Genomic DNA, 1153433 nt, shown 5'->3' with positions numbered 1-1153433 from the left:
TTGATTGGAACCTAGAGTTGAACACATGTAATCTTGGCCAGCTTATTGAACATCTGTTGGCCTTGATCTAGGAACTAGTATCATAAAGATGAATAAGATCTTACCCCTGACCATAAAGAATGTATAGTTTAGGGAGAGAAATGGGCATGTGAGCAGTAGGTCCCCTACAATATGAAGCTTCATCTGGAAGAGAAACTCTCAGAGGGGCAGTGATACTTCAGAGGAAAGAGCAATTAACTCTGCCCACAGACAGAGGCGGGAGCAGCTCCAGGCTTTAATATATCACATTTGAATTGGGTCTTGAAGGATGCATGGGAATTCAGCAGGGAGAATAAGAGGGTGGAAAGGTAGGTAATGTACTACAGAAGAAGGAATAATGTGTTCCCAGACCTGAAGCTGTTTGGAAAGAGGTAGGGGGGAGAGACGGAATTGGGAGGGAGAGGAGATGAAGTTGGGTCAGAGCCAGATGGAGAAGGGCCTCGTAGGCACTGCAAAGAAATTTGGACCCCATTTGCAAGCACTGGAGGTGTGTGTGGGGCGGGGGGAGTGTCAGGTTTTAAGGAAAACATGGCCACCTTCTTGTTTCACTCTGGCAATGACTGGAGCAGGAGAGGAAGGTAAGACAAGTAGGTATATATAGTTACCACATGCTCAGTTGTGTCTAATTCTTTGTGACCCTTTGGACTGTAGCCAGCCAGGCTCCTCTGTCCATGGGATTCTCCACAAGAATACTGGAGTGGGTTGCCATTTCCTCCTCCAGGGGACTGACCCAGGGATTGAACCCATGTCTCCTTTGACTCCTGCATTGCAGGTGGATTCTTTACCACTGAGCCATTGGGGAAGTAAAGTAGGTACGCTGTGTAAAAAGACCCAGTCCCAGCACACCTGAAGGGCGTATGTAGAGAAGCACAGAACTTTTTAAAGGCATGTTTGGAAGCCAATCAAATGTAAACTCTGTGTCTCTTGTAACTAAGAATCCTCTTTGGACAGGTAGAGTTAAGGGAAGTGTTTGCAGGAGGAAGAGAGAGAAGGGTGGGTTGAAGCCTTCATTCCACAGCCTTTCTTGGGTCAGAAGCACCATTACCACTTGTGATTTCCAAGCACCCTGCAAGCAGGTGATGATTAACCCAATCCAAGTTCAAAGACACCCACCACAACAGCAGTAAGACAAACTCTTGGGTTTCCTTTCTCAATTTCAGGCTTTCTGCTACTGGGCGCGAATCTTTTTTTACTATCCCTGTTAAGACCATTTTTTTTGTTGTTAAGACCATTTCTTATGAGTTGATGGGTGAGCTGAGGTCTGGGAAGCCATGGCGGCAGGGTGGGGGAGCTCTGGGGCAGAAAGGAAAGCCACGAGAAGGCAGGTCTGCTGGGCTTCCACAAAGTCAGAAGAAGCATGGGGCGGCATGTTTGTTGGTAGAAGGTGGTCTCAGCCGGGTTCTGTTCCCTCTGCTTGGGTTCATGAGGAACCCTGCAAAAGGGACCTGCAGTTAGCATCAAGTGACTCTGGTTGGTGAACACAATCAAATTCCAGAGGAAGGGGTGACATCCCTCGGGTCCCTGCCCGGGCGCAGAGTTTGACTGGATTTCTACCATAAGAAGGGCTCCCAGGTGCTGCCTAGAGGAACTTGGACATGCTCACTCCCTTTCTCCTTTATTCTTCAAATACACTATAGGAAACACCACATGAATTTTTTAGGGAAAAAAAAACAAAACATGAACCATACTTTACTTTTGTGATGAGCTCTTTATAAAGTCAGATACTAGCAGCTCTTGTTGCCCTGGTAATCTAATTTCAAGAGACCCAGAGAACCTTAGGACTTTTTTTTTTTTTTTCCCTTTTCCATGCATCCATACACCAGTTATCCATCTAAGACCTACCAGGTCACTTTGTAATTTCTGAGTTGCAGACAGCCTTTTCAAATTGGAAACAGCGTACAACCAGCAAAATGGACCCCACATTCAGCTTTGGACCCCTCCCCGAGGTCCCACGTCGGTACCACACACACACATCTGCGTCCCCATATTACAGCTGCATCAACAGAGGCTCGCGGTTAAGGGATGGCCCAGGATCGCCCAGTGAGGCCCCGTCTGAGCCAAGAATAAGATCTGGGCCTCATGACTCTCGCTCTATTCCCTTAATGCTCTCTGCCCTTATAAGGTGATTAAATGGTTCTTTTTTCTCCTGAAAAAGCGAGTGGTGGGGGGGGAGTGGTGGGAAGTGGGGAGGGGGAGAGTAAAAGGGGCAAAATTAATTTGAATGCAACTATTTTGCCCAAGTCTCAGAACACTGTAGTTCTTTTATTCGTTTGGAAGAAGTGGGTATACAGAACAGCTTTGTTTTTCAATTCATTAACTTCCACAGAAAAAGGCCATCCTCTCTGTTTATACTAAAGGAACTGGATGTCGGAGCCATCGCCATGTGTGTGGTGTAAATAAGAAAGGCCACCAATGGAGATCCGCCCCTTTCATGATGAGAAAATAAAAGTTAGTTACTTGGGTTCCAGGGGAAGTTTCTTACTTACCAGATGTCAGCCTTTATTTTTTGTTTTCAAGAAGTAGGTAAAATAACTGTGGTTTTACAATTCATTCCCTTTAATTTTTTTAGAGCCCCGGTGACTTCTAAAGCACTTCTATAGACATAAATGCTTTAATGGAACAGGAAGGCATCCAGAAAATGCACTGTAGATGAGAGACGTCCAGGGAACAAAGTACTCCGGGTGATCATGGGATAATTACATTCTGCAGCCTTGAGCGCGGAGCTGGGTGTCAGTAATTCCTCTATCAAGATAACCAGGCCCCCAAGGAGTTCTGCTAATTCTGTTGCAACATTTCGATGATAAAGGAATGTGGTATTTTTGTATGTCTATTGCAAGAAGATAAATCTAGTTGTACACATTGACCAGGGGTGACAAGAGGATATTGATAACAAATCTGGACTCTTCACATGTTCCATCTGTACCATTTGCTTCAGTTTACGTTCTTTAGCACTTTTGCCCCAAACTGCAATTCTTGACAAGGCTCACAGTGAATGTGGTGGGGTTGCTCATTTCATAGGTCCAGACTCTCTAAAAACAAAACTCTCAACTACACTGTGTTTATTATTCATCTCCAGTTATACTTGCATGATTAAAATATAAAGCAAAGAAAACATTTTAGTAATGTCAGTGCTGACCTTTGAACTTGTGCTTTGCTCCATCATGTGTTGTTTGATTTACAAGGAAGTGACAGTTTGTTTCTGTCTTAAGCTTATAATTTTAACCCAAGTCCAGGAATGACCTCGAGACACAGGCCAACTTCTGGCAATGAGTGGTGGGTCAGGGACTCAGAGAAACAGCTTCATTTCCAAACAGTAACACAGGCAGCTTTGATGGACCTAACCTTACAGGCTGGAAGTTCAGAGACTGCCACGGTTGATTATAGTTTGGAATAAATCCATTAGTCACCTGAGCACCAAGATAGCACACCACCTAGATGAGTGTGAACCTAAGGAATGAATCTCCTCCCTTCTTGTCGTAACAATTCCATTCCCTACACTCTGTCATTTCCAGTCTTGCCCTGGTGGCTCTGAGCCAACTAGATGCTGATCAAGTGACGTGGACCCTTGTTAAGGTGTGTGTGTATGTGTGTTTGTTAGTCACTCAGTCATGTCTGACTCTTTGTGACCCCACGAACTGTAGCCTGCCAGGTTCCTCCGTTCATGGAATTCTCCAGGCAAGAATACTGGAGTGGATTGCCATTCCCTTCGCCAGAGGATCTTCCTGACCCAGGGATCGAACCCTGGTCTCCTGCATCACAGGCAGATTCTTTATCATTTGAGCTATAGGAAAGACTTTTCAAGGTGGTTAAGGGACAAATGCTAGAAAAACCTGGCTGGGGAAGCCCATCTTATTGTTTTGTGATTCTTCACTTTGATCCCAGACAGGAAGGTTGAAGCCTCATTAGCAGCCAGCACCCTTAGGACTGAGGCTTTGACAGTTAATAATGCCCCCAAGAACAGAGTCTCTTGGCCAATGGTGCTCAGCATTAACCATTGTACCCAGAAAGCATCCCTGTGCCTATCCCCCACAGCCAGTCCTCACCAAGACCCCTCTGTTCTACCTCTAATGTCTGTCCCCATCCACCGTCTGCCCCCTGCACTGGGAACCTCCTCTCCCTCCCACCCTACAGCCAGCCAACCCCATGCAGCAGGCAACCAGAAGGACCCTTCTAAAACATAAATCAGATGGAGCCAGCCCTCCAATTAGAATCTTTGAATGACTTCCTATTGTACCTAAAACAAAATTTTCAACATGACTTCTAAAGCGCCTGATATTCTGAGTCCTCCCCAGTTTCCCAGCTCAGCCACAGGCCTCTCTCCCTTGACTACACGCCAGGTCTACAATGCTGACCTGTATTCAGCTGCTGGACCATGGCAGAGCCCGGCTCTCCAGGATGCCTGGATTTGCATACACTGTGCTCTCTGCTCGGAAGCCTCTTCCTACGATTTCTATGCTTGGATGACACCTACCCGTCAATCAAGTTCCAGCTGAGAGTCCCTTTTCAAGAGCAGCATTTTTTAAACACTCCCTGCTCTCTCAAACAGATTTTTATCGACTCCAGTAGTTCTTTATCCCTTTCGTAATACTTCTCACAGTGAATCACTTATACTTTTGAATCATTATTAGATTAATACCTGTCTCTCCCTATGGGTCCCCTGGAGAAGGAAATGGCACCCCACTCCAGTATTCTTGCCTCGAAAATCCCATGGACAAAGGAGCCTGGTGGGCTACAGTCCATGGGGTTATAAAGAGTCAGACACAACTGAGCAACTGAGCACATCCCCTATGGGTAGATGCTTCTCAATATCTATCATCCTCTAATTAAAAAAAAAAAGAACCCTAACTTTTATCTGGGCACTATGTTATTGTTATTGTTGTTGTCTAGTCACTAAGTTGTGTCTGAGTTCTTTTGTGAGCTCATGGACTGTAGCCCACCAGGCTCCTCTATCTACATTGTTACCCACATATATAGTCTACATTTCCCACACTCCGATGTAGCTAGATGTGGGCAGGTAACTAAATTCTGGCCAGTGACATGTACCCTTCCCCTTCTATCTTCCTTTTAGCTGATCAAAATGCAGATGTGATGGCTAAAGCTTGGGTGGCAACCTTGGACCATGACCAGGCTTAGAAAGTTGCAACAGAAAAAAAAAAGCCTAGGTCCCTGAGGATACCAAAATGACTTCCATACCAGCCTGGACTTGTCAAATTTCAATCTCCTTCAATTTGATAGAAATAAACTTCCATTTTGTTTAAGCTATTTTTCTTGTTATTGATCTGTATTGAATGAATACTTACAGAAAAAATGAATGCAGCTTACTTTAAAGAAGAGGAGAGTGAGTCCATCTCATATCTTCTCTGGGGAAAGGAGGGGTAGTACAGGCAAGGTGCAGGTTTTCAGTTTTGTGTCTTTCACGTGGCATGAATTTTGAATCTGTTTATCATCTTTTCATAGTTTCACATATCTTTGGCAATGGTTTCTCTTCTTTGATTTTCTCTTCAATCTTTTCAAAGATTGAAGGCAGGAGGAGAAGGAGAGGACAGAGGATGAGATGGTTGGATGGCATCACCGACTCAATGGACTTGAATTTGAGTACACTCCAGGAGTTGGTGATGGACAGGGAGGCCTGGTGTGCTGCAGGCCATGGGGTCGCAAAGAGTCAGACACAACTGAGCAACTGAACTGAACTGAACCCTGCTTGCAAATTAGGTCACAAAATTTAAAGAGCCAGCTTTTCAAAATTCACATGAATTAAGATTCTGACATCTATGTTATATGTGAGTATGCTTCAAATATAGCTTCACCACATGAAGGAGTGAATTTGCAAACAGAACACCTCATGTGTGATGTGCCCTGTAGATTAGATCACGCATCTCAATAAGATCCTCACAACCCAATGAGGAAACTGGAGTCCATACGCTCATGTTGGCTCAGAAACAAATGCTTAAGGTAAATCTGAAGTCAGTATAACAGACTGCCACACACAGGCTTCTTAAATTAATTTCTGAAACCAATAAAAAAAAAAGATCCTATGTTCTAGATGTTTACATACATTACCAGTTAGCAAACTGTGACCTGTATGACCTGTGGACCAAACCCAGGCAGCTCTCTATATGTGTAAAGAAATTTTTTTGGAACACAGTCACTCACACCCACTTGCTCATGTATTATCTGTGGCTTCTTTTAGACTTTAATACAAAGAACTGCAGCAGAGACCACATGGCCCACAAAGCCAAAAATATTGCTACCTGGCCCGTCACGGGAAAACTTTACTGATCTCTAGTTTATGTGATAGGGACACATCTTTCTCAGCCACTTTTTTCTCTCTTTTAATTGCTCTAATTGTGAAAAACTCTAATGTTCTCTAGGAAGTCCACCTCATTTTCCCAAATGAGCTTCTGAGGTCCTACCAGTCTGTCTTTGGCACTTTTGGATTTTTAGAGCTCTGCTCTGTGGGGGCCTCCACTTCTGCTGTATGTGGTGCCTCTCTAGCGCCTCTGTGCGAAGACATAGGCAAGTTGGTTTCTGAGGCTGGGTGCTCACCATCCACACTCCACAGTGAGGGGCTTCTCCCCATGTCTCCTTAGGACCACGTCACTCCTTCCCACCAGCTCCCCGTGAAGGTGGAAGCTCTTTGCTGAGACGTGGTCGCTCAGATGGTAAAGAATCTGCCCGAAATGCAGGAGTGCCGAGTTCAAGTCCTGGGTCGGGAAGATCCCCTGGAGAAGGAAATGGCAACCCACTCGGGGATTCCTGCCTGGAGAATCCCAAGGACAGGGTAGCCTGGTGGGCTACAGTCCAAGGCGTCGCAAAGAGTCGGACACGACTGACTGACACTTTCACTTTCAAGTTGCGTCAACCCCCTGAAGGTGCCCTCAGGGATAGAGTCCCTCTCCAGTCACAAAGCTCCTCCCTTCCCTGTGGTGACCACGAGTGCCAGCACCCCAGACGAGGGGAGGTTCCTGTGGACCCTCTTCTTTCCCATGGTCTTCCGTCTCATTCTCAACACACACTTCCTGTGACCTCTGCCCGCAGCTGGCGTCCCCCTTCCTGTTCCCTCTTCAGGGAAGCGGGGTGAGTTCTGGACCCAGTGCCTGAGGCTGGGGTGTGGGGTGGGGAGAGTTCCAGTGCAGCCGGCAGCTATTCATCTCCTAAAGTGTCTGAATCAGACACACCTCATCACCATCAAGTTTTATTTCCTTCTAAACGTGTCCACCCCGCACACCATTACAAATTAGTGTTAATAAGATACTTGTATTTCTCTCTTCAGCGCATCTTTCAAGTAGCACCTTGGTATCCTAAGGAAATATTTTCTCCTTCCTGTCCTGAGATACACCCCTAAGTGTCCCCACAGTAACAGGAAACCAGAGGAAGCTTTACGTCTCCCAGGTCCCTCCTGCCACAGGGACCTACCCTCTTCCTTAAGGTAGCTTGAGTTTGTCCTTCCGCAGAAACTCCTCTTTGTCTTTTGTTAGATGAAGAGGCTGCTTTATGAAGTAAAAAGGTAGCACTGGTACCCCTGAAAGTTTCCATTTGGCACATTTCTTTTGAGCCTTCATTTCTGGGAAAGGTTTGCAGTGAGCCTTCCCAGGTTTCAGGGGAGAACAGCCTTATTATACCTCCCTCTTCTGAAGTCCACCCTTCACAGGTTTTTTTTCCGCAGTCATTAGCCAGTCTCCTTGACCTCAACAGATGCCCCTGGCAGAAATGCAGAAGCCAAATTTATAGACCAGTTGGCATTTAAAGACTCTGGGATTACTACTGAGCATGAAGGAAAATAACAACAACAGTAATAAAGCAGATGACATTTGTTAATTGTTTACCATGTCCAACTTTATGTATATTCCATCACTTGGCCTGCAAAACAACTTCATGGTGTAGGAGCTAGTATCATCTCTACTTTACAGAAGCATTGAGATTAGACAGTCTTCCAAGATTGGCTCAAATATGAGCAATCTGACTGTAGATTTCATGTGTAACCCCTTGCACTGTTCTTGCCTTCAGAGTCTGCTAACCACCTCCTGCTGCCAGCAAATAGTAGAGCATCTTTCCCAAATAGTTCTTTAGTAGCACACTTCAAAAGCTTTTGACCAGGAAGTTCTATCCCTTGGAACTTTTCCAAACCAAATAATGAAATGTAAGGGCAAATATGTCTGTATAGCAATGTTTGTAAACATTTTTATTAGTCTGAAAAATTAGGAACAATCTGGATATCCAACAATAGAGACTTAACTAAATAAATTGTGGAATATTTATGATAGATTACAGCAAAACCATTAGCAATCTTAGAGTAAAAATAGTTATGGAAAAGGGATAATATTTACATCATAAAGTGAAAGCATCAGATTATAAAACAGTATTCCATAATCATAGGAGAATGTGCATGTAAATATTTTTAAAATCCCTGGAATATCTCCAAAAATTGTTAATAGTGATTATCCCTGAGTGATGGTATTTTAGTACTATTTTTTAAATAAAGTTCTGTGTTTTCCAAGTTTTCTGAATTATAATTGGAAAAAAAATCTACAACTTTTTTTTATCTTTGTCTACATAAAGATCCACTTACAAATTTCTCACACCAAAAGAGATTTGTTGTGTCACTCACTTTTACTCCCTTTGAGTTACTGAATTGAGTGGAAGATGAGACTCTGGATTCTATATAGGCAATTGTCTTTTTTTCTCAGCTCTGAAAAAAAACAAAATAGGTTTCTTATTGGTTAAAATAACTTTATAGTTGGGACTGAAGAATATATTGGGGCTTCCCAGAAGGTGCTAGTGGTAAAGAACCTGCCTGCCAATGCAGGAGACACAGGAGACGTGGGTTCGATTGCTGGGTAGGGAAGATCCCTTGAAGAAGGGCATGGCAACTCACTCCAGTATTCTTGCCTAGAGAATCCCATGGACAGAGGAGCCTGGCAGGCTACAGTCCACAGAGTTTCAAAGAGTTGGGCATGACTATAAAGAGACTTAGCACGCATGCACTGAAGAATAAAATCAAATAGCCTTCAACACCAAAGTCATATGATGTACCTATCTATTCTGGTCTAGCTGAACCAGAATCAGACTAGTTTAACTCATTTATATAAAATGTAGCATACACAAAAGAGAAAATTTTCAGAAGAAATAAGCATTCAACTGTTTGCTGTGCTTCTGTTTCTTTAATGAGTATTTCATAAATAGATATTAATGCCACCAAGATAGATTTCATTAAGAAAAGCTATAACAATATTTGGGAAGGTGTCCTTCAAGATGATTGAGGTCAAACTTTAGCTGGCAGAAAAGGGAAGAGGAGGTGGAAGGAATCAGGTGGGTAAGGAGGAGGGGGAAGGAGGAAGAAGAGACAGGAGAAGGAGGAGGAGGAGAGGATGAGAAGAAATATGGACCCAGCCTGGATGAGACATAATCTCCATTTCCTTTAAGAGAGCTGGATTGAGGTGATGTTCCATCTTGAGTGTGAGCTTTTCCCAACAGCCTGTACTCTAGCCCCAATAGCATGGACATCACCTGGGAAATGACAGCAATAGAGAAATCTCAGCCCACCCCCACCCCCGCCCCAACACAGATAAAAATCTGCACAAAATCCCCAGGTTATTCACATGCAAATTAAAGTTAGAGAAGCACTCACTGGCATCTTGTCCAAAGCCCATGGCTGTTTCGGAATACTTAGAAAAGATTGACTATCTCCCATCTCTCTTTAGTGACCCCTAGTGGTAAACCCAAAAGATCTACATAACAGGATGACTGAACTTTTAATTTCCACTTTGGACCAATAGCTGTCCAACCCTCCACCAATAGATCTATCTCAAGTACTTGGAAGATTAGAACTCTAGCTGGCCATCCTGATTTAGAAGATCTGATGTTGTCCAATACAATCTGGGAGGGTAATATTTTTCTGCATATCACTGCTGTTGGAATTCAAAAACAACATTCTTGAATGAGATTATTCTCTGTGAGTGTTTGAAAAACACTGACAACTCACTGTTGGTCTCTTGACTGAAGACACATTCAGAAAATCCATTTTTCACTTTACATCTTTTAAAAATGTAATTGTACTTATTTATTTTTGGCTGTGTGAGGTGTTCATTGCTGCACAGGCTTTCCTCTAGTTGTGCAAGCGGAGGAGGGGGACTATTATCTACTGCGGTGCACAGCCTTCTCATTGCAGTGGCTTCTCTTGTTACGGAGCACAGGCTTTAAGGGGCTTCAGTAGTTGCGGCTCCTGGGCTCTAGAGCATGGACTCAATAGTTGTGGCACATGGGTCTAGTTGCTCCGAGGCTTGTGGGATCCTCCTGGATTAGGGATCAAACCTTTACCTCCTGCGTTGGCAGGCAGATTCTTTACCACTGAGCCACCAGGGAAGCCCTGACAATTACATCTTATCTATTGCCATTTGAACTAGCCTTCAGTGAGATCTTTACTAAAAAAAAAAGTGTCCCTTTCCAGGCAGATCAATGTTCAATTAGTAACTCAGATTTATATAGTGGTTTGAGTTTTAAAAGAAAAATGGAAAAGTTCAGGGTTTCGTAGAGGTGAAAGAACTACCCTAGACATCATCTAGAATTTTCCCAATGTGTATTTCATCTGCAGAATATTAATAGAAATTATGGGGGGAAAAAAGGGTTCCAGAATGAAATTAGTGTGGGAAACGCTGGATTGAGCAAAGGTTCTTAGAGTTCTTTACTGTAGGAGTTCTCTGAGTTTTTATTAAATTAAAATGCCTTGTAGATATCTAAAGCAAATTTCTAGCAGAAAACATGTACTTTTTCTTTTAATCTTGGGGAAATCTACTCTGTGGGGCCTCAGAGTTGTTAAGAATTTCATCCTTAGTCACCATGCTTACAGAAGTGCCCATGCTTCCTGATTCTCAATCCATTTCTCTTTCCCATTTTTATCAATTCTGATCTTATCCATCAACGCATCTACCATTTTGTGCTCTATAAATAAATGCAGACCTGTGAAGGATAAAAAAAAGCAAGAATAAAAGAAAAGGAAAAAAAAGGAGAGGAAAAAGAGTAGACAGTGAAATGAAAACTTTGTATCAAATTGGAAGTAGGAACTTAGAAGTAAATTAACCAAATGGAGATCAGCATTTCTTAGATGCTTTCCTTCTCAAGGAAGGAGTCACTGTGAATTGGTCATGATGAGGGTTCACATCAGACCACTAGTGCACGGTTCAAGTAGTCCAAATTCTTCCCCCAGACTGATGAACACAAAACATCCATCTCCTCTCTTTTCGAGGAGGCTATAGACACAGCCATACATGTCACTGCTTGGTCCTTCTGTACTTTTGGCCTGTCTTTAGTGGTGGGGTCTGCATTCTTCAGAGGAGGTCTGTCTACCATAAGTACTCTCCGAGAGAATCTTAGAGATTAAAAGTGTCATGTTGTCTGGCGTTTTATGCCTTTTATTTGAATTCATTACCCCAAGATGATTTCAGACTTGCCCACTGTATGCTGGCCTATTTTCTTGTCAGCTGCATGTCCCTGAATCCCCTTCCTTATATGATCAAGTTAGAGTTGATTGAAGATGACATTCAACAAGACTTGGGGAAGTTAGAAGTGAAAGGTCCTGAAGTTCATCGTAGAGTGTGGGGGTGAGAAGTGCCTCCCCACTTTGTATTCATCTGTCCTTCCCAACAGCCAGCCCTTCTGCTCAGTGGCCACACTGGGCCCGCCACTAAATTCACTGCTGTGGGAGGTAAAAATAAATAAATAAATAAATGCACTGCTGTGGAGACACAGAAGTGGAAGCCTGGACGAGCCAATGACCCTCCCTCTGTCTCCCGCCCAATGCTAGAGCTGGGTGAGTGTCCCTTCAAGATTCTTGCGAACTCTGACTCACACACCAAAACCAGGGCTTTTCGCCAAATCTTCAGCTCCCGTTTTCAGATCCTTCCTTCCCCATCTCTGCCCGCAATCTCTGTATGAAATTCTTCATTCTATAATATTGATCATGGTTCAGCTTCTCTGAGCCCTGACTGATACACTTCTGAACTCTGGTTCTTTTGTTCTGCTAGATTTTGATGTTTCCTATTGGGATGTCCTAATGTCAGATTCTGGTTGCACCTTATTCTGTTTTTCTTTCATGGACCAGATGGTGTTTCTGCTCATCCTTCACTTTTGCATTGGACATCCTATTCTGGAAGTGGCATCTTTGGATACTGCTTTCTACCACAAAATTTATTCCGTTTATCACCTTCATACAGTGTTTGACAAAGGTCTCTAGTCAAAAAGAAAGCTGGTAATTGAATATTATATTCATGTTACTAAAGAATTGAAAGGCATTTTAAAGGTTTTGCTTTCTGTGACTGAGAGCTTAAAGTCAGGGGTTTGTACTAGACAGAAATAGAGATGTAAAATGTGGTTCAAAGAGCAGTGATCTTTCTAGCTAGGACTATGAGAATAATTAATTATAGGTTGCAGTTTAGCTTGCTTCAGGTGCTAATTTTTAGCTCTTAATAATATGTGATGTTATGAGCACTTCTTTCAATCTTGGTGCAATAACAGGATACTAGTTTCTAAACATCATTTTGGGGATGATAATGTGGTCATAAAATCCTTGGAAATAACTGAATGCTCTGAGTTCATCACAGTTAATGGCCTGTAATACAATGTTTTTAAAAGTAGAGGGGATTACAGGATGTTCTATCAGTGCAGTACTTCTGGGCAGGTCTTGTTGATTTTCTATTGACTAAACTATTTATAGCTCTGCGGGGATAAGGTTAGCTTGTAGAAAACTGATCACAATGAGAAATGATTCTAATTTGAAAATAAAACAAACTATTCCTACTCATTTCAACACAATTTTATCCAACAGAGATGAATTTGGTTCCCATCTGATGGAAAAGATAACCCCAAACACCCCCAGACATAGCAGCTTATTACTTTGTAGAATATTAAACAGTTTTGCGTCTACTAGCAAGTTATTTCAGCATCCCTTTGATTGTCTGACTATATAAATTGGTTCTTTAAAATCTCCATTGAACCAGTCTTAACATTTTACTGGTCCCTTCATCAGTTAATGAGTTATACACTTTTTCTTGTGTATGTAATTTATGTTTATATGAGTCATGTTTTAAGCTTTTTTTAAAAGTATAGTTTATCAACAGCCAAAGAGATAGTCATTTACTCATTTGTATTTCCTTTATGGCATGTATATCATATTACTATAAACCAAGTTTGAGGTTCCAACTCATTTAAAAATAATTTCAAAGGGCAGCTACTTAGTTTTAACCTCCCTTTTGCATTCATTCTAAAACACAGAAATGTCTTACTACCTAGTCTGTCTCAATATCCCAAACACTGTAACACATACCTGGAGAGATAAGACACCCATCTGAGGCAGACTGTGCCATCAGTCTTGGCTCAGCTCTCCCCACACTGATGAGAATGTGTAGAAACTCCTGGAGTTTGAAATTTTTATATCTCTTGGCCCTTCCTTTGGGATAAAATGGTAAGAAAAGGACTCATGTCTCCCACATCACAGGGAAGATTCTTTACCAGCTGAGCCACAAGGGAAGCCCAAGAATATTGGAGTGGGTAGCCTATCCCTTCTTCAGTGGATCATCTCCACTCAGGAATCAGATGACATGATCCTCTACATAGAAAACCCTAAAGACTCTTCCAGAAAATTACTAGAGCTAATCAATGAATATAGTAAAGTTGCAGGATATAAAATTAACACACAGAAATCCCTTGCATTCCTATACACTAACAATGAAAAAACAGAAAGAGAAATTAAGGAAACAATACCATTCACCATTGCAACAAAAAGAATAAAATACTTAGGAGTATATCTACCTAAAGAAACAAAAGACCTATACATAGAAAACTATAAAACACTGATGAAAGAAATCAAAGAGGACACAAACAGATGGAGAAATATACCACGTTCATGGACTGGAAGAATCAATATTGTCAAAATGGCTATTCTACCCAAAGCAATCTATAGATTCAATGCAATCCCTATCAAGCTACCAACGGTATTTTTCACAGAACTAGAACAAATAATTTCACAATTTGTATGAAAATACAAAAAACCTCGAATAGCCAAAGTAATCTTGAGAAAGAAGAATGGAACTGGAGGAATCAACCTGCCTGACTTCAGACTCTACTACAAAGCCACAGTCATCAAGACAGTATGGTACTGGCACAAAGACAGAAATATAGATCAATGGAACAGAATAGAAAGCCCAGAGATAAATCCACGAACCTATGGACACCTCATCTTTGACAAAAGAGGCAAGGATATACAATGGAAAAAAGACAATCTTTTTAACAAATGGTGCTGGAAAAACTGGTCAACCACTTATAAAAGAATGAAACTAGAAAACTTCCTAACACCATACACAAAAATAAACTCAAAATGGATTAAAGTTCTAAATGTAAGACCAGAAACTATAAAACTCCTAGAGGAGAACATAGGCAAAACACTCTCCGACATAAATCACAGCAAGATCTTCTATGACCCACCTCCCAGAATATTGGAAATAAAAGCAAAAATAAACAAATGGGACCTAATGAAAATTAAAAGCTTTTGCACAACAAAGGAAACTATAAGTAAGGTGAAAAGACAGCCCTCAGATTGGGAGAAAATAATAACAAATGAGGAAACAGACAAAGGATTAATCTCAAAAATATACAAGCAACTCCTGAAGCTCAATTCCAGAAAAATAAACGACCCAATCAAAAAATGGGCCAAAGAACTAAACAGACATTTCTCCAAAGAAGACATACAGATGGCTAACAAACACATGAAAAGATGCTCAACATCACTCATCATCAGAGAAATGCAAATCAAAACCACAATGAGGTACCATTACACGCCAGTCAGGATGGCTGCTATCCAAAAGTCTACAAGCAATAAATGCTGGAGAGGGTGTGGAGAAAAGGGAACCCTCTTACACTGTTGGTGGGAATGCAAACTAGTACAGCCATTATGGAAAACAGTGTGGAGATTTCTTAAAAAACTGGAAATAGAACTGCCATATGACCCAGCAATCCCACTCCTGGGCATACACACTGAGGAATCCAGATCTGAAAGAGACACGTGCACCCCAATGTTCATCGCAGCACTGTTTATAATAGCCAGGACATGGAAGCAACCTAGATGCCCATCAGCAGATGAATGGATAAGGAAGCTGTGGTACATATACACCATGGAATATTACTCAGCTGTTAAAAAGAATTCATTTGAATCAGTTCTAATGAGATGGATGAAACTGGAGCCCACTATACAGAGTGAAGTAAGCCAGAAAGATAAAGAACATTACAGTGTACTAACACATATATAAGGAATTTAGATAGATGGTAGCGATAACCCTATATGCAAAGTAGAAAAAGAGACACAGAAGTACAGAACAGACTTTTGAACTCTGGGGGAGAACGTGAGGGTGGGATGTTTTGAAAGAACAGCATGTATATTATCTATGGTGAAACAGACCACCAGCCCAGGTGGGATGCATGAGTCAAGTGCTCGGGCCTGGTGCTCTGGGAGGACCCTGAGGAGTCGGGTGGAGAGGGAGGTGGGAGGGGGGATCGGGATGGGGAATACGTGTAACTATATGGCTGATTCATGTCAATGTATGACAAAACCCACTGAAATCTTGTGAAGTGATTGGCCTCCAACTAATAAAATAATATTTAAAAATAAAAAAATAAAAAATAAAATAAAAAAATAAAAAAAAAGAAACACACACACACACACACACACACACACACAAAAGGAATCATACCAGGGTCTCCTGCGTTGCAAGCAGATTCTTTACCAACCGAGCTATGAGAGAAGCCAAAGTAGACTGAAGCCTTAAAGAGTATTACAGTATTTATTTTGTCAAAACCAAATAAACTAAATAAGCAAATCAAGCCCACAAGCTGCCAATGGAACTGAAACCCTGAGGATTCACTCATCAGTTCCTCTTGTACTTCACTCCTGTGATGGCCTGTATCACCCCGTTCTCTACCAGACTCACCCGTGGTTGGCACGTTTCACTCCTCCCCAGAGGCTGAGGACCTTGTCCCATCATGCCCTCCATGCTGGATTCCTCATGCTCTCTGCCCCTCCCTCCCTCCACATTCTGTCCTCCTTGTGGATCTTTGAAGAAGGTGACATGCTTTTTCTCTACTATCTGGAAAAATTATGAGTGTGCCTGTGTACACACACATACACACCATACCCTCCATGATTTCCTGTTCATCCTCTGGTTCAGACAGCATTTCTCAAGAAAGCTTTTGTAGCCGCTCCAGACCAGAACAGACTGTCCTGTTTTACACTCTCACAGACTCTGTGCTTTTCCTTCCAAGCGCTTGTATGTGATTATGTCTGTCTCTCTCTCATTGTCAATAAAATCCGGGATCATTGTATCACCAGCCCTGGCAAAATGCCTGGTACATAGAAGGTGTTCTTGAATGAATTAATAAGAGCTCAATGCCTATTTGTTACATGGATGAATAGATGGCTGTTTGGTCTGTTATAGTCCCTAAAAGCAAAAGAAGCTGTTAAAATAGTGTGACTCTGACTTACTGTTAATGTCTGAATAAAAGAGGCCATTCAGATTTTGGACTGAGTTTGACAACATACTGTGTTGAGTGGTGGGGAGTCATTCCTCTACATTTCCAGAGGGAACTGGTAAAACTCTTTGGAGGACAATTTGGCAAAAGCTTTAAAGATTATAAAATTCACATACCTTTTGACCCCATAATTCAACTCTCAGAGATATATTATTCTCTCTATATGTCTGCACATTCATGAAATATCTATGTTCAGTGTTACTTACTATACCATCTTACATAATAAAGAACTCCTGAAACAACGTAAATGTCCAATGATAAGAAACTAATTAATAATGCAATGAATATTGCAAGCCATGGAATACACTGCAGTCATTAAAAAGATTGAGGTGGGTTTGTATATATTGATAACGAATGATCTCAAAGATTATCATATCATTAAGTGAAAAAATTTCTACTATGTCTGTGTATATTCATTTATGCCTAGGTTGTTTCTGAGAGTAGTGGTTGCTTTGGGAGGGGGAGATGTGTGTCTGAAGGGCAGAAGTAGGAAGGAGACTTATGCTTCATTATATATACATTTTTAAGCTTTTAACTTTTTGCCATTATCATGCATTAGCTATTCCAGAAATAAAGAAATGCAAATCTAAAAGGTGTTTAAAAAGTTAGTGGAGTTTTTTGTGTGGTAAATGAAAACAAGTTAATAGGAGTTAAATCTGGACTAAGTTTTGTTGATATTTCTTTGATTCTTTAAGCATAAATGTTCACACATGTATGATCAGTGTATTGCTCACTTAATTCATTTCTTCTTTCCTAGTTCCCCCAAACCTATCAGTCTTTCAAATGTCCCCAAAGCCTTATCTAGTTTGGAAACAGGGGATCCCTTATTTGGGAGGCCCCCAAAGAGGACCTCATCTGGATGAATGTTGAGGCTCTTGACATAAAATCTCACCACCCTCGTGAAACCCGCCCAGCACATCTCAGCCTACTGTATTGACTTTGGCAATACTTGTTGGCCTTGTCATGCCAATAACATTATTGAGACTAAATTGAACAAGCATGTGGCTATGTCCTCCAAATGTTTTCTGATACAGTTAAATGGAAAACTGTAGATTACATTTATTTATTTTGTGATAAACCCTTTGTTTATGTTGCTGGTGATCCAGAAAAAGTGGTCTCTTGCAACACGCCATGACCTAAACAACGGCAAGTTGAATTACTATTTCATTTACTGTAGGAGACATTCCACCATGTGTTTCACAGAAATGATTTTTGACACAACGTAAGAAATGATAAATTACACCCAAAAAAAACAAAAGAGAAACTTGGAGTTTCACAGCAGATGATTTTAAAGAAAACATTTATTTGCATGTCTGTCTCCCACATTTTCAAAAAACAATGTACTTGAAACAAAAAAAGACCCACAAATAGTAAAAACACTTCATTTTCCTATTATAATTGGAAACATTTGGAGAAAGCACTTTGTCTTCTCAAACTGCATATTTATGGCTTAATTTTACATGGGGAATGTTGCTATACCTTTTCCTCTCATTTCAGTGTTATTTCAGTTTTAACAAATGACTAATATCATAATATTGAAACAAATGAAGCAAGTACAATAGCATTTCTAGATATGCACACACCAGTGCATTCCAAGGCATTCTATTGAAGTATTAACTTAGTCTGCAAGTTCATGTAAAAGAAGAAAGCAGGGTTGAAAATGCTTTCCACACCCCAATCAGTGATAATAGCCACTGTGTGGCCAAATTGCACAAGGATGACATGAACTTCTGGTCCCTGAAGCTCACACAAAATCATCATAAAAAGCAGGATCAGTATGAAAATACTCATAGGACTTCAGGACATCAAATAACTCTCTCTAATTGGTTTTAAACAGGCTTATGATGTCTACATCCTCCCTTTCTTTTGAATTATTTTTCAGTTGTTTAAAGCTGCTTTGAGAGAAACTACATGCATGTCACCTAGCAATGAGACAGATACTATTATTGTTAAAAAGCAGCACTGATTTCTGCTTTTCAGAAATTATGATTTTAGAATTATATTAACTTTTTGGAAGCTAAAACCATTATTTTTAGTAGTTTCCAGGATTAAATCTATTTATATTGACTAACTTCAAGCTGCAGATGAATTAATTCAACAATCCAGGGACATAATTTCCAGCTCAATTATCGCAGAAGGCTCACAGAGAAGCAGTGTTGTTTTTTTCTTTTTCAAATCAGTTGATCCAGGATAGCTATAATGAGAGTTTATATGGTTCTAATGGGTGACTATTTATTTCTGTTTTTAAATTTTTAAAAACTACCTTTGCCATATTTTAGGGCATCATACATTGAGAACTCAGCTAAGCAGTTATTCCCATGCTGTATTTGGCCCAAAGTTATTTCTTGAGCAAAATTCTGACTCTGTGTAGGTCTCACCCTTGTTTGCGTATGAAGTGGTATCCCTGATTTAATTCTTTATTTTCATATGCTGTACTAATTTCATCAACTGCTTTTCTATTTTTTAAAGTACACAGATGATCTCTTCCCAAAGTAAAAGGTTTCAACGCCAAGAACTAGAAAACTTCACCATATTTAGTATTTATTATTCATAAATTATTGCTATTATGTTATTATTTACTTAAGAATCTGTAGGTAGACTCTCTCAAGTTTGGACTCAGAGTTCAGTGTCAGCTAAGACCCAGGCACTCTCTTTTCTCAAAACTGTCCTCAACCAGTTGGCTTTTCAGTGTCACACTTTTGGCCTCATAGTAGCTGCCACTGCACCAGACATCACATCTATGTTCAAAACAGGAACAAGGGGGGAGAGGATTTTAGAGAAAGAGACAGGCAAGAGAAGTGAAGTTGGGAATAGGCATTGCATTAGCCAAACAGTGAGTGACTACCTCAACAAGTAAGCCAATTGCCAGAATGTCCTGGCCTCATCTGAGGACTGCCTCAGGGTGTCTGTTCCTAATATCCCATATAGTTTCGAAGAGAGCCAAAGAGTCTCTCTAGTCTTCTAGAAATTCTGAGATCTATCCTTGACACTTGCTGCATCACTGGAAGCATTTTTGCCATTTGCAGAATCACTGTCACTTAGTTGAACATTAGTGCTGCAACTTAAACATTTATGGAATCGTTTACACAGCAGGACCCAAGCCCAAGAAACCCATTATTGGGCTTTGCTGTAAAAATGTTCTTAAAAACAGTTTACATGCATTGCTCCCTACTCTCAAAAGTAACCCCTAAAATTTTTTATTTGTTGTTTTTAGATTTCCATGCTGGGACTGACTCACTTGCTCTAGGAAAATAGGGATGCTGTCTTCTTCCGGTAACAGAAATAATGTAAAGCATGCTCCCTTCCACTTAGGTTTGGGTACCAGGAAGCACTGATCCAACTTTGATGCATGGCTGTCATGGGGCGTGGTCCCAGAGATACCTATTTGTCATCTTGTTCTTTCTAATCTGCTTTCCATTTTGTTATTGTTTTGTTGACTGTGTTCTGTTGTAACCCACCTCAAATTTTCCGTGGAAAAGAAACAATTGGTAAATGTGGAAGAGAAAAGTAATGTGTTTCTATTTCAACACATTTAATCAAAGCCAAGTCCAAGGCTAACATCATTCCAATGGTGCATCAAAGAGGCCATGGTGGAGAATGGTTTGTCTGAAACACAGTACATTTTTTTCTTACCACAAAGGACATTCCCAGGTTAAAAGGATCCTAAACAACCAGGGACTGAGTTCTGAAGTTCCTATTTTTATATTTTCTATACTGTTTATATCTGTTTTTACTTTTATGTATGTCGTCAGTTCCCCAATTTTTCTCTTCACAAACTTAGTGCTTGAAAATCACCCAAACATCAATACATTCACCTTCACTTTTACAGAGTCTGTGTCTGTGGCAGGACTGGCTAGCTGCCCATCAAATGTGCATCCTCCTCTGCCATATGAACAGAATCTTGACTTTGTTGGGGGTACCAAAATGCTCATCTAAAAAATGTATATTTCCCAATCTCCTTTTCAGCTTAGAATGAGCATGTGACCCACCGCTGACCAACGGGATTAGATGGAGTTTGTTAAAAGGGGTCCCTTAGGAAAGCCCCTTAAATGAGGACAGAGTCAAATGATTCGAAAAGAAGATCTTGAGACAGGACTTGGAGGCAGGAGATTTTTCTCTGGAAGTGATCACAGGAAACAGAAATGGAGGGGAGAGTGAGATGAGGAAGGATGAAAAGGATAAGAGGAGGCAGTAACAAGCCCGTTACAGTGGAGTCCTCAGTGCAACTGGGGACCCTCTAAAGAGCTGTGTAGAACCTGCCTCATGATGGCCTCACTGGAGAACAAGCAGGTTGGGCCTTCTGTTCCCTATTGGTTGGAATCATCCTGGGGCTGTTAATGCCTGTATGCTGACTCATTGTTCCTGTGTATAGTTGATGGTCTTCTGTGACTCCAGCAAAGCAAAGAGATGCTACATGTGCGATGCTCTTAATTGTGCCTAGAACTGTGTGTGAGGCTGGTTGAAATGAAGGGTCTGAGGGATCGTGGCTGGAGCATCCTAGCATCTACCAGAGCCAGCTCTTGCCCATGTTCACTCCACTTTTCCTCCTTCCTTCTGCCCAGTGCGCAAACAGCTGGAACTCTGGTGGCCATGCGCATGAAGGAGGACCACATCCTAAGAAGGCCTGAATGGAGAGCTAGAAGTCATATGTTTTTAGCTCCATGTCACCATGGAGCTAATAAAGCCTTGGATCGTATAACTTCCTAGCCTGTTACATAAGAGAATAACCCCTCACACTGTTTAAGCCTCAGTCATTAGGTTTCTCTTTAGAGTTGAACTCAACCCTAACTGATCCATATCTCTAACACAAGCTGCACGCACCAAAATCTGCAACGAAGTGAAGTGAAAGTCGCTCAATTGTGTCTGACACTTTGAAACCCCATGGACGGTAGCCCACCAGGCTCCTCTGTTCATGGAATTCTCCAGAATACTGGAAGTGGGTAGCCATTCCCTTCTCCCGGGGATCCTCCCAACCCAGGTATTGAAGCCAGGTCTCCCACAGTGCAGGTTGATTCTTTACCGTCTGAGCCGCCACGGAAGCAGAATCAACTATATGGGTATTGTTAATAAGCCATTGTTTCATTGTGACCATGAAATGTTCCCAACAAAGCTTCCCAGCTGTGACCAGGGTCTGGAGAGTCCTGCTCCCATGGTCTTCAGAAGTCTGTCCCATGTCCCTCGACCAGGCTCCTCTGTCCATGGAATTCTCCTGGCAAGAATACTGGAGTGGGTAGACATTCCCTTCTCCAGGGGATCTTCCCAACCCAGGAATCGAACCCAGGCAGGTCTCCTGCATTGCAGGCAGATTCTTTATCACCTGAGCCACCAGGGAAGCTGGTAGACAGATTGTCTACTCCCTTGTTTTTTAAAGTTTATACCTGAATTTTTTCATAAGTGTTAAGAGTTGTGAAAGAATGTAATTTCTGGCATAATAAAAATGTCAGTATTTGTGATGGTGGCAATGAGTCACCACCAAGACCCTCCTCTGAGGAAAGACTTGTTGCCTCTCAGCTGCCTGCTGCTGGAATGCTGCCAGCCCCTGGCTGTAGCCCTCTCAGATCTGTCTCAGTTGCAGATCTGCTTCGCCCTAGGTCACATCTTTCCTCAGGCAGCCCACATCCCACAGGGCAGGAGCAGGTGATTCTGATAGACCCTTCTACTGGCAGAGCTCCCATAGGGTTGCCAAATCCTCCATGGGCTGCATCAGTCTCCCCTCCTCTTTCCACAGGAGTCCTTCCAGAGGCACCCGCAATGAACATTCTGCACCCAAGGCCTCATGTCACAGTCCCCTTCCCAGAGACCCAACCTATAATGGCATTTCAAAGTAAAACGATTTTCCTATTCCTCTGTGGCAAAGATATAAATCTAAATTTATTTTAAATATTACATGGTACCATAAGGTTTCAAGCAATTAAAAATGTATTCTGGATTGAGGTGTCATTTCATTGTTATTAGAACTGGTTAAAAGTATTAGTCATACTGATTTTGATCATTTTTAAAAAGAAAAAGGTCATTTTAATGGAAATAAATCTCTTACTGTGATTAAAGGGGCTATTTTATGATCCCTAGAATGAAGGATCAACATCAGAGGATACTAATCCCTGGTGTCTCAGTTGTCAAGAATCCGTCTGCCAATGCAGGAGATGCGGGTTCCATCCCTGGGTCAGGAAGGTCCCCTGGAGAAGGAAATTTTTCATATCTTGAAGCAGTTCACTCGAGAATATTCAGGAAGGGTAAGGGTATTTGTGAAGTGAGAGAAGGCCAATTTTATCAGTAAAAGTAAAGATGAGAAAGGTCACCATCATAACACCTCTTGATCAATTTTAGAAAGAGTACCATTGCAAGTTGGTTCTTTGAAAATGTCCAGGTCTGTATCACAAGTCACAGAGCTAGGATGCCCTTCAGAAAATAATGTGTACCCAATTTGAAACCTGCTGTCCACTGCACAAAGTTCTACTGTTATTTGTTCTTTGTTCATTTCCATTCTTGACACATGGATCATACCAGTCAATTGCAAACCACTTTCCAGGAGACACAGCAACAGTCAATATGTAGATAAGCCAACAATCGACAGCCTTACACGGAAGGATGAACTGAGCCCATCAGAGGCCCTCTTTGGGGCAGATTTGAATTGGTGACATAAAGAAAGCCATGCTTAGAGAGAGCAAGACGTGAGGTCACCCAGAAAGAGAGGAGCCAGAGTGCAGAATCTCAGCCATATGGGGCCCCAGCCACATAGGAGCCACAGGAGACAGCAGCAGAGAAACTGGGGAGAAGCCTCCTGCTTCTGAGGCTGTGAGTGCCTGGCTTCTCGGAGCTCCTAAATCTTTCCCTGTCCATAGTCAAAATGACCATTTTGACTCTCTACTGCTGTGTAACAAATCACCCCAAAACATCATACAGCAAGTCATTGATTTTGCTTATAAATCTGCGATTTGGGCAGAGTTTGGCAGGAACCATTCATCTTTGCTCTATGACACCTGAGGTCCTCCCGGGGATGACTGCGGGTCCAGATCACAGAGCTAGCACCCCAAATTCAGATCATCCGTTCTGACTGAGCTACTCCTCCAATACCCCAGGATGCTTATTGGAGGAAAGGTGGACATCACCGGTCTGAGCAAGTTGCTGGAGTCACATCACTCCCTGTTTTTCCCAGAGTCATGTTTACCTCACACTTTCTTTCCAAAGATGAACATGGAGCTCTCCAAAGTCTGAAGGATGTAAAGTAAGAGCTGCAGTTAAGGTCCACTTGTTTTGCAATTTGACCTGATTGTGCTGATTCAGGGCACAGATGGCGATCAAGTGCCATGGTGGCCCAAGGTAGAACCTGGCCCAAAGAATTCCTGCTTCATCTTGGAAGAATTACTAATGGAGATGCTTAGGGCCCCAGGAAGCAATACAGAAAGATCACAGTGTTCTCTAAAGATGTCTCAATCATCCTTTCAACCAGAGGCCTCAGACTAGTGGTCTGCAGAGGAAAATCCCGCCCACAGATATATTTATCTTGTTTGTTTCACACTGTGCTTCCACTCCAGTACTTTTGCCTGGAAAATCCCTTGGATGGAGGAGCCTGGTAGGCTGCAGTCCACGGGGTCACTAAGAGTGGGACACGACTGAGCGACTTCACTTTCACTTTTCACTTTCATGCATTGGAGAAGGCAATGGCAACCCACTCCAGTGTTCTTGCCTGGAGAATCCCAGGGACGGGGGAGCCTGGTGGGCTGCCGTCTATGGGGTCGCACAGAGTCGGACACAACTGAAGTGACTTAGCAGCAGCAACAGTACTTCCAAAAAAAAAGTAATTGCCCACTTTAAAAACCTGCGAGACATTACATTTAAGATGGCTTTCCTCCTCCTCTTGAGGAGACTGAAAAGACAGGGAAACATGGGCCCTCTTGCTCACATGGCGCATGTCAACAGGTGCTCAGTGGCTGCAAATCCCTAGCCCTCCTCGCCTGGAGCTCCTACCTGCCTCCCTCAGCCTTCTGAGCTTGAGGTCCTCCTGGCTCTTCCGCCATGTGAGTGATGGTCACTGCTGGAAAGAAGGTGTGTGGTAACATTTAACTTTTGCATTTCACACAATGTCTTCCCAGCACCCACCCAGCAATTTTGAGAAGCTTTGTTTTGAGGACTTAAGCTGGCACAATGACAGGGTTGATGCATAAACAGCAAGATGGGGGTTGGCCTGAGAGTCATAAAAATTCACCGACTCCTCTGTGCCATGAGGTTCGAGCTTTCCCTTTTAAAAGATGCCTGATGAATATGAAGCCTGGTGGGTTAGTTATGACAAGTAGGTCCACGTGAGTCATAGTTTAGCCTAAAGATTTTGTCCACAGGTTGCGTGTGAGGATTCTGCAAGTATGAAAGAGGCCCACTTACTATGTGGTATTAGTCTCTCCCAGCCACATATTTTTATTAATACTGTTCAACTGCATTCCTCATGATAGTTTTACTACCTATTAAATGCAAATTCCCAGGGCCTAATCTCTCACCCTCTGATGGCATTGTTAACACAGCATGAGTTTAGATCAGACCTACTGCCTGCTGTGGGGGGGAGTCCTTTGTCAAGGACACCAGGGGCTGCAAATCTTGCCCACACTTTGAGCCCCAGCAAAGCTAGGCGGCCTCAGAATTAAAGCTTAAAGCAGATGGTTCTCACTGGCTTGGCCTTGTTTTCCAGGACACAACAGCCTGGGGGTAAAAGTAACATCACAGTATTACTCTGACCCTCCTCCCACCAGAGGAACTCGGGACCCCAGTTTGCCAGGGACTTCCTGGAAGGAATCCCTTACAAGTGGCCTTTCAGGTGCCACCTGACTGACATTCGCAGTCTTTCTTCTCTGATGCTCTACTTCTCCCTGGTGGGACCTGAAGCTTAGGCCACCCAAGTTCCCCAGAGACTGTCTTGCCCGTGCCATGACTCCCCAGACATGCTGGTCACATGTGGCTGTAACAGGGACCCTGGGAAAAGGTCTGTCATCACCCCTGCCCTACAGTCACCACCCCCCAACACACATATGCAGTGGTGCCTGGCTCTGAGCTTAGGGGGACCACCAGAGCCTCTCCTCCCAGGGCCCAGCAATAGTCCCTGAGGCTGGGATGAGTTGAGTGGTCGACATGGTGATGCATGCTCAGAGCCACCCTCCTTTCTACTGGCCCACTGTCCCTGAGCCACACCTGGGCCCTCAACTCTTTCTTGTCATGAGAGTTTCCTTAGGTGTCCCTAGTCCCTCAAAATCGTCTGGATCCTAGGTCTAATCGACCGCACCAACTGTTTTCCTGGCCACTCCAGATAAAACAGTGTTTCCTGATCCCTCTCAGTCCCCATTGGGTCCCTTTCCTCTGATTACGATTTTCTTCTCGCTGCTTCCTGTTGTTACTGAACCAAACTTGAGTCCACTCACCTAAATGCAGTAAAGCCAATCTGCCGACCCTGGGTTGTGGTGAAGGAAAATGCAGTGTTTATTGTAAGGGGCCAGACGAGGAGTCTGGGGCAGCTAGTGCTCAGAAAATGCAAACTCTCCAATGGGTTTCAGGGAGGCATTTTTATTTTTTAATTTTTTTAAAATTTTATTTATTTATTTTTGGCTGCACTGGGTCTTTGTTGCTGCTGGCTTTTCTCTAGTTGCAGTGAGCTGGGCCTACTTCCTAGTTGTGAGGCGCAGGCTTCTCATTGTGGTGGCTTCTCTTGTTGTGGAACAAAGGCTCTAGGTATACAGGTTTCAATAGTTGTAGTGCATGGACTTAGTTGCCCCACAGCACGTGGAATCTTCCCAGCCCAGGGATCAAACCCATGTTCCCTGTACTGGCAGGCAGATTCTTAGCCAGTGGACCACCAAGAAGGCCCTCAGAGAGGCAATTTTAAGGGCCAGGTGAGGGAGGGGAGTCACAGGGTTTGTGATCAGTTTGCAAAAAATTTTCTGATTGGTTGATGGTGAGGTAAGAGGGTAGTGTCACATTGTCAATCATAATGTGGTTCTAATAAAGTCTAATATGGATCTTCCCTGGTGGCTCAGACGGTAAAGCATCTATCTGCAATGCAGGAGACCTGGGTTTGATCCCTGGTTTGGGAAGATCCCCTGGAGAAGGCAATGGCAACCCACTCCAGTATTCTTGCCTGGAAAATTCCTTGGACGGAGGAGCCGGTAGGCTACAGTCCATGGGGTTGCAAAGAGTCGGACATGACTAAGTGACTTCACTTTCACTTTAATAGGGATCTAATTAGGATCTAATAGGTCTGGGGCTACATACTCATGGTTATCAAGTAGTTAACATCTTCCCTTTGGTGGGGAGTTTTAGCATCTGCAAAGCAACTCAGGAAATGTGCATCAGATACTATCATCTAAGCACTTCAGAGAGGAAGTAAAGCAGAGGATATGGGGGGAGGGTCTGTCCCTACAGGGTCGTGCTCAGACCCTATGCTGTCATATCTTAATTTTTTGTTTGTGATCTGTCTCCTGTCAACTGGAATGTAAGCATCATGAGCAGAAGTCCTGATTTGCTGAATGCTGTATTCCTAGTACCTAGAACAGTGCTTGGCATACAGTAGGCACATAATAAATATGCTGAGTGAAAAGTAGAGACAAATTTATTTTCCAGCCCATAAACATAATTTCTTTCCTTTATTAGCCACAGCTGAGAAGACATGGAGAGCAGAAGATAGGATAGGACAGACTTACAGGGCTTTGCCTGCTTTTTGCTGTCTGCATTGGCAATATAAATGGCCAACAAGGAGAGGTATGATATTAAGATTCTTTCTAAAATGGTACAGAGTTGATCCTTTTGAATGACGATGGCATGCCTCTGGGGTGAGCAAAGGTTTAGCTTCATAGCTTAAGTGTAGTAGGTTATGCCTTCTCTGAGCATAGAGATATCCATCTTCCCATTTGTTATTGTATCAGGTACAATCTCAATCACTATCTACAGTAGAATGATAATGTGTCTGGCACTCTGTGAGGCCCTGAGTGCAGAGTGGCAGATGACATTTAGGAGTGAGACAATAAACAAGTGGTCAAACAAATACACAGGGTAATTTCAGGCAGACAGTGACCAATCTTTGAAGATGTGATAGGCTGTGATTCCTAGTGGGTATTGTTACCTATTTGTGGCAGCCCAACTTTTAATTTGCAGATTGAGCTAACTTAGCCTATGGAAGTAAGCACTTTAAATTGCCTTTTGAAATATTTAATCCAACCAGGAAACCAAAAAAGTTTGATCTAGAAGCCTTCATAGCACTTAAAAATTCACTGAAAGTTCACTGGTATTTATATCTTTTGGCTAAAGATGATTTATAATTCTAATCTGGGTTCATGATTCTATCCCACTTAGCTTACTCATTTCTGATTTTTAACAGGCTTCGTTCTAAAAAATACTTATTAAGAATTTACTATGTATCAGGATTGGCTTCCCAGGTGGCCCTAGTGGTGAAGAGCCCGCCTGCAAAAGCATGAGACATAAGAGAAATGGGTTCAATCCCCAGATCGGGAGGATCCCCCTGGAGGAGGGCACAGCAACCCACTCCAGTATTCTTGCCTGGAGAATCCCAGGGACAGAGGAGCCTTGCGGGCTACAGTCCACAAGGTCTCAAAGAGTCGGACAAGACTGAAGTGATTGAGCATACATGCATGTATCAGGTTTAGGAGAAGAGATATGGGAAGGAACATAACAAAGATGAGAGTCTTCAATGTGTAGGAGACAAGCAGGGCCTTTGGAATCGGGCAGATCTGGGTTAGAATCCTGGTTCCTCCTCTTCCTTGCTCAATCGCTCAGTCATGTCTGACTCTTTGCGACCCCATAGACTGTAGCCCAACAGGCTCCTCTGCCCATGGGATTCTCCAGGCAAGAATACTGGAGTGGGTTGCCATGCCCTCCTCTAGGGGATCTTTCTGGCCCAATCACTGAACCTTGTGTCTCTTACATTTCCTGCATTGGCAGGAGGGTTCTTTATCACTGGTGCCATCTGGGAAGCCCTCCTCCTCTTCTTTACTAGCTACTAAAATTTACCTCTTTGAGCTACTTCTTTCTTTTGCAAAATGATCATAACCAGTTTACAGAACTTTTAGGGTGTTTAAACGATATAAAGTACCACCCCCTGTGGCATCACATAAAAGATGTTCCATAAAAGGAAGCAGTTTCCTCCTTGAGACCCTCTGCTTCCTAGGAGCTGACAGAAGCCTGGAGTCATTAAATGGCAGATGATCTTGAAGGAACTGGTACAGATGGAGGCTTCAAATGTCACCCAGTTGCCTGGGTGTGGTGGAGTACAGGAAACCATGGTGGTGACTGGTGGTGGCACTTTCTCTGTGCTTGGGGCATGGACAGCTCAACTGGAGGCAGTCAGCTTCTTTGGGGCTATGGCTCCCTTTGGGCACAATGATCATACTTCATGACAATATGAAATATCTAATAATAGTTCTTTTCCTCCCAAGGAGCAGGGGGCTGCTTTGCATATTTTGCATCCTTTGTAGAATCTTAAATCATTTTGTAATGTGAAACATGTCTATGGGAGGCTTTGTGTTGTTCATCCTTATGGTTTCATGCAAAGATTGAGCAAGAAGAATATGTTATAAGCAGCTTGCAATTATCTAGTGGAAAAATATAAAAATAAAGTTGGGTGGGCATCAATCAGACTTCTGGACAAATCCAAGCTCCTCAACAAGAATGATCAAGTGCAATCTGAGCACAGACCTATATTCACCCTGACTTCAGACTGAGGACCGTCTGCTTTTAGAGCCTGAGGTCTGCACACGAGTGCCTTGGAACCATGGATGAGTGAAAACACAACCCCAGAGCCCACCCACTGGGACACATTTACCCACATGGAAGGTCAACTTCAGAAAGATTTGGAAGAGTAATTGTCAGCTTTAGGAGACCAGAGGTAGGGAAATGAAGAAATTCTGGAAAAGGGATTGTGTAGGACTTTCCATCTATCTTTTCCTTTGCAATTTCTGGTTCAAATTTTCATGTTTATGAGTTGCAAACTCAATGTGGCTTATGGAAAGTCATCTGTTTCTTTTGTCATTTACTTCATCACCAGGAATTTACTGATGGAAAAAGACAAGCAGTTTGTATGTTTGTGTGTGTGTGTGCGCGCATATGATGGAGAGAGTCATGATTCCATGACTGTGATATTCCTTGAGAGTAACTGCAGTAGCAGCAAAAGCTTTGATTTGTGTGCTTAGTAAGCCATTGCGACAGAAGAATCACTCAGGGAGTTGATCTTTTGAGATGCTGATCAGACTGCCAAATGCAATGACACTAATTGTGTCCATACCATTTTTGATAAATAGACTCTAGTCTTTGCTCTACCCTGAAGTATTACTACAATTTGCATATCCTGTTTCCATGGTTCTGCAGATTTGTTAGATACAATCTCTAGCTTTATAAACTTTATAAAATATTTTATAAATAACTGTAAAAACTAAGGGGAGCTCTATATTACTTTTCTGGTTTCTTCTGGGAACGGTTTATGAATGTTTGCTGTCTCCATGTTACATGCTCAAGAGGAATAGCACATTCTGCTGTAGATGAAGTTTAACCATTTTCTTTCCACAAAGGGAACCTGAGAGGAGTTATTTCCCCTACATTCTTTCTCAAATGGAGCCACTAATGCAGACAATCTAAATGACATAATTTATGTATGCTGTGCATATATGTATATTTTGCCCAACCATGGGAATACTGTTCTAGTATTCCTTAGATTAATTACTTCTACCCCAAGATTTTGCCATCAGCTCCGGGCTCTTCTAAGAGGTTTAGTGAGAAAAGCAAGGCAGTGATGTACTCTGTGGAGAGACCATGCGTGTTATGTTCGCTGATATATTTTGGGTTTGCCACTGTAAAATGACAATGGGAAGATAAATGAAACACAGTCTCCCCTTCCCTGACATAGACATTGGCTTTGGAAAATGCGTCTTCTGAAATTCTACCTCCCCCACCTGCCATTGAAATGAGGGCTCTTTCCAAGAAAAACACCAGTGGCTCCAGTTCTGCCTCCATTATCTTGCACACAAAGTCTCTGTTTTAATAGAGGTACTGTTGGGCGTGTTTCAGTGTTTCCAAGAGTGGAATAAAACAGTGTGCTGGCTATCAGCCTGATTAGTAGTTGATGACAGGTATTTGCAATCCACAGAGAAATATGTAGAGACAGAGGAGACCAGGGCAGGTTTCTGTGATGTTTATATAACATCCCACCCTCCAACACCAGTTGCACGCAGGCTTAGTTAATTGCCTCCTTCTCTGCTCCCAGAGTTCTTTATGCATCCTACAACTCTGCAACTTGTGTTCTAACGTGGCTGCCTGTGCCTCAGCTCCTTAAGCTTTAAGATGTGACGTGCCAAATTTGGATCCTCAGCGCTCAGGACGACGTCCTGAGGCACATAAGGCAGGTGCCTGCTGATGGAGTGGTTGAATAGATTTCAACTGCTTTATCGTTTTCCAGGACTTCACACACACCAGTGTATCTGAAGATACCAGCAGTTCTGACCCTTCCAGTCCCACCCCCTCCCTTTCCCCGGTTTTGGTTGCAACAGCCCTTCAGTTCAGCCACACAATGTCTGGAACCAGTAGTTCAACATGTGTCCTCAGTTGCTCAGTTGTGTCTGACTCTTTGTGACCCCTGGACTGCAACCCACCAGACTCCTCTGTCCATGGGACTTCCCAGGCAAGAATACTGGATTGGGTTGCCATGTCCTTCTCCAGAGGATCTTCCCAGCCCAGAGGTCGAACCAGAGTCTCCTGTGTCTCCTGCATTAGCAGGCAGATTCTTTGCCACTGGTGGTAAATTTGGTGGAAGACACCAAACTGGTTAACCAAATTTCCCACTATTTAGCCAGTTAACCTGATCCTATATTTAAATTTTAAAATCAATAATTTATCAGCATGGGTAATTCCCAGGTGATGGTGAAGGTGATGCTACTGGTCTGAAGGCCACACTTTGAGAACCAGTGACCTAGATGGCAAATTCAACCTGACAGTGATCTTAATGGTTCAGAATTGAGTTTATCAGTTGTGTGATATGATGTAATCAGGTTGGTGTCTTGCCATTAGATAGACAAAGCCTTCATTTCTGTCTTATTCCTTTTCCTTGTTAAGAAAAAGAGTGTGTTGATATGATGGAGACCAGATGGAGATTAGATTAGTAGGACGGTAGGAGTGCAGTAGTGAACAGCCGACTCTCAACAACAGCAAAGACCCTGACCTGAAGCACTTCCTCCCAAGATGTTATATCCCCTCTCTGGTCAACATCAGACTTTTCTCCAATTGTAATTCAGAAAACTTGGAAAACACAGAACTTCATTTAAAAAGAAAATAGCACCAAAAAACCACCACTCAGAGATTACCACTGCTAACAATCTTTGGAGATCTAGAGCTTTTTTGTATTTACATTCATATTGTCCTATGATTATGGCCAACATCACGCTACTATCATGAACTCCTTGGCCTGGGGTTGGGAAGAGAGGGCTTTATTGGGAGCAGCAAGAGCTTTGGATTGGTTAAGGCCCAGCCGTGTTACCTACTAGGCACTTAGCTTCTGGGTGTGTTGTTTAACCTCTTTAAGCCTCAGTGTTCTTATATGCAAACTATCGTAAAATCTTGTGGAGCTGCGGGAGGAATACTGAAGCCTGCTGCAACACACTGGACACATCGGCATGGCAGGGGCAGTAGCGGTGGTGAGATCAGGTCTAGAGGCCTGACCAGCTCTTGGGTAGCTATGCTTGCGCTGTTTTGAATGCCATCTTCTGTAAGGGTGCTAATGGGAGCTGTTCCCTTGGTCTGTGCTTACTTCATGTGACTGCTTAATTTGCGTTAAGAGTCTGTTCAGCAACCAGTCTGAGCTCTGCTGGCACCGCATTAATTGCACTAAAGAGTTTGCACTGAATGTCCTATTTCTGCTTCTCATTTCTATCTGCCTCACTGACTTGGTTCTTTGTTCTATCACCTAGAAGATTTCATCTTCTGGGTCAACCGCTATGAGGATGATTAGGGTCTCTTTTGGCCATTTATTCTCTGCCTTTTTTGGGTAAATTCTTAATCTAAACATTGATCTGGTGCTTGGATTACAAATTATCCTGCATTCCTTCCACACAACAGCATGCTACAGAGTTGGCAACCTGTAAGCAGTTAAAAGTAGGCATGGGATTTATAATTGTGAAAAAAATCTGGAAACAACTCAAAGGGCCAACAATAGGGGGTTGCTTAAATAAACTCTGTATAGCCACAGGATGCCTGCTATGCAGCAATTAAAAATGACATTTGTGAAGTGTTTCTAAGGATATAAGAAAATGCTATGACTTGTTCTGTGACAAAATAGTATACACACACACAGAGACCCACACTGTGATCTCAATTATATACAAACAACACTTCCCTGGTAGCTCAGCTGGCAAAGAGTCCGCCTGCCATGCAGGAGATCCCAGTTTGGTTCGTGGGTCAGAAAGATCCCCTGGATAAGGGACCCACTCCAGTATTCATGGGCTTCCCTGGTGGTTCAAATGATAAAGAATCCACCTGCAATGTGGGAGACCTGGGTTCAATCCCTGAGTTGGGAAGACCCCCTGGAGGAAGGCATGGCAACCCACTCCAGTATTCTTGCCTGGAGAATCCCCATGGACAGAGGAACCTGGCAGGCTATAGTCCATGGGGTTGCAAAGAGTTGGATACGACTGAGCGACAAAGCATAACAAAAATGCACAGAGAAAGATCTAAAAAGAAACTACACTACAACTTTAAAATTGATTATGACTAGATGGAAGGATTAAGCACAATCTTTGCTCCTTCATCTTTCAATGATTTCCAGATTTTATGTTGTAATAGCTCCTGTTTATTGAGTATGGGTATGCCAGGCACAAAGGAAGACTCTTTGTGTTTATTATCCCTCATTTCCAAGACAGATGGCAAGTTAAGTTTTGTTCCTACTTCACAGGTTAAAAAAAAAAAAAAAGTGGTACAGAGAGATTAGCTAATTTGTCCAAGACGACAAACTAGTAAATGAGAGAACCGAGGTCTGGAGTAACACCTGTTCATCTCCAAAAACCTATGCTCTTTCTACCACCCTACACTTTGAAGATTTATGCATTGCTTTCATGATGTTAAAGTCATGTAACAGACAATGTTTTTAAAAAGCATAGTATGCAATTTTTAAAAAAAATAGTGATGAAAGCCAAGGCTATCGTTACCATCTTTTTATTTTTTTTCATTATCATCTTTTAAAATTCCACATATATGCGTTAGTATGCTGTATTGGTCTTTATCTTTCTGGCTTACTTCACTCTGTATAATGGGCTCCAGTTTCATCCATCTCATTAGAACTGATTCAAGTGAATTCTTTTTAGTGGCTGAGTAATATTCCATAGTGTATATGTACCATAGCTTCCTTATCCATTCATCTGCTGATGGGCATCTAGGTTGCTTCCATGTCCTGGCTATTATAAGCAGTGCTGCGATGAACACTGGGGTGCACGTGTCTCTTTCAGATCTAGTTTCCTCAGTGTGTATGCCCAGAAGTGGGATTGCTGGGTCATATGGCAGTTCTAATTCTAGTTTTTTAAGAACTCTCCACACTGTTCTCCATAGTGGCTGCACTAGTTTGCATTCCCACCAACAGTGTAAGAGGGTTCCCTTTTCTCCACACCCTCTCCAGCATTTATTGCTTGTAGACTTTTGGATAGCAGTCATTCTGACTGGCATGTAATGGTATTTTAAAAAGATGGTAACAATAACCCCATATGTAAAACAGAAAGAGACACAGATGTACAGAACAGACTTTTGGACTCTGTGGAAGAAGGCAAGGGTGGGATGTTCTGAGAGAATAGCATTGAAACAAGTATACTGTCAAGGGTGAAACAGATCACCAGCCCAGGTTGGATGCATGAGACAAGTGCTCAGGGCTGGTGCACTGGGAAGACCCAGAGGGATGGGATGGAGAGGGAGGTGGCAGGTGGGGGGTTCAGGATGGGGAACACACGTAAATACATGGCTGATTCATGTCAATGTATGGCAAAAACCACTACAATATTGTAAAGTAATTAGCCTCCAACTAATAAAAATAAATGAAAAAATATTTTTTTAAAAAGAGAAACAAACAAACAAAAAAGCCAAGGCTAGAAATTATTTAAAGGCAGAAATGTGTAAGTAGAGAAGGTTGTACTCAAGGCCACTGCTTAACAATGTTTCTATATAATTTAGAAAACAATCTTTCTTTCCTGCCAGCAGAGTCAGCCCCATACCAAGGCATATGGCTCAAAAAACTGAATGCAGTCTCAGTTCAGCCTCACTTCCCTTTAGGCAGAGTGCACTGATGCAGTCAACAACCTGTGCCACTGCACATGGCCACCTTCTGGGCATCAGCTGCAGCACCCCTCTAAGAGATGGATGTAGCATCTCTTTCATTTGTGTTTTTACTCTCCTCTCCCATCTTCCTTTTCTCCACATTCTTTATCACTTGGGTTTCTTCTTGGTTATCCTATTTTGAGGACTTGTGCTCTGAGAGGAGTGTGTATCTGCTGTATATCCTACCCTCCCATGGAAGGTTGCATCTTTTCCTTATGTTTTGGACACTAGGTTTATGGCCAGAACTTGCAGTGTTCAAGATTATAGTTACTTACCCTGAAGATAGATGACTCAATAGTATCTTGGTTAAACCAATGAGCTTTGAACCTAAGCATAAGCCCTCTCCATTTATCATGTAGCCTTTCAGTACTTCTCTCAGCGTCTTCTATGATCCCATAATTCTTTGTCCATCTCTATTACTGTACACATTGTACTTTCTTGTATGATCTGATTACTTATCTGTTTAGATTAGCAACTCTTTGAAAACAGGACCGTGTCTTTCTTTCTATATTCTTGGCACATGGATTTGGTCAGAAAGGATATGAATGACCACATCTCAAAAAACTGAGAAGCCACACATGATTTTGGGCGATCACACAGTGTGTTCCACACAAGTGTTACCAACCATTTGGGACAACAGCATTCTTAAAGTTTCTCATGAGTTTAATCTCTCAAAGAGCAGGGAATTTTTTCTTGTGTTCCACCAAATCCTCTCAGGCTTTAATTTCAATTTTCTCCCTTTTTTCCAGTCCTGAAGACTACAAGTAATATTGATTAACATTTGCTTCATAAAATCTCTCACATATCTGCTGTGCTAAGTCACTTCAGTCATCTCCAACTCTTTGCGACCCCATGGACTATAGCCCACCAGGCTCCTCTGTGCATGGGATTCTCTAGGCAAGAATACTGGAGTGGATTGCCATGCCCTTCTCCAAGGGATCTTCCCAACCCAGGGATCGAACCTGCATCTCTTACGTCTCCTGCATTGGCAGGCGGGTTCTTTGCCACTAGCACTACCTGGGAAGCCCCTCTCACATGTGTATGTATGTGTTTATACTTGCCTTGTTCCAAAAAGGATTTAAATTATCATATAAGAACATAAAACCTCCAACATAACGGCATGAAAATAGGAACAAAAGAGAAACAAAAGAGAGAAAAAGGGTGGGGACATAATCATTCACATTCTGGGAGGCAGAAGTCAAGTTCTTATGAGTAGGGTTGGCAAATTCTTAGCCCCAGAAACCATTATGCAGGTCAAACTTGACCTAGCTACCTTAAACTGAGTGCCCCTACCTGTAGTTAACCACATCTCATCCCAAAAACACTCAGGCATGGTGTTCCCATGGTGCAAACTGAGGTTCACCCCCATGACTAATTCCCACCAAAACCTGCCCAGATGAGGGGGCAGCCAGATTTCTCTCAGTCCTGCTGCTGATTGGTTTGAAGCCCAATCTGAGTCACCATAAGCCTTGCACAGGCCAGTGAGTATGGTAGCAGGACGAGAGCACTGACCTCAATCTCAGTCCTCTGTCAAGTTCACCTTAGAAAAGAATGAATAGCTGTGTTTGGCAAGAATTTTCTAAAAATTCATAAGAGGTAAAAATTTCTTAATTATCTGATGAGCAGACAGATGGTGGTTAAACACTCAGTCGTGTCCGACTCTTTGTGATCACATGGGCTGTAGCCCACCAGGCTCCTCTGTCCATGGGGATTCTCCAGGCAAGAATACTGGAGTGAGTTGCCATGCCCTTCTCCAGAGCAGACAGATACTGAGAGGTAAACACAGTGTAGGCAGCATTATCCTAGGAACTATGGATGTTTCTAAACTTGTATATGTTATTTTTAAAGTTCTCAAACCTAAAAAAGAGCTGTTTATTAGAGAAGGATGGTACTTCCCTGGTGGCTCAGCAGTAAAGAATCTGCTCGCCAAAGCAGGAGACTCAGGAGATGCGAGTTTGATTCCTGGGGTGAGAAGATTCCCTGGGGAAGAAAACGGCAACCGGCTCCAGTGTTATTGCCAAAGAACTCTCATTGACAGAGGAGTTGACAGGTTATAGTCCATGGGGTCGTGAAAGGTCAGACATGACTTAGCAACTAAAAGGAAAAACAACAAATTGGAGAAGGGGAGCCTGGTATCCCAAATCCTTGGACACCAGACATGTACACATTATAAATATATGAATATAGAGGAGTCATGAATTTGAGAGACTTTCCTCCCCTTTAAGAGATGAGTGTTTTAGGTAACGTCAAATTATATGGGCAAGAAAGGGAGGGAGGGAGAGGAGAACTGATCTACTCACCAGGACTGAGACCCTTTTCACAATGATTACACTCCCTTTTACACTCACTCCCTGTGGGAATCAAAATTTTATTTCAAAACCAGGAAATTCTTAGACACTCCTGATCATATATCCAGATAAAATAAGTTGGTGGTGGGATGGGGAGGACAAAGGGGACACTACATTGATTGGGGCTTTTGGTTTAAGCCACAGGAATCAAGATAGCTCAGGAAAAATGGGGGAATTTGTCTCATAGACTCTATAGGAGAATTGAATTACTCACCCATAGACAGGACAGAGAAGCAGCTGGAGCTCAAAAATCTAGAACCCTGGCAAGATTTTTGCTCTATTTCTCTCTTTTCTGTTTCTTTCTATATTTCAACTTTAGAAAGGTCGGGTTTCTCTAATCTCTCAGTGTCACCATCACAGAGAAATTAAATCTTTTACTCCAGTTACACTTGAAAAAAAAAAAAATCCCAGGGAAACACTCTGATTGGCCAGGATCAGGTCAGGTGCTCACCCCTGAACCAATCAGCCATGGCCAGATGTGCGTGGGAGGGGTGCTATGATTGCTTCCATGCTAGTCTGGGGACTTTCTCAGTTGGTGGACTCTAGGGCAAGGGGGGTTGAATAAAAACCTGGTGGTCCTCACTTGAACTATAAGACTGGAGAGGTGAAAGCCGCTCTTCTATGAAGAAAGGGAAAACGAGTTGAATAAACAAGATACTAGATGTCTGTCATAGCTACCAACCCACAGGGATCACACAGACATTAAACACTCTGAAGTTGACAGGCCTGGCAAATGGAGTATTACAAAGAAATTTGCTTGCTAATAGGATACTTCTTCATCCACCCCTAGCAGGAGAAAGAGAAGCTCCCTGGGCTAAGGAAGAAATAGGGGTTGAGAATCCTGTAGCCTAAGTGAAAGTCACTCAGTTGTGTCCAACTCTTTGTGATCCCATGGACTGTAATCCATGGAATTCTCCAGGCCAGTATACTGGATTGGGTAGCCTTTCCCTTTTCCAGGGGATCTTCCCAACCCAGGGATTGAACCCAGATCTCCCACACTACAGGCAGATTATATACCAGCTAAGCCACAAGGAAAGCCCAAAGCCCACCCTATATTCATTCCCATGTAAAGTTCAGGGTAGGGACTAGGAAGAGCATAGGCAGTTCTTCCTCAATATTTTTTAGGAAATAAATAATGAACATAAGATCAAAATAAGAAAATAAATGAATGTCCATGTCGTTTTCTCTATGTTACAGAAATGCTTTAAATGTACATGCACCAACCAATAAAGAAATAGTAAAGAAATCATTTTAAAGACTCCACTGAGTAAAAACATTTTGCATATTTAACAACATATTTAGTAATCTTTAATTGTTCCCAGTCCATGGTTTTGTGGTTTCACTGTGACCTCCTGAATCTCTGCCAGGTTTCACAAGATCTTGCTGCTAAAAGAATACTGGTTTCAGTGATTCATTTGACAACAGTATAATGTGTCCATATTCTGGGCCAGGCATTGTGCTAACTGGGATGGATATAGCGCTGAGCAAGGCAAGAACTGTCTTTGTTGTCACAGAGTTTGCATTCTAATGGGGAGTGCACCCATGAAAAAGTGTTACAGATGTGATCTTGAGAAAAAGTGCAGAAATCAAGAGTATTTCACATGGGGAAACCTATTGATACAGATAAAAAGGATTACAGAAGCAACCCCAAGCCTGCCCTCGTCCAGACTACCCGTTATAACTTGTCCTCTTTGGAATTAACTTAAGAAACCTCAGCTAAAATTGGAGCTGGTACAGGCAGGTAGGGGAACCTCTCATGCTCCGCTTTGTATCATCAGCTACTCCAAATAGGAAGAGACACACGCTTGCATCTCTGACAGGAAGATGTCCCTACTCTGCAATCCAGCAGAAGGAAGAAAACCTCTCGTTGCCTCAGGACAGCCCAGCCAATCAAAGACTCTTGCAGCCCCAGCAATAAAAGCCTCTATCCTAGCAGCTCAGGTGGGAAAGAATCAGCCTGCAATGCAGGAGACCCAGGTTCGATTCCTAGGCTGGGAATATCCCCTGGAGAAGGGAATGGCAACCCACTTCAGTATTCTTGCCTGGAAAATTTCATGGGCAGAGGAACCTGGCCGGCTACAGTCCTTGGGATTGCAAAGAGTCGGACAAGACTGAGCGACTAACACTTACACTTTGGGTTGCATTTTCCTGCAACGGTCTTTTTGATTATTATAGCTCCTTCCAACTCCCTTCTTTCCCTTTAAAAGCAAGTTCTCCTTCCTTGTTCTCTGGTTTGCCTATGGTCCACCATAGTTTGAATATCTTAAATAGCAACTCCTCTGACTATTCCTGAATAAATTTGCGTTTGCTGGTAAAAAAAAATAACTGGCTATTGTATTATTAAAGTTGATATGTTGTCAAAGGAGAAGAAACCTCCAGGAACACACAGACCGATTAAAATAGCAATTGGAAGAGGTGGATGAGGACTTGTTCTCTGTGGCTCTCTGTATCTCTGAAGTTCTCCAAACTGCAGGTTAAATATAGATCAAATAGTTCTTATTTACTTGCAACAAAAATGCCTTTAAGGGGTAGCTGTGTTCAATTCATTGACATACAGCAGGAGAAATGGAAGAAAACTCTTCTCGCTTGGATTAGGTGAGTAAGCTGTTTGTTGCCCTTTGAATTTAAGATTTTCTTTTTTTTTTTTTTAAAAGCTATGTTCATTATAAACAAACTGAATTATCTAGAAGATACTAAGAAAAAATGTGGACTGTATGGAAGTTTGAGATGGTTTCATGAATATAGGCATATACCTCATTTTATTGTACTTCACAGATACTGGGGTTTGTTTTTGTTCTTTTTATTACAAATTGAAGATTTGTGACCACCCTGCATTGAGCAAGTCTATTGACACATTTTCCCCAACAATTTACTACTATGACTCAATGAAGGTTCAGATGATGATTAGCAATATTTTGCAATAAAATATTTTTAAATTAAGGTATGTATATATTTTTTAAGACAGTGCTGATGCACACTTAATAAGTCACAGTATAGTGTACACATAACTTCTATATGCATTAGGAAACTAAAAAATCTGTGACTTGTTCTATTGCAATGTCTGCTTTATTGTGGTAGATTTGATCTGGAAACAAACCTACAATATCTTTAGGGTCTGCCTGTAGAAGATTAGAACCTTAAAGAAGATGTGTGCTTTAAAAAGATAGCTGTGGGTAGGAAAAGGGGGATGATGGTGAACCATGCATTGGTTCTTAAAACTGCTGTCTGGAAATGACATATGTCACTTATGCTTGCATTTTTCTGGCCAAAGCAAGTCCCATGGCTACATCTAATTTAAATGAAACAAGACAATGTGATATTATCCCCATGACTGACTTCATAAAAAATGATAATCATTCAAAATTATATTTTTAAGAATTAGAAATCTAATTCAGTTACATTTAATTTTGTATATGTTTTAATTTCTATAAGATATTTTCCAAGGCTTTAATCATCGTAACTAGGCACTTGATTATTGCACAGAGGAGTGGACTCTAATTATCTTCCCTTTGAATCTTAAGCTGGTTTTAGTAAACTGCTTGACCAAACAGAATATGGCAGAAGTTGTGTTCTGGGGCTTCTGAGGTTAAGTCTTGTAGTTCCCTGCGATGGGCAGGGCCCTTGCCAATTTGGGATGCACGTGAAGCCTAAGGCTTTTGCTCTTGGAGCCCTGAACTGCCATGTAACCAGTCGAGTCACCCTGAAGTCACCATGCTGGGCAGACCACATGGAGAGACCACATAGAGAGGCCTGGAGACCAGCGAGGGAAGTTAAACTTCTAGCCGGTTGTTTCTTTGGTTTGAATCTTCAGATAAATGTATTTCTGCCTTCCAAGTGTTGTGTGAGGCTGGGATAATACATCTAATTGACTTCTTCAGACTCTAATTTCTGAGTGCAAATTAGTAGGTCAGAATATTTTTTTTTCTTAATTTTGGGAAGAATAAGGAGCCTTGGTTCTCCAAGGGCAGGGAGAAGTGAGAAATAGTTTTGAGGCCTGAGTTATTGCCTGAGGCAGGGTGTTCTTGGGTGGTAGGAGCCAGCAATCAGCATAAAAATGAAGCACGCCCAAGAGTAAGGACCTCCCACCTTCACCACCCCCCTGTGTTAGGACCACCCTGAACTGGCAGCAGGGTGGTCTCTGAGCAGATTCAAGATGGATCATAGATTCAGTCCTGTCTACTGAAAGTCCCTGACGACCCTATGGAGGCTGTCTGGGGTCTTTTGAGGCAAAATGGTAAACAGCCATCTTCCCTAGCCAAGCCATAAATAAACTGAGGAAAAAAAACATCGCCTCAATGTGTGAGAACTGGGACCTGAAACTTCACATTTATTCTGATAAAGTTGATGATGGAGGATACAACATTTTGTTTTGTAGCCTCATGGGGTTACTCTCTGAATCTCAGAATTAGGCAGAATTTATTACCTGGTCACCTCAGGTATTACATGATGGTGGGACTCACAGTGTGGAGAAAACCTACAATGTGGAGAAGCATATGAAAATACATGCTTCCTGTGGACATCTAAAATGATGAGCAAGCCCAGCATATTTCTCCCAAATGCATCCAAAAGCTAAGTACCACTATATCCCTGAATGGAATAAACAAAAAGGCAGAGAGAGACCAGGAGTATATACAACTGAGCTCCCTCTACATGGAAGAAAACAGTAAGAACTGAGAAGGAGAAGCTTCCCAGTTGGTGAAATTGATGACTGCCCTGCAAGATGGGTACAGGACTTTGCCCCTAGCAACTCAGAGCTGCAGCAACCCTGTTGGTCTTAAGACCTAAAATACAGATCCATCAGATCTTGCGCTTGTTTCTCATTTCATGTCAGCAACATTTATTAGATGTCTGCCATCAACATGACTCTGTGATTACGTGATCCTAACTTGAAGAACCTGCAGTAATGAGGATATAGGATAAGCTGCTATAACCCAAAGCACTCAATATGCAGTCTCTATGCCAGGCACTTTAACCAGCTTCTGGAATAAGGAGATGAAGAGGACAATGTCCTACCATTAAGGAGCTGTATATTGTCTGCAAGTGAGACAGAACAATGTAAAACCATAGTATATACTGGGGGTATGACCACAGCATCACAGGAGTAAAAAGGCAATCAGCTTTGCCCAAGAGGTTATAGAAAGAGCACAGGGGCAGTAATGGCTGAGCCCAGACTTTAAAGACAAGTGCAAATTTTCCAAATTGGGGAACAGTTGTAGGAAGGCATAGATGCAGGAGAGAGCTAGTCCATATGCTCAGACTGTTGCAGTTTCCCTCATTCAACAGGTATTCATTAAGCACTAAACTGCCATCAGTATTAGGGACTCTGTGTTGACTGGGAGAGGCACAATCCCTGCCCTTGGGAAATTTATTGTCCCATCCTCTAAGAGAGGGTTTCCCTGATTGCTCGGTTAGTAAGGAATCCACCTGCAATGCAGGAGACCCCATTTCAATTCCTGCTTTGGGAACATCCCCTGGAGAAGGGATAGGCTACCCACTCCAGTATTCTTGGGCTTCTCTTGTGGCTCAGCTGGTAAAGAACCTGCCTGCAATGCGGGAGTTCTGTGTTTGATTCCTGGGTTGGGAAAGTCCCCTAGAGAAGGGAAAGGCTACCCACTCCAGTATTCTGGCCTGGGGAATTCCATGGACTGTATAGTCCATGGGGTCACAAAGAGTCAGACACTACTGAGTGACTTTCACTTTCATTCTATAAAAGAGACAGTAGTGGGAAGCAAGACTGGAAAGGTGGGTAGAAGCCAGATCATGGAAGGTCCTATGTATCATGCCATGGAAGTTGGTGTTTACCCAGAGCCTATTCCCCGTTCATTATTGCCACATCATGCTATGGAACAGGCCTGTGACAGAAATGCATCACATCCCCCTCAGGCTCCAAAGTGGCCCATGCTCATGGTGACAGAAAATAGGATGTACAACAAAGCAACAGCGTTTCCTGTTCTAGAAATCCCAGAAGTATGAGAAATAGTTTCATGTTTTTTTCCCCAAACCAAGCCATAAGAACAATGAATTAATACTAGTAAAAATAAGCCAAAATTAAAATAAGCATTTGCACCATCATTACAGTTAACATTGAAATGCAATAAGCAAAAATTTTAGCGAGTCTTTTAAAAGTCCCATAAGGATTAAGTAAAGTCTCAAAAGTCTCAGAATGTTTTCCTGGCCAATAGAGAAAGAATGAAGGATGAAATTTATAATTAATTCCAAAGATCTGACCAAATTTCTCTCAGGATTCTGCAAAACTTTTCCTTCTCTTAAACTCGAAATATTACAGAGTTTAAGGTCACTCTGCTTACTGTATGATAGGCCAGTGAATATGAAAGACGAGGTGTTGAGGCAATGAACATGACTTTATTCAGAAAGCCAGCTGACAGAGAAGATGGCAGACTAATAGCTCAAAATAACCATCTTGTTGGGATCTGGACACTCTTTTATGGTTCAGACATGGGAGGAAGTGAGGAAACAAAATAAAAAGACTGTTTAATCTTGGAAGTAACTCCTAGAATGGCAAGCCTCAGGCAGGGGGGATGTATTAATTTATTCCTTCCTGCCATCTACAGGTGGACAGGATTCCAAACAAAGGCACTTTAGCTTGACTTAGGCAGAGAGGCAGGATTCTCAGAGGCAGACAGTTATGTGTGATTACAATAACAAAAGCACCAAAGAAACAAATCTAGCATGGAAGAGTCAAAATTGACTCCTCCCTGTTACAAGAAGATATTTAGATTGCTCTGGAAGATAGCTTATTGGAGAAATTTAAAGAGGGAAACACTAATCCAACAACAAATTTTATTGAACCCCTGTATACTTAAGACTTGGTGCCACAGCATGTGAGCAAAGTGAATTGTCTCTTTAGTTAATACTTAATGTTTAAAATTTAATGGATAAAACTTTATTACACTCATTGTAAATATGTTCTGAAAAGTAAAGTTCCAGTTCATTTAATGTGTTATAAGAGGAAAGGAACATTCTTCAATGAACAAATTAATCTGAAACAATTGTGGGAGATGTATTGCTTAAGTGTGTTATGAATAAATGTAGCCCTTGTGCAAATTTCAAGATTTTTCAAGGGTTAGAATCATTCTTTAGAAGAAATAAAGCTATTCCCTTCTGATTCAGGACACACAATGGGTATTCACATTGTTGGCATGAAAATGTATTCTCTGGTATAACTGTCTCTCTGTTCTGGATTTCTTCAAGCTTTGGGGAGAAGGGAAGTATGGGTCTTTGAGGTTTTCATCCCAGTTGTTAAGTAAAAAGAGATGTGACTGCATTCATTCACAAATACTTCCTGGGTACTGCAGTAGTCTTTAGGATTCTCCACAAATCTCCTTGTTCGCCTCTCCTTCTGGGAGCACTGCAAGTTTGAAGCCTCTGCGGTAATATGTGGCCATGTGACTTGCTTTGGCCAATGAAATGTAAGATTCAGAGAGCTGGTGTGGTACCCACTGTGTTCCCTTCCCCACCCATCCATAGCCACACCATGCAGGCCAGCAGCGAGATGGCACCTCCATAACTGGATTCATTCCAGGAGGAGATCTTCTCAGTAAGAAATAAACTTGTTGCATTAGGTCACAAGATCTGGGAGTTGTTTGTTATTCTAGTGTAAAGGGCGTCTGCCTACGGACAGCTGTCCACGATGTAAGCAGCATCATGCTAGGCAAGACAGTGGTTGGAAAGTATGCCCTCTTGCCAGAAACTCCTACCCCAGGGGAGAGAGAGAGCCGGGAAAACAATTATGAGGTAGCAGATAGCCACAGTAAAATGGTAAACCCAACCTCAGGGGAACTCAAAAACAAAGAAAAGTGGTAAGAGATGCTTCTTTCCTGTAAAACATGAAGGGGAAAGATGAGAAAAACCTCTCTTACATGTTTCCTTACAGTCTGATCTGATCTATACTTAACTATGGTCTTCGCTATTTATAGTGATGGAGTTGTTCACATGCTAGTGGAAAACTTGATAGTCTACTTGATATACTTAAGTATTTCTGTAAAAATTCTACTGGGTAGCAAAGGGGAGGCATCCTTTTTTAAAACATTTTAAGAACAATTTTTATTTTTGGCTGTGCTAGGTCTTCCTTGCTGCTCGCAGGCTGTCTCTATTTGCTGTGAGCAGGGGCTTCTCTGTAGTTGTGGTATCTGGGTTTCTCCCTGTGGTGGCATCTCTTGTGACAGAGCATGGGCTCTAGGACATATAGGCTCAGTAGTTGTGGTTCCTCAGTTCTAGAGTACTGGTTCAATAGTTGTGGTGTATGGACTTAGTTGCTCTGCAGCATGTGGGATCCTCCCAGACCAGAGATCAAACCCATGTCTTGCGCATTAGCAGGTGGATTCTGTACCACTGAGCCACCAGGGAAGCCCCCAGGATCCACCTTTTGAATCAACTCTAATAGATAAGTAGTGGCTGCTCGGCATTTTATTTGAGAAAGATTATGATACCACATCCCAACTTGGGAACGGAATGATGTGATCAGTTAATAGTATCTATCTTGTGTTTAGGAAAGAGGAATTCTTAAAAAAAAAAAAAAAAGTTTTCATTTGCTAACCTATTCCTAGCTAAAACAGAAAAGCTATTTACCAGCTTATTTTTTCCCATCCCCAAAATAATGGAATGGCCTAGAAAACTCACATATATAAACCACGGCATATGCTCCTAGGAGATAGCAAGAAATATGTTATGCAATTTCAGTGTCTACCCCCTAAATAGAAATATAGCTATGTTAATAAGGTAACACATGTGAAGAAGAAAACATATACATCATCTCGGTTGTGATGTCTTAACTCTATGACTTGTGATAGAGAATAAGTTAAGATCTCAAATATAGTAGCATTATTATCTCTCTTTTATGAAACAGCCCAAGAACAGCTCTGCCATCCTTGTTGTGAAGCGTGGTCATGGACAAGGTGGCTGCTCCAGTCATCCTAGTCTGCGTGGCTGAGGATAGCTCCCTATCCTCAGGGAAAGTCTAGGAAGAAACTTTGTCTCTAATGAGCAGAGGTCATCTCCACTAATACTCCATTGGCCCCAACTTGGTCTATTATTTCAGAGTCAAGGGAATCTGTCATTTTTAGCTGGCAGTCATGAACTCAGCTTCACCCTGAGGTGTTCCATTACTAAAAAGAAGACAAGGAGAATGTATACTGAGAAGAATCAGCAGGCTCCATCACTGCTATAGGAGAAGGGAGAGACCAACTTATACTTAAGAATTCAGGGAACCTCTTCCTGAAAGAATAAAGGGTAATAGCAGTAAAGGACCTAAATCAATAGAGGAGAAAGAATAGAGACTAGAATATAAGATTTCCTAAAATCTCCCTTTTGTTAAGACATGTCAGAAAGCTACACATCCTGATATGATGCACTGATAAGGCACCCTATCACCTTGTATTCATGCCAGAAATCCATAACATCACTCTAATCATGAGAAAAATAATACATAAACCCAAATAGAAAGACATTTAACAAAATAGTTGGCCAATGGCCCTCAAAACTGTCTAGATCATGAAAGAATAGGAAAGACTGAGGAACTGGCCCAGACTGGAGGAGCTAAGGAGACACAACAACTAAATGCAAGGTGGGGTCCTTCTGTGGCTAGGAAAAAAGATATTAATAGGAGAAAACAAAGTCAGATGAGGTATGTAGGTTAGTTACTGATGTTTTATCAGCATTAATTTCCTGGTGTTGGCAGCTGTGCTATGCATCTGAAGATGTTTAAGAAAAACTAGGTAGATACATAGGGAAACATGCTACTAGTTGCATAACTTTCCTGTATGTCTAAATTATTTCAAAATGAGAAGTTTAAAGTCCCTGACATGTTTTAAGAACACACGTCACCTGCAAATCTTATAAAGGTCATGAAGTGAGAAACCCAGGCCCCATGAATGACATCTATCTCATCTCCCTTCTGGTCTATTCTTAAAGTCATTTCCCTCATCTCCATGTCTCTATTCACTCCCCAACTCTGCAGCCTGAATGGTCCATTTGTAATACAGATCTGATTATCCCATTGCCCAAATTTGGAGCCCTGCATCAGCTTCCCTGATGGATTTCCTGGTGGATTAAATCTTCATCCTTTGTTAACAGCCTACTGGCCCTTAATAATCTAGCTCAAACCTGCTTCTGCATTCACAAATCCTGCCACTTCCAAACATTCATTCTCCTCTCCCACCCCACAGAACTTCTGACACATTTTCAAAGCATTCCATTTCTGTCACCATCTCCTGGAATTCACACTTACTGTTCAGACTACCTGGAATGCCTCCCTTGCTTTCTGGTGAATTCCTAGGTTTCCTCAAAGACTCAGCTTGAACATTACTTCCCTTCCAATACCCTCTATAATTCATTCAGCATTTGTTTTCTACCGACACTTGGTTTCTCATCTCTTACAGCTCTTGTTATTGATGTTGTGATTCATCTGCTTTCTTGGTCAGGTATTGTGTTTGGTTCTTGGATAACAAAGAGAAAAGATGAAACTTCTGCTTCTAAGGGCTTCCTTCTGGGGTGGGTGGGGCCAGTGGGTGAGTTAGCAGTGTGATTAACTTATGATACAAGTCAACACAGAGTAGTTCCTTTCAGTGAGAGAAAGTCAGGAAGCATCTCAGGGGAGACTAGTCATGAGTTGAGTCTTAAGAATGAGTGAAGGCTCCCAGCTTTCCCATTGAAAGGTCAGTTCTTCTCATATGTAACTGCTCTCCTTCTCCTATGCATCTACTCAAGTTCTATATGAACTAGTTCCATTACCGGTTCAACACAATTCAGTATTTTATAAAAGCATGAACATTAATGACAAAAGTTGACCCACTTAAACATGTGTGGTGTCCTTAAAAGTATAGCAGACAGATGATTACTTGTCTTGACCTTAGTTACTACAGGTTGGAAATCCTTTCCAAGCAAGTATTACAGAAGACCAAAGCATTAGACTTCAAAGAAAATAATGATAAAACATATTTTAAAGTTCTAAAAATAGCTATGCAAACATGACAAAAATTGTTACTGTTAATGATGAATCATGGGTATTTATTAATATTACTTACTCCCATGGTTCTCAAACTGTGTGTCAAGGCACCCAGGGGTGCTACAGTGAACACTTCAATCATTATAGGGTATTTTAGATTTTTGAGGGCAATGCCAAGCTACTTGACAACTGTCAGACACAGAACGAACTGCTAGCTTAAAGGAGCTCACAGTTTCAACATCAAATTGTTCTATATTCTTCTTGATGATGCCATATATTTGCAAGTTTGGGTTTTCAGTGGTTTCCATGAAACCAGTATTGCACAAAAACTAATGTGGGGGAGGGAATGAGCAAGTGGTGGCCAATCTGATTCCAGGATCTGAGAAGTTATGCAGTGCCACCAGGAACACATATCCCAGTAGTGATTTTGACTAGTAAAGAATGAAACAAAATATTTTTTTTCTTTCTATATATTTGTTATATTTTTTTCAGGTAACAGAAGCAGAAGATATTAAGAAAAGGTGGCAAGAATACACAGAAGAACTATACAAAAAATATCTTCACAGCCTAGATAATCACGATGGTGTGATCACTCACACTCACCTAGAGCCAGACATCCTGGAGTGTGAAGTCAAGAGGGCCTTAGGAAGCATCACTACGAACAAAGTTAGTAGAGGTGGTGGAATTCCGGTTGAGCTATTTCAAATCCTAAAAGATGATGCTGTGAAAGTGCTGCACTCAATATGCCAGCAAATTTGGAAAGCTCAGCAATGGCCACAGGACTGGAAAAGGCTAGTTTTCATTCCAGTCCCAAAGAAAGGCAACGCCAAAAATGCTCAAACTATCACACAATTGCACTCATCTCACACGCTAGTAAAGTAATGCTCAAAATTCTTCAAGCCAGGCTTCAGCAATATGTGAACTGTGAACTTCCAGATGTTCAAGCTGGTTTTAGAAAAGGCAGAGGAACCAGAGATCAAACTGCCAACATCCACTGGATCATCGAAAAAGCAAGAGAGTTCCTGAAAAACGTTTATTTCTGCTTTATTGACTATACCAAAGCCTTTGACTATGTGGATCACAGCAAACTGTGGAAAATTCTTCAAGAGATGGGAATACCAGACCGCCTGACCTGCCTCTTGAGAAACCTGTATGCAGGTCAGGAAGTAACAATTAGAACTGGACATGGAACAACAGACTGGTTCCAAATCAGGAAAGGTGTATGTCAAGGCTGTATATTGTCACCCTGCTTATTTAACTTATATGCAGAGTACATCATGAGAAATGCTGGGCTGGAAGAAGCACAAGCAGGAATCAAGACTGCCAGAAGAAATATCAATAACCTCAGATATGCAGATGACACCACCCTTATGGCAGAAAGTGAAGAAGAACTAAAAAGCCTTTTGATGAAAGGGGAAGAGGAGAGTGAAAAAGTTGGCTTAAAGCTTAACATTCAGAAAGCTAAGATCATGGCATCTGGTCCCATCACCTCATGGCAAATAGATGGGGAAACAGTGTCAGACTTTATTTTCTGGGCTCCAAAATCACTGCAGATGGTGATTGCAGCCATGAAATTAAAAGACGCTTACTCCTTGGAAGGAAAGTTATAACCAACATAGACAGCATATTAAAAAGCAAAGACATTACTTTGCCAACAAAGATCCGTCTAGTCAAGGCTATGGTTTTTCCAGTGGTCATGTATAGATATGAGAATTGGACTATAAAGAAAGTTGAGCGCCGAAGAATTGATGCTTTTCAACTGTGGTGTTGGAGAAGATTTTTGAGAGTCCCTTGGACTGCAAGGAGATCTAACAAGTCCATCCTAAAGAAGATTACTCCTGGGTGTTCATTGGAAGGACTGATGTTGAAGCTGAAACTCCAATACTTGGCCACCTGTTGCAAAGAGTTGACTCATTTGAAAAGACCCTGATGCTGGGAAAGATTGAGGGCAGGAGGAGAAGGGGACGACAGAGGATGAGATGGTTGGATGGCATCACCAACTCAATGGACATGAGTTTGAGCAAGCTCCAGGAGATAGTGAAGGACAGGGAAGCCTGGTGTGCTGCAGTCCATAGGGTCACAAAGAGTTGGACACAACTGAGTGACTGAGCAACAACAAGAGCACAGACTGTTTAGTGTTCTGAGAACTTTGTGGATCTTCGAGTGTAAAGATAGAAACAAAAAAAGCCTAACAGTAGAAACTCCTTGTGTAACTAAAAGACATTTAATTAAAAGACGTGTTTCATTAGTTCAGGCTTCCCTGGTGGGTTCTTGCAACATAAAATGTGCCCATTCTACAGATTCAGATGCCATTCATGAGCTTTATTAGGAAGACATAACAATGGAATAGATTATCTTGCTCTATCTTGCTCTCAATTTGGAACCAACTGAACAAACTTGCCAGTTTAACAGCCGGGTTTGAGGTTGCCTTTGCCTTTTGTGACTGATTTACAATACATTGAATTTTTTCCTTAGTTTTCTTTACATGAAACTACTTGCCTCCTTCAGGTTTAAACTTACTACCCTGACCTCACTGGCACTGTGATCACTGTGATTACTGTGATTTCAACCAGATAAAGCCGCCAACTTTTCTTTAAAGTTACCTCTGCTGTGCAATTAAACTGGCTGATTGAGTCATGAGTGAGCATTGTTAGCTGCAGGAGAGAGTCCAGATTGAGGCTGGGGGAGAAAAAGGAGATGCTACATCCGTTTATTTCAGCAACAGGCAGTTAAGAACAGTATCTTTTTTCCCATAAAAATGAAAATAGGCAAAATTGTAACTTCAATAAAATAGTTGACTGATAAAAGTACTTAACGCATTCAAGAATCTTTTTAACCAATACACAAATAAAATTTTCAATTGAAGAAAGAATCTGTATTCTAGTAACTTTTAAAGCTGAAGCAAATATTTAATATTTCAGAACCCACATGTATGTAGGCTGGCTGATATAAATATATTATTTTGCATCTTGGATGCCCCACTATATGGTACAATCACTTATTCAGTAGGACCATTGTCAGTCATCCATTCAAACTATTTATCGCAAACCTACCGTATTCCATAGGCATTGCTCAAGGCCACACTTCATGCTGGCAAATCTAGGATTTGGGAAAAGGCATTACTCCAAAGGGATTAGCTTCATCTTTCTTGCCCAATAATAAGAATATAGGGAATTACAATGTGGTTACTTACACAGTATCCTGTGTAGATCAAAGAAGGGCGTTTTCCCCATGAGGCTGAATAACACATGGATTGGGCAATGGCAGAAAGTCTATTTTCTTCCTTGGCTTAGAAGGATCTGTTCAAATATCATAACAGTGCTTGTCATGAGTGTCCACCAGTGTTGAACTGTAAGATTGTCCAAATGTTCTTTCTTGCTTGGAACCACATCCTGTTTCTGAAGACTGAGGCAGCAAATTAAATGGAGAATTCATAATTTAAGATTCTCCAGGCTCTTCTTCATTTGTGTACAAGTTAGGAGAAATAGATATTCATGAATAAATGATATTATCTAAGAATTACCTTTAGCCTCTTCTGGAGTGAATAAAGTGGACTATATCATACTAGGTTATGGAGATCTAAAAGTGATTTTCTTAAACTAGCTGCAGGGTTAATATAATACTTTTTATGACATCAGGAAGAAAGTACTTTAGAAACTCCCAGTTATATCAGTGAAATTTGTTCGAGTTTTAGTGATAGAAAATCCAGCCCTGATTAACTTAGATAAAAAATATATTGGCTCACACAGCTGAAAAATCAATGGGGAGAGCAGGTTTCAGGCAAGACAACAAGAGAGAAAAAATGCCATAGGAGCCACTTGTGTTCCCCATCCCTCAGTTTCATTTCTTCTGGGCTGCTGTACCTCTCATCATCTATGCCCTGCAAGATGGTAGTAGTAACTCCAGATATTATATCTCTATAGTTCAGTTCCAGTACAAAAAGCAGAAAGCCTCAGCAAAATTCTCTCATACTTCATCAGTGCCAAATGGATCATGTGCCCATGCCTAAACCAATTACTCTGGCCAGAGGAAGGCAATGTTCTGGTGGGCCATGGCCTAAGGAACATGCTCTGACTCTGAGCAAGGATTGGCTCTGCCCAAAGCCCTGGGCTGTTGCTGAACAATAAATTACACACAAACAGAAGATGGAAGATGGGGTATAATTATCCAAAGGAAGGATAAATGGTGGCAGGAAGCCAAATATCCACTTTAGAAGAAAACAGTTTTTCTAAGGAAGGGCATGTCAAAGAAGATGTTTGCATGGATTATACAGTCCATTAAGTATGTGTCTTAAGACATAGTCCTGCCTCAATTGATCAAATAGTAAGAGAATAGTGGTAGGATGCAGAGTGCCAGCAAGTGTTTGGCAGCCACCTCTCTGGGTAGATGATATGTAGCATCTACTGATTTCCATGGTGTAAATACTCCCATCATGGCCAATTTCAAGCTACCAACATGGTGTCATTGACCATGGGTTTAGGATGAGATGCACAAGGTCAGTCCTCAGTATGAACAGTACCAACATACACAAGCTGGCTCCAGCACTGCACTGGTAATAATTGATATGCATAAAGGTTTTTGCAAAGTTAATGTTTTACTTACGCCACCAAGTGAAGTCGCTCAGTCATGTCCGACTCTTTGCGACCCCATGGACTATAGCCCACCAGGCTTCTCTGTCCATGGGATTTTCCAGGCAAGAATACTGGAGTGGGTTGACATTTCCTTCTCCAGGAGATCTTCCTGACCCAGGGATCGAACCTGGGTCTCCCGCAGTGTAGGCAGATGCTTCATATGAGCCACCAGGGGAGTGCTTTAAAAATTAACTAGAAAAAATTATGCCTCCAAAGTAACTAGAAAAATCCCCCAAAACTTAACAAATTAAGGTAGACATGAAGCTTGGGTTGGGGAGTGAGGCAGTTATAAGAGATAGCTTTATTACTTGGTCAAAAACATAGATATTTTTAGCTACTTTTGATGGAAACCATGCAGATTCATCATGTGGTTGGTCATATAGCCACATTAAAATAGCCTTTCTCACTGTAAATAAAATGTTGGAGAAAAACAGCAATTATGTAGCCACAACCCCCCTCTGTGTCCCCATGAACTGCTGCAGTCAAGCATTTCTGCACACTTGTCCCCGGAGATGTCACTTACTCCTCAGGGTGGTCTCCTAGGCTCAACATTTTCTGGCCACAGAAGAAACATCTGTTTGTTGATATTTTTCTAGACTGCTAATTACATGAACCCTATGATTTTCCACTCTGGTGAACGAACAAAAACAAGGTTCACAGTTGATGCTAAAACTCAGAACACTGGTGACTTGTTATGAACGAGGAAATAACTACAATGGCTTAGACTAAGGTAAAACTCACTAAGGAAAAAACATCTTAAAGGTTTAGGTTTGCTCTTTGCAGTCAGCTACTCAGCACACCAAAGGGTATGACATGTCTTCAGGTCTAATTTTGGAATAAGAATAAATTCCTCATTTGAGTTTCTCTGGAACACCAACTTTTCAAGGCATAATCCAGATCTTGTATACTGGACTCAGGGGTAGGGCTGACCTCTGGAAAAAAGCAAGCTCCCTCAGATTGCTTCCACTTCTCCTGTTGGGACCTGCTGTGGAGAGGTCACCATCATAAATACAAGTTAGCCAAGACTGACTGGCAAAAAGGATGCATAGTTGGGGAAAACAGCTTTCAAGACTTTCCCCCTTCTTTCAGCAAAGATGCATACAGTTTATTGTCCAAACAGACAGTTCCAAATATGTGCCTTTGCATTTCAAATCCTAGAGCATCAAAATGCTAAAAAATCACCTAGTTCTTCGCCAAAATATCTAAGGAGTCACACAAATCTGCAGTAGCTAAACTACAGATTTACTTAAAAAAAGAAGAAGAAGAAGAAATATTTAGTGTATATCAAAATGCCATCTGGAGGAAGTGCTTGAATTGAAATCCTTTTTTACTTACCAAAGGTAGGATATCAGTAAGCTTCTCAGTAAGTCAAGCTATCTAATACACCCATCTTAGGTCTCCCAAAGAAGTCAATCTTCAAAAGTATTAGTAGTAATAGGAGTAATAATAACTAACATGTTATTTCAGGCTTCCTTGTGACAAGGATCAAGCCATGCTTTTTACAAGTGTATTTTAAAGAATGGTCAAAATAGCTTCACATTCACAGCAGCCCCAGGAGGTAAATTCTATTGTCCCCATTTCACAGATAAAAAAACTGAGACTTAAAACTTTGTGAAGAAAGTTCACAAAGTTAATATATGGCAGAAACAAAGACTGAAATAAGTTCTTAATCATGCTGAATTTCAGCTAGACAAAATCTACATAAAAGAGAAAGAATGTAGAAAAGATTTTGAAGGCAGCACAACTATAAATGTGCAGAGAAATTCAACCTATGGATATAGAAAAATCATAATTAGCATTTGTATAGCATGTTAGAATTTGTAAAATATTTTCACATACATTTGACCTTTGCAGCAATTCTGGAAAGCAGAAAAATAAACTGATTCTCATCTGTAGACGTGATTTTCAATATACAGATGTGAAAGCTCAGAAAGTGATTTCTAAAAACAGATCATTGTTCTGTTCTCCCAGGCCTGTAGAAAGGATGAAGAGCTTCTCAGTTCAATTTCAAATCTAAGACAGTCTTAACACCAAAATCCAATAAAGGCAAACGAATACTATTGACTAATTTCACTTATGAAAATAAATTCTGAATAGAATATTGTTGAATTAGTATAAATGCAGCGATTCTAAGTAAAATATTAGCAAATAGAATCGAGCAGTATATAAAATCATTGCATACCATTACTCCTTAGGGTATATTTGAAGAATTCAAGAATGGTTCAATGAAAGAAACTCTCTCAACTTAATATATTAAACAAGGAAATTAGAGGAGGAAAAGCATATTATAACGTCAGCCTCCTAAACAGGCATTTGATAAAACTCAGTAGCCATTTCTCATAAGTTGGGGAGAAAAATCATGATGCAGCTATTCAGTGTCTATGATAGCAAGTCCTCAAGTATTTGTTAAATCAAATATTCATGCTGTAAAATAAGAGAAGAAAATGAAATGTGTTAGGCCCACATTTAACCAAATATGATGGGGGCAAATATTTGCTGACATCTGTACACAATGTATCTGCATGGAAAGCCTGCAAACAGAGCAGTAAAATCACAGGCAGCAATCACGCTCAGCCCTTCCCATCACAACCACCTGTCTGTAGAAGGTTCAGGGGTACATCCAGCTCTATCACTAAGCAAACTTGATGGCAAGCCACAGTTGGGTCAGGCCAAAGTCAAACAGTCATGACCCGTGGGTGGTCCCTCCCATTTCACAGGTTGATGAAGCCTTAATCAGCCCACAGGGAGATGACTTGGGACATCTCATTGGAGGGTACACCAGCAGCCTCCAAAGTCATTGATTCCTGAAATTGCGGGCTGTAGAGAGAATGGCAGTGATGACCCTTCTTTCCAAATGGAGTGGCGACAGCCCCTACTATCTAGCTTCACCGAGATCATGCCTCACTCAGTCATGAAACAAGGGCAAGTGCCCCATTGCCACCACAGCAGCTGTCACAAGCCACTGGCCGGTCCTCAAGGGTGAGTGCATGGAGCCAGTTCTGAGGACACAGGTGCCCGTCCACACATGGACATGGCTGCAGGGGTGGAAAGAGTTAGAGAGTGTGGTCTTGTGCACAGATGATTTACACTAGCATATATTCATAGTATGCATATGAAGTTATAGACAGAACACATCACTGTGTCATCTTTCCTAGGACTGCAGGAAATGAACAGGGTGAGTGCTCCTGAAGGGTCTTGAGCCAAAGTCCAAGCTTCCTTTTGGAATGTCACCAGATCTTCAGAATGTTGAATAAATGGGAAGAGCAATAATATTAAGAGAGATTTTCTCATCTCTTTTTCCTCCTTCCCTAAGTCACAGAGGGAATATATCACCCAGAAAGCTCACACAATTTTTATTTCAAAAAGCTGAACGAAAAAACTGTTCATTTTTTCTGAGACCCACAGAAAGGTGGGTAACTACCTAATTGTTGTGCTAATAATCAAAATTCTACAAAAATAAAATTTTTTTTTACAGAGTGGACTTCTCAAAGATTAAAACTAAACAAAGCTCTACCCTCAAAGTTCAAGAATACTGTTTTTGGGCTCCAGCTGAAATACAAGATTTACTTCACCTAATGCTTTATTTGTTTATAATCTTTTTATATGTAAAAATGAGGGTTCTTTAGTGAGTTTTGAGCACTATATAGAATTTTGTACCTAACCCATGTGGCAGCATGCCTGGGCCAGCTGGCATGTTTTATTTCACTAACTCTTGTGTATCCTCAGATATATGGTTAGCTGGGTCAAAATTGCAGAGGCCATTTTAAACTGCATGACCCAAGTGTTTTTGCTTAGCAATATTATAAATCTTAAAAGGCAATAGCACTGCCAATCAGACTGTAATGAATGTATAAAAATGAATCCTTAAACTCCTATGTGCTTTTATTTAGCCAATTTAATTAAAATATACTCAGATGTTTAAAATGTCCCCAGAAGCAATTTTTTTTAATTTTGAGAATTGGATATTATAAAATAAAGTAAATATTTTAAGAACTACTCATCAGTTCATTATAGACTAATATGGAATGATATTATATCATTCTCCTTCTTCAGTTAGAAAACCAATTAATTTACCTTAAATGGTTCCATGTGCTAATTTGCTCCCTAGAAGATTTAATGAGTCTGAAATATACTCTTGTATTTATTAAAAAAGTATCTGAAAGACACAGGGTTTCAATAAAATTCTATTCAGAAGAGGCCATTGTAAGGGGACAGAGTTTTCTAACCTGGAGGGGAAGCAGCATCTTTGTCATGGACTTTGAGGTCCCATAATGTAAATGTAAAATGATTATTTTATGTAATGATAATGTACATTATGTAATTATGTAATGATAATGTAAAAGATTAATACTGATTATTGGAGTCTGTTCTTGGCTTGTCTTTTTCAAACCATAAGAGTTCTGACTATACATACTCTATCCACAGACACATTTAGACTTTACTGTACATATAACTGAGGTTAAAAATCAAGAGAAGTGCAGAGAAAGAGTGGAAAGGCCACAAGGACATAACCAAACAAAATGAACCCAACTTTAAGTGTTCCCATCAACTCTCATGAATTCAAGAGCAGAATGGTCCAGTCTTGAGTGCATCCAGGCTGGAAAATAAACCCAAGTTTCGTGAACAACAACAACAAAAATATAAGAGCCCACATGTTAAAAGTTTGAAAAAAACTAGTGAGAGGAAGTTATAAGTTATCTGAGGAAAAAAATGGATTAAGATCACCACACACATGATGGTCTTTTATTCATATAATCTGCTTTCCCCTTGAACATCCCATGTTGTTCAACACGACAAACATGTCGTTACATGACAAATAAGTACTGAATAGAGTTTAGAACTCATACTTTTAACAAACATTTGGGCACTGAGTATTACACACACTCTGGCAGGTTCTAAGTGGATAGAGGGCATAGAGGGATAAATAGGTAGTCTTTGATAAGGGATGCATGGGCAGATGAACTAATAATCAACACACAACATGATAATATACTTTACCATGAGCAAAGAAAGAAGGAAAGAGAAGACAGCTCACTCCGGGAAGAAGAGATGGCGTCATAGGAGAAATGAACTGAGTTGGACAAGGATGAGGATGCATTAAAGAGGGAAATAAAAAATTATCACCGTGGGGTCATCCCTTGAGTAAAAAGCAGAGGGATCTTAATGGCCACAGGAAATGAGGAACTCTGTCTTTATGTTCTAGTCAAGAGCAAATGCAGTGCTGAGAAACGGTGGTGACAAATAGATTTATAGGCATGAGAGAAGAGCGATGGCTGGGGATTTGGATGACAGGGTTATGGACTGTGGGGTCAGGCAATACAAGTCCAGACAGAGTTGAGGATGACAGTCTTCTTTTGCTTTCAGTAAAGCACACGACTGTAGAGACACATTGACTGCGATTTTAGCTTTCTCAGAATACAGAGAACTTCCTCAGCCCGTACTCACTTTGCCCTCAGATCTTTGGCATCTGTAAAATATTTGGGATAAATATTGCACATGTAGATCATTGTAACAATTATATTAGCTATTAAAAAAGAAGAAATGTGAGAGAGTCTTCACACAATGTCCAGAAGGATAGTGAAATCACTTTTAAGGTTGTAAAATCGGGATGGGGAATACATGTAAATCCATGGCTGATTCATGTCAATGTACGACAAAAACCACTACAATATTGTAAAGTAATTAGCCTCCAACTAATAAAAATAAATGAAAAAAAAAATCTCCATAAAATTGGTTTTGAAATTTTGCTTTCAACTTTCAAGCTTCTGTCAAATTATAAAACACTATAATATGATTCAGTAACTGCATTTCTACTTGGGTGTTCTGTGTTTATGGAAACATTATTTATGATACTAATATATTCAAAACAATCAATATATAGGACAAAAAAGAAATGCTTAAATAAATTGTGGCTAGCCATTTGATCATTTAAAACTTATTTTACGTTTAAATATATGAGAATCTATCCATAATGTGAAGAGAATAGAAGTTTACAAACTGAACACATCCTTTGGTCCCACTTTTGTAATAACAAAAGAAAAACAGCTAGAAAACAATAGCCCCATGGCCAACGGTGATTCTGTCTAATCAATGCAATTATGGATAAATTCTATTTTCTTCTTTATGCTTTCCATCATTTAACTTTTCTGCAATTAACACTTATTCACTTTATAATCAAAGAAATGCTTTAATTTTTTAATTAACTGAATAATGATAACTAATTGGTTATAATTAATAAAAATACACATGTTCAAAATTCTACCTGCAATAGGAGCCCTAGAATTCCAGAAACAAAAGTTCATTTCCTATACTTTTGCAGCTTTCATACTAAGTTTTGACAATAGCATCTATTAAGAGCATGGTCCATTCTATCGAGAAAGATCCTCTTGTTCTTCGCACACATTGAGGAAACTCAGCATATTTGTGATTGACATTGTGATTGACAATGAGGATGATGAAGACGTGATGGATGACTGCCCCCTTAGAGTTCCTATAGTCATGGGGGAACCATTACAGTCAGACAGTGGCGTGAGTTATACATACAAGTTGGACTTAAACTTTTAAAAATGGTCCAATTTAATGGACTAAAAACTCAGGAGGTGGCCTCTGACCACCTCTAGGTGCCTAATTGCAGGGACAAAACTGCTTCAGAAGCTTTTGGAGAAGGCCAAGTACATGCTAAGACTAATTTTAAAAAGAAAGTCTTAACTTTGGAGCTAAGGACTAATGAAGTACCACAGAGGGAATTATTTCTAAGTTGGGAATTGCTCAGGAAAGGAAATTAGACATAGGAGGGTATATACTAAAAGGAGGAAGATGAGGATTTAAGAAGCAGAAAAGGAGAAAAGATTATTTATTATCCAAAATAGCAATTATTTTGCAAGGTAAAAAAAAAAAAAAAAAAAAAACACTAAAGAGTTGGACCCAGAAATCAAAATGACAGAAATAGATACCAACAGCCAGGGGACCAGGGAATCTAGATCATTAAATGTAAGTTTGAGAAAGAGTGGAATGTATTTTCAGAAATCTACAAAAAAAGAAAAAGAAGAAGAAGAAAATTCTATGCATTCAGTTTCATTCCTTAACCTTTAAAATGCTCTGTCCAAAATAAAATTTACAGCACTTGCCAACTTTTAATGGTGTTCCTTAAGCCAAGCATGATCAAAGTTGGCTTTCTCTTGGTAGCTGGAAGCCAAAAGCAGGTTTTAAGAATGACACACAGCGCTGCAAGCCTCCAGGCAGAAGAGGTGATCCCCAGCTCTCTCCCAGAGAGGAGGTCAGACATCTGGCAGCCACGCTGGCCCCGAGGTAGGCCACGGAGAAGGCAGAGCCATGTGCAGATGGTTACCACGAACCTCCCAAGGAGAAGGGCAGTGGGACGGAGCAGAGATGAGAATCTGGACAGACTGGTTTACAACTCTGCAGAGTTCTGAGTAGCTGCAGCACTCACAAAAAAGAAAAGGGCCATGGCCTTCAAATGGAAATGAGCTCTAGTCTAAGGAATCTCCTTTAAGACCTAAAATCTAACTAAACTGGTGGTCTTGTTTTAAGCAAAACATGTAGTCATTGTCTTCCTCTATACACTTTTTAAATGACTCTTTTCCCAATACCTCGTAGGGACAATAAAAAGCATTAGAATCTATTTTGTAAGCATTTTAATCATTTTTCAAAGCACAATTTTGGTGAGTTTACTGTCACCATAAATGACACTTCCTACTCCACCACCTCTCCTCCAGTGCTGATGCCCTTGCCAGCTTCCTTGCTCTCAGGCCCAATGCACCCTTTATGCCCAGCCCTGAAACTCCCGTACAATCTCTGTTTCTGGTGCTCTGCTTTCTGGAAGATTCAGTGGTAGCTGCCATACTCCTATTCCTCTAGAACTCCGTGAAGACCTACCATCATTGATCAGCCTTCACCGTGTCCTTTACTCCTGACCGTCTTTAGAGCCTAACTCTGGACTTGTCACTGTAACCTCTCCCTGAGCCCCTCCTCACCCTCTTGCCACTACTTCATCTGTCCTCATCTGGGGCAAGGGGAGCTGTGATGTGCCACCCTCCAGAACGAAGACTCGTACCCCAGCTGCCAGAAGCATTGCTGGTTGAAGACTCACAGCTCAGTTTCTCTCTGAGAATGGCCTTGGGCAAAAAGAAGTTGTCCCATCCAAAGTTCTACCTTGCCTCCAAGGGCAGCCTGCATCCCTGATGCGGGTACAAAAGCCCGGCCCCCTCACCTACATTCTACACAACTCTAAACAGCCCTCCCAGCTCTAGAGTCTGGTCAGATTAGTTGATGCCTTTTCTGTAACTGCGTCAAAAGAGCTTTTTCCTCTGCCTCATTCTGCTTCCCTCACTTGCTTATTAGAGTACTCCCCAAAACACCTCCTATTTGCAAATATTCCAGAGAACCTGACCTAACAGCTAACAAAACCCCAACTCTGCCTTATTAGACAGGGTCCCAGAAACAGAAAGCACCCTCAAAGGGGTCACCCAAGAGATTTCAATACAGCTGACAAAGTTATGAGCAGATTGAATGGAAGAACAAAGGTTGCTGACGTGTAGAGGGAACAGTAATGTGGTTGGCATAGAAGAAAGAAAGAATATTCTTAATTTTTTAGCTATTGATTCTAAGTCAATCAGATAAAAAAAAAAAAGAGCACTCATGATAGCAGAGCTTTACCTCGTTTCCCCTTCCAGTCAAATAAAAGAATTCAATTAAATCCAAGAATTATTTACTGAGCATCTACTATGTAAAAGATAATATGTGAGGCACAGCACAACCCCAAAATAACCAACTAATAATAGAATAATCCAACTCTTCATCAAATTATTCTGGTGACAAAATGCTGATTGAATTGAAAATTAAATTACCTGAATCAACGCATTCTTCTGGAATCTGATAAACAAAGCCATAAAAAATGTGATTGGCACACCATTCTTCATACAAGATTTAAATTTAATCACAAGGATAAAAGTGTCTAGCAGGCATTTCCTTTAATCCACCAACAAGTGTAAATATACCAGACATCCCGTAGACTAGAAAGCTACCTCTCCACTCCCTTCCACCTCCCATCAAATCTGCCCTTTTTTATACTTTATACTGATCAATGGTTTGCTTCTTAATTTATTAGTAAAGCCTCTCACTAGGTTCATGTTAAAATTTGGGACTTGATTTTAGAGTCAAATGACTGTATTTCTTATTAAGGATTTTATATTTTCACAGAAGTTGTATATTCATTATTTGAGTGACTTGGCAACCTCCAATATATTGATTTCATTTAAAATATCAATGCTATACCTGAAAGGGGATGTTTATTTTTATAAATGTGTTTTCTCAATGCCACCATTTCTGATTTCACTACTGCTCCTTCTCTGTTCATCATTCAATTAAGTAGAATTTCTTAAGTTTTTTCTGCATTCAAGGCTGTGGGACTGTGGGAATGTCAAAGAACTGGAAACCATGATGAGAGAATGACACAGACATTTAAGTATGGAGTGGGAGTGACAGATCCTACACTTCAACTTATGCTGAAACCCATCAGTGTCTCTTGCCTCTCAAAGGCACTGAAACCACAGACAGAGATGACCACTTTTTTCTTGTATTCATCACTTGATTCCAGGGGAAAATATTTTAAAACCATGTCCTGAAGTAAACATTTTAGAAGAGGCCTGTCAACTTTGGTAATTGCAATATAAACAGATCTTTCCAACAGAGATAGGCCCTGCATTGTTCACATTCGTTCCTATTCTGAGTACGCATATTCACTCTAGCTTTCATGCTAGCTTTAAACAGGAGAAAGAATTTTGAAGTGAAATTTGAAAAGCTTCAATACACATATGGCATATGTCCACTCCTATGGTTTGTCTGGGAAAAAAGTTGATTCAGGAAAATTAAAAACCATTAATACTTATTCCATTAAGAAGTAGCAAAAGGTAATATTTATGCTTGCAATGAACAGTTTGGTTTCATATGTCTAGTCAAATGGAGTAGTCACAGAAAAAGACATAAACTGTATTTTAAATTGGAACACACATACATACACATAACATGTGGAAATTTGCCAAAAATATTGCTAAGTTTTTATTTGAAGAGATAAGATCCATGGTAGCATTAAAAAATGGAAGACTATTATTTCATTTCTGTATTTCATCATTGCATCTATATAATCGAGTTATTTGAAATCCTTTGCAACTAGAGTTTAGACACTTCCCTCTCCACCCTCGTTATAGTTTTCATGCTGCATGATTTTTTTAGTATGAAACTCTTGCATAACTAAAACAACTTCCAAGCCTCCATTAATGCAATGTTAGTCATAATATGTATTATATATATAATGTATATTATATGTATACATATATATAAAAATATATGTATAGCTTTGAAAACCAAGAATGTTTTAAGCTCCTTAGAATTCAGCATAATGGGACACTGCCTACACTGCTCCCTGGGAACTGGAGATAGTGGTACACCCCAGGACTTTCCAAAAATCCAGTAAGTGGTAATCATTCAGTAACATGAGCGATTTTCATTACAGTTACTGGAGGGTGCCCTAGAAGGTCAGAGCCTCCTGGATTGTGGGCCGAAAGATTAAGAGAATGAGGGATGGTGATGCCAAGAAGGTCAGCTGTGGTGCTATTGAACTGTGGAGGGACGGGACCCTCCAGAGCCTTGGGGATCACTGTACTTCTTTCTCTTGGTGTCTCTAAGGTGCAGATAACACACACAGTGCACACGCGAGAAGGCAGCAGAAAGAGCAAACACTCAGGGCCTGCAGGAATTCTGCAACAAGTCTCAAGGCAAAGGTGGACTTGATATGGACTAGCAACTCCAAACAGAGGACTGGGAAGTGATAAGCTGAAAGTTTTGTCACATTACCAGGGTGCATGCCCTAGGAGAAACAACACGTTTATTTAAAGCTATGCACAATAAACTCCCCTTTACACTTATTCCTCCAATCAACAGATATTTATTGACAATCTACATATGCCAGCTCCTGCACCAGACATGGAGATAATTAGGACAAGCTTGCATGGAATTTACATTCTCATGGTGGAGGCAGTTAGCAAAAGAGAAAACAGATTAAAGGGATAATTTCAGAGCATAATGTTGCTACAAGGGACATAAAACAGGGTGATGTGATGGGGTGGGATTCACACAGTGTGTGCAGCATGGGGCTATTTTAGATACGGGACCCAAACTGACCCCTGAGGCAGTGCCTCAAAGGGAGACCCACGATCAAAGATTAATGCTCTAGAGTCGCTGTATCAAAATTCTTAATTGTTTTACCTTGACTGTGTGTTTTGCAAGAGTTGGGTGAAGGGATAATGGAGCTTGCACCCAGGACAGTTGGGCTGGGACACCAACTCAGGAAAGCTCAGGGCTGAGTATGATCCTCAGGAACCTGTGATAGTTTGTGCTATAAGTATCTTCACACCCAAGGGAGCATGATGTTAAATAACAACAACAAAAAAACCATGACAGTCAAGAGAGAGACTGCAGAAGGAAGAGGAAGCTCCTTTCCTGCCTTTAAAACCAGGAAACTCATATGCTCCCCCCACCAAATAAAATAAAATTTAAGAAAATAAATAGGAAACTCATATTTTCCTTTGGCACAGAGCCTTAAGCAAACTTACATCTGTGGTCCTGCCCTGAGAAGGAGCATTTGGAGTAGAGGTGCGAGCCTTGCAGGCAGGGGAAATTGCATGTGCAAAGGCCCTGAGTTGACACAAGCTCAGTGTATTCACAGAAAAGAAAGCCCACAGTGGCAACAACCTCCCAAGCAGGGTGCAGATCAGAGCAAGCTCAAAAAGGCTCAGCAGACCCAGGGACTGAGGGATGAGGCTCCTTGGGAAGCCCAGGACTCAGCTGCAGCACAATGTGATCTGGGTGTTGGTGACTGTAGAAAGCAGAGAACAAGACCTGGAACAAGGCAGAAATGGCAGGGAGAGTGAGGAGAACGCAGATGCTGAAGTTGCTGCCATTTCGCTTCTTAGTTTTGCCTGCAAAGTCCTACAGGTCCCCAACCTCTGCGATCCAACAGCTTCCAGTCCAGCTGTGGTCCCAGGGGATTCCATATTCTACTCCCAGGTCCCTTGAGCTCCGTCTGTCACATTGTCACTCCATAACACACACTGAAGTATGTGACAGAATCTGTGATAGGCATTCAGCTCAGCCCAGATCCTCCTTCCAGGCTCCTAGCTCTTCTTTTCCTTCTCAAACCAGCCACCTTATTCTGGGCTTGCCTCTCCCTCATGACTTCCCTCTGCCACACCTGCTGAATGTTACTTCCCTCCCAAGATTCTACATCAATGTCCCTTCAGAGGTATTGTGCAAACCCCAGATAGTTTAGGTCTTTCTCCATTTTTAGGTCACTTCTTCTGTATCAGTTGTTTGGTGTGATTATTTGATTACTCCCTGTCTCTCCAAGTGGATTGTGAAGTCCCTGAGGACATACAACAGGTCTCTTCTGCCTACAGAGGTGTCTTTAGCACCCTCCATAGGGAGGTGCAGTGCAGGCTAAGTCATGAAGGGCCACGGCAGCACAGGAGAGAGGAGGGTGAGCTGGGCCTTCGGAATTGCAAGGGATGGTATGAGTAAAGAAGAGGCCTGCCTAAGGATAGAATTACCCAAGTATGAAAGCAGAGAGAAGGGGAGCAATGAACAGATTTTTCTCTATCACATGCCAGACCTACAGTGTGAAGCTACTGATAGAGTGGCAGCTGGAGGCAGTTGCGCATGCCTCCCTTCTTGTCTGCATCCCCTGCCCCAGTCCTTTCAGATCTCCTCAATGAGCTTTCTGGTTCTGTTCCAATCACCCTATAAAAATTAGTAAGCTAAATCTCTACTCTGAACATGTGAGCTAAAATACAGTGCCCTGGGCTGGTCAGAAAAATTGGAAAATAGGAACAATGCCTTTAAATATCATATCACTCTGATGAGATCAGAAACTGAGAAGAAAATAACACCTGTGTGGTCGGCACCCTCTAAGATAGACTTCAGAACACCTCTGTGCATCACACCCTCATGCACCCCCTCCCCTGAGTGTAGGCTGTACTTACTGACTTGCTTCTCTAAGTTAGAATATGACAGAAGTGATCAAGTGACCAGTCTGATATTCGGTAATTCAAAGACTATGACTCCAGCCTTAGGCACCGTCTTTCCTCTTCTCTTGGCTTGCTCACCCTGGGGGCAGCCAGCTGCTGTGCCATGAGGCAGCAGCACCATGGCGGGGAGTGAGGCCCACCAGCAACCTTAGGGGTGAGCTTAGGTGCAGATGGCCTCTACTGAGCCTTCAGATGGGACCTCAGCCTCAGTCAACAACTTGATAGCAACCTCACAGGAGATTTGAACCAGAGGTGCCTAGCTAAATCAAGCCCAGATTCCTGACCCACAGAAACTATGAGACAAGAAATACTTGTGTTAAACCATTAAATTTGGGAGTACTTGATTATACAACACTAGATAATATACACAGTGCACCATTTCTCAATCCTACACCTGTGCAGGGATTTGATGCCTCAGCACCAACAATATGCTAGACATCTTGGCACATGGTACAGTGTTAGCTGGAATTCCTGCCCAGTGGGGTTTAATAAATACAAAAGCAAAAAGAAATGTCTTGCTGAGAAGTTTTTATACCACTGGTTATTTGAGCAACATTTAGAAATTCATAATCATTACCAATATTCCTTCCTTAAAAAGGAACTAATGAAAGAAAGGAATTTGGGAGTTTTGATTCCTTTTTCAAGAATATATTGAAGTATGTGTACAATATGTAATGCAAGTAGACTCAGCCAATTCTTTCTCATCTCATATTCACAAGTTGTGAATAATCCATCGCATACATGGGCTTTGAAGGGCTGGTCTACTTGCTCTCTCTCTCTTTCTTACCCTCTCTCTTTTTCTCCTTTCCTTCACCCTTCCTTCCTTCCTTCATCCCTTCCTCCTTTGCTTCTCTTCTTTCCCCTCCTCCTTTCCTTAGTCTTGTAGGTGAAACATTAGTACCCCTTTGTCCATTGAATAAAGCATCCCTAAATCACTACAGTGATTATCCTACCTTTTAAACTTGGGCAACATTCCTAACCCATACATATAGAACATATTTAAGACAAGCAAGAAAACTTATCCCAAAGCATATGTTTAACTTAATATTAACTCAGCTCTGTAATATACTGAGTTCCTTAGAAACAGTGATTCTCAAATTTTATTTATACAAATCACTTGAGGATTCTTTTTAAAAGTGTTAGTTGCTCAGTCAGGTCTAACTCTTTGCAACCCCATGAACTGTAGCTTGCCAGGCTCCTCTGTCCATGGAATTCTCTAGGCAAGAATACTGGAGTGGGTAGCCATTCCCTTCTCCAGAGAATCTTCCTGACTTTGGGATTGAACCCAGGTCTCCCACATTGCAGGCAGATTCTTAACCATCTGAGTCACCAGGCAAGCCCACTTGTTAACTAGGTGTGGGAAGATCTGATATTTTGTATTTCTAACAAGCTTCCAGTTGAGGCTATATTGCTGGTCCCTGAACCATACTTCAAGGAGCAAGGCCTCTGATAGGGTTACTGTTTGTTACTAGACCTAAGTATCTGTAACCGTAAAGCAAATTGATTGACTTCTTAAATTCAATGAATTGTGATGCCTCACCTCTCTTTCTTCCTTCTCCCTGGGCTCCCCACTGCGTATTTGGCACCACCACTCGCCCCTATTTTCCTATAAAATTTGCATGCTGTCCTTTCTCAGCCTCTCCCTTGCAGCATCCCCACATCCCCCTGCAAGTTTTGTCAGTCCTACATCTTTACATCTCCACGCACCTCTTTTCACCTCTACTTCCAGTCTTCACTCCATCCAAGTCCATATGACCTCCTACCCAAGCCAATGTCACCAACCTCCAGGGTATTTTGACAAGGCAAATCTAAATGCATTGTTCCTCTGCTTAAAGCCTTGAACAGTTCCTTAGGGTGACCTGTGTGCAGTTCTTAAAAATTCAAGGTCTGAAAACACTGTTCCCCAACTTTGCCACCCTGTGAATATGGCTTGTCTTAGGAAAGTCTTACTCTGCTCTCAGAGTGGGTTAGCTATCTTTATTACGCAGGTTTTTTTTTTAAGCAGGCTGTATTTTTCCTTCAAAGAATTTTTGTAATTAATTAGCTAAATTTCGTGTGAGTGCCCAGTTTATGACTGGGCTGACATCCATGTTCACTCTGAGTCATCAGTCTATCCTCAGTGTCCTGCGTAGGAATGTCACATTTGGGCACACAATAAAGGTTCTTTGAATAAATATTTCCCACCTACATTCAGTCCAGGATTCCTGTCTGGAGAATCCCATGGACAGGGAAGCCTGGTAGGCTAGCGTCCATGGGGTCACAAAGAGTTGGACATGACTGAAACGACTTAGCACACACTCACACACCTACATTCAGAATTCCTACTAGATATTTTTCTACTGCTTCTGTTAGTTTCTAATGCAAACTGTGGTCTTAGGTATAGATTTGATATTGGCCTCTCAAAAGTGCCTAACACTCTCATGTTGTCTTATTGTAAGTTTCCTTGTCAGGAAGGCCAAGCATGATAATTTCTGTAGTCAAGCATGATAATCATTAGTGGATAGATGCAAACAAGGGGTGTATGGCTCAAATATTGGAATTCCAAATAATTGACATTGGAATTCTAAATATTGACACAAACAACACCCAGAAAACACGTGGCTTCCAGGCCTCCTCAGAACTTTAGTTTGCTTCTGTGCTTTCTTTTAAACAAAGAAATAAATTCCTTGTGTACCAAAATCAGGACCAGCCCTGGACAGAATTCATGGCCAAGAGGTACCTATCTAGGTGGTATGAGTGGAAGACTGGGGTGTACCATATTAATAATGCATTCCCAGTCACCTGAATTCCACCATAAGAAATGTAATTCTTTAGAATTTGGAGAGTTCTGTAAATGACCTTGGATGGTGGAGTCATCCAAAATTAGAGAAACATTTTGTCCTCAAATAAAAGTTATTTATAACCACAGACAAAATGGGTGCATTTTCCCAGAACATCTTTTTTCTACACTAACTTTAACATAATTCATCTTTTAAGCCAAGTATAGAAATATTACAGAGTAATTTCAAAATTTGTATGAATCTTCAAATGAAAGGAAAGACTGAACAAAATGTTACAAGAAGCTAATTCAGTCCTAGGTTGTAAAGAACTCATCTTTGGAATACTTAAAAAGCACAGAAAAAAAATCTTCTTTAACCAAACCAGTCAGCCTGTGGCCTGCATGTACTTGCAGGAACAGTGTGTGGCAGGGACTGCTGTTCTGTACTGGCCTTCTTTCAGGTCATAAATCCTTCATTTTAACTTGTTACATCATTAGCCATGACCAAATCTGAGTTTCCCAGCCTCCCTTGCAGCTAATGTGACCCTATGACTTAATTCTGGCCATGGTGATGTAAGCAGAAAGGTGAGGAAATGATTTCTGTAAAATTTCTTAAAAGACAACTGGCGTGTGTCCCTTTAGTGCCCATCCTTTTTTTCCCTCTTCCTTCCTTCCTGATAACTGCAATTTCCTGAGACAGCTGAAGTTGGAGCAGCTGGGTATAGCAATGTGGATTGCATCCACACTGGATGAATAAGACAGAAGGAGCAGAACTGGACAGGCGACACCAGACTTTCACAGAAAGAGGAACAGAAATTGACCTTGCTGATCTTCTGGTTCAAGATGACAGAGTAGCAGGACATGCACTCATCTGCTCCTGCAAAGAGCACCAAAATTGCAGTTATCTGTTGAACAGCCACGACAGCTGGTACCAACCAAAAAAAGATACCTTATGTCCAAAGTCAAAGAAAAGCCTCAATGAAATGGTAGGAGGGGTGCAACATGATAAAATCAACTCCCATACCCGCTTGGTGGGCAACCCACAAACTAGGGAACAATAATACCAAAGAAGTTCTCCCACTTGTTGTGAAGGTTCTGAGACTCAAGTCATGCTTCCCAGCCTGGGGATATGGCAAAGGAATTGGGAATCCCCAGGGAATCTGACTTTGAAGACCAGTGGGATTTGATTACAGGACATCCACAGGGCTGGGGGAAATAGAGATTCCACTCTTGGAGGGCACAAACGAAATCTTGTGTGTGCCAAGATCCAGAGGGAAGGAGTGGTGACCTCACAGGAGATTGAACCAGACCTACCTGCTAGTGTGGAGGGTCTCCTGTGGAGGTGTGATTTGGCAGTGGTTCACCATGGAGGTGGGAGCACTAGTAGCTGCCCCCTGGAAAGTGTCCCTTGGTGTAAGTCTTCTTGGAGTTCTCCATTAACCCTCCCCTAGAGCTCATAGACCTCAGAACTGGGTCACCTCGGACCAAACAACTAACAGGGAGGAAGTGCAACCCCATCCATCAGTGGATACTTGGATTAAAGCTTTACAGAGTACAGCCCTGTCCATCAGAGCAAGATCTAGTTTCTCCCACCACCAGTCCCTCCTATCAGGAAGCTTATACCTTCATCCAGCAGAGGGCAGACAGAAGAAGCAAGAACCACAATCCCATTATGGCTAGAACCCAAACCACATCACAGAAAGTTAATCAGGATGAAAAAGCAGAGTTTTGTCCTAAATGAAGGGAAAAGATAAGACCCTAGAAAAACAACCAAATTAAGTGGAGATAAGCAACCTTCTAGAAAAAGAATTCAGAATAACAATAGTGAAGATGGTCCAGGATCTCAAAAAAATAATGGAGGCAAAAATTGAGAAGATGCAAGAAATGTTTACCAAAGACCTGGATGAACTAAAGAACAAACAAACAGAGATAAACAAAACACTAGAAGGAACCAATAGCAGAATACCTAAGGCAGAAGAATGGATAAGTGACGTGAAGGACAGGATGGTGAAAATCACTGCCACAGAACAGAGTATAGAAAAAAGAATGAAAAAAAAAAAAAAGAAGATATCCCAAGAGACCTCTGGGACAACATTAAATGCACCAACATTCACATTATAGGGGTCCGAGAAGGAGAAGAGAAAGAGAAATGATCTGAGAAAATATTTGAAGAAATAATAGCTGAAAACTTCCCTAACAAGGGGGAAAAAATAGTCAACCAAGTTCAGGAAGCACAGAGAATCCCAGACAGGATAAACCCAAGGGGGAACACCCCAAGATCCATAGTGATCAAACTGGCAAAAATTAAAGATAGAGATAAAATAGTAAAAGTGACAAGGGAGAAATGACAATTAATGTACATGGGAACTGCCATAAGGTTATCAGCTTATTTCTCAACAGAAACTCTACAAACCAGAAGGGAAAGGCATGGTATATTTAAAATGATGAAAGGTAAGAACTGAGAATATTCTACCCAGCAAGACTCTCCTTCAGATTTGATGGAGAAATCAAAAGCTTTCCAGACAAGCAAAAGTTAAGAGAATTCAGCACCACCAAACCAGTTTTACAACAAATATTAAAGGAATTTCTCTAGGCAGGAAACCCAAGAGAAGGAAAAGACTTACATAAAATAAAACCAAAACAATTAAGAAAATGGTAATAGGATCATACATATCAATAATTACCTTAAATGTAAATGGATTAAATACACCAACCAAAAGACATAAACTGGCTGGGTGGATGAGAACATGTGTATATGTGCACTTTCACATACCACATCACTCTTCTTAACCTCCCAAATTGTATGTAATTATTTTATATTGTTAGGTTAGTCGTGTTTCCATTATGGCTTGCAATTGTAATTATCTTTTTTTTTTTTTTTGGTCTGGCTATTGATTGCAAAAAATAATAAACATCTTCTACTATTGTGATTATGTAACTAATATTCACTTAATACCATTGTATTGTGACTAGTCAACAGAAAATAATAGAGCCCTATATCACTATAACCATCATTTAATAGAAAAATTTATAATCACTTTTTAAAGTCCAGATGCATAACAGAATTATCTTGGAAATTTTTGAAAAGTACAAATGCCCAGGTATCGCTGTTCTTCTACAAAGCTATAGATGTGTTTCAAATGAGCAAACTTGTTTAAAAACAACTTGACTGTATGATAATCTTTTGCTTTTATCTAGTTTGTTTCACTTTTTCAATTTCGTATTCAGTGCTCCCATTTCATCTACTTTATGCTTTCCAATTTCTCCATCACTTTGTTGTTGTTCTTTCTCAAGCCTTCATTAAGAGTAGTAGAAAACCTTCTGTATATGTATGTATAGAGTATGTATAATATAATATATACTTTAGAAAATTTTGCCTAGCTAAAAAAAAATGACATTTTTATTCCACTTGCTTGACTTAGTGTGAACAGAATGCTAGATTTCTCATTTACATTCACTCAAAACTTTGATACAATTCCATGTATTTGGGGATCTAGTATTGTTGCTAAAAGTCTAGTAAATTTATTATTTTAGTGATTTTTTAAAAATTTGAATGAGGCTTGAAACTTCTAATTCAGTTCTGAGAAAATTAAGAAACATTATGTTGTAAAAAAAAAAAACAAAACAAACCAGGAAATTAGCAATGATACAGTGTTATTAACCAAAGCACAGATTCTGTTCAAATTTAACAAAATTTTGTTCTAGAGTCCATTATTTGTTTTGATACCTTATTTAAGACTCTGCTTTGCATTTAACTGTGTTAAGCAGCTTCAGCTGCATGCAACAAATTCTGGTAACTTCTCTTTTCATTTTTATTCTATTATGAGTATTTTCTTATTTTCCTTGTTATTCCTTCTTAGATATGCCTGTCATTTAAAAGTGGATATTCAACTTCCAAATACATGGGATTTTATATAGAGTATCTTAATATTAACTTCCCATTTTGATACTAACTTCTCATTTAAATGCTTTCTTTTCTGTAAATAAAAGAAATCGACTTTGCTCAAGCTGCTGCTGTTGGGGTTTTCTGTTACTTGTAAATTTAAACCTAACTAATACAAAAGGAGAAATATCATTAACCTCAGACATGCAGATGACACCACCCTTGTGGCAGAAAGTGAAGAGGAACTAAAAAGCCTCTTAATGAAAGAGGAGAGTGAAAATGTTGGCTTAAACCTCAACATTCAGAAAACTAAGATCATGGCATCTGGTCCCATCACTTCTTGGCAAATAGATGGGGAAACAGTGGAAACAGTGTCAGACTTTATTTTTTCGGGCTCCAAAATCACTTGAGATGGTGATTGCAGCCATGAAATTAAAAGACGCTACTCCTTGGAAGGAAAGTTATGACCAACCCAGATAGCATATTAAAAAGCAGAGACATTACTTTGCCAACAAAGGTCCATCTAGTCAAGGCTATGGTTTTTCCAGTGGTCATGGATGGATGTGAGAGTTGGACTGTGAAGAAAGCTGAGTGCCGAAAAACTGATGCTTTTGAACTGTGGTGTTGAAGAAGACTCTTGAGAGTCCCTTGGACTGCAAGGAGATTCAACCAGTCCATCCCAAAGGAGATCAGTCCTGGGTGTTCATTGGAAGGACTGATGCTGAAGCTGAAACTCCAATGTGAAGAGTTGACTCATTGGAAAAGACCCTGATGCTGGGAGGGATTGGGGGCAGGAGGAGAAGGGAACGACAGAGGATGAGATGGTTGGATGGCATCACTGACTCGAAGGGCATGGGTTTGGGTGGACTCCGGGAGTTGGTGATAGACAGGGAGGCCTGGCATGCTACGATTCATGGGGTTGCAAAGAGTTGGACACGACTGAGTGACTGAACTGAACTGAACTGAATACAAAAGGTAAAGATATTTGAGAAACAATTTACCTATCACCCTACCTGGGGTACTTTGGGAGAGAAATGGGGCATTAAAAATAATGAAACTTTTATCTTTTTAAGCTATTTTTTATATATTAGCAAACTGGTTTTGTTATTTTGGTAGATCTATAAACTAATAAAATAATATTAAAAAAAATAAATTTAAAAAAAATAGTTCAATTCAAATACTTTTCAAAAATAAACTTTCTTAAGCTACAATTGACATGTACCTGTATAGTGTAAATCAAAATGGAGAACTGTATATTATTTATCTGAATGCTAAAAATTAATGTAAGTAGAATTATTCTTGGTACACATTCACTTGCTTTGAGCAGCTTTTTAGCTATCTCTGTCTTGAAAGTCATGGCACTAATATTGTTTCCTGAAAAATACACTTTCTTCGATTTGTTCTTATCATTATCCTTTTATCTTTTTATAAAATTGCCTGCAATCTTCTTCAAAGTCACTTTTTATAGTTAGTAAATTTTAAGGTATTGAAATCTTTAAGTCATCTCAATAGGCTGTAATATTTTTAGTTGAGAAAAAAATTTCCCTATAGATGAAGAGGTATAGTAATTCTCTACTGGTAGAGAATATATTTTCTTTTATTTATTTATTTTTTTTAAATTTTTTAAAATTTTTTTATTTTTCAGTGGGTTTTGTCATACATTGATATGAATCAGCCATACAGTTACACGTATTCCCCATCCCGGTCCCCCATCCCACCTCTGAGAATATTTTCAGTTTTAATTATTCTAATTTATATCGGTAAATACTTACACTCAAACTTTTGTAATTTCTGTCTTTTTAAACTCCACTCAAAATATTTTTTATAAGGCCAACTTGTCAAACTGGCCAAAAGTAGATGTAGCAAAATACAAGATTTTAAAATGTCATTTCATGAGGGTTCAGAATAAAAATTTAATTAAATATAGAAATGCCTTCAAGAGTCCTCCCACAATGCAATTAATGAATTCTAAATTAAATCTTATTCCTCATTTGAGCCTTCATTGGCTAATTTATTCAGTTCCTTGCTTTTGTAGACATGTATTGTAGATTCTTCCCATTTTCAACTTTGTTTTAAATGTCAATAACTTGTAGTACTTGTAATTTCAATATATGTAATAGTTAAAATTTTTATTTTCTGCTCTTTAAATACTTTAATTGCAAAATTTAAACTAATTTTAGGTAAACTGCAACCAAATTTAAGGGCTCACAATATGTCAGTGATCATTCTAAGACACAAGTTTGTTTGCAAGGCTTCCCCAATGGTATGAAGAATTTGCCTGCAAAGCAGGAGATGCAGATTCAATCCCTGGGCCAGGAAGATCCCCTGGAGTAGGAAATGGCAACAAAACCATGAACTTCCTGATGTTCAAGCTGGTTTTAGAAAAGGCAGAGGAACCAGAGATCAAATGACCAACATCCGCTGGCTCATCGAAGAAGCAAGAGAGTTTCAGAAAACATCTATTTCTGCTTTATTGACTATGCCAAAGCCTTTGAGTGTGTGGATCACAACAAACTGTGGAAAATTCTTAAAGAGATGGGAATACCAGACCACCTGACTTGCCTCCTGAGAAATCTGTGTGCAGGTCAAGAAGCTCAGTTAGAACAGGACATGGAGCAACAGACTGATTCCAAATCGGGAAAGTATTACATCAAGGCTGTATATTGTCACCCTGCTTATTTAACTTATATGCAGAGTATCATGAGCAATGCTGGAGGGATGAAGCCCAAGCTGGAATCAAGATTTCCAGGAGAAATATCAATAACCTCATATATGCAGATGACGCCACCCTTATGGCAGAACATGAAGAAGAATTAAAGAACTTCTTGATGAAAGTGAAAGAGGAAAGTGAAAAAGTTGGCTTAAAGCTCAACATTCAGAAAACTAAGATCATGGCATCCAGTCCCATCACTTCATGGCAAATAGATGAGGAAACAGTGGAAACGGTGTCAGACTTTATTTTTTTGGACTCCAAAATTATTGCAGGTGGTGACTGCAGCCATAAAATTAAAAGATGCTTGCTCCTTGGAAGAAAAGTTATGACTAACCTAGACAGCAAATCAAAAAGCAGAGACATTACTTTATCAGCAAAGTTCTGTCTAGTCAAAGCTATGGTTTTTCCAGTAGTCATGTATGGATGTAAGAATTGGACTATAAAGAAAGTTGAGTACTGAAGAATTGATGCTTTTGAACTGTGCGGTTTAAGAAGACTCTTGAGAGTCCCTTGGACAGCAAGGAGATCCAACCAGTCCATCCTAAAGGAAATCAGTCCTGAATATTCATTGGAAGGACTGATGTTGAAGCTGAGACTCCAATACTTTGGCCAACTGATGCAAAGAACTAACTCATTTGACAAGACCCTGATGCTGGGAAAGATTTGAAGGCAGGAGGAGAAGAGGATGAAAGAGGATGAGATGATTGGATGGCATCACTGACTCAATGGACAGGAGTTTGAGTAAACTCCAGGATTTGGTGATGGACAGGGAAGCCTGGCGTGCTGCAGTCCATGGGACTGCAAAGAGTTGGACACGACTGAGCGACTGAACTGACTGATATAATATATATAAATCTAAATAAATCCTACATATGTTTTTACATGTGTTCACCTACATGACCAACACCCAGGAAAAAAACAGAATATTTTCATTATTTCAGAGAGTTCCTTCTACACACACAGACACACAGCAAGACAATATTGTGTGGAACTTCTATCACCATAGATTAGTCTTTAGTTTTGTCTGTCCTTGAACTTCATCTAAACATAATCATACACAGTGTGCTCTTTCACGGCTAGTTTCTTCAGCTTAAGATAGTGGACTTACACATTCATTCCTGTTATTGCCTGTTCTCTCAGTCTCTCAATGGTCTTCATGAAAATGAAAGTCACTCAGTCATGTCTGACTCTTTGCATCCCCATGGACTATATAGTCCATGGAATTCCCCTCACCAGAATACTTGAGTGGGCAGCCTTTTGCTTCTCTAAGGGATCTTCCCAACCCAGGGATCAAACCCAGGTCTCCTGCATTGCAGGTGGATTCTTTACCAGCTGAGCCACAAGTTCAGTTCAACTCAGTCGTGTTCGACTCTTTGCGAATCCATGGAATGCAGCATGCCAGGCTTCCTTGTCCATCACCAACTCCAAGAGCTTGCTCAAACTCAAGTCCATTTGAGTCGGTGATGCCATCCAATCATCTCATCCTCTTTCATCCTCTTCTCCTCCTGCCCCCAATCCCTCCCAGCATCAGGGTTTTTTCAAATGAGTCAGTTCTTTGCATCAGCTGGCCAAAGTATTGGAGTCTCAGCTTCAACATCAGTCCTTCCAATGAATATTCAGGACTGATCTCCTTTAGGATGGACTCGTTGCATCTCCTTGCAGTCCAAGGGACTCTCAAGAGTCTTCTCCAACACCACAACTCAAAAGCAGCAATTCTTCAGCACTCAGCTTTCTTTATAATCCAACTCTCACATTTATACATGACTACTGGAAAAACCATAACTTTGACTAGACAGACCTTTGCTGACAAAGTAATGTCTCTGCTTTTTGATTTGCTGTCTAGGTTAGTCATAACTTTTCTTCCAAGGAGCAAGTGTCTTTTAATTTCATGGCTGCAGTCACCACCTGCAGTAATTTTGGAGCCCAAGAAAATAAAGTCTGTCACTATTTCCATTGTTTCCCCATTTTTTGCCATGAAGTGATAGGACTGGATGCCATGATCTTAGTTTTTTGAATGTTGAGTTTCAAGCCAACTTTTTCACTCTCCTCTTTCAATTTCATCAGGAGACCTTTCAGTTCTTCTTCACTTTTTGCCATAGGGTATTATCATCTGCACATTTGAGGTTATTGATATTTCTCCTGGCAGGTAAATGTTAACAAACATTTTTGGAAGTCGCATATTCATTATTAACTTTCTTGAGAAATGGAAAGTCACTCAGTTGTGTCCAACTCTTTGCGACCCCAGGTACTACACCATCCATGGAATTGTCCAGGCTGGAATGCTGGGTAGTCTTTCACTTCTCCAGGGGATCTTCCCAACCCAGGGATCGAACCCAGGTCCCCCACATTGCTGGCAGATTCTTTACCAGCTGAGCCACAAGAGAATTCATACTTAATGTTTCATTAAGCATAAACTTTTTTTTAGTACAAAACTGCTGAAGAAGTTGATTATAAATAAAAGTTTTAAATGTTACCAAAGAAGAAAATAAACAGTTATAGATTTTTACCATATGATAAATGACAATAAATATAGCAACTGCTTTCAGGTTCGCCAGAACTGCTCCATCTTTATTTCCTGTGTATGCATAGTATACTGCTGATGGTTTTCCTCGTTTCCCATGGACCCTAACACTAGAAGCCCAGTGGCTTCGTGTACCTTGTCGCTGAGCCATGACACAACGGGATGGCACTTGAGCAGCTGACCATGCAGCAGCAGCAGCGAATGCCTCTCTGCTTGCTCTTGAAATCAGAAGGAATCAGCCCCTGGCTCCTGAGCACCTTAAGCATTATCAATCAGCGTCCTGATGCTTTCCCTGAAAGGAAGGAAGGTGTTGATTTTTTATGGTCTGGAAAGGATTGGAAAAACAGAGACTTCTTGTTATCTTTCAGACATAACTACATATTAAAGTAGGACCTCTATTTACTGTCCATGTTTCTCACACATTGCTAAATAAGACCTTGGCAGAAGCCAGAAATATGAGGTAGAGGCCTACCAAACTCAGTTTATTTTAGTGCAAACATTAATAACATTTCCTCATTAAACAATGAACATCTGGGACCAGTGTTAATCCATATAGGACCCCAGGATGACAGGCTTAAATTGGGACTTCCAAGACTGGAAGGAATTGTGTCCACCCTGCGTAAGGCGAAAGGTAGAACAAAGAAACACATCCTCTCCCATTTTACTTAGAAATGGGAAGATAAGCAAAATTGTCCCTTTCTATGGATCTCTTGGCATAACATCACTCCCTTTGTTATATTCAAATTTTAATTCCAGGAAATTCTGCATTCTTTCAAGGATTTTGGTATTTTGTAAAACAGATCCCAATAATTAACTACAAATACTGTGACTTGAACTCTCATTTTCGTCTTCTATTTCTGTCTTCCCAAAATTTGAGCCAATAATACTACAAAAAGCAATTCATGTTATAATGGCCATAATACCAAGAAAGAGACAATCCTGTCCCCAAAGATAATAGGTATAGATCTAATTTAGAATCCAGGATAAACTGAAATGTGACGTTCTTCCTAAAAGCTAATCAGCATATATTTTTACTTACACTGTAGAAAAAGGGACAATAGCAAGTGGAGAGCTAGTGGAATGAATTTCACTGTAGCACAAGAGAACATAAAATTTTTTTTTCTGGAAAGGCATCTTAATTTGTAACTCCTTCTTTGAAAATATGGCCCACTTAAGGTTGTCAGGCTGCTTAGTTGATGAATTTTCATGGATAGTACCAGGTTGACCTATCCGACTTCTTATTTTTGCATCCAAGGGACTGATGTTGAAGCTGAAACTCCGATAATTTGGCCACCTGATGCGAAGAGCTGACTCATTGGAAAAGACTCTGGTGCTGGGAAAGATTGAGGGCGGGAGGAGAAGGGGACGACAGAGGATGAGATGGTTGGATGGCATCACCGATTCAATGGACGTGAGTTTGGGTAAGCTCTGGGAATTGGTGATGGACAGGGAGGCCTGGCGTGCTGTGGTTCATGGGGTCACAAAGAGTCATACACGACTGAGCGATTGAACTGAACTGAAAGACTATCTGTGTTTTTTGCCTTGAATGACACACATGCAGATAATTCTTAACTACAGACTGACCCACATCACACCTGTGCTTTTCAGTAGCTCTGCATTGGTTACAGAAAAAAAAAAGTTGAACCTCCTAGGCTGGCTCTTCAGAAGGAAGCCCCTCCCAGCTTTACAAACTCCTGAGCTCCCTGAGTGCTTTACACATACTCTCCCTGCCCTGACCTGCCCATCCTTACTTGTGTCCACAAGGCTAACTCCTTCCTGACCTTTAAGATTCAGGCCATGCCTTATTCCATCTTAAGACACAGCTTCCAGTGCCCCTTGTCCATCCCCATCTCCTCTGCAGGCCCTCCCTGCACGCCCACCCGCTTGCTGTGCACCCCCATTCACAGTTTTCTGCACACAGACTTCTATTAGGTGACTTCTTGCCTGTCACCCTGGGGTGGGGAGCCTCTTGAGGGCTGGCCACCATGACTGTATCCTTGGAACCAAACATGAACCCGGCTCAAAGTGGAAACACTCAGGAAACATTTGGTGGATGAAAGAATTTTAATCATGGCTCTTGACTGGCTTTGGTTGTTTTAAAGCTCAAAGAACTGAATTTATTTGATTGCAAGAATCACCTCTTATTTAACTGTCTGGGTCAGATTTTATTCAAGGCCTGAAGCTGTATCAGATAACATATTTCCAGGCTGATACTGTGGTTTTATAGTGTCCAGGCCTCTCATCAATCACTATTGTCCAGCAACTAGGGGACCACCACCTCCAGACACCTTCTATTCTTGTGCCTTCAAATGTGCCTAAACAGAGCTTCTCAGGGAGCAGGGACAAGGGAAATTTTCCTCCTTTTTCAGCAGACCTTTCGGAGCTTCTGTATATTATTGTAACAAGAGACTCTGAGAGATGAGACCACAAACCAGAAGTTACACCCTTTTGGTCTGAAAGGTTTGGACAGACACTAGTGTTTCTGGAAGACAAAGAGAATCCGCAAACATGAGAATGTGGGAATGGACGTTTGCTCGCAAAAGAAGGCACGTTCTGAAAGCACATTTGCAGACCATGGTGTAAAGTCATTTCAAACTTACCAATAAAAATATACATCAGACCCAGGGCTCTGGCTGCAGTAAGGGACTCGGAAGAAGGTTAGAAGATTCATACTTCCATGGATAAGCAGAAAAAAAACATAGAAACAAAACTTTAATCATCAGTTTCCCTATATATCATATTCTGGTAAAATTCCCACCTCTTAAGAGGAAACCTCTGTGACCACATAAGAAAAAAAGTTTTTAATTTCATTCCAGTTTTTAAACGAGTCTAAACTAAAACAAAGATTTTATGACTCTCTCAGTCTGCCATGCGGATTTCCGCCTCTGACAAATGCCAGGAATCCTTGTGGCTACTTTAGATGTTCAAACCATTTATTAAGAAGAATGAGAGAGCGCTATGTCGGAACCCAGGCTCCAGAAACGTAGGTGAGGCCGCCACTCTGGCCAGTAGCCAAAGGAAGACTTCTTGGCAACAAAGTGGGCAGCTTCAAGAAGTTCATAATTGTTTAAACTCTCCTGTGCAGTTGAAGAAAAGGGTTTTGGATGGCAAGAAGGTGCCATAGAGCTACAAATACAGATGGAAGTATTTTCTCCAGATAGCTGTATTATGCTGAAAATGAAAACTAAAACCCAATAAAATGGTGCCATTATCCACCAGAGGCTTAGAAAGGAGCCAATCCTGTTCTGACGATTACCAGGCCATTGGATAAGGGGAAGGGGAAGAATGAGCTAAACCAAACATTTTGGAGAAAACAAAATTATTAATGTCTAATTGGACAGTATCAGACTTGTGGTGGAAGAAAAAAGTGTTTACTCTGCATCAGGTACAACTGTCTCTAAACCAAGTAGTGATTGGGTCCTGAGAAACTTATATCCTCTGGACATTGGTGAGTCAAAGTTTGAATAAGCTAGATTGCACTTGGATGAAGATATAAAAGGGGAGGAAAAGAAGTAAGACCACGTGATTATCTGCCAGCTAACTGGAGGAAATGCTTGTTAGTAACAGAGGACATTCACAGACACAGTTACAAGTCTGTTCCCAGAGTTTAGTACAGCACCTGAAACACACACACACAATAAACATTTCATCTGGTTAAAAGTAAGTCAGAGTTTTTAAATGTACGTACAATCTGGGGGAAGCCAAATAAGGGGTATACCTGGGTTAATACTATTGTATTAATGTCTTCTCTCTTGGTTTTGACAATGTGCTAAGGTTATGTAGGATATTATCACTAGAGGAAGTGCAGGAACTCTCTGTTATATTTTTTGCAACTTCTTGTGAGTTTTGGGTGAATTCAAAATAAACATTTACAATCTGAAAAAAAGAGGAAAGTGTAAGATACATTCTTACATTGCCACATGTTGAGGATGACTGAGGCTCCATCAGCCAGTGCCCAGAATACCCAAGTGAGGAAGGACTAGCCCACTGATTAGCTGACCAGCCCAGGACCATCATGCGAGCAATTGTCGCCACTGCATGTTTGGGTACGTTTGTTGCCACTGTGTAATCTCCCCGAACAAATACAGTCCCTCGCTTTCTTCTCCTAGGAGTCCATGATGGAGTACCATTAAGTAGTTTGAAAACCACCCTGATTAAACTATCAGAGACCTAAAAGATTAGATGGAAAAAGGCCAACCTTCCAAATGAGTTAAGCTTGTAAAAAACACTGAAGGCAATTTAAACATCTATCTTTATACACGAAACACAATGTTCACAGCAGCAGTATTTCAGTAGGTAACATGTGGAAACAACCTAAATGCTCATCAATAGATGAATGGATAAAGACAATGTGAAACATATGTATTAATATATATATATATAAAATTTGCTTTACACCAAGTCATGTCCAACTCTTTCTGACCCAATGGGCTGCAACATGCCAGGCTTCCCTGTCCCAGTATACTTCCCATGAGAACCCTATGAATTGTATAAAAATATACATATGATACATATATATAATACACGTGTGCATGTGTGTGTGTATATGTGTTAGCTGCTCAGCTGTGTCTGATTCTTTGTGACCCCATGGACTATAGCCCACCAGGCTCCTCTGTCTGTGGAATTCTCCAGGAAAGAGTATTGGAGTGGGTAGCCATTCCTTTCTCCAGGGGATCTTCCTGATCCAGGGATTGAATTCAGACCTCCTGCACTGCAGGTGGATTGTTAACCATCTGAGCCACCAGAAAAGCCCCATATATATACATACATATGTGTAATACTACCCAGTAATAAAAAGAATGAAATAATGGCATTTGCAGCAATACGGATGGACCTAGAGATTATTAACATCATACTAAGTGAAGTAAGTTGAACAGAGAAAGACAAATATGATAACACTTGTATGTGGAATCTTTGGGATTGGAATGAAAACTGACTTTTCCAGTTCTGTGGCCACTTCAGAGTTTTCTAAATTTGCTGGCATATTGAGTGCAGCACTTTGACAGCATCATCTTTTAGAATTTGAATTAGCTCAACTGAAATTCCATCACCTCCACTAGCTTTGTTGTAGGGATACTTCCTAAGACCCTCTTGACTTCACATTCCAGGATGTCTGGTTCTAGGTGAGTGATCACACATGGTGATTATCTGGGTCATGAAGATCTTTTTTGTATAGTTCTTCTGTGTATTCTTGCCACTTCTTCTTAATCTATTCCAGTTCTGTTAGGTCCATTCCATTTGTCCTTTATTGTATAAAATGTTTGCATGAAATGTTCCCTTGGTATCTCTAATTTTCCTGAAGAGATGTCTAGTCTTTCCCATTCTATGTCTTCCTCTATTTCTTTGCACTGATCACTGAGGAAGGCTTTCTTATCTCTCCTTGCTATTCTTTGGAACTCTGCATTCAAATGGGTATATCTTTCTTTCTCTCCTTTGCCTTTAGCTTCGCCTTTTCTTTTTAGTATCAGCAGTGGCCACAGGACTGGAAAAGGTCAGTTTTCACTCCAATCCCAAAAAAAGACAATGCCAAAGAATGCTCAAACTACTGCACAGTTGCACTCATCTCACAAGCTAGCGAAATAATGCTCAAAATTCTCCAAGCCAGGCTTCAACAATACATGGATCATGAACTTCCAGATGTTCAAGCTGGTTTTAGAAAAGGCAGAGGAACCAGAGATCAAATTGCCAACATCCATTGGATCATTGAAAAAGCAAGAGAGTTCCAGAAAAATATCTACTTCTGCTTTACTGACTATGCCAAAGCCTTTGACTGTGTGGATCACAACAAACTGTGGAAAATTCTTAAAGAAATGGGAATACCAGACCGACCACCTGACCTGCCTCTTGAGAAATCTGTATGCAAGTCAAGAAGCATCAGTTAGAACCAGACATGGAACAACAGACTGGTTCCAAATCGGGAAAGGAGTACGTCAAGGTTATATTTTTATCTCCCTGCTTATTTAACTTATATGCAGAGTACATCATGCGAAATGCCAGGCTAGATGAAGCACAAGCTGGAATCAAAATTGCCGGGAGAAATATCAATAACCTCAGATATGCAGATAACAGTGAAGGACTTTATTTTCTTGGGCTTCAAAATCACTGTGGACAGTGACTGAAGCCATGAAATTAAAAGATGCTTGCTCCTTGAAAGAAAAGCTATGACAAACAGCGTACTAAAAAGCAGAGACATTACTTTGCTAACAAAGGTCCGTCTAGTCAAATCCATGGTTCTTCCCAGTAGTTATGTATGGATGTGAGAGTTGGGCCATAAAGAAGGCTGAGTCCCAAAGATTTGATACTTTTGAATTGTGGTGCTGGAGAACACTCTTGAGAGTCCCTTGAACAGCAGGCAGATCAAATCAGTCAATCCTAAAGGAAATCAATCCTGAATATTCATTGGAAGGACTGATGCTGAAGCTGAAGCTCCAATACTCTGGCCACCTGATAGGAAGAACTGACTCATTGGAAAAGACCCTGATGCTGGGAGAGATAGAAGGCAGGATGAGAAGGGAAAAACAGGATGAGATGGTTGAATGGCATCACCGACTCAATGGACATGAGTTCAAGAACGTTCAGGGAGATGGTGAAGGACAGGGAAGCCTGGGGTGCTGCATCCCATGGGTTCACAAAGAGTCAGACATGACTGTGTGGCTGAACAACAGCAAAGGGTTGCCCTCCATCACAAAGGCACTAGATTAGCAAAAGCACCAGCATGGCATTGCAGAAGGGTAATAAAACGATGCAGCAACCAATGAAGCTAGTGGGTGAGTCTGATTATCCCAGTGTTTATACCCAACAAGAATAGCACCCTTGAACTGTCTAAGACCCTAAGAACCCTGGAAAATGGCACAGGTGGTACAAGGGAGGGGGCATGAGAGTTGGACAAATATTTCAAAGGAATAGGATGCCTTGCTAATTTAATACTCATTTGACTCTTAAAATAGCCACGACTATTTTCTTCTTCTTCTTCTTTTTTTTTTTTTTTTTTGCCATTCAAAGCTATAGAATGGATCATACCAACTTTACTTGGAAAACACATAAGAGATAGACCTGCCATTGACATCTGTAGTGTGATGTTGAAGTATGACATAAAACAAACACAGAACTTATATCTTCCTTCAAAGATACTGTTGTTTAGGCTAAATAAAGGCAGAATGAACATTTGTCCGAGGGAATTGGACCCTGATATAGATGGAGTGTAAGAAAACAACGAGTAATCTAAAACGAATTTTAATCTCCGACTTAGACAAATCATACCTGAAACTAATGGTAGAACCAACCCCTATCAGCAAGCTTAGAAGATAACAGAGACCAGGAGGAAGGTCAAAAGACAAGAAATAGGCTAATGTTATTTCGATTTCCAGACAGAAGAAGCAGGCAGACTCTGAAAACCATATGATTTCAATCTCAGGCAAGTTACATGAATAGATTATTTAAAGGCCAGAGTGATTGCTATGAGCTTTGATAGGCTCACTGAGAACAAGCCATTTCAGATTAACCTCATTTCCTTTTTTGAAATGGTTGTTAGACTGAAGCTCAGGGAAATATGATTGATGTTGAAAATGTTGATATCAGAAAAACATTTGACAAAATTGTGATTAAAATAGGGGTAAGATTGTGATTAGGGACAGAGATGGGGTGGATTGACATAAAGTTGAATTCATATATTCATTCAGTTCAGTAGTGATGTGTCACCGGACTCAGACCTAGGCATTGTCTCCTTCAACATTTTAAAATGACATGAATAGAAACATAAATCACATATTTATTAAAATTGTGGAAGCTGGGCAGCTTATCAGAATCCAAGTTGTCTCAAGTTGAACCAAAGGACCAACTAAGAAGATGAAGATGAAAAACATTAATTTCCCTTAACAGTCAGGTTTTGATAACTATTCTTAGTGTCAAGTGTTTTGGGGTTTTTTTTTTCCCACTAAAAACAGTCAGAGTCAAGGCTAGAAATTTAAAGCTCTTCAGTCAATTTAGTAAGTCACTTCCAAATTATCCAGATAGGAATGCATTGCTCACTGTACAACTGTATATAATAAGAAACAACATTTTTTGAGAAGAATAACTTATCCCTAAATCTCTTCTAATTCCATGCATTTCAATTTTCAGTAATTCGTAGAAGTTAAAAGAAACCTATATTTTCTTTTTCTTAATCCTTGCAGAAGAGATCATTTAAATAAAACTGTTCCCCAAACGGATAATTCATAGGACATTATCCCATGGGGTTTAACAGGATGCATAAAGAAAGAGTGCCACAGGCCAATAGATTGGGAAACACTGGGTCAGGCTCAACTGATAGATTTCATTTCCACAGGACTGCTCAAAACCTTCAAGTGTGGTTAGATATGCTCATGTAAGAAGGGAAGCTTCATGAGAAGCTACAGCAGGGGTCCAGTCTATGATTCCCAGGCCAAATCTGGTTCAGTGCCGGCCTTTTGGGGAATACAATCCCACCCATGTGTTTACAAGTTGTCCTTGGCTATAAGAGTAGAGTTGAGCAGAGCAACAGAGACCATACTAACTCTTAAAGCCAAGATACTTACTTTCGTCTGACCTTCAGAAAAGGTTTGCATACCCCTGGTCTAGAGTATGTACTGTTCTTCAAATTTGCCTGAACACAAAACAACTTTTGGGAGCACAGCTATCAACAACTCTTAGAATCCTGGGACAAATGGAAAACGAGTGTTTAAATGTAAGAAAGCAGTCTTTGGAAGAAAAATCACTCAAGGGAGATTTCACATGGTTCATACAGATCTCTGTGTTTTACATTTATCTTCTTACATTTAATTTTTACTTTATTTGGGGGGGCTTCAAAATCACTGCAGATGGTGATTACAGCCATGAAATTAAAAGACGCTTATTCCTTGGAAGGAAAGTTATGACCAACCTAGACAACATATTAAAAAGCAGAGACATTACTTTGCCAACAAAGGTCTGCCTAGTCAAGGCTATGGTTTTTCCAGTAGTCATGGATGGATGTGAGAGTTGGACTATAAAGAAAGCTGAGCACCAAAGAATTGATGCTTTTGAACTGTGGTGTTGGAGAAGACTCTTGAGAGTCCCTTGGACTGCAAGGAGATCCAACCTGTCTATTCTAAAGGAGATCAGTCCTGGGTGTTCATTGGAAAGACTGATGTTGGAGCTGAAACTCCAATACTTGTGAAGAGACCTGGAGATTCAATGCCATCTTGAGGGCAGATAAAACAGCAGGTGAAGGCGAATCCATGGTATAAACAAACAAACAAACAAACAAAAAAACAGTCTGTTATTGCATATCTAATGTCACTTCAGGAGTTCAGGGATCCATTCCCCCAAACAGTTTTCCTATTTACTCAGTAACATCTGAAATTTCTTATAAGAGGGATCACTCCATAAGAAGATTTAAAATTCACTGAAATGCACATGTTACATGGTGAAGGTGGGTCTGGCTGGAGCACCTGGTAAATAGGGCATGAACCCTGGTGGTCTTATGGAGAGGAGAGCTCATCCAGCAGGTGCCTCCTAACTGTCCTGCATCTGCTCCCCTCTTCTCTTGCTCCTTCCTCTCTCAGCAGAGGGGGTGGTTCGGGAAGGAGTGACCCAGAGCTAGACTAATCTTCACACATATCTCTGGTGATGTCCTCTGGGAAACTCAGGCAACTCCATACTTGATTCTTCAAGGTCATGGCCTAGCCTTGGACCTGAGTGACAGGTTCCAGCACAGGTATTAGCAAAGGGGCTGAACTTTCAGATCACAGGGCTCAACTGCCAATCCCTGATGTTCACTCAGGTCCCTCATTTTGGTGCCATGACTGTACTGAGGAAGAGGAGAGATTCACTTATAAACTGTCTCACAGATATTTGGAGAGGCTGAACAAGAATAAAGGGCTGTGATGTCACTAGCCATGATGGTACAACGTCATCAACAGGGAATACTATGCCCTGCCTTGAGACTAGTCCTGTAGGAGTAGTCTATACTTTTCCAGTCTCACCTCCCTCCCCAAGTGTGCCCCCTGGAATTCTCAGTCAAGTTCCCTTCTATGCGCATACCCATGCTTGTAATTTGAAAGTAGTCAGCTTCCCAGACTCCCTTGCAGCCTGGATGCCATGTGACCCATAAGATATACATGAAGGTTCCCAAACTGGGCTTCCCTTCTCTTCCTAAAGAAAATGTCAGGAGGAGACAGACGGCTTTTGCTCATCTGTCAGCCTCATCTTGTTCCTGCCCAGTGGTGCAACAAGCCTATGACCATGAGAATAAAAATTATACATCAAAGGCAGTGAAGCAGCAGACAGAAGGAAGCAAGCCCTTGGAACAACATTTGATCACATTTAGCATCAGCCCATGGGCTACCTACGTACAGACTTCTGGTTAAAAAAGGAAAATGAATCCTTTGATAGTCACAGTTGTACATATTTCTAACTGACATATCTTGACTTTTACAAACATGCACTTTAATAGCATCATCATGTATTTTGCTGCCATTGGGAGATGCCCTTAGAAACTCTCCTATGACAGCTGTTATTGTCTTTATCACACAATATATGGGCTTCCCTGATGCCTAAGTTGGTAAAGAATCTGCCTGCAATGCAGGAGACCCTGGTTCGATTCCTGGGTCAGGAAGATCTGCTGGAGAAAGGATAGGCTACCCACTCCAGTATTCTTGGGCTTCCCTTGTGGCTCATCTGGTAAAGAATCCACCTGTAATGCAGGAGACCTGGGTGTGATCCCTGGGTTGGGAAGACCCCCTGGAGAAGGGAAAGACTACCCACTCCAGTATTCCGGCCTGGAGAATTCCAAGGACTGTATAGTCACAAAGAGTCAGACACAACTGAGCAACTTTCATTTTCACTTTCTTTTCACACAATATAACTGGTCTCTCTGTGTCCAGTCTTTTCCCCTCCAATCCATTCTCTACTCTGCAGTCTGAATGATCTTTTAAAAATTCTAAGTTAATCATATCATGATCCTGCTTACAACTCTCCAGGGGCTTCCTGTGGCAGAAACAGTTCACTAGCTTCTAAAATTCACAGTCCACATCCAGAGTGGAGGTACTGCTGCCAAGTGGCTGCCCAGTCTGGGACTACCTTTTCAACAACCCTAGCATCTAGATGGGGCTCTGTGACTCAGACCAAAGCAATTAAGACATACCCATGCTCTCTCTACCTGCTCTTCCTCCTCCACTATCAGCAGGAGATGGACATAGAGATGGAGGAGACACAATAGAATTGCTACCTCAGGTAAAGCTGCTCATCAAGAAGGAACATGGCATCAGACCAATATGAGGGTCAGAAGTAAGCAACAGTGTATGCTAAGTCACTGAAACCATGGGAGTTGTTTGTTATAGCAGCTAAGATTACTCTAATACACTTTACATTGACTATGGGAGAAAGCGCGTGTGTGCTAAGTCTCTTTAATCATGTCTGACTCTTTGCAAGCCTATGGACTAAAGCCTGCCAGGCTCCTCTATCTATGGGATTCTCCAGACAAGAATACTGAGTTGCCATACCCTCCTCCAGGGTGTCTTCCTGACCCAGGGATTGAACCCGAGTCTCCTGCAGTTCCTGCATTGCAGGAGGATTCTTTATCGCTGAACCACCAAGGAAGCCTGATGGGAGAAAGTGCAGAATCCTAATGTGGCTCTTCACACTCTAGCTCTAGCCTATGCTCCATTCTCTCCTCCCACCAATGATACTGGACAATCCTGGAAACTATGTCAATCAATTTCCTCCAGGTTTTCAAACAGGCCATTTTCTTCTTGCCCAGAAACTTCCTTCCCTACTCTTTGCCTGGCTAATTATTATTATCCCATAGACACCTGGGATGTCACTTGTCCTGAGAGGTCTTCCCTGACTAGTCTGTAGATAAAGCCTCCTTAAGGTAGGCCCCTATATCTCTGTTCCTCCCCTTTCAGGTTATTCACTGCATTGTCAAAATGTGCATGCTCTCCAGACCATGAGATTCAATAGAATGGAGTCATTTCCGTCTGGTTCATGATTATCTAGTTCCCTATTGACTAGTTCAGCACCAAATAGGTATTAGCCACTAATGAATATCTGTTGAATGTGGAATGGATGAAATGATAATGTTAGAACAGTTTTAGTGTCTCCATTTGGGTAAACTCATGGGAAATATCACTCATGTTACAGAGACTTCTAGCAAATAAAAAAATATTTTAACAATGTTATTTTTATATAATCCTTTTTCTCTTTGCTTTTGCCATCAGGAAACTCACTGACAGAATTATATTCACTCTTCAGTTCAGTTCAGTTCAGTTGCTCAGTCATGTCCGACTCTTTGCGACCCCATGAACCGCAGCACACTAGGCCTCGCTGTCCATCACCAACACCCGGAGTTTACTCACACTCATGTCCATTGAGTTGGTGATGCCATCCAGCCATCTCATCCTCTGTCGTCCCCTTCTCCTCCTGCCCCCAATCCCTCCCAGCATCAGGGTCTTTTCCAATGAGTCAGATTTTTGCATCAGGTGGCCAAAGTACTGGAGTTTCAACTTCAGTATCAGTCCTTCCAATGAACACTCAGGACTGATCTCCTTGAGGATGGACTGGTTGGATCTCCTTACAGTCCAAGGGACTCTCAAGAGTCTTCTCCAACACCACGGTTCAAAAGCATCAATTCTTTTGCACTCAGCTTTCTTCACAATCCAACTCTCACATCCATACATGACCACTGGAAAAACCATAGCCTTGACTAGACGGACCTTTGTTGGCAAAGTAATGTCTCTGCTTTTTAATATGCTATCTAGGTTGGTCATAAGTTTCCTTCTAAGGAGTAAGCATCTTTTAATTTCATGGCTGCAAACACCATCTGTAGTGATTCTGGAGCCCCCCAAAATAAAGTCTGACACTGTTTCCACTGTTTCCCCATCTATTTGTCATGAAGTGATGGGACCAGATGCCATGATCTTAGTTTTCTGAATGTTGAGCTTTAAGCCAACTTTTTCACTCTCCTCTTTCACTTTCATCAAGAGACTTTTTAGTTCCTCTTCACTTTCTGCCATAAGGGTGGTGTCATCTGCATATCTGACGTTATTGATATTTCTTCTGGCAATCTTGATTCCAGCTTGTGCTTCTTCCAGCCCAGCGTTTCTCATGATGTACTCTGCATATAAGTTAAATAAGCAGGGTGACAATATACAGCCTTGATGTACTCCTTTTCCTATTTGGAACCAGTCTGTTGCTCCATGTCCAGTTCTAACCGTTGCTTCCTGACCTGCATATAGGTTTCTCAAGAGGCAGGTCAGGTGGTCTGGTATTCCCATCTCTTGAAGAATTTTCCACACTTTATTGTGATCCACACAGTCAAAGTCTTTGGCATAGTCAATAAAGCAGAAAAAGATATTTTTTTGGAACTCTCTTGCTTTTTCAATGATGCAGCAGATGTTGGCAATTTGATCTCTGGTTCCTCTACTTTTTCTAATACCAGCTTGAACATCTGGAAGTTCACGATTCACGTATTGCTGAAGCCTGGCTTGGAGAATTTTGAGCATTGTCTTACTAGCATGGGAGATGAATGCAATTGTGCAGTAGTTTGAGCATTCTTTGGGATTGCCTTTCTTTGGGATTGGAATGAAAACTGACTTTTTCCAGTCCTGTGGCCACTGCTGAGTTTTCCAAATTTGCTGGCATATTGAGTGCAGCACTTTCACAGCATCATCTTTCAGGATTTGGATTAGCTCAACTGGAATTCCGTCACCTCCACTAACTTTGTTCATAGTGATGCTTTCTAAGGCCCACTTGACTTCGCATTCCAGGATGTCTGACTCTAGGTGAGTGATCACACCATCATGATTATCTGGGTCATGAAGATCTTTTTTGTACAGTTCTTCTGTGTATTCTTGCCACCTCTTCTTAATATCTTCTGCTTCTGTTAGGTCCATACCATTTCTGTCCTTTATTAAACCCATCTTTGCATGAAATGTTCCCTTGGTATTTCTAATTTTCTTGACGAGATCTCTAGTCTTTCCCATTCTGTTGTTTTCCTCTATTTCTTTGCACTGATCACTGAGGAAGGCTTTCTTATCTCTCCTTGCAATTCTTTGGAACTCTGCATTCAAATGGGACTATCTTTCCCTTTCTCCTTTCCTTTTCGCATCTCTTCTTTTCATAGCTATTTGTAAGGCCTCCTCAGACAGCCATTTTGCCTTTTTGCATTTCTCTTCATCTAGTTGCATATAATAATTCAACCCTCGCTCTCTCATCATCCTGAGTTTATTATCCTTTATCTGTGAGTTCTGAAAGTACTTTTGTGGACTCCTCAAATGCTCTTCTGTACAGAGCGGCATTTAAAATTTTTAAAGTTTCCTTCTTAATGAGACGGTTGGCCTATAATTCCTCCATGCTTATGCTAACTTGGGAATAGTTAAAATTTATCTCTTCCTTTATTTTGCTTATAAATATTGAATTGTCCCTGATACAGCTTCACACAAAACTGCTTAGACTGGATTTACTTTATTTATGATAAAGGTCACTATGACAGAAGGCAGATGTTAAAAATACTCTTCATCAAAATCATAAAATTTAAAGATGACAGAGCTGAAGGTTTCAGGATCACATAGTCTCGTTTGCTCATATCATAAGTGAGAAAAGCTAAAAGCCAGAGAGGCAAAATGACCCTCCAAAAGCCATTCATTACATACAGTTACTGCTGGAGCTGGGACCCCCCAACTCAGGTGAGTTTGTTCCTAGGTCAATGTTCTATATTTAGCAGTACCCAATCTTTTTGTTATTTTAAGTCAATATACCCACATTATAAGCCTCCAAATCTGTAAATGCACTTCATATGGCTAAAGGGACTTTGCAGGTATAATTGAGTTAAAGACCTTGAGATAAGATTATCATCAATTATTCAAGTGGGCACTAAATGCAATCACAGTGTCCTTAAAAGACATACCTCTGAGGGATGTTTGACTACAGAAGAAAGAAAGGCAATATGATGACAGAAGCCGAGATGGGAGTGATGTGACCACAAGCTGTGACTTATAGCCTTAGAATCCAGAAGAGAGGAGGAAGGAATTCTCTCTGGAAGCTTAGAGAGCGAGTTCAATCATGCCAGTACCTTGATTTTAGCTCAGGAATGGTGATTTCAGACTTCTGTTCTCCTGTATCATTAAAGAATGAATTTGTGCTGTTATGAGCCCCAGATTTGTGGTGATTACAGTTGTGGTAAAAGACTAACTCACAAGTGTGAGCAAACTCTGGCCTGTGGACCACATCTAGTCCAGTGCTTGTTTTTGTAAATAAAACTTTATTAGAACAGAACCTATCCATCCCTTAATGCAACATCTACATGACTTTTTCTTGCTACCCTAGTAGAGTTGGACAGTGTAACAGAGGCCACATGGCCTGCAAAGCCAAAGCTATTTATAAACTGGCACTTAACAGAAAATGCCTGCTAACTCTGCTTTAACCTATGAATTAATTCTAGATTTTCTCATATTTGCATTGTTCTTTTGGACTAGAAATAATACATGTTCATTACTCAAAGTTAAAGCATTACAAAACTACCTTATCTAGCAAGTAAATGTTCCTTGACCACTGTCATCAAGAGTTTGGGACATGTTCCCTATTTGTTCTTTTCATCCAGAAATATGCTAATCTTTTGTATTACAGTTGCTGTGATCAGTGTTTAAGGCTTTAGATATTCATAAATTAAAAAGGACTAAATACTTCATGAAAATGATATAATTGTGACATTCATGAATACATGAGCCAAGGGCAGAGAGAATTGTATGAAACTGACAGGCTTCAAAGGTCTGTTTGAAGAATCTACATGTAGGGTCTACTGGGAGCAAGTGGGGTCAGTGGTTATGGCCTATACCTTAGCATCCACGGGGCCTAATCCCTATCCCCTTTCCTCCTGCCTGGCTGTGCCTTAGCCTCTCTGTCCATCAATTTCCTCAGCTATAAAAAGGAGATATTAAGACGCATGGAGCAGTCTTAAGTAACAACTACAAAGATAATCATATGAAGCACTCCACAGTCAGACCAAACACAAATGGTTGCTGTAATTTTTAATAAATATTGCAGTGTCTTGGCATAAAAGGTTAGAGTAAAATGATCTTTTAAAAATAACTGAACACTTGTGTGTCCACTTACCTGTCTGTCCACTTTGTTTCTGAAGGTATATTCTTGTTTAAATAAATCCTCACTTAACTTTCTTTGAAAAAAAAAATTTTTTTAAGTAAAAATAATTGAACATGAATTTTAAAGCTTAACTTCTTTATTATAAAATGCTTAATATAGGTTATTTGAATAAAACTGAAGTTGCAAAAAATAAAAATAACCTCAATCTCACCACTTTCAAATAATTACCATGTTTACTATCTTGTCATATTTCCTTCTGTGTTCACATATCTGTGACCATTTGTAACAAAAGATGAATCTTATTATATGCAAAGTTTATGCCTTCCTTTTTTCATTAAAATCATTTTTTGTCATATCATTAACTATTTTTGGTAACAGTCTTAATACCTTCTCATGTGTTTTCCAGAGCTGTATTTCAAACATTTCAGTTCTATAAATATGTCCCCACTTATTATACATCTGACTGATGTTGAAAGGGTGAGAAAGGAATTAGGTATCTTCCCTACCCTCAAAGAGCTTATAATTTTGTACCAAAAAATAAAAGGCAAGTACATTTTGTAATTCATGGTACAAGGTGAACTCACATAAGTATGATTTTAATAAAGAGTAATACAATGGTCTCAGGGAGGAGTAAAAAGGGGAGTTTTTCTCACCCTTCTTTGAAATTTCTGTTACTTATTTTCTCAATCACATTTGCAAAAAATTTATCATCATTTGAGGGGTAACAAAACTAGCAAGAACACTTTTTGCCAAGAAAGGAGAAAGTTCCCCACAGTAAGCACTCTCTGGGAGGTATTTTGGAAAATGCAGCAAGTCCTTTTAAAGAGAAAGGAAATGAGGAGATTGTCATGTCTGTCTCACCTTAGATAATAAAAGCTGGGTTGGCATCAGAAATTGGAAGCAAATTCTAGGAAACCTCTCTGAAGTTTCCACAAGGTGATCCAATTAAGATATGACTGGCAGCCATGAAAAGCCTTGGTACTGCCAAACCACAGAGAAATTTTAGATGTAGAAACACAAGAAATATCTTGCTGGATAACCAAATATTTTTTAAAAGAGGCATATAGTATAGCCTTAAATTTCCAAGACATCACTGACTATTTTTCTTGCCCTCCAGCCAAAGATAATCTAAGACAAGGGAAAACACTGGCTATCCCACGAAAGCCAGACAAGTAAATAGAAATTTGCAATGAATCTTTCTTAGCCTTAGCAAAGTCCAGGCCTAAAATCCATCTTCAGCACATTAGAATGGAATCTCTTAGGTCAACTAACAACCCCCCACCCCCACCCCTTGCAGAGGTGCTGACATGGATCCACTCTGGAATCCCCTGTTCACTGCGTCTCCTCTGCCGTCATAAAACACCATGTAAACTGGGCCCCAGATATCCTGGGCATCTCTGAAAGCTCCCACTCCTCCTAACTACAGAGAAGGACCAGACCCTACTCAAATAACATCTGTCCTCATGGTGAAACCATCATGGAGGGTTCCTTCAAGTTCTCCCATCCTGTGTGTGTGTATTAGTCCCTCAGTCATGTCCAACTTTTTGTGGCCCCGTGGAATATAGCCCACCAGGCTCCTCTGTCCATGGAATTCTTCAGGCGCCAATACTGGAGTGGGTTGCCACACATTTCCATTAACACTAATGGAAACCAAGAAAAGGAGGCCACAAGCCCACTCCACAAATCTTCTTTTAAGCAAGAACATTAACCATAAATGAGAGCCCTTAAAAGTCAGTCTTCTACTGACTCCTTCCTATTTTTGAATGGTCACATTGCAAACTAAAATAGATGAGATAATCTAGAAACCTAGGAAAATCCTCCCTCCAGGCTACTCAAATTGGTTATAAAGTAAAATCTATTCTTTCTTCTTGAAATATATTATTTTATATATGTGATGATCATCCCATCAGTTAGAAAATTCTGAAATCATGAAACATTTGTTGATTGTCTTCTGAGCAGAATTAATTCCTTTCTGGATTGAGATTGGGGTATCAATCAATCAATACTATGAAAGACCTATTATGCACATACCTTTATACTATTAACCATATTTATATGGAAGGGGAAAATAATCTCTATTGTCAAGATTAAGTTTGTGGGGAAAATAGAACAAATGCAAAGGATACTGTAGCAGAAACTGTTAATTGTCAACCCATCATCCATCAATATATCCATTTCCAACCTCCTAGCACTGATTGTGGCCAAGTAGAAACTCTCCAGTATGTGCCCATGACTTCAAGGAGAGTTGCCCAAGTATCATCTTTAGGGAAAGGATCTGACAGGTCTAATGAAATAATGGCCGTCCCATTTCCCTCTACACGTTTGACCAATAAGGTAGCCATGTGAGGTCTGTTGAGTGGCTTCTAAGAAAGATTCCCTTGTTTAAAAAAAAAAAAAAAAAACCACAGGAAGAAATGGATCTTCACCTTATAGAGGGTTTGTGTGTGTGTGTGTGTGTGATGTGATATCTGGATCAGCAGCAGCCTTCTGGCAACCATGAGGTACAATCATAAACATGAAAACTTACTACCTGAGGACAAAGCCAATGTGCTGAGAATGGCACAAAAGAAAGATGAAAGAATCTGAGACCTTAAGGAAGCCATCAAGCTGCTAATGTAACCCTCTCCGGAACTGTCTTACCTCCAGACTTCCAGTAACAGGATACTATAAACTTTTCTTAAAGAAAAAGCCATTTTAATAAAGCTACCATATGACCCTGCAGTCCCACTCCTGGCCATCTAGCCAAAGAAAAACATGATCTGAAAGGATACATGCACCCCAAAGTTCATTGTAGTACTGTTTACAGTAGCCAAGACATGGAGGAACCTAAATGTTTATTGACAGAGGAATGGATAAAGATGATGTGGTACATACGCACAGTGGAATATTACTCAACCATTAAAAAGAATGAAATAATGCTATTTGCAACAACATGCATGGACCTAGAGAGTGTCATCTTGAGTGAAATAAGTCAGATAGAGAATGAGGTACACCTTATATGTAGAATCTAAAAAGAAATGATACAAATGAACTTACTTACAAAGCAGAAAGAGATTCACAGACTTAGAAAATGAACTTATGGTTGCTGAGGGGAAGAGATAGTGAGGGACTTTGGGAAGGTCAGGTACACACTGCTATATTTAAAATGAATAACCAACAGAGATCTGTTCTACAGTACATGGAATTCTGCTCAATGTTATGTGCCAGCCTGAGTGGAGGGGCGTTTGGGGGAGAATGGATACATGTATATGTATGGCTGAGTCCTCCCCTGTTCATCTGAAACTACTATATTGTTAATTGGCTATACCCCAATACAAAATAAAAAGTTCAAAAGAAAAAAAAGAATAAGCCATTTCAAGTTGAATTTTCTATTATATATAGCTGAAAGCCTCCTGAGTCCTACAGATACACAAATGAAAATGTATCTTTTAAGAACTGGCGAAGTGTACTCTCAGCTGATGCAATGGATATGAGTTTTGGAAAGAACATTTTAGCCATAAAAGGGAGCAAAGGCAAAGGTGTGCAACTCAGCTCTCTCAACATTCCAAGTTGTCTTCTGGGACATCATAAGGCATTCTTTTTCGTGTTTTTATTTCCAGGTCATTGAACCAGTTAGGTTAGGCATCTTCCCTCGAAAGATACATCTTTGGAGAAATATATTTCATAAAATGTAAACTGAGAAACATTTCAACTTAACATCAGTTAGAAGAAGGTATAAATTAGGGAAGTAGATGAAGTACAATGAGGAACTTCCTAAGGTTCATCTGATAAAGGGGATCCCAGTGAATACATTTTAAGCAGCATTTTGTTTTAATTATTTAAAAATTTTAAAGTATAATTTACACACTGTAAATTTCAGATCTTATTTGTTCCATTCAATCAGACTTGAAAAATGTTTATCAACACACAGAACACCCCAAATGTGTCCTCATTCTCTTTTCCAGTCCCTCTTCACATCACATGAAGCAACTAATGATCTTATTTCTGTTATCAATGTTTAAATTTGTGTATCCTAGCTTTTATGTATACAGAATTACGTGGTATATTCTTTTTGTGTGTGAGACTTCATCCTCTCACCCTACTATTTTTGAGATTCATGCATGCTGTTGCTTGTAACTACATTTGGGTTCTTTGGGAATATTCCATCGTATGGCTATGTCACCACTTATTTACTTACTTCCTTGTCGAAGACTAGCTATGTGGTTTCTAGCTGTAACTATCATGAAAAAACTACTATGAACTGTATTGTACAAGGTTTTTTTGTGAATGTGTGTTTTTATTTCTCTTGAAATAATAACTAAGAGTTCAGTTCAGTTCAGTCGCTCAGTCGTGTCCAACTATTTGCGACCCCATGGACTGCAGCACAAGAGGCCTTCCTGTCTATCACCAACACCCACAGTTTACTCAAACTCATGTCCATTGAGTCGGTGATGCCATCCAACCATCTCATCCTCTGTCATCCCCTTCTCCTCCCACCTTCAATCTTTCCCGTCTATTCAAATGAGTCAGTTCTTCACATTAGGTGACCAAAGTATTGGAGTTTCAGCTCCATACGCAAGAACTGCTGAAACCTCAATTGACTATGCCAAAGCCTTTGACTGTGTGGATCACAGTAAACTGTGAAAATTCTGAAAGAGATGGGAATACCAGACCACCTGACCTGCCTCTTGAGAAACCTATATGCAGGTCAGGAAGCAACGGTTAGAACTGGACATGGAGCAACAGACTGGTTCCAAATAGGAAAAGGAGTACATCAAGGCTGTATATTGTCACCCTGCTTATTTAACTTATATGCAGAGTACATCATGAGAAACACTGGGCTGGAAGAAGCACAAGCTGGAATCAAGATTGCCAGAAGAAATATCAATAACGTCAGATATGCAGATGACACCACCCTTATGGCAGAAAGTGAAGAGGAATTAAAAAGCCTCTTGATGAAAGTGAAAGAGGAGAGTGAAAAAGTTGGCTTAAAGCTCAACATTCAGAAAACTAAGATCATGGCATCTGGTCCCATCACTTCATGACAAATAGATGGGGAAACAGTGGAAACAGTGTCAGACTTTATTTTTGGGGGCTCCAAAATCACTGCAGATGGTGATTGCAACCAAGAAATTAAAAGACGCTTACTCCTTAGAAGGAAACTTATGACCAAACTAGATAGCATATTAAAAAGCAGAGACATTACTTTGCCAACAAAGGTCCGTCTAGTCAAGGCTATGGTTTTTCCAGTGGTCATGTATGGATGTGAGAGTTGGACTCTGAAGAAAGCTGAGTGCTGAAGAACTGATGCTTTGAACCATGGTGCTGGAGAAGACTCTTGAGAGTCCCTTAGACTACAAGGAGATCCAACCAGTCCATCCTAAAGAAGATCAGTCCTGGGTGTTAACTGGAAGGACTGATCTGAAGCTGAAACTCCAGTACTTTGGCCACCTGATGTGAAGAGTTGACTCATTGGAAAAGACCCTGTTGCTGGGAGGGATTGGGGGCAGGAGGAGAAGGGGACGACAGAAGATGAGATGGCTGGATGGCATCACCGACTTGATGGACATAAGTTTGAGTAAGCTCCAGGAGTTGGTGATGGACAGGGAGGCCTGGTATGCTGCGATTCATGGGGTCACAAAGAGTCGGACATGACTGAGCGACTGAACTGAACTGAACTGAAAGTAGGTATATGTTTCAGTTCTTAAGAAACTGACAAGTTAATTATAACATTGTACACTCCCATCAGCAACATGTGAGGGTTCCAGTTGCTCCACCTTCTCTCTGATAGTTGGTGTTGTTGATCTGTTTCATTTCAGTCATTCTAGTGGGCATTTAATAGTTTCTTGTTATGGTTTTATTTTGCATTTTGTTATTGATAAAAGATATTGAGCACATTTTATGCAATTATTGGCCATTTGCACATCTTCTGCTGATGTGCTTGTTTATATCTCTTGTCTACTTTTTAAATTTTGGGGTTGTTTGTCTTTTTATTATTGACTTGCAGGAGTTATTTACATATTCTTGATATAAATCCCTTGTCAGATATATGCATTGTGACTATTTTTCCCAGTCTGACTTGTCCATTTATTTTTCTTGAATTGTTTTTCTAGAAGAAGGAATTTTAAATTTTTATAAAGTCCAACTTACTTTTTTTATGATTTATGATTTCTGTGTCCCCTCCAATACATTTTTGCCTACCCTGAGGTCATGAGTATATCACTCTAGGTTTTCTTCTATATATTTACTTATTTATTTAAGAAAATGGAGGGATTTGTTTGGGCCATACCGCATAGCTTGTAAGATCTTAGTTTCCCCATCAGGGATTGAATTCAGGCCCCAAAGTAAAAGCACAGAGTCCTAAGCTTTGGACCACCAAGGAATACCCTATATCTTTGTTGTTTTGTATATTACATTTAACTATCACATCTATCTCAAGTTGATTTTTCTGTATGGTATGAATTAGAGGTTGAGGATTTTCATACATATATGTAAGTATATATATGTGTGTGTGTGTGTATGTATGAATATCTCATTGTTCTAGTGCCATTTACTGAAGACATTTTCCTTTCCTTATTAAATTGCCTTTTGTGTGCATCGTCACTCAGTCGTGTACGACTCTTTGTGACATCATGGACTGTAGCCTGCCAGGCTCTTCTGTCCATGAGGATTCTCCAGGCAAGAATGCTGGAGTGGGTTGCCATGCCCTCCAGGGGAATCTTCCTAAACCAGGGATCAAACCCAGGTCTCCCGCACTGCAGGCGGATTCTTTACTGGCTGAGCCACCAGGGAAGCCCATTGCCTTAGCACTCATCAAAAATTGTTCAGCCATACAATCATGAGTTTATCTTTGGACATTGTTTTGCCCCATCAGTCCACATCTAGCCTTTCATCAATACCTCACTAATCTGATTCAGTTCAGTTCATTTCAGTTGCTCAGTCGTGTCCAACTCTATGTGATGCCATGGACTGCAGCACACCAGGCTTCCCTGTTCATCACCAACTCCCAGAGCCTACTCAAACGCATGTCCATCACATCAGTGATGCCATCCAACCATCTCATCCTGTTGTCCCCTTCTCCTGCCTTCAATCTTTCCCAGCATCAAGGATTTTCAAATGAGTCAGTTATTCGCATCAGGTGGCCAAAGTATTGGAGTTTCAGCTTCAGAATCAGTCCTTCCAATAAACATTCAGGACTGATTTCCTTTAGGATGGACTGGTTGGATCTCCTTGCAATCCAAGGGACTCTCAAGAGTCTTCTCCAACACCACAATTCAAAAGCACCGATTCTTCGGCTCTCAGCTTTCTTTATGGTGCAACTCTCACATCAATACGTGACTACTGGAAAAACCATAAATCACACTAATCTTGAAGTCAAGTAATAGCAGTTCACCAACTTTGTTCTTTTTCAAGATTGTTTAGGCTCTTTTTGGTCCTTTGGTTTTCCAAATAAAATTTTAAATGTCCTATCAATTTCTGTAATAAATATATTAAAGGTAAACAAATCTTTGCTATGAAAAGGATGAAGGAAACTTTGAAGAATATCCTAGTGACAAGCACTTGGGCAGGGGTGGGAGGAACAAGTGACATCTGTGTGAAATTTGGAGATGGGGCCTTTGGGAGATAATTAGGTTTACCTAATTATCAGGTTTACCTGATAATATTAGGTTTAAATAAACCTGTAAATATTAGGTTTACCTAATTATGAGGTCAGGGTAGGGATTAGAACCCTTAAAAGAAGAGACACCAGAGAGTTTGCTTCCTCTCTTTCTCTGTCATATGAGGACAGTGAGAAGGCAGCCCTCTAAATGCCAGGAAGAGAATCAGGGAAGCATATCGGCCAGCTCCTATCTTGGATTTCCCAGCCTCCAGAACTGTAAGAAATAAATTCCTGCTGTTTAAATCACCCAATCTCTGGGATTTTGTTATGGCAGCCTGAGCTGACCAGCCCAGAGACTTTAGGCATAAATGAGAAATTCCGTAAGCCTTAAAGCTAATGATTTATTTTGATTCAAGGGGCCATTAGAATTTACAAATGACAAATTGATTGTGTGCATTTATCACCATCCCCTTTCAAAGCCCTACTAAAATGAGAGTAAAGGAAAATATTAAACCCATAAATCCTAAGATAATAGAAGAGGAGGAATGTCAATCAACTTTGTGAAGCAAATGGCAAATGAGTGGGCGGAGGGTGGGGGGGGCAGTGATAACTGACCTACACAGAGCAAGTTGAAACCAAGAACTTGCAGAAGACAGGAGGGAGAAGCAAGCAATCTGTCATCCCAGGAAGGATCAGGGATCATAGGCAATGGCTTCCACAGACATGAGGGGCTAAAACAGGAGCAGTGCAACTATGCATCCCCTTCCCTAAAACCACAGAAGAGCAACATTGTCAAACAGGATATAATGCAAGTCATGGGTGTGGTTTCAAATTTTCCGATAGCTACAATAAGAGAGGTAAGTTAATTTTAACAGTATAGTTTACTTAATTCAATATATCCAACATATTATCATTTCAACACATAATCAATTGTTTTCATTAGTAGTGAAATATTTTATCTTTTTTTTTTATAGTATCTTCAAATTTTACTATGTATTTTATACTTACAGCACACTACAAGTGCTCAATGGCCACAAGTGACGAGGTGTTATGGTATTGGGCCACGTGGGTCTAGAGCCACGAAACGGAAGAGGCCCTGAACACAAAGACACAGGCACAGGGAAGAGTCAGGGGTTTGGAGATGAGTTGAAAACAAGAGTTTGAGATAAACGTCTGCCTTTTGAACAGTATAACCTCTAGCTTCCTCTCATTCAAAGACCAGAATACAAGCATTTGATCTCAGGAGACTGGGTTCTTCTCAGGACCTTGGAAGAAAAAAAAGCAAGACAGCGGGCAAAATAAAAGCTTGAGAAATAACAAGTTTCAGAGAACTAATAGAATATATTCCATCCATACAGTAATACCAGAACACTAAAAATGAAAAAGAAAGACATTTTGAAAATCAGAAAATATGAAAACTAGTTTAAAAGGTCAATAGAAGGCTAGATGATAAAGACAAAGTAATCCCCCTGATAAGGTAAAGATAAAGAGATGAACAATAGGAGAGAAAAGATAAAGGATCAGAGGATCAATCAGAAGATTCAACATGCAAAGGAATTCAAGAACAAGGGAACAGAAGAGAAACTGACAAGAAATTCACAAGGAAATCCTATGAGAAAAATTTCCCAGGAAGAATTACTCTTTTTGTTATAAGCTTTAAACATACTATTTCATTTTCAAAAGTATATGTGTATATTACTTTGATAAAAATGAAAAATCTTTAAAAATAAAAACTCTATTAAAAGAAGAGGCAATTACATTTTGCTTATGGGGGCGGGGCAGGGGCAGAATTATGAACTGTTCTTGATGAACACACGTCTGTTTCTAGTACCCGGTAAACCCTAAATGATCGGAAACAACAGAGCCATCAGACAGGCTGCCTCCTTCCCCCTTCCACACCTGGTTTTATGGAGCTGCTTTGATTCGCAATAACAGCAACAAAAATCTCTGAGCTTTAAGCTGCAGAAAATAATGTTTGTGCTTCAAGGCATACTTGTTTAAATTCAGAGCCTAGACATTTCTTTGGCACTCTCATCATTGTCCCAGAGAAATGTAACTCAAATGGAAAGGAAGAGTGGGAGATGCTCTGGAAGACCCTCCTGGGGAAACCTCTATAGATCGTGTTCACATGTGGACAGGCAGGCCGTCCCCAGGGCTGACTGTGCCACGGCCGCCAAGAGCAGGAAGGGTGAAGTGTCTGCAAAGTCCCCAGGTGCCCAGGTGCTTCATGACGGCAGGAGTCAAGGGAAGGGGGAAGGGAGAGTCCACATGTACCCTTGATGAATCCCTATCTTCAAGAACAATCCACATTAGAATTTGAGGAGCAGGCTATCTAGCTCCTGGGGTGTCCCTGGTGGCCCAGTGGCTAAAAATCAGCACTCCCAATGCAGAGGGCCCATGTTCGATCCCTGGCCAAGGAACAAGATCCCACATGCCACAACTAAAGATCCCACATGATGCAATGAAGACCCGGCACAGCTGAATTAATAAATTAATTTTTTTTTAAGTGCCAGCTCCCAGGCCCCACCCTGGATATGTTGGATTGATATCTCTGGAGGTGAGGCCCAAAAACCTACATTTTAAAAAGAACCCCTTCCAGCCTCCTCCTCCCCCCGCCCCATGTACACCAGCCAAAGTTAAAAACATTGGGACCCATGTGAGTGCTTCTTAATTAGAATCACTGTGAAACGTTTTTCAAATACAGATGTTGGGATCCATCCCTAAATGTGTTGAATCAATATCAACACTGTACAGACCAGAGACATCTTCTTCTGTCTCCACGTTTTATAAGGATTTTCAATGTGATTCTGATGTTCTCCTCTAGTTAAGAACTTTTGAATAGATGGTTCTCAAATTTACATGTAGTTTGAAATCTCCTGGGATGCACTGTAAAAATGATACTTCCACAGCTCTATGACTTCTGATTTGTGAGGTTGGGAATGAGGCTCAGGAATCTGCCTTTTAACTGACTCCCCAGTGATCTGGGTGCAGGTAGTCTTGAAAATTCACCAAAGAAAGCTAAGTGTTATGTTCTGAAAGTGATAATCACTCAGTCGAGTCCAACTCTTTGTGACCCCATGGACTGTAGCCTGCCAGGTTCCTCTGCCCATGAAATTCTCCAGGCAAGAATTCTGGTGTGGGTAGCCATTCCCTTTTCCAGGGAATCTTCTCAACCCAGGGATCGAACCTGGGTCTCCTGCATTGCAGGCAGATTCTTTACCATCTAAGCCACCAGGGAATCTCTGTCAATACTAGCTTAGTTAGTGGGCAGGAACAACTTCACGTGGGAATCTAGGCCCAAATACTTAGATACTTCCCAAGCAAACACTCATTGATTGCTTCTACACTCAGACCTTTGAAACAACAGAAAGAGACAGGTGAGGAATAGTGTTTGCCTTGGACTTTACTGTCAGCTCAAGAACTTGTATCCCATTTACTTCTTGTTGAGTGTCCTTGAGCATATACTGCTGGGGAAGAAAATGTAGTTATTTTATCCATTCATTTAAACCATCTCTGCTGAAAAAATAGACTCATCACAAGCTTGGGGCCATCATGTTATGACAGTGGGTGGTACGGCCACACGTGTCCTGTTATGCAAATGCCTATCACACACAGCACTCAGGACTTGGAGCTGAACCAAGGGCAGATATTAATGAGACATTTGATTAAGATCAAGCCCTGCCCACTCATTTGAAGTGTGTGTTAACAAAGCATCAAGGAAAGGGGTCTGAGTGCCAGTTCTCCAAGAACATGTGGGGGGCAGGCCCAGTCTGTGTGTGTGCTGGCCGGAAGCAAATATCCACATTTCCAGCTGCTGGGAAGCAGATGAGAGAGTGGCCTGTGTCACACCACTGCTGGGGTGGTGGAAGGGGCCTCTAGAAGAAAACATTGCAGATAAGATCTACAGGCCAGAGCAATGCTCCAAGGAAGTTCAAAGGCTTCAGAGAGAATGCGGTTCTTTCCAAAGGCAAGTGTCAGCCTTTGCTTCCCTGGGGCACTCTCATTGAGGCTGGCAGCTCTGTGTGGTGACCCAAGACTGAGAGGAATTATAAAAATGACCAAAATGAGGCTGTCCTTGAGTCTCCAAACAAGACAAAGCTGCCTGTGTCTAGAATCTCTGACTGCCCTCTTGCCTCGAGGAAGCAGGATGCACCACAGGCTCTCAAACTTGGGTCCTTAATTAATCCTCTTGTGTCCACAAGGCTTTGAGTGTGAATAGCAGGTAAGGGTGCACAAAGGAAAGCTTATACTTACAACATGTTTTTGTTGTTGAGTCATTAAGTCATGTCCTATTCTTTTGCCAACCCCATGGACTGTAGCCTGTCAAGCTCCCCTGTCCACAGGATTTCCCAGGCAAGAATACTGGAGTGCATTGCTATTTCCTTCTCCAGGGAACTTCCCAACCCAAGAATCAAACCCCCGTCTCCTAAATTGGCAGGTGAATTCTTTATCACTGAGCCACCAGGGAAGCCCATACTTAGGTGGACTCAAATGATACTCAAGAATGCCTTAGGCACTAAATATTATCTATCCAAAGCCATCTTTGGCATGGGTTGTTCGTGAGCTCTCATGATCTATCTGCTGGGAAAGGTCTGTGTGGAAAAGCTGGGTCAGATGATACGAGAGAAAGCTTTGAGATTAAAATGATCTGGCCTTTAAAGGGAGGGGCCGGGTAAAAAAATTAAAAATAGAAAGGTTATGTAGTAATACCAATAACTCAGTGAGTCAAACAAGAAACCTTCAGGATTTACAATTGCAGCCTGGCTGCAACTACAATTTTACACCAAGCACATTATCAATGCATCAAGATGATAGTGATAACAATGTAGACACAACCACCGTTTTCTGAGCAATTACTGTGAGCCATCTGCTAAGTACCTTATATATATTTAGTTCAATTGTCCTTACAATAATCCCAGTGTCAACTCTATTTTTGTTTTGATGAGGAATCTAAGGCCCAGAGAGAGGTTAGGTTACTTGTCCAAGACCACGCAACTTAGAATTAGAAACTGAATTGGCCTCATACCAGTTTCTAAGGTATTCACCACCATTCTATCCACATGATAGTCTATTGTTTTTCAGTTTTTCTCTGTCTTGGAATAAAGATTAAAAATGAAAGGGCTAGGATGATTTTGAGGGACATTTGGGCAGAGTTTAAAGCCTAAAGAAAACCCAGTGAAAGAACTCTTGAATAATTCTAAGAAGCAACAATGATGGAGAAATCTTACAAGTGTTGTGCTCCTGGTAAAGAAGAATAGTGAGTCAGATCACTCCAGGGCCTAAACCTCACTCTCGGAAATAAACTAAACCCTTTTGAAGTACTCAGATTAGCCAGCAAAACAACTTTTCCCTGTGGGCCTAAATGTCTGAGGCATCACAAGAGGCTCCAGGAGAAGTTTTCATGCAGAAGACTCAGCAGGATAAACACAATGGACTGAACCCCTCCTACCCAAATGTGAGTGGGCACCTTACCACCCAACTAGACATCATTGAAGAGTGTGCATGATACTTTCCCCAGTGTTGTATGAAATACTGACCAACTGTTTCACAGTTCTGATTCTCCCCTCTCTCTCTCTCATTTTTTTTTTAAACAAGACATCTATTTATATATTATAGGAGTTTTTTATGGACTATGCTAGAGGAAAGCACTCTCTAGCTGTTGCTACTAACAATATGAGACAGACTTTTCCTTCAGGGATCTCACACTCCCATTTCTGAGACAAGATTAACTCACGTCACACAACTAGAGAACAAAATAAGGCCAGTCCCTTCTAACCAGTAAGGTCCTTTGTGCAAATTGAAAAATTAAAGAAAAAAGGACACCCCTCACTTCAGGAGGATTTAACCCCTCACCAGGGCACAGTGCTTGTGAGCAGAGAGTGTAGGCTGGATTTTTGTCTCCTTTCATCCCATTGGCCAGTGCCTTTATGCAGTGAACAACTTATACAATCTTAAATGAAAATAAGACACCCAAAATTAAATTTAATCAAATTTTAGTAAGCTTATTATCAATAGTTGAAAAAGTGAAAACTGGGGCTAAGATTACTAAAGAACATTCGCCCACCTAAACATCTAAATCTACCAGCCTCAGTGCACCTGTTCTTTATGTTCTGCCTCCTTCTTTCTTGTTTAAACATGTGGATCATCCACCCTTCTCTTTCATGGCCCAATCCCATTCCCACTCACAGGCTTGAAGACTTCACACCTTCACACCTGCAGTTGGCCCCCTTTTTACAGCATCATCAATCTCCTCCTTCTATTGAAACATCCCAATCAGTGAACAAATGCTGAGTTATCTCTCACTTAAAAAACAAACTTTGGTCTCACTCTTTCCAACTATTGCCCCATTTCTCTCTGCTTCCCTTCTCAGCAAAACTCTCTACTCACCATCTCCAACGCCCCTCCCCTCATCTGATCATCTGCCCCTTTGTGAGTCTGGCACAGACTTGGCCCCACCCCTCATGTATAACTTGGGTGGTGCCTGGCACTTACTGTATCATCTATCCTTGGGCCTTTGGCCTTCGATCACAAAAGAGGCAGAAAGAGTCCATTTTGTCATCCTGATACGTTGCTATGAAAAAGCACTAATTCTGGGAAGCAATTGGATGCCCTGAGCTGCTTCTCGTTGCCTTCAAGGTCCTTATTCTCCTTTTCTTCCACTGTATTTAAATTTCAGTCACCGCCTCATTGTCTTAAATGCCTTTCAACATAGAGGTCCTTTAGGTCATGTCTTAAAACTGAAATGCCTGCAGTACTCAGGTAGTTACTGTGAGTGAAGGAGACTCTAGCAAGAAGAGGGCTGAAGATAAAGAGGCACTTGGGCTTAGAGTTCAGGGTACAGTGGGGAGCGGGGGACCACTGTCAAGTGAAATTAGACAGCCACTCTCCTGTCTGAAGGGGGCAGCCACTGATTAGTTCAGTCCAGCTATTGACAGTGCTGCCCCAAATTCCAGAGAAGACACGAATCTGCATTTTATGTGAAATCTTCAAGTATTTAAATATTAGCTACTAATTCAGATTTTCTATCTGATGCCGCATGGACTAGCAAGCCAATCAAAATATATATAAGGACTGGAGCTGGGCTCTGGGGTTTCTATTTGCAACCTAGTCCTAATGGTTTCATCCTGATTTCAACCCCCCTTTGATTATGTCTCCCAAGTTTCCCATGATTTTATTATTTCCTCCTTTTTTCTCTCAAGCTCTTTTCTTGGTTCTTGGAAATTAGAACCAGGAGATGGATGGACAGAAAGCAATGCTTTTTCCCACACACTGAACTTAGAGCTTCATTACTGATTCACATTATAATTGTGAGTCAAGAAGATTTTTTTCCCCTTCTTCTTTCTTTAGCTTGTTTCTGTTCTAAATCAGAGCACAAAGAATAAAGTTCCAGGGTGACCCACCAGATGACAGAACCACCCAATGGAAATCACTCCTATTGTTTGTGAACTGGAAAGCCCCAAGCATAAGTCTGACCAGAAAATTAAAAGGCAAATGAGACAAGCACTGGGCCAAAAGGAACTAAAGGCTAACAGTTCTTTCCTCATTTAACATGAGTATCACAAGTGGAAATTCCTTCCACATTTATTTCTTCTAAGAGTGACGGCTATTGCAAGGGGGACTATGTGCAATGCTGAGCCATCAGTAAGTCCATCCTTATATACATTTACCTAAGTTTCAGGGCCTGAAAATCAGGAAAACTTCAATGTCACACAGCTGAAGCCAGCCAAAGACCTCTCTGTTATCCTCCTTTAGGTTAAGAAGTTTCAGTTCAGTTCAGTCCCTCATTGGTGTCCGACTCTTTGCAACCCCATGGACTGCAGCACACCAAGCTTCCCTGTCCATCACCAACTCCTGGAACTTGCTTAAACTCATATCCGTCGAGTCAGTTATGCCATCTAACCATTTCATCCTCTGTCGTCCTCTTCTCCTCCTGCCTTCAATCTTTCCCAGCATCAGGGTCTTTTCCAAAGAGTCAGTTCTTTGCACCAGGTGGCAAAGTATTGGAGTTTCAGCTTCAGCATCAGTCCTTCCAATGAACATTCAGGACTGATTTCCTTTAGGATGGACTGGTTGGAGCTCCTTGCAGTCCAAGGGACTCTCAAGAGTCTCCTCCACCACCACAGTTCAAAAGCATCAATTCTTCAGCACTCAGCTTTCTTTATAGTTCAACTCTCACATCCATACATGACCACTGGAAAAACCATAGCTTTGACTAGACAGACCTTTGTTAGCAAAGTAATGTTTTTGCTTTTTAATATGCTGTCTAGATTGGTCATAACTTTTCTTTCAAGGAGCAAGCATCTTTTAATTTCATGGCTGCAATCACCATCTGCAGTGATTTTGGAGCCAAAAAAAAAGTGTCTCACTGTTTCCATTGTTTCCCCATCTATTTGCCATGAAGTGATGGGACAAGATGCCATGATCTTAGTTTTCTGAATGTTGAGCTTTAAGCCAACTGTTTCACTTTCCTCTTTCACTTTTATCAAGAGGCTCTTTAGTTCTTCTTCACTTTCTGCCATAAGGGTGGTGTCATCTGCATATCTGAGGTTGTTGATATTTCTCCCTGTAATCTTGATTCCAGCTTGTGCTTCCTCCAGCCCAGCATTTCTCATGATGTACTCTGCATATAAGTTAAATAAGCAGGGTGACAATATACAGCCTTGACATTCCTGATTCGGAACCAGTCTGTTGTTCCATGTCCAGTTCTAACTGTTGCTTCCTGACCTGCAAACAGGTTTCTCAAGAGGCAGGTAAGGTGGTCTGGTGTTTCCATCTCTTGAAGAATTTTCCAAAGTTTGTTGTGATCCACATAGTCAAAGTCTTTGGCATAGTCAATAAAGCAGAAGCAGATGTTTTTTTGGAACTCTCTTGCTTTTTCAATGATCCAATTTGATCTCTGGTTCCTCTGCCTTTTCTAAATCTAGCTTGAATATCTGGAAGTTCACAGTTCATGTACTATTGAAGCCTGGCTTGGAGAATTTTGAGCATTACTTTGCTAATGTGTGAGATGAGTGCAGTTGTGCAGTAGTTTGAACATTCTTTTGCATTGCCTTTCTTTGGGATTGGAATGAAAACTGACCTTTTCCAGTCCTGTGGCCACTGCTGAGTTTTCCAAATTTGCTGGCGTATTGAGTGCAGCACTTTCACAGCATCATTTTTCAGAATTTGGATTAGTTCAACTGGAATTCCATAACCTCCACTAGCTTTGTTCATAGTGATGCTTCTTAAAGCCCACTTGACTTCACATTCGAGGATATCTGGCTCTAAACACCATCGTGGTTATCTGAGTCATGAAGATCTTTTTTGTATAGTTCTGTGTATTCTTGCCACCTCTTCTTAATTTCTTCTCCTTCTGTTAGGTCCATACCATTTATCCTTTATTGTGCCCATCTTTGCATGAAAAGTTCCCTTAGTGTCTCTAATTTTCTTGAAGAGATCTCTTGTCTTTCCCATTCTATTGTTTTCCTTTTTTTTTTTTTGCATTGATCACTGAGGAAGACTTTCTTATCTCTCCTTGCTATTCTTTGGAACTCTGCATTCAAATGGCTATATCTTTCCTTTTCTCCTTTGCCTTTAGCTTCTCTTCTTTTCTCAGCTTTTTGTGAGGCCTCCTCAGACAACCATTTGGCCTTTTTGCACTTCTTTTTCTTGGGGGTGGTCTTGATCCCTGCCTCCTGTACAATGTCAGGAACCTCTGTCCATAGTTCTTTAGGCACTCTGTCTATCAGATCTAATCCCTTGAATCTATATCTCATTCCCACTGTTTAAGAAGTTTAGCCTGCTTTAAATACCACATTCCTGAGGAAGAAGACAAGTCACTCATTTACTTGGTATCAAGAGAGTTTCAGTCTATTTCTAAAATACACTTCTGCAGGGGAGAAGTTTCACCAGGGCTTGAGACCCTAAGACATTGCAGAGTACGCTAGTGGTCACCAATATCCAGGTGTGTCTCCACACTCCCCAGAACCCTCTTGCAGCTAAGTGGACCCTATGACTAGTTCTGACCAATGGAATAGCAATTTTGATTGAAGTGATTAAGTATCTGGTGCTCCTTTTACCCTCTCTCTTCTGTCCACATGACTTGAAGCATTTGGCTTGGGTGGTAAAGCCACACACAGTCATCCTTGAGTCACTCTGAGCTCTCAGAGGAGAGCTGTCATGGGAGCCACCCAACTCTCAGTGGCCTTGGCATAAATGAGAAATAAACTCATATATTTTTCCAATTTTATTGAGTTATAATTGACATATGAATATGATTGTATTTCAGTGAAATTTGGGGGACACTTGTTATAGTAATTACTATGACTAATACAAAAGAGAACTTGGAAACACTAGTAAAAATTTACCCAGAGACCCTTCAGAAGCCACTAGGCTGAGATCCAGGAAAGGCAAGGTACAGCTATCTGTCCTCACAGGGGAAAGACCGACTATAACTGTCATTCCCGGGTCCTGAGATAATGTCCACCCTTTCTCTCAGGTTGTGTGGCCCAGACTTCCAGGTGCTTGGGGTCCACATGGAATGTGGCCCCTTCTACTGAAGAACTCATGTGGTTACCATGGTTTCTTTTCAGTGCTAGCACTTTAACACGTAAGCCCTGGGTCATTTCGTTGAGGAACGTGCAGGTCACATCAAGCTTCAGCAGTGAAAGGTTGTCTTGAAAGAAAAAGTGTGTCCCCAAAGACTCAGGAGAACAGAGGAAGATTCATGCCTGACTGCAAGAAAACCATACTGTCTCTGCCACAGGTGACAGAAGAAAGAGACAGGAACATTGGTCCTACAGCTTTTGTTAAGCTGGTTTGACACAGTTCCAGCAATAGCTTTGGAGACGCTGTGGCTCAGGAGGAGCTCCAGAAGGACCAATCTGGTTTGCAGATCTTAACTGTGGAAGCTGAAACTTTGCTCACCCAGATATAAAGAGAAACCCTTAACATGGTTAAATAGATGCAGTAAGAGGTAGAGATTGAACTGGCTTCATTTCTTTTAGTGATTTTTGCCCACCAAAAGAAACACACACACACACACACAAATGGAGGGAAAGGAAGGAGAAGAGCAAAAAGAGGAGGTGCCTTCCTTATTTGACATAAATGCCGAAAGACATGTATGTTTGGTGATGTTGGAATCCGGGGTTCCATTATTTGCTAAGAGTTCACACTCTCCATCCTTATTTGGGGATTGACTCATTATCCTCAGCATGATGTTAGACACTCCAAGGTTTGCTCTCCAGTTCACCAATTCAGGTTGGAAAGAAGCAGAATTCTATTTCCTGCTAATTTAGCACCAGGCTGGTAGGAAACATTAAGCTCAGGCTTGCTTGGGCCACTACTTTTCTAGACCAGAATGAATAGGAACTGGGGACTGTCCTGGGGTCCTCGAGGCAAGAGCCACAGCTGTTGTGTTATGGAGCACACCACCATGTTCGTGTCAGCTCCAGCCCCTATCCTCACTTGCGACTGCTGCTCCAGATCCCATGCCTTAAACGGGCAATCCAGTCGGCCCCGCGTGGATAACAAGCCCACCACCTGGCTGCGGAGAGTGGGGGCGCCTTGACTGACAGTCTACCAGCATGAGTGAGTTAATTCCCTGGAATGCACAGAATGAGGATGAGGTAATTTCCTGGAAAGGAAATGGGGTGCTATTAGCATGAATGGGGACCAGAAAAAACAACAAATGTCCACTTCACCTCCTCCCTACGCTAATATATTTGATTTTAACCCAAGGCTTCTGAAAACTGATTGACTTCCATGGAAAGGCAGGAAAGGGTCCTTTGCCCTGATCATAAAGAAGAGAGCACCATCTCATAAAACATCCCAACACTGGAAAGTTACAAGGTGCCTGTATGTACATTTCCTCCTGGGAAATTATTACTCTCTTGTTTCACAAATGAGGAAAGGCAGGCAGGGAAGAAAGAAATGCTGCCGGAGATCATCAGCTAAGCAGGAATACTGCCGCGTGCCGAGGAACTTTTTCCAGATTCCATCTCCTGACCCCCGGTGTCTCTCTCAATGACCTTCCCCTGTTGACAGGAGAATTCATGGGTGCCTCTGGGGAGCTCCTCACTACCCCTGGCACATTTTCTCAAAGCACACAGCCCCCTGGGGTGTGTAGCTATAGAACAGGCCTTTTAGGAGGACTATTCTGGGGACAGGGTTCAGTAGGAAATGGGGGAGGGGACGGGACTCCTGGTGAAAATTTTCAAAGGTGAAAATATTTTCCTGAAAATACAGCGTCTGTGTGCAGGCGGTGTCGATATAACTGACCTTCTGTCTTGAGTTGGAGCTGGGAATGGATTTTTTACAGGAAAAAGGAAATGCATGGGTGTGGAGCTGCCAGCAGCAAAGGAAGTTTCCAGGCGACTTGTCATGGCGCAGTTTATAGACACAAGTCTCAGAAGGGCTGGAGCGGGGCTGTGGAGAGGGTGTGATTTGTTGGTTGTGGAGCCTGGCACCTGGCACCCAGCCATGCTGACTTAACCCAGCGTGCACGTGCGACACCCCTGCACACAGTCATATCTGGGAGGTTGAAGTGAAAGGAGCAGAAAGAAGAGGCACTCATCCAGGGGGGCAATAAAAACAGAACCCGAAAAGGAGCAAAAATAGTGACTGAAGAAAGACGGGGGAAATGGCTGGAGGGCAAGGTGCGCCCCTTGCCCTGTTCAAGCCCTAACTTACAGCAGCTCATCAAACTTGATCTTCCCTCCCGAAGGACATACAGGTCAGATGCTGTGAAATCTTCCGAAGAGAGGGCAAGTCCCTCTTGGCTGTTAGGTTAGGGCCACTGGGGAATGACCAAATGGACTTTAAAGGACAGAACCAAATAACTCGACACCCATAGCCATCCCCAAGGCCTCCCCCCAGGACAACAGAGACCAGAAAGAAGCAGCCTTGAAGCTCCTCGGCGAGAGCCAATCAGGCAGTAAGGCATGACAGTCCACACGTGTCCTGGGGGAGAGGCCACGCAGTGTTTACAGAGCCCGGCAGCGGTGCCAGAGCCAACAACCCACACGCACAGCCCATCTGGGCAAGCTTGAAAAAGCAAACTCGCTTCCTCTGGGTCTCGATGGCTGCGGCTCAAAACGTTCTGCACAGCACATTTGCTTCCCTGCTCTCAGATCCCTTACTGCAAACCCACACATCTGTATACACACTTTAAAATAAATACGCATAAAAGCAGAATCCAAGCCGAGGGCGGGAGGGGGGAGGGGCCTCTCTGGGTGGACCCCCACCCCAAAGCCGCTCTCCTCACCCAAGAGAGCTGCCCAGCACAGGCTCCAGTTGTAGCATTTTCGAGAAGTGTGAGAACTCGTTAGAATCTCATACCTGCTTTGTGGCTCCCCATTCAACACAAACACGATTTTGAGGTCTGCAGCACAAATTTTCTTCCCCCAAAGACATCTACAAACTTCTGAACTCAGCTGAGAGAGTGAAAATGCCTGCATTTCATTTCGAGTTAATTGGAAACCCTCCAGCCCAGGACCTGTCCCCACCCCCCAACTTTACTAAAGACTTTCCTTCCCACTAAGACAGCAAAAGTCAAAGATTGTTACTGCTCTTTGTGAGCTTATTCTTGTCCTATTTCCAAATCTGGTCTCATTGTACTGACCCCCTGGATCACAGGGATGCAAGATGCCAGCCTGAGGGTGAGGGGATTGTCTTCCTGGCAAGCTGTGGGCTCTGAGACTGCACTTGGGGGCAAGGAAAGGGAGTGGGGTGTTGAAGCCAATCTAACACAGGATGTGGCTGAACAACGACAAAGGCATTACAGTTTGGCCAATGGGAAGATACGGCAGAGAGTAATGGCTCCTCTGCCAAGGAGTCAGTAAAAAGCCTGGTCACCTTGAGGCTGAATTACTGACCCATCACTTAGCTTCTTCTCTCACTCAAGTCTCAATAAAATGGCCAAGGTTTTAGTTGCCACAGTCATGAGGCTCAAGGTTATGGTAATGGGCATACTAGTGAGAGTGCCAGGAGCTGGCAGTGTGCCCCTAAAACATCAGCCTCCCCAGGCTGGCAGCTGCCAAGGGCCCTCCTCCGCCTGGCAGGCACCTTTCTCCATCTGTCAAGGTCCAGCTCACACATCACCTCCTCCATAAAACTCCACCTATCTGAGCAGATTTTGCTATCCCCTCTCTAGCCCCCAAGAACAGTGGCCTCCTAAGTTTTTGGTTTGTGTGTTCCCTAAAAGTGGTTTGAAAATTCATATACCCTCTCACACAGTTTTTAGATGACATTAAAAAAAAAAAACAAAAACTTTTACTCTAAGTTTAAATAGTTGCAGAGGATGTCATTTCCTTAGTATTATAAATATTAGCATTTTAAAATAAAACTATTACATCACTCTTTTAAACGTTGTCAATGGAATCCAAGGATTTGGAGCAACTCTATACTCACCAGTATCAATTTTTAAAATATATGACAAGTCTTCTCCACCAATATATTGTTTCAGTTTCTCCTTGAACTTTTATTTCCATCCTATAGCCTCTTGGTACTTTTTAGTAATTGTCACAGATTTTTAAGCTTGAAAAGTGTTTTTCTGTAAATGAGTACTGTAATATTCTTTTCTGCAACCAAAAAAAAAAGAAAACCTCACAAATGTGTTGAAAATTTAATTTTGTTTTCACTGCTAAGTTTTAAGCAGTTTTTTCTAGAATAAGTTACAGCTTCAATAACCATCAGAATGCAACCAATCTAGACAATATATTATGAAATTTTATGTATCATTATTAAATTTAAGGATAAATTTTATTAAAAATTCACTTCTTAAAGAATTGAAAGGACATTTATTTCAGTTAGCTGATATATCCATGGATGGAAATTATCTGTTACTAGAATGAGATAGGGTTCAGAACTCTCCTCTTCCTACTTCATATTTTTAGAGAGAAAACTCTGAGGAACCTTCTTGTCCTCAAAATAAGATAAGAATGAAAAGAGTTTCTTGAGGTCAGAAATGACATAAGAATCTCTTATCGAAAGTTAGTAGTGCCCAATCACTATGGTCCTCATTCAACTTCGTTGAAAGAAAGTTTGAAACCCAGAGATCTGAAAATGTATTTGTTACCCAGTCATTAGTCATACACTTTCCTAATTCTGGGAAATATACCAAAAAGGCTGTACCAAAACTTCTCAGATAACTGCTAATTATACCTGCTACTCATTTACTTAGAGTCCCTTGTTTAAACTGAAAAGGTTGGGAAAATTAAAATACTTGTTATTTTAATACAAGTCTGCCAATATAATATTTTTGCTTTTAATATTGAAATATAATTACCATATCATGAAACTCACCCCTTTAAAGTGTACAATTTAGTAGGTTTTAATATCTTCACAGAGTCATGCAGCCATCATCGCTAACTCCAGAACATTCTCATCACTCCAACTGAGAAATCCCACACCATCAGCCAAAGCCAGTTGATATCATTTTTTAATGCAATTCTTTTATCTCATAACATGAGATATATGTTTGTTCACAAAAAGCTTACTTAGATTTTTAGATTTAGTTCATTTGGTTCATAAAAATGTCTTCCATACAACCTGTTTTGGCAAAGCAGTTTGAACTGTGAAGCTTAGTGACCAAACCAGATTTAGTTTCAGTTAGGAAAAGAACAACTTCAGTTTCAAATGAATGCATTAATATGCATCCCTATCCAGTCATCCTACCTTTGAATTATAATTCTGAGGTGAGAGATAAATAAATAGAAATATCTGGTAAACCAGCTGTTCATCTAAGAAGTTGAGCAAGCCCTGCACCACACCATGAATTAATTGTTTCCTTGAATTAGGCCTTTGCTATTGCTTAATTGGTGCCCTCTTTGCTTCATGTCTGGAAATCTTCATTTAAGAGGCATGAGTTCTTTGGCATTCTTGAGGGAATGGAAGTGGAGAGTTTGTGGACTAGAAATCCTCATCCCTCCCGCCTCACAGTACAGAATATCTGAATTCAGAACACTCAAAACAGCCCAAAATACTTTCTTTTGAAGAACTACATTTTATCCTTAACAGAACTACATGCAACACAGGGAAAGTGTGATGGACATGGAGATGCCTCGTAAAGACCCCCTTCCAGAAGCCTGTCCACTCAGCTCTGGGGACTGAGGCCAGCAGATGGCCTCCAACCATCAGCTCCTTCAGGGCCACCTCAGCATCAGGGAGGCCAGCCTGGTCTGCCTCTCCTGCCCAGCGGGGGCCACTCCCGTGTGCAGTGCTGGCCCCAGAGTGCTCTAAGTGTTTGCCTGCATCTCGATTTGACTTCTTTTGCCCAATCCTACTTCTCGTACGTTCCCCTGACACTCAAACTCTGTCTCGGCTTCTGCTTCTGGAGCACTCAGCCTTTAACAGAAAGACACTAGGTTCTCTGCAGGTCAGCGGTGTCCAGATACAAAAAGTTTGCCAACACCAATATGCTGAATCATTTCTTTATTGCCCCAAAGACTTTTGCACTCCTGGACAGGACCCCATGGTGAGACAGAATGAGTGAGAGGTTCACGCCTTTCTTTGGTGAAGTAAATGGGGAGCTGAGGAAGGTGACCAGCAGACCCATCACAGCCGTTTTCCACTCAGTGTGGACTTCGAGCTGAAGCTGATTCCTTTAAACCCCGCCCAGTCCATGTTACCCCCTGGGAAGTCTTTGGAGTCACACTCCAGTTCAAAACTCCTGTCTATAGCATGTGGTCTCTCCTAACAATCACATGCTGTATTTTGATTGATCTATGTGAACACCTGCCTTCTCCATCCCATGGGAAGCTTCTGAAGGAAAGGACTGATCTTCATTCATTTATTCATTTCCTCAGTGAATTAGTCACCAGCAACTTTTTTTTTTAACAAATATGTCCTGAGTACTCACTATATGCTGAGAGTACACAGGTGAGCCACACCTGGTCCCTGCTTTCAAGAAGCTCTCAGGTTTTGTAACAGAAGCAGGGAAAAGTGAAAGGAGTGCAAAGAAGCAAATAATCCCAGAGAGGGTGAGGACCAAGACAGACTTAGCCTCAATCACACTGTAAAAGGAAAATGTCAATTTTTTCCATTTTAACTCTTGAAATTTCAAGGTTCTTTTACACAAAGTAACAGTTGTCAGCTGATTAGCAAGTGAAATTTTATTTAACTAAAGTAAAAAATGGAGAAATATTGGAGCATCTAGAATTCCCCCCATTAATCTGAGTATTTTCAAGTGCAGATTTTAGTAAATAGGTTATTCACATGAACATTCAAAAGCTTGGGGTTTTATTTTAAGAGTTAGTAAAATATGATGTATATGTATGGATGAGTCCCTTTGCTATTCACTTGAAACTTCCAGAATATTGTTAACAGCTATACCCCAATACAAAATGCTTTTGGTGTTAAAAAAAAAAAAATTTAAATTTTTTTAAAAGAGTTCAAAGTATGTCCTAATTTAAATTTAACTTTATCTCAGACACTTGGTACTTAATGATTCTTTTCTTTTTTTCTGTAGTTTCTGCCCTGTAACTTGAAGTATCATAAAGAAAGAAAGTATTAAATAGTAACAATATCTAACATTTATTCAGAGCTTACTATGTTCAGACATCAGCTGAGTGCTTTTAAGTTATGTTACTATTGACTCTGTGAAATAGACCTATGACTCAGATACTGTCATTATCTTGTCTTTGTAGATGAGGAACTTAAGCTTGGAGAGTTCCAGAAGTTGCCCGAGTGAGGAAGGAGCAGAGTCCAAGCCCCACCTGGCTCACGTCTCGCCTGCTGGTGCTCACAACGCTTTGCACAGGGCTCAGATGTCCAGTCTTCTCAGGCTCTAAAGTGCCACATCCCCTGCTGCCCCAGGAGAGTGAAGGGGCATAGGCCAGGGCCACCTGCAGAGGCCCAGGCTGAAAGCAACCTCATCCCCAGGGGTTATTAGAAGTAAAGCTTTCAGTAGACACTTAAATGGTAGCTCTTTCTCTCTAGACAAACCCGTTCCCAACCCTTCCTTGAGCTGTATTCATAGATTTTGCAGCTTGATCTGGGAGCCAGATCAAGGCATGCCAAGTTTCAGAATCTCACTACTACTAACACCTTAACATACATGCCTGCTCAGCTGTTTCCAACTCTTTGTGACCCCATGAAGTGTAGCCTGCCAGGCTCCTCTGTCCACTCTAAAAATGCTGGAGTGAGTCATCATTTCCTACTCCAGGGGATCTTCCAGAACCAGGGATTAAACCCTAGTCTCCTGCATCTCCTGGCTTGACAAGCAGATTCTTTACCTGGGAGGCATCTGAGCTACCTGGGAAGCCCCACGCCTTAACACTACTGCTCAAACCCTTAATGGCTCCCCATTTCAGTGAGAGGAAAAGTCAGGGCCCTCACAGTGAATTATTGGGCCCTGGCATTGCTGCTCTGCTCCCCGCCTCAGCCCTCACCCTGCCAACCCAGCCACGTGACCCCCTTGCAGCTCCTCTGCCTGGAATGTCCTTCTGCAGGTACCTGTCAGGCTCACCTCTCCCTGACTTTTCAACTTTACCACAGGCACTCTCTCGGGAACACCCTCTCAGCCACTTTGTTCAGAACTGCAGCTCCTGCTTTTCCCCGACCTTCCTCCTCGTCCCTCTTCCTTGCTGTTTTCCTCCACAGCACTTACCACCATGGAGCAGGCTACACACTCATGTAACAGTCCTGGGTCCTCTGCCACTCACGTGGAAGCACAGAGGATGCAGTTTTTTCTGTTCCGGGCACTGCCTGGCACACAGTGGGGCTGCGTGAAGACATAGTCACATTACAGGAGAGCTCAGTGGGACTGCCTGACCCAGTGAGAAATGTGTTCCCCATTTGGGGAGGTTTGGAGATTGTTCCCTTAAAGCAGCATACCTTCACTTTTTGTTCGTTGAGTTTACCTTCTTTGAGAGGCGGGGAAGTCAGCTCCTCACCTTCAGGAAGGACCCCGTGGAATCACAGCTATTACTCCAGAGGCGACACCACATTCAAGTAGTCCCAGTTTCCTGGAAACAATGGAAACAGTGACAGACTTTATTTTCTTGGGCTCCAAAATCACTGCAGATGGTGACTGCAGCCATGAAATTAAACGATGCCTACTTCTTGGAAGAAAAGCTATGGCAAACCTAGACAGCATATTAAAAAGCAGAGACATCACTTTGCCAACAAAGTTCTGTGTAGTCAAAGCTATGGTTTTCCCAGTAGTCATGTACGGATGGGAGAGTTGGACCATAAAGAAGGCTGAGCACCGATGAATTGATTCTTTCGAACTGTAGTGTTGGAGAAGACTCTTGAGAGTCCCTTGGTCTGCAAGGAGATCAAACTAGTCCATCCTAAAGGAAATCAGTCCTGAATATTCATTGTAAGGACTGGTGCTGAAGCTGAAACTCCAATACTTTGGCCACCTGATGTGAAGAACTGACTCGTTAGAAAAGATCCTGATCCTGGGAAAGATTTAAGACAGGAGGAGAAGGGGGCGACAGAGGATGAGATGGTTGGATGGTATCACCGACTCGATGAATATGAGTTTAAGCAAACCCTGGGAGATGGTGAAGCACAGGGAAGCCTGGCGTGCTGCCGTCCATGGGGTTGCAAAGAGTTGGACATGACTGGGTGACTGAACAACAACAACAATTTCCTGGAAAAGTCATTTCATGGTTTCATAAGCTGCAGGGGAGGTGAGAACGGGTTTCTGCCCAAGGACAGGCAGACCATTAGGTAGAGACCCAAACTCTGCTCCTCAGTCTCCCCATCAATGGGGAGAGAACACCTGTTTTGCCCATCCTGGGAGGTATTGTGGGATCAAGTGGAATAAAGTCTATGAAGATGCAGAGAACTGTGCTCCTCACCACTGATGCAGTGATAACCAAGCTCTTCTCCTTTGGACTACAGTATGTGCTTCCTCCGACTCTGCCTCCAGAATACAACTCCCCCAGGCTCTCACCTCGGCTTCACTGACCCACCCAACTCTTCACAACCCCAGAGTGTATCCCTGGGAGTGAAGTGGGGAAAGCCATCACAGTTTGTTCACAAGCTCAAGAGGAGTCTCCCTTTCTCTCTCTCTCACAGAAAGCCAAGTGAAACTGGCATGCCGTATTTTTTATTTCCCTCCTGATAGTCTATCCTTCTAACAACTGCTGCAGAAATTTTCTAGTGGATCAAAGTGAACATCTCCCAGGGAAGCCTGGCCAGTCTGCAATGACTTCCCCGCCTTGGGAGTTGCTGAGCACCCTTCCCCACACAGCCCAGCCCACTCACCCGCTCCCAAACTCTGCCAACAGAGGGAATAAAGAGCAGCCAGGCAGGCTATTGATTTCAGACTCCCCACTTGGCTAGACCCCTCCAGTCACGCGCTTCCTCTTTTCCTTCCACGGTCTTCCCAGCGGGGCTGTGGGTGCAGGTATTTCCCTCTTCCTGGCCATAATCCTCTCACCCTGGCACCTTATTGTGGCTACAGCTTTGGGGGTCCCACACCCACTGAGCGCATTGCTTTCACTTTTTTCTCTTTTTAAACATATCCAAGTATCAGGAGGTCTCTAATCCTTCTCATTGAGGTTGGTGGCTTTCACGGGTAGACTGTTTGGAGTTTCTATATGAAAGGTATTTAGATTGGCACAGTCACAAATGGCACGCCAACAATTTTGATTCTGAAACCAGTTCTCCCCTTTTGGGGGGCAATGGGGTCCATGAATTCAGACCTTGCACCAGTTGCCAGAAGCCTCCATGCTCTGCTCCCATTAAATCTAGATGGGGAGCAATAAACACTTCCCCTTTCACATGGGTGTCTCCCCCTTCAGTAAACACTAACTGGCTGAGCAGAGAGGGATGTGCCTCTCAGAGCCAAGGCCTGGCCAAAACGGAGGGGAGAGGTGAGGCTTGGCAATGGCCGACGTCGGAACGCAATCCCCAGGGAAGAAGCAGAGCAGTCTGGATGACCCATTGCCCTGGTGGGGATTTCTCTCTTTCCTCTTCTGAAGTCCATCTTTGACATCATTGTAGAGACATGAATCAAGCTCAATGCCTTTGAAAGATGAAGCTGAATGCAGGAAAGTAGCCCTGTTCTATGAATAAGCTTATTTCCAGAATAGAGTCTCTTTTCAGACATGGAGAGGTGGCCACCAAGGGAGGAAAAGTAACCTGACCAAGGCCAGGGGTGGCGGAAATGGAAACCCAGCAAGCTGTCCAGACACCCGGCCCAGCTCAGACCTTCAGAATAGCCTGCTCTCTGGGTGATCATTCAGTCAAATTATAACACAGAACAGGAGCCAAGTAAAAAAAAATTTTTTTTAATTTGTTTTTGATTTTTAAAAGGCTTCCCATGGCATAAATTAATGAGCCATGATAAAAACATATGGGGTGAAGGAAGCAATCTAAGTGACTGCTGAAAACTCTTGCCTGCATGATTCTGAGAGCTACCTCTCAGGTAGGGCCTTGTTGGATACCTGATACCCATCAGCTTGGAAAAGGGGGCAGTCTAGTCTTTTCTGCCTTTGCCAATGAAGTCTTCCCTGATAGCTCATTTGGTAAAGAATCTGCCTGCAATGCAGGAGACCCCGGTTCGAGTCCTGGGTTGGAAAGATCTGCTGGAGAAGGGATAGACTACTCACTCCAGTATTCTTGGGCTTCCCTTGTGACTTAGCAGGTAAAGAATCTACCCGCAATGTGGGAGACCTGGGTTAGATCCCTGGGTTGAGAAGATCCCTTGGAGAAGGGAAAGGCTACCCACTCCAGCATTCTGGCCTGGAGAATTCCATGGACTCTGTAGTCCATGGGGTCTCAGAGTTGGACACAACAGTGAAATTTCTTAATGAAGTCTAATCAACTTATATATAGTATTAAGATGTTAGCAGTAGTGAGATTATGAAACCTGCAATGCCTCTGATCTAACTCCCAGATCAAGCTGGAAATCCTATGACTACAGCTCAAGGATGGGTTGGGAAGCAGGAAGACCACAGTCTTGGGGGAAGTGGGGCATGAGAGAGAGATGCATTCATTCCAAGGCAGGTCACATCACTGAACCACAACCCCAAATCCAAAGCAGGCAGTCATAGAGACTCCGTCTACTGATTGGGAGACTTTGTTCTCAGATCCATTAAAAAAAATGCTTGTGAGAGCATTTTGCGAGCTCAAAAACACTCTTTGAAATCCAGTTTTTCTTATTTTCGACTGTGAAAGGAGAGTTTCTCTGGAGGCTTGAACCCTTCTACTGTAAGTACCACACAATAAGTATTTGATTGCCAAAGCATCCATTCAAAGACATTCATCTCAAGTAAACATGTACCAGCTGTGGGACACAGTTACCAGCTAAACAACTAAATAAGAAGACAGGCTTCCCCCAACCCATGAAGTTTGCCTTTTAGAAAGCCTTGGGTGACCTAGCTAACTGACCAGTTGAATGACCCCACTTTTCCTTTCCCTCACTCTAGTTCCTGTTGGTACGTTTTAAAGATGCCAATAAAAATTGAACATTTGAGGCCCTAGCCCCCCCACCCAATAAAGGCAGAACTCATATCTCTCTGCCTCCCTCTGTGCCTCTTTGGGCATGCTGCATACCCTCCAGTACTGTGAGTAATAAGCTTTTTTCTGAAAGTTCCCTGATGGTTGTTGCTGAAATGTGTCTTGCAATCTGAATAAGAAGCACAAGGGTTGGTCTAACAGCAGCATTGGCTCAGGTAGGGAAATGTCAGGGGGAAAGGGGCACTTGCCACAAGTAGTATGGGTCCAGGTCAATATCCCCAGGGGTTCCCAGCTTCTAGCATCACTAATGACACTCTGAGCATTACACAAGCAATCCTTTAAGACATCTGTTTAGGTTCATTCTGCCAAGAAGATCTTCTACCAACAAGATCACACCTTTCAAAGTCCATTTCAACTTGCTCTCCTCATGAAGGGGTTTTATGCCCCCCCCAAACATTCATTATCCTTTTCTGAATCCCCCCCACCAAGCCATTTATACTTTTCAATAACTTTCACATTCTTATCTTCTATCAGTTATTTGTGCACTTATGCACTTTGGGTTAGGATTTGTGTCTATCCTCTACATCAACAAAGTATGCTGCTCTGTCATTGTTGAATCAGAATAATTCAAACCCAGTATTCTGTATGCAGGTCAAGAAGCAAGAGTTAGAACCTTATGTGGAACAATTGATTGACTCAAAATTGGGAAAGGCTATATATTGTCACCCTGCTTGTTTAACTTCCATGCAGAGTATATCACATGAAATCACAACTGGAATCAAGACTGTTGGGAGAAATATCAACAACCTCACATTTGCAGATGACACCACTCTAATGGCAGAAAGCAAAGAGAATCTAAAGAGCCTCTTGATGAGGGTGAAAAAGGAGAGTGAAAAAGCTTGCTTAAAGCTCAACATTCGAAAAACTAAAAACACTTGATGGCAAATAGAAGGGGAAATAGTAGAAGCAGTGACAGACTTTATTTTCTTGGGCTTCAAAATGTCTGCAGACAGTGACAGCAGCCACGAAATTAAAAGATTTTGCTCCTTGGGAGGAAAGCTATGAAAAACCTAAACAAGGTACTAAAGAGCAAAGACATCACTTTGCCAACAAAGATCTATCTAGTCAAAGCTGTGGTTTTTCCAGTAGTCATGTGTGGATGTGAGAGTTGGACCAAGAAGAAGGTTGAGCGCCGAAGAAGTAATGCTTTCGAATTGTGGTGCTGAAGACACTTGAGAGATTCTTGAGAGTCACTTGGACTGCAGGGAGATCAAACCAGTCAATCTCAAAGGAAATCAGGCTGAATATTCATTGGAAGGACTGGTGCTGATGCTCCAATATTTTGGCCACCTGTTGCGAAGAGTCAACTCATTGGATAAGACCCTGATACTGGGGAAGGTTAAAGGCAAAAGAAGAGGCACCAGAGGATGAGATGGTTAGATAGCATCACCAACTCAATGGACATGAACTTGAGCAAATTCTAGGATATAATGGAGGACAGGGAAGGTTGGTGTGCTACAGTCCATGGGGTCGCAAAGAGTCAGACATGACTTAGCAACTGAACAACAACAACAATTCTCGATGGCAAGAGAATCTTTTAGCATTTTAGGAAATTTTTCTTCCAAAGGTGTCCAAATAATACAATAGGAATAATAGTCTGCAGGGTCTAGGTGTCTACTAAGTTCCCTCCATTATGATGGTAAGATCTACAAAGCATTTTCTAGGAGCTCATTCAAATTACTTTCAAAACCCCAGTGTGATTGCTCCATGAGAATTTAGAACAAAGGACTTCTTCAAATTATATTTCTGTATTTGAATATATTAAAAAATACATGCTAATTCACTCACTCATTTTCATTTCTGGAGAAAGTATAGAACTGGAAAACTTACACACAGCTAAGGAAATTAATGGCAACTCCCTGTAGAACAGGAGTCTTCCAAGGTTGTCAATCTCACAATTAGAAAATTCACTGAAAACATGCCCTTGATGTGGGGGTCTTTTGTTTGTGCCTGCCCAGTGCCTATTATCCTTTCTTCTAATAATGGCACCCATCCCAGTTTTCCTTAGGATTATCCCCTCAACCCTCCTTCTGGTTCATACAGGGTTTATCCCACAAGGTCAAGTACATGACCAAGGCATGACCAACATATTCCAATCTTCCAGACTCAACAATTGGCTTATGGGTGGGAAGATGACTACTTAATAATCTGGGACTTTTGCTTAAACAAATGCAAAGCATGTACTTTTTATCCTAGGGCTGCTGAATAGGTAGAATATAACTGTAGATCTGCTGGTGACCATTTTTGCCATCTCCTGAATAAAGCCAGCTCAGAGGGAAGCAGCCTAAGGGGTAGAGAAAGAAAAAATGATTTCTCTAAATCAGCGTGAGAACTTAGATTAAGTCATGCCTAAATTCTAGACTTTTCAGTTAGATAAGCTAATAAATTCCGTTTTTGCTTATGTCCTATTGTGATTAGGTTTATGTCACTCATGACAGATAATAATATGATAATGGTAGCTACCATGTACTGAGCACTTAGTATATGCCAGGCAGATTAAATACAGTTTATCTGTAAGCTTCTCAACCATGGAAGATGGCCATTGTAAAGACTGCTTTTCCTGTGAAGAAGTTAAGACTAAGCGAATGGTTTGTACAAGTTCACACCATTAGTAAGGGCAGAAGTGGGAATCAAATTCAGGTCTTCTTGCTTCCAGAAGCCACATTCTCATCCCTACACCAGGCAGCCTTGTCAAGTGGAGGAACTGTGCCACAGATCGGCAGCAGAAAATATTCTTCCCAGGCATGACTGGGTTCATGCCTGGGAAGAATATTTGTAAATAAAATGTAATTTTAAAAATAAAATAAAATGAATTTTTTATATTAAACTATTTCCTTGGCCTTTCAAATCCTCTTCAAACTCAACCAGTCAGGTCCTTTCATTACCAAATCCTTTGCTACATTGTAAGCCTTCATTACTCAACATGGAAGTCTGACCACTCTTGACATTCTAGTGGGAAATAAGGAAGAAAAGGCTCCAACACCCTTTGTTAGGCTGTGTGGTCTGAAGTATGAGGGCTGACGGACGTTCTCTATCGTGGTCAAAAAGGAGGTGAGAATTGTTCTCAGACACCAGGTTGACTCACCAACTCCAGGATCTGTCCAGACACTGGAGTTGGAACTAGAGGGAGAGAGTTTGTGCTTTCGGAGGCACCTGGCCACCCAAGCCTGGGGGATGGATGTAGGAGTCAACCCCATTGAGGACTTGGTCTCCTCCAGTGGGAAGATTATCTAGGATTACCAGAGATTAGGTGAAGAGGGGAAAGCAGTGTCTGTTTAATCCTGTGGCTAATGAGTTGAGAAGGAATTCCTTGTTAGAAAGAATCTGCCTGCTTTGCAGACCGCACGTCTCCTGCTTCCCCGTGGCCTGAGGCACAGCTAGACATGCAGGCGGGCGGTGACAGGCGTCACTCCTGGTTGCCGGTGTTCCAGGCCACGCACATCCTCCCTCAGAATGCCCTCTCTTCATCTACTAGTAAAGCTCAGGTATGTCCAGAGAGAAAGACCGTCTAAGTCTTCGCCACCTACAAAGTGGATGTGGCAAAAGCAATGCATCAAAGACATTTAAAAGAGAAGGAATAAAAGAAGTGAAAGGCTGAAGAGAAAATGAGGGACTCCCACCCTTGGTGGAAGGACTTCCCCACTCAACCAAGGCTGCTGCCTGCCCCTGAGCTGAAGGGCAGTGAGAACCTAAGTCTTCACTCAAACTGAGATGACAGGATTGCAGGGAGAAGCCTCCCAGCCTCAGGCATTCAGGGAATGGTCAATGAAGAGCTGTCGAAAAGGCACCCTTTAGGTGGTGGCCTTAGCAAATGTGCTTTCTCTTTTTTAAATATCATTTTAAATTTACTGTCTAATTGCAAAAATAATACTCAAATGTATTCTGCTTTTAAAAAGTAAAACCTTGGGATAAGGCTGAAGTCTTTCTTGATCACCACGCCAATCTTACCTCTGAGGCAGCCAAAGTTAGAAGTTACTCCTTCTAGGAATATATGCATGCAAGTGCGTGCACATGTGTCCCCAGAAACTATACAGGCACACTTTACTTCATCGCCCTTCCCTTTGTTTTTTTGAATTTACAAATTGAAGGTTTGTGGGAACCCTGCATCAAACAAGTCTATCAGTGTCTCTTTTTCCAACAGAATTTGTTCATTTTGTGTCTTTGTGTCACCTATTGGTAATTCTCCCAATATTTCAAACTTTTTGTTAGTATTATATTTGTTATGGTGATCTGTGATCAGTGATCTTTGATGCTACTGTTGCACAAGGATTATGAATCACTAAAGTCTCACATGATGCTTAGCATTTCTGAGCCATAAAGTATTTTAAAATTAAGGTATGTACATTTTTTTAGGCAGAATGCTATTGCCCACCTAATAGACTATACTATAATATGAACATAACTTTTATACGTACTGGAAAATTTTTAAAAAAACTGTGTGACTCGCTTTGTTGCAATATTTGCTTTCTTGCTGTGGTCTGGAACTGAACCTGCAGTATCTCCAAGGTCTGCCTGCAGTGCAGGTCTGCCTGCAGTGTTTTTGCGTGAATATGTGTGTTTATATAAGTGGTATGCTCTCCGTCTATGATTTGTCATTTTCACTCAGGAAGGAATCTTGGGGATCCATCCACACTGAGAGCCACTTACACCTTCCACCTGGACTTTTTGAGGCAGAGCCAAGTACCAGTGAGACTAAGCTGCATTAACTCATGCACTCACCTTGTTCCTGCCCCCTTTTCTCTCTCAGGCTGGGTCTACATTCCTTCATCAGCGATGCTGAGCCTCAGCAAAGTGGAGGTGGAAGTAAGGGACTTGCCCGAGGCCAGTGAACATCCTCCAGCCCCCTCCCACACCCGGGAATACCTCCAGGCTCTCTGCCAGGTGGTCTGGGCTGAAGGTGGGCTCGAGGAGAACACAGCCACTCCATAGGGCCCTCTCTCCCGTCCGCCCGATCCTAAGACAGAAGATTCCCAGGAATGGGCCTTCCTGTGAAAGGCAGCGCAGAGCAGTGACGGACGTGTAGTTCAGAGCTGGTGGACTAGTTTGGATGCCTCACCCAGACCACTTCCTTACTAGCTCTATGTTCCCGGCACCTTCCTGAACCTCTTTAAGCTTTGGTTTCCGCGTCTAGTTAATTCTAGCCAGCTTGCAGTGTGTGCCCTTACACTGAAAGCTAACTGCTCTTATGATGATGTCAGGGCTGATGCATCGGCAGGGAGGCTCAAGTTACTCAGTTTAGGGGTCACCCCAGGAAGTTTTGAGAGCCAGAGGGAATTTTGCAGGCAGGGCTGCAGACGCTCCAAGGTTACAGCAGGCTGGAGATTTCACCTAATTGGCACTTGGGGGGCGGGGAGCCCAAGAATCCCAGACTACCACCAAGGCAGCCCAGGCCTGTGGGCTATGCAGCGCACACCACCCTCAGCCGCCCAACCAGCTACCCCGTGGTTTCTGGCCCCGGGGGCCACAGGGTTGATGACTTTTTTGAAGCATCAGTGGCTCAGGCTCTTTGTCTTGTGCCTTTTTCTGCCTCAAGGATCCCTTTGCCCCTCATTCTCTCTTTCCTCTTAGTCTTTGAATATTTCACAACTACTGGGTGTTGGGGGGGCGGGAAACTCAAGAGGAAATGAGATGTGCACTGGGACTGGCCAGTTTAGAAAACAGCTCAAGCTTGGAGGAGGGAGAAGTCTCTCTTCCCAAATTTTTATTTTTTTAATTTAGCTGTAGCTTTGAGGCTTTGATTGAGGGGCATGGTGATTTATCAGAGTGGTTAATAAGGTGGCTTTGGAGGCAGAGCCACCTGAGCCTGCAAGCTTGGGCAGGATACCCCCCACTCCTAGCCTCAGTTTCCTTATACCTCACAGCTCCTCATGCCATGGCCCTAACTGGCACAAAGTAAGCATTTGATAAATAGCATTATTATTATGTTTCTCTTGTGATCCCTGATTCTTCAGTAACATTAGCTTACTCAAGAATTGGCTGAATAACCAGATTCTTACATACCCCTTTTCAAATAGTTTGAGTCAAATGAAGAAAAGAAACAAAATGACCTATAGCTATAGGTTTCCATGTTCCAAAATGAGGACTGCCTTGGAACCAAGACTTAATTCCATCAAAAATGATGTTCTGCAAATTGTATAAGCATTTCAGAGCTAACCAAAAATCTCAAGAATGTGTCTTTGCCTATGAAGCATCTAGAAGCAACATGAGTAGTAGACCTGCTGTCCCAGGACTTCTAGTATCTTCTCTTCTTCACTGGGAATACTAATTACAGTTCACTCTAGGACAAGCCCACTGCACACACACATTTAACACTCTGCACAAACTATAGGGTAGTTAACCCCATTTAATAAATGGAGAATTGGGCGCTGGCTCAATCTCTCAGCCTCTATTGAAGGATTCCTTTCTTTACCTAGGTTCCTGACTTCCTCAGAGAGAATGCATTCTATTCCTCACAGCACTGAGACATCTCCAAGACAGGAAACAGAGGTGGCAGCTATGGTGGAGAGAACAGATTTCACTATTTAGCTTCTAAACTACCTTTTGACCATGCATAAGTCATCATCTCAGGCTCCATTTCCTAATTTGTAAAAGAGACAAAGCCATACCCACTGAGCCAAATAACATACTGCATATGAACTGTAAGCCACTCCACAAATGTAAAATAATGCATATAAATTCTAAACAGTCCACAAATGTAAGATTTGCCAACTTCTTGGCAAGAAGTGAGATGAAAATTGGGTTTTATGAAGTGTCTTTTCAAACATTTACTGAATCCATGTGAAGTCTCAGGCTAGATGCTGCAGTGCTCACAAACTTCAGAGTAGGAGCCAGTCTAAAATACTGAGAGAAAATACTGCTCCAAGAGAGGCCCAGGGGGGTCAGCAGTGTCTTCTGGGTGTTTGTTAGAAATAAAAATTCCTGGGCCTCCCTTCAGAACTGCTAAATCACAGTCTCTGAGTGTGAGGCTCAAGAACCTCAAGACCCACAAGTGATTCTCACACATCTTCAAGTTTGAGCAGCACGAGTTCATGGTGTCACAGCCTAGAAGACTTTAGTCACAAGCACACCTCATACAGATGCAAAAAACCTTTAGGTTTAAAGACTCTGGGTGACCGGGGGGCCTGTGATTGGGGCAGTTAAGGGTCACTCATCTCGAGAAGCTGAGCTCTGAGTTCAGCTTGAAAGAACAACAGTGAAGAGAAAGTGAAGGGACTGGTGGTGGGGAGGTGGTGGGTTGGACCAAAGGAGAGACATCACTGGGGGCTCTCAAGTGCTAGGGCAGCTGTGACTGCCCCCCGCCCCCAGCTGATTATACATGGCTAAGTGCTGATGCAAGAATCAAGCAAGGTATTACATGTAAAGCAAGCGGCAAGAGCTTGGTCATCTACTGTCATCTTCACCATGATTCTCACCATGGTTTCCACACCTCCAGCCTGGGCTATGTCTGTGCAGGTCTCTATGAATCAACGTCTTCTTTTTCGTGTGTACCCACGTTGAGAAAGAGGTCAGGAAGGTGCATTTGCATGTTCTAAAACAGGCCCTTTGATCATTTGTTTAAACGCCTGTAGTCAATAGGAACCACAGAGGGAAATTGGGGTCCTGTTTTGTGCCCTTCAGGCCTCTACTGACATTGACCTCATCATCAAAGGGATCATGGTAAACCAACTACAAACCAAACCTGAAACTGGTTTCTCAGATGAGAAGTGATTCATAGTATATAGCAGCTCATTAAAAAAAAAAAAAAAAAAAGACATTTGCTAATGAGTGTGGAAAATGCTAGTAAGTGACTGAGACCCACTCCATTATGACGGACCCAGAGTTGCTCAAACCTAATTTTACAGCAGCAAGGAGAGAATAAAAACATCTAGAGCCTGTTGTCCTCTGCTCAGAGACAGGATAATCTTGGAGAAACATTTTACGGTGCATCACTTGAAGAAAAGTGCATTAGTCTTTCTTGAAAAAACATTTGGTTGACTTTGAAAATAAAAGCATTCATGAGAAGTATGAGCAGAAGTTTTCATTATTCCTTAAGCCCTCGCTTCAGAGAGACAAAAATTCCCCCTCCATTGCAGCGCCACAATGCCAAGTTGCCAAGCAACAGATCTTTTATGGTGGATCGCCACGGAGACTGATGTAAACAAAATCATAAATCCCATTACCCTGCTAAATACTGGGTCTGGGTTAGAAAAGGAGCAAAAGAGCTGCTTTTCAGGTTAAAAGAGATCATGCAAACGGTGAGTGGCAAGATTTTAGTCAGAGTAAATTGTCATGGGTGAGACTGTAATTAATGTCGCTCTTTTTTTTCTTTCAATGGACAACAGCCCCTGATTTTTTTGTATCAAGGAAAGCAGTCATAGTTGGAAGAGTCATTTCCAACGGAAAGATTAACTCCGTCAACCCTGGGGCCCAAGTCCAGCCCCTGAAGAGCCACAGTTAGTTGTGGTTCTTCCCAGCTGGCCTCCAAGTCGAGCTTCACCAGCAACCACTCAGAGCAGCAGTCAGTGGCCTTTCATGAAACAACTCCTTGCAGAAGGCTCTGGAAACTGCCTTGTATACCTGTGTCCCTTTCAGACAAAAGGAAAGACAAGTGGCATTTACGGAGGACGACTCCAAAGCAGACACTGTGGCAAATGACCAGTTTTGATACCTCATTTCCTGCACACAACTCTCCTGAGAGGTAAAGAGCACTCTTCCTGTGCGTTTGATGGCAAGAAGAGGCTCAGAGGGTGAGGGCACCATCCAAGGTCACACTGCTAGAGCAGCACAGAAATTCCAACTCTAAAATTTAATTGAAGAGTCAATATGGCACCCACCACTTTCTCCATTTGCAGAGACATCTGCCCCAGAGTAGGCAACAGATCCCATATCAGGTTATTAATCCCTGCTAAAGACACAGCTCATGTTGCAGTTCCCATTTTAACAGTGTGCTGAGAAATGTCTAACAAGAGGTTCTCTGGAAGGAGGGGGTGAGCTCTGTCACCATGGTGTTAATATTCTCACTGTAGTCGATTTCAACAAGAAATAGAGGCCATGGGCTCTCCTGAGCTGGACAAAACTGCTCTGGCCCACACCAGAACTCTTAAAAATACAAAGATCCTTGGCCAACCCCAGACCAGTCAATAAGAATTCCCAAGGATGGGTCCAAGTCCTGGTATTTCTAACAAGTAAGACCAGGGGCTGAGAATAACTGGATTGGAAAGCTTCATATTCGGGGTCTTGTTGGTCTTTTTGGCTTTGTCTTCTGAAGAAAGTACTCGGCCCCTGAAACAAGCATGGTCCATCAGTCACCGGATAGCAAGCCCAGGGCTTGGCACCAGCACTCTTCATATCCTATCCATCACCATTCCCTCCAGGTGAGTTAGCACAGGGCCATTTGCCTTGGCCCCAGTTCTAGGGTCTTAGTACTAGTGATGTTAGAACAGGACCACAGGCCCAGATGTCTGCAGGATCCCAGTAAGCTGAGGAAACACATCAAGCCAGGTGGGTAGAGGCAGTGGAGACTTGGAATGCACATGCGTTGTCTGAAGGGGGTGGCGGCTGTTCAGTTAGGGCCATCATTAGCGTGAGGAGGGGGTGTTGGCCAGCAACATCTCCCAGTTCTTCCAGACAAGACACAAATGTAGATTTCATGTGAATTCTTCTGATTTTGACAACTAGTTCAAGTTTGAAAGCTTGCAGGCCAAACCAAGTCATCTCACAGGCCAAAACAAATTCAAGGGTCCTTTTCTGCAACCGCTTCATGTGACCCTTGGGCTGAGCCTCCTGCCCCTTGGCCTCGGGAGGAGGGGTCTCTCCTTCAGTGTTCCCAGCAGTGACACCATGACCCACAGGACTGCACCAGTCCTCACGAGCTCTCTTCCACCCTGAGGACAGTATCCAGACATTTAGCCCAGAGCAGCAGTGAGCAAGGGTGCTCCTCTTCCCACCCTGCATGCGAGCCCCTAGCCCTGGGTGTTACCCCACCATCAGCCACCCTACGACTCTCCGACATGGGATTGGGAAAGGGTGCCCCTGCCTCAGTGGGACCAGCACAGTACAAGCTCCAGAGTCCCCTGGGGGGTCAGACTGAGACCCCCAACTTCAGAGCTCCTTCATACCCCCTCCTGCTTCCCTCACACCCCTTCTGAGAGCGAAGGCCCATCAGATCCCTTGCACAGGAATCTCTGGCTTGAGCCCCTTCTCTAATCACCCAACCTGGGTAGGGAGTTATTTGCTTTAATCCTTGCACGGACTCTACTGAAGCATTACTCTCAGGTTTTACAGCCTCGGGTCTTTCGGACAATTTATTTGCGCTATGAGGCAACTGTTTTAACTTTCAAATTCCCATGCTTACTTCTTGAAATAAAAGATTACTTTATTTCAGGAATGGCAAAGTCCAGCCCTCCTGAGACAAGGCAGCAAACGGTAGGGTCTGAGGCCCGCCTGGCAGGTCTGAGGTTAGCTGCGGAGCTGTGTCCTCACGGAGGGGAGCACGGCCGCCAGCTGCCGTGTTGGGTGTGGGTGCAGACTGGAGCTCCTGGGCCTTCTGAATTGGTAGGATACTCTAAAATTTCAGATATTTACGTGATTTTTAAATCTCCCGATTCTTAAATGTTGGCTCAGGGTTTTGTAAAAAGCTTGTATTGGCCAAGCAAAACATGCTGTGACTGAATTTGGCCTGCGGGCTATCATTTCAAGTCCTTTGTTTTCTTGAACAAGTTGGGAAGAAGAAAAAACCCCCTCCACCACATATCCCCACATGCATGTTGAGAAAGGGCACATTTCTTTCCCACTGTCGCCTGTTCTTACCCCAAACCTAACTAGAAACTCCTAACAAGGATCCTCATGAGACTCAGGTCCATGTAAGAGGAATTCAAAACACAAACTCCACCTGAGGTTCTGAGGCTCACTCTGGGAGATCTCCTGGTTTTCAGAATCCTTGCTGGGAGACAGTAAGTGTCTCCCCAGCTACACTAGATGCTTCTAGATTTTTCTTAGAGAAGAGAAACTTTTCTATTTCTTGATTACAAACTCAGGAAATGCTAAAAAAGTTCCCACACAATCTCCTTAAAATGCATTTTCAAATCAAACTTCCCAACCCTGATCTAAAACTGAGGTTCTTTCAAGAAAAAGGCTCAGCAGCCTTCTAGGGACTTTGTAGGGATGAAGGAAGTCATACAGGCGGGCAAGGCAGCCCCCACCCCCTCCACCGTGCGTCTGGTGGGCGCTTCGCCCAAAGTAGCCCAGCATGACTTCAGGGAGGGGTTTTACCACTTCCTGAGGACCCATATAATCAGTTTCCCTGTGAAAGCATTTTCCTTTGCTCAATTTCACCCCATTACATGTAGTTACATCCCTCAAAGTTCAGAGACCACCCACGACCCTCCAGTTGTTTGGGCTAATTTTATTCTGCTCCAACTCTGACCAAACATTTTTGCTGTAAAAAAATATAAACATATTCATTTCTTTAAGTTGTTTCACTTTCTGGTATCCCTTCCCAAGTCAGGCAGCCTCTGGGAGGCATCACCAGGTGGTCCTTCACTGATTCGCTCAGCACAGAGGGACCAGCGTCCTTATAGACATTTAGTGTCATCTTCCAGCCCTGGGCCCATCTTCCCCAATTGTCCTGGGACTTCAAATTGCCCAGGAGCCTTGGAGGGTCAGATTAGCAGGACAACCCTAAGTCCCTCTGAGTTGGGGCCAGAGTACGGGGGAAACACTCTCCAAGCCTAGATGAATTCAGAAAGTTGCCTCAGAAGGGTGTACAACCTGGCCCATGGTCAGTGGAGTGTCAACATCATACGTGATGCTGAGGAAGGTGGTGTGTGCTGGCTGGATTCATGCCTGGGATAGAGAGTGACAAGCAAGGGCATCATCAAACAGAATATCATTTCCCTGAGCAACCCAACTCATTCATTTGTTTGTGAAGTGTTTATTGAGTACTTCCTCACTGTATGATTACTTTTTAAATTTATTATGAAGGTATAGTCAACTTATAATAATATATGTTTCAGGTATACAACAGAGTAATCCACAATTTTTAAAGGTTATTCTCCATTTATGGGCCACCCTGGTGGCTCAGATGGTAAAGATTCTGCCTGTAATGTGGGAGACCCACACACGCATGCACTCCATTTATAGTTATTATAAAATATTGGCTGTATTTCAAATATATCCTTGTAGCATTTATACACAGTAGTTTGTATGTCTTACTCCTCCACTCCTACCTTGCCCCCATCCTTAATTCACTCTTGTCACTAGTAACCACCAGTTTGTTCTATCTGTAAGTCTGTTTTTTCTTTGTTACATTCAATAGTTTGTTTTATGTTTTAGATTTCAGACATAAGTGATATCATACAGTATTTGTCTTTCTATGTCTGACATTTCACTAAGCATAAGATCCTCCAGATCTATCCATGTTGTTGCAAATGGCAAAATTAAATTCTTTCTGACAGCTAAGTAGTATTCCATTGACAATACCTTCTTTACCCATTCATCTGTTATTAGGCACAGATTGCTTCTATATATTGGTTATTATAAATAATGGTGCTATGAACATTGGGGTGCACGTATCTTTCCGAATTAGTACTTTTGTTTTCTTTTTATGTATGCTCAGAAGTGGAATTGCTGGGTCATACACTAATTCTATTTTTTAGGCTTTTGAGGAAACTCCATACTGTTTTCCACAGTGGCTATACCAATTTACCTTTCCACCAAAAGTGAGTGAGTGCTCCCTTTTCTCCACATCCTCATCAAAATTTGTTGTTTGTGTTCTTTTTAACAATGGCCCTTCTGGTAGATGTGAGGTGATACCTCATGGAGGTTTAGATTTGCACTTCTCTGATAAGCAGCCATGTTGAGCATCTTTTCTTGTGCCCTTTGGCCATCTGCATGTCTTCTTCAGGAAAATGTCTATTCAGATCTTCTGCTCACTTTTTAATCAAGAATAGGATTTTTGAGTAAAGACTTGAAAAATATAAGGAAACCAAGTTGAGTCTTGAGGAAAGAAAGAGTGGTCCAGACAGCAGGAACAGCAAGTGTGAAGACACTCAGACAGGAACAAGCTTGACATACTCAAGGAAAAATGAGGAACTCAGCAGAGAAAGTGACATGAAGAAGGAGCAAAGCAGAAGAGCAGAAGGCAGAGGGGACATGGACTCCCTCTATTCTCAGAGCAGGGACTTTGCTTTTTACTGTGAGTGAAATGGGAAGCAAAGGCATAACCTACTTTTTGTTCAGTTGCTCAGTTGTGTCTGACTCTTTGTGACTCCGGAGACCACAGCACATCAGGCTTCCCTGTCATTCACTGTCTCCCAGAGCTTGCTCAGACTCATGTCCATTGAGTTGATGATGCCATCCAACCATCTCATCCTTTGTTGACCCTTCTCATCCTGCCCTTGAGAACCCCATGAACATATTTGACTTACATCCAAATGGAATCATTCTGGCCACCATATTGAAAACAAACTAAAAAGGTCCAGGGCTTAAGAGGACGAGATCAGTTTGGAGTCTACTGAAAAATACAAGGGAGAGGTGGTGGCCTGGGGCAGTTAAGTGGCCTCGGTGGCAGGGGAAGCAGTTACATTCTGGACACATATTAACCAGAGGCCACATGATTTGCTAACAGGGAATGAAAAACTGGGGGATGTCAAAATGACTCCTTGGTTTTAGCATGCCAGGCCTTGCTGTCCATCACCAACTCCCAGAGCTTGCTCAAACTCATGTCTGTTGAGTTGGTGATGCCATCCAACCATCTCATCTTCTGTCATCCCCTTCTTCTCCTGCCTTCAGTCTCTCCCGGCATCAGGGTCTTTTCTAATGAGTCAGTTCTTTGCATCAGGTGACCAAAGTATTGGAGCTTCAGCTTCAGCATCAGTCCTTCCAATAAATATTTCAGGCTGATTTCCTTTAGGATGGACTGGTTTGATCTCCTTGGTTTTGACTTGAGCAGTTAGAAAGATGGAATTTCTATTCACTAAAATTGCAGCCATGAAATTAAAAGACGCTTACTCCTTGGAAGGAAAGTTATGACCAACCTCAATAGCATATTAAAAAGCAGAGACATTACTTTGCCAACAAAGGCCCGTCTAGTCAAGACTATGGTCTTTCCAGTGGTCATGTATGGATGTGAAAGTTGGACTGTGAAGAAAGCTGAGTGCTGAAAAATTGATGCTTTTGAACTGTGGTGTTGGAGAAGACTCTTGAGAGTCCCTTGGACTGCAAGGAGATCCAACCAGTCCATCCTAAAAGAGATCAGTTCTGGGTGTTCATTAGAAGGACTGAAGCTGAAGCTGAAACTCCAATACTTTGGCCACCTGATGCAAAAAACTGAATCATTGGAAAAGACCCTGATGCTGGGAGGGATTGGGGGCAGGAGGAGAAGGGGACGACAGAGGATGAGATGGCTGGATGGCATCACCGACCTGATGGACATGAGTTTGGGTAAACTCCGGGAGTTGGTGATGGACAGGGAGGCCTGGCATGCTGCGATTCATGGGGTCGCAAAAAGTTGGACACGACTGAGCGACTGAACTGAACTGAACTGAAGACGGAAGGATGGGCAGAGATTATTTAAGGGGTGAATATCAGTTTAATGTGGGACATGTTTTGGCTGATAACTATGGTCAATGAAGCCCTCCAGTTGACAGATGTGTAGAAGAGATTGGAGTTCAAGGGGGAACACTGGCTGGAGATAGATATATTGTTAATTCATCAGGATCAAGATGGGATCTACAGCCATGGGACTGAATGGGATCACCCAGAGAAAGAATGCAGAAAGAGAAAATAGAGGCCCAGGCACAGAGGCCAAATGTATTGTCAGCTCCAAGGAGGTGTCAGCTTCAGGAGGTCATTCAAATACCAGTTTACAAAAGGAGGGATCCTGTCTAATAAATCCTTAGCAAGAGAGGAAAAGAATCAAGAAAAACAGCCTGGCATACACACACACTCAAACCATTCACTTACCTCCTTGAAGAAATGTAGTCCTGGAGAATATACTTACAATGTTCCTTTTCTCTCTCAGTATTTATTTCATGATTTTACCTCAGCCATAAACTTCACAGCCCTGTTCACGACCGCTACATTTCACTCCCTCCTCTCCCTGCCAGGCCAACTTTCTTAGATGGTCATTGTTCAGCCTTAAAAGTTTTCTTTAAATTATATAGTATCAGATCTCATCATTTGAGTTTCTGCAAGAAGAACCCCACTGTAGGTCTACTTGGTTGACTAGAGACTTCTCAAAGCCACATAATGGAGTTGTGGTGTGGGCATCCATGCTTTCCTGAGTTGTGTTAACAGAATAAAGGATATGAATTTTACTAGCTTCTAATGGACTGTGTGATGGTTAATTTTATGTGTCAACTTGACTGGGTTAAGGAATACCCAGATAGTTGGTAATAACCTGATTTCTGTGTGTGTCTGTGAGGGTGTTTCCAGAAGAGATGAGTACTTGAATCAGTAGAGTGAGAAAAGAACACTGCCCTCACCAGTTTGGGTGGGCATCACTCAGTCCATTGGCCCACACAGAGCAAAAAGGCAGAGGAAGGATGAAATTTCTCTCTGCCTGAGCTAGGACATCCTTCTTCTCCTGCCTTCAGACATGGGTCTCCTGATTCTCAGACACTTGGATTCAGACCCCTTTCCTGGGCCTTTCGCTTGCAGACAGCAGATCATGGTAGCAGATCTCGGTCCCTGTGATCACCTGAATCAATCCTTCATAACAAATCTCCTAGGTATCTCTCTGTGTATATATCCCATTAGTTCTGTTTTCTCTCAAGAACCCTGACTAATATGAACTGTTAGTTTGCAATAATATTGTTGCCAAAGTACTCCAAACCAGTGGCTTGACCAGTAAGCATTCATATTCCTCTGGCTCACACATCTGCCGGTAGGCTCTGTGCTGAACCTGACTCCAGGCTACAGGTTTGGTGTGGATCTGCTCCTTACATCTCCTTTGCTTTGTGGATGAACAGGAAGTAGGACACATTCTCATGGTGACAATCGAAGTACAAGAGGACAGACTTAATCATACAAATACATTTCAATTTTTTGTTGAAAAAAAAATCACATCACATTCAAAAAAATCCCACTGCCCAATCAAATCACATGGCCAAACACAACATCATTGGAGGCAGGAAAATATTCTCCACATCTAGTCAGAAGAAAGAGGACATAAATTCAGGGAGGGGTAAACAAACAATGGAAACAATTCTTCAATCTACCAAGGAGACTTTTCTTTGACTCTTCTCTTTATGTGCTGTGCTGTGCTAAGTAAACTGCAGTTGTGTCCAACTCTTTGCAACTCCATAGACTGTAGCCCGCCAGGCTCTTCTGTCCATGGGATTCTCCAGGCAAGAATACTGGAGTGGACTGCCATGCCCATCTCCATGGATCTTTCCAACCCAAGGATCGAACCCATTTCTCTTGCGTCTCCTGCATTGCCAGGAGGGTTCTTTACCACTAGCATCCCCTGGGAAGCCCAGTAATGCCATATGGTATCCAACAATTCCCAGTCTTGCAGCCATAGACTTTCTAAGTAAAAACAAAATAGAATATGGCCTGGGAACTTTGTTCTTTGGAGGCAGAGCTTCTGCAGAATATTTGTGAGACTTAATAAAGAATAATGTTTCCAGACGAGAAAGCTGGGTCAGAAAGGTAGATGACTTTCTTACGAGGGAGCTGAATTTCTGCAGTGTGCTCTAGAGTAGGCTGGGAGACGTGAAACTGGAAAAGCACTGAAGGTATCCTTTTCTGGTTATTAATACAATTTTCCTCACCCAGGTTTTACAAATCGGGGCCATAATGAAATTGGCCCTGGACACTTCACACCCAAGTGTTTGCTGATTTGACCTTCTAACCACAGGATTAGCAAGACCCATTTACTCTGGCTTAGTTCTGCAAATTCTTCCGGTTTCATAATTCAATCAAAGATAATAGTAAGGGAATGAGAGGCCACTCATGGGAAAGCCAAATGCAGAGGGGAAACAAAAATATGGGGAATCAAAGACTTAAATTTTATGTATGTCTTGAATTGGTTTGGCAGGGAACCAAACAGAAAAAATTCCTTCCCCTCTTTAGCTGGCATATTTCCACATCACGGAAGCATTGTGCAGTCTGGTTCAACTCTGCAGCTTCTTCTCATGAAAGGCCCAGCCTAAGGGAAGGTCTGCATGCAAGTTTCAGATAGAGTGTGCAGGAGAACTAGTCGGTGGCTGGCTTCCTGAATCCAGAGATATCCGGGTACCCAAATGAAGAGGTTCTAGGAACTTATCACTCATAACTAGAGGGAAAACAACTGTTGATCATATCAAAGTCTCCTCAAGTATAACATTGAAGAGCATGTGCTTTGGAAGTATCTGACTCTTTGCGACTTCATGGACTGCAGCCCTCCAGGCTCCTCTGTCTATGGGATTCTCCAGACAAGAACACTGGAGTGAGTTGCCATTTCCTTCTTCAGAGGAGTTTCCTGACCCAGGGATTGAACCCCAGTTTCCCATATTACAGGCAGACTCTTTATCATTTGAGCCACCAGGGAAACCACTAGAGTTCAAATCCTGAAATTGCTACTCACTAGCTATGCGATCTTGGGCACATTGCTTAACCTCTCTGAGCCCTCCTTTTCTCATACATTGAGGAAAATAATGGCAACTGCCTCTTAAGGTTATGGTCAGGATTAAAGGATATGGCCCATGGACAGCACTGAGACAGTCTTGGGGAAAAGGCAGTTATCATTACAAGGAGGCTCTGAAAAAAAGCTTTGGACAATCACAGGTACTATTGTCTGTCCTAGAGTCCCTGTAATTCCTAATTTCCCCAATGAATGGAACTAAAAATAACAAACTATGTATCTATGTATCATCTTCATAGATGCTGAGGACATACAGTGTTATATTCAGCCTACCTGTGGAAATCTATCCAAATCCATCCAAAAAGAGAGCCCCTAGTTTTCAGAAGTAGCACACTGGCAGCCAGGTGGGTCCAACACCAACCCCAGGTGGGTCTTGGACCTGGGCAAGAAAGGCCTCTGTCCTTGGCCTCCAGCACGCTTCAGAGAACCCATAAGGCCCTTCTCTGGTCACTGGCCTTCTGTCCCCGCCCCCATGCAGTGAGAAGACCACCCTCTCTGTACCTGGGACCCCGGTTTCCCTACCCAAGGGACCCCAGTCCTGCTTGCAAGCCTCATGGAGCCTCTTCCGCTGACCCAACCTCCCACGAAGGCCTGTGCTCTGGAGTTTATACTTTAGGACCAAGAACTGACAAAGTGGTGGCTGTTTGCAGGGTGTGCGGATGGAACATGGATGTTCTGGCTGGGGTGTCTGCCCTCATACATTCAAAGCCCTGGGAGCGTGGTACAGAGCTGGGGTGTGAAGCGGGCAGACTTGGGTGGAGGCTGACGACTGGCCCTTCCTACCCAAGAACTACCAGGAACCCAAGAAATTATAATTCAAGTCTTGTCGTAAAGGGTATTTACCAAGATGGCAGGGTTGCTTTTGCTGTTCAGTCTCCCAGCTGTGTCCAACTCTGTGACCCCATGGGCTGCAGCATGCCAGGCCTCCTTGTCCCTCACCATCTCCCAGAGTTTGCCCAAGTTTATGCTCATTGAATTGGCGATGCCATCCAGCCATCTCATCCTCTGACGCCCTCTTCTCCTTCTGCCCTCAATCTTTCCCAGCATCAGGGACTTTTATAATGAGTCCTCTGTTCACATCAGATGACCGAAAGACAGGAGCTTCAGCTTCAGCATCAGTCCTTCCAGTGAATATTGATCTCCCTTAAGATTGACTAGTTTGATCTCCTTGCTGTCCAAGGGACTTTCAGGAGTCTTCTCCAGCACCACAATTCAAAGGCATCAATTCTTTGGCATTCTGCCTTTTTACGGTCTAGCTCATACAACCATTTGTGACCACTTGGAAGATCATAGCCTTGACTATACGAACCTTTGTTGGAGGAGTAATGTCTCTGCTTTTCAATACACTGTCTAGCTTTGTCTATTTAATTAAATACCATAGGTAATAAGTGTTTAATTAAACAATGTATGTATTTATAAACTGTAAATATTTAAATACGGTAGGTAGGTCTCCAAGTGTATATCTGGCTTTGCTAACGTCTGGGCTACTCTTCTCGACCCCATGGACTGTACCATGCCACACTCCTCTGTCCTCCACTCTCTCCCAGAGTTTGCTCAAATTCATGTGCACTGACTCAGTGCTGCTATCTAACTATCTCATCCTCTGCCACCCCCTTCTCCTTTTGCCTTCAATCTTCCCAAGCATCAGAGTCTTTTCCAGTGAGCCAGCTCTTCCCGTCAGGTGGCCAAAGTGTTGGAGAGTCAGCTTCAGCATCAGTCCTTCCAATGAATATTCAGAGTCAATCTCCTTTAGGACTGACTGACTTGATCTCCTTGCAGTCCAAGGGACTCTCAAGAGTCTTCTCTAAAACCACGATTCAAACGTACCAATTTTTCAGTGCTCAGCCTTCTTTATGTTCCAACTCTCACAAGCATAGTTTTAGAAAAACTGGAAAAACCATAGTTTTGACTATACAGACCTTTGTCCACAGTGATGTCTTTGCTTTTTAGTATACTGTCTAGGTTTGTCATAGCTTTCCTTCCAAGGAGCAAACGTCTTTTAACTTCATGGCTCCAGTCACCGTCCACAGTGATTTTGAAACTCAAGAAAATAAACTCTGTCACTGCTTCTAATTTTTCCCCTTCTATTTGCCATGAAGTGATGGGACTGGATGCCGTGATCTTCGTTTTTTGAATGTTGAGTTTTAAGCAAGCTTTTTCACTCTCCTCTTTCACCCTCATCAAGAGGCTCTTTAGTTCTTATTCACTTTCTGCCATTAGAGTGGTGCCATCTGCAAATCTGAGGTTGTTGATATTTCTCCTGGCAATCTTGATTCCAGCTTGAGCTTCATCCAGTTTGGCATTTCACATGATGTTCTCTGCATAGAAGTTAAATAAGCAGGTCGACAACACACAGCTTTGCCGTACCCCTTTCCCAATTTGGAACCAGTCCATTGTTCCATGTCTGGTTCTAACTGTTGCTTCTTGGCCTGCATACAGGCTTCTCAGGAGACAGGTAAGGTGGTCTGGTACTCCCATCTAAGAATTTTTCACAGTTTGTTGTGAGCCACACAGTCAAGGGCTTTAGCATAGTCAATGAAGCAGATATTTTTCTGGAACTCCCTTGCTTTCTCCATGATCCAGTGAATGTTGGGAATTTGATCTCTGGTTTCTCTGCCCCTTTGAAAGCCAACTTGAACATGTGGAAGTTCTCAGTTCCTGTACCTCTGAACCCTAGCTTGAAGGATTTTGAGCATAACCTTGCTAGCATGTGAAATGAGTGCAATTGTACAGTGGTTTGAACATTCTTTGGCATTATCCTTCTTTGGAATTGTAATAAACCTGACCTTTTCCAGTCCTGTGGCCACTGTTGAGTTTACCAAACTTGCTGACATATTGAGTGCAGCACTTTAACAGCATCATCTTTTAGGATTTGAAATAACTCAACTGGACTTCCATTACCTCCACTAGCTTTATTCATTGTAATGCTTCCTAAGGCCCACTGGACTTCACACTCCAGGATGTCTGGCTCTAGGTGAGTGACAGCACCATCACAGTTATCTAGGTCATTAAGACCTTTTTTGTATAGTTCTTCTGTGATTCTCGCCACCTCTTCTTAATCTTAATCTTCTCCTTATGTTAGGTCCTTACTGTTTCTGTCCTTTATCATGCCCATCCTTGTATGAAATGTCCCCTTGATATCTCCAGTTTTCTTGAAGAGATCTCTAGTCTTTCCCATTCTATTGTTTTCCCCTATTTCTTTGCATCATTCATTTAAAGCCTTCTTATCTCTGCTTGCTATTCTCTGTAACTCTGCATTCAGTTGGGTATATCTTTTCCATTTCTTCCTTTGCTTTTGCTTCTCTTCTTTCCTCAGCTATTTATAAAGCCTCCTCAGACAACCACTTTGCCTTCTTGCATTTCTTTTTCTTTGGGATGGTTTTGGTCACTGCCTCCTGTACCATTTTAGGAACCTCCATTCATAGTTTGTCCATAGTTGACAAATAGATTCAAGGGATTAGATCTGATACTCTGTCTTCCAGCTCTGCAAATGTTAGGGGCAGGCCTATCACCTAGTAAACCTCAGAAAGTTGATGAATATTGACTAGAATTTGACATTTCTTTTATTCAATTCACTTCACAGTCTCTGGGGACAGAACACACAGCTGGCTCACCCAAACCCCAAACCCCACCACACCACCCAGGAACACAGGGAGCAACCACAAACAGTGAGTGGTCCCATTTTGGCTCACTACTTCCAGTGACTAATGATGCCAAAAGCCCCACAAGAACCCCAGAGTTTCCAGCTTCTCTAGGCTTGCATCCCACCGCATAGCCCAGGGCCTGATTAGGAGACTGCAGCAGACTGCACTTTCGGAAAGTAGCAGCAACTCTAATTCCCCTCCTATGTGCTCTTCTAGGATCTCCCTCTCTATCAGCAAGAGATGGTGTCCACATCCCTTCCCCTTGAGTCTGGCAGGCCTGTGTGACTACTACCACTGGCAGAGCAGGTGAAAATGATTTCCCATGACTCCCAAGGCCAGATCTAAAAGGGTGACAGAGCTTCTGCCAGCCTCTCTTCTTCTGAGGACACATGCTGTATAAGAATTCCCACTCCTCTGAAATTGACATGCTTGAGAGGCCAGGTAGAGATGTGGAGAGGTGCTCAAGGGAAAGAACCAGCCTTACAGAACTGCCATGTAACCTAAGAGAGGGCTGCAGATGTAGAGACTGGAGGTCAGACTTTCTGTATTTGCAGATACTCAGTTAAAACACTGGCTCTGAAACAACTTTTCTGACATGGTTCCTTCATGGTAGCCGGCTCTGCGTGCATGGGGGTGGGGGTGGGTAGTGACTATGAAAACGATCCGTTCTCATTGCTTTCCACGGCAACCGATTATTGTGATGCCCAATTGGTTACTAATAGGCACTGCTCTCCACAAATCTGGTACAAGGACCCCTGCTTGGCTTGAGCTCTGCACAGAGTGGGCCCCAAGTCACGCAGCGTCAGCAGCTTTCTCCAACAGAAGAGCACCACCAAGCCTTGGCCTGGGGCCAGGCCTGGACCAGAGGCTACACACAAGGGCTGGCCTGCTGAGTCCTCCAGCATCTCAGACTTGGTCATGCGAGTCCGAGGGCCGGTCATGCGCGAAGAGGCCCCCGATCAAAGCCCCGGCCCCTCCTAGATCTGGAGGACTGGTGAAGCAGGAGCTGCATATATGAAACTACTGGCAGCAGCTTTCAGCACTCTCACCACAAGTCAAGTATGTGCAGGTCATTGCTCTTTGGGGGAAAATAGGGGGAAAAAAAATCCGTCTATACCTTATTTTTCTTTATGCCACTTTTCACAGGGCATACCAGCTCAGCCATCACTAGTTACGCTTTGAGCCAGGAGCTGTGCAAGATTCACAAATGATAGTGCCCCCTAGGGCCACGTAGGAGCTGAGAGTGAGCACGGCAGCCTGGAAGGGGCCGTGATGGTTAGAACTCTGGATCCGGCTATGGGGTGTGTGTCCAGCTAGAAGTTGCCAAGTAGGAATGTCAGCGCACTTTTGCCAGATCTTCACATTTTTTCCCCCAGACTCCAGAAATTCGCTTTTTTTTTTTTTTTAAAAAAAAAAGCTTGCTGCTTTTAAAATGTTGGCAATCAAAAAGAAACAATGGGTACCATGCCCAAATCCTGGGCCTTTATCACTTCTGTGTGTGCAGGCTGACTTCCAGCTGCCAGGAGCTGCTTCTCTGAAGCACTGGAAGGCCTTATGCCCACGTGCAGAAACCGGAACTGTCAGAGAATTAACAGCCTCCAGAGCAGCTGCAACCTCTAGGACTGGGTATACCAAGGTCCCGGCTTCCTCAACCCAGGCTGGGATAACTATGAAGCCCACATCCCCCAGTGCTTCCCAGACTTTTCCCAGGAGTAAGCACCACCCCTAACTAGCTTGGTCACTGACTCTTAATTATCTCCTATCCCTTCCCTTTCCCATGTCCCTACTTCACTGGTGTTTCCTGGGATCAACTCTCATATAAGCTGTGTGCACTTGGATATTAAAACCAATACAAGATATTTTTTAATGCACAGGGCCACTGTATAAGATTGGACATCTTATCCACTTTTCAAAGACAATCATGAGTGGGTACAAGGAGGCCAATACCCAGCCAAGCTTCTCCCACCAAGTACTATACCTTAGTATCAGGCTGAACGAAAGTGGCATAGCTGGAGGGCAGGGCACTTTTCTAGAATTCACATGCAGATGTCGAAAGTACTTCCAGGAGACTTGAAAACACATCTGAGGTCAGATTTGGCTCCTAGGCCACCAGTCTGTATCTCCTGATATAAGATGGCAGAGGCTGCTGTTCCCTTAGAACCCGGCCAGCTCTCATCATCACGCTGCATCCTGGTTCCTGTTCGTTGAAGCCAGGCTTCCTCCAGTTCTTTGATTTGCTCCACTATCTCTGATCCAATTTCCATATAAGGAAGGTAGCAAATTAATTCCATTACAGTTTATAATGTATTGCCCAATGCAAGGGTACTTACATTTTTTAGAAATCAGAAAGTCAATAGAAAACATTCCTACATTCATTCATACAGTAAACACTTATTGAGCACCAGTCCCTTTTCTAATTGTTCAGTAATACATAAGCGAGCAAAATAGACAAGGACCTCTGCTCTCATTTTATTTATATTCCAGGTGGGAGAGACAGTCAATAAACAACAAGCATAACTTACTTTTAACAGTTTTATTAAGATATAACTCATACCAGAAAGTTTGTCCTTTTAAAGTGTACAATTCCATGGTTTTTAAGACATTTGAAGTTGTACAAGCATCATTTTATCACCCCAAAAGAAACCACATGTACATCAGCTGTCACTCCCCAATCCATTTCCCCAACCCCCACCTCGGCCTCTGGCAACCACTAATCTACTTTGCCTCTACAGATTTGCCTATTCTGGACATTTCATATAAATGAAATCATACAACATGTGACTGGCTTCTTTCACTTAGCATAATATTTTCAAAGTTCATCCACATTATGGTATGAATTAATTTCTTCAATTGCAAAATAACATTCATTTGTATGGGTATACCACATTTTATTTATTAATTCATCAGTTGATTGATCTTTTGATTGCCACAAAGGGTGCTACTATGAAAATCCCAGTACAAGCATTTCTTTGAGTTTATTTTTAGTCATTTTGTGTATATACTAAGGTATGAAGTTGGTAATTCTATGTTTAACTTTGTGAGAAACCACCAAACTGTTTTCCAATGACAGCACTATTTTACATTTCCACCAGCAATGTATAAAGGTTTCTATTTCTCCACATCCTCACCAATATTCTAATTTTCCTTTTTTTATTATAGCCATCTTAGTCAGTATGAAGTAGTCTCTCAACTGGATTTTAATTCGTGTTTCTTTGATGACTGCTGACATTGAGCATCTTCCAGTGCTTGTTGGCCATTTGTGTATCTTCTTTAGAGAAACAGCTATTCAAACCCTTTGCCTATTTTGTTAATTGGGTTGTTTATCTTTTTGTTGTTGAGTTGTAAGTGTTCTTTATATGTGTAAATACTGAACCCTTATTAAACAGAGGACTTGCAAATATTTCCTCCCAGTCTGTGAATTGTCTTTTCAATTTCTGGATGGTACCATTTGCAGCACAGAAGTTTTTCGATTTTGATAAAGTTTAATTCATCTGTATTTTCTTTTGGTGTTTATGCTTTTGTTGTCATATATAAAAAACTTTGCCTAATGCATGGTCATAAAGATTAACTGCTATGTTTTCTTCTAAAGGTTTTGTGTGTGTGTGTGTTAGTCACTCAGCCGAGTCTGACTCTTTGTGACCCCACGAACTATAGCCCACCAGGCTTCTCTGTCCATGGAATTCATCAGGCAAGAATGCTGGAGTGGATTGCCAATCCCTGCTTGAGAGGATCTTCCTGACCCAGGGATTGAACCCTGATCTCCTGCATCGTAGGCAGATTCTTTACCACTTGAGCTACAGGGAAGTCCTAAAGGTTTTGTAGTTGCAACATTTACATGTAGGTCTATGAAGCATTTTGAGTTCATTTGTATCTCACATAAGGTAAGGGTCCAACTTCATTCCTTCATATGCGGATATCCAGTTGCCCCAGCATAACTTGCTAAAAACATTTTTCTTGCATTATTGAATTGCTTTGGTATTCTTGTTGAAAATCAACTGAACATAAATGTAAGAGTTTATTTATATATTCTCAATTCTATTTCTTCTTTTTAAAAATTATTTTGGTTATTCTTTGTACCTTGAATTTTCATATGAATTTTAGAACCAGCTGGTCAATTTCTGCTTGGAAACAAAAAATGCTGCTGAGATTCTGATAGAGTTTATGTTGAGCCTGTAGATAAATTTGGGGAGTACTGCCATCTTAACAACGTTAAATATTCTAACACAGAAAAACAGATGCCTTTGTCTTTAATTCCTTTCAGTGATCTATTCTAGTTTCAATGTAGAAGTCTTGCACTTTGTTAATCATTCCTAAGTATTTCGTTCTTTTTGATGTGTTCTTGTGTATAGAATTGTTTTCTTAGTTTAATGTTTGTATTATTCAACAATTTTTTTTTAATTCAACAATTTTTATTTATTAATCTTGGATCATGTAACCTCACTGAACTCATTTATTAGTTTTAAGCTTTTAAGTGGTTTTCTTAAGATTTTTTTGTATACCTATGTCATCTGTAAATAAAGTTTTACTTCTTCCTTTCCTATCTTGATGTCTTTTATTTCTTTTCCTTGCCTAATTGTCCAACAAGCATAGGTTTTTTTTTAAAAAGTGAATAAAAGAGTGTGTTGAAAGGTGATAAATGCAGCAGAGAAAAGAAATAGTATTTTCAGGTAACAGAGATTGGGATTACTAGGGGTTGCAGTTGTCATTTTTAGTTCCTTCTCAGGAGAAAGCAACATTTGAAAAAAGAATGAAAGGAGGTGAAGGGGTTGAACATCCAGACAGTAGGAACAGTCAGGGCAACGCACCAAGGCAAGACCACACCAGGGAGTTTCTCCAAGAGTAGCCAAAGTTAGTGGCTTGAGAGCACAACATTTATCATCTCACAGTTTCTAAAAGTCACAAATCCAGGCCTGGCTCAGCCTCAGGATCTCGGCAGTCTCCACTCAAAGTGTCAGCAAGAGCTGCAGTCTTATCTCAAGACTCGCCTGGTGAAGGATCGGCTGCCAAGGTGACTCAGGGGGTCGTTGGCAGGACTTAGCTTCCCACTGGCTATTGGTCAAGGGGGTCCTCAGCTCCTTGCCACATAAGCCTCTCCATAAGACAGCTCCAAATCCAGCAGCTGGCTTCTTCAGAGTGAGCAAATAAAGGGCCAGAGATGATCCCAGGAAAACACAGAAAGCCAGCAAGATAAGGGTCAGCTCTTTGTTATAAAATCATGAATATGGCATGCCAGCCCCATTGCCATATTCATAAGAAGCAAACCACTGGGTTTGGGCCACACTCGGGCAGGATTACACAGGGCCAAGAGGACCAAGAAGCAGGCATCATTAGGGACCTTAACAGAAGCTTCCCCCCAAGCAGGCCCAGGGCTATAAAATGTGTGAAGAAAAGCGCAAACCCCACATTGACTGGCATTTTGCCACTGAATGATAACAATGAAAAGCAAGCAAAATGATTCTACTCAGGAAATGAACTTATTTATGAAAAGTATAAGTCACTCAGTCATGTCTGACTCTTTGAGAATATGTGGACTATGTACCCCACCAGGCTCCTCAGTTCATGGGATTTCCCAGGCAAGAATACTGGAGTGGGTTGCCATTTTCTTCTCCAGGAAATCTTCCTGACCCAGGGATCGAACCTGGGTCTCCAGCATTGCAGGCAGATTCTTTACCATCTGAGCCACCAGGGAATCTCTGTCAATACTTTTTCTGTAAAACCAGGTCTTGATACCAAAATACCAGAAGAGACTCCCTATCCTATTGTTTCTTTACCTTCTAGAGCTATTAGCTGTGAGCACCATGACTGTATTGAAAACTCTCAGAGCCCAAGGACTCGATCTTCTTACTACACTCATCATGAGCATATTGTTTGGCATACACTTGGCATATGTGAACAACACATTTGCAGTGCGATAATTCTCAAAAAAAAGAGGGGCTGATAATAGAAGAGTTGAGTTTGCCATCCCTGTGACTCATGTCTGATTTGAACTTGGGCTCTGCTGTGTGATTTGAGGCAAGTCACCCAACTTCTCCATGCCTCAGATGCTGCGTATATAAAATGCAGGCATTAATACTTACTCCCCCAGACTGCTATGTTGGTAAAATGCAAAAATGTATGTAAAGATATGGAGCATAGTATTTGGGTTTCTGGTCCATCATACGTGCTCAGTCAAAAGAGGTTATTTTAAAAAAGGAGGTTATCATTATTACTGCTATCTTTATAAACATCAGTTATAACAACTGAAGGAATTTGTGTTGAATGAGATGACTGAATGCATGAAAGGTCCTATACATGTGTACATTTGTATATCTGGTTTCTAGCAAGTGTCCAATAAGTGGATATTATCATGACTATTAATTGTATGATACAGATCATAATTACTGAAGGAATTTGAGTGTGTGCATTCTCCTTCACCAAGTTAAATCATATGCACTCTTCAGAACAGTCCTCAGCACACTTTCTGGTATCCTTCTGGACTGGCCATATTTAGTTTCAGTGCCTTAAATAAAGCTTTACCTGTTATTTACCTGGGTAAGGAGAATCTGTCAAGCAGTGTGCCAGTGTGTCCCAGACTCCCCAATTCTATTCTGGGGCTTTTTGTGGCCTGCCCTATGTCTCCCATTTGGTTGTGGCACCTCAAGAGCTGGGCTGTGGGTTTTTCTCCTTTCACACCCCCCAACCCCAGGACCCAGGAGTGTGTTCTGTTCCCCGTCCTGCTCCACCCAATCCTTGGGCCCTACGGCCGACCCCACAACTCTGGAGCACCGCTTCTAACATAGCTGGGAAATAACTCCAGCTGGCTGGCCAGAGGCCTGCAGGGGAGGACAAAGGGTGGAAGAAGAAACAAAAAAATTGCTGCTGGAAGGGCAAGGGCAGGCTGATGGTCGCCTTCAACCTTTCAGAAAGTGGTGGGAGCCACCGGTAATAGCTGCTCCCACACCAAGGCCACCCACAGGGCCATGCAGCTGAACAATGGAGCTCTGAGCCCAGCTCTGCCCCAGTCAGACCACTCCAGGAGTGGTGGCCCCTCCATGGTGAGGGCAGCGTTTGTGAATCAATTTGGTCCAAAGGATAGAGAAGGGTCTGGAGTCAGCTGGCACAGCTCCGTCAGGAGCTAGGCGGCTTCAGGCAGTTAACTCCTCCAAGTTTCTCAGTTGTCTAAACAGCTAATACTTACTGAGCACCTTCTATGTATGAAGATTTTTCTTAGCATATATTATTTAATATCACAATAACCCATATGGCAGATACTATTATTGTATCTATTTTACTGATGAGGAAGCTGAAGCCAGTGGCCCTGAGAAACCTACTCAGATTCAAATCACTCAAATGTGGTGCAGGTAGAACTTGAGTCCATAACACATACCTCCCAGGGTCCTAACCTCATACATAAGTCAAGGTTCTCCAGAGAAACATAACCAGTAGGATATGTAATACAAGATTTCCTATGAGAAGTTGGCTTCTGCAGTTATGGCGGCTGACAAGCCCCAAGATCTGCAGCGTAAGCCAGCAGCTGGAAGCCAAGGAGAGCTGATGGTGTGGCTCCAGGCTGAAGGCCAGCAGGCAGGAGACCCAGGAAGAGCCAGTGTTTCAGTTAGAGTCTGAAGACAGGAAAAAGCTGATGTCCCTGTTTGAAGGTCATCCAGGAGAAAGAGTACTTTCTTACTCAAAGGAGGTTCAGTCTTTTTGTTCTATTCAGGTTTTCAACTGACTGGATGAGGCCCACACACATTAGGAAGGTGATCTGTGTTACTCAGTCTGCAATAGCAATGTTCATCTCATCCAGAAACATCTTCATGGATATGCCCAGAATAATGTTTGTCTATATATGTAAGCACCCATGACCTAGTCAAATTGACACATAAAATTAATCACTGTGCTTCACAAGTGTTACTTGAGAATTAAATGAGACACTATATGTAAAAGTTTTGTTGTCACTGTTCAGTGGCTAAGTCACCTCCCACTCTTCACGACCCCATGGACATGCCAGGCTTCCTTGTTCTTTACTATCTCCTAGAGTTTGCTCAGATTCATGTTCATTAGATAGAGTCAGTGATGCTATCTAACTATATGTAAAAGTTTAAACAGCAACAAGATCTGGCAAACAGTGATGACGGTAGCTAAGAAGGAAAGGAGGAACAGTAAGAAAAGGTGATTCAGCTTCAGTTGCTAATAAGTGGGTTGGGGGTTAAAATTTTGGCATGGCTTTTAATAGAAACTCACTTGACTGTCTTGACTCAGTCTGGGGAGCTGCAGAGAAGTCCCTGCAGGGGACACTAGGCTTCCAGTGCTTAATGCTGAAGGCTGAGAGAGACAGGGCATCCGTTTACTCTAACCAGTTCAACTAGCATTTATTAACCCCTCACTGTCCACCGGGCCACAGGCTGGAATCATCTGTCCATCACCTATGATCCTCACAGGGCCCCAGGCACAACTCACCATCAATCCCAAGTGGCAGATGGAAAAGTCGGGGTGCAGAGAGCTGGCATGGCTTACTCAGGACCTCTCAGCTGACAATTGATAGCGTAAATGTCAGGTTTCAGAACTGCTTGCCTCAAAACAGGTGCCCTCACTACTGCGCCACAGACATCCACCTTGTTTCCAAGGATTTGGCGAAGGCACCCCAAAACACAGAGAAGTCGTCTTGTCCTGAGAGACCATTCACCAACTCACTTTGATCAAGACAAAATAAATATGCTTTGCTCAAGTTTTGGAAATTGCCACTTTGGAAAGTGCTTACTGAGGCAAAGAGGAAAACATTGGTTATTTCAGTAAAAACCATTTTTCTCCTTCTAGTCTCGTCCATCAGTGTAGCCTCTAGTTATGGGGAAAGGAACATTCTCAGGGAAGTTCCATTCCCTTCCTGGGTACCTGCTCTACTCCAGGGTCAAATGAATATGCTGGAGTTTATTGTCACGACAGCTATTGTGGTAACAATGCTGCTTTGTCCTATGGAAGAGAAAATCTCTTAGCCTCGCTGGGAGGCTGCACTTGGCAGGAGACAGGATGCTGCCCAGGAGAGGCAGACTCCCATGGGTAGGGAGGTGGAAATAGCCTGTTCCAGGGCTGATGGTGGACACCAGGGATCTTTTGGAGGGAGTCTTAAAACCACCAGGCTTTATAAAGTGATGGCTCTTCCAAACGAAGGGAGTGCAGATGGCCTGACCTGTGAGAGAGGCCTGCCAGCGATGCCTGTGCTGTAACAGCGTCTTGGGGAAGGGTGGGAGTCTGTGTAACCCTTAGGAGCCAAACAGCCACAGTAAAGTCTAAACTTTAGGAAAATAGGAATTGGAGGAAAACAACCAATGCTGTTCTCTTCCTCTGGGGTCAGTTCTATGTGCAGAGCTCTCCTGGGCCTAGTGAATGACCTCTAACTGCCTCCAGAGAGGCCGAGATGAGCATGGCAGGTGGTCTGGCAAAGGCCGTGGACCGTCTCTAGAAGACCCCGGCCATCTCTTGTCACTTTCACACAGCACACAGGGTTAATACTGCTCTCCTGGAGGGAGCGTTCTCTAAGGATAATGAACACAATATGAAGCAACTCCCTCCAGCCGTGCTCGGGCGGGACAGCAGCAGGCAGGGCACTCACGTTCCAGGCTTCTCTGAGGAGGGCAGCAGTCCCAGAAGTTTTATTTCTTTTACTCAGCTTGGAGACATTTCCCCCCAAATCATTCTGTTCAGCCCATCTTCAGCCACAAACTAGCAAAACCTACAACACTGGTTCTCATGAGCTTTAGGAATTCAGCTTCCTAATTTTTTCCAATTCCAAATATAAAACAAACCTTAAAAAGCATTAAAATAATTTGGACTTCAAAGACACTAATTCCTAGTGGCCACAATAAAATTAAATAAGAATCAGTCTCCCTCTCTGTGTCTCTCTCCCTCCCTCTCTCTCCCTCTCTCTGTCTCTCTCATTTTTCTCCCTTTTTAAGGAGAGGAAAAGAAAAGCAAAAAGGACATGGAGCCCATGAACTCCAGGAAATGCTTGCATGAATCTTCTTTAGCTTCTAACTAACATTTGTAACCAAGGATTAGCAGAGCAGCCTCTGGTAATTACCGCCGTTGCCCCATTTGCGGCTATCTCCGTGAGGCCAGTAAATCTTGAAATTACAGGCTGACCACCCCGGAGAACTGAAACAGAGTCAGCCACATCTCTCAAAGGCACTGCCCTGGGCGATTCCCGCCCCCTGAGATGACTTGCTCGCCAGGGAGAAGGCCCCGCCTGGGAGCGACTCCCAGACCTCACTGTGGCTTGGAAGTAAATAAAGCCAGAGTGGGTGGCCCAGGAACCAGCACCCCTTGTGAGTAGGACAAGAGGCAGCTGGTTCACTGTCCTTATCACACTTTCTGTCACCCCTGCCCAGCTGGGGCTCCTGGTTAGTGCCTCAGAGATCAGCAAGGAGAAGAGGGAGCCCGGGAACTGAGAAGGGGAAGGTAGAAATGCCTTTAGGAGGAGATATTATGGTTTGCCTCTAGAAATACTGTTCCTGTCTGTTTAGGAGCACAACATCTGGAGAGGTCAGCTAGCTTAACACAACAGGCCATCCTATGTGAATGGAGCTCAAGATTTGGCATGAGTTTTAACCATGATCTGCTGACCTACCCTGCAGATCTTGGGGCTTGTCAGCCTCCATAACTGTACGAGTAGTTTCTCACAGGAAACCCTGTATTACATATCCTACTGGTTCTGTTTCTCTGGAGAACCCTGACTCAAGTAGGAGGTTAGGACCATGGTGGGTGTATGTTATGGACTCAAACCCTGCCCGCACCACATTCAAACTCTTTGAACCTGGGTAGGTTTCTCAATGCCCTGCGCCTCAGGTTCCTTTATCAGTAAAACAGATACAACCATGGTACCTGCCATATGAGTTATTGTGACGTTAAATAATATTTGTTAAGAGGGATGCTTAGTGCACAGGAGGTGCTCAGTACGTATTATCTGCTTCGACAGCTGAGAAGCTCAGATGAGTCAACTGCCTGAAGTTAACATTGCTGTGCTGGCTGACTCCAGACCTCTCACTGCCCTTTGAACCAGCTTGATTCACAAATGCGGCCCAGTGCCAAGAGTCTAGGATAATAAAGTGCAGTCCTAATGTGTTGTACATCACATGTGGCTATCATGATCTTGCCCTTACATAATACATTTCATTCGGCTTTTTAAGTTTGGCTATAGATAAATTCGCCTGCCAATGCAGGAGACGCAAGAGACAAGGGTTCGATCCCTGGGTTGGGAAGATCCCCTGGAGTAGGAAATGACAACAGGCTCCAGAATTCCTGCCTGGCAAATTCCAGGAGCCTGGAGGAGCCTGGCAGGCTATAGTCCGTGGGGTTGCAAAGAGTCGGCTGTGACTGAACACACAGCACACACACATACACCTATACAATCTGTTTTACTACTGCCTTCATCAGTTCTTCTCTTTACAAAAGCCCATCAGCATACGATTTAGCAGTTAATTACTATGAATATCAATAGACATGAGTTTGAGCAAACTCCAGGAGATAGGGAAGAACAGGGAAGCCTGGCATGCTGCAGTCCATGGGGTTGCAAAGCATTGGACATGACTGAGCAACTGAATAACAACAACAAGTATAAATAACACATCTGGGTCAAACCTTAAAATAATACCTCCCAAGCCATTTAACGCCTATCAATGGCCTGCTGTCTAGATATTCTGTCTTATCTGCTCTTTGGTGGGGTCCATCAGCCCCTCCACTGAGCATCCAAATTTCCCACATATGTCCCTTTCAGCATCTCCAGAAAAGGTGGCTCTGGGTGGCTGTGTGTGTGTGTTGGGGGGGGGGGGGGGTGGCCTCAGTAGGACATGGGTTTTTGCCTCCTGCTGAAGACAATAACCCAGAGTTCAGATGACTTGTTTCAGAGTTCAGAAACAAACAGAGAAGGAAAGATCCACCAGCCAAACTGGTTGCCTCAGTACATGTTTCCATACACATCCAAGAGGAAGCTCTGAATCAAGATGCCTACACAAAGTAGGAAACCAAATATGCAACAAATAGAAGAGAATGAGAGAAAAGAAAAAAGAAGCAGGAAGGGAAAGAGATAGGGAGGGACAGAGAGAGGAAGAAAGGGGAAGTCATGGAAAGTCAGTTTTGCAAAGAAGGTTTTAGCTGCTCCAGGAGCTGTTGGGAGGGGAAGGGTGGAAGGTGAAGAATTCACTCACCAGCGGTGGTCAGTTTGGAATTGTTTACAGCATGAAGGCCCCGAGGGGGCTTTGCTTACACAGAGCAGACTTCAAAGAGCTAGTCAGACATTAACAGACTGACCCTCCACCATTCCCACCCCCAGCCTCTGGGAGCCTGGGGTTAGGACAGCAGCCTTCAACCGGGAAATTGAGGATGACAAAAGGAGTCAGTGAAGAAGCTAGGAACGTGCCCCAAGACCCTGCCACTGATACCCACTGCTAAAACTGCCATCCAAGGTACTGCTTGGGAGTCAGCTGGCTTGCAGAGATTAAAGGATCCGGTTCCCTTTGGAGCCAAAGATGCAGGAAGTCCCAGGTGAGTTATAAAAGACAGCAGTTTTCAGGTCTCTCCCACTTGGCCAGCAGTCTCAGTGGCCCACATTGATAGCGGCCCTCACTAAATTCCTAAGGACTGGCAGCGTCCCGCAGCCCCCCAGATTCCTGCATCCATTCAGTGCTTGGATTCCCACTCTGTCTCCTATGGAGAAAAGGCTGCTGGAAACCCAGACACCCCGTGGAGGGGACTGGTGCCAAGTCGTCTGGGGCCCCTCCCTGGGGAAGCAAGAAGCACAGCCAGCCTTGTCACCATGCCCTCAAGTAGGATGGATGGCCCCGGTAAACCGATCCTTGCTAATGTAACCATAGGTGCTATTTCATATAAATATATCGGCCCAGACATTTCCCATCAGTACAGTGCCTTTCCCTGAGGCGAGCTCTCTGCCTGCCTATGCTCCTTCCAAAACCTCAAACCACCCGGGTTAATGACATGCTCAGGGTGGAGACCAGTGTGTTAAGTGTCTTTGCAATGGCAAATGAGGGGCCCCCCAAAGTCTTCCCTTTCTTCATTTATCATTTTCTATAATGTACCTATCACATCCCCTGCTCCTCTCGCCTTTGCCAAACTAAACAGCCTTAGTTCTGCTAATCTCTCTTCAGATGGAGACCGGGCCATAAATCTAATCACCGCACCGTGGAAAGAAGGCCTTCCCTGACCATGCCTTGGGCGCTCAGCGCAGCACATATTATAAAACGCACAGCAGATAATGGCAGAACTGCTGTCACAGAGCGCATTATAAAATGCAGATGTTGTTAAGAAGAATGAGCCTGTTGTGAAGTTTCAACTGTAAATTAGCCAGCTTGCAAAAGGCATAAAGGCCATTTAATTTGCTCATCAACCCCACCTTCTCTCCATGTTAGCCTTTGTGTCTCCATAGCACATTATTTTTGAATAAAATTTTGGGTGCAAATTGGAAAAAAGAGGACTCTGACATTGGCTTTACCAGATAACATGAAATCAAATCCCACAATCCTTGTTCTCTATGTCTGTGAGTCTGTTTCTGTTTTGCAGGTAAGCTTATTTGTCATATTTTGAAACATAATGGAAAAGAATGTCAAAAAGAATCTATATATAAGATTATATAAGACAGAAGCTATATATGATATATAAGATTATATAATATATAAAAGACTATATAACTGAATCACTTTGCTGTACAGTAGAAATTAAGACAATATTGTAAGTCAACTAGACTTCAATAAAATAATTTTTAAAAATCTCATTAGCTTCTTGAATCAATTTTAAAAAGTAAAAGTTAAACATGTTGTCTGCATGCATTTTTAAATAGGATACATTCTTGGGCCCCCAGAGCTGATTTAGCCCCCACCTCATGACTCTTCGCCATGACATATTGAGGTGGGCTGCCCACTTCCTTCTAACCGCTTCCGTCCAGCCACCCAGGCATCGACAAGAGGTCATGAACTTATTAATATCTTTTTCAACAAATACTAAATTTTCATGGCATTCTGCTTTCAGAAAGTGAAAGCAAAGGAGTTTTTTTTCATCTTTAAAGAAGAGCAGCAGTGGGTTAAATCTCTCATAGCACATGGCAGGGATGTTAATAAGGTCTTTAGGGAAGGCAGATGTGCTGAGAGCATCCTTTGGATCACCAAGGAAACCAAATTCTTCCTTTTGTCCCTCCCCTCTCCCAGTCATCTTCCAAAAAGAAGAGTGGTTCCAAGAGACAGGAGATACTAGAAAGAGGAAATGCTAAGACCTTTGTTACTTCTTATGCTTTAAAAGTCTGTCTTGGAGAAAAGAACTGAGTGTGAGACTTGGGAGCAGTCAGTTATGTCCACACATCAGCACCTAAGAAGCAAATCGCTTGGCTCAGCTCTCTCCAGGTAGGGCTAGACTGGAACTAAGAAACCCCACTGTTCCTTGGATTGGCTCCCGCCTGGCCCTCCTCTGGGGTAGTAAATAGCCTAGGAAAGACCAAAGTCCCAAGTCACCCTGTGATCCAGGCTTCTCCAAAATGTCAAAGTAAGAACCTGGAGAACTACCAGAAAATCAATTCCAAGAATAAGCATGGACCATCTTATTGAGCTATCAATTCTATCTGATCATAAGCAATTAAAAATATTAATGTGTACATTAAGACAACTATATTTTTAAAGCACATTTATTTGTGTTAAATGCAGAATTCACATTAAGGGGAGAGGGAACATGATGAGTTTTTGTGCTATGATTAGCCCCTTCCAAAGTCTCACAGCCCTCAGTGGTCTATTCCCTCCTCTGCAAGTCAGGTTGAAAAGCATCTTAGTGAACCATATCCCATCTCCTAAGAACACGGAGCTGGGAAGGAGGTCTCAAAGAATGCTATTAATGCCAAGACTGCAGAGGTCTCAGTGGGAAACAGAACAGGGCGCTGTTGGAGGACCACAGGGCCCAGGGTTGGAGTCCAGGTGCTCTAAAGACTGTCCCTATGAAGTTCAGGAACCAGGACAGGAAAAATATCAGAAGCTGGGACCATTCTTGTCATAGACTAGGGAACCTTCCTCTCTCTCTCTTAGTTTGAATTCTCCCAGAAGCAGACCGTTAGACAAGAATTTGTGTGTAAGTAGTTCATTCCATATAGGATGTTAGGAAACACCTGTGGGAGTGGGGAAGTGAGATGGGGTAGGAAAAGCCTCTAATTACAGATGCATCATCCAGCAAGCTACCACTGTAGACAACTGGAGCTTGATCCCTTGGAGGAATTCTGCAAATTACCATGGAATTTCCTCGAGTCCATCATCATATTCTAGGAAATGATATAGGCACACCTGTATCTCTGAAGCATTCCACCCAATGGGCAAGGGTACTTATACACCAACTTCCTACAGCATTGGTTGGGTGTTGCTGGGGGAGGGGAGAAGTTATGAATTCCCTGCATGTCTGCCTTGAGTAGATCTTACCCAAGGACACAAAGAAAGCCCTTCAGTAAAGAGATTCAGGGGCTTCCCTGGTAGCTCAGCAGTAAAGAATCTACCTGCCAATGCAGGAGACATGGGTTCAGTCTGAGTCTGGAAGATCCCTTGGAGAAGGAAATGGCAACCCACTCCAGTATTCTTGCCTGGGAAATCCCATGGACAGAGGAGCCTGGTGGGCTACAGTCCATAGAGTTGCAAAGAGTCAGAACCAACTTAATGATTAAACAACAACAAAGAGATGCAGGGGCTAGCTGCTAGAAATCACTGTGCATTAAAAGGGCAAGGGTGGGGGTTACTGACCAGAGGCATGCAGTAACTGCTGCACCAAAGGTCTTTGTCCTTTTCAATGGGGGTTAAGCATCAGACATGGTAGCTGACCTCAACCTTTAGATAAAAATGATGAAATGATGTGATACTACCACTAAAACTCATATATCATCAGGCAGTGTGCTAGATGCTTCTTATTTGTTCCTCCCAAAAAGCCTCTAAGTAGATATTGTGATCACAGAGAAGATAATTGGCCATCACAGTTTGAGCAGCTTCTGTAGAGTCTTGCCAGTGTAAGGCTAGAACTTCAACCTAGAGTCCATTATCATAAACTCTGCCTATGTGGTCAGTATGGAATTCTTGCCCAGGCACATCCCCTTCTGCAGGTAATGGCTCCTCCCATGCCCCCTTCCCCAGGAGGCACAGTGAGGTTTTTGTAACATGATTAAGCCCTCCCATCTTGCTATAGCTTTGGGGACCAGAGGATGGGAAGTTGACCACTTGACAATCCAGGCCCCTATGTAGCCAGACTTGAAAAAAACTAAGTGGATCAGATTCCTGTCCTGGGATTTAGAATTGATAACTGGATAACTAGGAGATAGCAAAGTGAACTGGGAGGTGAGTGCAGCAGAGTTACATGTGAAGTGAACAGTCCTTGTTTTGACCTCCCAGTGGTCATTCCCCTTTATTCCGGTCCCCTCACATCACTTCCTTTTTCATTTTTTTTCCCTTTTTTAATTTTTAAGAACTACCTTCTCTATTAGGCAGTTATGGTGTCTTACTGTCAGTCAAGATGTCAAGACACCTGTTACCTCTGGCTCAAGATGCCACTGACCCATGCTAGGATAACGGGACTCCTTCCCTCTTGGGAACTTGACTCGAGTGGAGGGACTCTAGCAAAAAAGCAACAGAGATCAGTGCTCTGAAGTGATTTTCCACTCTTCCCTGTCACCTGATCAATGGAGTGTCCTTTCTGAGGCCTAGACATTAGCTTTTTCTTTCACTCCATGTGCTTCCCTGCAGCCTACTGTTGGTATCCTGTCATATTCCTGGCACTCACTTCTCCCTTACTCACTGTTCCAGTTATCTGGTGCTGCCTAACGAACCACTCCAAAACTTAGCACAGTAAAACAATAATTTATTATTACTGCTCATGGCTGTGGAGGTTGATAGGATCAGCTGGGTGGTTCTCACTTGAGGTCTCTGGTATTGTGTAGCCAGTCTAAAGCCAAGGCCAAGTTCATCTGAAGGCTTCTTTATGCAGCTCTGTGGTGTCTGGTCTGGGATGTCTGGAGTGGCTTGGGGCTGGCATGGCATCTCTCCATATGGCTAGATTGGGCTTCCTCACAGCATGGTGGCCTTGAAGTAGCTGGACTTCCACAGGTGCTGGCTTCTCCCAGAGCTAGAATTTCAAGAGACTTGGGTATAAGTGGCAAGGCATAATTTTCACAGTATTCTATTTCTTAAAAATCACCAGCTCACCCATATTCAAGGGGACAGAGGAATAGACTCCATCTCTCAATAGGGAGATAGGTTCTACATACATGGAAGGAAGAAATTGATGAATGCTAGCCATCTTGGGGGCTTCCCCGGTGGCTCAGTGGTAAAGAATCCACCTGCAGTGCAGGAGACAAAGGAGATGTGGGTTCAGTCCCTGGGTTGGGAAGATCCCCTGGAGGAGGGTATGGCAACTCACTCCAGTATTCTTGTCTGAAGCATCACGTGGACAGAGAAGCCTGGCAGGCTACAGTCCATAGGGCCGCAGAGTTGGACATGACTGAAGCAACTTAGCAGGCAAAGAACAGTAAGTGACAGAATGTAGAAGATGGCCAGAGAAGGGGTGTAGGAGCCATGATGTCCAAGCACCAGCCCAGGTCACATCCCTCCAGGATAGTAAAGTCGCAGAGAAGGATGCCCTGTGGAGGAGAAGGATGGAGCAAGTCCACAAGGAGAGAAAAACGCACCAGGGGGGTCATGCGGCAACTCTCTTCAGTCCTTTCTGTGATTCCCACTCTCCATGGAATTTCTTGCTGTGACTGAACCCTTTCCACAGAAGCAAGCAGTCCACAGGTGAGAAGGGCCAAGTCAAGTCATGGAGACAACTCCTCTCAGCAGTCAGGGGTTTCCACAGGAATCTTTTCCCCTTCCTCTGCCTCTTTCCTCATACCGCACCCCACAGGGGACTGGCCTTACCTGTGAGCTCTGTGATTCAGACAGCGTATGAAATGTCCTCCTGCCCCAAACACCTCCATTAACAAGGCTTAGGAGGATTACTGGAAGTGAGGGCATTCAGTTGCTTTCTTAAAACACATCTGAGGGCAAAAAAATTGAGAAAATTTGAACTTTGTAGTAAGTTGATTTAGTAGTAAATTTGAACTTTGTAGTAAGTTGATTTAGAAGTAAATTTGAACTTTGTAGTAAGTTGATTTAGTAGGGGATGTAGTGAGAGATTTAGTGAGAGACTGGCAGGAACCCAGACAACAATCTGAGGGCACTGTATGCATAGGGACAAGAAGAGACAATACCTGAGGGGAGGAAAGGGACAGAGGGAGGGAGCAGCAAAGGTGCCCAAGACCATCCCTGCTTGAGGGAACTGAGAAAGCCATACTTTGGAGCAAGATACAGTTTGTAGGATTTCTTTTTAGAACTAAGGGATAAAGAATTGCATGGATATCTAACCAATGCTTTCATTCTATATTGGGTACTTATACCTGAGGGCCTGGAAACTCTAGAAACAGACGTTCCTCTACCATATAAGAAAACAGTGATTTGAAAAACATAGGAAGCTCCTGATGTGAAAAGACTCAAGGATTTATTCAAATATTATAAAACCAGCAAAATTTGACCCTTTTAGACTGGGTTCACAGTAGAATATCTAGATAACTTACCATCTAACAGGAACACCTCTGAGAGTGAAATTGTTGTTGTTCAGTTGTTAAGTCGTGTCCAACTCTTTGCAACACATGGACTGCAGCACACCAGGCTTCCCTGTCCTTCACTATCTCCCAGAGTTTGCTCCAACTCATGTCCATTGAGTCAGTGAGATGTCCATCCTCTGTCACCGTCTTCTCCTCCCTGCCCTCAGTCTTTCCCAACAGAAATATAGCATTGTTCATAATTAAACCAGCTTTTTCACTCTCCTCTTTCATGTTCATCAAGAGGCACTTTAGTTCTTCTTCACTTTCTGCTATAAGGGTGGTGTCATCTGCATATCTGAGGTTATTGATATTTCTCCCAGCAATCTTGATTCCAGCTTGCCCTTCATTCAGCCCAGCATTTTGCATGATGTATTCTGCATATAAGTTAAATAAACAGGGTGACAATATACAGCCTTGACTTACTCCTTTCCCAATTTGGAACCAGTCTGTTGTTTCATCACTTCTTGGCAAATAGATGGGGAAACAATGGAAACAGTGAGAGCTGTTATATTTTGGGGCTCCAAAATCATTGCATATGGTGACTGCAGCCATGAAATTAAAAGACACTTCCTCCTTGAAAGAAAAGCTATGACCAATCTAGACAGCATATTAAAAGGCAGAGACATTACTTTACAAACAAAGGTCCATCTAGTCAAAGCTATGGTTTTTCCAGTAGTCACGTGTGGATGTGAGAGTTGAACTACAAACAAAGCCGAGTGCTGAAGAACAGATGCTTTTGAACTGTGGTGTTGGAGAAGACTCTTGAGAGTCTCTTGGACTGCAAGGTGATCCAACAAGTCAATCCTAAAGGAGATCAGTCCTGAATATTCATTGGAAGAACTGATGCTGAAGCTGAAACTCCAATACTTTGACCACCTGATGGCAAAGAACTGACTCATTGGAAAAGACCCTGATACTGAGAAAGATTGAGGCAGGAGAAGAAGGGGATGACAGAGGATGAGATGGCTTGATGGCATCACTGACTCAATGCGCATGAATTTGAGTAAACTCTGGGAGTTGGTGATGGACAGGGAAGCCTGGCTTGCTGCAGTCCATGGGGTCAGACACAACTGAACGACTGAATAATTAAACCAGGACAAGTATCACCCAGGATTTTCAAGCAAACCATGACAAAGGTTCAGAAGCCCCAAGACATATTCTGCTTTCCCCCAGTGGAAAGCATCTTTGGCTAGTGGGTGAAAGTCTACCATAGATACCTAAATAAAACACCTAAATAAAACATATTCCTCCTTGGTGGGATGGACTAGTGAAAAATGCCCTAGTCGTAGAACTAAAAGACTTGCAATCAAGTCTGGCTCTACCCCTTCCTAACTGAGAGAACTTCAGGTCTCTGAACCTCAATCAGCCCAATTTCCTCTTCTGGAAAATGAGGAGCATTCCATCCCATTCACAGGTTGTTGTGAAGATTAAATTAATATATGAAAGAGCACTTTGTAGGCTCTTGTTCAACAAATGTGTGGTGTTATTTGCCCATTCAGTGGTAAATCTGCACAACCTCAATGCATAAAAAAGCTTAAGCCTGGTACATGATTTCTTAAAAAGCTATGAAAAGAATTGTCCCCTGTTTCCATTCTGGCTTCACTATGAATAAATTCTGAGGCTTGTCCTATTTCAGCCCAGCAGGCCCCTCCTTTCATTTCAACTTGAATGCAGCTTTTGACCCTTGAACTTTTAGCACCTTTCTCATTGGGGAGAAAGAACAGTTCCACATGTAAGTGAAAACGCATGTATGTTCCTTGACTCTCTGCCTGACGCCACTCAGTTTCACCAAGAACAGGCAACAGAAGTAACTTGTATTCAGCCCTTAGACGTCTTCATGGCCAGATTGGGAGGTAACGTGGAAAAACTTATAGGGGCATGAGAAGAGTAATATGGGGGTTTTCAACTATAAAAGAAGACCACACACATGGTCCCATGTGGATTGCACCCTGGACCATCTTCAAAAACTTAGAAGTTGCATTCTCTGCAGCCATGCGTAGCCCTGGTTTAATTAAATGTAGGCCACAAATGGGCTGCCAAACACAGTACCGAAACACTGTTGATTTCTGTGGTAGAAATTTCCCACTGCTCTGTGTTCCTGATAAGATAGTACATGTGGAGAGTACAACCTGAACATTTGGCAGATGGTCCCATCTGTTTTTCCATCATTTTTAATTTAACAGGAAAACCTCAAGATGTGTTTTGACACAAGCATGCTTTTTTCCTTTCTGCGTTTTGAAATGGCTGTGTTTGGAGGCTAATTAAATCCATATGCTTCTGATTCATTTACACTTAACTCATCAAAATGTTGTTTTGTAATAGCCATTTGAAGTCCAAGGCGCCTCTCTTGAGCCTTCTTTCTGAAAACCAGGAAGCTATGGTGTGCCAGCCAACCAGCAGGGTTCTCATACCAAAAGGTTCAAATATGGTTCAAGACAAGATTTTACATCCAGGAGATTCTAGTGGTTAGGAATTGTCCTAAAGCATCACTGTCAAGTTTAGGGTGTGGCTTTGAATCTTCTCTTACTATCCGAAGATACTCAGTGCTCAAAATAGTAGAAAACAATTTATAAGAGAAAAAAATTATGCCAGAATCACTGGACCCAACAGGAATTTTTAGTTTAAATGGCAGTTGGGTGGTTTTCCCAATCTTTTTTTTTCTTTTTTTAAATTTTTTAAAAAGGGTTTTTATTGGACATAACTGGGATTTATAACCGAAGACTTCATTCCAACCCTTATCCAGAATAAGTAACCTCTCTATATATATCTATTCTCATTTTCAGATCCTATGTGGGCTTTGAAAAATTATCCATAACTTGAACTTAAAGCGAAAGTATTATTCCTCTTCTTTCAGTGTCATACTATGGCCTTGTCTAAAAAGCCCTCCAGAGGCTAGTTTTTTGACTTTTGTTTGATTCACTATTTTTGACTGTTTTGGGCCAAGACTTTGTAAAGTAAGATATTAAATTGTAGAGTTAAAATACTACTTTTGTCCACTGAAAAAAGCAGTGTTTCTATCTAGGAGAAAAGATAATTCCAAAAATTACAGTTTTGCTGTGCTCTAGGACATTAACCAATTTTGCATCTGGATGTAATGGAATTCCAGTTGAGCTATTTCAAATCCTGAAAGATGATGCTGTGAAAGTGTTGCACTCAATATGCCAGCAAATTTGGAAAACTCAGCACTGGCCACAGGACTGGAAAAGGTCAGTTTTCATTCCAATCCCTAAGAAAGGCAATCCCGATGAATGCTCAAACTACTGCACAATTGCACTCATCTCCCACACTAGTAAAGTAATGCTCAAAATTCTCCAAGCCAGGCTTCAGCAATATGTGAACCGTGAACTTGCAGATGTTCAAGCTGGTTTTAGAAAAGGCAGAGGAACCAGAGATCAAATTGCCAATATCTGCTGGATCATCAAAAAAGCAAGAGAGTTTCAGAAAAACATCTATTTCTGCTTTATTGACTATGCCAAAGCCTTCAACTGTGTGGATCACAATAAACTGTGGGAAATTCTGAAAGAGATGGGAGTACCTGACTTGCCTCTTGAGAAACCTGTATGCAGGTTAAGAAGCAACAGTTAGAACTGGACATGGAACAACAGATTGCTTTCAAATAGGAAAAGGAGTACGTCAAGGCTGTATATTGTCACCCTGCTTATTTAACTTATATGCAGAGTATATCATGAGAAACGCTGGGCTGGAAGAAGCACAAGCTGGAATCAAGATTGCGGGGAAAAATATCAATAACCTCAGATATGCAGATGACACCACCCTTATGGCAGAAAATGAAGAGGAGCTAAAAAGCCTCTTGATGAAAGTGAAAGAGGAGAGTGAAAAAGTTGGCTTAAAGCTTAACATTCAGAAAGCTAAGATCACGGCATCTGGTCCCATCACCTCATAGGAAATAAATGGGGAAACAGTGGAAACAGTGTCAGCCTTTATTTTTTTGGGCTCCAAAATCACTGCAGATGGTGATTGCAGCCATGAAATTGAAAGATGCTTACTCCTTGGAAGGAAAGTTATAATCAACCTAGATAGCATATTAAAAAGCAGAGACATTACTTTGCCAGCAAAGACCCGTCTAGTCAAGGCTATGGTTTTTCCAGTGGTCATGCATGGATGTGAAAGTTGGACTGTGAAGAAACCTGAGCACCAAAAAATTGATGCTTTTGAACTGTGGTGTTGGAGAAGACTCTTGAGAGTCCCTTGGACTGCAAGGAGATCCAAGCAGTCCATCCTAAAGGAGATCAGTCCTGGGTGTTCATTGGAAGGACTGATGCTGAGGCTGAAACTCCAATATTTTGGCCACCTCACGCAAAGAGTTGACTCATTGGAAAAGACCCTGACGCTGGGAGGGATTGGGGACAGGAGGAGAAAGGGATGACAGAGGATGAGATGGCTGGATGGCATCACCAACTCGATGGGCATGGGGTTGGGTAGACTCCGAGAGTTGGTGATGGACAGGGAGGCCTGGCACGCTATGGTTCACGGGGTCACAAAGAGTCGGACACGACTGAGCAACTGAACTGAACTGAACTGAACTAGCAATATTACTTCAGCATTTTTTCTTCCATTGTCTACATATACCAGTTTTCTCAATCCTCACTCAAACCTACTTTACTATCCATTGGTTCTCTCATTAACACATTAAATATATCTTTGATACACAATCACTAAATATGTGTTTGAAAGTCATTTAACTTTGAAAATTATATTTTGAAGTTGAACAAGCCCTAAGCCTGGCTTACTTGATCTATCTTTTCTCCTACTGGTGCTAATTTGAGTTTTATAACCATGTAAAGCAAATGGGCATTCAAAGAGTCGAAAACTGAATAGATACAACATCAAAAAAGGCCCCAAACTCAGCTAAGCACAGAGAAAGGGGAGCTGTTTTGTACACGAAATAAGTTTACATTCATCATCTGCTCTCATCCACATAACAACTCTGGAAGGGGGGGGGAGAGGTGCATCACCCCACTCTCCAGGTGAGAAAAGTGAGGCTAAAATGGTTGAGTGCCTTGAGCAGAATCATACAGCTTGGACGTGGCAGCACCCAGACTTGAACAGGGACCTGTCAATTCCAAACCCAGTGTTCTTTTCCCTACACCTCCAGCTCCACTGCACAGTTAAAGGCACAGAGAAAAGGGTGAGGGAGCAGAAACCCATCGAAGTGGAGAGAAGGAGCAGAGCCAGCAGGGCCAGGAAGAGAGCAAGGCAGGCAGGGCTTTCTCCACAGAAAGCTAAGTCAACTCATGTTCATGCTGACATGAAATCCACTAAAATCTCCCTGTAATAGGTCAGTGACTCACAATAAATGCTTTGAAAAGGTCGTACAAACCCAAATGCCAACCTAAATTACTTTTATTGCATTACATAAATAAGTATGAGCATAAAACCAGGGGCTGATGTTGGGGGGGCGGGGGGGGGGGACATTTATTCCCCTCTTCCCACGATTCCACACACAGGAACATTTATCAGCCTAACACTTGTAGCCCTGGCTGCTGGACCCTCCCTGGGGAGGCGAAGAGCCTGTCTGATTGGTGAGTTAGGAAAGAGCAACTGGGCATGCTCAATGCGGCCCCTCCCTGTGCTGGGACCGCCCTGCACAGGGGTCTGGATGTTGCTCTGCTGTGAAGCTGTCAAGCTCAGTCTAAGGCCTGGTGACCATGTTTCATTCTGGAGTGCCATGCGACACACCTAAGCCATGACCTTCAGTCTCCCTTGTATCAGTCATTCTGATCATCTGACTCTTGCTTCTCTGATTCCACACTTAGCCAAAGAAAAGAGGTGTATTCAACACCATTAAAACCCAAATATAGGTAAACTTGATGCTATAGAAATCCTAAAAAAAAATTATGTTTTAAATCTGCAAAAATAATAGAATTCAAGGTAGCAACACTAATCAATGTGAGGTGATAGATGGATTCTGTTATTTCCTACATATTGAGCCGTTGGTTCTCTCATGAGAGTGGCTCCCCAGTCACTCATATGGCTGCTCATTTCCACCCACCCCCTTTCTCCTCTTTCATACTTATTTGCAGCCTGCCTTTAAAGGAGCACCTTGGTGTCATTTCATCTTCATTGAGTACAAATTCCTATTACATATGAAGCCTGCCTCAATTTTCCCCCATTGCTGGTGCTGCTGCCGCTGCTAAGCGACTTCAGTCGTGTCCAACTCTTTGTGACCTCATAGACGGCAGCCCATGAGGCTACTCCATCCCTCCGTCTCCAGGCAAGAATACTGGAGTGGGCTGCCACCTCCTTCTCCAATGCATGCATGCATGCTAAGTCACTTCAGTCGTATCTGACTTTTTGCGACCCTATGGACAGCAGCCCACCAGGCTCCTCCGTCCACAGGATTCTCTAGGCAAGAATACTGGAGTGGGTTGCCATTTCCTTCTCCATCTTCCCCCATTAACTCAAGATCATTAAAATATTTCTACTTAGCACTAACAGAATCCTAAAAGAGAATGTAGACACAGGCCTGCACATATCTAATAGTTCTTGGATTACAAGTTACTCATTTAGATCAGTGTTTCTATTTTCATTATTATCCACTTGACAAGGTTTTTAAGACTTTTATTTACAAATCCCCGATGTCGTGAAATTTTAATACCATAGGCATACTATATATCTGTTTATATGCTATATGTATATGTGTTCTCTAATATGTTAAAGATTACAATTTTTTGCCACATTTCCCCCAAGAACCAATTTTTACCCCACAAAGTACAATATCATCCCCTTTAGAATGCACAATCTAGACTAGTAGAGTCCAATAGAAATGTGACATAAGCCACATATATGATTTAAAATTTTCTAGTAGCCACAATAAAAAAGTCAAAAGAGACAGGGAAAATCAATTTTAATATCACATTTTATTTAACTCAGACTACCCAAAATGTTATCATTTCAGCAGGTAATAAGTATAAGAACTTCCTGAGATATTTCATATTCTTTTTTTCTTACCAAGATTTCAAAATCCAGTGTATGTATTAAGCTTAAAGCATAATTCAATTTTGACTAGTCATGTCTCAATGCTCAATGGCCACAAGTGGCCAGGAGTTCCCGTTCTGGACAGTGTAGTTGTTCTAAATGATTCAGAATGTGACTGTGTTAATTCTTTTGGCCTACCTAAGAGCCAGATTTATTCTCAAGACTGCTTGCAAACAGCAGAGACGATGTCTGTGGACCTCTGGAGATCTATAGGTTGAAGTTGGAGATGCACTGAGTTAGGCATTTCCCACACAATCAGATTGCTTAGTCTAACAGGAGTTTACTGTGAGGATGAACAGAGAGTTGGGGAAAAAGAACCTATCTCATCAAACCTCATTGAGAAATGAAATGCTATTTCTTGCCAGTCGGCGTTTACAGTAGCTCTCGTGGTCAGGGGGGCCTCTCAAAGCTACTTGTCACCTTACTAAGCCCCAGACTCCCTACTTCTTTCTAGTTTCTGCCCCCTATCTCTGCACCACATAACTTCTGCTGCCGCGTGGCTTCTCATTCTTCTTTCCAGGTGCATATCTGCCTCTGCAACTCTCCACCAACAGCTTTCTCTGATCCTAGCCACCTGGAGCTGTATTCCTCCCATCCCAGTCACCCAGGTGGTGAGTTCAGAGCAGTGGCTCGGTATATGGCACCTCTTTGAGATGGAGCCTTCTACCCAGCAGCTTGGTGCAAGTCCCCTCATCAGAACCAGCTCCAGGCAGGAAGAAGATCTGAGGGAAGAGCCTGTCTATACAATGCCTCCCTTCCTTGCAGCCCTATCCCAGCTCCTCCTGACTTGCCAAGCTGAAGTTTTCTCCAGAGTCCTACCGCACCAGCCACACTGAGAGAAAAGAAAGAAGGAGGAAGAAAGAGAACAGAGAAACAGCCTTTTCAATCTTTCTAAAGTTGAAGCTCAAAAAACTCTACTCCCTCCACAGCAGTCCTGTTTTGCATGGGACTCTAATTTGTCACCTGCTTTTAGAATGCTTCTTACTTGAACACGGAGTTGGCGGGAAGGAGAGAAGAGAAGGGAGGCTGAGCTTACCCTAGAAGTAAGAGAACTTCCAAACATCGGGTATTGGATTGCACTATATAGCTCTTTGCCGCTGCTCCGTGTGTGTATATACACATGTATACCACCAATCTCTGTCTTTAAAGTGACATTAAAAGCATGTTGCAGTCATTTAGGACAGAGGTTCTCAACCAGGAGGGATTTTGCTCCCCCTTCCCAAGGGGATATTTGCAATGTCAGAAGGCATTTTCAGTTGTCAAGCTGAGGCTGAGGTTGCTTGCTGGCATCCGGTATGTAGAGGCCTGGCTTTCTGCTAAGTATCCTTCAAGGCACTGAACAACCCCCATAACAAAGAATTATCTGATCCAAAATGTCAGTAGTGCCAACATTAAAAAACTCTGAACTTTAGGGAAATAATTTTTTCTACTGGCAACAGAACAAGGGAGACTGAGGCAGAAGAGACTGGTGTGAAAGGTAAAGTAAACTAGAAGCATGTTGGACAATTGAGGAGTCTGTAACTGAACACATAACCTCCACTTGGGTGATTGAGAGACCTTTTTATTGTGTTATTACAACAAGGTAAAGACATGAATCATCAGGATGACTTGGGAGAGACAGTAAAATCTCTGCCTCTGATTGTCTGGGTGCCAAATCCAGCCAGAATCCATGACTTCTTGAAAGATGAGAACTTGTCTACACCTCTGATGTTCCATAGAAGACACATAAAATATTGCGGTGAAGAGGTGGCCAGAGCATAAAAGACAGATTTTGTTAAACCTCTTATCCAGTCCCAGGAAACAGGGGGTTCTCCTTCTCCTCCCAGGGGGTGTTTGCACAAAATGTGTGCAGAGTCCTGGAGAGCCAGGAATTCACTAATCCCTGGTCATTTCCTCATTCATTCTTCTATGAGCAGGATTTCTAAGATCATGTCAGTTCCCGATGGGGAAGGCCCTTCTGTCATCCTTGTTTTACAGACAGGAAATCTGAAGCACAGAGAGTCTGAGTAAGTCGCCAACAGCTTTACAGCTGGTGATGTGCAGAGGCAGGGTGCAAACCAGATCTGTCTGACTTGACCTAACTTGACACTTGACCTCCAGGCCATGCTGCTGAGCATCACTGGGACCTTGGTTGCTGCAGGCTGACACCTTTGGATGGTTAAAGTGGGCACATGCAAATGTTTCCATCTGCCCAGCATCTCCTCTAAACCATAGCACAGAGCCTTTGCTTGACTGGAGCGAGTACAAGAAGAGACCATGTTCTCATGGGCTGCTGTTCTTCCTCTCTTCCTTCCCTGTCCCCACGGCCCTCTGAACTAGAAAGCCCAGGCACCGCTCGGGAAGCAACAAATGGAAAGCTACAAGGAGGCAAGCTTGTTCCTGAGGACTCTCAGTTGTTGTAAGGAGTAACTGAAACTCATAGTTGACCCCAGCCCCGCAGAGCTGGCACCAGGAGGAACACTAGCATTTTTTAAACGCTCTTCCAGGAGGGGAGGTGAGCTCACTTCCTGAGGGAATTACCGCAGGGGGTGTCTGCGGGGGCCAGCCAGGCCTGGCTTTCAAACATCTGAAACAGCCCACGGTGTAATCAGGCATGAATATTGATTCAAATAAATTATGCATGTTTATACACTCGTTTATTATTTTATTCACACGCTCGCTTCATGAAGTTAGTCTGGGCAACTGCCATGGGGCTAGTCAGCTCTTGGATGCTGTAAAAACCAGTTGCTTTGAAATATTTGGTGGCCAAAGGGAAATCCAAGTCATTAGTGAAAATTATAACCAAAACGACAGCAAGTTTTCTGTCATCTGGTACGGCCTTGGTGAGTGCAAGTCATCAGGGTCAGATGTTGCCCCGTTCTTCAGGCTTTCATGAGAAGTAGAGGAGCAAATATGGATGCCTTCAGAGCATTCTAGCAATTATCATTTTAACAAATAGGGCTCTTTTCTAATATTCACATTCCTTTCGCATGGCCTCATGAAAACACAAACATTCACTCCATCCTCAAAAAATGCAGGCACTCTGGGAGGAAAGAGCTACTCTCTCAGCCCCATAGCCAGGCTGGAGGAAGCAGAGATTAATATCAGATCCTGGATTATAAAGTTGATTGTTTCTGACTCAGCTGATAAACGCGGTCATACCTCTGGGGGCTTGTAGTGCCCTGCTCCTGGGGCCTTTCGGGGAAGGCACATCTCTTCTGGAAGAGACCCTTGGAGGCACCCATCCACAAGACCTGACCTGCATGATAGGTGACAGCAGGGGACAGGCAGCAGACCCGCCTGTCTACTCCCAGATGGGAAGTAAACTGGCGAGAGCCCAGCTCTGGGAGCTCTCTGTGTCTTGATGCGGCAGTCTAGCAGCAGGCGGAGACTCTCCATGCAGGAGGCTAGGTTACAGTGGTCCAGACTTGCCCTGAAGATGGGGCTTCCTCCCTCAAGAGCCACATTTTAGAGAGAACAGAGAGGTAATCCTAAACCCTATATTTTGAAGACTAAAGCTAATATTGTCCTTTCACTTTCAGCTGATTTCTGGTAGCTATTGACACTTGGTCACCAATCCCAAAGGGAAAGAGAATAAAGAATTTGGATTTCCTCAGTGCATGATCAAAGAACCTTATGTACTTTGAAATTAATCTCAGTGCCCTATTTTTATCTTGATAGTTGTTAAAGAATTGCATTAAGAGTTATGAATGTTTAAATTAATACATGAATTTACCTCAGTATTTTATGGGTTATTTTCAGATTTCATTGTTGGAGAGAAATAAAAGTAGATTAAGACCCAAGAGCAACAAACTCAAGGTGTTAATAATGAAAGATAAAATTGTAACTATGAACCAAACTGAGAAAAAAAATCAACATTGAGTTGTTAACACGAATAGAGTAGATCCTTCTAATCACAGAAAACAGAGCAGCCAGAGGACTTTGAAGCCAAATGCCCCAGTAATAGATTCAAGTAAAATGAATCACCACGATTCACTCATAAATTATGTATTGAGCAGCGTTTCCTCTAAGGATAACTCCTAGCAAGCCATTTCCCCAAGGTTTCCCCACAAGGAGATTCTGTCTTTGCAGATTCAACAGATGATGTTCATTGTCCTTGCAGAATGCTCTACACGGAAGGGGAAATACGGGTTCATTAGGTTCTGCGTGCATTCTGAGCCTGGAAATAATTGGTACAAGAGCAATGGAACAGAGTGAGTCAAGGAGCACTGTCCCCTTACTGCTCCATTCAGGTAAGCCTTCTTCTCTATCACATGAATGAGTGTGCAGAGCAGTGGGCTGGTGTCTGCATACATATACACATGCACACATTACACGCACACATACAACACACTCTCTGCACAAACACCATGCAGACATACATATAAACGCACATGGGCCACACGCACGACACGCAATGCACGCTAACCCAACACATACCACACAAACACTACACATACACACACATCACATACTCTCTACACAAGCACCATCCAAACACACACACCACACTCCACATAGCCATATACAACACACAGAATGCACACATAAACACCCTACACACACAGACACAATATACATACCACACTACACACACAACACGGTGCACACACAAACACCCTACTCGTACTGCAGAAACACCACACATACACAAACACACACGATACACAACCCTCACACACACTACACACACCCCACACTTACCACACAAACACCACACGCACACAATGCAACACAGATACACACACCACACATCACATAGGCACACCACATAGACCATTCATATACATTCATGCCACCCACGCAACACATACACACAGGCCACACATCTATACACACATCTGTAAGCCTTGACGGCACAGGTAGCATTCCCATTGTGCCAATCTATGGTCAGTATCTGAAGAGCAAACAAGGGCTTAACTAGCACGCGGCCTAATTTCGGACACCATTGTACAACTGGGTAGCCAAGTGTGACAACATCCTGTGCCCCTTCCAGGCACACAATAGACTGGGCCTCTCTCAGCTGGGAGAGGAGCCATTGTGAGTCACTAATTTTACCAAAACAAAATGGACTGCTTTCCCCATTCTAGAAAGTGTGAGTGGCACTGATTGTATGGGTTTGTGAAAAGGAGCAGTAAACCTCAACACGAAACGAGCACTCTTCTTGAGCTTTTTTAAGAGCAAAATAAATAAACATTTTTAAAAAGTTGAAGCAAGCTGTGATTTGCAGTTTTCTGGGTACTCCCCATATTTCCATCAGTAAGGGAAGAGTTAAAGGCTAGTAAATACTATAAAGTGGTAGTCACTCAGTCATGTCTGGCTCTTTGTGACCCCATGGCCTACAGCCCACCAGGCTCCTCTGCCCATAAAATTCTCTAGGCAAGAATACTGGAGTGGATAACCATTCCTTTCTCTAGGTTATTTTCCTGACCCAGGGATCAAGCTCAGGTCTCCTGCATTGCAGGCCAGATTCTTTAGCATCTGAGCCACCAGGGAAGCCCCAGTAAATACTATAAAGCCCTTAAATAGAACGAGGCTGGTCTCCAAGATGTAGTATCCAGCAGGAAAAATATTAAGGGACCAAACGATGCACAGAGTATGATGCCACTCACATAGAAAAAGAACTTTATTCCTTAGTCACATACACAGAAGAAGGACTTGAAGGATCTACTCCAAACTCAACAATTGTTACCTCTCAGATAGAAAATGAAATTGCCCAGGAAGGAGAAGCAAGTGGTGAAGAGGCCTTTCACATCGTACTCTGTGTGTTCCTAATTCATCTGAACCACTGAGAAAGAAGAATGTACTTTGGTATTACTTGTATAATTTAAAAAAGCAACACCAAAAGAAACATAACAGAAGAACAGGAAAAAAAATTAGATTACATTCATAAGAATTGCCATAAATGCCTTGCCTCTGTTGGCAGGACATCCTGGATTTGGGGCATATTTTTAAACTGAAGACACTTTCAAAATTGCTAGTTGGAAGCACAGTTTAAGACACCAAGAGGAGCATTTTAAGTCTCTTGCCAGCTTATAATGCCTGTGTTGAGCAGAGGAGCTCCAAGGGCTTGATGGCATCAGGTGTCACCTCAGGTAGGAAGCCTGGGGTCAGATCATCCAGGTTGCAATTCTGTCATGCCCACTTTATTGCTGGATGGCAAACGCCATTCCCTTTGCCTCTCTAAGTCTCAGTTTCCTAGTCTGTAGAACAGAGTTTAAAGTAGTATCTACCTTTGTTTTCAGTCCCTCAGTCCTGTCTGACTCTTTGCAACCCTGCAGAATGCAACCCCATTCCAGGCTTCCCTGTCCTTCGCCATCTCCCAGAGCTTGCTCAAACTCATGTCCATTGAGTCAGTGATGCCATCCAACCATCTCATCCTCTGTCATCCCCTTCTCCTCCCACCGTCAATCTTTCCCAGCATCAGGGTCTTTTCCAGTAAGTTGGCTCTTCACATCAGGTAGCTTCAGCTTTAGCATCAGTCCTTCCAATGAATATCCAGGGTTGGTTTCCTTTAGGATTTGCTGGTTTGATCTCCTTGCAGTCCAAGGGACTGTCAAGAGTCTTCTCCAGCACCATATTTCGAAGACATCAGTTCTTCAGTGCTCAGCCTTTTTTATTGTTCAGCTTCACATCTGCACATGACTACTGGAAAAACCATACCTTTGACTATATGGACCTTTGAAGGCAGAGTAATGTCTCTGCTTTTTAATATGTATCTGCCTTGCTGGTTGAAAAGAATGACAGAGACAAAATCCTGTGATAAACTTACTCACTTCATGAGATGCTTATATGTGATAATTGTTCTAGAAATATTAGCTATTGATTGAAGCATTGCTATGAATTCTCACCAGAATGCATGATATCATCCTAAATCCAGAATGAATGAGAAGATTCCATCAGCCAAGTCAAGTTTCAAGCCACACATTCAACACTAGACAAGAAGTTGTTGAGCATTTTCTATGCACCAAACAATGAGGGCACTGTACTCCAAGGGTCTCCACTCAAACAAATTAGCAGTGATTACAACAAAGAAGACGAACAGTAGCTGCCATGGGAGCATGTGGGTGTGGGTGTCACAGAACCCAGTCCCATCCCAGGGAGAGGAAGTCAAGTCAGTCTTCTCAGAGGAAGCAACATCTCAGACTGAAAAGGTTAAGTAGAATGAGAACGTTTCCCAGACAGAACTCAGGAACAAAAGCTCATCAGTGAGAGGTAATAGGGTAGGCACCCAGTAACACAGGGAATTCAGGTGGAGCTGAAGGTGACAAGTTGGGGGAGAGCTAGTGAGTTAAGCAGAAATCAAAGACCACTCATTCCTAATTTTCCCTGTCATATCACACAGCCCATAATAGGTTCCCCCAGCTGTGCTGATAGCTTCCCCCGGCTGCTGAACACTGCAGCCTGGCTCACTGCACCCTCAGTGGAGAAACTGTGTCAGGCTGGGGGTCCTTTATAGCGCCAAAAGGGCAGGCCAGGGCTGGGGGAGAGAAAGGGGAAGTTAATGCCCACAGACAAGGTAAAACACCAACAAGTGTTCATGAACCTCACTGAGCAAGCCCCAGACAGGCCAGGGTAACTAAAATGCCCACTACACTCTCCCTTCATAGACATGTATGGATCAAGATTTCCCAAGCCTGGATCTCAGGGATTTTTTAATGCACTGTCTTCAGCGAGGTCAACACAGCAGCAAAGTGCCAAGGTGACATGTAGCAGGGAAAGATTTTCAGTTCCTTTTAATGGTGGACTTGTCCTGTTCCTCAATGGGCAAAAAAATAGAGTCACGCTTAGAGCTTGGCCAGGTGGACATGGAGGTGGTGAATTCCTGGTACTTGAATGAAGCTCATTGAAGCGAAGAGATAGGTCAACAATAGATCTTATCTTAAATTCTCTAGAATAGGGAATAAGGCAATTAATATTCATACTTATTATTTGTTTCCTTTTCTGATTAAGTTGGAAAATCATTGCTTTGAGTCTAGTTTTCCTTTCTGTCTCAAAGAATGTCCATGAATTGTTGGGGATTCAGCTCAGAAGAAATAATAGATTGAGGAATCCCAGGGCTTAATGCTTCTACTGTCTTCAAAGAGCCAGGCAGTTATGCTTTATCACAGGACCCCAGCCCACCTAATTGGTTAGTCCAGGTGTAGCCGCTCCATGGACAAACCAAGAGGGAGTGAGCTGGGCCAGTGGGGTTCTCATGCTTAGGAACCCGACTTGAGAAAGGAGAGAATTGGGCTATGGGAACCCAAGCTGAAGGAATGCAGAAGAGGAGATATGTGAAGTTCAGTAGAAGTCACAAGAGGCCATACGCAAGCTAAAGTTTTCAGAAAACCACATTATGAGCAAGAAGATGATGCACCAAGATGAAAAGGAGCCAGAAGATACAGACCAAAAAAGGTGAGGCTGAGAGAGAGTCCTAGCCAAGGTGGAGGTGGGATGCTGGAGAGAAGATGCGGGTGCTTTTGGGAGCAGGGAACACATCAGGGAAGAAGCCCAAGGTGTCCCAGCCCTGATCTTTCACCCCCAGGAGGCTGACTCTTTTCCTAAATGGTGGGAGCCAGCCTGAAAATGCTTCTCTTCCTGGGATCCCAAAGAACCTGGAAATGCAAATGAGACACCTGGATGAAAAACATACATCCTAGGGACATCTTCCACTCAATGGACATGAGTTTGAGCAAACTGCAGGAGATGGTGAAGGACAGGGAAGCCTGGAGTGCTGCAGTCCATGGGGTCGCAAAGAGTCAGACACGACTGAGTGACTAAACAACAGGGATTGGAAGAAAGTGGGTATCTTTTTTTGTTTGTTTTTACCAAAGCTCTGCTACTGGTTTCTGAAGAACTGTGAATCACAGGCATGGTGCAAAAAAAAAGATGGATGTGGGAAACTTGTGTCTGAGTTTTATAAGAGCAAGTAGGTGGTGGATTCCACCACATCATGAACTTTTAACTCCATGTGGTACAGGTTTCTAGGATAGAAAAATCAGACCAAAGGAGGCAGTTACCAGGACCAGGAATGGCTTATGAAGAATCATTTGTGACAGAATATGCACGTTTGCTTTTCTAAAAGGGGTGTGGAGATTCAAAGAGCTCCTGGCACAATATGTTTTTGTCAGTTGACTTTCTTCACCTTTGCCACAATGTGAGAGACACTCTTTAAAATAAACTTCAGGACTTCCCAGGTGGCACAGTGGATAAGAATCCACTTGTCAATGCTGGGGGCACGGGTTCAATCCCGGGTCCAGGAAGATTCCACATGCCCAGGAGCAACTAAGTCTGTGTGTCACAACCACTGGTCCTGTGCTCTGGGGTCCACGAGCCATAACTACTGAGCCTGTGCTGCAACTACTGAAGCCCAGGCACCTAGAGCCTGTGGCTCTAGGTATGCAGGCTTCAGTAGTTGCAGAGTAGTCCCCACTCACCACAACTAGAGAAAGCCCACACAAAGCCATAGAGATCCAGTTCAGACAAAAAAGAAAAAAAAAAAAAAAACCCTTCGAAATCAAACATATCATCAAAGGTGGTGAATTAAGCACTTTGAAATAAACCTTCTCCTCAATCCGTGATAGCTCAGTTGATAAAGAATCCGCCTGCAGTGCAGGAGACCCCAGTTCACTTCCTGGATTGGAGAGATCCACTGGAGAAGGGATAGGCTACCCACTTCAGTATTCTTGGGTTTCTCTCGCGGCTCAGCTAGTAAAGAAGGTAAAGAATCCACCTGCAATACAGGAGACCTGGGTTCAGTCCCTGGGTTGGGAAGATCCCCTGGAGAGGGGAAACGCTACCCACTCCAGTATTCTGGCCTGGAGAATTCCATGGGCTACAGCCCATGGGGTCACAAAGACTCAGACACGACTGAGAGACTTTCACTTTCTTTTCAGTCCTTAAGCATTGTTTCCTTTGAATTTGACTTTCTCCAGCAATAATAATATGTCATTTGTCTGCTTTCCCAAATTTGTCCTACACAGTCACCACACTTTTTTATTAGTAGGACAAGCCAAATAGCTCTCCCAGTTAGCCATAATTATACTAGCAGGTTTCTAAGGGCATCTGCTTCATTCTCTGCTTCCTCATCTTCCTCCTCTTTCTCCTTTTTAGTAGAAAGCAGCTTTTATCAATAGTCTATTTCCAGAAGTCAAAAAGCCTATATAAAAACTTTCAGCTATACCATATCCCCAGGATGCCCATTCCCCCAAGCAGAGTGACGCTTCAAATTGTCTTACTGTTTCTGAGTTCCACTCTTGTCTCCCTCTTCCACACATCCCTTCTCAGAAACCCAGTAGCAATTCTCATTTTTCCGTCAACACCTGCTGTAGCTCTTTAGTGAAACTGGTTTAACGTTGGAGGAGGTGTGTCAGAGCTCAGGTTTTATTAGAAGCTGAATGATGAGGAAGACATAGGAAGACAGAGACCTGGACTAGCAAAAATCTGTTTTCTGTCTCAATAGCTTGGATCTTCACTGGTTTCATGTTCTTTATGCTTCTAAATCAGATCCAGGCTTTCTGCTGCCAGCCATGGACCCAGCCCTGGAGTCATAAACTTTGAGCAGATTACTGGTTCAAAAGCTTGAAGTGCTCAATTAGACATTTGAGATGGACCCATCTATCTCAGGGAATGGAATTTCTGGTGCAATGTTGGGATGTTTGGTGAGATTGTCATACTAGATATCAGAGTCATCCTTGAGGACATAATGGAGGTATTAATATTTTCTACCATCAAGATCTTTCTTGGTTGTACTCCAGTTGAAACCATTATTATCCATGTAATATTGTTTGTCCTCTTCACTTAAAATGAAGAAATGCAAGGTCTCCTTGAACCACTGCAGCCAGCTACAGGCAACCTTTGGGTCTCTGCAATAAGGGACTGTTAACCTCAGCCACCACCTTGGATCCAAGAATTATTAATATTTTTATCTCTTTTGACAGTGGTTTTGATCTCTAGCATTTCTCTTTGGTTCTTAGGATTTCTGTCTCTTTGCTTTCATTGTCCATCTGTTTTTGCATGCTGTCTATTTATCCTTTAGAGCCCTCAGCATATTAATCATAATTGTTTTAAATCCCAGGCTGCTAATTCCACATCCCTGCTATGTCTGGTTCTGAAGCTTGCTCTGTCTCTTTAAATTCTGTGGGATTTTGTTGTTTTCTTTTCTCTTTGGTTTGCCTTGTAATTTTTTCTTGAGAGCTAGATATGGGGTAATGAGTAAAAGGAACTGCCGTAAAGAGACCTTTAGTAAGGGGGCAGTGAAGCGAGGAAGCATTTACAGTCTTATGATGAGGTCTCAGCATTTAGTGAGCCTGTGCCTCTAGACTGTGAATTTCACAAGTGTTTCTCATTTTTTTTCTCCCCCATCCACCATTAGGTGGGACTTCAGTTCAGTTCTGTCACCCAGTCGTGTCTGACTCTTTGCGACCCCATGAATCACAACACGCCAGGCCTCCCTGTCCATCACCAACTCCCGGAGTTTACTCAAACTCATGCCCAGCGAGTCGGTGATGCCATCCAGCCATCTCATCCTCTGTCATCCCCTTCTCCTCCTGCCCCCATCCCTCCCAGCATCAGGGTCTTTTCCAATGAGTCAACTCTTAGCATGAGGTGGATCTCCACTCCTTTAAGCCATGACATGCTGGGTTCACCTGTCTTCAACATTGAAGGCAGCAGCTCTCCCTATGTCTTCTTTCACATATCCTAGAAGAGTTATTGAATTTTCAGTCTGTTCAACTTTTTATTTATTGTTAGGGCAAAGTGATGACTGCTATGTTCCTTACATGTGGAACTAGAAACAGAAAAGTGAAAGTGAAGTCGCTCAATTGTATCCAACTCTTTGTGACCCCATGAACTGTAGTCTACCAGGCTTCCTCCATCCATGGAATTTTCCAGACAAGAGTACTGGAGTAGGTTGCCATTTCCTTCTCCAGGGGATCTTTCTGATCCAGGGATTGAACTCAGGTCTCCTGCATTGCAGACAGATACTTTACCCTCTGAGCCACCAGAGAAGCACCCAGAAAGTCTTCTACAATTTTTTCAAACCACTTTTGTCCCCACCACTATGCCATGAACAAAAGAAACGGAACACTGTCATCAATGTTCACATTTTATGTTTCTGGTAGTACACTCTTAAAAACAAGAATTGCTCTCTAATCCATCATTTGACTTGAATCCAAAAAATCTAACAGAAATCAGGGGAAAGCAAGGCCACTGATCTGAAAGTGACTGCTTGAGTCTTTGGTGTTCAAGGGCCTTCCATGGGAAAGGAGGGTCCTCAAGTCTACCAATTTTAGATGGATGCTTAAGAGGGGTGCTCTGCTTATAGCAATGCTGAACTAGTTCTGAAAGAGGAAGTGTCTGAAATGACAATGTTTGGGACATGTAGGAAATACTCAGGTAATTGTTTCTTCTGAATGGAATTAGTGCTGGCAAGAGGAGACCAGTGATTTGGGAAGATAATTTCTTTTGGTGATTTTGTTAATTATCTGTGATAAGATACCATAAAATATTTCAACATCATCTCCAACATTGTCTAGAAGGTGTCCCTGCTATATAGAGGCTAAAAAAGGGAAACAACACCCTTTCTAGACTCCTCTAGAGCCTAGTCACTCAGTCATGTCTGACTCTTTGAGAGCCCATGGATTGTAGCCTTTCAGGCTCCTCTGTTTATGAGAATTTTTCTTTCTCAGACACGAATACTGGAGTGGGTTGCCATTTCTTCTCCCAGAAGATCTTTCCAACCGGGAGATCAAATCCATATCTCCTGTGCCTCCTGCACTGCAGGCAGATTCTTCACCTGATGAGCCATCGAGTACATCCAAGCTAGCTCCCTGGTATTCATGGAAATTCTGTACTAACTCTGCTTCCCTAGCTGGACTCTCTTATTTACGATGGAGAAGACCTGGCTTTTCATTGTTTCTAGGCAAGGGGGCAGCAGGTGGATAGCTGGACATTCAGTTCACATCCTTCTCTCTTCTCCAGTGCTCTCAACTGATCAGATTCCAGGGCATGAAAAGGGGATTCTGAAGAACCAGCTAAGAGATCAAAACCTAATTTTTAAAATATACTAGATGAACAAATTTGAAAAGTTAGTAATTTCCTCACAAACTCAAAACTAAAAGCACTTCTATGTTTACATTCAAAGGAACAGACCTCAAAGAAATTGATTATATCTTGTATATTATGCAGGAAGCCCACTTTGGCCTTAATATTGTTAAAATTCTTATAAGAAAAATTAACTTGAGGGCTTTCCCAGTAGCCCAGTGTGTAAAGAATCCACCTGCCAATTCAGGAGACACAGATTTGATCCCTGATTCGGGAAGATTCCACATGCCTCGGAGCAGCTAGGCACATGTGCCACCACTACTGAACCTATGCTCTAGAGCCCAGGAGCCACCACTACTGAGCCCATGTGCCAAGGTTACTGATGCCCGTGTGCCCTAGAGCCCATGTTCTGCTACAGGAGAAGCTGCCACAGGGAGAAGCCCACACACTGCAGCTAAAGTAGGCCCTGCTCCCTGCAACTAGAGAAAGGCCCATGAAGCAACAAAGATCTAGCACAGCCAAAATAAACTAAACAAAATTATTAAGAAAAAAAAGTTGAAAAATGTTGTTAGTCCAGTTCATTAGTGAAAATTTTGAAGTAAGTTTCTTTTTCTGTCACTTCTTTTACATTTCTGAATTCAGAACTTTTGGGGGTTTTAACATCATATCTCAATGTTTCATAACTGTACTCCTCAAAAGATAATTTTAAAGCAATCTCACTTGCTCTGAGAATCATATCTAGATCTGCTATTTTTCCTTATCAGGGCAGCCTACCCACAGTAAAATCTGGAGGCTGACCTGGGTTTATACATTCATATAATAAAATGAACTCATTCACTAATTCATACCTTAGAGCTATGGCCCAGAAACTTTGGACACTGTAAGCATACAAATAAACCCTTAATAAATAATAATGATGGGAGAGGGTAGAAGAAAGACTGTAAGTCTCTTCTAATATGTGACAGTCTCTGAAAATAGTCTGCTATTCATTCGACTCAGAAAACTCCACAAAATCCTATAAATCAAGAGGTTCAAATTGTTAGGTTCACTTTAAGAACACTAAAAAAATGACCCAGGCCATCAATGTTATGTGTATCTGAAAAGATGTCATTTTACAGAATCAAATGTGTGTCATTCCATCCTTACAATGGCAGAGTTGGTGACTGTATCAGGCCCAGCCCCAGAGCTGGATGCAGGGTCAGTGGCCCAAAAAGAGTGTTGGATTTTTGCTGCACATGCTTAAAAATGCAGAGTATTGATGACCTTAAGGGTCTAGATGTAGATTCTCTGCTCATTGAGGACATCCAGGTGAACAAAGGCCCCAGGATGCACTGCTGAACTTACAGATCTACATGAGCTCCTTCTGCCAAATAGAGATGATTCTTACTTTAAAAATGCAGATCGTTCCTAAACCAGAGGAGGAAGCTGCACAGAAGAAAGAGGTAATCTCAAAAGAAATTTTTAATATTAATTTATTTATTTTAATTGGAGGCTAATTATTTTACAATACTGTACTGGTTTTTGCCATACATTGACATGAATCAGCCATAGGTGTACATGTGTTCCCCATCCTGGACTCCCCTCCCACCTCCCTCCCCATCCCATCCCTCAGGGTCATCCCAGTGCACCAGCCCTGAGCACCCTGTCTCATGCATCAAACCTAGACTGGCGATCTATTTCACGTATGATAATATACATGTTTCAATGCTATTCTCTCAAATCATTCCCCACTTGCCTTCTCCCACAGAGTCTAAAAGACTGTTCTATACATCTGTGTCTCTTTTGCTGTCTCATATATAGGGTCATCATTACCATCTTTCTAAATTCCATATATATGTGTTAGTATACTGTATTGGTGTTTTTCTTTCTGACTTACTTCTTTCTGTATAATAGGCTCCAGTTTCATCCACCTCATTAGAACTGATTCAAATGCATTCTTTTTAATGGCTGAGTAATATTCCATTGTGTATATGTACCACAGCTTTCTTATCCATTCATCTGCTGATGTACATCTAGATTGTTTCCACATCCTAGCTACTGTAAACATCAGTGCTGTGATGAACACTGGGGTACATGTGTCTCTTTCAATTTCAGTTTCCTCGGTGTGTATGCCCAGCAGTGGGTTTGCTGAATCATATGGTAGTTCTATTTCCAGTATTTTAAGGAATCTCCACACTGTTCTCCATAGTGGCTGTACTAGTTTGCATTCCCACCAACAGTGTAAGAGGGTTCCCTTTTCTCCATACCCTCTCCAGCATTTATTGCTTGTAGACTTTTTGATAGCAGCCATTCTGACCGGCATGAGATGGTACCTCATTGTGGTTTTGATTTGCATTTCTCTGATAATGAATGATGTTGAGCACCTTTTCATGTGTTTGTTAGCCATCTCTATGTCTTCTTTGGAGAAATGTCTGTTTAGTTCTTTGGCCCATTTTTTGATTGGGTCGCTTATTTTTCTGGACTTGAGCTGCAGGAGCTACTTGTATATTTTTGAGATTAATTCTTCATCAGTTGCTTCATTTGCTATTATTTTCTCCCATTCTGAAGGCTGTCTTTTCACCTTGCTTAGAGTTTCCTTCATTGTGTAAAAGCTTTTAAGTTTGATTAGGTCCCATTTCTTTATTTTTGCTTTTATTTCCATTATTCTAGGAGGTGTGTCATAGAGGATCCTGCTGTGATTTATGTCGGAGAGTGTTTTGCCTATGTTCTCCTCTAGGAGTTTTATAGCTTCTGGTCTTACATTTAGATTTTTAATCCATTTTGAGTTTATTTTTGTGTATGGTGTTAGAAAGTGTTCTAGATTCATTCTTTTGCAAGTGGTTGACCAGCTTTCCCAGCACCACTTGTTAAAGAGATTGTCTTTTCTCCATTGTATATTCTTGCCTCCTTTGTCAAAGATAAGGTGTCCATAGGTGTGTGTATTTATCTCTGGGCTTTCTATTTTGTCCTATTGATCTATATTTTTGTTCTTGTGTCAGTGTCATACTGTCTTGATGACTGTAGCTTTGTAGTATAGTCTGAAGTCAGGCAGGTTGATTCCTCCAGTTCTGTTCTTCTTTCTCAAGATTGCTTTGGCTATTCGAGGTTTTTTGTATTTCCACACAAATTGTGAAATTATTTGTTCTAGTTCTGTGAAAAATACCGTTGGTAGCTTGCTAGGGATTGCATTGAATCTGTAGATTGCTTTGAGTATTATACTCATTTTCACTATATTGATTCTTCCAATCCATGAACATGGTATATTTCTCCATCTATTTGTGTCCTCTTTGATTTCTTTCATCAGTGTTTTGTAGTTTTCTGTATATATGTCTTTTGTTTCTTTAGGTAGATATACTCCTAAGTATTTTATTCTTTTCATTGCAATGGTGAATAGAATTGTTTCCTTAATTTCTCTTCCTGTTTTCTCATTGATAGTGTATAGGAATACAAGGGATTTCTGTATGTTAATTTTATATCCTGCAATTTTACCATATTCATTGATTAGCTCTAGTAATTTTCTGGTGAAGTCTTTAGGGTTTTTTATGTAGAAGATCACTTTGCCAACAAAGGTCCGTCTGGTCAAGGCTATGGTTTTTACAGTGGTCATGTACAGATGTGAGAGTTGGACTGTGAAGAAAGCTGAGCGCTGAAAAATTGATGCTTTTGAACTATGGTGTTGGAGAAGACTCTTGAGAGTCCCTTGGACTGCAAGGGCATCCAACCAGTCCATCCTGAAGGAGATCAGTTCTAGGTGTTCATTGGAAGGACTGATGCTGAGGCTGAAACTCCAATACTTTGACCATCTCATGCGAAGTGGTGACTCGTTGGAAAAGACCTTGATGCTGGGAGGGATTGGGGGCAGGAGAAGGGGACGACAGAGGATGAGATGGCTGGATGGCATCACCGACTCGAGGGGAATGAATTTGAGTAAACTCCAGGAGTTTGTGATGGACAGGTAGGCCTGGCATGCTGCGATTCATGGGGCCTCAAAGAGTCGGACACAACTGAGCAACTGAACTGAACTGACTGATGTAGAGGATAATGTCATCTGCAAACAGTGAGAGTTTCACTTCTTCTTTTCCAATCTGGATTCCTTTTATTTTTCTGCTCTGATTGCTGTGGCCAAAACCTCCACAACTATGTTGAATAGTAGTGGTGAGAGTGGGCATCCTTGTCTTGTTCCTGACTTTAGGGGAAATGCTTTCAATTTTTCACCATTGAGGATAATGTTTGCTGTGGGTTTATTATACATGGCTTTTATTATGTTGAGGTATGTTCCTTCTATGCCTGCTTTCTGGAGGGTTTTTATCATAAATGGATGTTGAATTTTGTCAAAAGCTTTCTCTGCATCTATTGAGATAATCATATGGTTTTTATCTTTCAATTTGTTAATATCATGTATCACATTGATTGATTTGTGGATATTAAAGAATCCTTGCATCCCTGGGATAAAGCCCACTTGGTCATGATGTATGATCTTTTTAATATGTTATTGGATTCTGTTTGCTAGAATTTTGTTAAGGATTTTTCCATTTATGTTCATCAGTGATATTGGCCTGCAGTTTTCTTTTTTTGTGGCATCTTTGTCTGGTTTTGGTGTTAGGGTGATGGTGGCCTCATAAAATGAGTTTGTAAGTTTACCTTCCTATGCAATTTTCTGGAAGAGTTTGAGTTGGATAGGGGTTAGCTTGTCTCTAAATTTTTGGTAGTATTCAGCTGTGAAGCCGTCTGGTCCTGGGGTTTTGTTTGCTGGAAGATTTCTGATTACAGTTTCTGTGCTTGTGATGTGTCTGTTAAGATTTTCTATTTCTTCCTGGTTCAGTTTTGGAAAGTTATACTTTTCTTAGAATTTGTCCATTTCTTCCAAGTTGTCCATTTTATTGGCATATAGTTGCTGAGAGTAGTCTCTTATGATCCTTTGCATTTCTGTGTTGTCTGTTGTGATTTCCCCATTTTCATTTCTAATTTTGTTGATTTGATTCTTCTCCCTTATTTTCTTGATGAGTCTGGCCAATGGTTTGTCTATTTTATTTATCTTCTCACAGAACCAGCTTTTAGCTTTGTTGATTTTTTCTATGATCTCCTTTGTTTATTTTTCATTTATTTCTGCCCTAATTTTTATGATTTTTTTCCTTCTACTAACCCTGGGGTTCTTCATTTCTTCCTTTTCTAGTTGCTTTAGGTGTAGAGTTAGGTTACTTATTTAATTTTTCTCTTGAAGAAACAAAATTTAAGGCCAGAATAAATTCAGCATAAAATAAATATAAATAAAAGGGTGTTGTTGTTGTTGTTGTTGTTTTTAGTTTGTTAACAAAAACTAGGAGATTTCTTTCATTTTGGCATTGAATGTAGAAAGACTTTGAAACTACAGGAGGACGTGGGTAGGTCTGAGTACTATAAAAAGAATTTGATGTACATAGGAGAGATTTCCTCATCTTGGTAAACTCTCCACCCGTCACACAGGCCAGACCTGGGAGTCATTATTCTTGCACACCAGACTTCTCAGTTCCAGTTCTAGCATGCTTCTTGAATTCATGCACATCTTCCAAGTCTTCTGGCAGCATCCTAGTCCAGCTAAACATCATCTCTGGCTTGGATGACTGCAGTAGCCACCTAACTGGCCTTCCTGCTCCTTTGCCTGGCCTCCTACAACCCATTCTCCTCACAGTAACCAAAGACACCCTTTCGCACCACTCAGCAGACCACATCCACATCTCCACACCCATGCCTGGGTCCTGCCTGCCTCACCAGGCTCATTCTGCTTGCCCTACCCCACCATAATCCATCATAATCCTTCCAGGTCTTCAATGCACCAAGCTCCTCTCTCCCTAAGAGACCACACAAGAGCAGGGCTTATCTGCCTGGAAAATCTTCCACTGACTCTTCACAGATTCATTCAGGTCTGAGCTCTCACTTTTCAAGCCAGGCTCTCTCTCCCTCCCTCCCTGATCCTTCATATCTAGGAGGTGCACCTCCCCATGGCCCCCCTTTCTCTCTCCCAGCACCCTGTTCTTTTTCTGTGGAACACCTCACAATTTATATATTTACATGTCTTTTCTCATTTCTCTCTCTCCTGCACTAGACTTTAAGCTTCCCCGAAGCCAAAGTCTTCCCCGTCCTGTTCACCATTGTGCTCCTAGAGCCCAGCACTGTGCATGGCACATAGCAGGTCTTTATGAATATGTATCTTCATTTCCAGGCAGATCAAGTAATCACTTCAGGTATAAATTCAGGAGGATCTAGCAGTAATCAATGAAGGAGGAATGCAACATATCAATACCACTCTAGCTGAAAACAAATCTAGCCATTAGCTCCATAAATTAGGGGGAGGATATGACAATTAATCATACATAAGGTTCACTCTGTGGTTGTTTCCACCTACTAGTAGGCTCCTAACTGACGTCCCCGCTCCCTCACTTGGCCTCCTACAACCCATTCTCCTCACAGTAGCCAGAGCCACCCTTTCACACCACTCAGCAGACCACATCCACATCTCCACACCTATGACTGGGTCCTGCCTGCAAAATATAGATAACAGCTCTTAAATTTCGACTTGCAGTAACCAGTTTGTAAAATAGCTTGCATTACCTACCAGCATTAGAGATAAGATACTCAGAAATTTCACTCTTACTGTATAACCCACAGAAATATGCACAGGAATGTTCAGAGCAGTATTATTCATAACAGTCCCAAACTGGAAACCCCCTAGTGTCCACCAACAGTAGACTAGATAAATAAATCATAGTTTAGTCATACAATATAACACAACTACAACCACAGGATTTATTTCATAAACATAATGGTAAGAAGGCAAAAAAAAAAAAAAAGGCAGATGCCAAAGCTATATCCTGTATGATTTCACTTATATAGAATTTGAAAAAACAGACAAAACCAACATAATGTATTCTTAAATGTAGATGCAAAGAGACAGCAAAAAAGTGATTGACATAAAATCTGGATAGCAGTTACCTTCGGGGAAAGGACGAGACATAAGTTGGGGGGGGTGTCTCTATATTGCTGGTAAAGTTCTTTCTTGATCAGGGTGATAGCTACAAAAGTGTCTACTTTTAAGCAAACTAAATATGCATAAGAATTAGGTATTAAAAATACAGGTTCTTGGTCCCACATCCAAGATAGTTTGATGCAATGAGTGTGTCTCAGGCCCAGGAAGCTACACACTGTAAATAAAGAACTTGAGAGATTGTGACATACCCGGCCCTCAGGCCTGGCTTGGGCAAATGAAGATTAGCAACCTCATAGCTCTCAGTTCAGTTCAGTTGAATCACGCAGTCATGTCCGATTCTTTGCGACCCCATGGACTGCAGCACTCCAGGCTTCCCTGCCCATCACCAACTCCTGGAATTTACTCAAATTCATGTCCATTGAGTCAGTGATGCCATCCAACCATCTCATCCTCTGTTGTCCCCTTGTCCTCCCACCTTCAATCTTTCCCAGCATCAGGGTCTTTTCAAATGAGTCAGTTTTTCGCATTAGGTGGCCAAAATACTGGAGTTTCAGCTTCAGCATCAGTGCTTCCAATGAATAGTCAGGACTGATTTCCTTTAGGATGGACTGGTTGGATCTCCTTGCTATCCAAGAGACTCTCAACAGTCTTTTCCAACAGCACAGTTCAAAAGCATCAATTCTTCAGTGTTCAGCTTTCTTTATAGTCCAACTCTCACCTCCATACATGACTTCTGGAAAAACTATAGCTTTGACTAGACAGACCTTTGTTGGCAAAGTAATGTCTCTCCTTTTTAATATGCTATCTAGGTTGGTCTTAACTTTTCTTCCAAGGAGCAAGCATCTTTTAATTTCATGACTGCAGTCACCATCTGCAGTGATTTTGGAGCACATGAAAATTAAGTCTGCCACTGTTTCTACTGTTTCCCCATCTATTTGCCATGAGGTGATGGGACCAGATGCCATGATCTTAGTTTTCTGAATGTTGAGCTTTAAGCCAAAATTTTCACTCTCCTCTTTCACTTTCATCAAAAGGCTCTTTAGTTCTTCACTTTCTGCTATAAGGATGGTGTCATCTACATATCTGAGGTCGTTGATGTTTCTCCCAGCAATCTTGATTCCAGCCTGTGCTTCATCCAGTCCAGCATTTCTCATGATGTACACTGCATGTAAGTTAAATAAGCAGGATGACAATATACAGCCTTGATGTACTCCTTTCCTAATTTGAAACCAGTCTGTTGTTCCATGTCCAGTTTTAACTATTGCTTCCTGACCTGCATACAGATTTCTCAGGAGGCAGGTCAGGTGGTCTGGTATTCCCATCTCTTGAAGAATTTTCCACAGTTTACTGTGATTCACACAGTCAAAGGCTTTGGCATAGTCAATAAAGCAGAAGTAGATGTTTTTCTGGAATTCTCTCACTTTTTCAATGATTCAGTGGATGTTGGCAATTTGATCTCTGCTTCCTCTGCCTTTTCTAAATCCAGCTTGAACAACTGGAAGTTCACGGTTCACATACTATTGAAGCCTGGCTTGGAGAATTTTGAGCATTATTTTGCTAGCATGTGAGATGAGTGCAATTTTGCAGTCATTTGAGCATTCTTTGTCATTGCCTTTCTTTGGGATTGGAATGAAAATTGACCTTTTCCAGTCCTGCGGCCACTGCTGCGTTGTCCAAATTTGCTGGCATATTGAGTGCAGCACTTTCACAACATCATCTTTTAGGACTTGAAATAGCTCAACTGGAATTCCATCGCCTCCACTAGCTTTGTTTGTAGTGATGCTTCCTAAGGTCCACTTGACTTTGCATTCCAAGATGTTTGGCTCTAGGTGAGTGATCATACCATCATGATTATCTGGGTTGTGAAGATCTTTTTTGTACAGTTCTTCCTCATAGCTGGTGAGAATGTTAAGGGGTAGTCAGAAAGCTTACTCTGATTCCCAATTTAGTGCTCTAACTTTATCAGCTGGTTTATTCCTTCAGGTCTTCTTTTGATTAGGCCTGGTACCAATTGTAGGGAACATAGATACAAAGACAGTTCAAAAAACCAGCAACAGTTTACATAACCTTCAAAACAAACTGAGAGTGAAGCTCAGAATTGCATTTCAGTGTCTGTAAGGTCACAGCTGTGTCTCATGAGAAGACTGACCATTATAAAGCTTCTTAACTACCTTTGATCACTTTTCTTAGCTTTTAAAAGAGTAGCTGTAGAGTCATTGTTGGGATCATTGTTGCTTATTTGTCATCATAGGGGCCATCACTTTGTAATGTGCAATACAGAAAATGTTGTGCTGCTGTGGACCTTAAATCTGTAGAAGCTCCTGTCCAATACAGCTAGACCCTGAAAGCGCTCTGGTCTTCTAAGGAGACACACCCAAGCCATGCAAAAGGATGGAATGCGCAGGCCCAACATTTCCTGGGCTTTTTGATAATAAACTTTGCTGAGCTTTCTCTCCAGGTAGCAGTAGCTCCCAGGCCCTAAAGTTCTCCCAGGGGCCTCCCCACCCCCACGCACCCCCAGGGCTCTGTGCTTGACTGGCTGGTTTAAAAAAAAAGCCCTCTGTGCCACCTGGAAGCCGCAGCTCAGCTTTGCAGGGCTCTAGGCTGAAGTCACCATTGAAAACCACTTAGCCGGAACTAGCCAAACATACCCATTCGTCAGAACAATTTTCCTCACAAAGTTAGGTCCTAATCCTCGGTGCCACTCACCAGAGAAGCCTGTGCTGTGTTTTGTTGTGTTCCAACTCCCTGTAGACTAGTGATTCTGCAGGCAGCAGGGGCTTCCCGTTCTCTTTGTAACCTGCTCTTCCCCTCAGATTCTGTACATTTTTGAGCACCTCGGCTGAGGATTGCTCCTGCACTGATGGAAACCAGCCATGTTTGGGGCACCACTGGAAACCCTGTCTTTCTTTTCCTGGACCCAGCAGGCCGCTCTCCCTGCATACCCTACTCGGCTGATCTCACCTGGTCACCTGGAATCCACTTAAGTGGCCCACATTGAGCCCCAAGTCACCCAAGCCCTGCTGTTTCCACTGTTGTTGCCCACGAGCACCCCCTGAGATTTAACCTTCACCCTCCATCCACAGCCCACAGGAACAAGTGTGCTTCTGAGCCCAAGCACTAAAATCAGGGTGGGCTTTGAGGAAAAGCATCAGGGGGCACGTCCCTTCCATTACTTTATTGAATTTGGAAAGTCCACGGAGGAAAAGGAATTATATGTATGCAGGCATAACCTCTTAACACGGGTTCCAAGGAACTCGAATGAAAATTTCTTAATACACAAAATGGGAAGAACTGCAACTTTGTGGGTGGTATCATGGAAAAAGCTTTGGGCCAGGAGGAGAGAGAAAAGAACTCTCCTCTCATCTCTGCCAATAAATAGTTTTGGACTTTAAGTAAATTGCTTGGTCTTCGGTTTCCTCAGTTTTACAAGAAAATATTTGGATTTACCAACAGTTCCTCTCAGCTCAAAAATTCTGTAAACTTACGGATACATATTATTCATTTTATAAGTCACAACTTGGTGAGCAAAAACTTGACCTCAGGACTTGACTGTGCTCCTTGTTTCCACCTGTCTTTTTCCTTCCATCCCAGGCAGTATTAAGTTTCCAGAAGGGCCTGCCGGGCCACAGTCCCACCCTCTCATCCCCAAGGTGCAGTCAATCCAGGAGTCTTGTCTTCTCTGCACCGGTAGATTCATCTGTGCCCTCAATAATCAGCTCATTTCTCTCCCACCTCATCCCTGGATCACACAAAGGAACAAACTATAGCATAGAACAGAGCAAAGCAGGAACAAACAATCGGGGTGGGGAAATGTAAGTAAGTCTGGAAAATCCCAACCAGAAAGGACATTCAAGTGTCATGAAGTTGTTATAGTTCAGTTTCAAAGCTGGCCCCAAACTTCCTGGAAGCCAAAGAGAAAAAGGCAACCCTGCAGATGCTAATTAGCACCTTGGAATAGAAAGTTCACAAAGACACAAGCCAGTGCTCTCAGGGATGCCCAGTTTCCAAAAGGCATGTCTGTGGGGCTCTTCATACAGGAACAAACACCAACACAGTGGCTCTGGCACTCAGCAGGCATCCCACGGTGAAGGCAGTGGGAGAAAGCACCTGGCTTGTTTTTGTACCATTTCTCACAAAACCCGTGGTAGTCCATCTGTGACCACAGAGCCAGGTGACAATCAGAGGAAAAGGAAGTCGCGCAAGGCGAATAGTGAGTGGTGGAGTTGACTGGGGGCAATGTGATTGCAACACAGTTAGGGAAGTCATTTCTGGTTGGGTAACTTCTGAGAAGAGATCTGGAGGGACTGAGCGAGTGAAACTCCTGGATCCCTGGAGGAAGAGCATCACAGGCAGAGAGGACAGCAAGTTTGCAAAGGTCCTGAGATAGACCACACTTGGAGTGTTTGAGGAAAAGGAAGGAGGGCCATGTGACGGGTAGGGGAACTGCAGGGAATGCTGATGGAGAGATGGATGAGAGAGGAAGAGTCTCCAGAGCAGGGTCGGGGGTGGGAGGGGGACAGACTGTGTGTGGCCGGGAAGGATGCTTTGACTTTCACTGTAAGTAAAATGGGAAGACACTGGAGGGTTTAAAGTCAGACTTTAACTGACTTACTGATGTACATACCAGAAATAATGGCTGCAACTCCTTCCTCCTTCAGAAAGACCCAGAAGCCACAAGACAGCCAGGACTCTCCTTCTGCCATCGATTGGGATCTTCATCAACTAACCAGAAGCTTTCTGAAGGTGTGCACCACCCTGAGAGCAAGTACCTCCTTAAATGTCCCATGCTTCCCTTGCCCTGGTCTCCACCTTGTCCCCCAAAGCCAGACCTCCAGAGGGCTGAGATAGTGGCTTTCAATGTGTCTTTGTTCCTTGCAGCCTGTGTTCAGAGAGATTCTTGGAGAAATAGTCCATGGGCTCTAAGCAACCCATCCCTGCCTGCTTCAACAAGTGCAGTGCTATTTCCAACAGTGTCATAGTTTATACTTGCCATCTGAACCATTTATCGCTTTTAAATATCCGCCTGGAAAGACGGATGGTGGGATATTCACCAGAGTGTTCTTTTTTTTTTTTTTTTTTCAGAGTGTTCTTGATTAGCAGTGGTTACTGTAGGTGTGTGGGGGGGTGATTCCCAGGTGGTGCTAGTGGTAAAGAACCTGCCTGCCAGTGCAGAAGACATAAGAGACACCGTTCAGTCCCTGGGTTAGGAATGAATATTCTCTGGAGAAGGCAACTCACTCCAGTATTCTTACCTGGAGAATCCCACAGACAGAGGAACGTGGCAGGCTACTATCCATAGAGTTGCATGGAGTCGTTCACGACTGAAATGACTTAGCACACATACACACGGTAGGTGTATATGGGAAGTTGGATGGCAGGAAGTAACAGGTGAAGGCAAAACTTATTCTTCTAAATTGTTTCAGTTGTGTACAATAACCAGGCTAAATTTTGTTCATTTTAAAAGAAGCATGATATGAAAAAATGAAAATCTATAAAATTATTAGAAGGTGCAAAGATGTGGCTGCTATGAGATGGGTTTTGATGGGTGCTGTTTAGTCTGGATAGAGAGGAAAAGGCTGGAAGGGAGAGAGGAAGAAGGTGCATTGCCCCTGTAGATACCCCCAAAACTTTCTAGATGTAATAATGGAACGTACTCAGCCACTTCAGCCATGTTCCAACTCTTCGAGACCCCAAGAACCATAGCCCGCCAGACTCCTCAGTCCATGGGATTTTCTAGGCAAGCATACTGGAGTGGGTTGCCATTTCCTTCTCCAGGGTATCTTTCTGACCCAGGGATTGAATCTGTATCTCCTGCATTGCAGGCAGATTCTTTACCATTTAGCCACCAGGGAAACCCATGTGTAATGATAAGATAAGGCAAAACTTGATGAGTTCAGTAAAACAAGTCCAGAGGAAGCATGTTGAACTGGATGGTTGTCTGCTACCATAAAACGAAGCAAAAAGCAGGGCACTGAGATCATATCTCTGTTAGTTTCCTCAAGCTGCCATGGCAAATTGCCACAAACTATTGATTAAGGGCTTCCCTGGTAGCTCAGTTGGTAAAGAATCTGCCTGCAATGCAGGAGACCCTGGTTCGATTCCTGGGTCAGGAAGATCCCCTGGAGAAGGGATTGGCTACCAGCTCCAGTATTCTTGGGTTTCCCTAGTGGCCCAGTTGGTAAAGAATCTGCCAACAATGCAGGAAACTCAGGGATGGATTAAAACAAAAAAGATACTCTGTCACAGTTCTGGAGGCTCAAAGTCCGAAATCAAGGAGTCAGTAGGGTATCTCCAAACGCTAATGGGAAGAATCCTCCCATGCCTCTTCCAGCTTCTGGTAGCTCTGGATATCTGTTGGTTATATCTGGATACCAGTCTCTGCCTCTGTCCTCATGGGGCCTTTTCCTTCTCCCTGCATATCTCTCATAACGATCACCTGTTGATGGATTTAGGGCCTAGAGTAATAACTTTTGGAGAACATCCACTTAATTACATCTGCAAAGACTGTCTTTACAAATAAGGTCACATTCCAGGACATGATATATCTTTTGGGGAGCCACCATTCAAATCACGCAAGGAGCACTTTCGGAGACAATAAGGGCCCACAATAAGTGGTGGGTGTTTCGGCCTCTGAACACTTCTCTGGGGAGAAGCAGGGATGCAGTCATTCAGAAACACAAGTGGCAGCAAGCCAGAGAGCAAGTAGCTAGATGGAGACTGGTGAAGTGAAGGGAGCAGGTGTGACATGACTAGCAGATCAAAAATCTTATTGGAAGAAGAGAGGCAACACCTCAGTATAGCACAGAAGTTTGGAACCTTGGCTGCACATTTGAACCACCTGAGAACTTGAAAGAAAAAAAAAAATTATCACCCAAGCCCCTACCTCAGAGATTTTGATCTAATGAGTTTGAGTTGGCGCCAGAGCATCTGCATTTTTTTAAAGATCCCCAGGGGATTCTAATACACAGCAGAGGTGGAGAAACACTGGCCCTGAAAGAGCACTGAGTGGGAGAGCCAGAGACTTGGGTTCTCCTCCAGGCTCAGATGTTCACACCAGACCAGGAAACTCACATCTCCTGTGGAGGTGTGGGTGTGGGCTCAGAGATAATAGCCAAGGTGTCCTTTTATCGTGCTAGTTAGTTAATCCTTCACATGATTATCTTAGCTTTGCTACTGCTGCCAGGCCACTGTGGAGACCCTCTGTGAATACACACTATTCTGACTTTGCTTTCTATCTGCTTCTGCACAACTTGAGTGAACAGGTTATACTCAGTACTCAGGCATGACTGATTGCTCAGTGTATTACAAGGTCTGATACAGAGGGCCAACAGGCACTTGAAAAGATGTTCAACATTGCAAATTATTAGAGAAATGCAAATCAAAACTGCAGTGAGGTATTACTTCACACTAGTTAGAATAACCAGCATCAAAAAATCTACAAATAAATGCTGGAGAGGGTATGGAGAAAAGGAAACCCTCCTATCCTGTGGGTGGGAATGTAAATTGGTACAGCCACAGTGGAGAACAGTATGGAGCATGGCTTTGCCCCCTTTGAGAAGAAGGCACAATGGGCAACATCCAGTGTCCTCTGTTTCAAGGTGACCCACTGAGTGTGGCCAAGGAGGTTGTCTATTGGAAAGCGGCCCTGACATTCTAAACACCCAGCCTTAAATGAAAAACTGAGTTCCTTTGGGAATGGGATACAAAAGCTCTTAGGGACTGAGAATCAACTGAAGACTGAAAATGAAGAATAAATGAAAATGAAATGAAAACTTCTTGGGATAGACAAGTGGTAGAAGTAGGGGTTTTCCAGAACTGGTATTGGCATAACATTTGGAAGATATTTTTTTAGCTTTTTTATTATGGAAAATTTCAAACATACACAAAAAGTGAAAGGAGTAGTGTAAAAAATCCCCATGCATCTATCAATTAGCTTCAAAAATTATCAACACGTGACCATCTCATCTATATCATTCTCTTGAGAGTGACATTTTAAAAATGTTCTGAGACTCACAGTGAAATCTCCAGATTTAAATATAATGCTAAACCCTACTGAAAATGCAAGCAAGATGACAGAAAACAAACAAATCACTTAAGGTCCTGTGATGTGATAGAAAAGCACTGAGCCTGGAATTGAGATGGCCAGCATCCAGTGCTGATTTCACATTAACTAGTTATGCAACATTGGGTAAGATACGTAGACCCAACTTTTTTCACCTATAAATGAGGAAGATGAATTATTAGAGTGTTACTCGAGTGGATGTCTACATAAACTATAAATCCACGGGAGTGAGCTAAAAATTAGAAAGGAATTAATACTTATTTTTAGATACTAAAGGCGAGATGTTGAGCTCCACATTCAGTGAAATGTGTTATCTCAATAGATTTTACAGGATAGGATAAATTTTACATAGGTAGTTTCTCCATTCTCTCTTTACCTTCTACAGCTGAGAAAACTGAAGTTCCTTGGCTTAAATATTTTTCCAAAGTCACATAACTAGGAGGGAGTAAAGTTGGGACTGCCCATCTGGCTTTATTTAACTCCACAATTCATTAAAACATGATTCCTTCTGTAGCTGCAATTTTATTTTTGAATTTTCATCGTAAGTTGGAACCTAGCCATGAAAAACAATGGGTACTCAGTACATGGTTTTGGATGGTTGAATGTTGAATCTAAAATTCATTATCAAACTGGTTCACCACAAATCCACAGCACCTAGAACAGTACCTGGCACATAGTATGGCGCTCAATAAACATTTGCTGTAGTAGACTCCTCTCTGAACACATTAGTCCAGTATGCCGATACAGCTAAGATCAATCAGTTCAAATGCTTTATCTAGAAGGATACTGGAAACCAAAGCAAAGACAGCATATTCTTAACATACCAACAGGTTGTGTGCTGTTCACCATGGTATGCAGCTGTCCCCACAAGAATTTATCTGCTTCTGCTCTATGAACCTACATAGAGAAGTGAAAGAGCTGGAGAAAATTCAAAGTGTAAAGTGTTATTGTGAGTGAACAACCTTAAAACTGACAATACTTCCTTCTCTGTCTTTTCAGTTCTCAACTTCTCAGCCAATTAACAGGGTTGCCTACTGTCTCAATCCATGATCTCCCAGTCAGAAAGCTACCAGACTGTTCCCAAGGCAATATTCGTGGTCAAACATTCCAAAACTCTAAGATGAAAAAAGCAATTGTACTTGATGTGGTGCTTAAACTGATTCAAAGGTAAACTGAATTATATCACCACATCTAATCTTAGAGTATTTTATGTCCCCAAAAGAAATCCTGTACACCCTCACAGTCTTCCTGGTTTGCTTATCCATCCCCTAATCCAGACACAAAGTTATTTAGATGATAAATAAATAGAGGATGTTTATTACATACATATAATGTGTATGAGATATATATATACAGACGAACAGTTGACCCTTGAACAATACAGATTTGAATTGTGTAGTTCAGTTCAGTCACTCAGTTGTGTCTGACTCTTCGTGACCCCATGAACTGCAGCATGCCAGGCTTCCCTGTCCAACACCAACTCCTGGAACTTACTCAAACTCATGTTCATTGAGTCAGTGATGCCATCCAACCATCTCATCCTCTGTCGTCCCCTTCTCCTCCTGCCCAGCATCAGGGTCTTTTCCAATGAGTCAGTTCTTCACATCAGGTGGCCAAAGTATTGGAGTCTCAGCTTCAGCATCAGTCCTCCCAGTGAATATTCAGAATTGATTTCCTTTAGGATGGACTCATTGGATCTCCTTGCAGTCCAAGAGACTCTCAAGAGTCATCTCCAACACCACAGTTTAAAGGCATCAATTCTTCGGAACTCAGCTTTTTTGTGTAGTACAACTCACATCCGTACATGACTACTGGAAAAACCATAGATTTAACTAGACAGACCTTTGTTGGCAAAGTAATGTCTCTGCTTTTTAATATGCTGTCTAGGTTGGTCATAACTTCTCTTCCAAGGAGCAATTGTCTTCTAATTTTATGGCTGCAATCACCATCTGCAGTGATTTTGGAGCCCAAGAAAATTAAGTATCTCACTATTTTCACTGTTTCACCATCTATTTTCCATGAATTGATGGGACCAGATGCCATGATCTTAGTTTTCTGAATGTTGAGCTTTAAGCCAAATTTTTCACTCTCCACTTTCACTTTCAAGAGGCTCTTTAGCTCTTCTTCACTTTCTGCCATAAAGATGGTGTCATCTGCATATCTGAGGTTATTGATATTTCTCCCAGGCAATGTTGATTCCAGCTTGTGCTTCATCCAGCCTAGCATTTCACATGATCTACTCTGCATATAAGTTAAATAAGCACAGTGACAACACACAGCCTTGACATACTCCTTTTCCTATTTGGAACCAGTCTGTCGTCCCATGTCCAGTTCTAACTGTTGCTTCTTGACCTGCATACAGATTTGTCAGGAGGCAGGTCAGGTGGTCTGGTATTCCCATCTCTTGAAGAATTTTCCACAGTTTGTTATGATCCACACAGCAAAAGTTTTTGGCATAGTCAATAAAGCAGAAGTAGATGTTTTTCTGGAACTCTCTCACTTTTTCAATGATCCAATGGAAGTTGGCAATTTGATCTCTGCTTCCTCTGCCTTTTCTGAATCCAACTTGAACATTTGGAAGTTCATGGTTCACATACTGTTGAAGCCTGGCTTGGAGAATTTTGAGCATTACTTTGCTAGCATGAGTGCAATTGTGCGGTAGTTAGAACGTTCTTTGGCATTGACTATTTTTGGGGTGGGAATAAAAACTGACCTTTTCCAGTCATGTGGCCACAGCTGAGTTTTCTACATTTGCTGGCATATTGAGTGCAGCACTTTAACAGCATCATCGTTTAGGATTTGAATTAGCTCAACTGGAATTCCATCACCTCCATTAGCTTTGTTTGTAGTGATGCTTTCTAAGGCCCACCTGACTTCACATTCCAGGATGTCTGGCTCTAGGTGAGTGATCACATCATCATGATTATCTGGGTCACAAAGATCTTTTTTGTATAGTTCTTCTGTGTATTCTTCCCACTTCTTCTTAATCTCATCTGCTTCTGTTAGGTCCATACCATTTCTGTCCTTTATTTGTGCCTATCTTTGCATGAAATGTTCCCTTGGTATCTCTAATTTTCTTGAAGAGATCTCTAATCTTTCCCATTCTATTGTTTTCCTCTGTTTCTTTGCATTGATCACCGAGGAAGTCTTTCTTATCTCTCCTAGCTCTTCTTTGGAACTCTGCATTCAAATGAGTATCTTTCCTTTTCTCCTTTGCCTTTCACTTCTCTTTTTTCACATCTATTTGAAAGGCCTCCTCAGACAACCATGTTGCCTTTTTGCATTTCTTTTCCTTGGGGATGATCTTGATCTCTGTCTCCTGTACACTGTCAGGAACCTCTGTCCATAGTTCTTCAGGTACTCTATCAGATTTATGAATCTATTGTCACTTCCATTATATAATCGTAAGGGATTTGATTTAGGTCATACCTGAATGGTCTAGTTGTTTTCCCTACTTTCTTCAATTTAAGTCTGAATTTGGCAATAAGGAGTTCATGATCTGAGCCATAGTCAGCTCCCGGTCTTGGTTTGCTAACTGTATGGAACTTCTCCATCTTTGGCTGCAAAGAATATAATCAGTCTGATTTCAGCATTGACCATCTGGTGATGTCCACGTGTAGAGTCTTCTCTTGTGTTGTTGGAAGAGGGTGTTGCTATGACATTCTCTTGGCAAAATCTGTTAGCCTTTTCCCTGCTTCATTCTGTACTCCAAGGCCAAATTTGCCTGTTACTCCAGGTATTTCTTGATGTCCTACTTTTGCATTCCAGTACCTTATAATGAAAAGGACATCTTTTTTGGGTGTTAGTTCCAGATGGTCTTATAGGTCTTCATAGAACCGTTCAACTTCAACTTCTTCAGCATTATTGGTCGGGGCATACTTGGATTACTGTGATATTGAATGATTTGCCTTGGAAATGAACAAAGATCATTCTGTTGTTTCTGAGATGTCATTCAAGTACTGCATTTTGGACTCTTTTGTTGAGTATGATGGCTACTCCATTTCTTCTAAGGGATTCTTGCCCACAGTAGTAGATTTAATGTGCAAGCCCACTTAATACTTAGATTTTCTTTCAGTATATATATTTTAAAAGTTCTTTTGAGATTTGCAACAATTTGAAAATACTTACAGGTGAACCATACAGCCTGGAAATATCCCCCCAAATTAAGAGAAAGTTAAATATGTCATGAATGCATAAAATATATGTAGATATACATTTAACATATAAAAATGTATTAATTTACTGTATGTTTTTGGTAAGGCTTCTAGTCAGTGGTAGGCTATTAGTAGGTAAGTTTCAGTTCAGTTCATTTCAGTCGCTCAGTCATGTCCAACTCTTTGTGACCCCATGAACCGCAGCACACCAGGCCTCCCTGTCCATCACCAACTCCCAGAGTCCACCCAAACCCATGTCCATTGAGTCAGCGATGCCATCCAACCATCTCATCCTCTGTCATCCCCTTCTCCTCCTGCTCTCAATCTTTCCCAGCATCACAGTCTTTTCAAATGAGTCAGCTCTTTGCATCAGGTGGCCAAACTATTGGAGTCTCAGCTTCAACATCAGTCCTACCAATGAACACTCAGGACTGATCTCCTTTAGGATGGACTGGTTGGATCTCCTTGCAGTCCAAGGGACTCTCAAGAGTCTTCTCCAACACCACAGTTCAAAGCATCAGTTCTTCAGTGCTCAGTTTTCTTCACAGTCCAACTCTCACATTCATACATGACCACTGGAAAAACCATAGCCTTGACTAGACGGACCTTTGTTGGCAAAGTAATGTCTCTGCTTTTTAATATGGTATCTAGGTTGGTCATAACTTTCCTTCCAAGGAGTAAGTGTTTTTAATTTCATGGCTGCAATCAACATCTGCAGTGATTTTGGAGCCCAGAAAAATAAAGTCAGCCACTGTTTCCACTGCATCCCAATCTATTTGCCATGAAGTGATGGGACCAGATGCCATGATCTTAGTTTTCTGAATGTTGGTAAGTTTGGGAGGAGTCAAAAATCATACAGGAATTTTTGACTGCTTAGGTGTAGGCAGCCCTAACTTCCATGTTATTCATGTGTCAGTATATGCATATATATACATATACGTATACATATATATATATATATATATGCAAAATATGTGTGTGTTCAGTTGGTCAATAGTATCTGCTTCTTTGTGGACCTATGGACTATAGCCTGCCAGGCTCCTCTGTCCACGAAATATTCCAGGAAAGAATACTTACTTCATATATATATTACATATACATTATATTATATATAATATGATATATATTATATGATCTACATTAGGATATATTATATGATATATATTAACATATTTATCTCCTGACAGTTCTGTTTTCTGAAGAACTCTAATACACCAATCATTTTCCTGAATTGATACTGTTGAATATCTTAGTTAGGTTGGATTTCCTGAGAAAGATTTCTAGGAGTCTAACACATGTGGGCAAGAGGGTTGTGCAGTAGTGCTCATAGGAGTAACACTCAAGTGAGTGAGGCAGAGTGAGAAATTGGACTGTGGGGAGTGCACGAGCTGACATGGCCCTTAAAAATTATTCCAAATTCAGGCTAGCAGGCCAAGATTTTATAAATTGCTCCCTCTTGCAGTAGAGCAAAAAGGCATCATGCCTTGTGCCATGTAGCTTTCTTGGACTGAAGTCAGTTCCCAAAGAGCAACTTAGCTGTGAGTTGCTATCAACCAACGTTCCTGGCAGCACAGAGAATACGTGTCCCTGTCTTGAAGAGGGAATCTAAGCAGTACACCACAGCATCTACTACACATTGAATGTTTCCACCTTCACCAAATCAATTCGTAATTGGATTGTTTTTGTTTGTTTACAAAATCAACCAAGAGACAAAAATCATTCTTTTTAATCTGTGGAGATGTCTTCTTTAGCAGTTTAAAAGCTTTAGTAAGCAAAGCTGAATAAGAAACAAAAAAGAAAATTTGCCCTTGCTGAGTGATGAAAGAATTCTACAGCAATTGGCAAGAAAAATGAGGGGCTAGTATTTAGATACTAAAACAAAACCTTTAAGGTACTTACACAAAACACTGGCATTCAAAATGGAGAGTCTCACTCACACAGACAGGCAGGCTGACAGACTGACAGAAAAACCAATAGTTCTCCAGGCAAACATCTTAAGTTACAGCAGCTCTTGGCTTATTTATTTTCCCCATTAGGTACTGCTTTCAAAGGGCCTTCATGTGGTACACTAAAGATCAAAGTACATTTTTTCAAAGAACCAAAAAAAAAAAAAAAGAAAAAGAAAAAGCAGAAAGACCCAGCTATTCCAAATATACATATGTTCTCAGTTGTGAATATTTTTCCATCCTTTGTTATAGGAAAATAAGTTGAAGACAGGAAAGAACTAGGTGATAGAATCAATTGTGTACATATCATTGTCAAGAGAGGATGCCAAATTCAACACAATGTTAGCCTGTCTGTAAGATGAAGGTTTTGGAATTTAAAATAATCTGTGACTCCCATGTTTAGTATATCTTTTGCTATTATTACCCTTGAGACACTTTCAGAAGATAATTTTCTTTTAGAGAAAAACTACAGTATAATGAGAATCATAGGTACCAAAGCATTTCATGGTGAGTCTCACTTTTTTTTGCTGAAGAAAACAGCTTTTCTCTGCAGAAAGTCATATTTCTCCTTCTATTTCAGTTCAGTTCAGTTCAGTCACTCAGTCGTAACCAACTCATTGCAACCCCATGAATCACAGCATGCCAGCCCTCCCTTTCCATCACCAACTCCCGGAGTTTACTCAAACTCATGCCCATCGAGTCGGTGATGCCATCCAGCCATCTCATCCTCTGTCGTCCCCTTCTCCTGCCCCTAACCCCTCCTAGCATCAGGGTCTTTTCCAATGAGTCAAGTCTTCACATGAGGTGACCAAAGTACTGGAGTTTCAGCTTCAGCATCAGTAACTACACTTTATATTAAAGGACTCCTACAACATTATCCTGGCACCTCTAAGAAATGAAAAATCACACACCATATTCTTGAATTTCCCCAATACAGAAGTACCCTAAATAGGACATACTCAGCAACACAGCTCAACACATATTGATTGTTGGCCTTCTTTGTGCCAGATATTCTTGCAGGCACTGAGGTTATACCCATAACTAAGACACAGTTCGTGCTTTCAAAAAGTGAGGAAGATAGGCAATTTCAACATTAGGCAGGAAATTTGTAAAGGAACTATCACACAATGCCCTGGAAACCATCTAGTCCTGGGGAGGGAGTTAGAGGATAAGCAATGATTTCATGGAAGAAATGTTGCATGAGCCTAGACTTAGAAGATGAACAGGAGTGGATGGGGGTAGAGTACTGGGAAGGGCCTTTCATGTTTGGGGAATGGGAATTACAGGTGACTTAATGTTGTTGTATATGAAAGAAAGAAGAAGATGGAAGGAGATGAACTGGGGAGGCGAGCAGAGGACAATCACAGAAGGCTTTCAATGACATGCTAAGTGGTTTCAGTCATTAAAAAAGAACATGGCCAGATTTGCTTTTAGACCAGCCATTCCAGCATCTGCTTCAGTCAGTTCTGTATCTCAGTCATGTACGACTCTGCAACCCCATGGACTGCACCATGCAAGGCTTCCCTGTCCATAACCAACTCCCAGAGCTTGCTCAAACTCATGTTCCATCGAGTCAGTGATGCCATCCAACCATCTCATCCTCTGTCGTCCCCTTTTCCTCCTGCCTTCAATCTTTTCCCAGCATCAGGGTCTTTTCCAATGAGTCAGTTCTTTGCATCAGGTGGCCAAAGTATTGGAGTCTCAGCTTCAGCATCAGTCCATCCATTGAATATTCAGAATTGATTTCCTTTAGGATGGACTGGTTTGATTTCCTTGCAGTCCAAGGAACTCTCAAGAGTCTTCTCCAACACCACAGTTCAAAGGCATCGATTCTTCCATGCTCAGCTTTCTTTGTAGTCTAACTCTCACATCCATACATGACTACTGGAAAAACCATGACTTTGACTAGACAGACCTTTGTTGGCAAGGTAATGTCTCTGCTTTTTAATATGATATCTAGGTTCGTCATAGCTTTTCTTCCAAGGAGCAAGTGTCTTCTAATTTTATGACTGCAGTCACCATCTGCAGTGATTTTGGAGCCCAAGAAAATAAAATCTGTCACTGTTTTCACTGTTTCACCATCTACTTTTCATGAATTGATGGGACCAGATACCATGATCTTAGTTTTCTTAATGTTGAGCTTTAAGCCAGCTTTTTCACTCTCCCCTTTCACTTTCATCAAGAGGCTCTTTGGTCCCTCTTCACTTTCTGCCATAAGGGTGGTGTCATCTGCATATCTGAGGTTATTGATATTTCTCCTGGCAATCTTGATTGAAGAAAGTAGGGTAAACCACTAGACCATTCAGCTATGACCTAAATCAAATCCCTTACGATTATACAGTGGAAGTGACAATAGATTCAAGGGATTAGATCTGATAGACAGAGTGCCTGAAGAACTATGGACAGAGGTTCCTGACATTGTATAGGAGGCAGGAATCAAGACCATCCCCACAGAGAAGAAATGCAAAAAGGCAACATGGTTGTTTAAGGAGGCCTTACAAATAGCTGAGAAGAGAATCTAAAGGCAAGGAAGAAAAGGAAAGATAAATCCATTTGAATGCAGAGTTCCAAAGAATAGCTAGGAAAGATAAGAAAGACTTCCTCAGTGATCAATGCAAAGAAATAGAGGAAAACAACAGAATGGGAAAGACTAGAGATCTCTTCAAGAAAATTAGAGGGAACATTTCATGCAAAGATGGACACAAATAAAGGACAGAAATGGTATGGACCTAACAGAAGCAGATGAGATTAAGAAGGGTGACAAGAATACACAAAACTATACAAAAAAGATCTTCATGATCCAGATAACTATGATGGCGTGATCCCTCATCTAGAGCCAGACATCCTGGAATGGGAAGTCAAGTGGGCCTTAGGAAGCATCACTAAGAACAAAGCTAGTAGAGGTGATGGAATTCCAGTTGAGCTATTTCAAATCCTAAAAGATGATGCTGTTAAAGTGCTGCACTCAATATGCCAGCAAATTTGGAAAATTCAGCAGTAGCCACAGGACTAGAAAAGGTCAGTTTTTATTCTCATCCCAAAGAAAGGCAATGACAAAGAACGTTCAAACTACCACACAATTGCACTCATCTCACATGCTAGCAAAGTAATGCTCAAAATACTCCAAGCCAGGCTTCAACAGTACGTGAACCATGAACTTTCAAAATGTTCAAGCTGGATTTAGAAAAGGCAGAGGAAGCAGAGATCAAATTGCCAACATCCGTTGGATCATAGATAAAGCAAGAGAATTCCAGAGAAACATCTACTTCTGCTTTAATGACTATGCCAAAGCCTTTGACTGTGTGGCTCACAACAAACTGTGGAAAAATCTTTAAGAGGCAGGAATATCAAACCACCTTACCTGCCTCCTGAGAAATCTGTATGCAGATCAAGAAGCAACCGTTAGAACTGGACATGGAACAACAGACTGGTTCCAAATAGGAAAAGGAGTATGTCAAGGCTGTGTGTTGTCACTGTGCTTATTTAACTTATATGCAGAGTAGATCATGTGAAATGCTAGGCTGGATGAAGCACAAGCTGGAATCAAGATTGCCAGCATCTGACTAGAGGAGAGATTTAAAGGAAACAATATAGGATTGGGGAGACTAGGAAGGTGATTCCTACAGTACTCTAGGCAAGAGATGGTGAGAGCCAATCTCATTAGGCAGGGGCAGTTGGGAACTAATGAGGGGAATGCTTTGAGAACTACTTTAGATGCAATAGGAAGATAGGTTATTGATAGAATTTAGAAGTAAGGGAGAAGGAGAAATTAAGGATGATTCCTAGTTCTTTGGATTGGGAAATTGGATGGGTGGATGGATGCACAACAGTCTGACAAACAGGGATTTCAGAAGAGCAGGTATAGAACAAAAGCATAGGAATTTGGTTTTAGATATCTCAAGTGTAAGGGACCCATGGAATACTTAAATATAGGTGTGTCTAAATCACTGAAAAGAGGACTGAGCTAAACATGAACTTGTGAATCATTAGCATATTCAAACATTATAAGGGTATGAATTTTTTGTTGTTGTTTTTATGTGTTTTATTCATCGCTGTATATCCAATGTATAGAACAGTACATACCATAAACATCTGTTAGATGAAGAGTAGTTTAACTCATGGGAGTGAAAGAATTGTCCAGGTAGAAATGCAGAATAAGGAGAAGTGGTCGGAGGATACTCAATCACATAAAAGGAGATAACTTGTTGGGCATCTCCACTGCTCACACTGCCAGCACCAAACACCAATTCTGTATATTTCCAGTTTAATAGAAATTACAGAATTTCCAGATAAGGTTACACATAATAGGTTAAGTACATACTTTCTTGCAATTATCCCCAAATTAATACAGGATAAGAAAAGTACTTTCTCAATCTCCTATGGGGGGGGGGAGTTCATTTTATGTATTTTCAATAAATTTTTATGAACTAAACTGAATATTGTAAATGGATGAGAAACACACACATCCACTTGCAAATACAGATCCTGCATATTTCATCTAATTTTTAAAATCTTGGAAAGAACAAGCTATATAATAATAAAAAAGAACATCTTGGTGTCCAGATCTGTATACTCATGCCAACTCAATTTCTCCATTTAGAAGACTCAAAGGCACTTCAAAATTATGTTGGAAAGAAAACTCACTTTCTTCTCTCAACTTATTTTCTTCTCTCAACAACAGTTGAGAGCTGTGAGTTCATAACTCTCCATGCAGAGTCACAAGTCAGAAAACTAAGAATCATTTCTGACACCTCCTTCTCTCTTGCTTTCCACAGCTACACCATCCCCAAGTCCTGTCAACTTTGTATATACCATATATCTCTAGAATCTAGTCACTTTCTCTTCCCATCAACCCACTAAGTTACTGCCATCTCTCCACTTGACTTCTGCTAACAGCCTACTAATTATCCATCTGTTCCCTTACTCTCTCCAACCCTGCCACCAATGGTTTTGATGCCAATCTGAGTATTTTTATTTTTTCTAAACACAAACCTGATTACATTTCCCTTCCATATAAACCCCTTCATTGTCTGCCTGTGGCTCACAGGATGAAGACATCTCCTTTGATGATCTAGAAAGCCTTTACAACAAGACCTCAACCTTGCTTTCCGGTCTCATCTGGCTCTCTGTCCCCTGAGCTCTCTGTGCTCAAACCTTCCTTTAGATTCTCATATAGGTTGCCTCCCTCCCACCCGAAACATTCTTATCATCAGGGTCTTTGCACTTGCTGGTCCGTCCTCCTGAAACATTATCATCAGCTCCCCACTGTCCAAGCCAATCCATTTAGCCTAGGTAACTCCACCTTACCTGCCTCCTGAGAAATCTGTATGCAGGTCAAGAAGCAACAGTTAGAACTGGACATGGAACAACAGACTGGTTCCAAATTGGGAAAGGAGTACGTCAAGGCTGTATATTGTCACTCTGCTTATTTAACTTATATGCAGAGTACATCATGAGAAACACTGGGCTGGATGAAGCACAAGCTGGAATCAAGACTGCCAGGAGAAATATCAATAACCTCAGATATGCAGATGACACCACCCTTATGGCAGAAAGTGAAGAGGAACTAAAGAGCCTCTTGATGAAAGTGAAAGAGGAGAGTGAAAAAGCTGGCTTAAAGCTCAACTTTCAGAAAACTAAGATCATGGCATCTGGTCCCATCACTTCATGGCAAATAGATGGGGAAACAATGGAAACAGTGACAGACTTTATTTCTTGGGCTCCAAAATCACTGCAGATGGTTCTTGCAGCCATGAAATTAGAAGACAATTGCTCCTTGGAAGAAAAGCTATCACAAACCTAGATATCATATTAAAAAGCAGAGACATTACTTTGCTGACAAAAGTCTGTCTATTCAAAGCCATGGTTTTTCCAGTAGTCATGTATGGATGTGAGAGTTGGACTATAAAGAAAGCCCAGAACCAAAGAATTGATGCTTTTGAACTGTGGTGTTGGAGAAGACTCTTGAGAGTTCCTTGGACTGCAAGGAAATCAAACCAGTCCATCCTAGAGTAAATCAGTCCTGAATATTCATTGGAAGGACTGATGCTGAAGCTGAGACTCCAATACTTTGGCCACCTGATGCGAAGAACTGACTCATTTGAAAAGACCCTGGTGCTGGGAAAGATTGAAGGTGGGAGGAGGAGGAGACGACAGAGGGTGAGATGGTTGGATGGCATCACTGACTCGATGGAACATGAGTTTGAGCAAGCTCCAGGAGTTGGTGACGGACACAGAAGTCTGGCGTGCTGCAGTCCATGGGGTTGTAGAGTCAGACACTACTGAGCAACTGAACTGAACACCACTTATCTTTCATAACATAGCAGAAACATTGCTTCCTCAGCTTAGATCAGATTCCACTATTAGGTGATTTCATAGAACTCCACTGCTATCCCTCAGAGCACAATTTCACTTTATAGTTGTATGCATTCTTCACTGTATAATTATACATTCATTTATATATTAGATAAATAATACACATTCTTTATGTATATTAATCAATTGTGTTATTTAATTAATATAATCAATAATTAATACAATTGATTAATTATATTACTGCTTTTAGCAAATTATATTTATATATTATATACTACATATGTTATTATAGTATGCATTTTTATATATTTTATATATTATATATAATATATATTATATACATAATGTTCATAAAATATAAATAATATATTTTGTCTTATATTCTTATAATAGCATATATACATTAAATTATATAATATATATTATTTTCATATATTTTATATAGCAAATAATATATCAAATATATTACATATTAATAGTAGTGTTAAATATCATAACTATTTATATAATTATCTATATTAAACTTCTGATTATATTAAATAACTATGTAATTAAATAAATAGTATATGTTCTTCATTGTATAATTATACATTCATTTAGATAATTAAATAAATAATATCTGCTTGGTGGTCATATATCTGTATTTTGATCACTGTTATATCCCTAGCTCCTAGATCTGTACCAGGACACATAGTAGGTACTCAGTAAATATCTACTGAAGTAATGGAGGAATGAATATGTGTGTGCATTTTTTTATAAAATACCTATTTTGGATATTTGGAAGGCTTTGGAATTATTAATCAAAAAGTATCTCCCAAAGCATGAGTACTATATGTTTCTGCTTTCCTCTTTGTTATTACACAAGATTAAACAACATACATTTATACATGTGTGTATATGTTAGTTGCTCAGTCATATCCAGCTCCCTGCGACTCCATGGACTGTGGCCTGCAAGCTCCTCTGTCCATGGGATTTTCTAAGCAAGAATACTAGAGTGGGTTGCCATTTCCTTCTCCAGTGTGTATGCATAGTCCTTGACAAAGTGTTTATTTGTTGCTGATTCATGTTGAAGGTGATTGGCTTAGTGTATGTTTCCCCAGAAGTGACCTGGGGAAGTATCTGAGTGCAAGTGGTTTATTTGGGAGTGGCAAGTGGGGATGTACAGTAGGAAGAAAGGGATGGGAAGGCAGCCAGTTAAAGGTCCATCATTATGAAAGTCATTGCTGTGGATAAATGAGATTCAATCCCAGTGGGAATTCTAAGGTCAAAGTTATTTCAAACCCAGTGGCAGGAGAGTTGGGGTATTTATACATCAGTCAATCCTTGCTTGAAGGCTATTTCCAGAGGTACTCACTCTTCAGCTCCTCCAGCCTGCTTGTATGAGGACAGCAGAACCAGTCTGGTGACCAGAGAAAGCCCTCTGGCAAAATTTAAAAAAATAATAATGCAGATACTGAAACTGGGGCCAATATAGGCTGCAGTGGTGGGCACAAGGGAATAAATATAGCAGGGGCACCAAAAGTATCTGCCACGGTGATAAACTGTACAGAAATAATTCTCATTTACTGAGTGCTTGCTCTGGTCAGAACCCTTTACACTTAGGATTTTATTTTCCAATTCATAGTAGCACTGGGTGGTAAGTACTATTATTAAAATTTTACAGTTGAAGAGGGAGGATATTTAACTTCTTCAAGGTCGTGCACTAATGAACTGCACAATCTATCTGGCTCCAAAGTCTAAGTTCTGAATCACTATCCTATACTAGAAGGCTGTTCCCTGCACCCCAATAAATACACACATACGAACAACTTCACACGGAGTGGAATTTTCGCAGGACCAGTGTATCCTTCCTAACTGTCGGGCACTGCACTCTGCCTTTACTGGTTCTTTCACATTGGCATTAAGAGCTGTGCCAATTATTCAACAGTCAGTTGACCAAATACAGGACAACTTTGTGCAGAGGAGCGGGGCTCTATGGGCCTTTGACTGAAACGTCCAAATGAACATTCCGTGTGGCCAAGTGCTCAGTGAAAAAGAAGGTCTAATGAATCTCCATGGTGTATGACTAAAAGCAGCGCCCGAAACACCCGAGCTTGAATATAATTATGAGGGGGTTGCCCCAGTACTCGGGGCACAAAGTAACTGTTATCTGAAGTTGGAAAGGAATTTCCTGAAGGAGCTGGGAATTGTACAATGAAGCACACCATAAAAGCGACTGCTCCCCAGTCCCTGATTATGAGGACAAAACTTGACCTGCTGAATTACTGAGCTAGACCATGAAATTATTTTCAGAGACTTTCCCTCCAACTGAGAAAAATCTCCCTACCTAAAATAATCATCTTTTAGTAAACTGTTGCAGTAATCCAGGGGTTCATTTGATGAGCATTGCTGTGTACACTGAAAGTGAATTTGAACCAACCAAATTCCCATTCTTCTGAGAAACTCTAGTAGTGACTTCTTCCATATTCCTACATTAAAGTCACAGCATTTTAATTTAGTCTTGATAAAGCCTTGAATTCTTTAAAAGTTACATTTGTAACTTCTCAGAGCTCTCATTATTTTATAACTCTTCAAAGAATATTCCTAAGTTCTTTGTTTCTATGGAAAGCCCACTTTTAAGAAAAAAATCATTTGTCCCTAATCTATTTTAAAACTGCAAAGCTATTCAAAGATACTTGAGAAAGAGTTATACCAAATACATGATCAGATGTTTAGGAGGAAAAGTGAGGTACTCAGGTGGCACAAACCTTCCAGGTTTTGCTAGTTATCTCTATCATGCAAAGTTATCTACTACAGCTTGCACAACTCTGGATGAAAAAAAAAAAAATTGTGAGCAGGCTCCCCTGTCTGAAACAATTAATTTTAAAAGAGTTTTGCTGCAGAAAGGCACCTGAAACAACGTGAAAATCAAATTAGAGCACAAAACATTAGCATCTTCCGTATTCCAGCCGATAAGGAATCCCCTAACAACTCTTCTAGAGGGTTTTTGTTCCCTTAACATAGACATTGTGAAAGAGTCAAAGTATAGTAGATGAAAGAATATTAAAAGTACCCCTCAGAGGGAACCACCAAAATGTGACCATAGGAATGATGGCTTTGTTACCCTGGTCATTGGCACCTCTAAGGTTTCTGTAGTGTCCTCCCACATTTAAACGACCACCATCATCTCCTATTCTTCAGGTCACAGTGGGCTTCCTTTAGAGACATGCTCTTCTGAAGTCAAACTCAAAGGCACTGTGGTTTGTGTTCATTTTTAAAGGATACTCTTCACTACTAAAGCATTCTCATCTATATAACAAAGCATTCTCATCCATACAGCAAATAGCTACAATTGTGAGATGAACCAACATTAAATAGTAAGACTCATGAAGACTCAGTCAGAATAAATGAAAGTGAGTAAAGACTTTGTGCTGTGAGGGAAAACCCATGGTATGGCCATCCCCATCATCAATGTTATCATTTTGATTATGCATTATGCCTACCAAATTACCTCACCTGCTCAGATCAGCACAGATTTGGTGAAAACCCACTAAGCTGTGCTAAAAAGACTCTAAGAAATAGACAACTCTGTGGGGTTTTTTGTTGAAAAGGGGGTGGGGGTGAGGGTTAAGTTGTGGTTTTAAGTAGAAGATAGAGCAGTTTTTGATGTGCTACCTCTATATAGGCTTGATATGCTAGTCTACTAGATATAGACTTAATTACATGTAAAATAATCCTGAGATAAACAAAATTGCAAAAGTATGACTGTCTCTGGAGAAAATAGGATTTGAAATCAAGAGCAGAACTAGGGCACTTACTCTTCGTTCCATACATTTTGTGGGGCGTGGCTTTTTATTATGGACATGTATTTTTTCCAAGTACTGAATATTTGAAAATGTATGGCCTGCTTAGAAAGCAGGAGCAGAGAAATAGAAAATCCAAATGTGTAGTCATGGGTAATGAGGAGAGGGTGATCCTGCAGGGAAACTCTGGACACAGCACAAGTCTCAGAATTATCCAACCCAAGACTGAGGAAGCTGGGGTATTGACGCACCAGTTCTGTGAGTGTACATTTTGCAACAACCCTTTCCCACTGTGAGCTGCTGGGGGCAGGGTGGTTGTTGATTCCCAGGCCATAAAGGGTAGTGTGGATTTGGCTACTGGATGGGGGACAAGAATCCTCAGGCACAGTTCTACGATCTGTTTCTACTCACAACACTTCTGACACCAAATGTATGAATTTTTCACACCAAGCAGTTCTCCAATTCTCGTGGACACCAGTTGGGTGTCCTATAATTTAGTTCAATTCTGATACTAACTTCCCAGAGTTAGCACAGACCCCACAGGTTAAATGCTCAGACCACCCCTCCACCTCAGGAACCTGTTACAAATAGTGGATGCTCACGTTAGTCACACATCTGTCCCCACAACCCCTTCCTCAGGTGTGATAATTTGTTATAATGGCTAGCGGAAACTGCTTTACTTACTATGTCCAGTTCTATTGTAAAGGAATCAAATGAATAGCCAGAGAAAGAGGTACACGGGGAGAGGACCAAAAGGGCCCCAAGTGCAGGAGCTTCTTCTATCCCCATTGAGTTGGAGGGCACCCCTGGCATATGAATGAGTTCACCAACCCAGACACTCCCCAAACTCTGGCATTTAGGGATTTTGTACAGGTGTCATTGTGTAGCCAAAGGTTTATTGAATCATTGACCATTGGTTATTGAGCTCAATCCCCAGCTCCCCTCCCCTTCCTGGAGATCAGGACAAGGGCTGGCAGAGGGGAGTGGTTTCTGGAAATTGCAACGATCTAATCACATGTTTGGTTCCTCTGGCAACCAGCCCCCATCCTACAGGTCTGCAGAGGACTCACGGAGAGTCACCTCATCAGCACAAACTTAGGTATGAATGAAAGAGGCTTATTATAACACATTCCTCTCACCTCTATCACTCAGGAAATTCCAAGGGTTTTAGACGCTCTTGTGGAAGGAACTGGGGACAAAGACCAAATACATACTTCTTATTATATCATCATGCCACACACAGAGACGCAGATTCTAGCAGCTGGAAACCTGAAGAGCACTCCCTGCTCTCAAGTGAGTCTGGGAGGTAGGGAGAGGCACTCTCAACACCCACTGTAAGCCTCATCTTTTGAGGTCCGTCTAGTGGCCTGCCAACCATCACTGAGTATCTCTACCAGTTGGAACAGGTGGAATAGTTCCCCACATTCCTAGGGTTTGATCTGACCAGGTAGAGCTTTGCTTACAAGGCATTACAGGGGGGCCTGTGGAAAACAACAAAGGAAATGAAAGGATTGGAATACCAAGGGCAGAATAGGAGCAGAAAGCACAGGTCCTACATGCTACCTCCCCGACCACAGCAGACACCACGAGTCAGCCATGTCCCTTTCCTTTGACCCGCGCTGGCTCAGAATTCTCTTCAACATCAGATGATTGGCAGCCACTTTCAGGCTATCAAGATTGGCTCTCAAATTTTCAACTATTTGTCATGTCTTTACTAGAGGGTACAAATGGTTCAGCCAGACTATTCAGTATATTCAGCCAGGAAATATAAATAACATTTTAAAAAATGTTTTCTTTCTGAGTTCTTGTGTGTGGTCTCAGGGAACAGTGGGAAAATGAGGAAGAAAAAGATGAAATCTCGTATGAGATTCCTGTTGCTGCTGTAACAAGCTACCACAAACTGAGAGGCTTAAAACAACACAGATGTGTTATCTTACTGTTGTGTAGGTTAGAAGTCTGATGTGGGTCTCACTGGGCTAAAATGAAGGTGTCATCATGGCTTCGTTCCTTTCTGCAGACTCAGGAAAATCTGTCCTTTACGGCTGGCCACGATCTTTGGCTTGTGGCTCCTTCCTCCATTAAAGCCAGCAATGATAGAGGGAGTTCTTCTTACATGGCATTCAGCCTCTCTTCCTGCCCCCTGTCTTACTTTTAAGAACTCTAGTTTGGATCTACCCACCTAAATAATTTAGGGTAAATAACTCATCTTTCAAGATCCTTAACTCCATTACCTCGGCAAAGTCTCTTTTTCCAGGTAATGTAAAATATTCACAGGTTCTTGGAATTAAGAGATGGACATTTCTTGTTGTTATCGTTTAGTCTCTCAGTCTTGTCTGATTCTTTGTGAGACCATGGATCGCAGCCCACCAGGCTCCTCTGTCCATGGGCTTCTCCAGGCAAGAATATTAGAGTGGGTCACCATTTCCTTCTCCAGGGGATCTTACAAACCCAGGTATCAAACCTGTGTCTCCTGCATTGCAGGTGGCTTCTTTGCCACTGTGGTCTCTGTGGGACCATTATTCTGCCTACCAGAGGCTCCTAAAAATAGTGTTTTATCAATGCCTTAATTTTTTCTAAAATGAATCCTGATTCCATGCCATCTCACTTATTCTTTTTAATCTGTGTAATTTTTGGAACTCTAACGTCCACCACATAGCATAAAATTCCTGCCAAAGCTATTTCCGGGTAAGTAGGCAGAAGTATATTCTAAAGGTTTGATTAACTATGTATTGTGAAGACTAACTCCAACTGTAAAGTCATCCAGGTGTTCAAAGTAAATATAACGTCCTTGAATATGCAGTTTCAGTCAGAATCTATCTTTTAAAACTGGATTTATTATGGAGGAGCTAACACCAGCAAACAGTGGCCTAACTCCTCCCCCCCAAAAATAGACGAACACATAAAGTATCTTTGGGTCTAAAAGAGATATTTGCACGTTTACATTTATAGAGGTGTTACAATAGCCAAAAGGTCAAAGCAACCTGTGGCTATCAATAGATGAACAGGTAAACAAAATGTGGGATAGTCATACAATAGAATACTATTTAACCTTTAAAAGGAAGGAACTTATCACACATGTTAAAACATAGATGAATCTTGAAGATATTATGTCAAGTGAAATCAGCCAGTCACAAAAGAAAAAATAATGTACTTATGGCCAGGGCCCCTGTGAGAATGAGGAGCATGAAAGAATATAAGAGAAATTACAGTGGGAGAAGATATTGTATGAAGAAGCAGTGGTGACTTGTGAATTAGCATAGGGAGTGATCTGGGCAAAATAAGAAAATAAAAAATATACATTTACATAAAGTTGATCTGTGTGTGCATGTGTGTGTGAGTGTGAGTGGAGAGAGAGAGTAAGAAGGAGAGGAATAATATTTTGGTGAGACAATAATTTTTATTTCAACATTTTAAGGTTAGGACACCAGTAGACAACTCAGGTAGAACTATAAAATTTCTGGAGAATTTTTTAGAAGAACCTCTGGCTGCACTGTGTCCACACCCCCTCCTGGCAACAATGCGTCTGCTGGAGCTAAGTAGTTGCTGGCTATTCTGGATAGGACTCTCCAGTTTGTTCTATTGTCCATCACTTCCTAGTGTTTCCCCTATATGAAACTTGTATTTTTCTGGTTAAGTACTTTTTATATATATATATTTTCACCATTCAGATATGTTTAGTTTGTTTTTGTTTAAAATATTTTTTTCTCTTATAGACTATGAACTTCCTACCTCTGTTAAAGATCAAACTGCCAACATCCATTGGATCAGAGAAAAGGCAAGAGAATTATAGAAAAACATCTACTTCTGTTTCATTGACTGCACTAAAGACTTTGGCTGTGCAGATCACAACAAACTGTGGAAAATTCTTAATGAGATGGGAATACCAGACCACCTTATCTGCCTCCTGAGAAACCTCCATGCAGGTCAGGAAGCAACAGTTAGAACTGGACATGGAATGACAGACTGGTTCCAAATAGGAAAAGGAGTACGTCAAGACTGTATATTGTCACCCTGCTTATTTAACTTATATGCAGAGCACATCATGAGAAATGCTGGGCTGGAAGAAGCACAAGCTGGAATCAAGATTGCCAGGAGAAATATCAATAACCTCAGATATGCAGATGACACCACCCTTATGGCAGAAAGTGAAGAGAAACTAAAAAGCCTCCTGGTGAAGCTGAATGAGGAGAATGAAAAAGTTGGTTTAAAACTCAGCATTCACAAAACTAAGATTATGGTATCTGGTCCCATCACTTCATGGCAAATAGATGGGGGAAACAATGGAAACAGTGACAGACTTTATTTTCTTGGAATCCAAAGTCACTGCAGATAGTGACTGCAGTCATGAAATCAGAAGACGCTTGCTCCTTGAAAGAAAAGCTATGGCAAACCTAGACAGAGTATTAAAAAGCAGAGACATTACTTCACCTACAAAGGTCCATATAGTCAAAGCTATGGTTTTTCCAAAAGTCATGTATAGATGTGAGAGCTGGACAATTAAAAAGGCTGAGTGCTAACGCATATATATGGAATTTAGAAAGATGGCAATGATAACCCTATATGCAAGACAGAAAAAGAGACGCAGATGTATAGAACAGACATTTGGACTCTATGGGAGAAGGCGAGGGTGGGATGATCTGAGAGAACAGCATTGAAACATGTATATTATCAAGTGTGAAACAGATCGCCAGTTCAGGTTGGATGCATGAGACAAGTGCTCAGGGCTGGTGCACTGGGATGACCCAGAGGGATGGGATTGGGAGGGAGGTAGGAGGGGGCTTCAGGATGGGGAACACATGTAAATCCATGGCTGATTCATGTCAATGTATGGCAAAAACCACTACAATATTGTAAAGTAATTAGCCTCCAACTAATAAAAATAAATGGGGAAAAAAAAAAAAGGCTGAGTGCTGATGAATTGGTGCCTTCAAACTGTGGTGCTGGAGAAGACTTGAGAATCCCTTGGACTGCAAGGAGATCCAGCCAGTTAAGCCTAAAGGAAATCATCCCTGAATATTCATTGGAAGGACTGATACTAAAGCTGAAACTCTAATACTTTGGCCACCCGATGTGAAGAATGGACTCACTGGAAAAGACTCTGATGCTGGGAAAGATTGAGGGCAGGAGGAGAAGGAGTTGAAAGAGGATGAGATGGTTGGATGGCATCACCAACTCGTTGGACATGAGTTTGAGCAAACTCTGGGAGATAGCAAAAGACAGGGAAGCCTTGTATGCTGCAGTTCATGGGGTTGCAGAGTCAGACACAACTGAGTGACTGAACAACAGCCTCTGTTAAAAAAGTTTTCTCCAACCTGAGGTCATGCTAAATTATATGATTTTTATTATTTTACTTTTTATATGTAAACATTCCATCTTTGCAAATTTTCTTCCAGGAGATATTTATTTAGGTCAGCACCATCAAAGTTCCCATGAAATCTTTTTCAAGCTAAATCTTCTTTGCTAGATATTAAATTCCTATATTCACTGGGATCTATTCCTATGCTCTCTATTCCAGTTTACTCTTTTCCTTTCCTTATGACTAGGAGAAGAAAGACAAAGTTCTGAAAGCAAGTTCAGTTCAGTCTCTCAGTCATGTCCAACTCTTTGCGACCCCATGAACTGCAGCACACCATGCCTCCCTGTCCATCACCAGTTCCCGGAGTCCACCCAAACCCATGGCCATTGAGTCAGTGATGCCATCCAACCATCTTATCCTCTGTCATCCCCTTCTCCTCCTGCCCTCAATCTTTCCCAGCATCAGGGTCTTTTCAAATGAGTCAGCTCTTCACATCAGGTGGCCAAACTACTGGAGTTTCAACTTCAACATCAGTCCTTCCAATGAACACCCAGGACTGATCTTCTTTAGGATGGACTGACCAGATGGACCTTTGTTGACAAAGTAATGTCTCTGCTTTTTAATATGCTATCTAGGTTGGTCATAACTTTCCTTCCAAGGAGTAAGTGTCTTTTAATTTCATGGCTGCAATCACCATCTGCAGTGATTTTGGAGCCCAGAAAAATAAAGTCAGCCACTGTTTCCACTGTTTCCCCATCTATTTGCCATGAAGTGATGGGACCAGATGCCATGATCTTAGTTTTCTGAATGTTGAGTTTTAAGCCAAAATTTTCACTCTCCTCTTTCACTTTCATCAAGAGGCTCTTTAGTTCTTCTTCACTTTCTGTCATAAGGGTGGTGTCATCTGCATATCTGAGGTTATTGATATTTCTCCTGGCAATCTTGATTCCAGAGTGTGCTTCCTCCAGCCCAGCATTTCTCATGATGTACTCTGCATGTAAGTTAAATAAGCAGGGTGACAATATACAGCCTTGACGTACTCCTTTTCCTATTTGGAACCAGTCTGCCATTCCATGTCCAGTTCTAACTGTTGCTTCCTAACCTGCATACAGGTTTCTCAAGAGGCATGTCAGGTGGCCTGGTGTTCTCATCTCTTTCAGAATTTTCCACAGTTTATTGTGATCCACACAGTCAAAGGCTTTGGCATAGTCAATAAAGCAGAAATAAATGTTTTTCTGGAACTCTCTTGCTTTTTCACAAGTTGGAGGATATAAATGAACCCAGGTTCTATCTACAGAATCTGTCTTGAGGTCCTTTTCAGGAAGAAAAGATGAATAAAAAGATGACAGATACAGGTGAATAGTTTGGAGGTTGGAAAATGCAGGCAGCTTGGGTGACATTGAGTTTTGTATTCTTGGGAAGCAGCCATATGGTACTGGCTAGTTTGCCTTTGAATGAGAAATCAGGAAAGGCAAATGAAGCTGATAATTTGAAACAACGAAAGCCCTAGCTGTGAAACAAAAAGGAGATGAAGATTGTGGGCCATAAATACCAAGACTATGATGCTGAGACAAATTTCCATTCCATTCAGGGAGGACTTTCTCGTATTTCTGCTGGGAAGAAACCAACCTGAATATGTGTAAGTCTGTTAGATGAGTGACTGTACCTGGAGAGAGAGGAGAGACTTGACCAAGGGAAGCCCCATCTGTCTGCCTACAGAAGCCAAATTTACAAGGCAATTGTATCTTCACTTTCCCTTTTGGCCAGTCTAGACTAATGGAGCTCACATTTTAGCTGGTATAAGAATTACCACGAAGACTTGCTAGAGCACAGAGTTCCTGGGCCCCCATCCCAGAGCTTCTGATTTAGTAAGTCTGGAGTGAAGCAAAGAATTCATGTTTCTAACAATCTCCCAGATAATGCTGATGCTTCTGATTGAGGGACCCCACTTTGAGAACCATTTGTCTAGACTGAGGGCAGAAGGAGAAAGGGACAACAGAGGATGAGATGGTTGGATGGCATCATTGACTCAATGGACATGAGTCAGTGCATACTCCAGCAGACTGTGAAGGACAGGGAAGCCTGGTGTGCTGCAGTCCATGGAGTCGCAGAGTCGGACATGACTGAATGACTGAACAGCAATGCCAAAATAACTATTTATTATACTAATTAATAAACTTTGACATCAAAATGACTAATAATATTTGAGAGACTTAAATTTTATAAGAGAAAACCTTATTTGTGAAGATTTCTCTGACCCTCTCCTGCAGAGTTGGTGCCATCTCTGTGTGTAATGATGAAGTGCCATTTGACTGCATCTTAAAGGATGTATGTAAAGGTAGGAGGTATAGGAAGTAGGGGCTTCCCATGTGGTGTAGCGGTCAAGAATCCCCCTGCCAATGCAGGAGATACAGGGATTGAATGCTGATTCAATCCCTGGGTTAGGTAGATCTCCTGAAGTAGGAAATGGTAACCCACTCCAGTCTTCTTGCCTGGAAAATTCCATGGACAAAGGAGCCTGGCGGGCTACAGTCCATGGGGTCACAAATCATTGGACACGACTGAGAGATTGAGCACAAAGGAAGTAGGTGGATGAGTTCCACTGGCCTCAGAAAGGCAGCATCAAAGGTGCAGCTTAATTTCTTTATTTAATAAAAATATTTATTTATTTGTTTGGCTGCATTGGGTCTCAGCTGTGGCACACGGGATCCTCATTGCGTCATGTGGAATCTTCTGTTGCTGCGTGTGGACTCTCTCTCTAGTTGTGGCATGTGGGCTCAGAAATTGCAGTTTATAGGCTTAGCTGCTCTGCAGTGTGTGGGATCTTAATTCCCCAACCAGGGATCAAACGTGCATTCCCCTGTATTGCAAGGCAGATTCTTATCCACTGGACCACCAGGGAAGTCCCACAGCTTAATTTCTGACTGGTCAATGTATTAACAAAAGAGCCACTGAATGAAAAGAATAGGTTTGGGGATGAGGAGGGGACAAGCAATGCATCCTTGTCCTGGAGGTGGGCAGGAATATGTTGTTTTAGGCACCAGTGAAGCATCTATGGCCAGGAGGCAGTTGGATATAATATAGAGTCTAAAGCTCAGGAAGGAGATTTGGGTGCCAGTGGGCTCATTCTCCAACCTACAAGAGTAAGAGGAACCAAGGTCAGTGATGGGCTCTAGGGAGCATCAACCTTTCAGGAGCAAGTGGAAGAATGTGTGCATGCGTGCTAAGTCATTTCAGTCATGTCTAACTCTTTGGGATCCCATGGACTATAGCCCACCAGACTCCTCTGTCCATGGGATTCTCCAGGCAAGAATGCTGAAGTGGGTGGCCACACCCCCCTCTAGGGGATCTTCCTGACCAGGGATCGAACCCATGTCTCTTAAGGTTCCTGCTTTACAGGCAGATTCTTTACCACTGAGCCACTAGAGAAGCTCAAGTGGAAGAATACTGCTGCTGCTTTAGTTGCTTCAGTCACGTCCAACTCTGAGCCACCCTATGGACTGTAGCCCCCCAGGCTCCTCTGTCCACGGGATTCTCTAGGCAAGAATACTGGAGTGGGTGGCCATGCTCTCCTCAAGTGGAAGACTAGGAGCCATCAAAGGAAGCTGGGGAGGAACGGTGAGAGATGTAGAAGCAGAACGGAGGCCAAGGCAGGAGAACGGAGCTTGACCATCAGGGGCTCCAGTTCATTCCCCTGCACGGCACAAAGATGAGTCAGGAGTGCCTCAAGGGTGTACATCCGTCACCCGGAGAACAGCCCTGGTGATCAGGGAGGCTGGAGCCACACGGCAGCCTCTCCAGCCTCAAAGCAGCCCTCGCTGGAACTCCTGGAGCAGAGGGGAATGGGGTCCATATCTGAGGTCCCTGCCGGCTTGCAGAACTTGTTGCTATGTGGTGACAGTGTGATGGAGCGTCAGAGGTGCCGGCCGTCGGTGACTGGCCGCAGTGCAGATGGTGGTAAGGCGCTGGGAGTCAGTTGGGGATGGTCATGTTTCAGATGCTAGAAGTGGAGCTGGTTGGCATTGAGGGTGGGAGGCAGAAAACAGTCTCCAGAAATCCCAAATCTCTGTTTACACATATATTGAATCTGTCTCTCCTTTTTGCAACTGGTACACTATTTTAACGGTGTCAGAGTTGGGTCACGGTGACTGTTCTAATCATGTGTGCCTACTCTGCAAGTTGGAGCTTCACTGTTAATTTGAAATGCTTGTTTTGAAAAAGTTCCATGATGCTATGGGTTGAATTCTGCCCCCCTCCCCACCAAAGATATATTGAGGTTTTAACCCCTAGTACCTCAGAATGTGACCTTATTTAGAGTAGGGTTGTTGCAGATGTAATTAGTTAAGATGCAGTTGTGCTAGTCCAATATGACTAGTATCCTTAGAAGAAAAAGAGACACAGAAGCAGAGACACAGGGAAAACATCATGGGGAGACGGAGCGAAACTGGAGAGACATCTTCAAGCCAAGGAATGCCAAGAATTGCCAGCCATCACCAGAAGCTAAGAGAGAGGCCGGAAACCAACTCTCCCTCAGGGCTCTCGGAAGGAACCAACACTGCCAACACCTTGACTTCTGATTTCTAGCTTCCAGAATGCTGAGAGAATACATTTCTGTTATTTTAAGAATGTTTTGTGTGATACTGTGTTATAACAACCTTAGGAAACAAACACATGGAAAACTAGAAACCCACTTATATTATCATAAGACATATCAGTATGAAATTTGTCAAAGCAAGAAACATTTGCCTAACAAAGAATTTGTTAGATTCTTTGACTGTAATTTCAACAGGTGTAAATCTGGGGGTTTTCATCTTTACTAAGTGACAAGTAAAATAGTAAGATATGTAAAGTGTACAACATGATGTTTTGATATACATACACCTTGTATATATACATATATATACACATACCACATACATTGTGAAGATACTGAGTTAATTACCACATCCATCATCTCACATATTTATTTTATTTTATTTTATTTTTTTTGGTGAGAATGTTTAAGTTCTACTCTCTTAGCAAATGTCAATTATATAACACAGTTTTATCAACTATAGTCACCATGCTATACCCTAGATCCTCAGGCCTTGTTTATCATTGAAAGTTTATACCCTATTACCAGCCCCTTCTTGTTTCTCCCACCCCCACCCCTGGACAACAACTTTCCTATTCTCTGGTTCTTTAGGTTTGACTTTTTTAAACAATATATGTATCTATTTCTTCCTTGCTGCAAGGGCTTTCTCTAGTTGCAGTGAGTGGGGGCTACTCTCTAGTTGCAATGCTTGGGCTTCTCACTGCAGTGGCTTCTCTGGCTGCAGAGCTCTGGCTCTAGGGTAAGCAGACTTCAGTAGTTGGGGTACATGGGTTCAGTTACCCTGTGGTACGTGGAATCTTCCCGGGCCAAGGATTGAACCTGTGTCCCCTGCTTTGGCAGGTGGATTCTTAACCACTGGACCACCAAGAAAGTCCCTAAGTTTGACTTTGAAAAAAATTGCTCTATACAAGTAATACTAAACAGTATTTGTCTTTTTCTGTCTGACTTATCTCATTTAGCATAATGATCTCCAGTTTCATCCATGTTGTCACAGATGGCAGTATTTCCTTCTTTTTTAAAGCTGGATGATATTCCATTGTAATACTTCATTTATTTATCTCATAATTTTATAATATAAGAAGATATAAGATTTCCGCTAATTCCCCCCCACAGACAGATGTCTTCAAATCTCCTCCAGTTTATTCCATTGTGTTGTAGTACCAACATTATCATTTCTATGTGTACCATGACATAAAACGTTGGAAAGAACTAAAAACACTTAAATAGAGGGTATAAAGAAGCACTTTGTGGAACCAAATGGAATTAATTGCATGTCTGCAGAAGTGGGGGCATGGAAAAGGGCAGGTCACTCAAGGGAAGGGTGGTCTGGGAGCCTGTTTCAAACCAGAAAGTTTAAAGAGAAGTGTTCATCTGTAAAAGTAAATCAGGAGCTGCAATTTGTAAGCTGCCTTCGTGTTCACTTCCTCCAGGCCAACGCTTGTTTGTAACTGAATATTTCTTAAGCAGTCCGACTGTCAGTTTATCCATAGTTGAATGACACTTTCATAAAACATCCCATCAAAAGGCAAATTCTCTGTTTTATGGATTTTTACTATTGTTCCCATTTATAACTCTTCATAGTGTTTATAGTAAACAAATATTACCACCTTATACACAAAGAACCACTGAAATGTCACTATATGATGATCCCATGGAAGAATTACATAATACAGGTTTTTTTAAACCCAACTTTGGGCCCATAAAGTAACAGTTCATTTGCACATTTTCTGACTTGACTTTAAGCTTATATATCTTCATTTCCTAGGAAAAGACCACATGGGGTTCTAGTCCTTACCGAGGGCATTGCCATGATATAGAGAAAGCATGAAGGCTGTCCCTCACAGGGTGGACAGGATCAGGTCCAGAAGCAGGGTCTCGGTTCTAAGAACAGGATTTGCTCTCAACTGCTTCAGGACTCCCTGCCGCCCCATCTTGCTGTCCCTTCCCAAGGGGTGCCCTTTCTCTCTCCTTTTGATCTGGTCAACTGTCTCTTCCTTTCTCAGCATCCCCTCCCTGCTTCTGCGTGCGCTCAGGAGATGGAACTCAGGCACACTCTCCATGTACTCTGCGGCTTCTGCACCTGTCATATTATTTGTTCTTCTTCACACCCCACCAGGCCACCTGTTTGTCTAGGGCTAGGAAGTGTGTGCGTGCTCAGTCATGTCCAGCTGTTCGCAACCCCATGGACTTTAGCCCGCCAGGCTCCTCTGTCTATGGAATTTTCCAGGCAAGAATACTGGAGTGGGTAGCCATTTCCTTCACCAGGGGATCTTCCCTACCCAGGGATAGAACTTGCATCTCTTGAGTCTTTTGCATTGGCAGGTGGATTCCTTATCAAGTGGCTCAGCTGGTAAAGAATCCACCTGCAATGCAGAAGACCTGGGTTTGATCCCTGGGTTGCGAAGATCCCCTGAAGAAGGAAATGGCTACCCATTCCAGTATTCTCGCCTGGAGAATCCCCATGGACAGAGGAGCCTGGCAGGCTACAGTCCATAGGATTGCGAAGAGCTGGACACAACTGAGCGACTAAGCACAGCACAGTGCACAGTACCACCTGGGAAACTGGGGCTAGGTTAGTGTCTTTTTAAAAAATCTTTCTATTATGAAATTGATCATACATTTAAAAGTGTACTTATCACTTGTATGTACCTTTTAAAGAACAGTAATGAATTGTTTTTGAAACTCCCCAATTCCTTCACCTATACCTCTGGAAGTAACTGTCCTTGAATTGGTTAGTGACAAGTCATGGGTTGTTCATAAGTACTGATTTTGAACTTTATAAAATTGAAATTTATATGTGCATTCCCATGAAGCTTGTTTCTGACCTAGGTATTTCACCCAAGATAATGTTTGTAAGATTCATCCCTATTACTATAAGGTAGCTATAGCTCATTTATTTTTGCCTCTTAGTCAAATTCCATTGTGCGAATTCTCCAGTGTATCTTTCCTACTTTGACTGACATTTCAGTCATGTCCAGAGTTATGCCATCACAAGCAATACTGATGTGAACATTCATGAATGCACATCCTGGACCTTGTTTTTTTTCTTAGAGATATATCTAGGAATGGAATTCAACCTGTCTAGATAATGCCAAATTATTTTCCAAAAGCAATGAACTCAATCTACACTCCAACCATCAGTGCCCCAAAGTTTTCATTGTTTCAGTCTTGCTCACCCTGGCTATGGTTAGACTTTTAATCTTTGCCAGTTTGATGAATATTTCATGGTGTTTTTAAGGAAGACTTCTTTCTCATTCCCCAGTTCCTAGCACCTAATAGAGGATTATGCAAGTGAGTAGAAGCTCACAAATCTTTCATTTGGTGGGTAAACAGCAATCATGTAATGTGACAAGTACCATGATAGAAAAGAATGTTAAGAATACATGTGTAATTTAAGCATGTGTCCCTTTGGTCTTCCAATCTAGCTGCACAACAGAATCACCTGGGTATCCTTTTCCTTTATCATTGGCATTTCACTGTGAAAAAACTTCAAACATACAATAAATTGGGGAGAATTTTACAGGGAATGCATGCACCTAGATCCTACCATTCTCATTTTACTCATATGCTTGCTCTAGGGGGATCCTTTTGAAAAATGTCATTCTCCAAGACTGGGATTCTGAATCTGTAGCTCTGAAATGGAAGAAAAGAACCTATTTTTGTTTCTTTGTTTTTGTTTTTAAACTCCCCAGATGATTTTGATGGGCAGCCAGTCTTGGAAACCACAGGCTGAAGAAACTCACTGCAATAAATAAAGACATATTTAGCATTAGCCAGCAGTGTTCATTCTTTGTGAGTGCGTTGGGGCTGGGGGGAGCCCTGCTGGGCGTCTAAAGTCATTTTCTCAGCCCACCAGCATTCCTAGGAAATGTGTCAACCAGCATTATTTTTGCAAGGGTGTGGACAGGTTCTTGGGAGGTGGAAGACCAGGTCCTCTCAGTACTAAAAGCCAAGAAGGGTCTGGCTCCAGCCCCTCTTGATTCCTCCCTGTGAACATCATAGGCAGAGAGAGGAACTCACCCTTCAGATGCAAGCCGGCTCCTGTCAACATTTGGGTGTTGTTATGGGCTGAACAAAATTTCCCCCCAAATTCATATGTTGAAGCCTCAGTGTCTCAAGAATATGACTGTCTTGGAGATAAGGTCTTTCAAGAGATAACTAAGTTAAAATGAGGTCATATGATGGATTTTGACCCAATAAGACGGGTGTCCTTACAAGAAGAGGATACAAACGTAGCACGGTCCACATGAAGACCTAGAAGGTGGCCAACCATAGCCAAAGAGAGAGGCCCCAATAGAAACCAACCCTGACAACTTGGACTTCTTGGACTTCTAGCCTCCAGGACTGTCAGAAAGTTAACTTCTGCTCTTTAAGACACCCTGTTTGTGGAATTTTGTTATGGACACCCTGGAAAACTAATACAGGTACGGAGCGGAGGGCACCAAGCCTGGAATCAGACAACAGGACAGGCAGACCCAGGCTCCTGCCTCCCCAACTCCCTGCTGAAGAGGCCTCCATCCACAACGGGTCAGAGCTGCCAGAGAAGGCACCAGTGCACCGTGGCCTGCCCGTGGAGGCTGCAAGGCGACAGAGGGACACATCTCTCCAGCCACTTGTTCGTCAGAGGGTCCACTCCACAAGCCCAAGGAGTGCAGCTGTCTATATACCTGAGGGGTCCTCAGAGACACAGGCAGGCCCACCCGCGGCCAAGTGGGCTCGGAACAGGGGCAATGACAGGGCTCAGGGAGGCCTTAGCCCCTCCTGTCACGCCTCAAACCGTCCCCCCATCTCCACCAAGCCTCGCCTTCACACAGCTTCTTTCACTCATAGAGTAGAAATGAAATGTGGCTCACTGCTTCAAATCTTGAACCATGTAGCTCAAAGAAATGAAGTTTGGTTCTACACCTTTGCTCACCAGTTTTAAGACACATGATGAATTCTGAGAAGCAACAATGTTAATTATATAAAACAGCAGCTTTTGTCATACCGAGGGTATTTTTTTCAGACAGCAAATTTTAATATCTTCATACTTAAATAAAAATATAAATTATACAAGTATATATGAAAACAAATATTTTCCAAGGACATAGCTTTGCTTTGTAACCCTGTAGCAATAGTGCCATTACTATTAAATGCAAAATCAGAACTGTAAGTGTTGCTGTTTTTTAAAATTGAAGTATAGTTGATTTACAATATTGTCTTAGTTTCAGGTCTACAGCATAGTGATTCAATTATTTTTTTCAGATTATGTTCCATTATAGGTTATTATAAAATATTGAATATACTGCCTGTGCTGTATAGTAAATCCTTGCTGCTCATCTGTTTTGTGTAAAGTAGTTTATATCTTTTAATCCCATACTCCTAACTTCTGCCACCCTCTCCCCTTTGGCAACCATAAATTTATTTTCTTTGTCTGTGAGTCTGTTTCTGTTATGTATATAGAATTCATTTGCATTACTTTTTAGAGTCTTCATATATGTGATATATGGTATTTGTCTGACTTACTTGACTAACCACAACATTCTCTAGGTCCATCCATGTTGCTGCAAATGGCACATTTCATTCTCTTTTATGGCTGAGTTTTATACACAAACACACACATATATCAATCACATCTTCTTAAGCCAATTGTCTGTTGATGAGCACTAGAGTTGTTTCCATGTCTTGGCTATTGTAAATAATGCTGCTGTGAACATTAGGGTGGGTGCATGTATCTTTTTGAATTAGAGCTTTTATCTTTTCTGGATAAATACCCAAGAGTGGAATTGTTGGGTCATATGATGTTTCAATTTTTAGTTTTTTAAGGAACCTCCACACTGTTCTTCATAATGGCTACACAAATTTACATTCCCATCAATAGTGTAAGAGGGTTCCCTTTCCTTCATACCTTCTCTAGCATTTATTTGTAGACTTTCTTATGATGGTCATTCCGAGTGGTGTGAGGTGATACTTCATTGAGTTTCTATGTTCATTTCTCTAATAATAAATGGTGCTGAGTATCTTGTCATGTGCCTATTGGCCATCTGCATGTTGTGTTTGGAAAATATCTATTTAGATCTTCTCTCATTTTTTATTGCATTGTTTTTTTTTTTGTTACTGAATTGCTTGAGCTGTTTGTGTAATTTGGATATCAACCCCTGTAGGCTGCATCATTTGCAAATATTTTCTCCCTTTTTGTACATTGTCTTTTCATTTCATTGATGGTTTACTTTGCTGTGCAAAAGGCTTTTAAGTTTCATAATGCTCCATTTTGTTTATTTTTGCTTTTATTTCATTTGCCTCAGAGACTGATACTACTTTGATTTATATCAAATAATGTCTATCTGTGTTCTCTTCTAGGAGTTTTAGGATGTCATGTCTTATATTTAGATCTTTAAACCATTTTGAGTTTATTTTTATATATGATATGAGATAGTCAATCTAATTTCACTGATTCGCATGTAGCTGTCCAGCTTTCCCAACACCACTTGCTGAACAGATTCTTTCCTCCATTGTGGATTCTTGCCTCCTTTGTCATAGATTAATTGATCTTAGGTGCGTGGGTTTATATCTGGGCTTCCTATTCTGTTACATTGATCTATATGTTTTGTGCCAATACCATGTTGCTTTGATTATTGTAGTTTTATAGTATGGTCTGAAGGATTATAGCTCCAGTTTTGTTCTTTTTCCAGACAGAGGGTATTTTTTATATTTACTACATTTAATATCTTTTTCAGTCCTTTTAGATACAACTGGAACCTTTTGATAATTCTTCTGACCTGCTTGATTGCAATAAGTTGTTTCCCGTGGCTCTGATCTGCTACCATCACCATCACCACCAGCCAGCCCGGGCACAGCTGCCTCCCATAGTTTAAAAATCTTCTTTGGCATTTCATTTCTTACCACATTCTACATTGGCAAAGCTGCCCCTGAAGTTCTCCATTGAGGGAATCCTCTGATTAGAGAAAGTTCTATGTGTATATCCATTGCAAGAGTAAACAACTTGGGTCAGTTTCATTTTTTGAGGTAGGAGTTTCCCCAGGTATCTCTTTTCCCTGCTTCTTTTCCTCCTGAGGTTATTGTCTTACATTGAATACTACAACTTCTCCATATGTCTCCGTATTTGGTAATGGCGGCCCTTAAAAGTCTTTGGTTTATGACTCCTACAGATCACACTCAAACAAAGCTCGTTTATGACACTCCAGGTCTCATTCCACCCCTTTTGTTTCCAAGCTGTTTGTGTAGGTTTTTCTGCTCTGCAATCCTGTTTTACTTCTCATTATTGTTTAAAAAATTCTTCTTTTTCTGTTTCAGCATTGCAATTACCACTATAATTCAATTGTTCATTCAGTCTCCTAATTCCAACCAACCACATTAAATACTTCTTACCCTTCAGTCTTCAAAGCCCCAATTCTGTAAGTTGGTTTGTCTTGGGGTAGGTATCCTCCTGACAGGAAGAGAGGGTAGTCATTTTAGGATGGAAATCTCTACACTGGGCAAAATTACTTTTTATGAAAGCTTGGTCTGTTTGATCCAGTATTAAAGAATGACCACACCAAGGGTGACTGAGAGAGTATGAGAGTGGCATTCATCCTGAGATGGAGACGTTCTCAAATGTGGACAAATGTTTCTCCTGAACCCTCAGTTATTTATTTGAAACCCTCAAGTTGCCGGAGGTTGCAGTCAGGGAGGGGATGAGTAAAAGTGCTGAGGCGCCCACATTTAGTGGAACCAGAAAGAGGGGAGCACAGAAAGAAGAATGTATGTGCATGCATGTGCCTGTGTGTGTGTTTATGTGTGGCAAGGGTAACAACTGTATCTCAAGTAGCAGCAGATATTCAGAGACAAACAGAGCCAGGAATGACCTTGCCCATCAACAAATTTGATCATGCCCAAGTGGTCTGTTTTCAGATCTGTTTCAAAAGGTCCCTCCATTATTCCGTCCTCAGATGCCCCACATGTCTCCAACTGGTCCTGCCTTAACGCCCTGAAATTTCCAACTTGGCAACTTATTCCTTTGGGCATGCTCTAAAAGTCCAAGTTAACTTATAAATGTATTGTCTAGTGGCCTCATCAGCCACTAACATCTTGATGCCAATTGGCTTATCAGATCGGGCAGGCTACAACTGGGCTCTGCTGTCTGGAAGCCTTGACAGTCATTGACACCTCCATGCCAAGAGGGTTATCAGACGAGGCAGCACTGGAGCTGGCTTTGCAGGAAGGGATGAGACACAAGCAACTTTAGAATGGTGGATAAGCTGCTTGATAAGAAAGAGCCCACCTACCCTGGCAGAGAGTCTCAGAGAAATGCCAGAAGATACCAGTGCATGGGGCTCTGGATCCCGGAGAACACATGTCTCAGAATTGATGATTTAATGTTTCTAACATCTAGGAGTGAAGGGAAGAGAGGGCATAGTACTGAGATAATTTTCAAAACCTGATTTCAGAAGAAGGATAGGAAGGGCAAGCTGCTATTAAGAGAGGGCATTGCCAGTGTGCCCTCCTCTCCTTTCGGACCTTTCAAGACACTAAAGGGTCTATCTCCCTGATTCACTAAACCACTACTGCCCAACGTCAACAGTTCACATTCAAACCAAGCTCATCTTTGCTCCCAACTATAAAGCATTTGACTGAACTATGACATTAAGACTTTCAGTCTTAACTAATGATGGCAAGACCACAAAATCTGGGCAGCTCTGTAACCTCCCCGTTCTGTACTATAAAGGGGTAACTTGACCAGAGGCTCATGCAGCTTCAGGGCCCCTCCTTCCACAGTTCCCCTTCCACAGCCCTGTACTTGATTTTGTTTGTAATTGGACTTCCTGAAGAAGCTGTCTCCCCTTACCAAACTGCATATGCCTGAGACCCCACCAAACCTGGGTCCACCCCTGATTATCAACCTTGGCCATACTCACGGAGCAGGTAGCCAAATGTGCTTGTGTGAGGGTCTTCCTTTGAACTGGGAAAGGCAAACTTCACAATTCTGCTGGAATTTCCCTGCAAAACTAGCTTACCTAACAACTTTATATTATGGGCCATTTAAAAGTTGTTCACTAAACTGTTTCCTCTTTCTCTTGTCACCTTTCCTCTTTCATATTTTAGATCACTCTATCTGTAAATGTACTTATATCTTCTTCCTAGTCCCCACCCACTCTCCCCAACCCAGGTTTATAATAGGGTATGAACAGAATCCTTTGATATGACACCAAAAGGTAGTCTTTCAGAGGGAAATGTTGGTGGGTTTGTTTTCCCAATCATTATGACACAGAATCCATACTCATCTAATATCCATTCGAGACCATTTTATACTAAAGTCAACTGGTATGAAATGATAACCCCTTTTTGGACCAGCTTAATTCATAGGGTTTGTCCAGTATTCCAATGTTTAATTACTTAATGTGTTTCAAACACAAACACCCTGTAAACTCAAATGACCCTGTTAAAGAATGGTATATCATCTTTGGGGTAAGGAGTTGACTTGTGACCCTTGTGGGGGTGGGGAGAGGCCACCACACGTGGTCAGTCCTATCTGACTCCTTGTAACCCCACAGACTGCAGCCCACCAGGCTCCTCTGTCCATGGAATTTTTCAGGCAAGAATACTGGAGTGGGTTGCCATTTCCTACTCCAGGGGATCTTCCCCAACCAGGGACTGAATCCCTGTCTCTTGCGCCTCATGCATTGACAGTTGGGTTCTTTACTACTAGTGCCACTGAGAAGCCCCATTGTGACTTTCATGTATTGTTTTATTTTGTTTTAATAACAACATGTACACACACACACACACCCCTAATCACACTGTCAGCCCAGAATGAGGTGAGAAAAGGCAGGCTTTTCTTGAAGACCAGCCAGGTAACCCCCAACAGTTTCAGGAACTTTCCTTACCCCTTCCCCCTGTATCTGTAATTCATCTTTATTCAAAACGGGGTTCATTTAAAATAGCACCTTTCAGCGGTCTGAATGTGAAACAGTTTACCCTGCAGGTTTGAGTAGATTAAACATTGCAGCCGAGTCTCTCCTGAATAGGACTTTCCATTTAGGGTAAGAGGCTGAGAGCCACAGCACTTCCGTCTAGCCCAATCACCCAAGCTGGCCTCGTTTGGGAAGGCAGCGTGGGTGGGAGAGTTTGGGTGGCATACCCCAAAAACCACAGTAATTGGAAGGGAAAAGAGCAAATATCAATTAGTGATTCCTCAGCCAGCTACCAATCTTGGTTTCCAAGGGATTCCACTTTAGTCTTAACTTCAGAAGTAACAGCTTCCCAGGGACCTCCGACAGAAGCTGCACGAATCCGCATACATCTTAGTACACTGAACATTTCCCCGGGGAGACTCTTGTTATCTGCCCGGCTTCCCTGGCTCTCTGCCTCCCTGTCAGCCTGTGGGCCTGTCAACCAGAATGCTCCCAGCTTCTCGGGGCTTCCGTGGGAATGTGAGCGGGAAAGGGCTTTGAGAACTGAAGACAGGAAAGTGGTGTTCCTCTGCAGCGCTCTCTCTGGGCACCCCTCATTTCCCGGAGCGCCGGGGATGCTAAAATGAGCTTCCCTGCTCCCCCCCAGCACCGCCCACTCGGGGGTTTGGGCAAGTGGCTATTTGTTAGCAAATAACGTGTGTGGGGTTGGGGAGCAGTAGGTGCGGAAGGCGAGATGTTGAGCGGAGACCCCCCGCCCGGCGGCCCCCCGCAGACAAGAGCCGCAGGGGGCGGGGAGGGGCGGCAGGGGCTCGGAGGAGCTCGCTCGGCGGGGCGCCTCCCAGGAAGGCGGGGAGGGGAGCGCCTGTTTACCCAGGAGGGCTGTGCTGATAGCACGTTCCTCGAGTTTACTTTGCTTTCCTTGAGTTTATTGTAAAGGGGTAAAGTTTTCGGATCTGTCACGTGACCCTGACAGGTCCTGCCTATGGCGCGGCAGACCACCCACGCCGAGGGCCATGGAACGGCTTAATAGAAACAGGCTTGTAATTGTGAGTCCGCGCCGCACTCCGCCGAAAGCCTCCGGCGGCCCAGCGCGCCGGGGTTTTTACACTTTCCGTTCCTTTTGTAAAGACGGAGGAGGAGGAGGAGAAGACGAAGACGAAGAAAAAGACGACGACAGGGAAGACAAAGAGATCCGCGGCGACAAGACCAGGGGGAGACGAGGGAAGACGGGAAGAAGACGGAGGAGCAGAAGACCAGGAAAGGGGGGCACGGGGGGGGAAAGGAATTGATGTGAAATCCAAGCGCAGCGTCCGCGCCATCGGCACCCGCGCTCCGGGCAGGGCTTGACGGCCGGCTATGGTGAGTGCAGCCGGCTCGGCCGCCGCCGCCACCTCGCCCTCGCGCGGCGTGCGCCCCGGGAACGCGGGATTGCGGGGACGGGCGGGCGGCGCGCCGGGGCCGCGGGGCTGGGTGGGCTGCGCCGGCGGGGCTCAGGGGCGCCGGCCCGCGCCTCCGGGCTGGCTCGCTCGCTCGCACGCTCCGGGCCCCCGCCCCCCGAGGCCGGCCCCGCGGGGCGGGGAGGGGGTTGTCTGCGGCGGGCCCGGCCGGGGAACGGCTCCGAGGGGAATTCTCACGGAGGGGGTCGCCTGGGATCCCATTTTCACGCTTGAAAGGGTCGCCACCTTGGCTTCCGCTCATCAGCCTGGTGGTGGCTACTGACTGCCAGCGGAGGCTGAGCGCTGGGGATGGAGGGCTGGTCCGAAGAGTGACAGCGCCGGGGGGAGGGTGCGGGCCGGGAGCGCGCGCACCCGGGCGAGTTCTCTAGTCTCCCGGGAGCTCGGGGAGGTCTGCCCGAGGGGCTGGGCGTACGCTCCCGCACCCCTACCGTGTTCTCGGCACCTGGGCCGGGCCTCTGAGTGGGACACCCAGGGCTAGGAGAGAAGTACCTTATCAAAACCCGGAGCGCAAACATCCTTCTCCCGTTCGCCGTTGGTGGGAATAAGGGCCAAAGGGGCTTTCCTGGGTTCAGGAAGGGGCCACGGGTAGGAGAGGTATGTGTTGACTCTTGCACCCACGGAATTGGACATTCTGGTGCCTGCCAACCATTAAAGAGGTGGGCGGCTAGCCCGGTGCTGAGATGGCTAAGTAGGGCCTGAGGGGGATCCCTGAGGTGGGCCAGACTGATCCAAAGCCATGTAGACCTGGTGCCAACCATGGGACCACAAGACCTCCAGAGACTGTACCTCGGGGGTGACATATACTGTGTCTTCAGGTATATAAGTTCCTGCTAAACATGACTCCTACTTGATGGATGAGCAATAAACTCCAAATTTTCAGATCTCGATTTCCATCACCTAAGAAGAACCATATGGATTGTTGTCTATGGAAGACACCTAGAGACCTCTGTTTTCATAGACATGGGAGAGAAGACCATCTTCTTCCCTTTCTAGCCTTCCTTCCTCTAAGGAGGAACCATATGAAAGAACAGGAGCTCATAATAAAAACCCACTATGGGTGGTTCTAAGTTTTTAATACTTTGATACTGAGGTTTTGAACTCCTACAATAGTCCTTTTTTCAGCGTTTTGTGTGTTCGATTTTTTTTTTTTTTTTGGCTCCAGTAGTTCAACATGCAATTAATTGCCTCTACAAAGAAAGACAATGCCTTTTGGTGTCACCCTTTGTTACTGTAACTTATTATTTCTGGGTGGTATAAATTGTTGCCTCAGGTGCATTGTGTACCCATGTTATAAAACAAGGGCTTTCAATTGTGAGTTTGTGTGTGTTCCAGTTGTCACCCAGCTTCCTCCCACAAGACTGTGTTTCACAGCCTTCCCCCTTTGAGTCTAAGACCTTTTTCTTTTAAAATGTTGAATCAAGGTAGACACCCATAGGCTCATTCTCAATTTGGGGTATGAGCTTCATTTCAAACTCACTGAGAAGTGTAGCTAATTTCTGGTTATAACCTAGTCATAATGTAACAAGCTATTTGAATAGGAATTAGCACCATTTGGAATTATTTTGTGAAAAAATGACTTTTTAAAAAATTATCTTCAACTTTCTACAGATAGAAAAACTAATGAGGCAAATCAATATAGATTGAATGGATTAAAATATCGGTCTTCCCTATTTTGTCTTTTCTCTCTCTCTCTCTCTCTCTCACACACACACCTTTTATTTTCTCCCGCCTCTGCCACAGTGTATAAAGCCCTATTGAGACATGTAGGCGTGATGTGTAAACCGGATTAGCAGTATGAAAGAAAGACACACAATAAGCTGGAATTGTTTTACTTCCCTTTCATTTCTCATGCCTATATCTCTAATAAATTTGTTGCTCCAGCAGTGGGTCAAAGGGATCATGTTGCTCAGCTTCTTTTTCATGCAAGACCCGATGGCAGAGATCACCGAAATGAATGGTGTGCCTTCTGCCAAATGCAGAGTTTGATATGGATATATTAGATGGGGAGATAGAGACAAGGAGAGAGATGGAGAATGTTTGAAGTTTGGGTCTTTCCAGAATACATCTCTCTTTTAAAGTAATGTGGCTAAGAAGATATATAGGCAAGGGAAGAAATAAATATAAGGGTCAATGCTGTTTTCTTTCAAGTTCATTGTAGACTGAGCATTTTCTCTGCAGTTAGTGACATTCCCAGCAAGAGAATACCAATAGCTTTGGCAGAAAGTCTAAGTCCCTTTTCCAAATCAGTATGTGTACCTGGAGTAATAAACGTGAAGATTTCCGGGACCTTCTCGGGACATCTCCTTCTACCACCACCACCAGCACCCCCCCCCAACCCCCCCCCCAAGCTCACTGCAAGCACACACACACACACACACACACACACACACACACACACACACAAAGCCAGTGCTCCTGGGTTTGTGCTGTAGACCCCTCATTTACTCTTTTGTAGAATTGGGAGCAGCTTCCCATTAAAGGAGATCAGGGGTAATTAGCAGCATTATTTTGACAAGTTGGCTAGAGCTGTTCCCTTTCCTCCAGTTCTGGGGAGGGGGGAATACAGGAGGAAACAGAAGGTTGAAGGGAGAAGGGGAGGGGAGTCATACTTAAGGGGGTTACATTCTGGGCTGCTGAATTGGTTTTTTCCCTCCCCCTTTTAGACTCATTTTCTACCATCACCTTTAAGCAAATATAAAAGCTGCCAATGAGGAAATAATAAGGCATTCTCAGGGAGCCTAAAAATGGCTTGAATTGAGTCAACTCTTATCCAAGTTACTTGCTTTGAACTGCTCAGGTTCTGGTCCATCACTCACATCCAGAACCCTGGGCTCTCCATCCACAAATAGAATATCACTTTAAATCCCCAATTCTCTCCCCATCGCAGCCTCTCCACAGGAATACTTGTGGGACTTAATGTAATGTTTGCAATTCTTTGCATTTGTGGAGAAGAGTATTAAGCTCAGTAGAAAAAATTATAACATGGCCCAAAGGTCAAATTACTAGAATACATCTACTCCTCCATTCATTTGTATTCTGCAGATATTAGCTAAATTACATTAGATTTTAAAGACCTAATTAGTTGGATCTGAGAAACCAGTGAAAAGTCAAGTTCCAGCATGGTTTCTCATTACTCCACCAAGTGCAGCTCCCACAGTTTCTTATCACTGGAATGTCCAAACACAAAGGGCAGATGTTTTATTTCAATGTCATCATTGGGATAATCAGATGTCATTTTTGAGATGTGTGTGGTGTGACCATGGTTATTTGAATACTGGAGTAGAGAAAAGATATGAAGGAATCATAGTTGAAGAGTCTAAGGAATGTGTTTTGAAAAGTACAAATTCCAATGAAGTCTTGGATCATGACAGGGAGACCAAAATGACAATTGATGCACTGAGATGGACTTTACTTGGAAGGGAAAACGGGACAGTCAAGAAAGAGGGCCAGCAACTCCTGCTGGTTGAAAAGGCACCAGGCGTCTCACTTGTTCAGTGCAGAAAGGCCACTAAAGAGATTTTTCCCAGCAGACACCTTTGCAGCCCTGGCTCCTCCTGTCAGCCTCCTCTCAGGTCTGGAGAATCCTGGTTGAAGTTAACAAACCCGGTGTGGCGCAGCGGTGCCCTGCACAGGGCATGCATATTAAAGCCGACAATGCTTACAAATGTAAATAAGGGCAGATTGATTAGGAACAACATTATCGCTGGGAATGTCGAACTCACATGCATCAGCAATGAGGCAAATTGGGGGCAGCCTCAACCCTGACCACCCAAGTCGAGCAGGCTTTTACACTGGCTCTTCTTCCTTTCTTAAAACGTTACAGAAACAAGGCCAATTAGATCCTCAAAGTAATTCATCTCCGTGTATGAAAAAAGCAGGCCACAGGGGAAGCGGCCAGTGGGGGTGGGGAGATTAAGATAGAGCTTGTTAGAGCCCAGGCTGGGGACTGCTGTCCTGGAACCCATGGTAGAATTTACAGGCCGAGACTATTGTCTGAGATACTGAAAAGTTAACCTATCAAACAGCAGGTGAGGGGGCTAAGGGAGCTGAAAACGCCAGAGATCAGTGTTCAGAACGTTTAGGAATTAAGTCAAACCCAGGGAAATGAGCCCGAGTGAAAAGGGTTTGGTCATCGAAATGGTGTACATGTAGCTGCGTGGAGAGTAATAGGAAATCGTTATGTGTGCATAGCTTATCATTTCATTTTAGAATTCCATAATCTACACTGAAATTGCAATAAAAGAAAAACTAATGTTTTGGTCTAAAACATTGTAAAGAATTTCGTAAAGAAAAACATAGCACCCTGCCTATAGCTTACATGGTTACCTTTGCCACACAGCAAACCTCGAATATAAGACTGACATGTCTTTTTAGGGGTACCACCCCAAAACCTTTAAAAATTAACTTCCAGCGGCACATACAAAACGGTTTGACTTGAAACGTCAGTAGAACCATTCAGTGAAAAAACCCAGAATAATATATCACGTGTCCCGATATGCTATTTACCAAACATAATAAAGACCAGGGTATTGCTCAAAGATTAAGCTTGCTCTCGGTCGAGCCCATTATTCCTGCGATCTTATATTTATTAATGTACTGTCATTTGAAATGCACGCTGCTTGTCTTTTCTGAATTTTCGCAACCCTTCCTAGAGCCGCGCACAAAATCACGTGCTCCTTCGGAGTTTTAAGTTTTGAATTTACGCGCTGGTCGGGTACTCAGGTCCTCCTCCCGATCTCAGACACTTCTACACTCTTTGTCTCTTAATTCTGCAGGACACTCCATCCAGTCCAGGGTACCGCACGCGTTTCGCCAGTCTGGGATTCAGAGGGCAGGGCCTCCCAGTGAAACCAGGAAGGAGAAAAGGCTATAGAGGGAAGGTGGTGAGGCTGGTAGGGAGGGGGAGAAAAAAAAGGGAGGGTGAAAGAGGAAGGAGAAAGGAAAGGGGAGATTGAAAGAAGGAGGGAGGGGGGAGCCGCCGAAGAGGAAGTAAGGCGGCGGGGAGGGCTGGCCGACTAGCCCCCTGCGGGAGCCGCGTGGGCCGCCCGGGTGGCCGGCGCGCCCGGCTGCAGTTCCTTTCGGGACGGGGCCGCTGAATGGGAAGGGACCCGAGCGATAAGCTATTGGCCGACCACGAGGAGGCCGCGCAGGCATTGGACGACATAAGGGGGCCGGACCGCCTTCAGGAATGTACTACGGCGCGTCCGGCACGTCCGTCCGCGCCGGTGGGGCGTGCGCCTCCCTTGGGCTCCCGGGAGCCAGCGCTGGAGACTTGGAGCCCGCCTGGCGCTAGCCGAGCGCATCCAGTTCCCTACCTGCTTGACCGGGGTTGCGCAGGAGTGGGGAGTCCGGAGCTCGGCGCGCGCGCTAGCGGGCGCGCTCGGACACGCGCGCGCGTAATAGGCCTCCGGGCCCTTGGAGCGCGCGCCGACTGGGCCTTAGGTCACGTGGTCGCGTGGGCTCCGCCTTCTCCCCCGCTCCTCCCCCTTTCCCTCCATCTGGGTTTCTTTCTTTCCTTTCCTTTCCTTTTCTTTCTGTTTTTTTTTTTTTTTTCAATGAACACACACCGTGTGCATCTTAAAGCCACACTGCCCCATTTCACGGCTTCAATCGGCTACTTGCTGCAGGGAGTGCCTCTGCAGTTCAATACTGTTTTTAAAAAAGAAAAAAAAAAGTGGCGGTGAGGGGAACCAAATACTAAAGTGAGACAGAATAGAGAGTTTGTGGGTCTGGTCTCTATCTCGGAGAGGAACTTAACTTGCAAAAGAAAAATACTCTCCAAAAAAAAAATTTTTTTTTTAATAAAAATCGGAGCCGTGTAGGCAGTTTAATTTGTCTCTGACCCCAGGATCCACCTCAGACTGGCAGGTTTTCTGCCCCAACGGGAAGCGAATCCCCCTGATGTCTCGGTGACACTGGCTGCAGTGTCCGGACAGGTCCTCGCAATCGGCGCACAATTTGTTTCAAATGAATCCAGCATCAAAGCCTTTATTCTCCTTTATGTCACGCTACTATTAAATATAACAGGATGCGTACCAGTTTGGGGGGAAAGGTTTAAAAGATTTTAAATAAAAAGGGACTTGTGGTTAATGAAAAGGGGGGAGGGTCCAAATGAATCCAAAAATAGGAAAGCTTTTCTCTCTTTCTAAAGAAAACATTTCTATTTCTCCGGTTGTTAAAAGGATTCTGTTGTTTCTCCTCTACAAACGTCGCATTAAAGATTCAAATAAAACGCCTCTGCCTCCACGAGACTGCTTCTGTGTCTGGATTCCACGTTTATAAAACACTGACTCCTTCAAACCTGGACTGTGCTGCCGTGGGGTTTAGAGAGGGAAAACGGGGGGGGGGGGAGCGAATTTTAAGAAAGGGTGGCTTTCCCCAACGTCCTTACTCTCCTCTTTAACTTTCCATTTTGTTTATCTTAATGCGAGGCGTTGTTCCCTGCGAGAGCCCAAGTCTTCTCTTTGGTTATAAAAGAAAAGAGAGAAGGAAAAAAAAAAAAATCTGGCACACACTGGCGCACTATCCACCACCCTGTCATTATTGGTGCAGGCCTGGGAATTCAAGCTGGACCTCCCAGTATTTGCTGCAGCTTGAGGCCAAGGTGCCTCTGAAAGGGTTTTCTTTGAAGAAATTTCTGAAATTGTTTAAGCGCTTAAAAAAATATTACATTTTCCCTCGTGTCTATCGCGAGGCAAATACTCGTGTATGTGTGTGTGTGTGTGTGTGTGTGTGTGTGCGCGCGCGCGAGCGCGCGAGCAAAGCATCTTACAAAAAGAAGACACTGTTGAAAAGAAAAGGAATAAGAAAGAGAGGGAGGGGGAGCATTCCTTAATGGAAGTATTGCATGCGAGAAGGTTGGCGCTCTCGGAGGCTCCCCCCGAAGCCCGGGATGCACACACTGGGGTTGCCTACCTGGGTGGTCTCTCTACTTTGGTGAGCTGTTGCTAAGCAGCTAATAATAGTCATGTTTGCTGAGTAATTTCTGCCCTCCGCGAGCCAATCGCGTTGCAGAAACCCAAGCCATCTGACAGCCCCGGGGGCGGGAGCTCCAGCCTTTTTCTCTTTCGCTCGCTCTCTCCCCCTCCACCCCCTCCCCTCCTCCTCCTCTTTCTCCAAATGGAGAGAGTTCTTTTTTTTCTTCTTCCATCTCATCTATTGAATCAAGGAGCTGCTGCGGCCGCTGCCCGCTGCACACACACAGAGCGGAGTCCCCAGGTCCCGGGAGCGAGAGAGGCGCGCTGCACTGGGGCAGAATGGTCCAGCGGGTCAGCGAGGAGCACAAGAAAGCAGAGTCCGGGACCAAGCAGCCACCGAGAAGCCAGCAGCCAGAGCGCGAGCAGCCCGAGCAGCAGCTTCAGGAGCCGCCACCGCCAGCTACAACCGCCGCAACTGCAGCGGCGGCGGCGGCTGCCCCGGCCCGACAGCGCTGAGACCCGCCGGGCGCCCACGGACCCCGCGGCGGTGGCTCTGCCTTTACCCTCCACGGCCGCTCGGGCGACCCGTGAGACGCCGAGAGAGTCAGCGAGGCCGGCGGGAGCGGCGGGGATTTGCTGGCGCTTTCTGCAGTGAAGGGGTCGCGGCGCGGGGCGGGAGGCGGTAGGGGGAGTTGGGGACAGCCAGGAGCGCCGCGCGAGCGACCGAAGGATAGGCTGGCTCCACGCGCCGGCTCTCGCCTTCCGGAGAACTGGATGTGGGCAGCGGCAGCCGCAGAGACCTCGGGACCCCCGCGCAATGTGGCAATGGAAGGCGCAGGGTCTGACTCTCCGGCAGCGGCCGCGGCCGCAGCGGCAGCATCACCCGCTGTGTGAGCAGCAGCAGCGGCAGCAGCAGGTCTGTCAACCGGAGCCCCAGCCCGAACAGCCGGCGGCCAGCAGCGTCCTCGCTAGCCGAGCGCCAGGGCGCGCCGGGAGCCCGCAGCGGCGGCAGGAGCGCGCCGGGCCGCCCGGGAAGCCTCGGTTCCCGCGGCGGCGGCGGCAACATGGCTTCGGCTGGTAACGCCGCCGAGCTCCAGGACCGCGGCGGCGGCGGCAGCTGCAGCGGGGCCCCGGGCCGGCCGGCCGGTGGCGGGAGGCGCAGGCGGACCGGGGGACTGCGCCGCAACGCCGTGCCGGACTGGGACTATCTGCACCGGCCCAGCTACTGCGACGCCGCCTTCGCTCTGGAGCAGATTTCCAAGGTGCATTTCAGTCTCTCCTCTCCTCCCACTCTCTCTTCCCTCCTCTTCCTCTTTGGAATCGTCCCCGCCACACACACACACACACACACACACACACACACACACCTCCAAGGGGGGAAAAAAGACAAGTGGGGATTGAAAAATTCAAACCCTCCCTCCGGTCCTAGGAGGAAAGGGCTGTCGGAGGTCTGCAGGGGGTGGAGATTGTGTGTGTGTGTGTGTGTGTGTGTGTGTGTGTACGTACGCGCCCTCCCCAGCGTGCCTTTTCCGGAACACTGGAAAGCGGTCCACAGTGGACCACCTCAAGAGCCGCCGCAGCGCGGCACTGCCCGATGCCCCTAAGCCCCCTCCTCCTGCGCCCCTGCCCCTATTTGCAGCCTAAACCCCTGTAATACTGCCACATTTCTTAACATCTTGGAGGGGGAGGCGGAGTGGAGAGAGGCGGAGAGAGGAGGGGGGGAGGAGGGAACCGAAATAAAGGTGGTTTCCTTTTTTGGCAGCCGGTTTTGCTTTTGTTGAGCATGAAATCTCTGCTCCCTTAAAAATTATCCTCGGAAAAGGGCATCTCCCCTCTTCTTTTCCAATTTTTGAGTCACTTCATCTCAGAGTCTGCCGGGAAAGGGAAGTTGTAAACAAATTGCCACCTTAAATTCGCGGTGCGGGTCTGCGGAACGGCCGAGTTCATTGTGTTTACGAGGTTCGCTGAAATGTGTGGAATCTGGGGAAGGCAAGCACCCAGACAGGGGCCCGCCGGGGCTGCGGCCAGCGCCGGGGAAACGCCGCCGCCGGGAACAGCCAGCACCCAGCCAGGACCCCCGACTGCGTCGGCCTGGGCTCGCCCCCTGAGCACTCGGCTGCTTTTCGCGTTTAACCAGAAGGGAAGGGAGAGGAGGGAAAGATCCATGTGGCTGCCCTCTTCCGATCACAAATATTGTCGTAAGTTGCAGATGGCTGCCCCATTTCCTAATTCAGCTCACACGGCGTCTCCCAACGCCATGGAAATGCATCGCGAGTGAGCTCCGGCGCCCACGCTCACCACGTGGATTTCAATTTACTACCAAGTCGGGCGGGGGAATCAGAATGGGGGAGCCCCCCATACATTGTTCCCAAAGCGCTCTTGTACCCAGTCCCTGCCCTCGGCGGAGCACCCCGAAAAGGGTGAAGGCTGGGGCAGAACTTGCGGGCAAGGGCGCAGTGGTTTACTTGTTCTTAAATGGGCTCCCTCGCAGGGATTACGCAGCCCCTCCCTTCCCGAACCGGTGTGAATATTTCCTGTATCGAATGGTGTCTCTCCTTACTGCCTCGGCTTCTTCTTGTTCCCAAAGTCCCCCTTCCCAGACCTTCAGGTCACTCGGGGACGCTACGCAGGCTGCGCGTGGGGGCGCCCCTGCTGTGGCCGAGGTGCAGCTCCCACGCTGCAGCCTGACTTTGATTTATGACCAGCCCCCCCCCCCCCAACCCACCCACGCCGCTCGCGTTTGCTCTGGCTGACCTGGGTTCCAGCCCGCAGGGCACCCCCCACCCCCCCGCAATGCCGTCGCGGGATGCCGGACGGGTGCGCGCAAGCGGGCGTGGACGCGCGGCCCGCGACTCCCGGGCGCTCACTCCTCCCTTCTGCTTCATCCTCAGGGGAAAGCTACTGGCCGGAAAGCGCCGCTGTGGCTGAGAGCGAAGTTTCAAAGACTCTTATTTAAACTGGGTTGTTACATTCAAAAAAACTGCGGCAAGTTCTTGGTTGTAGGCCTCCTCATATTTGGGGCCTTCGCTGTGGGATTAAAGGCAGCTAATCTCGAGACCAACGTGGAGGAGCTGTGGGTGGAAGGTAAGAAACTCCGCGCCCGCCGCGGCGCCCTCCCGTCCCCCCAACCCGGGCCCCCTTCCCTTCCTTCCAATTGATAAAGATATTTGCCAGCATACACCTAGATCCTTTCTGTGAAGAGCGAAAACCCCCTGCCCGCACCAGGGGGAATTGTTTATTGTTTGGGCGCCTGGCCAGGAGCCAGGCCCGCCCGACAAAGGCCGCGCTGTAATCTACTCGGGGAGCTGCGCTTTGCGAGGTGTTGTGGGAGAGAGTGGCGAGGGCGGGCCGGCGGGGGCGCACGGGGCCCCTCCGCGGGACAGACCACTCCACTCGGCCGGGGGGCCCCCAGGTCCAGCGCCACCGCCGCTCGCCTCCGCCGCGCGCCCAGACGCGGCCAGAGGAAGGCGTCTGCGCTCCCTGCTCGCGTCCTCAGCTTCCTTCCCTCCCCCACCCCCACCCACGGCGTCCAAAGAGAAAGGAGGGTGGGGGCAGAGAGAGGCCACCCCTCCGGCTGGAGGGAGTGTGCGCGCCCCCGGCGGCCGCGGCCGCCGCGCGGAAGGCGGGGGGCGGGAGCAACGCGGACCTGCGGAGGCGGCGGCGTGTGTGGTCCTGTTTTTGGACAGCTTTCAACTCTTGGGGAAAAAAAACATTTGTCTCAAGGTACAAAAAAGGGGGGGTGGGGGAAAAGGAGTTGAAAAAAAACAGTAAAGCACAGACTGGAACGCTTGTTTGCAAAGTAGATTAATGTTTCCTCGCGGGTGGGGGCTTTTAAAATGAAATTATTCTGGGAGAAAGCAGTGTTTTGCAGGCTGAGAGAATTTAAAAAAAAATGTGTTTTAAGAACGCGGGTTTGGAGGGAGGGGCCATGGGAGCTCTCCAAGGGTTCTGCCAGTCTTTTATCCACATTCCTCAATTTGGGGGTTCTTGAAGTCTTTTTTTTTTTTTTCCAAGTGGTTGTAAATTTAAAATAGATCACACACAGAGACTTACGCCGCCACCGCCGACGGAAACATTTTACATTCTTTTTGTAAATCTCTCTGATTCAGGGTTTTTGTTTGGGGCGGGGGGCGGGGAGGGAAGGGAGTTGTTTTTGTTTTCTGTTGTTTTATTTTTTCTTTTTGGAACGTAACATTGTTGGTGTTTGGAAACTTTTAACCCCTGAACACTACGTAGGGAATCTCTTACAATAAGGTGGGAGAGATGGGTTGAGGTAGTTATGTAGATACTTCAAACCGGAATATCTGAGGCATTCCTAGTGATATCTAAGACAAAACGTGGAAGCCTAAGAGTACATGCATAATTGCCTAATTGATTCCTCTTCAGAATAGTCTTGGAGACCTAGCCTTGGAGAATATTAAATCTTGCCTTGTTTGTGAAGATTCAGCTTTGAGTGTTTTGCAAGCATATGGTGGAGTCTTTAGTTGAGAAGTGACAATTAAAATAATAGTCCAAATAATTAAGACCAGAAAACATTCTTGCCTTAAGTAGCTTGGTAATTAATACAACAGTGTTCTTTGGATTGAATCCATGGGGTAATTTACCTCAACTCAGCGCCTCATTGTCATTAGTAGATAAAAGAAGGGTTTTATTAAGCACATATATTGTCTTAACAGCAAGTTTACTGTGCATCTATAATGGTCCTCACACGGTGCTGGGCTCTGAAAGGGACACTGAAGATGTGAGACACCCCCTGTGCACAAAATCACACACTTAACACTATTAGAGTTGAATGTCAGACTTGCATTAAATTTGAAAGTTAAATGGCAAAAGAAAAAACCTTCCATGGAGGTAGTGAGGCAAATTAGGGCAACCTAGAGCAGAGGAGGGAGGGAGTTCTAAGCAGAAGCTCAGAAAAGGGGTCAAACAAAGACCCAAGCTGAGTGGACAGCAGCAGTGGGAGGCCGCCTGTGTGGCAGGGATAGAGTGCAGTAGCTCATCCGGGCCCTGGACCATTCAGAAATGACGTGATTGGCTAAGACTGTGGGGCGCTTCCCTAGATTCTAGGGCAGAGCAAGAGATGAGTAAATTTCCCTTTCTGCTACTTGGACCAACAAACTTGTTGGGTGTCAATGATGATGACAAAAGACCATATCTTGTTGTTTTGAGCATGTCTTGCCAGTAGATTTTTAATCAGTTTGTAGACAACTAACGTTAACTTATTTGTGTGTGTTAGTTCAGCTCAATCGTGTCCCAACTCTTTGTGACCTCATGGACTGTAGCCTGCCAGGCTCCTCTGTCCATGGAATTCTCCAGGCAAGAATACTGGAGTGGGTAGCCACTCCCTTCTCCAGGGCATCTTCCCAACCCAGGGATCAAACCCAGGTCTCCTGCATTACAGGCAGATTCTTTACCATCTGAGCCACCAGGGAAGCCCCCACTTATTTGCATAACATTGTATAAATATTTTTAGAAGCAACTATGTTTGTGCATTACATAACTCATTTCAAGTCCTGGGAGGAGAAACATACTGGGGCTCTAGCTTAGTGATAGAGTCCTGGGGAAGGACACACCTGAGATAAGACTCTGTGCCTACTTTGGTCCTCTGAGCTTTTTTCCTTCCCATTCTGTTTTGGCAGTTTCAGCGTGGCTCACTGATTCTTTGGCCAGATTCTCCATACTATCACTTGTTAAACAACTACCCTTACCATTTATATTATCCCGTGCCTTACCACTCAGTAAAGTAGCTATCTATTATTATCTTTATTTTTATAACCTGATAGCCTTTGTAACTTTTTTTTTTACTAGATGATTGAATTATTGTCCTATTTAAGTGAGAAATTATGGATCCTCTGTCTCCATGTCCACTCTTCCTACTGGTGACTTCAGTCAGCCTGGTCTTCTGTTGCCTTGACCTTGATTTGCCATTCCTTCATTCCATACTCGATTCTTCCCCTGTAGAAGAAGTAACAGTTTCAAAAGTGTAAATAAACCCAACCAAGGAGGCCACCATACCATTTTATAATTTTAATTTAAATTCAAAGTAGAGGTAACAATGAGGAAGTCTTGTTTGTGACATAGTGAGCTTAAGTGTTTCTGTCAACAGCAAATAATGGAATTATTTGCTTTTCAGGGTAAGAATCCTCTGCTATCCTAAACTTTAGTAGAGTAAAATGAGAAGTAACTTGGAATGTAGGTTAATTTGCACTTTAGTGTCTTAGGTACATTTTTCATCACTATCAGCAAAGAAATCTGTTAGATAGTCATTTCTTAATAGAGACTGCAGATATTCTGGGCATAAACAAGGGTGCTTGCTACACTAAAGAAACCAAGAGAATGGAGGTTGCATATTTTCTTAGTTAAAAAGCAATAGAAGAAAGGAAAGCATAAGAATTTCAAGGGGAGAGAGTGCTGAGGGACAATTTGGAAAATGTCATTTCTTTTGTTGATAAAAATTGACGTGCATATATATGCAAAGGCAACTATATATCTGTACACAGGTACATTCATATCTAGATAAGATTGATTTATAGTGTATTAATATCCTCACTTGCCTTTATATCTGTGTACACACATAGACTTACTACAAGTATCTATGTATCTGCCAAAATAATGTTATCTTTTTAATATAGGCAGCAAATTAAAGGGATCCACTTGATAGGCTGTATCTTTGATTTGGCTTTCATGTTTTGTTTAACGTGCTGGGGAAACATGGCTTTATAAAGACGGTTTGAATACATTGGCCACAATGTGCAGCCAATATAAGCTAGATAAGGAAGATGTTTTTTATGGCATTGGTGATAAGAATTCTTTGATTCTGTAGTTACAGTCTTCATACAATGATTGCTTTTAAAGAAACTGTCAATATACATTAGGTGCTAGCTTGGGTCTTAGGGTTATAGTATTTGCAAGTAAAAAAAAATTTCAAATCTACATTGCTTGTGAATGGAGTCCTGAGGGTGGATGAAATAATATGTGGTATGTTTCAGTAACACCAGCCAGTGGCAGCAAGGTCAGGGAGAGAGTGTTACTTAAAAATAAAAATACTCATTCCGTTCTCAGTGACTGCTCTGTGTCAGGTACTGCCTGAAGCTCCAGAGAGATGTTAGTGAAAGACCGTCATCCCTGCCCTCAGGGGACTTCCACCCAGCAGACACACGGACCAGTGGCTGGATGGCTGGGGCACCTTGTGGGACAGCCGGGAGGAAGGGAGCCTGAGTCAGGGTCGGTCAGGGGCAGGGCTGGTGGTGGGGCATTCCAGGTCAAAGGAACAGCGTGGACAAAGGCTCAGAGGACAGGGGTGTGGCCTCTGGGAGAACTCCCAGTGCTTCCCTTTGGTTGGGACAGCAGGTTTGAGGTGGGACACCTTGTGTCTTGGAAGGTCCAGCTATGTAGCAGGAGGGTCTCTGATGTGTGCAGGGTGTTTGGCGGATGGTGTCAGCTGGGACTTGCCAGATCTTTCTTTAGCCATTCTTTGCCTGCCTCAAGGTTTACACTAGTGTATTTGGCCTCCAGCTCCCTCCCTGGTACCAGAGAGCGTCCCCTGGATCTCACAGAAGGGAAATGCTTTCTTTTTAATCTTGCCCATTTCTCTATTGAGTCTTCATTTTTGCTTAGTGCTTTTATCCTTCTGTCTCACTTAGTATCTACCTACCCCTCCACTCCAACCCTCTCTAAGACATGCGTTTGTTGTCATGATTCTCCAGTGACAGAGCATTCATTTATCTTTTTGAGCTTTTTGGTTTTTTTCTCTTAACATTGCCTCCTTTACTGCAAAAGATAACAGCCTTGAAATGAATCCACATTGTCTTATGTTTGGTTATTAACATCTCTGGAGGCCAGCATCAAAAGAGGAGGACACAAATTATAACTTAATTTTTTTTTTAAGGCAAATGGAAATGGACTTTTTTTTAAAATGCTTGCTTGATATTTCTAAGTGCTCTAGAGTTTGTAGTTGCTAGCATAAGCCTTCAGTGTTCTTGGCTGCTTTTGGCTCTAACTTAGGCAGTTAGAGGAGATCATTGAGCTTCACCTTTTCAGTTTAGAACAAGGTTTCTCACTACTGACGTTTGGGGCTGGATGATTCTCTGTTGTGGGAGCTGTGCTGTGCACTGTAGGATGTTTAGTAGTATCCTTGGATTTTACCCCCTAGATGCTGGTAGCGCTCTCCTGGATGTGATCATTGTGTTTCTATTCATTGTCAAATGGGGTGGGGGTTGCAAAATTGCCCCAAATGAGAACCAGTGGTTTAGATAATAGGTAATAGATTTCAGTTAGAAGACCAATGCTGTGCAGATGGAAGGCTTTTATTACACTGCTAAAGCATTGCCATAAATGCAAAAGCTTTAAGATAACTCTCCCTCCCCATCCCCGTATTTACTGACCCAGGTATCTAACTTTTTTCATGCAAATAATTTAAATTTTTGCTTATCCTTAGAATTGTATTAAGTAGCACCTAAAAACATCATGAAAACTTGAGAACAGGTGGGGGTAGGCCATAGAAGAAGGGAGAAGTGTTATATTCAAATACTTTTTTTCCCTTTTCCTTTGGGTAACTCAGTGTTGCAGATAGACCTCACTGGATTTCCAACACGGTAGACTGAAGGTTTTTAGCATGAATGTGACTTTACAAAGAACAACAAAAGGTACCGCTGGACTTCGGTCACGCAGCAGTAACAGCTCCTTTCCGAAGCCCACATAGTACGCGGGCTCTTGGTGATGCAGTTCTCCTCCAGATGTTCCTGTCACACACCGCTTTCACCAGGTGCTCTTGTGCAGCAGAAAGAAACAACGAGGGACTGAAGCCCGTCTGCCAGGCAGGCGGTACACAGACCCTGCCCTTACTGCCCTCTACAAGGTTATCAGCCAGTTTCTGGTTTCTGGGGCTGTCAGTTTGGGGGGGTTGGCATTTCACAAAGGAGAGAAAGAAAAAGGCAACAGCTCCTTTCTGCTCCTTGGTCCCCTAGGCACTTTTAAAATGAAGACTATGTGTTTTAGATAGTTATTGATTAGATTCTGACAGTGGGCACATACATACAGGTGGAAATAACTGTGGCATATCTTTCATAGCTGGAGAAAAATGATCAAAAAATAAATGCCCAACAATAAGTGCTTTAAAAATAACCTAGCCTCAGATGCCTTCTTCCTATGGCAGCTGACCCTCTGAATCTGTATATCTCTTTGGTGCCTGCCACTCTTGACCCTCTGACAAGTTTAGAGGTCAGGTTGGGCGATGGAGTGTTTCAGATATGAGGAACGCTGCTTGGAGGTTCCAGAAGATGACAGCTTCCAGATGTATGAACCGCCAGATCAGTTTGTTTGGATTATGCGCCACAGCTGATGGCGAGATTAACGCTGGCTGGACAAGCTATGGGAGATTTGTCTGGTTTCCACAATGCCATGTTTATATTTCATTGGGATTTCTCCTTCGAAGCTGACCTCCCCATGACCCCTGCAGCTCTGTCCACTCGGGCTGAGCTGTGACTTGTCTGCCCTCCTTTTCTTATTGGGGGGTCACAGTTATGCAGTGGAAGAGGCTGTTTATGTGGCTGCGCCCCTGCTTTGTTCACACCAGTAGGACTGAATCTGCCCAGATTTAACTCCTGAAGAGTAATCTATTCAACTGGTTGAGAAGAGGGGAGTGTTTTATTTTAAACTCTTTTTTTTTTTTTTTGGCTTTTAAATCAAGTTTGGAAATAGTTTAAATTATTTGAAGGGAGACTAGATTTAATAGAAGCCATTTTGCAAAATACACTATTTTAACAGCATTATTTTGACACTATATTGGAAAAAAAGGTTGAGAGAATTGTAGCTATGTGAGACTTCCCTAAATAATTGCCATACTTGAATGATTCTATTATTAAAATACTGTCATTTGCTTTGCTGCTCATCGGTTCCCAGAACCTCTTCTCCATCCTCCTTCCTCCCTTCTCCATCACCTGTAACTCTTCGCTCTTCTCCCCTCCTCTCCTCACCTCTCTCCTCTCCCTCCCACCTGTCTGTCTTCCCACCTATTCATAAACTGCCCAAATCCAACCCTAGTGGCTCTCTGGAATTACCAGTGTGAAATCTGAAATGGTGGTAAATCTGGTTAATCATAAACTGACAGGAAGGAGTTAGAAAATGTATTGTTTCAAATCAGTTGTGGGAGATACTAGATGCAGAGCTACCATCTGCATCTTTAGGTTTCTTAGGTTGTATGAGGGTTGGTTTCAAGACTGTTTCTTTGATGGGGTCTTATCAGTAGATGTGCTTCCCTTATTGAAGAGTCATGGCATTTTAATGAGCTTTGGAGGTGACTGTAGAGTCCACTGATGTGTGGACTCTGAAACAAGTCCTAGTCCCCTGTGCTTAATGTGCCATGTGAGTGTGAAGGTTTGGGCCCCATAGTGAGGTGGTAAGTGAAACATACACCGTGACATTCCAGCCCAGGCCCTCCACTTCAGGTGTTCCCCGGGTGGGACTCTCATCAGAACCAAAGGTAGCTTGGAGCCTGGATAGAGGTGGAAGAGGACAGGTTTCCACATCCAAATTTTGGCTGATGCCATGGCATTAGATGGTCTGTCCTCATGAGAATCTCAGTTGACATCCTGAAAAGTAAACAGCTCAGCTCATGAAGGCATTTCTGGCAGCCCAGAAAGAGGGAGCTCCTTGGTTCAAACACTACACCGTCATCATCAGGGTCCTCAAAATATAAGCATTTTTATTACTCTTTGCTTCTAAACTCTGCATTTAGGAGCTTTATGGTAATACTTTTTAGGTTTTTTTTTCTCTTAATTGGATATAGGGTTGTTGTTTTCCTTCACTACAATATCTCACTTTTTCTCCATATATCTTTTAAGTTTGACAGAAATAACTAGCCTTTCAAAACAGTAGAATGCTGCCATTGAGGAAGTGCTTGACTGTTGTGGAGAGTTTTAGGAGTTGTATTTGCAGAAAGATGCCTCCTGTCCTCAGTCCCTTCAAGACTGTGACCATTTTGTTGTATTGGGAGCTTAGAGCATAGTTGGAAAAACAGATGTCATGTGTTAAGGAAACTCGGTGGTGGGCAGTCAGGTACCTGCTAATGAGTGACAAGTTTGTTGTTGGAGAGATTTATAATGTGGAGGCAGGGCCTTATGTCTAATCCAGAAACCCAGGTGTGAGCAGGCCCAAATGGTCCACACTGCATGTGGGTCCCAGAACACCACTGGCTATGGAGGCAAGGCTAGTGAGAAGCAAGCCTCCATTCCGCAGCACAAGCTTTATCTATTATAGTTAAAATAAATGAAAAACAGTAGACTTCCCCAATTTAGCAACCAAGATGGTCTTCAGTTATTGATGAAGCATATATGAAAGTAAACAAAAGGAGCTGGAAGTGGGCTTTGTTAAGTCAATGTGCGTGATTTTTTTTTTTTCCCCTTTTAAATCATTGCTTAAGGGCTTCTGGCCCCTAGCTCAGGAATCCTGCCCAAAAATGCCAGATGTATTACACAGTCAAGTACTGCAATGTAAACACTCCTCTGTGCCATGAGACAGGGTGGTCCACCTCCTATTTAAGAAGAGCGGGAGATTGAGAGGGAATGAGAGGGGTTAGCCTTCTGCAGTGAGCACAGTAGTGATCCCGTCGTCTGTATTTTTAGCTGCATAGTCAAGATTTAAAACTACAAAAAACCCAGACAAGTTAATACTTTGGACTAGTAAGGAAAAGCAACTTGAATTGGGATGCCAAAGAGAGAAAGATGTGGCTTGGATAATGTTGCTTCATTGGGTCAGATAAATTTATATAAAGTTGAACAGAATGGTGGAGTGAGCTGATAGGAAGAAAGCTATTGTCTTCATAGCAGCATCCTCAAGCTACTATGAATGAGCCTTACCCTTATTTTTGGCTGCAAAGAGAAGCCAGCTTCTTTCACAATCCCTTTATGCTGGTTGGTACACCTTCTGTGTGTAAACCTAAGATTTATCACAAGGCTGCTCTGGTGTTTTGTAGCCGGGGTGGGGGTGGGGTAACCCAGGTTACACTGCAAAATGAATGGCCTTCCAGTTTGCTCCCAATTTCTAAACTTAAATAAATAATTTACTAATTATGATCATTTGGAGGTGAGAAAGCAAGCACTTCCGGCCATCCCTTCAGTAGAATGTATCTTATGTGGTCTGGGCAGTTCAAGGAAATTGGAATGGCTAGACAGATCTGCACACCCAAATAATCAAACACTAAGCAGTCCTTACAGTGACTAGATTCAGGGTTTTTAAAAACTAATAGGAAAGTGTTTTGTGAGTTAGGAGGAAATGGGGTTTCAGCTTGGACTTCGGGAATTGTTAAAACAATCTATGATAATATTATCTTGATTTAATAAATCTGTTCTGTAGAATGATCTGAGAAAATTGCCTTAAGAAACATTGATGATAAAAACAGGAACTTTGAGATTAAGGAAAATGTAGGCTTTTTGATTCTCTCCTGCCCTCCTCCCTCCCTGCCTTCCCAACCACTTTTTTCTTTCTCGAATTCTCCCATCTTCCCCACCCCCATTCTCTCCCTTGATTTCTTTTGCTCCTTCAGTGGAGAAACCAGAAAATCTCACAAAATAGACGTAAGTATCACACAGTATCTTTTTAAATAGAAACTTTTTGAAAGGTAAAATAAGAGTTTTCCCAAACTACTTAAGACATTCTTTCCTCTTACCTGATTTTCCCCCTTGAGAATCATACAGTGTTGTAATAAATTTTAAAAAATGATACCATCATTTTAATCCACACATGATCCAGAAAAGAGCTGCACATGTTTTAATACCTTGCTTAATTGCAAACAAAGCTTGCAATTTGAGAGAATTGGGATTAGGGCTAAATATCTATTAACTGCTCTTTCTAGAGATTTGAGGGATAGGATGACCCTTTTTTTTTCTTTTTTTTTTTTTTTTTAAATAGGCTACAGTTTCACATGGCTTCCAAAAGAAATCTCTCTCCCTTTTTGTTTCCCACACCAATTGATTTATCATTTTGCTTGCAAGCAGATCCAGAATGTTAGGGCAAGAACACACTCACTTTTTTCTCGTAACTTTTTTGTTGCGGACCGAAACCAGTTGACTTGAATAAATTTTTCTGAGGCCTGAATGCAGCCAGCAATGTGGAAAAATCTCGCCATTCAGGGCCGTCTGAATGTACATTTCAGCCACACAGTAAGCTGCATTGGTAGGCACTGGACTGCTAAATACAACCATTTTTCGCAGCAGCGAGTTAGACAGGTGATTAGCATAATTAGCACCGAGCAGCTATACATATGGTAATGCTGAGTGTGTAAATGCCGGCTGCGGTGTAAAATTTATGTCAGGGGTCGGCAGGGCTGTGCGAAAGTATTGTGTTCCAGCTGCAGGTCAGGGCCGCCAAAGCTTACCTCCTTTTCTCTTGTTGGTGAATACACCAAACAGAAGAGAAAGACAGAAATATAACAGATACGGCTTTGATGGAACAGCCTGGTTCTGTGCAAGAAGGACTGTTCTATAAAACACACGCACACACTCACACACACTTGCAGAAATCCCATTACTTTCTCTACAAATTGAGTTTACTTCATGCAGGGTCCACATGAGTGGTGGCGGCCAGAATGGGACGTTTGGGTTGGTGAATGGGCCAAATGATTTCAAGGGAGGGAAACTTCTCTGTCGGTGAAAATTTTTAAAAGGAGTTTAAGAGTTGTGCTCTTGGTTTTGTCCCCATCCTCTTGTTTCCCCTGGCTTGCCCCACCCCTGATTCCATCCACTCCTTGTGTCCATGGTGTTTTCCTTCAGATTAAATGGGGAAGCCTCCCCTCCTCCCTGGGAGAGCTAGTGCAAGCATCTCTAGAAGAATGGGAATTGACCACCATGGAGGTGTTTGTTCACCTTGAATGTAGTGAGGTTCCAACACTCCCTCTTACCAAACTGCTTGACTGGTTTTAGCAAAGGGCTGGAAGAGATGTTCCCTTGTGTCTCAGGGTAGCTATGCTCACCATTCCACCTACTGCCACTGAGAGACCCATGAAATTCTTCATGGATTAGAAAAGAATCGGGTAGGTTTCTTGTTTAAAAAAGGAGACAGTCTTCAATAGTTCATGTCCTTCGGAATGCACCACAAGGGAATTTATTGCTAAGAGGAGTTGAGGCAGTTTTGCCCTGGAAGCATTTTTTTCTGCCACCTCCCCCCCAGCCCCACTTTTCAGCTGGTGGCTGTAGGGAGTGGTGGTGGTGACAGAATATAGTTCACACCATGCTGACCTAGTGATGAAACTTCCTCACAGCACCAGGGGGTCCTTATGCATCAGGCCCCTAATCCAGCTAATCCTGATGGCAACACAATCGTGAAAGTGGCCCCCAGTGACGTGCATGTCCCCACACAGATGCAAGAGGGAAGGGTCAGTGCAGGAGACGGAATTCCACGGGCCAGGGAGCCTGTGTGGGAAGGTGGGGACTCAGATCGTCTCCCCCACCCCAAGCTGCTCCAGTAGGAGGCCAGTGAAAAGGAGCTCAGGCTGGATAATGGCAAGGAGACTGTTCAGAGCGGAGAGGTGATGTCAGCCTCACAGAAGCCCGGGAGAAGGGAACTGGGGTTAATGTTATGCAACAGCCTGAATGCTAGATAGAGAGCCTGCAGCTTTGCAAAGGCGTTCGGTTTTGTTGCTGTTCAGTTGCTTTGTATTTTTATTTTTTTAAATGAAGACATTAGGAGGGCTTAAACTGAGAACTTAGAACTTGATAACAACAGGCTGTCTTTGGTCCCTGGTTCTTCTTCCTGGTCCAGCATTGCCTCTGAGGAAACTTGCCACTCTGTGTCAGACCCTCCTGGGCTTGCTCAGCTCCCGCAGAAGGACAGGACTGGGGTTTACATCTGCCTGCAGTAGCGTTTGAGCAATCAGGGGAAATCACTGTAGGGCCTGGGACAGTTCACAGCTGGGCAGGTATGCACTTAGAGATACAGCCAAGCTCCACTCTGCCACATTCTGCTGGAAGCCAGGGATATCTTGAGCTCTGCGGGCTTGACTTCACTCAGCCCCTCCTAGGTGGGGTTGACCGCAGTCCTCATTTGCTGCAGCAGCAAGTGACCAGTGAAGAATGGGCCTCCTGACAGACGCAGCGTCATCTTGGGAATTGGTGGCCCTGTAAGAAATACCGGGTGGGGGTGGGGCAGTGCAGGCAGCAGGTCCAGTGTGGACAGAGCGCTGGGCTGACCTGATCGTGTCCGACAGGGCGAGCGGGCGGCTTCAGGAAAGCCATTCAGAGGAAGCAGCCCGGGTGGGAACAGATGGCACCACAAACAGCTGGTGTGGGGGCTAGTAGTAGGCGCATGCTCAGAGCCGCTGCAGCCACAGCACTTGGCCCTCCTCGTCCCCCCGCGCAGTCCCCGGGGAGGCGTTGCAATGTGTCTCTCCGGCTCTTGTCTTGTTTTTGCTGTTTTCATGGCACCGGGCTCTCTTCATGAAGACAGATTCTCTTTGGGCTATATGACTGTAGCATTTTCCCATGGCAATACCCAAGGGCACAATCCCACCAGGAGGAAAAAAAAAAAAAAAAAACAGCCTAGAAGCTTAAGCAGCATTTGGCTAGTCATGAATAAAAGAGATGGGTGGAAGAGGGACTGAAACTCACAGCCCAGAAGTTTTCAGCCCATTGCCCAAATTACTGAATCTTCATTTTTTTCCAGTTTAGAAAATGAGCTGGTGCTAATAATTTTACAGTTACACTCTTTTTAGAGATTTGTACTTTTTCATTCTCACAATTACCAATCACAAGATTGAAAAGAGGACCTGAAGCAACTAAAGGGGGAAAAAAAATTCTGTCTAGAGGCTGTTAGATAATTCATGGGATTAATCAAATGCAAATGCCCCACTTGCATATACACAGACCCCATTTTCCTAATTGGACTCTGAGTGGGTACTTTTCAGGCTGAAAGGGTCATTTGTTTTGACTGATTGACTTTTGAGGCTTTGGGGAGAATTAATATCTTATACAGATGACTGCCTGTTCCCAAGGCTCTGTATTGAGGCTGTTCATTCATTTATTCATCCGACATACTGAGTGTGAGCCGAGGTGAGTGGGCAGCGGACAGTTCCTCCCTGAAAGGACTTGGAATTTATTGGGAAAAACACTTTGGTTGGTCCTTCAGAACATCTCTATGTGAATTACAATACGCTTTTGGCAAAAGCTTTTTGCATGAATGCCACAGATGTTTATTAAGCTCTGTGCGAAAGGCCGTGCTGAGGAAGGATCCAGCAGAACATCACAGCGGACGTCTGGTGTCTGCCACGGACTGGAAGGGCACCGACCCGGAGATATGGACCCGTGAGCAGAAGGGTCTCCAACCTGTCTAATGGTCCTTCTTCACCTGGGAAAATTACACTTAGTTGAATTGGGGGAGGGAAGGATCAGCCTAACTTGATCAAGAACTTTTTTGCAGGAGTGATCCTTTAGACCCCACTTCTTCGAAAGAACTGGCTTAAGCCTCTGATTTCCAAAAAATGAAATGGTAGACTTTGTAGGTCAGGAGGCTTAGAGCGGCTTGTTCTCTGTACCCTCATCACTCTGCTCCTCTAAGACAGCCCCTCTGGGACCACGGGGAAATGGGGCCTGTTCACTGCTTCCCTTGGAGTCCTATGGAAAAAAAAACTATCTCCTTGGTGGTGGTAAAATATCTGAGAGGTAACATTGCTGTCCTTTAAATAAAGATAGCAATTATTCGTCCTGTGTAATTCTATAAGCTCTGTTGATGGTCTAGCATGTGGAACTGGGCACTCCTGAATTCATATCCTTGCCTGGTGCACAGAAGCCCCAAGGGTTGCAGGGCAGTCGGTTAAAGGTTGACTCCACCTCTGCAGTCAGCTGGGAACCTTGGGCAAGTCACCCAAACTCTGTAGCTGTGTTTCCTGCTCTGTAAAGGATGGGTGACAATACATGCCCTTCAATAGACAAACTAGTGAATGGAGGCCCCCTCAGCTCCTGGTTAAGGGTTTGGGAAACCACCTAATTGTCAGTCTTGACACCATCCTATGAGGTTAGTAGTGTCATTTTCACCCCACATTACAGAGAAGGTTACTGAGACTCAACTATATCCCAAACTTCAGCTCCTTGAGTGGCAAAGCTGGGACTCAGAACCCAGGTCTTCTGATTTCTGTTCCTATCATCTGTCCATCTACCTCGCTCCAGCTTGATGGGGACGTAGCACTAAGCAGAGAAGAAATGGCAGCCTGCTCCAGCATTCTTGCCTGGGAAATCCCATGGACAGAGGAGCCTGGCAGGCTACAGTCCATGGGGTCACAAAGAGTTAGACATGACTGAGCAACTAAGCATAGCACAGCAGTAAGCAGAATGTTTAAAGATAAGTAAATAATGAGTGTTGGAGGGCTTTGCAAATGGAAATCACCACAGGCATATAAATTTTATTTTGTGTCCCAGGATCCTCAGTATCAGTTTTCCTGAGTCTTGTTCAAAAAGTTCGGTTGTTTTTTTGTTGCTTTTCTGTTGAGTTTAGGAGAAGGAAAAATTATGAGAGGACTTCAGAGTATGGTAGAGGCGCATAATATTCTTGCATTGAGTTTATTTTTAATTCAGGTGCCTGTCAAATAGCTTTCATATTTTTCTCAGAAAGTTGCATGAGAGTCTTAATTTTATGTGTTCTTTGTAGAAGGATTAAGAAATAGAGATAAAGCCCCCAAAGGGAAGCAGGTAAACACTCATAAACCACCACACGGTAATAACCACATTCACATGGTTGTATCCCCACATCTGTATCACAAATGATGGATCTTATGGGTCATTCTGCTCAGTACTCAAAAATGACTATGCAGTATTGCACAAATATGAGATTATTTTTTAAGTAATAATGAAGGACTTTGACCTTGACAATGATAAAGAGAAGGGAGCAAAACATTTCCCCCATACCACACCCGTAATTTCAGTCACCTGAAATGGCTTCCTGAGACCACAGCTTCACACTTGTGCATGCTGACAAAGATAGTAAGACAAGGAACATCTCGGGAACCATCACTGAGCTGTGATTTTAGGATAGGCATTTGGTAGAGGAGCAAAAGTCAGTAAGTCCATAAAACTGCCCTGTTCAAAGGGGTTTTGTTTCTGGTAGCTTGTTCCAGAGCGCCTTGGCTGGATACTGATGTAAGACCATGTGAGTGCTGTGCAGTTTATGACACCGGTTCACCCGAGAAAGAGCTCAAGTCTGCTAATGCAGCCAAGCGCGTGATTAGGTCATGGTCTCACCAAGCTCCAGCCATTCTTGCCTTCTTTCTCTCCCTGCGGCAAGGCAAACCTGAGGACTTCGTGGTTGCTGGTTCTTCTGGCCAGAATGCTGTTCCCCCAGCTCTTCCACGTCAACATCAGCGTTTCTTCCTTCTAGGTCTTCCCTGGCAACTCCGTCTGAATTGACCTTTCACCTGCTCTCCACCACCCAGTAACTCACATGGGCATCACCATCTTGATTTCCTCCTTGGTACTTGTCACGCCAGGAAGCTACCACATTGGTTTGCTTGGGTACTGCCTGTCTGCCTCACTGGCCAGCGAGCCTCTTGGAATTGTCTTAGCCGCCACACGCCCCAGTGTGTGGCACATAGCACTGAACCCCTCAAGTGTTTACTGGCTGAGTGATTTATGGTACAACTATCAGAGCAAGTGGGTATCAACTGAACTTTTTAAAAAGTTACTGAATAGTTTTTCAAAAACCTTCGTATTTGTTTGTGTAAGATGAAGTAAAATATGGTCTCATAATATGGAAAAATAATTTAACAGTACTCAAAAGTAGGACATAGCATAGCCAGTTGAGGAAATTTTAGAATTCAGAGTCCTTCACCTCTAGTTGCTAAATCTGCCTGTGATAATAGTCTTGGTTGAAACTGGTTGTCACGTTAGCAAAATAGTCATGTTTATCACTAGACCAAAGAGGTGGACGAGCAAAAAGGTTTTTAAGTCTACAGATATGACACATATACCCCTTTATTAAAATGTGGGTGTTAAATATACATCTTAAAAATTCTGAAAAGATGATGTTAACAGAATTCCTATCTTGTAGGATATGGCATCATTTCTGAAACCCACTGTGATAAATTAATTGATTCATTATGAGCTTAGTCTAGAAGAGTTTTAAGTTTTTAGCAGCATGAATCTTGCATTTGCTTTTTATTTTTGTGTGCACTCCCCTCAGGTCTTCGCCTTATTGGTTATAGTTACAGGCAGCTTATTGGCCGGGGCCGGGGTTGGGGGGTGGGGAGTGGAATGTCTGTGGTCCTGCTTTGATGTTGTTTTTACCTCATGGTTTTAACTCACCTGACATTTTAAGCTTCAGTAAAGGTAAAGCAAGTACTACAAGTTTGTAAACAGAATGAGAAATCAGGTACTATGCCAGTGTTTAAGGAGGCAGGTGGAAATAGAAATGATTGGTATGTGTGGGGCATTGATGTCTTATATCCAGAGAAAAGGAAGGGACTGAGCTTGCTTTTTTTCTGAAAAGGCTGTTTGGAGCTCCTTGGTATGCAACTCTGTGGCTTTTCAGAAGTGACCTCTGGACTAGTAATTGGCTTTTTTTTTTTTTTTTTTTGGCCTCAAACAGCTTTTCTATCTCTGGAGAATGTGGATTGAGTGTAATTCAGTTCACTAGCTAATTGGTTGAAATAATGCATAGTGATTCCTGCCAGAAGGAGCCAGACCCTGCCTACAGGCAGCTTTAGTGGAGCATCCTGAGAAGGCCTGTGGCATTATGTAAATTCTTCCTCTATTGCAAGTTGTTTCCTAGGTTTTCCTACTGTCTTTAACTTTGCATTGATTGCTAGGGCCTCAATAATTCCCTGGGCATTTATCAAAGTTTTCTGCAGCATCTATTTAGATGTTTAGTTTTTATAGCCAACTGATCATTTCTCTGTCTCTTCCCCTCCCTCTCTCTCCCCCTCTCTTCTCCCAACCACCCCTTCCCACTTAACCTCCCCTCCCCCTTCCTCTTCTCTCTCGAACACACACAGTGTGTTCAGCCTCACCTCACAGGGTTCTGCAGTGGCCTTGGCCATCTGCGTGAACCTGCACAGATGACCCTGCCAGTCTGCAAATCTGGACTAGTTTTCCTAATGAGGGCATTACTTGCTTTTTATCCTGCTCTCTTGTTTATAAAATATGCCAAGAGAACTAAACAACCCGCTGTTCCCAGTACTTATTTACTTGCTCAAACCAAATGTTTATGTCCTTGAATACTAAACTTGAAGAAAAGGGATTTCTCCTCGTGGGAAAGCTGAGGTGATCCCGGAGGGTTCTTTCTGAAAGATAGCTGAAGGCCTGCCTTTCAGTAAACATTCAGCTTACAGTGCCTGTAGGAGCTGGAGTGTGTGGGTGCTCCAGGATTCCCTTACGTTTGCTGCCCCTGCTGGCCTTCCGTCAAAGCCCTTACTTACCTTGTTGAATCGAAGCAGCCTCTTCAGAGCTTCTTCTCACAGCACCCATCCATGCCCATGGCCCATCTGCACACACAGCCCCGTCAGGAAGTGAAACTCCCTTCCTGCCATATGTTGCAGCATCCTGAGCTTGGCATGTTCTAAAGCCCTAATTGAAGTATAACCGAGGACCTGAGGAAGAAGACAAGCAGTTCTTAGCAACAGCATTACTTGTTGTGCTGGCTTTTCTCATGCCCAGCCGTGACTGCCTGCTGGAGATTCTGGGGCGGGGGTTCAGACTTACTAGGGAAGCTTCCAGAACACAGGCAGCCCACCCCCAGGTGACTCAGAACCTGACAATGCTTTCTGGATACTGAACACGCGAGTCTGAGAGAGCAGGTTCCAGGGCCTCCCAAGACAGCCACGGCGGATCCATGTGGTTCCTCTCAACTGGGATTTCCCCTTGTGCATCTGACATGAATCACATTATTTATTTTCTCCTGGCAAGTTTTGTGCTAAATACACATTTGCCACCTTTCCTTATTTCTTTTTCCAACAAGGAGAAACATTTCCTTGTTACCTTTGCCAGATTATTTAGGAGAAGAGTGTAAATTGAAGCCATTTATCTTGAAATGCACTGCAGGGCCACATTGTTTATACAAGTGAAAGAAATTGTAACAGGGGTATTTGGTCTAGTCTGCAAGGAGAAGGTGTCTCAAGTTTTCCTTCCCCTCCCCCTTATACATATGGTGCATTAGTTAGAAGGTGCACAGAGCACGCATGCATTAGGTTTGCGTATGTGACAGGCAGGACCATTGTTAATAGGTTTAGTGAGTATTTTTTATATGTTTGTTATTGGTAGAGTTAACATTGCCAATCATAATAAAGTGAGTGTTACTCCTCTAACATCAGCCATACATTTTCATGATCAGAGCTCATTTACTACGTATCCTGCTCCTTTTAGTTAGATAACGGAATGGGAATTTGGGGATTTTGCTGTTCTAATTGAAACCTCTACGTGTTTACCAGTTGGTGGACGAGTAAGTCGTGAATTAAATTATACTCGCCAGAAGATTGGAGAAGAGGCTATGTTTAATCCTCAACTCATGATTCAGACCCCCAAGGAAGAAGGTGCTAACGTCCTGACCACAGAAGCGCTCCGACAGCATCTGGACTCTGCGCTCCAGGCCAGCCGGGTCCACGTATATATGTATAACAGGTAAGGTGGTGGGGAGAGCGTGCTGGCTTTAGACTCCTTTGTTTTAGTCAATAAAAGTTGCTCTGGAAATACACCTGGAGTGTTAGTTAGTTCAGGTAGTTTTCCAGTGCAATGGTTTTTAAAGTCTTGATTTGTCTCTAGAGTTTAATAACATATGAATTACATTACTTTACAATGTATTTTCAGTAAGTATCTTGGCACTCTACCCAAATGAGTATGGTCCTTCAAACAGCCATTTGGGTGGCTGCCTACCCATTCCAAAGATGTTTCACTATTTTAGACATTTTTGGACCAGTTACATTTTTGTCAATTCACAAAGAATAAGAAAGAAGTTACCTCTCATTACTTTGTATATAGTACAGATGCTAACAGTTGGTGTGTGTTACCAAAAGCAGCAACAAAAAAATAGTTTGAACTACTGTGATGAATTCCTGGGGACAGGTAGGCAGAATAAGGTGGATTAACACACCTATGCAAAATACTACCCTTCAACTTCGTAGCTGATTTAGCAATGCTGTGGATGTTGTAAAAGCATAGGAAGAGTTCTGGAATGAAACCACTAGTCTTCTTACCTATCTAAACAGAGTGTAGGGACTACATCCTATCCATTCTTGTCCCCCAACACTTAAATCAGAGTGTAGGGACCACATGTTATCCATTCTTGTACCTCAGCCCTTAGATCAGAGCAGGCACTTGGAGTTGCTTGACTGATTGACTGCTTGGATTGCTGAATTTAAACTGAATCTTCTCCTAGAGCTAAAAATACCCCTGGGTTGGCATTTACCTAACTTTATCCTCCCCCCACCCCACCCTCATCATCAAACACCTCTAAAGTGAGTGCTTGGCAAGTACTGTATTTCATAGAAGAGAAGAGGAGGCAGCAGGGTAGATATATTCGTTGTCCAGAGAGAATGAAGGGTGGAAAGTAAAACCAAAATCTGTTCTTGTCCCTCCTACTGTAACCTCCAACCTGAGATCCCATCTTCACTCTTCCCAGCACAGCCCTCTCAGTCTGTAAGGAGTGGTGTCGGGGAAGCGATCACCCAGTGCAGTTTTGCAGAACGTGCAAGTGGAGGCCCATAAAGAACCTGGAAATGGGTGTCCCAGGGCTGCTGTAAGCATGCCCAATGCATTCCTAACAAAATGGGACCCTGTCTTAAGAGGGCTTGTCCCTTACACTCTTAAGGAGAAGGTGGGAGCATCTGTACAATGAAATTACCATCTTACACAACAGTGGAACCAGAGAACTTTTATGCGTTGACCTTAACTTTAAAGAATACCTCGTTCAACCCTTTCCTTTTTTTTTTTTAGGTGAAAAAACCAGAATTTGATTAATTAAAGCATTTGTCCCAGTTCAAATAGGTTATCAAATAGTAGTGCCAGGTTTCAGACCCTTTCTTCTGACTCTAAGCCCAGTGGATTTTCTGAAACATTAGCCATGCCCTTCTCAAGCAAGTGTAAGTAAGAGTTAGTTGATAAGTGATGTTGAGAACCTACTAGTGCTCGATTTTATGTGTTGTGTGCTATATGGAATTAAAATGTAAGTATATGTATAGATGGATGAGTGGTGGGTGGATGGATGGTTGGGTGAGTTGGGCCCTCTCAGGAGCTGACAGCCTATAGTTAGGCAGAGGATAGACAATGCAGAGAAACAGGTACGATGCAAACACAGGCAGTCCCGCCTACAGGTGCTCGTGCCAACAAGGAGAGCACTGTTCTGGGGTTCAAGAGGAAGGAGTCACTTTCGATGGGACTGATCAAAGAAAGCTTAGCAGAAAGGTGGCATTTCAGCGGGCCACTGAGATACGTGGCACTGGAATATATGGGAAGTTTCCATAAGGAAGAGGGCAGAGTCCAGAGTGTCCTTTTGGGTAACTGATACAAGAGAGAAAAAGGAGCCCAGTGAAACAGCAGTCTGGACAGAGTTTTATATCTGTTTTTCTTTACTTGGAGTTCTCATCCCTATTCTTTCCTAGTTTTCTCTTCTTTCAAATTGGACTTATTTCCCTAATACACTTGGGTAGAAGGTCTGGGTTTATTTAGCACTCTTTTAGGGATAACAAAACTCTATAATAATAGACAGATGATAGTTAATAGAGGTAATTGTTGATCATGGTATTTAATATAATTTCTGTAGGACAAGAATAGAAGAATGTAAAGTGGGAAACCAGTCTACCTGGAAATATTGTTTACATTTGTGGTTAAGAGCAGAAACATTCATTTTGAACACTGTTAATAAGGACATTACCTACCAATAAGAAAGTAATATTTTCTCCACTTCAGTATATGTTAGTACATTATCAGTTCAGTTCAGTCGCTCAGTTGTGTCCGACTCTCCCATGGACTGCAGCAGGACAGGCTTCCCTGTCCATCATCTACTCCCGGAGCTTGCTCAGCCAGTCGGTGAACCTCACTAATTTAGTCCCCACCTATTTTGAATTTCTGATAATTCAACTCTGAATTATCTGCCTGAAAGTTGTTTGATGTATGTGGAAAAGCAGGTTAATGGTGTAAACAAGATTATTGGGAGAGCACTTAAGAAAACAAGACTTTTCAAGTACTTTGGTAGCATTCATTTACATAAACACCCCCACATGTTAATTACAGTTGTGTATTATCTATTCATTAAAGTAAGCTTGTTGAATCTGTTTGGCAAAGCTCTGCTCATTTTGACAAATACTGAAAAGTGATCAAAATTGGAATTCTTTCTGTACGTTCTGTAGTTCTGATTTTGCACAGATTTCCTTTATTACAAGAAATATTTGTCTCTGTTTTTTATTTTATAGGCAGTGGAAATTGGAACATTTGTGTTATAAATCTGGAGAACTTATCACAGAAACAGGTTACATGGATCAGGTATATATTTTCTTTTTGTTTGCAAAAAATTCTCAAATAGCCCAGTGTAGTATACATTAGCATAATGCATGGCCTGTTCTTTTCAACTTTGACAGATAATAGAGTATCTTTACCCTTGTTTAATTATTACACCTTTGGACTGCTTCTGGGAAGGGGCGAAGTTACAGTCTGGGACAGCATACCTACTGTAAGTGTGTGATCTTATTTTCTGATCTCTGTGATTTCTAAACTCTAGAATCTTTCTGATGTTACTTTATCATTGTTTATTCTATTTTAGTTTTGAATAAAAAATAAAAACATTGAAATTCCATGTGCATATTTTAAGTGAATAGCTGGGGGAGAGGGCAGAATGTTTTCCCTCTTTTCAAAAAAAGTTCTGTAGGCATCATTAAATTTCATTCACTTTTACCAGCCTATTTATATGCAAATAAAATGCAAATTATTTCAGAGTATGTGTGATTTTTAACTCTTTAAAATGTTTGCAGTTTTGCAGACGTAGCATTTACGTAGGTTTAGCTTATTTTTTAAGGAGAGAATTTATTAGTGGGTACATGCTAAAGGTTAAGATCTTCCTGTTAAGTGAAATGCTAACCTTTCTTTGGATCACATTAATGACATTTAAGAGAGAAACCTACTATCTTTGAAGGCCATGGTAAGGGAGGCTTCACAGTTTAGCAGTTGAATATGATGTATACCACATCATTTAAGGAATAATTGTTAATTAATGTAGACATTTTCAGTTAATTATGCAAGAGTGAGTGCTTGGGTGATTGTCTCTCTTCTAGCTTGCACATATCTGCAAAAGCAATTTGCAGTGGCCACACCCTGACCTTCAGTGTACAGTTTTAGATGGGAAATAAGGGGTTTTATGTTTTCTGGTTGGGAGATTCTGAATAATGACTTCAGCCTGGTTGAGCAGCTACAGTGTGGTTTGAACCACATAACAGGCAGTCAAAAGCCTTTCTGGTCTGTCAACAGCACAAATTCAAAAGTGAGTGTGGAGGGAAGTGTCCTTCATGGCGGTGATGGCAGAGGCAGCAGGGGTCTTGTGGGGTTGGCTGCTGGGCTGTCAGAGAGCACTCATAAGTATGGGATTATTAAAGGTAAAGGAGATCAAATATTTTTATTGATGACATTTACACAAAGCATTTATTAGGCTGGCAAGTGCTAATTTGACTTTGTGATTTCCTCCCCACCTTCCCTCTCCCCTTAATTTTGGGTCTCAGTCTTCTGCTTAGGAGCACCCATTTGACTAATTTTGTTTTTAGGTATTAAATATCCTGTATAAGCAAGTAAAGATTCTTTAATGTCTTTGTTAATTTATAAGTTTTCTGTTTGCCATGTCCGTTCATGAGTTATTTTCCTGATACAGGTTTGCATATAGGCATACTGGAAAGGAAGATTCCCTGGTAGCTTAGCTGGTAAAGCATCCACCTGCAGTGCAGGAGACCCGGCTCAATTCCTGGGTTGGGAAGATCCCCTGGAGAAGGGAGAGGCTACCCACTCCAGTATTAGGCTTCCCTGGTGGCTCAGATGGTAAAGAATCTACCTGCAATGAACCCAGGGAGACCTGGGTTCCATCCCTGGAAGATCCCCTGGAGGAGGGCATGGCAACCCACTCCAGTATTCTTGTCTGGAGAATCCCCAAAGACAAAGGAGCCTGGAGGGCTGCAGTCCCAGCGTCACAAAGAGTTGGACACGACTGAGTGACTCAGCACAGCACAGCAGCATACTGACAAGGAGCATTTCATTTTTGTTCCAGGGTCCCAGAGTTATAGCTGTATCCCCCAAAGCATCGTACAATCCAGATGCAATCTGGATTCAGTCTGGTTATTTTACTCAGGGCTTAGAAACCTCTTTTTCATTGTCTCACCTCCTAATTTCTTTCACAGAGGTAAGCCTCCTTTGCAGTGGACAAACTTTGACCCTTTGGAATTCCTAGAAGAGTTAAAGAAAATAAACTATCAAGTGGACAGCTGGGAGGAAATGCTGAATAAGGCTGAAGTTGGTCATGGTTACATGGACCGGCCCTGCCTCAATCCAGCTGATCCAGACTGTCCCGCCACAGCCCCCAACAAAAATGCAACCAAAGTAAGTACAGCCATTGCGTTCTCCTCAAGAGAGGAAGGGAGAAAAACTTTGATATTTGCCCCCATTTTTAGTTCTCTTGTTTTTAAGATTTTGCTCTCAACTTTTTTGGTCTGTGGAATTAAGTTTGTTTAAAGAGCTAAAATTTTGCTGTAAGATTTGCCATACGCCTCTCATTAGCCTTGTTATTAATGTTCTCACTGAAACAAACAAGCCCTTAATGCACTGGATTTTAGCAAGGCATGTGACCTGCCTACTAATTCCTGTAATTATGTGGCTGTCTTTTTATTTTAGCCTCTTGATATGGCCCTTGTTTTGAATGGTGGGTGTCATGGATTATCCAGAAAGTATATGCACTGGCAGGAGGAACTAATTGTGGGTGGCACAGTCAAGAACAGCACCGGGAAGCTTGTCAGGTAATCCAGCACGTGGAAAATCCAAGCCGTCTCTTCTCTGTCCTCTCCTCAGAAACCACGTCTCTTCTGATATCTGCAAGTGTTTTTGCATTAATACTTAACTGTTATCCTAGCTAGCTGTCTGGTGTAATAGAATATTAGAAAATATTAGTGACCAGACCAGCTCAAAAATCACCTTCTGGGGAACTTTGCAAAAACAGGTCTATCATGTTCATCAAGACCATAGTGAGTGATTGTAGAGTTTTAGAAGATCTACCTACTGCGTAGAAAATTGGGGCAAATGTAAAGTAGGCAAGAGGGATTGGTCATACCATGTGGAGTTAAGTGATACGAGCTGAACTCTGTCACAGACTGTTAAAAGGAAAGACCAACAACTGACGGCTAATGAGAATTATCCTCTGTGCACTTGTGGACTCCGCTCCGTCAAGTGTCAGTCACTCCGTCTGAGATTTCTCCCTCGAGAGAGCCGTCGTCTGGGATTTCTGCACAAGCAAGCATGCAATGCTGAGCCCAGCATATCTGGTCAAGCTATCTACTCCCCTACCCTTCCTGTTTCGTTGGATAGAAACTGAGAAAGGAAATTGCCTATTAATTTAATTTGGGGGTATATCTGTAAAAGGTTTGTAAGGTTACACCTTTAATATGGTACATCGATCTATTAAATAAAATAACCATCCAGGTCCCATTTTAATGGAAACATGTGCTCACGTAGGACAGAATGGCTGCGGTGAGTCAAGGGTACTGGGTGGGGATTTTGCACAGTGAGAGCTGCTCCCCGGGGTTGCTCATGTTGTGGCTTTTCCACCCCATCACAGTGCCCATGCTCTGCAGACCATGTTTCAGTTAATGACTCCCAAGCAAATGTATGAACACTTCAAGGGTTATGAATATGTCTCGCACATCAACTGGAACGAGGACAAGGCAGCAGCCATCCTGGAGGCTTGGCAGAGGACGTACGTGGAGGTAAATGGCTGGTGTTCTGATGCCCTTTGAATCTTAGTACAGACCCCTTAGTTACTAAGTACTTCATTTTCATGTTTTTAAAGCATTGTTTGCATTCACATTTATTTTCATAGTAGGTTGTAATTCTGGGAATCTGGTGGGATGGGAGCTTTTTCCTTTTCTTTCTACTGAAAATCTTCCTGAGTGATGCTAATTCTAACTCCAATGCCCTGAAACATTGTGAGGAACCAGTTGTGAACCCCAGAGCTGAGGCATAACAGAGTTTAAAAAAACACTTGGTTAGCAAGAAAAGGTGTCTGGAAAACATTAGCAAGGCATAGAATCTGTTCACAGCTGCAGTCCCCTTGGTTAGGTCATGTGACAGGAGCTGGCCTTTGTTTCCCAAGCAGTGACCTCCGCTGAGCTGCATGTGACCTTTTAAAAGTGGCCAGCAAATGAAAGGGGGGAGGAGGAGTGCCCATAAGAATGAGTTGTTTTGGATTAGGGGGGAACTGATGGACCCGCAGATCAGTTGTAGAGTTATGGAGAGGAGAATAGCAGTCTTAGGCGCAGAGTAAATAGAGCTCTCAGAGTGAATTTCAGTTACACAGGCTCACCAGCTTACTGCAGTTCCACATTCTCACTTGATCAGCAATACCCTTCACTGTCCTGCGCCCAGGTGGTTTCATGTTAATCCAAGTCCAAATACCAATCATGTAGAACTCCTTTTAAGGCATCCAGAAGTAGTGGGGGTTAGGCAAAGGGGACATGTCACTAGAAGTCTGTGCTCTTGAAGCTCATTGCAGCTCGAGTCCCATCTGGGAATTTATCCTTGCGTTGTGACCACAGGTGGTTCATCAGAGTGTTGCTCAGAACTCCACTCAGAAGGTGCTTTCCTTTACCACGACGACCCTGGATGACATCCTCAAGTCCTTCTCTGATGTCAGCGTCATCCGAGTGGCCAGTGGCTATTTACTGATGGTAACAGTCAATTCCCTTCTTCTGGGGGAGGAGGGGGTTGGTTTTGTTTTTCAGTTTTTACCTTTTCATGACTGCCCCTGCTTCTTAACTGCTCTTAACACACACGTGCATCTAAGACAGTGAGAGCTCGGCTTCATAACGGTTTAAAAAGTGGTCATGTGAAGCATTTATTACCGTTTGCAGTTTGCCCATCTTTGACTTGTATCATTTCGTGTGATGTCTGTAATGTAAGTTTTTGTTGTTGTTGGGATTTAGTGAGTTCTATCTTTTGATTTGGGGTGACGGGTGGGGGAAAACATTAGAATCTTTACACATTCTAATGTTTGGCTTTTGTTTTGTGTCTCCCCCCCTCCCCCCTCCTCCAATTCCCCTTCATTCCTTCACCCCCCTCCCCAACCCCTGCCCCAACTGTTCTGCTTGCAGCTTGCCTATGCCTGTTTAACCATGCTGCGCTGGGACTGCTCCAAGTCCCAGGGCGCCGTGGGGCTGGCTGGCGTCCTCTTGGTTGCACTGTCAGTGGCTGCAGGACTGGGCCTGTGCTCGTTGATCGGGATTTCCTTTAATGCTGCAACAACTCAGGTACTAAAGGAGCCATCCATCCGCTGTTCATTGACAAACTCCCCTCCTCTCCAGGCTCGGCCTCATTGGCCTCCCGCGTGTCCGTGTCACCTAAAGGGTCTTCCCGTCTTTTTCCGCTTGGATGCCCCATTCCTCAGAGTGCTGTCTCTAAGTGGACCACTTGACAGTGGGCAGGTCTGAATGGGCTTGTGGATTAGTCAGGGATGCCTCGCTTAGCAGTGGAATTTGTATCGTGTATTCGAGCAGTGGGTCTTCATCTTGAATGTTCATTAGCATCACCTGGAGGGCTTGTGCAACCTGACTGCTGGGCCCCATCCCGAGTCTCTAATGCAGCCCTTCTAGGGTGGGGGCAGCTAGCCAGCTCCTATCACTGCTGGGCTAGGGCTCACGCGCTGAGAACCACTGCTTTAAATGAGTTAGGTTCCTTTTCATTTATTAACTTAAAAAATTATTGTATATGAAACTTAGAAATAGTAATGTACAAGATCTGCTGTGAGCTACAACTTCTACATATGGGGATTTAACTATCAGATAAAAGTAAATTTTTCGCATGAGTGCATGGAAGCTGTCCTTTGGGTAACTACTAGGGGTGCTGGTGGCAGTGTTTTAAGTAGCTGTAGGATTCCCAGAATTGGACCGCATTGTCTAATGTCACTGTGCTGTGTTTCCACTACAGGTTTTGCCATTTCTTGCTCTTGGCGTTGGTGTGGATGATGTCTTTCTTCTGGCGCATGCATTTAGTGAAACGGGACAGAATAAAAGAATTCCCTTTGAGGTAATAGAAAAACAAAAGAAGAAAGCTTTGAGGAAAGCAGAAGTCCCTCTGTGTTCCTTGAGTGTTTGTCCTTTCCCTTTTCTCAATCTGGCCCAGTAACTATTTCAGTCGCAAGTCAGAAGATACATTGCTGACTGTAAATAAGTAAGTTAGAAGAATCTCAGGACACTTGTTCCAAAGTGCACATTTGTTTCTGTGAGTTTCTTGGTCACCTTATTATTTCTCCTTGCCCCTTTTTAATCATATTAAAATTTTACTTAAATCATTATCTTGCAGCGTTGTGCTTTGGGTCGAAATGACCATGAGCAACACGCCTATAGATAGGTTTTCAGTGTTGGTGTTAGAAAGGCAGAGATGTCTCCTCACATAAGCATTGTAAAATACTGGTTCTCTTGTTTTGCCACCTACTTGAATTGTTCATTGTTCAGACAACATGTGGTCTGAGGCCCCACCTTGCAGCTCCCAGCACTGTGCTTTCTCTTTCTCAGGACAGGACCGGGGAGTGCCTCAAGCGCACAGGAGCCAGCGTGGCCCTCACCTCCATCAGCAACGTCACAGCCTTCTTCATGGCCGCGTTGATCCCAATTCCCGCTCTGCGGGCATTCTCCCTGCAGGTGCGTCTCCAGGGACCGGGGCTGCGAGCACTGTGCTCACAGAGAGCCTCCTAGGTCTCCTTTTCTCCACTGATGTGCTTACGGTCCTGCCACCATGAAGTAAAGAAGCAGGCCAGCGTGTGGGGCTCTCTCTTCTGGGGTGGTTGCTTCTTTAAGCAATGACGCTGGCACTCCCTTTGAGGCAAAGTTCTAGGGTTCCTTCTTTGCTTTCAAGCCCTGTAGCTCCAAAGCCCTGAGGCCTGGGCATCCTCATAACCTATTGCCTTAGGGAGTTGCCCTTTTCTTTAGAGTTAAACTAAAATGGTAAAGGCCACTCTGTGGGATGCCTAGAAGCCGCTGCTCCAGATGTGCAGGAGTCCTTGGATTGGTCCCTGGTGCAGCCAGTTCTTAATCACCCCTGCTTCTAAATTCTGTGCTCGACTGCCCTCCCCTGCTGGCCACCCTCTCTTGATTTCCCTGAATGAAAGTGGAGAAAGTATTAGTCACTAAGTCGTGTCTGACTCTTTGTGACCCCATGGGCTGTAGCCCCCCAGGCTCCTCTGTCCATGGGATTCTCCAGGCAAGAATACTGGAGTGAGTAGCCATGCTCTCCTCCAGGGCATCTTCCTGACCCAGGGATTGAACCCGGGTCTCCTGCATTGCGGGCAGATTCTTTACCTTCTGAGCCACCAGGAAAGCCCTGAGTTCCCTAAGGCAGCCCCCAACACAAAGCCAGTGCACAAAGCAGACTCGCTGACATGGGATGAGGTTGCAGGGTAGCCCAGGCTAGACGAGAACATAAAAGTGAGCATGAGGTATACTTCACCGGGTGAGGAGATGTTGGCCAGTCTCTGCCTGGCGGAGTTCCCTGGTCTCCGGTTTGCCACTTTTCCTTCCTTGGTTCACCCTCCAGTCTCTCCTGGTCCCTCTTCTCTTTCCTTTTGGTTTCCTACCGCATTCTCAGGCTGCCCCCCAAAACTCAGAATTCCTCTCCCTTTCTCATGCGAGTTTGTCCCACTTGGTTCTGCTCCTTCCAAACCAGGCCCTTTGACACCTAGAGGCCTCTGACATGTTTTGCCAGGGAGCCAGCTGAGTTGTAAGAATGAAGAGTTCCCTCAACTGGGGATGCAGCTACGGTATGGGCATTGCTCTTCAGCTGCTCGAAACTCATGGGACATCCTGAAATTGGTCAACACAGCAGATAAAGAAGGCTACTTGACCAGTCTGTGACATGTTCTTCCTCAAGGATATTATTGAGGTTTTGTGAGTTAAATTCAAATTTTAAAGCTTCAAGTGTTGTCTAAGAAAGATTAAAGAAGCAGTGACTTTCCTTTCTCTCTGTTACAATGCAATAGTAACTCATGAGATGGCCAGGTTTTTGAAGGAAATATTTTGTTGCCACTTTTTAAACTCTTGTTACATCCGTCCAGCTTTATTCATGCTGCTTTACTCCTTTTAATCACCAAAAGGTTCTAAGGATTGTGACCAGGAGAAGAAATTGACAAATCATAGATTAAGTTGCTATTTATATTTTTATTAAAACTCAGCTCTTTTTTAGCCTTCAGATACGAATCTTGTTTCACTAATTACCTATATAGGCCTAAGCAACTAGTAATCTTACTAGATGTGGACACTACACTTGTTTAATACTTGGTATAAAATTTTGTACCCATCATTATAACCACCAGAATCCCCAAAAGAGAAATAACTAAAAAAGGTTCTTTTCATTTTTATTATAAATATATAAAAAATAGAAGTAGTGAGTGAATAAATGAACAAAGTTAAATCTGAAAGTGGGACCAGAGTTCAAGGAAAATGAAAATATATCTAACTGCTCAGTAATACGAAAGGTAAATAACAAGATGCCCACTAACTATTAATTTTTTTTGGTACAGCTGAAGTTGTAGGATGCCTTTTGCATAGGCATGCATGTGTGCAACACCCGTTGACAGCCTGCTCTTGTCTTATATACAGCGGATTCTGGCACTGAGAGATCGTTCTAGAGTCTTTGAACAGCGGGCCCCTCCCTCTTGCCTCTGTCCCTCTCTGCCTGCCTTTTCCCTCTGTTCTGGCTGCCTCACACTCCTTCTTTTCTTCTTGTCCCTCTCTCTCATTTCTCCTGTTCTCTCAGTACAAACTGATGATTCATCAAGGCATACTCTCCTTTAATGATATCCTATGGTGTGGTGGTCTGAAAAGCTACATGAGTTTTCCTTACGCCTTTTAGAAAATCCAGTTCGCTAAGTTCTCCTAAGGTAAGCACCTTACTGAGATGAATTGAATGCTGTTGGTTTTGCACTTCTATTCCAGGGTACTGGAGTATCTAGAAAATTGCATCTGCAGCTTCTAGGAATCTTCATTTATTACAAAATGGCCTCCTGTGATACTGGTTCATTCTCTGTTTTTTTTTTTTTTTAAAAAAAAAGATGGAAAATGTAAGGAAAAAAAGCATGCCATGATTTTTGCAGTAGCCATCAGAAATTTTATGCTTGGTTCCCTTTAAAACGTGCTGACATTTGAAATTGACCATTATATAATTTCTCTTTCCTTTAGTTACCATGTTAAGTTGAAACTTTGGTTATTCATTTGCACTTGTATTTTCAGGATGCTATAGTTTAAGCATCTAAAGGGATATATCCAAAACATTTCTGTCCAGTAATAAACCTACATTTAGAAATTTTCCCTGTCAAGCTTTTTCAATTTTGTAACCTTGTCAAAATAAATAGATTTTTTTCCCCAAAGAAACCTCCTTGTCAATCTTCACCATCTGTCCAAATGCCACCTCTATACCAGAAAGCAGTGTCTATAATTCTTTGAGAACCAATGCCATGCACCGGGGTTTTGCTGGTAACTGAATGGTATTTTTTCTTCAATGAAAACTCCTGAAACAGGATGTCTTATTGTTCCAGATGGTAAGAGGGTTTAGATGAGGGCCCCTCTAGGCAGGCCAGTTCCTCTCTGCTCTGCAAGTGTCTCAGTGGGGCCACCATAGATGCTGTGCAGGGGAATGGGACATTTCCTTTAAGCACAGCAATTAGAATTGATTGATGGTATAAAATCGTCCCCATCAGCTTTTCACATTTACCTAAAGTTTCTTAAACTGCTCTTTGCTCTAGTGGTGACACTTCTCTTATTGAGAAATTCTTGCTGTTTGTTTTTACCATTTCGGTGCTCTTTAGAGGATATTGGAGTTCTACTACTTTCTTGTCAGAAAATACCCTACTTATGTATTTAATAAGCTGTTGGACAATAAGTTGAGATGGGAGGCTACCTTGGGTTTCTCCTTTCATTGTTCCATTTCCACCACAAAGAGACCAAGCAAGATGCCCATCAAATTTCTTGGATGGTTGAGGCTGGTATCAGATGTATCTCCCAGCCACTGCAGAAGCATCAGTGTTGTTCTGGCCACAACATCTGGGCCACCTGTATACATGTTCGTGTATATGAACTTTTTCACAGTCTCTGCTCCCATCCCCAGGAACTTAATCAAAATGAGAAGCCCAGGGGTTCTTACTGTATTGTACTCCTGAATTCTAAGCACGACTCTAATAAAAAGAGAAGCTCAAAGGATCCAACCCCCAAGGTTGAGGTTTCCTGGAAAACCCTTGAGAATCAGACCCATTCTTCCCTCTGTTCTGATTGGTCAGGAATCCTACCTCCCCCCCCCCCAACCCCCCATCACCATGTCTGTGCCCTGAGACAGACACATCAAGCCTGAGTCTGATGGGAACCTCAGGTAGGTGACCTTCCTCTGCACCACTGGCTTATTAGGTAACAGGGATGACAGCAGCACTGATGTCTGCCTCCTGGTTGCAGCAGGAATCAAATGGATCCTGTGTAACTTAGCTGCCTGACCTCCCATCACTCCTGCCCCTTTCTCTTACTCTAACAGAATTTTAAACTTAGCAGTGCTTCAAAGCTCCTAAACTCAGACAGCACCTATTGAATTTCCTCCACACATCCTTCCTGGCTTCCCCAAAATCCTTTTTTGTCTTCTCCATCTCCCAAGAAACATTTTTTGACCACCCTCCCCACCCCCATGTGTACCCCCAACTGCATGTTCCCCCTCCTCTGAGCCACTCTGGAACTCTGGCCTGCTTTTATTACTACATTCATCAACCTAAACTGTAATTTGTTTCTGGCTGTGTCTTTCCTTGAGAACAGAAATTTTGTCTTATTTATCTTTGTGTCTTCCATATCTAATATGGATCCCTGACTTTTTAAATTATTTGCCTCTTAGATTAATCCTCTAGTCAAAATAGTGAGTTGCTTGTAACATATTAGACAGGTCTTTAAAATACCTTATCATAGTGGCCGGTTAACATGTTTCATAATTTTTGAGTTAATGAGGAGTCTTCAAGGCAGAATAAAAAGAGAGGGATTGAGTCATTTTTAGGAGACTCTTGGTTATTTTTTGGTTTTGTAGACTGGACAGAGTATTAATCATTGAAAAGCATCTCTCCAAAACTTGGGCTTGCATTTCACCTCAAGCATAAATTCAAAAATTACTATCCAAAGACATTTGCAAAGTTCTCTGATATTGTTTCATACCACTTATAATCAAGTTTTCTTTTCTCACCCTGAGACATTTACCCAGTTTGAGATGGTTTTACAACTAAGCAGTTCTTTGAAAAACCTCGTAAGAGGTTTTATTTTCCAAGCAAATTTCTGATGATTTCTCGATTGCTTAGCATTCCACTCGCATTTTTTCATCGTGCTGCTTCTTTCCATGCCTTTCTGAATGGGAGAGCCTTTCAACTGTCCTCTGTTGACTTTCCCCTATTAACAGCCCAATTGTATAATTTTTACTAGGTCAGCAGGAGACTTGCCAAAGCACTACAGAATCTAGCCCCATGTTTATTCTAGGTTATGGAGTGACTTTTGAATCTGTACTTATTTATTCTGCATACTAGAATCACACACAGGAATTTCTGCTTAACTCTCCTTGACCTTTTATGTTACTGTGCTCACACACACCCCCAGGCTACTCCAGAGGCTATTTGGAATGTGCCTATTAAACACCTCAGGGGATGTGTTTGAAATTTTATTTCATGTTTTAAAGGTGACATTTTGATATACTCGATCCACTTTATATATAAAATTTCTAAGTGTAAAACCAGGGCTGCGTGAACTCTTAGGAACATTCTAAGAGGAAAATGTTTCTTTTTGTCTTAAAGTAAAATATCAAGTATATTCTTTGTTCTGCCTTTGTCAGTTTGGTTTGGCTAGGTTGCTCCAAAATGTTAGTTGAGTTTAGGTCCTGTGTTTGTACCCCATGGACTCATGGAATTATTAGAGACGGAAAGGATCAGAATGATGAGTCCCTCCTGTTATATAGTCAGATGGTCTCTTAGTGATGGACGAGAAGCAAAGTGATTTTGGGTTTACATACCTCAGTAGGAAAGTGAAAGAAGGATGTTGTTTAAAGCATCTTTATTTTTTCAAAGCTGTCCTCTGACTGGGAGGAGATGTGTTAGTGACCTCTTCATTTTTTTTTTTTCCTCCCAGGCGGCTGTAGTAGTGGTGTTCAATTTTGCTATGGTTCTGCTGATTTTTCCTGCAATTCTCAGCATGGATTTGTATCGACGTGAGGACAGGAGATTGGATATTTTCTGCTGTTTTACAAGGTACATTTCCTGTCTGCTCTGGCCCTTATTTGTTGGGAACATAATTGTAATGTTTAGAGAACTTTTTAGTCTGTGCACTTGGAAGGAAGTGTAGTTAACAGTGTGCTGGACACAGGGGAGATGATGGACAGAGGATGCTTCCTCAGGGGGATGTCAGGGTCAAGGGGGCTCTCCCCTCCCTTGAGCATCCTCACAGCCCGGAGGTGGTGATACACGGTCATTGTTTATCACACACCAGTGTTGCTGATCGTTGGGAGTGTGTTGTATCTCTATGAATTAGGGCAGAACAATGGTTTAAAACCACCATCTGGAAAAAACATCACCCTTTGGGTGGTTTGCATTTTGAGTCTTTTTTTTTTTTAAAGGAATTCTGCATTAAAGAGGTTCATCAGCATGTAACTTGATTTTTGTCAGCCAGATTCAGGATCAACCATCCATCTGGCCTCCTTTGACTTACTCATGTCTCTGTCCAGATAGATAAACTAGACGTTTGTGGAGTTCAGTGATAACATTTTGATCCTAAATCAGAACTATGTAGAGTGGGCAGTATCAGTCATTGGCAGAAATGAAGGCATTGTTTCCTTGTTTCAGTATCCCACTGCAATATAACTCCCCCCTTCCAGCCCCTGTGTCAGCAGAGTGATCCAGGTTGAGCCCCAGGCCTACACGGAGACTCAAGACGGCACGCGCTACAGCCCGCCACCCCCCTACAGCAGCCACAGCTTCGCCCATGAGACCCAGATCACCATGCAGTCCACGGTGCAGCTTCGCACGGAGTATGACCCGCACACGCACGTGTACTACACCACTGCCGAGCCACGCTCCGAGATCTGCGTGCAGCCCGTCACCATGGCCCAGGACTCACTCAGCTGCCAGAGCCCTGAGAGCGCCAGCTCCACCAGGGACCTGCTCTCCCAGTTCTCAGACTCCAGCCTGCACTGCCTGGAGCCCCCCTGCAGCAGGTGGACACTCTCATCCTTTGCTGAGAAGCACTATGCTCCTTTCCTCCTAAAACCAAAAGCCAAGGTAATTACCAAAACAGAAGACTCTGTTCTTCAAAAAATAACAAAGCAGGCGCCTTTGAAATTCATTGGATTGCTTCTTCAGACGTGATATATTTCAGGCCTCCTAACGAGTCAGCCCATTTAGAACTGGAGGCCATTTTAATGAGCTCATCTTCTACAGGCATGAATCTCTATGTGGCAAATGTTTCTTTCGAATTTACATCGACTCCTTGCATTTTTAACATTTTATTCTTTGTGAGCTTGTTTTAAAATGCAGTTACCATGATTTTCTGGTTTTTTTGCTCTGGAAAAACAACCCCTACATGCTGTTTCCAGGCAGTATTACGGGAAGAGTGAGGTATAAACCAAACAGCTCATCTTTGTCAAGAGAGAGTCGGTTATGTTCCTCTGGGTCTGATCTCGGGCCCCTTATTCTGTTGCAGGTCGTGGTGATCTTCCTTTTCCTGGGCCTGCTGGGGGTCAGCCTTTATGGGACCACCCGAGTGCGTGATGGGCTGGATCTTACAGACATTGTGCCTCGGGAAACTAGAGAATATGACTTTATTGCTGCACAGTTCAAATACTTTTCTTTCTACAACATGTATATAGTCACTCAGAAAGCAGATTACCCGAATATCCAGCACTTACTTTATGACCTTCATAAGAGTTTCAGTAATGTGAAGTATGTCATGCTGGAAGAAAATAAACAGCTTCCCAAAATGTGGCTGCACTACTTCAGAGACTGGCTCCAAGGTAAGATGCTGCTGGAGGGCACTCATCCTTTGTGAACATTCACGATTTGGTCTTTAGTGTGTTCGATTTCCACAGGTTCTCTCTGTTCACTTTACTCAAGTGTTAGATTATAATGTAACACTGACATGTTTCATTGAGTTCTAAGAATTGCTTAAAATTCTTATATAGACTCTGGGGCAGCTTCCAAATCTGGTTTTTACCTGTAAAACAATGCAGACAATTCAAATAGCCAATTCAGAAACTTCTGTAAGAATTTATGAGTACACAGGAGGAAATGGGAAAGTAGGTTATAAAATATGGAGCTGGATGCTTCTAGTACTTTTTTTTTGGAATGGTGGTTAGTTTGGTGACGAAGTGAAATTCAAGTGTTGATGGAATTTCTAGGCTGACTCACTGCCAGATCATAGCTTACTACACAGGTAGTTTGCATCATTGGAGAATATAATTTAAAATTCCATATTTTGACTGTCTCTTGACTTGGCATATGAAATAAATTTAAATACTCAATCGCATCTGATAGTATATCATAAATAATCAATTCTGCTTTAAAATGTCTTTCTTAGCTTCTTACCTTGTCCTTAGAAACATTTCTAGGAAATAGTAGTAAACTGGAGAGAAAGAAAAAAGAGCCTAAATTTGCTCCTGTTGATTGAATATGAATGTATTCAGTAATTCTAAGAACATCTGTTCATTTATTATGTGTTGACACATGCAAAGTGAAGTGGAGAATCAAGATAATTATACACACAATTCAAGCAAAAATACTCTTACTGAAATACCCAAATAATTATGGCCCCAACATTTTTTGGCTGAAGTTATCCAAATGATTGTCTTAATTTCCCACTTAATTAGGCTTGTTTAAACACAGATTTAAATGCCTTTTTTGGTCTTAAGTCAATACACTTGTATGTAAAGATTAAGCAGCCAGTTTCCCTGTGAGTTTGCATGAAATGGTGAACAATGTGAACTCGACTGAAAATTGTTCAATACAGATTCTAGCTTTGACTCATATTCCCAGAGTTTTGTTCTTGTGTGTATATCAGATTTGACCTCTTTCTGAGGAAGGCAAAGAGAACTACATGACACTAACATTATTTTTTAACATGCTCATGAGATTAATTTAAATTTTTTCCAGGTCTTATTTTTTACAGTAGTAGGGGAAGCAGTGGTTTTTTTCAGATAATGAATCAAGAGGACCCAGAAAGTTGAGAGATTCCCTGCTTTTCATTCCCCCCCTCCCCCGCTTTGGCCAAAGACATGCAAATAACTTGCCACAAATAACAAAGAGATCTGCGGAGCACTGCCAGTATCTGAGAGAAGAAGGGTTATTGTGGAAGTGATTCCAGTGTCTTTGGCCATTCCTTTGGATGCTCAGTATGGCATGTTAGGCGGAGCTTGGAAAGGGGGCAGCAAGGCATTGTCTCCAGGCAGTGCAGAACGCTAACCTTTTTATAGCGTATTATAAATTATCCTCATGCTTTCATCCTTTTAAAGACCTAAAACATTTGGACTTGAGAATCTTTTCAAAAGGTGTGCTTGAATCCTGTTTTCATTGCTAAGTGAACAACACCCATCTAGACCAAGTAAGACCCATTCGTGGCCCCTGATCTGGGTCCCAGCCAGACCAGATCTCTGCCTCTGACTCTGCCAAGGTCCAGCAGAGCTCTGTACACAGAACGCCAGATACTGGGACCACCAGCTGCCTAGATGCTTTTCGGGCTTTTTGTATGGTTGATTTGGTCCTTGAACATTTATTTCCTCCAAGGAAGTGGTTGTCCTTGAATCAGCTTTCCTTCAGAACATTTTGGGTAGTTATAAGTGATGGGACCCTCATTAGAAAACCATGTCATCCCATTGGTCTTTAGCAACATTCCAGTAGTCTTTTTAAGGGAGGAGGGGTTTACTCATAAAAATACATAATCAAAATACAGAAAGTATCTCAAATGTCACCTTTAAACATATATGCAAATGAGGTGACCTTGGTGATAAAACCATATTGTACAAATGGTGTTTGTTTATATTTCACACTGAATTACACAAATAAAATTTAGATTAACATTTTCTTTTTAAACTCTTGTATCAAAGAAAAATTGACAATAGGGATAATTAACTCAAAACTTCACACTAGGAAATAGTTTCTGGTATAAAATATTTTAAGAGTTCTAGCCAAAATTTCATGTTTTGCTGTAAAATAAGTAAAACATCACAGTTCTTTCCTGCAGTGCATGTGTTGGAATATGAAGTGTTAGCCAAGGGAAAAGCAAATTCCTGTTCCTTGTTTTGTGTCAAGATTGTATAATGTGTGTGCACTTAGGCCAAAACTTATTACTTGAGGTTTTTGATAATTAGTCAGAAAATAATATACTAATTATGAAAGAACTTGGCTTTTCTGTGAAGTCAGTGATTATTTTTCATTCATCCTGAAGTCCCAGTAGAGTGAATGGCGAGTAGGGGCCAGCAGCGTCAATGATGAGTTGAACTAAATAGCCAGTGAGGGGGACCTCCCCAAATCAGATCCTTCTTTCTTTGTCTCACTCGAGGTTGTCTTCGGAGTATAAAGATCCAACAACCACACTCAGATTTTTGGGGCCCCCTGTTTGCCACTTTATATCATTGGTGCCCATGTTAGCTCTGCTGTCTTATTCTTGAGGCTTCAACAGATGCGTCCAGGGCACTGCAGTGCATTCAGGGCAGTTCAGAGCATCTGTGGTTCAAGCCAACTCTGGAAGAGGCTGCCTCTTCAGAGGTTAACCAGCACTTAGCTGCTGTGTGGCTTTCCTTACGTCACTTCACCATCCTAAGCCTCGGTTTTCTCATCTGTAAAATAATACCAGCAGGCTTAAAAACTCATGAGGTTTTAAGAATTAAATGGGAGGTAATCAGTGTAAAATGCTCAGACAGCCCCGCACTCACTATAAGCCTGAGCTGCTCCTCAGGATTAGCAGGTCAAGAGGAAAGGGTTAAAGTGCCATGGAAGCCACAAAGTGATGAAAATTCTATTATGGTGAAGAAACCAGAACAGGCCTCTTTTCTGGGGGGGTTGTGGGGTAGAGGTGGTTTTTTTCTCTCCTGTTTGTTTTTTTCCAAAAACCAAAAAAAAAAAGGCTTTAGGTAATAAAATAACATCTGTTCAATACTGAGGGCTGTGTGCACGCCTCGCCATGAAAAACAGCCTGTGTGCAAGGGCAGCGCGGCCGTTCCGGTGGTCTCCCCACCCGGCCTTGCAGCCGCTCCATTCTCCCCAGACAGGGCCTTCTTTCACCACGGAGCCCGCGGGCCTCGTCCCCAAATTGTTCCTGTGAAAACAATGCCCACAGCAGAGGTTTAGAGATCAGACAGAGAGAGACAGAGAGCGCGAGAGAGGGTCTGTGCTTTCCTCTTCCCTCAGCTTCAACCCCCACTTTGAGCTCTAAACACGGAACCGGTTCTGTGTGTTGGGAGGCGTCGGGGGCGGGGGGTGACTTTGAAGTGACTGAAGACCCTCCCTCCATTCTTACCACGTCTAACCTGTGCGTGTGCAGCCGGTTCAAAAGACGCGGCTTCTTGGGGGCTGGGACTCTGGAGTTCTACGTGGGAGGTGATTTGGGGGTGCAGGGAACGAAAGGGGTGAGGGTGTCGGAGGAGACTGTGTGCGAGCCAGCAGTTGCTCAGCGCCTCAGGCCGGGTCACCAGGGCCCTGTTTCCTCTTCCAACACGCTTATCTCTTTACAGCTGTAGCCAAACCGTCAGGTCTGTAATGATGGTTTTGATTACAGAGGCCAAGCGCAGCTGTGTGTGGTGGGCTCGCCCATCCCCCAAGCCCACAAAGCTCTTTCCTTCCCCCTCCCCGGCCTTGCGGTTTGTCATCTGTTCTCACAGAGCCCCCTTGTATTGGCCTGTGGCTTCCTGTTCTCAATCTGATCCAAATTTACCCTGTGAGGTATTTCCCTGCACACACGCGCACACAAGCTCCGTCCTCCCCCCCCTCCTCCGCACCCCCTCTTCAAGGAAGGGTGGCAAAGAGGAAGAGAACAGTCGAGAGTGAATAGGTGTTGGCTGTGATCTTTACACAACCTGGCAGCCGATCCCACAGCTTGTGTTAGCTCCACAAGTCGAACAGATGGAACAAATTGACAGAATCATGTTCACTCACCCTGGGCTGGAGAAGCAACTCAGTTGCTGTTTGAAGTTGGGGGGTTTGAATGTGTTTTTCCTGCTCTGAATGGAATTTCTGGTTGTATTGAAGAACCCATGGCTTAGTGCCTAATGTGTAACAAAACAGTGTTTGAGCCTTGTGTGTCTTCCGCACCCAGCTTTCTCTTGCTTTCTTGTGACCTGGGGGAGAAAAGGGGGAGTTTGGGGTTAAAACACGTGTATTTGTTTCCTAGAAATGAATATTCCCTCCCTTCTGCCTATTGAAGCAGTGATTATCAGCAACCTGAAGTTCATTCATGAAACACGAGTATCACGTGAAATCAAAAATAAGCAGAATACAGAGTCCTTGGAGTTGATGGCAAACACTCGCCTGTCCTCAGCCTACCCCATTAGGACCAGGATCAATCTGGTTAAGAGTTATAATGTATTACACACATTTGCCTTTTCTAGGACTTCAGGATGCATTTGACAGTGACTGGGAAACCGGGAAAATCATGCCAAACAATTACAAAAATGGATCAGATGATGGGGTCCTTGCCTACAAACTCCTGGTACAAACCGGCAGCCGTGATAAGCCCATTGACATCACTCAGGTACTCTCGCTTTACACCTTATACCTTGGGAGCTTCGGAGAGAGTTGTTGAGCAGGGCTTTGGGGCTTTTGATCCCACTGGATAATTGAGTGGCTGCAGGCAAACCAGAGCGCCTCACCTTGCTCATCTGTCAAATGGGGACAAGTGTGTTACTTACCTTCAGAGCAGTTGTCAGAACAAAGTATAGTTGAGGCAGTGCAGATTCTTTCAGATGTGAGACATACCGCGCTTCACTGTTCTCTTTTGAATTCTAGTCCTTGTCACCATGTCAGTCTTGGTTGTATTCAGACTTGGAAGGGTGAGTCATTTGGGTAGCAGAATTTGAAAAATAGAAGTTGGGGTGATGGATGGGTTAGGAGAGGTTACTAGCAGGACGGGAATATTTGTTAGGTTTGATTCCTTTGGGTCACTGTGGCCTGAGGGGTAGAGGAGGACAGACAGATTGCTCTGTCATGAGTGAGGCAGACGGAAATGCAGATCTTTGGACTCTCCGTGGACTCACTGTTGTGCTCACCCCCGAAGAACAAGAGCTGTTTCTGTTTGATAATCATATTCTCTAGCTGCATTTGCCTCTTGGCTGTGACACTTGGATTCCATCATATCCCCTCTGATTTCTTGGGCATGCTGGTGAGGGCATTTGGATCCTTCACATTTCAGAGGAGTCCAGCCCCACTCCTGGCTTCCCCAGGTCCTCCTCCCTCCGTTCTTTGTAGCTTACTTGCTTCACCTTCAGGCAGAAAACCTTCATGCTAATGATCTTCCCAGCAGCTCTGTTTATTGTCTCCCCATTTTTGCTGGCATTAAAGGTGACAGATTTACAAAGTACATTGTTCAGAGTTATTATGGAGTGTGAACTCGGTGCTTTATGGCCGCATGCGGCATGCTGTCAGGCTTGACAAGGATGCAGGCAGAGGAGTCTGTCTGAGAGATGGCAGGGGGATGCTGGGGGCTGGGTTGGTTTTAGGGCCCAGGGACACCGTGGAACAAATGTGATTGGGCCAGGCCGCCAGACATCATTTCCTCTGCCTGGGAGGGAGAAAAGCGTGCTGTGTGCACGGAGGCCATGTGAGCTGTACTATGTAATTCCAGAGACGGCTTGAAGACATACAGTTGTTACATATCCTGTGGATTAATTGAATCCAGATCCCTGAAATTTAGTTCTCTCACTCTCCTCCACTTTCTTCCTTTACTCTTTCCCTATTAACTTCTGTCACTGGTGTTTTTCATTTCGTTAAAGATGAAAAGCATTGGAACCAGGTCACCATCTGAAGTAAACAGGAAAAAATATATGCATACATCCATGTGTGTCTGTGTGTATTTCTCTCTGGATGTTTTTCGCCTATACAAGGCCCACAGACCAGCTCTAGAGCGAGCATGGTGTTTATTTGGCTTTCTCGTAGGATGTGGCACATATGCTAAATGTAACCACCTCGCTCAGACTAAGATTCCCAGAAAGACCAAGATTATGCACCCGTCCCTTCTACTTTCTGGCGATGGACATCTTTTGAATACACAGGTCATAGGAGGCTAGTGTTAGCAAAATTTATACAGATGTTGTTTTATTTTTATAGCTCTCCTCCATTTACTGGGTGGCATTTCCTTCAGTGTTAACAGCAGAGGTTAACTGCACACAGACGTGTATGGGGATTCTTGCCAGGTTTTTTTTTCCCCCTTCCCCTCCTATAAATATGTTTCTCCAGATTGTTCATTCTCTGCCTTGGCTGCAGACAGTCTTTTAGCGTTCAGATTTAATTGGTTCAGTCAATTCCTGGGCCATCTGCCGAACTCTGTGTGTGTGTGTATGTGTGTTATAAACATGCCGATTATTGCATTCTCTGATAAGTGCATTTTAAAAGGAACCTAAGGTGTTCTGATGGGATTTTCTGCACTTGCAAACAGAGACATTCTCTTCTTTGTTGCAAATGCTGATGCAGTCTCTGCTTCTCTGTAGGTAGGAGTGTGTTGACCCCAAGCCCCCACTCTGAAAGACTCCTGTTCTACCCATTTTGCAGCTGACTAAACGGCGCCTGGTGGATGCAGACGGCATCATTAACCCCAGTGCTTTCTACATCTACCTGACTGCTTGGGTCAGCAACGACCCTGTGGCTTATGCTGCCTCCCAAGCCAACATCCGGCCTCACCGTCCCGAGTGGGTCCATGACAAAGCTGACTACATGCCAGAAACCAGGCTGAGAAGTAAGTAGCCCTCCACTGGACCTGCTCGCTGCTGGGGGCTCCTTGCACCCTGTACTTCCAAGCTCAGTTATAGCCCTCATCCATTGACACCAATTAGGGTTCAAAAGTGTAAATAGAACAGTGTATTTCTTTTAGTTTAAAACTCTGGGAGACAGATGAGGATGTGTAATCGAATACAACTCATGCTCTATCACACTGAGAAACAAGACTCTCTAATCTCTCTTTGTGCCTTTGAGTCTAAAACATCCACCAGGCATCTCTCCTTAATGCCAGCTGTTCCATGTGAAAGCTGGGGACGCCTCCAGGTTGAGTGTTGTTTTACTGTTGCAGAGTTTTATCACTGGGGATTATATGTTTATCTTAACTTTGTCAACTCTGGTGTTGAAGGGATTTTTGGCAAGTTGAGTCATTCCTATAAGCCACCAAGCACCTGTACTCTGTCAAAGCTGTTTAAACCGGAGCAGAAAAGTCTGTATACAACAGCGTCCTCTTCCTTTCACCTCTCAGCCCCAACTTTGAAAGGTGGTTCTGGATGGATTTAATTTGCATTTATGTTAGAGATATTAGTTGCTTATACCTTGGGTATGAGGCTGAGGATGGACGTGAGAAAGAAGACAGGTCCCTTTGTGACCATGGCTGGAGAGCAGGCGGGTTGTGCTTCCCTGTATCTAAACCTCAGAGCCTTGTGGCAAGCAGCCAAGGCTTGTCTTAATGAAAATTTATAGTTGAGATTATAATAGGGCAAATCATGTTTAGCAAGTCAGCTGAATGACCCCAAAGGGTCTGGAACACACAACGGCAGTAACTAAATGCTTGTTGTGTGAGGATTTCTTCCCCTGCTGCTGAAGACTTAGCATTGCATTAAAAAAGAAGCATGGAAGGTTTAAGTGTGTAAGATCACTAAAAGGATAAGAAAGTTAAGCATTTTTCTCAGTAAAGCATGACTTTCGAGTTATTTTATTCTCATAAGTGATTAAGTAAAATGGTTTGAACTTAGTGTTTTCACTTGTGTCAACTGAACAGAAAAAAATGTTACCACAATTGAATTCTTAAGTTGTTTAGACCCATTACAAACAATGACTGCTTCTAGAAGATTAAAAATCTAAGGGTAAATCAATACACAGATCACAGTCTCCTCCTCCACCCGCAACCCACCCCCCCCCCCAAATCAAAAGTTGATTATCATTTAAAATTTTTTAAACCAAAGACTGAAACTGTAAAGACCTTAAGACTACCAAGACTATCACTGGTATTGTTTGTCCTTCACACTGAAAGAAGAAAAGTGAGCGGACTTTCTTGCTGAGTTCTTTCTTTCCTCATTGCACTTACGGAGAATCTGGAGACTCGCATCTGGGAGGCTAACAGTGGGACGCTTGCTGCATTTTTCCACCTTTGGATGGAGTCTGTTTGCCTGTCTCGGTGTTGCCGGGAACCCCTGGCCCACGGGCCGTCTCCCTGCTGTCTTTTCTGTGCAGTCCCCGCGGCAGAGCCCATCGAATACGCTCAGTTCCCTTTCTACCTCAACGGCCTGCGGGACACCTCGGACTTCGTTGAAGCCATTGAGAAAGTCAGAACCATCTGCAATAACTACACGAGCCTGGGGCTCTCCAGCTACCCCAACGGCTATCCCTTCCTCTTCTGGGAGCAGTACATCGGCCTCCGCCACTGGCTCCTCCTGTCCATCAGCGTGGTGCTGGCCTGCACGTTCCTCGTGTGCGCCGTCTTCCTCCTGAACCCCTGGACGGCCGGGATCATTGTGAGTTTATTCTAAGGGTCTTTGTGGAAGTCAAATTCCTTTCAGCATAGCTCTTTCTGCAGCCGGGAAGTTTTGTTTATGTCTGGGCCTCGGGAGGAGGGTATAGATTGCATCATCCATACTGTATTTATTCTACTGGAGGTGGCGAGGTTCATGCTTAGGTAGAGTCTTTAATGGCCTTAATCTTAGATCCCCTCTCCTGTAGCACTAAACGTTTTAGGTAAAGATAGGGGAGTTTTTGAGCACACTTTCCATAATAGAGCTGGGTATATATTGATACAAACACTCAAAGCATAACTAATTGTTTTTTTAATTCAAGTGTCATTTTGTTACAATACCCATACCAAATATAGAGAAGATTCTTCTAAATGGAGGGATAATTAGAGAAGTTTGGTTGGTGGTGTATGGATAAATCATTTTAGAGATGGTTTTGTGTGGTGTATTTGTTTTAACTCTTGGGGAGAAATGATAAAGTATTGCCAATCTATTTTTTTTTTGCATTCTTTCTCCGAGTATAATGCTTGCAGGTTTGAAGCTAGTTTCGTGTAGAGTCTAATAAAATCATGGCAGTGTTTAAATTCCATGAACTGTGGTATAGCCTTCAAAATGCCAAAATTATAAAAACAGAGACCAGGTCTTGTTTCTGCACCATAAGTCTGTACAGCAGGTATGTTTAAAGGTAAATGTTTAGTCTGTAGGAGTTTTCATGGTACTTAAGCAATTGATGTTATCCATCTTTCATTAGCTTATTAAAAGAAAGCAAAGGGAACTTTTATTGTACTTGCCTGCTCGCCCTTCACTGCCTGCTGTCCCCCACCTCCAGAAGGAAAGATCATTCTCTCCTTCTCTTGTAAAGTTTATTGTTTTATTTGTATTTTCTCCTCTCTGGCCCAAAAAACTCCAAAGTCTATCTCACGGATTCTTTCCATCTCCCTAGAAATTTTTACAAGGCAGATGAAAGAAAGGCAAATAAAAGCTTTTCCCTGGATTTAACTGCTTTGTCCACCCCAGTGACTCCACATTTCTTCAGAGTGAAGGGGCTGTAACCTGACCCTCATCAGCTGACCATACGTCCCCTCTCTCCTAAGTCATCCTCACTCAGCCCACAGGCTCTCCAAACAAAAGCAAAGCAACTTCTACATAAAAGAATATTTATTCAGCCTGTCCTATCAGCTTTGTTTAGGATGGAGGGCAAGGCAACCAAAAAAGTTTCAGCTCAGTTACAAGTTGAAGGATGATCTCTGATGGTTAAGATCAAAACAGAAGGAAACGCCTTGTTTTAAACTGTATTAAATATGTAGCCAGCAATGAGTACATATCGGTATAAGTCTTTATAGATCACACTCATGGAATAGTTTGGAAAGAATTTTTGCAACACCCAGAGTGTGTTTGTGCCCAGCCACTCATCCTGTGTGTTTTTTTAAAGGTGACAGTCTTGGCTTTGATGACAGTTGAGCTCTTTGGCATGATGGGCCTCATTGGAATCAAGCTGAGTGCTGTGCCTGTGGTCATCTTGATTGCTTCCGTCGGCATTGGAGTGGAATTCACTGTTCATGTCGCTCTGGTAAGGGAGATGGTTTCAGTGAAAGCCGTGAAAAGGCGACCTGTTTCCTCAAGCTCTTTTAGTTTACAAGTTGGGAACCTTTTCATTTTCTCCACCATCAAGGAGCACATCTGACACCTATCACAGCAAAAGGCTTGGGAGCACGGACATTCCCCAGGAGTGGCCGCAGCTCAGCTGGTCTCCTTTCCCTCTGAGGAAATCTAAGAAGCAGGCCATCACAGGTGGAAGGTAGCCGGGCCGTGTCAGCGGTAGACAGTGTCCTTGGTGTGTCCGAGTGGGCCAAGAAGGATTCTGCTTATTTGCTGTTGTCAGTTGTGGCACAGGTCCTAAAGGTGTCAGCTCTTCCTAGACAGATGTTATATTAAGTATGTGTGTGCACAAATACATACAGTTTTTAAAACCACAGTAATAAAGTGGGAATAACATGAGACCACACTCACAGGCATGGTGGGCAGGCATAGTTGAGGGTGAGGTGAATTGGCAGCTAAGGAAATACCCTGGGGCTAATGAACTCCCCACCAGAGCACCACCCCCCACCCCAGTTCCTTCGACCTCCCAGCCTCCAAATTCGTGACAACGGAACATAAAAGAATGAGTGTTGCTCTCCATAGGGATCTTACCCCTCTCTCTCTGGGCCCAGTCTTGTGAAAAAGGAGGGTAAACTTCAAGAGTCGTCTAATCCATGAGACAAGTCCATCCTATACATTTATCAGAGAATTATTTAAAAGCCCCACAGTGATGTGTAAATTATGTTCCATCCACACTTGTGTTTATATCCTAAGACCTTGGGTTTACATAGGCATTCAGTAAATACTTATTGACTGAATAAATACTGAATGCTTGGCCAGGAGACCTAGCACTGGACTTGGATCACATTATTTTTAGCCTTGCTTTTGGAGTCTCTAGCATTGGGCTCAACACATGGCATACGTGTGTCTACACATGGGTATCTCCTACTTTCTGTTGTCCTCTTTCAGGGCCATATTTATGCTACTTAGGGATTATAAACTTTTGTATTTCAGAAAGAATGTTTTATTGCAGTTAACCTGTTCTTCCCCTAGTATATAATAAAAAGGTGATAATATAGAAACAGTTCCCTAAATCTTGAACCTACCCAAATTACTTTCCTCAGTTGAGCTGGGAAGGAGGGGGGATTTTTAAAAAGAAGAGCTTAGAAATTAGAAGAAAACACATAATTTCTTTTAAAAATGAGAAAAATTTATATGTGAGTTAAAAATCCACAAATCATTTTATTCTGACGTGAATAAAAACCACTCTTTTGGGTGGCTATCATTACAGACAAGGGTGGTCCTAGATCAGATTTTTGTGGTGTAAATGCTAGTATCTTTTCTTAAACTGTTGCAGCACCCTGGGTCTCTGAGGTAGTAGGAACATAAATATCCATACCAGTGTTGAATAAACAGTGAAGGAACGCCTCTACTCCTCATGCGAGATTTAATCCTGAGAATTTAAGGAGTCTCAAGAGCCAACTCAGTTTTGTGCTGCTAGCCCAAGTCTTCATCAGGAGACTATCCACACACAGGACAAGGCATTCTTACCACATCCTGTATGTGAAAGTCATCAAGGGATCAGTGGGTATCTGGCAGTTCATTGTTCCAGTAGCATAAGTTGTATGCAAGAAGATCAACTCAGTTCTGGCCCTTATGGCCTCATGGCCCAAGTACAGCACAGACAGCATGGTTCCAGGCCATTTCCTCTCAGGAGAGAAAGATAACTCCTTTGACCCTAAAAGTCTCCTGACTCTGAAAGAGCATCACTTACATAGATCCCACTTTAGAGAAAAGTAATACAGCTTGGTACACTTTTGTGTAGTTTCATTTCTTCATCCATTAAGCAGCCCTTAATGGACGTGTCTTTCCCCAGGACACATATGCCATCTGCAAGGGCTCCAGGCCCTCTTCTCATCACATCCCAGAGCAGCCTGCCCTTTCAGGGAGCAAGCTTGTGCCAGGCTCAGCCCTCTGGGGGGAACAGGCGGGGTGTAAGTCACTAACCCACATTAAAATGGTCTTGGGTCATACTCTCAAGCCAATAGTGTGATATGCCAAGACCTACACAAGGTTTCCATTTGGTGTCCGCAATGCCCTTGACCTACAAGACCTAGAGAACCCAGAAGAGCTGGGACATGTCCACCCACATTTAGAACAGGCTTGATTGAATTTCTGGTGATGCGTTAATAGTACGTACATGTCCTACAAACATATTAGTCTGAACACAGTGACAGAAATTCTAACCTCAGTATAATCGTGAGGCAATATGTACTTGGCACCTCGGTGCTAAGCCCATTTTAACGTAAGATCTTGACCTTTCCAAAAACCGGGAGAAATGCTGTTGCTTTCACAGCTAGAGATCTTCCATGTGAATAACATAAGATCACTCACATGGGGAGTGAACTCAAGGGTGAATAACAGTGAAAAGAAGGGAACATTTTGCTCATTTTTGTATAGTTTTGGCATCATTTTTAAATTTAAAGTAAATACGCTTTCCGTCTTTTTTGTTGTTGTTCAAGATTTACATCAACACCAAATACAATCCATTATCATTAACAGGTCAGTTTCGTGTAAGCCTAGATTTAGCCAAGTTGAACAATCCCAATTAAACATTCCAATAGCTAGACAGTAAGATCTGAGGGGTACAGTGGAGTCAAATGAAACCGGCTTATAGCATTTAAGACGAAGCTGGCCATTGACTAAGTGAAGTCCAGGAACCTGATCACCCGAACTCTCGTTGCGCAGGCCTTTCTAACAGCCATTGGTGACAAGAACCGCAGGGCCGTGCTTGCCCTGGAGCACATGTTTGCGCCTGTTCTTGACGGCGCTGTTTCCACTCTACTGGGAGTGCTGATGCTTGCAGGATCTGAATTTGATTTCATTGTCAGGTAAGCCTTGTTTTCTACTGTGTTCTCCGTAACTTATTTCCTTTTGTCTCTGGGCGATTACAGCTTGTCTTCATTGTGACTCTTACTTCCTGCTGCGCCTGCCCCCACCACAGCTTTACTGAGGTATTATTGACAAAAAGTGTATATGTTTAAGGGGTGCAACATGGTGTTTTGATATACATATATATTGTAAAGTGGTTGTCACAATCTGTGACTCCACTTTCTTTGAGTTTATTAACTCCAAGGTGGCACAGTGGTAAAGAATCCACCTGCCAATGCAGAAGCTGCCAAGAGACTTGGGGAAGATCCCCGGGAGTAGGAAATGGCAACCCACTCCAGTATTCCTTGCTTGGAAAATTCCATGGACAGAGGAGCCTGGCAGGCTGCAGTCTATGGGGCTGCAAAGAGTCGGACACGAATGAGCACACATGCACACGCTGAGAGGCATAAGAACAGGCTTTTAGAGCTGTTTGGGGGAATATCCTGGGGACAAAAGATGGAAGGTTTGGGGCTAGAAACAAAGGCAGCTCTACAGCTTGACACCACATCCCAGCTATTGGTATTAAGGTTAGAAATATCAGCAGAAGGAAATGACCTGGTTCCCTTTGACTGACTAAATTTGACCTTCCATTGTCCTTCAAAACTGTAGAAAGGAAAACATGCAGAGACCTAAAATTTTCAGAAATTTTATTCTTTTAAGAAGTGAAGACAGCATACCTTGATTTCATGTTCAAGTTCCCACTAAGATTTAAGAAGCATTTACTGTGTGACTGTGGTGTCAAATTTTTAAAATCCAAGCCTCATTTGGATACATCTTTCTATTTGGATTTCATGGCAAGCAGTTTCTGGTGAATTTATTTAAGAACTTGACTTTGTGAAGTATAAAAGGAGAGCAAGTTTTCCTTTTGAAAAGAATTTGAGAACTACAAGGAGGGACCATTTTCTTCTCTGAAGAGCCTCCACAGCTTTTTTAAACAGCTGCTCTTGGATGTAACCCTGCTGCTCTGTGGAGGGTCAAGGCTAGAATCATCAATAAGTAAAAGATGGTCCAGAATTAGGACCATAGTAAAGCAGAATGAAATGTGAGTAATGACTGGATTGTTAGGGACACTTCGGTAATCTAGAGAGAGAATCTAAACCGGCTTTCCTGGTATGTGTGTTATAATAGGACTTTAAATTCCAAGTGAAAAAAAAGAGGATTTTAAGGATTTTAAATTGTAGCCAAAGTTTCTTTATTATGAAAGACGATAGGCCCTTGGCATCATTTTGGAGATTTAGCCTTCCTAGAATGAGTGCCAGGGCTGGCTCACTGTCATTTGGGTGGAGAGTGAGTGGAGAGGTGTAGAGCAGTACTTCTCAAACTATAATGTGTTCATGAATCATCGGGGCTCTCTGTAAATGCAGATCAGACTTCATCGGGGTTGGGGGGCGGAGTCTGGGTTATTAACCAGCTCCCAGATGATGGTCCTGTTGCTGACTTTCTCAGCACAGAGGACTGATCCATTAGCAAGCCAATTAGTACACCTCGTTGACCAGTATCAGGTAGATATATATGCCTAAGCTAGAAGAAGGTTTTGGTCTGGGTTTTGTTTTGAGCTCTTAATTTGATGTTGACTTTTCCTTTATGTGAGCATTAGTAGTTGTTTCTCTGTGATGTACAAACACTACGTCAAAGAGAGATTCTTTTGTGTAATTTCTCATTCAACACAGTATGGTGAACACCTCATAAGTGCCATTTCTCACAACAGCTCAGCGGTAACATTGTCCTTGTCCCCCTCTACATAGCTGTGGTTTATGGGGGGGGAGAGACAAGGTCACAAGCAATTCAAAACCATGGGAAACAGACTGTGATGGGATCTCAGAGGGTCTAACTCAGCCTTGTGGGGGGACGCCAAGGGAGCAACAGAGAAGAAACTTTGCCTGAATTAGAGCAACCATCTGGGACCTGGGTGGAGGGCAGCATCCCAACTCTCTCATCTAACCCATGGCTTCTTGTTCTCTCCCAGAGATAGCAGGGTTCTTGTTTCAAGCACTTAAAAGGGCTTCCCATTTTCTAGAACTGGATGGATTAACCTGATAAAGCCCTCACTGAGGTCGACTAAATGAGCAGACATTGTATACACTAAGCCGTCAGAAATCTAATTGGTCTGTTTATTCTACCGTTAGATGGATGGGATGCAAATGTCTTAATGCCTGCTGCTGATATATGCCTCAACCTAAAGTTCCAGCAGTTTACATTAGTGCAAGACATCGGCTGCTTGGTTTTACTAATGCAGCTCAGAAGTTTCTAGTGTTTACAATAGCTGCGAGGTATTTGTATTTTTATAGAGATTGTCTCTCCTTTCATCTAAGGGCGAAACATATATAGGCACAGCAAAGTTTGGAGCCTGTTCTGTTTTATGATCAAGAGGACCATTAACATATAGATATCTTGCCCTCCCTCTTCCCAGAACATCCTGAGCTCTCCCCCACCCCAGCCCCCTTCCAGCAAAATTGCCCTAGAAACCGATAGTTACAGAAACGCATGCTTGCGTGTAGCCTTCTGCCTCCAGCTGTGTGGAACATCCGCCAGCCACCCTCCCTGGCTGACAGGTTCACCTTGGTATTCGTGAAGGATCCCAGACCTTAGCCCTCAATGGTGGGAAAGCAGGGCCACTTGTGCACTCTCCTCTTCTTCATGGTGCTGCAGCCTTTATGTCTGAATTGGCTGACGCAAAACAAGAGTATTCAGAGATGCTAAATTGTTCAACAAAAGATTGGCCAGCAGAGCAACCCGTCATTGTGGACCGCCCTCCCCTGAAAATGCCCCAGCAACCACAGAATGGGCAGTGTTTTCTTTGCGGAAAGCTGGTTCCAGTGTTCTAAAAAGGTCGCAGTTGGAGCTATTTGGTAAAACTGGAACTCACAGAATTCTCGGCAGAAAGTTGTGGTTAATGAAAGCCCAGGGAAAGCCTTACCTGATACACTGGAGACTTAATTAGAGATTCTGCTCTCAGATGCAGAAGCATTTCACAGTGGATTAGCTGCCTGCAGAAGTGGGCCGCTTTTCCTCCTGGGCTAAATTGTTTAAATTCTACACCCTTCACTTCATTTGTTTGCTTCTGCTGGGTTTTCGTGAACGGGGCCCCTCTGCATTGTGTTTGTGCTTTCAATCTGCTCCGCCATTCAGTTCCCATTCCATATTTTTGTGTTTGTGTAACACATTCATAAATAACATCACATGCCATGAGATTTCAGCAAATTAACAACCTAATTTTTTTTTTTTTCCCCTCCCTTCATGAACTAACACTTTGGGTTGCGGAATGCAGTCCTCAAAGTCAGAAGGTTAAAAGAAAAACGAAAGTAATCCTGTGCCGGGTTTGAACTGAAGTTTTGTAACAGCCTTTTCACTGGTGTGGGTTTTGTTCATTTTTGGCTCTGACATTTGGACCCTTGAAGGGTACCTTAATTCACTTCTGCCATGGTAAATGTTCCTGTTTTCCCTTTTATCTTTAAGGTACTTCTTTGCTGTCCTGGCAATCCTAACAATCCTGGGTGTTCTCAATGGACTAGTTTTGCTGCCAGTCCTTTTGTCCTTCTTCGGACCGTATCCTGAGGTCAGTAATCGTTGCTGGCGTCATGTGCAGCCCACAGGCCATCTACATGCTGTTTTTCCTGGTGTCAGTCTTGATTTAGATATTTAGGTTTATCCCCATTTTCTAGTTGTTTACTTTTTCAGTAAACAACTCGATAACTATAGCTTTTTTTTCCTCTTAAGTTTATTAGTGTTGGAGGATGTTGTGTTGGTTTGGTTTGGTTTAGGTTGCTTTTATTTTGGTTTTTTGAAACCTGGTGATTGGCAACCTAAGTGTTACAGGTCTCTATCAATGAAGCATTTTCCACTCAAGGTGAATATCTGGGTTTGAACAGGACTGAAAAGGGCACAGCCTGCCTTTCCAGTGTGTGAAAGCGAAGGGCAGTCCTTTTGCTCCAGCTGTCAGGCCCAAGGGTCCTCGAAGTGGCAAGGATCGGGCTCAGTGAATACAGAGTATGTGGGAGGCCGGGAGGGGGAGTGAGGGAGGGCAGCGCCCCCTGAACGGTACTGTGCTTTGAACCTTGAGTGTAGCCGCCAGGTAAATGGATGATAACACCTGACACATGGAATCCCCTTAAATAGGTGTCTCCAGCCAATGGGCTGAACCGGTTGCCCACACCTTCTCCTGAGCCAGCCCCCAGCGTGGTCCGGTTTGCTGTGCCCGCCGGTCACACAAACAACGGGTCTGATTCCTCTGACTCGGAGTACAGCTCTCAGACGACAGTGTCGGGCATCAGTGAGGAGCTGCGGCACTACGAGGCCCGGCAGGGTGTTGGGGGCCCTGCCCACCAAGTGATTGTGGAAGCCACAGAAAACCCTGTCTTCGCCCGCTCCACTGTAAGTCATAAGGCACCCCAGGAGGCAGCCCCTGCCTGCTCTGAACAGCAAAGCACAGGATGCAAAAATAAAAAAGTATAGGTTAGGTAGAATCATACTATAAAAATGTCAGTTTCATATGGTTGTATCTCATACAGATTGAAAAGGGCAAGGGGGCCAGTATTGGAGACTACACATAAAACATCCATCAGCATATATCTTATTTAAGAACCAGAGGTAAAGCATGCCTTGCTTCCCTACCCACCCTCCCACCCTTATTTTAAAGCTACCTACATTGTAGGATGATACTTATTTTAAAATAATGGTATTTTTATTGCCAGCAGAAGTTATTTTTTTCTCTTCCACCTCTGTTACCTTTAATTGCCCTTAGGCTAAAATTACTTCAATCACTATTGTCTGAGACTTCACCAGAAGCTTTTATGGCTCCAAGCTCCCATTCTAGGTGGCTGGAAGGAGCGGAGAAACTGAGAACCAGCCTTCAGTAATTCAGGAAAACCATGAGCAGCCGGGGAGCCTCTTCTCAGAGGCTCTGGGAGCCCCGGCCACATTCTCCCCTCTCTGTGCTCCTTAGGATGTTCTCAGCCCCTCAGGCCTGGAGCACAGCACACAAAACCCAAGGAAGGTTCCAAGGCTAATGTTGCTCCAACTGGGGGCCTCCTGCTGTCCTTCCAGGAAATGGGTATTCCAGTCTCAGGCCGGAGCTGCCCTTCCATGAAAGAGAGAGGGGCCAACCAAATAACCTGAATTTTCCTCCTCTTACCCCCCGTGACGACGCCTGCTGAGCTGCAGTGTGGATCTGGTTTTGTTCAGCGGGAGCCTAAAAATAGGTACAAGCTGAATGACTTTGAAGTTGGTCACGGTCCTTTTGATTGATGTGGCCACTGTGTTGCTCCGTGCTTTGTATAGAGACCCAGAAACCAGATTCCTAACAACAGGACAGAGCAGTGCTGCCCCGTAGAACTTTCTATGACAATGCAAATGCGCTCTCTGCCTGCACTCGCCCGTGCAGCGACCACTGCCCACATGTGGCTGTTGAGGACCTGAAATGTGGCTAGTGTGACTAAGGGGCTGAAATTTTAATTTTAGTTAACTTAAATGTAAATAGCCATATTCAACAGTGTAGGTATAGACAGTGCTGGCAACGTCCTAGCATGTGGGTGAGCCAGGGCCAGGCACTTGGCAATTTTAGAAGAGGAACTCCAGATCTGACTCTACCCAGCAGGGCGGGGTGGCAGACTGTGGGAGGGAGGCAGCTGGATGCTCAGACCACAGCCCTGCATTTCTGAGCAGCAGCCCCGTGCATCCAGCCAGCTGTGCCGGAGAAAGCCTACACGCCGGGTCCAAGTAGGGCGCGCCTCTGCCACGTTGGTGAGGTTCTAAGAGAATGGGTTTGCGTCTGTGGGTAGAAGGCCCTTGTTAGCTGCCCGGGGCACTCCCAGCCACTTGTGGGGTTGACTGAGCTCTAATTCAGAAAGAGCTGTGTGTGGGTGGCCAGGCAGGAGCCAGAGCCAAGAAAGAAGAGGGCCTGGGACAGCAGGGGGTGGCGCCCAGGCTGGGGCTGCCCTGGGCCTGTTTCAACCTGCCCTTGCCCCCTGCAGGTGGTCCATCCTGAACCGAGGCCCCACCCACCCTCAAATCCTCGACCACAGCCCCACCTGGACTCAAGGACCCTGCCACATGGACCGCCGGGACAGCAGCCCAGAAGAGAAACCCCCAGAGAAGGCTTGAGGCCGCCTCCCTATAAACCGCGCAGAGACGCTTTCGAAATTTCTACTGAAGGGCATTCTGGCCCTAGCAATAGGGACCGCACGGGCCCCCGGGGAGCCCGTTCTCACAACCCTCGGCATCACAACCCAGCGTTCACTGCCATGGGCAGCTCCATGCCCAGCTACTGCCAGCCCATCACCACCGTGACGGCCTCGGCATCCGTGACTGTGGCCGTGCATCCTCCGCCCGCCCCCGGGCCCGGGCCCAGTCGGAACCCCCGAAGCGGGCTTTGCCCAGGCTACGAGGACTACCCCGAGACTGACCACGGGCTGTTTGAGGATCCCCATGTGCCTTTTAATGTCCGGTGTGAGAGGAGGGAACCCAAGGTGGAGGTCATTGAGCTGCAGGACGTGGAATGTGAGGAGGGACGCCGGGGCAGCAGCTCCAACTGAGGTGGGCGGGGCCGGCGGGCAGGTGGGCGGGGCTCCTCAGTGGTCCCTCAGCTTCCATGGAGACGTGGGTTTGATCACTGGGTGGGGAAGATCCCGTGGAATAGGAAATAGCAACCCACCGCCGTTTTCTTGCTTGGAAAATTCCATGAGCAGAGGAGCCTGGCGGGCTACAGACCGTGGGGTCCCAAAGTTGGACACAGCTGAGCACACGTGCTCTCAGGGACTTGGAGGGATGCAGATAGAGCATTCTCCTGGGGCCCCTGGGCACTGATGTGTCACAAACAGTGACCTCTTAACCCGCAGGCAGGGTTTCCTGTTCAAGCTTAGTCATCCTTGGAGAACCAGTGGCATTCTAAATTGGGCCTATCCCTTACTGGGCTTCCCTGGTGGCTCAGAGGATAACGCATCTGTCTGCAGTGCGGGAGACCTGGGTTCGAACCCCGGGTCGGGAACATCCCCTGGAGAAGGAAATGGCAACCCACTCCAGTACTCTTGCCTGAAAAATTCCACGGATGGAGGAGCCTGGTAGGCTACAGTCCATGGGATCGCAAAGAGTTGGACATGACTGAGCAACTCCGCTTCTTACTTCACTTACTGTAAGCTTGTGATGGGGGAGGGCGTTGGTGCATCTCAACAAAGATATTGATAGTTGCCCCTTCACCTATTTTTCAGTCTTCTAATGCCATATAGCAGCTATGTCTGATGAAGGCACATCACAAAGTGACCACATCCCTGTCCCCAGCCCCCAGATCAAGGAAGGGATCATAATCTGCCCCTGGAAGCCCCTCATGCCCTCACCCCAGCCCCCACCATCCTGATTTCTATACCTCAGACTCATTTTGCTTGTGATTGCGCTTTATGAATATGGACTCATAGACCTGTTACTTTATCTGACTTCCTTTTTTCTTTTAAAGGGTGAGTAAAATCTGAAGCAAAGAGGCCAAAGATTGGAAGCCCCTCCCTACCCCTACCCCACCCCACCAGAACTGCTTGAAGAGGAACGCGGAATTAGAAAGGTGTGCTGTGCCAGAGAGCAGTTCATCGTTACTGTAACCGATTGTATTATTTTGTGAAATATTTCTATAAATATTTAAGAGGTGTACACATATGTAATATACGAAGGAATGGATGTAAAGTAGTGTGATTTACTGGGGTTTCTCCACTCCTGCCTCCAGAGTGGGCAGTGGGGGGATCACAGAGGGCCCCTCGCTGTGTGTACATTGGTCTCTGTGCCACAGCCAAGCTTAACTTAGTCCTAAATTTCAGCATATGTTGCTGCTGCTTAAATATTGTATAATTTACCTGTATAATTCTATGCAAATATTGCTTATGTAATAGGATTATTTTGTAAAGGTTTCTGTTTAAAATATTTTAAATTTGCATATCACAACCCTGTGGTAGTATGAAATGTTACTGTTAACTTCCAAACACGCTATGCGTGATAATTTTGTTGTTGTTTAATGAGCAGATATGAAGAAAGCATGTTAACCCCGGTGGCTTCTCTAGGTGTAGTTGGGTGCGATTCTCCTGTTTGACTGTGTGTGTGAACACGTGTGTGATTTCCTAATGTACTGTACTGTGATTTTTTTTTTCTTTTTTTTTTTTTTTTTTTTTGGTTTCTTTTTACTGTCTGTAACCTTTGGTGGGCTCTGCCTTAGGCCGAAGAGTCAGGATATTTTTAGTGCTAGTGGTGGTGGAGGGCTAGCCCTATACATCGCCTTATCCTTTTGCCAGATTCGCTTCAAGTTCAGGGCATCTCTTAAGATCATTGGCTGCCATCCAGACACCCCAACTCATGCTTCAGAGGAGATGAGTTCCTTTGCATGGACCATTGTGGTGTATGTTGGAACCTCAGGGTACAGAGCTCACACCTCTTCATCTTCATTGGTATTAAAACCTAGAAAACATGCCTAGTGGGGAGCCTCAGCTGGGCTGTGAGCATATCCTTTAAATATGCAGCCTTCATTATACCTCTCTTGTAACCAACACATAGCACACACATCCACAGCACACACACACACACACACACACACACATACACACACACACACCACCACCACCACCCAAGTTTAAGAGTGGATTAGAAGTCTTTCGGAGACAATGACCTCTTAATTCTGGGTCTACAGTTAGCCCAGAGGTGATGTTTTGAGTCCCTACAATTTAAACTCCCTCTCTTGCTAAATTGCACAGTTGGTTGGGGCTTTCTGGATTTGTTTTCTGCCTCTTTATATAGTGAGCATCCAATGTGGTGATATGGAGTCAGAAATTCTATAGGATATGAGCTTCCGAACGATGATTCTCCACATGTTGATACTAACATTATAGGTGCACGCTTCCTAAAGCAACTCATCTCCCTCCTCTCACCATCATTAGTACATTTACTGCAGACTAGGAAGATGCTAATTGCATACCACCCTCCTCCCCCCCCACCCCAATGAAGAATGTATATAGAGACATGTCTCTCAACCAGGCATTATTTTTAAAGATTTGCTTCCATATCAATTCTGTTGCCTTACTCTGAGGTTTGGTCTTCCTCGGCTCTTAGCCAGAGACCAGCAAGTGTTGGGAAGCACTTGGTACCCAGACTAAGCTACTGTAAAGAGTGCACAAATGGCAACCCCCATTACGCCTCCTGTTTCACATGGAGAATGTCCATCGAAAGGCAACAGCCCCTAGTAGTACCGGCAGTGTAGTGACCTCAGACTCAAACGCGCCATGAGACTGTGGCTGCCAGATGTATGTGTTAATATGCCTGGGGCCCCAGCGACCCCACCCACTGCTACTGTTGGTGCCTCTGTCAGCTACACTGTCTGTCTACCTAACACTAGGCTCTGCTCAGAAAACATCTATCCTGCGTTCAGGAGAGAGATGATGCAGAATTCAGAGGTCTGCTTCCCTCTGGCTCGAGGCATGCCTCGCTCCTTTCCTGAGCCCAGCTTGTGTGGTGCGTGACTGCTTGCCTGGCCCCCGCTTTCTGCACAGCATAGAACTTTCTCCGATAGTCACATTGGCAAAGGGAGACCTCGGGGGCTGGCAGGCAACCAGAATTTCTCTCTCTCTTTTATAAAATAGTTTTATTTTGTCTGTCTTGTTTGTTCATTTGGATGTTTTAATTTTTTTTTTTTAAATCTTTGCTGATATTTATAATTTTGTATCATAAGAATGTTTTCCTACAGTATTTGTCATGCCAGTTTATAACAGAAAAATGCAGGGATTTTATTTCTATTGGAAACACTATTACAGCTATGTTTTACTTTGGAACAGAATTTTTATTTGTATAGAGTGCTTACTAATGTTAAATAGTTCAGAGTATATAACATTTTCATTAAGGACTCATGGTAGGTTTTAGTGTAAGGAGTTTAAAGGAAATATTCAAACTGGGTCTCATTGTCTGCCAGTTTTGGCAGGAATGGATTTGTGTCATTTCAATTACAAAGATAAAAGTATGCCATATAATTTATTTATATGAAAATTTATTTTTGTAGTGTACATAGTAGTCATCAAGTCTTTTGACAGAAGTATATTTTTAAAGAATTTATATGTGATGAATCCATAATGTCTGGAACTTTGCTGAGACATGAATGGGGCACACTTTTCATTGTAAAGTACAGCAAGGAAAAGAAAATGTCTTAACAGTGTTAAGAGAGTGAGATTGAGTGAATATTCATGCAGTTGTGGAATGTGTATTAGTTACAATTTGTGACCTAGTGTGGTTCTCATTTTAAACCTCGGAAGGCAAAAATGTACAAACTCTCTAAATATTAATGTTCAAACACTGATAGAAATTCTAACATGAATAAAAAATAATATAACTTGTTGGTTATGTCTTTGTTTATGGAATTTTTTTAATTAGAATATCTTACAAAGGTAGTTAGCGTGTCAGGTCATCGTAAACTTCGTTGTTTTTGTCTGACTAACCTTATTAAATACTCATTTTTTGTTCTTCATGGAGGAATTATTGACATAGGAAGAGTTCTACATTTTTATTTCCTGTCACCAGGAAAGCTCCTAAATTACCTTTCAAAATGATCCCTACTATCATCTCTTAGCCTTTTTAAAATTTTGTGTGTGTGTATGTGTGTGATGCCTAATAACTAGACGGAGTATTTATAAATCCAATTTAGTGATTATTAAAGGAAGATTATCATATTTAAAAACAGTATAGCTGACAATATGGGACTGATTGAACATGATACAAAATATTTTTTCTGAGTATTTATCATATGATTATACCCTATCTTCATCATGTTCTTATTCATCGCTAAGTCGTGCCCAACTCTTTGTAACCCATTTTTCTTCATCATAGGGCTAGAGAAAAATAAGACTAGAAATAGCATCCTCATTTTACAGCTGAAAGCAGGGAGTGGTGGGAAGAACTCAAATTACTATCAGCGTATGGTGAGGAGTCGGCAGACTACAGCCTATGGGCCTCCTGTTTATATAAAGATTTATCAGAAGAGAGACACACCCACGCATGTAGAGATTATTCACTGCCACTTACCAGCTACATCAGCAGAGTTGAATAGTTGCAGCACAGACCATATGGCCTGCTAAGCCTAAAATATTTACTAACTGGCCCTTAAGAAAACATTTGCTGACCTATCTTAAGGTTACCATAGCCCAGTGCTGCTCACATGGGGTGCCTGGATCAGTGGCACTCACATGCTTTGGAAGTTTACTAGAAAAGCAGATCTTCAGGGCCACCCCAGACCTACTGAGTCAGAATCTTGGGACTGAAGCCCAGGAATCTGTGCTTTCATAAGCTGTCCTGGTGGTTCTGATGCACCAGCAAAGGCGATCTCTAAATTCCTTCCAGCTGAATGTGGCCTTGGTTCTATAATTTGACTCGGGCTACATGGCCAATGCAGGCCAGATCTGGAAGCAACGTAGAGATCCTGACTCTGTGTGGTCTTTCCACAAAAACACATGTTCGTCTGTGGGAGAGTGGAGGCCTGTGAACTCTGCATCTGTGCCTGAGAGTCAAGAGAGGAATTCCCTTTTCAGTGCTCTGCCGCAGCCACGAGGCAGTGAAGGGTGTGGGCCGATAACCCAACAGGCCGGGGGAAGAGAGAGGTCCATGCCAGACCAGACCCTCTTCCACCCTTCTCACCGAAAGTCATCTGAAACTTCAGGGCCTCTGTGGCCTTATCTGTATATAAATGCATGTCCCTCATAGACTTCTGAAAACAATGGTTGTGAAGAGGTCTGCACCAGAGGGGACAGGAAGAGTCAACTGAAAGAAACCACCTCTGGACCTTACACTGAGTTGGTTCAATCACCACCTTTTGGCCTCCAAGTCAACATGGGCCCTCTCATGTATGAAACAGTGAGAGCATCTAGGGAAAGGTTTTCAGGTATACAGTAAACTGACCAAGGAATAAGGTGTTTGGGTAATACAATGTCCTCTTTAATGGATACTTTACCTGGGGGGAAAAAATCATAAAGTATTAAGCAGCATTTTCTATCTTATATAATCTCATCTTCCTACCTCAGGGGTAAAGCTCATACAAAATGTTCGCTTGGTTCATTCACAAGTCATGGGGAATCTGTACTCCCTGAAACTGAGCGTGTAAAAGACTAATTACATTAATTGGGATTCAAATTGAGAGACACTTTCTTTTCAATGTGTTTTTTTATACCACTAAAATGACCGTTCACTGCCATCTAATTTTATATTCTTTATAAATTACATATACCTAAGTCAGCTAACTTAGTTTTTCATATAGGCCTAATATTTAATCAGATTTGTGTCCCCAAATCCACCGTATTTATTCAAGACTTAGGTAAACATAAGGCCCCATTTTTTTTGGCACGATGGACATATTTAACAGCTTCGGGAATGCTGCATGCTGCTAAATTTCGGGCAGCAGCCACGTTGATGTAAAGGCAGGTGTTTCATTTTTGGTAACTGGCAACTGACCTCCCAAAAGGAGAAGTGGAGATGGCCTATTAATCATCCAAAAAGAATATTTGCCAAGTTTTAATTACTTTTAATGAAGGCTGCACCTAATGAGAACATGCCTTGAACACAAATATGTTAAATTGTTCACGTTGTGACTATGGAAGGCATGTTTGACATCTTTTCTGCAGAGGTTCCCTGCTAGGAAATTATAATAACTGCCATCATAAGGATCTTGAAAGGACATTCTGGTCTGTTGGGAACATGATGGACCTCAGGAAAACAGAGAGACCCAGGCAACTCTGCTACAAAAAGTGACCAATAGAGATACCCCAAACTCAGCTTGATGTGGCCAAAGCGATAAATTCTACGTGACAGAGTGTTACTATCATTGATTTATGCCTTCTCCTGCGGGATTTCCTTTCTTTGGACAAAAGTAATGAGACCTTTCAGCCAAGATGCTGTGAAGGGAGCCACATTGTAGAGGCAGCATTTACCCTGAAAATGAGACACCCCAGCGAGCAGAGTCAAGAAGAAGCAACGACAGCCACATCTTTCTCAGTCAGTTAAATCCCTTTACAGTCTTTTTTTCCCTGGAAAGCATTCTCTTCATTCATCTCCTTCCTATCCACAGGATTGACGGTATAGAAGTGTGATGTAAGCTACCAACAGGGCAAAAAACAAAGCCAAATAAGAGTTCACACTGAAGTAAGCCCATGAAATACCTCTGTCAACAGCACCATCTCTGTACACAATGTACAACAGCTTGTATTTTGTGGAAAGAGGGGTGGTAGAAAAAAAAGAAAAAAGCTTTTTTTTTCTTTAATAAAAAAAAAAACATAGAAGAAAGAGAAATTGATGAGCAAGTTCTGACTGGTGAGTTGTTATATAATAATGAGGATTGCAGCATTTAGCCTGAGATGCCAAAAGAATAATCTTTCTAATTACGAAGTTCAATCAGCAGCACGGGTAGGTGGACTCCTGTTGAGAGTCTTCTTTGAGCAAGAGAAGGAGCAAGATGAGGCAGGAACAGAGAAAAGCAGGAGGCCCCCTGCTATGGGTTGAGAGAGAGAAGAGCTACCTCCGTAATTAGGAGAGAGAGAAGAGAGAAGAGGGACACACTCAGATGTCCAGAAAGTGAGGCCAATCCTATGGGAAAAACCATGAAAATAAGGGAGGGGTATGAAAAAGACTGGGTGGAAAAAATTGTCAAGAGATGGTCAGAACACCCATAGGCTGCAAAAGCAGTTGCCAGACCATAACACTCATATTCTGACTGTTGCAGTGTTGATAAGCTCACTTGGCCCTTCTACCAGTGGATGCTTTATCTTTTCTTGTACACATCCCACCTTCCATGGAATCATGACAGGTTATCATGAATCTTGGGAGTTGGCCATGAATCATGGAAGACCAGGGCTTCCCCTGTGGCTCAGCGCTAAAGAATCCACCTGCAATGCAGGAGACTCAGGTTCAGTCCCTGGGTTGGAAGCTCCTCTGGAAGAGGGCACAGCAACTGCTCCAGAATTCTTGCCTGGAGAATCCCATGGACAGAGGAGCCCGGCAGGTTACAGTCCGCAGGGTTGCAAAGAGTTGGACACAGCTGAATCAACTGAGCACACACGCAAGCACACAGAGAAGACTAAAGCTATATGAGTCCACTGTCATCTTGTATCCGAGAAATCTGGAGACATCGTGACATGCCTAACACAAACCAGCGCCTTCAGCTGCCAAGTCAGATTTAGAACATCTAACATTCTTCTTCTCTCTTATTGCCCTCATTCCACCTGCATTTCTTTTACGTGATAATTTCAAAGGGATGGGTGACTGCTGTCCACACAACTGTAACAGCAGAGTTCTGGGCCTCTCGGGCACCGTGGGCACATGCTTGACCGTGCACACAGAGTCTACGTCTGCAATAAATGCAAGCAGCTGCAATTGGGGAAGCAATTAGCAAATCTTTGAATTGTCCTTCTGATTTCACTTAAATTCCAAAAACTAATTGGCTAAAATATTCCTCCATAATTAGAAGCAATTAATATGTGAAACTAGGTTTGCATTTCACAAGAGAGTTTGCATTTCATGATTGAAATCTCATAGTTCATTTACTAATGGTCTTTAATGGCCTGTAATCATAAGGCACACACAATTACGGTAGATTTTCAAAGTGTAAGTAAGGGAGGATGCCTGTATTCTTCCACTGCTGAGGGCATAGCCTGCATCCACCCTGGCCTGCAAAACACAGGTCATGTTTCCATGTACTTGCCCAAACATATGCACATGCATAGGAAGTCCTGGCCCATCAACTTGGCTCATGCTTATGCTCAGTCACTAAGTCATGTCCAGCTCTTTAACCCAATGGACTGTAGCTGACCAGGCTCCTCTGTCCATGGTATTTTTTCCAGGCAAGAATGATGGAGTGGGTTGCCATTTCTTCCTCCAGAGGATCTTCCTAAGTGAGGGATCAAACCCGCATATCCTGTGGTTCCTGCACTATAGGAGGATTCTTTACCACTGAGCCATAGGGTAAGCCCTGACCTGTCAACTTTTGACCCCTTCCAAATTTACTCCTCTCTACTCTCATTCTCCCTTCCATAAGAAGGCTTGTTCCCTCAAACACTCAGTGGAGTCAAACCCTCAGCATCAAGGGCAACAGAAATCTATCCGAAGTACAGACGCTAACAGTGGAGCTCCACCCTGGGTAGCGGTGACATTAGCACTAAAACCACGGTTTCTTGCTCAATATGTTTCAGGTCCTAATTTATTTCACCGAACAAACCCTCTAAATATGAAACTAAGAGGGACTGAAAATGAACAGGAAAGAGTGTTAAAATGCAAATAAAAACAGAAAACATGAGGAAGAAAGAAGGCTAGGGCAGTGAGGAAGGGAGTGAAGCAGCAGAGAAATTAGAAATTATGAAGGTGAGTTAAGAGAGGAGGAAAAGGCAAAGCCTGAAGTAGAAGATACAAACAGAGCTGAGGCCATGAAAGGAATTCCACACCACACACCAAAGGAATTTTTTGACAGGTGGTGGTACTCTAAACCCAAAGTGAGAAGACGAATTATAAAGAAACAGTACCTTTGTTTTATGTGTTTCTTTTTTCATCTCCCTTTCATTTTCCAAAATCTTAGAGTGAAAGATGTATTTAGAGTAAGAGTCAGCAAACCATAGCCCACAGACCCAATGCAGACACCACTTGTTTTGTAAATAAAGTTTTATTGAACTCAGACATGTTCACTCATTTGTGTATTGTCTATGCCTGCTTTCATGCTGCAATGGCAGAGTTGAGTAATTGTGATGGAAACCACGTGGCCCACAAATCCAAAACTATTTGCTATATGACCATATTCAGAAATAGTGTGCTGCCTCTGATTTAGGGTATGATACCTCCACACCAAAGCCACTGTGCAGACAAGTAATGCTGCTACTTGCTGGTTCTCAAACACCCCAGGCACTGTATTGCCTCAGGACATTTGCACTTACTCCCCCTTCCTCCTGGACTGGACATTCATCTCCCAGATTGACACATTACTATCTCCCTATCAAATCTGGGTCTTTGTTGAAATGTCACCTATTCAGGGACCCTGCCCAAGAACCCAGGATAAAATTGCAAATACAATCCCCACTCCTACCCGAGTACACGCCATTTCCCTTTTCTGGCTAATTTCTTCACAGCATTTAGCATTTCCTAACATCCTCTATGGGCTTCCCTGGTAGCTCAGTTAGTAAAGAATCTGCCTGTAATGCAGGAGACCCTGGTTCAATTCCTGGGTCGGTAAGATCCCCTGGAGAAGGGATAGGCTAACCACTCCAGTATTCTTGGGCTTCCCTGGTGATTCGGACTGTAAAGAACCCGCCTGCAATGTGGGAGACCTGGGTTCGATCCCTGAGTTGGGAAGCTGCCGTAGAGAAGGGCATGGCAACCCACTCCAGTATTCTTGCCTGGAGAGTTTCATGGACAGAGGAGCCTGGTGGGCTACAGTCCGTGGGGTCGCAAAGAGTTGGACATGACTTAGTGCCCCAACAACAACTGTACCCCAACAGTTACAAGGGTGCTTAGAACACAGTTCTCCCTTAAGCAAAGTATTTGTTAAACAAATGAACTCTACAAAGTAACTGCTCTGATTACTTCTGTTTTACAGATGAGAACCCTAAGACCCCTGTGAGGTTAAAAGACTTGCCAGGCACTGCAGTGCAAGTAAGGAGGAGAATTAGTAATGGACTCCTGAGCCTCAATGCTTAAGCACTAGCAGAAGCTTTCCATTGCTGCTGTTTGCCTCTACCGTTCTTTTCACAGCTAGTTATTAGGTAAAGCACCCTATCTAGATCCAAGCACTTTTCTATATTCTGTGCAGTACTGAAAAAAAAATATGACCACAATCCCTGAACTGAAGAACCTTAAAATTGATTTCTGTCTCTCTATATGTGTGTGTGTGTATGTGTGTGTGTGTAAATGTTAAGACACACATATGTGCTTATTTGTTTTTGCTTTACTTTTTTATTACGGAAAATTTTCCAACACACAAATATAGTATAAAATGAACTCTGTTCCAACAATTCATTCATCTATTTCCCCAATTAGGTTTTGTCTCTCCTCCTCCAATTTTGGTTGTTTACTGGAGTATTTAAACACAAATCTCAGATAATATACCATTTCATATGCAGATATTTTCATAAGCATCTCTAACCAAGAACTTTTAAAATCCAACAACCCTGGCTATTATTACATCAAAGAGAATTAACAATAATTTGTTCATATCATATAATACCTAATTCATATTCAAATTCCCCTGATTGTCCTCAAAATGACTTTGTATTTTTATTTCCTCCTATTTTTTGAGGCAAACATTTCTATAATTATCCAAAATAAAATTAAAAAGGAACAAACTTTTTTTTATATTTTTAAGGCAAATGTTAGATAAATTAAGAGATATAAACAACTGAATATTATATGATACAATGACTCATTTTTCTAAAAGGAATAAATCAAGCAAAATGGGGCACAAAGGGATGGATAGATCAGGAAATAGGTCCTAGAGATGAAGGCATTTGAATATGGCCTGGAAGGATACAATTTCAGCAGACAGAGATTATGGGAAGGGCATTATCAACAGAAGGAAGGGACTAAGTCCCAGAGGATAAGAAAGTTGGAGTGTATCTGAAGACAAGGGGCTCGTTTCATTGGAGCAAATGCTACCCATGAGCTATGGTTCTCAAAATGTGGTCCCAGGACTAGCAGATTCAGCATAAACTTAAAAATTGCTAGTCATGTAAACTCACAGGCCTCAGTACAACATAACTGAGTCAGAATCTCTGGAATAGAGGCCCAGAAACCTATATTTTAATAAGCTCTCCAGGTGATTGTTAAGTTACTGAAGGTTAAAGAAGCAGTGTGTAAGGCACATTGGGAGAAGGTGATCCTGAAAGCTAGCTTAAAGAAAATGGTCTTACCTGTTTACCAAAACAGGGATGCCCCCTTGAAGACTGTTGAACAGAGAGCTGATCATGTCTGTGTTTTCAAACTGAAGGAAAGATGAACCGTACTAAAAGAGAATCTTGAAGCAGGAAAGTCACAGGAAACTTTTGCAGTGGCTGGGAAGCAGAACTATAGAAACAACCTATGACTTGTGTTCTCCAACATCCAATCATTCTGTGGATAATCAATTTTCTTCCAAAGGAAGCATCCCATTCCCCACTCTCAGGATCAGTGACTCAGATTGTCTGACAAGAGCATCATCTCCTGGCCACAGTGACTGGTCCAAGGATGGGAGCATGAACCAGTTAGAACCTGTTAGGTGTTGTGAAGCTTTCTCTGAAACTTCTAAGAGCGGGTGTAAGATGTGTCTATCCATGGAAATGTGGGAGGGGTAGAGAGTTTTTCTGGGAAAGGAGTCAATATGGCAGAAGGCAGAACCAAGGAAGGAAGAAGATGAAGTCAAGTCTGGCTACATCATTTCAAACCTGGATCAAGTTGCACCTAAAACTATGCCTAAAATTTTCAGTTCTGAAACGCTTTTTGTACTCAGGCTGAATGGAATCAGGTTTTTTTTGTCCCAAATGTCCCTGATGTAGGCTCAGCCATGACATTGGACTTGATCTGGGAGCCACAGATTCACAGGCCACTGACAGGCTTTGGATTGTGATTGAAAAGAAAAGAGACTGAGGATGTTCAAAGTGACAGACCGTGTTGAAGGTCGAATTCCAGGAGAAGCAGACTCAGAGAAGATTTGTGTACAGAGTTTTCCTGGGGAGTGCTCTCAGGTTCGCAACCTGGGAAAGCGAAAGCAGCACCAGTAGAGGCAGAAGTCAAGCTGCCATGCAGCTGGTCCCATGCGAGCTGATGCGGCCTTTCAGAGTTAACTCAAATTATGGCAAAGAGGCCAGAGCTTGATATCTCACGTCAACCAGCCACTGGGTGCAGACTGCCGCCAGGAAAAGGGCACGGTCGAGGGCCAGTTGTCTTTCTTCCATCAAGTGCAACTCCCAATGAGGGAACGAGCCCAGACATCAGCCACCAATGGTCCCGCAGCTGGGGAAGGAGTGCAGAGTCTGGTGCGGCCGGAGCAGTCCAGCATGACTGGCAGCTAGGTGTGCTGCCTACGGGAGCCTCTGTGACGACTTGGATACCTGCAAATGCAATGAGGAGTGAGGGGAAGCAGAGTCGGGGAGGACATGGATTTACTTTTGAACCAGTGGTATTTAAACACTGGAAAAGATGCTATTCCCAGAGGTCCAGAAAGATGTCAATCCAGGAACCACTGGAATAGAAACCATAGTTGATGAGCACCTGCCAAGAAAGAGGGTAGACAGAGAGAAAAAAGGGAGGATAGAGGCCAGGGAGTGCCCCACAGAGGGAGAAGAGGAAGCAAAGGAACCCACGAAGGGAGAAATGAGGAACAGTTAGAGAAGAGTTGCAAATTCCATGATAACAGTTGTATTAACTCATTTCTGGATATGGAACTTTAAAATGGGGATGGCCAATGAATTAGGCAGAAGTTCATGTGTTGATGAGCATTTAATTAGGGAAAGACTCTGGAATCTAGGCATAAGACAGGTATACTTGAAGCATGTGTATTTGCTGGCTAAAGCATAAAAGTCATAGCATGTATCTGTTGAATAAATTTTATCTTTACTTTTTGGGTTCCTTTACCATTTATATCTTTATTGAGCTATAATTCACATATCATACAGTTCACCCCCTGAAAGTGTACATCACTTCAGTTCAGTTGCTCAGTCATGTCTGACTCTTTGCAACCCTATGGACTGCAGCACCCCAGGCTTCCCTGCCCTTCACCAACTCCCGGAGCTTGCTTAAACTCATGTCCATCGGGCTGGTGATGCCATCCAACCATCTCATCCTCTGTCGCCCCCTTCTCCTCCCACCTTCAACCTTTCCGAGCATCAAGGTCTTTTTAAATGAGTCAGTTCTTTGCATCAGGTGGCCAAAGTATTGGAGTTTCAGCTTCAGCATCAGTCCTTCTGATTAATATTCAGGACTCATCTCCTTTAGGATGGACTAGTTGAATCTCCTTGCAATCCAAGGGACTCTCAAGAGTCTTCTCCAACACCACAGTTCAAAAGCATCAACTCTTCAGCGCTCAGCTTTCTTTATGGTCCAACTCTCACATCCATACATGACTACTGGAAAAACCATAGCTTTGACTATGTGGACCTTTGTCGGCAAAGTAATGTCTCTGCTTTTTAATATGCTGTCTAGGTTTGTCATAGCTCTTCTTCCAAGGAACAAGCATCTTTTAATTTCATGGCTGCAGTCACCATCTGCAGTGATTTTGGAGCCCAAGAAAATAAAATCTGTCACTGTTTCAATTATTTCCCTATCTATTTGCCATGAAGTGATGGGACCAGATGCCGTGATCTTTGTTTTTTGAATGTTGAGTTTTAAGCCAGCTTTTAGTGAATGTATCAATCGTTTTTAGCATAGTTACTATTATGCAACCATCACCAGTCAATTTTAGGACATTTTCATCTCTCTTTAGCTTTCACTCCTCTATCTACCCCATCGCCCCCACTCCCAGCCCTAAACAACCACTAATCTACCTTCCACTCTGTTTAAGATGTTTCAGATAAGTAGAACCATATAGTATGTGGTCTTTTGCAACTGGGTCTTTTACTCAGCATAATGTTTCAAGGTTCATCCATGTTGTAGCCAGTATCAGTACTTCATTACTTTTTATGGTGAAATAAAATTTCACTGTACAGCTATACAATGTTTTGTTTATCATTGTTCAGTTGAGGAACATTTTGGTTGTTTCTGGCTTTTGGTGATTAGGAATAATGTTGCTATGAACATTCTTTTTTTTTGCTGTGAACATTCTTATACCAGCTTTTTGTGGACTTATTTTTTCATTTCTCTTGGGTATGTACCTAGTAGAATTGTTAGGTCACATGGTAACCTTTTGTCTGGTCATTTGAGGAGAGAGATATACAGGATGAATGTGAGTGTGTCCCATCTGAAAATATGTGGAGCTTTACAGGTGGCACTAGTGGTAAAGAATCCACCTGCCAATGCAAAAGACACAAGACATATGGGTTCAATCCCTGGGTCAGAAAGATCCCCTGGAGCAGAGTATGGCAACCCACTCCAGTGTTCTTGCCTGGAAAATTCCATGAACCGAGGAACGAGACAGGCCACAGTCCCTGGGACTGCAAAGAGTTGGACACAACTGAACAACTGAGTACAAGCGGTAACAATAAAACCAAACAAATGACCGTCCTAAGGAATAACTTAACCTCTGAGATTTTAATTCTTTAGTACCAAAGAGATGCCCCATTGGGTTCTCAGAGTAGCCATAAATTTAACCATATACTCATCTTTCCCCATCACCACTTGGTGGTGGTGGAGTGAGAAAGGAAGAATAGGTTGGGTCCACTGATCCCAATAACACACATATTTTGCTTGCAAAGAGTATTATGCAGCTTATGAAAAAGTCTAAGATGGATTCAATTTAACCAGTATCTACCCCCAAACTTTTTGGGTACTTTAGTGGGAGCTAGGGCGGGAACACAGAGAAGGCAATGGCATCCCACTCCAGAACTCTTGCCTGGAAAATCCCATGGACAGGAGTCTGGTAGGCTGCAGTCCATGGGGTCATGAAGAGCTGGACACGACTGAGCGACTTCACTTTCACTTTTCACTTTTATGCACTGGAGAAGGAAATGGCAACTCACTCCAGTGTTCCGACCTGGAGAATCCCAGGGATGGGGTCGCACAGAGTCTGATACAACTGAAGTGACTTAGCAGCAGCAGGGGGCGGGAACAAATGATGCATAATGTAGTATACCTGATGATGGTGGTGGTGATGGTTTAGTTGCTAAGTCATGTCCGACTCATGTGACTCCATGGACTGTAGCCTTCCTGGCTCCTCTGTCTGTGGGATTTTCCAGGCACAAATACTGGAGTGGGTTGCCATTTCCTTCTCCAGGAGATCTTCCCAACCCAGGGATCAAACTAACATCTTCTGCAATGCAGGCAGTCTCTTGCATTGCAGGTGAATTCTTTACCGCTGAGCCACCAGGGAAAACCATATCAGATGATAAAAGGACACTAGAGGGAACATAGGGGTTAAGCTTCAGGAAGAGGTAAACAAAACCTAGAAATTCAGAGGCAGGAAGGATCATTTTGAACTGGCCGTCATTTTGGTATTTCTGTGGAGAGAGGACTGGTTTTTTGAGGTTACATACCTGGTAAAGCTATAGTCACCCTATGAATCAATGTACAGAATTGGATGGGAGCAAAATAGTTGACATCTTTGCCAGGTACTGTGCTTTGCATTCACTCTCTTATGTAATCCTTAGAGAGCAAGCCTAGTGTGAGACAATAAGTCCCAAGATGCAATCAAACTGAGGCTCAGAGTGTGTATCAGTTAGGGTTCAACCATAGAAGCAGAGGCAGTAAAAGAGAGAGATAAACGACAAATAGATGGTATATATATGGGTGGACAAATAGATAGATTTATTACAGGAAACTGACTTATGAAATTATGAAGGTGGCTAAGCAAATCCAAGGTCCTTCTTTGTGCAGACAGGAAAAAAAGATCATGGGCAGGCTAGATAGAACCTTACAGGTATGAGCAGAAACTTGTTCATAGGAAAGAACCTCTAAAGTTGAGGAAGGCCTAAACCTTCTAACAGATTGGGCCTGGCCCACCCATAATAACCTTCTTTTTAATGAATATAATGGGGACTGAGTCGAGATTTTAACCACATCTGCAAAATTCCTTCACAGGAGCACCTACGTTAGTGTTTGATTGAACACCTGGGAGAAGGTGGGTGGTGGTGGTGTTCAGTTGCCAAGTCATGTCCAACTCTTTGCTACCTCATGGACTGCAGCACGCCAGACCTCCCTGTCCCTCAGTTCACTTCAGTCACTCAGTCATGTCCAACTCTTTGCGACCCCATCAATCGCAGCACGCCAGGCCTCCCTGTCCATCACCAACTCCTGGAGTACACCCAAACCCATGTCCATCAAGCCAGTGATGCCATCCAACCATCTCTTCCTCTGTCGTCCCCTTCTCCTCCTGTCCCCAATCCCTCCCAGCACCAGGGTGTTTTCCAATGAGTCAACTCTTTGCATCAGGTGGCCAAAGTATTGGAGTTTCAGCTTCAACATCAGTCCTTCCAATGAACACCCAGGACTGATCTCCTTTAGGATGGACTGATTGCATAGCCTTGCAGTCCAAGGGACCCCCAAGAGTCTTCTCCAACACCATAGTTCAAAAGCATCAATTCTTCAGTGCTCACCCTTCTTCACAGTCCAACTCTCACATCCATACATGATCACTGGAAAAACCATAACCTTGACCAGACGGAACTTTGTTGGCAAAGTAACATCTCTGCTTTTTAATATGTTATCTAGGTTGGTCATAACTTGCCTTCCAAGGAGTAAGCGTCTTTTAATTTCACGGCTGCAATCACCATCTACAGTGATTTTGGAGCCCAAGAAAATAAAGTCTGACACTGTTTCCACTGTTTCCCCATCTATTTCCCATGAAGTGATGGGACAGATGCCATGGTCTTAGTTTTCTGAATGTTGAGCTTTAAGCCAGCTTTTTCACTCTCCTCTTTCCCTTTCATCAAGAGGCTTTTTAGTTCCTCTTCACTTTCTGCCATAAGGGTGGTGTCATCTGCATATCTGAGGTTATTGATATTTCTCCCTGTCCCTCACCATCTCCTAAATTTTGCCCAAGTTCATGTCCATTGAATCGGTGATGCCATCCACCCATCTCATTCTGTTGCCCTCTTCTCCTCCTGCCTTCAATCTTTCCCAGCATCAGGGTCTTTTCCAATGAGTCAGCTGTGTGTACAAGCTACAAAATGGCCACTGCTTCCCTTCCATGCTCCAAGTCTGGAAAGAGAAAAACCTAACCAGGAACACACTGGAAATAGAACGCTGGGGACTGCAGTGAAGCCTAGTCAAGGAAACACACCAGAAGCCATCACAGAGAGGTTAAGCAGCTCTGTTGGCTCCATTACAAAGAGCAGAATCCATTCTTTGCAGGTTTAAGCAAAAAGAGATGTATTACAAGGTAATGAATGATTGAGAATAACAACAGAATTATTGAGAATACCAAAGAGGAAAGCTGTGGGCTGAGTTTTGAAAAGCAGTGTCAGTGCCACAGAAACATACTACGAACAGGGTTTCTGCTTCTTAAAATCAAGAAGCCACCAGTCATACTGGAAAGTTCTTGGCAGCTTCTGAACCGTGCCACCACAGCCATGCTTTCCAGGAGAAACACCAGAAACCACAAAAATATGGCCCTGAATTTCACTTCTGCTTCCTCGGACTGCCATGGGGTGGGATGAAACCACATCCTAACCACTAGCTGCAAAGGAGTCTGGAAAGTGTTTTTATTTCTTCACCTTAGAATGGATGCAAGGCACCGGTCCACCACAGTTCTATGTACTGCCATCTCAGCCATTGAGGAGCAAAGGCAGGGTTCAAACTCAGGTCATGCTCTTAATCCCCACAGTGTACTTCTTCCCAAGATCCAGAATGGTCTTTCTCACTTTTTCTGATTTGGGTTCATTGTTGTCTGGGACTTGCCTAGAAATATTTCTGGTCTCTAAATTTGCATTTACCTATTACATCCATGCTTTTTGTCATCAGCTGCAGACTTTTCTGACACAGCCTATACCAGGGAAAATAAAAGCAATCAACCCTGTTTCTAGCCTGTCCATATCCCCTCAGACTTGGGAAGGTTGTAGTATGTATAGCACTCTTTTCTTCCTGAGCCAGTCACTTCAGAACACTTCTGTTTATGAAAGTCAGCAAAGCAGTTACTGGGCAATCAAACCCAGTGGTCTTAGTGATGTCTGGAATTATAAGAAGCATTAAAAAAAAACTTCTGACAATGATAATAAGAAATATCTGCAATGAGAAGCAAACGTTCCTCAGTCTTTGTGTCTTAACTACATCAGTCCCACCCGACAAACTTTGTAAATAAATCCAAGTGAACACACCTGGGCAGGCACATCGATGTAGCAACACAAAGTTGTCGAAGGACCATCCCCATCTCCTTCAGCAGTTACTGAATGAAGAAAGATTTACACATGGTCAGTATGACTTGTATCCATTAGAAAGTTGTAGATGGACATTCTAAAGTCTCTAAAGGAAATCAAAGCAGCATTTCTAACAAACATTCCCAGTACAAATTTCTAGGTAAAGGACACATAACTTCAAAATAAGTAAATCTGAAAAAATGTACAGTTCTTCCTAGGGAAGAACCCACATAGTAAGCCCTTCTTTAAGAGATATAACCTTTTCTCCTGTGATTTGTTCAGTAAATACCACACATATAGTATATTTGGCTGTATATGCATAAGAGGGCTGATAAGTGATATGGCAAAACCTATATACATATTTATTTGGAACAATTTGATTATCTGAGAATTCAGAAAGTGCTTGAGGGCCTGCAGAGACCAATAGCTACTAACACTGAAAAGGTTCATGATCTATCAATCAATTAAAAAACAGTTTATAAAAGGTTGTTATGTTATAATTTTGTTTCTGAAAAAAAATATCTTTGTATGAGAACAGAGGCAAAGTTGGAGGAAGGTGAACATTTTCATTATATTATTCAATATGCAAATAGTATTCAATATTGCCTGTCAATATTAATGTAATATTATTTGATAGTTATATATTATTAATATGTTGCATTATTAATTATTATATTGTTATTTCATCATATTTTTATTGTTTTGAGTGACATATTTTGTGTGTATCTATATTTTTTAATTTGTCTACCAAAAAAATCATCTTTCTGTTACAAAGCACTTTTCTGGAAAAGATTTTATTATCTTCCTTCCTCATTTGCTTTCCCTCCTCTTTCCCCCTCTCTCCACACTTCTTTCCTCTTTTCTTTTTCTAACTAACATTTTTAAAACATGTTTTTCAAGGATGTCTCACAGCAGCTGTGATTCATCATGGAAGCAAGGAGCCTCCTAGAATATCATGTAACTTTGTGAAGGATGCATACGTGCTCTGGGAGAAATGAAGGCAGCTTGGGCCCTGGGAGATGCTGCAAAGCAGGCAAGACTGGGCTGGAGTCTGCCATCAGACAAAGGGACCACTGCACATGGGAGGCGAGCAGATGCCAACAGACAGCTTTTGTGAGTCCCTTCATGTTAATTAACTTTTGTGAGAACCTTCATGTTAATTAACTTTGCTTGAGCTTTCCCTGGACTTGAAAGCTTTGGAGTGGTTTGTTTTTGTAAAATGCTTTGACTCCAGAGAGAGCCGCTTCAAGAGGGAAAAAAGGAGAAACAAAAAGAAAGAACGGGAAAATTTTTAAGTGGGGCTTTGCTTACCAGGAAATTTCTTCCCTTGTCTCCATCCCTCCCCTCCCCCTACAAGGACTGACTCAACCATCAGAGAGAATTTTAATGGCCTTTTTCTTACCCTAAAAAATAAACCAGAACCAGACTTCCACAGCAGTGGGAACTGGCTCTGCCTCACCCAGGGAAGACAGGTGTGTGTGTGTGTGTGTGTGTGTGTGTGTGTGTGTGATGCATGTGCACCCACAAAGGAAATAAATTCAAAATATGTTTTAAAGGAAGTAAATTCAAAGTATGAGGAACTTTGGTCTAATTTATTCTAGGTTAGAGAAAAAGGAAATTGAAGTTTGACTTGTGAGGTCTGGTTCTATTAATGAACAAATTTGCCCATCCATGGAGCATTAGGACTCAAGTAAGACACAAGCAGTGGTTCCCTGTGTTTCCAAGACTTTATGACACTGCACCAGATGTTAGATTCCAAAAGTGGCCAAGTAAAAAGAAAGTGCTGAAAAGTGGAAAATCTAATCAGTCCTCTAGTTATTTGTAAAGTCTCCATAGCATCAAACTACCAATCTACTTTTCTTTTCTATCATTTTACTATGAAAATTTTCAAACATATAGATAAAGTTGAAATAATAATACAGTTAATACCCATACCCACCACCTGCATTCTGTAATTATCATTTTGCTGTATTGCTTTTTTCACATTAGTCATCATCTATCTTTTGCTCTTGCTTTCCTTGCGGGTCAACTGGTAAAGAATCCACCTACAATGAGGGAGACTGGGTTCGATCCCTGGGTTGAAAAGATCCCCTGAAGAAGAGAAAGACTACCCACTCCAGTATTCTGGCCTGGAGAATTCCATATACTGCATAGTCCATGGGGCAGAGTCAAACACAACTGAGCGGCTTTCACTTTCCATCAAGGCATCTTATTTTCTAAGAGTTTTAAGATTGCTGACATCACCCTTAAACACTTCAACGTACATCTATTAATTTGAGTTCAACATTCATTTATGACTTGTGGAATTTTTAAAATAAAATTAATATGTGGTAAAATGCGCAAATTTGAAGTAGACTTCTTTCGATGAGTTTTAACAAATACATACAATTCGCTTTCTTAAAAAATAATTCCAAATTTAGCAAAAAGTAATACAAAGATCTCTCATTTACCCTCTACCCAGATTTACTACATTTAGCCATTTACTAGTAAGTGGTATACATCATGTACCTTTACATCTTAATAATTCTGAGTGTATTTCCTAAGAACTGACTTTGATATGACACTTTGATCTAAAATACAGTCCCACAGTCCAACATATTGTAGTTTTGACAATTTCTCCAATAATTTTCTTTATAATATTTTCCTTTCCAATATTGGTTCCAGTCCTTTGTGAATTATGGTTTTAACTTCAGTAATTGTCTTTCTTTATCTTGTTTAATGCTTTTTGACTTAAATTCCACTTTGTCTAATATCACAATAACAATCCTTGAATTCTTATTGTTTCTACTAGCCTGGTAAATCTTTGTCCATTTCTTTATTTTCACTCGGAATCACTACGCTTTAGGTATGTCTTTTGATCACAGCAAAGAATTGGTTATGTTATAAGCCAATTTGAAGATCTTTTTTCATATATATAGACAAATTAGAGCACCTTCACAAAATGACATGTGTTTGGTCTCAATTTTGTCACACTATTTTATACTTAGAGTGTATATTATATTTTATTTACTATGCCTTTTTTACTATTTAAAAAATCATCTATATTCATTTTAAAGTTTCTGTATTTAAGAATTTTTTTGTTCTAGTTATTCCTTTTGTGTGTGTGTGTGTGTGTATATATATATATATATATATATATAATAGTTCCCTAACTCCTTTTTTCCTACTGAACCTTTTATTATCTAACCCATCAGTGGTATCATTTGACTTTCAGTTATCATAGCAAGCAATGGTCTTATTCTGCTTTCCCCTGCATTTGTCCTGTGTCCTCCATTTTTCAGTTGTATTCTCTCTACTTTATCAGAAAATATAATTTTTACATGCTTTCCTCTCACATTTCCTCCCCCTTTTTACTCCTAACTCTATAATTAACTACATAAAGGGCTCAGTTCAGTTCAGTTCAGTTACTCAGTCGTGTCCAACTCTTTGCGACCCCATGAACCGCAGCACACCAGGCCTCCCAGTCCATCACCAAACTCTGACTCACCATTGGTTATTTTGCTGAATGAAGCTCATTCTCTAGTCTATTCTTCAGAAAGAAAATATGTACAGTATTCCATGCATGGTTTAAATTGCACAGATGGATATAAAATTCTTGACTAGCACTTTCCTTGAGTTTCATGAACATGCTGCTTCACTGCTGTCTTAATTTGTGTGAGTCTCAGGGGGAGCTGATGACACGCCTGACTTTTTTCCTGTGAGCAACTGAATCTTTTTACCTGGAGGCTCTAAGAATTTCTTTCCTTTATCCTAAAGTCTAATAGTTTAACAAGGATATATCTTGGAAATCGTTGTTTTACATCAACTTTCAGAGTTACACAGTAGGCTACTCTATATATTGGTTGAATTTTTCTTTTCTTTCCAGGAAGTTATCTTGGAATATACATTTAAATACTAGTCCCATTCCAATATTTTGTTTGCTTCTTCTGGGACTATAATTATACATGTTTGGACCTTTTTTGTCTGCCTTCCATTTCAGCCACTTTCTCATAGACACTTTTAACTTACTTGTTTCACTTTCTCTTGATTGCTTTGCCTTCCTCAGTGTCCCTGTTGAAATTTGTCATTTATTCTTAATTTCTGAGGTAAGTGAGTCTTTTTCTCAATATCTCTCTTGTATTTAATCAATTTATATTGCATTTATTCCTGTCTTACATCCATTTATGTTCTTAGTTTCTTAATTTGTGATTTATAGGATTAATAAAATTCTATCTCCATATATTTGCTTTGGGATACTTAATTCAGTTTGCAGGGTTGTGTTGTTTCCTTCTGCTTTATGAATGGTTTTGGCAGTGGGTGGGGGAGGATTTTTATCAGTTCAAGTCTTATGATGTACATTTTCTGTTTTCTTTTTGTAATTGTTTCATAGGAAACCAGTTTGATTTTTTTTCTAATTTATAGGCATTTTGTGGGCAAGGTTCCTGCAGTGCCTTCTTATGTCAGCTTATTGAAATGCATTTTCTTTAATGGATGATGTTGTTGGCAGTTGTGATGGTGGTGGTAGAGAAAGGGGATAACTTGGTGCAACAAAGTGCTGATAAATGTTTAGCAATCAGATCTCCAGGAGGATCAGTGGCCTGATTTGTGGCATTTGTTAGTTATTGAGGTGTGCGTACTCCCTCCATGCTCCACAGTGCATTTCAAGCTACTACCGGGATTTCATTGAATACAGGGTCAGGAATAGATGCTTTCAGTCCTCATGAGCCATTGTGTCTCCTAAACATCCTGTTTCTCTTTTGTTTTTTTCATGATCTTTAATTTTCTCTATTTCCTTCTAGTTCTTCATGGCAACATCTTCCAGGCCACAATCACTTCTCTATCTGATTTTTTCACTGAAGCAGCAGTGCCTTTTCAAGACTTCCACTTCCAGGGCTGCTCAGTTGAAACCCCTCTGCAGCAGCTGGCACTTTGAACTACCAAGTCCAGACAAGGGTTCAGTATTTTTGACACTTACTGTTAGGCTTTTCTGGGGTGATTTTGCCTATACTTCATGTACCTTTTATTTTTGTCTCTTATTTTTTTGGAGGTCACTTAAATCTCCATCTCTCTACTCTAAGCATTCACAGGCTTGAGGTGATGGTGGGACTCTCCTGAAATTTGGTGTTTGTTTCTCTATTTTCAGATAATATGAAGGCCATGGTATTCTCTGTATACTAGTAATGTTGAAGGTATGGGCTATGCCTGGGATTTTTGGTGTGTGCTACTCGGTGATTTTATGTTTGAGAAGTAGATATATAGTATATGTAGGGAGAAATCTAGATTCAGGCACCCATCATTAACCCAGATATGAAGATCTTTCTGACTTGACTTTTTACTCTCATTTGATGTGGTTCAGTCACTAAGTCATGTCCAACTCTTTGCAACCACACGAACTGCAGCACCCCAGGCTCCTGTCTGTCCACTACTATCTCCCTGAGTTTGCTCAAACACATATCCATTGAGTCAGTGATGCCATCCAACCACCTCATCTTCTGTCACCCCCTTCTGCTCTTGCCTTCATTCTTTTCCCACATCAGGGTCTTTTCCAACGAGTCTACTCTTTGCATCAGGTGGCCAAAGTATTGGAGCTTCAGCTTCAGTAACAGTCTTTCCAATGAATATTCAGGGTTAATTTCCTTTAGGATTGACTGGTTTTGTCTTCTTGCTGTTAAAGGGACTCTCAAGAGTCTTCTCCAGCCCCACAGTTTGAAAGCATCAATTCTTCAGTGTTCAGCCTTCTTCATGGTCCAACTCTCACATGCATATGTGACTGCTGGAAAAACATAGCTTTGACTACACAGACCTCTGTCAGCAAAGTGATATCTCTGCTTTTTAATACATTTCAATGTCACATTGATATAGGATGTGAAACTTTCACTTTGCCGCACTTCAGGTGAGAAGCACAATATTATTATTAGTTAGAAAGATTAATACAGAGAATAGTAAATGTCACCTCCACAATTCTGGGTCAGTGAGGCTGATGAATTGATCCAACCAAAACTTCAGGCTAAGTCTCATCTACCTGTTCAGGTCAGCCTGACCTCAATGTATAGTAATTAGGCAGGAATCCTTGGTTTATTAAATGCATTTGTGAATACTGAGAGCCACAGGAGCATTGAACAACTTTTAACTGAAAACTTGCCCTGTGCTACCACACACCAAAATTAAAACTAGCTTCAAATTGCTATTATTTTGACATATACCCCCCACTTTCCCTCTAACACTGCTACCAGAAACCAAATATTTCTGCCTAATTGCTATAGGCAGTTAGCACAGACTACAATTCCAAATGCTCACACACTCATTCATTCAGTTAACTGATCACTCAGTCACAAACATATTTTGAGCACAAACTCCAGGGACTGGTCTAAGAATAATGGAAAGAAGAAGTGAATCTGACATAGATTCTGCCTGGAAGTAGTTGGACTCTCATTTCCTTGCTGCCTTCTACCTCCAGTTTCAGTTCTGGGCATCTACTGTGTCTGTATAATACTCAAAAAATTTAATGGAAAGTCCAGTGTACTGTCTGTGTCTGTATCTTCTGTCTATACCTTTAGATTTTTGATTCAAATATTGAAATAACTCACCATTTTTATGTATCTGTTATTGAGATGGTAAATGTCAAATCTGACTTCATTTTCACTTTTCATTTCTCTGTTTTGATGCGTCATAGGCTCAACCACAGTTTTATGGGCCTGGGAAAAAACTCAATTTTCTGACTAGCTTAGAATGTAGTATCTGTCAACTAATACATAAACACTTGTAGAATTTTGAATTTCATCTGAAAGAATTTGTTGTAAACCCTAGAATGTTGTTTTGATGGAAAGAGATAAATATGTCTACAGAAAGATTATAATGTTTTTGAAGATCTTATTCCAAGATTGCCTTCTGGTAATGGGAAAAAGTTAATTAGGCTTCAAACTCACTGGCCCTGCAGTATTTGGTTTAGTGAGGTAAAATTCCAGATGGAAATCCTGAAATTGAAAGAGGGTAACAGAAATCAGATGTCCATCCAAGGGATTTAAATAATACACACACACACACACATACATGTAAATACACCCTTTGGATCCTCAACAATATAATTTTCTTTGCAGTGATTCTCTTGTACATCACGATATAGGCCCCACTTGGCAAGCAGCCTGCTTTGAAGCAATCCATCACGCTTGACTCCTTAGATCTTGTAACCTTTCTTTGCATGTAATACATTTACCAACATACCCCCGTAATTATACATACCACGGTAGACCCTTATTATGCAGCTCCAGCTTACTTCAATGACTGAGTGAGGGAGAGCCTGTTTGATTTCCTAGCTTCACTGATGTGGAGAAATGTTTCACTACTTCTCATCTTAAATGTGTAGCTAAAATGCTCCCTTGCTTGGGTTGTATTGAAAAGGTTTATAAAGAAACAAGATGATTAAAGCTGGAAGGGTTTCACTGGCTGTTGAGATTATGGATGATTTTTTTTTTTTTACACTATTTCTCTTTATTTTCCAAAATTTTTTCAATGCCTGTGTATTACTTTTCTCAAAACCACATAATCAAACTTTATTTTAAACACACACACACACACACACACACATGTTAAAAACTTGATGGAAACACACCAAAAGTATACACCCTGATGCTGGGAAAGATGGAAGGTGGGAGGAGAAGGGGACAACAGAGGATGAGATGGTTAGATGGCACCACCGACTCAATGGACATGAGTTTGAGTAAACTCCAGGAGCTGGTGATGGACAGGGAAGCCTGGTGTCCAGCAGTCCATGGGGTCGCAAAGAGTTGGACACGACTGAGTGACTGGACTGAACTGAACTGATACAATTATAGGAGTTGGAGTTCTTCATCTTTTAGTGTTTACTAAATATTATTTTTAAATGAGAGCAATAATGCAAAAATATCCATGAACTACCAACAGAAAAGTTATTCTTTTTATGGAAGTCAATAAGCATTATAAAGCAGTCTTAAAAATTCTAGATGTAGTTTCTCATTGTGTTTTGTGTGAGATGTGATTCTCATACTAGATTCCCATTGTGTTCATACTCTACTTCAGATAACCCTTCTTGATCAATGTTAACGTTTAAAACATTTCAACTTTCTTGACTGTTTTAATGTTTCACTGCATGTGACTATTTCCCGCATCTCTGAGGCATCTGAAAAGCAAGTTTACACTTCTTGGTTATTAATGAGACAGCCATTGGTGTATTTGTCTAGCTCTGCACAAAATCTACACTGTCCTGATTACTACATTGTTAAAAAATAGAATAAAATATTGGTATCTGGTAGAACAGTTTCTCTAACCTTTGCCTAAATCTGCAGTGTCCTATATAGTAGACACTAGCTATAAATATTTATTGAACCCTTGAAATGTAGCTAGTTTAAAATGAGATGTACTATAAGTATAAAATACATACCAAAGTCTTAATACCAAAAAGAATGAAAAGGACTTCCCTGGTGGTCCAGTAGTTAAGAATTTGCCTTGCAACACAGAGGACACAGGTTCAATCTGTGGTCAGGGAACTAAGATCCCACATGCCCCAGAGCAACAGGCGTGCATGCCACAACTAGAGAGTTTCCATGTGCCGCAATGAAGGATCCCACAAGATGTAATGAAGATTCCATGTGCTACAACTAAGACCCAACATAGCCAAATAAATAGGTAGTTTTTGTTAATGGTTTCTTTTTATTTATTTTTTTCATTTATTTTTATTAGTTGGAGGCTAATTACTTTACAATATTGTAGTGGTTTTTGCCATACATTGACATGAATCAGCCATGGATTTACATGTATTCCCCATCCTGATCCCCCCTCCCACCTCCCTCTCTACCCGATCCCTCTGGGTCTTCCCAGTGCACCAGGCCCGAGCACTTGTCTCATGCATCCAACCTGGGCTGGTGATCTGTTTCACCCTAGATAGTATACATGTTTTGATGCTATTCTCTCAAAACATCCCACCCTCACCTTCTCCCACAAAGTCCAAAAGTCTGTTCTGTACATCTGTGTCTCTTTTTCTGTTTTGCATATAGGATTATCATTACCATCTTTCTAAATTCCATTTATATGTTTTAGTATACTGTAATGGTCTTTATCTTTCTGGCTTACTTCACTCTGTATAATGGGCTCCAGTCTCATCCATCTCATTAGAACTGATTCAAATGAATTCTTTTTAATGGCTGAGTAATATTCCATGGTGTATATGTACCACAGCTTTCTTATCCATTCATCTGCTGATGGGCATCTAGGTTGCTTCCATGTCCTGGCTATTATAAACAGTGCTGCGATGAACATTGGGGAGCACGTGTCTCTTTCAGATCTGGTTTCCTCGGTGTGTATGCCCAGAAGTGGGATTGCTGGGTCATATGGCAGTTCTATTTTCAGTTTTTTAAGAAATCTCCACACTGTTCTCCATAGTGGCTGTACTAGTTTGCATTCCCACCAACAGTGTAAGAGGGTTCCCTTTTCTCCACACCCTCTCCAGCATTTATTGTTTGTAGACTTTTGGATAGCAGCCATCCTGACTGGCGTGTAATGGTACCTCATTGTGGTTTTGATTTGCATTTTCTGATAATGAGTGATGTTGAGCATCTTTTCATGTGTTTTTTAGCCATCTGTATGTCTTCTTTGGAGAAATGTCTGTTTAATTCTTTGACCCATTTTTTGATTGGGTCATTTTAAATAGGTAATTTTTGAAAAAGAATGAAAAATATTTGTTAACAATTGCTGTATAGATCACATGTTAAAATGATAATATTTTTAATATATTGGGTTAAATAAAATTCATTATGATTAAAATTTATCACACCTGCTTTTATTCTACTTTTTAAAATGTTGTTTAGGTGCTAAGTCATGTCCAACTCTTTTGATACCCCATGGACTATAGTGTGACAACTAGAAAAATTTTAATTACACACATGGCTCATATTTTTGGCTCACATTATATTTCTTTTGGACAAGCACTGTTCTAGAACTGTCTGGTTTTTCTACTTTCTCTTAATTCAAAATTGGTAGTTTTTTTCTCCTAGAAATTTTTTCCATTTTGTCTAATTTTCAAATTAACTAGCATAAAATTGTTTGCAATATTCTCTTTTAATGTTTCTAATGTCAACAACATCTCTAATGATGTCTCTATCTTCATAAAATTTCTGATTTGAGTTTTTTATGCCTTCTCTTTTTTCTTGATCAGCCATGAAAAGAATATATAAGTCATTAATCTTTTTAAAGAACCAACTTTTGACCTTACTGGTCCTCATTTTACATGTTTGTTTTGTATTTCACCAACTTCTAATCCTATGTTTATTGCTTCCTTTTTAAAATCCTCTTTGTATTTATTTTGCTGTTCTCTTTCTAATTTTTGAGATGTATGCTTCAGTTGTTGATTTTTAGACTTTAATCTATTTTAAGATGTTTTCTGTCCCATGTGTTTTAATATGTATTATGTCATTTTAGATCAAATGTTATCAAATTTTGATTGTGACTTCTTTGACCAATAATATTTTAGGGGTGTCTTTTATTATTTCCAACCAAATGGAAAAGTTTTATTTTAATTTTAGTTTAACTTTCAATGCATGCATCCTAAATCGTTTCAGTTATGTCCCACTCTTTACAACCCCATGGACTGGTAGTCCACCAGGCTCCTCTGTCCACGGGATTCTCCAGGCAAGAAGCCTGGAGTCGGTTGCCATGCTCTTCTTCAGGGATCTCTTCCCGACCCAAGGATCAAACTCATATCTCTTACATCTCATGCATTCCTAATGCTAATGGATTCCTTACCATTAGCACCATAGTCTTTTTAAGCATAACAAATTATAATTACATTAGAATCATAATTTCATTGTGGTCAGAGAACATTCTTCAGTAAAATTTATTGAGACTCATTTTTATGGCTGATTAGATTGTAAATTTTTATCTGTTCCCTGTTTGCTTGAAAAGAGTGTGTATTTTGTAATTGTTGGACATGGGTTCTACATAAAATTAAGGCTGAGTTTGTCAACCATGTGCAAATCTATGTCTTGAATTTTTCTTTCAACAACTGAGAGAAATTCATTAAATTTTGTCCTATAATCATAAGCATACCTATTTCTTATTTTAGTTATCAATTTTTAATTTAAATACATTCAGTTCAGTTCAGTCTCTCAGTCATGTCTGAATCTTTGCGACCCCATGGGCTGCAGGACTCCAGGGTTCCCTGTCCATAACCAAATTCCCAGAGTTTACTCAAACTCAAGTCCATTGAGTCGGTAATGCCATCCAACCATCTCATCCTCTGTCATCCCCTTCTCCTCCCATCTTCAGTCTTTCCCAGCATCAGGTTCTTGTACAGTGAGTCAGTTCTTTACATCAGGTGGCCAAAGTATTGGAGTTTCAGCTTCAGCATCAGTCCTTCCAATGAATATTCAGGACTGATTTCCTTTAGGATGGACTGTTTGGATCTCCTTGTTGTCCAAGGGAATCTCAAGAGTCTTCTCCAACACCACAGTTCAAAAGTATCAATTCTTCAGCACTCAGCTTTCTTTATAGTCCAACTCTCACATCTATACGTGAGTGACTACTGGAAAAACCATAGCTTTGACTAGACGGACCTTTGTTGGCAAGGTAATGTCTCTGCTTTTTAATATGCTAAGTAGGTTGGTCATAGCTTTTCTTCCAAGGAGCAAACGTCTTTTAATTTCATGGCTGCAGTCACCATCTGTAGTGATTTTGGAGCCCCCCAAAATAAAGTCTCTCACTGTTTCCATTGTTTCCCCATTTATTTGCCATGAAGTGAAGGGACAAGATACCATGATCTTAGTTTTCTGAATGTTGAGCTTTAAGCCAACTTTTTCACTCTCCTCTTTCACTTTCATTAAGAGGCTCTTTAGTTCTTCTTCACTTTCTGCCATAAGTGTGGTGTCATCTGCATAGCTGAGGTTATTAATATTTCTCCCAGCCATCTTGATTCCAGCTTGTGCTTCATCCAGTCCAGGATTTCTCATGATGTACTCTGCACATAAGTTAAATAAGCAGGTGACAATATATAGCCTTGACATACTCCTTTCCCAATTTGGAACCAGTCTGCTGTTCCATGTTTGATTCTAAGTGTTGCTTCTTGACCTGCATACAGATTTCTCTAGAGGTAGGTAAAGTGGTCTGGTATCCCCATCTCTTTCAGAATTTTCCACAGTTTATTGTGATCCACACAGTCAAAGGCTTTAGTGTAGCCAATAAAGCAGAAGTAGATGTTTTTCTGGAATTCTCTTGCTTTCCTTGATGATCCAGCGGATGTCGGCAATTTGATCTCTGGTTCCTCTGACTTTTCTAAATCCAGCTTGAATATCTGGAAATTCACAGTTCACATACTGTTGAAGCCTGGCTTGGGGAATTTTGAGCATTACTTTGCTAGCATGTGAGATGAGTGCAATTGTGTGGTAGTTTGAGCATCTTTGGCATTGCCTTTCTTTGGGATTGGAATGAAAACTGAACTTTTCCAGTCCTGTGGCCACTGCTGAGGTTTCCAAATTTGCTGGCATATTGACTGCAACACTTTCACAGCATCATATTTTAGGATTTGAAATAGCTCAACTGGAATTCCATCACCTCTACTAGCTTTGTTCATAATGATGCTTCCTCAGGCCCACTTGAATTCAAATTCCAGGGTGTCTGGTTCTAGGTGAGTGATCATACCATTGTGATTATCTGGGTCATGAAGATCTTTTTTGTATAGTTCTTCTGTGTATTCTTGCCACCTCTTCTTAATCTCATCTGCTTCTGTTAGGTTCGTACCATTTCTGTCCTTTATTGAGCCCAGCTTTGCATGCAATTTTCTCTTGGTATCTCTACTTTTCTTGAAGAGATCTCTAGTCTTTCCCATTCTATTGTTTTCCCCTACTTCTTTGCATTGATCCCTGAGGAAGGCTTTCTTATCTCTCCTTGCTATTTTTGCCACTCTGCATTCAATAGGTTATATCTTTCCTTTTCTCCTTTGCTTTTCGCTTTTTCTCTTTTCACAGCTCTTCGTAAAGCCTCCTCAGACAACCATTTAGCCTTTCTGCATTTCTTTTTTGGGGATTGGTCTTGATCCCTGCCTCCTGTACAGTGTCAGGAACTTCCATCCATAGATCTTCAGGCAGTCTGTATATCAGATCTAATCCCTTGAATCTAATTCTCTCTTCCACTCTATAATTGTAAGGATTTGATTTAGATCATACCTGAATGGTCTAGTGGTTTTCCCTACTTTATTCAATTTAAGTCTGAATTTGGCAATAAGGAGTTTATGGTCTGAGCCACAGTCAGCTTCTGGTCTTGCCTTTGCTGACTGTATAGAGCTCCATCTTTGGCTGCAAAGAATATAATCAATTTGATTTGGTGTTGACCATCTGGTGAGGTCCATGTGTAGAGTCTTCTCTTGTGTTGTTGGAAGAGGGTTTTTGCTATGACGAGTGCGTTTTCTTGGCAAAACGCTATTAGACTTTGCCCTGCTTCATTCTGTACCTGAAGGCCAAATTTGCCTGTTACTCCAGGTATCTCTTCACTTCCTACTTTTGCATTCCAGTCTCCTATAATGAAAAGGATATCTTTTTGGGGTGTTAGTTCTGGAAGGTCTTGTAGGTCTTCATAAAACCATTCAACTTCAGCTTCTTCAGCTCTATTGGTCGGGCATAGACTTGAATTACTGTGATATTGAATGGTTTCCCTTGAAAACGAACAGAGATCATTCTGTCATTTTTGAGATTGTATCCAAATACTGCATTTCAGATTCTTTTGTTGACTATGATGACTATGTCATTTCTCCTAAGGAATTCTTGCCCACAGTAGTAAATATAAGGGTCATCTGAGTAAATTCACCCATTCCAGTCCATTTTAGTTTGCTAACTCCTAAAATGTTGATGTTAACTCTTGCCATCTCCTGTTTGACTACTTCCAATTTGCCTTGATTCATGGACCTAACATTCCAGGTTCCAATGCAATATTGCTCTTTACAGCATTGTACTTACTTCCATCACCAGTCACATCCACAGCTGGGTGATGTTTTTGCTTTGACTCCGTATCTTCATTCTTTCTGGAGTTATTTCTCCACTGATCTCCAGTAGCATGTTGGGCACCTACCGACCTGGGGAGTTCATCTTTCAGTGTCTTGTCTTTTTGCCTTTTCATACTGTTTATGGGGTTCTCAAGGTAAGAATACTGAAGTGGTTTGACATTCCCTTCTCCAGTGGACCATGTTTTGTCAGATATCTCCACCATGACCTGTCTGTCTTGGATGGCCCTACACGGCATGGCTCATAGTTTCATTGAGCTAGACAAGGCTGTGATTCATGTGATAAGATTGGTTAGTTTTCTGTGATTGTGGTTTTCAGTCTGTCTGCCCTCTGATGGAGAAGGATAAGAGGCTTATGGAGGCTTCCATGGGATAGCATGACTGAGGGGGAAACTGAGTCTTGTTCTGATGGGTGGGGCCATGGTAATAAATCTTTAATCCAATTTTCTGATGGGCCAGGTTGTGTTCCCTCCCTGTTATTTGACCTGAGGCCAAACTATGGTGGAGGTAATGAAGATAATGTTTACCTCCTTCAAAATGTGCCATGCAGGCACTGCTACACTCAGTGCTTCCAATCCTGCAGCAGGCCACCAATGACCCACACCTCTGTCGGAGACTCCTGGACACTCACGGGCAAGTCTGGGTCATTCTCTTGTGGGGTCACTGCTCCTTTCTCCTGGATCCTGGTGCACACAAGGTTCTGTTTGTGCCCTCTAAGAGTCTGTTTCCCCAGCCCTGTGAAAGTCCTGGCGGCTCTATGGTGGGTTAATGGTGACCTCCTCCAAGAGGGCTTATGCCACACCCAGGTCTGCTGCACCCAGAGCCCGTGCCCCTGGGGCAGCCCACTCTGATCCGTACCTCCTCAGGAGACCCTCAAACACAGGTCTGTCTCAGTCTCTGTGGGGTCTCTGGGTCCTGGTGTGCACAAAGCATTTTTGAGCCCTCTGAGCATCTCTGGCAAGTATGGGGCTTGATTCTAAAGATGATTTTGCCCCTCCTACCATCTCGGTGGGGCTTCTCCTTTGCCCTTGGACATGGGGTATCTCCTCAAAGTTGCTCCAGCACCACACAGACACAGCTCCAGTGCTTACTGTCTTGCTGGGGCTTCTCTGCCCTTGGATGTGGGTATCTCTTCACAGCCACTGCAGCGCCACTTCAGTCCTTGTCCTGAAGATCCCAGAGGAGACCCCAGGATGATGGCTTATGGTGAACAAAGTCAGATTCATGATCTCTGAAGAAGATTTAGCTTTGGGACCAGGGACCAAGCTTGATCACTCAAGAGCTTTTGTAGAGCAGAGTTTTATTAAAGTATAAAAAGGGACAGAGAAAGCTTCTGACATAGACATCAGAAGGGGGATGGAGAGTGCCCCCCTCGCTAGTGTTAGCAGGGAGTTATATACTTTATTTTAAAATGTATTAAGGCTATACAATAGTATTGATATACATATATACAAATTTAAAATTATTATTCTTGTAAATCTATCTTGTGTCATTATGAACTAGCTCTCTTTAACTCTCATATTGCCTTTTCCCTCAAAGTCCATTTTATCTAATATTCATACAGGTATACAAACTTTCTTTGGTTAATATTTGCAGATATTTTTTCCATCCCTTATATGTTTCTCTCTTAAACAGCATATAGTTCAGTGGTTTTTTAAAATATATGAAAGATTGATAATCTTTTGTCTCTTATCTGAAATTAGTCCATCTATATTTAATGTGATTCTTGGTTTATATTTTCATTTAAATATGCCACCTTATTGTGTGCCTTATATTTATCCCACCTGTTCTGTATGTATTCCTAAACTTTCTTCCTTTTTTCTCATTGACTCTTCTTATATCAATTCCATTTTTCTCCTTCCATTAACTTAGAAGTTACACGTATTGTTTCTATATTGTGGTTAATTTTGAAATTACAGTATGCATATTTAATTGATGAAAGGTATAGTTAATACCTCTCTAATAATTTCTCCAGTGTTCACAATATCAGTTAACGATACTTCTATTTTTCCAGTTGCTCAGGCCTAAAATCTTGATCAGGGTAGGCTTCATGGACTTGTAACCTGTACAGTCACACAGCCTCCCACACACAAAGGGCCTTCAATTTGATTTAATGCCCTTTAGCAGCTGTCTTGAAACTCTTCACAAATTTTGGGCAGGGAGACCTGAGATTTCATTTTGTGCTGAGCTCTGCAAATTGTGTAACCATTCTTGACCTTGATGCATACTTCACTCCTTTTTTCCCTCTTGCCTCACATCTATTACATTAGCACATTATATTGGCTTCCTTCCTAAACATATCCAGAATTTGACAATTTCTCAGCATCCTCCCCCCCCACCTCCATCCTAGTCCAAGTCACAATTATCCTTTGCTTGAATTTTTCAATTTAGAGCCAAGTGATCCTGCTCAAACTCAAGTCAGATCATGTCAGTCTGCTCAAACTTTCTGAAGGTATCCCATTTCCTCATGGTGAAACTTACTAAGTCCATACCATGACATAAAAGCCCCACAGGATCTGTCCCCATTCCTTTTCTGATTGCATTGCTTTTTATTCTCTCCTTTTATTCAACTCTAGCTACACTAGCATTCTTCTCGTTCTTTGAGAGCTCTAGGCTTTTTCCCACCTGAGAGCCTTGGCAGCCTTCTTTCTATCTAGAATGTTCTATTTTTTCATCTGCCCCCTCCCTGTCCCACCTGACTTACACGCTCGAGGTATCCAGTTGGCTCACTTCCTCAATCCTTTCAGATTGACTCAACAGTCACTTCTCTGTGCAACCTTCCCTAACCAGCCCACATATAATGTAAAAGCCAGCACCCAATATTTTACATTCCTTTGACTTGTTTTAATTATTTCTGTACTTATCACTTTATACAATACTTTTAAAAATATGTTATAGTGTTTTTTTCTCTGTTCATTGTAGAATATAAGTAAGCTCTAAAAACCAAGATTTTCGTCTGTTTGTTCATCATTGTATTCCCAGTACCTAGAACACTGTTAGGTACATAATAAAAGCTCAAATACTTTTGTTGAATGAATAAATGAATGATTAAATTTATAATATATAGTCTTTAGAATTAAAATCAGTAAGTATCTGCTGGTTACCAACTGTCTTAATTCTTTTCTCTGATAAAGTTTTTATCTCTTCTGCTCTTTTGGAAGATGGTTTTCCTGGGTATGAAATTCTAGATGATAGTTACCTTCTTGCAACACATTGCAATATTATTTATTTCTCTGACTTTCAGTTCAGTTCAGTCGCTCATTCATGTCTGACTCTTTGCGACCCCATGAGCTGCAGCACGCCAGGCCTCCCTGTTCATCACCAACTCCCAGAGTTTACTCAAACTCATGTCCATCAAGTCAGTGATGCCATCCAGCCATCTCATCCTCTGTTGTCCACTTCTCTTCCTGCCCCCAATCCCTCCCAGCATCAGGGTCTTTTCCAATAAGTCAACTCTTCGCATGAGGTGGCCAAAGTTTTGGAGTTTCAGCTTCAGCATCAGTCCTTCCAATGAACAGCCAGGACTGATCTCCTTTAGGATGGACTGGTTGGATCTCCTTGCAGTCCAAGGGACTCTCAAGAGTCTTCTCCAACACTACAGTTCAATAGCATCAACTCTTCAGCGCTCAGCTTTCTTCACAGTCCAACTCTCACATCTATACATGACCACTGGAAAACCCATAGCCTTGACTAGACGGACCTTTGTTGGCAAAGTAATGTCTCTGCTTTTTAATATGCTATCTAGGTTGGTCATAACTTGCCTTCCAAAGAGTAAGCGTCTTTTAATTTCATGGCTGCAATCACCATCTGCAGTGATTTTGGAACTCCCAAAAACAAAATCTGCCACTGTTTCCCCATCTATTTCCCATGAAGGGATGGGACCAGATGCCATGATCTTAGTTTTCTGAATGTTGAGCTTTAAGTCAACTTTTTCACTCTCCTCTTTCACTTTCATCAAGAGGCTCTTTAGTTCCTCTTCACTTTCTGCCATAAAGGTGGTGTCATCTGCATATCCGAGGTTATTGATATTTCTCCCGGTAATCTTGATTCCAGCTTGTGCTTCTTTCAGCCCAGTGTTTCTCATGGTGTATTCTGCATACAAGTTAAATAAGCAGGGTGACAATATACAGCCTCTTTTTCCTATTTGGAACCAGTCTGTTGTTCCATGTGCAGTTCTAACTATTGCTTCCTGACCTGCATACAGGTTTCTCAAGAGGCAGGTCAGGTGGTCTGATATTCCCATCTCTTTCAGAATTTTCCACAGTATATTGTGATCCACACAGTCAAAGTCTTTGGCATAGTCAATAAAGCAGAAATAGATGTTTCTCTGGAACTCTCTTGCTTTTTTGATGATCCAGTGGATATTGGCAATTTGATCTCTGGTTCCTCTGCCTTTTCTAAAACCAGCTTGAACATCTGAAAGTTCACAGTTCACGCATTTCTGAAGCCTGGCTTAGAGAATTTTGACTTTCGACTTCCATTATTGCTAATGAGCCTTCAGTCTAACTGCTAATCCATTGAAAAGAAATTATATTTATTCTGTGGTTACTCCTTTTTTAAAATTTGTTTTTCTGTACTTTCATTTCAGTGTGAGTATATGTGAGCTTTTTCTTTCTTTTTTTAACATTGAATGTGTGTGGTAGGTTGAAAACTGGCCCCTAAAAAAATATGTCCATGTCAATCTCTGGAACATCTGAATTTATTGGAAAAAAAGAATATTTGCATATGCAGTTAAATTAAGGATTTTGAGATGAGAAGATTATATACATGGGCCCTAAATGCCGCCACAAATTTCCTCATAAGATGAGGCAAAGACAGATGTGACACATACAGAGTAGGACTCATTGTGACTACAGAGGCAAAGGGATGTGATGTATTCACAAACCAAAGCCACCAGAGACTAGAGGAGGCAAGAAATAGATTCCTTTCAGAGTTTTCAGAGGCAGTACAGCCCTGCAATAGCTTGAGTTCAGACTTCTGCAGAAGTGACAAACCTAGACAGTGTATTAAAAAGCAGATACATTACTTTACCGACAAAGGTCCATATAGTCAAAGCTATAATTTTTCCAGTAGTCATGTACAGATGTGAAAGTTGGACCATAAAGAAGAACTGTGGTTTTGGAGAAGACTCTTGGGAGTCCCTTGGACTGCAAGGAGATCAAACCAGTCAATCCTAAAGGAAATCAATCCTGAATATTCATTGGAAGGACTGTTACTGAAGCTGCAGCTCCAATACTTTGGGCAACTGATAACAAGAGCTGACTCACTGGAAGAAAAGACCCTGATGCTGGGAAAAACTGAAGGCAGAAAGAAAAGGGGATAACAGAGGATGAGATGGTTGGATGGTATCACTGACTCAATGGACGTGAGTTTGAACAAACTCCAGAAGATGGTGAAGGACAGGGAATCCCGGTGTGCTGCAGTCCATGGGGTTGCAAAGAATTGGACACAACTGAGTAACTGAACTGAACTGTGAAAGAATATATTTCTGTTGTTATTTTAAGCCACATTTGTCGTAATTTGTTACAGCAGCCACAGACAACTAAAACAGTATGCTTGGGGCTCACTGTACATCTCAAATGTATGTACAGATGTCTTTAGTCAGTTCTAGAAAATTCCTGGCCATTACCTTTTCAAATATTGCCTTTGCTATTTCTTTCTCTCTTCTCGTTTTGGAAATCAAGTATTTGTTATATTTATCAAACTACATTATAGCTCTTACCTTCTCTTCTCTATTGTTCATATTTATTGTCTCTTTGTGCTACACTCTGGGTTATTTCTTCTGATTTACATTGCAATTCATGGATTCTATCTTCTACTGCTAAACAGTCTTTTTAAAAAAATTATTTTACTAATGTATTTGTTCCTTGTGCAAATTTTGTTTGACTCATCTTCATATGTATACATGTTTGTCATGTTTTATAATTTCTTATTCCACGTACGTAAATAAGTTGGCATATAGGAGACATTTAAGCTGGATAACAGCTCCTAGGAGCTAAGGGATGTGTGGTCCCACAACAGCCCAATGTGCCTCAATTAGCAGTAATTAAGTCTGGATAGAATGGCGTAAGAATCATGGTATGGTTTTTGCAATTGTTGGACTGTACTCAAATACTTAAAAGCCTATAAAGTTTTTTTTTTTTAATATTTATACTGGCTACAGTGCTACCAGCCGAGACTAAAAGGGGAGATATAAATGCTAGAATGCTTATGTCTATAAGTGGTTATAAGATTTTAACTGATATTTATGATCCCCCTCCCCCATTATGCATTCCATGTTCTATTTCAGTTTAGGTTTACTTTTCAGGGTCATTTATCCAATGGAGTAATCCCAAATGGATCTGAGCCCTTGGTCTCACTGCAGAGGGTTGTTGTGATCTCTCATTAATTTTTAATCACTGAACATGGTGAAACCAGTAAGTGGATCCTCTGGATTCCACTCATACTCCTCCCAGATTTTGCTAGGTGGCACAAACTCGATTTCCCTGGAAAATTAGTATAAATCAACCTAATTAACAATTCAACTTTTGTCTGATCACTTAATAATATGAAGAGCCTCAATCAATGTGGAAGTCACAGCTTCCAATTAAGTGTCTGTGTGCCCAGGATGTATGCCCAGGAGAAGCACTCCTCTTTGGGAATTAAGATCTCTAAATCAATAGAGCCCAGAATCATTAAGGCAATAAACAAAATTTTGCAAGGGCAATAAGGGGAAATTTTCTAAGTAGGTGATTGAATGTAATAAGAAGAGGTGCCATACCTTCTTCAACTCATTAATTCTGTCAGTGGGGAAAAACCTCACCATTGGTCACTGATTCCAAGTATTTGCATATCTTGTGAAACAACATGTCATCATCACAAGGTGTTATTGGCAATATACCTGTCTTCTATAGGCTATTTTGTTATGAAGTGAGATGCTTCTGGATATGTAGGAAGTGAAACTCATTTTTTATTTTTCAATTGTCTTACGTCTTTGAAGTGAGCTTTTTGGTCAAAAACAGAGATATATAGATATTCAGAAAGTCCATACATGGCATTGCTAGGAGAAGCATGGTGGGTAGGAAAAGCAAATCCAAACCCAAAGAAAGTATCTATGTAGGCTCATCAGTTGTACTAAGTGTACCACTCTGGGGAGGGATATTGATTATAGAGAAATTAGACATACGTGAGCTCAAGGGGTATATGGGAAATCTCTGTACTTCTGGTGAATTTTGCTGTGGACCTAAAACTGCTCTAAAAAATAAAGCTTATTTTAAAAAAAAATTACACACACTCTCCACCTGCCACAGGCAACCAGCTTGTCTTAACAGGCATGGTATTAAATGGTATTGGAAATGGTATTGGCAGGGTTTCAAGCATGGTCACTACTGCTGGCAAGTTAGGCACTCAGGAATGAGGTGATCAGTCTCAGTGAAGGGAAATGACATGGTTTTGTTCATTGACAGCCTCTTCTTTTAGTTCTATAGCCACTTTTTAAAGATGCCCATAGAGTAAGCAATTGGTAGACTACAGAAAGAGAATTAATATTCTCAGGGTAGGTCATTTGTCCACCCGCATATTTGTAGCCACCTCTGTGGTACAGGCTTTAGGGTGACCGATCACATGGAATACAAATATTCTCATATATTGCTGCAAAGAATTCCATTTACAATCTTCTGCAAGCCTCCTTGTTACCAGTCATCCAATCTTGGGCCTTCCAAGTCTCTGCCCATTTTTCCAAATGATAGTCACTGCCTATGAAACAATAAAGATCCTTACTTCAGGCAATCTCACCTTTCAGGAAATGTAAACAATGGGGTTTCCCAGTTGGTAAAGAATCACTTAGTGGTAAAGAACCTGCCTGTCAATGCAAGAGACATGGGTTCAATCCCTGGGTCAGGAAGGTCTCCTGGAGAAGGGCATGACAACCCACTCCAGTGTTCTTGACTGGAGAATCCCACGGACAGAGGAGCCTGGTGGGCTATGGTCCGTAGGGTTGCAAAGAGTCAGACACGACTGAAGCAACTTAGCACTGCACAATTAAATTTCAGAAAACTCGGATGATTTTCCTCACCAATGTCCTGCTGACCCATTGAGCTCACGTTTCAGTAAAACACCCAAAAAGGCCATCAAGACCACTTCCAATTGTGCAGATTATCCTAATGAGTCTAGATTCTTTGGTAGGAGATTTTGAAAAGCTCAGGTTTTCCATTATTCAAATAATTGTTATTCTAGAGAGCAGGAGTAGAGAAAACAGAGGAGAAGAAATTAACAATGACATAATGTAAGAAATGTTCCTATAACCAAGGATACAAGTTTCTAGATGGCAATGGCTTAGCCCTACAGATGAAAATTAATCTATGCCATGTCACTGAAATTCAGAACCTCCAATATTTCAGAGACTATTTTTTAAGGTCACAATCTGATAAGGCATAAAAACGCTCTTAGACTTCTCAGCAACAACACTGGAAACTAAGAGTAATGGAGCAATACCTCAAAAAAAAAAAAAAATGGAAAGAAAGATTATTTCCTATCTAGCTCTATATACAACAAACTATCAATCAGATATGAGAGTAAAATAAAGACAAGTTCAGGCATTCTAGTTTTCAAAAAATGTATCTCCTACACATCACTTCTCAAGAGGCTACTGGAGGATACTTTCACAAAAGTGAGGAAGTAAACCAAGAAAGAGGAAGATATGGGCTATAGAAAACAGGACATTCTAGATAGCATAGAATCAAAGGGGGTCTGGGAGGCTTGTGAAGAGAAACCCCAACATACAAGTACAGCCAGTCCTGACAGAGACAGCATGCCACAGGTGGCATGTTCATCATCATGCCCTCTGCCATTGTACACCTACTTGTCCTCAAACTAACACAGGCCTATAGCTTTAAAAGCCAAATAGTACTTAAATGCATTCATAAAACACAGTTGATCTGGTAATCAAAGCTACATGCCACAACATAGATAAATCTCAAAAATATTTTTATGTAGAGTTCTAGAATTGGCAAAACAAATCTAGTTTATTGTGATGGATATCAGACCAATGGTTATTTGGGGAGTGTGGGGTGGCACTAACTGGGAAATGGTACAAAGCAACTTTTGGGGTATAGAAATGGTCTATATCATACTTAGGGATATTCATTTATCAGCCCTCCGGACCTATACAATTAATATCCATGCCTTTTACTGAGTGTAATGATATTGTAAATGATATCACAGTAAACTTAACGTACGCTATATGTGTGGGTATACAGATATGTGTGTATATGTATGTATCTGTACTTTGTCCCACTCCTTTCCACTCCTCCCCTGAGAAGATGTAAGATCTAGGAACTAGGGAATATAATCCCTAGTCAAGACAGTTACCAGGATGACAGAAAAGAAGTTTCAAGTGACATCTGTACCATTGGCCCAGATAGAAGAAGGGAGGTCTGTAGGACCTCCAAGAAAATAAACGGAATGGATGGCTTCCTTCATGAGGAAGCCTGAGGACTTTCCCTGTAGAAAGCTGTACCAGGAGGTTATTAAATGGTATGGGAAAGAAGAAGAAAGGCAATCATTAACTTCAGGAGGGAAAAGGTTAAGGAAGAATAAAATGCTCAGCTAAGAATATCTGTACAGCCATAGTAATGGAAACACTAAGTATTGACTAATTCTAAACTCTGTGACATAATTATATTGGGGGAACAAAGGAAAGAGGGCTGAGGGAATGGTTCCCCTTCATAGAAGTATGAAGTCAGTAGATAAAACAGATGAGTCAGAATAATTCACTCAGTACATACATTACTTAGACATGGCCATGTTAATGGCAGGAAAAACTAGCTTAAAAAATAGTTGTCCCTAGGATAGGAATGGAGGGATGAGGAAAGCAGAAACCACAGTTTTGGGACAAGCCATTGAATACTGTTTCACTTTATAAATATTGTGCATGTACTGCATTGATAAAATAAAAATTACCTAAAAATAATTGTGGACTTAACATTCTATTTACAAGGCAACATCATTCTTTTCCCACAATGGAGTTCAACTTTCTAGGGAGATTTTCAGAGCAATTGAAGGTTTATTTATTCTGAAGGCTTATTAATTCAAGAGGACCTACAGACACAGAGGACAGATTACTCATTTATTTGTTTTCTTATTTTTAAAGGTTCAGGCTAAAAACAAGTAAACAAACAAAATTTGAAAGTTGCTCAGAAGCAAAGAAGAGATCAGAGCTCGTACCTCCTGGCTGTGAACGGGAGCCAGAGTCTCTCTTCTTAAGCAATTTGCAGACCTGAGATCCCTTTGCCCCTAGGGTCCTATTTATCCGCCAGGCAATTCATTATAGCATTTCCTCATTTCTGAGATTGTCTACTCTAGTATCCACCAACAATTTAATAACAGCTTTGGGGTAGGCAGAGTGTGGAAGGATTGACAAGCCTACTTTAGCATGAACTGCAAAATGCACCCCAATTTCAGATATTTTAACTTGTGAAGTCTGTGTATCTATCTCTCAACAGAGGGATACTTTAAAACGCCCTGTTTTCCGGTCTGGTTCATCTTGGCCTGAAGGCTGCAGTATTTTTATAAACCAATACTGTGAATCCATCTCCCAGAGTCCCCTCCAGAATTGAGGCCCTGGTTTCCTAAGCTGCATGGAGGGTTGGCTGCCAACAGCTTTTAACTGAGTGCCTCCCTACGGTTCTGAACAACAACCTTTCATGCCCCTTCCCCAGGACAGCTCCCATCTAATGAGGAGCGGGGCAGAAGGGTGAAATACCAGCCCTCGGAGGTCACTTCCAGCTCCAGAGCTGCTGGGGTTGGCCAAGGCCTGGGCTGAGACTGTCTGGCAGCTCAGTCCTGCTAGACTCCGTTCTCCTCCAAGGATACAGATCCTAAGAATGCCCCTCAACACAACCGCAAAATGCAAATCTCCTGGGATCCGAATCTGGGAGGAAGTCTACTTTCAGACTGTGGCCTCTCCCTTCAGGGAGAAGGTAAGAATTCTGGCATTAAAGATTTTTAGGCCTAACAGGATCACTGTTGTCTGTGTGGAAATGACACCATCACACTGGAAGCTTTGACTTATTTCCTAAGGCCAAGGGCTGGTGCTTTTCTGAGCCAAAACTGATAGCTCCTGACCTTCGGACTTAAACAGACACAGGCTACAATCCTGCTTTTCTACTGATGGGACATCGTGGGTGCCTGCTAAGTCGCGTCCAACTGTGTGACGCTAAGGACTGTAGCCCGCCAGGCTCCTCTGTCCATGGGATTCTCCAGGCAAGAATGCTGGACTCGGTTGCTGTGCCCTCCTCCAGGGGAGCTTCCCAACCCAGGGACTGAACTAGCATCTCTTACGTCTCCTGCATCGGCAGGCAGGTTCTTTACCACTAGCGCCGCCTGGGAAGGTCAAGGCTCCCTTCCGCAAACTGCTTATTGTCCCTGGGCTTTCCTGTCCCCCATGTAAAATGAGGACTAGCGGGGGAACTGCTGAAAAAGCACTCAGCACAGGTCTGGCACACGTCAGGGGCCCAGACAATATCCTTCCCATTCCGGCCTCCTGTGCCTGCTCCACGTGGTACCACATCGCAACCAGGTGCCCCTCACCGCCCGCTCTCTGAACGTCCTACGTAAGATCAGGAAAATGGGCTCAGCGCAGATTCCGGCGGAGGGCAGGACGTGAGCAGACAAGCTTTTCCAGGTGCGGTAGGCCAGCCTGGGCTCTCGCCCCAGCTCCAGGGAAGAGGCGGCTGCAGCGAGTGAACCCGGAGGCACGGAGGAGGAGAGCTCAAACTGCCTCCTGTTCCCTTAGGAACTGGAGGGGGTGTCAGGATGCACCCCCTCTCTGCGCTCAGCTGGGAAGGAGCTGGTGGATAATTTCTCCCTCCCAGCAGAGACTGTTCTGCCCCTCCCCCGCCGCCCCGCCCCCGCCCCCGCCCCCTCTGCAACCCACCAGTTCTCTGGCAACCCTGGTTTGCAGTTTGGGCCTTTCTTTCTGCACACAATTGACATGGAGAGCCCGAATCTGGTCCATTCAAACACCACATGGAACAGTCCGTTTTTGTCACTCAGCTTCTAGAAACATGATCTTAGCCAACAGAGGCAAAATCCAACCGGTCAGTCATCTTCCAGAGATAATGTTTGTGCTTCCTCCCGTGGCATGGTGTTTTCTGAAATTTATAGATTTAACATTTTAAATTATTTTTAATGGGGGCTCCTACATAGACACTAAGTTCTGGTTACTTTTTCCCCTAATGCTGAAAAGGTTCGATTCTTCCATCTATCCATCAACAAATCGCATTGAATGACGGTGCTCAGTGACCCAGGATGCCACTGGAGACAAAACACACCATACATATTTTCTGGTCTCCCTGGAAAATTAGTGCAAACACTTTCATCACTGCAGAGAGGGAAAATATGCACAGAAGAGGTGAAGATTTGCTTTGGGTTTTTGGTTTTTGTTTTTCTAAGAAGAGATCTCTCCCTCTTCCAAACAGTGAAAGTTATATTGTTCTTATTTGTCTGCAAATTAACCAGTTAACTTGAATTCCCGTGCATCTCACTCACTTGCTCCCAGTCAAGGCCCTCCTTTCTCCCCACCTTGTATTCTATATATGCCAGGATCACAGACTTTCCTTCTCTATAGTGGCTTGAAATTAATTTCATTTTCCTCCTGCCTCGTTAAAAGTAGTGCTGAAAATATTTTAATTTGAATTCCTATCCCCTATGTCCCTCTTTTTAAACCCCATTTTAAAGAATCCTCTTTTGTTCAGGAAGGTCTTGTTTTTAATTCGGTTGGGTTGCTCAGCTCTTTTTCTCTCTTCTGTTAAGTTTTCCCCTTTATGAAGAGATACAATCTCACCCTCTAGAAATTAAGCGGGAGGAGACTCCGGAGCGCTGGGCCTCTTGGAACCTCTCACGTGCTGTGTGTGAAGTCGCCCGTCTATGAGGTGGGGGGGACAATTACACTTACTATACAGAAATGGTGCCTGAATGCTTTAAGATGAAAATGTTTGTGTACAGGGTGGTCTATTTAAAACAGTTCCCCATGATGCAATGCAACTTGAAAAGGAAACTCTTTCAGATGAGTCACTCATTTAACAATAATAATTAGCATTTGGGAATCTTGCTTGGAACACCCAGCAGAATATTTTATTGATTCCTTAAGAGTTTCCACACTCTGGCTGGGGCCTCAACAAAGCAACATATTAAAGACTAACATTCAATTTCATTTGTAGGAGTTTCGAATGGGGGAGACCAAGTTTACAACAGTTCATGAGCAAAGAACTTAGCGAATTAAGAAGACTTCAGATTTAGATAAGCCATCAGGGGGCCCAAGCTGTTCAAAAAGCCAATAAAATGTTGGGATGCAATAATAAAAGTCTAACATCTAGAACAAAGAAAATGATGGGCCCATTGTACTCTCTTATAGTCAGGCCATATTGGGATATTTTTTCAGTTATAGGCAGTGGATTTTAAAATAGACATTAATAAGAAAGCACCAAGGAGGAGAATCTGAATAATGAAGGATCTGAAAACCATGCAAAATAATCATGCCTAGATTAGCTAAAAGAACAGAATTCAGAGTTAGATACAGTCCCAGCTCTATAATTTATCAGCTGTGAGCTTGGGAAAGCTACTTAACCTTGTCTCTGTATCCTCATCTATAAAAATATAATAATAATAATAAACCTATGTGTGCATGCATGCTAAGACACTTCGGCTGTGTCCGACTCTGTGAGACCCCATGAACTGTCACCCGCCAGGCTCCTCTGTTCGTGAGATTCTCCAGGCAAGAAGACTGGAGTGCGTTGCCATGCCCTCCTCCAGGGGATCTTCCCGACCCAGGGATCAAACCCACGTTTCCTAAGTCTCCTGCATTGGCAGGCAGTTTCTTTACCACTAGTGCCACCTAGGAAGCCCGTGATAATATATGTGAAGGCAGCTTATAAACTGAAAATTGCTACACAACTATAAGGGAATACAATGACTATGCTTTGTTATCAATAATAATATCTAATATTTGCTGAACATATGTTATATGCCAGGCACTGTGCCACAAGTTATACATAAATGATCCATAGGATCATTTTAGTTTATACACTGACTTCACAGATAGCGTCACGTTTTCTCATGTTCACAGTTAATGTGAGTTAGTCGTTATCAGTCTCATTTTTGGAAGAAGAGAACTTCACGTGTCCATAGGGCTCTTCCTTCCTTCTCAGCTACTGAGCACTGATCTCCTATGCTACCACCATATTGTCCTCATAACCCAGAGTGGCATCTTGGTACCCAGCTGCTGACAGGGTGGAACTGTCCTACTCCTGAGGAGGGGGCTGTGGACAGCCCAGACGGAGAGTCCCTGACAGTCCATTCAGCTGGTGTTTGTGATCACAAAGCCTTTGGTCAACCTGACCATCTGTGAATGGCTATATCTGTAAGTGATAAATAGATTATTGTGCATGGTTGTCAAGCTCATTGCCTTGAGAAAGAAGAGCATCCACACCGGCAGTAATAGTGCCTTGAGCAAGTGATTTAACATTTGTGCATGTTAGTTTCCTTAGCCGAGAAACAGACCCTTCCTGAATTAGGCAGTTTATGATTCAAATGTGTTAGCATGAGACAGTCTTCCGAAAATACCACAAAGTGCCCACAGCAGCATTGTCAATTTCAAAGCAGGTGAAACCTTTAAACACCAAAAACACTGTAGGTCAAGGCTATGTTAAACAGAGCAGACTTTTTAACAGTCCTTGGGCAGATACTGATAAAGAGAACTTCATGTATCTGAAGTGGGGACCCTCGCCTATGTCATGAGCCTTCCAACATAGCAACCTGGCTCACCCAGTCCTGCCTTGGCTGTCTACATAAAAGCCGAGGCAGGTACACCCTGACTCCTGGCCTCCCCACTTTCTTTGGGGAATTCTCTGGATCTGCCCTTTTACACTTCTGTTTTAGCCACCCTTATCATTTCTGGTTATTCTTCTGGCGCAATCTCTGGCCCCCAGAAACCATCTTCTCAAGCCAACCTCCAGTCCCTGGGGAAAGGAGCAAAGGAGACACTCTTCACCTTAGAAGGCACCTCAAGGACCACTTTAGAGGACACCTCAAGGGCATGGCGTCTCTGGAGTTGAGGTCTGAGCCTTAATGTGAGGTCTAGGGAAAAGCTCATGACTTGGTCTTGGCAGTGATATCATGGACAAGACATCAAAACATAGGCATGAAAAGCAAAAATAAACAAGTGTGACTCTACCAAGCTAAAAAGCTTCTGCACAGCAAAGGTAACCATCAATAGAATAAAAAGGGAACCTACAGAATTGGAGAAAATATATATCTGATTAGAGGCTTATTTCCAAAATAGATGAGGCACTCCTACAACTCAATAACAAAAAAAACTTAATAACTCAATTTAAAAATGGTCAAAGGACTTCAACAGACATTTCTCTAAGGGCGATATACAAATAGACAATGTGCTTAGTCACTCAGTTGTATCCAACTCTTTGCAACCCCATGGACTGTAGCCCACCAGGCTCCTTTATTCGTGGGGATTCTGCAGGCAAGGATACTAGAATGGGCTGTCATGCCGTCCTCCAGAGGATCTTCCCAACCTAGGGATCAAACCCAGGTCTCCCGCATTGCAGGTGATTCTTTACCATCTGAGCCACCAGGGAAACCCAAGAATACTGGAGTGAGTAGTCTATCCCTTCTCCAGGGGACCTTCTGGACCCAGGAATCGAACCAGGGCCTCCTGCATTGCAGGTGGATTCTCTACCAGCTGGGCTACCAGGGAAGTCCCAGATAGACAATAGGTATAAGAATAAGTGCTCAATGTTTACTGTTCATCAGGGAAGTGCAAATCAAATCCACAATGAAATACCATCTCACACCTGTTATAATGGTTTTTATTTAAAAAAAAGAAAAAGACAAGTGTTGGCAAGGTTGTGGAGAAATTGGAACCTTGTACCCTGCTAGTGGGAATGCAAAATGGTGCACGACTACAAACAAACAATCTGGAGCTTCCTCAAAAATTAAAAACCAGAACTTACCATATGACCTTATATTCCTATTTCTGGATATTTATCCAAAAAAATTGAAATCAGGATCTCAAAGACATATTAGCAGTACCATGTTCATTGTAGCACTATTGTCAATAACAAAGATGTAGAAACAATCTAAGTGTCCATCTACAGATAAATGGATAAAACAAATGTGTGTGTGTGCATATGTGCACACAGGTGAGAGAGAGGGGGAGAGAGAATCTATCAGTTCAGATACACAAACATCCTGAAGTGCTGGGCAAGGTTAAACCTACATTCTGCTTTAGAATCAAGCTTAAGGTATGGCAATGCCTGGAATAAAAATAGAGATATTCAAAGTTAATCAGTTTATTTTAAAAAGTATTTTATATGTATGCATATGTCTCTCTGTATCTCTGTGTGTGTCCGTTTGTGTGTCAGTAGTTGAAAGAAATAACACTAGTTTTCTCTAATAGGTTGAAAGTATTTTTTCTCTGTCTTTTCTCAATTTTATTTTCTAACTTAAAGAAATTTATGAAGAATTTGCATTACTGAATAATAAGAAACTAATAAGAGCTTTACAACAATCTGGAGTTATTGTAACTGCTTAACAGAAAGTGACATTAGAAATGTCCCAATTTCTAAAAGATGGTGAATTGGCAGAACCTGTTAGGGTCCATCCAACATCCATCCTCTCCTTGTTTCTTACCATCAACCTATGACCTCATCTGGGGCAGCACTGGGTCCAGAAATCACTCACCTTCTCTTGCAGCCAAGAGTGTTCACACAACCCAGTTCTAAATGACAAGATGTGAGCATAAGTCATGGGGTGGAGCTTTAACTTTATTCTTGTTGTGATTTTCTTCTATCATATGCCTTTGTTAACAGAAGTTTGTATAAAGGATGAATTCAAGCATTTTTTCTAACCCAAGAAAATTTTAATACAGAATTGAAGATCATGAAAGCCAGGTGGGCAAACACCTGGAAATAGCATAGGGGCAGAATCCTTAATAGGGTACAACACCCATTTGCCCTTCTCACAAGAATGTTGGGCTGTGATTAGACTCCAAATTTGGAGGTCTTTTCAAATGAACTCGACAAAGCAGTGGCAGTAGACCAAGGGAAGGAAGGCAGGTGAGGTGTGAGTCTTTTCCTCTCCTAAATTCAGTAATTCTGAATGTCACAAAGCTTCTTTGTTTAAGAATGCTGCGTGTTCCAAGCAATTCCCGGAATTTTTTAAATGGCTTCCACTTTCCTGGAGAAGAAGCTTGTAATGATCTGCTTGGCTCTCTGCCTTTATAGCCTCTACTGGAGTCACTTAACCCCCAATTTGTAGGTTCAGCCCTGCTCTCAACCCCATCCCCAGGCAGGGGGAGATATGTCCACCCCGTCTCTCCTGCCTGTCCTCCCCAATCACCTGGCTCATCTATGAAAAGCAAGGGTTCCTGTTAGTCTCTGGTAGAGATGGACATTTTGCTCCTGGGTAGAAGTAAAAAATAAATGATGTGTTAATTTTTAAAGCACATTTATAAATATAAAATGAAGGTGAAATCTTAAAAAAAAAGAAAGGGTTCCAAAACACCCACCACATACCTGCACTATGAGGTGGTCAAGGCATTTTTAATGCGTGGGGACTTTCTGCTTCCAAATGGTCACTGGAGGCTTAGGCGAGCCTTTAGGATTTATTCTGATTTTCCAGGAAACATCCCATTTAAAGGAAAAAAAAAATACTTTAAAAGAATTCCGTGAAGCCTCCACTATACAACCTTTAACATATAGCCTCTTCCCTTAAAAACTTACACATTTCTGTACTATCCCACTTTTATTCAGGCAGGTAAAAACTGTGCTTTTTTTTTTTAACTTAAGGAAAGTAATTTGATGAAATTTAACAGCCCTAATGAATTAAGCTGAGGAAAATGCAGAAGGCTTTAATAAGAGCAAACCTATTGAAATGAAAGAGCCTATACATTGTTCTACTGACAGACTTACTAGCAGAGCAAACCAGATGTAGGTTGCCAAGGGAAGTTCAGCTTGTAAATTGTAAGAAAAGAGTATACTGCCAGGCTCTGCTGGGCTGTTATTTCTTCATTAAAATGCACTGTCAATCAGGTTGAAAAGAAATGTCTAATTAACACCATAGGGCACCAAAAATTTAGTGTCAGAAACTCAACTGCTATCCCGTTTTACAACTGTATCTCTCTAAGCAACTCCATGCATCTCTTTCAAACTTCCTCCCCGAATAGAGCCCCCCTTCAACTCAATATTCTAGCTTATGATCAAAAGCATCTCAGAAATTGCAAAATACATTGCATTAGCCTCCTCTTTATAGCTATGAATTAACTAGAACTAAAGTTTCTAGCAACATCCTTTCTTTTGCATTAGGCCCTGCATCAATGCGAGGACCAAAATTACAATAGAACATAACCAACAGGTCCCCCTCCTAGATGAGGAAGAATTAAAAGAGCTCTAGCCTGGGAGAGTCTAGTCCTGGCTTCACCACTAGACAGCTTGTGTGTCCTGGGGGAGTCTTCCTTCATGCTCCTGAGTCTCAACTTCACCACTCATCAAGTAGGGATAAGTAACAAGGTCTTGTCAGCCTACTTCAAGAATTGCTTCCAGGATCAAATGAGATGGGGCCTAGAAGAGGGCTTTGTAATATTTGATGCATGATTATTAATACCCTGTGTCAGCAGAGTTGTGTGAAGCCCACATGTGTTTGGTTAGTAGGAAGCTTACTGCATCCTGATGCTTCCTGAGAGGTTACATAGCTCCCGTCTGCTCACACATTGCTCATACTCAGGTCATGGGGGCCAAGTGCAAGCTCAGGATGAATCCAGGTATTTGGGTTGGGGTGAAGTTCTAGGAGAAGGGAATACAAGATGTTAATCAGAACCTCTAAGGCTTAGACTAGAATCCTCCCTACTCGCTTGACATCCAGCCACCAAATATTGTTGGTTTCTCCATCAGGATTGCTTTTCTTCTTCCACAGATTCTTTCCATTCTCATTTCTCTTAGGAGCACACACCAGTGCTCCTGCTGTGAAATTCCCAGTTGATCTTCATGGCACCCTCTCACCTCTAGTCCCTTCTGCATACGGCTACCAGATTAGTCCTAGTTAAACTCCACTTAACACATGTCAGTCTCATAATGGTTCCATTATGTCTGTATACAAAGTCCCACGTTCTTCACATGGCAAGGCTCCCCACAGTTATGCCGCTATCTGCTTTGCAGGTTCATCTCTCCTCACTTCTCTTTCTACATCTGCCTGGTCATTTTGAAGTCTCTTGTTCCTTGTTTATACTTTTAATAGCCTCTTTCATTTCTTCAAATACATTCAACATAGTGACTTTATACTCTGTGATCATTTTAATATTTGGTATCTTTGTTGGTCTGGATCTATGGTTTGTTGTTTTACTATTACTCATAGTACATTGTTTACTCACACATTCTCTGATTAAAAAAAAATTTCTTTTTGATTCATATTCTCTATAATTTTCTCTAAAGAAGTTCTTAGAGGCCTGGTTTAAGAAGCATCTCTCCAAAGAGAATTTTAGTATGCATCTGCCATATATCTCAGGCGCTGTCAACCCTCAACCAAATTCTTAGCTGAAATTTGTCGAATCATGTGGGCAGTGTGAGTTTAGGCCACACTCCACCATAAGGAGCTGGCCTGTGGTTGTGAATTCTTGGTGATGTTTTGTTTCTTTTTTTCCCCGAGCTATAACCAGAAGAGGACAAGTTTTCTTCCTCTCCACTGTCTCCCTGTGAGGGGCAGATTTTTGTACAGATAACCCGCTGAAGTAGTTACAGGTTTATGTGGGAATCTCCAATCTGACATCCTTTGTATTTGTCGTCCTTGGACAGCCTGGCTCCAGGCAATCAGGGGCTGACAAAGGCTCCCATGGCCGCAGCTGGTTTCAGTGCTCATTAATTCCTTACATCCATCCTTTTCATACATTTTAAAATTCAAAGGCTTCCCTTATTTTTTGAAAGTTTAGCTATACATTTAAAAAGACAAATTAATCCAAAATTTTAGGGACTTTGTAGGGGAGGAATTTTCAGGATGTATTACTATGACTTCTACATAAGACCTCTTGGATCATCCAAATGATCTTTTCTCAAGCCTACCGTGCACCTTGCAGACTCCTCACCACAGCACATCAGGTCTGGTCTGTTTAGAATACTGTAGCCATCCTCACCACTCCCACCTTGAGGCTTGTCTAAGCATTGCTCCTTTTATTAAGCGCCAGAGAGGCCCACTTCCTCCAATAAAGCCTTTCCTCACTACTTTCTGTGCTAATCTCTATTGTACTTTGTATCACCCGGTTGTCATTTACCTGTGCTATAATGCTCCCTTACCGTGTTATTTATCTTTAATTGCAGTACTGAGGGCATCTCATATGTCAAGCACAAAGTGAAGTACTTTTTATATATTGTATCATTTAAACTCATAAAAACCTTAAGTGACTCTAGCACCTATTTTTTAAGACTTTTTTTGAATAGCAGTCTTAGATTCTGAACAAAATTGAGAGGAAGTTACAGAAATAGCCCATATGCCCTCTGGTCCCCCCTACTCCACATTCATAGCCTCCTGCATTATCAATATCCCCCACCAGAAGAGTATATATTTGTTACAATTCATGAACCTACACTGACATATCATTATCACCTGAAGTTCATAGTTTACATTATGTTGAACATTCTATGGTTTTGGATAAACGTATAATGACATGTATCCACCACTATAGTAGCATACAGAGTAATTTCACTGCCCTAAAAAATCTTTTGTTCTCCCTCTATCCATCCCTCCCTCTCTGCAACCACTGGTAACGACATATCTTTTTACTTTCTCCAATGTTTTGACTTTTCCAGAATGTCATACAGTTGAAATTATTGAGTATGTAGCCTTTTCAGATTGTTTTCTTTCACTTAGTAACATATACGCAAGGATTTTCCATATCTTTTTATGGCTTGGTAGCTCAATTCTTTTTAATGATGAAGCATATCCCATTGCCTAGATGTACCACAGCTATCTATTCATCCACTAAAGGACATCTTGGTTGCTTCCAAGTTTTGACAATTATGAATAAAGCTTTTATAAACATCTGTGTGTAGGCTTTTATATCCACATAACTTTTCAGCTCCTTTAAGTAAATACCAAGGAGCGTAACTGCTGAGCCTTATGATAAAAGTATGCTTAGTCTTTTTGGGAAACTACCAAATTGTCTTCCACAGTAGTTGTATTGAATTTGCACAAACAGTGAATGAGAATTCCTGGTGTTTCACATTCCCACCAGCATTGGTGTTGCCCTTGTTCTAAATCTTGGCCTTTCTAATATGTGTGCGGTAGTATTTCATTGTTGTTTCAGCTTGTACTTCTCTTATGGCATACGATGTGGAATATTTCTCATATGCTTATTTGTCATCTGTATATCTTTGTGAGGTATGCTAACATTATTGGCCCATTTTTAAAACTGCATTGTTCATTTTTTTAATTGTTAAGTTTGAAGAATACTTGTTTATTTTGGATAACGGTCCTTTATTAGACATGTCTTCTGCAAATATTTTCTCCAAGTCTGTGGCTTATCTTTTTATCCTCTTGAGAGTATCATTTGTAGACAGAAAACTTTGATGAAGTTCAGCTAATTCTTTCTCTCACGGGTTGTGTTTTTGTTGTGTTATCTAAAAAGTCATTGCCACACTTGCCACAACATAGATGGATCTAGAGAGTGTCATATACTGAGTGAAGTAAGTCTGACAGAGAAGAAGGATTGTATGACATCCCTTATATATGGAATCAAAAAGGAAATGATACAAATGAACTTACTTACAAAATAGAAAGAGACTCACAGACTTCAAGAAGGAGTTTATGGTTGCTGGGGAAAAGCATGGGGGGAAGCGATAGTTAGGGAGGGTGGGATGGGCATGTACACACTGCTATATTTAAAATGGATAACCAACAAGGACCTACTGTATAGCACAGGGAACTCTGCTCAATGTTATGTGGCAGCCTGGATGGGAGGGGGGTTTGGGGTGAATGGATACATGTATGTGTATGGCTGAATCCTTTCACTCTTCACTGAAACTATCACAACATTATTTGTTAATCAACTATACCCCAATACAAAATAAAAAGCTTTTTAAAAAATAATAAAAATAGTCATCACCAAATTCAAGGTCTCCTAGATTTTTTCCTGTTATCTTCTAAGAGTTCTTTTTTTAATTTTAATTTTTATCTTTTTTTAACACAGAAAACATTTTGTATTGGGGTATAGTCAATTAACAATGTTGTGGTATTTTCGGGTAAACAGCGAAGGGACTGAGCCATCCATATACATGTGTCCATTCTGCCCCAAACCGCTTTCCCCTCCAGGCTAGCACATAACATTGAACAGAGTTCCATGTGCTATATGATAGGTCTTTGTTGGTAACCCATTTTAAACATAGCAGTGCTACATGACATTTCTAAAGTCCCTAACTATCCCTTTTCCTTGACAACCATAAGTTCATTTTCTCAGTCTGTGAGTCTCTTTCTCTTCTGCAGGTTCACACATTTCTTTTTAGATTCCACACATAAGGGATGTCATATGATATTTCTCCTTCTCTGTCTGACTTACTTCATGCAGGATGACACTCCCTAGGTCCATCCATGTGACTGCAAATGGCACTATTTCATTCTTTTTAATGGCTGAGTAATATTCCATTGTATGTATGTACCACATCTTCTTTATCCAGTCCTCTGTCAATGGACATTTAGGTTGCTTCCATGTCTTGGCTACTATGAGGCAGCAATGAGCATTGGGATGCATGTATCTATTCAGGCCATGTTTTTCTCTGGATATATGCCTGGGAGTGGGATTGCAAGGTCATATGGTAGCTCTATTTTTAGTTTTTTAAGGAACCTCCATACTGTTCTCCATAGTGGCTGTATCAGTTTACACTCCACCAACAGTTCAGGAGAGTTCCATTCTTTCCACATCCTCTCCAGCATTTGTTGTTTGTGAATTTTTTGAGGATAGCCATTCTGACCAGTGTGAGGGGATATCCCACTGTAGTTTCGATTTGCATTTCTCTAATAACTAGCAATCTTGAATATCTTTTCATATGTGTATTTGCCATCTGTATGTCCTCTTTGGAGAACTGTCCATTGAGCTCTTCTGCTTGTTTTTTGAGTGGGTTCTTTCTTTGATGCTATTAAGTGTTATAGCTGTAAATTTTGGAGACTAATCCCCTACTGTTTGCATCATTTGCAAATATTTTCTCCAAATCTGTGGGTTGTTTTTTCATTTTGTTTATTGTTTCCTTTGCTGTGCAAAAGCTTTTGAGTTTAAGTAGGTCCCATTTGTTTATGTTTGCTTTTATTTCCATTATTCTGGGAGATGCATCAAAAAAGATGTTGCTATGGTTTATGTCAGAGAGTGTTGTGCCTATGTTTTTCTCTAGGAGTTTTACAGTGTCTGGTCTCACATTTAGGTCTTTAACCCTTTTTGAACTTATTTTTGTATACAGAATTAAGGAATGATTTAATTTCATTTTTTAACACGTGGCTGTCTTTTTCCCAGCACCATTTGTTGAAGAGACTGTGTTTCCAACATTGTGTAGTCTTCCCTCCTTTGTCATAGATTAATTGACCATAGGTGCCAGGGCTTATTTCTGGGTTTTCTATCCTGTTCCATTGATCTATATTTCTATTTTCATGCCAGTACCATACCATTTTGGTGGCTGTAGATATATAGTATAGTCTGAAGTCAGGGAGCCTGATTCCTCCAGCTGTTTTTCTTTTTCCAGATTGCTTTGGCTATTTGGGGTCTTTTGTGTCTTCATACAAATTTATTTTTGTTCTAGATTTGTGAAGAGTGCAAATGGTAAGTTAATAGGGATTGCATTGAATCTATACATTGTCTTGAGTAATATAGTCATTTTGATAATATTGATTCTTCCAATCAACAAACATGGCATATCTTTCCATCTGTTTATGTCTTTGATTTCTTTCATCAGTATCTTATGATTTTCAGAGTACAGGTCTTTTGTCTCCTCAAGTAGATTTATTCCTAGATGTTTTATTCTTTTTGATGCAATGGTCCATGGAATTACTTCTTGAATTTCTCTTTCTGATCTTTTGCTGTTACTATATAGAAATGCAGCAGGTTTCTATGTATTAATTTTGTAACCTGCAACTTTACCGATTTCATTGATGAGTTCTAGTAGTTTTTGGGTAGCATCTTTAGGATCTTCTGTGTACAATATCATATCATCTGCAAACAAGGACATTTTAACTTCTTTTCCAATTTGGATTCCCTTTACTTCTGTTTCTTCTATGATTGCTGTAGTTAAGACTTGGCAAAACTATGTTGAAAAAGTGGTGGTGAGAGTGGACACTCTTGTCTTTCTCCTGATCTTAGAGTGAATGCTTTCAGCTTTTCACCATTGAGGATAATGCTAGCTGTAGGTTTGTAATATCTGGCCTTTATTATGTTGAGGTATGTACCCTCTATGCTTCTTGGAGTTTTATACTTCTGTGTTACAAATTTAGATCTAGGATCTTGAGCTAATTTTTGTCAAGTGCATAGGATCCATATCTAGATTCATTTTTTCTTTGCATGTGGATTTCCAATTGTTCCACCACTATTGATTGAAAAGATTACATTTATTTGGGTTTATTTTGGGGCTCTCTCTTCTGTCTGATTTATATATTTGTCTTCTTTCACCAGTACCACGCTGTCTTGATTACTGGAGCCTTACAGTAAGTCCTGAAGTTGGATTGTGTCAGCCCTCTTCCCCAGGCCACAGACTTCTAGTTTTATCCTCACCTGGTGGATGGGGCTACAGAACTTTATGGGGTCTTTTTTATGAGTACTAATCCTATTCATGAGGATTCTACCCTCATGGTTTAATCACCTCCCAAAGGTCTCACAAACTAATACAATCACCTTTGGAGATTAGGGTTTCAGTATATAAATTTGGGAGGAACACAAATATTCAGATTTTAATGTTACTTTAAATATTAGTGATCTAAATGTCAATTAAGAGACAGATATTAACAGAGTGAATTAAAAAATGAACCAATAATATGCTTTCTACAAGAAACTCCAAATACAACACAGGAAGAATGAAAGTAAACAGAAAAAGATACACCATGCAAATACTAATTTTAAAAAAAAAGGATTGGCTAATCAAAGTTATGGTTGTTCCAGTAGTCATGTATGGAAGTGAGAGTTGGATCATAAAGAAGGTTGAACCCCAGAGAATTTATGCTTTCTAATTTGGGTGCTGGAAAAGAATCCTGAGAGTCCCTTGGACAGCAAGGAGATCAAACCAGTCAATCCTAAAGGAAATTGATTCTGAATATTCATTGGAAAGACTGGTACTGAAGCTGAAGCTCCAATACTTTGGTCACTCAATGCAAAAAGCTGACTCATTGGAAAAGACCCTGGTCTGGAAAAGACTGAAGGCAAAAGGAGAAGAGGGCAGCAGAGGATGAGGTGGTTAAATAGCATCACTGACTCAATGGACATGAATTTGAGCAAACTCTGAGAGATAGTGGAGGACAGAAGAGCCTGGCATTCATGGGTCACAGAGAGTAGGACACGACTTAAGAGACTGGACAATAGCAACAAGAAATATTTATTTATATCAGATCCAGTAGACTCCTCATTGAAAAATCATACTACAGACCAAAAGAGATGTTGTTGTTGTTGTTCCCTGTGGCTCAGCTGGTAAAGAATCCAACTGCAATGCGGGAGACCTAGGTTCAATCCCTGGGTTAGGAAGATCCCCTGGAGAAGGGAAAGGCTACCCAGTCCAGTATTCTGGCCTGGTGAATTCCATGGACTACAGTCCACGGGGTCGCAAAGAGTTGGACATGACCAAGCAACTTTCAGTCACATCACATAATGATAAAAGGATCAGTCCATCAAGAAGACATAACAATTTTAGATGTGTATATATCAAACAACAGAGCCTTATCATACATGAAGAAAAAACTGATAAAGCTGAAAGGAAAAAAGACTGCAGTTAAAGGCCTCAACAATATGCACTCAGCAATTGATAGAACTACTGGATAGAAAACCAATAAGGATACATTCAAACTGAAGAACACAATCAACAGGCTCTAACTGGTTATTTAGAACATTCCATCAATAACAGTGGAATGCATGTTTTTTTCCTAGTGCTTCCAAAATATTACTCATCAAGATAGACCATGTCTTGTGCCATACAACAAAGCTCAACAAAGTTAAAATAATCAAAATCACACAGATTGTATCCTCTAACAGTACAATCAAACTGGAAATGAGTAAACTGAAAGACAAGAAGATCTCCAAACACATGGAAATTAAACAACACACTTCAGACTAATCCATGGTTCAAAAGGAAGTCTCAAAGAAACTATTTTAAAAACACACAGAAATAAGTGAAAATGAAAATACAACATATCAAATTTCTGGGACACAGTAACAAGAGGGAAATTTATAGTACTAAATGTTCACATTTATAAAAGAGTGAAAGTCTCAAATTGGTCATTTAAATAGCTTTCTCAAAAAACTAGAAGCACAGTGAAATAAACCCAAAGCCAGAGAAAGGGAGAAAATAAAAAAAGACAAGAGCTATAATCACTGAAATTGAAATCAGAAAAGCAATAGAGAAAACGAATGAAACAAAATCTGGTTCCTCAAAAAAAATCCATAAAGTTTACGAACCTTCTCTTTCAGAAGACTGATGTATTAGTTCCCTAGAGCTGCCATAAAAAATTACCACAAACTGTGTGGTTTACAACAGACACTCACTCTCTCACAAGAGGCCAGAAGCCCAACATCTAGGTGTCAGGAAAACTGGTTCCTTCTGGGGGACTCTGAGCAAGAATCTGTTCCATGCCTCTCTCTTAACTTCTGATGCTTGCCAGCAAACTTTGGAGTTTCATGACTTGTAGACGCATAATTCCAATATCTACCTCCATATTTACATCATCTTCTTTGAGTCTGTGTGTGTCTCATCTCCTTCCTTTTTTTATTCTAAAGATACATGTCATTGGATTTAGGGTCCAACCTAAGTCCAGAATGATCTCACCTCAAGATCTTTGCCTTAATTACATTTGCAAAGATCCTTATTCCAAATAAGATGACATTCTAAGGGTCTGGGTGGATATATCTTTAGGAAGTCATCAACCTACCACAACTGACAAAGATAAAAAGAGGAGAGCCAAATCATCTGTCTCAGAAATGAAACAGGGGCTATTGCTGTAGATCCTGTAGCTGGTTTTTGTTTGTTTGTTTTTGTTTTTTAACTATTATTCTCTTCAATCAGTTCAGTTCAGTCACTCAGTCGTGTCTGACTCTCTGGTCCCATGGACTGCAGCATGCCAGGCTTCCCTGTCCATCACCAACTTCCAGAGCTTACTCAAACTCATGTCCATCGAGTCAATGATGCCATCCAACCATCTCATCCTCTGTTTTTCCCACCAACAGGGTCTTTTCTAATGAGCCAGTTCTTCACATTAGGTGGCCAAAGTATTGGAGTTTCAGCATCAGTCCTTCCAATGAATATTCAGGACTGATCTCCTTTAGGATGGACTGGTTTGATCTCCTTGCTTTCCAAGGGACTCTCAACAGTCTTCTCCAACACCACAGTTCAAAAGCATCAATTCTTTGGTGCTCAGCTTTCTTTATAGTCCAACTTTCCCATCCACACATGACTACTGGAAAAACCATAGCTTTGACTAGATGGATTTTTTTAAGTACTTCAGGATCTGCAGGGATATCCCCCTGATTATTCCTGGTTTTACTGGAGAATTCTACCAAACATATAAAGAAGAAATAATATAAATTTATACAAACTCTTGCAGAAAATAGAGGAGAAGAGAATACTCTTGAACTCATTTTGTGAGACTGTTAGTCACTCAGTCATGTCCGACTCTTTGTGACCCCATGGACTATACCCCACCATCCATGGAATTCTCCAGGCAAGAATACTGGAGTGGGTTGCCATTTTCTTCTCCATTTTGCGAGATTAGCCTGATTTCCAAAACAAAACAAAAACAGCCCCCAGGACTCCATATTAATATCTCTCGTGAGTTTACACATAAAAGCCTTCAATAAAATATTTGCAAACTGAATCCAGTAATGAATGAAAAGAATTATACTGTGGCCCACTGAAATTTATTCTAGGTACAGAAGGCCGATTCAACATTTTAAAGTGAATCAATGTAATCTACTAACCAATGGGCGAACAAGAACTAACCACAATTAAATCAAGTGATGCAGAAAAAGTATTTGACAAATCCAATACCCATTCATGATTAAAAAAAAAAAAAATCAGTCATATAGGAATAGAGGGACCTTCCATGACTTGATAAAGAGCATCCCCCCAAAAAGCTGCAGCTAACACTCAATAGTGGATTACATCACAGTCTACCTCTGAGATCAGGAGCAAGACAAGAGAGGACCCCTCTTATTCAACATAATACAAAGTTCTAGCCTCTGCTGCTAAGATGAAGAATATACACATAAAAAGATACCCACCATTATAAGCCATCATTACACACCTATCAAAATGGCTAAAATAAAATGACAAAGTTATATATGTGAAAAGCAGATTAATGATCACTTAGGACTTCCCTGGTGACTCAGTGGTAAAGAACCTACCTTATAATGCAGGAGATGGGAGTTTGAGCCCTAGGTTGGGAAAATCCCCTGGAGAAGGAAATGGCAACCCACTGCAGTAGTCTCGCCTGGGAAAGCCCATGGATAGAGGAACCTGGTGGGCTACAGTCCATGGGATTGCAAAAAAGTTGGACATGACTTAGCAACTAAACAACAACAATGAGGGAGAAAGTGGGAATAGCTATGAAAGGCAATAAGAGAGATTCTTATAGTGATGGCATTGTCCTGTATCTTGACTGTATCAATGTCCATATTCTGGTTGTAATATTGTACAGAGTTTTGAAAGATGTTACCACTGGAGGGTAGCTGAATAAACAGTATATAAATCTCCCTATATTATTTCTTACAAATATATGTGAATCCACAGTTACCACAAAGTTGAAAGCTAAATTTTATTTTTAAATATTTACACACACATAGTAACAGGAGACAAAAATGTACACATGAGGAGGAGTGCAGTTCTCCCAGAGTTAAGTGGGGAATTAAGTAAGTTTTTATGGATGATACAGCCATTGACTTGATCTTACAAGCTAAGCAAATGTTCTCCAGATGAACAAAGGAAGAGAGAAAAGGCACTGGAATTAGAGAACATATTTCTCCAAGATGGGCAGACAAATTTGCCCAGGGAGGGGAAAAAAGAAGTTCAGGGTAGATCATCTCCTTAATGATCAATTCTAGGAATGCCTAACACCCCCAAAAGAATCATCCAGGCATGGGGATAGTCAGAAGGTCAATTTAGCTTAAATGAAACTGTGTTTGTTGCAATCCACTTGAGTAAAATAAATTAACTTGCTGGTATAGAATTAGAAAATTTGGAGATAACTTCTGAATTATAATCAATGCAATCATTTTGTTGATAAAATTATATTTTCTCAAATATAATAAGGAAAAACAAATGAGTCAATGCTTTTACGTGGGACTCTGTGACACAAGAGATTTCTAAAATAGCATATTTACTGTAGGAGGATTTTGTTTTAGCAAAGTGACAGTGACATTAAGGAAATCTAACTGTTCTGCTTTGCCGGTACTCTTCTATACTGGAGTCTGAGATTTCAGAGCACGTCATCATTTTGAAATGCAGGTCAATACAAAGATAGGATTAAGATAAGCAAATAAGCTTAATAACAACATGGCATGCAAGTTTTCCAAACAGTGGAATATTTCTGTGCTTACTGTTATCGCACCATCTCATTTTCTAGAATGAATTAATCTGGTTAGAGAAGAATCCCATTAACCATCAAGGGTACCTGAAGACAGATTGTAATTGACAAAATCTTATGATACTCCCAAAGCTACTTCATGAGACTCCCTTCAGCATCTTATTTTCTAGAAATAAAGGGAATATTTTCATTGTTAGGTATAAAATCTTATTTTATTTCATTAATTGTGAGTATATCTATCAGATATGCAGATGATACCACTTTAATGGAAGAAAATGAAGAGGAACTAAGAGCTTCTTGATAAAGGTGAAAGAGGAGAGTGAAAAAGCAGGCTTAAAACTCAACATTCAAAAAACTAAGATCATGGCATCTGAACTTATCACTTTATGACAAACAGATGGAGAAAATGTGGAAACAGTGTCAGATTTTATTTTCTTAGGCTCCAAAATCAATGTGTACAGTGACTGCAGCCACGAAATTAAAAGACACTTGCTTCTTGGAAGAAGAGCTATGACAATATATTAAAAAGCAGAGACATCACTTTGCCAACAAATGTCCATCTAGTCAAAGCTATGGTTTTTCCAGTAGTCATGTATGGATGTGAGGGTTGAACCATAAAGGAGGCCAAAGAATTGACACTTTCGAACTGTGGTGCTGGAGAAGATTCTTGAGAGTCCCCTGGACACCTAGGAGATCTAATCAGTCCATCCAAAAGGAAACTAACCCTGAATATTCATTGGAAGGACTGTTTCTGAAGCTGAAGCTATAATATTTGGCCACCTGATGCCAAGGGTAGACTCATTGGAAAAGATCCTGATGCTGGGAAAGATTGAGGGGAAGAGGAAAAGGGGAAAACAGAGGATGAGATGGCTGGATGGCATCACTGACTCAATGAACATGAGTTTGAGCAAACTCAGGGGAATAGTGAAGGAGAGAGAAACCTGGCATGCTGTAGTCCATGGAGTTGAAGAGTCAGACAAGACTTAGCAACTGAACAGCAACAAAAACATGAAGTTGGCAGAAATGCAGACATCAATAGTATATTACACAGGACTGGGGCATATTTGTAAATGTTATTAAATTAATTTCTGTTTTTAGTCTTTGGTTCATCTTGGATGCTTCATTTATTTTCAGACCCCAGGCTAAAGCTAACTTGTTGAACTTTGATTAGCCCTAGGAAGATTTAGAAGGAGACCAACCTTACATTTGGCCACCATCTCATCTTCCAACAGCTAGTTTTTCTGCTTCACCTCTCTCTAAAGCATCCAGTATTTATGAGCCACCCCTCAAAATCTATTAAATCTTCTAGAAATTTAAGTGAATTGGACGTGTTGCCAGTCTGACCAGGGCAAAGCATCTGAAATGCAGCTGAGTTGTAGATGAGCTTTCATTTTAAATCCACTCTGAGAAAAGATATAAGCCAAAATGTGGGGCCCTGGAGAGAGTATTAATTTGATGACTGTGTGATGACTCAATGCTGGCTGGTTCCTAGTTGTCAAATAACACGGTAGTGGGCTTCAAACATACAACAAACATTTTGTAAGCTCCTTTTATGTGCCTGAGACTGTGTTAGGTGCTGGGAATAACAAGAAGATGTAACCTATGCCTTCAGGTAGTTCAAGATCTTTGAAGAACACAGGGACCAAGGGAAATAATTACAGCACATCATTAGTTGCTCCACCTTAGAATTTCCATTGCATTAGGCACAAATATCTGTTGGCACTTACCTCACACTATAGTTTCCTCAGTTCCTAACACAAAGTCAGAAATATAACAGGCTCTTAAAAACACCTGATGAAAGGATGAGTGAATAAACAAATGAGTAAGCAAAACACTGTTGAATTACCAATACAGATTATGACAGAAGCAATTAACTCTGGCAGAAAAAGGACGTCTTACAAGAGATGGTAATTTGAGCAGAGGTTTAAAGCATGTCTAGCACAGCGTCTGACCTTGAGTAGGCTCACAATACAAGTCAGATAATTCAATTAAGTGGAAGTTCAGGTGGAGAAAGAGGGCATTTAAAGGCCAGGATGAGGATATTCTAGGGCGAAAGAATACCACCAACGCTTAGTGTACATAATGCCTGACATGTGGTAGGGACACAAGGTGTATTTATTGAAGGAATGAATAATGGGTGAATGAATGGATAAAAGAATGTAACTAACAGCAAGTACAAAGTCACCAGTATTGTTTAAAAAAAAAAAGAAAAAGCACATTTAAGGAATGATATATATGGAAAATTATATAATTATAAAAGAGAGAAGAAAGAAAGATGGTTAGGGCAAAAGTGAATGGAGTATATAAGAAAAACACGATGCAAGGAACAGAGCTGCTTGGAAACAGAGGAACTGGACAAGGAGAAAAGAAATTTTTTAATGAACACATGGGACTATTCCAGGGACTACAAAATTGGAGAGTTGGTGCCTGTGAGAAATTAACTTAGGTACATCACAAAAGTCAAAGAAGAGCAACGGAGTTCTGACTGGGGAAGAAGTCAGCAAATTATGAATGGAAGATCACACAAAGGAGCACTGTCCAGGAGGAGCTGACCAATAAAGAAAATAAAAATGAAGAGAGTCAGGGGAAAAAATGATTGTCTTTAAGTTGGGGCAAATCTGACTGAGCTTTGTTAGTATAATAGTTATCTAATACTGCATAACAAATTAATCTCAAAAATAGTGGCTTTTAAACGGTAATACATACTTATTACCTCACACAGTTTCTATGAGTTAAGAATTCAGGAACAGTTTAGTTGGCAATTCTGGCCTAAGGCTTGTCCTAAGATTGCAATAAAAATGCTCTCTGGAGCTTCATCTGATGCTTGGCTGAGGCTGGAGAGTAACTAAGTCACATGTCTGCAGGAGGCCTGAGGTTCACCTTACATGGAACTTCCGCAGAGCTACTCGATGTCCTTGGGGCACGCAGCTGGTTTTCCCTGAAGCAAGTATTCCAAGAGAGGGCAAAGTGGAAGCTGCAACATCTTTTATGACCTAGCTTTGGAAATGAAGCCCCATCATTTCTGCAATAACTATTGGCTACACAGATCATCCCCATTCAAAGTGGGGCCTCCATGAAGGTGAATACCAGGAGACAAGAATCAGAGGGAGGCTACCTTGGAGGTTTGTTGGAGGCTGGTTACTGCAAATTGTGTCCTCTGATTACTTGACATGATGTACTTCTCTAAATTTGTCAGGCAGGGAGGTTCAATAAGAGGTGACAAAAGTACCTTTCCATAGCTCCAGGGTTATGATATCGTTGTCATAGTTGGCACTTCTTTCAAAGTAAAACATTACTTCTTTCTATCCAGGCTCCCAACATTGAGTGTCACTGGCATGTCTTGGTTCCAATAAAAAACCATGAGCCCAATCATTGTGATGGGGTGGGTGGGGAGGTGTCGACCCAGGAACAGCTCTATCAGAACTGCTGGGCTGAGCATGAGAGATTCACTGGCAGTGTGGCAGGAGCAATCAACTCTGACTGGTTCTGCTTCTGGCTTGATTCCTCCCAAAAGAAGACATGCAAGGCAAACAACGGAAGAGGTGGCAAATGCCCTTACAACCCCAGTGTAAAAATATGTCCATTCTGACCATATCTAAAGTCTTCTTTGGCTGGTATAACATCACATCTTTTATCTCCCTGTCTTTTTTTAACCAATATATTTTTACCATCTGAGTGTACTGAAAATGTAGATATATCACCCAACAAAATATGTGCAAGATTTGTATGCTGAAAACTATGAAACATGGTTGAGAAAACTAATGAAATTTAAATAAATTAAAATATATACTGTGTTTATAGATTGGAAGACAGAATATTGCTATGATATCAGTTATCCCCAAATTGATCCATAGATTCAATGCAATAGAAATAAAAATTCAAGACCTTTCTCATGGTCCAAGTTGATAATAGGATTATAAAATTTATATGGAAATAAAAAAGACCGAGAATAGCCAACACAACATTGAAAAAAAAAAATAGAGAATTTACTTTACCTAAAAAGCTATAATTATCAAGACAGTTTTTTATTAACATACCAAGGAAATGTTTCATGCCAAGATGGGCACAATAAAGGACAGTAACAGTATGGACCTAACAGAAGCAGATGAGATTAAGAAGAGGTGACAAAAATACACAGAAGAACTATACAAAAAAAGATCTTCATGACCCAGATAATCACGATGGTGTGATCACTCACCTAGAGCCAGACATCCTGGAGAGTGAAGTCAAGTCAGCCTTAGGAAGCATTACTACCAACAAAGCTAGTGGAAGTGATGGAATTCCAGTTGAGCTATTTCAAATCCTAAAATATGACACTGTGAAAGTTCTGCACTCAATATGCCAACCAATTTGTAAAACTCAGCAGTGACCACAGGACTGGAGAAGGTCAGTTTTCATTTCAACCCCAAAGAAAGGCAATGCCAAAGAATGTTCAAACTACTATACGATGGTGCTCATTTCACATGCTAGCAAGGTAATGGTAAAAATCCTTCAAGCTAGGCTTAAACAGTACATGAACCAAGAACTTCCAGATGTTCAAGCTGGATTTAGAAAAGGCAGAGGAACCAGAAACCAAATTGCCGACATCCAAAAGCGAGAGAATACCAGAAAAATATCTACTTCTGTTTCATTGACTACACTAAAGCTTTTGACTGTGTGGATCATAACAAACTGTGGAAAATTCTTAAAGAGATGGGAATAGCAGACCACCGTACCTGCCTCCTGAGAAACCTGTATGCAGGTTGAGAAGCAACAGTTACAATCGGACATGGAACAAAGGACTGGTTCCAAATTGGGAAAGGAGTACACCAAGGCTGTATATTGTCACCCTGATAATTTAACTTATATGCAGAGTACATCATGTGAAACGCCAGGCTAGATGAAGCACAAGCTGAAATCAAAATTGCCGGGAGAAATATCAATAAACTCAGGTATGCAGATAACCACCCTAATAGCAGAAAGCAAAGAGGAACTTAAGAGTCTCTTAATGAAGGTGAAAGAGGAGAGTGAAAAGCTGGCTTAAAACTTAACATTCAAAAAACTAAGATCATGGCATCCAGTCCCATCACTTCATGCAAATAGATCAGGAAAAAAGAAACAGTGACAGACTTTATTTTCTTGGGCTCCAAAATCACTGCAGCCAGTGTCTGCAGCCATGAAATTCAATGACATTTGCTTATTGGAAGAAAAACTATGACAAACCTAGACAGTGTATTAAAAAGCAGAGACATCACTTTGACAATAAAGGGCCATATAGTCTAAGCTATGGTTTTTCCAGTAGTCATGTGCACATGTAAGAGTTGGACCATAAAGAAGGCTGAGCACCAAAGAATTGATGCTTTCGAAATGTGGTGTTGAAGAAGACTCTTCAGAGTCCCTTGGACTGCAAGGAGATCAAGCCAGTCAATCTTAAAGGATATGAATCCTGAATATTCTTGGAAGGACTGATGCTGAAGCTGAAGCTCCAATACTTTGGCCACCTGATGTGAAGCACCAACTCACTGGAAAAAACCCTGATGCTAGGAAAGATTGAGGGCAGAAGAAGGTGGCGACAGAGAATGAGATGGTTGGATGGCATCAGTAACTCAATAGACATGAGTTTGAGCAAACTCAGGGAGATAGCGAAGGACAGGGGAAACTGACATACTGCAGTCCATGGGATCACAGACAAGACTGAGCAACTGAACAACAAAAGACAGACATAGATTAATGGAAGAAAACTATGTCCAGAAACAGATGCAAATATATACAATCATCTGACTTTCAACAGAAGTGCAAAGGTAATTCCATGAATAAGGACAATCTTTTCAACAAATAGTGGTGAAACAATTAAAAATCTGTATGTTAAACAATGAAATTCAGTCCCTATTTCACATGATGTATAAACTCAAAATCATGAGTTTATGATCAATAAACTCAAAATCGGTCACAGACTGAAATGTGAACCCTAAAATGATAAATCTGGTAGAAGAAAACTTAAGAGGAAATCTTTGAAACTTTGGGTTGATCAAAAAAATTTTTAATCACAAAGTATAATAATTTTTAAATTGGTGTTAGATTTTTGTCAAATTATGAACTTCTACTAGAGAAGAGAATGAAAAGTCATGCTGCAAAATGGGAGGAAGCATTTTTGAATTAGAAATCTGATAAAGGATTTGAATCAGAATATAAAAAGAACTTTCTTAAAATTCAATAATAAAAATAAAAATAGAGTTTTCCTCATGATCTACTGGTTAAGAATCTGCCTGCCAATGATGGAGACGCAGGTTTGATCCCTGGTTCAGAAAGATCCCACATGCCATGGAGTAGCTGTGTACTCCGTGTATAGACCCTGTGTACCACAAATATAGAACCTTTGCTCTAGAGCCCAGGAGCCACAACTACTGAAGCCTGTGCACCCTAGAACCCGTGCTCCACAAGACAAGTCACTGCAATGAGAAGCCCACACACCCTGTAGAGTAGCCCCTGCCCACCACGACTAGAAAAATGTCCATGTAGCGCAAAGACCCAACACAGTAAAAAAAAGAAAAAGAACTACACACTTGTTTTTAACTCTAAGTGTTTCATGAATTGAGAGGGAGAGGAAGAAGCATAGAGCTTGAGGGGTTTTCATGTTTAAACGGTAACACCACACTCCTAAGTGACCCCAGGTGGTGGGTAAGAAGGAAAATTTTGGCCTTTGGTGTAAAAAACAGGATAACACTGGTTATTTCACCCTATTTTAACATGGAGATCTAGGAATTGTATATAAATTATTAGTGGTTTGTCCCAGATGAAGTGGGTTCTGGGGAACTAACACAAGAGTAAATAACATCTGAAATGTGGAACTGGCAGAGACCACTTTGATTTAATTCAATATTATTTTAGCATTTTACCAATTTTATTTAGGAACTGAAGCAGACAAACTTCTTTCCTGGGTGTTTAAGGACTTACTGAATTTCAATTTTAAGTTACCAAATCTATCCGGTTTCTACCTACTGAAAACTAGCTCAAAGTAACGTTTTTCCCTTGCTCCTCTCAAGGTATGCAAATATATTAGGCACAAAATAATTCTTCAGGCTTGTTCTTCTCACAGACCTTTAGAGTACCCACTCTTTATACAAGAGAGAAACGAATCCAGTAAACAAAATTGGCACGGTGGTCAAAAAAATGATTATTCAGGAGGGACAAGTATACGCATCAGATGAAGATGTTGTGAATACCAGTTGAGGGAAAAGATTCCAAAATGCTTCCCAGCATTTCTGCCTGGTCATTAAGAAGACATTCATTCCCAGGCCCTCTGAATCTGTCAGCAAAATCTCTTTCCCAGGTGATTTCTAGCCTGGTCCTCAAGTGGAGCTGCTCAGAGAAAGGGACTCATAACTTTTGGAAGAAATCTCCACATTGAATGCTGAGTTTTCACAATCATTTCCAAGATACAAAGTAGCAAGAGATAGAGTGTATCTAGTTGATATGTGATGTGAGTACACTTATGTAGGACTCTCTTTGACCCAGACTTTGCAGGTGGCACTGGTGGTAAAGACCCTAACTGCCAGTGCAGGAGACATAAGAGACTCGGGTTCAATCCCTAATTGGGATGATTCCCTGGAGGAGGGCATGGCAACCCATTCCAGTATTCTTAGCTGGAGAATCCCCATGGACAGAGGAGCCTGCTGGGCTACAGTCCATAGAATCACAAAGAGTCAGACACGACTGAAGCAGTTTAACACACATGCACACTCTTAGACCCGCAATTTGCCAGCCCACGCATTTTCCTCTCTGCCAGTTCCAGAGGAAGGGGGCAGGGGTGGGCAGAGTAGGGGAGAAGCATATGGTTTCAGATGCGATGAGAGGGCTGCCCAAAAAGATGATTAAGACTTGGAATTCTGTAGACACTGGGGGCTTCCAAAGGTGGGAAAAGTCAGTTTTCATTTTACAACTTGTAGGAAATATCAAGAATATAGTGTTACCAAAAGGGTATATGCATGCCCAATAAGTCTCTCAGTCATGTCTGACTCTTTGCGACCCCGTGGACTGTAGCCCACCAGGCTCCTCTGTCCACGGGATTCTCCAGACAAAAATACTGGAGTGGGTTGCCATGCCCTCCTCTAGGGGATCTTCCCAATTCAGGGATCGAACCCGTGTCTCTTACCTCTCCTGCTTTGGCAGACATGTTCCTTACCATTAGTGTTCCCTGGGAAGCCCCCAAAAGGGTTTGCCTATACCTAATTCAGGGAATATTTATAGAGTCAGATTAAGTCAGAAACTGTGTAACTTGCTGGAAACACGGAGATCTCTTTGGGCAGAAGGTAGGCAGATAAAGAATGATTCAGGAAACATGGATGGATATACAAATGACTGATACAGGTATAAGTATCAGCGAGGCTGCTTCTGATTGGAAATGATAGAAAAGTAGCTTGGAACAGGTTTAAGAAATCAAAGAGCTCTACTAGTCCACTGAACTAAAAAGTCCAGAAATAGAACTGATCCAGAGGCTGCCTCATGTTAGCAAGGCCTCGGTTCCTCTCCCGTCTTCAGAGCTGCTTTCTGCTCATCCTGAGGTGGTTCCACCCATGCCCCAAAAACGGTTGCCACCAGATTCCAGGGCTTCAGGCTTTTGACCACATCCAGCAGAAAAGAGAGAGTGATTTTGCCACACCCATTTCTGTCAACGTCCTGAGAACAATGCTTACTGAACCCCATATGAAGCAATCTCTGTGGCCAGGAGATGAAATGCATTATCTTAATTAAGCTCTAGGCTGCATGTCAACACAAGGTAGGAAAATAGTTCAGTGGTTCAATTTATCAATAAACATGTGTGTGGGGATGTTGGGTGCAAAAGATGAGGGGACATCTGACTCTGCCAGAGGAAAGGATGGTGTGGGCGGGAGAGAAGAGCCTGGAGAGTGCTTCACAGTAAAGGAGATGCCAGCTGGGGCCAGAATATAAAAAAGCTTGAAAGTCACACTAAGAATCTGGGCCTTCAACCTGTGACGAAAGATGTTGTTACAGAAAATTCATAGCATAAGCTACATGGACTTATTAGTATCAAGACATAATTTTCAAAAAGTTAAAACATGATTCTCATATGAATCTAGGATGTGTACATGTCAAAGATTTTATTCAGTTCATTAATAAGGGATCTGATAAGATTGTGAAGATGGATGGAGCATCTCAGGGACAAGGGTTGATATCACTCATCAGGAAAATCATTTTTAAAAAAGGGGGGAGGGAGGTTAGAAGAACATTACTAACTTAAAGGTAAAATCGGTTAATATGCTTCAGAGCAGTGAAGAAATTACTTGCATTTTTGTTGGATAGGATACAGGTCTGCAAGTTAATAATTAACTGCATAAAGTCTGAGTCTTTAGTAGTAGCTAGAGAAGTACAATAACATAATAGTACAACTGATGTGAAGAGTTGACTCATTTGAAAAGACCCTGATGCTGGGAAAGATTGAAGGCAGGAGGAGAAGGGGACAACAGAGGACTCATCCTCTGTTGGATGGCATCACCGACTCAATGGACACAGGTTTGGGTGGACTCCGGGAGTTGGTGATGGACAGGGAGGCCTGGTGTGCTGCGGTTCATGGGGTCACAGAGTCAGATATGACTGAGCGACTGGACTGAACTGAACTGACAACTTCCTAGACACAGAGAATGAAATAATCCTTAGATGGGCCTGCTCATCTCAGTCATGCCCTCAGTCATGCCCGACCCTTTGAGGCCCCACGGGACTGTAGCCTGCCAGGCTTCTCTCTGTCCATGAAATTCTCCAGGCAAGAAAACTGTAGTGGTTTGCCATTCCCTTCTTCGGAGGAACTTTCCAACTCAGGGATCGAACCCTGGTTTCCTGCATCACAGGCAGATTACTGGAGTGGGTAATATGAGAATACTGAAGTGGGTAGCCGTTCCCATCTCCAGTGGATCTTCCCAACCCAGGGATCAAACCCAGGTCTCTTACATTGTGGGCACATTCAAACCATGCTCTAGTATGACATTAAAAAGACTTAGCTTTATTTCTAAGTTCTGGATAATTTTTGTTATTATCCAACACCCCAGAGCAATCTATTTAAGACAGATTTTTGTTTTTTAATGGACTTCAGCCTTGTAGTACTTACATGTCAGTAAATACTACTAACTGTAATCAATTTTAACATAGTCATTAAAGGGGGCTTGAGGAGAAGAGCTCAGAGAAAGAAACATTTTGATTGATTCCTTGAGTGGGAAGTAGTTGAAGTTAGATCCCCTTCACTAGGAGGACAGAGTGTCCTGCTACTGTCAAACTAGAGAAGAGTCGAGTAAGAGAAGTTGGAAGAAATGAGAAGGCCTTGCAAGCTCCAGCACACACAGAGACAATTGTTCCAGGGATTATTCAGAGAGCAGCTGGCCTGGAAATCAGGTGAATCCATCCTAGACTGTGATAGTCCTACTTCCTGGCCCCCTTCTTGCCCATGAAATGTTTTGTTTAAAAGAGGAAAACATTCTATACACTCAGTAATTAAGTATGGCCAAGCTAAGCCAAGTTTAGGCCCACATTTTTGGATAGCAGGTTTATTAATGGGCTGGCTGAGAGAACTGAACCATGTGGTGTTTGGGAAAATTGGAAATGTTTAAAATAAATACTTGGCATCCTTTCTCTCTGACTGTTATGATATGTTCATTTACTTATTCTTAGGAATAAAATTTCCACATTGAAGTTTAATTTGATAGAAAATTTGTAGCAGTTTTTCCCTAAAAATATAGTATAAAATATTAAAAGGCTATTTCCATTTTATAAAATGGGGAAAGAAATAGCTCACTGGTCCAAATACAATTTTAAATTTATTGCTTGAGCCTTAGGTATAATAGTTACTATGCCATAGAGAATATACACCATCCACACCCCCTTAAAACTAGGGTTGCCACATTTAACAAATAAAAATAAAATATGCCCAGTTAAATTTGAATGTCAGGAAAACAATGAATAATTTTTTAGTATAAGTAGATCCCATGTAGAATCTGGGACATACTTGTAGAAGACAGAAAAATGACCCAAAGAGATGTGCACATTTTAATTTCTGAACCTTGTTTGCTTTATATGTGTAATGGGACTTTTCATATGTGATTAAGTTAGGTTCATCAGATTATCCGTGATTATCTGAGTAGATCCAATGCAATCATAAGGGTCCTGATAAGAAAAGTAGGAGCATCAGAAACAGAAGAGATTAGAAGATGCTACAATTTTGACTTTGAAGAGAGAAGGGTTCACAAGTCAAAGAATTGCCAGTGGCCTCATATAGCTATAATAGGCAAGGAAAGAGATTTTCCTTTAGAGCCTTCAGGAGGAATGCATGCCTGCTGACACTTTGATTTTAGCCCAGTGAGACCCAGTGGGATTTCTGGCACATAGAACTGTAAGATAATAAATTTATGTTGCTTTAAGCTACTAAATATGTGGTAGCTTGTTACAGGAGCAATAGGAAACATATAGAACTTACACTAAAAATTATTGTTGTTTATCTGACATTCAAATTTATTTTAGGTATGCTGTATTTTATTTGGCAATCCTACTTAAAAGCATGAGGCAGTGGGATGTGGTAGAGAACATGCTTGCATAGGAGACAGATGCCTGTTTTATTTTCAGGCCTGACTCCTCAGATGGAAAATGAGAAACTTGGCCTGGATGATCACTGTGGTCCCCTAGTGGTCCCTGATTCCATTATAGAAACATTACTTGCCAAAACGAAATAAAACAAACAGATGAATTTCTAAATGTTCATAGTTCAGGACAGTTGTCTCTGTTGACTGTGTGTGTGTTCTGTCTTCTCAGTTGTTTAGTAGTTAAGTCATGTCTGACTCTTTGCGATTCCATGAACTGCAGCACGCCAGGCTTCTCTGTCAATTACTATCTCCCTGAGTTGGCTCAAACTCATGTCCATTGAGTTAGTGATGCCATCCAACCATCCCAACCTCTGTCACCCCCTTCTCCTCTTGCCCTCGGTTTTTCCCAGCATCAGGGTCTTTTCCAATGAGTCGGCTCTTTGCATCAGGTGGCCAAATTATTGGAGCTTCAGCTTCAGTATCAGTCCTTCCAATGAATATTCAGGGTTGATTTCCTTTAGGATGGACTGGTTTGATCTCCTTGCTGTCCAAGGGATTCTCAAGAGTCATATTCTCAGCAGTTCTCTTTCAAGCACTCACCCAGCTATGGATGACCCTTGCTTCCATTTGCGTGCTTGTCGATGACAAGGCATGGCCTTGCCCGTGTCCTGAGTTAAGTGTCTTTCCTTCCTTGCTGCAGGTCCCTTCATACCTTCTCATAACTCACACTTTGTAATGGGCAATGCTACTTGGCTATTATATCAGTATCCTAAAGCTTCTGTAGCAAATTATACTCGGTTGCTTAAAACAACACAAATTTATCTTACAATTCTGAAGGCCAAGATTTCAAAGTAAGTCTCCCTGGGTTAAAAATCAAAGTCACAGTCACACAAAGTGGCACAAAATGCAGTCATAGGGCTGCTTTCCTTCTGCAGACTCTGGAGAATCCATTTCCTTGCCTTTTCAGACTTCTAGATGTACTCACTTTCCTTGGTTCATGGCCCCACATCACTTAGACTCCTACTGCCATCATCACATCTCCTTGCCATTCTCTTTTAAGGACCCCTGTGGTTGCCTTGTGTCCACCCAGAGAATCCAGGATAATATCCCCACCTGAGAAGCCTTAAATGAATCAAATATGCAGAACATCTTTTTTCCCATGTAAGGTAACTTAATCACAGGTTCAGTGATTAGGATGGGGACATGTTTAGGGAGATGGTTAGAGAGCATCACTGATTCAATTGACGTGAACTTGAGCAAACTCCAGGAAATAGTGAAGGACGAGGAAGGCTGGTGTGCTGCAGTCCATGGGGTTGCAGAGTCAGACACAGCTTACCAATTGAACAGCAACAACAAATCTTTGGGGAGCCATTATTCTACCTTCCACACCTACTCAATATCTATTCTTCCCTTCTTTCATTTTAACATTTTGTTCGGGGTGACAATAAGATTGGCTGAAAAAATTTACTTATAAATTTCCCTGGAGGCTACATGTGGTCATGTGACATGTCTGCCCAATGAGATGTTGGTAGAAGTCTACTGGCCCATAAGAAGTAGAATTCTGGCTTCAAGAAAGCTGTTGTTTTCCTGATTAAAAAGAGCAGATTCAGCTGTCGCATACCATTTGCCCTCTTCCATTAACCCTACATCCTGCATAAAATATGAATGTGATACCCAGAAGGGCAGCCACTCTATGGCCAGCACGAGAATGAAAATCACACATGAAAGACAGCAACGCAAAACCAATTAAAGGATGTGTGATCCCTGATGGCCTTGTGGGAAGGCCTCACGAGCCCAAGGCTGCCAATTCCAAGGCTTGTTCGCTAGGACAAAGAAATCCCTAATTGCTGGCACAAGGGTAATCAGTTCATACAACTCATTCACAGTTGATGTGACTGAGGCACAGGTTCTGTCTAAATTCTCTCTGCTCAAGGTGTGCTCCCTGAACCAGCAACAAGGATGTCACCTGGCAGTGTGTTACAGTGCAGAGTCCACGGCCTTTCTCAAGATCAGCTAATCAGAATCTGCATTTTAACAAGAAAAGTATGCACTTTCATTTGCTGGGATTGATCTAGATGCACTTCAGAGTTGGAGGCTCACCGCTCTGGAGCTCGCAGAGGCCAAGGAGGGACATTGTCCTGGGTTTTTCTCTTCTGGGCTGAAAGATATGGTCTGTCTAGAAACAATACTCCCTTGGGATACACTGGGAGAAACTTCAGATGTGGAGAGGTGGGTATAAAATTGTATATTTATGATCCTCTAGTTTGTTTCTCACTGCTTACTGCCTCTCCACAGGGAGGAATTACCCTGATTTAGTTCTTTTCTTATTCCTGCTTAAAGCAGATGTATTTCATTGCTAGTCAGCCTAAGGCCCCACATCTATTTTATTCAATCAAGACCAAATTGATAAGGAGTTGAAAACTGGGTGAAATCAGGAAAAGGAGAACGATTGTGAGTGAAAGTACACAGTCATGTCTGACTCTTTGCAACCCTATGGAAGAGTCCATGGAATGTTCCAGGCCAGAATACTGGAGTGGGTAGGCATTCCCTTCTCCAGGAGATCTTCCTGACCCAGGGATCCAGCTCAGGTCTCCCGCGTTGCAGGTGGATTCTTTACCAGATGAGCTACCAGGGAAGCCCAAGTGAGGGCCTGCCTTCATCTCCTCTTAAAAACTCTTGGTGATTTGTAAAGACACTCGAAATGTCTTTGATGTGATCCACAACCCAGATAAAGACAGTGCAGTAAATATGTAAATTCACAGAGAGGGAAAGCCAGAGTAACTTTTAACACACTGCACTTATTTCTATGAAATCTGTTAATTTATATAATTTAATATAAACTATAAATTATAGGCCAATTTCTTTGCAGTGATTTTCATTAGAGTATTACCAAGAGACATGGAGGATAAAACACAACCGCCAACTTTCCTGGGGCATGGAGGGAAAACATCAAAGGAGCAGATCTTCTATTTGTAAAATTTTCTTTCTTTCTTTTTGACTGTGCTGGGTCTTCGGTGCTGTGAGAGCTTTTTTCTAGTCGGAGCAAGCAGGGGCTACTCTCTAGTTGTGGTGCACGAGCTTCTCGCTGCAGGGGCTTCTCTTGTTGCAGAGCACGGGCTCTAGGGCTGGTGGGCTCCGTAGTTGTGGTCCCCAGGTAGAGTTCAGGCTCAACAGTTGTGGTGCACTGGCTTAGTTCCTCTGCGGCATTTGGGATCTTCTTGGATCAGGAGTTGAACCTGTGTCTCCTTGCACTTGCAGGCATATTCTTTACTAATGAGCCACTAGGGAAGGTTGGGGCAGATTTTCTGATTGAATTTCCCCTCTTGAAGACTGTTTTGTGTTTTGTTTTGTTTTTTTTTTATTTTAAAGTTAATTTTTGAATAGGTAAATCTAAACGTCACCAAAGTGTACACAGTGGAAAAAATCTCCCCCTCATGAACCCCTCCCTCCCTCCGCCACATTTCTCTACCTCAGGGTAACCACTGTGACCAGTTTCTTGGGAATCCTGCCACATGGGAACTTTGCATGTTGGAAGATGCCTAAAAATAAGGTTGAAAATCTAGTGTAGGGTCGATTGCTCTGAATTGCACTTGAGGGCCTACATTAAAATTAACCTTTCTCATCATGCAAGTGCTTTCTGTTAAGATCTTATGCTGTCATTTAATTTTTTTGTGTTATAGATATCTGTCAAGTAAAGATCAAGAGTCTTGCCACTTACTCATCCCAGAGGATTAAGGGGATGGCGCTCACAAAACACTCAAGAAAGGCTCAGAGTAAACCTAAGTGGTTGCTATAGCTGTAGCTCCTTTCTATATAATTTGCATTTTATAACTCATTCCTCACCCCCAAGCCTATCACACACTTTGCCCCTACTGCAGCACCTTTTAGGGGTAAGAAGATAATAAGAAAGGGTGATTGATATAAGGCAAGACTAAGAAGAATGCTTTGAGGATTTTTGACTTGTTTGCCTGCAGCTTTCCAGCCCATTGTTCTTCAAGAAACCTGGACTTTTTTTCAAAAAGAGGGACCCCCAATTGCATAACTTCACAGTTGTGTGTCTTTATTTAATAATTCAAATAATTTGAGAATATCTTCCTTTTTTAAAAAGAAATCAGATCATATTTTACGTATTTTCTTCTTTCACTTAGCAATATGGTCAGTGTTCTGAACATGTTTAATCATATATAGCATGAGTATTTGAAAATAAGAATAGCTGCTACTCTGTTTATATACTTAAAGATGCATGTAAAGAGATTTGGTTCACATTTATACAGTCAAACAAATATATGTTTTAGGAGGACTTCCAAGTGCCCAAACCAAAATGACACTGCATAGACACCTAAGATATTTTCCCTGCCCAATACAAAGCCTTCTGCCCAATACAAAACTAATCAGTGTGAAACAAAGATTCAGAGAGAGTTCTCTGGAAACTGAGAAATGCAGATGGTTACTTAAATTGTAGTGTTTTGGGAAGATTTTTTTACTTTGTCCTAGAGCATTTTGAACACTGATTACACTCCAGTATACTGATTAACAAATAGGTGGGCTTTTTTACAGAGATTAAAAATCCTGTACAAAGATGCTTAGAAAAAATATGAAACTGACTCTGGCAAGAGATATAAAAATTATAAGCAACTGAAGTAGATAGAAATTAGTAGACTTTATTTCCTTTTTAAGTACAAGGCCTTTAATTAAAGCACTGTTGGGCAGAATGCTGCATGGTGATTTAAATATCTGATTGGCCAATGTACAAAACAATAATTGACATGTACATTTCAAATTAAAGGGAATAGCCCATAAAGATAGTATTAAGAGTTTATATTTCCTTCTCCTTCATTTTGTACTGTAGCTAAACTCCCAGACCCAAGACATTTCTAGCAATTAGTGATTGGTTGAAGTTAATAGTTCTGACAAAACCTTAGTTCATTGATCCTCCTCGGATGGTCATTAACCTCTAGAATCTGGTCATTAACCTCCAGAAATCACTAAATAGGATGCAAAAAAGGATTTTACTAATATCATCTAAAAGGCATATAATTGTTTCATAGATATATATTAATGTAAGAAGATGTCTCACATATATGTATTGTGCATAGTAAAGTTTCTAGAATGTTCTTCCAATACAGAAGAATAATTTGACATAAATATGCTATGTATGTAGGGAAAAATATCACTAAGATCTGATGTCCTAAACTGTTGTTATTTGTCCAAAGGAAAGGGAGTATAGAATTCCCCTTAAAGTTGGGAGTTTGTTTTTGTCCTTAATACTTTGGGTGAATTTTTAAGTCATAATGAGAGTGAATATTGGGTTGTAGGTAAAAGTCCACTTGAAAATGGTACTGTATGTATGTTTCCCAAAGTCTTAATAGAATTGAACACAAACTACTTGAAAACATCACAAACATAGGCTAGCTTATTATTATAACTTCAAATCATATTTTCACAGTAATCTGTTATGAGCGGGAATTTTCATAAGGAAAGATATGAAGTGGATCATTAAATTGCTTACTTTTTTAAAAAAATAGTCTTTCCTCTGATTTTATGTCCTGAGTCCATGAAGCTTATTAAATGACACTGCAAAATTTCTTTAGATGGTGGAAGCTTTGGTTAAGTGAAAAAGCCTGTTGAGGTTTTTTTTTCCCCTGTAGTTCCCTAATTAGGGCTTCCTTATTACATCACAAACATTAATTACCACATTATCCAGTAACAGATCAGACTTACCCTATCTTTCAGATCCTCATTAATCTACCAATAAAGTTACGAGCTCCATTAATATGGTTACATTTATAATGTTTCCCCGAAGCCCAGTATACCTATTACAGGGATGAATAATGCAAAATGTATAAGTCTCCTTTAGGCTAGAGATGTTTCTGAAAAGTCAGCTCTGACAGAACAGTCTTCCCCATACTCTCTACATAGGATTCCTACAGAATGTTTGCTTTATTTACTCTTTTAGCAGTGAAAGAATTCTCTCAGCAGGATCAAGTTTGCTTCTTACAGAGTCCAAACCATGTGCTGTTGCCCAGAGCTTGGCTGTTTTCCATTTGGAATGGTTGAAAAAGAATGTGAGATCTTCCTATAGTGTGATCACCTCATCAGGCAGAGGGAGTGCTGCCATTTCCTTGCAATCCTAAACCAACCAGTATTTCCTGAATGCAAATGTTCCCAGGATGATTGACAGTAAAAAGGGCACAGTATTGAGCTCACCTGTCCATCGCTGAATGTGTCCAGTTCAGATGCAGAGCCTAAAGTGGTCCTTTAGGAGCACTGATGCAGGAGCACCAGTCACAGAAAGGATAGACTCTCCAGCCATCCACGCAGTCTGTAGGTCTCTAATTTATGAGCTGTGGGGGTGTGGGATTGTCCTTCATAACCTAACAGAAGGAAGTCTCTGAATCTCTCAACTTAACTTTATTGAACTCACTGCATTCATGGCTGCATTTGTCAGTTACTTTTTGCCCTCTTATTTTCTAAAATAATAGATTTCAGTATGCCGTTTGCTACAAAGGATGTTAAAATGAATAAGAAGTTAAGATATTACTATCTATATATGGTATTTATCATAAGACATTTAAGAGAGCTTAACTAAATATAAGATACTCTCAAGAAATTTTTTAAAATTAGAAAATAGTTTCCTGAAAAGAGGGTATTGAAGTCAATGAATGTTTTCTCCAACATGTCATCTAGATAAGACAAAATTCAGACAAGATAAAAGAAGGGAAATATTCAATACAACAGAGGTCTGTTAAAACAACTTAGTGATAATTTGTTTAAAGACCATGTCTCAAAGATTAGAAATTATGAATTTGTGAGCAGTCATGTAGTTACAAAATTTTTTAGAAAAATAATCTAGTCTCAGATTTTGGGGACTCATTTCATTCTTGAGATCAAGGAAACCCTTTATTGTTTAGTGAGTGGCAATGAGAGGTAAGGAAAAATGAAATGAGTCTGAAAATAAATGAACGGTTTCTTGGCTTCAGATAAGCATTTCTCAGTCTTTCATGATACTACTGTAGAGCGCATGGAGAACTAAGGGCTGGGTAATGGTACAGTCTGGTGGATTTATAGTTGATTAAACCAAAGAGGTCAAACAGGCAATGTATCAATGTTATATGGGAAAGAAGGCCTTTAAAGGAAAGCTCTGGGCTCTGTATTTGACCTTGCAACAGAGAGACGTGCTTGTCAGATTTGTAAAGTATGTAAAACTCATGATTCAAAAAAATCTCTAAAGACTGAAGAGATAGACAAAAATCAACAAAATGAAATGTAATGTACATGAATAAAAATTAAAACCTACATTTTGGCTCAGAAGTCCCACTGCTAAAGTACACAACCTGATGTTAAGTTTATATGAGAACACACACACAAATGCATTCTAGGTGTTTTAGTTAATTTCAACGGGAAAATGAGATGAGAATGTGAGCTGGTGAATGAACTAATGAGACCTTAATTTATATTAACTAAAGGATGGCGTCCAGATCAAGGGAAATAACCATCCCAACAGGCGCGTCCCTGGTCAGCGCACATCTGGAGTTGCAATTCCATGTGCCACCCTGGGGAGGCCAGGCTGGGCTGAAGGCTAATGGAGAACAGGCTGAGGTCAGCAATGAGGGAGGTCGGGGGGATGACTGGGGGTGATGCGGAGAGAGGCAGGCTAATGAGAATCTAAGTTTTTGAAAGCTCAGAAGTTTCCCATAACAGGGAATGAAGCTTATTTCCTCGAGAATGAAGGTGGAACATTAAAGGGGCTGAGAGAAAATTTTAAATAAAAGAAATTCACTGTTTCATGGTAGTACAACGGCAACACAAGGAAAGCAGTAATCTGAGGTATTCATTAAGGGACTGCTTCAACAAGTCAGTAGCATGAAAAAGAAAAGGGAAATGGGTGGATTTTGAAGGAGCCTTAAGAGATTTATAAACCAAATGAATTGTGTGGGCCTTCTTGAGTCCAACAATTGTCTGGTAGATCAAAGATTTTTTTAGATAAGTAGGGAGATTACTTTTCAATAAAAGCTTTATTGAAATGAGTCACATGCCATAAAATTTACACTTTGAAAGTGTACAAATCAGTGACTTTTCGTAGAGTAACAATATTACACAGCATTAACCATTATTTAGGTCTTCTCTGGTGACTCAGACAGTAAAGCATCTGCCTGTAATGCGGGACACCCAGGTTCGATCCCTGGGTTGGGAAGATCCCCTGGAGAAGGAAATGGCAACCCACTCCAGTACTCTTGCCTGGAAAATCTCATGGACGGAGGAGCCTGATAGGCTACAGTTCACGGGGTCGCAAAAAGTCGAACATGACTGAGTGACTACACTTCAACCATTATTTAATACCATCCATTTTTAATCACCCCAGAAGATGCACCATAGTCATTAATAATCACTGCCCATTCCCCCACATCCTAGCCCATAGTAAGCATTAATCTATTTTCTGTCTCTGTGAATTTGCCTTTTTTGGACATTCATATGAATGGAATGATACAATATGTGTTTTTTTTGTGTCTGGCTTCTTTCACTTAGCATAATGCTTTCAAGATTCACCCACCTTGTAGCCGGGTATCAGTACTTCATTTCTTTTTATGGATGAATAATATTTCTTTCTACAGATATGCCACATTTATTAATCCTTTCATCAGTTGATAAATATTGGATTGTTTCCATTTGGGGGGTGATTATGTAAAATATTGCTATGAATATTCATGTACAAGTTTTGTGTGGACATGTGTTTTCAGTTCTTTGGGATATAACAAGTGGAATTGATATGAAGCTCCATTTTAGCATTTTGGAGAATTAGCAAACACTTTTTCCAAAGTGGCTGTATATTTCACTTTCCCACCAGTGATGTCTGAGAGTTCAAATTTCTACACATATTTAATATTATCCCTTTTTAGCCTAGTTGGTATGAAATAGTGGCTTATTGTGGTTTTGACTTGCATTTATCTGTTGATTAATGATACTGTGAATCTTTTCATGTACTGATTGGACCTTTGTATATCTTCATAAGAGGAATGTCTATTCAAATAATTTACTGATTTTTATATTGGTTTATTTATCATTTTATTATTGAGTTGTAAGAATGCTTTATTCATTCTAGATGTAAGTCCCTCATCGGATATATAATTTGTAAATGCTTTCTCTGATTCTGTGGGTTGTTTTTTTCACATTCTTGATGATATCATTTGAAGCACAAAGTTTTACATTTTGATGAAATCTATTTCCTCTAATTTGATTTTTTTACTTGTGCTTTTCCTTATGTTTCTATAGTTGGATTTTAATAATAACTTTTCTATGAGTTAATTTAATGCAGTTAAATATATTGTTAAATGGTGAAATAACCACTGTCATAATTGTGGAAAGAGATGTTAAATACAGTTCATTTAATTTTATTAAAGTAGCTCAGGACTGCTTCCCAAGATGAAGATGATAAACTTCCTATGATAAACTAATCAGCTCATGTTTTTAAGCTCACATTATACCAGCAGTTTAACTATCACAATGATTTAGTCAAGTCTGGAATAGAGTAGACCTTGGTGGAAATCATTGGCTAAAATATTCTTGTTGTTCAGTAGCTCAGTTGAGTCTGATTCTCTGTGACTCCATGGACTGCAGCGGGCCAGGCTTCCCTCTCCTTCACTATCTCTCTGAGTTTCCGCAAGCTCATGTCCATTGAGTCGATGATGCTATCCAGCAATCTCATCTTCTACCACCTGCTTTCCCTCCTGCCTTCAATCTTTCCCAGCATTAGGGTCTTTTCCAGTGAGTCATCTCTTCACATCAGGTGGCCAAAGTATTGGAGCTTCAGCTTCAGCAACAGTCCTTCTAATGAATATTTAGGGGTGATTCCTTTAGGATTGTTGATTTGATCTCTTTACTGTTCAGGGAACTCTCAAGACTCTTCTCCAGCACCACAGTATGAAACCATCAATTGTGTGGCACTCAGCTTTCTTTCTGATTCAACTCTCACATCCATACATAACTTCTGGAAAAACCATAGCTTTGACTAGATAGATGGACCTTTGTTGGCAAAGTGATGTCTCTGCTTTTTAATATGCTGTCTAGGTTGGTCATAACTTTTCTTCCAAAGAGCAGGCGTCTTTTAATTTCATGGCTGCTGTCAACATCCACAGTGATTTTGGAGCCCAGGAAAATAAAATCTTTCACTGTTTCTAATTTTTCCCCATGTATTTGCCATGAAGGGATGGGACCAGATACCATGATCTTAGTTTTTTGAATGTTGAGTACTAAGCCAACTTTTTCACTCTCTTTTTTTCACCTCCATCAAGAGGCTCTTCTGTTTCTCTTCACTTTCTGCCGTTAGGGTATCTGCATTTCTGCATATCTGAGGTTGTAGATATTTCTCCTGGATATTTTGATTCAGGCTTGTGATTCATCCAGTCCAGCATTTTGCATGATGTACTCTGCATGTAAGTTAAATAGCAGGGTGACAATATACAGTCTTGATGTACTTCTTTCCCAATTTGGAATCAATTCCATGTTCCATATCCAGTTATAACTGTTGCCTCATGTCCTGAATACAGGTTTCTCAGGCAGCAGGTAAGATGTTTTGGTATTCCTATCTGTTTAAGAATTTTTCACAGTTTGTTATGATCCACACAGTCAAAGACTTTAGCATAGTCAATGAAGAAGTAGCAGATGTTTTTCTGGAATTACCTTGCTTTTTCTATGATCCAACGGATTTTGGCAATTTGACCTCTAGTTCCTCTGTCTTTTTAAAACCCAGCTTATACATCTGGAAGTTCTCAGTTCACATACTGTTGAATCCTAGCTTAAAAAATTTTGAGCATTACCTTGCTAGTATGTGACATGTGCTCAATTGTATGATAGTTTGAACATCTTTAGCATTGCCTTTCTTTGGGACTGGAAGGAAAACTGACCTTTTCCAGTCCTGTGGCTATTGCCGTGTTTTCCAAATTTGCTGACCTATTGAGTGCAGCATTTTAACAGCATCATCTTTTAGGATTTGCAATAACTCAGCTAGAATTCCATCACCTCCACTAGCTTCATTCATAGTGATGCTTCCTAAGGCCCACTTCACTTCACACTCCAGGATATCTGGCTCTAGGTGAGTGAACACACCATCATGGTTATCTGGGTCATTAAGAGTTTTTTTGTACAGTTCTTCTGTGTATTCTTGCCACCTCCTCTTAATCTCTTCTGCTTCTGTTAGGTCCATACCATTTCTGTCCTTTATTGAGCCCATCTTTGCATGAAATGTTTCCTTGGTATCTCTAATTTTCTTGCAGAGATCTGTAGTCATTCCCATTCTATTGTTTTCCTCCATTTCTTTGCATTGTTCATTGAAGGCTTTCTTATCTCTCTTTGATAGTCTTTGGAACTCTGCATTCATATGGATATATCTTTCCTTTTTCTCCTTTGCCTTTCACTTCTTTTCTCAGCTATTTGTAGGGCTTACTCAGATAACCATTTTGCCTTGTTGCCTTTGTTTTTCTTGGGGATGGTTTTGGTCATCGCCTCCTGTACAATGTTACAAACCTCCATCCATAGTTCTTCAGGCACTCTACCAGATCTAATCCCTTGAATCTGTTTGTCACTTTCACTATATAATCACAAGGAATTTGATTTAGGTCATACCTGAATGGCCTAGTGGTTTTCCCTACTTTCTTCAATTTAAGTCTGACTCTGGCAGTCAGGAGCTCATGATCTGGTCTTTTGCTGACTGTAGAGTGTTTCTCCATCTTCGGCTGCAAAGAATATAATCAATAATCTGATTTCGGTATTGACCATCTGGTGACGTTCATGTGAAGAGTCACCGCTTGTTTTGTTGGAAGAGGGTGTTTGCTATGACCAGTGTGTTCTCTTAGCAAAACTCTGTTAGCCTTCACCCTGCTTCATTCTGTACTTCAAGGCCAAATTTGCCTATTACTCCAGGTATCTCTTTACTTCCACCTTTTGCATTCCAGTCCCCTATGATGAAAAGGACATCCTTCTTTTTGTATTAGTTCTAGAAGATCATGTAGGTCTTCATAGAACCACTCAACTTCATCTTCTTCAGCATTAGTGGTTGGGACATAGACGAGTTACTGTGATGTTAAATGGTTTAACTTGGAAACAAACTGAGATCATTCTGTCATTTTTGAGATTGCATCCAAGTATTGCATTTTGGATTCTTTTGTTGACTATGATGGCTACTCCATTTCTTTTAAGGAATTCTCGCCCACAGTAGTAGATATAATGGTCATCTGAATTGTTTGTTCATTCCCATCTGTTTTAGTGTAAAATATGCAGTGTTTGAAAATTCTTTCCCTTGCCCCCAGTTTCGCAGACCAGTTATGCTCATGAATAAGAGAAAAAAAGATTGAACTCCAGTATTCTTGCCTGAAAAATCCCATGGACAGAGGAGCCTGGCAGGCTACAGTCCAAAGGCCCAAAAAGAGTATGACCTGACTGAGCAATTAACACACAGCACACACAACAAATTCGTTCTTAACAAAGTGTTACCAACTTCATATGTCACCTGTCCTCCCTCCTACCCCCAGCAGGGGGAACTAATTAGAATCTGAAGAAATGAGAAAATGTGATTTAAATAAATACATTTATTTAATGCTTTATATTTGAAAATACAAATAAAACCTTACTTTTGTAATTCAAAATATAGAATATAAAACAATAAATATATTCTATGCCCTTAAGAGAAGTTTAACAGAAATGACAAGAACTGGAAGAAAAGATGAGTTTTTTATTTGTCCAAAAGAGATACTAGTTTAAAAATATTGAGAAACAGTATCCCAGCAGAATAAATTATTAATGTTATAAAAGGTCAAATTGCAAGGCTTCCACCCATCATTTGTTTAATGTTTAAGTATCTTTAAAGACTGGATACTTTTTAGATAGTTTTGCACAAAAGAGCATATGTGAAGTAAAACTTGATTTCTTTTGGTAATGTGTCCTGATGTAAACTCAATTCAATAATCCCTGGATCATTATACATAACTCTAAAAATTAAAAATACTTTAAATGCATGTATTAATCTTAATTAAATCAGTGATTCAGCTTCATTTGTTCTATGGCAGATTCTTACTTTCACCAAACTAAAATTCACATAGATCAAAATCTTATGATTAAAAAAAAAAATCTTATGACTATTTCTAGTGTAAAGGTATATATAGTTTTTATGAGTGTGATCTGTAAATTTTAGTTTTGAAAGAGCATGAGAAAATTCAAGAAATGACCCTCAAAAGAAAAATGAGTGTTTTTCTTTTATTTTTACACAAATAATATTTACATTGATCTTAATGCAAATCACTTGCAATTAAATCATTTAATTTTTGCTCCCTCCCAAAACTGCATTAAAATAGGGCAAAATAAATTAGACATAAACCCAGAAGAATTAAAAAAAAAAAAAACAGAATAGACAACCACATAGGCAAGAGCTTAACAAAACTTTGGAAGCTGGCAGGCGAATCGGTGGCTGGCATCTCTCTTAGCAAACCAAAGCTAAAATATCCACCTGCTAAGAAGATCAGAAGTGAGCAGATTTGCACTACGGAAGCCTGGGATGGCCCAGGAATGGGAGCTGCCGGGTACTTCAGAAGGGGTGCAGAGCAGACCTAAAAGCAGGAGTGAAATTGGTGGTGGTCGTAAGAAATGGATCCCCAAGCCCTTACTCTGCCCCTTTCCCACCACACAGAGAATTACCCCATCCCCACACTGGCTAAAGACAGAAAGATTGAATCATATGGACTCCAATTGTGCAACTACACTCCAACTTATGGCAGGGGAAAGTTCTGTACTGAGGAACTCCAAACTGGGAGAACAGTAGCCCCATGTATTCTACTCAGGTCCCTTACCACTGGTAGCCAGGGGTATGCTCCCAGGAAGGAGCTAAGAGGATTCTTCTCTGCTGAAAGACTGCCCAGCCCACTTCCCCAGATTCTATGGCTACCAATATTGAAGGTTCCCAGGTGGTTCAGTAATAAATAAAACTGCCTGCCAATGCAGGAAACCCAGGAGATATGGGTTTGATCCCTGGGATCCCCCAGAGAAGGAAATGGTGACCCACTTGGGTACTCTTGCCTGGGAAATCCTATGGACAGAGAAGCCTGGCAGGCTACAGTTCATAGAGTTACAAGGAGACAGACATGACTTAGCATGCATGCAGCTCAGTTGGTGGGGTTAGTCACTCAGCTGCATCTGACTCTGCTAGCCCATGGACTGTAGCCCACCAGGCTCCTCTGTCCATGGAATTCTCTAGGCAAGAATACTGGAGTAGATAGCCATTCTCTTCTCCAGGACATCTTCCCAACTGAGAGATCGAATCCAGATCTCCTGCACTGTAGGAAGGTTCTTTACCATCTGAGCCATCCGGGAAGCCCTCTCAGCTACAAGAAGGACAGACTGACACCTATCACCACCCAGTGAGGAACACCCATTGACAGGATCCAACCAGGTATATGGGATTTCCAATGAGTTTCTAGTGCCTCAATCTTAAATATGAATAGACAAGTAAAAGTTGTTGAGTCGTGTCTGACTCTTTGTGACCCATGGACTGTACAGTCAATGGAATTCTCCAGGCCAGAATACTAGAGTGGTTAGCCTTTTCTTTTTCCAGGGTATCTTCCCAACCCAGGGATTGAACCCAGATCTCCTGCATTGCAGGTGGACTCTTTACCAGCTGAGCCACAAGGGAAGCCCCATAAATAGATGAAGTTCATCCCAAATTTGAAGAAATCTTTCAGTATAGAAAACAAAAAAAGGAAATAGAGGAAAAAGTCAATTCAAGAAAACTTCAGAATAAGAGAACATATTGCACCCATGATACAAATGTGAGACAGTAACTATGGAACATTTTAGAAAATAAGAAAGAGCTTTTGAAAATAAAATATGATTGTAGAAATGTAAAATTCAACCTAACCTAACTTTCAAAAAAAATGAAGAAATATTCCAGTCATTAAAAGGAAAAAGGCAAATAGAAAATTGGAAGATAAGTTATAAGAAAAGTCGAGCATCACTCATTCATTCATTCAACCAATATTCATTGAAAGCCTGCTTTGTGCCTGACACTTGCCTTGGTGTTCAGGATATATCAGTAAGCAAGCCAGAAGATCTCTACCCTAAAGACTTTACATGTTAATTGGAGGAACCAGAAAATAAACAATAAATGTAACAAATAAGTAAATTACATAACATGTTAGGAGATGCTTTGGTCAAAAAGAATAAAAATTGAGCATGATAAGGCAGTTGGGAGTGCTGGGAGGGTTTTTGTTTCCATTTTAAATAGGAGCATCAGGGTATACTTCATTAAGAAGGAATACTAGAGCAAAGCATGAAAAACATGAGGGAAAGAAGAAGCAACAGCTATTATAAAGGGCCCAAGATGTGACCTTTCACATCATGCTCAAGGAAGAGCAAAAAGGTCAATGTTCTGAAGCCAAGTGAGCTAAGCGGGGATCCAGAGAGGGATGATGTCACAGCAGTAGGGAGAATTCAGACATGGTGGGCCTTTGTAAGCCAAGCTATGGACTTTGACTTTTGTTTTTTCCTGAGACATGCAGGGTGCAACTGGAGGATGTTCAACTTTGGTTGAACTTTGGTTTTTAAAAAGGACTATATATAGTTGCAAGAAGCAGGCCAGCTGCTGAAGTTCAACGGTTCTATGAAGACCTACAAGACCTTTTAGAACTAACAACCAAAAAAGACGTCCTTTTCATTATAGGGGCCTGGAATAAAAAAGTAGGAAGTCAAGAAACATCTGGAGTAACAGGCAAATTTGGCTTTGGAGTACAGAATGAAGCAGGGCAAAGGCTAATAGAATTTTGCCAAGAAAACACACGGGTCATAGCAAACACCCTCTTCCAACAACACATGAGAAGACTCTACACATGGAGATCACCAGATAGTCAACACCAAAATCAGATTGATTATATTCTTTGCGCCAAAGATGGAGAAACTCTATACAGTCAGCAAAAACAAGACCGGGAGCTGATTGAGGCTCAGATCATGAACACCTTATCGCCAAATTCAGACTTAAAGTGAAGAAAGTAGGGAAAACCACTAGACCATTCAGGTATGACCTAAATCAAATCCCTTATGACTATACAGTGGAAGTGAGAAATAGATTTAAGGGACTAGATCTGATAGAGAGCCTGATGAACTATGGACAGAGGTTCGTGACATTGTACAGGAGACAGGGATCAAGACCATCCCCATGGAAAAGAAATGCAAAAAGGCAAAATGGTTGTCAGAGGAGGCCTTACAAATAACTGTGAAAAGAAGAGAAGCGAAAAGCAAAGGAGAAAAGGAAAGATATACCCATTTGAATGCAGAGTTCCAAAGATGAGCAAGGAGAGATAAGAAAGCATTCCTTAGTGATCAGTGCAAAGAAATAGAGGAAAACAACAGAATGGGAAAGACTAGAGATCTCTTCGAGAATATTAGAGATACCAGGGGAACATTTCATGCAAAGATGGGCCTGATAAATGACAGAAATGGTATGGACCTAACAGAAGCAGAAGAGATTAAGAAGAGGTGGCAAGAATACACAGAAGAACTATACAAAAAAGATCTTCACAACCCAGATAATCACAATGGTGTGATCACTCACCTAGAGCCAGACATCCTGGAATGTGAAATCAGGTGGGCCTTAGAAAGCATCACTACGAACAAAGCTAGTGGAGGTGATGGAATTCCAGTTGAGCTATTTCAAATCCTGAAAGATGATGCTGTGAAAGTGCTGCACTCAATATGCCAGCAAATTTGGAAAACTCAGCAGTGGCCACAGGACTGGAAAAGGTCAGTTTTCATTCCAATCCCAAAGAAAGGCAATCCCAAAGAATGTTCAAACTACCACACAATTGCACTCATCTCCCACGCTAGTAAAGTAATGCTCAAAATTCTCCAAGCCGGTCTTCAACAATACGTGAACTGTGAACTTCCAGATGTTCAAGCCAGTTTTAGAAAAGGCAGAGGAATTAGGGATCAAACTGCCAACTTCTGCTGGATCATCAAAAAAGCAAGAGAGTTCCAGAAAAACATCTATTTATGCTTTATTGACTATGCCAAAGCCTTTGACTGTGTGGATCACAATAAACTGTGGAAAATTCTAAAAGAGATGGGAATACCAGACCTCCTGACCCAACCTTGAGAAACAGGTCAGGAAGCAACAGTTAGAACTGGACATGGATCAACAGACTGGTTCCAAATAGGAAAAGGAGTACATCAAGGCTGTATATGACACCCTGCTTATTTAACTTATATGTAGAGTACATCATGAGAAACGCTGGGCTAGACGAAGCACAAGCTGGAATCAAGATCGCTGGGAGAAATATCAATAACCTCAGGTATGCACATGACACTACCCTTATGGTAGAAAGTGAAGAGGAACTAAAGAGCCTCTTGATGAAAGTGAAAGAGGGGAGTGAAAAAGTTGGCTTAAAGCTCAACATTCAGAAAGCTAAGATAGATCATGGCATCTGGTCCCATCACTTCATGGGAAATAGATGGGGAAACAGTGGAAGCAGTGTCAGACTTTATTTTTGGGGGGCTCCAAAATCACTGCAGATGGTGATTGCAGCCATGAAATTAAAAGATGCTTACTCCTTGGGAGGAAAGTTATGACCAACCTGGATAGTATACTAAAAAGCAGAGACATTACTTTGCCAACAAAGGTCCATCTGGTCAAGGCTATGGATTTTCCAGTGATCATGTATGGATGTGAGAGTTGGACTGTGAAGAAAGCTGAGCGCTGAAAAATTGATGCTTTTGAACTGTGGTGTTGGAGAAGACTCCTGAGAGTCCCTTGGACTGCAAGGAGTTCCAACCAGTCCATCCTAAAGGAGATCAGTCCTGGGTGTTCATTGGAAGGACTGACGCTAAAGCTGAAACTCCAGTACTTTGGCCACCTTCCACCATGGGAAGAGTTGACTCATTGGAAAAGACCCTGATGCTGGGAGGGATTGGGGGCAGGAGGAGGAGGCGTCGACAGAGGATGAGTTGGCTGGATGGCATCACTGACTTGATGGACATGAGTTTGAGTGGACTCCAGGAGTTTGTGGTGGACTGGGGGGCCAGGTGTGCTGCAATTCATGGGGTCGCAGAGAGTCGGACATGACTGAGTGACTGAACTGAACTGAACTGAACTGATATATTTGCAAGGTGGAATCAGTGACATCCAAGAGCAATGCTGGGCAGTGGTCCAGGTGAGAGATGGCGACACCTGGGGCTAGCAGATGAGCAGTTCTTTTAGGGGAGATACAGATGTAAAAAAGTTTAAGAAGTCAATAGTGATAAACATGAATACAACCACTGCTGAACAAGCATATTGTATAATAGACTAGCAGAAGAAATCTCAAAGTATCCAGTGGAAAATAGGAAAAGAGAAAAAAAAATAATGGATTCCTTGATATAAAACAGAAAATTTGAATTGGTTAATTTTAATTTTTATTATTTCTTACTAGTTTACTTTTTCTGAAATAAACTTGCATTGGTTTTTAAATTTTAAATTTAAATTTCTTTTGTTCTAAGGGTTGAGCCCTCCTGTGACTCACTTTGGAAAACTCATCTTGGGCTCCTGGAACAGCATCACCAGTCTAACATCTAGAAGTCTAACATCTAGAAGCAGAGTTGGGTTTTGGGGTATGGGTGGCCAAATAAAGAGGAGGAAGGTAGGGGCCCACCTCTGTGATCTTGCTCCTTAACTGGTCCTTCTTTGTTGTTGCTGTTCATTTGCTAAATTGTGTCTGACTCTTTGCAAAGTCATGGACTGCAGCATGCCAGGCCTCCCTGTCCTTCACCATCTCCAGGAGTTTGCTCAAACTCATGTCCAGAGTCAGTGATGCCATCCAACCATCTTGTCATCTGTTGTCACCTTCTCCTGCCATCAATCTTTCCCAGCATTAGGGTCTTTTCCAATGAGTCAGCTTTTCACATCACATGATCAAAGTATTGGAGCTTCGGCTTCAGCATCAGTCCTTCTAATCAATATTCATGGTAGATTTCCTTTAGGATTGGCTGGTTTGGTGAGGCTGCTGCTAAGTCGCTTCAGTCATGTCCGACTCTGTGTGACCTCATAGACAGCAGCCCACCAGGCTCCGCCGTCCCTGGGATTCTCCAGGCAAGAATACTGAAGTGGGTTGCCATTGCCTTCTCCTTGCAATTCAGGTGACTCTCAAGAGTCTTCTCCAGCACCACATTTCAAAAGCATCAATTCTTCGAAGCTCAGCCTTCCTATGCAACTCTCACATCCATACATGACTACTGAAAAGACCATAACTTTGACTATATGGATCTTTGTCAGCAAAGTGATGTCTCTGCTTTTTAATATGCTATCTAGGTTTGTCGTACCTTTCCTTCCAAGGAGCAAGGTTCATTTCATTTCATGGCTGCAGTCATTGCCCACAGTGATTTTGGAGCTCAAGAAAATAAAATCTGTCACTGTTTTTACTTTTTCTACTTCTATTTGCCATGAAGTAATGGGACCCAATGGCATGATCTTAGTTTTTTGAATGTTGAGTTTTTAGACAGCTTTTTCACTCTCCTCTTTCATCCTCATAAAGAGGCTTTTTAGTTCCTTTTTGCTTTCTGCCATTATAGTGGTATCATCTGCATATCTGCAAAGTGAAAGTCACTCAGTCATGTCTGACTCTTTGTGACCCTATGGACTATATAGCCCACCAGCTCCTCTGTCCATGGAATTCTCCAGGCAAGAAGACTGGAGTGGGTTGCCATTTTCTTCTCCAGGGGATCTTACTGACTCAGGGATCCAACCCACGTCTCTTATACCTTCTGCATTGGTAGGTGGGTCCTTTACCATCGAATCCACCAGGGAAGCCTGCATATCTGAGGTTGTTGATATTTCTCCTGGCAACCTTGATTCCTTCTGACCTTGCTCAAAATTTCCCTCTGCGAGGTGCTCCTGCCACAGAGCTGGCTCAGGCTTTCCCACAAACAATGCAGAACACCTAGAACAGGGACCACAAACTCAAATACTTTTGAGGTCAGTCGAGTATCAGATGTGGCAAGGTTGAAAATGTTAAATTACAGTATAATGTGGGAATGCAGAGAAAATGCATGTCTTAGGCTTGTTCCCCAGAAGCAAGTGATTTATTAAGGATTGTCTGAAGAAATGGGGTAGGGGACAGAGAAAGAAGGACAGGGAAGAGGGAGAAACCAAACAAGTGTTCAATTTCACAGTCGTGCCTGCAGCTGAGGTGGTTCCGGGATACCAACTCCAGCTTTTCAAAAATAGTCCATGCAGGGTCTGACACTTCGCACACAAACATGTAGAACCCAAAGGAGGGGCACTAGGGTCAGTGTAAGAGGTTTAACAGGAGCTGGGGGATGCATTGCCATGTTCTCAGAATTTCTTTATGTTTATTTAATGTGTTCTTACTCGTGACCCACCCTTTGGTTCATGGTGGGTGTGGGAAGTAGAGAGGGAGTTAAATTAACTGTTAATTCTTCCTGGCTTAAAGATTGTAGCCATGTCTTTAGTTGTTGCTCTATCTTCTCAGATAGAAATGTTTCTCACTTACCCCTCCCCGCTTGCTTCTCTTAAGACAATATCTTAAGATCGGGGTAGAGTGTCTTATACACTCCTGTGGTGACAGAGAAGGGTTGGGATATCCAGTTGAGGTGTACTTTGACTTCTCTGGCCTTTGTGATCATGGCTCTAGTCCTGTTTACAAGTTGCCTGGATATCACTCACCTCTGGTTTGGTCTTCTTGTCATATTAGTCACAACCTGGGGTAACCCCTCTGACCTGGCATCACACTGACTTTCACTGACTGTAGCTCTCCCTGGGTCTATGTCACACATTCCCTCCAGCCTACAGGCTCAGCAGTCACAGGTCCATTTAGTGTCCACTCACTCTGACCATCAACTTTTAACTCATTCACACTATGTGGAGTGCGCTAGAAGCAAAAAAAAAAAATGTTATTGTGGCAAAAAATGTATAACAGAATTTGCCATTTTAACCATGTTATGTGTACAAATCATCAGTATTAATTTGATTCACAGTATTATTGGACTTCCCTGTAGCTCAAACGGTTAAGAATCTGCCTCCAATACAGGAGACCAGGGTTCGAACTCTAGATCGGAAAGATCCTCTGAAGAAGAGAATGGCAACCCACTCCAGTATTCTTGCCTGGAGAATCCCATGGACAGAGAAGCCTCACAGACTACAGTTCATGGGATCACTAAGAGTCAGACACGACTGAGTGACTAACACACACATTATACAACCATCATTACAATCTCCAAAACTTTTTCAACATCTGAAACAGACATTCTCATTACTCCCTTTTCCCAGGCCCTGATCATTTCTAATCTACTTTCTGTCTCTATAAATCTACCTATTCTAAATATTTCATGTACATATAATCATACAATATTTGTCCTTCTGTGTGTTGGCTAATTTCACTCGTCATAATGTCCTCTAGATATATCTATGTTGCAGCAAGGATGAGAATTTCATCCTTTTTTTAAATAGCTGGATTATAATCCATTGTAGGCATATACCTAATTTTGTTCATCCTTTCATCTGTTGGTGGACCCTTGGGCTGTTTCTCTCTTTTGGCTGTTGAAACTAATGGTGCAATGAACATTGTTGCACAAGTATCTTTTTGAGTTTGTTTTCTATTTGGGGGAGGTGGAGAGGAGAGCTAGTAGGGAAATTGCTGGATCATGTAACCATTCTATGTTTAGCTTTTTGACTGATCTGCCAAACTGTTTTCCCTAAAGGCTAAATCATTTTACATTCTATGCAACAATGTATGAGAGTTCCAGTGTCTCCACATCACCACTAAGAATGGTTGTTTTCTGTTTTGTTTCATTTTTATAATAACCATTCTCTGTGTGTGTGTCTGACGCATCTGATTCTTTGTGACCCCATGGACTATAGCCTGCTAGCTCCTCTGACTATGGGATTTCCCAGGTAAGAATACTGGAATGGGTTGCTATTCCCTTCTCCAAGGGGCCTTCCCGACCCAGGGATCGAACCCAGGTCTCTTGCATTGCTGGCAGATTCTTTACTGGCTGAGCCACCAAGGAATCACAATAACCATTCTATTGGGGGTGAAATAGTTTTGATTTGCATTTCTCTGTTGACTGATGATGTTGAACATCTTTTCATACACTTATTGGCCATTTGTGGATCTTTGGAGAAATGTCTAAGTCCTTTGCCTCTTTTACATTGTGCTGTCTGCTCTTTTGGCAGAGGCCAATTTTAAGACAAGTGTGAGAACAAAAAAAACCCTTATGCCTTCACGTGGATCTTACAGAATCTACATATTTCTCTGGAGAAGGGAGGATGTATAAGACATGCTCACCCTCTGGACTGAAGTCTCTCAGGCCTCCTTATTCTTCCTTCGTGTGTGTGTATGTGTGATAGGGTTAGCCATGACCTTTGTCTAGAGCAGTACTTCTCAAATTTTATTTCATATCCACACCACTTGGGTATGCTGCTGAAGTGCAGATTCACTAGAGCTTTAAACAAGCTCCCACAACCCAGAGGGATGGGATAGGGAGGAAGGTGGGAGGGGGGTTCAGGATGGGGAACACATGTAAATCCATGGCTGATTCATGTCAGTGTATGGCAAAAACCACTACAATATTGTAAAGTAATTAGCCTCCAACTAATAAAAATAAATGGAAAAAAAAAATAAACAAGCTCCCAGTTGATGATAATGCTGTAGGTTCATTGCTTACAGTTTCATTAGCAAGGCCTTAGAGAACAATTTACATATTAAAAATGTTTTGAGAAGATTTTCAAATAGTTTCTGTGCCAAACATGGCTTTAGCAAGCAGGTTCCACACTTGAAAAATAACAGCATACTATTAGGATATCACTAAAGATATCTACAGCATGTCTAGTAAATAAGTCCCAAAGTTAAGTGCTTATTGGGGTCAGTCTAGGGTGGGATGCAGATTACCTAGCTGGAGAACCTCTGCCTGTTTATAGGAGATACTGCTCTTGAATATCAATAACCTCATATATGCATATGACACTATCCTTATGGCAGAAAGCAAAGAGGAACTAAAGAGCCTCTTGACAAAGGTGAAAGAGGAGAGTGAAAAAGCTGGCTTAAAACTCAACATTCAAATAAGAAAGATCATAGCATCTAGTCCCATCATCTCATGGCAAAAGATGGGGAAACAATGTAAACAATGTCAGCCTTTATTTTCTTGGACTCCAAAATCACTGTGAACAGTGACTGCAGCCATGAAATTAAAAGACGCTTGCTCCTTGGAAGAAAAGCTACGACAAACCTAGACAGCATATTAAAAAGCAGAGACATTACTTTACCAACAAAGGTCCAACTAGCCGAAGCTGTGGTTTTTCCAGTAGTCATGTATGAATGTGAGAGTTGTCTGTATGTGTAGAAGGAACTCTCTGAAATAATGAAAATATTCTGTTTTTTTTTTCTGGGTGTTGGTCAGGTAGGTGAATACATGTAAAAACATATGTAAGATTTATTTAGATTTATATATAATATCAGTCGGTTCAGTTGCTCAGTCGTGTCCAACTTTTTGCAGTCCCATGGACTGCAGCACGCCAGGCTTCCCTGTCCATCACCAAATCCTGGAGTTTACTCAAACTCCTGTCCATTGAGTAAGTGATGCCATCCAACCATCTCATCCTCTTTCATCCTCTTCTCCTCCTGCCTTCAAATCTTTCCCAGCATCAGGGTCTTTTCAAATGAGTCAGCCTTCGCATCAGGTGGTCAAAGTATTGGAGTTTCAACTTCAACATCAGGCCTTCCAATGAACACTCAGGGCTGATCTCCTTTAGGATGGACTGGTTGGGTCTCCTTGCAGTCCAAGGGACTCTCAAGAGTCTTCCCCAACACCACAGTTCAAAAGCATCAATTCTTTGTCACTCAGCTTTCTTTATAGGCCAATTCCCATAATTCAGTCTGTTATAATTAGATATAGAATATTCATGAGCCCTTACTGGGCTCTTAACTGCCTAAGGTTACTTGAAGAATCCCCTGTGTTTATTTTGTATCCACTGTGTGTCCAGGGCATCTAGGGCACATGTGCAGGAGTTGAAAAATCTCTGTGGTTACTTTGTAGCATATCTGTGAGCTCTCCTGGGTGTGTATGGGATGCAGTTTAGAGATCAGCTTGCATCCCTTTCAGTCAGGCCTCCTCTTGTCGCTCATGTCTAACTTCCCACATAACAGCTCCCAGGCAGAAATGCTGGCCCAGGATGCCCATGTTTTCCATTTTATAAAGGAGAGGGATATAGAGAATATTTCGTGAAATCCTCTGATTTCTAAATGTTTTCAACTCATTTTTTTCCCTCCAGCAGTCTTCAAGCTAAACAGAACAAGTCTGTTAGCCATATGCAACCTTCAGGGTGCTGGCTTATTCTTTCTGGCCCAAGGTTTTGCTGGACCCTCAAGAGATACAGAAAAATAGGATCTGGTTTTGAGGCAGGAGGTAGATAAGTCTGCCAAGGTAAAGTGATTGGAGATTCATTCCCTGTGGACTGAAACTCCAAAATATTAATAGTGGGACAAGTGAGATAGGAGGCTGGGCCCTGGCCAGATAGAATATACGAGACCCCATATTTCTCATTCTTGAAGTCAGAAGACCTCCCCAACTACACAATGTAGAAAGGCTCCTTGGAGGTCAAAAGGGGAGTGGCGCTAATTATCCACAGGCCTCTTAAGTAGACTCCATCTTGGCTAAGAGATGAGTGCGCACACATGGGAAGATCCTGAGATGTACCAGATATGGACTTTGAATCAGGCAAATAAAGATAATTGGTCAAAGAAAACCCAGGGGAAATGTCCCATAAAAGTAATTCAAACTGCCATGAGACCGGGACTCTCTCAGAGTCTGCCCATGTGTCTCTCTACATGTGGTATCCTCCTTTTCCTCCTAATAAATATTTACTTCACTACTTTCCCTCTTTATGAGAATTCTATTTTTGGCAAAGCTTAAGGGCTAGGGCCTGTCACTGACCATTGATTGCTCTAGTGGTTAGGATTTGATGCTCTCACCACTGTGACCCAGCCTCAATCTCTGGCCTAACTGAAACCTGCTTCAAGCTGCTGCAGGTTGAGGCCACCAGCAATCAGCTTTAGCTCTTCAGGTGACTGTGACCTTGCTGGGAACTAAGATACATACATGCGAGGCCAGGGAGCAGCACAAAGACAGGCATCTGCAAGCGTGAAAAGAAATGAGATCCAAGCCATTTAAGGAAGCTGTGATCCAGCCCCAGAGAGACTGCAGATGATGCTCTGTCTCTTGCTGTCCTGATTTTCTTTTTTACAGTTAAAATGATTTCTCCTGATGCACTCTCTCTTTTGGCTTACATGCAACATGGGAGTGACATTTTAAAAAACTACACTTACATGTGGTGAGATTATGCCAGAAAACTAATCAAATGAGACAATAAATGTAATGTACTTAGCAAAATGTGTGAAATGATAGATGCTCATTAAATGTGAGTTTCTCCCATTTCCCTTATAGATCTTGGATCCTGAGGAATAAAAATATAGCACATATATGTATGTGTGTATATATATATATGTGTACACACATATATATATGTCATATTGGTGTCACTTTTGGGATTTGTTCCTTTATGAGGCAGCAGGTTTTTTGCTGGTTTTATTGAGTTATAATTGACATATAACATTGTATGAGTTAAAGTGTACAATATGAGTTGATACACATATATATTATGAAATGATTATCACAAATAGGTTAGTTAACAGCTCCATTTCAGTTCACTTCAGTTGCTCAGTCATGTCCGACTCTTTGTGACCCCATGGACTGAAGCACACCAGGCTTCCCTGTCCATCACCAATTCCTTGGGCTTGCTCAAGCTCATGTCCATTGAGTCAGTGATGCCATCCAACCATCTCAGCCTCTGTCGTCCCCTTCTCCCCTTGCCTTCAATCTTTCCCAGCATCAGGGTCTTTCCCAATGAGTCAGTCCTTCACATCAGGTGGCCAAAGTATTGGAGTTTCAGCTTCAGCATCCATCCTTCCAATAAAGTTACCAGTTCCATCACCTCACATACTACCTTTTTTAGAAAATGAGAACTAAGAGATTTACTTAGTTTACTCAAAGATTTACTCGTTGTGACTCTCTTAGGTCACAAAGAGTCGAATATGGCTGAGCGACTAACACACACACACTCTTACATCTCTCCATTTAGCCCACTCAGCAGCAGTTGTTTTATAGTATGATCTGACTGTACTGAAACCTTAATGTAGCACATGAATAAATGCAGTTAACTAATCTTACTGGAAAATGCTAGGCAATTAAAGGGTCAATCTGAAACAGACACAAGAATGGGAAAACATTTATTTTTGACTTAATAGTTACAAGAATTAATCATAAATGTGCATAATTTGCTATTTTTAAAGTGCTTATTCTTAGGAGTTCTTTACTATTAATTTCATTCTAAGTGAATCATTATGAAATACTTATGAGGAAAATTATTTTTAAGCCATGTGTTTATTTTAAAATATAATTTATTATTTTTGCAGGCAATAAAAATGTGCTATGTTGGTTACAACACACTATGATTGGTGGGAATGCATGCTCTAAATAGGAATGCATTTTTTACTGAATTAAAAAATACAAGACTAAAACTGCCTTTAGATATATGCATATGTATTGATGATAGGTGTGTGTTAGTCACTCAGGCATGTCCAACCCTTTGTGAACCATGGACTGTAGCCCACCAGGATCCTCTGTTTGAGGAATTTTCCTGGGAAGAATGCTGGAGTGGTTTGCCTTTCTCTTCTCCAGAGGATCTTCCTGACCCAGGGATTGAACCCGGGTCTCCTGAATTGCCGGCAGATTCTTTACCATTTGAGCCATAAAGAAAAGCATATATATACATATATACATACACACACACACATATATATTTAAACTTTTTTGTTGTTGTTGTTTTCTGGAAATGCTGTGTCAGAGATTGCATAATGATAGTTATTTCTCCATTCTACATTTATAGGCTTTTGGTAAGAGTCTCCTTCCTTCCTGTTTCTTGAGGTGGTTTAGGACTCCCTCCCCTGGTTTTTTTGAATGAAACATAAAAGTATTTTGAGTTTATCTTGTTTTGACATTTATGATACTAGAAGAGAAGATGTTGATTAATTAAAAGAAGATTCCCTTCACCAGGCTAAGCTTCACAAGGGCAGAGAATATGTATTTTTTCTCTTTATTTTTTTTCATCACAATAACCTCAGATCCTATACATAGTCTAACCTCAGCTGAGTTCAGCTGCTAGGAAGAAAGATAAAAAATAACAGTAATCGAAACAAAACAGATTTGATTTTCTTTTTTCTAAAAGAAGTTCAGAGCTAGGCAAACCAGATGACTCTCATGATTATTGGGGATCCAGTGTCCTGAATATTCATTGAAGGACTGATGCTGAAGCTGAAGCTCCAATACTTTGATGTGAAGAATTGACTCATTTGAAAAGACCCTGATGCTGGGAAAGACTGAAGGAGGCATGAGAAGGGGACAACAGAGGATGAGACGGTTGGATGGCATCACCGACTCAATGGATATGAACTTGAGTAAACTCAAGGAGTTGGTGATGGACAGGGAGGCCTAGTGTGCTGCAGTCCATGAGGTTGTGAAGAGTCGGACACGACTGAGAGACTGAACTGAAATGAACTGAGGGTCCTTTTATTTCCTTTGTTCTGCCATCCTTTTCCAAGACCATAGCCCTTCAGGTACTTTATGGTCCAAGATGATTGGACCTCCAGTAGAGGGCAAGAGAAAGGGGGAAATGGCTAAAGCTCCTTACCTACTGTCTATATTTAGAGAAGCCTTTCTGAAAGTCCCATGCAACAGCTTCCACTTTTCTCTCACTAGCTACAACTTTGTAACATGGCCATCCCCTAATAGCAAGGGAGTTTGGGAAATGTAGTCTTTTTAATTGGGCACATTGCCATGCTGAAAGTGAAAGTGAAAGTCACTCAGTCATGTTGGACTCTTTGTGACCCCAGGGACTGTAGCCTTCCAGATTCCTCTGTCCATGGAATTCTCCAGCAAAGAATACTAGAGTGGGTTGTCATTTAAGTATTAATAAAAGCAGTGTTCTCATACTAATAAGGAAAGAGGAAGTGGTAAAATGAGATGAATAAGGACAATCTAATCAGTTTTTCATTAAATGAAATTTATTCAATTTATAAGATTTATAAGATCTTTGAGATTCCTTCCCATCCTTTTTTTTTTTGTCAAAAATATTTCTAAAAAATTGAAATAATGGTAGATTCCCCCTTACTCTCCAAAGTTTTTATTTGACCGAATAAAAAGGTAACTCTTCTAGTCCTTTAATATTATTAACATTTTATTGGCCCACATCTAGGGAACTCCTGGACTATAGAGGTGAACTGTGAGATTTCTCCCTACTCCAAGATAATCTGATGGTTCTGTGTTTTCACTGCACCCCATATGCTTCATGTCTTCTGCGTGGGAGGTGCTCATGAGGTATCCACTGATTTATCAAGTAGTTTGATCCAAAGTGCTAACTACCAGTGACACAAAGAAGAGCTGCCACCTCCAGGTCCTTGATCAGGGCTTGCTTTGCAATAATGAAGAGAAATTCACAGAAGTCATAATAAGTGAAGGCGTGATTGTTGCAAGGATACAGGGGAATCTCATGGACAACTAAAACAGAAAAATAAGCGTGCTCAGTTTGCACACTTAAACATGGGCTTAAACATGGAAAGTTGGAAATGGAAACTACCCTCTATCTCTCATGGAATAACATGATCTTTCAAACTTTTCTGTTTTTTTTCTGCCAACCAACTTTTTGTTTGCTACTTAAATTTTTTCTTCCCTCAGTAACTATGGTTGGCATGAGGTTTGGCTTCTGTGAGGCAGGGGTGGTACAATCGATCTCAGTGCTGCAATTGCAAATTCACCAGCAAAAGTTTGATTGGTTCAGCAAATATCAGATTACTATTTCTGGTTCAAGTAGTTGCGGCAAGGAGTTGGGCAATTAGTACAAATATGTCTTTCTAAGGTTCATTCTTCTCAACATGACCTAGGGTATGAGCATGTTGAGGGAAGTGGCAGGACGCCGCAACGGTTATAATACATTTCCCTTTTCCCGTTAATTTCCACCTCTGGCAGCCCTGTTTCCTGACCTCAGATCCTTTCCCTGCTATCAAGGTGGCAGATCAAATACCTTCACTATCACTTGGACCATTTCATTTAAAAAACTTATTTATTTGACTGGGTCAGGTCTCTGGTGCCACACACAGAATCTTCATCACATCACACAGCATCTTTTATTTTGGCACACCAACTCTCTCTAGTCGTGGCCTATGGGCTCAGAAGTTGTGGCTCACGAACTTCAGAGCGCTGTGGCACATGGCTTAGTTGCTCCTCGGGGTGTGGGATCTTAGTTCCCTGACCAGGGATGGGACCCGTGTTCCCTGCATTGCAAGGCAGATTCTTAACCACTGGACCACCAGGGGAAAGTCCCTACTTGGACCGTTTCTCGATGCATTTCATGCACAAACATTATTATTACTGTTTTCATTCCCAATTCAGCATTCATTTCCTCATTCAGAATGTTTTATAAGGAAAGCAGTGCAGTGATGAACATGCATAGCCTTTGGGGTCACATCATCCCTCCCCCCACCTCTGCACACTAAAACCTTGAGAAGTGGTTTGGTACCCAGATAGGGGCATAAGCAAGAGAAAGGGAAGTAATAAGAAGCACCAGAGTCAACCTACTTGTATTTAAACATACAATATCTAATAGTAGAGATTGCTCTGTGCATCAGCTTCTTTATCTGTGAAGCTGCAATATTATCTACCACAGAAGGTCACTGTAAGAAGTAAAAATAATCAACCTAGGGCCAGGGACTTAAACAATTATTAAACAGTAATAGATGAGGTACCAGCAGCAAATGTCAAAGACAAGATAATGTTAAATGTTGTGCGAGCTGGAAATTAGGTGGTGTCTGGAGTAATTCTGGAAATATGAGTCTTACTACAATGGCTACAAATGCCAGCAAAATTGGAAAATTCAGCAGTGGCCACAGGACTTGAAAAGGTCAGTTTTCATTCTAATCCCTAAGAAAGGCAATGCCAAAGAATGCTCAAACTACCACACAATTGCACTCATCTCACATGCTAGCAAAGGAATGCTCAAAATTCTCCAAGTCAGGCTTCAACAATACGTGAACTGTGAACTACCAGATGTTCAAGATGGTTTTAGAAAAGGCAGAGGAACCAGAGATCAAATTGCCAACATCTGGTGGATCATTGAAAAAGCAAGAGAGTTCCAGAAAAACATCTATTTCTGCTTTATTGACTATGCCAAAGCCGTTGACTGTGTGGATCACAATAAACTGTGGAAAATCCTTCAAGAGATGGGAATACCAGACCACCTGACTTGCCTCTGGAGAAATCTGTATACAGGTCAGGAAGCAACAGTTAGAACTGCACATGGGGAAAAAAAAAAAAAAAACTGCACATGGAAAACAGACTGGTTCCAAATAGGAAAAGGAGTACTTCAAGGCTCTATATAATCACTCTGCTTATTTAACTTATATGCAGAGTACATCATGAGAAACGCTGGGCTGGAAGAAGCACAAGCTGGAATCAAGTTTGCTGGGAGAAATATCAATAACCTCAGATATGCGGATGACACCACCCTTATGGCAGAAAGTGAAGAAGAACTAAAGAGCCTCTTAATAAAAGTGAAAAAGGAGACTGAAAAAGTTGGCTTAAAGCTTAACATTCAGAAAACTAAAATCATGACATCTGGTCCCATCACTTCATAGGAAATAGATGGGGAAACATTGGAACAGTTGCTGACTTTATTTTTCTGGGCCCCAAAAATCACTGCAGATGGTGATTGCAGCCATGAAATTAAAGATGCTTACTCCTTGGAAGGAAAGTTATGACCAACCTAGACAGCATATTAAAAAGCAGAGACATTACTTTGTCAACAAAGGTCTGTCTAGTCAAAGCTATGGTTTTTCCAGTGGTCATGTATGGATGTGAGAGTTGGACTATAAAAAAAGCTGAGCACAGAAGAATTGATGCTTTTGAACTGTGGTGTTGGAGAAGACTCTTGAGAGTCCCTTGGACTGCAAGGAGACCCAACCAGTCCATCCTAAAGGAAATCAATCCTGGGTGTTCATTGGAAGGATGGATGTTGAAGCTGAAACTCCAATACTTTGGCCACCCTATGCAAAGAGCTGACTCATTTGAAAAGACCTGATGCTGGGAAAGATTGAGGGCAGGAGGAGAAGTGGACGACAGAGGATGAGATGGTTGGATGGCATCACTGACTCAATGGACATGGGTGTGGGTAGACTCAGTGAGTTGGTGATGGACAGGGAGGCCTGGCACGCTGCAGTTCATGGGGTCGCAAAGAGTCAGACCCAACTGAAGCAACTTAGCACAGCACAGCACAAAACTATAACACATAGGACCTCAGTTAACACTACAAAAGTGATTTTTCAGCAAATACTTAAAAGGACCTGAGTAACAGAACATATTTTCTCTAAAGAAATACATAGTTTAGTTGCTTCCTTTGCTAGTAAACAAACTTAAGCTTGCTCACATTTGTCACCACAAAAATGACTTTCTTCCTAAAGCCAAGGTGCCATGATGAATGTCACTCAAGTACGTAGCTCTCCACATAAGCTCTGCTGTGGATCTACCTACATTGAACTAGGCACACTTCAAACAAGCATAGACCTCTTTAGCTTGCAGAGAATATTTTCAAGAACATGTTTAACATCTCATTCCTTGATACAGTTACAGATCTTGCTAATTCTGTTCCAAATTCTAGATAGGGTTCCTTTTGTAGATCCTTTTAATTAAAAAAAATTTTTGTTGTTGTTGTTACCATTATCCAACACACTAACTTCCTTACTTACAAATTTAATAGATTATCTAATCCCTGAATCCAATTTATTTGGTAAAGTGGGTATTCCTTAATTAAAGAAGGCTGAAGGTTCTTGGTTATTTTTATTATGTGCGTACCTTGCCCTGTTTTTTGAAAGCACCTGTAAAATTGTAATCTTACAATTCTAAGTCATAGATTTAAAAAAAAAGTTAAACCTTAAAAATGTTTCCTCTAAAAAATATTTTGCAACACCTTAAATATCTATGAAAAAACTTCATTCATTCCTAAATTCAAGAAGTTAACATCCACCAAGACACGCTAATACTAACGACAAAAATGGAACTTTGTAAAAAAAAAAAAAAAGATGCCTTCCATTTAAGTGGTTTAAATGCAGCGTAGAACTGATTTGAACCCAATCAAACACTGTATGGAACTGATTTTGCTGGTAGTGAGGGATCCAAAGAAAGATTCCTTTTTTTATGTGACTACACCTAGAAAATAATATTCTAGGCTTTGTTTAGTGGTTTTACATTCCTTACGAAGACTCAGTTTTTAAAAATTCTCTGCATTTTGAACAGAATCTTGAAATAATTGAGCAAAGACCTGTTAAAAAAAACCCAGGGTTTTTCCCCTCCAGGTCCTTCCTGCGGTCTACGTGAAGCCCGCGACACGAGCTTAAGACAGCCTCAGTAGGACCCCTCGCCTATGCCCGCCCCAACGGACCGACTTCCGGCCGAGCCTGGGCCCGCGTCCCGCCCCACGAGCACGAGATTCGTCGGAATTTTCCCGCGAGGCCGCCGGGGTGCAGGGTCGCTGGCCAAGCCCCAGAGTGCACTGCGAATACGTGCGCGCGCGGCTCAGCTGCCGAGCAGCCGCGGGAAAATTCCAAAAAAGTCAAAACAAAACACAAAAACCAGTACGAGGCAAAGTCAAATTTTCAAGCCACAGAACCCTGGCGGTTGGCAGCCTTTCCACCACTGCCCAAACTGCTGAAGTTGCTCTGGCGCGGACCACCCGGTAAGAGAGGCCGCAGAGCGCGAGTGAAGGCGTCTGCCTCCCTCGGGGGTCTGGCCGACACGTCAGCTGGGGGGTGTGGGCTGGGGTAGGGGGAAAGACTCGCGAGAACGTCCGCTGCGCTCACCGCATCTAGGTGAGTGAGTAGGGATCGGGCCCTGAGTTGGGGCTGCGAAGTGGGTAGGGGTTTGAGATGGGGCCAACCCTGGGGGGCGGGGCCGTAGGCGAGGGGCGTGGTCAGAGGGCGGGGCAGGCTCAGGGGGTGGAGCCGACCGAGGGGTCGAGCGGAAGGGAGCCCCCCCCCACAGAGCTGTGGGAACTGGGGATTGCCGTTTTGCTTCTTTCTGTTCATTGAGCGGAGGCAGCTATGTCTTCTTAAAAGGACAAGAGCAAAGGTGACTTTACCCTGAATCCTTGGACGTTGTGAAAAGCTCGCCATTTAAAATTCATCACCCTTTAAAGCTGGCCGCCTGCTCTCCGCACCGCCCCCCGGCCCCAGGGTGCTGGGTGGTGGGGGCCCAATTAGAGGAGCCCGGGGCGGTTTGTTACCCTTCCTGCTTTCGCAGACCAAATAGCGTCCAGAGCCTTTGGGAGGTGGGTTTTTTTGTTTTGTTTTGTTTTGTTTTTGTTTTGCGGAGAGGTGGGTACGTTTGTTTAGCTTGCTTTTTCGGTAACTTTTTACGTGGACGCGTTTATAACATGAACCCTCTATGGTCATGTTGCATGGGCTGGAAACGTCCGAAGAGGGAAAAAAGATTTGGAGTTTTAAAAACATAGGAAATTTGGGACCAGAATGTCAAGGAAAGGCTGAGGAATTTTCCAGCAAAGACCTGTATGTGCTGCTGTGTTTGTAGTAATCTGAAATTGTTGGAAAGCTCTCGGGCTCCTGGTTTCATTCTAACCCTTTTCCCATTTAGTGAATCTTAACTGAAATGTCGTTGACTTATTTATCACATGAGCAGGGCACTTTTGGGCCACCAAAATTCAGTTCTTTCCGGATGTCACTCACCTTTAGTGATGTGCAGCTCAAAACATTTTTTCATTACTTCCCTCAGGAGGAGAGGAAAGATTGTTACAAATGGTAGAATTCATACCATGTGTTGGGATCACCTATACAAAAACTTTGATAGAAAACATAATCATTGTGAGTTTATCCATTAAACTTAAAATGCTATTTCAATCTAATATACTGCCCTAGGTTCACAGGGAAGTAAGTCCTCATATACGTTATTCATATGTGTACAAGAAAGACTGCATCAGAAAAGAATTTGCTTTTCCTAGTTATATCAAAGCCCTCTTTCCAGCAGAGTAAAAGTTAGATCTTGCTTCTTTAAAATTGAGCTAATTATACCTTGGTATATTATATATTTTAATTCATTCTTTTCATTATTTAGTCATGTACCTCTTGATTTCTTGAAAAGCACTTACTAAGCAAACATGGTTTTGGAAGATCTGAGTTTTCTATTCTGTAATAAAAAACATTAATTTGATTGATTGGCTGAATGTGAAAGATGTGGTGCTGCTTGTATGTGAAACTGTGCGTATACATTTTAAAATAAATGGTACTTTTAACTAGTTCCATATTTCAACAAGTAGTTCCAGTAACAATTATACAAATTTTGTGTTTATGAAAACCAGTTAAAGTTAGGCCAGCCTGGCCAGTAAAAAGTTAGATTGATTGTCCAGGCCACAGAGACAGCCTAGGAAACCTCGCATCAGTGGCAGTTTCAGGTTGGTAGTGGTGGAGCCTCGAGTCAGCCTGGAAATCAGCATCAAATGTATTATTATTATTTTAAAATTGAAGTATAGCCAATTTGCAATATTGTGTTAGTTTCAAGTTACAGTGTTTTTGCATATTATACTCCATTATAGGTATTACAAGATGGTGGGAATAATTTCATGTACTATACCATATAGTTGCTTATCTATTTTATATGTGGGTAGTTTGTATCTGTTAATCCCATACTCCTAGTTTGCCCCTCCCCCCTTTCCTTCTCTGCTTTGGTAACCACAAATTTGTTTTCTATATCTGTGAGTCTGTTTCTTTATCTATGAGTCTTTTTCTGTATTGCCTATACCTTCATTTTTATTATTCTTTTAGATTCCACATATAAGTGATACTATACAGTATTTGTTTTCCTCTGTCTTATCCATTTCACTAAGCACAGTATCTTCCAGGTTCATCCATGTTGCTACAAATTTCATTATTTTTTATGGCTCAGTAATAGTACACTGTTTTTATATAATCCACATCTTAATCCAGTCATCTCTTGATTGGGTACTTGGGTTGTTTTTATATCTCAGCTATTGTAAATACTGCTGCTATAAATATTGGGATGCATGTACCTTTTCAAATTAGTGTTTTTGTTTTTTCCAGAAACATACACAGAGTGGATCATATGGTAGTTCTATTCTTAGTTTTTTAAGGAGCCTCCATACTGTTTTTCATAGTGGTTGGCACCAATTTATATTTCTACTAACAGTGTAGGAGGGTTCCCTTTTCTTTACATCCCTGACAACATTTGTTATTTGTAGACTTTTTGATAATAGCCTTTCTGATAGGTATGAGGTGATACCTCTTGAGGTTTTGATTTGCATTTTTTATAATTAATGTTGTTGAGCATCTTTTCATGTGCCTGTTAGTCATCTGTATGTCTTCTTTGGAAACATGTTTATTTAGGTCTTATGCCCATATTTTGATTGGGTTGTTTAGTTTTTGATGTTCAGTGGTATGAGCTCTGTACCTTTACCTATTGTCATTTGCATAATTTGCAAATATTTTCTCACATTCTGTAAGTTGTGGTTTTGTTATCTTGATGGTTTCCTTTGCTGTGCAACAGTGTTAAAGTTTAATTGGGCTCCATTTTGGAGAAGAGAATGGTAAACCACTCCAGTGTTCTTGCCTTGAGAACCCCATGAACAGTATGAAAAGGAATAAGATGTGACACTGAAAGATGAACCCCCCCAGGTTGATTCAGTTCAGTTGGTCAGTTGTGTCTGACTCTTTGCAACTTCATGGACTGCAGCATGCCAGGCTTCCCTATCCATGAGCAACTCCTGGAGCTTGCTCAAACTCATGTCCATCAAGTCAGTGATGCTATCCAACCATCTCATCCTCTGTCCTCCCCTTCTCCTCCTTCCTTCATTGTTTCCCAGCACCAGGATCTTTTCCAGTGAGCCAGTTCTTCACATCAGATGGCCAAAGTATTGGATTTTCAGCATCAGTGTCAGTTCTCCCAATGAATATTTAGGACTGATTTCCTTTAGGATTGACCGGTTTGATCTCCTTGCAGTCCAAGGGACTCTCAAGAGTCTTCTCCAACACCACAGTTAAGAAGCATCAATTCTTCTGTGCTTAGCTTTCCTAATGGTCCAACTCTCACATCCATACATGACTACAGGAAAAACCGTAGCTTTGACTAAACGGACCTTTGTTGGCAAAGTAATGTCTTTGCTTTTTAATATGTCGTGTAGGTTTGTCATAACTTTTCTTCCAAGGAAAAGCGTCTTTTAATTTCATGGCTACAGACATCATCTGCAGTGATTTTGGAGCCCCCCAAAATAAAGACTGTCATTGTTTCCATTGTTTCCTCACATATTTGCCATGAAATGATGAGACTGGATGCCGTGATCTTTGTTTTTTGAATATTGAGTTTTCGGCCAGCTTTTTCTCTCTCCTTTTTCACTTTCATCAGGAGGCTCTTTAATTCCTCTTCAGTTTCTGCCATAAGGGTGGTGTCATCTACATATCTGACGTTGTTGATATTTCTCCCAGCATCTTGATTCCAGCTTGTGCTTCATCCAGTCCAGCACTTTGCATGATGTGCTGTGCATATAATTTAAGTAAGCAAGGTGACAGTATACAGCCTTGACATACTCCTTTCCCAATTCGGAACTAATCCGTTGTTACATGTCCAGTTATAACTGTGGCTTCTTGACCTGCATACAGATTTCTCAAGAGGTAGGTAAGGTGATCTGGTAGTCCCATCTCTTGAAGAATTTTCCACAGTTTGTTGTGATCCACACAGTCAAAGGCTTTAGCATGCTCAGTGAAGCAAAAGTAGATGCTTTTGTGGAATTCTCTTGCTTTTTCAATGATCCAGTGTATGTTGGCAATTTGATCTCTGGCTCCTCTGCCTTTTCTAAATCCAGTTTGAACATCTGGAAGTTCTCAGTTCATGTACTGTTGAAGCCTGGCTTGGAGAATTTTGAGCACTACTTTGCTAGTGTGTGAGATGAGTGCAATTGTGCGGTAGTTTGAGCATTCTTTGGCATTGCCTTTCTTTGGGAGTGGAATGAAAACTGACCTTTTCCAGTCCTGTGGCCATTGCCGAGTTTTCCAAATTTGCTGGCATATTGAGTGCAGCATTTTAACAGCATCATCTTTTAGAATTTGAAATACCTCAACTGGAATTCCATCACCTCCACTAGCTTTGTTCATAATGATGCTTCCTAAGGCTCACTTGACTTTGTACTCTAGGATATCTGGCTCTAGGTGAGTAATCACACCATTGTGGTTATCTGGGTCATGAAGATCTTTTCTGTAAAGTTCTTCTGTGTATTCTTGCCACCTCTTCTTAATATCTTCTGCTTCTGTTGGTCCATACTGTTTCAGTCCTTTAATGACACTCTAGGTTTGTAGGTGTCCAATATGCTACTGGGGAGGAGTGGAGAGATAGCTCTAGAAAGAGAGCTGGGTCAGAATGGAAATGACACTCAGTTGTGGATGTGTCTGATGGTAAAAGTAAAATCCGATGCTGTAGAGAACAGTACTGCATAGGAACCCGTAATGTTAGGTCCATGAATCAAGGTAAATTGGTTGTTGGTCAAGCGGGAGATGGCAAGAGTGAAAATTGACATTTTAGATATCAGTGAACTAAAATGGATGGGAATGGGCAAATTTAATTCAGATGGCCATATATCTACTACTGTGGGAAATAATCCCTTAAAAGAAATAGAGTAGCCCTTATAGTCTACAAAAGAGTCTGAAATGCAGTACTTGGGTGCATTCTTTTTTTTTTTTTTTTTAAATTTTTCAGTGGGTTTTGTCATACATTGATGTGAATCAGCCATAGAGTTACACGAATTCCCCATCCCAGTCTCCCATCCCACCTCCCTCTCCACCCGATTCCTCTGGATCTTCCCAGCCCAACAGGCCCGAGCACTTGACTCATGCCTCCCACCTGGGCTGGTGGTCTGTTTCACCACAGATAATATACATGCTGTTCTTTCGAAACATCCCACCCTCCCCTTCTCCCACAGAGTTCAAAAGTCTGTTCCGTACTTCTGCGTCTCTTCTTCTGCCCTGCATATAGGGCCATTGTTACCATCTTTCTAAATTCCGTATATATGTGTTAGTATACTGTAATGGTCTTTATCTTTCTGGCTCACCTCACCCTGTATAATGGGCTCCAGTTTCATCCATCTCATTAGAACTGATTCAAATGAATTCTTTTTAACGGCTGAGTAATATTCCATGGTGTATATGTACCACAGCTTCCTTATCCATTCATCTGCTGATGGGCATCTAGGTTGCTTCCATGTCCTGGCTATTATAAACAGTGCTGCGATGAACATTGGGGTGCACGTGTCTCTTTCAGATCTGGATTCCTCAGTGTGTATGCCCAGAAGTGGTATTGCTGGGTCATATGGTAGTTCTATGTCCAGTTTTTTAAGAAATCTCCACACTGTTTTCCATAGTGGCTGTACTAGTTTGCATTCCCACCAACAGTGTAAGAGGGTTCCCTTTTCTCCACACCCTCTCCAGCATTTATTGCTTGTAGACTTTTGGATAGCAGCCATCCTGACTGGCGTGTAATGGTACCTCATTGTGGTTTTGATTTGCATTTCTCTGATAATGAGTGATGTGGAGCATCTTTTCATGTGTTTTTTAGCCATCTGTATGTCTTCTTTGGAGAAATGTCTGTTTAGATCTTTGGCCCATTTTTTGATTGGGTCATTTATTTTTCTGGAATTGAGCTTCAGGAGTTGCTTGTATATTTTTGAGATTAATCCTTTGTCTGTTTCCTCATTTGCTATTATTTTCTCCCAATCTGAGGGCTGTCTTTTCACCTTACTTATAGTTTCCTTTGTTGTGCAAAAGCTTTTAAGTTTCATTAGGTCCCATTTGTTTATTTTTGCTTTTATTTCCAATATTCTGGGAGGTGGGTCATAGAAGATCTTGCTGTGATTTATGTCAGAGAGTGTTTTGCCTATGTTCTCCTATAGGAGTTTTATAGTTTCTGGTCTTACATTTAGATCTTTAATCCATTTTGAGTTTATTTTTGTGTATGGTGTTAGAAAGTGTTCTAGTTTCATTCTTTTACAAGTGGTTGACCAGTTTTCCCAGCACCACTTGTTAAAGAGATTGTCTTTTTTCCATTGTATATCCTTGCCTCCTTTGTCAAAGATAAGGTGTCCATAGGTTCGTGGATTTATCTCTGGGCTTTCTATTCTGTTCCATTGATCTATATTTCTGGGGTGCATTCTTAAAAATGACAAAGCAATCTCACTTGGTTTCCAGAGCAAGCCATTCAATATCACGGTAATCCAAGTCTATGCCCCAGCTACTAATGCCAAAGAAGCTGAAGTTGAATGCTTCTATGAAGACTTAAAGACTTCTAGAACTTACACCAGGAAAAAAAAAAAAAGGATGTCCTTTTCATCATAGAAGGTTGGAATGCAAAAGTAGGAAGTCAAGAGATACCTGGAGTAACAGGCAGAATTGGCCTTGGAGTACAACATGAAGCAGGGCAAAGGCTAATGGAGTTTTGTTAAGAGAACACACTAGTGATAGCAAAAACCCTTGGCAGTAACACAAGAGATGACTCTGCACATGGTCATCACCAGATGGCCAATATTGAAATCAGATTGATTATATTCTTTGCCTCTGAAGATAGAGAAGCTCTATATAGTCAGCAAAAAGACCTGGAGCTGACTGGCTCAGATTGTGAACTCTTTATTGCAAAATTCAGGCTTAAATTGAAGAAGGTAGGGAAAACCACTAGGTCATTCAGGCATGACCTAAATCAAATCTCACGATTATACAGTGGAGGTGATAAATAAATTCAAGAGATTAGTTCTGGTAAATGAGTGCCTGAAGAACTATCTTCATAACATTGTACAAGAGGTGGTGATGAAGACCATTGCAAAGAAAAGGAATGCAGGAAGGCAAAGTGGTTGTCTGACGAGGCTTTTCAAATAGCTGAGAAAATAAGAGAAGCAAAAAAGCTAAGGAGAAAGGGAAAGATATACCAAACTGAAGCTAGAGTTCCAGAGAAGAGCAGCGAGAAATAAGAAAGCCTTCTTAATTGAACAGTGCAAAGAAGTAGAGGAAAATAATAGAATAGGAAAGACTAGAGATCTCTTCAAGAAAATTGGAGATATCAAGGAACATTTCATGCAAAAATGGGCATGAGAAGAGACAGCAATGGCAAGGAGCTCACAGAAGCAAAAGAGATTAGGAAGAAGTCACAAGAATATACAGAAGAGATACACAAGAAAGGTCTTAGTGACCTGGATAACCATGATGGTGTGTGGTCACTAACCTAGAGCCAGACATCTGGAGTGTGGTATCAAGGGGGCCTTAGGAAGCATTGCTACCAACAAAGCTAGTGGAGGTGATGGAGGCCCATTTGTGTGTTTTTGCTTTTATTTATTTTGCCTTAGAAGACTGATCTAACAAAATACTGCTGCATTTGTGTAAAACTGTTCTACCTCTGTTCTGTTTTGGGAGTTTTAGGGTTTCAGGTTGTAAACATTTAGGTCTTTAAACCATTTTGAGTTTATTTTTGTATGTGATGTGAGGAAATATCCTAATCTCATTGTTTTACATATGGTTGTGCAGTTTTCCTAACACCAGTTATTCAAGAGACTTATTCTCTTGAATTATTCATTTTTCATGAATAATTCTCTTGAATTCATCATTAATTAATTATTCATTAATTCAATGATTATTCATTAATTCAACAATTCATTAATGAATAATTCATTTCTTGAATTATTCATTATTCATGAATAACTCTCTTGAGTTATTCATTTCTCTATTGTATATTCTTGCCTCCTTTGTCATAGAGTAATTGACCATTGGTGCATGGATTTGTTTGGGGCTCTGTATTCTGTTTCATTGATCTGTGTGTCTGTTTTTCTGACAATACCATGCTGTTTTGATTACTGTGGCTTTGCATTGTAGTCTGAAGTCAGGGAAGGTTGTGCCTGCAGCTTTGCTTTTTTTTTTTCTCAGGATGCTTTGGCAATTCAGGGTGTTTTTGTGGTTCCATATAATTTTAGGATTATTTGTTTTCATCCTGTGAAAAACATTAAGGGTATTTTGATAGGGATTACATTAAATCTGTAGATTGCTTTGGATAGTATGGGCACTTGAATAATTTTAATTCAGGTACTCCAAGCACATGAGTTATCTTTCCGTTTCTATTTTATTCCCCCTTTTCTTTTGAATCATTTCAGTTTCCTTCATCACTGTTTTATAATTTTCAGAGTATAAGTCTTTTACTTCCTTTGTAAGTTTACTCATATGTTTATTTTTGGTGGTGCAATTTTAAATATGCTTGTTTTACTTTTTCTGATGTTTCATTATTAGTGTAACAGATTATTAATACAACATATTTCTATATATTAATCTTGTATCCTGCAGTCTTGCTGATTTCATTTATTCTTATAGTTTTGGGTGGAAACTCTAAGGTTCTATATAGAGTATCATGTCATCTGCAAATAGTGACAGTTTTACTTGTTTCCTTCCAATTTGGATACCTTTTATTTATTTTTCTTGTCATTGCTGTGGCTAGGACTGCCAATGGAAATGACAGGAGAGAGCATCTTCATCTGGATTTTTAATTTAGCTGAAAGGCTTTCAACTGAAATGGTTGAAACTTTTAATTTTATTTAATAGTTGGGTATTAATTGTGTTGGCTGTGGATTTGTCATAAATGTTTCTTGTTAGGTTGAGATATATTCCCACCATATCCAATTTTCATCATGAATGAATGTTGAAATTTGTTTTTCTGCATCTATTGAGATGATTGGACTTCTCCAGTGGCGCTGTGATACTGTAAATAGGCATCCACGGTGGCACTGCTGCCTTACCAGGCCCACACCCTAGACCCTCTTGTCACCTCTGTGTCCACAGATCGAGTCTTTCCCCAGGTCTTGGCTATTCGAGAGCCGGGGCCAAGCTGTGACATGGACAGAGAAGGGGCAGGGAGTTTTCTCAGAGTGGACTGGGGAATGTGGAGAGGGAGCAGCCTCTAAGACAGACCTCCCTCCTCCCTGTCTAGTGGTGAGGCAGTACCTATGCACCTCTTACTAGTGGAGTCTTCAGTCTTTCTATCTGTCCTGGTAGTAGCCAGGGGGGCTTGTCTCATCCATATAGGTCCCTCGGACTGGGACACCCATTCTGTGGCTTGACCCACTCATTTTCACAGGCTAAGTGTCTGCTTGTGTGATCTCCCTTTTCCTTTTAGTCCCCTCCCAGGGGCATAGATCCAGCCCACTACTCTTCTTTCTGTCCTGCCTGATTATGTGTGTGTCGTTATTATAGCTTTGGTTTTATAGGAGTTCTTCTGCCAGTTTCCAGTTAGTTTTCCTTGAGAATTGTTCCACATAGAGATGTATTTTTGCTGTATTTATGGGGGAAGGTGACCAGCATGTCCTTTAATTCTGCCATCTTGATCCCCCCCCAAAATGGATTTATTCAATTTTATTTTAGGCTGGGGTATGTACATTTTCTGTTTTTTGTTCATAGAGCTTGAATGACTGACCTTTTAGTATGAAAGAAAATCTATAAAAGAAGTGCATTGACTTTGCAGTGTTTTAATAAAAATGCAGTGGAAGTAAGAAGGGAAAACTTGAAAAGTTAATCAGAAAATAGATAAAATAGATAAAAAGGCAAATCTTGAGCATTTTAAAATTTCTACTAAATATCACACTTTTTTGGGGGCTTTCTTTTTTAAGAACATGAAAAATACAATCTCTGTTTTTACATATCTTTATTTTACTTTGTTTGTAGCTGTAATGGGAAGAACATTTACCTTAAAAAGATAGCCCAAACCCATGTAATAATGGTAGCAAGCCTATCACTACCCCATGAAACACATCTAAAAAAAAGAGACATTTTTGGACTGATTTTTGAAGAGACTTTGTAGAGTTACCTGGTCCATTCATTCTCTTAGGCTCTTCAATAAACTCTGCTGAGTGTGTAGAAAACATTTACCTGTTAAGATAGGAACATCCATAATCTTTCTGTTACATATCTCTAATAACAGGAAAGCAGAGTTCATATAAAAATCACCTTTTGGAAACTGTATCCTCTTTTCTAAATAATTAAGTGATTTTTAGTAAATTGAGAAGATTTTTGAGATTATACAGTGATCACAGCAATTCAGTTTTAGAAATTTTGCATCACCTTAATAAGTTTGCCTCTGCAGATTTTGTACTCAGATCTGGTGCTGGCTTTTAGCCTCAGGCAACCATTGATTTGCTTTCTATCACTATCAATTAGCCTTTTATGAACATTTCAGAGAGATGGATTTATGAAATAAGTGCCATCTTATGCCTGGTTTCATTTAGCATAATGGTTTTGAGATTCATCCATGTTGTAGCATGTATCCGTAGTTTGTTCCTGTTTATTGGTAAATAACCATTGTATGACTATACTGCATTTTCTTTATCCATTCATCAGTTGATGGACATCAGTTGTTTTTACTTTTTGACTATTATGAATAATGCTGCTATGAGCATTCATGTACAAGTCTTTGTGTGGACATACATTCTTATTTTTCTTGGATAAATACCCATGAGGAAATTACTGGGTTGTGTAGTAGGTTCAAGGTTTAATTTTTTAAGAAATAGCTAGACTGTTTTCCAGTATGGCTGTACCATATCATGTTCCCACAAGTGTTGTGTGAGTTTCAGTTTTTCCATATCTTCACTTGTTATAGTGTCTTTTTTCATAGCCATCTTAGTGTGAAGTAGTATCTCATGTTAGTTTTAATTTGCGTTTCCCTATTGACTAATGATGTTGAACATATTTTCATGTACTTATATACTGTTCCTATGTTGTCTTTGAAATATCTACTGAAATCTTTTGTCCATTTTTACGATTGGTTTGCCTTCTCATTGGGCTGTACACATTCTTTGTGTATTCTGGGAACAAACCCAATATATGTTTTATAAATTATTTCAGGAAATAATTTAGTACCCAGTCTGTTACTTATCTTTTAATTTTCTCCGTGGTATCTTTTGAAATCCAAGTTTTTATTTTGAGGAAGTTCAGTTTATCAGTTTTTGTTTTTTTTTTTTAACAATGCTTTAGGTTTATGTTCAATTTCTGTTAACTTTCGTGTATGGTATGCAGTATGGGTCCAAATTCATCTTTTTTGTGTATATGGATATCCAGTTGTTTTAGCATTACAGTTGTTTTAGCATTATTTGTTGAGGAAAATTAAAAAGATCCTTTCCCCATTTAATTGCCTTTGCACCTTTGTCAAAAATCAAGTGACTATAAATTATTTCTAGACTCTCATTTCTGCTTGAATCATTATTATGCCTCTTCTCGTAACGTACCAGCACCACAATGTCTTGATTATATGGTATCTTTGTAGTTAATTTTGAAATTGGGTAGTATAAGTCTGATATTTTTTTCTTTTTCAAAATTGTTTTGGCTATGCTGGTTTCCTTAGATTTCCATATAAATTTTTTTTATCACTTTGTCATTTTTTCAAAAAAAGCCTACTGTGATGGATTTTTATAGAAATTGCATATAATCTGTAGATTTGTTTGGGGGAGAATTGCTGTTGCCATCTTAACATGAACATGGACTGTCTTTCTGTTTTGTATGACATTTCATTTCTCTTAGCAATGTTTTGTAATTTTCAGTGCACAAGTCTTGTCTTTCTTTTGTTAACTTTATTTGAAGTGTTTAATTTTTTTGTGCTTTTGTGAGTAGAATTATTCAGATTTTGTTTTTGGATTGTTCATTGCTAATATGTAAAAATATAATGATTTTTATTTAAATATCTTGTGTCCTGCAACCTTACTTTACCATTAAGCAGGGGTTTTTTTGCGTGTGTGTGTGTGAATTCCTTAGAATTTTCTACATACAATATCATGTCATTTGTGAATATAGACAGTTTTACTCATTATATCTCAGTTCAGTTCAGTCGCTCAGTCATGTCCGACTCTTTGCGACCCCCATGGACTGCAGCACGCCAGGCTTCTTATCCATCACCAACTCCTGGAACTTGTCAAACTCATGTCCATCGAGTCGGTGATGCCATCCAGCCATCTCATCCTCTGTCGTCCCCTTCTCCTCCTGCCTTCAATCTTTCCCAGCGTCAGGGTCTTTTCCAATGAATCAGTTCTTTGCATCAGGTGGCCAAAGTATTGGAGCTTCAGCATCAGTTCTTTCAGTTAATATTCAGAACTGATTTCTTTTAGGATTGACTAGATATATCTTTGTATCTAGATGTCTTTGATTTTTTTTTTTTTTTGTCTTGTCTAGAATCTCCAATACGTTGTGAAAAGAAGTAAGGAGTGTGGATCTTATTGACTTGTTCCTGATCTTAGGGGGAAAGCATTTAATCTTGTGTGCCCCATGCACAGTGAGGCCAAACAAAATTGAAAGGTTGGTGTTTGGAGCAGAGAAAGGTTTATTGTAGGACCATGCAAGGAGACAGGTGGCTTATTTCTCCTCCCAACCCCCCAAGTCCTAAACTCCCTGAAGGGTTACAGCAAAGCATTTTTAAGGACAAAGTGAGGAAATGGTGCCCTTGTGAAATGTTGCTGAACCATGAAAGACGCTGGGATTCTTAGCCTCCGGAGAAGAATTCAGTCCGGGACTAGAGACGAGGCTTGATCACTCAGAGCTTTTGTGTAGTAAAATTTTATTAAAGTATAAAAGAGATGGAGAAAGCTTCTGACATAGACATCAGAAGGGGGGCAGAAAGAGTGCCCGTCACTAGTGTTAGCAATGGAGTTATATACTTTTAATTAGTTATTACAGTGAATCAAAAGAATGTCTGGTGGTTGTAAAGACCTTATTAGACCTATTCCCATAATTTACACTTTAAGATAACAGGGTTAGCCAGAAGGGTTTTTTTTTTCAGAGACTGTCCTCAAGCAGGACATTGTTACATAATCCTAAGGAATGTAGAGGGGAAAGAAGTTTGTCCTTTCCTCCTCCTTGAAAATTCCAGACCCCCCTCTCCTTGGGGACCCCCGGACTTCTTATGAACCCACCCAGGAGCTGTCTCTCCCTTGGGTGGTTGTTGCAGACTGCTGGTGCAGGCATTCTTTGCTCCTGCAACTGACCACGTGGTCATGATGTTGTTGTAAACCTCCAACAAAGGTTATTCCCGCTTCTGCAACTTTTTATCTGTATATGAACGGACTTTTAAAGATCAGCCTTGGAAATAGGCTATCCTATATATTTCAGGCTATCCGCAATCATTGTTAACTAAAGCAAAAGAAATAGGTCTAATGTTGATTCAGATTTGTTCTTCCCTATTACTCTTTTACCAGTAGGAATGACAGTAGCACTGTGATCATTTCAGAAATGCCCTTTCAGAAAGTTGGGGAACTTTCCTTCTGTTCCTAGATTGTTGAGCGTTCCTATCATGAATAAATGTTGGATTTTGTTAGATGCTTTTCTGCATCTATTGGGATAACCATGTGGTTAGTTACTTTATTCTATTAATATAACTCATTACATTAATTGATTTTTTAATGCTATACTGGCTTTGCATTCCTAGGATAAATCCCACTTGGTCGTGGTATATAATCCTTTTTATGTGTTACTGGATTTGGTTTAGTAATGTTTTGTTTAGGATTTTGTGTCTGTGTTTTTGAGGAATATTGGCAGGTAATTTTCTTATGTTGTCTTTGACTGATCTTATGGTAATTCTGGCATTTTAATATGAGTTGGAAAGTGTTCTCTCCTCTTTACATTTTCTGAAAGAGTTTGTAAAGGATTAGTATTATTTCTTCTTTAAATATTTGGTGGAATTCATCCATGAAGTTATCTGTTCATGAATTTTTCTTTATCAGAAAAATTTAAATGACAACTTCAATGTCTTTACGTGTTACGGGTAAATTTTGATTTTCTCTTTCTTCTTGAGTAAGTTTTGGTAAATTGCTTCTCTCTAGGATTTTTTCCCCCCCTATTATCTAAGTTGTGTTATTTGTTGGCATAAAAGTGATCCTATAGAGTCAATGATGATGCCTCCTGTTTAATTTCTGATTGGGGTAGTTACTATCTTTTTCTCTTCTTGCTCAGTGTAGCTAAAACTTTATTGGTTTTGATATTTTCAAGAACCAACTTTTTGTTTCATTGATTTTACTTGTTGTTTTTCTGTTTTCATTGATTTCCACTGTAATCTTTGTTATAGCTTTCCTTCTGCTTGCGTTAGGTTTAGTTTGTTGTTCTTTTTCTAGTTTCTTAAGTTGTTTATTTGAGACCTTTATTCTTTTCTAATACAACTGTTCAGTTACAAATTTCTCTTTAAGCACTGCTTAGGCTGCATTCCCCAAATTTTGATATGTTTATGTTTTTGTCATCAGTTCAAGATATTTTCAGTTTACTATGTGATCTCTTTTTTGACCCATTGGTTATTTAGCAGTGTGGGTTTAATTTCCAAATATTTCAGGATTTCATGTGTGTTTATTACTGATTTCCAAATTTAAGTCCATTGTGGTCAGAACATGTGCTTTTAAAATTTATTAAGGCCTGTTGTTTGATTGTATAACAACTATCAACTGTATTTCTGCCCAACAAGATAAAGCTATTCTTACAAGTGAAGAATTTTTTTTCTTTCTCCAAATGAGCAAATGCACAATTCCAAGAGTCATTGTATTAATTACTTACTCTATCACATTTCAAAATCAGCCATGGCTTAGTCGCTCAGTCGTGTCCGACTCTCTGTGACCCCAGGACTGTAGCCCACCGTGCTCCACTGTCCATGGGGATTCTCCAGGCAAGAATACTGGAGTGGGTTGCCATGTCCTCCTCTGGGGGATCTTCCCAACCCAGGGATCGAACCCAGGTCTTCCGCATTGCAGGCAGATTCTTTACCATCTGAGCCACCAGGGAAGCCCAAGAATACTGGCGTAGGTAGCCTATCCCTTCTCCAGGGAACCTTCCTGACCCAGGAATCCAACCGGGTCTCCTGCATTGCAGGCGGGTTCTTTATAAGCTGAGCTGACTCTATGACTCAACTATTCCATTGCTACATGTATATACACCAGGATGTGTAAACCTGTGCTCCAGGAGCGTCATTCGAAACAGTAAAATCGCCGGCTGGTCGAGGCCACTGTCGCGCTCCTCCTCCTCCACCGAGCGCCGGCAGCCTGGGCACGCCCGCAGGGGCAGGTGTAGCACGCAGTTGCCCTTGGGCACCATGGACAGGGCCAGTTTGCTTGCAGTCTTCACTCCACTAAGAACGAAGAGTCCTTCCGGGCTCCCCTTCTGCACAGGAGACAGTAACCCCCAGTGGGGTGGGCTGGTGGTCTGTGATTCATGCCAAAATTAAAACGAGTCTCTAGACACTTTCTAAAATCAGCCAGAGTCCCACTGAATGCTCAGTTGTGTAAAGACAAAATTGTAAAGCCATCTTCTAACAACTTGTCCATAAAATGAAAATGGTAAGGAAAGAGAAGAAAATTTGCTAACATACGTGTGTGTATGTGTGTGTGTGTGTGTATACATATATATAAAATAATGTATATTAATACATATATATACACATACACATATAATGAGCAAATAGAAAATATGTAAAACTGTTACAATCCTTGTTCCTCTAGTTGATCACAAGGCCATAATTGATATCCATGACTTCTTGATACAACTTATTCCGTATTTCCTTGGCCCTCAGCCAGAGCCTTAGATGGTTAAAGTTTCTTTGCCCGGTAAATGAGCAAGCCTTTACCCTGAAGGATCTGAGCTTCAGAGCCTTCTCTTGCTCTGATTCTACTCAAAGCAGGCAGCTTTACCCATGACTCTATAGATGGTCACAATAGTGCATTCAAATGTGATATGTGTTGCATTCAAAATTCAAAGAAATTACTGCACAACTGTGCCTCTTTTCCTGATAGGTGGTGCATTTTAGAGCAGCTTATATTTCACCTTGTAGAGTATATATCTTGCATGCTCCAGATCAAGAATCAGCAAACTATAGCCTGTGGGTCTGATTTGGCCTATTACCTGTTTTTGTGTGACTTGTAAGCTAAGAATTTTTAAAAAATATTTTTAAGTGTTTGAAAAAAAAAAGAAAGAATATATGACAGAATCCCTAAAGCCTAAAATATTTACTATGTGGCCCTTTATAGAAGAAGTTTGCTAACTTCTGCTTCAAGCTATTAAACCCCATTTACTTCACTGAGGTGTGGGACCCATGAGTTCCTCTGGGGTGTATTGGCATGTGTGTTAATAAGGCATCTAAAGTACTTTGTCATTTCCTGTTCATCAGATCCAGTCAGCTTGGTTGTGTTCAAGTAGTAGACCAGTGTGATGTTTTGCGTCCTGCCAGGACAAGTGCCTCTCCTCCTGCAGCCCTCTGACTTCCGCAGTGTCCAGCTCCCGTAGCTTGAGTGATTCCTCAGAGCTCAGCCCCCGCTGCCTGGCTCCTGGGGCCTGCAGTTCCCCTAGCAGGCTCCTGGGCATGTGCTGCTCCGCTGGTGCCCAGTCCCATGTGCAGTGGGGCCAGGAGCACTTAGTTGCCTGCAGCTTGCCCCATCATTCCCCTTGGGTGATTTTTTTTTAATAGAGTGCCTCTATTGAGACACTTCCTTGCGACCAGGTTTTCAGGCACCGTGTAGGGTAGGTATCTGGCAAGTTACAAAAGGTGGATTTCCATCCAGTTCTACTGGCGCAGCATCCGTAGAGGCTTCACTGTTGTTTGGGGAGCTGTGACTGTGTCCTCTCCAATAAGGTCTAGGTCTTACTGGGTGCCTGGTGGGTAGGGTCAAAGGGGGTGTTGTCCTTGGGTCCTGGATTCCAGCACGAGGAAGTAGAGGGTGCTCTTTATATCTGCTATTCCTATATTCTTTAGATTTCTTTTTAATTTTGACTAGCCAGTCTCCTGGTTAACTCAGTTATAGTGAATAATTCTTTATATTTGATTTCCCTTATTCAAACTGCTGTGTGGTTTTTTCCTTCTGATTGGACCCAGGTTGATCTATTATCTTTGTTTCTAACTTCATAAGAGATAGTAAATGGTGAGAGTAATTAGCTTATTCATTTTCTTGAACTGTGAAAGTAAAACTTTAGAATTATTATCACTTCCAAATCACAAAAGGTAGGTTTTGATGAGATTATGTCATGCTTCTGCATAGTGATGAATTGGGATTTATAGTTCTTTGCTTCTTCCAGGCCTTTGAAAAATAGAGTATAGGTATCAAGGGAAGTGGGGTTAGGGAGTAAGAGGGAAGGGGAAGAGGAAAGGAATTGGTGCTGTGGTCAGTGTTATGGCATCCAGTGGGTAGGACCCTGGATGGCATGACTTTACATCTGTCTGGCTATACTTATTATCTTTTATCCCATGATTTTCATTTTTCAGATTTTTAGGACTGTAGTTTTTTTCATTTTCCTTTAGAAGCCCAATGCTGATTTTGTAATACAGAATATATATTATATGTAACATTTTTAATGTTTAATCTGTTTTTGTATAATCTGAGATCTGGAGTCAGATATTCTGGTAACTAACCATAAGACAGTTAGAGACTGCTGTTTTTTACATACACATGCAATTATTCAGGGCAGGCATTATTTAAACATTTGAGTTTGGCTCTGTGATCCCTTACCTAGTCAGCTTTGAAGGTGCAGAGTTGCCAAACACATTTTCTTTCATGGGAATTTGGAGGGGCTCTTTAGGTTAATGACTTCCAACACCCTCGTGGAGCTGGTTCCTTTGTTGTTGTTTTTTATTCAGAGTAATCACATTGTACGTCCTCCTTGTACTTAACCCTGATCCCATTTCTCTGATTCTGTTTGTACATTTACGTGCTGTACCTGTAGATTTCCTCACCAAGCCCTGATTGCTTGAGGATCATTTCTGGTCTTTGTGCACTGTTGTTCATACTGTTGTCTTACGTCTGTGTGCTGTATTTCCACCACTCTTCGCCTGCTGCTTCACGATTGCTGACCTTGTTGGGTGCCTACCCAGCATCTTTTCTTGCTTCTCTCCTTCCTGACAGTGCCTGGAGTTTCTTTCAGAAGTCACTGTTATATAGACTCCGGGGGATACCAGTCTCACTACTAGCTTCTCTGGTAGACTCTGGTTGTCTTAAACAGTCTGCCTTAAATTAGTAAAATTTGCATGGTCACAGTCATTGGTTAGGGATGGGCATAAGTTTAAGCAAATGCAGTCTGAAAAACATCTGAGGTCTTTTACTTGGGCTATTAGAGCAGAAGTGTATACTCTCTTTTTAGGTGGTATGTTGTATAGTGGGACACCTGTAATGACTTGAACTATTTTGCTGTCATTAGGGGAATAGGATGGAGGTGGATCAATCATGAGGTCTGCCCTATCTTCAGATTTGCCAGTTTCTTATTTTCTTTCTTTTATAAAATTATTTATCTTTTGATTTAGTAATACATACAAGTGATATAAAATTCCCCATAGTACAAAAACCTAAATCTTGAACAGTTACCTAGTTGCCTTCCACAGAGCTTATCATTGTAACCCTAAAGCATATATTTTCTCCCTAAGTTGTATCAAAGCCTTCCTGTGTTTAGTGATACTAGTTAGCACTTGAGTGCTATGCTTAGGGGGCATTTTAAACAGCCCCCTGTGGAACTGCTGGATCACATGGTAGTTCTATTTGTGATTTTTTGAGGAATCTCCATAGCGTTTGTCATAATGGTTGTACCAATTTACATTCCCACTAACAGTACACAAGAGTTTTCTTTTCCCTACATTCTCATCAACACCTGTTATTTCTTTTTTTAAATAATAGCCATTCTAACGTGTGAGATGATACTTCATTATGGTTGTGATTTGCTATGATTTGGCTGTAATGGGGATGTGATTTGCCCTGATGACTAGTTATATTGAGCAGTTCATGGACACTTAGCCATCTGTATGTCTTCTTTGGAAAAATATGCAGGTCCTCTGCCTATTTTTTGGTTGGATTGTTTGGGTTTTTTTGATGTTGAATTTGAGTTTGTGTATTTTGTATATTAACTCCTTATTGGATATAGGATTTGCAGATATCGTCTTCCAATCAGTAGGTTACCTTTTTGTTTTGATGGTGGGGAGCTTTAGGGTGGGAAAAATTTTAGTTTGATATAGCCCCATTGTTTGTTTTTGCTTTTGGTTCCCTTGTTTTAGGAGTCCACCAAAAAAAAAAAAAAAAGTCACCAGTGTCAGTGAAGTTACTGCCTACATTTTTCTCTAGGAACTTTATGGTTTCAAGTGTTAAATTTTTTCCCTTTCCAGTGTATTGAGATACAATTGACATCTTGCACTCTGTAAGTTTAAAGTGTATAGCATAATGATTTGACTTATATGCATCATGAAATGATTATCACAATGAGTTAAGTGAACATCCATCATCTCATATGGATACAAAATATTAAAATATAGAAAATAATTTCTTTCTTGTGATGAGAAATCATAGGACTTACTCTCATAACACCTTTCTTGCATACCATAGTACAGTGTTAATTATATTATCATGTTGTACATTACATTCCTAAGACTCATTTACCCTTTTTCTAACTTTTTTTGAAGTATGATTGACGTACAATATTTTATAAGTTTCAGGTGTACAACATAGTGATTTGCAAATTTAGAAAGATGGTAACGATAGCCCTATATGCAAAACAGAAAAAGAGACACAGAAGTACAGAACAGACTTTTATACTCTGTGGGAGAAGGTGAGGGTGGGATGTTTCGAAAGAACAGCATGTATATTATCTATGGTGAAACAGATCACCAGCCCAGGTGGGATGCATGAGACAAGTGCTCGGGCCTGGTGCACTGGGAAGACCCAGAGGAATCGGGTGGGAGGGGGATCGGGATGGGGAATATGTGTAACTCTATGGCTGATTCATATCAATGTATGACAAAACCCACTGAAAAATAAAAAAAAAAAAAAGAAAAAAAAGTTATACTCTGTTTATAATTATAAACTATTGGATATATTCCCTGTGTTTTCTAGTATTTATTTATCCTATAACTGGAAGTTGTACCTTTTGATTGCTTTTATCCAGTACCCTTCCCCCCCCCCCCCCCCCACCTCCTGCCTCTGGTAACCACAAACCTGATCTCTTTTTCTGTGAGTTTATTTGTTTTTGAAGAATAACTGACTTACAACACCCTGTTAGTTCCTGTTACACAAAATAAAGTTTTGGTATTTCTGTACTTTTCAAAATGATCACCATAATAAGTCTAGTTATTATGTTATCATACAAAGATATTACAAAGATCTTTGTGATATCACAAAGATATTACACAGTTACTGACTCTATTCCCCACACTGTACATCATCATCCAGTCTATCTGTGATTATTTTAAATTGCTGATCTCTTAAGTTCTAACACATTTTAACAATCCTTCGTTTTTACTGTTTTTGACATTTTACATATTTTTGTGTTTTGTATCTCTTAATTACTTATTGTGGATATAGATGTTTTATTGTTTTTGTCTTTAACCTTCCTATTATCTTTATACATGGCTGATTTACTACCTTTACTGTGTATTTGACCTTATCAATGAGACTTTTGCTTTTGTGATTTTCGTGTTTCTAGTTGTGGCCTTTTTTTCATAGAGAAGTCCCTTTGGTATTTGTTGTAAAGCTGGTGTGGTGGTGCTGAACTCAGCTGCTTGACTGTAAAACTTTTGATCTCTGCTTTAAATCTGAATGAAAGCCTTGTCAGTAGAGTATTATTCCTGGTTGTAGGTTTTTCACTTTCATCACTTTGAATATATTGTGCCGCTCCCTGCTGGCATGTTGAGTTTCCGTTGAAGTTAGCTGATAGCCTTATCGGAGTTCACTTGTTCTTAACTTGTTGCTTTTTCCTTTCTGACTTTATTAGTCTCTCTTTATCTTTACTTTTTGTCATTTTAATTACAATGCGTGGTTGGGTTGACCCTGTTTGTTACTTGGTACCTCCTGAACCTGGCTGGATATCTGTTTCCTTTCCTAGGTTAGGGAAGTTTTCAGCTATTGTGTCTTGAAATGTGTTCTCTGTCCTTTCTTGCTCTCCTCCTGTGATTCCTATAATGTGAATGTTAGTATGTTTGATGTTTTCCCAGAGGTCCCTTTTTTCTTTTTTCTATTCTGCTTCAGTGATTTTCACTACTCTCCTTCAGCTTGCTGGTCCATATCTGTGTATCTTTTCTAATTTATTTTTGATTCCTTCTAATGTATTTTTCATGTATTCTTCATGTCTGCCTAGTTCTTCTTTATATTTTCCAACTCTTTGTTAAAAAACTTCTGATTTCTTGATCTTTTCATCCAATTTTCTCCTGAGTTGTTTGAACATTTTTATAATCATTACCTTGAACTTTCTATTGAGTAGATTGCCTTAACTTCTGTTGAGCAGAATGCCTTAACATAATTTTTCTTCTGGGGTCTCATTTTGTTCTTTTGTTTTGAACATATTCCTTTGTTGCCTCATTTTGCTAATTTGCTGTTTTTATTTCTATATATCTGGTAGGTTGGTTCTATTTACAAACTTTGGAGAAGGACCTTTTGTTGGAAATATCCTATGTGTCCCAGCAGTGCCTTCCCTTCTTGTTACCAGAACTGTGTACTCTAGGGATGCCCTCTGTATAGGCTGTGTGGGTTCTTCGGTTGTGGCTTGCTGATTACTGTGGGCACGCTGGTAGGAGTAGCTGGCCCTGGTCCAGCTGGTTGCCAGGTCTGACCTTGTGTGCAGGCTGCCAGCCACCGGTGGATGGCACTGGGTCCTAGGATGGCTGGCTGCATGGCCAGAGGAACCCCAGTCCTGATGTTGGTGTACTGGTAGCTGGTGCTGGGTGTAAAGTATTTGACTGTAGAACCCCTGGTATCCAGCAGCTAGTGTCAGCCTGCTTAGGTGGAGCAGTGGTCCGGGGACCCCAGGATTGCTGTCTCCCCATTGGTCCTGGCTGGTCCCAGAGCTAGTGGGACCCCTGGGGTGGAGCCCCATTCTGAGGTCTCTGGCTGCAGAGCCCTGGGGGTCCCAGGGTAGTGCCAGTGCATTGGTGTGCCGGGCTGGATCCTGTGCCCTCCGATGATCAGGGCCAATCCCAGGGTTCTGTGGGCTTAGATGGTCTTAAGGCAGCAGGTCTGCTGTTGGGGGTTGTGTCTCAGCCCTGCTAGTTGTTTGACCAGAGGTATCTCAGTACTGCTGCCTACAGGTTGGTGGGCATGCCTGAGTCTCAGCACTTATAAGCTAGAGGAGTGATTCCAAAATGGTGCTTATCAGCACCACTGTCCACCAGGTAGAATGAGCTTCCAAAAATGGCTACCACCAGTGTCTGTTCTTCCAGGGTGAGTTCCAGTTGCCTCCCGCCTCTCTGGGAAACTCTTCAAGATCAGCAGCTGAGTCTGACCCAGGCTCCTTTCAAATGATTGCTTTTTCTCTAGGTCCTAGAGTGTGTGAGATTTTGTGTGTGCTCTTTAGAAGTGGAGTCTCTATTTTACACAGCCCTCTGGCTCTCCTGAAAGTAATCCACTCTGACTTTTAAAGCCAAATGTTCTGGAGGCTCATCTTCTCAGTGCAGGACCCCTGAGCTGGGGAGTCTGATGAGTGTCTTGGACTCCTTGCTCCTTGGAGAGAACCTTTGTGCAACTGTAATTATTCTCACATTTGTGAGTTGATTACCTGGTATGGGTCTTGACTATCTTGCATCTCCACTTCTCCTTCCCTTTGTGGTTCCTTCTTTATATCTTTAGTTTTAGAAGGTCTTTTCTGCTAATCTTCTCATCAGAAGGTTTTTCTCATCAGTAGTTGCCCATGGGAGGAGGTGAGCTCAGGGTCTTCTTACTGTTTCATCTTCGCCACTCCCTCTCATTCAAATCTTTAATGTGTGTTAATTTTGTATATGGTGTAAGATGGTGGTCTAGTTCCATTCTTTTGCATGTGACTCTCCAATTTTCCTGTTTGTTAAAGAGACTATCCTTTATCCATTGTATGTTGTTTGCTCCTTTGTCAGAAATTAATTTTTCAGGTATATGTGGGTTTGTTTCTAGGCTCTCAGTTCCATTGATCTTTGTGTTTGTTTTTGTACCAGTACCATACTGTTTTGATTTTATTAGCTTTGTAGTTTAGTTGTAAACCAGGGCTTTTGATACCTCCAGCTTTGTTTTTCTTCCTCAAGATTGTTTTGGCTAGTGAGGATCTTTAGTGGTGGACATGAGTTTGAGGAAACTCTGGGAGATAGCAAAGGACAGGGAAGCCTGCTGTGCTTCATGGGGTTGCAGAGAGTCAGACACAACTTAATGACTGGATAACAACAACAAATTTTAGAATTATTTGTCTTAGTTCTGTGAATATGCCATTGGAATTTTGATTGGGATTACACTGGATCTGTATATTGCTTTAGGTAGAATGGACATTTCAACAATATGAATTCTTAGCCTCACTTGCAGCTAAGCCCAGCCATGTGATTCTCTTAATCGATAGGTTTTCAGCAGGTTACTTCCAGGTAGAAACATTTAGCTGTAGATGAATGACCTTCTGGCTGTCTCTCTTCCTGAAGGAGTGATTATGGATGCAAGGTGCAAAAATGTCAGAGCTTCTATCGTCTTGGATCCGCAAGTGAGTAAGCAGACCACTGTCATTCCCTTCACCTCCCATGTACACATTGAGTGTACAGCATGAACAGAAACTTACCTTAACGTAATTTATCTTATTTTGATTCATAAAGTTAGGTTTCTCTTGCTAGCAACTAAAAGCATCCTAAGTGATATAGTTGATAATTCCTTGTACATGTGATATACACAGTATATGCAGGTTATACATTCAGAATGATCTGCACAACTTACACTTGTTTGAAGAAATCATTTGTACTTAACCTTACATTGCTGAATTTGGGATACTCAAATATAACCTTGTAAAACATGGATTATGATGATTCTTTATATACTAACATTGCAAATCTATGTTTATAACAGAAGGCTATATAGAATGTATGTTTAGATGTTTGTATGTTCTAGTGAGACTCATTTCTGCATTTATATGAAGCTGTTATCTATGTGTCTGTAATCTTAGGCCTTGAGAGTGAGTAAACTTGTATTAGTGTCATAATAGTGTGATACTTTATATAGCAAGTGGTATTTTCTACTGTATTTGGCAGAGAAAAATATCCTGCTTCTGATTCTGATCAGAACCATTAGACTTAGTCATTATGCTAAAAATATTGGGAAAGCTAGTGCACATTTTTTTTGCTGAGAAGTATTTGGATGAATTGGTATTTTTTTGAGACTGCATCCAGTTTTAGAAGTAACACGCATAAAAATATTTTTATATGAAGTACTGTAATAAGAATGATTTTCTTTTTAGGTTGAGTGGTATAAATTAAGGTAAGTACAATGAGAAACATCTTGAATTTTGTTAGTGATGTTCCTAACATCACATTTAGGAACATCAACATTTAGTATAGTATGGAGCTCTACTAAAAACTTGAAATTTATTTCATTATATGCAAGATTCTGTATCTCCATTTAGTTCTGCAAGTGTGTACAGTGTATATTTAATATATGGCTAATACTGCACTAAGTTCTTTTTGTTTTAAAATAATTTGTCTAATTTAATTTTGAAATTATTTGAATTATTAAAGAATTATCTCTTCTTGAGACAGAATGGTTAAAATAAGACAAGTATTTGAAAATATTCTTATACTTGATTAGAATAATCTCTGATTGTGTTGTTTTGTGGCCACAGTGGCTATGAGTATCTGACTATACATTATTTTTAAAACATTTTATTTTGAGGTTTTACTGATAGACAGTGAGCTATAATAGGTCAGTTCAGTTCAGATCAGTCGCTTAGTCACATCCAACTCTTTGCGACCTCATGGACTGCAGCACGCCAGGCCTCCCTGTCCATCATCAACTCCCGGAGCTTACTCAAACTCATGTCCATTGAGTCGGCAATGCCATCTAACAATTTCATCCTCTGTCTTCTCCTCCTACCTTCAATCTTTGCTAGCATCAGGGTCTTTTCCAGTGAATCACTTCTTTGCATCAGGTGGCTAAAGTATTGGAGTTTTAGCTTCAGCATCAGTCCTTCCAATGAATATTCAGGACTGATTTCCTTTAGGATGGACTGTTTGGATTTCCCTGCTGTCAAAGGGACTCTCAAGAGTCTTCTCCAATGCCACAGTTCAAAAGCATCAATTCTTTGGTCTCAGCTTTCTTTAGAGTCCAACTCTCACATCTATACATGACTACTGGAAAAATCATAGCTTTGACTAGACAGACCTTTGGTGACAAAATAATGTCTCTGCTTTTTAATATGCTGTCTAGGTTGGTTATAACTTTTCTTCCAAGGAGCAAGTAGCTTTTAATTTCATGGCTGTAGTCACCATCTGCAGTGATTTTGGAGCCCCCCAAAATAAAGTTTGTCACTGTTTCCACTGTTTCCCATCTATTTGCCATGAAGTGTTGGGACCGGATGCCATGATTTTAGTTTTCTGAATATTGAGTTTTAAGCCAACTTTTTCACTCTCCTCTTTCACTTTTATCAAGAGACTCTTTAGATATTCTTCACTTTCTGCCATAAGGGTGGTGTCATCTGCATGTCTGAGGTTATTGACATTTCTCCTGGCAATTTTAATTCCAGCTTGTGCTCATGATATACTCTGCATACAAGCTAAATAAGCAGGGTGATTATATATAGCCTTGACATACTCCTTTCCCAATTTGGAACCGGTCTGTTGTTCCATGTTCAGTTCTAACTGTTGCTTCTTGACCTGCATACAGATCTCAGGAGGCAGGTCAGGTGGTTTGGTATTGCCATCTCTTTGAGAACTTTCCACAGTTTGTTGTGATCCACATAGTCAAAGGCTTTGGCATAGTCAATAAAGCAGAAGTAGATGTTTCTCTGGAACTCTCTTGCTTTTTTGATGATCCAATGAATGTTGGCAATATGATCTCTGGTTCCTCTGCCTTTTCTAAATCTAGCTTGAACATCTGGAAGTTCATGATTCACGTACTGTTGAAGCCTGCCTTGGAGAATTTTGAGCATTCCTTTGCTAGCATGTGAGATGAGTACAATTGTGCAGTAGTTTGTGCATTGTTTGGCATTGTCTTTCTTTGGGATTGGAATTAAAACTGACCTTTTCCAGTCCTATGGGCACCGCTGAGCTTTCCAAATTTGCTGGCATATTGAATGCAGCACTTTCACAGCATCATCTTTTAGGGTTTGAAATAGCTCAGCTGGAATTTCATCACATCGACTAGCTTTGCTCGTAGTGATCCTTCCTAAGGCCCACTTGACTGCACATTCCAGGATGTCTGGTTCTAGGTGAGTGATCATACCATTGTGCTTATCTGGGTGGTTAAGACCTTTTTTGAATAGTTCTGTGTATTTTTGACACTTCTTAATATCTTCTGTTAGGTCCATACCATTCCTGTCCTTTACTGTGCCCAGCTTTGCATGAAATGTTCCCTTGGTATCTCTCATTTTCTTGAAGAGATCTCTAGTCTTTCCCATTCTATTGTTTTCCTCTATTTCTTTGCATTGATCACCGAGGACGGCTTTCTTATCTCTCCTTGCTGTTCTTTGGAACTCTGCATTCAATTGGGTGTAAATTCCTTTTCTCCATACATATGTCAAAATGTATTCTTTAAATATGAATACATCCTTGAAACCATCAGCACAATTAAGATAATGAGCATGTATATCATACCGTCTACTTTCCTAGTGCTCCTTTGTCAACTTTTTCCTCTACCTATTCCACTGCACCCTCTCCTCCCATTCCCAGGCAATCACTAATCTGCTTTCTGTCACTATAAACTAATTTTATGAAATTTATAAAATTTTATACAAATTGATTCAGGTAATACATACTCTTTTTTGAGGGGTCTTTTTCACTTAGTATAATTGATTTGGTAACTGTGTTATGTAGCTTGTATTACTAGTTCATTTTTATTGGTGAATGGTATTTCATCGTTTGGATGTAGCAGTTTTTTGTCTCCTTTTCATGGACGTTTAGGTAGTTTTCAATTTTTGTCTATGCAAATAAAACTGTTATGAATATTTATGTTCAGGTGTTTGGATTGAACATAGCTTTTATTTCTCCTGGGTAAAAGTCTAGGTGTGGAAGGGCTAAATTGCAGGGTAGGTAAAAGTTTAGCTTCTTAAGAAATTGCAGTTTCCAGTTCAAGATGGTGGAGTAGGACATGTGCCTGTCTCCTGCCAGAGCAACAAAATCACAATTAGCTGTTGAACAATGGTTGAACAATGGGGGATGCTGGAACCCAACAAAAAGAGATAGTGTATATCCAAAGACAAAGAAGAAGCTCCAATAAGACAGTAGGAGGGATGCAATCACTATAAAATCAAATCCAGTACCCTCCAGGTGGACCACCCACAAACTGGAGAACAATAATACCCAAGAAGTTCTCCCACTGTTATGAGGGCTCTGAGCCCCATGTCAGGCTTCCCAGCCTGGGGATCCAGCAAAGGGATTGGGAAGACCTTGAAGGCCAGCATGATTTGATTATGTGACTTCTACAGGACTGGGGGAAATAGAGACTCAGCTCTTGGAGGGCACAAACAAAATTGATATGCCCCAAGATCCAAGGGACAGGAGCAGTGACCGTACAGGAGCCTGAACCAGACCTACCTGCTGGTGTTCGAGGGTCTCCTCTGGAGGCATGGGTTGGCAGGGTCTTACTGCAGGGATGGGAGCACTGTCAGCAGCAGTCTTGGAAGCTGTCCCTTGGCTTAGGTACTCTTGGAGGTCACCATTAACCCTACCATGACCCTATAGATCCCAGGGCTGCATCACCTCAGGACGAAAAGTGAACAGGGAGCACAATCCCATTCATCAGCAGATAATTGGATCAATGCCTTACTGAGCAAGGCCCTGCCCACAGAGCAAGACCCAGTTTTTCCCACCCAAGCCCTCCCATGAGGAAGCTTACACAAGGCTCTTTGCCTCATGCACTAGAAGGCAGACAGAAGAAGCAAGAAGAACCACAATTTCACAGTGGCTAGAATGAAAACCACATTACAGAAAGTTGATCATGATAAGAAAGCAGAGAGTTATGTCCCAGATGAAGGGAGAAGATAACACCCCAAAGACAACTAAATGAAGTGGATCTAGGCAACCTTCCAGAAAAAGAATTCAGTATAATGATAATGATGATCCAGGATCTCAGAAATAGAATGGAGAAAATGCAAGAAATGTTTGCCAAAGACCTAGAAGAACTAAAGAACAAATAGAGATGAACAATATACTGGAAGGAATCAATAGTAGAAGAACTGAGGTAGAATAACAGATAAATGACCTGGAGGACAGAATGGTGGAAGTCACTGCAAGAGAACAGAATATATAAACAAGAATGAGAAAAAATGAAGACAGTGTAAGAGACCTCTGGGACAACATTAAATGCACCAATATTCACATTATGGGGGTCCCAGAAGAATGCAGAGAGAAAGGACTTTAGAAAATATTTGAGGAGATAATAGCTGAAAATTTCCCTAACATGGGAAAGGAAACAGTCAACCAAGTCCAGGAAGTGGAAAGCATTCCAAGCAGGATAAATGCAAGGAGGAACACACAGAGACACATAGTAATCAAACTGACTAAAATTAAAGACAAAGATAAAATATTAAAAACAACAAAGGAAAAATAATAAATAGCATACAAGGGAACTCCCATAACTCCAAGGTTATCAAATGATTTCACAACAGAAACTCCACAGGCCAGAAGGGAATGATATGATTTATGTAAAGTGATGAAAGGTAAGAACCTACAACCAAGAATACTCTACCCAGCAAGACTGTGATTCACATTTGACAAAGAAATCAAAAGCTTCCCTGACAAGCAGAAGTTAAGAGAATTCAGCACCACCAAACCAGCTTTACAACGCTAAAGGAACTTCTCTAGGCAGGAAACACAAGAGAAGGAAAGGACCTATACAAAATAAACCCAAAACAATGAAGAAAATGGTAATTATATTGCTAATTACCTTAAATGTAAGTGGATTAAATACACCAACCAAAAGATATAGACTGGCTGGGTAGATGAAAACAAGTGCATATATGCACTTCTGCTTACTATACCACTCTACTTAACCCCTCCATACGTATGTATTTTATATTGTTAGGTTAATCATGTTTCCATTATAGCTTGCAATTGTAATTATCTTTTATTTTATCTGGCTATTGATTGTGAAACATCTTTTTACTATTGTGATTATGTAACTATTATTAGCTTAGTACCATTGTATCATGATTGGTCAACAGAAAATAATAGAATTTTATATCACTAAAACTACCATTTAATAGAAAAACCTGTAACCACTTTTTAAAATCCAGATGTATGTCAGAATCATCTTGGAAAGTTTTGAAAACTACAAATGCTCAGATATTTCTTTTTTTTCTCCAAAGCTTCAGATAAACATATTTAATAAGCAGCCATGTTTAAAAACAACTAGACCTTATGATGATATTTTCGTTTTATATAGTTTCACTTTTTCTATTTCATTTTCACTGCTCACTCAATTTATGTTTTTCAATTTTTCTGTCTCATTTTAATTTTTTTTTTATATTCTTTCTCAAGTCTTTATCAAGCATAGTAGCAGTCAAGCATAGTAGAAATGCTTTTGTGTGTGTATGTGTATATGTGTGTGTGTGTGTGTGTGTGTGTGTATGTATGTGTATGGATATATACATACCTTTTTCAAGACTCCGCATTGTATTTAATTGCACTGAGCAGTTTCAACTGCATGCAACAAATTCTGGTAAATTCTCTTTTCATTTTTATTCTGTTACAAATTCTTTCTATTTCCTTGTTATGACTTCTTAGATAACACCCATCTTTTGAAAGTAGACATTTAATTTCCAAATGCATGGGATTTTTAAAGTATCTTTGATATTAATTTCTCATTTTGGTATTAATTTCTTATTAAACTTCTCTGTAATTACTGTCTGTGTTTTTTCAGTCTTCTGACTTTATTGAAGCTTTCAGTGGCTAAGTCAAGATCTCTCTTGGTAAATGTCACATTTCACTTGAAAATATGTGAGTTATTTTCAAATATCTTTTGATATTGATCTCTAATATAATTCCACAGTGATAAGAGAACAGACTCTATGATTTCAGTACCTTTAGACTATCAAATTTTTGAACCTGGTCTTATGTCCCTGAATATGTTCTAGTGTCTCCTAGTTTATAATCTGTGGGAACTTCAATAGAATTTGTATTCTACTGTTTTTATAGAATTCTATAAAATTCTATATACATTTATGAAAATTATATAAATCTTAATTATGTTGAATCGGTTCATAGTACTTTTCAGGTCTACTATATCCTTCTACTCTGTATATTCATTCTATTAACTTTTGAGAGTTTGATATTGAAACTCTAACTAAAAATCTTAATTTATCTACTTAAAAATAATTATAATATATAGTAGAGCTATATGTAACTTTGTTCTGTATTTTCTAAGTCTCCTGTAAGTGTGTTATCATATTTTCATAATTTAAAAAATAAAAAGAAACAGACAAAAAAGTTACTCTGTACACCTGTAACTAATACATTATTGTAAATCAGCTAGCTTACCTGAATAAAAAATTATTGAGTTATTTTCAAAGGGGATTATACCATTCTATATTCCCACTTGCAGTATTTGAGAGTTTCCAGTTCCACATCCTTACCAATACTTAGGATGGTCAGTCTTTTTAATTTTAGCCCTTCTAATGTATTTGTAGTAATATTGTACAATCATTTTAAATTGTATTTTTCTAATACAAGTCCTTTGTCAGATACATGATTTGCAAATGTTTTCCTACCAGTTTATGACTTCCTTTTTTATTTTCATAATGGTATCTTTTGAAGAGTAAGAAGTTAATTTTGTTGGAGTCCAGTTTATTGATTATTTTACTTTAAAGTTTGTGCCTTTTATGTCCTACATAGGAAATCTTTTCCTAACCCAGGGTTGCTGAGATTTTTTCCCTATGTTTTCTTTCAGAGATTTTATAGTTTTAGCTCCTACACTTTAGGTCTATGATCCATTTTGAGTTCACTTTTGTATATTGTATGAGCAAAGGGTTCAGATTCATTTTTGTATGTACCTTTACAGTTTTTCCATGCTTTCAAAGATTATTCTTTACCTATTGAATTATTTTGGAACTTGTCAAAAATCACACAATATATGTGTGACTATTTCTCAACTCTTTTTTTTTTCTGTTCCATTTATCTGTATACATGTCTCTATGCCTTGATTACTATAGCCTTTTGATGAGTCTTGAAATCAAGCAATGTAAGTCCTCCAACTTTGTTTTTTTCAAAGTTGTTTGGCTGTTCTGGATTATTTACATATATGCCCTTTATCAGGTTGTGTAAGTTTTTCTCTATACCATGTCTGATGAGATTTAAAAAATCTTGAATGGTTATTTTTGTTAGGTGCTTTTCTGCCTGTAGATGGTGATTGCAGCCATGAAATTAAAAGATGCTTACTCCTTGGAAGGAAAGTTATGACCAACCTAGATAGCATATTAAAAAGCAGAGACATTACTTTGCCAACAAAGGTTCATCTGGTCAAGGTTATGGTTTTTCCAGTGGTCATGTATGGATGTGAGAGTTGGACTGTGAAGAAAGCTGAGTGCCGAAAAATTGACGCTGTTGAACTGTGGTGTTGGAGAAGACTCTTGAGAGTCTCTTGGACTGCAAGGAGATCCAACCAGTCCATCTTAAAGGGTATCAGTCCTGGGTGTTCACTGGAAGGACTGATGCTGAAGCTGAAACTCCAATACTTTGGCCACCTCATGCGAAGAGTTGACTCAGTGGAAAAGACCCTGATGCTGGGAAGGATTGGGGGCAGGAGGAGAAGGGGACGACAGAGGATGAGATGGCTGGATGGAATTACCGACTCGATGGGCATGAGTTTAAGTAAACTCCAGGAGTTGGTGATGGACAGGGAGGCCTGGCGTGCTGTGACTCATGGGGTCGCAAAGAGTCGGACACGACTGAGCGGCTGAACTGAATTGAACTGAACTTTCTGCCTCCATTGAAGTATACATAAGTTCTTGAAGATTGTATTCTCATATAACTGTTTTGACTGCCTTTGTGCTAATTTTGTGGTTGTTTTCCACAGTCCCATATGTTTTGAAATTCAAGCCATGGTGTCTGTAATGGGGTTGAAGATCATTATGTAAGCATTTGTCAACCAACTCAGAGGGACAGGAATCTTTGCACTTTTGATGCCTAGGTTTTTACTTGATTCAGGCACTTAAGTATTTACTTAAGCATTCATTTCACAAATATTGAACACAGTATTAGTCAAAGTAAATACTAGTTGTGGTAACAAAATCCTAAATCTCAGTGGCTTAACATAATACAAGTGTTAATTTTTGCTAGTGTGACAGACAGCTCAGTTCAGTTGCTCAGTCATGTCTGACTCTGCAACCCTATGGACTGCACCATGCCAGGCTTCCTTGTCCTTCACCAACTCCTGGAACTTGCTCAAACTCATGTCCGTTGAGTCGGTGATGCCATCCAACCATCTCATCCTCTGTCGTCCTCTTCTCCTCCTGCCTTCAGTCTTTCCCAGCATCAGGGTCTTTTCCAATGAGTCAGTTGTTTGCATCAGGTGGCCAAAGTATTGGAGTTTCAGCTTCAACATGAGTCCTTCCAATGAATATTCAGGGCTGATTTTCTTTAGGATGGACTGGTTGGATCTCCTTGCAGTCCAAGGGACTCTCAAGAGTCTTCTCCAACACCACAGTTCAAAAGCATCAATTCTTCAGTGCTCAGCTTTCTTCATAGTCAGATTCTCACATCCATACATGATGACTGGAAAAACGATAACTTTGACTAGATGGACCTTTGTTGGCAACGTAATGTCTCTGCTTTTTAATATGCTATCTAGGTTGGTCACAGCTTTTCTTCCAAGGAGCAAGTGTCTTAATTTCATGGCTGTGGTCACCATTTGTAGTGATTTTGGAGCCCCCCAAATAAAGTCTCTCACTGTTTCCATTGTTTCCCTATCTATTTGCCATGAAGTGATGAGACCGGATGCCATGACCTTAGTTTTTTGAATGTTGAGTTTTAAGCCAACTTTTTCACTCTCCTCTTTCACTTTCATCAAGAGGCTCTTTAGTTCCTCTTTGCTTTCTGCCATAAGGGTGGTGTCATCTGCGTATCTGAGATTATTGATATTTCTCCTGGAAATCTTGATTCCAGCTTGTGCTTCATCCAGCCTGGCATTTTGCATGATGTACTCTGCATAGAAGTTAAACAAGCAGAGTGACATACCGCCTTGACGTGACAAGTGTGACAGCCCGCTGTATGTCAGTTGTCTCTCTTGTGCATATTTTTATGTACAGATTTCCTGCAGGTTTCCCAGTTTCTCTGGGGTCCTTCCATTTTCTAGCTCCACTGATTCAGTCCTTTACTTCCAGCCTTGTGTATTGGGGAAGAAGTTAGAAGACTGCACAGGATGTTTTAGAGTCCAGGCATGAAAGGTGTGTACATCATTTATGCTCTCATTTCTTTGGCCAGAACTTAATCATTCAGCCAGCCTAACTTCCAAGCTGCTGGGAAGTATTCATTTGCCACAGATGTGGGGAATGCTAGTAAACTGTGTCACATACAACTCCTATGAGTTAGGCACTGTGCTAGGTGCTGGGGATGTAATAGTGGACTTGATTCTTGTTCTGGCTGAGGTTACCTTCCAGGATGGGTTGGGAGTGGAGTGTGTTGTGGCATACTTGGGTATTTGATAAAGGAAGAATCATATACTGTCTTCCAGATGACTTCTCTTGCTTGATTTTCATAGGAAAAAGTAAACTTGAATACATTAACATGAATTATAATATAATTTAAGCATTAAAAATGTCACTAAACTTCTTATTAGTCTTGTAAGTAGTATTTTAACTAGATCTGTAAAGAACAAATATGGTAGATGTATATGGTTTGCATGATGTCTGAAAATTTTTTTGAGTTAGTGTGATCTTGGGTGGCCTTGACCTATAGCGGCTTCAAGCTGGATATTGGTTCCTGGCCAGAGATTGAGGTGGGGAGACACTCTGCAACCTGGGGCTCATCTATCTCCTGCCTCAATTTACTTACATTTAAACACTAAATTATTTTACTTATCTTTAAGAAGAAAGTTATTTCCAGCTTACCTCTTAGCTGAAAAGCAGTCTGGCAATGCTAAATCCGACTTCTTTTTTTGGCAGCAGCTGGCAGGAGCTAAGTTCTGGCCATCTTCTTTGGATAGTCTTTAGTTTTCTGGTTTGCCTCAAGCCCATCTGATTGCTTTACTCATTTTACTGACCTCTTGGACATCTGAATTTATGACTTTTGTATGAACTGATTTACTAACTTTTGGTTTATCTTGAAATGACACTTAGAAAAAGAAATGGGTAGTTCAGGAGAACAAATGTATCATACTTACTGGGGAAATTGCTGTAGTTAGTAATCTGTGTTCTCTGATGAGTTCAAAGTTTCATAGTTGTAGGAAAAAAAGCTTATTGTTATTATCCTGAGCAATAATATACCATACACCCGTTAGAAATCAGAGCTTTTGTTCTAATGATTTTTTTCTAAGTGTATTAATTTTATAAGCTTGTTTTTTTTTTTTTTCACTGTTTTTGGGTCTTGGTTCATTTCTAATATTACCTTGGTCATAAACCCTACTAAATGTGTTTCATACTTCCATGAAACCATACATACCAAAGTAAGACAGGTATTCAAACGAAAAGAAAAATAGAGTTGAGCCTTTTCAAAAGAATTAATTTGGACCAGGATTAGAGGTTCCTGAGAGATTGGCCAAAAGAAGATAGCTGCTGAAGAACTGCTGGGGTTACTACTGTTGTGCATCTTGTAAATGTGTCTTAATTCTCATGGTATGGTAATGTTTTCAGTTACTAAAAGAGTCAACTGATTTTAGCAGAAAACATTCACCTTCAATAATAATTTTTCTTCGAAATATTTACAGAGAAGCAAAATGAGGTTGCTTAGTGGCAAAGCTGTTGAGTGTTTTCCCAGGAAACTAACTCTTGTCTGGTGCTCTTTTCATTGCACCAGCAGCTCCATATCAAGGGTTTCTGATGCTTCCTATTGAAGCATTCTTAAGCAAGTTTTTGGCAGACTTTTTTGTTGCATCTTTCTACTGTGTAAATAGAGGCATTAGAAGAAATGTAATTTTTGAATACTGCTTAACCAGTTTCTGCTTGGTAATATGCCCCAAGACCCTCAGTGAATGCCAGCAAACAAATTAGACCCACAGTGTATTTGATATGTATATCTTTTCCCCAAACAAAATTTGAATTCTACAAACACAAATTGAGTCATTTTCCAAATGTTTGTATATGAATGAAAGTTTTTGTCCTATCCTTCTCTAACAAATACCATAAAACTTCTAAAGGTCTATGATGCATTTGTTTTACAATGTTAATCCAAAACAAAACTTATTCTGACTAAACTTGTAGCTATAGAGAGATACCAAACTCATTTCCATTGATCAGTACAGCATGTTTGTACCAACTATATCCAAAAAAATGTGTAAAAGAGTGCCACACTGTAAATTATAGTTGTAAACACAAGTGCAGCTGTTACAAATTTAGCAAAACCTCAGATTAAACAATTTAAAATTTACTGAAGATGACATTCCAGACCCATTTTTCATAATATAAACACTCTGGGACATGCCTTTGAAATGAGTGGGATTATCATTAATATTAATGCCACTGAATTCAAGACTGGAAGGTCATTTCTTCTGAGCTTCATTTTCACTCCTAATTTTGGAATAAAATATGCTTTTAGCCTCAAGTATGGCATGTTTATTCACGGCCTGAAAAAAATTTGATCCTGTTGTTTTTGAATTGTAGGAATGCAAAAATATGGTATAAATATTTTATTCTTTATTTATGGCCTTTTAACTTAAATGAGTTTGTTAGGATTAAATTTGGCAAAAATTAGCTGCTAGTGGAATGCAATTGCTTTGGTCAATTAAAAAAAAAATAAAAAGACACTAAAAATAGTTGCTATTTTAAGATTGTATTAATTTGACATTTTAGAATCCTGTATTTAAGGAATTTTATTTAAATGATTCTGAGCATGTTTCTTGTGGTTTTGCCTTTCAGCTAGACCAGGGTGGGACAAGCATTCAAAATCTGCACCACTCTAATTTGCTTTTCTCCTTATTTTCCACTTAGTGGTACAACTGGTTGAATATCAATTCAGCATTATAATATTTTCTAGAATTACATTCTGTGCTCTGATATCCTATGACATCTTGTATGAATTTTGAGTATATAATGATCAAATTTAAGCTCTTTGAGTAAACTGGGCTAGTAGTTCTGGGTGGTAGGGGGTGGGGAGGAGGAGACAGGTGGTTGTTTTGGTTTTGTTTCCTTGTTTATTGTTGACTAGATTTTAAAATTCATTTACCTTTTCTGAATTTCTTATCTGGAGTTTTGGGGGAGCCTTTAAATTGGGTAATGGAGCACTTATTTGACTGTTGATAAACTATCCCTAGTCCTTGAATAAAAAGAGGCATTTATCAAAAGAAGCCAGTGGAATCTCTTGTTTACATTTGTTCTCTAACTTCTGTCGAACAGATTTTTTTGATCAGGAGAATTGCCAGCCATTGTCAAGTACCATGTTGTAACCTAACGTTGGTAGTTGTGAAAGTATGTAGCTGATCTTGTTATCCCTTATTCAGAAGAGCTTTGGATATTTCTGTCAACAAAGAAAATTGGTATACCACAATGACTGTTGCTGTTGCTTTTGCCCTCCTCTTCTTTCTTTTTTTTTTCCCTTTCTTTTTACTTTAAGAGTTTGTGGAAGTTTCTTTTAACTCTTTTGGTATTTACATGAGATGGAAATCTGGGCAGATATAAATAGCCCTTTTCTTGTTTAAAAGCTTCTTTGCAACCATCCGGGGATTTTTCTTCCTTATCATCTGTTCTTCTATTCTTTCTCTGGTATTATATATATCTTCTCTTTACTATGTCCTCTTTCTTGGTTAACTCCTTGCTTTTGGGGGAGTATATCCTCTAGTACCTTTTTAAAATGGTATGTGGGAGGTAAATTATTTCTGGTCCCTGTACTAGTTACACTTGATTGATAGTTTGTCTGGATATAGAATTCTAGGTTGGAAATAATTTTCTTTCAGAATTGTGAAGGCATTGTTCCATTTCCCTCTGTCTTCCAATGCTTTTATAATAAAATCTTATGATGATGTGCTTATTGTGTGAAACTTTTCATCCGTTGTGATGGGCACTTGACTAGCCCTTCCAATCTGGAAGTGCTTGTCTTCTAGTTTTTTTTAAAAAAGTTTTGTTGATTATATCCTCCCTTCATTTTCTTTGGTGCTTGACCTCCAAATATTTGGAGTTTGACCTCCAGGACTAATGCTTCTATAACTGGAGTGAATGTTCTCTAAGAGATAGGAAGCAGGTTTTTTTTAAGTATAAAAATGTTTGTTGTTTGATAAGTTGGGGATGCTCAAGACATTCTCCAGGTTTAATAATTTACTAGGAAAACTCAGAATTCAGCATATAGTTGTCCCCATGCCTATGATTTATTTCAGGGAAAGAACACAAAGCAAAAACAACAAAGAGAAAAGGTGCATGGGAGGAAGTCTGGAGGAAACCAGACTCAAGCCTCTAAGAGTCTTTTCCTTGAGGAGTCACACAAAACACATGTAATTTCATCAGCAGAATTATGACAACACATGCGAAATGTCATCCATCAGGGAAGCTCATTAGAGATTCAATGCCTAAGGTTTATTTTGGGGGCTGGTCGCATAGTCATCCACTGTCTGCTGCTGCTACTAAGTTGCTTCAGTTTTGTCTGACTCTGTGCGACCCCATAGATGGCAGCCCACCAGGCTGCGCCGTCCCTGAGATCCTCCAGGTAAGAACACTGGAGTAGGTTGTCATTTCCTTCTCCAATGCTTGAAAGTGAAGTCATGCAGTCGTGTCCAACTCTTCACGACCCCATGGACTGCAACCTACCAGGCTCCTCTGTCCATGGGATGTTCCAGGCAAGAGTACTGGAGTGGGTTGCCATTGCCTTCTCCACATCCACTGTCTAGCAAGTATCAAAATTTCAAACCCCTGGAAGGAAAGCAGATGTTCACGATCAGTGACATTGTTTGTACAGTTTGTGCAGAAAGAGTCCATCTTTTTTTTTTTTTTGACACATTGTCTTATTTTATTCAAATAGCAGTCTGCTCACACATGGTCCAAGAACATTTGAATAATAAAGCAAATATAATCACATGTTAAAAATTGGTCTTCAAACATCATAGCCAATGATGCCACGCTTGCCTATGATCTCGCCAACATAAAATCACATCCACACATCAGTGGCCACCAAACCATTCAGTAGAGCTTCCTTAACAGTGACCTGTTTGAAGCTACCGGTTTTAACACTGTTGATAATTTTTTTTCAAGCTCTGAATTGCTGTAGGGATCTCAGCAGGGGTTGGAGGAACCAGCTCAACCTTGGCATAGTACCAAAACGTGGCCAATCGAGGCTTGGAGTAAGTCACAGCAGCATTGACCAGCGCCGGGGCCTTCTCCAAGAGGTTTCAGACAGAGTGGGCCGTGGTACTAGGACAGAGATCCCGTCACCCCGACTGGCCGGCTGAATGCCACCTGCCCGGAAGAGAGAGTCCATCTTAGAGTTAGGTTGATAGGAACTATTACAGTATCCAAGTTTTCAGGCCCGAGCCAAGGGCCACCCTTGCAAGTTTTTTCGTTCTTTTTTTTTAAAAAAACTTTTTATTTGTATTGGGGTATAGCTGATTAACATTGTTATGATAGTTCCAGGTGAACAGGAAAGGGACTCAGCCATACATATACATGTATCAGTTCTCCCCCAAACTCACCTTCCATCTGGGCTGTCACATAACAGTGAACAGTTTTATGTGCCATACAGTAGGTCCTTGTTGGTTATCCATTTTAAATATAGCAGTGTGTACATGCCCATCCCAAACTCCCAAACTATCCTTTGCAAGAGGTTCTTTCTAAGGAGAGTGGTCTTGGACCTGCTGTGCTAACGCCTTTCTGCATAGTTAAAGAGGAAAGAAGTCACTTTTGAGGACCAAAGATAAGTTTTACTTTCAATGAATTTCAGAGTTGTCTGATGGCAAGGTTAAAACCTTACTCAGGTGTAAACTGGTCTTGTGGTGAGAGAAGGCAGAAAACTAAGCCTCTAGAAGATTATGAATTAAGGGCAGGAAATATGGCTCATGAAATATTAGAACTTATGATTAAAAAGCTAGTTAAGGGAGAATGGAAGCTTGAGCAGAGACTGAATTTTGTCACTGCCCCCCCCCCCCCAATTCATAGGCTGAAACCCTAACCCCTAGTGTGACTGTATTTGGAGATAGGCCCTTTAGAGAGATAATTAAGATTAAATGATATGTTTGTGAAAAAGTTGGCTTAAAGCTCAACATTCAGAAAACAAAGATAATGTCATCTGGTCCCATCACTTTGTGGCAAACAAATTGAGAAACAGTGGCAACTGTGGCAGACTTTATTTTTTGGGGCTCCAAAATCACTGCAGATGGTGACTGTAGCCATGAAATAAAAAGCCACTTACTCCTTGGAAGAAAAGTTAAAATCAACCTAGACAGCATATTAAAAAGCAGAGACATTACTTTGCCAGCAAATGTCCATCTAGTTCAGTTCAGTTCAGTCGCTCAGTTGTGTCCGACTCTTTGCGACCCCATGAACCGCAGCACGTCAGGCCTCCCTGTCCATCACCAACTCCCAGAGTCCACCCAAACCCATGTCCATTGTGTTGGTGATACCATCCAACCATCTCATCCTCTGTTGTCCCCTTATCCTCCTGCCCCCATTCCCATACATGACTACTGAAAAAAAATCATAGCCTTAACTAGACTGTGTGGATCACAATAAACTGTGAAAAATTCTGAAAGAGGTGGGAATACTAGACCACCTGACCTGCCTCTTGAGAAACCTATATGCAGGTCAGGAAGCAACAGTTAGAACTGGACATAGAACAACAAACTGGTTCCAAATAGGAAAAGGAGTATGTCAAGGCTGTATATTGTCACCCTGCTTACTTAACTTATATGCAGAGTACATCATGAGAAACCCTGGGCTGGATGAAGCACAAGCTGAAATCACGATTGCTGGGAGAAATATCAATAACCACAAATATGCAGATGACACCACCCTTATGGTGGAAAGTAAAGAGGAACTAAAAAGCCTCTTGATGAAAGTGAAAGAGGAAAGTGAAAAAGTTGGCTTAAAGCTCAACATTCAGAAAACTGAGATCATGGCATCTTGTCCCATCACTACATGGGAAATAGATGGGGACACAGTGGAAACAGTGTCAGACTTTATGTTTTTGGGCTCCAAAATCACTGTAGTTGGTGCTGCAGCCATGAAATTAAAAGATGCTTACTCCTTGGAAGGAAAGTTATGACCAACCTAGATAGCATATTAAAAAGCAGAGACATTGCTTTGCCAACAAAGGTCCATCTAGTCAACGCTATGGTTTTTCCAGTGGTCATGTATGGATGTGAGAGTTGGACTATAAAGAAAGCTGAATGCCAAATAATTGATGCTTTTGAACTGTGGTGTTGGAGAAGACTCTTGAGAGTCCCTTGGACTGCAAGGAGATTCAACCAGTCCATCCTAAAGGAGATCAGTCCTGGGTGTTCATTGGAAGGACTGATGCTGAAGCTGAAACTCCAATACCTGATGCGAAGAGCTGACTTATTTGAAAATACCCTGATGCTAAGAAAGATTGAAAGCAGGAGGAGAAGGGGACGACAGAGGATGACATGGTTGGATGGCATTACTGACTCAATGGACATGAGTTTGAGTAAATTCCGTGAGTTGGTGATGGACAGGAGGCCTGGCGTGCTGCAGTCCATGGGATCGCAGAGTTGGACATGACTGAGCGGCTGAACTGAACTGAACTGAACTGATGTGTTAGTTGCTCAGTCATGTCTGAATCATGTGAACCCTTGGGCTCTAGTTCTTCAGGCTTCTCTGACCATGGGATTCTCCAGGCAAGAATATTGGAGTGGGTTGCCATTCCCTTCTCCAGGGGATCTTCTCAACACAGGGATTCAACCCAGGTCTCCTGCATTATAGACTGATTCTTAACCTTCTGAGACACTAGGGAAGCCAGAGTGGAATCTAATCTGATATGTCTGGTGGCCTTATAGAAAGAGGGAAGAGATCTCTTTTCCTGCACACACCAAAGAAGAGGTCATGTGAGTACACAGAGATGGCAGGGAAGAGGATCTCACCAGGAACAAATTTGTCCAGAAACTTTTGGCTTTTTAGCTTCTAAAACTATTAAAAAATAAACTTGTGTCGTTTAAACCACCCACTCTATGGTTTTTTGTTATTTCACCCTGAGTTACGACAGCTTGAGATCAGACTAGGACCACAGCTTTATCAAGGTGAATCCTATGTGAACCAGGAGAATATTATCAGTAACATGGTGCTGGACTTTTTGTTGTTGTTTTTTATGTGTCTTGTTTCTCTTCTTGTCTGTTAGCTTTCAAACTTTGCTAACTTATCCACATACCATCTCTTCTGAGTTAGCAGAAATTGTTAACCTGGTGTTCTAGATCTGTGCCATCCAATACCATAGTCAGTAGCCACACATCATGATACAAATTAAATTAGTTAAAATTGAATATAAATCAAAATTAAGTTCCTCACAGGCACTAGTCACCTCTCATGTGTTTAGGGATGTGGTGGTTGTTGTTCAGTCACTAGTCATGTCTGACATGTTCTGACCCCATGGACTGCACCATACCAGGCTTCCCTGTCCTTCACCATCTCCCGGAGCTTGCTCAAACTCATGTCCATTGAGTCAGTGATGCCATCCAACCGTCTCATCCTCTGTTGTCCTCTTCTCCTCCTGCCTTCAGTCTTTCCCAGAAACAGGGTCTTTTTCAGTGAATCGGCTCTTCACATCAGGTGGCCAAAGTACTGGAGTTTCAGCTTCAGCATCAGTCCTTCCAATGAATATTTAGGGTTAATTTCTTTAGGATATACTTGTTTGATCTCCTTGCAGTCCAAGGGACTCTCAAGAGTCTTGTCCAACACCACTGTTCAAAAGCATCAATTCCTCAGTTCCTTGGTGCTCAACGTCCTTATGGTACAACTCTCATATCCATATATAACTACTGGAGAAACCATAGCTTTGACTTTGTGGACCTTTGACCCCGAAGTAATGACTCTGCTTTTTAATACTCTGTCTAGGTATAGCTATTCTTCCCAGGAGCAAGAATCTTTTAATTTCATGGTGCAGTCACCATCTGCAGTGATTTTGGAGCCCAAGAAAATAAAGTCCGTCACTGTTTCCATTGTTTCCCCATCATATTTGCCATGAAGTGATAGGACTGGATGCCATGTTATTAGTTTTTGAACATTGTTTTTTTTCTAATTTATTTATTTTAACTGGAGGCTAATTGCTTTACAATATTGTAGTGACTTTTGCCATACATTGACATGAATCAGCATTGACATGAATGTTGAGTTTTAAGCCAGCTTTTTCACTCTCCTCTTTCACCTTCAGTTCCTCATCGCTTTCTGCCAAAAGAGTAGTGTCATCTGCATATATGAGGTTTTGATATTTCTCCCAGCAATCTTGATTTCAGCTTATGCTTCATCCAGCCCAGCATTTCACATGATGTACTGTGCCAACATCTGTTGGATCATCGAAAAAGCAAGAGAGCTCCAGAAAAACATCTACTTCTGCTTAATTGACTATGCCAAAACCTTTGACTGTGTGGATCACAACAAACTGTGGAAAATTCTTCAAGAGATGGGAATACCAGATCACCTGACCTGCCTCCTGAGAAATCTGTATGCAGGTCAAAAAGCAACAGTTAGAACTGTACATGGAACAGTGGACTGGTTCCAAATCAGGAAAGGAGTATTAAAAGGCTGTGTATTCTGTTTATAATAGCCAGGACATGGAAGCAACCTAGATGCCCATCAGCAGACGAATGGATAAGGAAGTTCTGGTACATATACACCATGGAATATTACTCAGCCATTAAAAGGAATTCATTTGAATCAGTTCTAATGAGATGGATGAAACTGAAGCCCATTATACAGAGTGAAGTAAGCCAGAAAGATAAAGACCATTACAATATACTAACACATATATATAGAATTTAGAAAGATGGTAACGATAACCCTATACACAAAACAGAAAAAGAGACACAGATATACGGAACAGACTTTTGAACTCTGTGGAAGAAGGCGAGGGTGGGATGTTTCAAGAGAACAGCATCGAAACATGTATATTATCTAAGGTGAAACAGATCACCAGCCCAGGTTGGATGCATGAGACAAGTGCTCGGGCCTGGTGCACTGGGAAGACCCAGAGGGAGCGGGTGGAGAGGGAGGTGGGAGGGGGGATCGGGATGGGGAATACATGTAAATTCATGGCTAATTCAAGTCAATGTATGACAAAAACCACTACAATATTGTAAAGTAATTAGCCTCCAACTAATAAAAATAAATGAAAAAAAAAAAAAGGCTGTGTATTGTCACCTTGCTTATTTAACTTATTTTTAGAGTACATCATGAGAAATACTGGACTGGATGAGGCACAAGCTGGAATCAAGATTGCTGGGAGAAATATCAATAGATGACACCACCCTTATGGCGGAAGTAAAGAAGAACTAAAGAGCCTCTTGATGAAAGTGAAAGAAGAGAGTGAAAAAGATGGCTTAAAACTCAACATTCAGAAAATTAAGATCATGGCATCTGGTCCCATCACTTCATGGCAAATAGATGGGGAAACAATGGATACAGTGACAGAATTTATTTTGGGGGACTCCAAAATCACTGCAGATGATGAGTACTGCCATGAAATTAAAAGCTGCTTGCTGCTTGGAAGAAAAGTTATGACCAACCTAGACAGCTTGTTAAAAGCCAGAGAAATTACTTTGCCAACAAATGTCTGCCTAGTCAAAACTGGTTTTTCCAGTAGTCATGTATGGATGTGAGAGTTGGACTGTAAAGAAAGCTGAGCACTGAAGAATTGATGCTTTTGAACTGTGGTGTTGGAGAAGACTTTTGTCCATTCCTTGGACAGCAAGGAGATTGTAAAGGAAATCGGTCTTGAATATTCATTGGAAGGACTGATGCTGAAGCTGAAGCTCCAATACTTTGGCCACCTGATGCAAAGAAGTGACTCATTCGAAAAGACACTGATGCTGGGAAAGATTGAAGGCGAGAGAAGAAGGAGATGACAGACATGGTTGGTTGGCATCACCGACTCAGTGGACATGGGTTTGAGTAAACTCTCGGAGTTGATGATGGACAGGGAGGCCTGGAGTGCTGCAGTCCATGGGATCACAGAGATTTGGAATGACTGAACTGAACTGACCTCTGGATGTAAGTTAAAGAAGCAGGTGACAATATACAACCTTGACTTACTGCTTTCCCAATTTGGAACTACTCTTGTTCCATGGCTGGTTATAACTGTTGTTTTTTGACCTGCATACAGGTTTCTCAGGAGTGCAGTTGTGCAGTAGTTTGAACATTCTTTGGGCTTTTCTTTTTTCAAGTGATAAAGAATCCGCATGCAATGTGGGAGACCTCACTTTGATACCTGGGTTGGGAAAATCCCCTGGAGAAGGGAATGGCTACCCACACCAGTATTCTGGCCTGGAGAACTCCATGGACTGAATAGTCCATGGGGTTGCAAGGAGTTGGACACGACTGAGTGACTTTCACTTTCACTTTGAACATTCTTTGGATTTGCCCTTTTTTGGGATTGGAATGAAAACTGACCTTTTCCAGTTCTGTGGCCACTGCTGAGTTTTCCAAATTTACTGTCATTTTGAGTGCAGCACTTTCACAGCATCATCTTTTAGGATTTGTAGTAGCTCAGCTAGAATTCCATCACCTCAACTAACTTTGTTCAAAGTGATGCACCCTAAGGCCCACTTGATTTCACATTCCAGGATGTCTGGCTCTAGGTCAGTGATTACACCACTGTGCTTATCTGGGTCATGAAGATCTTTTTTGTATAGTTCTTCTGTGAATTCTTGCCACATCTTAATTGTGCCTTTATTGTGCCCATCTTTGCATGAAATGTTCCGTTGGTATCTCTGATTTTCTTGCAGAGATCTCTAGCCTGCCCCATTCTATTGTTTTCCTATTTCTTTGCATTGTTTGCTTAAAAAGGCTTTCTTATCTCTCCTTGCTGTTCTTCAGTTCAGTTCACTTCAGTTCAGTTGCTCAGTCGTGTCTGACTCTTTGCGACTCCGTGGACTGTAGCATGCCAGACCTCTTGTCCATCACCAACTCATGGAATTTACTCAAACCCATGTGCATTGAGTTAGTGATGCCATCCAACCATCTGATCCTCTGTTGTCCTCTTCTCCTCCCACCTTCAATATTTCCCAGCATCAAGGTCTCCATTGAGTCAGTTCTTCACATCAGGTGGCCAACATATTGGAGTTTCGTCTTCAGCATCAGTCCATCCAATGACTATTCATGACCGATTTTCTTTAGAATGGACTGGTAGGATCTTGCTGTCCAGGGAATTCTCAAGAGTCTTCTCCAACACCACACTTCAAAAGCATCAGTTCTTTAGCACTCAGCTTTCTTTATAGTCCAACTCTCATATCCATACATGACTACTGGAAAATCCATAGCTTTTATTAGACGAACCTTTGTTGGCAAAGTAATGTCTCTGCTCTTTAATATACTGTCTAGGTTGATCATAGCTTTTCTCCCAAGGAGCAGGCATCTTTTAATCTCATGGCTGCAGTCACCATCTGCATTGATTTGGAGCCCCATAAAATAAAGTCTCTCACTGTTTCCACTGTTTCCTCATCTATTTGCCATGAAGTGATGGGACCAGATGCCATATCTTAGTTTTCTGAATGTTGAGCTTTAAGCCGACTTTTTCATTCTCCTCTTTTACTTTTATCAGGAGGCTCTTTAGTTCTTCATTTTCTGCCATAAGGGTGGTGTCATTGGCATATCTGAGGTTATTGATATTTCTACCAGCAGTCTTGATTCCAGCTTGTACTTCATCTAGTCCAGCATTTCTCATGATGTACTCTGCATATAAGTTAAATAATCAGGGTGACAATATACAACCTTGACATACTCCTTTCCCGATTTGGAACCAGTCCATTGTTCCATGTACAGTTCTAATTGTTGCTTCTTGACCTGCAGACAGATTTCTCAGGAGGCAGGTCAGGTGGTTTGGTATTCCCATCTCTTGGAAAATTTTCCACAGTTTGTTGTGATCCACACAGTCAAAGGCTTTGGCATAGTCAATAAAGCTGAAGTAGATGTTTTTCTGGAACTCTGTTGCTTTTTCGATGATCCGATGAATGTTGGCAATTTGATCTCTGATTCCTCTGCCTTTTCTAAAGCCAGCTTGAACATCTGGAAGTTCATGGTTCACCTGCTGTTGAAGCCTGACTTGGAGAATTTGAGCATTTCTTTGCTAATGTGTGAGCTGAGTGCAGTTGTGCAGTAGTTTGTGCATTGTTTTGCATTGCCTTTCTTTGAGCTTGAAATGAAAATGTGGTTTCCAGTCACGTGGTCACTGCTGAGTTTTCCAAATTTGCTGTCATTTTGAGTGCAGCACTTTCACACCATCATCTTTGAGGATTTGAAATAGCTCAACTGGTATCCATCACCTCCACTAGCTTTGTTCTTAGTGATGCTTCCTAAGGCCCACTTCGCATTCCAGAATGTCTGGCTCTAGGTGAGAGGTCACACCATGGTGATTATCTGGGTCATGAAGATATTTTTTGTATAGTTCTTCTGTGTAATCTTGCCATCTTTTCTTAATAGCTTCTGCTTCTATTAGGGCCATACCATTTCTGTCCTTTATTGTGCCATCTTTGCATGAAATATTCCCTTGGTATCTCTAATTTTCTTGAAGAGACCTCTAGTTTTTCCCATTCTATTGTTTTCCTCTATTTCTTTGCATTTATCACTGAGGAAGTCTTTATATCTCTCCTTGCTATTCTTTGGAATTCTGCATTCAAATTGGCATGTCTTTCCTTTTCTCCTTTGTCTTTCAGTTGTCTTCATTTCATAGCTGTTTGTAAGGCCTCCTCGGACAACCATTTTGCCTTTTTGCATTTCTTTTTCTTGGGGATGGTGTTGATCCCTGCCTCCTGTACAATGTCATGAATGTCCGTCCATAGTTCTTCAGGCACTCTATCAGATCTAATCCCTTGAATCTATTTGTCACTTCAACTGTATAATCGTAAGGGATTTGCTTTATGTCATACCTGAAGGGTGTAGTGGTTTTCCCTACTTTCTTCAGTTTGAGTCTGAATTTGGCAAGAAGGACAGAATGGATTAAAGATTCACTGAGCATGACCCTGCCCATCAGAATAAGACCCTGTTTCCCCCTCAGTCAGTCTCTCCCATCAGGAAGCTTCCATAAGCCTCTTATCCTTTTCCATCAGAGGGCAGAAAGACTGAAAACCACAATCACTGAAAACTAACCAGTCTGATCACATGGACCACAGCCTTGTCTAACTCAGTGAAACTATGAGCCATGCTGTGTAGGGCCACCGAAGATCGACGGGTCATGGTGGAGAGTTCTGACAAAATGTGGTCCACTGGAGAAGGGAATGTCAAACCACTTCATTATTCTTGCCTTGAGAACCCCATGAACAGTATGAAAAGGCAGAAAGATATGACACTGAAAGATGAACTCCTCAGGTTGTTAGGTTCCCAGTATGCTACTTTAGATCAGCAGAGAAATAACTCCAGAAAGAATGAAGAGATGGAGCCAAAGCAAAAATAACACCCAGTTGTGGATGTGACTGGTGATGGAAGTAAAGTCCAATGCTGTAAAGAGCAATATTGCATAGGAACCTGGAATGTTAAGTCCATGAATCAAGGCAAATTGGAAGTGGTCAAACAGCGGATGGCAAGAGTGAACATTGACCTTTTAGGAATCAGTGAACTAAAGTAGCCTGGAATGGGTGAATTTAACTCAGATGACCATTATATCTATTACTGTGGGAGAAGTATGAACTTCTTAGAATACTTAGAAGTACTTAGAATACTTAGATTATTTAGAATACTTAGAAGTATTACTAAGAAGAAATGGAGTGGCCATCATAGTCAACAAAAGGGTCCGAAATGCAGTAGTTGGATGCAATCTCAAAAACAACAGAATGGTCTCTCTTTATTTCTAAGGCAAACCATTCAGTATCACAATAATCCAAGTCTATGCCCCAACTAGTAATGCTGAAGAAGCTGAAGTTGAACGAACACCCCAAAAAGATATCTTTTTCACTATAGGAGACTGGAATGCAAAAGTAGGAAGTCAAGAAATACCTGAAGTAACAGGCAAATTTAGCCTTGGAGTACAAAATAAATCAGGGCAAAGGTTAACAGAATTTTGTCAAGAGAATGCACTGGTCATAGTAAACACCCTCTTCCAACAAAACAAGAGAAGACTCTACACATGGACCTCACCAGATGTTCAACACCAAAATCAGATTGATTATATTCTTTGCAGCCAAAGATGGAGAAGCTCTATACAGTCAGCAAAAACAAGACCGGAGCTTACTGTGACTCAGATCATAAACTCCTTATTGCCAAATTCAGACTTAAAATGGAATTCTTAGATCTCTGCATTCAGATGGGAATATCTTTCCTTTTCTCCTTTTGCTTCTCTATTTTTCTCAGCTATTTCTAAGGCCTCTCAGTCAACCATTTTGCCTTTTTGCATTTTCTTTTTCTTGAGGATGGTCTTAATCTCTGCCTCCCGTCCAGTGTTATGACCCTCCTTCCATAGTTCAGGTACACTGTCTATCAGATCTAATCGCTTGAATCTATTTGTCACTTACACTGTATAATTGTAAGGGTTTTGATTTAAGTTGTACCTGAATGGCTTAGTGGTTTTCCCTACTTTCTTCAATTTAAGTCTGTGTTTTGCACTAAGGAGTTCATGGTCTGAGCCACAGTAAGCTTTAGATCTTGCTTTTGCTGACTGTATAGAGCTTTTCCATATTTGTTTGCAAAGAATTAGATGGCATAAATATAGAGCAAAAATTTTCATCATTGTAGAAAGCCTTTCTTGGCAGCATTTTTCTAACTAGTTGCTTCAGACATCTCACTATTTTCTGTCTCAGTGGCTCCAGACTTCTATAGATTCAAGGCATACTTATGAATATTAAAGTTGTTGGTGGATATCCTTAAAGTTTTTGAAACTGATAAGTGAACACCAATTACAGTGCAAACTCCGTTAAAGTATAATATGTCAAGCTGAGTCTGTAACTGTATTTGCAATTATCAAGCTATTCTTTTGGTCATGGTTCTGTAGTGTGTGCCCCTAGAAAATGTTTTCTACTTCTGCTGGGCATGCTATGTGTTCATAGGATGAAGAACTTGGATAAACATGCCTTTATACCCTGACACACTTTTCCCTATTTTACTATTCTGGATGTTTGCTCTGCTCACTCCTGGAGGTAGTAGATGCAGATGCTTTAGAAGGAAGCATCAGTATCCAGGTTGTTCTCCTGAGCACTAATTAATCTGTGGAATTATAGAGTGAGGGGAGGTCAGTAGAAATGGCAGTCTGGCATTATTAGGAACAAATATTTCATGAGAGAATAAACTGTACAGAATTGTTCAGGAGGGTCATAGTCTCCACGGTAACTAGCCCACCGGTCCGTTTTGTCATGTGTGGGACCTGGTCTTCAGAGTCCTCCAGACAACCCTGTGTGGTATTTATTGTTCCACTCCCAAAGCCAGCTGCAGGTAACACTCGGGGGAACCGGGATGGGGAACACATGTGACTCCATGGCTGATCCATGTCAGTGTATGACAAAACCACTGCAATGTTGTGAAGTGGTTAGCCTCCAACTAATAAAAAAAAAAAAGAAAAGAAAAAAGAAAAAAAAAATAAAATTGCCATTGGGAAGAAAACAAAAAAGAAATTTTCGTGTAGTTTTCCTGGGCCACTGAACTAGTGAATAGAGATGCTGGATTCAAGTTCTTTCAGTTGATCTTCACAGCGTGTGTTTTTTGTACCATAATGCAGCTGGCTGCCCCTCTGGCACTTCCTTCCCTGAGTGGACAACTGACTCAGAGCTGTATTCTATGTGAAAGGAGTTGTTTGTAGATTGAACATCCCAGGTGGCTTAGTGGTAAAGAATCCACCTGCCGATGCAGGAGAAACAAGAGACATCAGTTCATTCCCTGGGTCAGGAAGATTTCTTGGAGTAGGAAATGGCAACCCACTCCAGCATTCTTGCCTGGAAAATTTTATGGACAGAGGAGCCTGGCGTGCTACAGTTCATGGCTTAAAGAGTCGGACATGACTGAGTGTGCACGTGTGCGTGTGCGTGTCCACACACACACACACGAAGAGTGAGTGACCTGGAAGGGGATGTTTTTTCTTTAAGGAATTTTAAGTGATTTTTTTTTTGTTATTTTTGTTTTAATTACATTAAAAAAGTGCATGAAAAATGTAAAAGAGGTAAAAATCACTCATAATATGAGCATTTCTTTTGAAATCATTTAAAAACTTTTCCTGTGCCTGTAGAGGCGTAATTTTGCAAAAATGTTAGCATGTGATTATACATATCTTCTGCAACTTCTTCACTGACTTCAGAATTTAGGATGAACATCTCTCCAAGTCAGTCAGGAATAGTCTCTGTGAGGTTAACTGCTCTGTTACTTTAAAAATGTGTGTGTGTGTGTGTGTGTAATGGTTATTGTTACCCACTTTAACCACTCTCCTTCATTTTAGCCTGTAGGTCTTATTTTTTTCTTTGTATGGTGTTACTAAGAAGTAATCATAAGAGGGGAACAAAACCTTACATTTGGTGGCACTCAGCACCAAATAATTCCAGATGTTTGCTTTCCCTATGTGTAGAGAGAACCCACACTGATGCTGTGTTTGTTCTTTTCATCCTCCTTTGTCTTTATTTCTCTTCATTTCATTTAATTTTAACCTCAACACCAGACTTCTTTTGTGTAATCCTTGGCCTGCTGCTGTGGTATATTTGCCACTGGCTCTCGTTCCAGCCCCCAGTCACTAATGTGTCTCTTGGCAGGGAATGGAAATGATGGTGGTCCTCTCAGTTGACTCAGGAGCACCCCAAGTCAGCAGTAATATTTGGCATAACAAGTACCAGGGTGGGATAACCACATGTCTGCGGACTGGGATTTTAAAGTTGTTAGTTATACTGAGAGCTGTGGTTTAGTGATCAATTTAAGCAAGAGATTAAATTTATTTCCTGCAGGCTTCTTCTTCTTGGTCATACATCCAACAATATTGCCTTATTATTATCTTTCATATTCCTTTTTAATTTTTTTGGCTTAAATTTTCCTTTTACTTAAATTTTCCTTTTACTTTGATCTCTTTTTCTTTTCTTCTCCCTATGTTTGATTCCTCACACTAATCAGATTTTTCTTCTGCTTGAATCTAATGATCTAGTTTTTCAAGTGAGTGGGGACAGGAGGGTAAGATAGGAAGGTGGTGGGGGTAAATATGCCACCTGATAATTGTTTAATATAATGTTAAACAGGATATTAAGGAACCTAATTTCTTTTTGATTCCTTGTACTTGGGAGAATATAGAGTCAGTTGGACACTAATATCAAGTGATTTGTGTGCGCAAAGCCTTACAAAGAGATAATAATGACAGGTACTGTGGCTGTCACCCCTCACCAGGAGATGTGAGCTACCTGGACAGGTCAGTCCAGAACTTGGGAAACAACTCTTGCATCCAGCACTGGGGAGGAGGCTGGCCACAGCACTCAGGCTGAAGGGTTCTGGAGCCCCTCTAAATGTGGGTCAGGAATCTTTCACGCCTGTAAGGAAGTACCCATACGGATAAAAGAGTACAGCATGTGAAATGCTGGGCTGGATGAAGCACAAGCTGGAATCAAGATTTCCGGAAGAAACAGCAACAACCTCACCTATGCAGGTAACACCACCCTAATGGCCAAAAGCAAAGAGGAACTAAAGAGCCTCTTGATGAAGGTGAAAGAGGAGAGTGAAAAACTTTGCTTAAAACTCAACATTCAAAAAACTAAGATCATGCTATCTGGTCCCATCACTTCATGGCAAATAGATGGGGAAACAATGGAAACAGTGACAGACTATTTTCTTGGGCTCCAAAATCACTGCGGATGGTGACTGCAGCCATGAAATTAAAAGACACTTGCCCCTTGGAAGAAAAGTTATGGCAAACCTAGACAGCATATTAAAAAACAAAGACATTACTTTGCTGACAAGTTCCATATAGTCAAAGCTATGGTTTCTCCAGCAGTCATTTACAAATGTGAGAGTTGGACCATAAAAAAGGCTGAGCACTGAAGAACTGATGTTTTCAAATTGTGTTGCTGTAGGAAACTCTTGGAGGCCCTTGGACTCCAAGGAGACCAAACTAGTCTATCCTGAAGAAAATCAACCCTGAATTTTCATTGGAAGGTCTGATGCTGAGGTTGAAGCTCCAGTACTTTGGCTACCTGATGGAAAGAGCTGACTCATTCCCTGATACAGGGAAAGATTGAAGGCAGGAGGGAAAGGGGATGATGGAGGATGAGATGGTTGGATGACATCATTGACTCAATGGACATGAGTTTGAGCAAACTCTGGGAGATGTAGAAGGACAGGGAAAGCCTGGTGTGCTGTAGTCCATGGGATCGCAAAGAGTCAGACATGGCTGAGTGACAGAATAACAGCGACAACCCCCTCAGAATCCCCTGCAGCATTTCCCCTCCTCTTTCTCCCAGACAGTAGGGATGACACCACTCTTTTACCACAGACATTTCCCCTCCAAATTGTCTTTAAAAAAAAATTGAAAGACAGTAGATGACCACCTGTACACACACACACACTTTTCATTTCATTTTGCTAACATTTGATAAGTGTGGATATGGTGGCATATCACCCCACCCTGCCCACTACTTCAGTATTCATTGCCTAAGAATAAGGACATCCTAAATGACCACAGTACAGTTATCACACACCAGAAATATAGCATCTAAAGTATGCTCCATGTTAAAAATTTCCCAATTATCCACACCCCTCCCACAAAGTCCCCATTTCCCATGAGTTCATGGTGTGCTGTGGGAAGAGGTACTTGCCTGTGTAGAAGGTGCAGGAAAAATATACCAGCAAAGGAAAACAAACACGATGGTAAGAAACTGTGGTATCAGTGACACATACATTGTGAATGGATGGTAGATAAAAATGGAAAGACTTTCAGAAGGAACTGCATTTTAAGTATATACAGATTTTATGTTGGTAATAAACAGAGCTATATTGTTAGTATACAAAGTGTACTATACTTATTTGAAGAAAAGTTAAGTATTGACTAAGGCATAGTACTAATTCTGGGCCTCAGAAAAAAGATTTTGAATAATAATTTCAGTATGCAGTTGGACAAGTTTTTACTAAAATGTGTTCTGAGTCTTGTTATTGAATATGCATTCGTGCTAAGTCACTTTAGTCATGTCCAGCTTTTTGTGATCCTCTGGACCATAACCCACCAGCCCTCTCTGTCCATGGGATTCTCCAGGCGAGAATACTGGAGTGGGTTGCTATGCTCCTTTAGGGGATCTTCCCGACCCAGGGAGTGAACCTGCATCTCATGTCTCCTGCACTGGCAGTTGGGCTCTTTACTGCTAGTGCCGCCTTGGACACTGGTTATTGATTATATCTAAACTTATATCTAGCAATAGAATAATTGTTAATGAAGCAGTTGACAACAGTTAACAATCAAGATTGCCAGGAGAAATATCAATAACCTCGGATATGCACATGACACTACCCTTTGGCAGAAAGCAAAGAGGAACTAAAGAGCCTCTTGATGAAAGTGAAAGAAGTGAAGTGAAGTGAAGTGAAGGTTGCTCAGTCATGTTTGACTCTTTGCAACCTCAGGAACTGTAGTCTGCCAGACTCCTTCTGTATGGGATTTTCCTGGCAAGAATACTGGAGTGGGTTGCCATTCCCTTCTCCAAGGGATCTTCCCAACCCAGGGATCAAACCCAGGTCTCCCGCATTGCGGGCGGATTCTTTACCATCTGAGCCACTTGGGAAGTCAGGAAAGCGACTAGGAAAGTAAAAGAGGAGAGTGAAAAAATTGGCTTAAAACTCAACATTCAGAAAATGAAGATCGTGGCATCTAGTCCTATCACTTCATGGCAAATAGATGGGGAAACAATGGAAACAGTGACAGACTTTATTTTCTTGGACTCCAAAAATCACTGCAGATGGTGACTGAAGCCATGAAATTTAAAGACACTTGCTACTTGGAAGTAAAGCTACAACCAACCTAGACAGCATATTAAAAAGCATAGATATTGCCGACAAAGGTCTGTCTAGTCAAAGCCATGGTTTTTCCATTGGTCATGTATGGATGTGAGAGTTGGACCATACAGAAAGTTGAGCACTGAAAAATTGATGCTTTTGAACTGTGATGTTGGAGAAGAGTCTTGAGAGTCCTTGGACTGCAAGGAAATCAAACCAGTCAGTCCTAAAGGAAATCAGTCCTGAATATTCATTGGAAGGACTGATGCTGAGACTGAAGCTGCAGTACCTTGGCCACCTGGTGAGAAGAACCTACTCATTGGAAAAGACCCTGATGCTGGGAAAGATTGAAGGCAGGAGGAGAAGGGGACAACAGATGAGATGGTTGGATGGCAACACTGACTGGATAGACATGAATTTGAGCAAGCTCCAAGAGTTGGTGATGGACAGGGAACCCTGGTGTGCTGCAGTTCATGGGGGTCACAAAGACACAACTGAGCGACTGAACTGAACCTCTAGGTGAATCAGATTGAGTTTTTTGAAAGAACCTGTTTATCATCTTTGGGGAAGTTCTAGTTGAAACTGGAAAATTTTTAATTTTGTTCTAGCTCATTACATATTATAGGGACTTCAGTATTGTTCATTCAAAAATTCAGTACATTTTAGAAACTAGCTATTAGTTGACCTTAGTTTTGTACATTTTTGTTACTTTGTAAGAGTACCCTTAAGGCTCAAGTCAAGTTAAAATTAGGGTAGATGGTTTGTGCCTATAAAGTCAGACTAAAACTGTATTTTTTTCCTGAATAGAAAAAAGTCATCTAAGAATCGTGCTACAGTGTGTACAGTCTTATTCAAAACCGCATATATTATAGTATTTTTAAAACCTGGAACCAACATGTAGAATCATTGTGTTTTATAGCAGTTAAACTACATCTGATATTACTTGTATGTCTCTGCTGCTCCATTAGAGCTTTTGGATTACATTAGTGGTATGAGAATGATTCTTATATTTAAGTAAGATACACTGCTTCACTGCACAGATGGTATCAGTTTTGAATTACAGTACTAAGTAAAAGAAAACTAGAACAACAGTGATTTTGCCAGTCCTTTCTTACTGATTATTTATTTTGGATGATTGTAGTCCTTGTGAAAGTAGCAGACTTAGCCTAGGAACTAGAGCCAAGAACCGAATGGGTGGGCACTCCTCCTATTCCCTGCTGCATGTCTGCTCATTTTTCCCAAGAGAATCAGTGCAAGTTCTCCCTGAATGCAAGACTTTACTTCCTTAACAAAACTATTGTCTTGATTAACTTCCCTCTGCTCCTTGTTTAAATATCCACAGGTCAGGTAAGTACCCTGTAGCTCTCACATCCCTATGTCCTTGGCCCAATCCTTTTTTTTTTCTCCTCATTTTTTTTCATCCTCCCTAGATTAGCTCATCCTTTTCCATGGCTACAAATACCTTCTATCTGTTGATGGTTCCCACATCTGTGTCTTTAGCTCAGATCTTTCTCCTAGCCTACATTCTCACTGGACATTTTCACTTGTGTGCCTCAAGTATCTTTTACTCAACATGCCCTAAACTAATTCATCTTTCAGTCTAGGTATGTCCTTATTGTTCTGTTCCTTCTTTTAGTACACAGTGGTACCATGCATCTAGTTCCCTAATCAGAAACCTGAAAGTGAAAGTCACTCAGTCATGTCCGACTCTTTGTGACCCCATGGACCGCAAGGACTGTAGTTGTCTAGGCTTCTCTGTCCATGGGATTCTCCGGGCAAGAATACTGGAGTGGGTAGCTGTTCCCTTCTCTAGGGATCTTCCCAAGCCAGGGATTGAACCCAGGTGTCCCACATTGCAGGTGGATTCTTTACTGTCTGAGCCACGAGGGAAGCCCCAAAATGCTGGAGTTGGTATCCTATCCCTTCTCCAGTGAATCTTCCTGACTCAGGAGTCAAATCAGGGTCTCCTGGATTGCAGGTGGATTCTTTATCAGCTGAGCTACCAGGGATGCGCAACACCATCTTACCAGGGAACCTGAATATCATCTTTAATTCCTCCCTCTTCATGTTCAGTCAGACACTAAACATTATATACTCTATGTCTTTAGTGTCTCTCATATCTAGGCACTTTTCTTCATTCTTTTATGCATTAAACTAGGCCTCAATTTCTAAAAGATGATCATCTATCTTGCAGTATGATCTTCCTGTTTTCTACTCATTTTACGTGCTGCTTCTATGTAATCTTTCTAAAATACAAACCTAATTACATCACTTTTGTGCTAGAATTCTCCAGTGACTTCCTATTACTCAGAATAATGTCCAATATCCTTATCAATCTTATAAGGTTCTTTCAGCTGCATCTACTGCTTGCTTAAGCAAGGTGACAGCCTTGGTCAAATTTATTTTTTTAACCTGCAGTCCTCCTGACACTTACCATTCATGATGTTTTTCTTGTGAGAAGCCGGAAGTTGCATTGTGGTCTACTGTCCATTAGTAAACCCCAGTCAGAATTGTGTGTTTTCCCTCCTAAAGACACTTTATACATATTGTAGCAGATAGTTGTACTAGCTGGCAAATTCCTTTGAGAAAGCTCTACCTAGAAGTTACACTTGATATTATTTAAATGTTTTTACTACTGACCATAAAGAAGCTATGTCCTTTATTGAACCTGATAAAGTAATACAGGTGATTAGATGTCATCGTAGTCTGTCATTTTTCTCTAGACAAGGTGATAAAAGAGTTAACGTCAGCTTCTGTTGAAGCATTGCTCAAACATGCCAGCAGGGGTTAGTTGTAGGTAAGTCTCACCTAAGAGAGGGGTGTTCCTGAAGATCTTAGGAAGGAAGGAAGGAACAAAGAAAGGAATGTCTCTAGTGGAGGGATATAAATGGTGAGGTCAAAATACAAAGCACCAATAGAGTAATCCTTTGGCTGGTCTCTATCTCTCGATGCCCCAAGATGTTTGTTTTCGTGATTTAAAAAGAACTCACTGTAGCGCTTTGCCCAGAGAAGGGAGTAAATCCTGATTTGGCTAGATCCTAAAGCAGCTGCGCTTTATCTTGTTCGTCTATGCTTTGTCTACTGACAGAGCCTCTTGCCCCAGCCTTTGCACATGCTGTTCCCGTTGCCTGCAACATCCTGCCTCCTGCTCCCCTGATGAACCCCCACATGCTGTTCCCGTTGTCTGCAACATCCTGCCTCCTGCTCCCCTGATGAACCCCCACATGCTGTTCCCGTTGTCTGCAACATCCTGCCTCCTGCTCCCCTGATGAACCCCCACATGCTGTTCCCGTTGTCTGCAACATCCTGCCTCCTGCTCCCCTGATGAACCCCCACATGCTGTTCCCGTTGTCTGCAACATCCTGCCTCCTGCTCCCCTGATGAGCCCCCACATGCTGTTCCCGTTGTCTGCAACATCCTGCCTCCTGCTCCCCTGATGAGCCCCCACATGCTGTTCCCGTTGTCTGCAACATCCTGCCTCCTGCTCCCCTGATGAGCCCCCACATGCTGTTCGGGTCCCTTTCTTGACACCCTGTGTCTGGGTTAAGTGCTCTGCTGAGTCTCTTACTGTGGGAACATTTATCACACTGCAGCTTTAGTTTTAAGTTCAGTGACTGTGACTGATTTTACCATTTAAAATGAAGGGGGTTTTAGAAGTTTTGCTTTTTAAGAGAATTGACTAGAGTTAGGAGCCATCTCTCCATTCCTGAAGCCAGTAAAGCTGTGAGTTGCCTTTGTACCTAATTACAACTTTGAGAAATTCGGATGTAACGTACCGTAAGGTATTCTTTGGATGAGAGAGCCTACCCCAGCCTAGCTGCAAGTGTCTTGAATGTGAATGCTGCTGTTCTTTTTTTGGTGTGTACTCCGGTTGAAAAGTCAATCCAGTCTTCTCCCAACACGTGACTTGTGCTTATTTGGCTAATTCAATACACCCTACCTGCATTTTTTCTATTTTCATCCTATAAGTTCTCTTTGCCCTCTTTAGCACTTAGCTCCTAGATCCCCTCCTGTTAGTATGGATATTTGCTTTCATTAACTGGATGTTTTTCCTCAGGTGGTATTATCTAGAACTGTTGTTTTGAGAGCACTTTTATTTCTATGCTCAGAGGAGTTCAGTATACTGGATATACCATAATCCAATAAGGATATATATATTTTCCTAACTTATACTTTACTGGAACCCTATTGGGCAATCCAAACAAGTTGCCTTTGAATTTGTTAAGAAAAAATACTTGAATATATAGGAATCTGATGTGGAATCGGAAGGAGCAGTGATAAAAAGAGACCATTTCTTTTCAAATATGTTTCTTCACTTTATCAAAAATCTTCTTTGTCATTCAAAAGACATGACTCTTGGGCCCTCTGTCTCTTTTCTATTTTCCAGGCAATGAATCCTCCTGTTACATTAGATCAGTGTGTCTATATCATGATCCTTACATCATTTTACATTGGAGTGTGATATAGTGGGTTTTCAATATAACATACAGTAGACTTGATATTTTCAGATTTAACATGTACAGTTCTGAATATTTGCAGTTGATTTTAAAAATCTATAACATGCTGTAAGTTGTAGTTTTGCTGAGACTCATATTTGAGTAATAGATACTATGAGGCAAGTTTGTGAGCCTGAAGCATTGATCTAGTGAGTAAGCTTAACTCACGCCTCAGAGTCTGCCTCAGAGTGAGTTTACTGTCTGCTCAGCATCAGCGCTTACACAACAGTTTTTATGAAGTAATAAAACATTTTAAAATGCATTATAAATAAAACAGACTACTAGTTCTGTTGAAGAAAGAGAAGAGACAATATTAAGAGCTAAGAACATGTTGATTTTTGGTGTGAACAGTGAAGTTTTGAATAAATTAAAGATTAGGATATCTAATTAAATTGTGATTATGAACTAAAATGTGAATGAGTCCATAGTAGTCATCAAGTTAGTGAACCTTTTTCATTGAGTACTCCAGCCAGTGTGAAATTTGCTCAGGTGAATGAGAAATTGTAGAGGTTGAATAGGTAATTGTGTGCACTGAAGATAGGAAGGAGAAGTCTGTTGTTCTTTGTGGAAATTTTTTGTAGAAAACCAGGGTCATAGATGTAAAATATGAAACATCAAGTATTGAAGGCACTAGTCAATTTCTATTAATAAAATAAACTTTAGTGTGAGTAAAGGTCCATAATTTTGGAGGGGGGGATAAAAAATTATACTTTTGTTATACTATGTATAGAAACATATGGAAATATCAAGGAAACATTTCGCCCAAAGATGGGCACATTAAAGGATAGAAATGATAGAAACTTAGTAGATGCTGGAGAGATCAAGAAGAGATGGGAAGAGTACATGGAAGAACTGCACAAAAAAGATTTTGATGAACTGGATAAGTACAAGCATGTGGTCAATCACCCAGAGCGAGACATTCTGGAGTGTAAAGTTAAGTGGGTTTTCTCATCCATCTGATGGAATTCCAGTAGAGCTATTGGAATAGCTCTACTATTCCAAGGATGATGATGCTATCAACATGTTGCACTCAGTATATCAGCAAATCTGGAAGACCCAGAAGTGGCCACAGGACTGGAAAAGGTCAATCCTCATCCGATTTCCCAAGAAGGGTAGTACTAAGGAATGTCCAAACCATTGGACAGTTGCACTGATCTCCCATGCTAGTAAGGTCATGCTTAAAGTCTTGCATTACGTGAACATTACATCCGCATTACGTGAACCAAGATACGCAGGAGAAACATCAACAACCTCAAATATGCAGATGATACCACTCTAATGGCAGAAAGTGAAGAGGAACTAAAGAGCCTCTTGATGAAGGTGAAAGAGGAGAGTGAAAAAGCTGGCTTAAAACTCAAAGTTCAAAACGTGAAGATCATGGCATCTGGTCCCATTACTTCATGGCAAATAGAAGGGAAAAAAGTGGAAGTAGTGACAGATTTCCTCTTCTTGGGCTCCAAAATCACTGTGGATGGTGACTGCAGCCTTGAAATCAGAAGACAATTGCTTCTTGGCAGGAAAACTGTGACAAACCTAGAGAGTGTGTTGAAAAGCAGAGTCATTACGCTGCTGACAAAGGTCCATATAGTCAAGGTTAGTGGTCTTCCCAGTGGTTACATACAGTTCTGAGAGCTGTAAAGAAGGCAGAGCACCGAAGAAATAATGCCTTCAAACTGTGGTGCTGGAGAAGACTCCTGAGAGTCCCTTGGACAGCAAGGAAACTAAAGGAAATCAACCCTGAATACTCATTGGAAGGACTGATGCTGAAGCTGAAGCTCCAATATTTTGGTCATCTTATGTGAACAGCCAACTCATTGGAAAAGTCTCTGATGCTGGGGTAGATTGACAGCAGAAGAGAGTGTCAGAGGATGAGATGACTGGATGACATCACTGATGCAATGGACATGAACTTGGGTAAACTTCGGGAGATGGTGAGGGACCAGGAGGCCTTGGCATGCTGCAATCCATGGGGTCTCAAAGCCTTGGACGCGACTGGGCAACTGAAAAACAGCACATATATAAAACAAAAGCTAAATGAATAGTCACTAAACTATTTATAATTAACATGCAGAAGGTGATTAGAAGATCCTTTTTTCCTTTTAAAGGTCTGCAATTTTAAGATCTGATTTTCTTTGTGTAACACAAAGTTAATGTGAAGCATAAACCAGTCCTAGTGCTAGGGACAAGTTTCTTCTTGAGTTCTAGAAGGTGAAGATGTTATAGACTAGAAATGTGCTCCACAAGATGACAGAGACAAAAACAAGTGGTAAGGAGATTATGAATCAGTTGTGTATGATTTTCAGAACTCCAGGGAAGTAGTCTGATATAGAAGTTGCTAACTGCCATATTCAGTCACTTGTGATGCATTAATGAATTGAAGAATGCCTGAGCAGTAAATTTCTCATTAGTTCCATGTAAAATAAATTTATAAAAATGTAGAAAGGGAAAAAATAGTTATTAAGTTTTCTTTAAGGGGCAGGGGATTAAGAGGTAAAACTACTGTGTAAAATAAATTAACCAAAAAAGATACACAGCAAGGGAATATAGCCAACATTTTATGATTTCTATAAATGGAGTATAACCTTTAGAAATTGTTGAATCACTATGTTGTACGCCTGAAATTTTTATAATATTATAAATTAATTATACCTTAATTTTTTTTTTTTTTAAAAAGAAAGCATCTACCACTTTCTTTGTTTTTCTGCTTTGAATTTTTCACATTATGGATTAAAACTGCCCCCCTGTGTTTTTTCCCACCACTTGTTTCTTTCCCTTATACACCTGCTCATGGCCATCACAAAGTCGGAAGGACCTTGCTGAAAGTTCATTACCTGCTCTTTTGTACCTTTCATCTAGGAGGTAACTGGATGGCAAGAGTAGTGATGGGCATTTTGTATATGGAATCTTACAATATGTGGCTTTTTGTGTCTTTCTCCTTTCAGTTACTATAATGTTTTCAGGGTTGATAATTGTATGGATCAATATTTCATTCCATTTTATGGTTAAATAATTCCATATTTTTATCCCATTTTATCCCATTCATCAGTTGGTGGATATTTGGGTTGCTTCCACTTTTTGATTATTATGAATAATGCTTATTTGAACATTTGAACATGTATACAAGTTTTTCTTCGAATACCTGTTTTTTATTTTTTTGGGCCTATCCCCAGGACTAGAACTTCTAGGTCATATGATATGTCTATGTTTAACTTTTTGAGAAGCTGCCAGACTGTTTTCCACAGCTTGCTGCACCACTTTATATTCTCATCAGCAACATATGAGGGTTCCAATTTCTCCACAACTCATTAGCACTTGTTATTATCTTTTCTGTCACTATCTTTACAAATGATTTTTTAACATTATAGTTGATTTGCAACATTGTGTTTTCAGTGTACAGGTTCAAATTCTTTTTCATTTTGGGTTATCACAGGATACTGAATATAGTTCCATGTGCTATACAGTAAGTCCTTGTTATTTATCTATTTTACATATAGTGATGCACACCTATTAATTCCATATTGTTGTTGTTGTTCTTCAGTCACTAAGTCTGTCCCACTCTTTGCAACCCTGTGGACTGCAGTTTGATAAGCTTCTCTGTCTTTCACTGTTTCCTGAAGTTTGCTGAAATTCATGTCTTTTGAGTCGGTGATACCATCTAACCATCTCGTCTTCTGTCGCCCTCTTCTCCTTTTGCCTTCAGTCTTTCCCAGCAACAGGGTCTTTTCCAATGAGTCGGCTCTTTGCATCAGGTGGCCAGAGTATTGGAGCTTCAATTTCAGCATCAGTCCTTCCAATGACTAGTGAACTGAAAGTTGCTCAGTTGTGTCTGACTCTTTGCGACCCCATGGACTATACAGTCCATGGCATTCTCCAGGCCAGAATACTGGAGTGGGTAACCTTTCCCTCTTCCAGGGGATCTTCCCAACTCAGGGATCGAACTCGGGTCTCCTGCATTGCAGGCGGATTCTTTACCAGCTGAGCCACAAGGGAAGCCAAAGAGTACTGGAATGGGTAGTCTATCCCTTCTCCAGTGGATCTTCCTGACCCAGGAATCGAACCAGGGTCCTTCCAATGAATATTCAGGGTTAACTTCCTGTTGGATTAACTCTTTGATCTCCTTGCTGTCCAAGGGACTCTCAAGAGTTTTCTCCAGCACTACAATTTGGAAGCACCAGTTCTTTAGTGCTCAGCCTTCTTTATGGTCCAACTCTCATATCCGTACATGACTACTGGAAAAACCATAGCTTTGACTAGATGGATCTTTGTCAGCAAGGTTGTAATATCTTTACTTTTTAATTCTCTGTCTAGGTCTTCTTTGTCATAGCTTTCCTTCCAAGGAGCAAGCATCTTTTAATTTTGTGGCTACAGTCATTGTCCACAGTGATTTTGGAGCCTAACAAAATAAAGTCTGTTACTGTTTCCTCATTTTTTCCCATCTATTTGCCACGAAGTGATGGAACTGGATGCCATGATCTTAGTTTTTTGAATGTTGAATTTTAAGCCAGCTTTTCCACTCTTCTCTTTGACCCCCTTCACGTTCTGCTTTCATCCCTCCTCCTCCCCTTCCCCTTTGGTAACTTGAGGTTTGTTTTCTATGTCTGTGAGTCTGTTTCTGTTTTGTAAATAAGTTGACTTGTATTATTCTTTTAGATCCCACACATAAGTGATACCATATAATATTTGTCTCTACCTGACTACAGATGATTTTGATTGGTACAACAATGAAAGTCTGACAGAGCCGTTGAAAACTTCTCGTTATTTTTTACTTTACTTTTACATTACTTTAGTAGTATTGACAAAGGTCTCAAGGACATATTTCTTCTATAAAGTTTTTATATTTAGGAAATTTAATTTATAACAGATTCATAACTAGGTCTTGAACTTTTCTTTAAACAGTTTCTTCTGAGTAGTGATCTAATATTTCCTCCCTTCTGCTATTATTTGGATTCTTTTTTTTTTTCCTTCTAACTTCTTGAGATACCTAACTTATTAATTAAAATTTTTTTCATTGTGGTAAAATGTACCTAACATAAAAGCTAAATAACATATAAAAGTATACATAGCATAAAAGTTTCATTGTATGTATATCCCACAGTTTATGTGTCTGTTCATCTGTTGTTTCTCCCTTTTGGCTGTTATGGGCAGTGCTGCTGTGAACACTGGTGTAATGTTCTGCTCACTACTTTCAGTTCTTTTGGATATATACCCTGAGCTGGAATTGCTGGGTCATATGGTAATTCAGGTTAATTTTTAAAGGAACCATCATATGCTCTTTTCCATAGTGGTTGCATCATATTATATTCATTCCAGCAATGCTCAAGGGTTCCAATTTCTCTACAGTTTCACTGGCATTTATTTTCTATTGTTTGTTTTGATGATAGCCATTAATGTATGTGAAGTGATATCTTTTGGTGGTTTTTAATTTACAATTCCATAATGATTAATGGTTCCTCTCTTTTCATGTGCTTATTAGCCATTTATATATCTTGTTGGGATAATGTCTGTTTAAGACCATTGCCCATTTTTTAGTCAAGTTAATTTTGTTGTTGTTGTTATTGAGTCATAGGACTTGTTTATATATTCTCCATTTTAACTCATTAGAAATATGATTTCCAAATATTTTTTCATTCTTTATGTTGTCTTTTCACTCTCTTGATCGTATTCTTTGATGCCCAAAAGTTTTAGATTTTTATGAAGTTCAATTTCTTTTTATACCTGTACTTTTGTTGTCATATCTAAGACAGCATTACTGAGGTCAGTGATATGAAGCTTTTCTCCTATGTTTTCTTCTAAGTTTTGTAATTTTAGCTCTTATATTAAAGTCTGATCCATTTTGAGAAATTTTGTGAACGAGATAAGGTTGAAGTGAAAGTGAAAGTGTTAGTTACTCAGTCATGTCCAACTGTTTGCATCCCATGGACTATAGCCCGTCAGGTTCCTCTATCCATGGAATTCTTCAGGCAAGAATACTAGAGTGGGTAGCTATTCTCTTCTCCAGGGGATCTTCCCAACTCAAGGATCGAACCGGGGTGTCCTGCATTGCAGGCTGATACTTTTACCATCTGAGCCATGAGTACATTAATTTTTAAATCTTTGAAAAATATACACAGTTATAGCTATAAATGCTTTAATTATGTCCCACTTGTTTTGATTATGGAATTATTCCATTTTCTTCTTGGGAGTTGTGTCAATTTTTGCTTTATGTAGGTTGATACTGTATCATTTGATGTATTCAAATTTAGAATTATTATAGCATTCTCGTGAGTTGAATTTTTGTCATGATGAAGTGAACTGCTTTATCTGGTAAAGATTTCTGCTCTAAAGCCTATTTTCTTTAATAGAAATAGGTACATTAACCCTATTTTTGTCAGTATTTATATCTATACTCAACTTTTCTTGAAGTTTTAATTGTCACCCTGATAAACACTGTATGTTTGGATTTTAAAAATTCATTTTGATCATCTTTTTTAAACTAGATCATTTTAGTCCATTTACATTTGATGTGATCAGTGATAAATCAGCTTTTTATTTCCTTCCTTCTTTGTATTGTAACTATTCTGCATTCCATTTTCTGTCCTTTCTTGCATTCTTTTTGATTGATAATTTTAAAAAATCAGTTCATAGTTCATGTTATTTTCTAAATTACCTAATCTATATCTGTTCTTTTAATGGTTATCCTAGAAGTTCTCCCCTCTGTATTCTTTCTCCACTTCCCTAACAGTTTACTTTCCAGATAAACTACTTCTGGGGAACCTCAAATAAGGCATTTATTGTTCTTGGAATTTAGAGTCCTGAGATCTGTGGATTAACGTTCATATTGTTGATGGGAAGATATAATTGGAAGATGTTCCGTTTCCTTAATGGTAGTAGATATGGAAATCTGTGGATCAAGTCCCCTTAGTTCTTAAGAGACTTTTATACATTTTTGGTCATTTACCTCTCCTCATGCTTGAGTGTTATTGTTTGGAACCCAGTGACATCCTTACCCACTCAGCAGGGAAAAGTAATTGATACACACAGAAATCCTTTTATATTCTTCAAAGTTTACTGCAAGATTGGATGGACATGAAGACCAGTTTTCTGGGAACATTCTCTTAGCAGGCTTAAACTTAAGGCATGTCTAAACATTGTTCTGAAATTTGTATGCTACAGTTAAGGTTAAAATTAAAATTTTTTAAAAGTTTGAGAACAACAGAGGATTTATGAACATTGGAATTTATATGAATTCTGTGGATAAGAGTGATTTATGAATTTTAGCATGATCAGAAGCCTTAGCTATTGATATTAACACATAAAATTATTATTCTGTTGGTACAAATGTAATTGTGGTTTCAGACCACGAATTTTAAATCATTATAACTAGGCTCAAACACATCTTTATTAAGCAAAATAGTAATGATTACAATCGACACATTTTTGCCAATGAGAAATAGGTTTATTCCTGTAGCATAAACATCTGTGCTTAGGGATTTGAAAAACTTTTGGAAAGTGTTTTCTGCATCCTGATGGTTGTAGAAGCATTTTCCCTGCAGAAAGTTGTCAAGATGCTTGAAGAAGTGGTAGTCAGTTGGTGAGAGGTCAGGTGAATATGGAGGACGAGGCAAAACTTCTTAGCCCAATATGTTCAACTTTTGAAGCATTGCTTGCATAACATGTGGTTGTGTGTTGCTGTAAAGAAGAAGGGTCCTTTCTGTTGACCAGTGCCAGCTGCAAGCATTGCAGTTTTTGGTGCATCTCACTGATTTGCTGAGCATACTTCTCAGATAGAATGGTTTTGAATTCAGAAAGCTGTAGTGGACCAGACAGGCAGCAGACCACCAAACAGTGACCATGACCTTTTTTTTTGGTGCAAGTTTGACTTTGGGAAGTTCTTTGGAGCTTCTCAGTCCAACCACTGAGCTGGCCATTGCTGATTGTATAAAATCCACTTTTCGTTGCACATCACAATCCAATTGAGAAATGGTTTGTTGTTGTTGTTGCCTAGAGTAAGAGAAGATGACACTTCAAAATGACATATTTTGATTTCAGTCAGCTCATGAGGTACTTACTTACCTAACTTTTTCACCTTCCCAGTTTGCTTCAAATGCCAAAGCAGTGGTCAATGTTGAGTTCTTCAGCAACTTCTCATGTGGTTGTAAGATGATCTGCTTTGATGATCCTCTCAGTTGGTTGTTGTCAACTTCTGATGGCCAGCTACTGCACGCTCTTTATCTTCAAAGCTTTTGTCTCCTTTGCAAAACTTCTTGAACTGTACATTCGTTAGCAGTTCCTGGGTCAAATGCATTGTTGATGTTGTGAGTTTTCTCTGCTGTTTTATGACCCATTTTGAACTCAAATAAGAAAGTTGCCAGAGTTTGCTTTTTGTCTTAACATCATTTCCCTAGTCCAAAACAAATATAAAATAAACATCAAGTAATAAGTCAGTAGCAATGAAACACGAAGTGAGAAATGTGCTTTAAAATGATGTATAACATAGCCACATTTATTTAAGAATGTATTCCAATATCAAACACCAAAGTTCAATAGTGCAAAAACAATTGCTTTTGCACCAACCTGGTAGTACCCTGTGGAGTACAAATGCAAAAGACAACTATCCTTTTATGGAGGGCTGCCCTGGTGGCTCAGAAGGTAAAGAATCCACCTGCAGTGTGAGAGACCTGGGTTTGATCCTTGAGTTGGGAAGATTCCCTGGAGGAGAGCATGGCAAACCACTCCAGTATTCTTGCCTGGAAAATCCCCGTGGACAGAGGAGTCTGGTGGCCTACACTCCATGGGGTCACAAAGAGTCGGATAAGACTGAGCAACTAAGGACAGACCCTTTTATGGTGTGCTCTTTTTATAATATAATCATGTTTATTTATTCAAGGTTCAACTGTGTAATTTTTAAGAGAGTTCCAGAAAACCAACTATTTCTGCTTCATTGACTGTGCCAAAGCCTTTGCTGTGTGGGTCACAATAAATTGTGGAAAATTCTGAAAGAGATGGGAATACCAGACCACCTGACCTGCCTCTTGAGAAACCTATATGTAGGTCAGGAAGCAACAGTTAGAACTGGACATGGAACAACAGAGTGGTTCCAAATAGGAAAAGGAGTGCATCAAGGTTGTATATTGTCACCCTGCTTATTTAACTTTTATGCACAGTACATCATGAGAAACACTGGGCTGGACGAAGCACACGCTGGAATCAAGATTGCCAGGAGAAATATCAATAACCTCAGATATGTAGATGACACCGCCCTTATGGCAGAAAGTGAAGAGGAACTAAAAAACCTCTTGATGAAAGGGAAAGAGGAGAGTGAAAAAGTTGGCTTAAAGCTCAACATTCAGAAAACTAAGATCATGTCATCCGGTCCCATCACTTCATGGGAAATAGATGGGGAAACAGTGGAAACAGTGTCCGACTTTGTTTTTTGGGGCTCCAGAATCACTGCAGATGGTGATTGCAGCCATGAAATTAGAAGACACTTGCTCCTTGGAAGGAAAGTTATGACCAACCTAGATAGTATATTAAAAAGCAGAGACTCAAAAGCAAAAATAAACAAATGGGACCTAATGAAACTTAAAAGCTTTTGCACAACAAAGGAAACTATAAGCAAGGTGAAAAGACAGCCCTCAGGCTGGCAGAAAATAATAGCAAACGAAGCAACAGACAAAGGATTAATCTCAAAAATATACAAGCAACTCCTGCAGCTCAATTCCAGAAAAATAAATGACCCAATCAAAAAATAGGCAAAAGAACTAAACAGACATTTCTCCAAAGAAGACATACAGATGGCTAACAAACACATGAAAAGATGCTCAACATCACTCATTATCAGAGAAATGCAAATCAAAACCACAATGAGGTACCATTACACGCCAGTCAGGATGGCTGCTATCCAAAAGTCTACAAGCAATAAATGCTGGAGAGGGTGTGGAGAAAAGGGAACCCTCTTACACTGTTGGTGGGAATGCAAACTAGTACAGCCGCTATGGAAAACAGTGTGGAGATTTCTTAAAAAACTGGAAATAGAACTGCCATATGACCCAGCAATACCACTTCTGGGCATACACACTGAGGAATCCAGATCTGAAAGAGACACGTGCACCCCAGTGTTCATCACAGCACTGTTTATAATAGCCAGGACATGGAAGCAACCTAGATGCCCATCAGCAGACGAATGGATAAGGAAGCTGTGGTACATATACACCATGGAATATTACTCAGCCATTAAAAAGAATTCATTTGAATCAGTTCTAATGAGATGGATGAAACTGGAGCCCATTATACAGAGTGAAGTAAGCCAGAAAGATAAAGACCATTACAGTATACTAACACATATATATGGAATTTAGAAAGATGGTAATGATAACCCTATACGTAAAACAGAAAAAGAGACACAGATGTACAGAACAGACTTTTGGACTCTGTGGGAGAAGGCGAGGGTGGGATGTTTCAAGAGAACAGCATTGAAACATGTATATTATCTAGGGTGAAACAGATCACCAGCCCAGGCTGGATGCATGAGACAAGTGCTCGGACCTCGTGCACTGGGAAGACCCAGAGGGATCGGGTAGAGAGGGAGGTGGGAGGGGGGACTGGGATGGGGAATACATGTAAATCCATGGCTAATTCATGTCAATGTATGACAAAAACCACTACAATATTGTAAAGTAATTAGCCTCCAACTAATAAAAATAAATGAAAAAAAAAAAAAGGCATAGACATTACTTTGCCAACAAAGGTCCGTCTGGTCAAGGCTATGGTTTTTCCAGTGGTCATGTATGGATGTGAGTGTTGGACTGTGAAGAAAGCTGAGCGCCGAAAAATTGATGCTTTTGAACTGTGGTGTTGGAGAAGACTCTTGAGAGTCCCTTGGACCGCAAGGAGATCCAGCCAGTCCATCCTAAAGGAGATCAATCCTGGCTGTTCATTGGGAGGACTGATGCTGAAGCTGAAACTCCAAATTTGGCCACCAAATGCGAAGAGCTGACTCATCTGAAAAGATCCTGATGCTGGGAGTGATTGGGGGCAGGTGGAGAAGGGGATGACAGAGGATGAGATGGCTGGATGGCATCACCGACTTGATGGACATGAGTTTGAGTAAACTCCGAGAGTTGATGATGAACAGGGAGGCTTGGCATGCTGCGATTCATGGGGTCGCAAAGAGTCGGAGACGACTGAGCGACTGAACTGACTGACTGACTATAACCAGTGGAAATGCAAACACTCAGTGATTGTGTGATAACTGTACCTGTTAATTTATATATACTTCAGTGGAAGGAGATAGTGCTGTATGTAGGAAATCTATACTTCTGAGCATTTAGCTCTTCGGAGTTTTTAAAGGTTCAGAAAATTTAAAAAACAAAGACTGCGATGAACATTGGGGTGCACGTGTCTCTTTCAGATCTGGATTCCTCAGTGTGTATGCCCAGAAGTGGTATTGCTGGGTCATATGGCAGTTCTATTTCCAGTTTTTTAAGAAATCTCCACACTGTTTTCCATAATGGCTGTACTAGTTTGCATTCCCACCAACAGTGTAAGAGGGTTCCCTTTTCTCCACACCCTCTCCAGCATTTATTGCTTGTAGACTTTTGGATAGCAGCCATCCTGACTGGCGTGTAATGGTACCTCACTGTGGTTTTGATTTGCATTTCTCTGATGATGAGTGGTGTGGAGCATCTTTTCATGTGTTTGTTAGCCATCTGTATGTCTTCTTTGGAGAAATGTCTGTTTAGTTCTTTGGCCCATTTTTTGATTGGGTCATTTATTTTTCTGGAATTGAGCTGCAGGAGTTGCTTGTATATTTTTGAGATTAATCCTTTGTCTGTTTCTTCACTTCCCATGTGGTACCTTTGACAAACTGTAAAAGACGCATTTTTGTTGTTGTTAAGTTGTTGAATTGATCCGACTCTGCGACCCCCACAGACTGCAGCACACCAGCTTTCCTGTCCTTTGCCATCTCCTGCAGTTTGCTCAAACTCATGTTCATTGAGTCACTGATGCCATTCAAGCATCTCATCCTCTGTCGTCCTCTTCTTCTCATGCCCTCAATCTTTTCCAGTACCTGGGTCTTTATCAATGAGTTGGCTCTACACACCAGATGGCCACAGTATTGATGCGTTAGCTTCAGCATCAGGTCCTTCCAATGAATATTCAGGACTGATTTCCTTTAGGATGGACTGGTTTGATCTTGCAGTCCAAGGGACTCTCAAGAGTCTTCTCCAGTACCACAGTTTGAAAGCATCAATTCTTCAGCACTCAGCCTTCATTATGGTCCAACTCTCACAACTGTACAAAACTACTGGAAAAACCATAGCTTTGACTATATGAACCTTTGTCACCAAAATGATGTCTCTGGTTTTTAATAATCTGTTTAGGTTTGTCTTAGCTTTTCTTCCAAGGAGAAAGCATCTTTTAATTTCATGGCTGCAGTCACCATCCGCAGTGATTTGGAGTCCAAGAAAAGAAAATCCATCACTATTTCCATTATTTCCCCATCTATTGCCATGAAGTGATGGGACCGGATGCCATGATCTTAGTTTTTTGAATGTTGAGTTTTAAACAAGCTTTTTCACTCTTCTTCTTTCACCTTCTTCAAGACACTCTTTAATTCTTCTTCACTTTCTGCCATTAGAGTGGTATCATATGCATATCTAAGGTTGTTGGTATTTCTCCTGGCAGTCTTGATTCCAGCTTGTGAGTCATCCAGCCCAGCATTTTACATGTTGTATATACTCTTCATATAGTTAAATAAACAGGGTGACAACATATAGCCTTGATGAACTCCTTTCCCAGTTTTGAACCAGTCTGTTGTTTCATGTTTGGTTCTGTTACTTCTTGACCTGCCTATAGATGTCTGAGTAGACAGGTAAGGTGATCTGGTATTCCCATCTCGTTAAGAATTTTCCACAGTTTGTTATGATCCACACAGTAAAGGCTTTACCATAGTCAATGAAACAGAAGTAGGTGTTTTTCTGGAATTCTCTTGCTTTTACTGTGATCTAGTGGATGTTGGCAATTTGATCTCTGGTTTCTCTGCCTTTCTAAATCCAGCTGTACATCTGGAAGTTCTCAGTTTATGTGGTGTTGAAGCCTAGCTTGAAGGATTTTGAGCATTACCTGCTGATTTCACATTAATGAAATATAAATGGAGAAGCTATAGATTGAAATGAAATTCTTAGAGGAGCAGAAAAATGAAAGAGAAATATGATTGGAAAAAAAGAAAAAGAACGAAGTGCTATAGTGCTAATCAGATAGAAGCACTGGATGTGAATACTTAACAAATGAATCAAGGTTGAAGAGCATAGGAAATACATGTCTTGGCTTAATAATGCAAGATGTTAGCACCAGTATTAAATACTGAATCCAGGTGCTAGGTGATATAACTATTACCTATTGTGAGAATGTGTACTAGGAAATTTACAGAAAACATAAAAGCACAGACACCTGTATGAGAGTGCAACTTGCCTGGAGAATTTGTATCATGGCATGCTAAGATTAAGGAATAATCTTGAAATGGTCAAGTGGTTTTCAAGTATTAATAATATGTAGGCAGATAAATAAAATACATCAGTGTCTAACTTATAACTATTAAGATCTGTTGGAGCAAATAGTTCCATAGCAAGTTTAATTATCTCTTATTATGGTCTTAGTAAAGAGAGATCATCTTACATAAAAGAGACACAATCACTTGGACAGTTCAGTTCAGTTCAGTTCAGTCGCTCAGTCGTGTCCGACTCTTTGTTTCCCCATGAACTGTAGCACGCCAGGCCTCCCTGTCCATCACCAACTCCCTGAGTCCACCCAAACCCATGTCCATTGAGTTGGTGGTGCTATCCAACTTTCTCATCCTCTGTCGTCCCCTTCTCCTCCTGCCCTCAATCTTTCCCAGCATCAAGGTCTTTTCAGATGAGTCAGCTCTTCGCATCAGGTGGCCAAAGTGTTGGAGTTTCAGCTTCAATATCAGTCCTTCCAGTGAACACTCAGGACTGTCTCCTTTAGGATGGACTGGTTGGATCTCCTTGCAGTCCAAGGGACTCTCAAGAGTCTTCTGCAACACCACAGTTCAAAAGCATCAATTCTTCGGCCCTCAGCTTTCTTTATAGTCCAACTCTCACATCCATACATGACCACTGGAAAAAGCAATGAAATTGTAAATAAACCCTACTTTAAAAATTATTCTTCCTTGCTGAAACTTTAGGCTTTGTTTTAGAGAAAGCATGAATGTTTTTAGATAAACAACCAGTTTTAAAAATCTCATTCATTAGAGTTAAGTGTCAAACATTTTACTTTCATGTCAGATCCCCTCTTCTTAATACATAGATTGTCAGAAGCTCAGGACATGAATTTGTACAACTTGCGAATTAAATTTCAGAGCTCTTGAGAGAAATTGTGACTTGGGGTTGGGAGGATAGGGAAATCTTATCAGCTGGAAAAATGGATTTTACTGTATAGCAATGGTAAAATCCCTTATCTTGGGTATGTGTCTTGAATTTTTACTTTAGAAAACAGAAATATATTTTTATTCAGGAAAAAGCATACTGCAGGTGTATAGCTTCTCTCTAAAATTCCTGCCTTTTTTTTTAGACATAAAAAAGCAGATCTTCTAGTTTAACTTTTTGAGGGCAATTTGAATAGTTTCCATCTTGAAAACTATGCAGTTTCATATTAAATAGCCAGTGGTGAGGTGGTCTCAGGGAAGTATTCAGTTCATTCAGCATCATCAGATTGATTTGACAAAAGGGATTCTTTTAACTGTGTGGAAAACATTTTTCTCCCTTTATCTTTTAGCAGAGGCAGACATTGTCTTTGGTTTCCCCACAGAAGTTTGGGTGGGTAGACTTGGGGTGTGTAAATAGAAACAGCAGACAGAGAGATTGCCTCTGACAGTTGGAAGGACCCACTGAGAATTTTAGAATGAGCCTGTTGACCCCGATGATGTGGTATGGGATGGGGTTGTTAGAGAGATTTGAGAGAAGAATTAAGCAGTTTGAATGTAAATGAGGAATGCAAATACTCAGAATAAAATGATAATTTATCCTTAAGAAAATAAGCCAAAATTTTTAGGTTGAGTCCCTGAAAAATTTTGCTTTTGTTAACAGATAAAAACAAAAGTTACTTTTCATATTCAGCTTTCACTTTCTTTTGTGACATGTCATCAGTGATTTGTGATGTGGATAAGTGCTTGATCTGTTCCTCAGTGAATAAGATATGTAAACTTGGGCAAGAAATTGAATCTCTCTTTGCCATGTTTCCTCATCTATAAAACAGTATTGAGGATATTGAGACATCAAAAGAGCTAATGGTTGTTGTTGGCATAGGGTAAACACTGTGTAAGTGTTAGCTGCTATAATCATCATCATCATCATTTTTATATCAAGAGATTGAGAAAGTCTGTTGAGGATAAAGTTATGTCTTCCTTTAATAACCTCAGTATATTTGATCTATTTTTATAGAAATGAATCAAGAATGAATTGATCAGTGTTAAAATATTTTGTAATGTGTTCAAGTTACCTTTTAAAAATTAACTTTTGAAAGATATACATATTTTCTTAACTTTTTTTCTAATTAAAACATGAGCCAATAAATGTCACATTAAAAAAAATACAGCCACATGGGGCCATGTAATGTTGGGGCAAAGAACTGTACACACCCCAGTGGTCCCTAAGGGCATTATTATATTACAGATCTATACAGCAATTCTTAATGATAGGTAGTCCCCAAGACATCCAAATTTTAGGATGTGCTTTCAAAAAGACATGGAACTGTATATTTGCTTTTGAAAAAAATCTCCATCATGAGTACATATGGCAGATCTGGGCACTTAAAATTCCTCTGTGATTTTAGCAAGCTCTGTCAGGTTTAGTGTATTCTTCTGTGCATTGAAATTAAAGGTTTGTGTATTTTTTTCACAGCCTTGAAGTTAGCATGGGAGAAACAGAGCTCTTAATCTTTGTTCCAGATTTTCATACTCCTCTCTTGTAGTATTGTCAATGCGTAATGTGTAATAGGGCAGTGATGGCTTGAAGTACTGTCTTTTTGTTTTGTTTTGTTTAACCTGTGTAATTGGTCAGGTTTATGTTGTGGTGGTGGTGATGTTTGTTTTGTTTTCTTGTTTAATAAACTGCCATTGAGCCAACAAATTCTCTTACCTGTGAAGAATAAAGTGGAAGATGGATGATAATTAAGATTTTTGTATTTAATTACTAAAGTTTACTAATTTAGAACTTTTAGATGTAATAGCAGACAATCTCCCTATTTAGAGATGGGCCAAGAACTGCACAGTAGGTGTTCAGTAAATGTATTTTGAATGACAAATAAGTGAATCACATCTAGACGTGACCATTTTCAGAACAATGCAGTAGCTCTCGCCCTTTCCTTCTCAGGAGCAAGAAAACCTTTCCTGGAGGCCTCTATCCCAGATGTCTCCTAGTATCTCCTTGGCCAGGATACAGTTATGGTTGTAACTTTACTCCAGTTAAGAGGTGTGGGATTACCCTCATAGACTTAGCTGTAATAAGCTGTTTTGGGTAAACCACAAGGATGACTGTACTGGATATAAAAATAATACATTTCCTTTTATCTTAGGAAATTTAGAAAATAACGAGAAGTATAATTAAGCAAATAAAATCACCACACGGAGGTAACTATTGTTAACATTGCAGTGTTTAGCTTTTCAGTTTTTTGTTGCATATGAATATATTTGTGTATATAAAATTGCAGTCATCCTGTGTATAGTATTTTATAGTCTTAAATGTAGCCATCTAACAGAAGCATCTTTCCATTTCACTAAATCATGTTCCTCTAAAATGAGACATGAGTTCGCTGGTACTTTTATCCGGCTGTATTACAAATTAGTTGCTTGTTGAAAATTTAGAAAACAGTTTTTTTTCCTGTTGTTTGCAGTGAACATCCTTATATATCACTCATTGTATACATCTCTGGTTATTTCCTTAGGCTCTGTTCCTAGAAGTGGGTTTATAGGTGAAAGGGCGTAAACACTTTCAAAGCTTTTGGCATACTTTTCCTATTATCATCCAAAAAACTTGTACAAGTTACACTCCCATAAACCTGTATATGAGTGGCTATTTAACTGTATTCTTGCCAGCACTGGGAATTACTTTTTAATTGCTAATTTTATAGGCAAAAATTGGTATTCTTTTGTTTTACTCTGGTTTTATTTTTTTCTGATTTTTGGATTACCACTGTTATTGAATACTTTTTCATTTAATCAGCAGTCCAGTATCAGTTAATGAAAGAGTAAATATGTGTTTTTTGATGTGATCTTCTTAACATGGCATCATTTTTACTTTTTAATTATGATATACATAAAAGAACATAATGGTAAGTGTAAAACTTCATAGAATTTATAACATTCTACTTTATGTTTACTAAAATATTTTTAATTTATAATATTGTACTAATTTTAAATTACAGTTTCTCTGAGCCAATTCTGATTGGGTGAATTATTCCATCATAGTTGTAACCTTCCTGAAGTTCCTAATTACATATAAATTTCACCTTTGATACTGACTAAAAAATAATTTCTTTTTAAATTCTTTCATATTATTTGGATGTCTGTGACTTTACTCACAGTTCTTTGCTTTGACAATATAGCCATTTTCTTTATCTTCACTTTCTCTCAGGTATAAAAAACCTTTGTTATATAGGAAGAATTTTAAAATGTCTTTTTAAGCTTTCCTCCTTATATCTTAGATTCTTTTTTCTTTTTCTTCTTTTTATGTATGAGTGTGTTTGTGTAGGAGTAATCTCAGAGCTCAAGTAAATGATATTTTCCTGTGTTATTTATTAACAGTTACATATTGTCGACATTTGTCTCATTTAATCTACTTTTTGGTTCTAGGTGATTGGTATCATTACCCTTTTCTTTTAAAGAGGTGAAATATTTTGAGCCGCACAGCTAATAATGGTAGAGCTAGTTTGGAACCTAGTTGCCTAGTGATGGTTTGGATTTCACGTTATAAACTGTACTGTGTTTGGTCTTACACATTAAAAGAGACTGAACTGAAGTTTTCAAGTTATCTTGAGAAATTTACAGTTTAGTTAAATTTGGTTCTCACTCTCAAGTAGACTCTTCTCCCTATTTTTTGCAACTAGAAAAATAAAAGGCCTCAAATATAATTTAATATAACCGCTAAGAACCATAGCACTTTTATAAGTCATTTTTGTTGTAAACTAGTGTTTATACAACCCATGACTTGATAGCATACCAAACCATCTTATATTACCATATTTTGAATGTAGCAGGAACTGGCTTAGCAAAATTTAGAAACCTCTGACTCTAATATTTGTGGTATAGTAAAACAAGCAACTCTGTGGCTTTCAGGTTTGTGTGGTGCAGCTTGTCCAAGGCACTAATGCTTATTCTTACTGTTGACTCCCTTGATTTCAGGAGTGCTTTTGCTGACAGGCATTTAAATCCACCAGGAGAGATTATTTCTACCTAGTGGAGAAATCTTGGAGAAAAATATCATCATTGTTTTGTTAGAAATGCCATAACTAATGATAGTAGCTAACATTTTTCGAGTGCTTACAATGTGCCAGGCACAAGTCTAAGTGCTTTCTAAATAGTAATACATTTTATTATTCACAGTAATTCCTAGGTTTTCCCCATTTAAAGATGCAGAAACTGAGACATGAGGAGGTTAAATAATTTCCCAAGGTCATAGGGCAAAGTGAGAATTCAAACCTTGGCAGTCTACCTCCAGAGGCAGCCTCCTTAATTACTCTGTTCTACTGACATTTATTAGATTAAGAGAAAGAGGGTAGACTCATAAGTAGCTATTCATGTTTTTGGAAAAAGTTAACCTTATTTCTAGTGGCAGCTCAAAATAATTAAGCTATTCCGTTCAGTTCAGTCACTCAGTTGTGTCCGACTCTTTGCGACCCCGTGGACTGCAACACACCAGGCTTCCCTGTCCATCACCAACTCCCAGAGCTTGCTCAAACTCATGTCCACTGAGTCAGTGATGCCATCCAACCATCTCATCCTCTGTCGTCCCTTTCTCTGCCTGCCTTCAATCTTTCCCAGCATCAGGGTCTTCTCTAATGAGTCTGTTCTTCGCATTAGGTGGCCAAAGTATTGGAGCTTTAGCATCAGTCCTTCCAATGAATATTCAGGCCTGATTTCCTTTAGGATGGACTGGTTGGATCTCTTGCAGTCCCAGGGACTCTCAAGAGTTGTCTCCAACACCACAGATCAAAAGCATCAATTCTTCAACACTCAGCTTTCTTTATGGTCCAACTCTCATATCCATGCATGACTACTGGAAAAAACCATAGCTTTGACTAGATGGACCTTTATTAGCAAAGGAATGTCTCTGCTTTTTAATATGCTCTCTAGGTTTGTCATAGCTTTTCTTCCAAGGAACAAGTGTCTTTTAATTTCATGGCTGTAATCACCATCTGCAGTGATTTAAGACAAGATGTTAGAGTAGCTATTGCCATTCATTAAATTCTTAACTCATAAAAATGAGTTGTTTTATACCTAATATTACTGTGGAACCCAGTGAATACTTAAATAAACTTGCACTTCCAGTAAATAGTTTTCTAGAAACATAGTGTTTAAAACAAAATGTAAAGAGTGGGTTCAGAATCAGTGTGACAGTCACAGAATGATTGAGTGATCTTGTTAATGCTCTATAATAAATATTGCAGACCAAGCCTTATTGACAGTGTACTCTGTGCTTTACAACTGTTTCTTCCAGAAATGGTAGGCTAAATAATTTCGAATTGCCCAGGCTGGCTGTAGGCAGAATTGGTATTTGACACCTTCTCGTTTCACCCGTCGTTGATTGGGACCTTCGTCTGTTCTTCCTTTCCCTGTTACAGCATGCTTCTCCTGAGACATTGATGTTAATGTTTAAGAGTATGCTTCATCTTCTCAGGGTATTTGCGTTTAATAAAAACTCAAAGGCCATGCTGCAGAATTACTTCCACTATTTGCCTCATTCCTTGATGAGGCTCAGGAGATTTCTTCATGTCATCATCTCTCTTCCAGCAGTCTATTTTGCTGTCAAGTCTAGACCTCAAGAAGGAGGCAATGAACAGGGAGAACAGTAGATGGAGAAAAGCCTAAATGAGATGGGAAGGCATATGTGTAGATCATGGGTAGGAAAAGCAAGGGATCCCAGAGAACTCACGGAAGCAGGAAAGAATAATGCTCCATTTGGAAATGAGGCAAGTATGGAAAGTTGAAGATATTCAGGACAGATAGTTCAAAAATGAAGAAATTTCTCCTGACTGAGTATAATACAGTGAAACAATATAGACATGTGATAGAGTTAAGATTCTGCAATAAAAATGCATATAATATAATATTATGCATTTAATTTTTTATGAATTATCTTTTGAATTATTCCTGGTTCACAATTGATTAAAACAATGTAAACATTTTATAAAAATTTTGAAATTATTAAATATAAAAGTGAATTGCCACTGTTAAGGAGAATAAGAGGTGGTGGTGATATTTTTGGTGAGTGCCTTCAGAAATGTTATCAGTGCTCATCTTTTGAATGATCTTTGTTTTGCTGTGTAAAAGCTTTTTCATTTGATGGAGTCCCAGTTATTTCTGCTTTGGTTTCCTTGGCCTGAGGAGATATATTAAAAAATACATATTCCTGAAGACCACTGTCTATTTTCTTCTAGGAGTTTTATGATTTCAGATCTTACATTTAAGGCTTTAATCCATTTAGAGTTGATTTTTGTATATAATGTGAGAGTAATCTAGTTTGATTCTTTTGCATCTAGATGTCCAGTTATTATTAATTAATTATTTATTATTTTTATTATTTATTATTATTTATTATTTATTAATGACGGTGTTTCATCCCATTGTATTGTTTTACTTCTTTTTGTTGTAGACTAATTGACCATATAAGTATGGGTTCACTTCTAGACTCTGTTTTTTGTTCCATTGATCTATGTATCTGTTTTTGTCCCAATATCATACTCCTTTGATTATTGTAGATTTGTAGTATAGTTTGAAATCAGAATATGTTATTCCTCCAGCTTTATTGTTCTTTCTCAAATTTGTTTTGTGCTATTTAAAGTCTTTTTGTTTCTACCCAAATTTTGGAATTATTTGTTTCAGTATTAAGATGCCATTGGTGTTTTGAAAGGAATTGCATTGAATCTGTATTCCTTTTGTAGTATGGTCATTTTAACAATATTCTTTAATCCATGAACATGGTATATCTTTCCATTTCTTTGTACCATCTTCAATTTCTTTCAACAGTGTCTTATAATTTTTCACACAGGTCTTTTGCTTCTTGGTTAGATTTAATCCTTGGTATTTTATTCTTTCTGATGTAATTGTAAGTGGGATTGTTCCCTCTTCTTCCCCTCCCTGCCCCCGTCCCCACCACTGCCAGGCATTTTATTTGTAGGTATTACATCCCTCAAGAAAAAAAATCCAAGGATTTTCCTTCCTGTGTGTTTACATTTTGCTTTTTCATGGTTCATGATGCCAGCTGAAGTTGTCAGTACAAAGAAACCAAACTGATGGGATGGGAGCAGGTTATTCTGTTATTTTTCTAGATGTTAATCTGGGACTGATCACGCCACACTTATTTAGCCTGCCTATGAGGTTTGCAACAATTTTCCCAACTCTGTGATAATCTATAATTTCAAATTAACCAATGTAACCATGCTTCACCATCACAGTTAGAAACCTGGTGCTGACTTTGGAGCACAGCCTAATATGCACCTGGCATTTGCCTCTCTTTTCAGCATTGTTGATACTCTTGAGAGCATCAGCCAGGACATTCATGCTTTTTCACTCTCTTTTACCCTCATCAAGAGTCTTTTTAGGTTCCTCTTTGCTTTCTGCCATTAGAGTGGTATCATCTGCATTTCTGAGGTTGTTGATATTTCTCCCAGCAGTGTTGATTCAAGTTTGTGAGTCATCCAGCCTGGCTTTTAGCTTGACGTACACTGCATAGAAGTTAAATAAATAGGGTGTAATAGACAGTCTTGACGTACTCCTCAGTTTTGAACCAGTCGGTTGTTCCATGCCTGGTTCTAACTGTTGCTTCTTTCCCTGCATACAGGTTTCTCAGGAGGCAGGTAAGGTGGTCTGATATTCATTCCCATCTTTTTAAGAATTTTCCAGTTTTTTGCGGTCTACACAGTCAAAAGCTTTAGCGTAGTCAATGGAGCAGAAGTAGATGTCTCTTTGGAATTACTTTGCTATTTTTAATGATCCAACGGATGTTGGCAATTTGATCTCTGGTTCCTCTGCCTTTTCTAAATCCAGCTTGTACATCTGAAAGTTCTGGTTCATGTACTGTTGAAACCTAGCTTGAAGGATTTTGACCATTACCTTGCTAGCATGTGAAATAAGTGCAATTGTGTGGTATTTGGAACATTCTTTGGCATTGCCTTTCTTTGGGATTGGAATGAAAAGTGACCTTTTTGAGTCCTGTGGCCACTGCTGAGTTTTCCAAATTTGCTGGCACATTGAGTGCAGCACTTAGCAGCAGCATCTTTTAGGATTTGAAATAGCTTAGCTGGGACTACATCACCTCTACTAGCTTTGTTCATGGTAATGCTTCCTAAGGCCAAAGGGCACAATAATGCGACTTAAGCTAGTGAAAATTTTCAAGATTTTTACCATAGTTATTAAGCAAATAGACTCATACTTTTTCTTTGATTTTTTTTTTTTTAATTTTAACCAGATAGATATGGTTAAACTTTTTGAGCATTGTCAGACCAAATACAATTCTTGTGTTGTGACAGAGAAGGATCAGTAGATCAGTAGCACATTACTAGCCCTTAGGCTGGGCACATACATACCTACATAATTAACCTGTTACTTGAGATCACCTTGCCTCTAAACGAGTGGTCTTGAAGATGAGTTAGAGGAAGGTAAAAAGATCAGACTTTTTGTGACAGGGAGAGGAACATCTGTTAGAGGAAGGGTTTAAAGAAAAGCTAGCCCATGGAATTAATGCCAGAGGGCATGTGCTGCTGTAGAATATCCTGTAGTCTAAGTTGGATGAATAAACAAATGAAGCAACAAAAAAACCTTCATATTTTACATGTGAGAGGCGCTCTCCCTTATGAGATTCTTAGTTGACATTGGAAATACATAGTATCTTAAGGGTAGAATGAGGGGGAGACACAATAAAAAGCTTTTGTATTTTAATTTCCTGGTGGTTGAGGAATCACATAGTAGACTTTGAAGCAGATAATACCTCATAGTATAACCAACACAAATTATCCTCTATGTCTGGAGGAAGCAAGCATCTGGCTGTCTGAATTTATGAAATTGTAACTCAGGGAACTGATTAATTTTACTATATAGGGTGTGAGGGCTGCAGCTGCTGCCAGATAATAGTTGAGATCCATTTTTTTTTGCCTTTTTCACTCTGCTCCTGCTATTTCTGAGCCTTATTCTTTGAGTGTCTAGAGTAGATCTGAGTTTTGTTGAGCCAAAATTGCTCCTGTCACCATGGCCTTTAAAAAAGACTCTTTTATTTTATTTAGAGAGGAGTTTTAGGCTCTTAGAAAAATTGAGTGGAAAGTACAGACTTACCATATATTTTGTTCCCCTACATATGTACAACGTCCTCCATTATCAACATCCTTGCCGCATTAACTGTACATTTGTTATAGTTAATGAACCTTCAATGACATATCATAATCATCCAAAGTCCATCATTTACTTTAGGGTTCACTCTTGGTATGGTATATTCTATGGGGTTAGAAAAATGTATAGTGACATATATCCACCATTAGAGTATCCTGCAGAGTGGTTTCACTGTCCTAAAAATTCTCTGTATCCTGCCTATTCATCCTCCCCTCTTCTCAACCCCTGTCAGCCTTTTTTTTTTTTTTTTTAATTACCCAAGGAGCCAGTTCTGTTATAATTCCACTGCTCTGTAAAACTGTTGCACTGTACTTTGATCACGTTAGTTCAGAGGATTTTTTTCTTCTGTAAGTACTGCTGATATCTTCTTTTTATTCCTTTCCTCTAAGTAATGGTAGGTCAGTGACTAGGTTGTATAACAGAGAAGGTTTTTCGTTTCCTAAGATTTCCCTGATAATCTGCTGATTGAAGCTACTTCTGGATATTAAATGATAAAACCTGATAATACAGCCTAAGTAGTGAAGCTTTGCTGTAAACTCATAGAGCTAGAAGGAAATTTTAGGCTCCTGCTCTCTGATTCCAGGTTGTGGTCATCTCTTCCAAAAGCTCAAATACAGAAATGATGCAATTCTACTGAGTATCCTTAACTAAAAGAGCTATATAACTCTAGATTACCATAATGCACATGCTGATCATTTCCTCTTTGCTCTATATGCCTTTGAAGAATCTGCACAGACTTTAGTACCTGTCAAACACCAGTCTTTGTGGGATGAGCAGCTGACTCAGTAGAAAACAATTTATAGAGACTTTGTTGAATGCATTGAGCCAACTAAATTTTATTCCTGAGAATATGGACCCTGAGGTTCTGAGTTAATTAGATGATGATGAATCCTTTGACTGAAGGATCATATGGACTTGTGACTTGGTTCTGAACTACACTCATCTCACACGCTAGTAAAGTAATGCTCAAAATTCTCCAAGCCAGGCTTCAGCAATACATGAATCATGAACTTCCAGATGTTCAAGCTGGTGTTATAAAAGGCAGAGGAACCAGAGATCAAATTGCCAACATCCACTGGATCATCAAACAAGCCAGAGAGTTCCAGAAAAACATCTATTTCTGCTTTATTGACTATGCCAAAGCCTTTGACTGTGTGGATCACAATAAACTGGAAAATTCTGAAGAGATGGGAATACCAGACCACCTGACCTGCCTCTTGAGAAACCTGTATGCAGGTCAGGAAGCAACAGTTAGAACTGGTCATGGACGAACAGACTGGTTCCAAATAGGAAAAGGAGTGCGTCAAGGCTGTATATTGTCACCCTGCTTATCTACCTTATATGCAGAGTTCATCATGGGAAATGTTGGACTGGAGGAAGCACACGCTGGAATCAAGATTGCTGGGAGAAATATCAATAACCTCACATATGCAGATGACACCTTATGGCAGAAAGTGAAGAGGAACTAAAGAGCCTCTTGATGAAAGTGAAAGAGGAGAGTGAAAAAGTTGACTTAAAGCTCAATATTCAGAAAACTAAGATCATGGCATCTGGTCCCATCTCTTCATGGCAAATAGATGGGGAAACAGTGGAATCAGTCAGAGACTTTATTTTTCTGGGTTCCAAAATCACTGCAGATGGTGACTGCAGCCATGAAATTAAAAGACGCTTACTTCTTGGAAGGAAAATTATGACCAACCTAGACAGCATATTAAAAAGCAGAGACATTCCTTTGCCAACAAAGGTTCATCTAGTCAAGGCTATGGTTTTTCTAGTAGTCATGTATGGATGAGTTGGACTATAAAGTCTCACGAGTTGGACTATAAAGAAAGCTGAGTGCGGAAGAATTGATGCTTTTGAACTGTGGTGTTGGAGAAGACTCTTGAGAGTCCCTTGGACAGCAAGGAGATCCAACCAGTCCATCCTAAAGGAGATCAGTCCTGGGTGTTCATTGTAAGGACTGATGTTGAAGCTGAAACTCCAATACTTTGGCTACCTGATGCGAAGAGCTGACTCGTTTGAGAAGACTCTGATGCTGGGAAAGATTGAGGGCAGGAGGAGAAGGGGACAACAGAGGATGAGATGGTGGGATGGCATCGCTGACTCTATGGACATGAGTTTGAGTGAACTCCGGGAGTTGGTGATGGACAGGGAGGCCTGATGTGCTGCAGTTCATGGGTCTGCAAAGAATCGGACATGACTGAGCGACTGAACTGAACTGAACTGACACGGTAAAAGCCATGTGCAAGTCGGAGGGAACAAGAGAGCAGGGGAAGCTAGTTCATAGTGAGAAGCTGTAGAGTGGAACAGACAAATGGAGACCCATGAGAGATGGTGGGGGGAGCTTCTAGTTTCATTTCCCATTTGGTTCATCTAAACTCCGTTTTCTTTTCTTGGATATCCATGAGATCTTTTGTAGCTTTTCTGTAATGTGTCCCCTCCCACCCATTTGACTTGAACTAGTTGTGTGAATGTTTATTCTACAACTGAGATGCTGCTAGTAGAATCTCATATAAGAGAGTCTTTAAGACCCCTTGAGTTGAGCCTTATAAGGTCTTATTATTAGTGAGAATAAGTGTACGTCAGGTAGCCTTTAGCCAGTTAATGTTTTCTTCACGTCCAGGTATTTGTTAACTCATTTACATGTGTGTGCTCAGTCACTCAGTTGTGTCTAATTCTTTGTGGCCCCGCAGGCTATAGCCCATCAGTCTCCTCTGTCCGTGGAGTTCTCCAGGCAAGAATACTGGAGTGGGTAGCCATTCCCTTCTCCAGGGAATCTTCCTAACCCAGAAATCAAACCTGGTCTCCTGCATTGCAGGCAGGTTCTTTACTGTCTGAGCCACAAGAAAGACCTTCTCTTTCCTTTTCTAGGCTAAAGAATGTCTATACAATTTCGTCTTTTCTCAAAAGAGAGAAAAAAAAAAAAGTTTTGTTGTTTTCTGACTCTTTATTAATCACATTTTTCTTCAGTCCTTTCATGAAACCTTGGGTAGAATACTAGGGAGTTGGTGCTAGGAGACCTGGATTCCATTCTTGCTGGGACTCCAACCAGATGAATGGTCTAAGGAAGGTACTTCATTCCTCATGCCCCCTGTTACTGCTTCAATGACGTGAAAGGGCTGGGCCAGGTCACTGATTTCCAACCTATAACTCTTGCTTTCTTTGAAAATAACAGTAACAGGTTCCAGAGATTAGGATGTGGACATGTATTTTAGATGGGGGAGTAGCATCTAGCTTACTGTAGATGAGATGGCATGTTTGAACCATTTTTTAAACTTTTTATTCCATATTCTTGATAAGACATTGATGAAGAGCACCAAGAAATCAATCTACCTAACCAGGTGGCATTTATCATACTATAGATGAAATAAATATATCTTAATGTATCTTATATAAGATATATTAAATATATCTTATTCTATATTTATAGAAGTATAATTCATTTCTATAAACGCAGTCACTAAGTGAAAAGCCAGTGAAGAAAAAGCTCTCTCTCTTAACTTTAGTGGGAAAATTTATGATGTGTTTCAACCTAACCTAAGATTTTCCACAAATAGACAAATATAACATTGAGCAATGAAAGCATTTGCATATAAGAAGTAAATAAAATTTTGAAAATAACTACAGTTTATACATAAAATATAATGATGCTTTGTTGTCTCAATAAATAAGAAAGAGGTGACTTGATAGGCTGTGGGAATTGATGGAAGAGGGAAGGAGCCATTCTTTGCAAGATGGGAGAGAGTCAGGTGATGAATTTTTAGACATGTATTCAATATCAGTAGTGCTTAGTGATAATTTTTTTTTTCCTTTGGGACTTTGACAGAAGAAACTTCTGATTGTGGACACCTTTGACATTAAAGAAGAAATATTTTTTGGTACAAAAAAATAGCAAGATATAATTTTACAATTCATATACCTCCTTGAAAGATGCTGCATTAATTGCCTGAGGCTGCTGTAACAAACAATTACCAATTTAGAGACTGAAAGCAGAAGAAAGGTATTATTTTATGGTTCTGGAGGCCAGAAGTCTGAAATCTGGCAGGACTGCTTTCCCTCTGGGGACGCTAGAGGAGAATCTGGTCCTGGCTTCTGGTGACTGCCGGCGAAAGCACTTCTGAGCTTGTGGCTACGTTGCTCCGATCTCTGCCTGCCTGTCTCCTCTGTGCTTCTGCCTCATACTCCCCCTTTCTCATAAGGATACATCTGATTTCTTTTATGGCTTACCTTGGTAATCCATTGTAAGTACTTCCTTTCAAGATTCTTAATCATATCATTTGCCATACAAAGTGTATATGAATTCACTCCTTCAAAGTATTAATTGCAGGTCCCAAGGAGACCCTACATTTGAGGGGGCCATCATTTAGCCTACCATGTATGTGGTGGCATGTTTGAATAATTTTAAAAATCTTTTCGTTCTGTCATATTCTTGACAAGAAACTGCTGTGTTGAGTGAATTAATGAGTATTCTTTATCTGAAATTATAATGTCGATAATGTTGCCTTTGGTGATTTATGTAGTATGGTATGAAGTGAAAAGATCATGTAATGAGGAGATAAAACGGAGTAATTTTCCAAAAAGTGGTCTGTCTTTTTAAGAGCCCTCATGGCAAGGAGCCATCACCTGAAACCTGTGTTTGCCTACCACACTTAATCCTAAGGCTGGCTTCTATGTCATGACGAGATAGCTCCGAGCAGCAGCTGGAACTCTTATTTCCTTCTTCACATCTGATAAGGAGAGAGTCTGTTCTCAGAAACTCCTGGGTGAGCAATTGAGTGTTCTAGCATGGGTGAGGGAGTGACATTTTGAACCAGACAATCGCTGGTCTTGGGGGACCGTCCTGTGTATTATAGGAAGTTTAGTAGCATCCATGGCCTCTCTCCACTGGATGTCAGCAGCACGCTCCTCTGGTTGTGACAACCAAGAATGCCTGTAGACATCAGAGGTGCTCTGTGGGTCACGGTTGCCCCTGGTCAAGAACCACTGCTTAACCCAATCAGAGCTCATTCTTGTCTCACCGAAATCTGCTGGCTAAGAAATTTTAGGTTCCTGTTAAGAAGGAGGAATGTAGAAAATAAGTGTTGGAGAGGTAACTGCAAATGTTCACTACATCCGAAATTCTAGTGAGGGCCAAAACTGGGTCAAATCTAGCAGACCTAAACTTTTTCTAGGCCCCTGTTGGTATATTGTTGTCCAGCTCTTTGTTGTGTCTGACTCTTTGCAACCCTATGGAGTGTAGCCCACCAGCCTCCTCTGTCCGTGGGATTTTCCAGGCAAGGATATTGGAGTGAGTTCCCATTCCCTTCTCCAGGGAATCTTCCCAACCTGGGGATTGAACCTGCATCTCCAGCATTGGCAGGTGGATTCTTTACCCCTGAGCCACCTGGGAAGGCCCCCTGTTGTCTAACATTATTTTTTAATAATATCTATTTTATATTGGACAAATAAAACCCAATATTATGTCTTTTTTCCCTCAATTCTATGGGCCTGTGAATCACATGTTGGTTGTTTTTTTTTTTTTTTTTTTCTGCTTTATTTCTGTCTACTAGTTGGTTGCTCTTTATCTTAGAATTTGCCTCTTTCTTGTATAACTTCCTTCTTTTCCAGCAAGTCTCTCTCCTGAGGTTTTCACATTCAGTTGGATTTACCTTTCCTATGACACTGCCCTGGTTTCCCGTTGGAAATCGGGGCTTTAACAAGCACACCATACAGTGCAAACTGAACTTAGAATAGCCATGTATAAACACTAGAGAACTGTGATCGGAATTTTTCTAAAGTATCCTCTTTTATTCTACGAAGCAATTGAAATAGAATAAAGACGTATTTATTGCTTTGAAATTTTCCATGATTTCCAAATCAACAAATTTGTACTCTTACAGGCATCAGATGACCGGCATTTTGGGGCCATGTGTTATTTCTTCTGTGATTGCGCCATGTAGAGGGTCCCCTCTGTTTTCATGTGAGTACTCTGGCTATGATGTAAACCCTGACTAGTAACTGATGACAGAATGCACGGCATGATTGGGAGTAAACATGAGTTGCTGCTTTTTCATCACAATTAAGGTATGGTAGAGGTTATGCATACAATGGCTCATAAAAAGGGTATCCCCATCGGACCAATAAAAAGTAACAAGACTACATGACATATAAGCTAGAATTTATGTGAGTTGTTCAAGCGAGTCTGGATCCAGGATTTTGTAATTGGCTTCATGAAAACCTGAGGGGCTACAGAAAGAACGCTGTTTTTGCCATGGCTTTTGCTTTATTCTGTATGTATGCAGCATAGCAGAAACAATCTGCCTTACTATGATATTAGTTACACAACCCCTCAAAGTGTCCTTCCCTGTGTATTTTCTTCTTTATTTTACTAGCAGCTCATTTGGCCTCCAGCTTTGCTGGTCTAAAACTTCTGTGTTCATTTTAAGCTCCTTGAGGGAAGGGGGGGCTACTGTAATCGTCTTCAAATGAGTTTGAAAAAAAGCACAATTCCCCAATCTTAGTATTGTGCCTTGTGTGTTTTAAAATTTGACTGAATGACTTGACATATATATCCTTTCTAGACTCATTAGAACCCATAGGTTGCCCCCTTGAGTTTTCTCTGCTTCTTGGAAAACAGATGGGGGGAGAGATCTAGAAATACAGTATTCACTGAGATAACTGAAGCTGAATAGGAGGAAAAGAGGATACTGATGGTAGCAAGACTCATTTTACTATGGTTATTAAAGCAAAAATGAGGGGAACAATTCCTTTTTCAGGAGGTCTTGGCAAGGACCCTAGTTTTAAACAAGAAAGAGACACAGCCAGTTATATTGAAATGATTTGAAGTCCATCCCTCCACAGTCATGTTTTTCTGAAGCCAAGGTAAACAGTTGGTTAGAGGTGGATATAGAGCTAGCCATTTTTCAATAAATGGATAAATTATCCCTTGGAACTATTTCAGTAGGTGGTGCTCTTGTGCCATAATACAACAAATTTTTAGAAAATTTCTGAGACCCTGTGGCTAGTTCTAGAGCCTTTGTCCCTCTTGATCCCCTTGAGTGACTACCAGGTATACCACTTGGATAGCATGATGTGGGTGATTTTAGTGAGAGATTTTATATCTGGAAATAAGGCAAATTCAGGTCTCTTACTTTCTTTAGCTTGCTTGAGCTCTGCTTTCCAGGGGAACCTAAATGAGAGGTTTGCTAACCTTTATGAAAAATTGATGACTCTTGTTCAGTCGCTCAGTCGTGTCTGGCTCTTTGTGACCCCATGGGCTGCAGCATGCCAGGCTTCTCTGTCCTTCACAATCTCCTGGAGTTTGCTCAAACTCATGTCCATTGAGTCGGTGATGCCATCCAACCATCTCATCCTCTGTTGTCCTCTTCTCCTCCTGCCTTCAGTGTTTCCTAGCATCAGGGTCTTTTTCCAATGAGTAAGCTCTTTGCATCAGGTGGCCAAAGTACTGGAGCCTTAGCTTCAGCATCAGTCCTTCCAATGAACATTCAGGGTTGATTTCCTTTAGGATTGACTAGTTGGATCTCCTTGCAGCCCAGCGGACATTCAAGAGTCTTCTCCAGCACCACAGTTTGAAGGCACCGGTTCTTTGCCTTTTTTATCGTCCTGCTGTCACATCCACACAGGACTACTAGAAAAACCATAACTTTGACTATACTAACCTTTGTAGGCAAAGTGATTAGTCTACTCTTTATCTAAACAATTATGATATGTGTTATGTATTACCAGTTTTCTGAGACCATTTGTTCTATTGGAAATCATCTGTGATCCTCCAGATGACTTCAGATAACATCTATTATCTGAAGATGTTATCTTCCAAATAACATCTGTTATCCAGATAACTCAGGCTTTCATTCTTGTTTCTTTATGCTTTCAGACAAGATGCAATGGAATGAAATAGTATGTTGTAAAGAAATTTGTAAGTGGTGAAGGAACAAAGACAAAAAACATCAAGTTCAGATAGCAGCTGATAATAACTAGAGCTGACATTGAACCCTGTTGGCATCAGCTCCTTGTCTCAGTTCTTTGGCTGTATGTATAATGAGTCCATTGCTTGGTTGTGATACCATGATGAACAAGACATCCAAAGAAGTCCATATTAGGTGCTGCTGGCAGAAACATGGTGGGCAAGGAAGAGAAATTTAAATCCAGAATACATATCATTCCAGGGTGGACAAATCTCTGGTTGCTAGAAGTTTTTAGAAGCATTTAAGGTTCTGCTTTTTCAGGACGTTTTTTGTCTCTAAAATGAAAGACAGTCACCTCACTTTGTATCCACCAACTGTTAAGAAAGAGGCAAAATGCTCATGGGACTTTTGTATCAGCATGAGTGTGCTGATCTGAGCTGCTTAATTCCGCATTGTCTCTGCAGGTTCTCAGGCCTCAGTGAACCCAGCTGCAGCTCTAGCGGCTTGCCTCTTGAGCTTTGTGATCCAGCAGATCCAGTGATGTTCAGGGTGATTTCTGGTAGCTTTTGAGATTTTCTTTTTACAATTAATATTTTAGTCTATGTGGGTTTTAAAAATTGATTTATTTACCTGCTTGTTATTATTATTTAAGTTGGAGTATAATTGTTTTACAATGTCATGTTAGTTCCTGCTGTACCACATTGTGAATCAACTTTTAGTATACATGTATCACCTCCCCCATAGGCCTCCCTCCATCCCACCCTTCTAGGTCATCACAGAGGACAGAACTGAGCTCCTTATATGTCTATAATTATTGAAATTGTCTTTTTCATTATTTAGAATGTACTGTTAATCTAAGAACTCATGTATTTCTTGAACATTTCTTGCTTTTATCTCTTTAAATATTGCTTCTCTTTCATTCTCTTCACTTTTTCTTTTTTTCTTTTTTGGTGTGACACCGTCTAGATGTTTGTGGAACTAACCTTTATGTTTCTTAACTTCTTTCTCATAATTTTTGATTTTCTTTCTGGGCTGCATTCTGAGTGAATTTCATAGTATTGTCTTCAAATTTTTAGCTCTTTAGTTTTGCCTAAAATATCTTATGTACTGCGTTTTTAATTTTAATGACTGTATTCCTCACTTATATAATTTTCAATTGATTATTTTTTAATCATCTATTGTTTTAACTCAGAGTTTGTGCTTTATAATTTCTTATTTTTAATTAGCTTTTTAACACCTTAAATACAATTATTTTGATTTTTTAATTGAAGTATAATTTACTTACAATGTTGTATTAGTTTCAGGTGTGTAACATAGTGATTTGATATTTTTTTACATTACAAAATAAACACCACAGTAAGTCTGGTTATCATCTGTTACATACAGAATTATTACAGTATTATTGACTATATTCACTATGCTGTATATTATATTCCCATGACTTATTTATTTTATAAATGGAAGTTGGTAGTTCCTCTTAATCCCATTTACCTATTTTTCCCTTTCTACTTACTCACCTCTCCTCTGGCAACTCCTAGTTTTATTCTGTGTTTCTATGAGTCTTTTTCTGTTTTGTTATATTTGTTCATTTGCGGTGTTTTTGTTGTTGTTGTTCAGTTACTTAGTCGTGTCTGACTCTTTGCAACCTCTGAACTGCAGCATACCAGCCTTCCCTATTCTTCAGTGTCTCTCTGAGTTTGCTCAGACTCATGTGCATTGAGTCAGTGATGCCATCCAACCATCTCAACCTCTGTCGCCCTCTTCTCCTCTTGCCTCAACCTTTCCCAGCATCAGGATCTTTTTCAGTGAGTCCACTCTTCATATCAGGTGGCCAAAGTATTGGAGCTTCAGCTTCAGTGTCAGTCCTTCCAATGAATATTCAGGATTGATTTCCTTTAGGATTGACTGGTTTGATCTTGCAGTCCAAGGGACTCTCAAGAGTCTTTTCTAGCACCACAGTTCAAAAGCATTAATTCTTCAGTGCTCAGCCTTCTTTATGGTCCAGCTCACATCTGTACATGACTATTGGAGAAACCATAACTTTGGCTACACAGACCTTTTAAGACTCCACATGTAAATGAAATTCTATGGTATTTGTCTTTTTCTATCTAACTGATTTCATTTAGCATAATATCTTCTATTAATAGATCCACCCATGTTGTTTCAAATGGCAAGGTTTCATACCTTTTTATGGCTGAGTAATATTACATTGTGTGTGTGTCTACATCTGTGCTTGTCCATTGTGTGTATGTGTCTGTATGTGTCTCACATCTTTACTCATTTATGTATTAATGGACTTCTGGGTTGCTTCCATATTCAACTGTTATAAACAGTGCTGCAGTGAACTCTGGTTTGCATATATCTTGTTGAATTAGTGGGGAGTTTTTTGGATAAATACCCAGAAGGGTTATTGCTGGGCCATATTGTAATTTTATTTTTAATTTTCTGAGAAACTTCCATACTATTTTCCATAGTGGCTATACCAATTTACATTCCCACCAACTATATACTAGGGTTCCTTTTTCTCCACATCCTCACTAATATTTATTCTTTGTTATCTTTTTAATGATAATCATTGTGACAGGTTTTGATTTGCATTTCTCTGATGATTAATGATATTGAGTATATTTTCATGTGCCTGTTGACTGTCTCTATGTCTTCTCTGGAAAAATGTCTTCACGTTCTTTTATTTTTTTAATTGGATTTTTAAAAAAAAATATTGAGCTGTATGAGTTTCTTATATATTTTGTTTATTAACCCCTTACTGGATAGATCATTTGCAAATGTCTTCTCCATTCAGTTGGTTGCCTTTTTGTTTTGTTGATAGTTTCCTTTGCTGTGTAAAAGCTTTTTAGTTTGATGTGGTCTCATTTGTTTATTTTTGCTTTTGTTGCCCTTGCCTGAGGAGACAGATCAAAAAAAAAATTCCTAGAAACCGATGTCAAAGAGCTTACTGCTTGCTTTCTTCTAAGAGTTTTATGGTTTCAGGTCTTAAATTTAAGTCTTTAAATCAGCTAAATATACTTATTTTGTTGGACTATTTTATAATATTCATTTCATCTGAAATGAATTAGTGGTTTGATGGCTGATTTTGTTAGTTGCCTTTATTGGGATTAGATTTCCTCATGTACTTTAGAACTTTGGTTGAATGGCATGTTTTGAATGCAGCATATTTTTTAATTGCTTTCATTCATTCATTTTCTGCCTCTCTCCCTCTCTGCTTAGTCTTCCTTGTTTAAAGCAATTTATAGTTGTCTCTGGGGCTTTCATGAAGCCCTAGTCCAGAACTGCTGTGGTGTTTCAGTTACTTGGACAATCACAGGCTGCTTCATTGTGTTCCTCATCTCTGGCTGGTCTATGTTCTCTCTCCTCCCTAGGCCACAGCTCCATATGAGATAACCAATCTTCTTTCAGGAATGGAGGAGCCTTCCTCCAGTTTCACCTCCAACCCTGCCTCAGGTAGGATGCTAGGTCTGACTCTGTCCTTTGTGGGTTATAGTTAGTTTGAGCAAACTCCGGGAGATAGTAAAGGACAAGGAAGCCTGGCATGCTGCTGTCCATGGGATCACAGAGTTGGACTCAACTGAGCAACTGAACAACCACCACCAAATTTTGTAGGTTTCATGCTTCCAGTTACAGTGCTTGTTTTTGGATCCTGAGCTTAGGAGGCTAAAAGCTTTAACTCTGAGGATTTACTCCACTCTGAGGATTTACTCCACTCTGTTTCTACCTCATATCTATTAGACAGAAATTTTTATATTGTTTTTGAACTTGTTTGCATCCTCTTGGTTTTCTTTTCTTGTTTCCTCTCTCTGCTGTGTTTGGAGTAGAGGGGATATATCAAAGAGTGAATTTACTTGTCATCTTAACTGGAGGTCACATGGACTGAAGGTTTAAAGGAAACAAAGTGAGATATTGGTTTTACATAGTACTAAAAGCTAACCACAAAAATGCTTTTCTGTTTGAGTTCAGTGACCCACAGCATACAATCATTTAAACTCCTCCTTCAGAGGCTTGCAGCCCCAAAAAGATGAGTGGGATTAAGCAGGTGGGATTTATTAGGATGCCATGGTTCTCTACAAGGTTTTCACGTTTTATTTTTTATTTTGATGGTAACTTTAAGAATTCAGTTGTTTCCAAACACCTGAATGCCCACAGTTCTAACTAAATAGTGTCTTAAGATGTCAGAGCCTGCTGTTGTGTTTGTCTTGGTGTCAGGTAGCACTACTTTTAGATGCTGAAAACTGAACAGAGGTGAAAATGTAAATAATATGTGTGAATGAGAGAGTGAGTGATTGCTCTTTCTTGCTGGCTGGGGTGCCCCTTTTTGATGCTGTCTGCAGCATTCCATGTTTTCTTCTCTCTCAGCCCTTCTCAGAAAGGATTATGTTTTATCTGTTTGCAGTTCATGATTTCCTCATTAGCCATGGGTTGCTTGAGAGGAAATGGGAATGCTGCCATCTTTTTATTTGCAGTGTTTTTAGAGTTCCTGTCATATGGTAGTTTTCCAATAAATATGTGGAATTTTTTATTTGTTTTTGTTTGTTTAGTAATAAATTATGAGTAGAACCAAGGATGGAAAGACGCAGAAATAACTTGGAGCCAAGTTACTAATGACAAAGGCAAGAAGATTTTAATATTTTAACATCTAATGTGCTCCTCAGCCCGTTTTTCTTCCTGTCTCACTGAAAGCTCACAGTCTTACTGTCAGTTAAGTGAATTGAGGACAAGAATGCAATGAAAGTTAAGTCACCACTATTTCTAACAGAATGTATGTGGGAAGACTGATATTTCTCAAGTCCCAGTGATAGGTCCTTGCTGCTCTGATGGAAAACAAGGTCAGGGGTTTCTATCTGAGCAGCTTCAAAGGCAAGTAGTCCTAAAGGGATGTTTCTATTTGGAGGCCAGATCCAGAGAGCAGCTCATTTTCCCACGTGGCTTGGGGCATGGTTGGGAGAATGGAGCTCAATAACCCCCCAGAAAGTTATCTGCTAGGTTAAATTTCCTTAATTCTTTGCAAAACTGAGTGAAGAGTATGTACACTCTGCACCTGGATTGCAGTTGCCTCCTCTGATTTCCTTGGTCCAGGTTTTGTTTATGATTGGGGTTTGTTTGAAATTATCTGCAAATTTCAGGTCTGTGTTTTTGATTAGAGTGTCTCAGAGACAAAACACTCCTGACTCAACAGAGAAAAAGCCAGCTCCTCCTAGTGGAATTTTTCTTAAAACCTCATTGTTTTAACAGGAAAAAGTGTATCATTTGTTTCTTTCATAAGCACTTTATGGGAGCAAGAATATTTTATTGTGAAATTTTTTAAAGAAAGCTACAAATACATGGACAAATTTATCAATGCTGCTTAAAGTAATGAACCAAAGAAACATTAAAAAGTAAATTGAGACTATTGGTATCAGGGTTTAGTAAGGAAGAGGAAGAATATTGACAAGTTTAAGCATAGTTGAGCATAAATTTCTTAACTTTATAATTGATTATATTTAATGAAGGTTTTAAGGAGTTAGATAAGGCCACTGTACCCCTAGTTAGTGACATCAACTGGAGGCTAGATATTTGTCTCTTTTCCTCCTTCCATAAACACTGTTTTCTACCCTCTGTCTGTAAATCTCTGTGTAGTGCTTATTTCATGGGAGAGGTGACTTCGGTTGATTCATACTCAGGGAAAATGGGGGAAAAAAAACCAAAACAGTGCTTTTTATCAGGTTGCCACTGAGTAGGTTATGGTCTATATTTGGCAAATGTAGACTTACCTCTCATACTTGGAGATTGTGCAGACCAGATGAAAGTCATTTCATAATTTCAAAACCTTTTGGCCACCCTGTCAGGTCTATAATACGCAGCCATTTTTGATACTGTGAGATTTATAGCGAGCTTCAATTTAAAAGTTGACAATATGGGAACTGCATGCCTTCTGTCAGCCCCAAAGCCAGCATTTTATCTGAGTCTCTCCTCTACAGTAACCTTAGTGGATTTGTTTGTGTACTTATTTATTCACACATTTGTTCAACAAATATTTATTGAACTTCTACTGTGTGCCAGTTACATACATAGCCTTGGTTTTCAGAATGTGTTCAGCAAACTAGGTTCTGAGGAGGTGTGCCAGTGAGGACACATTTGACTGTAAGAAAACCCAATGAAATGTGGCTTAAACCCTAAGGAAAATTCCAAGGTTGGCTACTCCATTCCCTTAGCTGTGCTAGTGAGGGGACCCAGGTTCATCTTTCTGCTTTACTGTTTGCAGCATGTTAGGTTACTTACTCCTTGAATCCCTAGGTAACTACTGCAGTTGTGTCACATAAAGATTGCAGTGTATAATACGGGGAAAAAATGAATTTATCCACTAATATTCTCCAGTGGAAGCTCAGTTCTTATTGTCCAGAGTTGTATAACATTGCCCGTTCCTATAGTTAGTTGGAAGGCAAATGGAAATACCATGACTGGAATACACCAGCCATTCTTAAAATGTGATGTTGGGTATCTCTGAGAACTTGCAAAAGACTGATGAGGGCAAAATTAGTTTTCATAGTAGTTCTAAAACATCATTTGTGTTTCTTACTCCAATTTTCTCACTAGTCTACAGTAGAGTTGTTAAGAGTTGTTGATTTATGGTGATGTCATTGCTCTGGCAGCTAGTGGAATATATTCTTGAGTTTTAAATTTTTCTTAGTTTTAATTTCTAATGTGGTAAATATTGATAATGTATCTCACATAAATAAGAGTTGTTGTCAGTAATGCCCTCAGTGATGTGTATGACTATAAAGGGGAGTCTGAGAACAAAATGTTGATATCCACTGGTCTCATTAATCAAGATTCACCCCTGGTGAGAAGATAATAGCAAATGAAACAACTGACAAAGGATTAATTTCCTAAATATGCAAGCAGCTCATATAAGTAAATACTGGAAAAACAGACAACCCAATCAAAAAGTGAGAAAAAGACCTAAACAGACATTTCTCCAAAGAAGACATACAGATGGCTAATAGACACATGAAAAGATGCTCAAACATTGCTCATTATTATTGAAATACAAATGAAAACTACAATGAGATATCACCTCACACTGGTCAGAATGGCCATCATCAAAATGTCTACAAACAACAAATGCTGTTGAGAAGGTGTAGAGAAAAGGGAAGGCTCTTGCACTGTTGGTGGGAATGTAAATTGACACGGCCACTGTGGAGGACAGTATACGCTGTGTTTAGTTGCTCAGTCATGTTTGACTCTGTGACCCCATGAACTGTAGCCCACCAGGCTCCTCTCCATGGGGATTCTCCAGGCAAGCATAGTGGAGTGGGTTGCCATGCCCTCCTCCAGGGGATCTTTTCAACTCAGATCAAACCCAGGTCTCCTGTATTGTAGGCACATTCTTTACCCATCTAGGTCACCAGAGAAGTCTAAGAATATTGGAATGGGTAGCCTATCCCTTCTCATGGGAACCTCCTGATCTAGGAATTGAACTGGGGTCTCCTGCATTGCAGGTGGCTTCTTTGCCAGCTGAGCTACCAGGAAAGCCCAGAAGACAGTATGGAGACTCCTTAAAAAATTAGGAATAAAACCACCATATGACCCAGCAATCCCGCTATTAGGCATATACCCTGAGGAAATCAAAATTGAAGAAGACACATGTATCCCACTGTTCATCACAGCTCTAATTGCAATAACGAGGACATGGAAGCAACCTAGATGTCCATTGACTAATGAATGGATAAAGAAGCTATGGTACATATATACAATGGAATATTGCTCAATCATAAGAAGGAGTGCATTTGAGTCAGTTCCAATGAGATGGATGAACCTAGAGCCTATAATACAGAGTCAAGTATGTCTAAAAAAGAAAAACAAATATCATATACTGACACATATATATGGAATCTAGAAAGATGGTACTGATGAAATTATTTTCAGGGCAGCAGTGGAGACACACACAGAGAATAGACCTATGGATATGGGGGAGGAGGGTTGGGGAGGAAGGAGAGGGTGGGATGTGTGGAGAGAGTAACATGGAAACTTACATTACCATATGTAAAATAGATAGCCAATGGGAATTTGCTGTAGGGCTCAGGGAACTCGGACTGGAGGGAACTTCCTGGAGGAAGTGGGATGGGGTGGGAGGTGGGAGGGAGGTTCACGTGGGAGGGGACCTGTGTATACCTATGGCTGATTCATGTTGATGTTTGGCAGAAAACAACACAATTCTGTAAAGCAATTATCTGTCAATTAAAAAAATAAAAGATTCACCCCTGGTATTTGGGAAGATCCCAGCCTTCCCCAAGACTCAGTAGCTATGAGATTTCTGGACAAAGCTGATTCTCTTAGCAAGGAAGCAGTAGAGGGGTTAGGGCTATTGGATGGGCAACCAGCAGTGTTTATGGAATTATTCTGAGAGAGGGGCTTTGGTGGGAGGGCATGACTGGGACGCAGGATGTGCCCCAGGTCCTACCTCAGCTTTGACTGGAGTCACTGCTGGTCGATTCTTTTTTTTTTTTTTTAATTGTGGTAAAATATACAAACCATAAAATTTATCGTTTTAGCCATTTTAAAAAAGTGTACAGTTCGGCAGTCCTGAATTACATTCTTATTGTTGAGCAGCCATCACCACCATTCATCTCTAGAATGTTTTCATCTTCCCATCTGAAATTGTTTACCCATTAAACAGTAAATCCCTGCCTTCTCCATTTCTCTCAGCCCCCAACAACCACCATTCTATTTTCTGCCTCTATGAGTTTGACAACTCTGTAAGTATCTCCTATTAGTGAGATCATATAGTATTTGTCCTTTCGTGTCTGGCTTATTCCTCCTAACATAATGGTAACACGATATGGATTCAGGGTTCATGCATATATGTATCAGAAACTCCTTCCTTTTTATGATTGAATGATATTTCACTGTATATATTTATATATTTAGTTTATCCATCCAACTTTGGTGAATATTTGGTTGGTTTATACCTTTTGGCTATTGGGTATGCTGCTATGAGTATGAGGAAAAAATTATCGGTTTGAGTCTCTACTTTCTGTTATTTTGGGTATGTATATAGAAGTGGATCAGATGGTAATTCAGTGTCTGATTTTTCAAAAGGAACCACCATACCATTTTTACACAGCAATACTATTTTGCATTTCTACTAGCAGTTGAGTTTCCAGTCTCTCCCCATTCTCACCAGCACTTGCTATTTTTTGTTTTTTTAGTGATAGCCAGCCTAAGGGGTATAAAGTAATATCTCATGGTGGTTCTGATTTGCCTTTACCTAATGATTAGTGATGTTGAGCTTTTAAAAGTTTTTTTTTTCAATTTTATTCAAGTATAGTTGATTTACAATGTTGTGTTAATGTTTGCTATACAGCAACACGATTCACTTATACACGCACACACACGTACACATACATATATATTTATTCTTTTTCATATTCTATTCCATTGTGGTTTATCGCAGTATACTGAATATAGTTACCTGCCCTATATGGTCGGATCTTGTTGTTAATACATTCTGTATGTAACAGTTTATATCTGTTAATCCTTAACTCCCAATACATCCCTCCTCCACTTCCTCTCCACCTAAGCTCTAGGATGTCTCTAGATGGAACTGCTATATGAGATGTGAAAATGTCATACAGTAGCGATGCTAATTGAGGGCCAGAATATCACAGGTTAGATTATAGATTGTGTATTTTTTCACCCTGAAACTTAATAACTTAGGAGAGGAAAATAATGTCACATAATATTAAACAAGAGGCTGAAGTTGCTCACGTTGCTAGTGATCACTGGTCCTAGCACTGTGGTAGACTCAACCCAGTGCATCCCTGCCTGTGGCTCCTTGACGTTGAGGCTGCATAAATACTCAGGTGTTAACATGCAACTTTAGGAGCCTGCGTTGCTTTCTGAAAGATAATTTGAGAACCACTGTTTTAGGGCAGTCTCTTACCAGGTTCTTAACACTTCTTGATTACTACATTAAGGGAAATGTTTTTATTTTTAATGAATTAGGCACTTTGCTCCAGTCTATCACATTTGTTTCTTCATTTTTTGTTACCTTTCTTCCAACAGTGCTTAAGTGTTTTGATGCTTTTATTTTCTTGTTCCAATCTAATGAATTATGCTTGGTGAATTCCTCATACCTTGTATAAACATTTCTGTGAAATTTTTGGTTATATCCTTTTTTCCAAAGAAGAAAGAAAGATAGCACTAAGTCGTGTCAGACTGTTGCGATCCCATGAACTGTAGGCTGCTAGTTTCCTATGTCGATGGGATTCTTCAGGCAAGAATACTGAAGTGGATTGCCATTTCCATCTCCAGAGGAACTTCCTAACACAGGAATTGAACCCAGGTCTCCTGCATTGCGGGGAGATGCTTTACCGACTGAGCTACATGGGAAGCTTTTCTAAAGAAGCCAACCCAAGTGGGGAACTTATAGCCCTGAAGTATTACCTCTTTCACCTGCTATACTTTGTGTCTGAGCCCCATCAATTTGGCAACTTTCAGTGTGAACTGTTATAGACAGTGGTTGGGCTACAGAGTATCTTTATGCCATGGTGATTTGAGTTCATAAAAAAGTTTTTTAGCAAGCATTTTGACCAGTTTATAAAGGAGAGGGAAAGGACAAATGCCCTTGATCCAAACCTGAGACATTTGGACTGTCAGTCTTTTCAGTATCTCAGATGTTTGAAGGACCCCAAGGCTGGTTTCCCTTGCCACTTTGTTCCTTCCCCTCCCACCTCCTGCTTTCCTCTGATTAGCAGGAAACAGGGACATGAACAAGCACATGGGAGTCTTTCACAGGTTAGTCACTTCTATTCAGATGTCTGCGTGTCTCTGCTCACAGGACTGTTACTTTAGTTCGATCTACATGAGAATTTCTGCAGCTGATTTTATTTTTCTTTGGGAAATATAAACTGACACTAACAGTTACTGTTAATTTTACTCTCTGTATGTGGAGAAGGTGAAAACATGATTTGATTCTGTGTATTTAAGAAATGAAAAGGGAGATTTCCTTCTAACTTTCTATGCTTTTTGCTTTTGCTACATTAGTATATATTGGGGGGTTTGTGTGTGTGGAAAATGCTTGATAAAATCCTGAGTTTTGAAGAAATGTCATTGGACATCCACCTTTCTTTTATGCTCTTAAATAAAAGATACTAAACAATATTTCATTAGTTGTTTGTATGAAATTAAAATAGGCAGAGATATCCATGTGAGGGCTTATATATGCAGCAGGATTGTAAGAAAGCCAAGGATTTACATTGGGGGCAATACCAAGGATTTGATATTGATGAAAAGTATAGTTTTCAGTTCTCTAATTAGTGTATATGTTCAGTTCAGTTCAGTCGCTAAGCCTTGTCTGACTCTTTGCGATCCCATGGACTGCAGCACCCCAGGCTTCCCTGTCCATCACCAACTTATGGAGTTTGCTCAAACTCACGTTCATTGAGTCGGTGTTACCATCCAACCATCTCATCCTCTGTCATCCCCTTAGCCTCCCGCCTTCAATCATTCCCAGCATCAGGGTCTTTCCCAATGAGTCAGTTATTTGCATCAGGTGGCCCAAGTATTGGAGTTTCAACTTCAGCATCAGTCCTTCCAATGAATATTCAGGACTGATTTCCTTTAGGATGGACTGATTGGATCTCCTTGCAGTCCAAGGGACTCTCAAGAGTCTTCTCCAACACCACAGTTCAAAAGCATCAATTCTTTGGTGCTCAGCTTTCTTTATAATCCAACTCTTAGATCCATACATGACTACTGGAAAAACCATAGCTTTGACTAGACGGACCTTTGTTGGCAAAGTAATGTCTCTGCTTTTTAATATACTGTTTAGGTTGGTCATAGATTTTCTTCCAAGGAGCAAGCATCTTTTAATTTCATGGCTGCAGTCACCATCTGCAGTGATTTTGGAGCCCCCCAAAATAAAGAAAGGAGCAGTGACCCAACAAGAGACTGACCCAGACTTGCCCATGAGTGTCCAGGAGTCTCCAGCAGAGGTGTGGGTTGGTGGTGGTTTGCTGCAGTGTTGGGGTCACTGAGGGCAGTAGTGTATGAAACCTTTTGAAGGAGGTCGCCATTATCTTCATTACCTCCACCATAGTTTGGCCTCAGATCAAACAACAGGGAGGGAATACACTCCCACTCATCAACTAAAATTGGATTAAAGATATACTGGGAATGCAAGAATCCCTTAGAAGAAATGGAGTAGCCATCATAGTTAACAAGAGTCTGAAATGCAGTACTTGGATGCAGTCTCAAAAATGACAGAATAATCTGTTTCCAAGGCAAACCATTCAATATCACAGTAGTCCAAGTCTATGCCCCAACCAGTAATGCTGAAGAAGCTGAATGGTTCTATGAAGACCTACAAGACCTTCTAGAACTAACACTCCAAAAGATGTCATTTTCATTATAGGTGACTGAAATATAAAAGTAGGAAGTCAAGAGATACCTGAAGTAACAGGCAAATTGGTCCTTGGAGTACAAAACGAAGCAAGTCAAAGACTAACAGAGTTTTGACAAAAGAACACACTGGTCATAGCACACACCCTCTTCCAACAGCATGAGAAGACTCTACACATGGACGTCACCAGATGGTCGATACTGAAATCAGATTGATTATGTTCTTTGCAGCCAAAGATGGAGAAGCTCTGTACAGTCAGCAAAAACAAGACTGGGAGCTGACTGTGGCTCAGATCATGAACTCCTTATTGCCAAATTCAGACTTAAGTTGAAGAAAGTAGGGAAAACCACTAGACCATTCAGGTATGACCTAAATGACCCTTAAGACTATACAGTAGAAGTGACAAGTAGATTCAAGGGATTAGATCTGATAGACAGAGTGCCTGAAGAGCTGTGGATGTAGGTTTGTGACGTTGTATAGGAGGCAGTGATCAAGGCCATCCCCCAAAAAAAGAAATGCAAAAAGGGAAAATGATTGTCTGAGGAGGCCTGAGACATATAGCTGAGAAAAGAAGAGACGCTAAAGGCAAAGGAGAAAAGGAAAGATATACCCATTTGAATGCAGAGTTCCAAAGAATAGCAAAGAGATATAAGAAAGCCTTCCTCAGTGATCAGTGCAAAGAAATAGAGGAAAACAATAGAAAGGGAAAGACTAGAGATCTCTTCAAGAAAATTAGAGGTACCAAGGGAAATTTTCATGCAGAGTTAGGCAGAATAAAGGACAGAAACAGTATGGACCTAACAGAATCAGAAGATATTAAGAAGAGGTGGCAAGAATACACAGAAGAACTGTACAAAAAAGATCTTCACGGCCCAGATAACCATGATGGTGTGATCACTCACCTAGAACCAGATATCCTGGAATGCAAAGTCAAGTGGGCCTTAGGAAACATCACTACAAACAAAGCTAGTGGAGGTGATGAAATTCCAGTTGAGCTGTTTCAAATCCTAAAAGATGATGCTATTAAAGTACTGCACTCAATATGTCAGCAAATTTGGAAAATTCAGCAGTGGACACAGGACTGGAAAAGGTCAGTTTTCATTCCACTCCCAAAGAAAGGCAATGCCAAAGAATGTTCAAACTACCACAGAATTGCACTCATCTTACATGCTTGTAAAGTAATGCTCAAAATTCTCCAACCCAGGCTTAAACAGTACATGAACCTTGAACTTCCAGATATTCAAGCTGGATTTAGAAAAGGCAGAGGAATCAGAGATCAAATTGCCAGCATCCGCTGGATCATAGAAAAAGCAAGAGAATACCAGAAAAACATCTATTTCTGCTCTATTGACTACACCAAAGCCTTCAACTGTGTGGATCACAACAATCTGTGGAAAATTCTTCAATACATAGGAATACCAGACCACCTGACCTGCCTCCTGAGAAATGTGTATGCAGGTCAAGAAGCAACAGTTAGAACTGAACATGGAACATCAGATTGGTTCCAAATCGGGAAAGGAGTATATCAAGGCTGTATATTGTCACCCTGCTTATTTACCTTATATGGAGAATATGTCATGAGAAACGCTGGTTTTTATGAAACACAAGCTGGAATCAAGCTTGCCAGGAGAAATATCAGTAACCTCAGATATGCAGATGATACCACCCTTTTGGCAGAAAGTGAAGAAGAACTAAAGAGCCTCTTGATGAAAGTAAAAGAGGAGAGTGAAAAAGTTGGCTTAAAGTTTAACATTCAGGAAACTAAGATCATGGCATCCTGTTCCATCACTTCATGGCAAATAGATGGGGAAACAGTGAAATCAGTCAGAGACTTTATTTTTTGGGGCTCCAAAATCACTACACATGGTGACTGTAGCCATGAAATTAATAAGACACTTGTTCCTTGGAAGAAAATCTGTGACCAACCTACATAGCATATTAAAAAGCAGAGACATTACTTTGCCAACAAAGGTCCGTCTACTCAAGGCTATTGTTTTTCCAGTGGTCATGTATGGATGTGAGAGTTGGACTATAAAGAAAGCTGAGCACGAAAGAATTGATACTTTTGAACTGTGGTGTTGGAGAAGACTCTTGAGAGTCCCTTGGACTGCAAGGAGATCCAACCAGTCCATCCTAAAGGAGACCAGTCCTGGGTGTTCATTGGAAGGACTGATGCTGAAGATGAAACTCCAGTACTTTGGCCACCTGATGCGAACGGCTGACTCATTGGAAAAGACCCTGATGCTGGGAGGGATTGCGGGCAGGAGGAGAAGGGGATGACAGAGGATGAGATTGTTGGATGGCATCACTGACTTGATGGACATGGGTTTGGGTAGATTCCAGGAGTTGGTGATGGACAGGGAGGCCCGGTGTGCTCTGATTCATGGGGTCGCAAAGAGTCAGACATGACTGAGGACTGAACTGAACTGAGAAGAGCCTGATAAAACATATTTGGAAGGTGTTGGAAAACTGTAAATGTACTCACAACTCAAGGGTTTAAGATCTTGGGATGAAGACAAGTCCTAAATTTTGAGCAGACATTTTGCTGCAGTTTTTCAACCTCAGGGCATTGCCGTTTCTTGAGAAGCTAGAACCTAGAAGAGGACCTGTGCTACTAAAAGTGAGAAAAGTTAGCAGTACTTTTGTCAGTTTCACAGGATTGCAGAGACGTACATTGGAGTTTCAAGGAAAACATTTTCTAAACATCAAAAATATAAACACAGGAGAATGGATAAAATTAGAAAAATCAGTATTTATCATCCTTTAATGGACCTAAAATATCATCAGTGGATTCTAAAGCCATTAGGGAAAAAGTGGTGGTGAACTTTATAATGGATGGACTTGGTTGATAATACCTGAAACCACTCATCAGTTTCAACATTATGATATGTGAAACTACCAAATATTATGTATACCTTCTCAATTAATTTGAAGTACACAAATCCACAAGTGAAATATTTTTGCAAAGGAACTGACTCTGAATCTAATGAACCCTCTAGATCTAGCTATCAGTTTATAAGCAATAAAGAAGAGAACAAAACACATTACAAAATACCACAGGAATGCTAAATGTACAAGTGTGAGAAATTCTGTAGGTCATATGTATTGGTTTCTCCAGGGGTTAAATGAAAAGGTTTGAACAAATAAAAGTGGGGTACTTGTTACAGGTTAGAGATTTACATTGTTTTGTTACAGGTGAAAGGAAAGATATCAGTATTGACTGCATGCAATGTGTTGATGTTGTTTGGATTGTAATATAAACAATCCAAATATAAAGGGAAATTTTTAAGAAATCTGAACATAGAAGGGCTATTAGATATTATTGGTGGCTTTATTGGATATGAAAGAGATGTACTTAAGTTTCTTTTTTTTTAAAGTCTTTTAAAAAAAGATATAAATCAAGGTATTTTGAGTAAAGTGATATGCTTTGCTTTAAAAATGGAAAATCTTGATAATTGTTTGAACTGGTTAAAGGGTACATAGGGTACATTTGGCTGTTTTCTATACTTTTTTGTATACTAAAACATACTCACTGAACAACAACAAAAAAGAAATAAACATCATAAACAGAATTTCACTTGTGCCCCGTAATTTGTGTTTTAGGTGAGATCATTATAAATTACTCTCCTTATTGGGTGAAAGTATATGGTTTATGTCAGATAAAAAGTGCATAAACTTGTTTTATCTGTATAGTGTATTTCCTAGTTGTTAGTTGTATCTGTTAGACTCATGTAACTCTTCCAGTTCTGAGGAGGCAAACCTTAGTCTCATTAAAACTATGCAGAAGAGAAGGGCAGTTCTTCAGAGCGAAAGTGAGCTGCACATGTAGTTGTCCCTCTATATCTGCAAGGGGTTTATTCCAGGACCCTCACAGATACCAAAATCCACAAATGCTCAATTCCCTTATATAAAGTGGCATAGTACTTGCATATAACCTGTACATATTCTTCCATATACTTTAAATCATTTCTAGATTACTTTACAATACAATGTGAATGCTATATAAATAGTTGTACATATAAGATAAAAGTTATGTATATAGTAGTGGGTGCATGGTAAATTCAAGTTTTGTTTTTTGGAAACTTCTGAAATTAAAGTTTTTTTCTATCCATATGGATGCAGAACCTGCAGATAAGGAGGGCTGACTATACATTAAAAGAACAGGATAGGGTGTTGGGGGGCAAAAACAACAGATATATCCACTGTCTCATATTGGTTACTCAGGACATTCAAACCTATTGCTTTCCATACACAGAATTTTTAAAACCCTTTCCGCTAACATAATTTAGCTCTTTCTTCCTTCCAAAAAGGGAGATAATTCAAAGTAATGCCTGGTTAATGCATTTAGCTTCAAGTCCAGGAGTTCTGGATAATGTCAGTTCCTCTTCCCATCTTTTCCGTAAATTATAGATTTTTAGCAAATCTACCCACTAATAATATACTTTATATATGCAGTAGTAGAAGGGGAAATTAAAGAGAAGGGAATTTTTAAAAGTTATATGACATAGCAAGCAAGATGTATACAGATAGCCTCCAGAAACCTCATTCATGCATTTTGACCAAGCAGGCGTAATTTGCACATGATGATAGAGTGCTGCTGGGTGCACCCAGCCTTGTGGCTTGGAGATCAGTCCAGTCACTGAGGGCTGCTATAAGCTTTTTCCATAATCCAGATCTTCCACACTGGCTTTCAAGAGCAGAGGGTGTCATAGCCGACCAGAGCTGGGTCACAGCTGAGTGGCAGAGCACTTCAGTATGGACAGGTAAGGTGTGCAGTGATGGTTGCTCTGGTTCCTACCCATATCTTCTCTTTTTCCGGCAAATGGATAAGCCAGTGAGTGGTCTGAAACCCATGTAGTACATGTTACCTTCAGAATCCCAGAGGTATCAGCCAAGCATTTTGCCTCTTAGCGGGTGTAAGGTAGGTACAGCTGTTATCTTATTTTTGTTTGCTTATTATTTTGAGTCAGTAACTAGTACATATGGCATTAAATTGAAAAAGTGCAAAAAAGTGTACAGTAAAATTACAGAAAAGGAGATTTCCTTTTTTGCACTTACCATCCAACTATCTCAGTCTCCACAATGGAGGCAACCTCTGGTACTAGATTCTTGTGTATCCTCATTTTAAAGGACACATTCTCATCTGACACAGATCATTGGGTTATAAGAAACTTCTGAAGTGGCAGACCCTGTATGTTCATGGAATTTGTATCCCACCATGTGGAATACAGACAAAGCACCTGCATCTTTGTACTTTCCAGGTTCTGTCAGCCTGGTATCTTCACTGTGGTAGACCAGTGTAATGTGCTGTATCTGGAGTTGATAGCTCTGAGGCAGGCAACTGCTTTCTTATATCCTCAGTTTATCCCCACATAGAAATGGAGATACCAGCTTCATAACTGAATTCTAGGTGCCAAGGGTATTAATTTGCCCCAGTCAGGACTCTCATCTAAAAGTGCACCTTGAGTTGGAGTAACCACTTGATTATGTTTATGACAACCTCATATCACTGACTAAGATCCATTGACCCCTCATCTGGGAAGTGGGTTCTCTGCAAACCATCAGATGTCTGTTTTGATAGTCCAGTGGTTTCACTTAGCCATTCCTACTAGAATGTCTTAATGATTCAGGGCCCTTGTGTGAAGGTGAGATGCCTCATTGATCTGTATTACCTTCTTCCATGGACTTCTGGTTTCCAATTCCATAATACGAACAGGAGTTTCACTGCCATTTTACCTGGCTTGGCCTAGTAGCAGTTCTAAATTCCTCTCCTTTCTGCAAAGGTGTGTTGTCTGCAGCCCACTATCTGGTATCAGTTTGTATCGGATATTGTATAACATCAGAGATATCAGTTTGTGTTCTTTTGTTAAAAATCACAGAAACCAACAGTGGTTAATTTAAGCAAAACTATTATTATTGGAAGGCTCCTGGGTAACTGGCAGAATCAAAGAGAAGGCTGAAAATTCATAGTTTGTTAAGGACATGCATAGAGATCTAGATCAAGAGACTCTTTGGATGACTTAATTCCACCCTTATCACAATCTACTGAAGATTCAGATTCCCAGCAGAGAGTCTACTTTGTTAAATTTGAATTATCCTCTCACTCCTTGTCTTGATGGCATAGGTACCATAAAATGGTTAAAGAATCTGCCAAGACTTGGGAAATGTAGGAGAGAGACTTTCCTAAAGGAAGAGTAAGGTGTTATAACTGAAAATGGAGGAGGAACAGTAAACAGACAAAACCGACAGATGTCCTTTCCAGAATGTTCAAATTAGGTCAGCATTTCTCAATTGGGGCGTCACTGGCCTTTGGGGGAAGACTCAAAAAGACACTTTCCTTTTTGAGCTGCTGTTCCAATGCATTGCAGTGTGTTCAGTGTCCTTGACTCTGGGATACGAAATGTCAGGAGCACCCTTACTGTTACCATCACAGCCAGAGCACCACCCATTTCACAATCACTGCCTTCACGGTGCTCCCACTGCCGCCCCTCCCCAGATAGGCAGTGAAACAGAGCATCCAGACCACTACACTGCATGATCTCGAAGCTTTTTCCAATTAAATCAGATCCATTCCCATTGCTAACTGAAGGTTGTTTGTAATTTTGTTAAATATTTTCTTGTCTCTTCTATCAAAAAGTTTTTCAGTTTGATGTCCTCAAATATCTAAACTGACTCTCATCTACAGCCATGTGAAACATGTCAGAAATTCATCGATTTGTTTCTTCAGTTTATTTCTTTGTTTAAGGGCATAGACTTTAGAGCTGAACTCCTTAAATTCAAATTCTACAACCATAGCTTTGCTATTTACTAACAGTTACTTGCTTTGGCTTTTACATAATCTTTCTTTGGGCAATTACATAATCTCCCTGCACCTCCATAAAATGAAGATAGTAGTACCCATTTCACAGGGTTGTTGTGAGGATTAAGTTAGCTAGTTTGCAAAAAGTAGTTAATGTATTACTAAAGGCATAGTAATTATATATTTAAGCTGTATATTACTGTAGTTATAAAATGGGATATTAATAATTAAGTTTTACATAAATAATGTTAAAAATACCTTCAAATTTTCTTTTTTGGGGGAGTTACCTTTTGAAAATTGCTCTATCTGGAAAAAGCATTTTGTTATAACACTTAGCTTAGAACTATACTTCGAAAAATATTCCCTCATTCAACACTTATTATTGGCCATGCAAGGGCTAAATTCAAGGACGACAGAGGATGGATTTACCAGTAGACGAGACAGTAAGTGACTGAACAAATAAACGCCCAGAGTAATTAACTGATTTGCCAAGAGCTGTGGAGGAATCAGCAGAAAGACCTGGAAGCAGGGTTTCATATGTTGGTAAATAGATGCCAGGCCTTGACTGGACTCTGGTCAGCTGGGCGGAGGCCACATAGGAGGTGGGCAGGTGTGCTGGAGCTCTGCTTATCAAGGTCTTATTAGAGATTCTGGTAAGGAGCTGCGATAATTTCTGCAAGGAGTTGAGATTTCTTTCCAAGGAAAGTATTGAAGAGATTTTAAGCAGGAGTGGGTCTGATTTACATTTGGGAAAGTTGCTTTTGTCGACAGTGTAGAAAATGAATTGGAGAAGAACAGGTGGGACCAGATAGAAGACTCTAGGGAAGAAATAGACAGAAATGGGGTGGGATGGCAGCAGTGGAAATGGAAAGAAATGAATGAGGCCAAATGAAAGCATGAATATTTATTTTAGGAGTAGAATGAACAGGTATTGGTGATGGCTTGGATGAAGATAATAGGAGAGAATAATCAGATGTCTGGATTTTTGACTATTAGGTTCCATTTGATAGTATGCATATATTCTCTCTATTATTAAACTTTAAACAAAAAACTTTATGGTACTTTTCAAAACTAAATTTTTAGTACTGTTTTAAAATTTTCATCTTCCTGGTCTAGATTTTTTTCTTTTGCACTGTAGCCAAATTGTACAACCTTCTTATTTTTTTCTTACTTTCTTGTTCAGTAATGAAAACCTCCTTTGTTGATGTTTTTGGCATTTAATTGGGAGCATTTTATCTGTTAATTATTGCTTTTGAAGATTTAAACTCACTCACCCCTTGCAGAGTAGTCTTTTGAAATTAGATGGCTGACTATCATCCCTGCCCCAGGAAAGTAGGCGTCTGTAAAAGCCTGCACCTGCTGAAGGCAGCCTTCCACTCTCTCCCCCGTATGCTTCCCAGGGGTGTGGATGGCGAGGAGCTGGGATGGTGGGGAGGCACCAGGAGTTTATTGACCCGACTCTGCCTGAGGCACATGCTGTCTCTGTATGTAACTCTACCATTCTTTTTAACATGTTCTTCAGATGTGTAGTCAGGTTTATGAGTTTTTATTTTCTGTCACTTAGGACATATATCAGTAGTTCAGTCACTCAGTCGTGTCTGACTCTTTGCGACCCCATGAATCGCAGCCCGCCAGACCTCCCTGTCCATACCTTCCCAATAATTAGAGTTTATCTTACTTTACCAAAATATGATTTCTTCTTGTGAATGAAGATCAAGCATATACAGCAGTCTGTAAATAAATTAAGCAGATTGTTCAAATCTGTGCATGTGGAATGAATTATTTTACTTTTTTCAAAGAATTGAGAAGCCAGGAAGAAAATTCATTAGAATTAGAAAATTCATTAGTAATGCCCAGAGTTTTTTTCTTTTTTTACACCTAAATGAGAAGCCAGAAATGCATATAAAACATAAGAACTTCAAAAACATTTCTTGGACAGACTATTATGAAACTTCTGTGGATGTTTTTGATTTCCCATTACATTAAAATACTCAGATGAACTTCATATTCAGAACATTTAAAAATAGCTCAGCCTTAAAAAGAAGATATAAAGTATTATCAGCTGTGCTTTTTGTACATAATTAGCGATGTGCCTATGGAGGTATAATGACTTTTAGTGTAATGATATTACTCATGATAAAAAGTTCAGATGGTAAAAATTGGAGATACAGCTGGGTGACACATTTTAAAATAACTCAAAGATGACTTCACGGAAGGCGTGCTATTTTGGTCCCTTGTCATCCTCCTTGTAATCCACTGTAAAAACTCATCAATGATTGTGAAGGCCCTGATAGAAGATTCTTTCTTAAATGTTTTATCTCCCCCTCTTTCTTACAGAGTTGACGTATGTTCACTGTTTTCTTCAGTGTGTAGCCACCCACTGTGACGGCACAATATTTCGTCCCTTTTTCTGAGATGGCTGAAGACTCAGCAGGCCTTCCTTCTGATTATGAGTTTTGGATGCAGAAGCTTTCTGTCTGGACTCAGGCCTCCACTTTGGAAACCCAGCGAGACATCTGCCTTCACCTGCCACGGTTCCAGGAGTTCCTGAGGCAGATGTATGAAACCTTGAAAGAGATGGTGAGTAGCGGACCAAAGTAAGGAACCAATGTTATTTTGTGACATCAGGAACTCTTCACCAGATTTCACTAAGCCTGAATGCAGTCAGGGACTTGTGGTCTTGACCTAACATATTGAAGGATTAGACAGACAAATTACCTGTAAGTAATGGAGACAGGAAGTGGTTTGCTAGTGTCTGATTTATTATGACTTCAGCCTTTTCTTTCTTGATGAGTTATATTGTCACATGAGATCTCCTGACCAATCAAGTTGTTTTTAAATAAACAAGACTTTGACACTTGTTGTCAGGTCATAATTGGGGTTCTTTTAAAGGCCTTTGTATCTCTTAAATATTGAAGAGTTGGATGAAATGCTTACTCTTTTCTCAACTCTCTTCTAAAATGGGCTCAACTAAGAGATGATAAAATTTAAGAGCTCTTCTTCCAGATATTTTAAGTGGACTTTTCTTGTGGCTATTAAGATTATGAGTGTCTTCACTATTATTATGTAAGTTATTGTGTTCAAAATTTGATGTTTTTGTTTTGACATAAAATTTTGTAGTTTTATTGCAATAGATATTTTTGTGAATTAGTGCATTTTCTTATTATGAAAACATTATACTTATTTTCTAGTTTCAAAATGAGAAGCAAAATTATCATTTAATTATCATTTAATGTAGGTATTCTTGTGTTAAAATTTTCTTTCCTTAAAGGAGCAAGTAGGAAATTTGAAAAATAATTCATAGTGATGATGTGAGTTCTCATGTCTTTACAAAGTAGAAGAAAAGTTGCAGTGTGTATGAACAACTAATGCTAACTTTTTTAAGAAGACTTTTGTAACTTGACCTTAAAGTGATTCTGGAAAGTCCAAGGCTGACACTGATGCTAAGACATATGTGAGGAATTTATTGTTTCAGCAGTAGGAAATGCTTATCATTTCCGCTTATGTGTACATTATCCCAATTTGGTCTTATTTCATTTTTGAACTTTCTTGAAAAGTAAAGAAGTGGGAAAAAAGCCATGTGTATGTTTGAACCTTAGGCTGTTTTCTATTTGATTGATATTTTTTTGTGTGTTAGGTTTTAGGTTGTTGTAGACAAGTATGATGTCATTTAGCATGTAGTAATCACAATAGTAATAAACAGAGATATATATCTGTATGTTTTGGCTGCTCTTATTTCTTTTTTTTTTTTTTTTTCTCTTATTTCTTTTTACAAGTTCCAGAGTTCCTGTCCTTCTAAACCTTACTTGAGATAGTGCTACTGGAGCTGACTCAGGAAGTTCACTTATTATGTTAGAATTTTAAAAAATCAGGATGAAGATATGGTGTTATATAGATATTAATCACCTATAATTTTTTCACTATTAAGCAGTCTTTGTTATTTTTGAATTAAGTGGCCTTTCTTGACTTAAATATGAGTAAAATAAAGTTAATTCTGCAACAAAATTGATTTTACCTAAACTTGCTGTAATTCTAGTTTTAGTGAGCTGGTTTAAGGATAAAGTATGTAAATTTAAAGGTAAATTCTCCAGGCCAGAATACTGGAATGGGTTCAGTTCAGTTTTGTTCAGTTGCTCAGTTGTGTCCGATTTCTTTGCGACCCCATGGACCACAGCCCACCAGGCTTCCCTGTCCGTCACCAACTCCTGGAGTTTACCCAAACTCATGTCCGTTGAGTCGGTGATGCCATCCAGCCATCTCATCCTCTGTCGTCCCCTTCTCCTCCTGCCTTCCTTCTTTCCCAGCACCAGGGTCTTTTCATGAGTCAGCTCTTTGCATAAGGTAGCCAAAGCATTGGAGTTTCAGCTTTAACATCAGTCCTTCCAGTGAACACTCGGGAGACTAATCTCCTTTAGGATGGACTGGTTGGATCTCCTTGCAGTTCAAGGGACTCTCAAGAGTCTTCTCCAACACCACAGTTCAAAAGCATCAATTTTTTGACGCTCATCTTTCTTCACAGTCCAACTCTTACATCCATACATGACCACTGAAAAAACCATAGCCTAGACTAGATGGACCTTTGTTGGCAAAGTAATGTCTCTGCTTTTTAATATGCTGTCTAGGTTGGTCATAACTTTTCTTCCAAGGAGTAAGCATCTTTTCATTTCATGAGCTGTTCCCTTCTCCAGGGGGTCTTCCCAACCCAGGGATCAAACCCAGGTCTCCCACATTGCAGGCAGATTCTTTACCAGCTGAGCCACAAGGGAAGACCAAGAATACTGAAGCCTATCCCTTCTCCAGCGGATCTTCCCAACCCAGGAATCAAATTGGCGTCTCCTGCATTGCAGGTGGATTCTTTACCAACGTAGCTCTCAGGGAAGCCCAAAATAAAGTTAATTCTGCAACAAAATTGATTTTCCTAAGCTTGCTGTAATTCCTAGTTTTAGTGAGCTGGTTTAAGATTAAAGTATGGTGATTGCTTGTTAAAATTTATTAGAATTATTTACTTAAAGATCTTCTCTAATCTGTTTTTCACCTATTTTTGTAAAATACACACAAAATAAGAAGCATTCACGCTCTCTCAACCTATAATGACAGTTCAGTATTTTCTGAGTTGTATAGTGTCCTTCTACTGACCAAATATAATTTTCTTTTATAGGATTCAAATGCAATCATTGAAAGATTCCCCACAATTTGCCAGCTGTTGGCAAAATCTTGCTGGAGTCCTTTTATCTTAGCTTACGGTAAGAATCCAAAGCATGTCCTCTCAAAATCCAATCTTTTAATGATAATTTTAATCTTTGCCTTGTTTGACAGCATTCAGAGCTTTAAATGATAAGCCTTTCTCTTATTTTTCATGAAACAACTTATCAAATGTATTCCTTGTTCTTTTACAAAGATGGCATCCTTTATTGTTGTCCATATGTGTTTGTGTACATGTGTATGGATACACACACACACAGATGTGTAGGAGAATAGAAAGTCTTGAATTAGAGGGTAGATGCTCCCAGATGATTGTTGCAGCCTCATTTTTTAATTCAGTATAAAATGATTATAGTGAAATAATTTGTTTGTTTCACAATTTCATATTAACTCATGTGCTGTTTTCATGCATAAAATTCTTTAGTGTCTGAATCCTGCCTTGACTCTGCCATTATTTAGGGAACACATTTTGGTTTTATCCAAGGTTAGGAGGAACTTGGAGACACTTTGAGGAAGTTGTCCCTTCACTGACCTCCTACCTACCTGTCTAGTCACATTTCCTGTTTAATATCAATATCATGTGCATTGTAGCTAGGTTAAATTAGTAACAGTGTTTGATGTCTGGGCCTGTGACATGCAGTTCTTTTTGTCTGGAACTTTGTTCTCATCTCAAATCCTCAAACCTTCTTTGAAATAGCTTTGCTAGGACTCACTTAGGAACCTTCCTTAGTGTGTCCGTAGTTGCCAGCATCTCCCTTAATTATAACCCTTATTATACTGCTTTATAATTATTGGCTTGCCTGTCTAATGTCCTGGAAGACTGAATGTCACAGGAAATGTGGTTTTTGTTCTCTCGATTGTCGCAGAGCTTTGCATAGGGTGGAGTAGGCATATCTGAAAGTGTACGTAGAAGTTTAATGTCTTGATTTGACTATGTTGTTAGCTAATAGAATATTTACTTTTCATGTTTTTTAAAGTAAGAAACTAATTGCATAATATAACAGTGATGTGTGGTCAGTTGTGTCCAACTCTTTCTGACCCCATGAACTATAGCCTGCCAGACTCCCCTGTACATGGAATTTTCCCTCTGAAAATACTGAAGTGTGTTGCCATTTCCTCTTCTGGAGGATCTTCCCAACCCAGGGATTGAACCCACGTCTCCTACATCTATGGGTAAGATATACCCATCTGAATGCAGAGTTCCAAAGAATAGCAAGGAGAGATAAGAAAGCTTTCCTCAGTGATCAGTGCAAAGAAATAGAGGCAAGCAATAGAATGGGAAAGACTAGAGATCTCTTCAAGAAAATTAGAGATACCAAGGGAACATTTCATGCAAAGATGGGCACAATAAAGGACAGAAAAGTTATGGACCTAAGAGAAGCAGAAGAGATTAAGAAGAGGTGGCAAGAATATACAGAAGAACTATACAAAAAGATCTTCATGACCCAAATAACCACGATGGTGTGATCACTCACCTAGAACCAGATATCCTGGAATGTGAAGTCAAGTGGGCCTTAGGAAGCATCATTACGAACAAAGCTAGTGGAGGGGATGGAATTCCAGTTGAGCTGTTTCAAATCCTAAAAGATGATGCTATTGAAGTGCTGTACTCAATATGCCAGCAAATTTGGAAAACTCAGCAGTGGTCACAAGACTGGAAAAGGTCAGTTTTCATTCCAGTCCCAAAGAAAGGCAATGCCAAAGAATGCTCAAACTACTGCACAATTGCATTCATCTCACAAGCTAGTAATTTTGAGAATGCTCAAAATTCTCCAAGCCAGGCTTCAACAGTACATGAACCTTGAACTTCCAGATGTTCAAGCTGGATTTAGAAAAAGCAGATGAATCAGAGATCAAATTGCCAACATACATTGGATCATCGAAAAAGCAAGAGAGTTCCAGAAAAACATCTATTTCTGCTTTATTGACTATGCCAAAGCCTTTGACTGTGTGGACCACAACAAACTGGAAAATTCTTCAAGAAATGGAATTACCAGACCGCCTTACCTGTCTCCTGAGAAATCTGTATGCCAGTCAAGAAGCAGCAGTTAGAACCGACATGGAACAACAGACTGGTTCCAAATTGGGAAAGGAGTATGTTAAGGTTGTATATTGTCACCTTGCTTATTTAACTTATATGCAGAGTACCTCATGCAAAATGCCAGGCTGTATGAAGCACAAGCTGGAATCAAGATTTCCAGAAGTATCAATAACCTCAGGTACACAGATGATACCACACTTACGGCAGAAAGTAAAGAAGAACTAAAGAGCCTCTTGATGAAAGTGAAAGAAGAGAGTGAAAAAACTGGCTTAAAACTCAACACTCGGAAAAAAAAAAACAAAAAGAACTCAACACTCAAAAAACTAAAATCATGGCATCTGGTCCCATCACTTCATGGCAAACAGATGAAGAAACAATGGAAATAGTGCCCTACTTTACTTTGTTGGGCTCCAAAATCACTGAGATTGTGACTGCAGCCATGGAATTAAAAGACACTTGCTCCTTGGAAGAAAAGCTATGACCAACCTACATAGCATATTAAAAAGCAGAGACATTACTTTGCCAACAAAGATCCATCTAGTCAAAGCTATGGTTTTTCCAGTAGTCACTCACGTATAGATGTGAGAGTTGGACTATAAAGAAAACTGAGCGCCGAAGAATTGATGCTTTTGAATTGTGCTGTTGGAGATGACTCTTGAGAATCCCTTGGACTGCCAACAGATCTAACCAGTCCATCCTGAAGGAAATCTGTCCTGAATATTCATTGGAAGGACTGATGCTGAAACTGAAACTCCAATACTTTGGCCACCTGATGTGAAGAACTGACTCATTTCAAAAGACCCTCCCTGATGCTGGGAAAGATTGAAGGCAGAAGGAGAAGGGGACGAGAGAGGATGAGATAGTTGGATGGCATCACTGACTCAATGGACATGAGTTTGAGCAAGCTCTGGGAGTTGGTGATGGACAGGGAAGTCTGGCGTGCTGCAGTCCTTGGGGTCACAAAGAGTCGGACATGACTGAGCGACTGAACTGAACAGAACTGGTACGTCTTTTGAATTGGCAGGTGGATTCTTTACCACTGAGCTACCTGGGAAGCCCCCATAATGATAATAGAATCAAAAATACAATGAATATTCCCCTTTCATGTTTTAGAGAATTATATAATGTCCCTGTCCTCGCCTGTTATAAGTAATTATAAGAAGATTGAACTTGATGGGGAAGGGACAGCATTGCATTTACTTCCATGAATGTACATGTGTTGGTACACTATATATACTCAGACTCATTTACTTTACCACCGTCTTCATCTGTTGTTTTTCCTCTTCACTTATGCACTTCTTGCTTCCCCTTCTCCCTTGGGTTGACTGACTCTTCCTCCCTTGAGTTGACTCTTAGCTTTTTCAAATTTGATCTAAAATGGCAAAGGCATCACTGTATTTGCCTACCAGGGCCATGCCTGTCCTAAATTTATATATTTCAACTCAGCTAGTGTTTCCTAAAAACTTTTGACCAGAAATACATTTTCTGTACATGTGTATATGTGTGTCGATACAGTTACACACATATACACATTTCATGAAAATATGCTTACTTTTATCACCTGCAATTCATATTCACTATACCATTTTAATGGTTTTCATGACCCCAAACTGATTTTACAATCCATCAACGGATCATGACCAAAAGTTTGAAACTCATTGAGCTAGGTCAATGGTGGCAGGAGAAAGGAAAAGAAACTCTTGAATTTCCTCCATTTAAAGGCATAATTCATAGTTAGATACTTCATGGATTGAATAACCACTTTTTAGCAAAAGGAAATAATATGTCCTTTAAGTGTACCTAGTGGTGAGGAACTAAAAGCCTCTTAATGAAAGTGAAAAGGAGAATGAAAAAGTTGGTTTAAAACTTAGAAAACTAAGATCATGGCATCTGGTCCCACCGCTTCATGACAAATAGAAGGGGAAAAAATTGAAACACTGACAGACTTTATTTTCTTGGGCTCCAAAATCACTGCAGACAGTTTTAAATTAAAAGACCTTAGAAGGAAAGCTCTGACAAACCTCAACTACATAGTATAAAGCAGAGACCTCACTTTGCCGACAAAGGCCCATATCATCAAAGCTGTGGTTTTTCTAGTAATCATGTATGAATGTGAGAGTTGGACCATAAAGAAGGCTGAGCACCAAAGAGTTGATGCTTTTGAACTGTTGTGCTGGAGAAGACTCTTCAGAGTCCCTTGGACTGCAAAGAGATCAAACCAGTCAAAAGGAAGTCAACCCTGAATATTCATTGGAAGGTCTGATGCTGAAACTGAAGCTCCAACACTTCGGCCACCTGATGCAAAAAGCTGACTCTGGAAAAAGACCTTGATGCTGGGAAAGATTGAGGGCAGGAGGAGAAGGGGACGACAGAGGATGAGATGGTTAGATAGTATACTGACTCAATGAACATGGATTTGAGGAAGCTCTAGGAGATAGTGAAGTACGGCAGAGCCTGGCTAGCTTCTGTCCATGGGTTTGCAAAGATTTGGACACGACTTAGCAACTGAACAACAGCGACAGTGGATATAGGGCATATCCTTAATTCAGAAATGCTAATATGTTAAAAAGTTTGGGTTGTTGAAGTAAAATGAGCAACATTTCTCACTTGGTATTGAGCACTGTTCTCTATGGGTTGCATTGTGGGTCTGATTGAACTCATGATAGGTTTGCAGGATAGGTATTTATGTATTAGTATAGATATGTCACTTTTCTCAGAATACAGAACTAATAAAATTCAAGATCCTACTCCTCTAAAGCCTGCATTTTTGTAATGATCTGTCCCAGCGGATCATACCACTGTGGTTGAAATGTTCCAGTCCCGGCTTTACCACCAGCCAGCCTCATGTGAATGTGTATATTCACTATTCTTTTAAAAAACAGCAAGCCTTAGGAAAACGTGGCTCACAATTTCTGCACCCAAGGAGCTTCTAGTTAGGGAAAAAAGAGACCTAAGTAAGTCAGCCAGACTCAGGATGATGGTTGGTGCTGTGAAGCTTTGAATGAGTTGCTGAGGGGAAGGAGAGTTTCACAGGGGAGGTTTTGTCGGGGCTGACTCTTGAAGGACAGTAGATGAGATGGGATTTTCTAAGGCAAGCCACCCAGCTCACTGGATCTCAGGTTCTTTATGTGTGAAAGTGAGAAGTTGTACTGACTTATCCCTATGGCCTTAAACTTATATCTGTCTGTGATCTCTCCTTAGCACCTAATATCCATTACTTTGGCCCCTCTGACAACCAGAAACAAATTCTCCATCTCTGTTTAAATGCTTATGTTACCTTTTGAATTGCCCATTAAATTTCAATTTCTTGAATTGCCCGGTAGATTTCAGTTTCCTGTTTGAAGTACCCGTTTGGTGTCATGCTCCTGGAGGAGACTGACAGGCAGAGAACTCCATGAATAATCAAGTCTTGGCTATGTTGCCACTATTGTTTGACTAGCTGGGCGCTTTCTTCCAGGAAAGTGTCTTTTTTTATGATTTAATAATATCAAAATTACCTTTGAAATACAATAAAAAATAAACAATTTCCATCAAGGAAAGAAGTTTCCCTTAATGGTAAGTGAGAATAAGATCAGAAATAAGGATAATAAAGAAGGTGGAGGGATTTGAAAATTAAAAGACACAAAGAGAAGAGAAAAAATAGATAATAGAAAGCAAGAAAATGCCTTTTATTCAGTGGTGTTCTCTGTGTAAAATTACTACCTTCACCTTGGAGTTCTGGCTGGTAGGTTCTAACTCTGCCCTCATGAATCACATATTAATATCATAGCTGTAGCCTCTCTCATGCTTTTTATTACCGCTTGAGAATTTGCCTTCAAACGTGGCGACTGAAAACAATAAATATTTATTGTCTAAAAATATGCTGCTATCACTTTTAAACTATAGAATTAATTTAGCTTTCATTTAGGCTTTCAGTTCAAGATATCAAAAAATAAAATAATTGGGTGGCAAATACAGGTTAGTATATTCCTTTCCCCTGCACTAACTTCTAAAAATGCAGATTTGCACTGATGACTGCCCACATGATGATTCCCAGGCAATTTTCTATCCCCAGTGCCCCAGCCCTGGTGTCTGAGCCTCCAGGGAGGAACCGGACAGATGCCATCCCCTGTAGACAGTGCTGGTGGCATTCGTGAGTAACAAGTGGTGGCTTTCATTTTTAAGTCTCGAAAGCAAAGTAAGCTCATTAATAGTACATTTCAGTGCATTGATTCTGGTCAAAGAAAGGCACCTCCTTAAGGCTGGGTGAAAGTTACTCTGGCTCTTCTTTTTCTTTTTGAGAGAAAAGTAAAAAATAATACGCTTGTTGAAATAAACGTGCAGAATCACTTAACACCTCAGGAAAAGTCTCATTTTTGGGATTTTTTAGATTTTATGCTTTATCACTAACATTTTCATTCTTCCTCTTTTTTCTTTTTATTGGTGAAGTCTGATTTTTTTGGAACTGCTTCCCATTGGGTTGCATTCTCTTTAACATGGGAAGTTGCTTGCATAAGCATATCAATAGATGTATTATCACACTTGTGACATGCAGATAGTTATAATTTCTTCTGATATTTAAAACAGTACAACAGATTTTTAATCAGTGGCATTGATTCAACCTGAAGAACTCTAGAATCTTCAGAGGTTAAATTGTATGATTCTTGAAATAAACTTTCAGGCAAGCCAGTGATAGTATTTAAGCTCATAAAAACTAGGAAAAATATGAATATCTCTCAGGATAACTCCTGATAAAGTTTGTTTAGAAATGTTAGTTATTAGAAGAGCGTAGGCTTATGGATGTTTATTGGGGGGAGGGGCCAGATGGATTTAAAATTAATATCAGAGTCCTTTGATGTGTGGTAGAAAATGCAGAGGTAGCTTACTATAGTTTGTGTTCTCCTTATTTCTTGTTAAGAAGCCCTCAGAAATGCTCTGTTTATGAAATTGCAGTTGTTAACAAAGTAAAGAGCATCAGGTGATCTGCAGAGGTGTGATTACAGGTGCTGGGTTTCCTCAGCCTCAGCCCCATGGCCTTGTAGTAGAGTCCACAGTAGCTTGGCTCTAGTTCAGATACTGACATCTTCAGTTTTTAGGCCTCATTTTTGCTTCTCAGTTGTGTTCTAAAATCTCCAACTTGAATGGACTTAGTTGCCAAAGGAGAAAAGAGAAAATGGCTTACCAAATAGATGCGCTAACCATGTAGAAGATTTCAAAGGTCGACATTGTTATCACATATTTAGTAAAGTTTTACACTTTAGAGTAAAGAATTAGTGATCTCAGGTGGCCTCAGCTTGCAGAGGCTTGGAGGGGAACTTGGGTTTCCAGCCAGAGACTGAGGCTGGGTTGTGGCGGTGAAAGCCCCAGATTCCTAGCTGCTAGACCAGTGGTCAGTGACAAGGGCCCTGGCCCTTCAGCTTGGCAGAAAAGGATTCCCACAAAGACAGTAAGTAGTAAAACAAATAAAGTATTTACTAAGAGGGGGAAAAAAGTACAGTCATGTGGATAGACACACAGGCAGACTCAGTGAGAATCCCTGAGTTGCATCCTTGTGGCACTTTGAATTACTTTTATGGGGCATTTCTGTTTTTCCTTTGGCCAGTCATTTTGATTTACCTGGTTCACAGTCCATATTTGGTCCGTATCTCAGGATCCTCTCCTGTGTGCACACATGTCTTAGCCAAGATGGATTTTACTGAAAAGGTGTCTTGGTAGGGAACATCCGTTAACATAACTCTCCTTTGACCTCTGAGGAGCCTTTTTTTCACGTGTGTGGTCGGGGAGGTCTCCTGACTTTGAGAGTAAGAAATATGTGGACTGGGTAGGGCCCAGCCTTTTCCCTTAATTGTCCTGATATCCACAGAGAATGAACCTCCAGTTGCTTTACTCTCAGAAGGAGCCCATCTACCTCCTGCCTCATGAGGAGCACGTGAAAGGCTTCTGTTTTGTCCAGACCATCTGGTACTGAAAAGAATGTTTAAAAACAATTCTTTTTGTTAAATTTATTTCTAACAAGTGAAGGTTCAGTTCAGTTCAGTCGCTCAGTCGTGTCCGACCCTTTGTGACCCCATGAACTCTAGCACGCCAGGCCTCCCTGTCCATCACCAACTCCCAGAGTCCACCCAAAACCATGTCCATCAAGTCGATGATGCCATCCAACCATCTCATCCTCTGTCACCCCCTTCTCCTCCTGCCCTCAATCTTTCCCAGCTTCAGGGTCTTTTCAAAAGAGTCAGCTCTTTGCATCAGGTGGCCAAAGTATTGGAGTTTCAGTTTCAGTATCAGTCCTTCCAGTGAACACCCAGGACTGATCTCCTTTAGGATGGACTGGTTGGACTTTCAAGAGTCTTCTCCAACACCACAGTTCAAAAGCAGTAATTCTTTGGCGCTCAGCTTTCTTTATAGTCCAACTCTCACATCCATACATGACCCCTGGAAAAACCATAGCCTTGACTAGATGAACCTTTGTTGGCAAAGTAATGTCTCTCCTTTTTAATATGTTATCTAGGTTGGTCATAACTTTCCTTCCAAGGAGTAAGCGTCTTTTAATTTCATGGCTGCAGTCACCATCTGCAGTGATTTTGGAACCCAGAAAAATAAAGTCAGCCACTGTTTCCACTGTTTCCCCATCTATCTGCCATGAAGTGATGGGACCAGATGCCATGATCTTAATTTTCTGAATGTTGAACTTTAAGCCAACTTTTTCACTCCCTTCTTTCACTGTCATCAAGAGGCTCTTTAGTTCTTCTTCACTTTCTGCCATAAGGATGGTGTCATCTGCATATCTGACGTTATTGATATTTCTCCTGGCAGTCTTGATTCCAGCTTGTGCTTCATCCAGCCCGGTGTTTCTCATGATGTACTCTGCACATAAGTTAAATAAGCAGGGTGACAATATACAGCCTTGACGTACTCCTTTTCCTATTTGGAACCAGTCTGTTGTTCCATGTCCAGTTCTAACTGATGCTTCCTGACCTGCATACAGGTTTCTCAAGAGGCAGGTCAGGTGGTCTGGTATTCCCATCTCTTTCAGAATTTCCCACAGTTTATTGTGATCCACACAGTCAAAGACTTTGGCATAGTCAATAAAGCAGAAATAGATGTTTTTCTGGAACTCTCTTGCTTTTTCAATGATCCAGCGGATGTTGGCAATTTGATCTCTGGTTCCTCTGCCTTTTGTAAAACAGCTTGAACATCTGGAACTTCACGGTTCACGTATTGCTGAAGCCTGGCTTGGATAATTTTAAGCATTATTTCACTAGCGTGTGAGATGAGGTATTTTGGCCAATTAGATTAAATCAGAAATATTGACTACCGCTAATAGCAGTGATGTTGCCTTAAAAAGGTTGAAATTACTAATGGTTTGAAAATAAGATAAGGAACAGATCTTGAAAATAAAAAAGACTGTTTTTCTTAGTTCTTTCCATATTTCTCTTTTGGCCTTAAAAATTGCTTCTGTGACAGAAAAAGAACTGACCACACAAGGACTAAGCATAAGTAATCCTGAACCCACAAGAAGGAAAAGAAAACCCCACAAAGTTAAGTTTCACACACGATCCCAGATGCTTGTTCGGTGAACTTTGTAGTTTGTGATTTTTCTAAAACATTTATAATAAATGTGTTTCCTTTAAATATGTTTACAGATTTTATACTGATTATCTTTTCTTTCTATTTTATCAAGCCTACTTATTTTAACCTTCATTTCTGCAGATGAAAGCTCCAAAATTCTAATATGGTGCTTGTGTTGTCTAATTAAGAAAGATCCACAGAATTCTAGAGAATCAAAACTTAATTCCTGGACACGGGTAAGTGTACAAAAGCCCTGTACTGCTTTAAATTCAATTGATTATTTAAAAGTGCTGCTGTTAATAGTCCAGAAACTTTCAAACACATCTTCACTGTTACATTATCTTGCTGGTTATAAAGTTTTTCAAGAGATTTCATTTTTGTTTGCTGTGACTTCCCTATGAGATAGATCCTCAGGGTGAACTTCCCTATGCCTACAGAAGCTAATATTGAGTGGTTTTAGAAAGTTACTCTCAGGTAATTGAAAGAATGTACTCTCTTCCCTTCTATTATAGCAACTGTTTCTTCCTACCAACCTACATTAAATACTTATATAATTCCTCTTCAGATACTTCTCTGCTCTCTCAGAATCCATTCTGTCCTAAAACTGAATTTCGTAAGTGACCTGGGAGCAGCAGTCTTTCTTTTGTGTCCTGAAGTTGGTACCCTGGTCAGCGTGCTCAGACGGGCATCTGGTACTTGTTGGCTATTGCTGCAAACACCGTCAAATCAGTTACCCAGCCATGCTAGTTTAGGTAGCTGACAGCCTCCTGAATTCCCGCTGACTCTTTCTGCTTCCTTTCGAATGATGGGTGCAAATAGGAGAATGTTGTAAGGCTCTGCTTAGCTGCCCTCACCACCAGTAACTTGGCTGTTCTCTCTTACCTCTTGCTGTCCTGCTGCAGTAACCCCAAGGACTTACATGTATGTCAAACTCCACTTAACTATGCATATGGTCCAGATTAGCTGCTTGGTATTATGAAATCACGCACCCAGATTAACGCACATGGTTTTGTCTGACTGGTGATATAATTCCATTCACTGCTTTTTACCATTCCTTTGTTTTATACAAACCGGCTGGCAGAGATGACAAAACAGTGTATTTTTTGTTAGATTAAAAGAAGAATTGGAAGAACGATAAGAAGTGAAAAGGATTGAGTGAGGGAAGGGAAAAAAAAGCACGTTTTAATTGGAAAGAAAGTTCATGTTAAGAGCTAAAGAAAGGAACTGATAAGTAGAATTAGGGAAGAAAAGATCCGAAAAACAGGCTATAGAAGTAGCATAACATATTTAGTTTTTTAATTTTTTAATCATTGCTTTGTTGAATATTTGCTCTCTTAATGATTATTTAAGATATATATTTTTCTTGGCTAGCTCATTCAGTCCTGGAATAGGCCATCTAATAAAGTATTTTTAGAGTGATCAGGTTAACTTTCTTCATTTAGCTAGTGATTATATTAGCCTAGTTTTGAATTTTTAGCCTTGCAGTTTATTCTGTAGGTTTCCCTTATTTAATTTTATATACATTTAATAAATACCTATACTCATTAAGAATAGCACAAGCAGGTAAAATTAAAACACTTAATTCCTGTGTGTGTTAGTCTCTCAGTTGTGTCTGATTATTCAACTCTTTGTGACCCTGTGGACTATAACCCACCAGACTCCTCTGTCCATGGAATTCTCCAGGCAAAATACTGGAGTGAGTAGCCATTCCCTTCTTCAGGGCATCTTCCCTACCCAAGGATCGAAACTGGGCCTTCTGCTTTGCAGGCGGATTAGCATCTTGAGTTGGAGGAGGTCATTTGGACTTTCAGTTTGTAGCCATGTAGCCAGTCTGTCAGAAGCACAGGCAACAACATAGGCTTTGATGAGATGATGAAAGTCAGTTGTGTCTGACTCTTTGCGACCCCATGGACTGTATAGTCCATGGAATTCTCCAGGCCAGAATACTGGAGTGAGTAGGCTTTCCCTTCTCCAGGGGATCTTTCCAACCCAGGGATCGAACCCAGGTCTCCCACATTGCAGGCGGATTCTTTACCAGCTGAGCCACAAGGGATGCCCAAGAATACTATAGTGGGTAGCCTATCCCTTCTTCAGTGGATCTTCCTGACCCAGGAATTGAACCAGGGTCGTCTGCTTTGCAGGCAGATTCTTTACCAACTGAGCTATGAGGGAATGGCCTCTAAAGTACCTGTCATACCTTTTTAAGAATGACATTTAAAATTTTACTGTTGTGAGATTTATTAATTTTTTCCTCTGTGATGAGTAAATTTGTATCTTATTTCAGAAAATTTATCCCACTTCAGGATCACAAAAACCTACATTATCTTCTAAAAGAATATTTATTTGTGTTTCCCATTTATGTCTGTGACCTACCTGTAACTGTTTTATTGTGTGACCTAAGGTAGGGGTCTATTTTCACTTTGTTTCCACATAGATACCTCATTGTCCCAGTTCCATCATTGAAAAGTCTTTTTTTCTCTTCAGTGAATCACAGTTTGTTGTGATCCACATAGTCAAAGGCTTTAGTGTAGTCAGTGAATCAGAAGTAGATGTTTTTCTGGAATTCCTTTGCTTTTTCTGTGATCCAACAGATGTTGGTAATTTGATTTCTGGTTCCTCTGCCTTTTCTAAATCCAGGCTGTACATCTGGAATTTCTTGATTCATATTCTCCTAGGCCTAGTTTGAAGAATTTTGAGCATTAACTTGCTAGCATGTGAAATGAATGCAATTGTGCAGCAGTTGGAACATTCTTTGGCATTGCCCTTCTTTGGGATTGGAGTGAAAACTGACCTTTTCCAGTCCTGTGGCTACTGCTGGCATATTGAGTACAGCACTCCAGCAGCAGCATCTTTTAGGATTTGAAATAGCTCAGAGGGCATTCTATCACCTTCACTAACTTTGTTGTAGTGATGCTTCCTAAGGCCCACTTGACTTCACATTCCAGGATGTCTGGCTGTAGGTGAGTGATCACACCATCGCGATTATCTGGGTCATGAAGACCTTTTCTGTATAGTTCTGTGTATTGTTGCCACCTCTTCTTAATCTCTTCTGCTTCTGTTAGGTCCATACCATTTTGGTCCTTTATTGAGCCCATCTTTGCATGAAATGTTCTCTTGGTATCTCTAATTTTCTTGAAGAGATCTCTAGTCTTTCCCATTCTATTGTTTTCCTCTTTTTCTTTGCATTGATTGCTGAAGAAAGCTTTCTTATCTCTCCTTGCTTTTCTTTGGAACTCTGCATTCAAATGGGTATACCTTTCCGTTTCTCCTTTGCTTTTCACTTCTCTTCTTTTCACAGCTATTTGTAAGGCCTCCTCAGACAGCCATTTTGCTTTTTTGCATTTCTTTTTCTTGGGTTCTTCTTGATCCCTGTCTCCTGTACAGTGTCACGAACCTCCGTCCATTGTTCATCAGGCACTCTGTCTGTCAGATCTAGTCCCTTAAATCTATTTCTCACTTCCACTGTTTAGTCTAAGGGATTTGATTTAGGTCATACCTGAATGGTCTAGTGGTTTTCCCCACTTTCTTCAATTTAAGTCTGAATTTGGCAATAAGGAGTTCACGATCTGAGCCACAGTCTGCTCCTGGTCTTGTTTTTGCTGACTGTATAGAGCTTCTCCATCTTTGGCTGCAAAGAATAATATAATCAATCTGATTTTGGTGTTGGCCATCTGGCGATGTCCATGTGTAGTCTTCTCTTGTGTTGGAAGAGGGTGTTTGTTATGACACCGTACTGCATACTTGGAAGTTGCTAATAGAGTAAATCGTGAAAGTCCTTATCACAAGGAAAAAAAGGTATAGTGGTGGACGGTAACTAGACTTAATGCAGTGATCATTTCACAGTGTACAGAGACACAGGATCATTATGAAAAAAGTGATTCTTGAGTGAACCCCGAATTGCGTGCTTTGTTATTTTTAGTGTGACCCATCAGCATCAGGGCATTTCTACAGAGAGCATTCTGCTTTTTTAGGGAATCAGTGCTTTTAGACACAACGGTGTTAGGCACCTCAAGGTTTAGGAGAGGCAGGGGGCTCAGGAGAAGCAGACAGTGGGTTTGGTGCGGCACGCTGCACTAGGTATTGGTCAGCCCAGGGGAACATGATTATGCCTGTATTCTTGGTGATTTCTACTGTTATTTGTTTTTGTTCTGTTTTGGATTTGAAAATGCTAGCCTGGTGCAACCAGGATATAAAAATTTAAGGAAAGAATTATTGTCCACATTTGAATGGTATTTTAAAAGAGAAAATAGCGTTTTTTCTGGGGGTGATTAGTAAAACAGGAGAGGCAAGGTGAAATTCTGGGAAAAGACTAGAATAAAACCTTATTTGTTCAAAATATACAGTGAATAAATAATGAATTCAACAAAATACTTTTAGTTGCTTAAGTCACTTTTATTGTTATTGTTCAGTCCCTTAGTCATGTCTGACTCTTTATGACCCCATGGACTGCAGCATACCAGGCTTCCCTGTCCTTTACTGTCTCCTGGAGTTTGCTCAAACTCATGTCCATTGAGTCAGTGACGCCATCCAACCATCTCATTCTCTGTTACACCCTCAGTCTTCCCAGCATCTGGGTCTTTTCTATAGAGTCGGCTCTTTGCATCAGGTGGCCAAAGTACTGGAGCTTCCACTTCAGCATCACTCCTTCCAATGAATATTCAGGGTTGATTTCCTTTTGGATTGATGGTTTGATCTCCTTGCAGTCCAAATGAGTCTCAAGAATCTTATCCAACATCACAATTCAAAAGCATCAATTCTTTGGCACTCAGCCTTCTTTATGATCCAACTCTCACGTATATTACTTGACTACTGGGAAAACCATGGCTTTGACTATATGGACCTTTGTTGACAAAGTGATGTCTCTGCTTCTTAACACACTGTCTAGGTTTGTCATAGCTTTTCTTCAGAGAAGCAAGTGTCTTTTAATTTCATAACTACAGTCACCTTCCACAGTGATTTTGGAACCCAGGATGAGCAAAAATTGCTTTAATTCATACTTTATTGTAAACATAGTTGTTTTTTCCACTCACTGTGCAACTTTTGTTTTGAAAGATGTATTTGAAGAAGGTGTCCTTTAAAAGACCATCGTCAACATCATGGTAACATAAGACTTCCCTCAGTTCAGTCTCCCCATGACGTTGATAATTTGACAACTGTCTGTGAACAAAAGTGCTGCTGTGGGATCTAGTACCATATACTGGGTGACCCAAGAGGAGTCTTACTGTTGGAAGATGGAGGGGATGAAAGTGCCCATTGAAATAAGAAGGCATCTTAAGATCAAAAAGTGAGTCAGGCAGGTCCATGTAATCAATGCAGCAGTTTATTATAGGGTAAGTAACTCACAGATGGAGTCTGGATTGGGTGGATAATGATACAGAAGCATTCACAGATTCACTCTGCATTGCTCAGGGGCCATAGGGACTTGTAACTTAGGTTATAGTTAGAACTAACCTAAGGTATGGGGACGGGTGCTAGAAAATAGGATGTGCAGTCCTAAGGGAAGATTTATGAATAGGTAACTAGTCTTGTGACCTCCACCAATGTGTTGGGAAAGGTTTTCATCATTGTTTGGGAAGTAGAATCCACTTAGTCCTAATGATTATTAAACAATATCCCTTAAGTACAATGCCCTTGACAACAGAGAAGTGATTCACTGCACAGTACAGTTCTGGGTAGGGTCAGTGAAAGGACAGGAGAAACTGTAAGGGCCCAAAATAGCATCAGTTATGCTAACAGCAATATACTTGGTCACCTGTGTAGAAATAGGGTAATAGGCAGGAAAACTCTGGTTTTGGATGGGGAACAGCAGGAGCCTGTGAACCTGCTCCATTTCCAGGGCACCTGGAAAACGCTAACTTGGGCAGATACTGCTGAATTCAGGAGCCTCATGGAAACCTAAGTTTCTAGAGGAGAAATTCCACTACTCTGTTGGAGAAAAAATAAGTTTGAACACAGTGGAGTGGGGCCTCTGTGAGAAAGAACAAGGTGAAAATGGAACTCTAAGGCAAATGAAGCAACCCCAGTCTCTACAGTGATCTCTAATTTCATGTTGGTATGCACTATGATTTCAGACATTAGAGATTTAGAGTCAGAGGACATGTGCCCGGATTTTCAGCCGGTTACTTTAGCATGAGTGGTAAGACTAGGCCTGCGGAACCTCTAGGAAGAGAATTGGACCAAAATGTTAAAACATAATAGATCATATAGTTTTCATTGAATATAAATTATTTTTCTTACAAGCTAGGAAACCTTGAGCATTCTTATTTATAAATAAATTAGAATATACTCTATATCATATATATTTCTGCATGCCACTAAGCATAATATCTAGGGAACTGAGAAGGAAAGAGACTATATTATTTTTCATTGTCTTTTTCGGGTTACTTATTTGAGCCTTACTGACTTCACCTAGAAATGGAGATTATAGCAGTTTCTACCTGATTAATTTTTTTGAAAATTAAATGAAATAATCTATGTAAAGCCCTTAAAAGAGAAAGGAAGAAAGAGAAAGAGGGAGGGAGGAAGGACAGAAGAAGGCATCCTTCCGAGCCTCTGTACATTTTCACTGTTTTGCACACTTCTGACATGAAATCATAACATATTTGTCACCTCACACTCATTTCCATAGTAGGAGGCTGAAATGGCTTAAACCAAACTAATGAGTGTCACCACAAGACCTTGCCAAAAGAGAGACTGGCCTGCAAGTGACACGCTTATCCCATATTATGGTTTGCCATACAGCAAAAGACTGGCCAATATAAATTTCTTTGTTAAATATCCCTTTCTCTGATGTGCATCCCCACAAAAACTCTTCTTCAAGTCAGTTATGAGTGGTATACTTCTTGTTTTCTTCACATTTGAAGCTTTCAAATATAGTATAACCTTGATTTGGTGAATCCTTTTTTAAAAAACTTCTTTGCAACGTTCTTTGGAAAAGTGACATAACTTAGATATTTTATGGACTTGGTTTTCACTTTCTGCAAATACTGCAATGTAGGCCATTTCAGAAAAATGATGTACAAGGATAAACTAATGTTCTAAAAATATTGTTTGTTAAGACTTGCAGATTCAAAGGTTCAGGCTTAAAACTGAATACAATAATAAAAAGTCAAATTGTTAAAATGGAGTGGAGTTATAGTAAAAAAAAAAAAACAAAAAACCTTCCTACTGAGGTTAGACAGTTTTGCAGTGAAGATGATGGTCCTTTATTCTTCCATAGGCCAGATGCAATGTAGAAAGCAAGATATGTGCTTCTCCAGACTTCTTTCCCATGAAAACAGCCTTGACCTGGTAAAATCACTCACTCGTGTGAAAAGCCTTTAGACTCGGCCCGCAGTTCATATAGTATGTGTGATTGCCCTGTGTCTATACTTTCTGCAATAGAACACAGGTAGTGACCAGTGAGAGAAAGGTCGTTCACTGTCCTCCAAGCTGCTGGGGGCATCAGAAGGCAAAATTTTCTTCAAGTAGCCATGGAAAAATATTTCCACTTTTTCTTAATCGAATATTTAAAAAATTTTTTATTACTAAAAAAATTTCACTATCTAAGGAGCACTTGTCACTTTGTGTGCTGTGCTTAGTCACTCACTCATGTCCAGCTCTTTGTGACCTCATGGACTATGGCCCACCAGGCTCCTCTATCTATGGGATTCTCCAGGCAAGAATCCAGGAGTGGGTTGCCATGCCCTCCTGCAGGGGAGCTTCTCAATACAGATCTCTTGCATCGCAGGTGGATTCTTTACTGTCTGAGACACCAGGGAAGCCATTGGTCACCTTCAGTTCAGTTCAGTCGTGTCCGACTCATTGTGACCCCATGAACTGAAGCACACCAGGCTTCCCCGTCCATCACCAACTCCTGGAGTTTACCCAAACCCATGTCCATTGAGTCAGTGATGCCATCCAACCACCTCATCCTCTGTTGTCCCCTTCTCCTCCTGCCTTCAATCTTTCCCAGCATCAGGGTCTTTTCAAATGAGTCAGTTATTCACATCCAGTGGCCAAAGTATTGGAGTTTCAGCTTCAGCATCAGTCCTTCCAATGAACATTCAGGACTGATTTCCTTTAGGATGAACTGGTTGGATCTCCTTGCTGTCCAAGGGACTCTCAAGAGTCTTCTCCAACACCACAGTTCAAAAGCATCAATTCTTCCATGCTCAGTTTTCTCTATAGTCCGACTCTCACCTCCATACATGACTACTAGAAAAACCATAGCTTTGACTAGATGGACCATTGTTGGCAAAGGAATGTCTCTGCTTTTTAGTATGCTGTCTAGGTAGGTCATAACTTTTGTTCCAAGGTGCAAGCATCTTTATATTCATGGCTGCAGTCGCCATCTGCAGTGATTTTGGCGCCCATTAAAATAGTCTCTCACTGTTTCCACTGTTTGCCCATCTGTTTGCCATGAAGTGATGGACCAGATGCCATGATCTTAGTTTTCTGAATGTTGAGTTTTAAGCTAACTTTTTCACTGTCCTGTTTCATGTTCATCAAGAGGCTCTTTAGTTCTTCTTCAGTTTCTGCCATAAGGGTGGTGTCATCTGCATATCTGAGGTTATTGATGTTTCTCCCAGCAGTCTTAATTCCAGCTTGTGCTTCATCCAGTCCAGCATTTCTCATGATGTACTCTGCATATAAGTTAAATAAGCAGGGTGACAATATACAGCTTTGATGTACTCCTTTTCCTATTTGGAACCAGTTTGTTGTTCCATGTCTGTTCTAACTGTTGCTTCCTGACCTGCATACAGATTTCTCAGGAGGCAGGTCAAGTGGTCTAGTATTCCCATCTCTTGAAGAATTTTCCACAGTTTGTTATGAAAGTCAAAGGCTTTGGCATAGTTAATAAAGCAGAAATAGATGTTTTTCTGGTATTCTCTTGCTTTTTCGATGATCCAACGGATGTTGGCAATTTGATCTCTGGTTCCTTTGCTTTTTCTAAATTCAGCTTAAACATCTGGAAGTTCACGGTTCAAGTACTGTTGAAGCCTGGCTTGGAGAATTTTGAGCATTACTTTGCTAGTGTGTGAGATGAGTGAATTGTGCAGTAGTTTGAGCATTCTTTGGCATTGCCTTTCTTCAGGATTGGAATGAGTTGAATTCCACAGAACTGAGTTGTGTCTGTTTTCTTTATTGTATTTCTAGCTTATAGCATGCACAAAATTTAAAATTATTAAATGAATTAAAATTAAGTAAATTTTAATAATTTTGAAATATGTTCATTCTGTTTTTCCTAAAATGTAGATTAGCATACCTGTTTTGTTTTATTTTGAGATGAGTCTGTTTCAGGATCCCACAGAGAAAGAGCCATGAAAAAGGGACAGAGTGCTGTGCTGGGGAAGGGCTCAGGAAGATGTGTGCATGTACGAGTGCTCTACGTCGCCCTAAGCTTACATCTTTAGGTCAGACCTCTCCTCTGAGCTCCAGGCTCATAACTGCTTCTTTGATATCTGCACTCAGATGTCCATGAGCATCCTAAACTGAATATGTCCAAAATGAATTCCTGTCTTTTCCCCAAAATTTGTTTTCCCTACAGACCTCCCTAACCCAGTTAAAGTCAACCTTCATCCTTCTTATTTCTCAAATCAGAAACTCTGGAATCATCTGTGGCTATGCTTTTTCTCTTACAATTCAGTTTGTCAACAAATCTGTTGATTCTATGAATGAACTGTATCCACAATCTGACTACATCACACCAGCTTGAGTGCGTCTGCCTCCATTCAACCTGCCATCCCTTCTCATCAGCACCACTGCAGTATATACTCTGATGACTTTTCTTTTCCTAATAGACTAAAAACTTTGTTTTGATGCAGTACATTTTATCAGTGTAATTTCTTTCATAGTTCATATTTTTTGTGCTCTCAGAACCCTTGTCTATCCCAGGGTCACAAAGATTTTCTCCTATGTGTTCTTCTACAGGTATTGTAATTTTAGCATTTCTACTTAGGTCTGTTAATCACTTCAAGTTCATTTTTGCATATAGTATAATGTAAAGTTTAAGATTAATTTTTTCCATATTAGTATCTAATTATTCCAGCAAAGTTTTTTAGAGACTATCCTTTTCCCATTAAATTTCCTTGGCACATTTGTTGAAAATCAGTTGAGAGTGTGTGTGTGTGTGTGTGTGTGTGTGTGTGTGTGTGTGTGTGTGTGTATGTGTTGAGGGGTCTGTTTCTGGACTCTCTTCGTCCCTAGTATATATGTAGTTTCTGAGCTGTGAAAAATTTGTTAGTAACCTGTTTTCACCACCACCACTGTATTGCTTGCTCTGTTCTCTGTGCTAAGTCTGTATCTCATATATATGTTTCTGTCATTGAATATGTAATATGCTATAACTACTTGTTAATAATAATAATGATAATGACTATATAAAAAATAAAAGTGCCTCTGCTCAAAACTTTTTGATAGTTTCACATATTATTCCAAGTGCAATGAAATGTATGTTTTGCTTACAAGGCCCTTTATGACCTGGCCCTATGTGCTCTTTCTGATCTCTCCCATTTTCCCACTTCACTTCAGCCGTACTGGCCTTGCTATTCTTCATGTATACCAAGCAAACCCCTCCCTGGAGTTTATACGAGTGTTTCCACAACTCTTTCCCGGGAGCCACATGGTTCTTCTGGCACCTCATTCAGACCACATCTCTAATACTACCTTATCTGAGAGGCCTTCCTTCTCATCCTGTCTCAAGCACTTGCTCACCTTATTTTGAACTGTTTTTGTTCTTAATGCTGATCATCCCCTAATATACTAATTTTTTTTCTGTCTCCCTGTTATCTCACAACTAGGTTAGACGTTTCATAAGAGCAGAGACTTTATTCTAAAACCTAGTACATAGTAAGCATTTATTATTTGCTGAGTTAGTAAATAAATGAGTATGATTTTAGATGGTAAAATATGGTAGTGGTGGTAGGTAGAAGGGGTTTCCACTTGGAAAGAAGAGAATGAACAGAGAGAAGGTTGGGCATGGGCAAGAAAATACAAATACTCCTAAAAGTGAATATTTCCTAAATAAATGTATTTTTTTTCTAATTAAATATATGTATTTCCTTAATATACGGATGGATGGTTGAATAGCATCACCGATGCAATGGACATGAACTTGAGTAAACTCCAGGAGATGGTGAGGGACAGAGAAGCCTGGCATGCTGTAGTCCATGGGGTCACGAAGAGTTGGACATGACTTGACGACTGAACAGCAACAAATTCCCTCAGTAAACATGAATGCACTAGTGGCTTTACTGTTGAAAATACATTTGAGAGTATATTAGGGCAGAACTTGATACTGATAAATTGTTAGGGAAAGGAGAGAAAAACAGTTAAGAGTAATGTTGAGGTTTGGGAGAACTAGTAAACAACACCTCTCTCTTCTCCTGAGATAAGAACTAGTTAAGATGTAAAATATCAGAGGTAGGCAGTTGGAAGTCAAAACATCAGTCCCTTAACTGTTTCAAGAATGTAGCTTATGGTTCAGTTGGACTCCTCTGGTTTTGGGTTCCTTATCACTGCTAAGATGAACTACCATAGCTATGACTGCCTGCCAAGGAATAAGCCTTCCTGGCTAAGCATGGTTCAACAGTAAATCAGATCACATCCTTTTTGCAGGTGGTAAGTCAGAAAGACACAGGGAGAGGAATGTGTGGTACTGAGCATTTTTAGTTTCTTCTTCCAGACTGACCAGTTCTTTTCCTGGAGAGGAGAGAATGAGGGGATTGAAAGATGATGTCATAGTTTGGGCTCTCTGGGAATCTGACTTTGAGATGGAGATTAGTGTGCTGGGAGCGTCTTGGGGAATGAAAGTTGTAGAAGGGAAAGGAAGGAGGCAAGACTACAGAGAGAAAAGATTAGCTGCAACGTAGTCTCAACAGAAGCCTCTGCTGTGCCTACAGGAGCAGAGATGGGAGAGACTTCAGAGTGCTTCTGTTTGGGGAAGGAGGACTGGGCCTTTAGACCTCTGTGTCCATCATTCATTGAGATATGGCCACCTCTGGGAAAGGGACATGATCTTGGGTAAGGTAGAGACAGCTGAGAATGATGTGACATCACAACATTCTTCACAGATATCAAAAGTATTCCTTTTCTGCTTTTCCCTCCTAGGGAGTGGGGAGGACATTTTATTTTCTCTGAAAGCATGAGGACTGGACAATTTATTTCCCTCTAAGAGAGAACTCCTGGGTGTCTGACTTGGGCATTGTGGTGGATGGTAGTACTATTCCACTGAGAAATGTAAGAGGCGAAGAAGGCAGGATCCTTGAAGTAAGCCAAGAAAGAATGCACAGGAGAGAGGAGGAGGAGAGCAGGTCATCCCCGCTGTCGTCTGTCCCTCTTGCCTGCCATGTTCGACCACATGGTCGTGTAGAGACCCCGTCTTCTCCACTGCCCTCCGTACTGCTCTTTGTTGCCCCTGTCTAGGCTTGGAACCACAGTGCAGGGAATGTAATACAAACTGAGGCCTTTTCCATTTATCTTCCTGTCTGTTATTGAATAGAACTGCCTGGGAACAGAGACAGTGTGAAAAACTGTAATTTTCTTCCTGTATGCTCCCTTGGAAACCACCAGAGCTGTCTGCCATACTGTGTTTGGGCAGTGGAGCCTGGTAGTAGGCTAGGTTCAGCAAATACTTATAAATCCATAAAATGGCATCTGCCTTACTAAGTATAATGTTTTCAGTCTGATAGAGTTTTCTCAACATTTCCTAGTTTTGCAGTGTAAATACAATGTTTAGGATTTTTCAGGGCTCTGGAAAATGTGAAAATCACTGCTCTTCTCATTCCCAAGTATTTTAAGTTCATTTTATGTGATCAGCAGTTCATTGCATGTATAATGTCTAATTGTGAATTTTTTTTTGGTCTTTATATGTCCATGTTTTTGAGGAAGTTGAAATACACTGAACTAGTTATTTAACTTCCCAGATTGAAAGTTTGCTTCTTCTGAAGGGACAAAATGAGATACCATTTGTGTTCTTGGCTAGGTTTTTCTGTTTTTCATTTCATTTAGATGGAGTTCTGCTTATTATAACTCTAAATCGTATCAGATTATTTTTTAGTAAGTTGCCACTGCTCAAATAGGCCAGATCAAGACATTTATTGCCAATTAGGAGCAGGATGTTTGAGATGTTTAGTGATGTTCTCCGGATGACCTGTTTTATGTTTTCTGTTTATTTTGTTTTACTTTTGTTTTATGATCATGTTGGCTTTTCCATTAAACTATAACTTTAATTGAGTTGGCTTAGTAAATAGAACATTGACCAGATCCCCTTCTCAGATCTCTCCTCATTCCACTCCCCCGACTCTCAGTTCTCTTATATGTGCCCCAACCTTAGTCTGAAGTGAGTGGAATTTTGAGATCTGTGCATTGCAGATAAAATATATGTTTCTAAGATATAGGCTCACCATATTTCAATCTAAATTGCCTGGATAGTTCTTCTTGGGCTGTTTAGGGATAAGTCCCTGTGAAGAGCAAATTTAAACAGTAACGTCTATAGCGAAGAGCATTTCTTAGTGAACAGCCACTGGTGAGGGGCTCTGTGGCTGCCTGTACTGCTTGTGGCAGCATGATCTCTACATCTGGTTTAAAGTTCAGTTATTTCCCAGACTACATGTGTATTTCTTTAGGAGACTAACCTCCCTCTCAGGATCAGACATTATAAGCTGGTAACTATAAGTGACTTATTCTTTTTGACCTAGACATTGTATACTTTGTCTTAGTTTGACTATTGTTCCTATCAGATCTGGATCTGTTTAACAATATGGACAACATTGGAGTTTCCATAAATTAGCAGCATGACCAAAGAACCAAGCATATTTAAACCCATAAATCTTGATTTTCAGATCTTTTAAAAGCTTTGTGGTTTAAATAATCCTTTACTCTATGGTAGACATAGCAGTACTTACCCAAATTCTGGCTATCAGAAGGCTTTCATAGTTCAACAGGAACTAAAAAATGACCTCAAATGAGTCACTTTTTTAAGAATCAGAAAATCCAAATCTGTTCTGGCTCTGCTATTGAGACCTTTTATGGATCACATGCTATCACTTCTTTGTTTAAAAAAAAAAAAAAAAAAGAATAACAAATACTGTATGAGTCCACTTACATGAAGTATCTAAGGTAGTCAGATTCATGGAAACAAAGCATGGAAGCAGCGGGGAGAGAAAGAGGATTTATTTACAGGGCATAGAGTTTTAGTTCTGCAAGAAGGAAAGTTCTGTAGATCTATTACACAACAGTATAAATATACTTAATACTACTGAACAGTACACGCAATACTATTGAATGGTTAAGATGGTGAATTTTATGTTATTTTTATCACAATTTTTAAATGTTTTTATTTTTTAAATTATTAGTGTTATTGTTAATTGAGTGCCTAGTATGTGCCTTAGAAGCATTATCTCAATAAGTATTCACAGCTCCATTAAGATGGGTATTATTACCCTGTTTTATAAGTGAGAAAACTCATGCTTAGTAATCTACTGGCTAATAAGTGGCAGACCATTCTGGATTTAAGTGTGACTCTAAAGCTGTTCAAAAAATATAGTGCTACTGCTAAACATAAACCAGACTGTGTGTGTGTATGTGTGTTAGGCACTCAGTCGTGTCTGACTCTTTGCAACCCCATGGACTATAGCACACCAGGCTCCTTCGTCCATGGAATTCTCCAGATAAGAATAGTGGAGTAGATTGCCATTCCCTTCTTCAGGTGATCTTCCCAACTGAGGGATCAAACCCAGGTATCCCACATTGTGAGCAGATTCTTTACCATCTAAGCCACCAGGGAATCTATGATTTTAAGATTCTTAGTTGCCCTGGTGACCCTGCAGAAACCTTACAAGTGAGAGAAAAAAAAAAGTCAATGTTGGGGTGTTCAAAGACTACTCCTCTATCATTTATAGTGAATAAAAATTGCCATACTAGACTTAGTTTCTGGTACATCAGCTCCAAGTGCTGTTTATGGTAGGCAAAGATGTAAAGAGCAATGTTGCATAGGAACCTGGATTGTTAGGTCCATGAATCAAGGCAAATTGGAAGTGGTCAAACAGGAGACGGCAAGAGTGATCATTACATTCTAGGAATCAGCAAACTAAGATGGACTGAAATGGGTGAATTTAACTCAGATGACCATTATATCTACTACTGTGGGTAGGAATTCCTTAAAAGAAATCGAGTAGCCATCACAGTCAAAAGAGTCTGAAATGCAGTACTTGGATGCAATCTCAAAAATGACAGAATGTTCTCTGTTTGTTTGCAAGGCAAACCATTCAATATCATGGTAATCCAAGTCTATGCCCCAACTAGTAATGCTGAAGAAGCTGAAGTTGAACGGTTCTGTGAAGACCTACAAGATCTTTTAGAACTAACACTGCAAAAAGATGTCTTTTCATTATAGGAGACTGGAATGCAAAAGTAGGAAGTCAAGAAATACCTGAAGCAACAGGCAAATTTAGCCTTGGAGTACAAAATGAAGCAAGGCAAAGGTTAACAGAGTTTTGTCAAGAGAATGCACTGGTCATAGCAAACACCCTCTTCCAACAACACAAGAGATGTCCGTGTCTACACATGGGCATCACCAGATGGTCAACACCAAAGTCAGATTGCTTATATTCTTTGCAGCCAAAGATGGAAAAGCTCTATACAGTCAGCAAAAACAAGACCAGGAACTGACTGTGGCTCAGATCATGAACTCCTTAATTTCAGACTTAAATTGAAGAAAGTGGGGAAAAGCACTAGACTATTCAGGTATGACCTAAATGAAATCCCTTATGACTATACAGTGGAAGTGAGAAATAGATTTGAGGGACTAGATCTGATAGAGTGCCTGATGAACTATGGATGGAGGTTTGTGACATTGTACAGGAGACAGGGATCAAGACCATCCCCAAGAAAAAGAAATGCCTAAAAGCAAAATGGTTGTCTGAGGAGGCCTTATAAATAGCTGTGAAATGAAGAGAAGCAAAAAGCAAGGGAGAAAAGGAAAGATATACCCATTTGAATACAGAATTTCAAAGAATAACAGGAAGAGATAAGAAAACCTTCCTCAGCGATCAATGCAGAGAAATAGAGGAAAACAATAGAATGGGAAAGACGAGCTCTCTTCAAGAAAATTAGAGATACCAAGGGAACATTTCATGCAAAGATGGGTTTGATAAAGGACAGAAATGGTATGGAACTAATGGAAGCAGAAGATGTTAAGAAGAAGTGGCAGGAATACACAGAAGAGCTATACAACAAAGATCTTTACGGCCCAGATAATCGTGATGGTGTGATCACTCACCTAGAGCCAGACATCCTAGAATGTGAAGTCAAGTGGGCCCTAGGAAGCATCACTACGAACAAAGCTAGTGGGGGTGATGGAATTGGAATTCCATTTGAGCTATTTCAGATCCTAAAAGAAGATGCTGTGAAAGTGCTGCACCCAACGTGCCAGCAAATTTGGAAAACTCAGCAGTGGCCACAGGACTGGAAAAGGTCAGTTTTCATTCCAGTCCCAAAGAAAGGCAATGCCAAAGAATGCTCAAACTGCTGCACAATTGCACTCATCTCACACGCTAATAAAGTAATGCTCAAAATTCTCCAAGCCAGGCTTCGGCAATACATGAACTGTGAACTTCCAGATGTTCAAGTTGGTTTTAGAAAAGGGAGAGGAACAAGAGACCAAATTGCCAACATCCGCTGGACCATTGAAAAAGCAAGAGAGTTCCAGAAAAACATCTATTTCTGCTTTATTGACTATGCCAAAGCCTTTGACTGTGTGGATCACAATAAACTGTGGAAAATTCTGAAAGAGATGGGAATACCAGACCACCTGACCTGCCTCTTGAGAAACCTGTATGCAGGTCAGGAAGCAACAGTTAGAACTGGACATGGAACAACAGACTGGTTCCAAATAGGAAAAGGAGTATATCCAGGCTGTATATTGTCACCCTGCTTATTTAACTTATATGCAGAGTACATCATGAGAAATGCTGGGCTGGAGAAAGCACAGATGGAATCAAGATTGCTGGGAGAAATATCAATAACCTCAGATATGCAGATGACACCACCCTTATGGCAGAAAGTGAAGATGAACTAACAGCCTCGTGATGAAAGTGAAAGAGGAGAGTAAAAGAGTTGGCTTGCTGTGGTTCATGGGGTCACAAAGAGTCAGACACGACTGAGCAACTGAACTGAACTGAGCTGAAGATGTTATTCAAATGTTGGAAAAATTAAGATGCTAATAGTGAGTACTTCTCTAGAAAGGCTTGGTTCTTAGAGACTGAGAAAACTTTCCTTTTCATTGTATATATTTTTGCTTTTTGAATTTTTAATAACATATAAGTTTTGTTGAATTGTGTTCCTCGCCAAATTCATGTCTTGAAGTCTTAAATGCCTGTACCTTGAAATGTGATCCTTTTTGTAAACAGAATCATTGTACATGTAATTAGTTAAGAAGAGGTCTGCTGGAATAGTGTGGGCTGCTAATCCAGTTTGACTCATGACCTTATAAAAAGGGAAAATTTGGACACAGAGGCACACAGGGAGAATGTCATGTGAAGGTGAAGTTAGAGATTGCAATGATACCTCTATGAGCCAAGGAATGCTGAAGACTGTCAGAAAATCAGCAGAAACCAGGGCAGAGGCTAATCACATTCTTCCTTACAGAAGGAACAAACTTGACACCTTGATCTCAGACCTCTAGCATCCAGAACTGTGAGACAATAAATTTTTGTGATTTTAAGCTACTCAGTTTATGGTATTTTTTTACAGTAGCCCTAGCATCCTACTATAATTTCTAAAGTGAAAGAGGAAAAAAAAGTGGAGAAAAAAAAAGTTAGTCATAGTTATTGGGAGTTTATCCCAAGCAATATTCAAATTTAAAAAGGGTTGGCATACATGATTTTCATTATAATAATTTTCATGATTGGCAAGAATGAGAAGTAACCCAAATATCTAGGCATTAGTGAATAACCAAATTCTAGCATATCTATTTGATGAAATATTCTGTTATCATTTTATGTAGCCTAAGAGGTAATGTGAAGAATGTGTATAATGTAAATACATGTAAAGAGTTAGATGTAAAATTGTTTATATAAATGATAACAGTTGTGCAAAGTATATGTGCATTCACTAAGATCAGAAGGGAACACAGAAATGAAAATACTTTGTTAGAATAGTGGGATCTGGGTAGATTTTTCCTTTTTATGTTTTTCTAAATGTGTTACTTTTATTACATATAATTATGATAATGTATTATTGTGGTTATCATATTATTTTCTAAGAATCAACTTTATTGAGGCAGATTATACATAGAATAAAATTTGCCCTTTTAAAGTGTGAAGTTGGATAGTTTTAATGTATACATCCTTATAACCATCACAGCAATCAAGAAATAAAGCGTTTGTTTCATCATAGAATGTTCTCTGTTGCCCTTTTACAGTCAGTCAGTCTCTCAGTCCTGGGCTTAGTCAACTCTGATCTGTTTTCTGTCACCACAGATTAGCTTTTTCTTTCCTATAATTTCCTTTAAACAGAGTAATAGAGTATATACACTTCTGTCTGCTTACTTTCATTTGGCATAATTTTGGTGAGCTTTATCCATGTTGTAGCTTATCTGAGGACTTCCCTAGTGGCTCAGTGGTAAGGAATCTGCCTGCCAATGCAGGAGACATGGGTTCGATTACTGGGTCAAGATGATCCCCTGGAAAAGGAAATAGCAACCCACTCCAGTATTCTTGCCTGGAAAATCGCTTGGACAGGGAAGCCTGGTGGGCCACAGTCCATGGGATCGTAAAAGAGTCAGAAATGACTTAGTGACTGAACACAACAAGTTTATCTGAGTAGATTTCTTTTTATTATTAAAGAGTATGTTCCTTGTTAGCTATACTAATTTGTTTACCCATTTATCTGTTGGTATTGATTTAGGTTGGTCCTAATTTTTTGCTATTAGGAATAAGTTGCTGTGAACATACTTGTACAAGTTTTGAGTAGTCATATGTTTTTATTTAGCTTGGATAAATGCTTTGGATTAGAATTGTTGGATTGTATAATAAGTACATGCTTAACATTATAAGAAACTGCCTGAGTCAGTAAAGAATACACCTGGGTTTGATCCTTGGGTTGAGAAGATCCCCTGGAGGAGGAAGTGCCAACCTACTCCAGTATTCTTGCTTGGGAAATCCCATGGACAGAGGAGCCTGGCAGGCTATAGTCCATGAAGTTGCAAGAGTTGGATACAACTTAGTGACTCAACCACCACCACCCAGAAGAAACTGCCAAATGGCATATATTCTTTGCAGCAATCTATGAAAATTCTACTAGCTCCACAGAGTCACCAGCACTTCATATTTTTAGTCTGTTTTTGTTTTAGCCATTCTCATGGCTGTAGAGTAGTCATTGTTGCTCTGATATTAATTTCCTTGATAACTTTATATTAAAGCTTTTTCTGTGCTTATATTTTCATTTGTAAAATGTCTACTCAAGTATTTTCCTCATTAAAAAAATATTGCCTTCTTACTAAAGTATAAGAGTGCTTTTTAAAAATATTCCAAATAGTGTTCCTTTATCTTTCCTTACAGCAAGTATTCACTCCATTTGTGGTTTGCTGTTTCATTTTCTTAATAGTACCTCAAAGTGCATAAGTTTTAAGTTCTGTTGAAATTTATGTTTGTCAGTTCTCTCTTATGATTCAGAGTTGTGTGTGAAACTTTTGCCTATACCAAGTCTATATAGGCCTTCTCTTGTCTTCTCTATATGTTTTCTTCCAAAAGTTGTATAGTGTTAGCCTTTGTATTTAGATACAGTCTATTTTGTGTTAACTATTTTATGTAGATGTGAGAAAAGGGTAGAGATTTGTTTTCTTCTAAATTGATATCCAGTTATTCCAACCATATTTATTAGCAGTTTCTTAAAAATTGTTTGAAATGACTTTGATTGGAATCTATAGATCAATTTGGGGACAACTGAGTGTTCACTGTTGAGTGTTCTAATTTGTAAGCACAGTGTAGCTGTCCATGTCTAAGTCTTTAACATCTCTCATCAGTATTTTTCAGTTTATAGTATATATTTCTTGCTTATATTTTGTTAAATTTATATCTGAGTATTTCATGTTTTGGGATGCTTATTATTTATTTCATTTGCCAGTCTTGTATGGCCAGTTTATATAAATAAACTTTTTAAAATTGACCTAGTATCCTGGGATCTTGCTACACTTACTAGCTCTACATAGATTCTTTAAGATTTTGTACATAGTCACGTTTCAGTATTGACTTCCCCATCTGTGTGCCTTTAGCTTTTTCCTTGCTTAATTGGAATGGCTGACTGCACTACAATGTTGAATACATGCTGTGAGAGTGGACATCTAGCCTGTTTACTGATCTTAAACCATTCAGCCTTTCAGCATTAAGCATAACTTTGGTTTCCATAGGTATTCTTTATAAAGTTGAGGAAATTCCCTTCTATTTATAGTTCATTGAAAGTTTTACAATACATGAATGTTGAATTTTTATTTTTCAAATAGTGGTAAAATATAAATTTATCATTTTAAGCATTTAAGACTACAGCGCAGTTGCATAATAATTTGCACTGTTGTGCAAACCACCATCACCATTCATCTTCAGAAATTTTTCATCTTACAAAAAATTGAAATCCTGTACCCACTGAACAAGAACTCCACATCCTGAAGCCCTAGGTAACCTTTGTGTTTTCTTCTTTGAACTATTGGTTGTTTAAGAGTGTGTTGTTTAATTTCCACATACATGTGACATTTCTATATTTTATTCTACTATTGCTTTCTAGTTTCATTCCATTGTGATTGAAAAAAAATACTTTACATGATTTCTGGCTTTTTGAATTTATTAAGTCTTGTTTTGTAGCCTAAGGTGTGGTTTGTTTTAGAGAAAGTTCCGTATGCATTTGAGAAAAATGTGTATTCCGAGATTATTAGATGGAATATTCTGCATAAAAGGAAAAATCCTATCATTAAGGACATATGTAGTAAAGGTTGTAGATCAACCAATTATAAAACTGATAGGAAGGTTAAAAGACAAAATAGTCAATTATCGACATCTAGAATAAATAGTTAAGAAATACACAAAACCAAAAAGGTGCAAAATATAATGTCAAAACATTAAATGGAGGTAAAAGAGTAAAAATGCAGGGTTGTTAAAATGTGTTCAAATTTTGGAGACTATCAACTTAAAATAATCATATGTATATATATATGAACATATGCATCTATATGTGTATATATGTGTACACACACACACACATATATGTAAACCTCATCATCAGTCAGTTCAGTCGCTCAGTCGTGTCCGACTCTTTGCGACCCCATGAATCGCAGAATGCCAGGCCTCCCTGTCCATCACCAACTCCCGGAGTTTACCCAAAGTCATGTTCATCAAGTCAGTGATGCCATCCAATAATCTCATCCTCTGTCACACCCGTCTCCTCCTGCCCGCAATCCCTCCCAGCATCAGGGTCTTTTCGAATGAGTCAGCTCTTCTCATGAGGTGGCCAAAGTATTGGAGTTTCAGCTTCAGCATCAGTCCTTTCAATGAACACCCAGGACTGGTCTCCTTTAGGATGGACTGGTTGGATCTCCTTGCAGTCCAAGGGATTCTCAAGAGTCTTCTCCAACATCACAGTTCAAAAGCATCAATTCTCTGGCACTCAGCTTTTTTCACAGTCCAACTCTCACATCCATACATGACCACTGGAAAAACCATAGCCTTGACTAGACGAACCTTTGTTGGCAAAGTAATGTCTCTGTTGGTTATATATAGGTTAATATCTAGGTTGGTTATAACTTTCCTTCCAAGGAGTAAGCATCTTTTAATTTCATGGCTGCAATCACCATCTGCACTGATTTTGGAGCCCAAAAAAAGAAAGTCTGACACTATTTCCACTATTTCCTCAATCTATTTCCCATGAAGTGATGGGACCGGATGTCATGATCTTAGTTTTCTGAATGCTGAGCTTTAAGCCAACTTTTTCACTCCTCTTTCCCTTTCATCAAGAGGCTTTTTAGTTCCTCTTCACTTTCTGCGATAAGGGTGGTGTCCTCTGCATATCTGAGGTTATTGATATTTCTCCCAGCAATCTTGATTCCAGCTTGTGCTTCTTCCAGCCCACGTTTCTCATGATCTACTCTGCACATAAGTTAAATAAGCAGGGTGACAATATACAGCCTTGACGTACTCCTTTTCCTGTTTGGAACCAGTCTGTTGTTCCATGTCCAGTTCTAACTGTTGCTTCCTGACCTGCATACAGGTTTCTCAAGAGTCAGGTCAGGTGGTCTGGTATTCCCATCTCTTTCAGAATTTTCCGCAGTTTATTGTGATCCACACAGTCAAAGGCTTTGGCATAGTCAATAAAGCAGAAATAGATGTTTTTCTGGAATTCTCTTGCTTTTTCGATGATCCAGCGGATGTTGGCACTTTGATCTCTGGTTCCTCTGCCTTTTCTAAAACCTGTTTGAACATCTGGAAATTCACCATTCATGTATTGCTGAAGCCTGGCTTGGAGAACATCATCATAAACACAACCAAAAGTCTATAATAGATATACAAATGTAAAAGAAAGGAATCCAAACTTAACACTAAAGATAGCTATCACACCACAAGGGAAAAGAGCAAAAGAAGAAGAAAGGAATAAAAAAGAGCTACAAAAACAACCTAAAAATGATTAAGAAAAGGGCAGTAAGTACAAGTGAAAGTTGTTCAGTCATGTCCGACTCTTTGCAGTCATGTCCGATCTCTATACAGTCCATGGAATTCTCTAGGCCAGAACACTGGAATGGGTAGCCTTTCCCTTCTCCAGGGGATCTTCCCAATCCAGGGATCAAACCCAGGTCTCCCACATATAGGCAGATTCTTTACCAGCTGAGGCACAAGGGAAGCATTAAGTGAAAGTCTCTCAGTCATGTCCAACTTTTTGTGACCCCCATGGACTACAGTTCATGGAATTTTCCAGGCCAGAATACTGGAGTGAGTAGCCTTTCCTTTCTCTACGGGATCTTCCCAACCCAGGGATCGAACCCAGGTCTCCTGCTTTGCAGGTGGACTCTTTACCAGCTGAGCCACAAGGGAAACCCAAGAATACTGGAGTGGATAGCCTATCCCTTCTCTAGCAGATCTTCCCAACCGGGGAATCAAAACAGGGTCTCCTGCATTACTGGCAGATTCTTTACCACTTGAGCTAAGAGGGAAGCCCTAGTAAGTACAAACTTATTAATAATTATTTAAACATGAGTGATTAGATGCTCCAATAAAAAAGAAAGAGTAGCTGAATGGATGCAAAAACAATTCCAGTATATGCTATATATAAGAGACACTTCAGATCTGGACACACTCAGAATTATAGTTAGAAGTAATTGAAAGGGTATTCTATGTAAAGGAAATGAAAAGAAAGCTGGAGTAGCAATACTTTTATGAGACAAAATAGTACTTAAAGTAGACTATAAGAAGAGACAAGTTTCATTCTTTTACAAGTGGTTGACCAGTTTTCCCAGCACCACTTGTTAAAGAGGTTGTCTTTTTTCCATTGTATATCCTTGCCTCCTTTGTCAAAGATAAGGTGTCCATAGGTTCGTGGATTTATCTCTGGGCTTTCTATTCTGTTCCATTGATCTATATTTCTGTCTTTGTGCCAGTACCATACTGTCTTGATGACTGTGGCTTTGTAGTAGAGTCTGAAGTCAGGCAGGTTGATTCCTCCAGTTCCATTCTTCTTTATCAAGATTACTTTGGCTATTCGATGTTTTTTGTATTTCCGTATAAACTGTGAAATTATTTGTTCTAGTTCTGTGAAAAATACCATTGGTAGCTTGATAGGGATTGCATTGAATCTGTAGATTGCTTTGGGTAGAATAGCCATTTTGACAATATTGATTCTTCCAATCCATGAACACGGCATGTTTCTCCATCTGTTTGTGTCCTCTTTGATTTCTTTCATCAGTGTTTTATAGTTTTCTATGTATAGGTCTTTTGTTTCTTTTGGTAGATATACTCCTAAGTATTTTATTCTTTTTGTTGCAATGGTGAATGGTATTGTTTCCTTAATTTCTCTTTCTGTTTTTTCATTGTTAGTATATAGGAATGCAAGGGATTTCTGTGTGTTAATTTTATATCCTGCAACTTTACTATACTATACTAACTATACTTTACTATACTATACTAACTTTACTTTACTAACACCATACACAAAAATAAACTCAAAATGGATTAAAGATCTAAATGTAAGACCAGAAACTATAAAAATCCTAGAGGAGAACATAGGCAAAACACTCTCCGACATAAATCACAGCAAGATCTTCTATGACCCACCTCCCAGAATATTGGAAATAAAAGCAAAAATAAACAAATGGGACCTAATGAAACTTAAAAGCTTTTGCACTACAAAGGAAACTATAAGTAAAGTGAAAAGACAGCCCTCAGATTGGGAGAAAATAATAGCAATTGAAGAAACAGGCAAAGGATTAAAGTCAGAAATATACAAGCAACTCCTGAAGCTCAATTCCAGAAAAATAAATGACCCAATCAAAAAATGGGCCAAAGAACTAAACAGACGTTTCTCCAAAGAAGACATACAGATGGCTAACAAACACATGAAAAGATGCTCAACATCACTCATTATCAGAGAAATGCAAATCAAAACCACAATGAGGTACCATTACACGCCAGTCAGGATGGCTGCTATCCAAAAGTCTACAAGCAATAAATGCTGGAGAGGGTGTGGAGAAAAGGGAACCCTCTTACACTGTTGGTGGGAATGCAAACTAGTACAGCCACTATGGAAAACAGTGTGGAGATTTCTTAAAAAACTGGAAATAGAACTGCCAGCAATCCCACTCCTGGGCATACACACTGAGGAAACCAGATCTGAAAGAGACATGTGCACCCCAATGTTCATCGCAGCACTGTTTATAATAGCCAGGACATGGAAGCAACCTAGATGCCCATCAACAGACGAATGGATGAGGAAGCTGTGGTACATATACAGCATGGAATATTACTCAGCCATTAAAAAGAATTCATTTGAATCAGTTCTAATGAGATGGATGAAACTGGAGCCCATTATACAGAGTGAAGTAAGCCAGAAAGATAAAGAACATTACAGCATACTAACACATATATATGGAATTTAGAAAGATGGTAACGATAACCCTATATGCAAAACAGAAAAAGAGACACAGAAGTACAGAACAGACTTTTGAACTCTGTGGGAGAAGGTGAGAGTGGGATGTTTCAAAAGAACAGCATGTATATTATCTATGGTGAAACAGACCACCAGCCCAGGCTGGATGCATGAGACAAGTGCTCGGGCCTGGTGCACTGGGAAGACCCAGAGGAATCGGGTGGAGAGGGAGGTGGGAGGGGGGATCGGGATGGGGAATACGTGTAACTCTATGGCTGATTCATATCAATGTATGACAAAACCCACTGAAACGTTGTGAAGTAATTAGCCTCCAACTAATTTAAAAAAAGATAAATAAATAAATAAAATTTTAAAAAAAGAAAGCAAAAAAAAAAAGAAGAAGAAGAGACAAGTAAGGACATTATATAATGATATAAAAATTGAACCAACAATAAGATACAACAATTGTAAATATATATATATATATATGCTTAACATAGAATAAGCATATATCCTAGGTTATATGCTATAAAACAGACATAAAGAGAGAGTGACAGTAACAAGGTAATAGTAGGGGACTTGAACATTCCACGGACATGGATGAAGATATCATCTAGATAGAAGATCAGTAAGGTAACACAAACCATAACACATTAGACCAGATATGTATAACATTCCATTCAAAAGCAGCACAATGTATATTTTTTTTCAAGTGCATATTGAATGTTCTCCATATTGCTCAATTGGTAAAGAATCTGCCTGCAATGCAGGAGACCCTGGTTCAATTCCTGGGTCAGGAAGATCCCCTGGAGAAGGGATAGGCTACCCACTCCAGTATTCTTGGGCTTCCCTGATGTCTCAGCTGGTAAAGAATCTGCCTGTAATGCAGGAGACCTGGGTTCAGTCCCTGGGTTGGGAAGATCCCATGAAGAAGGGAAAGGCTACCCACTCTAGTATTCTGGCCTAGAGAAGTCTATGGACTATACATGGGTCACAAAGAGTTGGACACGACTGAGCGACTTTCTCTTCACTTCACTTCACTTCACTAGGTTACAAAACAAGTCTCCATAAACTTAAGAAGATTAAAATCCTATCAAGCATCTTTTCCAACCGCAATGGTATGAAACTAGGAAAAAAAAACTGCAAAATAAATAAGTCAAAGAGGAAATTTAAAAATACCTAGAGACAATGAAACATGAAAATGAAAACAAAAACGCCACACTCCAAAACCTATGGAATGAGGCAAAAGCAGTTCTATAAGGGAGATTCTTAGTGATACAAGCCTACTTAAGGAAACAAGAAAAATCTCAAATAAACAACCTAACCTTGTACCTAAAGCAACTAGAAAAAGAAGGAGAAACACCCAAAAGTGAGTAAAAGGGAAGAGATCATAAAGATCAGAGCAGAAGTAAATGAAATGGAGACTAACCATCAGTAGAAAAGATTGATGAAACTAAGAACTGTCTTTGAAAAAGTAAAATGGTAAACCGTTAGCCATACTCATCATACATATGCATGTGAGAGTTGGACCATAAAGAATGCTGACCATCAAAGAATTGATGCTTTTGAATTGTCCTGAAGAAGACTCTTGAGAGTCCCTTGGGCTGTAGGGAGATAAAACTGGTCATTCCTAAAGAAAATAAACCCTGAATATTCATTGGATGGACTGATGTTGAAACTGAAGCGCCAATATTTTGTCCACCTGATGTGAAGAGCTGACTCATTGCAAACAATGCTCATCCTTGCAAAGATTGAAGGCAAAAGGAGAAAGACGCACAGAGGATTAGATGATTAGATAGTACCACGAACTCAGTGGAAATGAGTCTGAGCAAACTCCAGGAGACAGTGAAGAACAGGGGAGCCTGGGATGCTTCAGTCCAAGGAGTCAGAAAAAATTGGACAGGACTTAGCAGTTGAACAGCAACAACAGCATACTCATCAAGAAAAAAAGGGTGGGGGGAGGCCCAAATAAAGAAAATCAGAAATGAAAAAGAAGTTACAACTGACAGCACATAAATGAAAAGGATCATAAAAGGTTACTGTGAATAATTATATGCCAATAAAATAGACAATGTGGAAGAAATGAGCAAATGCCTAGAAACATACAATCTCCTTAGATTGAATTAGGAAGAGATAAAAAGTATGAAAAGACTGGTCACCATTACTGGTAACCAGACTAATGAAACTGAATTAGTAATCAAAAAACACCTCCAAAAAACTTAAATCTAGGATCAGATGACTTCACAGGTATATTCTACCAAACATTTAAAGAAGAATTAATACCTTTTTCTTCCTAAAACTATTCCCAAAAACTGCAAGAAGGAATACTTCAGAGTTTTTTCTATAGGGGCAACATCATCCTGAATCTAACATCAGACAGAAACAACACAACAATGAAAGGAAATTACAGGCCATTATTGATGATAGACATAGGTGCAAAAACCCTCAACAGAATAGTAGCAAATCAAATTCAACAATACTTTAAAAGGATCATATACTGTGATCAACTGAAATTTATTCTGGGAATGCAAGGATGGTTCAATATCTGCAAATCAACACACACTGATAAATTGAAGACTAAATATCATAATCTTCTCAAAAGATGCAGAAAAACTTTCAACAAAATTCAAGATCCACTTATGATAAAAACTCTGAACAAAGTGATTATAGAAGGAGTATATCTCAAAATAATAAAATCTGTATATGACAAACCATAGCCAACATTTTATTCAGCAGTGAAAAGCTGAAAGCTTTTTCCCTGGAATCAGGAACAAGACACGAAACATGACATCACTTTATTCAACATGGTATTGGAAGTCCTAAACAAGACAAAGAAAAGGCACTCCAATTAGGAAAGGACAATATGGTCACTGTTTGCTGAAGACACGAACTATGTGTAGAAAATCCTAAAGATGCAACAAAAAATTTATTGGAAGTAATAAGTGAAATCAACAAGCTTGCAGGATACAAAATTAATATACTGAAATCTGTTGTGTTTCTGTTCACTACTAATAAACTATCAGAAAGAGAAATAAAGAAAACAATCCCATTTATAATTACTTTTAAAAAATAACATAAATATGAATAAATTATACAAGGAGGTGAAAGACATATACTGGGAAAACCAGAAAACATTCATGAATGAAATGGAAGACAATACAAAGAAATGAAAAGATAATATTGTATACACAGACTAGAAGAGTTTGTTTGTATTGATTGCTAAAATGGCCAAACTACCCAAGGCAATCTATAAATTCAGTGCGTTCCCTGTAAAAATCCTCATGACATTTTTGACAGTACTAGAAAAAATAATCCTAAAATATATATGGATACACAAATCACCCTGAGTAGCCAAAACAATCTTGGGAAGCAAGAATAAAGCTGGAGTTATTATGCTCCCTGATTTCACATTGTATTACTTATCTACAGTAATCAAAACAGTATGGTCCTGTTGCTAAAACAGACACACAGATCAATGGAACAGGATAAAAACCACACTTACATGGTCAGTTAATCTATGACAAAGGACACACTAATATACAATGGGGAAAAGTCAGCTTCTTCACTCAATATACATGGGAAAACTGGACAGCTGCATGCAAAAGAATCAAACTAGATTAGTTTTTCATAGCAAGTATAATAATTAAATGAATTAAAAACTTAAATGAAAGATCTAAAACCATGAAAAGCCTAGAAGAAATCAGGCATAATGCTCTTTGACATCAGTTTTCACAATAGTTCTTTGAATCTGTCTCCTAAGGCAAGGAAAAAATGCAAAACTTAACAAATGGGACTGTATCAGATTAGAAAACTTTATATATAAATATATATATATTTATATATATAAACTATATATATATGGAGTTAATATCCAAAATATGTAGGAACTCATGTAACTCAACATAAAAGAAAAATTAAAAAATAGGCAGAGCATTGAGGAGAGAACAAGATGGTGGAGAAGTAGATGGATGTGGAGTACGTCTCTCTCCACGGATACATCAGGAATACACCTTCAGACACCGAACTGCATGCAGAACACCGCTGAGTGCGGACAGGAGTACCTGACAAGTGGAACAGAATATATAGAACCATGAAAAACTCTGCAGGACGAAGGAATTAGGGGGAAAAACAGCAGAGTTAGTAGGACTGAACCTGCCCTCTGCAGGTGGGGGAACTGAAGCAGGCGTCCGATCCCCACATTGGGGTAATTGAGTCAGAGGAGAAACGCTTAAGGCTGGGAGTAAAACAGCTGATCTGTGGCAGCCTAAATGGAATAAGAATCAGGCAGTCCTTGCTGCAGCCATACATACCCCAGGCAAGGACTCAGGTCCCCAGAAGGTGCAGTGGCTGGGAGCTGGAATTTAGGTATTAGGGAACACTCCCAAGGTGAGGGCTGCTGTTGACTGCGGAGAGACGGATAGAGGTATGTGAGGGAGGAGATTTGGAGGGAAATGCCTGTGGAGGAAAGCCTGGCAACCGTGGAAGCAAGTTGATACTGCTGAGTCACATGCAGGGGTTGGAGCCATCACCATAGCCTCTCTCTCACCACACACCAGCGTCAGCAGGTGAACAATAGAGAGACTGGCCCAGCAAAGGCCTGACATATTGGAGTACAGAGTAGGACCCCACCCAGGGGGCCCCTTTAAGTGCCTGACACACCAATCTACAGAGTAGGACTCCAGCCCAGGGGTCCCCTCTGTGCCTGATGCACCACACAACAGAGGATGACCCCAGGCAAGGGAGCCTTCTAAATGCCTGAACGGGTGGAGCTACGGAGAAAGACTGGCCAAAGAGGCCTTCAGATTGCCAGCTACAAGAGGCTCAAAAAAAGACTCTGATAGGGCCATAACTCCTGCAGCAGAGGCAGACCGTGTACCTGCACACTTTGCACTACCAGGGTCCCTGCGAGCCAAGCAGCTGCACCACCTTCACACTCAACTCTCACTGGGACGGAGCTGCCACAGGCAAAAAAAAAAAAAAAAAAAAAAAAACTTGCATCTATGCACGCAGGGTCGCTTCGGTCCTGTCCAACTCTTTCTGATCCTGTAGACTGTGGCCTGCCATGCTTCTCTGTCAGGCGGCTTCTCCAGGCAAGAAGACTGGAGCGTATCGGCCAATGCTGGTTGCCATACCCTTCTAGAGCACTTTATTTTCTGCTCCCCTAGCCACCTACTCCCCTGAGTGCCTGGTGCTGCCAGAATCCCTGTGACCCAAGCAGCTGCACCACCTACACACCTGGCCCTCACAGGGACAAACCCAAGTCCTCCAAGTCAGTCTCAGAAGCAAACCCCAGTGGATGACCCACATGCAGAGGTGGAAATAAAACCACAATTGAAACCAAGGGGGCAGTGTGGCTAAGGAAGATCCAGAACCTTCCCACCAGCTGTACAAGCTGCAGCTTAAATCCACACGATCAGCTAGCAGACTCTGTGTCTATGGAATATATAAAAGGACATTGAGAGCTCCCACAAAAGATAACGCACTGGTTCTGATAGCTGTGGACATTGGAGGCAAGAACACACAGGAGCAGGGTAAGATTAGAATCTGAACTGCCCCCACAGCAGGCCCAGAGATCGGCACAGTGTCAGAGGGCACCCTAGGGAGGCGAGGTGGACTGTGACTCCCAGCGAGGGAAAGGACTCTGACAGCAGTGACTCAAGAAAAACATTAATCTTATGTTTTGACTTGTTCTGTAGATTCTTTTGGATTTTTTAAAATTTTTTTCCTTCCCCCCCCACCTGTTGTCGATTTTAATGGCACTATGAAATCTAATTAAGTTTTTGAGCTTTTTTCCCCCCTCAGTCACATTTTTATTGTTGTTATAAACCTCTCCCTCTACCTTAGGCTTTTGCAATTCTGTGGAGTTTTCCTTTTTTTTTTTTTCTTTTCTCTTTTTTTAACTTTAATTTTTAAACCTATTGTTATTTTTCCTACTTGTTTTCCTTTGTTTGCTTTTCCTACTATTCTTTTCCCCTTGCAGTTAATCTTTAACGTATATAAATCTTCTTTATCTACCTCTATTTAGCTTTGTGTGTCTATTCTTTCTTTTCTTTATCTCTTTTCCTCTCAGCATATTTGTTAGTTTTATTTTCATTGCTTTATTCCACAGTTGGTACCTTGCTTTACTTTTGTTTTCCAGTTTGTGCTTTAGTTTTGTTCTTAACTGGTAGATATAATTTTTGGTTTCCTTTGTTTTCCAGGTTAATATGTTGTACTTTATTTTTGTTGGGCTGTTTTGATTTTGCTTATGGGTGTATATGTATATATTCCACTCTTTTAATTATTATTTGCCTGATTCTGTAACTGCCATTTGTCTGGTGTTCATCTTTGGTTTCTCGTTTTGGGGTATTTGTTTTAATCTCACATAATGCCCTAACAAACTATTTGTGGAATCTTTGTTCCTGACCAGAGATCAAGCTCTGAGCCTTTGGAGTGGGAACACTGACTCCAAGACCCTAGACTACCAGAGAATTAACCCTAGAGACTATTTTACAGCTACATGTAAAAGAGTGAAATTAGAACACTTCCTAACACCATACACAAAGATAAACTCAAAATGCGTTAAAGACCTAATTGTAAGGCCAGATACTATAAAACTCTTAGAGGAAAACATAGCCACAACACTCGTTGACATAAATCAAAGCTAGATCCTCTATGACCCACCTCCTAGAATAATGGAAATAAAAACAAAAGTAAACAAGTGGGACCTGATTAAACTTAAAAGCTTTTGCACAGCAAAGGAAACTATAAGCAAGGTGAAAAGACAACCCTCAGAATGGGAGAAAATAATAGCAAATGAAACAACTGACAAAGGATTAATTTCCAAAATAATACAAGCAACTCATTCAACTCAATACCAGAAAAACAAACAACCCAATCAAAAGGTGGAGAAAAGACCTAAACAGACATTTCTCCAAAGAAGATATACAGATGGATAAAAAACACGTGAAAAAATGCTCAACATTGTTCCTTATTAGAGAAAAGGAAATCAAAAGTACAATGAGATATCACCTCACACCAGTCAGAATGGCCATCATCAAAAAGTCTACAAACAATAAATGCTGGAGAGGGTTTGGAGAAAAGGGAACGCTCTTGCATTGGTGGGAATGTAAACTGATACTGCCACTATGGAAGACAGTATGGAGATTCCTTAAAAAACAAGGAATAAAACCACCATATGACCCAGCAATCCCGCTCCTAGGCATATACCCTGTTCAGTTCAGTTCAGTTCAGTTCAGTAGCTCAGTTATGTCCAACTCTTTGTGACCCCATGAATGGCAGCATGCCAGGTCTCCCTGTCCATCACCAACTTCCAGAGTTTACTCAAACCCATGTCCAACGAGGCGGTGATGCCATCCAACCATCTCATCCTCTGTCGTCCCCCCTCTCATCCTGCTCCCAATCCCTCCCAGCATCAGGGTCTTTTCCAGTGAGTCAACTCTTCGCATGAGGTGGCCAAAGTACTGGAGTTTCAGCTTCAGCACCCTGAGGAAACCAAAATTGAAAAAGACACATGCACCCCATTTTTCATTGCAGCACTATTTACAATAGCTATAACATGGAAGCAACCTAGATGTCCATTGACAGATGAATGGATAAAGAAGTTGTGGTACATATACACAATGGAATATTACTCAGCCACAAAAGGGAAGATCTTTGAGTCAGTTCTAATGGAGTGGATGAGCCTAGAGCCTATTATACAGAGTGAAGTAGGTCAGAAAGAGAAAGATAAATATCATATTCTAACACATATATACAGAATCCAGAAAAATGGTACTGAAGAATCTATTTACAGGGTGGAGAAACAGACATAGAGAATAGACTTATGGACATAGGGAGAGGGGAGGAGAGGATGAGATGTATGGAAAAATTAACATGGAAACTTAACATTACCGTATGTAAAATAGTTAATAGAAATTTGCTGTATAGCTCAGGAAACTCAAGCAAGAGCTTTGTGTCAACCTAGAGGGGAGGGATGGGAAGGGAGATGGGAGGGAGGGTCAAAAGGGAGGGGATGTGTGTATACCTTTGGATGATTCATGTTGAGGTTTGACAGGAAACAACAAAATTCTGTAAAGCCATTATCCTTCAATAAAAATAAATAAATTTAAAAATTGTAGCAAACAATTCAGCAAAACATTAAAAAGCTCATTCATACACACACACAAAAAATACAGAGGATTTTAAAGTCGAGATGGCAGAATAGGAGGAAATGGAACTTGTCTCGCCTCACAAGTACATCAAGTATATCTGCAAATGGAACAATTATCACAGAGCACCTGATGAATATTAGCAGAATACTTCAGGCAACTAAGAAAACAATAAAAGTTTCCTCATGACCAGGTAGAAGAAAAGAAGGAAAAAAGGAGTTGAAAAAGGGGTTAGTAATCCTGGCAAGAAGTTGAAGGTGAGAGATTCCCCCAGTGGGAGAGATCAGCTGGGACAGAAAGGGACTTTCAGGGTATTGAAGAGGAATGCAGCAGATGGTCTGTGGAAGGCAGGACCGTGTAAGGACTGCACCTGTGGTCTGTGCCTCAGTCCTGTGCGCCGCAGTCTGAATTGTGTGTCTCCTGTTGTGGAGGGGGCCTATGTGCTGGAAAGTTGGATTTGGAGCATGGACCCAGGGAGGAGACAGCTGTTGGCTGTGAAAAGACAGTCTGAACAGGCAGGAGTAAGGAGATCTACAGCTGGGAATTTATGAGGTAGCCTGGGACACCACAGAAGCGAGGCATTGTTGTTGAGTAGCATGCAAAGGATGGGGCCCACCTGCAGCCTTCTGCTCCTGTGAGCACAAGAAAGGACACCCATCTGAGCAGGCTGGCCCACCCCTCCACCCACGGCCGCCTCCACCCATGCAGACTCTGGGGTCCTAAGCACCACCCATGCCAAACCCTTGTCAGGAATCAGCCATGGTGCCCCAGAGATAGGAATCTGCTATTGTTTCCAGTGCTAAAGCCTGGGGATAAAAAGAAGATCCAGGGAAAGGACCACTGTTGGCTGCATAAATATAACAGGTAGGATGGGAGTGAGGGGCTCCAGAGCCATGAATGCTCCTAGAGGAAACCTGGTCTGCCTAGGAAAGGAGGTGCCATTGTTGAGTGGCATGCAGGGGGTGGGGCCACCCCCACCCCCATACACCAGCCCCTGCCTCTGCGAGCACTTGGAGGGACTTGCAACGCAGCAAGGGTGCCCCAGGCTTTTGCAACTGCCTGCTGGTTTTCACTGTCACAGGCACTTGGTACCCCAGTCTGACCACCTTCAACCTCCCCACCTGGAGTGAGAGAGTGTGCCCCAATCAGCTGCAGCTTTCACCCCCTCTCAGGGACACAGGGAACAGATGTCTGAGGGTGGCGCACATGCAGAAGTGGGACCTAAATCAAGTCTGAGCCCCAGGGGCTGTGTGAATAAGGAAGAGAAGTGGAAATCTCTGTATGCAGCTGTACAAGCCAGGATTGGCTTGGTAAATCCTACACATATAGAATATCTGATTAGATAATGAGTGTTCCTACAAGTGAGAGCAGTTTAGTTTTAGCAGCAGTGGACTTTGGCAGCAAGTACAAGTGGAAGATGGGCCAGCCAGGTCATAGTCTGAGCTGGCCCCAGAGTGCCCACAGTGGATCTAGAGACCCACCTCCAGATATTGGATGGTCTCCTGGGGAGGTTCTGGGTCACTGTGGTAGCAGGGACACTGATAGAGGAGGCCTCAGGATAGTATTTTTATTACCAATTTTCTTTTTTGTTTGTTTTGTTCAGTTTTCTTTGTTGTTATTATTTATTTTTTAATTTATCTTTTACTTTTTTTGTTTTTTGTGTTTTTTCCCCTTGTTTTCATTCTTTTTTTCTTTTGATCATTTTATGTGTTTGCTCTATTTTTTCTTCTCTTTTTTTTTTCAGTTTGCTTTCTGTTTTTGTCTTTGTTTGCCATTTTTTAGTTTTGTTAGTTTACTCTTCATTGATTCTTTTCATTTCTGAGTTCTGTTCATTGTTCTTTTGTTTTCTGGTCTTTTTTTTTCTGTTTGCTTTTGTTTTTATCATTTGTCTCAGACTTGGTTTATCTGTTTGTTTTCTTTTTGTGTGTTATTGCTGTTTGTTTTTGTTTTTGCTATTTATTTTGGGTTTTGACTTTTCTTTTCCTCTTTTTTTCGTTCTTTTTCCTTTGTCTGTGCTGTGGCTTGTAGGCTCTTGGATCCCCTGCCAGGTGTCAGGCGTGGGCCTCCAGAGTGGGAGCGCTGAGTCCAGGACTCTGGATTGCTAGAGAATTCCTGGGCCCAGAGATTATTGAATTAGCTTGTGCTCTCCTGGTGATATCTATGTTGACACTTAAGACCCAGCTCTACCCAGTAGCCTTCAGTTTCCAGTGCTGGACACCTCACACAAAACACCCAGCAAAAGAGGAACATAGCACCACCCATCAGCAGACTGTCTGCCTAAAGTACTAAGTTCACTGACACCCCAAAATACACCACCTGATGCAGCCCTGCCCATCAGAGGTAAAAGAAAGCTCTACCCGAGTGCAGACACTAGTCCCTCCCACCAGGAAGCCTACACAAGCCCCTGGGCCAGTCTCACCAACAAGGGGGCAACAGAGCAAAAGAAACTACAACCTGCAGCTTGTGGGAAGGAGACCACAAACACCGTAAGTTAGACAAAATGATACACAGAGAAATATGATGCAGATGAAGGTGCACGGTAGAAAGCACAAGACCAAATAAGTGAAAATAGGCAATCTACCTGAAAAAAAAATTCAGATTAATGATAGTAAAGAAGATCTAATATCTCAGAAATAAAGTGGAGGCACAGATACAGGAAATATCTAACAAGAACCTAGAAGAACTAGAAGGACTAAAGAACAATCAATGATGAACAAAAGAATAACAAATAAAAAATACACTAGAAGGAATCAGTAGTAGACTGAGGCAGAAGGATGGATGAGTGAGCTGGAAGATAGGATGGTAGAAATTACTATGATGGAGCAGAATAAAGAAAAAAGAATGAAAAAGTCTTAGAGACCTCTGGGACATTAAACACACCAACATTTGAATCCCAGAATGTTGAATTATAGGGATTCTAGAAGAAGAGAAAGAGAATGGGTCTGAGAAAATATTTCAAGTGATTATCATCAAAAACTTCCTTAACATGGAAAAGGAAACAGTCACCAGCATTCAGGAAGTGCAGAAAGTCCCATAAAGTCAAACCCAAGGAGAAACACACCAAGACACATATGAATCAAACTAACAGAAACTACATATTGGAATGGCCAAAAAGATCCTTTGGTTTTTGAGTAAAATAAAAGACATTTTTTATGTTCAGCTAGAACTTTATTGAATGACATATCCACCATTTTGTTCCACTAGCTTCTGCCATCTTTCAGGCAACTTCGTAATGCCATCTTCCCAAAACTTTTTATCTTACTGAGCAAAGAACTCTTCCAGATGCCTTTTGCGGTCTTCAGGGGATTGAAATATTTTTCATTAAGAGAATTTTGGAAAAACCAAAGTAAGTGGACATCCAAAGATGAAATATCTGGTGAATATAGCCAGTGAAGCAGAACTTCCCAGCCAAGCTGTAACAGCTTTTGCCTGGTCATCAGAGAAACATGTGGTCTTGTGTTATCCTGATGGAAGATTATACATTTTCTGTTGACTAATTCTGAATGCTTTTCATCATATGCTGCTTTAAGTTGGTCAAATTGGGAGCAGTACTTGTTGGAATTAATCGTTTGGTTTCCTAAAAGGAACTCACAATAGAGGATACCGTTCTAGTCCCACCATATACACAACATCACCTTCTTTGGGTGAAGACAGGCTTTTGGTGTTCATTTTGGTGGTTCAGTTTGCTTTCTCCACAATCTTTTCCATTCCACGTTATTGTACAGTATCGACTTTTCATTGTCCATCACAATTTGTTTTAAAAATGGAACAGTTTCATTACATCTAAGTAGATAATTGCATGCAGAAATATAATCAAGGAGATTTTTTTCTCTTAGCTTCTGTGGAACCCAAACATCAAAGTTATTAACATAACCAAGTGGGTATAAATGATTTTCAGTGTTTGATTTGGATATTTTGAATATGTCAACTATCTTCCACATGGTATAGTATTGATTATTCTCAATTAATGTCTCATTTGATCACTATCAGCTTTAAGTTGAGTATTATTCCGCATGAAACTTTGCAAACCATTTTTGACATGTTTGATCAATCACAACACTTTCTGCATCCATACAGTGCACAAATCTTTTTTTGCATCTGAGTGACATTTTTACATTTCTTGAAGTAATAAAGCATAATATGCTGAAAATATTGCCTTTTTTCTTTTACTCTCAGTATTGAAGTGACAACACAAAAATTCACCAGTTTTGATACATTTTTATGGTGAACACATGCTAATATTACGGCTGTCACAATACAGTCTGACAAAATTATTCTGGATGAAGTTAAAGACAGCTAAGTGCTGCTAGAGCTATCTTATAGAAAAAAATCAAACAAGTCTCTTGGCCAATCCACTACAAAGAAAAAATATTCAAAGCACCGAGGGAAAAGCAACAAATTCAGTACCACCAAACCAGCTTTACCTAAAGAAAACCATATGATCATCTCAGTAGGCACAGAAAAAGATTTTTAACAAAATTCAGCTCCCATTTATGATTAAAACTCTCCAGAAAGTGGATATAGAGGAAAAGTACCTTGACATAATAAAGTCCACATGTGACAAACCCACAACAGACATCATTATCAATGGTGAAAAACCAAAAGCATTTCCTCTAAGATCAGAAATAAGACAGTGTCCTCTCTCACCACTTTTATTCAACATGGTTTTGGAAAGCCTAGCCACAGCAGTTACAGAAGAAAAAGAAACAAAAGGAATCCAAATTGAAAAAGAAGTAAAATTTTCACTACTTGCAGATGACATGATACTATACATAGAAAATGCTTCAGATTCCACCAGAAATCTACTAGAGTTAATCAGTGAATTTAGAAAATTTGCAGGATACAAAATTAGTACACAGAAATCTCTTGCCTTCCTATACACTAACAATGAAATAGCAGAAAGAGAAATTAGGGAAATAATCCCACTTAGCATTGTAACAAGAGAAATGAAATACCTACCTAGGAATAAAACTACCTAAGGAGACAAACCAAAGACAACACTTGGAGATGGGATGATATACCATGTTCTTGGATTGGAAGGAGCAACATTGTGAAAATGACTGTATTAACCAAAGCAATCTATAGATTCAGTGCAATCCTTATCGAATTTAGCAGTGGCACTTCTTGTGAAATTAGAACAAAAAGTTTTTACAGTTTGTATGGAAACTCAAAAAGCCCCAAATAACTAAATGAATTTTGAGAATGAAAAATGAAGCTGGTGGAATCAGGCTCCCTGACTTCAGATTATACTACAAAGCTACAGTAATCAAGCCAGTATGGTACTGGCAGAAAAACAAAAATATAGATCAGTGGAATAGGATAGAAAGCCCAGAGACAAACCCGTGCACCTACGTCACCTAATCTATGACAATGGATAAAGAATATACAATGGTTGGGAAAAATATAAATAAATAAAAATAAACAGGGATAAATCTCAAAAAATAAAATAAAATATGCATTATTCAAATTAAAAAAAGAATATACAATGGAGAAAAGAGAGTCTCTTTCAAAAGTGATAATGGGAAAACTGGAAAGCATCATCTAAAGAATGAAATTAGAACACTCCCTAACACCATATGCAAAAATAAACTCAAAATAGATTAAAGACCTAAATGTATGGGCACACGTTATAAAAACTCTTAGAGAAAGACGTAGGCAGAAAACTCTTTGACATAAATTGCAGCAAGATCTTTTTTAATGCACCTCCTAGCATAATGAAAATAAAACCAAACAAATGGGACCTAATTAAACTTAAAAGCTTTTGCACAGCAAAGAATGCCATAAAAAAGATGAAAACAAACAGCCTTAAGCATAGGAGAAAATATTTTCCATTGAAGGAACTTAGAAGAGATTAATCTCCAAAATACACAAATAGTTTATGCCCAATCAAAAAAATGGATGGAAGATCTAAATAGGCATTTCTCCAAAGAAGATATACAGATGGCTAACAAACACATGAAAAGATGCTCAACATAACTGATTATTAGAGAAATACAAATCAAAAGTACAATGAGGTGTCACCTCACACGTCAGAATGGCCATCATGAGAAAAATCTACAGATAGTAAGTGCTGTAGATGGTGTGGAGAAAAGAGAAGCCTCTTACACTATTGGTGAGAATGTAAATTGATACAGTCACTATGGAGAAGAGTATCAAAAAAATTTTTTTTTGCCTGTGTTCTGTATTTGTTGCTACGTGAACTTTTCTCGAGTTGCAGCAAGCAGGGATTACTCTGAAGTTGCAGTGCATGGGCTTCTCATTGTATTGGCTTCTCTTATTGAGGAACGTGAGCTCTAGGGTACACAGGCTTCAGTAGTTATGGCATGTTGGCTGTGTATTTGCAGCTCCCAGACTCTGGAGCACTGGCTCAATAGTTGTAGTTCTTAGGTTTGGTTGCTCCATGGCATGTGGGATCTTCCCAGACCAGGGATCAAACCCCTGTCTCCTGCCTTGGCAGGTGGATTCTTTACCACTGAGCTACCAAGGAAACCCAAGAGGTTTCTTAAAAAGTAAAATGACCTGTCAGTCCCACTGCTGTGCATATACCCAGAGAAGAACATAATTCAAAAAGGTACATGCACCCCAGTATTCGTTGCAGCACTATATACTGTTGTAAATAATATTTACTCTTATACTAGCCAGAACACTGAAACAACCTAAATGTCCATTGACAAATGAATGGATAAAGAAGTTGTGGTACATATATATTCAATGAATATTACTCAGTTATAAAAGGGAATAAAATTAAGTCAGTTGTAGTGATGTGGATGAACCTAGAACGGTCATACAGAGTGAAGTAACTTAGAAAAAGGAAAACAAATATTATATATTGAACCATATATGTGGAATCTAGAAAAATGATTAGATGATCTTATTAAAGCAGACATAGAGAGAAACATGTATGAGGACAACAAATGTGTGGATACCAAGGGAAAAGAGTGGGTGGGAGATTGAGACTGGTATCCCTGATAGTTCAGTTGGTGAAAAATTTGCCTGCAATGCCGGAGACCCTGGTTCAATTCCTGGGTCAGGAAGATCCACTGGAGAAGGGATAAACTACCCACTCCAGTATTCTTAAGCTTTCTTTGTGGCTCAGCTGATAAAGAATCCTCATGCAATGCGGGAGACCTAGGTTCGATCCCTGGGTTGGAAAGATCCCCTGGAGAAGGGAAAGGCTATCTGCTCCAGTATTCTGGCCTAGAGAATTCCAGAGACTGTATAGTTCATGGGCTCGCAAAGAGTCGGACACGACTGAGTGACTTTCCCTACACTACATATATATACACTACTACGTATAAAATAGATAACTAGAAAGAACTTAGTGTATAGCACTGGGAAGTCTACTCATTGCTCTGTGGTGACCAAATTGGGAAGGAAATCCAAAAAAGAGAGGATACATATATACATACGGCTGATACACTTTGCGGTTACAGCTGAAACTGAAACAGCATGTAAAGCAGATGTACTCCAGTAAAGACAAAAAGAAAAATGGACAGAGGACCTGAATAGACATTTTCAAGGAAAATGTATAGATGGCCAACAGACACATGAGAAGATGCTCAACACCACTAATCATTAGGAAAATGCAAATTAAACCAGAATGAGCTACCACCTCACACCTGTCTAAATGGTTTCCATCAAAAAGCATTGAAATTACAAGTGTTGATGAGGATATGACAAAGGAACCCTCATGTACTGTTGGTGAGATTATAAATTGTTGCAGCCAGAATGGAAAACAGTTTTAGGTTCCTCAAAAAATTAAACTAGAGCTACCATATTTCACTTTTTTATATTTACCCTCTCCTCCCCCTGAAAAAAATCAAAAAGCAAAATCACTAATTCAAAAAGATATATGAAGTACAGTGTTCAATGTAGCATTATTTACAATAGTCAGGATGAGGAAGCAATCTAAATGTCCATCAAAAAACAGATAAAGAATATGTTATAAGTATGTATAATGGAAATTCAGTCAATCATACAAAATATGAAATCTTGCCATTAAGGACAACATGAATGGATCTAGAGGGTATTTTGCTAAGAGAAACAAGTCAGATAGTGAAAGTTAAATTTTGCACTTATATGTAGAATCTAAAAAGCAAAACAAAAAACAGATTCATAGATACAGAGAACAAACAGGTGATTGCCAGAAGAGAAGGGGTTGGAATAAGTGGGTGAAATAGCTGATTGAGATTAAGTAGTATAAACCTCCAGTTATATAATAAATAAATCAAAGAGATGTAATATACAGCATAAGGAATATGATCAGTAAGTAATATTGTAGAAATTTTATATGAGGGCAGATTGTTATTAGACTTATCAGTGTTATGATTTCATAATGTATGCATATATAAAATCATTATGTAGTACACCTGAAACTAACATAATATTGTATGTCAACTATATTTTAATTTAAAAACCTATCATAAAATCTTTCTCTTTAAAAAATAAAATGGGTTCTTATTCATGTATTGGAATGATGTTTTTCCTTTATACTATTATTAGTATCACAAATTGCATTTATTTATTTTAGATTGTTAGCCACACCTCTCATTCTGAGATTAACCCTACTTAGTGGTGTACCATAATCCTTTTTTATATATTGCTACTTTTCATATGCTAAAATTTTATTCAAAGATTTTTATATTTATGTTCATGAAGAATATTGGTCTCCACTTTTCTTTTGTCTAGGAGGTTTTGATATCAGCATTCAGTTCAGTTCAGTTGCTCAGTTGTGTCTGACTCTTTGCAACCCAGTGGACCCTGGAGCACACCAGGCCTCCCTGTCCATCACCAGCTCCCAGAGCTTGCTCAAACTCATGTCCATTGAGTCGGTGATGCCATCCAGCCTCATCCTCTGTCATCCCCTTCTCCTCCTGTCTTCAATCTTTCCCAGCATCAGGTGGCCAAAGTATTGGAGTTTCAGCTTCAGCATCAATCCTTCCAATGAGTATTCAGGACTGATTTCCTTTAGGATGGACTGGTTGGATCTCCTTCCAGTCAAAGGGACTCTCAAGAGTCTTCTCCAACACCACAGTTCAAAAGCATCAGTTCTTCAGTGCTCAGCTTTCTTTATGGTCTAACTCTCACATCCAACATGACTACTTGAAAAACCATAGCTTTGACTAGACGAACCTTTGTTGGCAAAGTAATGTCTCTGCTTTTTAATATGCTATCTAGGTTGGTCATAGCTTTTCTTCCAAGGAGCAAGCATGTTTTAATTTCATGGCTGCAGTCACCATCTGCAGTGATTTTGGAGCCCAAGAAAATAAAGTCTGTCACTGTTTCCCTTGTTTCCCTGTCTATTTGCCATGAAGTAATGGAATCAGATGCCATGATCTTAGTTTTTCAAATGTTCAGTTTTAAGCCAACATTTGCACTCTCCTCTTTAGCTTTCATCAAGAGGCTCTTTGGTTCTTTTTCACTTTGTGCCATAAGGGTAGTGTCATCTGCATATCTGAGTTTATTTATATTTCTTCCGGAAATCTTGATTCCAGCTTGTGCTTCATCCAGCCTGGCATTTTGCATGAGTACTCTGAATGAAAGTTAAATAAGCAGGGTGACAATATACAACCTTGACATACTCCTTTCCCAGTTTCGAACCAGTTTGTTGTTGCATGTCCGGTTCTAACCCTTGTTTCTTGACCTGCATACAGTTTTCTCAGGAGGCAGGTCAGGTGGTCTGGTATTCCCTTCTCTTGAAGAATTTTCCAGTTTGTTGTGATCCACACAGTCAAAGGCCTTGGCATAGGCAATAAAGCAGAAGTAGAGGTTTTTCTGGAACTTTCTTGCTTTTTTGGCGATTCAACAGATGCTGGCAGCAAATCCAGCTGGAATATCTGGAAGTTCACGGTTCATGTTATTCACCTGTATTTTTTAAGTGTATATAGTAGCAATATTTTTTATATCTTAAATGTTTAATTAATATGACTAATGAAACTATCTGGTTCTGATATTTTCTCAGTGGGAGTGTTTTTAAATTATGGGTTTATTTTCTTTACTAGGTAACTCTATTTAAGTTCTTAATTTTTTTCAATCAGCTTTAGTAATTTTTCACTTCTGCATAATTTCTTCATCTCATCCTAATTGACCTAACATTTTTTTTAAGTACTTTAATTTCTAAAGGTTGTAGCAATGTCCTTACTTTTATATCTGACATTAGAACTTATGTCTTCTCTCCTTTTTTTCCCATGAAAGGAACTCGGTTTTTAACAAATTTACTAAATTGTCTTTTAAAGAACCCAATTTGAGCCTCATCAATTTTTATGTCATTTGTACATTTCTGTTTCTTTTATTTCTCCTATTATATTTATTTCCTTTTTCTACTTACTTTGGATTTGTTTGAATCTTTTTTTCCCTCTAATTATTAAGCTGGAATTTAAATACTTTATCTGAGCCTTTTCTTCATTTGTAATGATAAAAGTGAAAGCTATAAATTTCCTGCAAATCACTGCACTAGTTGCATATAGGTTTTTTCTTTGACTCATTGATTATTTAGAAACATGTTGTTTAATATCCAAGTATGTGAGGATTTTCCATGTGTGCGTATACACACACACACACACACATTTGTGTATATATATATGTATATCTGTTAGTGATATATAGTTTAGTTAGATTGTGACTAAAAAAATATTTTTATTATTTCAGTCATCTTTGGTTCTCAGAGACTGTCTTGGTGAGTATTGCATGTAAACTTACATGCAATAATTACATGCAAAAAAAAAACAAAATAACATTAGATGGAGTATTCTATAGATGACAGTTGAATCAAGTGGTTGAATGTTGGGAAGACTGTAAAGGGTCTGGGATTTTCGCTGCTTGCAAGTTGGCAGGTTAGTCTGCCACTGTTTAATGCCTGCTGTCAGGAGACAGATCTCCTGAGTCAGGAACAAAGGATTTTATCATTCATGGCACAACGAACAGTATGGGTTTGATGTTTGTGTCTGTGTCCTGTGTCCCCCATATCTTATGGGGAGATTCACAGAATCCCAGGTAAATACTGTTCATACATGTGTTTCAGTCACAGCTGAGGAACTTTCATCTTGGAGTCCTCAAATCTCTTATAACAGGCTAAAGATAAATTTCATTTTACCCTGGAGGGATTCATAATATATTGGATAGTAAACAAACTTGCCTTCAGTTTCTGACTAAGAGCCTATTTCTCTCTTCCAAAGCTGTTTGCTATAGAAGCATCCTTGAAAAGATAGTCTGGCAGAAAGGCAGTCAGTGCCTCTGTTCACAGAACATTCAGAATTACAGGAGACTCATGGAGAATTGTCTCTTAATAATAGTGTCATTCAAGTCTTCTGTAGCCTTACTAATTTTCTATCAGTTAATGAGAGGTAATGTTAGAGTCTTTAATTATAAGTGGGAGTTATCCACTTCTGTTTTCAGTTCTGTCATTTTTTTGGTTTCATTTATTTTGAAGCTTTGTTATTGGGTACAAGCACATTTAAAATTGCTATGTCCTCTTGTTGAATCAGCTGTTTTGTTATTAATGAAATGTATGTTTTCATTCTGAATAATACTTTTTATTCTGAAGTTTACTTTGTCTGATATTAAAAAAAACTCTAGCATTCTATTAATTAGTGTTTATATGATACATCCTTTTCGATCCTTTTACTTTTAAACTATATGTATCTTTATATCTAAGGTGGGTTTCGTATAGGTAGCATGCAGTTGGTTTCTGGTTTTTATTCAGTCTGACAACTGCTGTCCCTTCATGTTTAAAGTATTTAAATATCTCTACTTAGTGTAATTTTTGATGTGCTGGGTTTAAATCTTTTGCACCAGTTGCTCTTCTGAAGTAGCAAGCTGTTCCAGAATTAGTGGCATAAAATAATGATCATTTTAATACCCTTTTGGATTCTCTCAGTTAGAAACTCAGAACATATGTTATGATTAGAAGTTCTAAAGACACCTGGGGTGCTTTAAAAATATCTGAACAAATTAACAAGGCTTTAAGAAATTTCCAAATCAGTTTTATATATTAGTGCATATAGAGGATGCTACTTGCCCTCTGTATAATTAACATTTTCAGATAACAAAGCTCTATTATAACCTATCCTATAAGCATATACATTGTAAAAGTTTGTAGAATGTGTATGAAATGTTTTAAGAATCTTTGTTGTCAGATAATTGTCATTTGTTAAGATTGTTAAGCTTTGAAAGAATTTTGGGCATTTATGTCAGGTCTAGTAGTAATTATTCCAATCTGAGACTGTTTTGTAATGAAGGCACTGTGCAACATAACTGACTGGATTCAAATTCTGGGTCTGCCACTTCTTCAGTGAAAGTGAAGTCGCTCAGTCGTGTCCGACTCTCTGTGACCCCATGGACTGTCCTCCGTCCATGGGATTTTCCAGGCAAGAGTACTGGAGTGGGCAGCCATTTCCTTTTCCAGGGGATCTTTCCGACCCAGGGATCGAACCCAGGTCTCCCACATTGCGGGCAGACAATTTACCATCTGACCACCAGGGAAACATTAACTTGATGTTAATTTAGGCAAGTCACATAATGTCTCAGAATTACAGTTTTCTTTGCAAAGGGAAAATAATTTTACCACCATATAGTGTTGTTAGGATGATTAAATGATTCATACATGATATATGTGAATGTGGGTGTACAGGTGTGTTGTGTGTATATAAACTTTTTGTAGCAATGCTTGACATTAAGTGATGATAAATGTTAATTATTATTGTCATTGTGAGTGTCATATCAGGGGAATTAGTTTCTGATTAGATGAGCATTTATTCCTCTAAATCTCAATAATTTTTTGCTTTTGAAGTTGAAGTATCCCTTTTTAAAAAAAAACTATGTGTATCCTTATAGAATTTAAAGAATAATAAATAACATATATACCATTCAGCATTAGGAATTGACTGTTATTACAGTCAGCCATATTACTTTTCCCCCTCACATAGTTCATTCTCTCTCTTATCTTGAATTCTCTATTTATTATTGCCTTGCTTTTTAAAAAATAGTTTGACTACATAACTTATTTTTTGGGGGCTCCAAAATCATTGCAGATGGTGACAGCAGCCATGAAATTAAAGACGCTTGCTCCTTGGAAGAAAAGTTATGACCAACCCAGACAGCATATTAAAGAGCAAAGACATTACTTTGCTGACAAAGGTCCGTCTAGTCAAAGCTGTGGTTTTTCCAGTAGTCATGTATGGATGTGAGAGTTGGACTATAAAGAAAGCTGAGCACCGAAGAATTGATGCTTTTGAACTGTGGTGTTGGGGAAGACTCTTGAGTCCCTTGGACTGCAAGGAGATCCAACCAGTCCATCCTAAAGGAAATCAGTCCTGAATATTCATTGGAAGGACTGATGCTGAAGCTGAAACTCCAATACTTTGGCCACCTGATGCAAAGAACTGGCTCATTTGAAAAGACTCTGATGCTGGGAAAGATGGAAGATGGGAGGAAAGGGAGACAGCAGAGGATGAGATGGTTGGATGGCATCACTGACGCAATGGACATGAGTTTGAGCAAACTCCAGGAGTTTGTGATGGACAGGGAGGCCTGGCATGGTGTAGTCCAGGGGGTCACAAAGAGTCAGACACAACTGAGTGACTGAACTGAACATACGGATTTAGTTATAAATAATGCATAATGTAATTTTTATGTTTGAATTTCATATAAATATGATGATGTGTTATTCTGCTACTTGCTCAATGTTATATATATTTTGAGGTTCATATATGTAGCTGTAGAACATTCATCTTCACTACTGTATAGTGTTTTTCTTACTCTAGGTTTTTGCTGTTACAAACAGTGTGGTTCTGAATATTTCTATACATACCTCCTGGTGTACATGTGCTAGAGTTTCTGTGAGTATATGTCTAGAAACAGACATTTCAGGTTCTAATTTTCATCTGTCTGCTGGCAGAAAGCAGTCCAGCGTGGAAGTGCATTGTTGCAGTAGGCCAGGCGAAGGATTTTTGGAACTTGAACCAGAATAGTTACCAGGTGGTTAAAGGAAGCAGAGGTACTTCAGATTTGGTTTCAGAATTAACAGGTGTTGATATTGTATTTCATAAAATGGGGGACAAGGAAGATTGGGCAGCAAGGATGACTCTCAGGCCCCAACAAAAACACTGCCATCACACTCAGGAGAAGCCCAGCTGCCCCAGGCTCCTGCTCCAGCATCTCAGGTCCCTCTCCAACCCTGGTAGGGCAGTGACAACTACTGCAAATAGGAAAAGCCCTTGTTTGCACCTACTCTGGCTGTCATCCCTGCAACTCCAGCCTGAAGGGACATGTGGCTCATGCTCAGATCAAATACAGACCTCCCACCAAAGCCACTGGGCGCATACAGACTGGAGAGAAGAGAATCATATTTTAAAAGAAAGAACAAAAGAAAAAACTCTAATGAAACAGATAATTTACTTGATAAATAGTAAAACAAACAAAACCAGAAATAGTTTTTTTAAAAAAAGGAATAGGAAAAAAAAAATAGACAAATTTCCAAAAAGTAAAAACAAAATATAAATTCCATATATATGCGTTAGTATACTGTATTGGTGTTTTTCTTTCTGGCTTACTTCACTCTTTATAATGGGCTCCAGTTTCATCCACCTCATTAGAACTGATTCAAATGAATTCTTTTTAATGGCTGAGTAATATTCCATGGTGTATATGTACCACAGCGTTCTTATCCATTCGTCTGCTGATGGGCATCTAGGTTGCTTCCATGTCCTGGCTATTATAAACAGTGCGGCGATGAACATTGGGGTACACGTGTCTCTTTCAGATCTAGTTTCCTCAGTGTGTATGCCCAGGAGTGGGATTGCTGGGTCATATGGCAGTTCTATTTCCAGTTTTTTAAGGAATCTCCACACTGTTCTCCATAGTGGCTGTACTAGTTTGCATTCCCACCAACAGTGTAAGAGGGTTCCCTTTTCTCCACACCCTCTCCAGCATTTATTGCTTGTAGACTTTTGGATAGCAGCCATCCTGACTGGCGTGTAATGGTACCTCATTGAGGTTTTGACTTGCATTTCTCTGATAATGAGTGATGTTGAGCATCTTTTCATGTGTTTGTTAGCCATCTGTATGTCTTCTTTGGAGAAATGTCTGTTTAGATCTTTGCCCCATTTTTTGATTGGGTCAAGGCGAGGGTGGGATGATCTGAGAGAACAGCATCGAAACATGTTTATTATCAAGTGTGAAACAGATCGCCAGTCCAGGTGGGATGCATGAGACGAGTGCTCAGGGCTGGTGCACTGGGATGACCCAGAGGAATGGGATTCGGGGGGGGAACATATGTAAATCCATGGCGGATTCATGTCAATGTATGGCAAAAACCACTACAATATTGTAAAGTAATTAGTCTCCAACTAATAAGTATAATTGGGAAAAAATAAATAAATAAAGTCATAGCTGAAGAATATAATAACTGAGAGGGAGAATATACTGGAAAGAATTAGCAGCATATTAGGTGTTAAAGAGAAACTCATAAGCTATTTGGAAACTAAGATAATGGGAATCACTCAATCAGAACAGCAAAAAGAAAAGTAATTTTTTTTTTTTAAGAAAAGAAAGTTTAAGGGACCTTTGAGACAATGTTAAGTGTATAAACATTTGCATTATAGGGATCACAGAAGGAGGAGAGAGAGAGGGAAAAAAGTGTATCTGATGAAATTATGGCTGAAAACTTCTTGAACCTGAAGAAAGAGACAGATATCCAAGTAGAGGAAGCACAGAGTCTCAAACAAGATGAACCCCAAAAGACCCAAAATAAGACGTACCGTATTTAATAATAAAATGGCAAAGTTAAAGATAAAAAGAGAAATTTAAAAGCAGCAAGAAGAAAAGAGAGCAACATACAAGGAAACCCCCTGTAAGGTTGTTAGCTGATTTTTCAGCAGAAATTGCAGGCCTGAAAGGAGTGACAGTGATACATTTTGAGTGCTGAAAGGCAAAAACCTACAACCTAAGACATTTACCCAGCAAGGTTATCTTGCGGTATACTGCAAGGAGAGAGAGAGCTTCTCGAATAAGCAAAACCTAAGAGTTCATCAGTTGTCAACTGACCTTATAAGAAGTGTTAAAGGGTCTTCTCTAAATGGAAAAGAAAACAAAGATGACTCCTAAGACTTTAAATGGTGGTGCTGTTTACTAAAATGGAGACTTCTCCCAATAGAGAAGATTTTTAAATTTAGTTTTATTTTCATTTCATCCATGGATATTTCTTTTTTAAGTTTTAATATCTCATTAGCCACTGTCACTAAATGTCATTGTGCTTGCCTGAAGACTGTACTGTTATGTTTCCCATATGCTGCTTTGGATTTGCTTTAAGCATCAATAAGAACTAAATGGTTTGGAATTATATGTGATGACACTGAATAAGGATAAAGGAGGGTCTCTTAGGAATATTCTGAGATTTGGACTTGATATCTCTTGTGTACACCCAGTTCTGAGTTGTGTTGGTGGACGTTGTTAGTTGGATAAGTTTCATATATGTGAGGTATGATCCTGTTAAGGTCTTTTGTCTATATTTAAGTAATTTAAATGCAGTGACATTTGGAGGTAAAAAGTTATGGCTTATCTGTTAAAGGAAAGTGGGAAATAAGGGCCTTGCTAAATGAGATCAAGTCTGAAGCTCTGTGTTGGAATCTAGCCTACTGCTGATGACCTGTGTATTAATTTCCTATTGCTTTTTTAACAAATTACCAAAGATTTGGTGGCTTAAACAATATGTTTTTATCTTACTGGGAAGTCAGAAGTCCAAATGGATCTCAGTTCAATTCAATTCAGTTCAGTTCAGTTCAGTCGCTCAGTCATGTCTGACTCTTTGCGACCCCATGAGCTGCAGCACACCAGGCTTCCCTGTCCATTACCAACTCCCGGAGCCTACCCAAACTCATGTCCGTCGAGTCCGTGACGCCATCCAACCATCTCATCCTCTGTCTTCCCCTTCTCCTCCTACCCTCAATCTTTCCCAGCATCAGGGTCTTTTCCAATGAGTCAGCTCTTCGCATCAGGTGGCCAAAGTTTCAGCTTCAACATCTCACTGGTTTAAAATCAGGTGTCAACAGAGCTGCATTCCTTTCAGAGATTCTAAGAGAGGATCCATCTCCTTGTCTCTTCCAGCTTCTAGATGCTACCCATATTCCTTGACTTGTGGTCCCTTCCTCCTTCAGAACCAGCAAGTCCTTCTCAGACTCCATGTCTCTGGTTCTTCCTTTGTGACCTCCTTCTTCTACCTTTAAGGATGCTTATGATTAAACTGAGCCTGAGTAGATTATCCAGGATAATCTCCCTATTTTAAAATCAGCTGATTAGCAATTTAAATTCCATCTGCCACCTTAATTCTCTTTTGCTGTGTAAAATAACATGCTTACAATTTCCAGGGACTAGGACATGTTTGTGTGTGCATATGCATACCTACCACAAATTTAGTGTCCACAGGCCAGTCACATGGGCAATTTGAGCAGCTTTTTGATCTATGAAACTAATAATATTAATAATGCCACCACCCACCTGTGTGATTTGGACACACAGTTGTAGGGAGTTTGGAGGACTTTAAAGAATAAACAATTTGCAAATGTTGCAGATGTAATTTTTGTTACAATTTGTACTGAGACCAGTATATAATACAAAAAGACCCTTAAAGGCTCATAATCCACTTTAATCTTGTGTTTGTGTTTCCATAAATCAGGCACTTTTAAGGAGATTTGTATGAATTTTAGTGTATTCTGTATAATGTGTATAAGTGAAATATTTAACATATGTATGGTATTTCCCTGGTGGTCCAGTAACTAAGACCCTGTTCCCCCAATGCAGGGGGCCTGGACTTGATCCCTGGTGAGGGAACCAGGGGATATGCCACAACTGAGAATTCACATGCCACAACTAAAGATCCTACATCCTGCGTTCCCATTCTTTTTAGAACCTGCATGCCACAAAGATTGAAGATCCAGTGTACCACAACTAAGATCCGGTGCAGCCAAATAAATATTTTTTGAAAAATATGTGTTACACGGATTCTAATCCCTATTTTCTAACCAGGCCAGGGACAAATAACTTTATGGGCCCAAGACCTCTGGCTCTAAAATTGAAAACACCTTAAACTTGAAATTGTATCAGGTTAAAAAAAGAAGAAAACTGCCTTCATATAAAATAGCAGTAAAGTAGTAAAGAATATATACAGGTGACTTTTCTCTTAAAAGGCCTATGGATTAGCAGAAGTCATTTAAAGAGTCTACTACTTTCCTGTCCTTTGCCTCCTCCCTGAATCTCTTGCCTTCTTCTTAAGGAGTTTACTAGAAGATGGAGATTAAGAGCCAGAGCCATTCATGTCATATTCATAAATATAGTCTAATCGGTATTAGTAAAATTCTAAAATAAACACCAAAGAGGAACTATTAAACAATCTGAGGTCTTTACCTCGAATACATAACTTTATAAACTTAAATATATATTTTTGTTTTCTCTTTCCTTGGAACTAAGTAAAATTTAAGTTAAATTAAACCTCTAAACATAAATTACTTTATGATTGTAAGGTTAATTCATGGCTTACACAGCTTTGTGTCATTTTTTATCTGTGTAGCATTTTTCTACATAATGAGGGAGGTTGGAGTGGGTCTCAGGAAGGTTGTGAGAGAGACACTTAGGATTGTTCCTTCTCTCTGCCCCATCACTGAGTAGCGGAGCCATCTGCCATTCACGGGAACATACATCCAGGGTAGCAATGGGAAATGATGTCTCCTGGAGGCCAGTACAGTTCAAAATTGGTTTTCTCTGTCTTAGTCTTGTGGTTTGGGGGGGTTTTATGGCTTTTTGAGGTATGTTTGGGAGAGAAGGATCCCCATTCCTTGCTTAACCTATGCAAATAATTTTCAAGGACTTTGATCACTGGGAAGAAAAAAATCAGACTGTCATCTGTCCTCCAGATGAAAGGCTCATTTTGGCGGGAGCGTTATAGAGATGGGTCACGATTTTTTGGTTGTTTTGATTTTATGCCTCTATAAAGGATCTTTTAAAAAATTCTGATGGTTATTTTGTCTTCTTTTACTCTTCCGGTTTCCCTCCTATTTAGTGATAAAAGCCATGGCCAGCTGTCTGTGTGAGCTCGCTCATGAATTCCTCCCAGGCAGGGGCTCTGAAGTACACAGGTTTAGGTGGAGGTTTGGAGGTCTTTCTTACTTGTCTTTGGGCCAGTCCTGCCTGCCAATTTCTGGTTGAGCTGATCTTTTTTTAAAAAGACCTTAAAGAAAAACCCAACTTCATATTATCCTGGCTTCTACAAAAAAGGCCTGCTATGCCTGAATGACAGCTTCTTCAGCAAGGTGGGAGGGTAGGATTGGGGGAAGTTGGTTCAACAGCCAGGATTTGTAGCATTCCCATTCATTTAGTTCACATTTTTTTTCTGAATGCCTGTTTTGGGTGTTCTGACTGACTTTTTCATACTACCTGAGATAATATTCCTTGAAAAGTATGTCTTTAAAGCCACATTACCCTTGGGGGAACAATTAAAATGAAAAGCACATATTTTATAGATAACAAGTTTAGGGGTAAATAGACTTGCAGAATTTTACAACTGTTGTATTCCTTGGTATTCTCTCTTGTGTGTGATCACTGGAGAGATGTGAGGGTGTATTGTTCCCTGGTATATGTTTAACCTACATTTTAGCTACTTATTAAGGGGTTTAACTTGGGCTATATATCTTCTTTAAGAGGATTGAAGGGAATTTGGAGTGGCATATCTGTTTTCATTGTAGCTTTAGATGTATGGTAAGTTAAACCGTTTTTGTGAAAGTTGAAAGTGTAATATTAAAAGTATCCAGTTTTCTAGTCATTTGTGCACATTAAAAATAACTTGCTATTCATGTTCAGTGGTTTTCGTATTAGACAGTGTAGGGGACTTGCCACAACACATGCAAAAGATTATAAAAAGACTGCAAATTTAATAATTACAGCATGGCACAAACCATGCTGGCAGACACTGGAGTACCGCGCCCTCTTTAATCACAGTGCTTCCCATAGTGTGGGTGGTCACGGTCCACAGACATCTCAGCCGTCCAGACCCCTCATGAGAGGACTGGGAAGCAGAGCACAAGTAAACAGTGTCTCACAGGCGTTTCAGGATTTTCATTTCTTTTAGGTTGCTTTTCCACTTTTTCTCCTCAAATCTGCTCCTTTTTGTTGCTTAGATTGTTCACTTTTCTCAGATGAAACCTTCTTGCATATGCTTTTGCTTTCTTTGTTCAGTTTTTTTTTTTTTTTTTTGGCAACATAATAAAGTATAGTTTTAACACTTTAAAGTTCTGTGTTAGTCCAAAAGCTGAAAATGACTAGTAGGATGTTGTGATCATTACAAGTTAGCAGTTTCTCACAGTAAGCCCTGTAAAGTTGCATTTAATCAATTTATTTTCTAATTTCATTTTTGAAAACATCTAACTTTTGTCCCTTTTTTCCTTTGATGTTTGTTTGACTGAAAGGAAATTTGAATCGTTTGCAAAGATTTTCTTCCTCATTCAAAAACATCGTGCTTGCTACCCTATTTTGTTCTTTAGTAATCTATTTTCCTTTTTTATAAGCTTTTATTGTCCTGGTCCTTAATGTTTATGAATATCGATGAAAGAAGCAAGTGATGGAAATGCAAAGTTGCTAGTTTTTGTCCATTCATGAGAATTAATGGAATTTACTTAAACTCTTAGTCAGTTTCTCTAGGGAGGAGCTAAGTAATAAGTGTATACAAATGGTTATTTATTATGTGAAGCTTTAACATTTTCTCTCTGAGAGGGTGATTTTTAAAAGACTTGGAAAAATATAAATATAGATATGTTACTAAAAGAGAAGTTAATGTTACAGATGTGTACCCTTATGTCCTCTCACCTCTCTTGTCTTAAAATTATGAACAGTCTGTTCCTAGTCTTCATATATAAAATTATAGGCAGCCTGTTCCTAGTCTTCATATACAAATTATAGGCAAACTGTTTCTGGTTGTTAATTTTTTAAATAAAATCATACCATTTCAGTTGATATGTTAGCATACATGATTAACTAATATAAAGAAAGTATGTAAAAGAAAATAATTTTCAGTCATATTTCATAAGATATAGTCCCTAATAAAGTCACATTATATTGTATTTCTTTTCCATAAACTGATTATAAATAAGTTGCCTGTGATTATAATTTATAATGACATTGTCAAAACCAGCTTAAAGAGAAAATAGAGTGATTATATGTTTTGGAAGAAATGAGTTTCTTTTAAATCATACCTGTAAAAAAAAAAAACAACAATACATAGATCTTTGGAGAATTTTATTGTTGTTCATGAAAGCATTTAAAAAACACTTTAGTCATTTTTATTTATGATAAAGCAAATCTAATTCTCTGTTCTAATGCTACTTGCCAAGCTTTAGATCACAACGGCTTAATTTAAGAAAAAAAAAATTGCTGGCTAATCCCCTTTGGTATTTTGAAGCTATTTTGGGCACCCTTTGTTCTATGGTACATTACAGTCTGTTTATGGGGAGCCATCGGGTGTTTGATGTGGGACCCTCTGGCAGAGAGGATTGGAACTTGAGAGTCTGGGTGCAACTGGGACAAGTTAAGGATGCTGAATTTAACTTTCTTTTGGATTTGTCTTTCATCTATAAATTGAAGGATTACTTTAATTTTAAATGGAGTATGGGTAAGGCAGGTTGGTTTTGGTTTTAGAAATTACCATTTAGAGTTTAGTAACAATATCAAAAGCAGGGATGTTGACATTTTTTCAGTTAATAATACTGGTTAAGATACATTTATGACTGAGTGTTCCATCTTCCTTTTCCTGAGCTTCCTGATAGTTCCCAAAATTTGCCTTAAGACACCAGGGTAAACCCTCCACAGAACATGTGCCTTAGAGTCATAAATGTCTCATTTCAGGCTCTTGTGTGGTTCCTCATTGCCTGAATCCAGAAGAGGTTCAGCAGACCTGTTTTCAGAGCATTTCCCCAGTTATGATTATGCTGATGTCCTCATGACAGAGATTCATGGGTTTATATGGATGTAGCCCCTTGAATTTCTTTCATAGAAAAGATATCTAACAATATGATACAGAAAAGTAATAAGAAGACTGAAAGATATTGTTCTGTATGTTATTTATTTATTTTTGGTTTCTTGAGTGAAATTAAGGCATAACTACATTACATTAATTTAAATTACTTTTCTTAAAACTCATTTCCTTTCCTGGCCTATAAAGAGCACGTTAGCATATACCTATGTGGTATTTATATGCACCTAGTGGTACTTAAGTCCTGTATCCCCCTCACCTCACCCAAAGTGTAAATATCACGTTTGTGTTTTGTGTCATTGGTTAGCAGCTCTCATTAGCAGTATGGTTCAAGGAAATTGGAATCTCTAAGATCCTTCCAGGAAGCATGAAGTATCCTTCCTTTTCCAGTTATGTATCTTTGTGATGCTGGATTTCCTGTATAAATAGAAGCAAAACAACATGTCACAACAGACTGAGTGCAGCAATAGACATGAGAACACAGTTGTCTTCTATTGTCAGACATTAAAGAAATTTGCCCCCAAAATGTAAGACCATGCACTCTAACTCAAAACTTTTTTATTTTGAGAAGTACAGTTTTTGTCATAAATAATACTAACATGTAAATGGTTTATTATTATCTCTAGTGAATTAATAGATAATACTGTAAATTTTTCTGAAATTTAATTACTAATATAGTAAATAGTGTATATAAAATCTATATAAACAGAATTCCTTTGGGATCCTAAGATGAGAAAATTTAATAATTGTTATTATAGATATTGAAACTGTTTCAGTGGTTCTCAAATCAGTCTTCCATTGGCTTCTCTGAGAATCTGATCCAATTGAGCCTATAAAATATTTAAAAATAGCCCACAGGTGTGAGGTTTTAATGAAATGTCTCCTTTACATTTTCAGGATGTTTTCATAATTTGTCTTTTTATAAATGAAGTATCTATCAAGCAAACTGACAGTGCCCTCTTATAAATTTAAGGAGCCTGTAGAGTTATGATCACTTTTACTTATTTGATTGATATGCTTTGAAGTTTGACCTAATCTCCCATCTGCATCTTAATACATGACTTATAACAAACATTGTAGATTGCCGTCGTTCATATGTGACTCTTATGGTAATCATAGCATCCACAGCAATTTTAATAAGCATAGAATGCCTTGATCTTAAGTGTACTTAGGATGTTTCTAACCACATTTGCATACGTTACCTAACTTTTCTTGTTTTTCAGTTGATTTCCAGTTTGGGAATGAAGAAGAAAAAGTAATTGGCAAAATAACCATTACTTTGCCTTTATTCTTATCTTAAATCTTTCTTTGAATTGAAGTATAATAGCTGTACAATTTTATATAAGTTACAGGTGTACAATGTAGTGATTCACAACTTTTAAAGATTATACTCCTTTTATAGGTATTATAAAATATTGGCTATATTCCCCAGCTTATTGGGCTTTCATGGTGGCTCAGACAGTAAAGAATCCACCTGCACTGCAGGAGACTTGGGTTTGATCCCTGGGTTGGGAAGATTCCCTGGAGGAGGGCAAGGCAACCCACTCCAGTATAAGTTTAAAGGTTATACTCCATTTATGGTTATGATAAAATATTGGCTATATTCCCCATCTTATACTATACAATATACCACTGTAGCTTATTTTATACCTAATAGTTTTTACCTCTTACTCCCCTATCCCTATGTTCCTTCTCCCCATTCCCTTCTCCCCCTTCCCTTCTCCCTTCTGGTAATCACTAGTTGGTTCTCTATATCTGTTGAGTTTGCTTCTTTTTTGTTATATTCATGAATTTGCATTATTTTTTAGATTCCAGGTATAAATGATATCATACAATATTTGTCTTTCTCTGTCTGACTTATTTCACTTAGCATAATGCCCTCCAAGTTCATCCATGTTGCTGCAAATTGCAAAATTTTATTCTTTTTTTGGCTGAGTAGTATTCCATTGCACACCCCATCTTCTTTATCCATTTCTCTGTTGATTGACACTTGGGTTGCTTCCATGTCTTTGCAGTTTCGAGCACTGCTGCTTGTAAACACTGGGGTGCATGCAACTTTTTGCATTAGTGGTTTGTGTTTTTTTTCAAGTATATACTCAGAAATGGGATTACTGGGTCATATGGTAGTTCTGAGGTTTTCTGAGAAACCTCCATACTTTCTCCACAGTGGCCACAACAATTTACATTCCTGCCAACATTGTATGAGGGTTCCCTTTCTTCCATATCCTTGCCAACATGTGTTATTTGTGTTCTTTGTGATGATAACTATTCTGACAGGTGTGAGGTAATATTTCATTATGGTTTTGATTTGCATTTCCCTGATGACTAGTGATATTGATCATTTTTTTCATGTGCCTGTTGGCTATCTGTTCATTTCCTCTTTGGAAAAATGTGTATTCGATTCTTTTGCCCATTTTTAATCAGGTTGTTTCCTTGTTTAATGTTGAATTTTACAAGCTATGTATATATGTTGAATAGTAATCTCTTATTGATCATTTACAAATTTTTCTCACATTCAGTAAATTGTCTTTTCATTTTGTCAGTGGTTTCTTTTGCTTTACAAAAGCTTTTAAGTTTAAGTAGGTCCCATTTGTTTATTTTTGCTTTCATTTCGTTTAAGAGATGGATCCAGAGAAATATTGCTACAATTTATGTTAAAGAATGTTCTGCCTATGTTTTCGTCTAAGAATTTTATAGTATCTGGTCTTACATTTAGGTCTTTAATCCATTTTGAGTTTATTTTTATATATGGTATTAGTGAAATGACAGTCACTCAGTTGTGTCCAACTCTGCGACACCATGGACTATACAGTCCATGGAATTCTCTAGGCCAGAATACTGGAGTGGGTGCCCTTTCCTTTCTCCAGGGGATCTTCCCAACCCAAGGATCAAACCCAGGTCTCCCACATTGCAGACAGGTTTTTTACCATCTAAGCCACCAGGGAACCCCATACGGTCTTAGAGAATGCTCTGATTTCGTTATTTTACATGTACCTATGCAGTTTTCAAAGCACCGCTTATTGAACAGGCGGTCTTTTCTCCTTTGTGTTTTCTTGCCTGCTTTGTTGTAGATTAAATGAGTGTGTGGGCTCTCTGTCCCGTCCTGTTGATCTGTGTGTGAGCTTTTGTGCTAGTACCATTGTGTTTTGATTACTGTCGTTTTTAAGTATAGTCTGAAGTCAGGAAGCTTGATTCCTCTACCTTTGTTTTTCTTTTTCAAGACTATTTTGATTATTCAGAGTCTTTTGTATTTCCATACAAGTTTTTAAATTATTTGTTCTAATTCTGTGAAAAATGTCTGGTGTTTTGTTAGGAATTGCAGTGACTCTGTAGATTGCCTTGGGTAGTACAGTCATTTTAATGACACTAATTCTTCCAGTTGAAGAGCATGGTATATCTTTCCATCTATTTTTGTTGCCTTTAATTTCTTTCATCAGTTTCTTATGGTTTTCTGAGTATGGGTCTTTTGTCTCCTTAGGTAGGTTTATTTCTGGTATTTTATTTTTGATGCAATGGTAAATGGGATTATTTCCTCGATTTCTCTGATAGTTCATTGTTTGTGTATAGAGATGCAACAGATTTCTGTTTATTAATTTTGTATCCTACAACTTTACAGATTTGATTGATGAGATCTAATAGTTTTCTGGTAGCATCTTTAGGATTTTCTGCATACAGTATCATGTTATCTGTAAATTGCCAGTTTTATTTCTTCCTTTCCAATTTGGAACTCTTTCATTTCTTCTTAAGGCTAGGACTTCCAAAACTGTGTTGAATAAAAGTGGCAAGAATGGGAATCTTTGTCTTGTTCCTGATCTCAGAGGATATAATTTCAGCTTTTCACCATTGAGTATAATGTTAGCTGTGGGCTTGTCATATATGGCCTTTATTATATTGAGGTATGTTCCTTCTATGCCCACTGTGTGGAGAATTTTTATCATAAATGGGTGCTGAATTTTATCAAAAGCTTTTTCATGTCTGTTGAGATAATCATATGGGTTTTATTCTTCAATATGTTAATATAGTGTATCACATTGATTGTTTTGTGATACTGAAAAATCCTTGAATCCTTGGGATAAATCCCACTTGATCATGGTATATGGTCCTTTTAATGTATTATTGGATTCAGTTTGCTAATATTTTGTTTAGCATTTTTGCATCTATGTTCATCAGTGATATTGGTCTGTAATTTTCTTTTTTAAATTTTTTTGGAATTTATTTACTTTTATTTGGAGGATAATTGCTTTATAATATTGTGTTTGTTCCTGCCATATATCAACATAATTAGCCATAGATGTAATTTTCTATTTTTGTCATATCTTTTTCTGGTTTGGCATCAGGGTGATGAAGGTATTAATTGAGTTTGGAAGAGTTACTTCCTCTGAAATTATTTGGAAAGAGTTTAAGAAGGATAGATGTTAACCCTTTTCTAAATGTATGGTAGAATTCACCTGTGAAGCCATCTGGTCCTGGACTTTTGTTTATTAGAAGTTTTTAAATTACTGGTTCAATTTCATTACTAGTAATTTGTCTGTTCATATTTTCTATTTCTTCCTGGTTCAGGCTTGGGAGATTGTGCCTTTTTAAGAATTTGTCCTTTCCTTTTGGTTGTCCTTTTTATTGGCATATAGTTGCACATAGTCATCTCATGATTCTTTGTATTTCTGTGGTGTTGGTTTTAAGTTTTCCTTTTTCGTTTCTGATTTTATTGGTTTGGGCCCCTACCCTCTTTTTCTTGATGAGTCTGGCTATTGATTTTGTTTGTCTTTTCAGTGAACCAGCTTTTAGTTTCACCAATCTTTTCTCTTGTTTTCTTAGTCTCTATTTTATTTGTTTCTGCTCTGATCTGTATCATTTCTTTCCTTCTACTAACTTTGGGTTTTGTATATTCTTATTTCTCTAGTTCCTCCATTTTTTTATATTAAAAAAAAAACTTTATTGGAGTATAGTTGATTTACAGTGTTGTGTTTGATTCAGGTGTACAACATGGTGAGTCAGTTAACACACACGCATGTATCTAGTCTTTGGATTCTTTTTTCATTTAGGCCATTACAGTGTATTGAGTAGAATTCCCTATGCCATATAGTAGGTCTTTATTAGCTATCTATTACATATATATGTATATGTGTGTATGTCAATCCCACTCTCCCAATTGATCCCTCCCCCGCTTACCTCCTAGTAACCATAAGTTTGACTCTACTTCTGTTTTGTAAATAAGTTCATTTGTCCTCTTTTTTTTTAGATTCCACATATAAGTAATATCATATATTTACTCTCTATAAAGTGGACATAAAGTGAACCTACCTGGACATAATAAGGGCCATATACAAGAAACCCACAGCAAACACCATTCTTCATGATAAAAAGCTGTGTTACTCTGTTTGACTTACTTCACTCAGTATGATAATCTCTAATTCCTTTAGATATAAGGTTAGGTTGTTTACTTGAGATTTTTCTTGTGTCCTGAGGTGAACTTGTATAACTATAAAGTTTCCTCTTAGAACCACTTTTGCTGTGTCCCGTTGGTTTTAGATTGTCACATTTTCATTTTCATTTGTCTGTCTTACCTTAAATCTTCTATTTTTAGTTTATCTTGCTTTGTAACTAATCTCTTAGAATGTGGTATTTCTATGTGGTATTTTACTATGGAGTAAACTCCTGTATTGAAAATGGATTCATGTAAGATTTGATCCAGTTCCTTTGTCTCTACTTAGAATTATCTTAAATCTTTGGAACAAGTTATTGCTTATCTTCTATGTGTCTCCAGAAGCATGGAGTATTCCTTGGCAATTTTTGGCTGAGTTGATTCACAGATCAGTGTAGGAAGTTGTCTAACTTCTGACCTCTGCTGGGAGAGCTGGCTCTTTCTTAAAACTGGACTCTCTCCCTTTACACCTTGTCCTCTCTACTTCTGCTGGGGGAGTTTCCCTAGCCCTCCTCACAGCCAGCAACACCTCTGAAGTCTTCCACTTGGTCTCTAGTCACATGGATTAGGGAGGGAGTTTTCCTCTTCTGAGGTTAATGCAGCAATTTTATATATTTGGCATTGTAGGTGATTTGCATGATATTGCAAATCTTATTATATCTTGAGTCCTGCCAAATACGTAGTAATTTATTTTTTTTCAATTTTCTTCTTGAGATTAGAGTACTAAAGAAGCATCTCCCTTCTGTATTATATGGGTACAGCTGTAAATGCTTTCTTTAAGTAAGCAAAACGTGTGTATCTTATTATAGAAAAGGTGTTTATTATAGAAAAGCAAAAGGTGTGTGTCTTATTATAGAAAGTAATGCAATGTCATAATCTGAGGTTTGGAGTATTTAAAGGACTTTGGACTTTGGTTCTGGAAATAGTTTTAAACTTGGAAACCTTTTAAACCTGCTATTACCTATCACGGATCACAGATCTACCAATCAGCAGATTAAAATTATATCTGCTGCTAAGTAGGTGGCCTTCTGTGTCTTGGCTAGGATGACAGTGTGGTGTTTCTTATGCATAAAGAAAGAAATTTAAATCACTAGGTGCTAAACCAACAGATTTCATTGTGGATTATTTAAGAACTATTGTAGTTTTTGTTACACAGTGGAATAAATGGGTTTTTTCCACAATTTCGTTTATGTAGAATCAGTCTGCATTCCTTCATCTTTTTTTTCTTTTCCTGAAAATAGAAATAGCAATTTTATTAGTGGGTTGCTTTGAAGAAAATGCAGAGAGAAGGAGGGAACTGGATTGGACCTGTGATTACTTTTCATGGGTGTGGATAAGCATAGACTTCAGGGCTCACCAGGACTTTAGTCTTTGGCTTTCTTTTTTTCTTAACATTTCCAAGGGTTTTGTTAGTGACTTTCAAATGGAACTTCAGATCTTGGATCAGTTCCATGAAAAGTTGTGTGGTCTTAGCCACAGTAGCAGCAGTTTATTTTTCCTTTACTAGTTTCACAGAGGTTAACTGAGCTGGAATTGATGAGAGACTAGCAGTGCAAGGGTATGTGTTTGTGTGTGTTAAGTGTAATAAAAATTGCCTTAGCAGAATTAATGTTTGCCTGTTGCTTAAAAAGGAAGCAAATAAAATGATTATAAAATGGTTAATGTTACATTATTTAAAGCTTTTAAAATGATCTCTTATTAATTGTATTTTTATATTGCTTAGTACCAGATTACATTGTGTGGATTTGCTTTCTTGTTAGGAGATGTACTTCAATTTCCAGCAAAGTATAATTTTAATCAACTTGTTCTAGAGAATATATTTTGATTGTTTAAATCTAAAAGAACATTTGACTGTGTTAATCATTGAGAAAGTCTTATTCTTAGTTCAAATAAATATCATGAAATTAAAATAGGTGCTTTTTATTACTTATATTATGTTTTTAAGAAAAAAATGATCTATCATTTATATGTGATCTGCTTTTTACACGTGTAAGTTATTTGAGGAATAGGGAATTTCTAAGGAAAATAAAACTATAATAATTAATTAATAATTAACTAATAACTAACTAATTAATAATTAATAAAAGTATATTAATACTTTGTATTTCATTCTGTTTAGTAGATTTCAAGCCAAATCCACATGTAGCTCACTTAATTCTCACAACAACCTCATGATGTCACAGGGCAGATACAGTTATCTCTGTCATAGATGAGATGAGACCCATAAAACATTTGCCTGAAACTTCCCATTTGGCAAATAAACTACTTCAGTGAACATCTTGCTGCTCTCCTGTGAAAGTGAAACAGCCACACTGGCTTACGGTTAGACCTCCTTTGTATTTTACGTGTGGATGAAAAGCAGTAGAAGTACTGTTTATAATGCACACCTCCTGACCACATACAAAATGCCACCTACTTTGAAATAATGTCTTATCTCATTTAATCTTTCAACAACCTCCCTGTTTTGTATTCGAGGAAACTAAGGTAAAGGGAGATTAAGTATCTTTCCTAAGGCTGTAAAGCCATTGAGTGGTGGGCGCCAACTTGAACCCCGTAAGTTTCAGGTTTCCTAAGTGCTAGCCTACATTAGCTGGCAGTAGTGATTCATCTGCACCAGTTTTCAAACTCCAGGTATTCATTAGTTGTTCTAATAGCGTCTTTTTGCATTTGCCTGCAATCTTAGAGATTTGACAATGAAAATTTAGAAATGAGAGGTTTTATTCTTTAGATTTACACCAAAAGACAGAGAAAACATTTGTAAATGTTAAATATCTATTACTCTCAGTAGATATGCTAACTAGTATAAGAGCAAGACCAATGTTTGCTGAAAAAGAAGACTCATATGAGCTGTGAAAAATTTTACCTGATATGTGTCCTTTCTCTTATATAGAAGGTTCTTAATAATGTAAGACTTGGAGGGGGAAGTAAAGTATGGAAGAGTCTCTTCCAAGCAAGAGAGTCAGTGTTCCAAGGTGAATATGCACCTTTCAAAACCCCAGAAGGATTCACAGCTGTAAACATTCATTCTTGAAATGGAAACCTGGGGCCTCTAATGGTGTTTTTCTCTCTGTTCTTCCACTCAGTCATTTGCCAGATGGAATGCCTATATGTACCAGGCTCTAGCTATTCTGTGCTCAGTCATTTGCCAGATGGAATGCCTATGTGTACCAGGCTGTACCTGTTCTGTGCTGAACATACAGTGGTACTCAAACTGACCCAGGTCCTGCCCTGTGGAGCACATTTCCAGGGGACAGACTGCCATCAGTTATTGCTCACTTAGACCAAGGGACCATGCCTGTGAAAAGGGGTGGGCCAGTAACATCATGGCAAAAGGACATGAAGTTCTGTTGGCTGGAGCTGACACCTAAAGAGGGATTAGCAGTTTCATAGGTTAAGAGCAGAGGGAAGGGGATACAGGAAACAGGCAACATGTAATGAGAAGGAGCATGGTGAATATAAAGGGCTGAAGGAAGCAGTGAAAGCTGCGGGGTACAAGGTGGGGATGCAGGGTCGACCCTGGGAAGGCTTGTTTGTATCTGAGCAACAATAGGAGGGCATGCATGGGGTTTTAAGGGGTGTGGCAACTTTGAAAGCGTGACCTGAGTGCAGATTGTTTTAAGGAGATGGTAAATAGGGTGATCTTTTTGGGTACCAGTTTCTTAGAAAAGATATTTTATAATGCCACCATGGCCGTCCTGAAGTGAAATTCATAAATACTTTCTCTATTTTAAAGTTTATTTTCTCTGATATAAACATTGCTACTCCAGCTTTCTTTTGAATTCCATTTCCATGAATATCTTTTATCCCTTCACTTTCACTCTGTATGTCTGTAGATCTGAAATGGATCTCTTGTAGAGAGCATAAATGTGGGTTTTGTTTTTGTATACATTTAACCATTCTGTGTCTTTTGGTTGGGGCACTTAATCTGTTTACACTTAACGTAATTATTGATATGTATGTTCTTTTTGGGCTTCCTAAGTGGCTCTGTGGTGAGGAATCTGCCTGCCAACACAGGAGATGAAGGTTTGATCCTTGGGTTGCGAAGATCCCCTGGAGGAGGAAATGGAAACCCCACCCCCTTCAGTATTTCTTGCCTGGAGAATCCCATAGACAGAGGAGTCTAGTGGGCCACAGTCCCTAGCATGGTAAAGAGTCAGACACGACTGAGCGACTGAGCAGGCAGGCATGCACATGTTCTTTCTGCCATTTTGTTAATTGTTTTAGATTTGCTTTTGTACATCTTTTTCTTTCCCCTTTCCTCTTTTGTTCTCTTGTGATTTGATGACTGCCTTTAGTGTTGTTTGTATTCCTTTTTCTTTTTCTATGTTGTATCTATATAGATTTTTGTTTTGCAGTTATGAGGTATTGGTATAGCAGTCTGTATATACATGATTGTTTTAGGTTGCTGGTATCTTAATTTCAAATACATTTTAAACATCCTGTGTTTTTAGTCTCCTCCTCTCAAAATTAACTGGTTTTGATATCATGTTGGTGTGTAGATGATCTCCTTCCTTTACTGTATATTTGCTTTTACTGATGAGATTTCCCATTTTGTAGTTTTCTTGTTTCTAATTGTGACCTTTTCTGCTCAGAGAAATTTCTTTTGCATTTATTGCAAAGCTTATCTGATGGTGCCAAATTCTCTTAGCTTTTGCTTATCTGTGAATTTTTTAATTTTTTCATCAAATCTGAATGAGAGCCTTGCTGGGTAGAGTATTCCTGATCGGTTTTTCCCTTTCACACTTCAAATATATCTTACCACTCTCTCTGGCCTGCAGAGTTCGTACTAAAAAATCAGCTATAATCTTATGGGGATTTCCTTGTATGCTATTTATTGATTTTTCCCATGTTGCTTTTAATATTTTCTCTTTCTCTTTAATTTTTAATCAATGTGATTATTATGTGTCTCAGTGTTTTTCTTCTTAGGTTTATCGTGTATGTGGCTCTCTGTGCTTCCTGGACATGGGTGACTGTTTCTTTCTCATGTTAGGAAGTTTTCAGCTATTACCTCTGCAAGTATTTTCTCAGGTCCTCTCTCTCCCTCTTTTCCTTCTGGAACCTTTGTAATATGGATATTCCTGTGTTTGGTACTGTCCCAAAAGTCACTTAAACTGTCCTTATTTCTTCTCATTCTTTCTTCTATTCTGTGGCAGTGATTTCCACCACTCTGTCTTCCAGCTCACTGATCCATTATTCTGTCTCATTTGTTATGCCACTGATTCCTTCTAGTATATTTTTCATTTTAGTCATTGTATCCTTCAGCTGTTTGGTTGTTCTTTATATTTTCTATTTGTTAAAAGCTTCTTGCTCTGTGTATCCATTCTTTTCTGGAGATCTTATATCATCTTTCGATTGTTACTCTGATCTCTTTCTCAGAGAGACTGTTTCCACTTCACTTAGTTGTTGTTCTGGGGTTCGTTCATCTGGAACATATTCCTCTGCGATCTCATTTTGTTTAAATTTCTATTTGTATTTTTATATGTGTTAGGTTAGTTGTATTTCTTGACCTTGGAGATAGCCCTCCATAGGGAATGTTCTCTGTGTCCAGCTTACACTCTCCTCTTGTCACCCAAGAGCTAGGGGCAAGCTGGTCCCAGGACAGTTTTTAATCTGCGTTCACAGACTTACTTCTGCAGGCTGTGGGATGGTGGTTGCCTTGCTCCTGGTAGCTGCCCCCTGATGAGTGAGTTTGTGTAGAGGCTTGTGTTGGCTTCCTGGTAGGAAGAGCCAGTGCTTGCCCCCTGCGGGTGGAGCTGGGCCTTGGCCGCCTGGCGGGCAGGCCTTTGTTAAGGGCCTCGTCTAGAGGTGGCTATGTGCTCAGCAGGTCTTTAGGCAGCCTGTCTGCTGACGAATGGTGCTGTGTTACTGCCACATTGGTGGTTTGGCCTGAGGCATCATGACACTGGAGCCTATAGGCTGTTGGGTGAGGCCAGGTTTTGGCATTAATGACCCGAGCAAGGGTCTTGGTGTTTGCCTCCAGTAAGAGTTCCCATAGATGAATAGTGCCCCATATGTGCGCCACCAGCTTTCATTACCCCAGAAGGAGCTGCTGCTACCCTCTCCCCACCTCCCCGGGAAACCCTTCAGGACCAGCAGGTTGGTCAGCCCCAGGCTCCTTTAAAGTCACTGCTTTTCCCCTGAATCCTGGTACACCAGGGAACCTGAAAATGCCCGTCTTGAGTGGAATCTCTGCTGCCCCCAGTCCTGTGGAGCTCCTGCAAGCAAACCCTACTGGCCTTCAAAGCCAAATGCTTTGGGGGCTCATCTTCCCAGTGCCAGGACCCTAGGGTGGGGGCCCTGACATGGGGCTCAGAGCTTTCACTCCTGTGGGGGAGCTTCTGCAATATAATTGTTCTTCAGTTTTTGGGTCCCCTACTTGAGGGGTATGGGATTTGATTATATCACAAGTACACCCCTCCTAGCACCTTGTTGTGGGTTTTTTTTTCCTTGTATATCTTTGGATATAGAATATCCTTTTTGGTAGGTTCCAGTTGTCCTTTTGATAAGGGACTGGAAAGCAAAAGTAGGAAGTCAAAAGGTGCCTGGAGTAACAGCAAGTTTGGCCTTGGAGTACAGAATGAAGCAGGGCAAAGGCTAACACTTTTGCCAAGAGAACGCACTGGCCATAGCAACAGCCTCTTCCAACAACACAAGAGATGACTCTACACGTGGACATCACCAAATGGTCAATACTGAAATAGGATTGATTATTTTCTTTGTAGCCAAAGATGGAGAAGCTCTATCAGTCAGCAAACACAAGACCAGGAGCTGACTGTGGCTCAGATCATGAACTCCTTATTGCCAAACACAGACTTAAAGAAAGTAGGGAAAACCACTGGACCATCCAGGTGTGACCAATCACATCCCTCACGATCACACAGTGGGAGTGAGAAATAGATTCAAGGGGTTAGATCTGATAGACAGAGTGCGGAGGTTCGTGACATTGTACAGGAGGTGATGACTAAAACCATCACCATGAGAAAGAAATGCAAAAAGGCAAAATGGTTGACTGAGGAGGCCTTACAAATAGCTGAGAAAGGAGAAAAGGAAAGATATACCCATCTGAATGCAGAGTTCCAAAGAATAGCAAGGAGAGATAAGAAAGCCTTCCTCAGTGATCAGTGCAAAGCAATAGAGGAAAACAACAGAATGGAAAAGACTAGAGATCTCTTCAAGAAAATTAGAGATACCGAGGGAATATTTCATGCAACGATGGGCTCAATAAAGTATGGAAACGGTAGGGACCTAACAGAAGCAGAAGATATTAAGAAGAGGTGGCAAGAACACATAGAACTATACAAAAAGATCTTCATGACCCAGATAATCACCATGATGTGATCTCTCACCTAGAGCCAGACATCCTAGAATGTGAAGTCAAGTGGGCCTAGGGAGCATCACTATGATCAAAGCTAGTAGAGGTGATGGAATTCCAGTTGAGCTATTTCAAATCCTAAAAGATGATGCTGTGAAAGTGCTGTGCTCAATATGCCAGCAAATTTGGAAAACTCAGCAGCGGCCACAAGACTGGAAAAGTTCAGTTTTCATTCCAATCCCAAAGAAAGGCAATGCCAAAGAATGCTCAAACTACTGAACAGTTGCACTCATCTCACACGCTAGCAAAGTAATGCTCAAAATTCTCCAAGCCAGGCTTCAACAGTTCATGAACCATGAACTTCCAGATGTTCAAGCTGGATTTAGAAAGGGCAGAGGAATCATAGATCAAATTGCCAACATTCATTGGATCATCGAAAAAGCAAGAGAGTTCCAGAAAAACATCTACTTCTGCTTTATTGACCACTTATTCTGTTCATCTTTATTGACTACTGCAAATGGTGACTGCATCCATGAAATTAAAGGACACTTGCTCCTTGGAAGGAAAGCTGTGACAAACCTAGAAAGCTTATTAAAAAGCAGAGACATCACATTGCTGACAAATGTCCATGTAGTCAAAGCTATGGTTTTTCCAGTAATGATGTATGAATGTGAGAGTTGGACCATGAAGAAGGCTAAGTGTCCAAGAATTGATGCCTTTGAACTGTGGTGCTGGAGACGACTCTTGAGGGTTCCTTGGATAGCAAGGAGATCAGATCAGTCATTCCTAAAGGAAATCAACTCTAAAGAAAATTACCTGCTTATAGTAGGTATGTTTAGTAAAGTATACACTTCCAGGTCTATCTACTTAGAATCTTTCTACTTTACATGATTACTGATATGTCTTAATGCCATTGTTTGAATCATTCATTAGAAGGAGGGATGCTGAAACTGAAGCTCCAGTACTTTCACCACCTAATGTGAAGAGCTGACTCATTGGAAAAATCCCTGATGCTGGGAAAGATTGAGAAAAGGAGAAGAAGGGGGCAACAGAGGATGAGATGTTTGGATGGCATTACCAATTCAATGAATATGACTTTGAGCAGACTCCAGGAGATGGTGAAGGACAAGGAGGCCTGGCATGCTGTAGTCCATAGAGCTGCAGAGTCGGACATGACCGAGCGACTTAACAGTCACAACAAAACACCCTTTAGTGTTATTCTGATGCACCGGAAATAACACCCATAGTCCCTGTTACCACAACCTATAAAACACTACATGTTTGGAATCCTGTTTCATCTCCACTCTCATTTCATACCATTCTTCCCTCTGCTCACCACGGCCCAGGTCCACTGGCCTTTTGGGTTTTTTTCTGTAGCACTTTCTTTCTTCATTTGCCATAAGTTTGCTGATTGCTTGACCGGCAATGCTCTTCCTTCTACAAGATCAGTCTTCAGAGTTGCCTTTCCTTACTTATCTGAAGTAAATCCACTCTCTCCCCGCCTCTCCCCCCTACTTTTTTTTTCTAATCACAGCATCCTGATTACTTCCTCTGTAACACCATGTCACTTTATTGTTTACCTCTTTATTTATTCATTTACTCTCCCCCCTCCCCCTACTAGAGTAAAAACTCCATGAGTGCAGCAAGTGAACAGTCTTGTTCACGGCTGTGTCTTTCAAGTAAGGTACAAAATGAGTGCTCAGTAAATGAGTTTGCCAACCACCAGGTGATGGGATGAGAGATTCTTGCTAATTGCGGTTTTTTCTTCAACTGTAGATGAGGGAAGGGGGGGCGTGGTGTGAGAGAGAAAGCATGAAATGTTAGTAATTGCTCAGGAGGTTGCCCCGTAAACTGACTAGAGAAGCATAGGAGGGTTGGAAGGCCGCACCGAGCCCGTCAAGGAATGTGGTAATGAAATCAGAGTCATTGGCTCAGGTGTCTGATGTTCTTAGCAGTTCAGCTTTGCAGGCAACTGGTGAAGAGAAATACAGAATTGAATTCACAAAGGTTTTACAGGGCATGTATCACAATACTGTAGAAAGGGGGAGGGGGCAGGGAGTTGAGGATGTGATTATTTAAGCTTGGCAAAGTATCAAACATGTGACCTGCTTATAGTAAGTATATTTAGTAAAGTATACACTTCCAGGTCTATCTACTTAGAGTCTTTCTACATTACATGATTATTGATATGTTTTAATGCCATTGTTTGAATCATTCAGATTGTTATGAACTAAAGTTCAGGCTTATTTTCTGAAGCCTTTTGATTTTGGTTTTTGGAAAGTCAACTCTATCCTCTCTCCCCTGCCCCCCAGAACTAATGAGTGAGCGTGCAAGAGGTTCTGTAAGCAAAAGTAAAAAGTGCAGACTTTGTTATGATTGGTGCTATGTTTAGAAATTCTGTGAATTGTGTCATGTCAGCATCCTGCTCGTGGAGTAGGCTATGTAAACCATGGGTGTTGGGCGGTTCATTGAATGAGCAACCTTCCTTCACGCTTTACAAACTTAACCACTGTGATTCTCCAGATTTCTGAGTGTTTATTTCATAGTTTAAAAAAAAAAAGACTCTAAAAACACCTGGCCAGTTAAGTTTTTATTGTAGATCACTTCATTTAAACTGCAGTATGCTTTAGTCACTCAGCCATATCCAACTCTTTGCGACCCCATAGACTATAGCTCACCAGGCTCCTCTGTCCATGGGGTTTTTCAGGCAAGAATGCTGGAGTGGGTTGTCATTTCCTTCTTCAATGGACATATAAATTTTAAAATGAAAAAAAGAAAAACGTTGAAAACAGAATTTTGAAGGAATAGCTACAGAAATCTGTCTGTAGTAATTTGTTTTGGCTATGGTTGTAAAAGTACAACAGGAATGGGAATAACTTTGTTCCAGTTGATGTTCAAAGGATTCAAATAATAGCATAGCTGAATGCACAGTATGCCATTGTGAAAATATTACATATACCAAGTTTTAAGTTAAAAGAAATTATTTTTGAATTTGATTTGAAATATCATTATAACTTTGTATTTGTAATATTATTTTTAAAATTATAGAGGAGTATCATACCATAATTTTGAGTATCCAGAGTGAAATGAGAAAAACATTAAGAGAAGAGACAGGGTCCCACAGATCATGCAGGGAAGGATTGTTTTTTGGGAGGTGTGAGGTACACTTTATACAATGACAGAACAGAAGCTGCAGGAAGTAGAAATTAGTAGGATATAATTAATCTTTAGAGAAAACAGGCTCAAACAGTTGTTTAAAACTACATGGTAGCACTGGTAACAATTTTAGGGCCATAAGTGTTACTGATTGTAAAGCCTTAAAAGTACGGACACAAATAAGTACAAGGGAAAAATAATGTTTTTTGCCTTTCACTGGGCAAGAATTTCTGCCTTCCCAGGAACTCAGCACCTTCTTCATGGGACTGAACGGTAGAGTTCTAGGCCTGTGGTTCCTCCTAACTGTGTCCTCTGCCCAAAAGCAAAAACAGCATGGGAACGGGTGGGGGGTTTGGTAGGAGGCAGGGGCAAGAGCCAATGTTAGTTTTTTATGGAAAGGACTGCATGAAAAATACTGCATGAAAAATACACCTTTCACACATTCAGAAGCCATGGCCTCAGTAACACATGGCTGCCTTTCTGGGATCCCTGAAAAGTGGACTTTAGGGAGAGAAAGAGGAGCTTGTGTCTCTAATTTGGGGAAATTAAAAATACTTGTTTGGTTTTTTTTCCCTCTTTATCTGAAAATTTATTATTATTTAACAGTATGCTTTTTGGTTATCTATTTTAAATATAGCAGTGTGTACATGTCAGTCCCCAAATCCTGTTCTATCCCTCCCCCGATTCTTACACTGGTAACCACAAGTTCATTCTCCTCAAGCGATCTTGCTCCACAGGGTAGTCTAAGGCTTGTCTGGACTGCTGTCATAGTAGATTTTTGTGACAGAGGAAGGAGTAGCTCCAGCAGAGGTAGGGAGGTGATGGGGTGACCTGGGCCTCTCTCTGTTCTCTTGATTTTCTCTGCAGTGCACGGGAGACGAGTATACATAGTGTTCAAATACCCAGTGTCTGGGCTGGTCAGGCGCTCAGGTCACAGCGCAGTGTGATGGTGGTGGTCCTGATGGAAGAGCAAGCAGATCCTAGGGGTCTTCAGCCTCGAGTTTTGGTTTAGTGGACTGTCTGCATGGCAGTGAGAAAGAAAAGATGATTCAGATCAAGGCATTTACACATCACACCAGGAGAAACACTAAGGGAGGCAACCAGTTTTCATGTATGGCTCTTCCTGGTCCTCCTCATACTTTTCTTATTTGATTGTGGCAAACCTTGAGATGCTACCCTCACTGTTAGGTAAGTGTATGCAAGAGCAGGCATTTATGATGAGACAGAGAGCAGGAGGCCAAACTTGACTGTAATAGTGAAGAGAGAGAAGGTTAAATGTACTCAGAACCCAGGAAACCGTTCCGTTTTTACCCAAATGAGACAAAATATAACAGCAGCCATTGATGATGAAGGATATGCTATGAACTCACATATCATGCTAGCTACTTCCCACATGTATGCCTAACAGTTTTATAGCAAACCTATAGTGTCAATTTTATAGTCTACATTTTATAGAAGAAGGAGCTGAGCAGACCTAAACATGGTCAAATTACAAAGCAAATTACCCCAAGGTCATGTACCTAGGACTCAAATCAAAGTCTGTTTAACTTGAAAGCCCCATGATCTTTTTTCTTTCTTTTTCAATATTTCTTAAATCATACAAAAAATTCATTAATATAGTCTAATACACCTATAGGATGGGAGAAAACATTTGCAAATGATGTGACCAATAAGGGATTAGTTTCCGAAATTTATGTTAATGACTCTGTTATACTCTGGCTTCTTCCTTGGTTTGAAATCGTGTTTGAACTTTTAGAGATCTGAGAGTGTGGTTTATGAAGGAAGCAAAATAATCAGTGACTAACTGCTCATTGAATTTTGCTTCCCAACCATGTAATAGAGAAAAGTGTTTCTCAACACATTTTCTTCATGTAGTTAGTTCTTCATGTATGGTTAGTTTTTCTTCAGTAGTAAGTTGTTCACTCAATTAAACTTTGTCCACTTATACTTAAGTAGATATAGACTTTGTAAAATTGAAAGTTATTTAGCAGTCATTTAATTAAAATGAAAGTAACTCTTATAATTGCAGATCTATTAGTTTGAACCTGTGATGCTCTAATAAGACTAATAAGCAAGACCATTACCTGTTGGAAACAAGCTGTTACATTCTAGGTTGGAAATTAGTCATTGTTTTCTTTGGCATTGTTTCAGTTAATTTATTTGGACTGCCATTTTGTGTTTGAAGGTAATAATATGTAAGTCCTAAGCTTAGCCTATTTTAATTCCATAAAAAGTTTAACCATCCATTACTATGCCTTTGCTGAAGAATACATTATCACAAATATTTGTAATGAAAACAGTGAGGGTTTTTTTTCTCAAAATAATTTTAAACTAATTTAGTCATGTCTGATTTTTAGAAAGAATGCGTTAGAAATAAACCTATGCCTTAATTGAGGACTCATTTCTTCTCCATTTTAGTTATAGATGATTCTATTATTAGTTGTACCAGTTGCATATTGAACAGTCTTTTAATTTGTAATTTATATTATAGAAATAATCAATACATGGAAGCTTAAAATGTTTAACAGAATCCTAAAGAAGTTTTCAAACAATTTTCATCTTGATTTTTTTTAGTTTTATCATCAGCAATGGATTTGCATTATATCTCTTATAATGAACAGAATCTTCCATATTATTTCAGATATTAAGAAGGATTTCAGATTTTAGAAGAGTTAGAAGTCAAACTACATCATAATAATATTTCCTTCTTGAGAAGTCTCAGAATTATGGGTTTTTCATTCTAACAGATGCAGAATAACTATTGTGATGGTGGTGAAATATTTCATTTGATTTATTCCACTTTGTCTCAGAACCTGCGTCCGGAAGTTTGAAGAATATGTAGCTCTGCCACTTGTCTATGTACCCCTGATCAACAGCTTGCTTAGTGTGTGTGTTTTTAAACTTCATAGAAATGGAATCACGCTATATGTTTGCTTCTGTAAGTTTCTTCTTTCTCTTATGTGTTGTGCCTGGCTACTTGCTTTTCTATGTAAATTTTAGAAAAGCTTCTGAAGTTCTACCACAAAAATCATTTTTAGGGTTGTTGATGGTACTATATTGAGTCTGCAAGACAGAGAATTGATATCTTCATGACACTGAATTTTTCTTGCTACTACCCGAATCTCTCTCCATTTATGTTGGTCCTTAGTACATGGTTTTTTTTTTTTAAGTTTTATAACACTTATCTTTGTTGTTTTGTCATGCAGTGCTCTGTACAGAACATTTCTTGCCATTTTAGTACTTTATAGAGGGCAACTTTTTCTTTTAGTGAAGTAATATATATACTTAGTTGATGCTTACATGTTGGTTTAGTTTCTAGAATGTCTTTGTTGGCAGGGAGAAATGATAATTTAAGATTGTATTATTAAGAAAAGTAGATGATTTTCACTATGCTATCTAATTTAGAAAAATATAGATCACTTACCAGTGATTTATTGGGAATTTTAACATCACTTATGTAAACAAACAATTTCAGGATAATAATATAAATGTTTTATTAGATGTTTACATAAAATGTCATGGGAACATAAAAAAGGAAGTGACTAATTCAGTGTTTGGACACAGGCATTTTATATGGTGAAAGGACCTGCCAGCTATTCAAAATGGCCCTGTTTCTGCTGGCTAGAATACAACAGATGCTTCTGTGCAAACTTGAGAAAAGAGAAGATTAAGGATGTTATCTTGTTGCGTTCAGTCTCTCAGTCATGTCTGACCCCATGGACTGCAGCACACCAGGTTTCCTTGTCTATCACTGAATCCCGGAGCTTGCTCAAACTCATGTTCTTTGAGTCAGTGATACCATCCAACCATCTCATCCTCTCTCATCCCCTTCTCCTGCCTTCAATCTTACCCAGCATCAGGGTCTTTTCAAATGAGTCAGTTCCTCACATCAGGTGGCCAAAGTATTGGAGTTTCAGCTTCAGCATCAGTCCCTCCAATGAATATTCAGGACTGATTTCCTTTAGGATTGACTGGTTTGATCTTCTTGCAGTCCAGGGGACTCTCAAGAGTCTTCTTGTTATCTTATACCTTGAAGATTAAATTTTGGAGCCAAAAATAATTGAATAAATTGGATCAAACTAACAAAAGCTTTGTTTTCTTATTTGAGCTTGCAGGGGGAAAAGATTTTTTAATGTATAATTTTTATTTAAGTATATTTGAGGCTGTTTTGTAATTTTCCAGTGCTTCTTTCAGAAAAGATGGTCCTCGGTACTCACTGCTTCTCCTGTTCCTTCTGGGTGCTGTTAGTACTGTGGCGTTCTTATAGGTTGCCACAGGCTGAGCAGCAACAAAGCAGTGTATTTTTTTTAAAGCAGTTGGATATTGTGAAAATATTTAAGGTCCCAAATCAGTAGTCTTTTTTTCTTTTTTTTTTTTTGACCCATGCCATGCAGTATGCATGATCCTGGTTCCCTGACCAGGAATTGAACCTGTACTCCCTGCAGTAGAAGCACAGAAACTTAACCACTGGACCACCAGGGAAGTCCCAGAACAGTGCATTATTCATTGAAATTACATCCACATTAGTGTCTAGCCAGATTCTAGTGTTACCAAATTAAGTAAAATTCTTTGAAGTAAAAGTACATGGCAATGTCATGTTTTGTTCCAGTAATCTGTGGGTATTTCATGGACTGAAACTTGGGAAATTGTGAAAAGGAAAATTGCTCATTTTGTAATGTAATGAGGTCACAAAGGAATCCTGTAGTAATTTTATTTTTCACTGAATGTAAATAAGCAGTTCATTCTGTTGAGTTTTAATTCACCTAGGGTTTATTGCACACCTAGTATGTGAAATGCCAAGGGCAAGTTAACAGTTGCTCTAAAGAATATAAAGATTAGTTAAGACAGTCCTTTTCACTGTCTTACTAATGAGTAGAATGAGGAAATATAACTACAGTGCAAGGCAGAACTTGGAAGGCATTGTGAGAAAAATACAAATAGGATACCATGGAGATTTCAGGGGCATACTATCTCATACTACTGCAAACTGGAACAAGAATCTTGGGGAAAGATAGATTTTGAAAGATAGTTATAATTTTGGCAGCTAGAGATGGGTGAGGGTTGTTGGGTTTCTCAGGGGAAAGGAATGATACGGCAGTGGGAAAAGGCTGGGTGAGTTTGATGACCAGCAGAGAGTCTGATGTTACCAAATCACAGGGATCAAAGGGAAAGATTGGGAGAAGCAAGTTTGACCTGATATTCTGAGGCCCCATAGGGGACGCTGTGCTTAGGAGTCCAGTGAAGTATTAAAGCAGTCGAGGTGACAGAAGCATTTCCCGTGTCTTTGCCCACACACCATGGCCCCCTTTCCACTGCCGTTTCTAATCCCTCTAGCCATTTTTCTCTGTCTATCCCAGCCAACATTGTACACCGTCTCTTTCTTTCTTTCCTATACCTCCTTCCCCAGCTGTCAGAATCAGCTCAAAAGTCATCATCTCAGGGAGCACTCTGAAACCCTACAGTTGGAATTAATCATCACTTCCTCTGTTCCCACAGTGATTGTCTTACCTCCTCGTTATAGCACTTACTGCATTCTGTCTTGTATTATGGATATTTCCATCTCCGTCTCCCTTCGTCAGACTGTAGTGGGCTTCCTATCACAATAGACCCAGTAGAGTGGCTTGAATATATGTTTGTAGAATGAATGAATGAATAAGGCATCCTTGTTTACACAAGTTTTTATCTTTATTATGTATAAAGAGATAGGTGTAGTAAAGACCAAAGTGGTGGAAATTCTAAAAGACTTAAATGATCAGATGAAGAAATTGTTTGGAGAAGTATAAAATATGTGCTCTGTCTCAGTTCAAGAATATTGACCACAATTTGGCTCTGCTAACCCTTTGCCTGAGCAAAAACCACAGCCCTTCTTCCACACCCATACCCTGCGCCAAACCACAGCCTCACTGCTCCAACTTTCCTAACCCGCCTGTGAATGTGCTGCCTGTTACAAGATGGAACAGATACAGTGAGGCTAGAACAAGAAAGAACACCTGAAAACAAGGGAAATGGATTTTTCCTCTGATTTGTTTACTTTTCTCCTTGAAAGTTCACTTTCATGGTTATGAGTATTTCTAAATGGCTTTTCAAACATTAGCAGAGTCCTTCAAACTCCTACATGGATCAAAAATGGACTTTAAATGTTTTATGCACAGTTGTGTTGGTTCCTATACTTTCCACTTATGAAGGATTTTAGATCAGTAGTCGGGATGATGTATTTGCACTTTTTCTTTATGCCTTTCAAATTGGCATTTTTTTCCAAAAAAAATATTCATTCTACATGCACTTGTTTTTATTGATAATGATTTATGTATTTAGGAGCCCAGTTCCTATCAGTAAAATAAGCGGTTGGAGTAGAAGATTTCTAAATTTTTTCAGCATTTTAAGATGAGTCAATTACTTGTGTGACTATAGGAATTAATTTTTGTCCAAGGGCCAATGCCTATGGAATCATGTGGTTTTGGCTTTAGAATACTTACCACTAGGTGGCAGTAAGAAAAATTGTTCTTAGCAATGAGAAGTGCTTATCAATTTTTTAAGTTTACTTTAAAAGAGAAATTTGGAGGTCCAAAGTTTCAGGTGTCTTTTTATAAGTTATGGAAACATAGTCAGGCCACAGTATGTAGTTTCTGGGACCTAGGCTTGTTTCATCCAAGAATAAAACTCTTGTGTCCCTTCATAGCAATTTCCATTAGGGAATTATGAGAAAGAAAAAGACAAAAAACAGACATAAGTTAATGATAAAAAGTATGATGTGGTAAGTGTAGAAACTTTGGAAATACAGGTAGTATAAAGAAGAAATTTTAAATCACTCCCTGAAATAATGTTATGGTAATAACTGTCATGTTTCTTCGTAATATTTTTTTGCATATAAAATTAGCACCACATTTAATATACAGTTTTTACATCTTGCTTTAAAAATTAATGTCACAGTGTCTTTTCTATGTCATTAAATGTCTTTTTTACAGTGTGATTCATGCTGTTGGGTAAACCATGATGCATTTCAACCAGTACAGTGCTGTTGGGTACTTTGGTCGCTTCTAGTTTTTCACTGTAAAAAGTAATACTGCCATGAACCTGAATTTTTCCTTAGGATATATTCTTGGAAATCAAGAATATAGAGGGATAGAGGGTAGAGGGATATGAATTTTAATGCTTTGGTTACATATCATCAAGTGACTTCCCAGGAAAGCTTTACAAATTTCTGCTCCCAACAGCAGTGGAGTGCCCCCTCACCATATCCTTGCCAACACTGAGTATAGGGTTATTTTTCTTATTATTAAAAAAAAAAAGCAGGAGGAAGTGGGGGAAACTAATCTTTATAGCAATTAATTTTTACAAGATCAGTTTCTAACCATATCATTTTGGGAATTTAGGCCAGGACAGATCTGCCAATTAAGTTATTTTTGTGTTTCCAAGACGTGTTACAGTCAGCTTGTATAATGCAGTTGTTGTGAATACTATCTAGGGAACTGTTTATGGCTGTTTTAAACACTGCTTGGTAATTATTTACAGTACATGATTGTACCCTCTGAATATTGAATGTCCTAGATTTTTTCTAAACTTTCATTGGCTCAGTCACCAGAGTAAACTCATGCAGTTTTGGGGAGCTAGCCTCCATGCACTGGTCCAACACCCAGTGTGTAAGTCCCTCTGGGCAGCTGGGATTAAAGGGGGAAAGCCTTTACATGGTTTTCCTTAAGACCTGCAGTCTTAGCTGACCCTTAACTGTTGCTGCCTTGAAACTGGTTTTCTTCTATTGTATATACACTATGTTACTTTCTATCCCAACTGGGTCTGTAGTACTTCATGCTTTACTTTTTAAGAGTCAACCATGTGAATTATGATGATAGCCACCAATTTCTTGTTCACTCACTCAGTCCTGTCCAATTCTTAGGGACCCCGAAGCACATCAGGCTTCTTTATCCTTCACCATCTCCCAGACCTTACTCAAACTCATGTGTATTGAGTCAGTGATGCCATCCAACCATCTCATCCTCTGTCATTGCCTTCTCCTACTGCCCTCAAACCAGCATCAGGGTCTTTTTTAATGAGTCGTTCTTCCCATCAGGTGGCCAAAATATTGGAGTTTCAGCTTCAACATCAGTCCTTCCAATGAATATTCAGGACTGATTTCCTTTAGGACGAACTGGTTGGATCTCCTTGCAGTTCAAGGGACTCTCAAGAGTCTTCTCCAACCCCACAGTTCAAAAGCATCAATTCTTTGGTGCTCAGCTTTCTTTATGGTCCAACTTTCACATCCGTACATGAATACTGGAAAAACCATAGTTTTGACTATATGGACCTTTGTCAGCAAAGTGATGTCTCTGCTTTTTAATATGCTGTCTGGGTTGGTCACAGCTTTTCTTCCAAGGAGTAAGCGTCTTTTAATTTCATGGCTGCAGTCACTGTCTGCAGTGATTTTGGAGCCCAAGAAAATAAGGTCTGTCACTGTTTCCATTGTTTCCCTGTCTATTTGCCATGAAGTGATAGGACAGGGTGCCGTGACCTTAGGCTTAATTGAAACTTTGCTTATTTGAGTTTTGTTAAAAACTGAATTTATGGGATTTTAAGTGAGATGCCATACTTAGAGAACATAGCCCAGTGCTTTATATATTGTAAGCACTCAAAAAAACTTTGTTTGTTATCATTGCTAGAAACCCTCAAGAAGAAACACTTAAGCAGGTAATTGGGCTAGAAGAGCCCTCCTGTCAGAGGGACTAGAACATACCAAAGCCTTAAGGGACCAAAGAGCCTTCAGGTCCCCAAACAAGCTAAGGAGGCAAAATCAGCCCCAGACAGGGGCTGCAAAACCAGTGGGGCAAGGTTTCATCTTTTAGGGAGAGGTTTGAGCTTCACCCTAAGAGTTATTGGGAGTCTTAAGCTGAATGTTGACTTCCCTGGTGATTCAGTTGGTAAAGAATCTACCTGCAATGCTGGAGACTCAAGTTCGATTCCTGGGAAATGGCAACCCACTCCAGTATTCTTGCCTGGGAAATTGCATGAACAGAGGAGCCTGGCAGGCTGCAGTTCATGGTGTTGCAGAGAGTCGGACCCCACTGAGGGACTAAACTACCACCAAGCTGAATGTTGTTGTTTAGTTCACTAAGTCATGTCTGACTCTTTTGTGACCCCATGGTCTGTAACCCTCCAGGTTCCTCTGTCCATGGGATTTTTCCAGGCAAGAATACTGGAGTATGTTGTCATTTCCTCCTCCAGGGGATCTTCCGGACCCAGGGATCAAATCCACATCTCCTGCATCTCTCCTGCATTGGCAGGTGGATTCTTTACCACTGAGCCACCAGGGAATCCAATCAGATTTGCATTGTTTAACTATTCCAGTTGCTTCAAGGAGAACCCATACAGGGAGATGCCTTATAAGGTTTTACCTTAAAGTAGATAACCAGTCTTGAGCATGTTTCTTTCAATGTGTCTCAGTTTCCTCATCGGTAACACATTCAGTAATAGCACTTACTCCATAGGCTGTGGGGATTAAATGAGTGGCTCTCTGTAAATTGTTAGGACAGCTTACAGCATATAAATGCTTTAAATGTTTGCTAAATAGAATGCCGCAGTCTGGTAACAGAAAGTTAAACACTTCCTGTGCTGTTCTCCCTCCATCTAGCATCAAACTGATCTGTGTGAGAAACACAGCCTGCCCCTGATTCTGAGCCTTTTGCAGCCGAGTGAGTTTCCCTCTCCCCCTGCCTGGTCTGGTGTGGGCACCTCCACATGGGTGCAGCATATGGTTAGCCAAGCCTGGCTGGACTTTTCCTTCGCCAGAACACCTACACTGCACTCCCCACAGGGAGTCAGGCCCCACCTGCTGAAGGCACCGTGTGTGCCCCCTGCTGTGGTTAACTAAAACTCCACCGGTAAACACTTCCCTTCCAAGAACGGTACATTGACTGTAATTTACCTCTCCTGGCTCTGCCAGCCTAACCACAACTGCTTGATCTCACCCAGAATGCATTTAGTGTTTGAAAATAACTGGGAGGTGAATTCTCCTGGGGCTGTTGTCAGCTGCTGTTTGCTTGCTATATTTATAAAGGATAGCTTTGAACTGAAAGGAAAAAAAAGGCCAATACTTGGCAAGTAGCTTCCATCTAGACTTTTCTTCACTCTAGAAGGAACCTTTTCATTGTCTTATGCCTTATTAAAAAGTTCACTTTAACTCTGTAAATTTCCTGTTTTTCTCCCTCCACAGTGGTTTCATTTTTTTGTGCATCATATTATGCATGTGGCTGCGTCTTTTTTTTTTTAATGATTAATATCTTCTACTAAGTAGTAGTATTTCAAACTTACTTTGTTAGCTTGCTATGAACTCTTCTAATTTGAAAACAATAGGTTGGCTTTCAGATAGGAACAGCAGAGAGAGAAAGTCGCTCAGTCATGTCCGACTCTTTGTGACCCCATAACCTATACAGTCCATGGAATTCTCCAGGCCAGAATACTGGAGTGGGTAGCCTTTCCCTGCTCCCTTCCCAACCCAGGGATCGAACCCAGGTCTCCCATGTTACAGGCGGGTTCTTTACCAGCTGAGCTCTCAGCAGGTTTCAACCTATATTTACTTAGTAGTGTCGCCTGGAGTTCTTTTTTTCTTCTTTGAACTTTTATTTTGTATTGGGGTGTAGCCAATTAACAATGTTGTAATAGTTTCAGGTAAACAGCAAAGGGGCTCAGCCATACATATTCATGTATCCATTCTCCCCAAACCCCCCTCCCATCCAGGCTGCCACGTGACACTGAGCAGCGTTCCCTGTGCTATACAGTAGGTCCTTGTTGGTGATCCATTTTATCCATACGTAGTAGTACGTGCATGTTCATCCCAGACTCCCAGACTATCCTTTTCCCCCGACATCTATAAATTCACTCTCCTGAGTCTGTGAGTCTGTTTCTGTTTTGTAAGTAAGTTCATTTGCAGCAACAATGACAGACCTAGAGAGTGTCATACTGAGTGAAGTAAGTCAGAGAAGGAGAAATACTGTTTGATATCCCTTATATGTTATCTAAAAAGAAATGATACAGATGAACTTACTGCCTGGAGTTCTGTTTTGAGGAAACGGAGCAAGTCAGAGCTCACAGGAAGAAAGTCTATGATCCACATTAAAGGGTGCGCTCCAGCCTAGGTTTGCGTTTCCCCGGGGAGGAACTGGGATGGGGAAGAGAGGTGGCACAGAGGCCTTCCTTGGTGTTTCTGATGCTTTACTAAGTTCCATGGTGGAGGAGTTGTTGTGTTATTTTGTATCTTTTTGAGTATGTAAAATAGTTTGTGATAGAATTGACATGATGAGTTAGTGATATGTGCCCTTGTGTTAACTGGTGAAGCAGAAAGAAGAAAAATAATAAACCCATAATAGCGCCATCCCAGAGACTTAACGTTTGGTGATATTTTCTTTCATTATTTTTTTTTATTCCTATGTCTGGATTGTTTTTATATTGATGAGTTCATTTCTATATATACAATTTTGCATCTTCCTTTCTTCATTTAATATTATAACCATTTAAAATGCTGACATAAGTTCTTTATAAGCATTTAATGGCTTACAATGAGCCACAGTATTGAGGGTATCACAGATTAATAATTCCCTCCTGTTAGACATTTTTTTGCTATAAGAAATAACGCTGTGGTGAACACCTTTGCACATAATCCACATTGTCATATTTGGATTTATTTCCTTAAATGTATGCCAGATACATTAAAAGTCATGAATGCTTTTAAAACTTTTAATATACATTCTCAAGTTGTTTTCTATAAAGTAACCAACCTATAAGGTGTCTGAATGTTACCACTTATAACCTGTCTACATGTTACAGATGTCTAGGCATAGACCTGCCAGTCCAAGCTTAGGGGTGGGTTATGGGCTGTGTCACACTCACTCACCCTCTGTGGGTGCCTTTGTCTGATTCACAGTAGCACTGATGTGTGATTCCATTTGAATTTTTCCAATAGCTCACACAGAACACCTGTTTCAGAGAACCCAGATTAGCCTTAGGTATTCATGTCTGTAAAAACTTTAATTCATTTAGTGGAAAATGGTTTGTTGATGTATAAATTTCCTTTTTTTGATTATGAGGCTAAACATTTATCCATGTGTTTCTTGGGCATTAGTGTTTTGTCTTAGGATTTATCTGTTCCTATGCCTTTTTTATGCTCTTAATATTTTCATATGGTATTTTGTAAGGTCCGTCTAGCCAAGGCTATGGTTTTTCCAGTAGTCACGTATGGATGTGAGAGTTGGACTATAAAGAAAGCTGAGCACCGAAGAATTGATGCTTTTAAACTGTGGTGTTGGGGAAGACTCTTGAGAGTCCCTTGGACTGCAAAGAGATCCAACCAGTCCATCCTAAAGGAGCTCAGTCCTGTATATTCATTGAAAGGACTGATGTTGAAGCTGAAACTCCAATACTTTGGCCACCTGATGCGAAGAGCTGACTCATTGGAAAAGACCCTGATGCTGGGAGGGCTTGAGGGCAGGAGGAGAAGGGGACGACAGAGGATGAGATGGTTGGATGGCATCACTGACTCAATGGACATGGGTTTGGGTGGACTCCGGCAGTTGGTGATGGACAGGGAGGCCTGGCGTGCTGCGGTTCATGGGGTTGCAAAGAGTCGGACACGACTGAGTGACTGAACTGAACTGAAATGAAGACTAAATTTGATTCTGTATTAGCGTGTATAGTTGCTTCAGTCACGTCTGACGCTGTAGCCTGCTAGGCTACTCTGTCCATGGGATTCTCCAGGCAAGAATACTGGAGTGGGTTGACATGCTGTCCTCCAGGGAATCTTCCTCACCCAGGGATTGAACCCATGTCTCTCACATCTCCAGCGTTGGCAGGTGGGTTCTTTACCACTAGTGCCACCGGGGAAGTCCAAATTTGATTACATATGCAATATCATTTGTTGTTAATATTCTTAGTTTGTGCATATTCACTGGGAAACACACAGGGTGTTTTTTTTGAGGGGGAACTGTTTTGTTGTAGTTTAGAACAACTGTTGATTTGCTCCCTTGACTTTGAGTTTATAAAGTTCTTCCCCATTCAGACATGTGAAAAGTACTTGTATTTTCTTCTTGCTTATTATTTTATTTCAGTTTTACATTGATCTCTTTAATTTATAGTAAATTCAAGTATATTTTGATAAGTAACATAAGGTGAGAATATAATTTTTTTCAAGTAGTTTTCCTAGTACCATTTATTGCATAATCTTTCCTTTCCCTAGTGATTTGTGGTGTGTTCCTTGTCAGGTATTAAGTAATCATCTCTACTCTGATAAGAATGTTTTACTGAGTTTAAAAACAGTAAAGATCACATTTTTAGTGTAGTTAAAGCCTTGTTCATTAGTTATACATATTTCACTATTAATGTTTTTTTAATTTACTTAATGTAATAATTTTATCACTAACTCATTTCCTCTTTATATCTGAATCAAAGTGAACTGGGTATTTGGAAAAATTAAGATTATTCATTTCATTGAGACCACCCCATTTACAAATGACCCAGCTTCTTGGCATTATATATAATAGGCACTTATTTTACTTTTAAGACCTTTATCTCTTTCTGTTTATGTTTTTTAGAGGTTGTTATCTCATATAGTTTCCACATTCAGATTTGATATAAAAGAAGTTGATCTTTTTAATCAAGTTCTTGGGTATGCACCCACAGACTACTATCCTGGTTTACTTAAAAATGTGAGTATTTTTAATTTATTACTATTGAAATTTTCATTGCTTAATGTACCATCTGCAAAAAAGGTAAATGGAAATATTTCACTCCTCCAGGAGAGATGTTTAACTTTTCTGTGTTTATCTCTTCTTACCTTGGGTGGACTTATGGCCATGTAAGGAAAAAATGTGAGATGAGAGATTATGAGAAGAAGAAGGAAACCAGGAGAGGTTATTCTAAATCAACCAACCTCTCTGTCCCTTAACACATCTCATTTATTCTCTCAAAGATTTCTGGGAGAAGAGACTTCCTTAACCAATATAAACACAGTCTTTTACTGTTGGACAAATTTCATATTTAAAAATAACCTGGTGGGAATTTTATGTTAAGGCAAAATATTCAATAAATAACAACCTTCTATATATTTACATCTTAGTATTAAAGCTGTGATTTCTTCTGCCTTAAATTTTAGCCAAATTCAAGGAACAATTTATGGTCTTAGCACAGCTCTTCTAATAAATGTTTGAGATTTTTAATGTTTGAATACTGTTCTAGTCTTTTGGAAGCTGTATACATTAACAGCATTTTTAAAAATTAATAAGTTAAGAAAGAAAAAAGTAAACTAACTCTAACATGGTTTTATTTTTAATAGGTTTGGTTTTAATTTGGGGGAAATTAATGACTTGTCTAGTATTCATTTGCTTAAATATTTAGGAATACAGAGTAACAGACATTAAACATAAAATCCAGATTATTAGTAAATGTGATTTGGCACTGCTTTCTTTTTATTTTGAAAAAGTAAAGCAAGGGGAGGATTGTTGGGGGAAAGAGAGTGGGGAATCTCAACGGAAATATCACTCACACCAGGAAAAAGAGAACTGATGTAATCCTGTTTGCAGCGTGAGTTAACCTGCAACTGATTTTGTTTTACAGATGGTTTTATCATTAGTGTCTGAACTCCGGGAGAATCATCTTAATGGATTTAACAGTCAAAGACGGTAGGTGTTAAACTAAACATCCCCCTTCTCAAGTTTCAAAATGTATCAGTTTGGTTATGAAAGAAAAGTTTTATAATTTTTAGGAAATGCATGTTCATAATTATGGTTATATTCTATGTAGAGAGATTATTTTCAGGGGAATACATGGCAAATTGGCAATTTTTATAAATTTTCTTTTTTTAATCACTGTTCTGCCAATCTCAGGTCGTTAAGTAGATCAAACAATGTCTTCTGGGAACCCATTGAGTAAAACTGATGCCCACATATGCAGTATACAGCACAAAAGAAAGAATGCATGGTGAGTGTGAGACTGTGTCATTCACACACACAGTTACAGAAGCAAAATTATTTACAAGGCAGCAGATATTTGCTGTGCACAAATAACCTATTTTAAGAAACGTAATATACCAAAATCTAGACTAAACAAATCAAATAGATTCAGACAAATTAAAATACAATTAATCACATTACAAAATATTTCTTCACTAAATGAAAGAATTCAAAGTTGTTTTTATCGGTGAGCATTTTTATTTTTAACAAATCATTAGAAGAATCTGGGACTAAAGAAATTTGTGACTTTTTTTTGTTTTATAAAGCTGTTGACAATTAAAGCTCTGTGGAAATGGTGTTTGCCCTCAGCCTTTAGGAACCCTTTGTATTTAACCCCTTAAAGTAAAATATAAAACTCTTAGATGAAAACATTGGAGAAAATCTTCATGACATTAGATTTGTCAGGGATTTTTTTGAATACAACCTACCGAAGCCATAAGAAACAAAGCAGAAGTAGATAAACTGGATTTCATTACAATTAATATAACACCTAGTAAGTGAGATGTATCATTCAGTTGGGAATAATATATCTGATAAAAGATTACTATCCTGACTATAGAAAAAACTTCTAAAATCAACAACAAAAACTCAATTCAAAAATGGGTAAGAGACTTTATTAGGCATTTCTCCAAAGATGTATAACTGTCCAATAAGCATATAAAACGAGGCTTAAAATTACTAATTATTATGGAAATGCAAATGAAAGTCACAGTGGGAGACTTCAACACACCTAAGTAGAATGGCTATAATTTAAAAAACAAACAGAATGGAAAACGACATTTTGGCAGGATGTGGAGAAAGTAGAACCCTTACACAATGCTGATGAGAACATAAGTGGTAAAGCCCTAGAGGAAAACAGTATGGCAGTTCCTCGGAAGGTTAAGCATAGAATTTCCATAAAGGCCTAGCAATTACTATAACTACTTTGGTAAACAGTGTGGTGGTTTAGTATAAAGTTAAACATACACTTACCATTGAACCCAACAGTTCCACTCAAGTATTAAGTAATGACAAAGAAAAATGTAGGTATTCACAAATATTTCTATATAAATATTCATAGCTGCTTTATTGGTAGTAGTTCAAAAACAGAAACAATCCAGAGGACCATCTTCAAATAAATACAAAAATAAATTAAAAATTATCTGTTAACCATTGTTTAAAAAAATGAAAAGACAAGCCATAGATTCTGAGAAAGTATTTTCAAATCATGCGTCTGATAAAGAGCTCATACCCAGAATATACGAAGAAGTCAGTAATAGGAAGACAGATAACTCAGTTAAAAAATTGGTAAAAGCGCCAGTCAAGGTGGCTGCTATCCAAAAGTCTACAAGCAATAAATGCTGGAGAGGGTATGGAGAAAAGGGAACCCTCTTACACTGTTGGTGGGAATGCAAACTAGTACAGCCACTATGGAGAACAGTGTGGAGATTTCTTAAAAAACTGGAAATAGAACTGCCATATGACCCAGCAATACCACTTCTGGGCATACACACCGAGGAAACCAGAACTGAAAGAGACACATGCACCCCAATGTTCATCGCAGCACTGTTTATAATAGCCAGGACATGGAAGCAACCTAAATGCCCATCAGCAGATGAATGGATAAGGAAGCTGTGGTACATATACACCATGGAATATTACTCAGCTGTTAAAAAGAATTCATTTGAATCAGTTCTAATGAGATGGATGAAACTGGAGCCCATCATACAGAGTGAAGTAAGCCAGAAAGATAAAGACCAATACAGTATACTAACACATATATATGGAATTTAGAAAGATGGTAACGATAACCCTATATGCAAAACAGAAAAAGAGACACAGATGTGCAGAATAGAATTTTGGACTCTGTGGGAGAAGGCAAGGGTGGGATGTTTCAAGAGAACAGCATCGAAACATGTATATTATCAAGGGTGAAAAAGATCACCAGCCCAGGCTGGATGCATGAGACAAGTGCTCGGGCCTGGTTCACTGGGAAGACCCAGAGGAATCGGATGGAGAGGGAGGTGGGAGGGGGGATCAGGATGGGGAATACATGTAAATCCATGGCTGATTCATGTCAATGTATGACAAAAACCACTACAATATTGTAAAGTAATTAGCCTCCAACTAATAAAAATAAATGGAAAAAAAAAATTGGTAAAAGATGGGAATGTATGTCACTGAAAATATATATACATATACAAATGGCTAATAAGTACACAAATGCTTGTATGTGAATGTTCATACTGGCATTATTCATAGTAGACCAAAAGCAGAAGCAACCCAAATATCTATCAACTAATGGATGGATAAAATATGCTTTGTCCATACAATAGAATGCTATTCCTCTGTGAAAAAGGAACAGTCTTCTGATTCATATTACAGTATGTGTTAACATTAAAAACATGCTTGGACTTCCCAGGTGGTGCAGTGGATAAGAGTCTGCCTGCCAATGCAGAGGACATGGGTTCGATCCCTGGTCCAGGAAGATTCCACATGCTTTGGAGCAACTAAGCCTGTGTGCCACAACTGCTGAAATCTGTGTGCCCTGGGGCCCGCAATGAAGAGTAGCCCCCACTGTCCGCAACTAGAGAAAGTCTGCATGCATCAATGAAAACCCAGTGCAGCCATAAATAAATAATTTAAATTATTAAAAACAAAACATCATGCTTAAACCAGTCATGAAAGGCTACATACTGTATGGTTCCATATTTGTAGAATGTCCAGAATAGATAAATCATACTACAGAGACAGAAAATAGATTATCTGTTGCCTGGTACCAGAGGTAGCTAGAGGGATTTCCTGCAGATGAGCACAAAAGATCTTGAGGTGATGGAAAAGTCCTAAAAGTGGATGATGATGATGGTGGTTATCCAAGTCAATAATTTGTTAAAAATCTTTTGAATTCTACATTTCAAACAGGTACATTTTGTGGTAAAGTACACCTTAAAAAATAAGATGAAGTACCCATAGGGTGTGTGGAAAGCATTTACCATCATTTATACATCAGGTAGAGACTTTGATTTAGCCTTGAGGTGAATGTTGAATAATGGATCTTTGAAGTAATAGAATTAAAAATTACTGAAGGGGATTTAAAAAGTCAGTAGGATGCAATGTGTATTTACACCCTACACCAAACTCCCATCATAGGTAAAGTTGATGATTTCGTAAAATTCAGTAAGAATAAATAAAAGCAATAACAAGAAGCTGTTAAATGAATAGAAGAGAACAGCCAGATTTAGAAGATATTTGCAGTTTATAAAACAAAGGATTAGTGTGCAAACTATAGAAATGCTTCGTGCAAATCAATCATAAGACAACCACTCCAGTATGGAAACGGACAAGATATATAAGCGGGTCATTACTGAAGGAAGAAAACTGTATAAATAATAAACATTTAAAAAATTCTTAAGGAGTGATGTCAGCAAGGTAGCAGAATAGGAAGCACTAGTCTTGTTCCCCCACAGAAGCACTAACTTAATAGTAGTGTATGATCCAAAGAGCCTTTATAAGAAATTCAGAAATCAATTATGAAGTACCCCGGCAAGCTCAAAACCAAGCACAGCCACATTGAAACATCTAAGAAAGTCATTTCATATCAACCATAGTAGCCCGTCCGCTAAGCTTTTCAGGCTTGGGGGGATTGGAAGGAAAAATCTAGCTTGAAGCTTCTCCCTTGGGAAAGAAAGAATGGAATGTGTGCAGTATTCTAACTTTTGGGGGACTGCCTGAGGAACTGCCATCTGTCTTTCCTAACTCTGACCCCTGACAGGAAATCAGCCTGCTTTTAATGGCTGGAGACCAAGGAGAGTTGAGCAGTGCTCAGCTGCTTTTTGTAGCAACAGAGAACTGGCAGTGTACAGACAGAGGCTGGCTCAGGTTAACATGATGAGGACGAAGTACCCCGCTCACAACCTCTCTTTTAGGGTGGGGGCTAGGGAGAAGAGTAGAACGTACACACAGTGTGTCAGCTTTTAAAGGGGCTACCTTAGAGATGAGTTTCTGTGTCCCCTGACTGGAGGCAGTAAGTGAAGGAGCATACTTTGGATGCCTGAGGGGCTGCAGAGAACGAAAGAGCTTAGTGGCTTGTCTGTCATCAGAGAGCCTGTGGTACCACAGATAAACACTAGAGGGAGAAAGAGGTAAGAAACTTGAATAAGAAACTGTCAGCGCTCTCTAATTGGGAGATTATGTGCACAAACATAGAGAACATGCAGCCCCAGAAAATGTTTGAAGGCCCCCCAGGTTCCCTAGACAGATTGATTAAAAATCTTGCCCTGTACAGAACCAGTCCATAAAGACCAGGAGAGGAGACTCTTCAAATTCAAAAAGCACACCAAAAAAATAATAAGCCACACAAAGAAACAGGCAAACATGGCCCAATCAGAGGAAGAAAAGGAATCTTTGCAAACCTACCTTAAAGAAATGGAAGTCTACAAATTAGCTGATTATTCAAAATGATCATTCTAAAAAAGCTTCAACACACTGCAATAGAATACAGATAAACAACTAAACAAAATCCAAAAAATGATGCATGAACAAAATGGGACTGTCAGCAAAGAGAACAGAAGTTATTGAAGAACAACCAAACAGATATTCTGCAGCTGAAGAATACAGTGATTGAATTGAGAAATTCACTAAAATGGTTCAACAGTTAGACTTGATCAAGCTACTGGAAGACATGTTTTTTGAAATTATTAAATTAGGAAAATGTAAAGAAAAATGGATACAGAAAAGTTAAGCCTAAGAACTAACAGGGCACCATGAAGTGGACCAGTTATACACATTGTGAGAGTGCCAGAAGAAGAAAGGAAAAAGCAAAGAGCTTATCAAATCTGAGGAAGGAATTGGGCATCCAAATTAAAGACCTTAACCTGGGATGAACTGAAAGGCCCCATCCGAGAAATGTTATAATCAAACTGTCAAAAGTCAAAGACAGGAGGTTGGAGGGGCAAAAAAACCAAAGAAAGAGAATATTGACAACAGCAAGAAAAAACAACTCATCACATTCAAGGAAACTCACATAAGGTTTATTAGTACATTATTCTGTAGAAGCATTAAGTCCAGAAGGGAGTGGGATGATACATTCAAAGTGCTAAAAGTAAAAACCTACCAACTGAGATGATTATATTCTGCCAACTGTCCTTGGCATGAAGGAGAAATTAAGACTTTCCCAGATGAACAAAAGCTGAAGGAGTTCATCACCACTGAACTTCCTGTAAGAATTGTTAAAGGGAGTTTTTCAAGTTGAGAACAAAAGAACTCTAGACAGCAACACAGAGTATCCCAACATATAAAATTCTCTGGTAAAGTAAATATATAAACAAATACAAAATCATGTAATACTGTAATGGTGGTACATAATTAAACTTAAAATATAAAAATCATTAAAAAAATGGTAACTGTAAAACCATGTTAATGGATAAAAAATATTGCAAGATATAACTTATGACATCAAAAACATAAACCACAGTGAGGAGATACAAAGAAGTAAACATTTTTTTTTTCCTACAACTGAAGTTTTCAGTTTAAAATAGTGTGTACACACACACACACACACGCACACACACACACTGGAATACTACTCAGCCACAAAAAAAGGGCAAAGTTTTGCCACTTACAACAGTATGAATGGACCTGGAGGGTATTGTGCTAAGTGAAATAAGTCAGACAGAGAAATACAAATACTTGTATGATGTCACTTATATGTGGAAAAATAATAAGACAAACTTGTAGGTATAGCAAAAAGGAAACAGAGTCACAGATATAGAGAACAAACTAGTAGTTACTAGTGAGGAGAAGGAAGATGGGGAGAGGCAAGCTAAGGGTAGGGATTAAGAGGTACTAGCTGTTGTGTATCGGAGAAGGCAATGGCACCCCACTCCAGTACTCTTGCCTGGAAAATCCCGTGGACGGAGGAGCCTGGTGGGCTGCAGTCCATGGGGTCGCTAAGAGTCGGACACGACTGAGCGACTTCACTTTCACTTTTCACTTTCATGCATTGGAAAAGGAAATGGCAACCCACTCCAGTGTCCATGCCTGGAGAATCCCAAGGACGCGGGAGCCTGGTAGGCTGCTGTCTATGGGGTCACACAGAGTCAGACGCGACTGAAGTGACTTAGCAGCAGCAGCAGCAACTATTATGTATAAAATAAATGAGCTACAACTTAGAGGGGTAGGATGGGGGTGGGAGGGAGGTTCATGAGCTACAGGATATGTGTATACCTATGGCGGATTCACACTGTTGTATGACAGAAACCAACCCAACATTGTAAAACAATTATCCTCTATTTAAAAATAAAATTTTAAGAAGCTATAAGGATATATTATACAACACAGGGAATATAGCCAATATTTTATAATAACTATAAATGGAGTATAACTTTTAAAAATCATGTACACCTGAAACTTATATGATACTATACATCAGCTATATCCCAATTTAAGAAAAGTTAAAACAATAAAAAAATAAAATAAATTGCTGTAACCATAAGATAGTTAATGTTATCCCCATGGTAACAACGCAGAGAATACCTATAGAAGTTGCATAAAGGAAAATGAGAAGGGAATCAAAGACAAAATGAAGAAATAACTGAAGAACCAAAGAGATTCATGACACAAAATGGCAAGAGGATTTTCTTTATTTGAGGAGGCACTATTAGCTTTTGAGGCACAGGACCCAAATGTAGAATGGAACATGATGGCTATAGCAGTCGATCAGAATGCAGCCCAGTGTATTGTATGTTATTCTGTGTCTACCAAAAATTTTTTTTCAACTATACAAAGGAAGGCAGCAAGTGGGAAGAAGAAGGACAGAATAACCACAAGACAGACAGAAAATGGTGAATTGACCTAGTAAGTCCTTCTCTACTAGTACAGTAAGTCCCCTACTTGTGAACGAGTTCTGTTCTGAGAGTGTGTTCATAAATCCAGTTTGTTCCTAAGGCCAAGCGAGTTAGCCTAGTTAGCCAACTAACATTACAATAGGTTTATAATATGTTTCATACAAGTAATACATAAAAAACAAACAAAATATAAAGGAAACATTTTTAATCTTATAGTAGAGTATCTTGAAAAGTACGGTAGTACAGTACAATAGCTGGTATACAGGGGCTGGCATTGAGTAAACAGCCGAGAAGAGTTACTGATTGGATGAGGGAGAGGAGCCTGGGAGATGGTAGAGGTAAAAGATCATCAACAGTAGGAGATGGAGGGCAAGCTGCCATTTCACTCATGCCAGACACTGATGGCACAGCTTCTGGTTCCTTGCTGGGTTCAATTCTATCTACCCTGTTGAAAAAATGATCCAATGATGTCTAGGTAGCAGCTCTTTTTTTCTCATCCCAGATGACACAGAATAACATAGAATACACTGGGCTGCATTCTGATCGACTGCTATAGCCATCATGTTCCATTCTACATTTGGGTCCTATGCCTCACAAGCCAACAGTGCCTCCTCAAATAAAGAAAATCCCCTTGCCATTTTGTGTCATGAACCTCTTTGGTTCTTCAGTTATTTCCTCATTTTGTCTCTCTTCATCCTTTCTCTGGTCCTCCAGTTCCATCTGGTCTTCATTAGTAAGCTCCTCGTGTTGCACAGCAATAGCACTCTACAGCAAAGTACGCAAAAGCGCAACCCCTTGTAAAGGACGCATGAATGTGACAATTTATGCCAGGCATGTGAACTAATGTGACTAAACATGTGAACGCACATTCATATCTTCAGATATTCACAACTTGAAAGTTCATATGTAGGGGGACTTGCTGTAATTACTTTAAATCTAAATGCATTAAATTCTCCAATCAAAAAACATAGAGTGACTAAATGGCTAAAAAAATAAGGCCAACTATATGCTGTCTATAGGAAACTCATTTTAGATGTAAGGATATATATAAAAGCTGAAAGTGAAAGGGTGCAAAAAGATATTCCATGCAAATGGTAGCCACAAGAGAGCAGGGGTGGCCATATTTTATTAGACAAAGTCAAAAACTGTTTCAAGAAACAAAGGACATTATATAATGGTAGAGGGGATTAGTTCTCTCAGAAGATAAAATGTTTTTAAAATATATATGCACCTAACAGTAGAGCACCAAACTATATGAAGCAAATATTCATTGAAGGGAAAACTAGAAAGTAGCACAGGAATAATAATAGGAAATTTCAGTGCCCCATTTTCAGTAATGTATAGATCAACCAAACCAAAGGTCAATAAAGAAACAGAGGATTTGAAAAACATCAAAGACGAATAGGACCTCATAGTTATATTTAGAACATTTTATAATAGCAGAATGTACATTCTTCTCAGGCACACACAGAAATTCTCCAGGATAGATCATATATCAGGCCACAAAACAAGTTCTAACAAAATTAAGATTGAAATCACACCAAATATATTTTCTAACCATGACAGTACAAAACTAAAAATCAGTAATAGGAAAATTGGGAAATTCACAAATATGTGCAAATTAAACAAGATACTATTGAACAATTAATATATCAGAGAAGCCATCACAAGGGAAATTGGAGAATATCTTGAAACAAATGAAAACAAAAACACAGTATACCAAAAATTATAAGATGCAGGAAAAGCAGTACTAAGAGGGATGTATATACTGATAAATGCCTTTGTTGAAGAAGAAGAGATACCTCAAATCAGTAATCTAACTTTATACCTCAAGGAGCTAGTAAAAGAATGTACTAAACCCAAGGATTCAGAAAGAATGAAAAAAATAAAGATTATAATAGAGGTAAACTAGAGAATAGAAAAGCAACAGTAAAAAGGTTTGGTTTTTTTAAAGATCAACAAAATTGACAACCCCTTAGCTGGACTGACAAAAACAGAATATTCAAATAATAAATACCGGAAATGAAAGAGGAGATGTTACAATTTATGCCATAAAAATAGTAAGGATCATAAGACAGATTATAGACCTTTATATACCAACAAATTGAATAACCTAGAGGAAATAGATAAATTTTTATTGACATATTGAATTATAAATTTAAAAATCTGGATAAATCTATACTAGTAAGGAGATAGAATCAGTAATCAAAATCCTCCCCAACAAAGAGAAGTCTTGGACCAGATAACTTCACTGGAGAATGCTACTAAATATTTTAAAAAGAATTGATACTAATCTTTCTCAAACTCTTTAAAAAAATTAAAGAGACACTGCCTGTGCTAACAGAATGTCCCCTAGATACTGACACATCTGATACATTCCTTATTTGCTCTCTAGAATGATATTTTCTATGAGGGTTTTTTTTTTTTTTTTTTTTCCTTTTTTAGAAAGAATTCTAGACTTCAACAGAAATTTCTTGTGGATATTTTTCTGAAAGTATTGAAATTTTAGAGAGATTCTGTCTCTTGGGTTAGGTTCAGTTATTCTTACCAGAAAGCTGAATTTTAAAAGGAATTTGATACCCAACATACTTTTTGAGTCTCTTTATGAGTTTTGAAAATCCTGCTTTTAAGACCTAAAACTAGGAAGTTTGGTTCTACCACCAGAAAAGAACCTGGGTCCCTGAAAGCTTGTGTGAGACTCAGAACTCTTAAGTCTACAATTTTTTAGTGAATTCAGCCAGTGTGTTCTCTTGTCTTGAGTAGAAACTGATTTTGTGAAATCAGGTAGTGGAATGGCATCATGATATTTGAGAGAGCTGCCAAACATGCTGGAGCCATTATAGTTGTTACTGTCATAAGTTATTTATAATAATTAAAATATGTATCATAATAATATGCAAGTTTTTACTACTATATGCCTAAAGTTATCTGTGTATTTTTAAGATTTAAAAATAAAAAATTTGAATACAGCATTGTGGGCAAACTACTTTCTGGTACATTTGAATCCAGATATTCACTCCTATTATTTATGAAACTTGGGGTTTATCATTACTTTCCTTCTGCTAATACGGCTTCAAATGTTAAAGCAACCAAAAGACTCTTAACTTATATCCGTTATAAACAGTGCTACACTGCTTTTTTCTGGGGTTTGTTTTTTTATAGAGGGTTTCTATACTTTCTTCTTGCCACTTGAATGTTTAAAGTTCATTTCAAAGCAATTCTAAAGACTATAGAAAATATAGAAATTAATAACTTCAGTGCATAAATTGTCAGTGGAACAAAAGGAAAAAAATAGGAAAACCTATTTGGAATTTCCTTTTGCATTATTTTTAGAGGTCTGATAAATGATCTTGTCATAGTGCTTTAAATAGAGTTTCACTTGCCACCAACTAAAATCAACAATCTAATGACAGAATGTTTAAAATCTCTCTTGTTCTTTGCAATAAACTGTCTAGAAGGAGCAACATTCTGGACTTTCTGAGCATCATCAGTTTAGCTTGTATTTCTGTGGTTTGCTGCAGATGGTTTGGAAAGTGCAGTACAGCCACATGGGAAGGATATCTCTAGCAGTGTATGGTTACCATTGATTCTTCTGCAGTTGAATTCTTGTGCAAAAATCGTTTGGAAGTGCTGCTGTGGCAATCAGTCAAGACCTAATGCTTAATATAATCCAGTCTGGAAAATATTGCATAAGTCTGGTTGAAGTTAAATCTCCACACTCCAGTAAAAGAAGGCTGTGAGCACTTTGGAAGATTATCATTTGGTCTGTCTGCATTTTGGTAGAGTCAAGAGCTACCTCAGTTTATCTGAGATGTTAGAATTTTTCAGGAAAATTATCCTGGACTTTTCCAGCCTAATTAAGAGATACAATCTGCAGCCTGTAAGTGTCAGTTCTTGATAAATGCCCTTGGTGCTGAGGTCATCTTTATACCCACTCGGTGACCAGTCATAGGCTCTGACTCTCCTTCTTTTTTTTTTTTTTAAGATAATGAGAGAAAAGTTGTACTTACAGGTCTTTTAGAGAAGAGAACTGACTGGTCAAGGCTATAGAGACAAGATCATCATGTACTCCTGTATTTCAGAATTCTGAATTTATTATGAGTGCATGTAATGCTCAGGCATATTTTGCAATTTCTCAAACTTTCATAGAGCCTTTATTCTGTGCAAAATATTCTGCTAGATGCTGTGCAAAATATACACACAAAAAAAGCAGCCTGCATCACACACAAACACAACAGCTTTCTCTTCTCTTATCTCACTCAGTAAGCTCATATATTCCAAGAATTTAAGGTATTTACAACTCAAGGTAAATATGTCTTTTTGTTAACAACTTAGATTATAGACTCAAAAACACACGAATTAATTTTAGGTCTAAAACAACCTGGATGGTGAGTTAGAGAAAGATGATAGAGCTCTGTGGAAGATAAATGCCGTTGAGAGACCTCAGCCATTTAGAAAAGTGGTAAAGAATAAGAAGTGAATTTTAGAATGGGTGAATATTTAAGAAGAAAAGACAAACTGTTCACAATGAGAATATATCATTGTGTTATTGTTGTTCAGTTGGAAAATGATCTCTGACTGTTGGCAACTCCATGGACTGCATCATGCCAGACTCCTCTATCCTCTGCTATCTCCTAGAGTTTGCTCAAATCCATTTCCATTGAGTCAATGATGTTATCTCATCATTTGCTGCCCCTTTCTCCTTTTCTCTTCACTTTTCACAGCATTGGGGTCTTTTCCAGTGAGTCGGCTCTTTGAATCAGGTGGCCAAAGTATTGGAGCTTCAGCTTTAGCATCAGTCCTCCCAGTGAATATTCAGGATTGATTCCCTTAAGGATTAACTGGTTTGATCTCCTTGCAATCTCAAGAGTCTTCTCCAGCACAGTTTGAAAGCATCGATTCTTCAGTGCTCAGCCTTCTTTATAATCTAACTCTCACATCTGTATATGACTACTGGAAAAACCATAGCTTTGACTAAATGGACCTTTGTTGGCAATGTGATGTCTCTGCTTTTTAATACACTATCTAGGTTAATCATAGTTTTTCTTCCAAGGAACAAGTGCCTTTTAATTTCATGGCTGCAGTCACCATCTGCAGTGATTTTAGAGCCCAAGAAAATCTGTCATTGTTTCCACTTTTCCCCAATCCATTTGCCATGAAGTGATGGGAATGGATGCCATGATCTTAGTTTTTTGAATGTTGAGTTTTAAGCCAGCTTTTTCACTCTCTTTCACCCTCTTCAAGAGGCTCTTTAGTTCCTCTTTACTTTCTGCCATTAGAGTAGTGTCATCTGCATATCTGAGGTTGTTGATAATTCTCTTGGCAATCTTGGTTCCAGTTTGTGATTCATCCAGCCTGGTATTTTGCATGACGTATTCTACATAGAAGTTAAATAAGCAAGGTGACAGTATGTAATCTTCTCATACTTTCCCAATTTTGAACCAGTTTGTTATTCCATGTCTAGTTCTAAATGTTGCTTCTTGACTTGCATATAGGTTTCTCAGAAGGTACAGTAAGGTGGTCTGGATTCTTTAAGGATTTTCCACATTCTTTAAGGATTTTCCACAGTTTGTTGTGATTCACACCGTCAAAGGCTTTAGTGTAGTCAATGAAGCAGAAGTGGATGTTTTTCTGGAACTCCCTTGCTTTCTCCATGATCCAACAAATGTTGACAATTTGATCTCTTGTTCTTCTGCCTCTTTGAAACCAAGCTTGTATATCTGGAAGTTTTTGATCATGTACTGCTGAAGCCTAGCTTGAAGGATTTTGAGCATAACCTTATTTGCATGTGAAATGAGCAATTGGCCATGATTGTATAATGGTTAGTACTCTGTGTTGTGAAATGAGCAAAATTGTACAGAAGTTTGAACATTCTTTGGCATTGCCTTTTTGGGATTGGAATGAATATTGACCTTTTCCAGTCCTGTTACCATTCCTGAGTTTTCCAAATTTGCTGGCATTATCTAGTGCAGCACATTAACAGAATCGTCTTTTATGATTTTAAGTAGCTCAGCTGGAATTCCATCGCTTCTACTAGCTTTGTTTGTGGTAATGCTTCATAAGACCCTCTTGACTTCACACACCAGGATGTCTGGCTGTAGGTGAGTGACCACACCATTGTGGTTATCTAGGTCATTAAGATCATTTTGCACAGTTCTTCTGTATATTCTTACCACCTCCTCTTCATCTCTTTTGGATCTATTAGGTCCTTACTATTTCTGTCCTTTATTGAACCCATCCTTGCATGAAATATTCCTTTGATATCTCCCAGTATTCTTTAAGAGATATCTAATCATTCTCATTCTATTGTTTTCCTCTATTTCTTTGCATTGTTTATTTAAGAAGGCCTTCTTATCTCCCCTTGCTGTTCTTTAGACCTCTGCATTCGGTTGGATATATCTTTCCCCTTTTCCCTTGCCTTTCACTTCTCTTCTTTCCTCAGCTGTTTGTAAAGTCTCCTCAGACAACCATTTTGTCTTCTTACATTTCTTTATCTTTGGGATAGTTTTGGTCACCACCCCTTGCACAATGTTACAAACCTCCATCCACAGTTCTTCAGGCACTCTGTCTACCGAGTCTAATCTCTCGAATCTGTGCATCACCTCCACTGTTAATCATAACGGATTTGATTTTAGGTCATACATGAATGGCCTAGTGGTTTTCCCTACTTTTTTCAATTTCAGTTTGAATCTTACAATAAGGAGCTCATGATCTGAGCCACAGTGAGCTCCGGGTCTCGTTTTTGCTGACTGTATAGAGCTTCTTCATCTTTGGCTGCAAAGGACATAATCAATCTGATTTCGGTACTGACCATCTAGTGACGTCTGGCTGTGGAGCCACATCTTGGGTTGTTGGAAAAGGGTGCTTACTATGACCAGTGTGTTCTCTTGACAAAACTGTTAGCCGTTGCCCTGCTTCATTTTATACTCCAAGGTCAAACTTGTCTAGTATTCCCAGTATCTCTTGACTTTTGCATTCCAGTCCCCTGTGATGAAAAGGGCATCTTTTTTTGGTGTTAGATCCCGACCTTTTAGGTTTATAGAACCAGTGAACTTCAGCTTCTTCAGTATCAGTGGTTGGGGCATAGAATTGGACTACTATGATGTTGAATTATTTGCCTTGGAAACGAACTGAGATCCTTCTGTCATTTTTGAGATTGCACCCAAGTACTGCATTTCGGACTCTTTTGTTGACTTTTTTTTTTTTATCATTGTGTAGTTAGACAAAAAATCATCTCTATGAGAATTTTGCTGTTATCAAGTAAATAATACAGCTAAACTAATAATTTATAATAAATTAATAACAATGTAAACATTACATGCAATTATATCATATTTCCTTAAAGTATTCAGATTATTGCTAGAGATTGATATCTAATTCTAGGGACTTCTATTAAAGAGTAGAGCAGTATTTCTCAAACTTTAGTGTGCAGAAGATTACCCTGGAAAAATGTAAACAGATTCCTTGGCCTCACTTCTAGGGATGCTGCTGCTGATGATTTCTAGACCTGTACTTTGAGTACCTCTAATGTAGAAAACTTGGAAAAATCCTGAAGATTAATGTGCATAACCTATGATGAGTAGGAACTCTCATGATTTAGCCAGAAGATTAACATGAAAATGTAATGTAAAAAAATGAAATCAAGTGATGAACTAAACACCTGAATGCCATAGCACTTACTTTATATTCCCAACTTCTGTAATTTTAACAATTAAATACATAATACCATGAGAACAAGAGGTGGCTTCTGATGACCCACAAATTATGAGAAAGGCTTAGAGTGGTAGGTAGTGGCATATTTTTAAGGTAAATATCACATCCCAACAAGCTTGTAAGAGCATTTTTTTTTAAGGTGGATTCAAGAAATAGGAGGGTAGATGGCAGCCAACCAGATAGTGGTACTTGTTCAGTTCAGTTCAGTTGCTCAGTCATGTCCGACTCTCTGCGACCCCATGCATCGCAGCATGCCAGGCCTCCCTGTCCATCACCAACTTCCAGAGTTTACTCAAGCTCATGCCCATCAAGTCGGTGATGCCATCCAGCCATCTCATCCTCTGTCGTCCCTCCTCCTGCCCCCAATCCCTCCCAGCAGAGTACTTGTTAGTACTGCAGTAGTAGCAGCCAGCTGGCTAGTTCCTCATCCACTCCTCCTCCTCATCCAGTAGCCCCAGAATAGAGACAACAGTGTCATGTTTCCAACAAATAGGAGGGAGATGAGCCTTTGAAGGAGAATAAGTATCAAATGGCTATCAACTCCCAGCAGTTTGGGGGGTGCTCTAATGCTCAGAATGCAATTTATTGGCAACCCCAGCCAGCACCACATCCCTGACCCTGCCCCCTAGCACTGGAGGTGAACTACCCTGAACAGAGCATTCATGGAGAGGCTAATGTGAATCCCAAATTCCAGAAAGAACAAGCGAAAATCACCAGATATTTATGAAAAATTGACACCATAAGGAAAAATGAGCCAAATGTAACAAATAGAAAATGCAAATATACCAGTATATACATTTACAAGGATAAGTGATTGGATATTTTAATAAAAAAGAAATAATTATCTTATTATTCCTTGATTAGCCTAAAGGAAATCAACTCTGAATATTCATTGGAAGGACTGATGCTGAAGCTGAAGCTCCAAAACTTTGGTCTCCTTATGCGAAAAGCCAACTAATTGGAAAAGACCCTGATGCTGGGAAAGATTGAGGGCACTGGGAGAAGGGTGCGATAGAGAATGAGATGGTTGAATGGCATTACCAACTCAATGGATGTGAGTTTGAGCAAACTCTGGGAGATAGTGAAGGACAGGGAAGCCTAGCATGCTGTAGTCCATGGGATTGCAAAGAGGTGGACTTGACTGAGCAACTGGAAAACAACAATTAGTTATCTTAAGAAGAGAAACTATTAAATCCTTGAAATAGGAATTTTTTTGTCCCCTAAAGAGGAGACATTTGGGGGTGGGGAGGGAGTGGCGGGAGTCAGCAAATAAGCTGAATAGAAGATAAAGCTAAATAACAATGACTCCAAAGATTGAGCTGAGTAGTTCTGCTAGGATATAATACAAAAGGACAAAGAAATCAAAAGTAAGAAAAGCTTACTTTTTGCTTTTAACTTTTTGATACACAGATCAGGGTAATGCTGATCTGTGTATCAAATTTGATACCAGTTTGATTCAGCTTTCAGGGTAATGCTTGAATCAGTCATTTGTGGATAATGTCAGCCTTTCTCATGATAGAGATTACCCGTCACCAACCCTCTAGACCTCTGGCAGGCAGCTCTACTTGTGTTCCTGGACAGATTTGCAGGAATGAGTGTGAGCAGCACTTGATGAATTTTAGTGTAGTATCAAAGGAGAATATGTGTAATTGTGTGAAGAGTCTATTATAACACTCCTGCCTTTTAAAGCTACATATCTGTGTGGGACTAGACTCCATGTAATTCAACCAAAATAATGTATTGCAATAAATATGTACAACTAAATATAAGAATCCACTGTCTTCTTTCAAACTGTATAGGAAAAAGATTTGTAAACATAAAAGAGTGCCACTCTTCTCACTAAATATGTTTTTGTTTTTTAAAATATAGTTATTGTTTAACAAAAAATGTTATTCATGTTAACATCAAATGGATTCACTTTTGATACTTTTAGCTAGTTAATAAATATTTTAGGTTTCTTTGTTTTATTGCAAATGTGGTGAATATCAGTAGTTATAACCTCAGAAATGAAAGAAATAATTCAAAGAAATTCAAATCAAAAAAATAATGCAAAGAAATAATTAAATTCTTTCAACATGAAGATTTTGTATGTCTTTAACTGTGTGTGGCTCTAAGATTTGGGTGCTTATTTCTCGTTTTATTTGTTCCATAGGATGTCTCCTGAGCGAGTAAGGTCCCTGTCGCGGATCTGTGTCCCGCTTGTTACTCTGCCGGATTTTGGACCACTGGTAGAGGCTCTGCTCACCTACCATGGACATGAACCTCAGGAAGTTCTCTGGCCTGAGTTCTTTGATGCTGTGAATGAGGCTTTTTTGCTGTAAGTGATGACCCTTTACTTCATCATCCAATTCTGTTTTCCTTTTTATAAAATACTTCAGTATGTTGGAAATGTAATTTTCAAATGTTTTGGTCTCAGTATACTGTATATTCCTAAAAATTACTGAGGATCTCAATGAACTTTTTAAAAAATGTGGGTTCTATCTGTCAATATTTACCATACTTGAAATTAAAACAAAAAATTTTTAAATATTTATCATTTCCCTTTTTTAATTTTTTTATCTTTTTTTATCCTTTCCTTTTAAAATAACAATAAATTGATTAAATATTAATACAAATAGCATATTTTTAACAAAAAATTGACCTTTTCCAAGAAAAAAAAATTGTCCACCAAGAATGACATTGTTTTTACATTTTTGCAAACTTCTTTATTTTTTGACTTAAAAGATGACGGCTAGGTTCTCACAGTATTTCTGTATTCAGTCTGATGCAGTATGTTTTTTGGTTGAAGTATAAGAAAATCCAGCTTCACATAGACATGCACTTAGAAAAAGGACTAGTATATTTTAATAGCCATCTCAGATTGTGGATATTTGAGGTGAATACCTCACCAAAAGTTGAAAATGGTGGGGTTTTTTAAAGGTTGGTTGCAATGTGGATTCTTAAATTATGTAAATAAGCTTTTCATACTATTGCATTAAAACCCATTGGTCTGTCCTACACTTTTAATGGATTTTGTAGCTTCATGCATGGTTTGTTTGGAAAATATTGGTTTATTAAGTTATGCAGATCTTCCAAACATTGACATGTTTTCATTTTATACTATCAAAATTACATTCATTCACAACTAGTCTTATCAGGAATGTCTTTTAAGTGTTGGGAAGCTATAAATCTCACATTGGTGAAAGCAAATTTTCCAAGATTCTAATTCCTGCTTAAAAACTTAAATTTATCATTGGTTACAATGCTGTCAGTTGTTTTCCGTAGTATGCTAAGGTCACTTCTGTAATTTTGAAAAAGTATGTGCCAAATATTCAAGTCTGAATAACCTTTGTTTGTCCACCAGTCATTTTTCTCAAGTAAGTTTATAAAAAAAGTGGCTAGTTGATCTTGCAGCTCAGCAAGTTACACAAGTGCTTATCCTCTAGACAGTCATCATTTTTTGGTGTATAGCAGAAATGCTTTATGCATACTTTTCACCACACAGAAATTTTTTTAAGTTCAAAGTGTCCTCAAGGGTAAAATTAAGAAAATTAATATTTTATATTAATACTTGCTGTGAAATGCATTTTTATGTGAAACTGGCAGTGTTTTTACTGTATGTAGTATCAGAGTGTACAGTGACCACTGTCACTGCTCTGATTTGTGTTAGGTACAACATTACTTGCTTTTTGTACTATGAATGCAAATGTCAACTCAGTTGTTCTAGGAAAACCACGAGGTACAAAATAGTTATTCAACACTTCAAGTATTTCTGTACCATATGTGTGTATTGATAAGTTCATCTAAAAAAAACTCCTGTTCTTAGTTAGTGCTAATACCAGGTGAATAGAAGCAACACAACTAGTTCAGTCATATCTAGAGATTCAATTTTAAGGCAGAAGTACAGTTCTGTTGATGAAATATTAAATCAAATACACATTTGAATTATTTAATTCCTTTTTTTAAAGCTTCTGAATGATTGGTCTTAAGTTAGTGCTGCAATTAACTAACACTATTATGATAGAGTTTGAGAATATCCTGTTAAGACACAGGAAGATACATTTAAAATTTAGCACAATACTTTGAACTAGTTGTCCTACTCTGATGAGTCAGAGAAATCTCTGGTGTTTTGATTTTATCTTTTCCCCATGAAACAGCTGTGAAATGAAAGGAGAAATCTTTTAATTCTCTTTTGTAAAGCAAATAATCCAGTTTTAATCTAAGAAAATTTAAATAAAATTTATTTTTGAATAAAGTATTATTAAAGTTTAAAATAAATAAAAATGTTTTATTTATATAAAAGATTTAAATATGTAAAGCATATATCTAAAATAATTTGGATACAATTTAGGAAATTTTTTAAAAGATGTTTGGGTTTATTACAAAATAAGACAAAAATGTACTTGGCTTCTGTTAGGTTTCCATGTAGTCACAAGAGAAAATATCAGAGTTTTTATTTATTTATTACATTTTATTTTCCCCCACCTTTATTGAGATATAAGTGATATATAACGTGGTGTATTTTTTAAGATGTATGAATTAATTTGATACACTTTTAAGTTGCAAATGACTACCACCATAGTGTTAGTTAATACCTCCCTCACATCACAGGATTGCCATTTCTTTTTTTTTTTGCTGTGAGAATATTTCAGATCTACTCTTAGCAACTTTCAAATATGCAGTTCAGTATTATTAGCTATGTGCCAGGCTGTGCTGTGCCTAGTCGCTCAGTCATGTCTGTCTCTGCAAACCCGTGGACTGTCGCCTGCCAAGCTCCTCTGTCCATGGGGCTTTTCCAGGTAAGAATCCTGGACTGGGTTGCCATGCCCTCCTCCAGGGGATCTTCCCAACCCAGAGATCAAACCCAGGCTTCCTGCATTGCATGCAGATTCTTTACCATCTGAGCCACCAGGGAAGCCCATTGTTAACTACAATCAGCATGATGTATTTTTAGATCCCCAGAACTTATTCATCTTATAACTGGAAGTTTTAAGTACTTTTTGATCAACATCTTCCCATTTCTCCCACACCCCCAGTCCCTAGTAGCCATCATTCTAGTCTCTGTTTCTATGAGTTTATATTTTTTTAGATTCCACATAAAGTGATACCATATTTGTTTCTCTAACTTACTTCATTTAGCATAATGCCCTCAAGGTCATGCCCTCCATGTTGTCACAGCCAAGGATTTCCTTCCTTCTCATGCCTGAATAATACCTGATTGTGTGTATGTGTGCGTGTACAGATATAAATATAAATACCACATCTTTATTCATTCTTCTATTGTTGGACACTTAGCTTGTTTTCATATCTTAACTATTTTGAATATACATAATACACATGGGAGAACAAATATCTTTTTGATACCTTGTTTTTATTCCCTTTGGATATATACCCAGAAGTGGGATTGCTAGATCATGTGATAGTTTTAGTTTTAATTTTTTGAGGAGCCTCTATACTGTTTTCCATAGTAGCTGTACCAATTTGTGTCCCCACCTGTGTTACAGCAAGGGTTCCCTTTTCTTCACATTCTCACTAACACTTGTTATCTTTTGTCTTTTTGATGATAGCCATCCTAATAGGTGTGGGGTGATATTTCCCTGTGATTTTGATTTGCATTTCCCTAATGATTAGTGATATTCAGTACCTTTTCATTTACCTGTTGGGCATTTGCATATCTTCTTTGGAAAAATGTTTATGCATATGTTCTGCCCACTTTTTAATCAGATTGTTTCTTTTTTTTCCTGTTGAGTTATATGAGTTCTTTATATATTTTGGATGTTTACTCATTATCAGACATATACTTTGCAAATATTTTCTTCCCTTCTTTAGGTTGCCTTTTCATTTTGTTGATAGTGTAGAAGTTTTTTGCAGTATAGAAACTTCTTAGTTTGATGTAGTTCCACTTAATCTATTTTTGCTTTTGTTGCCTTCACTTTTGTTGTCAAATCAAAAAAGTCATTGCTAAGACTAATGTCATTCTTGTCCTCTATTATATTTTCTTCTGGGAGTTTTACAGTTTTAGGTCTTAACATTCAATTCCTTAATTCATTTTGGGTTGATTTTTGTGTTTAGTATAAGATAGGGGTCCAGTGTCTTTTTTTTTTTTGCATGTGCTTTATCCATTTTCCCAGTATCATTTATTGAAGCAACTATTTTTTCCCTACTGTATATTCCTGGCCTTTCTGTCATAATTTAGTTGATTCATATATTTATGAGTTTGTTTCTGGGCTGTCTTTTCTGACTGATGTGTGTATACCAATGCCATACTGTTTTGATTATTATAGTTTTGTAATATAGTTTACATGTACAGATGTGAGAGTTGGACTATAAAGAAAGCTGAGTGCAAAAGAATTGTGCTTTTGATGCTTTTTAACTGTGGTGTTGGAGAAGACTCTTGAGAGTCTCTTGGACTGCAGGGAGAGCCAACCAGTCCTTCCTAAAGGAAATCAGTCCTGAATATTCATTGGAAGGACTGATGCTGAAGCTGAAACTCCAATACTTTGGCTACCTGATGTGAAGAACTGACTCATTGGAAAAGACCCTGATGCTAGGAAAGATTGAAGGCAGAAGGAGAAGGGGTCGACAGAGGATAAGGTGGCTGGATAGCATCACCGACTCGATGGACATGAATTTGAGTAAGCTCTGGGAGTTGGTGATGGACAGTGAAGCCTGGTGTGCTGCAGTCCATGGGGTCACAAAGGGTCGGACACAACTGAGTGACTGAACTAAACTGATAATAGTTTGAAATCAGAAATTATGATATCTCCCCCTCTTCTTTCTCAAGACTGTTTTGATTGTTCAGGGTTATGATTTCATATAAATTTTAGGATTGTTTTTTCTGTTTCTGTGAAAAATAGCATTAGAATTTTGATAAGGATTGCATTGAATCTGTAGGTCACTTTGGGTAGTATAGACATTTTAACAATATTAATTCTTCTGACCTATGAAAACAGTGTGTATTTCCACTTAATTGTGTCTTCTTCACTTTCTTTCCTCAAAACCTTAATAGTTTTCAGTAAACAGATCATTAGCCTCTTTGGTTAAGTTTATTCCTAGGTATTTTAGTCTTTTTGATTCAGTTGTAAATGTGATTGTTTTCTTTTTTTTTTTTCTTCTTTTTTTTTTTTTTTTTATCTTCATCCAGAAAACTCAGTGGTTGAATTCCACACAGAACTGTCAGATATGTGCTTGGAGATTGTTTTCTTAATTTCTTTTTTTATAATAGGTAATTCATTGTTAGTATTTAGAAATGCAGTCGATTTTTGTATTGATTTTATACCCTACAACTTTACTGAGTTTATTGATTAGTTGTAATTTTGTTTTATTGTGTGTGAAGTCTTTATGGTGTGTTTGTGTATGTATGTGTATGTATCTCCTGTCATGTGCAAATAGAGACAGTTTTACTTCTCCTTTTTAGACGTGCATGCCTTTTATTTCTCTTTCTTGCCTAATTGCTCTGGCTAGGTCTTCCAGTATTATGTTGAATAAAAATGGAAGAGTGAACATTCTTAGAGGAAAAGTTTTCACTTTTTCATCATTGAATGTGATGCTAGTTATGTGTTTGTCATATATGGCCCTTACTATACCGAGCTATTTGCCTTCTGTACCTATTTTGTTGAGAATTTTTATTGTAAATGAATGTTGAAATCAACTGTTTTTTCTGCATCTGTTGAGATGCTTTTAAGATTTTTTTTATCCTTCATTTTGTTTATGTGGTATATCACATTGATTTCTGGTTATTGAACTATCTTTGTATTCTAGGAATAAATTCCACTTGGTCATTAAATTAGGCCCCTCAACCTAATTCCAATGTGTGTATGTATGCCTGTCTGTGTCTGTGTAGGCTTCCCCACAGCAATAAGTAGTTCTGTTCACTAGCAGGCTATTTGAGAATTAAGCTCAATTCTGATATTATCAGAGATAGCATCTGATTTCACAGGTAAAGGGCTCAGTTGCACAAAATTGCCTTGCACTTCAGATGCAATTATGAGCCCAGGTTGTTGCCTATGCTTCTACCTGACTTGTTACAAATTGGAGGTTCCCACAGCTCCCTCCTTGGGTTTGATTAATTTGCTAGAATGACTCACAGAACTCAAAGAAACATTTTACTTTCTAGATTACTGGTTTATTATAAAAGGATATAACTCAGAAACATCCAGATGGAAGAAATTTGTACAGCAAGATATGGGCGAAAGGGCATAGAGCTTCTTTGCCCTATCAAGGTGTGCTGCTTTCCCCTGGTCTCCACGTGTTCACCTGGAAGTTCTCCATATACCATCTTCTGTGTTTTTGAGGGAGGCTTTGTTAATTAATAGGCATGATTGATTAAACCGTTGGCTGTTGGCAAGTGTTCAACCTGCAGACCCTTCTTCCCTCCCTGGAGGTCAGGGAGGTAGGACTGAAAATTCCAACCTTCTAGTAACATGGTTGGTTCTCTTGGCAACCAGCCCCCACCCTTAAGTGAAGTCTAAAAGCCACCTCATTAATATAACAAGAGATACCTTAATAACTGTTTTCACTTAAGAATTTCCAAGGTTCTCAGGAGCTCTGTGTCAGGAATGGGGTTGAAGGCCAAATACGTATTTCTTGTTATAAATCACCGTATCAGTCATAGTGTGTAATCTTTTTAATGTATTGTTGAATTTGGTTTGCTAATATTTTATTGAGGACTTTTACATCAATATTCATCAGGGATATTGGCCTAATTATCCTTTCTTGTGGTATTCTTGTCTGGTTTTGTTATCTGAGTAGTGTGGCCATCATAAAATGAGTTTGGAAGTGTTCTTCTTATTATTATTGATTTTTTTTTTTTTTTGGAAGACTTTGAGGAGGATGTATATTAGTCCTCTAAGTGGTAGAATTTACCTGTGAAACCATTTGGCTGTGTTGCAGAAAGAGAGACCCCTTTCAGGGCCTGAGAGTGGGCTCTTGTCTAACACTCGGAAATGAATGGTCCAAAGAGACACACATGCTGATGAAGCAAAAGACTTTTTTGGGAGGGGGCACCCAGGCAGAGACGAGGAAGATAAGGAAACCCAGGAGGACTGCTCTGTCAGATAGCTCACAGTCCTGCGTTTTATGGTGAAGGGATTAGTTTCCGAATTGTCTCTGGCGAATCATTCTGACTCAGGGTCCTTCCTGGTGGCACACACATTGTTCAGCCAAAATGGATTCCAATGAGGAGGATTCTGGGAAGTCAGTAGGACATGTGGTGTCTCCTTTTGACTTCCCGAATTCTTCTGGTTGGTGGTGCCTTGTTAGTTCCATGTTCCTTACTAGGACTTCCTGTTGTAAAATAACTCATGCAGATGTTTACTGTGGTGCCTGGCCAGAGTGGGCAGTTTCAGTCAATGTGTTTTCCCTAGCAACTGGATTTTTCTTTGTTAGCAATTTAAGATTACTGTCTCAATCTCTTTGGTAGTAATTGGTCTGTTCAGATTTTCTACTTCTTCATGATTCACTATTGGTAGGTTGTATGTTTATAGGAATTTATGCGCTTCTTCTGGGTTGTCCAATTTGTTAATATATAATTTTCATAGTAGTCTCTTTCAATCATTTGTATTTGTGTGGTATCATTTTTAATATGTTTCCTCTTTAATTTATAATTTTATTTATTAGAGATTTGAGCCTCCTCCTTTTTTCTCTCTCTCTCTCTAGTTAGTTTTGTTTATCAGTTCTTTCTTTCATGGATTGTATCTGGTTTTTTTCAACCTGTTAGGTTCATCACCATTGCCAAACTCAATCATCTGAGTTATCTTCTGGGTGTTATATAGTTTTGTGGTTTAAATTTAGACTTAAAATACATTTTCAGTTAATTTTTATGAGGGATGTATGGTCTATGTCTAGAATTGGATTTTTTGCCTGTGGATGTCCAATTATTCCTGCACCATATATAGAAAAGACAATCTTTACTGCATTATCTTTGCTCCTTTGTCAAAAGCCAATTGACTGTATTTAAGTCTATTTCCGGGGGCTTCCTAGGTGGCACTAGTGGTAAAGAATCCACCTGCCAGTGCAGGAGACATAAGAGACGAGGGTTCAGTCCCTGGGTTAGGAAGATTCCCTGGAGGAGGGCATGGCAACCCACTCCAGTATTCTTGTCTGGAGAATCCAATGGACAGAGGAGCCTGGCAGGCTATAGTCCATAGGGCTGCAAAGAGTTGGACATAATTGAAGCGACTTAACATGCATGCTGGTCTATTTCTGGTCTCCTTTATCTATTGCACATTGATCTATTTGTCATTATCACACTGTCTTGATTACTATTGCTTTGTAGTAAATCTTGAAGTCAGGTAGTTTCAGTCCTCCAGCTTTGTTCTTCTCCTTTAATATTGTATTGGCTATTCTGGGTCTTTGCCTTCTCCATATAAACTTTTAAGCCAGTTTCTTGATATCCACCAAATAACTTGTTGGGATTTTGATTGGGATTTCATTGAATCTATAAGTCAAATTGGGAAGAACTGACATCTTAACAATATTGAGTTTCATTCTTTTACAAGTGGCTGACCAGTTTTCCCAGCACCACTTGTTAAAGAGATTGTCTTTTTTCCATTGTATATCCTTGCCTCCTTTGTCAAAGATAAGGTGTCCATAGGTTCTTGGATTTATCTCTGGGCTTTCTATTCTGTTCCATTGATCTATATTTCTGTCTTTGTGCCAGTACCATACTGTCTTGATGACTGTGGCTTTGTAGTAGAGTCTGAAGTCAGGCAGGTTGATTCCTCCAGTTCCATTCTTCTTTCTCAAGATTACTTTGGCTATTCGAGGTTTTTTGTATTTCCATACAAATTGTGAAATTATTTGTTCTAGTTCTGTGAAAAATACCGTTGGTAGCTTGATAGGGATTGCATTGAATCTATAGATTGCTTTGGGTAGAATAGCCATTTTGACAATATTGATTCTTCCTAGAACACTTTCTAACACCATACACAAAAATAAACTCAAAATGGATTAAAGATCTAAATGTAAGACCAGAAACTATAAAACTCCTAGAGGAGAACATAGGCAAAACACTCTCCGACATAAATCACAGCAAGATCTTCTATGACCCACCTCCCAGAATATTGGAAATAAAAGCAAAAATAAACAAATGGGACCTAATGAAAATTAAAAGCTTTTGCACAACAAAGGAAACTATAAGTAAGGTGAAAAGACAGCCCTCAGATTGGGAGAAAATAATAACAAATGAGGAAACAGACAAAGGATTAATCTCAAAAATATACAAGCAACTCCTGAAGCTCAATTCCAGAAAAATAAATGACCCAATCAAAAAATGGGCCAAAGAACTAAACAGACATTTCTCCAAAGAAGACATTCAGATGGCTAACAAACACATGAAAAGATGCTCCACATCACTCATTATCAGAGAAATGCAAATCAAAACCACAATGAGGTACCATTACACGCCAGTCAGGATGGCTGCTATCCAAAAGTCTACAAGCAATAAATGCTGGAGAGGGTGTGGAGAAAAGGGAACCCTCTTACACTGTTGGTGGGAATGCAAACTAGTACAGCCACTATGGAAAACAGTGTGGAGATTTCTTAAAAAACTGGAAATAGAACTACCATATGACCCAGCAATACCACTTCTGGGCATACACACCGAGGAAACCAGATCTGAAAGAGACACGTGCACCCCAATGTTCATCGCAGCACTGTTTATAATAGCCAGGACATGGAAACAACCTATATGCCCATCAGCAGATGAATGGATAAGCAAGCTGTGGTACATATACACCATGGAATATTACTCAGCCGTTAAAAAGAATTCATTTGAATCAGTTCTAATGAGATGGATGAAACTGGAGCCCATTATACAGAGTGAGGTGAGCCAGAAAGATAAAGAACATTACAGTATACTAACACATATATACAGAATTTAGAAAGATGGTAACAATGGCCCTATATGCAGGGCAGAAGAAGAGACGCAGAAGTACAGAACAGACTTTTGAACTCTGTGGGAGAAGGGGAGGGTGGGATGTTTCGAAAGAACAGCATGTATATTATCTGTGGTGAAACAGACCACCAGCCCAGGTGGGAGGCATGAGTCAAGTGCTCGGGCCTGTTGGGCTGGGAAGATCCAGAGGAATCGGGTGGAGAGGGAGGTGGGATGGGAGACCGGGATGGGGAACTCATGTAACTCTATGGCTGATTCACATCAATGTATGACAAAACCCACTGAAAAATAAAAAAAATAAATAAATAAAATAAAATTAAAAAAAAAAAAAACAACAATATTGAGTCTTCCTATCAATGACTATCCTCCATTAATTTAGTTCTTCTTTGATTTTGTTTATCAGAGTTTTAAGATTTTTCTAATCTAGATCTTGTACATATTTTGTAAGATTTATACATAATTACTTAATTTGATAAATGATATCTTCTTTTTAATTTCAGAGTCAACTTGTTCACTGCTGGTATGTAAGAAAATGATTAGCTTTGTTATTTTAACTTATATCCTGCAACTTTGCTATAATTGTTGATTAGTTTTGGTTTTTTGTCAATTATTTTAGATTTTCTATACAGAAAGTAATTTAATCTTTGAACAAAAACAGTTTTATTTTTTTTTCCCACTCTGTATACCTTTTATTTCCTTTTCTGTTCTTACTGAATTAGCTCGACTTTCTAGTGTGAAGTCTGAAAAAATATGGTGCAAGGGGACATCTTTGACTTGTACCTAATCTTAGTGGGCAAGCTTCAAGTTTCTTCCCATTAATATGATTATTAGTAGTAGAAGTTTTGTAAATATTCTTTATCATCTATGATCATACTGGTCTTTAAAGTTTCTATGCTTGTAATGTCTTATCTGCTTTTAGTATTAGTGTAATTTTAGCCTCATAGTATGAGTTAGGAAGTATTGCTTTGGCCATCTGTTCTCCAAGAGATTGTAAAAATTGGTATAATTTTGTCCTTAAATGTATAGCAGAATTCACCAGTGAATTCATCCAAGCCTGGTACTTTCAATTTCTTTTAAAATATATAGGCCTACTCATTTAGTTTACTTCTTGTGTGAGTTTTGGCAGATTGTGTCTTTCAAGTATCTATTTCATATAGATTATCAAATTTGTTGGCATAAGCTTGTTCAGTTTTTCTTGTTCAGTCACTCAATCGTGTCCAACTCCTTGCGACCCCATGGACCACAGCAGGCCAGGCTTCCCTGTCCTTCACCATCTCCTGGAGTTTGTTCAAATTCATGTCTATTGAGTCAGTGATACCATCCAACTATCTCATCCTCTGTCATCCCCTTCTCCTCCTGCACTCAATCTTTCCCAGCATCAGGGTCTTTCCCAATGAATCAGCTCTATACATCAGGTGGCCAAAGTATTGGAGCTATAGCTTCAGCATCAGTCCTTCCAATGAATATTCAAGGTTGATTTCCTTTAGGATTGACTGATTTGCTCTCCTTGCTATCCAAGGGACTCTGTAGAGTCTTCTTCAGCACCACAGTTTAAAAGCACGAATTCTTCAGCATTCAGCTTTCTTTATGGTCCAACTGTCACATCCACACATGACTACTGGAAAAACCATAGTTTTGACTATATGGACCTTGTCGGTAAAGTGATGTGTCTGCTTTTCACCACACTGTCTAGGTTTGTCATAGCTTTTCTTCCAAGAAACAATTGTCTTTTAATTTCATGACTGTAGTCACCATCTGCAGTGATTTTGAAGCCCGAGAAAATAGTCTGTCACTGTTCTCATTCTTTTCCCCATCTATTTGCCATAAACTGATGGGACCAGATGTCATGATCTTAAAAAAAAAAAAAATAACTTGTTCAGAGTACTCCTTTATTATCCTTTTATGCCTGTAGGATCTAGAGTGATGTCTCCTCTTTCATTTCTGCTGACAGTAATTTGTTTCCTCTTTCTTGGTTAGCCTAGCTAGTTGATTTTATTGATCTTTTTCCATGACCACCTTCTGGTTTCATTTTCTCTTATTGATTTTCTGTTTGCATTTTCATTTGATTTCAACTCTAATTCTTATTTTCTCTTCTACTTACTTTGGATTGAATTTTCTCTTTTTTTTCTAGTTGCCTGAGTTGGAAACTTGGATTATTTGTCTTAGATATTTTTTTTTCTAAATGTATATTTTTGTAATATATTTAGTGCTACAGATTTCCCTCTAAGCACTGATTCACTGTATTCCACAAATTTTTGACAATTTATGTTTTCATTTTCATTTAATTCAAAATAATTTTAAATTTCTTTGAAGATTTCTTCTTTGATTCATGTGTTACTTAGAAATATGCTTGTAAATCTCCCCACAATTTGAGATTTTCAAGTAAGCTTTGTGTTATTGATTTTTTATTTAATTCCATTGTGCTCTGAGGGTAGGCATTATATGATTTCTATTCTTTCATAATTTTGTTAAGGTATGTTTTATAGCCCAGAGTATCGTCTGTCTTGGTGAATGTTCCATGTAAGCTTAAGGAGAAGGTGTTTTCTGCTGTAGTTGAATAAAGTAGTCTATGCTGCTGCTGCTAAGTTGCTTCAGTTGTGTCTGACTCTGTGCGACCCCATAGACAGCAGTCCACCAGTCTCCTCCGTCCATGGGATTTTCCAGGCAACAGTACTGGAGTAGGGTGCCTTTGCCTTCTCCGAAAGTAGCCTATAGACTCCTTATATTCACTCCTTATGGCTTTTTTTAAAATTCAGCCACATTCTTATAGATCTTCTGCCTGCTGAATCAGTGCATTTTATCAAGGGATGTTAAAATCTCCAGGTATGATAGTGAATTCACCTATTTCTCTTTTTACAGTTCTATTAGATTTTTCCCTTGTATAATTTGACACTTTGTTATTCAGTTCATTTCAGTTGCTCCATCATGTCCAACTCTTTGTGACCCCATGGACTGCAGCACGCCAGGCTTCCCTGTCCCATTATCCAACTCCTGAAGCTTGCACAAACTCATGTCCATAGAGTCGGTGATGCCATCCAACCACCTCATCCTCTGTCATCCCCTTCTCCCACCTTCCATGTTTCCCAACATCAGGGTCTTTTCCAAGGAGTCAGTTCTTCACATCAGGTGGCCAAAGTATTGGAGTTTCAGTTTCAGCATCAATCCTTCCAATGTATACTCAGGCCTGATTTCCTTTAGGGTTGACTAGTTTAATCTCCTTGCAGTCTAAGGGACTCTCAAGAGTCTTCTCCAACACCACAGTTCAAAAGTATTAATTCTTCGGTGCTCAGCTTTATCTATGGCCCAACTCTCACATCCATACATGACTACTGGAAAAACCATAGCTTTGACTAGACGGACCTTTGTTGGCAAAGGAATGTCACTGCTTTTTAATATGCTATCTAGATCTGTCATAGCTTTTCTTCCAAGGAGCAAGCGTCTTTTAATTTCATGGCTACAGTCACCATCTGCAGTGATTTTGGAGCCCAAGAAAATAAAGTCTGTCACTGTTTCCATTGTTGCCCCATCTATTTGCCAGGAAGTGACAGAACAAGATGCCATGATCTTAGTTTTTTGAATGTTGAGTTTTAAGTCAGCTTTTTCACTGAAACTATGAGCCATGCCATGTAAGGCCACCCAGGACTAATGGGTGGGTCATGGTGGAGAGTTCTGACAAAACTTGGTCCACTAGAGAAGGGAATGGCAAACCACTTCAGCATTCTTGCCTTGAGAACCCCATGAACAGTTATGAAAAGACAAAAAGATATTCCACTCTGTTGTGGCATATGCAAGCTAAGGACTGTTACATCTTCTTGGAAAATTGAGCCCTTTATCATTATGTAATCAGCTTCTGTATTCCTGATAATTTCCCTTGCCTTAATGTCTGTTGTATTTGAAATGAACATAACTACTCCTGCTTTCTTTTAGTGTTATCATGGCATATTTTTATCCATCCATGTAGGTTTTTAAAGACATATATATATTTAAATTTTTTACTTTGGTTGTGCTGGGTCTTTGTTGCTGCACGTAGGCTTTCTCTAGTTGTGGTGAGCAGGGGCTAGTCTTTCGTTTCAGTGCATAGCCTTCTCGTTGTGCTGGCTTCTCTTGTTTCGGATCACGGGCTCTAGGTGCTCAGCCTTCAGTAGTTGCAGCACATGAGCGCAGTAATTGTGGCTTTCTGGCACGGGAGAGACTACACGGGCTTCATTACTCTGAGGCATGTGGATCTTCCCGGATTAGGGATCGAATCTGCGTCTCCTGCATTAGCAAGTGGATTCTTTACCACTGAGCCACTAAAGAAGCTCCCAATTTAGTTTTCATATATGTATTTTTATATTTAACATGGGTTTCTTTTTTTCTTTTTTGATTATTTTTTTATTGAAGGATAATTGCTTTACAGAATTTTGTTGTTTTCTGTCAAACCTCAACAAGAATCAGCCACAGGTATACATATATCCCCTCCCTTCTGAAACTCCCTCCCATCTCCCTTCCCATCCCACCCTCTAGGTTGATACAGAGCCCCTGTTTGAGTTTCCTGAGCCACACAGCAAATTCCCATTGGCTATTTATCTATTTTACATATGGTAATGTAAGTTTCCATGTTACTCTTTCCATAAATCTCACTCTCTCGTCCCCTCTCCCCATGTCCATAAGTCTATTCTCTATGTCTGTTTCTCCATTGCTGCCCTGTAAATAAATTCTTCAGTACCATTTTTCTAGATTCCATAAATATGTATTAGAATACAATATTTATCTTTCTGACTTACTTCACTCTGTATAATATGTTATAGGTTCATCCACCTCATTAGAACTGACTCATATGTGTTCCCTTTTATGGCTGAGTAATATTCCATTGTTTATATGTACCACAACTTCTTTATCCATTCATCTGTCAGTGGACATCTAGGTTGCTTTATGTTCTAGCTATTGTAAATAGTGCTGCAATGAACAATAGGATACATGTGTCTTTTTCAGTTTTGATTTCCTCAGGGTGTATGCGTAGTAGCAAGATTGCTGGGTCATATGGTGGTTTTATCCCTATTTTTTAAGGAATCTCCATACCGTCTTCCATAGTGGCTGTATCAGTTTACATTCACACCAACAGTACAAGAATGTTCCCTTTTCTCCACACCCTTCCCAGCATTTATTGTTTGTAGACTTTTTGATGAGAGTCATTCTGACTAGTGTGAGGTGATATCTCATTGTAGTTTTGATTTCCTTTTCTCTAATAATGAGCAGCTTTGAGCATCTTTTCATGTATTTGTTAGCCATCCATATGTCTTCTTTGGAGAAATGTCTGTTTAGGTCTTTTCCCCACTTTTTGATTGGGTTCTGTGTTTTTCTGGTATTGAGTTGTATGAGCTGCTTATATATTTTGGAAATTAATCCTTTGTCAGTTGTTTCATTTGCTATTATTTTCTCCCATTCTGAGGGTTGTCTTTTCACCTTGCTTATAGTTTCCTTTGCTGTGCAAAAGCTTTTTTAAGTTTAATCAGGTTCCACTTGTTTACTTTTGTTTTTATTTCCATTATTCTAGGAGGTGGGTCAGAGAGGATCTTGCTTTGATTTATGTCAACGAGTGTTGTGTCTATGTTTTCCTCTAAGAGTTTTATAATTTCTGGTCTTACATTTAGGTCTTTAATCTATTTTGACTTTATCTTTGTGTATGGTGTTAGGAAGTGTTCTAATTTCATTCTTTTACATGTAGCTGTCCAGTTTTCCCAGCACCATTTATTGAAGAGGCTGTCTTTGCCCCCATTGAATGGTCTTGCCTCTTTGTTAAAAGTAAGGTACTCATAGGGTTTATTTCTGGGCTTTCTCTCTTCTTCTATTGGTCTATATTTCTGTTTTGGTGCCAGTACCATACTGTCTTGATGACTGTAGCTTTGTAGTATAATCTGAAGCCAGGAAGGTTGATTCCTCCAGCTCCATTCTTCTTTCTCAAGACTGCTTTGGCTATTTGGGGTCTTTCGTGTTTCCATATGAATTGTGAAATTTTTTGTTCTAGTTCTGTGAAAAATGCCACTGGTAATTTGATAGGGACCACATTGAATCTGTAGATTATGTTTGGTACTATAGTTATTTTCACAGTATTAATTCTTCCTACCCATGAACATGGAATATTTCTCCAACTGTCTATTGCGTCTTTGATTTCTTTCATTTGTGTCTTACAGTTTTCTGTGTATAGTTCTTTTGTCTCCTTAGGTAAGTCTATTCCTAGATATTTTATTCTTTTTTTTTTGCAATGGTAAGAAGGATTGAGTCCTTAATTTCTCTTTTTGATTTTTCACTATTAATATATAGAAATGCAAGTGATTTCTGTGTATTGATTTTGTTTCCTGAAACTTTGCTAAATTCACTGATTAGCTCTAGTAATATTCTGATACTATCTTTAGGATTTTCTATGTACAGTATCATGTCATCTGCAAATGGTGAGAGCTTTACTTCTTCTTTTCCAATCTGGATTCCTTTTATTTCTTTTTCTTCTCTGATTGCTCTAGCTAAGACTTCCAGAACTATGTTGAATAATAGTGGTGAAAGCGGATACCCTTGTCTTCTTCCTGATCTTAGGGGGAATGCTTTCAGTTTTTCACCATTGAGAATAATGTTTGCTGTAGACTTACCAGATCTGGCCTTGAATATGTTGGGGTAGTTTCCTTCTATGCCAATTTTTTGAAGAGTTTTAATCATAAGTGAGTGTTGAATTTTGTCAAAGACTTTTTCTGCATCTATTGAGATTATCATATGATTTTTATCTTTCAATTTGTTAATATGATGTATCACATTGATTGATTTGTGTATATTGAAGAATCCTTGCATCCCTGGAATAAACCTAGCTTGATCATATTGCCAAAGCCTTTGACTGTGTGGATCACAATAAACTGGAAAATTCTTAAAGAGATGGGAATACCAGACCATCTGACCTGCCTCTTGAAAAACCTGTTTGCAGGTCAGGAAGCAACAGTTAGATCTGGACATTGAACAACAGACTGGTTCCAAATAGGAAAAGGAGTACGTCAAGGCTGTATATTGTCACCCTGCTTATTTAACTTGTATGCAGAGTGCATCATGAAGAATGCTGGGCTGGAAGAAGCACATGCTGGAATCAAGATTGCTGGGAGAAATATCAATAATCTCAGATATGCAGACGATACCACCCTCATGTCAGAAAGTGAAGAGGAACTAAAAAGCCTCTTGATGAAAGGGAAGGAAGAGAGTGAAAAAGTTGTCTTAAAGCTCAACATTCAGAAAACTAAGATCATGACATCTGATCCCATCACTTCATGGGAAATAGATGGGGAAACAGTGGAAACAATGTCAGACTTTATCTTTTGGGGCTCCAAAATCACTGCAGATGGTGATTGCCACCATGAAATTAAAAGACACTTACTCCTTGGAAGGAAACTTATGGCCAACCTAAACAGCAATTAAAAAGCAGAGACATTACTTTGCCAACAAAGGTCTGGTCAAGACTATGGTTTTTCCAGTGGTCATGTGTGGATGTGAGAGTTGGACTGTGAAGAAAGCTGAGCACAGAAGAATTGATGCTTTTAAACTGTGGTGTTGGAGAAGACTCTTGAGAGTCCCTTGGACTGCAAGGAGATCCAACCAGTCCATCCTAAAGGAGATCAGTCCTGGGTGTTCACTGGAGGGACTGATGTTGAAGCTGAAACTCCAATCCTTGGCCACCTCATGCGAAGAGTTGACTCACTGGAAAAGACCCTGATGCTGGGAGGGATTGGGGGCAGGAGGAGAAGGGGATGACAGAGGATGAGATGGCTGGATGGCATCACCGACTCAATGGACTACGCAATGGGTTTGGGTAGACTCCGGGAGTTGGTGATGGACAGGGAGGCCTGGTGTGCTGCGATTCATGGTGTCACAAAGAGTCAGACACGACTGAGCCACTGAACTGAACTGAACTGATCATATTGTATGAGCTTTTTGATGTGTTGCTAATTCTGTTTGCTAAAAGTTTGTTGAGAATTTTTGCATCTATGTTCATCAGTGCTATTGGCCTGTAGTTTTCTTTTTTGTGTTGTCTTTGTCTGGTTCACGTATCAGGGTGATGGTAGCCTTGTAGAATGAGTTTGGAAGTGTTCCTTCGTCTGCAATATTTTGAAAAAGTTATAGAAGGGTAAGCATTAGCTTTTCTCTGCGTCTTTTGTAGAATTCTCCTGTGAAGCCATCTGATTCTGGGCTTTTGCTTTTGGGGAGATTTTTTTATCACAAGTTCAATTTCAGTGCTTGTAATTGGGTTGTTCATAATTTTCATTTCTTCCTGGTTCAGTCTTGGAAGATTGTCCTTTTCTAAGAATCTGTCTATTTCTTCCAGGTGACGCATTTTATTGCCATATAATTGTGTATAATAGTCTCTTACAATCCTTTGTATTTCTGCATTGTCTTTTGTAACCTCTGCTTTTTCATTTCTAATTTTGTTGATTTAATTCTTCTCTCTTTTTTTCTTGACGAATCTGGCCAAAGGTTTGTCAATTTTATCTTCTTGAAGAACCAGCTTTTAGTTTTATTAATCTTTACTATTGTTTATTTCATTTCTTTCTACTAATTTTGGGGATTTTGGGGGTTCTTTTTCCAGTTGTTTTAGGTGTAAAGTTACGTTGTCTGTTTGACATTTTTCTTGTTTCTTGAGGTAGGATTGTATTGCTATAAACTTTTTTGAAAGTTTTAGAACTGTTTTTGAACTGTTTTGAACTGTTCAGAAAGTTTTAGAACTCTTAGAACTGTTTTTGCTGCATCCCATAGGTTTTGAGTTGTGTTTTCATTGTCATTTGTTTCTAGAAATTTTTTGATTTACCTTTTGATTTCTTGAGTAACCTGTTGGTTATTTAGAAACACATTGTTTAATAGCCATGTGTGTGTGTGTTTTAGTTTTTTTTCCTTGTAATGATATCTAGTCTCATAACGTTGTGATTAGAGAAGATGCTTGATACGACTTCAATTTTCTTAAATTTACTGAGGTTTGATTTGTGACCCAAGATGTTGTCTATCCTGGAGAATGTTCCATGTGCACTTGAGAAGAAGGTGTATTCTTCTGCATTTGGAAGGAATGTCCAGGAGATATCAATGAGATCCATCTCATTTAATGTATCGTTTAACTTGTATTTCCTTATTAGTTTCCTGTTTTCATGATCTGTCCATTGATGTGAGTGGGGTGTTAAAGTCTCTTACCATTATTGTGTTACTGTCAATTTTTCCTTTTATGGCGTGTTACTGTCAATTTCTCCTTTAGTGTTTGTCTTATGTATTGAGGTGTTCCTTTGTTGGGTGCATAGATATTACAATTGTTGTGTCTTCCTCTTGGATTGATCCCTTGATCATTATGCAGTGTCCTTCCTTATCTCTTGTAATATTCTTTATTTTAAAGTCTATTTTGTCTGATATGAGGATTGCTACTCCAGCTTTATTTTGCTTCCCATTTGCATGGAATATATTTTTCCATCCTCTCACTTTCAGTCTATATGTGTCTTTAGGTCTGAAGTGGGTTTCTTGTAGACAGCATATATACGGGTCTTGTTTTTGTATCCATTCGGCCTGTCTGTGTCTTTTGGTTGGAGCATTTAATCTGTTTACATTTAAAGTAATTATTTATTTATATGTTTCTATTGCCATTTTGTTAATTGTTTGGGTTTGATTTTGTAGATCTTTTTCTTCTTTTGTATTTCTTGACTATATAAGTCACTTTAACATTTGTTCTAAAGCTGGTTTGGTGGTACTGAATTCTGTTAACTTTTGCTTGTCTTAAAAGCTTTTTATTTCTCTATCAATTTTGAATGAGATCCTTGCCGGGTACAAGTAGTAAGTTGTAGATTTTTCCCTTTAAATATATCCTGCCATTCCCTTCTGGCCTACAGAGTTTCTGCTAGAAGATCAGCTGTTAAGCGTATGGGGTTTCCCTTATATGTTACTTGTTGCTTCTCCCTTGCTGCTTTTAATATTCTTTCTCTGTAGTCTTTGTTAGTTTGATTAATATGTGTCTTGGTGTGTTTCTCCTTGGGTTTATCCTGTATGGGACTCACTGTGCCTCTTGAACTTGATTGACTATTTCCTTTTCCATGTTAGGGAAATTTTCAACTATAATCTCTTCTCATTCCCTTTCATTTTCTCATTCCCTTTCTTTTTCTCTTCTTCTTCTAGGACCCCTGTAATTCAAATGTTTGTGCATTTGATATTGTCCCAGAGGTCTCTGAGACTGTCCTCATTTCTTTTCATTCTTTTTACTATATTTTGCACTTTGGAAGTTATTTCCACCATTTTACCTTCCAGCTCACTGATTCGTTCTTCTGCTTCAGATATTCTGCCATTGATTCCTTCCAGAGTATTTTTAATTTCAGTAATTATGTTGTTTGTCTCTGTTTGTTTATTCTTTAATTCTTCTAGGTCTTTATTAATTGCTTCTTGCATATTCTCCATTCTATTTTCAGGGTTTTTGATCATCTTTACTATCATTATTCTGAATTCTTTTTCAGGTAGTTTGCCTATTTCCTCTTCATTTATTTGGACTTCTGTGTTTCTAGTTTGTTCCTTTATTTGTGTACTATTTCTCTGCCTTTTCATTATTTTTTTTAACTTATTGTGTTTGAGATCTCCTTTTCCCAGGCTTCAAGGTTGAATTCTTTCTTCATTTTGGTTTCTGCCCTCCTAATGTTGGTCCCTTGGTTTATGTAAGCTTCATATAAGGTGAGATTTGTACTGAATTTTTTTGTTTGTTTGTTTTTCCTCTGATGGGCAAGGCTGAGTGAGGTGGTACTCCTGTCTGCTGATGATTGGGTTTGTATGTTTGTTTTGTTTGTTGTTTAGATGAGGCATCCTGCACAGGGTGCTTCTGGTGATTGGGTGATGCTGGGTCTTGTATTCAAGTGGTTTCCTTTGTGTGAGTTCTCACTATTTGATACTCCCTAGGGTTAGTTCTTTGGTAGTCTAGGGTCTTAGAGTCAGTGCTCCACTCCAAGGCTCAGAGTTTAATCTCTAGTCAGGAACAAAGCTTCCATAAGTGATTTGTTGTGGCATAAAGTGAGATTGAAACAAATACCCCAAAATGAGAAACCAAAGATGAACAATATATAAATGGCCATTACAAAATCAAGCAAATAATAATTAAAATAGTGGAATATACACACATATATATACACCCATAAGTAAAATCAAAACAGTCCAACAAAAATAAAGTACAATAGATTGACCCAGCAAACAAAGGAAACCAAAAATTATATCTACCAGTTAAGAACAAAACTAACTAAATCACAAACTAGGAAACAAAATTAAAGCAAGATGCCAAGTGGGGAAGAAAGCAATGAAACCAAAATTAACAAATGTTGAGAAGAAAAAAAGAAAAGAAAGCAAAAGTAGATATGCAAAGTTAAATAGAGGTAGATAAAGAAGGTTTATATACATTAAAGATTATCTGTAAAGGGAAAAGAACAGTGGGAAAAGTAAACAAAGGAATAAATGTAGAAAATAGTAATAGGTTTAAAAAAAATTGAAAATTTAAATTTAAAAAAAGGAAGAAGAAAGAAAGACAGAAAAAAGAAAAAGAACTCCATGGGAAAAAAAGAAAAAGAACTCCATAGAAAAAAAGAAAAAGAACTCCACAGAACTACAGAAGCCCAACATAGAGGCAGAAGTTTATAACAACAATGAAAAGTGTGAATAAAAAAAACCTCAAAAGCTTAATTAGATTTCATAGTGCTAATAAAATCGACAACTACAACAGAGGGAGAAAAAAAGGAAAAAAATAGAAAAAAATCCAAAAGAATGTACAGAACAAGTCAAAACACAAGAATAATAGATGTTTTTCTTGAGTCTCTGCTGTCAGAGTCCTTTTCCTCGCTGGGAGTCACCGTCCACCTCACCTCCCTAGGGTGCCCTCCAGCACTGCTGGTCTCTGGCCCTGCTGTGGGGGCAGCTCAGGTTCTAATCTTGCCCTGCTCCTGTGTGTTCTTGCCTCCAGTGTCCACAGCTATCAGAGCTAGTGCGTTTTCTTTTGCGGGAGCTCTCAGTGACCTTTTATATATTCCATAGACACAGAGTCTGCCTATTAGATTGTGTGGATTTAATCTGCAGCTTGTACAGCTGGTGGGAAGGTTTTGGGTCTTCCTTAGTCACACTGCCCCTGGGTTTCAATTGTGGTTTTATTTCCACCTCTGCATGTGGGTCATCCACTGGGGTTTGCTCCTGAGGCTGCCCTGGAGGACTTGGGTCTGCCCCTGTGAGGGCCAGGTGTGGAGGTGGTGCGGCTGCTGGGGTCTCAGGGGTTCTGGCAGCACCAGGTACTCAGGGGAGTAGGTGGCTAGGGGAGCAGGAAATACAGTGCTCTAGAAGGGTATGGCAACCAGTGTTGGCCAATAAGCTCCAGTATTCTTGCCTGGAGAAGCCGCCTGACAGAGAAGCCTGACAGGCCACAGTCCACAGTGTCGCAAAGAGTTGGGCATGACCGAAGTGACCCTGCATGCATAGATGCAAGAATTTTTTTTTTTTGCCCAGTGAGGGCTGAGTGTAAATGTGGCACAGCTGCTTGGGTTGCAGGGACCCTGGCGGCGCCAAGTGCGCAGAGGCACGAACTGCCTCCGCCGCAGGAGTTATGGCCCTATCAGAGGCTTTTCTTGAGCCTCTTATAGCTGGCGATCAGAAGGCCTCTTTGGCCAGTCTTTCTCCATAGCTCCACCCGTTCAGGCACTTAGAGGCTCCCTTGCCTGGGGTCCTCTGTCGTTCAGGGCATCAGGCACATAGAGGGGCCCCCTTGGCTGGGGTTGTACTCTGTAGATCGGTGCGTCAGGTGTCAGGTGTTTGATGGGCCAGCCTCTCTATTGTTCAGTTGCTGATGCTGGAGTGTGGGAAGAGAGAAGCTATGGTGATGGTTCCACCCGCTATGTGTGACTCAGCAGTACTGTCTTGCTTCCATGGCTGCCAGGCTTTCCTCCACAGGCATTTCCTACCACAGTCTCCTCCCTTACAGGTCCTCAGTCCGTCTCTCTGCAGTCAACAGCAGCCCTCGCTCTGGGATTGCTCCATAATCCCTAAACTCCAGCTCCTAGCTGCTGCGACTTCTAGGGGACCTGCGTCCCTATCCTGAGTATGTCTGGGGCTGCAGCAAGGACTGTCTGATTCTCATTCCATTTAGGCTGCCACCAATCACCTGTTTCACTTTCAGCCTTAAATGTTTCTCCTCTGACTCAGACAGTTGCCCTAATGTGGGGATCGGACCCCTGCTTCAGTTCCCCCACCCGCCAAGGAAAGGTCCAGTCCTACTAACACTCCTGTTTTTCCCCCTAGTTCCTTCATTCTACCGAGTTTTGCGTGGTTCTATATATTCTTTTCTGCTGGTCAGGTATTCCTGTCGTCTCTCAGCTGGTGTTCTACATGCACTTCTGTGTCTGAAGATGTATTCTTGATGTATCTGTGGAGAGAGATGTACTCCACGTCCAGTTACTCCTCTGCCATCTTTTTCTCCTCCTCTAATGTGGATTTCTTGTAGACAAGGTATAATTGGTCTTGTTTTGATAGAGTCTGTCAATGTCAATCTTTATTTGGTGGATTTAGACTGTTGAGGTTCAAAGTGATTATTGTTATAGTTGGACTAGTATCTATTATATTTATTACTGCTGTATATTTGTTGTCCTTGTGATTTTTTTCCTCTTTTGTCTTTCACCCTTTTTCTGCCTTTGGTGGCTCTAATTGAGCATTTTATCTCATTTTATCTCCTTTCTTAGCATAGTTGTTGCACTTCTTTTCTTACCTGTTTTAGTGATTTCCCTAGAGTTTGCAATATGCATCAACAGTTAATTCAAATCCACTTTCATCAGTTCACTTTTTGAAGTTCACAGTACAGAGGCACAAGCTCACTCAGTACCTTTTAACAGAGTAATCCTAATTCCTCCCTCTTGTCCCTTATGTCGTTGCTATCGTTCATATCACGTGTATATGAATAAGCATCAGCGTATACACACACACATAAACATGCATAATTGAATGCAGTGTTCATTTATTATTATTGAACAAAGTGTCATCTGTTACATCAATTAGGAACAGGAAAAATAAAAGCTTTTATTTTGGTTTCAGTTTTACCTTCTTCAATTCTCTTCATGTAGTTCTGAGTTTCTTACCTTTATCATTTTCTTTCTCTCTAAAGATCTTCTTTTAACATTTCTTACAAAGCAACTCTATTGGCAACAAATCATCTTAATTTTCTTTGTCTAAAAAAGCCTTTATTTCTTTTCCACTTCTTAAGGATAATTTCAGAGTATAGAATTCTAGATGGTCGGTTTTTTATCTTAACATTTGAATATTTTATTTTATTCTCTTCTTGCTGGCATGTTTTCTGAGAATTTGGATATAATGTTATCTTTGTTCCTTTATAGGTAAGATATTTTCTCCCCTCTGGCTTCTTTCAGAATTTTTCTTTAATTTTTTGGGGGGATAGTTTGAAAATGATATGCATGTATATAGGGTTCTGGTATTAATCCTGCATGTGTTCTTTGAGCTTCTGGGAGTTGTGATTTGGTATCTGACATTAATTTGGGAACATTCTCATTATTGTTTCAAATGTTTCTTCTGTACCTTTCTCTCTTCTTCTATTAGACCCATGATACATAGGTTACACCATTTCTAACTGTGTCACAGCCCTTGGAAATTTTTTTTCAGTTTTGTCATCCTTGCTTTTCAGTTTTCAAGGAATCCATTCATATATCCTCTAGATCAGAGATTGTTTTCTCACCAAATCTGTTAATAAGCTTATCAAAGGCACTCTTCGTTTCCGTACCGTGTTTTTTCTCTCTAGTATTTCCTTTTGGTTCTTCCTTAGGATTTCCATCTCTCTGCTCACATTACCCATCTGTTCTTGCTTGCTGCCTACTTAACCCATTAGAACAGTGGTCCCCAGCCCCTTTGGCACCAGAGATAGCTTTCATGGAAGACAGTTTTTCCATGGACTTGGGCATGGGGTGGTGGTTTTGGGATGTTTTGAGCCCATTACATTTATTGTACACTTTATTTCTTTTATTATTATATCATCTCTACCTCACATCATCAGGCATTAGATCCTGGGGGTTAGGGACCCCAGCATTAGACCCTTAGCATATTAATTATTATTGTTTTTAATTTCCAGTTAGATAATTTCAACATCTCTGCCATGTCTGGTTCTGATTCTGTCTCTTCAATTTTTTTTTCTCTTTTCTTTATGTTTAGTAACTTTTTTCTTAATAGCTGCACAAGATGTGTACTAAGTAAAAGGAACTGCTGTAAATTAGCTATTTGTAATGTAGCAGTGAGAGGTGAAGGGAGGGGAAGTGTTCTGTAGTCTTATGATTAGATCTCAGTCTTCAGTGAGCCTGTGCTTCTGCACTGTGAACTTTATGTTTCTCTCAGTTTTTCCTTCCTCTTAAGTGAGATAAGATGCTTAGAGCTGTCTAAAAGTGATTATTTCCTTTCTCCCTAATCAGTTAGGCTCTTATAATATCCCGGCAGGTTCAGTTTAGTTCAGTTCAGTCGCTCAGTTGTGTCCAACTCTTGGCGATCTCATGGACTGCAGCAGGCCAGGCCTCCCTGTCCATCACCAACTCCCGGAGTTTACTCCAACTCATGTTCATTGAGTCAGTGATGCCATCCAACCATCTCATCCTCTGTTGTCCCCTTCTCCTCCGACTTTCAATCTTTCCCAGCATCAGGGTCTTTTCCAATGAGTCAGTTCTTCGTTATCAGGTGGCCAAAGTATTGGAATTTCAGTTTCAGCATCAGTCCTTCCAATGAATATTCAGGACTGATTTCCTTTGGGACGGACTGATTGGACCTCCTTGCAGTCCAAGGAACTCTCAAAAGACTCTTCTCTAATATCACAGTTCAAAAGCAGCTATTCTTCAGTGCTCAGCTTTCTTTATAGTCCAACTCTCACATCCATACATGACTACTGACAAAACCATAGCTTTGACTAGATGGATCTTTGTTGACAAAGTAATGTCTCTGCTTTTTAATATGCTGTCTAGGTTGGTCATAACTTTTGTGCCGAGAAGCAAGTTTTAATTTCATGACTGCAGTTACCATCTGCAGTGATTTTGAAGCCCAAGAAAATAAAGTCTGAAAAAAAAAAAGAAAAGAAAAGAAAGTCTGTCACTGTTTCCACTGTTTCCCCATTATTTGCCATGAAGTGATGGGACGGGATGCCACAATCTTAGTTTTCTAAATGTTGAGTTTTAAGCCAACTTTTTCACTCTTCTCTTTCACTTTCATCAAGAGGCTCTTTAGTTCTTCTTTGCTTTCTGAAATAAGGGTGGTGTCATCTGCATATCTGAGGTTATTGATATATCTTCTCCCAGCAGATTAGACTCTCGTTAACTAGTTTCCAGTGAGGTCAGGCCTTGTTATGAAAACAGAGAGCTTTGTTGAATTTAAAAATGATTCCCTTTCCCCTCTTTCTGCCTAGAGCAGGGGTGGCTTCGTCACTGATATTTACCATGTGAACCTGGTGGGAACTCCTAGAGGTAAATCTCACAGTATCCTTTATGCCTGAGTCCCCCTGGAGTTTTTAACTATCACCGTTCACACTGAACCTCCAGCCATTCACTAATTCCATTTCAGGTTTTCCTGCCAGCGCTGGTGCCTGTGGTTGTTTCTGCTTGTGGTTCTCTGCTCTAGTCAGCCATGATTCCCTGTATTCATTTATCTGTTATCTCCAATCTTGGGGACCAAGGTTTACCCTGTGTCCTCCCTTCTCTCTAAGGATGCAAGAAGAGATGTTGATTTTCCTGTCTGTTCTGGCTTTTTTACTTTTGTTAAGACAAAGTGATGACTTCTAAGCCCCTTCAATGCAGAATGGGAAACCAGAAGTCTCTATATGGTGCATTTTTTAAAAACATTAGCTACAATGCTATTATTATATCTTAAAATTGATACTGATTCCTGATCATCACCACATATTTAGGCACAGAACAAATTCTCCAGTTTGGTTTTTTGGAATTAAGAGTCCAAAGTCCATACATTGCACTTGCTTGATAGGATCACAAATCTCTTTCAACCTGTAGGTTCTTTTTGTTTTGCAGATTATTTGTTGAAGTAATTTTGTTGGTTTTCCCCACTCTTAGGTTACAGAACATTCTACCATCTTGAATGTGATAAAGGGTGCTGTCACCCCCTCAACCCTCCACTGACTTAAGATGCTCCCTTGATCAAATATAGCCTTTTCTCAATCAATCATCTCTCAGTACACACGTGGGATTAACTTCAGGACTCTATGAGATGCTCAAGTCTCTTATATCAGTGCAGAGTACAGTTGGTAGTAGAGTTAGCCCTTCTTATCCACGGATTGAATTGTACTTAATTTCTGTATGCATTTAAGCCTGATTTATTATTTTATGTTCTGTTTCTTGGGCCTGTAGTATATTCATGCTTCAGTACCGTTTTGTTTTAATCACAGAATCTTTCTATTATGTTTAATATAAAGTAGGGCTATTTCCCACTCATTTCTCTTGTTTTTCTGGGAATTCTTGTTTTCTTTACTTATTTATTTACTTACTTATTTGTTAGGCTGTAGTAAGTGGATCTTCTTCCCATTTTCAAATGGATTTATTGCATTTGGAAAATGAATAACCTCAAAGCTGCCATCATTCTTTCAAAGGAAGTAATTACCAATAGACTATTTATTGTTTTTCATGTATAATTCTTAAAAATTTATAGTCTATATTTTAATTTCATTTTTTAAAATTATTTATTTATTTGGCTGTGCTGGGTCTTTAATGCTGTGCAGGCTTTTTTCTCCAGTTGTGGTGTATAGGGACTGCTCTCTAGTTGTGGTTCTGGGCTTCTCATTTCGATGGCTTCTCTTGTTGCTGAGCACAGGCTCTAGAGTACGTGGGATGCAGGAGTTGCTGCTCCTGGACTCTAGAGCACAGGCTCAGTAGCTGTGGCACAGGGGCTTGGTTGCTCTGCGCCACATGGGATCCTCCCAGATCAGGGATTGAACCCTGTCTCCTGCATTGGAACATGGATTCTTTACCACTGAGCCACTGGGGAAGCCCTTCATTTCTTTCTTTTTTTCATGAAATGTTATAACCCAGGAATTTGTTAAGGTAAGATTTAGAAAGAAAAAGAGAAAGTTAAATTGTTTGATACTTTAAAAAAGGGTCAGAACATAATTTTCATGGATAAAACCATGGAGTCTTTTTTTCTGTCTACTCTAAGATTATTTCAAAATTTAGCCAAGAGTCTGAACTTTCTGAGGAGTCTGATCATTTATCTTTGTTATATCTGTAAGATCTTGGATAATAATCAACCCGGAAGTCTGTATAATGTAGTAAGTGTTCTCCACATGCAGGTGCCCTTCACATCATTTACCTGAGCATACACTGTAGGTTCCAGTGGCTCACCCCACCAAATGGCATTTTTCACCCTCCGAAGCAATTTTTGAAAGTATTTACTTTTAAGCAAAATGCTCTTTGCCTTTCACCGTGGTAGCTCTATTTCTGATTTGTTTAGTAATGCATTTTATTGACACATATGGGCTTAACAACCTGTATTTCCAGTGTTACTTTTTCAACAAGAGCTGAATTAAAGGGAACAAGAAGGAGAATGCTCCTTGGCATCCTCTGCAAAACTGTGTGAAGCTGCTCCAGAACTCACTGGCGGGGAGGTGGCCCGCTTAGAGACGAGCCACTCTTCCTCCACCCACAGTGCTCAGATGGAAAGCTGAGGGCAGCAGCTCCATGAGTAGGCCTGAACTCCTTGCTGTTTATTTTACTTGTGATAGCATGTTCTCCCTCAGCAGCTAATAAAATTTATTTAGTTTGGAAAATTATGTCTGCTAGTCCATAGGGGACAGACCATCCAGAAATGCTGGGTGGTCTTCAACTTGTCCAGTTCTTATGGCCTCAGCTCAGCAAGTTCCCCAAACAGTGGCGTCAGGCCTGGAGCCTTTCCATGGACACTTTCCCATAGACGCAGCATCCCAGCCACATGTTGACACAGGGAGGCTGATTCAAATTACCACCCCTGCACTCATACCCGCTTTCCTTCAGCCCCTTGAAGAGTTCCCCACATGGGCTGCATAGTCATTTAGAAACCACGCACTTTCTTTGACCAAGGTGCCCTGCCCTGTTTTTAGCCTTCCAACTATTTGCTTACCACAATCACCAGTGGAATTTCATCTGGTTTACAATTGGCTGGGTGTCTTTGGCCTTGGCCTCCAAATACAGTCGTGTATTTCCAGAAATGGACAGCCTGTCTTCTTTTAAACAGCAGATGATTGCTCCTCTCTGTCGTTTAGATAGCCTAGAGGAAATTTATAATTTCTTGGCCTAAAAGCCAAGCCTGACTTCTTAAATCTATCCCTGGGGTTGCCATAATGGCCACCTGCAGGGTGCATATTGCATAAAACCTTTATGGCAGGGCTACTGCAATCCTCTCATAAATCCGTGGAGTACAAGTAATTCTGCATGAAATGTCCTTTAAGATAAGCCTAAATCCATTGCTTCAATAATGTTGAGAAGTTTGATGACTAGATGGAATATTTTGTCTACATACCAGAATGAATGAGCCAGTGAACAAATAAAGAGTGAGTGTATGACTGGCCAAACAACTAACCTCATGGGGTAGCTGTGAATGTTAAAGAAGGTAACCATAGAATTATAAATTGTAGTCTGGAACACTTTTGAGAGTTAAAAGAGGTGCCTGTTACAGTCACGGTAGGATGACCTGTCCCAGGCACACTGGAACATATTTAAATGACTCCGGTGCCTATAGGCAACTTCCCAGGTGGCTCAGACAGTAAAGAATCCACCTACAATGCAGAAGACTGTGTTCAATCCCTGGATCGGGAAGATCTGGAGAAGGGAATGGCTACCCACTCCAGTATTCTAGCCTGGAGAATTCCATGGACAGAGGAGCCTGGTGGTCTATAGTCCATGGGGTCACAAAGAGCTGGACACAACTGAGTGACTAACACTTTCACTTTCAATACCTATAGAATGTTTAGCATGATGCCTGGTACTCAAAATACTCAGTAACTGTTAGCTTGTTGCTGTTATTATTGTTGTTGTTGGCTTTAAATAATAGTTATATTTTTAATAATGTTTTACTAGGTTTTTTCAAGCTTATATGTTTTCCTTCTAATCAAATTATCACTGAACTAAGGCCAGATGTAAATAATTTCCAATGCTGAAAAAACTAATACAGCCTTCAATGGTGCTTAATAAGAAAAAAATAAATTACAAGAAGAGGCCAACTTCAGCCAAGTTTCTAGTTTTGTGGGTTTTTCTTTTTTTTCAGCTCAGATAAGAAAAACCAGGCTTTAAGAATTGCCAGAATTCTCTGGCAGCCCAGTGGTTAGGACTTGGCACTTTCCTTGTTGGGGCCTGGGTTCAATCCTGGTCAAGGAACTAAGATCCTGCAAGATGCACAGCACAGCCAAAAAAAAGAAAGAAAGAAAAATCAGGCTTTAAATATTGTCAATATAGGTGAATGTCTAAACAAAGAAAAGCTAGTGTAATACCAAGGACAAAAAGTTAGCAGAGCAGTAATAGTAACTAATACTCCCATGTCTATCTTTCCTCATATCCTCTTCTTTAAATTTTTTACCTTACTAAGATACGATCACAAAATTATTCGTTGAAAAAGTTTACTTTTCAAGTAAAAACCTGCTGATACTGATTTGTAATAGACATGCCAGTGTGTTTGGATTTGGACATTTCCTTTGATTGGTGCTGCTGCCCTTCCCTTTGAGAAGTGACTTCTCTGCACATTTAAGTGATAATGATGGCACAGCTTCTTCAAATTTGATGTACTTCTCCGATCAGGTTGTCATGGAAATGAATCTTTGAAATGTAATAGAGAATATTCTTTCCAGTTCCTTGGGATTAAGTAGTTCTCCAGAAAAGCTTGTCCTGATCCTTGTGGGCTCCTCCGGCAGCCCACGCAGCCCTTGATCTCTTTCTGGTTTGGAATGGGGGAGCACTGCCTGCATTTGTCTCAAGTGGGGAGGCTCCCTCCCCTCCTCTGCCTCTCAGACAGCATTAGAACGTTCTTCACCTCTCAAGGGCCTTTCTTGCAAAGAATTGCGTTCCACATTCTGGTTTTTGTATTGAAGCTGTACAAAAGCATTTAGGACTTCCCTGGTAGATAAGAATTTGCCTCCAATGCAGGAGACATGGGCTCGATCCCTGGTCAGGGAAGATTCCACATGCCACGGGGCAACTAAGCCTGCCCGCCACAACTGCTGGAGCCTGCCCACTCTAGGGCCTCTGCTCTGCAACAAGAGAAGCCACCGCAGTGAGAAGCCTGTGCACCACGATGAAGAGTAGCCCCACTCGCTGCAACTAGAGGAAAGCCCATGCACAGCAATGAAGACCCAGGGCAACCAAAAATAAATAAATTAATTAATAAATAAATTAATTAATTAAAAAACATTTGGAGCCAAAATTATTTAATAAGCGGCTAGACCAGTTTCTTTACCTACTTCCTCCTTTTTGGAGAGGATGGGACACACAACTCACTCACTAAATTGAATATTTGGGGAAACAAAGTTCAGGTTTTAAATGTCCAGGAGGCAGTTGTCAGAAGAGTCTTAATACATTTCGTGAGGTGTTGGACAGGGCAGAGTGTTCTTGTCCAGGCCTCTCCTGCTCAGTGCCAGAAATTGTTATTTAGAGTCAGATATTCTACATGAAAGTGCAGAGTGGGAGCCTACTCCTTGGTATGTTGAGGGGAAAATTATAATGTGTTCCATGTAAGTCCCTATCATTTTCCTAAACCATAGCTATAATGCCGAAAACTTTTTGTGATTATTAGGTAGGAATTTTGGAGAGCCAAGTTTTTAATCATAACCTGATTTTCTTGAATTTGTCATTTGATCAGTATCCAAGTTAGATAGCTAAAACAAGTATAGAAAGTAGGAAAAGGACAGCCTTAGAGTTTCTGTAACTAATACATGGTGAGTAGAATGAAATTTTTCTATCTCCCTAAAACTATTTTTTTCTTTTTTTACCTTTATTGGCTCTTTAAAATTTCCACAGAAATACATACGTTTTATCAGGTCAGGTCAAACAATGTAGAAGTATACACAGAAAATGTCAATTACCCTCCTCCTTACCGCCCTCCAGTCCTTCTGGTAAGCTTACCTTATACTCTTATAAACATTAGAAATCTACATGAAACAATTTTCTCTTCTCTTCATATTAGCTTCCTTTTAAAAAATGAAAAAGAAAAAACAGCATCACATCATACACATGACCCTGGAGCCAGGTTTTTTAACCAACATATCTTGTGTATCCCTCAAAGGGTATAGATCTAACTCATTACAAAATGGAAACATAGATCCTGATATGATTGGATCTTAATCTGTCTAGCTGTTTGCCAGTGTGTGTGTGTGTGTGTGTGTATGTTCAGTCGCTCAGTCATGTCCAACTCTTTGTGACCCCATGGACCGGCCAGGCTTCTCTACTCATGGAATTTTCCAGGCAAGAACACTGGAATAAGTTGCCATTTCCTGCTCCACGGGCTCTTCCTGACCTGCGGAGCAACCTGCGTCTCTTGCGTCTGCTGCACTGGCAGGTGGATTCTTTACCACTGCGCCACCTGGGAAGCCCTATTTTCCAGTGGATGCATTCAAATGGTTTCTAATTTTCTGTTTATAATATTGCTATGTAAATACCATATAGCTAGTGCTTTTGTTTCTGCCAGGAAGATTCATAAAAGTATGGTTATGACAGCCAGGGATATGTGTATTTTACAGTTTATTAGGAAGTATCACATGACTTAACCAAAAGGATGAACCTATTCCCTGTCCTACATCTAAGAATACCAGTCACGTATACCCACTTTTACACTGGATGTTGTCATTCATCTAAACATTAACTGAGGTGAACACAAAAACTGATACCTCCTTGATATGTTAGTTTACCTTTCTTTACTATTAATAAGGTTGAGAATCTACATATTTTTTTGGCATTTGAATTTCTTCTTTTATAATTTGCCGCCTTTTTTCCTGGTTTCACTGAGGTATAATTTATATATAATATAACTTTCAATTTAAGAACCAACTTAGTACAAATTTAGAATATTGTATGTAATACCAATGTGTTGGTCCAACCAAATTCTGTTAGGCAGTATTTTAAGATCATATCACTTTGGTGATTTCTTCATCCAAGATGAATTATTAAGAGTTAAATCTTTGATGTTTTAGAGAAAAATAGATTTTTTTTTTTGTTAATAGGTGATCATGTACTCCAGTGTTCATTGCAGCACTATTTATAACAGTTAGGACACGGAAGCAACCTAGATGTCCATTGACGGATGAATTAATAAAGAAGATGTGGTACATCACTCATTATCAGAGAAATGCAAATCAAAACCACAATGAGGTACCATTACACGCCAGTCAGGATGGCTGCTATCCAAAAGTCTACAAGCAATAAATGCTGGAGAGGGTGTGGAGAAAAGGGAACCCTCTTACACTGTTGGTGGGAATGCAAACTAGTACAGCCACTATGGAGAACAGTGTGGAGATTCCTTAAAAAACTGGACATAGAACTGCCATATGACCCAGCAATACCACTTCTGGGCATACACACTGAGGAATCCAGATCTGAAAGAGACACGTGCACCCCAGTGTTCATCGCAGCACTGTTTATAATAGCCAGGACATGGAAGCAACCTAGATGCCCATCAGCAGATGAATGGATAAGGAAGCTGTGGTACATTTACACCATGGAATATTACTCAGCCGTTAAAAAGAATTCATTTGAATCAGTTCTAATGAGATGGATGAAACTGGAGCCCATTATACAGAGTGAGGTGAGCCAGAAAGATAAAGAACATTACAGTATACTAACACATATATGCGGAATTTAGAAAGATGGTAACGATGGCCCTATATGCAGGGCAGAAGAAGAGACGCAGAAGTACAGAACAGACTTTTGAACTCTGTGGGAGAAGGGGAGGGTGGGATGTTTCGAAAGAACAGTATGTATATTATCTGTGGTGAAACAGACCACCAGCCCAGGTGGGAGGCATGAGTCAAGTGCTCGGGCCTGTTGGGCTGGGGGGATCCAGAGGAATCGGGTGGAGAGGGAGGTGGGATGGGAGACCGGGATGGGGAATTCGTGTAGCTCTATGGCTGATTCATATCAATGTATGACAAAACCCACTGAAAAATAAAAAAATAAATTTAAAAAAAAAAAAAAAAAAAAGAAGATGTGGTACATAAATACACTGGAATAGTCAGTTCAATTCAGTTGAGTTGCTCAGTCATGTCGGACTCTTTGTGACCCCATGGACTGCAGCACGCCAGGCTTCCCTGTCCATCACCAACTCCCGAAGCTTGCTCAAACTCATGTCCGTTGAGTCAGTGACGCCATCCAACCATCTCATCCTCTGTCGTCCCCTTCTCCTCCTGCCTTCAATCTTCCCCAGCATGAGGATCTTTTCAAATGAGTCAGCTCTTCGAACCTGGTGGCCAAAATATTAGAGTTTCATCTTCAGCATCAATCCTTCCAATGAATATTCAGGCCTGATTTCCTTTCAGATTGACTGGTTTGATCTCCTTGCAGTCTCAAGAGTCTTCTTCAATACCACAGTTCAAAAGCATCAATTCTTCAGCACTCAGCTTTTCTTATAGTAGAACTCTCACATCTTTACATGACTACTGGAAAGCCATAGCATTGACTAGACAGAACTTTGTTGGCAAAGTAATGTCTCTGCTTTTTAATATGCTGTCTAGGTTTATTTTGGGGGGCTTCAAAATCACTGCAGCTGGTGACTGCAGCCATGAAATTAAAAGATGCTTGCTCTTTGGAAGAAAAGTTATGACCAGCATGCTGCTGCTAAGTCGCTTCAGTCATGTCCAACTCTGTGCAACCCCATAGACAGCAGCCCACCAGGCTCCTCTGTTCCTGGGATTCTCCAGGCAAGAATTCTGGAGTGGGTTGCCATTTCCTTCTCTAATGCATGCATGCATGCTAAGTCACTTCAGTCATGTCCAACTCTGTGCGACCCCATTGATGGCAGCCCACCAGACTCCTCTGTCTACAGAATTCTGTAGGCAAGAATACTGGAGTGGGTTGCCATTTCCTTCTCCGATGACCAACCTAGACAACATAAAAAGCAAAGACGTTACTTTGCCAACAAAGGTCCATCTAGTCAAATATACGGTTTTTCTAGTAGTCATATGTGGATGTGAGAGTTGGACTATAAAGAAAGCTGAGAGCTGGAGAATTGATGCTTTCAAACTGTGGTGTTGGACAAGACTCTTAAGAGTCCTTGGATTGCAAGGAGATCCAACCAGTCCATCCTAAAGGAAATCAGTCCTGAATATTTATTGGAAGGACTGATGCTGAAGCTGAAACTCCAATACTTTGGCCACCTTATGCGAAGAGCTGACTCATTGGAAAAGACCCTGATGCTGGGAAAGATTAAAGGCGGGAGGAGAAGGGGACAACAGAGGATGAGATGGTTGGATGGCATCACCGACTTGACAGACATGAGTCTGAATAAGCTCCAGGAATTGGTGATAGACAGGGAAGCCTGGTGTGCTGCAGTCCATGAGGTTGCAAAGAGTTGGTCATGACTGAGCAACTGAACTGAACTAGGTTGGTCATAACTTTCTTCCAAGGAGCAAGCGTCTTTTAATTTCATGGCTGAGGTCACCATCTGCAGTGATTTTGGAGCCCCCCAAAATAAAATCTCTTACTGTTTCCATTGTTTCCCCATCTATTTGCCATGAAGTGATGGGACCCGATGCCATGATCTTAGTTTTCTGAATGTTGAGTATTAAGCAAACTTTTTCACTCTCCTCTTTCACTTTCATCAAGAGGCTCTTTAGTTCTTCTTCACTTTCTGCCATAAGGGTGGTATCATCTGTGTATCTGAGGTTATTGATATTTCTCCCATCATTCTTGATTCCAGCTTGTGCTTCATCCAGCCCAACATTTTCACATTATGTTCTCTGAATATAAGTTAAATAAGCAGGGTGACAGTATATAACCTTGATGTACTCCTTTCCCTATTTGGAACCAGTCTGTTGTTCTGTGTCTAGTTCTAACTGTTGCTTCTTGACCTGCATACAGATTTCTCAGGAGGCAGATCAGGTGGTCTGATATTCCCATCTGTTGAAGAATTTTCCACAGTTTTTTGTAATCCACACAGTCAAAGGCTTTGGCATAGTCAATAAAGCAGAAGTAGATGTTTTTCTGGAACTCTCTTGCTTTTTCTATGATCCAACGAATGTTGGCAATTTGATCTCTGGTTCCTCTGCTTTTTCTAAATCCAGCTTATACATCTGGAAGTTCACGGTTCACATATTGTTGAAACCTGGCTTGGAGAATTTAGAGCATTACTTTGCCAGCATGAGATGAGATGAGTGCAATTATGTGGTAGTTTGAGCATTCTTTGGCATTGCCTTTCTTTGGGATTGGAATGAAAATTGACCTTTTCCAGTCCTGTGGCCACTGCTGAGTTTTCCAAATTTGTTGGCATATTGCATGCAGCACCCTAACAGCATTATCTTTTAGAATTTAAAATAGCTCAACTGGAATTCCATTACCTCCACTAGCTTTGTTCATAGGGGTGTTTCCTAAGGACCACTTGACTTCACATTCCAGGATGTCTGGCTCTAGGTGAGTGATCACACCATCGTGGTTAATAGAATATTACTCAGCCATAAAAAAGAACAAATCTGAGTCAGTTCTAGTGAGGTGGATGAACCTAGAGTCTATTATACCAAGTGAAGTAAGTCAGAAAGAGAAAAACAAATGTCATATATTAATGCATAGATATGGAATCTAGAAAAATGGTGCTGATGAACCTATTTGCAGGGAAGGAATAGAGGCACAAGTGTAGAGAATGGACTTGTGGACCAAGTGGGGGTGAGAGAAAATGGGACGAATGGAGAAAGCAGCATCATCATACATACACTCTCATGTGTCAAATGGATAGTTGGTGAGAAGTTGCTGTTTAACACAGGGAGCCCAGTCTGACGCTCTGTGATGACCTAGATGGGTGGGATGGGAATTGGGCAGTGGGGGAGGGGAGCTCAAGCAGGAGGGGATAAGTGGTAGTTGTGGCTAATACGTGTTGTTGTGCAGCAGAAGCCAAACAACATTGTAAAAATTAAAAAATGAAAAATAGATGATTCAAATACTGAACATGGATCCATAAATTTAATCACTTACAGCAGTTTTTAGAGTGTGCTCTGAATCAAGAGTAATAAGAAAATTTGTTAACATATACATTTTTCAAACTGTATCTGAGAATAGAACAAAAATTTTGTACTTGGTGACTTGGTATACAACTTACGCAACTCTTATGTAAATTTGTAACTAAGCAGCATTTTTCAGTTCAGATATTCACTGGAACTACCACTCAGCTGCCTTTTACATTTGTTCATATCCATCTACTGTTCATCATTCTCAACATTTCCTGCCTCTCTGCCCTGGGCACCGCCCGGCCATTGCAACCTCATGATATTAATAGAAATCACATTTGTGCCTGTTGCTGCTTGGAGGGCTTAGCAGTGGGGCTGTCTCTGATGAACTCTCACTGAAGTGAGACACTTTTCTATTGATGTACATATTTATTTCAGTAGATCCTTTAAAAAAAACAAGGTATGATTAGAGCAGGTCCAGGGAGGTCCCTGTTACTTGGGAAGGGAGGAGGAATTCTTCCTTCTGCACCTCAGAACCTCCCGCCTCCCAGGGGCTTTCTGGTTCTAAGACAGAGGCAATCCACACCCTCCCTCTGTTCCCAAGGGATGTTCTTCTTCCTCAAGAAAGCTGAACAGAAATCCCTTCCCAGGAGTCTATTATGTGGCTAAAATTGGCTGATAGCCTGGACTTTGGAAAAACTTCCTTAGACACTGAAGGGAGTGAAAACAGGCTCTAGGCATCTAGCTCACCCAGGAAAACTGTCTGCTCTCACCCCTGTGTCAGGCTCCAAACTGAAGCAACACCCTCCACTCTCCTGCCTGCAGAGTAGAGAGACTTAGGTAAAACCTGAGGCAGAGGACCAGCTCCAGCATCAGACCTCCTGGGTTCAGTCAGGGCTGTGAGACCTTGGTTCCTCTGCAGCCTCAAAAAATAAGGGTATTAATAGTAACTGTTTTCTAGGATTGTTATAGGAATGAAAACACAAGTAAAATGCTTAGCATTGTTCCAGGTGACAAAACAGTGTTAGTGGCTCCGTCATGTCCAACTCTCTGTGACCCCGTGGACTGTAGCCTGCCAAGCTTCTCTGTCCATGAAATTCTCCAGGCAAGAATACTGGAGTGGGTGGCCATTCCCTTCTCCAGGTGAGCCCTTAATAAATGGCAGCTACTGGTCTTACAGGTGACTCAGTGGGTAAAGACTCCACCTGCAATACAGGAGACACAGGAGATGCAGGTTCGATCCCTGAGTTGAGAAGATCCCTTGAAGGTGGAAATGGCAACCCTCTCCAGTATTCTTGCCTGGAAAACCCCATGGACAGAGGAGCCTGGCAGACTGCAGTCCATGAAGTTGCAGAGAGTCAGACCCAACTGAGCACACAGCACATTCACACATGCTGGCCCTTCAACCTCTCCCACTCTGCATCTGGCCCGTCAGTATTCAGCCTAAAACACCACCTCTCAGGGGCACACAGGCCACCACCCCTATGTGGCTTCCTATTGTCAGTCACTCCCAGCATCGTCGTCCCTCTGAAGACCAGTCTGCAGTGCTGAATAGGTTGTACCTCTCAAAAGAGGACTTCCACTCCTCTCTTCACTGACTCTGCTGCCAGCTTCCATCACCCCATCCAACCCTCAACCTGCTGAAACTCCTGAGGCACAGACCCGGGCCCTCTTTTCATCCAGCTCAGACCTCTGTCCTTTGGAATTCTCCACCATTCTCACGCTGCTCCATACCAACTGACAGCTCCCGAATATGGATCTTCAGCCCAGACCTCCCCCCAGAACACTTCCAACTTGGATATTCAAGGACCTGTTTCATACCTCTGTTGGAATGTGCCTCAGACTTTCTAAACTCACACACCCCAAACTGAGCTCTTAGTAAACCCTTCACCAATCTTTTCTTCCATTCTTTCCATTGAGTAAATGGTACGTCTGTCCATCTTGTAGCTCAAGAAACTTGGGACAGTTTTGATTCCCACCTCATGTTCACCCCCTTTCATCAAATTCAGCACCAGTGTCTCTTGATATTATTGCTAAAATACATCTCACTCCTTCCCACATGTCACCCAGGTCCAAGCTCCCCCTGGAATTTTGTACCCACTCAGCACTCAGGTGTCCAGGCAGCGGTCGGAGTGATCTTTGAAATGTAAATTGGGTCCTGGCACGCCTCTGTTTAGAACCTTCTGGGCCAGAATAAAACACCAGATGCTGGCCTTGCCCTTGGTCCTGCACCGCCTCATCACCGGCCGCCTCACCTTCACTCTCTTCATCTGACACGGCTGCAGCGCCCCCTGTCGGAGGGCTGCTCCCGCCGCCCTTCAGGGTGCCTGTCCCACCACGCTGCGCGTGCTGCACGCTCTCTTCAGCTGTGTCCGACTCTGTGAGAGCCAGTGGACGGTAGCCCACCAGGCTCCTCTGTCCCGGGGATTCTCCAGGCAAGAATACCAGAGTGGGTTGCCATGCCCTCCCCCAGGGGATCTTCCCAACCCAGGGATCGAACCCATGTCTCCTGCAGCTCCTGCCTCGCAGGCAGATTCTTTACTGCTGAGCCAGCAGGGAATCCCTCCCACCAGGCTGATGTCCAGCTAAACTCAACTGGAGAGGCTGCCCCTGATCACCTGGTCTCACCTGGGCCCCTCCTGATGCTCTGGCCTTCCTCGGCCTGTCCTTTTCCTTCACTGTCTTGATCACAGTTTGGTGTGTGTGCATGTGTCAGGGTGAGGGGGAGTCAGAAAGAAGGTCAGATGAGGGCCAAGCCTCCCTCCCTTTCTCCTGCCCTACAGCCTGCTCCAGTGGACAAACCCTGAAACTCCGGAGCTTCTTCTGGTCTTGCCTCAGAGTTGATCTCGGACAAGGTCTACAAGAGTTATGCCGAGGGAGAAGAGAAAATGAAGCTACTAGCAATTCCGACCCTGTCTTTGCCTATTCACTTCTCGCCCCTATACCCTGATTCCTGGGCTTCATGCCAGCTCCTGCAGAGAAAGGGCCCAGACATGACGGTGAAGGGAAGACCCTGAAGGGGTTGTTGGGTAACGGGAAACATTTGTGCCCCACTTTTGTTTGTCTTCTTAAAAGCAGTAACATCTTTAGTGGAACCTGGAAGGTGTGTCAGGTGAAAGGGCAGGAGGCCTTGGAAAAGCAGGGCCAAGAGAAGAAGAACAAGTCTCACCAGGCCCAAATAGGCCCAGTGTTGACAGGGAGGAGCCCCACCCCTACCCCCAACTGTGGCTCAGGGTAGACGGATGCCCCCTCGTGCTCCCTTCCAGGAGAAGCAGAGCCCCTGATTCACCGACCTGACGTAGGAGGAACCTCCAAATACATTTTCCTATAGAAATGTAACTACATTCGGTGGTAAGTCAGTAGAGTATCATGCTGACGATCAACTATGGATCAGCCAGGCCATAATCACCTTTTATGATATTATTACTAAAGAAAAATTTCAAGAGATTTATACAGTGGTTAAATATTGACTATGTTCCAAGAACTGTGCTCATCACTGTACATGTGTTATTATTGCACTTGATCCTTCTGACAACACTAGGAGGGAGGTAGGCCCATTTTACAGGTGAGTAAACTGAGGTTTAGAGGTTAAGTAACTTTCCCAAGATCATACAGTGAGTAGGTGGTGGCTCTAGGACTCAAACCCAAGTTTGATTTCACATGTTAAACCACTGTGATGAAATTTCAGACATAGCTATTTCTTAAATTAGGAACTATGTTTGCCTGAATATCTCAAGGCCCTTTACCATCAACATTTTTTTTTAATCATTCTCTTTATGTCATCACTATATATTTGTTTGTCCTTTTTGAAAACATTTCCCCCCCCCCTTGGGTCAAAATAAGTTACTTGGTAAATATATTCATTTGATATTATAAACATTAACTGCTATTGTGACCATGATGAAAAAAAAAAAAAGAAGTCAGATTTGGATTTGTTGTTGCATTTTGAAATCTTAATCTTTTCTTCAGAGACTCATCTACATTTAAAGTTTTGTTTATTTCTTACTGAAAGGAAGAAGATTTCTCTCCCCAAGTCAGCTATACTCTGCCTCTGGCTTCGGCACCTTCCCAGTCTTGAAAATACAACGCTGAACCTTTTTGAAAAGCTCATCTCCAGTGAGAGATATTCTCTGAGAAGGATTGAATGCTTTATGAAAGATTCATTGCTGGTATGTGCCGGGTTCTGATGAGGAGAAAAATCCTTAAAGAAGGTGCTGCATATTCTATCTTTTAATCCGCAGAAGGGGAAAATGTAAACAAATGAGCAGTTGGCACCTTTTAAAATCACCATCTATCTACATTTTATTTTTGAAATACATAATGTCTGGGGCTTATCTCCTTGTGTTAAAAATAGGGCAAGGGAATTCCCTAGCAGTGCAGTGGTTAGGACTCAGTACTTTCACTGCCTCAGACCTGGATTCAGCCCCTGGATGGGGAACTAAGGTAATATAAGCTGAGTGGCACAGCCAGGGAAAAAAAAACAGTTTATCACTGCACCTTATATTGCACATTCACAAGAACTGACATTTGGCCAACAAATTCCTCATTTCCAGCTTCCTTGATGACCCATATGGTAAAGCATATTGGCCTGCAATGCAGGAGACCTGGGTTCAGTCCCTGAGTTGGGAAGATCCCCTGGAGAAGGGAATGGCAACTCACTCCAGTTCTTGCCTGGAGAATTCCATGGATAGAGGAGACTGGCAGGCTACAGTCCACCGGGTCGCAAAAGACTCTGACAGGACTGAGCACACACAGCACGTACCCCATGAACAATATGCTGTTCATTCTCCAAGCAAGAATGCTGGAGTGGGCTGCAGTGCCCTCATCCAGGGGATTTTCCAAACCCAGGGATTGAACCCAGATCTCCCGCATTGCAGGTAGATTCTTTACCAGCTGAGCCGCCATGGAAGCCCCTATGAACAATAGGAGGAATCGATTAACAAAGAAAATCATTCAAAAAATAAACTTCTAATCCTTCACTGGAGGAAAACTCAAATACTTAAAAGACACAAAATGACACCCCCAGAAAAATGGTTAAAACAACAAAGTAACTACTAAGAATTCTGTGCCTCATTTTGGTGTCAGGCTGCCATCCTCGAACCCTCCTCTATGCAGGGCCTGCCCAGTCTCCCCTCTAGTCAGAACTTCTCAGGCTTGGGCGGTGCGGTGCTCAGCGGACCAGATGGGCGCCATCGCCTAATCCAGTGGCAGGGGCCCAGGCTAGCCGGCAGTCCTCAGAACCTGATCAGTCCGGTGTTTTGCCTCTGTGGGAGGCAGCTCTGGAATTTATGTGCATTTTTTTAGAGTCGGAGTAAAGACCAGTGCACTCTGAGTAAACAATTAAAGCTCCCCGGGAGGCGTCATGCTTCCGGCCGCCATCTTAGGGAACCTCGCGGAGGCATCGTGCTTCCGGGCCGCCATCTTACGGGAACCTCGCCAGCTCCAGCAGGCTTTATTTTGTCACCGAGGGGAGATACGGTGCCGAGATGTGTTTCCTCTTGTACAGATGGAGAAAGCCAGTAACAGAGAGATGGTGAACAGTCAGATCTTAAGCTGGTGGCTGGGAACCTGGGCTGGAGAGTGTCCGCCGCCCCCTGAGCTGAGCCTTGTGCTGGGGCAGGGTGTCTGTCTGCACACAGCGCACTGAGGTTGGCTGAGTCTACCCAGCCTCCTCCGGGACACCTTCTGTCTGGTTAATCCAGTTAGAACTTGACGCTTCGCTCTCTTTCAATTTGGAGGCTGTGTGAGAGAATCATAATTGAATCTGCTGCCTTCTTCCTATATCCCAGCTCTCTTTTCGGGTCCTGATCAGTCCCTTCCAGGTCACGAGTGTGACCACGGCCCTGCTTGCCTTCTCCCTGTCTCCCAGGCTCCTTTTTGCCTTCCCATCTTGGGGCCTCCAAGGGGACCATGGATAGGGTCACAGTGGCCACCAGCCATGCTGGGTTCATCTGTAAGTTAGCTGGCCCAAATTGAACCCTACTAATTTAGACGTTTACAATGTTTGATAGAAAAAAGAAAAGAAAATAGATACAAAGATTGAAAGAGCCCAAAGAGAAAGTTACTTTTAGGGAAATTTTGCTTGAACTCATCTTTCAAAACAGTTGGCATTAAAAAAAAAAGTTGCATATTAAGGTGAGAAATAAGAATGTACCTTATGTAAAAATAACTATAATATTCAAAATAAATGAAGGCTTTTAGAAGTCCTGGCAGCCCATTCAAAACATTACCTTTATTGTCAGGTAAATCTATTTCTGACTGAAAGATACATACTATAATTTCATTTTCTCTGGTCCTTTTTCAGTGGCAAAATATAGTAACTGAGCTATTTCCTTGCTTTCAAGGTCCTTATTAAATTTTCTTTAAGTCTTCTCTCCATGGAAAAATTCCAGTTTCATCACCCTAAATTGATTTGATTCTGCAACCTTGTGATTCTTCTCTAAATCTTCTTTGTGCCCTTTTTACCTGTGACCCTCAGGCCTGAGCCTGTCAGTAAACCCAGGATGAGAGAGAAAGCAGGCATTCCGGTTAAACATTGCACTGTATAACCTTCAGTCTCCAGTTTACGGTTTAAAATCATTTCCCCCCAAACAGTTTTGAAGTCAGTTGATTTACAAAAGCATTTATCAGGATCATGTGTGTAGAGATTCAGAGCTTCCATTATGGTTAAAGGGGTATTTCAGAGGGTGTTATTGTGTTTAATTTATTGTGGCATTGGCAGGATGTAACCCCTCTGTTGCCTTACGGTTCAAGGGGGTAATTATAATTCAGAGCTGCAAGTCCTTGATTGGCGTGGGCTGGTGTCCTCAGGATCCTGGGCCCGCAGTGCCACACAACCAAGCCGGCTGGAAGAAGCCTGTGACGTGACCGAGTGATTGGAAAGGTAACCGGAAGAACGTGCTTCCTGATTGCATCAGCTGCTCCACTTATCAGAGCACGGTATCTTGGGCCGTGTCGGGACCCCGCGGAAGTATCAGAAAGATTTGGCAGACTTGGATAGGACAGGACTGCCGTGCTTTCCTCCAGAAGTAACTTGATGCCTGTTACATTAGAGTTGGATTCTGAGAGTAATTAAAGTGTGATGGTCTAGTAACTTGTATTTTATATGGAGCACTGTTAATTATGTTTCCATCTCTCGGGACTATCCAGAATTAGCCCCAAAGTTCTATAGTTACCAAGATGTTGCAAAAACAAAAGATAAACGTGTTGTACAGGTTGTACAAAGTGAAATGATCTCTCCAAATGTTCTGTGGCCTCTCAGGGCCTCGAGGCTGGGTATTTTCCTTTAAGACTGTGAATAATAAGGTGTTGCCCTAATAGTCACCTGAATTCTAAGTGCGTGTGTATGTTTTTTGACTTCTAAAATAAAAGTACGTTTTCAAAACCTGTTTCCTTTTGAGGCTCGCTGTTTGACTCTCTTAGGCTGGACCTCCCCCAAGTCTGTGGCCACCTGCCACATTTGATGCTCCTAAATAAATCGAGGTCTTAGCCTCAGTTTGTCATCTACTGAGCAGACTGACACTTTGCAAAAGCAGATGGTCCTGTGTTTCCCTTGACAGAACAGGCAATGGAAGACCATAATCCATAGCTTCAGACCTGACCTTAAAAACTCGTGTCACCAAAAGCAGTGAAAGCCACTTGCTAATTATGCAGCTTTCTTGGCACTCTTTGGTTTCCCAAGGCTGGCCCTGAATCAGAAGGATGTTATGTTTTCCAGTTACAATTCTGTTTGCGGAGCCCAGAAAGCTATTGTTTATATTCTGCATTTGAATGAAAAGTGCTGGCTGGGTGGCACTGTGCTTGGCTGCCCTGCTGCATGCCCGGGCTGGGATATACCCTGGTTCCCATGCCCTCCTGTTCGATCCTTCGTTGGCTGGCCTCGCATGCCGCCTGCCCCTCTAGCTGGGTCCAGAGATTTGCCCACGAAAGAGTGCAGGGGGAGGGGAAGGAAGGGGGATTGGTTTTGTTTATTCACATTTTAAATCAGGAAACATTCCTGACGTTTCTCTTCATAACTCCACCAAAATTAGTTCTTTATCTTGTCAAGTGTACCTCAATAAAGATAGGGTTAAAAGGTAGTTCTTGATCTAATAAGAACTTAAGAATAACAAACCTGCAGATAACTCAGTGTCCTCCTTGACCTCCCTCATATGAGATAAGATGCATTCTTGTTTCCATTCTCCAGATAGTAATCATAGCCACTTCACAAAGAAAAAGAGACTCATTTTACGCTGAACTCCAAACAGAGTTCCCCTTTAATAAAAGATTATACCGAAGAATTAACTCTACATCCTGGGTGATGTCAGTTTTCTCTGCTTGAATAACTTCTTACTAATGTTCTAGGGTTTTTTCTTTTCCTGCTTTCTCATTAGCAGTCTTTTAAACATTTCTTTTTTTTTCTTTTGAGTTCTTTAATGTGATGCATGTAATTTAGCAAAAGCTAAAGTAGATAATTTAGCAGTGATCGAAGAGAGAAATGTGGAGGTGGTTTATGCTTGTGGCTAAAAGGTAAAAAGAAACATCTCAGACAATAATTGCACTTCCCGGCATCGACCTCAGGGGGGCACCAGATCACCCAGCGCTGTGAAGAAGAGACTAGCTGGCGAGTTGTGTTTTCACTGTTGGGATGCAGTCCTTGGCAGCCAGTCAGAGATGGAGAGAGAGAAACAAACAAAAAAACAAAACGGGGCAGTAGTTGCCCTAGAAGGTCACTGCCACTCAGAGGCTGAGCCAGGAAGCAGCAGGGGGCTGAGGAGCCCCTTCCCACCCCGGCTACACAAGCCAAGGGGAGAGAGGCCGCTGGGCCAGGCGAGAGGGAGAGCTTGAGGTTTGGGGGGCTTTGCTCGCATCCCTGTGTCTTAACATTCTCAGACAGCGCGGGTAAATTTAAAACACAAAAGTACATTTGGTACTTGTTAAGTTTTTTTCTTCTTTTTTTCTTAAGCCCAGAAATGACAGATTTATCACTAATTAAACAATAATTTCATTATAGAGTACTGAAAAAAATTGCTGGTAGTATAAACAACATCTGGTAAAGATTAAAAAGAAAGAATAGTTTTTCCAAGCTCAAATTTGATGAAAGAAACACAATGTTTTGAAACAAAATAGATCTTAAAATGCAAAAGGGATATTTACAGTCTTAAGTTTGGTATTTTGAAAGTAGAAAAGAAGAAAATGGCATAATAAAAAAATTCATGTTTATAAAGGTGCCTTATTTTATATGACAGATATGAAGATTTTTTTATATAGGTAATTTTTTTAGACCAAATTGTGTTTTTAACTCAAAAGAGTCTATTGAAATGAAACTTACAAAGAATTTTTTTTTTAAAGAGGAGTGTTATGTTTTTATGAAAGTCACCTTTTAATTTACACACATAGATTAACACAAGGGCTCCTGCCTGCCAAGGGTTTGGATGAGTCAGATACACAGTGGGATGTGTTGCTGGCCATAAAAATGGACCATGAAAGAGAATCTCCCCCAGACTTACTGAACTTCTGTTTATCTCTCACCTGAAACTTCTCTATTTTTTAGGAAAAATATGTGTAAAAGGTGATAAATGAAGAAGGCTTGAGAATTTTGTTTCCATGTCTTCACTGCCTTTTTGTTTTTTACAAGAGGGATTAACTTTTCTCAGTGAATTACCTCAAATCATAGTTTAACTTCCCTTTCTGGCTTGTATTCTCTCGCTCCCGTCTCCCCATACTCTTTCCATCTCACACAGATTCAGAAAATGATAGGAAAATAGGAAAGATTTCTTCCTGAGAATTCTCAGGCAGCTAGTAATAATCGTTGATGAACTGGGATGAAAATAACAGGTTAGGCACCAAGGAGGGCTTAGCTCAGCAGTGAAGAAATCACCTGCAATGCAGGAGCCGCAGGTGACATGGGTTCAATCCCTGGATCAGGAAGATCCCCTGGAGGAGGGCATGGCAACTCACTCCAGTGTTCTTGCCTGCAGAATCCCGTGAACAGAGAGGAGCCTGGGGCTGCGGTCCATAGGATCACAAAGAGTTGGGTCACAACCGAAGTGACTTAGCACGCATGCGTAGACGGCAAGGACAGAGTGAGCGTGGATGTTATTTGTGCAGTCCATGGCACAGTGTGACAAGCCGGCCTCTCCCTCACCTCTGCCTCCAAAGCAGCCTAGAAAAGGCAGCTGCTGCACGCTTCCCTGTGTTGCTTAGTCTTCCCTTGTTTTTTTGTTTTTCTTCTGAGGGCTGAGCATGGGCTGTCCGTCTGGCCAGAGAAGAAACAAGCAGTGCAGTCCTGGGTAGCTGTAGAAGAGGGAAGGGAATGTGCCCCCCAGCGCAACCTGGCCCGTAAGGAAAGGAAACCAGTGTCCAGAGCTTTTCCTCTTCTCCTGTTCATCCTCTGACATTCAGTGAGAGAACTGGGGGCAGTGTGAGAGAAGGGAAGAAGAGCGCAACCGCTGTCAGTGACGGCCTCCTGCTAATGAAGTTTCCCTAGACTTGAAATAATCTGTACATGGAAATCGTTAGACCAGATGGAGAAGAGAAGAACTTGAGAAGGAACAGATTTTGGTAGCATGGGGAAAATCAGACAAACAGATGGAACCCAAGAAAGGTTTTCTTTTCTGTCCTCATTCTAGTAGGAAAGATAATTGCTTGGTTTGTGTGGTTCAGAGTTAGGCCCAGAAGTTTGAGTTGCAGAGTGACCTGTTGTGTTACTTTGGGGACCCATTTTACAAATAAAACAGGACACAGAGGGGTTAAATGTTTGCCTCTTCCCTCACAGGGATGTGTAAAGATTTGGGGCGGAGGGGTGGTAATTTATGACTTCCAAAGAAGCATAAATTAAGACTTTAATTCTATTTGGAGGATTCCCTTGATAAGAAAAGCGGCTTAAGTTTGCTTTTGTGATTTGGTGTCCTTGGGACACATGCCTGGCCTGTGAGCACTCCGGGCTTCATGAGGGGACTCACTGACCCTGAAATTATGTGCTCGGAAAGTGTGAAGAGTCTCATTTTTAAAACCATCAGTAAAGACTGCAGATGAGAAAGAGCTGTTCACAATTCTGGAGTGGCAAGGGAGACTGGTTTTTAAAATCTCTGCCATTGCTGTTTCAGTAGGGTTCCCCTCTCTCCTGGCATCTTACCTGTTTTGAAAGCTAAAACAGGTTGTAGAAGCAGGTTAAGGGCAACCACGGTCTGAGCTGTTTGGACAGAAGGAAATCTAAGAGGAGAGTTGATCGGCATGGAGAGACCAGGCAGATTCCACACAGTCTGTATATTTAAACACGTGACTGAGCTGTTTCACTAGATAACACTGCAGGAAAGAAGAGCAAGTCCAAGCTCTGGTCCTCTTTTCAACAGAGTTAGAACTTTCCTGCTTTCCCGCTTGCTTTTCAAGGTAGCCTTGTTCTATGCATTGATCAGCCTTTTCTCTGTCATTAGTATAGATTGATTTTCTACTAGCATCAGATTTATGCAGTGGTTCTGGAGTAGTTAGACCATTTAGAACAAAGGGAATGGTTCTATTTTACCATTTTCAATTTTAGTCTTATTTTCTGTCAGTGTGTTTTTAGCCTCTATGTGTCACATGACGGTGTTGTTTGGTTCTTAAACACTCTTATTCAAGAGCCATATTGTCTATATATAAAACTTGGAAAAACTGTTCTGGCATATTTGATGAGTCACATTTGTTCAAGATAGGCAGTTTGCTTTTCTCTTCTTGTTTGATAATTTCCATTATGAATACATATAGTGAAACTTCTGTGATATTTTCTGGGCATATATCCAGTGACCTTTTAATAACTGTTAGTATTTACAGTGAGGCTGAGAAGCAGGGAGATAACTGACTTGTCTGAGATCAAAGTCAAAAAATACTCTGCGTCTCTTCTGTTGAACCATCAATCAGCCAAATTATTCTCTTGAGTATGTAATGAATTTAATCTATGAAAAATTTTAGTTGATTTCTTTTAGATAAAAATAGACATCAATGAAAGATTAGGGAGTATAGATTAGTCTACCTAGAAAGCAGAGATTTGCATCGTACAAATCATAAATCTCTTCAAATAAAAGGAGTTATCCCATCATTTTAACAAGTGGTAATGCTCTTTCCTGGAGCCTTCTGTGACAGCTGTAATGGTGGGATGTGAACACTAGATGGCACACGTTCAATGTTATTGTACATCGAGAAATGCCGGCACAGAAGTGTGGAAGCTGCTGGAGATAGGCACGATTCTTTAGCCTGGCCTAGAAAAGTTAAGAGAAGATATATCCTTTTTTCTGTTTTTCTTGTTGAAGGGGTATGAAAAACTGTTCCCCAAAGCTCAATGTGACTCAAAGAAATTCCACATAAAGCCTAATTTACTAACCTGTGGATGCTACTGTATTATATCTGTTTTAGAACACACATGGCATCTTCCTCTAGCTTAATCTCATGGTATGAGCTCCAGCCAGGATGATATAGGATCATGGAAATTTGCCAGTGGTCTAGTGGTTAGGGCTCTGCTCTTCCACCGCCAAGGGCCCAGGTTCAATCCCCGGTTGGTGAACTAAGATTCTACAAGCCATGCGGCCAAATAAAAAAAGAAAAAAGCAAACAAAAAGATATGGAATCTGGGTTAGGCCCTCTGAAGCCCCACCCAGGCCACAGTAAGTTGGCTTCTGCAGATTTAAATCATCAAAACTGTCATAAAAATATTCGTGGATTAAATTGGATGGCTTTCCTTATTCAATATGATAGTATCTTTATTTTTTTCTTCATCCTAAATAAGCTGCTAAATTCATAGTGCTCTAAGATGTAGCATTATTTAGTCTGGCATGGTGGTGGTCACTGCTTTTCTTAATAATAATTTGAAATTACTATGTACTCATTTCCTAATCAGCAGGAATGAAAAGATAACAGGATAACTTTGACCTTGAGGCACTTTTAAGTCATGTGAGAAGATCAGACACATAGGGAACGTTACCTAAAGCTAGCAACTCAGGGCTTCCCTTGTGACTCAGATGGTAAACAATCCATCTGCTATTCAAGAGACCTGGGTTTGATCCCTGGGTTGGCAAGATCTCCTGGAGGAGGGCATGGCAACCCACTCCAGTATTCTTGCCTGGAGAATCCCCATGGACAGAGGAGCCTGGTGGGCTACAATCCAAGGGTTCGCAAAGAGTCGGACACGACTAAGCGACTTGGCACAGCAGCACAGGTGGGCTATGTGTCTTCATCATGGCCTGCTGGTAGATGGTATTTTCTAATTTCCCGTGATACTTATTGACTCTTTTTTGTGTATCATGTGGGCTTATTGTTGAAATGTGGAATTTACAGAGTATAAGTTGAATAAAGAAGAAGAAGAAAGGCTCTCCATAATCCCCTTACCCCAAGAGAACTTCCGTTTGTATTTTATGGAGGGCTTTTGCCGTGAACTGGTTGTTTTTCTTCCTAACTCAAAGGAATAGATCCATTTTCTAGACACCAGCAGTTGTAGACAACTCATTTCCCTGATAAGAGCGAGTCATTATCGATGAAATGCTTCCGATATTTTACTTTCTCATGGTCTTTTCCTTTACAGCCTGAAGCTGCTGCCTGCCACCCTGCCATATTCAGAGTTGTTGATGAAATATTCAGGTAAATATTGTGCTGTGTCTGCTCATAATTGGTCTAAATATGTTCAGCTTCCAAATATGAATAAAAAATTCTGTAGTAGTCTCTGGCTGTACCATGGGGAAATTAGATTCTAATTCCATCCCATCCTGCTGAGCTTTTTGGTAAAATGCAAATGTCAATGTGTATTTAAAAGCCAATGCCTGAGAATTAAGATAACTATCTTTTTTTTTTAACCTTTTAAAAATCTAATAATAATGGTTGAAAATCAGAATTGAATTAGATTTTGCATCACGAATTATTCATGTAGAATTTTTCTCAATTAAAAATAAAGGATAGTAGTGTTCTCCCTTCACCACATGAGGGCTGACCAATCTTTTTAAAGCTAAGGAACACCAAAAATAATAAATAAATAATGCCATTCTTAACAGAGCACTTCTGAAAGGCAGAATCAACTATGCATGTTATCTAACAGCACGCTAATTTTTATTCTGCAAATACGAGAACTTCTTGGTAAATGCAGTGGATTTACAACGATGAAAGATGAGCCCACTGGACCCCAGGTTGGGTTATGACTGACAGTTAGTGAGGGGCCAGACCCCTCGCGGGGAGCTTACCCCCCGTGGACAGGTGGGTGGCCAGCCTCTTTCCTGGGTGCTGGTGCAGCCACGGCCACGGTATCTACCCTCTTTATCAGGTCCCCCTCAAACTCAGCAAATAGAGGCCCCACAACAAACAGCAGACATTGGGAAAAGGAATTTTTACAATAGCAAGTAATCCAGCACTTAAGTTAATCTTGAAACATATAAGCTTTAAGCTAAATGAGTGTAGAAATGTCAGAATGCTGTTTTTTGTTTAAAGCTAGCAAAGTTTCAGTTTATTTTTGTGTGTGTGTGTGTGTTGTTTAAACAAACATAAAGAAAAATTAGTTGTATGAAAATGCATGGGAAAAAAAAAGAGAAAATGCATAGAAACCGAACCAGGAACATACAGATTCTTCCACCCCTTTGCTGGATGGATTTAACTGAGCCACTATAACCCTGGGGCACCCCTTTCCCCACTTTCAAAAGCAAAAGTTCTATGGATGTTCCATTTGTGGGCATAGAGTGTGCAAATATTTGTAAAGAGCATCCCAGGCCCATGTGGAAGAGAGATGAAGGGCTTAATAATTTAAAAACCAAGAAAGGGAGCTCTGCACATTGCAATTTTAAAGGAAGTCTTTAGAAAAGAGAGTGACAGATTTCTCCTGCTTTCACGCAAGACCTGAAATCTGATGAGCTGACATTGCTGCTGAAGCTTATGGCACAAAAAGAATGTTTCCATGTTTCCCTTTTACATATTTTGGTTCACATATTTTCCAGATTAATCACTGAATGTTTTGTGATCTGGTCTTGCGTTGTTTAGGTCCGCACTCCTGGAAACCGATGGAGCCGCAGAAGTACTATCCTGCATTCAGGTGTTTACACGATGCTTTGTAGAAGCTCTGGAAAAAGAAAACAAGCAGGTTCGTTATATTGCAGATATTATTCATTCCCCCAAGGAAAAAGAGGCTGTTAAGAGTATTTGATTAATCACCAGAAAAGAGCACTTTACTTTCAGTGATTTTGATAGACTGTTTTGTTCATGGAGAAAGTTTCCAAACAAATACACCAGCAAAAGCAAAATCATTTTGTGTGTGTGCTCAGTCGTGTCCAACTCTGCAACCCCGTGGGCTGTAGCCCGCCAGGTTCCTGTGTCCGTGGGATTTCCCAGGCAAGAGTACTGGACTGGGTTGCCATTTCCTCCTCCAGGAAAAATCGTTCTAATTGAAAGTAAATCAAGATGGTTCCTATCTGTCCCGTGTCCTGGTACCCAGAAGCGTTTATCTATTGCTGTGCAGAGAACCCTACCAGATGATCAGGTGCCACCCCAGAGGGTGAACTTTCTGGGCCCTGTGTTGTACACTGTTTGTTTAGTAGGATTCTGCCCCTCCCAGGCCAGAGAGAGGTGTTCTAGAGTCTCTATGGCGTGTGCTAAGAAGGAAATGGCGCTTATTATAAAGCAATACTGGACATTCTTAATTACTAGTTTCCATTCATATCAGAGGCCTAAATGTGAATTGGATTCCAGGAGAGATAGGAGGTAGTGAGTGTGACACTATTCAGTTATAATTTGAATAATTATAGAGGAGGAGCTAGGAATGGCCATGACCAAAACGTGTGAATTGGACTCAGTCAGTAAGCAAGAAGCCGGGCCTAGGGACCTGCAAGAAGACTTGCACTGGGAGGGCGGTTGGCAGAGGCAGTTGACCAATTAGGGTGACCTGTGAAACTAGAACCTTTTCTACCAGAGTTTTCACTTTTGGGCATTTTGATTGGCTTGCACTTCTAATGGCCACAGACCTGATGTCTCTGTGGTATTTTGCCCGTTGAAGTGGCTGAACCCTCTGCAGTTTCTTGTGAGGTCATGATCCCTTGGGATGCTTTCTGCAGTTTGTCTTAGGGGAGCAGTGCTATGATGCCCGCTCTACTAAAATCCCGTACACCCCTATGCCAAGAAACCTCTCAGGTTTTAGCAGATGTTTCTGTTTTTAAGGCAGTGATAAATATTTATGATGTTTTTTCCCTATCTTCTCCTTCCCCAGGGAAGTGAGCTAGACTGTAGCAAACAGCATTATCAATGGTGCCCAGCCTGGAATTCTGGAGGAGAGCTCTGCTGAAAGGCACTGGTTGGCCCTCGTGCTTATTTTGAGGCAAACTATAAATATCTTTTATCCTCCCTGAACATTCTTTGTTTTTCCAGTTAGGAACCAACCTCTAAAAAACCTGCACCTTGAACTCTTGGAACAGACTGAGGTTGGGGTGGAGGGCATTGGTAAAAGAAGTGTTGCTCTATACCATTAGCTTGAGTCTGTCTTTCTTATCAACTTTGTCCTTGAGTTGCAGGTGGGGCTTAACACTTTAGGTTCAGACTTATAGTCATTTTTAATTTAGAATAGTACTCTGCCCACGTGCTGCTAGTGGTAAAGAATCTGCCTGCCAGTTGGGGAGATGCAGGAGATGCAGGTTAGATCCCTTGGAATAGGAAATGGCACCCCATTCCTGTATCCTTGCCTGGAAAATTCCATGGGCAGAGGAGCCTGGTGGGCTATAGTACATGGGGCCACAAAGAGTTGGACATGACTGAGTGATTGAACATACACCCTACCCAAGCTACACGTATCTGGTGGTGTAAGGGACACAGAATGGGTCCTGGTGGAAGGCAGAGCAGGGGTTCAAAAAAAAAAAAGCCAGAAGTTCACTGTCCTTCCCTTGGGCTCGGGATGCAAGAGCAATAGCCTCTTAGCTTTGTAGATGCCCTCATCCCCATCTGTCATGTTGTGTCTCTTCCTGGGCCTGTTCCTACTGCCTGCCTTTCTAGGCAGTGCCTTTCTCATCGTCAACCCCCTGCCTTCCTGAGTGCCCCTTCTTAGATGAATCATAATCCCTGACGCATGACACCCTCTGTCCTAAGTGATCCACATGTAACCCTCTTTCTTTCTGTGTTTTATTCATTCATCCACATATTCATTATGAATAAATGAATATCTACCAACCTGACATCTAACAAGACCTGGTCCCCTAGTAGAAACTTCAGGTTATTCCCCTGCTCCTCTATCCTATCATCCTGAATTTCTCCCTTCAGGTAACTGCTGTCCTTTATTTTTTCTGAAAACAGTTTGATCATGTATATGTTGTTGTTGTTTAGTAGCCAAGTCATGTCCAACTCTTTGTGACCTCCTGGGCTGTAGCCCGCCAGGCTCCTCTGTGCATAGGATTCTCCAGGGAAGAATACTGGAGTGGGTTGCCATTTCCTTCTGGAGAAGGTCTGTCTTCCCAACCCAAGGATTGGAACCATACCTCCTGAGTTGGTAGGCAGATTCTTTACCACTGAGCCACCAGGGAAGCCTGATCATGTATATATGATTGTTAGACCATGTTTTCTTTATTTGTGATTGTTTCTGCGCTTCATAAAGCAAACGACAGATGAAGGTGGTGCTGCGTGTGCAGTCTTCCGAGCCTTGGTCTTCCCAGCAGTGTGTCGCCAGGCTTGCTCTGTGCTGTGGGTGGTGGTGGGGATTGCGTGTAGTGCTCTGTGGGGAGCCTGTACACAGTGTAGCTGTCTTCCTGGTGGTGAGCCTTTGGATTATTTCCAGATTTTGGTTTTTTTTTTTTTTTCATAAATAGAGTTTCTCTGAACATTCAAGATATACTTAAGAGTGCTAGTGCTGGTGTGCAAAGACAGCTTTGGCGGATACTGCTACATTGTTTTCATACATGGTTGTGCCAATTTACATTCCCCCCAGCAGTTATGAGAAATCCCATCAATCCGCATTCTTTCCCATTGTCAAAAATGTTTATCTTCAGTGCTTCTCATTTTCTTTTTTATCCTTTCCTCTCGTCCTTGTTTTATTTGGAGAGCATAGTTGCAGCCCCATCATTGTGCCCAGTCAGACTAGTATCCAAAAGCTTACGGCTGTCATGACAGGCCTCTTTCCTGAACTTGCCTAATAGCTCCAGGACAAGCAGCAAATGAGTTCAGGTTCTGGTTCTAGTAGTGCCAGAGTTTAGTAATGTATTGGACTAAATCTCCTGCAGATAAAAATTACAAACTCTGGAGAAAATATTTTTAAAACACTATTTGAAGGTACTGGAAAGCAACCCAAAAAGCAGATAAAACTGAAGGGGTTTCAACTCTTGAAAAAGTAAACCACATTGGGTAATCTTCTAACTTTTCCCAGAGGGCTCTCATGTGAGGGGTGGGAAGGAGATTAAATGAGGCTGGGGTGGCCCGAACCCAAGGCATAATCTGATTGGCTTGAGGTGTCAAAAGACAGAGTTGTGGGCTGCCAGAACAAAAAACAGATGAGGCAAAAGAAACATATCAAAAGGTAAACCTAGGGACTTCCCTGGTAGTTCAGTGATTAAGAATTCGCTTGCCAATGCAGGGGACATGGGTTCAACCCTTGGTTTAGAAAGATCTCACATGCTACCGAGCAACTAAGCCCATACACCACAACTTCTGAGCCTGCGTGGTCTGGAGCCCGTGCTCCACAACAGGGAAACCACTGCAATGAGAGGCCTGGGCACCACGATGGAGAGTAGCCCCCGCTCACTGCAACTAGAGAAAGCCCATACACATCAACAGAGACACAGGGCAGCTGGCAAATAAGTAAATGAATAAATAAAAATTTTAAAAAGAGCAATTCAAGTATACCTACAAGTACATTAATTACAAAAACTAAGTGAAAGTCAAGTAAATATACTAGGTAAAATGGAAATAGTCAGACTGAATGAAAAGCTAAGACCCACTATATGTTGTTTTCAAGAAATCTATTCTAATTATAAAGACGCAAATTGAAAGGGAGGACAGAGACATGTTATGTAAATAATAAGCACAAGCAAGCTGGTCTGGCTCTACAGGCAGCAGACAGATGAGGTTTTAAGGTAAGGAGTATGGACAGAAGAAAAAGAGGGACAGTTTATATAGTTCATCAGGAGAAAGACCAATTACAAATGGATACGTGCCTAATGACAGAGGTCTGAGAGACACAAAATAAAAACTGAGAGAAGTAAAAAGAGAAACAGGCAACTCCACAGTAACACATAAAATACTTGGGAGAAAATTTAACAAAAGGTGTATAAGATCTCTACGTGGAAAACCACAAAATAAGAAAACTTAACCATATGAAGAGAAACCATAATCATGAATCATTGAGATCCCTGGTTCAATGTGATCCTAGTTAAAATCCCAATGTAGTTTTTAAAACAGAAATTGATGGGCTGAATCTAATGCAAAGAATCTATAGTAGCCACGATAACTTTGAAAAGAAAAAAAAAAAAAAAACCCTCCCACCCAAATCAGAGGATTCACACTGATTGATTTCAAGACTTTAAGCTACAGGAATCACATTCAAGACAGTGAGGTACTGGCAAAAGGATAGATCAGTGGAACAGAATAGTGTCTAGATATTTTCATGCAATCAACTGATTTTTGACAGAGATGCCAAGGAAGTTCAGTGTGGAAAGTTTTCAACAAGTGGCACTAAAACGACTGGATGCCCAGATGAGAAAACATGGAGATCCACCTCACAAACAGGAAACCTCATTTGAGATGGGCCATAGCCCTCAAAATAAGTGCTGAGACCATAAAGCTTCTAGGAGAAAATGAGGAGAGCATCTTTTTTGACATTAGGGTAATCTAATATTTCTTAGAAGGAATGCAGAAAAGCACTAAGCAGTATGAGAAAAATGTATAAATTAGACTTCATCAGAATTAAAAAAAAAAAAAAGAATTTAAAATGTCTGGTCTTTGTAGACATCCTTAAGAAAATCAAAAAGCAATCCACCCAGCAGGTAAAATATATTCTCCATACATATATCTAATAGGGGATTTGTGTCCGGAATATATAAAGACCTTTTACAACTCAAGAGCATAACAACTCAGTTTTAAAAATGAACAAAAGACTTGAATACACACTTCAAAAAATATGTATAAAGTGGAAAGTGAAGTCGCTCAGTCGTGTCCAACTCTTGCAACCCCATGGACGATAGCCTGCCAGGTTCCTCTGTCCATAGGATTCTCCAGGTAAGAATACTGGAGTGGGTTGCCATTTCCTTCTCCAGGGGATTTTCCTGACCCAGGAATTGAACCCAAGTCTCCTGCATTGCAGGCAGATTCTTTACCAACTGAACTACAAGGGAAACCCGACAAGTATGTGAAGCAACTGGAATTCTCGTAAATTGCTGACCAAAGTGTGGAGTGGTATAACCACTTTGAAAAGTTACATGGCAGTTTCTTACAAAGTTAAACAAGCATCTACTCTATGACCTAGTAATTCCATTCCTATGGTATTCACCCAAGAGAAATAATAGCACACGTCCACAAAAAAAGACAGAAATATGAATGTTAATTGCATCTTTATTCATAATAAAACCCAAACTGGAAACAATCCAAATGTCCATCAATGGGAGAATAAATAAACAGATTATGGTATATTCATACAATGACTACTTTAGAACAATTTTTTTTTTTAATGAAGTATTTAATCCACAGTAACAAAGATGAGTCTCAAAAGAACATGTTGAGCCAAGGAAGTCAGACAGAAAAAAACACACACTCTTATGATTCCATTTGTGTGAAATTCAAGAATATACAAAACTAATCTCTCTCATCAAAATAAAAATATCAGATGCCAGAGTGGGGTGGAGGGATTGACTGGAACAGCTACAAGGGAACTTTCTAAGGTGATCAAAATGTTCTGTGTCTTGATTGGAATGATGGTCATGTTGGATTTACACATTTACCAAAAGTCATCAAATTGTACACTTAAAGCCCTTACAATTCACTGTAGACAGATTTTACCTCAGCTTTTTACAAAAGTACTTCAAAGCTGCTGTGCCTTCCAAGGAAGGCCGTAGAGGGCACTTTGGCCCTCAGAGTATGTATGAGCACCACTGTTGTTTTTTGATAACTCTCACATAAATAGAGTTATGTATATAATTGGGCTCATGTGAAGTAAAGAACTGATATAAAGACATCAAGAGCATAACTTTATTTTTCTTAAGTCCTGGAAGGCATCTTTAAAAAGGTTTAATTTTTTGGAAGATATTTATAAGATTATCAGAAGCATCTTCTATTTTTGATCAGTGTGTAAGACATTATGACCACATAAAGTGCTAGAATTTCTTTTGGGGGCAGAGGATGCAAGATTTTATATTTCCTTAATACCTTTTCCAATGCTAATGTTCAAACGGCTTTAAATCTTTTGTTCTATTATAGTTGAAGTTTGCACTCAAGACCTACTTTCCTTATGCTTCTCCATCGCTTGTCATGGTGCTCCTCCAACACCCGAAAGGTAGGTGAAGGTTGATTCTGTCCATATTAAAATAATCTATGGGAAAGTACAGTGATAAAATCATAACCCTTTCTTCCCAGTTCCTTATCTGTAAAACCAGGGAGATGGATAAATGTTCCTCTAAACTCTTCAGCATCACATTCTGTAGATTTTGATATGAGAATTTGCTTGACTTCCCAGTTACGATCATTTACTAAAAGAGAGGAAAACAATGGCCTCTAGTTGCGTTTTGACAGTCTGTTCTGGTTAACACAAAGCCTCTGCTGGTGCCAGGACGGTCCACCTGGATGCCAGGAACAGGCTAAGACTTGGCTGATTTGGAATAAAACAGTACATTTATCTGTATTTCATTCTTTCTTCTCTGTGCCCCCTGCTACAAATGAAAAGATAAAATGATGAATGAAGCTAAGGAAATTTAGGGGAAATTTCTCCTAACCTAGCCAAGGAAAGTCTTTTGAAAGAATTCAGTAAGTGTGTTAGACCACAGCCTTCTGTGATTTCATTTGCCAGCCTTCCAGAGGCCATATTCATTTGGGGAAGTGATGATTCTGTCCTTGATGTTGATCTGTTAACATGCCTGTGAGCTCCTGTTTATGAAGCGATTCAGAAATGGAGAATACAGACATCCTTCCCCACTAATGCCTGAAATCTAAAGAGAGGTGATGCTGAAACAAGACAGACTCTATGCTGTAGAAAAATGTGTTTCATCTGACCATGGAACAATAGGAAGAACCCATAGTATGTCCTTTTTGTGCCGTTTTCCCCTACCTTTTTTTCCCTGAGACTTAAGTAAGTAGATTCACTTGAGAAAGTATGATTTGAGGTTTCAGAGCATTTTACAAAATCAAAAATACTCTTCCTTCTTCTAAAAGACTAAGTTCTCACCAAAGTGACCCACTTGACACTGTCCTCTCAGATGCTAGAGGTGGAGGTGGACACAGGCCTGGTGGGATCTCTGGTCATCAGTTTTGTGGAACTTAACCTGTGGGAACACAATGGGAAAACTTTAATAAGACAGGAGCATCAGTGATTCACTTTCCAGGGGCACGTCTCACAGCCCAAGTCAGATCAGCAAAGTCCAAGTTCATCCTATGTAGTAAGCAGCTAAATGAGCTCCACAAAAAATATCAGGGTTGTTATTTTTTAAGTTTGGACATCTATAAACTAAAGACTATTTGTGCTGGTTCCTAGAACAATTTTCTGCATGTTACTTTTGGAAAAAATAATGTTATAGCCACAGATTGAAGGGTTTCTTAAGAGTAGAATCTTTTATTCATCAAAAATTGATTTTATGCCCACTGTAAAGTCCTATGAGGTATAAAAGATGAGTCACTTATGAACCCTGACTATCCAGGAGCTACAAGTAAAAGAGACATAAAATAACTATCTAAAAAACTAATAAAAGGAGAAAAGGAAAATGCCTTGAAAGGCTGCAAATCAAGAGTTACGAGAACTCAGAAGAGGGAGAGAGATAATTTATGATTCTTTAATCTGTAGCATTTGTGGGGTAGTAGTGATTCCTATATCACTTACATTATCTTTCTGGTGTATTTAATTACAGAATATATCACTACATGGAAATGTGATAACCTTCTTCAGCTGTTGTTTAAAACTACAGAAACATACATGCTCAGAAATGTTTAAGACCATGGGAAAAATGTGAAACCAGAAAAACTAACTTAAGAAAAGACATTTGTCTTTGTCTGTATAATATCCATATATTTTTTTCTGGCCTTTAAAAAAATTGTGAACCTGAAGTTGTATTCTAAATTGTTGGGAAACACATTCTTAATTCCTTATTGACTATTTTTTTTTGAAAAATATATTTTGAAACCACAAATTATTAGTGATAGATGAGGGGGTGGCTGAGTAGAAAAGAAAAAAAGCTGGGCATCTTCAACATAGCCTTCCTAAATCCTACAGTGGGCTGTCTGTGCAGTCTCATGTACCTGAATTAAAGAGCCTTTGAAGTTTAGCTCTGTGTAACACTAACAGGTCTTTATTCCCAGGCCGGAGAGATGGATTCTGACAGGGATCAGCTTGAGGGTGGTGGTATGGATTCCATGGACCAGGAAAACTAGGCTTTTCCCCTAAACGCGCCCCTTCTGGTCTCCACTGCAGTTGATTCCTAATAGGTTTGACTTTTCTCCAGCTCCTCTCTGATGGTTCTCTCCACCCACAGATATTCCACAGGTACTATGGCACCAGTCACTGAAACATATCTCTGAAATGCTCAAAGAAATAGTTGAAGACCACGGGTAAGCAAAGACCGATGACTCCTAGATCTCTTTCACACGTGGTTTCTCTGGTATCCTTATCATTCCTGTGAGCGAGCCTGACAGGGGAAGGCATTGCAAGCATACCTCGGAGATATTGCAGGCTCGGCTCCAGACCACGGCAATAAAGTGAATCACATGACCTTTTTGGTTTCCCCGTGCATATGAAAGTTAGGTTTACACTGTCCTATAGTCTATTTACTGTTCAGTGGCATTACATGTTAAAAAAAAACATATACATACCTTAATTTAAGAATACTTTATTGCTAAAAAATGGCAGTGACTCATATTCTTTTTGCTGGTGGAGGATTTGCCTTGATGATGCTGCTGCTGAGTGATCAGGGTGGTAGATGCTAAAGGTTAGAGTGCCTGTGGAAGTTTCTTAAGACAACATGAAGTTTGCCACATCAATTGACTCTTCCCTTCACAAATGATTTCTCTGTAACATGCAGTGCCTTTTGATAGCATTTTACCCACAGCAGAACTGCTTTCAAAATTAGAGTCATTCCTTTCAAACTCTGTCACTGCTTTATCATCTAAGTGTATGTGATATTCTAAATGCTGTGTTATCATTTCAGCAGTGTTCACAGCAACTTCACCAGGAATAGATTCCACCTCAAGAAACCACTTTCTTTGCTCATCTGTAAGAAGCACATCCTCATCTGTTAGAGTTTTATCATGAGACTGCAGCCATTCTGTCTTCAGTCTCCACTTCTAGTTCTAGTTCTCTTGCTATTTCCACCATATCTGCAGTCACTTCCTCCACTAATGTCATAAACCCCTCATAGGCATCCATGAGGGTTGGAATCAGCTTCTTCCAAACTCCTATTAATGTTGATATTTTGACCTCTTCCCATGAGTCACAAGTGTTCTTGATGGCATCCACAGTGGTGAATCCTTCCCAGAAGGTTTTTTGCTTACTTTTGCCCAGATCCCGTGGAGGAATCACCCTTTATACCAGCTGTTTGTTTTGTTTTGTTTTTTAAGTCGTTAAGTCATATCTGGCTCTTTGTGACCCTACGGACTATAGCCCACTAGGCTTCTCTGTCCATGGGACTTCTCAGGCAAGAATATTCCTCCAGGGAATCTTCCCGGCCCAAGGATTGAACCTGCATCTCCTCCATTGGCAGAAGGATTCTTTACCCCAAGTTAAGTACCAGGGAAGCCCATGGCAGCTACAGCCCTATGAAATGTTCTTCTTAAATAGTAAGAGTTGAAAGTTAAAATGACTCTTTGATTCATGACTGCAGAATGGATGTTGTGTTAACAGGCATGTAAACAAGATTCATCTCTTTGTACATTTCCATCAGAGCTCTTGGGTGTCCAGGTGCAATGTCAATGAGCAGTATTATTTTGAAAAGAATCTTTTTTTTCCTGAGCAGTAGATCTCAACAGTGGGCTTAAAATATTCAGTATGTTCCGTCACTCAGTCATGTCCAACTTTTTGTGACCTCATGGACTTCCTCTGTCCATGGGATTCTCCAGGCAGGAATACTGGAATGGCTTGCCATTTCCTCCAGGGAAAATATTCAGTAAAACATTGTAAATAGACATGCTGTCATCCAGGTTTCCTTGTTCCACCAACTGAGCATAGGCAGAGTAGATTTAGCATCATTCTTCAAGACCCTAGGATAGCCAGAATGGTAAATAAGCACTGACTTTAACTTAAAGTCACCAACTACATTAGTCCTTAGCAAGAGAGTTAGTTTGTCTGTTGAAGCTTTGAAGCCAGGCATTGATTTTTCCTCTCTAGCTATAAAAGTCCTAGATAGCATCTTCTTCTAATATAAAGCTATTTCATCTATATTGAAGGTTTGTTGTTCATGAATAACTTGCTGCAGCTTCTACACCAGCACCTGCTGCTTCACCCTTCACTTTTATGTTGTGGAGATGGCTTCTTTCCTTTAATCTCATGAACCAACCCATGCTAGCTGCAGACTTTTCTTCTGCAGCTTCCTCACCTCTCTCAGTCCTCATATAATTGAAGAGTCAGGGCCTTACTCTGATTCCGCTTTGGTTTAAGGGAATGTTGTAGCTGTTTTTTTTTTTTTTTTGTAGCTGGTTTTGATCTTCTATCTATACCACTACAGCTTTCTTCATATCAGCAATAAGACTATTTTGCTTTCTTATCCTTCATGTGTTCATGAGAGTAGCACTTTTAATTTCCTTCAAGAACTTTTCTTTTGCATCCACAACTAGGCTAACTATTTGGTGCAAGAGGCCTATAGCTTTCAGCCTATCTCAGCTTTAAATGTGCTTTCCTCAGTGAGCTTTATGATTTCAACCTTTTGAAGTAAGAGATGTGCAGCTGTTCCTTTCACTTGAACACTCAGAGGCCATTGTAGGGCATCGTGGCTGTTCAGTTGCTCAGTCGTGTCCGACTTTTTGCAACCCCATGGACTGCAGCACACCAGGCTTCCCTGTCCTTCATCATCTCCTGGAACTTGCTCAAACTCTTGTCCGTTGAGTCAGTGATGCCACCCAACCATCTTGTTCTCTGTCATCCCCTTCTCTTCTTGCCTTCAATCTTTCCCAGCATCAGGGTCTTTTCCAATTGAAGAAAAGGACATTAGTTGGACTAATTTCAATATTGTTGTGTCTCAGGGAATAGGGAGGCCCAAAGAGAAGGAGATAGGACAACCAACTGGTAGAGCAGTCAGAACACACAGATTTATCGTTTTAAGTTCATCAGCTTATATGGGCACAGTTCATGGTACCCCAAAATGATTACAGTAGCAGCATCAAAGGTCACAGATCACCATGATCAATACAATGAAAAAGTTTGAAATATCATGAGAATCACCAAAATGTACACAAAAACAGGACGTGGGCAAATGCTGTTGGAAAAATGAAGTCAGTAGACTTGCTTGATGCCAGGTTGCCACAACCTTCAATCTATGAAAAAAAAAAAATCACCGTTTTCTGTGGAGCTCAGTAAAATGAGATATGACTGCATTGGTCTGTTACCATTCCCAAGCAGGCAAACACATTGCTGAGTAAGAAGTGGAGGAAGCACTGCAAGCAGCTCAGAATAAATAGGCTGCATATTTATTCATATGCATAAATACCTGGCCTCCCACGAGGGAGGCCCACGTGGGAGCAGGGGGCATGGGGGAGACCCTGCTCAGCTTACTTATCCGTGAGGCCTGCAGGAAGGAGACTGCATGGAGCCTTTTCCTTGCTTTTGGGCCATAACCCAGCCCACCACTCTGGTGGCCCCTGGAGCATTAGCTCTCCCTCTTGTGGGGACAAGGAAGTAAGACGAATGCTCCTCTTTGTTCCATTTCTGTCACTGTTTGGCAAACTAGATTTCACAATTTACTCACTTGTTCTTTGGGGACAGGAGGAAAGCAGTGGCTAGAGGGGTGGGGACAGTGCTGGCTCCAGGATTCCATGAGTCAAGCAGAGGACTATGGACCCAGATCCAGCATTGATGGAGCACTGCAAAAGGGGCCTAGGGCTGTTCTGTTCTAGGCGCTTCCCCGGTTCAGAAGGAAGATTCTGCCCCCCGATCTCAGGCTAGTCCTCCTCCATTTCTCCCACGGGAGAGGTTAGGCTGCTAGGACTGTTTCTGAGCAAAATTAATGGGTCTTTACCTGAAGCAGAGTCTATCCTTTATTCCAACTCCCGGTTTCCCATGTGACAAAAGGACACCTTCACAAAAGCTTTAACTTTTCAGCACGATGAACACATGATGAGAGGAAAGAATTCGATATACAGCTCATTGAATGGTTTTATGAAGACCTACAAGACCTTATAGAACTAACACCCAAAAAAGATGTCCTTTTCCTTATAGGGGACTGGAATGCAAAAGTAGGAAGTCAAGAGATACCTGGAATAACAGGCAAATTTGGCCTTGGAGTACAAACGAAGCAGGTCAAAGGCTAACAGAGTTTTGCCAAGAGAATACACTGGTCATAGCAAACACCCTCTTCCAACAACACAAGAGAAGACTGTACACATGGACATCACCAGCTGGTCAATACTGAAATCAGATTGATTATATTCTTTGAAGCCAAAGATGGAGAAGCTCTATACAGTCAGCGAAAACAAGACCAGGAGCTGACTGTGGTTCAGATGATGAGCTCCTTACTGCCAAATTCAGACTTACATTGAAGAAAGTAGGGAAAACCACTAGACCACTCAGGTATGACCAAATCAAATCCCTTAACAATTATACAGTGGAAGTGACAAATAGATTCAGGGGACTAGATCTGATAGGCACAGTTCCTAAAGAACTATGGATGGAGGTTCCTAACATTGTATAGGAGGCAGTGATCAAGACCATCCTCTAGAAAAAGAAATGCAAAAAGGCAAATGGTTGTCTGAGGAGGCCTTACAAATAGCTGAGAAAAGAAGAGAAGCTAAAGGCAAAGAAGAAAAGGAAAGACATACCCATTTGAATGCAGAGTTCTAAAGAATAGCAAGGAGAGAGAAGAAAGCCTTCCTCAGTGATCAGTGCAAAGAAACAGAGGAAAACAATAGAATGGGAAAGACTAGAGATCTCTTTAAGAAAATTAGAGATACCAAGGGAACATTTCATGCAAAGATGGGCACAAATAAAGGACAGAAATGGTAGGGACCTAACAGAAGCAGAAGATATTAAGAAGAGGTGGCAAGAATACATAGGAGAACTATACAAAAAAGATCTTCATGACCCAGATAATCACAATGGTGTGATCACTCCCCTAGAGCTAAACATCCTGGAATGTGAAGTCAAGTGGGCCTTAGGAAGCATCACTATGAACAAAGCTAGTGGAGGTGATGGAATTCCAGTTGAGCTATTTCAAATCCTGAAAGATGATGCTGTGAAAGTGCTGCACTCAATATGCCAGCAAATTTGGAAAACTCAGTACTGGTCACAGGACTGGAAAAGGTCAGTTTTCATTCCAATCCCAAAGAAAGGCAATCCCAAAGAATGCTCAAACTACCGCACAACTGGACTCATCTCATCACATGCTGGCAAAGTAATGCTCAGATTTCTTCAAGCCAGGCTTCAACAGTATGTGAACTGTGAACTTCCAGATGTTCAAGTTGGATTTAGAGAAGGCAAAGGAACCAGACCCAGAGATCAAATTGCCAACATCCACTGGATCATCAAAAAAGCAAGAGAGTTCCAGAAAGCACCTGCTTCTGCTTTATAGACACCAAAGCCTTTGACTGTGTGGATCACAACGAACTGTGGAAAATTCTGAAAGAGATGGGAATACCAGACCACCTGACCTGCTTCCTAAGAAGTCTGTATGCAGGTCAAGAAGCAACAGTTAGAACTAGACATGGAACAACAGGCTGTTTCCACATTGGGAAAGCAGTACGTCAAGGCTGTGTACATTGTCACCCTGCTTATTTAACTTATATGTAGAGTGCATCATGAGAAATGCCGGGCTGGATGAAGCACAAGCTGGAATTAAGATTGTTGGGGAGAAATATCAATAATCTCAGATATGAGGATGATACCACCCTTATGGGAGAAAGCAAAGAACTAAAGAGCCTCTTGATGAAAGTGAAAGAGGAGAGTGAAAAAGTTGGCTTAAAACTCAACATTTAGAAAACTAGGATCATGGCATCCAGTTCCATCACTTCATGGCAAATAGATGGGAAAACAGTGGAAACAGTGAGAGACTATTTTGTTGGGCTCCAAAATCACTGCAGATGGTGACTGCAGCCATGAAATTAAAAGACACTTGCTCCTTGGAAGAAAAGTTATGACAAACCTAGACAGCATATTAAAAAGTAGAGATGTTACTTTGCCAACAAAGGTATGTCTAGTCAAAGCCATTGTCATTTATGGATGTGAGAGCTGGACTATAAAGAAAGCTGAGTGCCGAAGAATTGATGCTTTTGAACTGTGGTGTTGGAGAAGACTCTTGAGAGTCCTTTGGACAGCAAGAAGATCCAACCAGTCCATCATAAAGGAAATCAGTCCTGAATATTCATTGGAAGGACTGATGCTGAAACTGAAACTCCAATACTTTGGCCACCTGATGCAAAGAAATGACTCACTGGAAAAGACCCTGATGCTGGGAAAGATTGAAGGCAGGAGGAGAAGGGGACAACAGTGGATGAAATGGTTGGATGGCATCACTGACTCAATGGACCTGAGTTTGAGTAAGCTCTTGGAGTTGGTGAAGGACAGGGAGGCCTGGCATGCTGCAGTCCATGGGATCACAAAGAGTCAGACACAACTGAGTGAGTGAACTGAACTAAACTGAACTGAAAAACTCATAATTGCCACAATTAACAAGAACCTTTTGTTTTATGAGAAAAGGAATAGCACGTGTTTCCACCTGCATTCCTTCTCTGGGCTCTGTCTGGACCCCAGGGGGTCCCCTCATTTCTGCTCTGGGCTACCTGGGTGGCTGCCCTGAGGCTGGGGGGCCCCATCCCCACAGCAGCCCAGCTGTGCAGGTCAGGCAGAAGGCAGAGTGGTGCACCCGCGGGTTCTCATCTTGCATCATTCTTGCTGGTCATGGGCCAAAACCTTCCTTTCTCCAATGTCTGTGCTCACTCGGGGGTCCGGGGTGTCAAGATTTAAAAGTCTGAGGTCCTCAGGGTACGGATGGTTTGGGGAGGCCTGCCTTTGAACATCCTGTGATGGGTTCAGGGTGGCATTTTGAGCTCTTTCTCTGAGCCTGAGTTGTGAGCCTTACAAGCTGTACTTCAGCGGATAAGAACAATTGAAGCCAATCATTCGCAGACATTACAGTCACTTTAAGAACCTAAAGGGAAAAGAAATCAAGTTGTCTAACTGCCCTGTGTTTTGTTTCTGTTCCAGGTCCTACGGAGGCCCCTTTGAGAGCTGGTTTTTGTTTGTTCACTTTGGAGGATGGGCTGATATCACGGCTGAGCAGTTACTGATGTCAGAAGCTGAGGCTGAACCCCCAGAGGCCCTGCTGTGGCTCCTGGCTTTCAGCTGCAGCCCAGGCGCCGGGCATCAGCAGAGAGTGCAGACCATGGTAGGTGGCAGGGTCCAAGGCATGCGGCCTCGGGGACGGTCTCTCGGGTGCAGGAAGGGACCCTGCGGTGGTGGGTTTGGCTTTCACTGACCTCCAGGCACCTCAGCAGGTACCGGAAGACCTGGGCCTGGAAGAGTGAGTGGGCCCTGGGCGTGCACTCAAGATATTTTCTTGCCCTCAGGAGTGGACCGGGAGGCCAGGTCTCCCAGGAGGCCCCGAGGAAACACGTGCGGCCCTTCTGGCCCTGGGCCATCCTCTCTCCTTAGTCACTGCTGCTCTGTCCAGAATCACAGGCGCGCCAGCCTGGGGGCTGCACCCTCCAGGGGCTGTCATACAGGGTCTGACCCTCTTCTGAGCAGCCCCTGCTTCTTTCTTCTCTGCGGCCTGGCCCCGTCTGCTTCCCTCTTGACTTAACTCCTTTCTTGGATCAGTCAGTAGATCCTCACAGTACCGGCTTTGTTTAGAACTCTTACTAAAGTAATCACATGATATTAACCACTTAGCTTCTGAAAAAAGGACTTGGTCGTTTCCTAAATAACAGAGCAGCAAAGTACAGGAGTGGCTAAGTGTCCATGGCAAAGACAGTTGTTATTTTGTGTGGAATAGGATAATTACAGGAGCCATGTATTGATTAAAGGCATTTGCGCCTTCCTTACAAACATTTATTTGCTGGTTTCTAAAAGTTCAACTACCACCGCTTTTTCCTAATTTTAATAATTAAAGGGAGTGGGTTTCTTTATGTAGAGAGCAGTGCTCCCATTTGCTTGATGTTTTCTGTTGTTTGAAAAAAACAGAGACTAGTTCAGCATGGCTGTATATTTTACTTGTTTAAAAGCATGTTACATGGCAGGGGCAAAAAAAGTTTGTGATTTCAAAAAGTTGCAATTTGGTGATCATTCTGGATCCTTTCAAGATTGCTATCTGATTAAAAAGAGATTAAAGAGAGCTTACTATTTTTTTCCCTTTTAAAATATCACATTAAAGAGAATCCTAATTTGTTTTCGGGCTTCCCCAATGGCTTAATGGGTAAAGAATTTGTCTGCAGTGCAGGAGACAAAGGAGATGTGGATTTGACCCCTGGGTTGGGAGGATCCCATGGAGGAGGAAACGGCAACCCACTCCAGTATTCTTGCGTGGAGAATCCCATGGACAGAGGAGCCTGGCCGGCTACAGTCCATGGGGTTGCAAAGAGTCGGACACAACTGAGCACACAGCATATATGAACACTAATGCTTTCTGAAGCGTTTTTGTATACGTTTCATATTTGATTCTGTATTAGCTAAACTGGTAGGTTTTATGTTAAATTCCATATGGATCATAGAAACTGACAGATTACTTTTGAAGTGTAGAGAAGTAAATAGTCCCATAAGATTTATTTTCTAGAGAGCTCTGCATTGGCATATCTTTTTACTAGCTAAGTTAGTCCTTTTTTGGTCTGTTTTTTAATAAAACTTACACATAGTTCTCACTCAGGGGGTGCTTTGACAGCCTGGATCAAAACAGATTAGATCACTCAGAGGAGCTTAGCACCAGGACGTCAGTTTCCTTCCTAGCTGTTCTGTCCGAGGCGGCTGTCTGCCTGGGACTCGAGGCCCTGGTGTGGGTGGTATCCTGGGGAACAGCGGGGCTACTCTCCTAGTTTAACTAGTAGTATTAATACATAGTTCTCATTCCCCTGGGTTTTGTGAGCTTAATCCCTTTGATGGGTCTGTTGGGTGACTTGACAGACTGTGAACTACCTTTAAAAACATGATTATTGTACGATTTGACTGAGCTTGACATTACTTGTGCTTTTGCCTTAAAGTGAAACTGAAAGTGTTCGTCGCTCAGTCGTGTCTGATTCTTTGTGACCCCATGAACTGTGTAGCTCATCAGGCTCCGCTGTCCATGGAGTCCTCTGTGCTTTTGCCTTAAAAGGCATAGTTAAATCACAACACTGAACTGGATGTGATAGTGCCCTGTGGCTGGAAACGTCACCTCTGCTGGGCATCCTTAAGATTCAGGATTGGGGCAGGTGGTGATGGTAGCTTGAGGTGGGGAGCGGCAAAGAGCAACCACATGGGATGCATGCGGCCTGTGCGAATGCCCACTCCTGTCTCTGCAGACTGCGTTCTCTGCCAGCCAGTGTTCACTTCCTTTTGTTAACTTCGAACTGAATCATGATAAAAAACAAAAGCTTCCTATGTTTGTATACTTTTAAGAATTAAGTGAGGGTTCATACTCTTCAACTCTGTCGTTCTCCTTCTAGGAATTCTCCTAAGGAAATAATTAGAGAGCTGTCTAAAGATTTATATACAGGATCATTGAAGTGTTGTTTGTAACTGCAGTAACTGGAAATGGCCTACAGTTCCAGTACTAAGGATATTGGCTAAATAAATTGTGGTATATTACAGCCACAGAATGGGCTTCCCTGATAGCTCTGTTGGTAAAGAGTCTGCCTGCAATGCAGGAGACCCCAGTTTGATTCCTGGGTCGGGAAGATCCACTGGAGAAAAGATAGGCTACCCACTCCAGTATTCTTGGGTTTCCCTGTGGCTCAGCTGGTAAAGAATCCACCTGCAATGTGGGAGACCTGGGTTCAATACCTGCGTTGGGAAGATTCCCCTGGAAAAGGAAAAAGGTAACCCACTCCAGTATCCTGGCCTGGAGAATTCCATGGACTGTATAGTTTATGGGGTTGCAAAGAGTCAGACTCAGCTGAGCGACTTTCACTTCACAGGCACAGAATAGCATTCTGCCATGAAAGATCGTATTGTCAAAGAACATGTGCTATATAGATAATGGTAAATTGTTTATAGTGCACTGTGAAAACCCTAGAATACAGTTCCTTGTATATAGTGAGTGCTGTGTTCACAGTGCATAGAAAAAAGATGACAAAGATATAAACCTCACTTTTAATAAGTCTCTTTGAATAGTGGTTGCCATCATTTTGATTTTCTTCTTTTTACTTTTTTGTTCAAATGTTTTACAGTAAGCATAAGTAAACTTTCATACTGCAGGATAAAAATTAATACTTAGAAAAGAAAGCTTATATTTTTCTTCTTAAAAGATCAGAAAACATTAGCATTTTTGGCATGTGAGGAAGGTATCTGAAGGGAAAGGTGGCCTGGAGTGAAAGAGAAAGAGAAAAGACAAGCCTCAGGGAATACTGAGTGAGCGGAGAAGACGAACAAGAACACGATTATGGAGGAGATGAACAAGAACATGACTATGGAGGCAGCGCTTCCTAAGCCCTGGCATTTTTGCAGACCAGCCTAGATGCAGGATGGTCATGGGCTCCTGTAGATGCCGTCAGGGTGGGCCCAGACAAGAGGTGGTGAGGGAGTGGCCCTCTCCTGTTAGGACGTGGCCCTCCACCATGGAAGGGCCAGAGTGCAGTTTCTCACGGTCTTGCATTGTGGTCAGAGTTGCTCACACAACACTGCTAATATGTTGGAATTTATGACAGACTTCATTGAATGAAGCCTTAACTTTCAGAGAAAAAAAGAACTCACACAAAATCCATAAAATTGGTCATGGGAATTTTTAGAGTGGGCCTAAGTGTTCTTTTGAAAATGAGAGAACATAGCTGTTCATGAGTTCCATGTGGCATTTTGGATCTATGACTTTCAGGTTTTGCTTTGTTTTCCAGGTCACAACTTGATGTACCATTCTTATAGCAAACAGAAGTCTCAGCATGAAATAAATATTTTTTATGCAGAAACAACCCACAGACCTGTAACAATCACTACTATTATATGGATTCCACAGACTTGTGACCTCCGCTTGAGCTTTAAATATGTATGAACAGTGTCCCAGTGTCTAAAACAAAACAAATGTGGTGTGTGTGTGTGTGTGTGTGTGTGTGTGTGAGCCGGCACTTCCTCCCCACCAAAGATGGCAAAAGGCAAACCTCATTCTTATCAGCACATTGACTCAGTGGAGGTCCAAGCACGGGGCTTTAATTGATCTGTGGCTGTGATAGTGAGCAAGTCTTCAAGGAGCCTTTTGTTCCTTTTCCCACAATATAAAAATATGACTACATTCTGCTGAGGACTTTTCGCCATTTCCTTTTGTACAACAACAACAAAAAAGGTCAATTCCTGGCATGGTGCCCTGGCTGCTTAGTGAGCAAGAGGAAAGTCAAGAAATTTCCATTACACCCATTTGGGTTTGTGTGGAGCAGTGCGTAAACTCAGACGTGGTCCACCCTCTCTGCCCTCCCTCGGGCGCCAGACCGCTCCTGTTTCTGGGGCTGCTTCATGAACTGAATCATCCTCGCCCCACACGCGTCCCGACCCTCCCCTGATCTCTCCTTTGAAATTATATTCCCAGGTGGAGGTGAAGACAGTGCTTGGCCGCCTCACGAAGCTCTTCAGGAGTCCAACCCTCTCGGCTAGGGATTTGCAGGCGGCAGCTGGAGAGGACCGAGGTGGAGACCCCAGATCGCCTGCTTGTCAGCAGCTGGTCAGACGCCTCCTCCTGCACTTCCTGCTCTGGGCTCCTGGAGGACATGCGATCGCCCGGGAAGTCATCACCCTGGTAAGTCTCCCCTTTTCTGGCCCTGCTTCTCATTCACAACCCTGGGGAAGTGTGGCTTATCACTCAAGGGCCTGGCCTTTGAAGAGCCTGTGTCCCAGGATGCTGTCCAAACATGGATGGACAGGAAGGGAAGAGACAGCCAGGCCGGATGGGGAGCATGTGCAGCACCTGCATGGTGGAGAGGAGAGGAGAGGGCGGCCGGTAAGGAAGGAGCCTGCTCCCAGGTCACACGGCTCGTGGCCAGGATCCAGCCTGAAAGCTAGTCTCCTGTCTCCTCAGGCCATCTTTTTGTTACAGTGCGTGACTCTTCTTCCTTGTGAAGAAAAACAAGACTTCACTCAAGTGTGCTCACTGCAGTGGCTCAAAGAGTTTAATTTTTTAATTTAAAAAACATTTGCTAATTACAAAGAAATCCTTCCTCAGTTCAGTCCAGTCTCTCAGTCATGTATGATTCTTTGCGATCCCATGGACTGCAGCATGTCAGGCTTCCCTGTCCATCACCAACTCCCAGAGTTTACTCAAACTCATGTCCATTGAGTCGGTGATGCCATCCAGCCATCTCCTCCTCTGTCATCCCCTTCTGCTCCTGCCTTCACTCTTTCCCAGCATCAGGGTCTTTTCAAATTAGTCAGTTCTTCGCATCAGGTAGCCAAGGTATTGGAGTTTCAGCTTCAGCATCAGTCCTTCCAAAGAATATTCAGGAATGATTCCCTTTAGGATGGATTGGTTTGATCTCCTTGCAGTTCAAGGGACTCTCAAGAGTCTTCTCCAACACCACAGTTCAAAAGCATCAATTCTTTAGCGCTCAGCTTCCTTTATAGTCCAACTGTCACATCCATCCATGACCACTGGAAAAACCATAGCTTTGACCAGACGGACCTTTGTTGGCAAAGTAATGTCTCTGCTTTTTAATATGCTGTCTAAGTTGGTCATTAGCTCTTAGGGAAATGCAAATCAAAGCCACAGTGAGGTACTGCTCCATACCCACTAGGACATATATGTGTGTGCTCAGTCGCCTCAGTTGTGTCTGACTCTTTGTGACCCTATGGACTGTAGCCTACCAGTCTCCTCTTTCCATGGGATTGAATACTGGAGTGGGTTGCCATGCCCTTCTCCAGGGGATCTTCCTGACCCAGGGACTAGGACATATACTATAAACCAAGTCAAACTAAATGAAAGACATGTCTTGATAAGGATGTGGAGAAATTGAATACTCACCTTTCCAGTTGGGAATGTTAAAATGATGCAGCCACTGTGGAAAAGAGTTTGACGGTTCCTCAGAAATGTAAAGATAGAATCACCATATAATCCAGCCGTTCTGCTTCTGTGTGTGTGCCCAAAGGAACTGAAAGCAAGGACTCAAACAGATACTTGTTCATCCTGCTTGTAGCAGTGTTATGCCTAAGAGCCAAAAGACAGAAACAGCCCAAAGGCCCATCAGCAGATGAATGGATAAACCAAATATGCTTTGTATGTACAGTAGAATATTATTCAGCCTTACAATGAATGAATGACACATGCTACAACATGGATGACCCTTGAGAGCTAAGTAAAATAAGCCAGACACAAAAAAGGACAAATACTATATGACTGTATTCATGTGAGATACCTAGAATAGGTAAATTCATAGAGACAGATGGTAGAATCAAGTGGGGAGTGGTGCAGAGTTCCTGTTTGGGATAATGAGCAAGTTATGGAAATGGACAGTAGCGGTAGTTGTACAACACTGTGAATATAATTCATGCCACTGAATTGTACATTTAAAAATGGTTAGAATAGCAAATTTTATGTTATAAGCTCATCTCAAAAAAATGTTGTTTTTTTTCTGTTTTTATAATACATATACATTACATATACATATACATTTTTATAATACATATACATTAAAGTATAACTTGATGAATTTTCACAAACCAAAAACACGCATGCAACCAGCAACCAAATCAAGAAAGGAATGTTCCCGGTACTCAGAGGCCCCCTCCTGCCCTCTCCTGCTCTGTTTGAATGTGAACGGGACGCAAGTCCCAGTGACCAGTGGGATTGCCAAAAACTCAGTCACCAGTGCTCAGAGGTTCTCCTTGGTCCCGGGAGAACAGGGTATGTGGGGCAGGCAGGCCACGCAGCCAGCCTGTCAGGCCGTCCTCTAGGGCTCAGACAGAAGACCTCCCAGAGCCTGGGTGTGGCCAAGCGCAGAAGAGGGCTTGCCTGTCACATGCGGGGTGCCATCTCCTCGGGGCCCGCCCCAGCACAGCCATCTGTCGTGTGCTTTTATAAAAGGCACATCTCACCTCCAAATCCGTTTGGGGTGGGAGAACTCCATAGGTGAGAGTTAAAGAATGTCCTCATACCTGTAGAACTGGGTATCAACCAATTTTCCTCTCTGGTCGGGAATGAATTATAATAGTCACTCGTCAGCCACTGCCTCAGCCAGGTGATCAAGGTCAACATCAGCCGTACTAAGGCACGTTGATAGGAAGTGATGAAAATGGCACTTCCTACCCCAAATCTATAACCCCAGTCTAATTATGAAGAAAACAATTGACAAACTCCAGTTGAAGGACATTTGACAAAAATACCTGACCAGTACTCCTTAAGACTGTCAAGGTCATCAAAAACGGGAAAGTCTGAGGAACTTTCACAGCCAACAAGAGCCTAAGGAGGGTCAATGGTTAAATGTAATATGGTGTCTTAGATGGAATCCTGGACCAGAAGAAGGACATTAGGGAAAAACTGAGGTCAGAATAAAGTCTGACCTAAAAGTCGGGTTAATAAAGTAAATAGATACTGGCTCATTAATTCTGACAAATGTACTAAACTAATGTAAGATGTTAACAGGAAAACTGAGTGTGGGGGATATGGGATTTCTCTGTATTATCTTTTTGGTCAAACTATAAATCTAAAACTGTTCTAAAATTAAAAGTTATTTTAAAAGTTAAGGGGACTTCCCTGGTGGTCCAGTGGGTAAGACTCTGAATTTCCAACGCAGGGGGCCCAGGTTCAATCTCTGGTGGGAACTGTATCCCACATGCCGCAACTAAGATCCAGCGCAGAAATTTTAAAAAACATATATATATGAGAAGTGGCTTTCCAGGTGGCACTAGTGGTGAAGAACCCGCCTGCTAATGCAGGAGAACTAAAAGACACGGGTTTGATCCCTGGGTTGGGAAGATGTCCTGGAGGAGGAAATGCCTGGAGAATCCCATGGACAGAGGAGCCTGGCAGACTACAGTCCATAGGGTTGCAAGGAGTTGGACACAACTGAAGCAACTTAGCACGCATATATAAAAGGAAACCTGTTTTCAGAAACAAAAAATCAAAGCCAGGGACTTCTGAATCATGCGGGCGTTGGTGGTATTTTTGTTGCCTGACCTCTGACCTCCTGCCCGGGCCCTGGAGCCTGGGGGCGGGGCCTCAGCCCGAGGAGCCTGCTCAGGCCTGGCCGCCCTTCCTCTCTGAGCCTGGGCGCTCCTACTCCTCCCACATCCTGTCCCCCTGGGGGTGGAAAGCAGGCCCGGGAGCTCACAGAGTCCCAGCCCATGGGCGTGAGAGAATACAGCCTAGAGAAAGCTCCTCAGAGACACCCAGCTCTCTGCTTCCGTATTCCAACCGTATTTCCCTCCATTCCGGGAACAGTCCACATTCACACGGACCACCCTCTCAGGTCTCACCCACAGAACGGCTGCTGTGACTCAGGAACTGGTCATGTCACCAAGCTCAGGCTTGTCACCGATGCCAGAGGCCAATTCCCACAAAATAGCTCAACCCCAGTCAACACTGCTGATCTACACCTGAGCCTGGGGGAGCTCGGAAAATCCCCGCACATCTTCACTTTCATAAGTCGGCTCAGCTGCAAAAAAAAAAAAACCATTAAAGGATGAAAGGTGGTGTTTGCTTTCCTGCACTGGTTCCTCGGCAGGTGGGCGCTGGCCTCCCGGCGCCTCAGAACCTGTCGTAGCTCAGAATGCCTCCTGGGCCCTGTCCTTAGAGATGTTCTGGAACTGTCTTTACTAACACATCGGCCTTCCTACTCGAAGGCTTCCTGTGGTGCCACATGGTCCGCTGAAGGCAGCCCGGCAAGCGCTGCTACGAGCAGGACCGGCGCTAGGAGTGCCCCCAGCACTGGCTCCTCCGGGGCCCTCTTCGAGCACCCTGGGAAGAGCTCCGGGTCAGGAATGCTTGACTGGGAGCAGGTGGTAGCCAGCTGGGAAAGCCTGGGCTCAGTGGGCTTTGGCATCACCACCCCCAGAACCCCAGCCCTGGCCTGGCTTTGATGAGAAAGAGAGTAGGGAGCAGAGCCAGCCCCCGGCCGTGTCCTGGTCTTGCTGTCGTTGTGTGAGCCCTGGGCTCTGAGCCCCGTGTTCTCTGCACCGTGTTCCATCCTTACCCGAGTGGCCCGTGTGCCGTCCGCTCACCTTCCTCCTCTCGTGGCCCCACACCCCAGGCTCTGCTGCAGGCTGCTCCCCACCGACTGCTTCCTCGGGCTCAGACACAGGCCCCAGGGCTCAGCCTCCGAGTTCCCACTGAATCCCTGGGCCAGAACCCCTGCCTTCCCCGCCCCTTCTACTTCGGCTTCTCTGCTCCCTGCTCTTGACTTACATCTCCACTCTCTGCTCCTTCCGAGCCTCTGTGATGAGGATGAGGCACAAGGAGCCCGGCTGGGGCCCAGGTTCCTGCGGACCCCTGAGGCCCATCCCCTCCTGCCCCATGACCTGCCCCGACTTCCCGTGTCTCTCTCGGCCTCCTCCTGTCTTCTGTTGCTGGACCACAGCGCTGTCAGCCGAAAGGCAGCCCGAATCTGAAATACAGACTTCAGTTCTGTCGTTGCGGAGCTCACGATGAATCGAAGCCCCATACAGATGCCCTTGCCGAGCGTCCCTCCCTCAGCGGCGGTGGGGCGGGGTGACCAGAGACCGGAGCGGAGCGCGGGCGTTGAGGTGGGCGTACAGAGCATCAGCGATGGCGCCGCCACCCTGCGTCCAGCTCCGAGGCGCACCGGAGCGGGAGGCAGTCTCCCTCTCCCCTCCCCAGGTTTGGGGAAGTCAATTAAGTCTTTTAAGGCATCCCAGGAAAGCTCACGTTGTTTCATCCATGGAGGTCACCTACAGCATCTGTGACTTCTGAATAAAAGCCAAGAGAGGAGGATCTGACACCAAGAGCCACATGGAACCCGCCCAGGTCGGCAGCCTGCCCCCAGCCGCTGCAGAGACCCTCTCGGCTTGGGCGGCTGCGAGGAGATGGCCGAGGAGCACCAGCGTCGCCTAGGGGGCCCAGGGTGTCCCCCGCTCTCACTCACTCAATACCCTGCTGCCGAGAGATCTGCCTTGACTGACGGCCAGAGGTGGCATGGGACTGAAGGCTGCCCTGGGCCCTGGAGAGCCCCAGGTGGACCAGGGCCGCTGCTCGTCCTACCGGAAGGGCGCAGCGTGCACTCGGGGAAGGGGCCTGGCCTTGGGCTGCCTGGGCGACTTAAACATTTGACTCACACACAGAAAACAAATACGTGGTGCTCGCTTTGGCAGTGCATAGCCTAAAATTTAAAGGAGACAGAGATGATTAGCGTGGCCCCTGTGCAAGGATGACATGTAGATTTGTGAAGTGTTCTATATTTAAAAGAAAAAAAAAACATAGATTACTCTCAAAAATAGAGGTTTCTATATACTTGTGTCTAAAAAAGCATAGTAAATTCCTCACAGATAGATTGTGAGATTCTCACCCTTTTTGTTGAACCAAACTCTTTGAAAATGGCACTTAAGGGTACCACAACTAAGGCTGTATTTAGCAGAAATGGCAGTTCCTGTGTTTCCTGCTTCCCGTAAGAGTCAGGTGTTAACAACTTTGTTGTTATTGCTTAGTTGCTAAGTTTTGTGTCTGACTCTTCACAACCCCATGGTCACATACAGCATGCCAGGCTTCTCTGTCCACTCTCTCTCGGAGTTTGCTCAGATTCATGTCCATTGAGTCTGTGATGCTATCTAACCATCTTATCCTCTGCCACCCCTTCTCCTCCTGCCTTCAATAGCCTCCCAGCATCAAGGTCTTTTTCAATGAGTCTGCTCTTTGCATCAGGTGACCAAAATATTAGAGCTTCAGCATCAGTCATTCCAGTGAATATTCTGGGTTGATTTCCTTTAATATTGACTGGTTTAGTCTCCTTGCAGTCTAAGGGACTCTCAAGAGTCTTCTCCAGCACCACAATACAAAAGCATCAATTCTTCAGTGCTCAGCCTTCTTTATGTTCCAACTCATACATCCATACATGTCTACTGGAAAGACATAGCTTTGATTATACAGACTTTCTGTCGGCCAAATGATATCTCTGCTTTTGAATATGCTCAGCTTGTCATAACTTTCCTTCCAAGGAACAAGCATCTTTTAATTTCATGGTTGCAGTCACCGTCTGCAGTTACTTTGGAGCCCAAGAAAATAAAATCTGTTACTGCTTCCACTTTTCCCCATATTATTTGCCATGAAGTGATGGGATCAGATGCCATGATCTTAGCTTTTTAACTGTTGAGCTTGAACAAGGCTGCGATCCATGAAGGGAGTTAAAATCGTAGGTGCCTATTAACAAACAAGTGGGCCAGCCGCGAGCCCAAGAATGCCACTTGTAAAGCTGTGTGAGAACAGGTGGCACTCTCTTTTCAGCATTTTCCAGTTCTCACATTAGAGTGAGGTGAGCCTTTCGTAGAAAGTCAAGCATAGTATGCTCATTTGCCTCTGTTTCTCATAGCAAATAACCCCCAAAGCTTGTGACAGGTGTTCCAAGAAATAAAGCATTTGTCTGTAGCTGTTGTGTGTCTGAGGGGGTGAGCTTTAGGAAATGATTCTGCTCACAAGATGGCCAAGGTTTGAGAATGGTCTTGCTTTGCTCATCACCTTGAAAACAAACAAGAGCCCTTTGGAGCTGATAGGCATGCAGCTGCCTCTGGGAGACAGGATGGTTATGGTTGGTCCACTGGATGAAGAGCCGAGTCTGTCTGCGAAGTGTTTTAATTTGTCTTCTTTTCTGTCCTCATTCCAGATGGCTCAGACGGATGTGATAATGAACGAGATTATTGGCTTCCTGGACTATACTTTGTACAGATGGGATCATCTTTGCGTGGAAGCCCATAGGTCGAGAAAACTGGCCAGAGAGCTCCTCACAGAGCTGCGAGGGCAAGCCTCGCCCCGGCAGGTTAACCAGTGATGCCACATGATGAAATGATGGGGCCGCTTCTTCACAGCCACAAGTTTGTAGAATGTGTTCCCTCTTCGCGTTGTAAACATCTTGGCAAGATCTGGTAGTACTTGTTTTGCAAAAAATGTCAGGTACTTCAACCTGGATTCAGTGAGGTTTACTCACTAATGACAAGAATGTGGCTTCAGCAGCCCCTGTGCCTGCTCAGCCTGAATGTCGATTAGAGAACCCCTAAAGAAAAGCCTGGATGGGAGAAGAGAGTTCTATTTCCTTTTCTCCCCATATCAAACCAAGACACACGACTATTATTTGGATGTTTCAAACTCTTTGGAACAAGAAGTTGCTCATGCACCACTGATCATTTTAGAAAATACCTTAGCCTTCTTCCACTTTTTTAAGAAGTCCAGTAATTATTACCAGTATCTCATCTTATCCACCAGGAAGCTCTCTTGCTTTCCTAAGACGTTCTTCATCCAGGATAGTGTGGACCCCTCAGGTTTCCCTCCCATGGCCCCTAAGCAGATCCCACCAAGCCCAGGGGTGGTAGTGGTGACCGGGGAACAGCACGTCTCAGCAATGAAATGAGGCCGGCTCTGGGCCTTTGCTTTACGTTCGCTGAGCACTGGCTGTTACTGCAAGCGCTCACGTTCCCTCAAAGGTGGCTGATGGGGTGGGGTTCAGGATGTGTGCTGGAAACATGGGAAGAGATTATATGTCAGCTGTCTTGTCAACTAAAATGGGAGTTGGAAATTTCTAATAAAGAATTGGCACCTCAGCAATATTTATTTCACATCAATTAAAGACATTTTTCCCTTTTAGGTTTATGCTTTTGCTTTTTTGTGTATTATCTGTTTGCCGAGTGAGTCAAAACTTTTATGTCCACTTGGATTTATGTATTAGTCATCTCTAAATCTGCCTTATTGTTGGCTTCTGTTTGAGGATGAGTAAAGTTTTGTTGTGTTAGACATTAAGCTTTTAGAGTTATTACTTGTTTTAATATACGGATCCACCTGAAGGTCTGGAAAATTCCAAGACCTTTTGACCTGAGCCTTCCATTTGAGAAATGCTACAGTGTGAAAGGTATGCTGTTAAAGTGCTCTTATCACAAGTGCCATCATCATGTGCTTCCCTTAGAGTTGAGGATGCCTCTCCTATGTTGATACTTGCCAGGGAAGCTGTGACCGACTTCAGTGGACATGAAAAAAAAGGCTCAGTTCAGTGGTAGCGAGTCCCCCCCTAAACTGAGTGGCCCCTGGGATCCAGACCTCTTTGAGGGGGGGGTATGCTTCCACATGGACACCCATTCGCACTGTATTTCACGGCAAATAATATAAACAGGACAGTTATCTATCTCAGATTGTTTAATCTGCATTTCTGGAAATTTCCTTCCTGACCTTACCTCAATCTGTGTGTAGTATTTCCTAATTCCTTTACAAAGCCTCTAAGTTCCCCTAAGCTTTGGACTTAGATCAAAGAGGACAGAGCCCAAAACTATAGGGAGAAAATGTATTAAATGGCCACCCTTAATACACCCATAACACCCTTATGGTATTCATCAGGACTTCATGATGTTTGTAGAATTTGCTAGATTTTTAAAATCTGTACTTTGAAAAAAATAAAATCTGTAATTTGCTTTAGTTTGTCAGTCTAAATAAAAGTCACATGGCACCTAATTTTGTATTAAGTATTACAGTTTTCCTCAGAAAAAAAAAAAATTCTCTCTACTCCCCAATTATGGGAGCTTCTGGTTTCTCAAAACCTAGATAGGTCTGCCCCTAGAAAAGATCAATTATGATTTATCTCTAGGCCTAGGAAACTTGCCACTGGATATCTAAAAACTGCTGAGGAGAGTGGGTGTAGGGTAGGCAAGTCAGCAGCAGCTGCTAAAACAAAACGAGATGCGTCATAATATGGACACTTTTTTTCTCTTTAAGCCATACTTAAATATTACCACTGAGTGTAAGCTGAATTGATGTACACATTGTGTCCCGCCCTCAATTTCTGAAGCGAGAACGCATCTGACAGAACACAGCCCACCCTCCTGCTCACGCTGGTGTTTCAGACTCACAGCCCTCTCGCTCCGGCCTCCCCGGCCCCCGGGCATTGGGAAGGAGGGACCCCGCCTGCGACTCCGCTCATCCTCAGAGCACCTCCCCATGGCTCTCAGGATCTGGCCGCCCCCAGTTTTACCTCAAACAGCTTGCATCGGGCTCTCTGGACAATCACTCTGCTTCCTGACGTGGGGTACCGGGGGGCTCCTGGCATGAACCGCAGAGGGCATGTGGGGATGAGCCCCTGCCCGGGCGGTCCTGGGTGGCAGTTCCATCTTCTATACCTGGCCCCGTTCTCCCTGCTGGGACAAGGGTACCAGACGCGATGACAGGGGACAGCAGAAAGCCACATCTTCTGTTGAAGCAGGGGAGTGAAGAACAGGAATTAGAAAAGGATCCGGACCTGGGCAGTGGGCAGAAATTCAAGGCAAATTGATACCGAGCCTGTCCCTGTTATCCAGAGGGGCCTAGTGTTTGCACAGTAAGAACAAACCTGAGGAATGTTCTATCTTATTCAATAAGGAATCCAAACTCTGCTCTCCAGGGAGGAAGATAATGGACTTGACTCTGCCACGGTCCTTGCTTTTCCCTTCCTCTGCCAGCCCATCACCACCCCACCCACAGCCCGTGGTGCTGGGGATGATTTCCTTCCTCTGCCTGACACTGGGTTTGACATGGATTTCATGCATTTCGTCAAACAATCCTGTTATTAATCATCACCAAACCATCTCATTCCTAAAGAAGTAAATTTAAGGCAAAATAAATATGTGTGTCTTAAAGCCTTCTTCTAAGATCCAGGTCCACAGTTTGTTTATAGCATGGGTCCAGATCATATCCCTCATACACAGACCGATAATAACAAAGGAAGGTTGTAGTGTAGGACTTCCTTTTCCCCCAATCCTTGATATAATTGTGCTAGCGAACCGTACTTGGTGTTTGGGGCAGGAAACTTGCATGCTTGGATCCTCAGTTTCATACTTCTTAGATCTTCTGTAGAAATAGAAAGTCTTTTAAATCACTATTGAAAATCTCAACCTCTGGTTTTTCTCACAATGTGACGAATCCATGTGCATCCTTAGGATTCTTGTTGCAAGCAACAGAAGCAGACACAATGTTGAAGCAAAAGGGAAGTGATCCAAAGAGTACTTAAAAGCCCACAGAGGACTTCCCTGGTGGTCCAGTGGTTGAGAGTCCACCTGCCAATGCAGGGGACATGAGTTGAATCCCCGGTCTGGGAGGATTCCACGTGATTCAGGGCATCGGAGCCCACAAGCTACAACTACTGAGCTCATGGCCCGCAGCTGCTGAGGCCCAAATGCCCTAGAGCCTGAGCTTGGCAACAAGAGAAGCCACCACAATGAGAAGCCCGCGCAGCCAAACAAGAGAGTAGACCCTCCTATCCATAACTAGAGAAACACACGCACAGCAACCATGACCCAGCCAAAAAAAAAAAAAAAACTTAAAAAAATACCCCACAGAACTGTGGAGCAGAGAAGGCTTAGCTCTAGTCAGCCAGCAGCAGTGCCCAAAACCCAGGTTCAGAGTGGCCAGGCAAGGAAATTCCCGCTGTTGCCACCGAGTTCTGCAATTCAGGACCCTTGTATTAACAGTTTGTCCTGCAAGCTCTGCTGCCTTCAGCAGGGAGACAGGCCCTGTCCCCCACATCTCTTAGGCTGTAAGAAGAGCTGGGGAAAGTGTCCAGCTGGTTTCACTTCTGTGACACTATTGGATGCCACCGACTGCATCCCCCATAGATGGGGGGGGGGGGGTGGGTGGCGGTCAGAACCTGGGCAGCTAAAGAGAATGACGAATGTCCACACACACTGTCTACTCTTTAAGACTCTTCTAGGGCATCGTGGAAGGATGAGCGCCATGAGATGGCCTAATACTAGCAGAAGATGAAGGAGGGCCCTTGGCAGAAAGCCGGTTTGCAGGGATCTGAGGCGGGGGTCATCAGTGTGGCACCATTAACCCTGGGGACCCAGCAAGTCTCTGCAGTGGGGGCTTCATCCCACCCTCTCTGAACTAGGTGCCAGCCCAGAGACGACAGCGGAAGCTTGGTCCACACGTTGCCAGAGGGAGAACCACTGCTCCAACTGGTAGTTCTTTCCTCCCAGAAAGACCTCCTGAATAGAAACACAGTAACTACCTCAGAGAGTAAATTAGACTTAGAATCCTAACAGGAGAACTAGGTATCCTGACTCCACAAGAATTTTGGAGTCTATTCTTAAAAATCAACATTTTTCTGTACATCTGTGTCTCTTTTTCTGTTTCGCATATAGGGTTATTGTCGTTACCATCTTTCTAAATTCCATATATATGCATTAATATACTGTATTGGTCTTTATCTTTCTGGCTTACTTCACTCTGTATGATGGGTTCCAGTTTCACCTATCTCATTAGAACTGATTCAAATGAATTCTTTTGGACTCTGTGGGAGAAGGCGAGGGTGGGATGTTTCGAGAGAACAGCATGGAAACATGTATATTATCAAGGGTGAAACAGATCACTAGCCCAGACTGGATGCATGAGACAAGTGCTTGGGCCTGGTGCACTGGGAAGACCCAGAGGGATCAGGTGGAGAGGGAGGTGGGAGGGGGGATCGGGATGGGGAATACTTGTAAATCCATGGCTGATTCATGTCAATGTATGACAAAAACCACTGCAATATTGTAAACTAATTAGCCTCCAACTAATAAAAATAAATGAAAAAAAAAAATTTTAAGAAAAGCCAAGAAACGGGACTTCCCTGGTGGTCCAGTGGTGAAGACTTCAACTTCCAATTCAGGGGGAGTGGGTTCAATTCCTGACTGGGGAGCTAGGATCCCACATGCCTCTCGGCCAAAAAAAACAAAACAAAAGGTACAGCCAAGAGAATCCTGAAAGTGAGGTGTTATATGCAGTATAATGACAAGCACGCGTGTTGGCACATGTTCTTAAAGCCAAGTCCCTACAACAGGTTGGTGGAACTCGAAAGAGGGACCCCCGGGGACTGTCCCTATTAGAGGGCCCTCCCTGGGGCTCCGGCCAGCAGTTCTTGGGCCTCCTACACCAGTCTGGGCGGCATCTGACCCAGTGGGTCTCTCTCCTCCCTGACAGCGTCCCTTGGCTGGTGGAACATTCCAGGGCCTTCCTCTGTCTGAGGGGGCTGGGCCCTGCCCAGCCCATGACCTCCACTCGGCAGGCACCCTGGGCTCCGTCCTTGGGTCTCCAGCCCGTGGCGCCTCACTCTGCTGGCCTTTCACAAGCCACCTCTGTGCAGAGGGACTACCTCCTCCCCGGACCACACACCTGAATACCCACAGCCCACCAGCTATTTCCACTGGGTGGGCAGCAACCATGTCAAACTAACATGGGCTGATTCCACCAGCCCACCCACCGCGCACCAAAACCACAGTCTCCTCAAGCGAGTCGGTGGCTCCAACTATCCAGGGACTCAGGCCCAATTCTGTAAGCATTCTGCCCTGCTCTCCTCTCACCCCCACGTCTCCGTCACAAGGACGTCCCTGTCTCTGACCGCTCCTTGCTCCTTGCCCTCCTCTGAGACACCAACATCGCCTACTCTCCCTGCTCCCACCCTCACCCACCTGCAGTTTCCGCAATCGTTTCCAACTGCCTTCACGTCACACCCCTGTTCAGAGCATGGTGGAACCCAACATTCTTAAAACAGCGTTCGAGGCCCTCCATAGGATGGACCCCAGGCAATCTACTTATATACTTGACTGTCTCCAATACAAGTGCCTGGAATAGTTGCAGGTATACCATGGGTGCCTGACAAGTATTTGTTGAATTAGTCTAAGGATTTATGATCTGCTGGATCAAAGAAAAAGCAAGAGAATTCCAAAAACACATCTACTTCTGCTTCATTGACTGTGCCAAAGCCTTTGACTGGGTGGATCACAACAAAGTGTGGAAAATTCTTAGAGAGATGGGAGTACTAGACCACCTGACCTGTCTCCTGAGAAACCTGTATGCAGGACAAGAAGCAAGAGTTAGAACCAGACATGAAACAACAGACTGCTTCAAAATTGGGAAAGGAGTACATCACGGCTGTATATTGTCACCCTGCTTATTTAACTTCTATGCAGAGTACATCATGTGAAATGCTGGACTGGATGACTCACAAGTTAGAATCAAGATTGCCAGGAGAAATATCAACAACCTCAGATATGCAGATGATACCATCCAAATGGCAGACAGCAAAGAGGAACTAAAGAGCCTCTTGATAAGGGTGGAAGAGGAGAGTGAAAAAGCTGGCTTAAAACTCAGCAATCAAAAAACTAAGATCACGGCATCCCGTCCAATGACTTTATGGCAAACAGAAGGGGAAGCAATGGAAACAATGGCAGACTTTATCTCTTTGGGCTCTAAAATCACTGCAGAGGGTGACTGCAGCCATGAACTTAAAAGACGCTTGCTTCTTGGAAGGAGAGTTATTCTGCTCATATGAGGTACCTAGAATAGTCAAATTTGGAGGGAAAGAAAATAGGACAGTGGGTGCCATGGGCTGTGGGGACAGAATGGAAGGTTACTGTTTCATGGGTGAGTCTCACTTTGAGGTGATAACAAAGTTCTGGAGGTGGATGGGTGGTGATGGGCACACAATGGCATGACTGTCCCTAACGCCGCTGAAATGTACATTTGAAAATGGTTAAAATGATAGATTTCACATATATGTTACTGCAGTAAAACATTAAATTTAAAAAAAGTTAAATCATATATCCTTTTATCTAGTAACAAAAAGGCAGTCCTTCAGAGCTGCCTCCCCCCACTTCAGGTTGCGTGGACCCACCGTGAGCAAGTCGAGAAATTATCCCACAGATGCACTGCAGCCTACGTATGTGAAGAATGCCCAGGGCACTGGGAACAACTCTCAGCTTCCTCGGCAGAGGGCCACTGAAATAAACCAGCCATCAAAGCGTAGCACATGACTTTACAGTTGATGCCGGGCCCTGTTATCAGGGCTTTACGTAAATTGATTTATGTAATTCTCACGACCACCTGATGATGTTGTTCATGGCCTATAGATAAGGCAACCGAAGTCCAGAAGGTTACACAGGTCACATCGAGCAGGGCTGGGATCTGAATAAACGGACCTAAGGAGACGACTCAGCCATGGGACACTCAGATGTCGCAGCCGTGGAAAGACCCGTGTGCACTCTGCTCCACACATGCGTAAGCCGGGGTCTGCACGTGTGCCTCGGAGTGCCTGCTCCGTCTCTGCCCTCACTCTGCTCACAGTGATGGCCCTGGAGGAGGAGCTGGTCAAGAGGTGGAACAGCGCTTGCTCTTTGTTTACATGCTGTTTATATCTGTTTGCACATCCGATGTATGCAAAAAGAATTTACAGTCATCAGTATGTAAAGGAATGTTCATTCTCAGAAAGGCTCACTGTTAAATGATGCTGCAAAGGAAAGCAGGCCTCCATGCCCACCTGTAACTCAGAGAGGAGACCCCTGCTCTGGCGCACCTGCTCAGCCACCAGCTCGGCGGCATCATCACAGCTTATTTACAAATAAAGAGTTTTCTAGAAAGAGGTACCCTGACCTAGGGGGAAGGTGGCCTGAGGACCAGGGCCTTGGTTCCCCCCAGTTGGGGCAGTTTGTGGGCCATGACATCAACTTCCTTGATGTCAATCTGTCCATCTGCCCAGCTTCTGTGATTACTAATAACCACTCTCCTGCTCTACAAAATGCCTCCTCAGCCCCCAGCTGCGATTAAACCACAATTTCTGCAGTTCTCTTTCTTGACATAATCACTTAATTTATTAAAGCAGCTAAAAGTCATAAAGCTACAATTTCTTTCCTTTACGTTATGCCTTTGCTTTATAACTCAACATAAATACACCCTTGTGCCTATACCATCCCATGGGCAAACACTAAAATTGGCTCCTATCTAAATTGCTGATTTATCCCCCTAATTCACATTTTCTTGAGCCTCCCTCCTCAGGCAAGACTGACGTCCAAGTCCCAGGAGACATAAATTTTGCCGTGAGAACATGAAAACCTGAGGTATCACTCCTGCCTTTCCAATCTAACCAAGAGTGTTCTTGCTGGTCTTAAGAAACACATTCCACTTCCAAGGTTTGTCCTGCCAGACCTCATGTGACAAAGGTGGCCTATTAGGTTGGAAAAGAACTTTCTGAACTTGAGACTCTAAGCAGTGTGGTCAGGTAGGCGGTTTCAGTACCTCCCACTCCACCCCACAGGCAAGAACACCTTCTGTGCTGGGCCTGCAGTGGTGGAACCATCGCCAAAGGCTCGGGCTGGAGGAAGCTATAGGCAGAAGGAGTACAAAGAAGGCTTAAGAAAACAGAAACCTCCGTGTGGACCCGATCCCTTCTGCTTCCCAGACAAAGTCACAGAGGAACTGTTTGGAAAGTGGCGTGAGGCTGTCCTGCGGGGTGGAGCTTTGCCCTCCAAGGTGGGCATCCCACGAGGGTGCCCTGGCCCCCCATCAGCTGCCCAGAAAAGGCCGGGGGCCTAGGCAGTGCTACTGGAGGCTGAGGACAGTCCCTGGAGCAGTTTGGCCCAATTCAGTCCTTGGGTCTAAGAAAGCAAACCCCTGAACTTACTTTATCTCAAACAACACTTTGAAGGGACCAGATTAGTTTTATGGGAGCGGTCTGGAGAAGAGGAAAACATGCGGTCAGAGAAGTCTTTATCTGCATTTTTGCACTCTGACTCGTATTCCCAAACACGCACACGCAGATAGGCAAGCATGGGGTTCCGGTACCGCCACCAGCCGCCCTTCTCAGGCCCAACCCTCACAAGCATGCTTTTTGGCTGGTCCCTGCACCAGGGTCGGGCCTGTTCTGCTCCGATGCTCCAATCCCAGGGTGCCTGGATGCCCACCCATCGTCCAGGCAGAACGGTAGTCCTGGGAACCACTGGGAACATCTGTGGTTTTATGGTAACTTCCTTCCGCCCCTAGGCTTAGCTGATAGCCTCCTCCCTCTTTTTCTCACACCCCCCAGTCATTGGACTGGAACAGAAATACCTCATTAGCCGGTCAATCTCCCAGACAGCACCAAAGAGTGGGAAAAGATCTATAAAACCTCGCCCATGAATAGCCCCAGCCAGCTTTTCCTCCCTTCCACCTTGTAAACTCCCAGGGCCCAGCCAGGGAGGGCCAGGTCATTGTCCCCGCGACAGCGGCCTCGGGGCTTGAGTGTTCTCCTCATTGAGCTTGGCCTCTGGGCACTGCCCTGGGAGGTCCGGGCAGCCCTTTAAACCCGCAGGCGTCTCCAGCCCCAACCTTGGGCCACGGAGGTGTCAGGTGGTCAGGCTTGGGCTCAGCACCGTCCTGGCACCTTGTACGGCATCTTTGCCACGGCTGGGCCCTGCACAGAGGGTGTCCCCCCACCTCTCTGCACCCAGAGATGGTCCAGTCCAAGGCGCCCTGGGGAGAGGATGCTGCAAGGTACCATCTGACATGTGTTACCTGCTGGCAAAGTGCCAGAGGAAGCATTCCTCCCCCCAACCCCCAACTTCTTGGAAATGGGGTGTGGTGAGCTTTCCACCCGAGGGAAGGCACAGGCTCGGGACACCCAGGGTTCTGTTTGGCAGGAGCTGCTGGGACACCATGCTCTTTGCAGGGCGGGTTGGCCTTGCTGAAGTTCTGGGCAGATTCCTTCTCAAATGCCTCATTCCCCACCCCAGCTGGCTGCATCTATAGAACAAGGTGGCTGGCCTGGAGCCTAAGGCTCTAAGAAAAACCAGCTCTTCGTGAGGAGCCACTCAGTTTCTGCCTTCCAGCTGTCAGCTGTGGCTGGGGCAATCCGGTGCGGGCAGACCGCCCTGCAGAGCGGCCCCGCCGCCTCGACGGCACTGCCCAGGCCTTTGCCGAGTGCCTGTGGGGTCAGGCCAGTTGCAGAAACCTTTCTTTTACAGGTCTTCTCTCCATTGGAAGCGGTGGGTTAAGGTTAGGGATGAGGTTTGCTATTTCCAGTCACTGCTCTTGGAGCACCAGGTCCTGCCTAATGTGACCTTTCTGAATCTTGTTTGGGATGGAGACTATTATTGCCATGTTTCGATGTGGAATTCCAATCAAAATAAGTGCTTTGAAACTTTACTGAAATAAGAGCCCAAAAGGGAGACCTGAATCTCTTGACTTCTTCCCTGTCTCCTCTCCCACCTCTGGGTCCCGCGTGGGTCCCACCGGGGCCCCCAGCCCTGGTCCAGGCCCAGGGGTGGTGGAGAGGCCAAGTGGGTGGCTAGGGAGGGCAAGGGGCTCTCCAGGCCAGCCAGGGTGTGACGGCCAGGCCTGGGCCAGGCTGCAGTCCCCCCTGTGGGACCCCTAGAACCAGGTCAACACGTGGGGAACTGAGGCAAGGGTTTGGATCTTGTGCTGGGTGGGGGAGCACCTCCACTTCAGGACAGTCACTTGGCAATTAACCACTTCATTTGCTCAGAGAACAAGACCACCTCTCCTCACTGGTTTAACCAGGTCTCGAACCAGCTGTCACCTCGGCATGGTTCTGGACCGAGGGCAATGCTAACGGGGCGAGCAGCCCAGTCCAGACTCCACAGCTGAGAAGTCCAGCACCGACGTACAGCTGCTGCAGAAGGGGCCAGTGTTTCCTTGCTTCCCCGGATCAGGGCGCTGACGGAGCCTCCTGCTGGGTGTCCCCCTCTGGGTGGAGGTGTCGCCTGGTCAGTGACCACGCAGCTTCCTAGCGGCTCATTTCCTCATCTCAGCTGGAGGACAGAGCTCATTCCATCCTGTCTGCTCACCCTGGGAACGTGATTGCAAACGCTGATGCCGGAAACATACCGTTCCTGGGGTAGCGAAGATCAGAAACTGCCGCTAAATAAGTGACTCCCAGGCAGGCGGGTCCTGGGGACTTGCCCACGGGAACATAACTAGCAGATTCCAGTTCAGTGCTCACTTGGCCCCACCCAGGCCCATCCCAACAGCAAACTCGGTTAGGAAGGCAGAGCTCTCATGTCTTGTTGACTGAATGACAAAATCGGGTGTCCCTGAGCATTTATTACCAAAGGGACGATCTACATCCTGAGATGAACTGTGGGGAGAGCCCCGGGCCAGGGGGTGCTGGTGGTTGTTTAGTCGCTCAGTCGTGTCCGACTCTTTGCAACCTCATGGACTGCAGCACGCCAGGCTTCCCTGTCCTTCACTATCTCCCAGTTTGCTCAGACTCATGTCCAGTGAGTCAATCATGCCATCCAACCATCTCCTCCTCCTGTCGTCCCCTTCTCCTCCTGCCTTCTATCTTTCCTAGCATCACAGTCTTTCTAATGAGTTGGCTTTTCGAATCAGGGGGCCAAAGTATTGGAGCTTCAGCTTCGGGGTGAAGACAGGTGGACACACATTCAAATCCCGCCAGTCACTATGTGATCTTGGGGATCCCACTGTGCAGGCCTGACCCACAGGAGGATTCGGGAAGGGCAGGCTCCCATACCCTTGTCTCCCTGAGACCACCGCCTTCTGTGCCTGGGGCTCCTGGGCCCTCTACGAACACTCGCGCCTGGACTGAGGCATCCCTCCCAAGGTGCTCAGGTCCTGCTGATAAAGCAGCCTCAGTCCTAGGACCCGCCCCTTACCACAGGAACTATTTTCACAGCACGAGCCACGTAAGAATGCAGTGTTAGTTCCACAGCCTGTGTCCTCGCTGACTGGTGGCCACTCTGGAGCCCAGCAGTCCCAGCCAGGCTCAGGCCTCTCAGGAGGTGTGGGGGGAACCTGGACAACCATCCCAGGAGCTCAGAAGACGGGAACACCAGCGCGGCCGGAGGGCCACCCCCCACCCCCCAAAGGCCCGTGCCCGTAGATGCAAAGGCAAATCACCCACAGCCGTGGCCGGCGAGGCTGTCACTCGGCGTGGGTCTGAGCGCCCCTCCTGCTGCCGCAACTGTGCTCAGAACCGCGCAGGGCAGCGGGCCACGGGGGCGAGGGGACCCGCTGTCTGGGGCGGAACTACTCGCGGGGCAGCGCAGCCGTGCCTCAGTGGTTTCTAAAGAAAACAAGAACGTGGTCCAACAAGACCAAACCACCAGGCTGGCTGGCTGCAGCCAGACACCGGCTGTGCCCCAGGCGTGCGGCTCTGCCTCTCAGAGGGCCAACACACACCAACCAGGGGGAGGGTCACTTACTTCACGTTTTCACAGATGACAGCATTTTGACACTTATTCCTACTTAAAAACCAGACTTTTATTATACCGACACTGTAAACAAAAGCACACAGAGGCAACATAGGCAAAGACATGTAAGAGCAGAGAATCAACCCTCAGGGAACCTTCTAAAATGACAGCCACTGTTACATAATTCTGAAGGTCAGGAGCGTCTAACGAAGGGCTGTGTTCAGCTGCCCATCGCCCCCAGGCTGGCTCGAGGCGCCACTTGGGCAGGCGAGTGGGTCCACTCCCGCTCAGCTGAGCCTCACCCCATCCATCACGTGCCTGCACCAACCACTGTGGCTTCTGGGGTATTTTAAGGCCACCCTTCCCTTTGGGCAATCCCGGGAAGCTTGGTTTCTATTCTTAACTTCAAACATTTGTGGGAAAGAGAAGCACCATTAGCACAGGTTCCCGTGGCGTACGGCGATGCCGGACGGAGCCTTTATCAGGTGCAGGAGGCACATGCCCCCCCCGCCCCCCCGGAGTATCAGCACCACGTTGAACACTAGAGGAACCAGGGAGATGAGAAGAGGAGGAGACAAGAATGCGGACACTACACCCTTTTCTCTTTTTTTTTAAGTATTAAATTCAGAAGTAAACAGGAAGAAGGAAAAGAAAAACATGAATCCATTATATTATCAACAAATCTTAAAGAATCTTATCCTGCACTTCTACCAAAAGTTACTAAAACTTCGGAAAATCTAAATAATGGACACATCAATGTAATTCTGAGTAGGTGGGCAGTAGCTCCTTGGGCCTAGTAGACAAGCTCTGGCTTTCTCGGAGTGCGGAAATGCAGATCCACATGCTGAGGGATGGGTGGAGAAGGTGCAGTGAGTTTTCCCATGTGCCTCAGGGACCTTCCGTGTTTGGGTGGAAGAACTGACTTAACTCAAAGGGGAAACTCAATTAACATTCAGGATCTTAAAGTGGTTCATCCAGGACGGGCATGAAGGCATCACATGGCCCCACGGAGACTGATGATGAGGGTGCGCCTCTTGGCACAAGCTCTGCGGCGAGGACCTTTGGGGGGTCACCCCACAAGGCGCAGGCGGCCACTGACTGCCGGCTCCAGCAGCCCCATCGCTCTTCCTTTCATGTCCAGGGTCCATGCAAGCCCGGGCCACCGGGGCTACGAGCAGATGCATGAATAAGATTCTCGCTGTGATCTTTCCTGCAAAGGAAACAGCAATAAAGTTTACTGCCGGGTCACAACGGAGGAATTCTTGTAAACAAGTAACCTTTGCTCTCAGCTTTGGAGACAGGACCATGAGCAGAGAACAGGGAGAGACCAGGGTGCATCTCACAGCCCCGAGAATGGGCTTTACAGCCGCACCGCGAGCCATTTGCTTCGCTCACACACGGCTGTGAAAGCCGGTGGCTGTAACGTGGGCTTCAGTCACAGGACAGACCCTAGAGAGGCAGCCTGTTTCAGACCCGCAGCCACTCCGCCTGCTTTCTGGCCATGGTACACCATGACAGAGGTGGGCACTGCCCACGTCACACGCATGGTGCTAAATGGCATTCTGCCCTTTCGGGTGGAAGCTCATTCCTCTTGTGTCAACACAACTCTGACTCTACCGACCCCCACACACAGGACACATACAGAGGGGCCGCCACCACTGCCGGTCAGCTCTGCTGCGGACGCTCGGGCCGGTCTTCGCGCAGCTGCAGTCCCAGCTCCCAAGCCGCTGGCACTTACAAACAGGAAGGCTTTGCTCTAGGGCTCGACTCCTGTTCCTGCTGAACTGAGCCAGTGTGTACAATGAGAACTGATATCAGCTCAGTAGGCACCGGAGGGCGGGTCCAACTGCCCGGAGAAGCAGTGCCTCGGCTGGGAGCTCGCGCGGCCTTGTCCCACGGGCGCTGCAGGAGACGCAGACCTGGACTGCAAACACAAGAGAGAGTTCACCGCGCTCGGAAATCACAAGAGGAGTCTCCTTTCAAAGCACCAAGGTCTACTCACATGCCATCTACCGCTGACAGTCTTACTGGACATCTATGATTCATCTGCTTTTAGATTTTTAAAAAATAATTTTGCAGCTTTCAATACATTTGAACTTTCAGACAGATGTTTACTTAGTGGATTTATATTTCTGTAGACTTTGGGACCAAAATGTTTGCATTCATAACAGGACAAAGTGCATCCTTGGGGCCAGGCGGGCCCTTATCCTCCAGAATCCTGCTTGGCCCCGAGCTGACCGCTCAGCAGCGGCCTCTGCCTCAGCAGCTCCAGCTTAACTGGCCCCATCTCACCTTCTCTTCAGGTGCAGAACTTAGCCACTGTGAACAAAGCGGAAACCAGTCACTGTTCACCAATCAGCTAAGCTCTGCACCTCGTCAGAGAGGTCGTCGCTGGGCATAAGGAAAGGGCCGGCGAGCATCTTCCGAGGCTGTCAGCTTCTTCTGCTTGCAGAGAGGAGCTACGAGATGCGTCTGTTCCCCGAACTGCAGAGCGCGCAACTACGGCTTCTGGAGCAGCAGCCAGGGTCGTGGTTGCGTGGTAATCCCTGGCAATGTGATTTTAATCTTAAGTCACAAATCAGCATGCCAGGAACCCAAGCAGCCAGAGCACTCCGGACGGCGCTGCCGCCCGCATCATACGCACCAGCTTCCTCAGACACACGGCGACGGCCCCACCTCCAGGCCTGCCACGCTACCAGCTGGGCTTTACTTCCGCTTGGTGTTCATTTATTCGGCACCTTAGGGGTATCATTCTTAAAAATCAAAGGACTCACAGATGACCACACAAATGCCAGCGCAGCTTTGGGAGATGAAAAATGCACCAACCAGCTGGTCGGGGGTTGCCGTGCTCAATCTCACAGCCCATCACCCCTTGGGGGCAGGTTCTAAGTGTCGGGGATGTCTGTGGGGACCCTCAAGGGGTGGGACGGATTCCCGACTGCTGGAGGGGGCAGCTCAGAGGGCAGCCCCGCCACGGCCCTTCCCCGAGCAGGCGGGAGCGGGCAGAGGGCATGTGAGTGGCCCCTACGTCCATCCAGGAGTGCGGAGGGGTGGGGGGCTCCTGACCAGACTACTCCTCTGCCTGCTTGGGGCTAAAAAGCACAATGAAGAATCACCATGTGTGGTGGCCTTCCACCACTTGGGGCCAGGGAACATCAAAGGCACAGTCTGCACCACCGCAGTTTCACACACTTCCAGAAACACACACTGGGAAGTGACAAATCTAAAGAGAAATACGATTTGTACTGATCACTGTGTGAGGCTGGCAACACGTAACTGTGTAACCGCTCTGACTTTTAAACTGGGCTGTCTCTGAACAGGCTCGCAAGCTGCCGACGGGAGCGCTGGGGAAGCCTGCACACAGTTGCTTCGCTACGAGGCACACAGTCGGGGCAACTATTCCCACTACTTCCCTTCCTGGCCAACACAGCTCTTCAACCCTCTTGGAAGAACCTCTTCAGTAGTAAGAATTCTCTCAGATAAATAAGGCAGTTAAACATATTAGACAGAAATGGTTTTTTATAAGAGCAAAACATTAGAAGCAAATTAAATGTCCAACAATATCAACATAAAATATTAAATATCCAGTAAAATTATAGAAAATCTATACAACATGAAGAATGAAATCTGAAGTTAAAAAAAAAAGAGACACAAAATCAGACATGCCCTGTTATCATGTAAACCTTGAAGAAACCCAGAGAGTCACAGAAATGATAATGGTAAAGAAAAAAAATACTTTTAATTCCACAGTTTTACTTATAAAACCTACAAATCATTGCTAAATTACATTTAGAATGCATAAATTCAGTTAAAATTGCTCGAATGGAGATCTAACAGGTCAATTTCAAGCACAATTAACAGAGGAAGCAGTTTAAATCATTTAGGACTCCCACTCTGACTCTGCTAACATGAGGCAGCCTGCTGTGGACACGCTATGGGGAGAGGCGCCCGGCACAGGCCACCCTGCCAGCCTCTTCCTGCCAGGCGGGGACCACCCGAGGGACCTCAAGTTCCCACACACCTCCTCACAGCTCAGGATGCCGGACAGCCTGGCAACACACCCCCACATTGGCCTTCACCCTGAAGACTGGGGGGGTAGGGTGGGGAGGTCATGCTCTCCAGCTCACCTTCTAACCTACTCAAGATGTTCTCCTGTGAGTCCTGTTCCCCCAAATAACAAAACCTGAAGCGGTCAAAACAGCGCTGGGGAGGGGGCTGTTCTGCGAGGGTGGATGGCACGGGGTTTCCTGGCCGCTCGGCCAGATGAGATGCCACCTACCCCTCACTCAGGGCGGGAGCCCAGGACTGAAGCCGCCAGGGCTCTCGGCTCACCATTTGGCTTTACTGACTTACTTGGCTCCTAGGAGGAATCTCAGCTAGAGCCGAAGAATGGAAAAGGGAGAGAGAGAGAGAGAATCACCTCTTTAAAATAACATCTCAGCCACCACCTTGGCTGAGGATCTGTCCATCTGCTCCCTGCTCAGCTCAAAGCACCTGCGGGCGAGATGCTGCTGCCGCGGATCCTCACTCAGCATCAGCTCCCCGTAGAGGTAGATGCCCATGGCCTGTGGGAGGCACAGAGGCCAGAGAGCGTAAGGAAAAGGAATCACGTGTCCCCATGCGCTCGAGTGCACAGTCTGTGTTTGCTTCACACAAACGTGCTGGGCTGGAAGTTACAAAGGCCCTAGAAAAGGCAGACAGCTGAAGAGCGGTGCTTGAGGAACCTGCAGTTTCCGATCCCCTTCTCCTCACTGAAACTCACCCAAGAAATTCTCGGCTATCAATTCCATCAACCCTGGTGGCTGAACTGAGGACAGAGGGGGACGGGAACAGGGAGGCTCCCATGACAACTGACCCTATGGGAACCCCTGCAGTTGCGAGGAGACCTGAGTGCTGTGTGTGTGACACAGACGTGGACCTGCCTCCTTCCAAGCACAGCTGGGAAATGAAAACCACCTGTCACACGGGTGGGGGGGACCTCAGGCCACCCTGGAAGACTCCTGCCGCCCCAGCCCAGCCCGCCTGCCCTCCTTCCACGGGCACACACTGGCTCTTCTGTCTCGAAAACAATGCTGCGAAAGTCACATCTGTGTTTTTCCTACAGTTTTAAAACGGTTATGTTCGGAAAGACCAAAAGATTCCTTTGCTTCCGCCTTCGCTCTTGTTCCAAGCTTATCTGTGCTATGCTATGTTCTGCTGGAGCAAGGACTTCCAACGACAGTGCAGAAACGAAAACTTGGTGGTGAGGAGCTCAAAAATCTCTTTCTGAAAAAGCTGATGGCAACCCTTATCTGGCAGAGATCATGGTTCCAAATACAGTGCAGTCAGTTTTGGTTTTCAGAACAGACTTTAAGTCGCTCTTAAATTTTGTCCCTCCATGTTTCCAAACACCTCTTGCTTCACTGTGCAAATGTGACATTTCTTCTGGTACAAAGTCATGTCTTTTTCTTTGTGGGAATAACAAGCCCTTACTTGCTGGCTGCCCCCTGTATTCCGTCCTCTCAAAAGAGCCTTTGTTTGCTCTGCCCCAACTCTCCACCCCAACAGAAACATGGCTCCGTTCTATCAGCCCGCAGCATTCTGCAGAAAGCTCAGAGGCATGCTCTGGCCACGCCGAGGGAACGAGCCACAGCCGAGGGGACGCGGCACGTGCAGCACCACGGCCCACCAGGCGGGGGATGGGGCAGAGGCAGACCCCCACGCTGCAGCCCAGCGGAGGTGGCAAAGAAGACATCTTCAAACAGGTTCACGGGCTCCTTGCAAGGTAACCGCTTTCCTCGGTGAACAGTGAGCAAAGTCCTCACAGGAAGGCAGATCAGCACAGGTGTCGGCCTGGCGTGGCAGGTGCAGACACAGACCAGACTGTCCCAGCCAGCCGGGGTGGGCCCAGTCTCATCCCCAGACATACAGAGGCACAGACACACACCATCGCACCACTGGGCCACAATCCCCACCTAACGAACCTGGGGTTCAAAGATGTAATGAGGTCTGCCCATGCTTTATTTGGTAATGGCAGTGGGCCACAGCTCCATCAAACCAGGGGAGCTTCTAAAGAGATAACAGGAAGAAAAAAGCTCAAAAGTTGGGTAGGTATGCTCCTACCAACTCTTCAAAATCATTGTCAAGTGTTGAAGTATTTGTTATTTAAGTAGAGAAGGCAACAAACTGGGCCCCATGTTAAGCATACTGCACAGTCAGGGACAGCATTTAAAGAATCCCCATCTGCTGAAAAATGAAACTTACCTGATCCTCCTGAAGGAACCTCTCCACGTCTCTGTATGCTTTTGTGTATTTGTGCTTAACAATGAGTTCACACCAGCGATGGCGAACCTTAAGAAAAGAGAGAAAATCCCATAAGGAACAAACTGGTAGGTTTCCGTGGCCTAACAAGTTTAATGATGGAGAACTTTTCCTGTTAGAAGAAGTTACTCTGTTACCACTGTTGAGACTTTAAAATTTCATTTTAACATCTTTTACAAAGAAAGGAATCATGCTCTTCCTTAAGAGCACTGCCAGTCAACTTTAGGGGAAGAAAGTGCATGTTTCACTTAGGTGTTCTGATGTTTTAAAATACAATTTTGCCATACAGTACATAAATGCAGAACGTAATTGGGAAATTAAACGCACGCCCCCACCAGGCAGGCTGGTGCTCTGCCCTGCAGGGTGCTGTCCATGAAGGTTTCCTTCATAAACCACAACTACTTCATTTCCTGCAATAAGTGATTTGGTTCAATGCTGCTGATTGTAACAATACACCCAGTAAAAGGCAGAAGACACTGCTCTCCACATTCCTAAGAGGCAGAGAGCGCCTTCTGAGGAGCTTGGGGTATCTGCTGGAGGGGAGAGAAGAGCAGACCGCCCTGATGCAGGCAGCTCCGGCTGCATGTTCTGCTGCACAACCTTCGGAAAACAGACAAGCTACATGTGTGTCCCTTTTAGTGAAGATGCGTGATGAAAGATTCACCAGCAGGAATTTGTCAGGAAGCCCTCCCCCAAATCCTACAGACAATACGGGAGTCTGATTCCAGCACTGGCTGCCTCTGCTGGTAAGAGGCAGTCTCGCCACTCCCCCACCTCTTCATCTCTAGGCCACTTCAGACATGCTCTTTACATCGAGACTCTACCTAAATCCAGTCCTGGGCCATTGTCTACTGCATTAAAGCCCTCTCAATTATGCCCAGTGAGCAGTCCACCGTTTTATATTCCATTATTGGTTTAACATTAGCTATACATGGAAGTGATTACATGCATTTAAAAAATAAAAAAGCCTCCTTCCATCACTCTTTGTTTTTACTGCCTTTGAAAGAGGAAGACCCTTTATAGCAATCCATTTGTGGCAATAGTAAAATGTAAGCAACTTCAACGTTTTGGCTGGGGCCCCTGTAAATTATATCATTATGCACTGATGGCCGGATCTCTCCTTTAATCTACTATAAATAGATTTACACACAAACAATTAGGAACGAAGTAAAGAAACATTCTTTGGAAAGACTCCTTCCCCCAGGCCACAGCACACTCTGAGAGACACACGCTGGTGCCCTTTGCTTACAGACAGCCAGGCCCTTTGAACTTCTAAGAACAGGATGCCAACAAACTTTTTACATCCACAAAGGAATTTCGGAGGTGCACGGAAATGAGCTAATAGCCTAGGATCATCACAACAAAAGGGAAGCAGGTTGGGCTGGACAGGTCTTGGAAATCTTTCCACCTTCAACCAACTGTTCTTTCCTATACGGCCAACAGAAAGCGACAGCATAAAGGGGAAAGGGTAGTGACCAAGATATTCTAAGCAGAATAACCACTGAACCAATCAGAGGAAGCTCCCAGAACAACCGGATCCCACTCTTGTGTCTTGGTTCGAGTACAGGACAGAACCAAAAGGGCCCCTTGGTCCATTTCTCTGGTTTCTTTCCCAACTCAATGAAACCTAGATGCCTCAGGTAGATCCATGCAGCACCGGAAACGCCATGTTCTTCGTTCATAAGCTCCAGGAAAGGAGAAGGCCAGGTGGGAGGGCCACCGTGCAGCGTGAGAGCCAGGGCCCTGGGCCACCTGCTCCGGGGCCTAGCAAAAGAGCCTTACTTCTCGCAATTGCACCTGGGGACAGCCGTCCCAGCTCTTAGCAGGGTCAAGTGTAAGAGTCTCTCCGCTCCACCGTGAGCTAAGGACAGGCTTGTGCACCAAGCCTTCGACAAGGGCAGCTGCTGATCATTCCAAAACTTGGGGAGGTTATATTTTCTTAGACCTCATTCTGAGAATGGAGGTATTTATGATTGGCCTCCCATCCCCCCAACACCCTGCTCTCCTTTATCTTATTTACACACACAGAAACAACAAAACACAAATTAGGGTCTGTTTCTTAGAAGGGTAAGGCCACTACGATTGGAAGAGGATCCAGGAGCTGGGCTGAGTGAGAGAGGCCTTCACAGTCAATATGAAGTCAGCGTTGCCACTTCTCTTCCTGTTAAAAATCAGTGTATTGTCACAATTAATAAGAGATCTAGTCTTCTGACCCCTGAAAGCTAACATGGCATCCAGGAAGTACAGACCAACCCCTTTCCCCACCCTACAAAGATCAGGAAAAACAACAGGCCTTTTCATTACAACAGAATTAAATATATTGCAAAATTTCAATGACAGGATGTTTAAAAGACATCACAGAGATGCTGTATGAGGCTGAGGGCCCACCAAATATTTCTCGCTTGTGGACAGGGTTTTTATTCCTCTTTGTATTTCTTTAAGAAACAAAGAAAATCTCTATCTTTTAGCCGAGGACCCAAAATTTGCAAGGAAACTGGTCACCACTTGGAACAGAGGTCTTCCTGAAAATGCGGCAGCAGGGTGACATTTGTCTCAATTTCTCCCAGCAGTATTTCCACAGCGGGCACTCATGGACTATCTTCCTTTCTCCAGACCACTGAGAAGCTCAAACAAATCCCTGACAGAGGCCCTCATACACTCGTACCCAGCTTCCTCCCCTGTTGATAACGGAGGAAAGTGAAGTTTTCAGTGCTGGGGAGCAGGAGAGAATTCAGAAGCGGAGGCAGGGCTCTACAAACAAAACTATCCACTCTGTAGACCTGCTCTTCTTTATTTTCTAATTAATTTATCATCAATGGGGCAGTGGTCACCTCGTCTTTCAACTTCTTCGGTGAGATGAAAAGTGAACACTGTATATACACCTATGGGAACATCTGGCCCAGCCACAGTATCTGTGGCTTCTTGACTCTGTTCATTCAGCATCGGCACTCAACGGGTAGATACATATACCAAAGCCGATCAATACTTACACTTTAAATATTCACATTATACCACAATGTCTCAAGAGAGATAAAAAACTTTTAATGACTTTTTCAACTGTGATTCAGATTCATAAAGTCACTCCAAACCCACACTAGGAATCACCTGAAAGCCTTGAGCCAGCCAACATCTTAGCCTGAATTCCAGCAACGCTGTCAGGCTACCAAAGGAAAGAGGCAAGGGTGAGGGAGGGGGGAAATGGGTCAGGAAAAGAATAAGAAAGCTGAGAAAATCAGAAAATGGATAGTTCAGGAGTGGGAAGAGGTGGAGCTGCCCGTGGTGGTGAAGAGCAGGGCTGGGGGACCCCTGTTCCAGGAGCTCCAGAGCGTGTGGTCTCACAGGGCCCTGGAAGCCCACCTCTTCCTGAGTCTTCAGTGCAGACGGTGGCTGGTTCAGCCCAAATCCTGCTAGCCTGTGCCAGGGCAGGAGTGTGCCCACTGCCCAGGGCCAGGCTGCCGGTCCCGTAACACACTGAAGCGTATCCGTGCTAACAGGCCCGAGCCACCTGAGAGACGTGAGCAGACATGGGCCAGAGATCCAAATCCTTTTCTGCACAGGCTATGTATACATGTGTATACACACCTTTCTTTTTTAACAGCTTCCCTCACTATGGCAACTACTGGTAGGCTTCTGTTGCTCTTTTCTGTTTGACGATCTACTGAAGCGGTCTCAGGACCCCTGGGCCCTGACCCGCAGAGCTGTCTCCCAGGCTGGGGGAGAGAACAGCCTCTGCTCGTGGGCTGCTGTGGGCGCCCACCCAGGGCGCCGCAGCAAAAGCATCAGGACAGCGAGCCTCACAGTCATTGCTTGTCTACTACAAAAGTTCTATCTATTGAATTTATAAAAACGTGAGAGTATCAACTCCAAGGAAAAGCCTGTTAACTGCTGAAAACCAGAAGAGCAAGGTGCCCGTCAGGCGGGCAGTGAGGAGGGAAGGACTGGGATGGGGGGCGGGACCACGCGGCAGCCCAGGAAGACGAGCCTGGACTCAGGACAGTGAGACAGCAGCCGAGCGGCTGAGGGGAGGAAGCCTGCAGGGAGGGTCCTCAAGCCTGGGGCAGCGGGCACTTCTCAGGCCACCCCTGAGAAGTACACCCAGGGGCCAGATGCCTGGGGACTTTGCAAACTGTTTGCAAAGACAGCCTGGTCCCAGCACCAGCCTGAGTTGCATGGCATTTCTACCATTTCAAGGTCGTTATCGCTACCCAAGAGGCAAGCTGTACGACTTCTGGCTGGCTCCTCTGATATCCGGCACCTGCCTTGTACGGTCAAACCATGGCTCAGATTCAGGGACAAGTCCCGTGACCCAATGAGCACCTCTGTGATACAACCACGGCCTTGCTGGGGCTCCCTCCTGGAAAAGGAAAGAAAAACTACTGAAAGATAACTCCCCACCTGCCTACCTCTCCCCAAACTCTCTTCAATCTGAAAATTTCAATGCATCCAGAACTAACTGCTATCAAACTCTAGAACAGGGGTTGCCAACTCTTTCTGTCATGAGTCACAGTGAGCGTCTATAGCTTCTCAGTTCATTTGCCCTGTATCACAGAAGCAGCCATAGGCAGTATGTGAATGAGAGGGCATGGCTATCTTCAGATAAACTTTTATTTTAAAAAACAAGCAGTGGGCCGGACAGCAGTAGTCTCAAGACTGCTGACCCCTGATCTGCAAAGGAAGCCCATGCTGGTGAATGTTTAACACCCTCCCACCCCCGCCCCCAATCCACCAGCATGTCGCCACAGAACATGGAGCCAGGCGGCCTTTGTGAGCCGGCTCCGGCCAGTGTCAGCCCGTCCTGCCAGGAAATCTAGGGTGTTCTTGACTGTGGAGCTTTTCTTTCCTCTCTGGGCCGAACTGCTTTGCACAAGAAACCTGCTCTGGCTTCCTTGAGAAACAGAGCACCTCTCAGCCTAGAGCCAAGTGTGAACGCAAGGCGCTAGGCGTGGGTGTGTGGGGCAGTGGACACTGAGGAAATACCAATTTTAGGAAGAATAATCCCCTGAACCAGCTCACTCCCAGTCCCCCACACTGACCAGATGCTTCTGTCTGCAACAACATAACCTAGACCCTGTGTTCATTAACACTTTACAGTTCTCAATGCTCTTTTATACCTTTTATCTTATTTTTTTTTTTTGGTCTTCAATTTTAACAAGCCATTTCAAAGAAATAAAAATTCTTATAAGAATGCTCCACTACAGGCTACTTACTATCTAATGGACTAATTTCCCAAAGTAGTTTTCAGACATTCCTTAAACATAATTCTTATAATAATGTAACTTGGAACTCCAGTATATATACATATAGACAGATCAAGGAGGAAAAATATAAGTGAGTTCTTCAAGTGGTTTAAATCAGTCAGGCAGAAAACATCTTAAATACTCAACTCCTTTGGTTGGGGGTGGGAGGCTGGGTTCCTTGGAATGGAGTCTGAAAACCTGCCCCACACAGAAGAGTTACTGTGACTGAAGAGCCAGTGGACTCAGAGGCTGAGCAGACATGCTGAAGGGGGGGACAGAACGGGTCAGTTCCAACAGCCTGGCCAACACCCCTCAGCTTGGTTCTGGAAGCCACGCAGCCGCTGACTACGCGGCCCAGGTCAGAAGCAGAAAATCGGCCTACCTTCTGTCACCACAAGCCCAGGGCTACAGCTTGTCTTGGCGCATCTCCCCATGGAGATGCCTGAAAAAGCACCCGTGGCTCCTGTACCTGGCTGCGCCCCTTGCTTTATTATTGAGTATTAAAAATTGTAACCGGTAACTCAGCACAGATAAACAACACAGACACATTATTTTATGTTTGTCCTTATTTTCCAGGTGTCACTGACAGATTCCCCAGCTTAGTGAGGTCCATGTACTCTGATGTGACGACAAGTGCAGGATGCTTCCTCCCATTGATACACCACAGCTCCATTAGTCTTTCAATCATCCGACGATGCCAGAAGTCCATTTCTAGTGTGTTCTAGAAAGTCCCAAAGTGTGTTACTAGCTTTTTACCAAGAAGCTACAAGGGTCTACGAGTCGACACAGGTCCAGAACAAGGACACCTTCTGTGACACTGGGCCACGGTGCTGGGGTCCCCCTCACTCAGCACACCCTAGGTTAGTCAGTGACCTGAAACTCATATGGCCGCACACCTTAACTCACCTCTTGGGCCCGGAACTCATAAACCCCACCTGCCTCCCCATGCCTGGGCCACTCTCCCGGAGCTGGGTCTTACAGCTTCTCCAGCTCTCTGAAATTGCTGTTTCCTTACTCAGTACTTTCTGTCTTTACCGACAATAAAATACAAGCTTGGTGACAGCTGGGGCCTGAGTGGCCCCGGGCCATCTCCAGGCCCTGTCTCAATGCCTGGCACATAAGTATCTGCTTAATAAATGTTTCTGGATGAACGTACCATTTTAAGAACTCAGACTGCTTTTCAGCTACTTTGAAATTACAATGCACGGCTGGAAGCTGTAAAATGCTTTGAAGAATGCCACCCGACCTATTTATGACAGGAAACATTCCTCTTTTTCAGTCCTTTTGATTCTAAAATTTACTGTTGAAGGGGGAAAAAAAAGTCTATCCAGGGAACATGATCTGGGCAGCACATTAAACCTCATTTTGAGTTCCATTTTAGATCTGTAAACAGAAAGACCAAGGCTCATGGCTTTTGTGAGTTAATAAGTCTAACACCGCAATAAACAAATCTACTTTTTCAATTTGTGTCCTTAAATTGGATTTATCATTGCTTTAAAGTGGGTTGACTGCTGCTGAGGGAAGCATGATGGCAGCTGGGGGGCGCGGGGAGACCTTTCCAGAGCAGCTACAGGACAGACGGCCTTTCCAGCATTCCGTTCCGGTGCATCTGGATGGTCTGGGATGTCTCTCTCTCATGCGGCACAATTGGGGGGGGGGGGGGGTAATGCCTGTCACATTGAGATTTCTGACACTTCCCTTCTCCTCTCTCTCACCTTACAGCTCCTTAATTTCAAAGGGCTGCGATCTTCACACTGTTTTAACTAAAGGGAATGCAAAGCTGCCCTGTGTGCTGCCCGGAGGCCAGGCCCTGAGTTAAGATAACAGGCTCTCTCAGCTCTTTTTCCTAACATTGCTGAGTCAGTCCCCAAAACTCTCAGCTCTATGGTAACCGGTTACAGCCAGTAATACCAGATTTTACCAGCTATGACCAGAGCTATGGCAACGCGCAAAACAGGAATCATCCAAACCTGCTACGGGCATCATCACACTTGACATGCAAATGGAGTGTGACAGTGAGGGCCAAAGGTGAGGCCAAACATCAAGTTTTACATGGTCTCTCAGGCAAGTGCCAACCTTTCTTCCTTCTCCTGTATATATACTGTTTCATTTAATGTCATCAATACTATTCAAGAAAGCTGGCTCCAAAAAGTAGAATTCAAGAGCCCATGATGAGTCCATCCTGAAGCATAGTACAGTGAGCCTTCCTGCCCTATCAAAGTGAAAGTGAAAGTCACTCAGCTGTGTCCGACTCTTTCAACCCCATGGACTATATACAGCCCATGGAATTTTCCAGGCCAGAATACTAGAGTGGGTAGCCTTTCCCTTCTCCAGGGGATCTTCCCAACCCAGGGATTGAACCCAAGTCTCCCGCATTGCAGGCAGATTCCCAGTTAAGTCACAAGGGAAGCCCAAGAATACTGGAGTGGGTAGCCTATCCCTTCTCCAGTGGATTGTCCCAACCCAGGAATCGAACCGTGGTCTCCTGCATTGCAGGCGGATTCTTTACCAGCTGAGCTATCAGGAAAGCTCAGAGCCTTCCCTCACTGAGCTTCCTCCCTATCAAAATGGCAACATTCCAATGTGTAATTAGATTGTCAGGAAATCACACACTGCACCTCCTTTCCTCATTAGTATCTGACAAATGGCCTTTGCTTAAAAAAAAAAAAGAAAAAGAGAAAAGACTTCTACTGTTGGCAGAACAGTGACCATGGGTTACTGCCTCTAAAAAGCTCTGAAGGGACACATGCACCTTCTCTCCGTTTCCTCAGGGGCCAAAGTGACCGACTCCAATGGGCCACATCAAGTCTACCAAAAAGGTTTGGTCTCTCTTGAAGGGGTTTCCCTATAGCCTTAGTTATCCAATCACCTTATCGTGTCATATACTAGTCACTCTATTGCATAATACTTGGAGATCCAGGAAACATCATTCTCCAAAAGCTAGGTTTAGGGTATTAAGGATGCCCTGGTGAATAAAAGAGACAAGCTCCTGCCCTCTTAGAGCTTATGGTTCAGTATAAAGTCTAAGAAAAATTCAGTAAACTCATGTTAGTGACAAATGTCACAATAGGACATAACAGGGTGAAATGAGGGCAGTGGGGTGGCCCAGGGGTATAGACAGGAGACCCCCGAGAAGAGGCCACTCAGACGGAGAGGTAAAGGAGGAAAAGACACTAGTTGCTGAACGGGACAGCCTAATAAGCTCAGGGGGTTTCGAGCCCTACCACATGTTCCATGAAAAAATTCAACGCTCCCTTGCCCGCTTCTTCTTAATGGCTACTTCTTCCAATAGCTTCCTAATGGAAGTTAGAGAAATGGACTTATAAACCAGCAATTCCACTTCTTAGGTATAAGACCCAAAAGAAGTGACAACTTATGTCTACACACAACACTGCACCCAAATGTTCATAGCAGCATTACATATAACAGCCAAAAAACCCAAATGTCTATCAATTGATGAATGGTTAAACAGACATGGCTTATCCATACCATCAAAAAATACTTGGTGATAGAAATGAAGTATCAATACATGCAAAACACGGGTGATTCCTGAAGATAGTATGCTAAGTGAAAAGAAGCCATTTACAAAAGGTGTATGTGATCCCATTTACACGGAAGTCCCCAGTAAGCAAATCTGCAGACACAGAGAGACGAGTGTGGCTGCCAACGCCTGGAATGGGGGGAGAGACAGGAATGACAGCTAAAGGCTATGGGGTTTCTTTGGGGGATGACAGACACATTCTACAACTCACTGTAGTGATGGCTGTACAGGTCTGCGAACATACTAAAAACCACTGAACTGTGTATTTTGAAACAGGTGAATCATATGTTAAGTGAATTATTTCTCAAAATATTTGCTATGAACAACACCACCAGAGCCAAGCTGAGGAAGGCTGGCTCAGGAAACGGTACCCGAGGAAACTAGCTGCTCTCTGACAGAGGAGCCCGGGGGCAGGCCTGGCTCCAGGCTGCTCTCCCCACTGCCTGTGGACTTCCGATGCTCTCAGCCTGGGCATCTGCTTCTACCCACTGACGGGCACCATCAGTTGGTCGATCGAACACAATTCCACGTGGTTCAACGTGGCACAGCAACACGCAGACCAAGTAGCTTAAAAAGTCATGTTCAGTGCCACGCCATAAAACTGATTTTTAAAATTTCATACCCTGACAAACCAAAAATGCCTTCATACCACATCCGTGGAGGTGCTTTCACTTTTTAAAAACAATGTGAATTCAATACAATTGCTTTCTCTCTGCTATCAGTCATCAGCACAAACATTCACCTCTAAGAGGCGTAAGCTGCCAGGGACTCCTGCAGGATCTATGCAGCGCCACCTCCCTGCAGGGCAGGCTCGGAGACCACGCTCAGGAGGCTCCCACAAGCTTGAGGAAAGGTGCAATCTATCTGCAGCCTGAAGGTTCCACAGTTCGAAGGCCAGAGAAATCCAACTTTCAAAGCCTGGTGTACCACGGAACTAGAGAGCGAAGGGAGGTGCTTGGGAAAGGCCCGAGGGAAGAAGAGCAGTCTGGGAAGCCACTGTGAGCCCTCTGTCCCGGGGCTTTTAAGGCGCGCTCCACAGGCTGACAGCTCCGTGCGTAACTGTGGAAGAGAACGGCAGTGCTCAGATGGCTGTGCGCTTTCCGGAGGTGTGGATTTCACTACAGAAATCTAACGCAAAAGTACACAAACCACTGACACAGGTATGAAGAACCTAGGGAAACCAATAAAACCCCACACGTTGATTTTACTCTTAACACCATTAGCAGGAATAGGAGCTGGGTTTGCAGTGCTTTGGAAAGAAGAGCATCAGGGCAATGCTATTTATAACCCAGAAAATGTGTGCATCTCTGCCTCTGAGATCATCTGGACAGACTTGGGGGGGTGGTGGTAACATACACAGACAGTAAGAGTAGATAATACCTCCTAAACCTTCAAATATCTATACAACAGGCCCTGTTGCTAAATGGAAGAAGCAATGGCAACAAATTAAATGATCAGGAACTTTTTAAATAACAGTCTGGCTAAACCTACAGCTAAATATCCTCCTTTAAATGTCCTTTTCCTCTTTTATGTACAGATAAATTCTAAATGTCATGACCGATTATAATTGTTTATTTAAAAAAGGTTCATCTAGTCAAAGTTTTTCCAGTGAGAGTTGGACTATAAAGAAAGCTGAGTGCCAAAGAATTGATGCTTTTGAACTGTGGTGTCGGAGAAGACTCTTGAGAGTCCCTTGGACTGCAAGGAGATCCAACCAGTCCAGCCTAAAGGAAATCAGTCCTGAATATTCATTGGAAGGGCTGATGCTGTAGCTGAAGCTCCAATACTTTGGCTACCTGATGTGATGAACTGACTCATCTGAAAAGACCTTGATGCTGGAAGAGATTGAAGGTGGGGGAGAAGGGGACGACAGAGGATGAGACGGTTGAATGGCATCACCGACTCGATGGACATGAGGCTGAGTAAACTTTGGGAGTTGGTGATGGACAGGGAGGCCTGGCGTGTTGCAGTCCACGGGGTCACAAAGAGTCGGGCACAACTGAGTGAACTGAATTGAAAGAAAAATTAGGCAGATTATGCCAGTGGCTCATTTTTTCTTTAAATAACATCTCATTAGCCACAAAGTGTAAGTAAGATGCAGGTTCTGGCCTCAGGAATAGGAGAGGAATACTAATTTAAAAAAAAAAACAAAAAACACTTCTTTGTCATGTGAGATCAGTTTTCAAAAATTCTTTCATCACTGTATATAGCAACTGAGACCTGATTGGTTACAAGGTTTCCATGGAAAAATTCTAGGGGCACTGAATTGAATAAGAAAGAAAATTCCAAGGAAGAAATATCTAGAGATATCTTCCTGACTTTGAAGACATGTTCTAAAACATTAAATGTCTCATAAATGAAATACAACAAAGAAAAAAATACACAAATATAACTAAAGAATTACGTAAGAGCTTTGTTTATTCTCACATTATAAAAGGCACATGGTTTAAAAATCTCGCTATGTCTAAAGTAACTAAGGAAAATCAGCCCAGTCCCTTTTATCACCCATATCCTGCCCAGCTCTCCAAACCCACAAATTACAACGCTGTGTCAAAAGGACAGCTGTGCCCCTCACCAGCACTGCTCTAGCATTTTAAAAAATATTAAGCCACAGTACTTCTAGCTCACATCTTAAAGTTCAGATCCATCAGTGTTTGACTCTCTGATGGTGTCAAAGAGCCGAGGAGCCAGACCCCTTGTCCCTGGGAAGAAACTGTGACAAACGGCCAGATGCTGGCTATGGCAGGTGTCAACCCGCCTTTCCGGAAGCTCATTCCACCTGCCCCCTGTATCTGACCCCGGAAACCACTTGGCTGACTGCACCACACCATTCGGCCTCTCCACAACGGTCTCCTCTTTATACGTTCACTCTGAGAACCTGCCTCCTGGGGCTCTGTCGCATGATGGCTGCCTCCTGACACTGCTGGGCGGTGACCTGGGGAGGCCCCCAGCACAGACTCCCAAAGGGCAAGCGGGAGGAAGAGGCAGCCACCGAGGGGACTGGGCCAGCGCTCTGGCACGACTCCCAGAACAGCCCCGGGGCCTCGGCGACCCTGCAGAGCCCGGGGGTCCTGCCGGGGCCGTGGCGCCAGCCCGGCAGGCTGCCCTCACACACCGCCGCGATCACAGGGCTGACGTCAGCAAGGCCGGGTTCTGCTCCTGTGCTACTAGATCCCGCATCGAGGCGGACCAAGGGGAAGGAGGCAGCCAGCCCGACACACGGCAGTTTACTCACTATAAACTGCTGAGCACCCTGAAGCGGCAACAGAGCCCACCAAGATCACATCGGATCTCTCCTCTGAACTTCCTGTCAGAACAAAATAGCAATGTTCTCTTTAGTTTGGAGCCAGAATGCTATGGAAAAACCACCAGGGCAGAAGGGAAGAGCCGAGTTGCATGGTTGGGAATGGACCCCAAACACTGTGCAGAAGCCGGTCCCCGTGACCAGAAGGAATTTTAGTATAAAGGGAGTGGGCAGAGTCATAGCTACTCATCAGGCTTAGATTTCAAACACATGATACTCACCTAACCTTTTTTTTTTTTAAAAAAAAGTATTTATTTTATTTGGAGGCTAATTAGTTTACAGTATTGTGGTGGTTTTTGCATTCATTGAATCAGTCATGGGTATACATGTGTCCTCCATCCTGAACCTCCCGCCTCCCTCATCATCCTATCCCTCAGCATCATCCCGGTGCACCCACTTTGAGTGCCCTGTTTCAGGCATCGAACTTGGACTGGGGTTTATTCTCTGCCCCTTTAGTATGCATCTCCAGAGCTCTGTTGATCACAGAATGTTTTCAGTTCATAGAAACTACGCTTTTGGTACAAATGAAATTCAGAAATGGGCATAAGAGCTGTCAAAATTTTGTGGGCCTTCAATCATACCTTCCACCTGTAGACTTCAAAGAAAGGCTGTAGTATTTTAAAATAAACAATGAGTTCTCCTATTGATGAAGTATGAATATCCACGCCCTCCCTGCAAAGGGAGGTGGCCAGTTTACATGGTTTTCAAGGGCTCTTTCCCCAGAGGAAAGGCAGTGGTGGTGGAAGGGCCTACAAGGTTGGATGTTTTTCTGTTTGCAATCCACCTTGAAAGTGTCCTTTGCAAGAGCAAAATGTAGACAGATAGATGCTGGCTTGGCTTTTTCTCGGCACTAGTGGTCAAACAGGTTTGTCCTCCCTGCTTCTTCAGATTTACTTGCTACTACACTAGTTTGCAATTCCTTCTTTTTCTTCCATGTGAGACATCTCTGCTTTCACCTCCCCCAAGGTTACATTCTTTGGAGTCTTGAGAGAATACAGTTGGCTCAGGGCAGCCCCTAAACATAGTTAACCAACTTCAAGCTATTCCACTCTGTGTTGTAATTGTCAGGCACTTTGCTAGATGAGATGAAAAAACTGCCTTTTGTGGTCAGTTGCTTTAGAGCAATGGTTCTTTAACCAGGATGACTGTATCTGCCAGATGATATTTGGCAACTTCTGGTGACATTTCTGATTTCCAAAACAGGGGTGGGACAGGAAAGGAAGAGAACTGCCACTGGCATCTCAGGAAAAAGGGCTGGGGATGTGACACATTATATAATGCACAGGACACCCCCCAACAGAGAACTATCCCCTCTGAAGTATCTGTAATGCTAAGGCTGAGAAACTGGTTTAGAGTAACCCCGTTCACCATTCCTGGATAGCTCAGCTGGCAAAGAATCCACCTGCAATGCAGAAGATCCTGGTTCGAGTCCTGGGTTGGGAAGTTCTCCTGGAGAAGGGATAGGCTACCCACTCCAGTATTCTTAGGCTTCCCTGGTGGCTGAGACGGTAAAGAATCCATCTGCAATGTGAGAGACCTGGGTTCGATCCCTGGGTTAGGAAGATCCCCTGGAGCAGGGCATGGCAACCCACTCCTATATTCCTGCCTGGAGAATTCCTGCCTCCTCCATGGACAGAGGAGCCTGGCGGGCTACAATCTATGGGGCTGCAACGAGTGTCAGACACGACTGAGTGACTAAGCACCTCCACCACAGAAAAAGCTAACAAGCCCCCAGGCTAAGGATTCTGTGACCAGATGCTGCTCAGGGGCCCCTAACAGAGGGTAGATTCTACTTCTCTTCTCTTTCTCACGTCCAGTCCTGACAAATTAGAGACAATATATAGGTGGTTTGAGCTCAACAACAAAACTTGACCATTTCACAAGAGAATGTGAATCTTACATGACTTCAAAACCTCTCATGTTGTTAGCAATCCCATGAAGAGGGGATTTGTGGCTCCATATTAATCCTGAGGAGGCGGAGGCTCAGGAACCTTGGCCACAAGTCTGCAGGGAGGAGGCAGGAAAGCTGGTGGAGACTGTGAGATCGTCTTGTCTCTTGTTTTCTTAACTGTGGGCGGCAACTCATTTGTTGCTGTTCAGTCGCTCAGTCGTGTCTGACTCTTTGTGACCCCACAGACTGCAGCACACCAGGCAACCCTGTCCTCCACTATTTCCCAGAGTTTGCTCAAACTCATGCCCACTGCATCAGCGATGCAATCTGACCATCTCATCCTCCGCTGCCCTCTTCTTCTGACTTCCCGGCATCAGAGTCTTTGGAAAAGAGTTGGCTCTTCACATCAGGAGGCCAAAGTATTGGCATTAGTGGGTCACAGAATCAATTTGTGCATCATAATGCACATGTTTAAAGAAAATGAAACAGGAAATAATAGCAAACATAAAAGTAGTTCTGTGAAGCCCTTTTTTGCCAGTTAGTTGTGGTCAAAAAGGCTGACAGCCAGCAGACTAGTCCGGGTACTGCTGTGCAGATTAGGAAAACGGGGCCCAGGAGGACGGGTGATTTGCAGGTGGCCCCCAGCCAGTTGGGGACCTGTGGCCACATCCAGCTTGTTGCTAAGATGTCTCTGCCAGTAGCAGGTACAGATCTGGGAGAGTGGTACCCCTGAACACAGGCTGGGGTCAGGGGCAGATGGAGATATGGTGCTCATTCCTTCCCACCCCAACCTAACCCAGGGGGCCTTTTCCTTTCAACAAACAGTGTTTCCCCAAATACAATGAGGGGATGACCTGGTGCTGATAATGACCTCTCCCAGAAAATTAATTTTCTAGCTCAGCCTACAAACGATACATCAGAGTTGAGCACGGTACTGTGGGGGAACTTTCTAACACCCCACCACTCCCATCCAAGCCAGATGAAACAGTGAGTGGCTGTTTCTGAATTTTCTGAAAACTCACCCGAGGGGTGCCCCAGTTTTGAAGTGTTGAACTGTAGACTATGGAAATAAAGTTGCTTCAAGGTCAGCCGTGGGGCTCTTGGGGACAAAGGTCACACAGAACTGAGGTGCATGGAGCCTCACCTTGTTAACATGGAAAGGCTATTTTTAACAGCTGAGGAGACCTGCTAAAGCAGGCAGGAAATTATTTTAAAAGGGATCTTAGAAAATACCTTTTGTTTCAAGAATCAGTTGTGTATTTTAAAACCGTTATGGGGCTTCCCTGGTGGCTCAGTGGTGAAGAATCCACCTGCCAAAGCAGGAGACGGGGGTTTGATGCCGGATCTGGGATCCCACAGAAACATAACTAAGTCTGTGCGCCAAACTGCTGAGCAAGTGCTCTAGAGCCTGGGAGCTGCAGCTCCTGAAGCCCGTGCTCCCCGGAGTCCGTGCTCCACATGAGAAGCCGCCGCAAAGAGAAGCCCGCGCACCACAGCTGGAGAGTAGCCCCTGCTCGCTGCAACTAGAGAAAGCCCCGCAGCAACGAAGACCCAGAACAGCCAGAAATAAATAACATTATCTAAAAACACAAAAACTTGATTGTTGTTTTTAAAAAAAAAAACCTTTATGGGTTCTCTCTTTGAACCAATATGCTCAGAAACTATAGACAATGCATTTCTATGATAAGTTTCCCTTTCAGTTCATTTTCTGACCTAGTTTAAAGCAGCCCAGCATATGGCTAGAGGTTTCTTTGACTGAGGAGGTAAAATACGGTAACTACTCCTGTAGCCAGTACTACTTTCTAGGCTAAGGAATGCAAACGTCCCCCCACCAATGCCACACTTTTCAGAGGCGGCAACAAGAGTGTCAAGGCAAGGCACACATCACCGTACCCAGCTTATTGCACGTGCCCTCATGCACGTCTCCTTTTAAGATTCTGAACACACGTGTCCCTCCCTGCAGGGCAGACCCGTGTACTCACACCACATGACGCAGCACGCGGAGGACAGGAGGCACTAACATGGATAAGTGTGCCCTTGACAAGCCCACGGCTGGCAAAGAGCATCAACCTGGCTGCAACACCCAGAAATCCTGACCAACAGACTGGACATTCCGTGGATACAACCGAAACAGAAGCAACACAGCCAACACTAATACTGAGCGACACAAGGATCGTCATTAAAATAAACTTCCCGGGGAGACAGCACCAGCCCACCCACCCAAAGAAGCGGGGAGGGAAGGGACAAGTGGGCGTGACAGCAAAGAAGATAAAGCAGCTACTGAACAGAAGGACTGGTGCACGGCGGCACAGGCTTCTCACACAGGAGACGTCTGGTCCGTCAACACGCTGCTCCACCAAAGAGAGAGTTTCGCAGCGTTGGGCAAGTAGGGGATTAAATGCGCTATGGAAAGAGCAGGCTCACCTTCTCAAAAAGTGACCTCACACCTATGCTTTCAGGAGAAATGCTAGTCCAAGAAGGAGTGGCGGGAGAGGGTGCGCTTTATATACCTCCTGGAAATGTGAGCAAAACCGCTGTTGTCATGAGCACGCCCTGCTTCTGTGCTAGACATTCCCCAACCCCACCCTGGCCGTCCTGGGCTGAAGTCTTCTGCACAGACACCTAATTCAGCATCATGGTCCTAGGGCCTGTGGCAGCGCCCTGAATAGTGTCAGCTCCATAACTCACATGCTTCCTTGCCAGGAAATTACCTTTGGAGCCATTTCCCATAGGGATGCTCCGCACACAACCTACCACACTCCAGCACCTTCAGCCATGTTTTGAAGGACTGCTGTGTATTACACATTTAAAAGCCCTGATAATGACTGAAAGGAACTATATGCTTGGTCAAGGAGAAGCACCAAGAATAAAGTCAGAATCCTCATTCTTCCAGCAAATAATTCCTTCTCCCATGAAATGTCCTGTCACTTAAAGTAAAGGCAGATGGGATGGTTAGTCAACAAAATTCCTGCTAATCAGTGTCATAATAAATCACACGTAACTCATGAAGTTTCTAGAAAACACCCTGGTTGGCCAATATCCTATTGCTTTCCTGGTTCTGAGTGACATTTCAAGGAAACCTCACAGTGAGACACGCTGTCAGTGTAACTGACTAGATGCCAGGGCCCCAGAGGGCCTGGGAAGGGGGCAAGGCAGTGGTATGCTAGGCCTCAGGGCCCTACAGCCCTAATCCGGTCCCTATCCACCCCTGACCTCACCTCAATCCTACTGGCCCTGGGGCAGGGGTCAACAAATTTCAGGATGGGGCAGGCCAAACCAGCCCACAGCTAAGAGTGCTGTGGATGTTTTAGAATAGCTTCGAAAAGGAACAGTAACAAAAAGAATTATCTTAAGATGTGGTAATTATATGAAATTCAAGTTTCAGGGTCCATAAACAACTTTAGTGAAACACAGGCACTTCTGTTTGCTGACATACTATGGCAGCTGTTAACAGCAAAGTTCAATAGTTGTGACAGAAACTGTAATGGCCTGAAATATTAAAATCTGCTCCTTTACAGAAAAAGTTTGCTGACCCCTATCCTAGCACAGGTCATGTTCACGCCTTTGCATGCTGTCAGCTCTGTATGGAAATCACTCCTGGACCCCCTGGCTTTGTATGGCTAATTCCTTCTTGCCCCTAGGTCCTGGCTTGACTGTCACCTTTTCTTGTGGCCTTTCCTGAACTCTATCCAGAGACTCTGAGCTCACTTTCACAGGTAACCTCCTCTGTAGCTCTTATATCAAACTATCCTGTTCATTTACTCATGAGCTGTTTTTCCAAAGAACCCCAACCTACTGAGGGTGACCCTTGCCATTGCTATACCCCTTGTGCCTGGCAGAGTGAGGATCTGTGAACTGCATGGACCATGCCAGTTACTTAAACCAATCAAAGCCTCCCCACCAGGCTCCAGTCTCTCAACACCAAAGAGTCAAGCCTGAAGAGACTGCTCGGGCTTTGGACATCACACTGCAGTCTGACACACAAAATAAGCAGCCAAAATAAAACCGGCTACATTTCTCAAGGTTTATGAAGTTACATGTAACAACAAAGCTGATCTGTAAGTTAAGAACACAATGTGCTTTATGTTTATGCCAACAGGAACGGGGGAGACCCCACCTCCCAGCTTCTGGTGAGGAGTGACAGGTGCCCGGCACCTGCTTTGATCTTCCCGCCTTCGTCTGCCCACTATCCGTCACTGGGGCCTGGCATTTCAGCGGTATTCAGTCCTGATTAAAGCATAACCTCATGCCTATAAATAGAAACCTCTTTTAAACACTAATTAAAAATAACAGGCTGGCATTTGGAATCTCCTATAAACAAAAATATAAGAGCTGAAATAAACAGCAACAGTTGCATGTTTGATCTATGCTGAGATGGGTAAAAAGCTACATATGTTCCACTGGAGTTTTTCAATTAACTCCCGAATTTATGTGAGGGTTTTAAAATGTATAACAAATGCCGATCTTACCTTTTAATCTAATAATGAGAAGGCTTTTCTTGACTTACTCCATCTTAAGAATTGTGAAAATAATTTTAATAATATTTTATTTAATCCAACATGTCCCAAATATCATTCTGACATGGTAATCAATGAGAAGAAATTACTGAGACATTCTGCTTCTCCTGATACTATGTCTCCAGTACCCACATATTTCACACTTATAGCCCAAGAGCTACATGGGCTAATGGCTACCATATTGGACTGCACAGCTTTCAAACGTTCATTTATTCTCAAATGAACACAAATCAAATCTGTTTGCTTTTTAAGAGTTTTATATAGGAGAATTTTTCTGTGTGTTTTTTTTTTAATTTAAGATGACTAAATACATTATTTATTATTTTCTATATTAAAAAAAAAAACAACCCTGGAACTCATCTTTGGATTCACATTGCAGTCTTCATAATAAGCTAAAAGATATTAAGGACCACATCATATTGCTTTCCCACAAGCATCCAATTTTGCTTTTCAAACCACGGCTGTTAAGATTTAGTTTTCATTTCCTTTACACATGGCTCCCTTCCTGTCCTAACTGAATGCAACCAAGAAGCTCCGGCAAGTCTGAGCCAAGTTTCCTTAATATGCAACAGGACGGCGCCACCAACATGCACACGATGATGCAGCCGAGTTCAAAATTCAGAAAGCTTCCATCCGTCTGCTCATTCCTTTAGGAGACTTATGTCTGTCTTAACAATTTAAGAGGAAAGGGGGGAACACTCAGGACTTAAAAATACCGTGGTAATGACCATGATCAGAGGCCCCTACTGGAGTACACACAGCCAGGGAAGCAGCTCCCATAGTCCGGGACACACTGGGCCCACCCATCTTCACCAGCGGTGAGGGCCCAGGGTTTAAACTCTGAGGGTGTTCCTGTTACCTCGGCATCCTGCTCCGAAAGGTGGTACGTCCTCTCAAGGCTTTGCAGAGTTCGCGGAGTCACAGTCTTCTGCTCCAAGAGATGCTCCAGAAGCAAGACCAGCTGGTCTGGAAGAAGCTGAGGACAAAACCACACAGCCTGTGAAGATGCCATTCAGCTTACAAGAAATTAAACCCAAATGTTTAGACCAAAGCCAGCCAAACCAGGGTAACCTGGGCACTCGCAGTGGCTGTCTGAAACATGGGAAGACTGGAGACCTGACTCTGGTTAAACCTCAAGGTTTACACTGCTTCTCCAAAGACACTGCATTCTGGCGCCTGATCAAGTCCTACTTTCCACAGGTTTTCATGTTAGTTCTCCATTTAAGGGCAGATCAAAACTGTGTTTATCTTTTTTTTAGGTTGTACACCATGAATTTTTTTTAAGACGTACAATGTGATGCCGATGTACATACACACCATGAATGATAAAAACTATGCTTATCTTAAAACATTACCATGGTTTTATAGATCTTTTTCTTTACAGGATGTATATGCCAAAAAATGCCATTTAGCCTAGACAAATACTCAAGAAACCATCTGATCATAGGTAAACACATGAAAATTTAAAAGAAATAAGAAGTAACTTTCATATTTCCTTCTTTAGCACATCAATCTTGCAAATGTACACCAAGAAATAAAGAGCATGCAATGAAACTAGAGTCATGTCTCATAATCCATTATAAAAACTGTAAGTTTACTATTCCATTAAAAAAAAAGGTTGTTATGTATGATTATATACATACATACACCCACCCACCCCAACTACACAAGGTCACTCACATTCCTGAGTTTTCACACAGGGTAAGTAAAAATGGCATTACCATTTAAAGACAAAAGAAGGAAGATGTTTTTATATATTAATAGTTCAAAAATAACACAAACTAATCTGTGAAGAAACAATACTTGTGAAATCCAAGAACCTATCTGTCTTATTGACTCTACCACAGTTCCTAGACCAGCCTCTAGCACAGAGCAGAACTCAAACTATTGACAAAAGAAAAAAAAATCAATTTAAGATGCATCTTGTAGGAACCAAAAAATATTTATTCTAAAATGAAAGTTTTAAAAGAATTACTATGAAATTCCACTATTCTCGACATTTAGCTTTTCTCCATTCCTGCCTATGCCCAGACAATCCCTGTCAACTAACCCAAATTTACAGTTCTGAAAGTCAATTACTATAGCAACAGAATATTAACAAGAACACCTGGATTTTAATCTCTATTTTGTTCTCTAAAAGAAATTTAAAAAATTATTGGTTTTTGCCCCATCCTCTCTTTACCTTTCAGCCCCCAAGTGTGCACTCCACCTCTGCCTCCCACCTCCATTCACACACACACTTTTCCAAAACGTGCTTGTAGGAAAACCCAGTAGAGACCGCATACATGACATTTACCACGTAATTCCACAAAGAAAGCATTTCCTATTATTTTCTCACCTCACTTTTCTAAGGTCTAATAAAACCCCCACTTCACTCTAGACAGACGGACACAAAGGCACAACACTTGATTCTTGGGTTATTTTCATTTCATAACATCACTCCATCCGCTGAAGAGTCAAAGGTGGATCCTCTCTCAGGCTGACAGAAAAAAGGTGCTTCAGCAAAAACAGGGTTACAACTCAGCACTGACCCTGTAAGGTTATGCATAAGAACACTAGTTTCCTTCCATTGAAACTATTGTGATTGTAAGATGCTTTAAAGATAGCAATTTACAACATAATGACTAGTACCAAAAAGCCAGTTTTCCATTTTCTACAGTTTCAGGCACATGAGGCTACTTTTAATATCTTGTTATTAAACCTGCTGTTTTATAAACAGACCAAGTACAGAACCACAGCTTCTGGGAGCATCCATACCATTTACACCATTTACACCGTGAGCGCTCGGCAATCGGGCCCTCACGGCCCCGGGCAGAGGGAGGCGTCTCACCCAGCCCCTGGCATTGCTGACCAGGAAGCAGAGCTGAGACTCCGTGTGCACCTGGCACCCAGGCTCCCTCACCCTTTCCCATCCCTCTCCCTGCAGTCTCCCTCTCTGGACCTTCCAAGAGGGGCTATTCTCTGGTGGAGGCTAAACCTTCAGCCCCAGCCCTGAGTCTAACCCTCAGTCCCCCCTACGACCACTCCCTGACTGCACTCCTGCACCTGAACCCTTCTCACGGAGTCTGTTCTTCTCCTCAGAATCGTCTGTCCCCCCCACGGCTACATCCCTTTCCAAAGCGGCTCCACGTGCCTCCACCGCCCCCCAACTGCAGTGGCCTGGCTGAGGCCCGCCCAGCAGCAGCCCACCCGCCTGTACCGGGGCAGGGAGGGGGGCGTCCCCAGGTCGGGTCAGAACGCTGGCCAGTCCTGCATCCCCACGGGCACTCTCAAAATTCATCAGCAGTGCTTCCACAGGCAGCCAATTCAGGGCAGCCACAGCTACGCAAGAAGACAGCTTCTAGGGAAAGGCCCGGCCTGATACAGCACAGAACACCCATCACCTGGGGGTGGGGGCCTCAATCACTAACTAAACACAGCAGGAACAAGCCCAGCCAATTTGCGGAATTACAGAGAAGGAAGGAGTAGAAAGAAAAGCATCTCCCTATTATATGCCTGAGCTTACAAAGAGGCCTATTGTCAGTTGAGGATTTGGTTTAGACTATAGAGACCCAGGGAGGAAAGAAACCCTAGGTAAGATGACCAGCTTGGTCTTCAACTTACCCTAACTGGATTTAACCAATCAACTCCAGTTCAAAGTCAGAGTTACTAATATGTGATCCTATCAAAATATCTGGATTCACACTTACACCTCTCTTACAGTTTCCTTCTAAACAAGAAGTTCATACATACCTGCACAGAGAAACAGAACCAAGAGGATCACTGCAAGTTTCTGTCCTCTCCTAATTTTACACAATGGAAAATTACTTAAGACCAAGCCCCCTGACTTAAGATGGGCAGCCAAGATGGAAGGGAGGGGAGTCAAGCCTTGGTGGTTGTTTGTTAAGTTTAATTTACTTTAATTGGAGAAAGGTAAGGAGTAGGCATGCACACACCCCACCAGCTCTCCCTCCTTCACGAAGGCATCCCATGACTGTTGCAAGAACCGGCTTGTTCAGAGACAGGCAGAGGCACCAAGGACCCACAGAGAAGGAGAACATTCCTCCATAATGTGCAGAATTCTTCAGAATGGACTTGTGCAAATGACTTTCAGTAAACAACCTGTAGCCATCTGGCTTTCAGCTGTAACTCTTCTAATTGGGGGGGGGGGGGGGTGTATTTCAAATCAATGATCAAATGCTATTTCAGTACACAGAAAACAAAACTGATTCAGTATCCTTCACTCACAAATGAGTGAGTAAACATTACATAATTTTCACATAAGATTAAAGATGGAAAAGAGGATATTAAAGCAAAAATGCGGTAAGTCGCTCATTTTAATACAGCACGTTTCTCTTTGTAAAATAAACATTTACTCCCTATAAAGCCACCCAATAATGAAAAAGAAGAACTAAGTAATAAACTAAAATGTTTGCAAAGCAACTGAGAGATATCACACACGAGCAGTCGCGCTCAGACGCAGTGCAGGGTGCCACCCGCCCCGGCAGCTGGCACAGCAGCACTGGGAAATGCTGTGTGGGTCACTCCACTCCCACCCACGTGGAAATCAAATTAAATTTCACATGACTTCTAGGCCAACTGTGTTTAATACAGCAGTACGGAGCGGGGTGGAGACAGACATGGCTCTAGTCACACCATGGAGTGATTAAGAAAAACAAAGCGCTCGCTTCAGCGCATTATCTCCTGAGAAAGCAGTCCCTTCTAACATGACAGAAAGAACCTGCCTTTATTTCTGAGGGTCTAGTAGTGCTCACACCCACAGTTCAACAGTGATAGGAATAGAAAGTTCTCTCCCTTGCACAAACAAGGAACTCATGACGAGGTTATTATTTTTTCCATATGGAAACCAGCTTGGTATTTTTAAAATGCATCTGCCTCAGAAATTCAGACAAAATAGGTATGGGGTGCCAAAGTCATGCGGGTACTTGAAATGGAGAACTTTACATCATTAGCAAACTTAGCTCGAACACAGAAAATAAAACACCAAAGAAGGTCAAATCAATACAATGAGATTTGTTAAGAATTTTAGAAGTCTATATTCTTGCTCTAAACATGGAGAATTCCATGACTGCTAATTACCCAGAAATGCACAAAGAGAGAAGAGAAGTCTACCTTGTAATTTTTCCCAGTCAACCTAAGGGTTGAGGCAAGCCGCACAAGTCTGAACAGTTCTAAAGGGTTTCTACGCAGGCACTTGGAAAGAAAACATGGATTTTCCAAATCCACCCTCCAAGTCTACAAGGAGCACAAAGAAAAGAAACCCTGACTCTTTCCGAAGCCTCGCAGCCTCTTGCTGCTGTCAGGGGAGCATCACTCACTCCTGGCTCCCTGAAGACCACCCACACAACCGAGGCCCCTCCACCACTTCTTCCACAAGCAGGACTCTGAAAGGGGCAGCTAGCCTCGATCAGATACTGTTCCCAAACGCATCTCACTACTGACCTTCCACAGGCGGGACCAACACAAGAACCCGGGGCACAGAAATGTCCATGTCAACGGCTGCACCCCTCCAAAAGCAAAGGCGGGCACCTCCCCTCGCAGCCCAGCTGGCGAGCTGCATCCGCACACGAAGGAAGTCTCAGAGAGGCTTCCAGACGGGGAGTGAGCCTGGGACTAATGCGGCCTCCCAATGACAGTGGCGTGAGTTCTATTATTACCCCATTATCACTCTGGGATCTGTGCCTAAATGAAGCATGCTTCCTCCCTGATGCCATTTCCTTTTATCCTGGCTGGAGACTAAAAGCGGATCAATGGGGGCAATACATATGATGTCACTTCACTTTACAGCAACGGCCTCCCTCTCTTTCAGTTTGTCTGAAATACACAGAAAGATCAATTCTTCCCAAAAATGGTTAAAAAATGCTTAGGGAGCATTCTTCTTCCAGAAAAGCATTCTCTGCTATATTTGTCTATGTTACTACGGCAGGAACTGTTTACACTGAACAAAAACAGAAGAAATGGGGGAGGGAGGAAAAATCTCAAATTCTCCGGTACGCTGGCTGAAATTCAACACAAGCAGGGTCCAAACCAGAATCAGGGCGGCTGACCTTTGAAAGTCACACGTTTTCCGGCATAGAGGCACAGTCAAGAGACAGCAGTTGTCCTCTGCCCCTTGGGTTAAAAAGGTAATCCCGCAGATGTAAAAGGTCTTCTAAATAAGATGTCCCCCAAAGTCTTACAAACTTCTTTTTACTCTTCTCAGAAAACACACCCGCCATACTACACACTCTCAGGTGCCCCCAAAGTCCACAGGTGGGACAGCAAACTGTTTCCATTCAGATACTCTTCCTAAGGAACAAGGAACTGACTAAAGGACACAAGACAGAACTTAAATAAGTCATCTTTCAGATTCCGTTTCAAACTAAAATATGTGAAAATCTCTATTATAAATTTTCATACAATGATTTCTGAAAATGGTGTACAACGAAGATAAAATCTACGAAGTTCCTCAAAACAAGAGTTCTTCCTCACGATCCAAAAAGAAACACAAAATCCAGAGTATCGGAACTCTGTTGAAGCTGACTCTGCCTGCTCCAAACACTGGCCAGGGCCGTGGCCCTCACATCACTGATCTTTCATCTGTCATTTTCTTAATGATAAACATTTTTAAGCGAAAAAAAATGAACTATTTAGTAATATATACATAGGCAAGTGTCTGGCCAAGATCTGTTGTCAATGAGTATATCATGATAAATGTTTTTAGTCTAAAATAACAACTTGTATAGCAGAAAAACCCAACTGATCTAAACTGCTCCTGAAAACAAAACTTACAAAGAAAAACCATCCTCTCCATATTGAAGAAAAAGAATACATTTTATAGAACTGCCAAATTTAAGAATAGAAGTCTCTGGTTCATATTACTTTGGGGACAGAAATTTGATTTGCCAACCAATGAAAGTCACCAAATAAAATAGAAATGAACATTTTCTTCAAAATGAAGGAATCAATGAAGAGACATATTTATCCAGCATAGTCAGTATTTCTGATTATCAAACATCTTTATAGACAGTATGTCTACAGACAAGTTCTAGGAAAACGCAAGCATATTTATAGAATCCATTTCACACACAAAAAAAGTATATACTGTGTTTTGGGAAAAACAAGTCTAACAGCTGCAGTTGAAAAAGATTACCAAGTTTTTGAGCCATGGTTTTGTTATGGTGCTTCCAAAAGTGACACCACAGTGACCAAGATACACACCATTATTAGCAAAGAGTACCTGAAATAATTCACTGGCATATATCATTCTCAAATCTCACTCATGTCAGATTACAAAGGTCAAATGTTCATGCACTAACACTTTCCTAACTTTTGTAAAAATATTAGCCAAACTGTATGCAATTTGATACAAAGCATATTATTTAAACTACATAAAATGCAATCCTCTTGTCAGTTCTTATAATCACATACACTAATGGTTTATGTCATAAGAGTTTGGAAAATAAATCTTTGTAAACATTCAAACTCAAAATTCCAAAATATTTTATAAGAGATGCTTGGTATCTTTGCATCTGCTTTCCCTATTTAGGAACTTGCCAGACCAATAACCAAAGGGGCCAAAGGGATACCATTCCTGATCTGAATTTTATGCTTCTTAAGAAAACTACTGCTCATGAAGAAGAAACTATAAATTCCTAAATGATTCAGTCCATTCATCCTGTCAGGACAACACTCATACTCCATATAGGGCTTGTTTAAAGCTTTCTAAAGAATTTGGAACACTTGAAACACTCAGATACTTCTAACTTCTTGTATTCACAGGTTTTTTGGTTTTTTTTTTTTCCCCAATAGAAATCTGCTTCCTTTCTTTAGAATTAATGCTCTTATCTAAGTTAATACTGTATTTAATAATTTATCTTCCAAAAGAGTATACATTTATCTTAAATAAGAGTATAGATTTTTGAATCTGAATTCCTAAGTTATAAAGTGTTATTTTTTAATCCAAAATTGTTTGCATACCAACTAATTTATGACTTTCAAAAGCCCACCATATGAAAAGACCTTTATTGTGAAAACTGACAGTCAAAATCTGTGTGTCAAAATCGTGGCTATGGTATATTAACCATCATGCAACAGAATTTTTTTTTTCATGCAACAGAATATTAAGCAGCTACTGAAAAGAATGAGATGTAACTGTTTCTGTAGAATGCTAAAATAGAAAGAAATGTTATCAAGTGGGTGATAAGTTAGGAAGAAAAGGTAGATTATGGCTGATTTCTGTGAATAACCTTCTAAAGATACACAAAAAGAAATAAACTCTTTACATCAACTTCTTCCCTAGTAACCTACATGAGCTGCCTGGTCTTTTTTTTCTGCCTCTAGATCAAGCTGAACTATTTTTCTTAAATCATGTTAAAAATTTCCCAGTAATTTACTTAAAGGAGAGAAGATCCACTTTATAAAGAAATTTAATACTGCAATTTCAGCACTGAAATGCGCAAATGATTAAAACATATGCTCCAGCAAAGTACTGAGCTAGAAACCTGGAGACCAGGGTCTTCTGTAAAGGAGTTAAAGTAGATCCCCTAGCAGGAGCGAGCACCAAGAAATCTATCACAGTCTCTCTATTCTTAGTCCTAACAACAGTATCTGAAAGCAACATAGATCTCAAAAGTTTTGATGTCACTACTTCTCTAGGCAGAGACGAATAACACCATTAAATCTAAGACGTAAGTTGTGTGCAAGCAATGCTCAAATACTGAAAGAATTATAGAGCACTTCCCTTGCTGCAATCTATTCAGTCAGTCCTCAACACAAGGGTTTATAAGGTATAAAGAATAAAAAGGGAAAAAACAAAGAAATATAGAAAGAATTGAAAATTTTCCAAATGATTTGAAAATATACATAAAGCACTGCATCAGTCACGTGCTCAGATTTTAATGCTGTCATTTATAATACAAATGAACCATCAAATATTCTCAAGAGTTTTTTTCCAAGGGAGAATCAGTAACTGTAATTTCACTCAAACCCAGAATTTCTTCCTTTCTTTAACTTCCGCTATTACTCCCAATATGTCAAAATCAGATAATCTGTGAGGGATAATCTGTTATGAATTTAGTACTTCTAGAAAATAATTGCATCAACATTAGATTCTTTTAACATTCAGTTGAGTTTATTTTGTATAGCCCTATCTTCCTGGTAAAAAGTGGTCTATAATGTGCACAAAATTAAGGTGCTCATATGCACAAATAGAGGCTTTCCCAGGTGGCTCAGGGGTAAAAAAAAAAAAAACAACCAAAAAACCCCCCAAAAAATCCATCCTGCCACTGCAGGAGACCTAGGTTCGATCCCCAAATCAGGAAGATCCTCTGGAGAAGGAAACAGCAACCCACTCCAGTATTCATGCCTGGGAAATGCCATGACAGAGGAGCCTGGCAGGCTACAGTCCGTGGAGTCGCAGAGAGTCAGACATGACTTAAGAGACTAAACAATATTCCTAAGGATTAGGGATATTCAGTCTGAAAACAGTGGCTTCCTCCATTAATTACAGGTGATTAGCATGGGGGGGGGGGGGCGACAGGATTTACTGAAATTAAGTTCTTTAAAATTTTATGGATAAAAATAGAATCCTTCTCTTTTTAGTTTATACAAGTAAAGCTGAGCTCAAACTAAACCATATTTTAACCTCTATAAAAAGAATGTACCTTTTAAAGGCAACTCCTTAAGGGGTGGAACCCGATCTTGCTCATTTCATGTGTCACCTACTTCATGCCAGATACTCTTATCAAATTAAATAAAGGACTTAACGTCCAACACGGAAAGATGGAGTAACACAAAAAAATGCCTCCAAGAACAGCTGTCAAGCAACAGTTCACTGATTTAGGTTAAAACTCTACGGACAGAAAATTTACACAGCTACAGATGAAAATTCAAGCCACAAGTGATGCTCTCTTCTAAACCAAAACAAGTCTCCAAAATACACAACTTAAATATATCAAAACTTTAAAAAAGTTTTGGAAACCTGTATTAATAACAGATTTTTACTTTAAAAGTTAACGGTAAAATAATCGAAATGCCTCCTCAACTGTAGCTGGAAGCAATCAACAAAATGATGGTTCTGCAGTGTATTTAAACAACTAATGAATAAGTTAGACTGCACTGCATGTAACAACCCATCTCGCACGAAGCGCAAGGATTCAACAGCAGACTCTCTCACAAAGACTGTCCCTTTGCTTTCCAGTCTCGTTAAAACTTGTTATTACAGATTATGTTTTAAAAAATTATCAAAGTTAACATCTACAAAAAAGTAAGCCACAAAAACACTAACCAAAGTTGCAAGGTGAGGAAAAGTCAGAAAAAGAGGAGGGAGAAACCAACTCATACTCTGGTGCTCGGTTTAAGACGAACGACTGAAGAACAGATACACACATATACTCAAATTTTTAAGCAGAGAACATAATTCACAAACAAATTTCACTCGTGGGTATTTATTCTGGTGGAAAATACTAACATTCTGTTACTCCTAGTTCCTGTCCTTTCTTCTTCATAGATGCATAGTCAAAACAATATAAGTTATCACTTTTGTTAAGATTTTAATTTTTAATATTCTTCTTATACTTTCTACCAAAGTCAAACTCAACATAAATATTAGTCACACGATGACAATTTGTTGTGGTTTCTGTCATAAAGTTGACAAAGAAACATATTCTTAAAGATATGTACAACCAACCACAACTAAAAAGAAATGGGGGTGTGAGGTGGAAGAGGGTGAGGAGTCCAAATACAAAAATTACTGCTGTCAAAATAAAGGAATCAAGTTGTTTTTACTTAATAAAAATGTGGTGAGAGGATTGTACAATTTACTATCCAACGTCTCTGTTTTCTCTCACAGAATGATTTAACGTATATAAACCCTAGGAGTCAGATTTCACTCCAATTCCATACACTTTCGGATTCTAGTCCAGACATTTTATATCCTGGATTAACTTTGAAAAGTTTTATTGAGGAATAGAGCAAAGAATTAACTTCTTAAGGGTCACTTAGACACAGAAATTCACATTACTGAAAAAAACAATGGATTTAAAAGAGCTTCAGGAAAAAGAAAGGCAGAGAACAAGTTTCACACACTTTCAAGAAATGCTTCCTTCATTTTTAACGCTTCCTTCTTTCCCTTCCACCTCAACCTCAACGCATGTGAAGGGAATAAAAGCTCTTAATGGGTCAGCATTTTGTGTGAGACAGAAATGGCTGTCTTACATGCACATCATGTGAGACGGTGAAAAAACAGGTGAATGGGAACCAGAACCATAAACTGAATGCACATGAATGACACCAGCTTTGTTTACCTGAAGTTGCACGCTATGTACAAAGGACTGAATAATTCATAAATTAATGTACTTCCCATAAGAACTATTCCCAACAAGCAGACTGAAACAGTATTATAAAAATGTTCTTACTTTTATCAGAATTCAGACATTATATACATACACACACATATATATATTTATATATATACAGTATCATTCAGATAATCTTACGTCTACTGTGAGCTCCGACTTGGACTCATGGTCTGGACCAGCCTGAAGCTGGTTACAGGAGCAGGAAATCTGAAATTCGGCCTTGTTTGCTGCCACAGAAAAATGCTCTCACATGAACTCAAATACGTCAAAGGCAATCAACAGAAGTAAGTCTTCAAAGATGCAAAAACAGACACATACTTATTAACCACTTATTAACCACGGACCTAAAATCCTAGCAGGTCTGAGACCTACCAACACCTTTTCATATTTCCTGGTTGGCATGAAGATGAGTAAACATAATGTACGTTTACTAGTAGCAAGTAAACTACTAAAATCTAAAGTATAGAAGTTATTCTTCAGACTCCTGAAGCAACTTCATACAAACTGTACTAAAGTTTTGGCATTCTTTTTATATCTACCTTTATGTATGTATAACGTGCTCATAGAAGAAAAATTTAGTAGTATTTTATCAGCATAATACATTTTAATAACACAGAACTTTTGGAAATTACAAGAAATGTTAAGACATTTCTAAGTTTTTGAATTGTTTATTCAATTTTAATGAAAAACAGTCAAGTCTGCAAAAAAGACAAACCTTCCCTCTTCTGAGAATCTAAGCTCATCTGCTTTATACATTTCAGAATTTATGTTAAAAAAACAGAGGAAATGAAACTATTTTCTTTGTGTAGTTTTTAAGAGATTTTTTCTTATATAGTTAAAACTAAAAGGAGAAACTTCAAAAAAAGTTTTACTCTCTACATTTTAACAGAATTTCTGAAACTGTGCTTTTATGACAGTTACGACATGTCAATTATAATCTACACATTGTATTCCAGAGTGAAGCTGACTTACTTAAAACAAATCAACTTGAAAAACCAGGGATCATAGACCTCCGCCAAAACAAAAAGGGAACACAGATTTTTTAATTTACTAAATGAAACTTCACAGATTGAAAACTATCTTCCTGCCGATTTTACAATGTAGGATCTCATCTCAGAACTTTACAAGTAGTAGTTACCTTTGAGACAAAACATGAACAGGCTGCTCCCTCTAGGACAATCCTAACGAAGTTTTCTAAAGAGGCAAAGTTTAAAACTTGGGCTACGTTTCCAGCTAAGAATGTTTTCTAGGAATTGAGAGTGAAGACCCGAACCTTTACTATGCTGGCACACACCCCTTAACAAACAGCAAAGAGGACAGCGCTCTGGAGACTCAAGTTAACCTGTAGACACTTCTAAAGGTTCCAGTCTGAGCAGTAATTTGCTACACTTTTCCTTTAAGTAAGCAGCACTTCAGAATGTATTTGTTAAACCGATCTGTCTTCCTTGAAGGTTTCGTAAATAAAATACACACAAAAAATGACAATACCAACGCCCATGTCCTTGGATGCACTCAAAGTTCAACATGTTTACAAGCACCGCGGTGTGCAAACAAAGGCAAGAGCCGTCAGAAGCACCATACAGGCTCTTTGAAGGCAACTACAACTCCCATTCGCGTCAAACGATCGCCCGGAGAATGCAACCTCCCCAGAAAGGCTGTTAGCTGTGAGCAAGTAAGGACAGATTTACGAAGCAGAACGATCACGAGCGAACCAAACTTGGCTTGCTTTCTTGCTAAAACTCATTTGGTGGAAAGACTGAGGTTAAGAGGAGGAAAATGAGAAGGGATTTGGTAGACGGAGAAACCACCTTAATTCTCCTAACGAACACCAGCTGACGGCCCCGGGCCCAACCTGGAAGGAGGAAAACTTACTTACTGAGGCTCCCGTCGGGGCGCAGGCCGGAGCCCAGAGTCCGCCCGGATCCGTCTCGGGCGCCGGCTGATATCGGCAGCGGCCGCCGCGCGCCGCCTCCTCCTCCCGGGCCAATCCCCGGAGAGGCCGCCGCCGCGCCCGCCCCGCCCCGCGGCCAGCCGAGCCGGGTTCCCACCACGCGGCGCCCCTTCCCGGCCACACCCCTGGCCCCCACCCCGCCCCGCCAGTCAGCTCCCACCCAGTAATTACTCTAATTAGAAGTTTTAGTCTCAGCAGTTAAACAATGTACGAACCAGTCCCAACACAGCCTGCAATTCAAATGGCTTTGAGAACAAAGGCAATCATAGCTGTGGCAATTTTTCTTCTAATTTATAGAATGTGAAGACTTTCTCTCATTGCTCACTGTACTTAAAAAACAAACAAACAAACAAACAAAAACAAAAAAGCTTAGCCTCTAGTGTACATGCCACTTCACAAGGATATTAAGCGTGTCTATGGAAAAACACCAGACCATGTCCTCCCGTTACAACAAAGACCAAAAAAAAAAAAAAAAAAACCAAAAAGAAAAGAAAAAGATAAAGAAAAAAATACCATTTCCAAAAAATGAATATTGAACTTGTGAGTTTAGTCCCTCCTGCAGAAGAACGTTCACAAATGTTCCTGCATCACCTGGTGGACACATGAAAGATGTACAAAGATATGGGAGGGCTGTTTTCTTTCCAGTTTACAGATTATGTGAATAAAAGGGAAAACTACCCAGGGCATCTTTCTAGTAAACAATCTGCATAATTCTTAATTAGTCCTGGTGGAACTGATTAGGCCTATTTTCCCCAGAAATTGATACTCCATTCACAGTTCTGAGTATTAATCTCTTCAGTCCAGTTTGAGATGTACAGGGGATATTTCAGGATCAGGAAAATTATAACCATAAAACATGTGCTTAGAAAAATTAAAAATAAAAAAACACCCCAGAAAAGCCTTTCTGTACTTCCTTTTCCAGTTCTAATCTTTAAAGCAATCTGCATCCATTTTAGAATTACTGAATAATCTAGAAATTAAGTTAATGTGAAAGATTACAGAAAAATAATAAAAACTGCCTCAAAAACATTGCATAAAATAGGCTGTATGACCCATGTCTTCCCCTTGAAATATATACATTTCAAAAAACATTTTCATTTTTTTCAAAATTTCAGGTAGCTATGGTTTTCAGTCCCATTCCATGCATTTACTAGATATGTCCTAAAATCTCTCCATTTTTAAATGAAGAAATCTTAATTACCACACTATGGAAAATTAATTTAGTACTTTATTTTGTTACAAAATGCTATGTTTGTTTAGCAGCTAAATTTGCCTCTCTAAATATTAATGGCAGGTATGTGAACACAACCCTGTAAAGTTTCACTGCAGTAACCACCTTGAAAGTTAATCTTTTAATAACAAAAGCAACTAATTTCAAGTTAAAACAAGCAGAAAATAAAAAACAAAACCAAATGCAAACAAAGAAACAAAACCAAATGCAAACACTTTCAAACGCTAATGTGTCTATCTCACCTAAAACTTGAAAGCCCCGAAAGTAACAGGACATTCCTAAATACTTAAACCAAGAAAACCAGGTTCCTGGGAAGTAAAAACTTTAAAAAGGATTACCAAACACTTGTGCAGATGAAATAAACACAACAGCAACTGAGGACACAGAGAGAAAGCTCCTTCAGGAAACAGCTTATATTCTCCCAAATTTATCTTTTCCAAAATTCCCCACCAAGTCAAGATCTAAATGTCTAAATGCTTTAAAAGTTTTCTTAGCTAAGTCTGCATCTTGTGTGCCACACAGGGCACCGCTTTTTAAATGTTAGGAACATTAGTAAGTTTGAGGGATATTTTCAAATGTATCACAACATTAAAACTAGTCAATTTTTTAAAATGAATTTTTTCAGTTTGGAAAATGCATGATAGCCACCTTCAGATAATTAACAAATATCCTTCAGTAAGACAAGAATAAAAAAAAAAGTTACAAAATATACCAAAATGTTCTTGCAAAAGTAAACATCTAACAGGCAAGCACCATGACGCTTTTTTTTTTTTTTTCCAGAATTTACCTTTAAAAGGAAAAAGCAGTAGCTGATTAAGCTGTTGGTCTGAATTCTGCTTTAAGTTCAAAAGGTAGAGAGCAAGAGATAAGATAAAAATCACATACCACATACTGTCCTCAGAATATCTCCACCTGAGTTCTCACCATCATCAGATTTCAGTTCTCACTGATTCCAATACTATTTGTTTAAGCTCTTCTAATAAATACCATTCCTCCCTTTGCAAGCCAAATCAATAGCCCCATCCCATGAAATTATTTTTTGAAAGAAACCCTATCTGGGAAACGTCCCCCACCCCCTTTCCTAGGCAGAGCACAGTCGTCTGCCGGCCAACACTGCTGAAGCCACCTGTGCCTCACAGCCGCCTCCCAATGCCCTTCACCACGGAGGTGGGTGACTCCTTTCCAAGGCAAGTCCCCAAATGCCACTACCAACCCGGCACGGCCGGCTGAGCGGCTGGACTTCCCTAAATCCTTGCACTTCTTGCTCCCCGCTGCTCTCAACTAACTTTAATTACGGGGGCTGACATCTCCGAGGAACCTCGGAGCAGGTTCCTCTCGCAAAGCAGGGAATGATCCAAATTAGAAGCATGAGGACAATGGATTATTAATGAAAGAAACTAAAATCGAAGTATCCTGCTCTCAATGGAGCTGCGGCTGTGGTGCAGCAACCGTGGAACTCTCTTGGTTCCAGAGTCGAGGTCCCGGTGAGTGCGCGGGGTCCCTCACTACAGACACAAGCCCTGAGCTCTCTGCCAGGGGACAGAACCCCCAGCGTCCACCTGGAAGGACCAGCAGCCTCCGCAGGGAAGAAACGGGGTGTTCGGGGGCGGGGGAAGGCGGCTTAGGGAATCTCATGTGACTCCAGCCCCAAAGCCCGGCTCCAGGAACGGTTTAACCACGCAAGGGGTTCTTCCTTCCCACTCTGGACACTCACCCGACACTGGCTGCGAGGACCCGGCTGAAGTCCGCCCCCGTGACACTGTCCAGGGCGGCCTCGTGGCCTGAGCATCAGTCCACCGCGCGCGGAAGGCACTGCCAGGGCGAGACAGGGGCGGGGCAACCGCGGAGGGGGCGGGGCAACCGCGGAGGGGGCGGGGCAGGGAGGGCGGGGCAACCGCGGAGGGGGCGGGGCAGGGAGGGCGGGGCAACCGCGGAGGGGGCGGGGCAGGGAGGGCGGGGCAACCGCGGAGGGGCATCCTGGCCCTATCCCGGCCCCCGCCCCTACGGCGGCGGCCCGTGTGCCGGCCCTGCCTGGTGCAGGCAATGAAGCTATCCCTAATTAACCGTCCTTTCCTCCGAACGCCTCAACAGCGGGCACTGGGAGCACCTTTCCGCGGGTCACCTACAACCCGGGTCTAAGCCCGCCGGGCTACTCACCCAGTGACCTTGGGTGCAAGTTCTGCGACTTTTCTTCTCTTATCCATTATAAACTCCACCCCCTCTCTCAAGGGTGTCAGGAAAGGGTCAGGAAATCAGGAAACACCAGCCCTGGCGCCCTCTCCCCATCTTTATAAAGACCCTCTCCGCTGGCTCCGGAGCGTTAATCTACAAGGGCCCACTGTCCTCCCCAAAGCTCCTTAAAAGACCAACTGTGCAGACAAGTAGCAAAGGGTGAAGAATGCAACCAGTGACCCTACCAAATTAACCAGTCAATGTACACCAGTTGCCCAAGAAGCTCCTCTCTCCTCCCCGGAGATTTCCAGGGCCTCCCCCAACCCCTCATCAGGCCTGCACTACTGTAAGAACTTGGATTATTACACCCACTTTGCCCACCACAGCCAGGCTGGAGGAGTTTCACTAATTTGCACAACTCTAAGCCCATTTCTCTTCCCATCTCTCTGTCCTCTGACTAAAACAATGACGTGTGTGACCAAATGTGTCTTGTTCAATATGCTCATTTCCAGTTCCGATCCCAATATGAACCGGTATCCCTCCTGCCTGGAATTCTCTTGCACTCCCTATGTGAATCACTTTTCAAGGGCTACCTTTTTCAAGAACCCTCCCAGAAACAATTTGTGCTTTTTGGGTTTTGTCTTGATTCATTCCCATGTAGGCAGTTCTATCAGGCCACGTAACACAATCATGAAGAGTGCTGCTGTGCAGACGATCAAATTTCTGAGCTCCTTGCAGGCCTGGGGTGTCTTCTTCCAATCTCCCCACCCCCCAGGACCCACCACTGTCAATTCTGAATTAATATGACCTGTCTTGTAGCAAGATCAAAGTTTCAATCTTGAGCCCATTAACACCAATTTTTAGCAACTAAATGAAGAAAATTTGTTAGAATCAGTTCAACCTTAGGAGAAAAATTTTAAGATAATAACTTAAAAAAAAATCTTATGCCATTAATTTCACAGGAAAAGAAAGCCTTTACAGGTAAATGGCATATCTATTTTCAGGGACATTTTCTACTAGGAAGCTGTTGACAGATTAACCAGAGCAGCTCTTGCTTTATGCAAATGCAGATGGCGCTTTTCTCCCAGGGAACTTCACACATTATCTCAGTTGACTTTGCCATGGCCTTGGGGTGGGGAGTGAGGGGGAGAAAGAACGCACTTCCCAAAATTTTAGAAGAGATGACGGAAAGGGAAAAGGTCTCCTGCATTGCAGGCACATTCTTTACCTTTGAGCCACCAAGGGGGCCCTAGCCACTTAACATACAAAGTGGTTAAAACTACATAAAATTTTAACAGATGTGCACACTAAACAGGATGTTTATAGTGTTAAAAATAGAGTATCATTTTTACTGGAGATTTTCCTTTGAAGCTATGTTAATAAAAACAAATTATAGCACAAAAACGTTCACAAAACATCATTAATTAAGTTAATGAAACTATAATACTTGGATCATTCTTTTGAATAGAGAAATGCCAATTTCCCCCAATCTAAAATTATAAATTATTTGGATGTCACACTTAAAATTTCTTTTTATATTCAGCAGTGATATTGGATATTATAGTAAAATAAAACCCGACTTAAGCAAAAAATATAAATAACTTTTTTCCATTGTGTTATAGCATATATGTGTGTGTACAAACATATGAAAGTGTTAGTCATTCAGTCCGACTCTTTGCAACCACTAGAACTGTAGCCTGCCAGGCCCCTCTGTCCATGAGAATTCGCCTGCAAGAATACTGGAGGGGGTAGCCATTCCCTTTCCTAGGAGATCTTCCTGACCCTGGCATCAAACCCAGGTCTCCTGCATTGGTAGGCAGATTCTTTCTTGTCTGAGCCACCAGGGAGGGAGGGAGAGGGAGAGAGAGAGAGAGAGAGAGAGAGAGAGAGAGAGAGAGAGAGTGTGTATTTTGTGTGTGTAGCGTGTGTCTCTCTGTGTGTGTATTTTGTGTGTGTGTGTGTAGCGTGTGTATGTCTCTGTGTGTGTGTATTTTGTGTGTGTGTGTGTGTAGCATGTGTATGTCTCTGTGTGTGTGTATTTTGTGTGTGTGTGTGTAGCGTGTGTATGTCTGTGTGTGTGTGTATTTTTTCCTGATAGTAGTTATACAAAACTGTAAAAGAAGCTTTAAAAAACCATTTCTATCACACCCTGTATTTGTCTTCTACCCAACTTTCTGAGCTCCCCAATTCACTCACCCTTTACATTATCAACATTCTCTGGGTTAGGAAGCAGGACACTGTGGGGGCACGTGTGTGTGTGCACATGCTCAGCTGTGTCCTACTCTTTTGTGATCCTATGGACTATGGTCAGTCAGGCTCCTCTGTCAGTGCATTTCTCCAGGCAAGAATACTGGAGCAGGTTGCCATTTCCTTCTCCAGGGGATATCCCTTCCTGACCCAGGGATCGAATTCATGTCTTCCGTGTTGGCAGGCGGAGTCTTTACCACTGAGCCACCTGGGAAGCCAATCAGGGTAGCAGCCATGTCCGAATCCCTAGGACCTGTGACTATATTAGGTTACATGGCAAAGGGAAATTAACATTGTTAATCAAGTGACCTAAAGATAGGGAATGATCCTGGATGGTCCAGGAGGGCACAATACTATCACAAGGTCCCTGTACGTGAGGAAGGGAGGGAGGAAAGAGACAATCAGAGAGATGGCAGCATGAGAAGGACTCAGCCTAATCTTGCTAGGTTTGAAAGTGGAGGAATGCAGGGACCTCAAAACACTGAAAAGTCAAGGAAATGAATTTTTCCCTAGCGCCTCCAGAAAGAAACAAAGGCCTGATGACAGCCTGATGTTAACCGAGTGAAACTGATTTGGATGTCTGACCTCCAGATACTGTAAGACAATAAATCTGTGTTGTTTTAAGTCACTGGATTTGTGGTAATTTGTTATAGCAGAAATAGAAAACTAATACATCTGGGTTCCAAGTTCCTCTCATAATCAAACTCACTGCTTTTTAATGTTTGGCTCAACATGTGAGGAAAATGAAAGCAATCTTTAAAATCTCTTAGCTATACCTGAACTCTAATCTTCTAAGGGAGAAGATTTCTTCCAAGTTCCTCCTCTCACCTCTGCGCAAGTACACATCTTTATGGGGGGATTTCAGGCTTATTTCTAGTGGCTGCAAAGTCTGTGGGGCCATTGGGGTGGGATGAGAAAGAAGAAAGCTGGATAGGAGGTCTGAAAGCCCTTTTGGGCCTGGTTCCTAACTGCCTGGCTGCTTTTATAGTGCCACGGAGGCCAGGGCAGAGCATGTCAATGAAACAAAGGACAAACATGAAACAAAGCGCCATAAGCAACCACGTCTTGATCAAATCTAGGAGCGATTCAAGTTAATAAGTAACATAACCCCACCACCTTTTTCATGGCTTTAATTATTACAGCCAGTAAAAAATATTCAGGCCATCTCTGTTTAGAGATGTTTTATTTACCCCTAAAGGCTAAAGTCTTCATTAAATGCAGAAGAGTTGTGTTCAATTCAACACATATGGTGAGATCACAGGCCAGTTTACTCTAATTTTTAAAGTGTCATTCCCCCTTCCCCCAAACACAGACACACAGACACTATACACATGGACTCTGAATACACCGAACTGCAATTACAATCTGGCTATATCAGATTTTACATTATTACATAACTGGTTTAAAAGTCAGTCTTATTTATGAATAGTTTCCTCTTAGTTTCTGTTTCTGTAGAATGAATCAATCTTTTCAGGAGGCCATTTCCTACACTGTTAAGGGGGCATGTTACTGCTGCTAACAGGGTCTTCCTTTGCCCCTAAGTGTTTCATTCACATAGGTTAAACCTGGTTAAGGTCGTGAATGGCAGAGGACCTTTTGGTTTGAGGAGCTTGACAAAGTGTGTAAAGTAGCAAAAGGAAAGGGAAAGAGGCTGGAACAACCCACACATTCTCAAGATCAACACCGGTATTCTTTTTCCATTGTGCAGAAACTCTGTCAGAGAACAGCCTGATTAGGATGTTTTCCAAAGTTCACAGTTACCTTTTCCAAAGGAACCATTAAACAGCCTTATCTTTCCAGGTAAATTCACTGAGCAATTCAGTACAATTCCTTACTATGTCTTACATTAGAAGAGCCATTTTCCCCAATCATTCCTCACCTGGATGTGTTTTGTATCTTTCACTCTCACCTGGCATTACTGCCTATGGAAATGAAATGGCATGAGAGAAGATGGGATCATTCAAAATTAAGTTACTGCACCCTTTCAAGAGGAGGCTGAGCTGAGGGTGGTTCTGTGGTGCACAGACGGCCCCACCTCCACGAACATGCAAGTGGCAGAGGACAAGATAGTCTGCAGCACCAACAGGCGTCTCTTGGAGCACGTGGTCAGAGACCAGGGAAGGAGACGGGTGGGAGGAATACACCTCTGCTCTCCCCTTTAATCTCAGGAATGGAGATGGGATCTGGGGCAGGACTGGAAAATGTGGTGCTTCAGGCAATGGGAAGTAACCCCAGATGAAACACTGCTGGGCCTGCGCTTCTGACCTTTTTCTCCTTTAGAAAAAGGTGCTTATCATGTGGCTTACAATGGTCTAAGGCTAGAAGCTAAACTTGACTTTGTATTTGATTGCCAATTTTAGTGGCAGAATTGCACATCATGATAGACAGCCCTGTTCGGTCTCCAGTTCTCGGAAAACTATTTCTGGCAGCTATATTCTAAAGGGGGCGAAATAAAATGCAGACTAAAGAGGCTGGGCATTAAATTTTCACAAAGGACAGGAAAGTAATGGCCGTCTGACTTCATACACTCCTATCAATGTAGATGCAAGCCTGTAGGAAGAGGCTTGGGGAAGCAAAGCCCACTGCTGAAGCTCTCAGTTCAAAGTCGCCTGACTCTGTGCTCCTCGATCCCCTACTGAAGTCCCATACTCTCCTTCTAGTTCCTCTTACATGCCCCTAATGCTATTCTTATTATAATCTCCGAATTAAATTAAAATAGCATCTTTAACATGCTTTAGTTCTGTGGGAAAAGGAAATTATCAATCATGCAGTAACTACAAAAAAATTAACATCCTGAAAACTGTTTTTACAAAATCTGAATTAAAAAATGTCAACAATCTTAATCTGCCATCACAAATCATTGTTCTTGACAATAAGTAATGTCTGTGGCTATTTAAGAGATTTCTTAAAACCAGTAACACAAGGAATGAATGAGTATGTAAATGCTTATGTATCTATAAACAAGCATTATGCCCATAGCAGGGACAAACAATGAGCAAACTCCTAAGTTGTTTCTGTTTGTAAGCTTGCCCTGAAGCTTTTGAGAGAAGTATTTCTTAAGTAAAATGCTGTGTTTCGCTGGTAAGAGAGGACTTGCTTAAAACTGTGGTCTCATTTTTGGTGAAGCCATGAAAAATTAGCATTGAAGATAACCATGTAAAAGTACACGGACTTGTTTCTATTAGTAGCACAGTATATTATTGACTTATTATTCATAAAAGTATCATTCTTAAACCTGCCAATGTAATTACAGTCACTTAATTTTTGTGCTATGAAAGTGAAGAACAACTTGTGACCACCTCCTTTGAGCACAGGAATAAAGGTAAAGATGGCAGGATGTCTGGCTTCCCCATTACAGGAGAGTTGCAAGCCCAGAGGCACTGAATCACTTGCCTGCAGGTACAGAGGTTAAAACTCTGGTGCCGGCTCATCCCCAGAGCTCTGAACACTGCTATTACTAGACGGAACAAATCCAATTTTTAAAGTCTTATCTCAAAGGGTTTTTTAATCCCCACAATATTATTTTTATTTGGACCTGTCTCAATTGATCCGCAACGTTCAAAATGCAGACTCCAGAAGCATATAAAGTGGCCTGCCTGATCCCCTCCTAGCCCTCCCTGCCACCACCTATTAAATGTTTAAAGGCACTGAACACATACCCACAAGGTGTTCCATTTGACTGACTTCCGTCCATCCAGTAGATCCACAATAACTTCTCCATGTGAATTTAAACAGTGCCTAATTTAACAAGATCACTTAGACTGCTAAATTTACAGGCAACCATATTAAATCCACCTCTTCTATAAGCTAATCAAGGTTATCTTCAAGGTTAAATATCCAACAGCAGTATTAAACCACCTGGACAGTGGGACTGCTCCTATCATTTCCCTTCTCGTGGCAGGCGAGGCACTGGCGAGCACCTGTCCGTTCATAACTGGATACTTAAAATATTTGAGTCCAAAGAGCTTCTACAAGAAAAAATGACTGTGGGACAGCAATGAAGTCAATATTCATCCAGTACCCCTTTAAGCACTGAGCACTCTGCTGGCTATAACAAGATCTATAAATCTAAGATTTTTAATACAGGACTAATTAAAAAGAAGCAGAAAAGAAATTCTCTTTCAGGGGATCTCAAAAGTAGAAGACCCATGATTTGCTTGGACTGAAAAAAGAGCATTTCACAACAAACAGAGTTATTTACAGCTGCTTTGTCTTCATTTCCTAGGTTTAACTACCAGAATCTCTTGAATTGTCAGTTGCCTGGATTTATCTGGTGTAGTTACAGAGAACTGTGGCCAACAGAGGTTATATCATTAAGCTGTCTATAATTTTATTTGTTTTCTGGGGGAAGAGTATATGTGTTTTATATTCAGACTTAAAATTTGTGTAAGTTGCCTAGAAACCAAAGCACAGAAGAATTCACAACCTGATGCACACTAAATGAAGCTGCTGGAAATGGTATGTTTCCCCAACTACACTCTAGGTTGGGTTCATTCCCATCGAGCCTGTCATTCAAGGTTAATGATATCTAGTTTTCCAGAGAGTTTGGTTTAGTCACACCATTGCTTTGTATAAAACTGGAGAGAAATCAGTATGTCTTTCTGTTCTGCTTGAAGGCACTTCATCTTCAAGAAATGAGCGTCCTTCCTCCTATACACCCCCACAATCAGGACAGTGTGTGTGGCTTCAGATGTGGGAGAACGAGGTCTAAGTAGTAAAGAACTTGCTTTGCATGGAGCATGGATGGACAAATGGATGGATAAATAGATGGAAGGTTTCTCACTCTAGAGGCATCTCCCGCCCTGAGAAACTTCCATCCAAGGAGCACCATGCATTTGGTACACGTCTGACATGCCAACCTTCCCACCATGTCAACACACGTCATGGTCACATTGTGTAAATGGGGGCTCAAGTCAGGAAGTTGGTCAGGATCACTTTATCTGAGAGTGGACTAGACACTGACCCTTAGGAATTTCTTAGCTTGACCTGCCAGGTAATAGGCGACACAATTTAAGTAACTCACTTATAATGTTGCCATAGTTTTCAGGACTAATCGCTTCCCTTCTCCAGGAGTGTCTGAAAGCCTACCTACAGAGAGCAGGTGGAGAGGAATGAACAGAGCTCATGGAGTTTCCTGTTTAGTTTAGTAAACTGGACAGTTAATTACTCCTAAAACATTCTTTATTCAGTTCTCCAGCAATCTCCTGAAGAAACTATGCCCAGAACAAAGGTTACGCTTTACTTACTCCACAAAATTAGGTGTGGAAGAGAAATGTGGCCACCTCAAGGGGAAAATGCAAGCTAAACTCCTTGGAAAACACGTGAGTTCATCAGGTTTTGGTGCTGAGACACTGTGTTTTGTTTTTTAATATCATCTCAAACAATAAAACCCTGCACACACTTTATAACCAAACGAGGCAATACTTTGAGAATGACTTCAGGTGCCAAGGACAAAAATATTTTTCGTGGTTATTTGTACAATCATTTTCTATTAGTGAACTCTAATCAGCTTTCTGCATAAAATAACAAAGGAAGACTTCTGGTTAAAATAAACAATTCTTCAAGTGGTTAGAGGTTGTTAAAGAAAATTTCCCTCTCTTTTATAAGTCACAATAAAGGCTAAAAGGTGGACAAAAAATGTTATTCCTAAAACGTCATGAAACAGTTACCTCTACCCAAACTAAACTACCATCAGTGCTCTGAGGTCTTTTTGGTAAAACGCTTCAAAAGCCTCTATGGGTTCCCCTACAGTTTTCATGCCCACTGAAGACACCTCTTACTTCTGTGACGTTCAAACTAAAAAGAAGCATAATCTGCTGCAAATGAAATGTCTAACAGGTGCTACCCCTCTCTGCAAGTGGCACAAGGAGAAGGTACATCTTGCCAAATCGCAGTTAGCATCTGATCCCCTAAGAGTTGAACAGGCAAGAGAAGACACTCACGGCACTGATGCAAGGACAAGCCTGTGGTCAGGCTGGAAGAACAAGATCACAGGGCTCCAAAACCCACAGCCCCCACTCGGCTGATTGCAAGCCTAGAATCTCGAGGTCAGACGTGGGACTCGTGGCGACAGCTTTCTTCCATCTGAGTTCTATCATGCCTGGTGACACTTGGAACTGACTACGATGTTTTCCCCACACTGAAAAATAATTCCCTACCATTCTGACAAGTGCTGAAAAGAATGCAATGCCACACTTTTCTTTTTTAAGAGCAAGAAAATACATATTTTGTTTTATGGCCAATATTTAAGATAATTAAGGAGTAAGGAAAGCTTTTCAAAAAAAAGATTAAATACCTTTATAAAGGATGAAAGACCTTCTCCCACCTTCCATTATGATTCTTGTCATTTTAAGAGTGCTACTCTTAGGAATTTATTTAAAATTTAGAATTTTTTTTCCATAGGCAAAGATTAAAAGAAAGTAGGACCTACCAGATAAATTCTATCTTTATAAATTATAACTTCAAAAATAAAATAAAAAGATTTTATTTTCATATTTTCAAATAGCTAAATGTTTTTAAGTGTCCCTGGGTAGCTCAGGGGTAAGGAATCCACCTGCCAATGCAGGAGACTTGGGTTCGACCTCTGAGTCAGAAAGATCCCCTGGAGAAGGAAATGGTAATCTAGTCCAGTATTCATGCCTGGGAAACCGCATGGACAGAGTTGCCTGACGGGACACAGTCCACCAGGTCACAAAGAGTTGGACACAACTTAGCGACTAAACAAAAATCTGAGAAATCAGTGGTAAGATCTTGAAAAAGCAGGCAAGGTCACTGGGAGATGGCAACTGGGCTCAACCTTAGGCTTCAAGAGGTGCTCACACAGATCATATATGTGTACCTCCTCATAAAAGAACTCAAACACAGCAGGGATTCGCAAAGACATCTCAGTCACTAGGTGGCAAAAATCTAGGGAGATTTAAAACACAAGTATCTGTACAATCCTTTGTATTCGAGAAAACTCAACGCGACCAGAGTTACCCCAGGAGCTTCTCCTGGAGGTCTACAATCTGTCGCTCCTGTCCGAGGCGAAGCATATGAAAGCTCAAGGGAGGAGGCATGCTGACAGCACAAATTAAGAGGGGTGGGGAAAAAAAAAAAACAGGGGTGGGTACCTGCTTATATAGACAGACAAGCTGTACCACGAGCAGTTTCTTTAAAAAACATTCTCTGAATCTGGTGTCAAAGGAATTCGTACAGAGAAGAGCAAATCACCAATATAAAAGAGATTCCTTAGAGTTTCACTACTGCTTGGCTAATTCAAGATGCTCCGACTGTTCCTAAGCTTCAGCCACACGGCTGACTCTGGGCACTGGCAGCTCCTAGGGGATGCAGAGCTGGCGCAGACTTTTCAAACATGCCAACAGTTGATGTCCACAGTTTCAGGACAAAAGTGCTATGTGGTTATTATTAAAAATGTTTTCCTTCCAAACTATTAAATGAAATGCTATGTGTACAGGGTGTCTTTCCACGTCAATCCCAGGTTGATAACAATAAAACCAAATAGTACCACTCAATCCAACCCAGTCATGAAAGAGAATGGCAGCAAAGCCTGCCTGTCAAGCTCCTCTTTCTAGAGGTTCATATTACATCACTGAAACAGTATATCCTTTATCCCAGTGTGGTTCATGTCAAGTCAAAGATGGTCAGCTGATCAGAATTGAAAGCATTATTGTTCCAACCTTTCTCCATTAAAAACACAAGGATATTTACATCTTCCAAATAAGCACCTTTAGCTTTTGGCTCATAACAACTGATTCAGTGTGGCTTAAGGACAAAATTATTAATATCCACATAGGAAATCCTATGGACGGTGGGCTACAGTTCACGGGGTTGCAAAAAAGTGGGACATAACTGAGCAACTAAACAAACAAAAAATAAAGACTTTCAAGCGGCCTTCCCTGGTAGTTTAGCGGCAAAGAATCTGCCTGTCAAGCAAGAGACCTGGGTTTGATCCCTGGGTCGGGAAGATCCTCTGGAGAAGCAAATGGCAATCTATTCCAGTATTCCTGACTGGGAAATCCCATGGACAGAGGGTTCCTGGTGGGCTGTGGTCCATGGGGTCGCAGAGTCAGACACCAGACACGACTTAGTGACTAAACAACAGCAAGAGACTTTCAAGACTAGCTCTTTACTTTCAAAGTGTTTCAACCTCAATCCTTATGCCATGTATGCCCCATTTAGAATTTCCAAGTCACAAGGAGCACGGTCTCAAATTCTCTTATGTCTGTGTCAGAGTACTTAATTTGCATTTACCAGCTTTTTCCTTGGATATCCTGAGGTTATTCCATCAAATATACCTATACAGTAAGAAAGGAGAAAATGGGGGAATAAAGTACGTTTTTAGTGGGTATCTGGACATATTTTTGTTTGTCAAAGATCCCCCTTATGAAGATACCTAAGCTACTATTCAAAAGTATAGTTAAGAATAAAGTTAAAATAATTGCTGCATGCATTTTGGCTTTCAGCATGAAATAAGAATATTGATTACATTTCACATGTATCTGAAAAATATAGCTTTCAAATACGTACCCTGCAGGACTCCAGACCAAACTTCTAATAGAGGACAAAGTGGGAACATGGCCTCAACATGTCATTTAGAAAGCAATTCTCTCACTTTTGATGGTTTCACTACACTGACACAGCTGACAGAAAAACAGGGGCAGAGAAAAGATACAAAAATTTTAAAGCCTCCATCTGATTAAGCACATAATGTAATTTGATATGATAAATTTCTATTTACAGTATACAACACATTTAATTACTCACACATGAGATTTCTGGCATTTAACTTCTGCCTACATGATATTGTTTCTGAAATGTCACAAAATAAAAACAAAAAAATAGTATTGTGATTTGCTGACTCTCACCAAAGACTCAATGCAAAGCTCATGTTTCTAAATGTCAAAAATTCCCGATGTGGTTTTTTTGGTGAAAGGCATATTAACTAGATTTAATTTATTATTAACTATATTATCATATAATTAACCTAACATTTTATTTTCAAGAAGAGGGGCACTTTGAGTCAGAGAATTGTACCTTCAGTGAATCTCATTTAACATGAAGAGTCACTGACAAATGGGGAGAGGACCACACAGGTAAACCATCAATTCTCACGGCTCACCACAGCACCTATGGAAGAAGGACGAGCCAAAGTAACAAGGTCGGAAGGAGAGGAAAACTGGACAAGAAGGTTCTGAAAGAGGGGAGGAATCACTGTGTGAACTGCTGCAGGGACCAAAGGCGAGAATGGAGACACAGGCTGGGCACCCGGCACCCGGAGGAAAGACGAGGAGCAGAAGGAAGAACAAAGGTATCAGAAGAAAAGGTGAAATGAGGACATGCCGAACTGGCACCTCAACTGTGCCAGCCACCAGTGTCCACGACCCAGGCATAGAGAACTCCCTCAGAGATTAACAGCACCCAGGCATGGGGCTATTCTTAGCTATCTGAGTTGGCTGAAGTCAACCAAGTCAGGTGTGCCTCCAGCTGCAGTTTCCAATCTGCTGGGAAGTTATATGGGTATCCCCAAAATAGCAAAAATAACCATTCTAAAATGAACTCTAGTGTTCGAGCACTTGGCCCAATGTTAGAAAATCCTTCTCCCCATTACACACAGGAGCACACACATACCCTACCCAGCGGACCTCTGACCGGTCCCACTGGACACCTAAGGTGAAGGTGAACCTTGCTGCCTTTCACCGCTCCCCCAAAGACACAGAAAAACACTTCTCAATTTCACCTGCAGCTTCTGTGTCAATGGAAGCACCTTTGAACAAAACTTACTTATATCAAACAAATCTGAGAGGCACGTTCTAAAGACAGTGTCGTAAAGCCTGCCTCATCTCCCCAGAAGCAAAGTCCTCTCTGGTCCTGAGGGGACAGGCCTCCTGACTGGCCACGTGAGGTCAAACAGACCGCTAGGCCCAGAATGGCTCCCTTGCACCCGCCGGCCCCCGGTGCAGCACTGGCCAGCCCCAGTACTCCGAGAGGGCCAGGGGGTGTAAGCACCGCTCCAGGAGGTGCGGCCGAAAAGGACAGCACATGACGAGCGCTGGCCTCGGCGAGTCAGGGCCAGCGGTGTCTACCTGGACACACGAGACAAAGGGCGTCTTCAGGCCTGCTCCGAGTCACACCAGAGGTTTCCCGGCCCCCTCGCGTTAGTGTGAGATGCTGGAACATGTGCCTTCTGATCAGGCCTCCTTCCACGCTATGCTTAATACAGCAGGAAGAGATGAACCGCAAAGCGCAGCAAACCAGAGGAGACTCAGCAACTCACTCACGTCCCCCTGTAAACACTGGAAGGAGAGGTCTTCAGCACAAACACATGTGATCAAAAGAAGGGGTGCGGTCTGGAACATCAAAGCCCCTCGGCTGTGGCACACAGCTGACAAATGGGAGAGCCCTCCAGGTACATGGGAACACGCTGAAAGACGGGAGCAGAGAGCGTTCACCTGCCTGAACTGAGGCACATTTTGAAAAGCGAACCTAAAGACATGATCCAGTGAGAGCAGAGGGAGTTTATGTAATAATTCTCCCACCCTCTGGAATCTGCGCTGAAAGAGGATGCAGAGTTGAGGTTCAGCAGCTCTCTGGTGCCTCGTGGGAGTAAGCCCCAAAGGTCCCTTCTCATCTTCAGGAGCACGCAGCTCAGACCTCAAGCCCCGCCTGTGGGCCGCCATCAGGGCATCAGCACAGGCTGTGTTCCCGGCCTTTGATGGATGGCGAGGTGTCAGTCAGGTATACGCTTCTACAAAAAGCTGCTCTGAGGAACGTATTTCCTCCTCACGTTCAGATGGAGACCTACCTGACACCACGTTCTGGTTCTCTGGGAACACGTGGAGCAGGGCCAACATGCTCTGTTACTGGGTGTTGTGAGGGAAAGCAGCCTACTTAAGCTTCACGACGTTCTTCTTAAACTTCAAGCAGATGCATGAAGAACAAATACAGAGAGAAGCACTGACTCCATTTCACTGAAGTCAATACAGGTAAATGAAGAGAAATGTATCACCAAAACAATGACTGCTCCTCACCCACACAAACATGCATCTGCCATGTACCTGTGTGTGCTAACACTATTTCGCTCGTGCGTGCCTGCACACTGCAGAGATGAACTAGGCACTGCAAACAACACACTCCCCACCGGCCTGGAACCACACCTCACCAGGAGGGGTCTTCACCAATGTAGAGAGCAAGATGGGTCAGAAAAGCCAGCCTGGCCAGAAGATAAAACAAAAATACCAAAGAAGTAGCAAAACATCAGAGTAATAACCCCTTTCAGGATTCAATTATGCTACTTTGAAGTTAAGACTATTTGCATTAAAAAAAAAGACTATTTGCATTTTAATAAAAGCCAGAAAGCAGGAGACCATTGTGTAACTGCATATTCCTTAGAAATAAGTCGAGAGTATCAATTTCACCATAACTCTTAAAGTAGAACAGAAATAGCCTCACAGTTAATTGCTGAACAGAGAGGCTCATCTTCCATAATTTCCATATTGTGACTACACACAAGTCACACAAGTCACAAGGCGAGCTGGCAGCATACCCTCAGATCTTGAAACGGATGTCAGTTTGATTCACACTGAGAGAAGAAGAGGAAAAACAGCACTCTGCTGGCACTTTTAACATTGACTGTCAGACACAGAAAGTCAAAGGTAAAAGGAGGCATCCAGAGGCCCTCATCACCCAGTCCAACCATCCATTCGGGAGATAGTCCTATCAGATTACAGTCTGCATTTACAAAAGTTTACACTGGGGATTGTTTTCAAGTGGATTTAATTAAGGTATACAAGTCCTAGAGAAAGCTAGGACTATGGCTGCAGTTAAATGCTGATTCCAGTATTCGTCAATCAAGTCATCTTTTATGACAAGTAAAGATCTTTCCACACAGCATTTCAAAATCACTGAATTAAAAAAACAAAACAAAACAGTAATCTGAATGAACGACCTTGGAAATCACAAAGTAGAAGTGACAAATAAAAAACATGCTCTCATTCTTTTCAATAATTATTTCCACCAAAAGATTTAAAGGACAGATACCAAAATATTAAGAGTAAGTAGCTCTCTGAATAATTGGATTACCAGTAGTTTTCAATTTTCTTCTTTACACCTTCTTAGATTTCCTATATTTTCTCTAATAGTATCACTTTTATTATGAGAAAAAAAATTGTTAATTTCCTTGACTCATGGTTTGTTTGAAACTGGAAGGCCAGGCCTGAATACACCTAACTGAAACAGAAAAACAGGAAAGGTGCCACACCAGAAAACAAAACTGAGTTATCCTGAGCAGAAACTGGAACACGCCATGGCTGCAACAGTCAACTTGGCATTCAAACCAGATTTCCACAATCTGAGCAACATGACCTGGTGGAACATGGAGGCCACCGAATCCTCCCTGTTGGGCATGCTGTAGTCCACGCCAGCCTGAGGTGTCGCCCAGATTTTAGCAAGGGACTCTCCGAGGCACACGCTAAGGTTTAGGGGAAACAGCTTTTTTTGTTAACAAGGGCTTGGTTATCACAAATAAAACCAAATTAAAGTTCATTCCAACCTCCCGCCCCTTTACTCCCTGAGTAAACCTTTCTCAATAGCTCCCGTGATATGGCTGAATTCACTTTTTCCCTCTTTACCATGTTCCCTGATAAGCTCCTGGAGAAGGTGTTTATAATCACTGAAACATCCAAAATATCAATAACAGATACATGGAGGAGCAGAACATTCTTAGAAAAATTTACAAGCTGATCAGTGCCCAAACAGCCAGTAAAATGCTGGGTCCCTCAAACCCTGTGGTGAAGGAGTGGATGGCTTGAGACCAAGCTGCCTGGAGCAGTGATCGGAGGGTGGGCAGGCGTCCACGAGCTCGGGAGGGCGCTGGGAGCTCAGGCGGGAGAAACGCAGAGCGCAGGGAGAAGGGCGCGCACGCCTGAGCGTGCCGACCAACTACGGCACTGAGAAAACAGCCTGTGCAAGCTGTGGCTCTGGGGTTGGGGGTGGCGATGGGGCTCGGCTCCTGTCAGGCACACACACCTACTAAAAGGCAAAGGCCAGGAAAACTGAGACTGGAGGTCGGAGTCTGTGCAACTCCCCTAAGGAATTCAGTCATGTTATCATGAAGCCTGACAGCTTCATTCTTCACTCTCCTCTCTGCTCCACACCTCCCAACCACATCTCTTCCCAGAAGTATGTGGTTGGCCTCTTGATATCACCGCTTCCCCACTTAGAGGACAGTGACAGGGATGACTCTGCATCGGGGAAGGCAGCAAGTACAGAAGGCTGCATCCTAGGGAATACCACAGGCCCATTAGAGAATCAGTTTACAGAAACGAGCACAGACCAAAGACATGCAAGCACCTCCCCCTTACAAGGAGGCTTTGCTCCATGTGCACTGTCTGAGAGCGACTGCTGCCCCGTCACCTCGGCCCCTTCCCTCCACACACACACACAAACATTTCATATTTTGGTAATGTGGACCAAAAGCCTATATAACTTGGAGCCCATGGCTCTCATGATATCAGAAACAATGCCTCACTTTTAAAACTATCCTGAAATGAAATTCTGCAATACCGTAAGTCACATAACACATATGGGGAGACCTTAACAGAATGCCTCATCTCTGACACAAAGGAGAATCAAAAGGAAAGTCTGTCAGAACGCATTAATTCAGATTTCAGTATTTTCAAGCCTCAGTACCCTGTAAGGCATAGTGAAGCAATGAGAGGCCTGAGGAATCCCCATAAACGCAGCGCTATTAACACAAACTAAGCAGGTGTGCGGTGTAGTTACTCAGATACAAAAGCATTCCCACTGATGGCAAGATTTTCTGAAATGGCAAACAACTCTTGGGAAAATTCAACAAAACACAATCTTTCCAGATTTACCTGGCACTTACATTCCTAGGTAATTCAGTAAATATTAAAGCTGTGTATACGAAAGAGCTTAAAGCTTAGACACAGATTTCTCACCTGGGTGACTCTCCAGCAGACACCTGGAGACTGTGGGAGGCATCGTAACTCCCTGCCACGCTGGAAACTGCCGGCATTGTACACACAACATTTCTGAACCCACTGAAGGCCAGGAGTCCCCCCAGTCCCTGTAACCCCCACATCATCCCCCTGGGGGTGATTCTGCCCTGTGAGAACCACCCCCTTTCACCAAACTGCCCCCACAGTGATGAAGCACCTACGGAAGCCAGACTAATTCATGCAAACTGTATTCAGTTGAGGTTGTCTCTTCAGCGCCCAGATCATAAGAAAAGCATCTCTGTCACTATCTCCCTCCCACAGACTTCTGTCACTTGGGGGCCTCTCGTCTCTTCCTCTTGTGAGGTAAGGTGCCTGCCCTCCCTGAAGAGTATTACCTTTAACCTGGCCGTTGCTAAAAGCCACTTTGGATCATCACAAACTCAAAGGACAGATGGGCCTGTAACAAGCACTCTGAGGCTCCTGCTTCTGCTCACACGCAACAGTGGTCATGAACCTCACTCATGATGCAAGGGCTGTTTTACCAGAATGCTCAATCATGATTGATGATATGACTTATTTAGAAAAATACGTTTATTTGATAAGCTCACTGCCAGAATAAAACATACCTGCAAAACCTAGGATAAACAAAATAAGGAGCAACTTTCAACACTTGGTCTTGAAAGTGTATAGTAATCCCTGCTATGTCAAGTGATATGACAGATTCTTCCTGACAACTTTTGTGAGGTCTCTGGAAATAGCCCAGATTTATACAAACATCCTTTAGTTGCATTTTTAACAAAGAAACCTTAAAAGCTACCTAATTCTGTAAGCTAGAAACTTTACCATTTAATTATTTAAAGCACCATAAAACATGATTCTATATATACATGTGTCTACTCTATATTAAAACAATGTATGTAATCAGAAATATAAACTTATAACCTTTGGTTTGAAAAATAAGAGAAACTAAAAATAGAAAAGTACATATATAAAATCCCTTCTAAAAGTAAACTAATTTTATATCAAGTTTATTAAAAAAAAAAAAAAAAATGGAAAGTTGTCAAACTATTACAACAAAGTCTGATGGTAGAATCTAGACATTAGAGAGAATTGAGTACCAAGGACTGTAATTTTAGTTAACATTTACTAAAGATGTTTGAAAAATTGCAAAACCTGAAAATTGTTCCTAGCTTTCTTCTATGCAGAAGAATATTTTTAAAATGGTCAAAGATTAAGGTTATTTCTTAAATATAGTTTGTGATTAAACATGTGGAAAAAACAGAAGCCTCATACATCACTGGTAGGAATGTAATAGGGTGTAACCATTTTGGAAAACAATCCGGCGGGTTCATGAAACGTTTAACGTAAACTTACTGTATGACTTCTAGGTAACTACCCAAGAGGACTAAAAGCATATAGCCACCAAAAAAAAAAACCCCACCCAAAACATAATAAAAAACTTCACACATATCCACACAAAAACTTCTGTGAGTCTTTAAGTTGAAAGTTTGAAGGTCAGTTGCACAGTTGAGTCTGACTCTTTGCAATCCCATGGACTGTAGCCTGCCAGGCTCCTCTGTCCATGGAACTCTTCAGGCAAGAGTACTGGTGTGGGTTGCAATTTCCTTTTCCAGGGTATCTTCCTGACCTGGGGATCGAACCCAGGTCTTCAGTGGTGCAGGCAGATTCTTTTACCACTGAGCAACTAGAGATAAAAACAGCCCCAAACCAGAAACAACCCCAAAGTCCATCGCCTGTGAATAGACATACAAAAATATGGTACATCCACATAACAGAATACTACTTAGGAATAAAAAGGGACCCACTACCAACACAGGCTACAATGTGGATGCATCTCCAAAAACAATACGTGAAAGGGGGCAAATACATAAAACCACATACTGTGTTATTCCACTGACATGAAATCCAGAAAAGGGAAACTTATAGTATAAAAACAGGAAGTAGATTACTGGTTGCCCGGTGCTTGGGAGACGGCGGGAGGGAATAAGGAGTGACTGCTAATTGCCACCACGGATCTTCCGGAGATGATGGAGAATTTCTAAAACTAGATTCCAGTGCTGACTGCACAACCTGGCAAATTTTCTAAAAACCAGTGAATTGTACACTGAATTATATGGTATGTACATTACACCTTACACAAGCAGCTAACAACACATATATACACACAGAGAGTCTACAGTTGAAGCCCTGGACAGCTACAAAGTGTTAAATCTGTGTTTTGGTTGTCTCTCTTATTTTCTTGACTCCGCAGTGGAAAAGATGACATCAGGCTATTAACATTATGAGAATGCAGAATTTTGCTATTCAATTTCCTCTTAAAGATAATAAAGGAGCATGAGGGGAGGGAGTCATGCAAGGGGAGCAAATAAATCTGCTCTTTCCTCATTATGTAGTTCAAACCGGGTCATGGCCCTATTAGCCAGTAACCACGAGTAGCTTACTTATTACTGGGCGCTGCCGGCGGGGGCAGTGCTGGGGCCTGGGAACAGAGTCCAGCCCCCTACAAACACAAGCAAGACCTTTGTAATGGGCAAAGCCAGGCCAGGCACTAGGCTATGCACGATAATAGACATCCAAAGCAATTAGGAAATGAGAAACTACAGAAATTCTTATGTATTAAAATCTTATGTTCATGTATTAAAATCTAACACAAGCCACTTACCTCGAACTTACGTTTTGTTAAAATCGGTATCAACTCAGTAATTTTACATAATCAGAAAAACATAATCTGGTAAATCACGCATACTATGCACAACACCCTAAGTCAACCTACGACGCCTGCACTCCTGTCTCTTAAAAGAGGAAACTTTCGCCAAGCAGCTACTAAATAAACTCGCTAGCTCTACTTTGCAGACTCATGACGGACCGTCTTTGCAACAGGACAAGGGACTAGATGGCATCTGGCACTGTTACTACAGAACCACAACGGGCTCTGGGGCTAAGTCTGAGTGCCATGGGCTGACACGGCTCATAGACGGAAGGTTGGAAGGGTCAGGGTGACAAGCATACGGAACAGCCCCGGCTGGAAAAAGGGTCATGAAAGAAATAAGTGTGAGGATAAGCTAATCAGAGTCTCTGGAGTTTCCTGACCACCCATAGCCAGGCCAACAAGACTGCCCCTGCCATCTACTCACAGAAGGTCCCAGCCGGCAGCTGCAGAGCACGTACCATGTCCAGAAGACATGCATTTTAGGACCATCATATACATCCCTGTATAAAAGTTTCTGAATAGGGGGAGGGAAAAAAAAAGTACATAAGTGGTTAAGATAGCCAATCTGATAGAAACGGTGTGGAATTATTTTTAGTTGAAGTGGATAGCATCTTATGAAAATGAAACGTTGTGGAAAAGAATATTCAGGCAGGAAAAGGGAAATACTATATTTGTCCCCTGCTCTCCCACCGCTCTTAAGCATTTCCTCTACTCTGGGAAGAAAGCAATAAAACTGTTCTCCCTCTGCTCAGAGACACAGTGACCAGCAGACCTACTGGCAGACCCCGTGCTTGGGCTTGGAGGACAGAAAAACACCACCTCACGCTGCTGTGGCTCTCGGCCGAGAGGTGCCCCCCTGGCCTACGAAATCCCTCCAGTGGCTCTCACTGCTCTGCCTGGGAGGAAACGGGGAGAACGTTCCAGCGGCCTCCTCAGGGGCCCACACCTCCCTGACTGCTTCTGAGGCTGCAGCTGAGCAGCACCCTGACTGCTCTCTGTCAACAGAGGTAAGAATATTCCAAGAATGTCAAGGAGGACTAACAAAAATGACCACAGTGTTTTCTCAGGGCTCATTCCCCTCATCCCATCCCACTTTCTCTCTCATTCCTTCATCTCTATTTAAAATACACTTCACAAGGGAAAAGGAGGGATTAGGTGAATAAAAGTGGCTACCTTCATAATCTGATGGAGCAAGCTGGCTAGTATAACATCTGACATGAAAATTACCCTACATTAAAAAAAAAGTACTTTCCTTCCCATAAAAAATTTAAGCATGCTCATAATTTAGAGGGCACGTGGAGTTTAAATCGTTAGCAATTAAAAAGCCAAAGTCAGTCCATAGAGTTTTGTCCAATGACCCTTTTAACTACTTGAAAATGAGATCTGATTATCAAGTACTGTTATGGCTTATCTATAAAGATTTCTTCCCCAAAAATACTGATCCTGGGTTTACATGAGCAAGGACATTCTGATAAGCCTTTTTAAAATCAGGTACAACCCACTACTCATAGTTGAGACAAACACTGGGCCCATTTCTTCTGTGTCTGGGTGGGTTTCTATTAGTAAGTCAGTACCTGGAGAAACTTACTACTCCAAGCCAGGTCTACCTAAGAATCGTATTACTGCAAACTCAGACCTCTGTAGCTATAGGATATGTGTATGTATCTCAACACTTGTTTTTAAAAGCTTCTTGGAAGCTCAGGACACCAACAAGCACTGTATTTCTTGATGGCCACACTTTTTGCAAATTAAGATCACTTTAATTAAGACCTCAAGCCAAATCAACAACACAGCCCTGATGACGTCAGCTAAAATTCTCTTTGGAGGATCCCAGTGGAAACTTCCAGCAGAATGCGAGGCAGTGTTTCCCTGAGGCAGTGGCCCCAAACAGCAGATTCCTGGGTCAGCGTGGGAGACAGATGCACGTCGAGGTATAGCTGGGACCTGTCGGGGCAGGGATGAGGCTGCCTCCTCGGTCTTAACTACAGGGATACTTCAGCTGGTCCTGCAGACACCAGCCTAATGCTCAAAACTCACACCATTATGGCCATTTCTCCCATGGTTACATTCCTTGCTCTAGCTTACTGGTTCTCACGGTTCCTTCTGTTCTCATTAATATACCACCAATGACAAATGACTTTATGCCCTGGTAAGAAAAAGCCCTTTATGCCCTGAAAAAGCCCATCACCAATAACATTAATAACTACTGTTGGTGAGCAGTGACACAGTGCCAGCTCTTTGCCAAGTGCTTTGCGGTAACTATTTTACAGATGAGAAAACTGAGGCTTACAAAGGCTAGTTTATTCAAGATAAAAAAGCTAGTAAGAGGTGAATACAGGATTTCAATACCACGAGGGACTCTAGTAGGGAGGAAATGTACTTTATGATTTCAATTTACTTCTAAGAGTGCAGATGACCCACAAGGCATTAGCTGCGGCCATCTCCAAAGTTCTGTGGAGAGAGAAGTTAATGGAAACCACACATGTTCCGGGAAAAGAAGAAAAAAAGTGTCTGTTCACAACAGATTAACATTTCTCTTGCCAAGAAAACTAGAGTCGGGAAACTGCCTGGGAAGTAAACGTTCTTGACAACTGAACTCTTCTCTACTGAGCTATTGTTAAAACGAAACTATTGTCAAACAGTATTTTATTGTTTACTTATTTTAATTTTGAATTATTTCTGATACTAAGATTTACTATAATGAGTTGTCTTTTTAAAAAAGGAAGTAACTTTTAAATATGCTGTTAACAGTTTTTCACAGAAAAATTCCCACCATGAGTAACAAAGAAATACTTTTCTTTTTAACCTTTATTTAAATAATGTGTCTCACCCTCCAAGATTATTGGAACATCATTTTAAAGACAATAAGAATATTGAAGGTCACATATATTTATAATACATCCCTCTCTCTTCTCTGTAACAGTGTATTATTGCAAAACAGGTCTGATATAAAAAATTAAAAATCGAGAAACGATGACTACATGTTCATGAACTATAACAATCACTTCCGGTGTTTTACTCGCTTCTCCTCCTCCTAGTCAAGAATTTGAAACCAGAGCAAGGAGTCTCATAGCAACAAGTCGAATTTCCTCTCTTCTTTTATCTTGAACTCCACTGGATTACAGCAGTTCCCCCAAAACCCAATGTGAACTTGCGCAAAACCAAGCATAAAGGTATTTTTCACCTTCTGTTCTGGAGCCAGGTTTGTTCCACCTTCACTTTTTCCACTGAGCCTCTCCCTAGGATGGCTCATGATGACAGTGACTCTGCATTATGCACAGGGCAGTTCTAGGGAAGCATGAGTCACAGTCAGACGCAGACGCAAACAGCGCCAGCTCTGGAAATAGCGGCTGCAGCCTTCCTCCAAGATGGGAGATAGTGGTCACAGAGCAGGCCTCAGCCCAAACCTCCCCTGCTCAGAGGTTAAGGGCCGGTGAAACGGGTAAACTGTGTGTGTTTGCACGCACAGGCACCCAAGCCATACGTGCACAGTGGTACATCAGTGATCCTCTGTCGGAAGACAGCTCAGCATCATTTAGATTTGTCTCATGATAACCCAGTGCTCTAAGATTAGGTAATGCTACTGTTAACCATGCCAGTGACTTAACGTTTAATAAGGACTCAAAGTACACCACGTACTAGCAATACAGGAGTATCAACCAGCGCATTCTCTCCGGCACCTTTCATTTTGGTGGGAAGGGTGCCTTCAACACGAATGGAACGGCTCAGCACCTGCCTTCTCTGTTCGCCCGTCCGGCTGGGAGCCTACCTACCAGCTGTGTTGCAGAGGACACGCAAGTGAGCTCCTTCCCTAAACCATAATATTCCCATTCACTTTGTCCTGCCAGTAGCAGAGAGATTTCTGAGCTAAACCTTTCATAACCCAAGTCCAGCATTTATGGATACTGTTTTGGGGGTAGAGCTGGTGTCATCTGGCCCATAAGCAAATAGCCAAGTCAGAAAACTACAGAAAAACTTCGCTTTAAATCTGTAAACCATCAAGGGATGACTATATTTAAACATGGAAAGCAGTCTTGCATTCAGAAAAAATTATAATGTATACATTAAACAATATGTGCAGAGGCTGAAGAAAAGGCATTTGTGAGAGTACCTTTCCTGCATTCCAAAATACAGTGCCTTGTTACTGGGTCACACTGTTGTTGGATTAAGAACGGCAACAACATTTTTGATTTGTTGTTTGATTACACACAGCAAAAACTGTGATTTTCATGTCATAGTTGCTTGGTCCACGACAAATATCACAAAAACCTCAAATGATCTATATCTTGTAAAGTTTATGAACTTAATATGAAAAGCGAAGTTTCACACCAACCCTTGCAGACACCAAACTGTCTCACCAGGGTCTTGCCCACTCTTTGGAAGGCCTGAGCTTTCAAAACCTGACCCAGTCCACACCTAGCCAAGCCAGCACTCGAGGGTGGCTCCATGCAATGACCCCATTCTGGACGAGTTTCCAGGCCACACGGGGTGGCCTTGGAGGGGGCAGCCTGAGTCTCCCATGGAGTCCTTTCCACCCTCAGATGTCCCTGCTCCATGACACAAGAGACCAGCTGCGCAGATTTCTCCTCGGCCAGAACCCAAAGCTGCTCCCCACCTCCACAAGCCCACTTGAGGAGCTGTTCTAGCAGAAGGCTGAAAAGAGCAGAGGGGGGCAGAGCTGGGGCCGGGCCCAGGCCAGTGCTGCGCACCTCCAAGTTCTCACGTGTAAAACAAGGGTCGGCGTTAGAGAGGCCCGAAGGCCCTCCCCAGCCTAACAGCTCCAGTCCCGTATGGCATCCCACATAAAGTGCTGAAGTGAAGCGTGAGCTGTCGAGCTCTCCACCGGAGCGCTCCCAACCTCCGTGCACCCTTGCGGCCCGGCACACTCAAGTGTCAAGGACTTCAAGTAGCTTTCAGAACGTTCTAGTCACTAGCGCACTCCTCCAGGTGCTCGATTTACAATTTTTCCAGTTATTTACGACAGCTCCTTGTTGGTGGTGATTTTAGTTTCTGAAGTTACCTCAACTTCTTCCTGATATCCTGTGCTGCTGTACCACACGAAGATGAGATCTCCAGTTACAAAAACAATGTTCGGAACTATGTTAGAAACTCAACATGACCAGGAACCATTTTAGAGAATATAAGCATTCCAAGACAACCACCTGTACGAAAATTCACTTTTTGTCATGAAATAAATTAAACACTGCAGCCCTGCCTGGGGAAAGTTCTCTCCTTAGACCAGAAACGACTGCAAATGACAACAGAGGAGGAGGTGCGCCCAATACTAAGTGTCATTCATTAGCTGGTATTTGTACAAGCTCCACCAGCCTTCAAAGGAACTTCAAATCAAAACAGTTTGAGAAGAAACAAAAGCGATGACTTGAGCACAAAAAATGATTATACACTCATTTAAAGCGGAGCTTTGCTAGAACAGAAATCTTATCAACAGCCTGAAGAGCACTTCTGAGAGCTTCCTGTTTAGAACAAGAACAATGACAATTTATTCTTCTATAGTGGACAAACTGAAGAGAGATGCAAATGAAACAGTAGATGAGTGCTGAGAAACAGGATTGGTCTTCTTGAACAAAGTCAACAGATAAAGACAAAAAGAAACAGAAGTGTATGCCTATTATGTCTATATTTGCTGCAAACCAAAGAACAATTACAGGAAGAAATCAAGGCTGTTTAGGGGTGTATGTATGGCTTTTTTTTTTTTTTTTTTGGTCTGTAAATAAATTTAAGAATGTCTTCCTGTCTCGTTATTGTGGAGAAGGGAAAAAACCCAAATGAAAGGTGTCTATCCACATACCATTAGGTAGCAGTCTTTCACCATCTTATTTGACGAGGCACTCTAAAACATACTAAGTACTTAGTAAACGACAGCTGTTTTAGATAAGACACCTCACTTAACTCCCCAAAGACTCTGGCAAGACACCGATCTCCCTCTGACAGGATGCGAGGGGGTGGTGCAGTCAAAGGGGGCCACGTGGGAGTCAGGCCTGAGCCACTCAAGGTCTAAGGCCACCCAAGGTCTGCACACTGCAGGGAGCAGAGTTACCTCTCCAAGACACCAGCACCCCTCTGCAGGAAACAACTGGATTTTATCAGTCAAAATCTCAGAGACACAAGAATGGATTACTCCACAAGAATCAAAAGAAAGCAACAGCTAACAAGGCTACGCGGACAAAGAGGACCAGAGTCACAGGGAGACAGAGTGGGAACAAAAGTAGGTCACTACAACTGACGCATGAGGACTCTAGGTTCAGTGACTCATTCGGGGAGCCTGGGTGAGACACTCAGATTTTCCACTGAATGCACTACCGCCTTCAGATCTGCAAAATGGAGAACAAAACCTTATTAGGATTATTTGGACATGTTCAGATTCTCACCAGAAACAAAAGCCTTAAAGTGTTAAAAAAAAAACAAAAAAGCACACGGCTTAACACCCGTAAGAATGGCTAACATAAAAAAATCTGATGATATCAACTGCTGATGAGCAGGCAGAGAAACTGGCTCCTGAGGACCATCACTGGTCCTCAAGACATTATGATACATAAAAGAAGCCAGATCCAAAAGACTCAAGTGCACATGATTCCATTTATATGACATTTTTAGAAAAGGCAAAGGTATTCAGGCAGAAAGGAGACTAGTAGCTGCACAGGGTTACCAATAGCGACTGACAATGAATGGACACGGGAACTTTTTGGGGACAGAAACCTGTTTTAACACTTAAGGTATGGTGGCTGTAGAACTGTGTATGAGTGAGTTTCCTGGCATATAAAATATATACAACATATAATTCAATAAAGTTGTTAAAAGAGAGAATCAGAATCACTATCTTCTGTTGTCTATGAGAGCACTCAGCATCCTTTATCTTTAATGTCAGGAATAAATGTAAAAGTGCATCTTTTGACACTTAAAACTAAAGCCTCTAAGTGTGACAGTTAAGGAGAAAACATCAGAAACCAATCCGTGTATGAATATAGTCCAGCAGTATGTTCTGTTTCTCTTCTGGATTCTCTCTGTTGTTCTACTTGAACATCTCGCGCTATTCATGAATATCACTGATTTTTCTTGGATACCAAACAAAAATTGCCCCAGAAAATTAACAGAATGAGTGTTACTACTTTCAGTTATACATGAAACCACATAAAATAACTACTGCTGCCTTTTCAGTGGATATGTCAGAAAAATCAAGACCTATATCTGAGACCATTTCCCCCATTTTACATGGTTTCATTGGTATTAATTAGGAAAAGTTTAATTGCTTTCATAAAATCTGAATCTCCATAGATGTATGATTTAGATTTTAATACTCCAAAAAACCAATGCTTATTTGATTTATAGAAGGATACAGAAAATGACCAATGATTTGGATATACACTTCATGCCATTTTTGTGGCCCACCTGACAAGTTCGTTTGTGCTCATCATCAAAAAATAAAAGGGGAAAAGTAAATAAATAAAAGGAGCATATAACTGTCTTTAGAAATACTGTTAAAAAAAAGGTCATCTGTGGTGCTGAACACACATGGGATACTTTCTGAGTAAAATAACATCCAAAAACCAACAAGAGGGGGAAACTCTGAAGACCTCTGGAAGTCCCCACCTGTAATATTCTCATTTTGCCTTGAAACCACACAGGAACGAAAAAAATTCAAAACTGAAAGACACAAGTTCAGAGGTAGCCTAAGTTTGCTGCATCACTTTGACTTGACATCAGCGAGCCAGAGAGAAGTACAGCTTCCCCCTGAACAATGTGAGTTTCAATTGCACGTGGTCCACTTACACGTGGAAATTTTTCATTGATGAATACTACAGGACTGCATGATCCATAAGCAGCTGAATCCAGCAGTGTGGAGGAACCTCAGATATGGGGACTCACTGCAAGTTTTTCCTGGATTGCCCTCCAAGCTGTTCAAGGGTCAACTCTACTGACTTCACGGTTTCAGTAGGTTCTCATGAAAACAACCTGAATTTGGGGTACAGAAATTTTGACATCCTCAACTCTACAATGCATCAAGAGTTGAATGAACTGGAACCAATATTTGTATCGCTTCATTAGCCTGGACAAGGCTTGTGGATAATGCAAATAACCCAAAGTGATACAACTTCCTTTCCTTGTGAGATCCAAATCACTCTGTATATACCTGATGTTACCTCTGAAATGAGTTTGATTCAATTCTGCTTTCTTTCCAGTTTTTTACATCTCAACAGTAAAATCTCTAAGGACTGTTTTCCATTCCCCTGTGCTCCCTACTCCTTACTAAGGGCTTTGCATGTTGTGGATATGCAATGAAGTTAGTAAATAAATTAAGTAAATATAGAATTTAATAAGGAATGCATTACACAGAATCAGAGACAGTATTGCATTTCTAGCCTTGAGTTTCCAAATCATCCTGATTCATAAGTGTCAGCAGAATTTCTATGATGGGTTCCAGCCTTACTTCTAGAACATGGATGCATTTATTTTTTAAAATCACATATTCAAATAAAGACACTAACACTATTTACATGTATGTCAATCAAACCCCTATCTGTGCTTACAAATCAGGTAAAAGCATTAAAATGGATTCAGTTAATTCAATTACCCAATTTCCCACCATAACTTCCAGCCTGCATGTGTAAAGGGTTGCTTTATCAAAACAAGGCCCAGGAATGGAAACCCTTAGTCCAGGATAGCCTCAAGTAAAATGCAACATATACATAGTCAAGTCCTTGGTTTGTGCTACACTGGTTTGGATTTATCACATGCTATTTTGTAAATGATCTTTGATATGTTGTGTGTTTTATCTCTCATGGCCAGAAATGACATCTCCTGCTTCTTTGGTATTTTCCAGCAGCTTCTTACACAAGGCCTTATATACAACAAATCTAAGAAAATATGCTGACTGATTAGATTCATTTAAGGTTTTCAGCTCTCTGAAGAATAGAGTCCTTTTTCCCCTCTGTGTTGTTTTATGCACATACAAATGAAAATTACATAAATCTAGAGTTTTTTTGTGGGAAACTAACATATGAGAGGGATATGATGGAGATGGAATTTCTAAAGAGGTGTTTGCAAAAAGTAACAGTGCTTTTAGGCCAGTAGTTCTGCCCGAGTGGATCAGAGTGAGATTATTTATCGCCACATACAGAAAGTAGACTTCGGAGTATCCACTTAGATTTCTCACAAATATAAAGCCAACTCAAATCCAACTGATTATAAAATGAAATACTCTAAAATTTTAAAGTTCCTGACAACAAGGGGCTTTAAAGAGTAAGAAGTAAAATAAATTTAAAGCACTTTACAAACAGTATCTCATTTAGTCTTCAAATCCACTCTCTGAGCAAGCAAAAACAGTTGTCATTATTCTCATTTTACAGAGGAAGAAAATACAGCTCAAAAGTGAGTGACAGTTGGGAAAACGGACCCACAATGAGATATATTAAATAAAAACTTTTGGAATTAAAAAAAAAAATCTGGGCATCCAAGAGAAAAAGCACTCTGATGAAAAGAAATGAGGCTAGTGTCAGACTTTATGCAAGACAATGGAGGGACACATTCAAGATACTTAAAATATGAGCCAAGGATTTTATGTTTAGTTGAACTGACCTTCATGAACAAAGAGTATAAACTTATAAACATACAAGAGCTCAGGAAATACTGCTGCCCCAAGCTCTTCCTGAGAAATCCACTACAGAACTAGCTTCAAAAAGCCAAAATGACTAAAGATCAATATAAGAGTAGATGATGAGCATTAAACAGACTTATTTGCAGAATTAAAGCTAAGTGATTTTATAAAGGATACAGTATAATATGTAATGGCTACATGCTCTGACATTGTAGATATAATACAGCTATCACAAAGGGTAAAGGGGATGGGAAAATTACATGAAAAATACATTAGTTTGTTGACTGTGTTACAGGTATTTATCTGGAAACTGAAAGATAAAACACTTCAAATCACAGGATGGAAGATAAAGAGGAGGGGGTGAGAAAAGGTAAATATCTAATTTTAGATATTAAATATTGCAGGAAATATTGCAGAGAAATCAATAAACATGAGCAAACAAACAAACAAAAAAACACGAGCAAATAAAAGTGAACAAGAGGCAAAAATCTGTTATCATGTGAAAGTAACCATTAAAACAAAAACACAAGCCTTCCTAAATACCGAAAAAAGGACAAAAGAAAAAAATGTATCATAAAATGGTGAATATTAGTTTTATAATGAATACAAATTGGCTTAACTGGACAAAATACAAGGATTTTCAGATAAAAGCAAAACTCAAGTGACAAACTTAAGGAGCACATAAGTAGGAGGCAGAGTTGGAGTCAGTGTCCGTCTTCCTGGCTTTGAGATTTTTATAGAAAAGATGAAAAAGATGACCCACAACTGATAGTAAAGCTCTACCAAATGTGCTTTAATGAAAAACTCTGTCATTAAAATTTCTTAATGCAGAAGCCAGGTAAGACTTTATATAAAGGTACCATTAGTGAGATTGATGCATCTAGTTGATTCAACAAATACTTGCTGGGGGTGTATATAATTAAGTCCTTTTCTAAGCACTGAAAACACAAGGCTTGAGTCTCATTTTTCCTTTGTGCAGAGACCCAAAAATATAAATGAAATATATGCTGGCTAGACTTAAAGACACATGCTAGCGTCGACCTCCTAAAATAGAAGATTAATGGAAACAGTGACAGGCCCTAAACTACACTGACACCAGTAGGTGCTACTAAAACAATGCATCTTATTAGTGCCATATGATACCAGGCACAAACAGCAGTTCACTAAAATGCCTAATATGAGGAACGATTGCCAAGTAAGGCATTCTGTCACAGGAATGTAACTAATGCTTCCTATAAAACTAAAAGTCATGAAAATTTTCCCTGCCCGCCTTCCTTCTCTAGCCAAACTCTTATGTTTTATATTAAAATGGCTTTCATCTCTCACGGCATATAAGAGTTGATGGCTGCTGGCATCAAATCTGCTAAAATCAACACCAGTGTAATTATCTGCACACTTTCAAGTGTTTTCAAAATACATGCTGGTTGAGATTTTCCTAACTTTGAAACGTAAGCTTTAAATGTTGGTGGTCTAGGACTGTCAATAGCCTGGGTTAAAAAGAATTTTAAAATCTTGCCCAAAGCATTCTCTTCAACAGCAATTATTCGACTGGTTTATAATTCATCTACCTTCACAAAGCGCTTGACGTAGTCTACAACATCCTCATATCATATTGCTATTTTGTGAACTACTTTAATGGTACATTTACATGAACTGATACATGTAAAGCACTTAAAAGAATGCTTGACACATGACAAGTGTCAGCTATTATTATATTAATAGTTCCATTCAAAGGTTCTTTTTAAAATATGTGAATAAGTGCGTGAGGGTAAATGGATAACAATACTTTAAATTTTTCCTATCATGTCAGCTGAAAATGGGAAGGAATTTCAGTACACTCGGAATTCTCACTTTTTTTTTTTTTAAAGAACTGCAGAGTCTTAAAAAAAGGATAAATCTATGAAATAGATGAAAATGTAACGATACAAAATTATACAGGTCAGAATTCCTTCGTGAGGCTATCAAAAACACATTTTATCAGCAATTCTATCTTGATCCAGCCAAGGGGTAAAAAGAAAAACAACTAAGATCCTGTGAAACTAGGTCTAATCTGAGACCTGGGTACAGAATATTTCATAAACTATGTAGGGATTTCTAGGGATTTACAGAGAAAAAAGGGAGACCCACAGAAAAGACTGAGTTTCAAATATTTCAGCAATATAACAAATTGCATATTAATAGCGTTGTAATTACCCTTTTGTTTGGTTTCTTTTTAATTATTTTTAATAAATTATTCTGCCTTCCCCCATCACTCAAGTAAGTTGTCATCCAAAGGCACAATCAGAGCAAGGCAGGACACAAAGGCACTCACTGATAGGGAGGGCGTCAGGGAGGGGCGGCTGGTGCCTCCAGAGCTGTGACTCATTCGATCCTTAAAGCTTTTCTCCAAGATCAAGTATCAATGAAGCTATTGTAAGAGATTACAGCTATATATATGTAGACTGGTTATGAATTCTCACAGGGCAAGAGCTGTTTTTGAAAAAAAGAAAGGGCACCAAGGCCTGGGAAACCACTCAGCATGAAGGCTGCCTCAATTACTTAAGACTGGCTGCCGCGCCTACCATTTTGCTAAATGTGAGTAGTTCCTATACAGAAAAGAAGACCCTTTGGTTCGGCACTCCCTAAATTCATCTGGCACCATTCTGCCAAGCTTTGTATCCTAAGAGCTCCAGAGTCAAGCCTAACACCATTGCCATCTGCTGTTACAGATCCAAGAAAGAACCAGATAATTTTTATTAGTCTTAAATACTGTTTTCCAGAAATCATAAACCGAATAGAAAACAGATCTTGGTCACAAAAGACAAATAGCAGTAAAGGACTTTATTAGTTTAAAATTTGTACCTACCTTTATCATGTTGAATATTTCAGTATCAGAATTGTAATAAAAACATTCTCCTAGAATGTGTAAAATTTTAAAAGGACCAATAAAAGTGGCAAAATGCCTAAACCAAGTTGGATTTAAAAAATGTTCTGTGAATTATTATCAAGTCTATCAAGGACTTCAGAATCAAGCGTGTGGAAAGAACAAGTGAAACAAAAGTGAGTGAAAATGGTCCAGAATTTAGTATTACAAACAAAATAGTTCCAGTATTTTTCTCTGAAAGACTCAGAAAACTGAATTTATCATTTTTGGCTCCTACTAAAATGGCCACTGAATATTATAAACCCATTTTCATAACCATCTTCCTAGACTTTCATGTTTCACTCGATATTTCAAGGAAAATTTCACTAAAATTTAAACAATATTATGCTCAAGGGTTATTATTTTTCAGGTTCTAGCAGGAAAGAATTAAGGTAACCTTACAGGGTGCTTTAGTTGGAAACCATTTGTACCCAGCGCTTCTTATGACTGACTACTCATAACAGAGACCAATCTCACCCTCGCCAAGACTCTTATTTGGAAACAAACCCACAGGAAGGAGTGCTTGTTAATAATAACAGCAAAGCTCAGTATTGTTGAATTTCCAATGTTTTCAAAGTATGCCAGTGAATACTTCTGACATCACGACCAGAAATGAGTATCTTAAAATCTGTTCCCTCTGTTATCAGATGTGCATAAAGTAGGAAGCATGCTTCCTTCAAACATGAAAACTGGAATTTTCCTTCTCTAAAAAAAAAATCATTAGCATCATTCAGGTATTTTCTACAAATATATGATTTCATAAAGTATTATTCTACAGTATATCCTAATCCCTGAAATACTGATAAAAGAAGTATCAAAAACATTGTATTATTTTACATGTATATATTTATAAGAACTTTATATCAGTCCTCAATCTTTGAATACAATGGATAATTGGCATTTATCTTTGAATTAAAGATAAAAGCAGGAAAAAATGTGTGTTCTTTCAAAACCAATAGTCAACTGAATAAAATATATTAACATTATTTTAAAAAATATGCACTGTACAATTCACTGTTGGTATCACCATTGTTTAACCAGTCCTTTGCAGAGCAGGCTTATCCATTCATCCTAACTGTTCTTTGTATAGTTGTTCAAGTCCCCTTGCCTTTCTGTTGCATAAATTATTCAAATTAAATAAAAGGAACTTGAAATAGTGAAAAAGGAAGAATATCAGAATGTTAAGGAGAAAAATACCTGAGGACTAAAAGCAAAAGAGAGGTGAGTTTTTAAACTGAAAATTAAGAAAACAAACAAAAATGTAAAGAAATGAAGTTACACCAGTGGAAAAAGAGCTAAAACATCAAGATAAAATAAAACAGAAACAAATGTCAGAGAACATAGGAGAAAATGCAGACAAAAAACCTCATTTTCAGAAAGACAAGTGAAAACCTGTTAGAAAGACAGCAGAGCTACCTGGTGGGTGGGTGGGTGGGAAGGACGCGACACAGCAGGACAGGCCAAGGGAGCATCTGAAATCACTTCTGCAGTGGTACCTCTCACTCAAGCAGCTTACTTTATTTCATTATTCGTTATTTTAACCCACAGTTGAGCACAGGGTAAGTTTGTTTTGCCTTTCCTTCTGAGTTCACTGCAAACCTCAATTAATATTCCAAGCTACACCAGCTTATGCCCACCACTTAGCACTTTCAAGATTTTAAGGAGGGAAATTAATTATTCCTATAAAATTACATTCTTTAATGTTTAACTCCAGCCAAATGCCCTTTTTTAAGACTCTGGCCTTGCACTGCTTTTTGTTTCCCTTCCTCAGGCAGGTCAGAAGACTGCTTTCCCCCAGTCAGTAAAAATCAGAGGAAAAATGCTATGACCTAGCATAGTTAAATACAGACCAGTCATCCCCCACGTTCATTCCAGAGGCTGAATCCTGCCTGAGGCCTGAAGATGCAAATAGAGACTTAGGGGATGGAGGAAAAGGGCAGCAGGAGGGAGAGAAAGGGGCCAAGACAAAGTAGGCAAATAAAAGCGATAGCTAGATTTTAAATGTCCAACCTATAGAAACAACTAAAACTCTCTTATTTTATGGTCACATAAAATAAATAAAAGGAGAAAAATTCTACTGTTATGGAAAAACAGTAAATGCATGAAAAAAATTGACTAATATTGCTTCTACCTGTGGCATGGTGAACATTTTTAAAACATAGTTCAACTCCATGCTAAATTAACCACCTAGATTCCAATGAATAACAAGTTCAAATTCCAGCAAAAGGTTAACATAAGACCCAGGTTTGAATATTCAATACCACAGAATTTGATCTGTATTTTGGAATAGACACTCAGGCGATCAGTGGACACACCTCGGCTACCAGCTGCTGGACAGCTTCTGCGCCTTTCGGAACTCGTTCTAACGCCCTTGGTGGCTAATCGCACCCCCTTTCTCCCTGTCCTTGAAAATATCACATGCTTTGCCTCAGTGAGCTCCAAACTCTCTCCAAGATAGAGCAGAGGCCAAACAGTGAGCAAAGGGCTGAGTCGCTGTGCATAACCAGAAGGAAAAACTGGAGACATTGATAATTAATACTCTCTTGCACAATTCTTAAACTTCCCCCCCTCCTGGCCCCCTTTCCCCTACCTCCACTCTCAAAGCTAGTCAGTTTTAAGCTTCATTCCTTGAAAGGAAGCTCGGCATGACAGTCTCAACCCACTTCATTTTCATGTCCTCCTCAAAACTACTGCCCACAATTTCTAAGAAAAGTCAGAAGCATGTCCTCCCCATAAGCTCCAACACAATAGCCTCTCTCAAGGAGAAATGCTCAGTGAAGAACTCCAATTTTCTTGGAAGGCAAACTCCTCAGTCCCTAGCCTTCTCATACTCAGAGGACAGTGGTCAGGTCACAGATATGGTTACTTCAAATTCAGATTTCGGTAGTGATGGTACCTGGTAATCCACAAAGGGCTTCCCCTCCTTTTATGCAAGAAACATTGTGTGCTTGGATAATTTTACTTTGGGTTTAAAAAAATAATAGCTAAAAAATATTTTTTTAACCACTAAATGAGCCAATTTGTAGTTCTTTTTCCTTCTTTGGACATTTTATGATCTCATTCATCCATCACCTCACAAACATTTTTAAAAACACCTAGACCATGAAAAGTTAAACCAACACAACCTACCATAGCATGCTAAGGTACAGTCAGAAAACTCAAGCCAGTTCAAAACGACCACTTTTTCTATTACTGTTTAACTGAAGTGACATGTATGACTCTTTGTTTAAAAAGGGAAGGGCTTTTCACACACTGAATGTCTCCTTACAAATGACCACACTCCTAGGCCAGTTCTTTTTGTAATTCTCGCAGAAGCTGCCCTCAGTATCCTTAAATGCACTCTGAAACTTTGGTATCACCTTCATTATGATCTGCTTTGTGCACATTCTCGGACGCTGCAATGCCCATACTAAGGCAACACATCACAGAAGTTGGCAGCAATGCTATCAGCAAGAATTTGGCTTCAGAGTCAGAAATGATTCATCATACATTCTAGCAGCAGAAAAACAACACACTGCTATTTTAATCCCTTGGTGCTTTCAAGAATCAAAAAACAGTAAAATAATTAAAGCAAAAGCAACAAAAATCCTACCTGCTGCAATGTTTGTAAAAACATTCACTTTTAAGAGTTTTCAACAAAAGCACTCAGGAAATAACAGACTACTTACCTTATTTCATAATATTAACTACAATGACAAATCAAGTTTTAACTTAATACAATTTCAGGACAAAACAGGTAGTCCAAACTTCTGCAAAGTAGCATACTGAAATTCTAAATATAGAAAAACAAATTTCTCATTTGCTTTAAGTAAACAAAATCCTTCCACTGTTTCAAAAATAATACACTTCTTTCATCTTCTGTCTCCATTTTTGAAGAGTACTCTATAGTCTAAATTAATGAGTGTGAGTGGTCTCTCCCAGGATCAAACAGAGAAACCTTATACTGTGGGTCATTTATTCACAGCACTCCCTGGTTTTTAGAGATATTATGTCATAATAATATAATACCGTATGCCATAATAAATGTTACTGGTCTAATGTAATAATGTAATGGAACTGGCTTTTTGTCCTGACGCTCTATTTAAAGAGCATGAAAGAAATCTGCATCCTGGATCGTTTTCACTTCCTGAGAACAAAGTACGTTGATAATCACTAGGATTATCAATCAGTATTTCTACAGAACTATACCTAGGTAAATCTAAGGTTTACTGCAAATTTAATTAAAACTTAAAAAAAAAAAAAAAAAAAGATGCTACCCTATGGTTGTGACCAAGTATTCCGACGGCAGATGGGGAGACTGATCAAGAACTCCATCCAGCGCTCTCTTTCGGGGACCCCTACCTTCTGAAACACTTCTTCTCTGTCCTTTCGTTTCCGTTTTCGGGGTCTCCTGTTTACTCGGACCCATTTCGCGACCTGAAGTTCAAAAACCACAGGGCATTTTTAAACATAGGACGACAAGTCCCCAGGGCCGCCCCTCAGCGTGAGAGAAGAAACGATCGACGGCCTCACGGCGCAGCCTTCCTCGGCTTCACCTGGGGGAGCCACCGGCACCTTTAGGGCATCCAGAGGCCGCCTCAACGCTGCGGGCCCTCGGGTCTGCGGCGAGCCGAGGCCGTGACCTTCGCCCCGGCCGCTCCCTCCGTCACTAGCCCGCCCGGCCGCCCCCGCACCGGTGCGCGCAAGAACCCCCTGACGAGGGCCATCTTACCCACCGTGGTCGCGCGCCGCCGCCGCCGCCGATCCCGGGCTCCGCGCCAGAGATGCAGCGCGGGACCCACGGCCCGGGGAGGCAGGGAAGGGAGCGCGTGGACCGCGTCGCCCGCACTCACCTCGGCGCTCACTTGCTGCGCGAGCCCGCACTCCGCCCGGGCCTGGCGCTCCCTCTGCAGCGGCTGCGGGGGAAGGGGACAGAGTCAAGTTTATCTCGGGAGCCGCCCCAGCCCCCCTCCCCCGCGCCCCGCCAACTCGGCGCGCTGACCCCCTACCTCGCCCGCAGTAGCTGAGGGTGAGAGCCGGGCGGCGGAGCCCGCGCTCAGAGCCGTCCGCCCCGCCGGCCCGGCGGAAAGCGGCGGGCGCTAGAGGCCCGCAACACCTAAGGCGCAGGGCGGGCGGCGGGCGGCGCGGGGCCCGGGCGGCGGCGCGGGCGGCGGGCGGGCGCTGGGCGGGGGCGGGGCCTGCCTTAAAGGTATAGGCGGCCGCGCCACCCTCCCCGCAGGTCGCCTCCGCCCCCACCCCCGCCGGCGCGCCGGCTATTTTATTGTTCTCTTCGCAAACATCTTTCTTCTCCGCGCGCGGGCCCGCGCCCTCGCTGGCGCTGGCCGACCCCGGCGCGCGCGCTTACCTTTCCAGTCCCCACCCATGCGGGACCTGGGGTACCCGCGAAAAGGCTTCTCCGCCGCGGTGGGAGCAGAAGTGCTACCCGCCGGCCGGCGAAAGGGGCTTAGCAGGAGAAGCGCCCTCACCGCCGCGGGCAGCCTGAACTCGCTCTGCGGGTCAGAAACCCAAGGGTTCAGATGGCCTTCGCGGAGGGAGAGGAACTTTCCTAATGGAGTTTCCTCTGGGAATGAACTAGACGCCATTAAGTTGACGTTTTTCAGTGCCCCCTCCGGACTCCGGGGAGGAGGCAGGTGACCTCCTGGGGGAGAAGCCGCGAGCGCGTGAAAGGCAAACTCCGAGCTCTGCCCGCGCGTCGCGGGAGCTAATGCGCTCGCGTTGAGCGCGGCCGGCGGTGCTCTCGCCCGGCCTTTGGACTCCCCCCCTCCCCCACAAAGCGACTAGTAGAATTTAAGAAGGGGACAATACCTTTTCAAAAATAGGGGTGAAGTTTCCACTTGGTTTATAAAAGTGTACGATACCCTCATTTTTTTCCGCCGACCCCCCAAAAGGCTTTCTTTCCATCCTCAGCAGCTGAGCCAGCCTGGGGGATTCAGTGCTTGGGGAGGACAGTCGGGTCGCACCCGCGTTTGCTGATCTTGGCCATTCCTTTAACTTTATCGCATTTCTCTAAAGAAAATCTCTCTTGCCCTCTCTTTATTGCTACGCCATCCTTCTTTCAAGATCAAAAGCTTTAGATCAAAGCCAAGATCAGACTCACTACTTTAAATAGAAGCAACTTTGCCATGGAGTATTTTACACAAAGGGGAGCTACTTAATGGAGACATCAGAGTAGAAAACTTCATTTTATCCCTTCATCCCATATTCATAACTGAACTACTTAAAATTACATTGATGATGCATTTCTGTTTCCTAAAACAAACAACAGTTCTGCTCAAATGGGAGATTCTTGACTTGTGTTTTTGTTTCCCGGAATTAAAAAAGAAAAGCCTATAGAGCGTTAAATCGATATATTAACCATTATTGGCTAAGTGCTATGAAATGCATGCTCATTTGCTAAAGATTTTTCAAAGTGTTATCGAATCTTTTTATACATGATGTACAACCATCACATACAATTTTTGTACTGTAAAAGAAATGCATAAAAATAACAGCTTGCAAGTCTCAAATGCACATACATAGGCAGGTAAAAATTACAAATGATAAAGTGGATTATGTAATTGTAGAGCTGCTTAATTTTAAATGGAAATAAAACTTTGAACTATGTAAGCTTTCATGCTACTAAAAACAGTTTCAGAATCAATAGAAATCTATCACCGACCGACATTTCCCTCTACCCAGTAGAAGTTTTTTCCTTGGGAATTCACTGTCCCTAAAAACCCTGATACAAGCAGTTCAATATTGATGTACAGTGCCATGTCTAAATGAACCTTTCTTAAGTGTCCTCTTGGTTGATTTAGCAACAATTAAAAAATATGCAGTCTTAGAAGAAACAAAGCCAAAGTAAATTCCAACAATTCAGCAGCAGGAAGAAAGGTAACTATTGCAAATTAAACCTCATACATACTTCTATAAAAATTTGCTGTTACAGCTGGGTAGTTAGTACTTAAAAACCTTCTCCCCTTATAATTTTCAGCTGGTTGTGGTCTCAAATACACACACGCACACGATCATTCCTCATTCTAAAAATCCCACGGAGCCACTGGAAAGATCTTAGGAACTGAGACCTGGGAACACCCGCTTGCTGCCATTGACAGTCTCCTTTAAACTTCCTAGCACCCAGTTCACAGAGAACCTAACAGTTTCTTGCACAAGCTGAGCAAAAACAAACATCCCACTGTTACTCTGCTCTCCTAGGACTTTGAGTGGGTAGCAACACCTGTGATGCATTCTAAGTGCCTACTCGCTTGACTCCTTCTTTGTCCTCTTGCCCCCCAAACCCAATCCATCCTCAGCAAAGAAACCAGAATGATACTTACAAAGGTAGTTCAAATGGTATCTTCTTTGCCTGGCTGGCTTCTACTTATTCTCCAGTTCTAGGCTTAAGCAACACTTCTCCAGAAAGGTCTTTCCTTACTCCCCAATCCAAATTATGTCATCCTGCTATTTTTCTAATAGATCCTATTTATTTCCTTTAAAGTAATTATCTTTTATGGATATTTAAATTTTTTTATTAAGAGGCTTTATTTTTTAGGAAAATCACAAAGATTTGTGCAGATGTCACAAAGTTCCTGTATGCAAACATAACTCACAATTTCTTTTATTGTTACTATCTTACATCAGTGAGAGAATTTGTTACAGTTAATGAACCAATATTTGATACATTATTAAGTAAAGTCTAAGGAATGGCAATCCACTCCAGTAGTCTTGCCTGGAGAATCCCATAGACAGAGGAGCCTGGCGGGCTACAGTTCACGGGGTCACAAAGAGTCGGACATGACTGAACGACTAACACTACTATAGTTTACATTAGAATTCACTCCTGTACTGTACAGTTCTATTATAACAATTTTTATTAATTTACTGAATGTCTGTTTCCCTGATTGGATTTCAATGTCCAGGAAGAAAGAAATCTGTCTCTTCTATTACTGATCTTTATCTAGTCACTAAAAATACTGCCTGGCACATAGTAGAAAAATGCTCAATAAATGTATTAAGTGAATGGAAATTCTCCAAGCCAGAATACTGGAGTAGGTAGCCTTTCCCTCCTCCAGGGGATCTTCCCAACCCAGGGATCAAACCCAGGTCTCCCAATTGCAGGCGAATTCTTTACCGACTGAGCTATCAAGGAAGTTCTACTACAGTTCTACTATAACAATTTTTAGTAATTTATCAAACATCTGTTTCCCTGATTGGATTTCAATGTCCAGTGTAGGAATAAACGACTGAATAAATGGCATATGAAATTTCATGGGGGAGAATCTTAAGATGAAGATCTTTCTAGTTAAGTCCTTTTTGTTTCTTTACTAAAATATCTTATTTTGTAAAGAGCACAGAATCGTGCATTTTTAAAAAGGAGATACCATGGGACATCAATTACATTGCCAGGGTATTTCTAAAATGATACTTTAAAAAAAATACAAATGGGAAATAAAAGTTTTGAATTCCCTCATATATTAATCACTAAAGTTGTATCCCAAAATGGAGGTAGGAACTGAATTTAATCTTGAATGAAATATTAACATATTTCATGATAGTGGAAAAATATTAATTCTTTTTGATCATATTTAATATAACCTCAACACATTTCTTCTTTTGTCCACCTAAACCTACCTTGCTTCATGAGCAGGTCCTAGGGAAGGTAGGATGTGGAGAAACTTGAAGACTATTTTTTAAAAATTTAAATTCTTAGAGTTGAGAATGAATGCTCTAAAAATTATCTTTGAAAATGTGGTGAAAGTACTTTAAAGCTATCTTTTAAAAATGAACATTTTCTGTTTGAATTACATTTTTAAAGATTATTTGTCTAGTAGAGATGTAAGTTTTGAAAAAACTTGTTTTCTGAAACTCTCTTGTCAAAGCAGTTTATAATAGTTGAAGACAATTTCAGAAGCTGAGAAAAATGCCATTGCTTTAAAATAAAAGCATTAGTTAACCTAGCGGCTGGGGATTACTTTCGGAAGGAAACCCTTTTTTTGTTTTCTCCTTTTTTTTAGTTGAGAGGAAATGATTCCTTTCAATGGAAAATGACAGTGATAACGTTTCATGTCGTTATATGGACATGTGCTTCTGCCTTGTGAGGTGCAGTCCAGACGAATGAGGAGCAGCATGCCCTCCTAGGCAAGCAGAAGGCGGAGAGGGCAAACCAGGGGAGCCCTTTAATTAAACCAAATAGCTCCAGACTGCAGATCACACTCCCATGGGCACTGCACTACACTCCCATCCCCTAGAAATCAAAGGGCCTTTTAGGACCAAACAAGGGAGAAAGGTCCAGAAGCTTTTGCTGGCTACAGAAGGACCCTACAGGTCAACATATACTCAGGGTAAATTAAAAGGTAAGCGACTACACATATCTGGAAATGAAATCAAGGTTAGTTTAAGTTGCAAATAATGACAAGCAAGGATTAGGGGCTAAATTATCCAATGTTTATGTCTTTAAATTTTGCTCTGTCATTTTAAAATGTAACATTCCTTTATGATACCTTTTTTTTTAATTTGACTGCTTGACTTTAGAAAAATTATAGTTTGTATTATTGCCTGTTTTGTCCCTGTGTTAGAACGAATGCCTAATTTCTTTCTGAAGAGGACTGCCAAATGAACTTCTCAGTGGAAGTCCTTATAAAGCATAGTTTTCAAAAAAGGAAAGATATCCCAAAAGTGCTTTGCAGTAACCTGGCTAACAGAATCTCTTCCTCTTAGTAACCATATTCCTGAATTCACTGTTGCTCAGAAGCTTCTACAAGCTTGTCTGAGGAAGCATACTCAGTTCTTCCATTTCTTGGTGCTCTCTAAATGAAGCATTAGCTATCAACTATTGGCTCCCCAAAGAAAAATATACCACGGTGCACAGCCCCCTCCCAAACCAATGGTCAGGAGGTTCACAGAGTTGGCTGAAACCCAAACTCTGACCCAGGATGGTCTGAGATTTTCTTAGGTGAAGGCAGACCACCACACTGTTGGCATGGGATGCATCATCCTGGTGCTGTGTGAACACAATTCCTCTTACTGCACTGTGTTCTGAGAAGAAGCCATCAACCTTTATTGAGGTGCACTATAAAAAAAAACCCCATAAAATCCATCACAGTGTTTATTGTAAGGATGATTTTAGAGGGTTGTTTATTACATTAAATGGTAATTTTCTGTGAGGACCCACAGGAAAAATTTCTCCGTAGTATCAACAACAGGAATAGTTGGACTTAGGCAACTGGTTTGGCTTAGCTCATGAATAGTGCAAATTTATCCCTTTCCCTTCTTCTAGAAAGCTCTGTGACCCAACTTTAAGGCAGGCAATAGGAACTTCAGGGGATACATATTGTATGCTAATATAAGTTCTGGCCCCCGTATTATTTTCCTAACATTATTTTCATCTTGCTTCAGTTTTCTTACTTTAACTTATTTTTATCATTTTATATTTTGCTTTCCAAGAGTTTGCTTACTTCTGTATTGGACAAGAAGGAATATAAATAAATAAAATATTGGGGGGTTATTTTTATTTCTTTAACTTTCTTTTTCTTTTTTGGAGGGAGAAAGGGGGGTCTGAAAAAAATTTTATGGTTCTAATATTATGCTCCATTAACAACATTTAGCAGTGAATTAAGTATAGAACATAAGGACATATGATTAACCCTACTTATAAAAATTGAGGGAAAGAACTGTTAAAAAATAAAGCCAAAAATAAATATACTATACAAACATCACAGAGGACTGATATAAAAAATGTTAACCAACCAAGTATTTTATCACTTTTGACTGATATCAAAACCAGAGGAACATATAGACCAGTTAGTCATTTAACAAACATATGGAGTTTGCCTACTGCAAAACATAACACTGGACTTTGTGAATACAAAGATGAGTAAGACTCCACCCCGTTCTCAGGAGACTAGTATGACCAGGCAGTAAGGCGACACGGTATAAGCGCCCAGACAGCCTGTCTGGGTTTGAATCCAGACTCTGCCACATTTTAGCTGTATGACCTCTTTAAGCCTCTTTCTCATAGAGTTGAGAAGATCAAATGACATGCAATGTGCTTACCAGAGGAGGCAGTTGTTACTTATCAAAGTCTAGACTACTGGAAGTAAGAAGCAACACAACATCACTAAAAGCTGGGGGAAAGTGACCTGAAGACAAAAAAAAGTGCCGAAGTATTACATGTACCAGAGACCACGGAACCTCAGATGGGGTGCAAAGAACCAGAGCGGTCAATTTTGTACAGGATTAAGTTTGCAAAGCGCTTCCACATAGAGACTGTTCTGTTTGTTTCTCACACCGTCCCATCTTCAGGATGAAGAGAATGAGTCTTCAGGAAGTGTAATGCCTTTAGTATCTCACATTGTGTGGCCTTAGATCTCCTGCATGGAAATGTAGTGTTCTTTCTATGCCAGCAGGAGACCTCAGGGAACATCTTGCCTGACTTTAAGATATGTGCTTCTGTATGTGTGCTTAGTCGCTCAGTTGTGTCTGACTCTTTGCAACCCTATGGACTGCAGCCCTCCAGGTTCCTCTGTCCATGGGGATTCTCCAGGCAAAAATACTGGAGTGGGTTTGCCATGCCTTCTCTCCCCGGGATTTTCCCAACCCAGGGATCGAACTCAGGTCTCCCACATTGCAGGCAGATTCTTTATCAGCTGAGCCACAAGGGAAGAGATCTGCTTATTAGAGAATAAACCACAAATAAAACATATAGATTAAAACACAGCCTGTAAAATATAATCCTATTCCATAAAGGTCTCTTAGAACAGACATTATAGAAAACAGATATTAGTATATTGTCCTCAGTATACATGTATGACTGCAATTCTTTATGGGTGCTTAACATTCATGGCTGTGAGGATCACAATAAACTGTGGACAACTCTTCAAGAGATGGGAATACCAGACCACCTGACCTGCTTCCTGAGAAATACATATGCAAGTCAAGAAGCAACAGAACTGGACATGGAACAACAGATTGGTTACAAATAGGAAAAGGAGTATGTCAAGGCTGTATATTGTCACCCTGCTTATTTAACTTATATGCAGAGTACATCATGAGAAACGCTGGGCTGGATGAAGCACAAGCTGGAATCAAGATTGCCAGGAGAAATATCAATAACCTCAGATATGCAGATGACACCACCCTAATGGCAGAAAGTGAAGAACTAAAGAGCCTCTTGATGAAAGTGAAAGAGGAGAGTGAAAAAGTTGGCTTAAAGCTCAACATTCAGAAAACTAAGATCATGGCACCCAGTCCCATCACTTCATGGCAAATAGATGGGGAAACAGTGGAAATAGTAGCAGACTTTATTTTTTTGGGCTCCCAGATCACTGCACATGGTGATTATAGCCATGAAATTAAAAGATGCTTACTCCTTGGAAGGAAAGTTATGACCAACCTAGACAGCATATTAAAAAGCAAAAACATTACTTTGCCAACAAAGGTTCGTCTAGTCAAGGCTATGGTTTTTCCAGTAGTCATGTATGGATGTGACAGTTGGACTATAAAGAAAGCTGAGTACCGAAGAATTGATGTTTTTGAACTGTGGTGTTGGAGAAGACTCTTGATTGAGAGTTCCTTGGACTGCAAGGAGACCCACTCAGTCCATCCTAAAGGAAATCAGTCCTGAGTGTTCATTGGATGCTGAAGCTGAAACTCCAATACTTTGGCCACCTGATTCAAAGAGCTGACTCATTTGCAAAGACCCTGATGCTGGGAAAGATTGAAGGTGGGAGGAGAAGGGGACAACAGAGGATGAGATGGTTGGATGGCACTGCCGACTCAATGGACATGAGTTTGAGTAAACTCCGGCAGTTGGTGATGGACAGGGAGGCCTGGCATGCTGTAGTCCATAGGGTCGCAAAGAGTCGGACACGACTGAGCAACTGAACTGAACTAAACTGGACATTCTTGCACACAATAATCTTAAAGAGTTTCACAGGTGAAATATAAAATTATGTAGGGGTGGTATCAGATCAATGTTTACCAACTCCTGACTGCTCATTAGAATCACCAGGACAGTTTACAAAGCCTAATGCCCAGGAGGCACTCCAGACCACTGTGAAAGTGGGCCCCCCGGCACACAAGCCCCCCTCCCTCACCGGGATTCCAATGTGTAACCTATGTTGAGAACCACTGGTTTGGATCATTTTAATGATGACCCATCTCTAATAAGTTACCATGAAGAAATTCCAGGTGTTTGGGAGACGTCTAAATTTCAAGGTCAATGCCACAGAGGATAGCCATCTATTGTGTTCTATTACAACAAGTCCCTTTGGGCAGATGGCAAACACATAGGTGGACAGGATGGGCTGTCTGGCTGACCCAGGGTAGCGTTTCTTGTGGCTTACTCTTAGGGGTAAACTTCAGGGCAAGATTAGTTAAGTATATGCGTGTGTGCACACACACACACAGAGTACACACAAGAATTAAAAAGAAGTAGAAGATCTCAACAGTACCCCAAAGAAAGGCAAAAATGGATGGATATTTGACATTTTAATTTTTTCCAGGTTCCTCGTTAATACGATTCTGGATCCTGACTGAAAACAGCATAGGTCCTCATCTTCAGGGACCCTGATTTCAGGGCTGACCTGGAATTCTGTACATATGAGGTGGTATATTTCCCACACATCCCACGCATCAGAACAATGTTCTGATCATGCTGATGGCTGCCACCCATTCCCTTGAAGTGTGTAAGTATTTGGAATATTGTTGCATAGGATTTGAGGATAGTGGAAAAGACCAGTGGAAGAGACCCTTTGCTGTGTGCAAAAGCTATTTCAAATAGGAGGAAACCCAGGTAGCCTTCCTTGAGCCTCGGGCACCATGCTTTAACCAAATGGACTTCCTTGTTTAGGAAAGACACCCTACATTGATATTACAGGAAAACTATTCTGGAAAAATGCTTTATCGGTTATTATTTATTTAGGCTCTGCCACGTGGCTTACAGGATCTGACAGCTCCTCAACCATGGATTGAACCCAGGTTCCAGCAGTCAAAGTCCCAAGTCCCAACCATTGGAGGGCCAGGGAATTCCCATGATACCAGCTACTCATTTAAAACACAAACGTATATGTTAATACTTCACTAGTTTGAAAAGCAAACACTCATGTCTAGGTCCCTTTGGCTAGTCCCTTAAATGGAATGGGTATGGTATCTGTAAGTGTGTGCGCATGGAGTGCCGTGCTTCTTAGACTCTGTGGCCCTTGGCATGTCTGTTTTTCTTTTGCCAATATTTCTATTTTTAAAAATCTTGCCCAACTAACTAATAAAAATGAAAAAAAAAAAAAAAAGAAAGAAAGGAAAAAAAAAATCTTGGCACTCAGACTGGGTTGCCTATCATCTGGCCTCCCAAAGGAACCCAATGAAGTCACAATTTGCAAATGACAGGAATGGGCCTAAATCATCCTACCTTTATTAAGAAGTAGGAACACACACACACACACACACACACACACACACACACACACATGGGAGAGTAAAATCCATCACAATTTGGGAGGTGGGGGTGCCTGTCCCAAATGTAAATAATACATGAGAAAAAGCTATTTTCCACAATGTTTGTTCACCAAACATTCAGATCCATCTAAGAGATGTTCCGGAAAAATAATGGGAGGGGCCAGAATTAATTGCCTGCTAATCTCTTTACTTTTTATAGGATGTTTCCTCCAGCGGTGGATTAAATCAATATTTAATGCTACACAGGCCCAGCTGTGTCCATATTAGGAAAGCCCGAGCTGACATCTCTCTCTGTCTTTCTCTCGCCCTCCCTCCCTGGGCTCTGCTTCCACCCCCTGCATGTAGGTGGGAGAGTAGGAGCCGGGGAATGTGAACTTGATCCAGCATTGATCAGCCAAGCAGCAAACTCGCATTGTTCTTTAGATACCAAACATAAATTCTTTCTAGTAGGGATAAACCCAGCTATTCTGCACACAACACAGCTTTTGTGCCCAGTAGTATGAGATGGAAAAGAACCACAAAGAACATTGGAGCTTTATTAAGACTCATCATAAACATCTCCTAATACACAGAATTTAAAAATCCACCCAGCTCATTTATATTCATATTAATATTGGGTATGTTAGAATCTCTTAAACCTAACAATCTTGTGGTCATTTGATTGTTTTTATAATGGATTTCAATTTATAGTTTTTTTTTTTTTTTTCCAGTTTGCAGTTTAAATACTATGATCTATTTTAGCATTGCCTTCTATTTGAGCACTTCTTATTTTACTGCCTTGCTCTCAGGTTCAAGGGCACTGGATCATGCAAATATACAACCAAATATGCTATTGCTATTTTTTGGTGCTGGCTTGTGAATGTGGCCTAAGTATTTCTGTACAAAGCCATGTGTAACGGGAAGTACACTGTTGAGAATTTAGACTCCTCCAGTGGGTGCATCCATTCCTGCCATCTCTATGGCATTCAACCCCTATAAAACAGAGATAATGCCATCTGCCTTGCAGAGCTGTGTTGAGAATGTAATGAGATGGTGAAGTCAACAAATAGACCAGTTAACACTAATTCCTTCCCTGTTTCCCCTCAGAAATGAAAACTCGTCTGGTATTTTGAACCTAAGTGGTGGCTCAGTCAAGAATCCACCTGCAGTGCGGGAGACCTGGGTTTGATCCCTGGGTTGGGAAGATCCCCTGGAGGAGGGAAAGGCTACCCACTCCACTATTCTTGCCTGGAGAATCCCCATGGACAGAGGAGCCTGGGGGCTGCAGTCCATGGGGTCACAAAGAATCGGACATGACTAGCGACTGAGCACAGCACAGCACACAGCCTTTCAGAGATCTCACAATAACCGAGTTCTGACAGTCTAGTAAAAAGCCTCCTTCGACCACCACACAGACACAATACCGCTGGACAGAGCCTGAGAGATGGGACCCATCTCAGCCACCGCAAACTAGGGCCTGTCCCTTCCCAAAGGACTGGTGGACGCGATGGAGCAAGTTCTCTTTCTCGTATGCCTGATTCTCCAGGAGATCATTCTGTTTCTGACCCCGCCTCACTTAAAACAATAAGCCTGCTGTTGTTATAGGAAGACTGTAAAGTGCAATTTGATGTTTCTACATTCTTCTCTGAAGATACCAGCCTGACCAGGTGCTAGATGCGAAAACATCTTAAAATCCTAATAGCAGCGACATACATTTAAAACCAACAATAATGTGATAATTAAGATCTTGGGCTTTTAAGTTAGACAGATTTCCTTTTCCTCACCCATAACGTGCATGTAATAATGATGTCAACAAGTTTAACATCCGGTGAGAGAGCTATGACTAGAAGCATACAGCAATTGTACATACTATGTATAAGAAACTGAGCATCGTACTCAATAAAATGCATGGACTCAATAAGATGATAGCCCTTTTTTCATTCTGGACATTCTAATACATAAAATAATATACCCCAGTGTTCTGGGGGGAGGGGAGAAGGATTAAATAAAAAATACACCTCTACAGGGGGCTCAGACGGTAAAGAATCTGCCTGCAATGCGGGAGACCTGGGTTCGATCCCTGGGTTAGGAAGATTCCCTGGAGAAGGGAATGGCTACCCACTTCAGTACTCTGGCCTGGAGAATTCCATGGACAGAGGAACCTGGCGGGCTACAGTCCATGGGGTCACAAAGAGTTGGATACGACTAAGTGACTTTCACTCTCCCAGGGAGTTATACAACCTATACATTCTTTGATTTACCCTCTTACAGTTTAATTCACTAAAAGTATTTATGCCAAAACCGGGAAGACATCTCTCAATCACGAAACCAATGCAGTAACAAAGAAATACAGTTTGGGGAGGAGAGAACCAGTAAGAACTCAGGAGAAGTCAACTTTGTAATAAATACAACCAAGAAGAGTCTTAAAGAGAATGTGTCTACGGTTGGCCACATGGGATATGAACCTTCAGCATGCACAGCTGAGGGGAGAGGGAGCGAGCAGAGAGGCAAGAGGAGATGGAGTCCCCGGAACAGAGGCGGAAAGAGCCCTGGACCTGGGGAGCGACTTCTCGGCAGGGCAGTGGGCAGCAGGGTTGAAGGGACGCTCTCCAGGCTGGCCTCATTGTCACTTGCTGCCCTGAAGTCTCTGTCCCCCATTCTGATGCCTTGATTCTGAACTACCTCCCATGCATTTTCATGCCAATAAAGTTGCTGAAATTAAGAATTGAATGGTGACTCTTTGCGGCATAAATAATGTCATCTTATAAAGCTAGGGCTAATAACAACCAGGATGCCCTTAACGCTTTTAAGAAAAACCATCTGATCTATGATGCCCTCGACGTGGTTTGAAATTTCCCTCGGCCTACAAAGGAAAATATTTTTAGCATGTAGCACAGTTTGAAACAGACATATAAATGCACTGAAAATATAATTTTAGGAAAGCATCTGGGTTTGATCATTTCTTGTTTTACCTCAACACTGAATAGGTTCTATTTTCTCAATATAAGAAACATGGCAACATTCCGCTAGAAACTATGTAGCAATCACTGTAGCAATTTCTCATAAATATTTCATTACTGGCTCTGTTTTTATTTTTAAAGTGGCAAATACTCTTAATGGTTTAACTATAAAAGCAGCACAACAATGAGGTGTGCCTTCTGGAGCATTTGCCCCAGTATTTTTCCCTCCTTCAAAAAGCAACTGAGAACTCACTGGATGATTTTTCCCAAGATCAGTTGGACAATGAACATATATTTGGACAATGAACCAGTATTTATGTCTCAAAATGTATCCTAGAAATAGTTGCCATGGTCCAAGGTAAAACTCACTGCAGTTTTTATTGATATGCAGGAATTTTAAGACATTAACAACCCTACCAAAATTGTTTTCATCTCCTGAGGGTCAAACAGGTTAATACCTGTGAATACTTGATTTTAATTATTAATAGAAGCAAATGCCTATCCTTCAATGATCAACCAGCATAAATATTCTGGCAGACTGACTATTACTTAATTTCTCCCAATAATCTGAAAGATTTTGGCAATTTTCCAGTGGAAGAGAAAAGAAAGGCACAAACTTTTTTTTTGGATTGTGTACATTTGTAAAACACCACTCAGGACGAAACATATGAAAACTTTCCTGATATCACTCCAAATTAAGAGCAAGTTTTCAGTCTGAGGACAGTTCAACAGATTGCTGGAGAGGAAAGGAAGACACTTGGAGGGAAAGTTAATTCCAACTTCCTTCTTTCAGAGTTGACAAGAGCTGAAGCCTCAGCAAGGTATAGTGACATGAGGCTCAAAATGGCTCTGACCTTCACCTAGGGCTGTTCCCCTCTTTCCTCAAAGAAGCAGTGAGGACTCAGAGAAGGCAAGTGGTTCGCGCACAGCCACACAGCTTGGTGGTACAGGGCTTTCTCCGAAGCTGAACTTAATGTATCAGATGCCTCCTCCATCCAACATAGGACATAGTAGAATAAAACTTCACTGCTGCCTGCTCTGTCGAAACAGCACATTGCATATGCACAATTGACTCTCCTCCTCTATCCAACCTCCACTCTTGTTCACTAACCTCAGAATAATGCAGCCTGGCATTTTATGCATCAAATTGTCTGAATCCCACTCAAAGTGTGATGGTAGCAGTTATAACTAGACAGGATCAGAAGCAGAAAATACTGAGCTTATAAAGGCTGGAGGCGGAGGATTAACCTGGAAGGATAGGGTCTTCTGCTGAATGAACTGAACACACTCATTACCGAACACCAATAAATCATGGACAACTGCCATTCAGAGATATGTGTGACGTGAACGCTGCCTTTCTTTAAACACACATTTGGATTTGGACAATTTGACAACCATTGACTGTTACCCTGACCTGTGATACACTTGCTGGTTGACTGCCACAGGGCTGTGCCCCTGGCATTCTCCTCCTCGGGCTCAGCAGAGGGGATAGAGGAGGGCAAAAGTCAGGGACTCTGGTTGGTGTTGGCTTGTGAACACAAAGAACTGGACACAAGACTTGTCCCTTAAATGCTTCGGAAGATACATAAGGACACTTTTTGGTTCAGCCAATTGCTTTTTCTCATTTGTTGTTTTGATGACTTGGTATTTATAATCTAATTTAGTTTCCATCTCATGAGAGGAATAGTTGCATCTCTCAAAAGACAAAGACCTAAACTAATCTCTACGACACTCACATTCATTCACACACACACACACACACACACACACACACACACACACACACACACGCAGTTAACAACTGTTCAGTGCAATCAAGCCCATACTTTCTTTCTTCCTTTTTAAAATATTTATTTGGCTGAGTTGGGTCTTAGTTACAGCACACAGCCTCAGTGTGAGGGTTTATTTGCCCTGCAGCATGTGGGATCTTAGTTCCCTGACCAAGAACTGAACTCACATTCCCTGCATTGCAAGGTGGAGTCTTAACTACTGGATCACCAGAGAAGTTCCTCATACTTTCTATGCAAACTATTCCATCAGACACACAGGGCTCCCATTTAGAAGCATCTAAATGGAAGAGGATTGTGTATGCCTGTGACAATATTTATGAAAAGCCCTTGATTGTGAGATTCACATTCCTGCACACACAAAGTACATTATTTTGGCCTTCTAAATAATAGAAATAAACATATTCAGGGGAGAGAGCAGTCATTAATTAAATTAAAACTCATCCTTGCTTGGGCTTTCTGCTGTATTTATTTACTATCTCTTTATAGGTCTAAGGCAAGAATGGGACTGAGTTAATTTGGATTAAAAGCAGTCCTGCAAAAAATGCAAAATGCCTTAATTGGGTAGACTGAGGACCCTCAGTCTAGACCCTAGTCTAGGGTCCTAGATTGAAGCCCTGGCTCTGCCATTAACTAGGGTTTGGAACTTGGGCACATCAGTACAGCTACCCCATGGGTGAAAAGATGAGCTCTTCTCCAAGACTCATTCCTACCTAGGATTCTAAAGCAGACTGAAATTTGTGCAACACCAGAAAAGCCTAAAATTTAGCCATGAAGCAATAGAGATATAGATAGATACCCAAAAGATAGATACCCAAAAGATATATACCATATAGATATTAAATACACATCCATTTTATACAACATAATGGTTCTCCACAAAAGAGATGAAAAAAGCCCCCTGTTCTAAAAGCAGTCAAGTGTTCCTAATAGCTTTTCTTGTCAGCAGATATTCCGGCAGGCAGCACACAAGGGTGGAAGTCCAGTGAGCGCTGTGAATGGCCACAGTGGGAGCTGCCGCCCACAGGCCTGGGATGCAGATCTGAGCATCCGCTTATATAAGGCAATGACGCTTTGTGATGTCAAAGAGTCAAAGAGGCCTGCATGTGTGTGCACTCATGTACACAACCCACTTCAAGGTTAGGTCTCAGGGCTTTCCCTGGGCGTGGGAAGGGCACGATGCAAATATAGAATAATGTGCCTTTGATGAGAACCGAGCAGAGTATGTCTTCAGCCTAATAGAAGAGAGAATGGGAGCAGTTCCTCGTAAAAGTTTGAATTGGATGTTTTTCTGTTGACAGAGGTTTGTAATCCAAAGCTGGTATCTTTGTCATAATTCTTTGAGTTTACCTGTTCCTTCTTTCTAAGATCTCTCTATATGAAACAGATAAAGCACTGCTCAAAGAAATTCTGTTAAATAGAATCACTCTTTACAAGAGATACAATGTCCTCACTTAAGTGAATCTCTCTATGGGTGCGCAATATGTATGAACATGAAGAACAGGTAATGGCTGTATGTTCATGACCCACTGGAAACTGCACCTTGAGGACAACCACGTGGACACTCCTGCACAATAAGCTGGACAACTTGTGACTAAAGGGGTGGGGGATGGGGACAGTACAGCCGAGTCTCTAGTCTCCAAGCATGTTGTCTTCTAAAGGACTTGGCATCCTGGCTGAAATTGGCAAGTACAGAAGTCAACCTCTCCAGTTCCCCAGTTCAGATCAGTTCAGCTCAGTTGCTCAGTCATGTCCAGCTCTTTGTGAGCCCATTGACTGCAGCATGCCAGGACTCCCTGTCCATCACCAACTTCTGGAGTTTACTTAAACTCATATCCACTGAGTTGGTGATGCCAACCATCTCATCCTCTGTCATCCCCTTCTCCTCCCACCTTCAATCTCACCCAGCATCAGGGTCTTTTCCAATGAGTCAGTTCTTCACATCTGGTGGCCAACGTATTGGTGTTTCAGCTTCAGCATCAGTCCTTCCAATGAATATTCTGGATTGATTTCCTTAAGGTGGACTGATTGGGTCTCCTTGATGTCCAAGGGACTCTCAAGAGTCCTCTCCAACACCACAGTTCAGCATCAATTCTTCGGCGCTCAACTTTCTTTATAGATCAACACAAACATCCATACATGACTACTGGAAAACCCATAAGTTTGACTAGAGGGACCTTTGTCGGCAAAGTAATGTCTTTGCTTTTTAATATGCTGCTGGGTTGGTCATAACTTTCCTTCCAAGGAATAAGCGTCTTTTAATTTCATGGCTGCAGTCACCATCCGCAGTGATTCTGGAGCCCCCCAAAATAAAGTCTGTTACTGTTTCTCCACCTATTTGCCATGAAGGAATGGGACCAGAGGCCATGACCTTGGTTTTCTGAATGTTGAATTCTGAGCCAACTTTTTCACTCTCCTCTTTCACTTTCATCAAGGGGCTCTTTAGTTCTTCACTTTCTGCCATAAGGGTGGTGTCATCTGCATATCCGAGGTTACTGGTATTTCTCCTGGCAATCTTGATTCCAGCTTGTGCTTCATCCAGTTCAGTATTTCTCATGATGTACTCATTCCAATCCCAAAGAAAGCCAAAGTTTGAGCCAAAGAATGCTCAAACTACTGCACAAGTGCACTCATCTCACACACTAGTAAAGTAATGCTCAAAATTCTCCAAGCCAGGCTTCAGCAATATGTGAAATATGAACTTCCAGATGTTCAACCTGGTTTTAGAAAAGGCAGAGGAACCAGAGATCAAATTGCCAACATTCGCTGGATCATTGAAAAAGCAAGAGAGCTCCACAAAAACATCTATTTCTGCTTTATTGATTATGCCAAACCCTCTGACTGTGTGGATCACAATAAACTGTGGGAAATTCTGAAAGAGATGGGAATACCAGACCACCTGACCTGCCTCCTGAGAAACCTGTATGCAGGTCAGGAAGCAACAGTTAGAAATGGACATCGAACAACAGACTGGTTCCAAATAGGAAGAAGAGTACGTCAAGGCTGTATATTGTCACTCTGCTTATTTAACTTATATGCAGAGTACATCATGAGAAACTGGGCTGGATGAAGCACAAGCTGGAATCAAGATTGCCAGGAGAAATATAAATAACCTCATATATGCAGATTATACCACCCTAATGGCAGAAAGTGAAGAAGAACTAAAGAACCCCTTGAGGAAAGTAAAAGAGGAGAGTGAAAAAGTTGGCTTAAAGTTCAACATTCAGAAAACTAAGATCATGGCACCCAGTCCCATCACTTCACGGCAAATAGATGGGGAAAGAGTGGCTGACTTTATTTTTGTGGCTTCAAAATCACTGCAGATGGTAATTGCAGCCGTGAAATTAAAAGACGCTTACTCCTTGGAAGGAAAGTTATGACCAACCTAGATAGCATATTAAAAAGCAGAGACATTACTTTGCTGACAAAGATCCGTCTAGTCAAGGCTATGGTTTTTCCAGTAGTCATGTATGGATGTGCGAGTTGGACTATAAAGAAAGCTGAGCACTGAAGAATTGATGCTTTTGGACTGTGGTGTTGGAGAAGACTCTTGAGAGTCCCTTGGACTGCAAGGAGATCCAACCAGTCCATCCTGAAGGAGATCAATCCTGGGTGTTCATTGGAGAGACTGATGTTGAAGCTGACACTCCAATATTTTGGCCACCTGATGTGAAGAGCTGACTCATTTGAAAAGACCCTGATGTTGGGAAAGATTGAGGGCAGGAGGAGAAGGGGACAACAGAGGATGAGATGGTTAGATGGCATCACAGACTCAAAGGACACGAGTCTGGGTAAACTCCAGGAGTTGGTGATGGACAGGGAGGCCTGGCATGCTGCAGTTTATGGGGTCGCAAAGAGTCAGACACGACTGAGTGACTGAACTGAACTGAACACTGCATATAAGTTAAATAAGCAGGCTGACAATATACAGCCTTAACGTACTCCTTTCCCGATTTGGAAACAGTTTATTTTTCCATGCCCAGTTCTATTGCTTCTTGACCTGCATACAGATTTCTCAGGAGGCAGGTCAGATTGTCTGGTATTCCCATCTCTTGAAGAATTTTCCAGTTTATTGTGATTCACACAGTCAAAGGCTTTGGAGTAGTCAATAAAGCAGAAATAGATGTTTTTCTGGAACTCTCTTGCTTTTTCTATGATTCAATGGATATTGGCAATTTGATCTTTGGTTCTTCTGCCTTTTCTAAATCCAGCTTTAACATCTGGAAGTTCACGGTTCATGTATTGCTGAAGCCTGGCTTGGAGAATTTTGAGCATTACTTTGCCAGTGTGTGAGATGAATACAATTGTGCGGTAGTTTGAACATTCTTTGGCACTGTCTTTCTTTGGGATTGGAATGAAAACTGACCTTTTGCAGTCCTGTGGCCAATGCTGAGTTTTCCAAATATGCTGGTATATTGAGTGCAGCACTTTCACAGCATCATCTTTTAGGATTTGAAATAGCTCAACTGGAATTTCATTACCTCCACTAGCTTTATTCGTAGTGATGCTTCCTAAGGCCCATTTGATTTCACATTCTGGGATGTCAGGCTCTAGGTGAGTGATCACACCATGTAAATGAATAGCGTCTGGACATGAAAGTTCAAAAGTTGAAAACCAAGAAGCAAAAGTGTCTCTAACTGTTCCTTTCTCTCCACGAGAGTCCCTAGTACCTGCGTGGAGGGGAAGGGCTTGGCTTTTCATCCAGGGAGTTTTCTTTCTAGCAAGGCTGCTGGCCTACCGGCCCAAATAGCTTACTGCCACTCCGTCACTAGCATTGTCTACAACCCTCTGGTGAATCTTGGGTAAACTTTTCCTTCTCACATTCAACCCTGTGCAGTCTAGCTGTGTCCCGCCTTACAATCAATCTGCTTCTCAGATCCTGTTCTCCAAGCAAAGCAGACAACAATAAACTCCTTCCTAACAAGGAAAATGGAGCAGGAAAGATCACTGCTTCAAATGGTGGTCAATATGCATTCACCAGATATATTTTATCATCATAAATTGCATTCACCTGTCTATTTTGGGGGGTGGAATGGTGGCAACCCACTCCAGTATTCTTGCCTGGAGAAGCCTACGGAGAGAGGAGCCTGGTGGGCTATAGTCCACAGGGTTGCAAAGAGCTGGACACGCCTATGGCCTTGATTAGAGTGTGGCAGAGGCTGAGGCCAGGGCAAGGGAGCTGAGAGTGAGGCTGGCCTGAGGCGGGGGTCGGGGGGACTGGGGGCCTTTCCTCCACCCCTCACACTGGGGAAGTTGTCTCCATTCCCCTTGTCCTGGGGCATTATCCACTGAGCCTCACTCTGCTGTGACAAGCTAGTTACTCCATACTGCCCCCGCCCCGTCACTGAGATCTGATTCTGCCTCATGCTGCTCATACATGCACACTAAGTTTTCACCACCAGACATTGAACATGTCACACCCCTTGCCTAAAATGACTTCTCCCTTTCCTGTCCTTCAAGGTTGACTTCAAATGGTAACTCAGTCCTTTCTGCTTCCACAAATGCAAAGTGACCTCTTTCTTCCCAACTCTAAAATTTGGTAGGGACTTCCCTGGTGCTGAAGCATGTATCTGCTGATGTTTTTTAAGTTGACCTGTCTTTATACTTAGAAATGTCTCTTAATAATAGGCTTCTCCTGTGACTCAGATGGTAAAGGATTTGCCTGCAATGCTGGAGACCTGTGCTCGACCCCTGGGTCAGGAAGATCCCCTGGAAAAGGAAATGACAAGTCACTCCAGTATTCTTGCCTGGAGAATTCTGTGCACAGAGGAGCCTGACAGGCTATAGACCATGGGGTCGCAGAGAATCAGACATGACTGAGCAACTATCACTCACTCACTCACTGGTGCTGCAGTGGATAAGAATCCACCTGCCAATGCAAGGGACATCAGTCAGATCCCTGGTCCAGGAAGATTCCATAGGGTGCAGAGCAACTAAGCTGGTGGGCCACAACTACTGAGCCAGAGCTCTAGATCCTGCAAGCTTCAACCACTGAGCCCATGCCGCTAGAGCCTGTGCTCTGTAAGAAGAGAAGCCACGGCAGTAAGAGGCCCAAATACCACAATGAAGGGTAGTCCCCTCTCGCTGCAACTAGAGAAAGTCCATGTACAGCAAAGAAGACCCAGCATAGCCAAAACTACTTAAATCAATAAATCTCAAAAACTAAATAAATAAAAGTGAGCTAGTTTTACACCACTTATTGCTGTTTTTCCTACTGACTCATTAAGCATTCTGAAGGTAAAGTCTGTGTTTCTCTCATCTTTGAGTCATGCACAGTCCCTTGTGAAGGACAGATATACAGGCTATATTCCTAGAAAGAAGGGAAGGGGTGGGAAGGAAGGCACTTAGCTGGAGGGGTGATTTCAGATCCTGGAAGAAGCTTCCTCTGGCAAATCTCAGGCATCTGGTCTGGGATGCTTGACAGTTCTGTCAAAGCCTAAGGTCTGATACAGTTACAAAGGAAATTTTCAAGGGAAAGGAAACACTTTTAATCCCTATTATTCACTTGGTGTCTAGTCTTAGATTACTGCGAACGAGATTCAAATTCTTTCTGGAAATCAGGTTTTGAAAGGGAGTGAAAAGAAGGAAGGCTGGGGAGCTTTCATTTGGGGCACCAAAGGAAAATGTCTCCTATTTCTTCCCGGTGCCCTACACCGTAAAGAGGTCAATACATTTTCAGCTCAGTTCAGTTGCTCAGTTGTGTCCGACTCTTTGCGACCCCATGGATTGCAGCGTGCCAGGCTTCCCTGTCCATCACCAACTCCCAGAGCTTACTCAAACCCACTGAGCTTGTCCATTGAGTTGGTGATGCCATCCAACCATCTTATCCTCTGTTGTCCCCTTCTCCTCCCGCCTTCAATCTTTCCCAGCATCAGAATCTTTTCAAATGAGTCATTTGGACAGTGTTCAAATCAGGTGCCCGCAGTAATACACAATCTCTGGGACAGACCTTTATTTTCCTACTTCTCTCTGGGAGGATGGATCTTTCCTTCCTACTCTCTCATTTCATCAGAGACTTGAAAGTTTTGTGGACAGGATACTAAAATCATTTGGGACCAAATAACTATGCCCAAAGCATATCTACTTATAAGGGAATAAAATACGTTAAGTTTGACTTGAGTGATTTTCATCAGCCACTTTGAAGGGATTCACAAGAAATGTGGAACTAATCAGAGAAATATTGGGAAACAGCACTATTACAGGCTTAATTTGTACCCCCCCTCCCAACTCACATATTGACGTCCTAGCCCCTAGTTCCACAGAATGTGACTATGTTGGAGGCAGGAGCCAAAAAGAGGTGATTAAGGTAAAATGAAATTGCATGGGTGGGACCTCATTCAATATGACTGATGTCCTTATAAGAACAGGAGATTAAGACAGAGATCTCTACACACACAGAAGAAAGACCACTGAGGACATAGCAAGAAGGTGGCCATGGGCAAACCAAGGAGAAAGGCTTTGAGAGAAACCAACCTTGCCCACACCTTGATCTTGGACTTTCAGCCTCCAAATGTCTGTTGCTTAAGCCACCTCATCTGGTATTTTGTTATGGCAGCCTGAACTAATTAATATGAGCATGATGCCACAGATGCCAGAAATAAAGAAAATAAGCTAAAAATGGACACATTTTAATAAAATCTCTCCTCCTCTCCTGTGACTGCCAAGCATCATATAGGAGTTGCGGGAAGAAGGGCCATAGCTTTGATGAACAGTAAGTGAAAGAATGGTGACTCATCAACAATGCAGGCCTTGCCCCAGTGAGGCCAGAGGAAGTATCTCCAAGGATCCCTGACAAAACATTTCAGTTCAGTTCAGTTCAGTGCCTCAGTAGTGTCCAACTCTTTGCGACCCCAGGAACCACAGCACACCAGGCCTCCCTGTCCGTCACCAACTCCCGGAGTTTACCCAAACTCATGTCCATTGAGTTGATGATGCCATCCAACCATCTCATCCTCTGTTGTCCCCTTCTCCTCCTGCCCTCAATCTTTCCCAACATCAGGGTCTTTTGAAATGAGTCAGCTCTTCACATCAGGTGGCCAAAATATTGGAGTTTCAGCCTCTACATCAGTCTGTCCAATGAACACCCAGGACTGATCTCCTTTAGGATGGACTGTTTGGATCTCCTTGCAGTCCAAGGGACTCTCAAGAGTCTCCAATACCACAGTTTAAAAGCATCAATTCTTCGGCACTCAGTTTTCTTTATAGTCCAACTCTGACATCCATACATGACTACTGGAAAAACCATAGCCTTGACTAGACGGGACTTTGTTGACAAAGTAATGTCTCTGCTTTTTAAAATGCTGTCTAGGTTGGTCATAACTTTCCTTCCAAGGAGTAAGCGTCTTTTAATTTCATGGCTGCAATCACCATCTGCATTTAGTCACTTAGAAATTGTGAATCTAACCGCTGGATAAGAATGACAGCAAAATTACTAGGGGCTCAAAACACACACCACATTATGGCAACTGCTATTATTGATATAAAAAAACCATAATGTGCACATGGTTGCACAAAAGAACCAACATTTGCACATGCAAAGCACATATAATTTGAAAAATATAATTTCTCTGGAATTTTCAAAATAACCAATCTTGGTTTTTGTGAATGACCGTTACATGTAGAATTTTTTATAGATACCACTAAGATTAAGTATCATAATAGGCCTTTAAATTATGTTGATAATAGTACATAATCTATGCTAAAAGAAGCCTGCATGTTATTCCCCTAATAAACCACCTGGCTTGATCTGTGCTAAAAGCACATCATGGCTCCAATGACATGGAGCCTCTTGCATCATGTCTTATCAAGTTTCCCCAATTTTGTGAATGCAGGATTTTCTCCTATAAGACATGTTTTCCATCATTTGCTTGTGTGGCCTCTGGCAACTTGCAGGTGTTTGTTTGGAAAGGAGAGGCATTTTCCAAGATGACACAACAAGCTGATGTTCTAAATCCTGGGAGCTTGATTCCTGCCTGTTTCTGTTTCTAGGAGACTATATGATTGGCCATTAGCCATCTTCTCTATCCCCATCATTGCCACTGCTGCCTGTGACTTGGCCATTTAAGGCGGCTAAGCACTTTTCCCTAAAGAATAGCCTGAGCCATAGAAGGGCTGTGGGGTTCATTGGCGTTATTGTGTTACTTGTTGGTGCCTTGGAAAATGGGTCACCCGGGAGTTGAAATTAAGCACTGAAGAGAGGATCGTAATTCGTTCATACCCTTATGAACAACTGCGGTGAAAGCAGCACTCAGCAGTGGATGATAATCATTCGTGGTTTCAGACCAGACTGAAGGGCGTCTATGGACTGACTAGCTCCAGCTTTAGGCATACATCTGACAAAACTACAGATGATTTCAAGTATATCAGTGGTGGATTTTAAGGTGTTATGCACTCAGATTTTAATTCAGCTAACAGCTTTAAAGCATCACTATTCAGTATGAATATGTGCAAGCCACATTTGTCATTTAAAATGGTCTCATTGCTGGGGATTTCCCTGGAGGTCAGTGGTTAAGAATCTGCCTTTCAATGCAGGGGACATGGGTTCGATTACTGGTTGGGAAACTAAGATCCCACATGCATCTGGGCAACTGAGCTCAAAACCCAAAAGAGAGAAGCCTGTGCACTGCAACTAAGACCCAATGCAGCCATAAATAAACAAAAAATATATTTTAAAATGTTCTATTTGCCACAAATAAAAAGTAAGTTGCAGCAGCTAAAATTAATTTTAATAATATATTTTATTTTACAAAGTATCCAAAATACAATTATTTCAATACCTAAAAATATTTAAAACCTTTAATGAGATATTTTATCTTCACTTTTTTGTACTAAGTCTTCTAAATCTGATGTGTTTTCACAGTCTATCTCAAATGGATGCTAAGTTTTAATCAGAAATGCTTGGTCTGAAGTAGATTTCATAGAATTGACAGTTGAAAAAGTGGATTCATTTACAAACCTAAACTGGTCCAAGTGGATTCATTTACAAATCTAAATTGGTCCAAACCATGACTGTATTATTAGATTTTCAATTTAAATTTAGATTAAATTAAAATTCAGCTAATAACTATTTGGAGACTAATAATTATGATCCAGTATATGCCTAGGAGTGGTGGAAAATAAAGTTTAAAATGGTAGCTTGGGGCAGTTTACAGCTTCAAATGGCAGGCCAAAGAGTTTTTTCTAAATGGGGAAAAAGTTTCTCGTGAGGAGAGATGTAAACTGTGTTTGGGGGAAGATTCACGTAGCATTGATGTGGGTGGTGGATGGAAAGGGGGACAAGTTGGAGGCTAAAAGGACAATTAGTTACTGCACTAGTCCAAGCAAAATATAATGAAAAAGTGAGGAAGATGTTAGGAAAGGAAATAAAATTATAAATTTAATACATATATATATATAAAGATATCAGGAAATGTGGGCAGGAAATCAAAGAAAAGGAGAGGTCAGAGAGTTCTATGACAACTAAAATAGAGAAGTACAGAAGAAGGGTTGGAGGGAGAAGAGTTATTTCTATTACATTTGATATAAATGTTTTAAAAAAGATTGGAATATGTACATATGTTCTGGCGGGTGGGAGGAGACCTTTGGGCAGACATGAAAAGAAATCAAAATCTATTTATAGAATTGTCAAATTAGCAGAATGGGCAACTTTCTTAGAAGTACTGTATACTATTCCAACAGTTGGGAGTGTCTGATAAATTAAATTATGGTACCACTCTTTAGAAATTTATGCAGCTGTTAAAAATTACTGCTGTTGAATTATTTCAAGGGATGTGGGAAATTGCTTAAGATGTATTTTTAAATGAAAGCTTTTAAGTTTAGTTAATAAAAGTCCAATTTTTTAAGAAAGGATATGCACTTACATAACGTATAGCACAGAAAAGGTATAGAAGGACACATAGAAGGCATATATTATCTCTGCAGAGTAAGATTGAAAGGGGCAAAGGCTTTTGTGTTTTTTTACTTTGGTTTTGCTTGAACTTGCTTCAGAGAACATATTATTTTTATTTTTGAAAAGGGAGACCAGAAAAATGACTAAACGGGTTTTCTGTCAAAAAATTAACTCCGGGGACTTCCCTGGTGGGCCAGTAGTTAAGATGCTACATTTCAACTGTAGGGGGTTCAGTCCCTGGTCAGGGAACTAAGATCCCACACGCCACACGGTGCAATAAAAAATAATTGAAATCAGTAAATGACTTACAGAATTATCTCTGGGCCATTTTAATTTTCTTATTACAAACTTTTTTATATTTCAGTATGTAATACTTTTATAATCAGAAAAATATCATAAAGGAAACAATCTGTAATATCAATGGTAAAATCAATTTTAAGTCTGTTAGCAAAGCCATAGGTTAGGGTTGGGTGTTTCTTTAAACAGATTTGTATCCAATTTCCTTTACTTTTTTGGGGCTCACGATTACTTTTATAGCTGCTGAAGCTATTTCCACACATTTAAAAAAAAATGATTTCCATTCAATGTGGCCAAAAAGGAAAATGGAGGCCAACCCCAAGGCAAACATTCCTTAGAGAAGACAAAAAGCTTCTGTAACCTGTGGAATGAAAACTTCACCAGTAGAATGTGACTCTTTTGTCATGAATGACTTCAACTGCTGGTGGACAGAAATTTTTAATGAGAACAAAGAGCATTGGAATGATTTCAATGCTCTGGTTGTCATTCCAGGCCAAACACACCAGTAACTTTATATTATAATGATAGGGACAAAGAACAAGGTGTCCCATTCAGTGTGAGGCTCCTGCAACAAGAGGGCGCAGAGTCTTACTGAAGTGGAAATGAGAGGGAACTTTCAAGGAGCGCGGAAACGGCTGTGAGCAGGTAAATCACCATTAGCCACATAAATAATGGCCGAAATGGGTGAAGAGATGAAAAGATGCCGTCTGATCATTCACCAATGTAAAGATGTGCACTAAATCAGGGTCTTTTCTGTCTGACACTGTTGTTTTTACTGAACAGTTAAGCACCCAAGGAAATACCAGTTGGGTCTTAAAGACAATTTATAGCCGGGTTGGCCTCATTGCACCTGGCTATGTTTTGACAGCAGGTTTCGTCAGTTTACGGCGGAGATTCTTGTCTATGCTATAAGCTGTCACTAATGCAACTAGACCTTTGGAAAAAATGTACCACTTAGAGGCAAATCTTTCCCTTCCATGGACCCCTCCCCCTTTTAATGAAAAGCAAAAGCTGGTGGCAAAGCCTCTTCTTCTTCAAGGGAAATTACAGAACCTCCTGGGAGCGAGCAGGTCAGCCCCAGTGTGATGGCGCTAGTCGGGTGCGCCTGCTTCTGGGCACTCGATTAAGGACTCTTTCTTTTCTCTTCCCTCGGGGCTAACTGCTGAACACAGCTGCCTTCTTGTTCTGGGCCAGGAAATGCAGGATTTTGCTCTTTGAGCTCCCAACTTTTCCCAGCTTCCAGCCCCCCCTAAGAATGTCTGGGAGCCTTGGAACAGCCTGGCCTGAGAACTCCAGGCAGCAGGCTTCAGGGGATACCCACCCCTCACCCCCGAAGAAAACAACAAGAGCAGGGTGTGGCTATTTGGGATCAGACAAACCTTAACTTTGTTCCCCAGGATTTTTGTACTCAGCTAGTGACCTGATTTGGAAGCCACCGTCTTAGAAATCACAGGAACTCATTACACGTAACATACACAAGTTGAAAGCACTGCCTCCCAGGACCAGGTGCTCCCGAACAACTCACTTTGTTCTGCGTGTTTAGGACACAGCATTTTATTCTTTTTTGCTCCCAGAAGGACTGGGCCAAACAAATAAATTTTAACAGGTGACACGCATTCCTGAACCGAAGGCCGTGCGTCCTTCCTCGGGAATGAGCTCCTGGTGGCTGGTGGCCGACACTGCCCCGTGTGTGGCAGAACAAGACAAAGACGAGAGGAGAGGGATGAAAAGGTAATGGAGAACAGCCCCTCCTGTTCCTTAATTTCATGGTTCACAGACATTCATTGACATTCAGACACTCCCAAGGGGAAGCTCGTATAACCAGTCGTGAAACCAGAAACGAGCAGGCTAACAGGCCGCTTGCCTGCGCCCCGGGCAGACTTTCTCCCCACCGTGGGGTCCACTCCCAGACACTCGGGCCCACCGAGACGGGTCTGCAGCTGCTCTGGGGGTTGGAAGAGTTCCAGGCCCACCGGGTCCTCTGACCAGCCGCTTCCAGGCAGGGCCCAGGCTCTAGCTCAGGGCGGCCCTCGAGGCTCTTGGAAGCACAAGACCCGGGGAGAGGGCAGCGGGGAGAAGGCAGAGGGGAGGAGGCTTTGGGCCAGGTGATTTCCATGCAGTCAGGGCTGCCAGGGAATGTCTCCCTCAGAATCACCATGGGCTTAAAGGGGAAGCAGAGAAATAAACCTGAAGGAGAGGGAGGTCCCGGTCCCCCAGACAGAGAAATGAGTCTGAACTGCTCCCTCAGATGAGAAGAGCAGCCGGAGGCAGAGATGCAGAAGCAGAGGAGAAACCCGAGGGCAGCTGCATGGGCCAATGAGGGGGAAGCTATGGGCATGCCAGGTCAGAGGAGAGTGACTGGCAGGCCAGTTCACTCGTCTGGCCGCATCCACAGAGCAGAGCTCGGGACGCCGGCGGCGCTGGACTGCTGCCTGGTGAGGCTGCCCAAAGTGTGCATCACGCTGTGGAAGACCTCACTGAACACTCAGCTCAGAGTCAACCAGAACGTCCACCTCTCACACCAGTCACTAGGGGCAGAGGCCTGAGGCACACTTCACCACGGCGGGCGAACAGCAGGGGAAGACATCGTCTTCCTGACTCAGGGACACTGCAGCTCAGCGAGCTGGTTACTGTTACGTGTGTTTAGGCCCCCAGTCAGGTCTGACTCTTTGCAACCCCAGGGACTGGAGCCCACCGGCTCCTCAGTCCATGGAGATTCTCCAGGCAAGAACATAGGAGTGGGTTGCCAGGCCCTCCTCCAGGGGTTCTTCCCAACCCAGGGATCAAATCCAGGTCTCTCACGTTGCCGGCAGATTCTTTACCATCTGAGGCACCAGGGAAGTCCATGAATGTTGGGATGGGTAGCCTATCCCTCCTCTAGGGGATCTTCCCGACCCAGGAATTGAACTGGGGTCTCGTACATTGCAGGCAGATTCTTTACCAACTGAGCTATCAGGGAAACCCGCTTACTTGTATAAGGATATATATATATAAAGAAACCACTGTCATGATTGATACACTAAGTGATAAGCCTTACTGTTCTCCAGTGTTTGGTGAGGCAGTTATCTGAAGCTCACCTGTGGAATTCCAGAACTCTCCAGCCAGTCTCGGAAGATGTTTCCAACAGACAGCTCAGACCTTTAGAAATAAAACAACAAAAAAGTAAAGGATTAAAAAGTTATGGAGTGGACTTCCCTGGTGGCACAGTGGGTAGAAATCCACCTGCCAAAGCAGGGGACACGGGTTCAATCCCTGGTCTGGGAAGATTCCACATGCTGCAGAGCAACTAAGCCGGTGCAGCGCAACTACTGAGGCTGTGTGCAGCAACAACTGAAGCCCGTGCTCCAACACAAAGAGTAGCCCCCCTCATTGCAAGTATAGAGAAAGCCGGAGCCCAGCAATGAAGACCCAGCACAGCCAAAAATAAATAAGTAAATAAATACATTTTTAAAAGTTACAGCGCACTTATTATTAATAACAGAGAATGGTTCTCACTCTCGGGGCACATCACAACATTGTTCTTTCAGAGAAATCTGGAGAAAGTGCAGTGCTGTCTCAGGTTAAAGTGAGGAGGGGGCACGGTCACATTCAGTAGAGTGTCTCTCTAGTCCACAGGAGTGCACATGATGAGATCTAAGGAGTCAAAGGAGCCCCACAGGAGGTCCTTGATGCCGTGAGAGGAAGTCTTCATTGGGCGTGCCTATGAGGGAGGAGGGGGCATGTTCATGGGACATGTCAGGCGTGACTGCTTCCTGGAGAGAGGTGGAGTAACATGAAATCTGAACCTCACAGCACTGAGTGCGCCAAAATGAAATGCCAACTTCACGGTGACGATGGGTGACAGCAAGCAAAAATGATACAGTTCATCATCGGGACCCTGGGAGGCGCAGAGCCGTGGAGCACACGTGACTTCTGCTGGCTGTTTTCAAGCAGGTCTTCATTCCGCTTTATTCAAAATGTTATGATTGCTTGTTTGTTCCAAAGTCAGCTGAAATCTTTTGGTTTCATGCCTGCTGATTTAAATACTCCTTTAAATGTGCCCAGTGGCCAATATGTTTAGGGTCCACAAGCTTTAGGTCATGTCTTCCTGTCTTACTGAAGTTTAAGCAATTCCTCCCTGGCTTCGAGATAATTCCTGCTCACGCCCAGTCTCTCCAGTCACAGAGGCCTTCCTGGAATCCTCTTTCAGGCCGCGTATGTCACACCCACACGGGCCCTGTCTTCTGTGGCACAGTATCCTGTCGCAGTCTGAGACTGCAATTTGTTTTGTTACTTGACTTGTAAATGTCTCCTCACTAGATCAAAGCTCTCTGAGACCAGGGTCAGTGTCTGTTTTACTCACTTCTCTTAACCCTGCACTTAAAACCGTTGTGGTGTAAGTATCCCCATAGATACTTTTTATTTGAATGAATGAAAACAGATTTCATTGTTGACTCAATAAAAATTTTTCCTTTTTAAGTTAATGATCACCTTGCCCACTAAGACATCCCCAAGTCATTAAGGTCTGTATCTTTCTAAATTTTATGTATTATATACTCCATTACATGTATGAAATATTCCCTCCTCCCTCCCTTTGCAATTGTAAAGAGGTTGTGGAAAGATACAGTGCTATCTGCATCAGTTAAGATGCTGAAGGTCAAGCGCTCCCCTCATGCCTGTACTGTTCTGCTGCAGGCTGGACGCAGTGAGAAGGGAGGGAAGAGCAGGCTTAGGTGGCTTAGGGAAGACAGGGTTGACTGATCTTGTCCTTCCTTTTCTTCTTCACTGAGAAGCAAGTCACGAGTGTGTCTTGGTCTTCCCGTGTTGTTGTTCAGTTGCCAAATTGTGTCTGACTCTTTGTGACCCCGTGAACTGCAGCATGCCAGGCTTCACTATCTTCACTATCTCCCAACAGTTTGCTCAAACTCATGTCCACTGAGTCAGTGATGTCATCCAACCATCTCATCCTCTGTCACTCCCTTCTCCTCTTGACCTCAACCTTTCCCAGCATCAGGGTCTTTTCATATCAGGTGGCAGTTGGAGCTTCAACTTTAGTATCAGTCCTTGCAATGAATAGTCAGGGTTGATTTCCTTTAGGATTGACTGGTTTGATCTCCGTGCAGTCTAAGGGACTCTCAAGAGTCTTCTCCAGCACCACAGTTTGAAAGCATCAATTCTTCGGCTCTCAACTTTCTTTAAGGTCCAACTCTCACATCCGTACATGACTACTGGAAAAGCCATAGCCTTGACTAGATGGACCTTTGTTGGCAAAGTAATGTCTCTGCTTTTTAATACACTGTCTAGGTTTGTCATAGCTATTCTAGGGAGCAAGTGTCTTTTAATTTCCTAACTGTAGTCACCATCCTTATTGATTTTGGAGCCCAAGAAGATGAAATCTGACACTGTTTCCACATTTCCCATCCATTTGCCACGAAGTGATAGGACCTGGGGAGGTCTTCCCTGCCCAGGGCAAAAGCAAAGGTGGTTGAAGGGGCAACCGTTGCTTTCAGCAAAGAGAAAATACACAGAGGGGAGAAAAACTAGTTTGGATTCATTTTCGAGATGATGCTCATCTGTGGGATGACCAGACAGGGAAGAGGCCAGAAGTGAATAAGAGGAAGGTGACCACCCTCCCAGGCTGTTTGACCAGTTCCCAGGTCAGTGAAATTACTGGCTGTGCCTTGTATGAAAGGCCTGGAGCCACCATTCCTGGGCTCTTTCCCATTGTTTCTTTGTCGTCCTCTCAGTGCCCACAGCCAAGTCTCCTCTGTAGGCTGTGAGAGCGTGGAAGTGTGTGCTCATGTGCGTGCATGCACACGTGCCCTCAGATGCCTGTGTGTGTGTGTGCACACACATGCATGCGTGTGCACACGTGAGTGCACTTGGAGTGGGGGTGGGATGACCAGAAGAGAGGAGGCATCTCTCAGCACATTAAGGTCATTATGATATGTTGGTTTGACTTATTTGTTTGGCCGTAGAAAGAGGCTCTGGAAATGCCCTCACCTGGCATAATTGATATGCCAGGAGGAGGAAAGTGGTGTCAAAGGGCCGCTTAGAGAAGCGCCCAAGAGGACTTGAGGTTGTTTTACTTTCTAGTGACATGTGCCAGGCTGGAAGGTAAGACAGATTTGGTAACTTCTATTGAGGATGGTGTTCAGAAGAAGGTTCGTTCTTGTTTGGAACGAATGCAAACAGTTCCCACCTGGTCTGGCACCAGGGGGCAGTTCATCTGGTGTATAGAGCTCCTGCCTGGGGCTTGAGCAGCTCTGGACGCCCTGCTGGCGCTCTCAACTGTTTGTCCTAGTTTAGAAGCAAGGGTCCATTTTAGCACCTTCATTGGTGCTTCTCTCTAAGTAGCCCATTCATCTTCTTCCTTTCCAGCCAAGGAGGGACAATAGGTCTGGTCACCCATCCTTCAGGAGATACCCAGGAAGGTGGCAGCACTCAGAACTGAGCTGCACTGTGTTGTGGAGTCTAGGAAAATGAGCATTCTTAAACCTGCCACAACTTAAGATGAAGAATTTAGAAAGGATTTAGAAGACAGCAGTGATGATCAAAGGGGTAAGCACATTAGATCCACAAGGGAGGTCAAGGAAACTGGGATTAAATAACCTGAAGAAGAGAAGTCTGGGAGTGACTACAGAGCCATTTGCAAGTAGTTTTACAAAAGATGGTGAACAGCTGTTGTGCATCCCCATGGAGGAGTGAGTAAGAGGACAGGGACATAAATTTCCTTTGGAGACTTTTAGCTGAAAGACGCTTCTTTAGCGGTGGTACGGTCAGGGGATGGCATGGTGGAGGGCAGGGGCTGGGAGTTGAGTCCTGGAGTGTTACTGACTGAGGACCACAGCTTCACCAACGAAGACTGAGAACAGGCTAAAGCTTATCTATGTAGCAAACAATCAGTGGATGCCTATCAGGTACAGGGTTCAGATAGGGCTCTGTACAAGACTAATACTATTATCCCCATCTTAGAGATGAGCAAATAAAGGTCCAAGAGGCTGAGGGTCTTGCTCAGGGCCTCCTAGATGGTGCTCACAGAGCTGTTGTCTGTCTGCAAAGCTCTCACTTTTCTTCCTGTGTGGAATTCACAATACATTGTCCATGATTTACGGTGCAGACAAGCCTGCAAGAGGAGAAGGCCCGTGCTGGCTTCTGCCAATGCTGACTTCTTGGTCCTATCTCTCCTGCTGAAGGTGACCTGGCTGCTGCCGTGGCTGCCCTGTTTGTCTGCCCCCAATTACAGTTCAGAAGAGATAGTGGGACCCTTGGGAGGGGCAGGAGTGTGAGGACAGGAGAGTTCATTGTTCAGCTGCATCCAGGAGCAAAAGACACTCTCCTGTGAATGAAGAGAACCTGTGTTTCCAGATCACTTACCCCTGGAAAGATTCAAAACACCTTATAACCATTATCACTTCATTCCTCATAATATCCTCGTGAAGTGGGTGTCAATTGTCGTGTGGCTTTTTAACAGATGGAGAAACTGCAGCATAAGAAAACTGTTCAAAGTCAGCCCTGCTGCTGCTACTAAGTTGTTGCAGTCGTGTCCGACTCTGTGCGACCCCATAGATGGCAGCCCACCAGGCTCCTCCGTCGATGGGATTTTCCAGGCAAGAACACTGGAGTGGGTTGCCATTGCCTTCTCCAAAAGTCACCCAGGCTAAAGAAAAGGGCTAGAGAAAAGACCTAGGTTTCTAGACTCCCAGTCTCAGTGCAGACATCAAACTGTACAGATGCCCACTTACAGATTTCTTTTGTGTAATAAGATGCTAAATTCTGAGAGGAAGATCAAAGCATTAACTCCATCCACTAAAAACAAATGTAAACATTATAGAAGTAGCAGAAGTAGCCTTACCTCCCAAGGAAATTATGGGAGATGGTCTGAAAATGCTGAATTTTCAGGAATGAAAGGGGCTGTATGTTTTATTTTTTTAAATGTACATATTTTTTCCTGTTTTGATCATAATTACTGAGATGGTAGTACAGGTGAAGTTCAGTTCTGGACTTGGATATGTAGCAGTGGTAAAGCTGAAAGCTGACTTTTTCAAATCAAGACACTCAAGAGTCAAGGCCAATGGTGAGTTTTTCCCCTCTGAGATCATGGAGCTTAAATAATCACAACAGACAAGCAGAAGCATTTCCACTTCTCTGGGACCTAGGACTTACAGGAAATTACTCTTCTGCATGTCTGCTCACTATGGAAATTGATTTTATACAGATAACTAAAAGTACACAGACCCACGCCTGCATGCCCTCCGTCTCTGTACTAGTGAGCGGTGCTTCTGCCTCATTACGAGGCCTCCCGGGTATCCGGAACAGCCGGCTGTCTCACCCTCTGGCCGGAGAGCTCCCATGCTGTACACCCGTGTTCTGAAAGGCAGCTCTGAGTTTTAGGAATGGGTCTCCAGACGCTGTGAGCTCTGAATGTAGTCACATGTAACTAATGCCACAACGGGGGTAAGGGCTGGCCATCCTGCATGATGCTGGTTAGAAAAATAAGTTGTGTTTAAGGTCAGGAAAGTGACCAGTAGCTCTTCTCTTCTTAATGTTATAGTACAGAGAAACAAGACCCAGGCGTGGGATGAAAAGAGCATTTATACGCTGTGTGTACGACATTGCTCGGTCAGTTGACTTCTGGGGGTGGCATGACAAGGATAGGGTGCCGACTATTAGCCATATCTGCTGCTTGTGCCTATCAACTCAGTGCTGATCAGGAGAAAGGTCTTTATCACCCTTGGCTCTGTCTTTGGCCCCTTGAGATTCTAAAGATCACCTCCTATCTGCGCGTCTACAGGAAGCATAAGGCCCATGCTTCAGGAACAGAGCGAAGGTGCAGAGAACACGGGCAGTGCAGTTCTCCATGGACTCAGGCTTTGGGGGCTCCTACGTTCAGGGTCTGAAGTGGAAAATGTTCTTGTTCTGAAATGCAACTTACATTCCGTATGGGTTTTTAAAGGTCAGTAATTTATGTTTTTGAGTTCTTTCCTACCTGGGGATACAAACAGTGTATGCCTCAATGCTTTATGCATGGTTACTTCTTTTCTTGATCAGAGCAAGTCATCTGCGCTTGGGTAGATAATGAAGATTGCTGAGGTAACATTTACAAACAAGCACTCCCTAGCTTCAAGGGGGAGGAAGAGTACTGAATTAAAACAAACACGTGAATCTGCGCACACAAACATAATAACTGATGAGCAAAGAAAGAGCCGGCAGCTGTTGATACTGTTGGACTATCAGGTGGGGAAGGCACGCTGGATAGGCACTCCTAGCTGCTTCTTCTCTTGGTCTCATCAGCTTTTGGACAGAAACCACTCACTGAAGATGTCTAAAACATGGTTTCTCATCTCCCCTCTTCCACCTTCAAACACTCAGCCTTCCCTCCCTTTGCCCCATACTGATTCCTGAGACCAAACACCTGCCGCCTGGATTGCCAGGACTTCTATACTCAGCATGTAACTGAGTGGCAGAGAGAGAGAAAGGTCAGATCATGCAAGGACTCGTCCTTTCAGCTCAACCAACCAACCAACTTAACTGTGGCACTCCTGGGGTATTCCCGAGATCTGTTCAAATCCCGCTGCCACCATCACCCATGGTCCCAGCTCTGGATCTTGAGTGAGCTGCCGTTTCTGTCTCTGGTTGGTCTCCTGATAGCTAATTCCCTCCATCCTATCTATCTCCCACGCTGACCACTCCCCAGATACCTTTCTAACCTGCGGATGGCACTCCCCTACCTGAAGCGTTCAGTAGTACCTCTGGCCTGAAGGCTTGAGCATCGGACTGCTGAGCCCTACCTCCGTGCTGAAGTTTACCAAAGAACTTCCTACCCTGAGTCATGACCTGTTTCATGTACATCTTTAGCAGCTGACTAGGAGCTCCCTGAGGGCTAAGCATAAACTTAATTTTTTATTTCCTAGTGTCCAGCCTAAAACCTGGTGAAGGAGGTACTCAATAGAGAATGTTAAAATTAATCGAAGCAAGAGAATAAGAGAAAGGCAGTATGACGTAGGCTGGCCCTAGGGCTTTAACTGGCTGGTCTAACCTAAAAAATTTTGTCTTGTTCAGCACAGCTCACAGGTTCAGATGTGTCTGAGGATCAGCTTGCGATGGAGTCAAAGATTAGAGGCTCCACGGGGAGGTGTGGGGCCTTCGGAGAGCTGGATAAAATTGGTACAACGTGCTGCACAGGTAAAAGAATGAACAGTCTGCTTTAAAAGCTGGATTAGATTCTGAGATTAGTGAGCAGGAAAGACAATGTCTGAGTTTCAAAATATATTCTAGTATACTTGCTGAAATACATTAATTGGAGGAATGAAGTCTCAACTCTTAAGGAAAAATTTTTTAAAAAGCTTAAGCCTGCTAATCAAAACGTGATGCTAACTGGGTGAGGCATCTTCTCGAAGGGCAAAGGTTGGTGGTCAGTGGGCACCTTTCGATGGAGATGCTGCTCTTAACATCCACAGTCACAACAAAAGTTACTTTGTGGGATCATAAAAAATATTCACAATGATAAAATCTAGGTGCCCCCAGAGTTAGAGGGCTTGGGCCGTCCAAATGAACTCCATAACCTTATTAGGAAGGGGATGTTAAGAAAGAAGACCTCCAAAATGAAAAATGCACCTTGTTGCCTCCATGAAAATTGCTATATTTGTGCCCTGAGAAGTTCTCCTGAAAGAATGCATAGTCATTACTCAGAAACAGACCTGGGTAAGAGCCTAAGGAGGTAATAAACCATGTCTATTAACTTTCTTTTTCTTTTTTCTAAATTAGTTCCTAAGGAAATTGCTCCATTCTATTAGAGGACCTGAAAGGTTATTTCAGGGCAAGTATAAAAGAAAAGAAAAATTCTTACAGCTAACCTATTGTTCTTGACCTTAGCAATAATGGACATATCTGATATGATTTTTACATGAAGCAAACCTTGCATGTTCACTTTAAAAATAAAAGGATGAAAATAAATAAATAAAAGGATGGCAAATCTGAAACATTTCAGACATTCCAAAACAAGTCACCCTAACTTTTAGAACTTGTCTCTCCTCCATTCTTTTTCATGGCAGCTGAGGCCAAAGAGTGTCTCCAGCTGTTTGTGCTGGCTCCTAGAATCCACACTCCCGATATTTCTAGGTCCAATTGATCATCCCAGGACTCCTGCTGGCTGGACTAGGTCCCTCCTCTATTGACAGAGGAAGATTAAACTTCTAGGCTGCAATTTGCCAAACAATGGCAGAGTCATTTTTAACATTCAAAATAAAACTGGGCCCTTAATTCCTAAATTGGTCCTCACCTTTTTTCTTCTGGGATGTTCTCCAACAGCATTTGAAGGAAATCCTGGAAGAAGAAAAAAGCAAATCATTAAAGATGTCCATCAATAAATAACCCTGCCTGGAGTCATGCCAGAGACTGAGTGTTCCCAGCTGCTGACAACTCACCTGCTAGGGAAGGTAGGCTGACACTGAAATATTAGGCTATATATTCAATTTATTAATTTACTAGGGCTTCAGTCCAATCAGTTATAGAGATTTATTTTTGTAAAAACCACAAACAAATTGAAAAAAGTAATGTTTGCTATTCTGACCTAACCCAACAGTTTATTTCATTCCATGTTTAACTATTTTCAAAAGGCTAGCCCGAGCACACAGCACTGTCCCTCTGACTTAACCATGTTCCTCCTCTTCACCAGCTTTCCCTAGAGATCCTGCTTGTTTGTGCTCAGTTTCTCTGCCATCTCCGACTCTTTTGCACACCCACGGACTGTAGCCCGCCAGGCTCCTCTGACCACGGGATTCTCCAGGCAAGAGTACTGGAGTGCGTTGCCCTTTCCTCCTCGAGGGGATCTTCCCAACCCAAGGATTGAACCCATGCCTCCTGTGTCTCCTGCACGGGTAGGCAGGTTCTTTACCACTGAGCCACTACAGATCCTGTTACATACTGAATAATCACAACTCTGAGAGATTAGTAACTAACGGCTTTTTTGCATTGCTATATGGATAATAAAGACAAAAATCAAGACAATTAATACCCCAGTGGAGGAACAAAGATGTCACAATCCCAAAAATAGCTCACGGGCTCCTGCCTCCATCTGCAGCCTCTTCTGGTGCCATGGCGCAAATCCTCAATTGTTTGATTTAAGATGTTTCAAGAATAGATTTTTTTTTTAATCTAAGGGCATGACTTACATACATACCCATTTTATCCTTTACTATGGAAAATGGAAAATTTCAGACACATTCAAAAGTAGCAAAGTGTAATTAACCTTCACATACCCAGTGTCCCATAGCCAATCTGTGCCATCCACTCACTTGCCTCCTGCATTATTTAGAAGTAAATCCCAAATGTTAACATAATTTCACCAATGTTTCAGTAAATACATCCAAAAGCTAAGGATTATTTTAAAACATACCCATAATATCAGAAGACCTAAATAATATTCACATGAATATTCAAAATCACATTTATATTTGATCTGTATCTTGTGTATTATAATCAATCTTTTCAGTCCATCTTATTCTGGAATTTTGATTTGGTCTAAACTAGGTCTGTGAGATAAATCATAGGATACCCAGGTAAATTGAGGGCATACTTACATGAAAAAGTTCTTTGTTCTTAATCTGAAATTTTAATTTACATGGGGGTTGTACATTTTTATTTGCTAAATGGGTAAGCCTAGTGTCAACCCTACCTCACCTGAAGGTTTGATAAGATACATTTTGGGTAAATACAGAACATGAAACAAATAAGAACAGTATTTAACTTTCTAGGGACTTAATATTGAGTGATAAGTAAGACCTGAACTTAAAGGTTTTCTTTTAATAAATTGGAAATCACCTTTTAAACTGGTCCTTAAAGAGGGCACATGTGTAAGCCCAGATGACAAAATATGACACTGCCATTAATAAATGAGCATCCCTTCAGATGGACGCCCCTACCACAACCTAGCCTGCAGACCCAGGGTCAGCACAGGGCTCTGATGAGATCCATGTAACTCAGAGTGTGAGATGCAAGCGGCAGTGCACACCATTGTATTACAAACAGATGGAATGACACAGGACTAGAAATCTGCAAACAATTTGTATGACAAGGTGTTCTTTTTCTATCATGGCATTAAGCATAGCCATCACTACCCTGGTGGAGTCAGCTGTCCCTTTCTATGTGTTTATGGGTGGTTAGGTCCATTTCTTCCAGAGACAGAACCTCCCTATTAAGAGCACAAGTGAAAGATTTCTTTCTTGCAACCTCTGTCCTCCTTCTAAGACTCTACTTGCCTATTGCTGCTTCACCCAAAATACATAACACAGATACAACAAACCTAATATTAACATGTATCAGTCTAAGTACCCTAATGTTCATAGTAGCACTATTTACAGTAACCAAGATATGGAAGCAACCTAAGTGAGCATCAACAGGTGAATGGATGAAGAAGATATGATAGATACACAGACACACACACACACATATATGCACACAATAGAATATTACTCAGCCAGAAACAAAGAATGAAAGAATGCCATTTTCAGCAACACTGAATGAACCTAGAGATTGTCATACTAAGTGAAGTAAGTCAGACAAAGACAAATATCATATGATATCACTTATATATGGAATCTTAAAAAATGATACAAATGGACTTATTTACAAAACTGAAAGAGACTCACAGACATAGAAAATAAATTTATGGTTACCAAAGGGGAAGCGGGGAGGAATAAATTAGGAGTTTAGGATTAGCAGATACACACTATTATACTACACAACACTACATATAAAATAAACAACAAGGTCCTACTATACAGTGCAAGGAACTATATTCAATATCTTGTAGTAAATGATAATGGAAGATAGTCTGAAAAAGAATGTATGAAACACTCTGCAGTACACCAGAAACTTACACAATGTTGTACACAAACTATACTTCAATGAAAAAAAATTTACCAGTAAAAATGGAAGGGGACAATCCCAAATACAATGCAGTATACTGCAGTATAGTGTATACTGCAGTGGGTATATTGAGAAAAAAAAAATCAAAGGAAGCAAAAGCAATATTTAGAAAGCAAAGAAGTATTTTTGATTGAGGTTCTTAAAGTCATGATTTTATTATATTAATAACTATTTTGTAAAAAAGTTGAATCAGAAATTAATTTTCCATAATCTGATATATTATTAGATTACTTTGCAGATATTTCATTGGCTTAATGACAGAATTCTTGCTTCTTTAAAATCCAAGTACTGTAATTATAATTTCTTACTAATTTTACTGCATTATCTCCTTACAGTCCATCTCAACTTATCCCATATTTGTCCAGTAATTTATGCTCAATTAAGTGGGGGGGAAATTACATTAACTCAATGGCAAGGGGGAGAATTTAATTGCATGAGAAGCAGGAAATCCAGAGTTAACCTTAATTCTGCCCTTTTGCATTTTCCAATTACAATTAGATCTTTCTTTATGAAATTACAGAACACAATGTTTCAGATTTTCTGTGAATACAATAAAAGTGTAGGAGGTCCCCAAGAAGCCCTGCTTTATATTTTTAAAAAGGTAACTGTCCCACTTCTTAGCAGGTGGTCATCTGCCTCTTCCTGCTCAGAGCTGAGAACTGCAGGCCACACAACTAGCTGAAGGCTGCCAGTCAGTCCTGAGGAGGACAGGTCTAAGGGTTTACAGTTCAGTTCAGTTACTCAGTCACGTCTGACTCTTTGTGACCCCATGGACTGCAGCATGCCCAGGCCTCCCTGTCCATCATCAGCTCCCGGAGTCCCCCCAAACCCATGTCCATTGAGTCAGTGATGCCATCCAACCATCTCATCCTGTGTCGTCCCCTTCTCCTCCTGCCCTCAATCTTTCCCAGTATCAGGGTCTTTTCCAATGAGTCAGCTCTTCGCATCAGATGACCAAAATATTGGAGTTTCAGCTTCAACATCAGTCCTTCCAATGAATATTCAGGACTGATTTCCTTTAGGATGAACTGCTTGGATCTCCTTGCAGTCCAAGGGACTCGTAAGAGTCTTCTCCAACACCACAGTTCAAAAGCATCAATTCTTCGGCGCTCAGCTTTCTTTACAGTCCAACTCTCACATCCATACATGACCACTGGAAAAACCATAGCCTTGACTGGATGGACCTTTGTTGGCAAAGTAATGTCTGGATCACACTGGATCACAAAAACTCAATACCTCAAGCATCCCTAAAACACGAAGCCTGTATCTCCACAGATGATGGGAATGTTTGTCTGCAGTGCTAGACATTCTCCCATCCTGTGCTCCATTCAACCCAAGAAGACACTTGGTCTCACCAGGTAATCTCTATACTACCAGTGGAATCAACTCAACTGGTCCTTCTTATTCCGTTCATGCACATAATCTCACAGACATGAGTTTGAGTAAGCTCCGGGAGTTGGTGATGGACAGAGAAGCCTGGCGTGCTGCAGCTCATGTGGTTGCAAAGAGTCGGACCTGACTGAGCAACTGAATTGACACATGATCTTAACTACAAAATGCTCGTTTTCCTGGCTCCACTCAGAAATTGGCATACACACCTGGAGTGGACTCATCATAGAAGCCTTTCCCCATTTTCCACAACAGAATGTTTAAAAAGAAAGATGTCTCTTTTGAGTATTCCTTCCCTTACCACTTCTTTTCAATTCTTTCATCTGTCCTCACTCTTTACTTCAACATGTCGGCATTTTGATAAAAAGCAACTTACAAATATCAATTGGACAAGGAGGGTTTTCCTTCAAGACTGATTCTAGGATCATGAACAGGACTTAAGGCACTGACTTGATCTAGGATCACTGACAAAGGCAGTTAGCAACAAATACTAGGGCCCTAGTTTCTTACCACTAGAGTATGCCTGAAAATATTAAAGCCAAAGACACAAAAATATCTACATTCCTGCCATTTGCACAGTGAGTTGGGGTCAAATTTTATCTAGATCATTGACAACTGTTGCAAGCCAATACTCTAGTCAAAAAATATATTCCTTGGGAAGTTTGGTTTTTAAATTTCTTATTCTCCTAATAATCTATATACTAATCAGGTAGCTAGATAACTTATTTTGATTATCACCTAAAAACACTAAATTAAGCATTAAAAAATTTTTAAAAATAACACCAATTTTGGCACATGGTTAATTTGGTAGTTATTTTATAGTACTAGTGAAAGTTTTCAACAAAAAGCAGATGCATGTAGCTTCTCCTGGACAAACGGACTCTGGCTTGATATTTACACAGAAGTAGGAATTTCTATCAGAGGTTTTATGAATAATTACTATGATCATAGGGAGGGGACAGTAGGAGGGATAATACAAATAATCAAAATATTGAAATAAGGACAGTGCTGGCAGAATAAATGCTGAAAAGAAATGAAACGGTCAGGAATCAGTCATTGCTCAAGAGAGCAATTTTAGTTGAGAGGTGGAAAGATGATAATTCTGAAATACTGGGTAGATGAGGTGTTCAGAAACGAAAGAATTCAAAAGTCAATTGGAAAAAGAAGAATTTGAAGATCTTCTTTGTACAGAAACTGAATCATGGCCTTCCTCATCAAAAACTAACTAGCAATATAAACAAAACACAATCCATTTTCAAAAAGTTAGCAAAAATGTCACTAGCAGCAACCAAACAAGGAAAGAATACAGTCTGTGGCATAAACTTCAAAGAAAAAACTAAAGAAAGAAACATAACATTCCAAGACAGCTTCCAGTCCTCCCTCTGCACCGCCCCCTCCATCATGCTTAGCTGCAGTGGTACTGGTAAAGTGCCCAAATCCCACAAGTTCTCACAAATACCCACACGCTTGGAAAAAAAGGGAAAAACGGAATATCTTTATTTTTCCTCTCTTTTTGTCTGTGGAGGGACTGAAAATGTTTGCTCAATTGAGATGAGCAAAACCTGAGAAATAAACAACTGAGGATGATAGTCTTATGAACTGTATAGGTTCTAGGGCTCCAAGCTGAATTGGAAGAACGATATTAATTGGGGGAGTACCTGCAATGAAAAAAGCAGCACCCGAATTAGGTGATGAGAATCTTGGCTGGGGAAACTTTAACAAAATTTCAAGAGTTGGTGGAGCCAAATTCTTACAACAAATGCTATACACAGCTCCAGTGGAGCTCTTCTCCTCCACCTCTCCATGCATAATATCCAAGCTTCAAACTAGAGCTCAGAGGGGAAGAAAAACATGTCTAGACAAATTGCAAAAGAAATCGAAGATAATGTTCCAATACATATGAGAATAAATACAGGGTCAGGACAGTGCAATTCATGCTGAGAATGAACAAGAAAAAAGTATGGCAACTATGCAAACCAATACAGCAAAAACCCACATAAAGAGAGAGCTAGAAATAAGAAGCATAATGTAAAAGACAAAAAATCCAGTCGTGAAGAAAACATAATCCAAGGCACAGAAGAAAATTCTCCACAAATGCTTTACACTAAAATATAAATTAAAAGAAAATAATAATAATGTGGCGCGGCACCAGAGTGGCCAAGAGGAGCTACCCTACATTCAAGGTCAGGAGCGGCAGCTGCGTTTCGGTGGACCAGCCGTGAGGAGATACCCCAGGTCCAAGGTCAGAGAAACCCCAGTAAGACAGCAGGTGCTGAGAGAGGGCATCAAAGGACAGACAGACAGAAACCACAATCACAGAAAACTAACCAATCTAATCATATGGACCACAGCCTTGTCTAACTCAACGAAACTATAAGCCAGGCTGTGTAGGGCTACCCAAGACAGACGGGTCATGGTGGAGAGGTCTGACAAAACATGGTCCACTGGAGAAGGGAATGGCAAACCACTTCAGTATTCTTGCCTTGAGAACCCCATGAACAGTATGAAAAGGCAAACAGATAGGACGCTGAAAGATGAACTCCCCAGGTCAGTAGGTGCCTAATATGCTACTGAAGATCAGAGGAGAAATAACTACAGAAAGAATGAAGAGACGGAGCCAAAGCAAAAACAACACCCAGTTGTGGATGTGACTGGTGATGGAAGCAAGGTCCAATGCTACAGTGAGCAATACTGCATAGGAACCTGGAATGTTAGGTGAAAGACCCTGATGCTGGGAAAGATTGAGGGCAGGAGGAGGAGGATGACAGAGGGTGAGATGGTTGGACGGCATCACTGACTCAATGGACATGAGTTTGGGTAAACTCTAGGAGTTGGTGATGGACCTGGAAGCCTGGTGTGCTGCAGTCCATGGGGTCGCAAAGAGTTGGACACGACTGAGCGACTGAACTGAATAAGAACATAAATTCAATAAAATGAAAACTCAAAGACAAGATGACAAAACGATAAAACGAGAGGAAGAGATTTCAAAGCAAAGGGAATAAATTAGGGACCAAAATAATACCACCATAGGAGCATTAATAAAATGGAAACATCAAGAAAAAGAATAGCCATTAAAGAAAAATAATAATACTGTTATAATAATAACATTAATAATAAAAATAATACTGCTTGAGATAAACATATTCTGTGAAGAACAAAAAGACAAAAGCAAATAACTAGAAAATAACATGTATGGAGGACAATGATGATATGACAAAGATAACCAGTAACCTTGAAATTCAGAATACTGTAAGGAAAAAAAAATGAATGTGTTCAAAGATACAATTAAGATAATTTACTGAAACAAGGAGGAATAGATGTTGAGTCTAAAGATGCAGTGTTTTCCAGGAAAAAAGCAAAACAAATCTGATGCAGACTCATGAACACGAAGTCACTGTGGATTAAATTAATAAACATCAAAGGTAAAGAATTCTTCTGTCATCTGAGTGGCATAAAGAGGATAAGACAGACTGATTTTAAAAGTTTCAACAGCAGTATTTAATGCCAGGAGGCAGTTGAGCAATAGCCACAATGTTCTGAGGAGATGAAAATATGACCCAAGAATATTATACCCAGCCAGTTTGTAATTCAAATATAAAGGCAACAAGCAAACATTCTCAAGCAACTTGAACTTCAATTTAACAACAAAATTTAGCCAACAAAGTGTTGAATCAAAAGAAAGGATTATACAACTGTGAAAATTACAGTAACATCACATACTATAAATGATATGAACTATGTAAAAATATTAATTAAGGGAAATCTAGAACCAGGGAAAAAGTAGTTGAAACATAACTACTGGTTTCCTCATCTTTTATATTAATGTTAATATATAAGAATAAGTTGATACTTTCTAAAATTAAGATATATATCTAAAGAGGAAAAAACTAACAACTTCAACCTCTTAAAGATTTTTTGTAACTGTGTTTCTTAACTGTTGAAGAATCTCTTAGGAAATGATCTCTCATATTTATCTTAAGCTCAAGAAGTCTTTCATATTCAATTTAGTTTCTTTTTCATGTGTTAAATTCAAGTAAAATAAAATTTAAAACATATTTTCATTAAAAGCACATAGTTTATTTTTATAAAACTATTTCTAAATACATCTATCTACCAACATGTGTACGATCAGGCACGTAGGAAATGGCAACCCACTCCAGTATTCTTGCCTGGAAAAACCCCATGGACAGAGGAGCCTGGTGGGCTTAGTTCACGGGGTTGCAAAGAATCCGGCACTACTGAGCAACTGAACACACAGAGACACACACACACACACAACATATATATAAAGACAGAAACGGAGAAAAGAAATGCAACTTCTAGAATGATGTTCACCTACTCTTAATTTTAAGTATTTATGGACGGTGAGATTGTGAATCTATATCTATATAGATTTTGAATCTATATCATTTGAATGAATGATATCTACATTCATTGTACTTTTCTGTGTTACTTATTAAATTTTTTATAATGAGTATGTGTCAGATGAAAGAGCAATAATTTCCAAACTTACTGTGGGACTGGCAGAAGGACAGAAATAGAGATCAACAGAATTTAGAATTGAGAGAGTAGAAATAAACTCTTACGTTTACTGACTTTCAACAAGGATGCCAAGACAATTCAAGGGAGGGAAGGACTAGTCTTTTTAACAAAAATGGAAGGGAGACAGCTGGATATTCACACAAAAAACAATGAAGCTGAGCCATCCACCTTACACCATATACAAAAATTAACTCAAAATGGGTAGGAGACCTAACTATAAGAAATAGAATGACTAAGCTCTTAGAACAAACATAGGAGTAACTTTTTAATTAGGCAAGAAAATATTTTTAAGTCATATATCTGATAAGGAACTTGAATCTAGAATATATACTCATAACTCAATAATAAAAGACAACCCAAATGAAAAATCAGAAAAGGATCTCAATAGACATCCTAGGGCTTCCCAGGTGGTACTAGTGGGTAAAGAACCTGCCTGCAAATGCAGGAGATGTAAGAGCCACAGGTTCAGTCCCTGGGTGGGGAAGATCCCCTGGAGGAGGGCATCGCAATCCACTGCATTATTCTTGCCTGGAGAATCCCACAGATAGAAGAGCCTGGTGGGCTACAGTGCATAGGGTTGCAAAGAGTCGGACACAACTGAAGCAACTTAGCACATATGCAGACGTTTCTCCAAAAAAGATATACAAATGTCCCATAAGTCCATGAAAAAATCCTCAACATAGTACCATAAAAATGCAAATTAAAACCACAGTGTAATTCACATCCACTATGATGACTATTATCAAAAAATAAAATGACAAATGTTGCAATTAGAACCCTTGTGCATTGCTGGTGAGAATGCAAAATAATGTAGCCCTTGTGGAAAAACAGTATGGCAGTTACTAAAAAAAATTAAATCAGTGTATAATGTAGCAATTCCACTTCTAGGTATATATTCAAAAGAATTGGAAGCAGGGACTCAAACAGATATTTGTACACTAATGTTCATAGCAACATTGTTCACAAGAGCCAAGAGGGGTAATTATTGGATGAGAGGATGAACCAAATGTAGTATATGTATACTACGGAAATACGGATTCTTAAAAAGGAATTAAGGGAATTAATTCCCTGGTGATCCAATGGTGAGGACTCTGTGCTTTCACTGCCAAGGGCTCGGGTTCAGTCCGTGGTTGGAGATCTAAGACCCCACAAGCTATGTGATACGATCTAAATAAATAAAAACAAAGAGGAAGAAAATTCCGACACATGCTATACAACAGGGAGGAAACTGGAAGGCATTTTGTTAACTCAAATAATCCAGATATAAAAGGACAAATATTACATTATTCCATTTGCATGAGGTGCCTATAACAGTCAAACTCAGAGACAGAAAATAGAATGGTGGTTGCTAGGGGCTGGGGGGAGGGAAGAATGTGGAATTATTGTTTAACGGATACAAGTTTCATTTGGGGAAGATTAAAATGCTCTGGAGATACATGATGGTGATAGTTGACAACAATGTGAACATACTTAATGCCTTAACTATACAGTTAAAAATGGTTTAAATGATAATTGTCTTATGTATATTTCATCACAGTTTAAGAGGTTAGAAAGTAAAATTAAAAAAGAGAAATGAAGTACTGATACATGCTACAACATGAACCTTGAAAATATGTTAAATGAAAGAAACTAGTCACACAAGGCCACATATCATATAACTCCATTTATATGGAATCTCCAGAGCAGGCAAATCCATAGAGATAGAAAGTGGGTGAGTGGTTGTGTACAACTTGGGGGGAGGTGGAAATTGGGCAGTGACTGCTAATAGGTGTGGGATTTCTTTTGGGGTGATAAAAATGTTCTGGAATTAGATAGCAGTGATGGTTGCACAATGTTATGAATACGCTAAAAACCACCGACTGGTACACTTTAAAAGGGTGAATTTTATGGTATGTGAATTGTATCTCAATAACACTGTTATGAAAAAACAATAAAGCTATAATTCAAAAGAGTTAAACAAAAGTAAAATGGAAAGTTTGGTAGAGGGAGCATCAAGTGTTCCATGGAAAGCTGTTATGAGAATGGTCATGGTAAACCTAACGCACTCCTTCAACTCTGCAGTATCTTGGTGAGAAGAGGTTTGGGTTGGTCAGTCCCCCAACCATGTAAGACTCCTGAGCCAGTTTTCAAGCTCCCTTTCCTAACACATCTTTAGAAATATGCCCCCATTATCTCAACCAAAGAAAACAGTGTGGAGACACGGAACAGCTATCTAGTTGTGTTATAATCATGCTATTCCTTGCATGTATGTTTGGCTTATACATGCACACCGTTTGCATCTAACATTGTGCACAATTTGACTTCAAAACTGTATATGAGCACAACTGTCATACACACACACACACACACACAAACACAACCGTCTAATCTGTGCTGAGACTGCATCCTTGATTCTCCATCAGCTACGAGTGCTGTTTGCAGCGCCTCTGCCTCTTTGTTAACTTTCTCACTATGTGCAGCTCGGCCTAACACCTGGCTAAACTGACAGTCTCTCTCTGACAGGCCAGGCTGTCTGAATATTTCAGTGTATCTTGTTTTTAATCTATTTAACAAATACATATGGTGCACATACTGTGTGTGAATCATATACTAAGGACCAGTGAAATGAAGAGCATGGTCTGGCCTTGTCGAGCTTACACACGAATGGAAGGGAGAGAAAAGAAATGAATCCGGAAAGGAAAATATAATTATGAGGGATGGTGATGGCAATGCAGACAATGAAAAAGGGCAGAGGGTAGAGAAGAACAGGGTGGATGCATTTCTGTTCAGCAAGAGGGACTCTGGGATGGTGGTGTTGAAGCTAAGACAGAGAATGAGAAGGCGCCAACCTTGCAAAACTCATTCCAGGTGGAGGAGACAGTGGGAATCGCTTTGTTCTTGGTTTTCAAGTTCACTTCAGGTGCAACTACCCACAGCACTGTGCACATAGGACAGTTCTGGGTTACAGTATGTCCTAAAAGACCGGGTGATGACCCTCCCAGAAACACTTCTGTGTCCACTTCATTAACTTCCTATTTTTCCTATTGCACTGAAATGTAAATCTTTTCCCTATTTTTTAATACACAATCTAGTTACCACATGCCACACCCTCTCCAGCTGTATATCATGGACTCAAGAGGACTCACTAATTACCTGAGAAAGAATCAGCTGCCCATGAAAAGTGTGCACAAACTTCCTTAAAAATGAAAAATAGGTGTCCTCTCCAAGTCTTTTGGCAAGGAACCGGAGAAGGAAATAGCCCTAGAAGGAAGGAGAAAAAAAGATGCCCATCATGGTTCAGAAAAATACTTACAAAATCAACTCTAACTTACCCACCAGCATGTTATGTTCACCTAGAAAGTTTGGACTGACCTGTCCCAGGCAGCCCTTTGCATTGTTACTAGTTGGGCTGGGTTTGGAACTTAAGGATCAACTACTCTGTTTCAACTCATCTATCACTGTCTCATTTACCTTCAGCTTACATGAGACCTGGATGTCCATTACGGACCAATAGGGAAAAGGGGCCCAGCTCCTCTCTCCTTTAGCTATCAGAAAAGGATTTTACAAATTAAAATACTAACAGAAAAAATCACTCCGGTCTTCTAGTGGGAACCTGACAGCAATTTTAAGATTCCACTCTTCAAGGCTGACATGAAGCAGGAAGAAGGGAGATCCAGGGAAGGGAACAGTTCACCTTCCTTTGATTCATGCTTCATGCTGGGTGTGAAATGTTTTAATTGGTGGACGATCAGAATCTGCTCAATCAAATGTCATTTACAATGTTGACGATATGTTTGTTTTGCCCCAACCATGTTACTAACCTTCACTGTTCACATGTAAAATCTAAAAAGTCCTGCACCATAATAACTGGGTTCTGTTACTCAGAGACGCTTACCTTTAAGTAATGAACCTGCATGAAGACCTTCTCCGGATTAAGCCCATGTCTGATGACAGACGATCCTGAGTCACTCACATGGCCAGTTTTTTCTTTATTGGGTCTGAAATGATGCAGTAAAATTTTCTTTAAGTGTAGCATATTCTTAACTACTTGGACCACAATATTGCCTTATTTCTTCTTTACAGAGTTGCCCAATAGTGTCAATTCTATTCAATAGTGCCAGGTAGAATTTTAAATGGTTTATGTTATAAATTCATATACTGAACAAGGAGGGACTTATATTTTGGGTTGGCAACCTGAGGTTGGCTATTGGCAATATTTTACATCACCTTATCCAAGATTAAAGCTTGCCAGACCCTCAAGGAATCTAAGTTCCAATATGAATCATTTAAGAAACTATACACTTTTCTTTTGGTGGGAATGTTGGACTGGGAAATGCAGTGGAAAATGTAGCTTTGCTTGGAAGAGTAAAGAACTTATATATTCCAAAAAATTCTGAAAGCCCCAATGTTATCCACTTCTCTTGATTTGCATTTAGTAATTAAGGCTCCTTTCAGAAATATTTGTACTCTGAAGCCTTTTTAGAATCACAAGAACAAAACAAGAAGAGGCATAGAGGCCCAGGTTTTTCGAACAGAGAGAGACATTAGTAACCACATACTTTAACCTCCTCATTTCACAAAGGACGGAAATGGGCACACAGAAATTAAGTCCGTATCCAAGGTCTCACAGCTTGTTTTGATTCATGGTGACATTAAGGATTGAAACCAGTCTTCTTATTATCCATCAGAGTGTTTTCCATTAAGCTCTATGGTTTTAAATATTCTAAAAAATTTCCTTAATAAAATATAATTGTGTTACAGTGACAATTCAACAACTAAATTCAAAGTAAGTGACAAAGAATTTACAGCTTTTAGCTGTTCGCCAACCAGTCTCTTATCGGACAAACTCTGAAGAGCATGTGCTGGGGCGAGGGGAAGGCAAGGGTTGACAAGAGGGCTGGCTCGTCAGAAAGGCAAGAGGTTATTTTTACTTTTAGTTATATATTTATTTTCTCTTGTTTTAAAATTTATTTTGTCGACATAGTGTTGACTTACAATGTGTGTTAATGTCTGCTATACAGCAAAGTGATTCAGTTATACACATATATACATTTTTTTCATATTCTTTTCCACTATGGTTTATTACAGGATATTGAATATAGTTCCCTATGCTATACAATAGGACCTTGTTGTTTATCCATTCTATAGATAATAGTTTGCACCTACTGATCCCAAACTCCCAGTTCTTCCCTCCCTACTCTCCTCGGCAATCACAAGTCTGTTCTCTGTATCTGTGAGTCTGTTTCTGTTTCATAGATAAGTTCACTTGTGTCACGCTTGAGATCCTGCATATAAGTAATATTATACGGTATTTGTCTTTCTTTCTGACTTACCTCACTTAGTATAATAATCTCTAGTTGCATCCATGTTGCTGCAAATAGCATTATTATTTCATCTTTTATGGCTAAGTAATATTTCACTGTATATATACAGAGGGGTTATTTTTAAAAGCTAGTTGATCTCACAAAGTGTACAGTCTTTGGAATCTGAAAGACTTAGTGTTGACTCTCAAACCTACTACTTACTACCTGTTACTTACTAGCAGGTAACTTAAATTCTCTAATCCTCAATTTATTGATTTGCAAAAACGGGAACAACTTTACCTATCTCCCCAGTTTGGGATCAGTAGGTGCAAACTATTATCTATAGAATGGATAAACAACAAGGTCCTATGTGGGGAATAACTGAAATAATATATGAAAAGCCCTTCGTAAGGGCAAGGGATACAGAAATTACTCAATAACTTAATAAAACTTTCTAAAGTCATTAGCAGTAAATCTTGCTGAATTCAAAGTTGGTCATAGGACGTTAGAGGCAGTAGATTCCAATGGTTCATCCCCTTAATCCTCTGTGCCCACCGACACAAACACGGAGGGGTGTTGGACCTGAACCGCAGTGCCTGAAGATGACCCAACTTGCCAAACTAGTCCCTTCGAAGTGTGCTCTAGCTGCCAAGCAAAGAACCCATGATTAAGTCTCTGCTGAATATTCTAATTCATTATCCCAGCAGACACAAGGCTCAGAACCAGCAGATGCCTAAAGAGAAACGATGATGACCAGCCACTAGAGCTAACGTGCATAGTTTGAATTTTTCTACTTGATTCCTAGACATGACCATACTTGCAGGAATAACTATTTAGTCCCTTTCATCTTCATTTAAGACTCCGCTGAAAAGCATTAGCTTTATTCCTGCTCTCAAGTTTGTCCTGGAGTTGAATGTTTATTTTGTAAAGATAGCCATGCTGGCTTTGCTAGGAAAGCCCACCAGTCAGAGCCTTGGGGGGAAGGAAGACTTCTCAGAGTCAGTCTGAATTCAAATCAGCTTTCCCTACCCTGAGACAGACAGAGTTGTTTCTTTTGCCCTTGAGCCCTGAATGGAGACTGTTAGTAGGGGAGAACACTGGAAGACCAACCTAAATCTCTGCTCCAAAGGCTGGCTTCCAGGCTTAAGTTTCAAATGATGACTTTAGTTGGCACTTTTTTCCTTTGACTAAAAACGCCCTTTCAGGAAGCACTGCTCTCTTACTCTCCTCTTCCACCCTCTCCAAATGTTCCAAGAAAATGCTTTTATGCTGAGAGCATCCAAGGCAAATGTACAAGTCCCCAAGAGATTCCTTTTAAAGTAGACATGGTGCTGGAGAGAGCCGTGCCCAGGCGAGCTTTGTGAGAAAGCAAAGTGGGTGGATTTATGAGGAAAAGATACTCCATGAGTGGAAAAGGGGTGACTTCCATGTCTGTGCTATTCTGGTTCTCATAATACCACTTGCTCCAAGTCTGTGCAGGGAGACAAAGCATACAGAGACAGCAGGAAACAAATGAACCACCACTATCTACAGTAATAGATAAGTCTCACAGAGAATGAACCATCGCACCCAAAAAGACTATGGACTGTAGCCTGCCAGGCTCCTCTGTCCATGAGATTCTACAGGCTACATACAAATGTACAACTCCAGTTAAGTGAAGCCAAAGAACATGTAAAACAGATCTATAAGGATACAGATCAGAATAATGGTTACCTTCGGGAGGGAGTATTAACAGAGCAGGGAAAATAGAGAAAAGTTTCTGCGAAAGTGGGAATATTCTATGTTAACATGAGTGGTGCTTTAATGAAGATAAATAGCAAAAGTCTATTGAGCCATCTAGAAACATTTGTGCACCCTAGTGTATATGTATTTCAATAAAAAAGTTAAGAAAAAAATAGATGCATATGAAATAGTACACATTTTGTGAAAATTAAATGGACTTAGTCCAGAAAAGAGACTTTGCTGTTCATGTGCCGTGAACACAAGATTAGGGTTAACTAAGCTCTCTACTCCTAAGGACTAGTTAAACAAAAAAATTTTAATGACATTATAAGAGGCATTAAGAACTGTGGCAAATACAGTTGGCCTAATCTACTCCTATTCTCATCTATCTTCTTCACTGCCGCTTGTACAGTTACGTCTGAAAAGTTAAACACTCTCTTTCCAAGTGTCCTTGTGGTTCCCGAGAATCAGAAGACATAGTTTAGGACAATGAGAAAGAAACAGATGTCTGCTGTGGTTGATAGTTAGGTTTTGGGAAAGCTTTTGCTTTCCTTACTAAAGGGGAAATATCCCCCAAACATGGTGGATGGAACTGCAGCTGCCACTTTGCAACCATGAGGCAGCAAATCAACATGCAGTGGAGACTAGGATGGAATGAAAGAAGGTAAACAGTCTTTAATAGTATCATCCAGTTGCTAGCCAGCCCAAGACTATCTGTCTTCACACTTACTGTAAGAGAAAGGAACTCCCATTTGTTTTTAAGTCAACATTGCTTGACTATTCTATTAGTTGAAGCCAGACTCATTCCTAATGGATGGAGAATTGAACTAATACTAATAGCTACCATTCCTGTTTATCTCCTTGTGCTAGGTACTCTGCCAAGCTTTTTATGTATCATGTACTTGTACCCTCACAAGAACATAATGGGGTAGGTACTGTGATGATGTCCATTTAAAAGCGGAGGAAAGCAAGGCCTGGAGACAACCAAAGCTAGTAGTGGCAGAAGTGAGGCTGGAACCCAGGTCCATGGAACATCGAAGTCCTTGCTGCTTTCTGAGGCCCCCACCTCGATTGTGCCAAATACTAAGTGGAGAATCTTTGACAACATGTTTCCTCTCCCTGAAGCTCAATTTTCTCACCTGTAAAGAGTGTGATGAGGCTCAGATAATGTAAAAGCACTTTGTAACATAAAAGTGTTAAGCATCTCTTCAACATTTTACACCAGTGTTTATTTCCTTGGCTGAAACACATGGAATGTGAGAGATCAAGTTACCAAGGTCGTTTGGGCTTAAATGCCCTTGGTTTCTGTTGTACCTGGCACCAAATGTAACAACCGAGATTGGCATGACCTTCTCCTGTCCACCTCCTTCCTTTTCCACTCACTCTCAGAAGCAATATGGACATTTAAAAAGCTATCCGATGATGGTGATATTTGATACATGATTGGATTGGGAATCAAATCTCCTGAAGAAAGAACTAATTCTGCAGGATGATTGCCAATGGTGGGATTTGAGAAAAGGCCTCTGAAAGGTGCTCAAGCGTGTCAGCTTGGGTCTCAACACCTACTGCTCTGCCACAGCCCAGACGGGCCGTCTGCCAGCACTCTCCGTCTTGTACTTCTTGGCATGAAGGTGACAGCCACAACACAGCTTCATCTGTAAACCTGCTACTGCGGTGCTTCAGCCAGGGACGAAGCATCCCAGAAATGAGACAGAAAGGGGTTGATCAGCATCCCGACATCCCTGCTCCATCAGTGGCAGCTGCCCCACAGGTGCCTGACGGTCTGGTGGCAGAGCATCACTCACCCTGACGTAGTGGATGAAGTTAAATACCACCTTTGTGAAGACCCCTGGAGAATTCAGAGCCCCAAATACACACATGACATCTCCCAGGGAAGCAGTTAATACACTGGTTAAGAATCTTGACTCTGCCACTTACATGCCATGTAATCCTGAGTGAGTCAGGCAACACTACGACTCACTTAAGCCCAGTTTTCATCTGCAAAAAGGGGACAATGATAGTGGCTGTGGCTGTTGCAGTGTCTAAAAGCACTTAGCCAGAGTGCCTGTTAGCATTTTGTAAGCCCAGTACGCATGCATGCATGCTGTCGCTTCAGTCATGTCCAACTCTTTGTGACCCTATGGACTGTAGCCGGCCAGGCTTCTCTGTCCATTGGATTCTCTGGGCAAGAATACTGGAGTGGGTTGCCACGACCTCTTCCAGGGGATCTGCCCGACCTAGGGATGGAACTCATGCCTCTTACGTCTCCTGCACTGGCACGTGGGTTCTTTACCACAATCATCACCTGGGAAGCCCAAGCACAATATAAATAAAGCTAAGGTGGCTCAGAGGTAAAGAGTCTGCCTGCAATGCAGGAGCTGTAGGAGGTGTGGGTTCGATCTCTGGGTCGGGAAGATCCCTTGGAGGAGGGCACAGCAACCCTCTCCAGTATTCTTGCCTGCAGAACCCCATGGACAGAGGAGCTTGGCGGGCTAAGTCCACGGGGTCATAAAGAGCTGACACGACTGAAGTGACTTAGCACGCGTGCATAGTCTCATCATAGTGAACACTGATTGTGCCAGCTAAGCCTTCCTCTGACAGGCAAAGATATTAGAGAGACACCACCCTATAGTCACATGTGTACAACGCTATTATTGGGGGAAGCAGGGGAAAGGAAACACAGGAACTCTATTATTTTAGTAGTTATTTGCACATCTAAAATTATTTTAAAATAAAAATTAAAAAAGAATTGACGAGGCACATAAATGCAGTCCCACGCCTTCTCTTCGTGTTAGTTAGTCTTAGTTGCTCAGTTGTGTCTGACTCTTTGCAACCCTGTGGACTGTAGCCCACCAGGCTCCTCTGTCCATGGGATTCTCCAGGCAAGAATACCGGAGTGGGGTGCCATTTCCTTCTCCAGGGGATCTTCCCGATCTAAGGATTGAACTTGCATTTTTTACATCTCCTGCATTGGCGGGCAGGTTCTTTACCACTAGTGCCACCTGCGCAGATACCCCTGATTTGGAGTGTAAACCCTCCTGTGGTTGATCTGTAAGCCTGCTCCTTGCTGTATCATCATCAGAAAACAAACTGAAAAAAAAAAAATTCAGGTATTGCTTAAAATTCTAGTAAGCTAGGTCTGGGCATATTCCTGACACTCTCTGCCCCCTCCCCGCCACAACCCCGTACAGTCTATACCACTTTGTGAAGAGATTAATAAAATTCTGGGTGAAAAATGGCGGCAGAATGATTGAAAGCATAGGAATTGTATGGTCCTCTCATTCGTTTTTGCAACAATTTTTCCATCTATAAAATGTGCTGCATAATGAACGCTCACTGCTGCCTTGCCTTTGGACAGTGTTACCAAAGAGGATAGGACAAAAGTTTGTGCACACCTTTAACTAATGAAGTTGTACCGTGTCGAAGCTATTGGTGTTTGGCAAGTTTGATTATCTGTGTGTTTTTCACAGTGGATTTAACAGCTACCCAGCATGAAGGTTTTTTCCCATCAGAGACCATTATCCTATAGCAGACACAGCAGGCTACCACGCCAGTGTTGAAAAAGGCAATTGATAAAATGATTTAAGACAGAAAGAGGCACCTCTCCAGGGAGCCACAGGAAAGTGAAGAAGGTATATTCTGTCCCCTGAGGGTGAAAGAAGCCAGTGGTTGGTACATAGAGCAGGAGAGGTCAGCTGCTGATGAGGGCGATGAGAAAAGACTCTAGTTAGCAGAACTGTGGAAAACACAAAAAACTCCACACATTTTGATAAGCAGGGCAGGGAACTGAAAGAAAAAACTTAGAAAAGCAGGAAGTAATGAGCATCAATAAAAAACCAAAATAGTCCTTGAGTTTTGAATGGCCATAAATCAGAAATTCCTTTCTAAGAATGAAATCCCCTGAACGGATTAATACAATTAGTCTGCGCAGTATATCATCATATTCAGCACACCAAGAGGTAATTTGCACTGTTTTCAAAGGAGACAAAGAAGCAAATGAGCAAAGTGTGCCCAGGATAAGGGGGCGTTGTAAGAAGGCATGTACAAAAGAGGAAAGGGGGGATGCTGGAGGACGCTATCTACAAGAGCTGGGAAGCTGGAAATTTGTTGCCAGAAAGGCAGACATTCCGAATGAGTTCGTGCTAAGGGAGAATGCCCAGGACAATAAAAAGGGCTTTTGCAGCAATGTTTAGAGCCTAAAGAAAACCAAGTGTTAAGAGGTGACAGGATGAACAGAACTACTTGACTCCCACTTTGCTTCAAACTTTCTGCCCAGGAGAATAAATTACAAGCTATACATGGTAGAACAAGCATTGTTATGTGGGAACTAATGTTTCATATTTGAGAACTGATTCTTGGTGTCAGTGGACAGGGTGACTTCACCATTTACAGAAGTTCTGACTCCAGGCCAGGTGAGAGGCATGCCACAGCTCAGAAAGCTTTCCACCTGCAATCATAGGCCTCTGGAAGCATCAAATCATGGAGACAATGGGAAGGGGACTGATGGAGATAGACAAACGTCATTCCGATTTTGCAAAGGAAGATGGAATAAGAGGAGGGGAAGTAAAGTCTGTGACCGTGTATCGAACAGATAGCTTGTGGGCAGTTAGAAAATGATGGGCTGCAAGGAGGGAGCATGGGATCTTGAGGGCAACTTCCAGAAATTCACTGTGGGTATCAGCATCCTGACTTCTCTAAGGCAGCTGGCAGGATGGTGAGCACATGGTGGCTGTTTCAGAGCTTTGAAGAGGTTAAAAAACAGAACCTCAAGGCTGCTAATTAATTACTTGCTATAACCGGGACGGAGTCCTTCCAAGGAATGATGACTTACTGGCTTAATAAATTTGCAAATGAGTTGTATGGAAGTCTAACTGATTGACTGATAGCATCTACAGTAAAGAACAGAAACCACAGGCTGGAATGAAGATCCAAAATTAATAAAAACACCAGTCAAGAAGGACAAAGAAGCTTTTAAAAGTATTTAACTATGAAGAAGATTTGGTATATTAAATTGTCTATAAACTCAACAGGCAGCAAGAGGTGATGATGTGGCTTTCCAAAACAATAAACAAATAGTAGGTGAGATCAATAGGGGCAATGAGAATTAACAGGGAGTCCTGCTGGGGATAGCGGCAGACAGCAGGGAGAGAGGACTCTGGAGCCAGACTTGCCTCTGCTTTCATCCTGGCTCCGCCACTTCCTAGAGGTAGAAAGGTAGTCAGTTGCTATACTCATACTGTTCCCTCACTCATCAAATGGGGAGGAAGATGGTACTGGTACCTAGAGCCATTTTGAGGACTAAATAAGTGTATGTAGAGTGCTTAGAATAGTGTTTTAGCACATCAGAAGCACTCAATGAATGTAACTAAGGAAAAAAAAAAGCATAGTAATTTGAATGGTAAGACTGCCCTGAGAAGGTGTATAATACCAGGTTTAAAAATGGAATATGTTCAATACTTTGGCCACCTGATGGGAAGAGCTGACTCATTGGAAAAGACCCTAATGCTGGGAAAGATTGAAGGCGCGAGAAGAGGGCGACAGAGGATGAGATGGTTAGATGGCATCACTGATTCAATGAACATGAACTTGGGCAAACCCCCAGGAGACGGTGAGGGACAGGGAAGCCTGGCATGCTGCAGTCCATGGGGTCATGAAGACTCAGACACAACTTGGTGACTGAACAACAACAAAAATGGTCTACATGTGAGTGCCTTCAGCTAATTCTATTAATACCTGTCCTTTCTTTTCTGAGGAAGGGAAGCAATAATAGTTCCAGTGCACTCTTCACAGGTGTGACCTCAAATAGAGTGCGGTATTCAGCTCAGGTGTCCACTGGAGAAGGCCACTGTCAACAAAGAGAACAGCTAAGAACCACACTCAAGGAGGGAAGTGTTCTCCCAACCCTGTGACCTAGTGACGGGAAAAGGAAAGACCGCGGCCTTCGGACACATGGATTGTTTGGGGGACAAGGGGCAAATTCTGTGCAACTCTGGAGATGAGGGCTAAGAGGACAGACTATATATGGAGGCAGGCTCCAGCTTAAGCTAAGGAAGGCTGTTCCAACACAAGCAGTTCCCACAGGAGCAGTGAGGACAGAATCCTCGGAATACTCAGGTTGAAGCTGGGTGGCTGTCAGGGAGATAGAAGGTTAGGCAAAAGCACTTTTAAGGTCCTTTCTGACCTAACAGTCTATGATTTTATGAGGTAAGAGAGCCCAGAGTATATTTAAGCTGCAGCATTTAGAAGTAAAACATTATTCCTCCAGGACAATGGAGTTAGTAGGTTTGCTAGGCAGCCTTGGTGGTGGTGGTGGTTTAGTCATTAACTCATGTCCAGCTCTTGTGACCCCATACACTGTATCCCGCCACGCTTCTCTGTCCATGGGATTCTCCAGGCAAGAATACTGGAGTGGGTTGCCATTTTCTTCTCCAGGGAATCTTCCCAATTCAGGAATAGAACCCTGGTCTCCTGCCTTTTAGGCATATTCTTTACCCACTGAGCTATGAGGGAAGATCAATCGCTATGCAGCCTTAGCCTCACTAAATCCATGAAGGGTGATTTTGATGTAAAACAAACAAAAAAACCCTAAATGAATTAAAGGAACCATAAGTGAATTTTATTCAACCACATATATTCCGGGCTAGGCTTAGCTAAAGAGCATAGTATCCAAGCAATACAAGGTTCTCGTTACTTTTTGTACAGTGTTGTCTTTGAGAGGTGAATGCAACATACCTGAACTAGTATCCTCATAAGCCAGGATAAAAGAGGCCTCACACTGTTCAGGGCTAAGGTGATCATAACAGAACACGGGCTGTCAGCCTGCTATACCCATTCAGAACACAGGAATACAGAGAATCTGAAAGTTCCAGGAAGCAAAAGTAGAAAGGGTAAAAAATGGAAAACTTTTTTTGGTAATGTCAGAACAAAACAAAAACTCCATGACTTTATCTCAGAAAGAGGCAAATGAAACACATATGACTTCATTTGACAAGGGGAGGTTAGAAGCACGCTTTGAACACTGACAAGCATGTGTGGAACCGTATGCTGAAATAATGGGCAGGATCGTCTCCTCTTATGACTCAGAGAGGAGCAGATGGTCTGTGGGAGCAGAGAAGGACTTTTCCCTCCTGGGTGGAGAATGGCACCATGCTGAGGACTGGAGCTGGCAGGGGATGGAGGGCTCGCCTGAGTTTGCAGCCCAGCACACACCTGGACGTAAAACAGGACGAGTAGTTGGGAGAGCAGCTCTGTGTACACTATGGAGGCCTTACATTGAATATGCTGTGCACTAATGCTGAGTGTAAGGTAAGACTAGTCCACACGGTGTTTGTAAAAGCAAAAATCTAGGAATTATCAACATGTCCAAAGGTTAACAAATGGTTAGTCAGTCACGGGATATTCATAATCTAGAATATTTTGGAGCAGTTAAAAAAAAAAAAAGACTTTGTGTGTGTCAATAACAGCACAATCATCAGGATTACCCAGGGTGGAAAAAATTAACACACGCACTGGTGTGTATATACTTGCACTTGATGGATGCTTCCTTGGAAGTGAATCATCTCTGCGTGGGGTGTTATACCACAGACACCATGGCGACATCTTCCTGGCATCCAGCACTGGGAGCGGCTCCTTCGGTCGCATCCACAGCCTTGAGGACAGCAGCTGCCTCCTGCCTTAAGTTCTCCTTCTAGCTCTCTTTTGGAAAGCTGCTGGTCAGCCCTACTAAGGTTACAGTGATGTTATACAACATCCAGTGATTTCTATCAATCTCTCTCTTTTTTAAACAATTGAGAAAAGATGTAACTTGTGTATCATAAAATTCACCTTTTAAAAAATGTATAATTCGGTGGTTTTAGTATACTCACAAGGTTGTGAAAACACCACCAGTGTCGAATTCCAGAACATTTGCATGAACCCCCAAAGAAACCCCATAAGCAGTCACTTTCCACTTTCTCCTTCTCCCTCGGACCCTGATAACCATTAGTCTACTTCTTGTGTCAATGTGCACGCATGCTCAGTCGCTTTAGCCATGTTTGACTTTTTGTGATCCTATGGACTGTAGCTTGCCAGGCTCCTCTGACCAGGGATTCTACAGGCAAGAATACTGGAGTGGGTTGCCATGCCCTCCTCCAAGGGATCTTCCCAACCCAGGAATCGAGCACATGTCTCCTGAGCTTCCTGCATTGCAGGCAGTTTCTTTACTGCTGAGCCATCGGGGAAGCTCTCTTATCTCTATAGATTTGCCTATTCTGGATGTTTCAGATAAATGGAATCGTACAACATTTCCTTTTATGTCTAGCTTCTTACAGTTAGCATAGTGTCTTCGAGATTCATCCACTCATGTAGCAGGTGCCAGTGCTCCAGTTCCTTCTTATGGCTAATGAATATTCCACTGTATGAATATAACACATTTACCAATTCATCTGTTGATGGACAGGGGTTGCTTCCACTTTTTGGTTATTAAGAATAATGCTACTATGAACATTCCTGTACGTGTTTTTGTATGAACTTATGTATTCGTTTCTCATATAAACTTCAAAGTGAAATCTCTGGTTTGTATGGTAACTCTATGTTTAAACTTCTGAGGATCTGCTGGACTGCTTTCCAAAGGAATTGCATTGTTTTACATTCCCGCCAACAGTGTATGAGGGTTCTAATTTTTTCAAACCCTCATTGTCCTTTTTGATTATCTTTCCAGGTGGCCTAGTGGTGAAGAACCCTCCTGCCAACGCAAAAGATGTGAGACACGTGGGTTCGATCCCTGGGTCAGGAAGATCCCGTGGAGGAGGACATGGCAGCCCACTCAGTATTCTTGCATAGAGAATCCCAGGGACAGAGGAGCCTGGGGTTACAAAGAGCTGGACACAACGGAAGCGATTCAGCATGTTCTAGTAAGCATAAACTAATATTTCAATGAGGCTTTGATTTGCGTTTCCCTGATGACTAATAATGTCAAGCACTGTGTGTGCTTTTTGGCCATTGTATATCTCCTTTGGAGAAATGTCTATTCAGATCCTTTAATTATTTTTAAATTGAGTTATTTGTCTTTTTATCGAGTTGTAAGAGTTCCCTATACATCCTAGATACAAGTCCCTCAGAATTATAATTTGCTTTCTCTTATATTATATATATAATAAAGTATGTTATAATATACCTTCTCTCATTCTGTAGGTTGTCTTTTCACTTTCTTGATGGAATTCTTTGAAACAGGAAAGTTTGAAATTTATAAAGTCCAATTTATTGATACTTTCTTCCCTTGATTTTTGACCCTCCGTAGGTGTCATATCTAAGAAACTGTTACTTAATCCAAGCTCATGAAGACTTATACCTATGGCTTTTCCCCCTGATAGTTTAATAGCTTTAACTTACATTTAGGTCTTTGATCTGTGTTGAATCTGTTTTTGTATGTGATGTGAGGCAGACAGTCTGATTTCATTCTTCTGCATGGGGATATTCAGCTGTCCCATGCACATTTATTGAAAAGAATATTCTTTCCCCCAATTAATAGTTCTGGCACCCTTGTCAGAAACCAACTGACTGGACTTCCCTAGTGGTACAGTGGGTAAGAACCCACCTGCCAATGCACGAGACATGAGTTCGATCCCTGGTCCAAGAAGATTCCACATGCCATGAAGCAGTTAAGCTCAACTACTGAGCCTGCATGTTGCAAGCAGTGAAGCCCGTGTGCCTAGAGCCTGTGCTGCACAAGGGAAAATACCGCATTGTGAAGCCTGGGCACCACAACAAAGAGTAGCCCCCAGCGAAAGCACTGGCGCAGCAACAAAGACCCAGTGCAACAAAACACACACACACACACACACAAAAATCAAAAAACTAACTGACCATGAATGACAGTGTTTGTTTCTAGATTCTCAATTTTATTCCATTGATCTACTTGTCTGGCCGTATGCCAGTACCATGCTGTCTTCATTCCTGTAACTTGGTTGTTGTCACGTCCAACTCTTGTGACATCAAGAGCTGTAGCCCTACAGGCTCCCCTGTCCATGAGATTTTCCAGGCAAGAATACTGGAATGGGTTGCCACTTCCTTCTCCAGGGGATCTTCCTGACCCAGGGATTGAACCAGAATCTCCTGCTTGGCAGGCAGCTTCTTTACCGGCAAGCCACCTTGGAAGTGCATTGTAACTTTGTAGTAAACATTAAAACTGAGAAGTATGAGTACTCTGCTTTTGTTCTTCAAGACTGTTTTGGCTGTTCTGGGTCTCTTGAATTTCCATATGAACTTTAGGATCAGCTTGTCCATTTTTGCAAAAAAAGAAAAGAAAGAGTGCTGAAATTTTGGCAGGGATTATACCTAATCTGTAGATCAGTGTGGGGAGGATTGCATCTTAACAACCCTGTCTTTCAATTCATGAACACAAGATGATTTTCCATTTATTCAGTTCTTCTTCAATTTCTTTCAACAGAGTTTTATAGTTTTTAGTATGTTTTGCACTTCTTTTGTTAAACTTATTCCTAAGTATTTTATCATTTTTGATGTTATAAATGAATTTGTCTTTTAATTTCCTTTTCAGATTATTATAGCTAGTGTAAAGAAACACAACTGTCTTAATGAATAGGTAAAGAAGATGTGGTACATATATACAATGGAACATTACTCAGCCCTAAAAAAGAAAGAAAGATTGTTATTTTGCAGCAACATGGATGGGCCTAGAAATTAACATACTAAGTGAAGTAAATCAGACAGAGAAGGACTAATATTATATGATATCACTTATAATGTGGAACCTAAAAAGTAGCACAAATTAACTTATTTATAAAACAGAAACAGACTCATAGACATAGAAAACAAACTTATGGCTATCAGAGGGAAAGTCAAGGAGAGAGATAAACTGGGAATTTGGGCTTAACAGATATACCATAGATAAAGAAGATAAACAATTGGATTTATTGTATAGCACAGGGAATTATAGTCAATATCCTGTAAATAACCTAAACGGAAAATAATGTGAAAACGATATCTATCTTTCTTGGGCTTAGTGGTAAAGAAACTGCCTGCCAGTGCAGGAGATGCAAGAGATGCCAGTTCAGTCCCTGGGTCAGGAAGATCTCCTGGCAAAGGAAATGGCAACCAACTTCAGTATTCTTGCCTGGAAAATCCCATGGACAGAGGAACCTGGTGGGCTAGAGTCCACGGCGTTGCAAAGAGTTGGATGTGATTGAGCACACACATGAGCATAGCATCTCTCTCTCTCCATATATATATAAAAATATAAAATCACTGAATCACTTTGCTGTACATCTGAAACTAACACAGTATTCAATTAAAACAGAAAGAAGCACAACTGTGTTTTGTATACTGCTCTTGTATCTTGCAATCTTAATGAACTTGTTTATTAGTTTTAACAGTGTTTGGGGGTGGATTCCTTAGAATTTTTCATATAGATTACGCCATCCACAAAAAGATAGTTTTACTTCTTCCTTTGCAATGTGAATGTCTTTTATTTTACTTTCTTAGCTAATTACTTTGACTAGACCCTACAGTACAACGTTTAACAGAAATACAATCCCTCTTTTTTATCCCTTCTCTCTTCAACCATTGACTTGAAAAGATGAGGAGCCCCTATGAAATTGGGTTTTAATATGTAGTAAGATTTTTTTTACTATTTGTTAATATTTTGGGCTACCCTCAATAGCTCAGTCAGTAAAGACTCTGCCTGCAATGTGGGAGACCCAGGTTCGATTCCTGGGTCAGGAAGATCCCCTGGAGAAGGAAATGGCAACCCACTCCAGTACTTTTGCCTAAAGAATTCCATGGAGAGAGGAGTCTGGCAGCCTACAGTCCACGGCGTCGCAAGAGTCGGACCTTATTAGTGACTAAACCACCACCAAGATACTTTCTCTTGTGTCTCTGCAGCAGGTTCAAATAGTTGTACAGCTTTTGTCAGTCATTCTTGGTCAAAACAATTGGCCAAAACACAAACTAAATACAGAGCATGAGGGAGACAAACGAGGAGTAAACAAATAATCTGTAGAAGAGAAGTCAATTTAGGATTACATGAGATTACAGGCAAAAGTAGAGGTTCAGAGTTTTTCTGAATGGCAAATTAGTACTCATTAGCCAAGAATGTAATGTAGACAGTGCTAGAATTGGCTGAGGGCATGAGATATCCTCAGAGGATGAGCAAAATAGGAGTGAACTATTATAGAGTGGTTTATGTAATATAGGAGTTATTTTTTAGGAAAATATTTCATAAGCAAATAGCGTTATAATGAATCAGTACCCCACAGGGTTGTAATACAGGAAAATTATGCATATATGCTTATAAGCCTTTTTTTTTCAAAGGATTCACAAGACAATGTGATTATCTTAGGGTGAGGGCTACAGTGGTAGGGATGGAATTTTATACTTTTCTAACAAAGGTCTGTCTAGTCAAGGTTATGGTTTTTCCAGTGGTCATGTACAGATGTGAGAGTTGGACTATAAAGAAAGCTGAGCACAGAAGAACTGATGCTTTCGAATTGTGGTGTTGGAGAAGACTCTTGAGAGTCCAGGAAATCAGTCCTGAATATTCATTGGAAGGACTGATGCTAAAGCTGAAACTCCAATACTTTGGCCACCTGATTCGAAGAGTTGACTCATTTGAAAAGACCCTGATGCTGGGAAAGATTGAGGGCAGGAGGAGAAGGGGACGACAGAGGATGAGATGGTTGGATGGCATCACCGACTCAATAGACGTGGGTTTGGGTGGACTCCGGGTGTTGGTGACAGACAGGGAGGCCTGGCGTGCTGCGGTTCATGGGGTCGCAAAGAGTCGGACATGACTGAATGACTGAACTGAAAGTGAAACTGAGTTTTCTTTTTTTTTTTAAACATGGTTAGGTTAACTAAGTAGTGCTTATGAACTACTTTATTTCTTCTTTATGTTTTTCTATATTTAAAAAGAATGTAATCTACTAAATGCTATGGCAAAAAAGAAACACCAGGTACATTACATATGTAATTATGGGCCTATCAAAGAGAATTCTACCCCTCCCTTAGAAATACTTGAGTGATGAGTAACCAGAGAATGGTCGGAAAAATGAAGAAGAAAGGGTTATTTGAGTCAGCTCTTCAGGATGTGTCTGTCATCTTTGCTGGGTAAAAGAAGTGTGAGCTGAGGGTGTCCCTCCACCCTCAGGAACTGAGTGGGCAGCTCACGGGGGTGGAGCTGGCCTTTGAGACAGGAAAGGGCAGGGTGAGTTTCTGGCTGGCTGGGAGCCCCTCGAGTTTTTCAGAAAATGCTGGCACAGGTACAGCTGCCTCCTGTCACGAAAGGGGAGAAGCGGTCTATACAGCTAGCTGCCCAGCATGTGTGATTCAAACCAAAAACAACAACAAAGAACCAGAAACAATAAAGCAGACAGGGATAATGGGGTGGAGGGGGCCTTGAGCCTGAGTGATGGCGGGTGGAGGGCAGGAGTTCCAAGATACAGACATCGAGAACCTCGCAGGCCAGTGCTAGTCTGAGCCCGGGTTGGAACTCTTGAAGGCCATAGACCAAAGAATGCTCTTCTTCTCAGGGCTGTAGTCAGATTCTGCACAGAGGCCAGGGAAGCTGTACAGAGCAGATCCAGAGGGGACACCAGGGTGGCCCTTATGTAGAGATTAGACCAGAATAGGTTCCCAAGAGTCTTAGAAGCTTTGCCAAGTTAATTCTTTCCTCAGGCGGTTCATTTGAGCATTTTTGTTTAATGTTCAGAGTTTGGGGGTGGGGGTGGGGGGGTGGCGCGGTGTGCTTGCTTTTAATCTTACCCTTTCCGTTTGTAACCAGGCATTCTTCTACTTTTAAAAAAATGCTTTCTGGGGAATTCCCTGGCAGTCCAGTGGTTGAAGCTCTGAGCTTCCACTACAGGGGGTTCCGGTTCAATCCCTGGTTGGGGAACTAAGAACCCACATGCTGCGTGGGGTGTGGTCAATAACTAACTAACTTAAAAAAAAAATTCTCTTAACTTCTTAGCAAAATGAACTTTGGAACATTCTAGCCAACTGGAAGTTTGTGAGGAGGAAAGGTAGGTGTTTCTAGGCTTTGCTTGGTAAAGAGACAGGAGCAGGGTGCCTCTGTGGTTGCCAGCTGGAGGGTGGCAGTCATGAAAGAAGAGATGGAAACCAGAATAAACCAGGAGCGAGTGAGGCTGGCCGAGGGGGCTGCGTCCTTGCGCCCCCTGTCACTTGTTGAGCAAACATTTACTTGGTGCCAGAGGGTCTAGATGACAGTATCTAACATGTGTTGAGTATTTACTATAGGTTGAACCATAGGAAATTCACAATACTCAAGTCATTTTAGACGCATTGAAATGGCAATTTCCTGTGATTCAATCTAACACGTGTGTTCTAAATGATCTGCGTGTACTCATCACATTTATTGCTCACATTCACCTATAAAATGGAAACTGTTGTGTTACTATTCCCATTCTACCGTGAGGAGCTAAGCTCAGTACGGTTGTGTATCTCGCTCAAGGTCACATAGCAAGTAGTAGGGTCAGCACTGGACTCAAATCCAGGCGTTTGGCTTCGAGGCTGACTTAACCCTATGCTACTTTTCCTGGGTTGAGAACAGAACACTAACGAGCTCTGGAGAGAGTTTAGGTCTGCATCCTCAGACGACTTTTTTCTAAAAAGAGGCAGGGTAGACTAGGTCTCGGCCAAGAAGGCACTGGGACCGTTGCCCTTCACTCTGTTCAGGTGATAACAAACTTCACAAAGCTCATGTATTCAGTCAGTTCCTTTATTGAGTTGGTCCTTATCTGGGATCAGAGACAGCTTTACATCCTTTTATTAGAAGCCGTCTTGAAGCTGTATGGACATTTCAATCAGTTTTGAAAAACCCCAAATGAGTGACTCATTCAAAGCCTTAGACCATTTAAGAAGAGGGTCCCAAGCTCTTCGAATCTCAGGTCTGGGTTCCTGAAATAGCCATCTAATTCTATCTGGCCTCTCTACACTGTCTCTCCAATTGTACATTATCCCAAAGGCTGGGTAATCTTCCCAGAATTCCATTTTCACTATGTCATTCTTGGAACTGAAAAAAGTTTCCCACTGCCTAGACGGTCACATGCAAACTCTTGAATCTGGCATCAAAGGAACTCCATTACTCAGCCTGGTCCACCTTCAGTCTCATAGGTTCTTAACGGTTCTCCTAGTCAGGAAACCCATTTCTCATTTAATGGCTATGTCCATAATCAATTCATTGTTTATGCCTGCCAGGCTTTGCTCATTGAGTTCCTTTCGTTTTACTGCTTTACTAGCGCCAATGCAATTCTCTCTTACCCTTCAAGCTCAAGCCTCACATCTTCTGAATGGCCCTTTCTAACTAAGCTTACAAATACTAAACTCTTAGCTCTTTGAATTCTGCGGATGCAGCCTAGAATTTGTCTATCTACTCTCTTGTGAACAATATTTCAACTCTCTGAATAATATACAAAGAAACTCAGACAGAGATCATGTTGTCTACAACATTCACTTCTTCAGCATTTATCAAGCACCCGGCATTTAGTATTCTTGCCTGGAGAACCCCTATGGACAGAGGAGCCTGGTGGGCTACAGGGAGAAAGAAAGAAGAAAAATGAAGATGTTAGTTGCTCAGTTGTGTCTCACTCTTTGCGATCTCATGGACTGTAGCCCAAGCTCCTCTGTCCATGAGGATTCTCCAGGCAAGAATACTAGAGTAGGTAACCATTCCCTTCGCCAGGGGATCTTCCCAACCCAGGGATCGAGCCTGGGTCTCCAGCATTGCAGGCAGATTCTTTACCATCTGAGCCACTAGGGAGAGATGGTGTCAAATGGACAGTTCAGCATTCACATCTGATCTTTAAGAGAGAGCTGGAGGTTTGGGAGCCTGCAGCACAGACGAGAGGTGTGGCCAGCTGTGCCCATGCCCCACTCATATCCCATGGGACCCTTTCATCATTTGTGTTCACATAAGCTCTTAGCATGTTCTCTGTGACTCTTTGTCAGATGTGGCCCTCAGGTTGCCTGAGCCTAATTTGCCTGTGAACACAAGAACCAGAAGCAGCGGGAATGCATTTCTCTCTCAGCAATGATGACAGGTGCTGGGACATTCGCACTCTGAGCTCCTTGCCCCTGATGGGGACTACTCTGAAGCTGACCCACACTGCCTCCAGAGCACTCCTGTATAACCTGACTTGATATCATGGCACCCAGCTTGACTGTCCATTCTCCCTTCCATTTTTCCCTTCTGAGACTTCTTCCTAACAAATCTCTTTAACAAGAATTTCATCTGCTTCGGAGGAACCCCCACTAAAAGAAAGTGTTTAAATGAAACCACTCCAGGAGGATGAGCAGTCAGGAGCGGTCCCCTAGGGAAGGCCAACTCTAAGTACAGGAAGATGAAGACTGTGAAGGAGATGGAAAGGGGATGGCAGAGGGGACCAAGGAGAACCAGAAGAGGGGCAGCCGTGAAAGTCGGGTGATAGAAATTTCCAGAAGGAAAGAGCTATTAACAGTACCAAACAAAGCAGAGGAGCCTAATACGGTAAGATTAAGAGGAGAGGAGCCTAACGAGTTAAGCCAAATAAGGTAAACTATGTTTACAGAATCTGGTGATCATAAGGGCACAGGGCCCTCAGGAACAATTCTCCCTAGACTTGTGACCCCGGTTCACGTCCAAAGTGACGGGAACTTCTTCCTCCCTTGGTATGCTAATCTTTCTTCACATCTCCCTTATAGGCAGAGGGGTCTAAAGCGCACTCATATATGTAGCTCTGTGATATGCATCAAGGCATACTCATTTCTAGTTTTGTTTCTGAAACCAGACATTTCTCTTTAGCTTGAGACTGTCAGGTTGGCACTCAGACATCTGAGAGGTCAGGCTAGACATGGATGCTGCTGTGCTTACAGAATCAAAGGCTGGTGGCTGCAGTCTTCCCTTTGGAGCAGGAGCAAGAGAAGGAAGGGAGGGTGGGGAAGGTCTGGAATAGATACCAAAGGCAACACAGAAAGGAGCTGCCCAGGAGGAGCGAAGGGATTTATTCATGCCCACAGGGCCAGGGAAGACTGAAAGAAGAATTCTGGGTAGTGTTCAGGCTCAGGGCGGAGGAGCAGTGGTGAAGACTGACACTCTGTCTGGAGTTTTTCCATGAGAAAGGCTTGTGTGGCTATGGATGGACACGTTCCCACACGTGGGTGGGAAAAGACTGCTGTGTTCTTGAAGGATTAGAAATAAGAATTTTGAAAAAAACTTTAAAGGTGAAGACTTCATGCATACTAGAGAAGGTTTATACATAGGCTTTTAAGGGAAAAATGGAAAACAGTGCTTAGGTACTGTGCAAATTCACAGGACTTGTGGCAGGAACATTCATTTTGGCCATAGACAGAGTTACAGACTTGAAGGGTTTCCTCTTATTATGGCATGTCTTTGTAATGGGGGGGAGCAGCGAGGGATTCACAAGGAAGATAGGAAAAGAGCTCACATTTCCCTAGAACCGTATCAACTGTGGAGGCAGTAGCTAGAAAGAGCCACGTCAGACTCTGGGCTTGTCAGCACCTCTTCAATGTGATATATTTTAAGATTTTCTCAGCACGAGCTTGACTTTTAACAATGAATCCAGAAAAGGGGGGAAGTGATAATAAATCACAAACAATAAAAACCAAGAGATTTCTTCTGACCCTGCCAGCATAGCTCTTCCATCCCGCTGACCAGTCATGATGCGCTGACTGAAAGCACTTAGAAGAGGCCGGATGCAGCTATATCCTGGAGACCAGAGGCACGGGAGCCTTTCAGAAGGCACCTTGCTTGTTAAGAGTCAGGACTGCTGCACTGGACAAGGGAGGGGCTTTTAGGCCGGGGGTTGGGGAAAGGAAAAGGAGAGAGTGAAGCAGTGGCTGCCAGGCCGGGGAGAGTGGAACGGCAATAAGATCAGGCTTTGCAGTGTGAACGGTTCTGCCCAGAGTGGTGGAGAGATGAGGGAGGGTCTGGAGACAGCCACTGGGGTCTCGTCTATGGGAAAGGCATTTTAATAATTAACAAATGAGAAAAGGCATGGAGCCAGTAGTAATGTGACCCTAGCCTTTTGAAACTATGCCTTAGGAGCCTGCAGGCACGTCACAGGTTCCCCAGCCAGTGAAGGCTGAGAAAGCTAGGAAAACACAAGGAACTGCTGTAACCAAATAAAACTTACCACTAGGTCAATTTAAGACACATTTGATGAGAGCCATAATTCAACACTGGGTATATGGAAGGCACGCATGGAACAGGTCTTATAAATTACTGAAATTAGCAAGTCAGAGACAAGCATAATTTTAATTTTTCTCTTCTCACTTTGTTAATACTCCTTTAATATCATCAACACAACATTGAATTTGCTGTTTCCCTATATTGACTGAAATAATCAGACACACTCTTATGTGTGAAAACACAAAGATGCTTTGGTCTAAGAATTCTTTTTTCAACACAACCTTCAGGTCCTTCCACAGTTCAGGATGCCTGGAGTTTTCTTTCTTTCTTTTTTTTTTTTTTTAACCGCAACTAAATGCTATATTGAGTTCTTCAGAGGCAGGGAGATAGAGTAGGGAAAAGAGGATTATTTCAATCCCCACTCTGCCCTTAATCAGCTATATGATGTTGGACACTTGAATCAGTCTTTCGGAACCATGAGTCACCTAAGGGAAGATGTTAAATAGCCAGCAGGAGAGGTGAGGAAGGACCAGCAGTGAAGCAGAAGGTAATCAAGGAGAGTGTGACATAGAAGCCAAGAGAAGAAAGTGTTTTTAGAAAAGAGTGGTCAACCATGTTGAAAGTTGTTGCAAAGGTAAGTTGAAGTTTCCGTTGCATCTGGCAGTGTGAAACTAAGACTTCTAAACTGTTCTTGGTCCATTATTTCAAGGCCATGGGGTATCTTAAAAGAAAGGGAAAAAAAGATAGCATCTTTGATTATCATTTTATGAGACTTCTTTCCCAAGGTCTTATTTGTGTATTAAAACAAAAATCTGAGAATAAACTTTTACAACCCTGGTTTTTCCTTTCACTTTCTGTCATTTCTAGGTTCTCTGTGCCCATTTAAGGGAGAATTCTAAGGGATGGGAGTAAACTAAACTGAGACTATACAATTCAGGGCAGGTTCAGAAACATTTCCTCTTCATTGTAAGTGCATCTGATAACAATATTTTCCATACTGATGTGCAACAAATCTTTCAAATGCACTCATTTCGTGGTTAGCCTAAATTTAGGCAAACACAATTTCTGAATACCAAGAAAAACAAATGCCATAATAAGCCTTCTAGCACAAGGGTCTAAAAATAGGGTATTCCTTCTCCCAGCTCCACACACAAAGGAAAAGCTCTTGGACGTCAGAAGTTCCATGAACCCCCGAGACAAGGCTTTCGGCATGTGTGCTGACTTCCCAGTGGACATCTGGCTGTTTATATGTTGGGAACGCATTTCATCAACTAACTTTAGTTATAATATCCTTACCCACTCGGATGGTCTGTGGTCATTCAGAACTGGAAGCATCGAAGGGACTTAGGGACTTGGAAAGTGGGGAAACTGAGTCTTGAGAGTCTTGACTCTTGGCGGGATTGGTGGTTACACAGCCCACACACCAGTCTGTTCCTGCATCAGCCGCCTTAAAACAAAGCTCCCAGACGCTCACCTTGCTCCCCTCCCAGCACAACTGCTCTCACGAAGTCCAGACTCAGTGTCTCTGCTTCCTGACCTCCCATTCACTCTTTCCCACTTCAATCTGACTCCCTTCTCCACAGCTCATGAATAAATGCATGCATGTCAAGGTCACCAACATCTTTCATGTGATCCAAACAAAGGTCACTTCTCTCCATCCCTTTTACAACACCCCTCAGCAACATCTGACACCGCACTTCGGCTTCTTGACTCATTTTCTTTCCTGACTTCCATGACTCCTGGCCTCTGGGTTTTCTCTACATTGATTTCCCCAGGTTCTCTGCTGACTCCTCATCTTCCTCCCTACCTCTTCTCTCACTTTTTTTTTTTTCTACCTGGTGATTTCAACAGGCTCAGAATTGTAAGTATCCATAGGGTGAATGTTTCAGTCTCTCCACTGAGCTCCTGACTTGTAAACCCCACTGCGTTCTCCATATTGAACGTCTATTTGGCACATGAAACTTAACAACATGCAAGACCAAAATCTTTATTCTTCCCTCCAAAGCCTGCTCCTCCCAAAGCCTTTACCATCTCACCAAATGGCATCACCATCTGTCTACCCAGCTGCTCAAGTCAAAAGCCTAGAAGTCATTCTGGACACTTTCATTTTCCTTTTCTCCATATTCAATAGACCAAAGAACTGCCAGGTCCACTGCCAAAGCAAGTCTTAAACAGGTCTCTTCTTGTGTCTTCCCCGCTGCCACCAGGACCTCTAGTGTAGACTACTGCAACCTGCTAACCCTTCTTCTTGCTTTTCGTCTGCTGCCTGCAGTCCATGCCATACAGCGGCCAGGGAAGCAGTGTAAAAACACCAGACAGATCGGATCCTCTGTCCTTAAGGCCCTGGAGCAACTCAGGACAAGGCCGAATGATCCAGCTCCCACCCGCCTCTCCCGCCCTTCCAACCGCACCACCATCCTTTCTTCCTCAACCCCAGCATGCCAGGCCCTTTCCTGCCTCCAGGCCTTGGTGCTCCTCCAAGAGGCACTGCCCAGCCTCCCTACTATAAATCTCCAGGTTCCCTTCACATCAACTTCTCACTGCCTGTAACTAGCGGTGCACACAAGAGGGTCCCCGCTAAGTGTAAGTCCCGAGAGAGCCGGGACCCTATCCATGGTGGCCATGGGTGTCGCCAACCCGGCAGCTCAGGGAAAGGACGCTCACAGTGGCGCTGGGTGGGGAGGGCAGGCTCCTGGCTCCTAAACAATGGATGAGTCAGCTGACGCCCGCGGTTAGTGTGCGAGGGAAGACGTCTCCCTGGGAAGAGCGGCCACACCCAGCGCTGCTGCACAAAACCATTGGCCAGCCTCGCCGGGGTCAGGCTGGACTCGGCATTTCCCTCAGACCTTGGCCTTAGTGTGCAGGCACTGCAGAGGGGGTTGTTTATTTAAAAACAAGTAGCAACAGAACCGGTCCAGGCAGGCTCCTACCCAGGCAGTAGACTGGCCCTGGGGGCTGCCATCTAAAATAAGGGGCGATTCCTGGATGGCCGCCTTCCCACCTGTCTGACTGCAGATTCCAAAGGCTTGGCTCCAGTCAACAGGGGGGGCAGGAGGAAAGCTTCTGTTGCCATAGTAACCACAGTGCTCCTGGGGCCTAGGCTCAAGGTTTCAGATAAACAACTATTTAGAGAAGTGAAGAAAAGGAGAGGAGAGAAACCGCCCCCCCCCCCCCCAAAATGGTGAAATGGCAAGAAGTAATCCTACAAGTGCTGCAAGACACGCTCTGAAAATAAAACCAGGGAAACCAGGAGTAGAATCCTCCCACCGGCACGGGAGTGGCCTCCTGCCGGGGACCCAGCCGGAACAAAAGGCCCCATTGACACAAACATCTGTTACTACTAAACACTTAGGAATCAATATTTTCCTAAAGGCTTTTTTTTTTCTTTTCTCCTTTTGGCTTTAAAGGGTTACTGTCTGCCAGGCTACCAGATCCTCACCTTCTCCAAAGTCCACGGTCAACCATGTAAAGTGACTGTTAGAACTTCAAATGAAGAATTTGATCCTGGAAATGGCCCTGTGCTAGTTTTTTTCCTGAACACAGACACCAGGAAAATGTCAGAAGGCAAATCCAAACCCACGCCCTGAAAGACTTAAAATGTTAACAATCACATCCCTGGGAGGATGAGTAATCTAGCCCAATTTAATTTAAAAAGGAAACCCAGCAGATTTAAGAGATGGCTTGGGGGTGCCTTGAAGGGAAGGAGGAGCGAGATGGGGAGGACGGGAAGGTGACAGGATCATGGGGACTTTACCTCAACACCTGCATTTCCTCCGGGGAGTTCTGCACCTCGTCCTGGAGGCGATGCCAGCGCAGGCAAGCCCTCAGCTCCTGCTGCTCCTGGGCCTCGTGGGGGGCCAGCTGCTCAGAGCACAGACACACAAACACATATGCACAAAACACAGTCACTGTTGTCCTCTGCAGGCTCAGCCGCCAATGCAGCAGCGGGCTTTGTTTCGGGGGGGATGGCACAGACAGCCCCCACTGCGCCTTGTGCCCCACAGGGAAAGTCTGAGGGCCAAAGAGGCCTTTCAGGCCCTCAAAGGAAGAACCGGCCCTCCCTCCCGCGCTGCCTGCTTGGGAGGTGCCCCCTGGTCCGACAGCCTCCCCGCCTCCCCCTGTCCGCCCCGCCCTGGAGAGAGCAGACCTCCCTAGGGGCCGGTTTCCACTCTGATTCCTTCCAGCCCTGTCTTGCCTTGTCTTTTCGCACAGGGTGGGAAAGGTCCCCTCCATTTACCTCCTATTTTTTCCCAGCCCCCAGTTTTGTTAAGGGCTGTTTACAGTGGAGCCTGCTAATGTAACCCAGATGACTCTGTTTGCATATAACCAGGAAGAGCGCAATGCCTGGACTCCCTCTCTGGCAGGAGGGCCATCACCCCTGCCCTACTGGTCAGAACTGGCTGCTGTCACCCGTGTGCTCACAAGGCCCCTCGGCTTTAAATGCCACAGTGGGGGGTGGGTGGGGTGGGCAGCAGGACATCCACTGGGGAGGGGACTGTCGATGCCTACAGGCATTCCTGGAAACTGACAGATCTTTACTGATTCTCTGCTAGGCCCTGGGGACATAATGGACACAGCTATGAACTTGAGGAGTCCAGGGAGACAGATGAGAATACTAACCACTGGAGTCCAGTGATGGCAGGGGTTGAGGAAGGACTCCAGAGCCCCCCGGACAACCAGGGTGTTCAGAAGGTTTTCCTGTGGAGGGGATGGGGTTTGAACTGGTCCTCGAGGAAAGTAGGAGTCAGCCAGGAGAGGAGGAATTTCAGGAAGAGGGGAAGCATGTACAAAGCTCGTGGGGCCTGGAAAGAGTGTGAAATGTTTTAAAAATGGGGAACGGTTAGGGTTGGCCAGGGAGCAGGCTGCCATTCAGGGAGGGACAGAAGTGCCAAGTAGCTAGTAGTGGTGATATGATCAACAAAACTTGTGTGTCCTGTTGTTATGGACTGAATTGTGTTCCCCCAGCAGAAATCCTATGTTGAAGACCTAGTCACTGGTGTGACCCTGTGTGGAGATAGGGGCCTCTAAGGAGGTAATTAAGGTTAATCGAGTTCAAAAGGATGAGGCCCTAATCCAATAGGGTTGGTGTCTTTGTAAGGAGAGGAAGAGACACTGAAACTCTCTCTCTGGGCCATGTGACAACATAGTGAGACGATGGCCCTCATCAAGCCAGGGAAGAGAGGCCCCACCAGAAACCAAGCCTGTCAGCACTTCCATCTTGAACTTCGCCTGTTTAAGTCTCCTGGTCTGTGGTACTTTGTTATGGCAGCCTGAGCTGACTAAGACACCTGTAAAGAAGTCTAGACTTTCTCCAAGTTGATGACAAGTTATATGACACAACTTGCCACTAATTCAACTCACTTCTCTCTGTGGAACGCCACTGAGAGGAGTGGAGGTTTCTGTCTCCTTGTTCAGAGATCCCCCACTCCCCTTTGCCGTACTTGATAATGCGTGGCGCTGCAAAGTACAGTCTCCCGGGCAGAAAAGGAACACTGCACTCTCATGCCTTGTTCAGTCATGAAGCAACCTGTGGAGCGGGAGAGTTCCCCGAGGCCACCCACCCTTTTCTGCCCTGAGGAGCACTCTTCTCTGGCTGAGGAGGCTTGGCAGGAACCACCAGCAGCTCAGTCTTATACGTTCAAGGAAGGGATCAGAGCAAGCGATGAACCCTGGAAATGTTTCCAAACTTTGTGCTGATTCCAGAATGGACACTTCACTTCGGGGGGTGTCTGTGTTTTCACACATTGAGGATTTACTGCATGTACCTTAAAGGATGATGAGATGGACTGCCCCCTACTCCAGGTTAAGGGTAAAAGAGGGACAGAGAAACTTTAACCCCTATTTCCCTTTGAGGCTCATAAGAAGTCATCTCCTCCAGGAAGGCTTTTTGGATTTTCTCACATCCAGCCTCTTTCACCTTTGAACTCCCACACTACTTAGTGTTTACCTCTCTTTTCTAACTTATTTACTTCTTCCTTCCACTATATGCTTTCCTTATCTTCAAAATTAGACTCTGACCTTTCTCAAAGCAGCGTGGTGGACTTAGCCTTTTATCTCTATGAATCTAGCAGAGAATGGACACATGGAAGGTTTATAGCTGTGAGATGCAGCCAGGCCAACTTTGTGCCTCTATCAGTACTAATAGATGCAGGGCAGAACAGCTAGAGGCAGGACCCAAGCAAAGAGATTCCAGGAGGTAGAGGCAAGAGGAAGGATAAAGGGGGAGTGCTCTTTGGGGATTCAGGACACAAAGGGCAGAGAGATGGTCATCAGACACCTGACATACACTCATGATTACCAGAGTAGCACAAATCTGATCGTCTCAGATGGAAGCACCTCAGGGGAGAGATGGTGAGAGAGGCACGTTTACATTAAACCTATTCAATCCTTGCTGAATGCCTACTCCACGCAAGGTGGTGGCAAAAACAAAGATGAAGAGAACAAGAGGGACAACTGGTATTTCTTGCACACACTCCATGTGTCAGGCATGGTGCTAATAAGCTCATTCACACACCACCCCTTGCACTCTGCAAGGTTAAGCATTTTATAAATGAGGAAACTGAGCCTCAGGCAGGTGACTTAACCTCCTGACACTCACAAAGCTGGTAAACAGCACAGCTGGGATTCCAACCCGGGTCCTACTTCAAACCCAGCCTTTCTGCTCAAGAATCTGCCATGTGACCTTTCTTCACAGATTCTGCGTGGAGGGGGACACAGCTCTGCACACTGCTAGCTCAGTAGCCAAGGTGGGAAAGGGGGGTGGGAGGATGAGCAGGCCACTGTGCCACTGAGAAAGAGGTCATCACCTACTCATGAGGATGGGAGGAAGAAGAAACAAGTGAGAAAAAAGACGTAAGTACAACTGCAGTGGAAACTCAAAGTTTCTAGAAGAGCATTACTGAACTGTGAATGAGATGAAGAGCCTGGGCTATCAAAGGAAGGTGACCTTAAGCTGGCTAGTGAAAGATGCACAGGATTTCAACAGGCAGAAGGAACTTGATGTGTACAAACTTGCAAATTTCAGATGTGTACATGCAGATGTGTACAAACTTGCAAATTTCAGAAGAATTCAAATAGTCCAGTATGCAGAGATGGTAGGGGAAAAGACGTGACCCAGATGTTAGGAATTGGAAAACAAGCAGGAAGCAGGTTAGCTGCCGTATCTTCCTTATTGCTGGTGCCTAATTCTTTAAAGTTGAGGTTGTAAACTAGGAGTGTGTTGACCAAGTCTGGCCTCGGTGTGTATTTAGTCTGCATATTTTTCACACTGATAAATGTCACATAAAAATCCAGAGTCATGGTTTCTTTTAAAACACTAGAAGTCCAGGCTTTACTGAGTCCTCCTTTCAACATGACAGCAATTGGCCAGGACTGAGGGGAAGCGGCCCGTGTACCACAGTCCTCCCCGTTCCCTAACCTGCAACACCAGCTGCTTCATTCCTCATTACTTGCAGCAGACATCTGAGATCATCACTCTGGATTTAAAATTTCATCTCATCACTTAACAAAGCAGACAGAACACAGTCGATGTCAACACAACCACAAGCATAAAGGAGTGCTTGCGTACACCACAGCACCACCTGTTCTGCAAGTCTCTGCTCAACGTCTCATCAGAGACCTTCTCTGATAAGCACCTTCTCAAACAGCACTTCCTCCACCCCTCTCTATCTGGCTTCATTTTCTTGACAGTAATCATTCATACATGTTGCAGATGCTGTTGTTTACCTATCTGGTCTCCCTGTTATCACTAGATCGCGAACCCCAGGGAACCCCACGGGGAGTAAGGTCTCTCCTCTCATTTACAAAGCAGACAGAACAAGTACCTAGGTGCATAATGAGCACTCAATACCTATCTGTTGAATGAGCAAACGACTCAGTTGAACTTGACTCTGGGTACTGAAATGCTTAGCGCACTTGAAACTTACCTGCTGTGCCTTGGCCCAGAACACATCTTCCAAGTGAGTGGCGAACCCTTCACTCAGCCACTCCTCTGTCCAGTCTCGAGCCCCAATCGCCAGGCCAAACCAGGCGTGAGCAATTTCATGGCAGAGACGGGTCCCACAGAGCTGGCTCATTCCAGTCAAGGTGCTCTGAGAGAGGAAGACGATGTGTGGGCTGTGGATAATGGGGGAGAAAACACACAAGAGTCTTGTCAGGGCCTGTCCTCCTGACCGCCCCCCTGGGGCAGCTTTCTCAGCCCTGCCAGCCTGTTATTATCATGTGCATGCTAGATCACGACCGATAGGCTCGCAACTTAGATGCTTTTAGAAATAAATAAAGTGGCAGTTTGTGTTCCTGGCAGCGGTTCAGGCTGCCATTTCTGCCAAGCAGTTGTCTCCGTCATCAAAAGGCTATTACCTGTAATAAGTAACCTGCACCGAGGTTTACACTGAAGAAATTACAAGGCGATGGAAGCATTTACTCTGAAATCTGGACTGTAAAAGAAGAGCAGGTGTGGGAACGCGAAGCCCATGCTGTCAAGACAGTGATCAAAGAAGACCCTTCAGCCAAAAATCCGAGTAGCTTACAGACAAAGTGAGAAGTCATGCAGAAGGACAGGAAAAGCCGAGAAGAATGGAACCAAACATTTTCTATTTCAGGCCAGGGCTGGTTACAGAGGTAACAAACTCACAGGTGCCATGGATGGGTGAGGTTTCAAGAGACTCTGATAAAGGCTGAATCTCTGTAAGGCTGAGAATTTCAAAGGTATCTTTTCTTATCTACAGATGCTTATAATTCACATGACACAATGATAGGCAGAGAGAGAGAAGGAAGTTCACTCACTCAGGTGTGCAAATGGCCCCAGGGCTGGCACCAGCCAGGGAGATTTATTAATATCTAATCTCATTTCCCATACTTTGTTTTAAAACCCCAAACACCATGATTAGAGCTGCACTGATGAAATGGGAGGAAGGGAGGCTGAAGAGAGAAGTGGTAAAGGGAATATACCTCCTGTGCTTCGGTATTTCTCACTTATCCAGGACTTGTTTACAGTCTTTGAATGAAGAATTTGCTTTGAAAAAAAAACCCTCTCCTCCATCAATTGAACACAAGTAGTTGTGAAACCTTCCAAATTAAGAAACTGTACACACTGGTTCCTTCCTTTAAAAGCCATGCATTTGCCATCATGTGGGCTCTGTACAAGCCAGAACTGCTTGCAGATCTGTCCTCCGCCCCCACGGCCACCAGTAGAGAAAACCCCACCTGTATTTCCCTTGCACAACCTCACCCATTCAGCTCAGGGAGCTCAACTGAAATCGCGGCAGTCATGTGTGCCAAAACAGACAGCTTTCATGTGCAATAATAACAGGGCAGGCACGCAAATGAGAAAGTGTCTGCCAGGATTTCAGCAGAGTCCACCAGAAACTCCGGGAAATAAAAGTGTAGCTGGGACATTTAGGATACAAGGGTGCAATGCAGCAGGCGCCAACAGTATTTCAGAGCACTAACTCAGAGAAAGAAAAAAAAAAGGAAGCCAGCAAGGAACGCAGGAAGGACGGAGAGAAGGGTGAGAGGGACGGAGGAGGGTGGGAGGGAACCGAGAGGCGCAGGAGCTAAACTTCCTCTTCCTGAGAAAGTCGCCCGTGGAGAAGACAAACTGCGAAACCTGGCATTTTCAAGTAAATGACCCTTTGCTCTGGCATGTGCAGCGCTACAAAGAAAAGCCACAGAAATGTACCAAGTAAATAACATTCCAGACATACTGCTGGCAGCACTTCACCCTTTTGGCTAAAACAAAACAGAAGTAACTTCAGGCTTTGTAAACAGGCTCAAAGACAAGCCTGCATTGGAAAGGTCTGCTGGCCAGAGACCCAGACGGTGCACGCAGAGTTACAGACATGGTGTGGCTGAGCCGACCCCTCGGTCCAGGAGGGGTACACACGCTGATGACTGTGGAATTGCAGACTGTTCATGAGGAAAAAGCCTGCCCTGTCCACGGCGACCTGCTGGCTGCTTTGTCCCGGGGTGGAAGTTGATCCAGGCCCTTTTATGCAAATATCAAAGTCTGAGAGCGCTGAAGGAATGCACAAAGCAGCTGTGTGGGGGTGGCATTTCATTTTCCTGTCCTGTAATTTTTCCCCTTCAATAGTCATCGTTGTCTCCACCAGACCCGGTTGGAGATACCACCCTGGCCTTGGTTGGGCTCAGGACAGACCCAGACATTGCTGGAATGGTGCCTAAATTCCCATTCCCTGTCCTCAATACTCTCTTCCTAGCCAGGGAGAAATGTGTTTCCTACTGTCTTCTCAGAGAACCGAAACTTAAACTTCCTTCTAGATTGGAAGGATGTGCGTTTCGCTTGATACAAATGACCCTATTATCAGTGGAAAACATGACCTTCTCCCTGAAAAGCAATTTTCCAGTTGAGAACCAGATCCCAAATTCTCCTGCAGTGGAGTTTTCTGTCTAAGGTTGGGTTTTACCTATAGATCATACCTCCCTATAAAGATGGCTTCTTTCTTAAACTAAATTAAAAACACAGAGTGAGGTTTTGATAATCTTTCTCAAGAGTTGTTAACAAAATCCTGGACATAAAAGGATGAATAGAATTTTTTTTCAAGTTAAGGAGAATTTACTCCTCTCCTTTTGAACTTAAATATCAGGATTTTTCACGGTAACTAGAATTTTTAAAATGTTTTTTTTCAATAATGAATGAAGAACAGTATAATGCTCAAACTCACTTCAAGGAGTAATATTAAATATTCCTCTACCAACAGATAATTTCTTTCACACCCTTCTTCAAAACAGAATGAATGTTTAGAATTTTCTACTCAAACCTTTCACTTGATTTATAAGTTTCACCCCTGGGCTCTTCACATTTTCCCAAGTTGTCAGAATCGTATTCATGGTCCTAGTCAGTCAGCCGGGCATCAGTCTTCACTCTGACAAGCTCCATTTGAAAACGGGTTTTCTTTTTTTCTTTTTTCCCTTGAAAGGGCCTGTGTCAACTGCTTCTACAAACGCCAAATTGTTGATTCATCATCATTACAGAGGGTGGAAGATAATCACTTCAATGACATCTTCATCCTAAAAAGTTTATTTACAAATTTTTTTTTTCAAAGTCACAGACTTGATCATTTTTCCCAAATAAGAAATGGGTGGGAAAGTAATATTTTCAACTCTCCAAAAGCACAACCCCTCTTATTTGTATTCTCCGTCATAAATTCTCACTGCAAGTGATCTTGGGGCCAGCGGGGCAGAGCAGGGGGCGGGGCAGGGCAGGGGGCGGGCAGGGTCCCAGCGGGACACGTGTGCTCCTTCCTTCCCGGGAGACCACCAGCGGGGCTGCCTCCCGACAAAGGCCACGTGGTATTATTGTCTGTCTGCTGCCTCTCCCCTCAAGTTTAAAAATATCGTTTCTGGTCTGAAAACAGTTTCTCAAGACTGTTCCTAAAAGCTCCCTCCCCACCCAGATTAGAAGGCTGTGTCCGTTAATTTAAAACATGCTTCTAGCAGAGGAGGAAGGAGTGCCTTCATTACTCTCAGGAGCCGCTCCAATCCTTCGGGAGGAATTCAATTTGGAGAGGAAATGGAGAATTTCATCAGATCTTAAGCAGGGGCTGGTGTGTGATTTATTTCTGCTTTGTTCAGGGAGACGTGACCAGCGTGGCCCACCCTGCGGCTCAGGGAGAGGGATAGCACCGGGGGCCCCGGCCCAGCACCGCGGCCCCAGCCGGTACGAGCAGGCTGCAGGCCGACCCAGAGGACAGGAAATTGCTTTTGCTTAGGGACAAGAAGAACCCTAGGGCACCCCACCATTATCCTGGAGCAGATCCAACCCCCCTTAGGGGGAGCAGATTCACTTTTTATACAGGTCCTTGGGAAGTGAGTCCAGGAAACAGACACATACTCACCAAGCTTGAACTTACGGGTTCAAAGTTTTTCACAGTCTCAACAACATGTAGAGCCCAACATTCCATTCCAGAGAGGAAAGAAAAATCAAGAAAGAGGGGAACCCTGAGTACTTCCAGAGTTAACCTGGATAGTTCTAAAAGGACCTCATGATGATGTGAAAGCAACTTTTGCTTGCATGACTTAATAAATTGCAAATATAATCTGGATAACTGAAAGGTTAATTCGGAATGCTTCCCAGGTGGCTCAGTGGTAAAGACTCTGACTGCCAATGAAGGAGACACGGGAGACGTGGGTTCTATCCCTGAGTTCGGAAGATTCCCCTGGAGTATTCTTGCTTGGGAAACTTGATGGACAGAGGAGCCTGGTGGGCTACAGTCCATGGGGTCACAAAGAGTTGGATACAGTTGAGTATGCATACAGACTCAGGGTAAGTAGCCTGGGGCAATGTGAAAGGGAGGACAAATAGGAGTTACCCATCCCTTGGTAACATTTCATGCAAAGATGGGCACAATAAAGGACAGAATGGTATGGACCTAACAGAAGCAGAAGATACTAAGAAGAGGTAGCAAGAATACACAGAACTGTACAAAAAAGATCTTCATGACCCAGGTAACACGATGGTGTGATCACTCACCTAGAGCCACACATCCTGGAATGTGAAGTCAAGTGGGCCTTAGGAAACATCGCTACGGACAAAATTAGTGGAGGCGATGGAATTCCAGTTGAGCTATTTCAAATCCTAAAAGATGATGCTGTGAAAGTGCTGCACTCAATATGCCAGCAAATTTGGAAAACTCAGCAGTGGCCACAGGACTGGAAAAGGTCAGTTTTCATTCCAATCCCAAAGAAAGGCAATGCCAAAGAATGTTCAAACTACCGCACAATTGCACTCATCTCATACGCTAGCAAAATAATGCTCAAAATTCTCCAAGCCAGGCTTTAACAGTACATGAACCGTGAACTTCCAGATGTTCAAGCTGGAGTTAGAAAGGGCAGAGGAACCAGAGATCAAGTTGCCAACATCCCTTGGATCATCGAAAAAGCTAGAGAGTTCCAGAAAAACACCTACTTCTTCTTTATTGACTATGCCAAAGCCTTTGACTGTGTGGATCACAACAAACTGGAAAATTCTTCAAAAGGTGGAAACACCAGACCACCTTACTTGCCTCCTGAGAAATCTGTATGCAGGTCAAGAAGCAACAATTAGAACCAGGTATGAAACAATGGACTGGTTCCAAATTGGGAAAGGAGTATGTCAAGGCTATATATTGTCACCCTGCTTATTTAATTTATATGCAGAGTATATCATGTGAAATGCCAGGCTGGATGAAGCACAAGCTGGAATCAAGATTGCCAGGAGAAATATCAGTAGCCTCAGATACGCACATGACACCACCCTTATGGCAGAGAGCGAAGATGAACTAAAGAGCCCCTTGATGAAAGTGAAAGAGGAGAATAAAAATGTTGGCTTAAAACAGCATTCAAAAAACTAAGATCATGGCATCCAGACCCATCACTTCATGGCAAATAGATGGGGAAACAGTGGAAACAGTGAGAGACTTTATTTTTGGGGGCCCCAAAATCACTGCAGATGGTGACTGTAGCGATGAAGTTAAAAGATGCTTGCTCCTTGGAAGAAAACCTATGAACAACCTAGAGAGCATATTAAAAAGCAGAGACATTACTTTGCCAACAAAGGTCCATCTAGTCAAAGCTATGGTTTTTCCAGTAGTCATGTGTGGATGTAGGGGTTGAACTGTAAAGAAAGCTGAGCACCTAAGAATTGATGGTTCTGAACTGTGGTGTTGGAGAAGACTCTTGAGAGTCCCTTGGAATGCAAGGAGATCCAACCAGTCCATCCTAAAGGAAATCAGTCCTGGGTGTTCATTGGAAGGACTGATGCTGAAGCTGAAACTCTAATACTTTGGCCACCTGATGCAAAGAACTGACCCATTAGAAAAGACCCTGATGCTGGGAAAGATTGAAGGCAAGAGGAGAGGGGGACAACAGAGGATAATATGCTTGAATGGCATCACTGACTCGATGGAAGTGAGTCTGAGCAAGCTCCAGGAGTTGGTGACAGACAGGGAAGCCTGGCATGCTGCAGTCCACGGGGTCACAATGAGTCGGACATGACTGAGCTGCTGAACTGAACTGAATTCCTTGGTGCTGGAGAAGATCTTGAGAGTCCCTTGGACAGCTAGGAGATCAAACCATTCAATCCTAAAGGAAATCAACCTTGAATATTCACTGGAAGGACTGCTGCTGAAAGCTGAAGGTCTAATACTTTGGCCACCCATGCAGAGAGTTGACTCACTGGAAAAGATGCCGGGAAAGACTGAAGGCAAAGGAGAAGGGGGCGGCAGAGGGTGAGATGAGCAGGTAGCGTTACCGACTCAATGGACATGAATTTGAACAAACTCTGCGAAGTAGTGGAGGATACAGGAGCCTGACATACCTCAGTCCATGGGTCGCAAAGAGTCGGACACAACTTAGCGACTGAGCAACAAACTCAGAACGTGCTTCCTCTTCCTCTGTCAGGTGTGATGTGGTTTTGTGCCAGCATATCACCCGGTACATTTACAAACCAAATGCTCAGTTCCGGCCCCTTCATCTCTACAATGAAATCCCTCAGTCCCACTCCCAGATGCAGTCTAAGGTAGGGGACATATCTGTTGCCCCAAAGGAAAGAGATGGCCCAGATGGATCTGGAGGGCCCTTGCTTCCCTCTGGCTCTGGGACTGCTTCCTTTTGCTCCATCAGGCATTCCACTGTGGCCACATAGGTTAGTCTAAGACTGGAACCTTATGAGACATGGGGATGTGGCCCTTTCAGTAGCCGGAAGTGGAAACCAGATCTAAAAACTGTAAGAAAACTTACAGCATCTGACCAATACAAGGATTTAGGTTTGAGAGAAAAGGCTAAATTAGTATGTGTTTTCCTTTAAAAAAGATAAAAAGCAAAGAGGCAAAAACATCTAGTCACTTATCTAAATGAATTTTGGCTCAAACTGCTAACATGACTGTAGCAGAGAGTGACTGAGTGGAATCCCCAGGGCCAGAGACTTCTACCAGAAACATCCTTCTTCTAAAGACTCAAGTGCTTGAGTATGTGCAGTGTGCTAGGCACTGTATTTTATATACATCATCTCATTTAATCTACCTCATGACCTCAAGAGACAGATTTTATCATCATCCCCATTTTAAAAATGATGAAAGTGAGGCACAGAGAGGTAAAGTGACTAGCTCAAGGTCACACGCCTGGTAAAAGTCATGGAACTGGTATTCCCACTCACACATTCTTGACCCCGAAGCCTGACTCTGACTTACTCTGCCCAGGGTCACTGGGTTTAGACCTATGACTTCAGGATCCCACTTCCTCTCTGCCATCTCAAGCCTAGTGGTGCAATGATCACTACTCTCCCTGGAACTCCATTTTCCGTGTTCACTCAAGAGGAGCCACCAGCCATGCCCTGCACCTTTCTCTGTTCCTTAAATTCATATCACAGTTAGAACTGACCGGCGGTTACCAGACCTTGTGATCAGCAGAGTTTCACCCTCTTCCTGGTGAGAAGGAAGGTAGGGAAGGAAAGGACAGGGGAAAAGAGAGGGGAGCATCAGTAACACAGCTGATGCTTGCCCCCTCCGCACCCTCCCCCCACCCCCCAAGGGCTAAATTCTCGAGTGCAACACCCTTCTCCCTCACCTTGTCCTATGCCAGGTCCTGGTGGGCCACTGCAAGGAGATGCTTAGACAAGCAAGTGCGTGGGTGCATGGGTCAGTCCTTAGGGTATGATTTTAGGATCCCAGGCAGGACAACATGCTATTCTGCCTACTGCTCCTCCCCAGCCTCTGCCTCCCACCCACTTTTGTTTAGGCCTGACTTCTTTTTCCTAAATAGATGTTATTTATTTATTTATTTTTTTAGAGAAGTTTTAGGTTCACAGAGAAACTGAGCAGAACGTACAAAAATTTCCCATATGCCCCTGCCTCCACATTCACACACAGCCTCCCCCACTATCAACATCCCCCATCAGAAGGTGCTTTTGTTATTAGAAATGACAGCTCTCTTGATGCATCACCACCCAGCATCCGTAGTTTACATCAGGGTCCACTCTTGGTGTGGTGCATTCTGTGAATTTTGAACAAACATATCATGACACGTATCCACCATTATGGTATCGTACAGAATAGTTTCACTGCCAAGAAAATCTTCTGATTTTTCTTTTTTTCAAGAAGACATGGTTTAAAGCAGGTCACAAACTCAGAGGACTGCAGGAGCCAAGAAGATGACAAAAAGAGGGAGGTGGACAACGCAATGGAGGGAGTACGATAACAGTGGGAAAGTAGACAATGATATGGAGGAAGCAGACAAGGAGATGAGGGAGTAGAGAGAGAGATGGGGAAGTAGATGAGATGGGGGAAGCTGATAACAAAAGTAAGGAAGCAGACAACAATAGAGGGAAGTGGATAAGGAGATGGGGAAGTAGATAATGAGAGGTGGGAAACGGATAAAATGAGGAAAGCAGATAACAAAAGGTAGGGAGTGGACAACAAGATGGGAAGTGGAGAACAAGATGAAGGAAGTAGATAACGAGATTCAGTTCAGTTCAGTTCAGTTCAGTTCAGTCGCTCATTCATGTCCAACTCTTTGCAACCTCATGAACCGCAGGACGCCAGGCCTCCCCGTCCGTCACCAACTCCCGGAGTTTACCCAAACTCATGTCCATTGAGTCAGTGATGCCATCTAACCCTCTCATCCTCTGTCATCCCCTTCTCCATGCCCTCAATCTTTCCCAACATCAGGGTCTTTTCAAATGAGTCAGTTCTCCGCATCAGGTGGCCAAAATATTGGAGTTTCAGCTTCAACTTCAGTCCTTCCAATGAACACCCAGGACTGATTTCCTTTAGGATGGACTGCTTGAATCTCCTTGCATTCCAAGGGACTCTCAAGAGTCTTCTCCAACACCACAGTTCAAAAGCATCAATTCTTCTGCGCTCAGTTTTCTTTATAATCCAACTCTCACATGACTACTGGAAAAACCATAGCCTTGACTAGACGGACCTTTGCTGATAAAGTAATGTCTCTGCTTTTTAATACGCTGTCTAGGGGCTTCCCTTGTAGTTCAGTCAGTAAAGAATCTGCCTGCAGTGCAGGAAACCAGGGTTCGATCCCTGGGTCGGGAAGATCCTCTGGAGAAGGAAACGGCAACCCACTCCAGGATTCTTGCCTGAGAAATCTCATGGACATAAGAGCCTGATGGGCTGCAGTTCACGGGGTTGCAGAGTCAGGCATGACTGGGCGACTAACACTTACTTACTTACTTAGGTTGGTCATAACTTTCCTTCCAAGGAGTAAGCGTCTTTTAATTTCATGGCTGCAGTCAACATCTGCAGTGATTTTGGAGCCCCAAAAAATACTTAGCCACTGTTTCCGCTGTTTCGCTATCTATTTGCCATGAAGTGATGGGACCAGATGCCATGATCTTAGTTTTCTGAATGTTGAGCTTTAAGCCAACTTTTTCACTCTCCTCTTTCCCTTTCATCAAGAGGCTTTTTAGTTCCTCTTCACTTTCTGCCATAAGGGTGGTGTCATCTGCATATCTGAGGTTATTGATATTTCTCCTGGCAATCTTGATTCTAGCTTGTGCTTCTTCCAGCCCACATTTCTCATGATGTACTCTGCACATAAGTTAAATAAGCAGGGTGACAATATGAAGCCTTGACATACTCCTTGTCCTGTTCGGAACCAGTCTGTTGTTCCATGTCCAATTCTAACTGTTGCTTCCTGACCTGCATACAGATTTCTCAAGAGGCAGGCCAGACTTGACGTACAGCTTTGACATACTCCTTCTTCTATTTGGAACCAGATAACGAGATTAGGGGAGTGATGATAATAATATAGGGAAACAGGTAACTACAGGAGGAAAGTAGAAAACAACAGGAAGAAGTAGACAAAGTTTTAAAAATAACGCTGTGCCAGAGCAAACCAACCTATGGACAGGAGCTACAAGTTTATCATCTCTGTTTTATAGTGGTTATCTCAGGAGAAGTGCAGGGTTTCGTTGCACGTGGAGGCGTTAACTCCTGGATCCCACCATGTTTCACATGGCTGCTCATGGAAGACAGGGTAAGGCCTGAAAGCTGACCATGGATAACAGCTGGGAGGCGAGGGGGCTCTTACTGAGGCACAAGGAGGGGGGGGGGGTGCTTCTGGGGATAGGGTTGGCCTTGGCCAACTGCTAAGAGAAAATAATAGCATGATAATGACAAAACATGGAGACCACCTCTGACTCTTGAAAACAAAGATTGCCTCTGGCCAAAGACTGCAGAGCCATAGCAGAGTGGTGGACACTTCACTTCTGTGGGTGGACATCGTCCCTAGTGCTGGTTTTCTGGACCTCAGCCCTGCATGCTAAGTGGAGGCAGCCTTAGTATTCGATGTTAGGAGTTGACTGCACCTAACTTGGGCTACTCTGTCTTGAGAAGGTGGTGGGGTTGGCATCTTGTGGTCATGCTCACCTAAAAAGCTAAATAAAGCTGCAAGTGACTATTTCAGGTTTGAAAGCTAAAGAATCAAGAGACAAAAACCAGTATATGACAGAATTTTACAATTCTTCTGTTTCTGAATCTTAAGGTACATGTTCAACCTAAGGAGGCTCCAGATTCTCATAGAGGAGAACAAAGGATTCACTTCTTCTTGAAGTTATTGAACACTCTGGTGTTTTGGACACCAGGGGCATAGCCATACCCAAACTATATCAACAATATTTATTGTAGTTGAAGATGTCTTCTGAATCATCTCTAAGTGAGTTATGAACTGAGAGCTGTGTGTTTTCTGCAGGATCTGGAGAACTCTTCTGGTAAGTAATTACCAATTAAAACATGTTGGCAGCCTCCACTGGAGCACGTGGATGACCAAATGTGATTCTCTCTGCTCCCTTACCCCTTACTCCCGGCCTCCCCAGCCAGGGTGATGACGTTTGTTCCCATAAAGAGAGCTAATAAAATTAGCCTCTACCGTGATATAGGGAAAATCTTTATTTAATAAAATAATGCATTGTGCTTCATTCCCAGAACAGCAATAACATGGCGCAGCTGAGAACCTGAATAGCTCATCCTGTTGGTTTTCTCTGCGTGGACAAGTTTGTCATTTGTGACCCTGTGGAAGCGTGGAAAGCTGCTTCATGAAGGGGCACATTTAGGCAGCTTGCACCACCCTCAGTAAGAGCAGCGTGGTTATGGGTTTCCTTTGAAATACAGTGCAAGCACTCTGGGTTTGCAAATCAAGTCTAGAGAAAGAAATGGTGGGGATTTCCCAAAGAGTACTCAGAAATTTTAATCGGGAGGGGGCCACCAGTTTGCTTTCACAACTGCGAACAAGTATCCACGGCCCAGGCAGGCAATCTGGGGATCTGAAACTTCAAGATGTGGTCAGAAAGGTGATTCAGTGGCGTCCTGGGGGCTGGTGAAGTAAAAAGGCTGATGGTTACAGACACAGGCCTCAGTACAGCACGGCATGCAGGCTGAGAGGTGAGCACTGGAAGCAGTCACTGGTACACAGACAGCCACACCATTTTTCAGCTAGCTTTCAAAGCAAGAGGTTACTTTGTGTAAGAACAAGCACCAGGGCTACCTTAGGGCCTAGGGTGTAGAATCAGTTCTATCATGAAATCAAAGTTTGTTCTAGGATAAGAGAACTGAAGGAAGCTGTATTCAAGTATTCCCTGACAGTTGGAATGATGGTGGTGGAGAAAAAGGAAAGGAAAAATAAAGCACTGATGATGGTAAACTCTTAGGTGTTGCTTACCCTTTCTCACGCACCGTTCTAAGGACTTCCCATTCACTAACTCATTCAATTCTAACAATAACCCTGTGAGGGAGATATTATTATCCCCATTTTACATGCAAGTAAACTGAGTCATAGAGCAGTTACACGACTGCTCTGCCAAGATCCCATAGTTAGTATGTATCAAAGCTGATTCAGATATAGGCAGCTTGGCTCTCTTTTGCATGTTTCACTTGATCCACGTGAGATGTGTTTCAGAATCACCTAAAGATATAGTTGCTAGAGAAATACCAGACACACAGTTAAATCTGAATTTCATATAAATTACTGATAACTTTTTAATGTGTGTCGCATGCAATATTGCTGAACCTGGCGGTCCATCTGAAGGGCTTGTTAAAACATCGTGGACCCACACCTTCAAAGAATCTGATTCACAGGCCTGGGTGGGGCCTGAGATCTGCATTTTCTATGAAGTTTCCAGTGATGCTGATGTTGCTGATCCAGGGACCACACTTTGAGAGCCACTAATCTACACTGTGGTAGCTGCTTTTTACCTTAAAAAAAAAAAATCAATTGCCAAAATTTATAAATGGGAAGATTTCACTAGAAATCCAAATTTTCTAATTTTATTTAAAATTTGAAAGATGTGACTACACTAGACTCACGTTCCTATGTAGTAACTGCAGCTGAACAGCAGCTGACCCTTTCCAAGGGGACGTGGGCTCGCCAGCTCCCCACCACAGCCCCGTCTCCTCACCACTGGCTGACTCCACTCATCATTTATAATCATATGTGATTATATGTGCTTCCCTCCACCTCTTTCTTATAACAGGATTAAGAGAAAAGTGAAATATTCCTTCTATCCATGTTTCCATCAAAAGCAGGTAGAGAAGATCAAGTATTTCTTAAAGGATGCTCTGCCCATGCATTTACTGCCTGACTCCTTATGGACATGCGGATTTAACCTCTTGTTTAGTTTTTCTTATGAAAAAAATCTACTATCAAACTTGCTTATGGCTATAAAAGAGTTCAGCAATTCTGGCTTTGTGAAGAGAGCAAAGACACAAACTTCAGCCTAGTTCAAGTCAGTCACTACAAATTCCATATTACTAAGAGTGGGATTAATTGGGTTTATTGTACTTTTTAAACCCAAACACAGTTTCAATTATTGCTAGCCACTAATGGCTTATAATGAAGGCAGAGCTTGTTAGCTAAGCAAACAACTGGCATGTTTGTTTAAAGTGTAAATAGAAGGAAAATTCATGAATTAAATGAATGAATTCACTGATTGTTCTCCCAGGGCTGTAAAGGAGCATTCAGCTGCCATAATATATATCACCACCTTTGTTAAAAGGATTAGCCTGCTCAGTTATCTTTATCCAGCCAGAGATCTTCTTAGTGGTTGCTTACAAAGTAAATGTCTCCCTGAATTTTTGAAAGTACTCATCCACAGCAATAAGTGCCATTAAGGATAGGGGATCATCTGATTCTTGGGGGTTCATAAATAACTGCGCTTTTAAGAACAATAGCCATATTTCCGAATCTCACTTTGTGACTCCACAAATAGATCAATGCAGCATATGCATGGAGATAAAGGGACAACATGCCTCATATTTTCCGGGGTGGTCCTAGAACGTATGAAACAGATGGTCATGCTCAGAGGTAATGCACTTAAGAGCATTTCCCTTAAAAAGGTAATAAACCTTACCAGAAACAAAAATAAACAAGTAAAAGGTTTTGCTAACCTTTTCATTTAAAATTACGAGCACTGCATTTCTTCTCCAAACGTATCAGGTTCCCTGGCTATCTAGAGTTAAGTCCCATTTTCCTGGGATGGTTCCCCTAGAGGTGCTCACTTTACTGATAGTATGTGTATGGGGGGAGAGGGATCACAGGAATTCTTCACCATTGAAATAATTCTTAGTGCCCATGTCCCCATTTGGGATGCATTCAATTGCAAGTAACAGAAAAGACAACTAGCGCTGGCACACACAAGGAGAGGTTTTCTCCTTCCCTGTAACAAGAACCCTTGAGGAGGATGGTTGCTGGGTTGGTTGCATGACTCAGTAATGTGATCAGAGAGAGACTCTTGATGAGGAGAGTAAAAAATCTGGCTTAAAGCTTAACATTCAAAAAACTAAGATCATGGCATCTGATCCCATTAGTGAAAGTGAAGTCGCTCAGTCGTGTCCGACTCTGCGACCCCGTGGACTGTAGCCTACCAGGCTCTTCCGTCCATGGGATTCTCCAGGCAAGAACACTGGAGTGGGCTACCATTTTCTTCTCCATTATTTCATGGTAAATAGAAGGGGGAAAAAATGGCAACGATGACAGATTTTATTTTCTTGGGCTCCAAAATCACTGCAGATGGTGACTGCAGCCATGAAGTTAAAAGACGCTTGCTCCTTGGAAGAAAAGCTATGACGAACCTAGACACCTTATTAAAAAGCAGAGACATCACTTTGCTGACATAGGTCTGTATAGTCAAAGTTATGTTTTTCCCCAGTGGTCACATATGGATGTGAGAATTGGACTGTAAAGAAGGCTGAGCGCCAAAGAATTTATGCTTTCAAACTCTGGTGCTAGAGAAGACTCTTGAGAGTCCCTTGGACAGCAAGGAGATCAAACCAATTACTCCTAAAGGAAATCAACCCTGAATATTCATTGAAAGGACTGCTGCTTGAGCTGAAGCTCCAATACTTTGCTACCTGGTACAGAAAACTGACTCATTGGAAAAGACTCTGATGCTGGGAAAGACTGAAGGCAAAGGAGAAGGGGAGCAGCAGAAGATGAGATGGTTGAATGGCATCACAGACTCAATGGACAAGAGTTTGAGCGAACTCAGGGAGATAGTGAAGGACAGGGAAGACTGGCCTGCTGCCATTCATGGGGTCACAAAGAATCGGACGTAGCTGAGCAACTGAAAAACAACAGCCACACTCTGCCACCCTTACCATGTTCACTTTTATCTTCATGCTTGCCCCCTCATGGTCACAAGGTGGCCACCACAGCTACAGGCATCACTTGCATGTTCACAAGAGGGAAAAGGGGACGGGGAGGTGCAGAGGAGGGCAGCTGTGCCAGCGACATCTATTCCTTTCATCAGAATCTTTCCTAGAAAGCCCACAGCATATTTCCACTCATCAGTAACCCAAGTTACAGGGCAGCATGGGTAAGCAGATCTTTGTTTTTTTCTGATTCTCTGGTAGAGGTAGACAGCAGGAAGGGGATTGCTTATGGGGTATTGGGTTCACCAACCCACAGGGTCAGCTGCAGTACCCCAGTGGAGCCCTCTTTCTCATCAGTATTAGAGAGTCATTCCTTGGGACTTCTAGAATGCAAATACTTTTGTTGTTGTTTAGTCCCTAAGTCATGTCTGATTCTTTGGTGACCCTATGGACTGTAGCTCGCCATGCTCCTCTGTCCATGGAATTTTTCAGGCAAGAATACTGGAGTGGGTTGTCATTTCCTTCTCTAGCAAATATTTTGGGAAAGGATAATATAATAAATTAATTCACACTGAAGTGTTAGTAACATACCATATCACATTTTTCTAGACAGGAGGCATTCTGAACATGTGGATAGTGGGCAAGTTGCATACTTCAAAGACACATTCCACCTATTTCCCAACTTCACTTGATGCTGGCAAAAATTTGACTTTTATTTACCTTCTGATCCTCCACAGAGGGCCAAAACTCTACTAAAGCTAAAGGCAATACTATACCTGGTGGTGGTTTTTAAGAACTTAGGGTTTGGAGACAGAGCCCTGGCTTTGACTTGGGACTCTCCCATCTACCGTCACTGTATCAGCTTTCTCTGGCTGCTGTAACAAATAACCACAAACTTAGGGGCTTAAAGGAGCACAAATTTATCATTTTACAGTCCTCTGAGTCAGAAGTCTGACTGGGTCTCACTGGCAAAAATCTATGCTATTAGAAGTCAGGACACTGGTCCTGGTGTGTGTCAGGTGGGAGGTGACTGGAAGGGGGAAGACATAGAGGTCTTCTGGGGCACTGGTCAAATTCTGTTTCTTGATCAGAGTGCTTGTTACGGAGGTGTGTTCAGTTTGTGAACTTTCAATGAGCGGTACACTTAAGATGTATACTTTTCTGCATGTATTGTACTTCAGTGAAAAGCTAAAAAAACACACACACAAACAAATATCTTAGGAGGTCTCCATTTTCTCCTTGGAGAATCAAGGCAAAGATTAAGCCAGAGTCTTGTCAGTAGGGGCAGAAATGAGATGGAGACTAGGCCTTCTGCCTCTCATCTTTCCAGATGAATGTATTCCAGGCCAGTTCCCCAAACTAATTATATATATATTTTAAATCTTTTGAGGAAAAGGGTATTTGTTTTTTAATTTGCTTTCACCATAGAGTCACATTTCTATTGCAAGTAAAAGGTGCATTGTATCCTTCAGACACACCTGTGAAAACAGAACTGATACTGTCATATATCCGCGTCTGCTTCATTTTCTTTCAGACATGGTGGAAAACACGACACAATAATAAACCCCTTTTCCATCCTGGCCAGCTGGAAAATTACGTTATACTGAAATGACATCATTCAGCTACGACACCGAGCCAGCGGCTGCTCTGAGAAATCAGGGTGAGGCAGTGACAGCGTGGACGTGAACACCACTCAGCAATGGATCCCGCCCCTTATATTAGCAAATGGCTCTTTCATTGCCATGACATTGTGAAAATGAAACTACAGCAGCTATATCATCGGAGGCCACTGATCACCCAACATCCCTTATCTCTGAAACTAACCACATTGGCTCAAATGAGACAACCATGGGAGTGGCAAGAGAGCAATTTTAAAATAACTAGTTCAAAGGCAGGAGACCAGGGGCCAGGGGCAAGGCTCATGGCTCCCAGAGGATGACTCAGTGTTCCCTCTGTCTCTAACAATTGTTGCTAAAGTGACTTCAAGTAGTAGCAGCAACAACAGTATCTACAATAATATTCTTTGATATAGAAGACTGATGCTCTTCTGTAATATAATATTCTAGGCCAATATAACATCAGGACAAGGCCTTGACCCTCCTTCATCTTTTCAGCTTCTAGGATGAACTGTATGAGATTGCTGATACTTGACATTTACAGCCTTCCCAAATGAGCAGTTTCACATGGCTCATCCTATAGACTGCCCTTCCATCACTCAAGACCCTTTTCTGCAGAAATGGTAAGACCTAAGGAAATTCCCATACTTTTCAAACAAAAGAATTAGAAACATTACTGCATCACACTGTGGAAAAGTATAGATGACAGGTCACAGGCAACGACACTGTGATGTCCTCAGAAACAGCTGGCCCCTGGTCACTGCCCCAGATCACTGCCACCTCACTCCTTTGCCTGCTCAGTGTGAAGCCAGGTGCCTTAGGGAGGAGTACATCTTCAAGTCCACAGGAGAAGAGGAAACTGGAGCAGCGGTGGCCCGCAAGACTTGAGGGAGGCTGGGTGGATCTGCGTGGATCTGCAGCTGATGTGCCACGTGCTACAGGGCCACTCAAGACCCCCTTCTGCATCTGCACCCCAGGGCGAACAGGCTGGGACATCACTGCAGCGAAGCTGGAGTTCCGATTAGACAGTGTGATTTCATTCGGCCAGCCTTCCACAGGTGCCTCAGTCAGCCCCAGAGGATTAAATATTGCCATTAATCTGGGCCCACTGGAGAAAGAACACCGCTTCAGAGCCGCCAGCCCTAAGGTGACCATGTGTACCATACTCAGTTCCAACTGCCGGGAAGGCTCCAGGAGACAGAGTGAGTTCATTTTGACAGAGGGCTGGAGATGAGGAGAAAAGGTGGGCATATAGGGAGTACAAGCAAGAGGAAGGAATTAGTCCAGAAGGAATTAGGAGTGGGGTGGGAAGAAGAGCGCTCCTGGGGCAGGGACACAGAGACTCAAAGGCCGAGGCAGAATCAGGCTCACCGGGGGTGAGCGATGGTGGAGAAGGTGTGAGCCATGCTCAGGAACGTCTGCACGCTCAATGCAAGAGGTACCTCCCATCCAACACGGGGGGGAACAGAGACCCAGAGAGCCACACGGTGGGGGCTGCCTCTGTGCCACAGCTGAGTCACATCAGACCTGAGTCTGCCAGACAGTGTATTCAAAACTGTTTCACACAATCCCAGTCAGAGCAGAACCAAAGGAGATCCTTGGCCTGAAACTGGTGAGTCACTCAGGGTTAGAAGCTCATGGCGACGGAGCGCAGGAGTGAGTGTGCCACCCTCGCCAGCCACGTCCACAACAGGCTTCTGAGATGGTATGACACCGCGAACTGGTGGCTTCTTACTGAATGTCTTCTCAGGCAACGTTTGGCCTTTTCTTCTGCTTACAGAGGACGACCTTTAAGGAAAGTTTCAACCAAACAGGGTACCATGTCAGTTTGCTGTCCACCTCTTTCACTTGAGAGGAGAATAACAACAAACAAGAGAAAGAATTCATTTCCCACTATTTTCTAAGTCTAACCAGGGACATATTTCTTACAGTTGTATAACTATAATGATTTACCTAGTTGTGTTCAATTTTTCTTTCTTTTTCTTTTTTTAAGGCTCTGAAAATTCACCGTTGGGTTGAGCCCATCTGTGAAATGAAAGCCTGGCCTAAAGAAGAAAAACCAGCCTATGCTGGAGCGTCAATGCATGTAACCTTAACTACAGTGTTTGCTCCTGCAAACACTATAATGTATGAAATAAAATATTAATAGCCATTACCTCAGTGCTTCTGAGAACAGACTTGAGTCACAGTTTTCGTGTGGCATGGTTTCCACACATGCACCTCACTGTGAACACTGCTCACAGTACTAAGCGATGGAAGCCTCAGAGCAGGCTTGACCAAGACGAGAGCGTGTTTTTATTCCATAATGTCATGGGCAGTGTTGCTTATTTTGGCGACCAAGTTCAGGTCTCCTGAATTCCCCACCTAGCACACATTAGAAGACCAATCATCTAAACACATACTAGGAGGGTTGCAAAATAATTTTTAACTCAGAAAGGAAAATATTGGAGTAAGATGAACATCTCTGTTATTTATCAGCAGCTAGATTTGCAATCACTCAGCTGAACTCTCTGACATTTGCAAACACCAAGAGGGTAAAATATTTGTGTGAATAGATATCTTTCTAATGCCTCCTATTTGTGCACTGCAAATGGACATAGTTGGATTTTTAAACTGTGCGTGGATGGTGTTAAGAATGTTAGAGACATTCAGCTCCCCAGGGGCCTACAGTAGGTCTGGTTTCCCCTTCTCTCCCTCTGCTTGTCCACCATCTTCTTGATAAGCTTTGGGTTCTTAGTGACCTGAAAACCAACTGTTTGACAGTTTTGTGTCTGATCATTATACAGCTCAGTTAAAGAATGAAAGTCAAGTGCCCACCCTAGTACCCGGCAGACAATAAACACGCCACAAATGGAAGTGTCTCCCCTCCCCTGCAACATGCTCCTGCTAAGTGCTTTCAAGTCTGGGTTTAGAATTGATTCTTCAAATCCCCCATGAGATAGTGTAAAGTGAACATGCCGCTTTTATTGGCTGGAGGCCGGGAGGGGGAGGATGGCTAATTTACTCCTCAAGATGGGATCCTGGCATAGTCCAGGCTGGCCCGAAACTACCTCTCTCAGCCGCAGCTTAGCGGCGGGGCTTCTGGACCCCGTTGCTTCTTTAGGTGGCCTGCCACGCCGAGGTGTGTTTTTTAAATCTGTGCAATAAAATTTGGTGTGGTTGGAGAGGCGGCGGACAGGAACCCACCCACAGGCAAATGACGTCAAGAAGCTAAAGGAAAACATTGGGCTTCTCTGTTCTCCAGAACCTTCTGCTATGTTAAGCAACCTCAGAAGGAAGCTGACTTTCCATTAAAAAAACAGCCGCTTTGGCAGTTGTCACAGACAGCCCGGGGTCTTACACTTCCCCTCTCAGGAAAAGTGGGGAAAATAATTTCCATAAGTTGGAAAGGAAGAAGCCTGGGGTTCAAAGAGTCTTGGGCACTCAATGGTCATTTGACACAGCCTCTACTTTCTGACAGCAGACAGGGAAACTGAGGCTCGGGGCAGACTGCAGCCTGAACCTCGACCCCAGGATCTCCACACCACGCTGCCATCACAGAGCCAGCAGTCCTCACCGTCCCATCTGCTCGGGGGAGAAACTGCCTTGTCTTTGGTTTACAGAGGGGCGGCTTCAGTACGAGTTCACGGGCGGCTGAGGGAGACTCGTCCTGACCCATGGAGCCCTAGGGCCTCTGGAGGGGATGTGGGTATGTGTAAGGGTCACACACCCAGGCAGACCCCTCCCTCTTAGGCTTTTCTTTCCAGAAAACAACCTGATGTGCGGAGCTGAGCTCACTTTGCAGGGGACCCCGCACCCTGCGGCTGTGGAGAGCCCCGCTGCACAGGGCCTGGGACCAACCCCTGGGTCTCTCGGGTCTTCAGCTTCCCCCTCACAGGAAGGGCCCGAGGTGACCGCTGGGGGACAGCTGAGCCGCAGCGCGCGGAAGTCAGAGAGCAGGGCTGTCCACGTGCTGCACGTGCGGCTGCGGGCTTCCGTCTGCCCTGTGCCTTGGGAGACCAGTAAGCCCTGGTACTCAGTTCAGTTCAGTCCAGTCGCTCAGTCGTGTCCGACTCTTCGCGACCCCATGAACCGCAGCACTGCCAGGCTTCCCTGTCTATCACCAACTCCCAGAGTCCACCCAAACCCACACCTATTGAGTCGGTGATGCCATCCAACCTTCACATCCTCTGTCGGCCCCTTCTCCTCCTGCCCTCAATCTTTCCCAGCATCAGGGTCTTTTCTTTTTTTTTTTTTAATTTTATTTTATTAGTTGGAGGCCAATTACTTCACAACATTTCAGTGGGTTTTGTCATACATTGACACGAATCAGCCATAGAGTTACACGTATTCCCCATCCCGATCACCCCTCCCACCTCCCTCTCCACCCGACTCCTCTGGGTCCTCCCAGTGCACCAGGCCCGAGCACTCGTCTCATGCATCTCACCTGGGCTATTGATCTGTTTCACCATAGATAATATACATGCTGTTCTTTTGAAACACCCCACCCTCACCTTGTCCCACAGAGTTCAAAAGTCTGTTCTGTACTTTTGTGTCTCTTTTTCTGTTTTGCATATAGGGTTATCATTACCATCTTTCTAAATTCCATGTATGCTGTAATGTTCTTTATCTTTCTGGCTTACTTCACTCTGTATAATGGGCTCCAGTTTCGTCCATCTCATTAGAACTGATTCAAATGCATTCTTTCAAATGAGTCAGCTCTTTGCATCAAGTGGCCAAAGTATTAAAATACCATTAAGTTGGTTATTATTTGTTATGCATATATCATTGATTATATTATTTATTATTATTGTCCTTTGTAAATTAACTCTTTCATCGGTGACCTCTTAGAAGAAAAATCCCTCAATTAATACAGTGAATAATAATACACTTATAGTTTTTAAAAACCTTTCACTTCCACCTTTTCTTTCTCTCTTTAATTGAATCTTGACAGCTTTGTGATGCTTGTGGATTTTTTCCCCTTCGGGTGAGGCAATGGAAGCTCAGAATGTGGAAAAGACTGCCCTCAAATAGCAAGCTTGTATGTGACAGAGCAGGAACTGAAGCCGGCTCTTCTAATACCACTTCTAACACAGGCGCAGTGGGACCAGCTTTGGTTCCTGATTCACAAAGTAATTTCATTCCAAGAACAGAAGCTCTTGGTCCAAGACTAGATGGGACAAACGGGACAGAGAAGACAGTCAGAAGGCAGACAGTGATGCTGAACCAGTCATTCATTCAGCAAATATTTACCGAGAGCCAACTAGCTGCCAGGCCCTGTGCTGGGTGTTTGGGATACATCCACGAACAGAAGGGACAGGATGGGGTCTCATGGAGATCACAGTCTAACTATGGGCGGGGGGACATGCAGAAAAGGAGATTCCTTACTACTTTACTGAGTCATGCACTTCTCTTCCTCTCTTAGTTCCTGTGTTTTCACCTAGAAACTTCGGGTCATATTTGGATCCTACCACCCTGGTTTATATTTTGCTCACTAACGGCCTTTGCAGCCCCCTGCCCCCACATACAAGGCTGTGCTCCCCACTCCCGGCTGATATGACAGGGGTGATGGATGGTTCCACACACTGACTGCTTTAGTCTGAGTGTTGGCAGTTGTTAGTGATGGGTATTATTATCTGATCATTGATAAATTTCATTCATTGTTCGTAGCTTTCTATCATGGCTTTTACTCAAAGAAAGAGAGAGAGTGTGTGTGTGTGGGGGGGGGGGTATATTTTACAATAGGTTTTAATAGCATTGAGGCAAAAGTGTGAGGTGAACAGCTTTCTAACAAGCTCAATGGTATGTACAGGGATGGTATGTTTGGATGACAAGGTTGTTCTCCTAAAGACTACAGAAAAGAAGTGACAAAACAACATGTATTTTTACTGTTTTAATTAAACTAGAATTTTAAATAAAATTTTATCTTTTTTCCTTTTCTATATGCAACTCGTCATTTCTGACTCCTCCATGTTACCCCTTTGTTATCTGGGGATTCAGAAGAGTTATTTAATGCAATCCTTACACAATAACTGCTTTTATAATGCTTTAAACTACCTTTCTTAAACAATATGCAAATGGAGTATAAAGGAACCAATATTTTAAGTTTCTTAAAAGATCACTGATTGCTCTTGAGCATGTTATTGAGATGAATGAAACACATTCTTTGATCAGGGAAAAAAGAAAGAGAGGAAGAAGTCACATAAAAGCATAAGTAGCAACTCAAAAATTATTTTCTTGGTTTATTTTATGTTGCAGCTACACAAGCCATGCCTTTTTGTGTGTCCATCAATAAGATATCTGTTGTGCCTTTGTACAAAGAACAAAGATGCTTTTATCAATTCTCAAAAGTCTGTAGGACAAACCATTCATGCTGTCAAACCTCCTAAAACCCTTTCAGCAAATAATGAAATCCATCAGTGACAAATGTCAACATACTAATTTGTTAAATGCAAAACAAAAGCAACATTCAGACAAGGCTCTTCATTTCATGTTATATCAGCACTCCAATTTGTACCAAGTTTATGGCAACCCACGGATCATGCAACATTAAACAGGACTGCATTATAATGACAAAAACTGGAACAATAAACTCCCCTTAGCTGGAATGCTAATAGTGCGGCAGAAATACGTGCTATGATTCTGGAACATTCAACTTCTCCCAAACTACTAGAAATTCTATGAAGACACCTATCTCTAACAAATGATGATGGTATAACCCAAATATATGGATTTCAGGTAGCTGAGAAAAGAAACTAAAACTCAGTCCAACAATATCAATCAGAACAAAATGAAATATTTTTTGTGTGGTCTCCAAATGTAACATCGGTAAACTGCTGTGTTAATCAGATTCTGACTTTTTCACACAAAATGAAATTCTTAAAGGTATACATTTACCAGGAAGTGTGTAATGAGAAGATCTTCCTGATTTTTGCTGTTGCTCACGATAAAAAGGATATTTTAATGTGGAATGAGATTATCACGTTCTACATTACTGTAGACTTTTAAAAAGCCTGAAGGAAACAAGAGGGTGGGTGATGCTAAGGCACAGTCTCTACCTGAGTGTCAGAGAGAGAAGCCTCTGAATAATGATTCACTGTGATTAAAAAAAAAAAAGCTTCCAATGGAACAGAATGCCCTAGAGCAGTGGTCCCCAACATTTTTGGCACCAAGGACCGGTTTCATGGAAGACAGTTTTTCACAGATTGGGGGGTAGGGTTGGTTCAGGCAGTAATGTGAGCGATGGGGAGTGGCCAGTGACGCTCACTCGCTCATGGGCCGCTCACCCCCTGTGGTGTAGCCCAGTTCCTAACAGGCCCTGGACGGGTACCACTCCGTGGTCCGGGGTCTGGGGCCCCTGCCCTAGAGGATTCACAGTACACGGTCGGAGACCTAGTGGGTCTGGCACAGGCTTTGAGGCCAAACGTACTTGAGTTCAAATCCTGGCTTGAGTGTGGCTTCAGGCCAAGCGCCCCACCTCTCTGGGTCCCAGTCCCGTCTCTAAAATGAGCAAACGCTGCGCAGGGAAGCTATCAGGATTTCCAACGCCACGTACATTTCTGACACGTGAATGTCTTGGCCACGCTTTCCTCCGATCATTTGGTCTCACTTCCTTTACTTTTGGAGACATTAATTCAGCTAGATGTGCTGGTAGTGCAACTGAAGGTTCAGCATTTGGACAAAAAGAAGCTTAAGTTGAGTAGCTATGGTGTGTAGTCAAATGGGTCAAATGGCAATCAGAAGTGTTTAATGACATTTTTAAACATGCATCTAGCGTGGATTGCCATGTATCTACAACTTTCAGTTGACATAAAGAGAGAGTGAAGAGGATATCTGCTGTGTACCACTGGACATTCATGTGCTTCTATTTCCCCTTGTATGGAGGGGAGTGGGCTGGGGGAGAGGCGGCTGCTGCTGCCTTGTTGCAACCTTTAAAACAGAAACAACAAGCAGAGCTACTTCAAGGAAACTGAAATGCAAAGAATTATAGAAAATGAGCTTCCAATTTTCTTCTTTAAATGCCATACACACAAAATATATTCCTATCTAAGAAAACTCTAGGAAACTAAGGGCCAGAAAATGTACCAAAATTGTGGTAAAAGAGGTATATAAACATACTTTTGTAGAAGATAAGTCATCTAAATCATACTGCTGATATCTTGGTAAATTCCCCACTGGGATATTGCTACCTGCCTGTCTAAAATGCCATTCCTTGTCATTTCCTTTTGATACAATATATTCCTACATTTCTAGTCCTAAGTGGAGGTGTGCTATTAGGGGAGACAATAAGCAGATGCTGGGTTTCACCCTCACAGTAACCTATATTTTAGTAGTGGACCCTACTCACTCTGCCCATGCTCTGGATCTGTTTGCTGATCCACACAGCACACAAAGCAAGATCCAGCCTGCTCCATTATTTTCCTTTCTCACCTTCTGAACATCATTCATACTGAACCCTATTAATTCTTCTTCACCTCTTTCTATATATGTGTGTGTGAGAAATATTAAGCGACACATTCCCTGGAAAACTAAAATGTGTCTCTCCTTCATAAACACTCAGTTAATAGCACACGTAAGTCAACTCTGAGTTCTTGATACTCAAAGTGTGGTCTAGGACCAGGGCCATGGGCATCTCCTGGGAGCTAATTTATTAGAAATTAAGACTCTTGGTCCCATTTCAGAACTGCCAAGTCAGAATTTGCATTTTAACAAGATCCTCAGTTGATTCAAATGCATGTTAAATTTTCAGAAGCGTATGCACTGTAAGTGAAAGTAACTGAAGAATCGAGTTTTTCTTTTGTTTTTTCCTCTTGTGGATGGCAAAAGGTATGCAGGACACTGAGCAGCAGTGGAGAGTCCTGAGAACTCAAGTTTAATCCCACATTCAGGAGACAAACCCCACACTGAACACCAGGTGAACATCAACCGTAGGTAGAGCACTGGGCCAAATGGATGGGGACTAAGGATGAATACATTCAGGGCCTGTCTTGGCATTTGAAACATTCACTATTCCCTCAACATAAAAAAGTTCATATATGACAAGCCCAGAGCTAACATCATACTTTACTGAAAACTTTTCTTCTAAGATCAGGAAAAAGACAAGGATACCCATTATTACCACTTTTATTAACACAGAATTGGAGTTCCTAGCTGAAGCAATTAGGCAAGAAAAAAGAATGAAAAGTGATCTAATTAGAAAGGAAGGAGTAAAACTGTCACTATTTGCAGCTGACATGATATTAGATGTTAAAAAAAACCCTAAAGTGAAAGTGAAATTGCTCAGTAGTGTCAAACTCTTTGCGACCCCTTGGACTGTAGCCTACCAGGCTCCTCGGTCCACAGGATTTTCCAGGCAAGAATACTGGAATGAGTTGCCATTTCCTTTTCCAGGGGATCCTCCCAACCCAGGGATCAAACCAGGGTCTTCTGAATTGTAGGCAGATGCTTTACCATCTTAGCCACCAGGGAAGCCCCGCCAAAAGCCCTAAAGACTCTGACAAATAAGAGTTAGAACTAATAAATGAATCAGTAAGTTTTCAGGATACAAAATCAATATACAAAAAAGCACTGCATTTCTATATACTAATAATGACTTATCAGGAAGAAAAATTAAGAAATGCAGAATTTATGACTGCATAAAAAACATATAGGAATAAATTTAATCACAGAAATGAAAGATCTCTACATGGAAAACTATAAGACACTGATATTGAAAAAGACACGAATAAATGGAAAGATATTTCATGCTCATGGATTGGTAGAATTAATACCGTTAAAAGATTCACATTACCCAAAGTGATCTACAGATTCAATGTAATCCCCACCAAAGTTCCAATAGCATTCTCCACAAAAATATAACAAACAATCTTAAAATTTGTATGAAAACACAAAAGACACTGAATAGCCAAAGCAATTTTGAGAGGAAGAACAAAGCTGGAGGCATCAAGTGTCCTAATTTCAACCTATGCCACAAAGCTATAGTAATCAGAACAGTATGGTACTGACATAAAAACAAACACATACATCAATGGAAACATCATAGAAAGCCTGGCATATATGGTCAATTAATTCACAACAAAGGAACCAAGAATATACAATGGGGAAATGATGGTCTCTTCAATAAATGTTGTTAAGGAAACTGAACGGCTACCTCCAAAAGAATAAAATTGGGCCAATATCTTACATTGTACACAAAAGTTAACTCAAAATGGGTTAAAGACTTGAATGTAAGATCTGAAAGCATAAAACTCCTAGAAGAAAACATAGGCAGTAAGCTCTTTAACATCAGTCTCAGTGATAATTTTCTGGATTTGACACCAAGAGCAAACACAACAAAATGAAAAATAAACAAGCGGAACTGTATCAAACTAAAAGCTTCTGCACAACAGAGGAATCATTCACAAAATGAAAGGAAACCTACTGAACAAGAAAACACATTTACAAATCATATTTTTTATAAGGGGTTAATATCTAAAATACATAGCATGCTCATACAACCCAATAGCAAAAAAAAAAAAAAAAAAAAAACCAAAAAACAAATAAAACCCAGAGGATTTAAAAAATCTGACTGAAAATGGCTAAAGTATCTGATTAGACATTCTTCCAAGTAAGACATACAGATGGCCAACAGGTATATGAAAAGGTGCTCAACATCACTAATCATCAGGGAAATGCAAATCAAAACCATAAGGTATCACCTCACACCTGTCAGTATGGCTGTTATAAAGAAGACAAGAAATAACAAGTGTTGGTGAGAATGTAGCAAAAAAAAAAGAAAAGAAAAGAAAACAGTGTGCACTGTTAGAGGGAACGTAAATTTGTAATGTACATAAATTATGTAAATTGGTGCATCCACTATGAAAAACATGCAGGTTCCTCAAAAATTCTAGCAATTCCACTTCTAGGTATTTATCCTAAGGAAATGAAAACACTAACTCAAAAAGATATCTGTTTTCCCATGTTCACTTACAGCATTATTTATAATAGCCAAGACACAGAAATAACTTAAGTGATGGATGAAGAAAATGTGGCGTATATATATATGTACATATATATGTACATCTGTATATATGTACATATATATGTATATCTGTTCTTTGTACATACACACACACACACACACACACACATATATATATACACACAATGGAATATTAGTCAGCCTTAAAAAGACAGAAATTCTGTCATTTACAACAACATGAATGGACCTTCAGGCCATCATGCTAAGTGAAATTAGCTCAGACAAAGATAAATATTTTATGATCTCACTTATATATAGCCTCTAAAAAACCCCCAAACTCACAGATACAGAGAACAAATTGGTCACTGCCAGAGGCAGGGGGTAGTGGGTAGGCAAAAATGGGTGACGGGGATCAAAAGGTACAAACTTCCAGTTATAAAATACATAAGTCCTGGGAATGAAATATAAAGCATGGTGACTAAAGTTAATAATACTGTACTGTCTACTTGAAAGTTGCTGTGAAAGTAAATCTTAAAAGTTCTCCACACAGGAAAAAAAATGCATGATTATGTATGATGATAGAAGTTAATTAGGCTTACTACATTGATCATTTCACAATTTACTAAATACACATATAGGTTCATTATGTTGTACACCTGAAACTAATATAATGTTGCATGTCAGTTACATCTCATTTTTAAAGACAAACATGGACTGCACTATAGTAGGGCTTCTCTGGTGGCTCAGACGGTAAAGAATCTTCCTGCAGTGCAGGAGACCTGGGTTCGATCCCTGGGTTGGGAAAATCCCCTGGAGGAGAGAATGGCAACCCACTCCAGTATTCTTGCCTGGAGAATCCCCATGGACAGAGGAGCCCGGTAGGAGCCTGGTAGTCCATGGGGTCGCAAAGAGTCAGACACAACCGAGTGACTAAGAACAGCACACAGTGCTATAGCATATTGCCTAACACTAGGTTAGATTATTAAAATTGCTACAATGAAAGAATGTATTGAGGGGCATGGGGCACAGAGGAGGAGGCAATCAATTCTTTTGTAATCTGAGCAAATCTGAACTCTGTTCTTTGTCTTCCCCAGTAAAAGATGGAAGGTGCCACAAATATATCAACTCCACAAAAGTCAGGGAAGATTATGAAATTTTGACTTCCTGTCTATTGACACTGAGTACCACATTCCATTAATACTTAATTGTTTTGATAATGACTCTCACCTAACCACTGACTGAAGTGATGTTTCATGTTATTTAACAACTGTGCATCCATTAGAAATAGAATGGTAGCTATCTTCTGATATGAGGAAATACAGGAAAGGTCAGTTTTGCCAAAATCTGAGAGAAAGTGGGTTAATCAAAGCATGAAGTTATTAGAGGAAAGACTTGAACAAGGTCTAAAAAATGGAGCATCTGGAAAATGTCCCACTTCACTCATGAGTCAGATGTATCCTCACTGCAAAGAGTCGTGATTTTGTTTCAAGTCAGTTCCTGGAACCTCAGACATAACCAGAATTCAAAGCTAAGAATAAAAAACATGTCTAAAGACAAATATAGATGACATTTGAATTATCTACACTCCCCACCTCTCCTCAATCAGGGGAAACCTGAAAGTTGACTAAGATACAGATATGCAGAGAAAACTGTTTCAAAGAGTTATTAGTACTAACTACTATTCCAGAGATGATAACTTGTTTCCCATAATATCTTTTACATGAGTACCATAGAACACTTTCCTAACACAATGTGAGGCTGGAGCAATAAGGAAGAAGATGAAAATGCAAGAGAATTCCCCTGGGAGACAGGAAGCACAGGAAAGGCTCAGAAAAGGTTAGAAAAAGTGGGTCTGCACTCACCACCCTGAGGGATGAAGAACCACCAGCTCTCAATATCACATCATCAGGACCTGGGGATAACTTTGTTTTGGATCATGGGAATGCAATTTGAAGAACAATGTTTACGTTAGGTGTCTGAGGTGGTCGTCACAATCGCTTCGGTGGCATTGAAAGTTTACAGAGTGTAATGTTCAAAAACAGAATTTGATAGCTAGAAGGATCTTTTGGCACCAGCAATCATTTCATTTTACACAGAAGAAAACTCGGCTCAAAAAGGGTAAGGAACTTGCTAAAGTCCCACAGCAAGCAAACTGTTGGCAGCCAGTAGATAGCATTGCCATCCGTGCCCTAACTCCCCGTCCAGTGCTCTTCATATTATAATAGTGGTTCCTAACCCAGGTTTCCATGATCCCTTCACATTCTCTAAATTCATGGGAATACATGAACTATGTTCAGTATTTCAAAAAGTTCAACTGGATCTATGTATTTGCTGGGGAATAAAAGGCAACACAGATTAACAGCATCACTGTCAATGTTGATTATGAATCCTTTCAGAAAATATTTCCAGGTATATAAGGGAAATGCGAGATGGACGCTGCATCTTGGAGCTTGTCCCACATGAAGTTCCATCTCACTGCTTATAAAAATATTCACTGAATGGTGCGGCAGAGTGCATCTATCCTGGCCCTGCTAATGGACACAGGTGATATCTAGAGTTTTAAAAAAATTATTTAGTTTTTTTTTTTATTGAAGTATATTTGATTTGGGCTTCCCAGGTGGCACTAGTGGGTAAAGAACCTGCCTGCCAATGCAGAAGACGTAAGAGACGCGGGTTCAATCCCTGGGTCGGGAAGGTCATCTGGAAAAGGGCATGGCAATCCACTCCAGTATTCTTGCTTAGAGAATCCCATGGACAGGAACCGGGTAAGTAACACAGAGTCGGACATGGCTGAAGAGACTTGGAACGATGGACACGTGTTTGATTTACAAAGCTGTGTTAGTTCTAGGGGACTTTCCTGGTGGCTCAGCAGGTAAAGAATCCGCCTGCAATGTGGGAGACCTGGGTTCAATCCCTGGGTTGGGAAGATCCCCTGAAGAAGGGAACGGCTACTCACTCTAGTATTCTGGCCTGGGTTTTAGGTGTACAACAAAGTGATTCAGTTAATACGCTTTTTTTTCAGATTATTTTCCCATAAGAGTTACTACAAGATATTGAGTATAGTTCCCTGTGCTATACAGTAGGTTCTTGTTGTTTATCTATTTTATATACAATAATATATACATTTTATTCTCAAATTCCTAATTTATCCCTCCTCCCCACCATTTCACTTAGGTAACTATAAATTGTTTTCTATGTCTGTGAGTCTGTTTGTTTTGTAAATAATTTCATTTGTGTTATTTTTAGATTCCACATATAAGTGGTACCAAATGACATTTGTCTTAGTCTGATTTTCTTGACACTTAGTATGATTAATCTAGAGTTTTGTTTTTACCAACAGTGCTGAAGTGAACATTCTTGCCCATTTACACACCTATGCTTTAGTGAAATTACCAGTGGTGCAAGTGCTGAGTTAAAGAGAATATGCTTTTCAAACTTTGGTAAATATTGTCGAGTTGCCCTCAAAAAAGTTCTCCACCCACAAAAGAATAAATGAGAATGCCAAGTTCATTTTCCCACTTTTGGGTTATATTATATTTTCATTTTGGGGGGGAATTTTTGTTTTAATTGTTAAAATACTTTATAAAAAAATGATTTTAGCTCCTTATTTGTCACGTGTTGTAAATATTTTCCCTCTTCCATTTGTTTTATTTTTTGGTCTTGTTTGTGGAATTTCTTCAATAAAGAAGTTTAAAATTTTGATGTGAACATATTTATTGCTATTTCTCTTTATGGCTTGGGGTTTTATTGTCTGACTGTAAAAGGCTTCCCACATTTTAAAACCATAAATAAATTTATCCATGTTTGCTTACCACTATGGTTTGATTTTTTAAGTATTCAATGTTTGATCTGGATTTCTGTGAAAGAAATATGATACACAGCTAAATTTCCAAATTGCTTATCAGCTATTTCAATAACATTTATTAATCAATCCATCTTTTACTCATTGATGTGTAATACTACCTTTATCATATAAAAAAATCTTAAATGAATTTGTCTATTTCTTAAATGAATTTGTTCCATTCTGTCACATTTCAAGTGTTTAGTTCCTTCTCAGTAAAAAATAATTCTAATATATTTTGTAACATTTATAACTGATATAACAAGAACCCTTTATTGATCTTAATTTTTTCCCATTCATCCTCACATTTACTTTTTGAATGACCTTTGGTATCTTTGTTTCTTTTCTTTCACTTTTCTAAAATATGTGTTTATATGTTTGTGATCTGGGAAATTTATTGAGGTCAGTCTATAAAACATACTTTACATTCACCTTTTGATTCTTTGTTTAAATAAATTTTTTACTTTAGAATAGTTTTAGATTTAGGGAAGAGTTGTTAAGATAGTATACCTCACATCCACTTTCTGCTATTGTTGTCTTACGTTAATGTGATACATTTGTCAAAAGGTACCATACTAGTAACATCATGAACCAATATTAATTACAGCATTATAAAGTCCACAGTTTATTCAGATTTCCTTAGTTTCGACCTACTATCCCTTTCCTGACCCAAGATCTTTTCCAGAACCACATTACATTTAGTCTTCACATCTTAGCTTCCTCTTCGTTGTGACAGTTTCTCAAGACATGCCTTGTTTTTGATGAACTTGAAAGTTTTGAGGACTTTCACTAAGTCAGGTATTTTACAGAACATCTTTCAACTTGGGCTTGTGTTACACTTTTCTCATAGTTAGACAAGGGTTACAGGTGTGGGGGAGAAAGACCATAGACATAAAAGGCTAGTCTCATCATAGAACATCAAAGGACATGCTATGAACATGACTTACTACTGTTGATGCTGACCTTGACCACGGGGCTGCGGTCGAGCAGAGTTTGCCATGTCTCCACAGTAAAGTTACTTCTACTCCCTTTCCATGTTGAACCCTTTAGGAGGAAGTCACCACACCCAGACCACACTTCTGGTGTGTGGCATTATGATCCATCTCCTTAAGAGAGGGTCTTCACATAGAGGATTTGGAATTCTGCACAACAGGGTTGTCTATTCTTGCCCATTTATTTACTTAATCACTTACTGATAGCGGTATAAACTCTAATCTAACATGGCGTTAGTTTATGCTCAAATGGTTCCAGGTTTGGTCATTTGAAACATTTGGCTTGTGCATCCCTTTGACGTATCCACATCATTGTCAGGGAGTTTTGTTGTTTTTAGGACTTAACTTTCTGACAACGTGGTTATCTTATGCTTACATTGTATATTCCTGTCCTAGTCCTAGGATCAGCCATTTCCCCTAGGAATTCAGATTCCTTTTATTGGAAAACAGAGGGTTTCCTATGTAGCTCAGTGGTAAAGAATCGGCCTGCCAATGCAGGAGATGCAGGAAACCCTGGCTTGGGAAGATCCCCTGCAGGAGGAAATGGCAGCCCACTCCAGAATTCTTGCCTGAAAAATCCTATGAACAGAAGGGTCTGGTGGGCTGCAAAGTTCATGGGGCTGCAAAGGGTCAGACACAACTGAGCAACTGAGCACACATATGCATAGAAACTAAGATCTTGATGCCAGGTGTTATCTTTGCTGCTGGGGTTTCTTTGTTTTCAGGTCCTCTGAGTGGACAGAACATAGGTGCTAATATATATACTAACCCTTGTATGAAGTGAAGTGAAAGATGCTCGGTTATGTCTGACTCTTTGCAACCCCATGGACTATACAGTCCATGGAATTCTCCAGGCCAGAATACTGAAGTGGGTAGCCTTTCCCTTCTCCAAGGGATCTTCCCAACCTAGGATCGAACCCAGGTCTCCGGCAGGGAGAGTCTTTACCAGCTGAGCCACAAGGGAAGCCCAAGAATACTGGAGTGGATAGCCTATCCCTTCTCCAGGGGATCTTCCCAACCCAGGAATTGAACTGGGGTCTCCTGCATTGCAGGTAGAGTCTTTACCAACTGAGCTATGAGGGAAGCCCCTCATACACACACATCTTTACGCTGTTCTTCAGTCACTGTCTTTATACATATTTTTATATGCATCTATCTGTATCTGTATTATTTAGTATCATTTTAAGTCACCCCTCTCCCATTAATTCTACCTATTTCTTACTGATATTTTAATTGGCATCACATTGAATTCATGAAGTATTTGAGGTTTTTCATTTTTGTAAGAGCTTAACGTAAAATAAGTAATAGACATATTTTTATAAGCCTATCATCTTTCTTCCATTATAATTCTCAAGAAAGTGTAGGTTTTTCTTCCTGTTTCTACACATATTTATTAGGTATAACCCAAGAAATATTTTTTTCTGTGTTTTTCTAAATGGGGGCTCTTCTTCTACTATCCTTTTATACTATTCATAAAACCGTCATCATCGTTCAGTTGCTCAGTCATGTCCAACTCTTTGCAACTCCATGGACTGCAGCACATCCGGCTTCCCTGTCCTTCACCATATCCTGGAGCTTACTCAAACCCATATCCATTGAGTTAGTGATGCCATTCAACCGTTTCATCCTCTGTCATCCCCTTCTCTTGCCTTCAATCTTTCCCAGCATCAAGGTCTTTTCTAATGAGTCGGCTTTTCGCATCAGATGGCCAAAGTATTGGAGTTTCAGCTTTAGCAAGAGTCCTTCCAATGGATATTCAGGTTTGATTTCCTTTAGGATTGACTGGCTGGATCTCCTTGCAGTCCAGGGGACTCTCAAAAGTCTTCACCAACACCACAGTTCAAAAGCATCAATTCTTTGGTGCTAAGCCTTCTTTATGGTCCAAATCTCACATCCATAAATGACTACTGGAAAAACCATAGCTTTGACTATACAGACCTTTGTTGGCAAAGTAATCTCTGCTTTTTATTTATTTATTTATTTTTATTGATTTATTTTTTAATCTCTGCTTTTTAATATGCTGTCTATATTTATCATAGCTTTTCTTCCAAGGAGCAAGCATCTTTTAATTTCATGGCTGCAGTCACCATCTGCAGTGATTTTGGAGCCCCCCCAAAATAAAATCTGTCACTGTTTCCATCATTTCCCCATCTATTTGCCATGAAGTGATGAGACTAGATGGCATGATGCTAGTTTTTTAAATGTTGAGTTTTAAGCCAGCTTTTTCACTCTCTTTTTCACCTTCATCAAGAGGCTCTAAAATAGAAAACATAATTTTTAAAGAACTTTATTTTGCAACCATCCATCTTGTTGAATTCTCCTACTGTTTCTGTTTTCTATACAATTGATTGTCTTGGGTTTCTGATGTATCTTCTGTCCCTAATGATAATTTTGCTTCCTCTTTTTAATAACTGTATCTTTTATTCTTTGCCTTCTCTATTTGTACTGATTAGAACAGAGGTGGGCAAACTTTTTCTATAAAGGGCCAAATAGTAAATATTATGAACTTTATCACAAACAGCCTCTGCCAAAACTACTCAATTCTGCAACTGCAGCATGAAAGCAGACATAGACAGTATGTAAGTAAGTGGGCAATTCTGTGTTCCATATAACTTTATTTACAAAAACAGGCATTTGGCCCACAGCAGTTTACTGACCACTGGCCTAGAATCCAAATTATGTTACCTAAGAATGGTGATGGTGAGTACCTTATCTTGTTTTAATCTTCACTTTAAACAGAATGTTCTTGTGTTTCACTATCAAGTATAATACCAGCTTTCAATTACAAATATACATACATACACCCAGTTTAAACAATGTTAAAGAAATATTCATCTTTTTCTATTTTCTCTAAAAGTATTTGTTAGGAATATTGTTAAATTATGTTAACTGCCTTTTTTTTTTTTTACAAATATTGAGCTTTGACATCTTTGACCTATATTAAGCTATGTTAATACATTTTTAAAGATGGAACCATTCTTATACTTTTGATATAAAATTCACTTGGTTTGGGTTTATCATGCTTTTGATGTATTATATATTACTGAATTATTTTTAATAATCTTTGTATGATTTTTACATTGATATCACAAATAAGAGTAGTTTGTAGTATGTTATTACTCTAATTCATCAGGTTGTGGTACAAGTAGTTTGTTGGCTTCATAAATATAACCTGAAAACCTTACCTTCTATGAAACTATTTTTATGGTTAGGATTTGCCTGTTTATTGAAGTGTTGAACAAATTGACCTATAAAAACCTCCTGGGCCTGGTGTTTTTCCAGGGAAAACTCTTCAATAACTTTTTCAATTTCTTCCATGGGTATTATTTATTTGGTTGTTTAATAATAGTTCTTCTGGTATTAATTTTCAGTGACTCACATGTTCTTAGAAAATCATTTATTTCACCCAGCTTGTCAAAACTATTTGCTGAAAAGCTCACAAAGGACTATTTATGATTCTTTTAATTTCCTCTGCATCTGTTGTTGTTTGCCATTTTTCGTTTCTAATCTTCTGTATTAGCAAGTTCTTCCCTCTCCCCTCTTAATTAAGCTAGCCCTTAGTTATCTCTGTTCTACTGGCTTTGGCAAAACATCAACTTTTGGATTATGAATTCTGGCTTTCTTTTTCATGTTTTCTAATTACCTCGTGTTTGCTTTGATCTCTATTTCTTCTGTGTTCCTTAGGTTGATTTCATTGTTGTTTTCTAACCTCTTAAAAAGTGATGTTGGTCTATGAATTTTTCATTAAAAACAATTCTATGTCACCATATAGATTGAACTATGTGGTGTTTTCATTTATGTTTTTTCTAGATACATTGCAGTTTAGGTTTAATTTCTTCTTTGATGCAAAGGTTAAGAGAGAAGAGTTTTATTTTAGGGGGTATTTCTCTTTTATTATTTCTTAACTTTATTATCTTATTGCATTGGGATCAGACACAGTCTTATTTCCACTTTTGAGGAACAGAATGACATTTTTAGTAAGTCCTCAGACATGATTAATTTCTATAAATGTTCTATGAACTGTATTTTTAAAAGCAATTACCCACTTTACATTTTTCTTTCCAAGAACCATACAAAGTTGTTTCTGCATTATTGTTTTCTTAAGAGCAACTGGTCTATGCTACTCATGTTTGTATCTCTAATAGCTGGTACTGTGCTTGGTACATAATTACTATTCAGTAAATGGCTGGTGAATGAATGAACGAATGCTGCCTATTCATTCAGTGAGTTTATTTTTCTGAGGATAACTGCCTCTGGACAGTCTGTCCTCCCACCGGCACAAGACTGATTGGCTACTAAGCCATTCATTTCATTGGCTCTATGGTAAAATGATCAATGAAAAAGTTAAAACAGGATTTGATATGTAGGTTGTTAAAATCTTGATTGATACTCTCATATGCTCGTTTTATACTCTTTTTTTTTTAAAGGTTGAAGATCCTACTCATCCATGCAATCAGGTTGAGGTCGTTGACTTTCTCCTTACTCTACTATTGTGACCGTCATTGACTAGACTCATTTTAGTATGTGATCTAAACGGCCTGCACGCTTACTCTGCTGTTTTATGCATCTTCTGTTTCCTTGGTAAAACTATAAACTCCTTGAGAATACTATTCCTTTCTATCCTACAATATACTCAGAAGAGTGCCCAAATAAATGCCATTGCATCAACAACAACAATGATGAAAAAGAAATGAACACCTTGCTTGACTTTCTACCACATCAAGCTCTTGTGACCCCAGCTATGTCATTTCACTTCTGAGCCACAGTTTTCTATAAGGTCTTACTAAGCCCACTCGGAGCTTAAGAAATGCAATAGGCTTTGTCATACATCTGATTCTACAAAGAAAGAGAGGCAACCGCATTAAGAAAATGGCATAAAATATATGTCCAGTTGGCCAAGTGACAATAGCACTGCTGGCCTACACAGAAGTAGCAGCTGCCCTGCTCCATGCCTTCTTTTTCCTTCATGCTTTAAATGTGGCCTCTATCAGCTCTCATTCCTCTTTCTTGCTCTACTTACTCAGAAAACATTAACTAACATGTGTCTCTCAAATCTGCCCGCCTTAAGCCTACCTCTCTCAAGCAGCTGTTCACAACCAATTATCTGTCAGACCCTGTACTTCTAGGTGTATAGTACTGGCTGTTAACATTCAATTTACTGAAACTTATCTTGGCTCTCCTGCCCCCCAAACCCACAACTAATTCCTTCCCCTGACATTCCTACCAATGGCCCTGCCATCACCCTCAGAGTCATTTTTGGTCCCATCCTTTCCTGAACTCCAACATTCAATCAGTTGTCAAATCATCTAAAATCTACCTATCCATCATCTGAATCCATTCTTTCTTTTCTGTTCCTATTGTTACCCCCTTGCTGAGGCTTGTTCCACACTCTCAGGACCATTCTAACTGCCTTATAACTAACTAGTTTTTGTATGATCCAATCCATACTATACAAGGTTGTTTGTTTAGTCACTCAGCCGTGTCCGACTCTTTTGAGACCCCATGGACTGTAGCCTGCGAGGCTTCTCTGTTCATGGGATTTCCCAGGAAAGAATACTGGAGTGGGTTGCCTTTTCCTTCTCCAGGGTATCTTCTCAACACAGAGATTAAACCTGGGTCTCCTAAATTGGCAGGCGGATTCTTTACCACTGAGCCACCAGGGAAGCTCATCCTATACAATACAGTCAGATTACTCTTCTTACAGTACAGTTTGGTATTACAAGATTGATTAACTGCCTATCATGTCTCTGTGTTGGATTAATTAACCAATCAACAACCAATCAATTATGTTTCTCCATGTCCTTACCAAACAGTTTGATATAGGACTTATTCATTAGAAACAGTAGCAGAATTGCCTTCAGAGCTGCTCTGGAGTGAAAATGGATTCATTTTCCACCTCTGAAATATACTACCAGTATCCCCGGGCAAATTAGTTAACCATTCTCAGTTTCTTCAAGTGGAAAAAAGAGGGGAGGGGGAAAAAAGGACAAGAATAATAATGGCTAACACTTAATGAATATTTATTACATGCCAGGTACTATGCTCAGTGATTTATATGTATTAAGCCATGCTGATCTTCAGCCATTCCTCTTGGGTAGATATTACCTTGATCCTTAATTTTGAGATGAGAAAACTAAGACTTAGAGAGGTTAAATATCTTGCTCATAGGTAACACTGCTAGTAAATAGTGTAGCTGAGGCCTAGAACCCAGGTGTCTCTGACACTGGAGATACTTGGTGAGGGTTTTTTTTTTTTTAATTTTAAAAAGTTGCATGTAAATTTTAATTCAATTAAATAAAAACCACTTTTTAAAATTTACATGCAACAAGACTTCCCTGGTGGCTCAAATGGTAAAGCGTCTGCCTACAGTGCAGGAGACCTGGGCTCTATCCCTGGGTCAGGAAGATCCCCTGGAGAAGAAAATGACAACCCACTCCAGTATTCTTGCCTGGAAAATCCCATGGACGGAGGAGCCTGGTGGGCTACAGTCCATGGGGTCACAAAGAGTCGGACACAACTGAGTGACTTCACTTTCTTTCTTTTCTTTACATGCAACAGAATGAACAGATCTTTAGGGGCTTTGACAGCTGAATAAACACAAATAGTCACCACTGATATCAAGAGATAGAACATTCCCATTGCCCAGGAAGTTCCTTCATGCCTTATTTCCATCGATTCCCACCCTCACCCCAAAGACAACTACTTTTGGAGTTCTAAAACACATATTACTTTCGCATATTCTTGAGTTTCATCTGAATGGAAGCATTAGTGTGTGCTCTTTTGTACCTAGTTTCCTTTACTGAACACAATGTTTTTGACATCCATGTTGCTGTGTCATAAAGTACTTTATCCCTTTTTATTGCTGGGTAGTATTTCATTATACTAATATGCTACAATTCATTTATTCTCCTGTTAGTAGGCATTTGGGTTGCTTCCACTTTGAGACTATTAAGAATCAGACTGCTCTAAATATTTTTGCACAAGACTTTTTGTGGATAATTTCTTTCAGATAAATTCTTCAGAGTGAGATTGCTAGGTCACATGGTGGGTGTATTTTTAACCTTATAAGAAACTACAAAAAAGTTTTTCAAAGTGGCTGTACCATTTTACACTTAACACCAGCAACAGAGGACAGCTCCAGATGCTCCATACACTTGCTAATATTTGGTAAAACAAAATATTTTATTTTAGCCAATCGTACCTATCAGATATTCTTGTACATATATGAGTGATATCTCAGATGGTTTGAATTTTTGCTTTCTCCTGATGACTGGTGATTTTGTATACTTTTTCTTGTGCTATTGACCATTTGTAAATCTATTTGGTATGTGTATGAGGTGACTACTCATGACTTTTATCATATTTTAGGTTGGTTTATTTGTCTTCTTTACATATTTGAAACATAAGCCCTTTAAATGTGAATATTTTGTCTCCATCTATGGCTAACTTAATTTTCAAAACTTTATAATCAAAACTTTAAAAGTTATTAATTTAATAATTTATGGTTACTGATTTTTATGTGCTAAGAAATCCAAGTGTACTCCAAAGTCTTGAAAATATTTCAATATTTTCTTCTAGAAGAGCTACAGGGAATTTCCTGGTGGTTTAATCATTAGGATTCAGTGCTTTCCCTGCCAGGGCACAGGTTCAATAGCTGGTCAGGGATCTAAGATCCCACAAGCTGTGTGGCATAACCAAAAAAAAACAAAAAAAGAATTAGAAGAGCTACAGTTCTAGTTTTCACATCTATGTCTATGATTCATCTCAAATTAATTTTTGCTTATGAAGTAAGGTGGGGTTGAGGTTCACTTGCTTTCATAGTGATACATAGGTTTATCAGCTCCATTCCCTCCTCTGATTTCCCTTGACATCCTTGTGAAAAACCAATTGACCATGAGTGTATGGGTCAATATCTAGATACCATATTCTGCTGTAGTGGTCTTTTCCACCCTGCATTCAGCTTCCATTATTTCTGAGGTTGCCTGCCATCATTTCTAATTTTGTTCCTCAGAATGTAATGAGAGCTTTTAATTTGGCTGCACTTTAAAATTTTCTATTTATCACTGATATTTAGCATTTGATATGATATTCTTAGGTACCATTTTGTTTTAAATTTGTCATCCTGCTTGGGGTTTGTTGAGCATGTTAGATTTGTGGGTTGATTTCTTTGATACACTTTGTAAAATTCTTGGCCATTATCTCTTCAAATATTTTGTTTCTGCATTCTCTCTCATCTCTTTCTGGAACCACAACTACATGTGTGCCAGAAAATTTGCTAACATGTTATAGTTCTAAGATGCTCTGTTCAATTTTTTCAACTTTTTTTTTCTCTTCATTTTATTTTTATTTCAGATAAATGTGCTTCACTTTATTTCTGATAAATTCAATTGATTTGTCTTTAAGTTCACTGATCCCTTCTTCTCTGCATCTACTCTGTTCTTTATCCCATTATGTAAATGTGTCATTTAATAGTTTTTCTTTTTTTGACTTTCCATGCAATTCTTTCTGAGTTTCTTTTTTTCCTCCTGATATTCCCCATCTATTGTCTACCATTTCTGTTAGATCCTTTAACATTAACATATTTATCATAGTTAGTTTAAAGTTCTTGTCTGCTAATTCCAACATCTGGGTTTTCAGTAGTCTGTTCCTTAATTATTAATTCTTTTCTTGATTTTAGGTCACATGTTCCTATTTCTTCACCTTTCTTTCTTTCATTTTCATTTTACTGTATACTCAGCTGTGGGCAAAAGAAAAGACTAAAGTAGATAATATTTACCCCATGAAAGGGCTTCCTTAGTGGCTCAGATGGTAATGAATCTGCCTGCAATGTGAGAGACCCAGGTTCAACTCCTAGCTCAGGAAGATCCCCTGGAGAAGGAAATGGCAACCAACTCCAGTATTCTTGCCTGGAGAAATCCATGGACAGATGAGCCTGGTAGGCTACAGTACATGGGGTTGCAAAGAGTTGAAGAGTCAGATACGACTGAGCAACTAACACTTTCACTTTCATAAACTACAGGGCACCCAGGTCACTTTCACTTTCCGCCCATGAAAAGGTATGCTCTTTCCTTTGTCAGGCCAAGTCTGTATACCTCTAGGCAAACACTGGCTTGTTCTTATTGCAGTTTTGGTTCAATCAGTTAACCACTGACTTCAAAAAGTTTTGAAGTTGGGATCATTAATTTTCCTTCAGAATAGTCAACTCCAGGAAGAATCAGATACAGGAATTATTTCACAAGGTTTTTTTAAAGGTTCTCTAAAAAATGCTTAAACAAGCAATTAAAAATTGAAAGAAATAAAAAAACAGAAAAATTGAGTAAAGAAAAAGAAGTTATAAAAAGGAATCAAATGGAAATTATAAAGCTGAAAAATACAATCATTAAAGTAGAAACTCACTGGATGGACTTGGTAAGTAGAGTAGAGATAATGGAGAAGAGAACAAGTCAACTTGATGGCAGACCAATAAACTTGACTCAGTTTGAACAACAGCAAGAAAATAGATTGGAAAAAATAAGCAGAGCTTCAGAGTTCTGTGAGAAAATAACAGAAGGTCTGACATTTGTATCATCAAAATCTTTGAAGGAGAAGAGGGAGAATGTGGAACTGAAAAGGTATTCAGAGAAATAATGACTGAAAACTCCCCAAATTTGGCAAATTTGAAACCTATAGCTTCAAGAACTTGAGCAAATCCCATATAGGAAAAACCCAAAGAAATCTACACCAAGACCCAGCACAGTTAAACTTCTGAAAAGCAGAGAAAAACAAAAAAAATTGAAAACTATCAGAAAGAAATGTCACATTATCCATAAAGGAATATCCATTCAAATGACAGTGGTTTTTCATCTGAAAATATGGAGGCCAAAAGTGGAACAATATTTTTTTCAAGTGTTGAAAGAGATATCAACTCTGAATGTGATATATAATGAAACTCTCTTTCAGAAGTAAAGAATACATTCTCAGATGAAGGAAAATTAAGAGAATTTATTACTAGCAGATCTACTCTTAAAGGATGGCTAAAAGAAGTTCCTATAACAAGAAGAAATTTTAAGAGAAGAAGATTGGGACATTCCCAAAGATAAGAAGAACAAAATGGATAAAAACAAAAGCAAACATAATGGACTATTCTTCACCTCACAGGTTTCTTTAATCATATTTTATGATTTGAACAAAACTTATATTACTATGTAATGTGGTGCTCAATGTATGTAGATGGTACACTTAAGATAAAACATTTTAAAACTGGGAAGAGTAAAGTGATCTAAATGTAAGATTTCTACACTTCAGAAAGAGTAAAATGTCAAAAACAATAGGCTGTGATAACTTACATAGGTAAATGGTATCACCTAGAGAAACTACTATGAAAACTATAAAAAATGATATACTCAAAAATATAAATAATCAAAATGGAAGGAAGGAACAGAAAAATGCCAAACACAGAAGAATAAACCTAAAACAATAAAATGTTAGGTTTAAGCCCTGATATGTCAGTACTTAGACATTAGCTACAAATGGTCTAAATATGCCAATTAAAAGATAAAATCCAACCCGACTACAAAAGCAACTGTCTACAAAAACTCACTTCAAGCATAGTATTGGTAGGTTGAAAGTATTAATAAAATAGTAAAAAAAAAAAAAAAGATATATCATGCAAACATGAATTCAAAGAGCAGAGGTGATCATATTAACATCAAATAAAGTAGACTTCAGAGCAAAGTACAAGAGACAAAGAGTATTAATTTACTAAGAGTATATAGCCATCCTAAATGTGTATGTACCAAACAACACAGCTTAAAATTAAAAGTACTGTGTGTGTGGCTAATTGCTCAGTTATGCCTGACTCTCAGAAGAGCTATACACAAAAGATCTTCACGACCCAGATAACCACAATGGTGTGATCACTCACCTAGAGCTAGACATCCTGGAATGTGAAGTCAAGTTGGCCTTAGGAAGCATCACTATGAACAAAGCTAGTGGAGGTGATGGAATTCCAGTTGAGCTATTTCAGATCCTAAAAGATGATGCTGTGAAAGTGTTGCACTCAATATGCCAACAAATTTGGAAAACTCAGCAGTGACCACAGGACTGCAAAAGTTCAGTTTTCATTTCAATCCCAAAGAAAGGCAATGCCAAAGAATGTTCAAACTACCACACAATTGCACTCATCTCATCTCATGCTAGCAAAGTAATGCTGAAAATTTTCCAAACAAGGCTTCAACAGTACGTGAACCGTGAACTTTCAGATGTTCAAGCTGGATTTAGAAAAGGCATAGGAACCAGAGATCAAATTGCCAACATCCATCAGATCATTGAAAAAGCAAGAGAGTTCCAGAAAAACACCTACTTCTTCTTTATTGACTATGCCAAAGCCTTTGTGTGGATCACAACAAACTGTGGAAAATTCTTCAAGAGATGGGAATACCAGACCACCTTATCTGCCTCCTGAGAAACCTGTATGCAGATCAAGAAGCAACAGTTAGAACCGGACATGGAACAACAGACCGGTTCCAAATCGGGAAAGGAGTATGTCAAGGCTATATACTGTCACCCTGCTTATTTAACTTATATGCAGAGCACATCATGTGAAATGCCAGGCTGGATGAAGCACAAGCTGGAATCAAGATTGCCAGGGGAAATATCAATAATCTTAGATATGCAGATGACACCACCCTGTGGCAAAAAGCAAAGAAGAACTAAAGAGCCTCTTGATGAAAGAGGAGAGTGAAAAAGCTGGCTTAAAACTCAACATTCAGAAAACTAAAATCATGGCATCCAGACCCATCACTTCATGGCAAATAGATGGGGAAACAATGGAAACAGTGAGAGACTTTATTTTTGGGGGGGCTCCAAAATCACTGCAAATGGTGACTGTAGCCATGAATTAAAAGACGCTTGCTCTTTGGAAGAAAAGCTATGACCAACCTAGAGAGCCTATTAAAAAACAGAGACATTACTTTGCCAACAAAGGTTCTTCTAGTCAAAGATATGGTTTTTCTAGTAGTCATGTATGGATGTGAGAGTTGGACTATAAAGAAAGCTGAGTGCTGAAGAATTGATGCTTTTGAACTGTGGTGTTGGAGAAGACTCTTGGGAGCCCCTTGGACTGCAAGGAGATCCAACCAGTCAATCCTAAAGGCAATCAGTCCTGAATATTCTTTGGAAAGACTGACGCTGAAGCTGAAACTCCAATACTTTGACCACCTGATGCGAAGAACTGACTCTTTTGAAAAGACCCTGATGCTGGAAAAGATTGAAGGTGGGAGATTGAAGATCAAAGGGGACAACAGAGGATGAAATGGCTGAATGGCATCACCGACTCAAGAGACATGAATTTGGGTAAGCTCCAGGAGTTGGTGATGGACAGGGAAGCCTGACATGCTGCAGTCCATAGGGTTGTAAATAGTTCGACACGACTGAGCAACTGAACTGAACTGGACAAAATGGAAAAAAGAAATGCACAGACATTTCATTGGAGAGGATATGCAGATGGCAAATAAGCACATGAAACAATATCATTAAGCATTAGAGGAATGCAAATTAAAATCACAATGCAATATCATTATATACCTATCTGACTGGCTAAAACAGAAAAGTGATGACACTAAATGCTGGAAACAACGTGGGAAACCGAGATCACTTATATGTTGCTGGCAAGACTGTAAAATGGTGCAGCCTCTCTGGGAAATATTGGGTTGGCCAAGAAGTCCACACGGTTGGGTTTTGCCATAACACTGTATGGAAAAATCCAAACAAACTTTTTGGCCAACCTTATGGTTCGGCAGTTCCTTTGAAAAATAAGAATGGACTTACCATTTGATTCAGCCATAGCCTTATAAATTGATTCAGAGAAATGAAAATTTATTTTCATACAGAAACTTGACATGAATGTTCACAAAAGCTTTATTGGTAATAGCCAAATAGTAGACCCTATCCAAACGTCCTTCAGTGGGGACTGTTCAAACAAACTGTGATACATCCAAACCATGGAATTCTACTCAGTCATAAAAAGGAATGAATTAATGATACACACAACAACTTGGATAAAACCAAAGGAAATTATACTGAGAATAAAAAGCTAATTGCAAAATGATACATATTGTATAATACAATTTATATAGTTTTGTGAAATTACATAAATATAGAAAAAGAGAACAGATCAGTGGTTGCCAGAGGTTAAGGATGGGGAAAGGGTAGATATAGCTGGAAAGGCGTAGTATGGGAGAGACTTGTGCTGATATTACACTTAGGTGTCTTGATTGTGGTGGTGGTTACATGTGGTGTACTGTGATAAATACATGATAAAATTGTATATAGCTATACACACACATACAGAGAGAGAGAGAGAGAGAGAGAGAGAGAGAGAGAGAGAGAGAGAGAGAGAAATGTATCCATGTATAACTGATGAAATCTGAATAAACCCTGTGAATTTTATCAATGTCAATTTCCTGGTTTTAACATCATACTATAGTTAAGCAAGATATTAACACTGGGGGAGACTGGGTGATGGGTAAATGAGACTTCCCTGTACATTTCTTTGCAACTTCCTGGACTTTGTAATTGCTTTGAAATAAAAAGTAAACAGGCACATATAACACATGCATGGTCTCAATTTATTCTATGATAGATTAAAATTATAGGAGCACTATGGCCAAAAATGTTTGAAGTCTCATTTTAAGAAGAAGGGAATAAAATCCTAATTGGTTGACACATCACTTCAACTGTTATGATAGATTTTCTTGCTCATTTTCATTCTTCTTTTCCTGTCATTAAATTATCTGTGTACTAATGTAATTTACATAATGCTGTCTCTAAGATGTACTATTAGGAAGAAGATGAAAATTTGGTGAACAGACGTATTTTCAATAGTCCATTGAAGCAAACAATGGCCTTATAATTAGAAAACTTACAGCATGACAAATCTGTTGCCAACAATACTCCCTCAATGCCTACTGAGTGGAACTTTCAATGTTTACATTGGATTTCTCAATGGGTTTATTTCACTTACACATGCACAGCATAGCTTCTCTCTGTAGGGGCTGAAGTTCAACTCATAATAAAAAAGCAGATTAAATAATTTAAGTAGTGCTATGAGACAACACTTGCATGTGCATTTCATCATTGATTGTATGCTAGTCTATATTACATATTCATATTACATAATAGATTTATATAAACAAACCCACATACAGTATATTTGTGGATACTTAAGAGGTTTTAAAGATAACTGCAGCTATTGGGATTTTAGACTTATGAACTTAATTTAAAATGTTACATAAACCCTGTGTAAAACTGTCTCCACTGTCCCATAAAAATTCAACAGTATTAAAGAACAAAGAACAATCAGCCTAAACCCCTATGCTAAGAAAAATCTCACATGATACACTCTTCTTTTTACTTTTCTTAACTCTAAAAGTAATATATTTATTACAATTTGAAAAGAAAAAACCTTTTCTGTATGGCTCAGATATATAGGTATCTTTTCCAAAGCATTACAATTGGCGTTTTACAAATTTAGTTTGTGGCCATCTTCTCAGAAGTGTTTACACATCAAGAAAGGCACATCCGGCCCTTGGCTCTATTTTATTTGTGTACTTTAAAAAGTGCCAAGGAAAGTCCATTGTCCACCACCTGTCAGATGCAGGTTACTCCTACCTCTTCCTTGGGAGGCTTTTTCATCAGAGAATTTTCCATTGCTCTGACCCTTCTGTTCCATTCAGATCTCTCAATTTCCCCCAAAGCTTTGTGGTTTTAATTTTCACTAGCACTTTGGGGTTTCAAGTGTACTAACCTCAGTTGCATTGACACTGACCCTGGCTATTGAGTCAATAGAGTGAATGTGGATTTTTATAATGATGGGTCAGTTGTTTATTACTGAACAGAGAATGTGTTTCACATCTCTTGGCACTGTCCTGATTTCACACAATGATACTCTCTGTTAAATAGAAGTCTTTAAACATACAACCACATTAATTCAATATATATGATTTTGTAAGATTTTTGATATAAAAGTCTTTCACAAATCAGAAAAAAAGTTTTTCAGGCCACATATAAAATGTTCAGTTAATAAAAAATAGGATCACTGCACATGTATTAATAGTTTACTCACTTGATCTCCTAAAAGAGAAAACATGTAGGAGATTCTCTGTGGTTTTAGGACTGCGACAGAGACTTTTGCTTAGCAAAATCTACATTCCCCTCTTGCTCCTGGCCTCCTGGTGTTAGGGTGTATTTTCTAGCTTCCTTTGCTGTTAGGTGTGGCTGTGTGACTGAGTTCTAGCCAACGGAACATGGGTAGGAGTGAGCAGGGCCAGGCCCAGCTCATTAAAACTTCCTATGAGTACTCCATCATGTTTTTTCCCCTTTAATCATTTGGATGTCAGCAGGTAACTAATACAAAATATTTTTACATTTTTTAGCACACAATAATAATAAAAAAATTATCATCACAGCAATTATTAATATAACATCCCCTTGGTTCTGGTCTCTGATTTAAGAGCTACCCATGCATTAAATCATTTCATCTGAAAAATCCTGTGAGATAGGTGACATAGTAATATTGTTCCCACTTTTCAGCTGAGGAAACTGAAGTGGAGCGATGTCAAGCAACTCCCCCAAGATCACATAGCAAACAAGAGGCAGGGTTGGGGTTAGCACCCTGCAGTCCGAATACCAGTATCTATGCTCTGTGCTATACTTCTTCCATTACTCTAATTCTTCACAGTTTAGGATCATGGCATCTGGTCCCATCATTTCATGGCAAATAGAAGGGGAAAAAGTGAAAGCAGTGGCAGACTTTATTTTCTCAGGTTCCAAAATCACTGCAGACGGTGACTTCAGCCACGAAATTAGAAGGTGCTTGCTCCTTGGAAGGAAAGCTAAGACAAACTTAAAAAGCAGAGACATCACTTTGCTGATAAAGGTTTGTATAGTCAAAGCTATGGTTTTTCCAGTAGTCATGTACAGGTGTGAGAGTTGGGCCATAAAGAATGCTGAGTGCCAAAGAACTGGTGCTTTCAAGTTGTGGGACTGGAGAAGACTCTTGAGAGTCCCTTGGATAGCAAGGAGATCAAGCCAGTCAATCCTAAAGAAAATCAGCCCTGAATATTCATTGGAAGGACTGATGTTGAAGCTGAAATTCCATTACTTTGGTCACCTGATGCAAAGAGATGACTCCTTGGAAAAGACCTTGATGCTGGGAAAGATTGAAGGCAAAAGGAGGTGGTGACAGATGATGAGATGGTTAGATAGCATCACCGACTCAAGGGACATGAAATTAAGCAAATTTCTGAAAGCTAGAGCTCGGGGCTGACTTCTGTCTAATTCATCCCTCAGGACTATACCCCAAGATAGTCACTTCATGGAGTGGCCCCCACCTGGACTTCCATGAGGTTCATCCCTAGCTCATGCTCATCTGCTTTGGAAGGCGAGGAGTTGCCTGGATCTTCCCTGTGAGCCTCTGTCTTCATCAGCACCAAGTAAGCCAGAAGCCTAAGCAATCTTTCTCTTCTGGTTACAGAGAGAGATGCAGAGAGGAAGAAACCATGAAATACCTTTTAATGATGCTGTTCACTTCTTCCTTTGTCTCAAATTGCCTCCAAGTATTAGTAGGTGAAATTGTTAATGAAAGACAACTAAGGATGACTAAATGAGGTTTTGCAATCCAAATGCAAGAAACTGTTCTACTAGCTGAAAAATGAACTTATAAGGAATTGGGCATGGCAGCTCAACTCAACTGCTGGGAAAGCTGAAGACAAAATTCTGTGAACTACTAAGGACTTTCTTAGTTGTTGAACCTGTTGTTGTTCAGTCACTGAGCTGTGTCTGACTGTTTGCGACCCCATGGACTGCAGCATGCCGGGCTCCTCTGTCCTCTACTATCTTCCGGAGTTTGCTCAGTTTCATGTCCATTGAGTCCCTGATGCTATCTAAACATCTCATCTTCTCTCACCCTCTTCTCCTTTTGACTTCAGTCTTTCCCAGAATTAAGGTCTTTTCTAATGAGTCGGCTCTTCACATCAGATAACCAAAGTATTGGAGCTTCAACTTCAGCTTTCTTTATGGACCAACTCTCACCTCTGGACATTACTACTGGAAAAAACATAGCTTTGACTATATGGACCTTTATGAGAAAAGTGATGTCTCTGCTTTTTAGTACATTGCCTAGGTTTGTCATAGCTTTCCTTCCAGGGAGCAAGTATCTTTTGGTTTCATGGCTGCAGTCATTGTCTGCAGTGAGCTTGGGGCCCATGAAAATAAAATCTGTCACTGCTTTCCCTTTTTCCCCTTCTATTTGCCATGGAGAGATGGGACTGGATGTCATGATCTTAGTTTTTTTTAATGTTGAGCTTCAAGCCAGCTTTTTTACTCTGCTCTTTAATCCACATCAAGAGGCTCCTTAGTTCCTCTTTGCTTTCAGTCATTAGAGTGATATCACCTTCTTATCTGAGGAAGGTTAATATTCCTTCCAGTAATCTCAAATTCAGCTTGCAATTGATCTAGCCCAGCATTTCCCATGATGTACTCTGCATGCAAGTTAAATAAGCAGGGTGACAGTATACAGGCTCATTGTACTACTTTCCCAGTTTGGAACCAGTCTGTGGTTCCATGTCCAGTTCTAACTGATGCTTCTTGACCTGCACAGAGGTTTCTCAGGAGACAGGTAAGGTGGTCTGGTTCTCCCATCTCTTTTAAGAATTTTCCACAGCTTGTCGTGATCCACATAGTCAAAGACTTTAGCATAGTCAATGAAGCAGAAGTAGATGTTTTTCTGGAACTCCCTTGCTTTCTCTATGATCCAGTGGCTGTTGGCAATTTGATCTCTGGTTCCTCAGACTTTTCTATATAATGCTTGTACATCTGGAAGTTCTCACCTCATTTATGTTGAAGCCTAGCTTGAAGGATTTTGTGCATAACCTTGCTAGCATGTGAAATAAGTGCGACAATATGGTAGCTTGAACATTCTTTGGCATTGCCTTTCTTTGGAATTGGAATGAAAACTGACCTTTTCCAGTCCTGTGGCTACTGCTGAATTTTCCAAATTTGCTGACATATTGAGTGCAGCACTTTAACAACAATTTTAGGATTTGAAATAACTCAGCTGGAATTCTATCACCTCCATTAGCTTTGTTCATAGTGATGCTTTCTAAGACCCACTTGACTTCACACTCCAGAATGTTCAGCTCTAGGTAAGTGACCACACCACCATGGTTATCCCAGTCATTAAGAAACTTTTTAATATAGTTCTTCTGTGTGTTCTTGCTACCTGTTCTTAATCTCTTCTGCTTTTGTTAGGTCTTTATTGTTTTAGTCCTGTATCTTGCTTATCCTTGCATGAATGATTCCCTTGAAGTCTCCAGTTTTCTTGAAGAGATCTCTAGTCCTTCCCATTCTATTGTTTTCCTCTATTTCTTTGCACTGTTCATTTAAGAAAGCTTTCTCATCTCTCCTTGCTATTCTCTGGAACTCTGCATTCCATTGAGTTTATCTTTTTCTTTCTCCCTTGCCTTTTGCTCTCTTCTTTCTTTTGCTATTGGGAAAGCCTCTTCAGACAACCACTTTGCCTTCTTGTATTTCTTTTACTTTGGGATGGTTTTGATCACTGCCTCTTGTACAATGTTATGAACCTCTGTCCTTAGTTCTTCAGGCACTCTGTCTACAGATCTAAGTCTTGAATCTATTTGTCATTTCTACTATATAATCATAAGGAATTTGATTTATGTCATACCTGAATGGCCTAGTGGTTTTCCCTACTTTCTTCAATTTAAGGCTGAATTTTTCAATAAGGAGATGATGATCTGAGTCAGCTTCAGGTTTTGTTTTTGGTGACTGTATAGAGTTTCTCCATCTTCAAATGCAAAGAACATGGTGAATCTGATTTCGGTATTGACCATCTGGTGATGTCCATGTGTAGAGCTGTCTCTTGTGTTGTTGGAAGAGAGTGTTTGCTATGACCAGTGTGTTCTCTGGACAAAAGTCTGTTAGCCTTTGCTCTGCTCATTTTGTACTCCAAGACCAAACTTGCCTGTTACTTCAGGTATCTCTTGAGTTCCTATGTTAAAAGGACATTAAAAAAAAAAATGTTATTTCTAGGTGTTATAGATCTTCACAGAAATGGTCAACTTCAGCTTCTTTGGCATCGGTGGTTGGGACATAGACTTGGATTACTATGATGTTGAATGGTTTGCCTTGGAAATGAACCAAGACCTTTCTGTCATTTTTGAGACTGCACCCAAGAACTGCATTTTGGACTCCTGTTGACTATGAGAGCTACTCCACTTTTTCTAAGGGATTCTTGTCCATAGTAGTAGATATAATGGTCATCTGAATTAAATTCTCCCATTCCTGTCCCTTTGAATTTACTAATTCCTAAGATGTCAATGTTCAGTCTTGTCATCTCCTGCTTCAACACATCCATGTTACCTTGATTCATGGACCTAACTTTCCACGTTTCTATGCAGTATTGTTCTTTACAGCATCAGACTTTACTTTCACCATCAGACACATCCACAGCTGAGTATTGGTTCTGCTTTGACCCAGCCGCTTCATTCTTACTGAAACTTTTAGTAATTACTCTAAACTCTTCTCCAGTAGCATATTGGACATTTTCCAACCTAGGAGCTCATCTTCCAGTATCATATCTTTTCACCTTTTCATACTGTCCATGGAGTGGGTTGCCATTTCCTTCTCCAGTGGATCACGATTCGTCAGAATTCTTGACTATGACCAAGCCGTCTTGGGTGGCCCTGCATGGCATGACTCATAGCTTCATTGAGTTATGCAAGCCCCTTCACCATGACAGGGTTGTGATCCTTAAAGGGGATACGGTCTTCTGTTGTTGTTCAGTTGCTAAATCATGTCCAATTCTTTGCAACTGCATGGACTACAGCACGCCAGGCTTCCCTGTCCTTCACTATCCCTTCAGATCCACGTCCATTGAGTCAGTCATGCTATCTAACCATCTTTTGCTCTGCCACCTCCTCCTTTGCATTCAATCTTTCCCAGCATCAGTGCTTTTTTCTGAGTCAGCTCTTTGCACCAGTGGCCAAAGTATTGTAGCTTCAGCATCAGTCCTCCCAGTGAATATTCAGGGTTGATTTCCTTTAGTATTGATTGGCTCGATCTCTTTGCAGTCCAAGGGACTCTCAAGAGTCTTCTCCAGCAACGGTCTTTAGTATGTCACATAAAATTTTTCTGATCTCTGTTTCAATCCTTAACTCATATTTAACATTTTAACTAATATCTACTGCTATCAACTCAAATTATTTTAGATAGATGAAAGAAATACACTTTTCTGATACTTAGAGGTATTTTACTCCTATAACTTTCTTATTCTCATATGTAATGATCCATACTCGTAAACAGTATTCTCACACCATTCTTGAACTGGAAATGGAGTAATTAAAAAACATGTAAGTGAAAAAATATGATTTCCGAGTTGAATAATATCCTCCAACATAGCTCTCCACTTTAACCACTTGAAGGGTATCTAGATAGGCTATGAATTATACCTATCAAAGGAAATAAGTCTATTTATTATCTAATAAAGACTAAAACTTCAGACTATTAATCAATAAAATCTTAATGGATACTCCATAAAACTTCTAATTACTGGCAGCCTATTTTTCTATCTTGGGCCTGGGAAATATTTATTTAATTCTTTAAATAATTATTTAATTCTTCAGCCAAGAATCCACTTTGATCCTCTTTCCCTACCTGGGTAAAAGGCATAAATCTACCATTGGCAGAAATACTATAAATAACATATTTGTCCTGTTCAAGTTTTTTTTAAAAGTACTGATTAAAACGCCAATTCGGCAAAGCAAGTCTGCGTCTATATCTTGGAATAATTTAGGGCTCAGAGTCTTCTGAATGTCTTTCTGGACCCTTCAAAATATGTAGGGATTTCCGTCTCTGGTTTTTAAGTTGTAGCATGTGTTATTGGGAATTTGAAGAGCTTTTCCATGACTCCTTCCTCATCACACTGAGTTTCTAGTGGGTTGGGACCAAGCCATATTTCTTCTGGCCTTTAACAAAGAAAAGAAAAGAAGGAGGAAGAAGCAAAAAAAAGAAAAAAGAGAGAGTCCACATGTCTTTGGACCTTAGGATACAGTGATTTCTTTGAAATCAAACAGAGGGAGAATTACTGCCCCTCTTCTGTGTGTCATGGATTGATGAGTCAACATTTGAGAAGTCCTTGAAAGTTCTTAGATGAAAGACCACAGATCTGTATGAAGTATTATTATTATAAAAATAACTCAGTTTTCTTGTGGTTATTTTTTTTTCCCAAAAAGAATGTTCTTTTGTTTGTTGTTTGCAATCAATTTAAAAAAATTAAAACCACCAAAAGTAGGATATTTTTGCAGAAGAATATTAAATCATCAAGACTTTTCGGGATTAAAAAACAGCAATGCCTTTGAGGATGCTTAAGGTGCTGCCTGGATGGTAATATTGGAGAACTGCATTAATAAAGTTTAAAACTTTTTATAATTATCTTTAGTTAACTAGAGCAGAAAAATTTCTAATAACTATTTTTCACTTTTTTTCCTATTCAGGTTTAAAGAGAAACCATACTTCTCCAGGATCACCAAATAAAATATAATTCTCTTGTAATCTTTACATACAGATACCCATTCCTTCTTTTTTTTTGAAGAGAAGCAGCATTCCACATCCAGGCTGTACACAATTAGGACTGTACTCAATCAACTACTCACAGTTTCCTCATCCTCCACGGAGAGAAGGACTTACAATCTTCTCACTTCACAGAGCACAGTGGCTGTGATTAGACTGAATTATGTTGGGAATATATCATATACTACCTAAATCTTCTTATAGCATGCTGATGAAACAGACAATAAGACACTACTGTTTTAAAGAAGCTGTTTGAAAAAAATACTAAGCATTTTCTCCTTTTTATTAAGTCAATACATATGTATGAAATATGTGAGTATAAAAAATAGAATACAGAAGATGGATTTTTTTCTTTATGGTCCACAGGTAACAGCTAGGATTCTCTAGGTTGATGAATTCTTGTGTACAAATCAGATAGAGAGGAAGAGAAACGTGAAATGCACTGCAGTTTTTTTGTTCCTTCTTCCAACTTGGTCCAAGTCTGAGTTCCTTTTCAGAGCTATCTCCTAACCACCCAGGCAACTGTAATTTATTAAGTTGTACTCTGGCTCCAAAAATGTCAGGTGTTTCCCAAAGTGATGAGCTAAAGACCACACCTCACATATGTTAATTCCAAAAAATTAGAATCAGAACTTTAAAATTATATTCTTGGTCAAAGGTATAACACCTTCTTTCATATTCTTTCAAATTAAGAAATAAAGGAGAGGTTTGGGGAAAGTATTCAAGTATTTTAGCAGGGAGTTTTCTCCTTAGTTTCCTTTGGCCACTAAGCCAAAGCATTTTTTGACAGATAATTGGACTAGAAATAGTGCCCTTGGAAACCATCAGAAAGCATTCCCACCCATTAATTAGGTGATTCATTTTCATCTTTTTTCCCTCCCCAGTTTTTCCCCCAGTTTCTTTTTCCCACCCTTTTCTTGTTTTTCTTTGCATCATCTAATACGTCTGCTCTCCTACTGTACCTCTGTGTTATAACTCACTGCCTCTGGGTATAGTTCCTATTCTTATTGCCTCTCACAGCCTCTGGGTACTTCTCTGACAGGTCCTCCTGTGGTAACACTTAACCTCCCTCTAAAAAACCTTAACCCTCTTGTAAGTGAGAAACCTCTCTGGAAGGCTCTCTGAACTGCTCCAACTGCCAGTGGTTTTTACTTTCCTTAAAGTTCTGTGGCACCAATGCTTGGTACCTCACAATCAGTACTTTATTGTTGTTTGTTCATCTCTCATGTCTTTTCTTTCCAATTAGTAGACACCTACTCAAGGACATGGAATATTGTATCTAAGTCTTGAAAAGCATACCATATAAACTGAACAAATAGTTACTGATTGAATAGAATGGTGGGCATATTTCATGGAGATAAGCTAGAGTTTCATTTGGGGGATAACAGGATTTGAGTATAAATGAGTTTTAGATATTTAAGCTCATTTACTCAAGAATATGGAGATACATGGGTTATAAAAAGCTAACTTAATGGAATACAGAACTTTCCCCTTTAAGAGGCATTTCTATTTATTCATCAGTTGGAAGTCAAAGTGTTAGTTGCTCAGTTGAGTCCAACTCTTTGCTACCCTATGGACTATAGCCCACCAGGTTCCTCTGTTCATGGGATTCTTCAGGCAAGAACACTGGAGTGGGTTGCCATGCCCTTCTCCAGGGGATCTTCCTGACCCAGGGATCGAACCTGGGTCTCCTGCATTGCAGGCAGATTCTTTACCATCTGAGCCACCAGGGAAGCCCCTTCATCAGTTAGTGACTCAATAGTATGTACAAGTAAGTTTTCAAAATTCCTCCTAGAGATTCTGGGTATGAGCCATGGGTTTGAGACTACTTCTGCCATAAATTATCATGAATAGGTCAACCTTTCTTAGCTTTAGCTTCCTCCTCAGACAAATAAGGAGTTGGATAGATGACTTTTAAAAACCAAATAAGCAAAACAAAAATAAGACTAAAGAATTATTAGTACCCTCATTTAGATTTTTATCAGGAAGTGTGATTATTTACCCTGGCATAAATCTATTTTAAACATGAGACCTACCTGGAGAATGTCATTCAGATGAGACCCAGGGAAGAAAAAAAGAAAAATGGGAATTCTAAGTACTACTTTTATCGTCACCAGAACCATTTACTTCCTATAGATATTTTGTTGGACAATAAAAAACCTAGTATGAAAAATCTTCAACTTGTCATATTTCTTATTACTCTATAAGATACAGGGCAAGGAAGAAACTTAACTGATCTTTAGTGCCAGCAAATATCAGATAGGTAAAAGACTTTTAAGTCTGGTATGATAAGGTTAATAAAAGGTTTCAGAAATCCAAATGTGCTGGAATGCCAATTTGACACTCAAATGTTAGTAAAAACAGCACATGCCAGAGCTATTTTCTTAAATCAAGCAATCTCTGTGGTAAAGGAAAATGGATCAAAATATCAAGGCAAGCATGCCACTGGCTTGAGGTATGTGTCAGATTTATTGTGGCTGAGAAGATTAAAATCAGCCAGCATTAAGGAGGGTGTGTATGTGCTGCATTCAGATGTCAGGAAGTCTGAAAATTATGCCATTAACCCCAAGAGGTTCCTGGGTTGATGATAAATAAAGGACACGCTTAAAACAGAAAGGTTGAAAAGCAGCCAAGGCCTGAAGATAAAGTAATCACTTGAGTCGTGGCATTACCTGTGCCTATGGTTAAGAGAGCAAAGCTAAAGATAGCAGGATGAATCAAGGTCACATGAAACAACTATAAAGAGAGTGAGGAAAAAGGTTGCTGACACAGGCTCAAAAATATGGTGTCAGGGTGGGGCATCAGAATGCACTCCAGGGTACCGACCTTTGTGGAGAATGGAATTGGGAGTTACACCCATGTTTCAGAGGGTAGAGGCAGAAGGTTGAGCAACAGATGGACAGAAAGGGGACTGACCAACTCTGTGCACCGAGAAAGGACACTACTCAACTGCAGAAGGAATGGACTCTGGCCGAGCCCAGCAGAGCAGAGAGGCGACCACCCTTCAGAAGGCCAGCCAGCCACAGACAAACCTCAAGCAGGGTAGTGATCCTCTGAGGCCAAAGGCGGGTCTGTAAAAACCCAAATCACGGTGACTTTTTAGTTTTGTTGGCTCTTCCTTAGAAACCACATAACCACTAACATTCTACTTCTTTTCCCACTGAGCTGACCCACATCCAATTTATGTGTTCGCTATTCACAAAAGTCACAGCATACACCCTCTCATCACCCTGTGCCCAGCACCAGGGACGATTCTCGTCTCAGGCAAGGCTGGGCCGCTGCTAAACTGGCATCAGCAAGCTTGGTCTGCTGGATCATGTAAAGAACCCTGCCTCTGGGGCCAGGTCGGGGTCCAATTCCAGCCCTCCCATTACCAACTGTGGGATCTTGGGGAACTGTCTTACTGTCTTTGAATTTTTCTCATCTACAAAGTGATAAAAGCAACGTCTTTTTTTCAGGGTTGTTGTGAGGACTGAATAGTATTTGAATATACATAAAGCACTTGGCACTTGTTCAGCATGTGATTGGTATTCTAGAAATGGAAGTGATTCTTATTAATTCTCTGTACTCTTACCCATAAAAAAAAAAAAAATCATGCTTTGGCCGTGCCTTCTCCCTTTAAAAATAAAAAAAAGTCATGGCCTTAATCCCTTCCCCTGCCCAAGTGCCAAGTACCCTTACATTGCCCCATCTTTTCTTTTAGAGAAATAAATTTGATTATGTCACTCATATCAAAGGGTGACTCTAAAAAGCAATGCATATAATGGGATTGGGCAATGATTATATAAAACAGTAATTTGTGGAGAGATATTCACAGGAGATAGGCTGTCTTCAAATGACATTTCTGTAGATGCATAATCATTCATTCTGCTTCTGGGTAAGATAAGCCTTATCTGGCTTGGAATCTACATCTCTACATGCTTCCCTTTATTGTAATTCAATCTAATTTGAAGGTAAAGAGTGTAACCAAAAAAAAACTAAACATTACCCACTTCATTCTACATGGCTATGCCATCCCATAGCAAATGACTGCCAAGAGACACTAGTAAACTTTTCCAACACATATTTTGTCCAGACAATGGCTGAATGGAAACCCAATGTAACAGATAAGGGTTGATGACTCAAGTCTCCAAACAAGTTTTTAGTTAAATAAAGCTTCAAAGGCTAATCACTAGATAAAACCAACCCAAGCTAGAAATAGGGCATTCATTAACAACAAACAACTCTCTACAAGATTATAAACTTGGAACTTTGGAAACAAAATTAACATGGACACCAAGGCTACTGCCATAACAACATGGACAAATGTCAAAAACAAATAGTTGAGAGTGAAAAACAAGTTGCTGAACGTGTACTAAATGATACTGTTCACAGCAGGCTTTAAAAAAAAGAACAAGTAATACTAAATGCATGTTTTAGGAGTACATACATACAAAGTAAAAAAATAAAGATATGCAGGAGAAGAAAAAACAATAATAGTTGCTGGAGGGAGGGGTAGGAAGAGGAATGAACTTGGGAAAGGTAACACAGGGAACTTTCATTGAGTGTGTAATGTTTTAGGTCTGATTTGGATGATGGGTACTCAGATAAATGTAATTTTCTAAATCTCTTTATTTTTCTGTGATATTTTATATTAAAAACCATCCTATGGCTCAAAATTGTTGACCTATGAGAGAGAAATCAAGTCTGTTTGATAATATTGGTGAGCTGTTAGTAATAAGAAAATGGATCCTGTGCTGTGCTTCGTTGCTCAGTCATGTCTGACTCTTTGTGACCCCATGGACTATGGCCCGCCAACCTTCTCTGTCCAGGGGGATTCTCCAGGCAAGAATACTGGAGTGGGTTACCAGGCTCTCCTCCAGGGGGATCTTCCCAACCCAGGGATCAAACCCAGGTCTTGCGCATTGCAGGCAGATTCTTTACCATCTGAGCCACTAGGAAAGCCCATGAATACTAGAGTGGGTAGTCTATCCCTTCTATCCCTTCTCCAGGGGATCTTCCAGACCCAGGAATCGAACTGGGGTCTCCTGCATTGCAGGTGGATTCTTTACCAGCTGAGCTACCAGGTAAGTCTCAAAATGGATCCTATTAACCCTTATTTCCAGTTCACTGGGCTGAGTGGGGAGAGATTAGAGGAGGGCTAGGTAAGAGGGAGCTGAGTTAAAAGGGATAAGGCCCCCTTTTTCACAACTCTGATAGGGGCTGGAGGACAGAGCAAGGGCAGTCTGGATTGGGGGAGAAGCCTCAGCCTCTGGCTCACTCCTGCTCTCAAGATCTTCCCAGCAAGAAAAACTGGATGAGGCAGGGGAAGCTTGAAACCCTACACCTTTTAGAATCTTAGTCTACACAGGAGGTCAGCTAAGGTACAGGAGTACTCAGGGGTACTTCATGAGCATGTGACCTGTGCAGTCACACAAGTGTATTCTTGTGCTTGGTTTAAAATTCTTGAAATTCTCAATAATGTTGTCTTTGAAACTGTCATATAAGTGAAGACCAATGGAATAATGGAGTGCATGCATAAGCAGAGGAGCTACGAGCATTATGTGTATCTGCTACTGCTCCTTGCCACCCCACCCACATATAGCAGTCGCAGTGCCGGTGAACACAGACTTCTGGTGGACCCACAATGTGTGGGAGGTCCAGTGAGACTCAAAGTGAGTGGAAGGGAGCTGTGTTATGTCTAAGGTTGAGTAAGTGGGACTGCTGACAGCCTGAGAGGCTCTGCTTTCCATTTGAACCAGAATTCTCTTCAAATGCAGAAAGAAAGTAATACTGTTCTAAGAAACACTAGCAACCAAAAAACCCTATCACATCATTTCTTATTCCTGCTATTTCTCTGTATTAGCCAACCACTTATATTGCAAAAAGGCGTGGAGGGAAAGGAAAGATAGGGCAACCTACAGTCCATTTCTTTTTAGTTTTTCTTTACTCATCAGTAAGACAAAAGTAGACAGGACATGTATCAAGAAGTGAAATAAAAACTGAGAGTTAGTTTTGTGCAGTCTTTCCAATGTGATGGTAAGGGAAAAAGAAAACATGTGAGTACAATCTACGAAGAACTGTCTCATTTCAATGACTCTGCTTATGAGTTAAATATTCTTACATTTGTAGTTAAAATTGACTGATAATGTAGAGATGAGTTGTAAAATTCATGCTAATAATTAAATTTTTAAATTTTTTCTTTACTTAAGAATAACAAATGACAAATCTGACTCTTTGTAACTCCGTGGACTGCAGCCTGCCAGGCTCCTCTGTCCAATGAATTCTCCAGGCAAGAATACTAGAATAGGTAGCCATCCTTTCTCTAGGGAATCTTCCCGACGCAGGGATTGAACCCAGGTCTCCTGCACTGCAAGCGAATTCTTTAGCATCTGAGCCACCGGGAAAGCAAATATAACACACTATGGGAAGTTGAGAGAGAGATTGAGGAAAAAAGGAAAAAACTCTCTATATTACTACCTTTTTCTCTGCCTTTGAGTAAGGGGTTCCACATTTCATTTTGCACAAAGCCCCACCAATAACATAGCCAGTCCAGAGAATACTTAACTACCAAGTTCTCTCCCCAAAGAAGCATGGCTTCTAACTGTCTGAAATTAGTGTTCAATTAATTGATAGTATCTTACTGAGCTGCATCTCCTGAACAACATTTTAGGAAGCACAGGTTTTGAACCCATGCTTTGAAAGAAAGAAAAATTAAGTCTGCCATTTTGAAGAGAAAGAGGAACTCTAAGTGGAATATATACTTCCTAATGTTATTTAGCAATGCTTATCACAGTCTCTTTTGAAACCACCTTTCCCCCAAATATCAGTAAGTAGACATGGTTATATTTTTTAGTGAAATATCTTGAACACTTTTGCGAGAAAGAGAGAAAAAGAGAGACAGGAAGTCTGTGTGTGTGTCTGTGTGTGTGTGGGTATGCTCAGCAGTGGATAGTCAACACAGTTCTGGGCTGTCAGTAACTCCCTGGGGCTCCTCTTCAAATTCCAGTTAGGAACTGGTTTTACCTTTACTTATCATACTTAAAGCATTTCACAAACATTGCTCAAATGACTCAAAAGCTTAAGAGACATGTGATATAGCTATAACACCTAAAAAAAAATCAATGTTTTGAAATGGATTTTCTCCAAGGTCAGAAAACTGATCCTCAAGATCAAGGAGACCCACAGATATTCTTAGCCTTGGCAGAGTGTCCTCCCCACACTGGTGACCCAGGGTACATCTGGGGTATTTGGATCTGGAAAGAAGCAGTAGTCATCTGCATCCTCTGAACTGCTTTCCTGGGAAATGAGTGACCCAAGGTCTGCCTATCCTGGTTATTGTAATAATTAATGCTAATGGATCTTGGGAATGACTGGTTTGGATCCACTGTTTTACCCAGAAGCGGCCTCATGTATTTGAGCTTTGCAATTTTCCTTAATAAATAACCAACAAATCTTTAGTTTGGTGGCCACTGTCTGTAGGCAAATCTCTAGAGTATTCTGACTGTCAAACTGTAAAACAGCCATGGGGCAAGGGTTGAGAAAACAGGAAGGATTTATATTAAAACATGTTACTGTCCACCCTCTCATTTTCCTGGCTGGTCTGATGTTATAGCTTTATTTGATACTTCAACATGGTTGAAATGAAAGGTAACTGGCTTAAATTACCTGGCTACAGGGAAGTCAATGTACTAGTACTTAAGAAGCAAGGTTCATTCATCAAGAGAATGTTCCTTGATGCTTTGAGTCTGAACAGATCCTATCAGAGTTGAGAGAACTCTGGTCAGGACAATAAGGGGTGCTGACCTAGTGCTATTCTTTACTTTAGGACAAGATGATGGGAAGAGGAGCAGTCAGCTGTCCTGGCTAAACGACCAGATGCCTTCCAAGGCAGGAGAAGAGTCAAAATAGGAAACTGGACAGAAGAATAAACCCATTCTTCAGAATATGAGGTGAATTTCATTACTCCTTTAATGTAAAAGTCAAAGAATTTAGACTAAGAAAAGAAAGTAGGGAGGATGTCTTGGATAAAATATTTTCTTTTACTTTGCCAGTGGCGTGGAACAGGCAGACTTGTGTGCGGACTGCTGAGGTTGACACTGAAGTGACCTCTGAAAGCAAACACCCCGGTGAAACTGTTATGTAAACTGGAATGACTGGACATTCCAGGCCCACCGCAGCATAGGCAGGCTGTGCTAACGACAGTTCACCACCTGGAAGTAGCAAGTATTACTGAATAGAAATGGATGGATGCATACATCCTCTCTGATTTCACATTACAGATAAAATCTTACATTGGATAAAGTGTAGGTAATGGTGATCTAGTTCAAAATCTTAGAGAAAGGAAAGGCTTTATAAACTTGATAGGTAGTAATAGGAAGATTTTGCTGTTTCAAATCTAAATGGTAGATACTAAATTTAATCAAAACAGCAGACCACAGACTGAAAAGTATATAATATAATATGGACTAATGCGTTATTAGCTCATGTTCACTACAATGAGATTAACTTCCATCAGCAGCATAATTAGGTCTTGGTATTTTGCTGGCTTAGATCTATGTCCAAAGGACATATAGACAGAAATAAGCTTAATGCATTTCATATTAAAATTTTGACTTATTTAAGTAAAGTTGTTTTTAAAAAATCTTCACATTGTATAAACTGATTATGAATCATCAAACCCTTCAAAAGCCCTTACATAAACAGTCTTACAAAATCTTTTTTGAACAGTGGTTACGTTGATGTTGCTTATATTTTTAAATAACCAATGAACTTTATTTGTGAAACCAAAGATTTGGTTTTAAAATGCCAGATATTTATTTGATGTGCTTCACACCAAAAATTTGCATATTCAAGTGAGCTGCTTTTAAAAAATCCTCAAATTCTAAAAACTGATTGTCATCATTAATCTCTTCTAAGGACTTTTTTTTAAAGTCAACAATCTGAAATATTCTTTTTGAAAAGTGGCTTCACTGATGCTTGTTACATTTTTCATTCACCAATAAGCTTCATTTGTAAAATTCAAGACTTGGTTTACAAACGCCATGAGGCCTAAGCAGAATCATCAGAGAGGAGCTCTGCATTTCCTTTGTGCAAGAAAGTTAATAGGATTAAGGCTTGAAGAATTGAATAAAACCCTGAGCTGGTTAAGATGGATGTATCACATTTCAGGGTTCCCATTTCATAACCAGCATGCCCCACATTGCAGAAAATAAAACATGCTGGCGAGCTCATTTAAACGGTTCTTCAGGAATATGTTGATTTCAGAAACTTTAAAAGGAAACGCGTGTCCATTTCCTTGAACCATATGGCTTTTTGTGTATTCAGTCTGCCTGGTTTTTGGCTTGCTCCTGCTTCACAGTTAACAATTTTCTGCTACAGTCCAGTTACATGGAGAAGAGAGGACAGATTTCTGTGCTCAGAGAATTTCTGTATATGACTTAATACTTTCTGATTTTCACAATGATGCAATTTGCACTGGCCTTACTCATCTGTAAATATAGCAAATCTAAGTTAAAATGCCAAAGACCCGTTATCTTCCTCCAGATCATGTAATGGAACTGGGGATCTGCTGCTTTCTGCTATCAAGGTGGTTATTATCAAGTATAATTTGTGGTTGGAAATGTTTGGCATTCCTGTCTAGCAGTAGCCCAGAATGTTTAGAATAGATTTTTACATAGGAGTTCAAACATCTGTCCGTTTTAGGTCAGATTTCTGTGAGAACTTAAGCATATAGTATCTAAACAAATGCAGCTGTCCCAGATTAAATGGGAATGGTTTCTAGCATGACGATGGCAACAAAGGGTCAAGTTTAAAATTAAGAATATAAGAATAAGCCTAAGTAAGAATGGTAAGCAAAAGGTCTTCACCGTCTAAAAAATGCCAGATAATGTTACCAATTAAGAGATGGACTTAAAGGTTATTCAAGAACTATTCTGGCAAGTGAAGTGAAGTGAGGTGAAAGTCTCTCAGTCGTGTCTGACTCTTTGTGACCCCATGGACTACACAGTCCTTGGAATTCTCCAGGCCAGAATACTGGAGTGGGTAGCCTTTCCCTTCTACAGGGGATCTTCCCAACCCAGGAATCGAACCCAGGTCTCCCACATTGCATGTGGATTCTTTAACAGCTGAGCCACAAGGAAAGCCCAAGAATACTGGAGTGAATAGTCTATCCCTTCTCCAGTGGATCTTCCCGACCCAGGAATTGAACCGGGGTCTCCTGCATTGCAGGTGGATTCTTTACCAACTGAGTTAAGGGGGAAGCCCCAAAAGCCTCATTAATTAGCAGACTGTAACACCAATTTGTCTATAGACTAATATGGAGCATTACAATTTCATTATAGGTTCCTTTTATTTGCAATTCCTCTATTACAAAAATCCAGTTTGACATGAATAGTGCTTATTAAATGAAAGCTGTATATAAAACTGCAAAGAAATATAACATCAAATTTTGGAAAGGAAGTTGAAAAAAAATTAAAACAAGCTGTGATGATCTTAACAAAGACACATAAAACCTGTTACTACGAAGAGTTGTTTGGTCAAATTTCCTGTTTTTTCCTAAGTTCTGGTTTGTTTTAAACATGTCGTCAGTGCACAGTTTATTACCATTGAGTAACGTTTCTATGTGTAAAATCAAGAAGTGTTCTCCAGGGCTTCTTATTTAAAAATAGTCTAAACAATATGGATTTTCTCTTTCTTGTCCAGATTGTGATCTTTACCCTAACTAAGAAATGATAGGCTGTGGATCAAAATAGCTGAAAATTAATATTGTAAACTAGAAAGTCAAACATGGGTTAATGAAAGAGTCATAAAGTGAAAATTTCATAAAATATTTCTTTATCCCTAAGTGATTTTATACTACAGGGTTCCAGAAATCAACTTGGACTGCTACAAAAGACATCAAATCAAAGCAACACAAGTGTCGCTGATGGCTCTTTGTTTTGCTCAGTCAAAAAACAAAACAAAACAAACCCTATGCAAAGACATATCTGACTCTAGTGGCAACATATTATAAAATTGAAAAAAGAGAATCATACCATTGTGAGTGAAATGTAGGGAAATAAAAATTCCTCCCTGGGGAAAAAGAGTATAAAACATTAACATTTTTCTAAGTATTTTATAAATTATGCAGCTTTATTAAACACATACCATTAGAAATCTCTTCTTTACTGACAACACTTTTCTTAATGGCCTTTACATGTTTAAATAAATGGCTCCTGAAAATGTGCATTTATATTATATAAATAAAACCTTAATTAATATAAACATACTCCAGATATAAACTTTTTAGAAATGTCAGCTTAAAACTTTCCAGTCTAAATAAATCCTCTTATAAGTGGTCCAACAAAGCAATTTTTAATGCATTTCCCCCCCTAAAAAGCTCATAGAGATTTACAGGCACAATCCAAAAGGGAAATCAAAATAGATTTGAAGAAGACTGAATGTTTCATTCATGTAATAAACAACTCAAAGCATACCCAATAGATAGATAGTTTTTGAAACCAACCAAGGCAAGTGATTTTATTTTTGTTTTAGTGCTCACTATTATCTCATGGTATCTTGTTCACATATTCATTCTCCTGCTTATTGTTGTCTCCCTCACGTGAAATGTAAGGTTTCTGAGAGTAAAGACATCTGTCCTGTTCTCTCTATCACTTAGTGCCATGCATATAATAGAGGCAAGCATGGCTCACTGAAAAACTCATGAATGGTTTGATGAGATAAAGCTAAAAAGACTCAGCTATTTCAGTGTACCTCACTTTATCCAATTGATCCTATGTGTTAGAGTCTCTGTTTTCCCTCTTCTTTCTTGGTATCCCTAAGTTTCCACTGAATATATGCCCCCCATCCACGAACAAAGATTACATTTTCCAGCCTCCCTTGCAGCTAGGTGGTGGTGGTGTTCAGTCACTCAGTCATGCCTGACTCTTTGTGACCCCATGGACTGCAGCATGCCAGGCTTCCCTGTCCTTCACCATCTCCCAGAGTTTGCTCAAACTCATGTCCATTGAGTTGGTGATGCCACCCAACCATCTCATCCTCTGTCATTCTCTTCTCCTCCTGCCTTCAATCTTTCAGGCTTTTTTATGGTCCAACTCAGATAGGTGCACTAGATGTGAACTAATAAAATGTAAACAGAAACATTCAACAACAGCTTCTTGGAAAGCTCCTTGAAAGACAGCCTGTGTGAGGGGTTCCTTTGCCTCTTCTTCCCCCCTGTCTTCTTCCTGCTGCCTAAGATGTGCATGTAATGGCTGGAACTCAAACAACCATTATGGACTATGAGTTGACCTTGAGAGTCTAGGACTTGACCTTGAGAATGAAAGTCATGTTAGGAAAGTACAGCAGCAAGAGAGAATGCTGGGTTCTTGTCCTGTGGAGTCCCACTCCACCCTGGCCCTACTTCTGCATTTTTTTTTTAACATAGAGAAAGAAGTAAATGTCTACCTTAACTGTAGTTGTTCAGTTGCTAAGCTGTGTCCAACTCTTTGTGACCCCATGGGCTGTAGCATGCCAGGCTTCTCTGTTCTCCATTATCTCCCAGAATTTGCTCAAACTGATGTCCATTGAGTTAGTGATGCCATGCAACCATTTCATCCTCTGTCATCCCCTTCTCCTCCCACCTTCAATCTTTCCCAACATCAGGATCTTTTCAAATGAGTCAGTTCTTGGAATCAGGTGGCCAAAACATTGGAGTTTCAGCTTCAACATCAGTCCTTCCAATGAACACTCAGGACTGATCTCCTTTAGGATTGACTGATTTGATTTCCCTGCAGGCCAAGGAACTCTCAAGAGTCTTCTCCAGCACCACAATTCTAAAGCATCAATTCTTCAGCTCAGCATTCTTTGTGGTCCAACTCTTCTTCTACCTTAATTAAGTCATTATTATTGTGAGCTTCCTGTTACATGTAGCCAAATTGGATAGTGATATGATTTTGAAACTAATTAAAAAAACAGGCACAGGTAGGCTTACATGTGCCTTTTTGAAATCTATTATTTTGTAAACATACTGAGAACTGTTTCCAGTGAGTAGATAGATACAGTCACTCTTCAGTACCCATGGACCACTAGTTCCAGGATGCTTGCCAATTCCAAAATGCATGGATGTTCAAGTTCCTCACATAAAGTGGTATAGTACACTTGGCCCTCCTCATCCACAGATAAGAATGGCTGACTGTATTTGTGAGTACATATTGTCTTCAGAATTAAACCTGACACTATAAGAGATGCTTTTGAACTGTTGGAGAAGTGTTAGAGAAGACTCTTGAGAGTCCCTTGGACTGCAAGGAGATCCAACCAGTCCATCCTAAAGGGGGTCAGTCCTGGGTGTTCATTGGTAGGACTGATTTTGAAGCTGAAACTCCAGTACTTTGGTCACCTGATGTGAAGAGCTGACTCATTTGAAAAGACCCTGATGCTGGGAAAGATTGAGGGCAGGAGGAGAAGGGGACGACAGAGGATGAGATGGTTGGATGGCATCACTGACTCAATGGACATGGGTTTGGGTGGACTCCGGGAGTTAGTGATGGACAGGGAGGCCTGGCGTGCTGCAGTTCATGGGGTCACAAAGAGTTGGACATGACTGAGTGACTGAACTGAACGGAACTATAAGAGAATATAAAGAAATTCAAGACCAGGTTTTCATCCTTAAGAAGTTAGTGATTTAGCCAATGGAAAGGAACATGCATGAACCGCCAATCTGCCCATTCCCAACACACCTGCCTAGAGGAAACAGCACACAGAGGCGAAGAACAAAGAGTGAAATGGTGAAGTGAGATGGCCATCATGGAAGGATTTCAGAAGTCAAAGGGCCATGAGGAGTGGGGTTCTTGGGGAAGTTCCAGGCAGGACTAGCCCTTGAGGTGATCCTTGAAGGAGGGGCAGAACCTGGAGAGGCACTGGTAATGGGCTGGGTGTCCCCAGGGTGGGGACCAATAGCAGGGAAACCAGTGTTTCATAATGAGCACAGCATGTTCAAGGAGACTGGAAGGAGGTCAACCAGATGTGTGGCCTCTGAAAAGAGGGCCCTCCCTTTGCTCAGAATGTGGTCTCTCAGCCTTGAAGAGAACCCTCGTAAAGGATGGCTTACCTCACCATTCACCCCATATTTAGGAGATGAATCTCTGCTACAGATTCTCCCTGCCTTGCATATAACACAGCCCTGCTTGTGACTCCCCAAGACTGACGCAGTGGTGCCTCAGCCCTAGGCCCTTGCTTTTCTGTAGAGATCCTGATCAGACCTCAGCCCCGTGTTAACTTCCAGAGCAATGTGCTTCCTGCTACGCAGCAGGCACATACGAAATCCTGCCTACAATCTCTAATGGGGCGTTTTAAATTAAACTGTTAAGTAGTGGTAGCGTGATCTGCCTCCTATGTTGGTGAAATAACAATAAAGCCACAGGCTGACCAGTCATCACTTCCAAAGAAGAGGCCAGGGAATTCAATTACTCACAAGCTAACCACAATCACAGGATGAAGCAGCAACTTTCCTAATAAAGTTCCCTTTCAGCTACTCCTCATAAACAAAGCCACAGTTCAGTTTCTTTTTTTTTTAAAAATCAACTAATACCTTTGGGGGAAAGGGCACTGTCCAATCTAATGAAAGACCTGGGCACAGCCTTCAGTTGCAGAATGTGTTTCAGAAGAGTCGGTACTCGTTGTGACCACTGCGGAGCCCAGATGAGGTGAGTAGAATGGAGGAGCCCTGTGGATCCAAGGCCCAGCTGGGGTCCAAAGTGCAACAAGTCACACAAAGTGCTTTCCTATCCGGAGCTTTAGGAGGAGTAAGTAGCCTTTCTGGGATCTAGTCTAAGGCAAATGAAACCAAACCTGACCCTTTCCCAAAATTCAGCCTAAATTTGCTCCCAAGAATCACTCCTGGCAGCCTAGTAGATCAGAAGCACAGACCAGCTGTGAGGAGGCTTGAGTGTTGGTTCGGCTCTGCCGCAGTGGAAAACACTGGTGACCTTGGTTTCTTTCTCTGTAAGTGAAGGCAGCTGGACTGGAGATGATCTATCCCTGACACCCACTCGGGCTCCAACAAAGACTCTAACTCACAACAGAGGCGTGCACAGCAAGCATGACTTACTCTTCTCATCTTCTTTGCTGCCCATCACCATTTCTCCATATGCCCCAACTCACATTAATTCACCAGTTAATCGACAGCTATCCCGGGTTGCAGTATCCTCCAAAGTGTGGTGAATTTCAGGCTCATTTGGTGACAGCAGCAGCTGCTGCTCTCCTCAAACCACATCCTTCCCCTTCGTCACGAGGCCTCCTCACTAGCCACAGTTTGCCTTGGCTGGAGCTCCCTCTGCGTCAGCTTCCACCAGAAACTGCCACCCATACGCACAGTTCTAGTACATCAGCCTCTCTGAAGAGGATCCAGCTGGCCAGAGCAGCGTTCCAGGTGGTCAAGACCAAAGAATTTCATGGCACTGCAGGCATATTAAAGCTGAAAGGGAGCACAAAACGCATCACGCATCGAGGTCAATAGACTCCCACTTAGAGATGAGGGCGCTGAAGCCCAGATAGGTTTATGTATGTGAAGTGGCCTAGTCACAGCTAGAACCGAAGTCTATTGACTCAAAGGCCAGTTGTGATTTTGAAATGACTGCCTGAAATAGAAGCAACTATGTGTGGTGTGCTCCATGCCAGGCACTGTGCCAAGTGACATCTTCAAAGTTAACACATACAAACTTGAACTCAGGATCTTTTCTCCAAAAGCGGTCTTCCTGTCCTCCCACCTTCAGCGGCACCCCCATCCATTTCGCTGCTTCTGCCAGGAACTTGGGACTCGAGTCCTTGACACCTCCCTCGTCTCACAACTCCCCCACATAAAACTTGCAAGTTCTGCCATTTCTCTAAAGCACATCTTGAATCTCTCCAATTTGCCCCACAATCACTATCTCCACACTGGTCCAAGCTACCTTTGCCTCTTACTGGACTACGCCCAAACCTCTGCTCTCACATTCCACTGCTACCATTCCCATCACTGTCAATTCATTCTCCAACCAGAATCCAGGGTAATTCTGTGAAAACACAAACCAGATCATGCCATGCCCACCCCATTCCCACTGTCACTGTGTTAAACTCACAGTCTTCCTTATACACTTAAGATGAAGCTCAGATTTCTAGAAGGCCCTGCCTAGTCTGTAACATCTCCAATCTCATCTCACCCCAATCCTCCACAACTCCCTAAGTCCTACCAAAAATTCTTACAGGTCCTCCAGAGTTCCACATTCCTTCCAATTACAGGCTGTCCTCTGCATGAAATGCTCTTCCTTCTTCTCCTAGCCTGGCTTACTTCATACCATCTTTCAGATCTCAGCTGAAACACGACTTCCTCAGAGGAACCTCCCCTAAGAGCTTGTCAGAAGGCACTTCTTCTGAGTAGCATTTACCAGTTTGTAACACTATATTTTTCAGAGAATATGTTTAATATGCAATTTCCCAACAAGACTATAAACCCCATATGAGGACAGGGACCGTATCTGTTTGCTCACTATTGTAGTCACAGAATTTAGTGGCAGCCACATAGCAGGTCCTAAATAAATTAATTAGTTTGAATTAATATATTTATGTTCTTAACACTTATTAGATTATATCAAGGACAAGGAGAAGATATAGCAGATATGGAAAATATAGGAGCCATAATATTTAGTGAATTCACTTGGAGCAAATGGAAACTGTGATAATGTGCTAAAAAATGTCCCCCCAAAATATAGTTATGGCTTCCCAGGTGGTTCAGGAGTAAAGAATCCGTCTGCCAATGCAAGAGATACAGGAGACCCTGGTTTAATCCCTGGGTCGGAAAGATTCCCTGGAGAAGGACATGGCAACCCACTCTACTATTCTTCCCTGGAAAATCCCATGGACAGAGGAGTCTGGTGATCTACAGTCCACGGGGTCACAAAGAGTCAGACACATCTGAGCACACAAAAGATATCTATATCCTAATTCCTGAAACCTGTGAATGTCACTTCATATAGCAATCAATAAATAAGGAAAAAAGGGAGCAGGTCTTTAGAGAGGATTAAGCTAGGAATCTTGAGGTGGGGAGATTATTATCCTGGATTATCCAGGCCAGCCCTACATGCAATCACAAGTGTTCAAAAAGAGAAAGGCTGAGGGAGATTTAACACACAGAAGAAACAGGAGATATGATAACAGAACAGAAAGGTATTTGAAGACGCTGGTCTTGAATACTGGAGTGACGCAGCCACAAGTCAAAAAAAGTTGGCCACCAACAGAAAGTAAAAGAGGCAAGGAACAGATTGTCTCGTACAGCCTGAGGAGGCAATGTGGCTCTGCCAACAACTTGATTTCAGCCCAGTCACTCTGGTTTCAGACTTTTGGCCTCCAGAACTGTGAGAGGATCAATTTCCATTGTTTTAAACCAACAACTTTGTGTTAATTTGTTATAGCAGGTATAGGAACCTAATGCAGAGTCTATCACATTATTCTGCTACAACACAGTGGTTATACTGGAGGAAGTTCTACTCTCTCCCTATGTTCCCCATCTGAATTGCGCCATAGACTATTCAGCCACGGATAAAACATGGCACCTCCATTCTCAGCACCATCTCTACTCCATATTCCCAAAGTCAAGAATTAGCAATAAGGAAAGAGAAAACGAAACAATGGACTACCAAGGATAAAAATGCTACAAAGCTCAGGACTTATGTCCAACCCAAAGTAAACAATGTCTTAATATTGCCTCCAAAATGTTTTCAGATCCACAGCGATTCTTCTGTTTTCACTTATACAATACACTAAATTATCTATAATAGTTAAACAACTACCTTCAAATACCTAAAGGATCATATTCCATGACATTTAAAGGCCTTGTACTTTCAAATCTATCTTTCAGCCTACCTGGGGTCATGGTTTTTGCCCCATATATTAAACGTATGGATTTGGAAAAGTGATAGCATATATGCCCTGGTTCAAGACAATCTATAATTTTGTAAGACAAGATGCTGAGAAATATACATTTTTAATGACTTATTTTAGCTCATTAGAAGTCAAACACTACTTATGAGGTGATGTGTACTGCGAAGAAATACATTTTAACATACTTGTAATATTCCCACTTATATGCAGAGTACATCATGCCAAATGCCGGGCTGGATGAAGCACAAGCTGGAAACAAGACTGTGAGGAAAAATATCAATAACTTCAGATACACAGACACCATCCTTATGGCAGAAAGTGAAGAAGAACTAAAGAGCCTCTTGATGAAAGTGAAAGAGAAGAGTGAAAAAGTTGGCTTAAAACTCAACATTCAGAAAACTAAGATCATGGCATCCAGTCCCACCACTTCATGGCAAATAGATGGGGAAATAGTGGAAACGGTGACAGACTTTATTTTTTGGGGCTAGAAAATCACTGCAGATGGTGATTGCAGTCATGAAATTAAAAGATGCTTGCTCCTTGGAAGAAAAGTGATAATCAACCTAGACAGCATATTAAAAAGCAGAAACATTACTTTGCCAGCAAAGGTCTGTCTAGTCAAAACTGTGGTTTTTTCAGTAGTCATGTATGGATGTGAGAGTTGGACTATAATGAAAGCTAAGTGCTGAAGAATTCATGCTTTTGAACTGTGGTGTTGGAGAAGACTCTTGAGATTCCCTTGGACTGCAAGGAGATCCAACCAGTCCACCTTAAAGGAAACCAGTCCTGAATAGTCTTGGAAGGACTGATGCTGAAGCAGAAACTCCAATACTTTGGCCACCTGATGCAAAGAACCGACTCATTGGAAAAGACCCTGATGTGGGAAAGATTGAAGGCAGAAGGAGAAGGGGACGACAGAGGATGAGATGGTTGGATGGCATCACCGATGCGATGGACATGAGTTTGAGTAGGCTCTGGGAGTGGGTGCTGGACAGGGAGGCCTGGCATACTGCAGTCCATGGGGTTGCAAAGAGTCAGACACAACTGAGCAACTGAACGGAACTGACTATTCCCACTCGGAGGACAGGGATAATAGCTTGCTTGCTAGAGCAGCCATCTTACTATTATTTCATTCAGTGCCTCCAGACGAGAAAAGGATATTAAGTCATTGGGAATTAATCCTGCTAAAGGAAATCGGAAATTTTCAAAGCTGTTGTCAATATGACTCTGCAGTTTAAGATGAACATACGTGAGGTGAATTTCACAGCAGTTAAAATCTGCTTGAAGAAATGACTATCATAAGAGCTGTGTAAGAGAGCATAAAGAGAACTCTAGATGAAGAGGGGGAGAGAGACAATGTGGTTGAGGGAATTCAGTGAGGTAACTCAATGCTGCCCAATTTTGACAGAGGCAAGGCAGGAAGGTGAGGATATTTTAATGTAAGAAAATTTCCCAAGCAAAGGTGCTTCTCAGACAGTGCAGGACATAACTTGGAATCAGTTAAAACTATTAAAATTATTTCACTTATCATAATATTTAGAGAGTAGGAAAGAATTTTGGAGATCACTTAGCTCAGCTGCCCCATTTTACAGATGAGAAACTGAAGCAAACACGGGCTAGGTCACTCTCCCAGGAACAAGTAGCTGTCAGGTGGCCAAGCTGGGATGCAGACTCAGGTCAGATGGGTGTTCAGACTGGGTCAGATGGGTGTGCAGACTCAGGTCAGATGGGTGTGCAGACTCAGGTCAGATGGGTGTGCAGACTGGGTCAGATGGGTGTGCAGACTCAGGTCAGATGGGTGTGCAGACTGGGTCAGATGGGTGTGCAGACTGGGTCAGATGGGTGTGCAGACTCAGGTCAGATGGGTGTGCAGACTGGGTCAGATGGGGATGCAGACTCAGGTCAGATGGGTGTGCAGACTGGGTCAGATGGGTGTGCAGACTCAGGTCAGATGGGTGTGCAGACTGGGTCAGATGGGTGTGCAGACTCAGGTCAGATGGGTGTGCAGACTGGGTCAGATGGGTGTGCAGACTGGGTCAGATGGGTGTGCAGACTCAGGTCAGATGGGTGTGCAGACTGGGTCAGATGGGGATGCAGACTCAGGTCAGATGGGTGTGCAGACTGGGTCAGATGGGGATGCAGACTCAGGTCAGATGGGTGTGCAGACTGGGTCAGATGGGTGTGCAGACTCAGGTCAGATGGGTGTGCAGACTCGGTCAGATGGGTGTGCAGACTCAGGTCAGATGGGTGTGCAGACTCGGTCAGATGGGTGTGCAGACTGGGTCAGATGGGTGTGCAGACTCAGGTCAGATGGGTGTGCAGACTGGGTCAGATGGGGATGCAGACTCAGGTCAGATGGGTGTGCAGACTGGGTCAGATGGTGATGCAGACTCAGGTCAGATGGGTGTGCAGACTGGGTCAGATGGTTGTGCAGACTCAGGTCAGATGGGTGTACAGACTGGGTCAGATGGGGATGCAGACTCAGGTCCAGCACTCTGGGTGCTCTGCCTCTCACTTACTTCAGACGTTAGAGATGTGTCTACTAGCTTAAATAATGACAAATTGCCTACTATTTCTTAGAGGCACATTAAGTGTTGAGTACTGTCAGCCTATTCTATTGATATAATGAGCTATTTCAAGCTGATTGCTTTTTACCAGTTCTCTTTAATAGGAACTTCAAACAGACATAGCACCCCTGTCATCTTCCTGCTCCTCCTTTACCCTTTGCCTCCCCTCAGTCTCCTTGGTGGTAGATAGCTAGTTGATCAAATGATCTGTTTCTGTTGAGACTATACTGGTTTCACAGCCGAGTCATCACTGGCCACACTGAAGACTGCAGCCTGCTATGTGGCTGCACCTTTGCTGAGTGAGGGCAAGTGCATGCTGGCCTGTGGGCAAGGGGCCTCAGGCACACGTACCAGATGAGGTATGTGCCCAGCCATCACACTCAGGGGCTCTAACCTCTCTGCTGCTGTGCCCCCAGCCCAGAGGTGCTGGCCTGCCCAGCGAGGGCTGGCTTCTTGACTTGTGATAGACACAACTTAGGATGTGAGTGACCTGAAGCCATGAAGCCTGTAGATGTGCCTTTTCTGAGTTCTTCTACTCATGCTTCCTCAGTGGTGACTCCTGGCCATCTGATGACAGCAGTGCACCTCTCCTTCACCATATATTCTTTCAGTCTCACTCCAGGCTCCAAGAAGAGGACACCTGTGACTTTGTATAATGGAGTTTTTATAAGAATAATTTGCAAATATATTTTGTCTATCTCTAGGCCATCATTTATCAAGCCCAGTGGGAATCTGATCCACACACCAACCGCCAGTTTTAGGCAAATTAAAAATAAGATTCCTCATAATGAAGGATAAACTAAAACATGATACTAAAAAAATCATTATTTGGGACTTCCCTAGTGGTCCAATGGTTAAGAGTTTACCTGCCAAAGCAGGGGACACGGGTTCAGTCCCTGGTTCAGGAAGATTCCACGTGCCTCTGAGCAGCTAAGCCCCTGAGCCACAACTACTGAGCCCACACCCGAGAGACCACAGGCTGTGACTACAGAAACCTGTGTGCTCTGGGGCCTGTCTCCATAGCAAGAGAAGCCACCACTAACGAGGAGCCAGCAAAATACAGTGAAGAGTAGCCCCTGCTTGTCGCAACTAGAGGAAGCCCACACACGGCCCCCAGAGCCAAAGAATTGATGCTTTTGAACTGTGGTGTTGGGAAGACTCTCGAGAGTCCCTTGGACTGCAAGGAGATCCAACCAGTCCATCCTAAAGGAAATCAGTCCTGAATATTCATTGGAAGGACTGATGCTGAAGCTGAAACTCCAATACTTTGGCCACCTGATGTGAAGAACTAACTCATTTGAAAAGACCCTGATGCTAGAAAAGATTGAAGGCAGGAGGAGAAGGGGACAACAGAGGATGAGATGGTTGGATGGCATCACCGACTCAATGGACATGAGTTTGAGTAAACTCCAAGAGTTGGTGATGGACAGGGAGGCCTGGCGTGCTGCAGTTCACGGGGTCACAAAGAGTAGGATGCGACTGAACTGAACTGAACTGAACACACAGCCCCCAGCGCAGCCAAAAATAAACAAACAAAAAGTTTAAAAATCTTTATTTAAAATATGTTCATATCAGTGAAAGGGATGATGTAGTTTATAGTCTTAGTTAATGTATGTCTGACATTATGTCTATAATGATAAGTTATTTTGTTATTACATATATAATGACAAATAGTTTGAGCTGTCTTCTATGTAGTTTCTTTTCTTATGTTATGTTTCTACTAAATTAAAGTGCTCACATGGAGAGATTGTCTGAAAGGGCCACAAGTGTTTGGAGGCTCTGTCATATATATTTGGATGTTCACATTCAGTGTAGTCCTAGAAATTCTGGGATGATTTCTCACCAAGGACTTCTTTCAGTGCTAGTAAACATAAACTGACAGGCACATTATATTCAAGAGGTAGAAGACTGGACTGAATATTCCATCAGGATTAAAGCAATAGATGCCTAATCTACCTTTCAGTTGCATTTGGTAAGCATGTTGCAGCATTTGTGTGTGGTTTTGGCTCAGCTGGTAAAGAATCCACCTGCAATGTGGTAGACACGGGTTTGATCCCTGGGTTGGGAAGATCCCCTGGAGAAGGGAAAGGCTACCCACTCCAGTATTCTGGCCTGGACAATTCCACGGACTACAGTCCGTGGTGTCACAAAGAGTCAGACAGGACTGAGCGACTTTCACTTTCACTTTTCATAATACTATAGCCTCAGTTCTTTCACTAATGACTGAAGATCCGTTCATTCAGCAAATATCTACTGAGCTACTGCAGACATAGCTAGGCATAGGGATACAGTGAGAGACAAGACTGTATCTCTGTCCTCACAGACTCACAAGATAACAGGATTGCTCATAAACATTAAATATCTTCATGTTCAGGTCCAAAATAGCATTTCACTTGAAAAACCGACCTAAATAATAGAAATGGCTTTTACAGACACTAAACAGCATCACAAAGATAAGTTTTTAACTCATTCCACATACTAAAATCTTTTGTGAGGCACCTTCACCTCCATTAAGCTATTTGCTGCTCATTTTCTTCATATTGCGATAAATTGACACACTTTTCACTACTCCTTTCAACTACAATCAGGATTAAGAGTCACCGTGCAGGTCACCCACTGTTCTCTGAGAATGAAATAATGTTGTTATTCACATTCTACTATAATTTCTTTTATTCATGTAGCAATGTCCCTTCTCCTTACTTACCTGTCACTATTGATTCCAACATACCTTTTCATTCTCTTTCATGGCTCACAATATAATCACTGACCAAAACAAACAAAACATTCTTCCCTATGACAAGGGTTTTCACTGAACAGAAACTCATCAAGCAATTCTCTTCCATATGAGTACTGCACATGGATAAAGAGTTGATTCATAATCTGCACATCACTGGTTTTCCTCAAATGTAAAGTAAAAGATCTGGTAGCATAAACTACTGTATAACAGTAACTGCTTTTCCATACTTGTATCATGAATATTATGCAATATCCATTAGATAAAAGCATTTTGCCAAGTACCCTATTCTGCTTTCTCTGAGAATCACACTTGTCATTAACTTTGGAGACAATCTTAATGAGATTTTCAACATAGTGCAATTTGTGCCTGGTTTTTTCTATGTGGAGTATAGGACTAGTGTTATCCTAGTCATTTTGACTTCTCTGATTTCATTATAAAATTCATAAATTTCATTTTGAAAATCATGATTTTGGATATGTTTTGGAAAAACTTAATAGATTTACCTTTGTTTTGTTAAAAATGACAGAAAAGCTTCAATGACATCATGGCACTATTTGAGAAAAGGGCACTGTGAAATGGTGTTGAATGGACTACCAGTTCAATAAAATGTAATTTCAGATATTTACCATTACTTTTTCTTCCTTTTATGGCTGCTTATATTAAATCATGCTACTCAAGTAGTCATTTGTCACATCAGCTTATAAATGCATACTCTATCTCTGTACTGGTATCCTGTTCAACATTTATTGTTAACATCATTATGAGCACTAGTATTTACCTGACTCATTTCATTCTACTTTTGTTCTTTACCACTGAGCCTTTTTAAAAATTGGTATATAGTGAATGTAAAAAATGAAAATTTATGTGAACAAAAATGGCAGATGATGTAAAAATATGTCAACTGAGATGAACTTCAGTTAGTTGACCAAGAAATAGCCAAGACAAGGTGATTGACAGTCTTTTCTAACATACACAATCTTTAAGAGTATAGAGATTATTAAGGACAAGAATACTGTGAAAATGATAATTTTATTTCTAATTTATGAAATGTGTGTGAACAAAATGACCTTACTGATCTATTATATGAAACTGTCAAAGCACCTATAGACCACTTGTCAGAATGGGCTGGGATAGGAGGGAATCCATTTGGGCCACACTGAGTAATTGCTCTCAGCTTTCCAGCTTGACTTAGGTTTGTGTAACACTCAGTCAGATACCTGTCATGGATTTCAGACTCATTGTCAACTCAAACTTAATCTCATGAAGAAGTATTTATCTTCTCCTCTCATTCCTTACCCTATGTCCAACTTCTAGCCAGCCCTCCCATTACAGTTGGTCTATGCAAATTTCTCCTCAACATCACAAGTCAGGAAGCTTGGGATAATCTCTGTTCAGTTTCTAATATTAAAGTAGGGTCAAATTCTACTGCTATTCTTATAAAGACAGTAGTTCTCAATCTCCTTAGAATCACCTGGAGAACTTAAACAAAATTAAAATGAACCATTGCCTACACGCCACAGCAGATCAATTTAATCAGAATCTCTGGATGGGGTTCAAATACTTATGTTTTTAAAAAGCCTCCCCAGTGATGCTATCAGGTAATCCAGATGAGAATCACTTCCATAAGCCATCTTCCACAGTAGACCTTCAATTATTATGCCCACTGATCCTACCCACCTGTTGAGATCATTCTCTCTTATCAGGGCTACTGTGACAAGTTCCCTGCTGAATTCCCTGGATCCAGTTCTGGATCCCCTTTACATCTATTGTTATCACGGTTCTTAAAATAGCCTTCAACATCTTTACCTCTGGCTATGTCCTTCAGGACAATGGTCTCAACTTGACTAAACTCTGGAATCCACTGAGGCCTTTAAAACACCAACAGCCAGGCTGCACCCCACATTAAATAAATCATCACCTCTGGGAATGGGAACCAGGAATGTTAAAAATCAGCCAAGACAAAGAATGAGTACTCTAGGACTGCAGTATCTTTCGATGACCACCACATCTGGGTTAATCTAGGTACCATGACTGAGCTTGGTTCTGGGCTTCCTGACAGCCATTCTCAACAAGGAATTTTTTTCTACTCAAGAGCTCATGCTCCACTGGCAGAGACAAACTTGAAAAACTAATCTTTAAATCACAGTGACATTAAGTGCTGTAACAGAAATATTAAGTCCTCTACAGGACACAAAGGAGGGAGCAGTGAGTAAACAGTCTACGATACTAGGGAAGGCTCCTCAGAGGAAATTATACTTGAATGGGATCTTAAGGGTCATCAGGCTCAAAGAGAATGGGGCAACAGATGTTTTCTCAGAAACATACATTTACCCTTTCAAATATTTTAATTAAAATTTTTATTATTGACACACACTGATACATAATTTTTCTCTTAGGTGATTTTGATCAGTTAGTACAGCTTCAATCTGTTTTTTTCATTAATATTCTTAATTATCACAACCATAGGTACATTTTTATCTTGTATTTTTCTGTGAGTTTACTTTGCTTTTTTTAATAGAAATTTTTTTCTATTTTTTAAAAGAAAATAATTTTTAAGCAATTTTAGGTTCAGAGCAACACTGAGCAGAAAGTAGATTTCCCATATATGCCCTGCCCCCACACATAGCCTTCCCCACTATCAGCATCTCCCACACCACAAGGATACATTTGTTCCAACTGATGAACCTACTTAAGTTCCTTACATCCTTACCTCCCAGAGTCCATAGTTTACATCAAAGTTCGCTCACTATACTTTGTCCAAACTCACAGAATGCTCAGTAAAGTTGTACATCCTGTGAGTTTAGACATAGTGATATGTATCCACCAGTATAGTATCATACAGAGTAGTGATAGTTTCACCGCCCTAAAATCCTCTATGCGCCGCCTAGGATGGGTATCAGCTTCCTCTGTATGCTAGTGGAAAACTGGCTGCCACAACGCTAGACATCACATCCAGACGTGATAAGATCACGGAAAGAAGAGAGGTGACTTTTCCTGTGTGTCTTTTCTTCCAGTGAAGAAACCTTTCTCAGAAGCCCTTGGAAATCCTCAGATTTCCTCGACCAGAATCTTGTCAAACATTGTCTTGCTTAGCCAGATTCTTGGGAAGGTGAAAAGGGACACCAAGTTTGATTTAGGTGAGCCAGGACTGACTCATGGAAATGTGGACAGGATTCACTTTCTCTGAGACACATAGGGAGATGTAAACAACCAAGCAAAATCAAAGATTTTCTAGCAAGGAAGAAAGTGGGACAAGGTTTTAGGCAGGTAACCAATAGGTTGGCTCAGGTTTGCATCATATTAGAAACAGGCTGTAGAGTGTAGTGGTCAAGGACATACACTCTGGCAGCCAGTTTTCCGCAGACAGTGAGCTTATATTCCACTGAACCAATTGCTATCTAGCTCTCTGGGCTTCAGTTTTCTTCTTTCTGAAAAAAGGAATAATTAGAGTTCCTAATTCAGGATTGCTAGGAGGATTAAATATATAGTACTTACAATACTCTAGCACACATTAAGGCTTAATACCTGTTACTGGCCATCTCCACAGCCTCTGTAAGAGGCTATAATAGCTAACAAGCAGGGACATGCCCAATTAGGCATTCAATAAGTTCATTTTGCTTTTCGCATATTAATAGCTTAATTAAAAGGGCCATTTCTTCTTATTGGGCTTCCCTGGTGGCTTAGATGGTAAAGAATCTGCCTGCAATGCAGGAGATCTTGGCTGGGGAAGATCCCCTGGAGAAGGAAATGGCTACCCACTCCAGTATTCTTGCCTGGAGAATGCCATGGACAGAGGAGTTTGGCAGGCTACAGTCCATGGGGTCACAAAGAGTCGGACAAGACTGAGCAACTTTCACTTTCTTCTTATTACTAGTATAAAGTTGTTACTGTAATTACTGTAAAAGTAATTACAGTTGGAAATACTTCAATAATCCATTGCTCCCTGGAAAATAAATTAAGAGAAATATAATAATAATTATTATTATTTATAATGAATATTTATTGAGCCTTTACTTACTGTGTGCTGGAGACTGCTATAAATGTCTTACATGCATTATCTCATTTAAACCTAAAACTAATTTATGGAGTCAGGCTTATCAGTAAAACATTATTAAAGCTAACCTCAAGCTAAATATAGCTTTATCTTTAAAGTATAAGTGTTTTCACAGCATAATGTCAAATGAAAATTTGAGAGGCCTAATTTCTAGTTCTAAGATATACTTTTTCCCCTTCCTATGATCTCTACCCCTAGTTTAACACTGCTGAAATCAGGATGCATCTTACATTCTGTGCTTATACTTACAATAACGTGTGTGTGTCCCACTATTATTTACTTGGTGACACATTGATAAAAGGGAGGAAGCACAGCAATTCCAGTCATCAGGGAGACAGGCTCCAGGTTTTACTCATTAACCCTCATTAACCAAATATATGCTGCTTAGATGCTCTCTTCCACAAAGGGCCTTAAAAGGGGAACTCAGTGACTAATTACAGTATTACATTCCCCCTGGAGCCAGTAGCCAAATAATTTCCACTTCAAGTGGTAGAAATTATGTGAAGCAGTTAGGGCTTGAACATTAAAGCCTAAGTCATATGTCCCCAATCCTGCAGGTGGTTCATGGTCAAGATTTACCACTTTGCTTCGGTTCAGGAACCAAGTAAAGCAGTGAAAATTCAAGGACACCATTTAAATTCTGGATCTATCATTAATTTGCTGGGTGCTACGGGCAGTTACAGAAATGCCCTGGGCTCTCATTCTTCATCTGTTAAAGGATATCAACTGTCCCTACAGAACGTCTAAGGATATTAAGAGTAACTAATGAGATTGTTTTGGTTCCAACATAACTCAAATTTTCTCCCACTCATATCTGTTTCCTCTTTTACCACACACGAAGGCCCCAATGTCCCACTCCGTGAATGATTCAACCTATTAAGGAAATCAGCTGCTCGCCTGCAGCTAATAACATAGTTCTGCTTCATTACTTCTTGAATGAATTTCATTTTCTTCAATCTTCTATAAGACTCTATTCAATTTCAAAAAGGTAGGTATTAACAAGAAATCGACAGCACAAAGAATAAGAGAGAGATGTCACCTGGTTGATGGCAATGGTCTCTGACCGTGGCTTTTGTGGGAAACAGAAGTAATCAACATGGAGCTCTTCTATCATTCTACCTGTACCCACTCCACACATGCCTTCTCTTCTGTGACAGTGAGGGAACCTTTTTTGTGCCCATCAAAGATTCACTACTCTTTTTTTCCCCTCAAGTTTACATACGATATAAACGCTTTATTAGCAGATCATCCTGGTGGGCCACGGCGTCAACCCAGACATCCAGCACCCAGTCACAAGTTCGCCGCAGCCTCCGAGCCTCTCGCTCTGACTCCAATGGGGTGAGCACGTCGCCCTCGCACACGGGGCCTTTCACGTTTCGGATGATGGAGCGGCTCGTGTCGTCCATGAATTCTACGCGCACCTGTGTGCACCGTCCCTGCGAACCGGTCCTGCCCAACACCTTGGTGACCCTGGCAAGCTTGATGGGCTGCACACGGCTCGTGTCCATGATGGTGGCGCGGCGGCGGTTGGGCGAAGAGCTCACTACTCTTATTATAGAGCCCCCTTCCTTCTCACCACAATGATGCATATAGTTGCTGCCAACATCACCTGTCTTCTCATTCTCTCCTTTCTCATCAATTTCTTCCTCTTTACTCAGACTTCATCAGTCTACCAACATGCTCTGATAAAGTCTGTCCTTAAAACATCCCCTCTTGACTTCACATCCTTAACCATAAACTTCCCTATTCCTCTACTCTCTTTACAGGACTCCTTCAAAGAGCCTCCTCACTAGATATCTGAACTTACTTTCTAACTCCCTCCCAGTTCTCTCCCTAACTCTTGCCAATTAGACTTTCCTTCTCACAATGTTATCACCATTGTTCTCTTTAAGGTTACTAGTGACATCCACTGGACCAAATCCCAGAGTCAATTCTCAGGGCATGTATATTTCATGTCCAGTGGCTGACACACTTGGTTATCATGTCTCAGTTCTCATCCCTCTTATCTTCCCTTTCTATCTCCTTCCACAATGTGCTTTTCAGTCCCATGACTTTAAATACCACCTGAATCCTGAAGAACCCCTCCAAATTCATATCTCCAGCTATGAGCTTCCCTTTGAATTCCAGCTACATTTTCACTAAGACATTTGAAACTCAACAAATTTAAAATCAATCCTGATTTTCCCTAACAACCTTATTCTTTCCCTAATATTTCCATCTCAATAAAAATAACACCACTGTTTTTTTTTCAGACCCTAAAACTTGAAGTTGTCCCTGATTTCTCTCTCTTACATCTTACATACAATTCACTCTAAAATTTCACTAACTTGATCTTCAAAATATCCCAAATTTGAACACTTCTCACCTCATCTACTGTTACCATTCTAGTCCAAACTACCATTATTTCTCACAGATTTCTCTATTAGCTTTCTAATTTGGATACCTGCTTCTGCTCTTACCCTTCTCTATCTTCCAAACACAAATAACAAGCATCTACCCAGAGTCACATTTTCAAGGTATAAATCAAATCGTGTTACTTACTACAAAAAACCTAAAGATGGTCCCCCCATATCACTCAGGACAAAAGACCGAGAAGGCCCTACAAAACTGTGTCCTCTGTAACTTCTCCAGTGCACCATCACTCTTTCCCTTGTTCATTCAACACCAGCTGCCTGGCTGTCTTTCAACATGCTAAGCATATTCTTACCTCAGGGACTCTGTCTCATCTGGCCCTCTGCCTTGCTTCGCTCAGGTCTGTGCTCAAATATCACATTATCAGAAAGTTTGATCTGAATGTGCCATCAGTTCAGTTCAGTCGCTCAGTCGTGTCCAACTCTTTGCAACCCCATGGACTGCAGCATGCAAGGCCTCCCTATCCATCACCAACTCCTAGAGTTTACCCAAACTCATGTTGGATGAGATGCCACCCAACCATCTCATCCTCTGTCATCCCCATTTTCCTCCCACCTTCAATCTTTCCCAGCATCAGGGTCTTTTCAAATGATTTAGTTTTTTGCATCAGGTGGACAAAGTACTGAAGTTTCAGCTTCAACATCTGTCCTTCCAATAAACACTCAGGACTGATCTCCTTTAGGATGGGCTGGCTGGATCTCCTTGCAGTCCAAGGGACTCTCAAGAGTCTTCTCCAACACTACAGTTCAAAAGCATCAGTTCTTGGGCGTTGGACTTTCCTTATAGTCCAATTCTCACATCCATATATCACTACTGGGAAAACCATAGCCTTGACTAGACACACCTTTATTGGCAAAGTAATGTCTCTGCTTTTTAATATGCTATCTAGGTTGGTCATAACTTTCCTTCCAAGGAATACGTGTCTTTTAATTTCATGGCTGCAGTCACCATCTGCAGTGATTTTGGAGCCTAAAAAATAAAGTCTGCTACTGTTTCCACTGTTTCCCTATCTATTTGCCATGAAGTGATGGGACTGGATGATCTTAGTTTTCTGAATGATGAGATTTAAGCCAACTTTTTCACTCTCCTCTTTCACTTTCACCAAGAGGCTCTTTAGTTCTTCTTTGCTTTCTGCCATAGGGTGGTGTCATCTGCATATCTGAGGTTATTGATATTTCTCCAAGCAATCTTGATTCCAGCTTGTGCTTCATTCAGCCCAGCGTTTCTCATGGTGCACCCTGCATAAAAGTTAAATAAGCAGGGTGACAACATACAGCCTTGATGCACTCCTTTTCCTATTTGGAACCAGTCTGCTGTTCCATGTCCAGTTCTGACTGTTGCTTCCTGACCTGCATACAGGTTTCTCAAGAGGCAGGTCAGGTGGTCTGGTATTCCCATCTCTTGAAGAATTTTCCACACTTTATTGTCATCCACACAGTCAAAGGCTTTGGCATAGTCAATAAAGCAGAAATAGATGCTTTTCTGGAACTCTCTTGCTTTTCCGATGATTCAGTGAACGTTGGCAATTTGATCTCTGGTTCCTCTGCCTTTTCTAAAACCAGCTTGAACATCTGAAAGTTCATGGTTTATGTATTGATGAAGCCTGGCTTGGAGCATTTTGAGCATTACTTTGCTAGTGTGTGGGATGAGTGCAGTTGTGTAGTAGTTTGAGCATTCTTTGGCATTGTCTTTCTTTGGGAGTGGAATGAAAACTGACCTTTTCCAGTCCTGTGGCCCCTGTTGAGTTTTCCAAATTTGCTGACATATTGAGTGCAGCACTTTCAGAGCATCATCTTTTAGGGTTCGAAATAGCTCAACTGGAATTCCATCACGTCCACTAGCTTTGTTCGTAGTGATGCTTCCTAAGGCCATTGGACTTCACATTCCAGGATGTCTGGCTCTAGCTCAGTGATCACACCATCGTGATTATCTGGGTCATGAAGATCTTTTTTGTACAGTTCTTCTGTGTATTTTTGCCACCTCTGCTTAATATCTTCTGCTTCTGTTAGGTCCATACCATTTCTGTCCTTTATTGAGCCCATCTTTGCATGAAACATTCCCTTGCTCTAATTTTCTTGAAGAGACCTCTAGTCTTTCTCATCCTATTCTTTTCCTTTACTTCTTTGCACTGATCACCGAGGAAGACTTTCTTATCTCTCCTTGCTATTCTTTGGAACTCTGCATTCAGATGGGTACATCTTTCCTTTTCTCCTTTGCTTTTCACTTCTCTTCTTTTCACAGCTATTTGTAAGGCCTCCTCAGACATCCACTTTGCTTTGTTGCACTTCTTTTTCTTGGGGATGGTCTTGATCTATGTCTCCTGTACAATGTCATGAACCTCTGCCCATAGTTCATCAGGCACTCTGTCTATCAGATCTAGTCCCTTAAATCTATTTTTCACTTTCACTGTAATCGTAAGGGATTTGATTTAGGTGATACCTGAATGGTCTAGTGGTTTTCCCTACTTTCTTCAGTTTAAGTCTGGATTTGGCAATAAGGAGTTTATGATCTGAGCCACAGTCAGCTCCCATCTTGTTTTTGCTGACTGTATAGAGCTTTACCATCCTTGACTGCAAAGAATATAATCAGTCTGATTTCGCTGTTGACCATCTGGTGATGTCCATGTGTAGAGTCTTCTCTTGTGTTGTTGGGAGAGGGTGTTTGCTATGACCAGTGCATTCTCTTGGTAAAACTCTATTAGCCTTTGCCCTGCTTCATTCTGCACTCCAAGGCCAAATTTGCCTGTTACTCCAGGGATTTCTTGAATTCCTACTTTTGCATTCCAGTCCCCTATAATGAAAAGGACATCTCTTTGGGGTGTTAATTCTAAAAGGTCTTGTAGTTCTTCATGGAACAGTTCAACTTCAGCTTCTTCAGCATTACTGGTCAGGGCATAGACCTGGATTACCGTGATTTTGAATGGTTTGCCTTGGAAACCAGAACAGAACAGAGATCATTCTGTCATTTTTGAGATTTTGAATTTGCCATAAAAAATAGCAAATTTCCTTACTCTCAGTCCCTTCACCCTGCTTTATCCTACAGAGCACTTTCAATACCTGACTACACAGTACATCTTTATTTGTTTGTTTGTCTTCCACAACAGAACTGCAGCTCTGTGATGGAATGGACCTTGTCTGTTCCGAGTCCCTGAAACAGTACTTGGCATATAGTAAGTGTTCAATAAATAGTTGTTAATTGACAGACTGAGTGAATGATTAAATTCTTGGGCTTTTTTTTTCCCCCTGAACGGGACACCTTTTTATTGCTATATTGACTGGCTCAGGTAACGTACACCCTGGCCTAAAAGGCTTCACACTGAACTCCACTCCCGTAGGTAGCCCCTTCCTGGCCTGCTCTGGCTCCAGAGACAGCCCTCAGAGTAGGTCCATCTGCCTCCTGAGACCCTGAGTTCTTCCAGGGCACAGCATGTGGATTTATCTTTCATCCCTCATGCTAAGGGTTTCTGGCACAAATTGTCTATTGAGTGTTTTCAGATTTAAATAATATGCTAGGTATGACTGAGCAACGCCATGGAGGAAAATAAATAGCCCAGATATAGTGAGATGAAACATTAACTGTACCTAGGTCTATCGAAAAATTATCTTCATAGCATAAATCTTTTCCATAGCATAGGGCTCAACAATCAGACAGCAGTAATTGAAAGATAATAACACTGAGACATATATAAAAAGACAGGAAGGTATATTGGAGGGAAACAAAAAGCCAAGTGCAAATAGTATAGTTCAGGTTATAAGAGAAAAAACTATGAGACAATATAATCACCTCCTTTCTGAAGAGTAATACAGTGTTCAAGAACCATAATTACTGCAGTAATACTAGATAAGACAAAAAGAGAGTCCTGGTCAAATTGAATGGATTTTGTCTTTAATTTCTATAAAAAGCGTGGTTTCAAAGGCTCATGGGCATTCTCTGCCTGGTGCCCAACCCATCCAGTAGGCTGAGAGAGCAAGAATGATGATGATCCAAACTAGACATTCATTCACTGCTTGAGTTTCTTCTAAATGCCAGACTGTACTAGGCTCTGAGGACACAAATGTGAATAAGACACAGGAGACCATGAGCTCCTCGAACACTGTGGCTAAGAGAAGGAGGCATGGACACACACCATCACAACAGAGTACAAAAAGTGTAATAAGAAAAACACGTGGGTACATAATGAGAAAGAAGAAAGCCAGAATGAACTCACTCTGGGGGATCAAAGACGGATCCCTGAGGATGAAAGTCCTGAAATGGGTTTTCTGGGATAAGTAGAAGCTCACCAGGCAGCAAGGGAGGGAAATGGGGAAACAGGGAGGGCAAGTTAGGCTAAGGAACAAGATGCAAAAGGGTGTAGAGGTACAAAACCCTTGGAGTGTGAAGGAATCTGGACAGGAGAGATCATTGTTTCTGTTGAGTGCTGTGTTGAGACATGGGCAGAGGCAGGCAGCAAAGGGCCTCGTGTAAGATGCTAAGGGGATAAGCAGCCAATTCTAGTTGCTTTTCAGGCAGGCTGGATGATTCTTACAGTGGCATAGAGAAAGGGCTTGAGACGAGACAGGCCAGAGGCATGAGCACCCGAGAGGAGGCTTCCTCCAAAGCCCCAGTGAGATGTCAGGGGCTCTCATCAGGAAGCACCTGCAGAAGAGAGAGGAGAGGGCCCATTCCGAAGATACTTTGGAGGAAAAACAGGCAGCGCTTGGTGACTGATAGATGCAGCCAACATGAGGTCAGTAAGAGTTCAGGCTGACTTGGAGGTTTGTGTCTTAAGTCACTGAATGGATGTCCCACTAACCAGGAGAGAAGAGGGAGGGGATGCGGGGAGGGAGGAGGTTAAAGCTGTTAAAGAGATGGCTGTTCGTGCTTGTTCACTCGGCTGGGGGTGGCGGTGGGGCCTCCACTACACTCAGGTTGTTCTCCGGGGCTTCCAGAGCTGGCCTGAGGAGGAAATAAATATGTATGAGTGTCCTGGCCTCTGGTCTCTCGGAAGAGACATGATGTCACAGGGTCGGGGACACTGCTTCCCTGGCACGTGCCCCCACACTTGTTGCACCATACAAAGGCCACATTAAATAAAGCAGAGGTGACACAGTCAACCCCATCTGCTGCAGAAACCGAAAAACCACCAGACTTGGCATCACACAGCCTTCAAACAATGCAGTAAGTTTATTGGCACATGAATAAGGCTTTGGAGGGTAAGCATGGAATTTTTGAAGACTTCAACATTTTCTTCTATGTTTGTTTCTTCTTAAGTATTATTACTTCCATGTAAGATAAACATTCCAGTTATAGTATGAAAATATTTTGAATTTTATTTAGTTTTCATAAATAAAAATGTATTAATAAGTTTTTATTTTCTAAACTACCACTATGATAATCAATTTCAATCAACTCTTATTAGTATCATTATAATGCAGACTATAAGAGAAAATGAAGACTACCATAAAGTCCTAGAAGGAAAATTCTTGGTTCATGAAGGGTAAACAAATGTTAATTAAAAGAATAAAGGTCCAGGGGAGTTCTGTGTTCAAGTAGGATGAAATAATCCCACTTCACCCTCTCCCTCCCAGTGAATGCAAATCTTAAACACTGACAGAATGTATAGAGCAACTACCAGAAGACTCTGAAAAATAAATTGTAGCTGAAGATTTGTACATGAAGACCAGAATTTAAAATACTATTGAACCAGTGGTGAAATTCCTGTTTTTTCTGCAGCATTCCTCAGATGAAACTCAAAGCAACCTGATGAAAACCACCAGGGCAAGGCCAGATAGAGCTCCGGGACAAATCCTCTATTTCAGAGGAGGCCCAGGATACAGAGGAAGAACACCTAAAGCTAAAAGAGAGGCAAGAAGGGGAGAGACATGGAAAGAAATCCCCTCCTTCTTCTTTTCTTTCTTCTTTGCTCACATTCTACCCCGAGGCAATCCTGAGTGACTGGTGACGGGAGGCAGAGATTTTGGGGTGGAAAGCACCTAAAGCTGAGGGTGGGAACCTCCCTTTCCTTTTTGGAGTACTGTGATCCTGAGAGGCGAGGGGAAAACACCCTCTGCTTTTTTTTTTCTATGTCAATACTCTTGCTGCTTGGCCCTGGACAGGGGCAGAGTTGTGGGCAGCGTGTCAAAGCGGGGCAACCAAAGCCCCAGATTTCTGGCCAAAGCACCAAAAAAAGGAGGACCGGGTATCGAAAATACCAAGGAGAATGCAGAGAGAGGAGGGGTCAGGGATCAACAACGTTGTTTATAAACTCCTCAGCTTACTCCCAAGCTGTGCATGTAGGGATCTGATCTTAAAAGGCATACCAAACACATGGAGACCTGCACTAAGGGAAAGACCATCTCCCAGCACCCACTAGGACATGAGGGACAGCTCTGAGCAATACTGCAAAGACTTCTACAACACAGCAGACATTGAAACCATAACCTACAAGAGGCTGGTCAGGACTTCCTGCCCAAACCCAATCGTACCTGCTCTAAAAAAAGAAATTAACCTAATCCATAGATTTTAAAAAGACCCCAAATCTCATAATATTCAGAATGTCCAGGATACAATCTAAAATTACTTTGCATATCAAGAAAATTTCAGTCACGTGGGGAGAAGTCAACAGATGACAATGGGGTGATGACAGAGACGCTGAAACCACCTGACACAATCTTTAAAGTAGTTATTATAAAAATGTTCGGTGAAGTAAGGATGAACACACTTGAAACGAACAGAAAAAAGGAAAGTCTCAGCAAAGAGACAGAAGTCATATGTAGCATTATTTAGCACAGCTAAATTATGGAAACAATCTAAGTGTCAATCAATGAAAGAATGAACAAAGAAAATGTGATACACACACTCACATACACCATGATGGAATATTATTCAGCCATAAAAGAAAGAAATCCTTTATGATAAGGTCAGACAGAGAAAGACAAAATGGCAAACAACTTATGATCTCACTTATATATGGAATCTTTAAAAAAAAACAAAAACACCTCATACAGAGAATAGATTGGAAGTTGCCAAAGTTGAGGAGTGAAGGTCAAAAGGTACAAACTTCCAGTTATAAAATATATAAATCCTAGGATGTAATGTAATGTTCTGGGCTTTCCTGACAGCTCAGATGGTAAAGAATCTGCCTGCAATGTGGGAGACCCGGGTTCAACCCCTGGTTTGGGAAGATCCCTTACAGAAAAGGAATGGCAGCCCACTCCCGTATTATTGCCTGAAGAATTCCATGGACAGAGGAGCCTGGTGGGCTACAGTCCATGGGGTTGCAAAGAGTCAGACACGGCTCAGCAACTAACACTACACTAGCAGGATATAACATTCAACATGGTCACTATAGTTAAAAACACTGTATTGTACATTTGAAAGTTGCTAAGAGAGATCTTAAAATTCTCATCACAAGAAAAAAATTTTAACTATGTGTGATGATGGATGTTAACGATTTATCATGGTGATCATTTCATAATACAGATATCTAATCATTATGTTGTCTATCTGAAACTAATACAATGTTACGTGTCAACTATATCCCAATTTTAAAAAAGAAAGAAATAGAAGGTATAGCAGAACCAAATGAAAGTTGTAAAACTGAAAAATATAATAATATTTTAAAAATTCACTTCACTGAATAGGCTCCATAGTAGATTAGAAGTGACACAGGAAATAGTAAACTTGAAGATATAGTGATAGAATACTATACTATTCTGAATATTATTCAGAAGCTGAATAACAGATAGAAAAATTTCTTTTAACACTTAAAGCCTCAGGGACCTGCAGCTACTAAAAGGACTAATATTTGCTTTTATTAAAGTTCCAGAGAGGAATATTCAGTTCAGTTCAGTTCAGTCGCTCAGTCGTGTCCGACTCTCTGCGACCCCATGAATCGCAGCACACCAGGCCTCCCTGTCCATCACCAACTCCTGGAGTTTACTCAAACTCATATCCATCGAGTCGGTGATGCCATCCAGCCATCTCATCCTCTGTCATTCTCTTCTCCTCCTGCCCTCAATCCCTCCCAGCATCAGGGTCTCTTCAAATGAGTCAGCTCTTTGCATCAGGTGGCCAAAGTATTGGAGCTTCGGCTTCAGCATCAGGTCCTTCCAATGGATATTCAGAGTTGATTTCCTTTAGGATTGATTGGTTTGATCTTGCTGTCCAAGGGACTCTCAAGAGTCTTCCCTAGCACCAAAGTTCAAAAGCATCAGTTCTTCAGTGCTCAGCCTTCTTTAAGGTCCAGCTCTCACATCTGTACATGACTACTGGAAAAACTATAGCTTTGACTATACAGACCTTTGTCAGCAAAGTGATATCTCTGCTTTTTAATATGCTGTCTATGTTTGTCATAGCTTTTCTTCCAAGGAGCAAGTGTCTTTTAATTTCATGGCTGCACTCACCATCTACAGTGATTTTGAAGCCCAAGAAACTAAAATCTGCCATTGTTTCCATTTTCCTCACCTTCTGTTTGCCATGAAATGATGGAACCTGAAGCTGTGATCTTAGTTTTTGAATGTTGAGTTTTAAGCCAGCTTTTTCACCTTCCCCTTTCACCTTCCTCAAGAGGCTCTTTTGTTCCTATTCAATTTCTGCCATTAGGGTGGTATCATCTGCATATCTGAGGTTGTTGATATTTCTCCAGACAGTCTTGATTCCAGCTTATGATTCATCCTGCCCAGCATTTCACATCTTGAGAACCCCATGAACAGTATGAAAAGGCAAATCAACCATACTTCAAATTTTTAAAACAGTACAGAAGAGGAAGCAAATCCAAAAAAGGCGGATGTATGTATACATATGGCTGATTCACTTTGCTGTACGGCGGAAACTAACACATTGTAAAGCAACTATACCCAAATAAAAATTAATCAAAAAAAAAATAAAAGCGCAAAAAAAAAGAAAAAAAAAGTACAGAAGAGAAAAACGGTGGTACAGAAAAAATATTTGAAGATATAATGTCTGACAACTCAACAAATTTGGTGGAAGACATACAGCTACAGATTCAAAAAGAAGAGTAAAGCTTAAACAAAACAGAAATCAATTCTGAGGCAAATAATTATCAAACTGCTGATAACTAAAGACAAAGAAAAACTCATGAAAGCACCCAGGGAAATCACTTATAACAGGACAATGATTTGAGTGACTATGTTATTCTCATCAGAAACTATGGAGGCCAGAAGAAAGTGACATTTGTAAAGTGTCAAAAGAAAAGATCTACCCAGAATTCTGTTTCAAAATATGATTTAATAATGAAAGTGAAATGACATTCTCAAATGAAGGTAAAGTAAGATAATTTGTCAGCATATAATTGCTAAAGGAAGTTCTTCAAACACAAAGAAAACAAAATCAGAAAAAAAAAAAAAAAAACTTGGAACATCAGAAATGAAGGAAAAGCAAGAGAAAGGGTAAATGTCTATGTAGATATAATAGGCTAATTTGCTCTTATTGAATTCTTTAAAATATGCTTAACAATTGAAAGTAAATATAACATTATCTGATGAAAGTAAAAACCTTAAAAAAAAGAATTGATATCACAAAAGATGTGATCTCTGACAATAGTAGAATTAATTGGAAATCAATAATAGAAAGCTAATAGGAGAATCTGTAAACAACTGGAAATTAAACAACACAATTCTAAATACCCACTGGTCAAAGATAGTCTCAAAGGAAATCAGAAAACATTAAGGTAAGAAAAAATGAAAAAATAATATATCAAGATGTGTGGAATACAGTTAAAACAGTGCTAGAGGGAAATTTATACTATTAAATGCTTATATTAGGGCTTCCCAGGGGGCAGTTGATCCCTGGATTGGGGAGATTCCCTGGAGGAGGGCATGGCAATTCACTTCAGTATTCTTGCCTGGAGAATCCTCATGGGCAGAGGCGCTTGGTGGGCTTCATTCCATGGGGTTGCAAAGACTCAGACACAACGGAGCAGGTAGGCCCAGCACAGCACAGGTAGCATTGCATTTGGGACTTCCCCGGTGGCTCAGCAGTGAAGAATCTGCAATGCAGGTGGCTCTGGTTCGACCCCTGGGTAGGGATGATTCCCTGAAGGAGAGCACGGTAACCCACTCCAGTATTCTTGCCTGGAGAATCCCAAGAACAAAGGAGACTGGCGTGCTATGGTCCTTGGGCTTGCAAAGAGTCAGACACGACTTAAGCAACTGAGCACAACATAATATTTAGTGGTGAAAGACTGAATGCTCTTCCTCAAGATTAGGAACAAGGCAAGGACATGCACTTTATCCACTTCCATTCAACATCATATTGGAAGTCCTAAGAATGCAACAAGGCAGGAAAAAGAAAGAAAAGTCATACAGTTTAGAAAAGAGGAAATAAGCTATTCCATTTGTTGACATCTGGAACTAAGAAGTGAGAAATAAGATTACAACATGAAAAGTCAACCCACAAAAATGAATCATATGGCTACATACTAGCTATGAAAAGTGGAAACTGAAATTTAAAAATAATACCAGTTATAGTAATTTCAAAAAGGTGAAATGCTTATATTTTGATCTAATAAGACATGCATAGAGTCTTTATACTGTAAACTACAAAGCACTGATGAAAGAAATCCAAGGCCTAAACAAATGAAGAAACATACTATATTCACGATTGGAAGACTCAAAGTAAGGATTCAGTAAAGAGCAACTCTTTCCAAATTTATCTCTAGACTTAATTAAAATATTAAGTAATGAAATATTACTATAATGAAAATCCCAGAAAAAATTTTTAGTAGATATAAATCAGTTAATTCTAAAATTTATATGAAAAGACAAAAGAACTAGAAGATCTAAAACACTTTTTTAAAAGAGGAAAGCTGGAGAAATTAGACTACCTAATTTTAATAATTATTACAAATCTTCAGTAATCAAGATAGGTCCACTATTGGAGAAGAATGAGACAGAGAGATCAATGGAAAAGATTAGAAAGTCCAGAAATAAACCCATACAAAAATGGTCACAAATTTTTTTACAAAGGCAATTCAGAGGAGAAAGAGTAATATTTCAACAAGTGAGGTTAAAACATCACTGGATATACAAAGACAAAAAAATGAACATTGATCTAACTACACATCTTATCAAAAAATTATCTCAAATTAATTGTAGACCAAAGCTGAAGCTCCAGTATTTTGGCCACCTGATGTGAAGAGCTGACTCAGTGGAACAGACCCTGGGCTGGTAAAGATTGAGGGTAGGAGACGTAGGTGACACGATAAGATGGTTGGATGGCATCATCAACTCAGTGTACATGCTGCTGCTGCTGCTAAGTCACTTCAGACGTGTCCGACTCTGTGTGACCCCATAGACGGCAGCCCATCAGGCTCCCCCGTCCCTGGGATTCTCCAGGCATGGACACTGGAGTGGGTTGCCATTTCCTTCTCCAATGCATGAAAGTGAAAAGTGAAAGTGAAGTCGCTCAGTCGTGTCTGACTCTTAGTGATCCCATGGACTGCAGCCTACCAGGCTCTTCCGTCCATGGGATTTTCCAGGTGAGAGTCCTGGAGTGGGGTGCCATTGCCTTCTCCACAATGGACATGAGCTTGAGCAAACTCTGAGAGATAGTGAAGGACAGGGAGGCCTGGCATGTTGCAATCCACAGGGTCACAAAGAGTCAGACACAACTGAGCAATTGAACAACAACAACAACAAAAGCATACAGTTACAATTTTAGAAAAACATAGACAATCTCTATGACCTGCAATTAGACAAATAATTCTTATACATGATACCAAAAATAAAATCCATAAGAGAAAAGATTGATAAAGTGGACTCCAGCAAAATTAAAATCACTTGTTCTATGAAAGACACTGTTAAGGGAATAAAAACACAAAGTACAGACTGGGAGAAAATATTTGCAAATCACATTATCTGACAAAGGACTGGTATCCAAAATAAATAATAAACTTTCAAAACTCATCATAAGAAAACAAACAACCCAATTAATAATACACAAAATATCTGAACAGATACCACACCAAAGAAAATAAGCATATGAAAAGGGGTAATGAACTATAGGGAACTGCAATGAGAAACCATAACACGTCAACAGAATGATTAAAATGTTAATAATAGACAATACAAATGTTGACCAGTGTAAAGAGCAAGGGGTGTCTTGTTCATCACTGATTAAAATGTAATTGTGGAAAGCTACTTTGCAAAACAGGATGTTTTCCTATAAAGTTAAACATACACTAACCATATGACCCAGCAATCGTCTCTTAGATGTTTACCATAGAGAAATGAAAACTTATGTTCACACAAAGACTGGTACGTGTTTATAGAAGTTCTGTGCATGTTTTAAGTTATGTGACAATTACATTTTCCTGAAAAAGGTGTGTGTGACTACGTGCACATACAGATGCACACACACACGCGCGCACACACACACACACACACACACACACACACACACACACACACACAAACTAGCAGAAAAAAAAGTTAACCAAATGCAAATAATCTCATCAAGCCTCTTTCTCCAATAAACATACCCAGGTCCACACCCACTCCATGCACCACTGCATCTCTGACCTCAAGATCCCTTGTTCGGGACTGACTGATTTTCTAGGGGAAAAGAGATATGTCTATCTGGTAGAAGAATCCAGAAAAAGCCTACTGAAACATCAATCAAGTGATCAAAGGAGTCTTTGAACTCATTGCCTGGAAGAGACACTGGGACTAACCATAAATAAAGAATTGCTTTGGCCCTGTACTCTCTCCAGTCATCTACTCTTTGGAATTTTACAGATACTATTCTGACTGAAGCAAAAAGAAAATAAGTTCAAGCAGTTGCCTATAAACTCTGTGTTAAAGTCTTTTCTCTTGTCTGAGTTAAAAAGAAAGAAATAGAACAAAATTTTAATATGAACAGGAGTCTCAATATATTTCTTAGAGAGGCCTTGCATCTCTAATTCAAGTCACTGGGAAATGCAGGAAACCAAGTTAGAGACACGACATTAAGTTAGACTTACTTTAAAGGAAAAAAAAAAGGCTTATTTGATGACAGGAAATTTTCCATACCCTCTTCCATCAATCTTCAAATTCTCCCCAGTGCCACAGTTTTTCCTAGTAATGCACGTAACGAAGGAAAACACTGATCTAGTATAGGAAGGAACAGATCAAGGGGGTCCAACTCTTTGCTTCCCCATGAAATATAGCCTGCCAGACCCCTTTGTCCATAGAATTCTCCAGACAAGAATACCAGAGTGGGTTGCCATTTTCTACTCAAGGAAATCTTCCTGACCCAGGGATCAAACCCACCTTCTCTTGCATCTCGTGCTTTGACAGGCAGGTTCTTTACCATCTGAGCCACCAGGGAAGCTCCTAAAGTATATATTGTAGGGGAAGAAAACCTCTCCTGTATATCCTGTGGTGGCACTCCCCTAGTTGGACACTTGTCCATCTAATCTATTTTGCTCACTTTTACTTACATATAATAAAAAGCACTAGCTTAAAGGGTATATTTTGATGAGTTTTAACAAATGTATATACCCAAGTAATCACTACAACAGTGATGAAGGCAAGATGTAGAATAGTTTCCATGTTGCCACTTATGCCCCATCTCAGCTAATCTAATCTGCTGTCAATGAAGATTTATCTTTTCTATAGCTTCATATGAATGGAGTTATACCACTCACTTTTTCATATTTGGCTTCTTTTGAGATTCAACCATGTTGCTGGCTGTATCACTTCTTTTAACAGGCATGTCTCATTTAATTGCACTTCACCTTATTGCCTGGAAAATCCCATGGACGGAGGACCCTGGTAGGCTATAGTCAGTCCATGGGGTTGCAAAGAGTCGGACACAACGGAGCGACTTCACTTTCACTGATTGCATTTTACAGGTATTGTATTTTTTATAAATTGAAAGTTTGTGGCAACTCTGCATATAGCACTTTTTTTTTAGCAATAAAGAATTTTTAATTAAGGTATAGACATTGTTTTTAAGATATAATGATCTTGTACACTTAATAGAGTACAGTATAGTTTAAACATAACTTTTATATGTACTCAGACACCAAAAAATTAGTGTGACTTGCTTTATTGTGGTATTTGCTTTTATTGCAGTGGTCTGGAACAATATCTCCAAAGCTGCCTGCAATGCTGAGTAGAATTCAATTATATGGATAGTATGGATACGTGACAATTGTTTATGCATTAACCTAATGGTGGACATTTGGTTGCTTCTAGTTTAAGTGGCTGAATATCGGTGTATAAGTTTTTGTGTGGACATACATACAACTTTAATTTAGTTTTCATTTCTATTGGGAAACTATCTAAAAGTGGAATTGTTAAGTCATTTGGTAAGTGCAAGTTTAACTTATAAGCTGAAAAACTTTTCCAAAGCGTTTGTACCATTTTACATTCTCACTAGAAATGTATGAGTTGTTTAGTTGCTCCATATCCTTGTCAACACTTGCTACTATCAGTCTTTTTAATTTTAGCCATTCTCATGTGTAGAGGTCAATTTAGGTATCAGTGAGGCTCATTTTGTATTTCTTTGATGACCAATGATGTGGGGCACCATTTCAAGAATTTGTTAACCATTTATATACCTAATTTTCTAAAGTACCTGTTAAAAATATGTTTTAAAATTAAAGTATAGTTGATTTATAATATTGTATTAGTTTTAGGTATACAACACAGTAATTCTAAAAAATCTTACATCAATCATGTATTAGATTTTCTTCCTATTATTAAATTGTAAGTTATTTATTACGGATAAAAGTACCTTGTCAGATACATATATTGTGAATATTTTTTCCCAGTCTGTCTGCTTGCCTTTTCAATTTCTTAACTATGTCTTCCAAATTGCAGAAATTTAACATTTTGATTAAGTTCAATTTATCAATGTTTTTCTTTTATGATTCATGTATATTGTATCCTAAGAAATCTTTTCCTACCCTAAGATCAAGAAGATTTTCTCTTACACTTTTTTATGGGAGGTTTATGCTACCTTTTACTTTAGGTTTATGATCCATTTTGAGTAAGTTTTTGTGTGCTGCATAAAGTAAGGATTAATATTCATTTCTAATATAGCTATTTAGCTATTTTAGAACTATTTGTTGAAAAGACTATCTTCTCACCCATGAACTAATCAGGTATTTTTGTTGAAAATGAATTGGCCACATGGGTCAGATTCTAGATTCTAGACTTTACTGTGCCTCTTCCTTCCTCAAGAATCTATAATGACTCCATACTGCCCATCTTATCAAGTATAAATTTCCCATTCTGACATCAAAGTGTTTAAATCCAGCAACTTTCTGGTTCAGCTAGACCTCCCTCAACATCCACTCCCATTTCCTGAATATACCATTATCATTGCTGCTCTATCACCCCATTCATTTTTCCTTATCAGCCTTGGATGCTCTCTCTACTACCCTCAAAACATTTCCTATCCTTCTGCATTCCTTGATAACTGTATGCAACAAAGATCTCTCCTCTCACTGCCTACAGTTCGTATGATATTTACAATACATACAAATATCAGACACTTTCATTCTTAAATGTGATTCAATAGGTAGGCACTGGGGATACAGAAGTGAAAACAAAGGATCGTTGCCCAGAGACTCAGAGATCAGTGAGGAGAGAATCAAGTAAACACACAAAAATAATTCAATATACTTTCTTATACTGTTCACTATACCATGCTATCACTGTTTCATGAATGTACACTTTGTATGCCTCAAATATTTCAGTATGTAACCCTAAAGGACTCTTAAACAAAACAATAATACCAATATTATGCCTTCAATACTGTAATAATTCCTTAATATTAACAATTCAGTCAGTTGTCAAATTTCCATGATAATCTCATAAATGTCTGTTTATAGCTGGATTGTCCAAATTGTGATCCAAATAAGGCCCATGTAGTGGAATTGGTTGGTGTTTCTCTAAATTTCTTTCAGGTTCCTCTTCTGTCTTTCTTTCTCTCTCTCTCCTTGCAATTTAGTTCTTGAATAAACCAGGCTGTTTGTCTTACAGAGCTTAAGATTGCCTAGATTTTTCTCACTGTACTCCCATAGAATCATTTAATTTGTTACTCTGCCATCCATTTTTCCTATAAATTGGTGATCAGATTTAGAGGCTGGATCAAAGTCAGACTGGTTTTAGCTGGGGAAGAATATTTTAATGGAAGTGTGTTAAATATCACTATGAAAAGGCACAATCAGTACCTAGATCCATAATTAACCAGATGCTGCAAAAACAGTAATATCACATTCTATTACTGTTGTTTGTTGACTAAAATACTGAAGAGTATATTTTATGCTTTGGCATAAAAGTGTTAGTTGCTTAGTCGTGTCCGACTCTTTGCAACTCCGTGGACTGTAGCCCTCCAGGCTCCTCTGTCCATGGGATTCTCCAGGCAAGAATACTGGAGTGGGCACCCATTCCCTTCTCTAAGGATCTTCCTGACCCAGGGATCGAACCCAGGTCTCCTGCATTGCAGGGAGATTCTTTACTGTCTGAGCTACAGGCAAGCCTGCTTTTGCATAAATCAGGTGACAAACATTTTAAAGCTTACCAAATACTGTCATAACACCTCTGGCTTGATCTATTTTTTTGTGTATGTGTTTACTGTTTTATTATTTTAGTTTATTATTGTAATTTTATTTTTTTTAAAAAAATCTTAGTTTTTTATTGAAATATAGTTGATTTACAATATCATATGAGTTTCAGGTATTCATCATAGTGATACAGTATGCTCCATTAAAAGTTATTACAAGATAATGGTTATAATTCCTTGTGCTACACAGTACATCTTTGATGCTTCCCTATTTTATATATGGTAGCTTGTATCTCTTAATCCCGTACCTTTAATATGCCTCTTCCCCCTTCCCTTTCCCCATTGGTAACCACTACATAGTTTGTTTTGCTTTACACATTCATTTGTATTATTTTTCAGATTCTACACATAGGTGATATGTACAGTATTTGGCTTTCTCTGTCTGACTTATTTCACTAAGCATAATATTCTCTAAGTCCATCCATATTAGGCCACATTGCATCTTTTTTATCCATTCGTCTACTGATGAATAGATTATATTGTAAACAATGTAAACACTGTTGCTTAGAATAGCAAGTGTACCTTTTTGAATTAGTATTTTCACTTTGTCCAGATATATACCCAGGAGCAGAATTGCTGGATCATATAGTAGTTCTATCCTTAGTTTTTTGAGGAACCTCCATACTGTTTTCCACAGTGGCTGCACCAATTTACACTCCCACCAACAGTATACACAGGAGTTCCTTTTTCTCCAAAACCTTGCTAACATTTGTTATTTGTAGACTTTTTGATGATAGTCATTCTGACAGATGTGAAGTGATATCTCATTGTGGTTTTGATTTGCATTTTTCTAATGATTAGCGATGTTGAACATCTTTTCATGTGTCTTTTAGCCACCTATATATACCTATATATATATATATATATATATGTATAAGTATATATATATACATCTATATATACCAAAAAAAAAATGTCTGTTCAGGTCTTCTGCCTATTTTTTTGACTGGGTTGTTTGGTTTTTTGATATTGAGTTGTATGAGCTGTTTATATATTTTGGATATTAACCCCTTGTCAGTGATATCATTTACAGATATCATCTCCCATTCTGTCCGTTGCTTTGTTGTTTTGTTGACGTAGACAATGAGATTAGAACATTTCCTCACACCATATACAAAAATAAACTGAAAATAGATTAAAGACCTAAATGTAAGACCTGAAACCATAAAACTCATAGAAGAGAACATAGAACACTCTTTGACATAAATTGTACCAATATTTTTTTTGGATCTGTTTCCTGAGGCAAAAGCAATAAAAGTAAAAATAAACAAATGGGACCTAATTAAACTTAAAAGCTTTTGCACAGCAAAGGAAACCATTACTTCTTAATTTATTGGCTGAAATTCTTCTATAAAGAGAAACTCACTTTCTCAACAATTTGATTATGCTGAGATGCAGTGTTTGCAAGAAAGACAGGATAAATGCCTGATTCTTTTCTTTTATTTATTTCTTTTAAAAATAGTGAGTTAATTCTCCAGCATCCTTAAAAGGCAACCAATTATGTGAATTTATTTTTTTTATTATGAACTCATGGATTTAAACATGTTTGCTCTGTTTTAAACCACTTCAGTTTATTACTCTATTGATGCTCAAACTGTCCCAGTAAGAACTTCAATTTGGTTCCTAAGTCTTTTGGCAATGGCTCTAGTTGTCTCTATAGTTTCTTCGCTTTGTGGTAAGACAAGAAACTCCAGTTATACATTGCTGCTGCAAGTTATACACTGCCCCAGATTTGGAAATAACCATGTCTATAAAGAGCCTTAATTCCTTTTAGCAAGAAAAGGGACTTAGACTTCACACACCATGCTCTTGGGAAGTTCACTGCTACTGAGCTAGATACTATTCATCAGCCTTTCAGCTGACAGAGATGGGAAATTTTTTTTTTTTTCTCATAATGAGTTCATACACACACTTCCAATTCACATTCATGACTATTAAGTTCTCACTTCACCTCATCAATTTTACACCTGGATCTGCTTTCTCCCATGCCTTAAATCTCAGTTATCAAAGACACCAACATAATTATCCATTTCCTTTACCCTACAATAGAAAACAGTTTCAAAATAACAATATCATGACTAAAAATCATGCTAGATAGACCAGAGTCATCCCACTGGGAGTATTACTGGTACAGATCAAATCACCATACTTTAAAGTCACTTGGAATAGTTATTCTGTAAATACAGACAAGTTATTTGTTTCATTTGCTTTTAATCTTTAGAGATGCCTTGAAATAACTAGTTTTATAATTACATATAATATTTACTTAGTTTCAAAGTCAAATGCACAAAGCAAGTATAGTCAGCAGAAGTCTATCTATACTTGTCCTTGCCACACTGTTCCCTTTCTTCTATCTTGGTGGTAGTTTAGTCACTAGGTTATGTCCAACTCTTGCAACACCATGGACTGTTGCCTGCCAGGCTCCTCTGTCCATGGGATTTTTCAGGCAATATTGGAGTAGGTTGCCATTTCCTTTCCAGGGAATCTTCCTGACTCAGGGACTGAACCCACATCTCCTGCACTGCAGGTGATCTCCTATGTTGCAGGCAGATTCTTTACCAACTGAGCCACCAAAGAATCATTTATATTTCCAATGTTTTTGTTAAATACCAGTGGAATTGATTGGGCTTCCCAGGTGGCACGAGTGGTAAAGAACCCACCTGCCAATGCAGGAGGCATAAAAGATGCAGGTTCAAGCCCTGGTCAGGAAGATCCCCTGGAGGAGCACATGGCAACCCACTCCAGTATTCTTGCCTGGAGAATCCCCCAGACAGAGGAGCCTGGCGGGCTGCAGCCCACGGGGTTGCGGAGAGTCAGACATGACTGAAGCCACTGAGCATGCAGCAGGCGGTTCGACTGATGTTTAACATGCCATGCGCACAGTTTTACATCTTGTTCTTTCCACCCAACAATACACCTAAAGGTGGCTTTAGAAATAATCTTCATTTCTTTATACAGCTGTATAATGCTCCATTGTGTGTATGTACCGCAGTTTCTTTAAATAGGCCCAAACTGATGGGCATTTGGGTTGTTTTCAGCCTTTTGCTGTGCTAACAAATAACCACATACATAGGTATTTTCATATTTTCTTGCCAGTGCATCTTTAATATAATTTCCTGGAAAAATGGACTGCTAAATCAAACACCTACCTAATTTTGCTAGATAACTGTAAATTCCCCTCTATGGAAGATAAACTGTTTTGTATTTCTACCAGCAAACTAGATGGCCTGTTTCCCTGTGCTCCACCAACAGAGTATGTTGTCAAATTCTTGGAGCTTTGCGAGTCTGATAGGTAAGATAACTCAGAAGTTTTAGTTTGCATTTCTCCTATGATGAGCAAAGTTGGTTTTTCCAGGTTTCAGAGATATTTATATTTCTGTGAACTCTTTGTTTACATCTCTAGCTCACTTTTCTATATGGTTGTGGGGTGCTTTTCTATTCTGTTTTTAGAAGCTCATTATTTATTTGTCTGTGGCTTAAACTGCAGATTTTTTTTTCCAATGAATTATTGGCTTTTATTTTTTTCTTTACATGCAAATATATTTTGTTTTCATGTCTATTTTATTAATCTTTCATTTTATTGGTTCTGGATTTTGAAGCCAGGATTTTTTTTTTCAACTTTCACATTAAAAAAGAAATTCATTCATAATTTTCTTCTAGGACTCAGTGTAACATTTCAAATGATCATCATCTTTCCCCTTTCTGTTCCTTAGAGAATGTAAAGCAGTCTTATAGTCAGTCAGTTCATATGCTGGAAGTAGTGCACTTCCCATTTTAAAAGTCAAACACTTGATGTGGCTCATGCCGTCATTTTCCTAACACTGCTCTTTCACACACACGAACCCTTAAGACTGTGCAGACAAAGTGAAGAAACACCCGTGCACGTGTCATTGTGTTTCTGCTTTACAGAGCCCCCTTGTGCCACCTGGAGTCCTGAAGTCAGATAGTATCCAAACCACCAAATGCCCCAAACACCGAGAGAGAGCTAGCGTCAAGGCATTTTGTTCTTTCTCCACTCAGGGAATGAACAGCAAAGGAAATATAGGCATGAGAGGAGAAGATTCTCCCTGGGGCCAACCAGCACTTGCCAAGCAGCCGGGCCGAGTATGGGGTATTCACACAGATGTTTTGTATGTGTGCTTAGGAAGAGAGAAGAATCTGGTAGAAAGAGCGGCTGTAGCCAGCTGCTCAGGGACACTCTGCCAAATGCCCTGGCATTGTGGATATGGCTTGTTTCATGAAGTGCATCCAATTCAGGAATGGGGAATCATTTTTTACTTTTCTTTCCAGAGATATATCAGATTTCCCATCTAAAATATTTCTTTACCAATAGGCTCTTGGAAGAATGACTTCCACAACTGCAGTCTGGTATGTGGGTTAGACAATGGCCTCACTACTTTGGATCTTAAAATAAGGCCACCGAAAAGTCTGACTTCTTTCATGTTGAAAAATATAAATCAATGATATTCAGATTTTTTATAACAATCTAATAGGAAATAATAACCAGGCCTAGATAGCTTTCCATATATAAAGCAGTGATTCTTATACTTGAGTTATGTAAGAATGATTTATATATATATGTATACATAGTCAATCTGTTTGCTTTCTTAACAAGCAGTCCAGATAATTTTAATGCAGGTTTCCTTGTATTATACTGTAAAAATCTCTGCTCAAGAGTTGAAATCCTCTAAATCCTCTAAAAGTCTACCTTACTTCCCAAGTTTCTTGAATTGCTTTTTTTAATACCCACGTTCTGAGACACTCTGATACCACTGTTTTGTTGATATTTCTATCCCTGGCATCCAACACAACACCTAGCACACAATGTGTACATCATACATATTTGTTGAATTAAGGAATAAAAATCTGGGACAAATAGATATTCACAAAATATGCAAAAGGATGATGTTTTCAGATCATACCACTCAAAACAGATTAAAGGCCTAAAGGAAAGAGCTAAAATTATAAAACTCTTCTAAGAAAACATAGGTATAAATCTTAATGGATTCTTAGATATGACACCAAAAGCACAAACCAAAGAAAAAGATAAACTGAATTTTTATCAAAAAGAAAAACTTTCGTGCTTCAAAGAACACTACCAAGAAATTGAGAAGACAACTCACAGAATTGGAAGGAAAAACATCTATTATAGCATCTGCCTCCATGCTTCCTATAGAAATATTCCCCTGTACCAACTCTAGAACTTTTTGCTCTGCATCCCTCTCTCTTTTTTTGTGATCTGTCTCTGGTCTTTCCTTTTTCACTTCTCATCTTTTTTCTTTTCTTTTTGTTCCCACTGTGTTTCTCCATCTTTTTCTTATTCTGTGCCTAGGGAATCCAATTTAAAATTTTCTTTTTATAAATGAGATTCTGGCTTTTTGTTTTGTTTTGCTTCCCCCCCAATAAAGTCCCCAGGGAATTTATTTGAGGGTTAAAGAGCCTGGGTACCACAGAGTCTTTACTACCCTGCCAGTTGCCTACTTCTGTATACTTATCCAAGGCTCACGAACAGACACACACAAAGTAGGCCTTTGATCCTGAAAACCTAGGGATCCCACTGGGATGAGGATAAATATTTATCTCTATTTGCTTTTTTCTGTTGGGGCCTGGTTTCTGGCTTGCTCAATGTCCTATTTGGCCAAAGACCAGCCAGGTCAGGAAAAGATCACGCCACAGTTCCAGTCTTGAAAACATGTGGGAAGAGCCTCCAAACCGTTCCCATATGAATTGTAAAAGGGTCATCTGAGTACACTATGAGTGTAAGGAAATATGTAGGGAGAAAAAGCATTCTTTGCCCTCACGCTAAGTTACTAAGTTAGAGAAGAAAACCAAATATAGAATATTCTCTTATGAATTTCTTCTCATACCTTTACCTAAGCAAAGACAAGAAACATTCTAGAAAGCCTTATGAGGGCTGAAATAGCTCTCTGGTGACTGCAAAGAAGGAAGAAGTAGGAGTCACACAGATTGTGGTTTTCAAATCTCAGTTTTGCTACCTATGAGCCAAGCCTCACGTTCCTAAATATGTAAAACCAAAATAATAAAAACCTACTCTACAGAGTAGTTGAAAGAATTTATAGTTGATTATGTATATAAACACAGAGCATGGTTCCTAGGACACAGCAGAAATTCAGTTTTGGTAGAAATACTAGATATGTCACATTCTCTTCTAATGACTCTGATTCCTGGGCTTCAGGTCACTGTGTTCCTTGATCCTAACCTGGAAACCATACAAAGAAGATGATCCGTTCTCTGACCGGAAAATGGAGACCTGCCTCTGAGAAAAGGCATGTACTCGTCTCTCCCACAAACCAATCTCATTGTTCAGTGGAAGGCAAGGATCTACCAAAAGCTAGTTCTTAGCTCCACTGGGCATACTGTGTGTGGAGAAGGGATGACAAGCAGATTCCCTAAGTCACTGCGTCTGTAGGATGAAGAATGGCTTCTGCAGGCAGAAGTCTGTAGCCCCCTGTGCTGCCGCTACCACCATCTGTGTCCTATCACCATTGTTACTTCTGCATTTCCACTGTTGTCGTTGCCATTGACTACTATCATGGCCATCTCACATCCACTAGTAACATTGTCAGCACCATCATCATGACCAATACTACCTTTCCTTCTTCCCCCACCACAACTCCCACTACCATCACTATCATCACATGTCATCAGTCAAGACCCTGGTGACCAGAAAAAGAATGGGTAAAAGTCAACCTGTCAAGCAGGATGCTTTAAAGGTGGTTCTATTTACAGAACCTTTGAATCACCTGGACAAACTGGCTACATCCAACTCTCAGCATGTACACAAATGGCCCCACCTAAAGTCACGTGCTACCACAAATGCCACTGAATTGCAAAGAGACTCCTACAGAGGCACACTGCTTCCTCCCCTTCCCCACCTTGTGTGACACAGAGCAAGGACTGGGGGAGGGCTCCCCAGGCCTCCAAGGGGGTCCCTAACTTGGCTTTGTGCCTGGGCTACTCACTGTGCTCCAACACGCAGAACCCAGAAGGTTAGGGTGGAGTGGAGTAAGTGAGTAGCCATGGCCTCCAAGTTGGAAGGGCTGGCCATATTTCTATTTGTCAGGAAGAGCGCAACAGGAGTTTTGAACTTGAAGCCCACTGACAAAACAGCTTTGCCAGTAGCCCTATGGAAGGCTCATGTCTTGGGAGAATAAAAACACCCTGCCTGTCATCATAAGGAAAACTGAAACAACATCCTTTTAAAACAAATTTTACAGAGATTTTGCTGTATTTTCCTTTGAAGATATAAAAAAATACATTACAACTCTGTCCATATTTTAAAAGTAGGTCACAAGTTTTTGCTAAAAAAAGAAGCTATTTTTATTTCCTTGCATCCTTACAACTTAATATTATAAACAACTAAACTGATTTTTTAATTATACTTTTAAAAGACTTTTTTTTTAAAGTAAAGGTTATTCCTAGGCTGACACTGAATATGCCAGGTCTGTAGCTAGAAGCAAACTTTTATAGCTGGTTATTAAACCCCTGAATATGAGTTTATATTGGAAAAACTGAAGCGATCTTAACTCTAACTATGCCGATGGGCGCCACTTTAATTACAGTCCCAGAACTGAATAAAACACAGTCTCTCTCCTACAGTAGCATCACAAAGAACCCCATTAACTCTCCAATTACTAAATGAGGAAACAACATTCTCTGGAGCCCAAGCCAAGGGAAAAAGAGCTCTGCAAGTTCTAACTTAAAACCTTAAAACTGGGCTTCAAAGTTACAGGATACATAAGAAAGTGCTCCCCTGCACGTTAATGTTTACTTCACTTATTTAAAATGAGTGTCCTAGCCAAGGCTCACATAAGACTATTTGTTTAACAAATAAAGATGTGTGTTTCCTTGAGTGTTCTAATTGGGATCCAGATCCCACCTCCTAAGAAATCTGGGCTTGGATACCTCCCGCAGGACGCATTTGACAGTGTGGGTATCCCATACTGAGGGGAGTGGAGGATCTGGTGTTCATAAGGGAGCAAGCACATGGAAAAAACTATAGAACAAATGGTTTGTCTCCCACCAACGCATCCATCACGCTTTCAACAGGAAAGAAAAGTGGGGAAGGTCAAAATGATATCCAGTAGGATTTGTAAATTGAGCTATTCAGTAGGCAAGCAAACTTTAAAAATAGTAACTTGGGGGAGGCCAGTTTCCCTCATCTCCTCCATTCTCTCACTCCTCCCTCCCCAATCTGCCATGCTCTCCCTGCTGTCTTTGTAACAGCAGTTAAAGAGCCCTGTTTTCAAAGCCATGCTAACATATTGGGAAACACCAGGGCAAAATCAAAGATTCTTTGGCTGGGCGTGTAATATAAAACTTGAAGTTGTTCCTGTTAAATAAAAACAGCCATGTTAATTTTGGTGCCATTGAAAACACAGGAAAATGCTGTTGCCAAATGGAAAGGGGAAAAAAATTGCTTACCAAATGGGAAGCAGTTGTATTTTCAAGACTTGAGAACAGTATTACAAAAACTAGAGAGCAAAACTGAAAGAGGAAAAAGAAATGAAAAGAAAAGCTGTTTTCTCTATTTAATTTTCAGTCATCATTTTCCTCCATCAAGGTAAATGAATGCATCCATAATTCCCTGGAGTAGACATGGAATTCGAGCCTCAGGAGTTTCACTCCCTTGTGTTGTAAATAAAGAACCATTTTCTTGCTGGACCTTCAGCTCTTGGTTCCACACCCTTCTGCAAATTCACTCAGGAACACATTCCCATGGTTTACAGACTAACTATGTGCCCTATGGAGTCATCAGAAAAGGAAAAAAAAACTTCTGTAGTCAAGATCCTGTTTTGAGCTGAATCTGACCATTGGTTGGAAAGAGCAAAATCACAGAGGTAGAAATGAAATTGTTTATTTTCTGGTTCTACCTGAAACTTAGGAACTATTCCCAACAGTGTTTCCAAGTGCCTCTGAGGTCGTAAATATAGCAGAGAGCAAGCTACATTTGTGATGATGGGTACGACTGCAAGGGATTCACAGGAGATCATCCTTGGCTGATTTTAACATCTTTGGGAAAGAAACCAGAAAAGGACAGAAGAAAAGAAATGGTAAAGACCAGAGACTCTTGAGATCCTCTTTTAAGGGGCTTGAGAAGATTCTGAAACACTGATTTTTGTTGTTGCCGTTGTTATTCCTAAAAAGATGTGTTATGAGAGAATACTTTTCATTTTAATTTTCATTTTGGGTATTATTCTAATGATAATTCCTGTCTTACTCTCCCCTGTTTAAGCTGATGTCCATACACTGGGAAAACCACACCAGACATCTTTGGCAAAAAGTGAAGTTTATTTCATCATCACTGCTACCCCTATAATACACATTCTTTCCCTCACTTTATAAATAGTAACTGAATGTCATCTACATGCCTGGTATTGCTGATTGTGATAAAATTTCAGTGTCAGGTGAATATTTTTCATAGACAGTGTTTCTTCATTCCGAAGGCATGGTTTCCACAAACTGGCATGTTGGCAGTGCCCCAGATTCTCAGTAAGAGCAATGAGTATTTGATAACTCTGTCCTTGAAACAAAATCCAAGTTAGCTTTCCTTAGTTCTGAGGTTACTGTGAAATTCCGGTGGGTCCCACAACTTTGAATAGGTAGCCAACACTGTCGCTCGCTCCACACATCATTCCATGCAGTCTGCCATGGAAACCCAGAGGACAGCCAGCGCAGTGTGGGGAATGACATCAGGGAGGAGACGGGACACTCAAGACTCGCTAAAAGGCGTGCCAGTGACGAGACCTCATTAGGTCCTTCAGGGAATCAAGTTTAGAGGAGTTAACAGCCTCTTGAAGGACTGAATTGGAATCCAAAGAGAATCAAAGAACTTGGAAAAGTGGTTAAAGAAAATGGATTTCCAGGAATACATGCTGACCAGTCTGAAGTAAGGAATGACTAACCATGTGTTAATAAAGTAGTAAAGGGAGCTATAACGATATAAATGGAAAGAGGGTCAGCTGCCTAGCACAGTTGTTAAATATAAGATTCTGGGGCTGGTGAGTGAAATCATGGCAACCAGGGAAAATCAGTTCAGGCTATAGGCTCCACAGGCAGAGGCTGGGCTGGAATTTCGGCTATCACCTGGGTGATGGGAAAGTCAGAGAACTACTTGTTTCTCAGTTTCTTCATCTACGAAATGCCAGTAATAATAACCTCTACCCTGTAGAGGCTGTAAAGTCTTCGACAGGACAACACATGAAATTCCTCAGGACAAGGCTGGACCCAGGGTTAAGAGCTCCATAAATGGACCCTGTGTTCACCGTGGAGACACTGTTGCAGCTTCCTGTGTCTGGTTTTGGACTCATCAACTTCTGAGTAATAAAGAGAACTAGAAAGTGATCCAGAAGAAAGCAACCGAGATGCTTAAAGAAAAGTAAAATAGAAACATAAAAAGGAACTCAAAACTGTTGGGATTATCTAGCTCAGAAAAGCAAAAGCTGGAAGGTTTAGGAGCAAAGCAAATAAGCAATAAAGCACCCCCTGATTCAGGAGGGGGTGACCAGCTCTTCTGCTGCTGGATTTAGCCTGTGGGAGAAGGGTGCTATTGCAGCAACAGGAGCAAGGGTGAGCTATAAAAAAGAACTTCCCCCACAATTTTCTTTTTATGAAGAGTCATTTCCTTTGGCCTTAGAGGCCAGACAAGCACAAGTCCACTCATCAGATGAGGCATCCATTTCAAAATATAAGAAAAATGACCCTCCAGTTGCTGCTTTTTCACTTCTAACAAGATGACCAAATCTGTAAAGGGGCTCAGGGTCCTGCCAGGTGGGGGAAGTGACACAAATGACCAGCAGCTCCAATCTCTACGCTTTCTGAACCTCGGAGCCCTTCTGTAACGGTTCTCTCTGTCTATTCCCCCTAAGTAATGACTGTCCTGCCAAACCAGTGTGGTGATCACCATATTCTGTGTGCGTGTCTACAGGAAATAACCACCAGAGAGGTCAATAGGCTGAGAGCTTGCGGTGTGTGCTTGCACACACAGTGTAGAGGCCTACAGCTTATATTAATTTGGTATCTGCTAAAGTGGTTGCCCTTTAGAGATTTTAAAAAAATAATCTGCCATGCTGGTAAAACATTTTCCAAATTTGTTCTCTAGTGTCATGCCTTATTAAGGCTGAGATAAATCATGTCCACTGCTTGCCTCCCATTGATGTTACCGAAGAAATCAGATTATTCTGGCCAACATCAAACCATAATAGAGTAGCAGGCTAGGCCCTGCCTACTATTTCAAATTGAGTTTTGAGTGATATGCTCTAGAATTATGTGGGGAGTGGTGTATGGATGTTCAACTAAGCTTAAAAACTGTTTCAGCAACGCTGCCACAATTCAACCAATTCCTTGAAGAGCCTGGAAATTCGGACACATTTCGTTGTTTCCATAACCCACTACTTTCCACTTCCCTTCCTGGCATTTCATTCTGTGTTTTCTGTATTCAGATCATGCTTGGCCTTCTGCCTAAGTCTGAAGATTAAACCCATTAAAAATCTCTGTCTCCTCGACATCCTCCTATTTGAAAAGGAGATAGCATCCGTCTTCCATTTTTTTCTATGTGGTTAAAGAATATTTTCCCTTTTCCTCCTTTGAATGTTTTGACTTGAAACCTACACAAAGGCATGATTTCATTAGGCTGGTTGCTGGTCTGAGCTCCATGCGGCCTCTCACTGGCCTAACTCTGGAGGAAAGGCTCTGCTCTTAGAAGCCCGGCAGCAGATCCCCACACCAGCTAGCACGGCTCACTCAACGCCAGGGCGCAGCCCAAATAAAAAGCACCAATGGCTCAAATTATATAAATAATACCCAGTTCTCTAACCTAGAAAAATAAATGGCACTTCTTAATGCTATTTAAAAATATAAAATGTGTGGGTTCATTATCTTTTAGAAAAAAAAAAGGTTCCTAAATATGTGGATTCATTTTCTTTAAAAAAAGTTCCTTAAGTTACTGAGAATAGGAGGAACACAACTTTACAGTCATTAAAATTAATGAAATCTGAGGAACAAGACCATTACAAAACTACTGAAAAGGGGATCATCAGTGCTTCCACTTGGTTTATTAGATGAGGTGGTTGTTTATTGCTAAGTCGTGTCCCACTCTTTTGTGACCCCATGGGCTGTAGCCCACCAGGCTCCTCTGTCCATGGGGTTTCCCAGACAAGAATACTGGAGCAGGTTGACATTTCCTTCTCCATTATTAGATGAGGACTTGGGCCTAAATAAGCTAGAGCTTCACAATGATACATTAGGTTTATTAATCTTATTTCCATCCCTGCTTTAGTGAGCCACACAACAGTGCTGATATTCCATTGCTTAGGAAATCTCGCAAAAATGTCACGTTTTAACCTACAGTTATAGCATTAGTGGGGGATAAATAAGATGTAGGCCCATTTCTACTTCCCACAAGATGGCAGGAATAGCAGCAGAATAACAGAATCTGTGCAATTTAGTGACTTCAAAATGCACCAAATGCTCCATGCAGCATTATTTTACAACAGCAAAATACTGAGAAAAGCTCAAAGATCCTTAATCTGGAAAAATAAACTGAGAACCTCCATAGAGTAGAATACCATGCAGTTAAATAAAGAAAAGAATGAGAAAACCCTCTAAGGCCTAAAAATAGATAGAAATCCAGGCTATCATGTGAAGTGATAAAAGCACAGTATAAGCAGGGTGTGTGCTCTGCCTTCTTTTGTATAAAAGAAGGAGGGATAATGATCTGTAGAGTTTTATTGGCTATTTATTACTGCATCTGCATGAAGAGACCCCCTAAAAAAGAAACAACTGACCCCAAATGTTGTCACTTATGCTTAAACTCCACAGCAGCAGATCAGAACTTACCTAGCACAAGTGCAGTTTCAGCCTCTCCCAGGGGGACAATTTTCAACCAAAGTCTGGAGTTTCCTAATCAGCATTAGTGAGATCATCTGCATGACAGAGATGCCTTTCCTCCAAAGGAAGGTGACTTCACCTGAAGCAACCCTTCCTCTTATTTTTGATTTCCCTGTTCACCCACTTTTTGCCTTTAAAAATCTTCCATTTTGTACAGCTTCCCAGACCTTTCTGCTTGCTGTCCATTTCGTGAATCACTGAATAAAGCCAATTAGATCTTCAATTAGTTTTTTTTTGAATTTTGTTTTTCAACAAGACATGGGGGCTTATATAAAAAGCTAATGCCAGTATATACATAAATAAGTTCATTTCTATCGTTTTTTAGATTCCTCTTATCATATAAGTGATATTGGGCTTCCCAGGTGGCTAAGTGGTAAAGAATTCATCTGCCAAGCAGGAGACACAGGTTCGATCCCTGGGTCTGGAAAATCCCCTGGGGGAGGAAGTGGCTACCCACTCCAGTATTCTTGCCTGGAGAATTCCATGAGCAGAGGAGCCTGGTGGGCTACGATCTATGGGGTGGCAAAAGGGTTGGATACAACTTAGTGACTGAATAACAACAACTAATGGAGGGATGGGCAGATGGGAAGAGAGGAGGGGAACAAACATAGAAAACACTTTTACTAGGGGAGTTTAGTATTCAAAGGCTTTCTTGAGTTGTTGATTCTTTTGGAGAAGTGTCGTGAGCCATTTTCATTCTGGTCTACGGGTCTATCTCAGCCAACCAGGCAGTACTGTTTACTGAACGCTGTGTGTGCTTCTGGGAAGGGACCTTGGAAGGGCTGTAGGGCGGGGCTGGTGTTCAAAGGAGAGCAGAGCAGGGCACCCCCCACCTGCGGCTGCTCACCCCTCCATCCTGGCCTGACTTGCAACTCTGGGCCTCTGGCTCCATTCGGAAGAAGCAGATATGGCAACACAGTGTTCTTCTGGAAGTTTCCATCACATGGTCCTTTCAAACACAGGTCGAATAATGCCTCTGATACTGAGAACAGACTAGAGAAACTGCTTCAGGGGTGGACTGGACTTGCTCGATGATCCAAATGTGATGGGAAAAGAGGTCAAGGACCTCTTTTCATTAGGTCCTTTCATTAGTTCCCAGCTGGCACTAGTGGTAAACAACCCACCTGCTAAGGCAGCAGATAGAAGAAACTTGGGTTCAGTCCTTGTGTTCAGTCCTTGACTGTCAAGGTCAAAACACTGGTTGGGTCCAACCTGTGGACCCAAAGCCCCAGAGGAGCTTAGACAGTTGAGTCCAGGTGGGATCCCAAACCTCCAGAAGACCAGGATTTCTTTCAGTTTATTATTAGATATGGAAATGGATCTAAGAAATGCATTTGACCTAAACCAGAATGACCAGGGGTTTTATTCTGCTGCCTTTTTCAATTTCCTTTTGAGGTGAAGGAAAGTTAATACATATACTTAAACTACTAAAGTTCAAGCTACATCCTTAAAGGAAGACCTAACAAGGAGCTACTCTAAAATTCTCCTTCGGTGAAATGAGAAATTCCGCTTGTAGTACTGTCTGAGTAATCTGGACTCAGGAACTCTTTGAAACAAACTTTTCATGTTTTCATACTACCATGGCAACTTATCACACCTATTTTTTCTTCTCCCTGCAGCTATTATTTCAGAGAATCTTGGACATTCTGAGTTGGTAGGAACCTTAAAGCTTGTGATTCACACTAATAAGCAATAAGTCTTAGATGTTTTTTGACATAGAAAACTACCAAGTTTCTCCAAGCTGACTGAAACAAGGGCTGAGGGCATCTGACACATGATCTTATCTAATGTGCCCAAGAGTCCTGGAGGTGAGTAGAGATTTCACAAACAAATCCCTGGGCCGGGTTTCACAGCAGTCAACAGCACAGTTAAACTGGCACCTGGTCTTTTGACTGCAAGGTCAGAGCTCTCTTTCCATCATCTCAAATGGCATCCCGAGGGTTGCGGGGACAAACGTGGACTCTGAAGAAGCATGCAGTAACAGCAGCACAGCAGTAGATGCAGTTAGTCACCTGGGACTTGCCCTGGCTTAGCTCACAACCCCTGCGTGGGCCAGCGGGTTTTTGTCACTCAGCTCAAGCATACAACCCATCATGAGGCTCCACTCGTCCTGCACCTCAGAGAGACACAGAAGCCGATCCTGGCTGTCAGCACCTGCTGGTACTCATCACCCCACAAGATAAACTACTCGGCTGAGCAGAAAGTGGGTGAATCATGGGAGGGGTTGGGCAGAGAGGCCTCATCAGTAACAGGGCTCCCAGGTCTTAGACAGGCTGGGCAGAGCTGCCACAAAAGTAAGCTGTGGGGAACTTGTGACAGCTGGCCATGGAAGGGGACTGAGAGCTTGTCTGGGAGGATCAAATGAGAGAAGGTGTGTATATATATACATATTAACAGATTTGTATGTATATACATATACCTAAATGTGTGTGTGCATGCTAAGTGGCTTCAGTTGCAACTCTTTGTGATGCTATGGACCACCAGGTTTCTCTGTCCATGGGACTCCCCAGGCAAGAATTTTGGAGTGGGTTGCCATGCCCTCCTCCTCCAGCAGATCTTCCCAATACAAGGACTGAACCCAAGTTTCTTATATCTCCTGCCTTAGCAGGTGGGTTCTTTACTACTAGTGCTACTGGGAAGCCCATACCTGTATATATAGACTCTCATTTGACCCTCACAAGCACACACATATGAAGACACTCTACAACCTACAGAGTCAGGCGAATCATTAAAGAAGGAAGGCTTGAGGGGACAGGATCCAGAGCTGCTCAAAGCCACCGACTCCTTCTAATCCTAAGGTCTAAAGAGGCTTTTGTTTGTAGAGGCAAAAAAGAAGTAGCCCTTGTAAATTAGTCTGGGTTCTGGGTTGTAAATGTCAGAAACACAGCTCAACAACCTTAGGCCAAAAACGATCACAGACCCATGGGAAGGGCAGGGCACACAAGTGAACACCGGTTATCTCTTATATTTCTGCTTCTCTTACTTTCTTTGAGACCCGGTTCCCCTGGTGGTTAGAAGCTTAGTCCAACTGTCCTCACATCAGATGCTTCTCACCCTACTCTACTCTTCATTCCAACTGGGAAATCCCAGGGAAGGACTTGTGCCAAAAGTTAAATAATAAGATCCCAACACAGAGGGCCCCGAGGGCAGGGACTGTGAGGGGTACAGAGTGTGCATCCCTGGAGGGAGACAGCGTGAGGTACTGCCTCAGCCTAGGAGGGTTGCTGGGGTCTGAGGACGATGGGTTGGCTAGCACTGATCTTTCTTTCAGATCTAGAGCCTCATCTCAGGGGGCTATCAAGAGGACCAGCAGAGGCACCTCTGGGAGCTCAGTGAACACATGGCTGGTGCAGGCAGCATTGGAAAGGTAAATATCTAGCTGTGGGCCTGTTTCCTTTCAGACGCTGGAGGAAGTATTACAGGATAATAAGATGTACATTTGTTCCTGAGAACAAACACCATCCCTCTCATCTCTACCTTTACAAATATAGTACTGGTTACCTTCAACAACACTGGGCCTTAGACATGGAAGCCAAGGAAGAGAGATTCCCTGCATAAAGAGCCAGCATCTGTATCCTCAAATTGCCTGAAACTATCCAAGCACTGGTAGGCATGAGGCTGAATCCAATTGGATTCCTTCATCTGTCCATTCACTCTCCTCATCCCAACTTCCAGACACCATTATGTAGGGCCTCAGAAGGCCCAGGAAAAACTCAAAGTTTAAAAAAGACAAAATTCAAACAGATGCCGCAGAGATGACCCTTGACCACACAGGAAAGGTCAGAATTGTTCCCAAAGAGGTCTGTCTCCCCAGATACCACTTGATCTGAGAAAGTACTTTGCCCGCACCACCCGCCCCCCACAACCTCCAACCCTGGGGATCTGGTTACCAGAACAGGCACAGGGGCAGAGGGTCTGGAGACTGGCAGGTTTTCTGGGTCCCATTTCCTGTGGTGGCCTGGGGACCGGGGCCTGAGCCCCCCTACCAGGCAGTGTGACTTGCTGAGCTCTGGGGTCCATAATCTCCTGATTGCTTGCAGCTCTGCAAGGAGATATCAAAGCCAAGAAGAAATGGTTTGAAGCCAAGCAGAGGGGTTGAAAGAACAGGGAAGACAGACTGGGGGTGGAGGGAATCTGGAGGGGTTTGGGGGGAGAGCCTGGGGTGGGGAGGGTTAGGCCAAGGAAGAAGAGAAATTAGAATTAAACGAAAACAGCATTTGTAGCTGGGCCCCTCTCAGTAAAGTCCTGCCATGCATGCATTAACCTTCCACCGATGAAAACAAAATCCAGGGACCTGGTGCCTGCCTGCTGGGGCACATAAAGCTGAGGGGATATAATATCTTCCAGGTGGGTGTGCCCAGAAGCACACAAAGGTGCTTGACAGGTCGTTTAAAGCTGACTGTCAAGGTCAAAACAACACCACCTGCAGGTCAAACTGAAACGTCTTCATCCATCCCCCACCTCTGGGTTCTCTGTTGTTGTTTGTTTTAAACCAAAGCACAGTTTGAGCAGCAGACAAGCCTGACAACTGTTCAAACATATGTATGTGCAACTTATTAGCTTGCAAATGGAGATATCTGGAGGCTAAAAACAAGGCTGGGTGGGTGGGAGAGGACGAGTTAGCTGCTAACTTTGAGGGGCCTGAGCGGTGAATTGCCAGGCTGAAGGCAGCAGGCCTTTTTCCGTGGAGCACACTCCTGATGCAGTGTTTGGAAATGCTGTTTTGCATTGATGGTGCACAGAGCAGGGGCGGCTATTATGAAAGGAAGAGGCCCCTGCCCTTGAGATCTGTTTATTTTGCAATTAACTAGAGGTAAGCGAGGCCCCTTCTGAACCTCCTGCTTGCAGGCCTAACATTTAAACGCCTACTGCTGCCCAGGTGCCCAAGTACAAGAAAATTGCAGGCTTATGATCTAACTAGCCCTTACATCAAAAAGAAAATATACATGTATGTAAATGACTGAATGAAATTGAGTCACCCCCACTCCTGTTCAAAATAAAACTCAAACCTAATCAAATCAAAGAATGTTAAGGCTCTAAGCCCCTCTGCAGGCAATTCTAAATCAGGCCCTTACTTTTCCAGAGAAGAGAACTAGGCTAGGGAGGTCCAGTCACTTGCCAGGGATTCCGGCCTGTCACTGGGCCCAACTCCTGGGCCCACACCTTCCTTATGAGTAAGCAGGGGGTGTCACCAAGGAATGTCCCCACCATCCTCTTTCCTCAGTCTAACATGCTCACCTGAGGGACGACAGCAGGGTGGAGAGTCTGTGAAAGATTCCCAAGAGATACTTACCTGTCCAGAGCTCCTCAAAAATAACACCTGCAGCCGAATCACCTGGGCAGACATGTTAACATTCCAGATACCAAGATAGCACCCCAAACCCACTGACTCAAAGTTTCCACGGTGGGGCCCAGGCAGCCGCAGAGATCCTAGGGCACTAGTCAACCCCATGGTGTGCAGGAATAAATGTTAGAACATTCATCAATGTTTTTTCCTCATCCTCTTAAACTTCCATTTTTGTATGTATTTTATAGTTGTTGTCTTGTCACTAAGTTATGTTTTATAGTATATCCTATATATATATATATAAAATATATATATATTTTATAGTATATCTAATATAGAGTGTGTGTGTGTGTGTGTGTGTGTGTGTGTGAAGTTGCTCAGTCGTGTCTGACACTTTGCGACCCCATGGACTGCAGCCTACCAGGTTCCTCCGTCCATGGGATTTTCCAGGCAAGAGTACGGGAGTGGGTTGCCATCTCCTTCTCCAACCTAATATAGTAACACTGTACTAAATGTATATGACTTATAAATAAATATGAATATATGGAAGGGGTGATTGTTCAAAAATCAATGCATAATCAGAAAGGTGTGGGACCCCCAGCATTAAGTGGTGAGCCCGTCTTCTTCACTGCCCTAAAGCAAGGCCTCAGCTGCCACTGACCACATGAAGGCTGGACTCTACAGCCAGTCATGTCATGGGCTCCAAGATATTTCTTCCCCAGGAAGCACTTTCTAAAGTGTGTTTTGAGAAGGTGGTTTCCCTGAGACCCGAAACAGCCTGATGAAATGTGCACTGTACAGGGGGATCCCTGAGCGAGGTTTTGGAGGAATATTGCATATTCTGGCCTGGTCTTTGAGAGGCATATACATGCCAGGATATTAAATCAGGATAATAAAGATATTAAAGGCTTTCTCAGAAGACCTCCAGTAAAGACTCCCTTTTTACTTAGTTTAATCCACTCATTTCCTAAACTAATTAACCCACAGTTCCTCTTCCCACATTATTAACATTCCACAAAACTAGTCTTCTTGGAACCTAGGTAGAAAATCCTGATTTAGGCTAAAGATTTCATATTTCCTGGAGCCAGAGAATCATCAGCATTCACCACACCTGTCCATTGACATGAGTCTGCTGAGTGAATCCTTGGCTTTGCCCATCCATCCCTTTCCAACTGCCCGCTTTCAGTAAGATGTTCAGAAATCGCACATGGCTGATAAAAGCCAGAAACCGCGGCTGACTCATTCTGAGAGTAGGTGCTCGGGCCCTCAGAAGAGACTAACGTGAAAACTGGGCTGTGCCACGCTCAGTCGCTCAGTGGTGTCCGACTCTTTGCGACCCCATGGACTGTAGCCCTCCAGGCTCCTCTGTCCATGGCATTCTCCAGGCAAGGATACTGGAACAGTGTGCCATGCCCTCCTCCAGGGGAGCTTCTCAACCCAGCAATCGAACTCTTGTCTCCCGCACTGCAGACCGATTCTTTACCATCTGAGCCACCAGGGAAGCCCAAGAATACTGGAGTAGGTAGCCTATCCCTTTTCCAGGGGATCTTCCTGACTCAGGAACTGAACCAGGGTCTCCTGCATCGCAGGCGGATTCTTTATCAGCTGAGCTACCAGGGAAGCCCAACTCGAACCCTAGGGTGTTCTGCCAACCACAGTCCCCATATCTCAGCAGGCTGGCCTCTAAGAAACAAAGGCCTGGTGGCGGGTCATCTCCAGGCTCACAAGGGCACCCCCAGCTCCTTGGCCAACCTAAGTTTTGGCCGGGGAGCCCAAGTGTCACTCACACTATCATGAAATGGAATTCCAAGATTTCCATTTGATGGTAAAGAGGGGAGGTGGTCATTTTCAGCACACTGACTGGGAACATGAGGGCAGATTTGGCATTCTGTCTTCCCGGAACAACGTCTAGACTATCTGAGGAGTCACCTCTATAAATAGCACAGTTAGTTAATCAAGAAATAAAACATTTCTACTTCAAGCTGCTTCGAGCTCCACTCTGGGGTTAAATCAGGGTGGATTTTTGCAATGTACCCACAAATCCCACAAAGTAACCATTTTTTTTTTTTAAATAATACATTTTTAAAGGAGAGCTTCCTCACATCTCTGGCCTTTTAAAGTTACTGCTTCTTTTGAAGAAAAAGTAGCTGGGATATTCTTCCACTTACATTTTAGCAGGGAGTAAAGTGACAAGGACATCTCCCACCCGCTTTATGCAAACAGGCCTACAGGGCTTGGACACGGTGGGTTCCAGCTGCACAATGGCTGTAGTATGACATGGGCAATGTTCCCTTGAGCAGGACCATTCATATATTGTGCTTTACTTGAGAACTGTTTCCCGAGTTGGTGCTTTTCCCCCAGAGGAGTCTAACCTTAAGAGAAATACAGACGCCGCTCCATGCCAAAGTACATGCACAACACAGTCCAGAGGCCGGGAGCACGTGCTCACTCTGTGGAGTGGTTTCAGGAGTGAGTACGCACAAGACTGGGAATATTCCAACTCAGACAACTTTGCACATTCAACCCCATGCTTCTTTTTCACCCAAGGAGTGTATGTTCTGTTCAGTAATGATGCTTCTGTAGAGAAATAACCAAGGGGAGGGAAAAAACAGTACGAGCCTTTTCTTTGCCAAGGAAAAATGGAAAAGCTGGGCTTGACTGGCCATTTCAGGCTCAAGGGCTGGAAGAGATTAGGGGCCTATGATGACATCAATAGAGAGGGAAGATTACACATGTAGGTAGAGGGTGATTGTTTCAGGAAGGCCTTTCAAAGGCCTGACAACTTCTCTTGAAGGATGACCCCAGTGGTGCTCTCAGAGGTAAAGACTGTCAGTCTATGCGTGTGGAGGACAGTTCAAAGAAAACAAAACACTTAAGCATAATCTTTCAGAGGGTGAGGAATCATGGCATAATGATGATAAAACGCTACTTCTGGATCTGACAAGCTGCACAGCTGTTTGATGGCAAGAAGAAGATTCTGGCTAAGCCAAAAGCTGTGAGCTCGCTCTGCCTGTTGTTCCTCTCTAGAGAGAATCTGGCCCCAACATATGCACGTGATCCAGGAATTTGCCTGGTGCCCAGATTCTAAGCCTCAAAACAAGCCCATAGTGAATGCTGATTTTCAAGTAGACTACAAGACACTGTGATTCTATAGGAGGACCTTGAAGCAAACACATATATATATATGTGTGTGTGTACACACACACACACACACACACACACACACACACACACACAGAGGGTTACCGATGAGTCTTGCCTCAGTCTGAACCCCAGGCTTTGAGAGCCATCCCAGGGTAAGGCCCTGTTACCTCTGTCTCTGTTTTTGCAGCTCTAAGTGATTAGGGGACATCATATATGGTCCTGTACCTGCGCTGTAAAGAATGGAGCATATGCACACCTTCTCCTCCTGGCTTTTTCACTACAAACTGATTATGTCAAAACTAACCAGATAATCACAGTCAAGGGCTTCCAGAGTCCCAGAAGAACACTGTCTTAAGAATACCCATTTCTATTTCAAGAAAGAAAAATGAAAGAAACAGAACGCATTAGAAGGGGAAAGCCCTTCTCCATAACGTAGGAGTAAAATAAAGTCAAACAATTTTCTCAAGAAGAAAAATAGAATCTCCATCCCACCTCCCAGGGGACATGTGCATACACGTGTATGGCTGGTTGTTGTTCAGCAGAAAACAACACAACGCTGTGAAGCAATTATCCTCCACTTAAAAATAAATTAATTAAAAATGGAAAAAAGGAAGAAGAAAAGTAGAAATAGAACACAAAGTGGAGAAATGAAGAAAGCAATAAAGGGAAAGCATTTGAGGGGGATTGAGCCCCCTTGTGTAGATCCATGGACCTTGCTACCCACGATACACTCTGTTCATTGCTCCTGCGAATGGCAGGGGTGCCAGTAAACAAAGGATTAAAATTTTATGGGAAGAAAGGAAGGTATGAGCTGCTTTCTATCATTCACACCCACTTGTTTGTAAAAGCAGAAGAGTTATACAGGAAGATGGGGGAAAGAAGTGCTCCTTCAAAATATTTTTTAAAACAATCCATGCAGAAGGAAGTTTAAGAATTTATTAAAGTCTGGGAAACAAATGACGACAATAACAAAGAAATAAAACCCACACATAGGCCCCCAAATCCACAGCACATCAGAGAGAGCAGATGAGCTGAAAACCTTGGTGAATCAAAAGGTGCACTAATTTAGGGCTTGCAATTCAGTCCCCCAAGGAAAGAATCACTATGGTTGCATCCTGCCTTGAAATCAAGGGTCACAGGTTCCTGAAATTTATCGGAGGGTTGTTTAAAAGTATGGCAGTTTTTAGTTTAGGGGATTCAAAAATTCAACTGGAAGTTAACAAAGAACAAGTAAAGAAAAATTCCCCAAACTGTGAAACCTTGCTACTTAAGATAATGACAAAAATTTATGACCGCTTCCTTCCCCAATAGAAAGGAGCACAATTAGAAGGCTGAAAACAACAGGCCCTTTGTACCAGCATGTTATGTTTGCTTCTTCTATTACACATTGGCTGGGAGATAAGAATAAACAGGACAACACCCTGTCTAACCCCAGGAGGAGCGGGCGGAGGGAGAGCCGGTTACATTCATTCTTGGGCATGTATGTGCACACCGTTTATTCGCAAATTGAGGTACTTAAGAAAATTGGGTATGCAAGAGTCAGGAACTAGTATAAGCATTCAGAAGCCTTTTATTGCACAATCAAATCTTTTAAGAACAAGCCACGTGTAATAAGGAGCTTTATCATTTTTCTCTACTGTGAAGTGTACTGAAGATATTTCAGTAATTGATAATTATTTCTCTGTGCTCTTTACTTATCAGTCCTATTTTTGTCCAGTCTTTGAAAACCTTAAAAATTAGGCTGAGGAAACATAAATAATACCTCCCTCCCTGTGACCTGTTTCGTCAAAAAAGAGCTTGCAAGGAATCAGCAGGCAGCTGCTGGGGCGAGTTGCCAGTCTGGGCGCTGAGTGCTCTGATGCCTCCTCTGTGGAGAATTCCACTCAAGAACAGCAGGTACTAAACCAAGTCAGGTTCCAAGCAGCTGGCCATGAGCCGCCACAGCACCACTGGTCCCCAGAAAAGATGTGACCTCCCTGGCAACCCTCTCCCTGTACACACGACTGCCTGGAACCATCCATCTCTGCTCAGCCTCTGCCCTTTCTGAGTGGCTCTTCCTCACGTTCCTCACATGGGTGTGCAGATGGCTCAGGTGACTGAAGCCCTGCAGGACCTGGCATTTCCTGGTGCCCAAAGTATGTCCAAGGGAAGCCATGCTAGCAACACTGGCCTCCTTTCTGCTCCTCCAGCCCATCACAATGGTTCCCAGCTTGGGGCCTTCGGACTTGAACATTCCTCAGTCTGAGTTGCTTTTCCACCAGATTATCACATGGCTGGCTCCTTACCATTCTTCAGTTTCACTCTCTAAAGAAGCTTTTGCCTCCTCACCCTAACAACGCTTCTGGTCCCCAGTTATTCTATCACTCATTTGGCTATATTTTCTTCATAATACACAACTTAAAAAAAAAAAAAAAGTGCTTTCATTTATTTGTATTGTCTTCTATTTCTTTCAACTTAAAAAAATCTTTTTAATGTATTTATTTTTTAATAGAAGGATTTTTACAGAATTGTGTTTGTTTCTGCCGAACATCAACATGAATCAGCCATAGGTATACATACGTTCCCTTCCTCTTGCACAGTACACATCTTAATTATTTGTTTTTATGCATACATTTTCTCCCCTGACTAGAATGTAACTCCCATGATGATGGAGATCTCATCAACCTTTTTAATGCCGGTAGACTCAGCATCTTAAATCCTACCTGGCACACAGTATGTGCTTCATAGAACTTTAAGAATGAATAAATGAATAAACAAGCAAATGAACTCATGAACAAGACTATTTGGTACAGAACCAGTGGGGAAAAGGTCAAAGCAGAATTTGTTACCTATCATCAACTACTCTGCTTCCATTTTTTTTTTTTTTCTTTTTCAATACTTCAAGAGAAACTGGGGTGAATGGTCTACATGTGAGTGGTAAAGTAGGGAAGTACAGACTCTAGGAGATGGCTTTTTCATTTGATGCTCTAAACATAAAACCACTCTGCAATGATAAGCAGAAGATCCTTCAAAATCAAACAGAGGAGGGGAAAAAAAAGAACGTATTTGGATGTCAGCAAGGTAGTTCTGCCAACCTAATTACAACCTGTGACATGTAATTGTGAACTGCTGAAAGACAAATGGTGAAGCTAAGCATTTATTATAAACATACACAGAGGTAAGACAGAGGTGTTAATTTTGAGGCAACTGTCATAAATCTGATTCCAGGATATTATTCCATTAACATTATTATTATTATAACAAAGAGTGTAAGCGGGATGACGAGTTCCTTTCATGTATTTCTCAATACCTAGGAAATTAGGCTTACGAGTCAATACCCAGCTGAGACATTTGAGAAAACACAAGGTCCAATGAAAATGGCAGAATGCTAATTATACCAACAAGAAGAGAGTTGTTCTATACGTTACTCATTTAAAATGCATTCTTATCTTCATTTAGACACCATATTACTCAACCCAAGAAAGGTACACTCCAGGGCTCCTTACATGGCAGATTCAGCCTTCATAGGAAAGCAAGAGTAAAATGAAACAAAACTGCAAACCCACACTTTCTAAATGAGAAAAGAATGGGAATCTGACTGTCAATAGTGTCTTAAAGGCATACTAGTCATTTTTCTCAAAACCGGAATAACATGAAAGTATCTCTCCTCTGGAACAGTGATTCAGAAAAGGAGGGAGGAGTTAATATGTTACAGGTCCTATTATATTAAACAGTAATAAAAATCATGAAGTGCAGTACTGATAAATGTTCTAGTTTTACTGCTATGTTTGAAAAGCACTCCAAATTCTAAAATGTTGTGTATTATTTACTTCCATATAAATTGATTTGTCATTATCATACATTTAAATTATACAAATGTGTTTTTTTTTTAAATCCATACTGAAATATCAAAATCAGGCTCAAAAACAGACGTAGAGAGGAAAATTTTATTCACACAAATTATGACATGTAATATATAAAATACAGTGAAATCATTATGGATATCATCCAAAAGTTTTAAACACTCTTTAAAATGGTTATTAATAATTTATTCATTTTAGTTCATGTGGGACTGTTTAAAGTCATCTAGCAGAAAAGAAAACTAAATTAGTACAAAATGTTATTCATTAAGATTAAGACCGAGTCACTAAAGAAGTCCAGAGGTATGGAATTTATGATCTTGCATACATGTTTATAAAACGTGGACTCAGGGAAGAACCATTTAATTTACCAAGAAATCCTTTGATCTCCAGTGCATTACAACTAATAGAACAATGGCAAATTTCAGCGGAGACGTCTTTTTGAATGGCTCCTACTAGACTTGAGATTTCTCTCCTCCTATTTAGGGTACAGAATTTACCTGCAAGACTGTCATTTTTGTTCCAGTTTGTTTTACACAGCCCCAAGCAAAGCCTTGATCGTAAATAAGGCAACGGGGCCCCTGGAGCCAGCTGAGTCATAAACCCTACTCAGTCGCATGTGGCTCAAGGTGTTGGGATCCCGAGAGAGTCAAGCCAAGCAAGTGGAATCAATTTAGGTCAGAGTTAGGAAAAACAGAGTGTCTCCCCACCCCCAACTGGCAGTGCAAGACACCACAATCCCCCCTCCACTGTTCAAATACAGGGAGTGGTAACTAAGTCCAGGAAAACATCTAGACCAGGGCAGACTATTTCCACAGTCTAAAAAGAAGGAAAAAAATGATATTTGACAACCAACCACAAATTTTTAAATGTACGGTTCTCCTGTTTTTGAGCATAAAAGCAGTCTTGTTCCTGCTCAGTTATTATCACCATCACAGCTTTTGACATTTGTGCCCAGTACCATTTGGCCATAGGATACTTAGGCTTATTACTTTAAAGAAACAGATTTAAGCATGTTTAAATCAATTTAATATTGCAAAAAGCAGCAAACACACAGCCTACCTGCCTGGGCAGGCAAACTTAAAAAGAAAAGCTTTATAGATTGGCCTACAGGTCAACAAATTCTGGTTTTGGCAGACTGATGTCAGGAAGGAGTTGTAGAAAATAAGTTTCTCTGTATGAAAACTACTTGGCCTCTGGTTCCCTCAGGTCAGAACTTGGAACTGTTGGCAAACATGCCCTGAAAAACTGCAACTCTCATAAAGTGCTAAAAACTTCCAAATAAATGCAGTCCCTCAAAACTGTGTACAAATAAGAAACATTTAATGAACAACCCTTCCTTTGCCAATAATTCCACTCACAAATTAAGTCCAGCAGACTCTTCAAAGGGACCAAGGAAGCCCCCTTGTTAAGACAAATTCTATATATAGACAGCCGAGACAATTACATGAGGCACATAACCAAATATATATAATTATCCTAGTTTTTACATTCCCATTATCTTCATGAATATAGGGTAAAAATCATTCTAAATGACCTTCTCAGACCTCCTCAAGGATTAAGACTAGCCAGTTAGCTTTTAAAAAGTATACGTGTATGGTACAGATCAAAGGCAAGTGTTCTGGTCAGTTCTTTTCTACTCATGGGTTTTACTAAGAATGTGTGCAGCTTTCAGGGAAAACACCACAGATGACAGCTGCTCAAAAGCATGGAAATTAATTGGCAGCAGGAATTTCCTTGACTAATAGGGAAAAACTTAAAGTCACATGTTTTGATGAGCTTATTTTTCCCATCCTTAGTCAAGCGTATTCACTGTTAATGATTAAGATTTTCAAACAGAAATATAACCAAGAAAAGCCTGAGTACATAACCAAGTAAAATGCTGAGTGAAACACAGCTCCCTATTACTGAATGAACAACAGCATTAATGAATGGATTTTAGGCATAAATTACACACAGGGAAAGGTTCAACTTGCAGGTCTTGATTTTTCATATGAACTAAATTGGGATGACAATAAGAATAATACAATATATTTATTATATTAAAAAATAGTAGCAAAACAAGTGACCCCCCTGAACCTCCCCTAGTAAGCCATCTGCTCCGAGCTGTTTTTCTAGCAGCAGTGATAGATTTACACTGATCCATCCACAGTCTCTCTGACACAGGGGCTCTCAAGTCGTTGCCCTTGTGACCAGTGGTGAGAATGGATGAGACAGCTGGACAGGATTATGCGGCAGCCTGTGCCCTAGAACCAAGTTGTGTTGACTCTGCCCAGAGCTATGACCTTGGGCTCATTAGCATCATGCTCTTATGATGCTGCCTAAGCTAACTAGCCACTGATTAGCCACGATCCAGCATACGCCACTCTGGGAGCACAATGTGTTCTCAATCACGGCAACAATGTGAGTTGTTATTTTCAAGGCAACTGAATTGAGCCCATGACATGTAAAGGCTCATGCATGGTGGAGTGTGCACACACTGTCCCTCAAGGCAGCAATGAGATGGTCCTTCCAATCTATCAAATGACTGCTCTGACAGTTCAGAGAAAGCAAGAAATAGTCAAAGAATTTCCAGGAATCTCCCTGGTGGTCCAGCGGGTTAAGACTCTGTGCTTCCACTGCATGGGGTGTGGGTTCAATCCCTGGTCTGAGAACTAAGATCCTACATGCCACACATGCCAAAATTTAGAAGAAAAAAAAAATTCCAAAGCACGTTCTCCAGGGACCAAAACAGAATAACATACCTGGCCATCCCCAGACTTGAAAAGTTGGCAGGGACAATGAGTATATCCAGCCTGGAGAATGGGTGTGTTCCCAGGACACAATGTGCTGCGGAGAGGCAAGGAGGGATGAGCGGCAGAAGGGTCTCCTGGCAGGCACTCTTCAGGCACACTGGAGCAAAGACCCGATGAGGAATGATCTTCTGGGTGGTGGCAGAAGCATTCTGGAAGCGGCAGGGGTATTCCATGTGACCACAAAAGCCAACATACCTGGGAGCAACATGAAATAAATAGATGCATTTTATGGTAAATTAGGTTTATTCCTCTTGCCATGGAGATGAGGTACTGACACAGATATAGACAACTTCCAGGAGACAGTGGTTCTAGTGGACTGATAAGCAAAATAGTTCATTTGAGTTCTTGTCTTGTTTATTTCTATAGAGTGGTGAAAATATTACAGGTCAAAATACTTATCAAAGTGCTGAATTGATTATCTTCAATCTAAGCTAAATGGAAGCAGTAAAATCTTGTTTTAGAATAAACAGGGAGAATCTCTAAGATTCAAAACAACAAAGCAATCCCCTAGTAAAATAAAAAGCAATTCCTATCCTTAGAAATGTGTTTTTCAAATGTCACTATGGGAAAAATCTTCTCCAGTTCAGAATAATTTGCAACTGAGAAAGGAAGGAACAGAGCAACCAAGTTAAAGATCCCACTCTGAAACGTCCTAGAATAAAAGATGTAGACTCAGTGATGTATCCTGTGAAACAGATCACAATGCCATTTCAAGCTTTTCAAAAGAATATAGTCCATTTTACTGAAAAGTAACCTATAATAACTGTTCTTTATGAAGGCCCTCAAAAGTTCTGCTGTTGAGGATTACAGGAGCACTTTGACACAACACTTTTCCCCAATCCACTTTCAATACAAATTCAACTGAATCAACCTTTTAAGGAAACAGAGAGAGCTCGGCCCACACCATCTGACTGCTGCCAGTTATTCTGGCAAAGGTGGAGCCGGAAAAGAATTCCTAGAACCTGACTCAGAGGCCTCACGAGAATGTATCTACCCAAAGAAACCAACATCAAAGGAAACTATTTTTTTTTACCTGCTAACACAGCCTTTATTCAAACAGAAAGGGAAGTCCCTCTAATTTGAAACTGCAAATTATAATTCTAACTGTACATACTTCTTCACAATGAATACTGAAACACTTTAAAATGCTGGCACATCCCAATATGGGATGGCACATCCCAATAACTCGTTTCCACGTGCTTAACGTGCCGTTCACCCATCCAAGGCCAGCCCTGCCCAAGAAGATCCAAACCGCCATGGAGATAAGCCTCCCCCTCTGCCAGCCTGGGACACAGAACACAGTTTCCTGCACCAATGACATTTTACCACAGGTTAGGGTAAGAGAAGTGGGTGGAGACCCATAAAAACTTCTGACAGGATAAAGTGACAGGAAGAACATCATTGTTGTCATTGAACATTAGTCAAAGTCTCTGGATTAATAACCTTGCTTTACAGAGAGAGTGAGTAGAAATGCCTTCTGGTAAACATCTAACTGAAAAGGCTGCAATTGTCCACCTAATAACAAACACTGTGTCGGTACATCAATTCAATCAAAAGTTAGAGAATAGTTTGGGGTAGACAAAGGTACACACCAAAAAGCTACTTTGTTTAAAAAAAAAAAAAAAAGGTGGGGTGAGTTAAATTTTGTCTGGACAGGAATGACACTAGCTAAGGTAATGAGGGTCATTCCAGTTGTGTGAATTACCACTGTTTTTCATAATCAAAGCCTGAGAGAATGTGCAGGACTTTAAGGCAATCAAACTAAGTGAGGCGATAAGACTCCCAATAAAACTGGAAACGGCATCAGGGAAACCACGCATGTGTTCCTATTGGGGGGTGGGGCACATCAGGAAACCTAGGCTTCAGAGGCTGGTCTCAGGCTGGCTAACTGACCTGAGTCAGGCAGCTCAGTATCTGGGGCCTCTTCTTGGTAATCTCTAACATTTTCTCACCCAAGTGGCTGCTGGGGGAGGGGAGGAGTTGATTGGAAGGGGATATGAGGAACTCAGGGGGTTGACAGAAGTTCTCTGTCTGGTTTAGGGCACATACAATCATCAAAAGCTCATCAGGCCAAACACTTAGAATCCGTACACTTTGTTGTATGTTAATTGTGCTTTAATTAAAAACAAACATAGAATCTAAAACAGTTTCTAAGATTTCTTCTGGCACTGTGATTCCATGACAACCCACCACAGGAGCCCTTTCACGCAACAGCCATGTTCCTGAAGTGGTGAGGTAACACTGTACTTTTATAAGGTCATGAATAGTCTCCCACAGAAGCAATATTAACCCAAAGATGCCACATCTTCCTTTCACACTAACCTTCAGTTATTAATTTCTGTGTATGTGCCTGCTCCAATACATTCTCAATATCATCAACAATTCAAGCATTTGTAAATACCAGTTTCTTGCATCCAGACTTGTATCAGAGTAAATATTTTAATAGTACATATTATTAATAATGCCTGATAGTTAATAAATAATCTGTAATACTAAGTAAGAAAAATAAGCAATAACAAGTCCTACCGCAATTGCTATTAAACATTCACTAGGTGCCTAGCACTGTTCCGAACACTTTATATGCATTATCCCAACTAATGCACACAACATCCTGAAGGGTAAGAACTATTCTTTTCATCACACTGAGTCATCATAAGCTCCTCTCTGCTGACCCTCCTGCTCCACATACTTCGTGATTCTTCTTGAGTGAATTAGGATCCTGGATTTTTCTCAAAGCTGAGCCCAGTTGGTCTGTGGTTCTCTGGCTTCCTGCTCCTCCTTGTATTGATAGTATTAGTGCCCATTAATGTTGCCAGGAGTGGGAAGAACTGGTGAAATATATGTTAGACTGGTAAATGATGGGAAGCTCATCACTGGTTCCCTCTCACACAACTGCTAGGCTAAAATTATTTTATAAGAGTTCTTTTCAGAGAGTAAGAATGACCATGTTTTACTCATAATCACAAGGGTGAAAACTGTCAAGAAGCTCTTCTTCAGCCCAATCTCTTATTTCAAGAAGGTGCTGTACTAGAACCCCTTGACACAAATGTTTTCCTACCACAGGTTCAAACGAATTGCTAGAAAAGTCTCCCTTGGAAAGCACATCCTTTACTGCTCACAAACCCCTTCCTCAGTTCAACCTGACAACTTAGTAAATATTTCCAGCATCTTTGCTCTATTCAAGGCATCTCAAAGGACGCTGCCGTGTACACACGTGTGAATAAATTTCCAACCCTATCTTTGAGGAGCTTACAGTTTTCTTGGGAGGAAAAAATTTTTTTTAATTCTGAAAGGTACAGTGACATAGGTTACACAATTTATTAACATATTTTAGCAAGCAGCTTAGTGCTTGCTTACCATAAAAATCACAAGTGTTCACAATGCCACCACCAGCCCCCAGCGAATTGTCGACAAAGATGTTAATATAAACTGCAATGTGGGAGTGTCTAGAAGCTGGATGCATTTTCTCAGGGCATTTAGTGCCCTGCAGAGAGAACTGAGATGTATACAGTAAGAGACAGATAGCTGTCTTGAGAGTGCAAGGGCTGGAGAAATCAAACCAAGCCAGGAAGATATGAAAAGTTTTGCACATAGTGAAGGATGTAATAGAAGTTGGCATTTTTCCTATGATTTATATATGTTTATAATGTACATATTATTAATATATTATAATATTATATATGTGTGTGTGTGTATGTGAGCTGCTTAGTCATGTCCGACTCTTTTGCGACCCCTTGGACTGTAGCCCACCAGGCTCCTCTGTCCATTGAATTTTTCAGGCAAGGATACTGGAGGGGTTGCCATTTCCTTCTCCAGGGGATCTTCCTGACCCAGGGATCAAACCCGGACCTCCTGCATTGCAGGCAGATTCTTTAGAGTCTGAGCTACTGGGGAGACTCTATATATCTATATATGTAATTCCCTCTTTTCCAGACTCTCCGAGAGATAAACAGGGTTTATCCTCCAAGGTCCACAAGGGAATTTTCATCACATCTGCAGCTCTAAAGAAGACCTCTTCCTGCACCAAGTCGTCCCTTCTCTCGGATGAACAACTTCAATGCCTTTTCTTCTTTGTGTTGCCTGGCTTCCTTGCGTTTAATCATTTTTGTTGAGTCCTCTGGACTTTATCCAAGTTTCCATGTTGTGCTTAAACTGAATGGCCCCCAAGTGAAGACAATATTCTAACAAAGGCCTTGAGAGGTTAAACATAACACAAAAATTCCCCTGTGGCTCAAGAAGGTTATACTGCAGCCAAATAAAATTGATAAACTTTCAGAAGTTTACCTAAGTGCTTTTTAACTAACGTATTTGCTCACCTAGAATGGGCTGGAGCATGCGTGGAGCTGGAGCTGGAAGAGGGAACATTCCTCACATAATTTAGGCCACATGAACAGTGATCAAACGTTCAGTGACCAAAACTTTGGCTAAGTCTCTGAGACACAGATGAAACTTTCAGGCAAATGCAAGCCTGTGGTGTAAAAAGCCCCTGTAAAAGTTACATTTACATGAGTTGAACTGGTGGTCTTGGGAAGGTTTGAAATAGAAAGGGTAGGGTGGGGGTGGAGATGCTGAGGGAGGCAAGGGGACCAGATGTGAATATAACCAAAAACACCACCGCAGTTGGCACTCAAGAGCACCTTTGCTGGCAAACTTAGCATGGAGCCAAAGATTGAATGGATAAAAACACAAAGCCACCCTTTGATGACTAAAGACAGCACACATGGAGCACGCAGCCAGGGAAGGATTAAGCAAATGTAAGCTATTATTTTATCAGCAGTACATTTCTGATGGACAAGCACGGTGATAAATGGGGGGAAAACTTAGTCATAGCATGTCGGACACAGAGGGCGTGGGAGGGACTCCATTCCACAGGGCTGTGTCTCCATACGAGGACATGCTTCCCCAGAGTGGCAACCCTGACCTCTCTCCACAGCTGATGGGGTTGGCTTGCCACTTTGGGCTTTCTCTTTTTCAATCTGCTTGCCCACAGAGGGGTTACTTTTTGGCTGTTAGGCAATCTGTGTGCATCTGTGTTGTGGAGACTGGCAGAGGTCCAGCTGGGTGGGTAACTGGGTGGGTGAGTAAGTTTGTCTAATTTGGAAATGAAGTATTAGAATGTCCACTGAGAGTATGCACCTGAGCACTCCCTCAGTCCAGCTTCGGTCAACAATAAAAGCTTTATTTTGCTTTTCTTCTGTCTGTTTCTCAATTGGTTCTAAATGCAGGAGGACAAAAGAGGAATCAAAATTACCCTTTCCCCTAAACCCCAAGAGGAATTTCAGATATAATCTCTTTCCAGAATCTCCACTTGATCTGTTCATATCCTGCTTCCATCACAACTATAGATGCAAGAAGAGTGAAAAGTCATTGCAGTTACTTCTGGGCAGCAGAGAGCAAAGACCCCTGCCCACTCTCCTCCTGTGTGTCTCTGGGAATATGGCTAGAAGGACGAAATAACAAAGTTCTACCTTTGCTTTCTCCTCGTTTCCTAAGGCACACATTTCCCAATGTACACCTCCCCTAAGAGTCAATGAGCCCTGTGGGTGTAGATGAAGAGCACAGTGCTTCTTCACCACAAAGAATCTGAGAACCCTGAACAAAGACTTTCTTCTACAGAGAAGGGAAGTATGGCCTGCCCAAAGAGACATAATCAATAGAAATGGCTCTTTCAGCCTTAAAGGCAATGCTTTCAACTTCTGCTTTCTGTTCTAACACGACAGATTCCAATCAACAACACTGGGAAGGTATATCAGACTCCAGGTGAGGGGTGGATGTTACACGTAGCCTTTAAAAGTCCCCAGGCAAGGTTCTGAATCACCTCTCTAGGGGGTCAAGCTGAGATGTGAATCCATGTGTTGTATGTAACTCAATAGGGATATGGACCTGAACAAGTTGCTGTCTGAAGCTTCTGTATCTTTCTGTGAAAAAAGGAGATAATAAAGCCTATCAACCTAATAGGCTTATCATCATGACTAACTGAGATGACATTTAGATTAAGACCCGCTCTGACTGCAACACCCAGTGGCTTCTCTATCAGCTCAGGATAGGCTGAGATATGCTGCAGTAACAAATAACCCTGGTGTTTCAGTGCTTAATGGGAAAAAAAAAGCTATTTGTCAGTCATACCAAGTGTGCTGTAAATCCAAGTAACTCTCCAGGGCACCTGTCCTCCTCGCTCAGAAATCTGGGCTTCATGAAACTGCAGAGTGAGGCCTACTCCACGATCTCAGTAACAGAGGAAGAGAGGGCCAGAGGGTAGCACAGGCAATTAAATGTTCCCATGTGAAAGTAAGATATGTCATTTCCATCCACAGTGTTCTTCCCTCAAGAGTACATAAATAAAACCCAATAAACAATCTATGATCCTCTACAGAGCTCAGAACACACAGTCCTGACAGACAAGTTATTGAGCAGGAAGTAGAAATTTCTTCCCTTCCTCCAAAAAGCAAACACAGGCAATAAGACATGCCTATGTTAATAGAGACCTCAGTGGCTTTATCTCCTAAGGGTACCGACTCCTACTGACACTGTGGTAAGAATGAAAGCAACATAGCAAAATAAAACCAAAACAAGAGGAACTTCACTAAGAGCATATCTTAGTTGGTTTTCAAGGATGAAATGAGCATCTGTATCATTGCTTTTCACTGAAAGGTACTGACTTAGTGACTTTGTGTCAGTAGGACAAAAAGATTAAACTGAGGTGGGTGTCAAGGTCACCCTGGAGCAAAGCATGATGCAACAATGTACAAGGAGCAAGCACACTTCTGTGCCTCTTACATGCATTCTCCTTCCTTTTGGCTCTGAAAACTAGATATAGCTGAATGCCCAGGGAGGAGGCTATAAGCGAATATCCAAAGGCCCACACTAATTATTAAAAGCTTTGAATTTCTCTGATCCATCCTGAAAAAGAAGAAATTGCTACTGAAGTTAACAGAGCCCTGACCCAGCAAGATTCTCATAATCTAATGGCCTTCTGACAGCTTCCTCGTGTCCTGAGCTCCAAGGAGGCTGACTCTCCCCACTGAGGGAGGGCAGCCCCAACAAGCGCACGGCTGATAACAGGCAAGGAATCAAAACAGCAAAGTGGCCCACAAAGTAATCCATCAGACAAGCACCTTCTTTCCATTCAGTTGTGCTTTTGAAAAAATAAGCACCGAAAACCAAAGTTAAAAGGTGTAGAAGGAGATAAAGTATTGAATCTGACGATTCTGTTGACTTAATGAAACACATAAAAATATTTCACCTGACTACACAGAGGATCTCATATATATTTCTTTTTCTTTCTGCATAAACAATATGCCCACATTTCTGCCTCTCAACTCTCTTTCACTCCCAGTAGGGTTTTTCCTGCTTTGATTAATCATATTTTGGTTTAGTTTCTCAGCAGGAATGACTCACATTCCCAGTGCTTGGAATAAATGCATCATACTGCTCCCTCAAGTGTTTGTTTTTCAGCAAGTTCCCAAGTACAAACCTGAAGTCAGCTTCAGAAGGTGAGGAGGATCTCTCTATTGCCAGATCACTTGGTGAGCAGATCTCCGGCTTCACTTCTGTCCAGGATCCCACTGCAATTGTGAAGGTGGAGGCTGGCATTGGCATGGTGACGTAGTAATACCAACTTGAGTAGCCTACAAACAGAAAGAGAAAAACATAATGCGGCCAATACCTGGTCCTGGACTTTACTCTGCATTTTTTCTCTTTAGGCACTTGAAGAGCTTGTGTGCTAAGTTGAGATGAGCTAATTCTTGGAGGTGGAGCATTATTCCAGGTCTCAGCAAAAGAGAGATGACGGATTCAGGATAGCCAAGAAGATCTGGATCTCTTCCAGGGATCAGTTTGAAGCCCTTCAAGTGAGGCTATAAACAAAATGTTGAGGCAGTCACTAATAGCTACGAACACATAAGGACAGAGGTTGTATGCTACTATGGAGTCAAGAACATATCTTATCCATATTACCAGCACAGTACTTGGCATAAAAAAGAAGATGCTATGTTGAATGAATGAATAAATGACCATTTCTGTGCTGCCTAACTACTTTATCTAAATTCAATTCAGGTCACTCTAAAATGGATATAGCAAAAAAAAAGAAAGAAAGAAAGAAAATGAGACTAGGAAGGAAAGTATATTGGTTTTGGCACTGACCCTGAAACTACTTATTTATGGAAGTTCAGGTCTTATCGCTCATCCTTTTTATCTGTTAATATATTGGGGTAGTCCCCGTTCCTCATCAAGCAGATGAAAACCAGAGCTTGAGAGGTTCAGGGGAGCCAAGGGCTCCCAGCGAGTTTGTGACGGGGCTGGAATTTGCAGCTGGAGCTCCCTACCACATCCACATGTGTACCCCCTCCACTTAGTCCAAACCATAGAGAAGGTTCTTACCAAAGGAGCAAATGATTGATAACATAAAATTATGCTTCGTCTCTTGTAAGATGAGGAAATGCTTTTAATGTTACTGAAATCTCAATGTATCAGTCAACCTGACCTAACGTATTTTTTTCTGAGCATGTGTTATAAATTAGTGATGTTTTCTTTAGGGAATCTAGTATCACCTCACATTATGGAACACATAATGTGCGTCACTCTTCATGTTCCCATGGCAGGAGCTACCGCTAGAGTAACACTCCCAGCCTCTCTTTCGGCCCTTTACTAACTGCTTTCGAGGAGCTAGTCTTCTCTTTCTTATTTTAAGTTGCTGAGGGTTAAATACTCACAGAATGGCCTGTTGTCGTCCAATTTGGTCAATCAGCGGATAAAGTCAAATTCAGAGTCGAGATATTAACAGGCCTACATTGACCAGCAGACTTTTAATGACATTTTTTCAAAATGCCTTACCAGTAAAAATCAGTAATAGGTTGGATTTTGCTCTCCAAATACTTGGACTTTTTTTAGTCTCAACTAATCTGAATTTTGGAAGATTGGAGGGGTCGTTATTTATTACCCTCTGAAACTAACAATTTAGATAGAAATACATTACAGAACTTCTCTGATAAAAATCAAAATTTTAAATAGGAAACAAAAACTTAAACTTAGGACAAAATGAACATATCTCAAGTCTGAGTAAATAGAATATGCTATCAAGTTTGGAAGTCAATAGAAGAGATACCTGAAGAAGGAATACAGAAGGGCATGCCTCTGGAAACCCTTTACAGAGGCAGCCATTCTCTCAAGCTTGCTTGTAAGTCTGATACTGGTTCTGCAAAAAGAGTGGCCACGCTTGAGATCACTTTCTCCTCAGCTGACTAAGAAGCTGAAGGCAGGCTCCTCTTTAAAGAGAACCAAACCCAGTGATGCTGGAGACAATCTGATGATATGCATAGCTTCTCCTGGGCTTGAAGAAAAACCACAACTTTAAAAAAAAAATGGCTGCTGTGATACCAGGCCAGTAAGAAGGTAGAGACAATCCCAGCAGTCTTGACAAAAGCCTGAGATGGATTCGACATGACATGCTGTACTGAGTCTACCTCACTAATTTTTCTACTTTCCCATGACTGCCTCATTCTCTGCAACCTCATGCCTCCCCTACAGTTTGCTCCAATGAAGAACTTCAATTTGGACTGGACAACACAATGAGAGTTGGCATAAGTTGGGGGGTGGAGAGGAGGAGATATGAGAAGAGGAAAGAAGGAATGGGAAAAGAGTGAAATATCCTAGATTTTGAATATCCTAGGTTTAAGAGAGAAATTTCAAAGAACAAGACTCTCTGGATTACAGGGCTGTGGTCTGGTCATTCTATCTCTGAAACCTATTTTGGGGTGTTGTTGAACATGGGCTGTTGAACCTTTCTTTCAAAAACTTCAGCTCCTTGGTGGTGGGGGGAGAGGTTCAGTAAATAAATGGCAACAGTGAGGCTTGCAGGTAAAAATGAAAGATTGAATACATATCTGATAAAGAGTTAATATCCAAAATATATAAGGAACTCACACAACTCAATAGCAAAAAAACATACAATCCTTATTTAAAAACTGGGTAGTGGAACTAGGTTGCTTCCTCCTAAAATCCAATTAAAGGACAGTAAAAGGATTTTTTTTTTAAGGCATAAACCAAAAAGAACAAGGAGAATAAAACAGGAGACAATTACCCACAAAGTACTGGAAGCCAGAACACAGGTAGGAAAAGTGGAAAATGACATGGCAGCCCTGAATCCTAAGTCAGCTGGGAGAAAGACAAGATTCACCTCATTTTATCCCCCAGATCCTCCTAAACGGCTGTGAGTAGAGGCTAAACTAAGCAGGGTGGGCCGGATGACTCAGAGGGGCTCAGATCCCTGGGTGGCCACCCCTGCTCCTCACACCTGGGCTACCTGTCCACCCCCCCTACACATGCTAGCAAACAGCTGGAGGTTTATCTTCCGGAGAGTAAAAGAGAGGGTCTCCGAGGGTAGAACAGTACAGTTTAAGGCAAATGAATGGGATTAAGTGAATGAACACACATCAGATGCTGAGACCACCAGCCTTAGGTGTGTGCGGTGCTCAGAGGCTCAGTCGCGTCTGACTCTCTGCAGCCCCATGGACTGTAGCCCACCAGGCTCCTCTGTCCATGGAAGTTTCCAGGCAAGAATACTGGAGTGCATTGCAATCTCCTACTCCAGGGGATCTTCCTGACTCAGGGATCGAACCCGTGTCTCTTGCATCTCCTGCTTTGGCAAGCAGATTCTTTACCACTACCACCAGTCATTTCCCCTTATTTGAGAACCAAGTTTTTACCTCCAGGCAGAAAATGAAAAAACTTGACAAGCCCAAGAGAGACAACCAAGGATACTGAAATTGGAGGTTTCCTATGATTTGTCGATGATGAAACTTACAGAGGACAAGGCCTATGCATTCACTCAGTGCTCCAATTACATTTTAGTCCCCCAACCCCAAAGGCCTACAGACAAATCAAGGAACTTCAAGCATCTTTAGAAAGCCCCTAATGCAAAACAGAGAGACAAAACCAAAAAGAAGCAAGCAACTTGGAGGACAGTGACCATGCTAGGAGAAGAAAACTTCAAAAAACACCAAACAAATACATACTGAAAGTTGAGAATTTATTGCAGTGCTGAAACAAGAACAGTACAACATGAAAAAGAGAGGACAGTAGAGAATTAAAAAAACATGAGAAGGAAAGAAAAACCCAATAATAGGAGTGAGATGGAATATAAAGCTGAAATCTCCCCAGAAATAAAAGAAGACAACTTAATATCCAAGTAACAGAAGCTCCAGGAAAAGATATCAGAGAAAACAGAAGGAAGAAAACTGCTGGTTAAAAAATTTGAGAAAATTCCCCCAAATTTAAGGGACCATGAGTTTTCAGACTGAAAGGGCACACAATATCCAGAATACCAGGTACAAGTCCACCTACATTATGATACATCATTATGAAATTTAGAACCCTGAGGATAAAGGCAAGATCTTACAAGCTTCCCAAAAGAGAGAAAAAACAAAAGTCACTTACAATAAGGACATTTTCAGGCATGTAAAGTTTTTTTTAAAAATTGCCTCCTACACATGCTGTTTTCTGGAAGCTACTAGAGTATGTAAATTATGCTTCAGAAGGAGGGAGAAACCAGTAAGAGGAGCATAGATGATCCAGCATAAGAGACACAAAGGGAACCTGTAGAATGATGGAGACGGGCAGGCCCAGGAACCAGCGGTGCACCCAGTAGAGAGTGTAACCTGCCCTGCAGGGCAGAGTGTATGGCCCCAGGAGAGGCTGCTGCAGGAGGATGAAACTGAAAGAAAATCTGATGTGTCTGAGCATCTGTAAAGATTTAAACAACTTTCAAAGAATCTTGGGTTGGCAAATACATAGAAAACCAAGCAAAAGAGAACAGACAATAAGGCTATTATTAATTCCATGAAAAACATGTAATATAGAAATAATAATATAATTGAAGTTGCACTAACAAACATAGATATAATAATATGTGATGAATATTGACCTAATCAAAGTTATGATATTAATTACATTGTGAAGATAAAGTTTTGGGAAGGGAGCATGTGTGTGATGGAGCGGGTAGAGGGAGGGGAAGATCGCCAAATCCTTATCTGCCATGGTGTGAAAACCAATGCTGAACAATCAAGCATCTTATTGAATATTATGAACATAAGTATCAAATAAATAAAAAAGAAGATAACTTCTGAAGTAAGAAAAATATCCTGGAAGAACTGAGGACTGCTATTTTGGGAAGGGAGTATAATAAGCACAATTGAACTACTTGATTCTTTAAATATGTGTATTTTTTTAAGAAAAAATTTAAAATAACATAATCGGTCAATTAAAAGAGAATCTTATGAGAAAAAGAACAACATTTTTTGTTCTGAGATACTATTAAAATGATAAAATATAACTCAGGAGAGGCAGTTTAGCAATAAGGAGTAGGCACTATTCTACTAAGAAATCCTTTAAGGATAAAACATTAGTAATGATATTTTGATAGAAGACTAAAAGCAAAAAGAAATAGGAGGAACTACATCAAGCTAAAAATGTTCTACATAGCAAAAGAAATCATCAGTAGAATGAAAGGGAAATCTACTGAATGAAAGTATTTGCAAACCACATATCTGATAAGGAGTTAGCATCTAAAATATGCAAGGAACTCATGCAACACAATAGCAAGAAGACATCTAACCCTACTTTTAAAATGGGTTAAAGACCTAAACAGACATTTTTTCAAAGAAGTAACTCAAATGGCCAAGAAGTAGACAAAAAGGTGTTCAACATCACCAATCATCAGGTAAATGCAAATCAAAACCACAGTGAGGTATCACCTCACCTATTAGAATAACTGTTTCCAAAAAGCCAAGAGATAAGTGCTGCCAAAGATGTGGAGAAAAAGGAACACTTGTGCATGTTGATGGGAATATAAACTGGTGTGGCCACTATGGAAAACATTATGGAGGTTCCTAAAAATTTTTTTAAAAATAGAGTTCCTCATGATCCAGCAATGTCACCTCTGGGTATACACCTGAAGGATGAAATCACTCTCTCAAAGATATCTGCACCCCATGTTCATTACAGAATTATTCAGAATAGCCAATAGCCAACGTAGGGAAACAACCTAAGCCCCAAATGGTAGACACATGGATAGAGAAAATGTGATACACACATACACACACACACACACAAACACACACACACACAGAGAATATTATTCATTCATAAGAAAAAAACCCTGCCATTTGCAACAACATGGATATACCTTGATGGCATTATGCTAAGTGAAATAAGTCACACAGGAAAAGACAAATACTGTATGATCTCACTTACATGTGGAATCTAACAGAAAAAAAAAACTAATAGAAGTAGAAAGTAGATTGGTGGCTGCTAATGGTGGTGGGTAGAGGACAGTTGGGAGGAAGAATGGGTGAAGGTGCTCAAAGGGTGCAAGCCTCTAGTTATACATAAGTTCTGAGGATGTAAGGTACAGCATGGTGACTATAGTTAACAATATTGTACATCTGAAAATTGCTTAAGAGAGTAGATCTTAAAAGTCCTCACCACATGGAAGCAACCTAGATGCCCATCTGCAGATGAATGGATAAGGAAGCTGTGGTACATATACACCATGGAATATTACTCAGCCGTTAAAAAGAATTCATTTGAATCAGTTCTAATGAGATGGATGAAACTGGAGCCCATTATACAGAGTGAAGTAAGCCAGAAAGATAAAGAACATTACAGCATACTAACACATATATATGGGATTTAGAAAGATGGTAACGATAACCCAATATGCAAAACAGAAAAAGAGACACAGAAGTACAGAACAGACTTTTGAACTCTGTGGGAGAAGGTGAGGGTGGGATGTTTCAAAAGAACAGCATGTATATTATCTATGGTGAAACAGATCACTAGCCCGGGTGAGAAGCATGAGACGAGTGCTCGGGCCTGGTGCACTGGGAGGACCCAGAGGAGTCGGGTGGGGGGGGGGTGGGAGGGGTGATCGGGATGGGGAATATGTATAACTCTATGGCTGATTCGTGTTAATGTATGACAAAACCCACTGAAAGGTTGTGAAGTAATTGGCCTCCAACTAATAAAATAAAATTAAAAAAAAAAAAAAAAAGTCCTCACCACACATATGGTTATATAGTGTTCTATATATAAAACTATATAACCATATGACCTTATTTAATCATCATTTCACAATATATACATATATCAAACCATCACATTGACCATCTTAAACTTACATAATGTTACATGCCAATCATATCTCAATGAAGCCTGGAGGTGAAAGAATGAAATATTATACACAATAGGCTTTCTCCCTAGGTTCTGCATGGAACTTTTCAACTGGTTTTTTGTTGTCCTTCTGGTTCCTGTACCATTCATTTAGTACATGGACAAGATGAGACACGGAAATAGCAGAAACTGAAACTGCTTGCAGAGAGAACACTGCTAATGGAGTAAGAGTATCTGTCAGATGCCTGCAGAGGGTCATGGAGAATCCCAATCTCATCACGTCCCAGCATCTTCATGAGGATGTCTGTACCTTCAGGGTGATGTTGGGAGGGCACAGAGGGGTGTGGCAGAGGGCTGAAATGAGATTAGCAGTTTTAAAAAGTCAGAAACCTTAAGCTGACCTAGAGTTTGGGAGTGACGTAGCGAAAGTGATAACAGAACCTGAGTCAGGTCCAGTGAAAGTGTTTTCGGTCTAACATGGTCTCTCCACAGTCTTCTGTGAAGTTAAATAACAGAAAGAAAAGGACTCGAGGGGGAAATGTGTTGGAAACATCCCCCAAACCCATATTTTAAATGTTCAAGATGACTGTCTCCTAATCAGACCTCAAAACTTGTTATTATTATTATTTTTTTTTTTAGATTCCTCTACTTAGTGGAGCTCATATGGAAGAAGCTGTTTTACATTTCAGGCTTTTAAAGCAAAAGAGTTTTCTAGGCTACCAAGCGACCATCAAACAGGGGCAGATAACTAGTCTAGGCCACAGGAGAACTGGCCAGGAACCAACTTCTCAAAAAGACCCTAGTTGGACTCTTCTCAGAAGCTTCCCAAAGGTCCAATCATGGGCTTCTTGCACAACCCTGAGTAAATCTGGAGCTGGTGCTACGACAACAGAATGCCTCAGTAGGGTTCACAGGGAGGCTCTCACTAGTTCATTACTATGAGGGCAGGTCTAGTAACCTCATTTGGTAGAAAACTCTCTTCTGGGTTGTCTGCTCATGGATTATTCCACTGAGCCCAGTCTTGCATGAAGACCACCCACTGCCACGGGGAGGTAGCTGCTAGGGAAATACCTGACCTCACTTTCAAACCATATTGCAAAGAAAAAAAAAAAGCAAATAACAAGGGGACTGCTGCCCCAGAAAGCAGAGCATGCATTCCAAAGACAGAGAGAAATAATTTCTGGATTATCTATTGTTTAGGATAAGTCTACCTTGGAAAGAGAATTGACAAGAGTTTACTTCTCTTAAATACGTCCAAAGACTGAGTTCTAGCTCTGGAATCTGATTGCAAAGGTTCAGTTCTCTGATCCACACTTACCAGTTTGGGCACATTACTTAATTTCTGCATGCATCAGTTTCCTCATCTGTAACAAAGGAATAATCATAGTCTGTACCTCACAGCATTACGTAAGGATTAACGTAGGTAACACATACAGAAATCTCTAGGCATAGTAACTGGCGCATAGTAAGTGCTGAAGAAATGTTAACTGCTGTCGTCTTTACAGCTGCCTCCCCCTGTTGCTTGGGCTGACTTTCTGGCGGCAGAGACTAAGAATGTCGAAGGTATGGCTGCCACATGTGCACTGAAGCCTGTGGCCTGATGAGGCCCACAGATGGGGTTTAAGGTTGAATGGCATTAAAACACTGCGCACACAAAGCGATCCATTTAAAGGAGAATGACAGCCCAAAGGGGGCATCCTGTATGACTTCATATAGAACGGGCCATTTGGAGACTATTTAAATGGTGTTTACTTGAAATGAGCCATCCTCGATGAAACAGACAGTGAATGCCTTCATTTTCCTTTTTGATTCAATCCACTTGCCCTAGACTCCCTCACTACACCAGCTGCAAAACAAAGAGAACATGCTGTACTTGAATTCACCCACAGTTTTTCCTCTGCAGAGGCCAGAAGCCCATCACACCACTGGATGATTTCACGGCCAGGACGGGATTCATTAGTGGGACGCCCAGGGAGTGGGCCCATAGGAAGGAGCCCAGAGGAAGTGGTGCACCCTAACTATGCAGGCTTGAGCAGTCACCCAGCTCACCTCCTTCCTGGGCCTCCTTGAAAAGTTCCTGCAAGCTGCTATGCCATCTAAAATCCTTATACTTTAATTGTCTCACTAGTATGCCAGATATATCAGATACTGTTCTTAGAATTGTGCTAACAGCAGCTACAAGATACAAGTAAACATCTTCAATTCAGGACTGAAATTTTCCTTAAAGATGACTTTCTTATGATAAGAATTTGAGATGGGTAATTTTTCAAGTTGTAAGCTTTGAAAATGATAACTAGAGAGTGTCAAAAAAATTACCTCAATTATTTCCTTCATATACTATTCTAAAAAACTGTCCTATGAATGGTTTTGAAGATTCTTTTAAGGTAAGAAAAGTAGGGAGGAAAAAAGGAAGAACGTGATGGAGTATTTCATTCACAGGAGGAGAGAACTTTTTTACATTAAACCTGTGAAATACTTTGCTAATTATTTGAAGAAATTGTCCTTACAAAAAGAAAAAAGATTCGGGAAAAAAATCAAGATACTGTAGTTATTTCTACACATCAATCATGCCTACTAATAGTAAATTAAATACAAAATCTATGGAACATCAGAGTACTATTCTTAGGAGTCCTGGATATACTCACTCAACACACACCAAAGCCACAGCCACACCACACACAAACACTCTGCTTGCACAGAGGCAAAAGCTGATGATTTATGTTTGCGGAGTTATGAATTCACCAAATTACTTGTTCTTAAAGAGCTATTGTTTCACTGAAAATTAAAACAGGCACTTAAATTCTCCCTATTAAAAGCTTTTCCTTTATCTTTTAAACTTTTCCACTTTAAGTTAGACAAACAGCATGAAGCATTTGGAAACATCAAATTGATACATGCTTTTATTTACATATCATATTTCTTTACTCAATTCTTCTGTGGTGCCTGCTTCTTTCCTACCTCAAGCTTGTTTCTTTCTCTACCCACCACTCTTAATTTCAGAACTTCCTGCCGGAACTAGTCCATGTGTCACATCTTTGTATTACAAATTTAAAATGCCTGATGGTATGAATAGGAACACATAATATATGAGTATGAACTTATAAGTACACATAGATACACTATATTTAAAGTTTCTATTACATATTTTTATATATTTACTATAATAAATATAACAGATACATAACAAAGTAGGTAAAGCTCCCAGTTTCTTGCGGCTTCTTTCTCCGGAGGCTGTCGGCAAACCCCAGCTTTTTCTCCTTTCACTACTTCTGAGATGCTGAGTCCACACGTTCTGGTTTTATGAACCAGTGCCACCGTTCTGAATACCCATGGCGTGACTGTCTTTCGTTAGTTCTTTTCCGCTGTTGCTCAAGGGCGGGAACTGGCATCAGAACAAAGGAGACAGACAGTAAGACGCCCTGGGCTGGTATGCAACCAGCACTGCCTGACCAGGGCCATGCGCCAGATCATGCCACCCGCTTCTCGGGCACTGATGCCACCCGGCAAGGCTTCGGGTTTCCTTTCCTGGCACCATGGTACCGCCTACGGCACAGGAGACCCAGGAGAGAATGACCTTCAAGATCATCCCCGTGAAGCAGGTAGAATAGCGCCACCTGCTGAACCCAGAACACAAGCGCCTCCACCGGTGCTGAGGTTTCCCTCGTGGCTGATGGAATACCTAAAGGGATAAGTTTCACCAGGCTTGTTAAGCCAAGAGTCACCCGCGCTCTGACCCGTGTGCATAACCTAGTTCTCCTTAAACTTAAATACAAGGTGGAGGCTAACTGGTCACCAAGTCATTCCGTGCCAGAGGGTCACGAGTGTGCTTGAGTACTTTACTCACGTGAGCAAATTCATGAACTTCAAGCCTAAGACAAAAATTCATAGCAACAAGAACTGGTAGACACAGGCCCGCCGGAATCATGATTATCCACAAGGAATCACGATGACTTCCCTGTGTGTCAGATATGGTAAGTGCAACGCTAGGAGGGAAGCAAGAACTAGTCAAAAAGCAAGTCACAAACAAAAGAATGAACTGAGGTTTAGAAAGTGCAGGGCGTTATGTGGGCCCTCACAGGGGATGGAACGGAGCAGAACCCAGTCCTCAATCAGCAGCAGCTTTCTAAGGAGAAAAGATGTGTTCACTCTGTACTCCCAGCCCTTGAAACACAACGTATGCACACTAGCCCAGAATAGTTTCCTCAGTTCGAGAAACAAGGAGCTCTCTCTACTTTGCATTCTCTTTGTGAAAACACTTAATCATAACCATTTCTAAATGTCTTCTAATTCACCATTTCCTCATACGTAATTCTTGGTCTCATACTGTGGGAGCAGTCTAAATAGTAGTATTGCTCACTTTGAGCCATCAAAAGGAAAGAAAAGTTGGTTTTTAATGGCACACGGGGCGGGGGTGGGGGGTCCGGACCCTGAAATCTTGGCTTTTCCCTGGAATTTCCCACACAAAATCAAGAGAGAGAATGTCAGGGAGCTGGTCTATTGGGCACACCAGAGAGTAGCATTTTGCCCAGGATGAAGTAATGTCTACAGTCTCCTACTTTTGCACAGAAAGATGAAATCAGATCTTAAGCGAGGGCACATATAGTTTTTGTTTTTTAAACATCTTTCACTTGTACATATGCTTTTTCTCCTACAATTGGAGGAAGCTTCAGTTAGTCAGTCTTATTCATTTACTTGTGGCTTCCCATAAAAAATATAACTGGAATGCTTTTCTCTTTTTTAATTTCCTAGGAAGTAGATCCTGCAAAAATAAAACAAAATTAAATAACAACAACAAAATTACCAAGCAGGAGGAAATTAGAATGTAATACACCATTTTTTTTTCCTTTTAAAATATACTGAACCTGGGGAAAAGGTATAAACTTCAATCAGAAGCAAAACTAAAGGTATGACCCTGAAATCATTTTTGTTACTATCAATAGTGATTTTGAATGCTTCTTCCATGAACCTATTACATCTGTCTGATTACAGAGAACACATTTATTCAACAAACAGGTATTGAGTACCTGTTATATACAAAACACTGTACTGGGCATTGGGTCTCTGAGCTTAGTTGTTTAGCTACATTTTGGCAGGGAATGCAGGCTGACAATAATACATAGGCTAACATTTCTGTCTGCCCAAATAACATTATGCTGAGCAAGTTATATAATAAAGGAGCCAAAGGAATCAAACTAAATCTATGGTTTTGACTTAGCCTTGTTGAGAAAAAGGATAGTGACTTCTCAGCTACTAAAATTCTTATGATAGTCATCACACTACCATCTAAACCATTAGCCTTCTTCTTTAAAACAGCCAGGAGGAACGATTTCCCCCATGTAGTAAGAACTCAAAGGCCCATCATCTGATTTCCGTCCCCTGCTCAAGGGTTGTTATCATTTCAGGCGCTGTTATCTGCCTCATTACACCATGCTGCTCCCAGGTGCTTGCTTCTTTCGGGAAATCAGCTGATGCCTGGCAAATGTACTAATCAGGTTGACGTGCTGCTGTGATGGAAACTGTGACTTGCGGGTTGGGTTTTGCTGCTCATGTTTTCAAGGATAACTCATTGTTTTAAAGGGCATTGTGCACTACAGAGTGGAGGTCCTATGAGACCAATCCACCAATCTAGAAAACATGACTTGGAAAGGAAGTAATAGCATCTTGTGTCCACACATCCTTTATCTCCAAGGAGTACAGACACATTTGAAGATATTATTTCATCCTCAGAACAGCCATTTGGGGCAGAGGGTGTTGTGACCACACTTGCCTGGTTGTCCTCTGATAAATCCCAGCTGCTAGGCTGCGGGAGGCATGCAGTAAGATGCAGAAAGTTCTTTCTCCTGGTCTAGCTCAATCCTCCCTCAGTTTGAACCGGTAAAGTCTACTCTGAGGTATTACATAAGGTGTAAGTTGTATATAAGCAAATCCCAGTTAGCATCTACTTTACTATAACTATGCCCTGATTAGTAATTCTGAAAAAAAAAAAAAAAAAGAAAGAAAGAAATCCACAGATATATTCTTGGTGGTATGAACATTTTCAATGAAAATGTTAAAAGTCAATTCTTGTTTTAATTTTTGATGATAACCTTCAAATAGATATTGAAAGAGTCAGAAGACTTTTTTCTGTAAAGGGCTAGTTAGTAAATATTTTAGGCTTTGTAGGCCTTGTAATGCTCAAAATTCTCCAAGCCAGGCTTCAGCAATATGTGATCCGTGAACTTCCAGATATTCAAGCTGGTTTTAGAAAAGGCAGAAGAACCAGAGATCAAATTGCTAACATTTGCTGGATCATCAAAAAAGCAAGAGAGTTCCAGAAAAATATCTATTTCTGCTTTATGGACCATGCCAAAGCCTTTGACTGTGTGGATCACAATAAACTGTGGGAAATTCTGAAAGAGATGGGAATACCAGACCACCTGACCTGCCTCTTGAGAAACCTGTATGCAGGTCAGGAAGCAACAGTTAGAACTGGACATGGAACAACAGGCTGGTTCCAAATAGGAGAAGGAGTACGTCAAGGCTATATATTGTCACCCTGCTTATTTCACGTATATGCAGTGTACATCATGTGAAATACCCAGCTGGATGAAACACAAGCTGGAATCAAGATTGCTGGGAGAAATATCAATAACCTCAAATATGCAGATAACACCACCCTTGTGGCAGAAAGTGAAGAAGTACTGAAGAGCCTCTTGATGAAAGTGAAAGAGGAGAGTGAAAAAAATGTGCTTAAAGCTCAACATTCAGAAAACAAAGATCATGGCATCTGGTCCCATCACTTTAATGGCAAAGAGATGGGGAAACAGTGGAAACAGTGTCAGACTTTATTTTTGGGGGTTCCAAAATCACTGCAGATGGTGACTGCAGCCATGAAATTAAAAGACACTTGCTCCTTGGAACGAAAGCTATGGCCAACCTAGCATATTAAAAAGCAGAGACATTACTTTGCCAACAAAGGTCTGTCTAGTCAAAGCTATGGTCTTTCCAGTAGTCATGTATGGACATGAGAGTTGGACTATAAAGAAAGCTGAGTGCCGAAGAATTGAACTGTGGTGTTGGAGAAGACTCTTGAGAGTCCCTTGGACTGCAAGGAGATCCAATCAGTCCATCCTAAAGGAAATCAGTTCTGGGTGTTCATTGGAAAGACTGATGTTGAAACTCAAACTCCAATATTTTGGCCACCTAATGCGACAAACAGACTGATTTGAAAAGACCCTGATGTTGGGAAAGATTGAAGGCAGGAGGAGAAGGGGATGACAGAGGATGAGATGGATGGCATCACCGACTCAATGGACATGAGTTTGGGTAAACTCCAGGAGTTGGTGATGGACAGGGAGGCCTGGCGTGCTGCGGTTCATGGGGTCACCAAGAGTCGGACACGACTGAGTGACTGAACAGATACTGATACTGACTGAAGCACCAAAGCAGCCATAGACAATGGCCGTATTTCAATAAAACTTTATTTACAAAAACAGGCAGGAGGCTGGGTTTGGCCAGTGGGCTGGATTATCCAGATACAAAGGAGTCCTGCCCAACAATTTCAGAGTTCACATCTGCAGTAGTGTATATGATTTCACACAGACTTGTAGCACTGCTTTAAATCCTGAGTGATTATGAGAAAAGAACACAAGAATGATGCTTTTGGTGGGTAAAGGTTAAATGACATCAGAGCATGCTGTGTAAGCAAAAGCTTTATAGCATATGGAAGAAAAGTGGTGAAGAATAAGATCATCATGTGACTCAGGGTAGAGCAGGAACAACGATCTCAAAAGAACCTTCAAGGAGCTGCCAGCACCACATACATATTGTAAGGAGCATTTTCATTTCAGCAAAATAATAATCCTTACATTAAATTGAAGTTGTTTATTTGAATTTTACTGATTTAATAGTTTGGTCTGCATTTAATTTATATTTTATTTTGACATTATAGACATATAAGAGTTACAAGCTTACATTTATAGTTTTTAAAATATTATTCTAATACAAATAACTTAAGTCAACTCTGGTGAATCAGGAGAATTTTTTTCCCTCTGAAAAGTAAAATAATGCTCAAACTTGAGAAACACTGCCAAACACAGCTTTCACATCTGAACTGCAAGGGCCAAATCATGAATGAGAAAGTATGCAGGCTTGTTGAGGTGGGAGTTGGGAGATGCAACTCCCAACACTGCATCTTGGGAAGTGTAGTTAGTTATCATCACAAATAAGCCAGAAATGGAGGCTGGAGGAGTCCAGGTATGGATGCCTGCTTGAGACTTCCGTACAGTGGTGCATTTACTCAATCAGTTTAGCAAGTCAGGGAAACAAGCAGGGAGGGTAAAAATAGATGCTGTGTAAGTCCCAAAGAACTTCACTAGACAATTCACAAGAGGGCCTGTGTGCATAACTAACCTGTCATCTGTTGAACAGTGAAGGGATTTCAGGTAGCACAGAATGTCTGTAGACAGTGAATGGAGCTAAGGGAAATCCACATACTTTATCCTGTCTGTTGAAACAGCTTAGAGAGGAAAACAAAGAGCATGATGGGGCAAAAATACTGCAGAATAAAAGTAAAAGTAAATATTGTTCTAAGGACTCAGAAGAAGAACAAGCCTCAGAAATGAATTTACTAAAGGAAGGAAAACAAGTTTGGAAAACTGGCATCCCATTATGATACATGAAGATATAACTTCTATGAAAAAAGGTAAAAAGCCATGAGAAGCCTGGAGAAGGAACTGGCATTCCACTCCAGTATTCTTGCCTGGAAAAGTCCATGGACAGAGGAGCCTGGTGGGCTGCAGTCCATGGGGTTACATGATTGAGCTCGTGTGCATGAGGGTGGAGGGAGATGGGCTGGTAGCAATAAATGGTAGAACTGAAAAAAAAAGAGCCGTGAGAAGACAACTGGCTGAAATAGATCAATAGAGTGAGATCAAAAGACAGCAAAGTAACCAAAATAAGTTTAAGGAAGAACTGCAAAGATTATTACAGTAACAATCTACAATGGAATTACTAAAGAATACAATGTCTCTATGGAAAATCAGTGGTATAAAGTGTAAATAAAAAATGAAAGGCAAACCATACAGTCTAGGAGAATATATTTGTGACACATATCTGACTAAAGGCCAGAATATCAAATATATAAGGAATATAAAATATATAGTTATAAATTCTCATAATCTAACAGAAAAACAACAAAATGACTTGGAAGAGATACTTTTTAAAGGCATATACAATAATCGCACAAAAGTTGCTCACCATTATTAGTTATCAGAGTAATGCAAACTAAAACGACACGATAGTATCTCACCCCAGTTGAGAGCTAAAATTAAAGGGGCTGACAACATCCAGTTTATGCAAATATGCACAGCTATTGGACTCTCATAAACTGCTGGTGGTATACAAAATAACTGAATCTTTTGGAAACAGTTTGCCAGATACAAAGTTAAAATATATTACTATGATCAGCAATTTCACTCTTAGTTATTCACCCAGGAGAAATTAAAACCTTTGTCCACAAAAAGACTTACACAGAAATATTCACAGAGTACGTTTCATAATGTACATGACAAATTCAAATGTCCATTAACTGGTGAGTAGATAAACAAACTGGTTTACTCATACAATGGATTATTACTCATCAACTTTTTAAAAAGAATAACTATTGATACCCACACAATGTGGGCCCGTCTCACAATCATGTCAAGTGAAAGAAGCCAGACACAAAAGAGTACACATGAATGACTCAATTTACAAGACTATTTGGGAGAGGTAAAACTAATTTATAGATGTGGAGATAAGATCAGTGGTTGACTGGAGTGGGGTTAGGGAGGAATCACTCAAGTAGGGATGGCAAAGCCACAGGGGGATTTCTAGGTAATGGAAATGTTCCATATCTTCATAGGGGTGTTGATTAGATACATTTGTTGTTGGTCAGTCGCTAAGTTGTGTCCAACTCTTTGCGACCCCATGGATTGCAGCATGCCAGTCTTCCCTGTCCTTCACTATCTCATGGAGTTTGCTCAAATTCACATCCATTGAGTTGGTGATACTATCTAACTACCTCATCCTTGCCACCCTCTTCACCCTCTGCCTTCAGTCTTTCCCAGCATGAGGGTCTTTTCTGATGAGTTGGCTCTTCCCATCAGGTGGCCGAAGTATTGAAGATTCAGCTTCAGCATCAGTTCTTCCAATGAATATTCTGGGTTGATTTCCTTTAGGATTGACTGGTTTGATCTTCTTGCTGTCCAAGGGAATCTCAAGAGTCTTCTCCAGCACAATTCAAGAGCATGAATTCTTCAGCACTCAGCCTTCTTTATGGTCCAATTCTCACATCCATACACGACTCCTGGAAAAACCATAGGTTTGACTATATGTACCTTTACCAGTAAAGTGATGTCTTTGCTTTTTAACATGCTATCTAGGTTTGTCATAGCTTTCCTTCCAAAGAGCAAACATCTTTAACTTCCTGGTTGCATTCACCATCCACAGTGACTGATTTTGTGTTCTTGGAATCCAAGATAAAAAAATCTGTTACTGCTTCCACTTTTTCCCCTTCTATTTGCCATGAAGTGATGGGACCAGATGTCATGATTTTAGTTTTTTGAATGATGAGTTTTAAGCCAGGTTTTCCACTCTCGCACCCTCATCAAGAGGCTCTTCAGTTTCCTTTCACTTTCTGCCATTAGAGTGGTATCATTTGCATATCTGAGGTTCTTGATATTTCTCCCCACAATCTTGATTCCAGCTTGTGATTCATCCAGCCTGGCATTTCACATGATATACTCTGCATATAAATTAGATAAGCAGGGTGACAATATATAGCCTTGACATACTCCTTTCCCAGTTTGGAACCAGTCCATTGCTCCATGTCTGGTTCTAACTATTGCTTCTTGACCTGCATGCAGGTTTCTTGGAGACAGGTAAGGTGGTCTGGCATTCCCATCTCTTGAAGAATTTTCGACAGTTTGTTGTGACCCACGTAGTCAAAGGTTTTAGCATAGTTAATGAAACAGAAGTAGATGTTTTTCTGGAATTCACTTGCTATCTCTATGAGACAATAAATGTTGGCAATTTGATCTCTGGTTCCTCTGCATTTTCTAAATCTAGCTTGTACATCTGGAAGTTCTCAGTTCATGTATTGTTGAAGCCAAACGTGAAAGATTTTGAGCATAATCTTACTAGCACGCAAAATGAATACAATTGTCTTGATCAGAAAATATAGCAACAGCCACCATTCTGCAGAAGAAAAAAAAAATACTACAGCCTTTTCCCAGTTGACTAAGAGATGAGTCAAACTTAAGAGATCAAGAGTAAAGAAAGTCTGAATACTTACTGCAAACATAATTTGAAACTGGATAAAAATGTACAGCAGTGATTATAATTCCTTGAGAAGATATAAAATAACAAAATACATAGATAATATAAGTCTCAAATTCCAAATTATATTAATTAAAACTGGAGAATGTGGGTGAGGGAAATTGATAGAAGTAAGTAAAAAGTATTAGTTGCTCAGTCATGTCCACCTCTGCGAACCCATGGGCTGTAGCCCCCCTGGCTCCTCTGTCCATGGACATCTCCAGGTAAAAATATCAGAATGGGTAGCCAATTCCTTCTCCAGGGGATCGTACCAACCCAGGAATGACCATTAAATTTCTTATGTGATATAGAATAAAGTCAAGAGTTTTTGCTTAACTAAATTGTGAACATCCATTTATGGAACACTCCCTGGGCCAGGAAGATCCCCTGGAGAAGGAAATGGCAACCCACTCCAGTACTCTTGCCTGGAAAATCCCATGGATAGAGGAGCCTGGTAGGCTACAGTCCATGGGGTCGCAAAGAGTCAGACACGACTGAGCGACTTTACTTATAGTACTAAAAATAATCAGGAAGCTCTTTATGGTCAGATATGAAATTGTCTATAAGAACAGGTTATTCTAAAGGGGGGATCATAATACAAAAATGTGTGCAGCATGTTATGTTTTGTGCAACAAAAGAGGAAAAAAATATACTCTATAAAGGAAGCTGGTGACCTTGGTTGCCTTGGGGAAGGGTTACTGGATAGTTGGGAATTAGACGTAAAAAGAAGACATCATAAAATTTTTTTAAATCCTTTGCTTATTTGTAAATGAACCATGTAAATATGCCTTATTTTTTTAAATTAAATTTTTAAATGTATAATTTGTTTTGTTTTGACTTTGAGAATAAAGTAAACATTCATTGAAAACTTTGTTACATGTGTAAATCTAACTTATGATGAAGACACCACAAATCAGAAAAGATTCATTAAATGATCTTGGATAACTGGTTTTATATTTGAAAACAAAAATATTTAGTCCTTATTTCTGGAGAAGGAAATAGCAACCCACTTCAGGATTCTTGCCTGGAGAATTCCATGGACAGAGGAGCCTGGCAGGCTACAGTCCAGTCCAGTTCAGTTCAGTTCAGTCACTTATTCATGTCCAACTCTTTGCAATCCCATGGACTGCAGCATTCCAGGCTTCCCTGTCCATCACCAACTCCCGGAGTTTACTCAAACTCATGTCCATTGAGTCGGTGATGCCATCCAACCATCTCATCCTCTGTCATCCCCTTCTTCCCCCACCTTCAATCTTTCCCAGCATCAGGGTCTTTTCAAATGAATCAGTTCTTTGCATCACGTGGCCAAAGTATGGGAGTTTCTGCTTCAGCATCAGTCCTTCCAGTGAATATTCAGTACTGATTTCCTTTAGGATGGACTGGTTGGATCTCCTTTCTGTCCAAGGGATTCTCAAGAATCTTCGCCAACACCACAGTTCAAAAGCATCAATTCTTCGGTACTCAACTTTCTTTATAGTCCAACTCTCACATCTATACATGACTACTGAAAAAACCGTAGCTTTGACTAGATTGACCTTTGTTGGCAAAGTAATGTCTCTGCTTCTTAATATGCTGTCTAGGTTGGTCATAACTTTTCTTCCAAGGAGCAAGCGCCTTTTAATTTCATGGCTGCAGTCACCATCTGCAGTGATTTTGGAGCCCCCCAAAATAAAATCTGTCACTGTTTCCATCGTTTCTCTATCTATTTGCCATGAAGTGATGGGACCAGATGCCACGATCTTAGTTTTCTGAATGCTGAGTTTTAAGTCAACTTTTTCACTCTCTTCTTTCACTTTCATCAAGAGGTTCTTTAGTTCTTCTTTGCTTTCCTTCATAAGGGTGGTGTCATCTGCATATCTGAAGTTATTGATATTTCTCCCAGCAATCTTGATTCCAGCTTGTGCTTCATCGAGTCCAGTGTTTCTCATGATGTACTCTGCACAGAAGTTAAATAAGCAGGGTGACAATATACAGCCTTGATGTACTCCTTTTCCTATTTGGAACCAGTCTGTTGTTCCTTGTCCAGTTCTAACTGTTGCTTCCTGACCAGCATACAGATTTCTCAAGAGGCAGGTCAGGTGGTCTGGTATTCCCATTTCTTTAATAATTTTCCACAGTTTGTTGAAAATTGTTATCTGTTGAGACCATTCAGGTACGACCTACATCAAATCTCTTACGATTATACAGTAGAAGTGACAAATAGATTCAAGGGATTAGATCTGATAGAAAGAGTGACTGAAGAACTATAGACACAGTTTCATGACATTGTACAGGAGGCAGTCATCAAGGCCACCTCCAAGAAAAAGAAATGCAAAAAGGCAAAACGATTGCCTGAGGAAGCCTTACAAATAGCTGTGAAAAGAAGAGAAGTGAAAGACAAAGGAGAAAATGAAAGATATTCCCATTTGAATGCACAGTTCCAAAGAATAGCAAGGAGAGATAAGCCTTCCTCAGCAATCAATGAAAAGAAACAGAGGAAAACAATCGATAGGGAAAGACTAGAGATCTCTTCATGAAAATTAGAGATACCAAGGGAACATTTCAAGCAAAGGTGGGCATAATAAGGGACAGAAAGGGCTACAGTCCCTGGCATAGCAAAGACTCAGACATAAGTTAGTGACTAAACAACAGTCCTTATTTCACAACACTGACCAGATTAAACTACAAATTATAGAGTGAAGTTACTAAAAATAAATTAAAATTAGATAAAAATATTAGAATAAAATAGGTGAGTCTTAGCGCAAAGAAAAACTTCCCAAGAGAAACCTGACATATCTGACTATGTAAAAATTAAAATCTCCTATAGATCAGAAATATTCTATAAAATTAAAAAGTATACTAAAAATTTAGAAAAATACACAAATATAAGAGGTTATATCTCTATTTCATTTTATTTATTTTTTAAATGGGAGCACAGATTACATTTATGTAATAGAAGTTTTATGTAACACAAGAGACCTGAAGAAACAGATCTATGCACTGGTCTGCTGGGTTTGATAACCAGTGAACAGTCAACTCAGGACCAGCCAGATGGAAAACTGCCCAGGGCAAGGTATGTGAGAAAAAGCATGGGACTTCCATGCCCTCTCCAGGGGTACCGTTCTCCCCATGTCTCCACGTGGTCACTAATCAGGAAGCCCCAATAACTACTTTTTACAGATCCAATCAAACTAGAAGACAAAGCAAACTTTTGGAAACCTCACTAACATCTCAATATAAAAATGGGCAGAGGAAATGAACAGATAGGAAATGAAAACGGCTAAGGACATATGAAAGCTCATTGATCATCAAAATAAGCCAAATTAAAAAGAAACCTTCTCTCACCTGTCAGATGAATGAAACTCCAAGGATGAGGGGGCCTTCATAACTACTGAGGGATATGTAAAGTGTCACAACCTTTCTGAAAAACAACTTGAAATGAGTACCAACAGCCTTCAACTTCAGAAGGTTAAAAACTTCTGACTCAATAATTCTAAGTTTCTACAAACTATCTCTTCAGAAATATAATGTGACATTATTTATAATAAGAAAAAACCTTGGAACCAATACAATTGCCTGTAACATGGAAATGTAATAAAACCTGATGTTCTCATAAAATATTATGCAGACATTAAAATCATTAATTTTAAAAATACTTAAATCTGGAAAGACATACAAGATATACTGTAAGTGAAAATGGCTATATGCTCTGCTGATAATTTTGAAATGACAATATATACTATATACACAGATTTTAAATAGCAGAGGGAAATGCAACAAAATGTTAACAATCATTTTCTTTAAAATTAATTTTATTACTTTTACTTTTTGTAAATTTTAAAGTTTCTATAATAAATGGTGGAAGGAGACACCATATTTAGATGAAGAAATATTACAATTACAGAAACTTCACCTGGCATCAACAAGCTCCAGATCTCAACTGAAAGTGTCAATTACTACAACAAGCAGGAAACTCACAGAGAAAACCTTGATGATGCATGAGTACCTGCCTTTCATCTTTCTTACACACCTTTGACTCAAAACTTCATGGCCCAATAGAGTAAGGACAGAGCAATACCAGGACAACTCCAGTGGGCAGCCAACAGGAGAACTATCACTCAGCATAATAAATAACCTTGCACAGGCTCCATGGCCAAAACACAAACAACTCAACTGTAATGGTGTTTCCACGACACACTTGCCTGCCCAGAAAGTCTTCAGCCAAGACCACCACTTATGGTCCACAAACCACCAGGTGAAAGGAACTGCCTTAATAATCTAAGAATTGATAACTCTGGCACCAAGAGCCCCACATGCCATGCTCAGGCTCCCAAGGACCCTTCCCCATCCCCTGGTGTTTTCTCTGGCAGGATGTTTGATATCATGTTCAGTCGAACCCAGCTAATAAAGGAGTTCTTTTAAAGCTGAGAAAAACCCTGTGTATTGGGTTCCTGGGTCCAACATGTGTGCAATAAATTAAAAAGCACGGAACACATGTACAGTACCTTCCCGAAGCTGTGTTGGCTTCGCAGAATTCTCCCCGCTCATTAAAACAACAAAGGATGCAGCTGCTCGAACTGTAGCCTGCCATGTTGACATGGCAACGGGTGGCTCCTGGCATGGAAAAAGGGCCCTGTTGTTTATGGGAGATCCCACAGTATAAACACATGGCCTGCAGAAGAAAGACAAAGAAACAAAGGCAGAGAATCTTTAAAATGAGTTGTCACTTTCCTTACCACCATGATAGCAAACGTTAAGTTGAACTTTCAAAGAGAAAATATTGAACTGACATCTGCCAAGGGTTATGTGAATAGCCAAGTGGTTATTTCTCCCAAATGAATTACTTAAATATGTAAAGAGAGCTTTTTTTTTTTCCCTAAGGGGAAAAATATTTTTTGGATAAAGTTTTAAATGCTAGTCTGCCAAGTTAAAATTTATATTACCTTGCCCTTCCCTTTAGGTTCTTAGGCCTTCAAAACAAGAAAGTTTTAGAGACATTCTTATAAAACTTTTTGGAAAATATTCTGGAAAAGAAAATATGTTTAGTGATACTGAGATATTAATACTTGGAAAAACAAGCTGGTGGTCTCAAATGCAGTGCTGGCGGGCAGATACCCCCAATCTTGGAAACCACCATCTCAAATGGAACCCTTGTGGGAATCCTTGTGCGGAGGCCAAGAACAAGGGTTGGCATATAAACAGGACTGTGGGTCACAACAACCAGGAGGCTTGTGACGGGAAGGCCAAGGGCAGAGTTGTTACCAAAGGAAGTATAAGAAACCAGTGGCATGACACTGGGGCCCATTCTGCTACAATTAAAAAATACAAACCTACACACACCAAGAACAATCCCTTCCATGATAAGTCAGAAAGAGAAATGGAAAAAAATCTCTGAGATCCAAGAAATCTATTCTTTTAACCCCATCGAGTAGAAGGCACAGACTGACCCTTGGGAAGATGTCTCAGGAAAATGTTTCCACTTTTTGTTTTTTAAGAGTTATGGCAAATATGATATAGTTTTAATCAGCTTGATTGGTGGAGTAAATGATGAGTGGAGTGCTACCTCTCTTGCATAAACTGGTTTTCCGTTTTAGAAAACGGTGTTCTTACAGTGAGCAAGAACACACAGAATGATGACCCCACTCCATCAGTCAGGGTCCAGGAGGGAAAACATAAACCAGTGTAGGTCTTAATAAACAGAGGTAATTTAATTTAGGGGATTGGTCCTAGAAGTAATAGAAGGACCGAGAAGCCAAACAGCAGACAGTGATGCTACCCAGAGATTAGCCACAGCGGCAAGGAGCTGTGACTCCATGGGTTGGAGGAGCTGCTGTTACTGAGTGTTCTGGGCTTACAGCAACAGGAGTCATTTGACAGAAGCCAGAATCATAGTGGAGAATGTCCAATGGGTGCAGGGACCAGGGAGACTCAGTCACTGCTAGAGGTGCTAAAATAAGCAGAAAGAGGAGAGAAAGTAGTTTGTGTGTGTGTGTGTGAGTCTCTCAGTATCCAGGCAAGAATACTAGAGTGGATAGCTATTCTCTTCTCCAGGGGGTCTTCCCGACCCAGGGATCAAACCCAGGTCTCCTGCTTCGCAGGCAGATTCTTTAGCATTTAAGCCACCAGAGAAGCCCAGGAAATTGTTTATTGCTTGCTAACTCCTGCTCTCAGAAGTGTTCCATCAATGCCCCTCATTGGCCAAAGCTGACAGGAAGTCAGAAGACAAGGGAGCCTGGGAAATGAGGTTCCTTGTCATCAGGAGAAGATAATAAGAGCAGGAAATGGACCTTAGAGCAGACAGGTAGTCTACCTTCTAGAAGTGTATATGCCATGATTACTCACAGATTTGACATGAGGCAGAGAAAGAAGACTAGACATTCAGAAGACTAGTGTTGGCTGGGTAACCAGCTCATTAAACGGCTATGGAAAAAGCCCTGACCTCTCTGAGTCACATGCAAAATGGGGATAAAGGGGCACATATGTGACTTCAGTTGTCTGTCTGTTCTGGTCCATAAACCCACGGTTGTGTCCCAGAATCACAGATCCAAGAACAAAGGCAAATATTCATGGAAAGCCCAGAATGTCCCATTGATTTCACAGAGTACTGAGCTCTCACCCCGGTGCTCTTGGATCCCTGGTTAGTTGACTGAGCCTAAGTTAACTTCAGGCAGTTGAGGACCTAATGAAGTCCCCCTAAAACTACCTCCTCCTAACTGGGACTGCTGGTTGTGGGTGCCTGGTGGGGGATGCTGTAGCAGCTCAAATAGCTCAGGTAGGTAGCGTCAAGGCATGCCTAGTTCTGAAAATTCCACCTGTTTTTTTTCCCCAAAAAGTCCAACATAGAGAAGGATCCCAAGAAGAAAAGCATCATCAGTGGAACAGAGTATGTTGCCCCTGGCCGAATGGCAGGCATAACTCTTCCTCTGACAGTGTCAGACACTGAGAATCAAGGCTTCCTTTCTTACTAAAGCAGAATAGACCCCACAATGTCTGTCAGTTCATGAGCTCTTGAAATCCACTTCCAGTCTAAGCAGACTTGTGGAGATAAGCCTATTTGTGATGCTCACAGGGAAGTGGGAGACCCTGTCAAGAGATCGCCTAAGACTTTCTCTGGGGAGCGGAAGGGGGAGCTGACCCCATATTATGGTTTGAAGTCTTAGGGTACTTCGGGAAGTATCTGTGCTTTATCTGTGCTCTCTTGTTCTTACACTCAGCACCTCACTTCCCTAGGGTGACTCTAGTGTTACAGGTCTTCCCTTGTTTGCACACGGAGCAAATTCTCCCCAAAAGACTGGCTTGCCAGGACGTTTGCTTTTCTTCTCCCTGTAGGTTTGGGTTGGAGGCCCTGCTGGCATGTTATTATGCATTCCACCAGTGCCCTTAGGTATGAGGTCCCCAAGCCTTCCTCCACAGCCTCCATGCCTCTTTCCAGAAGAAACTATCAGATTTGAGATGAGGTCACATGTGAGAAGGGGCTTTCCAGGTGGCGCCAGTGGTAAAGAGCATGCCTGCCAATGCAGGAGACGTAAGAGACACAGGTTTGATCCCTAGGTTGGGAAGATCCCGTGAAGGAGGGCATGGCAACTCACTCCAGTATTCTTGCTTGAAGAATCCCACGGACAGAGGAGCCTGCGGGGCTACAGTCCATAGGGTCACAAAGAGGCGGACACGACTGAAGCGGCTTAGTATGCACACACACACGTGAGAAGACAGGGCAGAGGACGAATCAGAAAGACTCAGTGATTCACTGAAGAAGGAGAAGGAAGGGAAGGGCTCCCTGGGAAGCCAGCTCCCAAGATGGCCCCAGTGACTCCCGCCCCAGGTATCCACACCCCTGTGGAGTCCTCCCCCACACTGCATTGGGGTGTCCTGTGTGACCCAAACCACTACAACAAAAAGCCCACACACCCCATCTAGAGAAAATCGGCATGCAGCAACAAAGACCTAGTGCAGCCAAAAGAAACATAAATAAATTATAAAAATAAACAGGAAAACAATCCTAGGCCAAATTTCTTGAAAATGTACATTCTCTTCATGCTCCCAGTCTACTTCCTTCTTGGTCTTTTCTTCTTTTTCTCAGCTCACCCCTCCCTCCCCAACACATCCAAACCAAGAGCCAGTGACTTTATAACTGATGGCTTTTTGAGCTTTCACAATCTGATATGCCTATGCATGTCACACATCACAGTGCAAATGTTAAGTCAAGTAACTACATTTTAAGAGGGATGAAAGCTTTAACCCCTGGGTAAAAGCCTAGTGGTGGAATTTTGGGCATCTGACAGAAAGTAGAGAATGGGTGGACAGGAGGTCTTCATGGAGTCTGAAAATCATACTCTGTGATGACCCTTGTCACACACACACGTTCCCCACCCTTTCTCTTCCCTACCCATTGTGTCCCAGGAGGGGATGAAAATCTATGTGCACTTTTAAACATGCTCTGCAGTTATCTGGATGTGTGATCATTGAAATATATGCAGCTGTGTTTATTCAACATGCACAGCCTTGCACCTTGGTCATGTTGCTAAAATGCCTATGGGATAGATGTTATAGGCACAAGCCTGCAATTCTCTGATGTTTATAAACGTCATTATTTCCCAAATGAACAATTCCTTCCAACATGAAAAGCAAAACTCTCCTACCAGGGTTCATCCCACATGCCCTGGGATACCCACCCGCAGGGGAGACCCTTGGAGCCCAGATTAACTGCACAGGAGTTGCAGGAATGGGAGAAAGCAACTAGAAATGAGAAAGAAAACAGGGTAAGATAGCGGGTGACAGCCAGGCCATGGCTTGTTGTCATTAAAGAACCAAACTAAGAACCTGTCAGAATAACAATTATTTCAGCTTCTTGTCATATGTTTGTGTATTCTCAGTGCAGTCAAATGAAGATGAGATAACACTATGCTGCTGGTCTGACTGTGTCTGTCCAAATTCATATGCTGAAATCTTAATGTCCAAAGTGTTGGTAATTAGGAGGTGGGGTCATTGGGAGGTGCTCAGGTCATGAGGGTGGAGCCCTCATGTATGAGATTGATGCCTTTATAAAAGAAGCCCGACAGAGCTTCCTGGCCCCTTCCACCAGGTAAGGCCACAGCCAGAAGGTGGCAGTCTGCAACACACAAGAGGGCCTTCAACAGGACCTGACCATGTTGGCACCCTAATCTCAGACTTTTAGCCTCCAGAACCATGATAAATTAAGTTCTTTTGCTTATAAACCATTCTCTGTGCAGTATTTTGTTATAGCAGCCCAAATGGAAATGGACTATGATGTCAACTAAATATGCTTGCTTACCTTTTTTGAGGGGAAGCCATCTTTACAACTTGTAGGGAATAGGATCAACCCATACATTTTCTTTATTTTCAGTTGACTACTATATGAATTTTTCTTTTTGCAGTTGGAGTGAAGGGGTTATTTTTAGTTTAAAAATACTACTTTCCATAAAAATCACCCATTTTCAGAGACTTGATTATCACAGATCAACAACTGGGGGGAGGGTGGCTTCAATAGACAGTAGGAGGTGATGAGCCCGCTGTCACTGTGGATGTGGCTTGATACGATGTTTTTCCACACTGAGGCACTGATCTGGTCACTGGAGGCCAGGAGGCCACAGATATGACAGGTTGGTGGTTCAGATTCTTTCATATTTCAGATTTTCAAATATTTCAGATTCTTTGTAACTTCCCAGTTACAAAGTCTTCAGGACTCCTCTGATTCCTTTTTATCTGTCCTCCTTCATGCACCTGACCTTTTTTTATGGCTCTATGTTCTCCTTAAACCTAAGTTACAGTTTCCATTGTAGGTAAGCAACCATCTTGCTTTCTGTGACATAAAAACCAAGAGCCAGACTACTAAAACAGGAAGTATCCACCAGAACTGCCCCCTTACCTCTCTCTCTCATCCCTACACACACACACACACACACCCAAACACCACACTCTCTCTCTCACACACACATACATCCCTTCTCTATTATCATTCTTCTTCACGGCGTGATCACCAAAATCAGGACTCATCAATCATAATGAACATACATGACGAGTCCAACGAGAATACGGCTTTGACTTGGATAGATTCTAGTACAGTCAAAATGGACTGGACTGAAAGTGGCTTGGAGTCAGAAACTCACCTCTTCAACAGAGATGTTTTGGGTGCAAAACTAGCAGGCTGTTTGTAAAGGCAAAGACAGTGCTTCTCATCTGGAAGCCCCTTATGAGGATAGGATTTTATGTATGGCAAACATTTGGAGATCCTCTCACGGAACTTTCTCATTTTACACATGAGGAAATTAAGCTCCAGAGATGTGAAGTGACTTTTCTGAATCACACAGCCAGTTGGCGGCCCACGTTTTGAGTACTCAGGTTTCTTGGCTCTCACTTTCTAGATTCTTTTCAACTCTCCACACTTTTGGTTATAGGTCATTTTTATTTGTTATTTTCTGTTGATGTTTGGTTATTCATGTCTTGTTGCTGTTGTTTGGTTGATTTTTGTTCATTACTTGTTAAATTTCCATTAAGACAGTCCATCTTTGTCTTTTCTCCCAAAACTCAACTGGGTTTCTGAGAAATACAGATCTAGATGGTGCAGCAAGGGGATAAAGAGCCCAAAAAGAACACTTTCAAACATTTTCAAATTTGGAATTATCAATTCCTCCTCTGCAGTTATACAATGATATTATAGAATTAATGTGTATTTCCCCTTTAGTTTTCCTGAATTTTATATTGGTTTCTTGAAGCAAATAGGGGGGAAAAAGGTATTAATTACAGAAATGTTCATTTTAGACCTGAAATCTCTTCTAAAATATCTTCTGTTCATTCTTTTAATTTTAAAACTTCATAGTGAGATACCAAGAAAATGAAACTATTTTATTGTATGTGTGTGTGAGGGGGGCATGTATTAACATCTGATTTTGATGTTAAACTAAAAATATTGGTCCAATACCTGAACAATAAATATAATTTTAAAAAATCGTTCTCTCCTTAGTATTTTGCCAACATCATTCTGGCTTTATTAAAACAAAGCAATATCATAGTGATTTAGGAAATTTTTAATTTTAATATCACTTTAAGTTATAATGTGTTTTCCTAGTCAGATATTTTTAACAAAGACCAAATAATTGTAGCTTCTATAATAAATTTCCTATATTTAACTGAATTTCCCCTCCATTCAACCCATTCAGTGATGTCATCAGCTTAAGCAAGATCTCCTAGACCACTTGGGTGCTTCCACAACTATCACAGTGATCCAAAAGGGAAAAAGAATGAGTTACCAGAAAGAATGTTTTGATTTTAGATAATATTTTATTCACTGAAATGGAAAAAAATGCAGGAAACACATAAACTTTGAATAAAGATTTCCATTTTTTAAAGATTTTTTTTTTCTAAAGTATGCTGATGCTCTAGAATCAAAAGATATTGTCTTCTTCTTATCTGGCTTAGCAAGAATAATGGCCCCAGTTCTCATCTAAATATTTTTAAAGGGCACACATACTCATACACATACTCACACAAAAGTAAGCACTTTTTCCAAGAAGCATGTATCATATTGTTATGTATGTGTTTGTTTTATCAGTCATTTTTAAAGGTCATTTAAAATCTAGTATCTGAATGATGGAGGCAAGAAAGAACAAGCAGATTCAAGAGAAGCCAGAACTCCACAATGGTTGGGAAAATGTAGTTTTTATATTTCCAGCTATTTCATCTTAGAACTAGAATAACAATGAAGGAGAGTAAGTTGTTGACAATGACTGAAAAGAAATACTCTTTTACAGCGGCAAATATATTTTCAGTTCCCATCTAGAAAACATTGCTACTTGATAAAAAATGGGGTGACAGCTCTTAGGAAAGGGAAGTTTCAGGCTGGAAAGAGGATTATTTTTTTCAAATTTGAAACTTTTTGATGACTTTTTTTAAATCAGTTTTAGATTTTTTAAAATATTTATTTATTTTTGGCTGCTTCAGATCTCAGTTGCAGCATCTGCGATGTTTTGTTGGGGGTGTGCTGGCTTAGTTGCCCCATGGCATGTGGGATCTTAGTTCCCTGAGCAGGGATCAAACCACATCCCCTGCATTGGAAGGCAGACTCTAAATCACTGGACCATCAGGAAGTCCCTAGATTTGTTTTTAAAAGTACAAAGATAAAACATAGACTTCCCATATATTCCATACTCAGTTTTCCCTACAACTTACATTAGTATATTTGTCACAGTTGACATATTACTATTAACTAAAGTTCAGATTTTACTCAGATTTCCTTAGTTCTCTCTTAAAAAAAATCCTCTATACCCCTTTTCTATTCTAGAATACTACATTAATTTTAATTATCATGTCTCTTTAGGCTTATCTTGATTGTGACTGAAGACTTTATTTATGTTGGCCTTGAGAGTTTTCAGGAGTACTGGTCAGGTATTTTGTTAAAAGTCTGATTTATCTGATATTTTCTCTTGGTTAGATTGCGGCTGTGGGTTTTGAGGAGGAAGATCAATGATGCCATTTTTATCATATACTATCAACGTGACGCATCGGTGTTGATGTCAGCTGTGATCTCCTTGCTGAGATCATGTTTGTCAGGTTTCTCCAATGAAAATTTACTTTCTCCTCCTTTCCATACTGCCCTCTTTGGAAGGAAGTCATTATGAATAAACAGTCCTTACTTAAGGAGGGAGGAATTATGCTCTACCTCCCTGAGGGCAGAGTTTCTTTATAACTTGGACTTCTGCACCATGGATTTGGCCATTCTCCCCATTTGCTTATTTAAGTCAATCAATTTTTTATATTAGTGTGGACTCATGAATATTTATTTTAAACTTTGGGTTATCATCTAAAACTTATTTACTTTGTTGCTCAGTTTTGGTCACTCATCTTTCAGATGAGTCCTTGGACTTTAATACACTCATGCATTTCCGGGTTCTTATTGCTGTTGTTAGAGCATTTCCTTGTTTTCTGACACAACAGATGCTACAGCTCCATCTTGTATGTTTCCTGCTCTAGCCCCCGTCATTTCTCCAAGAACTCTGGTTCCTTCACTGGAGCATGATATTAGAAACCAAGATCTGGGCACTAGGGAATACTTGCTGCTTCTAAACCCACTCAGCTGAGAAACAAGGAAATACATGTGTGTATGCTAACTCTTGCAAACACCCCATATCTATAATTATTTCTATATGCAACCATCTGTATCTGTATTATGCTAAACGTGAGTTCATAGTGATGTCTCCCATTCTAATCCATTTCCACATGAATCATTCTATCCTCTTCCCCTTGCTCATCTGTAATCTCCCACTTCAACAGTGAGAAGCCTGGCTCCCATCATCTGCATCCATTTACTAAATTACTCAATTCCAGTATACATGTAGAGTGGTACCAGAATTGTTAACCTGTATTCCCATGGGAAACAACTCTATCAACTATAGTGCAGTAATTATGTACAGTTCCTTTTGCTTTCAGCCTTACAGATTCAGCTCATTTTTAAAGTTACTTAGGTCAGCACATTTTCCCCTCTACTCTCTTCAGTGAGATTGTTTCATACATTTTTAATATAGCTAGATTGTTCCATCACATTTTATAATTTCCTCCTGGGATCCTCTGACCTCCTAAGTGATTACTTATTTACATATTATCAAACAAAATAACAAATTTTATTCTCAACAAACCAGTCAAACCTAAAGGAAATCAACCCTGAATATGCATTGGAAGAACTGATGCTGAAGCTCCAATACTTTGGCCACCTGATGCGAGCAGTTGACTCCTTGGAAAAGACCCTGATTGAAGGCAGGAGGAAAAGGGGACAACAGAGAATGAGGTGGTTAGATGGCATTACCAATTCAAAGGACATGAGTTTGAACAAACTCTAGGAGATAGTGAAGGACAGGGAAGCCTGGTATGCTGCAGTCCATGGGGTCATAGAGTCCAAGATGACTAAACGACTGAAAATTCTCTACAAGGTGTAGAATGAGAGTGGGAAGGGGAGAAGCCACTGATGGAACTTGAAAGGACAGGTACAAGGTTAGAGTTTTTCTTAAATTTCTACCTAGTATCTGCTTAAAAATGGAAAAATTTTGAAAGCTAATATAATTCATTTTTAAAAAATGTATTGAAATCTTTGCTTACAGTAAGGGACATAGTAAAAATCAAAAGTAAGAAACATAGCTCCTTTTCACAGTTAAGACATGGATTTTTCCAGGAGCTTTCAGTAACTTTATAGAATATTCCTACTTCTAAAATGGGAATAAAAAATTTCTCATCCAGACTAAAAATTTATAGTAGGAATGTTGATAGTATTCTACCATTCAGTGGTAAAAATTTAACCACTACTTTCATTTGAAACCCTGGTGATTACTAACAAGAAATTATTTCTGTCTAGCAACCTGGAATCCTTGGGCATTTAAGGTCCTTACAGTATCCAAACAGTTACCAGTATATACCTAGATTTAGTCTTAAACATGTGAGAGAATTTAGTGACCGTTCATGGACGATTCATCATGACTGTAATAAAATTCCCCCCAAAAAAGAAAAAAGAAGAGAGGAAAAATCTTTCAAGGTTTAAGAAACAAATTTATTATCTCTGTAAGACTCCATAAAAGTCATTTATTTACTAACATATAATTACAGACTTCCAAGGATACAGCTTAAACTCTTACCGGATCATGTATTTATTGAATATTCAGAAAAGGAGACATCAAGAGTAAATTCAAATCAACCCTTCAGGAGCAAAATGTGCTCAAGGACCTTTTGAGAGTTTCTTTAAGGAAGCCAGCATTTATCAACAACTCATTCCTACTCAACACTTCATATGTAATGTAATTCACAAGTCTAGCCTCTGTAGTAAACACTGAGAAGAAAGCTATGTTTGAGACCATGAATGAGTATTTCTTTCAAATACTGTCAGTAGTTTCTTCTTCCCTGTTACTCTAATTCAAAAATGAAATATCTGGAAGTATGAAAACTAGAATTTCCTAGTTAAATATTCAGAGATAGCATATTGTTAAATCTTTTCAAAAGCTCATCTTTAATAATTTCCAAAAAATTTTAACATACAATAAGAACATCTATTTCTTTCCTTCACAGACTCCAAATAATATTCAGCAAGTTATTCTATAAACAAATCACTATGCTTTTCTACTGATGTAAATTTTCACTACCCTGCACTGTCCCAAAGGCTGCCTCAGACTAGCAGAAATAAGACAGGAAGTGAGCTCATTCTGAGCAGGGAGGGAGATCAGAGGAGGAGGTAAAACTGGAGGCAAGGAGTGGGATAATTAGAGCTCAAACTCAAAGTGATGCTTTAAAAAACATAATCTAAAAGGTTTTTCTGAGGGGGGTGAGTTAGGGGAGAGATGTAAGCAATTTATCTATACCACTGCCTTCATTAAGGGAGTCCTCTGCTATAAAAGAAGGAGCTAAAAACAAGCTCACAGAGAGAAACGTTCTTCCAACCAAGCCCTTCCAACCAAGCAATAATTACTGTATTGACTCACAGTACATTAGCACAAATAAATAGGTAAAATAATGAGGAATCAATAAAGTTTGATTTGAAAATTCTCAAATTCTAAAAACCCTAAACTGCTGGAGGAGGAGAAGAAAAGAACTGTCTATATATTCCCTCGAACACTGATGTTTCATCAATTCTTCCTCTCCACACAAAAAATCAGGAGTCCCCTTGGTGTCAAATACCCAGAATCACAGCCAAAGAAGCAAGTGTCAACTCAGCAGGGCTGACTGTCACACTTCTCAGAAACAGATCTTCCCAGTGCTTTGAGGGTTCACATTATATAATAACTGACAAAGTCCATGGAGGCATAGCTGCCAAGAGATGGATACAGTAAGAAAGTCACAGAGCAGAGTTGGCTTTATTTGGAAGCACTTTGCCAGGATTCACACCAACCCAACACAGCAGCTATTTATTCCCTTGGGGGAATATGAAGGAACTTTGGGAAAGTATTTGCTCAAAGACACTTATCGTTTCCATTTACAGTACTGGAAGTTGCTAGCAGAGATCTCAACAGAGAGCTAAGCTTGAGATTTAACCATTAAATCTGACTTTCAGTCTCCTAACTCAGAAATACAGGGGCTTAAGAAAGTAATCTTTTTCATTTTCAGGAAAGTAATCCTATTAAGAGTTCAGCATGCCTGGGAGTTTACCTGCTTCCCTGAGGGTCGAAGGATTTAAGGGTTAGATGGGTAATACCACAGGATAAAGAGGAGCATCTTTGCAAAGGTTCATCTCCCAGTGTGTAAGATTAATGACCAGGGAACTGTGGAGTACCCAGATAACCTACCTGCCACTCTGGTCTGAGGTCCATGTGACTGATCGCCCCTGGGGTTTGGTTCTGTACCGTATCCTTATGGCATGAGGAAAGTCAGTAGCTGTCTGAGCCCCTGTCTTCCTGATCTGTAAGCTCCAAGGGTCAGTGTCAAACAGGAGTTCCCCGCAGCTAGGGGCCTGGCTGCAGCGAGCATAACAGTCTAACTGCTCCCTCCAGCGATCTGCAGGCAGAGCCACGAGTTCATGTACAATCTGATTCCTGAGCTCGGGAGACCTCGTAAATTTTTCAATACCTGGCGCAGCAGCAACATCCACCTCCTCAACCTTCAGCACAGATAAGTCACAGCAGTCCAACACTAGCAAAAACTCCTCACTCCCATGATTCTCTGTGTCACAACAGTGCTTGGAGCTAGAAATCCCAGAAGCCTGTTCCTGGTTGCCATGGTTACCATCTTTCCCAGAAGTATCTTTTCCGCCTTTACCACAGATTACAAAATCATCGTATCCTATTTTAGATGAGAAGGTCTTTGTACTTGTCACAGGACTCTGGCAGGGTTCAGGCATCCTAAATCGGCAGGCTTCGTTTGACTCTGATCCACAGGCTACCTCGATGGAACTACTCCATTTCTTGAATCTGTTTCCAGGCTCGAAGAAAAGCACTATGGTGCCTTCAAAGATTTGACTTTCGAAATCCACATCTAAATCCAGTACATAGTGTTTCACAAGTATGTGGCTGGTGTTGGCCATGAGAGGCAGGTCATCTCGAGAGGGATCCAGCTTTATGTCCATGGTAGTACTGTTCAAGAACTTTGGTAAAATCTCAGAAGGGGCTTCCTATCAGCCCCAATCTTCCAGAGTCATAAATGGCTGCTTTCCAAAAAACACCCGCTGTCACAAATTGGGGTTCCACAACTTTCAGTCCCCTGGTAAAGAAGAAAGACACAGTTAGACCAAATCCCAATTAAGATCTTTTGCTTCTGCAACTGCTGCTTCTGCAAGTTGATTACCTCCTTAATTCCACAGTGTAGTAGGAGCTCATGGCTACAGGCAGACTAATCCTTTTGACTGACATCAAAGAAAACTACATTATGGGTTTCTAAAAATATTTCAGTTGTCAATGGAATAAAAGATGCCTCCACAAAATCAGAAGAATCATGTTCCTAACTATTATAGTAGAACAGTCCTTGTCTTGGAAAAGAACGATTGTTGGGCAAAAATGTAACTGAGCATCACTGTACCTCTTGTTTTAAAAGATATTAAATGTATCATTTCTAATTTTGTGCATCATAAGAAAAGTGATTGTTTTTCTACTGTGATTCTAAGTAACAGATGTGAATGAAGGCTAAATGGCCTCATACATTTTATTCTTTGAGAATAATAATTTAATACATACAATGTAACTCCAGGGATTAATGTACTTTTCACATTAGGACTATTCTCACATCAGCACTTCCAGTAAATTACAGGAAAATGAGCCAATTTACCAGGAGTGCATTCGAAGTATTCCTTTGAGATTGTTCACAGAGATTTTTCAAATTTATAGTTAAATACTCAAGGTATATCATTACATCTTAATAGCTGAAAACCCATTAACATTCTGGGTAATAGCCTTCTTGTGGCAAACAAAAAGGTCTTCTCATTTGAAAAAAAAAGTATGCAAATACCTATAAAAGGAAGGAGAGAAATTAAAATGTAGAAACAGATGTTGTAATAAAATACCCAAGTTCTTCATAAAAGTTCTGAATCAAAATGTAGTCTTATTTTAAAACAGCAATCTAACTAAAAGAAAAATTATTTGAAATTATTTCAATCCCTGTTGTGTACCTAATTTCTTTCAACATTTTTTTAACCAAAAAGTGAAAGAAAAAAAAAATGGCAGAGGAAAAGAAATGAAAACTCTGACAAAGCAGATTTTTTAAAAAATCACTTTTGTATTTCTAAATATCAAGAAGTATTCTTTCATCAACTACAAAACATTACTTGTTTGACTTTTCAAGTAAAATTGAGCCCTCTCTTTTTATTAAGTCCTCCTCACTTTCCTTCTAACTTTATCTGCCAATCTCCTAGATTCTTATTTCCTTTCCTTCTAGAATCTTATTCCAACAATTAAAGCTATTGAATTTTCATTTTCTATCTCCCCACAGGCTATTTCCTCATCAAAATCTCACCTAGCCTTAAAAGGAGCTGGCTTCCAGCAGACTTGTACAGTCTGGTTTCAAGCTATTTTCCTTGTCATGGAGACCCCACTCCCTTCAGATCCTTGTTCTCTAGTCAAAGGGCATACTCAGGACTTCTCTGGTGGTCCAGTGGTTAAGATTCCAAGCTTCCACTGCAGGGGCCTCCGGTTCGGTCCTTGGTCAGGTAAGTAAGATTCCACAGGACTCGCGGTGTGGCCAAAAAAAAAAAAAAAAAAGGCCTGCTCAATAGACTGCTCCCCAAAGATGACCTGACACCTTACCTCCATGCTTTTTGGACTACTGTGTCATACTTGGAGTGCTCCTGGCTCCCACCTTCCATATCTACCTGCCAAATTCTACTCTCCCTCCACATAGTTTAAGTGCAATTGACTCCTGAACCCCTTCCTGCTCCCTCTCTTCCTCCCTCCCCATCCCCCCAGCAAACTGTGAGTGTTAATATACACTTTGACTTTTAGAATGATAAGAACTAAGAGTAATCAGGGATGTAAAGGAATAGTCTGAAATCACTTTATGGAGAAGCTGGCACACACTTTGGGCTTCCCAGGTGCTGCTAGTGGTAAAGAACCCGTCTGCAATGCAGGAGCCACAGAAGAAACAGTTTGATCCCTGGGTTTGGAAATCCCCTGGGGGAGGGAATGGCAACCCACTCCAGTATTCTTGCCTGGAGAATCCCATGGACAGAAGAGCCTTGCAGGCTACAGTCCATAGGGTCACAGAGAGTCAGATGTGACTGAAGCGACTTAGCACACATGCATGGCACACACTTTAGTCCTAGAAAAGTCAATGGGCAAAGGAAATAAGCTAGGGTATTTGCCTTTCGGCGTGAGAACTGAAATTGTCATATTATTTATAATAAACTTCAGTAAAGCTACTGGCAATACTTATGTAATCAGAAACAACAGATTGTTAAAACTTGACCCTGCTGGATTTTGGAGTTGCTATAACATACTATTTTGTTGATTGGGCTATTAAAACATTGGTTTTTGTTTAATTAAAAAATACCTGGACACACATAAGGAAAACTCTGAATCAACTAAGAAAAGGGTTAACTTGGTGGCTGTATAGACTATGAAATTTGAAAAAGAACACATTAGCATTTGTAATAATATAGATAAAACCATTTATTATCTAACCTTAATAGATTCCTAATGTGAAAGTTAATATAATTTAACAATAAAATATGTTGTGTAGAGTGGTTTTTACCACTTTTGTCCCTGGTGGCTATCCCCAGGCTACGTTAGAGCCCTGCCCATCCAAGACTGTTAATGTCACTTTGTCTGTCAACCTAACTGGAAATCTTTTGGTCCTCTTTATGAGATTTTTAAAAAATTGAAGTGTATTTGACTAAAAATATTATATATAAGCTATAGGTGTATAACACAGTGATTCACAATTTCTAGAGGTTATACTCCATTTATAGTTATTATAAAATATTGGCTATATTCCTTATATTGTATAATATATCCTTGCAGATTATTTTATACAAAATAGTTTGTACCTTACTCCTTTACCCTTATGTGCCCCTTCCCCTTCCCTCTCCCCGCCCATAACCACCAATTTGTTCTCTATATCCATGAGTTTGCTTTTTTTCTCTTATATTTACTAGCTTGCAGATTTTCTTCAGATTCTACATATAAGTGATCTCTCACGGTATTTGTCTTTCTCTGCCTGACATTTCACCTAGAATTATACTCTCAAAGTTCATCCATGTCGCTACAAATGACAAAATTTTTATTCTTTTCTATTGCTGCATAGTACTCCATTGTGTACATATATATATATATATATATACACACACACACACACACACACACACACACACACACACACACACACACACACACACACACACACCACATTTTCTCCCATTCAGTAGACTGGCTTTTCATAGAGATAGATAGATAGATAGACAGACAGACACACACACACCACATCTATTTCATCTGTTGATGGACATTTACGTGGCTTCCATATCTTGGCAAGTGTAAGCAATGTTAATAAGAACACTGAAGTGCAAATATCTTTTCAAGTTAAGAGTTGTCTTTTTGGATATATACTCAGGAGTGGAATTGCTATGGTTATCCTATTTTCAGAATTTTGAGACACTTACATACAGTTTTCCACAGTGGCTACAACAATTTACACTCCCACCAACACTGTGCAAGAGTTTCCTTTTCTTCACATTCCAGCCAATGCCATTTGTGTTCTTTTTGATGACAGCCATTCTGTTAGGTATGAGGTGGTATTTCATTGCTGTTTTGATTTACATTTCCCTGATGATGATGAGTGATATTAAGCATCTTCTCTTGTAATCATGTTGCTTGTTTTTTATGTTGAACCATATGAACTGTTTATATATTTTGAATATTAATGTTTTATTGGTCACATCATTTACAAACATTTTTTCCCATTCAGTAGGTTGTCTTTTCATTTTGTTGATGGCTTACTTTTCTATTTAAAAGCTTTTAAGTTAAATTAGATCCCATATATTTATTTTTGCTTTTACTTCCTTTGTTTGGGAGATAGAGCCAAAAAAATATTGCTATGATTTATGTCAAAGGGTGTTTTGCCATCTTATTTCTTCTAGAAGTTTCATGATTTTAGGTCTTACATTTAGGCCTTTAATCCATTTTATTTTTTTGAATAGTGTTAGAGAAGGTTCTAATTTCATTCTTTAACATGTAAATGTCCAGCTTTCCAGCACAATTTATTGAAGAGACTCTTTTCTCCCTTGTATATTCTTGCCTCTTTTGTCATTGACTAATTGAATATAAGGGCATTACTTTAGTTCTGGGTCTTCTATCCTGTTTCATTGGTCTATATTTTGCTTTTGGGCCAATACCACTGTTTTAATTACTGTAGCTTTGTAGTATAGTCTGAACTCAGAGTGTGGTTCCTCCATCTCTGTTCTTCTTTCTCAAGATTGCTTTGGCTATTTGGGATCTTTTGCGTTCCCATACAAATGTAAAAATTTTTTGTTCTAATTTTGTGAAAAATACCATTGATATTTTGATAAGGATTGCATTAAACCTGTAGATTGCCTTGGATAGTATATCATTTTAATAATATTGATTTTTTCCAATCCACAAACATCTGCTTGTGTCATCTTCAATTTCTTTCAGCATAGGATTTTCTATGAACAGTATCACGTAACCTGAAAACAGTGACAGTTTACATTTTTTCAATTTGTTGATGTAATGTATTACACTGATTGATTTGTGGATATTGAAAAATCCTTGCATCCTTGGGGGTAAATCACACTTGGTCAGGGTGTATGATCCTTTTAAAGTATTGCTGGATTTCGTTTGCAAATATTTTGCTGAGGATTTCTGCATCTATGGTCCTCAGTGATATCAGTCTGTAATTTTCTTTCTGGGTGTGTGCATGCTTAGTCACTCAGTCCTATGTGACTCTTTTGAGATCCCATGGACCTGCCAGGCTCCTCTCTCCATGGGATTCCCCAGGCAAGAGAATACTGGAACAGGTTGCCATCTCCTCCTCCAAGGGATCTTCCTGACCCAGGGATTGAAACCATGTCTTCTGTGACTCCTACACTGCAGGTGGATTCCTTACCTGGTAACTCAGCTGGTAAAGAATCCACCTGCAATGCAGGAGACTCTGATTCGATTCCTGGGTTGGGAAGATCTGTTGGAGAAGGGATAGGCTACCCACTCCAGTATTCTTGGGCTTCCCTGGTGGCTCAGATGGTAAAGAATCTGCCTGCAATGCAGGAGACCTAGGTTCAATCCCTGGGTTGAGAAGATACCCTGGAGAAGGGAATGGCTACCCACTCCAGTATTCTAGCCTGGAGAATTCCATGGACAGAGCAGCCTGGTAGGCTATAGTCCATGGAGTCACAAGAGTCAGACATGACTGAGAAACTTTCACTTTCACTTTTCCTTACCTGTTAAGTATCTGGGTGTGTGATATCTTTATCTGGTATCAAGGCAATGCTGCTTTCATAGGATGAATTTGGAAGTGTTCTTACCTCCACAATATTTTGAGAAGGATAGGTGTTAACTCCTCTCTAAATATTTGGTAGAATTCACCTGTGAAGCCATTTGGTCCTAGACTTTCTTTGCCAGAAGTTTTAAAATTACTAATTCAATTTCATTGCTAGGAATTGGTTGATTCATATTTTCTTTTTTCTTTTTTTTTTTTTTTAGCAGTAGCAGCATGGTGGTAACTCTATTTTTATTTTTTAAAGGCACCTCCACGCCATTCTCCATTCAGGCTGTACCAATTTATACTCCCACCAACAGTATAGAAGGGTTCGTTTTTCTCCACACCCATTGGTCTGAACAGGGTAGATGGATGAGCTCTGGGATAAGGTGAAGGACACGCCTGCTCGGGCCGCAGACTCCTTCGGAGGGCTCCCGGGATCAGCTGACTCTTGCTGTACCCCAGGCTCAGTGCAGCCGGAGCTCCGGGTCTGAAGCGTCTGCATCAGGGGCGCCAGGTTATGAAATCAATAGACACGCGTCTGCAGATTGAACGATTATGTAACCTTGTGCGGGATATTTAATCTTTCTGAGCCTCAAGTTTTTTCACGGATGTGTGCTACGCCTCCGTGGGCAAGACTGTTAACATCTGGTCCTCCCTTTGTCTGCAAGCACGTTTCTTCCCGGCGTCCACAGTCTTTGTTTTCTCTTGCGTTTCTCCTTATTTATTTTTTATTTTTAGCATCCCATCATGTTTTCTTTCCAGTCCATCCAGTTCGCAGTTCAGTTCTACCTCTTTACCATCTCGCGCTCTATCCTCTCCTCTTTGTGCCTGCCATGGAAGAGGACCTACTTCTCACCCTCATCCACTCACTTGGATTCCAGCAGTAGCTTCCCAACAGATGCCTTGGTCCTCAGTTCGGTCCCCCTCTCTGACCCACTGGAGGCACACTGGTCAATGCATGTGCAAGTCTCATTATTTTACTCTACTGCTTACAGCTTCTCAAAGGCTCCTGATCCATTTCAGGCAAAGAGCAAGCTTCTTCCCGTGGTTTGAGAGGCCCTTCACAGGCTACCCGTCTAGCCTCTCCAACAGCAGTTTAAGCTCTCTCCCAGACGCAGTCTTCCAGCTTTCTACATCTCCTCCTTTGGGCACACTTCTTTCTGCAACTGTGCCATCCCCCACTCTCCCTGATTCATATTTTCGTTTCTTCCGGATCAGTCTGAGGAGACTATATTTCTAAGAATTTGTCCATTTCTTCTAGTTTATCCAGGTTATTGGCATAGAGATGGTCACAGTAGTCTCATGATCTTTTCTCTGGTGTCAATTGTAAGTTCTTTTGCATTTCTGGCTTTATTAATTTGGGCCCTCTCTTTTTCTTGATAGGTCTAGTTTGTCAATTTTGTTTATCTTTTCACAGAATGAGCTTCTAGTTTCATTGATCTTTTCAATTGTTTTAGCTCCTATTTCATTTATTTCTGCTCTCATCTTCATTTCTTTCCTTCACTATCTTTGGGTTTTATTTGTTCTTCTTTCCCTAGCTCCTTTAGGTGTAGGGTTAGGGTTTTATTTTGTTTTATTTCTCCTATAAGTTATGATATAATTTTCCCCAGGTTCATTGAGATATAATTTATCTACATTTTATTTTTTCCTTTCTTTTTCCTTTCCTGAAGTATAATTGATCTACAATGTCATGTTACTTCCTACAACACAGCAAAGTGATTTAGTGTGTGTATATACACACACACACACACACACATATACACACACACTTTTATATTCTTTTCTTTATGGTTTACCATAGGATATTGAACATACTTCTTCTGAACTATATTGAATATAGTGCTATATAGTAGGTCTTTGTTGTTCATCCATTCTATATATAAAAGTTTACATCTATTATAGGGATAGGTTGTTTATTTGAGATTTTACTATTTCCTGAGGTAAGCTTGTATCATTATACAGTATCCTCTGAGAACTGCTTTTGTTATGTCCTATAGGTTTGGGATAGTCATGTCTTCATTCTCATTTGTCTCTAGGTTTTTCTTTTTTTAATTTCCTCTTTTATTTCTTCAGTGAGCCACTGGTTGTTCAGCAACATATATATATAATTGTTTTAAGTTGCTGATCTCTTAATTTCAAATGCATTTTAATAACCCAACATTTGTATTCTTCTCCCCTCATGATTACTATTTTTGATTATTATTGTGCTTAGTCGCTCAGTCGTGTCTGACTCTTTAGGACCACATGAACTGTAGCCCACCAGGCTCCTCTGTCCAGGGAATTCTCAAGACAAAAACACTGGAATGAATAGCCATTCCCTTCTCCAGTGGATCTTCCCAACCCAGGGATCAAACCCAGGTCACCTGCATTGCAGGCAGATTCTTTACCATTTAAGCCACCAGGATAAGCCCATTTTTAAATATCATGTTTTAAATCTAATTGTTCTGTGTTTCCTTAACTGCTTATTGTAGACATAGATGATTTTACTAGTTTTGTCTTTTAACTTTCCTAGTAGCTTTGTGCATGGATGATTTCCTACCTTTATAGTATGTTTGCCTTTATTGATGAGTTTTTCATTTTGTAATTTTACTTGTTTCTAGTTGTGGCCTTTTCTTTCTCATCTAGAGAAGTTCCTTTAACATTTGTTATAAAGCTGATTTGGTGGTGCTGAATCCTTTTAGAGTATGCTTGCCTGTAAATGTTTTGATTTCTCCATAAAATCTGAATGAGTCTTGCTGGGTAGAGTATTCTTGGTTGTAGGTTTTTCCCTTTCATCACTTTAAATATATCCTGTCATTCTCTTCTGGCCTGCAGAGTTTCTGCTGAAAAGTCAGTGATAGCCTTATGGAAGTTCCCTTGTATATTATTTGCTGCTTTTCACTTGCTACTTTTAATATTCTCTACTCTTAAATTTTATCATTTTAGTTACAGTGTGTCTTGGTGTGTTTCCCTTTGGGTTACTCCTATATGGAACTCTCTTGGCTTCCCGATGACTGCTCCCTTTCTCAGGTTAGTCTTCAGCTATTATGTATTCAAATATGTTCTCAGCCTCTTTCTCTTTTCCTTCTGAGACCCCTATAATACAAATATTAGTGCACTTGATCTCAGAGGCCTCTTTTACTGTCTTCATTTTTTCTTTTTCTTCTATCTGCTCAATGTCAGTGATTTCCTCTACGCTGTCTTCATCTTGCTGATCCCATCCTCTGTATCATTTAGTCTACTGTTGACTCCTTCTAGTATATTTTTCATTTCACTTATTGTATTCTTCATCCTTGTTTGGTTGTTCTTTTTATTTCTCTTTGTTAAACATGTCTAACTTCTCACTTTGTAAATCCATTCTTCTTTCAAGTTCTTTGATCATATTTGTGATGATTACGCTGAACTCTTTCTTGGTTAGATTACCAATCTGGAGACTTCACCGAGTTTTTCTTGAGCTTTATCTTATTCCTTTGTCTGGAATATGTTTCTCAGATACCTCATTTTGCCTAAGTTGCTGTCTATATTTTTACTTATAAGGCTAATTATGTTTATTGACCCCCCAAAAAGTGGTCTTCTGTAGAAGCAGTCCTGTGGCCCAGTAGTGCATCCTCCTCTCATCTTCCAAGCTGTGTGTTCTAGGGGTTGCCCCATGAGGGCTGTGTGGGTCCTTCTGTTGTGGCAGGCTATGTGGGTGGTCTGGCAGTCTTGGTTGGCCCTAATCCACTTGGTTGCCAGGCCCTGTGCTTGTATGGAGGCTTCTGGCAGATGGTCGGCTGGGCATGGTCACAAAATGACTGACTGCAGAACCCCAGGGGACTCGGGATAGTGCAGAGTTAGGGTTCAGAAGATTCCAAGACTGTTAATTCCCTACTGATGGATACAGCCTCACACAGCTGGATCCTGCAGTTTGCGTACATGGCCCAGGGATCCCAGAGCTGGCGTCAGATCACTGGTGGGGAACGGCTGGTTCTTAACACAGTGCATATGGTGTATGGGATGTTCCAAAGCTTGTGTTTATGTGCCAACAAGCAGGGACAGGACCCAGCTGGTTTCAGGGCAGAGTCTGGCCTGCTCTAGGCAGGCTGGGTCCATAGGCTGTGAGATCATAGCTTTCTTGTATCTGGTGGGTGGAGCTGGGTCCTGGCCTCTGGTGGGCAGGACAATGCCTAGAGGCACGCCCAGAGGTGGCTGTGGGCTCAGGAGGCCTTCAGGCAGTCCATCTGCTGAGAAGTGGGCCTGTATTCTAAACCAGTTCATTGCGTCGCCTGAGATGTTCCAGCACAGGTGCCTACAAACTGTTGGGTGGAGTCAGGCCTAGCAGCTAATGAGCTAGAGGAAGGGTTCCACAATGTTGCCTACCAGTACCAGTATCCACACAATAGCAGCTCCCCAGTATGACTGCCACTGGTGTCTATGTCCCCAGGGTCAGCTGCAGCTACCTCTGCTTCTCCGAGAGACCTCCAAAACCATGGGCACATCTGGTCCAGGCTTCTATCAAATTACTGCTTTTCTGCTGGGTCCCAGAGCATATGAGATTTTGTGTAGTAAATACTTTAAGAGTGAAGTCTGTTTCCCACTAGTCCTTTGGGACTCCTGAAATTAAGTCCCACTGGTCTTCAATGCCAAACACTCTGGAGGCTTGCCTTCCTGGTGCAGGAACCCCAATCTGGAGAGCCCAACATGGGTCTCAGAACATTCACTCCTGTGGAAGATCCTCTGCACTACAATTATTCTCCAGTCTGTAGTTATAGGAGTTGATTATACTATGAATCTGCCCCTCCTATGCATCTCATTGTGGGTCCTTCTTTAGATCTTAAGTTATAGAAGATCTTCTCTGATAGGGTCTGATCTTTTCCACTGATGATTGTTATGAAAATAGTTGTAATTTTGGTGTGGTCATGAGAGAAGGTGAGCTCAGGGTCTTTCTACTCCTTCATCTTGGCCCCCATCTGTAAACATCTTTCAGTGGATTCTTGAGTATACTCCTTGGACAGGCAATTCTAAACCTTTTCTTCTTTTAAGTTTCCAAATCCATGCCTGATGACTCATTCTCAGTTGATTAATTTGTTCTCCTACCTAACTGTGATGATTTTGAATCCCTGAAACTCCATTATACCTCAAGGATTTCCAGTTCTCTATAATTAGTGCCCTCTTCCTGATTCAGAGGAAATATAATGCCTTCTCTAGATTCAGAGAAAACATAATAATCCCTTCTCACCAAAGCCAGTTCTTTCCCCCTGCATTCTAGCTTTTGGAGTCTGAGAGAGAGAAATAAACAGAACTCTTCTTGTGAATCCAAATTCTGAACATACTGAGAAATAAGATAGGGTATGGCAAAGGGAGACCAAAATATCACAATACTGATGAAAACTAAACTGAATGATATGACTTGGTGTGGAAGTCAAAGGTACCTAAAAACCAAATCCTCAAGTTAGATTGGTCACAGGCAATGATGGATCAGGTCAAAGCTCCCAAGAGAGCAGGTATCCTCAACAGGTAATACTCAGGGCCTGGAGACATAAGAAAAACAGTCCTTTGTGGTCAGGGCTGCTGCCCAAAAGCAAAAGGGAGGAACTGAGCTGAGCAGAGCACATCTAGTTGCTTCTTTCAAAATTTACCAGAATAAGTCACTCCACCTGCCTTAAAGGAGAAATAAAATGATCAGGAATGTTACAGTGATTAAGCTCCCTCCACAAGAAAGGAAACCTCAGAAATGGAGAGGTATTTTTCCCAGCACCGTCCCCTTTTACTAACTTAGAATGTTCTTTCATTTGACATTTTCTTTTGCCAATATTTGTCCCTTCCCATGCCTCCATCCTATTACCAAGGTTTCAAACACCTCCAAGGTCACCACTTTTTAAAACAGAGCATTGCAACATACACAGATATCAAAGCATTATACACCTTATACACCTTGAAGTAATACAATATTATGTGTCAATTAAATCTCAATGAAACTGGAAAGAAAATACGCAAGCAAAAACCACATCTGGTCCTGCTGTCCATTTTAACTAGTCTACTTCATGGAATTCTCAAGCTGAAAAATTCCTTAAGTTTCTCTTCTAACACTCTAGTTTTACAAATGAAGACAATGACGTCCAGAGAGTAAAGCAATTTGCCCAAGGTCAATCTCTGATGCTTTTTCACTTGCTGATACTTTTTCTTGAAATTCTCATCCTACAGCTCTCATGACCATTTCCTTTACACTGTACAAGTCATAAATCAAATGCTAAGACTCTCTTCCATACCCCCACTCTATCTTTTTCAAAAAATTATTTTCTTTCAGGTTTGTGGAGTAGAATCAATACAGAACATAATAGCTTTGGAGGGGGGGAGGAGAATTTTTAAGCAAACCCAGAAGATTCAAAAGATCACCATTACCTTTGCATGGTTTCCAGCCTAAGTTACGTATAATGTATAAGTCTACTAAAACCCTGTTGCTTATTACACTTATTTCCTACTTGCCTTGGATTTATGAATCACCTAAATAATCCTCTGCAAGTAAATAACTCTCACTGGCATCAATCAGGGTCACAGTTCCACATTTAGGGAAGAACTGAACTGACTGTGGTTGCACACGCATATATCTGGCCACCTCGAAAGGCCTCTCTCAGCAAATAGTAACCATATTTCTAAGCAGTTCGTTGACTTCAGCACTTTTTGCTATTATTGTGTTTCAATTTTAAATGCCAGTCCATCTCACTAAAGCATTTTTCCATTCTCTGTCATAAGCCATAACATAAAATTCCCCCCTTTATCAAACCCAAAGGTTAGTTTCCAGTGGCTAACCACTGCTGCCTCTAAAATGAGTGTACTATGTGGTCTGTGTTTTAAATGCTTAAATGATTGTCTCAGCAACACCATTACAGGCTTTGAAAGATTTAATGTACAGCAATATTTTTCTTAAGCAAGGTGGGGTGGTGGGGAGTAAATAGGAGAAGATTAAACACTAATAAATAGAGCTATGGCACAGCAAAGAAACTGTCTTATCACCCTTAATCACCAAAACAGAAATAAGCACATTTACAGATGTATGAAACAGACTCCATTCTGGAACCCTCCAAAGCTGCATTCTCCTTTCAAGCTACAAAGCCCTCTGTACCACTCTCATGGCGCTTAACTTATCCTGCCTCGCTTTATATTTACCCCTATCCTCCAGCCATCCTCCAAAGGTCTATAAAGAATTTGGGACTCCTGATCTCTGTGTTCATGACCATGTTAAGTAAAATACCCTGGATAAAGTAGGTTCTCAACAAATATCTGTGGAATTTGACATCTGAGGACATTCAAGGTCTAGTTATTTACAGAACATGAATTCTGGTTTGCATACATTCTAGAAGAAAGTTATTGCTCAAACATCATCTTCCAGATAGCTCTCATCTCTCCTCAGGATATATCTGTACTTCTTTCTGCCACATCTCTTTTCTTGTAGGCAACTCAGGGGAAAGAGAGAGTTTTACATATGTGCTTACTATGTAGCATTGGGCATACTGGGAATGGTTACAAAGTACTTAATTCTACAGACTACTTGTTCAGAGGAAGACAGCTTTCTTCTACTGCCAGTATGTTCATTCTTTAGGATACAGTGATTATTCTTAACGACAGTCAGTAATTAAGTTATTGAAGTATACTGTTTCTGGGGATGGTTGCTCAGACAGTCAAATGCATATAGTAATAGGAACACTGCTTATTGATGTGAAATTTGCTAATTTTAGAAATAGAAGGAATCTTAGAAGTATAAGATTCATTACTTATGAAGTACATTATATGAAGTATAACTCATTACTTATGAAGTACAGAGGTACATTATAGGGGACTGGAATGCAAAAGTAGGAAGTCAAGAGATACCTGGAATAACAGGCAAATTTGGCCCTGGCATACAAAATGAAGCAGGTCAAAGGCTAACAGAGTTTTGCCAAGAGAATGCACTGGTCATAGCAAACACCCTCTTCCTCAACACAACAGAAGACTCTACACACAGACATCACCAGATGGTCAATACCAAAATCTGATTGATTATATTCTTTGCAGCCAAAGATGGAGAAGCTCTATACAGTCAGCAAAAACAAGACCAGGAGCTGACTGTGGCTCAGATCATGAAATCCTTATTGCCAAATTCAGATTTAGATTGAAGAAAGTAGGGAAAACCACTAGACCATTCAGGTATGACCTACGTCAAATCCCTTATGATTATACAGTGGAAGTGAGAAATAGATTCAAGGGATTAGATCTGATAGACAGAGTGCCTGAAGGATTACCTATGGAGGTTCGTGACATTGTACAGGAGGCAGTGATCAAGACCATCCTCAAAAAGAAGAAATGAAAAAAGGCAAAATGGTTGTCTTTGGAGGCCTTACAAATAGCTATGAAAAGAACAGAAGCAAAAGGCAAAGGAGAAAACGAAAGATATACCCATTTGAATGCAGCATTCCAAAGAATAGCAAGGAAAGATAAGAAAGCCTTTCTCAGCAATCAATGCAAAAAAAATAGAGGAAAACAATAGAATGGGAAAGACTAGAGAGTTCTTCAAGAAAACTAGAGATACCAGGGAACATTTCATGCAAAGATGGGCACAATAAAGGACAAATGGTATGGATCTAACAGAAGCAGAAGCTATTAAGAAGAGGTGGCAAGAACACACAGAAGAATTTAAAAAGATCTTCACAACCCAGATAATCAGGATGGTGTGATCACTCACCTAGAGCCAGACATCCTGGAACGCAAAGCCAAGGCGGCCTTAGGAAGCATCACTACGAACAAAGCTAGTGGAGGTGATGGAATTCCAGTTGAGCTATTTCAAATCCTAAAAGATGATGCTGTGAAGGTGCTGCACTCAATATGACAGCAAATTTGGAAAACTCAGCAGTGGCCACAGGACTTGAAAAGTTCAGTTTTCATTCCAATCCCAAAGAAAGGCAATGCCAAAGAATGCTCAAATTTACCACACAATTGCACTCATCTCACATGCTAGCAAAGTAATGCTCAAAATTCTCTAAGCCAGGCTTCAACAGTACATGTTTGTGAACTTCCAGATGTTCAAGCTGGATTTAGAAAAGGCAGAGGAACCATAGATCAAATTGCCAACATCCCCTGGATCATCAAAAAAGCAAGAGAGTTCCAGAGAAACACCTACTTCTGCTTTATTGACCACCTCAAAGCCTTTGACTGTGTGGACTGTGCAACAAACTGTGGAAAATTCTTCAAGAGATGGGAATACCAGACCACCTGACCTGCCTCCTGAGAAATCTGTATGCAGGTCGAGAAGCAACAGTAAAACTGGACATGGAACAACAGACTAGCTTCAAATAGGGAAAGGAGTACATGAAGGCTGTATATTGTCACCCTGCTTATTTAACTTACATGCAGAGTACATCATGAGAAATGCTGGTCTGGAGGAAGCACAAGCTGGAATCAATATTGCTGGGAGAAATATCAATAACCTCAGACATGCAGATGACACTACCCTTATGGCAGAAAGTGAAGAAGAACTAAAGAGCCTCTTGATGAAAGTGAAAGAGAGTGAAAAAGTTGGCTTAAAACTCAACATTCAGAAAACTAAGATCATGGCATCTGGCCCCATCACTTCATGGCAAATAGATGTGGAAACAGTGACAGATTTTATTTTGGGGGGGCTCTGAAATCACTGCAGATGGTGTCTGCAGCCCTGAAATTAAAAAAGACACTTGCTCCTTGGAAGAAAAGTTACGGCCAAACTAGACAGCAGAGACATTAGTTTGCTAATAAAGGTCTGTCTAGTCAAAGCTATGGTTTTTCCAGTAGTCATGTATGGATGTGAGAGTTGGACTAAAAAGAAAGCTGAGTGCCGAAGAATCAATGCTTTTGAACTGTGGTGTTGGAGAAGACTCTTGAGAGTCCCTTGGACTGCAAGGAGATCCAACCAGTCAATCCTAAAGGAAACCAGTCCTGAATATTCTTTGGAAGGACTGATGCTATAACAGAAACTCCAATACTTTGGCCACCTGATGGGAAGAACTGACTCATTTGAAAAGACCCTGATGCTGGGAAAGATTAAGGGCAGGAGGAGAAGGGGACGACAGAGGATGAGATGGTCAGATGGCATCACTGGCTTAATGGATGTGAGTTTGAGTAAGTTCCAGGAGCTGGTGATAGATGGACAGGGAAGCGTGGTGTGATGCAGTCTGTGAGGTTGCAAAGAGTCGGACATGACTGAGCAACTGAACTGAACTAGAAGTACAAATGTATTATGTTTGAAATGTCATGCTATTATTTTGCAACTTATTTCTTTCACTCAATAGTTCTGAAATATAGCCATGCAAATGGAAATAAATCTAGCTTAGTTAATTGCTGTTTGCCATTCCTATTATGAATACTCCACAATTTATCCATACATTTACATATGGATAGATATTTAAGTTCTTTTAAATTTTTTATTATCACAATGTTGCGTTGAACATCCTTGTACATGACTCCTGGTACACACATGCAAGTGTTTCCTGGGCAAAGCACCAAAAATTTCCTTTTGCCTAATATCAATACTGTTGTACTTGTATTTAAACAAAAAATTTTTTTTTCCTGACACACTGATATATCTTCTCCATACTTTTATTTTTAACTTCTCTGAGTTGTTTTGCCATGAGTATCTCTTTTAAGCAATGTTGGGCTGTATTTTTAAAAATACACAGTCATTTTTGACAACTGAAATTAATTTTACACTTATCATGATTATAACAGCAGTAATCACAACCAACTTATTTTGTGTTTTCTATTTAACATGACTTAATTTCTTAGCTTTTACTTTTCTACTTGTTGAATTTTTCTGAATTCTCTTTTTCCCTCTACTGTTTCATAGCTTATACAATCTATTTCTGTTCTTGGATCCACATGCAATACAGGAGACCCAGGTTTGTTCCCTGGGTTGGGAAGATCCCCTGGAGAAGGGAATGGCAACCCACTCCAGTATTCTTGCCTGGAGAATTCCAGGGATAGAGGATCCTAATGGGCTACAGTCCATAGGGTGGCAAATAGTCACACACTACTGAGTGACTAACAGTTTCTCTTCTTGAATATGACGACATGAAGTCAATCTCTGAAAAATAAAAGGACCCTAGAAAGTCTTATCCTGAGTCCTTCCTCTTCCCTACTCTATTTCAGCTTCCGTATTATTGTTCATAATATCTTACTATGACATTGTTTTTAACCCTCATCCAACTTAGGAAAAAGTCAGTACTTCTTTGTTCATAAGTTTCCTAGCCATGATGGATTCCTACATTTCACCCCTCTTTCAGGGTTCGATTTTACTCCAGTTACTACTGCTACATGACAAATTAACCCAAAATTTTATGCTTCAAATAGCAACCATTTTTTTATATTCTTTATAAATATAAAATATATTTACTTACACCATATATATTACTCAGGCCATTTTTCTTAATCTTATGAATTTGACTATGGCACTCAGTGGAGAATAGACTTGTCTGGGAGGTCTAATGATCAGTGTGGTTACAAAATATCTCTCTATCATGAAAATCTCAGAATAGTTAGAAAACTTACATGGCAGCTGGCAGCCTCCAGAGCCAATGTCCCAAAGAACCAGTTGAAAGCTGAATGTATTTTCTGATCTAGCCTCAAAAGTCAGTGTGGTATTATTTCCACCACATGCTATCATTTTTTTTTCCATTTATTTTTATTAGTTGGACGCTATTTGCTATCAGTTTTAAAAAAGTGTCATATGGCCAGTCCACAGTCAAGAAGTGGGAATTCAGCTCCATCTCTTGATGTGGGGAGTGGTTAAGTCACATTGGAGAAGAGCATGTAAAATGGAAGATCCTGTTATGACCCCTTTTAGAAAATACAATTTGCCATAATTTCCTTTTTACTTAAGTATACCTTTAGTAATTCTTTCAGGACAAGGCTGGGAGTAGTAAAGTCTTTCAACACTTGTATGTTTGAAAATGTCTTTAACATATCCTCACTATTATATGATCATTTACGTGTAAATTTTCAGGTTGACAGTTATTTTCACTTAGCACTTTAACTGTATTACTCTACTATATTCTGACATCTTTTTTCTGATAAGAAGTTTGTAATTAATCTGCATTTCTTGATATGTGTCTGTTTTTCCTCCCTAGAAGCTTTTATATCTTTTAATTATCTTTGGGTTTCCACAGTTTCCTTCAATGTATCTAAATGTGGATTTATTTTTACTTGGCTTGCACAAGACAGACACAGTGTGCTCCTGTAGTTGGAGGACTCAGGAATTCTTCCCATATATGGGAAGTAGACAGCAGATTTCCTTGCCTCTTTTGGAACAGTGTAACAGAACTTTCTTTCTCCACCATATATAAGGATCTCCCTATCATAGCTTCTGGCTTTAGGCAAATAATTCAGTTTTAATTCTCTACATATATTGAGTCCATGGCTGGGTATCCCTTCCTTGGTGGAGATCAGACTCCCCCACTGCTTACACCCTCCCCCCACACATCCAGCTAGCTATTAAGGCCTATATCTATTCTCCTGTGTAAGTATCTTAGGTTAGGCTCCTATTAATCTATTCATCACACTGACTTTACATTTTCTCTCCATTTTGGCCAACTAAGATAACTTTCTTGGTTTTGAATTTTCATTTGTGTGTGTCTGCGTACACATGTGTATGCTATTATTTTCACCCAGAATATCTAAACACCTGATATTGGGAGGGAGACATCCTTTTAACTCAGTGAATCATATGAACCAGAAGGCCATGGACCCAGCTATACCACTTAAATAGTCCATACCCACAAGTCCTTTGTCTCAAGAAGTTTCCATGAAGGACATGGTTCACTGAATAATACTAAAAGCACTAAATTACAGATACCCATTAATCATCACAGATCAAGCCTGGAAAGATGATTAAAGATTGAGAGGATAAAAATATGTGCAAAGACAAGGAACTCTACTCAATACTCTTTAATGGTCTATATGGGAAAAAGAAAAAATCTTAAACAGTGGATAGGCACTTTCCTGGCGATCTAGCAGTTAAGACTTCACTTTTCAATGCAGAGGATACAACTTGGATCCCTGATCGGGGAGTTAAGCTCCCACAAGCCTTGGGGTCAAAAACCAAAACATAAAACAGAAGCAATATTGCAACGAATTCAATAAAGACTTTAAGAAATAAAATTTTTAAAAATTAAAGAAGAGTGGATATATATATAAACATAATTGATTTCCTTTGCTGTACATATGAAAATAACACAACATTGTAAATCAACTATATTCCAATAAAATTTTTTTAAAAAGAATACATGCAAAGAAAGAAGCCAAGATGCAGAGAAAGCTGGGTTATAAATTTATTCATTCAACAAATATGTGGAATCATCTTCAATATTTTCTTTGTGTAAGTAACTCATTTTTCCTACATCTTTCCTTATCTCGCTGATTAAATCAAATTCCCCTATTATTAAATCTCATGGTGCTGTGCACTTCTTCACAGCACAAAAGAAGTTCTAGCTTTATATCTGTTTGTGTGATTATTTAATTATTCTTCCTCCTAAATGAAGGGGAATGCCACTTCTGATAAAAGTGGAGTAGCTTATATCAGACCAATCCTCCCATAGACAACAACAACAAAAAATCTAAAGGCACATGTGACTGGGAATACCCAGGGAATCTGACTTTGAAGGTCAGTGGGATTTGATTACAGAATTTCCACAGGACTGGGGAAACAGAGGCTCTAGGAAGGCACAAACAAAATTCTGTGTGCACCAGGACTCAGGAGAAAGGATCAGTGACCCCATAAGAGACTGAGCCAGACTTTGGCTGAGAGTGTCTGGGGGTCTCTGGTGGAGGCGTGGGTCAACAGTGGCCTGTCATGGGGTCAGGGCACTGGAAGTAGCATTCCTAGGAGGTGCAACATATTGAAATAAGTCCTCCTGGAGGAGGTCACCACCAGGCCAAACATAAAGACTGCAGACTCCAGGATGGGCCGTCTCAGGCCAAACTACATGGAGGGAGCACAGGCCCACCCGTCAGCAGGTAACTGGATAAAAGATTTTCTGAGCACGGCCCTGCCCACCCGAGCAAGACCCAGCTTTCCACACAGCCAGTCCCTACCATAGGAAACTTGCACAAGCCTCTTATCCACATCCATCATAGGGCAGGCAGAATGAAAACCACAATCACAGAAAGCTAACCAAACTGATTACAGGATCATAGACTTGTGTAACTCAATGAAACTATAAGCCATGCCATGGGGGCCACCCAAGACGGATGGGTCATGAGGGAGAGTTCTGACAAAAGGTCGTCCACTGGAGAAGGGAATGGCAAACTACTTCAGCGTTCTTGCACTGAGAACCCCATGAACAGTATGAAAAGGTAAAAAGATATGACACTGAAAGATGAACCTCCCAGGTCATTAGATGTCCAATATGCTACTGGAGAAGACTGGAGAAATAGCTCCAGAAAGAATGAAAAGGCTGAGCCAAAGTGGAAACAACACCCAGTTCTGAATGTGTATGGAGGTGAAAGTAAAGTCTGATGCTGTAAAGAACAACGTTGCATAGGAACCTGGAATGTTAGATCCATGAATCAAGGTAAATTGGAAGTGGTCAAACAGGAGATGGCAATAATGAACATTGACATTTTTGGAATCAGTGAACTAAAATGGACGGGAATGGGTGAATTTAATTCAGAGGACCATTACATCTACTACAGTGTGCAAGAATCTCTTCAAAGAAACGGAGTAGCCCTCATAGTCAACAAAACAGTCCAAAATGCAGTACTTGGGTGCAATCTCAAAAACGAAAGAATGATTTTGATTCATTTCGAAGGTAAACCATTCAACACCACAGTAATCCAAGTCTATGTCCCAACCACTAATGCCAGAGAAGATAAGGTTGAATGGTTTTGTGAAGACACATAGGACCTTCTAGAAGTAACACCAAAAAAAGACGCCCTTTTCATTATAGGGGACTGGAATGCAAAAGCAGGAAGTCAAGAGATACCTGGAATAACAGGCAAGTTTGGCCTTGGAGTACAAAATGAAGCAGGGCAAAGGCTAACAGAGTTTTGCCAAGAGAATGCACTGTTCATATCAAACACCCTCTTCCAGCATCACAAGAGATGACTCTACACATGGACATTACCAGATGGTCAATACCAAAATCAGATTGATTATATTCTTTACAGTCAGCGATGGCGATGCTCTACACAGTCAGCAAAAGCAAGACTGGGAGCTGACTGTAGCTCAGACCACGAGCTCCTTATTGCAAAATTCAGACTTAAATTGAAGTAGAGAAAACCACTAGGCCATTCAGGTATAACCTAAATCAAGTCCCATATGATTATACAGTGGAAGTGACAAACAGATTCAAGGGATTAGATCTGATAGAGAGTGACTGAAGAAACATGGAGAGAGGTTTGTAACACTGTGCAGGAAGTAGTGACCAAAACTATTCCTAAGAAAAAGAAATGCAACAAGGCAAAATGGTTATCTGAGGAGGCCTTATAAATAGCTGAGAGAAGAAGAGAAGTGAAAGGCAAAGAAGAAAAGAAAAGATATATCCATCTGAATGCAGCATTCCAAAGAATCACAAGGAGAGATAAGAAAGTCTTCTTAAGTGAACAATGCAAAGAAACAGAGGAAAACAATAGAATGGGAAAGACTAGAGATCTCTTCAAGAAAATTAAAACAAACAAACAAAAAAAACAGAATACCAGGAAAAAGAAGGAAAAAGAAGAAGAAAAAAAAAAAAAGAAAATTAGAAATACCAAGGGAACATTTCATGCAAAGATGGACACAATAAAGGATAGAAACAGCATGGACCTAACAGAAGCAGAAGATATTAAGAAGAGGTGGCAAGAATACACAGAAGAACTATACAAAAAAAGGTCTTAATAACCAAAATAACCACGATGGTGTGGTCACTCACCTAGAACCAGACATTCTGGAGGGGGGAGTCAAGTGGGCCTTAGGAAGCATTCCTACAAACAAAGGTAGTAGAGATGTCGGAATTCCAGATGAGCTATTTACAATCCTAAATAATGATGCTGTTAAAGTGCTGCACTCAATATGTCAGCAAATTTGGAAAACTCAGCACTGGTCACAGGACTGGAAAACGTCAGAGTTTTCATTCCAATCCCAAAGAAGGGCAATGCCAAAGAATGTTCAAACTACTGAACAATTAGACTCATTTCACATGCTAGCAGAGTAATGCTCAAAATCCTTCAAGGTAGGCTTCAATAGTATGTGAACTGAGAACTTCCAGATGTACAAGTTGGATTTAGAAAAGGCAGAGGAACCAGAGACCAAATTGCCAACATCCACTGGATCCTAAAAAATGCAACAGAAGTCCAGAAAAACATCTACTTCTGCTTCATTGACTATGCTAAAACCTTTGACTATGTGGATCACAATGAACTGTGGAAAATTTTTAAAGAGATGGGAATACCAGACCACCTTAGCTGCCTCCTGAGAAACCTATATGCAGGTCAAGAAGCAACAGTTAGAACTGGATATAAAACAACAGACTGGTTCAAAATTGGGAAAGGAGTACGTCAAGGCTGTATGTTGTCATCCTGCTTGTTTAACTTACATGCAGAGTACAACATGAGAAATGCTGTACTGGATAAAGCACAAGATGGAATTAAGATTGCCAGAAGAAGTATCAACAACCTCAGATATGCAAATGACAGCACCCTAATGGCAGAAAGCAAAGAGGAAATAAAGAGCCTCTTGATAAGGGTGAGAGAGGAGAGTGAAAAGGTTGGCTTAAAACGCAACATTAAAAAAACTAAGATCATGGCATCTAGTTCCATCACTTTATGGCAAATAGATGGGGGAAAAATGGAAATAGTGACAGACTTTGTTTTCTTGGGCTCTAAAATCACTGAGGATGGAGACTGCAGCCAGGAAATCAAAAGACGCTTGCTCCTTGGGAGGAAAGCTATGACAGATGTAGAAACAGTACTAAAAAGTAAAGATATCACTTTATGGACAAAGGTCCGTACAGTCAGAGCTATGGTTTTTCCAGTATTCACGAATGGATGTGACTGCTGAACCATAAAGAAGGTAGAGTGCTGAAAAATTGATGGTGCTGGAGAAGACTCTTGAGAATCCCTTGGACAGCAAGGAGATCAAACCAGCCAATCCTAAAGGAAACCAACCCTGAATATTCATTGGAAGGACTGATGCTGAACCTGAAGCTCCAATACTTTGGCCACCAGATGTGACGAGCTGACTCACTGGAAAAGACCCTGATGCTGGGAAAGATTGAAGGCAGAAGGAGAAGGGGATGACAGAGGATGAGATGGTTGGATGGCAGCACCAACTCAATGGACATGAGTTTGAGCAAACTCCAGGAGACAGTAAAGGGGAGGGAAGCCTGGTGTGTTGAAAACAGTTGTACATGACTGAGCAACTGAACAACACAAAAACACGGGAATAAAGCAAAAAGCTGACAGGAGCTGTAGGGAATACACACCTGGGAGAAGAGAATGGCACTGAGTTTCCTGTTTCACAGGTTTTTATCAGGCAGTAGGCCCTATTTGGTGCTAAGCAGAGCAACTAAAACTCAGACTGAACTCCACAGTCTCACTGGTTTAAGAATCAGAGGACAGAATTCAGAAATGACTCAGCAGCTTGAAAATAAAGAAGGAAAACTTCAGGAAAGATGAGAGCTTTATATTCTACATATAAACTGCCCAATTTTCTAAATGACCCTATGTTTGGGGCAAACCAAACATTCCCCTTATGCTGAATGAACTGAACTAAACAGATTTCACTGCTGCCTATTGTAGGGAAAATAAGGTCAGAAGTCCGAGTTCAGCCAAGTTAACTGTGCTAAAATAAAACATTTATTACTGCTTAGAGGAACATAAGAAATCCAGAGTTTCTATGAAATATCAACACAATGTCCAAGTTGAAATCCAATATTATCAGGCATACAAAGACAAAGAAACAAGAAAATATGACCCAAATTCAAAGAAAAAGCAATCAAGGAAAACTGACTTGAGTGGACCAAAATATTAGAATTAGCAGACAAGGACCTGAAGGCAGCTATTAGAATTATAATTAGGACATAAATATTGTAATAACTAAACTAAAAGGAAAACTCAGCAAAGATAAACAAAATTTACAACCTTTAGCTAGATTCACCAAGAAAAAAAGAAAGTTCATATAAATAAAATCAGAAATGAAAGAGGAGAAGTTACAACTGATACCACAGAAATACAAAGGATCATAAGAGACTTGATATAAACAATTATATACCAACAAACTGGAGAACATAGAAATATATATAAATTCCTAGAAACATACAATCTTCCAACACTGAATCATGAAGAAATAAAAAACCTGAATAGACCAATTACTATTAAGGCAACTGAAGCAGTAAACAAAAATCTCCCAACAAACAGTCCAGAACCAGATGGTTTCAATGGTGAATTCTACCAAACATTCAAAGATTTAATCATAGCTTTCTCAAAGTTGTTCCAGAAAACTCAAGAGGAAGGAACACTTCCAAATTCATTTTATGAGGCCAGCATTACCCTGATACCAAAACCAGACAAGGAAACAAGGAAAAGAAAAGAAAATTACAGGCTAATATCCCTAGTGAACATAGATGCAAAATTCCTCAACAAAATATTAACAACCTAAGTCTAACAATACATCAAAAAGACATTACACTATCATCAAGTGGGATTTATTCCAGAGAGCCAAGGATGATTCAACATAGCAAATCAAAGGAATATATCAATTAACAAAATTAAATATAAAAATCATAAACTCATCCTAATAAATGCAGAAAATCATCTGACAAAATTAAGCGTCCGTTTAGGATTAAAAACTCTCAACAAAATGGGGATAGAAGATACATACCTCAACATAATAAAGGTCATATAGGACAAATGCACAGTTAATATCATACTTAACCATGAAAACCTGAAAGCTGGTCCTCTAAGATCAGGAACAACATAAGGATGCCTACTTTTGCAACTTTTATTCAACTTAGTATTAGTCCTAGCAATTAGGCAAGAAAAAAAAAAAAAAGACATCCAAATAAGATGCAAAACTGTCACTATTTGCAGATGACATACTCCATATAGAAAAAACCCAAAAGACTCAACCAAAAGACTTTCAGAAGTATAAATGAACTCAATAAAGTCGCAGGATACAAAATTAATATACAGAAATGTATGGCCTTTCTATACAGTAATAACAAACTATCAGAAAGAGAAGAACACAATTCCATTTATAACTGCATCAAAAAGAAAAAAATGGAATAAATTTGACCAAGGAAGTGAAAAACCTAAACACTATGAACTAGAAGACTCTGATTAAAGAAACAGAAGTCATAAACAAATGGAAAGATATTCCATACTCAAGGATTGAAATAATTTTGCTAAAGTACCCATACCACCCCAAACAATCTAAGAACTCAATGCAACCCCTATCAAAATTGCACTTTTTGGTTTTAGAAAAGGCAGAGGAACCATAGATCAAATTGCCAACATCTGCTGGATCATTAAAAGAGCAAGAGAGTTCCAGAAAAACATCTATTTTTGCTTTATTGACTATGCCAAAGCCTTTGACTCTGTGGATCACAATAAACTGTGGGAAATTCTTCAAGAGACAGAAAAAACAGACCACCTGACCTACCTCTTGAGAAATCTGTATGCAGGTCAAGAAGCAACAGTTAGAACTGGACATGGAACAACAGACTTGTTCCAAATAGGAAAAGGAGTACGTCAAGGCTGTATATTGTCACCCTGCTTATTTAACTTCTGTGCAGAGTACATCATGAGAAACACTGGGCTGGAGGAAGCACAAGCTGGAATCAAGATTGCTGGGAGAAATATTAATAACCTCAGATATGCAGATGACACCACCCTTATGGCAGAAAGTGAAGAAGAACTAAAGAGCCTCTTGATGAAAGTGAAAAAGGAGAGTGAAAAAGTTGGCTTAAAGCTCAACATTCAGAAAACGAAGATCATGGCATCCTGTCCCATCACTTCATGGCAAATAGATGGAGAAACAGTGGAAACAGTAGCAGATTTTATTTTTTGAGGCTCCAAAATCACTGCAGATGGTGATTGCAGCCATGAAATTAAAAGACACTTACTCTTTGGAAGAAAGGTTATCACCAAACTAGACAGCATATTAAAAATCAGAGACGTTACTTTGCCAACAAAGGTCCATCTAGTCAAGGCTATGGTTTTTCCAGTAGTCATGTATGGATGTGAGTTAGACTGTGAAGAAAGCTGAGTGCCAAAGAATTGATGCTTTTGAACTGTGGTATTGCAGAAGACTCTTGAGAGTCCCTTGGACTGCAAGGAGATCCAATGAGTCCATCCTAAAGGAAATCAGTCCTGAATGTTCATTGGAAGGACTAATGTTGAAGCTGAAACTCCAATACTCTAGCCACCTGATGCGAAGAACTGACTCATTCGAAAAGACCCTGATGCTGGGAAAGATTGAAGGCGTGAGGAGAAGGGGACGACAGAGGATGAGATGGTTGGATGGCATCACCAACTCAATGGACATGACTTTGAGTAGGCTCCAGGAGTTGGTGATGGACAGGGAGGCCTGGTGTACTGCAGTCCATGGTGTCACAAAGAGTTGGACATGACTGAGTGACTGAACTGAACTGAGAACATATAATTCTAAAATTTATGGAACTACAAAAGACCCTGAATAGCTAAAGCAATCTTGAGAAAAAACAACAAAGCTGGAAGTACCATGCTTCCTGATTTCAAACTATACTACAAAGCTATAGTAATCAAAACAGTATAATACAGGCATAGAAACAGAAACATAGATCAATGGAAGAGACTAAATAGTCTAGAAAAAAGCCCACACATATAGTAATTTATGACAAAGGAGCTAGGAGTATACAACATACATATAATATAAAAGCACTGAAAATACTTTTCCATAAATGGTATTAGGAAAACTGGACAGTTACATGCCAAAGAAAGAAACTGGACCACTACGTTACACCATATAGAAAAAATTAACTCAAAACAGATTAAAGACTTGAATGTAAGTTGAGAAAGCATAGAACTCTGAAAAGAAAACACAGGTGGTAAGCTCCTTGGCATCATTCTTTGAAATTTTTTAAAAAATTTGACTCCAAAGCAAAAATAAACAAATGGCACTACAGGAAACTAGAAATTTCTGCAGAGCAAAGGAAACCACCAGTAAAACAAAAGGCATCCTACTGTATGGCAGAACTTGTTTGTAAATCATATACCCAACAAAGGGCTAATATTCAAAATATATAAAGAACTCATCTAACTCAATAACACCAAACTGGTGATCAAAAATTGGACAGGGCATCTGTAGACATTTATCAAAAAAAGACAGGTAGATGGTCAAAAAGCAGATGGAAACATGTTCAACATCACCAGTTCAAGCAAATCCAAATAAAAGCCACAGTGAAGTATGGTCTTACACCTGTCAGAATGACTACTATCAAAATAACAAGGGATAACAAGTGTTTCTGAAGAGGTTGTGGAGAAGTGGGATCTTTCCTACACTGTGAGTGGGAATGTAAATCAGTACTAGCACTATGAAAAACAGTAATGGAGTTCCTCAAAAAATTTAGAACTACCATATGATCCAGGTATTCCAGTTCTGGGTACTTATGCAAAGAAAACAAAAACACTAATTTGAAAAGATATATGCAACCCCCCACATTCACTGCACCATTATATACGTTAGCCAAGATATAAAAACAACCTACATGCCCAGTGATGGGTAAATAGATAAAGAGGATGTGAGTTATATATATCTAAAACAGGATAAATGCAAAGAAAACCACACCTAAGCATAGTTGAACTGCTGAGAACCAAAAAATTAAAAAACTGAAAGAGGCCAGACCAAAATAATATGACATTCAGGGGGACAATAACACAAATGATAGCTGGCCTCCCATCAGAATGTCACTTGACTTATCAGAAACAATGGAGGCCCAGAAAACAACAGAATTATACCTTTTAAGTGCTCTATGAATTGAAGGCAAAGCACATTTGCCTCAACCACATTAGTCCTAAAATCTTATAATTTGTTAGGAAGTCCTTATCTTTATACTTTGCAAAATGGCAGCCCATTTCTGGTTAAATTATCTAAAATTCTGAATGAGTGGGGCTTGAGTTAATTTCTATTTTATTCAAAATTGGTATTTCCCCTCATTTGTCTTTTTAAAAATTCTATTTCAAAACAAATATATTCTAAAAGAATAACCTTTCCTCCAAAATATCTAGCTCTTTCCTTCATCAAGTATAAATGCTTATGAATACTGGACAAATGGGCATAGCATGGAACTGGTTTTCTACTCAAAGGTTTGAGCAGCTATTAAACTATCCACTCCCTCAGAACTTTTATTTCAGCATCTTATTTTCATGTCTCCTCAATTTAATAGAAATCACTTGTTCTTAAACAGTTAATAAACTTTTAAACTTGAAGCAATTTTTAAACAGATGAATCAGCCAAACAAAAGATCACTATTCTCTCTGGTACAATTTTTTAACGTTTGCTTGTCTGAAAAGCTTTTTATTTCTCCACCAGTTTTGAATGAGATTCTTGCTGGGTACAGTAATCTTGATTGTAGATTTTTCCCTTTCAGTACTTAAAATATACCTGCCATTCCCTTCTGGCCTGCAGTTTCTGCTGAAAGATCAGCTGTTAAATGTATGAGGTTTCCCTTGTATGTTACCTGTTGCTTCTCCCTTGCTGCTTTTAATATTCTTTTTATTTGTTCTTAGTCTTTGTTAGTTTGATTGGCATGTGTCTTGGCATGTTTCTCCTTGGGTTTATCCTGTATGGGACTCTTTGTGCCTCTTAAACTTGACTGACTATTTCCTTTTCCATGTTGGGGAAATTTTTAACTATACTCTCTTCAAAAATTTTCTCATACCCTTTCTTTTTGTCTTCTTCTCCTGGGACCCCTATAATTCAAATGTTGGTGCATTTGATATTATCCCAGAGGTCTCTGAGACTATCCTCAGTTCTTTTCATTCTTTTTACTTTATTCTGCTCTTCAGAAGTCATTCCCACCATTTTATCTTCCAGCTCCCTGATCCAATCTTCTGCTTCAGATTTTCTGCTATTGATTCCTTCCAGAGTATTTTTAATTTCAGTAACTGGATTGTTTGTCTTTAAATTTACTCTTTAATTCTTCTATGTCTTTATTAATTGATTCCTGCATTTTCTCCATTCTGTTTTCAAGGTTTTTGATCATCTCATTATTATCATATCATTATTCTGAATTCTTTTTCAGGTAGTTTGCCTATTTCCTCTTCATTTATTTGGACTTCTATGTTTCTAAGCTTGTTCCTTCATTTGTGTAGTATTTCTCTGATTTTCTTTTCTTTTTTTTTTTTTTTTAAACTTCTTGTGTCTGAGATCTCCTTTTCCCAGGCTTCAAGGTTGAATTCTTTCTTTCTTTTGGTTTCTGCCCTAAGGTTGGTCCCTTGGTTTGGATAAGCTTCATACAGAGTGAGATTTGTGCTGAGTTTTTGTTTGTTTGTTTTTTCTCTGATGAGCAAGGCTGAGTGAGGTGGTAGTCCTGTCTGCTGATGATTCAGTTTGTATTTGTTTTGCTTGTTGTTTAGTTGAGGCATCCTACACACGGTGCTACTGGTGGTTGTGTGATACCGCGTCTTGTATTAAAGTGGTCTCCTTTGTGTGAGTTCTCACTATTTGATACTCCCTAGGGTTAGTTCTCTGGTAGTCTAGGGTCTTGGAGTCAGTGCTCCACTCCAAAGACTCAGAGCTTAATCTCTGGTCAGGAACGAAGATTCCATAAGTGGTTTCTTATGGCATTAAGTGAGATTAAAACAAATACCCCCAAACGAGAAACCAAAGATGAACCCCACACAAATGGCAGTTATAAAATCAAGCTAATAATAATTAAAATAGTGGAATATACACATATACATATACATCCATAGGCAAAATCAAAACAGTCCAACAAAAATAAAGTACAATAGATTGACTCAGCAAACAAAGGAAACCAAAAATTATATCTACCAGTGAAGAACACAACTAAGAAAAGCACAAACTGGAAAACAAAAGTAAAGCAAGGTGCCAAGTGGGGAAGAAAGCAATGAAACCAAAACTAACAAATATGTTGAGAGGAAAGGAAGAAAAGAAAGGAAAAACAGATATGCAGAGTTAAATAGAGGTAGATAAGGAAGATTTATACACATTAAAGATTAACTCTAAGGGGAAAAGAACAGTGGGAAAAGTAAACAAAGGAATAAATGTAGAAAAAATAATAATAGATTTTAAAAATTAAAAATTAAAATTAAAAAAAGAGAGAAAAAAAAAAAAAAGAACTCCACAGAACTGCAAAAGTTCAACATAGAGGCAGAAGTTTATAACAACAATGAAAAGTGTGAAGGAAAAAAAGCTCAAAAGCTTAGATTTCATAGTGCTAATAAAATTAACAACTACAACAGAAGGAGAAAAAAGAAAAAAATTCAAAAGAATCTAAGAAACAAGTCAAAACATAACAATAATAAATGTTTTTCTTGAGTCTCTGCTGTCAGAGTCCTTTCCCTCGCTGGGAGTCACAGTCCACCTCACCTCCCTAGGATGCCCTCTGACACTGTGCTGGTCTCTGGCCCTGCTGTGGGTGCAGCTCAGATTCTAATCTGGCCCTGCTCCTGTGTGTTCTTGCCTCCAATGTCCACAACTACCACAACTAATGCATTTTCTTTTGCGGGAGCTCTCAATGTCCTTTTATATATTCCATAGACACAGAGTCTGCCTATTGGATTGTGTGGATTTAATCTGCAGCTTGTACAGACAGTGGGAAGGTTCTGGGTCTTCTTCCTTAGCCACATTTCCCCTGGGTTTCAATTGTGGTTTTATTTCCAACTCTGCACTGGGATTTGCTCCTGAGGCTGCCCTGGAGGACTTGGGTCTGCCCCATGACGGCCAGGTGTGGAGATGGTGCAGCTGCTTGGGTCTCAGGGGTTCTGGCAGCACCAGGTACTCAGGGGAGTGGGTGGCTAGGGGAGTAGGAAATACAGTGCTCTAGAAGGGTATGGCAACCAGCATTGGCCAATACGCTCCAGTATTCTTGCCTGGAGAAGCCCCCTGACAGAGAAGCTTGGCAGGACACAGTCCACAGGGTCACAAAGAGTTGGACATGACCGAAGCAACTCTGCATGCATAGATGCAAGACTGTTTTTTTGCCTGAGGCAGCTCTGCCCCAGTGAGGGTTGAGCGTGAATGTGGCACAGCTGCTTGGGTTGCAGGGACCCTGGCAGCGCCAAGTGCACAGAGACACGAATTGCCTCTGCCACAGGAGTTATGGGCCTATCAGAGGCTTTTTTTCAAGCCTCTTGCAGCTGGTGCAGGTCCAGTCCTACCAACACTCCTGTTTCCCCCCCTAGTTCCTTCGTCCTACCAAGGTTTGCGTGGTTCTATATATTCTTTTCCTCTGCTCAGGTACTCCTGTCCGCTCTCAGCTGATGTTCTACACGCACTTCTGTGTCTGAAGGTGTGTTCCTGATGCTTCCGTGGACAGAGATGCACTCCACGTCCAGCTACTCCCCTACCATCTTGTTCTCCTCCCTGGTACAATTTTAATCTTTGCGTTTTGGATATGCTGACATGCCTTCAGTCATTTTTTCTGGTTTCCAGCATTTTCAGTTTTACCCCTTTGTTCATTCCTTTTTTTTCAACTTAAAAATGCAGTGTTAAAAACAACATTAACCTATATGTTTTAACTGAACAAGTACCAGGATATTCAGAGTTTAAATTCCCTCTGAAACCATAACTCTTAACAACCTGCCCACCCCCCACCCCATATAAATACATGCTACAATGGGGTCTTTCACTGCAAAACTCATTTCATTGCAAAACACGAGGCAACGTCATTTATCACTGAGTAAATAATGAAAGATAACATAATGAAATGGGGATTTCGCTTTATTCCCTTAACTATAAATAAAAATATGCAGCACTTTGCAGGATTACCACATGTGGTATGATATTAACTTAAATACCAATCTTTAAGCCAAACTATAAATAAGATAAACTGTGCTCTCTGGTCTCAAGTTTTAATAGTATCTTTTCTTTAAACTTAATGCTTTTATGAAGCATACAAGAGTGACTGCATGTAATCTGTGATCATGTAATGAAAGACCCTATTGTGATAAGCATACGTCAAAAAAAAAAAAAAAAAAACCCACAAAAAATCTCAAAACCTAGAGTCAAGGTTGTTGCGGGAATTATAAAAAGTTTGTGATGAAGATCAATGCAGTGAAGCCAAGTCAGAATCATAGCAAAAGACCTTTTCCTGGATAAAGAAAGCAAATCACTGTCAGCAGTGGCTTGATTTATATATTATAACAAACCAGTCAAGGGGCGAGGGAGACAGAGGTCTAAAATGTGAACACTGAAAACAAAAACTGACTTTACTCACATCAGTATATGACTACACTGAATTATGCTCCAACATGATGCGGTATGATGGAATTCAGCTTCCCTCACGGCAGCTTGGTTTATTCTGGCTGTTCTGATCACATCTTAGCATCCAGATGCCATTCCTCTTTGGTGCCTAATGTGTTTATGCTCACATTATCAGCAGGCATTGGGTTGCAAAGATCATATTGGAAGTGATTTCACTCCATTTTCAAAGAGGAAAGTATTTATCCCTTTGAATGCTACTAGCTTGCAAAGTACAGCTTGTTTCAGTTTTCTAAAAAAGTGCCACTTAAACTAAATTATAGCAGAGTGATTGGTAAAGGATTCCTAGGAGAACTTATTACAGTTATAGAGAAAGGAAGATTTCACTCTTCTACTCCTTTTACAAAAAAGTCATACTTGCCCATGGAGGCTGGCCAGTGAATGTGGCAGAAAGGCTACTTAACTTCTGAACTTCATATCTGATTCTTCCTTAGGAGATATGTCTTCATCAACACTGGCAACTGTTTTGGGGCTACCAACAATTTAAGATTTAAAATGAAACAAATAAATCTTAAAATTAGAAAATAAGCTTTCTGTGTCAAAAGTATTAAAGACATGTCAATGGAACACAACAAAGAATGAGTCAATCAAAGCATAGTCTGTTGTAGGTACACCTCTTATTAAGTTTGTCCATGTCTTCCTATAATCCTTTATTCTTCCATCTTCCCTTGGCCTTTGTCATCTTGCTCAGAGAACAAGACTCTAGATATCCAGGCAACTTTCCACTATCCAGGGGCAAATAATCTGGATTTGTCTGCTTTTTTTTTTTTGAAGTGCACTTATGAAAACCTTGAAACTAGTGAAAGGAGTGAAAACATCTATTAGAGAGTATCTGTTTAGAAGAAATGATTAATATTTATTGAATTCTTACTACGTATCTGCCACTCCTACTCTTTTGGCAATCCTTTTTACTCTTAATATCCCCTTTTGAAGATGAGGAAATTATCCTCAGGTTAAGTGTCCGAGATTACCAACATATGAACTCATGCAGCTGGACTCCAGAGTGTCCTTAATCACTGTATACACGGTCTCTACTGCTGAGCAATCCTCCAGACTAACCAGGCCATTTGGAAAACAAGACAGAGGCCCATCACAGAAAACAGCCAAGGCGGGAGGCTTCCTGAGGGCTGCATTCAAGGCTGTGAAGGGAGAAGGATCTGGTCAGGGAAGGGAGAAGTGGGTACAACAACAGACATTACATCTTTGCCCATTTTTTGTCCCACTCTAACACTTAAAAGAAGAGAGAATTCAATGAAAATGAGAGATAATAGATTAGTCTGTCAGGCAGAAATTTTTAGGCACTTTTCAAATTTTACAATGTTTAATGCACTTCACATTTTTTCACGCTTCAGATGAATAATGACTGTTTCTAAATATTCAGTTCAGTTCTGTTCAGTCGCTCAGTCATGTCTGACTCTTTGCGACCCCATGAATCACAGCATGCCAGGCCTCTGTCCATCACCAACTCCTGGAGTTTACTCAAACTCACGTCCATCAAGTCGGTAATGCCATCCAGCCATCTCATCCTCTGTTGTCCCCTTCTCCTCCTGCCTCCAATCCCTCCCAGCATCAGGGTCTTTTCCAATTCTAAATATTAGCTATAAGTTTAATTAAATGATTTTACCCTAAATCAATTTTGTAACATTTTTTAAATTTTGCTTTTAATCATTACTGGGGATTAAGTAACCCAACTTTATTCTTCCCCCCATTACATTATTATTTAATACTCCTATTTACTGAGTCAATAGGAATTGATTACAGTAAGAAGTTGAATTTCCTAGGCTGAACCCAGAGTCACAATTTTGAGCCATTTCATGAATACTCTCACAAGTGCTTCTGAGTCCCTGCTTGCTTAACTGTGACCACCTCCACTGTATCACTGCTTGACCACAGTAATGCCCACCTTGTATCTTCCTCTGTTTTAGTCTGCTGAGATATGCAAATCCCATTCCCATGCTTGCTCCTTAACCACACTCAGTTTGCTCCCTACCAGTAGCTATCTAGGTTCTGCACCATTCCTCTTCATCCCACCCTCATCTCTACTCCCAGCTTCACTCCCATGGCCTCTGTTCTCCACTCCTACTCCTAGCCACAGACCACTGCCACCTCCTTCCTCCTTCCCACATCAACTTTCGCACCTCTGGCTGACAGGAGCCTTTAAAGTTGCTCAGGTTTTCCTGCTGGGGAAAAAAAAAAAAAAGAATAACAAAAATGCGCTTTCCCTTTTTTGGCCTAGTAACTACCATTCTAGTCTTTGCTTCTGTTTTGCCATCAAGATTTTGCAACTGATAGTTTATACCTCTTCCATTGTATGATCACACATTTCTTATTACTGTTGAAATCTGGCATCTGACCAAACCACTTCACTAAAAGTTTACTTTTAAACACTCACAATGACTTGTGCTGTGCCAGGCTAAGTTGCTTCAGTCGTGTCTGACTCTTTGCAACCCTGTGGCCTGTAGCCTGCCAGGCTACTCTGTCCATGGGATTCTCCAGGTAAGAATACTGGATTGGATTGCTGTGCCCTCCTCCAGGAGATCTTCCTGACTCAGGGACTGAACCCATGTCTCCTGCGACTACTGCATTGTAGGCAGATTCTTTATTGCTGAGCTACCAGGGAAGCCCTCCAATGACTTTCATCTTAACAAATCTAGCTTGATCTCAGTTCTGATTTTCCTTGACTCTCTGTGGCATTTGATACTATCACCCTCCAAATGATTCCTAAGACTTTGTACTGTCTACATTTCCTCATAACTCTACCCACAGAACACTGGGTGTTCACCAAGGCTCAGTCCTGGGCCCTCTTCCATTTTGGAGTCTTCCTTTTGCTCACATCTCAGATACTCAACTAATCATTCTATGGAAAGGACTCTGTACCTTATCAACAGCTCTGATCTTCAATTTCCTATCACCTAACTCCAAAGTAATGTTTCCCAAACTATCTGCAGTGTAGGGCTACGCATTTTCCCCCCTGTTACAGGTCAATACTTCTGTAAACATAAGAAAATCAAATCACAAAAAAATTAAAAAGACATACAAAACACAAGCCCCTGCTTTAAAAGTATTAGCTTTAACATAAACATAATCAGAGCAAACCCCAGCACTGCAAGAATTACCGTGTGTGTGCACCCAGTGGCTTCAGCTGTATCTGACTCTGTGAACTTCCGGACTGTAGCCCACCAGGCTCCTCTGTCCATGGGATTCTCCAGGCAAGAATACTGGAGTGGGTTGCCAAGCCCTCTTACAGGGGATCTTCCCAACCCAGGGATTGAACCCAAGTCTCCTGCGTCTCCTGCATTGCAGGCAGATTCTTTATCGCTGAGCCACTGACGAAGTCCAAGAATTACTATCATGATTACTCTTTGTTTCTGTACTTATCTGCTTGCAGACCAACTAGAGTTTGAGGTAGGCACTGGTTGGTGGAGTATACTTCAAGGAGCACAGCTCTAGAGGCCTGCAGGACAACCACCAATCATCCTGCAACTCACTTCACATATACCACCTTCCATGTTTCTGTCTGTTATGGCAGCATCACCTTCCACTGCATCTAAAAGTTTTGCCTCTTCCTGACTCCTCTTTCCTTTGTAATTCTATAAAATCAATTACCAATTTTTAAGTTTTAATTCTTTCTCCAATCTGACTTTTCCACATTGACTGCAACAACCCTAATTCAAAAGCTAAGACCACTTACTTGAACTATCATATGACAACCTTCTAAAAGACAAGTCATGTATGGTGAAGGGTCATTATTGCTATATACAAATATTTTCAGTTTTACCTCCTTGGCCCCTCCTCTCAAACAGAGAATACTACAATTTCTGGAACCCTTGTGGTTGGTTACTACCATATGACTAGTTGTACCTGATGGTTGTAAACAGAAGTGTGAGTATCGTTTCCAGGCCTAGCATTTAATTGCTGGGATGCGACCCTCCAGAGTGTTCTTTTCCCTCTCTTAAGGCAAACAAAATATGAGATATTAGCTGTTCTATCTCTGAATGACTGTGCTAAGAGCCTTGAGTTGAGCTGTGATGGATATCAGCATGAGCTAGAAACATGTTTTTATATTTTCAAAGCACAGATTTTAAAGTTGTTTGCTTCTATTGCTAACTCATAGTTTCTCTTGCTAATTCTCCAAAACCACACCAACAAGATGAAAGTCCCTGAAGCACTAATTTAATGTCATGTCCCTGCTTTTAAAAAAATAAAGTAAAACAGCATGCCTCAAATGAATTTCTATGGTATAACGGAAAAGAAACAAAAACACAGACTCCTTAGGATCAAAACTTTCATCAACCTATTTTTTCAAACTTATCCTACCAAACCAACATCTTTTACCTGAATCTGCCAGACTCAGTTCCAGCCACCACCCCGTACCCTCTCCTACCCAAACAAAGGAATAATTTCTCTCTCTCTTCTGCTTAAAGATCAATTCTATCCACTCCACTAAACTTCCTCCACAGCCCTAATATCAGCCAACATTAACCAAATACTTACTAAGTGCTAGGTCTTGTTCTAAAGTTAGTACTTTCAATGTCTCACAATGACTCTATGAAGCAGGTATCATTAAACTCATTTTATAGATGAGGAAACTAAAATACAGGGATTAAACAACATGCTTAAGGAAAATCCCATGGACAGAGGAGCCTGGTAAGCTACATTCCATGGGGTCTCAAAGAGTCAGACACGACTGAGCGGCTTCACTTTCACTTTCAAGATTATATGATTAATAAATAATGAAGCCAGATGAACCCAGCATTCTGACTCCAAAGACTGTCCTCTTAACCACTGCCCTATATTGTTCTAGGACATTCTGATCTCCCCTTTCACTGAACTTCCATTACCCTGTGCGGATCTTTCTAGCACAGAAAGTTGTGCCTTGCATGCCTAGTTACAGTTTCATGTGTGTAGACTTTATCCACTAAGGTAGACGGTAAACCCTGGGGATACAGGGAGCCGCTTTACCATTCTTTGTCATCATTCAATATGAAAATGTCCCCAAAAGAATCACTCTATGATAAGCACAGTTCTGCTGGAAAGAGTATGTGCTAGTCATTTTTTTTTTTCCCTGTATTTTATAATACTTTGAGGTTCTGAGGGCTTACTGATCCTAGGGAGACAGCCCCTTCCAGGGCTAGCTAATATGCAAACCAACCAATCCAGAGTCCATACCCTCAACCACCTCCTTTATCTAACTCACACATCAAATCAATATTCCTCCCAGTCTAACTCACTTAAGGTAAGATACCGGACAACTAGGGACCACCCTTGCAGCTCAGAACCCTCTGAAATAATTCAAACTAGCCGATCCTAAGTCTGAGGACCCTGCCCCGCCTTGCCTTTCCCCCAGAAACCACAATAAAGGCTCATGCTCATGCTTTCCTCTCACTCCTCCTGCCTCCTGATCAACCTCTGTGCCTCCAGCTGTGGCCCTGCATGACCGACTCCCTTCTCTTGGAATTGTAAATAATAAACTCTTATTTCAAAGGCAGTTTGTCTACATGTGTGTCATCTTATAATACTTGGTTAAAACAAAGTCCCAGGTATTTTTTAAAACCGAGTATCATCATATCACCTTGGAAATACAAACTGCACACTTGAGACGGGGAATTTTATCTCCTCTGGTGGTGGAAAGATGGATTTTCAGTGGGCACAGAGGAGAGAGAGGAGTGGTACATGGAACAGAATTGGTTTGGGGGGCTTCCTGCTTAGCAAGAGGAAAGAAGCCCATCTTATCTTCCAATTCCAATTTTAGCAGTTACTATCTTAGCACTAAATTGGTAATTTCAATTGTAAAAACATCCAAATCTTTAAATAATCCTATATATGTTAGTCTTCTTCTATTTTTTCCATCAGGATTAGCAAGAAAATCCCTAATGTTAAAAGAGTCTGCAGACAACTATAGGGACAACAAAGAAAGGTTGAAGAGTGGGTAGAGGCGGTTCTGGGAAGAGAGAAAACCAGGATGCGCCCCTGCAACCTGCCACAGGAAAAGCGCATAATAAAGAGATCCCAGTATGGATCTGAAAAGCAGTCTTAGTGATGAAACCCAAAATTTTCTAACATACTCTCTCCTAGACAAGACTAAGTGGTATGCATAAATGCTTAATAGACACTTGTTGAATGGATGTCTCAATCATACAACTTTGAATAGTTTTATGATACTCATGAAGGCTTCCCAGGCGGCACTAGTGGTAAAGAACTCACCTGCCAATGTAGGAGACACAGGAGGTGTGGTTCAATCCCTGGGTCGGGAAGATTACCTGGAGGAGGATGTGGTAACCCACTCCAGTATTCATGCCTGGAGAATCCCACGGACAGAGGAGCCTGGCAGGCTATGGTCCATAGGGTTTCAAAGAGTCAGACATGACTGAAGAGGCTTGGCATGCTAAGTACTCATGAAGATTTAGATGTAGTCCACTTTGCCCCCTATCCCCATCAATTAAAAATCTTTTTAATTTTTAAAAAATTTCTTGCTCTTTTCTATATCTCCCCTGAGACAAAGGTACTTCTTTTCTCCTACAAGGCAGGAACAGATCTAGACTATGGCAGGCCAGGAGAATCCCATTTACCCAAAAACTTCCCTAGAATGTATTGGTCCCAAGCTAGCAAAATGAATCTAGAGTAACTTAGAGAAATCAGGCAGACCAAAGTCTTTCACCTTTAGGAAATGAGTCAGTTCAGAACTCCTCTGGACTACTGCCTCTCAGAAATCTTTGAGAAGGCACCTGACCTCTGCAAAGTAGTATTAATAATTAGCAACTGCATCTAACAACTGCTTGCTATGAGAAGTCTAGATGCATTAAGTACATGATAGTCATTTATTCCTCCCTATGTGATGAAGTTTTTCATCTCCATTCTAAAGGTGAGTAATTAAGGCTCAAAGAGCTGAAGATACTTCCCTAAGTTCACAGTTATTAGATGGCCGAGCTGAAATTTAGATTTATACGGTCTGACTTCCGATCACAGACCCTTAAAACTACACTTTGCCTGAAAGCACAGTCCAACTCTAGATCAAAAATGCCCAGTTAAAGTACAGGAAGTGAATCAGAGCCTAAACCCTTAAGATGAAAGAGAAAGGCAACACTGCAACAGGTCAAAAGCTATTCTTATATTCCTATGGCTGTTCACCATCAACAGTCTTCCTACCACTCACGAATACCACCACACTCTATTCTCTATTGCTTATTGGCAAGGCAATTTATACTGTGTTGCAGGCCCTGCAATTTATATTATGTTACAGGCTCCATATTTTAAGGAGTGATAAAATCTTAACATACATTTTTTATTTTAATCCTGACCTAAAAAAAGTTAACTATATAAAATTGCATAATACCAAATAATACTTTACACACTTATATTTTATTTATTAAAGCTAAAATAATGTATTAATGATGATTCAATATATCCCTGAATAAGCAACATACTATCCAAAAACCATTCTTACCACGAGACACTGGACTAGACAATCTAGGGATTAGAAGACAGTGGAAATGTGAAAAAGGATGGAAAATTAGAACATAAACTCATGATTTAGGTCTACTTTTAGGCTGTGAGGAGTTCCAGCCTTATTGACATATGCTTCTTTCAATCAGATTTCTCCCCGTCACTCTCCAAAAGAACAAGACTTCTATAGACAAGCTCTGAATGACTGGAGGACTGTCACATCACTGCCTGAATACTCTCTTCAAAAATGGGACATCCATTCTTTCACCTGATTCTCACATGACAGTTTCTAACCCTCATAATCAACTCAGGTCACACTGGAGGCCACTCACTGTATTTAACGCATTGAGTATTGAGGACAACAGTTGAAATAAGGTATGACTATGCAAGAATGCATCCTTACTACTCAGCTGTGTCCGGTTTAGCAACCCTTTGGACTGTAGCCCACCACGTTTCTCTGTCCTTGGTATTTTTCAGGCAAGAATATTGGAGTAGGTTGTCATTTTCCTCTTCCAGCGTATCTTCCTGACCCTGGGATTGAACCCTTATTGCCTGTGTCTCCTGCCTTGCAGACAGATTTTTACCTGCTGAGACATCAGGGAAGCCCCAATGTATAATTAAAGCAGATGCAAAAGTAAGGGGTATTATTCCACCAAGAGTTTTGCATACCACAGGCCCAAGATAAATAACTATTGAACACTTTTGTGGATATAATTCAACAATATACCCTTTAAAAATAAAAAGAATTGGCTCAATGTCTAACATTTAATGATGAAAGCATTATCAGACCACCCAGGAATTTTTGTTATGCTATGATAAAAATTAACGAAACTTTAAAAATTCTATTAGGAGAAGTAATATAATTTATTATGTCCATAAATATTCATGTACTGGAAATAGGACCTAGATTAATAGAACTGGGTTACAGGGTTCGGTAGGGTAAAAATAAAGAAATTGGATAAGAAAGTACAGAGAAAAATACTAGCTTTTAAAGTAAGATTTCCTCTTCTGGAAATGTTGAAAAGCACTGTTTTTAATCAAAGCTATTTTTGAAATTTGGGCCTTAAAGAAATAAACTATATGGCTGATTCATGTCAATGTATGACAAAACCCACTGAAATGTTGTAAAGTGATTGGCCTCCAACTAATAAAATAATATTTAAAAAAAAAAAAAAAAAAGAAATAAAGTGAATTTTTTTTTAAAGTCACTCAGTCAAGTCCGACTGTCTGAGACCGCATGGACTATAGCCTACAGGGCTCCTCTGTCCATTGGATTTTCCAGGCAAGGATACTGGAGTGGGTTACCATTTCCTTCTCCAGGGGATCTTCCCAACTCAGGGATCAAACCCAGGCCTCTTGCATTGCAGGCAGACACTTTACCATCTGAGCCACCAGGGAAGCCCTAAATAATGTGAAAGTAGTTTTTTAATAACAAATGTTCTGCTCCGGTGGAGAAGGAAATGGCAACCCACTCCAGTATTCTTGTCTGGAGAATCCCAGGGACGGGGGAGCCTGGTGGGCTGCCGACTATGGGGTCGTACAGAGTCAGACATGACTGAAGCGACAGCAGCAGCAGCAGCAGTTCTGCTATGGAGGGAAATTCACTGCTTGAGCTCATGGAAGAATCTATTTATTAGCATAAAGAGATTACAGATACAGACTCCTTGAATTCATGATCACAGGAGTAAGATATCCAGTTCCCACTCACAGCATGAAACCCCTCTAGAACACACCTGCAGTCATCCAGTGACTATCTCAAAAACCCCAGGTATTTTTAATACTGTTGAAAGAAAAGCAGCAAAACAACCCAAATGCCAATCAAGTGATGAATGGAAAACAAAATGTGGTACAGCCATACAATGGAATATTTCAGCCATAAAAAGGAATAACACACTGATAAATACCAAAAAAAGATGAAGCTTGAAAAAACTATGCTAAGTGAAAGGAAGACACAAAAGGCCATATATTATATGATTCCATTTATATGAACTGTCCAGAATAGGCATAACCACTAAGACAGAAAGTAGATTAGTGGTTGCCAGGGGCTGGGTAAAGGCAAAACGGGGACAGATTACTAATGGATAAAGAGGTCTTTTTTGGAGTGATGACAAAACCCTTTTTAGGATATTTTAGTTTTCTAAATGGTGGTGAGGGCTACAGAACTCTGTGTATATACTAAAAACCACTGAATCGTACACTTTTAAAGGGTAAATTTTATGGTATGTGAGTTACATCTAAATAAAGCTATCATTTAAAAAGTGGGAGGAAAAGAAAAGCAAAGTATTTTAACAAAGTTTTACAGTGGTCTTCTCTTAAGTGTCCTACGGAAGATAAAAAATCTTATATAATCTAGATTAAAAGGCTCAATAAATACATATAAATGATAATAGCAAGGATTATTATAAGCTTGATACTTTAAAGGGACAATTTTTAATTTATTTTAATAATTTTATCTATTCACTTTCGGCTGTGCTGGGTCTTCATTGCTGTGCAGGCGTCTCTCTAGCTGTGGCAAGCGGGGGCTACTCTCTAGTTGTGGTGCGCAGGCTTCTCATTGCAGTGGCTTCTCCTGTTGGGGAGCAAGGGCTCTAGGGCACATGGGCTTCGGTAGTTTTAGCACCTGGGCTCTAGACCACAGGCTCAATAGCTGTGGTACACAGGCTTAGTTGTTCCGCTGCACGTGGGATCCTCCTGGATCGAACCCGTTTCTCCTACACTGGCAGGCAGATTCTTGACAACTGAGCCACCAGGGAAGCCCTAAAGGGACTATTTTTAAATGATACACATTGATTTCAACAGGAATTTACAACTAAAGAATTATGCCATGCTGAGTACATGTCTGCTTTCAACATGGCATAGCATTTCAATCTTGGAACTCATTTTGAAGACAATTTCAAAAAACATTAGCCCTGAGTATTTGTTTAAAGCAGTAATTCCCAAGCTTTAGTCACCTAGTCATCTTTGAGTATTTTTGCCATCCTCATACCAACCCACACAGACCCTGATGCTGGGAAAGATCGAAGGCAGGAGGAGAAGGGGATGACAGAGGATGAGATGGTTGGATGGCGTCACTGACTCAATGGACCAGTTTGAGCAAGCTCCAGGAGACAGCAAAGGGCAGGGAAGCCTGGCACGTTGCAGTCCATGGGGTCGCAAAGAGACAGACACGACTGAGTGACTGAACACCACTACCACTCCAACTGTATTTACTATTTTCCTTCAATCCACTTCACCATTGATTTACCTTCTCTAATAACCACGAAATCATGGGGTTTCCACCATACACTAAAATTCGAACTATGCCTATCCTTGTACCATTTTAAATCATCTTGGATACAATTCAAGAAAACACTGGTTGAGAGAAAAAACAAATAGCTTTGCCTGGTAACATACCTATACTTTAAAAAGTGACAGGGAAACTAGATGTTCAGAAAACCACTTTTAGGATGTTTCTTTTTTATAAAGTAAGGCACATGGTCAGGAGCAACAGGGCTGGTGCTGAGCCAAGAGAAAGTCTCTCGAGAACAGTATGGGGTGTGACGGGGTGGGGGTGGGGGTGTGGAAATGTACAGGAAAATGGTGGACAGCAGGCCTCCACGAGGGATGAAAGAACAGGGATGCCAGGCCTTCTCTACAAGTTCTTAGACACACTGTGATACTAGTGCTACTGCCACATTCAGCTTGCCAAGCAGAGCTGAATTTGGCAGAAGGACGACTGTCTGATGATCAGATGCGGATTTTTCCTGAACCTGCTTCTTTCCTGTCGACACCAGTCCTAGAGGTTATAGCTGCTGCTGCTGCTAAGTCGCTTCAGTTGTGTCTGACTCTGTGCGACCCCATAGACGGCAGCCCACCAGGCTCCTCTGTCCCTGGGATTCTCCAGGCAAGAACACTGGAGTGGGTTGCCATTTCCTTATTCCCTCAAGAGGTTACAGAGGGGCCCACAATTAAAGTAGTGACTCCAGGGCAGAGAGGAGGCTGGGCTCTGCTACACCTGTTCCTCTTGCATAAAGAAAATAAGTAACATTTCATTTTGAAATTTTAGTACCATTGGTGGCTTGAAACAGATTCCAAAGAGGAGCTTATTCCCATTCCTGATGGGGGGATGTCACCATACCACCTCTCCTCAAAAACACTCACACTGAAGACACTAGAATTTTTGATCATTTTCTTTTTATTCCCTTTATCCACTGCAGAGGGAGGAACTCTGTTGACAGTTATCCATCCTAAGTAGGTGAATCAAGAACATGCCACTTTCTTTACTCTCATTCATTTGAGAAGCCCTAACTGAATTCTGGAATAGTGAAGTGAAGTGAAGTGAAAGTCGCTCAGTCATGTCCAACTCTTTGCAACTCCACGGACTATACAGTTCATGGAATTCTCCAGGCCAGAATACTGGAGTGGGTAGCCTTTCCCTTCTCCAGGGGATCTTTCCAACTAAGGTATCAAACCCATGTCTCCCACATTGCAGGTGGATTTTTTACCAGCTGAATCATGGAAAGCCCCTGGAATAGTGAGGTATACAGAAAGATAGTAACTGAAGGCTCTCTCCAAAGAGAACAGGAAAAAAAAAAAAAGCTTCCTGCTCCATTTTTTATTCATTGATTATTTTCCTGAAAGTTAGATATAACAACTTTTAAAAATAATTCAATGTAAGAAAAATATAAATCTATTTACTCCTGACCCTGACAGTGACCTTAGGGTTCTGGCCAGTAGACTCATTGACATATTATTTCTTAACACTCTTGATGCCATTTAGGCTTTGAGCACATGGCTTAGAGACTGGAAAGATATACTTGCTTCATATTTTCTCAAGCTAATATATTTTTTGACTGTGTGAAGCTTTGATATGTAGCCCCATACCTGTAAAGACAGGCTTTCTAAAGATCATTCAGAGAATATATAAGAGTACAAAACATTTAAGTCTGGTTGGTTTTGTGTTATAGTATTACACTATCAAAGTGGTCTTTGGGAGCATTTTGACTGGGAAGACTACTTATGATTTCTCAAAGAATTGCATCCTAAGCATCAAATTCCAGTGAGCATTACACATTCAGGTAGCTTCATTACTAGCAATTCTGACTCACATCTGTAAATATCCTCAGAAACTCATGAGAACACTTGTTTTACAGACAGATAAACGGCAGCTCTTCTCAGAGATCTATCACAGTGTTTCTCAAAGTGTGATCTGAGAATCACATGCACTAGAATCAAATGGGGAGGTACAGGCTGATGGGAGTAGTGCTTGTTAAAAATACACATTCTTCTAAAATATGACACAAAGGAACTTATTTATGAAACAAAGAAAGACTCACAGGCACAGAACACAAACTTATGGTTACCAAGGGGAAAGGGAGTGAGGGAGGATAAGTCAGGAGTTTGGCGTTAGCAGCTACAAACCACTATGTATAAAGCAGATAAACAACAAGGTCCTACTGTAGCACAGGGAACTATATTCAATATCCTGTAATAAACCATAATGGTAAAGAATATGAAAATTTATATCTATATATATGAACTGAGTCACTTTCCTATATACCAGAAACTAACACAACATTGTAAATCAACTATTACTTCGACTTAAAAAAACCAGATTCCTAGACACTATGTCAGACTTATTAAATCAAAATCTCCAGGGATACCGGCCAATAATCCACATTTTAAACAAGATGACCAGGTAATTCTTATGTACCCTAATGCTTCTGAAATACTTGAGCTATTTGAACCAACTCTTGCCATCATGAAACCACAAAAACAGGATTCTCACAAGTCATTGCATACATAAAGTATATATTTAAAATATTGAAATGGAAAAGAAGGCAAAGTGAACACGAAGTAATTTCTACCTATAAAACAAGTGTTACTTGTTATTCCATTATCTATAGTGAAGATATCAGTATCTCTTCTGTCTCTCTGTCTGAAATAAATGCCATACTTACATAATGATTAAAGGATGCTCCAACACTCAGTTACACCTTCACTCATTCTTTTTCAACTTTGTGACTTGGCCACCACAATTAGGCAAAATAGTTCTCAACCACTTAGAATTTCCTGGGCCAGTGGTTTTCAAACTTGACATACATCTAAAATCATCCGAAGATCTTGTTAAAACACGGACTACCATTTGTATTTACAAGTTCCAGGTAATACTGATACTGCTGGTCCAAAGACCATATTGGAGAATCACTGGCTTAACCTAACTCTGGTCTCCTCCACTGAGTTCAGTGATACTAAAAAAAAAAAAAGAAAAAAAATCACTCCATTCGGCATATGCTCTAAATACCAGTCATAGGCCTTCTTGTGTAGGACTTGCTGCTCAGTATCTTCAGGAAGTTCCCATAATTCAAAATTTGTAGTATGAGCAATAATCGTGTCCTTTCTTGGCAGCTCCAGCAATAAATACCCTTCCCATTCCTCCCCCAATCCCTGGCCTGTCTGACCCTATTTCCTACCCTAAAACTGCGCTTCTTACACAGGAAATCTGTAGAAAGGACAAGAGGTGCGTCTGTTCCTGTCTGAGGGGAACTACACTTCCTTTAGCTGGAAATCAAGACAGGCTCCCTCCATTTAGTGATTTATCTGATGACTGTCACAAGACTACAACTGTACAAACTCAGGAAAAAGTACAGCATCCAGAGGCACAATCAATCAAGTATAAACTCAAAAAATTGCCTAGAAATATGAACATTCAGATCTCAATTATTTACATGCTGGTCCTTCTTAAGAATAAATACATAACACAGATTTCTCCATTCAGACACAGGTTCAGAATTTATACAGTACAAGTGGGTGGGGTGCCCCATTCTCTGTAAAGCTTTCAAATTCATCTCATCAAGATTTAAAATGTATTCCCAGCATTAAGTCTAAATGGTGAATTACATATGTATATCTTTCCCAAGAAAAGATATTTTGATAACCTCCTAGAAAATGAAAAGCATTTGGGAGCAAGGTAAGCACTGATATAGCTTAAATATCTTTAGAAGGTCTTCAGGAGCTCATTTATTTTTTCAATTTGAACATATAACTAACAGCTTGGGGACCATGTTAAAATTAACTAGGAAGTTTTACAGGTAAGGCTAAACAGTTTATTTTTCTTTGAGATGCTGAAGATACATGCTTAAGAAAAAAGTAACCTGGAGAACAAATATACCAATAGGGAAAGATACTTTTAAAGTGCTGGCCATACGCTAGTTAAATATTGCAAATACTGTACAACATTAATAATTTGCTATGTATGATAAAAATATACAATTTCCTTAATCACTATAAGAAAATGACTAAATACAACATATACTATAACCATGGCATTTCCAAAACCCAGAACACTCGCTTTACTAAGAAAAGAGGTTAAACCAATGCTCTGAATCAAAGAGATTTCCTATAAATAAGAGTCTAAATCCTTGGAGATCGAGTTGCTCCAGTGTAACCAATGAAGTATCTTAGATTTTTCCAAGTACTGAATATGGGTGCAAGCTGAGCACACAAGTGGTTTAATGTAATCTGCCACTAGAGAGCAACTGATGGGTGTAATGTTGCTGCTTTTACCACCAACTTCTTTGACAAACTGTTGTCTTCCGGCATGCTATTATATTTAGCATAACATCCATTTTCATGGCTTGGAGAGAGCAACCCATTTTTCCTTTGAGGTACTAGATCCTAAACACCAAAACAAATCAGATCCATATGATATGAAGAACAACTGGTTACCATTATTTTCCTTTGTTTTTTGGCTATGCTGGGTCTTTGTTGCTGCGTGCAGGCTTTTCTCTCGTTGCAGTGAACAGGGGCAACGCTTCATCATGGTACGCAGGCTTCTCATCATGCTGGCTTCTGTTGCGGAGCACAGGCTCTAGGCACACAGCCTCAGTAGTTGCGGCACACAGCCTCAGCAGCTGTGGCTCAAAGGGCCCTAGCACATGCAGGCTTCAGTAGCTGTGGCAAATGGGCACGCAGGATCTTCCCAGAGCAGGAATTGAACACATGTCCCATGCATTGGCAGGCAGATTCTTAATCACTGGACCGCCAAGAAAGTCAACAATTATTATTGAGGTAATTAATCTTAGAAATTCCCATACTTAAGTATGGAAATAAGGTCATAAAATATTGTTAATGACCAGCAGAGGATTTAACTATTATAGGCTATTCCTTGCTAGAAAGTTATTTTTATACTTTGGGTTGGACAAAAAGCTCATTCAGGGTTTTCCGTAAGTGCTTACAGGTAAACTTGAATGAACTTCTTGGGCAACCCAATATATCAAATAGATCAGCTTCCATGAAAAATAATTTGTATCACATCCCCCTGCCATGTGGATAGCCACATGGTGACCTGGTCCTGCTCTCTAGCAGGTCAGCAACAGACTCACACCACCCCCCCAACCTCTGAGCAGCCAACCACATCAGAAGCCTACCCAGCCTCCAGCAGACCTGCAGCCACCACAGGAGGTGGATGTGCCTACCACCCTGCTCATAGCAGTCTGCCTCACCACAACAGAAGGGCATGCACAGCTCACACAGGGGCACCCCTAGAGCACACAGCTCTGGTAACCAGAGGGGAGTGTATTTCTGGATCCCATAGGATGTCTCCTACATTGAGGCCACTTCCCCAAGATCGGGATACATAACTGAACTATCTAATACATAGAAATAAACAACAGAATTGGGCAAAATAAGGTGACAAATATGTGTTCCAAGTAAAGAAATAAGACATAACCTGAGGGAAAAAAGTGGAGATAAGCAATCTACCCAAAATGAGTTCAAGGTAACGATCGTAAAGGTGCTCAGTGAGGTCAGGAGAAGAATGGATGAACACTGTGAGAATTTCAACAGAGTTAGAAAATATAAGGAAGAACCAAACAAAGCTGAAGAATACAACAACTGAAATAAAAAATACATTAGGAATCAACAACAGATTAGATGATACCGAGAAATGGATTAGCAATCTAGAAGACAGAGTAGTGAAAATGAACCATGCTGAACAGAAAAAAGAATTTTAAAAATGAGGACAGTTTAACTGATCACTGGGAAAATGTCAAGCAAACTAACATTCATATTGTAAGGGTTCCAGAAGAAAAAGAGAGAAATCAGCAGAGAACTTATTTGAAGAAGTAATAGCTGAAAACTTCCCTAACCTACGGAAAGAAACAGATGAGCATCTTAAACCAGATAAACCCAAAGAGGTCCATTATACATACAATGGCAAAAATTAAAGACAGAATTTTAAAAGCAGCAATAAAAAAAGCAACTACTTATGTACAAGGAAGCTCCTATAAGACTATCAGCTGACTTTTCAGAAGAAACTTTTCTAGGCCAGAAGAGAGTGGCAAGGTACATTCAAAGTGATGAAAGGGGAAAAAACTAAAACCAAGAATACTCTACCCAGCAAGGTAATCATTCAGATTTGAAGGAGAGAGTTTTACAGATACAAAAAAGCTGGAAGAGTTCAGTACCACTAAAGCAGATTTACAAGAAAAGTTATAGGGTCTTTTCTAAGTGGAAAAGAAAAGGCCACAACTAGAAATATGATCACAAATTATAAAAGGGAAAATCTCATGAGTAAAGGGAAACATACAGCAAAAGTAGTAAATAGACTACATATAAAGCTAGTAGGAAGGTTAAAAGACAAAAGTAGTAAAATCACCTATATTCACAACAAGTAGTTAAGAAATATATGAAACAAAAAATATAAAAATGTAACATCAAAAACATTAAACTTGGTTGGGGGAATGAGCAAAAATATAGGATGGTTAAAACGCATTTAAATTTAAGAGATCATCAACAAATATATATAGATAAAGATATAGATATAGACATAGATATATGTGTGGTTATATATGAACCTTATGTTAATCACAAACCAAAAACCTCTAATGAATATATACACAAAAAAGGAACAAGAATCCAAATATAACACTAATAATAGTCATAAAATCACAAAAGAAGACAACAGAAGAAATGAACAATAACAACAAAACTACAAAAGCAAAAAGAAAATAATTAACAAAATACCAATAAGTACATATCTATTGATAACTGTTCAATTATCAAAAACCCTCAACAAAATACTAGCAAACTGACTCTGACAATAAATACATTAAAAGGATCATACACTATGACCAAGTGGGATTTATCTCAGATGCAAGGACTTTTTTAATATTTGCAAATTAATCAACATAATACCATTTTAACAAATTGAAAAATAAAAACTATATGATCATCTCAATAGATGCAGAAAAAGCTTTTGATAAGATCAAATATCATTTATAATAAAAACTTCAGAAAGTTGGGCATAGAGGGAACATAATTCAACATAATAAATGCCATATATGACAAACCCACAGATAACATGATACTCAACAGTGAAAAGCTGAAAGCATTTCCTCTAAGATCAGGAACAAGACAAGGATGCCCACTCACCCCACTTTTATTCAACATAGTATTAAAAGTCCTAGTCACAGCAATTGGAAAAGGAAAAGAAACAAAAGGAATCCAAATTGAAAAAGAAGAAGTAAAATTGTCATTGTTTGCAGATGACTTGATACTAATCATAGAAAATCCTAAAGATACCACCAGAAAACTACTAGAGCTCATCTATGAATTTGGTAAAGTTGCAGGATATAAAATTAACATACAGAAATCTGTTACATTTCTGTATACTAACAACTATCAGAAAGAGAAACTACGTAAACAATCCTATTTACTATTGCATCAAAAGGAATAAGATACCTAGAAATAAATCTCCCTAGGGAGACAAAAAACTTGTACTCTGAAAACTATAGATGGTGAGGAAAGAAACTGAAGATGACACAAATATGGAAAGATATACCATGTTCTTGGATTGGAAGAATCAATACTGTTAAAATGACCATACTATCCAAGGCAATTTACAGGTTTAATGCAATCCTTGTTAAATTAAGAATGGCATTTTTCACAGAACAAGAACAAAAAATTTTTACACTTATATGGAAATACAAAATACCCTCAATAGCCAAAACAATCTTGAGAAAAGAGAATGGAGCTGGAGGAATCACACTTCAGATTACACTACAAAGCTACAGTAATCAAAACAGAATGATACTGGCACAAAAACAGACACATATGCCAATGGAACAGGACAGAAATCCCAGAAATAAAGCCACACACTTATGGTCAATTAATCTACACCAAAGGAGACTAGAATATAAATGAAAAAAAGACAGTCTCTTCAATAAGTGATGCTGAGGAAACAGGGCAGCTACATGAAAAAGAATGAAATTAGAACATTCTTCAGCACCATACACAAAAATAAATTCAAAATGGATTAAAGACCTAAATGTAAAACCAGATATTCTAAAATCCTAGAGGAAAACACAGGTAGAACATTTTTTGACAAATTCCAGCCATAACTTTGGGTCCATCTCCTAGCATAATGGAAATAAAAACAAAATTAAACAAATGAGGCCTAATTAAACTAAAAAGCTTTTGCACTGCAAAGGAAACCATAAACATACCAAAAAGATAACTTACAAATTGGGGGGAAATATTTGCAAATAATGCTACCAAAAAGGGACTGAAGTGAAGTCATGTCTGACTCTTTGCAACCCTACGGACTGTAGCCCACCAGGCTCCTCCATCCATGAGATTTTCCAGGCAAGAATGCTGGAGTGGGTTGCTATTTCCTTTTCCAGGGGATCTTCCCAACCCAGGGACTGAACCTGGGTCTCCCACATTGCAGGCAGACTCTTTACCGTAATCTGAGCCACCAGGGAATCCCAATAAGGGATTAATTTTCAAAATATATGAACAGCCCATACAGTGTAATATCAAACACCCAATCAAACAATGAGCAGAAAACCTAAACAGACATTTCTCCAAAGAAGACATACAGATAGCCAACAGGCATGTGAAAAGATGCTCATTATTAGAAAAATGCAAATCAAAACTACAATGAGGTATCATCTCACATTAGTCAGAATGGCCATCATTTTTAAAAGTCTAAAAATAATAAATGCTACAGAGTGTGTGGAGAAAAGAGAACCCTCCTACACTGCTAGAGGAAATGTAAAATGTACAGCCACTATGGAGAGTATGGAGGTTTCTTAAAAATTAAAAATAGACCTACCATATGATCCAGCAATCCCATTCCTGGGCATATATTTCAAGAAAACTCTCATTTGAAAAGATATGTGCACCCAAAGACTCATAGTAGCACTATTTACAACAGTCAAGATACGGAAGTAGCATAAATGTCCATTGATAGATAAATAAAGAAGATGTGGTATATGCAGGTGTGTGTGTGTATGTGTGTGTACATATATATATATATATATATATATATATATATATATATATATATATATAAAATACTAGTCATAAAAAGAATCACTTTGTTGTATACTTGAAATAAACATGGCATTGCAAAATTAACTATACTTTAATTAAAAAATACCTGAAATGTAAATGGACTAAATATTCCAATCAAAAGGTCAAGGCTTTTAATGTCACCTACTTACTTCTTATTTTGCAACAACAACACTTATAATAAGAAAGCCTAAGGCAAAAATACAAATTCCACTGAGGTCTGGATTTATCAAACAGAAAAAAAGCATATTTGAAGGCATATTCTATTAGTAATTTTTATTTTGCTTATTGAGACCACTGTAATTACCTCTCAATCAATATTATACATACATAATTATATGTTCTAAATAAACACGAAACAATAAAGAGCAAGTGGGAGAAGAAAGGGGAAAAGAACACTTCCAAGAGGCTGCAAGATTTAAGGATAAGTTGACATTACTTCAGTCAAAGACTGAGATGTTCAAACACAAAAGAAATGTCCTGAAATTCAGTCACATAGCACAGAACCAAGAGCTGTTTGAAAAGTGGTGTACTTAGAGGTAAATGATCACAAAATCAGATCAGGAAATACTGAAAAACAAACAAAAAGGAACTACTCATTTAAAAAACACTGCAAAAATAAATAAGCTGGATGAATTCCATGACTTTTTATTTTTTTATTTTTAAAGATTATTTTTATGTGGATCATGTTTAAAGTCTTTATTGAATTTGTTAAAATATGTTAAATTTGTTAAAATTTGTTTTCTGTTTTGTTTTGTTTTGACCACAAGCCATGTGGGGATCTTAGCTCCCTGGCCAGGAATTGAACCCACACCCCTTGCATTGGAAAGTGATGTCTTAACCACTGGACTGTCAGGGAAGTACACCATAAGTTCAGTTCAGTTCAGTTCAGTAGCTCAGTCGTGTCTGACTCTTTGCGACACCATGAACCGCAGCTTGCCAGGCCTCCTGGTCCATCACCAACTCTTGGAGTTTACTCAAACTCATGTCCATAGAGTCAGTGATGCCATCCAACCATTTCATCCTCTGTCATCCTCTTCTCCTCCTGCCCTCAATCTTTCCCAGCATCAGGGTCTTTTCCAATGAGTCAGCTCTTTACATCAGGTGGCCATGACTTATTTATTTATTTATTTATTTATTATGGCTGTGCTGGATCTTGGTTGCACCACACAGGGACTTCAGTGCTGCCTATGAGCTTTTTCTACTCGTGGAGAGTGGGAGCTACTCTCTAGTTTGTGGCACGCAGGCCTCTCACTGCAGTGGCTTCTCTTGTTTCAGAGTGCAGGCTCTAGGGCACGTGAGCTTCAGTAACTGCGGCACAGGGGCTCAGTTGTTGTGGCACATGGGCTTAGTTGCCCCTTGGCATGCGGGATCTTAGTTCCCAGACAAGGGATAGAATCCAGGGCCCCCACATTGGCAGGTGGATTCTAAACCACTGGGCCACCACGGAAGTGTCCCCCTCAGTGACTTTTTAAAGCACTGCAGCATGGAGGTACAAGGTCAGGAAACTGACAATGTTAGAAAAAGACTCGAGTAACACTTATTGGATAGAGTAAGAAAACAAACATCTAGAAAATCTTAATTCTGATCTTATTTCAGAAACTCTCAGGCTGTCTTATGGCTGCTTTTCCAACCTGCTCTGACTATGTTCTCTCCCCCAAAATTACCTACTCAGTGCCAACAATCTTCACCTTCACTGCACTCAGCAAACCAATAGTCCATTCTTGAAATTTTTATTATTTGGAATAGCCCTATCTATGAAATACATAATTTCCATAATTTTATCTCAAAAGACAACCTCCTATTCTCCATACTCTTTCTCTAGCTTACTTGCCAATTCTTTTATTTATTGCATTGAGACCTCAGTCCCTCAATTAAGTTCAGTTCAATCACTCAATCATGTCCAACTCTCTGTGACGCCATGGACTGTAGCACACCAGGCCTCCCTGTCCATCACTAACTACCGAAGCCTGCTCAAACTCATGTCCATCAAGTCAGTGATGCCATCCAACCATCTCATGCTCTGTCATCCTCTTTTCCTGCTGCCTTCAATTTTTCCCAACATCAGGGTCTTTTCAAATGAGTCAGTTCTTCACATCAGGTGGCCAAAATATTGGCGTTTCAGCTTCAACTTCAGTCCTTCCAATGAATACCCAGGACTGATTTCCTTTAGGATGGACTGGTTGGATCTCCTTGCAGTCCAAGGGACTTCAAGAGTCTTCTCCAACACTGCAGTTCAAAAGCATCAACTCTTCAGCGCACAGCTTTTTTTATGGTCCAACTCTGACATCCATACATGACTACTGGAAAAAACCATAGCTTTGATTAGACAGACCTTTGTCAGCAAAGTCAGTCCCTCAGCCTTCTGAGTATTTCCAATCCATCTGCTCCTCTGATTGTAAGGTAGTGGTTCCAATTGGAGGTGATTTTGCCCCTCAGAGGGCAACTGACAATGTTTGGAGACACTTTTAGTTGTCACAACTGGAGGGGGCTATTACTGGCATCTAGTAAGTAGATGTCAGGGATGCTGACCATCCCACAATGCACAAGACAGCCCCTACAACAGAAAATTATGTTTCTAAAGTTGAGAATCCCTGCTCTGTGGTCCTCTTTAGATAACTGGTCCATTTCCTCAATCACTCTTAGAACATTTTAACCTCAATTCTCTTGCCTTTTCATCCTTCTGACACAGTTGTTTTATAAAAACATAACCCTCAACCAATTAAATTCTCAAAATTTTCTACTTCTAAACTTGGTGCACTGTGCTCAACAAAAGCAAAACAAACAAACATGTTACATAATCATAAAAGTAGCTGACACTATGTATTGAGATTCAACCTCAGCAAAATGCTCAGCATTAGCAGGCAGGCAGTCCTTCTTATTTCTCCCTAGTTACCTCTTCACTCACTTTTTTCCTTCTATGACTATTTTAAACTCTATCTGTCCCATCAATCCCTCATTCTCCTCCAAATCAAACACTCAATATCAACAACTTCAGCTGTTTCACTAAGGAAAATGAAAAACAAAGGAGGAAAGGAAAGATACACCCATCTGAATGCAGAGTTCCAAAGAATAGCATGGAGAGATAAGAAAGCCTTCCTCAGTGATCAATGCAAAGAAATAGAGGAAAACAATAGAATGGGGAAGACAAGAGATCTTTGCAAGAAAATTAGAGATACCAAGGGAACATGCCATGCAAAGATGGGCACAATAAAGGACAGAAACAGTATGGACCTAACAGAAGCAGAAGATATTAAGAAGAGGTGGCAAGAATACACAGGAGAACTATACAAAGAATATCTTAATGACCCAGATAATCAAAATGGTGTGATCACTCACCTAGAGCCAGACATCCTGGGGTATGAAGTCAAGTGGGCCTTAGGAAGCATTCCTACAAAGTTAGTGGAGGCGATGGAATTCCAGCTGAGCTATTACAAATCCTAAAAGATGCTGCTGCTAAAGTGCTGCACTCAATACATCAGCGAATTTGGAAAACTCAGCAGTGGCCACAGAACTGCAAAAAGTCAGTTTTCATTCCAATCCCAAAGAAGGAAGTGTCAAAGAATGGTCAAACTACCACACAATTGCACTCATTTCACATGGTAGCAAGGTAATGCTCAAAGGCTAGGCTTCAAGCTAGGCTTCAACAGTACCTGAACCAAGAACTTCCAGATGTACAAACTGGATTTAGAAAAGGCAGAGAAACCAGAGATCAAATTGCCAACAACCACTGAATCATAGAAAAAGCAAGGGAATTTCAGAAAAAAAATCTACTTCTGCTTCGTTGACTACGCTAAAGCCTTTGTATGGATCACCAACCTGTGGAATATTCTTAAAGAGATAGGAATACCAGATCACCTTACCTGCTTCCTAAGGAACCTGTACACTGGTCAAGAAGCAACAGTTAGAACCAGACATGGAACAATGGACTGGTTCCAAATTGGGAAAGGAGTATGTCAAGGCTGTATACTGTCACCCTGCTTATTTAATTTCTATGCAGAGTACATCATGCGATATGCTGGGCTAGATGAAGCTCAAGCTGGAATCAAGATTGCCAGGAAAAATATTAATAACCTTAGATATGCAGATGATACCACCCTTACAGCAGAAAGTGAAGAGGAACTAAAGAGCCTCTCACTGAAAGTGAAAGAGGAGAGTGACAAAGCTGGCTTAAAACTCAGCATTCAAAAACTAAGATCATGGCATCTGGTCCCATCACTTCATGGCAAATAGATGGGGAAACAATGGAAATACTGACAGACTCTATTTTCTTGGGCTCCAAAATCACTGCAGATAGTGACTACCGCCACGAAATCAAAAGATGCTCGCTCCTTGGAAGAAAACCTATGACAAACCTAGACAGAGTACTAAAAAATGGAGACATCACTTTGTCAACAAAGTTCCATATAGTCAGAGCTATTGTTTTTCCAGTAGGCATGTATGGATGTGAGAGTTGAACACTAAAGAAGACTGAGCACTGAAGAACTGAGGCTTTCAAACTGTGGTGCTAGAGAAGACTCTTGAGAAATCCTCAAGACTCTTGAGACTCTCGAACAAACCACTCAATCCTAAAGGAAATCAACCCTGAATATTCATTGGAAGCACTGATGCTGAAGCTCCGAAACTTTGGCCACCTGATGTGAAGAGCCAACTCACTGGAAAAGACCCTGAAGCTGGGAGAGATTGAGGGCAGGAAGAGAAGGGGGTGACAGAGGATGCGGTGGCTGAATGGCATCATTGACTCAACAGACACTAGTTTGAGGAAACTCTGGGAGACAAAGAAGGATGGGGAAACCTGGCATGCTGCAGTCCATTGGTCACAAACAGTTGGACATGACTGAGCAACTGAACAACAACAGACAAGAATTTCCACATATTTCTTCCATACCCTATGGGGGAATTATTTACATCTATCCCTATCCTTCTCCCCATTCTCTTAGGAAAATGGAAGAAGTGTCCATCCTGTTCCAGCAAACACTGGATACCATATCATGCTGGTCTCCTCCTTGACCCTACTACAACAATTACCTAACTCCCTAAATCATCTACCTCAACTCCATCCTCTTTCCCAGCCCTTTCACTTGAGAAATAAGTGATTATTTCTTTCCTTTCTTAGGGGGAAAATTACAAATAAACAAACACTTTTCCTTCCATATCTCTCTCTTCTCACAGTCAAATTCCTTAAAAGAACTGGCTTCAGTCCTATCCCTATTATTCTATCTCCCTTTCAGTCTACTACTCCCTGCTCACATTCCTACCATGCCACCAAACTCTACAGTGGAGACAAATGACTTCCTGTATCAATTTCAGTGGGTTCTTTCAGCCCTTAATTTTGGAGCATTAACACAAATTACCACACCCTCCTTAAAATGTCCTCCTGTTTTGGTGTTTGCAATACCATTCTCTCCTGGGAAAAGGAGAGGTGGGTCTTTCCTTTTCCCACCTCCTAGAATTTGGTGTGTCCGGTAGTTCTGGCTTCCATCTTTCTCATTTGTGCAATGCATTCTCTAGTAACTTCAAATCATACATCCAGCCCTGACTTTCTCTCAGTTTTCTTAGTGAATGACATCACCATCTACTCAGTTACCCACCCTAGAATCCTAGAGGTCACCCTAGATTTCTTACTCTCACTTACACATAAACAATTGCAAAGTTCTATCAATTTAATCTAAGTATCTCTTGGATCCATCATGTTAGTTCATTCTCTGCAGCCTGTCCAATTCAGCTCATTATCTCTCACCCAGACATATTATTAAAAGAAAAGTCATAATTAAGGGTATATGAGTAAAACACTGGGGAGTGCCTTGGCTCAGCTGGTAAAGAATCCACCTGCAATGTGGGAGACCTGGGTTCGATCTCTGGGTTAGGAAGATCCCCTGGAGAAGAGAATAGCTACCTACTCCAGTATTCTGGCCTGCAGAATTCCATGAACTGTATAGTCAATGGGGTCGCAAACAGTCGGACATGACTGAGCAACTTTCACTTTCTTTCACTTTTCTTTCTTTTACAAGTAAGAATATTACACAAATACAATGAGGTATGATTCAAAAGAACACAGAACACTTATCAGTGTTAAGTTAGAAAAAAAAAACCCAGTTTAAAAAATGGATTCTAATACTGTATGCATGTGTGTGTGGCTAAGTAGCTTCAGTCATGTCTGATTCTTTGCACCCCTATGGACTGTAGCCACCAGGTTCCTCTGTCCATGTAAATTCTCTAGGCAAGAATACTAGAGTGGGTTGCCATGCCCTCCTCCAGGGGATCTTCCCAACCCAGGAATTCAACCAGAGTCTCCTGCATTGCAGGTAGCTTCTTTATCACTGAGCCATTGGGAAAGCCCTATTACTGTATAAATACAGGCAAATCATTCAATCATCTCAGGCTTCAGATTCCCAACTGCTGAATAAAGAGGTAAAAAAGATATATCTAAGGACCTTTGTGCCCTGAGCATTCATTCTACAATTCTATTTCTACCAGACAGTACTCAGACAGTTCCTACCTCCAAATATGCACCATACTTGCTACATATGCAAGATATTATTGGTGCCAAAAGAAACAGGCTACTTTGTCCTCTTTGATGCCAAAATATATCGAGCATATCCTGACTAAATTAAAGGATAAAAAGAAAACCAAAACTTTCAATTCCAAGTATCAAAGAAATAAAATGTAAGTAAAAGCCAAGAAAAAAAGTATAATGGAACTGATTATATACAGAAAAATGCTATCTCAAAATAATTTCTTCAGGAATCAAGCAACACAGAGTAATGAGTTAGCAATAAAATGAATGCACTATAAACCATTGTGACAGTCAATAACAACATTATGAATATAAAGCTCTCTTTACCCATAGTACAGCAGTGTGGGAATTGTACAATATCTAAAGTCAAACACCAACACAATATATATGCAATATGAGATCATAAAAAGTTTTAGGATCTGCTTTTCAAAGACAAGGCTCTTAGAAAAAGATAATACAAACTAAGCTGTGAAAATGCAGTCTAAATTTCATTAAAATGCTCTCACCCCATTCAAATGAGAAGCACCTGTTAACCTTTTGACAGTTGACAGTTTGGGTTCAGTTGCTCTTCCATTTCCTACTAAGCTCAAAAGTAATGTTCTGTTTTAAAGATTATATAAAAGATGAGGGTAGAGGAAGAGTGTGGTAGGCAAAACAATTTACACTGCAAAGTTGATAATGACTTAATGGTTGGTCAGCTCAAAATTTAGGATAGAGCAACTCTAGAGCAAACTTCACCACCTAACAGCCTTGTAATTTTAACAAGTCATTTAATTTCTCTGTGCCTCAGTTTCTTCTTTGGCAAAACAGAACAATGATAGTACCTACTTCATAAGTAAAGTGCTTGAAACAATGCCTGGCATACTATAGACACTATAGAAATACTAAGCAAGTTATGATTAATATTTTCCTTACTATTTTTGACTAAATATTAGGTGAGAAGAAAAACAACACTATAATGTATACTCTTATAGAAGGCTCTTGAGAGTCCTTTGGACTGCAAGGAGATCAAACCAGTCAATCCTAAAGGAAATCAACCCTGAATATTCATTGGAAGGACTGATGCTGAAGCTGAAGCTCTGATACTTCGGCCACCTGATAGAAAGAACAACTCATTGGAAACGACCCTGATGCTGGGGAAGACTGAAGGCAGGAGGAGAAAGGGGAGACAGAGGGTGAGATGATTAGATGGCATCACCAACTCATGAGTATGAGCAAACACTGGGAGAAAGAGAAGGATAGGGAAGCCTGGAGTGCTGCAGTTCATGGGGTCACAAAGAGTAGGACACAACTTGGTGACTGAACCGACTGAACAGCAACAACATAATGTATACTCAAGCTCCAGTTTAACACTGTCACAAAGAACTTTGTTCAAAGTTCAATAACAATGTTATTCAGTTGATATCGCCAATCCTGATCCTCGAGGAACTCATAATCAAATCAAATCATCAAGTGTTAAGTTCATACCACAGGAAATGAGAAGTATAAAGAGGCATAATTCACACACACACATACACACAAAACAGACACATAATCAACTGAACAGAATAGAGAACCTAAAAATAAACCCATGCATGTATGGTTAATTAATTTATGACAAAGGTGTCTATGGCCATACCACTCTGAATGCGCCAGATCTCATCTGATCTCAGAAGCTAAGTAGGGTCAGGCCTGGTTAGTACTTGGATGGGAGACAGAGGAGCCAAGAATATACAATGAGGAAAAGAAAATTTCTTCAACAAATGGTGTTGGGAAAATTGGACAACCACATACGAAAGGATGAAACTTCACCACTATTTTACATCTGCAAAATCAACTCAAGACAGATTAGAGACTTGAATATAAGATCTGAAGTCATAAAACTCCTAAAGAATATATAGGTGATAAACTCCTTGACGGCTTCCCTGGTGGCTCAGATGGTAAAGAATCTGCATGCAATGCGGGAGACACGGGCTCAATTCCTGGGTCGGGAAGTTCCTCTGCAGAAGGGCAGGGCAAGTATTCTTGCTTGGAGAACCCCATGGACAGAAGAGCCTGGCGTGCTACAGTCTATGGGGTCACAAAGAATCAGACACAACTGAGCAACTAACATGAACGAATGAATGAATGAACGAAGCTCCTTGACATCAGTCTTTGTCATAAGTTTTTGCATCTGACATCAAAAGCAAAAGCAACAGAAGCAAAAATAAACAATCTGGAGCACATGAAACTAAGAAGCTTCTGCAAAGTGAAGAAACCATCAACAAAATGAAAAGGCAACCTACTGAATGGGAGAAGATAATTGCAAATCATATACCTGATAAAAGGCTGATATCCAAAATATATAAAGGATTCATACAGCTCAGTAACAACAAAATCCAACTGAAAAATGGATAGAGCATCTGAATAGCCATTTGTCTAAAGAAGATATACAGATGGCCAACAGGTACTTGATATCACTAATTATCAGGTGCTTTATATCACTAATTATCAGGGAAATGCCAATCAAAACCACACTGAGATATCATCTCATACCTATCAGAATGCCTATTTTCAAAAAGGCTAAAAATAGCAAATGTGTGCAAGGATGTAGAGAAAAGGGAACCCCTGTGCACTATTTGTGAGAACTGGTCCAGTCACTATGGGAAATAGGATAGAGATTACTCAAAAAAATTAAAAGTAATAAAACTACCATAAGATCCAGCTATTCCACTTCTGGGTATTTATCCAAACAAACAAAAATACTAACTCAAAAAGATATGTGCTAAGTTGCTTCAGTCATGTCCAACTCTGTGTGACCCTATGGACTGCAGCCCGTCAGGCTCCTCTGTCCATGGGATTCTCCAGGCAAGAATACTGGAATGAGTTGCCAAGCCCTCCTGCAGAGGGTCTTCCTGACCCAGGGGCTGAACCCAAGTCTCTTATGTCTCCTGTATTGGGAGGTGGGTTCTTTACCACCAGTGCCACCTGGGAATAAGCACCCTCATGTTCACTGCAGCATTATTTACAATAACCAAGATAAGGAGGCCACCTAAGTTTCCATCCGTGGGTAAACAGATAAAGAAATTATGGTATATACACACAATGGAATATTATTCAGTCATAAGAAAGAACAAAATCCTGCCCTTTGTGAGAGTGTGGATGACCCATGAGGGCATGATGCTAGGTGAAATAAGTCAGACAGAAAAAAATACTGTCTGATCTCTTACATGTGGAATCAATCAGTAACCAAGGTGGGAGATGAGAGAAACTGGTGACCTATTTTTGCTTTGTTTTTTTCAGTTTAAATAAGTTAAAAATAAAACAAATTAAAAGATTGAAAATTTTTTAAAACTTTTAAAGAAGCGAAATTCAATACACATCAAAAGTACAGCATGTGGTAGGTAATACAATGGAATATTATTCAGCTATGAAAGGAATGAAATTCTGATATATGCTATAACTTGGATAAACCTTACAAACATGCCAAATGAACCAATCCAGACACAAAAGGAAAAATGGTGTATGGTTCCACCTGTGTAAGGAACCTAGAATAGGCAAATTCATAGAGACAGAAAGTAGAATAACAGGAGCTGAGCAGGATGGTATAGGAAGTGAGGGGGGATGAGGAGCTGTTGTTTAACGGGTACAGAATTTCTGTTTGGAAAGATAAAAATTTCTGAAAATAGATAGCAACGATAATTAAACAACACTCTGTATGTGCTTAATGCCAATGAACTGTACACTAAAAGTTTCATGTTATGTACATTTAACCATCTTTAAGAAAACCTTAAAAAATATAGCCTATATTTTCAACAAGAAGTTTTAAGATGATTAGCAGCCTTAATAGTATTAAAATAAAGAACAGATAATTTATGTTCAAGTTCCTAACTATGGACATCAAAGAGGGCAGTATCAACTCTTAGCTGGTCTTGGTTTAAAGCACACATCTGAAAATGGGTACATACCTTGCAAAGTTTTTAAGGAACATTATTTCACCTTGTTGATACAGTCAGTTTTTTTTATAGCTCCTTGAAAGGTGCAAGAAGAACTATACTGAGGAGATACCTTATATGAGACCAATACATAATGGCGGTTTTATAAGGATGTACTTATTCAAAAAGAAGCATGATAACATGAGTGCAATAGTATACCTGTGTAGTGCACCATAAATGGAAGTGTCAATCAACTGATATTCAATTCAAGAGTAGAAACTATTTAAATTAAACCATACTTCAAAACACTAAAAGCGAAAGCGAAGTCGCTCAGTCGTGTCTGACTCTTTGTGACCCCACAGACTATAGAATACAAGGTTCCTCCGTCCGTGAAATATTTCCCAAATACTTTAATTTCAAACAGAAATTAAAGCTCCATTATTTTAAAGGATACATGCACCCCAATCTTCACTGCAGCACTGTTTACAACAGCCAAGACACGAAAGCAGACTAAATGTCCATTGACAGAACAGATAAAGAAGATGTGGTACATATGTACAACTGAATATTACTCAGCCATTAAAAAGAATGAAATAATGCTATTTGCAGCAACATTGATGGACCTAGGGAGTGTCAGACTGAGAGAAGTAAGCCAGACAGAAAAGGAGAAATATGGTATGACATCCCTTATATATGGAATTTAAATAGAAATGATACAAATGAACTTACAAAACAGAAAAAGACTCACAGACTTAGAAAACCAACTTATGGTTGTCATGGGGAAGAGACAGGAAGTTTGGGTAGGTCATATACACACTACTATATTCAAAATAGATAATCAACAAGGACATATTACATAGCCCATGGAATGTTATGTACCAGCCTGGATGGGAGGGAGGTTTGGGAGAGAATGGATACATGTATATGTATGGTTGAGTCCCTTCATTGCTTACCTGAAACTACTACAACATTGTTAACTGGCTATACACCAATACAAAAGAAAAAGTTTAAAGTTTGGAAAAATAAAAAACACTATTCAAAGAATAGTATTTCTCATTGGAAAAGACCCTGATGCTGGGAAAGATGGAAGGCAGAATGAGGAGGTGGAGACAGGATGAAATGGTTGGATGGCATCATCGACTCAATGGACATGAGTTTGAACAAGTTCCATAGAGAAATGCAAATCAAAACTACAATAAGGTATCACCTCATGCCAGTCAAAATGACCATCTTTAAAATATCTACAAATAATAAATGCTGGAAAGGGTACAGAGAAAAAGGAACCCTCCTACATTGTTGTGGGAATATAAATTGGTGCAGCCACTATGGAGAACAGCATGGAGGTCCCTTAAAAACTTAAAAATAGAATTACCATGTGATCCTGCAATACCTCTCCTGGGCAAAAACTCTAATTTAAAAAGATACATACAGAACCCCGATGTTCACAGCAGCATCACTTACAATACCCAAGATACGAAAGCAACCTAATGGTTCATCAACAGATGAATTGATAAAGAAGATATGGTGTGTGTATACATGTATATATACATATATTCATACAATGGAATATTACTCAGTCATACAAAAGAATGAAATCATGCCATTTGCAGCAATATGGGTAGTCCTAGTTATTACCATACTAGGTGAAATAGGTCAGACAGAGAAAGACAAATGCCATATAATATCATTAGTGGAAACTAAAAATACAATACGAATAAACTTATTCACAAAACAGATACAGACTCACAGACACAGAAAACAAATTTATGGTTACCAAAGGGGAAAGTGGGGGGATGGACAAATTAGGAGTTTGAGATTAACAAATACACACTACTACATATAAAACAAATAAACAAGGACAAGGAACTATATTCCATGTTCTGTAATAATCTATAATAGAAAATAATCTGAAAAAGAATATATATATGTATATATATGTATAACTGAATCATTCGCTGTACACTCAAAACTAACACAACACTGTAAATCTACTATACCTAAACTAAAAAAAAAATGTTTTTCAGAGAACTATAATAAAATATTCAAGGAATCAAAGGCCAAATCCGACTAATATTAGCAAACATTTATATGGCTCTTACAGTATGCCTGGTGTCCTATAACCTCTTTATATGTACTACTAACTCATATTATCCTAACAACAATCTCAGACAACAAGTATTCTTATTATTCCCATTTTACAAATGAGGAGGTCAACTATCTTGTCTGGCTTGGCTCACTGTCCTACTAGTAAGTGACACAGCAAGGACTGGAATCCTGGAAATATGGTTTCTGGGGCCTTATTTTTAATTGCTATGGTTTAAAATTTCTTGCTGATCCTAAGGAATGGACTACAAAAAGTATAGGAAAACTCAAAATGCAAGGCAGTCTGAGTGGCCAAATATAACAAAAATCACCAAATCACAACATAACAATAAATGAAATTCATAATGACTGCTCTGAGACATAAGGCAAAGTTAAAATATGTTCAGCATACTTACTGTTTAAGAAGGCAAAGAATTATTTAGTGCATTCAAAAATTATCCACTGAAAACAGTCAGTATGATTTTTATTTCTAAAGAGGTAAAAATTTCAACTGTCTAAAATTACTTATTCTGCAAGAGTTCCAAACAGAAAGGTCCTCAGCAATCTTATTTGCCAACTACCCCATTCTTAAAGAAGAGTGTGTGTGTGTGTGTGTGTGTGTGTGTATGGGGATCATAAATAAACTTTCCAGGGGTTTTGATTCTAGGTATATGACAACTTAATACTAAAGACATTAGAAAATGTCAAATCATTTGGATAGATGAGTGAATAAGCTCACAGAATTATGCATTATATTGTAAAAAGCCTAGAACTTTATCATAGTACAATTATAATTTTTTTTAAAATACAGGCTTTCAAGTCATACATAGACCTGAACTTCAAGCTTGTCTCCACCAGTATAGTTACTGTTAATTTTTGGGAAGTTATTTTCACATAACTGGGCCAAAGTTTCCATTTGTATAAGTTGAGGATACTAAATCCTAACTCACAAGGTTCTTGTGTGAGATCAGGAAAAAACACATGCAAAGTGCTGAACACAGTCGCTGTGATACAGCAGATGGTCAACATGAGCGACTACTATTATTCTCTAACCTTTTTCTACCTGTTCCCCAAATATAAGAAACTAATCCTTACCAATTATCAAGTCATCATAGGCGTCTGAGAAAGACAGTAAGTACCATATGCCCTATTCAAAAAATTTAGACATACTAAAAGTACAAGAAAATACAAAAACAAACCATCAATGAGACAAAAAAAAAGTCGGACTCCTGTTTCTCCTCTATGTCAACTCTGGCTGGTTTTGTAATAACCTGTATTTCCGTATCAAAAATACGAAATTCTATTATTTTGGGGGCAGTCTAAACATTTCCAGTTAGGTACTGTTGCTTATTTATTTTGACAGCTACCTTTATGAGGGTAACTGTCATCTTTGCTTGAAAACCAAAAAAAAAAAAAGAAAAAAGAAAAAACAGGGATAGCAGCATTTTAATGAAATGCTGTTTCATCTATCTTGACAGCTGATTGGATGCCATGTAGATCATTTATTGCTGCAATAAATTTTCACATTACTGCGCCACCCCCTTACCCAACAAATATTATACATGCTTTAATGAACAGAACTCCTTACTGACAGTGAACGAATGCTCTAAAGGGACACAAAAACTCAAAACTTGGTGCTCTCAGTAAGGATCCGAGGGGAGATGGCTGGGTGTCGCTGCAAGAGGAAATGAACAGAATCGGAAGCCGTTCTGTCTCCGTAAACAAGACTGGAGATAAGCCCTATATAGGGGGTAGGAGCGGAGAGAAGCGGGTGAGGTGGGCCTGGAGACAGCTGAGGAAGGCGGTGGCAGCTGCAGTCTGAGGAAACGTCTGTGCCACCGGAGAGAGGATCGTCGGAGCCCATCGCCACGCCGAGAGCGGAGGCGGAGAGAAGTGGCACGCTCAGGCCAGTCCCCAGAACGGGTTCAGACTCCGGATTCTGGGAGGACAGACGGAATGGGCACCCCACTGATTAAGAAAGATGAGGGCAGAGGCGGGCTCCCAGCCGCCTTCAAAGCGGGACGCTGCCGGCCCCGCCGCCATCCCGGTGCCGTTGGAGATGAAGGCAGGGACCCAACAGGGAGCGAACAGGTTACCTGTCTCAGCCGCCTGCCCGCGGGTCTCCACTTCCTCAGACTGGGTGCTACCACGGGCTACCCGGGCACGCGCCGAGTGATGTCATCTTCGCGCGCCCAAGCAGAGGTCCGGCTAGCCCCGTCCCCCTTGATTAGAGGGGTGGGGCAGTAGAGTCTGCGCAGGCGCGATGCTGCCTCGGGCTTGGAAAGGCGAGAAAAAGGCTTGGTTTGGGTTGTGTGCGGTTGCCCTCACCCAAGCACTCATGCAAAATCTTACAGGCACTTCAAAAAAAAAAGTTATTTAAATACAGATATGGACTTTTTATTCCTTATTTTGCTCTTCCTCTTCTGTATATCAGTCAGTTCAGTTCAGTTTAGTCGCTCAGTGGTGTCCGACTCTTTGCGACCCTATGAACCACAGCACGCCAGGGCTCCCTGTCCATCACCAACTCCCGGAGACTCAAGTCCATTGAGTTGGCGATGCCATCCAGCCATCTCATCCTCTGTCGTCCCCTTCTCCTCCTGCCCCCAATCCCTCCCAGCATCAGGGTCTTTTCCAATGAGTCAGCTCTTCTGTATATAACCCTTGTTTGAAAACTCACTCATTCAACCGCAATTAATTAAAGTCCACCCATGTTCCAGGCACGGAGAAGGAAATGGTAACCCACTCCGGTACTCTTGCCTGGAAAATCCTATGGATGGAGGAGCCTGGTGGACTGCAGTCCATGGGGTCGCTAGGAGTAGGACACGACTGAGCAACTTCACTTTGACTTTTCACTCTCATGCATTGAAGAAGGAAATGGCAGCCCACTCCAGTGTTCTTGCCTGGAGAATCCCAGCGACGGCGGAGCCTGGTGGGCTGCTGTCTATGGGGTCGCACAGAGTCGGACACGACTGAAGTGACTTACCATATCATACCAAGTTCCAGGCAAGCACTGCTACAGAATCGGGGATACGGCAATGACAAAACAGACAGAATGCCTAACCTCATGGAGATTACTTTCTAATTAAGAAAGTGAACATTGAATAACTCTGCAAAGATCTTTTAGGCATATGTCATTTTATTGCACTTCACTTTAGGTCACTGGGCAACTCGACCATTGTCAGATAATGGTTAACATTTTTTAGCATTATTTTGATTAAGATATGTATTTTTGACATAATACTATTGCACATTTAATAGACTATAACATAGTGTAAATGTAACGTTTATTTTGACTGAAAAACCAAAAAATTTATGTGAATTACCCAAAATCTATAGGAGGGATGTAAAGAAGGGCCCAATAAAGAGGCTCCTTAAACCGAGAAGGGAAAAAACCAGCTCAGTGAAGATCTGGAGTAAGAACAAAGAAGAAAAGGATAGAAAACTATGGGTAGAGGACAGAATGTAGTGCTGTCCTTAAGTGAAAAAATAGGCCAGGGCAAGAATATGGTGTGCTGTGCTGTGTTTAGTTGCTCAGTCGTGTCTGACCCTTTGCGACCCCCATGGACAGAGGAGCCTGGCAGGCTACAGTTCATGGGGATTCTACAGGCAAGGGTACTGGAATAGATTGCCATGCCCTCCTCCAGGGGATCAGCCTAACCCAGGGATCGAGCCCAGGTATCCCGCATTGCCGCGGATTCTTTACCATCTGAGCCACCCGGGAAGCCCAGGGGAAGAATGGAAGATGAGATTATCAAGGTGAGGAGTGTTCTGATCTTGCAGAGCCTTGTTTTTTAGGAGATGTGGATTTTATTTTAAATATAGTGGTAAGTCAGTGAAGAGTTTTAAATGTGCAAGTGACAGGATCTGGTTTTATAAGATCATCCTGCCTGTGTGTAACAATAAACGGTTTGGAGGCAAGAAAGGATGCAGAGAGAACAGCTGATTTTGCAATAATTGGATGAGAAATGATGGAAAGAAATGGACAAATTTAAGGAATAATTTGGAGGTAGATTTGATGACTTGAAGATGGATTATATAAGGCTATATGGAAAAGAAAGGTCAAAAATGACTCCTATATTTTTGACTTGTTCAGATAGTTGAAAAATACAGGTAAGACAATTTCTAATGTTGTTGTTCAGTACTAAGTCATGTCTGACTCTTTGTGACCCCATGGACTGCAGCACACCAGGTTTCCCTGTCCTTCGCTATCTCCCAGAGTTTGCTCAAATTCATGTCTATTGAGTCAGTGATGATTTCCAAACATCTCATCCTCTGCTGCCCCCTTATTCTTTTGCCTTCAATCTTTCTCAGCATCAGGGTCTTTTCCAGTGTGTTGGCTGTTCCCAAGAGTTGGCCAAAGTATTCGAACTTCAGCCTCAGCAACAGTCCTTCCATTGAATAGTCAGGGTTGATTTTCTTTAGGATTGACTGGCTTGATTCCTTACTATCCAAGGGACTCTAAAAAGGCTTTTCCAGTACCACAATTCAAAAATATCAGTTTTTCCATGCTCAGCCTTCTTTATGATCCAACTCTCACATCCATACATGACTACTTCTAAAACCACAGCTTTGACTAGGTGGACCTCTGTCGGAAAAGTGATGTCTTTGCATTTTAATATGCTGTCTAGGTTTGTCATAGCTTTCCTTCCAAGGAACAAGTGTCTTTTAATTTCATGGCTTTAGTTACCATCTGCAGTGATTTTGGAGCCCAAGAAAATAGAGTCTGTCACTGTTTCTGTTGTTTCCCCATCTATTTGCCATGAAGTGATGGGACCGAATGCCATAATCTTAGTTTTTTTTTGAATGCTGAGTTTTAAGCCAGCTTTTTCACTCTCCTCTTTCACTTTCATCAAGAGGCTCTTTAGTTCCTCTTCACTTTCTGCTATAAAGCTGATGTCATCTGCATATCTGAGGTTATTGATATTTCTCCCGACAATCTTGATTCCAGCTTGTGCTTCATCCAGTCTGGCATTTTGCATGATGTACTCTGTATATAAGGCAAATAAGCAATGTGACAATATACAACATTGACATACTCCTTTTCCAATTTTGAACCAGTCAGTTGTTCAGTGTAAGTTTTAAGTGCTTACTTCTTGACCCACATACAGATTTCTCAGGAGACAGGTAAGGTGATTTGTCTGCAGTCACCATCTGCAGTGATTTTGAGGTCCCCCCCCAAATAAACCTAGACAACATATGAAAAAGCAGAGACATTGCTTTGCCAACAAAGGTCCATCTAGTCAAAGCTAGCTATGATTTTTCCAGTGGTCACATATGGATGTGAGAGTTGGACTATAAAGAAACCTGAGCACCGAAGAATTGATGCTTTTGAACTGTGGTGTTGGAGAAGACTCTTGAGAGTCCCTTGGACAGCAAAGAGATCCAACCAGTCCATTGTAAAGGAAATCAGCCTTGAATATTCATTGCAAGGGCTGATGCTGAAGTAGGAAATCCAATACTCTGGCCACCTGATGTGAAGAACCAACTCATTGAAAAGACCTTGATGCTGGGAAATATTGAAGATGGGAGAAGGGGATGACAGAGGATGAGATGGTTGGATGGCATCACCGACTCAATGGACATGAGTTTGAGTAAACTCCAGGAGTTGGTGATGGACAGGGAAGCCTGGCGTGCTGCAGTCCATGGGGTCACAAAGAGCAGACATGACTGAGTGACTGAACTGAACTGACCTTGGCTGTTAAAGCACAGACTCCGAACCACTAGACTACCAGGAAATTCTCCAGTTTGGCTATTTTACACCAAGTATATTGTGATGAAGTTGACAGGAGAAACTGGAGTTGATAAAAATAATCAATACAAAGTGAAAATTAACAATGACCAAAACTGGACATAATTTTATTATAGAATAAACACTGACTGGAACAGAACTACTGATTGGTGATGTTGAAAACTAGAAAGCTGGAAAAAAACAGGCAAGGTGAAATTTGTTGTTTATTAAAAATTGATGTGAATATCTAGAATGGTCTAGTGGTTTTCCCTACTTTCTTCACTTTAAGTCTGAATTTCACAGTAAGGAGTTCATGATCTGAGCCACAGTCAGCTCCCAGTCTTGCTTTTGCTGACTGTATAGAGCTTCTCCATCTTTGGCTGCAAAGAATGTAATCAATCTGATTTCGGTGTTGACCATCTGGTGATGTCCATGTGTAGAGACTTCTTTTGTGTTGTTGGAAGAGGGTGTTTGCTATGACCAGTGCGTTCTCTTGGCAAAACTCTAGTCACTGTTGCCCTGCCTCATTCTGTACTCCAAGGCCAAATTTGCCTGTTACTCCAGGTGTTTCTTGACTTCCTACTTTTGCATTCCAGTCCCCTATAACATAAAGGACATCTTTTTGGGGTGTTAGTTCTAAAAGGTCTTGTAGGTCTTCATAGAACTGTTCAACTTTAGCTTCTCCAGCGTTACTGGTCAGGGCATAGATTTGGATTACAGTGATATTGAATGGTTTGCCTTGGAAACGAACAGAAATCATTCTGTCATTTTTGAGATTGCATCCAAGTACTGCATTTCAGACTCTTTTGTTGACTATGATGGCTACTCCATTTCTTCTCAGGGATTCTTGCCCACAGTAGTAGATATAATGGTCATCTGAGTTAAATTCACTCATTCCAGTCCATTTCAATTTGCTGATTCCTAAAATGTCGACGTTCACTCTTTCCATCTCCTATTTGACCACTTCCAGTTTGCCTTGTTTCATGGACCTAACATTCCAGGTTCCTATGCAATATTGCTCTTTACAGCATTGGACCTTGCTTCCATCACCAGTCACATCCATAAATGGGTGTTGTTTTGCTTTGGCTCCATCTCTTTATTCTTTCTGGAGTTATTTCTCCACTGATCTCCAGTAGCATGATGGGCACCTACTGACCTGAGAGTTCATCTCTCAGAGTCTTATCTTTTTACCTTTTCATACTGTTCATGGGGTTCTCAAGGCAAGAATACTGCAGTGGTTTGCCATTCCCTTCTCCAGTTGACCACATTCTGTCAGAACTCTCCACCATAACCCATCTGTCTTGGGTGGCCCTACATGGCATGGCTCAAAGTTTCATTGAGTTAGACAAGACTGTGGTCCATGTGATTAGACTGGTTAGCTTTCTGTGATTGTGATTTTCAGTCTGTCTGCCCTCTGATAGAGAATGATAAGAGGCTTATGGAAACTTCTTGGGAGAGACTGACTGAGGGGGAAACTGGGTCTTGTTCTGATGGGCGGGGCCACGCTCAGTAAATTGCTAATCCAATTTTATTTTGATGGGTGGAGCTGTGTTCCTTCTCTGCTATTTACCTGGGGCCAAACTATGGTGGAGGTAATGGAAATAATGGTGACCTCCCTCAAAGGATCCCATGCATATACTGCTACACTCAGTGCCCCCAACCCTGAAGCAGGCCACCCCCGACCCACAGCTCTGCTGGAGACTGCCGGACACCCACAGGCAAGTCTGGGGCAGTCTCCTGTGGGGTCACTGCTCCTTTTTCTGGGTCCTGGTGCACCAGGTTCTGTTGTGCCCCCTGAGAATCTATTTCCCAGTCCTGTGTAAGCTCTGGCAGCTCTATGGTGGGGTTAATGGCGACCTCCTCCAAGAGGTCTTATGCCATACCCAAGTCTGCTGCACCCAGTGCCTCTGTCCCTGCAGCAAAACACTGCCGACCCATAGCTCCACAGGAAATGGTCAAACACAGCTCTTACAAATAGCCATGAAAAGAAGAGAAGCAAAAGGCTAAGGAGAAAAGGAAAGACATTCCCATTTGAATGCAGAGTTCCAAAGAATACCAAGGAGAGATAAGAAAGCCTTCTTCGGTGATCAATGCAAAGAAATAGAGGAAAACAATAGAATGGGAAAGACTAAAGAGCACTTCAAGAAATTTAGAGATATCAAGGGAACATTTCATGCAAAGATGGGCACAATAAACGACAGAAATGGTATGGACCTAACAGAAGCAGAAGATATTAAGAACAGGTGGCAAGAATACATAGGAGAACCATACAAAAAAGATCTTCATGACCCAGATAATCACGATGGTGTGATCACTCACCTGGAGACAGACATCCTGGAAAATAAAGTAAAGTGAGCCTTAGGAAGCATCACTATGAACAAAGCTAGTGGGGATGGTGATGGAATTCCAGTTGAACTATTTCAAATCCTAAAAGATGATGTTGTGGAAGTGCTGCACTCAATATGTCAGCAAATTTGGAAAACTCAGCAGTGGCCACAGGACTGGAAAAGGTCAGTTTTCATTCCAATCCCAAAGAAAGGCAATGCCAAAGAATGCTCAAACTACCGCACAATTGCATTCATCTCACAAGCTAATAAAGCTCAAAATTCTTCAAGCCAGGCTTCAACAATATGTGAACTGTGAACTTTCAGATGTTCAAACTGGATTTAGAAAAGGCAGAGGAAAGTGAAAGTGAACTCGCTCAGTCGTGTCCGACTCTTTGTGACCCCCGTGGACTGTAGCCCACTGGGCTCTTCCATCCATGGGATTCTCCAGGCAATGGCAACTCACTCCAGTATTCTTTCCTGGAGAAAAGGCAGAGGAGCCAGAGGTCAAATTGCCAGCATCTGGTGGACCATTGAAAAGGCAAGGGAGTTCCAGAAAAAAATCTGTTTCTGCTTTATTGACTATGCCAAAGCCTTTGACTGTGTGGATCACAATAAACTATGGAAAATTCTGAAAGAGATGGGAATACCAGACCACCTGACCTGCGTCTTGAGAAACCTGTATGCAGGTCAGGAAGCAACAGTTAGAACTGGACATGGAACAACAGACTGTTTCTAAATAGGAAAAGGAGTGTGTCAAGACTGTATATTGTCACCTTGCTTATTTAACTTCCATGCAGAGTACATCATGCGAAATGCCAGGCTGGATGAAGCACAAGCTGGAATCAAGATTACTGGGAGAAATATCAATAACCTCAGATATGCAAATTGTTATTCCCGATGCCCAAATCCGTAAAGAAGAACTAAAGAGCCTTTTGAGGAACGTGAAAGAGTAGAATGAAAAAGTTGGCTTAAAGCTCAACATTCAGAAAACAAAGATCATGGGGCATCCAGTCCCATCGCTTCATGGCAAGTAGATGGAAAAACAGTGGAAACAGTGGCAAACTTTATTGTGGGGCGCTCCAAAATCATTGCAGATTGTGATTGCAGCCATGAAATTAAGAGACACTTACTCCTTGGAAGGAAAGTTATGACCAACCTAGATAGCATATTAAAAAGCAGAGACATTACTTTGCCCACAAAGGTCCATCTGGTCAAGGTTATGGTTTTCCCAGTAGTCATGTTGGATGTGAGAGTTGGACTATAAAGAAACTTGAGCACCGAAGAATTGATGCTTTTGAACTATGGTGTTGGGGAAGATTCTTGAGAGTCCCTTGGGCTGCAAGGAGATCCAACCAGTGAATCCTAAAGGAAATCAGTCTTACATATTCATTGGAAGGACTGATGTTGAAGGTGAAACTCCAATGCTTTGGCCACCTGATGTGAAGAGCTGACTCATTTGAAAAGACCCTGATGTTGGGAAAGATTGAAGGTGGGAGGAGAAGGGGATGACAGAGGATGAGATGGTTGGATGGCATCACTGACTCAATGGACGTGAGTTTGAGTAAACTCAGGGAGTTGGTGATGGACAGGGAGGCCTGGAGTGCTGCAGTCCATGGGATCGCAAAGAGTCGGACATGACTGAACAAGTGAACTGAACTGAACTGATGTAAATATCAAATATTCTTGTCAAAATTTAGATCTACAAAGTTTGTGTAGAAACAAATTAATCTTTGTTAATTAACCACAAATGAAAGTTCATAACGTCATAAGCTCCAATGACTGTTATATTCATGAAGAGAAAAAATAATGGTAAATTATTATTTTAAAATTTTCACATAAAAGAACTAGGATTGATTCTAGCTAAAATGATTTTAATAAAAATGGAAAACCAAGGCAGTTTAACTGTAGTATAAAATTGATCATGGCATTACATTGGCATAATGAAATTACTCCAGAAAATACTCTATTTTACGTTAAAGATTTCAAGTAGAATTTTAAAACTTGTATTGAAGTCAAGAGCTTGGTCATTTCTGATATTAACAAGTTATAAAAAGTTGGTTTAGATGCAGAAGTTTTCTCATTTTGATGATTCAAGGTAAAAAGAATACAGAAAACTGTGCACTTAAAGCTCTGTATGTGGCAGTTAGAAGAAACAACAGAACCAAGACAACAAACCACTTGATAAGAGCTATGTTACTTTTGTCTGAGTCATTCATATAGCACTACTCATGATCATGCTTCAAATGACAATTTATATTATTATGTTTATATTTACAAGAGTAAAGATTTGCTTCCTTTGTCTTTTTTCCTTTCTACCTGTTTCTCATGATTATGTAGGAAAAGTTAGATTTTACAAAAAAAAAATTATTATGAAAAAATGTAATCTTTTCTTTAAAAGAAATCAACTTCTAAAACCTTGTTTGTGGTTTATGTAAAATATGGTGTATGTCCTGTGAAGGTTTTTTGTATCACAGGTAAAATTATAATAAGTGACATTTTTTCCTACAGAGGAGATACTTTGGTTTTAATTTGAAAGATTTAAAAACAAAATCTTGATTCTTTAATGTCCGTTTCTTATATATCAAAATACAAAGAAAAAGGTAAATATAGGTCATTTTATATTCTTGATACATAAGCACAGCGATAAATGTTTCATTTTTAAACACGAGTTGGTTAAAGTCAGCAAACTTTCACTCTTTATATGAAAATAAAATGAAGATTTAGAGAATCTTCTTTAAGAAACTCATTGTTTCTTTAAAAAAAAACTCATTGCTTTTATTTTACTCTCTGTCTCTAGTTCTGCTTTTGTATTTTCAGTCTTCACACATTTTAAAATATAGTATTTGTATTTAGATAGAAAAGACCCCATCAAATAGTAAATGTAAAATATTCAGTCCAGCAAACTGAAGGGAAGGTATACCTCAGCCCCACTTTGGCTTACCTTACTTTCGTATTACTTCTTAAAGATAAAACTCAAAAGTCTATCAAAAATTTTCTCATAAATTGCTCACAAAAGTAGTTTGATTGGGTCCAAGAATGTTCAGGAACTTTTATTTATAATGCTGCCATGATTCATTTAAAAAATAGTTTTCTAGAGAATATTTTTGATGAAAATCAATGCTTCACAGAATCAAGGTGACAGAGTTAACATCTTGTATTCATCCAATGGTTACTAACTGGTCTTTCAGTTCTAAAACTCATATCTATGAGTATTCATTCATGTCACAAGAAGTTGTATTTTTGTAAGGTCTGCATAATTGGAGCACATATAGCCCAGTTTCAGATATGTCTGTCATTAATGACTATTTTTCCCTCTTATGCTATCAGCTCATATTTCCACTGAGATTAAGTGAATTGGATTTAATTTTAAAAGAATTTCTGGCTTGCCTCACAGGAACTAAATACAATAGAGGAAGGGAAGACAGAGACTGCTGGCTGTTCCTTAATATCCAGTCTCTTTTCCTCACAGAAATAGCATTTCTTACATTTTAGATAAGAGACTATCCTATCTTAGCTGGACACATGACCATTCAGAATAAAGACAGTATTGTCCAGCCTCCCTTACAGCTAGACTGGCCTTGTGAGTAAGGGCTAGTTAATTGACAGTAAGAGTAAGTGTAATGTAGCACTCCCCTATAAAACAGAGAGAACAGGAGTTTGTCTTTTTCCTATTGTCCTTTCTGTTGACTGGAATACAGAGGTGTTGGCAACTCCTAGAGGAGCCATTTTGGGCTATAAATTTAACCTTCAGAGCCTTGTGGGGAAGCAAGACAGAAAGAGTCTGTATCCCTGAAGGTTTTGTGGCCAGAACTATTGTACCAGCTCTGAACTACCTATCGCTGCACTTGCACCAAGAGAAATAACCCAATATCTCTCTCTTTTAAATTTTATTGAGTATAGTTGATTTACAATGTTGTGTTAATTTCTGCTGTAAAAAGTGATTAAGATATATATTGACACATATATGGCTTCCCCAGGTGCTCAGTGGTAAAGAATCTGCCTGCAATGTACAACACAGGAGATACTGGTTCAGCCCCTGGGTCTGAAAGATCCCCTGAAAGAGGGCATGGCAACCCACTCCAGTATTCTTGCCTGGAGAATCCCATAGACAAAAGAGCCTGGTGGGCTACAGTCCATAGCATCGCAAAGAGTCAGACACAACCAAAGCGACCGAGCACGCACACACACGTTGACATATATATATTTCATATATATTCTTTTTTCATATTCTTTTCCATTATGGTTTATCACAGAGTATTGAATATAGTTCCCTGTGCCATACAGTCAGACCATATTGTTTATCCATCCTATATATTCTAGTTTGCATCTGCTAATCCCAAACTCCTAATCCTTCCCTCCCACGACCCACATTCACCTACCATCCCCCACCCCACCCACCCACTCCCCCATGTTCTCTATGTTTGTGAGTCTGTTTCTGTTTCACAGATAACGTTCATTTGTGTCATATTTTATATTTCACATATTAGTGATATCACATGGTATTTGTCTTTCTCTTTTTGACGTCACTTAGTATGATAATCTCTGGGTCCATCCAGGTTGCTGCAAACAGCATTATTTCATTCTTTTTTATGGCTGAGTAATACACCATAATATACCACATCTTCTTTATCTATTCATCTGTCAATGGACATTTGGTTTGCTTCTACATCCTGGCTGTTGCAAATAGCACAGCTGTGTATATAGGAGTGCACATACATATCTTTACATATTACAGTTTTGTTCGGTATATGCCCAGGAATAGAATTGTTGGATCATTTGTTTGTTTTTGGCCCCACCACACAATGTGCAAGATCTTAGTTCCCCAACCAAGGCTCAAACTCATGTCCCCTGCAGTGGAAGCACAGACTCTTAACCACTGGACTGCCAGGGAAGTCCCCACTGTCTTTATACAGTCACTTTATTTGGGGCCTATTTCTCCCATCATATCTAACTGATGTAAGGACTAGGATTCAGAAGAAAAATACACAGTTAAGGCATTTTCAAACTTCATGCAGATCCGAATAGCAAAAATGGAAAGTCTCTCAGAGGAAGTGCAGTCTTGCTTTAGTAACTCCAAACCACGGAGATCAGAGAAAAATAAAAGGCCTGTAAGAGACATTGTCTAAAGACAGTACTCCTAAATTCAGTTCCTCCTTAAAGCAAGTATTTCATGTTTATAGCTTTACTTGTATTCTGCCTAATATCCTGCCTTTCCCTTACTATTAGAACCCTAATTTTGTGGAAGGAAATCCATTGACCTCAGAGAAGATAGGCCCCTCCACCACCCCAGCAGATGAAAAGTTATAAATCTAAGCCACATTATAAATCTAATGTGGAATCCCATTCTTTTCTGCCCCTCATTCATGGGCCCAACTTTTCTTACAGCTAAGAGTGGGCATATTTGCTGAGTCTGGCCAGTGAGATGAACAGGTAGCTGCTAAGAGTGCCTGGGACAGATTTTACCTCCTTATAAAAAGATAGGGCTTCCCAGGTGGTGCAGTGGTAAAGAATCTTCCCACCAATGCAAGAGATGCAAGGGACACAGGTTCAATCCCTGAGTCAGGAAGATCCCTGGAGTAGGAAATGGCAATCCACTCCAGTATCCCTGCCTGAAAAATTCCATGGACAGAGGAGCCTGGTGGGCTACAGTACATGGGGTCATAAAGAGTCAGGCATGATTGAGAACACATACATATGTGCATGCGTGCGCACACATGCACACACACACACACACACACACACACACACACACACAAACACAAAGATAGCCATAAAAGGAGAGCTAGCTGCATTTTTTCAAATTGTCTTTATTACTAGTGATACCCACGTAAGAGAAGAAATGCTTGGTGTTCCCAGCAGTCGTCTTGACCATAGGTGGTAAGCATAAGGATGGAATGTTGACATACTGAGGAAGGAGAGGGAGAAAGTGTGTGAGAGCTTGAGTCATTGCTGACCCTGCTGAGCTGCTGACCAGGCCTCGATAGCTTCCTCTGGTGTCTTAGGAAACAATTCTGCATCTGGTTTTAGTCTTTAGTATGAGTTTTGTTGTTTTTGTTATTGTTGTTGCTTGCAATTAATTTTTATTGTTTGCAATTCTTAAAAAGAATATCAGCATTTTTTTGTTACACGTTTCTCTCTTGACTCTTTCCATAAAGCCTTGCATTTGTGGTTATGTGGTACTCAGTGCTGATGCTTCCACTGTTACTCCTGTTTTTCTTGCTTCTGTTGCTGCTATCTTCTTTCCCTTTTGAATGTGCTGAAGAAACACTTCTACATGATTTGTTCCACTGTACACTGGATTTAAATTATCTTTTTGCATAGCTCTAATACCAATTGAACACCAGTTTTTGGTGTTCAATTCTCACTGTTTCAAGTTGAACTGTAAAGGGTTCAGAAAGGAAATGGGTCCTTTTGTTCAATAGAAGATAAAAGTTGTGCCTTTTTACAAAGACCCCAGGATTTCTGGGCATTATCAGTCCTCTAAATCCCCACTCACTAAAGGAGAATTCATAATTATTCCTGATTCTGTCACTGTCTACTCATTCAACTTCTCTGAGCTTGCTTTGTTCTCATCTGTATATTAGAGAATGTCACTAAATAATTTTGCTTTTTTTAATTTCAAATTTCTTCTTTTCCAACTTCACCTAGATACAAAATGTAGTTATATAGCCTGCAAGTTCTTAATAGGATTTCCTTAGGAATAAGGAAATTGAATTCAGCATTCATTTATGATTAAAACTCTTCAAAAAATGGGCATAGAAGGAACCTATCTCAACATAGTAAAGGCCATATATGATAAGCCTACAGCAAACATTATTCTCAATGGGGAAAAAATGAAAGCATTCCCTCTAAGATCAGGAACAAGACAAGAGTGTCACTTTAACCACTATTATTCAACCTAGTTCTGAAAGTCCTAGCTACAGCAATCAGAGAAGAAAAAGAGATAAAAGGAATCCAGATTGGAAAAGAAGTAAAGCTCTCACTGTTTGCAGATAACATGATACTATACATAGAAAACCCTAAATATAGTATCAGAAAATTACTAGAGCTAATCAAACCTGCAGGATACAAAATCAATACACAGAGATCACTTGCATTTCTATATATTAACAATTCAAAATCAGAAAGAGAAATTAAGGAATCAATCCCATTCACCATTGCAATGAAAAGAATTAAATATCTAAGAATAAACTTACTGAAGGAGACAAAAGAACTGTACACAGAAAATCATAAGACACTAATGAAAGAAATCAAAGATGACACAAACAGATGGAGAGATAATCCATGTTCCTGAGTAGGAAGAATCAATATTGTGAAAATGATGATACTACCAAATGCAATCTACAGATTCAATGCAATCGCTATCAAATTACCACTGGCATTTTTCACAGAATTAGAACAAAAAATTTCACAATTCATATGAAAACACAAAAGACCTTGAATAGCCAAAGCAGTCTTAAGAAAGAAGAATGGAGCTGGAGAAATCAACCTTCCTGACTTTAGATTATATTACAAAGCTACAGTCATCAAGACAGTATGGCACTGACACAGAAACAGAAATATAGCCCAGTGGAACAAGATAGAAAGCCCAGAAATAAACCTACGCACCTATGAGTACCTTACTTTTAACAAAGGAGGCAAGACCATACAATGGGGCAAAGACAGCCTCTTCAATAAATGGTGCTAGGAAAACTGGACAGCTACATGTAAAAGGATGAAATTAGAATACTTCCTAATACCATACACAAGAGAAACTCAAAATGGATTAAAGACCTAAATGTAAGACCAGAAACTATAAAACTCTTAGAGGAAAACATAGGCAGACCACTCGATGACATAAATCAAAGCAAGATTCTCTTGACCCACCTCCTAGAGTAGTGAAAATAAAAACAAAATTAAACAAGTGGGACCTGATCAAACTTACAAACTTTTGCACAGCAAAGAAAACTATAAGCAAGGTGAAAAGACAACCCTCAGAGTGGGAGAAAATAATAGCAAATGAAACAACCGACAGAAGATTAATTTCCAAAATATACAAGCAGCTCATACAACTCAATACCAGAAAAACAAACAACCCAATCTAAAAGTGGGAAAAAGACCTAAACAGACATTTCTCCAAAGAAGACAGACGGATCGCTAACACACACATGAAACGATGCTCAACATCACTCATTATTCAGTTCAGTTCAGTTCAGTCACTCAGTCGTGTCCGACTCTTTACAATGCCATGAATTGCAGCACGCCAGGCCTCCCTGTCCATCACAAACTCCCGGAGTTTACTCAAACTCATGCCCATCAAGTCGGTGATGCCATCCAGCCATCTCATCCTCTGTCGTCCCCTTCTCCTTCTGCCCCCAATCCCTCCAAGCATCAGGGTCTTTTCCAATGAGTCAACACTTTGCATCAGGTGGCCAAAATATTGGAGTTTCAGCTTCAACATCAGTCCTTCCGATGAACACCCAGTACTGACCTCCTTTAGGATGAACTGGTTGGATCTCCTTGCAGTTCAAGGGACTCTCAAGAGTCTTCTCCAACACCACAGTTCAAAAGCATCAATTCTTCAGCGCTCAGCTTTCTTTATAGTCCAACTCTCACATCCATACATGACTACTGGAAAAACCATAACCTTGACTAAATGTACCTTTGTTGGCAAAGTAATGTCTCTGCTTTTTAACATGCTGTCTAGGTTGGTCATAACTTTCCTTCCAAGGAGTAAGCGTCTTTTAATTTCATGGCTGCAATCACCATCTGCAGTAATTTTGGAGCCCCCAAAAATAAAGTCAACCACTATTTCCACTGTTTTCCCATCTATCTGCCATGAAGTGATGGGACTAGATGCCATGATCTTAGTTCTTAGTTTTCTGAATGTTGAGTTTTAAGCCAACTTTTTCACTCTCCTCTTTCACTTTCATCAAGAGGCTCTTTAGTTCTTCTTCACTTTCTGCCATAAAAGTGGTATCATCTACATATCTGAGGTTACTGATATTTCTCCCAGCAATCTTGATTCCAGCTTGTGCTTCTTCCAGCCCAGCATTTCTCATGATGTACTCTGCATATAAGTTAAACAAGCAGGGTGACAATATACACCACCATATGATCCAGCAATCCCATTCCAGGCATGTACCCTGAGGAAACCAAAATGGAAAAAGACACATGTATCTCATTGTTCACTGAAGCACTATTTACAATAGCTAGAGTATGGAAGCAACCTAGGTGTTCATTAACAGATGAATGGATAAAGAACTTGTGGTACATATACACAATGGAATATTACTCAGCCACAAAAAGGAGCACATTTGAGTCAGTTCTGTTGAGGCAGATGAGTCAGTTCTGTTGAGGCAGATGAACCTAGAACCTATTATACAGAGTGAAGTGAGTCAGAAAGAGAAAGATAAATATCATATTCTAACACATATATGTGGAATCTATAAGAATGGTACTGAAGAATTTATTTACAGGGCAGCAATGGAGAAACAGACATAGAGAATAGATTTATGGACATGGGGAGAGGGGAGGAGAGGGTGAGATGTATGGAAAGAGTAACATGGAAATCTCCATTACCATGTGTAAAATAGAGAGCCAATGGGAATTTGCTGTCTGGCTCAGGCAACTCAAACAGGGGCTCTGTATCAACCTAGAGGGGTGGGATGGGGAGGGAGATGGGAGGGAGGTTCAAAAGGAAGGAGGAGATATATGTATACCTATGGCTAATTCACGTTGAGGTTTGACAGAAAACAAAAAAATTCTGTAAAGCAATTATCCTTCGATAAAATAATAAATTAAAAAAAAACATTAAAAAAAAGAATAAGAAAATTGGCATAAAGCCTGTCTTCCATGTCTCTGGCCCGTTTATTGTCAACATAATCCACCCACACATCACACCAAAAGGAATGCGCGTGATAGACTCAGTTTGGGTTTGCATGTCACCATCTCCTAAGGCAGGAACTGTGAGAAAAAATAATTCTAACATTCACTGTGGGTTGATGAGAGACAGGTGGAATGAATGTGTCAAATATAAATGCAGGATTTGAAATATTTGTAAGTTTCCAGGAGAAAAATCATATTAGATTGGGATGGTTGGTAAATGAAAGTTGAATATAATGAGTGGCCTGACAGCCATGAGCTGCAAGTCATCTCAGTAACTTGGTCAATATGAGTCAAAGAGATTACTATAGGTTTTATACAGAGAGAAGTTTGGACCATAAACCTACAGAGAGAGCGTTAGTGGCTGAAGCCAGAAGTAAACAAAGAGAAGAGTCTGTGACTTGAAGGCACAAGGTACTTCGGAGACACTAAGTCTGAAAATTAAACTCTTTTTACTAAAAAAAAAAAAAAAAAAAGAAAAGAAAAATAAGAGGCTCAGGGAGGAATCAAGGTAATATCGCCAAAAAGGATGAAATATGGTGACTCCTAGAAAGAGAGAGAGTGGCAATCATGATGCAATTTCATTTTTGCTGGAGAAGGAGACAACAGTTTACAAAGAATTCCAGTGAAAGTAAACACGAAAGTAGTTCAGCATGGGTGACACAGAGCCTCTGACTTCTAAATCCCTCTACCCCCTCTCTCGTTTCTTTTCTCCTCTAATGTTGGAGCACATTCAAGGGAAAAGCAGTGTGTGAGACTTGGCATTGATATATTCCTGCTAATTGATTGTGTCATAGCCACATTCATTTTTTCCTTTCAGTAATATATCCTGAGTGCTGCCATGTACATTTTTCAGCTCTGAGGATACAAAGAGGAAAAAATAAATCCCTGCCATCAAGCCCATGTTACTCTGGAGGAAAAACAATGGTTTATTACATTAGAGGCCAGAGTCCTGGACACATGTCCTAGATGGATTCCAAATAGCAAAGCCAGTATGGCAAGAAAAGACAGACCAAGAAATGGGTATGGAATTGGGTAGGGGAGCAAGATATTGAAAAATGAAGAAAGCTGAAGACAAAGTAGAACAGAAGGAGTCAAAAAGAGCTGGTTTGGGGTATCCCTAGGATGGTCATACAGTTGACAGAATGAGGGACGGCTAAGTGGATTGCCAACCCCAGGCTAATGTGGGCAGCGGGTCTCAACACCTAGTAATACTGGCCTCAAGAAGGTACTCAGCACATATTTATTTATTGAAAGAATAGCTGAATGAAAGGTAATACTCTTCTATGATTTTTGTGCCCATGTGTTTGGGAGGCCAGAAAACAGACACATGAAAAGATAAACATTTTTTATGGATGGGATTGGAGGTAAGCATATTCTGTCTACAGCCAGACACTGAGCCAACACAGCACAAGTAATACTTCACCTTCGTACAAACTCAATGGCATAACTTTGGAAAGACGCCAGCAAAGCTCTCTCTGCTGAGCCCCTAACAGAGACTGGGTCCTGGCAACACAGGCAGTCACCACATAGGAGGGTTCTTCCCACCAGTCCTGCTTAGGCAGATGGAAGCAAGTTGCTCTGATCACCAATGGCAGTGTTGGAAACAACAATAAGAACAGTCCATTTGCCTACAACAAACAAACAAACAAACAATGATTTTAAAAGCAGTAGCAAAAATTGCTGTTTTTCCCAATCTGGAGAGATGGACTCCTAAGAGTCTGTGGGATTCAACTTAACTGGAGGTTTTTCAAAAGTCACTGTATGTCTCTCATTTCATCCCTGCCAGTAATAACAATGTCTTTAATATTCTGATTTTAGAACCCACTTAAAACACAAACACTTCCATAAAAGGATTGATAAACACTAATCTCTTATCTCCTAACAAAAGGTTACCAGTGGCTGAATGCTTGTATTCTGGTTGGGTCAACCCAATGCTTGGGTCTCTGGTTTTAAGTATCATGTAAGGAATTTTTAAAATAAAAATATGGTAGTGACTCACAGAACTTAAGGACAGGATTGCAACTGGGTCAGAGGAAGCATGAGAAGCTTGCAGAACTCTCTCTTCTCCCTTCTCTCTTTTGTTCTCAAGCACTTCTTCACTTTTTCTCTCTTCCTAGATCTACTTTCTCTGAATCTCTAGCCAGACCAAGGGCAAAGATGGTCATCCCACATCTTCATTTATATCTCCTCTTCCTAAGATATACCTGATCTGTTCATTCCAATTTCAAATTACTGAGAGAAGGAATGTGATTAAAATCATTTTAAGGTGAACTGCCCTCCTCTAATCCAGTTACTCCAGCCAGGGGGCAAGTTACATGACATAAACATGGCTGCTGAATATCCTTCTGTGGAAGGGGGTAGGGAAAGCATGAGTCCCAAGTCTGATATTTTATTGCCAGACCCAGCAAATGAAGCAAATTCCTATGCTAATCATGCAAAAATTTCCAGACACCTGGCTTTGGGTAATTGTTGTCCTATCGTATGGTAATAGGAGAATGCTGGCTTACAGAGAGGATAAAGATAAATCTTGGCAGCTTAATGATATTGCTGCATACTACCTTCCTCTATATCCTTGGAAAAAATTAAAATCTGCAGATTACTGGATGAGATCCTAAAGTTAAATGCCTGCATACTCCTTGGATGTGATGTTTGTTGTAAGTAAGAATGACTATAGCAAAAATGTTTCAGTAAGGTTTCTTACACTGAGCACTATTTTACTACTGTTGCCAGAAAACCGGTGTGATTAATTACATCATGCAGATCCGTGGAGATTATACAGCCAGGGCTATTTTGATGTTCTTTCTCATGAACTTCAATCTCCTTTAAGCTGGTAAGACACAATTTGAGGGAAAGCATTTTTTTTTCATCCTTAAGAACTGAAAAGATAGATACAGTTAAAAAGAATCATAGCAATTCTTTCTCTTTCTAAATCTACCTTTAGCCTTTTCAAAAGAAAGAGTGCTATGATAAAGTTGCATGTGGGACAGCACATTCCTCAACATTTTTTATTACCGGTGTTTATATATATCTCTTAAATTAATTAATTTATTTGACTGTGCTGGGTCTTTGTTGCATGGGATTTCTCCAGATGTGGTGAATGGGGGCTACTTTTCATTGTGGTGAGTAGTCTTCTCATTGAGGGGGCTTCTCTTGATGCAAAACATGAGCTCTAAGGCGTTCAGGCTTCAGTAGTTGCGGCCTGTGGGCTCTAGAGCGCTGGCTCAGTATTGTGGTGCAGGGGCTGAGTTTCTCTGTGGCATGTGGAATCTTTTCAGACCAGGGATCAAACCTGTATTCCCTGCATTGGCAGGTGGATTCTTAACCACTGGACCATCAGGCAAGTCTTATGCATGTATTTTTTAAAATCATGCAGTTCCTTATTGCCCACTGAGTCTCAGCAGGAAGCTGGCAGTGAAGTCACATTGCAGAGGCTCTTGGGAGATTCTTTTGACCACGGGAAAAAAGTTAACGTGTCAGCCATAATATGTCTCCTGTTCCCCATCAGTATTTGTTTCCATTATGCAGAGAAATTGGTGAATTTAAAAAGGAACCGATATTAGCAAATAGTTTTACTGATTGAAATGTACTCAGAAAAAGCTCATGATCAATGAACTGTGGAATTTTTCACTGAAGGTAAGTATAGGAATATTTTGTAAAGATAAAACATATATAGGAGGAATTCCAAGCACTACACAATTTTTTTCCTACATTAATAATGAATGAAAAAGAAGTAAAACTGGCTTCTTTAAAATTTCAATTAATTTATTTATTTTAATTGGAGGCTAATTACTTTACAATATTGTAGTGGTTTTTGCCATGCATTGACATGAATCAGCCATAGGTGTACATGTGTCCCCATCCTGAACCCACCTCCCATGTCCCTTCCCATCCCATCCCTCAGGGTCATCCCAGTGTACTGACTTTGAGTGCCCTGTCAAAACTAGCTTTTGATGAGATACTTATGGCAAAATATTAATTTGTGATTTGTTCTTAGTGCTGTAGGAGTGAATAAGGAGGAGTTGTCTTTTCCCATCTCAAGAAGTCTTTGTGTTCTGCCTTTTACCTCCCTGACCTAAGAATGGCTTTTGTGTTGGGAAACTGAAGTTTAAGGCAACTGGAAATCAGCTCCCTGACAGCTAGGGAGGATAATGGGTGATGGGAGAATAGGTGTAGTAGTGACGTGGAGGCAGAACTGGCCCAAGCAATAAGAAGCATGGGAGTCTTCTTATTGGAGGGGATCTCAGGGACAGAAGGTCAGGTTAGCCTGTGGATGTGAGGGCTGAGGAATATTCCAGAAGGAACAGCGTATGCAAAGATCCTGTGGCAGACAGATACATAGTACATCCAAGGAACCTAGAGAAGAGAGGAGGAGCAAAGTGGGAAGGCAGCTCTGAGTGACAGGGAGGGGCCAGGGTCTTATACCTTGTGTTAAGAGATTTTGGTCTTTATCCTGAGAGCAATGGAAAACCATTGAAGAGTTTTAAGCAGGGGAGTAATGCAATCACCTTGGTAGTATGACTAACCTAGATATTATATTAAAAAGCAGAGACATTACTCTACCAACAAAGGTCCATCTAGTCAAAGCTATGGTTTTTCTAGTAGTCATGTATGGATGTGAGCCTTGGAGTATAAAGAAAGCTGAGCACCAAAGAATTGATGCTTTTGAATTGTGGTGTTGGAGAAGTCTCTTGAGAGTCCCTTGGACTGCAAGGAAATCCAACTTGTCAATCCTAAAGGAAATCAGTCCTGAATATTCATTGGAAGGACTGATGCTGGAGCTGAAACTCCAATACTTTGGTCACCTGATGCAAAGAACCAACTCACTGGAAAAGACCCTGATGCTGGGAAAGATTGAAAGTGGGAGGAGAAGGGGACGACAGAGGATGAGATGGTTGGATGACATCACCGATGCAAAGGACATGAATTTGAGTAGGCTCCGGGAGTTGGTGATGGACAGGGAAGCCTGGCGTGCTGCAGTTCATGGGGTCGCAAAGAGTCGAACATGACTGAGTAACTGAAGTGAACTGAATGTAATCACATTTGCCTTAGAGGCATTTTATGCTTACACCTGTGCTGAAAGGTAAGCACAATGGTAGCCTCATGGAGCTAGCTTGAGGAAAGTTTAGCAACCCTGAATTCTCCATCAACCACCCCACATAAACATGCATTCTTATTAGACAAAAACAAAACAAACAAAATAGCATGCTTACTGTGGAAATGCAACTTCTAGACAGTCCTTAAGCACTCCTTTCTAGTACCCCTAGATCTGGAACTGCTACTACATGTGTGATATTATTATCATTCTCCAAGATGAAGAGATCAAAGATTAGACAGTTTAGCTACCTTGTCCAAGACCAAACAGCTAGCCAATTTCAGAGTGAGGATGGGAATCAAATCTGACTAGAGTGTTTGCAGCAATTGTGGTTCATGCTCCCCCTGTATCCCCTCGGCCCACCTGGGAGAACACCTGCAGATAGCCCCCCACATGCCCACTTGGATGGTCCCCTGCAGACAGTTTCCTCAGATGTCCAAAGATGTCTTGCATATCTCTGCATGAGGGCCTTCTCTGGCCAGGAAATTCAGTTGACCTGTGCACCGAAATTTAACCTCCTATAAGTGACTGTCAGTGAGGACAAGAGCTAGGGAAAAACATGCCCAGTTTCCTTATCCTCCCACAAATCCTTCTGAGGTCTGCTTCACAAGTATCACAGAGGGTCCCCAGCAGCTCACAGAGGTAACTGGAGCTTTAATTTACCCTTTGTTGGCGTCCCTCCCTTCCCTAACTCTCCCTCAGTGCCCGCTGGAATCAAATTCTATGTAAGTAACTTGCACCTAAATTCTTGTCTCAGGGTCTGCTTTGGGGGGAACCCAAACTAAGACAGCTTTTAACCAATGCAGTCTACTGCATCTCTTAATCTTGTTTGGAGGATTTTCCCCCAATTTCCTTATTATGAGATCAATTTAATGAGCATTTAATGGGTACATGGCCCTGTACCAAAGGGTACAAAGGAACCATTATGACAACTATTTTGTTCATTGCTTTGGGCAGAAGGTGACAACTCTAAAGAGGGAATGAGTAAATGATGCAAAGAGAAAGATGACAGTTTTGTGTGTAGATGACTCTATACGGGGGTGTGATAGAGCAATAGCACTCGCTTTCTAATATATTGCTCTACACTCTGGTTCCAGGATATTAAATGTCTCCATCAGGGAAAGTAATGTCATGCCATTAAGAATTAATAATATACACTCTTGGGCGACATTACCCTATTAATTCTGATTCTATCTCAGTTGAACACAAATGCTGTTCAGTGTTTGGATGATTTATCAAGATATGAAGTAAAGCTTGCCAAATCTCTAGCTACAGTCATAAATAATTGCACCATCTTTTAGTTCACATTTTCTGTTTAAAAGGCCATATATTGGCAAACTAGTCATGGATGGAGTTTATGCCTCAAATTCTATTTAGGGCACAAACTCTAATCTTTAAAAGTAGCATACATTTATGACTTTTCTAAAAGTATAAGTCCAATGACATGATATAGAATCCTACATGAATCTTTCATAAGATTTGCAAATCTATTTTTCTTTTCTAACCATCCTAAGAGAAAATGCCAGATGGCTTGGCATTAGCCATGCCAGTTTTCAGAAAGGAGTAGAGTTTACTTCACAGTTGATTGAAGACACTGACTATTCCAGTCCTGGATTTCCACTGGTTTCTGAGCTTTGTTGAAACAAGGCCCATGACTTTAATTAGAATAGAATTTGTGTAATTCTGTGATGAACACACAGAACTCTAGAATGTCCCAGCACATTGCCACCATTCCTCATGTGCTGAGGTCCTAGGGTTCTGAGAGGTTCTCATGCAAGCCAAGGAGTTCAACTCACTAGAGTTCTCTGGACATGGGGACAGGTTTTTGGAGGCAACTGGAAGTGGAAGAAAATGGTTGTCAACTCTAACTGCTCCTGAATAGCAATGGTAAGAGAGTCTCTGAAATATGTAGTGTTCTATGCACACTTGGATTAATTGCAAGCATAATGGGGAGACTTCTGTTATCATGTTATACTCTAGCCGGCTCGAAGTCATGACAAAGTCATTGCATGAAAGGCGGGGTAAGACAAAGGCACCAAGTCACAGATTCAGTGGTTGGGAATCAAGTCTGTGCTGTGCGCGCATGTTCACTCATGTCCAAATCTTTGTGACCTCAGGAACTGTAGGCTCCTCTGTCCATGGAATTCTCCAGGCAAGAATACTGAAGTGGGTTGCCATTTCCTTCTCCAGGGGATCTTCCTGACCCAGGGATCAAACCTGTGTCTCCTGCACTGGCAGGCAGATGCTTACCACTCAGCCACCTGGGAAGCCTATCAGTCTACCTAACCTCTCCTAAATATGCCTAAACATTTGAAGCAAGAAGCAGTGATGGAAAGAAGAGGGACAGAGACAACTCATGGGGATGCTTGAGCTATAGATGGATTGAAAAGAAAAACTATCTGTTGATATCATATTCAACTGATCGACATTTCCAAGAAAGAAACTACAACTGATCATGGCTCAAATTTCAAAACAACTGAAGAATAATATAAAGCTGTCCTGGGTGATGAAAAACCAAGTAGGTGACAATATGCACCAGCAAATCAATATGAAAGGAGGAGTGGGGCCTCCCCTGGCAGTCCGGTGGTTCAGACTTGGCCCTCCCAAGGCAGAGGGTACAGGTTCAATCCCTGGTTGGGGACTAAGATGCTGCATGTCACAGGGTGTGGCCAAAAAAAGAGAGAGAAAGAGGAAAAGGAGGAGTGGAATAGGGCTTGGATAGGCAGTAGGACCGTCACCTCTAACTGAACACACAAATAGCTCTATCTTGATGAACAATTATAATTTTCACATTGTTGCAGATCCCCCAGATTAGCAAGTAACACAGCTCAACTTACATTACCCTTACCATGAACTTCTTTTTATATTTTCTTGACAATATCCTCAAGCTTCCAGTAGTCACAAAAATAATCTCCCCTCCTTTGTGAAGCTGCCTGAGAAGCAACACTCCCCCATCTTTCCTCTCAACCTACATGACGTCACAATTATCGTTTGCTAATTTTCTAACAGCTTTATCAAGGGAGAATTGGCATATAATAAACTGCACATATTTAAAGTGGAAACTTTGACATTTTTGACCTTGTGTCCACCTGTGACATCATATTATTTCCCTGAAAATTTTTTTCTTGTCCTTTGTAATCCTTTTATCACACTCTTCACTCTCCCTAGGCAACCACTGATCTTTTTCTGTCACTATAGGTTTTAGTGTACATTTTCTAGAATGTCATTAAGTGGAATCCTGCAGTATGCACTTGGCCTGGCTTCTTTGACCACATAATTATTTTGAGATTCATCCATGTTGTAGTGTGTATCAGTAGTTTATTCCATATTAACTGCTTAGTAAAATCCCACTGCATGGACATACCACAATCTGCTTATCTATTCACCTGTTGATAGACATTTAGATTGTTTCTAGTTTTGGTTACTAAAGATGAAGTTGTTACAAATATTTATGTCGAAGTCTCTGTGTGGACATAAGCTTTTTATTTCTCTTGGGTAAATACCTAGGAATGGAATTCCAGGATCATATTTTAACTTTTTAAGGAATTGCTCAATTGTTTTCTAAAGTGGTTTATACCATATTAAATGCCACCAAAAGTGCATGTGTATAAGAGTTCTAGTTTCTCCACACCTTTGTCAACACTTGGTATGGTCAGTCTTTCTAATTTTAGCCATTTCAGTAAATTAGTAGTGGTATCATGTTGTGATTTTAATTTACATTTCCCTAATGACATTGAACACCTTTTCATGTGCTTATTTTCTCTCTGTGTATGTTCACTGTTGAAGTATCTGTTCAAATCTTTTGTCCATTTTCTATTTGGTTGTTTTCTTATTACTGAGTTTTCAGAATTCTTTATATATTCTGTGTGTAAGTCTTTATCGTATATATGCATTAAAAATAGTTCTCTAGTGTATGACGTGCTTTTTCTTTATTTAAAGTATTTTTCTTACAGCATAACTTCTTAATTGTAGTAAAGTCTAATTTGTCAAAGCTTTCCTTTATGGATCATTCTTTTGAGGTTGTATCTAAGAAATCTTTGTTTAGCCCATGGTCACAAAGATTTTTTTTTAATATGTCTTCTTCTGGGGGGCTTTATAATTTCAGGTTTTACATTTAGGTCTATGATACCTGGGAAGTTAATTTTTGTAAAGAGTGTGAGATATGAATTGAAATTCTTTTTCTTGTTTTCTTATTTGGATATTCAATTGTTCCAGCATTTTAAATAAATTCCTGAGTGATCTTGATTCTGTTGATCTGTGGGGCCATACTTTGAATTGTACTTTGAATATGCAAGTGAAAAAAGAGGAAATTCTTTTAAAAATATTTATTTATTTACTTATCTGGCTCTTCCAGGTCTTGGTAGCTGCATGTGGGATTTTTAGTTGAAGCATTTGAAGTCGTAGTTGCAGCATGTGATATTTAGTTCTCCAACCAGAGATTGAACCTTAGATGGCTTGCATCGGGAGCTTGGAGTCTTGGCCATTGCACCACCAAGGGAAGTCCTAAAATTCTTAATTCTTTTAAAAAAAAAATTAAAAGAAAGAAATTCCAATCATAATATATTACTTGGCTCTGCAGTGAGTATACACAGTTGTATTAATATTAAGCTACTCAGGTGTTACTGGGTGGTTTTAAGCAACAGTTCTGCAGGCTGACAAATCCAAGAACCAAGGAAGATAGAAAGAACTGTGGTTTCTCTTTCTCCTCTTATAAGGGCATTAATCTCATTATGAGAACCTCACCCTCATGGCTTCAGCTAAAACTAATTACTTCCCTGAAGTCCCATTTCCCTCAGTGATATTATCACTGAGGATTAAGGTTTTAACATATCAACTTATGGGGTAGGAGGGAGAGGAAATTCAGCCCTTGGCATTGGGTCATAATGATGGATGCATTTGATTATTGATTTCTCTAAAAGTGCTAATAAAAGTAGAAAGGGAGAATGGAAATAGTGAAGGAAAAATAAATATGTATCAATAGAAGCTCAATACATAATCCCAAAAATCGATAACTCAAAAAAGAACAGTATAAGGCTATTTTAATGATATGAAGCTTAGCTACCCTCTAACTACTGTTGGTTTTAAAGAGTGAGTAGATCTATGGTTCAGGAGAGGGTGTGGCAGAAACCAGTCATTTTTCATCATCAGCTTTTTAGTATTATTTTATTTTAAAATAAAATATGTGTTATTTTGCTTAAAGTGAAAATTAATTAGATTTGAAAATACAAGTGTTCTTGACAGAGTTTGATGTTTTTGAATAAACTTAGACCTTTTTTAGTTTAATGTTCTAGTGAAGAGCAGAGCTGAATAAGGCTTTTCAGGATACTTAAATCAACTAAATATGGAAAATAGGCTTTTAATTAATTATTAACTAATCTAACTATTGGAATTATAAGCACGACATAGACCCAAGAATAAGGCTGCCAGGTTTAGCAAATAAAAATAAGTATGATAATTGATGCTTTTGAACTGTTGTGTTGGAGAAGACTCTTAAGAGGCCCTTGGACTGCAAGATCAAACCAGTCAATTCTAAAGGAAATCAATCCTGAATATTCGTTGGAAGGACTGATGCTGAAGCTGACGCTCTAATACTTAGCTCACCTGATGCAAAGACTCATTAGAAAAGATTCTGATGCTAGGAAATATTGAAGGCAGAAGAAGGGGACGACAGAGGACGAGAAGGTTGGATGGCATCACCAACTCAATGGACATGAGTTTGAGCAAACTCCAGAAGATGGTGGAGGACAAGAAAAGCCTGGCGTGCTTCAGTCTATGGGGTTGCAAAGAGTCAGACACAACTGAGTGACTGAACAGCAATATATGTCCCATGCAGTGTGAGACATGCTTATCCTAAAGTATTACTTGTTTATCAGAAATTCAAATTTCCCTTGGCTTCTTACATTTTATCTAACAACTCTATCCAAGAGACACATGATTCATAAAAATTGCTAAAATGGAGCACACTGGGGATGGGAGGTGGGAGATTTTTCATTTACTCACCCTGCATTGGGGCAGCCCAGTGTTGATTCCAGCGTATTTCTGGGGTGAGAGCCTGTTATTGCACTACTTTTTTTTTTTTTTTTAATCCACTCAAGTCCTCTGAGTCTGCATAGCCAGTTATAGCACTTGCGTGTGCTCAGTCATGTCTGACTCTTTGCAACCCCATGGACTCTAGCCTGCCAGGCTCCTCTGTCCATGGGATTCTCCAAGCAAGAAAACTGGAGTGGGTTACCATTTCCTCCTCCAGGGGTTCTTCCCAACTCAGGGATCAAACCTGTGTCTCCTGCATTGGCAGGTAGATTCTTTCCTACTGAGCCACCTGGGAAGCCCTATGCAAATGCAAAACTTACATAGCACATGCACTTGTAACAAGAAATGGTTGAGTCAAAGTCCTTAAAAATGAATGTTGGCCCCTGGAAAGATAACAGTTTCTGAGGGCTAAGAAAGAAGGTGGTTAGAAATGAAGCAAGTGTACGTTTCTCTTACTTCTTACTTCATCTGAAATGTGCAGTGTTATGGGCATTCAAAGCAGGAGAAACTTAGGTCTCTGGTTTCACATTTAATATCTAGTCATGATGTTGTGCTGGATTCTCCTCTTCTGTAAATGTAAAAAAATTAGAAGTTATTATGAGAAATTTTAAATATATACAGAAATGAAGAAAATGAACCTCCAGGCATTCCATCACCCCAACAATGATAACTCATGGCTGACCTTCGTTTGGCTCAATTCCTATTCTTTATCCCTCTCTAGTTATTGTGAAGCAAACTCCAGACATCATCTAATTCCATCTCTAAATATTTCAGGACATATTTCTGACATACAAGGACTCTCCCTTACAAACATAACCACAATACCCTCATCTCACACACACTCCTAAATCAATGAAAATTCTGAAAAAGACATTTTAAATAATATTTGCTAGATGAAACAGAAATGATCTCACAGGATTTTAGCCAACAGACACGTTTCTGGTATTAATTAAACAATGTGGACAAGTTTAAATGCCATTCAGGTACCACTTCAGAGGAGGTAAATTCAAACACTCCAATCAGGTATTAAAGTAGCTTGTCTTTTTAATATTCAAAGAAATATACTATTGTTTAATCACTTCTTGATCCAACAGATATCCATTGAATACCTATTGTGCTAAACACAGGACACAAAATCAACACGTTCGCCTTGAGGCATTGTGGAACATGCAAGTTTATATACAAGCACGTGTGATACAAAGCAGAAGGAATTATCGACAAATAAAGGTACAAGGCAGAACTAGCTGTTGAAAAGGGTTCTAAAGGATGTGTGTGCTTATTCCAAAGTAGGAATGAGGCTTTTCAGAGGCTGGCTTTTCACTGGAGGAATCAGCAGGAAGAAAGGCATAAAGAAGACAAAATCTCCTAAATTATTCATTCTTTAAGAACAAAGACTGGGTCTTACACATCTTTGCAAATCCCCTGCCCTGGCCTGTGACACCTAGCACAGTGCCCAACATGCATGGACATTTATTAAAGAGATAACTGGAAAATTCACTTTTTACCCTAGTGATTAATAATATTAATTCTCTAAAATGCCTGTGTTATACTGTGTTATACAGAAGACCATGCCACAGAACCTCTTCCACCCCCAAGAGGAAGAGGTAAGCTTTGCATTATTTTATGAGGGCAAACGTTTAATTGCCCTGAATGTTTTCAGAAAGATGCTGCCTCCCTTTACGTGCTAGTTTCTTTCATGTGCCCAAGCATATCATGGGTGAATTCTTGCTGATCTCCTTTAATAGTTTAAAAGATGATTGAACCATCTGTGGGTCTCCCCCTCCCCCCACCCTGTTATTGTGACCTGCCCATTAGCCTTCTAATGAGCAGATATGAAATTTGCTTTACTGACCATTTTCTCTGAAAATAAAAGCCAGAGTGAAGCTTTGCTAACCACATGATTGAAATTTATTGCCACTGAAAGGATTGTGTGTAGGCGGGGAGGAGGGGGTTTGGATTGGGCTCTAAATTAAAACTTAAAGAGCTCTCTGTAATCATTACAAGGACTGTAGTATCCTGAGTAAAATTTAATCCTATCTATTCCATAGGAGAGAAGGTCTTCATATTTACCAGCTGGCCAGCAGTGCAGTAAATTCATACTGAGTTATCTTCCATATCATTTTGTTTATTTATATAGACCCGATTAGACCCTTTCAAAGGCTTAACTTAGCGTGGCTGCTGCAGACAGCTAGCTTACCCAAGCCTTTCTTGGCAAGACTTGAAAGCAAACTGTAAATGGTGTAAACAATTGTACGTGATTATACACTGCCAAATAATGTGCATCTGGGAAGACAAACAAAACTTATTAAACAGACAACAAATAGTCGAGGTAAATATCAAATATGTTAACTCTACAAAACACAGGGCTGGATCTCGTCAAAGTCTTATTAACTCAGCACAGCTGGATTAAAATAAAAAGCACCATTTAGACTTAAAAGCAGGGGATCCCCAAGTTAGAAAGTCTGGATTCTGTTCCTGTCTCCATCACTAATTCACTAAATGACATTGATTATTGCTTTGATTTTTTGTTTGAGTTTTCCCAACAATGACAAAGGGGTTTCAAGGCTTCTCCTGAGAGCATAGGAGAATGTTCACCATATGACTTCCCTGGAAGGGACTCAAGAGAATTGCTGTCTGGTCATCTCCTAATATCCTGCGATCTCCAGGAGTTCTATGTCCCCTTGGAAAGTAAGTCGGTCTAAGTAAAACTTGGTGAAAGAGATGGCGTTCTCAAGCTAGGTCACTTCCGCGACCATGGCAGGCGTTGGAGATAAGCAGCAGAGCGTGCGTGCTAAGTCACATCAGTCGTGTCCAACTCTTTGTGACCCTACGGACTGTAACCCACCAGGATCCTCTGACCTTGGGATTTTCCAGACAAGAATACTGGAGTAGGTTGCCATGCCCTCTTCCAGGGCATATTCCTGACCCAGGGATCGAACCTGTGTCCCTTGCATCTCCTGTGTTGGTGGGCAGATTTTTTTACCACTGCACCATCTGGGAAGCTCTATCTTTTTATAAGGAGGCAAAATCTGTCCCAGGAGCAATAAGCAGCTACCCATCCATCTCACTGCCAGACTCGGCAATATGTCTGCCCTTCCATTCCTTTCTGCCTCCCATGAATGAGGGGTAGAAAGGAATGGGATTCCACAACTGGCTTAGATTTATAACCTTTCAGCTATTGGGGTAGTGGAGGTGCTTCCTTCTCTAAGGGCGATTGAGAGGGAGGCGTAAGAGGAGAAGACCATGCCAACCCCAGAGTAGGTAATCATGTAGGACACTTGTTCCAACCACTGTAGTATCAGAGGTGTTTGGAACCATATTTGTTTATGGTTGATGTTTGGTATCTTTGGGTGTTTTTAATAGAACTTGCTTTAAAAGCAAAGCATTGTCAGTGACTTTTTCGACCTCATTTTATCTACCCTTGTTCCTTTCTTGTTGCTTGTCCTGAAACGTTGTTTATCTCACAACCCAGGGTTCCCACTATTCTCTAGATCAGAAATGTTCAACTCAGCTGCACATTAAAGTGAAAAGAAAGTGTTAGTTGCTCAATTGTGTGCACAAACTGACTCTTTGTGACTCCGTGGACTGTAGCCCATCAGGCTTCTCTGTTCATGGAATTCTCCAGGCAAGAATACTGGAGTGGATAGACATTTCCTTTTTCCAGGGGATCTTCCCAATCCAGGGATAGAACCTGGGTCCCCTGCATTGCAGGAGGATTCTTGATAATCTAAGCCACCCCGGCAGCCCATAAGAATCATCTAAAGAGATATTTTAGAATCCTGCTCTCCAGGCTTGCACTCCTAGGATCTCTGAGGGTGGAACAGACACATCAGTATTTTTTAAGATCCTTGGGTGCACCCACACAGAGGCACTGAACTAATATTCCAAATGGCTGATCATAATTTAAAGTAATGGTGCTCCTTTATCTTGGAGATGCACTTGAGTCACCTGTGGTGATTTTAAGTCTCACATTTGCCTAGGTTACATAATCTAAATATATCCTAAATGTAACTCTCTTCTTCTCTACTGCTTCTATCTTAATTCTTGCCACTAGCATCTCTATCTTCTACTTTTGCAACAGTATCTCTGTTTCCATGGCACCTAGAGTGAGCTTCTGGAGCTTAAATTTTATCATTTATCATCCTGCTGGAAATCCTTAATGCTTAGAATAAAATCCAAGGTTCTGACTATGGCCAGTCAGCCCTAACTGACTAGCCCCTGCCTCTTCCTCCCCAGCCTCCTTGTCTCCCATTGTATGATTTACTTCCCAGCCTCGTACTGTGTCTCTGACATGCCCAGCTGGGTCTCACCTCTGGGCCTGTGCCCTTGCTGCTCCCTCTGTCTAGCAGCCTTCCTTCCAGATATACACATGGCTCTGCTCCCTTCATTCAGGACTTTATTCCTCATGGAATACCTTTTCTTTACTATATGTATCTCAAATAACGCCTCCCTTCGTTTTGTCTCCTTACCCTGCCATATTCTCTTTCATAGCTTTTGCCACTACCAGAAACCAAATTACTTGCTTTTGTTTATTTATCCAGTGCCCAATTTCTTATAGAAAACAAAATATTAGGGGTGGGGTTTTGTTTGGTTTGAGTATAATCCAACGTCTGGAATAGTGCCTGGAACATAACATGTACTCAATATACAGTGAATGAATGAATGAATTAGTAAATATCCCTTACTTTAATTTTATTCTCATTATCAAATATATCACAATTATGAAGCTATCACAGAAAAAGCCTGTTGAGATCACTCAGGTTTCTCAAATAAAGCAACACATGTATGCATTTTTGGTCTCTTTTATTTGACTTCCTTTAATTTGAAACCTGAGTTTCTCACCAGCTCAGAAAGTATTGGATCACATAAAACATCAACAAGATTTATTTTTATTGGAAAAGGTGACTGCTCCAAGTTAGGGCTGTCTGATTTAGCAACTCAAAATATAAGCTGTCAAGTTAAATTTGAATTTCAGATAAACAACAAATAATTTTTTAGTATCAGTATGTCCCATGCAATTGGGACATACACTAAAAAATTACCTGTTTGCTTATCAGAAATTTTAATCTGACTGGGTGCCCCGTAGTTTATGAAAATGAAAGTGCTAGTTGCTCAGTGGTGTCCGACTCCGCAATCCCATGGATGGTAGCAGATCCTTTACCATCTGAGCTACCAGGGACGCTCATTCTGTATTTTATCTGACAACCTAAATCCCAACTGCAGTGGAATTTGTTTTAATACAGGGGCAAGCATGAAGTCAGATGGCCTGGTTTTGAATCAGAGCTCAGCCACTTATTGAGTATGTGAGCTTGTGTTGTCGTTCAGTCGTTTCAGTCATGTCTGACTCTTTGCAGCCTGTGGACTGTAGCCTGCCAGGCTCCTCTGTCCATGGGATTTTCCCTGGCAAGAATACTGGAGCAGGTTGCCATTTCCTCCTCCAGGGGATCTTCCCAACCCAGAGATCAAACCCACATCTCCTGTGGCTCCTGTGTTGGCAGGCGGATTCTTTACTACTGGCTACCTGGGAAGCACTATGTGAATTTGGAAAGGTTATTTAACTTTGTCAAGCTGTAGTTTTTCCATATCTAAAATGGTGATAATAATATTTATTTTATGTGATTATTTGAAGATTAAATTTTAAAGCTATCTAAATCACTTAGTTTAGCACCTGGCCTACTATGATCACAAATGATATTACTATCATCATTGTTATCATATGTAAAGTCATCAATTATCTGAGATTTATCCAGGGCTGAGGGCTTTTCCCAGTTGTACGACTCTCAGTGACAAAACTTGAAGAGTTCCAAGCAAAGTGGGAAAGTTGGTCGTCTTGGTAGCTACTTAGAAAAACTTTAGTACAGCTATACTAGTGCACTTACTTTAAGCTTTAAGTAATACACAAGGATTATTTTCTATCCATTAACAAAAAAAGGTCTGGTTGTGATGGAAAAATTTTAAGGTTCTATTTCAAAAAGCAAATTTGTTCTTTTATTCTAGACACATTTAGATCTCCATTACTGGAAAGAGGTGTGTTTGAGTTGTATATATTTAGAAAACGACTTAAGTGGCATTGTTAAAGATTGATTAATACACTTTTAAAACATTAACAATCAAAATGGGACCTTTGACTGCCAAACAGTTCTGTGCGTTTATAGTTCAGTCTGTACTCTGCATCAAAAAGGCTATTAAGAAACAACTTATTTCACAGATGAGATGGTGCTAATTTATGCAAATGTTCAATACAAACATTGAAGCAACAAAGTTCAAAAAGGTTGTATCTGAAACCTCTTAGGCAAGGGAAGTGACGAGGATGCGATCTAAAACTCTCTGTGGGCTTCCCAGGTGGCTCAGTGGTAAAGAACCCATCTGCCAATGCAAGAGATGTGGGTTTGGTCCCTGGGTCAGGGAGACACCCTGCCGAAGGAAATGGCAGCCCACTCCAGTATTCTTGCTTCCAGTATTCTCTTTTGCGATCCCAAGGACTACAGCCTGTCCATGGGGTCGCAAAAGAGTTGGACATGACTTAACAACTAAACAGCACCACCACCACCACCACCAAAACCCCTTTGCAATGGTTAAAGTCTCTCACATAGGTGCTTTCTGTGAGCTGTTGCTTGATAATATAGTTGAATTAGGAGAGGAATGCCTCCCCTTGACAGTGACCAAGAGTAACAGTATGTATTGAATTTCCTCTTTTAAAGTGAGTTTTATTAGACAAAGCACAAAAGACTTGGTTAAGGATTAGACATCTCCAAGAAAAAGAAATGCAAAAAAGGCAAAATGATTGTCTCAGGAGGCCTTACAAATAGCTGAGAAAAGAAAAGAAACTAAAGGTAAAGAAGAAAAGGAAAGATATATCCATTTGAATGCAGAGTTCCAAAAAAAATAGCAAGGAGAGATAAGAAAGCCTTCCTGAGTGATCAATGCAAAGAAATAAAGGAAAACAATAGAATGTGAAAGACTAGAGATCTCTTCAAGAAATTTAGAGATACCAAGGGAACATTTCATGCAAAGATGGACACAATAAAGGACAGAAACATCATGGACCTAAAATAAGCAGAAGATATTAAGAAGAAGTGGCAAGAATACACAGAAGAACTATACAAAAAAGATCTTAATGACCCAGATAACCATGACGGTGTGATCATTCACCTAGAGCCAGACATCCTGGAATGCGAAGTCAAGTGGGCCTTAGGAAGCATCACTATGAACAAAGCTAGTGGATGGTGATAGAATTCCACTTGAGCTATTTCAAATCCTAAAAAATGCTGCTGCTAAAGTGCTGCACTCAATATGCCAGGAAATTTAGAAAACTCGGCAGTAGCCACAGGACTGGAAAAGGTCAGTTTTCATTCCGATCCCAAACAAAGGCAATGCCAAATAATGTTCAAACTCTTGCACAAT

The 1153433-nt window shown here is 41.1% G+C and overlaps 4 protein-coding genes, 2 long non-coding RNA genes, 2 other non-coding genes and 2 pseudogenes across 26 annotated transcripts; 4 read left to right on the top strand and 6 right to left on the bottom strand.

Moving 5' to 3' along the window:
• Positions 1-162121: 162121 nt before the first annotated feature.
• LOC136176536 (uncharacterized) lies at positions 162122-241786 on the bottom strand. Its single transcript, XR_010664595.1, has 4 exons — positions 241632-241786; positions 163146-163264; positions 162917-162995; positions 162122-162354 (listed from the first exon to the last, which is right to left on the bottom strand). It is a non-coding gene; the product is annotated as an uncharacterized lncRNA (long non-coding RNA).
• Positions 241787-243444: 1658 nt separating this feature from the next.
• Positions 243445-304972, top strand: PTCH1 (patched 1). Of its 3 annotated transcripts, none has more exons than XM_065946877.1 (24): positions 243445-244495; positions 246125-246317; positions 264634-264823; positions 267610-267679; positions 267775-267866; positions 269572-269770; positions 270062-270183; positions 270999-271146; positions 271975-272106; positions 272530-272685; positions 273362-273460; positions 273949-274074; positions 279562-279680; positions 280304-280706; positions 281128-281437; positions 286022-286164; positions 288177-288360; positions 289836-290116; positions 291543-291680; positions 294437-294579; positions 298076-298175; positions 298736-298990; positions 300589-301150; positions 302064-304972. In XM_065946877.1, the coding sequence occupies exons 1-23, from the start codon at positions 244298-244300 to the stop codon at positions 301147-301149; spliced, it is 4362 nt and encodes a 1453-aa protein (XP_065802949.1). In that variant the 5' UTR covers positions 243445-244297; the 3' UTR covers position 301150; positions 302064-304972. The 3 variants fall into 3 exon arrangements, with proteins under 3 accessions (XP_065802949.1, XP_065802950.1, XP_065802951.1); XM_065946879.1 differs by lacking the exon at positions 243445-244495 and adding an exon at positions 245351-245431; XM_065946878.1 differs by lacking the exon at positions 272530-272685.
• Positions 304973-407597: 102625 nt separating this feature from the next.
• Positions 407598-715892, top strand: FANCC (FA complementation group C). Of its 5 annotated transcripts, none has more exons than XM_065947299.1 (16): positions 407598-407770; positions 496154-496233; positions 519709-519951; positions 522530-522614; positions 532304-532398; positions 616887-617000; positions 617908-617972; positions 634992-635156; positions 675863-676019; positions 685382-685437; positions 686818-686917; positions 693214-693289; positions 695472-695547; positions 702341-702521; positions 706836-707042; positions 714064-715892. In XM_065947299.1, exons 3-16 carry the CDS (start codon positions 519787-519789, stop codon positions 714226-714228), a joined length of 1707 nt encoding a protein of 568 aa, XP_065803371.1. In that variant the 5' UTR covers positions 407598-407770; positions 496154-496233; positions 519709-519786; the 3' UTR covers positions 714229-715892. The 5 variants fall into 5 exon arrangements, with proteins under 5 accessions (XP_065803371.1, XP_065803374.1, XP_065803372.1 ...); XM_065947300.1 differs by lacking the exon at positions 407598-407770 and adding an exon at positions 407872-407903; XM_065947301.1 differs by lacking the exon at positions 407598-407770 and adding an exon at positions 408225-408361.
• Positions 446134-446491, bottom strand: LOC136176838 (ATP synthase subunit g, mitochondrial pseudogene; annotated as a pseudogene).
• Positions 487979-488453, bottom strand: LOC136176893 (small ribosomal subunit protein uS8-like; annotated as a pseudogene).
• On the bottom strand, positions 639957-640026 carry LOC136143935 (small nucleolar RNA SNORD121A). Its single transcript, XR_010658434.1, has one exon. It is a non-coding gene; the product is annotated as a small nucleolar RNA SNORD121A (small nucleolar RNA).
• On the top strand, positions 712546-712652 carry LOC136143897 (U6 spliceosomal RNA). The gene has a single exon (XR_010658405.1). It is a non-coding gene; the product is annotated as a U6 spliceosomal RNA (small nuclear RNA).
• A 10523-nt stretch (positions 715893-726415) lies between the features above and the next one.
• On the bottom strand, positions 726416-1119254 carry AOPEP (aminopeptidase O (putative)). 13 transcript variants are annotated; one of them, XM_065947314.1, is made up of 17 exons: positions 1119082-1119165; positions 1052163-1053072; positions 1040394-1040560; positions 1017881-1018034; positions 1010356-1010601; positions 882553-882742; positions 878382-878488; positions 853362-853464; positions 852620-852727; positions 840909-840952; positions 832726-832786; positions 804023-804202; positions 803649-803723; positions 752020-752136; positions 732614-732700; positions 730791-730935; positions 726416-727580 (listed from the first exon to the last, which is right to left on the bottom strand). In XM_065947314.1, the coding sequence occupies exons 2-16, from the start codon at positions 1052936-1052938 to the stop codon at positions 730795-730797; spliced, it is 2556 nt and encodes an 851-aa protein (XP_065803386.1). In that variant the 5' UTR covers positions 1052939-1053072; positions 1119082-1119165; the 3' UTR covers positions 726416-727580; positions 730791-730794. The 13 variants fall into 13 exon arrangements, 10 of the variants coding, with proteins under 10 accessions (XP_065803386.1, XP_065803388.1, XP_065803387.1 ...); XM_065947316.1 differs by having other exon boundaries at positions 804140-804202; positions 1119082-1119164; XR_010664620.1 differs by lacking the exon at positions 726416-727580 and adding an exon at positions 742191-742507 and having other exon boundaries at positions 730884-730935; positions 1119082-1119231.
• LOC136176856 (small ribosomal subunit protein eS28-like) lies at positions 964678-965001 on the bottom strand. The gene has a single exon (XM_065947501.1). It carries the CDS (start codon positions 964969-964971, stop codon positions 964678-964680), a length of 294 nt encoding a protein of 97 aa, XP_065803573.1. The 5' UTR covers positions 964972-965001.
• Positions 997690-1014646, top strand: LOC136176759 (uncharacterized). The gene is made up of 3 exons (XR_010664623.1): positions 997690-997712; positions 998613-998708; positions 1014340-1014646. It is a non-coding gene; the product is annotated as an uncharacterized lncRNA (long non-coding RNA).
• Positions 1119255-1153433: the final 34179 nt, after the last annotated feature.

Source organism: Muntiacus reevesi, chromosome 10 (genome assembly GCF_963930625.1).
Source record: "Muntiacus reevesi chromosome 10, mMunRee1.1, whole genome shotgun sequence".
NCBI classification, from domain to species: Eukaryota; Metazoa; Chordata; class Mammalia; order Artiodactyla; family Cervidae; genus Muntiacus; species Muntiacus reevesi.
Note: the sequence above shows the minus strand (reverse complement) of the source record. Positions and strands in the feature narration are given on the sequence as shown.

Coding starts and splice junctions, on each gene's coding strand:
- PTCH1 (XM_065946877.1), top strand. CDS start 244,298: ATGGCTTCGGCTGGTAACGCCGCCGAGCTCCAGGACCGCGGCGGCGGC. Junction 269,771..270,061: donor CCAACAAAAATGCAACCAAA/GTAAGTACAGCC, acceptor TTTTTATTTTAG/CCTCTTGATATGGCCCTTGT. Junction 281,438..286,021: donor CTTCAGAGACTGGCTCCAAG/GTAAGATGCTGC, acceptor TGCCTTTTCTAG/GACTTCAGGATGCATTTGAC.
- FANCC (XM_065947302.1), top strand. CDS start 519,787: ATGGCTGAAGACTCAGCAGGCCTTCCTTCTGATTATGAGTTTTGGATG. Junction 532,399..616,886: donor AACTTAATTCCTGGACACGG/GTAAGTGTACAA, acceptor TATGTTTTTTAG/AGGTTGTTATCTCATATAGT. Junction 635,157..675,862: donor GTGAATGAGGCTTTTTTGCT/GTAAGTGATGAC, acceptor TCTTACTGAAAG/GAAGAAGATTTCTCTCCCCA.
- LOC136176856 (XM_065947501.1), bottom strand. CDS start 964,971: ATGGACACGAGCCGTGTGCAGCCCATCAAGCTTGCCAGGGTCACCAAG.
- AOPEP (XM_065947314.1), bottom strand. CDS start 1,052,938: ATGGACATAAAGCTGGATCCCTCTCGAGATGACCTGCCTCTCATGGCC. Junction 878,489..882,552: donor TCTGGGCCAAGGCACAGCAG/GTAAGTTTCAAG, acceptor TGCTCTGAGCAG/CTGGCCCCCCACGAGGCCCA. Junction 853,465..878,381: donor GAGGAAATGCAGGTGTTGAG/GTAAAGTCCCCA, acceptor GCATCATTTCAG/ACCCAATAAAGAAAAAACTG.